This window comes from Schistocerca gregaria, chromosome 6 (assembly GCF_023897955.1).
Source record: "Schistocerca gregaria isolate iqSchGreg1 chromosome 6, iqSchGreg1.2, whole genome shotgun sequence".
NCBI lineage: Eukaryota > Metazoa > Arthropoda > Insecta > Orthoptera > Acrididae > Schistocerca > Schistocerca gregaria.
The window spans coordinates 177,119,723-178,050,400 of NC_064925.1; the positions used below are offsets into that span (position 1 = coordinate 177,119,723).

The window sequence follows — 930,678 nt, forward strand, 5'->3', positions numbered from 1 at the left end:
ATGGACTGGGTTGTCTGGTCCAAGTGAACCGATCACTGACTGGAAATGGTTATGTTCAGCTGCCTAGAGACCACTTGCAGCTATTCATGCACTTCATGTTCCCAAATTATGATGCTTCATGTCACAGGGCCACAATTGTTCGTGACTGGATTGAAGAACTTTCTGGACATTTCCACGGTATGATTTGGCCATCCAGATCGGTCGAGACGAATCCCAGTGAACATTTATGGGACATCACAGAGACGTCAGTTCGTGTACGAAATCCTTCACTGCCGAGACTTTCTTAGTTACGTAGGGCTATAGAAGCAGCATGGCTTAGTATTTCTGAAGGAGACTTCCAACGATTTGTTGAGTCCATTTCGCGTCGCCTTGCTGCAGTACGCCGGTCACGAGGATGTCCAACACGGTATTAGGAGGTATCCTATGACTTCTGTAATGCCAGTGTAAACCACTGATGGGGTGCAAGGGTACTCTTTGCAAGGCTTCGTCTTCTAGGAACGCCTCTGTCTTTCACTGCATAGCGAAAGTACATTTATACTCTTTAATTTGGAGGTTGTAGCTGACTGGTCAAGCCTAGGTAAGCGCGGTGGAGATTTCTGCTAGCGTCCCCATGTGGATGGTAAGACAAAAGCGCACTTGTCTTTTCCGGGACTGCCGGGACCAGAAACATCGAATACGTCGCATTGATGCAGACGCATGCTCTGTTCATTGCTGTAATTCGGTCTCTTTTAATGTTTCATTTTTATAATCATTTCATTTTATGACGAGAACGTTGCTTGCAAGCTCACTTCGGCGTAACGTAATGTTTATGGAATTTTCAACTTTTAAATGTACTTTCTTGTGATCAAAACTAAATCCGTTGTTCAAAGCGTGAGACTTTGTTTTATATTCGGGGATAAATATCGGCCTGTGATTCATTAATCAGCGAATGTAGGCCATGTCATACGCTACTTTCTTTCTTCTTTCTCGGGGCCTTTGTCCCGCTACAACTCGGGGTCGTCTTTGCTATTACGGATTTGGCAGTGTTAATGGCACAGGGTGGCCCGATGTCCTTCCTGTCACCACCCTGAACCGCCTGGGACGGAAGTAGTGTACCCCAGCTGTCTCCGTCGAGTGTAAATCATGAAATAGTGCGAACGTTTTCAAATGGCTGTGGGGCCTGTAACTGAGGCGGAACGTGGGGACCAGCCCAGTATTCACCTATCGGGATGTGGATAACCGCCTAAAACCCACATCCAGGCTGGCCAGCATATCGGCCCTCGTCGTTAATCGCCGGTCGGATTCGCTCCGGGGCCGGCGCGCCTACCCGAGTATAGCAAGCAGCGCGTTAGCGCATTCGGCTGCCCTGGCGGGTCCCATGTCATACGCTACTAACCCACTTATATTATTAGGGGGATTAGAAATTATACGGGTGTCCTTCTTAGGGATCCGTAGCTCAATCGGTAAAAATTGGATCATTGTAGCAGCACTTTGTTTTCTGTCTGTCTGTCTGTTTGCCCGACTGTTCAAAACCCTTTTTCCTTGGGACGGCTAGACGTACGAACTTGAATTGTATGACACATACTGAGGTCTACAGTCTCTTGGTGGTATAGCAAACAATAGTTTCTAAGTCAACGCGATCAGAAGGTACGGCCATTAGTGTTACATGCTTTAACACTCGCAGTCATCGAAACCTAGAGGGTACTTCCCGTTGACTTAAGATCATGAAATTTGCTAAGAAGCAAGGATTCACACTACAAACAAAGGAAAAAAGTCCAAAAGTTGTTACTTTGCAGTTATGTCATACGAAAAACACTTCTTGTTTTTTTTCTCGGACTGTGTGTATCCGTTCCTCTGTTAAGACCCCTTTTTCTCAGGAACACATATTTTTATGCTCGTGGACTCACTCATGAAAACCTTGACGTAGAATCGTGAAATTCACCAAGAACAAGATTTCACACTACAAGTAAACGGAATTGTCATTAGTAATCTGACTACAAACTCGAAATTAAAACCTTCTCGAACCTCTAGGAATCCGTGAGACCGATATTTTGCCAGTATCAATGTCAATAAAAGGCAAAAGTCGTCAATTCCTGGAATGGATGAAATGTCTATATAAATAATTAAGTTTTGCGGAACCCTTAGCGCGCGAGTTCTGTGTATTAGCACCTGGCCAATTATTTTATTTTCTCCTGTTTTTCATAGGTTGTGGTCTTGTAAAGCACGTGGTTTGTTGGAGGACGCCTGTAACCTTGTTACTAAATTCTACTGTCTATCTGATAAATAACAATCCGAAGTTACATTAAATTCTATTTAGCCGTTTTTCAGTCTGAAGTAAATTAATTTTTATTACGTTTTCCTTGCGTTGGTCCTATGTGCTCATTTACTCTTATCCCAATCGATAGTTGATGGGAACTCAATTTTCTAAGTACGTTATGCCTTTAGGGGAATCGTTATTTAGACAGTTTTCCATCAGTAGGAATTGTTTTAACTTATTTGCATGAACTTTTCAGCAAGTATAAGTTAGGTAGGCGCTGATGACAACTTTGAGAATTCTTGCTTATACTGAATACGTTAAGAGTGACTGTTGTGACTCGTTTTTATTGTGAATCGGTATTAGACTATACATCGTGGGACTTACATACCCATTGCACGCGTTCTCCCTGCAAGAGGGAATGCAAATTTATTTTCAGACCGAACTACGATGTTTGAGAGTGTTGACAATAACTTTGTATTCATTTAAGTACATTTTTCTCGTTACGGTATAAAGGTCGTTCCTACCTTTGAATAGAGCACCAACTGAAGTAGTACCATGTTATTAATCATTCATGGAGCAAATTTTTGTATAAAAAGCGGAATATTTTGGGGTCATTTACACTGAATCGTACTAGTTACGTAGTCAGTTTAAGTATAAAAAGCAGTAGGAGGCTTTCAAGGTGGTTAATTAGTATTTATTTTACTGTGAACTTCTACCTGCATATTTGAAGCGGAGCCTGGAAGAATTGTTAAATCATTAGCATGGTCGAGCATCTCTAACGACTTGTTAGAATATCGCATTCAAGCAATTTAAGTTACATCCTCTTGGGGCCGACCAACGCCCAGAAGCACGTGTGTGTCACCGTGTCAATTGCATGTAAACCCCTCCCCCCTCCATATATCTTAAAAACGTTAAAAACGATCCGAATATGCTTCTCTTGTCGGTACAAGATTTCCATCGTACATACTGAAACGTTTCTATACCATGAGAAACGGCAGTTTTGTTTGGAATATTTGCCATTGTGTGCGTCGTTGGATACCTGAACACATAAATGATGTGTCACCCTTTGGCTACCAGATGTATTTTTGTGCTAGTAGCGGACGACATCACTGTCATTGTGTTGCGAGAATCTGTGTCCAGTTGTCCGTGTGTGAGGAGCCCTGATGACTGGCGTGGCGAACACACGATGATTTTCCTTTGAGATGCTTCCCGGTATAATGAAACATAGAGGGTCGTTTTTGAGATGCTTTCATGGAGTGACTGTACATTTGAAACAGGTAAGATGGACAGAGTTCGTATCTGGCGTGAGCGTGTCTTGTACATTTGACTTCGGCAATTGCTAATGGAAAACTGATTGCAGTAAACAATAACTATGCTTTGGATCCATTGTAAAATTATCAGTCATCATTTCAACCAAGCACCACATGTTGTATGTATCAAAACATGTGGTTGAAATGATCTCAGCGACAAATCTTAAGTGTACAATGAGAACTATTTACGTGTGCAACAATGAGGATGCAGTGGGAATGCATTTACATCTGTTGGACGAATGTTATGAAAACAAACACTCGAAAGCGACGTTTCACGACAATTAACCTGTAAAAACACACCAAATATCATAAAGAAAGCGTGTAAACCGTCTGAGGATGAATCACAACTATTCGAAAGCGATAACGGTTTCCTTTGAATAAAGGAATTGAAAGTAAATTTGTGGCTGGTTGCTGTCCAACCCCATCAACATATGTCTTTAAATACTTTATATTATTTCAAGTATAGACAAATACAAGAATATTTCTATAAATAATGTATTATAAAAATTGATATATTTATTTACTTGAAGACTACTTTTTCTTACCTCTGTCATTAAAATTAATATGAATATTTAGTTGATTTTAGAAGGTTAATAAATAGTGCTAGATTGTAAGTATTTGTTTAAATAAAGAGTAATTGCTTATTTTTTAAAAAAAATATTGGACCTCTATCGCTGAGCTGAACAGAAAGCATATAAGATGATTTTTTTTAATTGGTTGGTGACTTAACTACTTCTTTTTAAATATATACTACCACATGTCGGAAAAATTTTGGTTTTTCGCGAGAAAAACTTTTCATCCTTCGTTAATTATCTTTGCACTATTTTGATTAGTATAGTTTCAGAATATGAATCATCTTTGCAGATACGGTATAATTCGCTGAATCTGTCTTCAGTACCGTTTTGTAGAGACATATTATTTTTTCCACTACCAAGCCACTGAACGCTTCGGCAATTTGACCAAGACGCATAGCTCACTGTTTTGTAAGTACCTCTTCATAAGCATAGATGAAAAACTGAAATAAAGTCTACCGAACTCCCCTCAATAAGAAGCAAACATCCGAACAATAATAGTAGTGACGATAGGCTTCAAGAAGGTGCAGTCAACAATAATAATTTAATGGTTTCAATCGAATGTTTCCGCTCAGAACTCAATGCATGAATGATCTGGTGACTTCGGTTATCCCTCCCAGCGGTCAAAGGGGTTGCGAACATGGTTTTAGACTGATGGATACGAAAAAGGATCAATTGTGAAACTGAAATACCAACTGGAGAATGTGAGCAGTACATTTTCATGTTCATGAAGTACTTGCTGTATTTCAAACGCCGTAAAATGTAAACAGTTTTGTGTGCAAGGGTGGATTTGTACATACATAGCCGGTAACATGGTTTTGCATAATATTTTTACCTTCCACACAAATCAATAGCTGAATAAGCGTTTATATCGCGTTGTTAGCGAAGTTACTCGTTTCGGTCGTCTGCCGCCATAGCCCAGTAACGATAAACTTTGCCGCACTGTCGTAGTAGATACGTTCGTCGTATGTCGCCCAATGTTTCCTGCTGTTGTTTCACGTAGTGTTGCTTGTCTGTTAGCATTGACATCTCCACGGAACACCGCTGCTCTCACTCGTTAAGTGAAGGCCGCCAGTCACTGTGTAGTCCGTTGTGGGATGTAATGCCTGAATTTGGTATTGTTGGCACACTCTTGACACCGTGGATTTTAAAATACTGAATTACCGAACTTTTCCGAAGTGGAATGTCCCAAGCGTCTAGCTCCAACTACCACTCCGTGTTCACAGTTAGTTATTCCCGCCGTGCGGCCATAAGTACGTCGGAAGCCTTTTCTTATGAATCACCTGAGTACAAATGACAGCTACGGAAATGCACTTTTTTGTACCTTGTGTATCCGATACTATCGCCATCAGTATATGAATATATCGCTATCTCACGATTTCGTCACCTCATTGTAGTTTCATATGATTTTTGTCTAATGGTCATCGTCACGCATTTTCTGTAAAACGGAATGCAGTCAATCGCTAAAATTTGGTATTGTTCCCAACTTCACGAAACCCTGAGGGAACTTTAATATTCAACTTCTCACTACCAACGGCACGTCATCTCAATTAGTTACGTGTGCGTTTCATCTAGAGAACTTAATCCACAGCAGTATACTAATCTGTTCTAAATGATGTAAAGACTGGTTTCACCTAGAAGAATGAGTGCATAGCTCAGTCAGGTAAAACACTACAGAGCGGTTTCAGTTAAAGAATGAATACTTGTTTTTAGCTGACGGCAAAACTACAGACCGATTTCACTCGAAAAGAAAGATTGAGAAATTAAGTCAATCTGCAAATCTACAACGGACTGAATCGACTGTTCTCATTCAGTTGCTTCACTCGAGAGAAACAGGTGGCTAATAGTCCAACCGATAATTGAAAGTACAACCGAATCCGTAGTTTTCATTCGCTTATTGCCATCACGAATTTCAAGGAAATTTCCTTTGGCTTTCTCTTGTTTTTAAGGATGCTCACCAAACAATGTCTCTCTACGTGCCTACCATTTGCTTCAGTACACAAGATTACTCGTGCTCAAGGGCACGCTGCAACTATGAGCTGGTTGTACCACTAGCAAGAAGCGGCAGCGTCACCGTGTCTTTAGTAATGTAGTGTGAATGAGCAGTTATGTTTACAGCAAATATTAAGCGAAAAGGTGCGGTAAGGTCGTCTGTGTGATTCGAAAGCGAAGTGTTTGTTTAGGAACCTTGTCCATGTGTGCATGTCTGTTCGCCTACTGTGAATGCCAACCTTTCTTAACGGTCCCTGAACACTTCTTGCTTCTTGACCAACGCAACCAACAGTTCATTGGTGTCCTACGTCTACAGGGTCACCGCACCCGTAAGTTCGCAGTGCCTGGTAGTGCGAGGGCATGACAATGTGTGAGGACACCCTATTGCCGCTATTCGAGATGAACTGTACTTCTCATTGTTTCTTTCTACAGTCATTTGTCAGATAGAAACATTGCACCGCTCTGCACGTGATTCGTAACAGACATTCGCCCGATGCAGATATAAACAAATTTGTTTACTCATTTTGACACTTAAACTTACTCGCGGGAAATGGCTTCGAGAACACTGTTGAAACCGCCACTTAAAATATAAGTTTCATTATTATTTTCCTGTCTAGCATATATTCATTCAGATATAGTTCCGAATTTCAAAAGTGAAATCTACGGTCGTTTACATTTTGGCATACAATTCGATACTACATCAACGTTTACCGAATCAACAAATTGCATGGATGTATTTACTTTATTGTGTTGTTTTTGTTTGGGCTGTAGAGCCACGGCTTCATCTACGATGGCCTGAAAGGTTTAGTAAATAACAATAAAAACTTTACGTAGTGTTTGTTTATTGTTGTTGGCCTCCAGTACAAATAAAAACATGTCTCTATGGCCACCGTAGCTGCTGCCACTGTACTATTTCTTGGAAATGAAAGTAAACAGCATCATCTGACGCTGTCAAACTAAATAATCAGCTGACGTTCCCCGTTATTTTTATTATGGTGGTTTTCAGCATTCTTATGGCACCTAACAAGCCGTACATCAGAATTACCATAATTTCTTTTGAATGAAATTATCATTTATACAACCTCAAATGACGCAGAAGCAAGACTGAGTAGATAAACTCAAAACTAGGCAATCCTCACATATTACCGCTTCTGTTCGCATACAAACAATGATTATAATGTTTTCTTTGGACCTGATTGACACGACATAGACCAAAACACACACACAAAAATAAAAATCACTCCAAAAATGCCAAAATAAATACTTGACAGAATACGATTTGTACATATGTAAAGAGATTGGATTTGATTAGTAGATTAGAAACGTGAAGACCGAACTTTTCCAAAGTTTTCGATGCGGTTTTCGATGTTTTAATAGTAATTGAGGCATAGCATCTGTCGTCTAAAGCAAAAACTCGAACTTCGGCTGAGGTACAGTAGCTTCAGAATGTTTCTTATAGAAAGTGTCAAAAAATAAGTTGAACAGTGCTCGGCCCCGTAAATTTGTAAATAAGAGGTAGTCCTGACCATTAATAAATATTAGTAATGTTTGCCACTACTTCTAAAAAGGAAACCAAGATCAAGAACTTGGATAACGTTATGACAGCTGATAATGTAAATATAAGTAAGAAAGCTAATGTGAAAAGAGTCGGCAAATTTCAAGAAATTTTATGTTGTAGCCGAAAGCATATTGTTGTATATGAGAGCCAATATTTTTTACGCGAGGATTTTGGTTGTGGTGAACAAAGAGTCTCTCGTCGAATGCAGTCAGTCAGATACAGATAGAGCACTTGCAATAGAACTTATAAGGAGACCTCCTGGTAACCGGATTTTTGAATTTTTTATATCTGTGGTGCGTCAAGTTAACAAATTAAATATCAGTTCCCCCAAGCAGTACAAATCATCTCTTAAAATTTCTGTTGTAGTTGTGATCTTCAGTCCTGAGACTGGTTTGATGCAGCTCTCCATGCTACTCTATCGGCCCCAGTACCTACTACAAACAACATCCTTCTGAATCTGCTTAGTGTATTCATCTCTTGGTCCCCCTCTACGAATTTTACCCTCCAAGCTGCCCTCCAATACTAAATTGATGATCCCTCGATGTCTCAGAACATGTCATACCAACCGATCCCTTCTTCTAGTCAAGTTGTGCCACAAGCTCCTCTTCTCCCCAATTCTATTCAATACCAACTCAGTAGTTATGTGACCTACCCATCTAATCTTCAGCATTCTTCGGTATCACCACATTTCGAAAGCTTCTATTCTCTTCTTGTCCAAACTATTCATCGTCCATGTTTCACTTCCTTAGATGGCTACACTCTATACAAATACTTTCAGAAATGACTTCCTGACATTTAAATCTATACTTGATGTTAACAAATTTGTCTTCTTCAGAACCGCTTTCCTTGCCATTGCCAGTCTACATTTTATGTCCTCTCTACTTCGACCATCATCAGTTATTTTGCTCCCCAAATAGCAAAACTCCTTTAGTGTATCATTTCCTATTCTAATTGCCTCAGCATCACCCGACTTAATTCGACTACATTCCATTATCCTCGTTTTGATTTTGTTGATTTTCATCTTATATCCTCCTTTCAAGACACTGTCCATTCCGTTCAACTTCTCTTCCAAGTCCTTTGCTGTCTCTGAAAGAATTACAATGTCATCGGCGAATCTCAAAAGTTTTTATTTCTTCTCCATGGATTATAATACCTACTCCGAACTTTTCTTTTGTTTCCTTTATTGTTTGCTCAATATACAGATTGAATGACATCGGGGATAGGCTACAACCCTGTCTCACTCCCTTCCCAACCACTGCTTCTTTCATGCCCCTCGACTGTTATAACTGCCATCTGATTTCTGTACAAGTTGTAAATAGCCTTTCGCTCCCTGTATTTTACCCCTGCTGCCTTCAGAATTTGAAAGAGAGTATTCCAAACAACATTGTCAAAAGCTTTCTGTAGAAAATCGAATTTCAGATTTTCCATAGACTTTTATTTCTTTAAAACTAAGGCACCTTTAACTATGTTGTTTTGCACGGCTGACTCGTTAACATTTGAGGATGGTAAACAGGTAATAAATAGATTCAAAACTTGCTGTTACCGTCATTTTTTTTCGTTCAGTTCGAATCCCAACATCATCATTTTATATGGAAATGGACGTCCTCTTTACATATGGAACAACAAATTCTTTTCATTGCAAACAGAAATTCGTAACTATTGATATTTCATAAAAGATTTTAATAAATTGAAACAATCTTCGTTAACAGTCTTTCATAAATGTGGATAGTTAACAATTTATATTTTTAATGCACGAGATATGTAATTAGAAACAAGACAAGTAACGTAACTAATTAAAACTTGGTTGCTTTGGAAATCAGCCTTATGCAAACACAATTAGTGTTGGAAAACTGCGCAGGTCATTTCCGGTTTTAAGAAAGGCCGTAAAACAGACCCACATAATTGTAGACCTATACCGTTGACGTCAATCTGTTGTAGTATTATGGAACATGTTTCATGCGCAAGAATCATGACGTTTTTGGAAAATGAACATCTCCTCTATAAAAATCAACATGGATTACGCGAACAGAGATCCTGCGAAACTCAGCTCCCTCTGTTCATGATATTCACAGCGCCGTGGACAACGGCGTTCAGGTTGATCCCGTATTCCTTGATCTCAGCGAGGCATTTGACACCGTCCCGCATTCCCCTTTAATGAAAAAGTACTAGCTTACGAAGCAGTCTCGCCATTGGATTCAGGACTTTCTTGCAGCTAGAACTCAACACGTCGCTCTTAACGGAAGTAAATCCACAGATATATAGGTAATATCCGGAGTACCACAGGCAAGTGTGATAGGACCGTTACTGTTTACAGTATGCGTAAATGATCTAGTAGAAAGCTTCGGATGCAAGGCTATTCGCAGATGATGCAGTTGTCTATACCAAAGCAGCAACGCCAGAAGATAGTAAGAATTTGCAGAATGACCTGCATAGAACTGATTAAAGGTGCAGGTTTTGGCAGTTGACCCTGAACGTAAATAAGTGTAACATATTGCGCATACACAGGAAAAGAAATATACTATTGTACAGTTACACTATTGATGACAAACAGCTGGAGACAGCATCTGCCGTAAAATATACAGCGTAACTCTCCAGAGCGACCTTATGTGGAATAACCACATAAAATATAGTGGGAAAAGCAGACACCAGACTCAGATTCATAGGAAGTATCATAAGGATATATAACTCATCCACGAAAGAAGTGGCTTATGAAGTGCTTGTTCGCTCGATTCTTGAGTATTGTTCATCTACCTGGGAGCACTGTCAGGTAGGAATGATAGAAGAGGTAGGAAACATTCAACAAAGAGCAGTGCGTTTCGTCACGGGATAGTTTAGGAGACAACAGAGCGTTACAGAAATGCTAAATGAACGCCACCTGCAGACGTTACAAGAGAGGCGTTGGCATCACGGAGAGATCTACCATTGAAGTTTCGGGACAGCACTTTTCAGGAGAAGTCGGACAACATATTACTTACCCCCCCCCCCCCCTCCCCTCTCCATATACATCTCGCATGTTGACCACGAGGAGAAAAGTCTAGAAATTAGAGCCAATACAGAAGCTTACCGACAATCATTCTTTCCATGAACGATTCGCGAGTGGAACAAGATTAGAGGGATCAGATAGTGGTACCAAAAGTACACTCCGCCACACACCATTAGGTGGCTTGCGAGTATGATATAGACGTAGATGCAGACATGGATTTTTCATAAAAAATTATGATGAGGTAATATATTTCATGAATTTTACATTTAAACGCTATAGATATTGAAATGGAACAAAAAAGGTAAATGGAAAAAAGGCTATAGGAAGATTCGACACAGCGATCCACTGATTACTCATTACCATTCTCCAACACTATCGAATGAGCGACGTGGCCTGCGGTGAGAGTCATTTTAATTTCAATGAGTTAGAGGCACTTAGAAAACTTAACAGTCGATTTTCTTAAGAATTTTTGATTGTTGTATCTAACGGCTTTGTGGGACCGATATGTGCCGGAGTAAGCTGTCGCCAGTGCACCTGTCGGCAGTAGCGCGAAGGTCGATAGAAGGCTCTGCATCAAGTGCGCCTATCACGAGAGAGACCAGAGACACACCGACAAGCAACAAAACGGCAACGCCCTCTCGACAGTAAGTATTTAGGCCACCGCTGCTGATGGGAGGGCCTCACTAATTCACACTCCAGTTTGGTGTCCGACAGTTCAATTGCAGATCGGGTATAGTTCATCACTGACTCACACTCTATCATAGCAATCAGAATTGTGACAATGGCAAGAATAGCAATATTATCTGCAAGAGGACTATTACTGATGAGCTCGTACCACAAACAGAGACTCTATTCAAGTTAAGTATTAAGTAGCATCTTCGTGTAAATAAAGAACCATATTAATCTACGTGTGCATTTGTGCTGTAGAAAGGGGACACCGGCTACCATGATACCTGAGATGTGAGCTTCACTTACTGCGCTGCACAACAGAATTAAATGATCACTTTTTAGAAATAACCGTAATTCCCTCCCTTTTCTAAGAACATTGTGATCTGCGTCCCATCAAACGTGATCTGACCCGTTTGGAACACAGCGCGACCGCACCTTACGCTCTCGTATACAGGTTGGTTCCATTAGGGACCATTCGAAACCACGCGTCAAAATTTGAACATGACAGGAAGCAGCAAAGATTGCTTTTGCTTTTGAATTGCTTCTATTTCGGAGTCTACCGTAGTGTGACTAAGAGCGAAGCGATTTTGACAATTGCATGAATGAAACGTCAATGTTCCCTTGTAAGACCTCCCCCCTCCCTCAGTTCAACAGTATCCTCAGTATCATCCATCCACCTTTGCTGAGCACCTTAAAAATGTATAGACAAAACCTGTGACGAGACCACCAGGCATCAGCAGCCAGGCTACACTGCTTCCCTTTCTCAATAGTAGACCACCCGGAGTTGGTGTCAAAGGGACTGCTGGTCTGCATGTGCCTAGGACTGTGTCATGGGTCCTGTCTGCACAGGCACATTTTAAAATTTCACAATGAAGGTGGGCTGGTGCCATCGAGTGTTTTGCCGAAATGGCGAGTTCTTAGGGCCACCCTTTGACGTTTTGTTTGTGCATGTGTCAATGTCGCATCCGCTGCCTCCCGTGCTCACACCAAAGGAAGTCACAAAACAGGAACGCTGAAAAAGCATAAGTACATTCAGCTGCTTCGGATCACGTTTAAATTTTGTGGAATGGTTTTGAAGGGTCTGTATCGCTTACAACCTGTGCGGAAGAGCAAAAATTGCGGTCACGCATTGCTGCAAGTGGGTACGATCTAGTTCGATGGGGATGGAAACCCAATATGTCCTCAGAGAAGGGTTGAAAAACAAGAGGGTGTCAGCAGTGTCAAAGTTTGTGATTAACGCCATCCTGCAGCTGATCGCACTGCAAACTGTCCTTCCAACTCTGAAGCGCGTGGAAAAAGCGGTGATTTCATTGAGGTTCCTTATGCCACCACCTGCGGCCTTTGCGTGCCGATTCTGAGAGATCGTGTCTGATATGTTTTCGTCGACCGCTCATAAGAAAACCGTGCGATTTCAACGCTGGACGGCGCGCTTCCGACCTCCAGCGCAGAAGTGTCAAGCGAAGAGATGCAATGTGGGCAAGAGGGATATGATGACACTGCGGTCACTTGACCGAAGACATTGGGCAGAATTGTGGTGAAATTTGCTGCCAATATGACATCATTAACCCCCCCTCACACGCCACACCAGCTGTGGCCTGTTATTCCACATCTGTCGACATCTTGCTGTCAGAAGAATCGTTGAGCCACAGGATGACGTTGCAAAGCACCATGCTTTTGTACCATTATGGAGGAAGGATTTGCGCATCTTTGAGCCAAATTTTAAACTTACGAAAATTCGGTGTTTAAACAATGATCCATTAATTCTTTTGCGCAGTGTATAAGTATATAGAATTACAAAAATCCGATTACTGAATGCTCCCCTTGTTCGATTGACAAAATGTGCAAAGAAGTGCTTGTCTTCAGAACTAAAAACGTAATTTTAAGTGATTTTATCCCTCAGAAATTAAATTAACGTTCACATCAGGCGAATTTGCCCAAGGCATAATACCGACCCCACCGCCCTACGAGATGCATATTTTTGTTTACGGCGTTTGTGGATCCAAGAATATAACAAAAAACGTAAATCATCCAACCAGATGACTTCCCTCTATCCACGGTCGAGTCTCACTGGTCCTGTGCTCACTGCAATCGTAGTTGGTAATGTCGACTGGCCCTCATAGGAAATGCAGTGGTCGTCTGCCGAGGGAAGCCCCATGTTCAATAAATCGCGGTGAACGGTGAGCAACGCGACACTTGTGTATGCAGAGGCACTACACTCTGTCCAAAGATCTTTCACAGTTCGCCGCCTATCCTGCTTCACTGAGCGGGGAAACCTCCTACCTACATGTTCTTTTGGTGAGGCGTGGACGTACAAAACCTTGTCGCGTACTAGTGGTTTAATGGTCTTCCAGCCACTTCTCATACATTCTCACGACAGTAGTACACGAACAGCCGACCAGCTATGTCGCTTCCGAGATACTCGTTTCCAGGCACTGAGGTGTAACAATCTGGCTTTTTTTGAAGTCCCTTATGTCAGCGGATTTCCCATTTTGCAGGCTGTATCGTCACTGAAATGATTCTTCATTCATTTCCCTTCCACTTATATACTATCCTTGCGATGTCAGGTAACGCCGTCCTTGACGGAGAATTACGCTTTGGACCGCGCTGAGTGGTGTTGACGGGAAAGCCTCTGAGATTGTCAGAGGTGAGCAATGCATGTGACAGTAAGTGTCGTTGTTCTAATCAGAATAGAGCCTCTTCGCACCTCGCAAAGAGATGTTACTTTCCTGATTTTTTTCTCAATATTATAACCGCGTAGAATGGATTTTTACTGCGCCGTTAAACGAAAAGTGGGCTGCTGTGGGAAACGGCTCTGAAAATTGGTGAATGGCTTTAGGGTTCATAACAAGAGGCGGCATTGGGATACGATATTGGGATGCGGATTATGGCTCGGGAGAACCCTAACAGCAACGCTACTATGTTGAATAAAGTTTTTCGTGGAGCCACAGGATGTCGTGTTACGACACAAACTGTGCGCAACAGGCTGCATGATGGGCAACATCACTCCCGACGTCATAGTGAAGTCCATCTTTGCAACCACGACACCATGCAACGCGGTAAAGATGGGCCCAATAACATGCCGAATGGACCAATCAGGATTGGCATCACGTTTTCTTCACCGATGACTGTCGCATGTGCCCCAACCAGTTTGGAGGCAACCCGGTTAGGCTGAACGCCTTAGACACACCGCCCAGCGAGTGCAGCAATGTGGAGGTTCCATGCTGTTTTGGGGCGCCATTATGTGGGACCGACGTACGCCGCTGGTGGTCATGGAAGGCGCCGTAACGGCTGTACGATACGTAGATGCCATCCTCCGACCGTCAGTGCAACCATATCGGCGAGGCATTCGTCCTCATGGACGACAATTCGCGCCCCCATCGTCCACATCTTGTGAATGACTTCCTTAAGGATAACGACTTCGCTCGACTAGAGTGGCCAACATGTTCTCCAGACATGAACCCTATCGAACATGCGTGGGATAGATTGAAAAGGGCTGTTTATGGACGACATGACCCAACAACGACTCTGAGGGATCTACGCCGAATCGCTGTTGACGAGAAGGAGTAGGACAATCTGAACCAACAGATGAACTTGTGGATAGTATGCCACGACGAATACAGGCATGCATTAATGCAAGAGGACGTGCTACTGGCTATAAGAGGTGCCGGTGTTTACAGCAATCTGGACCACCACCTCTGAATGTCTCACTATATGATGGTACAACATGCAATGTGTGGCTCTCATGAGCAATAAAAAGGGCGGAAATGATGTTTATGTTATCTCTATCCCAATTTTCTGTACAGGTTCCGGTACTCTCGGAATCGAGGTGATGCAAAACCTTTTTTGATGTGTGTAGTAAGTGGTTTAACGAAAATAGAGACCAACATGACAAACAGTCGGCTTTAACTGTATTAAAGTTTGAGTGCGATGTAATTCCTATATTCACATGAGCAAGCAAAGAGGTCGCCCAGCTATTCGAAATGCATCTTCTCCGTCTGCCGAGAAAGTTGGCATCAATAAAACAAAGAGGAAGCTTTTTTTTCCCCACCGAGCTATCTATCTACCGTTTTTCTTGATCATTGCTATTTTCATTATTGTGACAACTTCCTAGTTCAAAGAGGGACAAGCGCACAGCATCCTTTATCCACTGTAGTTTCTCTTTATCAATGATTACATAACATTTTTGCCCACAAACTCGTACCCAAAACAAACTGCAGAGGAAAATGGCGTATCTCGTGTTCCGACCTGGGTGATATTGCTCGGGGCTGGAAATCTAATCCTCTCTACGACTGCGTTACAAACACGAAAGCAAACGCCGTTCTCACTCTACTGCCAGGACCGCATGGCCATTGTATCCACTGTAAAGGCCAGCAACTTATCTCCGCCCTGACACTATAAAATTTCCGGTGCTGCGAAAATACCCTCTTCCATTCAAACATTATTTGAAATGTCTCAATATCTTCAATAAGAAGCGAGTGTTTTGTGGTCGAGAAGGACTCCCCATCTATTTGTGTACAACCTGATATGAGGGGTGTACGTCTCACCATTTCTTTCCACACTGTATTGCCGTGGCATGATCATGAAAGGGAAGACTTTCAAATGACACTGCTTGCGTATAGTGGCCATCGCCGTGTGAAAGCTTGAGTACTTTCATTGCTGATCATTCAGCATGGTGCCCGTGGACCTACTCAACCACTGCAACACCTGCCAGCAATACTAACCTATGGCCGGAGAAAATCAAGAAAGATGAAACTAAAGAGGAGTACCAGAAAGGAGATTACTGTTAAACATTACTTCAAAATTGGAGAGCACAAAGTAGACGAAGTGAAGGAAATCTGCTGCCTTGGAAACAAAATAACACTATGGACGAAAACTAAGAACTTAAAAAGCAGTCTAGCAAGAGGTCCACTAGAGGAAGAAATGTCTGATAATGTGTGTTTGGGACTCAGCAGTATATCGAAGTGTAATAGCTGTGCCCTCTTGTAATGTTTTGTGGTTCCTGGCTGGTTGGGGAAAGGGTGATATGATACATGGGTTGCCGGTTTCCTCTCACTACAAGACAAAATGTACATATGGTTAAAATACACTTCATTATAGGAACCATCGAAGTACTTAACTTCAACTATATCCAGTCTGAAGTTCTGTGGTTAACAGCAATCAAATAATATGTACTAATTCTTGTATCTTTTATGTGTCCCCATCACAGCTATATAGAATGACTAACACAGCTAGCTGAGGTGCGAGGCGAAGATTATCACTGTGAAAGAGTGGAGTATAGTGCGACGTATTGACGTGCAATGCGAACTGAGTCTCGATGCGACGTACTGAGGTACTAAAATTGAGAGACAGACAGATCGGTCGGCGGCGGCGGCCTATTTGCATGCTGCCCAGGGAGGGTTATCGGTGCGTAGCCTGGGGGCGTCTCTCTTGTCATAGGCGTTCCTAGTTCGGCACCTGCTATACAACGTTTGCTCGTGCCGGCCTGTGCGGTCTCGAAAGCGTACGACAGCACAGGAAGTGAATCATGGACTGTGGGAAAATCAGGAAACAAAAGAATAAGAGCAGTTGAAATGTGGTGTTGTTGAGGGATAATGGAAATTAGGTGCCTGATGACATAAGAAATGAGGAGTACCTGCTTAGAATCTGCGAGGAGAGGAACTTGTGGAAAACATTGACAAGAAGAAGGGAGAGGGTGATAGGATGGTAGTGGGGAGGGTACATTCTGCTTCAGATGACGATCTAGGTCAAGGTGGCCACTCTCACTTCTAGGGCAACTGCATGTGGTAAATTGAAGGTCACGATGTAACCAGATACCTATTACGTATCAAGATATGTACTAGTTTCGGCACCCAAACCTGTAGGCCAATTGTGTGACGTAAGAATGGAGCGTAAATTAAGGTCACCCATTTACTATGGACATACGAGTTCACTTTCAAGGTCACACTCGTTCCCAGTGATCTATGGCAATAGGATGCTTAAAAATGGCAGGAAAATCAAGTCCCTCTTTGCTCCCCCTCCCAAGTCTCCCGCTTATCTAGCCCAGATGTGTGATTTTCGTTACTCGTGGTCTATACACTGTAGTGAAACGACAACCATGAAGTGTCATCAACACAGATCAGCCCTCCTCCAGAAAGAACAAAAAGAATAAGAACACTATTACATTCAAATGTAAGTATTACACATTTATTAATATTCTATACTCACGATTTTCCTTTTTCTCAGTGGAACAACACCCCTGTCATTCAATAGAGCTTAAAACAGTACTAGATGATACGTTGGACCAGTTTCTATCGTCTGCACCACGGCAGCAGCACAGAGCTAAATTATGGAACCAGGAAACGTAGCCAGCGCAAACACCCCAGTAACAAGGCAATAGGCTATCAGAGCATCCACCGGAGTCTCCTCAGGCTACTGAGCTACAGTTAAGTGGTTCCAGAATACTGTATTTTGCCAATACTTGTCATGCGACAGCCACCAGATCGGAACACAGGAATGTGAGCTCAGCACTTGACACAGACAAGCTATAGTAGAAGTAGAGAACAACGTGGTGGTGCTAAAGTGGTTTGAGTGGGACTATCATGTTGGGTCACATGACGAGTAAGATGATGACCAAATATGACAAGAGTCACACTGTTATTGATGCCCGCATATTGCACAGGAAGATATACACTATTAGTACACATATAGAAGCAAACGTTTGATTAACAACTGAAGACTCGTGCATTTCTTTACATCTTTCAAGTCGCTAACCTATGCACTGTGTGACTGTGTTCAGGAAGACAGACTGAGTCGCTAGCAGTCATATGTCAAAGCACTATTCCATGACATTGCAAACTGTCTGTGTGAGCATAGTGTGCATAGGAGTGAGTATAAATTCGTCTGTTCATGCAGAACCAAAGTACGCTATTATCGTCCAAATAAGTATTAAATCCATAGAGGTGTAATTTGCAGCTGGAATACTTAAGTATTTTGTGGCTTCTGTTGGTTTGAATTTAAGGCACATAGAAAACTATTATTTGTGGAATATGGCAAAATAGAATAACTACAATTTTTAACTATTATGACTTACAATGTATGAACATAGTCCAATTAAAACTACTTGTTAACTGACATCTGTCACTTGCCACTACAGTGTTGCCACATCGGCTGCTGGCTACCGCTCGTTTATAGGTAACACACAAACAAGGCAGATCACTTCACAAATGCTGTTAATGTGTAACGTGAAGCAATGCTGGAAGAATCCTGACGCGAGGTATGATGGACAGGCAAGATGCTCTGTCGACAGCTAATTTAAAGTAATTAATGGCAGAACTGCGGCAGGCGACACGTTTTGTAGTCCAGAATTTAAATTCATGTCTTAACCTAATCACAATCTCCTGATGTGCAGTGTGCTCGAGAAAACGGTGGTCGACAGTCAGCTGCAGAAGTAACGATCACGATTGCTTTGTTCACGGTGATGAAAGTTAGTCTCTACAAGCAAACCCAAGACAGAAAAATTACTATTTCAGGGCCAAAAAACAAAATGTAATTTCTATCTATCCTTCATTGATTACCTGAAGCTATCCACCAGTGGCTACACGAACTTACACGTTACCAACCCACGAGCTGTCCTGGTTGGCACGTGGTTGCAGATTATCGGCAATATAGGCAAATTCCAAACAAAAAAAGAATGATAGGAAAAAAGTGCAAATAAAAATAAAATGAAACGGCAAAGTATTAGAAATAAAAGAAGTTAAATTAAAACAAATTAATTGAATAAAAGCAAAAAATGAGTCTTTTGATCAGATTTAAAAATAAATGAACTTTCGCTTCATTTGATTAGCTTCTAACCTACGACCTTCTACACGATGTGTTTGTATGTTAACAACGGCACTACGGCACTATGCTGCAATAAGTTGTTGCATTTATATCTCTGGTTCCCCAGTGGCAACGATAAATTGCAGCCTTCAAAAATTCAGCTTCACGTAATGCTGTGCGAAGCTTATCTAATGTAAGCTGATCTCTGTGATTATAGTAATTGTACATGTGGCACTGAATTGCGCCTTGTGCAGAAGGATCCAGTAGTGTATGGTTAGTGCCGTGTATGAAACATGCGTGTATCATTAACATTGTTCTGTGTGTGTATGTGTGTGTGTGTGTGTGTGTGTGTGTGTGTGTGTGTGTGTGTGTCTGTCTCTGTGTGTGTGTGTGTGTGTGTGTGTGTGTGTGTGTGTGTCTGTCTCTGTGTGTGTGTGTGTGTGTGTGTGTGTGTGTGTGTAGTTTTTGGTGTGGTTGAAATGTGTTCTACTTTCGTAGAACAGAATTAGCACGTTTCCGGAAATGGGTTCCTATTCAAAATATTATGTACTCACTTGCCTCTAAAAGTCCTAGAAGTTTGTAATGGGCGTTTCTGAACACACTGTATGCAAATCGAGCAGTCAGAGTTCTGCTCCATCTCTGAAGAAAGAAGTACGGGCTTCACTGCATGTTAACGAGGAAATGGTTTGAAACGGAACAGGGCTGTCATTGTTCAAGGATGAGGACGGAATTTAGATGACGTGAGCCCAGCACTCGTTGGAGAAAGTACACGGAACCGCCAAAGAAACTGGTTCATCTGCCGAAAATCGTGTAGGACCCCCGCGAACACGCAGAAGTGCCGCAACACGATATGGCATGGACTCGACTAATGTGTGAAGTAGTGCTGGAGGGAACTAACAATCCTGCAGGGTTGTCCGTAAATCCGTAAATCAGTAAGAGTACGACAGGGTGAAGATCTTATCTGAACAGCACGTTGCAAGGCATCCCACATACGTTCAATAATGTTATGTCTAGGGAGTCTGGTGGCCAGTGGAAGTGTTTAAACTCAGATGAGTGTTCCTTGAGCCACTCTGTAGAAATTTTGGACATGTGGGGTGTCGCATTGTCCTACTGGAATTGCACATGTCCGTCGGATTGCACAATGGACATGAACAGATGCAGGTCATCAGACAGGATGCTTACATACGTGTCACCTGTTAAGAGTCGTATCTATACGTATCAGGAGTCCCATATCATTCCAACTACACACGCCCCACAGCATTACAGGGCCTCCATCCACTTGAACAGTCCCCTACTGACATGCAGGGTCCATATAGATTCATGAGGTTGTCTCCATACCCGTACACGTCCATCCGCTCGAGACGATTCGAAACGAGACTCGTCCGAACAGGCAACATGTTTCCACTGATCAATACTCCAATGTTCACGTTGACGGGCCCAGGCAAAGCGAAGCTTGGTGTCATGCTGTCATCATGTACACGACTGGGCCTTCGGCTCAGAAAACTCATATCGATGACATTTCGTTCAATGGTTCGCACGTCAACACTTGTTAATAGCCCAGCAATCTGCAGCAGTTCGCGGAAGGGTTGCACTTCTGTCACGGTAAACGATTCCCCTCAGTCGTCGTTGGTCCCGTTCTTGCAGGATTTTTTTCCGGTCGCCACGATCTCGGAGATTTGATGGTGCACCGGATTCTTGATATTCGCGGTACACTCGTGAAATGGTCGTACGGAAAAATCCCCATTTCATTGTTATCTCGGAGATGCTGTGTCCCACCACTCAAGCGCCGATTATAACACCATGTTCAAACTCACTTAAATCTTGATAAGCTGCCATTGTAGCAGCGTCAGACACTTGTTGCCTTATATAGGCGTTTCCAATAGCAGCACCTATTCTGCCTGTTTACGTATCTCTGTATATGATTACACATGCATATAACAGTTTCTTTGGAGCTTCAGTGTAAAATATACAACCATTAATAGGAGCACAGGTTTCTGAAATCTATTCCGCTGGAATTTGAGGTTTGACGCTTTATAGTCGGCATTCTACTTTCATGATTACTGCAGTATACTTGTACGTTAAATATCAAAAAGCTGAGTAATGAAATTAAATTTAATTTAAGCACATACAGGTACAATAGTTTATTCCTCGCTACAGATTCAACAAGGAGGCTGGTTTACTGTAAGTTAACAGCAGTTGTAATTATCATTAGGAAATGGAAGCTATCCAACATCTATCACAGAACATACTCGTATGTCCAGACTGTGTGATGTTTTGTCACAGCAAACTGTACAGCGACATGCGTTACTTCCATTATCAGATAAACTCTATATAACAGAAGAGACAGAAACTTCCGCATGTTCACGTCTGCGAGGATAAAGCTCCATCCGAGATAAGCTAATCCTCTGTAATGGTTCTGCGAACCAGTTGTTTAGTGACAGCAAGGAATTCTGTTAAGCTCTTGCCATTCGGCGACGACGCAGATGTTTGCTATGTGCTGAAGAATGAGTTATCTACAGTCGGATGGTCTGTGGAGCAAATGAAATGCGTTTTTTTCCATCGTTCCTTTTAACCACTTGTACACTTACATTAGACATTTTGTTCTATGCACTACGCCTGTCGCTATTTACGTATGTGCAAAATTAAAATCATAAAAAGTTTACAGTTTGAAATAATAGCTATGTGTTCTTAATATCATAGCGACAGTAGCGATGTTAGATTATTTCGGTTAATAGTACACTTCCCATATTATTCGGTGACATATACACTCCTGGAAATGGAAAAAAGTACACATTGACACCGATGTGTCAGACCCACCATCCGGACACTGCGAGAGGGCTGTACAAGCAATGATCACACGCACGGCACAGCAGACACACCAGGAACCGCGGTGTTGGCCGTCGAATGGCGCTAGCTGCGCAGCATTTGTGCACCGCCGCCGTCAGTGTAAGCCAGTTTGCCGTGGCATACGGAGCTCCATCGCAGTCTTTAACACTGGTAGCATGCCGCGACAGCGTGGACGTGAACCGTATGTGCAGTTGACGGACTTTGAGCGAGGGCATATAGTGGGCATGCGGGAGGCCGGGTGGACGTACCGCCGAATAACTCAACACGTGGGGCGTGAGGTCTCCACGGTACATCGATGTTGTCGCCAGTGGTCGGCGGAAGGTGCACGTGCCCGTCGACCTGGGACCGGACCGCAGCGACGCATGGATGCACGCCAAGACCGTAGGATCCTACGCAGTGCCATAGGGGACCGCACCGCCACTTCCCAGCAAATTAGGGACACTGTTGCTCCTGGGGTATCGGCGAGGACCATTCGCAACCGACTCCATGAAGCTGGGCTACGGTCCCGCACACCGTTAGGCCGTCTTCCGCTCACGCCCCAACATCGTGCAGCCCGCCTCTAGTGGTGCCGCGACAGGCGTGAATGGAGGGACGAATGGAGATGTGTCGTCTTCAGCGATGAGAGTCGCTTCTGCCTTGGTGCCAATGATGGTCGTATGCGTGTTTGGCGCCGTGCAGGTGAGCGCCACAATCAGGACTGCATACGACCGAGGCACACAGGGCCTACACCCGGCATCATGGTGTGGGGAGCGATCTCCTACACTAGCTGTACACCTCTGGTGATCGTCGAGGGGACACTGAATAGTGCACGGTACATCCAAACCGTCATCGAACCCATCGTTCTACCATTCCTAGACCGGCAAGGGAACTTGCTGTTCCAACAGGACAATGCACGTCTGCATGTATCCCGTGCCACTCAACGTGCTCTAGAAGGTGTAAGTCAACTACCCTGGCCAGCAAGATCTCCGGATCTGTCCCCCATTGAGCATGTTTGGGACCGGATGAAGCGTCATCTCACGCTGTCTGCACGTGCAGCACGAACGCTGGTCCAACTGAGGCGCCAGGTGGAAATGGCATGGCAAGCCGTTCCACAGGACTACATCCAGCATCTCTACGATCGCTCCATGGTAGAACAGCAGCCTGCATTGCTGCGAAAGGTGGATATAGACTGTACTAGTGCCGACATTGTGCATGCTCTGTTGCCTGTGTCTATGTACCTGTGGTTCTGTCAGTGTGATAATGTGATGTATCTGACCCCAGGAATGTGTCAATAAAGTTTCCCCTTCCTGGGACAATGAATTCACGGTGTTCTTATTTCAATTTCCAGGAGTATATTTTTAAATTGTCTTGAGATTCTTCAATAGTTCCGTAGACGCTCGCAACGGAGAACCTGCAATAAATATAGGACCAGCATCACTCGTAGCAAACCCATAGGGCATCACAACGACCGTAGCTACACCTCAAATTTCTACCCCTCGCGCAGGAGTCGTGTGCGGCTAACGTATTATTGAAGAGGCAGCCCTGTTGTCTGAAGAAGGCACTTAGCACCCCCTCATTACGACAGTCGCTATGAAATTATGGTTTTTGAAAGGTAGCGTGAAGGAAAATAAACCCACAAGTAAGGAAAACCCAGCAGTGTAGCCACCATTTTGTTTTCTCTCCTCACTGAAACATTCCAAATTTCTAGCTCCTAGAACTACTGGAAGTATGCCACCGTAGATGTGTAATGAGAAATCCATTAGTCGAAACGTGCCAATAATATCCTCAAGTTCCAATTCTTTCGGAGGTTAAACCATTTTGTAACTTAAATTGTCGAGCAGATTAGTCCCAGTCGTCAGTCAATAGGAATCCATAGTCGTTGCTCCTCTGTTTTCGTTGTTATTGCATCGACCTTTCTAAGCCATTTCAGTTTTATGATTTTACATTCGTCACTAATTTGATGATAAGCAACGATGGTTTGTGTTCTATCATGTTTCTGGTGTGTATTCAGGTCCTTTCTAGACTCTGAGAAGCCATCTGCACGGTTTTAGGAAACTACGATCTTGCGAGACACAGCTGCCCTCTTTGTGCATGATATACAACAGGCTCTAGATACTGGCTCCCAGGTTGATGCCATATTTCTCGACTTCCCAAAGGCGTTCTACTCAGTTCCGCACAGTCTCTCGCTACAAAAAGTGTTCGCTTACGGTCTATCCGATGCCATATGCGGTTGGATAGAAAGTTTTCTAACAGACAGAGAGCAGTATGTCGTCCTGAATAGGATGACTTCAACAGAAACAAGCGTAACTTCAGGTGTGTCCCAGGGCGCTGTAATAGGTCCGCAGCTTTTTACGATTTACATAAATGATCTGGTTGATGGTATTGACAGCTGCATTAGACAGTTTGCCGATCATGCTGTAGTCTACAGGAAAGTAACATTCACGAAAGTTGGAACAAATCTATGAGGATTTGTAGAAAATAAATCCGTGGTGTAATGACTGACAGTTATCTCTCAAAATTAGTAAGTGTAACCTACTGTGTATAACAAGGCGAAAATCCCCATTAATGTACGAGTACAAAATAAATGCCCAGTCTATGGAATGATCAGATTATACAAGTAACGGGCAAGGCGAACTCTAGCCTGCGATTTATTGGTAGAATCCTCAAGCGATGCAATCCTTCTGTTTCTGCATTTTCTGAGGCTGTAACTTTCTTTACCTATCGCCAACTGTACTCCTATCAACTGAAGCATCGCCATACACGGCACACAAACATTTATGGATGTTCACCACGATTTCGTTTTCTGCACACAAGAATGAATAACAGCACGCTTGCTTGTAACGTGAGTCGTGTGCAGACGCCATTTTGACGCTGTACTACGGCTCTGCAACCTGTCAGAACGGTTCGAAACTTCACCAGTGCACAGATCAAACATCAAATGTGAAGCACCAGCTAGAACGTTTGTCCATGAATATTAACGGCTTAAAAAAAAAAAAAAATGTGGGCGTTACTTTCTGAACAACCCCCTTGTATGTCGACTGTAGCTATATTGAAAAGGAATTTCATAAATACCTACCGTATAAGCAAGTCGTCTTTTGTACGCCACAGAAGTGTTGACGTACTGGACGGGGGCTTGCATATTTTCTAACGGAAACGTGAGAATTGTCTCACACTCGTAAGTGTCTTATCGTCAATAAGAGATGAATGCTAGTGCTGTGTTCTGCGCTGTGAACTTGGTGAAAGGAAAGTGAGAAGCTGACAAGCAGTACATGTCCATCTACACTCAAAAATCCACCTTATGGAGTGTGGCGGAGACTAATTTGTGTGCCGTCGTCACGTCTCCTCATTCCTATTCGCGGGAAGAATGATTGTTGGTAAGCCTCCATGTGAGCTCCAATGTCTCTAATTTTTCCACATGGCCTTTCCGTACGATTTATGTGGGAGAAAGGAATATGTTGGTTCACTGTTCTAGGAACGTACGCTCTCGGAACTTTAACAGTAAACCACACTGTGATGTGCAACGCCTGCGTTTCAGCGTGACGACTTCGCAGTCACTAAAAGAACATATAACGAAACGCACTGCTCTTCTTTGGATCTTTTCTGTTTCCTGGATCTCTCCTTATCTGGTACGGATCCCAGAAACGTTCAAGAATTGGCCGAACGTCGGTTTTGCACGTTACTCGCACTTCCTTTGTCGATGGACTTCATTTCCTGGGAATTCTTCCAATGAATCTATCTGGCCTCTGCCTTACATGAGATTTAGTTCTGTATGGTTATTGCACCTTAAATAGCTCTGTAAGCATATTATTGGGTATTTTATTGATGTGATTGCTTCCAGCGATTGTTCTACAGTTGTACATAGTGTTTACTGTGTTTATGGTGTTTACGCAATGTTTACAGTTATGAGTCAAAACTTTATGACCACCTGCTAAATGGCTTGTTTGTTTGTATTTGAAACGAAATACATCACTGATTGTACTTATTAGCAGTCCGACAGTTTGTTGGTAGGTTTGTGCAGGTATGTGCCGTTAGATGTCTTCTCACAGATCACGTAATTCGCATGTGTAACGCGCAGCTGATTTGTGTACGCAATTCACTTATTTCATTCATTTCCGTGTCCGGTCAGCATTTCCAGAAGGTAGCAACTCCGATGGCCTTGTTGTTTCCCTCGATCAGGTCGTGTGCTGTGCAGTGTTGTTCAAGTTGAGGACAAATTAGCAGGTGGGCCGGGTCTTGTGCTGTTCCGCATTCGCAGGATGTACTTCCATCAGCTGGAAGAATACCCTATTTTCGCATGTTGGTCTTGCAAAGAGGAACGCCCACCCTGAGACGATTGAGCGATCCCCAAAAAGGGTAGGGCAAGTCTTTTACTGGAGCTAGCTCTTCCTTTATTCGTATATCAGGTTGTAGCTTGCTCTCCCACCTAAGTTTGAAAGGATTTATGCCGGTCAAAGTGGCCGAGCGGTTCTAGGCGCTTCAGTGTGGAACCGCGCGACCGCAACGATTGTAGGTTCGAATCCTGCCTCGGGCATGGACGTGTGTGATGTCTTTAGGTTAGTTAGGTTTAAGTAGTTCTCATGGACTGTGCAGCTGGTCCCGGCGGAGATTTGAGTCCTCCCTCGGGCATGGGTATGTGGGGGTTTGTCCTTAGGATAATTTAGGTTAAGTAGCTTAGGGATTGGTGACCTTAGCAGTTGAGTCCCATAATATTTCAGACACATTTGAACATCTTTTAAAATAGTTATAAGTTCTAGGGGACTGATGACCTTATATGTTAAGTCTCATAATTCTCAGAGCCATTTGAACCATTTTTCAAAGGATTTACAACAGGCGAATTTGGTCATCGATACATCAACGTGAGTTCAGTATAATGTTTCCCAAAGGACTGTAGCACGATTCTGGTTCCGAGACACGGGCAAGTATACTGCTGATGACATCATCTTCGGGGAAGACATTAAGCGTGAAGCGATGCACATGGTTCGCAGCTGTCAGAGCGTCTCCCATTACCACCAAGGGTGCCATGCAAGCACAGGAGAACGTCTCTCGTGGCATAACACCGTTCCCACCAACCTGCGTCCGTGGCGCGCTGCAAATTTCGAGCCGCCGTTCACCTCGATGACGGCGTTTGTGAAGACAACCAGCGACCAAGTGTAGCAAAAATGTGATTCATCAGTAGAGCCGACACTTTTCCATTGGTCGATGGTCGAATACCGCTGGTCCCGTGCAGCAATAATTGACGATGTCGCTGGGTCAGCGTGCGAAAACGAACAGGTGTTCTCTGCGGTGCTCCATGTTCAACAATGTACGATGAACGGTGTGTACCGAAACACTAGTTCGGGCACCAGCATTCTGCTCTTTCGGAAGAGATGCCACAGATCACCATCCGTCCTACTTTACAGAGCAGACAAGCCTCCGAATCCAACGTTTTGCTGATAGTTGTGGATGTCCAACGATTTAGCGCGTAGTGGTCGTTTCTTCTACCTCTTTCCGTAGATGCTCACGACAGTAGCATGTGAACGTCTGGCCAGCATCGCCATTTTCGAGGTACTCGTTCCCAGGCTTTGTATAATAATCATCTGCCCTTTGTTAAAGTCGCTTACCCTAGTGGAGTTCCCCACTTGCAGCCCATAACTTCGCTATGGCGATCCCCCGTCCGTGTCTGTTCCGCCTACATATATTTGCTACCGCGTCACATTCCCCGCAGCGCCACCAGGCTGCATCCAACGTCGCGTTGTGCAGGGGTCATAATGTTTTGGCTTATCAGTCTACGTGCTGCACATTACATTAGTCTACGTTGAGGATCAGCTGCCAATCCCTGCATTAATTGTCGATCCTCTGCAATCTGAATTCGTTACAGTTTCATAGCGTTGTAACTATTCTATATACATATGAAGATGGCATCTGATCTATTGGACAAGTACAAAAGAACATACCATCGCTGCCCATGCAGCTCATTAGAATGAAATTACAATTAAATCAATGCAATGAAATGAATACCCTTAGCTTGTAAAACGTCATGGTCAACTGACCTTCATTGCTTACATATTCCGCCCTCACAATCACATTCTGCACATCAAGACGCTTCATTCGAACCCAAACTCGATAAGATAAAATCAATGTTTTATGAATTCATGTAAACGATATGCAAATAACAAGTGCATACCGGGGTTGAAATACTCGAGGCTGGGTACATACATACATTCCAGACACAACGGTCACAGGAGCTTTTAGTTTGAGAGAGGCAGACCACACACCGGGAGGCTGGTCCCTTCAAAGGACGAGTCAACTTCGGCCATCCATGCAGCAGACAGTGTGTGACCGAGTGAAAGGGGGAACGACCCTGTGTTCGGCTTAAAAGAAAATTCCGCTACATTGTGTAGGAGCGTCCGACCTACACATTCTTTACACATAGTACGCAGTTTCAGAGATTTTAACAGGGAGACAGCAAACGCCAAATGCCGAAACTACAGATTTTCGCATTGGTCACCTTAAAACGAAACGTCATTCTCCCATTTTAGAAGAGCAATGTTGATTGGCAGACGATATTTCTGACGCCTTGAGCTGAAGGAGTAATGGAAGAGACCGAAAATATACCCCTTCATGTCTGGAATGGAGAGGCGCCGTTCCGTTGTCGCTCTTGGAGCGAGGAACAAGTCTCTCCACAGTACTTCACTGGGAGAGCACCTCTGTCGAGAGCGAATCGAAGTGGGACTCTATATTGAGTCCTTGCGATTAAGCGTTGTTCACTGTGATGGCCGACACACTTATTGGCCGGTGTGAACGGACAGAGTTATAGTTAAACGCCTGCAAGCGAATTTTTGAGTGGCATCGCGGTGGACTGGTTATCTGACTGGTGTACCACACCAATAGTAAGACTGGGGGCGCATAGGAATCCTTGACTTCATCAAGGCATAGGGAGAAATTGATTGGCGAAGGTCAATCCAGATAGAACAGGAGTTATCTTATTTGTCAACAGACAGCAGTCATCGCAGCTTACGGTATTGTGCACTACAGCTATTGCGATCCCCATATTTCCTCCACAACAGTACACTTCATTGAATTTCATATGTGACAGCCTCGATGGTACCTAGCAACACTCTAAAGAATAATTATTCAAGTTGAGTAGGCACAGCTCTCAGCCATTCTGCCAAGTCAATAACAATGTTAAACTTTGTATAGAAATTTAATTAGCGAATCCTATTCTTGAGAGGTAACTTCACATTCCAAAAAGAACCTGGATAAAACTTGTTCAATTGATAATTAAAAGTGCCATTGTCATTTTTCAGAATTTTTGCAAAATAAATAATAATTTTCGTTAGTTTCATGTTTTTCTTACACTAACTAGCAGTACTCCAGTACCCAAGTATCCCACTAGTTTCGTAAGAAATTTTGTGGATTTTTCTGTCTTTTCCTTACAGTGGATGACTCCAGAAGATATTTATTGTGGAACGTTTTTCAGGCATTTCTCTTTAGATAGTTTGGAGCGTCTGTCTGACTTCTGTAGTAGTGTGGGGGTGGAAATTGCATCCTGCAGGAGCCACAGGGTAAAGGGTACATCTCAGACTAATCCGTTGCGCAGAATAAATGAATAGCATATCAACCTCACGCTCACAAGCTGTATACAGGCGTTGATGTACGTCAACGGGGACAGCTGAAAATGTGTGCCCCGACCTGGACTCGAACCCTGGATCTCCTGCTTACATGGAATCGATCTGAGGCAACGAGGACACATAGGATAGTGCGACTGCAGGGACTTATCTCTGGCACACGTCCCATGAGATCCATATTCCCAACTTATTGTTCCGTACTATATTCGTATTGCCCCTGCCCATTACTCGCGGCTTTAAAATTCCTGTAAGAGTTCGGGCAATGCGTGTGGATCTGTACACAATATGGTCAAATGACCGGTGAGCCTTAACTATATATATGAAGATGGCATCTGTTCTCTCTGAGATGTCCCAAAGAACAGATACCATCGGTGACAGTGCAACTCGTTAGAATGAAATTACAATTAAATCAATACTTTTTTTAAGGAATGCCATACCCTCGCGGGTAGTGGTGAATGTTGAGGACCCAAGTCCTTCTCAGCCTGGGGTATATTTATGCTGTTGGGGCACCACTAATTTATTTCATGGAGGAGTCCTGCCTACTTGGTTGTTAATGTTATACTGGCTACAATGAAATAAATACAGATACCATCTTCATATATATCGTTAAAGCTCACCGGCCATTTGACCATCTTCTGTGCCGATGCACACACATTGCCCGAACTCTTATGGAAATCGGTAAAGCCGTGAGTAATGAGTGTAATGGGCAGGGGAACTGCGAATACAATGCGGGACAATATGTTGGGAATGTGGTTGGTTGGTTGTGGTAGGAGACCAGACAGCGAGGTCATCGGTCTCATCGGATTAGGGAAGGACGGGGAAGGGAGTCGGCCGTGCCCTTTCAAAAGAACCATCCCACCATTTGCCTGGAGCGATTTAGGGAAATCACGGAAAACCAAAATCAGGATGGTCGTATACGGGATTGAACCGTCGTCCTCCCGAATGCGAGTCCAACGCGTAACCACTGCGCGTCTCACAGGAGGTGCGCCTGCTGTAAGTCCCTGCAGTCGCATTAGCCTCTGAGTCCTAGGTGGCTCTCATGGATAGAGCATCTGCCCTGTAAGCACGTGATTCCGGGTTCGAGTCCAGGGCGGGACAAACATTTTCAACTGTCCCCGTTGACGTATATCAATGCATGTATGCATGTAAGGGTATTCATTTCACTGTATTGATTTAACTGTTATTTTATTCTACATACAGCAACAGCATCTGCGAAAAGCCCCATAGAATTCGTTATTTTATATTTGTTGTTAAAAATAATGCTCCTTCAACATTACCTTGGGGTACTCCTGAAATTACTTATCGTCCGAGGATTTGCCTCCGTTCAGAATGACATACTGTGTTCTGTATGCCAGAAACTGTTCAGTTCACTCGCACAGATGATCTCATATTCGTTACTCGCATTCTGTTCATAAGGTGGCAGTGCAGAACCGTTCCGACCGTCTTTCGGAAGACAAGCAACACAGTCTCAATCTGGAACGCCGGTGTTAGTTGCTTTCTGGGTCTCGTGGACGAAGAGAGCGCTGCCCAAGTTAATTCCTGCATAAGAGATTTTCAGTGTTCATATTATGTCATAATACATAACATAAAGCATAGATGTGCATATTTAAATATTTTAGGTAAATACAAAACTTTAGGTTTTACACTGCGGTCTATAAAATTAGTAATACCAGGAAGGATAGCAAACAACAATAAGTTCACTTATTTCGTATGTACGAAGTATTTGGAAGAATATCTGATTAATACGGTGTGTTATGAAGAATATATGACTAAATTTGGAGGATGTACTGCATACGAAATTTATTACATAGCTGCCACCTACAGCAGCAACAATTGCTATACTGCGGCTGCGCGTCGATTTGAGCTCACCGTGGATAACAGATATGGTTACTTCATTCCACGCTGCTTCTGTACTGAGTCAGAGATTTTCAGTCATGGTGGGCGGTGAGTAGTGGCGAGCCGGCGTTTCGGCAACCATTACCAGATGTTTTCAGTGAGTGGGTGTTGTGACGAGTGTGTGTGTGTGCGTGCGTGTGTGTGTGTGTGTGTGTGTGTGTGTGTGTGTGTGTGTCGGCTCGATGGAAGTGGTTGTTCAAGTCTGGTTGACACAGGTCGGCGTCCGTCGATCGCGACAACTCCGATCTGTATCTGTTAAAACAAACTCCTGACTTTGTTTGGTTAGTTTCAGATACTATCCCCTTTTAACAGATATCCGCGTATCCATGAAGTAGCACACCGAAATGTATAAGCGGTCCTCGCTTATAATAGAAGCAATGGTGTCCGAAGGGTGTCTGTCTTTCTTTACTGCTACACACAGTGACGGCACCACTCGGTACCGCAACACCTCCCTTTATCTGAAACAATAAACTAAATATCCTTCGCGTGTTCGCGACGGGCTTATACGCTTACGCGAAACTTGATAACAATAGTTTTTGTGCCCGGTTTGCAAATGAACATTCCACCATTCAGGCCGATTCCACATTATAATCTTACGAGGATGTTGATTTGTGAAGTATTATAGTGTCGTTAATGCGTCGCTACGGTGATAATTCAATAACCCCTACGTCGTAAATGCAGAGATAATGTATTCTCTAAATAACGTACAGAAAGCGTCGTAATACAATGTTCAATTACTGTTCCCTGTTAATAATGTCACTCAATCACCTTTAGCGTTGGCGTTCTATCAAGAAAATAATTATTCACAGTTACACAATAAAGTTCATTTAAATGATGTAGACAACACGAAGTATTAAAGTTATAACTGAGTTTATTGAACTTCTGAGTTATCTAACCACTGCACTGGAAAGCACACCGTTCTGACATTCAAGGAATTGAAGCTACGAATTACATCAGCAATTCTGACATTGACTACAGCTTCCGACAACACGGCGTACCTGAGAATTATTCATGGTTGCGTGTATACGCTTCCTACTCAAGTCTATTTGTAGAGTTTATGTCGGCGTCTAGTACATTGATGTGTCCTTCAATGTTCGTGAAAATCACAGATCACGACTACTAAGTCCCAGAATTGATTAAGTATCAGACGAGTTACTTTTCCCTCTGTTCCGTCGTCTGGATAAACGGTAAATGTTCTATCACTTTTCTTCAGAACTTTGACTAATACGTCAAAACGATACTTGAAGAACTTCAAAATTCCAGATCGGTCTGAAACAATCTAATATCGGTCAATAAGCGTGCTTCTATCGCGACGTCTACAAGAGAGCGAATTAACATCTCCATTGAAGTTTTTCATTGTAGTCGCAGCGAACTTACAGCTCGATACGGTTACAACTCTTTTTTGGATAAATGTTATCTCTGATCATTTTATCTCGTCTGGGTTTTAACATTCGAAAAGCATATATTTTGAATTCCTTATTTAGAGTTCCATGCTTCGTAGATTAATTGACCATCTGATAGTCTTTCATTTAGTTCTTTCCGTGGAATAGATGTTGTTAGTTCCCTAGTATTTCCGTTGATAAAACTTTCAGTAGTGTTAATAATTTGTTACCAGTAGCTACCGTCAAGGTCAGGATTACTAATCTTTTGCTGTCGAAATGGCTGTCATTAAGGGCTCTATATTTGGGGTTTTATAGTGTGAGGCGTAAATGACTTGCTGTCCAGAGCATTTATATCTATATCTACATGGTATCATATCTCCAATTCACATTTACGTGCCTGGCAGAGGTTTCATTAAACCACCTTCAAGCTATTTCTCTACCGTTCCACTGTCGAATAGCGCGCGGTAAGAAGAAAAACTTAATTCTTTTCGTGCGAGCATTGATTTCTCTTATTTTATTATGATGATTATTTCTCCCTATAGGTGAGCGCCAACGTAATATCTTCACACACTAGGGCAAAGTTAGTAATTGAAATCTTGCTGCCACAAAAAATACCTTTGTTTTGATGATGGCTAATCATTGAGTCATCAGTTTTCTAGCTGATTTGATGCAGCCTACCACGAATTCTTGTCCTGTGTCAGCTTTTTCATCTCAGGATAACACTTGCAACCTGCATTGTCAATTATTTGCTGGATGTATTCCAATCTTTGTCTTCCTCTATAGTTTTTACTCTCTGTAGCTTCCGCTAGTACCATGGAAGTTGTCCCCTAAAGTTTTAACAAATATTCTGTCATCCTGTCCTTCGTATTGTCAGTCTTTGTCATATATTCCTTTTCTCGCCCATTCTACGGAAAATCTACTTATTCCTTCCGTATCCTGTGGCCGAGTGGTTCCAGGCGCTTCAGACCGGAACCGCGCTGCTGCTGCGATAGCAGGTTCGAATCCTGCCTCGGTCATGGATGTGTGTGATGTCCTTAGGTTAGTTAGGTTTAAGTAGTTCTAAGTCTAGGGGACTGAGGACCTCCAATGTTAAGGCCCATAGTGCTTACATCCATTTGAATCATTTCAACTTTACGTTATCAGTCCACCTAATTTTCAAAATGGCTCTGAGCACTATGCGACTTAACTTCTGAGGTCATCAGTCGCCTAGAACTTAGAAATAATTAAACCTAACTAACCTAAGAACATCACACACATCCATGCCCGAGGCAGGATTCGAATCTGCGACCGGAGCGGTCGCTCGATTCCAGACTGTAGCGCCTAGAACCGCACGGCTACTCCGGCCGGCCCACCTAATTTTCAATTATGTTCTGTAGCATCACATGTCAAATGCTTTTATTCTCTTCTTTTCCGGTTTTCCCATACTACATATTTCACTACTATGCAATGTGCTCCAGGGGTATATTCCCCCAATTTCGTATTCAAATTAAGGTCTATGTTAGATATTAACAGCCTGTTATTTGCCAGGAATGACCTTTTCACCAGTGATAGTCTTCTTTTTATGTCCTCCTTCCTCCGTCGTCACAGGTTATTTTACTATCTGAAGTTCATCTATATCGCGATCAGCTAGTTTGATGTTAAGTTTCGCGCAGTTCTTATCTCCGCTAGTTACTTTCGTCTTCCTTTAGTTTACTATCAATCCATATTCTATATTCATTAGACTGTTCATTCCGCTCAACACGTCCTGTGAGTCTTCTTCGCTTTCACTGAGGACCGCCACCTCATTAGTAAATCTTAACTTTGATATCCTTTCACCTTCAATGTTAATCCTACTCTTGAATCTTTTATTTCCCTCATTGATTCTTCGACGCATGTATTGAACAGTACACCCTTTACAATACGTCCATTTCGATCCTGATCTTCGCCTCTTATTGTTCCCTCTCGGTTCTTGTAACTATTGTTGTTGTTGTTGTTGTGGTCCTCAGTCCTGAAACTGGTTTGATCAAGCTCTCCATGCTACTCTATCCTGTGCAAGCTGCTTCATCTCCCAGTACCTGCTGCAGCCTACATCCTTCTGAACCTGCTTAGTGTATTCATCTCTTGGTCTCCCTCTACGACTTTTACCCTCCACGCTGCCCTCCAATACTAAATTGGTGATCTCTCGATGTCTCAGAATGTGTCCTACCAACCGATCCCTTCTTCTAGTCAAGTTGTGCCACAAACTTCTCTTCTCCCCAATCCTATTCAATACCTCCTCATTAGTTACGTGATCTATCCACCTTATCTTCAGTATTCTTCTGTAGCACCACATTTCGAAAGCTTCTATTTTCTTCTTGTCTAAACTACTTATCGTCACGTTTCACTTCTATACATGGCTGCACTCCATACAAATACTTTCAGAAACGGCTTCCTGTCGTTTAAATCTATACTTGATGTTCCCAAATTTTTCTTCTTCAGAAACCCTTTCCTTGCCATTGCCAGTCTATATTTTATATCCTCTATACTTCGACCATCATCAGTTATTTTGCTCCCCAAATAGCAAAACTCATTTACTACTTTAAGTGTCTCATTTCCTAATCCTATTCCCTCAGCATCACCCGACTTAATTCGACTACATTCCATTATCCTCGTTTTGCTTTTGTTGATGTTCATCTTATATCCTCCTTTCAAGACACTGTCCATTCCGTTCAACTGCTCTTCCAAGTCCTTTGCTGTCTCTGACAGAATTACAATGTCATCAGCGAACCTCAAAGTTTTTATTTCTTCTCCATGGATTTTAATACCTACTCCGAACTTTTCTTTTGTTTCCTTTATTGCTTGCTCAATATACAGATTGAATAACATCGGGGAGAGGCTACAACCCTGTCTCACTCCCTTTCCAACCACTGCTTCCCTTTGATGTCCCTCGATTCTTATAACTGCCATCTGGGTTCTGTACAAATTGTAAATAGCCTTTCGCTCCCGATATTTTACCCCTGACACCTTCAGAATTTGAAAGAGAGTATTGCAATCAACATTGTCAAAACCTTTCCCTAAGTCTACAAATGCTAAAACGTAGGTTTTCCTGTTCTTAATCTTTCTTCTAAGATAAGTCGTAAGGTCAGTATTGCCTCACGTGTTTCAACATTTCTACGGAATCCAAACTGATCATCCCCGAAGTCGGCTTCTATCAGCTTTTCCATTCGTCTGTAAAGAATTCGCGTTAGTATTTTGCAGCTGTGAGTTATTAAACTGGTAGTGCGGCAATTTTCACATCTGTCAACACCTGCTTTCGTTGGGATTGGAATTATTATATTCTTCTTGAAGTCTGAGGATATTTCCCCTGTCTCATACATCTTGCTCACCAGATGCTAGAGTTTTGTCAGGACTGGCTCTCCTAAGGCTGTCAGTAGTTCTAATGTAATGTTGTCTACTTCGGGGGCCTTTTTCGACTCAGGTCTTTCAGTGCTCTGTCAAACTCTTCACGCAGTATCATATCTCCCATTTCATCTTCATCTTCATCTACATCCTCTTCCATTTCCATAATATTGACCTCAAGTACATCGCCCCTGTATAGGCCCTCTATATACTCCTTCCACCTTTCTGCTTTCCCTTCTTTGCTTAGAACTGGGTTCCCATCAAAGCTCCTGATATTCATACAAGTGGTTCTCCTTTCTCCAAAGGTCTCTTTAATTTTCCTGTAGGCAGTATCTATCTTACCCCTAGTGAGATAAGCCTCTACATCCTTACATTTGTCCTCTAGCCATCCCTGCTTAGTCATTTTGCACTTCCTGTCGATCCCATTTTTGAGACGTTTGTATTCCTTTTGGCTGCTTCATTTAGTGCATTTTTGTATTTTCTCCTTTCATCAATTAAATTCAGTATCTCTTCTGTCACCCACGGATTTCTACTAGCCATCATCTTTTTACCTACTTGATCCTCTGCTGCCTTCAGTATTATATTCCTCGAAGCTACCATTCTTCTTCTACTGTATTTCTTTCCCCCATTCCTGTCAATTGTTCCCTTATGCTCTCCCTGAAACTCTGTACAACCTCTGGTTTAGTCAGTTTATCCAGGTCCCATCTCCTTCAATTCCCACCTTTTTGCTGTTTCTTCAGTTTTAATCTACAGTTCATAAGCAATAGATTGTGATGAGAATCCACATCTGCCTCTGAAAATGTCTTACAATTTAAAACCTGGTTCCTAAATCTCTGTCTTACCATTATATAATCTAGCTGATACCTCCCTGTAACTTGTTCTCAGAATTACGAACATCTTGAACCGTTTTACATTGTCGAATTCTTTTTCCAGGTCGATAATTACTATGAACGTTTGTTGATTTTGCATCAGTGTTGCTTCTAATATCAAACGCAACGTTAGAACTGCCTTAGCTATCCTCAAGCCAAACTGGTCATCAGGTAACAGATCCTCAATTTTCTTTTCCATAATCTGAATACTAATCTTGTCAGCAACCCTATTTCGCAATATTACAAAACGAGCTGCCCTTCTTTGAACTTTTTCGATATCTTCTGTCAATCCTCTCTGATGCGGAATACGATAAATGTATTTGCAGTTGCGAATATGACAACCATCACCTATATAATGGAATGATGACGGTGAAAATTTGTGCTGGACCGGGACTCGAACGCGGATTTTCCGCTATAGGGAGCGGTCGCCCCAAGTTTGCTTATCCGAGTACAACTCACGGCCAGACCTAAACTTCCATATGTCGTGAACCATGTGTCTGCAGTTTGAACTCGTACATCCATTATGATTATTCTCGAACAGGGAATACATTTCTATTGATATGTGCTTACCCGGTGTCAGAGGATAAATACGATATTTTAGTGCCTGTGTTGTGAAACTTCCCCTTTGAATGTAAAGAATGACTGTGCTCGTTAAACTTCTAAGTTACTTGATTTTTGAACTCTAGAGTGAAACTGAACCTACTGAGACTGTTTTCTCTTTTCTTATTCTCAACATTTCTAAACTGACACACCATATTTTAGCGCAACGCAATCTAACTTTCAATAATCCCTACAAAAGAATAGCCCTGACTAACAATAACCTATACCCTTCATGAATCACTTACCTCTCAAAAATCTTCCTTACTCGAGCTACTGCGATACAGTGAGCGCCAATACTGCCAGCTAAATAAAAGATTCTAACTACTGGTGGTACTAACTATTGATAGGCATATAGTTAGAAAATGAAAGATTTTGGTAGAGAACAAACAATGTATTTACCTTAATAATGCTCAAAAATCATTATATACAAATTCTTGACATCCAATTTAAGAAAATTCCTTTTTCTGACGGACACACGTCCAGATCGTCCGCTCATATTAACATCTCAAAACTCTGGCATCTCTCTCCCCACATCCACCACTGCTGGCGGCTCACCTCCAACCGCCTAACGCTACGGGCTGTTCACATCCAACTGCCCAACGCTACACTGGCAAATAACTTCCGACAACGAGTCCAACCAGCCACAGAATGCACACAGCGCAGTCAGCGATTTTAATACAGAGCGCTACGTGGCGTTACCAACATAAAAACCTAAACAGCCCGCTCACAGTAGTTCTGAAGTACGATGCAATGTTCCTTCGCATATGCACTGCAGTATCTCATTGTTCCGCCAACTCTTGGCACATGACTTTCAATAAAAATGCGTCCCCTGTACAGGAATGTTCATAGTAGATGTAAGAGTTCAAATTGTAGACACATGGTTGACGACGATGTTTGGCTCTGGGCGTGAGTCGTATTTTCATTATACGGCTGATGGTTCTCCATATTCGGAACTGCGAATGCATTTCACACATTTCATAACGGTTGTAGTCGTCAGAATACCCGTTCCTTCGTACGTGCATGCACGTCAGAGAAAAAGACTCCATCGTACTTTAGAATTGTTGTGGACAGGAAGCGTCCATTTTGATGAAAATCTCGCTGCCACTGAAAAATCAGGATGCTCTTACAGGAAGACTGTGTGGGTTCTAGGGCAGCATATAAACAATTCAAGAACACGGAATAGTGAATAGTAAAACATAAACTTAAGTAAAGGTCATTACAGAAACTGTGGAATGCAGCTTTAACCTATCTGTCCTGCGTTGACTACAGTTCTATGAAGACCAACTAAATAATGTTCTCCGAACTAAGGTCGTAAGAAAATTAATCTTTTGTCTTGATGTAATATTCGAAGAACAGTTCCAAACGACAGTACTCAATTAACCTCTAGGCAGGTGGTATCTTCCATACAGGATAATTCTTTTCACTTCTCAGTTTATGCCGAAGACTAACCACTGTTTACCTGTCTGTCACTGTTTCTATCTCACACGACGACTTGAAGACTTGCAGACAATACGAACGTTGTGTGGGATCTCTCTAGCCATATTCGGACTGGCTTACAACTGGCAACTGACAAATTCTGCTCGTACATGGTTACTTAAGCGCGCGTGTCTCTTCCTGGAGGTGCTGCCGCTCCAGGGGGTGGGGGGTGATTCTCGCTGGACAGCGTGACTTTTTTCGCGCAGCGATGTTCATACTGCGGATGGACGTCCACGGCACTTCTTGTACCAACTGTCGCAAACTCTTCTTGTGTGGTACCACGAGAACAACATAGGCTCTACAACATCGTATATTTCTGATGCTGTTCCCACACTGCACAGTAGCTCTCCATGAGAGGGCGGACAAGCGTAATGTAAGCAGTCTCCTGTTCCATTTTCGAAGTGTTTTGCCAATAAATAACAGTCATTGGTTTAGTTAGGACATTATCTATGTGAAATTATGTATGTGATCGTTCCAATTTAAGTTATTCGTAATTGCAATGGCTAACTTTTTTTTCAGTTGAATTTTCAGCCTTCAGATATGTATGTTTTATAGTGTAACAGAAATTTAGCGCTTTCCTTTTAGTACTCGTGACGGTGACTTGATACTTTTCATTATTTAGAGTCAATTTCCACTTTTCATAACATACAGATACCTTATCTAAATCATTTTGCAATTGGTTAAATCATCTGATGGCTTCACAAGGCGGTAAATAATAGCATCATCTGTAAACAATCTAAGAAGGCTGCTTGGACTGTCTCCTGACTCGTTTTGTAGATCAGCAACAGCAGGGCGCCATTAACACTTCCTCGTGGCATGCCGGATATGACTTCTGTTTTATTCGACGACATTCCAGCAGTTGCTACGAACTGTCACCTTCAGGAAAGGAAATCATAAATCCAGTCGCACAACGAAACGATACTCCACAGGACGCAACTTGATTAGAAGTCGCTTGTCAATAATGACGTCAAAAACCTTCTGGAAATCTAAAAATATGGAATCAACTTGATATCCCTTGTCGATAGCACTTATTACTTCGCCGGAATGAAGAGCTAGTTGTGTTTCACAAGAACGATATTTTCCGATATGTTGTCTGTCAGATGGTTCAAATGGCTCTAAGTACTATGGGACTTAACATCTGAGTTAATCAATGGTCATCAGTCGCCTTGACTTAGAACTACTCAAACCCAGCTAACCTAAGGTCATCACACACATCCATTCCCGAAGCAGGATTCGAACCTGCGACTATAGCAGCAGCCCGGTTCCGGACTGAAGCGCCTAGAACCGCTCGGCCACAGTGGCCGGCGGCTGTTTGTCAATAACTCGTTTTCTTCGAGGTAATTCATAAAGTCCAAACACAGCATACGTTCCAAAATCCTACTGCAAATCGACGTTAGTGACAAGCGTCTGTAATTCAGCAGATTTCTCCCATTTTCTCTCTTAGGCACTGGTGACACTTATGTAACTTTCCTGTCTTTCGGTAAGTATCTTTCGACGAGTAAGCTGTTGTATGGTATTGTACGGAGCTATTGTATCACCATACACTGAAAGAAGCCTGCCTGGTATACAAACTGGACCGGAGGCCTTGCTCTTATGAACCGTCTTAAGCTGCGTCACTACATCGAAGATATTTTAAGTTGCTTATGTTGGTACTTGTTTTTAACTGATTTATGGAATAATTATTCGTATTCTTTGGTGAAATACTGTAGGAAAACCGTGTTTAATAACTCTGCGTTAATGGCACTGCTATCGCGCAGTGAAGCTGCTGATTGCGTCTTGCCCCTGGTCTACTTCACATCCCACAAGTGTTTACTTGGGTTTGCTGCCAGATTTGGAGACGGAGTTTCACTGTGAAGAATATTAAAAGTACCTCGCATTGAATTTAGCGCTGAATTTCGGGCTTCTTTATTTTTGATGGGTTGTGATGTAACGATTTTCAGTCTCCCTGCAACAACCTTGTGGCCACTAATCTCTGTATCCGTCATGATGCTCCTTACTTTCTCAGGATAATTTGTTAATAGAAGGGCAAGTATATTTCCACAGCCATCTGCACTTGAAGTGGGCTCCACACTAACTGCTCAAAATAATTTTCTGAGAAAGGATTCAGTACGATTTCGGACGACATTTTATGCCTATCACAGATTTTAAACGTGTATTTTCACCAACGTATATACCGTTTCTTCTGTAGAGAGACCAAAGAGTGGTTTGACGCAGTCATTTCCTGTGCAAGTCTCTCCTCCTCTGCATAAAGACTACAACATACATCCACTTGAACGCGTTTACTGTACTGAATCCTACAACCATCTTCCCTCCATTATCAAGATGAAGATTCCTTGATGCCTCAATATGTGTCTTATCCAGTAACAATTTCTTTTAGGTCGCTTGTGCAAGGACATTTTTCCCCAATTCGGCTCAGTATCTCCTAATTAGTTATTCCATCTACCGAAAAAATTTTCAACAGTCTTCTGTAACACATTTCAAAATCTTCTATTATTATCTTGTCTCAACCGTTTGCTATCTATCTTCCACTTCTGCTCAAGGCTACACTCCTGACAAATATAGATTGTACGGAAATTCCGGCGACAGCCTTCTAGGACTTGTAGAGCGAAGTGAGTTCGTAATTTTTTGAACTGGAACTCATGTCCAGAAACGCACCATTTCGAAACATGTCGGTAACGCGATCACTTTTACATGGCACCCAGTATAAAACTTGTTTTACAGTTCCACTCATTGCTAGCCAAAGAAATTGGTCGTGTACTCCTCGACGGGTTCTGTTCAACGTGATGCGGTACAGCCTCTTCCAGTTTGAGTGTGCGGCGTCTCCTTGGTGCACCACAGTTACGTCTGCCCTTTCTCGAAGCCGTTGTGTAATTGGGGCCAAAAGGATATGTGATGGAGTAGAACGTTGTGGAGAACGATCTTGATAAAGGCGACGAGCAGCTGTTCCATTACCGTGAGCTTCTCCGTTCGGAAGGATCATGTCGGTGTATTCTGCAAACGTGTAGTCAACCATGTTGCTCTAACAGTCAGACATGTGAATGAAGCTCGAACCAGGTCAGACAGGTAGAGCAGTCGTGAAATAATGTCATCCGATTCGACGTAACCACTCCTCTCTATCTCCCTTGTTGTATACCTACCTAGCAAAAATGTTCTCAAATGGTTGTACAATGGACAATGCATGTTTCCGGACGTAGCTTGCTGTTCAAAATATTATGTACTCACTCCCCTCTACTACTCCTTGATGTCTGTAATGGGAATTTGCAGACACTCTGTATATTCAGAAAGGGCTTCGTAACATTTAGATTTATAAGTTGCAAAGGTCACACCAGTACTCAAGAAAGGAAATAGGAGTAATCAGATGAGTTACAGACCCATATCGTAGAACTTTGTAATATGTAGTGTGTTCAGACATTATGAATTTACCTAGAGGTTAACAGTCTATTGGTTCAAATGGTTATGAGCACTATGGGACTTAACATTTGAGGTCATCAGTCCCCTAGACTTAGAACTACTTAAACCGAACTAACCTATGGGCAGCACGCACATCCATGCCCGAGGCAGGATTAGAACCTGCGATCGTAGCAGCAGCGTGGTTCCGGACTGACGCGCCTAGAACCGCTCGGCCACTACGGCCGGCAACGATCTATTGACACAGTCTGCAGGGATTCAGAAAATTCCGTTCTCGTGAAACGCAATTTGTTCTTTATTCGCATGAAGTAACGACTGCTATAAAAAGAGGGTCTCGCATCGATTCCATATTTCTTGACTTCCATTATACTTCTGATACCGTACCTCAGAACAGACTTCTAATCAACTCGAGTACCTGTGGAGTACTCCTTCAGTTTTGCTATTGAATTCGTTATTTCCTGTCATAAAAGAGGCAGTACATAGTAATCGACGGAAAATCATAGAATGAAACAGAAGTGTACAGACATAGCTAACAAAAAATAAAAGTAATACAGTCTACTACGGACCATGCTTCGCTTCACAAAATTTGTAGAGATTGTGGCTCCCCACAGTAGCAAAATTATTGCGATAGAATTATTATATCATTAGCAAATTTGAGTGCTTATATATACTCCCTAATCTTTACGTTCATTTCCCAACTTCTCCGTAATTTCCTTCACAGCTAGCTCAGTATTCGATATGCAGATTGAATAACGACAGAGACAGGCTGCAAACCTGTTTCACTCCCTTTTCAGTTACTGCTTCACTTTCACGTTCTTTGACGGATTAGTTACTGTACAAGTTGTGGGTAAATTTTGGCTCCCTGTGTTCTCTAGCTGCAGTCGACATTGTCAAAAACTTAGTCTACAAATCCTATGAACATAGGTTTGCCTTTCTTTAACCTAACTTCTAAAATAAGATGTAGGGATAGGATTGCCTCGCATGTTCCTACGTTTCTCCGGGGTATAAACTAATCTTCGCCAAGATTGGCCTCTACCAGTTATTTCATTCTTCTGTAAATAATTCGTATTTTCAGCAACCATGTCTTTTAAATTGATAGTTCAGTGATATTTACGGTTTTCGGCATTTTCCATTCTTGGAATTATAAAATGTCACAGTTTTAGTATCCCATAGATAATTCGAGTACATTCCAACACACACGTAGCCTGTCTCGGCAGTTTTCATTGATACCATTACCAACTAATGTGACCCCTATGTAACGAGAATATCTGCCTTCACTCCTAGATAATATCGTTTTTTCTCCTACATATACACTCCTGGAAATTGAAATAAGAACACCGTGAATTCATTGTCCCAGGAAGGGGAAACTTTATTGACACATTCCTGGGGTCAGATACATCACATTATCACAGTGGCAGAACCACTGGCACATAGACACAGGCAACACAGCATGCACAATGTCGGCACTAGTACAGTGTATATCCACCTTTCGCAGCAATGCAGGCTGTTATTCTCCCATGGAGACGATCGTAGAGATGCTGGATGTAGTCCTGTGGAACAGCTTGCCATGCCATTTCCACCTGGCGCCTCAGTTGGACCAGCGTTCGTGCTGGACGTGCAGACCGCGTGAGACGACGCTTCATCCAGTCCCAAACATGCTCAATGGGGGATAGATCCGGAGATCTTGCTGGCCAGGGTAGTTGACTTACACCTTCCAGAGCACGTTGGGTGGCACGGGATACATGCGGACGTGCATTGTCCTGTTGGGACAACAAGTGCCCTTGCCGGTCTAGGAATGGTAGAACGATGGGTTCGATGACGGTTTGGATGTACCGTGCAGTATTCAGTGTCCCCTCGACGATCACCAGAGGTGTACGGCCAGTGTAGGAGATCGCTCCCCACACCATGATGCCGGGTGTTGGCCCTGTGTGCCTCGGTCGATACAGTCCTGATTGTGGCGCTCACCTGCACGGGGCCAAACACGCATACGACCATCATTGGCACCAAGGCAGAAGCGACTCTCATCGCTGAAGACGACACATCTCCATTCGTCCCTCCATTCACGCCTGTCGCGACACCACTGGAGGCGGGCTGCACGATGTTGGGGCGTGAGCAGAAGACGGCCTAATGGTGTGCGGGACCGTAGCCCAGCTTCATGGAGACGGTTGCGAATGGTCCTCGCCGATACCCCAGGAGCAACAGTGTCCCTAATTTGCTGGGAAGTGGCGGTGCGGTCCCCTACGGCACTGCGTAGGATCCTACGGTCTTGGCGTGCATCCGTGCGTCGCTGCGGTCCGGTCCCAGGTCAACGGGCACGTGCACCTTCCGCCGACCACTGGCAACAACATCCATGTACTGTGGAGACCTCACGCCCCACGTGTTGAGCAATTCGGCGGTACGTCCACCCGGCCTCCCGCATGCCCACTATACGCCCTCGCTCGAAGTCCGTCAACTGCACATACGGTTCACGTCCACGCTGTCGCGGCATGCTACCAGTGTTAAAGACTGCGATGGAGCTCCGTATGCCACGGCAAACTGGCTGACACTGACGGCGGAGGTGCACAAATGCTGCGCAGCTAGCGCCATTCGACGGCCAACACCGCGGTTCCTGGTGTGTCCGCTGTGCCGTGCGTGTGATCATTGCTTGTACAGCCCTCTCGCAGTGTCCGAAGCAAGTATGGTGGGTCTGACACACCGGTGTCAGTGTGTTCTTTTTTCCATTTCCAGGAGTGTATTTATGTCTCCTAATCTGTAGCTTATATTCCAACATTTACATACGGCGCTTCTTCACCATCAAACTTAAATAAAGTAGCTCTTTCGGCAGTTAGTATACACAACTCAAGCAGATAATTTTTTTTGTCTGAAAAACAGTCCACATTAGCATAGGACTAAGATAGTAATAAGAGCAATACATATACATAACTTCCTATGAAGGGTTCACAAATTTAATATTTTACAAGAACATAATATTATGACTCCCTACCTCATTTAAGAAACTGAACGACCTTTACGATTACACTAATTATGATTAAAAGTAGTACTGAATGCTCGGCGGAAAAATCTTGCAAGAAGCACGTTAGTCTACAAGTTCAAAATGGTAATTAAAGAAAAAGAAGTTTAGCATGCGCAACACAATTTAAATTTCAGAACCACGAGACAACATTTAATGCACAATCGCAGTAATGAAAACAAGTGACAGTTTCCAAAGAGGTCTAGTTAACGTTCAGCACCCACGCCTATAACTAGAGCCCTGTGCTGTGGTTAAGGCAGTTAGTAGCAGATCGATTCATAAGTAGCATAAACCCTTACAAATGGCCAAAGAACACCTCAAATACTGCATACATCGACAAGTTGTGCAGCAAGAACTGACGTCCAATGCATATACCAGCTGGGGTGAAGTGTGATGTACGCGGTGCCAACCTGCAAGGTTTTTTTCGTTTTTTGTTTTGTTTTGTTTTATCATGTTGCAGTTACTGGACATGAAATACGAAAATTACTGTAAGGTAGCCTTAAATCAAAACGTTATCACTCGTGAGGAAGCGTAATTAACGAGGAGTGGCGCCAGCCTACAAGCTCTATTCGAAACCCATACTTGAACTAGGAAACAGAATCTGTCGGCAAACAAACCGTGAACCATCACAATAAGTAAAAAATAAAAAATAAAAAAAAATGCTAGTATCCGTATCCGTTAAGAAGTTTCGAGTGAATTACATCTCTCCTCACACATGTTCCCTCGAACAAATGCAAAAAATGTTGCGTTGACAACAGCTTGGTCTAAAACATCCATTGCGCGCCACAGTATACACTACCTGATCAAAAGTATCAGGACATTCCTGACTAATACAGAATTGACCACTATACGTCACGAGTGGTCCACCTGCCAGCTCAAAAGGAGGCGGAGAGTACGGGTGTTGTCAGTAGGGAAGCAGAAACTGCGGAATTGGTCGGTCAGGAGAGCCCAGTGACTTCAAACGTGATGATGATGATGATGGTTGGTGTGTGGGGTGCTCAGCTGCGCGGTCATCAGCACCCGTACAAAGTCACAATTTGTACACAGTCCAATCCAGCCACTGTCACAAATGATGGTGATGATGATGATGATGACGATGAAATGATGAGGACAACACAAACACCCAGTCCCCGGACAGAGAAAATTCGTAACCCGGCTGGCAATAGAACCCAGTACCCCGTCATCCAGAGGTAGCAATCTTCAGGCCTGGTCTAGCCATTGGGTGTCATCTGAGTGACTAATCTATCAGGGACATTTTTACCATTCTAAAGCTGCGTAGGCCGACTGTTGGCGTTGTGATTGTGATGTGAAACCACGAATCAACAATCACAGCTAAACCAAGACCAGGAAGACCTCACTTACTGAGGGTCTGGCACCGTCTAACACTGCGGAGCATGGGTGTAAAATCAGCGGAAAGAATCACCCATGAGTTCCAAAGTGCTATGAGCGGTCCAGAGAGCACAATTACTGTGATTAGGAACACAAAATATTTGTCGAGCTGCTTCTCATAAGCCCCACATTTCTGTAGTCAATGCTAAGCGAAGCTATTAGTGGTATAAAGAGCCACGGCACTGGATAGTGGATGACTGGAGTCATTTGGAGTGATGACTCACGCTGTACCCTGTAGCAGTCCAGTGGCAGGGTTTGTGTTTGGCGAATACCAGGAGAACGCTAGCTGCCATCGTGTTTAGTGCCGACAGTGAAATACGGACAAGTTGGTGTTGTAGTATGGAGTTTTTTTCTTTTTTTCTTAGTTTTTGTTGGGATGTGGTCTCATTGTAACGATTACGAAAACGCTTTTCATCAGTTACGTGAATTCCAGGACAGCTGATGATAAACGTTACAAGCAGTTTCACAACCAATGAGGGGCGTTACCATGACACTGAAATATGCAGTCCATCTTACGTTGGTTCCCAGCACGTGGTCTCACGGTCACGTTCTCGCTCTCGCTTCCCGAGGACGGGGTCCCGAGTTCGATTCCCGGCGGGATCAGTGATTTTCACGTGCCTCAAGATGACTGGGTGTTTCTGTTGTCCTCATCATTTCATCATTATTCATGCAAGTGGGGAAATTGGAATGAGCAAAGGTTGGGAATTTGTACGGGCGCTGATAACAGCGCTGTTTAGCGTCCTACGCCCCAAACCTCATCATTATCATCCTCCCTTCAAAAATTCATATGACTCTGAGCACTATGGCACTTAACATCTGAGGTGATCATTCCCCTAGACTTAGAACTACTTAAACCGAACCAACCTAAGGACATCACACACAGCCATGCCCGAGGTAGGATTCAAACCTGCGACCGTAGCAGCAGCGCGGTTCCGGACTGAAGCACCTAGAACCGCTCGGCCACAGCGGTCGGCATCATCATCCCTCTTACGTTGTTATACAGGGTGTTACAAAAAGGTACGGCCAAACTTTCAGGAAACATTCCTCACACACAAATAAAGAAATGATGTTAGGTGGACATGTGTCCTGAAACGCTTAATTTCCATGTTAGAGCTCATTTTAGTTTGTACTGTACTTCCTCGATTCACCGCCAGTTGGCCCAGTTGAAGGAAGGTAGACTTCGGTGCTTGTGTTGACATGCGACTCATTGCTCTACAGTACTAGCATCAAGCACATCAGTGCGCAGCATCAACAGGTTAGTGTTCATCACGAACGTGGTTTTGCAGTCAGTGCAATGTTTACAAATGCGGAGTTGGCAGATGCCCATTTCATGTATGGATTAGCACGGGGCAATAGCCATGACGCGGTACGTTTGTATCGAGACAGATTTCCAGAATGAAGTTATCCCGACAGGAAGACGTTCGAAGCAATTGATCGGCGTCTTAGAGAGCACGGAACATTCCAGCCTATGACTCGCGACTGGGGAAGACCTAGAACGACGAGGACAACTGCAATGGACGAGGCAATTCTTCGTGCAGATGACGATAACCCTAAGGTCAATCTCACAGAAGTTGCTGCTGTACAAGATAACGTTGATGTCACTGTATGGAGAGTGCTACGGGAGAACCAGTTGTTTCCGTACCATGTACAGCGTGTGCAGGCACTATCAGCAGCTGATTGGCCTCCTTGGGTACACTTCTGTGAATGGTTCATCCAACAATGTGTCAATCCTCATTTCAGTGCAAATGTTCTCTTTACGGATGAGGCTTCATTCCAACGTGATCAAATTGTAAATTTTCACAATCAACATGTGTGGGCTGACGAGAATCCGCACCCAATTGTGCAATCACGTCATCTACACAGATGTTCTGTGAACGTTTGGGCAGGCATTGTTGGTGATGTCTTGATTGGGCCCCATGTCATTCCACATACGGTCAATGGAGCACGTTATCATTGTTTCATACGGGATACTCTACCTGTGCTGCTAGAACTTGTGCCTTTACAAGTGCGACACAACATGTGGTTCATGCACGATGAAGCTCCTGCACATTTCACTCGAAGTGTTCGTACGCTTCTCAACAACAGATTCGGTGACCGATGGATTGGTAGAGGCGGACCAATTCCATGGCCTCCACGCTCTCCTGACCTCAACCCTCTTGACTTTCATTTATGGGGGCATTTGAAAGCTCTTGTCGACGCAATCCCGGTACCAAATGTAGAGAATCTCCGTGCTCGTATTGTGGACGGCTGTGATACAATACGCCATTCTCCAGGGCTGCATCAGCGCATCAGGGATTCCATGCGACGAAGGGTGGATGCATGTATCCTCGCTAACGGAGGACATTTTGAACATTTCCTGTAACAATGTGTATGAAGTCACGCTCGTACGTTCTGTTGCTGTGTGTTTCCATCCCGTGATTAATGTGATTTGAAGAGAAGTAATAAAATGAGCTCTAACATGGAAAGTAAGCATTTCCGGGCACATCTCCACATAACATATTTTCTTTCTTTGTGTGTGAGGAATGTTTCCTGAAACTTTGGCCATACATTTTTGTAACACCCTGTATAAGGGGACACTGTATCGACTTGTCGAAATTTGTTCTTTCCCTTTGAGCTTTCGGAAGCCAATACGACACCTGTTAGCAAGCCGCTCCGACGAACCGCTTCGATTTCGTCACAGACTAAACCACCAGGCTCCGAGATTAGGATCGTCTTTACGAGGCTCAGTCGGACCACTTCAGATGCGATTTAAACAACGATTTATTTTATGATCGCAGCTGGTGATAAAGATCGCTTCGCCTTGCGGCCACATTACTGATAACCAAACAAAAATTAATTAACTCTAGACTGGAAAATTGATTTGTATCATTTTAGCTCAGTGTAGTTCTGCAGTGGAGAGGAATTATTAAGTTTTCTCACTTAAAATTAGACCAAGAGAAGCCGTATGGTCGTTTTAAACATTATTTCTAAATTTTTAGTTCTGTAAGTACCTCCTTTTCCGTATCGGTTTAAACTGTCTAAGTTCATTAAGTACGAATATTTGTGTTTTGCTTCTTGGGACTGTTACAGAAACATGGGAATATTTTACAGTACTTTTCAGCTTATGTCCATGCAGTCTAGTACGCACTGACCTCCCTGGCACGTCTACGTAGTGCAGACCGTATTATGTACAGATCTTTTGGTATATGATGAGCCATAGCGCCATACTTTACTTCGCTTGGCTCTTGTCTGGCTCCACTGACTCGCGTTTGCCATCGATTTACTATTTGTTCAGTAAGCATCTCTGATCGACATCGGCCTAGGAGGAAGTGCTGGCTGTGTGGTGTGTCTCTGGGTCTGAGACAGCGGAGTTGCACGGTTAGAGCCGAGTTGTTTGTGACATCGGTTTCTTATGTGAGACCTGACTTGGAGTGTTTGAGCAAGTTGGTCTGCGAAAGCCGCATCCGTCCGCCACAGAAAACTGGCTGTTGGACGAGTGGTGGATGGGGCGTGTCGGTCGGTTGCTGGGGTCTACCTTCGTCGCATCCGCCTGCTAGTGCGGGCCTCCGGCTGTGGAAAAGGGGTCACTTTGTGGCTGTCCCATCGCTGGTTAGTGACACCCCAATTCATCTGGTTGTATGGACTGCCGCTTTACGTTGCTCGTAGCCTGGTTCGTCTGCCTCACCCTGGACCGGTCTGCCGGATGCGCGATCTCAAGGCACCTCTTGCATCCATGCAGCGCCGACATCTTACACGAGATTAGTAGTAAGTGTGGCTTCGTTCAACTACAGTTGTCTGAAAGAAGTAACCTTGTAGTCATATTTCTCCAAACTATGGCCTTAGGATTTAAATTGCCATTTTTACCTGAGCTTTTACATAGCTCGCTATTTTCTTCTTAAGATTATTAATGATGACGATGATGTCCCATACTCCTTGATATAGCGTAGGGGAATGATGAGGGAGACCCGCACCGCCGCGCTAGGCAAGGTCCTAGTGGAGCTGTTTTGCCGTTGCCTTCCTCCGACCGTAATGAGGATGAATGATCATGATGAAGACGACACAACAACGCCCAGTCAGGTGAAAATCCCTGACCCCACCGGGAATCGTACCTGGGATCCCGTGCCCGGGAATCGAGAACGCTGCCGCGAGACCACGAGCTGCAGACGCATTATTAATAGCATGTTATATTTCCCCAAACTGTTACGTTAAGATTTAAATTACAAATTTCACCTGAAGTTTTGCATAGATGGCCCTTTTATTATTATTAATAAAAGAATGTTGTATTTTTTAAAATGTGGCCTTAAGATTACAATTGCAGTGTTTATTGAAATTTCCTGGCAGATTAAAACTGTGTGCCAGACCGAGACTCGAACTCGGGACCTTGGCCTTTCGCGGCCCATACTTGCCCGCGAAAGGCAAAGGTCCCGAGTTCGAGTCTCGGTCCGGCACACAGTTTTAATTTCCCAGTAAGCTTCATATCAGCGCACACTCTGCTGTAGAGTGAAAATTTCATTCTGCCGTGTTTATTACTTTGATTTTAAGTTAAAATTTAACTTATCAATAAACTATTTACATGGAATAATAACCGGTCCATTTGACGGCCCGGTCCTTCCCATTTTCCTTAACTCCCGATTGTCCGGTTCATATGGTACATTCATTCGTAGGAAACTTACTTTCTCCAGAACGAATCAGTCTATTTCCCATTGTATTGTGGTAGGTGAACGAATATTTTCTTGTTTTTGAGATGTTTGCAATTTTGGCGGAAAGCCATCCGGCGTATTGTGCACTCTGTGATTGTGTAGGTTCCAGAGTGTGGCGCTAACGACTTTAATTGTGAAAAATAAGCTAATTACTTGAAACAACGGTCATACGAAAGTAAGGTTTTTTTGTAATATAGGCTACAGGGAAGGATGTTCTCTGTAGTTATCACAGTGTTTTGCAGCATAATACGTACGGAAATGATTATTTACTAGGCATATGCCGTCATAAATAAATAAGGCGAAAATGTCTGTTTGCAATTAGCATCGATTTCGCGAAGCGATGTCACTGTTACAATATTAACGATGTACTTCCTGGACTTCAGCCGAGTTGCTTTTTCCGTTATACGCAAAAAATCTCGATGCTTGACCAAATCGTCTTCTGGTGCTGCGAGTTGCATTCTTGTCTGTACACTCTGCGCGGTTAGTCAGGCAAAGAGTACACGTAACAGCGTGATTCGCCGTACCTGAAGAATATGGCTTGGTCAGTCGTAGGTATGGAGAAAACCGTCAGATAAAACCGATACCGGTATTCTGGTTCTGAATAGCCAATACTTAGCGGTATTTGCTTCGTCTTGCTTATAGTAAGTCTTTCTTGTTTTTTACTAATAACCGATTAAAAAAACGAAATATCAGTTACTCATGGCTGCAGTAATGAACGTTTTGGTTTTTAAATAGACCTTTTTCCAATGAACGAGTAATTTTTTATTTGAGAAGTTTGCGTTGATGTAGAAAATGCTAAAATCGATCAGTACTATTTTAATTACAATGCCTACAGAAACTAGGAACACACAAGTGGCACAAGAACTGGTACAGCATTGCTGAGACAGTAATGTACGTGTTGCTATGTGGTGTGGTCTGTTGGAGGCACTGTGGGAGACTTGTCTCACCTGGTCCATATGGTCCTCGGACATTAGTTGTGTTACAGAATGGCACCATCATCAGCCTTGGAAGCATTTTATGAAGTGCGGTATGAATGCAGTACAGCTCTCCATTTGCTATAAAGGATTTGGAATAGGAGCAGCCACAACAGATTTGCGACACCATATAAGGAGAAAACTTACCAAGCCATTCAAAATTTCAAATAAAAATAGAAATTGGCTGATATGTTCCTTTGTCTACATAATACACCTGCACCTGCTTGTAGTCTTAGAAAACGGACAAATTAACGCGAAAAATAGTTCTTCAGCCTTAGTTTCCACCCGTTAGCACTGATTTTCCGTAACGCCCAAATAGTTGAAATGGCTCTGACCACTATGGGACTTAACATCTATGGTCATCAGTCCTCTAGAACTTAGAACTACTTAAACCTAACTAACCTAAGGACATCACACAACACCCAGTCATCACGAGGCAGAGAAAATCCCTGACCCCGCCAGGAATCGAACCCGGGAACCCGGGCGCAGGAAACGAGTACTCTACCGCACGACCACGAGCTGCGGACTGCCCAAATAGTGATACTATCCTAGATAAAAAAAATGATTTTTTGACCAGAGCTTCAAAAAATTGGAATCAGCATGAGGATACTACAATTTTTTTCTAATAGTCACTGATCGCTTTTCGAGAAAAGCGGCGAACGGTGAATGGTATAAGTTTCTTTTATTTGCCTATTTAATTTAATATTATGGTTCTATGTATCTTGAAATAAAGTGAGGCAAAAAATATCAATTTTTGTTCGATTTCTATTTTTGTTATAGAAATAACAGGAATAAAAAACCGAAAATCGGTTATTGCAATAGCGGGTTATTATGAGCTGTTTCAACACTCAGGCTAAAATGTTTCTAGAATTAGATTTTCACTCTGCAGCGGAGTGTGCACTGATATGAAACTACCAGGCAGATTAAAACTGTGTTCAGGACTAAGACTCGAACTCGGGACCTCATTCTGGAAACATCCCCCAGGTTGTGTGGCTAAGCCATGTCTCGACAATATCCTTGGAAAGTAGGAGACGAGGAACTGGGGGAAGTAAAGCTGTGAGGACGGGGCGTGAGTCGTGCTTGGATAGCTGAGTTTGTAGAGCACTCGTCCACGAAAGGCAAAGGTCCCGAGTTCGAGTCTCGGTCCGGTACACAGTTTTAATCTGCCGGGAAGTTTCATATCAGCGCACACTACGCTGAAGAGTGAAAATCTCATTCTGGTTCAAATGACTCTAAGCACTATAGAACTTAACATCTGAGGTCATCAGCCCCTTAGACTTAGGACTATTTAAACCTAACTAACCTAAGAATATCACACACATCCATGCCCGAGGCAGGATTCGAACCTGCGACCGTAGCAGCAGCGCAGTTCCGGACTGAAGCGTCTAGAACTGCTCGGCCACAGCGGCCGGCCAACCCCAAACTGATGCGAAGATTTTTCGTCTGAGGGTACAGTATACCAGTGTTTTCGAATTTCACATAGTTTTCGCGACTCACTCTGAAACTGCAGTATGCTGGGATTGCTCAGTTGGTGAAGCAGTTCTCACGCAAGGAAGGACTCTGTTTTCCTGGAGATACATGACACACATTTCAGTTCGGATTGTGCTCGCTAATGAAAAGCTGTCGAATTACATTGCATTAAACGATCAACCCTTAACCCGAAACATATCTGAAATGTGCGTAACTAGAAACATGCTGTCTCTCAGATCACCTAATATTTTATATCACAGAACTCGACATAAGTTGACAGAAATCAAGTAAATAGTCAGTTAATTCATGTTATAAGTAAATTTAATACTTTTCAGCCGACATAAACACTTTGTTGTTTTAAATAAACACGAAATATCACCAGTACGTGCAGTCATTCAGTATAATTTTCATATGATTTTCACCACTGTTATATCAGACAATATATTCCTAAATATGGAGAAAATATTGCAGAAAATGTAAAAAAGATAATAATCAACTGAAATGAAATATTAAATCACATCTATTTTGTACAGTGCACACACATCTTTCTGCTGCATTCCAGGCAAAGTAGATGACTTCATTTGATGCACTTATACGCCGTTTTCGTCTGGGACGCAGGGCACTTCATACAACTCTTCCTTTCGTCCATTCTATCACTTGGTATGCCTTCGCTTGATTGTAGAGTGTTTCCCAGAACTTTTTGGAACATTTCCTTGGTAGTTTTAGGTAAATTTTGAATTTCCAGGAGTCTTCTTAGATGTGGCTCTATCAGCTCCATAGCCAGCCATTTGGTGAATTTGAGACGGATTAGCATGGGGTTTCCTCTGTAGCGCAATTACAGAACAAAACTGTTCATGCAACTGATGTTTACAAGCGAGTAAAAGACTGCCATTGGCCAGCGCCTTGTGCGTCTGTTTGACGAATAATTGGCATATTTCATGTCGAGCAAATCTACTTCAGATTTCGTTGCATTGTGGTAACAAATAATTTCTGACTTATTTTTTACGTATTATTTTCAGTGGAATGATGCACTGGAGACAAAAGAATTACTGCCTTGCTTCCCTTAGAAACAAATTAAGCCAGTGTTGTATGCTCAGAGAATCTATATAATGCTGACCCAACTGGCCAAAAACTCTTGGGGAAATTCACGTTTGTTCTTTCTGACCGTTCCTACGTATGTTAATCCTCTCTTGCTCAGCTCATGAATGAGTTCTATAGATGTAAACCAGTGGTCAGCGGTAATGTTTTTGTTACTTTCTTTTATTGTTCTCCACAGACGAAAAACGGCCTGAGTTGCTTTGGAAGACTTTTCTCTACTTCTGTCAGGCCACATCCACCACTATCGTTCCCTGAATATATGTAGGCACTGAAGAGGTAAGCGTTTCCAGAGGCTGCCAGGCACGTAATTTTTATGCCGCAATTTTGGTTTTTTAACCGTATAAATGCGGAAAGAACATTTTTCCTTGAATGCTACTAACATTTCATCGACTGTAAAGTGGCATTTAGGACAGTATAATTGCTGAGAATTGAAAATGAATGTCTCAAAAATGTTTGATATAGCAGCTGCGCGATCTGACTTCTTTCTTTCGTCTCTGGTAGTCGCATCGTCGAGTCTCAGGCTGCTTAGAAGTATTTCAGAGCGCTTTGCCGACATTGTCACCACAAATATAGGACAACCGGTCAGATCCTTTCCAAAAAGAGACAACATATCTCCACAAGACGATTTGATTGTTGATGTCACCATTATAAGGCATATGAAAGCTTTGATTTCAAAGTAGCCAGTATCTCTGTAGCTTACGGATTAGTTGTTTCATGCAGCTTTGCCCTTATTGTATCCAGTTTCACTTTGTATGTAAAACTATTTGATCTTTCAGTCATCATCACATAAATTCTCCCATATTGGGATTTAGTAGGACTTTGTCCCAAACTTTGACTTTTGCCTGTTAGACCAGGCATTCTTCCTTCAGAATGTTACGCTCTGGTGTCCTCGTTCTAACAGGCACAGAGCGTTCCCATTGGGTATTACTTTTACCATAAAAGTACTGCATTTGCTGTTAGGTATTATCTGTAGCACAGGCCGCTCCAGGCTCTTTTCCAATAAAACGTTTTCTTCACTAATATATTTCTCTGTTTCATTGTGACTATCACCTCTCACGAAACCTGGATCATCATCAGAATCTTCATATGTGTCGTCATCGATCCCATTTTCCTCTTCATCTAAATCCCGTAACTGCACCCAAGCTTCCAAATCTGGTTTAGCTGCAGATATGTTACTCTTCTTAGAAAGTTGATCCATGTTATATATGAAATAACACATAAATTCACGCATAGAAGAAGATGCTATAAAATAACAGCCACTGAAAGCAGAATAGCTTACTTCAATTTGTTCGGGGGAATGAGTTCATCTTAAATGTAATAAGCAATTAAAAATATTAAAGAGAACATTTTACGACCTGACATCATGTTCATCCCGACAAGATGCCATTGACATTTGAGCGCAACCTTTCTATATCGCACACATCAAAGAAAGTTATGCATCACATCGGTTCCGAGAGTTCCGGAAAATTGGAATGGAGATCAACATAAACATCATTTCCGCTCTTTTTATTGCTCATGAAAACCACACTTTTGCATGTTGTACCACCATACAGCGAGACCTTCAGAGGTGGTGGTACAGATTGCTGTACACACCGGTACCTCTGAGACCCAGTAGTACGTCCTCTTGCATAGATGCATGCCTGTATTCGTCATGGTATACTATCCACAAGTTCATCAAGGTACTGTTGGTTCAGATTGTCCCACTCCTCAACGGCGATTCGTCGTAGATCCCTCAGAGTTGTTAGTGGATAACGTCGTCCACAAACAGCCCTTTTCAGTCTGTCCCAGGCGTGTTCGAAGGGGTTCATGTCTGGAGAACATGCTGGCCACTCTAGTCGAGCGATATCGTTACCCTGAAGGAAGTCATTCCCAAGGTGTGCGCTATGGTGGATCGAATAGTCGTCCATGAATACGAATGCCTCGCCAATATGCTGCCGATGTGGCTGCACTATCGGTCGGAGGATGGTATTCACGTATCGTACAGCCGTTATGGTGCCTTCCGTGACCACCAGCATCGTACGTCGGCCCCACATAATGCCACCCCAAAACAGCAGCGAACGTCCACCTTGCTGCACTCGCTGGACAGTGTGTCTAAGGCGTTTACCTTACCGGGTTGCCTCAAAACACGTCTCCGACAATTGTCTGGTTGAAGGCTTATCGATGCTCTTTGGTAAAGAGAACGTGATGCAAATCCTGAGCGGTCCATTCGGCATGTTGTTGGGCTCATCTGTACCACGCTGCATGGTGTCGTGCTTGCAAAGATGGACCTCGCCATGGACGTCAGGAGTGAAGTTGGGCACCATGCAGCTTATTGCCCACAGTTTCAGTCGTAACACGACGTCCTGTGGCTGGACGGAAAACATTATTCAACATGGTGGCGTTGCTGTGAGGCTTCCTCCGAGCCATAATCCGTAAGTAGCGGTTATCCACAGCAATAGTAGCCCTTGGGCGCCCTGAGCGAGGGATGTCATCGACAGTTGCTGTCTCTTTGTATCTCCTCCACGTGCGAACAATATCGCTTTCGTTCATTCCGTGACGCCTGGACACTTCCCGTGTTGAGAGCCCTTTCTAGCACAAAGCAACAATGCTGACGCGATCGAAAAGCGGTATTGACCGTGTAGGCATAGTTGAACCACAAACAACGAGAGCCGTGTAACTCCATCCTGGTGGAATGACTGGAACTAATCAGCTGTCCGACCACTCCGCCTAATAGGCGCTGCTCATGCGCGGTTGTTTACATCTTTGGGCGGGTTTAGTGACATCTCTGAACAGTCAAAGGTACTGTGTCTGTGATGCAATACCCACAGTCAACGCCTATCCTTAGGAGTTCTGGGAACCGGAGTGGTGTAAACTCTTTTTGATGTGTGTATTTTGAGCCGCGGTAAAAATTGCTGTTTCGAAGAGCGCGCCGCAGCGCATAGTATGACGCAGTCGCCCTCCGTTTCTGGTGGTGGCGCCGCTGTGCCAATCGTAGCTTTAGTGTCGCCCTCTGGTGGGAAAGGGGAAAGGTTGTCTGTTCACGTGCATGTAAGAGGCGCTATGAGCTCAGCAGTCGGTCAGTCTGGGTCAGTCTCTCGTCCCCAGCTTGCTAGTCTGTCTCTCGTCCGCATTTGTTAGGCAGTTAGTGTCTGTCTGTCGTTCGGAGTGCTAGTATGTCTGTCGTTCGGATCAACTTTTAAAGCTGGCAAAATGAGAGTCTTTCCTCTCCGCCAGTGAGAGAACTCAACGAGTGGTCACCAGGTCGGAGCTTAGTTCCTGCATCTTAGTCTGCGCGTTAAGCCGCCAGTCTGCTCGAGTTTGCTGAGGCAATGGTCATTGGCGGTTGGATCGATCGGTTGGTCGGTCGCGCACTGAGACACAAGATGGCTTGTCCGTCTTGAGCGTCGGCGCACGTGAGGTCACCACGCGGGTCCAGTGGGCCGAGGCATATAGCGAGGAGTGGTGACTTCGCGCTCGACACGAGAGCAACAGGAGGCAGCCCACGACATCAGTCTGGCCGGTGCGAGCTGCGACGCCGTGAGACGGGAGATCGGCACGCCTTCCTGCGTCCGTTGAAGCAGCTGATACCAGACAGTTCGGGAGAGCGATTTGGGGGTACTGCGTCAGGTCTTGTCGAGAAATCGCAGTTTATAAGAAGTTAAGTGATTGATGATACGTTGTTTGATTTACTCTTGTTAAATTCTACTTGTTTTCTTCGTGAGGTCACCAGCCGTTTTACCCACCATTCTTCTCCGTTTGCCCACCCGCGGGAAGGTGGTTGTTTATAAATTGGGTGGTCCGTTTTCCCCTTGTGGAGTAGGGGCGGGTTAGAGCAACCTGCGTTCGGGTTGTTCGGTAATCTCCCTATCAATCTACTGTATGCTAGTAGCTGCCTGTGTCATGTTTGTCGGATTTGGTGTGTTAACGAATGCATTGCTTGTTTTGATCTTTGGAAACTTTGATATTATCTCCTATAATCTTGAGAGGCGGTATCTGTGTACTGTGGAGCACTTTAACTATTGTTTGGCCAACCTTGAAGAGTTTGATAAAAGACAGCATTTCATGGGCTTTTATTTAAATGATCATTTTAGTATATAAAGTTGCCACCCTTTCATCGTAAAACTTTTCTTAGAAGTTAACATCAAGTTGCACCTTCGGTGGCAAGGTTAATATTTTGTTAGTGTTTTTTACCATTTCCATCCCTCCTACGAGGGATACATAAAGTTTGTGTGCTTGTGCAAATTGTTAAAATTCTTAGTTTAAAGTTATCTGGTATGTCGAAGATTTGCACCAGTGTAGTCCTTCAGAGGCTGTTGTGAGCGGTCGTAGCTACGACTGTGTCAAAAGGGAACAGGACGCTTCTCTGCCAGAAAGCTCATACAGTGAAAACTTGTTTATTTCTGCCTCTGAATAAATTGTAACTTTGATATTTAGAGGGTGCTTTCTGATTACAATTTTAAATCTGTTTCGTTTAAAATATGCTTGTAGGCACTATTAAAGTGAATTAAATTCCTATTTATTTAAAGGAATTTGGTTATGACTTCATCAGTTGCTTCCTGGCAACTACTTCCATGCTTACATAGTGTGATTAAATGTGTTAATGTTCTTGATGAATCGCTAGTAAATCAAATAAATTCTTAAGAATATTCTTTGAAACTAAAATCACGGTTCATATTTGTTTCAGTAACTCCGTCTTTATCGTTGGATGTCGTTCTCTAAAATACACTCCCGGAAATTGAAATAAGAACACCGTGAATTCATTGTCCCAGGAAGGGTATACTTTATTGACACATTCCTGGGGTCAGATACATCACATGATCACACTGACAGAACCACAGGCACATAGACACAGGCAACAGAGCATGCACAATGTCGGCACTAGTACAGTGTATATCCACCTTTCGCAGCAATGCAGGCTGCTATTCTCCCATGGAGACGATCGTAGAGATGCTGGATGTAGTCCTGTGGAACGGCTTGCCATGCCATTTCCACCTGGCGCCTCAGTTGGACCAGCGTTCGTGCTGGACGTGCAGACCGCGTGAGACGACGCTTCATCCAGTCCCAAACATGCTCAATGGGGGACAGAACCGGAGATCTTGCTGGCCAGGGTAGTAGACTTACACCTTCTAGAGCACGTTGGGTGGCACGGGATACATGCGGACGTGCATTGTCCTGTTGGAACAGCAAGTTCCCTTGCCGGTCTAGGAATGGTAGAACGATGAGTTCGATGACGGTTTGGATGTACCGTGCACTATTCAGTGTCCCCTCGACGATCACCAGACGTGTACGGCCAGTGTAGGAGATCGCTCCCCACACCATGATGCCGGGTGTTGGCCCTGTGTGCCTCGGTCGTATGCAGTCCTGATTGTGGCGCTCACCTGCACGGCGCCAAACACGCATACGACCACCATTGGGACCAAGGCAGAAGCGACTCTCATCGCTCAAGACGACACGTCTCCATTCGTCCCTCCATTCATGCCTGTCGCGACACCACTGGAGGCGGGCTGCACGATGTTGTGGCGTGAGCGGAAGACGGCCTAACGGTGTGCGGGACCGTAGCCCAGCTTCATGGAGACGGTTGCGAATGGTCCTCGCCGATACTCCAGGAGCAACAGTGTCCCTAATTTGCTGGAAAGTGGCGGTGCGGTCCCCTACGGCACTGCGTAGGATCCTACGGTCTTGGAGTGCATCCGTGCGTCGCTGCGGTCCGGTCCCAGGTCGACGGGCACGTGCACCTTCCGCCGACCACTGGCGACAACATGGATGTACTGTGGAGACCTCACGCTCCACGTGTTGAGCAATTCGGCGGTACGTCACCCGGCCTCCCGCATGCCCACTATACGCCCTCGCTCAAAGTCCGTCAACTGGACATACGGTTCACGTCCACGCTGTCGCGGCATGCTACCAGTGTTAAAGACTGCGATGGAGCTCCGTATGCGACGGCAAACTGGCTGACACTGACGGCGGCGGTGCACAAATGCTGGGCAGCTAGCGCCATTCGACGGCCAACACCGCGGTTCCTGTTGTGTCCGCTGTGCCGTGCGTGTGATCATTGCTTGTACGGCCCTCTCGCAGTGTCCGGAGCAAGTATGGTGGGTCTGACACACCTTTGTCAATGTGTTCTTTTTTCCATTTCCAGGAGTGTATATTTAAAAGCCAAAGATGTTGTGGAGCGTCCTGTTTCCGCTGCCTTAGGTGCTATAACGTCTATTGATGATAGAGTTACCCATGAAACGCCGAACTACAGATTACCTTATGTTTGATTAGCACCAATACCTGCCTCAAAGTCATAATCCACTTCCACTATAAGTTAAGTCCACCCCGATAGCTGAGTGGTCAGCGCGGCGGTCTGACACGCCAAGGAGCCCGGGTTCGATTACCGGCTGGGTGGGAGATTTTCTCCGCCCAGGGACTCGGTGTTGTGTTGTCCTCATTATCATTTCATCATCAGTAGAGTGCAACGGGAAACCACAACGGAATCACTTCCGTAGACGCTCATGCGGTGGACTTCTCTGACGAGGCTTCCCCCATGACAAGACTTGCCGTAAGGCAAAACACAAAGTTAAAAAAACTATAATTTAGCAGCTGACGGGACAAAGTCCACAAACTGTGTTATGTTTATGTTATTCGCAAATTTTATACAAATGAAGAGAAAAACAGGGGTTAGGTGAAACACAATGTCGGCTCAAACACTACTCCATTCGAGTAGCACTGAAGGGGTAGCCGAACTTAAATTTTAAGCGTAACAGACAGTTCGTATAAAATGTCGTACGATCTCTCTCTAACCCTCTTTTTTATGTGGCTCCGAGCGCGGTTGCACAATGATTACGGCACTGGACACGCATTAGGGAGGACGACGGCCAAACCTAAGTCCGACTGTCCTGATTTAGGTTTGCTGTGATTTCCCTAAATCTCTACAGGCAAATGCCAGGATGGTTTCTTTGGCAGGACCAGGCGGGTTTCCTTCCCCATCCTGAAATCAATCCGATCTTCTACTCCGTCTCTACTGATTTCAATATCGACGAGTCGTTAAGCCACAATCTTCCTTCTTTTTTATTAAGTGAACTCTACATCCACACTCGTGTGGTGACAATCACAAAAAGTTCTGCTGTTACCGCTGGGGCGGTGTTAGGTGTTAGTTGCTATGAGGAGTAATGTTGTCCACACCCTAGGGTGCATACACTCATTAACATAGCAGCAGACAATACGTATAGAGCATTTGAACTGTAATAGGGTAGGACGAAAAAAAACCGTGGGAAAAGAAAAGCTCTGAAACAGTGTGGGCGGCTTGTAGGGCAACGAGTATATTACGTTTTCCAGCTCCGACAGTTCATCAAAGATGCAAAGATGTATTAGTATTTGACTAATTGCAGATGTATCTGCCCAATCGCAGCATTCTCGTTCCAGTAACATGCCATAGTTGTCATTAGAGAGATCAATAGACATATAAAATCGGCCTCGCAGTACGTTTGGTGAGAGAGGATTGTCTCGTTTTTCTTTAACCATCTACCCTATCCTAGCGAGGTGGTAGGCTGTAGAAATAATGGTAGCAAAGCCCGTCAGATTTGCTTATATATCGGGATTGAGCGTCTTCGTATTGACTGCAGTGTCAGTGTTTGAACTTAAATACAGTTTGTTACGTTGCCTTACGTAATAGTACAGTTGGCCGGTTCCGTTCTCACCTTTGGCTATTTCCCAGAATGAGAATGGATCACTCGGAGGCCTCAAGCTCTGCTATAGTCATATAGCGAGTTTCTTGAATACCTAGAAGAGGAACTCGGGGCAATATTCATTACCAATGCCCACGGTACAGGTACAATCCTGTTCTGTATGAGCTGCGTGTGTCCTGACGATGACGTTACAACCGCAAGCTGCAGCTGTGTGTCTCGACAGTGATTCAATGAGAGTCACGTTCATGCATCTTAGTGACTACGTATTACAGAGGTAATCGCCCTGTCGAGCATCGTGTAGATTAATTGAGCCTTTTTGACTTTCTCACAGATGATTAATCATCGTCTGTGTAATAATGCACTGACGGAAAAAATCGCAACACCGAGAAGGAGTTCTGTCACGTAAACGAAAGTTGGAAGGTGTGCTCCTACATCTGAAGGATGATATCTATTCTGATGAGGATGCAAATCAGGCTCGCTTTAAATACACGCTGTAACGACCGCGAGCGTTAGTTCAAAAATGTTCAAATGTGCGTGAAATCTTATGGGACTTAACTGCTAAGGTCATCAGACCCTAAGCTTACACACTACGTAACTTAAATTATTCTAAGGACAAATACACACACACATGCCCGAGGGAGGACTTGAAACTCCGCTGGGACCAGCGTTAATTACCTTTGAGATTAGACATGATGGGTTGATGCCTTTTAGGCGACAAAGACATCATTAACGACACCTCAGTTTAAACGAGATCGTGCAATAAGGCTACAAGAAGTTGGATGTTCCTTTTGCAATATTGCGGAAAGGCTTTGCAGGAGTGTAGCCACTGTACATGATTGCTGGCAGAGGTGGTCACGACATTGTATGTTAGCTAGAACATAGCGGTCCGGACGGCCACGTGGTACTACCAAGAGGGAAGATCATCGGTGTTCGGGGTATGGCTCTGGCGCTTGTTACAGCACCTGCAGCAGTCATTTGTGGAGCAGTTGGTACCATAGTGACACAACGAACTGTTACCAATGGTTACTTCAAAGACAGTTCCAAGTCAGATGCACTGTAGCGTGCACTCCACTAACCCCAACCCACCTCCATTTGCGACTTCAGTACTGCGAAGCGAGAGCTCATTGGAAGGCAGGATGGAGGTTTTCTGTGTTTTCTGATAAAAGCTGGTTCTCCTCGGTGCCAGTGATGACCGTGAGTCGGTCAAGAGGAGGCCAGTTCAGGGCCTGCACTAACCTGTCTCCCTGCTAGACACACGGCACCTGCACCTGCACCTGGAGTCTGGCGTCGGATTTCGTATGTCAGCAGGATCACTCTTTCATTGTTATCCCACATACCTCGACTGCAAATTTGTACATCGATGTGGTGGTTGGACCTGTGTAAGGTGGCTATAATTTCGCACTTTACAAGCACTCATCCACATACTTTGCCATGATCTACAACAACATTACGTATTATATGATAGGTAGTACATCGTATACATGAATATTTAGACTGACATTGTCACATACGCCTTGTAAATAATTGTTAACGCTTAATGCATGAAAGGTGATGGAGTGTCTTTATTATCATACTAGTAGAGGTTGGGACGACAATGAAAATGAAACAGCAGGCGGAACTCAAGCCCCGACTGGAAGGCCCACACAGGTGTGTTGGTCCTGTTAAACACAGGAAGTAGCAAGACGGACGTTGGGACACCTGAGCGCTGAGGCACAATAGAGTCGCGACCAGCCGGTTTTGTAGCCGAACCGGAAGAATTATAATTCGGAAACTACGAAATTCTGGGACGCAGGTGAGAGGAATGAGGAAGCGTTACCTTGTAAATCAGAAGGAGAATATTCCGTGGTTTCTGGAATATGATTCGTTGTCGGAATGACGAGGGTGGGGAGCCGAGCCTTGGTGGGAGGCCAGAACTGGAGAGACGTGGTTTTCAGTTGTGAGCGCCCATTTGTGACAGTCGCTTGATATCCACTATCTTGGTAGAGACGGACTTGGCTGTCTTTGCTCTCAGGAGAGTTTATAGTTAGAACAGTTAGGCACTGTACTGTTGCGAACCTATACGATTCTGAACTTAACAGGTTGGAAGTCGTTGTTGAGTACTCAGCGGTCAGTAACTCAGAGCACTTCCTGTGTCTATACTTGCATTGAGACGTTATCTGATCTCCGTCCTTGTGGCTGGGAGTTCGCGTTTCTCGTCTGTAAAACACAGAGAGGAGAAGACAGTATTAGAGTATATTAGTCAGAGTACCGTCTTCTGCTGTTTGTGGCTGGAGTTCTTCCATCGTCGGCAGAGGAGTACGAGAACCATCACTTCGACGCACCGGACGCAGTACATACGTTGATATCGCAAATTGCTTCGGCTTGTTAGGGCTATAAAAGCTAAAGAGCTGTGATCACGTTAGTTTATTTCCACTGAGGTTCAACACCACCATAGATCATCTTTGAAAGTAGTGTCTTCTAGTGTTTGGTATGTAGATGGTGTCAGTCATTTCGCGTTATTGATATTTGACCGCATAGTCATAATAGAGGGCAGAGTTGGACAATTGATTAGTAATTTTACTTAGGTAATGTAAACTTTGTAATCTAAAGGTTTTTTAAAATCTAAAATAAATATATAAGCAGGAACAATGTTTATCATTTAGTAGAATTACTTGCCTTTATTATTCATTTATGTTTAGATCGTAATTTATAGAATTAAGAGATCCTAAGATCTGCTTCAAGGGGGAGTCAGTGCCAAATCTTCATTTAGAGTTTATTATCTTCCGTTGCGCACATTCATTTTACACCCGCCGGGAGTAGCATCTTGGGTCTGTTGTGCTGTCATTCATAAATGGCATTCCAGGGTGTGTTTTCCATCAGGATAACGCTCGCTCACATACCGCTATTGTAACTCAACATCCTCTACAGAGTGTCAACATGTTACCTTAGTCCGCTCGATGACCAGATTTGTCTCCAGGCGAGCGCACACGGGACATCAGCTGATGACAACACCAGTGTCATCCACAAATAAAGTTATCCGCTCCTGTATTGATCGACCAAATGCAACAGGCATGGAAATCCATACGAGCAAGTGACATGTGGCACTTGTACAACACAATGGACGGTCTTTTGCATGCTTGCATTAAACAAGGATTATTAACGCACCAGCAATTCACATTTGCAATGGCTTATCTCGCGTAAACTGTGATTTTGAAATGTTTGTCTCATACATATGTTACCTAGACTAATGAACTCCCTAAATTTCAGTACTCTACATTAATTATGTTTGTGTGTTGCGATTTTTTTCCGCCAGTGTATTTTTCTACAGTGATGATGTTTGCACAATGGTTTCGCTTAGTGGGTGGATAGAACTACTTCACACTCGATTATTTTTAACACGTCATTTCTCAAGTAAAGTATCGAACGTTCTATTCTCAGACACTGTGGAGCTTTTGGAATTCACCCGTAGACCGGCACAGAGCCTACTCTTCAAACCTGTATCAGCTAAATACTGATGGTCAAAATTACAGTCGGCTTCGTAATGATCGAGCTGAATTGCGGAGGAATGGGTTAGCAATATCAGGTACGGAGGCAGGTTTAGGGAGTATGGGGTGCTTCAGCGAAAGCTTTCTGATTTACATGCGTGCAAAAGGATTCGAGAGTTAGGGAATTAACGGAGAAATCTTATTAAGGAAAACGAAAAACAATTCGTGAAATAGTCATTTTTGTAGCGAAAGGGCTGTATTGGCGATGCCGTCTTAATCTCATCTGATATTAGGTTAGCGATGACCTTGAGACTGTGCAGATGGCGTCAGATCTGTTGTTGTATCAATCAGATCTGCAGACACAGCAAAAAGCGCACTCCAAATTTAATGCAGCTCTGAAGAAGACAGTCGAGGGCTTTCACATCAGCAGAGCGTGCTGCAATGTAATTGGTCCTCTTGTCATAGAACTGACTTCAATTGATTTATCTTTCTTATCACAAATGGAAAAAAAAAACGTCCAGAGAAGTGATCCGAACTGTCGGTGTAGAACTTATCAGATTAAAGACATATTAATACAGATACTTCCAAGAGCCTGTTGGGAAAAACTCTGGCCTCAACCTACACCACTGATTTTTCCGTGGGGTCCAGATTACGTTTGACTGAGCAGAACAGCAGAGCAATTTTTCGTAAAGCGCTAGATCTATTGTAAGAGTAATTAAAATTAGAGTTCTTGGATGTTTTTCATTGTTCAACGTGTAATGAGTTATAAAGAACAGTGACGCCGTTATCTCTAATATAACGAACAAAATAGTCCTGTTAAAGCAAACAAAAACCGTAGCTACACAAATTTGGACAATGAGATGTTTTTAGAGGATAAGCACTGCAATAAACTATTAAAATAGAAAAAGTCTTTGTTGATGGATCTAGACAGCATCATTCAAACTCAAAGAGAACGAAAAACTTAAATCAAAAGGAGACGATTTCTTGCTCATGAGCTTTTGGTAAAAGAGAACATCTCATTCAAAAGCTGATTAATATATTTTTTTATAATTTGAGAATGTTTTAAAAAATACTAAACCCTAAAAGTTCATGTTGGTTAAAATTAAAGAGCCAAACACCCATATTTTCAACACGGACTGTTTAGAAAGCTGTAGTAAGGCCTAGGACAATTACCTGATCAAACCAAGTGTATTCTAAGTGACGTGTAAAACAACGAAATATTTAAACGTGAAATCAACTGTACCGACTCAAGTAAAATTTTATGAATGTATAGCCATGACATCGCTTTTCTTTAAGCTGAAGGATCAGTTATGAATGAGACTAACGAAAAACGTATGCGAGCGCAGAGACGAAATTTCCGAAATAAAGCAAATGGAAAACACTTTAGAAAAATGTGTAAAAGAAAGTAGTCAGGGCATGCCAACCCGAAAACTATTAATTAAATAATTAAATACAATTCACGTAAGTGGGAGAAGGTATGTTTTAAAGTCTAAAGTTACGTTCTTCCTTTGAGCGTAATTCAAAATTTCAAATAAATTTTTAGGTAACACTACTGACGGATAATTAGTGACTCTTGAATGCATCTCTGAGATGCCTCCCGAACAGACTTCCTTATCAGGCATATGGTAAGACCCACAAGACTCATGACTTTTTACGTGCAGAGAGATAACGGATAGGAACTTCCAGATTAACATATACTTTCCTCTACTCTCATTTCCAAATTGTTTGTGCATTCTTATTATTTCAGTATAATCTTATTATTTATCACACCGTTATTACTGTACTTCTATAATGAGAGAGAATTGCATTCAAGTGGACTATCCACTTACAGTTTTCTTTGGGGATTTATACACCCAACAGAGATCGATAAAGCTTGAGCAGCTTCCTTGCAGTTTTATAATGACGAGAGAATTCCATTCTGGTGGTCCAGCCACGTATAGTTTTCTGGGTGGATTTAAACACTTAACAGAAAATGATAGGGCTAGAACAACTTCCTTGCTGTTTTATAATGACGAGAAAATTGCATTCAGGTGGTCCATGCACTTACAGTTTTCCTTGTGGGTTTAAACACCTCATAGAGATTGATAAGGCTTGAACGATCTGGTCGGTAGAAGAAAGCTAGTCAAGCCAAGGTACATGCTTGCCACAATAATTCTTGAGTCTTGTGGGTTGTTTGGAAAACTTTAGGGAGGTGTCAGGTGGTATTTGGTGCGCATGCGCTCTACTCACCTAAATGTCAGGCCAATCACACTTTGTTACGTAAGTGGCACATGGTAGGTCAGCGCGGCCAAGGTTTCTCTGTGTACAAATGCGAACGTAAAGCGTAGTGTAGGACATAATAGTACTTCGCCCGCTTCCGCTTCCGCCTGCGCCATGAAGACACCGTTTGCTGCGAGCGCGTTACGTAATTCCGCAAGGCTAAGCGCCTCTCCTAGGCATACAGTGTCCTCCAGCTCATGAGTCCGGTACACCTGTCTTAGGACGGCACAAGTCCTTGTTACTCTACAGAAGACAGCGGTTCAGCCTTTGCACTTCTTAACAAGTCCATGCACGGCCTTCACCTTCAACTGCCGAATCTCACGCATACCCTATAAAGAAAGTCAACAATTGGTTCTGAGCACTATGGGACTAAACATCTTAGATCATCAGTCCCCTAGAACTTAGAACTACTTAAACCTAACTAACCTAAGGACATCACACAACACCCAGCCACCACGAGGCAGAGAAAATCCCTGACCCCGCCGGGAATCGAACCCGGGAACCCGGACGTGGGAAGCGAGAACGCTACCGCAGGGCCACGAGATGCGGGCAAAGTCAACAGTTTCCTAAAGCTACTATTTTAATTTTTTTATCTACTGAGGTACAACTAAATTTACATATTGTTACTTTTTTGGTTACTAAGGTACAACTCAATTTACGAATATGTTATTTTTATTAAAAATTTAATTGGAAATTGCCTCAAAAACACAAACAGATTTTCCTCTATTTTCAGTTGTTATTTGGGCATTACTGTCTTCGGAAAAGATAGACTTGTAAACCTCCTGAGGCTGACGCGTATCCAAACTGAAAATGTAATTTATCACGTAATAGGGACTTAATGCCGCTTAGTATGGGTATTACTAACGTAAATATCTGCGGTCAGATGACTTTTTTTCTAATACATAGCGATATAAAGCTTTCTCATGACTCACTCCATTTGTAAGTTAAAACCGTATCGAAATCCCTACAATAGTTTGTGAGGTTAGTCAACATATACAGACAGAAAAAAGTGGCGACAGATTTTAATTTACAACATGTATAGATTTCGTTCAATCTTCACTGCTCTCTGGAGTTCATATGGTTCAAATGGCTCTAAGCACTATGGGATTTAACATCTAAGGTCATCAGTCCCCTTGACTTAGAACTACTTAAACCTAACTAACCTAAGGACATCACACTCATCCTTGCCCGAGGCAGGATTCGAACCTGCGACCGTAGCAGGCGCGCGGTTCCAGCCTGAAGCGCCTAGAACCGCTCGGCCACAGCCGCCGACTTCTCTCTGCAGTTTGGGGGCTATTACTTCACTGATTTTCCCGGCACGTACCACCTCCTCTGTAGCTGACCTAATCGTACTCCCAAATATTGCCACGAGATGTCACTGCACCAGTTAAACATGGAACTGATGGCAATACATATATTATCCTCATCGCTACTATAAAAAGTAAAACCTTCCTCGTAAACCAGTCGATCTATTAATGAAAACCGTATTAAAATCATACTGTACTTTCTGACATTAGCCATTGGTGATATAGTATACATTTGCGAGGAGTGTATTGCCGGGGCCGAACGATAATAATCAGAGTGGGTAATGATGACTGGACGCCAAATACCGCGCCACGTGAACACATTCTACGTGGAGGCTCCGACAGGCTGCATAGTCATTGGTATCGCTTTATAAGCGCTCCATTCATGCTTTGTCATTCTACCTGTTCATTTTGTCTGTAAGTGATTTAGAAGTAGCTATGTCGCAGCTTATCCACACTCCCACAACGTAAACATCTGTCGTGACATCCGAGCTGCCTTATCGGCGCCTGTCTGCTTATCTAAATACGAACGGCGACATTAATATTGGCCCGTCTTTCGATGGGAAAGTCATTAGTAGCTGAGTACGTGACGCAACGTTTAGATCCTATCACAAATCATAGCTGTGGGATTCTGTCGTAGTGTTTTAAAGCAAACGTGAAAGGTACATGGGCATAAAAAGATTCTATGTATTCTTCTGCAGGTTTACAATTATCATGTAAATAGCACTCAACTATGGTACTCATCGGAAGCTGCAGATTGATGGTAGCAAAATACACTCCTGGAAATGGAAAAAAGAACACATTGACACCGGTGTGTCAGACCCACCATACTTGCTCCGGACACTGCGAGAGGGCTGTACAAGCAATGATCACACGCACGGCACAGCGGACACACCAGGAACCGCGGTGTTGGCCGTCGAATGGCGCTAGCATTTGTGCACCGCCGCCGTCAGTGTCAGCCAGTTTGCCGTGGCATACGGAGCTCCATCGCAGTCTTTTAACACTGGTAGCATGCCGCGACAGCGTGGACGTGAACCGTATGTGCAGTTGACGGACTTTGAGCGAGGGTGTATAGTGGGCATGCGGGAGGCCGGGTGGACGTACCGCCGAATTGCTCAACACGTGGAGCGTGAGGTCTCCACAGTACATCGATGTTGTCGCCAGTGGTCGGCGGAAGGTGCACGTGCCAAAAACCTGGGACCGGACAGCACCGACGCACGGATGCACGCCAGGACCGTAGGATCCTACGCAGTGCCGTAGGGGACCGCACCGCCACTTCCCAGCAAATTAGGGACACTGTTGCTCCTGGGGTATCGGCGAGGACCATTCGCAACCGTCTCCATGAAGCTGGGCTACGGTCCCGCACACCGTTAGGCCGTCTTCCGCTCACGCCTCAACATCGTGCAGCCCGCCTCTAGTGGTGCCGCGACAGGCGTGAATGGAGGGACGAATGGAGACGTGTCGTCTTCAGCGATGAGAGTCGCTTCTGCCTTGGTGCCAATGATGGTCGTATGCGTGTTTGGCGCCGTGCAGGTGAGCGCCACAATCAGGACTGCATACGACCGAGGCACACAGGGCCAACACCCGGCATCATGGTGTGGGGAGCGATCTCCTACACTGGCCGTACACCTCTGGTGATCGTCGAGGGGACACTGAACAGTGCACGGTACATCCAAACCGTCATCGAACCCATCGTTCTACCATTCCTAGACCGGCAAGGGAACTTGCTGTTCCAACAGGACAATGCACGTCCGCATGTATCCCGTGCCACGCAACGTGCTCTAGAAGGTGTAAGTCTACTACCCTGGCCAGCAAGATCTCCGGTTCTGTCCCCCATTGAGCATGTTTGGGACTGGATGAAGCGTCGTCTCACGCGGTGTGCACGTCCAGCACGAACGCTGGTCCAACTGAGGAGCCAGGTGGAAATGGCATGGCAAGCCGTTCCACAGGACTACATCCAGCATCTCTACGATCGTCTCCATGGGAGAATAGCAGCCTGCATTGCTGCGAAAGGTGGATATACACTGTACTAGTGCCGACATTGTGGATGCTCTGTTGCCTGTGTCTATGTGCCTGTGGTTCTGTCAGTGTGATCATGTGATGTATCTGACCCCAGGAATGTGTCAATAAAGTTTCCCCTTCCTGGGACAATGAATTCACGGTGTTTTTATTTCAATTTCCAGGAGTGTATAAACAGCGGAGATGAAATTCTGGAGGGCAGTCGAGGGCTGCACAAGACGAGATACTGAAAATGTTGGTAATTAGTTGAACATACATCCTATTCATGAGAAAATACCTAAAGTGAGAGATAGGTGGAAACATATCAGTTGAATAACTGATTTAAGGTGTGGAAGGAAAATTATGATTAGAAACCGAGAGGAAGGAGAATCATAGGTCAAACAAGGAAACGATGGACATAAAGTTTGTGAAGAGAAAACAGATACACTATGTGAAACTTCCTGGCAGATTAAAACTGTGTGCCGGACCTAGACTCGAACTCGGGACCTTTGCCTTTCCTGGGCAAGTGCTCTACCAACTGTAGAGTGAAAATCTCGTTCTGGAAACATCTCCCAGGCTGTGGCTAAGCCATGTCTCCGCAATATCCTTTCTTTCAGGAGTGCTAGTTCTGCAAGGTTCGCAGGAGAGCTTCTGTAAAGTTTGGAAGGTAACAGACGAGGTACTGGCGGAATTAAAGCTGTTAGGAGGGGGCGTGAGTCGTGCTTGTGTAGCTCAGTTGGTAGAGCACTTGACCGCAACAGGCAAAGGTCCCGAGTTCGAGTCTCGGTCCGGCACACAGTTTTAATCTGCCAGAAAGTTTCATATCAGCGCACACTCCGCTTCAGAGTGAAAATCTCATTCTAGAAACACTATGTGATCAAAAGTATTCGGACACCTATCTGAAAATGACTTACAAAGCTGTAATTCAGTATGATGTTGGCCCACCCTTAGCCTTGATGACAGCTTCCTCTCTCGCAGGCATACGTTCTGATCAGGTGCTGGAAGATTTCTTGGGAAATGGCAGCCCATTCTTCACAGTGCTGCACTGAGTAGAGGTATCGATGTCGGTCGTCGAGTCCTGGCACGAAGTCGGAGTTCCAAAACATCCCAAAGATACTCTATAGGATCCATGTCAGGTCTCTGTGCAGGCCCGTCCATTACAAGAATGCTATTGTCGTTTAATCACCCGCCAGAGGCCATGCATTATGAACAGGTGCTCGATCGTGATGAAAGATGCTATCGCCATCCCCGAATTGCTCTTCAGTAGTCTGAAGCAAGGAGGTGCTTAAAACATTAACGTAGGCTTGTGATGTAATAGTGCCACGCAAAACGACAAGGGGTGCAAGCTCCCTCCATGAAAAACACATCCACACCATAACACCACCGCCTCCGAAGTTACTGTTGGCACTACACACGCTGGCAGATGACGTTCACCGGGCATTCGCCATTCCCACATCCTGTCATTGGGTCGCCAAACTGTGCACCGTGATTCGTCACTCCACACATCGTTGTTCCACTGTTGAATCGTCAAATGATTACGCTCCTTACACCGAGCGAGGGAGGTATCGTTTGGCATTTACCTGCGTGATATGTGGATTATGAGCAGCCACTCGACCCTGAAATTCAAGTTTTCTTACCTCCCACCGAACTGTCATAGTACTTGCAATGGATCATGATGCAGTTTGGAATTTCTTTGTGATGGTCTGGATAGATGTCTGCATATTACACATTACGACCCCCTCCAACTGTCGGCGGTCTCTGTCAGTCAACAGACGTGAACAGCGTGTATGCTTTTATGCTGTATGTGTCCCTTCACGTTTCCACTTCACTATCACATCGGAAACAGTGGACGTAGGGATGTTTAGGGGTGTGAAAATCCCGCATACAGACGTATGACACAAGTGACACCCAATCACCTGACCACCTTGGAAGTCCGTGAGTTCCGTAGAGCGCCCCATTCTGCTCTCTCACGATGTCTCCTGACTACTGAGGTCGCTGATAAGGAGTACCTGGCAGTAGGTGGCAGTACAATGCACCTAATATGAAGAACGTGTGTTTTTGGGGGTGTCCAGATATTTTTGATCACATAGTGTAGATGTCTAATGCCTGTGCGTAAGACAAGAACGCCTACCTCTACAAAGTATCAGGTTGATTCGAAGACTTGTAACCAGTTGTTTTCTGTGTCCTCCAGAAGATGTAGTGCACAGGCTATATTGAAAGTTGCCGTGTTGCCTATGACTCAGGCGTAGATTAGTAAGATTAAGCTACAAATGATGACGCACTCAAGGACTCTTTTTAAACTTCCATCTAGCAAATGTGGGTAAAAGCGGACACACATCCGGCCGGAGTGACCGAGCGGTTCTAGGCGCTTAAAATCTGGAACCGCGCGACCGCTACGGTCGCAGGTTCGAATCCTGCCTCGGACATGGATGTGTGTGACGTTCTTAGTTTAGTTAGGTTTAAGTAGTTCTAAGTTCTACAGCACTGATAACCTTAGAAGTTAAGTCCCATAGTGCTCAGAGTCATTTGAACCATTTTTTGACACACATCTCCACTTAGCAGTTATTTTTAGCCGTTTAGTGAAATAGATTAGCTTGATAATGATTCATTCAAGTTCTACCAGTTAACGGTATGATAATGATTTACGTTTGGTATTTCAGAATGACCAAAATAAGAACGTACAGACACTTTGACAACTATTTCAGCTTTTCAGTTTTACAACACATACGCGCTCATCATTTTTGTTACAATTTTCACTAAGGCTAGTGTCAATCTTCATGGTTTCCCATGAAAACTACAACGCTTAAGTTTAAGGCATCAAATATTACAATTACCATATCTTGTTACTTGCTCGATTGCTAAGTTTAAACACTTAAGCCATTTTTAAACAAAACGCAATGTAATCACTTTCATCTGTATTGCTAAGTAATATACTCTGTCTCATAAAATTTAGTCCGCAGCTCGTGGTCTTGTTGTCTGTAGATCTTGGGCTCCCTGGTTCGATTCCCGGCCGGATCCGGGATCTTCTCGGCCTGGGAAGAAATCATTTCATCGTCATTCGGGAAAGTGGCGAAAGTGGACAGTGAAAAGATTGGGACTTTGTACGGGCGCTGATAAATGTGCAGTTGAGGGCCCCACAAACGAAATATCATCACCACTTTTATCTTAAAATTGTCTACATTAATCTCACATTTCATATTATTTACTGTTCCATATGATGCCACTCCTCTCATATTGAACAATTTGGAATTGTGAATGCCTCCAACTGATTCCATCGACTCATATACTATAAAAACGAATGCGCACTTTAATCAAAAATGTCGCGTTGTGAACACTACAAAGAATTGTCTCCCAGGGCACCAAAGAAATTGAGCTTGGCACAGGGTGACTATACGAAATAAAATCATCATAACTACATACCGGTTCCCATTAGGACGATCAAATTCCACGGTTGGGAATTAGTATGTCCTGTGTCGTCTGGTTTAGTGACGAAGCCCACTTGGATGGGTTCGTCAGTGAGCAAAATTGGCGTATTTGGGGAACTGAGAATTCGCATTTCGTGATCGAAAAGTCTCTTCATCCTCAGCGGGAGACTGTGTGGTGTGCAATGTCCAGTCACGGAATAATCGGTGTGACATTCCTTGATGGCACGGTGACTATTGAATGGTACGTGAAAGTTTTAGAAAATGATTTCATCCCCATTAAGTGACCTTCATTTCGACAAGGTGTGTTTCATGCGAGACGGAGCTCGACCCCATCGAAACAGGAGAGTGCTTGATGTCCTGGAGGAGCATTCTGGAGACCGCATTCTGGCTCTGTGGTACCCAGAGGGCACTGGCATGGATCTCGAATGGCCGCCATATCCTCCAGATCTGAACATATGCTTTTTTGCGAGGTTATATTAAAGACAAGGTGTAAGGCAATAACACCAACACCATTGCTGAGCTGAAAACAGGAGTTCAGGAGGTCATTGACAGCATCGATGTTCCGACACTTCAGTGGGTCATGTAGGATTTCGCTATTTGTCGCCGGCTGCTGTAGACGAACAGTTCTAGGCGACCCTGTCCGGAACCGCGCGACTGCTACAGTCGCACGATCGAATCCTGCCTCGGGCATGGATGTGTGATGCCTTTAGGTTAGTTACGTTTAAGCAGTTCCAAGTTCTTGGGGACTGATGACCTCAGATGTTAAATCCCATAGTGCTCAGAGCCATTTGAGCTATTTGTCTGTGCCACATAATCACCAATGATTGCAGGTATGTAGAAGATGTTATAACCTAAATCCGAATATCTGTAGTGACGTTTTCATGTTGACTAAAGGACAGTTTGTAACTAATTTACGTTTTTTTCCCCGTATAGCTCAATAATTGCCACCATGAATGTTGTTGTTGTGGTCTTCAGTCCTGAGACTGCAGCTCTCCATGCTACCCTATCCTGTGCAAGCTTCTGCATCTCCCAGTAGTTACTGCAACCTATATCCTTCTGAATCTGCTTAGTGTATTCATCTCTTGGTCTCGCTCTACGATTTTTACCCTACACGCTGTCCTCCAATGCTAAATTTGTGATCCTTGTATATATGGCACATTTACATCAGATACTATTAAGAAGACTTTTTAGTTACTAGGTATAGCTAAGTGGTACCATTCATGGACGGAGCAAGGAGGACATAAAAATGACTATCACTGTCAAAAAGGCATTCCTGGCCAAGAGTGGTCCACTAGTGTCAAACAGAGATTTTAATTTGAGGAAAAAATTTCCGTGAATCTACGTTTGCAGCACAGCATTGTATGGTAGTGAGATATGGACTGTGGGAAAACCGGAACAGAAGAGAAGCAAAGCGCTTGAGATGTTATGCTACAGAAGAACTTTGAAAATCAGGTGGACTGCTAAGGTAAGGAATGAGGATGTTCTGCGCAGAATCGGCGAGAAAAGGAATACATATATAGAAAACACTGACGAGAGTAAGGAACAGGACGACAGAATATTTACAAATAAATCAGCGAATAACTTCTATGGTACTACAGGGAGATGTAGAGCGTAAACATGGTAGAGGAAGACAGAGATTAGGTTACATCCAGCACATCATTGAGGTCGAAGGTTGCAAGTGCTACTGTGAGATGAAAAGATTTGGACATGAGAGGAATTCGTGGCGGGGCCCTATCAGATCAGCCAGAAAACTGATAAAGGCCACTTTATGTGTTTTGTTTGCACCAGTCATAGTCAACATCTAAAGAGAATCGTTAAAACTTAAGTGATGTTTGCATGAACGAGTGGGCTCTGCAGCAGTTAATAATAATTTTCTTTCTAATGAAGAAACAACGTAATCGCCCCATTAAATGAGAACGCTATTTGCATATCCAACAATGTCTGGCGTTCTTGTAACGGAAGAAAAGTGTTGTTCCTATGTTTGTTTAATGAAACTAGAAGTCACACTGCATTGATCGTATGAACGGGTGCATTTTAAAAGTAGAATCGCATTTTACCAATCATTCAGGAAGGGCACACGTTTAGAGAGAAACGTGCTTTTATGGATATTTCAGTATTATAAAGAACAACAGCGTTTTTGTTTGCCCCAGTTGAATGGAGAATAAAGTAGGCAGTTTGTGTCTGAAGCGAATCGGATTTTGTTTGGTAGGAAGGAAGTGGAGCCTTCGATTAGAAAGAATTTTATAATGTTCCGTTGCAGAATTGGTCAAGGCGGAGGTTGTAGGAAAAGTGACAAATCGTTTTTCTGATAGTTGGGGGATCAGGATACTATGCCACTTGTGCTGTTAATATTTTGTTTAAAAAAAAATTGGGAGATGCAATTGTAGTTTGACACACTGACAACATGAATTTTGTCGCTATTTAAATAATTTGCAGGCTCTGTCAAAACTTTAACGAGGAGATAAAACACTAAAATTTAATTTGCGAGCCTTAGGTATGAAACAGTTGCAAAGGAAACTAGAAAATGAAGTGCAATTTAACTTTGCACACAAATAGTTCGGAATGAAATAAGAGAAAAAACGAAACAACAGAAGAAACTTCAATGCCCATTACTGTATAGTCATTAAATTTTGGGCTGGTAATTTGATATAAGGCAATTTGAATAAAGTTCTCAATCAGACTAATTAATAGTTAAGAAATCTCTTCTTTTAAAGTTTTATAACAGCAAAAGGAATTTCTACATTAAAACCAGATTTTTTTCTTCTTCATACAACCGAACGCCTTCTTTTCAGGCTCTTGAAGGTTTATGTAAATAATTTTAAGAGGAAGGGGAAGTGAATTTTAGGACGGCTAGTTTAACTGTCGAAGAAATAACAGTCTGGTTGGCGTCCAGGCAGCGAGTACACTTAACAGCAGAACTCGCGAAGAAGGCGGCTGTGTCGGTCATCCACATGTTGTGCACAAAATGGAAACAACTCGTCTGAACACCGGGAAATTCACTTTATCAATCACGCCGAGAAAACCTCAGAACCTGTGAGGTCACAAGTAATATTGGGACAACGGGCTCTCTTTTCTCATTGCACTCTCACAGTAAATATTTGGTTTGCAGTTAGATGTGGATCTGTGTATGTTCGAGGATACTTTGACCTTCAGGCGTCGTCTGAAGATCATGAAGATGATCATGCGCACTACACGTGTCTCCTCCTCCACCCATGACGCCAGAAGCATGGCCTGTCATCAGTTATGTCATCCGTAACAATGAGATCATCACCAAGTGAAAGCCAGACACCTGTCCGCCTTTTCTCCTCCACCTCCCTCTCTCCTACTGATTTGAGTGAAGTGTTATAATTAGACAGACAATCAGAATCTAGCTGTGAAAATACACAAGCTTCAGTTTGACGCAGAATTCAAAGATATGCAGTTTTGAAAAAAAAAGCGGTAACATTTACTTGAATAGGCGTTTGCATAGATTAGGGTTATGTATTTAACATAGAATGTTTACCTCTAAACCATGTACACATCTTTGTTTGATCACCATAGTATTAAAGAGACGCAGACCACCTTTTTGTATAATATTACGTCATTTGTCTCTGAAAAACACACACACACACACACACACACACACACACACACACACATATGTTATGGACGTCAATGCAGCCACTTTCTGTGACAGAGAGAGATCTTGAGGAGGCCAGAGTTAGAAATGTCTCTTCATGCCTCGGGTGTCTGACAACACACAGTCCAGTCAGTCCTCTAAGAGACACAATAACTGACAACTCGCTAATGTTATGCTGAATGAAACACAACCAATATGTTACACAGGAAATGGAAGGAATAACAAACAAAAAATACACTAGATATAATACTTTTATTTAAAAAAATTACAATGTTTTTACATTGAGTGTCTTTTGTGGTTTCATATTATCTTTCTACATTTTCATACAATGTTTTTATATGCAACGTTTTTACATTTCAGCAATTAAAATTTTATTTCACACTTTTCTTCTTACATACCAGCCTATCCTATAAGATTTACACTAGCTACAATACGGGCTATTGTGTTTAAATTGTACAGTGTTTGTATACTTCTACTATCTCAGTAATTATGATGGATCACGAACAAACTAAATTTTCCGTAAAGAAGAATACGTATATTGAACTCAGGCTACTGAAAACATGAGTTTAAGCAGAATGGACTACGCGAATTAACATCAGTTACAAAACCGCTAGTGATCTCAAGTTAAAATCTGTAACTTACGTTTTTAAGGTATTTACGATATTTACTTTTTCTTAGGTATTGCAATAAAATCAGTCATCATTTTCCATGTAGTAATGGCCCCAATCCACTGTTTTTATTTTATCGCGAAGCATTAAACTTTTATCGTCTTGTGGAGATGAAGATAGTTAGTTTTACAGTACAAAAAACGTGCTCCTTAGACTTTATTACGTATGGGTGGTGTTTGTATGAGTATTTCCGAATCCAATACACATTGCCCGTAAACAATGGTTAACCTATCAGCAGAACGTTGTGTTATACCCTTTGATCTGCACATTGTGTATCCCGACTTAGTCTCGACAGCATATATTTATGCTCACACACGAAAACATTCTGTAATAAGTTTAACATTAATTTCGTCCTTAATTACTGCGAGCTCTTTTATTCACCAGTGGAATATTGTATGTGTCACTTGCAGGGAAACCTGAAGTATTAAACCTTGTGTGGACATGATTCCTGCTATTCTCAGAGACTTTTAGAGTTGTAATGTGATAGATTAAGCTATCGGTGTCGGTGTAGCAGAACTATACATGGTTTTATGGAAACTTTTTTAATGTGTATCTATAGTGAAAGTCGACAAGAAGAGTTTTTGAAATATTTAAAATGGCCATTCCTACTGAAGTAGGTTTGTCAATGACTACACTAAGCTCGTTCAGTTCAACGGAGGCTAAATTTTCGTTGAACATCAGACTCCTTTGAAAGTTAATGCAGTTGCTCCATATCTGTCTTCCCAGAATGTCACTAGTCTTATTTCGCACATCTTTCGCATGTTGTTTTCCAAATGCCATATTACATATCAGTTTGAAATAGTTTTTCTAGAAACATTTTCTTGTACTATTTCCTTTTTTGTGTTAATCACAGTGTATGGCTTGTATACAAAACCTGTGGGAAGAAGACTAGTGGTGTGATGTCACGTGATCTTTGAAAACAACGAATCTGACCATCTCGTCCTATCTTCTTGTCCTAAAATTTTCATCCAGAAAATGATGGAGATTTAGAGACTAGTGAGGTGGTGCCCCATTCTCTTCAAATATGACTCAGGTAGCAGGTTTTGCCTATTGTGGTTGAGGTTGAGGGCAGACTCACTAAGAAATAATGAACCAATGAAGCAGTTGTCGTCAGGTCCGCACCACGTATTGGGACTATTCATTTCCATTTCATGTGAGACATGAGGATAATGATCCCCATTTATGAACATTATGACAGTTAAGTTTCCCAGATGTAGGGAACGTTCATTCATCGGAGAAAAAAAAGCTTGCCCAAAAAGTCATCGTTTGCGTCAATGTTGGAAAGCATATCACCCGCAAACTATTGGCGTTTGAGTATTATGCGTCAGCTTTTGTGCCTGAACTAGCTGCAGTATATAGGCATAAAAACGTAATCTAGTACGTAAGACTTTGCGCGAGGTTGACCTGGCACTTCCAATTATCTGGCCGCTGTACCCACTGATTTTGCGGGACTCGCTTGTGAACAGCTGCCGTGCCGTGTGCACGTTTGCGTCTCGAATAGGAGGGAGACCATGCCCTGTTTATTAGGGCAATACCTGTTTCTTTTAACGGCGTACACCAGGCCGGAATAGTTGGCCGGGTCGGTGGTTGTCTTCCACACTATGTCCGAAAGTTTCGTTGCACTTGCGACTTCGGACTTCGAATCTGTGACACAGGATACAGGCTGAGCTCTCTCCTCTGGCATCCTTACTTTTCATCAAATCTGCGGCGCCAGTGTTTCACAATAAAACGCCTTTTTTCATGCTGCGCATGATTCTTTTATTTTATTTATGCATCCAGAACCCTGCTAAAAACAAGCCATCTTCAATGGGTGTCCTGGAATATTACATAATTTTTTGTTTCACGTATTGGCTTTAAGTTTTAAAATGGTTAATGAAATTGATTTATTATAAAAGGAAAAGGTGTGGCACAGACGATTTTGCAAATACTTTCAGAGAATTTGATAGACGCAGCTGTTCAAATAAATCTTCTGGAAAGAATAGCAAATAGAATGGGTCTCAAAATTTCAGCTGAAAAAAAAGAAAAAAATTCATGAAATATATGAAAAATACACGAAAATTCATAGAAACACAAATAAGTAAAATAGAGCACGTATACTGGAGAAACGGTACTGCAGAATGGGCTACAAGAATTTTCAGTAGATATCAGAGTTAAAGAAATGAAGAGAGCATATTCTTTGAGAGAGAATACTTACAACAAGAAATACATATCTAGAAAACGAAAACTACAACAGTTTATCAAGTGGTAGGCCAGAAAGTTTATATGGATGTGAATGTCCAACAATGAACTATAAGCTGGACAAAATAGAGGTACCTAAAAGATGGGTTGTTAGAAACATAACGGATGCAGTACAAACTACAGATGGCGGGAAAATAAGAAATAATGACAAAGATCTACAAAAACATAGAGATTGTATCCGAAGTAACGGCTAAATGAAGATTAATCTTTTTTCGACACCTCTATCGAGTGAATGAGAACAGGCTCATTATCAGATGTTCTTGCATTTCTGGAAGAAGAAATCAACATCTACGAATCGGAAATAACAGACAGAAATTCTTTTAAGAACAAAATACTAAATTTAAAAGGCTTTCAGTGCAGAAGAAACAATAAATTCGGAAGAAGGAGGACAGAAGAAGGCAAAAATAATACGGAGAGAATATGAAGGAGCACTGGAGAAGTGAAATACAACAAGGAAAGATTAGGAATTGAAGTTGTTGCGTGAACCTGATGTAATACCAAATTTCCCATCTTAAGTTTTGTTTACGCTTGTCTACAAAGTAGAAAAACAAGGGAAGATTATGAATTGAAGTTATGTGATCCTAATGTAATACCAAATATCCCGACGTTAGATTGGGCTTGTCTTTTGTCAATGTGACCGAAGGAGTGAGTGAATCCACTCTTTAGTTTTTTAACTATGAGAGAAATGGTATTTGTGATTACCTCCATAGATGTTTGTCTATAACGTAATAAATTAATGTAAACAGTGACTTGTTTATCATACTCATTTGGTCATTAAGCAGCAGTTTCTTCTTTGCATTTGTGTTGTGTATGTGACAGTTTTCTTGGAATGTCGTTCATTATTTGTTCTTATTATTTTTATACATCTCTCTCTTCTGGTTGGCCTGTGATTCATTACTCCTCAATATTCTACAAAAGTCGAGTGCATCCTTCATAGTCCCAGGCTCTGATGTTCTCTACGTATTGGACGTTAAATGTTCTGCGAGTTTATCCTACGTATCTACCATCATATTTTTTGCATTGTAATTGATCGGTACATTCCTGTTGGCAGAACACAGGCCAATTGGAATTTATACGGCGTGGTCAGCAAAAGTCTCAAAAGCTTGTAAGGATGCTGCAGGGCAGGGTGAGATGACAAATAATTGTTAAGAAAAAATTTGATGCGTTGAGCCGTTCTCGATTTAATCAACATTGAAGACAGACAATCAGCTTGTTCGCGAGTAAATTCTAGCTGCCTGGATGGTGCTGTTGTTATTGTCAATTGTTACTCATAGCGTAGATGATAGCGCACGAGACTGCTCAACCATTGGCTCAGGTTCGACCCTTGCTACCATCCTATTCCCGGTTTCTCTATTTCTGTCTTGTTTGGATCTAGGAAAGCAAACGAAGGACACGTTTAGCATCACCGCCTTTGACAGGCTACTTGAAATTTTGCACGGAACGACCTGACTGGCCAACTTTAGTGCTAATTAAAGCGGGAACGGTGCAACGTATCAAATTTTTTTCTTAACAATTATTTTTCAGCATAACCTACCCTGTAACACCCTTAAAGCAATTCAGGTGTTACTGCCATCCTGTGTATAGGTTGTCCAGGGGGAATGGTCAGTATTCAGGAATATGACAGGAACTACCATTCAAAACAAAAAAGTCTAGGAGGCATGGGGTCCAAAATGTGTAACTTAAAACTGTGAGCACTTATTCATCTTCGTTACTGTGAAACATATATCTTCTACCGAATAAGCGCTCATAGCTCTTTAAGTACTCACCTTAGGGCCCATGTTTACTTAATTATTTTTAGTTTTGGTTCATCCTACCACTTTCCAAAATATGGAAGTGAAAGAGTTTGCAGTAGAAGAGCTTGCTTTAAAACTACCGAAGATGAAGATGTGCTCCTAGCGCTTAGGACATGCATTTTAGAGCTCATGTTTACTCGGCTGTTTTTGCTTCGAACGATTCTTCCCACAACGTCCGTGAATACTAATCGTTCCTCCTGGACACATATGTAGGAGCTGCAAAACCTTGACACCACAAGAAACTTTACAGAAAACTGGTTGTTACTATTTACCATATTTTTACCGTTATTAAAGTGTAACGTTTTGAAAATGATTTATGATTATTCTGCCTAATACGAGGCATGGTCAGGAAGTAAGTGTAATGCAACAATATCGGGGCACGTTTTTTCTATGTTTGGCAACACCGACCAGAGTGAGCATCGTAGGAACTCGATATTAAGCAAACTCACGTTACAGAGTCCAGCTGCGTGAAAGATGTCGATAGGAAATCACGCCAAGTGCGAGACACATGCTGTGATCCGCTTCCTACTCGCAGAAAGAACACCTGTTGAAATTTTTGCATGAATCAAAACGGCTTACATCGAAGATGTTATGAACAGAACAAGTATGTTTAAGGGGTGTAGGGAGTTTAGTGCAGCCAGAACAAATGCTCATGACGAACAGAGGAGTGGAAGACCTTCAATTCTGATTGATGACTTAGCTCAGAAAGTGGACGAAACTTTTCATTAAGACCGGCGACTGGCAGTGGATGAAATTTCTTAGATATTTCTGCAACTCTCCAGAGTCTCTTATGAGAGACACTCACAGACACGCTGGGGTACCGGAAACTGTGCTCAAGATGGATCCCAAAACAGCTGACAGTGCAGCTCAAGAAAAATCGGGTCAATAGCGCCCGTGATCTCTTGAGTGAATTGAACTATAAGGTGAGCGCCTAAGACAAAGAGACGATTGTCTCAATGGCGCCGTACTTACTCTTCATCTGCCAAAAAAAGTTAAAAACCACCATTTTTGGCAAAGGAACCGTGGCGTCAGCGTTTTGGGACCGAAAAGGCGTACTTTCGGTCGAATTCCTGCCTCAGGGGCCGGCCGTTGTGTCCGATCGGTTCTAGGCGCTTGCGTGGAGAACCGCGCTGCTGCTACTGTCGCAGGTTCGAATCCTGCCTCGGGCATGGATGTGTGTGATGTCCTTAAGTTAGTTAGGTTTAAGTAGTTCTAAGTCTAGGGGACTGATGACATCCGATTTTAAGTCCCATAGTCCTTAGAGCCATTTGAACCATCTGCCTTAACAGGAGAACATCAGCACGCAACGACGTTGTGAGACCTTAAAAAACTGAAAAGGAGCATTCAAAACGATATGAGGGGAATGTTGACGAGAGGAGTGTGTTTGTTGCACGACAACGCCCATCCTCACACAGCATTATCCACCAAGGCTCTCTCGGACTCATTTGCTTGCGATATTTTGAACCACCCCCGTGTCTCCATGACTTGGTGTCATCTTCTGACCTTCCTGAGGTACACGTGAGTAGCATAAATCATCAAACGACGAGCAGGTGCAGGTAGGAAGCTGGTGGGAGAGAACATGGAGGGGGGGGGCGTAAAGCAGTTTGTACCAAGTCTCATTACAAGCATTGAATGCTATGTCGAATATGCGGAAAAATAAAATGTATCAACAATACCTTGTTTCTTTTAAAAAACACTTTCTTTCTAAAAAAAAAAGTATATAAATCTAGTGCTCTTACTTCCTGAATATGTGCCTCGAATAAAAGTGTTCGGAAATTCCGGATACAATCTTCTAGGAGAGTTTGAATGGGAATCCATGTCTAGAAACTATGTGCATCCATGTCGTAAATTGGAATAACACAGGCACCGTAATATCGTATTTATCCATCGACATGTGGCAAGCGACTTTCACTTAAAATGTCTTTCCTGTACTGGAATATACACAGTTATGTACGAGTACAGGTTGTGGACGTGTGGTTGACGACATACAGAACTTTGGTTCTGGCCGTGAGTCGTGCATGGATACCCAAATAGTAAGGCGACTGCTCGCTATAAACGGGAAATCTGGGTTCAAGTCTCGATCCGATACAAATTTTCATTATCGTCATTCCATTTGCAGCTGATCCACTCGCACTTATTGTGTTTCCGTTTCACCACGGTTTCAATTCAGATGTTTAATTCATCCACTTGTGCTTGAGGAACTGAATTAGGCTTGACGCACTACAATTACCACATAACATTTCGAGAAAAAACATAACGAAGCATCACTTTATCGCTTCAGCACATTTGTTTGTGTTAACACTTAACCATTACGTGTTTAAATTATTCCAAAACGGAAAAGAAACCGGCGTATTTTACGTACAGAACACTAGTGACGCATTACAACAGCATCTCGATGTGGCGACAACCAACATAGCGACAGACGTTCTACCTACGAATAGTGTTGTGGTAAACACTCTCCATCTCACTCCCTAAACCTCTTCAGTTTCTAGTGCAGCGACCAGAACTCGTGCCAGCAGATCTTTCTCTGTCCCTACAGGAATACCGTAGCAATGCAGACGTTACGTGACCTCAGGCGACCATCTGACGCCATGCTGTCTACTCAACTGCGTACCTGGAGAAGCAGACGTGGACGCGTTACACATCTGATCTGAAACCGTCTTAGAATGTTTTCCGGACATGGGTTGCTATTAAAAGTATTGTTGCTCGCTTCCGTCTACAAAAATCTGTACAAGTGGTTCAAATGGATCTAGCACTATGGGACTTAGCATCTGAGGTCATCAGTCCCCTACACTTAGAAATACTTAAACCTAACTAACCTCAGGACATCACACACATCCATGACCGAACCAGGATTCGAACCTGCGACCGTAGCAGCAGCCCGGTTCCGAAATGAAGCGCCTAGAACCGCTTGGCCACAGCGGCCGGCCCTAAAATCTGTAATAAATTAATTTAAAATTTAATTCGTGTACAGTAGGAGCAATACATAATTAAATTTCTAAGTGATTTGGGGATAGACGGCCTAGTACTTCCTGATCCTGTATGCTTATGAACTGAAACGCAGGACGCGCTGAGGCTGGGCACGTGACCAGTGAGTAGAGCGAGAGCGCTTGAGAATGCTGTCATCTGTTCGTCCTGGACCGTGCCCTCGACCTCTTAATATTCAGCATTAGTTAGGGCCGCGCACGCCGCAATCTCAAAGGCGTCACCGTGACTCGCCATATGCAGGGTTGGCCGTAGGAGCAGCCGCGAGGGCTGGCCTCAGCCTATACGAGAACGGCACACACGTCGCGGACAGCGGCCGATAAGGAAGCGTCTACGTCTATAGCCGCATAAATACACTACTGGCCATAAAATTGCTACACCAAGAAGAAATGCAGATAATAAACAGGTATTAACTGGACAAATATATTATACTAGAACTGAGATGTGATAACATTTTCACGCAATTTGGGTGCATAGATCCTGAGAAATGAGTACCCAGAACAGCAACTTCTGGCCGTGATAACGACCTTGATACTCCTGGGGATTGAGTCAAACAGAGCTTGGATGGTGTGCACAGGTACAGCTGCCCATGAAGCTTCATCACAAGACCACAGTTCATCCAGAGTAGTGACTGGCGTATTGTGATGAGCCAGTTGCTCGGCCACCATTGACCAGACGTTTTCAATTGGTGAGAGATCTGGAGAATGTGCTGGCCAGGGCAGCAGTCGAACATTTTCTGTATTCAGAAAGGCCCGTACTGGACCGGCATCATGCGGTCGTGCATTATCCTGCTGAAATGTAGGGTTTCGCAGGGATCGAATGAAGGATAGAGCTAAGGGTCGTAACACATCTGAAATGTAACGTCCACTGTTCAAAGAGCCGTCAATGCGAACAAGAGGTCACAGAGACGTGTAACCAATGGCACCCCATCCCATCGCACCGGGTGATACGCCAGTATGGCGATGACGAATGCACGCTTGCAATGTGCGTTCACCGCGATGATGCCACAGACGGATGCAACCATCATGATGCTGTAAACAGAACCTGGATTCATCCGAAAAAATGACGTTTTGCCATTCGAGTACCCAGGTTCGGCGTTCAGTACACCATCGCAGGCGCTCTTGTCTGTGATGCAGCGTCAAGGGTAACCACTGCCATGGTCTCCGAGATGATACTCCGTGCTGCTGCAAACATCGTCGAACTGTTCGTGCAGATTGTTGTTGTCTTGCAAATACATTCATCTGTTGACTCAGGGATCGAGGCGTGGCTGCACTATCCGTTACAGCCATGCGGATAAGACGCCTGTCATCTCGACTGCTAGTGATACGAGGCCGTTGGGATCCAGCACGGCGTTCCGTGTTTTCCTCTTGAACCCACCATTCCATATGCTCCTAACAGTCATTGGATCTCGACCAACGCGAGCAACAATGTCGCGATACGATAAACCGCAATCGCGATAGGCTACAATCCGACGTTTATCAAAGTCGGAAACGTGATGGTACGCATTTCTCCTCCTTACACGAGGCATCACAACAACGTTTTACCAGGCAACGTGGGTCAACTGCTGTTTGTGTATGAGAAATCGGTTGGAAACATTCCTCATGTCAGCACGTTGTAGGTGTCGCCACCTGGCTAACCTTGTGTGAATGCTCTGAAAAGCTAATTATTTTCATATCACAGCATCTTCTTCCTGTCGGTAAAATTTCGCGTCTGTAGCACGTCATCTTAGTGGTGCAGCACTTTTAATGGCCAGTAGTGTACTCCGCAAGCCACAGTAGTGTGCGTGGCAGAGGGAACCCTGAGCCACCACCTGTAATTTCCTTTCTTGTTCCAATCGTAAATAGAGCGAGGGAAAAAAAATGATTGTATGCTTCAGTATGAGCCCCAATGTATCGTATCTCATCTTCGTGATCCTTACCCACATTGTGTGTTGGCGGCAGTACAATCGCTTGGCACTCAGCTTCAAATGCCGCTTCTCTATTTTTTTTCAATAGTGTTTCTCAAGAAGAATGTCGCTTCCCCTGCAGGGATTCCCGGATTTGAGGTACCGAACCTACCAGTAACAAATCTAGCAGCCAGCCTCTGAATTGCTTCGATGTATTTCTTCAATCTGACCTGGTATGGATTTCAAACGCTCTTCCAGTATTCAAGAATAGGTCCTACCAGCTTTCTACATGCGGTCTTCTTTAGAAGTGAAACACTTTTTCCTAAAATTCTCACTATAAACTGAAGTCGATCATCCGCCTTCCCTATTACAGTTCTCACATGCTCGTTCTATTTCATGCCGCTTTGCTGATACGCCCAGATATTTTAACAGCTTGACTGTGTCAAACAGGACACTGGTAATACTGTAAACGAACATCTTAGGTTTGTTTGGACTTGTTTTTCCAGCAAACGTACATTAACTTACATTTTTACACATTTAGATCTAGCTGCCATTCATCACACCAACTAGAAATTTTGCCTATGTTGTCTTGTATTTCCTACAGTCACTCAACTTCGACATCTTACTGTACCCCACAGCACCATCAGAAAACAACCGCAGATTGCAGCCCACCCTGTCCGGCAAATCATTTGTGTGTATAGAGAACAGCAGCGGTCGTACCGCTCTTCCCTGACGATACCCTTGTCTCTGATGAACACTCGTCGTCGAGGACAACGCGCTGGGTTTGGTTACTTACGAAGTCTTCGAGCCAGTCACATATCTGGGAACTTATTCAGTATGGTTCTACCTTCGTTAACAGCCTGCAATGAGGCACCGCAAGAAATGCTTTCCGAAAATCTAGAAATATTGAATCTGCCTGTTCCCCTTTTCCAGAAATGCATGCGGAAATGGCCCGTTGCATAGCATTAGATCGATTGCTACTCTGAACGATGGCGTTGACATGTATAGGGTGTTTTAACTTGTAACGACTAAATATCTCGAAAAATAAAACGTTCAAGATGAAAAGTTAATATTTTCGTAAGGGACTTCTGTCTGTGATGCAACCGGTCACCCCATAAAGACCCACGGCCCCTCCCCTCCCCCGTGGAGGCGCCTACTTTCTATTTTCAAATAGGAACACCCCATTTAATTGAAAATTCGTATTTTTCTCCAAGAAACAGCTAGGGTTTATCCGAAACAATGTTTTTCCATTCGTGTTAGATGGAGGCCACGGCGCTCAGACGGAAGAACACAGTCCCCCTGATGATGACATACGAGGGGGCTCACCGAAATCACACAACCTCTTATTCTAGGGACACACTGAAATCAACTCCTAACTACGTTTAGCTACCAATACTTTATTTGCCACAATTTCAGATGATTAAACGAAAGGGTGCACTGTGCAATCAAAGTTGCAATACTGAATTAATTTTTTTTTTACAATAACGTCAGCTGCTTAGAACAAAAAGTTTACATTTGTATTGAAAATGTAATGTAGAATCAAATGAGTCTGTTCTTAATAGCAAAAACTGGAAAAATTAAATTTTGTCGATTACTTCACCATCTACCACGAATGCCAAAAATGTCTTGCGTAAACTCCAGGCATTTTTTGGCGTAGAATCAGAATCTGCAACAGAAAGTGGGTTTCCACATGCCATTTGAAAATAAAAGCCAATCCGTCCATGGGTAATTGAGGGGGGAGGCTTAGACCGTTAGCCAATTGTAGCACCGACAGATGTTCCCTTTAAAAATACTGAGCTGCCATCTCAAACATTTCTTCCTTATGATGCCTATCTTTCGAAATATTTAGTTGAACCAAATTAAAACAAACACGCGGTGGAATAAAGTGGACAGGGAGGAAGAGAGGCAAATGCATATTTTTTGCCCTGAACAATGCTATTATCTGCCAGTAAATGGTGAGAGTTGTGTAGTGAATTATTTGCAAAAACTTTTCTGTTGTCTTTGTAATGTGAGTCAATTGTTGTTGTTGTGGTCTTCAGTCCTGAGACTGGTTTGATGCAGCTCTCCATGCTACTCTATCTTGTGCAACTTTCTTCATCTCCCAGTACCTACTGCAATCTACATCCTTCTGAATCTGCTTAGTGTAGGCATCTCTTGGTCTTCCTCTACGATTTTTACCCTCCACGCTGCCCTCAAATACTAAATTGGTGATCACTTGATGCCTCAGAATATGTCCTACCAACCGATCCCTTCTACTGGTCAAGTTGTGCCACAAACTTCTCTCCAATCCTATTCAATACCTCCTCATTAGTTATGTGATCTACCCATCTAATCTTCAGCATTCTTCTGAAAGCACCACATTTCGAAAGCTTCTATTCTCTTCTTGTCCAAACTAGTTATCGTCCATGTTTCACTTCCATACATGGCTACACTCCATACAAATACTTTCAGAAATGACTTCCTGACACTTAAATCTATACTCGATGTTAACAAATTTCTCTTCTTCAGAAACGCTTTCCTTGCCATTGCCAGTCTACATTTTATACCCTCTCTACTTCGACCATCATCAGTTATGTTGCTCCCCAAATAATACTCTTATTACCTTACTTAAACGTAGAGTAATAGTTCTTCTATGAAGCCAATGTTCAAACAACATTTTTTGGCTAACAAATGTAATTCTTTGTTGTTTCTTTCGATCCGATAGTTTCATCTGTGAACCATTAGTGTCGACATGGCGTTCGACCGGAATAATGGCCACTCCACTAGTCGGGAAATTTGACCAAAGTTTCCACTTTTCCCAACACTCCATTTTTAATCGGTTTACCCGAATAGTAGTTACTCCCCTACATCACACGTAATAATGCAGACTAACTTCTGTATCGTTTTGCATACAAAGCTTTCTTCCATTAGTCTATCCTTTGTCACGATATTTAAGTGGTTAACTAATGTTATTTAAAAACATCTCTGTTCTGATATATTTCACCTAATACAACAACCCGATTGAAAACGTTTGCAGCAGCCTCACCAAATTCTTTAAGGTACTAGGGCGTCAAGATGCACAGAAAATACGTCCAGAAATCAGTGCAACAAATGTGCTACATTGTTTCTCTGGCAAACGCGGTTGAGCTGTGCACAATGTATGTCTGATATGTACTCATACCCCGTAATACGGTGACGGGTTAATAAGGCCAGATATATGTTATTTCGACGATGATTTGTCATTCAGACATTTTGTGACATTTCAGCTTTCAGCGAGAATTTCTGTGAAGTCGAAATCATGATTGTGCTAATTAAATGAATAGAAATTCACAGTCAAATAGCGGAAATTTCTTCCAAAAAAGTTGAAAAATATTGTCATGTTACACGTTGAATCATAGAAAATCATTCAATAAAAGTTACCTCGCCTGCCATAATAATGTGTAACTTTTTGAATCCCCGTCGTGTAAGGTAATGCTACACTCCACACAAGCACAAAAAAATGTGTATTCTCTGTTAACATAATTCTCCTTTTAAGAAACGCCTTTCAATCTGTTGCCAGTCTGTATTTTAATTCTCTTTACTCCTGCCATCGTAAGTTGCTTTGCTCCCCGAAAACCCACATTTTTCCAGATATCTGAGCGTGGTAGCTGCGCGGTCTTGGACGCCTAGCCACGGTTCCCGTGGCTCTCCCGTCGGAGGTTTTAATCCTCCCTCAGGCATGGGTGTGTGTGTTGTCATTAGCGTAAGTTAAAGTTAGATTAAGTAGTGTGTAAGCCTAGAGACCGATGACCTCAGCAGATTAGTCCCATAGGAACTTACCACTAATTTCAAAACTTTTTCCCAATGCGAAAATTTCGTCCATTTTAAGAAAATCGTAGCTGCGGTCTTCATTTAATGCATGGCAGTCTTTTAATGTGCATTGACATATTACAGAGCTCTGTGTCATACATGAATATCAGAATGATATTTGTAGGATATGAGAATACAAAGCTGATACTTGATGGTGCACTGGTGTGCAGAACTTAAGACGAAAAGTAAAGTTCGCTCGATGTTTAACGGACAAGTAACACAGTTCGATCAAACTTGGTGTGTATATAGAAAGAACTGTTACAGTATAGTAAGGTAACTGAATGAAATATGGCCGACCGGGGTGGCCGACCGGTTCTAGGCGCGTCAGTCTGGCACAGCGCTACCGCTACGGTCGCAGGTTCGAATCCTGCCTCGGGCATGGATGTGTGTGATGTCCTTAGGTCAGTTAAGTTTAAGTAGTTCTAAGTTCTAGGGGACTGATGACCTTAGAAGTTAAGTCCCATAGTGATCAGGGGCATTTGAACTTTTTTTTTTGAAAAAAAAAAATAAGGAATGAGACAAACAGAAATCAAACTTTCATTCAAAGATGTCATCGAGAGTTATGAAAGACGTCAGGACGTTACAAACGGGAATACATGGTTCTTAAACACAGTGTGTGAGCACTACGAACGGTAGTGCATGTTCTGCAACGTGCTCCCACCCTGGCCACAAGGGTGGTAAGGAGTCCTTGTGGTAAGGCGTTTCATTCCTCCAGCAGAGCGTTTGATAGTTGTCGAATGGTCGTTGGTGCGTGTGAACATGCTGCAATAAATCACCCTAATGCATCTCCCACGTGCCAGGTGGGATTTAAGTCTGGGGAACAGGTGGACCAGTCCATTCGCCGAATATTGTCTCGTGCCAACATCTCCTCCACCTGCGCAGGTCGATATGCTCGCGTATTCTCATTCATAAAAATGAACTCTTGGCCGAGAGCTCCCCCTGAACAGATGCACACGTGGACAAGTACAGTGTCACAGTAACACTGACCAAATGATTTAACGACGTAGGAAAATCTTAAGGAAACCCCGTGGAGGGTTATGTAAGATGTGTATATTTCTATTGTCTATTGTCAAACCACAATTTATCAAAGATGTTTATATTTTATTAATAGGATTATGTAGGAATAATTAATATTTGTCATGTTGGAAATAATTGTGGTAGAAGGGAATGTCTCCACCAAAGTATTGTTGGCAGGAGAGACCGCAAATTCATATAATTTTAAAAAGGGCGGGAGAGACCGCGTATGGATACATTTTAAGAAAAGAGCGGGAAAGACCGCGCATTGATACATTTTGTAATGGGATTGTCTGCACCAGAAAGCACTGTTGGCGGGAGAGACCGCACTTTAGCGTTCTTGGGAAGTCAGTAGTAAGTGAGATGTGAAGCGAGTCGGTAGCAGGTCTGAAGCGAGAGGTGTGCCAGCCAGCCACCAGCTATGATTTACAAGAGATTATAAACGGATGTACAGAGACATCAGCTAACTATTATCATAAGAGGAACTAATATTGTTGAATCATTTTTTTGAGGAACTCAGGACTACTGAAGGTATGTTTGCGCATTCCTAGTTATAAGATTATTGTAAAAAGTAAGTCCCATTTGAACGTTTGTAAAATCATTTCATTCAGAACATAATTAATTTTTGCTAGCAATATTGCATTTCTGATTATGATCCATACCACTTTGCAAAATTTTATTGTTGTCAAGGAAAAGTTTAACTGTGAATTACGTAACGTCAGTCAAATTAATTAAAGAATAACGTCAGCTTTGCTATTAAAGAATAACGTCAGCTTTGGTCATAAATACAGCCACTTATTATGACAGCCCACCAGCAACTAATCAGCTAATAGAGTATAGTAAACCAGAGTAAGTATATTCATGTGGCAGTTCGATGTAGTAGTCAGATGGCGATCCAATAACAGTGAAAAAGTAAGGAACAGTTTTGGGTTATTGCAGGTAACGACTGAGGGCCGCGACGATCACACATTGTATGTTTCGTCGAAATAATCAGAAAATCACTTTTAATAAGCAGCATTTAAATCTGTATGCGAAGATTGAGAAAGAGAATTAATTTCAAAGGGAAGATTTCATTTGTTATTATTAAGCAAGAGATAGAAATCCTAAGGGAAGGTTTCATAGGTTATTGTAGAAGGGAAGGTTGCGTAACAAAAGAGATATAGAGGAGATGGGAAGGTTTCACAGTGAGTCCACGGTGTTCAAAGATTAGGCCTCCCCACACCATAACATCTGGACCACGAAAACGACAGACAGTGCTGGACGCCCCCTCATATGGCGAGAGATGGAACCACATAATATACCCAGGAACATCATCGAACATGATCGTTTCGTTAAATATAGACAAAACTAAAAAAAAGGACCACGTTTTCTGAAGTTTATACACATTAACCCACGCAATACCAGGGGGGAGGAGATGTCCTTTATGCCCACCTCTTGAAGAAAGTGAAATCTAGTCAGCTACTTAATATTTAAAAATTTTGTAATGGTATTTAATGTTTCTAAGAAATTCTTTTACCCGATAACATATATTTTTTAAACTTTTCAGTTAGACTTAAAGCAAAAATTTCAATCTCAGTTACAGATTTCACTCTCCCTGACGTTTGTTATATTGAGAATAAAAGTCAGCAACAATGATCGACATTTGCATTTTTTAATTTTTTGTCGTTCTTATGAAGCCTGTAGTACATGTTATTGAAAGCGTATTGATATTGCTAAGAGTTACTGTTCGTTATGGAAAAGGTGTTGGAATTAGCAGTGTTAAGCGCAGTGCGATACGAAACAAGTGATATACAGGGTGTCCGAAAAGTCTTTCCCTGATTACGGGCTAGAAGTAAGATACAAATATGAAACTTGTGTCGAATTGTTTACAACTATCAAAGTTTATTTTCTGTTTTAGGTTCGCAGTAAGTAAGTAGTGGAAGAGGTTCAGTGACCACGAAGCCTTGTTAACCAATCAGGAGAAGGCACAGTGTGTCCTGTGGTACCATGAGACACGATCACCAGCCACAGTGCAGAGACACTTCCAGACAACATTTGGAAGGAATCCACCTGATGTCAAGAGCATTAAAGCCTGGTATGAGAAGTTCAAGAACTCAGGATCGGTCGCTGACATTCCGAGGTCTGGTCGACCAAGAACCTCAGCAGACAGGGTGGAAGCTGTAAGGCAGTCTTTTCTGCAAAGTCCGAAGAAATCGGTGCGTAGGGCCTCACGTGAATTACAGCTGCCAAAAAGCTCTCTCCATGACATTTTACACAAACGTTTATGTTTTCGTGCATGCAAAGTGCAAATCGTTCAGGCCTTGTTGGCCAATGACAGTACGTATCGATATGACTTTGCGGTCGAAATGCTATCACGTATTGAGGACGATGATGATTAGCTCAGATGAATTACCTTTTCCGACTAAGCGACCTTTTTTGTCAGTGGAGTAGTGAATCGCCATAATGTGCACATTTGGGGTTCACAACCCCCAGGCGAGGTCATGGAATGTACCAGAGGCAGTCCAAAGGTGAATGTTTGGGTGCGCGCTACTGCACGATCTAATTATCTGGCCATTCTTCCTCGCTGAGTCTACCATCACATCATCACATATGCAGTGTATCTGGACATGTTGCAACTGTATGCTGTTACTCGTCTGCTTCAGTATCACCTCGATGTCTTGTTTCAGCAAGACGGTGCACCGCCTCATTGGTGTTTGGACGTCCGTGCCTATCTCGATATGAACTTTTTCTGGGCGATGGATTGGTCGTGATGGGCCTCCACGCTGTCCTGACATAACCCCATTAGACTTCTTTTTATGGGGTTATGTCAAGGACGAGGTCTACCGAACACGTGTACCAGATCTTGAAACCCTGCGGAAACGGATAACCACAGTCGTTGAAGCGATCCCGCCAGTGATGTTGGCTAATGTGTAGGAAATTCAATATCGCCTATATGTGCTACGTGCAACCAAGGGTGCTCATGTGGAAGTTTACTGATGGTGTGAAAAAAAACTTTGATAGTTTGTAAACAATTAGACACCAGTTTGATATTTGTATCTTACTTATAGCCTGAGTTATCAATTTATGTAATCAGGGAAAGACTTTTCGGAAACCCTGTATTTTCGAAATCAACGAATGATAGATACTTATTGCAATGAGTTTAATAGTTTTGGGGATTTGATAACTTTGAGACTCTAATACAGGCGCTCAAATTTCACACATTTAAAAACAATTATCACAAGACCTAGACTAAAATTAACTCGGATGTGGCATGTCCACCTATTTCGCAGGCTAGCGCACTGCACGGTAGGCTCTACCACCAGGTCCAGACGCTGCATATAGGGCAGGGTGAGGATTTGCTCAGCGACGTGGAACAGCTGTGCCACGTGCTGCCGTGGTGGACGCGTCGCCGCGAGGCGCAAGTCGCGACTTGCAGGGCCGCAAAAAAGACGATCGCCGTTTTGGCAGTGCCGGGCTTCCGCCGCAGGTCATTGCCAGCGCCTGTTACCAACCGGGCTCCCTCTGCTACCAGCTGCCTGCTCATCTCCCTGTCACGACCAGCCGCCGGAGAAAGAAAGCCCTCCATTCACCACCGAGCGCGGGTAACTCACTGAAAAGGTATCTGAGCTAACGGCCGTTCACATCGTCTTCTGGCCATCCGCGTTTAGGTTCCCCTAAATTGCTCGAGCCAAATTTCTGGAATGGTTCTTCTAATAGAACACGGCCGAATTACTTCCTTCTTCAGCTGTAATAAACTCACTGTAGACGTGACTTTAATCCGGCAGTTCATTCCTTGTGTAGAAATCGGCTGTTTCCAAACTGCTGCCTCAGTCTGCAAGATACTGTTGTCTAAAATGATTACACAAACACCTGCATTCCTTCTGTCATTGAAACATCTCAAGGAAAGGTAATAGCTCGTAACGAAAGACTTCTCACAAAACTCTAGGAATAATTGTTGTTGTTGTGATCTTCAGTCCAGAGACTGGTTGGATGCAGCTCTCCAGGCTAATCTATCCTGTGCCACCTTCTTCATCTCCCAGTACCTACTGCAACCGACATTCTTCTGAATCTGCTCAGTGTACTTATCTCTTGGTTTCCCTCTACGATTTTTACCTTCCACGCTGCCCTCCAATACTAAATTGGTGGCCGGCCGGGGTGACCGAGCGGTTCTGGGAACTACAGTCTGGGCCCGCGACCGCTACGGTCGCAGGTTCGAATACTCGAGCATGGATGTGTGTGATGTGCTTAGGTTAGTCAGGTTTATGTAGTTCTACGTTCTAGGGGTCTGATGACCTCAGAAGTCCCATGGTGCTCAGAGCCATTTGAACCATCACCCAATTTAATTCGACTACATTCCATTATCCTCGTTTTGCTTTTGTTAATGTCCAGCTTATATCCTCGTTTCAAGACACTGTCCATTCCGTGCAGCTGCATTTCCAGGTCCTTTGCTGTCTCTGACAGAATTACAATGTCATCGGCGAACTTCAAAGTTTTTATTTCTTCCCTCTGGATTTTAATACCTACTCCGAATTTTGCTTCCTTCACTGCTTGCTCAGTATAAAGATTGAATAACATCGGGGAGAGGCTACAACCCTGTCTCACTCCCTTCCCAACCACTTCTTCCCTTTCATGTTCCTCTACTCTTATAACTGCCATCTGGTTTCTGTACAAATTGTAAATAGCCTTTCGCTAGCTGTATTTTACCCCTGCCACCTTCAGAATTTGAAAGAGAGTATTCCAGTCAACATTGTCAAAAGCTTTCACTAAGTCTACAAATGCTAGAAACGTAGGTTTGCTTTACCTTAATCTTTCTTCTAAGATAAGTCGTAGGGTCAGTATTGCCTCACTTGTTCCAAAATTTCCCCGAGGCCGGCTTCTACCAGTTTTTTCCATTCGTCTGTAAAGAATTCGTGTTAGTATTTGGCAGCCGTGGCTTATTAAACTGATAGTTCGGTAATTTTCACGTCTGTCAACACCTGCCTTCTTTGGGATTGGAATTATTATATTCTTCTTGAAGTCTGAGGGTATTTCGACTTTCTCATACATATTGCTCACCAGATGGTAGAGTTTTGTCAGGGCTGGCTCTCCTAAGGCTATCAGTAGTTTTCATGTACAGATTGAAGAGTAGGGGCGAAAGCCTACAGCCTTGTCTTACACCCTTCTTAATACGAGCACTTCGTTCTTGATCGTCCACTCTTATTATTCCCTTTTGGTTGTTGTACATATTGTATATGACCCGTCTCTCCCTATAGCTTAACCCTACTTTTTTTCAGAATCTCGAACAGCTTGCACCATTTTATATTGTCGAACGCTTTTTTCTAGGTCGACAAATCCTATGAACATGTCTTGATTTTTCTTTAGCCTTGCTTCCATTATTAGCCGTAACGTCACAATTGCCTCTCTCGTGCCTTTACTTTTTCTAAAGCCAAACTGATCGTCACCTAGCGCATTCTCAATTTTCTTTTCCACTCTTCTGTATATTATTCTTGTAAGCAGCTTCGATGCATGAGCTGTTAAGCTGATTGTGCGATTATTCTCGCACTTGTCAGCTCTTGCCGTCTTCGGAATTGTGTGGATGATGCTTTTCCGAAAGTCAGATGGTATGTCGCCAGACTCATATATTCTACACACCAACGTGAATAGTCGTTTTGTTGCCACTTCCCCTAATGATTTTAGAAATTCTGATCGAATGTTATCTATCCCTTCTGCCTTATTTGACCGTAAGTCTTCCAAAGCACTTTTAAATTCCAATTCTAATACGGTATCCCATGTCTCTTCTAAATCGTCTTCTGTTTCTTCTTCTATCACATCAGACAAATCTTCACCCTCATAGAGCCTTTCAATGTATTCTTTCCACCTATCTGCTCTCTCCTCTGCATTTAACAGTGAAATTCCCGTTGCACTCTTAATGTCACCAAAGGTTGTTTTGACTTTCCTGTATGCTGAGTCTGTCCTTCCGACAATCATATCTTTTTCGATGTCTTCACATTTTTCCTGCAGCCATTTCGTCTTAGCTTCCCTGCACTTCCTATTTATTTCATTCCTCAGCGGCTTGTATTTCTGTATTCCTGATTTTCCCGGAACGTGTTTGTACTTCCTCCTTTCATATAATCAACTGAAGTATTTCTTCTGTTACCCATGGTTTCTTCGCAGCTACCTTCTTTGTACCTATGTTTTCCTTCCCAACTTCTGTGATGGCCCATTTTAGAGATGTCCATTCCTCTTCAACTGTGCTGCCTACTGCGCTATTCCTTATTGCTGTATCTATAGCGTTAGAGAACTTCAAACGTATCTCGTCATTCCTTAGAACTTCCGTATCCCACTTCTTTGCGTATTGATTTTTCCTGACTAATGTCTTGAACTTCAGCCTACTCTTCAACACTACTATATTGTGATCTGAGTCTATATCTGCTCCTGGGTACGCCTTACAATCCAGTATTTGATTTCGGAATCTCTGTCTGACCATGATGAAATCTAATTGAAATCTTCCCGTATCCCACGGCCTTTTCCAAGTATACCTCATTCTCTTGTGATTCTTGAACAGGGTATTCGCTATTACTAGCTGAAACTTGTTACAGAACTCAATTAGTCTTTCTCCTCTTTCATTCCTTGTCCCAAGCCCATATTCTCCTGTAACCTTTTCTTCTACTCCTTCTCCTACAACTGCATTCCAGTTGCCCATGACTATTAGATTTTCGTCCCCCTTACATACTGCATTACCCTTTCAAATATCCTCATACACTTTCTCTATCTGTTCATCTTCAGCTTGCGACGTCGGCATGTATACCTGAACTATCGTTGTCGGTGTTGGTCTGCTGTCGATTCTGATTAGAACAACCCGGTCACTGAACTGTTCACAGTAACACACCCTCTGCCCTACCTTCCTATTCATAACCAATCCTACACCTGCTATACCATTTCCTGCTGCTGTTGATATTACCCGATACTCATCTGACCAGAAATCCTTGTCTTCCTTCCACTTCACTTCACTGACCCCTACTATATCTAGATTGAGCCTTTGCATTTCCCTTTTCAGATTTTCTAGTTTCCCTACCACGTTGAAGCTTCTGACATTCCACGCCCCGACTCGTAGAACGTTATCCTTTCGTTGATTATTCAAACTTTTTCTCTTGGTAACCTCCCCCTTGGCAGTCACCTCCCAGAGATCCGAATGGGGGACTATTCCGGAATCTTTTGCCAATGGAGAGATCATCATGGCACTTTTTCAATTACAGGCCACATGTCCTGTGGATACACGTTACGTGTCTTTAATGCAGTGGTTTCCATTGCCTTCTGCATCCTCATGTCGTTGATCATTGCTGATTCTTCCGCCTTTAGGGGCAATTTCCCACCCCTAGGACAAGAGAGTGCCCTGAACCTCTATCCGCTCCTCCGCCCTCCTTGACAAGGCCGTTGGCAGAATGAGGCTGACATCTTATGCCGGAAGTCTTCGGTCGCCAATGCTGATTATTTATCAAAATTTAGGCAGTGGCGGGGTTCGAACCCGGGACCGAAGACGTTTTGATAATGAATCAAAGACGCTACCCCTAGACCACAGGTCCTCTACACCCTCATGTTTGTCCTGGATCTCATTTTTGAGACGTTTGTATTCCCTTTTGCCTGCTTCATTTACTGCGTTTTTGTATTTTCTCTTTTCATCAATTAAATTCAATATTTCTTCTGTTACCCAAGGATTTCTACTAACCCTCGTCTTTTTACCCACTTGTTCATCTGCTGCCTTCACTTCTTCATCCCTCAAAGCTACCCATTCTTCTTCAACTGTATTACTTTCCCCCATTCCTGGCAATTGTTCCCTTATGCTCTCCCTGAAACTCTGTACAACCTCTGGTTCTTTCAGTTTATCCAGGTCTGATCTCCTTAAATTCCCACCTTTTTGCAGTTTCTTCAGGTTTAATCTACACTTCATAACCAACAGATTGTGGTCAGAGTCCACATCTGCCCCTGGAAATGTCTTACAATTTAAAACCTGGTTCCTAAATCTCTGTCTTACCATTATATAATCTATCTGAAATCTTCGAGTATCTCCAGACCTCTTCCATGTACACAACCTTCTTTCATGATTCTTAAACCAAGAGTTAGCTATGATTAAGTTATGCTTTGTGCAAAATTCTACCAGGCGGCTCCCTCTTTCATTTCTTATCCCCAATCCATATTCACCGACTACGTGTCCTTCTCTTCCTTTTCCTGCTATCTAATTCTAGTCACCCATGATATTAAATTTTATATTTAATTAATAATTAAGTAACTATCGTTTTTAATGAATTTCATTGGCACCGAAGTTGATATACAGTCCTTCATGGAAGACATATGACCCGAATTTGTGGGTATCAAGACAAACGCAGAAACACTTAATTCCATTTCCAAAGTTCTGGTGCACTTGAGGATTTAGAACTACCTTCTCAGCTTAATTTCTACATCACTGCAAAGACGAATGATATATATCTTGTGCAGAAAACCACCAACAAGATTTCGAACCCTGTTCAGGGTTATTTTCTGAACATTTACGTGTCAGGCACCCGTGGTCCCCGGAGGGTATTTGTAGAGTAACTGAATTTCGTTTGATTTCTTACCCAGATCTGTCTTTGTATTTGCTATGCTTATAGTGTTTTCAACCCATAGTATACCGTACATCCCTCGAACGAAACCCTGTGCCTAGCGATTGAGAGAAAAAACAGGTGAAACATGTTACAAGAAGGTAACAGAAATGATCCACCGCATCGAAGTGTATTGACGTCTATCTGTTGTAGAATTTTAGAACATATTCTGAATTCAAACGTAATGCAGTATCTCGAGTAGAGCCACCGATATCATCTTAATAAGAATGGATTCTGAAAATATCATCATGCGAAACCAAAAAGATTTCTAGATAGGGAAGATCTTACCTGGAATTATGGATAGAAGTAAAATTAATTTCAGGCGTGCCCCCAAGTACGCTGTAGTGGGAAAACTGCTGTTCATTTTTACGCTTATGACCGCAGACAATATTAAAAGTAACCTCAGACTTTTTGCATAAGATGCAGTTCTGCCTCGTGATGACTGGGTGTTGTGTGATGTCCTTAGGTTATTTAGGTTTAAGTAGTTCTAAGTTCTAGGGACTGATGACCATAGATGTTAAGTCCCATAGTGCTCAGAGCCATTTGAGCCATAAGATGCAGTTACCTATAACGACGCGGTGGTCTAGCGATGTTCCGATTGTAACGCGTACTGCGAGGTCGTCGTATGTACTCCGTCTTTTTAGCGTTGGTGTGCGTGTGCGTGTGTGAGTGTTTAGTTTTGCTCTGTCCACTGCGTTACTGAGTTTCAGTGATTATATGGCTACAGCTATCAGTTTATGGCTACGGCTCACGGAGTAGAGGCTGTGGTATGCCGTTGGATTTCATTCCCCTCTCTCTTTGGGGAGTGCATATATTCCCATCCTCTGTTTGAAGATTCTGGGACATCATCGAGACTACTTTTACTGAAATTTTAAATGACGTGATCAGTGGCAGGATTGTCCAAAAGAAGAGCAGACTGAACAATTCGAAAAACTACCTATTACATTGTTCGCTTTGACTACAAAACGATCGCCAGAGATATTAACACGAGGACAGAGTTGCTTAAAAAATGTAGTACAAAAATATCAGCTTTGCATCCCCGGAAGTACTATTACGTCCGCAGAAGTTGGAGATGTCATTTCAACAGCAGCTGTGACTAACATAAAATGTGCCTTTCTTTTATCGGGTTCCTTGATCGTCAGTCATCAATACATAATGAGAATAGTGGAGAAGTGTGCCCGGAAGGGAGTGTAATAAAAGTCATTCGGAATATGATCACTGACGTATCTGCTGTGGTACAACTTAATGTACAGATAACAAGATCTTTTGACATTTAGCGGGATGTGCCGCAAGGACAGTCGGCTCTCTATGCTTCACGCTGTCGCTGGAGCCGTTGCTGATGTTCTTTAACGAAATGTTATGAGGTATTTCAATGGTAATTCAAACGCTCGTTGTAAGAGCATTGCTGATGACGTCAGTCTTCTAATAGTACGTGAAGAAGAGATAGCACGTATGAAACGAGACGTTAATAAACTTAGCGTCACGTAGGAGGTACAACTCAGCCATCGGAAACGTAAAATATTAAAGGATTTCGTAACCTCGATATACCGTGGGCGTAAGTTCTCTAAAATCACAACACGCCAGGAGTCATACTAGACAGATGTCCTCTAAAGATGATCTGTAACAAACAAAATGCAAGGGGCAGCTACAGGAAATAACTGGCTCGCCGCGAACCTAATTTAACAAAAGCTTATAGTCATAAGCACTTCCGTGTTCTCCAAAATACACTACATCGCGCAGTTCTCTACAGTTCCATAACTACGAGACAACTAGATAATGCGCCTGACATACGGAAGGAAAATGTATTCAAACTGTCAAATGATACGATAGCCAAATCGAAGTATGGTGGACTGTAATTTGTTCACAACAGAAAAGCAATGAAGCAATGGCGCTTTACTTCGGGAGTACAATAACGCTGCTAAACAGAAGTCCAGGGAATATTACAATAATGTCTTTCCAAAACGGGCCACGAGGAAGTATGTGTCCCCCGATCAACGTAAGTAAAATTAACTACAAATTAAAACACTTTGCAGAATTGTACCTCCAAGTCTCTTACATGAACACTAGTATTATAAGAAGCAACCGCCAGACAAGAGCTTTACAAATAAAATGATAAAATATACTTATTATGTTCTAATAAAAGGAGATATTATATAAAAATAAATATATTTTTTAGCAATATCAACTACTATATGTATACAGCACGTTGTCTTTTAGTGTTTTATAAATTAAATAATAAAAAATGTTTTTAAAAATTAAAAAAGTTTAACCCACCTGACGAAATTTAAATTTTTTAAGAATATTAACGGACTAACAAGGAGCAAACATGGAAATTACTTGATAATAAATATGAAATAAGTCGGGCGTCAGTGTAAGAATTTTACTTATGTTCCATTTTATGTAATCAAATTTTTTCAAATGTGTGTGAAATCTTATGGGACTTAACTGCTAAGGTCATCAGTCCCTAAGCCTACACACTACTTAACCTAAATTGTCCTAAGGACAAACACACACACACACACACACACACACACACACACACACACACACACACACACACACACACACAAGCCCGAGGGAGGACTCGAACCTCCGCCGGGATCAGCCGCCAGTCCATGACTGCAGCGCCTAAGACCGCTCGTCTAATCCCGCGCGGCGTAATTAAATTTGAAGTGGTTTACTTCCCTTGAGGTTTATACGTAGTTCACATAGATGACGCCATGTAACCAACCAATGTGTTCTCCACACAGCCCGCCTTCCGCCAATGTTAGTGTTCAATGAACTGTGGGTGAAGCCCGACCAACAGGCATTACATGCATTGTTCAAAAATGATAGTGGTAGTAATATACGGACCATATGAGTTAAGCCATCAATCGCAACTTTTTTATGACATCATCTAACTATGTACCTGTTGTATTTTAGCATTCAGAATGGTTAGTTCCTAACTCAAATCTAGATCTACAATAAAAAATTTCAAAAGGACGACTGATAGCTGAAATCTATTATTTGCAAGTCAATGTAACAGTCGCTGCGTGCAACACCCTTCTGTATGGAAGGCAACCTGATGAAACGCTAAAAGGTGATAAACACAACAATACGGAATACTATCAAATGGCTACCGACAGCGAGCGTATGGAGGAACATAACGCTTAAAATATATACAACTGACGTTACAACACCATGGCACAAGGTAGTGAACAATATCATTACAACAAACGAAAAGAGCCACAAATAGGACTTGGTGACACTGTACGACGTGTATATTTCTATTGTTTATTGTTAAATCACAATTTATGAAACATGTTTATATTTTCTTACTAGAATTAAGTAGGAATAATTAATATTTGTCATGCTGGAAATAATTGTGGTAGAAGGGAATGTCTGCACCAAAGTATTGTTGACAAGAGAGACTGCAAATTGATACAATTTTAAAAAGGGCGGGAGAGACCGCGTATGGATACATTTTAAGAAAAGAGCGGGAAAGACCGCGCATTGACACATTTTGTAATGGTAGCAGGGACTGTCTGCACGAGAAAGCATTGTTGGCAGGAGAAACGTCACTTTAGCGTTCGTAGGAAGTCAGTAGTAAGTGAGAAGTGAAGCAAGTCGGTAGCAAGTCTGAAGCGAGAGGTCGAGAGGAGAAGTGTGCCTGCCAGTCACTATCTATGATTTACAAGAGATTATAAACGGATGTACAGAGACATCAGCTAACTATTGTAATAAGAGGAACTAATATTATTGAATCAATTTTTTTGAGAAACTCAAGACTACTGAAGGTATGTTTGCGCATTCCTAGTTGTAAGATTATTGTAAAAAATAACTCCCATTTGAACGTTTGTAAAATCATTTCATTCAGAATATAATTAACTTTTGCCAGCAATACTGCATTTCTAATTATAATCCATCCCAAAAACCATCAACGTAAAACTTTGCAATAATATTTTATGTAAGTACTACACGTTGCATCCTGTAGGATGACCATACCTAATATAATTTACTAGCACATTATAATATTAACTTTTTGCAGGTTCTGAAGAATACGTTATTACTAAAGTTGAAACCTAGGTAAACGATAAAGTTAACCTGCAACTGGAGGCTGTATATTCTTATATAAACAATATCAGTTGATGTAGCTGCATAAAAATGTTAAAAATTATAAAGTAATCTTTAGACATAACTGTGCCCTGTGGAATACTGATTGTACACAACCGAACAAGAAATCAACTTGGCAAGTGAGAAATCATCAAGAGATCCGTTAAACAACAGGTAAAACTTTCCTAAACTAAGCACTAGATATCGGCCTCAGGAGTTTCATTACAAAATGTTATAACTTCACTTGCTGATAAATCATAGTACATCCACCATCTTGTTCAATACAATGTCCGTAAGTTAGAATGGTTCAGTGAAACTACTTTAAAGCCGTACATGGACAACTTCCATTCGCTACACGGTGCAGTTGCTTCTTAGTAACATTTTCCCTGTGGATTCAGTACAAGAGCCCACTCGCCATCTGAACCCGATGGACAGCGCGCGTCGTGCTGGACACGCTGAGCGGGAATACAAATCTGCGGGCTCCGGGTAGAGATCTACTTCACAAATCAAGGCGCTGCAGTTACGTCACTGGTAAGGGGCTTCCTTCGTTCCCGCTTTAGTTCAGCGAATATGACGAGTCCGAGAACTCCGGCACTGCGGTCGCTTCGAACTCGTCGACTCGTTCCCTCTTACTGAAGCACACGTGAGTTTAAGGTTCGTCGTAACTAATTGTTAGTTCTGACGATGAGTACACGATGTTGCTGCTGTAAAGTACACTGAAAAGACGAAATGACCAACTGTCGGGATCAGATGGCCTTTAACGATGCTGTTTTTTGTGAGACTTTGCAGGATGTACGACGAAAATAAATTAACTGATATAAAATACATATCTGTAGATGCGTTCCGTTAGAAGAGGTGTGATATCTAGAATACGTTTCACGCTATACTCCACGCGTCAGACGAAAAACATGCAAATTAACCTCAAATGCAAAAAGATGATTGTATTCTTGCTTATTTCATGTCCACCATGAGAAAACATACGTGCTGCGTCAAGCGAAAACTGGGCATTGAGCAGCGTTACTGTTACAGCCTGCGATTAGAAAGTGCGCTATTGCTGTCTTCATTCGGTTAGACAAATTGCGTTTATGGGTTGACAGCGAGTCGTGCAGCTTATCATTTATTTCTGTCGTTTATTTTAATAATTAATCAAAGTTTAGAGATTGCACTTTATCCGCATGTCACGTTATCTGGCGCTATCGTTACACACTTGGTAACGCCTCGAAAGTGTGTACATTTCGACGTAAATGTTAGGAGGATTCTCTGAATAGGTATCAAATATTAAAAAAAGTTTTATCTTTATGAATGTGTATAGTAACATAACAATATTCGCTGTTAACCAATCAGTCGTTATATTGGTAAATTATTTGCTTCGTCATTTAGGCAGGCAGGACATTTTGTGATATTTCAAGTTGCACCTGAGAATGTCTATGAAGCCGTAATCATGATTGTGTGAAATAAATAAATAGTAATTTACAGTTTAAGGGAGGAAATTTCTTTCAAAACGGTTGCCTATGTACGGAAATGTCGCGAGTCGGCCCTTACACTTTCTCAGCGAATCGAGTATATTTCTACCCTACACCAGACTCAGGTGACGAGAGGGCTGCAGCGGATACACACGAGACGGCGAGTTCGGAGATGACGTCACAGGACTCGCTGGTCAGCTTAAAACAAGTATATGGAGCTCATTTCCGAACTCCACAATTCGCGACGAAAATGAACAATCATACTTTCTCTGTGAGCAAGTAAGATAGCACATTTGATTCCACGTCAATGGAAAGGAAAAAGAGAAGGCAGTAAACATTTAAAGTCCCATCAGTGATAAACTCCTTGGAGAAGGAGCAAGAAATCAGGATGGAAAAGAATCGCGAATGAGACTGTCAGTTCCTCATAATCAGCCTCGAGAAATTTAAGGCAGCCCGCGAAAAACTAAATTCGGAAGGCTGTACAGGTATTCGAGCCCCGTTCTAATAGGAAGCGAGCTCACTGTCTTTAACTATTCCACCGCTTCAGTCAGTAAAGCTAGAAGAGGCACTTAAAATTTGAAAATGCACCTGCATGTTTTTTTTTTCTTTTCTAGTTAATATGTCTGTCTACCTAAGCTTGTTATATACAAATCCTCCAAAGGATTTTACATAATATTGCATTTAGCGTAAGACTGTTTATCTTTCCCCTGGCTGTGAGGCTTCTGGTTGGTATGAAGCGATTTGCCATGACTTTCACTCTTGTGATTACCTCTTCATCTCAGGGTATCGCTTACATGCGAAGTCCTCAATCATTTGTTCGATAAATTTCAGTATCTCTCTTGCAATACTGTTTCTGCCCTCTATTGCTGTCTTTAGTATCACCGAAGTTATTCTCTGGTGTCTTAACATGTTTCCTCTCTTCCTGTGCTTTATTCCAGCAAGTGATTTCCATGTATACCTTTTCTCGACGTTTTTGCGAAGAACCTTCGCAACGTTAGGGAACCGTAGCTGACTAGGAAAGATGGAACCGTTATAGGATCACTTCGTTGTCCATCTGTCTGTCTCTCGATCCGACTGTTAAGACCCCTTTTTCTCAGGAACGAGTAGAGGTATCATGTTGAAATTTGTCACATACTACGATCTAAGGTTCCTTGGCAGTGTAAGAAAAACGTAATCTTCCAGGTCAATGCAGTCAAGAGGTACGTCCACTTACGTCATATTTTCACACCTGCAAACTCATCCATCGAAATCTCACTCATTAACACTTATAAAGAACTTACCGTTGACCTTGAATCGTGAAATTTGGCAAGAAGGAAGGTTTCACGTTAAAAGTAAAGGAATAAATCCGAAAATAGTTAATTTGTGAGTTAGTTTTTGATTATATCACATTAAATTATTTGTTTGCCATTTGTCTGTCTGTCCACCTGCCCGTTTCATAAGAGCCCTTTCCTCAGGGACCAGTACATGTATCAAATTGAATTTTATGTCGGCTACTACAGAATACAAGGTGAACGTTAATTAAACCGTCAGACTGCAGGGACGGGTTACTGATTGGAAATGGAGGGTAAAAGGTGCTATGAACGTGTGTCTGGAAATACGCCGTAGATGGCGCTGACGAATGGAAGTTCCACTGACCTCGTGCGGTGTGTTTCTTGTGTGTTGCAGGCTGTGACTGACGTAGCGTACTGTAAGCAGCAGAATGGTCCGGTATTCAGGTCGGGAACAAGCCGAAGTGTGCGGCCAAGCAGAGGGAAACTGTCAAGAGGCACCACGGCTATACCAAAACAAGGACCATCACAGACACGAACCACATCATACAACATTTCAAGTCATTATTGGGCGTTTGTGTGCTCACTGAGCCTTTCAGATAGACGAAAGTGTAAGGAGACTGCGGCCTGTGCGTACACCAGATTTTGAGGATCCGGTTCTGCAGGATATTCAGACGATCCCCAGTACAAGCTCCAGACACGTGGCCCGCCAACATAGTGTCTGCCGAAGTACGATTCTGAGTATCCCTATCACCTGCAACGAGTGCAAGGAATACGAGCAACGTTGGGTAGGATTTTGTCGATGGTTTTTGCACCAGACAATCACAATTACGGGATTTTTGTCATCAGTCTTCTTTACCATGAACCTTTCTCATAACTGGCACCGTCAATCTGCATAAACGTCGTCTGTGGGTTACAGATAATCTTTGGGGAATGGTTGAAGCGTCTCGTCAGCGTTGGTTCAGCATCGATGTGTGGGCAGGAATTCTTAGCGACCACATACTTGTATTATTCTACAATGCCTCGAAAAAGGAACGTACCTGGACATCTCGCGGAACACTGTGCCTGGGTTTCTTGAGATGTGCCTTTGGGAAAACGAGAGATTACATGGTTAGGTGGCTTCCGCATGACGGAACACCATCCCACTTAACGCATTACAGTTCGCCGACACCTTAACATCTTCCCTGGACGTTGGCTAGGACGCAGAAACCTTGTAGCATGGTTTGCTAAATCACTGGACTTAAATCGCCACGGCCTGCCGTTGTGGCCAAGCGGTTCTAGGCGCTTCAGTCCGGAACCGTGCTGCTGCTACGGTCACAGGTTCGAATCCTACCTCAGGCATGGAGATGTGTGCTGTCCTTAGGTTAGCAAGATTTAGTTGTTCTAAGGATAGGTGACTAATGACCTCAGATGTTAATTCTCATAGTGCTCAGAACGATTTGAAACATCTTTTAAGTCGCCTCGATCTTTATCTCCGGGGACATGTGAAAATCATTTTGTATACTGAACCAGTTCCTTATGTGAATACCCTTCAACAACGTGTTCACAACGCCTGTGAAGTTATCCAGAGAGAGACTGGAACGTACGAAAGAGTGCAGCAATCCACAATGAGACGTGTCAACATGTGCATTGCATCCCATGGGGGCCACTTTGAACATCTGTTGTGACGCAGATGCGATGCAACTCTGTACTGTGTTCCAGGACAATTTGTTGTCGTTGCATGCACGCCGTCCATTTCCGGTCATATGACCATAGGACATTTTTTCCTCCGTTACCAGTCAGGAATCAAAAATGGTTCAAATGGCTCTGAGCACTATGGGACTTTACATCTGAGGTCATCAGTCCCCTAGAACTTAGAACTACTTAAATCTACCTAACCTAAGTACATCACACACATCCATGCCCGAGGCAGAATTTGAACCTGCGCCCGTAACTCGCGCGGTTCCAGACTAAAGCGCCTAGAACCGCTCGGCCACACTGGCCGGCAGTCAGGAATCCGTCTCTGCAGTTTGTCGATTTTATTGATGCTTATACTGTACGGGATGTGTCCGTAATAGCATGCAAAAATGTAACAGGACATGGAGAATGCGCCACCGAAAAATTTAAGGTAGGAACCTAGGGTCGGAGAAGCCAGCTTACGGAGATATGGAAGTAAACTTGTCTATCCCTTTGTCTAGCAATTCTGTTTCCCGGCTTATTTACAAATAATATGCGTACAAGTTTACACGTATTGTGCAGTTTATTTACATTTTTTTATTTCGTGCATGGAAACAAGGAGGAGGAGGCTGATTACTAGGAAGTCATGATGCAGGTTTTGTTTACTTTACTTGTCCGAAAAATGGCTCTGTTGTATCGTGTTTACATTGTCCCATGACATAACGTCCTATGAATCAACGACAGACCCGTTCATTACTCTGTGCTATTCAGAGACGTACAGTACAACACCATGGAGCAGTACCGGTACAGTTTCGCAGAACCCACTGACATGCATCTTGTGTATGGGGAAGTACGCTGCAATGCTCTCGCTGCTGCGAGGAACGATTTTCTAACAGGTATCATCCATTGCGACAAGTATTTATTTCTCTCGATCGACGAATTAGGGAGACTGGTTCACTGGAAAGAAGAAACGAGGTACCTGGTAGCATGAGGACCACTCGCACACGCGATTTTGAAGAGTACGTGCTGGATCCCATTCGGGCTATTGATCAGTGGAACACGTAACTAACTAAAAGTACTCGTCATATTGGCAAGTACCCCACGAACAACAATTACACCCATATCACCTACGACGAGTCCACGCGATGCTTGTGACTGACTTTGATCCGAGGGTCGCATTGTGTCAGTGGTTGCTCCAATACCGGATTGATCGAGCAGACTCCCTCCAAATCCTGCTGTTAACTGACGAGGCCTCATTTGATCGTGATATTTCGAACAGCAAGAATAGCCATATGTTGTTGTTGTTGTTGTTGTGGTTTTCAGTCCTGAAACTGGTTTGATGCAGCTCTCCATGCTATCGACAGGGGATCTCAAGTTGATTCCGTATTTCTAGATTTCCGGAAAGCTTTTGACACCGTTCCTCACAAGCGACTTCTAATCAAGCTGCGGAGCTATGGGGTATCGTCTCAGTTGTGCGACTGGATTCGTGATTTCCTGTCAGGAAGGTCGCAGTTCGTAGTAATAGACGGCAAATCATCGAGTAAAACTGAAGTGATATCAGGTGTTCCCCAGGGAAGCGTCCTGGGACCTCTACTGTTCCTGATCTATATAAATGACCTGGGTGACAATCTGAGCAGTTCTCTTAGACTGTTCGCAGATGATGCTGTAATTTACCGTCTAGTAAGGTCATCCGAAGACCAGTATCAGCTGCAAAGCGATTTAGAAAAGATTGCTGTATTGTGTGTCAGGTGGCAGTTGACGCTAAATAACGAAAAGTGTGAGATGATCCACATGAGTTCCAAAAGAACTCCGTTGGAATTCGATTACTCGATAAATAGTACAATTCTCAAGGCTGTCAATTCAACTAAGTACCTGGGTGTTAAAATTACGAACAACTTCAGTTGGAAGGACCACATAGATAATATTGTCGGGAAGGCGAGCCAAAGGTTGCGTTTCATTGGCAGGACACTTAGAAGATGCAACAAGTCCACTAAAGAGACAGCTTACACTACACTCGTTCGTCCTCTGTTAGAATATTTCTGCGCGGTGTGGGATCCTTACCAGGTGGGATTGACGGAGGACATCGAGAGGGTGCAAAGAAGGGCAGCTCGTTTTGTATTATCGCGTTATAGAGGAGAGAGTGTGGCAGATATGATACACGAGTTGGGATGGAAGTCATTACAGCATAGACGTTTTTCGTCGCGGCGAGAGCTTTTTACGAAATTTCAGTCACCAACTTTCTCTTCCGAATGCGAAAATATTTTGTTGAGCCCAACCTACATAGGTAGGAATGATCATCAAAATAAAATAAGAGAAATCAGAGCTCGAACAAAAATGTTTAGGTGTTCGTTTTTCCCGCTCGCTGTTCGGGAGTGGAATAGTAGAGAGATAGTATGATTGTGGTTCGATGAACCCTCTGCCAAGCACTTAAATGTGAATTGCAGAGTAGTCATGTAGATGTAGATGTACTCTATCCTGTGCAAGCTTCTCCATCTCCCAGTACCTACTGCAACCTAGATCCTTCTGAATCTGCTTAGTGTATTCATCTCTTGGTCTCCCTCTACGATTTTTACTCTCCACGCTGCCCTCCAATACTAAATTGGTGATCCCTTGATGCCTCGGAACATGTCCTACCAACCGATCCCTTCTTCTGGTCAAATTGTGCCACAAACTTCTCTTCTCCCGAATCCTATTCAATACTTTCTCATTAGTTATGTGATCTACCCATCTAATCTTCAACATTCTTCTGTAGCACCACATTTCGAAAGCTTCTATTCTCATCTTGTCCAAACTATTTATCGCCCAAGTTTCACTTCCATGCATGGCTACACTCCATACAAATACTTTCAGAAATGACTTCCTGACACTTAAATCTATACTCGATGTTAACAAACTTCTCTTCTTCAGAAATGCTTTCCTTAGCATTGCCAGTCTACATTTTATATCCTCTCTACTTCGACCATCATCAGTTATTTTGCTCCCCAAATAGCAAAACTCCTTTACTACTTTAAGTGTATCATTTCCTAATCTAATTCCCTCAGCGTCACCCGACTTAATTCGACTAGATTTCATTATCCTCGTTTTGCTTTTGTTGGTGTTCATCTTATATCCTCCTTTCAGGCACTGTCCATTCCGTTCAACTGCTCTTCCAAGTCCTTTGCTGTCTCTGACAGAATTACAATGTCATCGGTGAACCTCAAAGTTTTTATTTCTTCACCATGGTTTTTAATACCTACTCCGAATTTTTCTTTCGTTTCCTTTACTGCTTGCTCAATATACAGATTGAATAACATCGGGGAGAGGCTACAACCCTGTCTCACTCCCTTCCCGAAAACTGCTTCCCTTTCATGTCCCTCGACTCTTATAACTGCCATCTGGTTCCTGAACAAATTGTAAATAGCCTTTCGCTCCCGATATTTTACCCCTGCCACCTTTAGAATTTGAAAGAGAGTATTCCAGTCAACATTGTCAAAAGCTTTCTCTAAGTCTACAAATGCTAGAAACCTTGATTTGCCTTTCCTTACTCTTTCTTCTAAGATAAGTCGTAAGGTCAGTATTGCTTCACGTATTCCAGTATTTCTACGGAATCCAAACTGATCTTCCCCAAGATCGCCTTCTACTAGTTTTTCCATTCGTGTGTAAAGAATTCGTGTTAGTATTTTGCAGCTGTGGCTTATTAAACTGATTGTTCGGTAATTTTCACATCTGTCAACACCTGCTTTCTTTGGGATTGGAATTATTATATTCTTCTTGACGTCTGAGGGTATTTCGCCTGTCTCATGCATCTTTCTCACCAGATGGTAGAGTGTTGTCAGGACTGGCTCTCCCAAGGCCGTCAGTAGTTCCAATGGAATGTTATCTACTCCGGGGGCCTTGTTTCGACTCAGATCATTCAGAGCTCTCTTCACGCAGTATCGCATCTCCAATTTCATCTTCATCTACATCCTCTTCCATTTCCATAGTATTGTCCTCAGGTACATCGCCCTTGTATAGACCCTCTATACACTCTTTCCACCTTTCTGCTTTTCCTTCTTTCCTTAGAACACGTTTTCCATCTGAGCTCTTGATGTTCATACAAGTGGTTCTCTTATCTCCAAAGGTCTCTTTAATTTTCCTGTAGGCAGTATCTATCTTACCCCTAGTGAGATAAGTCTGTACATCCTTACATTTGTCCTCTAGCCATCCCTGCTTAGCCATTTTGCACTTCCTGTCGATCTCATTTTTGAGACGTTTGTATTCCCTTTTTGCCTGCTTCATTTACTGCGTTTTTATATTTTCTCCTTTCATCAATTAAATTCAATATTTCTTCTATTACCCAAGGATTTCAACTATCCCTCGTCTTTTTACCTACTTGATCATCTGATGCCTTCACTACTTCATCTCTCAAAGCTACCCATTCTTCTTCTACTGTATTTCTTTCCCCCATTCCTGTCAATTGTTCCCTTATGCTCTCCCTGAAACTCTGTACAACCTCAGGTTCTTTCAGTTTATCCAGGTCCCATCTGCTTAAATTCCCACCTTTTTGCAGTGTCTTGAGTTTTAATCAACAGGTCATAACCAATAGATTGTGGTTCGAGTCCACATGTGACCCTGGAAATGTCTTACAATTTAAAACCTGATTCCTATATCTCTGTCTTACCATTATACAATCTGTCTGATACCTTTTAGTATCTCCAGGGTTCTTCCATGTATACAACCTTCTTTCATGACTCTTAAACCAAGAGTTAGCTACGATTAAGTTGTGCTCTGTGCAAAATTCTACCAGGCGGCTCCCTCTTTCATTTTTTAGCCCCAATCCATATTCACCTACTACGTTTCCTTCTCTCCCTTTTCCTACTACCGAGTTCCAGTCATCCATGACTATTAAATTTTCGTCACCCTTCACTATCTGAATAATTTCTTTTATTTCATCATACATTTCTTCAATTTCTTCGTCATCTGCAGAGCTGGTTGGCATATAAACTTGCACTACTGTAGTAGGTGTGGGCTTTGTATCTATCTTGGCCGCAATAATGCGTTCACTATGCTGTTTGTAGTGGCTTACCCGCATTCCTATTTTCCTATTCTTTATTAAACCTACTCCTGCACTACCCCTATTTGATTTAGTGTTTATAATCCTGTAGTCACCTGACCAGAAGTCTTGTTCCTACTGCCACCGAACTTCACTGATTCCCACGATGTCTAACTTTAACCTATCCATTTCCATTTTAAATTTTCTAACCTACCTGCCCGATTAAGTGATCTGACATTCCACGCTCCGATGCATAGAACGTCAGTTTTCTTTCTCCTGATAACGACGTCCTCTTGAGTAGTCCCCGCCCGGAGATCCGAATGGGGGACTATTTTACCTCCGGAATATTTTACCCAAGAGGACGCCATCGTCATTTAATCATACAATAAAGCCTCTTGCACTAGGGAAAAATTACGGCCGTAGTTTCCCCTTGCTTTCAGCCGTTCGCAGTACCAGCACAGCAAAGACGTTTTGGTTATTGTTACAAGGCCAGATCAGTCAATCATCCAGACTGTTGCCCTTATAACTACTGAAAAGGCTGCTGCCCCTCTTCAGGAACCACACGTTTGTCTGGCCTCTCAACAGATACCCCTCCGTTGTGGTTGCACCTGCGGTACTTCTATCTGTATAGCTGTGGCACGCAATCCTCCCCATCAACGGCAAGGTCCATGGTTCATGGGGGCCGGGGGGGGGGGGGGGGGGGGGGGAGGGGCGTAGCCATATGTAGGATGAGGAAAACCTCATGTTGTAGTATAGTCATACCATCACGTACGTTTTGGTGTGAATATATGGGCCGGCATTATAGGCGACGATCGCGGTGGGCCTTATCTTCTACCTGGCCATCTGATTGTCCAGCAGTACTTTAGGTTCGTGCAAACAGTACTACCTGAGTAGTTGGAGAATGTACCCTCGGCTGTTTGGGAGAGGCTGTGGATACAACATGACGGTGCACCGCCTCACTTCAGTGTGGATGTCCGCAATCTCACTGCTGTATTTCCTGGTCGCTAGATTGGAAGGGGACGTCCTATTCCAAGGCCTGCGAGGTCACCTAACCCGAATCGCCTTGATTATTTTCTACAGGGCTATCCAAAGTCACTTACGTATGAGACACCAGTGGGTACGAAGATGGAATTAGTTGCCAGAATTGTAGTGGCCTTTGATGAGATTCGAAACACAGCAGGGATATTTGTCAGAGTGCACCAGGATGTTGTTCGCCGGTATCATGCTTGCATTGAGCTTGATGGCTGTCCGTTTCAGCACATTTTAACTGGTGCGTTCATTGTGTCAGTGACGTCATTTGTAGTTAAATGTAACTACTGTAAATGAAAAAGTACACGGTAATGAGATTTTATTCCCATTATCTCCATAAGCTGACTTCTGTGACCCCAGGTTCTCTACCTCAAGTTGTTTAATGGAGCATCCTCTGTATCCTATTAAATTTTTGCACCGTCTTACGGAAACGATTTGTGTAGTTCCTAGGCAGCATGAAGAACTGAAGCTTCTAAATCATTGTAATATAAAGAAACGGTCATTTGTCATATATCTTGATACCCGCAAACTCAATATATGCACTATCTACATCCTCGTCGGGCCTGGTAGTCAAACGTTAAATCGCATGCCTCCAAATCGAAAGATCACCGGGTCAAATTTCAGTCGCTTCAAATGGTTCAAATGGCTCTGAGCACTATGGGACTTAACTTCTGAGGTCATCAGTCCCCTAGAACTTAGAACTACTTAAACCTAACTAACCTAAGGACATCACACACATCTATGCCCGAGGCAGGATTCGAACCTGCGACCGTAGCGGTTGCGCGGTTCCAGACTGTAGCGCCTAGAACCACCCGGAGACAGCGGCCGGCAAATCTCAGACTTTTCAGTCTTCGCTTTAACCTAGCCTCAATCTCTTAACTGTGTGAAGCGTTACCAGAAAGAACACGTGGTTCTAGTTCCACGTTAAACTCCAAGTACCCTTTCCCTAGTGTGGATACTGGGATAGATTAATGACATGCAAGTCGCCAGAGTGGCGTCCTACAAAGTATTGCATCAGGCCATTGAGCCACAAGAAATTACTTCTATTATCATCTGCGTACGTAATAAAGTTGGTACGAAACCCTCAGAGCCCGAGTCCTGCTCGCGCTCGTCCGTTTTTTCTTTTTTTTTTAAATCTATCAGTGCACTAAACTTTTAGCATCCAGTAACAACACATCTCTAGTGCCTCGATTTTCTTATTCTGTGGTTCCCTAAATACATGATTCATTTCCGTACGATGCTGTGCTCCAGACGCACATTCTCAGAAATTTCTTCCTCAAACTGAGGTCCATGTTTCATACAAGGATATTACTTTTAGTGAAGAACGCTCTCTCTGCCTATGCTGGCCTGCTTCTAATGTCATTGTTTCATCAGTTATTTTGCTTCCAAAAGAGCAAAAATCCTTCCTTTCGTGTGCTAAGTGGCCTCCCATTTAGATAATTTTATTGCGGATCTCATTTCTGCTACTCCTTATTGCGCATGGTTTTGTTTTGTTTATTTCATTCCACATTCTATGGTCAGTATACTGTTGATTTTATTCAACAGGCACTGTGTAGCACTCACTTTCACCGAGGATAGCATTGTTAAGAGGTACTTCGCAACACTCAGTTTCACTGAGCGAAGAAATATCTCCGGCGAATCACTGATACCCTTAAACTCTAAATTTGAATCCTTTTTCTGAACCCTCTATTTTCATCATATCTTTTACGATGAATAGGTCGAACAGTACGTAAGAATGTTTTAACCCCTGCCTTATGCACTTCTGGTCTTCCTTATAATAGCCCGGTGGAGCAGTAGTTAGCACACTGAACTTACGTTTGGAAGGATGATTGTTCAAATTTACGCCCGACCATACTGATTTCGGTTTCCCACGATTTCTCAAAATCGTTTGAGGCAAATGTCGGGATGGTTCCTTTGAAAATTGCATGCCCTCTATCGTTTCCCATACTTGAATCATTCCGAGCTTGTCCTAGGTATCGAAAGATCTCTACTTGAGCCCTATTGTTACTTTCCTTTTCTTTGTCTTCCATTCTTCTTGGTCCTCTCTGGTTCTTGTACTTGTTCTACAAGGGGCATCCAAATGAAAATGAGACAGATGTAGGGAATCTGTTTATTATTTCAAAATTAATCGCCATAGTTGTTAAAACACTTATAGCTCTGTGAGACAAGGCGGTCTCTTCGTGCATGGAAAAATATTTACGGTTGAAACTTCCTGGCAGATTAAAACTGTGTGCCGGACCGAGACTCGAACTTGGGACATTTGCCTTTCGTTGGCAAGTGCTCAATGGTAGAGCACTTGCCCGTGAAAGGCAAAGGTCTGCAGCGAGCGAAAATCTCATTCTGGAAATATTTACGGTTGTTTGTGGAATCATAATTGTAACCGGGTCTACACCTTTTCGTCCGAAGCAAATCGAGGGCTACGAATGTCTTTCTTCAGGGCTCTAAAAATATGGAAACCGCCTGGGAAGAGATCACGATTCTATGAGGAATCAGTAAAAGTTTCCCAGCGAAACTACTGGAGCGTAGTCTAAACAACCTGGGCAACATATGGGTAGGCATATTTTGGCAGTTTGTTTCGCTGCATAAATTTTTCTGGTAAGCCCTTACACTACCGCCATACAGACCCCATGCGGTCTCGTTATTTTTGGAACCCTAAAGAAAGACACTCTTGGCCGTAGATTTTCTTCGTAAGAAAAGGTGCACACCTTGTTACAATTATGGTTCTTAGGCAACCGCAGTTTTCCACGAAGGCATTTACCATGTTGTCTCAGAATGGGATAAATGATTTAACACCTATGGCGATTACTTTTGCAGTAATGAACAATTTACTACTTTTTTCCATCGTCTCGGTTTCATTTGATTTCCTCCTATATAAGAAACGTTTATCCCTGTAGATTACAACAATTTTTCTCAGAACTTCGAATATCTTACGCAAAATTACTTTATCAAACGCTTTTTTGTAAGTGCACAAATTCTATAAAAGTATCTTGATTTCTTAATATTGTCTCCACTATCAAGCGCAACGTCGTAAATACCTGTCCAGCGCCTGTATCTTTCATAAAGCCACACCGATCCTCATCTGCCAGGGCGTCAGCTTTCTTCTTTGATTGTTCTTATCAATGACATGGATACACGAGCTGTTAATCTCATTGTTGCGGGGTTCTTCCTTCTATCCGCTATAGCTATCTTAGGCATTGCGTAGATGTCGTTTTTTCGAATGTCACGTGTTACATTTCCAGTCACACTAAAGTGAATAATCATTTGGTTGACTCAAACTGAATGCTTTTAGAAATTACGAAGGAATGTTACACTACTGGCCATTAAAATTGCTACACCAAGAAGATGGTTCAAATGGCTCTGAGCACTATGGGACTCAACTGCTGTGGTCATCAGTCCCATAGAACTTAGAACTACTGAAACCTAACTAACCTAAGGACATCACACACACCCATGCCCGAGGCAGGATTCGAACCTGCGACCGCAGCAGCACCGCGGCTCCGGACTGGAGCGCCTAGAACCGCACGGCCACCGCGGCCGGCACACCAAGAAGAAATGCAGATGATAAACGGGTATTCAGTGGACAAATATATTATACTAGACACGTGATACTGACATGTGATTACATTTTCATGCAATTTGCGTGCATAGATCCTGAGAGATACCCAGAACAACCACCTCTGGCCATAATAACGGCCTTGATACGCTTCGGCATTGAGTCAAACAGAGCTTGGATGGTGTGTACAGGTACAGATGCCCATGCAGCTTCAACACGATACCACAGTTCATCAAGAGTAGTGACTGCCGTATTGTGACGAGCCAGTTGCTCGGCCACCATTGACCAGACGTTTTCAGTTGGTGGGAGATTTGGAGAATGTGCTGGTCAGGCACAAAGGCCCATACAGGACTTGCAACACGAGGCCTTGCATTATCCTGCTGAAATGTACAGTTTCGCAGGGATCGAATGGAGGGTAGAGCCACGGGTCGTAACGCATCTGAAATGTAACGTCCACTGTTCAAAATGCCGTCAATGCGAAAAAGAAGTGAGCGTGACGTGTAACCAATGGCACCCCATACCATCGCGCCGGGTGATACGCCGGTATGGCGATGACAAATACACGTTTCCAATGTGCGTTACACGCGACGTCGCCAAACAAGGATTCGGAGTACACCATTACACCATCGCAGGTGCTCCTGTCTGTGATGCAGCGTAAAGTGTAACCGCAGCCATGGTCTCCGAGTTGATAGTCCATGCTGCTGCAAACGTCGTCTAACTATTCGAGCAGATTGTTATTGTCTTGCAAACGTGCCCATCTGTTGACTCAGGGATCGAGACGTGGCTGCACGATCCGTTACAGCCATGTGGATAAGTGCCTGTAATCTCGACTGTTAGTGATACGAGGCCGTTGTCAGCACGGCTCTCCGTATTACCCTCCCGAATCCACCGATTCCATATTTTGCTAACAGTCTTTGGATCTCGACTAACACGAGCAGTAATGTCGCGATACGATAAACCGCAATCGCGATAGGCTACAATACGACCTTTATCAAAGTCGGAAACTTGATGGTACGCATTTCTCCTCCTTACACGAGGCATCACAACAACGATTCACCAGGAAACGCCAGTGAACTGCTTTTTGTGTATGAGAAATCGGTTGGAAACTTTCCTCATGTCAGCACGTTGTAGGTGTCGCCAAGGGCGCCAGCCTTGTGTGGGTGCTCTGAAAAGCTAATCATTTGCATATCACAGCATTTTTTTCCTGTCGGCTAAATTTCTCGTGTGTAGCACGTCATCTTCGTGGTGTATCAATTTTAATGGCCAGTAGTGTATTTGTATTTTCTGCCTTGCTTTTCGCAGGTATTCCGTAGCTCTAATAAATTCTGACTCTAACACAGGATCCCGTATTTCTTCCAGATCGATACCCATTTCTCCTCTATCACGTTAGCATACAGTTTCTGCTCCTCGTTGATTTCCTGGACTTATTCTCTGTCCACCAATCCGCTTAATCCTATGCGTTTAACGGTGGAATTCGTTTCAAAGTCTTCTTTTTTACATACTATGTAGTAAAACCACAATAAGTTTCACTTGTTAAGGGTGTTATATTTTAAATGAATTTATTTTACAACTGCCACGTTACGAGATAGCGGAGCAATGACAGACGCAAGTGTGTACGCAGAGCCTCTTCTTCGTTGTGCTTACGTTTGTTTTCGCGACAGTGGCGTCTGTCAAAGATACGAACGTGAGAAAGACGGTCAGACGGCAGCCTAGACCAGCGTGCTGTCGCTGCAGGGGTTACCAGGGCGACGGTCAGGCCGGGATGGGGACACTGGTATTTGGGCCACGTGACGCTGCTGACATATCAGGCGCTTAGCCACGCACCGTCGCCGACAGCGCACACGCCACTGGGCATCATTTTCCTTCTATTTTGTTTTTTGGGCTGTTCACGCGCGGGCAGACACTACGAGCGGTATCGCGCAGCTTTAAAAGGGCCGTCGTAGTATCGGGCTTGCAAATCACTTAGTGAAAAGTGTTATACCACAAGCACCGTCACCGGGCGACACCAAATTCATACGCCAGTACACATCTGTGGGGCACGATGATTGAAATTTCATCCTTATGCGAGCTTATTTTGCGGGGAAAGAAGATATTGTCCGTAATAGTCTGTGTAATTATATAAGTTACTCATCGTGCGATCGGCCACTTTTGACATTAAGTCATTTTCAAGCACTTATACACTACTGGCCATTAAAATTGCTACACCAAGAACAAATGCAGATTATAAACGGGTATTCATTGGACAAATATATCATACTAGAACTGACATGTGATTATATTTTCATGCAATTTGGGTGCATAGATCATGAGAAATCAGTACCCAGAACTACCAACTCTGGCCGTAATAACGGCCTTGATACGCTTCGGCATTGAGTGAAACAGAGCTTGGATGGTGTGTACAGGTACAGATGCCCATGCAGCTTCAACACGATACCACAGTTCATCAAGAGTAGTGACTGCCGTATTGTGACGAGACAGTTGCTCGGCCACCATTGACCAGACGTTTTCAGTTGGTGGGAGATTTGGAGAATGTGCTGGCCAGGCACAAAGGCCCATACAGGACTTGCAACACGCGGCCTTGCATTATCCAGCTGAAATGTACAGTTTCGCAGGGATCGAATGGAGGATCGAGCCACGGGTCGTAACACATCTGAAATGTAACGTCCACTGCTCAAAATGCCGTCAATGCGAAAAAGAAGTGAGCGTGACGTGTAACCAATGGCACCCCATACCATCACGCCAGGTGATATGCCAGTATGGCAATGACGAATACACGCTTCCAATGTGCGTTACCCGCGACGTCGCCAAACACGGATTCGACCATCATGATGCTGTAAACAAAACCGGGATTCATCCGAAAAAACGACGTTTTGCCATTCGTGCACCCAGGTTCCTCGTTGAGTACACCATTACACCATCGCAGGTGCTTCTGTCTGTGATGCAGCGTAAAGTGTAACCGCAGCCATGGTCTCCGAGTGAATAGTCCATGCTGCTGCAAACGTCGTCGAACTATTCGAGCAGATGGTTGTTGTCTTGCAAACGTGCCCATCTGTTGACTCAGGGATCAAGACGTGGCTGCACGATCCGTTACAGCCATGCGGATAAGATGCCTGTCATCTCGACTGCTAGTGATACGAGGCCGTTGGGATCCAGCAAGGCGCTCCGTATTGCCATCCTGAACCCACCGATTCCATATTCTGCTAACAGTCATTGGATCTCGAGCAACGCGAGCAGCAATGTCGCGATACGATAAACCGCAATCGCGATAGGCTACAATACGACCTTTATCAAAGTCGGAAACTTGATGGTACGCATTTCTCCTCCTTACACGAGGCATCACAACAACGTTTCACCAGGAAACGCCAGTGAACTGCTGTTTGTGTATGAGTAATCGGTTGGAAACTTTCCTCATGTCAGCACGTTGTAGGTGTCGCCACCGGCGCCAACCTTGTATGAATGCTCTGAAAAGCTAATCATTTTCATATCACAGCATCTTCTTCCTGTCGGTTAAATTTCGCGTCTGTAGCTCGTCATCTTCGTGGTGTAGCAATTTTAATGGCCAGTAGCGTACATAAGCTTTATGCATTATATCGTTCGTGATGCTGCATACAATCGAAGTCATTCCATATTTGAAGGCACATGTGAATTAACCCACGAACATTATAATGTAAGAACCGAAGGATCGTCCTAGAACAATACAGGGTGATTTTTCCGCTTTGTACAAACTCTAGAAATTGATCGATGAAAGGATGCAGTACAGAAAATGTCTAATGAACTTATGTCCTGAAATGCATGGTTCCATGCTAGAGACAATTTATTCAGGTATTCATTGTCACAGACATTACGGTCTAGCGTGGGTTGCAATATGCAACCAAACTTACAGTATGTGTTGGAAACGGTTTCCATGTGCCTCAAAGGATGTGTGTGCGTCCTGTAGCATGTTCTGTCTCTCACGTTCACATCAGCCAGGCTGAATCTGAACAGTGTTAAAAGCAGCACGAATATGCTGTTCCAAGGTCCTCAAATCTGGAATGTGCTCTGCATACACGATATCTTTGAGATGGCCCCATAACCAGAAATCGCATGGGTTGAGATCCGGTGAATGAGCAGACCATGCAACTGGGCCCCACGTCCAGTCCATCGTCCAAGGAAGCCACAATTGAGATGCGTCCGGACGTTAACGGCGAAATGAACTGGAGCACCATCATGTAGCAGCCACCCCCAATAGCTGAACGGTTAGCGTGACGGATTGCCAATCCTCTGGGCCCGGGTTCGATTCCCGGCTGGGTCGGGGAATTTTCTCCTCATCATCATCCTATTTTCCTCATCGTTTGCAGGTCACCGAAGTGGCGTCAAACTGAAAGACAGTTACCCGGCGAACGGTCTGGCCGACGGGGGGCCCTAGCTATAAGATTAAATAAATAAATAAATCCTCAGAGTCATCAGTGACATTTATCCAGCACGGGGGCAAAGACATTCGCAAGAAACGTCGATAGTTCCTACCTGTAAGACGACGTGGAAGGAAGACTAGCCCCCATATACGGTCACAAATTATCTCAGCAAAAAAATTCCGGCTGCACCGATGCTGATGATTCACTGTCACAATACCATGGTGGTTCTGCATACTATACCACACTTGACTGTTACGAAAGTTGAAGATACCACTCCACGTAAAGGTGACCTCATCTGTGAATCGCATGGATGACACAAATTCCTGAATCGTGGTTGCCTGGTGAAGAAATCAGTGACGAAACTACTCCCAATGTGGAAAGTTTGTGCCTAGTAAGCCCTGCAAACGCCGTAAGCGATAAGTGTACTAATAGTTTGTAAGGAGGCTGTTTAGGTTTTTATATTGGTAACGCCACGTAGCGCTCTGTATAAAAATCACTGGCTGTGCTGTGTGCAGTCTGTGGCTGGTTGGCATTGTTATAATACTCGCCATTGTAGCTTGGGCAGATGTATGTGAACAGCGCGTAGCGCTGGGCAGTTGGAGGTGAGCCGCCAGCAGTGGTGGATGTGGGGAGGGAGATGGCGGAGTTTCGAAATTTGTAAGACTGGATGTCATGAACTGATATATATAATATGACTTTTGAACAATATTAAGGTGTCAAGAGTCAGCACTGTCTTCCCGTTGGAAGGACAACACTACTTCTTCAAGACTGCATGGAAATCCACTACTTCCATGTGCATTTTCTTTTACTGTTCAGACTTTGAGAAAAAAAACACTGCAATTTTACTGTGATGAATGTCAGGACTGTCTTTATGGACTGTGAGAAAATTTTAGCTTTTGACCAACATTGTATCGATAAGTGTGTGCATTTCATTTCTTTGTTATTGTAATTAAAAAAAATATTTTAAATATGTATTGGCCACTGCCCAAAACAGTAAGTAAAATTTTTTGTGGGGAGCGTCGTGGCTATGTAAGTAGGCTGTTTAGGTTTTTATATTGGTAACGCCACGTAGCGCTCTGTATAAAAATCACTGGCTGTGCTGTGTGCAGTCTGTGGCTGGTTGGCATTGTTATAATACTCGCCATTGTAGCTTGGGCAGATGTATGTGAACAGCGCGTAGCGCTGGGCAGTTGGAGGTGAGCCGCCAGCAGTGGTGGATGTGGGGAGGGAGATGGCGGAGTTTCGAAATTTGTAAGACTGGATGTCATGAACTGATACATATAATATGACTTTTGAACAATATTAAGGTGTCAAGAGTCAGCACTGTCTTCCCGTTGGAAGGATACACAACTTCTTCAAGACTGCATGGAAATCCACTACTTCCATGTGCATTTTCTTTTACTGTTCAGACTTTGAGAAAAAAAACACTGCAATTTTACTGTGATGAATGATCAGGACTGTCTTTATGGACTGTGAGAAAATTTTAGCTTTTGACCAACATTGTATCGATAAGTGTGTGCATTTCATTTCTTTGTTATTGTAATTAAAAAAAATATTTTAAATATGTATTGGCCACTGCCCAAAACAATAAGTAAAATTTTTTGTGGGGAGCGTCGTGGCTATGTAAGTAGGCTGTTTAGGTTTTTATATTGTGAAACCTTCCCGTCTAATATTGGATGAACGTTTGCTTGCTGACTGAACGCTGCGTCTCTTAAAATCTTTTAACTTCTGCTCTGTCAAGACTACCTGCTGATTATTACGACGAAACATAAAATGTGTTGTCGCCGTGGCCCTCAGTCGTTATATGAAATTATTAAGACTGATTCTTACCTTTAATTATTTATACTGGATCGCCATCTGACTGCTACAGCAAACTGTGGAATGAATATACTTACTTCTCTTTAACATAATTATAAGCTGCTGGTGGAGTTTCATAATACTTTGTGACTGGAATTCTTTAAGTTGAAGTTAATTTAGATTTGATAAAAGCTGAAGCTCAGTTAGACTTTTCTTTTAAGATAACAATAAATTCCGTAAAGCAATTACGTGAATGATTTTGGGATAGAAAATTCTTAATGCATTTAATCTGGTAGAAGTTAACTATATTCTGAGAACGATCTTGACAAACAATTACAAGGGGTATAGTTCTTTACAAAAATTCTTAAAAAGTAGCGTTGCGCTACATACCTAATTTTCCATCAAAATTACATAACTATGTTCTGAGAACGATCTTGACAAACAATTACAAGGAGCATAGTTCTTTACAAAAATTCTTAAAAACTAGCATTGCGCTACATATAGCGAGTGTCTGGCGAGCACACCGCTTCTTTCAAAGTGTTAATTCATACCTCGCTTACAGCGACCTCCTCTCATGTCTCGCTAGCTACGACTGCCCCGTCTCACATCTTACTCGCAACTGCTCGCTTCCAACGCTCAATGCTACAAAAGTGCGGTCTCGCCGCCAACAATGGTTTTTGGTGCAGACAATCCCTGCTACCATTACAGATGTATTACTGCGCGCTGTTTCCCGCTCTTTCTCAAAATGTATCTCTGCGCGGTTTCCCGCTCTTTCTCAATAATACACAATGCAATTTAATTAACAAAACAATTTAAATAAGAAACAGTTCAGATAATTACATGCTAAAACAGTTTAAATACGCCTATTACATAATTACATATGCCGCTACTCGGCTTTCTTAAAATTTTACTACGTTGTTGAGTCATATGGACTCAACATAAGTATAAAATTTGATTATAGAAAATAGTTTGAACAAAGTGTATACACAAATGCTGTCATACGAAATGATTTGTCTATCTCTAATAAAGATAATATGTAAATAGAAAGGGTTTTAGTAGGAATTGTACATCAAGTAAAATTTGGTTCCCTTAAATTTAACAACAAGAATAAGAGTAAATGTGAAAATCAATATACAGATCATATGAAGCAATTGAAAGTTTACATTATGAAACATTTAATTCAAATTGGCATCTCTTAGTACCACAATTAAGGAAGGTACAAAAGGAATTGGATAGCATGGTCAAAGCACTGGCAACTGTCTGTGAATGCACTCAAAAGTCTGTTCCTTTCCCTCACATAGCACAACACCAGGTTTCGCCACGTGGTTCCATCATCGCCTTGCTCCATAGTTTTAGTGTACCCAAACGCTAAGTACGTCGTCGAATAGCCTGAGTTGCCGCAGCCACATCAGGATTAAGTTCCATCTCCAATGGTCCATCAAGGTTGGTGGTGTGCATCTTGGTATGCAAACACCTATTGTCGTACATCATACTGTGGTGTGTATCTAGGTATGCAGGCACCAATTGACATACATTGGGCTGTGGTGTGCATCTAGGTATGCAAACGCCTCGTCGAGAACATCATTGGTTGAAGTCACGTGTTTCACAATTCACTGATTCTGTGCTCAATAACCATGGGGATGCACAGGAATTAAGGTACGGGTAAAATTGTTTTGGCAATGGGTTCACGGACATTGTTGGTACCATAATTTGACTACCAAATAATTTTCCCTATGACAAAATATGTTGTGTCGTAATTTGTAACAATATGTAGTTTTAATTTAAGAATTCTTCCAGAAAATTATTCCCATATATAAAAGACATAAAAGTTCCTACTTATTCAGTATTTGATAGTATACAGATTTGTTATAGACAAGTACATTATTACTTATTCTGTATTTACATATCTTAGTTTCTTACATCATTAATTATAAATTTTGTTGACAATGCATTTCTTGACTTACTGTCCTAAAATTTTATCTTCCATTCAGGGGTGTAGTCGTCAGTTATGAGTCGTCAAATGTCAGGTCATAATATACAATAAAATTACTGTCATAAAATTATTTAAAGTATTCTTTTGCAGCTGAAAATTAAGGTAAACATTATTCTGGTTAGACATTGTAATGTGTGGTCCCCATCCATAGTGTTGCAATGTGTCACATGCTAGCAAAATTATTTCTTAACATTATACATTTCTTATATACTAACATAACATACACATTCTTCTTCTGCATCTGTGTCAACTCTCTGCATAACCTGTTATTAACATTCAGCATTAATTAACGTCAGCGCACGGCATGACTTATTATAAAACATTCAGTATTAATTATCGTCAGTGCACGGCATGACTTCAATAAACATCTTCTGGTACTTCTCGTCCGCTCCTGGCATGACCTATAAAACACTTTATCATAATATTAACTGCTGCAAAATCACGTCAGCTCCCGGCATGACCTATAAAATTTCTGTAATGACAATTAGCGTCAGCTATCTGCGTGACCTAAAGATTCACATCCTTATTCTAACTAAAACTACGTTTCATTTTGATGACGTGTGACAACAATGCTGCATTCTGGAATAAAGAGTACATGTTAATGTTACTACTAAAATAATTGATTAATGAACGGTCTATATTATCAGTTTAGCTATTGCAAAAATCGACATTTTCTTAAGTAATTATGTCACGTTATAAAAAAAATTTCTTTCATTTATGAGCTCTCAGTGCACAAATTCATACGTCGTGTCGTTGTCTGCATGTTCTCTTTAAGTTAGGAAATGTTTCTCGTGTTTTTATTTGTCTTGGCTGGCGTAGCATCATTAAGTACTGCTGTGTTCTTTAAGGTACGGTGAAATATTAGCGGCCCGCTGCGTGTCGCGGCTTTGTTTGTTACTGAAGCGCGCTGAAACTACCATTGTTGCATACTTACGTGTCACGCCGTCCTTTCGTCAGCTGAAATGCAAAAATTTAAGTCAAGAAATGTTTCACGTTGGATACATGATGATTCCCTAATGATTTCTTCTTACGTAGCGTTTCCACATGCACTACATTAGCGTGTGGAATATTACGAACTCTGTAAGGGCCTGCATACAGAAGTTCGAATTTACGGCATCTGTGCTTACCTTTGTTGGAAAGAAAATGAGTGCGAATCAGTACTTTGTCGCCAATATCGTACTTCTGTAGTCGACTTACCTGCTTCTGTTGTTTCTTCCGCCGATCTGCAGCTCTTTTAGTGTTTGCTAATGCTGTGTCTATTATTTCACAATGTCGAAGCCTACGCGTCTTAGGAAAAGTAATTAGTTCGGTAATTTTGTTCGGTGGGTCTTTATTTGTCAGTATTACGGTTGGTGATAGCATCGTAGATTCATTGGGTATTGCATTTATCACTTCTTGAAACTGTAAAATATATTTATCCCATGTTGTATGTCTTTTATGACAATAAATTCTGCATAACTTCCCGATCTCTTTCATTATTCTTTCTGATGAGTTGGAAGAACTGTGATATCTTGATATGTAAATAGGTGTTATGTTATTACTTTCTAACATTTTCTTCCATACGTCTGACCTAAACTGCGGACCGTTATCCGAAATAACCTTCTGTATACGTCCTACTACTGATAGAAAATCTCTTACAAACGCTCTTGATACTGTTCTTGCTGTTGCTTTCCTTAGTGGAGAAAATGTTACAAATTTGGATGTTAGTTCTACAGCTACAAAAATATAACTATAACCATTATTTGTTCTGGGGATTGGACCGAAAAGATCCACTGCTGCCATGTGTCTTAACTTAACCGGTATGATGGGATACAATGGTGGAATGTGTGACACTGTTGATGATTTAGCTTTTTGACATATCTTGCATGATGCTATTACTTTTCTTATGTGTTTTTCCATGTTATTAAAGTGGCAATTTTGTCGCAGAATCAGAAAGCATTTCCTCGCTCCGTAGTGTCCATAACTTAGATGTGTATACCATATCAGTTTATTTACGATCCCTTCCGGAATGCATAAAAGCCAATTATTACCGTCTCGGTATGATCGAATAAAGAGTATATTTTGATGTACAGTATAATGAAGTCTGACTTTAGCGTTACTTCTGTCTTTCCAAAGCGTTACAATCTCTTTCAGTGTTTCATCTTTCTGCTGTTCTCTCTCTATATCCTGTAATGCTGCTGATATAAAGTTTTCGAAAGCTACTTGTTTAATATACATAATACTATGGTTGTTGTAGCAAAAGGTATTTTCTTTCTCCATGCGTTTATTGTGAATGGACCTCGACAATGCGTCGGCAACAGTATTCTGCGTGCCTGGAATGTGTATAATGGTAAAATCAAACTCTTGTAAGTATAATTTCCAGCGGCTTAATCTATCGTGCGTAAGTTTTGCTGACAATAAAAACTGGATTGCTCGGTGATCGGTATATATTGGTGTATGTCGGCCATATAGAAAATGACGGAATCGCTTAAAAGCGTAAATTACACATAGTGTCTCTAATTCTGTTACAGAATAATTGCGCTCTGCTGGAGAAAGTATCCTGCTTGCAAAAGCAATATGTTTCACGACTGTCTTATCTTCTTCCTTTATTTCTTGGAAAATATGTACTCCTAGTGCTGTGGTTGAACTATCTGTTGCAACGGAAAAGTTTTGTGTTGGATCAGGTTGTGATAACAAAGGTGCTTTTAATAATGCTTCTTTCAAGTTCTCGAATTCAGCTTCAACGTCTTCATTCCATGACCAAAGTGTGTTTTTACTTGTAAGCTGGTATAGCAAGGGCGTGTCTAATGCTTTGTAGTGGATAAATTTTCTAAAATAATTGATAAGACCTAAAAAGCTCCGAAGTTCCTTTTTGTTTGTTGGCACGTCGATGTCTTTCAGTGCTTGCAATTTGTCAGGGTCTGGTGCGATACCTGTTTGTGAGATAATGTGCCCTAGAAATTTTATTGACGCTTTACCAAATTCAGATTTACGCAAGTTTATAGTTATACCATTCTGCTCGAATGTATTCAGTAATTGTTGAAGAGTATGATTGTGTTGTTCCCAGTTTTCTGCTGCAATTAAAATGTCATCGACATATGTAGTAATTTTGTTTTTCAGATCTTGTGGTAGAATAGTATTCATGCCTCGTATAAAGGCGGCAGACGAAATCGTTAGTCCAAACGGAAGTTTACAAAATTGATAGCATTCCCCAAAGCAAAGGAATGCCGTATATTTTCGGCAATTTGGGTGTAGTTGGATTTGCCAAAACCCTGATTTGAGGTCGAGTGTAGTATAAATGGAGGTGCCATGAAATTTTTGCAGTAACTCTTCTAACGTCTGTGGTCGGTCGGTTTCTGTAATGATTATTTTATTAACTTGACGTGAATCTAAAACTAAACGTAGTGATCCATCCTTCTTTTCAACAATGTGTAGTGGATTTATATATTGGCTGGCTGCTGGTTCTATTATTCCTTGATCGATCATTGCTCGTAATTCTTTCTTAACTGCTTCTGTGTGTATGTGTGGGATTGGATAATGCTTTGCTTTGAAAGTCTCGTGTGGTTTCACCTGAAATTCGTACATAAATCCTGTCATTGTTCCTGGAACATTGGCAAAAACTGCTTTGTGTTGTACCAGAATATTTTCAAGTTCTGTGCGTTCTGCGTCGCATTTTGCTACACTATTGTCTACCTTGCGTGTAATTGTCTCGAACATATTGTACTCCTGTTCCTCTACCAAGTCATTATTAAGTGTGTTCGTGTATAGTGCGATATAACAATCGTTATCTTGAGAATCAGTAATAATCTCGATCCTGTGCATATTTTGTTCTTCGGAGGATACTGTGTTTTGAAATCTTACGATCACTTCCCTGTTTTCCTTTTGTAGTGTGAGGTATGACGATTTGAAGTCAATCTTCGCATCGTACTGAACAAGAAAATTTATTCCTAATATCATGTCTGTTGTTAAATTCGGAACTATCCAACAATCACTGTGGAACGTTTCCCCTGCAAAAACAAATGTTAATTGTGTCTGTCTTTTAACTTCAATGCCTTTTCCTGCAAAAGCTCCCTTGACCTTCGTTCTGTTTAAAGGAAATACTGGGTAATCATTATTGCTATTGCATCTGTTAAATGTGTCTTCGTTAATTACACACATAGGTGAACCTGAATCAATTATCGCTAAAATATTGTGCGACTGTAAATTTATCTCTATTATTGGGTGATATATTGTTTTCTGTAGGATTGGTTTTTCCTGTAACAATGTGTCTCTCACGTCGTCAAATGTAATGGCATTTTCGGTCGTTATGTTTTCTCTGTGTGATTTCATAGTATCGACATTAAGAGATTCATTGCAGGTTTTCTCTAGTCATAATTCTTCCGATATGTGATTTTCAGCTTGGGAGTTTGGTATGTGTTCTATCAACTGTACAGTTCTGCCGTTTTGATTATTAGCAGTGTCTGGTGGATGAAATCTGGTGTCTGGTACATTCATACGGTAACGCAGCTGTTGGGCCCTGTTGTAGTTTCCGTTAAAATTGTCATTGTGGAACGTCCTCGGCGGTCTGTGTTCGTTTTCTTTTCTCCTGTCGTTATAACTGTGACTGTACGGCAGCCCACCTGCACCCCGTAGAAACGTTTGTTTTTGTTCATTTTGCGGTCGACCCGCGTAATGGCCTTCCCCGGTCGCATTATCTGAGCGATGATTCATATGGAAATTTGACCTATTCGGTTGCGTGTTAAGTCTCGGATTCTGTTGCTGTCCTGAATATAAATTTACCGTGTCAGTATAATGTTTTTCATTACTCCTGTTTTCGTTGTCATTTTCGCTGCGAAAGCGTTTACTCGGATTGTTATTACCAAATCGTGTTTGTTCAAAAGTAGCTGAGTTTGTTTGTTTTCCGTTCTGTCGTGAAAAATTTTTGTTAACAAATGCGTAGTCTGCCTGGTGTGCTTCTAATAGTTGTAAGATGTCTCTAAAAGCGGATACCTTGTCCTTTTGTTGCCCTGTCAGTAATGACACTTTCAAAGCTCTGGGCAGTTTTGAAATGCAAAGCTGTATTAATGCTGATTGACTGTATGGCTCGTTGAGGTACTGGTTCTGTTCCACCATGTACTCGAAAAATTGTGTGATTGTTGGAAAGGTAGAATTTTCAAAGTTTGGCAAACTAAGTAGCCGATCTTTGATGCTGTTTTGTGTAGTGTCAGACCAATATGCTGATAAAAATGCTTCCTCAAATGCTTCTACGGAAAAACATTGTCTAGCAATTGGTCGCATTCGTCGTGCTGATTCTCCTTCAAGAAAACTGACAATAAATTCTAACTTATGTTGTACTGGCCATGATGGTGGAAGTGCTCCCCTGAACTGTTGGATAAAATCCAACGGATGTATTTGCGCCCTGTCGTTTTTAAATGTTTTAAACTTTCTAACTGAAAGAAAATGTTTGTGATCAAAACTGTCATGTCTGTGTGTGTAAGTGTTGTCGTATTGTCTTGAATATGGATTCGGGTGTCTTTCTTCCTGGGTAAAATCTCTTACTCTCTGAAGTCTACCAACATTATATGTATTATGGATCTGAGGCATTTCGTAACGGTGTGTGTTCTGTTGAAAATGATTATGTGCGGCGGTTTCTTGTGCGTCCGCTATCTCTTGCTGTAGAGAATTTATTTGCTGATGCAATGAATCATTACGCGATTTTAGATCTGTGATAGTTTGTTGTATATTTGTCAATGGCGTGTTATTACTATTAGAGTTCTGTTGCACTGGGACTGGTGCAGTGTCGTCTGATCTCTCGTCATTGTTAGTATCTAAAAGATCTATTCTTGTAGTGAGTTCATTGATCTTTTCTGTCAGTTCGTTTCGTAATTTACGGTTGCTTTTGGTGACTTTCTTAAAATCTGCCTTTAAATTTTCTGTGTCATGGTTAATTTCTATGTGTTCTATTTTGTCAGTTAGTGTCTGAACGTCCTCTGTTAATTTATCTTTAACATTCTGGATTTCAGTGTCTGTAGAAGTTTTCACATCGATTGTCTGTGTTTGGATTTCTGTAAGCCTGTCTTGTATTTGATTATTTGTTTCTTTGACCGTTTCGATTTCTTCCGAGATCGACTGTATGTGATTGTCTACATATGTTTTGCCCTGGGCAAACACTTTCTTTTTGTCGTCCTGACGCTGTTTAGTGATTGTTTGTAGTAATTCTTTTCGTTCTTTATCCTGCGATCGCACCAGTTTACGGTGACGTATCAAACAGTTTTCTGTGTGATTGTTAAAACGTTCATCAATCTGAGCGTTTTGTTTAGCAAAGTTTTCTGTCATTGTTTCCCGTATACTAACTGCAAATGTTGCTTGGTTATCGGATATTTCTTGAATTTTGTCGCGTAATTCTTGTGTTGATTGTGAACATTTTTCAGCGTCTGTCTGAATTTCTACTTTGATTTCGTGTTTTAGATTTTGGTACATGTTGTCTAATTTCTGATCTGTGTGTGCGTGTTCTGCCTTAATTTCGTTTTTTAGATCTTGTGACCTTTTTTCTAATTCTTGTGATCCTCTGTTAAAGTTTTGATTCATGTCTTGTCTCATTTGTAGCAAAAATGCCATAATTGGATCCGTTTCGGATTGACTTCTGTGTGTATTTGTATTCGTTGTTAAAGGCTGTAGATCTGTGTTCATTTGAACATCCGCAGATGATTGTGACTGCGTCACGTTTTCCGTAATTTCGGAATTTTGGTCATGAGAACTGTTGGATCTGCTACGCAGGTTGTGTAGCTGTGTACCGTTTGAATCTAAATCAGTGCTTAATGGAGTCTCTCTGTCTGACTGCATTGTAGTGGTTTCGTTACTGAAACTGTTATGTCTACTATGCGGAATTTGTGATTGTGTACCGTCTGTTGCATTTAATGCCAAATTATTTTGCACTACCGTTTCATTGTCTGTGGGCATTTCTGAAGTTACTTGTTCGTTAAACGCTTCCATATTGTTACAGTTATTAAATGTCTGTTCACCTAACGTTTCAGAATCAGGGTTTTCACACGTATTATTACTGCCTATTCCAGAAAAGAATCTCTCGTCAGTATTTTGTACAGTTTTATCAGTTTGAGAACGAGTAATTATTCTGCGGGACATTGTCTATAATCATCACACGCAACAAAAAGTTTTATCAGTTTGAGAACGAGTAATTATTCTGCGGGACATTGTCTATAATTATCACACGCAACAAAATATATCACTGTTCAAAGCGGATTCAACACTGAACAAACACTTTTCAACGCCGAATCAATAAAGCAAACAGAATTGCCGATGACCTGTGAATAAAAGTTATACACTTTAGTATATGCGTTGCGCCACTTAACAGTAACTTATTCACACTATTATCAAAGTCAGTATATTCATATCCACAGTAGATTCACTAAAATGTCGTACTGAATGGATATCGCCAAGTGAAACCTTCCCGTCTAATATTGGATGAACGTTTGCTTGCTGACTGAACGCTGCGTCTCTTAAAATCTTTTAACTGCTGCTCTGTCAAGACTACCTGCTGATTATTACGACGAAACATAAAATGTGTTGTCGCCGTGGCCCTCAGTCGTTATATGAAATTATTAAGACTGATTCTTACCTTTAATTATTTATACTGGATCGCCATCTGACTGCTACAGCAAACTGTGGAATGAATATACTTACTTCTCTTTAACATAATTATAAGCTGCTGGTGGAGTTTCATAATACTTTGTGACTGGAATTCTTTAAGTTGAAGTTAATTTAGATTTGATAAAAGCTGAAGCTCAGTTTAGACTTTTCTTTTAAGATAACAATAAATTCCGTAAAGCATTTACGTGAATGATTTTGGGATAGAAAATTCTTAATGCATTTAATCTGGTAGAAGTTAACTATATTCTGAGAACGATCTTGACAAACAATTACAAGGGGTATAGTTCTTTACAAAAATTCTTAAAAAGTAGCGTTGCGCTACATACCTAATTTTCCATCAAAATTACATAACTATGTTCTGAGAACGATCTTGACAAACAATTACAAGGAGCATAGTTCTTTACAAAAATTCTTAAAAACTAGCATTGCGCTAATATAGCGAGTGGCTGGCGAGCACACCGCTTCTTTCAAAGTGTTAATTCATACCTCGCTTACAGCGACCTCCTCTCATGTCTCGCTAGCTACGACTGCCCCGTCTCACATCTTACTCGCAACTGCTCGCTTCCAACGCTCAATGCTACAAAAGTGCGGTCTCGCCGCCAACAATGGTTTTTGGTGCAGACAATCCCTGCTACCATTACAGATGTATTACTGCGCGCTGTTTCCCGCTCTTTCTCAAAATGTATCTCTGCGCGGTTTCCCGCTCTTTCTCAATAATACACAATGCAATTTAATTAACAAAACAATTTAAATAAGAAACAGTTCAGATAATTACATGCTAAAACAGTTTAAATACGCCTATTACATAATTACAATTGGTAACGCCACGTAGCGCTCTGTATAAAAATCACTGGCTGTGCTGTGTGCAGTCTGTGGCTGGTTGGCATTGTTATAATACTCGCCATTGTAGCTTGGGCAGATGTATGTGAACAGCGCGTAGCGCTGGGCAGTTGGAGGTGAGCCGCCAGCAGTGGTGGATGTGGGGAGGGAGATGGCGGAGTTTCGAAATTTGTAAGACTGGATGTCATGAACTGATACATATAATATGACTTTTGAACAATATTAAGGTGTCAAGAGTCAGCACTGTCTTCCCGTTGGAAGGACAAAACTACTTCTTCAAGACTGCATGGCAATCCACTACTTCCATGTGCATTTTCTTTTACTGTTCAGACTTTGAGAAAAAAAACACTGCAATTTTACTGTGATGAATGATCAGGACTGTCTTTATGGACTGTGAGAAAATTTTAGCTTTTGACCAACATTGTATCGATAAGTGTGTGCAATTCATTTCTTTGTTATTGTAATTAAAAAAAATATTTTAAATATGTATTGGCCACTGCCCAAAACAATAAGTAAAATTTTTTGTGGGGAGCGTCGTGGCTATGTAAGTAGGCTGTTTAGGTTTTTATATTGGTAACGCCACGTAGCGCTCTCTATAAAAATCACTGGCCGTGCTGTGTGCAGTCTGTGGCTGGATGGCGTTGTTGTAATACTCGCCATTGTAGTGTTGGACAGCTGGATGTTAACAGCGCGTAGCGTTGGGCAGCTGGAGGTGAGCCGCCAGCAGTGGTGGATGTGGGGAGGGAGATGGCGGAGTTTCGAAATTTGTAAGACTGGATGTCATGAACTGATATATATATATATATATATATATATATATATATATATATATATATATATATATAATATGGCTTTTGAACAATATTAAGGTAAATACATTGTTTGTTTTCTATCAAAATCTTTCTTTTGCTAACTGTGCCTATCAGTAGTTAGTGCCTTCAGTAGTTTGAATCTTTTATTTAGCTGGCAGTAGTGGCGCTCGCTGTATTGCAGTAGTTCGAGTAACGAAGATTTTTGTGAGGTAAGTGATTTGTGAAACGTATAGGTTAATGTTAGTCAGGGGCATTCTTTTGTAGGGATTTTTGAAAGTCAGATTGAGTTGCGCTAAAAAATATTGTGTGTCAGTTTAAGCGTAGTCTTATTCTAAGGGGACGTTTCAAATTGTCATGGAGAATGTTCCACGCGGTCGTCTGGCTTACCATGTACTGGTACTGACACGGCGGTCGCCTTCCACAGTGTTAATCACATTTCCTCCAAGTCTAAGGTTGGGACATTTCGGGTACGTCCCTCATGATTTCCCACTTCCTGAAACGACCCTGTCTCAGACAAACGGCGAAACACTTTTGCAAACATTGAATGCTGTGGTTGATGTCGGCGAGTATAGGTCTCCTGATACAACCTTGTTTCCCACCGCCCGTTGCCATTTCCCTTTTCGTAAGTATACACCATGCCGGCAAGCCCTCGATTGGAGTACGGAACCACTGTGTACACTTTTTTTCACTAGCTGCTTATTTTTTATGGCCCACCGTCTAATTTCTTATGGTGGGTCGTATGTTGCCACTTAGCCACTGTGACTGGGTCCGGTGTGACTGAAAGTGACACCACCCAGGCTCCCGTTCCCACTCATACCGTCGCCCGTATCCCGCTACATGGAGCCGGGCTCTATTTGTTTACATCCATTTGTTTTTTTTTGCAGCATTAGTAAAACTTATAACTAATACAAAATCAAGTGAGATATTAGTAAACAAAACGAAATTAAATACTGAGAAAGAAGGAAGGAAGAGAATTGAAAAGAGAAGAGATACGTATAATATTTCCCGTCACTTGGTTGTGGACGGCGGCCCGGGTCTTGGAATGACCCTCAAGTCGCTGACCATCGCTCACCATGCCTTTAACATCTACCATCCTAAAAACTAACTTAACTAGAAGAGATTATGGTACGTTAAAGCTAGAAACTAAGACTAACACCTCCATGTCCAGCGTGCTAAACTACACTCCTGGAAATGGAAAAAAGAACACATTGACACCGGTGTGTCAGACCCACCATACTTGCTCCGGACACTGCGAGAGGGCTGTACAAGCAATGATCACACGCACGGCACAGCGGACACACCAGGAACCGCGGTGTTGGCCGTCGAATGGCGCTAGCTGCGCAGCATTTGTGCACCGCCGCCGTCAGTGTCAGCCAGATTGCCGTGGCATACGGAGCTCCATCGCAGTCTTTAACACTGGTAGCATGCCGCGACAGCGTGGACGTGAACCGTATGTGCAGTTGACGGACTTTGAGCGAGGGCGTATAGTGGGCATGCGGGAGGCCGGGTGGACGTACCGCCGAATTGCTCAACACGTGGGGCGTGAGGTCTCCACAGTACATCGATGTTATCGCCAGTGGTCGGCGGAAGGTGCACGTGCCCATCGACCTGGGACCGGACCACAGCGACGCACGAATGCACGCCAAGACCGTAGGATCCTACGCAGTGCTGTAGGGGACCGCACCGCCACTGCCCAGCAAATTAGGGACACTGTTGCTCCTGGGGTATCGGCGAGGACCGTTCGCAACCGTCTCCATGAAGCTGGGCTACGGTCCAGCACACCGTTAGGCCGTCTTCCGCTCACGCCCCAACATCGTGCAGCCCGCCTCCAGTGGTGTCGCGACAGGCGTGAATGGAGGGACGAATGGAGACGTGTCGTCTTCAGCGATGAGAGTCGCTTCTGCCTTGGTGTCAATGATGGTCGTATGCGTGTTTGGCGCCGTGCAGGTGAGCGCCACAATCAGGACTGCATACGACCAAGGCACACAGGGCCAACACCCGGCATCATGGTGTGGGGAGCGATCTCCTACACTGGCCGTACACCTCTGGTGATCGTCGAGGGGACACTGAACAGTGCACGGTACATCCGAACCGTCATCGAACCCATCGTTCTACCATTCCTAGACCGGCAAGGGAACTTGCTGTTCCAACAGGACAATGCATGTCCGCATGTATCCCGTGCCACCCAACGTGCTCTAGAAGGTGTAAGTCAACTACCCTGGCCAGCAAGATCTCCGGATCTGTCCCCCATTGAGCATGTTTGGGACAGGATGAAGAGTCGTCTCACGCTGTCTGCACGTCCAGCACGAACGCTGGTCCAACTGAGGCGCCAGGTGGAAATGGCATGGCAAGCCGTTCCACAGGACTACATCCAGCATCTCTACGATCGTCTCCATGGGAGAATAGCAGCCTGCATTGCTGCGAAAGGTGGATATACACTGTACTAGTGCCGACATTGTGCATGCTCTGTTGCCTGTGTCTATGTGCCTGTAGTTCTGTCAGTGTGATCATGTGATGTATCTGACCCCAGGAATGTGTCAATAAAGTTTCCCCTTCGTGGGACAATGAATTCACGGTGTTCTTATTTCAATTTCCTGGAGTGTATTAGATACAGGCTCCCAAGTAGATGCCATTTTCCTTGACTTCCGGAAGGCTTTCGATACAGTCCGCACTGTCACCTGATAAACAAAGTAAGAGCTTACGGAATATCAGACCAGCTGTGTGGCTGGATTGAAGAAATGTAGAAATGTTGTGTTTCACTCATGGTATCACGTGATTATATGGTTCCAGAACGATGTTTTCTTTCTTACATTATGATGCAGATGGATTATTTCACTTATGGCTTTGCGTCTTTATGTAGCGTCACGTACGACATATCGCATAATTCTTATGTATAAGTGCTTGAAAATGACTGAGTATCAAAATTATCCAATCGCACAACACCTGCGCAACAGGTGAACGAGTGGTGGCGGGGTGGAGTCAGGACAACAGTGTGGCAAGACGAGCAGGCACAGGTGCTTCCACACGGCCAGTACCACGAGAAGGTCGTAGGATCGCTGGACTGACTTTGCCGAAATACGGGCAGCTGATAAAGGGAGAATGTCACCTCAAACCGCCGGTAGCAAATTGCTGGAGGCTGTCTTGAGATCTCCAGTTGCCATGAATCGTTTACCCGATGTAACTGTACGACACACAACAGACTTGAGTCGTGTGGACCCTGAGTCAACTGGGTCATTGAGTGGCATTCTGTGGCATTCATTGTTGTGCCATGTTTCTTTTTGTGGGTGTCAGATTGACGCCAATATGACCATACATGGCCTTGTGAAAGGTGCCAGGACTCAGTGATTCTCGAAACCCATGCCTCTTGATACTCTTGGAACCATGAGAGAGTGATACGGTAATTTTTGAAGGGAAACTAAAGATTCCCCATTATGTGGAAATAATGGTAAACCCTGTTCTACTAACCCTCATGAACAGGCTAACAAATGCCATATACCAGCAGGATAATGCAAGACGGCACACCAAAGCTCACACCACAAGAGTCTTGATGATTGCATGGATCCTTGATTTGTCACCAATATGTGCTGTTCCCCTCGCTGGCTGTTAATAGGGCTCCCAAATCAAATGGTTCAAATGGCTCTCAGCACTATGGGACTTAACTTCTGAGGTCATCAGTCCCCTAGAACTTAGAACTAGTTAAACCTAACTAACCTAAGGACAACACACACATCCATGCCCGATGCAGGATTCGAACCTGCGACCGTAGCGGTCGCACCGTTCCAGACTGAAAAGCCTAGAACCGCTAGGCAACACCTGCCGGCTAGGGCTCCCACTTGCCCCAGCTTGCAGAGACGGCAAAGATCAACAGGCCGTCGGATTTCCAACAACGATTTGCTGTTAAACCTCCGACCGTATCGGAAACGTACCTATTTGCACGATATGGAAACTGAAGAAGACGGGGGGAAGGGGGGAGGGGGAGGTCAGAACTACATAAATAAACAGCAGGTTTAAACGAAAAAATACTTGCATTTAGGGGAGTGTATGGATAAATACCTTAGCTAAGGGGCCCAGAAGCTACACGATAAAATTTTATTTACACTGTACAAACGTGATAGTCACCGTGGTCGATGGGTAGTGACTTTGAGTAGTGTTGAAGACATTCCGGGTTTCGGGTTCGATCGTAGCCACTGCTTAATGCTGAAAAAAGTCGTCAGTAATGGCGTCAGTAACATCGTGAATCACAGTGACTTATTTTCTATGAATAAAAACGATATTTTTCTTCGCCTTTTCGCACATTTCTTGCAGTTACCTTCTGTGCTGTACTGTAGCAGTTCCTTTTTGTCTATGGTACAAGTTCCATCGAGGTACGTTATTTCCCACGGACACATCGTGCATAAGTTACTTTGGTCCTTAAGTTTTGCACGGGGGTGTAATGAAGAGGACAGACGCAGTTCAAACGCCGGACTGTGATTAGACAGTTTGGTATTTCGGCTTCTGGCCGGGCAGGTAAGGACTCTCCATCGCCTGTTTTTCGCCGTTTTACAAGGGTCACCCACACAAGCGTGGCGGCCATTTCCAACTGCCTAAGACTACACGCTTGTTTGAACAATTTCAGAGCACCTGGGCATCAAACTGTTTGTTTCTTTATTTACTCGCTTCAGTAGATTAGACTTCCACTTGATATGTGTGTGTGTGTGTGTGTATGTGTGTGTGTGGGCGCACGCATAACTGTGAGTGTGTGTGCTCCAATTTATTGACCTACATAATTTCAAAGCTCAGCTAGGTGTCATCTGTAACACAATGAACGAAGTTCTCGTAACTCAATTTCCACCATATTCCCATTACTACAGGCATCAGTAAATTGCGTGAATTCACATTTCTCATGTAAGTATGAAATTTTTACATGGTTATTTCAGAAAGAAGCAGATAGTCTGTCCCTTGCAAGTCATGATATTTAGGAAAGCTACTGTAATAGAAAGTACAGTACATGAACGTCTCCTTGAATTAGGCCTAGAAGTCCAGATCGCTTGTGGAAGGGACAGACATATTTATTGCCACGGAGTATTGAATAACTTTAAAGCACAACAACACAGAACTATTACGGCAATCTCTATATTTATGGTAGAGCTTTTCTGGTCAGTCCTGTTGTAAAGGACGTATCAAGTACAGAAAACGTGATGTAGGCTAACAATCCCATTTTTCCAGTGTTTGACATCGCAGGACGGATGTATTTACCCAGATGCGAGCCACGTGGCGTGTCTGCTTCTAGTTGTAGAAGGTAACAATGGGAATTACATAGTGGTGTTGGCCGAGAAGTTATAATTTTCAATGGGTCCTGTGGCCACAAGGACAGGGAAGGTAGCTGGTCAGGTGTATCAGACAGTTTTACGATATGATGTTGGCTCATTGAAACGGGAATCGTTCCCAGCAAGGAATTGTATCTTGTTTAATGTTTCTGTCTCGACTGACAAACGGCTGGACACGAGCAACATTAGCTTAAGGACAGTCAGAAAGATATAACACGTATATCCAGTCACCGCCTTTACCGTGTTTTAATATTATAGACACATTGTGTTTCATATTGGAATAAAACCAAAATAACAAAACAGTTAACGTCAAATCCAATCGCACTTTTTCAAAATTCATGGACGTCGATCTACTGACGATTATGGCAGTTATAGAAGCCAAAATTACTTCTTTGTGATAATGACGAGAGTTGTTACAACTTTGATCAATGCCTGTGTAAGTGCTGGATTTTCCCTACATCCATCAATGTCCCGAGAGTTTCTTTAATGTCTTCGTAGAAAATGCTCGACACACGCAAAATGGTAATTTTCTACTGCAATGTTTTTAGCATCAGATGACCTCACTGGTAATAGCGTACACAAAACGGCAGACGGTTCTCGAAAACGCGATCTTATCGCAATCCTTTAAGAAGACATGGCGAGCGCAATTCAATAGGACAGGGGTCTAATAATTGGATGACTTTCTCATTTATATTCTGTGTATCCTAAACAAAACAATCTGACGCTAATGTTAATATTCTTAAATTTCGACAGCTGAAGACTATAATTATAGCGGTTCGAAATTTAACTTCCAGTTGACAGTCATAATTATTTGTCTACAGATAACCAGGAGCGTGTGTCGCTTAAAAAATTACGAAAGCACGAAAATTTACTGCGAAAGCCGAAGCTAAAGACGGAGAAGGCCTGGATGCAAGAGAGAAGAAGAACGAATGCAGAGCATTTTGCGGCTCTTAAAGCTAGGAAAAGAGACAGCTGAACTGACGCGGTCCTAGTTGATCGAAACGAAGAAAGAAGAAGAAATAACAAGAACGATATCTTAAAGTCCATAGTCTACAGATACTTATATAATAGTCCTCCAGTTTAACAAGGAAAAGTTCTATAGCTATTTTCTTCGTGCTGCCAGATTCATCAAGCGAGACAAGATAACGTTTGTCTCACATCACAAGGTAGGTGTCACCCCTCCCACCGTGAAAGCGAAGAGCTTTGGATAGGCTGTTTCCTGTGTACTCCTCTGGCTTACTGCGATGATCGATGAGATAGCGTCCCTCGAGCCTGTGTTTGAACACGAGCGAGGCGCGACATGCCAGTTCGAGTAGCAAAGGCTTGGCACGTGATTAGGGCCAGTGCGGCTGCAGTCCCTGATTGGCTGTTGTTCATTGACGTATGTAACACCCAGTCCAGTGCTAAACAGCGAAACTGCGGTTACAACGTGCCGTCCGTCTTAACGTAAGGTCGGATTTCTTACACCGGTGTTAAAGAAACCGCAAGAGAAGCAGTTTTTTCTTTTTGTTTTCAATGGAATTAGAAATATTAGTGACTGATTTTTCAAATGAAATAAAATCCGGGATCTAAAAGAATTACGAAGAATAGCTATTACGAAGTATTACGCAAACATTTGAAAAGTTTAACATTTATTCGCTCAAGATAATACATAATTTTATATGTAACAAAGTGTTGAAGTGCGAGCAGGGCTTGGGCACTAAGGGTTCTGTAAAAACATAATTACGTATATAGATAGTTCATCTATAGGTCCTGCTGAGTGAGTCCACAGCTCGTAGTCGTGCGGTAGCGTTCTCGCTTCCCACGCCCGAGTTCCCGGGTTCGACTCCCGGCGGGGTCAGGGATTTTCTCTGCCTCGTGATGACTGGGTGTTGTGTGATGACCTTAGGTTAGTTAGGTTTAAGTAGTTCTAAGTTCTAGGGGACTGATGACCATGGATGTTAAGTCCCATCGTGCTCAGAGCCATTTGAAGCATTTTGATGAGTGAATTTTCGAGTGTCAAATCATGCGACATGATACCTTTTCATTGTATAGATTTTACATCGCTAAGGAACGATAGGCCTTAATATTTCAAACAAAAATCAAATTGAGACCTCTATCCGTTCCCGACAAAAACGGGTTTTAACAGACGGACAGAAAGAGAGCAAAGCAATCCTATATGAATAATTTCAATAAACATTTTTGGAACGGTGCTCAAATTTAAAAAAAAAAATGTTTGTTTTTAAAATTCAGTCTTGATCACACCACCTATACTACAAGAACATAGATGACCTATCAAGACTGAATTTTAAAAAGAAAATTTTTTTGATCCTATATCAGTGCGAATGAGATATGGAACGATAAAACGTGTTTGGAATGCAGTACTTATAATCTTCTTTCTTTCTTTGTAGCTAGCCGGAGTGGCCGAGCGGTTCTAGGCGCTACAGTCTGGAACCGAGCGACTGCTACAGTCGCAGGTTCGAATCCTGCCTCGGGCATGGACGTTTGTGATGTTCTTAGGTTAGTTAGGTTTAAGTAGTTCTAAGTTCTAGGGGACTGATGACCTCAGAAGTTATGTCCCATAGTGCTCAGAGCCATTTTCTTTGTATCTTGTTTTCTTTCTACTTGCCAAACAATGAAAATGATTTTAGTTATCCCTCTTAATTGAGCTGCCTGTTTTACTATTGAAGCAAATGTCAGTTTGAAAACTTTTATTGTATTTATTGTAATGTATCCACGTATGGTAGAGGCCTTTTCATTGTCTAGGCAGTGTAGAGTCTAAAATTTTTTAGCGATATCGCATATTGGGCTCCTTTTAGAGGACAGCCTGTGGCGGGTCACGGTTTCCATGCTGCGGAAAACTCACTCAAGGAACTAAATTAGACCCACTAAATCAAGAACGCCATTAGAGAACACGGAATTTGTTAGCAACTTAAGGAACCGGTACATGTTTCGCGCCCTTATATCATCCAATCATTTGTGAAACTATCACTAGATGGTAATACTTACCATACTCTAGTGCACTCTAGCAAGACATATATAAATCTTACCATGCCTTTACTACAGTGGACTGAATCGCCAACGCCAGAAATACATATATATAAACCTCGACTAATGACGTATCAAAGCGTAGTGATAGATACAGACACAGAGAGAACGAAGGGCCAGCTACTCTTTTGAATCGCCCTTGTTGCGAAAGCGGAATGTGAAAATCGTGTTGAGGTTGGTACGTCTCCCTCAGGCTCAACTAGTTCAGGTTTCTGGAAGATATACGTTAAACGGCGTTTCAAGCTACAGCTTTAACACTGGCTTCTACCCACTTGAAAAACGTCACTCGGTATCAACAGTAGTAAAGAACTGACTGTAGTTATTTAAATGCGTGCGTAAAGTATTCTAAATGCTTCCTGCTACTTTAAATACTGTAATATATTATCAAAAAATACTTAACTATCTTTTTTGTGGTAGTTCAGCCTTAGAGCCGATAACTATTAGTGACGCCTGGGGAGAAAATTCCAAAAATGAAAAATAAAATCCGTCAGCAACCGTCGGAATGTGTCTGGAAAACGGTTTACAGGAAAAAAAAAATATTAAGGTTCGTAGTGAGACAAAATATTTGGTAGTATCGTCACCGGTATTACCAGTGGCTACGATATGTGGTAAGACGACTTCACACTTTTCATATAATTGTTACTTATGACATTAGGTTATGTAATTTGGATGGTTCGCGTGTAGCCACGAAAGGTGTTGTTTTATTTTGTTCCATGAGCGACGCAGCAGGAAATTGGTAGCGACGGCAGTTTTTACATCGAGAGTTAACGTCACCGGACATATTTGCCACCAAGCCGGCAGCCAGAGGGATCAAAAAGATGCCAAGAACAAGAAGTTCTTGCCGCGCCCTTTTTTGTTAACAATGTATAAAGAAAGATAATTTGTTCTAAAAATCTTTCAATCGGGCTTGAGATAATGAAACAACAAGAGGTGTGATCTAATCCTGATATTAAGAGTTATTACATTATGTGACGTAACGTATGTACAGGAAAATGAGATGAAAATTTTAATAACAAGCGGTAAAAGGACTGAAGATAAAAGCTTTTATTGCAATCTCTAATTAAGCTGTATGAAGATGAACAGGAAAGTTAAGATGTAATATCGCTGAAGAGGTCTAAGGACTCTTAACTAAAGCTGACCATTTTCGATCTTCTTTTATCTTTTGTGATCTGTTTTGTGTTCTCAGATGTGGTACACGTTAAATAGTGGTTGTCTGAGTAATTCAGATAACACTTTGTACATTTTACTGAAACATATCTGAAAGGAAGTTGAAACGCTGTCTGGGAGTTATTTATAACCAGTATGCAATAATTAACCAGCGGTGGAAGAAAATACGTAATTAAAGACGGAATTTAATTTGAGACTGCTGAAAAGTTAAAGGGATCTTCGACTTCTAATAACTTACGCAATTGAGCAAATGGACTTCACTAATCTTGTTGGTGAAAGGGAATCATCTCAGAGTGCTTTTACTCTAGTTAGAAGGATCTGAACAGTTCGGTGAAGTGAGTGATGAAATTTAAACACAATTTGTCTTTTATCTGTGTGGTGGATATTAAGTGCCAGAGACTGTACAATCCAACTGCTTGTCTCGGAGACACAACCAGGAAGACCTGCGACGCCATATCCAGATTCGTAGCTATTGTGGCACTAGAACTTAACTAAAGAAATGAATTAATGACTAAGTGGTGAGCTGTCAATTCTTCTTTGTAATGTAAATACAAGAATCTCGATCTTAAGACGTATATTAATGAAGAAGAACAAATGCTACCTTGATATGTGTATCTGTATCAGTACATTTAAATAGTGATGGCTAAGCAGTTTGTATGCTAAAATGAAATAAATAAATAGTGATGATCTCTGGTGAAAACAAATTACACAAAAGAGATAGAGTATTACTGATAGAGTACGGTCTTATAGACAGTTAACAGATAACGTTGCAGAAGATGATTCTGATACATTAGTAAGAAAGTCGCGGAGTGTGTTACCAATGTGAAGATGGAAAAAAGGCGTATACCACCACGCTAACATACTTGCTTTGATTCCCCTATTGCACGTCTCTAACTACATGAGCTCAGCGATCGGTTACACTTTCGAAAATTGTTGTCGTTCGTCTTAGAATCTTCTAAGGACTTTGCAGTTGATGTGTCCTTAACGGACAATTAATTATAACAAATTGTACCTAGAGTGATATGTTTGTGATTGATCTTCAATGCCCTGTTGCCATGAAACAGCGTACTGTCGTAACACGGAAACTATAAAAGGAAATAACAAAATACGATGTATTTTCTCAAAATTAACGAGCGTGGGACGTCACGTGACCGATTTCTGACTTCAGACGAACGCCAGTCGTAATCGGTTGTGGCTTCCTCATATTAGTCGCTTGACACTCTGTCGTTGTTTTAAAAGCGAGATAGTACGTGTGCGAACTTTTAAGATATGCAATTGCCGAATTTCTTTTCGAAATCATGCCTGAAGTTTCCGCAGTCTACAAATGCACTCACAAATGCAGTAAAACTACGATTATATCTCATTTCATGTGCGTGCTATTTAAAAATATTATCTGTTGGGAGTTTTGTTCATTTGTGTTATACACCAGCACAGAAGGAACATTCATATGTTCAGCTTTACGTGAATATGTGAATTTATTATTTTATGCTAGGTCTCGTAATTTCCTTACGCACTATCATGTACTTTGCCCCCTTTGTTTCGTTTCCAAAAACATGGCGGCGGGTTGCTCTATTTGCTTCACTCTGATTGTGGTGTTGCCTCTCTATGGTATTCTATCTCTTTAAATTATACAGATCATAAATAAAAAAGAGAAAATTTCGAAATTTCTTGATATTGTAGTCCCAAGTGAAGAATATTTCAAGTGACAGCTGGGTTGACGGGATGTAATAACTACTCATTAAGGTACAATAAGGGGAGTTGGCGCTACAGAGTTTCGCTGTACGGTACATTCCTTTGAAGCCGGCGCCACCATATTAGTAGCTTCTAAATATTAGCAGGTTACTGTTCTCAATTGCTTCCTGTTCTTCATTGCTGTCATGTCCACGCAACAGTTGTTTTAAATATTACAGCGTTTCGTGAATAACACTGTGTGGGGAAGGCATTTTCAGACGCATTTCAGGTCTGGTCCACTAATACGACACATTTGATCTCTGTACTGTGACTTTCTTTCTGTTACACGTTTTGAATAATCAAGAAGCGATGTAAGTGTTGTGAAATGAATGCTTTCGTAATCCAGCATTTTCCTTAATATGCAATAACGAACTGATGTTCTATTTCCTCTTCCCAAAAATGCTAAGAATATATTTAGTTATGTCTGGACGGTTTGCAATATTTCCTTCATACAACGTTCAGTCAGAGTGCTCTTCGAGTTGTACTGATGGGAAATCTAAAGACAAATTCCAGAAACAAAGCCACTACAGTGAATGTACCAAACGAAACTATAAATGGAAACATCGCTTGAATGAGTTCACTTACGAATGAAACGTGATTCCTTTGCACTTTAAGCTATAATCGTAACGACTAGTACACATGTAAATGATGCTAGCTGGCATGTTTTATCAAAAGCTAATGTTGGGTGCTACCAACATGGCGGACGTCGGCTTCAAGTCTGTAATATCACAACGCCACTTATTATACTTCCATAAGAATACAGCACTGAAGCATAACCTCTGATTGTGAGTCGATATAGCAACAGGAAAATCAACGATTCCGGCTGCGACTGACTGCAAAATTGATTTGGAAAAGTAAGTGTATTTACCGCGTGTATTACCGAACTAATACCAACATTCATAACGTGAAAGCGCACAAGAACCTATCAGTATTAAATTATCTTCGTACGAATATCAGATACTATCTTCGTCGGTGGAGCTTGCGATCAGATGAAGAGTACGTACATCGCCTTAGACACGAACTACTGGTTGAATAATGAGATTATCCCACATTAAGAAGGTCGTTGCACTGCAGAACCAAAAGCACGAACTTCACTGCTAACAGTATAAAGTGCGAGAGGACGTTAACTTTCTACGCTAGCGCACGATGTCACGCCAAAACACAAATCTCGTTTATGGTGAGCAGCCAGTCACGGAGCGCAGCCGAGCTGTCCCGATCCACAAATGTACTGAGCGTCTGTGACAGCAGTGCGGCGGGCGCCAGCGCTCGCCACGCCATCTGTACGCGAATGCCCTTACTATAGCGCGTCGCGCCGTTTCGAAGGGTTCTGTCAGGAGAACGAAGGCGGTTATATTAGGAACGATGAATGCGCGTAGAGCAGGGATTACATTTCTACAAATCCGAAAGGATTTATAGTTGAAATTACTGATGTAGCTGCGTCATGCAAGAACATCGCTATTAGCTATGCCTTCACTCTACGCAATTACTCTCTAAGTGGCAGCATCGACTGTTGTACGTCGACACATATCCGACCAAAAACAGATATTCAAGTTAGTAAGTCCTGTTTATTTGTTACCATTCCTTGTTGGTCAGTTTATGTCACTTAGCTTCAACTTACGAGTAATGTAGTTTTGTTTCATTTTATCAGCCAATAAGAGCTACATTCCTTTCAGCTATTTATTTCTATCCTTCTCCTCCACATTCCATTCTTACACGATGTTATTGTCTTCTTGCTTTTTCTTTTTGGACTTTCCTGGAAACTTAACAATTTTGTAACGTTTCTTTAAACGATGTACATACATGGAATAGTTTTGAGATCTTCAGTGTCCTTTCCTGTTTCTCGGATCCACGAGTTAGTCATTTTCCATTTTGTGAAATAATGACATAATTTTCTCCCACATCTGCGTCTGTTAGCGTTCATTCGCCTGTTCTTGTTATGTCAGTAGTTTCGTCAATAAAGTTCAGCGTTATGAATCCCTCTCTATTCTTTCCCATTTTTAATATCGACTAATAGACTTCTTAATACCTTTCTTTGACTGGTTTCCGGTTCCTGATATATCTTTTGCGTATACAGTAACAGGCATTCTGGAATATAAAGTGCTTCAAAGCGAATTGCCGTTGTATAGTTTCTAAGCTTAGCGTTTAACACCACTTATTTGTTGTTGTACATATATCTAAGATGTGTGCTACTTTTACTCGTGTTTCGGTTGCCCTTGAGTATATTTCTTCTTTTTTGGAGCATTTTGTTCAATATCTTTTCCTGACTATTTGAATTTATTAAGTCAATCAGTTTGAAGATATTTAGTTATTATGTTCTCAGAATCTGCCTAAAACTTTGTCATAAATATTGTTTTCTCGAAGGAAATCCGTAAACCTTTTTATTTCTAGCCTGTATTTTCAATACTTCTGTTTCTATGGTCGCAGTTTCTACAGAATTTGCCAGGATTTCTAGACCGTCCGCGGAGGCTAAGCAGTCTATTGCTTGGTTGTCTCTTTTTAATATGTTTGTTTTAATATGTTTGAGTACATGCTTTCATTTTTCTCTAATGATTTCCTCCATTCTCTTATGAATATGTCAAGAAACTGCTAAGCAGCAATGATGACCGTCTTCTTGACTGATACTTGCTTGAATTTTGAAGTTTTTGGATATTTCACATCTGAAATTAACTTTAGAATTAAAGTTTGATCAGTTAAGGTGCCTGTTCTATTTCCTAGACTAATTTGAAACAACGATACCCTATCAATTGGATCACAAACGCTTTTAAAATGTTACATTAAAATGAATTATGCTGTCATAACCTCCAGGCTGTAGGAAATGTCTTGTCAGCTTAAGAGCTTAAGATATTGTAGCAAGTTATTCAGAGCGAATGTTTCGCTCTGCGCTGTTGTCAGACTTCCTGACAGATTAAAACCGTGAGCTGACTGGGACTCGAGCACTCGTCGTTGGCTTTGGGAGACAGTGCTGTTTGCTCTCTGAGCCCAGGTATGAGTAACGATGTCATCGCAGCTTCCATCTCGTCACGCCACAGTTTTCAAATTACACAAAGACTTTTCTGGCGTCTAATACACACTAGAGTTAAGGGTCTGGGTTCGAGCCGCCTGGAAGACAGTTACAAGTTTTGAAGACGTTGCAGTTAATGGTAATATTAGTGTTTACGTCTTATAAACCTTCAAAGACGTTCCATAACACCCGATTCAGTGGAACACGATCTGCGAGACGTTGAGCCAGAGGAAGACCTACAACATACTCACTGAACCGTTATGTGGAAAGGATCTCTACAGAGCATTGGTACGGGACTAGAATAACGTTTCAGGGCTGGTCAATATTTCACATCTATGATTAGCCTGCTTCCAGAAGCAGAAAACAAGTGTTGCCAAGAATATTCTATGCAATATCGTTCATTTATATTGATATCCAGTCGCTGAAAGCTGGATGTGTAGGGTTAGTCGTATGAGGTACTTCAGCAAGTTACTCCGTTATAATATCTTACACCTCAGAGAATGAGACCTTTTCGGTCAAGGCTGAATCCAGCAGTACGTGGCTTGTGCCATTACGCTGCTTCCGTCAGTGAATATGTGAATAGTTTGGCATAAATGTATAATAAATGATTCAGAGACGAGCTATCTGCACCTTTGGGCAAGATAGGCCGGGACTCGTCCGCAGTTGCGGGTAACACCTCACCCTCACGCAGTATCCTCACTCCTGACATCTCCATCCGCTTCCCCCACCTCTCCTCATTCAAGGAAAAATTATGAAACTTCCTGGTAGACTAAAACTGTTTGCCGGACCGAGACTCGAACTGTGTCCCGGTAGGCACACAGTTTTCATCTGCCAGGAAAGTTTCACGTCAGCGCACACTCCGCTGTAGAGTGATAATCTCATTCAAGGAAAAATTCTTTGGACATGCCTACGGGAGGGTTCGTTCATGGGCGAGTACAATAAAGAAAGCAGGAGGAGGAGAATGGGAACGAGAACAAGATGGACGCAAAGTGGAGACCATTGACAAGGAGAAAGTGGCGATAACCACGACTGGCAGAACAAAGAAGAAGAAAAGATATGAAAAATAAATTGATACTTAATGAAAGATTCGAAAAATCTCTGATTCAGATTTATTAGAACAGCAAGGAAGGTTCCGTAAAGGAAGGTCTTGTGCAGACGGTGTTTCACTCTGAAACAAATTATACAAAAAAGACGAGAATTCAGTTTGAAGTCACACCTAGCCTTCATTAAGAAAAAACCTGTGGTCAATAATGGAGAAAAGACGTTTCCCAGGCGTCCGATAAAACTATGCCAAGGTTTATACAAAAACACCAAAATAAGAATAGATTCTGGCAAAGAGTTGAGACCAAAAATGGAGGTAAACCTTGGAGCAAGGCAAGGCTGTAGTACGACACCAACACTGGTTTACGTTGACGCCCTAGTCAGGGAATGGATGATGGACAGAATACCTCGAGGTATAAGAACTGTGCCGCACATATTTCTAAATACAGTGCGTTTTCCCGATGACCAGGTGAACGTACGTGGCAGTGAAGGCAAATTATCATCAGCGCCACGTAGATTAAACAATATAAGCCCGAATTTAAAATTATCAACAACAAAAACCACGCCGTTTTTAGGAAAGTATCCTATAAGAATTAAGGAAGTCATCAATAACACAATAATAGAACAGGTGCCCCGTTCCAGCACCTAGGATGTGACATAACTTTTGAAGAAGAGAAATATGTAAATAAGAAAATTAACTCTATTAACATATATGTGGTACGATGAGAACTTTATGGAGCAGGAAGTTCCACAGTAAGATGAAAAATCCAAAGACAACTTTAAACATCATAAATGAAGTTCCTCAAATCAGTGAAAGGCTGTACAAGACCAGACATAATAAGAAATGAAAAAAATAAGGATAAAACTGAGGATACAGCAATTAACTGCAAAAGTAATCCAACGAAAGAAGGATTTTTAATGTTTCAATAAAGTGAGGTTTAACAGCTGAAAAGTATTTTATAAAATGCATTTTAACCGTCAACTGTTTATTGTCCCTTTAGTCATATACTGGTTTCGGTTATTAGCCATCATCCAGGTCGTAGGGTACAACAGATTAGTTAGAAAAATCCCATATTCTTTTGAAGCTGAACCCTGTCGGAATTATCCATAATTGTACAAACAGTTTGTCTTAGAATACTATCATATTTTATGTCAAACATGCAGACATCACAGGAGAAAGCAGACAAACAATTACTGGTTAGTTATCCCCAGTTTTCCAGTAATTGTTCGTTTTGTTTCTCCTTTGATGCCTGTATGTTTGACATAAAATAGGACTGTCAGTACTGTAAGATGGTTGAAATAAAGAAAGCAGGATTCTTAAGAGCACGTATTCCATAACTTACCTCGGGGAATCCGTTGACAAGCGATGGATTACAGTCCTGTTGGAAGAAAAACTGTAGGAAATCTGAGAAAGAGATGGATTGACAAAAGAAGAAGAAGAAGAAGAAGAAGAAGGAAGGAAGGAAGGAAGAAAGAAAGAAGAAAAAATAAAGAAAGAAAGAAAATGGGTAGGTTGTTGACTTTCTGGATCTAAAAGACGAAACTGTCTTCCGCCCAAGGATTATTTTGTCGTATATGGTACTCTTGGGCACTGTGCACCGCTGGATTACTGTGTCCCATACCAACCTCACTAATCGAATTTTATTTTAAAGAATTTTATTTTAAATTTTGATATGGAAATAACTTATTATTTTCGCTTACGGAAAATCTTATCTTACGTGGGTGTCCAGATTATTGCCTGGTGGGAACTCTGGGATCAATCAGATATTGATTCTCGAATGGTGGCAATTATATTTATGATCCCAAAAAAGTTGCACTGCCTTGTTTTGTGTGACTTCAACGTACAGGGTCTCGAGCTCTAATGTACCCATAAACAGCAGGGTTATTTTATTGGTTAACATACGAAAGGGAAAAATAATTTAAATAGTGTTAAATATTAATAACTACGAACGTAACATGTCTGTCTCCGTGGCCGAGTGGTGTCGGCACAGTAGCTCACCGTGTTTCGTCAGGCGACTGGCCACCCTCTGTAATAATAATAATGATAATAATAAATATAATAATAATAGTAATGATAACGATAATGACGATATATGAAGGAAAAAAGTGGTCAACGTGGCTGACTGCAACGCGGGTGGACCCGGTTCGATTCCGTGCGTTTCTTGCAGGAAAGGCTGGTACGAGGAGCAGTCAGCATCGTGATGGTAACTGAAGAGCAGGTCTGATAAACCGAGAACAGTCGGGAACGCAGTGTGCTGATTTGAGGATGGCACAGCGATCGTTCCCGATTGGTTCGTCTGTGACCAGGACGACGGCGCTTATAGCTACCGAGGTACTCTAGGGACGTGGTTTCACTAAATTAAACAAGTTTCTAAGTCTGAGAAACAGGGCTGACTGCACAACACAGTTTTACCGCCACTCCCACATCAACTTGCATAACGAAGATCCGTCCGATTCAGATATTTAGAAAATTTTCTGGCTAACAAGAGTAAGCCAGCATCATAGCTGCATTCCCGTTTTCCAGAGGAGGCGAATATCTCTTAAGAAATATTTTGAATTATAATTTTTGTATTATCTCGATGGGTAAATGTCTGCATATACGGAACGCAGCTAATCTTTTTCTTATAATAACTTAATGGATAACGTTTACCGGTAGATCAGCTCGTATCAGTTCGTTCAGTTCGTATCAGTTTAGTTATAAGGCGATATAATCTGTATGCCTTTACGTCTCCAATAAAAATAAATTTAAACTCTGAAGTTCTCTCTGCGTGATTGATAGATGATATGTTTCCGTTGTGTTCTGTCAATTTGTTGTTTCCATTTTATGCATAACTTTCCAACGACCGACCCAGCCGACTGATTCGGGTGGTTCGAGTGTTGCTGTTACGTTTACTTGCTGCCTGTACTCCAACTACACATTGACAGACAGTAGACTAGGTAGGTGACAGCCAGTTCGTGAGCTCTGCATTCTAAACTCTGCATATTCAAACTCAGCTAATATGTCATGTAAGCCGTACAACGTAAACAGATTCTTCTAACTTCTCCGTCTGAATGGAGCAGACACAACGCTAAGCAAAAAAGATAGTTGACAGTGAAAGGTTCTGGACACAGAGGTCAATGAGGTCAATGCAAAGTCCACATCCTGATTCAGCGTCTCCCCTGGGATCAGACTAAAACAAGGGGGGGGGGGGGGGAGGGGGGCGGAACAACGTTACGTTTCGACGAAAGGCCGTCACTTGGATCCTTGGCCTAACGCGCGGACTATGTGACGGGTAGGGATACAGGGCGCGTAGGTCATCGCTTTCTGTGGGGCAGCGACCGACTGCCATACCACAAGCAAAACATTTCACCGACAATGACAGCTTTAACATCGTGAAGAAATGCACAATGATCGGCCAGAACATTATGAGGACGTACATAATTGGTCCACCTTTGCCACGGATAACAGCGGCGACGCGTCGTTGCGTGCAAGCAGTGAGGCTTCGGTAGATCACTGGAGGTAGTTAGCACCACATCTACACACAAATCACCTAATTCCACTAAATTCTGGGGAAGGGTCGATTAACTCTGACACCGTGTTCAGTCACATCCCAGGTGTGTTCGATCTGTTTCAGATCTGGTAAGTTGGGAGGTCTGCACATCAACTGGAACTCGGCACTTTGTTCTTCGAATCACTCCATCACACTCTCGGCCTTGTGACACGAGGCATTACCTTGTTGAAAAATGCTACTGCCGTCGGGAAACAAGATCGTCATGAAGCGATGTACGTCGTCTACAACCGGTGTACGATACTCCTCGACCGTAATGGTGTCTTGTACGAGCTCCGCTGGGATCATGCATCCCCACGTGAAGGTTCCCCAAAGCGTAATGGAGCCGCCACTATCCCGCATTACAGGTGTCAACGAGCTGTCCCCAAGATAGATGGTGGATTCGCGCCCTCCAATCGGCGGGTTGAAGAAGGTATTGAGATTCATCAGACCATGCAACGCTGTACCATTGCGCCAATGTCCAGGGCCCATTTCACTCGTAGTTGCCCATATCCTGGTGCACGTACTTGGGTCGTCGGCTGCAGAGGCCTATCTTTAGGAGTGTTCGGTGCACTGTATGTTCAGACACACTTGTACTCTGCTCAACATTAAACTCTGTTGTTAGTTCCGCCACAGTTCTCCGCCCGTCCTGTTTTACCAGTCCAGCCAGCCTACGACGTCCGACATATGTAATGAGGTGTGGCAGCTCTAACGCACGACGACTGGACGTGGTTTCACCTTGGTTTTTCCACGTGTTGAAGACACTCACCACAGCATTCTTCAATCACGCGACAAGTCGTGCAGTTTCCGAAATGTTCGTACGAAGCTTCCAGATCACAATACGCCCTCGGTCACACTCAGACAGATCGCCTTCTCGATTTTGCACATGGGCAGTGCGCTCACTGATACTACATGCACTGGTGTGTGTGTGTGTGTGTGTGTGTGTGTGTGTGTGTGAGTGTGTGTGTATGTGTGTGTGTGTGCACGCGCCCCGCGCGGGATTAGCCGAGCGGTCTAGGGCGCTGCAGTCATTGACTGTGCGGTTGGTCCCGGCGCAGTTTCGAGTCCTCCCTCGGGCATGGGTGTATGTGTTTGTCCATAAAATAATTTAGATTAAGCAGTGTGTAAGCTTAGGGACTGATGACCTTAGCAGTTAAGTTCCATAAGATTTAACACACATTTGACCATTTTGTGTGTGTGTGTGTGTGTGTTTGTGTGTAATACAGACGCTGAGCAGTATTGCATAGAACTTTGCCCTTTGAACGATGTACTGTATTTACACCTTATGATCAAGACTATCCGGGCTGCGTCCACCTTTGGCCTTTACGACGGTATGGAACCTTCTGGGGACCCTTCCAATGAGATGTCTGAATGTCTTTAGAGGAGTGTCAGCTTATTCTTCCTCAACGGTCGCAACCAGAGAAGATAATGTTGGACGCTAGTACCTGGAGTGAAGTCGATGTTGTAGCTAATCTCAAAAAAGTTCAATTGGTTTCAGATTGGTTTTCTGTGTAGAACGGTCCATTTCAGGAATGTTATTGCACACAGAAAATTACCTCACAGAAGCAGCTTTATGACAGGATGCATTGTTATGCCGATACAAATAATCATTGTCTCCGAACTGCTCCTCCGCTGTGTGCGGTACACAAGCTGCAAACGTGGTAATATTCTTCCACGTTTAGCGTTTTGTTAAGCGAGACAAGGGACCACATTCTAACCACTAAAACACCCCATACCGTAACACTACATCCTCCATAATTCACTGTTGGCACTGTGTATGATGACAGTTAACGCTGTCCAGGCATTTCCCAAAATCTAACCCCTGCATCGGCTTGTTGGAGGGTACATCCTTACTCATATTCACAGTTTACTTATTTCCAGTCAGCCACCGTCCAGTGGCTCTCTATATCACCTCAAGCGTCACTTAGCATTGACTATAGAAATGTGTGGCTTATGGAATGGAAATAAGCAGTACGGCGCCTTGCAGCACACAGAATCGTGAGGCTCTCTAATGCGAACAGCGTGCAAAGTTTTAAAATTAAAAGGAGCGGTATCTGATAAGATATATGTAGAAAGAGACGCTAATGTCACAGGCAGTGTTGAATCAGTATTAAATCTGTGTCGATAATTGAAATCTACCCTTCTAAAAAATTATCCAGAAGATCCATAAAAAAACAAGTAAGCCATGAATGACCGAAGAAAGTAAAGTCTCATATAAGATGAAGAGGTAATTTGTATGAAGGTCACAGTAAGTCAAAATCCGACAGTATTTGCATACTACAAAGGTAACAGTATTTTAAGGAGAGTCATTAAAATACACCCCGAAAGTGATTAATTAAGCAGATAATATGATTAAATCTATATGGGACATCGTCAAACGAGAGATGGGACGGCCAATTAGTGTAGAAGATTCTATAACAATTAAACTAAATGACAATGTTGCGACTGATAATTCGCAAGTTAGGAGTACTTTCAATAGCCACTGTCTAAATTTAGCAGCAAAAATTGTATTAAATGGTTCAGTTGAAGAAGCAAGAGAGTACATTAAAAATCTCATTCCACAAAACATTAACTAACTATAAGTAGCACCAAAATCCCTCACTGAAAGTAATACAATTATGAAAACTCTAAAGAAAAGGCTCGTGTGGTGTCGATGGAATTTCAAACAGGATTCTAAAAATATTACAACTTCATAAATAATGTACTTATACGCTAGGCATCACTGGCGCAAGGGATTTTTCCGGATTAAAATATGCAATTGTTAAACTCTTCATAACAGAAGTAAAAAGACTGACTTTACCAATTCTCATTCAGTTTCTTTACTGACAGCTTTTTCCAAAATATTCGAAAAAGTAATGTACTCAGAAGTAGTCTCACACTTAAGTGAGAACAGTTTACTTAGCATGTCACAGTTAAGATCCCAGAAGGGTTGCTCGACTGGGAGTGATGTTTATACATCCACCCATCAAAAAGTAAAAGCCTCAAATAATAAAATATCGTCACTTGGTATTTTTTGTGATCTTTCCAAGGCGCTTGACTGTGTAGATCAGGTTACCCTCTTAGAAAAATTATGGAACTGATAGCTTTATGCATAAAAGGTTAGAATTATACTTAACAAACATAATGCTAAAAGTTATTCTTAATTATTCAGACAATTTAGGGAGGGTAGAAAGTTTTACTCATGGGTAGAAATAAAAAAAAAAAGAGAGAAACCCACAGGGTTCAATTTTCGGACTACTCCTATTCCATACATATAGGAACTACTTTCCACTCACAGGCTATATTACTGTTGTAATAAATCCCACTAAGAAAGAATTATAAAGTGGTTCTTAGAAAATGTACTCTCCCTAAATTTTGAAGAAAACACGGTATATTCTGTTCCCTACAACAAACAGTCATACGAACAACTGATATTTCACATGAGCAGTATTCAGTAAATAGGGTAGAACGTTCAACATTTTTTGATTCATATATTCATAAAAAATGAACTGGAAGAAGCATATTACTGAGCTTCTTATATCATTAACTTCAGCTACTTTTGCTCTTAGTATAATTATTAATATGGGAAACAAGTGACTCAACCTCCTGACGTATTTTGCATATCTCCTCTCAATAATGTCCAATAAATAATCTACTGGGGTAACTCACCACTTAGAAATAATGTATTGATTACACGAAGCGAGCAGTAAGGATAACATGTGGTGCTCACCCGCGGACGTCATGTAGGTACCTGTTCAAGGAGATAGACATTTTAGCTCCGCTGGCACAATACATATATCCACTAATGAAATTCGTCGTAAATAATCCATCACAATTTGAGAACAATGATGTTCATATCTACAACAGTGCAAGGGGAAAACAGCATTATTAACCATTATGAACGCTGGAAGTGTCTCATAAAGGAATCCAATATGCAGCAATAACATAAAAAAATCTGACAGGTTAGAAAACGAAGTTTTAAATATAATTTAAAATCAATTCGTCTCGACAAATCCTTCTATTTATTGGACGAAGTTCTACTTTAAAAGTTGAAACCAGTATTTACAAACAAAACAAAACAAAACTGGTTTGAAGTGTGAGCAAAAGAAGCGCTGCAAACCAAAACCGTGATTATCAATGTAACTAACCGTGGAGCTAATTGACCACTATACTTCAATCCTTTTAACTCTCCACGCACAGTTATGATGCTAGCTCGACTGCTGGTAGTATTTTGGCACTCACGAGTTACTCCTTCCATTGGTTTCGTGCGGTCGTTTATTCACCTTTCACAATGTTCGCCAGTCCATGTCGTTCACTAAATGCAGGTTTGCCTGGTCTTGGATTAGCAGTGTGCTCTCTTGACTGACCCAGTCTGCTCTTCCTGCTTCCGTACTGACAACACAAAACCCCTCGCCTCGTTTTGTGCTGGCGGGTCCGCCTCTTCTGACACCTGGTGGTCAGTTCCACTTTACACATACTGTAATTAGTGTAATGAGACTATTATAATAATATTTTTATTCAGTGTAATTTGCAAAGCCTTTTGTTTGTTACATATACGTTATAGAAATCTGACGAGCACCGACATCTATATTACGCACTGTGCCTTTTTACCTCATCGCGTAGCCGGATAGAATACCCAGGTGGTCCAGCGGCGATTGTGATATTACAGTGGAATAAATGAATCGACATTCAGTGGTATGTACATCTTTCGCTACTCTGGTATTAAGTTCATTTTTACGTAAACATCTAAGACACCTTATTATGTGGCCTACCATTGTACACTGAAGCGCCGAAGAAACTGGTATAGGCATGAGTACTGAAATACAGAAATATTTAAACGGGCAGAACACGGAGCTGCGGCTGTCAACGCCTATATAAGACAACAAGAGTGTGGCGCAGTTATTAGATCGATTACTGCTTCTGCAATGGCAGGTTATCAAGATATAGATGAGTTTGAACGTGGTTTTATAGTCGGCGCACGAGCGATGGGATACAGCATCTCCGAGGTAGCGATGAAGTGGGGATTTTCGCGTATGACCACTTCACGAGTCTACCGTGAATCAGGAATTCGGCAAAACATCGAATTTCTGACATCGCTGCGGCCAGAAAAAGATCCTGCAATAATGGGAACAACGACGACTGAAGAGAATCGTTGAACGTGAAAGAAGTGGAACCCTTCCGCAAATGCTGCACTTTTCAATGCTGGGGCATCAGCAAGTGTCAGCATGCGAACCATTCAACGAAAAGTCATCGATATGGGCTTTCGGAGCCGGAGGCCCACTCGTCTACCCTTGGTGACTGCACAACACAACGCTTTACGCCTCACCTGGGCACATCAACACTGACATTGGACTGTTGATGACTGGAAACACGTTGCCTGGCCGGAGGCGTCTCGTTTCAAATTGTATCGAGCGGATGGACGTGTACAGGTATAGAGAAAACATCGTGAATCCATAGACCCTGCATGTCACCAGGGGACTGCTCAAGCTGGTGGAGGCTCTGTAATGGTGTGGGCGTGTACAGTTGGAGTCATAAGGGATCCCTGATACGTCTAGATATGACTCTGACAGGCGGTACGCACGTAAGTATCCTGTCTTATCACCTGCATCCATTCATGTCCATTGTGCATTCCGATGGACTTCGGCAATTCCAGCAGAACAATACGACACCTCACACATCCAGTATTGCTATAGAGTGATTCCAGGAACACTCTTCTGAGTTTAAACACTTGCGCTCGCAACCAGGCTTCCCAGACACGAACACTATTGAGCATATCTGGGATGACTTGGAACTTGCTATTCGGAAGAGAGCTTAAACCCCTCGTACTTTTGCGGATTTATGGACAGCCCTGCAAGATTCTAGGTGTCAATTCCCTGCAGTACTACTTCAGATATTAATCGTGTTAATGCCACGTCGTGTTGAGGCTCTTTTGTGTTTTCGCGGGGGCCCTACACGATATTAGGCAGGTCTATCACTGTCTTTGGCTCATCATTGTATATCGTTGGTGAACACAAATCCAGTCACAGTGTTTATCAAGGATAATTAATAGTCATTGAATGGTGTTTACTATCTTTTACATGGTCCAGTCACATTGATGTGGTCATCCGACAAAAGCATGAATAAGCACCTTTTGCAGTGCGGTCGTGTAGGAAGAGAGTCAATGACGTTATGGAAGGTACGTGGTGCCATTCTGATTCTAGTGCCGTGGCCAGGTGCGCTACGTTTCTCGGTTGAGTATCTACGGCGCGCACAGCCCGATCGTCGTGGAGATTTTCAATTGGATTTAAATCCGGAGTCTGGTGGACAGGGAAGCAAGATAAACTCATTCTGGTGGTCATCGAATGGCGCATGTACACTGCCTGCGAAGTAGCAATGCCATGCTGGTAGGTACCATCATGCCGAAGAAAAAACGAACTGCATTTAGGGATGGACACTGTGCCCAGAGATGGCTTCATATTTGTGTTGATCCATTGCGTCTTCCAGAATGGCAAAATCACCATGGTAATGCCATGAAAACATTTCGCAGACCATAATTTTCTCTCCATTGGATCCTCCTGACGGTTGATGCATTACTGTATACGCTGACGACCATCTGTCCGATGGAGCAAAAACGTGATTCAACTCAAAAGGCCACCTGTCATTACTCAGTGGACGTTCAATGGTGGTATTGGTGGGCAAATTCCAGGCTTCGTCGCCGCAAAACAGCAGTCAGCGGTTTTCGATAGCGCCATTTTGCCATGCACGGTACACGTTAACGACGGTAGTACGCGAAAAGTTTATAAGCTTTGCCATTTCGGAAGTGTTGGCACCCTTGACCATAAGGACCAACAATCATACCCTTTTGGACTTCAGATACATCGCCCCAGTCCCACGTTATGACAACAACTGCACTATTTACCGCGTCTCCCACTTGCCGTCTGTGAGTAATGGTTGCACGTTTACGTCGAACATAGGCGGTGGTCATATTAATGAGACTGGGTGGTGTACAATCCAGAGAGAGTTACTTCATGCTGAGGCGTACTAGAAGTAATAAGTATATCTTTGGTACTATAATACTTGGACGACAAGTATTTACAAAAGAATATTGATGTGTTTTACTGACAGGAACGGGATCAGACAGTTTGTTGATGAAAAGTTTACATTGAGATTGCCTGGGAAATAATCCTACGGACTATTAATGTCGGAAAATATTAACTTCAAGTATAACTGCTACAGAAAAAAGTAATGTTTCAGTGATATTGATGAGTGCTCCATCGCTGCTTGTTTAAGTGACGGAGGAAACCTATAACTGAATTTGCGGCAGTTTCTAAATGTGTCCACAGAAAAAAATTTCCTTTTTCATATCCTTCCTCAGATGAGTGGAACCAGCAGATATTCGCGAAATTAATGAAATATAGACAGATTTTATCAAGCATCACACGATCATAACGTTATAACTGGTGTTGTTTACCATCATCTCAAAAGGAAAAAGTACAGGTTGCACTGCACACCACTGTGGTGTAAGTCTGTTGAATTTACCGCTCTTTAAGTCAAAAGCTGATAAAAAAAAAACCTCTACAGATTTCTTCTGACTGAGACCTCCTTGTCCTTTATCCTAAATTTTAAAGTAATGAAGGTTGCTTCAGATGTAATATAACATACGCTTTCTGTTACAACGTACAGTTACTTAAAATTCTGCGTCTTTTTTCATATAAATCATTTTAGGTACGTTAACTTTATCAGTAGTCATCATGTTATTCAAGTTTTTGCTTCGGGTAGATTTTTAAAATTTGTTACTAATGTCGGCAGCATTTACGGATAATCAGAGTCAACTTTCATTCGCAGTAAGAAAATAATTTTGTGAAGCATAGCTTCTGAGGGTAAATCTCGTCTAGTCTGATACGGAAACACTGCTCTGTTTCTCTCTCTAGTCTTTTTGACGATTCTTGAAAACATTTTCTGAAACAAGTGAGTCATTTTAGTCGAAGCACATTCACACAATCAGCTTTTCACGCAAAATGATATTTGATTTCATAGAAATTAAGTAATGCTCTGATTACTTTCCAGATGCTTTGCTTTAATGAGGTCTGATACCAGATTCTTACTCCCAACATCAAACGCTATCGTGTAAGACAATTTATCAATAACTTTTTTTTTTAGCTATTGTCCTCATGTGAACCATGACGAAGCAATGGACGTGCATCGATAGGTAAAATTACAGCTCGAAAGTCAAAAAGGTAATTATAGTCACGAATTTGTCGCTCTACGTAAGTAAAAGTCTTTTCATGGCTCTACCATACTTGCCGTTGCCTGTACCCAGAATTGGTTGACTTCTTCGACACGATAGTAGTTATGTATTTTTCACAGCACACCCCAAACACCATTTCTCAGCCGGTAGCTTACAGTTCTGCTGGCGATGATGTTGTATTTAGGGCGCTCCAAGGCATAGTAATCAGCTCTCTCAATGGATAGCAACATACACATCTCGTCGTCTGAGCGATGTCTTTTCTCACAAGTGAAACTGCTGCATGCGTTCCCCAGAAACACAAATTAATTAGTTTATTCAGAATGTCGAGCTGTGTCGACACAAATTTTGGGTCTCCAGTGGTAAAATCATTTGATCTGTTACTTTGCCATGTATTAAAATATATGAAACGTTCGTGTAAATATCCTTACGCCTCTTAATATATTCAGCTCGTTGTTTCTACTGTGGTAGGTAATTAGCGTTTCCACACACAGTGGTGCCTCCGTAGTTGACGAAAACATCGACGGAAGGCATCTTATAAAAAGCGTTGGGAAGAGGAAGTTCAAAAATGGTTCAAATGGCTCTGAGCAGTATGGGACTTAACTTCTGAGGTCACCAGTCCCCTAGAACTTAAAACTACTTAAAGCTAACTAACCTAAGGACATCACACACATCCTTGCCCGAGGTAGGATTCGAACCTGCGACCGTAGCGCGGTTCCAGACTGTAGCGCCTAGAACCGCTCGGCCACTCTCGCCGGCGAAGAGGAAGTCAGTGCGCTTTGAGTGAATGGGTGGATATCTGCTTGTTTTTATTAAGTGATCAGCCTTCTACATCTAACAGGCAGTGAAGCCAAATCATTCGCTATAATTGTTCAGAACGGTATTCATACCAGTCGCGAACAGCTGTTGGCCACTGACGTGACAAGATTCTTTTGGAGCATGAATACCTTGAATGGCTGCAAATGGTAGCCAAGCAGCCGAACGTAACCATTAACAGTTAACGATCGTTCCAATTGGACCAGAGGACCCTGTCTGTTCCATGTAAACACAGCCCAAAACATTCTGGAGCCACCACCAACTGTACAGTGCCTTGTTGACAACTTAAGTCCATGACTTTGTGGGATCCGAGCCACTCTCGAACCCTATCAACTCTTAACAGCTGAAATCGGGACTCACCTGGTGTGGCTGCGGTTTTCCTGTCGTCTACGTCACTCGTGTCGGTCGTCTGCTACCATAGCCCACCAATGCCACATTTTGCCACACTGTCCTAACGGTTATGTTAGTCGTACGTCCCACATTGATTTCTGCGATTATTTCACGAAGTGTTGCTTGTCTGTTAGCACTGACATCTCTACGCAAACGCCGCTGCCCTCGGTCGTTAAGTGAAGGCCGTCGGCCACTGCATTATCCGTAGTGAGAGGTAGCGCCTGAAATCTGGTATTCTTTGCACACTCCTGACACTGTGGAACTCGGAACGTTGCATTCCCTAACGATTTCCGAAATGGAATTCTCCTGCATCTAGCTCCAGCTACCATTCTGCTATCAAAGTCTGTTAATTCTCGTAAAGCGGCCATAATCCGGTCGGAAACCTTTTCATATAAACCAACTGACTAGAAGTGATAGCTCCGCCAATGTTGAAAAACATTCAAATCTGTGTGAAATCTTATGGGACTTAACTGCTACGGTCATCAGTCCCTAAGCTTACACACTACTTAGCCTAAATTATCCTAAGGACAAGCACACACACCCATTCCCGAGGGAGGACTCGAACCTCTGCCGGGACCAGCCGCACAGTCCGTGACTGCAGCGCCCCAGACTGCTCGGCTAATCCCGCGCGGAGCTCCGCCAGTACACTGTCCTTTGATATCTTGTGTACGCGATACTACCGCCATATGTATAAGTGCATATTGCTAGTGGATATTGCTATATCATGACTTTTGCCTCCTCAGTGTACTGTATGCCTAGACACCACGCTACGTACGGGCATGTCTTAGCTTGTGGCAGCTCTCCCGAAATATTGAACGTCATCTCGCATATTGTTTTATTTCTCTGCAAACTTAACTGTTTCTGTCGACCTAGGTCATGTGACTTTCTAATTAAACGTCCTTCAGTCTAATAGCTCCTAACGATGTTACTTCTAATTTTGCCGAAGAAGAAAAATTACAACGCTAAAGACCTTATCGACGTAATGTTTTATAGCGGAGTAGCTTTGGATTTGGATACATAATGAACAAAATAGCCTTCACTTCCAACGTAGCTGAGGCTGTGATAAACATTCCCAAGAACAGTGTGACGTCACCAACATTTGCGATAAATCCGCAGGGAACCTGGATGGAGAACAAACAGCCCTAAATGTTCTTTTACCTCTTTCTCCAATACTTCTTCATCCCTATACATATTTTCTTTTCCCCTACCTCTCTCTCTTTCTCTCTCTCCCTCCCCCCCCCCCCCCTCTCTCTCTCTCTCTCTCTCACACACACACACACACACACACACACACACACACAAACACAAATCGGATCCTGTCGTTTACGAAACTTCTCTGCAGAGCGAAGGCTGCGTGAAATTGTAATGACAAACGGGGATAAGACAGAAGGGAACTGCCAACCTTCACTTTAGAGGTCGACAACGTTTCCTTTGGAGAGCGCTGTTTCTCCGTAATTTTCCGAAGGTGAGCTACACTTCTCGATGTAGGAATATTTTTCAAGGATACAAACCAAATTCTAAGAAGAAAAACAGTGTCGTAAACTAAATTAAGAAGTAGCGCATGTATGTGTGTGTGTGTGTGTGTGTGTGTGTGTGTGTGTGTATGTGTGTGTGTGCTGGGTGTGTCAGTGTTAGAGACAGAAAAATGGACGAACACGCAATCCAGAGGCGGACAACAAGGTTGTGAAAAGTCCGTTGAGATTCCTGATAAACTTCAACAGACAAAAAGTATGAGCTGTTAATTTAAATAAAGGCCTCGTAGCTGTCTGTTCAGTGTCTGGGTAGACGAAAACCTTTAATAAGAATAAATATCGTTGTAAATTAGAGTAGCATCTAATCAAGAAATGGCATCCTGGCTGGAGCTGAAACAGCTGAAAGATGTGACGCAGATACGACACATCGAACAGACATGTAGTAAAAATAAGTTTCTGCGTGTCAACACTCAAGGTTGAGCAGACGGCAGTATTTTGATATCAGCTGATAGCGGCTGTACGAATAGTGATGGTTCTGGATCACAGCTCTGGTGTGTGTTCTGGACAACTACTCCGCCGTTCTCGTAAGCGAGAGATTTTTTCAGGATGCTGCAGCAAACGAGTTATGATGCTCAGTAAATGTGTGCCTAAGCTGCGCCACATTAAAGCGGTATCCGTTATACATAGAGTATTAACCGCTGGTCGGTGAATGGGTAGGTAATATGAACAAATATGCTTGCATTTCCTCCTACGAAGTATATTTTCACAGTGTTTTCTTTGGCTTATATTCGTGTTCATTCTAATTTATGATTGTGAGTGATACTCCACAGGTGAAAAGTTTTCGATCGTCTATCGCAACTATGGTTTTGGGTTTAAACAAAGATTTCGTTTTCAGTATTATATAACCTCCCCGTTATGATAATAAAACAGGTATAAACATGTAAAAAGTAAGGGACTTCGTTGTGCAATTGACTTCTTGTTCGCATAATTGGACGCTGACAACACTGACGTGTCTTTATTCAAGATGGTTTCATTCTAATATACCTCATTCCTTCAGCTGTCTGAGTAGCAATCATTTCCTATTAGCTTTCAGTTTATTGTGTGCGTCTAGCAGTGTGTTTGTATACCTGATCAGTTTCGTCATATGGGACGGAAATAGCAGACTGTTTAAAACGTGCTGTAATTGTAGTTCTGCATCAGGAAGGCGTTTCTAGTAGGAAAGTAGCAATAACAGTTGGAGTAACCTATCTACAATCTTGTACAAATTGCAGCGGTTCAAGCAAACTAGTGCCCATGCAAATGTTTCGTGATCTGGAAGACCCCGGGTAACGTCATACTGGAAACATCAGTTGCGTGTAAAGAGTATACGTCAGTGGACACGTACTGCACCTGAAATTCGCGAGGAAGTAAGCAGAACGCGAGCAGCTCCAATCTCTGTCTCAACAGTGCAACGCCGTCTTTGTGAACGAGGTTTAAAGGGGTGTATTGCAGCCAAAAAGCCTTTACTATCCAAACAAAAAAGGGGAAAAGAGTGCAATGGGCACTTTAACATAAAATGTTAAGCGTGTGACAATAATCCAAGGCGTTATTCACGGACGAAACTAAAGATGAAGTATTTGGAAGCCATTGTCGAATGATTTTTCATCGATCTCGTGGAGAACGTATGAAAAGTTAATGCATGCGGCCAACGGTGAAGTATGGTGGAGCGTCGACGTTGGTGTTTCTAAGGGTGATTTAGTGAGAATTAATGGAACATTGACGAAGGAAGGATAGCACAGGATACTGATCAACAAAATTGGTTCAAATGGCTCTGAGCACTATGGGACTTAACATCTATGGTCATCAGTCCCCTAGAACTTAGAACTACTTAAACCTAATTAACCTAAGGACACACATCCATACCCGAGGCAGGATTCGAATCTGCGACCGCAGCAGTCACGCGGTTCCAAACTGAGCGCCTAGTACCGCACGGCCACCGCGGCCGGCTACTGATCAACAATGCAGTTCCATCTGGCGAGAGACTTACTGGACCCGGGATTGTTCTGCAGTGGGACAATGATCCTGAACATGCTTCAAAATTGCGAAAATGGTACGTCAATAGAAAAAATAAAAATGGACAACAGAAGAATGCGATCTAACCAAGTCAGTCACCTGACTCAATTCCCATTCGCACTCTTATGGGATGAACTTGACACTGCGGTCATGTTGAAAATCTATGTAATAAATTGCATAATTGTTGGACTGCATTATCTGAAAGTACACTAGTAAATTTTTCTCCAGAATACTAAGATTTTATGCAGCTGTTCTGAGGACAAAGGGACACCATGAAGAGGGTAACATGTAAACCGTATTGTACTGTACTTAATGAAGGGAGGAAAAACACTAATTTTGTTGAACTATTTAGTTTGTACGATGATTTTGCATACTGAAATAAATTATATAGTTTTTACCATGGGCGACAGAAAGCTTTTGAACGGTAGTGAAGTTTGGTAGAACTCGTACGGCTGACTTTAAGGCTTTTGTGTTTTCTAACTCAGGGAAGAACACCTCCGACCGGCCGGTGTGGCCGAGCGGTTTTCGGCGCCATAGTCTGGAACCCGGCGACAGCTATGGTCGCAGGTTCGAATCCTGCCTCGGGCATGGATGTGTGTCATGTCCTTAGTTAGGTTTAAGTAGTTCTAAGTTCTAGGGGACTGATGACCTTAGGATTTAAGTCCCGTAGTGCTCAGAGCCATTTTGAACAAGTTCGGAGAAACGTAGGAACACGCGAGACAATAACTGACCCTACTACTTGTCCTAGAAGACAAATGGAAGAAGGGCATCCGAATTTTATAACATTTGTAGATTTAGTGGAGACTTTGTCACAAGAATCCTCTTTCAAATTCTGAAGGTGTCAAGGATAACTACAGGGACAGAAAATTATTTACCAACGTGTATAGGAAGATGACTGCTGTTAAAAGAGTCGAAAGAAGGGAAACGGTAGTTAAGAAGGGAGTGAAATACGGTTACAATCTAACGCTGGTGTCATTCAGTCTGGACTTCGAGGTAACTGGGAAGGAAATCGAGGAGTGATTTGGGAAGGAAACATTTAGGTTTACCAGTGACTTTGCAGTTCTGTTAGATACGGCGTCGAACATGGAAAAGCAGCTGAACGGAATGGATAGTGTTTTAAAAAGAGATTATAAGATGAATATCGACGAAAGAAATAAAAGGGTATTTCACTGTAGTCAAATTACATCAAAGGATGCTGAGGAAATCGGATTATGTCACGAGACACTAAAAGTAGTAGACGTGTTTTCTATTTGTACAGAAAACTAACATCCGATGTTTAATGACTGTTGGTGAATAAACAGACGACGATTGAAGTAGAGAGAGTATAAAATGCTGATTGGCAATAGTGAGAACAGCAAGAACAACATTTCTGAAACAGAGAGATTTGTTAACATCGAATGTAAATTTATATATTAGGAAGTGTTTTCTTAAGGTATTTATCTGGAGTGTAGCCTTGAACGGAAGTTATTTCATGACGCAGTAGCATCGCTGTAGGCAGAATAGCAACGAAGACGTGCGAAAACATAGCTACCAGATTCACTGCAAACTAAACGACCCGCTTGTAGTATACTTCTTTACTCTCAGATGTGTGGTTTATTATACAATTCGTCTTGTAACGAATATATTAGTGTTTACATTCTTTGTTTACTGCATCTTGATTTTTATTTCTCCTCTGTTAATTCAAACAGATTTCAATTAGAGAGCACAGGTAGATGAAGAAATCAGCTAGAGGAACGAGCGTATAGATTTACGAAGAGAAGTTAGAGTGCAGCGTACCGTCATTAGAGATGTTGATATGTTTACCGGCTTACCGCTTATCTCAGACCGAAGTTCCCTGATAAACGTCCAGGCTATTTAAACTCTGTGCCACACGTGGCCCCGAATCCAGGAATTTGCCTTTGCGGCAGGGGTCTTACGGACTTGCTTGTTGTTAGTGGTGTGTTGCATGGCCTAGTCGCGTGGATCAAGTATCTTGGAGTAACGTTGCAAGACGATATGAAATGGAACGAGCGCATAAAACTGGTAGAAGGGATGGTGAGTAGTCGAATTCGGTTTATTGGGAGAGTGTAGGACACTCGTGCGACCAGTTCTCGAGTACTGCTTGAGTGTTTGTGACCCCCACGAGATCGGATTAAAGGATGATATTGAAGGAGTTCAGAGGCATATTGTTACATTCGTTGCTGCTAGGTTCGATCAACATGCGAGTATTACGGTGATGCTTCGTGAACTCGAATGAGAACCATTGATAGGAGACACCATTCATTTCGCGAAACCCTATTGTGAAAATTTAGAAAGCAGGCGTTTGCAGCTTACTGGAGAATGATTCAACTGTCGCCAACGTACATTTCGCGTATGGACCGTGAAGAGAAGGTTTGAGGCTCATATGGGGGCGTATGGCATACGGACAGTCGTTCTTCCCTCGCTCCATTTGCAAGTGGCACAGCGAAAGGAAATGACTGGCAGCAGTACTGGGTGTTCCTAGCCACGTATCACCAAAAAAATTTGTTCCAATGGCTCTGAGCACTCTGGGACTTTACATCTGAGGTCATCAGACCACCAGACTTAGAACTACTTAAACCTAACTAACCTAAGGACAAAAAAATGGCTCCGAGCACTATGGGACTTAACATCTATGGTCATCAGTCCCCTAGAACTTAGAACTACTTAAACCTAGCTAACCTAAGGACATCACACAACACCCAGCCACCACAAGGCGGAAAAAACCCCTGACCCCGCCGGGAATCGAACCCGGGAACCCGGGCGTGGGATAACCTAAGGACATCAGACACATCCAAGCCCTAGGCAGGATTCGAATCTGCGACCGTAGCAGCAGCGCGGTTCCGGACTGAAGCGCCTAGAACCGATCGGTCACAACGGCCGAGCGTACCACCCTGCGCCTTGCGGAATACGTATTCAGATGTAGATATAAGCACGACACACATTGACAGAATTTTACCAGTACCTCTCTCCTTTAAAGGAGCTAGTAAATAGTTATTCTGCCTATCAGCCAGGAGTAGCCCGCCAGGATAGTTTGCAGCTAGGGGTCTGTGACATTTGGAAAACAGGAGAGACTTGCAGAGGCTGTAGAGATGGATCGTGAGTCCTACGTGGATAGTTAGTCCGGAAGAGCACAGCTTACTGCCAAAGGCAACTGTCCAAGTCCCGGCTCAGCACACAGTTTTGATGAGGCAGGTACACGATCCAGTCACATCAATGTGACCACCGCCTATGTTCGAAGTCAACGTGCAATAACTACTCACAGAAATCAGGTGGCAGCGCTAACAGTGGAGCGTATATAAACCTTGTCGGAGGGACGCGGAGATCAGTGACGTCGTTATCGTAATGCGGAAATGAATAGATTTATCATACGTCCAAAAAGACATGACCATTGGCTTTTGGGCCAAGAGTCGAAGCATTTTCAAAACGGCTAAGCCTATAAAGTTTTCGCTTGTGGCCGTGGTTAAGGCATACCGTGCATGGCAAAATGACGCTATCCAAAATGAGCGCCGAGGCAACTGTTGTGCGCCGGCTGGAGTGGCCGAGCGGTTCTAGGCGCTTCATTCTGGAACCACGCGACTGCTAGGGTCGCAGGTTCGAATCCTGCCTCGGGCATGGATGTGTGTGATGTCCTTAGATTAGTTAGGTTTACGTAGATCTAAGTTCTAGGAGACTGATGACCGCAGATGTTAAGTCCCATAGTGCTCAGAGCCATTTTTTGAACTGTTGTGCATCGCGGGCTATATATGATGGGTGGACGACGCCTGCGGATATGTGTACTGTGGAATAAACGTTCAACTGTTGTGCATCTGGAGTGCCAGATGAAGTGAGGGGCGACCAAGAGTGCCTCCTCAACGATTGCTTAACCAGCGTTGCTGCATATGGATATCTGCTGCATACGCCTGTTTCATACACCTATGCTGGCTCCTGTTCGTCGGCGACGAAGTCTGAGTTTGCATGACAGTACTGAAAGTGGACATCCCCTGAATGGCGACACGTGGCCTTCTCAGATGAATCACATTTTATGCTCCATCAAACAGATGGCTGTTGGCTTGTGAACCGTAATGAAATGTCACGGTTAGTTCTCTGCGTTTCCTCCTTGTCTATAGCGCGTTCCTTTTGAAATTCCCGCTTCGCGCTCTGCTGATTTCTTACCCTAGACAGAGGGCGCTGTGGCGTTGCTGAGGCCAGAGAGCCTATACAGGGTGTTACAAAAAGGTAAAGCCAAACTTTCAAGAAATATTACTTACACACAAAGAAAGAAAACATGTTATGTGGACATGTGTCCGGAAACGCTTACTTTCCATGTTAGAGCTCATTTTATTACTTCTCTTCAAATCGCATTAATCATGGAATGGAAACACACAGCAACAGAACGTACCAACGTGACTTCAAACACTTTGTTACAGGAAATGTTCAAAATGTCCTCCGTTGGCGAGGATACATGCATCCACCCTCCGTCGCATGTAATCCCTGATGCGCTGATGCAGCCCTGGAGAATGGCGTATTGTATCACAGCCGTCCACAATACGAGCACGAAGAGTCTCTACATTTGGTACCGGGGTTGCATAGACAAGAGCTTTCAAATGCCCCCATAAATGAAAGTCAAGAGGGTTGAGGTCAGGAGAGCGTGGAGGCCATGGAATTGGTACGCCTCTACCAATCCATCGGCCACCGAACCTGTTGTTGAGAAGCGTACGAACACTTCGACTGAAATGTGCAGGAGCTCCATCGTGCATGAACCACATGTTGTGTCGTACTTGTAAAGGCACATATTCTAGCAGCACAGGTAGAGTATCCCGTATGAAATCATGATAACGTGCTCCATTGAGCGTAGGTGGAAGAACATGGGGCCCAATCAAGACATCACCAACAATGCCTGTCCAAAAGTTCACAGAAAATCAGTGTTGATGACGTGATTGCACAATTGCGTGCGGATTCTCGTCAGCCCACACATGTTGATTGTGAAAATTTACAATTTGATCACGTTGTAACGTACCTCATCCGTAAAGAGAAAATTTTGCACTGAAATGAGGATTGACACATTGTTGGATGAACCATTCACAGAAGTGTACCCTGGAGGCCAATCAGCTGTTGATAGTGCCTGCACACGCTGTACATGGTACGGAAACAACTCGTTCTCCCGTAGCACTCTCCATACAGTGACGTAGTCAACGTTACCTTGTACAGCAGCAACTTCTCTGACGCTGACACTAGGATTATCGTCAACTGCACGAAGAATTGCCTCGTCCATTGCAGGTGTCCTCGTCGTCCTAGGTCTTCCCCAGTCGCGAGTCATAGGCTGGAATGTTCCGTGCTCCCTAAGACGCCGATCAATTGCTTCGAACGTCTTCCTGTCGGGACGCCTTCCTTCTGGAAATCTGTGTCGATACAAACGTACCGCGCCATGGCTATTGCCCCGTGCTAATCCATACATCAAATGGGCATCTACCAACACCTCATTTGTAAACATTGCACTGACTGCAAAACCACGTTCGTGATTAACACTAACCTGTTGATGCTACGTACTGATGTGCTTGATGCTAGTACTGTAGAGCAATGAGTCACATACCAACACAAGCACCGAAGTCAAACATGGAAATTAAGCGTTTACGGACACACGTCCACACAACATCTTTTCTTTATTTGTGTGTGAGGAATGTTTACTGAAAGTTTGGCCGTACCTTTTTGTAACACCCTGTATAGGCTCTTTAGCTGCTGCCAGCTGCTTGCCGTGTTTGCGAGAGAGCGTCGGTCGGGAGGAGGAACTATGATTGCGGACGTTTTGTTGATGGTTTGGCGTGACCCCTGTCAAATCTGATGCATCGTTAAAGCCGTGATAGTAGCCAGTGTTACTGTCTTTGTCGCAGGTGGATGCAAAGGGGTGACGTCTGGTTGTCCATTGAAACTCCGACCCTACGGATGTCATCGGACTTAAAGTAAGACGTTTTGACTATTATTTGCTTCATTTGCAAGCAACTGGGGATTTCAGCGTCTACAGTAATTCGGCGAAGATAACTTGTTTCGTCGGTGTGCAAATGTTGAACAAGGAGCGGTCTAATTAATGTTCACCTTATGCTCGTGTTCTGCGTGTGCTGTTTGCGAGTGTAAACTTGACTCTCACCTTGGTCTGTTGATTTTGAGCGCATCGTCAAATACTGAATCCAAGGAGTCACTTTCATTTAATTAGCTGGACTCTTTCTTTCCTTGTCACGATGCGTGTTAAATGCCAAAGTAGAACTGTAGACCTCAACTTGCTACCTCATTGTTAACTAATTAAGGCTTGTGGTAAACAAAGGTATTTAAATGTGTCAATGATTTATGTTGCGCTAGTTGATTCTGGGATATGAACGGAAGTGTGGACACGTCTGCCGTGTAAGGCAACCCTGCTAGTATTGATTGTTTTGGAAACATTAGTTGAGAGAGAAATTAGTGAGCTTTAGTCCTGCCTTCGGTAAGGCTATATGCGGGCTCTGGCATTTCTACTGCAAGCTGCAATATCATGCTGTTGTTTCATGATTGTTTTGTTCTCAAACTAGGTGTTTGCGCTAAACATGTCCCTCAGCATTACACTTGGGTTTCAGCTGAATGTTCGGTCTATTGACTGTCCATCGTACGCAACATCGGTAATGGTCAACCTGTCATGTGTTGATTTTAATGCTGTAGTTAGTTGTTAATTAGTACTGGTTCCATTACCTCCTGACCAGGGTTTTTGCTCGACGCCTGTCTTAAAATACGCCGCTAACCTGGCTAGCTTAAAGTAATGACTGCTCGATAGCCCAACACAGTTTGTCGGCCGTCAGAAGCCGTGTATGTGTTATTTATTCCTTTATTCTAATCAATCTATAAGCATGCTATTCTTAATTTTGTTACTCTAGGTAGCCGTTGAGTTGCCATTTTTGGGCTGTTTAGATGGATTGCAGCTCCTATGAGTATAGATTTGTCAATTTCCAATTTATTGTTTTTACACCAGTTTTTAATTGTGGAATTTAAATGTTTTGTTTTTATTACTATTGAGCTGTACTTAATGACATATTGTAATGAAAGGAACTTATTGGAGGTTGAATATCGCCGTAAGGTTTTGTGGAGGGTGCACTTTCTTGTTATTCACCTTAATGTTCTAATCAATGTGTAAACTTGCTAATTATTTTACCTTTAAATGGAGTGTGCCTGCCTTGATTTTGTAAGTGACGGTTTCATAATCAGTTCTTTAACGTGCCTACGCGCATATTTATATTTATGGGAGAACTCAAATTGTGTTCGCCTGTTGAACTTAAAACTTAAAAGTGCAGAAAACTGAATCAGAGGCTTATTATTGTTCTAGTGCTATTATCTGGTAACTGTAACTCGCGACATTTTCTTGGTCTGTTATCAAGTGTGTAATGTTGATGCATTAATTTGTTCTGAAAGCGGTGCTGATATTCATGACAATAAAAGCGGGTTAAAAACTGTGAGCTATCTGGGGAAGTTAACCTCGCATTACTGAGCAACTGTTTCACCAGGTATCCAGTCTAGCTTACCAAATTCCCAACCAGACTAACATTAATTATAATCTTTTAGTAGTCATCTTACGATAACCGGTGATATATGTATAAAAAGACAATTTAAATAAAAAGAAATAATCCAGTTTATATTTGGACATTTATTTTAACATTGATCATTGTTCCATTATTTCAAAATTTCAGCACATTAAACTTGATTCATAACTAAACTCGTGCCTTATTTAGGATTGTGAAAATGTGAGTTTGTAATCTTACGGAACACATCAAATATGGAGCCAAGATTGGTAGACTGCATACAACACTGCATTCATAAAATAACACACGAAGAACGGTGAAACATATGCAAGAGGATATTAACCACAACCAACCGATTCAATTTTCACCCAAAGAAGTTACATTCGTAGCGCAATCCTGTCCGTTATGTAATTACCACACGCTGGTATACTAAATTCATACTAACTCTCTGTGAAATGATCCCGAAAAGAATAGCTTTGATGATTACACTACTTGCTTCACGTGGTCAACTTGGTTTACACAAAGAGTGTAACTACACAATAATTTTGATAATTAAAATAAATTACATCGAAACACGAAATTAGAAAAGGTAAACCTCGAACTGGTTACTATCGTCTTACTATTAACCTGATGGGTCAAACAATTGCATAAGCACGTGGTACTGGTCTCACAAAGTACACTCCACGTGGGTTGAACATAAAGAAAAGTTGCTATATTGAAAACTATTGTCAAAATGAGACGTTATAATCTCACGCACATTCGCATTTAAGATAGATGATCTTAGAGTTACGGATCATCCACATGTGGTTTCACTTAACTCACAAAGTAGTGACAAAGCAACTACTGGAAGATATTCTGAACTTCGCACTCGAATTACACTGCGTTGCAATTTAAGATAACATTAGATATTTTAGATCTAAATCTGAAATAAAGGTGATTAAATTTTCAGTTAGGCTGAACTTAAGAAATCAATTGTCCTACAGACTTAGCAGAGACGCGGTTAGCCGGAGATCTTATCACTTCAGACGCTCGCCGGGGACAGAATGCCCGTGGGCCCCTACCAAGGGTGCTTCCAGATACAAAACGGAAGTGACCAGAGAGGCAGCTTCCTATACCAACATGACAAGGGACGGACAGGACCATACTAGGACTAGAAACCTCTTTGATTTTATAAAGAGTAGCTACCTGTTACGACGTTGGTCCAACTGTTCTCTAGCAGATAGGCTTGTCTGCTACTATCAAGCATGCAACTAGAAATACATTTGTTCATTCATCCTGTGACACAGAATGGAAGGGGGATGACAGTATCTTATCATATACAGTATATAAAAGAAAGCGGATGTAGGTTCCGTATGAGACCGTGTGACATGAATTACCTATAAACTGTGTTTTAAAGTGTAGTAGTGTGACAGATCGTTCTTGATTATGTGTAAAAGTAATGCGTTCCACTGCTCAATCTCCTCCCAGATAGTCAGAAACACCACAGTAAATTTAGAAGTGGAATGTATGCCGTAAATGACAACAGTTTTAAGAAATTAACATGAAAGGAATCCAACAGAGACCTTTCAAGTGTTACAATAAATGCAAATTGCAGTGAAGTTGTTGTGGTTGGCAGGAGAGCCAACCGTATAGTTAAAGGAGGCCGATATGCACGCGTTTTAGCTCACGCAGGCTGGCGTGAGGTCTGGAACATGACAAGGGAATTAGAAGTGAGAAAAACGGACGTAGCTGGTGGAATACTTAACTTTAATCCATTCATGGAGAACGTCGCTCTTTATGGTACATGATTCACAATATCAATAGTACGGATACTGGTGCCTTGCTAGGTCGTAGCAAATAACGGAGCTAAAGGTTATGCTAACTATCGTCTCGGCAAATGAGAGCGTAGAAGTCAGTGAACCATCGCTAGCAACGTCGGCTGTACAACTTGGACGAGTGCTACGAAGTCTCTCTAGACCTGCCGTGTGGCGGCGCTCGGTCTGCAATCATTGATAGTGGCGACACGCGGGTCAGACTTATACTACCGGACCGCGGCCGATTTAAAGGAAACCACCTAGCAAGTGTGGTGTCTGGCGGTGACACCACAGAAGTGATGCGCTATTTCAGGTATTCCCGTGATTTCCTGTCTCCACACATAATATTTATTGTTTGATATAAGACTGATTAAGCCTTTCTTCAAATATTGGAGGGAGGTGCTCGTGTCTCAGCTTGTACGACGCGAAACTTCCGAAAGTAAACACCTACAACAATCGACTACAGGATCTCCCTGACGTTCCCTGGGTGATCTCGTCCTTCTGGAAGCACAGTAGATCAACACAAGTATCACTGATTTTCGTGCCCATCGCTACATGCAGTTTGTTTCTCCTCGCCATGAAGTAGTCTACCAGCTGGACAATGCAACACGCCACACAGCTCGCCGCGTATGTGCGTGGTTCGTAGAACGTCTCGTACTTCTCTAATCACCAAACTCTCCAGACATAAATCCAATTGAGGATCTGTGGGACATCTCGATAAGGCTTTTCGGGCCATAGATCCTCAGCTGAGAAACCTAGGAAGTTGACCAAGGCATTGAAGTTGGTAGGGCTCCAAATCCCTCTCGGTACTATCATTGACTGTCTTCCTGCACGTCTCGCGGGCTTTTGACAGGTGGTCGCTTTGCTGTAACTGGACGTATAGTTTCACTACAACACACGCACTCCCTGCTGATTCAAAGATTCGTTCTAGAACCAGGTCAGAGGTTAACATATGCTTACATATGCTGCAACGCTGTCGCAAGATTTCTCTAAGATGTTTTCAACTCTCGTAACTTTTTCTTATATTGTAGATAGAGCTTTAAGACACAGTTGGACTAAAGTAAGAGACGGATTCATAGGACACTCCGTGAAATATCGAGCAGAAGTTAATTTGATAACACAGGGAAGAATACAGGGTGTGTATTGCGAAGGGGAGACAGATTTGAATCTAGGAAGCGGGTTCAATAATTATACTGAAATGAAGAAACATGGACTAGCATGAGGTACTGCGCCAGACGCGTCTTCGTATTGCGGACTTCAATAAAAACGGCAGATAATTGTCACGAATTTTTCCTTCTACCGAAATTGTTACGCTTGTCAGTATGTTGGGATAATTCCAAATCTCACATTAATTCCCCTCTTCTCTTGCGCTTAGCACGCGTGACGCAGATCCCACAGCTATATACGAAAACTAAAACACCGGCCCCTTCTGCATAAGGGCCAGTCTAATGAAAACGAGAAAAAGTAGTTAAACTGTTTACTATTTCAAATGTAATCGCCATAACTGTTAATACATTTAGCCCACTACAAGACAAGGCAGTCAATGCCTTTATGGGAAAATGTTTTCGGGTGTCTACAGAAGCGTGATGCTACCCAGGCGTGTACCATTTCATCTGAAGCAAATAGACAGCCACGAATTTCTTACTTAATGTGGTATCGATAGTTCCGATGCCACAGCGTAGGATGGCACTACGAGAGCGGAAGGTCTTCGCCGACCACAGCGCCCTCTAGCCGACGCTGTGCGGCTCTACAAACGCCGCTCCACTTTCGCCCAGTTCATGAAGAACAGTCGGCCGAGAACCATCGCTTTGGCTTAGCTTGCTACTGAGACTTTCTTATCTGGACTTTGGCTTCGCACCTACGTGCTCACCTGTATCAAAGATACGTATTCGTTTTTATACAGGGTGTTTCAAAAATGACCGGTATATTTGAAACGGCAATAAAAACTAAACGAGCACCGATAGAAATACACCGTTTGTTGCAATATGCTTGGGACAACAGTACATTTTCAGGCGGACAAACTTTCGAAATTACAGTAGTTACAATTTTCAACAACAGATGGCGCAGCAAGTGATGTGAAAGATATAGAAGACAACGCAATCTGTGGGTGCGCCATTCTGTACGTCGTCTTTCTGCTGTAAGCGTGTGCTGTTCACAATTTGCAAGTGTGCTGTGGACAACATGGTTTATTCCTTAGAACAGAGGATTTTTCTGGTGTTGGAATTCCACCGCCTAGAACCCAGTGTTGTTGCAACAAGACGAAATTTTCAACGGAGGTTTAATGTAACCAAAGGACCGAAAAGCGATACAATAAAGGATCTGTTTGAAAAATTTCAACGGACTGGGAACGTGACGGATGAACGTGCTGGAAAGGTAGGGCGACCGCGTACGGCAACCACAGAGGGCAACGCGCAGCTAGTGCAGCAGGTGATGCAACAGCGGCCTCGGGTTTCCGTTCGCCGTGTTGCAGCTGCTGTCCAAATTATGCCAACGTCCACGTATCGTCTCATGCGCCAGAGTTTACACCTCTATCTATACAAAATTCAAACGCGGCAACCCCTCAGCGCCGCTACCATTGCTGCACGAGAGACATTCGCTAACGATATAGTGCACAGGATTGATGACGGCGATATGCATGTGGGCAGCATTTGGTTTACTGACGAAACTTATTTTTACCTGGACGGCTTCGTCAATAAACAGAACTGGCGCATATGGGGAACCGAAAAGCCCCATGTTGCAGTCCCATCGTCCCTGCATCCTCAAAAAGTACTGGTCTGGGCCGCCATTTCTTCCAAAGGAATCATTGGCCCATTTTTCAGATCCGAAACGATTACTGCATCATGCTATCTGGACATTCTTCGTGAATTTGTGGCGGTACAAACTGCCTTAGACGACACTGCGAACACCGCGTGGTTTATTCAAGATGGTGCCCGGCCACATCGCACGGCCGACGTCTTTAATTTCCTGAATGAATATTTCGATGATCGTGTGATTGCTTTGGGCTATCCGAAACATACAGGAGGCGGCGTGGATTGGCCTCCCTATTCGCCAGACATGAACCCCTGTGACCTCTTTCTGTGGGGACACTTGAAAGACCAGGTGTACCGCCAGAATCCAGAAACAATTGAACAGCTGAAGCAGTACATCTCATCTGCATGTGAAGCCATTCCGCCAGACACGTTGTCAAAGGTTTCGGGTAATTTCATTCAGAGACTACGCCATATTATTGCTACGCATGGTGGATATGTGGAAAATATCGTACTATAGAGTTTCCCAGACCGCAGCGCCATCTGTTGTTGACAATTGTAACTACTGTAATTTCGAAAGTTTGTCTGCCTGAAAATGTACTGTTGTCCCAAGCATATTGCAACAAACGGTGTATTTCTATCGCTGCTCGTTTAGTTTGTATTGCCGTTTCAAATATACCGGTCATTTTTGAAACACCCTGTATATTCAAACACAAGTAAACCTCTTTTACTTTACTTGCAGTAACAACGTGCCGTACCGCGCCTGCTCCTACTCGCTTCCTTTCATTCGGCCTCTTTGTCAGATTTCAGGAGCAGACCCACGCGCCGCCTTCCAGTTGGGATACAAAACGTAAGGCCTCCAAAAATTTGTAAATCACATAGAGATTGATCGGAATAGTATGGAGGATGTGTAAGGGTTTACCAGCCAATCTTCTGCAGCGAACTCGAAACAATTTTGACTACACGGATACAGCAGGAGACGACCCCTATGTATTGCTGTGTTAACCCAATGACGTCGTCCGTTTCAGTCGTAGTGAGCTCGGGAAAATCGTGTTTGGGTCGTAGATCCACGGAATCGTGTAGCCTGGTCGGATGGAACAAGTGCCTTGATACGGCAAGTCGATGGTCGTGTCCAGATACATCATTACCCGGGCGATAGGCTGTTCAAATCGTGGACAGTGGCAAGGACCCAGGCCGGCGGGGTGGGGGGGGGGGGGGGCATATTACTCTCAGGGTAACACTGGACACTCCCATGGGAGCTATGGACTATGTGATCATTACTGCAGGTCACCTGCATCCCTTCATCCTGATGTCTTCCCCGACGACGAGGGCATTCTCCAGCATTATAACTGTGCGTGTCAGCAGGCCAGAATCATGCAACAGTGATTTGGGAAGCACCATGTTACTGGCCATCAAGTTCGCCTGATGTGAATTTGATGGATCACGGCTGGGACGCTATCGAATGCCAGCTCCACGCTCGTAATGAATCAGTCCGAAGTATACGAGAATTGTGTGACCCATGCGTAGTCACCTGTTGCAACATTCCTCTGGAAAACTAGCAGCGGAACATGCACACAACGTCACAAAACAACAGACTTCAGGCTACGTGGAACATAGTGAAACGAGAGACAGGTCAACCAGCCACAGAATAGGATAATAACACTATTGAGCCGGCCAATGTGGCCGAGCGCTTATAGGCGCTACAGTGTGGAACAGCAGGTTCGAATAATGCCTCGGGCATGGATGTGTGTGATGTCCTTAGGTTAGATACGTTTAATTAGGAGACTGATGACCTCAGATGTTAAATCCCATAGTGCTCAGAGCCATTTGAGCCATTTGAACCATTTGAACCACTATTGAACTGAATAGAAGAGCTACAAATGGTGGGTCACAGGTAGCAAATTTATTTAATAATAATTTCTTTCTTATAGTAGAAAGCATAGAGACAAACAATTCAAAAGAAAAATTATACCAGTGTGTTGAAAAAGTAACTGTCATATGATTCAATTATATGAATGTAACACTGTCTTCTCCTTCCGAAATTCAGAAAATTATTCATTCTCTCAAAATATAAGCTCATCTGGGTTTGAAGGTGTTTACAATAGAGTTAAATTAGTTCAAATGGCTCTAAGCACTATGGGACTTAACATCTGAGGTCATTAGTCCCCTAGACTTAGAACTACTTAAACTTAACTAAAGACATCATACATATCCATGCCCGAGGCAGGATTCGAACCGTAGCAGCAGCGTGGTTCCGGATTGAAGCGCCTCGAACAGCTCGGCCACAGCGGCCGGCCCTACAATACTAAATATATGTTCTCATATAATAAGCAAGTCTTATCTGAAATATGTAATGCATCACTAACTCAAGACATTATTCCAGAGAGACTAAAATATGTTGTTGATAAACACCTCTTTAAGAAAAACGAAAGGGAGATGATGTCAATAACTACCGACCTGTTACACCGCTGACATCACTTTGTAAAATTTTTGAGAATGGGAGATATTTGAGAATAGATCTCACCTTAGCAACAGTAACATCGTCAGCAAATCAAATTTTGGGTTTCAGAACAGTTGTTCTACTAACAAGCCGCTTACACGTTCACTCAGCAAATATTACAAACGTTAAAGAATAAAATAGTGCCAGTCGGGCCAGCCTGGTGTGGACGAGCTGCTCTAGGCACTTCAGTCTGGAACCGCGCAAACGCTCCGGTCGCAGTTTCGAATTCTGCGTCGGGTATGGATGTGTGTGATGTCCTTAGGTTAGTTAGGTTTAAGTAGTTCTAAGTTCTAAGATGTTAAGTCCCATAGTGCTCAGAGCCATTTGAACCATTTGAAGTGCCGGTCGGTATATTCTGTGAACTATCTAAAGCGTTTGACTGTGTGAATCACAGTGTTCTCTTAGATAAATTGAAGTTCTATGAGATTGATGGTATAGCCAACCAGCGGATAGTGTCATATCTAACCAAAGAATGCAAAGCTTAGTAACTCAACTAATATAGGCCGGGGACAGGGGAGAAATCAAGCATAGGGTTCCCCGAGGTACAATCTTATGTCCACTATTGTTCCTCATATAAGGTTGTCTTTAGCACAAACAGGGTGCACAATGCTGCAACAAAAATTTTTGATCACCTAACCAGTAAAATAAAATGTGTGGCAGCCAGGAAAGCAAATTGCGAAAACAAACATAAAATTTCTCCTTCACAATTCATTCTACTTTGTGGTGGAAGAAATTTTATCATTCTAATGTGTAAAAGGTGGTGGGTAGGAATTACTAACTCATATCTGTACATTAAAAAAAAACCTTAAAAATGATCAGCATGCAACTATACTTACAATTGAAATTGTGAAAGTAAAAGACTTGTTCCACATCATTATCGTTTATTGTGCAAAATCATCCCTGGAACGTTTAACCAATTAACTAACTAACAAACAAAGGCTTGTCGAAACCATGCCATGCACAATCGCTGCTGTACTCAATTGCGAAGGAGAACAAACACGCTAGTAAACAAGTGGTCTTAATGTTTTGGCTCATAGGTACTGGGTGATCAAAAAGTTAGTATAAATTTGAAAACTGAATAAATCACGGAATAATGTAGATAGAGAGGTACAAATTGACACACATGCTTGGAATGACATGAGGTTTTATTAGAACCAAAAAGTTCAAAAAATGTCCGACAGATGGCGCTTCATCTGATCAGAATAGCAATAATTAGCATAACAAAGTAAGACAAAGCAAAGATAATGTTCTTTACAGGAAACGCTCAATATGTCCACCATCATTCCTCAACAATAGCTGTAGTCGAGGAATAATGCTGTGAACAGCACTGTAAAGCATGTCCGGAGTTATGTTGAGGCACTGGCATCGGATATTGTCTTTCAGCATCCCTAGAGATGTCGGTCGATCACGATACACTTGCGACTGCAAGTAACCCGAAAGCCAATACCATACTTGCTCCGGACACTGCGAGAGGGCTGTACAAGCAATGATCACACGCACGGCACAGCGGACACACCAGGAACCGCGGTGTTGGCAGTCGAATGGCGCTAGCTGTGCAGCATTTGTGCACCGCCGCCGTCAGTATCAGCCAGTTTGCCGTGGCATACGGAGCTCCATCGCAGTCTTTAACACTGGTAGCATGCCGCGACAGCGTGGACGTGAACCGTATGTGCAGTTGACGGACTTTGAGCGAGGGCGTATAGTGGGCATGCGGGAGGCCGGGTGGACGTACCGCCGAATTGCTCAACACGTGGGGCGTGAGGTCTCCACAGTACATCGATGTTGTCGCCAGTGGTCGGCGGAAGGTGCACGTGCCCGTCGACCTGGGACCGAACCGCAGCGACGCACGGATGCACGCCAAGACCGTAGGATCCTACACAGTGCCGTAGGGGACCGCACCGCCACTTCCCAGCAAATTAGGGACACTGTTGCTCCTGGGGTATCGGCGAGGACCATTCGCAACCGTCTCCATGAAGCTAGGCTAAATCCCGCACACCGTTAGGCCGTCTTCCGCTCACGCCGCAATATCGTGCAGCCCGCCTCCAGTGGTGTCGCGACAGGCGTGAATGGAGAGACGAATGGAGACGTGTCGTCTTCAGCGATGAGAGTCGCTTCTGCCTTGGTGCCAATGATGGACGTATGCGTGTTTGGCGCCGTGCAGGTGAGCGCCACAATCAGGACTACATACGACCGAGGGACACAGGGCCAACACCCGGCATCATGGTGTGGGGAGGGATCTCCTACACTGGCCGTACACCTCTGGTGATTGTCGAGGGGACACTGAATAGTGCACGGTACATCCCAACCGTCATCGAACCCATCGTTCTACCATTCCTAGACCGGCAAGGGAACTTGCTGTTCCAACAGGACAATGCACGTCCGCATGTATCCCGTGCCACCCAACGTGCTCTAGAAGGTGTAAGTCAACTACCCTGGCCAGCAAGATCTCCGGATCTGTCCCCCATTGAGCATGTTTGGGACTGGATGAAGCGTCGTCTCACGCGGTCTGCACGTCCAGCACCAACGCTGGTCCAACTGAGGCCTCAGGTGGAAATGGCATGGCAAGCCGTTCCACAGGACTACATCCAGCATCTCTACGATCGTCTCCATGGGAGAATAGCAGCCTGCATTGCTGCGAAAGGTTGATATACGCTGTACTAGTGCCGACATTGTGCATGCTCTGTTGCCTGTGTCTATGTGCCTGTGGTTCTGTCAGTGTGATCATGTGATGTATCTGACCCCAGGAATGTGTCAATAAAGTTTCCCCTTCCTGGGACAATGAATTCACGGTGTTCTTATTTCAATTTCCAGGAGTGTAATTTATTCCGTGGTTTATTAAGGTTTCATATTAATACTGACTGTTTGATTGCCCGGTATATAAATACAGACATAACATAAGTAACCGGGAAACTCAGGGTGACAAGTTAGTTTTGGAATGACTGTCCATTTTGTAAACGAAGTACTAATTAGCGTCCAGAAGTTGTCCCCTCTGTCCTCTCGTCCCACCAGACCCCACGAGCTCCAGACGGAGGGCTCTGCTTCTTCCTGGCTCTGACATTTCCGCGATTGCAAGCCGGCGCTCTGCCTCCCCGTGGGTTTCCCGGGCGCTACCCGCCGGGGCGCGCTATGCCATATCCGCGCCTCCCCTGGGCCCGCAGCCACACAAGGGTCAGAGGTCACATGCTGATCGACCTCTCCCAGCTGCCAGCCGCCAGCCGCACCACTTCCGGTGTATTTTTGGAACGGGGAAAGGGAAGCGACTGCCTCCCACGTCGCGAAACAGAGATACGCGAAGGCGAGGGAATTGGGTCCGCCCAGATGCCGTGTGCGCCTAGGTTGAGGTTGACGCTCTTCCAGATGCGACTGGAAATGCGCAAAAACGTGAAACAAACTCGGAAAGAAACTGATTTTAACCACCGGAACAACTACTTTTCCGTTACAGCAAAAGATAAATTTTCAGTATCGCTAAATTAAATTCCTAATGACGCAGTGGAACTTACGCTGATTTTCCTAAATATGTTACTTATACTGCCTATTTTTAACCATTCATTCGCCTAAATAGTACTGCAAAGATTAAAAGGTGGTATGCCCACTGCAGTTGAGCATATGGAGCTGACGAGAAAAGATGAAGAACATTAATTTTCTTGTTGTGGTCTTCAGTCCAGAGACTGGTTTGATGCAGCTCTCCAAGCTACTCTACGCTGTGCAAACTTTTGAGTTACTACTGCAACCTACATCCTTCTGAATCTGCTTAGTTTATTCATCGCTTGGTCTCCCTCTACGATTTTTACCCTCCACGCTTCCCTCCAGAACTAAATTGGTGTTCCCTTGATGCCTCAGACCTTGTCCTACCAACCGATCCCATCTCCTAATCAAGTTGTGCCACAAATTCCTCTTCTTCCCAGTGTAAGTAGGCTGTTTAGGTTTTCTTATTGGAAACGCCACATAGCGCTCTGTGTGAAAAATCACTGGCTGTGCTGTGCGCAGTCTGTGGCTAGTTTGCATTGTTGTCTGCCATTGTAGTGTCGGGCAGCGGCAGCTGGATGCTAACAGCGCGTAGCGTTGCGCAGTTGGAGGTGAGCCGCCAGCAGTGGTGGACGTGGGGAGAGAGATGGCGGACTTTTGAAATTTGTAATAATTGGTGTCATGAACTGCTATATATATTATGACTAGTGAGGTAAATACATTGTTTGTTCTCTATTAAAATCTTTCATTTCCTAACTATGCCTATCGGTAGTTAGTGCCTTCAGTAGTTTGACTCTTTTATTTAGCTGGCAGTAGTGGCGCTCGCTGTATTGCAGTAACTTGAGTAACGAAGATTTTTGTGAGGTAAGTGATTTGTGAAACGTATAGGTTAATGCTAGTCAGGGCCATTCTTTCGTAGGGATTTTTGGAAGTCAGATTGCGTTGCGCTAAAGATATTGTGTGTCAGTTTAAGCACAGTCACGTATAATTTTTCTAAGGGGACGTTTCATACCAGTTCTATTCAGTACCTCCTCACTAGTTATGTGATCTACCCATCCAATCTTCAGCATTTTTCTGTAGCACCACATTTCGAAAGCTCCTATCTTCTTCTTATCTAAACTATTTGCTGGGACCTGAATCTACACTCGATGTTAACAAATTTCTTCAGGAACGAGTTCCTTGCCGTAGCTCTACATTTGAATCTTCTCTACTTCGACCATCATCAGTTACCTCGTTCTCCAAATATCAAAACTCATCTCCTACTTTAAGTGCTGATTTTCTAATTTAATCCCCTCACCATCACCTGATTTAATTCGACTACATTCCATTATCCTCGCTTTGCTTTCGTTGTTGTTCATCCTATACGTATATTCCTTTGAAGACACTGTCCATTCCGTTCAACTGTCCTTCCAAGTCCTTTGTTGTCTCTGACAGAATTACAATGTCATCGGCACACCTCAAAACTTTTTATTTCTTCTCCATGACTTTTAATTCTTAATCCAAATTTTTATTTCCTTTCCTTTACTGATTGCTGAATATACAGATTGAATAAAATAATGGATACTTTTGTAAAAACTATCGTATGTTTCATCAGCATTGCAGTGTTTGTCTTTTCTCGTCCATCACAGAGACAGGACGCGGATTTCTCTTTAGTTCGCTAATAACGTGACACATATTAATTCTTGTGGTACGAAGTCAGCTTCACTTCACGAAGTCAACTTTCACCTGAACTATCTTCCTGCATTAGCGGTACATGTAATAACTCGGGGAAGCATGACATGTAAGCAGAATAAACTGGGCTTCGTAGCATTGTCTTCATAGAAGAAGAGGAGTTAATAACTTCAAGGCTCGAAGAACTATTTTCTAGTAATTCAATACCATATATTAAGACTTCTCATGTATACGAAAAATCACAAGCGTTGCTGTCTGGAGCGTGCGTCACAGTGCGTAAATTAACTCAAATGGTTCAAATGGCTCTGAGCACGATGGGACTTAACATCTGAGGCCATCAGTCCCCTAGAACTTAGAACTACTTAAACCTAACTAACCTAAGGACATCAGACACATCCATGCCCGAGGCAGGATTCGAATCTGCGACCGTAGTGGTCGCGCGGTTCCAGACGAAGCGCCTAGAACCGGTCGGCCACACCGGCCGGCGTAAATTAGCTGAGACACTCGCTCCCTTATGTAAACTCGCTATTGTTGCGCCTCTTGTGTTGCACCATGAGATTTCCATCATAATTATTATTCTTAAAATTATTTACTGAACAGTAGATTACATACTACGTAAATTTTGCAATTCTTCGTTTATTCGGTACCAGCCTGTGTACATAGCTAATGCTGCTTGTAAGTGGCACAAGATCGAAGATTGACTCTACGAGCACAGGCGAAAGTTACTGTAGATACGGCTGCCCAGGGAAGAAGGCTGTGTGGTTTTGCAGGTGGTGGGAACAAAGTCTCGTCAGCTGTATCTCTGTGCATTTATCTTTTTCATACCCCTTTAAGTATTTAAAGAATGTACTTCATAAGATGTATTACAAATCGTAGAGGGGACTGTAGTGTTAAGAAAAATTTTCAACACATAAAGCAACGTAAAATGAGGAAGAGTGACTATTCGTGGAGGTGCAGCAAGGAAAAATTGTGTAGAAGCTTTACAGAACATAAGCCAGAAAATTTCTGAAATACACAGCGCACAAGAATTAAAAGGATCAGTTTTGCGAAACAAATTCTCTCCCCTTGAGGCGCAGAAGTTTAAAATTTAGCTCCAAGGAGCGTACATCTTTCCTCTGAAGTTGCCAAGAAGCGTGGCGCCCTGCAACGCTTCAAACAACATGGAGTTGACACTTAGGGAGATAAAGGCCACAGCTCAGAAATTCGTTTGAGGTGTAACGTTCGTCAGTGATGTCAAATTGACACCAAATTTTACCACAGTTCTGCGCAACACCACCGTGGATGTATCATACGATGGGAAGGTCGACACAGCCCCCATTACCCACATTTCACCCCCTGTTTCGACGGCTCTCCGACGGAAGTTAGAACCGCGACACTCAGGATTGAAATCACACTGCTTTCTTATGATTGACCGAGGACGTGCGCCATTCAGAATTGACATGAAAAGGCGTCAGGAGGAAGCATAAAGGGAGTCTGTGAAATCACCTCATTTGCTGGGCCGTTGATCCCACACACTTCGCTGTCGAAAACTACAGTTGGCAGTGCAATGAGCAACAGGACAGATTTCCTGATAGTCTTTGGCATTGTTGACACCTGCTGGGCGATTCAGCCCTTCTCGACAGACATGACGGAGCTGCAGCCCCACTGAATGTGGTTCACCACTTTGGAGTGCAGCGCGGCCGTGATTTTTACCATTGCGAACCGTTCAAAACTATTTGAAGAAATTTGGAGGTCGTCCGAAGCAGCAGAGGGTGCTATGCTTATTGTTCTGTTTCGCTCCTGCGGCATGATCTCGGAGCGGTGTGACAATGATACGTGTGTGAATAAAATGCAAAGGGTCCCTGTAAGATGCCCCAGTTCGACCAAATCCTCGTGGACACCTGCCCATCTTTACTGAGAATTTTAAAAGTGGACCTGTACAGAAGCAACTTGTGAAGTAGTCCTAGGCATCTGCAAGCAGGCATTTGGCATCGGAGGGGTGTCAAGTAGTCGCCTGGGTGTTGGTGTCTAGGACTACTTGAAAGATTATAAACGTGGGTGGATGTTGCCGAGAGTGTCGGCGATTTATTCACGCGTGTGTCGATGTCGCAGCCCCTCTTTTCCCCCCACCCCCACCCCCACCCCCACCCACTCCATGCCCCCCAGTGATCATGCCGCACTACAGGTTGGAATAGCGCAGGCACCCTCTGCTGCTTCGGATCACCGAATCACGTTCAAATTTCGTCGAATGGCTTTGAACGTTCACTAGCGGTTTCAACCTGTAAATCAGAGCAAAAATTGCGGTCGCGCTGCACCCCAAATGAATGTGACGTGCAGTAGATTGCGGTATTTTACAAATCGTGGGCAGGACTACAATTAAGCCAATTACTTGTTATTAGAGTAACATGAGGTTTCGTTTAATCGCTGCCTCTTCCGGCTAAAGATAGGTATTCAGTTAAAGAAATCTTCATCTGGGAACTTGTAGCAATGTTGTCTGTCAAGCAGTGTAAAATGGTTCAAATGGGTCTGAGCACTATAGGACTTAACACCTGAGGTCATCAGACCCTTAGAACTTAGAACTACTTAAACCTAACTAACCTAAGGACGTCACACACATCCATGCCCAAGGCAGGATTCGAATCTGCGACCGTAGCGGTCGCGCGCTTCCAGACTGAAGTGCCTAGAACCGCTCGGCCACACTGGCCGGCCAAGCAGTGTAAATGGCACTCAGTTCATGCACAAGAGTGATCTCATGCAATTTACTGCTACTGTTATTCAAGGTGGCAACACTTTACCTTAAGGAAAATGAACAGTTTTTACACACAATACCACACGCGCACAACACTAACGTATTCATTCCTATAAAAAATATTTCTTAAAAGTTCATAGTAAATAATTAGACATCATATATTACCAGAGAACACTCTTTAATCACGAAAGATGTTATTTGCACTATATTTAAAGATTGTTCACAATCTAAGTGGAATTAGTTACCTCTGAGTGGGTTCTGGGCCACCAATACACAATTATTATCGCAATAACTGACCATCAATATTTATGTATGTTTAAAAATTCAGTTTAAGATTGCCGCTGCAATATTTCACGAAGATGGCGGCTAAAAAATGGCTCTGAGCCCTATGGGTCTTAACATCTGAGGTCATCAGTCCCCTAATGGCAGCTAACGTAAGACAATCACTTATCGAATCTGGTTCAGGCAGTGAGCTCAAAGAAGATATGTGGAGGCAGCACTGTGTGTTACGAAGTGGCCCCAATGTTGCTGAACGTCTCTATCCAACTGTCAGCATACAGCTGTTCCGCAAGCAGACAAGTAAAATTTTATTTTGCCGTTATTATGGGCACAAAACATCGCATTTTATCTTAATTTTGTATTTTTGACATTATTGACTGCTCAGCCGGTCAGTTATTTGAACAGGAAGCATTAAATACCTACAGAAAATAAAGAACCGTAGCCTTCTGTTTAAAAATATCCTCTTCACATTATCAGCTGAAAAACTGTAAAGCAAAACTTCCTTGAAGACATAGCAATACTATAATTTGATTGTAACTAGTATTACATATTTCATTAAAAGTCTGACGTCCTTCATTCGAAACAAAATGAACTATGTAGGGAGTGGGTGGGCCTACTACAGACGGTTTTTATATTTCACGATTTTTCTCGAAACAGTTTGAGGCATATTTTTAAATCAAATGGTTCAAATGGCTCTGAGCACTATGGGACTTAACTTTTGAGGTCATCAGTCCCCTAGAACCTAGAACTACTAAACCGAACTAAACTAAGTACATCACACACATCCATGCGCGAGACAGGATTCGAACCTGCGACCGTAGCGGTCGTGCGGTTCCAGACTGTTGCGCCGAGAACGGCTCGGCCACCCCGGCCGGCCACATTTTTAAAATTTAATGTATTTCGATTAACCAGTTTTGATACTAAAAGAATAATTAAAGTGATTCTACGTTTCATCAATAGTTTGATCCCCAAATGTAAAAATCTAAACAAATGCAATCTGTCCACATTTACCCCACTGTGAAGTGTTGCCATTAACTGAAATGGCATGGGGCAAAAGTGGACACTGTTTTTTTATAAGACCAGTTTTCCCAAAACAAAAAGATTATTTAATTAAAATTATTTTGTGTCCACTTTTACGATCCCTATTCTCCCCTACTTAAAAGAAAAGTTTCGGAATGATATAACTTCTGATACTTTGCTCTAGTTTTTGTGGAAAAACTTTATAAGCAGCTCACGAATGAATGGTTATGAAACAACAGAAAGCACAAAAAAACTTGACCTATACGTACGGAGTTGCCAACCTAACAAAAATTGATCGTCACGGTTTCCAACGGTCCAAACCACAGCAGTTGTGTATCCTGTTGTTATTGAGATCTCTGGGTTCAGGCGTTTTTTTACTATTAACAGATGATATATATTAAATTTTTTCGGCACCTTTACTATATCCATTAACTTTTAAAAGTAATTTTAATGTTAATCACTTATTATTCAGCATTTTACCAATAAACCGCGCTGTAGATCAATAGCTGCTAATGGCTGCACTCCATTGTAGCTGAATAAAATGAACTTAACATTTATATAGGACGAGAATCATATAAAAATAAAATTTTAAACTCACATAATGATTTCGATGACACAGAAAGTCTATCTTCAAATATTATTTAACGACGTAATACAGTTTTTACCGACCTCAGTGCTACAAGATATCAATCACGTCCGATGAGTACAACGGTTCGAACAAGAAGCAGGATTAATCTAGAAGAATCGTAGATAACAAAAGATGGAGATTTTCATTCTCTTTTTCCATAGGTATTGTCAGAGATACATGTTTTCACAGAATATTAAATTATGTCACTGACAATAATTATTTATTGTTTTAGTAACGATGAAGTCCTTTTTATTAATATCACGAGAATGTTCACTCAGATTCCACACACAATGGTGTCCTATTTTCTCAATAAATATACGCGTGGATATTGCAGGGGTCAGTTAACGTTCAGTAGGGATGCAGTCCCATGACGTCAGTCGAGAACGGTTGAATCGTCCAGGAGATGTCAGCAGTGTTAAATGCTGTCAAGAACGTCTTCCTGTCGGTCATGGCACTCCGCACTGCCGTTTTCGACAGCGAAATGTGCGGAATTCGAAGCCTCAGGGAAAGGGGTGGTATCATTGATACCTTTTCGCGTGGATTCTGGGGGACGGTGTGTCTGAAATGATTTCTTCGGGCACTCATCGCTCACAAGAAAACCGTCTAAATCTGGGTAAGAGGGTCTGTGACGACCTTCGCATAGGATGACCCGATCCTGGTGGCGTTGGGCACCTTGTGGTGAATTTGGCGCCATTATGACAAAATTAATCCGGCTTACACGTCGCACGAACTACAGAGCTGTGGTCTTGTTTTCGAATGTGTTGACGCCAAGGGTGACGTCATAGGGCGTTATGGTTTTGTACCATTTGGGAGGAAGGTTTTAGGCACCTTTGAGCCAAATTTCAAACTTCTGCGTCGCAATGGGAGACAGGGTTTCGCAAAAGTGTTCCTTTGACTCTGTTACACAGTGTATGTGTTTGGTTTAGGATTTCTACCTGCAAGCACAGTCGGGGATGCATCGTAGAGTTGCATAGTATTGCTTCCAATAACAATCAGAAAAAATATTTCTTCGATATTTGCTTGAAAAGTATGCAAGGGAATACGCTAAATTTCGCCGTAATTTATGTGGCAGTATACCAACAGTTGAAACCGTGCGGAGCCGTTTCATCAACATTTGAAACAACGATTTAGTTTCTTGTGATTCTGCGTGTTTATTTAATATCTAACAGCCACAGTTCTCGCGTTTTAGTTTGCGTCGGAAAGTAAACCCATTTTGTGACGTATACAAGTTTCTAATCAGGGGCAAATTATTTAGTTTCACCTGAGTGCTTCGGTAATTAGGTTTTTGATTCTCAGCGTCTTAAACTATTACACGTAGTGCTTGTGTTTTTTTCAGGGCGTACAGTAGATTTCCGTAGCGAGAGTTGATAATCGTCTGTTTGTTTGTTTGTACTGAAAGCTTGTGACCGCTTGTTGGCGTTTGTCAGCCAGCCAGCCAGCCAGCCAGTGAGTCAGGCAGCAGTAGCCGGCCGCGACGCAAGCAGCAACAGGCAGGTAACCGATTTTGTGACTTTTACGAGTACCTAACCAGAAGCGAATTTTCTAATATCATCTGTGTGCTTTAATAGTTTAGTTTCTTGTGTTTCTGGGTGTTTATTTAGTATCTAATAGCCACAGATCTCGCGGTTTCGTTTACGTCGTAAAGCAAACCGATTTTGTGACATATTACAAGTTCCTAATCAAGCGCGAATTATTTAGTTTCACCTGAGTGCTTCTGTAGTTTAGTTTTCGAATCTCTGCGTGTTAATCTAATTTATTAGACAAAGTACCTCCGTTTTCGTCAGGGTCTACAGTAGAGTTGCGCAGCAGGGGCCCGTCGGGGTAGCCGAGCGGTTCTGGCGCTACAGTCTGGAACTGCGAGACCGCTACGGTCGCAGGTTCGAATCCTGCCTCGGGCATGGATGTGTGTGATGTCCTTAGGTTAGTTAGGTTTATGTAGTTCTAAGTTCTAGGGGACTGATGACCACAGCAGTTAAGTCCCATAGTGCTCAGAGTCATTTGAACCATTTTTGCGCAGCACATACCGATAGTCTGTTTATCTGCATAGTTTAGTTTTCCACAGTCTTTAGTGTGGACAGGAATTGCGATTGTTGTGTGCGGGTGCGAGTCGAATTCGTGACACTTCGCTCTCAGCTTCAGGCTGTGATGGCATCTGTTACACAGCTTGAGCTGCAGTGAATGGGCCGGCCGTGGGGATCCGACGGACGCCCAGCATGGATGAGTCCTCCGATCGGTCCTCACCGGTGGACAGCCCAGTTACTGCTCGCACTGAGGCTGACCCCTCACTTGTGGTCGAGTGGGAGGTCTCCCCGAGGCGTAGCAGGCTGCGAAAAACTTCCCAGGTGGCCTCTCGTAAGGCCTCCGTCAGATGCTGTCGCCTGTCCTGTTTCAGAGGAAACCTCTCAGCCTGCAAGATCCGGACAGTCACGGTGGGATTATTGATAGTTGGGAGCTCCAACATTAGGCACATTATTGGGCGCCTTAGGGACTTGGCTGACAAGGAGGGTAAGAAAACCAATTTGTACCCTGTGTGCTTACCGGGTGGAGTCATTTCAGATGTGGAACGGATCCTCCCGGATGCCATGAAGAGCACAGGGTGCAGCCAACTGCAGGTGGTTGCTCACGTCGGTACCAATAATGTGTGGATCAGAAGGGATTCTCTCTAGTTTCGAGCGGCTAACAGAAGTGGTGAAGGCTGCCAGTCTTGCTTGCAAGATGAAAGCAGAGCTGACCGTTTGCAGCATAGTCGACAGTACCGATTGCGGACCTCTGGTACAGAGCCGAGTGGAGGGTCTGAATCAGAGGCTCAGACGGTTCTGCGACCGTGTAGGCTGCAGATTCCTCGAAAGGCCAAAGGGTGGTTGGGTTTTGGGTTCCGCTGCATAGGTCAGGTGTCCACTATACGCAGGAGGCGGCTACACGGGTAGCAGGGGCATTGTGGCGTGGACTGGGCGGTTTTTTAGGTTAAGGGTCTCCGGAAAACACAAGAAGGGCTTCAGCCACAAAGGGTGCAGGCCGAACACAGGAAGAACGTAGATACATGAACCATCGGATAATAGTTGTAAATTGTCGTAGCTGCATCGGAAACGTACCAGAACACCAAGCGATAATAGAAACCACTGATGCTCAAATCGTTGTAGGCACTGAAAGCTGGCTAAAGTCAGAGATAAGCTCAGTAAAAATTTTTGCGAAGAACCTACCTGTGTTCCGAAAGTATAGGCTAAACACGTTTGGCGGTGCCGTGTTTGTTGCTATTAAAAGTAGTTTATATTGTCGCGAAATTGAAGTAGATATTTCCTGTGAGTTAGTATGGGCAGAGGTCATTGTTGGCAACCGGTATAAAATAATAATTGGATCCTTTTACCGACCTTCCAATTCAGAAGATACAGTTGCTTAAAGGTTCAAAGAAAACTTGAATTTGATTCCAAACAGGTACCCGATTATAGCTGGTGGTGAGTTAAATTTACCGTCGATATGTTGGCGAAAACACATGTTTAATTCCGGAGGCACGCATAAAACACCACCCGAAATTGTACTAAACGTATTCTCTGAAAATTATTTCGAGCAGTTGGTTCATGAACCCACGCGAATAGTAAACGGTTGTGAAGACAAACTTGAACTCTTAGCAACAAATAATCCTGAGTTAATAACGGATACAGGGATTAGTGAACACAGGGTTGTCGTAGCGCGACTGAAAATTGTAACCCCCAAATCCTCCAAAAATAAACGAAAAATATACCTAGTCAAAGAAGCAGATAAAAGTTCACTTGACACCTTCCTGAGAGACAATCTCCATTGCTTCCAAATTAATGATATAAGTGTAGACCAGATGCTTGAATTCAAAGAAATAGAAAATGGGTCAGAACACTGTTGCAGGAACAACGAGAAAAACATACCAAATTTAAACAGACGAAAGATCCTAAAGATTGGCGGTCTTTTACAGAAGCTCGAAATTTAGCGCGGACTTCAATGCGAGATGCTTATAACAGTTTCCACAACGAAACTTTTGCCGCGCGGGATTATCCGAGCGGTCTAGGGCGCTGCAGTTACGGACTGTGCGGCTGGTCTCGGCGGAGGTTCGAGTCCTCCCTCGGGTATGGGTGTGTGTGTTTGTCCTTAGGACAATTTAGGTTAAGTAGTGTGTAAGATTAGGGACTGATGACCTTAGCAGTTAAGTCTCATAAGATTTCACACACATAAAAAATATATATATAAGAAAACTTTGTCTCGAAGCCTGGCAGAAAATCCAAAGAGATTCTGGTCGTATGTGAAGTATGTTAGCGGCAAGAGACAATCAGTGTCTTCTCTGCGCTATAACAGTGCTGCCAAAGCAGAGTTACTAAACACAGCCTTCCGAAATTCCTTCACAAAAGAAGACGTAGTAATATTCCAGAATTCGAATCTAGAACAGCTGCCAACATGAGTAACGTAGAATAAAAATCCTCGGAGTAGTGAAGCAACTTAAATCAATAAAAGCAAGTCTTCTGTTCCAGACTGTATACTACTCAGGTTCCTTTCAGAGTATGCTGATGCATCAGCTCCATACTTGACAATCATATACAACCGTTCGCTCGACGAAAGATCCATACCCAGAGACTGGAAAGTTGAACACGTCACACCAATATTCAAGAAAGGTAGTAGGAGTAATCCACTTAATTACTGGCCCATATCATTAACGTCGATATGCAGTAGGATTCTGCAACATATATTGGGTTCGAACATAATGAATTACCTCGAAGAAAACAGTCTATCGACAGTCAGCATGGGTTTGGAAAACATCGTTCTTGTGAAACATAACTAGCTCTTTATCCGTATGAAGTGTCGAGTGCTATTTCTATTCGCAATCAATTAAAATCGAATGAACAAAGATTTCAAACAGAAAAAGAATGAAAGGAGGAAGAACGAGAGGAAGTGAAGTTGATATGATGGTTAAAATGATTTGACAAACGGATAGAAGTAAAAAATTACATTCATACCAGTTAACTGAATAAAAATGATGACGAAAAGCATTTCAATACAGATTTAAAAGAAAATGAAATTTGAGACAGTTGACAAGTTTCAAACCCATTACCTTCTGCATACGAAGGCCTTACCCTACCCATTACGCCTCGCAACCACCCCATACGAATCTATTTTCTTCACGGTACTGAGCATAACGCAAAATTCCTAATTTTTTTTCGTAAATTGGTCGCGAACAAGAGCCCACGAGAATGAATGGCTGTAGAGTGTGATACGTGGGAGCCTAACCTACATAACGACGTGGATGGCTTCAAAAAGCTGATCCCACCGTTGGCGACCTCTCCTTGTAAGTCCGGAAGGGACAGCGGGTGGAGCTGTTGCCCTGCCTTGGCGTCAAAACGGTGACTTCTACTGTCATCTCCATGTGGCGACCTCAGTCAGCATAGCTTCTCCGTCCTGGTAGATCTGTGATACTGAGAATAATTGCGGTACAAAATGTCCAGTCTTACAAGTGGCAGTGGCGCACTTGTTATGCATATGTGCTTCTATGAGTGACCTAACCTAGAACACCACTGCCACTGCCCGTGTGGAAATATGTCTTGCACTTTGCTGTACAAGTTTGTAGAGGGCTGCTGAGTCCGCCGCTTCTGCAAGCTTACCTGCCTTGAAACACTGTAACGGCCTTGTTGAAATATTTCAGTAACAACAACATCCCGTGCTCGCCTACTGTCGGCGACACCACTCTGGCTTATACTGATGTGCCCATATATGGTCGGTGTATTACATTATCCCTCTCTACTAACAAGACCTTTCCGTCAGGAACACGTTAAAACCAGTTTCATATTATACCCCACGTGCGTACAAGGTACAGAGAAAATTTATAACCAAAACAACAAGCAAATTGCCCACATGGCTTACATACTGGTTCCAATCTCACTTACGATGCTCCTTTTCTTACTTTACTTATTAGTCTATTTGTCACATTTGTTTTGTGCCTCTCCCAATTTAATCTTTATGGCGTGTTCTGCTGTATCTTATCGCATTCACACCACAGGCAGAGGCAACAAAAGCTCGAATCTTGGAAGGACACTAACCAACACATCATAGATGTAGGGCTGGGAGAAATCACTGAACGTTTACTGCCTACTATTCTTTACAGTTTATTTACCAACAATACAAGGCTCAACTAAAAAACACATTAAAGACTAAACTTGTGAAACACCAGAATTGGATCAATTTAGATATTCCTTAAAGCCTATTCCAAAAAAAATTAAAGTTCATCAAAACATTAACTATTAATAATTTACACTGAAAGTCATGCTCAGGCACCCCTGAAAATGACAGTACAGTAATAGAGCGGCCCGAAGTCAGGGCACAAACTCACAGCCGACACAACGGATTATATATGTAGATGTAAACATCCGGATCCAGTCCCCCAGTGTTAACAAGCCAACAGAGGGTAGATAGTGCTCTGCGTCATATACTGCAGAGCTCACTTAAACAACAAACAGGTTACATAAAACCAAAGCCTTTGTCCCGGTTCTAAAAGAAATCCAATAACTAATATTAAGTTGAGAGTAAAGCGCTTCTGAATTCTTGTGGTATTAGTTAAAGTTAACAGGTTGGAGCGAAATACACACTTACATAGCTTGAATTGATATCCGTCAAGAATCAAAATTTTTAGTATCTTAAATGTAGACCGAACATAGCAATAGCCTGTTATAAGTGTAAAGGTCAATGATTTTAAGGACTTCAGTTGCCATCATGGAATTTTCATAGTACGGGTTACGTTTCAGTTAACAGAGGCAAGCATCATTTAAGCGTCATACTAAAATTCCAGTTATTTTTCTTAGAGGTTGTTGTGGTAACTAAGAAACAAAAAAAAATGGTTCAAATGGCTCTGAGCACTATGGGACTTAACATCTTTGGTCATCAGTCCCCTAGCACTTAGAACTACTTAAACCTAACTAACCTGAGGACATCACACACATCCATACCCGAGGTAGGATTCGAACCTGCGACCGTAGCAGTCGCGCGGTTCCGCACTGAGCGCCTTAACCGCGAGACCACCGCGGCCGGCTGACTAAGAAACAACTTAATACCCCTAAATAAAGTGAATCTCTTCTCTAAAGGCCAACACAGTGACTATATGTGAGAATTAGCCTCAGGCCTCTAGATTTTAATTTGAGACCAAAAAATTTTAAGAACATTTACACTAAACATAAGCAAATATCCCCACTGGAGAGAGTTAACATATGCCGTAGACGCTTTCAGAATCACTTTAAACGAATACAGGGGGTCGCAGCAGAGCAAAAATTTAAAAAACCAAGCGGAAGACGAGCGCCAAGCTGCTTCAAACACAACCAACAGCAGGCTGTGGAGACAAGTCACTGGAGAACAAACAAATGGCGCTCACCGTAAACACAAGAAAGCAGAACTTGGCTCTTTTCTCGACCGGGGAACCCGAGGAAGACGTTGACTCGGTGTGGTGAAGGCATTCCGGTCGTCTATCGCAGGAGGGGACACGACCGCTGCGCTTCGCCAACAAATTCTCTGCGAGGAACCCGGGTACTGCGCGAACAAATATAGCTGACATGTCCGAAAGAACACACGCCATCTGCGTATAGTTAAGGTTAACCGGCCACTGGCCTTCTTCTTCCGTGCGGATGCACACGCATTGCCCGAACTCTTACGGGACTCGGTAAGATTATCTGCCGCGAATAATGAGTGTAGTGGGCAGGGCACTACGAACATAGTGTGTGGACATCAAGTTGGGAGTGTGGGTCTCACGGGGAGCGTGCAAGGGATAAACCCCTGCAGTCGCGCTATCCTTTGTGTCCTCGGTGGCTCAGATGGATAGAGTGTCTGCCATGTAAGCAGGAGATCCCGGTTTAGAGTCCCGCTCGGGGCACACATTTTCTACTGTTCCCGTTGATGCATATCAAAGCCTGACGACAGCTAAAGATACTGATTTAATTATCATTTCATTCTAGAAAGCTGCATGGTCACCGATGGTATCTGTTTTTTCGGACATGTCCGAAAGAACAGATACCATCTCCATATAGCATGGTGGATTGCCTCCAAACGACTAAGTCTCTACAGGCAACCGATACATGCTCCGCAGTGTCGAAAAACATTGTGAATGGAACTGCATGTAATAATCATCTAGGTTCAGGTTCTGTGCAAAAGAAAATTGCATGATCGATAGCAAATACTGCAAAAATGATTGGACACCTAGTTCAGGCATTGTAAGGCTCAATTTAATGATATTACCACATCTATAATGCCGCATTATTGTAAAATGGGTAACTCTGTTTTGTTCACATTACAACAGTATCTAAATATGTACACTCCTGGAAATGGAAAAAAGAACACATTGACACTGGTGTGTCAGACCCACCATACTTGCTCCGGACACTGCGAGAGCGCTGTACAAGCAATGATCACACGCACGGCACAGCGGACACACCAGGAACCGCGGTGTTGGCCGTCGAATGGCGCTAGCTGCGCAGCATTTGTGCACCGCCGCCGTCAGTGTCAGCCAGTTTGCCGTGGCATACGGAGCTCCATCGCAGTCTTTAACACTGGTAGCATGCCGCGATACCGTGGACGTGAACCGTATGTGCAGTTGACGGACTTTGAGCGAGGGCGTATAGTGGGCATGCGGGAGGCCGGGCGGACGTACCGCCGAATTGCTCAACACGTGGGGCGTGAGGTCTCCACAGTACATCGATGTTGTCGCCAGTGGTCGGCGGAAGGTGCACGTGCCCGTCGACCTGGGACCGGACCGCAGCGACGCACGGATGCACGCCAAGACCATAGGATCCTACGCACTGCCGTAGGGGACCGCACCGCCACTTCCCAGCAAATTAGAGACACTGTTGCTCCTGGGGTATCGGCGAGGACCATTCGCAACCGTCTCCATGAAGCTAGGCTACGGTCCCGCACATCGTTAGGCCGTCTTCCGCTCACGACCCAACATCGTGCAGCCCGCCTCCAGTAGTGTCGCGACAGGTGTGAATGGAGGGACGAATGGAGACGTGTCGTCTTCAGCGATAAGAGTCGCTTCTGCCTTGGTGCCAATGATGGACGTATACGTGTTTGGCGCCGTGCAGGTGAGCGCCACAATCACGACTGCATACGACCGAGGCAAACAGGGCCAACACTCGGCATCATGGTGTGGGGAGCGATCTCCTACACTAGCCGCACACATCTGGTGATTGTCGAGGGGACACTGAATAGTGCACGGTACATCCAAACCGTCATCGAACCCATCGTTCTACCATTCCTAGACCGGCAAGAGAACTTGCTGTTCCAACAGGACAATGCACGTCCGCATGTATCCCGTGCCACCCAACGTGCTCTAGAAGGTGTAAGTCAACTACCCTGGCCAGCAAGATCTCCGGATCTGTCCCCCATTGAGCATGTTTGGGACTGGATGAAGCGTCGTCTCACGCGGTCTGCACGTCCAGCACGAACGCTGGTCCAACTGAGGCACCAGGTGTAAATGGCATGGCAAGCCGTTCCACAGGACTACATCCAGCATCTCTACGATCGTCTCCATGGGAGAATAGCAGCCTGCATTGCTGCGAAAGGTGGATATACACTGTACTAGTGCCGACATTGTGCATGCTCTGTTGCCTGTGTCTATGTGCCTGTGGTTCTGTCAGTGTGATCATGTGATGTATCTGACCCCTGGAATGTGTCAATAAAGTTTCCCCTTCCTGGGACAATGAATTCACGGTGTTCTTATTTCAATTTCCAGGAGTGTATATTGTGTGCAATCTGATAATGTGCGCCCTGCCATCACCACATATTTCTTTTGTTGAACACCAGATTAGAAGGAGGAGCGAAGACAATGCATCACAAAAATATGAAATCGATGACAAGTATCATTAACAAACTGCTGCTGCATTTCGGGAAACTACGGCTCGTGAAAGTAAAACCTGTAATCAGCTTTGCCAACAACTAATTAAAGTACCACCACACACACAGGCACAACATAATTATTTCATCACCCAAGAAAGGTATATGGTATTCGATTTTAGGAGTGATAAAGTGCCTTATTACGACATATCACTTGAACTGCTGACGACATGGACAGTCACTCGTAAATAAATAAAATTGCTTATTTATTGCGAGACGTCTCATACCTTGCAAGCACAGTGAGGCATCAAATTAAATATTTCCACGCCTAGGTTGTCTGCACATCTTAAATAAATTATAGCTTAGCAGACGACGGTAGTTTGATTGCATTAAATTCATCTAAATATGTAACATTGGCTGCATATGGTCACTTAGCCACACGTAAGTAAGAAACAAGGGCTACTATGCTTTAATATATCTCGTTTTGACTACTTCCCATGCTCACCCAACTATCCACATCGCATACGTATATATCATTATAAATACACCGAAGAGTAAAATAAACTGGTACATCTGTATAATATTGTCTAGGGCCTACGTGAGCACACAGAAGTGCTGCAGCTCGACGTGGCATGGACACGACTAATGTCTGAAGTAGCGCTGGAGGGAAATAACACTATGAATCCTGCAGGGCTGTCCATAAATCCTTAAGAGTACGAGGGGGCTGTAGAACTCTTCCCAATAGCAAGTTGCAAGCCATCCCAGATATACTCATTAATGCTCGTGTCTGGGGAGTTTGGTGACCAGCGGATGTGTTTAAACTCAGAAGAGTGTTCCTGTAGCCAATCTATAGCAATTCTGGACGTGTGGGTTATTTCATTGTCCTGCTGGAATTTCCGAAGTCCGTCGGAATGCACAATGGACATAATAGATGCAGGTGATCAGACAGGATGTAAAACATACGTGTCGTCTGTTAGAGTCGGATGTAGACGTATTAGGGGTCCCATATCACTACAACTGGACACGCCCCAAACCTCTGCTGACAAGCAAGGCCCATGGATTCATGAGGTTGTCTCCATACCTGTACACGTCCATCCTCTCGATACAGTTTGAAACGACACTCTTGCGACCAGGCAGCATGTTTCCAGTCATCGACAGTCCAACGTCGGTGTTGACGGCCCCAGGCTAGGCGTAAGGCTTTGTGTCGCGGAGTTATCAAGGTTACACGAGTGGGCCTTCGGCTCCGAAAGTCTATATCGATGATGTTTCGTTGAATGGTTCGCAAGCTCACACTCGTTGATGGCCCAGCACTGAAATTTGCAGCAATCTGCGGAAGGATTGCATTTCTGTCACGTTGAACGATTCTCTTCAGTCGTCGTTAGTTCCTTTCTTGCAGGATCTTTTTCCGGCCGCAGCGATGTCGGAGATTTGATGTTTTACCGAATTCCAGATATCCACGGTGTACTCGTGAAAAGGTCGTACGGGAAAATCACCACTTCATCTCTATCCCTTATATGTTGTGTCCCATATTTCGTGCGCCAACGATAACACCACGTTCAGATTCACTTAAATCTTGATAACCTGGCATTGAAGCAACAGTAATCCATCTAACAACTACGCCAGACAATTGTTGTCTTATATAAGTGTTGCCGACCGCAGAGCCGTGTTCTGCCTGTTTACATATCTCTGCATTTGAATGCTCATGCCTGTATCAGTTTCTTTGGTGCTTCAGTGTAGGAGACATGTTTAGGAATTGTTTGGAAATTTAGAGTAGAATACAATTACAGATATTGTTGTATACCATATTTATTAATCCGACAGAAACATTTACACACATAAGATAATGGTTATTCTATTTCTGCTTGGTGTAGCTTTAATTGGGCACACATTGTTACGTGGAAATAGCAATACCAAATCGCATTTTCTGCATTCCGCATCATTGGTGCGTACACACAGACGTGTCATGACGCTACACCCACCTAATATTAGCTAACCCTTTCTGACCTGAATTATTTTCTACCACTTAAAAAAAACTTTTCTTTCAATTTATGTGGTCTTTAGGTCACAGTGAGCAAGAATTTTAATCACATTTTTGAAAAATATATTTTGGTGTATGATTTTTGAAATGACTTCAGTTGGAATCATTGGGACAATGGTGTGACATGTGAGAGCAAAGAATAAACATTTTTCCTTTTGACAGTTCACGTTTTATTTAATCAAAACTATACACATTTTACAAAATACACATTAAATTATGGAAATTTCAATTTTTTGGTACAGCAACATATTGTTTTAGTTAATACATGGCAACACTCAACGTATTACGTGAAAATCCCTGATACAGTTTTATACGCGTTAAGACAAAGTGAAACATTGCACTTTATACACTTCATCCTAGAACAGCTTTTTATACACAGTTTACATCTTGCTTTATCAGGGAGATGTTCTGGCCAGTGGCCTATACCATCATAGCCTACATCAGCAACTGGACGATTTGCTTTTCCTGTTCTCCTCTTCTTCGTTGGGTTTGGACTTGGTGAACTGGTTGGACTCCTTCTCTTTTTTGGTTCTGCTGTACCCCTCTTTAAAAAACCTTTTTTTGCCCACATTGTCTTCTGTACAACAGCCACGTGTTAACACATGCCATGTTGACGAGATGAAATATTATTCTGAGGTATAACAGATGGCCCTTGATATTTGTTCTATAGAATTGTACTAGCCTGTCATGCAGGTCAACACCCCCCTTAAAAGTGTTGCACTCTTTTACCATTACAGGTCTAGGGACATTCACGTTTTGCTTAGCAGCAACTGACCATCGTCTTACGTGGGGCTCTTGACTATTATATGTAGAAATAAGGTGAATTCCCTTTTTGTCAAGCCATTTTAGCACCGTGATGTTCTCACTTGTCTCTACTCTGTAATCATAAGACCCCGACCAGTTTGTTTCAAAGAACCATCTGTCTGCACAGAACACCCTGCCAGTCAATACTTTCTCAGAGTTACCACCTTGTAGATTCCCAGCTTCTTTAGTTCCAGAGCCAAATCATAGGAAGCAAACCAACTGTCAACAAATAATTTGTGATTTTGATGTTTAGGCAAATTATCTACAAGCCTCATGATGACGTTACGACTCATACCTAAATGGCAATCTTTCACTTTTGTCCCTTTACCCACATATATTTCAAAATCATACACAAAGCCACTTACTCCAGCCCATACAAATACTTTCAATCCATATCGGTGTGACTTGCTCGTTGTATATTGCAGCATAGATGTATAAGACTTGAGCGGAATCATCATCTCATCTACTGAAATGTACTCGTCTGACTCAATTTTCAAAAATTTATTTCTCAGAGGATCCACAAAAGGTCTAATTTTGAACAATTTGTCATAGTCTTTGTGTTCTCTAGTTACCATGTTATCATTATTGTTTACGTGTAAATAAGTCCTCAACTTACAAAATCGATCTCATGACATATGCCCAGCTATAGGCTCATAATGGGTAGAAGCAGCCCAGTACATCCTATACTTTGGCATTGGAACATCTCCAGCTAAAATGTGAATTCCACAAACTGTGACATCTCAATTGCAGATGTGTCGATGGACTTCCCGGTTTTTTGCATAGAATATAGATTTGTTTGATCTACTAGGTTGTGAGTGATGGTGCTATCAATAGATTTTTCAAAGTAATTCAGTGGGGTTAATTCCTCATTTGGCGGATCAGAAAATGTGGACTGACAGGTCTCATCTACTGGTTCCATATTTCTGTGTAGCCGACGTCTGCTTCTTACCTGCCATACAGGTAGATAACTTGGATTTTGTGCATCAAACGTACAGTGAGGGGAGTCTCGTGTAGGTCTTCCTCTTCATTGTCATATCTAAACAGTCTATATTTACAGTTTCATCAGCAAGATCTTCATCACCAAAAGCTCTTTCTCTAACATCAGCTTCCAAATTAGATTCCTGGTCTTCTTCAAAGTCAGCATCTTCAAAATAATATGTATCACTTTCCAAAATTGCGATAATTTCTGCATCTGTCAGCGACCGCGACATACCTACAAATAAAACACATAAAATTAGCAATTATTCGTGACTTATAGCCTACAAATTACAATCTAATATCACGAAAAATAACCATTAGCAGTATCTTCTTCAGATAATATGTTATATTTGTTTTTATAACACATTTAGAAGTGATTAAAGTGGATAGCAGAAACTAAATATCCGTGTAATCGACGGTAAACAACATCAGCATATGTTAAAGTATGCACATGACTAAAACCTACTGATTCCAAATGGAATCACTGTTGTCTCATTCTGAAAATTCTTATTTCGGAAACACATTCTAATAATTGAATATAAGCACATTATTCTCTAAATCTAAAACAACAGAAAGCGAGAAAAGCTAATATTTCTAAATGTAATACACACCTGTTATTATTTTACAAAGTTGCTATTGCAGACCGAAATAGGAATGCCAGGCGCACGTCAATAAACAACGGAAGATTGTGACCTAACAGTCGATTATTATCGACCAACAAGGTGCTACAATCTGTTGGCATAGAACAGAACTACATCTTATGATTCCATCTGAGAACATTTGCGGCGTAATATGGGCTCCACAAACCAGATTATTTGGTGATTCCAATTAGAATAACATGGTCAGAAATGGTTAAGTGCTGCCAGAACCTTACTTCAGCTTCTATGCATGTAGTGGAATAGAACTCACAATGGCATTTGGAATCCAAATAAAGAATAAACAGGATCTTACAGCTGGGAAGAGAACCGATCGTGTGCTTGAGCCTGTGCAACACTCTGTAAGGGTATTAAACACCAACATAGTATTTACAACATACTGCACTACCATTTGTGTCAATCACTACCATGTAGTATCAGTTAACGATTACCGCAAGGGTTGTAACTCATCTTTGATCTTTAGCAGTAAAGGAAGAAGACTGGACAGCCACCAGTGTTCAGTTTGTGTGGTAGTAGAAAGTATCATTAAAAGTGACAGTGTCTGTGTTTAAGCTGCAACCGCATTTATTACGATACAATGTCCTTCAGACATGCCTGTATTTGAAGATAAGCAGCAGGGGAAATCATGAGAGAGATTCACATTGTGTGAATACGTTCTAGCATCAGCTACGTATGACAAATCAAAATTTGTGCCGAAACTAGACTTGGCTCTGGGTTTCTCACTTCTCATGAACGCCTTCGTCAATCACTTGAATACCTATGTCCCCAGGGCCAGTCCAGACCTCAATTAGACACATAGTCACAATCCAAATGTTTGCACATTCGTGTAATTAAGCATAGGAAGACCAATACCATTTTTGTATCGTCATTTTTGCCCCTATAGGCTTGATTATATTATTAATGGCGAAAGTGTCTGTTTATTCAGTACATTTACTACAGTATAACGAACTTCATATGTGATTACAGACATGTCTGAAGGACGTAATAAACGCAGTTGCTGCATAAACACAGACCCTGTCGTTACTAATGGTATTATCATGCCTCGTTAGGCTAAAATGAGGAGACAAAAATAACATTTCTCTTTCTATGCTTAGTTTCACGAATGTGGGAGTATTTGAATTGTTACTATGTGACTTTGGAGATTTGGACTGGGAGTGGGGGCCATGTTCAGACAGCCAAATTATTTGTGGTGACCGTTCATGTCAAGCAGGACAGCCGGCCGCGGTGGTCTCGCGGTTCTAGGCGCGCAGTCCGGAACCGTGCGACTGCTACGGTCGCAGGTTCGAATCCTGCCTCGGGCATGGATGTGTGTGACCTCCTTAGATTAGTTAGGTTTAAGTAGTCCTAAGTTCTAGGGGACTGATGATCACAGCAGTTGAGTCCCATAGTGCTCAGAGCCATTTTCAAGCAGGACATCCTGTTTCGCGTCCCAGCCCGTCTCAAATTTTCATTTGTCAAAAGTAGCTAACAGCTAATACATATTAAGAAAATGTGAACTGTTTCATGAATGGTGGTTAGTGTCAACATGAACTGTTTCAAAGCGCTAAACATCCGTCAGCTAGCAGGGAGAAAGATGGGGACAACCAAAACATGCATTGGTTTATTGTTATTCCTGAAGAATCTGGACAATCTTTTTACTAACATTGGCAACATAAATTACACAGATATTTGTATGCTTCTTACAAGAAGAATTTCCAGTGCTTATATCCATTACAGAACTTTTGCGATAACACTGTGCTAATTAAAACATGTGTGTAGCTGTCAGGAGCGGTTAGACAGGGGACGGTCAGTGACGTTAAAGAAGGAGATGTGTGAGTTCCATGTTCGTCAGTGTTAGGCATACTGTCAAGGCAAAGTTACCCTTTATCCCACGTGGGAACGACAATGTAACGGCAAGAGGAATATTGGAAGAAATCAGCTAGGAAGCACTGTAAATCGTTTCAGAGAAACATAGAAATCCATATAAAGAGGAGTTAGCCAATTTTAAAATGGACATTACAATGGAAGAAAAAAATGGTTCAGATGGCTCTGAGTACTATGGGGCTTAACTTCTAAGGTCATCAGTCCCCTAGAACTTAAAACTACTTAAACCTAACTAACCTAAGGACATCACACACATCCGTGCCCGAGGCAGGATAACCGCTCGGCCACCCCGGCCGGCTATAATGGAAGAGCTGCATACACTGTTGGAGCAGATTCGTGTAGATGACTATTACCTTTTGAATTTACGTATAACGCAAGATTTTACTGGAGTTTTCAATAAAATTCAGATTTGTGACTACCTAATACTAAACTACGTCTTCTGCTGGGAAGGAGACTGCCACGCAGACAGCAATTTGATTCTAGAATGAAATTTTCACTAAACAGCGGAGTGTGCGTTGATATGAAACTTCCTGGGAGATTAAAACTGTGTGCCGGGCCGAGACTCGAACTCGGATAGGAGACGAGGTACTGGCGGAATTAAAACTGTGAGGACGGGGCATGAGTCGAGCTTGGGTAGCTCAGTTGGTAGAGCACTTGCCTGCGAATGACAATGGTCCCGAGTGCGAGTCTCGGTCCGGCACACAGTTTTAATCTCCCAGAAAGTTTCATATCAGCGCACACTCTACTGTAGAGTGAAAATTTTACTCTAGAAACATCCCCCAGGCTGTGGCTAAGCCATGTCTCCGCAATATCCTTTCTTCCAGAAGTGCTAGTTCTGCAAGGTTCGCAGAAGAGCTTCTGTGAAGTTTGGAAGGTAGGAGACGAGGTACTGGCGGAATTAAAGCTGTGAGGACGGGGCGTGAGTCGTGCTTGGGTAGCTCAGTTGGTAGAACACTTGCCCGCGAAAGGCAAAGGTCCCGAGTTCGAGTCTCGGTCCCGCACACAGATTTAATCTGCCAGGAAGTTTCATATCAGCAATTTGATTGTTGACAATGACAGACAGTTGGGATTGTTTGTTTAACGTAGCTGAGCTCCAACTGTAAAGATGTATAACAAATTTATATGTCAAATCACCAGTTCAGGAGTCAACATACTTAATGGTAACCACATTAAAAATTTTATGAACGGTCCAGACATACGACTGCTGGAATCTCTTATGTCTTCCTCAGCTAAACAATATGCTATTACCAGGATGGAGACCACAATATACAGCTACAGAATGGATCATGGATTTTTTGCTGTACAAGATCGTTTAAATATATTAAACACATACAAAAAAATGCTTAGAGCGCTCTCCACTCTATTTTGTACCAGTTGCTACTATTTGGTGTCAATTAACGAATAACTTATAGAACAGCTGCTGTGTGGTGTTTAATAATGTTCTGCAGTTTGTGTACTGCGGGAATAGAAAAAAAAAAAACAAAAAAAAACAAACAGAAAATTGATTGGTGTATAAGTAATTCTTGGAGACACTGAAGACGGAGAAATGCCTACAAACTATGTTCTGAATGTGTACAGTTTTAGTTATCTACAGTTAAACTATGTGGAGATTCCTAACACCAATACCAACAAACACGATATAAGTGTTGCACAGAAGTGCTAAATTAAAGTAGGGGAGACTTACACGATCAAATATAGATGTTACTAAGTTAGGACTGATTGCTGTCAACAATGTAGTTCCATAAGTCTTGAGGAAAAGATTAAACATACAGAGCAGTCTCAAACCATTCCCCATTATTGACATTACGCTTTTAAGTGCAGTTAATGTGTTAGGCACACGAAACATAAAATTGGAAATGAAAGAGATCGCAGTCAAAACTCAAAATCAATAGTATACGTCTAAAACTATCACAGAGAAAGAACATGAACTCATTTTAAAAAAGGAGAAACTATTAAACATTTGCAAGGAAGGTTTACATATGGCTTCAAATACAGTCTTCGGAGAAATCTGACAATGAGTAGGAAATACAAGATATTAGCATTTAATGTAAACAGCAAAGGTAAGTGGCTATTTATTAATCATGGCTGAAAATGATGGATTGGAACGTGTTTACTACATTATATACGAAAAATCTGTTATAAAACTCCATTCCTACCTGGATATGCTTAAAAACGATGCACTGAAATGTGGTGGGCTGGGTGTAGTACACCTAGCAACGGAACAGCCGGCTGCAGAGCTTGTAACCAGCGTATAATAATAACCTCTGTTTGTAAACTTAAAGTTCCACACGAAGATTCGACAAGAATGTGCAACAGTAGAGTTGTAATGTACACCCTGGAAGGTGTGGAATGTTATAATAAGTGTTATGCACAAAATAATAGTTCCACGAATTTAATGTCTAGAAGATTTACAGGAAGGAATGGAACTTATTGTTAAAACCATAAGTCGGGTATTTTACAGGGAAAAGTTACATATTGGAATACCGAAACATTCCTTCTTTGTGCTTATCAAGTTACTGGCTGAAGAAAGAATTAGAAGGATCTCTGCTGTATATATAAACTATAAGCTAAAAATGAAGCTGGACTATATTAAAATTACACCGAGAAAAAATAAAGAAACAATTGTTTTCTTTGTGTAAATGTCTACGTAGAATTTAATTAAGATTTTGTACAAGAATATTAGTTTTCGTATTCCCTATCATGTCAAAAATCCATAAAAATGCATCTTATTTACGATGATCTTTGTGTATGGAAGGGAAGAGCTATATTAAAATTGCAGGCAGGTTATATGTATTGGGTTAGACACATGTGTATATTATCATTTAACTTTAAATAGCAATGGTAAGTACCCATACTCTGGAGTACTGGTGGAAAATGTTGAAGGCCTGCAGATATCTGCAATGGATCAGGCAATATTATGTTGCTGAACACATTCATGTCGTGACCCAACATTTCCAACAGCGGTGGATTGGAGGTTTGTTGGACCTTGGGTACTTGCAGTTGATCTGATAGCTCAAAAAATAGTAGCCCACAGAATATGTACATATTAGACTCCAGCAGTTCTGCAAGCATAACCACCTTCCCGACGGGTGTGTAGTTGACAAATGGCAACATACGCGCTCTCGGAAACGTTGAAGCACCATACCTCGTACTTATTTTAAGGAATGAGCCTCACAGGTGTGTTATTGCGGTAAACGCTTTGTGGAGATCAGCTTACATTATGGAACATTACAATAGAAGGTGGAGTGCCTTGCACATTGTTAAATTGTGGAGAGATCGTTGGTTGTCTTGTGGCAGCAGTGGCATCTGTGGTGCGCGTGCGTGTACTGCGTGCTGAGTAGAAGTGCCGACAAGACTCGTGGAGAGGCCATTTGACGTTGTTTTAAAATCAGTAATGCATATCATAGTTGGGTTATACTATTGTTATTGGAACATATTGCAACAGATCTCTTTCACCGCGGCTTTTAACCTCTAGAAAATGACAGTTTCAGCTCTGATAGGAATATCATATGACTATATACGAGTACATTGGCAGGTCAGGATGGATTGCTCTGTTCCGCATTAACATACATTATACACGTAATTTACACATCTATATGACTTATTAAAATGTGTGATTATCATAATACACTACTGCCATTAAAATTGCTACACCAAGAAGAAATGCAGATGATAAACGGATATTTATTGATCAAATATATTATACTAGAGCTGACATTTGATTATATTTTCACGAAATTTGGATGCATAGATCCTGAGAAATCAGTGCCCAAAACAACCACCTCTGGCCGTAATAACGGCCTTGATACGCCTGGGCATTGAGTCAAACACAGCTTGGATGGCATGTACAGGTACAGCTGCCCATGCAGCTTCAACACGGTACCACAGTTCATCCAGAGTAGTGACTGGCGTATAGTGACGAGCCTGTTGTTGGGCCACCATTGACCAGACGTTTTCAATTGGTGAGAGATCTCGAGAATGTGCTGGCCAGGGCAGCAGTCAGACATTTTCTGTATCCAGAAAGGCCGGTACAAGACCTGCAACATGCGGTCGTGCATTATCCTCCTGAAATGTAGGGTTTCGCAGGGATCGAATGAAGCGTAGAGCCACGGGTCGTAACACATCTGAAATGTAACGTCCACTGTTCAGAGTGCCGTCAATGCGAACAAGAGGCGACAGAGACGTGTAACCAATGGCACCCCATACCATCACGCCGGGTGATACGCCAGAATGACGATGACGAATATACGCTTCCAATGAGCGTTCACCGCGATGTCGCCAAACACGGATGTGACCATCACAGTGCTGTAAACAGAACCTGGATTCATCCGAAAAAAATGACATTTTGCCATTTGTGCACCCAGGCGCTCCTGTCTGAGATGCAGCGTCAAGGGTAACCGCAGCCGTGGTCTCCGAGCTGATAGTCCATGCTTCTGCAAACGTCGTCGAACTGTTTGTGCAGATAGTTGTTGTCTTCCTAACGTCCCCATCTGTTGACTCAGTGATCGAAACGTGGCTGCACGATCCGTTACAGCCATACGGATAAGATGCCTGTCATCTCGACTGCTAGTGATACGAGGCCGTTGGGATCCAGCACAGCGTTCTGTATTACCCTCCTGATCGAACCGATTCCATATTCTGCTAACAATCATTGGATCTCGACCAATTCGAGCAGCAATCTCGCGATACGATAAACCGCAATCGCGATAGGGTACAATCCGACATTTATCAAAGTCGGAAACGTGATGGTACGCATTTCTCCTCCTTACACGAGGCATCACAACAACGTTTCACCAGGAAACGCCAGTGAACTGCTGTTTGTGTATGAGAAATCGGTTGGAAACTTTCCTCGTGTCAGCACGTTGTAGGTGTCGCCACCTTGTGTGAATGCTCTGAAAAGCTAATCATTTGCATATCACAGCTTCTTCTTCCTGTCGGTTAAATGTCGTGTATGTAGCACGTCGTCTTCGTGGTGTAGCGATTTTAATGTCCAGTAGTGTATAACGAAGACCTCTACGAAAATTCAAGAAAAATAAAATTCCTTAATGAGTAAGATTATTCATACATTGCGAGCACAATGAGGCCTCAAATTAAACATTGCTGCATCTAAATTGCCTCCATAGACATAACACTGATCAGCTGGCACATTATGACAACATACCTACAAGCCGACATGTCCACCTTTGGCACGGATAACAGCGGCGACGCCTCGTGGCATGGAAGCAGTGAGGCTTCGGTAGTTCGCTGGAGGTAGCTGCCACCACATCTACACACACATTCACCTAATTCCTTTATGTTCCGTGGGGGTGGGCGATGAGCTTCGACACCATGTTCAATCACATTCGAGATGTTTCTGATAAGGTTCATATCTGGCATCTGGGGGGCCAGCACAATAATTTGAACTATCCGCTGTCTTCCTCCTGGTCTTGTTTCATGACGCATTACCTTCTTGATAAATGCCATTGGCATCGGGAAACATGGTCGTCATGAAGGGGGGTACGTGGTTTGCAGCCACTTCACGCTAATCTTTACTCGTGGTGGTGCCTTGCATGAGGTCCAGTGCACCCAGGGATGCCCACACGAATGTTCCCCAGAGCATGATGAAGCTGCCGCCAGCTTACCTTCGTCCCTCAGAACAGGTGTCAAGGAGCTGTTTCCCTGGAAGACGACGAATTCGCGTCCTCCCAACGGCATGCAGAAGAAGATATTGGGATTAGTCAACGCTCGGCCGCCGCTTCAACGTCCAGCGCCGATGGTCACGTGCCCATTTCAGTCGTAGTTGCCGATGTCGTGGTGTTAAAACTAGACATTGGCTGCAGACGCCAATCGTTGAGGAGTGTTCGGTGCACTGTGTATTCAGACATACTTGTCCCCCCTCCCCCCTAACATTAAAATCTGACGTTTGTTCTGTTGTATCCTGCGTACTCGTCAAATACCGGGTGCCTAAGAAACCTTCTCTCTCGTTTCGCTAATTGTATTAATGGAGTTTATTCAAAAAATGGTTCAAATGGCTCTGAGCACTATGGGACAACTGCTGAGGTCATAAGTCCCCTAGAACTTAGAACTACTTAAACCTAACTTACCTAAGGACATCACACACATCTATGCCCGAGGCAGTATTCGAACCTGCGACCGTAGCGGTCTCGCGGTTCCAGACTGTAGCGCCAGAACCGCTCGGCCACCAGCGGCCGGCAATGAAGTTTATTACAAAAGGAAATGATTAGAGTGCTGAACTTCGTGAAATACAGATATGTCGCAAGCAAAGGGAGTCTGTAATGGTACTTGAATTACACTCCTGGAAATTGAAATAAGAACACCGTGAATTCATTGTCCCAGGAAGGGGAAACTTTATTGACACATTCCTGGGGTCAGATACATCACATGATCACACTGACAGAACCACAGGCACATAGACACAGGCAACAGAGCATGCACAATGTCGGCACTTGTACAGTGTACATCCACCTTTCGCAGCAATGCAGGCTGCTACTCTCCCATGGAGACGATCGTAGAGATGCTGGATGTAGTCCTGTGGAACGGCTTGCTATGCCATTTCCACCTGGCGCCTCAGATGGACCAGCGTTAGTGCTGGACGTGCAGACCGCGTGAGACGACGCTTCATCCAGTCCCAAACATGCTCAATGGGGGACAGATCTGGAGATCTTGCTGGCCAGGGTAGTTGACTTACACCTTCTAGAGCACCTTGGGTGGCACGGGATACATGCGGACGTGCATTGTCCTGTTGGAACAGCAAGTTCCCTTGCCGGTCTAGGAATGGTAGAACGATGGGTTCGATGACGGTTTGGATGTACCGTGCACTATTCAGTGTCCCCTCGACAATCACCAGAGGTGCACTGCCAGTGTAGGAGACCGCTCCCCACACCATAATGCCGGGTGTTGGCCCTGTGTGCCTCGGTCGTATGCAGTCCTGATTGTGGCGCTCACCTGCACGGCGCCAAACACGCATATGACCATCATTGGCACCAAGGCAGAAGCAACTCTCATCGGTGAAGACGACACGTCTCCATTCGTCCCTCCATTCACGCCTGTCGCGACACCACTGGAGGCGGGCAGCACGATGTTGGAGCGTGAGCGGAAGACGGCCTAACGGTGTGCGGGACCGTAGCCCAGCTTCATGGAGACGGTTACGAATGGTCCTCGCCGATACCCCAGGAGCAACAGTGTCCCTAATTTGCTGGGAAGTGGCGGTGCGGTCCCCTACAGCACTTCGTAGGATCCTACGGTCTTGGCGTGCATCCGTGTGTCGCTGCGGTCGGGTCCCAGGTCGACGGGCACGTGCACCTTCCGCCGACCACTGGCGACAACATCGATGTACTGTGGAGGCCACACGCCCCACGTGTTGAGTAATTCGGCGGTACGTCCACCCGGCCTCCCGCATGCCCACTATACACCCTCGCTCAAAGTCCGTCAACTGCACATACGGCACATACGGCATGCTACCAGTGTTAAAGACTGCGATGGAGCACCGTATGCCACGGCAAACTGGTTGACACTGACGGCGGCGGTGCACAAATGTTGCGCAGCTAGCGCCATTCGACGGCCAACACCGCGGTTCCTAGTGTGTTCGCTGTGCCGTGCGTGTGGTCATTGCTTGTACAGCCCTCTCGCAGTGTCCGGAGCAAGTATGGTGGGTCTGACACACCGGTGTCAATGTGTTCTTTTTTCCATTTCCAGGAGTGTACGTAACCATTACGGTACCTCACCTGAACCTCTCGATACCAGCAATACTACTGTGTTTCTGTCTAGTAGTTAATATATTTCTGAGACAACATTCAGATTTGATTTTTTTAATGTAGAAGTATTTTGATACATCGATATGTTTGTTTTGCAATGATATTATTCTTATGTGTATTCTTTCTTTTGTCACTATGTTCTTTGACGTACTTGTAACTCTGATTTTTGGCCGCGTAAGCGATTATTAGTTAGTTAGTTAGTAAGTTGTTGAGTGGGACCTTGAAAAAGTCTTGGACGTCATGTTGGAATGACGCATATTGTAGTCAGCTTATAAAATGTGAACTTTTAACAGTGAGGAAGATGTTTTCAAGTAGGTTTTGTATTGTGAAGTGATGTTTTCTGTGTTACGTGATATTGCAACAAAAGCAATAAAAAAGAAGTGTAACTTAAACTCGGAGTGCTGATTACTTTTTGCTTCACCATTCTCCTAACTTTAAAAGGTTTAGTCTTCAAGAATGGTTTGTGAAACACATCTATAAAACTTTTGAATATAGCAGAATAAAACCAAGGCCTCTTTGCATCCGAGCTTGGAGTCATCGCCACCTAGATTTTCGACGATTGAGCCATGATTTTACGAGACCAGCGTGGGAAACACGAAAAGATGAGTGCCTAATTTATTCATTATTATATGAAATGACTTTATTAACTGTGCTCTAATGACACTTGCCACATAATAACTTTGTTGTTTCCCGAAAATGCAGTATTTAGCAGCTTGAGCAGCACCAAAGTCATTATTAAATTTTGACCTATGTTGTGGTTGGGTTGTTAGACGTCATACAAACAAGAAATCTCTTCAGTATATACAATTTTAATACAAGAGAAGTAATACAGTTCTGAGCCGTGCACGGCTCGTGTTCATGCCTTTTATTGCTTGTATCTTCTCTTAGGGTGCTGCCACCTCATTTCCTTATTCCATTTACTGGCGTCACTAACATCCTCCTTACCTGCCCGTGAGTGGCAACAGCAACGCTTATCGATAAGTGCACTGTCGTACCATCTCTGGAGCGACCAATAGTATTTCCGGGTCGTGGTGTGTCGAGTGTTTAGCTGGGAACTCACTCGGGACGCAGCAGTAGTGAAGTCGGGTATGGAGCGCCGGTGAGGCGCGGACAGCCAGTGCTCACCCATCGCTGGCGACACACTTTAACTGTACGACGGAAGGAGACTGCAGCGGGAACAACCGTTGGTTGGTCCTTCTGTCGGTCGTCTCATCGGCCGACGTGTATTTGGTGATTTGACCATTTCCAGGCCTGGGCAGTTGGTCGGTTGGGGCAGAGCAGCGAGGAAGTCTCCGTGGCGCATAGTCAGGCAGGAGCCACTGACAGCGTGAACGCGAGGTTGCAGGTGTGAGGCGCTTCTTGCGAGGGTTACCAAGTCTGTCGCCCACCGATCCTGGTCACTAACGTTGAGTGCTCACTTAACCTACTAATCAAACCTCAGCTGTTGTCATATCTCTCCGTTTGATCCTGGTTGTCGCTTTCCGGCAGATACCCGAGAGCAACAGCGTGTGTGCATCAAAGTCGGCTAGAATTGCAGCCGTCTTCCTGTATGGTGTTTAACTTAATTCATTCCTTCATTAATGAAGTGTACCAGTGGTATCTTCTGCCTTGTGATCGTTGATGTTCCGGGGACCTGCCCTGGTCGTTGATGCAGTTTTCGGCAGTGTATTTTCCTCGTCGTGTTCATGCCGTCCAACACGGCGTTTAGTTCCACAGCTGAGGTTTGTTGGTAATTTTGGACGTTTATTCTGATTTTGCTGGATTGGGTACCAATATCCAGAACGTTGTGTTTTTGCATCTTGTTGTCGCTTTGTTGGCTGGGTGGAGCAGAACTGATCTTGTTGGTTAGTTGGTTGTTTGGGGAAGGAGACCAGACAGCGTGGTCATCGGTCTCATCGGTGTACGGAAGGATGGGGAAGGTAGTCGGCCATGCCCTTTCAGAGGAACCATCCCGGCATTTGCCTGCAGTGATTTAGAGAAATCACGGAAATCCTAAATCAGGATGGCCGGACGCCGGATTGAACCGTCTTGTTGGTTGGTTCGTCGCTGGATTTCGGTTGTGTTGCCTTCCGTTTAAGGAGATGTCGGTCTGGCTGCCTGTGAAATGTCCCCTTTTAAAAATTCTACAACACTGTGCTTAAACTGACACACAATATTTTTTTTTAGCGCAACGCAATCTGACTTTCAGTAATCCCTACAAAAGAATGGCCCTGACTAACATTAACCTATACCTTTCACAAATCACTTACCTCACCAAAAATCTTCGTTACTCGAACTACTGCAATACAGCGAGCGCCACTACTGCCAGCTAAATAAAAGATTCAAACTATGGAAGTCACTAACTACCGATAGGCACAGTTAGCAAATGAAAGATGTTAATAGAGAACAAACAATGTATTTACCTTAATAATCATAATATATATATCAGTTCATGACATCAATTCTTACAAATTTCAAAACTCCGCCATCTCTCTCCCTACGTCCACCACTGCTGGCGGCTGACCTCCAACTGCGCAACGCTACGTGCTGTTAGCATCCAGCTGCCGCTGCCCGACACTACAATGGTGAGTATTACAACAATTCCAACCAGCCACAGACTGCACACGGCACAGCCAGTGATTTTCATACAGAGCGCTACGTGGCGGCGGCGTTACCAATAAAAATACCTAAACAGCCTACTTACATAGCCCCCATGCTCCCCACAAAAAACTTTACAGATTGTTTTGGGCAGTGGCCAATACAGATTTGAAAATTTTTTTCATAATTACAATAACAAAGAAATGAAATGCACACACTTATCGATACAATGTTGGTCAAAAGCTAAAATTTTCTCACAGTCCATAAAGACAGTCCTGATCATTTATCAAAGTAAAATTGCAGTGTTTTTCTCAGAGTCTGAGTAGTAAAAGTAAATGCACACGGAAGTAGTGGATTTCCATGCAGTCTTGAAGAAGTAGTGTTGTCCTTCCAACAGAAAGACAGTGCTGACTCTTGACATGCAGACAGGTAATGGACCACAACATAGCAAACCCACAGCAGAGTCAGTCGAAGTTTTGAAGAATATTGGTAGGTAGGTCAACACAGAGTAGACCCATTGTAGTCCTGGTAGAGATTACGGTATTGGTGGACCACCAGATGTGCAGACCCAGTGCAGTCCTTGTAGAAATAGTGGTATTGGTGGATCATCAAAGATGCAGACCCACTGTAGTCCTTGTAGAGATTATGGTATTGGTGTACCACCAGAGGTGCAGACCCACTGCAGTCCTTGTAGAAATATTGGTATTGGTGAGTCATCAAAGGTGTAGACCCACTGTAGTCCTTGTAGAGATGGCTAGCAGCCAACTGTTGCGACTGTGCAGCTGCACAATCACCGTCGAAAAGTCTTGTGGACAATATAGCAAGTCCATGAACCACCACTTGTCCACTCACAAAGAATTTGTTTGAAATGTCCTTAGAACCAGCAATGCTGTTATCCAGTCCCTTGCTGAATTATTAACACACATGCAAACACTATCAGTCCCTACTTCTCACATATTGTCCATATACTACGACCAACAGAAACGTGTGCAGTGAAATGATACTTAATTTGAAGAACTGGTGTCTATACAATTATAAATTTAAAACATAAAAATACATTTACAAAGGCACAAAATACATCATTAAAGAACATAACAATACAGATAACATTTGTAGTAAAACAGGCTTTACAAAAGAATAGAAATAAACATATACATCAGTGTTACAGGAATTATGACATAAGTATATACATAAAAGATCAGAATAACTTTTCGCACATGAGCATTAAAACAAAACAGAATAAATAATGTGTAAACATCTTTACGAAGTGAATAACATGTTGTTAATGCAAATTATATTTGGGGATAACAGTATTCCTCATCATAGTGAATGTAGCTTAGTATTAGAAGAGAAAAAATTCTATGAAACAGTACACAGTGACAGGAAGAAAACAAATACACAAGGGTACACAAATACATAGTGGGATAACACAAAAGAAAAGGACAGGGTTTGTTTTCAGGGTAACATTTGGTACTGCAGTCCAACCCAAAACTTTATTCCATAGATCGTCCCTCTTATTTCAACGTTTGCTCCATCCAAAAAAAAAAAAAAAAAATCATATCCAAGCATGCTTTCTGTATTTATATATTCACATATTTCTTACCTCATTATTTATTTTCCATCATCTTACCTCTTCATTTATTTCCAAGAAAATCCTACCTATACCTGCTTTCTGTACATTTTTTGTATAACCTCTCAGTGCATTTCTTCCAACTCATTCTTTTATATAGGCTACCCCCTCTTAAGCTAACTTAAATCTACTGAGCTCAGATGCTAAACTAAGGGACGAGGCAATGCAGCAGCACAAAACAAATTAACACAAACAGCAATGACCCAAAAAAATGGAAATTGGTAAAGCAATTGCAATATTACAACTAATATAAGGCGCTGTGCAGCAAACAAGAAAAATAAATCCCTAGTAAAACTGGCTTAACAGAGTAATACAAAGTGAAATTCAGCAACACTATGCCTGGCAAACAGCAGCAGCAAATGCAATAACTTATATCTAAACATGACAAAGCTCAAGCAGAAAAAATATTACAGTAAAGACAACAATGCATAAAAGGGAAATGTCTATTCACATATTAATATCTATCTCATTAAAGTGGTGCACCACAAACTAATTCTACAAAAGATATTACCAAGTAGTTGAAAATAAAATTAAGTATGCAGTTACTGTTATTAAGCCCTTCTTATTGTTCTTTCCTTTCCAAGTGCTCCTTTTTCGAAGAACCTGGATCATAAAATGATTATTTAATAGATCTGTTGACAGAAAGTGTTCACATTAGCAAATGCATTTAATTTTATTTTATAAAACCAATGCTGCAACACAGCTGGAAACCAGATATCAAATGAAATAAGCAACTATGAAAGGCAAAGCATAAAATATCATTCAATAGTCATGTGACATTTCATAAGTTAGTACAAATTCTCTCAACTCTCGTAGAAAGACGCTTGCCATTATCAGGTGTGCAGATGTAAGAAAGTATCTTTCCAAGTAATGAGCGTGTCGTATTTGCGGTGCTTTCTACAAAGGAATGTCAATAGCGAGGATAATGGACTCTTTTTTTTTTCTCCACCTGTTCCTCTGAAAGGCACACACTAATGGCTTGTTTCCAGGTGGCTGTCGCCCAGCTGGGTGCCCACGACGCATTACGTGCAGGTGGTTACTTAACTTTCTTACCGAAGTATTTAGGACATCAGTTTCTGCTACAGTGGCAGTCTCATATAAAATATTTCACAGGTCAAGAATTTGCGTTATTCATCTGTAGAAACAAAATCCTATTGATATAACAGTGTCCAAAAAATTATCGTCGGCATTGTAATACATTCAAGCATTTACATACATTTCATAACCCTTAAAGTGCGATTCTTGGTTTCTAACAACCTTTTTCACAAACCAGAGTCCCTAATCACTACTCATTATTCATTCCTTATTCGTCGACACTTCTTCAATATATCATCGTAACAGATATGTAGCATAATCAAATAATTCATATAGCATCGGCTTATTGATCATTAACATACCACAACTGCGTAATACACATCGTCATCATAACATCATAAAACCTCAGTCAAATCTCAAAATCGTCGTAGCTTCCTCCAATAATTTCAAAACCTAAAAAAATTCTCTGCTCATGTCAAAAGTGTCATCTACCTCAAACGTACTTTAAAAATCTTGATCCCATACCAAATACATCATTCAAAGCTCTCATAGTCTCACAATGGTTCCGAAAAAATATGAACATTTCACAAAGTACAGACAAAATACAATTTCATAAGTGTGAAGTTATCCAACTGTGTAATTACATAAACATCTGTCACTGATGTAGTAAAATAAATATTTGTCTCCCTCAGTTAAACGATCAGATAGCTGCGTAATTCGGTGTTAGAGAAATATGGTACTGATGTGTAAAGCTGTATAAGCAAACACCATATTAGCTAGGGCTTCTTGTGCTTGCCACGCACATGGTACACAAAGTAAGCGTGTACTCCCCTGAGGATTAATGTAATTATACCCTCAGGTGTTACAGATTACAGCAATGGAATGAAATGTATCACGAAAAACTTTCTTTGTAATTCAACAATCTTGAAAAATAAATGGTTTAAGTACCAAATTAATCACTCAGATGCGTGCCCTGTAGTGCTAAATTTGCGTTTTGCTGTAAGATAATTCTGTGGAACTGTCGTAGTTATCGCCCTTTGTAAGCAAAGTTCTGCTGAAGTCAATGTACTTACCTCATCATAAACGAAAGTGAAATGCTTTCCGTATAGATATCGTAGTTATTACGTACCTTACCGTGATCAAGAAAGTACTATAATGTAACGTATAGTTGTGCTACGGAAAAGGCTGTCTCATTGTAGCTATACCACAAAAGTTACTAGTAAAACATGTTTTCCTTTCCAGATGATTTCAGATAACTGTGCAGATATAAAACAGAAACACCGCAAAAGCAACATTGTAAATTGTCACTCATTAGTAGCGTCGTGATATAATCGTGTAGCTGTCACATATACTAACCACTGTGTCATCTGGTATCTCACAGAAAGTGCTTCAAATCCAGAATGTATTTTCAAGTAAACCAAAATGTTGCATTAAAATGTCATTAACAGTATATGCTCTAAGTATGTAAGCCTTATAGTCGTTACGTAATCGTGCAACTAACAAGCAAGAATGTACAAATAACGACACTGTGTCGTCTGTTCACTATAACAATGCATTCGTAATTTCTGTTTAAAAATATTCCCTAGGTTCTAGACTGGATAGTTAACTTCAAAACATTGTTGCATGTTAATAGTTTCTCAGTGTGACAAATTGTACTAGTAGATTGAAGTGAAAAATTTTATGGCAAAGACTAAGTTAAAAAGCAGATAATCTTTCAATAAACGGTTTTACATGTGAAATGTGGTGTAAACCTTTACTCTTCCTAGTACGCAGACTGTCAACTGAAAAGCAATTATCATGTTTTATACGTCGGTAAGGAATGCTAAATCTTTTCTCAAGGTTAGCGTCTGTGTTATTTTTCTCTGAGCCAGCCGGCGCAGTTGGCTGCCTGCGGTGCGAGTCATTGTCTGTTTCTCTGTTGGAGGCCGTCGTTATAGGGATTAGGAGACCTAACTTCTACAAATTCACCTTGCCGAGAAGGCCCTGCTCTGTTTGAATCACGCCAGTTCTGATGCAATTCAGGTCTGTCGTTACGATCATATTGTTTGTCGTCATGTCGGTAGATTCCATAGTTTCTTTTTTGTCGGTCACGTGGTGGAGAATTTATCCCTGAATCGTAACTGCGCGCTGGACCGTTGCATCTAAAGTTATTCTGTCTCCCTTGATAATAATTGTTTTTGTTCCCATATTGTCTATTTCTATGATTATCTTTGTCATATTCATTACTACGGAAATGCGATCTTTCTCTGTAACTATAATTACTCTGCCAGTGGTTGTCATATGGGTGGTGTCTGTTTTGGTTACGATTTGTGTTGTGAGAATAGCCTTGTCGTGTATTATTTATGTCATCGTGGAATTGTGACAGGTGTCACCTGTAATTATTGTGCTCCTGTTTTCGCGTTCCGCGATTGTCAGTGTCAATTTCCAGTTCTTGTAACAGTCCCTGAAAAGCTTCAATGTCGTCTTTGCAACGCCCTGCCAAAATAATATTCCTCAAATGTTCCGGCAATTTCATTAAGCAAATGCGGATGAGTTCTGAAGGGCTGTATGGGTTTGAAAGATATTGATTCTTATGCAACATGTCTTCAAAATATTTGACAAGACTGGAAAATTCAGATTGTTCAAAGTGTTTCATCATCATTATGCTATGTTTTACTCGGTCTTGTGTAGCTTGAGACCAATATGCTGAGAGGAAGGCATGATAAAATTCTCCTTCACTGTGACAATCGTGAATGACCGATCGCATTCTTACAGCTGGTTCACTCTCCAAGTAGCCACACATAAATTATAATCTGTGCTCTAATGACCAGTTGGGAGGAAAACAATGAGAGAATTGATGGAGCCACGCTTGTGGATGAATGTCGTTGCCAGAATTCTTAAATGTTTTGAATTTAAGTGCAGTAATGAACAGCTTATAGTCAAAATCATCGTGTCGGCGAGTAGCATATCGGTCATTGTTACGTCGTGTCGGCGGTTCCATCTCAAAATTTGTGTTGAAATTGTATCTAATGTGTCCTTTAAGTTTTGCTGAGTTTTTGCAAGTTGCATAACCGAATCGGTATGTGCAACTCAGTCAATTTTGGCTTGCAAGGTCTCATGATTTTCATGAACAATGGTTTGCAGTTCTTTTATGGCTGATTTGTGATCCTGTAATGCATTTTCATGCCGCGAAAAAATAGGTTGAAAATGCTCACAAATTTGTGTTTTTACGTCATTACAGACTTTTTGACATTTCGATTCGATTTTATGTAACTCAGTAGTTAAATCTTCACGTGTTTGTTCAAGCGTATGTTCCACTGAGTCTAACTGTTGCTGTGTTTGCCTCTGATTTTGTTTCATTTGTTGCATTAATTGCAATAATAATGTATTAGTGTCTGGAATCTGTTCCTCTATGCTTTTCGGCAGTGCCTTTGCACTGGCAACATTCACATTTTGACATGCAGAAAATGTGTCTTGACTTATTTGAGAAAACAGTGCGGACGCAAAACCTGAATCTACAGTATTTGTAAGATTGTGTCCTGTCATTTCTGATTCCTGACGTGAGCTGTTGCAGACCGATCGATCGATAATGCTTCCCTGTTCACTAATTGTTTCACTGCCTACACCATTATTTGCAGCCCGCTCCATTTCCCTATGCACAATTACCAAATTACTACTTTGAACATTAGTTAATTCATTACATGTTGGCGCTAACACACTGCTTTCGTCTTCACCGTCATTTCTCAGTTTACTTTGGAGCCTAGTATTATGTTTTTCACACGCCATTATTGTCACAATATTTCACATGACAATACAGAAAACCACAATCTGAAGAGCAAAATAAGAGAACACATGAACATAGCAAAAAATATCTAGTTAATTGAAAGCGCAGCTGCGAAATACTTGGTGCAAATCTACATGCATGTCACAATTGTTTTACTGTACAACCATGAAAAACTACAACTACAAAGGAAATTCTCTCTATAATTATGAGCTAGCAATAAACAAAAGCTACACTAATTACACAAACTACAAGAAAAAATCATAAGATTCCAGTGAGGTATCCTTGGCTAAGGGTCGACATATGAAACGTCCCCTTTTAAAAATTCTACAAGACTGTGCTTAAACTGACACACAATATTTTTTTTAGCGCAACGCAATCTGACTTTCAGTAATCCCTACAAAAGAATGGCCCTGACTAACATTAACCTATACCTTTCACAAATCACTTACCTCACCAAAAATCTTCGTTACTCGAACTACTGCAATACAGCGAGCGCCACTACTGCCAGCTAAATAAAAGATTCAAACTATGGAAGTCACTAACTACTGATAGGCACAGTTAGCAAATGAAAGATTTTAATGGAGAACAAACAACGTATTTACCTTAATAGTCATAATATATATATCAGTTCATGACATCAATTCTTACAAATTTCAAAACTCCGCCATCTCTCTCCCTACGTCCACCACTGCTGGCGGCTCACCTCCAACTGCGCAACGCTACGTGCTGTTAGCATCCAGCTGCCGCTGCCCAACACTACAATGGCAGACAACAATGCAAACCAGCCACAGACTGCACACTGCACAGCCAGTGATTTTCATACAGAGCGCTACGTGGCGGTGGCGTTACCAATAAAAATGCCTAAACAGCCTACTTACACCTATCTCACCTGAATATGCGTTAGTGTTACCTTCCCAGGAAGGCTTTCCCCCTTGGAACTTTCTGAGCGCCGCTCCTTTTGTTTTACATTGTCATTTCCTTTTTAGTCTTAAATACTCTGTGTGGCCTTCATCCGAGTGTTAGCTCATTAAAATTGCAAGGCTTTTCTTCTTATGCCTTAAGCCGTAAAAGCCGCATTACCCACACTTTTCACTAACCAATGTATTGTAATGTACAGCAATTTTTGAGGTTACTTATTGAGATTGTCAATTGGCTTGTACTTTTAGCACCTCTGTCAACTGGTGGTGAGGTTATACAACTGACAGTCATACTAGGCTTTTAACCAAATCCATGCACACTACACATTAAGCATTTGGTTATGAAAATTTGTATGTTTTCCCAGTAGACAAGAAATTTAAATCCTCATCACTTTCAAGTGATTATTTCATGTTGCAAGTTTGTCACTACATTTTAATTGCTTTAGTAAGTAATTGCGGAAAAATGTGTATAATCGGACTCTAATTTGTCTTCAGTATGATGTATATTTTGGGGATGATTTGTACTGTTACCTTTCCTAAGTTATAACGTTTTTTTCTGGATGTATGATGTATTTTACTACTTATCCACACCTTGCATTTTAGATTAATTTTTATGGCCTACTTGTGATATTTGGGCATTTTGAAAATCGGCTTTTATGTTATAAGTGGTTCCACTGCTGCTCTAAGACATGTTATAAAATTATGAGTATTCAAAACCGTTTGCTTGACAGTTTTCACTTGTGTTGTATCAGCTGTAAAGTATGTATGACGGGTTCTGACCCGGTGATTGTTCAAAAGTGTATAACCAGAGTGCGATGTATTTTTTGGGACAAAGCTTTTATACTTTAAACAGAACACTGTTTCCTTATACCAAAGTTCTGTTTTTATCATATGAGGAATTTTTTCTATAAATAATATGTGTGGTAGTGCAGGTTTCTACTAGGCTAGCGTATTTTGTACACTTGTGTCTCTAGCCAACATATAACCAATTATTTGCAATTTGTAACAGTAGCTCTTACTGATGAATGCGCTAAAAGATCTCTGCATCCACAATGTGCTTTCATATCTGCTTTTCATAATCACGATGGTCGTTTTGTAATTAAGCCTCAGAAACAGTTAAAATGTGTTAACATGTCCAAACAAGACGAATGAGATGTGTGTATCATCATGTTGATAAATACGATAAAAGAATTGTTAGTCTGCACCCTACAACTATTTTATATAAAGAATATTGTTTCATGACATTTTGACCTGTTAAATCGTGGCTTATTGCACTATCAGCGCTATTTATGTATTTGACTTCTTGGTTTCAAAGCAATATTTTATGTAAATTAAGAACTCTGCACCTCTGACTTCCCACGCTAGATGGCGGTTACTGTACTCCAGCAAATTCTGTTATATTTGATGTCATGTTATTTGTATATTTTTTCTTTTTCACTAGTCCTGACACCTTATAATTTACCTGTTTATTTTTATTTTTGCATGTTTTTTAAAAGTTGTTTTGAAAATAACATGCCAGTGTATGTTGGCAAGGTGTGCATTTCCCCCTTCCATTTTTTGTTTTTAATGTACAATTTTAAATTTTAAATATTCAATTAATGTTTTGCAAGTGCACATTTAGTATTTTATGGTAATCTCTTGCCAAATAAAGTAATGGTAAGTCTTCACGTGACACATTTCACATAGAGGGCGTTCCAAGGCTCTGTCACACCGAGGTCTGCTGTATAGGTCAATGTAAACAGCGACTTCAGTCATTGTGATCGTTTCATAGCTTCTGTTACTGCTAACAACTAGACACCACTGCCTAAGAGATTTAATTTGTACGCTAAAGGTATGTTCTCATCAACAGCTGGTTTCTACTCATGTGTATTTGTGGTCTTTTGTTTCTTATTCACTGATCGCTATGTGAAATGTTTAACTACTAGCACTGAAGATGTTCATTGTGTAATCGAAAATCGATTTTGCCGTTAATAAATCATCAAAATTACGGCAAATGGTGACCTTTCTTCTAATTTTATGTACAAAAATTGTTTCTTCTTTGGTATGTGGCCTTCAGCCGAGTTTCAGCCTTTCAAAATTAAAATTGAAAATTCCTTGTGTCTAGGCCTTAAGTCATAAATTGGTTTCAAGTTGGTATGTGGCCTTCAGCCGAGTTTTCAGCCTTTTAAAATCAAAAGTTGGAAAATTTTGTCTAGGCCTTAAGCTGTAAGAAATGTTTTCTAGTTTTTAAGTGGCCTTCAGCCGAGTTTTCCAGCTTAAATTAAAAATTGTAAATTTCTTTGTCTGGCTTTAAGCCGTGAAATTGTTTAGGTTTCGTATGTGGCCTTCAGCCGAGAGTCATGTGAAGCATTTTAGGATAAAGCCTTTAACCTATTTCAGTTGAAATTTATAAGCTCTCTCCTTTATGACTTAAGCCGCAAAATTGTTTTCTGCATGGTGTTTGGCCTTCAGACGAATTTCAATCTCTCTTAAATTAAAAATTCAAAATCCTAGTCTTGTCCTTAAGCCATAAGATTTTCTTTGGTACGAGGCCTTCAGCCGAGTTTTACGCGAAATATTTTAAGATAAGGCTTTCAGCCTTTTCAAATTGAAAATTCCTATTCCTAGACCTTAAGCCGTTAAATTGCTTTGTTGATAAGCTGCCTTTTGCCGAGTGTTCAAACTATTTAGATTAAACTTTGAAAATCTTTGTCTCGACCTTAAGCCATAACACTGTTCTTGATTAATGTGAGGCCTTCAGCCGAGTTCTAGACGTAGTTTCACCATGTGTTGAAGCTACTCACCATGCCTGCCAGGTCTCCTGATTCAAATCCTCTGGACCTTTTTCTTTGGGGATGCATTAAAGACGCTGTCTATTGCGATATCCCAACAACTCCAGAAGACATGCAGGAACGTATAGTGCTTGCTTGTATTTCTCTTCAGCACGCAACACTGGAAGCAGTAAAAAATTCTTTCATTCAACGAGTGCACCAATGTATCGATGTCCAGGGTCACCACTTTGAACACCTTTGAATGTTCCACTCCTGGTCAATGGTACAGGAGAGTCAGTCAATTTTGTGTTATGTTTTTACTTGCTTTTCATTTGTTTTCTGAGAACTCCAGCAAGTGGTCGATTTAGTGATGCCAGGCTCAAAGTCAATGTTGTGTTATGTAATTAATAACGTTGTGTTTCAGTGAATGGTACACTGTGATACATTTTTGAATACGTATTTAGGAAAGGAAATGAATTACCAAATTAAAAAATACAGGGTGCCATTTAAAAAAAGTCATACCGCTGTTCATATCTTTCTAAAAAACGAAGTTACAACGAAGCAATCATGCTGATTGATGTCCCTCTGACGGCTAAAGAACATTTTCTTGAAACATTTTGTAATTTGCACCTGGACAAACAGTTATTTAGGGTAGTCAGGATAAAATGGACACGCTGTGTACCCAAACATGCGATTCTGAATGTCTAAAATTCAGCAGAGCGCCATATTTTAACAAAATACACCAATAACACAGACTAAAAAAAAGTTGCAGAGCAAGCAATTGAGTAATTGTTGTTGTTGTGGTCTTCAGTCCTGAGACCGGTTTGATGCAGCTCTCCATGCTACTCTATCCTGTGCAAGCTTCTTCATCTCCCAGTACCTACTACAACCTACATCCTTCTGAATCTGTACCAACCGATCCCTTCTTCTGGTCAAGTTGTGCCACAACTTCTCTTCTCCCCAGTCCTATTCAATACTTCCTCATTAGTTATGCGATCTACCCATCTAATCTTCAGCATTCTTCTGTAGCACCACATTTCGAAAGCTTCTATTCTCTTCTTGTCCAAACTATTTATCGTCCATGTTTCACTTCCATACATGCCTACTCTCCATGCAAATACTTTCAGAAAAGGCTTCCTGACATACAGTTGAGTAGAACACTGAAATCATAAGACGCATATAGGACACTTTTTAGATGTGGCAGTCGTCTAAACTAAGCTACTGCAATACTTAGATTCTTCGCAGCAAAGTATTAAGTAAATACCAGCGAAAATCATCCTGCATTGTCTACCTGCCGAAAAGTATTTCGAACCTAGATGGCTGTAAAATAAAGAAAACGAATCACCACAGCCGTATTATCGTAAAATATATATCTCAAATAACTAGTTTCGGCACAACACCTAACCCATCTTCGGGTCAACTGCAAACTGCAAGTGTACTTTCATGCATTGGCCCATGTATCATAGAACTCATAATAAACTCCTGGAAATTGAAATAAGAACACCGTGAATTCATTGTCCCAGGAAGGGGAAACTTCATTGACACATTCCTGGGGTCAGATACATCACATGATCACACTGACAGAACCACAGGCACATAGACACAGGCAACAGAGCATGCACAATGTCGGCACTAGTACAGTGTATATCCACCTTTCGCAGCAATGCAGGCTGCTATTCTCCCATGGAGACGATCGTAGAGATGCTGGATGTAGTCCTGTGGAACGGCTTGCCATGCCATTTCCACCTGGCGCCTCAATTGGACCAGCGTTCATGCTGGACGTGCAGACCGCGTGAGACGACGCTTCATCCAGTCCCAAACATGCTCAATGGGGGACAGATCCGGAGATCTTGCTGGCCAAGGTAGTTGACTTACACCTTCTAGAGCACGTTGGGTGGCACGGGATACATGCGGACGTGCATTGTCCTGTTGGAACAGCAAGTTCCCTTGCCGGTCTAGGAATGGTAGAACTATGGGTTCGATGACGGTTTGGATGTACCGTGCACTATTCAGTGTCCCCTCGACAATCACCAGAGGTGTACGGCCAGTGTAGGAGATCGCTCCCCACACCATGATGCCGGGTGTTGGCCCTGTGTGCCTCGGTCGTATGCAGTCCTGATTGTGGCGCTCACCTGCACGGCGCCAAACATGCATACGACCATCATTGGCACCAAGGCAGAAGCGACTCTCATCGCTGAAGACGACACGTCTCCATTCGTCCCCCATTCACGCCTGTCGCGACACCACTGGAGGCGGGCTGCACGATGTTGGGGCGTGAGCGGAAGACGGCCTAACGGTGTGCGGAGACGGTTGCGAATGGTCCTCGCCAAGACCCCAGGAGCAACAGTGTCCCTAATTTGCTGGGAAGTGGCGGTGCGGTCCCCTACGGCACTGCGTAGGATCCTATAGTCTTGGTGTGCATCCTTGCGTCGCTGCGGTCCGGTCCCAGGTCGACGGGCACGTGCACCTTCCGCCGACCACTGGCGACAACATCAATGTACTGTGGAGACCTCACGCCCCACGTGTTGAGCAATTCGGCGGTACGTCCACCCGGCCTCCCACATGCCCACTATACGCCCTCGCTCAAAATCCGTCAACTGCACATACGGTTCACGTCCACGCTGTAGCGGCATGCTACCAGTGTTAAAGACTGCGATGGAGCTCCGTATGCCACGGCGAACTGGCTGACACTGACGGCGGCGGTGCACAAATGCTGCGCAGCTAGCGCCATTCGACGGCCAACACCGCGGTTCCTGGTGTGTCCGCTGTGCCGTGCGTGTGATCATTGCTTGTACAGCCCTCTCGCAGTGTCCGGAGCAAGTATGGTAGGTCTGACACACCGGTGTCAATGTGTTCTTTTTTCCATTTCCAGTAGTGTATAATAGCTGTCATGGATTGCACACATCAGGAGCATATACTCTACAAACACTGACAGTGGTTACAATACGTTGTAGAGTATACAGTCCTAATGTATGCAGTCACTGACAGCTAGCAGTATATGGGTTCTACGTTGCATGGGCCAAGGAATAAAAGTACTCTTTTAGTTTAGAGTGGACCTGAAGACGGCGTAAGTATTGCGCCGAAACTAGTCGCTTGAAATAAATTATATGATGTTACGGTTTTGGTGGTGTCTTTCCTTTATTTATATAATCAGCTGAAGTCCCACGTCAGCAAGAACAATGAAATTCCACTAGATGGCTGGAAGTGGAACAGCAGTTTCCTGTTAACTTGCAGGCATTGAGGCAACTTCTCACCCTGGCGGGCTGGTTTGACACGTCGTGGTTCCATGTTGTAACATATATTGCAGCAACACAGGCGTAAAGCAGGTAGATAAGCAAGGCATCCGATGTCAGTCAAAGATTGACGAAACCACGTAGGGAATTTCAAGTTAATGACCGAGTGATCAATATACTAGTAAATACACATCACACACACAAACACACACAATCCCGAGCGGAGAAAACACCGAGCTAGACAGAAATCGAACCCTGGGCGCCGTGACGGATAGCCAGCAACGCTGACCACAAGACACAAGCTGCTGACTATTTGGAGTATTTAATGATCTAAAAAAAGAAAACAGGAATTGGAAACGTAGCTAACTGGAAACGTTTATTGTGCGCTGACAAATGGCGATTTTGCCTCTTTTCAAATGATGCAAAATGTCATGTGCACCAACAGCCCATAAGTTGTTGCAACCCATAACGTGAAGAGAGTACTGTTGCAGGGCAACGTTGTACAGTGCATCAACTGGACAAAATTTTCAAATTTTCGAGCGAAGCCACCTGGCTGCTATGCATCTACTACTAAGTTGATCACATGATCATTAACTTGAAATTCCCTATGTGGCTTACATTACCACGGTGTCGACATGAGGCGGGCGCGACGAACAACACTCCACAGTTGAGAATGGGTACGGGGGACACTCGATATGGACGCTTCTGGACAGCCAGATAACGAATCTCAGCTGAAATGCACTGGGGCAGTGCAGCTAGGCAGTATCTCTTCACCTTCGTTACATCATGAAAGAAATGCAAATGGCAACGCAACAACACGAGCGAACGGCTTTTACAAACCAGTCCTATTCTATAACAAGCTCGTTATGCAAGCACGACGAAGTGAGAATCGCTGATGGCTTCGTAATAGCAAGACACCAAGACCAATGCAGTTACAACAAGTGATGACAGGTAAACACTCGCCACTAGTTTTCTCCATAAATAACATGGTGGCCGGCCGCTGTGCCCGAGCGGATCTAGGCGCTTTAGTCTGGAACCGTGCGACCTCTATGGTCGTAGGTTAGAATCCTGCCTGGAGCATGGATGTGTGTGATATCCTCAGGTTAGTTAGGTTAAAGTAGTTCTAAGTCTAGGGGACTGATGACCTCAGTTGTTAAGTCCCATAGTACACTCCTGGAAATGGAAAAAAGAACACATTGACACCGGTGTGTCAGACCTACCATACTTGCTCCGGACACTGCGAGAGGGCTGTACAAGCAATGATCACATGCACGGCACAGCGGACACACCAGGAACCGCGGTGTTGGCCGTCGAATGGCGCTAGCTGCGCAGCATTTGTGCACCGCCGCCGTCAGTGTCAGCCAGTTTGCCGTGGCATACGGAGCTCCATCGCAGTCTTTAACACTGGTAGCATGCCGCGACAGTGTGGACGTGAACCGTATGTGCAGTTGACGGACTTTGAGCGAGGGCGTATAGTGGGCATGCGGGAGGCCGGGTGGACGTACCGCCGAATTGCTCAACACGTGGGGCGTGAGGTCTCCACAGTACATCGATGTTGTCGCCAGTGGTCGGCGGAAGGTGCACGTGAGCGTCGACCTGGGACCGGACCGCAGCGACGCACGGATGCACGCCAAGACCGTAGGATCCTACGCAGTGCCGTAGGGGACCGTACCGCCACTTCCCAGCAAATTAGGGACACTGTTGCTCCTGGGGTATCGGCGAGGACCATTGGCAACCGTCTCCATGAAGCTGGGCTACGGTCCCGCACACCGTTAGGCCGTCTTCCGCTCACGCCCCAACATCGCGCAGCCCGCCTCCAGTGGTGTCGCGACAGGCGTGAATGGAGGGACGAATGGAGACGTGTCGTCTTCAGCGATGAGAGTCGCTTCTCCCTTGGTGCCAATGATGGTCGTATGCTTGTTTGGCGCCGTGCAGGTGAGCGCCACAATCAGGACTGCATTCGACCGAGGCACACAGGGCCAACACCCGGCATCATGGTGTGGGGAGCGATCTCCTACACTGGCTGTACACCTCTGGTGATCGTCGAGGGGACACTGAATAGTGCACGATACATCCAAACCGTCATCGAACCCATCGTTCTACCATTCCTAGACCGGCAAGGGAACTTGCTGTTCCAACAGGACAATGCACGTCCGCATGTATCCCGTGCCACCCAACGTGCTCTAGAAGGTGTAAGTCAACTACCCTGGCCATCAAGATCTCCGGATCTGTCCCTCAGTGAGCATGTTTGGGACTGGATGAAGCGTCGTCTCACGCGGTCTGCACGTCCAGCACGAACGCTGGTCCAGCTGAGGCGCCAGGTGGAAATGGCATGGCAAGCCGTTCCACAGGACTACATCCAGCATCTCTACGATCGTCTCCATGGGAGAATAGCAGCCTTCATTGCTGCGAAAGGTGGATATAGACTGTACTAGTGCCGACATTGTGCATGCTCTGTTGCCCGTGTCTATGTGCCTGTGGTTCTGTCAGTGTGATCATGTGATGTATCTGACCCCAGGAATGTGTCAATAAAGTTTCCCCTTCCTGGGACAATGAATTCACGGTGTTCTTATTTCAATTTCCAGGAGTGTACTTAGAGCCATTTGAACCATTTTTGGAATACCCTCGCATTTTAGCTCGTTAGGTATCCTGGCGACGGGTACAGGAATCGCTGGCGTACATAACGTTCACTCTCGATTCCATGATTCAAGTGACGTCCGATATAAGTCTACTCCAGATAACGTGTATGCTACTGAGCAACGACAGCCCATACTGTGAAGATGGCTATAATGGCTGGTCGCAAAGTTCAACACCACATGCTGCCGCTGTCGCACATGAGTGGGCCTGTGGGCCTGGGGGTCGTCCCTATCATCGCGGATCAGGGCAACAGCGATGCTATCTGAACGGCTGGCTAAGATCTGCGAACTCCACGAGTACACGATAACCCTCATCGCTGTTCAACAGATGAAGAAGAACGACGGCGGTGTGAGGAGGGGGAGGGGATGGGGAGGCACAGCCCTCTCGAAATCGATGTGTGTAAGTCCAACACACTCGCCGCCTTCATTCGCTGCCTTGGCATCGCGATATAACCAGCGCTGGAGCCACTGCCGGCGGCAAACCGCCATACCGGCAGCCGCCGAGGAACAGGCATGCTGCTACCTTGGGCGGGCTGGAGGCTGCAGGCTGCTTATGACGCGAATCCTCGACGGACATGGACAGACGATGTCAACAGCGAGTCAAGACTTTGATAGAGACATACGGGAATAAGTAACTAATTCTGAATCTTCTTTCATTGCGCCTTCCAGTGACAACAGGTCACCACCATCTACCGAGAAAAACGGGCAAGTAGAGAACCGGGAGAGTGCCTCCTGTCACAGAATCACCTCTACTTCTGCCCCCCCCCCCCCTAACAGTCGCCCTCTTTCAGGCAGGACGTGAAATGGTTCAAATGGCTCTGAGCGCTATGGGACTTAACATGTGTGGTCATCAGTCCCCTAGAACTTAGAACTACTTAAACCTAACCAACCTAAGGACATCACACACACCCAGGCCCGAGGCAGGATTCTAACCGGCGACCGTAGCGATCGCGCGGTTCCAGACTGTAGCGCCTAGAACCGCTCGGCTACCAGGAGCCGGCAGGCAGGAAGTGATTCAGCGATATCTTGGTGTGTCTTCCATATTGTGACATGGGTTCACACTTAAGCGTTGCCGTGAACGTGAACCAGGATGTATATTTGAGAATTCTCAGTGGCCAAGACCTGCCCTTCCTTCCAGATCTGCGTGATGAGTTTGTTGTGGATACTCCCTTTTTCTGAGATAACGGCTGCGTTCGTAGAGTTGCAAGGATAGGTTCCTCATTTTACGAACACTCACGCACCCAACTGCATTTCGAACATTCCTCTAAATGACCCGACCTTAATCGCATACGAAATGCTTAAGACATTTGAGAACTGTGGGCGAAATGTAGCAATCAGTACAAAGACAGTTTTGTGACTCTACGGGATGTAACTGTCAGTGAATGGCTCCAGGTGAATATGGTACAACTGCGGCTGTTTGTCAACTCGCTTCCTCTACATACTGAGGCCATTATCAAGACTAGGTGGCGTTACATGTTATTAGCGTGAATCCTTCTGGTGTAAGTTGTGACTAGTTTCTGCATTGTGTTTGTTTGCCCCTTTGCAGCAGTCACCTTGCTTCTGTCACGTGTCTGACTTGGTCGGCCAGCTGCAGTTACATTTGGTTTTTCCATATCTTTGCTGATCTTCCAATATTTCTTCTATCTCTTTCGTTCTCATCAAATGGGATACTCATTTTTACCTGTTTTATCAATCTTTTCGTTAATATCAAAGACTTACAATTCCTTACTAATGTCTTTATTCCTTTTATAATCTACCTTTGAGTAATTTCAATCTTATTTTATCTTTCTTTACATTACCCAACATTCACTTCCACAGAGCAACTTTGGTATAGACACAATTCTATAAAATTTAAGTGTATTTTCATATTTTATTTTGGAAAGGTCTTCTAATGGTACCGTTTAGATAACAGAATTTCTTAGTTTTGGCTTCTTCACCTTGGTCTGTTTTTCTTTTTTCAGGCTCCTGACAGGTGTGAAGATGCCCATCAGGAATTCCTCTCCTGTGTCAATATTTTCATCACAGAATAGCAATTGCGACCTGTGGCCTCAATTCAGCACTTATTAGCGGAACTATTCCAATCTCTAACTTCCTCTATAGCTTTTAGCCTCTTCTCCTCTCTCTCGTACCACGTAAGTCATTCCATGATGCTTGAACAGATGCCTAATCATCCTCTCCTTTCTCCTTGTCAGTGCTTACCATATATTCCTTTCCTCATTCCTTACCTTATCAGTCCAACGTTGGTCTGCAGCACCACATCTCAAATGCCCCGATTCTCTTCTTTTTCGATTTTCCCACAATTCATGTTTCACTACCAAACAATACTATGCTCCAATAATACATTCTCAGAAATTTCTTTCTCAAAATAAGGCCTTTGTTTGATACTAGTTGACTTCTCTTGGCCAGGAATGAGTTTTTTGCTACCTAAGTGGCAGAATTCCTTAACTTAATCTCCTTCGTGATCACCAGGTCTGGTGATAAGTTTATTTCTCTTCGCAATTCCGGTACTTCTCATTACTTCCGTTTTTCTTCGGGCACTGATTGTTGTTCCGACTAGTGTCTTAAATTTCAGTCTACTCTCCATCAATACTAAATTGTGACTTTAATCTACATCTGCTTCTGGGTACTTCTTACAGTCTAACATCTCATTTCGGAATCTCCGCCTGACCATATCCACCTGGAATACGCCATATCTCTCGGCCGTTTACAAGTATATCTGCCCCTCTTGTGATTCTTGAACAGAGTATCCGCTATTACTAGCCGAAATTTCTTGCTGAACTCAGACTTTCTCGTCTCGCATTCTTACTACCAAGCCCATATTCTCCATCAATCCTTTCTTTTGCTCCTTCCCCTGCAATCGCATTCCAATGTCCCAAGATTATTACATTTTCATCTTCCGTTAGGTACTGAGTTACCCGTTCAATATCCTTATATACTTCCCCTATCTGTTCACCTTCTGGTTGCGAAGTCGGCATATACAGGGTGAGTCACCTAACGTTACCGCTGGATATATTTCGTAAACCACATCAAATACTGACGAACCGATTCCACAGACCGAACGTGAGGAGAGGGGCTAGTATAATTGCTTAATACAAACCATACAAAAATGCACAGAAGTATGTTTTTTAACACAAACCTACGTTTTTTAAAATGGAACCACGTTAGTTTTGTTAGCACATCTGAACATATACACAAATACGTAATCTGTGCCGTTTGTTGCATTGTAAAATGTTAATTACATCCGGAGATATTGTAACCTAAAGTTGACGCTTGAGTACCATTCCTCCGCTGTTCGATCGTGTGTATCGGAGAGCACTGCAACATACATCGCGTTTCTAGAGAATGATCTGCCAACGTTGCTCGAAAATGTCCCACTGGAAACGCGTCGATGTATGTAGTATAAGCATGATGGTGCACCTACACACTCCGCAATTAACACTAGGCTGACCCTTGACAGGATGTTCGACGGGCGTTTCATAGGACGTGGAGGACGCATAAATTGGCCAGCCCGTTCTCCTGATCTTACACCTCTGGACTTCCTTCTGTGGGGTACGCTAAAGGAGAATGTGTACCGTGATGTGCCTACAACCCCAGAGGATATGAAACAACGTATTGTGGCAGCCTGCGGCGACATTACACCAAATGTACTGCGGCGTGTACGACATTCATTACGCCAGAGATTGCAATTGTGTGCAGCAAATAATGGTCACCACATTGAACATCTATTGGCCTGACATGTCGTGACATACTCTATTCCACTTCGTAATTGAAAACGGAAACCACGAGAAACCACGTGTGTACGTGTACCTCACCCCTCATGGTAATGTACATGTGCGTCATTGAAAAAGACCAATAATGTGGACGTAATGTGCTGTTCCAGTCTCTTCTGTACCTAAGGTCCATCGCCGTTCCCTTTGGATCCCTACGTAATTCGGTGCTCTCCGATACACACGATCGAACAGCGGAGGACTGGTACTCTAGCGTCAACTTTAGGTTACAATATCTCCGGATGTAATTAACATTTTACAATGCAACAAACGGCACTGATTACGTATTTGTTTATATGTTCAGATGTGCTAACAAAACTAACGTGGTTCCATTTTAAAAAAACGTAGGTATGTGTTAAAATACATACTTCCGTGCATTTTTGTATGGTTTGTATTAAACAATTACACTAGCCCCTCTCGTCATGTCCGGGCTGTGGAATAGATTCGTCAGTATTTTATGTGGTTTACAAAATATATCCAGCGGTAACGTTAGGCGACTCGCCCTGTATATACCTGAAATATTCTTCTGTGTGTTGGTTTGCTGTCGATTCTATTGAGAATAGTCCTATCACTGAACTGTTCACAGTAATTCACCCTCTGCCTACTTTCCTGTTCATAATGAATCCTATTCGCATTATACTGTTTTCTTCTGCTGTTCATATTACCTTTGGATCACCTGACCAGAATTACTTATCTTCTTTTCGTTTCACTTCACTGATCCCCACTATGTTTAGAATGAGCCTTTGCATTTCCCTTTTCAGATTCTCTAGCTTCCCTACCACGTTCAAACTGCTGGCATTTCCCACTCTGATTCGTAGAACGTTAACTTTTACTTGGTTATTCAATATTTTTCTTATGGCCGTCTCACCCTGTGGAGCCCCCTCTCGGAGATCCTAAATGGGGATTAATCCGGAATCTTTTGCCAATGGAGAGATCATCATGACGCTTTTTCAGTTACAGGCGGTAGTTTGCAGTGCCTTCCACATCATCATGCCGTTAATCATTGTTGATTCTTCCACTTTTTAGAGGCAGTTCCCTGACGCAGTCGCAAGGGAGTGCCCTGAACCTTTCTCCACTCCTCCGCCCTCTTTGACAAGACCGTTCGCAGATGTAGGGTGACTTCTTATGTCGCAAGTCTTCTGCCACCATTGCTCATGATTTTTATTCAAAATTTAAACAATAGCGAAATTCGAATCCAGGACCCAGGACGTTTTTATCATTACCCAAAGATATTACGCCTAGATTATGGGTGCTCTATATGTGAGAAAATCTACTTGCTCTAAGATCTTATTTTCTGTTAGTATTTTTTCAGCCCTACTGGATTTTTCTTACGGAAATCCATGGATTTGGTTTTTTATAATGATGTTGACAGGTTATACATTGCGAACCAGAACTCCACCGAAAAACTTTGAGAAGTTGTTCGGTGTTACCGTCTCAGTATTTTGGGTATAAGTGACCAGGTGTCTCCAGGAGCTCGCTAGAGAATTATTGCATTTCATTTGGTTTCTTGCTGCAGTTAACTATCTATCGGTGTTGATAACAATTCATAACAGTTCAAACATCGAGGGTATGCTCTGGGTGTCTTGTGTCCATTCGTTCAGGGTACCTGCTGTATAGGTAGATTTACTGTTGACGAGTTGGCCGATATCCGGTTCGTGTATTGGTTCACTGAACATCTGACATACAACCTTTGTCCAGTTCAAAAGGAGACCTTAGCTTTAACGGCGTTGTATGTAATCTCGGAGGTTGAATGTGTTTGCCGAGAGATGGCATGGTGGTATTCCCAGGTGCACAAGCGGATTAACGGCTTCACAACAATTCTCTCACTTCTGGGGAGTTGTTTCCGCAATTTGCTGCATGATGGATATCTCCCGATCAGTACAAAGAGCGCTATCGAAGAGGAACATGCTTCACTGATATATCGCTGAATGAGAGCTGTGACTCGCACTGTGCACAATATTCTGTTGGTATTAGTGGGACGAGCAAATATCAAGGTGATGGAGGCGCACATAGTCACCACCGTTGCCACGATTTCGGCTGTGGAGAAGCTCATATGGACGAATCGTCGGATCACCACTCATGAGATTGCTATTGAACAGTCGATGATGTTTGTGCACAGTGGCACCTTTCAGAGAATCAGAAGACGGCGAGAATGTGGGGTACGTGGAGAAAAGAACGCATTCCGTAGCTCAGACTGTGGCATATGACGAAACGTAGCGTCGCCCCTCTGACCATGCCTCCAAAAGGATGAGCATTCAAAGTCACGCTTAGTTTCTTGTTCGACGAAGAATGACCGTTGCTCAACCACTGACTACCAAGAAACGCAATGGTTAATGCTGAGCAGTATCATAAACGTGGTTGAGTTATCGAGAACAAGCACAGATCTAGCTCTAGAATCAGATAGTGCTTCTCCAGGGCAAGGCTAAGCCAATGTGACCAAGAAGACGTTCGATTTCCTTCAAAAATTTCGATGGGAGGTCCTGGAACATCCTCCTTACAGCCCCGATATCTCCCCATGTGACTCACATATCTGCAGCCTCTTAACACAGTCTCTGAAAATTCAGAGGTTCTTCTGTGAGAAGGGAGCACTGGACACCGTAGAAAACTGGATCCATCAGCAACCCAGAAGTTTCTGCACGGAAGCCGTCCACTCGCTTTTTTCGCACGGAGATCGGTATATCAACGTCAGTGGCAGTTACAATAGTTGTATGTCTGTTACACACGACTTTAATCTCCTTTATATTTGGGCACACCTTGTATTTTAGTAGTTCATAGGTAGCACTGTAGTCCATCTTCATTGTTCGAGGTTAACACTCAACCATCTGCAAATAGCATCATCATTATGTAATCTTATCGGTTAATATCGTATGTTCAGTTCTGTAGTTTCACTTTGTCATATAATGTCTTCAGTGCACGCGGGGGGTCTCAAACCTTTTGGGTCAAAATGGAACAGCCCGTACTGGGTCCACAACCGTTATATGGAAATAGGGAACCAATGATCGGTAATGATTATTTATTGTATTATGGACAAAAACAGCATACAATGCATAGCAACAACGTTGCTCATAGTGATTATTCAAAGTGATGAACGCCAGTCTCAATGCGTGTATTGTAATGGTGCATGAAGTCCTGCCACATTCTCGTAAACATCCCTGCTCTCTGTCGTACACTGGAACCGGAAGCGGGTTATAAAGAGTGGACACTTCTGACCACCCAACAGATATATTGGACTCAACTTAGCTCATAACACTTATGTCATATGACGAATGCATGTATCACACTGGCGAATTAACATGTGCTGTACGCCGGCCTGGCTGGCCGAGCGGTTCTAGGCGCTACAGTCTTCATGAGGCTTCATTCATAAATCACAGTGTGTTCGACAGCTGCTACAGCCATGTCTGGAGTGAGGACAATCCCCACCCCACCTACACTGGTGGCCACAAGTAATGATACCCTGGCAACAGATGGGCGAAAATTGTCCATGATCATCTGATTTCCTGTCTCCTCATTTGACGGTTCTTCATTAACTGGTGTTCATGCAAGATTTTCTGCCACTGTTCTCGAAGGCTGTACCCATTGCTGTTCGCAATAGCATGTGGTTCCAACATGACAGTGCACCAGCCCACTTCAGTGCTAATGTTTGTGAGCACCCGAACAACAGGTAGCCTCTTCATTGGATTGGAAGGGGAGGTCCGGTCCCAGCTCTATCACCAGATCTCACACCTCTGGATGACCACCCTAGCAACAAATGAAGACCCTCTTGCCATACATGCATTAAGACTGGCGGTCGTCACTCTGAACCGTTACTATGAGCTGTGTTGTCGTTATGCAGTCTACACTTTGTATTGCCATAACACAATGAATATGCATTTCCGACTATAGATCGCCTATCTGAATATAATCGGTTGTGGACTCTCTATGAGCAGTTTCAATTTGACCCAAAAGGTTTGATACACTCGTATGTTAAACAGCAGTGGTGAAACGCTTTAGCTTTAAGGAACTGAGGACATTAACTTCGGCCATAATAAAATTAACAGCCGCAGGCATCCTTTTGATGTTATTTTATTATACTGCTACCGGTTTTGGTGACTCAGTAGGCCATCCTTGTGACTGATAGTATGCAGCGCATCGGCAATTCACTTACATAATAAAATGAACAGTTACAGCCGTTGTTATGATTTATTTTCTTATATTGTAACCATTTTAGGTGACTCAATGCACCATCTTCAGGCCTTAATGCCATGAATGTGCAGAGAACGATCTCTCAACAGGAGTCATCCTGAATGAGATTTTCACTCTGCAGCGGAGTGTGCGCTGGTAAGAAACTTCCTGGCAGATTAAAACTGTGTGCCCGACCGAGACTCGAACTCGGGACCTTTGCCTTTCGCGGGCAAGTGCTCTACCAACTGAGCTATCGAAGCACGACTCACGTCCGGTACTCACAGCTTTACTTCTGCCAGTACTTCGTCTCCTACCTTCCAAACTTTACAGAAGCTCTTCTGCGAACCTTGCAGAACTAGCACTCCTGAAAGAAAGGATATTGCGGAGACATGGCTTAGCCACAGCCTGGGGGATGTTTCCAGAATGAGATTTTCACTCTGCAGCGGAGTGTGCGCTGATATGAAACTTCCTGGCAGAAGTAAAGCTGTGAATACCGGACGTGAGTCGTTCTTCGGTAGCTCAGTTGGTAGAGCACTTGCCCGCGAAAGGCAAAGGTCCCGAGTTCGAGTCTCGGTCGGGCACACAGTTTTAATCTGCCAGGAAGTTTCAGGAGTCATCCTAATTGCAAGAAATTTACATCTGGCGGCCGAGCAACTGGCTCGTCACAATAAGCCAGTCACTACTCTTTATGAACTGTGGGATCGTGTTGAAGATGCATGGGCAGCTGTATCTGTACACGCCATCCAAGCTCTGTTTGACTCAATGCCCAGGCGTATTAAGGCCGTTATGACGGCCAGAGGTAGTTGTTCTGCGTACTGATTTCTCAGGATCTATGCACCCAAATTGCGTGAAAATGTAATCACATGTCAGTTCTAGTATAATATATTTATCCATTGAATACCCGTTTATCATCGCCATTTCTTCTTGGTCTAGCAATTTTAATGGACAGTAGTGTAATAAAATAGCATCAAAACGACGGCTACAAGTGTTCATTTTGTTACTTAAGTAAGCGGCCGAGGTCCTACAGACTGTCAATCACGAGGATGGACCTACAAAAAATTAGGAGTTCCACAAGACGTTCGGCTTTCGACAAGGTTGCTTTTCGAAGGTCTCCAAATATACCGCTGTTTTCAGTATCGGTGGCCCCCTTGCGCACCTCGAGGGCGCAGCCACCCCCCAGTTGATTGCGGCTTCGTCCGCCAGGGGCTCTGGCGGCGCTCCGCCAGTATTGACGCGCGCGTGCGCTGTGCGGCTCGCCCCCGCCGCCTCCACCGCCTCCGCCGCCTCGGCCTGAGCCGCCGCCGCCGCCGCCGCCACCGCCGCCTCCGCTGGGCCGCGCGGCCGCCGCCATCGATCTGTGCCGCGAGCGGCCGTCCAGCCGTCCAGCCGGGGTAGCTGCTCGCCGCTCGCCGCTGCCGCCAGCTGCCGGCAGAGGCACGCAGGGAGCCGCGCAGCATGGCCGGCAGCTGCAGCTGCAGCCGCCGACACGGCAGCCTCCGCCTACGCGGCGCCCGCCGCCGCCCCCGCGCGCTGCTGCCGCCCCCGCCGCCTCCGCAGGTAACTAGTCAGCCGCCCCGCGCTGCTGTGCCGCCGCTCGGCTGCGTCGGAGCCCGGCCCTCTTCACTGGTGTCTGCGAGTTCATTCGGCCCTAACCTCTGCCCTCTCTGTGTCGTCCCCTGCACGGTCTGCCCAGCCACATCGGGTCTCACTCGCGCCTCCGCGCAACACACCACCACCACCACCACCATCTGCTGAGCCGCCAGTGTTGTCCCCGAGCCATGTACGTAGCCTACAGTCGCGGGAATCGAACCCGTATTCCCACTGGCGGTACCTGGAACATCTGTGTTATCGACCACGCTGTGGAGTGACCTCTGATCCGCGGGAAAGAGAGTGGTGCCGTTTTTCGCAGCAGTGCTTAGTGATCCAGCAGTGCCTAGGAAACGAGTGGAGCTACAAAGTGTTGCCAGCCGCGCAGCAGCTGCTGAGATGGCAGCCAACTGGGCCCTGCCACGTCGCCTACTCAACTTCCTCAAGCCTTCAGCTGTCGGCGACGACAGCTAGGACCACAGAAACGGTAACATCATCAGCCTGTAGCCTATCACTCCAGGAGGCCTCGATGAACGCCTTCCTACATGTCGTGTTTCCTGCAACTGTTGCATCACTATAGGAGGAAAGCCTTACTCGACTGATTTACCCCCAAAAGCTGAACACGTTTGGAAGGATAGTGTCTTCTACAGTTCTGTTATCAATCTGGCCCATAACTCTTTTCGTATAACACATTAAGCTCCGTTAATCTACTCTACATGGCATTACTGTGCCGGACATCACGTGTATATTGATCTGATATATTTTTATTTTGGTTTAATCTATAATGTGTACGAGAACAGCAGATATTCTGTAGGTCATTTCGATTCATTGGCAACCAAAGACGTTGCCCGTTTTATTTTTTAGCCTGAGGAAATATTTTCGTACGTGCCGTAAATATCGAAACTGTTGCATCACTGTGGAATCGAAGCCATTACCCTGTCTAGAAAACTGACTGTGACAGAAGAATAACACCTACTGCAATTCACTTATCAGTTCCGAGCGAAATTCTTTGCTACAATGCTTCCCATGGAAGAGATAGCTTCCTTGTAACGTTATAGGGGTCGTTTTATGGCACTAAACGTATATTCGTGTCATTTATACAGTGTATTTTTACGTTAGTTTAATCTATAATGTGCACTTAAACAGCACTTCAGGTTTTTCAGACATACTGTAGATCAACTTGGTTCTTGAGGCTGTCAAAAAGTTACGCAGGTTTTCTGCAGGACAGTAAATAAAATACAACTAAGTAATTACAAAAAATGCTAACAACAAGAAATGCGTAGCCAATTGATTGCTGTGATGAATTGTACGTCTAGCTTTAACACTATTATCTGTAATGCATCTCTTATTTTGACTTATTTAACTCAAAAATGGTATCCACATAGATTACTAATACAACATCGTTTCCCCTCCTCATCGCTTTTTTCGTAATTTATGTACGATATAGGTAGAAATACTTGTCGAACATTTGTCTGCTGTCTACTAAAGATTTAAGACTTTACCTTTCAGTTTTAGGTTTTGTGATGACAAGTGCTTTAAATACGGCTCGAATGTCGACATCGAATTACGCTACAGGCCACTCACGTAGCAGAACTACTGTTTTGCTTGCCTATTCGATGGCTTCGCCACCTTACAACCTAACCTAGCCTTCGGGTGCTCTACATAAAAGTTTTCCATCACGACATTGATTTCAGGAGCAGCTACAATCACAATCTATCCTCGAAATGGAATCCGTAATAACAGCAACTATAAATTACCCTGGTTTACGAACAGCTAGTCAGTCTTTATTACAGTATCCATATTACTGAGAGCAACTACGAATAGTACTTTCGGGGTACAACTCTTACATTGCCAGAGTGGCACATCACACGAAGACGTAGCTAAAAAACAGTAACATTTTCATATTATTTTATGAAAAGCTCGACGAAAGTGCTGGAGACATTACGAGATTTTATCGACAGCTTAGAGTTAATCATGAAATTTGACATGTCAGACAGACGTCACTATTTCGTAATTGAAGCAGACTAATTCAAATTCCAGTAATTCCAAGACGTCACAGTTGGCAACACAGGGGTGGTGGCGGTGGTGGTGTGACAAGCTGTTGGCACCGTATGTAACATCTGGTCATCGGAAGAGCATCCATTTTATGACTATAATACTGTGTGAGGGATTCAGTAGTCATAATGGTCTATATTGGCGTATTTAAAGTGTTCATTACTATCTAGCAAATACTCAAAACGAAAGTTAACAGCTATGCAATATATCTGCCTTTCACTTAATTCACGCTGAATGGCTCTGTTTCATTAACTTTCCAAACATTTAGTATTGATGTTCCCTGTAACTTCGCGATCACATGATAGTTTCGAAAATGAGTGTTGTCCGTGTGTGCAGTGACCTAAAATTTGTTCGGCCTGCAGGTCCTGAATCATCCTGAATCGCAGCTACACCAATAGTAGCTTTTGTTTTATTGAACCGTTTTTCACTTTTTAGCACCATGTTTTTTTTTTCTTTTTTAACCCAGTGTCAATTGGTTTATGGGACTGCCGTTGCCCAGTATCCTTACTAGTTAGCATGTTCAACAGTTGGTCGCTAGATGGCAGAGATAGTTTCTTTCATGACCTACCTGAAAAATCTACGTAACATTTGTGACGAGAAACGTCGTTACACATGACAGACGTGTCACCAGTTCAAACTACATACTCCTGATTTGTTTAATTAACACAAGATATACATTAAATAGTACAGTAGGTACTAAGCGGGAAATCTCCATCCTGTACACCTTTTTTTGTCTCTAAACCTATCGGTGACTGGTATGGCATGTTTGGCTCACATAGCACCACTTAATGTACCTCCGCTTTTGATGAAATATGAAGCTTCTTGATCTCTTAACCATTCTTCTGTAATGGCATGTATATTCTTCAGTTACATGATATTTTGATCATGAAACTGTTAATATCAGACCATGAAATGCCAGTAATCAAGAATACAGTAACAGATTATTACTTTATGCCCATTCACTGTTTGTGTTGACTGTACAGATACAGTCTTGAATGTGTGTTATAAAGTCAGTAACATTTCCCCTTTTGGCGCGTCATGTATATGTTGTTTCGTAGATGATACGATTTGGTAAAAGAAATCTGAATTTTTCGTGTATACTTCTTACATGTGCTATGATTGTTTGAGTCAGTTATACAAAACTCTGGTATTGATGATATAAATATTAACACATTGGAAGAACTACCAACATTTTTATTTACTTGTTGACTAGTTTCGGGTTGGGACCCATTTTCAAATCACCCCGATAGTCAAAACGGCTTTCCCCAAAATATAAGTACAATGTCAAGATAAATATATACTTATGACAAAGTGCGAATGTACAGAGCTTACAGATAACACTACAAATGCCCATTTATACTTTGTTATATGTATACTTTTATCTTGACATGATTCTTATATTCTGGGAAATACCATTTTGACTATATGGATGATGTGAAAATAGATCCCGATCTGACACTAGTTATCAAGTAAATAAAAGTGAAATTTGTAATTTTGGCTGTTTTTCCATTGCACTGATTAACACAAGTTCCTGCCCTGTAATTACTTCAGCCTGCTGGATGTTCGTAGATACAGAATGTTGTTGCCAACATGATCATTTGGCGGTACCGTTTTTACGTTTGGAATTGAATTATTTAGTTTCAAAGAATGGGCTTGGTATCGTCAAGTACTTCTTATCACGCTTTGTATCTGCTGACTTCTGAAATCTGAGAAAAATTCCGTTTCAACATTAAAGGCGAAAGTTATGCTCTCTCTCCTCCACCCTTCTCATTTCAACAACATGACAAATTCACATCTACGGTTGATAGCTGATTCTGGTGATAGATCGTAGATTGTGCAGATCATAATAATTTTTTTCACCAATTTAATATATACAACTGATAACTAAAACCATGATAGCAATGTGATAACATTTTCCTGTAACGCGCTTTACCAACACTTCAGTAACGTTGTAAGATTTATAGACATTTGTGTGAGGTTGTGTTTGCAATTTGCTGTCTACCTTAATGGGATATGAGTACCCAGACTTTCAATAATGGGAAATGAACAAGCTGTTCTCAGTAAGAAACCTATCATGACAGTTCAAATGGTTCAAATGGCTCTGAGCACTATGGGACGTAACATCTAAGGTCATCAGTCCCCTGGAACCTAGAACTACTTAAACCTAACTAAGGACGTCAGTCACATCCATGCCCGAGGCAGGATTCGAACCTGCGACCGTATGGGTCGCGCGGTTCCAGACTGTAGCGCCTAGAACCGCTCGGCCACTCCTGCCGGCTATCATGCCGGAAAGAATAAGAGCTACACAATAATCAACGCTACATTTTCAATTACAATGCTCAAATTCTAAGGGTATTTGAAATGTTTTTGTCTTTCCAGATACATCTCCGCATAGCATTCTACTGTGTGCGTGTTTACTACCGTTTTCTGTAGGGCTGTTTCTTGTCAACCACCCGGCGCTCTCCACTCCGCTACAGCTAGGTACTTCAGCTTTTGTACACCGTCATTATCTCCTGTGGTTTGCACGGACCATATTTGTTTCTGCTATGTCCCATATCATGAATTTTTTCTTTCCACAAGTATTTCAATATCCCACCTATAATGCGACGTCTTGAAACCTATGCTTCGCTGTTTGTATGTTTTCTGGCAGCACCACCATTTTTCTCGCAGCAGTGCGTAGTATCTGTCTCACATGCAAATTACAATGTGTTGACGATTGGTTTCGGACGGCAAGGATCTAGAATTAAGTTAACATTAGTGGTTAAGGTAGTTGAAAATTGACAATGGATGCTTGCCATCCAAAATCGGTACTCAGCACACTGTACTACGTAAGTGAGACTGTGTATCACGTAATATACGCTTACCTCGCTGGTGCTCCGCTTCACCGTGGCAAATATTATCAATTTTATCTGAAAAATAGCTTCACACTCAATTTTCATTCTAGACTTCGAAATTCTCAACTCACTTTTCATCTCCAAATTCGTCACCTTGTTGCTCCACATCATCACACTTATCAATTATAATACTGAATCCAGTCTGACATGTCAACCCTGAAAATTTTATATAACGTACCCACATACCTAAGGCATGAGGTAGCGTCTCTGAAGCTTTCCTTGATGAATTCGTTAGTTTGCCATAAATAATTTTAACAATGAGCATATGTAACTGTATTAAGTTCAAAGTTTAGTACTACATTATCTCACGCACTAACCACAGATGCACATTTAATTTTCTTCTTGGACAGTTCCCGGTTCCGCCGAAGGTCTTTAGTAAGCTTCCGTTGGTTACTAGCAGAACACGAGGATAGATATTTCTCCCAGATATTCTTAACCCCTTTTCCCAAGGTTGCAGAATCGCATCCTTGGTTCATGAGTAGATAATGAAACCACCTGATACCCACTAAGCCTCTTCCTAACATTCTTCGCAATCCTCTTTCCTAGACACTTATATAGAATCTTATTGCCCATTTGTAGCAACGATATTTTTCCTCCTTCCCCTCCTCCACCACTCCCAGAATTTTTTATTTTCATTTTTCTTTTTTTTTCTTGGCTTTGTAGAGCTACTTGATTATTTCTTCTGACCCCGTGTTATTGTCCGCCCCCGGTAGCAGAGTGATGAGAAGAGCAAGAGTACGGGGTGGCCGAGCGGTTCTAGGTGCTACAGACTGGAACCGTGCGACCACTGCGGTCGCAGGTTCGAATCCTCCCTCGGGCATGGATGTGTGTGATGTCCTTTGGTTAGTTAGGCTTCAGTAGTTCGAAGTTCTAGGGGACTGATGACCTCAGAAGTTAAGTCCCATAGTGCTCAGAGTCATTTGAACCATTAGCCAGCACGGTAGCTCAGCGTGTTCGGTCAGAGGGTTAGCTACCGTCTGTAATAAAAAACGGAGTGAACGGATCAACGAAGAACCTGATCGGGTGTCGTCGGACGTCCGCCCCGAACAAATTCAACAAACTATATAGAACAAAATGAGATTTAAAAAAAAGCGTTAAACGCTACAGAATGTCAATCCTAAGGGCCCGGGTTCGATTCCTGGCTGGGTCGGAGATTTTCTCCGCTCGGGGACTGGGTGTTGTGTGGCCCTAATCGTCATCTTTTCATCCCCATCGACGTCCAGGTCACCGAAGTGGCGTCAGCTCGAAAGACCTGACCCGGCGAACGGTCTACCCGACGGGAGGCCCTAGCCACACGACATTTACATTTACCACGTGTTATTGTGCCTTGTTTTTCCTTACAGCTATCCATCTTATTTCTGAACTTTTATTTGAAATTCCCTTTTTTTCTTCGGCCCCATTCAGTCTCCATCGCCAGCACCACTTTGCTGACTGGTGAGCGGGGAATCTGTGTCAGCGTCGGTTATATACAAATTATTTTTATGTAAATGATTTTATTATAAATTGGTGCTGACACAGAAATCCACTTTACTCACATTGTAACGTGCTGGTATAATTTCAGAGTTCTGTAGCTTGTCGTTTAACTTATACTCTCCGCCTGTCTGCACAGATATTTCCTCTTACTCTATGAACCACCTTATCCGCCTTTTCTAATCCTAAAATATACCTTAAAATTTTCTTTCTTCTCTACTTCGTCTCTCCTTCCTTTTTGAGTGTCATGCGTTTTGCATTATGGAGTCTTGACTTCATTTCTGTGGTTAATGTCTCATCTTGTCTTTATAGGAGTTGATCATTTCGTCCCCACCATTCTACTTTAACATGTGTATGTACTTAATCAGTCTCTTTAGCTCTCCCCTCATTTCTTTTTTTTTATCAAAGCCTGTTAGTCTGCAACCATTCCATGAAATAAATTTCCTAGTTCCTTGATTTTTCCAGATACATTTCTTCTATCGTGTCGGTATTCCATATACTTTGTTTTCCTGTAAGAGACCTTATGTTGTCCTTTTTTAAAACATTTCTTAAGATCATCTTTTCCTCTTGCTAGCAATTCCAGACCATTACCCTCTCCTCCTCCTTCCTTCTAGTCATCAGTGTCCTGACCTGTTTGATGCAGCCCGCCAGTTTGAATGAAAGCGATTTTTCGGAGATCTTTTCAAGGCTGAAAGAACTTTACACTCATTATGGAAAGAATGACTATAAAGTTAACGCCGAAATACGTTTCAAGGTTCACAAGAACTAGGCAGAAATCTTATTTGCGATGGAAGTGAAATTTATGCCAGCAAGCATACTAGTATCACTTACTGTTGCAAATTACGCTGACTGCAATATTAATGTGAAAGGTCATCCTACTTACGTAAGACCTCTGGTAACTCAAAGCCCAAAGATGTAAACAACTATGGAGGAGCAGCACCTATTAGGCAAAGGGGATCCTACAGCCGATCAGTTCCGGTCATTCCACCAGGAAGGAGGTACACACACAGTAGTTCAACCATATCTAGACGGTCAATAAGTACCCCATTGTTACCTTGTGCCAGGAAGGGATCTCAACAGGGGAAGTGTCCAGGCGTCTCGGAGTGAACCAAAGCGATGTTGTTCGGACGTGGAGCAGATACAGAGAGACAGGAACTGTCGATGACATGCCTCGCTCTCGCCGCCCAAGGTCTACTATTGCAGTGGATGACCGCTAGCTACGGATTATGGCTTGGAGGAAGCCTGACGGAAACGCCACCATGCTGAATAATGCTTCTGGTGCTACCTCAGGTCGTCATGTTACGCTTCAAACTGTGTGTAATAGGTTGCATGATGCGCAACTTCACTCCCGACGTCCATGGCGAGGTCCATCTTTGCAACCACGACACCATACAGCGTGGTACAGATGGCCCAGCAACATACTGAAAAGAGGGCTCAGGATTGGCATCACGTTCTCTTCACCGGTTATTGTCGTATATGCCTTCAACCAGACAATCATCGGAGATGTATTTGGAGGCAACCCGGTCAGGCTGAATGCCTTAGCCACACTGTCCAGTGCGTGCAGCAAGGTGGAGGTTCCCTGCTATTTTGGGGTGGCATTATGTGAGGCCGACGTACGCCGCTGGTGGTCAGGTAAGGCGGCGTAACGACTGTACGATACGTGAATGCCATCCTACGACCGATAATGCAACCATATCGGTAACATGTTCATGGACGACAATTCGCGCACCCATCGTGCACATCTTGTGAATGACTTCCCTCAGGATAGCGTCATCGTTCGACTAGAGTAGCCAGCATGTTCTCGAGACATGAACCCTATCTAACATGCCTGGGATAGATTCAAAAGGGCTGTTTGTGAACGATGTGACCCACCAACCACTCTGAGGGATCTACGCCAGATCGCCGTTGAGGTGTGGGACAATGTGGACCAACAGGGCCTTGATGAACTTGTGGATAGTATACCACAATGAATACAGGCATACGTCAAAGCAAGAGGACGTGCTACTGGGAATTAGACGTACTTGTACTTAACAGCAATCTGGACCACCACCTCTGAAGGTCTCGCTGTGTGGTGGTACAACATTAAATGTGTGGTTTTCATGAGAAATAAAAAAGTCGGAAATGATGTTTATATTGATCTCTATTCCAATTTTCTGTACAGGTTCAGAAACTCTCGGAGCCAAGGCGACGGAAAACTTTTTTGGGTGTGTGTACAAACATTTTAACATAATACATCTTTATTTTTCATGTATACATATTTGGTTCTCAACCCTTGCGACCAACTATTTTTATTGATACCGTTCCTTCAGGATATTTGGTGACAGAGCCACAATCTCACCTCTGCCGGCAGCTCTCCTTGACTATCAAAATGAAGTCCTCGAAGGTGCTCTTTAAGTTTTCGAGACAGATGAAATTCGGATGGGGCCAAGTAGGGACTGCTTGGAGTATGGTCGATGTCAGTGAACCCAAGGCGTCGGTTTGTTGCAGGCACTGCATTGCTCGTGTGTGGTCTGGCGCTGTCATGCTGAAACTCAGTTACAGCACGCTGTTCCTCACTCACCGACATAGCTACGTTACACACCGCCACGTTACCTGCTACAATTCGGAGCCCACTTGCGGCAGAGAGCTGCAAATAGCTAGACATGAAGAATAACATTTGTTTTATCTACAAAGATTTAAGAACTTTCCCACAAACAATTCAGAGGCATTATCTTTCAGCACGCCCTCGTGTTTATTGTGTGGATTCCATTCTCAGTCTTCCCCAACAATTCTTCCCCCCTGCAGCTTCCTTTAGTACCATGGAAGTTATTCCCTGAACTCTTAGCACATATCCTATGGTCCTGTTCCTTCTTCTTGTCAGTATTTTCCATACATTGCTTCTTTCACCGATTCTGCGGATAACCTCCTCATTCCTTACCTTAACAGACTACATAGTTTTGAACATTCTTCCGCAGCACCACATTTCCAGTGCTTCAGTTCTCTGCTCACAAGATTTTCCCACAGTCCATGTTTCGCTACCATGTGTTGCTATCCTCCAAACGTACGTTGTCAGAATTTTTTTCCTCAAACTGAGACCTGTGTTTGGTAATAGTAGACATCTCGTGGCCAGGAATGCCCTTTTTCGCAGTGCTCGTCTTTCTCTGTCCATCACGGCTTATTTTGCTGCCTACATAGAAAAATCCCTTATTGTCATCTGTTTGGTGATCACCAGTTTTTATGTTAAGTTCCTCTCTATTCTCATTTTTCCTACTTCTCATTACCATCGTATTTCTTCTCTTTAGACCATTCCATTCAAAAGGTCCTGTAATTCTTCTTGACCGTAACTGAGGACAGCAATGTCGCCAGCCAATATTATTATTGGTGCCCTTTCACCGCAAACTTTAATCCCACTCTTCACCCTTTCTATCCCACTCTTGACCCTTTCTTCGGTGTACAGACTGAAAAATAGGGGGATAGAGTGGATCCCTGTCTTACAACCTTTTTAACCTGAACACTTCGTTCCTCCAGGCTTATTTTTCCGTCCTGGTTTTTTTTCTTTTTTTTGTACTTGTACTGCTATTTTTCTCACTATTCCGAACATCTTGCACCGTTTTACAGTGTCGAAAGCTTTTTCGGGGTCGACGAATCGCAGGAACGTGTCTTCATTTTTCTTCAGTCTTTCTCCCATTATCAAGCGCAACGTCAAGACTTCCTCCTCGGTGTCTTTCATAAAGCTAAACTGATGGTCATCTAACAGATCCTCAATTTTCTTTATTAGTCTTTTGTATATTATGCTTGTCAGCAACTTGGATTCTTGAGGTGTTAAGCCGTTGTTCGATACTTCTCGCACTTATCAGCTTTTCTTGCTCAGTAAATGTGGGTTTCCTAGGACTGAGTTTAAACAAGAATTTACTCTCACATGTATGTTTTACAAGCCACGTTATGGCGATGGCGGAGGTTGCATCTGGTATCACTAAAATTTCCCCAAGTCCTTGTTTCATTCGCGAATGACGCGTGGGAAGAATGATTTTCGCTTAACAACCGTGTTAGATCTAATTTCTCTGATTTATTCGTTTCGCCCTACGTATGTGGGAGGAAGTAATATGGTAAAGCAATGGTTCCAAATCATCGCTATTTCCGACGAGTGGCACCAAAATTTCTCATGAAATTTTGCTTTCTAAATAATGTCCCTTAGTGTCTGAGATAGGTAAAATATCCACCGACTTCGGGAGGAATATAATTAGTCCAATTCCAAAGAAAGCAGGTGCTGACAGGTGTAAAGGTTACGGAACTATCAGTTCAATAAATCACGGCTGCAGAATACTAACACGAATCGTTTAAAGAAGAATAAAAAACTCGTTAAAACCGACCTTGGGCAAGATCAGTTGGGATCTCGGAGAAATATATGAACAAGGATAAATGTAGGAACATGTGAAGCAGTACTGACCCTACGAGTTCCCTTAGAAGATAGATTAAGGAAAGGCAAACCTACGTTTCTAGCATTTGTAGACTCAGAAAAAGCTTTTGACAATACTGACTGGAATACTCTCTTCCATATTCTGAAAGTGACAGTGATGAAATACAAGGAGCGAAAGGCTATTAACAATTTGTACAGAAACCAGATGGGCACGAAAGGGAATCAGTGGTTGAGAAGGGAGTGAGACAGGTTTATAGCCTATCCCCGATGTTATTCAATCCGTAGATTGAGCCAAGCAGCAAAAGAAACAGAAGAAAAATTAGGTGTAAGAATTAAAATCCATGGAGATGAAATAAAATCTTTGAGGTTTGGCGACTACATTGTAATTCCGTCGGAGACAGCAAAGGACCTGGAAAAGCAGCTGGAAGGGATGGACAGTGTCTTGAAAGGAGGGTAAAAGATGAACATCAACAAAAGAAAAACGAGGATAATGGAAGGTAGTAGAATTAAATCAGGTGGTGCTGAGGGAATTAGATTAGGAAATGAGACACAACTTAGTGGTTGAGTTTTGCTATCTGGGAATGAAAATAACTGACGACGGACAAAGTAGAGAGGATATAAAAAGTAAACTGGTAATGGTAAAAAAGCATTTCTGAAGAAGAGAAATTTGTTAACATCGAGTTTAGATTTAAGTGTCAGGAAGCCTTTTCTGAAAGTGTTTATTTGCAGTCTAGTCATATATGGAAGTGAACCATGGACGATAAACAGTTTAGGCAAGAAGAGAATAGAAGCTTTTGAAATGTGATGCTACAGAAGAATGCTGAAGTTTAGATGAGTAGATCAGATAACTAATGAGGAGGTACTGGATAGAGTTAGGTAGATGAGAAATTTGTGGTACAGTCTGACCAAAAGAAGGAATCGGATTGTAGGACACATTCTGAGGCAAGGGATCACCAATTTAGTATAGGTGGGAAGCGTGTCGGGTAAAAATCATAGAGGGAGACGAAGAGATGAATATACTAAGCAGATTCAGAGGGATGTAGGTTGCAGTAGTTACTCGGAGATGAAGAAGCTTGCACACGATAGAGTAGCATGGAGAGCTGTATCTAACCAGTCTTTGGAATGAAGACCACAACAACAACAATATTTGATTGTCTTTCTATCTACTTCGACAGTTCCCAAGTTTTTTAGTAGTGTATGTCTACTCGTCTTTAATTATTTGTCTTAGTTTAAAAACTATAACCCCTATTTTTCGTGGGAGGCGGCGGATGCAGCTCTGCTGTTCTCCATTTTTCTGAATGATCATTTCCTCCCAGATTTCTCTGTATAATATCTTTTAGCTAACAAGATATATGTACTCCTTTGTATTCGAGTAGTTCTCCAACTAACAGATTTCTGAACGACGCATTGCTGTTCTCCAGTCATTTTACTATTCCGGCTCCACTTTTAATTTGGGAGATCTAAGTCGGGTTATTTGTTTGTAGGCCGCCAGAAGGTTCAAGTTCTTCAGGATGTTGTTATCACTCTTCCCTGTAATTTTCTGATGAGTTCCGGTATTGCTGTTTAGCCTGTGTGTTACCTCCACCTAATATTCTTTTGCTCATGATCGTATTCAGAAAAGTGTTTCGGGAGTGGATAAAGGGACTGATGGGGTTAATGAATCAGGCAACGTTGTGAAAGTTTTCGATCAAGATCAGCAGATTTTTTATTGTTTTAACAATCTCGCTCTTTAGGATTTGTGAAATTTAATTCAGTTGAAAGTTATCTTTTGCTTATAACGGAATGGTCATATGTGTCATTTCGAAATCTGCCTTAATTTTTTTCACTTGCTGTTAACATCAAGTAAAGTCTCTGCTTCAACCTTTTTAATTGCTGATAAAGACCGGAAGCTTTCACAAAACAATCCTGATGCTCGTAAGAAAAAGAGACATAGTATCTTAGTTACAACTACTATGTTAACAAGCGATGCGATCATTGTCGAGAAAGCGCACAAATTTATCTATCTTGGTAGCTCTTGTTGGAAAAAAAATCTCATCCAGGTTATGTTCAAATGTAAGTAGACATGTTTCTTGCCACTTCATTTTTTATATTTTTGATAATTGTTTGAAAAGTATTTGAAATATTCTGTACGGAATGTCATGTAGTAGACTCTTCGAGAAATGGAAAACTGGTAAACAAGACAATCTTATTTTATAATTTGTCGTGTTTACAGGAAAGGTAATGTGACAGGGTCATATCCCTTCGGAAAACAGAAACTCTTCATAGTTTTATGGTTCAAACATATTTCAGTAATTCTGTACCACTATCAGTGGATCCTTATTTCACTCGGTAAATTGGTAGTTGATTAGGTCCTAACAGACGTGAATTTACTGTAGTAATAAGGACATTCAATAAAATACGGGACCGCAGATGATGGCTCATATGTGATGCAACACGTTTAGACAAGAAAACTAAGAGCAGTTTGGGGTAGAGAGTTTTTAATTTTCATGAGTCGCCTTCTCATACCGTTTTCTGGGATCAAATAGACCTTTTTTTTAATAGATTCCTGGACACAGCATAGAATTTTGGAATTATTGTCAGACGCATTTTGAAATTAGACCGACAAAGACGTAGCAGATATTTCAGTCTCTAACTGGTACGATGAGTGTACTACAGTTATCACTCCTACAATTTTTCCATCAGGGAAGACTTATGGAACATCAACATAAGAGATTATTATAGACATATTTCGTAATTTTCTTTCATCACTTCAGAAATATTACATATGACTCATTCCATACTCTGACCATGCGCAACAACCGGCAAAACTGTCACCCTTAGTTAAATGTTCTTTGTATGTTGTAAATATATGTGTGAAAAAATCACATTAGGTTCCGAAATGAAAGCTTGGACCATTTTGCTCTTAGATTCTTGGCATATGTGGTAATACGTATTAGTACTTGTGCTTCACTGCAAAATGTCGGGTACATAGTGTGTCACACGTCAATCGAGACTCAGTTACCAAATCTGCATACTTTCCTAGTATGTCCAGTTCGCTCCACAGTTTTGCCTTTCACTTATGTAACAAAAACTGTTCGTCCATTGCCACTGAGTCGACAAACTGTTATACTTATCGAGCCATATGGTTCAATGAAACACCATCGTCCTTTCCTCAATATTTTTCCACAGCACACAAGCAGCTCAATTGTAAACCTTGCACTATGGAGCCTTTAGTGTTTTCTTCTCCTGTCGGCTCTACCATGAAAACACTACACTTGTAGCAGGTCTGAACCTTACTAGTTCGTCCTCGGATCGTGCATATTGTTCAGTACCACTCATTAACAGACAACTGTCTATTCATAGCTTGATGGAAGTTTAATCCGCGCAACACCTGCTCGACAACTGATCTGCAGCTGTTCATTTTCATTTCATATGGGCTACAAATGTCTTGTAGTATCCACACACGCAGCTCACCAGTCATATCCAATTCTGATTTAGCAAGTAAATTACGTAGCAGACATAAGATAAATGATTACCATGACTAACAGATTGGAAAAGTAAAGTGGAAGACAGGCTACATACATTGTAAATTATCGTTTATTTTACACTAGATTTATCGTAGAGTCTCTAACGAGCGAACACTAACCCGTGCCCAGATCTCACTATGGCAGCATACGACTGCTCTTATTATCTTCAAAAATTCCCGATCGGTCACGAGTTCCTGCAGCGGCCATTAACGAGACAAATGTCTTGTTTAGATTCAATGTGTAAATTGTGCCTGGTACTACCCACCTCAAATAGAAATATGAACACAATAGAATGGATGATTGTGATGGGCAATGAAGTGGGCTACTTGAAGCACTACACCGATGAGGATGTGTAGCTTTTGTGTCAGTATTGTGTTTTGTGAAAAATTCTGCTGCAGTCATAGTTGAAAGTAGTCAGTCTCATTTTTTCATGATCTACTATCAGTGTAATGATAGTAGTCACCATCCGGATGCAGTGGTCATCACAACTGCATGGGCTACCCTAGAACACCTCCTCTCAAACTCAGTTTCTCAACTTCTCCACACTCTACTGACGTAGTGTCCCTTGCCCATTATACTCATTGCTCGTGGCATTTCGCTGAAACGCAACAACAGATCGTGGTGTTTATGAGCATGGTGAGCACCCGAAAAGAAGTGATTGGCCGCCATCGCTTTAATTATGTGTGTGGTGTCTGTTCTTTCGAACATATCCAGAGGAACAGACACCACATATCGCTCTCAGCTTACAAAAAATGGTTCAAATGCCTCTTAGCACTATGGGACATCAGAAATACTTAAACCTAACTAACCTAAGGACATCACACTCGTCCATGGATGAAGCAGGATTCGAAACTGCGACCGCAAGCAACAGCTGCGTGGTTCCGGACGGAAGCGCGTAGAACCTCTGGCCCACAACTGCCGGCTACAACTTACAACACAATGGATTAATGTGTCTGTGTAATGGTAGTAATTTCTCTGAAAAACACTACCCTCAATTCTCTACCAGCTTGGAAACAAATATTGCACTACTTTTTCGACTGTGCACATAAGACATTTTAGTATGATATCGCAAAAAGTGTTTGTAAATCGTAGACCCCATTTGTCTCCTAGAAATTTCACGACGAAACCTCAAAAATACCAGTATCTCTCTGAAAACTACTACTCTCGATTAAACTCTCACTTCCGCACAAAGCCTGAGCAGTCACTGTCATCCAAAGCAGTTAAAAGCATTTATAACATATACCCTGTCCTGTTCAGTCAAGAAATACTTTCCAACCACTTACAAACACATCAGCATACAAAACATCGCTGCATTGACATGTACACATAAATAACTGCAAAGGAAGTGCTCAAACTAGGAAGAAATGTCCTGCATCAGTCACAGTTGAAAGCATACAGCGCCTCCTACAGTTGACGGCCAATAATAGCATGTAAATTACTCGTCCAGCTGGCCAGCAACAACACCTGCTTTAACGGATATTGCGTACATTTGGTTCGTAAAATACTATTTTTCATATCTGTACCAATAAATAATGCTGTTAAGTGTCACAGAAAGGTACATAATGTAGTTAGACACCGACAGAGAAGTAACCAAAATAATTCTTTTGGAGGAAATGGAAAATATAAAAATATAAACACAGCTTCTATAACAGTCTGTAACAATGGTAATAGTAATACACTCTGCTGTTTGAAAAAGATTTTAAAGTTTCAGCTTTAAGTCACTGTGGAAAAATTTCAAATAGCATTGTAGAACACTGTGTTATATCTACAAAAGCAGGAGCTGAAAGAAAGAAACAGAGAGGCAAGAGGGAAATTAAACTGAGAAACGAATTTCGACTGAAACATTGCAAGCACAAAACACAGAAGAAAACTAAGACGCATGTCATACCATATTGGTGCTCCATGTTCGTGCAGTCTTTCCCAGAATAACTTGCCAGTACAAGAAAGATCACTATAAGCAATGGTTTACCAAAGAAACAATCGATCTCTGTACTAGAGCACTGAATCTCAGAGAAATAATGAATCTGGAGAAAAACAAACAGTACCGGAAGAAGTAATCATTCATTTAACAGTAGAACAAAAAACATTTTGATAAACAGGACCATCCAAAACTTATGAAAAAAATACTGAACACTATAGTAAAAAGAATGCAGATAACAGAAATATAATTAAGTAAATCAAATGTAGAACACCGTGGTACTCAAAGACAATTGAAACTGTGAAATAAATCACCAAGGACCGTAGCACTCTAAAAAATATTTAGGTAACCATCCCATTCAATGTTTCTGAAGCCAGTGTCAGAACAGGAAGTCATAAAAGTTTTCCAGAGCCTAAACTACAAGTAGCCTGACAGTGACAATGAAATATCAAATTATCCAATAAAGTACATGAGTGAAAAAATAACCGGCCCGCTCTTGGATCAAGCACTCTGCTCATTAAATCAGAACATTTTCAGAAAAATTCAAAATATGCAATAAAATTACAAAACCATCAAAGTTTATTTTTATTTAAATAGCGACCTGTTTCAGATTGTGTTCCATTATCAAGCCATCCTGTCCAACAGAATGTACCGTATGACAGTTGACATTTACAATACTTAAGGTGAGTCCAAGTACAAGTACGTTTGACAAGATGATTACATACGAATTAAGTCCTACCATAGCGCTGCAATATTTGTACGCTGGCCAAATTTCTTGTATGAGTGGCTAAGTGCAAGGTACTGTTTGAATGCGACATTCCAGTGCTGCGTGCAATGAGACAATGTTACTTGATCATCGTTAGGTAAACTCAGGTTGGGGGCGCTGAAGGGAGTGCGCCATGGAGAGGATGTTTTATTTTACAGAATTACAAAATAACGGTTACATGTGACCACAAATAATATCCATTTTAGCTTGATGTTAAAACACAGTCACAACACAAACGATGAATGTACAAAAGAAATCTTTCGAACACATTCGTTTCACTCCTCGTAGCGCCGCCAGTGGCCAGTCAATAAAATACTAAAATGACTGTAGCTCACCTACTAGAACACGATTAAAAATTTTTTACACAAAAACTAATATATCTAAGAGGAGGCCACGACTTTAGGATTACGAATATAAGTCAAACTTTGTGCAACTTTAGTAAGCCACTGGAACAACATGATGTGCAAGTAGTAACGTACACTACTCTGGCAATTCAGAGAAAATCGGAAGAGAACTTTTACACGTCTATTATGTCTGATGTGTCTGTGCGAAGGTGCGGCATATAAGAAGTTACTATGGAAAAGTCATTATCTTTCGCACTTTGCCAGAGGGTTGTGGACGAGGCGACGGTTCCAAACCTGCCAACACTTATTTTTCAGTCAATATCTTTTTTTATCACTGGTCACATTATTTAATTTATGACACTTGAGATGGAATATAGTGAAAAATTCCCACGTACTTTTTCACGAAATTGTAGTGAATTTCGTATGTTATTTGACTATTTACTATTTGTAATTAAATTTTCAGGGCGAGGGACAGGCTTGGAAGTCCAAAGTCAAACCTCGATAAATAATTATGCGAATGACGTTAATCACAATCAGTAATACAGTAAGTCACAATGTGCCAGTCCACAAGAGTGATGTATAATTACTCGCCGGGTGGGCTCCCGACATCACTCGTTGCAACATGGTATTTGTCATACAAACATGGAAAACATAAATTGAAACTTCATGCAAATCCTTCAAGTAAATACACGTGGTTTTTCATTGTATAACCTCTCAAACGTCTTATAAATTGAATAATATGACCAGTGAGGAAAAAAATGGTGAATATTAAGTTTTGAACCTTAACGTCCAGCACCTACGCGCAATTGCATAAGTCACATAATAGACGTGTAAAATTTCTCTTCCGATTTTCTCGGAATTTACAGAGTAGCGCATCTTACTACCTACTAAAACTGTACAAAGACTAAAGTAAATCTGTGATCCCAGCGTCGTGGTCTCTCCTTATAAGTCACAGTATGAAACGTAGAGCGTATAAAAATAATTCTATGAAGCTTCCGCATCATAGTACGTAGCGCCACCAGTGACCAGTCAGTGTAACAAATGAATGTGACGTACATGATTATATACATTCCAATTTACTCAATCACATACCCTAAAACGTTCAGAAGCGTTTAAGCAAGAGCGCAACAAAGCTCCATTATGTTTTTTAGTGACAATAAAACAAATAGCAATGTATACACTACCATATGTACCCAAATCAATAAACACACAATAGAGCATATTTATTGCATCATCTATTGCATTATAGCAACAAAAAGTAGAAAATCATGCTTGCAAAGTCCATTCATACTGACCAGAACCAAACGGCTAGTAATATCTTGCCAATAATCTTATAAACATCCTCAGGAACAGAATAGGCCAGACCGTGTCTTAGAACGTACAAAGAATACCATGCAGCGAACAGAACCCTCTCGCTGCTAACAAAACTTGATCTGCATCGTCAACGATGAAATGGGTCAAGTCAGTTATCATCATCTAAAGGCATGTCAAAACTTACATACTTAAACATCAAAACTCCATACTGGGGAAGGCGAGAGGGCAATGTGGCAGAGAAGGTAGGAAGGGATCGAAACGGGAAAGAAACAGACAGGGGGTGGGAGATGAGATGGAGGAGAGGGGGGAGAAGATATGAGTACTAAGTAAAGCAGCCTTACACATACAATTTATAAAGTAGTGCCAGCATTCAAACATTACGGTGTTAAGGTAGGACAGAAGAGCTTCTGTGAAGTTTGGAACGTAGGAGACGAGGTGCTGGCAGAATTGAAGCTGTGAGGACGGGTCGTGAGTCGTATTTTGGTAGCTCAATTGGTAGAGCACTTGCCCGCGAAAGACAATGGTCCCGAGTTCGAGTCTCGGTTCTAGGCGCTTCAGTCTGGAACCGCGCGACCGCTACGATCGCAGGTTCGAATACTGCCTCGGGCATGGATGTGTGTAATGTCCTTAGGTTAGTTAGGTTTAAGTGGTTCTAAGTTCTAGGGGAGTAATAACCTCAGATGTTTAGTCCCAAAGTGCTCAGAGCAGTTGAACCATTTATAGAGTCTCGGTCCGGCACACAGTTTTAATCTGTCAGGAAGTTTCATGTGTGCCTACTGCCATCGACCATGCCGGAAGTGACTAGACAAAACCTCGCAAATACACAGAAAAACGACAAATATGACCCAAATAACTATAGACCAGTGCCTTTAATACCAAGTTTATCAAAATTATTAGCTATGCTTAGCATTGCACAATGATTAAATTTCTATAGGAACACAATATTTTGATTCTGGCACAACACAGATTCTTAAAAGGGAAATTTACAGAACCAGCTATATGTAGAATTTGCCACAGGTGCATTAAACAAAAGCAACTCGGAATCTTACAAGTTTGTGGATTTGTTGAAACCTTTTGACACATTTAAAAGCTATGCCATATATGAGCATGCATTAGATAAGATCAGGATCCAACGGATTAAATCAGAAAGCTGTTTGTGGTTATAGAGTCTGTATGCTGAACTGAAATCAAGGGCAGTAGCAACAGTATTAGTAGCTGAGGTTTCGGGATTGCAGCCAGATCACGATGACTTCTTGCCACAATTGTTTCGGCTGCGGATCACTTTTACGAAAATGCTGGACATGTCACAATATTACGGTTTAAGAACAAAAACACACAATTAACGTACGCAGGCATACATACAGGTCTAACTTGACAAGGACGGGACACATAGTCGGCTGTATCCTTACAGTAAGAACCATCCTGGAATTTGTGTGAAGAAATTTAGGGAAACCACAGAAAACCTATATCAGTGTGGTCAATAGAGGCAAATCAGTGTAGAACAGAGCAACATCGTTTAGCTTATCTCTAGTGTAAAATTCTGTTTTGCTTATACATTTTTGCAAAGAAATCACTTAGTATTTTAAAAAGATACTGCTACACTGTTCATTTATTTCTCTATGCAGATTACCATCCACACTACACACACACACACACACACACACATTATTTCATGATGTGACACTACACACATTGTCAGTTGACATCAGGACCACAGGGACGATGTTTCGTTTTCATTTCGTGTACCGTATCTTCCCATTTGCTTGCCTCAAATGACTGAGATGTTGTAAGAGGATACAGTGATAGTACTGCTCATTGAAGAACTCTGGAGTAATGTTTTTCAGAAAAGTAAACCATCTTAGTGTGAAAGTGTGGTACAAAATGAAGTGTTTTGTTATTATTATTGACTTGTGCTACATTATATATCAGACCCCTAATGAGTGTTACCCAAGTTTTCCTTCACTGCATAGAAAGTGTTACTTAGCAATTGCTTTTTAACTGCGCTTGTAAGTATGTTTGTCTCAGTCTTTCATCTTATTTTTTATTAGTGTTTGTCCCGTATACTGGCGTGGTCTGCTGTTTTGCTCCTCTGGTGTCGTTTTATCTGATCTTATGTCTGATCATGTTGCATGCCTGCGGGCTTAGGATCTTCGTGCAGTGTGTCATGCCGTCGCTGCCTAGGTTGTCCAACTGTTCGCTCACCATCTATTGTTAAATTAAACCAATCTTTGCCAGTGTTGTTGCGTCTGCTCTGAGAACACTTTCGTACCAACGTAAACGTCTTTCTCTCACCTTGTCTGCTGTTGGTGCTACTCCATAGACACTGATCAGCCAGAACATTACGACCACCTACTTGATAGCCGGTACGTCCTCTTTATCACGAATAACAGCTGCGACGTGTAGTGGAATGGAAGCAACGAGGTCTTGGTATGTCGCTGGAGGGTGTCGGCACCACATCTGCACACACAAGTCACCTAATTCCTATATACACTCCTGGAAATGGAAAAAAGAACACATTGACACCGGTGTGTCAGACACACCATACTTGCTCCGGACACTGCGAGAGGGCTGTACAAGCAATGATCACACGCACGGCACAGCGGACACACCAGGTACCGCGGTGTTGGCCGTCGAATGGCGTTAGCTGCGCAGCATTTGTGCACCGCCGCCGTCAGTGTCACCCAGTTTGCCGTGGCATACGGAGCTCCATCGCAGTCTTTAACACTGGTAGTATGCCGCGACAGCGTGGACGTGAACCGTATGTGCAGTTGACGGACTTTGAGCGAGGGCGTATAGTGGGCATCCGGGAGGCCGGGTGGACGTACCGCCGAATTGCTCAACACGTGGGGCGTGAGGTCTCCACAGTACATCGATGTTGTCGCCAGTGGTCGGCGGAAGGTGCATGTGCCCGTCGACCTGGGACCGGACCGTAGCGACGCACGGATGCACGCCAAGACCGTAGGATCCTACGCAGTGCCGTAGGGGACCGCACCGCCACTTCCCAGCAAATTAGGGACACTGTTGCTCCTGGGGTATCGGCGAGGACCATTCGCAACCGTCTCCATGAAGCTGGGCTACGGTCCCGCACACCGTTAGGCCGTCTTCCGCTCACGCATGTTTGGGACTGGATGAAGCGTCGTCTCACGCGGTCTGCACGTCCAGCACGAACGCTGGTCCAACTGAGGCGCCAGGTGGAAATGGCATCGCAAGCCGTTCCACAGGACTACATCCAGCATCTCTACGATCGTCTCCATGGGAGAATAGCAGCCTGCATTGCTGCGAAAGGTGGATATACACTGTACTAGTGCCGACATTGTGCATGCTCTGTTGCCTGTGTCTATGTGCCTGTGCTTCTGTCAGTGTGATCATGTGATGTATCTGACCCCAGGAATGTGTCAATAAAGTTTCCCCTTCCTGGGACAATGAATTCACGGTGTTCTTATTTCAATTTCCAGGAGTGTACTTCGGGGAGGGGTGCGATGAGCTCTGACGGCACCTACCATCACATCCTAGATGTGTTCGATCAGGCTCAGATCCGGCGAGTTTGGACCATGGTGTGTGTGTGGGGGAGGGGGGTTACAGCAGCACATCGATTGGAACTCGCCACTGTGTCCCTCGAACCACTCTCTCACATTCCTGGCCTTGTGACATGACGCCTTATCTTGTTGATGCCACTGCCATCGGGAAACACGATCGTCGTGAAGGGGTGTACGTGGTCTGCAACTAGTGTGCGGCACTCCTTGACCGACGTGGTACCTTGCACGAGTTCCCCAGAGCATAATGGATTCGCTGTCAGCTTGTCTCCGTCCCGCAGTACGGTTGTCAAGGAGCTGTTCCCGTGGAAGACGACCTATTCGTACCCTCGAATAGGCATGATGAAGAAGGTATCGGGATTCATCAGACCATGCAACGCTCTGCCACTGCGCCAACATCGAATGCTGATGGTTATATGCCCATTTTAGTTGTCGTGGTGTTAACATCGTTAGGAGCGTTCGGTGTACGTGTGTTCAAATTTGTACTCTGCTCAGTATTAAAGTTTGATGTTAGTTCCATCACAGTTCGCCAGCAGTCTTGTTTTTGCAATCTGCTCAGCCTACGAAGTCTGACACGTGTAATGAGGGATGGCTGCCGAGCTCCATGACGTTTAGACATCGTTTTATCCTGGCTTCGCCACATGTTGAAGACACTCACCACAGCAGCCTTCGAATATCCGACAAGTCGTGCAATTTGCGAAAAGTTCGTGCCGAGCCTCCAGACCATCAGAGTCCGTCCTCGGCCAGGCTCAAATAGATCGCGCGACTTCCTAATTTGATACGCTGACAGCATTCTCAATGATTCTACATGCACCGTGCGTGTATCTGACTAGCAGTCAGTCCTCGCCAGATGATGCTCCTATTTCCTGGACGGGTTTAAATCAATAGAAAAGTCGTTGGTAATACTGTTCTGGCTGATCACTTAACTTACCAACTTCCACATTTGTGACACGATCAAACATTGTTAACCTAAATGTCAACGGGAGCGTCTGTGTTTCCACGTCAGCAAGTTGGCGTTCCACTTCTTTTGTTGAAGGCCAATATTCAGCACTACACATTTCCACTGAACGGACTACAGATCGGTGTACTTTTGACTTGAACCTGTTTGGAATCTTCAGTCACAGAGTACACCGGCACAAAATGCCACTTGAGCCATGTGCTGCTCTGTGTGAGATTCCCTCCAGCTCCATTAGTCGAGTCTACGCACTTTAAAGTCCTTACGGTTTGGAGGTCAACACCATTGATCTGACGGCATCCCAGTCATTTATATCCGCAGCAAGATATTGCTTTTTCTTCGTGTTGGATCGTGCTTATTTCTGCAAGACGATCGTTCCAGGCTTTTCGAGTGATGGTGGAGTAGTCAGATACTCCATTTCTAGCACTGCGCGCCAGATCAACTTGTGTGGCTTTCAGCCAAAGGCCCTTTCGGGTTAGAGGAAGGTAAAGTATAGGTGCCTTGACTTTGTTTTTCAACAAGCAGGTCGGCAGCATGGATTGCATACGCAGTCCCACAGCCCTTCACAGATCCATATCTACTGGCAATGAGACTGATAATTTATAGGGCTTTTTTTTGTCAGTAACGCGTTCAGAGACTTTCATTGTGTGTGTAGAAAAGGCATTGGGTGATAGTTGCTACAGTCAGCTGGGATACCCTTCTGCTTCCAAATTGTAGCTATTGTGCTACATATCCAATCAGGTGGAATCGTCCCCCTCCCCTCTTCCTTCCAACAACTTTGTTGACGAAATCTATCAGCCATTTAATTGAATCCCATTCCTTTGATTTCCAAAGGTCTGTTGGTATATCATCCGGTCCCGCTGCCTTTCCATTTTCCATTTTATGCAATGCATCGACAAACACATCCTTGATGATTGGTGTAATGAACACCTGAACAGGTGTTGACGATGGAAATGGAGCGAGTGGGAACTTCTCACTGAAAATTTTTTCGTTTGTATAGTTTATTTTAAAATTTTATTCCTTGGATGAAAAGGTTATTTAGAGTTTTATGTTTACTCTTCATTGGTAAATTTAAATTTAATCTAAATCTTACTATATGGTTATGAACAGAGCTGTTTGTACAGAATCTAAAAACCTTATCTTTGATGTGCATAAGTGGATGGTGAATATATTCAAATGATGTAGTTAAAATCGCACGTTTGGATTAGATCTTTACAATGAGCTCAGTTACTATTTTGGTTATTATTCATATGACCCATCTCTGTAGTTTGAAGACTATTTCATTTCTGTGCATTTGTCCCCCTTACTCCCTTGGGAACACAATGAATTTTTTTTGTAGGATGTCTGCCTTCGAGGCATTTTGTTTCACGGTCCCTTCATTTCTCCCTGTATGTGTTGACTTTTTCCGTTATAAGAAACAATTTTAAGCTAATTTCTAATAGCTATCTTCTAGTTAACTTGTCTGAGGAATTTCATTTCTAGCGTCACTATTCTATTAATGTCTTCCTGGTTTTCTACCCAAGCCTCTAGTGTATTATAGAATTGCATTGCGTTTCTTTAGACGTCATTTCGCTTAATATCTTTTAATTGTTCCACAGGTATCCTGAGATTTTCTTGTCTTATTTTTTATAAGTTTATCATGGTGAAAATAAAAGTCACAGTCCAGGTAGTTAAAATGATTTACTTGCTCAATTATTTTTTTCTTTAACTATTTTTGCTTCCACTTGTCGTTTTCCTCTGGATGCCATTACTTTTGCCTCTTTACAGATAGTATGAAATTATAATTTTGACCAATTTGGTTAAATTCAAATAAATGCCTTTATATTTCTACCTTTTCTTCTGAAGTGGCTAGTATAGTCTCGTCATCAGCATACATTGTTTTTAATTGACGTTCCTCGCCTGGTTTTATTCCTTCGTTGTTTTTTTATTTCCTTGCCCCACTTTTTAATCATGTCATTTATATATAAACTAAACAAAAATGATGAAAGACTGCGACTTTAACTCCTTGATTAGTTGTAATGGTATTCTTTCTCATTTTGTTCCCTGTTTTTATTACAAGTTTAGATTCATCGTATAAGCTTTTTATGGTCCATATCAAGTGTTGCGGAATTCCATTTTCATGAACCGGATAAAGAAGGGTCGTCAGCTGTGGTGAAAACTGCTTCTCTTATGAAAGAACTCCGGAATTCATATTCTGCGTCCTCCAGGAATAGTGGTTAAGTTAGAGGTCAGTAACTTCTACCAGTGAAACAACTAGCGCCTTTCAAGCTTCAACAGATATGAGTAGTACGTAACTAAAAAACGCTGGTTGTTACGCTCTGATGTCTGGACTGTAAGGACATTGACACACTGATGGCATTCTGTATTGCGTATTCGCCACCGAGTGCGGTGGCCCGGTATTTAGCACTGGACTCGCATTAGGAAGGAAGACGGTTAAAACCCGCGTCCGGCCATCGTTATTTAGGTTTCCGGCCACCCTTATTTAAGATTCCCGTGATTTCCTTAAATAGCTTCAGGCAAATGCTTGGACGGTTCCTTTGAAAGGGCACGGCTGATTTTCTTTCCCATCCTTCCCTAATCCAATGGGAGCGATGACCTAGCTATTTGGTCCCCTCCTCGAAACCAACCAAAAACCAGCATATTCACGTTAATTTAATTCAGAATTAATATTCCTTGCTACAATGTTTGTCTTTGTTACACAGACTATCGAAGTACTATCTACATTTAATGTAATAGTATCATTTTCCCTCTCCCGGGGCATTGTTTCCTTCGTTTTCATAATGGATGGACCCACTCTAAACTTCCGCGAGGTTTTCGTTTGCTTTCACTACGAGAAGTCTTATTGCGATATTCCTGTCATAAGCAACGAGAATTCTTTGCCCCATGTCTAATAATATTGGAGAAGTCATTGATGTATGCCACCAACAGTATTGGTGTTCGTATGCTACACTGAGGAACTCCTGTGTTAATGCATTTTGAAGTTTTAGCCTTATTAGAGGTTTGTGTTATCTCTTTGTGCCCAATTTGACGAGTAAGCGTTAAGATTGGTTTTGGGTATTTTTATTGTCTTTTCTCTCCAACACTTGGAAAATGCTCATTCAAGTACGTTTGTTAGCTGGTGAATGTCATTATGCTTTTCTGTCTCACCATGTTTCCTATTTTACGATTGTTTCGATTTTATTCTCTCCCTTGCATATTGTTTCGTCTTGCAGCTGTCAGTACCCTCCCATAAATGTTTATGTATGTGTGGGGGAAAAATTTAAAAACTATGGCTCATTATTCCTCTTTTTTCATGGAACTGAGGTACTTAAGGATCTGGGAGGAATTTGTTGTTCAAATGTTCAAATGTGTGTGAAATCTTACGGGACTTAACTGCCAAGGTCATCAGTCCCTAAGCTTACACACTGCTTAACCTAAATTATCCTATGGACAAACACACACACCTATGCCCGAGGGAGGACTCGAACCTCCACCGGGACCAGCCGAGGAATTTGTAATACGTGCTGTAACCCATTTGTTCCAGTAAGACATTGGTACTGATTTAAGTAGTCTCGGAAACGAGAATTCAAACTGCACATTAAATAATATTGAGAGTTTGTCATGTACATTGGTTTCTCTATACACTTCATCCCATCTTTGGTTTGCTAGTTCTCTTGAACAATCTTGTAATTTTATTTCCGATAAAAACCTGTAGTAGCTTCGTAGATTTTTTTTTTTACTATTATCATTCGGCGGAAATGGTCTGACGTCGTAAGATCTTTTACAGCTACGTCAGAGGTTTTTCCTTTTCCGTATCCGTGGCCACATGGTCGATTACAGTGTTGACGTTACAGTTACCATTGTTGCACTGTTGACCAACAGCAATATGCTGAAACTGTGAAGGATGTTTATTCGGGTGCTACTGGTTTCATCTGCGATATTTATGTTTATCTTAATTTCTCCGCATAAAATTAGGTTAATTTTTGTAATTGAGATATTTAAACTGACTTCGTGATGTTCGAAACGGATAACTGTATCTGTACCGAAGCTCTTTAGCGGCTTTATCAGATCTGAAGGTGTCTACAAGCCGAAACCGGTAATATGAATGTTTTATATATATTTAAGCGTTCTTGAAATAATAAATTATCATACAGTTCAACAGGTGATATTTCAAAGTGTTTGTATCAACCAAATGTACTAATGTCATACGACTATTGAAACCGTGTTCGTTTTTTATATAAATACATTATCCTTAAACCTCTGAAAAAGTCTTGCAGTAAGGCTCTGTCCTTTCATACAACGATAGTACTACCTGTTAAATTTCTTCGTTTCTAGATCAGTGTTCAGTGACAAAATACCGTGGAGTTCAAAGATCGGAGCTCAACTACAAAATGATGTATTTTTGCCCTTATTCGGTTGTATCTTCTGATAGATGGTGGTTAAGTTAGTAAAATCTCCAACTTTACTTGTCTCAATGCGTTCTTTTTCTTTACAGCATCTTTTAAGTTTATCTTTCGGTTTCAGAATCTATCTTATAAGTGCTTTCTGCATTTTTTTTTATTTTTAGTTGACGAATATACTGTCCAGGCACGAAAATGTGCTGTTTGCATTTATCCTAAAAGAGGGCCCCTTCTTCCATCCATGTCAACAAGTATTAATTCGATACGTCATCCCGACGTTAAACCCTATACTTTCATAAACCAGAGCCCTGTCTATCTTACATCCTTGGTCCTAGGTGTGTACAGGCTGTGTATAGTGAAACCCCATCTATAGAGTAATATGTGCGAAGTCAAACTGGTAATGGCGGTATTTGCTCTTAATAAATAGTATTGTTAACAGTAGATAGTTGCTGTTTTTACTTTCTTGCAAGAATTAATCTGTAATATAAGACAGGTCAGTGCTCCTATAGAGCCTACATTTCTTATTTCATTCACCTTCTATTGTTCACAGCTGTCACTCGTTTCATAAAAAAGATGTCAGACTGATATCGATTCCTATTTTGGTCACTTTTACATTGCGAGACAGAACAGGTTGCAGCATAGTGCTTCGGAGTCCATCTACAATGTCGAGCCAAAACATTTTGCCCACTTCAGCGGATGTGAATCCACGAGGACGCGTACTTGGGTAGCTCAGGCGGTAGAGTAGTCGTCCGCGAAATGCAAAGATCCTGAGTTCGAATCTCGGTCCAACTCACGGTTTTAATGTCAGGATGTTTAGCAAATGTCAGCCGCAATCGTCTATAAACTCTACCGTCTTGCAAGGCAGGAAAAGAAAATGTCAGACTGTTATTGAGTTTTGTTTTTTGGTGGTTGGTTGGTTAAGGGGAAGGGACCAGAAAGGAAAGTCATCGGTCCCATCCGGTGAGGGACGGATGGGGAAGAAAGTCGGCCGCGCCCTTTCAAAGGAAGCATCCCTGCATTTGTCTGGAGCGATTTAGGGATATAACAGAAAACCTAAATCAGGATGGCTGGAAGCGGGTTTGATTTTTTGGTGACCTTTAGATAGTCGAACAGTATCGTTATTGACCTTGAACTTCAATGTCCACCTATTTTTATGAGTTACGTTTTCCGAGGATCCCTATTAGAAGAAAGGAGTCAGCTACAGCGCAGAAGGAGTTCCACGCGCAGTGCAGCATGCAGATCAGGGAGCAGAGAGCGACGACCCTTCCAGATAGGCGCAGGGGGCAGGCGATTAGGCGACACGCGGGTCTCTCGAACAGCTGACGAAGCGCCAGTAAGACGCAGTTCGCGAGCTCTGCTCTGGTGCAGGTGAATCACCCGAGACACAGCCGCTTCTTCAATGAAACGTGCGCAAAAGTTAATTCGACATTTTCTTTTCCTTCTACATCATGGTGCGCGTGCAGTGAGCGCTAGCGTTTCGCATTTGTTATAAACTGGAGATTGCGAAATAGTACTTCGTCACAGGTATGTACCCATGCATTCCTTCTTCCATTTACTATACGTCATTTTTACGTTTTGTTGACTGGGGCTCGAAACGACTCTCCACGCTTGAAACTACTAACTGTGGCTTATCTACACTGGTTGTGTTGCTAAGCTGTTCTCGTGACTGAGTTGTTGTTGTTGTGGTCTTCAGTCCTGAGACTGGTTTGATGCAGCTCTCCATGCTACTCTGTCCAACCGTACAGTGAAGCTGTACGCCCTCGGGAAAAATTACGGCTGTAGTTTCCCCTTGCTTTCAGCCGTTCGCAGCACAGCAAGGCCGTTTTGGTTAGTGTCACAAGGCCAGATCAGTTGCCCTTGCAACTACTGAAAACGCTGCTGCCCCTCTTCAGGAACCACATGCTTGTCTGGCCTCTCAACACATACCCCTCCGTTGTGGCTGCACCTACGGTAAGGCTGTCTGTATCGCTGAGGCACGCAAGCCTCCCCACAAACGGCAAGGTCCATGGTTCATTGGGGGGGGGGGGGGGGGTCACTGAGTTAAAACAGAAAAAACTCATGCTTCATTCCAGGACTGATAAACGATAAAAATCTCTTGTGAGAAAACGAAACGCCTACAGCCGTCCTTATGATTTTATTTATTTTGTTGCAAACAGTTTCGGCGCTTTAATGCGCAATCTTCAAGCTGTAGTTGATGCGGAGGGGGTTGACACCATCCCTATATACACTCCTGGAAATTGAAATAAGAACACCGTGAATTCATTGTCCCACAAAGGGGAAACTTTATTGACACATTCCTGGGTTCAGTTACATCACATGATCACACTGACAGAACCACAGGCACATAGACACAGGCAACAGTGCATGCACAATGTCGGCACTAGTACAGTGTATATCCACCTTTCGCAGCAATGCAGGCTGCTATTCTCCCATGGAGACGATCGTAGAGATGCTGGATGTAGTCCTGTGGAACGGCTTGCCATGCCATTTCCACCTGGCGCTTCAGTTGGACCAGCGTTCGTGCTGGACGTGCAGACCGCGTGAGACAACACTTCATCCAGTGCCAAACATGCTCAATGGGGGACAGATCCGGAGATCTTGCTGGCCAGGGTAGTTGACTTACACCTTCTAGAGCACGTTGGGTGGCACGGGATACATGAAGACGTGCATTGTCCTGTTGGAACAGCAAGTCTCCTTGCCGGTCTAGGAATGGTAGAACGATGGGTTCGATGACGGTTTGGATGTACCGTGCGCTATTCAGTGTCCCCTCGACGATCACCAGAGGTGTACGGCCAGTGTAGGGGATCGCTCCCACACCATGATGCCGGGTGTTGGCCCTGTGTGCCTCGGTCGTATGCAGTCCTGATTGTGGCGCTCACCTGCACGGCGCCAAACACGCATACGACCATCATTGGCACCAAGGCAGAAGCGACTCTCATCGCTGAAGACGACACGTCTCCATTCGTCCCTCCATTCACGCCTGTCGCGACACCACTGGAGGAGGGCTGCACAATGTTGGGGCGTGAGCGGAAGACGGCCTTACGGTGTGCGGGACCGTAGCCCAGCTTCATGGAGACGGTTGCGAATGGTCCTCGCCGATACTATAGGAGCAACAGTGTCCCTAATTTGCTGGAAAGTGGCGGTGCGGTACCCTACGGCACTGCGTAGGATCCTACGGTCTTGGCGTGCATCCGTGCGTCGCTGCGGTCCGGTCCCAGGTCGACGGGCACGTGCACCTTCCGCCGACCACTGGCGACAACATCGATGTACTGTGATGACCTCACGCCCCACGTGTTGAGCAATACGGCTGTACGTCCACCCGGCCTTCCGCATACCCACTATACGCCCTCGCTCAAAGTCCGTCAACTGCACATACGGTTCACGTCCACGCTGTCGCGGCATGCTACCAGTGTCAAAGACTGCTATGGAGCTGCGTATGCAACGGCAAACTGGCTGACACTGACGGCGGCGGTACACAAATGCTGCGCAACTAGCGCCATTCGACGGCCAACACCGCGGTTCCTGGTGTGTCCGCTGTGCCGTGCGTGTGATCATTGCTTGTACAGCCCTCTCGCAGTGTCCGGAGCAAGTATGGTGGGTCTGACACACCGGTGTCAATGTCTTCTTTTTTCCATTTCCAGGAGTGTATATCTCATCAGTGGACAGCATAAGCGGTCACACAGACTCTCTGAAATCTTTATTGTCAGCACTCTAACCATCAATTGATGAGATATATATAGGGATCGTGTCAATCCCCTCCTCATCAACTGCTGCCTGAAGATGGTGCATCGAAGCGCCGAAACTGGTTACTACAAAATAAATAAAATCATAAGGACGGTTGTAGGCGTTTCATTTTCTCACAATAGTAAAAGGCCGTCGTTCCAAAGACCTCCTCAAAACGATGGGCATATAAAAATATCTGGCGGAGTCATGATCATGCCAATGATGTAAAGGTAATAATAAAACCGTTCACTTATGCAGTATCAGTATGCTATATAGCGATCCTTGAAAACCACCTCTCTACCTTTTTTGACTTCAACCTGAATGTACGATATTAATGATTCCAGTATTAATCTCCTGAAAATATACATCTACAGCTACATTATACTCTTTAGGCCATAAAACGACGTGTGGTGGAGGGTACCTTTTGTACCACTAACTGATCCCTCCAACACTGTTCCACTCCCGAATAGCGCATGGGGAGAATGTCGGTAAGACTCTATATTGGCTCTAATTTCTCGAATTTTCTCCTCGCGGTCATTAAGCGAGACGCATGGGGAGGGTGAGCGGGGGTGGGGGGGAGGCGGCAAGTCATATGTTGTCCGACTCTTCCCGGAAAGTGTTGTCTCGAACTATCAATAGTAAATCTCTCCGTGATGCAGAACGTTTCTCTTTTAACGCCTGCCAATGAAGTTAGAAGAGCATCTCCGGGACACCCTCGCACCGGCTAAACGATCCTTTGACGAAACGCGCCGCTCTTCGTTGGAGCTTCTCTCTCTCTTCTATCAGTCCTACCTGGTAGGGGTCCCACATAGATGAACAATACTCAAGAATCGGTCGAACAAGCGCCTTATAAGCTACTTCCTTCTTGGATGAGTTACATTTCCTTAAGATTCTTGCTATGAATCTGAGTCTGGCATCTGCTTTTCCCAATGTTTCTTTTATGTGGTCATTCCACTTAAGGTCGCTCTGGATAGTTACTCTTAGATATTTTACGGTAGATCTTTCCAGTGGTCTGTTTCGCAAAATTTTGACCTATGAATAGACAGCAATGTGATCTGAATTCTGTTGGTGAAATATTATGTAGTAAGCAGACTAACAGCGCAACGAAATATATGAAAGGACCTCTAAAGTGTAGTGATGTAGTGGAAAATTGCAGGAAATATATTCATGCACTGGAGCGCAAACTGTAAGTGCGGTTGCTCAACCTATAAGCGGGGATCCTCTTCTCTTATAGAGAAACTGCGTGCTATGAAAATGTAAAATGCGTCTTATATTACCTAACATGTGATGATGCAAAGCATGAAACACGCAGTAACCAAATACTGAAGTCTTCAGAATTTAGCAAGTTTCTCTAAGTTGTCACTAGCTCAAACCTATCTTAAATTTGCTGTGAATCACATGCATAAGAGAACGATATCGTATTTGTTGAAAGTAGCTTCTCGTTATATCAGTTCTATGGAAGACAGATTACTTTTCAGTAAGCTTGCATTATTTATGAACCGCAGCAAAATGCGACTTTTATTTAAATAAAAAATGTTCTAATATAACACATTTTAAAACGGACGAAGAAGTACAAAATAATTTCTCCTAGACCCATACAGATCCCAAACCCCATACACATAGTTCTGAAAATCTGTGGCTGTGCTCTCTACACTCCTTACAATTATCTATTGCATGCACCCCACCTCATTCGTTTTAAATTTTACAAGTATTGTCATAGCTATTAAAAATTCACAAGCGCAAAATGTCATGAAAATACGTGCGAAATTTGGAATCTGTATGCGTCTAAGGCAAATTATTTTATTATTTTTTAACATCTTATATTAAAAGGATTTTTATTCAAATTAATATTTTCTACTTTATTAGCTTGTTTGTGTTTTCAGTCTATTTCTTCTTCTTCGATAATATTACAACAGGGAAATAAGGTAAATTACAGGTTTATTTCAGTCTGTCTTCACCTGGGTCGACGTGTATTGCTTCCTCCTACGTATATCTCGCGAAAAAACTGTGAAGTTAAGAATTAGAGACATTCGAGTTCATACAGGTGCTTACTAGCAATCGTTATTAGCGTGAAACATTGTCGACTGCAAAATAAAATTGAGAAACAGATATGGTACACAAAGTACCCTTCGCCACACACCAAACAAGAAAGGGAATCCGTATTGCATTGTTGTCCGGTTCTGAGCTACGTTGAAAATTCCAAGTCTGTTGGTCATGGGGAAGTTAGTTTAGAATCAGTTGTAAAATTTGTACCGAACAAAGAGACAGAGAAACAAAGTACCCTCCACCACATACTAGACACGAAAGCGGAGTAATATTGCATCACCGTCAAGTTCTGAGCTATGTTGAAAGTTCATCGGGAACCTAGTTTGAAGTCAATTGCAAGTACTATACCGAACACACAAACAGAAAAAAAAGCGAGGTCATAAAAACGTGTTAAGAAGCACATATAATTTGAACGTGAACATCGTAAGATTGAGAAATATTTATGGAAGAGAAATAATGAAGGACAGAATTGAAAGTAAGAAATAAGAATGACAGTTCACAAGAAATGATACGTACGTATGTCCCATTCATACCATTTGAAAGTACATTACGACATATTCTAAAAAATAACAGAAACGTAACTCACGTACTCATAATAAATTTCCTTGAGACGAGAAAGCATCTGTCCATGAACGAGCACAATTTTATGAAGGATCGCTCGAGCGAAGTTCAGCTTCTCTTTTTCTCTCATGACATCCTGCGCACTATGGATGAAGGGCAACAGGCAGATTCAATATTCCTACGTTTCCGAAAAGCATTTGACACGATGCTCCATTCCAGACTGTTGACGAAGGCACGAGCATACGAAATAGGTTCCAGATATGTGAGTGGCTTCTTAAGTAACCGAACACAGTACGTTGTTCTCGAAGGCGAGTGTTCATCAGAGACAAGGGTGCCTTCAAAAGTGCCCCAGGGAAGTGTGATAGGACCGATGTTATGATCTGGCGGAGACGGTGGTCAGCACTCTGTGACTGTTTGCTGACGATTCTGTGGTGTGATTGTAGAAGGATGACTTAGAAAAATTCCTACTTGGTGTTGTGAATGACAGTAAGCTTTAAATGTAGAAAAATGTAAGTTAAAGTTAATGCATACGAGTAGCAAATCGAATACAGCGTTAATAATGTGCTGCTTGATAGTCACAGATTGGTCGATTTCAGTTTATTGGCAAAATTTTAGGAACGTGTGGTCATCTGTAAAGGAGACTGCATGTAGGGCACAAGTGCAACGCATTTGGAGTGCTGCTCGACTATTTGGGATCCACACCAGGTCGGATTAAAGACAATATTGCAGCAATTCAGAGGTGGGTTGCTAGATTTGTTACCAGCAGTATTACGGATATACTTCGTGAACTCAAATGGGAATACGTGGAAGAAAGACGACATTCATTTCGCGAAACGCTATTGAGAAAATCTAGAGAACATTCCGCGTAAGGAACAAGAAGGCAAAATACGAGAAATTAGGCTTCATATGGAGGCATATACACAATCGTTTTATCCTCGCTCTATATGCGAGGAAAGGAAATGACTAGTAGTTGTACTGTATAACCTCCACCACGCACCGGGCGGCAGCTTGCGGAGTATGTATGTAGATATTATGAAATGAGTGGGAAAGTAAGAAACGACCTGAAACTAAGGATGTCTTAATGAAAAACCGATATGGATCCTTGTACATGGGCAAATCCTGTGACGGAGCAAAGAAATCTAACATCACTTGCAATGCGAACACACCACCAAAACAGGAAAACCATATAAGATAAAATCACGATAATGCTACGCTAGCAAGCAACGCTCTCACCGTAACCCGAAGAAACAGCGTACAGTGTCAGCGGCAGTGAAAAGAAGCCCAATAAAGAAGATGTGAGTTCCCAGCTGAAAAAAAAAGATGTGAGTTCCCAGCTGACCAAAACAGTAGACAGTCTTCGAGCCATGATGGTGACTTGCAAGTCGCGTGGTGATAAATATGAGAGACATTTTAATAAATGGCTTTCATACCGTAAAATTTGCCCTAATTATGCACTAGTGTTCAAGTGACTCTGCAAGTAAATGGCTGTAGGACATGCTGACAACGATCATTATCTGAAGAATATTCGCTGCAGCTTTGACAATACTCTTCTGGAGCGTTCATCAGCGTATCAAACACTAGGCGCTTCATAGTCTCGAAGATGATAGATAGTGCGCCAACAGTTACAGACTCAATGTTAACGAAAATTATCGAGTATGTGATCCTTAACACGGACATCAGAGAACACATATAGCTGATTGGAGGTAGAGGGGGAGGGTATTTCCCTCCTGCTACTGTTGTAAACTTTTTTTAAAGGTTACTACCACATCCTCCGGTAACTCACGCACCATTTCCAAAAAAAACTGTTGTCCAAAGACCAGAAAATGCGGCTTACTTCGGGAGCGGACTTCGCAGATTAGTAGTCCACCCATAAAATCTGTAAAGCTCACTGGCCAGAAGATTACAAGCGAAGGGACTCTAAGGTTCACACGCAGCTCAAAGGCCGCTCAGATTATAGGCTCTGACAACACAGTGAAACTACTGTAGCGGGCTCGCCTACTAACCAGGCTATCTATTTTCGGTCCTACCTTTGTAACTTTTTATTTTTTTTAAAGCTATAACAAAATAAACTTAATGATCTAGCATATTATTAATTAAATCATATACAATTTTACTTTACTTATCAAACTGACTGTTACTATTGTCATTAAAATGTTATTACTAATCAGACGACAGTACAAGAGGGGGGTGATTAAAAGTATTCGTTGTAAATTTGAGGAAAGGGCTTCTGCGTGGAAGTGCGGAGTGTAGCTGTTGCCGTATTGTACATACAAATAGGTAGACGGTCAGGAAGTGCCAAGACCTTCAAGGAACTAACTGACGAAAAGTCTTTACCTGCTACAGTCCCCACCTGTATTCATCTAGAAGCTCGAACTAACGTCCAGGTGCATTCTTGACTTTCGCAGAGATTGGAATGGACAAGCAACGCCTGAATTATATGACGAAGTCTTTCAGGATGACGAGAAATCACCGACATGTGCAATTAAAGTGATTCCTCCAAAATGTACTTCTTTTGTTCAACCTTGCGATTCTATTTTTACAGACAGGTAAAGAAATCTAATTAAGAGCATAGAAAACTGCACTCCTCTGATTGAAAATAATAGAGAAATAAATGTATAAAAATGCATTCAATAACGTACAATCAAGTGCCATCGCCAATTTTTAACGAAATGATACGCTATGCCTGTTACACTTCCAGGCTTTAAGTTGAAAGAGAAGCTCTCATGAATGTTAATGGAGTATGTTCTCCAACAGATCTTCTCAGAAAAGATTGTTTGTGTACACAAATTTCCTACATAAATTGTGCAAAATACAACGTATTTTTTTATTTTCAATGTTCATACTGTATGACGCTTATCATCCTGTAAGTAAAATTCGAAACTGACGAATCAAAAAGATATTTTAAAAATTCTTTGTTTGAATTAGAACTTATCCAAAATTTTGTTACAGTGATAATTAAGGCATTATCTGCCTTCATTAAAATGCATTTGAAGTTATTCAACATTTTAAAAATAAAATATTATTTGCAGTTCATATTTTACCTTAATCAGCTGTAATAGTCATTTCATAAATAAATAAAAATTCTGTATGATTTAACCGATAATATTTTAGGTCATCAATTTTATTTAAAAGTTGTTATAATTTTTAAAACAATTAAAAGAAACAAAAGAAAGAGTTACCGAAACATAGGATTGAACCTGGATCACCCACGGGGCAAGCGAGTCCGCTACAGACGCAACCACTTTTGTTTTTTTTAATGTTGATCCTTCCACTCAGTTTTTGTATTACAGACGCCAACCGGCTCTTTTCTTTTCTTTTTTTTTTTTAAATCTCATTTTGTTCGTTGTATCTGCTCGGGGCGGACGTCGCAAGACACCCATTTCAGTTCGTTGTTCCATTAAACCAGTTTTTTTTTTTTTTATTACACAGGACAGCTAGCCCTCTGACCGAACACTCTAAGTTACCGTGCCGGATCCAAACTTTGTTATGAAACTTCTTGGCAGATTAAAACTGCGTGCCGAACCATGACTCGAACTCGGGACCTTTGCCGTTCGCGGGCAAGTGCTCTACCAACTGAGCTACCCAAGCACGCTCTGACAGAACACGCTCAGCTACCGAGCTACCGTGCCGGCGTGCACTTTGTTGTTCTGCCGTAGTGTTTAAACTGACCGATACTTATGCTGCGCGTAAATCTTTAGAACGTTTTTTCTCGGGTCCTTCTGACTAGTGCGCATAACCGATTTTGCTACTAACCTGCGAAATCTTATCCCAAACGGAATTTCAGAGATCTTAAGGTCCTCTTGTTAATTACAAACGTGGGCCCCATGTCAAGGACCACAATCGCGAATGCAGTACATCTTACCCAGTGAAACACATTGCATGATATAACATACATTGTTCTTGGTACTCTCTTAACACAAAATCTCAGCGTTCTAACTCTGCCCATTCCGTTTGTTAGCTCATTTTGAACTCTGTAACGGTATATCGAATATTTTATTTTTGCTTTTTCTGCGAACCATCCTTTAAGTTTTGACAAAGGACCACTACATGGCGCTATTGAGAAGTGGCACTGCCATTGCCTTAACACTCGCAACCAACGAAAGTAGTCTAGAAATTTGTTTTCAGTGACTAACAGAAACAGTGTAGTTATAAAATGGAAGTGCTACTTGAAAGGCTCTCGTTGAATGATTTTTTCGCGATTTTAATAAAGACCTAACTCGGCAACAAGGCCTCCATCGATTAGTTGTACTTATGGTAATCAGCCGGCTTCAGAGCAAACTGTGTACACTTGCTATTCACAATTTCGTCGTCATACATCCGTCCGTGTTGAATTTCGTGAAGGTCGACCAAAATCTGTTGCTGTTGTAGAAACATCGATGCTGTGTGCATCGAAGGTTGAATAAGATCGCTATGATATTTTGTAACTGGGCTGCTTCTGTGTTGGTAGCGCTCTGTAGCGCTTTGCATTGTATCTCTGACGGCGCTTCCTTTGTAAGAGACCCCATGGCTGTTTGGACTCGTTGTTGGAAGTTAATCGCCAGTAGTGTTGGGCAGTTGGAAGATAGTCGCCAGCAGGGATGGAAGTACTGTTGGGCAGTTGGAGGTGAACAGCCGGCGGTGATGGATGTTAGATGTGAGAAGTTAGCATTGATGGAGGGTAGAGGTCTGAAGTGCTAGCGTATGCTAACGATCTGTACATGTTCGACTTGGAGACTGAATATTATTCATGATTATATATCTTTGTACTGGATGTCAATCACGATTTATATTCGTGTTTGAACTGGATGTCGCATTATTAAGGTAAAAAATACATTATTTGATTTGCAACAAAATATTTCCTTTGCTAACTACATGCCTATTAGTAGTTAGTGGCTTTAGTATTTAGAATCTTATTTAGCTGACAGCATTGACGCTCGCTGTATTGCAGTCGTTCGTGTAATGAAGATTTTTGTGAGGTAAGTGCTTCAGGAAATGTAAAGGCTTATTGTTGGGATTTCTTTTTAGTCCCTGCCATTTTTTTCAATTAATAATTTGAAGTCAGGTTTTCCTTTTTTTTGAGCAGTCAGACTGCGTTGCGCTGGGGAATTGTGGGTCTCAGTTATTCAGCAATTTAAGTACAGACACACTCATTTAAATAATGAAGTTTCAACTTAAGCGTGAAATGGAGGTTTGTATGTAAGACTGTACAACATTAAATGTTGCACCACGTTTAGTTGTGAAAAAGATCCCTCGTCATCTCGCACAATTTAACTCAAGCTCAAAAACTGGTTCCTGTCAATTGGTGTAAGGAAATGTTCAAAAAATTCGACCTGGTAAATAGAAAATCCATCTCAGGGGTGAGCTTGCCAGCGGGCGCTGTCAGGTCGCCAGTTCCCCCACCACCCCTCTGTTAACACCGTATGTTCGGCATACGCAGCAACAAGACAAGGCAGGGCTGTTTACATCGCGTTATTAGTGTTGTCGGTGTCAAAGTCTTTTTAGAGCTCGTGGTAGTTTATTTTTAATTTCAATTAATTGGCTTTCTGTTCGCGCCCGTACAGCCATCTCAACACTGCGAAGACGACATGACAACGTGTTTGAGACGACTTTTGTGTTAGGTATGGCAATACAAATGTAAGGACTACAGTCCTCGACCCGGCCGGGAATCGATCATGGTACACTTCGATTAGCAATCTACTGTGCTGACCCCGCAGCTAACGAGACAGACCCAGGACAAAATTAGTGAGAGATGACTCGTTGAGGAGGAGTTAAGATCTTCAAAACGAAAACCGATAATCCCTACGCTTCAGCCCACAGTGGAGAGACGATTAGTTTGTTATCGAAACACAAACCAGCCCTCTGCGCCACTTTTGCAATGTGTTGTTTTGGTTAGGAAAAAGGTTAGAGAAGTTGGTGTCCAGGAGGAAATAACATTGTAGCATACACGGCGTTAATGTGCTAACAAAATGTGCCAAAATAATTGGCGTCATGGGCGTTGTTGTAAAAACCGTTAATAAACTTCGCACGGTTTGGGACATCCGCTTCAAATATTTCCTGACGGAGCTGCAATGTTATACGGCGATGTGGTGTAGTTTTGAAAAGTACACTGGTTGAATCAAGGTGGTGTTGTAGATCGTTCCTTCAACTTGTATAAAGATGTAACATAAAATGAATGCCAGCAAAAGGGTTGAATATCCCCAGCGAATATTAGATCTTGGATTATAACTGACCTTAAAAACATTTTGATGAATTTATTAAGGTATTACACACATTCTTAGAAAGTTTTGATAGTGATCCATTCTAACTTGAATTCAGTATCTTTTGCAACTTCTTTTCCAGTGGGCGTTGAAAGTGACCTCCTGAAATTCAACTGGAGCTTGTTCTCAGCGAGCGTTTTCGCATTGCAGAAACTGTTATGTTTCACAAAAAGTTCCCTCGAGAACAGTTTACGCAGTTGTTTCGAGCGGCTGCTCAAATCTGCAGAGTTTCGGGACCACAAATTTGTGTGAAAGTGTTTTTTTCAACAATGAAATTATCGGACTGAAAGTTCGGGAATAGTCTTAGTGCTGTTCATCTGACAGGAGCAATGCGGTTGCTGACCAGTAGTCTCACCCCAAACTTCGAGAAGATAAAAACATTTAAAGACAATTGCAGAGTGATGAAAAAGAAATTTCATTCTTTCTCAAAAGTAGTAGGTCAACTAAACACTTCTCATTAAGCTTTGATGTATTAATTTAATACATTTATAATAAAAGGTCTGTTTTCTTTGCTGCGCTGTATTTGTGCCAGGAAACAATATCGACGAGAATGATATTTTACTCACTTTTTCTTGAGAATCCCTGTACCCTGTACCGCCTTTTCCACCAATTCCCCACTGAACTGGTCTACGAAATGTGGAACGTTTCTTACTGCTTGTAACTGCTGTTAACTTGTGCAGTATATTACTTTGCGGCGCTGCGGTACTCTTTACAACATGATTGGTCTTCAAGGCTACGCTTCCGCAAATGCTATGCACGGGTTGTGATGCGTTATAAATATTCATTGCACTGTCGTAATAAGTGAGACAAAGCGAAGACAGTCTCAGCTGTCGATCGTGTGTTTATCGCTAATCTCCGTTCCTGGTTGCGAGTAAGAGAATACGAGCTGCGCTTGCATCGTGCCCTCACAGTGACACGCCGACAGCTCCCGCAGACAACCTCGCAGGCAACTCATGCGCTTAGTTCTGGGCCCTACAACATCTGAACAAAAAACGTGAATATAAACTGCCTGACAAAAAAAGTGAAGCAGCCAGAAGACATGGTTGAACGTCAGTGTAATATCATCGACGGGTACGTGTATGATTAGAGTTGTAGTTTTCTCTGACACTTACAACGACTATCAGATTGCCTTAATATTGATTGTGTTGAGTTGTTACCAGGCCTGGCAGTTTATACGAGGGGCGTGAACGGCATCAGATATTGAGCGATCAAGATAACCGTGGAGGTGCTACGTGCTCTTGTGAGACGGTGTTATTAACGACTGCTGTAGTTTTAAAGGAGCCTCATTGTAAGTCTCCTTTTGGCTGGCTGATCAAATCGTGCACTATCCAGTTTTTTGGGGCATTCGTATATGATAGTGGCCCATTGTTGGACTTGATGGGAACGTCAACACGTCCGATCACCACACGGGCAAATGACCATATTGTGCATCAAATGCATGGTAGCTCCTCACATCTGCACCTACCGTCCGGTAACAAGTGATGGACCCCGTGCTACATACTGTCATCCCACTGCATTGATTAGGAGTAGCTGAACTAAGTTTGGCATTCCCGTCCCATGCATAGTCTTCCGTTAGCATCACAACAGGGACAGCTGCGTGTAGAGTGTTACTGCGACCACGAACCATAGAACCATGGACTGCTGTTGAATGGCTTCCCGGTTCCTCATCACCCCGGTTGGCCATCATTAGTGAGCATGGCGGCGACCAGGCAGATATCCCATTCTTCCAATGTTTTGGAGAGGCACAGCAGTGTTACATCTGGCGGCATGGTGTAGGGGGGCAGGAGATACAAATTAAGGTCAGAAACGGTATTGATCGAGGGAACTCTGAAGCCACAATGATACACTACTGGCCATTAAAATTGCTACACCACGAAGATGACGTGCTACAGACGCGAAATTTAACCGACAGGAAGAAGATGCTGTGATCTGCAAATTATTAGTTTTTCAGAGGATTCAAACAATGTTGGCGCCGGTGGCGACACCTACAACGTGCTGACATGAGGAAAGTTTCCAACCGATTACTCATAATACACAAACAGCAGTTGACCGGCGTTATGGGGACTGATGACCATAGATGTTAAGTCCCATAGCGCTCAGAGCCATTTGAACCATTTGAACCGGCGTTGCCTGGTGAAACGTCGTTGTGATTCCTCGTGTAAGGAGGATAAATGCATACCATCACGTTTCCGACTATGATAAAGGTCGGATTGTAGCCTATCGCGATTGCGCTTTATCGTATCGCGACATTGTTGCTCGCGTTGGTCGAGATCCAACGATTGTTAACAGAATATGGAATCGGTAGGTTCAGGAGGGTAATACGCAACGCCTTGCTGGGTCTCGTATCACTAGCAGTCGAGATGACAGGCATCTTATCCGCATGGCTATAACGGATCGTGCAGCCACGTCTCGATCCCTGAGTCAACAGATGGGGACGTTTGCAAGACAACAACCATCTGCACTAACAGTTCGACGACGTTTGCAGCAGCATGGACTATCGACTCGGAGACCATGGCTGCGGTTACCCTTGACGCCGCAACACAGACTGGAGCGCCTGCGATGGTATACTCAACGACGAACCTGACTGCACGAATGGCAAAACGTTGCCGGATGAATCCAGGTTCTGTTTACAGCATCATGATGGTCGCATCCATGTTTGGCGACATGGCGGTGAACGGACATTGGAAGCGTGTATTCGTCATCGCCATACTGGCGAATCACTCGGTGTGATGGTATGTGGTGCCGTTGGTTACACATCTTGGTCACCTGTTGTTCGCATTGACGGCACTTTGAACAGTGGACGTTACATTTCAGATGTGTTACGACCCGTGGCTTTACCCTTCATTCGATCCCTGCGGAACCCTAAATTTCAGCAGGATAATGCACGACCGCATGATGCAGGTCCTTTACGGGACTTTCTGGATACAAAAAATGTTCGACTGCTGCCCTGGCCAGCAGATTGTCCAGATCTCTCAACAATTGAACACTTCTGGTCAATTGTGGCCGAGCAACTAGCTCGTCACAATACGCCAGTTACTACTTTTGATGAACTGTGGTATAGTGCTGAAGCTGCATGGGCAGCTGTACCTATACACGCCATCCAAGCTCTGTTTTTCTCAATGCCCAGGCGTATCAAGGCCGTTATTAGGGCCGGAGGTGGTTGTTCTGGATTCTGATTTCTCAGGATGTATGCACCCAAAGTTCGTGAAAATGTAATCACATGTCAGTTCTAGTATAATATATTTGTCCAATGAATACCGGTTTATAATCTGCATTTCTTCTTGGTGTAGCAATTTTAATGCCAGTAGTGTATGTCACGAACATCCTGCGTCCTCATGTATTGCCGCTCATGACACGCAATCATGGTGCCGTTTCTCAACAGGACAGCACTCGTTCCCACGTTGCACGTATCTGTATAAACTTTCTGAGTGATTTTTAGGAACTCTCGTGGCGAGCAAGATCTCCACATCTGTTCGCCATACAATAGGTGTGGCATATTGGCCCAGTCTTGGCATCCAGGATATGAAGCACCGGCTACAACAGTTGCTGGCCAGCTTGCCTCAGGAGAAAATACGACTTTGTGACACCCTTCCCAATTGAATCAATGAACGCACCTAGCTGAGAGAGTGTGCAACGATACAGTGATAGCGACCTCATACTGCCAAGTTCTTTGCAAATTTCACTCGAGCTTGTAATCATTTCTGCGTACTTTAACTTTTTGTCAAGCAGTGTCTTTGTACGGGTCGGGCACTAAGCAGCAATCAACTGTTTGTGTGTTCCAAGACGAACGAAAACCAACGAAGTGAATAATCACGAAGTACTTCCACCAAAATGGTCGCTTGTTTCTTTACTTACACTAGAGATTCTGCCACCATTGACACTTTTGGATGCCGGAAGAACGTTTAATGCTGAGTGGTATACAGCAATTTGTTCGCCAAAAGTACAATGTCATCTGTCTCACTACACGTAAAAGGAGTGTATGACGCAGAAATACATTGACATAATGTCATTTAATGTCAAACAAAATCTGCGTGCACAGAGATTTTCATCATTACCTTAAGAAGTTACTGGAGCGTTCCAAAACATTGTTTTCGGGGTATCGACACGAAATGGCTTGGAGCACTATGGGGCTTAATATCTGAGGTCATCAGTCCCCTAGAACTACTTAAACCTAACTAACGTAAGGACATCAAACACATCCATGCCCGAGGTAGGATTCGAACCTGCGATCGTAGCGGTCGCGCAGTTCCAGACGGAAGCGCCTAGAACCGCTCGGCCACTGCGGTCGGCTGTCGACACGAGACTGGAAAAATTTTCCAGGTGTAGATCGAACGCATTCATAAGTGTGCGAATACAAAGACGAATATTTTGTTGGAAGTCAAAGAATTGTCATAAGAAGTTTTCTTCCATCACAATTCTCCACAAAACTCTTTTCAGAATCCAGAAATACTCTCACCAACGTCTTATTCAAGTATTTCTAGCAGATCTGTATCGAATATTTAGCAGCTCAATTCTAAATAAAAATCTGCTGAGCATTCAGTTCCACGTAAAGAGGTAGAGTACAGAGACACTATGGCACGTTATTTAGCTCTCCTTAAGGTGCCATGCTGTACTATCTTTCACCATATTTTCCGAAGCCATTCTATGAATGTTCTGAAAGAGGACTAGTACGTGTGTAAGCATGTAAAATAAGCTATTGCCAAATTTCTCTTCGAAATCATTCCTAACGTTTGCGCAGTATGTAACTACGAATATATCTTATCTGAAGTGAGTACTGTTTAAAAATATTACTTGTTAGTGGTCTCGAACATTTGTTTTATACACCAGCACAGAAAGAACTTTCACTTGTGTGAATTTTACTCAAGGTTTCGTAATTTCCTCTCGAACTATGGTGTACCATGCCCCTACGTTTTGATTTTCGAAAACAGTTTGCTTGAGTCTGGTCGTGGTTTGCCTGTCTAGTATATTCTCTCTCTTTGATTCCACATTTGCTTCCCAATAAACCTCGACTAATAACAACAATGCTCTTTCTGAGCGGCCTCAGGCAGAGGTGGGGTAACAACACAACGAAAGATCGCGGATCAACGTTGCTTGCTCTCAGATATGTGCAAATCGATATATGAAAATTAGAAGTTCATAACTGTAAAGGTGACAGGCACACCTCATAATTTAAGACGCAGACTCGCACATCGAATCCTGTTGAAGATGAATCTATCATGTAGTTTCTGGGCCTGATAAGTTAGTTGATATACGTCCGCGAAATTCAATTAATCAAATAACAGTATTTGTCGCCTCTGTTTGTTGCAGATCACTGAGCATATTCTAAGATTGAACATTACGATATTCTTGATAAAAAAGAAACTCCCCGCAAAGAATGAACATAGTTCAGTAAACATCATAGATGGAAGACACAGAGAACCATTTCTTGCAAACGCTAGATGCCGGCGAACAGATAGATTCTGTCTTTCGGCAGAAGCTCAACATCGTGCCACATGTCAACAGACAGCCAATATACCATCACAAGGAGAAGCGTCTGAAGCCAGCGTTTGCCACGAAGAATTTCTAATGTGAACGCAATACATTACGCTGGGAGTAGCTACAGATACATATTGTACACACATCAAAAAAAGGTTTGCATCACCTAGGTTCCGAGAGTTCCGGAACCTGTACAGAAAATTGGAATAGAGATCAACATAAACATCATTTCCGCTCTTTTTATTGCTCATGGAAACCACACATTTCATGTTGTACCACCATACATCGCGATCTTCAAAGGGAGTGGTCCAGATTGCTGTACATGCCGGTACCTCTAATAAATAGCATATCCTCTTGCATTGACGCATGCCTGTATTCGTCGTGGCATACTATCCACAAGTTCATCAAGGCATTGTCGGTCCAGATTGCCCCACTCCTCAACGGCGATTCGGCGTGGATTCCTCAGTGTGGTTGGTGTGTCACTTCCTCCAGAAACAACCCTTTTCAATCTATCCGAGGCATGTTCGACAGGGTTCATTTCTGGAGAACATGCTGGCCGTTCTAGTCGTGCGATGTCGTTATCCTGAAGGAAGTCATTCACAAGATCTGCACGATGGGGGCGCGGATTGTCGTCCACGAAGAGCAATGCCTCGCCAACATTCTGCGATATGGTTGCACTATCGGTCCGAGGATGGCATTCATGTATCGTACAGTCGTTACCCTGCCTTCAATGACCACCAGCGGAATACGTTGGCCCCACATAATGCCACCCCAAAACAGTAGGGAGCCTCCACCTTGCTGCACTCTCTGGACAGTGTGTCTAAGGCGTTCAGCCTGACCGGGTTGCCTCCAAACACGTCTCCGTCGATTGTCTGGTTGAAGGTATATACGGCACTCATAGGTGATGCCAATCCTGAGCGGTCTTTTCGGCATGTTGTTGGACCCATCTGTACCACGCTGCATGCTGTCGTGGTTGCAAAGATGGACCTCGCCATGGACGTCGGGAGTGAAGTTGCGCATCGTGCAACGTATTGCACAAGGTTTGAGGCGTAACACGACGTCCTGTGGTTGCACGAAAAGTATTATTCAGCATGGAGCGTTTCTGTCAGGCTTCCTCCAAGCCATAATCCGTAGGTAGCGGTCATTCACTGCAGTAGTAGCCCTTGGGCGGTCTGAGCAAGGCATGTCATCGACAGTTCCTGTCTCTCTGTATTCTGTCCATGTCCGAGCATCATCGCTTTGGTTCACAGTGAGACGCCTGGACACTTCTGTTGTTGAGAGCTCTTCCTGGTAGAACGTAACAATGTGGGAGCGATCGAACCGCGGTATTGATCGACTAGGCATGGATGAACTACAGTCAACACGAGCCGTGTTCCTCCTTCCTGGTGGAATGAACGGAACTGATCGGCTGTTGAACCCTCTTCGTTTAATGGGCGCTGCTCCTGCATGGTTCTTTACATCTTTGGACTTGTTTAGTGACATCTCTAAACAGTCAAAGGGACTGTGTCTGTGATACAATATCCACAGTCAACGCCTATCTTCAGGAGTTCTGGGAGCCGGGATGATGCAAAACATTTTTTGATGTGTGTAAATTAAAGTTCTCCTCCGGGTTCTTCTGTCTGTTTGTGTAGGCTGGTCCCTGGAACGACTGTATGGATTTGGATATGGCTTTCACTAAGAGTGATTAATGGAGACGGTTTCTGTGTGTAATTTGTATTTCGTAAAAACTGCCTGTACTTAAAGGAATAGGCGAATGAAAACGAGGAAAATTGTTGATGATTATGATGATGATGATGATGATATGATGATAAGAATAAGGTTTCGTGGCCGCACGACAGCAAAGTCTTTATCACGAAATACACTGCTTATTATTTCAAAAGTAATCGATGTGACTGTTAATACATTTATGCCACTGTCAGACACGATGGTCAACACCTTCATGGGGAAATGGTTGGGGGTGTTTACACAATCGTGATTTTACCCAGGAATGCATCTATTTGTCCAAAGCAAATCGGTGGCCACGAGTGTCTTTCTTCAGGGCTGCAAAAATATGGAAACCGCATGGTGACAGACGTGGACTGTATGGAGGATGTGTAAGGTCTTCCCAGCGAAACATCTGTGGCGTAGTCGAAACAAGCTTTGCAACGTGTACGGTGATATAGTTGGTGTCGATTAATTAACGACAGCTAGTTCAAATTTTTCAGATATTTACTAAGCTATTGCTATCTTCTGTAGCTGGCAAAAGACAAGTCGGAAGCAACTAAAAACAATTCATCCGTAAAATAATCACATAAAGATTTCACGGAGCTGCTTCGTCTAAATGAAGCACGTCAATCGCTGAATATACCTAAAGCTGCAGTGTTAAACTAAGTGGCCGGCCTGTGTGGCCGAGCGGTTCTAGGCGCATCAGTCTGGAACCGTGCGACCGCTACGGTCGCAAGTTCGAATCCTGCCTCGGGCATGGATGTGTGTGCTGTCCTTAGGTTAGTTAGGTTTAAGGAGGGGACTTCTGACCTTAGATGTTAAGTCCCATAGTGCTCAGAGCCACTTGAACCATTTGTTAAACTAAGTGAAAAATGGTTGTAATCTTAAAATCACTATGGGCTTGGCTAGAAGAGTTGCCGCCGAACAAACGTGATGTATTTTCCCTCGTACGTATCCGCAGCATGGTGTCAAGACATCACTGGAAGTCTACAACACAGCTGCTTATTCCGACATGCAGGTATGGTAGTCTACATTGAGATAACAAAAGTCATGGGATACCTCCTAGTATCGTGTCGCACCCTCTTTTGTCAGGCGTAGTGCAGTATCTCGACGTAGCATGAACTCAAAAAATCTTTGGAAGTCCCTGCTGAAATATCGAGCTACGCTGCCTAATGTAGCTGTCCATAATTGGAAAGTATTACCGGTGCAGGATTTTGTACACAAATTGACCTCTCGATTATGCCCAATGAATATTCCGTGGGAGTCGTGTCGGGCGATCTGGGTGGCCAAATCATTCGCTCGAATTGTCCAGAATGTTCTTCAAACCAATTACCAGCAATTGTTTGCTCGGTGACATGGTGCATTGGCATTCTTAAAAATTTCATCGTTGTTTTGGAACATGAAGTCAATGAATGGCTGCAAATGGTCTCCAAGTAGCAGGACATAACCACTTCCAGTCAGGGATCGATTCAGTTGGACCAGAGGGCCCAGTCCACTCCATGTAAACACAGCCCACTCCATTATGGAGCCACCACCACCTTGCACAGTGTCTCGTTCACAACTTGGGTCCATGTCTTCGGGATCGGCGGAACAATTGACCCCACCACCAGCTCTCACCAACTAAAATCGGGATTAATCTGTTCAGGTAACTATTTTTCTCTCGTCTAGGGTCCAACCGATACCGTCACGCAGGCCGGAGTGGCCGTGGGGTTCTAGGCGCTGCAGTCTGGAACCGAGTGACGCTACGGTCCTAGGTTCGGCCTCGGGCACGGATGTTAGTTAGGTTTAATTAGTTCTAAGTTCTAGGCGACTGATGACCTCAGAAGTTAAGTCGCATAGTGCTCAGAGCCATTTGAACCATTTGATACCGTCACGAGCCGAGGAGAGGCGCTGGTGATTTCATGCTGTTAGCAAAGACACTCGCGTCGGTCATAGTCCATTACCGCCAAATTTCCCAGCAGTGTCCTAACGGACACGTTCTTCGTACGTTCCCCATTGATTTCTGCGGGCATTTCACCGAGTGCCGCTAGCGTGCTACCACTGACTACGGAAACTCCGCTGTTCTCGGTGGTTACGTGAAGGCCGTGGTCCACTGCGTTGTCCGTAGTGAGAGGCAATGCCGGAAATCTGGTGTTCTCGGCACGCTCTTGACACTGTGGATCTAGGAATATTGAATTCCCTAGCGATTTCCCAAATGATACGACCGATGCTTCTAGTTCAAATTATCATTCCGTTTTCAAAGTGTGTGGATTTACGTCGTCCGCCACCTAATCACATGAATCACTGTTGTGGTGGGCGTTCGGTTTTCATGTGACCGCGTGTCAAGTAGATGCTCTCACAAACACTTGCTTGTATACCAAAATTATAGCTACATGAAGATGACACATCAATTTCATATTCAGTTTTTCTGTAGACTGAAAATGGTTCAAATGGCTCTGAGCACTATGGGACTTAACATCTGTGGTCATCAGTCCCCTAGAACTTAAACCTAACTAACCTAAGGACATCACATACATCCATGCCCGAGGAAGGATTCGAACCTGCGACCGTTCTGTAGACTGATGTAGACTTACTATTGTAACGGATGTCGTCGATTTTCTTACAGACGATGGTGAAAACTGTGAGTTTAAACTCTCGGTAGAGATAAAAGCTGAACGTATCCTAGCGTCCTTGCTACTAAGCCACTAAAAAGTACTAATGGGAAATCAGCATTTCATACATTGAAGCAATGGTCCCTCATGAATGAAGTTTTATCCGTGTATTGTGTAGGCTGACCACACTATATTACCGTGGTCACAAACTATTGCATCTATGGAGACATAGTTTTAGGAAACAATTTGAATGTTGGACGACTCTGCTTCTTATCCTAATGCAGTAGTTGGCTGCCAAGAGCCTATCTCTGTAACTCCTCGTATCTTGCCATGATTTCATCCGCCTGGAATTCCATAAAGAAGGTTAAAGATGTAAAGAAACAGAAGGGTACTTTGAACGCATGGCTAATTGGAGGTGGTGTAGTCCCCTTGCCGTCCTCCGACCATCTAACTGACTTACCCAGCTACAACAGAATGTGGACTGCTAACCGTGGAACACGCCACATTTTTCACATCAACAAACATTGGCTGAGGCGAAAGAAGTGATAAGTGACATAAAAATCCTAAGACCTACTGGGAACCGAACTAGATACCTTTAGAGTCATACTCTAGCACTTTACAGCTACGTTTCCTGATAAATAACCACTTATTTCGTCCGATGACTAATTACGCTCTAACAAAAACTTCACGTGAGAATTGGTGGTCCAAGCTGACAGTAAAATGTTAGGACTCAGATAATCCACTGAAACACACGGAATAATACAGCGGGACAAAATTTTTTCAGCTTTCTTATTTTAACTGTTAAAATGAGCACAGACCAAAACAATCATGTAAATGTTGAAAACTTTTTCAGACCCCTGTCAATGTTATTATGTAATAAGTTTTTATTGCATTATATAAATACACAACATTACTGGCCAGTTCGGCCTTTGTCCGTTTTCAGAAGTAAGAGAATACAGTACCATTACAGGTTACACAAGACATTTTGTTGCGAGTCATAGTTCATAGACAGATGCAGCTCAGCCATGTGGTCACAGAGATATGTACTTGCATTAAATCTTAACAAAAATATTCCATAATGGACTTTGAAAATCTGATATACAGGGCTATTATAATTAAAGCTCCTGTTCCAAAATGTTATAGAAAAAGAACGGCTGTTCAGAATGACGTCAAATTTGAAGAATATTATCGGAGGGAAACGTTATGGAATGAAAAAGAAAATTAAATATTGTCCCACTAGATGGCGCTGCGAGCGTCATAACGTAAATGTGTTCGGTTACAAATGGCAAATGCATAGTAATAGGACGGCTAAGGTGTGAGTTGCACATTAAATCAAACGTGCTACGCAATGTGTGTGACCACACAAGTCTAGCATTCAGCAGTTGTGACACTGTTAGGTAAGGCCATCCACAACAGCAAGGTAGGACCACATTGAATGGGAAGTATCACTCCAAGACGGAAAGAACAATGTTGCTTCGACCAGTAAGACATGATTACTGACCTGAACATATGATATGAAACCTGAGACAGTTCTACTAATAGACGGCCAAAGGCCGCATAAAAGCATCAATGAAATCGGTTTTTAACTCTCTTGAGGCTAAAAACCGCATAAAAAGCAACAGTGACATCGGTTTTTAAATGTCAGGAGCCTGGCGCAAGACATGTTCAGTGCGCTGTCCTCCGTTTTGAAATGGAGAAATAGCGTGTTAAATCACAGATCGGAGTGTCTCAGGAGTCACTTCCAGAATGCTTTGCCAAAGCGTATCTTCATTTCACCTACGTTTGTAATCGGAGCACTGAACACAGCATCTTCCAGACAACCCCACTGCCGGAATCACACGGGTTAAGATCACGTGATCTAGGCGGCCAGTCTGTAGGGAAATGGTGGCTGATAAATCTAGAATTTCCAAAATACATCTGCAGCAGCTGCTTCACTGTCGGTGCTACCCACACATCCACGCTGTTCAGAATTTTATTCACCGTGCTCACAGGTACGTCCAAAGTTCAGGCAGTTCCCCGTGCACTGCGTGGTTGGTTGATTTGGGGGAGGGGACCAAAAGCGAGGGCATCGGTCCCATCGGGTGGGGAACGATGGGGAAGGAAGTCGGCCGTGCTCTTTCAAAGCAACCATCCCGGCATTTGCTTGAAGCGATTCAGGAAAATCACGGGAAAACTAAATCAGGATGGCTGGACGCTGGTTTGAACCATTGTCCTTCCGAATGCGAGTCTAGTGTGCTAGACGCTGCGCCACCTCGCTCGGTGCACTGCATGTTTGCACGCCACTGCTCCACCCCCTTTCCAGTGCTGTGGGCACAACTGTTACTGAGGTCGGATCAACAGTGTCGCTCCCTCTGCCACACTGCACTTCAAAAGAACGTGTATTTTCGAATTTCGTAATTATTTTCTTCAAATCCTAGGCAGGCATCGCTCTTGGCAGACATCGGACCAATGCCTTATTTCATACCCTTGACTGTCCAGAACGTCTGCAGAGCTAGTACCGATCAGAGCTTTGTCAGAAGCGCGCGATCCTGTCTTGAGACAGTTACACCGACCGTCTCAGACGTAAGCTGAGGAATAGTATCTTTCATTTTGCATATTCTGCCGCTTACTGCGACATATAGTAATAAAATTTTCGTTAATCTTTTGTTTACATAATGTTTGCCCTCTCTTCGATAATAATCCGTTCAAAACTGACGTTATTCTCACCAGCGGTTCGGTTTTTTACAGCATTTTTGAAATTGGAACTTTAAATACGGAGGGGTCCAAAAAAATGTATCCACTGTTTAAAAGTCCATAACTGGCAAACTCATTGCCGGAGTTGTCTCATCTTTGGTAGTGTAATAGTTTGTAGTTCCTGCAATCGCCACACAAGCTTTGTATTGCGTTGTTTTGTTTCGTCAGATGACAGTCACCAGATAGTCAGTGTTTTGTTCTTAGTTGCACCTAGTTACTCGAGTAAACAGGGCTGGCGGAAGGCTTACATTCGATGAAAGGAAGTCAGTTTTGAAGTGGTATTTTAAGTACGAAAACATTAATGAGATTCAACGGCAATGGCGAAATTAGTATCAAACAGAGTCACCGACACGTTTAACGATTCGTCGCATTCGAGACAAATTTGAAGCCGAAGGCTGTGTTAAAGATGTACACAAACAACGATCTGGACGACCTGAAACAGTAACAAGTCCAGCTAACTCCCGTCGTGTGTTACAACAATTCACCCGCTGACTACAGAAGTCTGTGAGACAGTGTGCCCGTGAAACTGGAGTCGCTCAAGTGTTCGGCGAATTTTTAAGACAGCAAAGTGGAAGTCCTACATCTCACGATTGTTACACGCAATGAACGAGGATGACCCAGATCGTTGAATGGAGTACTGCGAATGGTTTACTAACATGGTGCGCAACGATGAAGAGTTTGCGGAGATTATTGTATGGTCTGATGAGGCACAGTTCAAACTCAATGGTACAGTAAATCGCCACAATTGCATCAACTGGGCCGCCAAAAATCTGAACGTCCATGTAGACAAAGCCATGACTTTGCCAGGAGTAAATGTGTGGTATGGGTTGTCTTACCGGGACTTGATTGGGCCATTCTTCTTTGACGACACAGTTACCGCTGAGGTGTACCTTCAGAAGCTTCAGACATCCACTTTATCTGCCATCTGAGAATTGTATGGAGACGGAAGAGTTAACACTAAAGAACGTCGTTTGTCGACAAAAGCCACGCACATTGGATGAACTTCGCGAATCCATCGTACATTCATTTGCAAATATCCAACTGAACACGTTAGAGTCACTAGTTCGTGCTGCAGTCCGGCAGCATCGTTTGTAGGTGGATGTTAATGGTGACCATTTCAAACACCTACAGTGATATCGTTAAGTTGGACTTTAAGCTACACTTTCACCAAAAATGAGACAATTCCGTCAATTAGTCTGCAAGTTACGGACTTTTAAACAGTGGATACTTTTTTTAAACCCCTCTGTATAATCACCCCGTTCACTGGCGGAGCAGTCATTTGTACTAAGGTGAGCCAGGTGAAAAGGTTTCCGACATGATTATGGTCGCAAAACGGGAATTAATACATTTTGAACGCGAAACAGTGGTTGGAGCTAGAAGCGTTCCATTTCGGAAATCGTTAGGGAATTCGATATTGCGAGATGCACAGCGTCAAGAGTGTGCCGAGAATACCAGGGACAACGAAGTGACCAACGGCCATCAGTTAATGACCGAGTGCAGCGACGTTTTCGTAGCGGTGCTAACAGACCGCATGAAATGCCCGCAAAAATCAATGTGGGACGTAGGACGAAAGTATCCGTTAGGGCAGTGCGACGAAATTTGTCGTTTTTGGGCTATGGCAGCAAACAACCGACGCGAGTGTGTTTGCTAAAAGCACGAATATCCTGCAGCGCCTTTCCTGGACTAGTGACCATGCTACTTAGGTGCTACACGAATGGAAAACAGTGGCCTGGTCGAATGAGTCCCGATTTTAGTTGGTGAGAACTGATGGCAGGGTCCAAGTGTGGTGCAGACCCGAAGAAGCCATGGATCCAAGGTGTCAACAAGGCACTGTGCAACCTGGTGCTGGCCCGCATCTCGTGGTCGTTCGGCGGGGTCAGGGATTTTCTCTGCCTCGTGATGGCTGGGTGTTGTGTGATGTCCTTAGGTTAGTTAGGTTTAAGTAGTTCTGAGTTCTAGGGGACTGATGACCATAGATGTTAAGTCCCAACCTGGTGGTGGCTCCACTATGGTAAGGAATGTGTTCACATGGAATTGACTGGGACCTCTGGACGCACGGCTAATTGGACACCATTTCCAGCCATTCATGGACGTCACGTTCCCAAAAAAACTACGGAATTTTTATGGATAATAATTCTCTATGTCACCACGCTACAGTTATTTGCGACTGATTTGAAGAACATTCTGGACGATTTGAGTGAATGGCTTTGTCACCCAGAGTGCCAGATATGAACCCCATCGGACATTCATGGGACATAATGGAGCGGTCAGTCCATGCACAAAATTCTGCACCGGGAACACTTTCGCAGTTATGAACGGCTATAGAGGCAGTAAGACACAATATTTCTGAAGGACCTCGGACGACTTGTTGCATCCTCCCCACATCACTGTGCCGGGCAAAGGAGGTCCGACATAATATTAGGAATTATCCGGTGACTTTTGTCACCTTAGTGTATATACCACGTGCAGTAAAGGCATCTAGCATAATAAATAAATAATGTGGTGGTTTTTAAAATGTTTTCACCGTTTAGAACTTAGATTGAAGCTAAGGAACCGTACATGAAGAAATTAATAAAGTAGTCATGCTGTATTGTCGGTAACCAATCATAATTAATAAAGTAGTCATGGTGTTTTGTCGGTAACCATTCATAATGTTGCCTTTTACATATCTGCAAATCTGCAGATGAACATGGCACTGCAGCCACATTCCAGGCGATAAGTAGAGATAGAAATGGTGCAAGAATTTTGGAATAGCGAGTCTCGGTGTAAAAATGCAACTCATTCTGTGTTAACCGAACGAGGTAACGCAGAGATAACACAGTAGATTCCGTATCTAATGAGCCTGACCACGAGACATAACCCTAACGACTGGAAGCCCTTAATGGAGTAAGTTTTAAAGCAGGCCAAAAAAAATTACAGTAAGACTAAGATAAAGAGTTTCACACAAATGTCCCATATTCTTGTAGGAGATAGTAGGTTTAAAAGTAGAAATAAAGCGATTAACATATGTCCGAAGACAATTACCGGTTGACAAATGGCGCATTTACATATGTCGATAACGGCCATTACTCGGCACTGTATGCTATCTTCAAAAAATGGTTCAAATGGCTCTGAGCACTATGAGAGTTAGCTTCTGAGGTCATCAGTCCCCTAGAACTTAGAACTACTTAAATCGGACTAACCTAAGGACATCACACACATCCATACCCGAGGCAGGATTCGAACCTGCGACCGTAGCGATCGCGCAGTTCCAGACTGTAGGCCACTTCGGCCGGCATGCCATCTTCCTGTTGCCGTTAATTGTTCATTTCTAATTATGTTTGGCTATATATATATATATATATATATATATATATATATATATATATATATATATATATATATATATATGGCCAGTAGTATTGCTAACACGAGAAGATATGCAGATGATAAACGGGTATTCATTGGCCAAATATATTATACTGTAACTGACATGTGATTACATTTTCACGCAATTTGGGTGCATAGATTCTGAGAAATCAGTACCCAGAACAACTACCTCTGGCCATAATAACGGCCTTGATACGCCTGGCCATTGAGAAAAACAGAGCTTGGATGGGTGTACAGGTACAGCTGCCCATGCAGCTTCAACACGATACCACAGTTCTTCAAAAGTAGTGACTGGCGTATTGTGACGAGCTAGTTGCTCGGCCACCATTGACCAGAAGTGTTCAGTTGTTGAGAGATCTGGAGAATCTGCTGGCCAGGGCAGCAGTCGAACATTTTTTGTATCCAGAAAGGCCCGAAAAGGACCTGCATCATGCGGTCGTGCATTGTCCTGCTGAAATTTAGGGTTCCCAGGGATCGAATTAAGGGTAGAGCCACGGGTCGTAACACATCTGAAATGTAACGTCCACTGTTCAAAGTGCCGTCAATGCGAACAACAGGTGACCAAGATGTGTAACCAACGGCACCCCATACCATCACACCGAGTGATACGCCAGTATGGCGATGACGAATACACGCTTCCAATGTCCGTTCACCGCGATGTCGCCAAACATGGATTCGACCATCATGATGCTGTAAACAGAACCTGGATTCATCCGAAAAAATGACGTTTTGCCATTCCTGCACCCAGGTTCGTCATTGAGTATACCATCGCAGGCGCTCCTGTCTATGATGCAGCGTCAATGGTAACAGCAGCCATCGTCTCCGGGCTGATAGTGCATGCTGCTGCAAACGTCGTCGAACTGTTCGTGCAGATGGTTGTTGTCTTGCAAACGTCCGCATCTGTTGACTCAGGGATCGAGACGTGGCTGCACGATCCGTTACAGCCATGCGGATAAGATGCCTGTCATCTCGACTGCTAGTGATACGAGGCCGTTGGGATCCAGCACTGCCTTCCGTATTACCCTCCTGAACCCACCGATTCCACATTCTGCTAACAATCATTGGATCTCGACCAACGCGAGCAGTAATGTCACGACACGATAAACCGCAATCGCGGTAGGCTACAATCCTAACTTTATCAAAGTCGGAAACGTGATGGTACGCATTTCTCCTCCTTACAGGAGGCATCACAACAACGTTTCACCAGGCAACGCCGATGATCTGCTGTTTGTGTATGAGAAATCGGTTGGAAACGTTCCTCATGTCAGCACGTTGGAGGTGTCGCCACCGGCGCCAACCTTGTGTGAATGCTCTGAACTGTAGCACGTCATCTTCGTGGTATATATATATATATGTGTGTGTGTGGGTGGGTGGGTGGGTGGATGGATGGGTGTACGTTTCGAAAAGGTTATATATTATGCATAAAGTTAGTTGGAAATCGCGAAGACCTCTCATTCTCCAATACTGGATGAATATAGTCCAAGTAATTTGCATGCCATGAGTTGCGCTGCCTCGAGGCATTTACAGTTTTATTTTTAACACTTAATAAAATGGCTCTGAGCACTATGGGACTTAACATCTCAGGTCATCAGTCTCATAGAACTTAGAACTACTTAAACCTAACTAACCTAAGGACATCACACACATCCATGCCCGAGGCAGAATTCGAACCTGTGACCGTAGCGGTCGCGCGGTTCCAGACTGAAGCGCCTAGAACCGCTCGGCCACCAGAGACCGGCTAACACTTAATACTTATTCCTCTTAATGAGTAGATTACGACAGCGTTTCAAATCTTTAAATTCGGTGAATAATTATGTGAAATAGTGAAAAACATATTTTTGTTGCCACTGGGAGGCAACTGACAGGTAGTCTTCATCTGAAACCTAGTGGTCATTTACCTGTTTAGCAGCACAGGAGATAAGAATTGATGATAACACCGACCTAATGGAAGATGGGTAGATTTCATTAAAGACATGCGAAAGCAGCATGGGTGTTTGGAGCTTAAGACTGTAATGCACGCTAAAGTCTAGTCGAAGCCTTTATCAAGCAGTGGGTGTCATATAACTGATGACGATGAAGGTGTGGAGTAGGAGGAAGAAGTGAGCATAAATTGGATGTGTGAAAGACTTGCACCCAAACATTTCCTGCTGTCTTTCATGGAAATATTAATCTCATAAAAATGAAAACTGGCAGACTAAAGCAAGTGTAGTTAGAAGTCCTTGGTTCGCTGCTTTCTACTGAGGCATTGATACAGTGGCAATCTATACACTTTATGAACTTGAGGGCTACTTGTTGCTGCGAAGCTCGTACGTATATGCTAGTACAACTGGCCGGAAATACCTTAATTTATCACGGGTCTAAATCTGGCTGTACCGAGTCTCATGCTTCCGCACAGTTAACCTGACGATAAGGCTAAATCTCTGCGCTGAATGTTCTGAATGAACACGATTTCGCTTCACGCTAGGGGAAACGTTGTTGGTTGCAAGCATGCTATGTTCAGTGCAATAGGTGCTAGTTGCGTGACCGCATATTCAAGATATACAGCTTTTGTGAATTTCGACGGCTCGTCACAGCTACTGATGAACATGTCAAATACAGGAATTCTGCCGATGCCGACGTTATGTGGGAAGCGGAACTAGTAGTTTTACATGTTGCGTCTGAACACCTCCGACCAAATATAGGACTTTCATTCTGGAAGATGACTGTTGAATCCATCCAGCAATTTAGATTTAATTTTTTCCTTTGTTACCCTAAATCGATAAAGATGAATGATGGGATGATACCTTTGAAAAGGACAGGGAGGATTTCCCTTCCAGTCTGTCTATGTGACCATATTAAGATTGAAACGGAGGATGACACAGAAAAGCAACTGAAACCGTCTAACAGAGGAAATATCACTAGATCTAACGGGATATCAGTGAGATTCTACATGGATTATCACAAAGAAGCTCCCCTCTTCTAGCAGCTGTGTACCATAGGTCTCTGGAGGAGTGAAATCTCCCAATTTATCGAGAAAAAGTACTGGTCATTCCCGTCTTCAAGAAGGGTCTTCAAACGGACGCAATAAACAACAGTGCTATATCACAGACTTCGGAATGTTGAAGAATTTTGGAACATGTTCTATGCTAGCGTAGTGTGACGTTTCTGGAGACCGAGAATCTACTTTGTAGGAACCAACATGGCTTCCGAAAACAACGATCGTGCGAAGCGCAGCTCGCTCTGGTCGTATACGAGACGCAGAAAGCAGTAGATAAAGGCGCTCAGGTGGATGCAGTGTTGCTTGACTTACGAACTCGTTAGGTACTGTTCCGCACCGCCACCTAATGATCAAAATACGCACATACGGAATATCAGATCAACTGTGTGATCGGATTGAAGAGTTTCTAGCAAACAGAACACAGCATGCCATTCTGAACGGATACGTCCATAAAATAAAGACTACGCGTATGACGTGATCTGAAGTGGAACAACCACATAAAATTAATCGCAGTTAAGATGGGTGCCAGAGTGTGATTCTGTGTGAGCCGTGGGTGGTTCGTGTTCTCGCCATCATCTATTTTACACCCCATTTTTAACTTACTTCCACCTCACTATGATAATTTAAATTACTGGTGTCACTGAGTTGGTGCTTTGCCGACCATGAGCGGCGTTACAGCGCGTATCAATATACCCTCTCTCGTAGTATCTTTGCTTGACTGCTATTACTTCCTAGTCGTTGTTTGTCGTAAACCAGTTCGGCTAAGCAGTTCGGATTGGGAGTTCGTGTCGGGAGTTCGGGTCGCGAGTCCGGGCGGCCAATTAGTTGGAAAGCGTCTCGAGCCCTGTCCAGACCTTCCAGTTGGGGAGTTGCAATGCGGCACTAGTGCAGTCGGGTTGGAGCAGCCGTGAGGTCTGCGTCGACATGGCGCGCCCGACCATTGCCGCCAAACATCACTTTAGCCGGGCCACGGTCGGTCTGTCGTCCTACTGGACGACGCGTTATGGCTCGCCGATCCTTCTTGAGTCGGCTGTGTGTGTGTCCATCGACTCCCGTGGACTGACAAGTTATTTTCAATGTCGTCGCCGTATTGGCTCTGAGAGGTCGGTCGTCTTATCAGGCGACGTGTAACTGCTTCTCTGAGCGCTTCTGGGCCCTTTCTATTGCCATCTTGTGGAACTTGGGTCGGTCCTTCCCTGGTGCAGGGGTGTCGTTTAACCAGGCGGGCATGTTTCCTGTGCATGGTGGGATCCGAGCCAGTATTTCCGCCGTTGTGTGTCTAGAAGTGAGTGGGAGACGCGCCAGCAGTGCAGTCGCAACAGAGCAGCAGTCGCGGACGGACAAGCGGGCAGTCTGTTGGCTGCTGCGGACCAGAGAAGGTATCTCCGCGCGGTGCAGTCGGCTGGGTCCGCTGTTGGTCCCTGCGCAGTGTCGGAGCGTTTGTGGAGCTGTTCCATAGCTACGAGCTTCGTGGTTCACCGACCCAGGACGTCATAGTTGGGTAGTGGTTTCAAGTACCCAAGCTACGTCCATTCCTGTTGTGTGGTTAGCTGTTGGGGAGATTTTGTTTGAATTATAATGTACCGATTGGTGGCAAGCAAGTCGTTTGTCGGTCGATCCGTGGCTGTCCCTTGGTTGGGTTCCGAGGGACCAAGTGTAGTTGGGATCACCACCTGTCTCACCTAAGTGAACGAGGGTAGACCGACCTGAATGGCGGCTTCTGAATGCTAGCGGTGTTTAATTATCTGTTGTCACCACATGAGCCACGCACGGCTCACAGTGGAAGAATCCTCAAGAAATATAGTCTATCAACAAAAGAATTAGCTTACTGAACAATCATTCGACAAATACTTGAATATTGCTCTTCAGTCTGGGGCCTCTGCCAATAAGATTGATAGAGGAACTAGAGAAGATTGTAAGAAGGGCAGCACGTTTCATTAAGGGCTCATTTAGTAAGCGTGAAAGCGTCACGGCATTGATCAGCCAATTGCAGTGGCAAAGACTGCAAGAGAAGCGGTGTGTACCACGGTAAGATCTACCGTCAAAATTCCGAGAGCGTATGTTCCTTGAAGCGTCAACCAGTATATTGACTCCTCCTACGTACTCTCAAGTCCATGAAGATAAGATTATTCCACAGAGACGCTTAACAGCTGGTTTTCCCGCGAATTACACTTACGGAAAAAAAAATCGCAACAGTAAAGAATAACAAATGTAGGGCTGAAATTTTGGGAATCCTTTTTTTCTAGATAACATGTTTAACTTATTAACGCTGCAAGAGGACGGGATAATGTAAGCGCGGGATAAGCCATTGCTAATGTGAAATGATGATACATAACAACCGGTGTAGTCATCAGAATATTTAACGCAGGCTTGCAAACATCTATGCACTGTCTTGTATAATTACTGGATGTCAGTTTGTGGGATGAACTTCTATACCCGTTGAACTTGGTCGGTCAATACAGGGACGGTTTGTTTGTCGGTAATGCTGGAGTTGTCGTCCGACGATGTTCCATATCTGCTTGACTGGACACTCTGTAGCGCATTTTCGGTTACAACAGCGGCGTGTGAGCGAGCGTTATCCTGTTGGAAAACGCCCCCTGGAAAGCTGTTAATGAATGGCTCTCAACCGGTCGAATCACCAGTGTAACGTACAAATTTGCAGTCAGGGAGCATGGGATAACCACGCGAGTGCTCCAGATGTCATACGAAATTGCACCACAGACCATAGCTCGAGTTGTAGGTCATATGTGTCTATCACGCAAACAAGTTTGCTGCAGGCCTCCTCCTAACCAGCACACGGCCATCACTAGTACTGAGGCAGAACCAGCTACCATCAGATAACACAACAGACCTCCACCTTGCCCTCCAATGAGCTCTCGCTTGACACCAGTGGAGTCGCAATAGACTGTGGTTTTGGGTCAGTGGAATGAACGCTACTGAACGTCTGGCTCGAGGCTGTCCTTGAAGGAACCGATTTGTAACAGTTCTTCCTGTCACTGTGATTCCAGTAGCTGCTTAAATAGCTGCTGCAGATGCAGTATGATGCGCCAGAGCCATACTCTCAACACGATTGTCTTTCATCTCCGTAGTGCCAGGTGGTCATCCAGAGCCCGGTCGTCTTGCGATCACTTGACCAAAGCTGCCAGCATTTATGACAGTGGCTATATTCCTGCCAAGTCATTCTGCAGTACTGCAGAAGAAACACCCAGCTTTTCACAATCCTATTGCGCGACCTCGCCCAAATTCGGAGAAATGTTAATAATGGCGTCTTTGTCGCCTTACAGGCATTTTTCACTAACACCTCAAGACTGTTACAGCGTGTATTTAAAGGAAACCTGATTTGCATCCTCATAGTAACGATACTAGTGGCACTCTTACGTGTCAGGCTCGAAATTTGAATAGAAGTCAACTTTTGTTTATGTCGCACAAATCCTTCTTGTTGTTATAATTTTCTTTCCGTCAGTGTATTGCCTGTTGAAACGTGTCAGTACACAAAGTATTCTGCGCCATACACAGTATGATAGCTTCTGGAGTACAGAGGTAGACTTGAATCAAGACGTTAGGTGCTGACCGCTCCAGAAAACCTACAAAAGTGGTACGGATTGATCTTCTTGGCACCATTTTAAGGTCTCTGTCGCACCCTACTCCCTAGTTTCACATTATTTTGTATTGCCACCAGAAATGGACATTCCCACAGTAACAGAACCGTTAAAAGATATTCTTGCATTCATGGCGCCCTCCTCCTTTCGTACGACTTTATCTAGTAAACACTGGCATGTCGGTGAAAATGAAAAATTTTAAATTGAAAAGAGGTACAGCAGATGCCTAAAAGGGAAATACAGATTAAGGTGAATGGTGAGACGATGTAAATAGTTCTGTTTGTAAAATAGATTGGGGAGAAGACTACTATAGTTAGTGAGGAATTAGTGTGATATCAGCACTGGCTAGACTATAAAGTCGATTCTAAAGCAAAGAGAAGAAATAGAAGTAGAGGACCTAGAAGAGCAGATTTACGCCGGGATATTCACATTCATATGGGTTATTACCTTACAGAGTTGGTAATGCAATGATACAAAGAGGATCCTATGGCACCGTAGGGGATCGTTATCTTCGTTACTATAAAAATGACATCACAAAATACATGCTCATAAAAACTAAATGTTTCATACATAAAAATCAGAATCTAGATATCTGAATGAATTATGAACCATTTTACTTAAATTCTGTAAATTCATTTTATTAAGATTTTTGAATATTTACCAGTTACTGTTACTGAAGAAGTTGTAAACAGTTTGATTTATGTTACCTCTCTGTTCTTGTTCGTTTTGGACGGTCTTGGCGGGAGCTTGGTTGTGGATGGACAGTCTTCGCGGGAGAGTGGTAAAAAGAGCTAGTGTGGTTTAGCGGAACAGCTTAAGGCAGATGTACTTTGTGTTACTAGTTCACAATGAGAAATATTGCTGAATATAATTATTGCGAAGTTAACTCATTTTATATCATTCAGTTACCTTTGTAAGCCACTTGAATACCACAATCCTCTCGTCAGTTAATGTTTCTTCGTATCGGAATAGGACTGGCGAGCAGCATCAATAACTAGCCCACTAACGAGGTAATCAGCTAAGTAACAACTTAGAATTTTAGACGTGGATATGCGATTCAATGCAACTTCATTCAAAACTTCTGTTTCAATGACAGATCATTGAACACTAAGCACTGAAGAGAAACATCACAGTTCCAACACAGTAACAAGCAGTAACCACCTACTGACGCGTTTAGTCTTCGTGGATGCGCAAAAAGTTCCACAAAATAGATGGTCAAAATAACTGCAGGTGATTCGCATACATTTATTATAGTTATGCAGCAATTCTATACAGGTTGTACAAGTAGGTTTACAGTGGGAAAAATTATTTTCCCTGCTGCTACCAGTCCTAAAGAACAGCAGAGAAGATCGTCTACGTCACCAACCATGTTTAAAATGTACTTAGAAGAAGCCTCAAAGAGATGGAGAAGAAAGTTGTACGAAAGGCAAAACATTGCACGTCCTTCTCTTCTCTGACGATCAGGTTATTGTAGCTAGAAATAACGGCGATGCATACGACATGCTGCAAAAATTTAAAGAACATGAGCAATTGGCTATGACAATTAACACCTTTAAAACTGAATTTTTAGTGTACAACGAAGGCTTTCACGACCGGATGTTTCAACTGCCGAGAATTCCTCCCAGTTGTATGGCCGTGGTCCATGGAACTCTTCTATCCATGACGTTTCGTCCAAAGTTACGTTGGACATCTTCGGAGGTGCTCCTGGTTGTACTGAGTCTTGCCGACTGAGTCCGACGTCGAAGAGCGGCCTAAATACCGTTGAAAGTGGGCGTGGTCTGTATGTCACGTGATAGCAGAGATAAACCTTGTCAGAGATAAAACATAACTATAGATTCGACCATAGTGAGTCAAAGATAAAAACTTCTAATCGATTCTGTAGCGTCACTGTCCATATATCTCTTAGTTCCATGGCTTTTACTTTTCTGTTAATCCCCATGTTTATATATTTCGATGGCTTCTCAGTACAGCCGTTCGTCATAGTACATAAAACTTCAGGTTCCGAAAATTCCACTACATGATCACCCGACTGAAGAGCATGTTCCGCCATGGCTGACTTGTCTGTTTTCCCTAGTCGGCAAAGATTTTATGTTCCTTCAACCGTGTATTCACACTTCTCTTTGTAGTTCCAATTTACTCTACCACATGTACACGGAATCGTGTATACGCGACTTACAGAGGGGGACGTTTATCCTTAACGGAACGAAGTTCTTGGCCTATTTTCTCAGTAGGTCTGAAAATCGGTCGAACGTAATGTTTCCTTAAAATTTTGCCAATTTCATCCATTACTTTTTTGATAAACGGTAGAGAAACCGTGTTCTTCCATCGATGTATCCTATCGTTGTCCATAGGACTCCGTCTTCAGGTCACAAGTGGCTCATCGGGACCATACGACCGCCGTGTCATCCTCAGCTCAGGATGTAGATAGAAGAGGCATGTGGTCAGCACACAGCTCTCCCGGTCGTTATGATGGTTTTGTTTGACCGGAGACACTATTATTCGGTCGAGTAGCTCCTCAATTGGCATCACAAGGCTGAGTGCACCCCAAAAAATGGCAACAGTGCATGGCGTCCTAGATGGTCGTTCATCCATCTAAGTGCTGGCCACGCCCGACAGCGCTAAACTTCGGTGATCCGACGGGAACCGGTTTATCCACTGCGGCAAGGCCGTTGAGATCGTTATCCTTAGGCCTCCTGCTATTCGGCCCCAAAACATTATTTCCTTGCTATAGTACCCATTCTTCTCAAAAGCCTGCTTTAAATGTGTAATTAAAAGTATAGTGGACAGAGCTAAAAGTATTTGAGTGCCAGAATACCTGGACGCCGAATTAAAACATCTAAAGCAGGCTTTTGAGAAGAATGGGTACTCTAGCAAGGAAATAGACTTTTGCGACAACGATAGGACAATGATAGGATACAGCGATGGAAGAACACGGTTTCTCAACGCTTCATCAAAAAAGTACGTATCAAATAGGCAAGATTATAAGGAAACGTAACTTTCGACTGATTTTCAGACCAACTAAGAAAATAGGCCAAGCACTTCCTTCCGTTAAAGATAAACGTCCCCCTCTGTCTACAAGTGGTGTATACAAGATTCCGTGTACATGTGGTAGGGTCTACATTGGAACAAAAAAGAGAAGTGTGATTACACGGTTGAAGGAACATAAAAGTCTTTGCCGACTAAGGAAAACAGACAAGTCAGTCGCGGCGGAATATACTCTTCAGTCGGGTGATCACGTAGTGAAATTTTCGGAAACTGAAGTTTTATGTACTATGAGGAACTATTATCCACGGCTATACTGAGAAGCCATCGAAATATATAAACATAGGAACTAACAGAAAAGAAGAAGCCATGGAACTCAGCGATATATGGAAAGTGTGTGCTACAGAATCAATGAGAAGTTTTTTATCTTTGACGTTCTATGATCGATAGTTATGTTTTATCCTTGACAAGGTTTATCTCTGCTATCACGTGAAATCCAGACCACGCCCACTTTCCACAGTATTTAGGCTGCTCTTCGACGTCCGACTCGTCAGTCGGCAAGACTCATCATAACCAGGAGCACCTCCGAGGATGTACAATGTATCTTTGGATGAAATGTCAAGGATAGAAGAGTTCCATGAACCACGGCCATACAAGGAGGAGGAATTATCAGCAGCTGAATCTTTAATAGCACAAAAAGACCTGTTTACGATCTTCTACATCTACATCTACATCCATACTCCGGAAGCCACCTGACGGTGTGGGGGAGGGTACCCTGAGTACCTCTATCAGTTCTCCCTTCTATTCCAGTCTCGTATTGTTCGTGGAAAGAAGGGTTGTCGGTATGCTTCTGTGTAGGTTCTAATCTCTCTGATTTTATCATCATGGTCTCTTCGCGAGATATACGTAGGAGGGAGCAATATACTGCTTGACTCTTCGGTGAAGGTATGTTCTCGAAACTTTAAAAAAGCCCGTACCGAGCTACTGAGCGTCTCTCTTGCAGAGTCTTCCACTGGAGTTTATCTATCATCTCCGTAACGCTTTCGCGATTACTAAATGATCCTGTAACGAAGCGCGCTGCTCTCCGTTGGATCTTCTCTATCTCTTCTATCAACCCTATCTGGTACGGATCCCACACTGCTGAGCAGTATTCAAGCAGTGGGCGAACAAGCGTACTGTAACCTACTTCCTTTGTTTTCGGATTGCATTTCCTTAGGATTCTTCCAATGAATCTCACTCTGGCATCTGCTTTACCGACGATCAACTTTATATGATCATTCCATTTTAAATCACTCCTAATGCGTACTCCCAGATAATTTATGGAATTAACTGCTGGCCGGCCGCGGTGGTCTCGCGGTTCTAGGCGCGCAGTTCGGAACCGTGCGACTGCTACGGTCGCAGGTTCGAATCCTGCCTCGGGCATGGATGTGTGTGATGTCCTTAGGTTAGTTAGGTTTAAGTAGTTCTAAGTTCTAGGGGACTAATAACCACAGCAGTTGAGTCCCATAGTGCTCAGAGCCATTTGAACCAATTAACTGCTTCCAGTTGCTTACCTGCTATTTTGTAGCTAAATGATAAGAGATCTACCTTTCTATGTATTCGCAGCACATTACACTTGTCTACATAGAGATTCAATTGCCATTCCCTGCACCATGCGTCAATTCACTGCAGATCCTCCTGCATTTCAGTACAATTTTCCATTGTTGCAACCTCTCGATACACCACAGCATCATCTGCAAAAAGCCTCAGTCAACTTCCGATGTCATCCACCAGGTCATTTATGTATATTATGAATAGCAACGGTCCTATGACACTCCCCTTCGGCACACCTGAAATCGCTCTTACTTCGGAAGACTTCTCTCCATTGAGAATGACATGCTGCGTTCTGTTATCTAGGAACTCTTCAATCCAATCACACAATTGATCTGATAGTGCGTATGCTCTTACTTTGTTCATTAAACGACTGTGGGGAACTGTGTCAAACGCCTTGCGGAAGTCAAGAAACACGGCATCTACCTGTGAACCCTTTTCTATGGCCCTCTGAGTCTCGTGGACGAATAGCGTGAGATAAGTTTCTCACGACCGTCTTTTTCGAAACCCATGCTGATTCCTACAGACTAGATTTCTAGTCTCCAGAAAAGTTATTATACTCGAACATAATACGTGTTCCAAAATTCTACAACTGATCGACGTTAGACATTTAGGTCTATAGTTCTGCACATCTGTTCGAAGTCCCTTCTTGAAAATGGGGATGACCTGTGCCCTTTTCCAATCATTTGGAACGCTTCGATCTTCTAGAGACCTACGGTACACCGCTGCAAGAAGGGGGGCAAGTTCCTTCGCGTACTCTTTGTAAAATCGAACTGGTATCCCATTTGCACTCCACACGTACTCCCCTACCCTTGTAGCCGCTTCCGGCGTGTAGTGCACGCCTGACCTATTCAGGGGGACCCTACATTTCTCCACCCGATAGCGGAGGTCGAGAAATTTGCACCCCAGATCTCCGCAGAATCTTGACACTTGAACTGAGAAAAATCGAAAGATGTGTCGCTTTCAGACAATTTGAAGTGTAGTTACCATTCAAAAGCAGATGCACAGTTGACATAAATAACAAAATAGGCCAAGGGAAAACAGAAATAATACAAATCAACGGTTGTATCTGGAACAGCAGCATAGAAAAAAGGTCGAAGCAAATCACATTTGAATCAGCTGCAGAGAGCGCTGCTGAGTGTAATGCAGGGACACTGGAGCTGAATATGTCAGAAGTTACTAGCACTAGAAATAGACTTTTGAATTAGAAGTTGCGGCATATCAAGGCTGAACCAAGTGAAGGAAAATGCAATATGAGAGATTATGGGAGCCAGAAAAATAATCGGTTCAACAGAAAAAAGTGTGTTATCGCCCGCCTTTCTAGAAAAGACGGAAGACGAGAAATGGCCAGAACAAACTTTAATACGGACTCCATAAGGGAGACGGAAAAGAAGATTAGGAAGGAGATTTGGTTAGTAGATAGAGGTGGAAAATGGGAAGCGAGAAGCTGCCACAGACGGAAATAACACTCGTGATGTGATGATACTTAGACAGGCAGAATTTCTCCAGTGTCATCAGCAAAATCCAGATACGTAAATCCTAGACTCCTGTTCCTCTGCATGCCCATGTTGGAGTTGACCATAGATTCTCTCACTATGTAGTATATAACTAATATAGAAAGGAATGGGGACAAAATGCATGCTTGTCTGACGCCTATCGGAATGGTAGTGGAAGAGGGTGTTCCTATTTTCTGTTTCATCCAACAACTCGAGTCTAGGTACTGGTTTCTGAGAGCATCAAGAAGATGGTAAGGAATTACATGTAAACTTAATTTCACAATGGTTCACCGTGTATATCACCAAAACCTTTTTTTCTTATCAAGGACGTTTATGAGCAATGGACAGTCGAATTCTGTGCATTGCTCTCTAACATTTCGCAAAGTGAGCAGAATCTCCTATCTCGGAGGTCTGCCTGTTACTCTCACGGCCAACGATTTGTTGCTTCTTGTTACTTTTTTAGAAGAAAGAGCCAAAAGCCTTTAACTGACGACGAGTTAAGCGTGAAACATTACCAGTTTGTGCATTCGGTTAGATTTTCTATCACTGTTGTCACGTCTGTAGTCTTTGATTGTTGGTATTTTTAACTACAGCAGATTAGCAAAGAAGCACCGACCGACATCGTTCCCTAGCAGATCATCCACTTGCGGTTCTTCTGTCCCAGACGTCGGATTTCGTTCCTTCTACATCTACATCTACATCTACATCTACATGGTTACTCTGCAGTTCATACTTAAGTGCCCGGCAGAGGGTTCATCGAACCATTTTCATCCTACTAGTCTACCGTTCCTCTCTCGAATGGCGCGAGGGAAAAAGGAATGCCTAAATCTTTCCGTTCGAGCTCTGATTTCTCTTATTCTATTATGATGATCATTTCTCCCTACTTAGGTTGGTGTCAACAAAATATTTTCGCATTCGAAAGAGGAAGTTGGTGATTGAAATTTCGTAAATAGATATCGCCGCAAAGAAAACCGCCTTTGTTTCAGTGACTGCCACTCCAACTCGCGTATCATATCAGTGACACTCTCACCCCTATTGCGCGATAACACGAAACGGACTGTCCTCTGCACTTTTTCTATGTCCCCCGTTAATCCTACCTGGTAAGGATCCCATACCGCGCAGCAATATTCCAGCAGAGGATGGACGAGTGTAATGTAGGCTGTCTTTTTAGTGGGTTTGTCGCCTCTTCTAAGCGTTCTGACAACAAAGCGAAATCTTTGTTTCGCCTTCCCCACAATATTATCTACGTGGTCTTTCCAAATTAAGTTGCTCGTAATTACAATTCCTAGATATATATAGTCGAATTGACAGCTCTTAGATTTGGCCGGCCGGGGTGGCCGAGCTGTTCTAGGCGCTACGGTCTGGAACCGCGGGACCGTTACGATCGCAGGTACGAATCCTGCCTCGGGCATGGATGTGGGTGATGTCCTTAGGTTAGTTCGGTTTAAGTAGTTCTAAGTTCTAGGGGACTGATGACCTCAGATGTTAAGTCCCATAGTGCTCAGAGCCATTTGAATTTTGAACCTTAGATTTGTGCGATTTATCGTGTACCCAAAATTTATCGGATTTCTTTTGATACCCATGTGTGACTTTTCTTTTTTTGGTGCCAATCATTACCGTTGGTGTTTCATTTCCTAGCAAGGGCTTGGTTTACCAAAAAGGCATCGGAGTAGCTACAATCAATGAAAGTCAGGATAATCTGGAGAAACATGTACTCAAAAATTAACGCCTAAATGAAAGGTAGTCCATCCGCAAGTTTCCGTAAATTATCATTCACAGAATGAAGCCCCTGGCGAGTAATAGACTTCATCCAGGACAAGTTGAAAGTACACAAGTTCACGCAACAATACCGTTTTCAAAATAAAGACCAGTCCCGAGAGAGAGCGCAGAAATGATATGGTGGGTTCCACTGTAAGAGAAGAAACTAACTATAGTTCGTGCTTAGATAAAACTAACAAAGGTCGGTCAAAACAGCTTACCGCGCTAAATGTCAATCTGCATCGCCAGTATCTTGATGCGCAGACGTAGCGGTGATACAGTCGTAAACAATGTAATTGCGACGTGCTTAGCAACTTTAAACATCACGAGTGGTTCCCGGATTACTAGCTACGCAGTTTTCAAAGTAAAGGGAAGCATTAAATGGCTGTAACTGTCGCACACTGAACCTTGCGACGTTGACACCCCAAGAAACTGCAACGGAATGGGCTGGAGAGCTGCTCCCCAGGTTATTTAAAGCTACTCCAAAGTGTCCTTGTAGCCAACCTAACCGGGGGTGAGAAGTGGAGCCATTCCTGCTGTCCTGGCTGCCTGGAGTACCCGAGTTACAGCCCTCAAGTTTGGTGTCTTGAACTGGCTAGAATTCCCCAGAATGTTGGCAAAATTTGTGTGCCTCTGCCATCGTGTGGCTTCAACGACGATTCGAAATATCGGCCAGAAAACCAAGCTAGATTTCGCCATCTTCGAAGTTCTCTATATCAATTAAACAGGAGTGTTAAATTTGTGCCAACGGCCTTGCCGCAGATGTAACAGAGGTTCCCGTCACATCACCGAAGTTAAGCGCTGTCGGGCTGGGCTAGCACTTGGATGGGTGACCATCAGGTCTGCCGAGCGTTGTTGGCAAGCGGGTTGCACTCACTCCTTGTGAGGCAAGTTGAGGAGCTACTTGACTGAGAAGTAGCGGATCCGGTCTCTGAAACTAACATACTACTGGGACAGCGGCGTGATGACCATACGCTCCTCCACATCCGCATCCAATGACGCCTGTGGTGAGGATGAAACGGCGGTCGGACGGTATCCGACCTGTTTCGTTAAATTTGTACTGCCCATCCAACCGATGGTCCTCTCTATGTAGACTATACCTCGGTGGTGTCTACGGACTTGGAAAAATTAATTTAGTAGTATCAATTCAGTAATTAAGTTTGATGAATTGTTTATTAATTTATCGACTGGTCTGAGTCAGGTATCATTTTACTCAGAATTTTATTTGGAGCTCGAGTCTGTGATTAGAATCAAAAGATTAATTTTATTACTCTCTCTTCCTTTGGTGAGGACTGGTCTGGACGGATGCTGTTGCCGTGCCACGTGCGGTTTGTGCTTAACGAAGTCAATACGTTACAAAGTTCCAATATACTTTACGCCTAATTTCTAACCTATACGAAACTTTTTCTCGCCCACAATCCCCCGAAAAATGATGTAAGGAAAAAAAATTATTGAATAGTAGATTTTCGATGTTCATGCAGAAAAACTTTAGCCACAGGCATGACGTATTAATTTATTATTTCTTTACTACCAACTAAATTCGCTTCACAGTTTGCAGATAATATCCACATACACCATTAAATGTATCTAAAACTTATATTATTGTACGACACATAATTCAATAGATATAACGTCATAGACAATGAGATGTGTGAGGAATTTTCTTTTGCTTAAAATGGAGCGAAAATTACCCAGACTACGTTATCCAGTGAATCTTCCTGGCAGGTTAAAACTGTATGCCGGGCCGAGACTTGAACAAGGGATGTTTGCCTTTCGCGAGCAAGTGAACATGCCAACGAAAGGCAAAGGTCCCGAGTTCGAGTCTCAGTCCGGTACACAGTTGTAATCTGCCAAGAAGTTTCATATCAGCACACACTGGGCTGCAGAGTGAAAATTTCCTTCTTGGAACATCCACCAGCCTGTGGCTAAGCCATGTCACCGCAGTATCCTTTCTTCCAGGAGTGCTATTTCTGCAAGTTTTGCAGGAGAACTTCTGTGAAGTTTGGAAGGTAGGAGACGAGGTACTGGCAGAATTAAAGCTGTGGGGACGGGTCGTTAGTAGTGCTTGGGTAGATCAGTCAGTATAGCACTTGACCGCGAAAGCAAACGTCCCGAGTTCGAGTTTCGGTCCGCATTCAATTTCAATCTGCCAGGAAATTTCATATCAGCGCACACTTAGCTGCAGAGTGAAAATTTCATTCTACATTATCCAGTGTTTCACAATGAGAGTACTTAGCGACTTACAACAGACTTTAAGCATAATTTCAACCGTTTCTAAACTTTTACTCTCTTGGATGTTTAACATCGGATATGTAGCACATTAACCTACTTGGAATGTAATCAGACGTTTGATGCTGTTGTATAAAAGGGAGTTTGATTTTTCAAAGAATCAGAGGTTTTTTCTTGCTACGTAATAGCGTATCAGCTGAACAAAACATTACACTTTCATCCAGTCAAATGACCTTGTACTTTGTCCATAGAATTTCATCAAAATCTGCACCCCTTTGTGAGTCACGCTATAGTCTCTTTTACTAAACGAGGACAGAAACGACAAGAAGACAAAAGGGGCTCCCTGCCCTCTCTCTCTCTCTCTCTCTCCCTCTCTGTCTGTCTGTCACGCACACACACACACACACACACACACACACACACACACACACACACTCTCTCTCTCTCTCTTTGAAAGTGAAACGAAACATCGTTGTACAATGACACATAATAATAAATGAACTCTGTGGAGTTATAAATGTCTGGGAGGTCTCGAAGTTGAGCCGCACCTGTTAGAGGAAGCATTTTCCCTGGCAGATCGATGGCTGCAGCTACCGTATTTGGAAGCCTGTTGGACGTCGGAGTCACGCTATGTGGACTGCAAGGAAACTCTGAGCTTACATATTTATGGGGCGTCTCTGCACCCTGCTGCATTTCATTGATCGCTGGTGTTTATTACGGTGTTCCCTTGTTTTGATGCTTAGTCTCTCAGTACTCTAAAATAAGAACCGGCTAAATTGGTCACCCAGTGACCCAGTCCCAGTTGAAGGCTGCTCTCTAACGACTTACAGAGGCAGTATTTCATTCATTTATTGACCGAATTTAAAAATTTACAATTCTGTCATACTCTGTTGATTAAGAGGTATAATCTGACGTTATAGTTTTAGCGCTGTAGGTCAAGTATTGAAGTTAGAGAATGTTATACGTCTTGCGACAGCATAACACGCGGTGCGCAAATTATCCAGACTGTATTAATTCAGTATTTGAGAATCAGAACGCTTAGCGACTTGCATAGAACTTTAATCATAATTTCAAATCTTCTCAAAGCTTTTTGTTGCCGACACACCCCCACTAAATAATGAGAGGAAAATATTTTATCACCTTTAGGATCAAACATGACTTTTTAATTTATTACTTCTTTATAACTAATTCTATTTGCGACACAATTTGCAAACGGTTTCCACATATAGCACTGAATGTACATACAAAATTTATCATTGCACGAGATATAGTTGAGGAGATACGATATCATAAACGTTGAGACATTTTCGGAGACTATACTCATGCAGCGTTTGATAATTAGAGTATTTAGCGACTTCTAACAATCTTTAAACGTTTGGGAGTTCGATTCTTGAACGAATCGTGGTGTGGAGAGGGGAGGGTTACTGGTTTGGTACTAATTTGTAATAAGGAGGAGGTTGCAATTTGATGACTCGCAGTTGCAAGCCACTGAAGGCTGTGCATGGTTGTAGAAATATGAGGGATAAGGTGCAGCCGCGACATGACTAACGCGTGAGCCTAAATCAGCCATAACAGGTTACAAGCGGATAAACGGCATCAACCAAAGGAAATTTCACTGTCTATCTTAAATGCGACTACCGGCGTAAATTACAGCCAGCCTTTATTGATATTTTGCTCTCGACTACTGCTAAGGCGAAAACACATCTGTAAACTGTTTGACCGTAGGGATTTCTCCACGTTGCTCACATACGTCGCCAGCAGTCCCTGTCCTCTCGTCTCTATTGCTCAATGTAACCTGAAACACGAACCTAGTGGGCAGGGGTCAAACACAAAGATCATCAACACTTTCAGACGATTTGATGGATGTTTCAGTTACTTGAATTTTTTAGGTAACTGCATTGTTCATATGTTATAAATAAATCCAACCTATGTAAACCGTTTACTTTCACCTCAGACTCCACTGGTCAACTACCCACAACTCAATGCTCCAAATTCCCTTTCAGAGATGTTATACTCACAAGCACTCGACTAACTGGGAGCGGAAGATATCGAAGAAGGATGCTTACAAGATTTGATGAAACTACGACAGTCATAAAAACCTAAACACGAATGACCAGGCGACACTTTGGACCATGTTCATCTCTCGATTCAATGTCTAGCGTTCTAGCCATTGGGCCACCTTGCCCGATAGTATAACATTTGCAGTTCCCATCCCGTGCAACGAAAAACAAATTTTTATTCACTGAGCGAAATGGAAGAGCATTACGCCGTGATCACCGTGACAGTAAGTTTCTAAACTGATACTCTAGTATTCCCATGCCTATACGATAAGTGGAGTAAAATTTCACCTCATCCATGCTTATTTTCAGTACACAAACAGTAATTCCAAAGAGAGGAATGACGAGAGAACGTGGTGGCTATTGTGTGTGTCTGCCGTTACTGGAACTTTCCAGGCCGTCATCGCAACACAGAATACTCAGAGGACGTGCACTTGCAGTTTATCAATCGGACACTGATTAGGGTTGAGTCACTGGGTTGAGGGACATCGGGACATCATACCGACATATCGCACAGACACCTGATTGTAGTGCAATGATCACAGTAGTAGCGACAAGATGGACTCAGTACGACACCAAGGCAACAAGAGTAGGCGCGGACTCTTTCAGAAGCGTCACACTACTGTGCGCTACCAATTCAACTGGAATTTAATTTTTTTACATCTCATTACCATTTCCTTTTCCCAGTTTCCTCTCAAACAATATTCTGTACACATCAGACTATTCATTCCATTCAACCGATCCTGTAATTCTTTTTCACTTTCATTGTAGACAGCAATGTCATCAGCGAATCTAATCATCAACTTCTTTAAACCCTGAATTTTATTTCCATTCTTCAATATTTCTATTATTTCCGTCATCGCTTCTTCCATCTATAGATTGAACAGTAGAGGTCAAAGACTGTATCCTTATCTTACATCCTTTTCAATCCGAGCGCTTCGTTCTTGCGCTTACAATCTTAGAGATTCTTCCAAGCTTAGGGAATACACCACAAGAAGAGCGTAGGATTGTTCTACTGGCTCTCATGGCTAAATGGTTCAAACGGCTCTGAGCACTATGGGACTCAACATCTTAGGTCATAAGTCCCCTAGAACTTAGAACTACTTAAACCTAACTAACCTAAGGACATCACACACACCCATGCCCGAGGCAGGATTCGAACCTGCGACCGTAGCAGCCCCGCGGTTCCGGACTGCAGCGCCAGAACCGCACGGCCACCGCGGCCGGCGGCTCTCATCACGAGACGAATGACAAGAGCTGAAGTCTGGGCAGAGATTACAGGTAGAAAGTCACCACGGACCATCGAGAATAGATTTGTAGAGAGTGAAATGAGAATCTGAGTAGTTGTGCTGACATATACTACAACATTACACGCAATAGGGACTTACACGGTACAGGGCCAGAGCCAATTCGGACGCTCAGTGGCTCAAGTCTCGCTTCTGTTTGTGGCGGTCAGGTTTATGCCAGGGAATGTTAGGATGGAATTCTTGAAATACGGAGGTGAAAAGTTAGTAGAATATCTGTGTGTAATTTTTTAATGAAACAGAACAAGTGCGGGATACACCTAGAGAGATGAACACTTCTTTTATCTATAAAGAAGGGGAAAAGGAGTCCTGTTCAAATTACAAGAGAATTAGTGTGATACCCTCAGTAGGGATGACAAATCCCTCAGAGTGTCAAAGTGCCTTTAGGGCTGGTAGGTCATCATTGGATATCATCCACTTAGATCAGCAGTAGAAAAGAACGTAGAAATGCACATTACATTTGTGGGTTTCGAAAAAGCATACGACACCATACCGAGATCTGAGATTGCATCCATCATGAAGAGATTAAAAGTACGGTTAAATGGATCAATATAGTTACGAGAATGTAAATGTAGACAGAAGCAGTAAAGACGGGAGTTAGAGTAACTGAAAGCTTTAGAACCACCAGAGGCCTTAAGCAAAGTTTTAGTCCATCCCCTTTACTTTTTAATATACACATACCAAACGCTTGAGGCATGATACTAGAATTGTTCGGGATTGGGTATATTCGTTAGACAGGACAAAATGACTTCATTACTTTTTGCAGATGACCAAATAATTTTCACAAAGAGCATACACGGTGCGGAACACATGTTGGACAAATTGCAGAAGGAATACGCAAGATGGGGTGTAAAAATCAATTTTGACAAGGCAAAATAAGTATCTTGATAAACGGAGATCAGATTTAGTTCTCGAAGATCGAAAAATTAAAAATATGACAATTTTAAATATTTAGGTTCTGTTATATCCAGTAACGGAACCTGCGACAAAGATATTGAGATCAAAGTAGTTAGTGGTGGGTTAACGGGCAACGGAGTTCCTACATAGAGTAATTTGAAACAATAGCACTAGTCAACAGACTAAAGACAGCACTGTATATATTGGAGTGGTGTCCCCGACCGGAACGAATTTTTGACTTTCGCCAATGCATTAGCACAATACCCTGTGCGGCTGTAAGCCACGAAATACCATCTATCCCTTACTTTTGTTTCCCCATTCTCTGCTTCATACAAATAAAAACAGGATCCTACTTACGGGGCAGAAATGTGTCCACTCAGGAACAAAAGAAGGATAAGTTCAGGAGAGTGAAATTAGATTTTATAACAAGAGTCATGCAGATTACCCGTAAAGATAAAAATCGAAATATCTAAAATGTGGGATAAAACTGCAAGTGAAACACAACAGTGAACAAAAGTCATCAGTGGTTGTGCGTCGTAAGAGAAGAGACAGTGACAGGTGACTTAATAAGATGTTAGTGTGAGCCTCGAGAAGAATTAAAACGGGGATGGCCACCATCGTTAGGGAAGTTATATTCATTATTGATGAGAAGAGGTTCACAGCTTTCCATCGGAGTAACGGAGACTACTGGAAGGAAAAAACGTCTACCCTCTGGTGGCCAAAGTCAAAGAAGAGGAAGAGCGATGCCAACGTGTCCACACAGTGTGGTGAATGGTCACACAAACCAGCGCTTTTAGAGACCATTACGGTGTAGGCAGCTATTGGATATGACATCAGGACTGTTTTGGTAATTGTGGAGGGACTGAATTCTCGCCATTATATGTCAAGAACCGTCGGATTCATGTTCAGGATACAAAGTGGCACGTTCCAGCAGGATACTGCAAGACTCCACATGGCAGTGCACACCAGAAACGCCTTGAGGAATGTACTGATCCTTGCCTGACCTGTCCGGTATATTTTCATATCAGCCGCCAGTCAGCAATGCTCATGAACTGACACAGTTCGGATTTCAAGCATGGCAAGAAATTCCTCAACGTGATAACTGGTGACTATTTGTTTCCCTGTAACAACAAACACAACAGTTTATTAGTGCCCATGGCGTTCACAACTCATATCGATGCTGATGGTAGATATCAGTTCCGAATTAAAGTTTAGATATTCAATACCCGTTATGTGATGAACATCTATAAAAGTTTGGTGCACATCGAAATTGTCTTTCGTACCACTTTCCGATTTCTATCAATGTGTTTTCGTTTGCTTATTAAATTCACCTCCGATCATTACAAGCGCAACATCGGAAACCAAAGCAAATAATAAAAGTTTACTTAATATCAGTACGTAGTTGAAATAGTAAGGAACTCGCATCTGGGAGTGGGAACTTGCTGGATATACCGAATACGAACATCTTTATTTTCCCTCAGTGGCACCAAATACCATAAACAATTAAGGCCTGATAATTTACAGTAACCGGAACAACAGAGAAGAATTTAGTCAGGAAAATTTTTCAGATTCAGCCGTTAAACATTTCAGAAATTTAATTCACCTTCTTTTTAATTTTTGGCAGATCTGAATTTTTAAATCTCACAAACATGTAGAAAAAACAATAAAATATCCATTTCACACAGAGACTATAAAAGTAACAGATCTAAATAAGTATTAAAAGGGAGGTGGACATGAATGCATTCACCAACATAAGGTGACTGGCTGGAGTTCATCCCACGCACCACACAGTGACTTGATTCAGTTCAAACTCTAAAACAAAAACAAAATGCAAATAAGATTATGCAACGAAAATAAATTGCACATTGCATTCGAGTCTTTTACTTTGGAATATGAATATAAAGGAAGAGAAACTGTGCCGATTTAACACTCGAGTTGTGAGAGCTTTAGAGTTAACAGGCTGTTGGAGGTATAATTGTTTCATAACAGTTTTTAACACCTAAGTATGCAGAGTGATTCACTCATAGTTTTATACGAATTAGTATTTGCACTTAATGATAATTATACCATATAATAATGGGACTTGTACTGGGCAAAATATATGGCTCCCTACAGCAGTTTCAAGAATAAAGGAATAACTTGGACATGTTCCGATTATCAGGAATGCAGATCCACATTCAGCATACTGGGGAAAATCATAGTCGCTAGCAAAAACTATGAAGATTTATGTGCTAGAACCCAAGAACGAATATATGTAACAAGAGCTCGGTAAATCAACAGATTTTTATGCGAATCGTGTCAAACTATACACGAGATTAAATGCTCATTATTAGTTCTTCAAGCCGGTATTTGGTGAAAAAGGAAAGCTGTCACGGCAACATCCACCAACCCAGGCAGCAGAAATGAGAACTCGAAAGACAGAAGACGCAGAACTGCGACCACGATGGAAGGGGTAAGCAGTCATTCTTCGTATGACATCGGCACTCAGTTAAGATCACCAACCACAACACAGCCACTCCTGGGCTAGCAACCCTTTTTATCATCCTGGATAGCCGACAAGATAAGACGACTTACAGAGTCACGCATGCGATTAAGTCCCTTCAGAGAACCAGATGCCAGGGAAGCCGTCGCTATGAAACAAAGACCACAAAAATTTACGGTGCGACAGCAGTCGATATGGGTGCACAAACGGCTCAGTAGCATAGTAGGAAGGGCACACAATTAAATACCAGTATGAAGGTGATCTTTGGCTGCACAGGGTGCCAACTGCAGTCTACAGAGCTGCCCCTTCTGGTGGTAACACTGGCTCTGACCCAACTGGGCGTCGAGTCGATCTTAACTTCGACGACAAATTTGGGTACGTCATTCATCGTTGCGTCACTTGTGTGCCAGAGCCAATCTATCGTGAAGGGTCACGAGTGGTGGCTGGTCGTACACTCTTCTGGCAACACTCGACCACAATGGTAGAGGTAATCACTGATTCATCAAATTGCATTATCACGCCCTTCACAGAAAGGGTCACCTACCGCAAAATGGCGACCCCACATAAGGGCGAGCAGCTCTTGTTATCATCCGCAATAGTCAGCAGCATAGGACGACTTAGTGAAAAGTTTGTGCGAATAAGACCACTCAAAAAATTATTCAAATGGCTCGAAGCACTATGGGACTTGACATCTGAGGTCATCAGTCCCCTAGATTAAGAACTACGTAAACCAAAATAACCTGACATCACACACATCCATGCGCGAGGCAGGATTCGAACCTGCGGCCGTAGCAGCAGCGCGGTTCCGGACTGAAATGCCTAGAACCGCTCGACCACAGCGGCCGGCTAAGACCGTTCAAAGAGCCTCAAGGCTGCCTCCCGTGAGACGCCTGGAAAGCCATTACTAAGAACGAAATACCAGAGGTGTTCACTGAGCGCCAGCAATTGATAAGTGTGCACGAACGGTTCAACAGCTTGAGATATATGAGGAGAGTAATGGGATTGATAACACAGCCAAAGATATGACAGCGCTTTCTGTTCTACTTGTGTAGACCGGTGTGTTCATCCTTTCCAGGTGCTAAGTCAGAGTTTCAGCTCCGTACAGCCATCATGTCATCTTTGAGAGTGCCATTAGTGAAATTGTATTTTTGTTGTTTGTTACGAAAATGGAACAGCGGGATTTTGAATAACATTGAGCCATCAAGTTTAAAAACTTGGCGAATTCGTGAACGTGACATTTGAAATGTTGAAGTAGTGTTATGAAAAGCATTCCTTTTAAATATCATAAGTTTATTGTGGGCAGAAACCACATTTGGAAGGCATAGATCACCTTGAAGGCGAACCTCGCTTAAGGAGACGTTCAAATTCAAAATCTGACGAAAACGTCGAACATGAGATTAGACCGACATTTAACAATACCAACCAAGTATTTTACAAAGATGTCCCTGAAGGGGTCATGAAATGGGTAAATCGAGTGAGACCAGGCATTGTAGATGCTGCATCATGACAACATTCCTTACCACTTCCATTCCGAAATTTTCGTGTTGTTTCACAGTGCTCCCCCCCCCCTCCCCCCTCACCCACTTCCTATTCACCTGAGGACTTGTGACGTTTCCCCCACCCCCCGTGAAATTTAAAAATGTCTTAAACTGATGTCATTTTGGGATTCTGGAGAACATTCATAAGAATGTGAGTGACATGTCAAAGGACCTAACTGTTGGCGCTGTGTAGTCCTAAAGCATCGAGTGTACACCTACCAGCACAGCACTGCGATACATCATCAACAAGACGATGACTCGCGCGCCAGTGGAAAGAGTGGGCAGCGCCACACCTCTAGAAGACAGAGTTCAGCCGCCCATCGATGGTCGGCCTCAGTTCGCTCGCAGACTTCGAGAGTATCAGGAGTGAGTAATAGGAAGACGATTCTTAGGCTGCGATCAACGAGTAGTAACAGCGTGTAATAGTAATTGCATGTGGGAGGCACAGGTAGCACACACTTCATTAAGAGAAGTTACATTTTTTTTTCCTTTTTAGGAATAAAGGGTTCTGTTAATTTGGAAGTGTGATGTATAGATAACATTGGAGCCATCAAAACTTCTCTCCTTCCTTGTTTGACTCGATGCTGACTCCCACCGGAGCTGACACAACAGAAGCCTTTCAGCGCTGCCTCTAAGACTGGGAAGAACGACTTCGCTTGTGTATGGCTGCCGAAAGGAAGCACTTTGAAGATGACAATGTTGTTGTTTGAAAAAAATAAAACTTTTCGTCGATGAAAATCAGTCCCATTGCTTTTCACATGCCTCGATTAGTTGAAATAACTTCGTCATGTTACTCAGAGAGAAACTGCAAGTACAATCGGCATTTAACAAGGACGTGTGGGCCATATTATTGCTTTGCTTGGCTATCGGGAGATTGTGCACGATGGGTATCCCGGATACTTACTCCTGAAATGGAAGCTCACAGACTCGAAATTTGTCAGGAACTCCTCTAGTGTTACGAGAATGAAGACGCACAGGACTCACATTAACATAATCACCATAAACTGCTTTCATTCCCTGATGGATCTCCTTTGGGGTGATAACTCCTGCTGTCAAGAATTCAATAACTACACTTTGAATAACTTGCATTGACCGACCGTCTGAGCAGGGTTCCATACTTTACGCTGTAACAACACAACTGTTCAATGCTAAGGCTTCCCGCCAACTGGAGCTGTAGAGAAGAGGCTACGGAACAAGCCATTACCCGTCGCATACCAATGCTGCCAACTGTTCAAGAGTTACGAAGGTGGAGGCATTATTTCTCAGTCAACCGTCGTATATGAGGCAGGTGAATTACTCTCACACTTCAAGAACAATGTAATAACTCAAATTCCAAATACGGCAGGTGTTGATACGTGTGAATATTACAAAATGTTACAGAATATCTCGACCAGAAAGACTTACTCCATGTTAACATGCAAACCTTCCGAAAACGACAGTCAAACAAAACCCAACTCTCGCTTTTCTCACATGACGTCATAACCGCCATGGCTCTAGGCAGCCAGGTAGATGCAGGATTTCTTGGTGCCACTCCTCAGTACCATACCTATCAAAACTACGATCATATGAGGTATCAGGCTATATCTGTGACTGGATTAAGGATTTCTGGATATAAAGGATGCAGTATGTTATCCTGAATGTAGGCTTATCGATAGACGTACAGCAACAGAACAGAAATACAGAAACACCACCAGAAATACTTGGTTGAACATAAATGAAGGTGCTAACCAAACCTGCAATTAGCGTTGTTGTATTTGACCGCGAACGGCACTTGGACAATGTCCTCAGTATGTTGCAAGCGTCAGTAGTGGTCAAAACAGTGTCTGTGGAGTTTTGAGTGCATTATGCCGGAGCTAAGTGAATTCTAACGTGGTAAAATTGTCAATGTTTGTGTGATGCATACTTCCGTAGCCAAGGAAGCCGAAGTGTTTGGTGTTTCAAGAAGCACCGTACTGAAAATATACACCGCATACAAATAAATCTGAAAAACATCATCTGCGAAGTCACAACGCGGACGAAACTGTATGTTGAGTAATTGTGACAGACAGTCACTGAAGGCGACAGTGATGAGAAATAAGAAGACCGCAACCGCAAATGTCACTGCAGAATCGAATGTTGCACACTACATCTACATCTACATGGTTACTCTGCAATTCACACTTAAGTGCCTCGCAGGGGGTTCATCGAACCATTTTCGTACTACTTCTCTACCATTCCACTCTCGAATGGCGCGTGAGAAAAGGAACACTAAATTTTTCCGTTCGAGCTCTGATTTCTCTTATTTTATTATGATGATCATTTCGCCCTACATAGGTGGGTGTCAACAAAATATTTTCGCGTTCAAAAGAGAAAGTTGATGATTGGAATTTCGAAAATAGATCTCGCCGCAAAGAAAACCGCCTTTGTATCAGTGACTGCCACCCCAACTCGCGTTTCATATCAGTGACACTTTCACCCCTATTGGGCCATAACACGAAACGGGCTGCCCTTCTTTGCACTTTTTCGATGTACTCCGTCAATCCTATCGGGTAAGGATTCTACACCGCGCAACAGTATTCCAGCAGAGGACGGACAAGTGTCATGTAGGCTGTCTCTTTAGTGGGTTTGTCGCATCTTCTAAGTGTTCTGCCAACAAAGCGCAGTCTTTGTTTCACCTTCCCCACAATATTATCTATGTGGTCTTTCCAATTTAAGTTACTCAAAATTGTAATTCCTAGGTATTTAGCCGAATTGACAGCCCTTAGATATGTGCGATTTATCGTATACCCAAAATTTATCAAATAACTATGAGCACTATGGGACTTAGAACTTAGAACCACTTTAACGTAACTAACCTAAGGACATCACACACATCCATGCCCGAAGCAGGATTCAAACCTGCAGCCGTATCGGTCGCGCGGTTCCAGACTGTAGCACGTAGAACCGCTCGGCCACCCCGGCTGGCCCAAAATTTATCGGATTTCTTTTAGTACCCATGTGGATGACCTCGCACGTTTCATTGTTTAGTGCCAATTGCCACTTTTCGCGCCTTATAGAAATTCTCTCTAGATCATTTTGTAATTGGAATTGATCGTTTGATGGTTTTGCTAGATGGTAAATCACAGCGCCATCTGCAATGAAACGAGAGAAACTCTAGTAATTGGTACAATGGGAAGTGAACACTGAAAAAATTTTCAGCTGCCAAGATCGCTAAAATCGTTAACTCTTACAGATTAGCGGCTTCAGCTGTTCTCTGTTTCCATCTTCCGTTCTGCAAAAGAAGTGACCGAAAATACTAGGATTGCAGGAACTAACATAACAGCACATATAATTTTATCCAAGATTTGCAATACACGGAATAAAGACATTCCTTTGTTTACATCATTACACAATATTCTCCTTCAGTACATTAAGTAGTTCTATACAATGTATGTCCATGTTGGTATCGAGAGCTGTTCTAGAAGTCGGCACGTCAGTTTTAAAATAACAGCTGTATACATACGCGTTATTGCTCCGATTACAAGTACTCACATTCATCACCATTTTACAACTGACACATCCCAGCTAAACATTCTTAGCGACACAGAAGTGAATCAGGTGATGCAGTGGTAGTACGTGTCGATATCTCACCTCACATTAAATTAAGGCATGGATCTACAACATCATTTAATTACATCTGCTTGAATTAATATCACTACTTATAAGCCAAGTCAATATTCAATAGTTTTAAAAAGTCTCTGAAATCATGTCTTAGCAATTGAAAATTTATTCAGTGTTCATAATACCAGGGGCGAGGCATGCTAGTAACTGCTGTAATCGCCGATTACAGTTACGCGTGAGACGCAGTTATTTATATTTAAAATTTGTTGGTATACATTTTTCCACAATTTCAGTTTGTACAGCGTGCTGTTAACCTGGGGCACTTAAGACTATCAGCTATGAACGTGACAGGCGCCAGTTCGGAAGGCCACAGGGGCTGGTCCGCTACATGCAACACTCCTGCAACTTCCCAGCAATAGCGATTAACGGTGCGCGCTCATCCCATTGCAAGGTCCAAATCCTCTCTCGCTTCCGCTGTACAAAGAGAAGTAAGGGTGTGCAACTGGCGAAGGCAGTTCAAAAATCGTGTAGCGCCTACGAATCTTTAGCTCTTCTGAAGACACGTGTGTTATACTTTCACGTGTCACAGTGTTGAAACTGCTCAGATCTAAAGCGGGTACATTTTTAGCATTTCATAGTGTTTTAGTGCATATTGTTATTTATTCAGTTGTGAACGGGTGTATTTTTTAGTGATTTTAAATCTGTTCCTGCGAAAATACTGTTGGGTTGCTGAAGCAATGTACAGGGTGTATTATAATTGATGGCGTAAACGCATACAGTTGAAAGTACACGATACTAGAAGCAAAAAAAGTCTGAGTAAACATAGGGTCGAAAATGCATACCTTAAGAGCTACGAGCAATTTTTCATATTAGATACTGTGAAGCAAGTCTCTTCTACTGCAAGCTGTTTGCTTTCCGTAGCCGGCCACTGTGCCCGAACGGTTCTAGGCGTTTCAGTCCGGAACCGTGCTGCTGCTGCGGTCGCAGGTTCGAATATTGCCTCGGGCCTGTTTGTGTGTGATATCCTTAGATTAGTTAGGTTTAAGTAATTCTACGTCTAGGGGACCGATGGCCTCTGATGTTAAGTCCCATAGTGCTTAGAGCCATTTGAACCATTTTTGAACTTCCGTATTTTGGGAAGTGATAATATGGACCAAAACAAGAAAAAAAATGTCCAGTAAACATTTGCTCTAAAATGTAAAGTTAGGAGCGCTTGTTCATTAGAAGAGTTGTGTTCCAAATTACTGAAGATGAACAAGTCCTCATAACTCTTAGGGTATGCATTTTGGAGCACATGTTTACTGGAAATTTTTTTCTTGTTTTGCCCCATATGATCACTTCCCAAAATACGGAAAGTATCATTTCCCAAAGTATGGAATGCAAAGAACTTTCAGTAGAAGAGTTTTACTTCACAGTATCTAAAAATTACTCGTAGTTCTTAAGGTATGTATTTTGGACCGTATGTTTACTCAGACTTTTTTGCTTCTAGTATCGTCTGCTTTCAACTGTATTCGTTTACGCTATTTATTATGATACACCATGTAGACGGAGTAGTGAGTTCCTCGAAAGATAAAAACATATTAAATTGTAACTATGTGCTGGAAAGTCTGTGAAACATCCAGTGAGAGGAGCTAGTTTTGAAAAGAAAAGTGATATCATCAAACAAGGATGGCCTACAGCAAATTTTCCATATTAAAATATAGCAACTAAAAATTATTTCAGACATTTTCAAGAATCTTAGCACCCCATTTACGAATGGTTATGTGGCTGTAAACATACACAAAAACTGCACTGTTGGCCACATGTTTTGTTTCCCTCCTAAATGATGAAAACAAAATTGTGCGTGTGACACGAACAATTTCAACAACTAACGAAAACCGTACGAAAATTCTAAGGACCAATTACGTCTGTATAGACACTCATTAAATTTGGTAGGACAAATATTGATTTTTGTTTGAATAGTGGTTTGATGTTAAAAGCTCAGGAGCATAATGAGCAAGTGAAGAAAAACAGACCCATTGTTAGCTGTTTAACTGATGTCACATGGTGCCTGACTGCGCAAGATCTTTCTTTCAGAGGACACGATGCAACAGTGATAATGAGGGCTATTGTGTTGGACTGTTATACCTATTGGAACAAAATAGTGAAAGTTCCTCAAATCACTTGCAGACTTCAACAGTTTTTTGAGATATCTCAAGCGATATACAGGATGACCTCATCGATTCCATTGCTGAAGTCATTCGTACAGAAGTTTCGAAAGAACTAAAAGGAACACCATTTGTTGTTGTTACTGTGGATGAAACGGTAGATGTTTCAAGCCATTCTGAACATTCAACTGTTTTGCGATATCTATTGGTGAAGGTGTGAGAGATTGTTGAGATTCGTTGTCAATAATCAACTAATGAATTTAATTTTCACAAACCAGTGTTTCGGCATGAAGATCTATAACTGCCGTAACGTAATGTATGTGGCAGTTCCCAAAAGACGTTGCTTGACGATATTTAGTCTAATTTTAAATCACCAAGAACACACGCCACTTTGCCTGCTTAAGACTTCTTTATTGACTTCTTACTGGGTAACTATCCCAGAATCATCACATCTTTGCTACCAAAGAATAAACAAAAAATAAATAAAATTTTAAAGATATTACATCATGTTATCAGTAATGAACTATAACTATTAACGGTCTTGGCAACTTCATAAACTATAAAAATTCCATTTAGATTCACCACTGTTGCCTTTACACTACTCCCGCGCCAGTAACATGGTTACGAATTAATACATGGTGATGAAGGAATTTTCTTAAAACAAAATAAGTACAACATTAACATAAAACAATTAAAAACATATTGGAATGACAAAAGATATGATACAAAATAATTACAAGAACGTTTTACAATGTCTGGTACGATATTTGATTAATTCTCCACAGAGACAACTGCTCTAAGAGTCGAGGTGGGAACCTTATAATCCGTCCTGACTTCGACACTCTGATATTTGGAGATGGTTTCTCTGTGGAATGTTGTGGTTCAGTGTCCTTGGAAAAGTCTGGAAGTTCCTTCTCTGCTTCCCATTTTTCTTGCAGGAGATGAGGTGGTTTAAGTCTGTTCACTGACACATTTATGTGTTTGCACTTCCTTTTAATAGTGAAACATTTTTCATGTCTTGAAATGACAGGAAACGGATCATCATATGTAGGTTCTAATGGTTTTCTAACCCTGTCACATCTCATGAAGACATGGTAACAGGTTGGCAGATCTTTTGGAAGAAATACTGATCTTGCTTTGCTTTGTGCAGGCCTACTAGGTTTCAGATGAAGCATTTGCTTCTGCAAATTAGATGCAAATGAATCAAGGTCGATCTTTGTAGTGGGCTCTTCAAAAAATTCACCAGGAAGTCTTATAGTTTTTCCATATACCATCTATGCAATGGAATGGTTCGATGTTTCTCGCACAGCTGTGCGCAACCCCAATAGAACAGCAGGCAGAATTTCTGTCCAATTAGAACTGTTATGGGCCTTGATTACAGACTTCTGAGTTATATGTAGTCGCTCAATTTTACCATTGCATTGAGGATGATATGGTGTTGTGTGATGAATTTTCATTCCACATATTATGCCCAAATTATTAAACAACTGCGATCTAAACTGTGTTCCTTGGTCGGTGATTACCTGTGATGGTACACCAAATCTTGCAATCCAGTGCTGGTAGAAGGCTGTTGCCACTTTTTCAGCTGAAATATCTTCAAGTGGTATGACTTCCATCCAAGATGTGAAACGGTCAATACAAGTTAAACAATAATTCATGTCATTAGAAGGAGGAAAAGGTCCGATGAGGTCAATGTGTACAACACTGAAACGTTCATCAGGTTCTTCAAACTTCTCTAGCGGTGATTTTGTGTGGCGAGTGACGTTTTCTGACAACTGACACGGAATTTAGTTCACTGTGGCACATCACTTTTGGTGTTTGACCAAATGGCTCTCTGGGCATCTATCCCAGAATCATCACATCTTTGCTACCAAAGAATGAACAAAAAATAAATAATACTTTTAGAGATATTACATCATGTTATCAATAATGAACTATAACTATTAACGGTCTTGGCAAATTCATAAAATATAAAAATTCCATTTAGATTCACCACTGTGGCGTTTACAGATCATTTCAACGTTGAAGAGAGTCAAAACGTACCTTAGAAATACATATTCACAATCCAGAATCTCTTACCTTGCTTTGTTGTGCATTCAAAACGATTTCTCAAATCTATCAAACAACAAGTATCATTCTCCAACTTCGTGACTGAAGTTTTCGACAAGGTGGATCACAGAATTGACCTGAGATATACGGGTAAATAAAACTTTTAATATCGTCCTTATTCATTTAGATACAATAACAGGTATTTTCCGAGTGTATGGTACCACTCAGTAGGTCACATCTTTACGAGGTGGGCCGTGGTACTTTAATAGGTGGCATACATTATTCAGTGTAGTACTAGGGAGTGATGCGACGCACTAACGGATAATCGTAAGCAATAACATAATAAAAATAACAATGACAATAATAATAATAATTACAGCAACAATACTGTTAGTTGGGTAATAGTAAATAACGTAGTAATAATAACAATAATAAGAATGATTGCAATAACCATACTTTTAACAATCTTTTAAAAGCGATTACAGTTGCGATACCTCACGCGGCACTACTCTGAGCACTATGGGACTTAACATCTGAGGTCATCAGTTCCCTAGGACTTAGAACTACTTAAAACTAACTGACCAAAGGACAGCACATACATTCATACTCGTGGCAGGACTCGAACCTGCAACCGTAGCGGTCGCGCGGTTCCAGACTGAAGCGCATAGCACCCCTCGGCCACACCGGCCGGCTACTCGATAATGCTACAGATCGCACTCACACCGATTATGTCAGATCTGTGCAGTGGGAAGTACCCAGTCAAAAGCGGTTTGAAGAACATAGATGTAGGCCTAGATGCAGAGCTGGTCCTGCTACAAACTGATCGCCCCCAGGAGGCAGAGCAGAAGCAGAAGCAGGGCCGATTCCGGCTCCGTTAGCGGAAGAGCGTCGGCCATGTTGTGGAGGCAGACACTTGCGCAGGTCGATAGCGAGCGCGAGCGGGGTCGAGTGGTGTGCCATAATTGTGCAGCCACCTGTTAGCATCGGCCGCGCCTGGCGTAGCGTAGCTTAGCTTAGCCTGCAGCACTGCGCAGCGAAATGTTTGACAGTGCAGGTTGCTCCCCTCGACACGATACCACAATCGAGTGGCACGGCTGAGAGAGCATACGACATTACAGGCGAAACCACTCCACCAAATGTGGGAGCGCGAAAGAGGCGTCTGTGTGATAACTGACTTCACTATGAAATGTTGTCCTAGTTAGTACAGATACCACCTCCGATTCTTCAAAGAGTCGAAATCCCATGTATGAAACAACACCCATGTATGAAACAGCTTCAAATGTGATAAATACTTTACGTTAAGCATATAAAATCTTTATGATTGCAGACACTGTAATTTTTGCGGTATATTGATAATTTTTACTTATGGACCGTCTAATAGCAACTGAATAAAACACAATTTTAATGCCATACGCGTTTCGCCTATATTTTCTGCAAGGCATCATCAGTGGCCTGGAATATGTACATATGTTTGCTATTTAATTGACATTTTTGTCACTGTACCTGTAGGTTATAAAGAGTTCTGGTGGTTGGTATTTCCTATTAAGTACAAATGTTTTGAACTGTACTTACAGGTTGCCTGAACAATTTCTAACATATACGCTCCTGTTGCATTTTGATCTTCTTCTTATGAATGCCAATTTGCGGCTTCTTCCCACATTCCACAGCACTATGAACTGAAAGCTTGTTTCAATGCAATGTTTTGGTTTCTGTTTCCGACTGTCAAATGTTTTGCCAAAGATCGAACGTTATTGCCAACCTTTGAAGTGTAATTATTGAAATATCTGTGATCTGTTCGTGTATGCATTTGTGTGTGCGTTTGTGTATGTATGCGAGCGTGTGTGTGTGTGTGTGTGTGTGTGTGTGTGTGTGTGTGTGTGTGTGTGTGTGTGTGTGTGTTTAGGTGTGATATAATTTTTTTGTGGAGTGTGTGTGTGTGTGTGTGTGTTTTGATGTGGCATTTGTGGGCTCTGCTCTTATATATATATATATATATATATATATATATATATATATATATATATATGTGTGTGTGTGTCCAGAAGGTGAAGGGGGAAGAGTTTTTTTGTTTTATCTGATCATTTACTTTATCAAGTGTAGTAGGGACCCTGTGCTGATGTGTGTTTGTTCATTTATCACATATTCTGCTATGGCTTTCTGGATGAAAAAGTTTTTTTTGTTTGTATAAGATGTTTGTCATGGTTGCTTATTCTCATTATTTTCATTTCTTGTTCCACGTTTGTAGGATGGTGGTTATGGTGTTTTAAATGTTCTGCAAAATGTGGAATGGTTTGTTTCATACTTCCAACATCTGGTATGTTCTTTGTATCGTGTTTCAAAATTCCTGCATGTCATGCCTATGTGTACTGCATCACAACTTTGAAATTCAAGTTTATATTCCTGATTGTTGGAATTTGTCCCTCTTGGTAGCTGGCTGGTTTAGGTATGATTGCAGGGTTTGCCCAGGCTTATATGCTATTTTGAAGCCCTGTCTCTTTAGGATGTTTGCAACTCTGTGTCTTAGTTTATGTGTGTAGGTCATGGTGTACCATCTGGTTCCCTTCTGGTGGGTGTTGTCATTGTGTGTGTTTGTTGAGTGTGTTTGTAAGCTTTCAGGTTGTGAGTTCTCTTGTAACAAAAGTTGAAAACTGTAATTTTTCATGAATCTCGAAGTTCATGACGTCATCTCTCCCAAAATATGTGTCGTGCAATGACATAATTTTGCAGCTGTATTCAGTGGTGTATGCGGATCACTGGGGTATGGGGATACAGTCTCCAAAACTCGTTGCCATTAGAAGTAAAGAAGTAATAAATTAAAACGTCATGCCAGATGCTGACGTTTTACTCCATGGACAGTGAAACTTTTTTGTTTTGAGGAGGGTGTCAGTGAGAGAAAATGTCTAAAAATTTTGAAATTCTGTGTAACATTTTTGGAAGTAGCCAATTGCTCACATTCTCATATATTGAATGAATACACTCTGAGTAATTTGTGTGCCGTAAGTTCTCCTACGTCAATACATAGACAAAGTTTCTAACCTTAATACTTGTCCAATTGTGTCAAACGTATGATCATAAATCTTAATGAACAGATAATGACAGCACTTAAAATTATTAACTTCGGTCAATATTTCTGTGAAATACTGAAAGTAAAATTTTTGTAGAGCCTGTAAGCCGTTCGGTAGGTAACCTGTAGCTGAAACCGAGTGACAGTTTTAGCCGCTTAGGAACACGGATGTATTTGAAATATCAGCTTTTAGATCAAGTCTAGGACGTGAGTCACAAGAAAACGCAAACACAGGCTTGTAGTTCACAACGTTTTATTACACATTTCCTCAAAAACAGTTGTAAAAAATCTTTTACAAACCGGCCTTCCAATAGCCACCAGTAACAAATATAATTAAAAACCTTATACAGTCTTTGTAAGATTATACGGAATGAAACAAGTTAAGTAAAGATCCTTCCTATTAAGTAAATAATAGTCCTAGATAAATATACACTCCTGGAAATGGAAAAAAGAACACATTGACACCGGTGTGTCAGACCCACCATACTTGCTCCGGACACTGCGAGAGGGCTGTACAAGCAATGATCACACGCACGGCGCAGCGGACACACCAGGAACCGCGGTGTTGGCCGTCGAATGGCGCTAGCTGCGCAGCATTTGTGCACCGCCGCCGTCAGTGTCAGCCAGTTTGCCGTGGCATACGGAGCTCCATCGCAGTCTTTAACACTGGTAGCATGCCGCGACAGCGTGGACGTGAACCGTATGTGCAGTTGACGGACTTTGAGCGAGGGCGTATAGTGGGCATGCGGGAGGCCGGGTGGACGTACCGCCGAATTGCTCAACACGTGGGGCGTGAGGTCTCCACAGTACATCGATGTTGTCGTTAGTGGTCGGCGGAAGGTGCACGTGCCCGTCGACCTGGGACCGGACCGCAGCGACGCACGGATGCACGCCAAGACCGTAGGATCCTACGCAGTGCCGTAGGGGAGCGCACCGCCACTTCCCAGCAACTTAGGGACACTGTTGCTCCTGGGGTATCGGCGAGGACCATTCGCAACCGTCTCCATGAAGCTGGGCTACGGTCCCGCACACCGTTAGGCCGTCTTCCGCTCACGCCCCAACATCGTGCAGCCCGCCTCCAGTGGTGTCGCGACAGGCGTGAATGGAGGGACGAATGGAGACGTGTCGTCTTCAGCGATGAGAGTCGCTTCTGCCTTGGTGCCAATGATGGTCGTATTCGTGTTTGGCGCCGTGCAGGTGAGCGCCACAATCAGGACTGCATACGACCGAGGCACACAGGGCCAACACCCGGCATCATGGTGTGGGGAGCGATCTCCTACACTGGCCGTACACCTCTGGTGATCGTCGAGGGGACACTGAATAGTGCACGGTACATCCAAACCGTCATCGAACCCATCGTTCTACCATTCCTAGACCGGCAAGGGAACTTGCTGTTTCAACAGGACAATGCACGTCCGCATGTATCCCGTGCCACCCACCGTACTCTAGAAGGTGTAAGTCAACTACCCTGGTCAGCAAGATCTCCGGATCTGTCCTCCATTGAGCATGTTTGGGACTGGATGAAGCGTCGTCTCACGTGGTCTGCACGTCCAGCACGAACGCTGGTCCAACTGAGGCGCCAGGTGGAAATGGCTTGGCAAGCCGTTCCACAGGACTACACCAGCATCTCTACGATCGTCTCCATGGGCGAATAGCAGCCTGCATTGCTGCGAAAGGTGGATATACACTGTACTAGTGCCGACATTGTGCATGCTCTGTTGCCTGTGTCTATGTGCCTGTGGTTCTGTCAGTGTGATCATGTGATGTATCTGACCCCAGGAATGTGTCAATGAAGTTTCCCCTTCCTGGGACAATGAATTCACGGTGTTCTTATTTCAATTTCCAGGAGTGTAGATGATAAGCATACTGGCCCACAACTTTAACAGGAATTTACCGGGACTAAATCTCCAATGATAAAAGAAACAGTACAGAATTTTAAATAACAAATTTCAAGTAAAAGAACAAAACCCCAGCGGGAATCTCAGACCAATAGATAGATCAGAGAACAACGGAATTCCAGTAATTATATAGTGACGTATTCCACTGAATTCATTCTTGAAATCCCTTTCAAGTATAACAACAATATTTAGACAGAAAAGACAATTATTTTAATAATTTAGGTTTCACGCGATAGTGGACACCGCCCAACGGATGACCTACCCTAAAACAAGAGTGACCAAACTACAAGGAACAAGAGATGCGCCTTGTCGCAGCCCGAACACATATATGAGAGGAATCTCCAAATAATTACGAGAGAGAATGCACAACTTCAAAAATGGTTAAAATGGCTTTGAGTACTATGGGCCTTAATATCTTAGGTCATTAGACCCCTAGAAGTTAGAACTACTTAAACCTAACTAACCTAAGGACATCACACACATCGATGCACGAGGCACGATTCGTACCTGCGACCGTAGCAGCACCGCGGTTCCGGTCTGAAGCGCTTAGAAGCGCTCGGCCACCGCGGCCGGCTGCTCAATCAAGGCGCCGCTCTCTGTATTGCTCAATCCGCACCTGGTTGTGCCCGCTGCTCGCAGTACACTGTAACATTAGAAAAAAAAAAACAACAAAGGACAGACAACCAAACTAACCGACACAACCCTCTTATTTCAGAGTTATGTCTCTGCCCCCCCCCCCCCCCCCCTCCCTTTCAAATTGAATACCCTCAACCCATTCAAACCAATAGCATGGAAAATTATTTACAGACCCCAACAACAAGCATAAAGTCTAGAGAAGTTAACGGCTTGCCCATAATTCAAGACACCAAAGTCACATCCCTTCCAAAAGAAAACCACAGAATAAATCATAAGATGCTTGAGTAACATCACAAGCACACTGTCTTAACACTAAACATGGCCTGCGCACTATCCTAGAATGTGCAGCATTCACGCTACTCACGCTTAGTGCTTCCATCACTGAGCAATGATTTACAAACTTAACAGCACTACTCAACATTTGTCGGAACCAAGAGTGAATTCCATATTCCCGTCACAGCGGGGATAATCACATACAAATCACTTGTTCCGGCTGTGAACACAAATTACTATCAGATTGATCACAAAACCCAAGTTCACAGAAGTAGCTGATGCCCACCATCTGTAGCAGCAAACAACGAGAATCCACATAGCATACACAGGCATCCAGCATCAGGTAGTACAATATACACAGCTGCTAGTGCATTGGAGGTCATCACCAACAGCCCGCCGCCGACACACTCCGCAAATCATAACACTGCGCCGCGAGCAACCAATGCTCCTCCGTAACAGTCACTCCAAGACACGCCAGCACAACACATGTCCAAGCAGTGGGCAAGCACGACCACTAGGTCCCCAGAGCGGAAAACCAAGAGAGCTTTAGTCGGAAGAACCGCGCTTAAACAGCGGCCCGAAGAGGAAAACCAAAGAGAAAACGCGCTTGCCAGAACGAGCTGGCTTACTGCCCCTAATAGATAAGAGAATCACTGGTGCAAGCGATTCCCCCACGGCTCAAAGTCCCCAACAAAAATGGTTCAAATTTCACCTACGCCTTCCTTAACAAGAGAACAACCCCGAGCATGGAAATGTCCCAAAGATTGGCGTGCAATATATGATTTTTCACAGGTTCGTATCTTGGATTCTATTCATCACAGAGATAACGTGTCAAATGTTTCGTGTAGGATTGGGCATACTGTACCTATGCTACAGTACAGCGTAAACATTATACAATTTCTCCATCACAGGCAAATTGAACAATCACTTGGTTCATTAAATGCGTTTTAGGATAGGGCCAGTTGTGGGGATGGTCACTTCTATAATTTCTGTTCATTGCAGATCTTCGAAATTTTTACCATTTGTTCTTAAAATGATGTTCTCAGATAACCTTGAAATTTTTTTCCATATTATTATCTCTTGCCAAGATCCAGAGGTTCAGAATTACCTTACTTACGCAGAAAATCTAAAAGAACTGGTTTTTAACCAATTTTGCAGAGTGGGCCACAATTATCTAAATAACTAACAATAGAAAAAGGCTCAAATTTTAATTTAACGTTTTTAAACATTTATTTAGAGACACTATATTCTTAACACTTTTACTTTATATATTTCATTGTTAGATAATTATTATACCTATGTACTATACACTATGACAAATTCTGAATTGTATGTACTGTGTCTTGCCAAGATATAAGGTTAATCTATTGGCCTTGAACTCTCTATTCCTTCATTGATGATTTCAATTATTTCATTACTTTGAATTTTTTAATGATAAATTGCATTAATTTTCATTACTGTGGATGTATCACAATCAAGAAGATGAAATTTAGCTTCTTCTGGCAATGCAAGTCGACATTTCTGTGTAACAGAAACAACAGGGGATTCAAAACAGAACCTTGTTGCTTATTATGTCTCACTCTCCAGATTTTGAGCGCCAATTGTTAAGTGACAGACATGAAACTGGTACACTATGCTTTGCGTCAAGAAGATAAAGTAAAAATTATGAGTGAACTTAAGTCTGCAGTTGTCTTATACAGGCGGTTCTCTGCAGCTCACGAACATAAAAGTTATTGTCGTGTTCCGTAGGTCATTTCCATGACAGATCGTAATGATGTGGAACGTGTCATTTTATTCACATCACAAATTATGTTGTAAATATTGCTACATGCTGACCAATGGAAGTAGTTTTTTTTAATATACAGATGTAATTCCTACCCACCACCTTTTACCCATAACATTAATACAAATTGTTCTACGAAACAGAAGAAGTTGCCAAGGACAAACTTATCCAGTTTGATATCAAATTTTACTTCACTGTCTATCAGACATTTTATATGACTGGGCGAGTCGTCAGAAACTTTGGTTGCAGCATTCTGTATCCCTTTTCGTGCTAAAGACAACCTTATTGTGGAGTAATATATATTATTTCTTCTTCAGGTATTGTAATTATGTACATCAATTTTCCTTCGAAGTGCAGTGGATTATTTCCAAAACAATTCATAAGGGGATAGGTACTGTACGTTGTGAAGCAATACAGAAGAGATTTTTACAAGATTATTGTGGCTGAGCACCACATATTACTCATACAACACGCTTTTGAGCAGTGAAAGCTTTCTTTCTTAAAGATAGGTTACCCAGAACATTACTCCATATGACATTATTGAATGAAATTATGCAAAATATGTCAACTTAGTGATTCGTCGTCCTTCAAGATTTCAATGATTCTAAGTGTGAATGTAGCTGAATTAATTGTTTTAGGAGTTCCAAAACGTGATTTTTACAATTTAAGTTCTCATCAGCATGGACACCTCAGAATTTTGAAGTTTCCGCCGTATTATCGTTTTCTCGACTTGTGTTACACATATACTCGGTGTAGTACCTGTTGAGGTGTCTTTTTGGAACGGAGAGCGAGACCATTCGCTGAAAACCAAATGATAGTTTTAACGACATTGCTTACCATTTCCTATGTATGCTTTGACAAATTACAGATACTACTGTCATCCTCAAAAATAACTAATTCTGCTTCTTGTATGTTGTTTTGTGCTGGTCAGTCCAGAGACTGGTTTGATGCATCTCTCCATGCTACTCTATCCTGTGCTAGCCTCTTCATCTCCGACTAACAACTTCAGCCAACATCCTAGTGATTCTGCTTACTGTATTCATCTCTTGGTTTCCCTCTACGATTTTTACCTTCCGCCCTTCCCTCCAGTACTAAATTGATGATCCCTTGATGCCTCAGAGCGTGTCCTACCAACCGATCCCTTCTTCTAGTCATGTTGTGCCACAAATTCCTCTTCTCCTCAGTTCTAATCAGTACCTACTCATTAGTTACGTGATATACCCATCTAATCTTCAATATTCTTCTGTAGCACCACATTTGGAAAGCTTCTATTCTCTTCTTGTCTACAGTATTTATCGTCCATTTTTCACTTATATACACGGCTACACTCCATCACTCAGTACAAATACTTTCGGAGAGGACTTCCTGAGACTTAAAACTATACTTGATGTTAATAAATTTCCCTTCTTCAAAAACGCTTTCCTTGCCATAGTCACTCTACATTTTATATCTTCTCTACTTCGACCATCATGAATTATTTTGCTTCCCAGGTAGCAAAACCCACCTACTACTTTAAGTATCTCATTTCCTAACCTAATTCCCTAACCAACACCTGATTTAATTCGACTACATTCCATTATCCTTGTTTAGCTTTTGTTGATTTTCATCTTATATCTCACTTTTAAGACACTCTCCATTCCGTTCAACTGCTCTCCTGCAGGTCCTTTGCTGTCTCTGATCGAATTACAATGTCGTCAGCAAACCTCAAAGCTTTAATTTCTTCTCCATGCACTTTAATCTTTACTCCATATTTTTCTTTTGTTTCCATGATTGCTTGCTCAATATACAAACTGAATAACATCGGGGGCAGGCTACAACTTTATCTCACTCCCTTCTCAACCACTGCGTCCCTTCCCAGCCTCTCGACTCTGGTTTCTGTACAAACTGTAAACAGTCTTTCACTCTCTGTATTTTATCCCTGTCACCTTGGGTAAGTCTACAAATACTAGAAATGTTGGTTTGCCTTTCCTTAACCTATCTCCTAAGATAAGTCGTAGGGTCAGTATTGCCGTGGTGTTCCAACATTTCTACGGAATCCAAACTGATCTTCCCCTAGATCGGATTCTTCCTGTTTTTCTATTCGTCTGTAAAGAATTCGTGTTAGTGTTTCCAGCCATGACTTATTAGACTGATAACTCGGTAATTGTCAACAACTGCTTTCTTTGAGATTGGAATTATTGTATTCTTCTTTAAGTCTGAGGGTATTCTGCGTGTCTAACACATCTTGCTGATGACGTGGAAGAGTTTTGTCATCGCTGGCTAACCAAACGCTATCAGTATTTCTAATGCAATGTGGTCTATTTTCGGGGCCTTGTTTCGACTTAGGTCATTCAATGCTCTGTCAAATTCTTCACACAGTATCATATCTCTCTTTTCATCTTCGTCTACGTCCTCTTCCATTTCCGTAATATAGCCTTCAAGAACATCGCCCTTGTATAGACCCTCTATATACATCATCCACCTTTCTACTTTCTCTTCTTTGCTTCGGACTGAGCTCTTGATATACATAGATGTGGTTCAATTTTCTCAAAAGGTCTCTTTAAATTTCGTATCGGTGGTATATATACCCCTAGTGATTTATGCTTCTACGTTACATTTGTCCTCTAGCCGCCCCTGCTTATCCATTGTACACTTCCTGACGATCTCATTTTTGAGACGTTTGTATTCATTTCGCCTGCTTCATTTACTGCATTTTTTATATTTTCTCCTTTCATCAATTAAATTCAATTTCTTTTCTGTTACCTGAGCATTTCAACTAGTCCCCGTGTCTTTACCTTCTTGATCCTCTACTGCCTTGACTATTTCAAAGCTACCCATTCTTCTTCTATTGTATTTCTTTCCCATGTTCTTGTCAATCGTTTCCTATTGCTCCCTCGGAAACCCTCTACAATGTCGGGTTCTTTCAGTTTATCCAGGTCCCATCTTCTTAAATTCCTACCTTTTTGCAATTTCTTCAGTTTTAATCTACAGTTCATAACCAATAAATTGTGGTCAAATTCTACATCTGCCCCTGGAAATGTCCTACTATTTAAAACCTTGTTACAAAATCTCTGCCCTACCATTACATAATCTATCTGAAAATTTCCAGTGTCTCCAGGTCTCTTTCACGTATACGACCTTCTTTCATGATTCTTAAATCAAGTGTTATCTATTATTAAGTTGTGTTCTGTGCAAAATTCTACCAGGCAGCTTCCTCTTTCATTCCTTACCTCCATTCCATATTCATCTGCTATTTTTCCATCACTTATTTTTACTATTATCAAATTCCAGTCCCCCATGACTATTAAATTTTCGTCTTCCTTAACTACCTGAATAATCTCTTTTATCTTATCATACATTTCTGATCATCATCTGCGGAACTAGTTGGCAAATAAACTTGTATTACTGTGATAGGCGAAGGCTTCGTGTCTATCTTGATACAATAATGCGTTCACTGTGCTGTTCGCTGTAGATTATCCGCGTTCCTATTTTTTGTTCATAATTAAACCTTCTCCTGCGTTACCCATATTTGGTATTGTATTTATAACCCTATATTCAACTGACTAGAAGTCTTGTTTCTCTTACCACCGAACTTCAGTAATTCCCACTATATCTAACTTTAACCTATCCATTTCCCTTTTTAAATTTCTAACCTACCTGCCCGATTAAAGAATCTGACATCCCATGCTCCGATCCGTAGAACACCAGTTTTCTATCTCCTGGTAAAGACGTCCTCCTGAGTAGTCCCGCCCGGCGACTATTTTACCTCCGGAATATTTTACCCAAGAGGACACCACCATCATTTAACCATACAGTAAAACTTAATGCCCTCGGGAAAAATTAGCGCTGTAGTTTCCCCTTGCTTTCAGCCGCTCGCAGTACCAGCACAGCAAGGTCGTTTTGGTTGATGTTACAAGGGCAGGTCAGTCACTCATCCAGACGTATGCCTCTGCAACTACTGAAAAGGCTGCTGCCCTCTTCAGGAACCACACGTTTGTCTAGCCTCTCAGCAAACACCCCTCCGTTGTGGTTGCACCCATGGTACGGCCATCTGTATCACTGAGGAACGCAAGCCTCCCCACTAACGGCCAAGCTCCATGTTTCATGGGGAGGAGGAATTCCATAAGTGAAATCTCCCTAGGCAGAAGAATTTCCCCTGATTACGTCGGTTGGATTACTAAGTACGTCTTTCTGCATGCTTCTGGTTAGAAAAGACATTATCCACTGGTTGACTACGCCATCAATCCCATAAAACCTCCAATTGTCTACGAAAATATTATGACTCACATAGTCAAATTCCGCAGATAAGTCGCAGAAAATACCAATCGGTTCTATATCGTTGTTTAAAGCTTGAAAAATTTGGTGACTGAATCCGTAATCTGCAATTTCAATTAAACAACCCTTCTGAAATTCACACTGTGATTTTCTGAGAATATTATTTTTGTTCGGTTGGGATACTGTTCTAGAATACATCACCTTCAAAATTTTAGAAAATGTCAGAAGCGAAACACGTCGGTAGTTATTATAATCATTCACCTTTATTATAGAGGGGATTTCAAGCGCTTCGTTATATATTTCAGATAAAACATGGCTTCTCATTTGAGAACAAATCTTTAGTACTCCGTTGGAAACACGATAAAATCCAGATGAGCTTTTGTTTTTGAGGAAATATATAATTTCCTGAACTTAAGAATGAGAAGTTGTTGATACATTCATCTGACTTAATTTTTTGACATTGCTTTTTCAACATAATACTATATTTTTTCTCTTTAACTGTTTGTCCCTGTACTTACTAGTATATTTAACACATGTTGTTAAGCATTTTTGCTACCGGTGACGCAGCGTTCCATTAGTACAATATGGATGTTATCCTGTTCTGTGGCTGTTTGTCCTGTCTCTCCTTTCACTACATTCCGTATAGCCTTAAGTCTGTTGTCTGAATTACTGTTTTCTGACAGAACATATATGTTCCTTTTTTAATAACGTTTTTTAGTAATTTTTACTCTATTTCACTTTATTTCTCTTCCATTTTGTTTTGTTTTTAGTTTTTTGGGAGATAAGGTGGGGGCCTTCTTATCAACACCGGCACAACGCAGAAGAAAAAGATCAAGTGGGAGATATCGCTTCTGTTTAAGAAAAGGTGGAGGCGAAATACTTGGAAATCCGCGAACAGTGTGCTGTCACGCCAGTCCGTTAGTGGAGAGATCGTAACGACTTGATAAGAGGATAGGGTAATCAAGTAAAAGCCTGTCGAGTCAGTTTCGTGTCCAATTTCTCTGGGTAGTCAGGGACTTCAAACTAATGAAACTGACCCTAACAGAAATCGAAACCAGTACTGTCACAAGAAATATGTAAATTCATTTCATTTCTTTTTATTTTCATTACTCGTTTTGGTTCCACACTTTCACATAAATTAAGAATATAAGCTAGTGAGTTCAGCGACTTTCCCATCTACAGAGGCGGGAATCAATGAACCCATGGGTGGGAAACAGCCGGTTGGTGAAAGTCGACTTTTAATTGCGGACACTTACGTTATAAGAAAAGGACTATAGAATTTAAATTATTTGGATTGGAAAGATTACTGGTATTTTGCAGTATGTAACTGCTGTTGTTGTGGTCGTCTTCAGTCTGAAGCCTGGTCTGATGCGGCTCTCCATGCTACTCTGTTCTGTGCCACCCTGTTCATCTCAGAGAAGGGCGCATGATCTCTATACACATTCATGATTGTTAGCTGAACTTTCATCTATTTTTCAGGAATAATGGCGTAAGATTACCATGAAAATAACGTGGGACCACGTTTTTCCATTCCGTGACGACTGGCAGCTCTTCTACAAGCCAACGGTTTTTCGACACCAGTTTTTCATGGCGAAATGTTGTGATTTTGGTGCTTCTATACTTTGGTCAACGTTGTAGAAAGTACACTAACGAATAATTAATTAGTACGGAGGCTAAGAGGGTTTCGGTTGGCTGCAGCTGAATAGAAATTCGATATGCTCAATTGAATTTTGATCCAAAAACCAACTGCTTATGTGTGGGTCGGCTGTTATGCCAGAGCTTTTGGTTCAACACATCAAGCTTCAATCCAATCGACAGAACCTAGCGTACAAAACACGGGTTGATAAAAATTTATGTAGACATGTTTTAAATCAACAGATCGCGTATTTCCTCTTCGATAATGTCAAATAATAACAGGACTCTAGCGTACTGTGTGTGTAAGGGGGGGGGGGGGGGGGGGGGGGGCTGCAAAAGACTGTTGTGAACCTTGCTGAGAGACAAACCAATGAATTTAGTCTCAATAATACCTCGGATTGGAGCAGTTCCCAGCTTGATTGCAACAGATGCATGGTACAACATCAAATGCGAGAACATCCTACACGGCAAACCGAAGCAGGCAGAAAAAACGCGATTTGTATACCACACAAATTGATGGTGGTATGCAGAAAATTTTCGACTAGCTGAGTGAAAGGGATAAGTGGTGTCAGTATTCCATTAAGCAGTTGATAGACCAGATCCCGGCGAGTACCACCCTGATGTCAAGGCAGTGAAATCTCAGCTGCAAAGGCGCGTGGAATAGAGTGACTGCCCCATCAGTGAAGAAATCAACAGTTGTTTGTTTCAAAATACTGGGTAATAATTCTTATAGGTCTTTGGTATCAGTGAAAAAGGTCATCTCCATAGGAAGAGCGTTGACGTGTGATTGAAGCAGCAACAGATATGCTTTCTGAATGTACTCGAAGGCAGGTTCACGGTACAACAAAACGAAATATCCTCGTCAGACCAGTTTCTGACAGAAGATCGAGGTCTTCACCCCTGATATTGTCCGAAATTTTGTTACTCGACTAGTGATGAAGTGAAGAAACTTTAATGAACAGAAGACCAAGTATGGCCATAGCGCACTGCATGGTGGTAGCTGTCAGACCCAACTGCTTCTTGTCACCATTGCAAGCTGGTCAGGCACATTCACCTATGAGACGTATGGCTCTCAGAAAATCATCAGCTGTCAACTTTAGAATACATTGTCTTCTACGCAGAAGCACTACGTATGATGACAAAGGGATTGGAATTTGCTCCATGCCTCTAATTTCAATCTGCCTCTGACAATGCTGAGTTCGATACCCAAAATTTTGATGGCGTATTATCTAATATGAACTGAAATTAATCGTGTGTTATGTAGCGGTAACATACCTATTTATATTCTCATTTTGCCAGTGAGTCAAGTAAAGAAGAGCGAAGAGATGAAACTACTTTAAAATCTTTTTGTAATTATTGCATAATAATATAATATTAGGGTGATTATTATTATTGTTATCAAATGCAAACTAAAGCATAATTATTATGTCATTTAAATATGTTACTTGAACACCTCTTAGTTGTAGGAGTCGTGAAAGCTTTCACTTTGCCAATTGAATGAACAGGATAGCAAATTGAGAGAGGGGACTTGATTGTTGGTGGTGGCGCCTAAAATTACGCTGACTTCAACCTGCGCAATGAGCCATACAGTTGGTCTGACGAAAAAAAGACATTCGATACTATTTTGTGGGAAATTTTATTTTCATTTTCATAAATCATCAGCTTTGCCGAAAACTGCGTCGTTCCCGTATTATAAGCGAAAAATTCAAAAAAAGTCCCTTTCGTCATAGTTCTTTCCATTTTTGATCTAATTCCGCGCCAAAATTTTGGTGAGAATTCAAAAATTTTGATTCATTTCTCACGAAAACATAGAAAGCCTGTCAAAGAAACTTCTACAAAACGTTTTTCCAGATTCACCTTGTGGATGGACTATAATGATGCCCTGTGCGCTCGGCTCTTGCAGAAATGTCGCGGAGACTCCAGTAGGGATGGGAAAAGCCAATCGGTTAAAACCGACATCAGTATTGCAGTTATGAATAATCGGTCTTTTTCGATATTCGTTTGGCCTCGGTTATAACAGGATTTTTTTACTTTTAACTAACAACCGATTAAAAAACTAATATGTACATCTACCATAAAAGTGGTGCTAAAATATTTGGTTCTCAGATACAACTTTTTGAACGATTTATGTTTTTCCGTAAAACTTTCAATGCTTTGAAATATCGAATTATTTTAGAATAGTGGTCACTACTATTTTAATAACAATGTTATCCGTTAAAAACGAGCTGCAGACACATAACATAAGAAGCTGGGATATTAATGCAGCTGTTGCTATGTAGCATGGCCTATTAAACGATACACTTGCACTTGCATTGTGTAAGACTGGTCCCCACGTGGTCTACACAATAGTTTCTCGCTATGGTTGTCGGACATCGATAGTATTGCACAATCGGACCATCCCTAGTATTTTACGAACTATGGTAGCAGTGATGCACAATACCCATTCGTTTTTAAGTATGATAATACGGTAGGAGGCACAACAAATTTGAGACATGATATAAGTCGAAAAAATACACATTGTTCCATGAAGAGAAGATAGATTTGTTGTATGTAAATTGAACACCGTACCAGTCACATATTTATATTGTCACTAACGGTTTCGATGGTTCACACTATTATCTTCAGATGGAAAATTGAATTACACAGCTAGTGTTAGTGAAAAACACAGAAACCTCTTCACAGCAGCAGACTAAAGGCCACGTAGGTTATGTTTCGTCTTTTTGGGGCAGTAGAGACGTAAAAGGTCTGCACGCTGCTAACTGTAATATGTTGCAAGATAACCTACATTGCCTTCGGTCTGCTGCTGTGCAAAGGCATCCGTGCTCTTCACTAACACCAGCTATATTATTAAACAATTCTCCACCTGAAGACAATGAAGTGAACCATCGCAACGCATAGGGTCAAAATACATAGGTGACTGGCTCCGAAAACGCCTTTATTTTTATTTATCAACAGCCCTAGACCTCACGATGCAGTACTTTACGGATGAAATGTTCAAATTTAGTATATTGAGTTGGTGCATAAATTCGTAACTCTTTTCGATAAGTTTAGTAAACACAACATGAAGTTTCATATCAGCGCACACTCCGCTGCAGAGTGAAAATCTCATTCTGGAAACATCCCCCAGGCTGTGGCTAAGCCATGTCTCCGCAGTATCCTTTCTTTCAGGAGTGCTAGTTCTGCAAGGTTCGCAGAAGAGCTTCTGTAAAGTTTGGAAGGTAGGAGCCGGATACTGGTAGAAGTAAAGCTGTGAGTACCGGACGTGAGTCGTGCTTCGGTAGCTCAGTTGGTAGAGCACTTGCCCGCGAAAGGCAAAGGTCCCGAGTTCGAGTCTCGGTCGGGCACACAGTTTTAAACTGCCAGGAAGTTTCATATCAGCGCACACTCCGCTGCAGAGTGAAAATCTCATTCTGACAACAGATATACATAATACTTTCTCTTTCAATATTTACAACAGTCGTCCACAGCTGGGGTAACTCTTCGATTCCAAGACTGTAGAATTCACTTGGTTCTGAGGCGAAGAAATCGCCGAGGAATGTTCGGAGCTCAGTTTCATCTGGAAGGAAATCTCCTTGAACTTTGTTCGACAAATAATGAAAAAGGTGAAAATCCGAGAGTGCAGTTACAGGTGAACAAGGTGGGTGCGGAATGACTCCCAACTATAACACGCCAAATATAGAGCCCCTAATGATATCCCTTTTGACAGCAAAAGACATGAAAATTAGTTTTCTTGACCTTGACGATAGCTACTGGCAACAAAATATTAACACTGTTGAAAGTCTGACCAACAGAAATACTAGGGAACTAACAACATCTACTCCACGGAAAGAACTAAATGAAAGACTATCATATGATCACTTAATCTACCAAGCATGAAACTCTGAAACTCTAAATAAAGAATTCAAAATATATGCTTTACGAAGGTTAAAACCCAGACGAGATAAAGTGATCAGAAAAGACTTGTAGCCTCATCGAGCTACGTTCGCTGCGACTACAATGAAAAACTTCAATAGAGATGTTAATTCGCTCTCTTGTAGACGTCGCGATAGAAGCACGCTTATTGACTGATATTAGATTGTTTCAGACCGATCTGGAATTTTAAAGTTCTTCAAGTATCGTTTTGACGCATTAGTCAAAGTTCTGTGGAAAGGTGGTACAACATTTACCGTTTAGCCTCACAACGGAACAGCTATTATACGTGAGGAAAAAGTAACTCATGTGATACTTAATCAAATCTGGGACTTAGTCGTCGTGATCTGTGATTGTCACGAACATTGAAGGACACAGCAATGTACCAGACGCCGACATAAACTCTACAAATAGACTTGAGTAGGAAACGTATACACGCAAGCTTGAATAATTCACAGGTACGCCGTGTTGCCGGAAACTGTTGTCAATGTCAGAATTGCTGATGTAAATCGTAGCTTCAATTCCTTGAATGAAAGATCGGTGTGATTTCCAGTGCAGTGGCTAGATAATTCAGAAGTTCAATAGACTCAGTTATAACTTCAATACTTCGTGTCGTCTACATCATTTAATTGAACTGTACTGTGTAACTGTGAGTAATTATTTTCTTGATAGAACGCCGAAGCTGAAGGTGATTGAGTGACATTATTAACAGGGAACTGTAATTGAACATTGTATTACGTTTTCTGTACGTGTTTTAGAGACTACACTATCTCTGGATTTACGACGTAGGAGTTGTTGAATTAGCACCGTAGCGACGCTTTAACGACGCTATATTACTTCACAAATCAACATCCTCGCAAGACAACTAATGTGGCATCTGCTTGAATGGTGGAACTTATAATTAGAGGTATCACATTATCTACGTTTGAAGATTCATCTGCAAACCGGGCATAAAAACTACTGGTATCAAGTTTCGAGTAAGCTTATAAGCCCGTCGTGAACACGCGAATGATGTTTGGTTTATTGTTTCAGATAAAGGTAGACGTTACGGTACCGAGTAGTGCAGTCGCTCTGTGTAGCAGTAAAGGAAGACAGACATCCTTCGAACACCATTGATTCAATTATAAGCGAGGGCCGCTTGTACATTTCGGCGTGCTGCTCCATCGATACGCGGATATCTGTTAAAGGAAGATAGTATCTGAAATTAACCAAACAAAGCGAGTAGTTTGTTTTAACAGTTACAGATCGGAATTGTCGCGATCGACGGACGCCGACCTGTGTGAACCAGACTTGAACATCCACTTCCATTGAGCCGACACACACACACTCGCCACACAACCCAACTCCTGTGTAGTGTTTTTTGTCAGTCTGGAAGAATGCAGACGGGCGTTATCGCGGAGAAGCATCAATTCTCTCTGTTTTCCTGATCGTTGTTCTTGGACTGGGTCTGAAAGACGTCTCAGTTTCTCACAATAATTGTTAAAATTGATAGTTACACCTCGAGAAGCAGTTCATAGTTCAGCACATCGTCACTGTCCCACGAGATACGTAATATTATATTTTGCGGATGTGTGCAGGTCTTTGTACATAGAGTTGCTGCTTTGTTTGGGATAAAACCATACCTTTCTTTTCCTTACGTTACCATATAGACACCATTCCAGCAACGATACAGGATAGGAATGGTCGATATTGTCCACGAACCAACTGATGACGAGCAAGCACAGATGCACATATGGCCACCTACTGACTTTCGTGATTTTGGCATAGAGCGGGCGGTATCCATCCTCCCGGTATGTCAACCTTTCCCGTTACATGCAAATGTCTCGCAATGGTGCAATGATCACAGTTCATCACAGTTACTTGTTCTTGATTACACTTTCAATGTATCTTTGCGGATTAATGCGTTTAAACGAACTTCAACAAACCCCGGATGTCCTTCTGAAAGTAGAGTCACTAATGTCAAAACAATCCTCCTTAAGGCGGGAGTACCATTTTCTTACCGTGCTCTGTCCAGTAGCATTATCCCCATACACGACGCAAATGTTTCTGGCTACCGTCGCCGCTGTCACCTGTCCATTGAACTCAAACATAATAATATGTCAGATATGTTCCGATGTCTCCAACTGACATTCCATTTTCTAGCGTCCACAGCTCCACTCACTATCTCCTCTTGTGGTGTTGCCTCTTGAGCACAATACGCAAACTCAAATACCAAGAGTGAACTACAAACAAAAAATGAGTCCATAAATAAACCCCAGAAACCAGAATACCAACATACAAAACAAGGACGCTACGGACTTACGCACCAACCTAATAATTTCATTGATGCACTATACAGGGTGTAAATTTTAAGGTGACAAACCAGAATAACTCGAAAAATAAGCTTCACACGAAAAAATGTGTAGAATCCAAAGCTGCTTTTTTTCGAGGGAGACATCTGCTGGTGCAAAATGAGCCCGCCACCCGAGCCCCCTGGGGGTGGTGTGGGAGGCAAATTTCAAATTTCAAATGAGAACCCCTATTTTTTTGTTGGAGAATCATATTCTACATAAAAAACTACGTACATTTTGTCTTAAACACTTGTTTTGATTCCTAGTAGTTGGCGCTGTAATTCAAGAAATTCCACGTTCTCATTTTTGGGTGAAAAATGGTTACGGATAAATAAAAAATATTTATTTAGTTCGTAAATTTTGATTCGGTCATTTAGAGAGTTAGCTAGTCAGATGATTTTTTTGATAATTAAAAGTTGTGTGGCCTCATGACCACGAAACAAACAAAACCTATCCGAATATGCGAAAGAATTAATATATGTGGGTCGACATTTGTAACTCTCTAATTCCTCTCTCTCAATCCCCACCCTATGGGGAGAGAGGGATAGTTTTAGGTTTAGCGAATTAATGTTTACGAAGTAAATAAGTATTTTTTATTTATCTGTAACGATTTTCCACGCAAAAAATGAGAACATGGATTTTCTTGAATTACAGCGCCAGCTACCAAGACTCAAAACAAATGTTTCAGACAAAATGTTCTTAGTTTTTTTATGTAGAATCTGATTCTGCAATACAAAATGGGGGTTCCCACTTGAAATTTTAAAGTTGTCTCCCGCCCCACTACCAGGGGGCTGGGGAGGCGAGCTAATTTTAGCACCAGCAGATGTCCCTCTCTAAAAACATTGTTCAAACGCCTCTGAGCGCTATCATACTTAAGGTCATTAGTCCCCTAGACTCAGAACTACTTAAACTAACCTAACGACATCACAAACATCCATGCCTGAGGCAGTATTCGAACTTGCGACCGTAGCGGTCGCTCGGTTCCAGACTGTAGCGTCTAGAACCGCTCGGCCACTGTCGCCCTCGAAAATAATCATCTTTGGATTCTACACTTTTTGTCGCGTGAAGCTTATTTTTCGAGCTATTCTGGTTTGTCAACTTAAATTTTACACCCTGTATATAACTAATAGCAATAAAATATCGAAAAAAGAATTGTTTTAGAAACTATTTATTTTGATCCATTTCAACAGCCAGGTTAAAATGGAGATGAGAAAAAGACAGTACAACCGAAAACCGGTTGTTTCAGCTATAATCACCATCCAAGCTCCAGCCTTGCTGCCTGGCTGCTCGTTCGCGTGCCTTGTAACCAGCCCGGCCCACCTGTGCAGTGGGTGCCCAATTACCGGCCGGCAGGCACGTGAGCTGGAACAGTCTAGCATACAAGACTTCTGAAGGGACACGCACACTCACGTGCATCAAATAATTACTATATGTTACGGACTCCCGACCTGTCCACTGTCACACATTTCTGAATGCCACTGGACAAACATCACACATACATATCATGACCAGTGATGAGTTGAGCAACCGGGATACCAACACGCTAAACAAAACGCTACGAACTTATGCACCAACCTAATAACTCCATTGATGTACTATATAAAACTAATAGCAGAAAAAAACCGAAAATCCGATTGTTTCAGAAACCGGTTATTTTGAGCGGTTTTAAGAGACTCTGAGACCAACACATTCAGTTGTAGTCTTTGTAGACTCATCTCGCTTTAATAAGTTTGTCGCACTCTCGTTGCCATTCGCTTTCTTTCCCAGATTCTGAAACTATCATTTCATAGACCACAGTTAGTTCTGAAATGTGTGGAGAGACTGAGGAATTCATTTCTTTGCACCTTTTTCAGTGTGGTCCTTATCTCTTTGGCCGCAATCTAGAGAGCCCATATACGTACTACCTCCAAAGCTGACTTCGGGTGAAGATAACTAGCACAGGTACTAGAATGCACGTTAGGTGTCAGGCACCGATGTGCTGGGAGCAACAATGTCACAGCAGATCCTTTCACCTCACTGCACCATATGGGAGCATACAGGCACACCGCACACAGAAGCGAATCCATGGTAAGGGGGAGAGGGAATACGAGCCTACAGCGCCTCACGCCCCCCAAAACTCCAACTGTTTATTGTTTATTCTGAATCTAAAAAAAAGGAGACAGAGAGAGAAAGATTCTTTACAACATAGCTTTCACACTCAATAGTCTGGAAAATTTTCTCGCTATAGTAGTTGGTATTATAATAAGACTAACGAAATAACTTCCTTTAGAGAATTTGGATATGGCATGGTGATACAAGATTTCTATGAGATCAGCTCCCCTCCTTCCTCTACCACACCAAAATCCCGAAAAATAAGTCACACACACACACACACACACACACACACACACACACACACACACACACACACGACATGTTTGATTCATACGCATTTCAGAATACAATCTGGACATTTCATGTATAGAGAGTATTGGGGGTGTTGTTTACTTATTTAACTTATGTATGAAAGATGAAATGAAACAATTTCTGACGTCACCTGCAGTTGTGCATGTACGGGCATAATGGCGGTGCGATCAAGAATGGTGTCCGTTCTTTCGGAGATGATTGAAAAAACAGACAGCACACATTTTACATAGATGAATTACTTTTATGAGATATAGAACGCAAAGTCGAAGCCGTTGCAATATAACCAATTAGTAGAGAATCGTTTCATAGACACTTTTTGTTGACAGTCAGAAAAGGAACTATGCACCATTTTTTGAAACTCTTCTGTTTTAAGTTACTCAACGTTACACAAAGATACAGGATCCTGTAAATCTGTATTATTTTGCCATAGTGATTTCATATCTTTTTCCATAATTTCTATTGTTGGCACAAATGTGACTTGTCACACTTAACGGCACGATTTGTTTTCATATTAATGTTTTCTCTACCACCAGTTTCTTCATTACTTGGCAGTAAAGTTGCCTCTAAAAGCTCCTCAAATATTTTATGGCAACCCCACTTTTGTGCCCAATTTTACTTTCATTATTAAGTTCATTACTACTCGTAAATCAGTTCTGGAGGATGGGCGATTTAGTGTTAAAACAGCATCGCGCTTCAGCTTGCGTTTCGAAGTAAAATACCAAAGTTACCTTTTCAAATCCGTTTCACATTGCGAGTCAGGAATATTTTTCAGCGAACACGCAGACATCAACAGCTCAAAACGAAACTGCATGTCTACAAGCATTTGTGTATCTTGTTTCTTCCCATTGCTCTCAGGAAATATATTAAAATTAATTCTTAACTTTTTTGTGCAATACTTAACACAACTTCTTATCACACAGCAATCATTATTGTTCATTGAAAACAAATTAAAACATGCTCTCAGAATCTCTCATTGTACTAATAACTGTACCGTAGCTCTACACTGGATCGTCCGTCACCAGTAAAAACTTAACTCACATATATATGACCTTTTATTCACCGAGAAACGCATTGACAACACTATAATTTGCGTCATTGACGGCCTTCTGCTCGGTGGCGTGGTTTGCTGTGACGTCATTGTCGCATACACCACTTGATAGCTACCGTGTACTCTAGAAACGTGGTAGGCACTACATTAGACGCAGAGGTATCCAGATCCGAACTGAGATGATAGCCTGGCAAGTTGATACACCGTCTGTTGGCATCCACCAAGAATTCTTACAAGTCACTACAGATCTGTTTCAGGATTGTCATGATTACCAGGAGAGTTCTTTTAATACGTCATAGAGAGCATAATACGTCTCTGACAAAGATTTATAGCACATAGGGATAATAATACTGTCTGTGAACTGAACTGATGTTTTCCTTCCTTTTCGAAAAAATGTGTTGTGTGATGCAAAAGCATACTTCAGGGAATTCACCGTACTGTTGAATACTGAAGCCACTGAAGGTAATTAATTACAGTCAGCTGCTATTTCTCGGGCCAAATCCATTAACTTGGTTCCGTTAGGTTCATTTTATAATGCTACAGAGGCAAGTGTAAAAGCACAGCATTTGTATGGTGTGTTCGATACAGTAAAACTGGTTGTTGACATATTTACATCTGTGGTATAAAACAATGGACATAGTCCAAGTAAAGAGTATTTGGTTTTCCATTTTTGCTTTAAAAATCAAACTGTTATGTTTGAACCAAGGACCTTGCCGTTGGTGGGGAGGCTTCCGTGCCTCAGCGATACAGCTAGTCGTACCGTAGGTGCAACCACAACGTAGGGGTATCTGTTGAGAGGCCAGACGAACGTGTGGTTCCTGAAGAGGGGCAGCAGCCTTTTCAGCAATTGCAAGGGCAACAGTCTGGGACTGATCTGGCCTTGTAACAATAACCAAAACGGCTTTGCTGTGCTGGTACTGCGAACGGCTGAAAGCAAGGGGAAACTACGGCCGTAATTTTTCCCGAGGGCATGCAGCTTTACTGTATGATTAAATTATGATGGCGTCCTCTTGGGTAAAATATTCCGGAGGTAAAATAGTCCCCCATTCGGATCTCCGAACGGGGGCTACTCAAGAGTATGTCGTTATCAGGTGAAAAAATTTGCGTTCTACGGATCGGAGCGTGGAATGTCAGATAACTTAATCGGGCAGGTAGGTTAGAAAATTTAAAAAGGGAAATGGATTGGTTAAAGTTAGATATAGTGGGAATTAGTGAAGTTCGGTGGCAGGAGGAACAAGACTTCTGGTCAGGTGACTACAGTGTTATAAACACAAAATCAAATAGGGGTAATGCAGGAGTCGGTTTAATAATGAATAGGAAAATAGGAATGCGGGTAAGCTACTACAAACAGCATAGTGAACTCATTATTGTGACCAAGATAGATACGAAGCCCACACCTACTACAGTAGTACAAGTTTATATGCAAACTAGCTCTGCAGACGACGAAGAAATTGAAGAAATGTATGATGAAATAAAAGAAATTATTCAGATAGTGAAGGGAGACGAAAATTTAATAGTCATGGGTGACTGGAATTCGAGTGTAGGAAAGCCGGCCGCGGTGGTCTCGCGGTTCTAGGCGCGCGGTCGGGAACCGTGCGACTGCTACGGTCGAAGGTTCGAATCCTGCCTCGGGCATGGATGTGTGTGATGTCCTTAGGTTAGTTAGGTTTAAGTAGTTCTAAGTTCTAGGGGACTGATGACCACAGATGTTAAGTCCCATAGTGCTCAGAGCCATTTGAACGAGTGTAGGAAAAGGGAGAGAAGGAAACATAGTAGGTTAATATGGATTGGGGCTAAGAAATGAAAGAGGATGCCGCCTGGCAGAATTTTGCACAGAGCACAACTTAATCATAGCTAACACTTGGTTTAAGAATCATGAACGAAGGTTGTATACATGGAAGAACCCTGGAGATACTAAAAGGTATCAGACAGATTATATAATGGTAAGAAAGAAATATAGGAACAAGCTTTTAAATTGTAAGACATTTCCAGGGGCAGATGTGGACTCTGACCACAATCTATTGGTTATGACCTGTAGATTAAAACTGAAGAAACTGCAAAAATGTGGGAATTTAAGGAGATGGGACCTGGATAAACTGAAAGAACCAGAGGTTGTACAGAGTTTCAGGGAGAGCATAGGGGAACAATTGACAGGAATGGGGGAAAGAAATACAGTAAAAGAAGAATGGGTAGCTTTGGGGGATGAAGTAGTGAAGGCAGCAGAGGATCAAGTAGGTAAAAAGACGAGGTCTAGTAGAAATATTGCGTGAAGAGTTTGACAGAGCACTGAAAGACCTGAGTCGAAACCAGGCCCCCGGAGTAGACAACATTCCATTGGAACTACTGACGGCCTTGGGAGAGCCAGTCCTCACAAAACTCTACCATCTGGTAAGCAAGATGTCTGAAACAGGCAAAATACCCTTAGACTTTAAGAAGAATATAATAATTCCAATACCAAAGAAAGCAGGTGTTGACAAGATGAGAAAATTACCGAACAATCAGTTTAATAAGCCACAGCTGCAAAATACTAACACGAATTCTTTACAGACGAATGGAAAGACTAGTAGAAGCCGACCTCGGGGAAGATCAGTTTGGATTCCGTAGAAATGTTGGAACACGTGAGGCAATACTGACCCTATGACTTATCTTAGAAGAAAGATTTAAAGAAAAGGCAAACCCACATTTCTAGCATTTGTAGACTTAGAGAAAGCTTTTGACAATGTTAACTGGAATACTCTCTTTCAAATTCTAAAGGTGGCAGGGGTGAAATACAGGGAGCGAAAGGCTATTTACAATTTGTACAGAAACCAGATGCCAGTTATAAGAGTCAAGGGACATGAAAGGGAAGCAGTGGTCGGGAAGGGAGTAAGACAAGGTTGTAGCCTCTCCCCGATGTTATTCAAACTGTATATTGAGAAACAAAAGAAAAATTCGGAGTAGGTATTAAAATCCACGGAGAAGAAATAAAAACTTTGAGGTTCGCCGATGACATTGTAATTCTGTCAGAGACAGCAAAGGACTTGGAAGAGCAGTTGAATGGAATGGACAGTGTCTTGAAAGGAGATTATAAGATGAAGATAAACAAAAGCAAAACGATGATAATGGAATGTAGTCGAATTAAGTCGGGTGATGCTGAGGGAATTAGATTAGGAAATGAGACACTTAAAGTAGTAAAGGAGTTTTGCTATTTGGGAAAGTAGAGAGGATATAAAATGTAGACTGGCAATGGCAAGGAAAGTGTTTATAAAGAAGAGAAATTTGTTAACATCGAGTATAGATTTATGTGTCAGAAAGTCATTTCTGAAAGTATTTGTATGGAGTGTAGCCATGTATGGAAGTGAAACATGGACGATAAATAGTTTGGTCAAGAAGAGAATACAAGCATTCGAAATGTGGTGCTACAGTAGAATGCTGAAGATTAGATGGGTAGATAACATAACTAATGAGGAAGTATTGAATAGGATTAGGGAGAAGAGAAGTTTGTGGCACAACTTGACCAGAAGAAGGGATCGGTTGGTAGGACATCAAGGGATCACCAATTTGCTATTGGAGGGCAGAGTGGAGGGTAAAAATCGTATAGGGAGACCAAGAGATGAATACACTAAGCAGATTCAGAAGGATGTAGGTTGCAGTAGGTACTGGGAGATGATGAAGCTTGCACAGGATAGAGTAGCATGGAGAGCTGCATCAAACCAGTCTCAGGACTGAAGATCGCAACAACAACATGTTTCTTTAATTTAAGCAACTTTTATTAACAGTCTTTCATAAAATATCGGTAATTGAGAATTTATATTTGAAATTAAAACAGGAATTTCGTGTGCATCACATAATCAAAAACAAGAAGACGTGCATATTCATAAAGAATGATGATGAATTTTATAATTACAAGATGTAGATATTTCAAATTGAACGAGAAAAGAAATTGTCACAGGAGAGGCTTGAAATAGTGAATCCTAAATTCCAATAAGTTGTCGATCTACTACGCCACGGATTCCGCTATAAATCGAATCTGCGGCTGTAATCAACTGTATATGTACAGCCCCTCTGTATACTTTAAAGCCGATTATCTCTGTAAATTTATGACAAACATTAAGAATAACCTACTTCTCGGCACTTTATAGTCGTATTCCACACGCGTGTCTCACCATGGAACAGGAAGCAGCATTAGCCATTTCCATACAGCCGTTTTAACAGCGTGACACTCGGAGCACAGCAGTACAGAGGCTGTGACTGTACACGATTTTTGAAATAAAAACTACTAAATCGCGATTAAGAAAAACATTATCTGATTGGATGCTTCCCCGGCGTATGTGCTGTTTCCAGGGCTCTCGGGTGTCCAGCCGGATGCGATCGTTGAAATGGGACGTCAACGATCGCATCCGGCTGGACACCCGAGAGCCCTGGAAACAAGAAAAACATTGATGGCTGTTAATACGTTAGAATATCTTAAAGTTTCATTTAACGTAAGTTAGTAATAATATGCGTAATATGTAAGTAGGAGCTACTTCCGAGAGCGCAACAACACCAGTTTGGGTGTGCTTCGGCTTCTGAACAATCATCGCGTTTGTGTTTGTTTGCACCAGGTTTATTCTTATCTTGTGCATCAGTCATATTTCTACATGTGATACTTTGAAAAATCTGCAACTCTGAAAAAGGTTGAATCATTTATAGCAGACCTGCAGATTGTAAAACAGATTAACAGCTTTTTACAATAATTTATTGATAGAAAATCTACAACACTTATGTGTAGTATGAAGATTGTGTGTGGCAATACAGATCAATAATGACTTGCACTGATCTGCCTTCATACACTGATATAGTGCAAAATTCATTGAAAGATGACCAGCATTGCGTGTATAGTGTCCAGTTTGGCACTTAATGGCGGCGACTGTGGATGAGGCACTTGCTGAGACGCGGTCCTGATGCTATCAGAAGAATGTTCAACGATCGTCTTGCAGGAGGCTATCACCTGCTGCGGGGAACCTTGTGTCTGCTTGTATTCAAGTCCGACGGATGCATGTCGCTTGAGAAAATTTTGTGTAACATAAGGCGGAAAACTGACAGAGCACTGAAAGACCTAAGTCAAAGAAAGGCCCCGGGAATAGACAACATTCCAGTAGAGCTACTGATAACCTTGGAAGAGCCAGTCACGACAAAACTCTACTATCTGGTAATCAAGATGTATGAGACAGGCAAAATACCCTCAGACTTGAAGAAGAATATAATAACTCTGATCCCAAAGAAAGCAGGAACTATCAATTTAATAATCATGATTGCAAAATACTAACACGAATTCTGTACAGACGAATGGAAAAACTGGTAGAAGCCGACCTCAGGGAAGATCATTTCGGATTCCGTAGAAATGTTCGGACACGCTAGGCAATACTGACCCTACCACTTATTGTAGAAGGTAGATTAAGGAAAGGCAAACCTACGTTTCTAGCATTTGTAGACTTAGAGAAAGCTTTCCACAACGTTGACTGGAATACTCTCCAATTCTGAAGGTGGCAGGTGTTAAACACAGGGAGCGAAAGGCTATTTACAATATGTACAGAAACCAGATGGCAGTTATAAGAATCGAGGAGCATGAAAGGGAAGCAGTGGTTGGGAAGGGAGTGAGACAGGGTTGTAGCCTATCCCAGATGTTGTTCAATCTGTAAGGAAACAAAAGAAAAATTTGGAATAGGAATTAAAATCCATGGAGAAGAAATAAATACTTTGAGGTTTGCCGATGACATTCTAATTCCTTTAGAGACAGCAAAAGGACTGGAAGAGCAGTTGAACGGACTGGACAGTGTCTTGATGGGAGGAAATAAGATGAACATCAACAAAAGAAAAACGAGGATAATGGAATGTAGTCAATTGAAGTCAGGTGATTCTGAGTTAAGTAGATTAGGAAATGAGATATTTAAAATAGTAGATGAGTTTTGCTATTTGGGGAGCAAAATAAGTGATGGTGGTCGAAGTAAAGATGACATAAAATGTATACTGGCTATGGTAAGAAAAACGTTTCTGAAAAAGAGAAATTTGTTAACATCGAGTATAGGTTTTAGCGTCAGGAAGTCTTTCCTGAAAGTATTTGTATGGAATGTAGTCATGTATGGAAGTGAAACATCGATGACATACAGTTATGAGAAAAAGAGAATAGAAGCTTTCGAAATGTGGTGCTACAGAAGAATGTTGAAAATTAGATGGGTAGATCATGTATTGAATACAGCTGGGGAGAAGAGGAATTTGTGGCACAAACTGACTAAAAGAAGGAGCAGGTTGGTAGGACACGTTCTTAGGCATCAAGTTCAAAAAAAAAAAAAAGGTTCAAATGGCTCTGAGCACTATGGGACTCAACTGCTGTGGTCATTAGTCCCCTAGAACTTATAACTGCTTAAACCTAACTAACCTAAGGACATCATACACATCCATGCCCGAGGCAGGATTCGAAACTGCGACCGTAGCAGTCGCACGGTTCCGGACTGCGCGACTAGAACCACGAGACCACCGCGGCCGGCAGGCATCAAGTGATTAACAATATAATATTGGAGGGAATCGTGGAAGGTAAAAATCTCAGAGGTAGACCGAGAGATGAATACACTCAGCAGATTCAGAAGGATGTAGGTTGCAGTAGTTACTCGGATATGAAGAAGCTTGCACAGGATAGAGTAGCATGGGAAGCTGCATCAAACCAGTCCCTAGACTGAAGACCACAACAACCACAAGACGGAAGAGTAACATGGTCCTGATAGTGTGTGCCCTCTTCGTAGTCTGACGTTATGTAATATAACTCAAGGAAAAAACACAAAGCAAGACCAATTTTGTACGAGAAATTCATCGTATCATCAATATTTCTCATACGTTTGTCAATGACTGCGTAACCTACTTACATCCATATAGTCTTTATTACATAAGGGCTGAAAGCGGTACATTCTGCTCACTTATTTTGTCCTATCTCACGAGAAGACGTTCATATATGTTGTAATATTTTTGGTTTTACCGTCTATTGTTTGTGGTGGGACACGTGAGTCAATCGGTGCTCGGCAGTAGTTATTGCAAGCTCCTGCCACACTTGCGAACACAAAACACGATTAACTCAACAAACAAATTCACGCCTTGTAGGTCTGTCGAACGACAGAATGAGATTTGCGTCCGTTCGGTAACTGCGTGGTCCGGGTACCATTCCCTGTCTGATCAAGGATTTTCTCCAGTCGGGGATGGGTCTTCTGTTGTCCTTACTTTCGTGTCGCCATAATTGACACTAATATTGAGATGGCTGAATGGACAAAGCTAGAAAGCCAATAAATTAAACCAAAATTACATAGGCAATCATAATCACTCATACTGCTTTGGGCAGATATAGATAAAGTTTAATTACCAGCAATAAAATAAAAAATTCATAAAGAAGAAATGAAACAATTAACTTTTGTTGCTTAATCGAAAGGTTCCCAGTAATAGCACCTGTTTTCCACTGGAGTACCGTTACAGCGAGACCACAATTCAGTCATACAAAACCGACTGACGATATTTATTGAGATTATAGGAGCGCGTCTTCAGACAGTTGTAGGACCAAAATGATGACTTCGAAGTAGTTCAAATTAAATACTTATTCACTGATCTCAAAAAATGGTTCGTACACCGAAATAAACTAAAGTTACAATTCTTTTTATCAAGAATAAAAAATTAATGATTGTGGGATGACGAAAAAATTACATAATGAAACAACATTTCAGTCAATTCTGGAAACGCTGTATAAACACCGAAAACACTTGAATGGTACTGGAAGACTGGTACCCAGGAAGCAAATGACTTTTCAAAGCCTGACCAGCTTGCAAATGCAAAAATACTGCAGAAGGTCGACTCGCCATCGCAGTGAAAAAAAAATTAGCTACAAAAACCAAACTCACATTGTGAAGTAAAGTTGGAAATTGTGAGCTGCACAGAGGAAAAGCAGTGTAAATACTAAAAGCGCCACTTACACAAAAAAAAGTCTGAAAGAAGTGCCAGGCAGGGACGAAACATTTCTCGAGATGTCTGTGACAAATAGTGTCCCACGGTCCCAAATATCATGTGTACTGTTCTGCGAACAGTCCACCGCACTCCTAAACGCTACCTGTCGAAAGGGAGAACTACGTGTTTTGCCACCAACCGAGAATTTCCCCGCTCATTCTAGAATGCAGGAAAGCCCGCAAAATTTTCTCAACAAAAGCTTGTTCTATTTCTGTAAAGCGACTAGAAGTTAAAATTTTGTATTTGTGGAAATTAAAAGCCTCCAGATTCTTAATGAAAGTAAACATGGTCCATAGTAGGCTGTAATGCGATGTTTATTTAACTGTGCGATTAGCTAATTTCGACCAAAGGTCACTATCAAGGACCTGTAAAACCAACATTGAAAAGTACTACACTGTCTGTATACATCTCCAAGTAATTAACACTTCACACACTTCACATTAAGATGTCATGCCCACTATACACCCTCGCTCAAAGTCCGTCAACTGCACATACGGTTCACGTCCACGCTGTCGCGGCATGCTACCAGTGTTAAAGAGTGCGATGGAGCTACGTATGTCACGGCAAACTGGCTGACACTGACGGCGGCGGTGCACAAATGCTGCGCAGCTAGCGCCATTCGACGGCCAACACCGCAGTTCCTGGTGTGTCCGCTGTGCCGTGCGTGTGATCATTGCTTGTACAGCCCTCTCGCAGTGTCCGGTGCAAGTATGGTGGGTCTGACACACCGGTGTCAATGTGTTCTTTTTTCCATTTCCAGGAGTGTATTTGTATGTGTGTATTTGTTTTTTAATTAAAGTCGGACATGATTCTCTTTGTTAATGTTGTCCGTGTTATCGGTCAATAACTGTAAATTCCAATAATTTATTTAAATAAATCATGTCAGAATTAAAAATCTCAGAGAATACATTCATGCAATATCGCCATCGCTCTTGGTAAATGTAGAAAGTTGTGAGTAAATATTTTCTACGTTCATTGAAAGATAATGCCTATACAGAAGTATCCAGTGTCCTCTCATTATGGCTAATTCTGAAATACTGACACACAGAAAACTTTATCTGGCTAGCAAAAACAAAGACAGAGTAATTACTTACAATCAAGGATGATTCACTTACTAACCTGCGCGTGAGTTGTAAGTACCACGGTGCTCTTCTATGATGCGTCCAGCATCTTCTGGACGACAAAGCAATCACAAGATGCAAAATCTGCATGATTGGCCCTATTACGAATGATTTTCATTTACTTTTTTTCTTTATTGTATTTAAATTCCCCATCGGGGTGGGCTGGTAGCAGCATATGCGCTGCTCTTCAGCTGAAAGACATGAAACATATAATAGAAGACATTTAAAAATAACGGGAAGGAGAAAACATGGTGTACATAGATATGAAAAAAGGGGGGAACACTATGGAAGACAAGAGACAAAAAGGGGAGACTGTAAAATGGAGATAAATGCCGTAAAAAAGTAGCGCACACAAAACAACACACACTGGGACAATTAAAAGAACACAAGGCGAAGGATCATATACCTATTTTTGTCAGCATTTAACACTCATAAATATGACTACATTCCCTAATGTTAAAGTTAGTTTCAATTTACTTCCTTCAGAAACAGCCACACGTGAAACCATATCACAATACAAAACGTATCAAATCACATTCCCATTTCCTTAAGTGCATTCCTGACAGCTTCCCCTTTCTTCCTCTCTTTTCTCGATAGCTCTATCTTCCTACCGAGCTTCTCGATAGTTAAAGCCAGTTCATTTTAGTTCGTCGTCTGGTGCTGCCCTCCTGCGACAAAGACAGGGATGTGAACGTGAATATTGCGAAACGTTGTTTACAATATGATTAGTGTGCGCAAAGAAAAGGCGTGATGTGCAGTGCAACGTGATTTGCGACCTAGCAAATTCCAGCAGCAGTTAAGCGACTATATGTGTCACGCAAAACACACAGTTTGGTTACGACAATGGACGCGAGTAAAATAGCTACGTTAGTTTTCTGAGCAATCTTGCAGTTCATTGTTCCGTGTTCCCTGGCACGTTATCAAAATCGAACAAACTCACTCCTGAACGGAGAACTCTTCTTTATAAATTAACGTCGAATATTGAAAAATATATTTATATTAAATTAGAAACAAAGTGAGTAACAAATATTTGCACAATTCAGGTGGAAAACATGCAGTCTTTCTGTAAACAGTCCATATCTGTCCATTGCACTACAGTTGACAAAAGTTATTGGAATATGTGTCTTTGAGTTTATAATGGGCTAACGACTTTCATCGGCAACGTGTCATTAACAAGCATTTACTTATAACTTCGATATATTTTTAATGTGATGATGCCTTGAAATGGTGTACTTTCCTAGCAAGCAAGGCATGATATGAATAACATCAAATTTGAAAAGCCGTCAACCAACTTCATGTCACTTTTCCTCATTTTATTATAGCAAATTGTATAAAAAACGACGCGTTTCAGAGAGAACATCAATTTACCGTTACATTCAAACAACGTATATTCATACAGTATATTGTACGTTATAATTAGAAAACGTCATATATGTGCATCAACTTGCAAACAACGTAATCTGATGCAGTTTCTCCTACGTTCCACCAGTAACGTAAAAAGCTATCTTGCATGCTGTTGGCCACGTTCGTCTCTACACTATAACTTGCCTGGTCCTTCTTTTTACGCTCTAGGATACCGCAAAATGTGAGATTCCATACTGTGATCTCAAGAAACTCGTCCAGCTCCCCGCATTCAGTGTGAGGACGGCTTTAGCAGATAGCCGTCATCTCCGTTGGTGAAATTACTTTCTTTTATCACATTCCTTATTACGGTGGGCCAATAGTAGCCCCAAAGCATCTGTGTCTACATCACAGATCACATTGTTTTCGTAGAGGCTGTGTTCTGCAGCCTCTGATTTCATTTTTATTCCAAATATACACATCTAACATATCCCAAGAGGTGCTACCATAGTCCACTTCTACATTTACCTGGAATGCTGTACCTAATGTCTTGTATCAGATGATGCTGTCTAGCCAAGATAGTCTTTAGTCTTTAGTAACGGGTGGGTGGCTAATCGTTTCACTTGCAGAGGACTGTAGTAATCTTGGCTGAGAATGGTCCTACATAGGGAAAATATTGAATATTTTGTGCCCCCTGCTGTTCTTCGTGGTTCGCTGCGTCTTTCCTTCGAAACATGTCCAATCTGCGATTCCCTGTACTCTTTCAAGCGGTACAGGTGGTAACACTGATAACCTGCCAGCAGATCTGTTGCACTTGGAAGAAGTGTTTCGAGAATCGGGTACCACAAAACTCGGATTATGGGTGGGTACTATCATATTCTGTCTTTCGATTAGTGTAAGATTATGGTGCCAATCTGTTTCTGGCACATTACAATATGGCAAAGGTCCTATTTCAATAAGTATGATGTTGATGTATTGACAGGAATGTCAAAGTTCTGTCTGTGTAAGTCTATAAACACTATGTATTTGGTGTTGAAGCTCTGTACTATGGCTGTGTTTCCCGGTTTGCATGCAGTTGTTGATTATTTCATTTCCTATTTCCTACACAGTGGTATTATGAAATGCTGTGTATATGTCTGTGTTTTGGAAGAGACACTTACTTAGCATGACGTCCTACCGTTCAGTCTGTGGATGTGTCATTCCTTCAATGACTGCCAATATTTGTGATCAGCTGTAGCCATCGGTGGTGCATCATTTTATTGTGGTGCATCATTTTATTGTGGTGCATCCAAACTATCTGTGCTATAATGAGTGAATGGGCTATTCCTAGATTAATGTGTGAATCATGTGCATCTCCTTCCCAGAAACTAAAAGTTCACAGGCCGCTGTGCTTCTCATTGTTGCGTTGTGCTGTGTTTGACTGGAGTCAAAATGCGATTACGACTATGAATGTCTACTGTGTCTCCTGCTCTAAAAAGAATGCCCTATGTCAACAGTGAGTGCAGTAAGATCTGGTCATCATACAGCACAATTCTTCCAGTGACAGTTCATGTGGGAGTGGAGGTTATTTCCTCTACTTCTCCTCTCACTAATCCAGCGGTCTTATTTTATTACTATTTGTGTTTGTTTTATTGGCAGGTTTGCAGTTCAAGTGATTATCCCGAGTCGTGAAAACTACCCCAATCACTTATGTAAACAGATTTGCAGCGGATGAAACCCTAGCACTGCTGCACTGATCAGTATGCAATTGTCTTGTTGGCAGGCACGCAGCAGGTGATGTCTCCGTGCCGTGGCGACGTGGCCCCCTCAGAATGTGGTTGCAGTGTTGGCAGGGACGGAGCAGGTATGCCGCCGCACTGTGCCGATCCGAGCCGATCAGTGTGTAGTTGTTGTGTTGGCAGGCATGCAGCAGGTGAAGCCCCCCGTGCTTGGCCGTGGCGCCCCGCGCTGACCCCTTTGCGTTTGTCATGTTGGCAGGCGCGCAGCAGGTGATGCCCCTGCGCCGTGGCGACCCGCCCGCCGCAGCTGGCCAGCCATGGGGAGCGCCTCCTCTAAGTTCAAGAAGTACCTGCAGCATGGCGATGAGTTTGCCGCCATGCAGGTGAGTGCGCTCGTCCTGCATGCGCCAACCGCTCACCTGCTGCAATGCGTTCACTATGTCATACTTAGTAACTGAATCCAAAATATCAATTTTAGCCCTACCTGGAAATTTCTCAAGTTCTCGAAATTTCTAGCACAATAATTATGAATATTAAAACAATTAACTTAACGCTACTGTGCCTGCCACAAACAGAATCGTAGCTTGAAGCTTTTTTTACATTTTTGTTTCCCATTCATGAGAGCTGCGTTTGCTGTCGTATAATTTTCGTTACAGCCAAATATCCCAGAAGGCTGGGAGTGGATCATAGGGATTTCCAATAGTTTAGTGTATGTGTATGTGTGTGTGAACGTACATGATGAAGCAGGGCATGTTGAACCGTTTATACTTATGTTTGTTTGAATGCTGTGACAAATAATATTACGAAATACAGAAACATACTGGCACGAAGTCATAGAGAAGTGATGTCAGTGAAGATCACATGCAATGTGGCCACCATTTTGCCACCGTCGGTGTTTTAGACGAATGCTCATATTCCGCGCTACTCGCCGGCACAGATCTTCGTTGACTGTATTGAACACGTCAACAATGTGAGTTCTGAGTTCCACAAGATGTTGAGGATGCTGACGGAAGACTTCTTATTCCCAACAGAAGATAATCACAAGGATTGATGTTGGAGCTGTGAGGCGGTCAAATTTGGCACACTGGAGAATTTGGGAAAAGCGGTGAAGCAACACTGTCTTACCAAATGTTTCATGCAGAAAGTAGAGAAAAACAATGGCTCTGTGTGGGCGGGCACCATCTTGCGTAAACCAGTGCATGCGCATTGGAAGCCGTGTGGCAAAAGTGCAGGAAGGAACTGGTTTCGCAACGTCCCCGTGTACTGTTCAGAACTGACCGTCTGATCGAAAAAGAAAGATCCAGTTAATTCTTGTCTAGATATGGTAGGCCAAACAGATATTTTCTGGCCGAATGATCCTTTCATGAGAGGCTACTGGATGTTCAGTAGCCAAAAAACCTCCAATTTTGTTGACTGATCATGACATTAACACGGATGTACGTCTCGTCAGAGAAGCAGACGTTGTGCAGGATTCCTTCCCCTTCTGCCTGCGTTACCCAAGTAGCAAAATTACGCCTGTCTTCTTTCTGCTGATCGATTTTCTACCAGAATAAAAGAACGTCTGAATGAATGAAGAATGTGCTAAACATAGCGATGCTATACTTATTCCAAGTTCGGCTGCTGTTTACCTTGTGGACTAACCAGATCATTACCACACTCAGAGTTTCCACGTTTTCAGGTGATCGGATTCGAGACACACGTGGCTGCTTTAGTTCTAACATTTCATTATTCTCAAGTTGCTGATGCAAACTAGGTTTACAAAAGTCGTATTATCGCAAGGATTCTGTCAATGAGTGGCACATGTGATTAATTAAAAGCTGTGTTCACATGAGTTATTGTTAACAGTTCAGTGACAGGATTGTTCTCATCAGAACTGACAGTAAACGAATACCAACAACAATAGTTAAAGTAAACATGATGACATCACATGCAGAAGAGGATAAACAGTAAAAATGTATGAGTATATGAGGAAACTCAACAGGTAACTCACTACATAAAGGAAAATGATAATCTATTAATCATTAGGAACTGGAGTATGGTAGTAGAAGAAGGAATAGAAGAGGGAATTACGGGAGAATATGGGTTTGGTAGTAGAAAAAGAAAGGCTAACTGAATTCCGACAAAAATTACAGCTAGTAATATCGAATACATTGTTGAGAGGAGGAGGCGTACTTGAAAGAGACCCAGTGACAATGAAAATTACAGCTGATACTGGATTGTACGCTATACCAGAAGGAAATGTAGACTCGGATTACAATTTAATAATGATAAAGAGTAGACTGAAGTCACACAGCTCTGACAGTTGGCTCAGAGAGTTAGTGGCGTAAGGGACGCTGGAGCATCAGACCGACAGATCGCTCAAACTGTTGGCTGCAGTATAATGACTGCAGAAGTCCGGTGACCAGGCGGACTCAGGACAACAGAGCGGTAAGAAGAGCAGGTGCAGGTCCTTCCAGAACTATCACCCCATTAGGAGACCGCATTACTGTTTTGTTGGCTCTGACGAGTACACGAATTACATCCGCTGAAATTCGGGAACAGGTTACAGCCGGAGAGTTACCATTAGCGTCAGGGACAGATTACCAGAGACTCGTCCCAGACCTCCAGTCGCCATACATATTTTACCACAGACAACACATAGTTTGTATAGTGAAATGGCAGGGCAGCTGATGAGGCGAGTGGTAAGGTAAAGACAACAACATAAAAAATTTGTTAAACATTTTAAAAAATTTAAAATCTTTCTCTTTTATAACATTTTTCTTCGGTATAAACAAATTTTATAAAACCATTAAAAGAGCTGAGCTCTTTGGTCAAAACATTAGTCATATTAGCCCACATTACTGGCCTAAATCCATCAAAGATTACTGCAAACAAACATTGCAAAGCATATACGGATGGAGGTATCCCTTAAACAAAACTCTAACAGTATCAAAGTCCCTCGACAAAATATGCATTTACTTTAACAGCATAGAGGTACAGTTGATCAAAACGCAACGTATATCACCTTGTAGAAAGATAAGATTTAATTTAAACTGAATCACAGGTGTCAAACAGCGAAATGTGAGATTTGTCACTCTTAAGAAACAGGAATTGCGTAAATAGAACACAGATAGACAACTGGACTAAGCTTAATCTTCGTTCATCCATTATGGACCGTGGGGCAACGGGGCAACGGCTGGCATGAACTGTGTCGCCTGGCCACCAAGAGCTGTTACGTGACGATTTGATTCACGGATCCAGTTACATGGCTCCTTCCGTGTATAGCGATTTTATCGCCTATGACGAGTGGGGCCTGAAGATGGCATCAATGTAATGCCGAAACTGCTAGCACATAGAAGCCTGTAAAATAAAATAAATTTCTTCAATACATACGGCTGTTGGTTAATTATTTGCATCAAGAAGAAAAACGTGACTAAGCGTGACGCATATCACTTTTGAGAAAACAGAAATTTACATAAACCGAATTAAAAGGTATGATATAGTTTAGACGTTATGAACTTCACCCCAGGATTTAAAGAAACATATTACCCTTTACTGTCTCAAATTATACATTAACTGGCTGTGAGGTACGGTGCCTTTAAAGGGAGTAAGTTTTCCCTCCTTATTCTTGTTTAAACAATTTATACCCGTGTCAGGTGTGGAATATAATGAAAGACCGCCCGCTGCGCAGTAGGATAGAACAAGAAGCCTTTAACAGCCAACGCTATCCGTAAGACACCCAAAGCCAAATGTCAATTACAGAGCAACATTAGAGCCGTCTGTCAAAATTTTGGAGTCTTGACCATTCCGTACGGAAGCCTTATCAATAAAGGCTTAGTACCAATTACTTGAGTGGTGTAATCAAATGGTTTTGGTTAAGGAGTAGGTTTCATCTGACATGGTACAACGCCTACTGCTGAAACGATACCACTTAGCCGTAAAACCAGATATTAAATCCGCAAGGTAATACTATTCTAGGAACTAAATTAGTCACCCTGTCACCTGATCCGGGCTTCAACAAGCCTATATCCAAGTGCCTTAATTACTGTTATCAATAGCAGCACTGCAAGGCAGAACGGCGCGGACGATGCACAAGTCTGAACTGAGCCAACGACCAACTGTCACACTGATACTTGTTAACTTACAACTGTAATTTCGCACGTAAACGGTAGTACACAGAAAATTACAGTAATTAAGTAAAATACCAAGAAAAGAATATAATCACCTAAGTATGGAGTACTGATGTAAGTGGACATAGTCCTGCATCTATACAGTCATTGCAAGGGCGTCTGAAAATTAACAAATTTCGTGTGAACCACAGGTCCATAACTCTTGCACAGATCAGTGACTCGTGCGCTTTAGGTTTAAGATAAACAAACGTCACCTGAAACCTAGACGCCGCGCGGGATTAGCCAAGAGGTTTAGGGCGCTGCAGTCATGGGCTGTGCGGCTAGCCCCGGCGGAGGTTCGAGTCCTCCCTCGGGCATGGGTGTATGTGTTTGTCCTTAGGATAATTTAGGTTAAGTAGTACGTAAACTTAGGGATTGATGACCTTAGCAGTTAAGTCCCATAAGATTTCACACACATTTGATTTTATTTTTTTAATTAATTAATTAATTTATTTATTTATTTATTTATTTATTTATTTATTTTTGTAGTTTGACACAGCCACAGAGTAATCAAGAAACGCCTCGAAGCGCACAATTCAGTACAGTACTGATGACCGGTGCTAAGCGCCAGCTAAGTTTTCATTCATCTAGGTTAATGAGCATTACTAGCACATGATCATATCTCAAAGTATCTGACCATACACAGTCAAGCAATAAAGCTATAGTACGCACCCTGACGGACGCACTTGCACTAAGCAATCCTCACTGCAGCGACACTGGTAGCGAACAGGAACGCGAGCGAAACCTACGGGCTTGACGCTTATGTTTTTCCGAAAGCGAGTTTTCTTACAATGCTTGAAAATACATAGCCGGCCGCGGTGGTCTCGCGGCTCTAGGCGCGCGATCCGGAACCGTGCAACTGCTACGGTCGCAGGTTCGAATCCTGCCTCGGTCATGGATGTGTGTGATGTCCTTAGGTTAGTTAGGTTTAAGTAGTTCTAAGTTCTAGGGAACTAATGACCACAGCAGTTGAGTCCCATAGTGCTCAGAGCCATTTGAACCATTTTGAAAATACCTAAGTGCAGTAGTGAGTAGCCGGACTTGCCCCAGGTGTGGTCAGTACTAACAGAACTATACCTGCCTCCACTCCGTGCCGTCCAAACACAGACAGAAGCCGCCGGTACTCATCATCCCAGTTTAATCCAACAGCCACGGCGGCACTGCCCAGCATCTGCCCGCTCGCTCAACACTCCCGCTCTCCTCAAAATTTCGGGTGGTTATAGTTAAACGTTGCCTGTTTAACTCGTCATAACACAGAAAATAAATACTGTACGACCACCAGACTTGATAGCGTTAATGTCAAGGGCTTGGGGAAGAGAAATAATGCAGATTAAATTCAATTGAAACACTTTTAGTGTACTGCTTCGGTACATCCAACCATTACATGCAGACACCATTACTGCTACAAAATGGGCTCAATATGGATCCCAGAGTCTGAAAGCGCCGGATTGCATTCTGCATAGCAGAACGAAGCATCACCGTCGTTATGCTGCTCTCTTGATATGCTGCGCTTCAGATCAGCACGTGTGTGCATGTTTCTTTGCTAAACCCTGTCCTTCAGGGAAGGTAGCCCCACAACCAGAAATCACAGGAAGTGAGATCAAGTAATCGTACCGGCCAAGCATTTGGATCGTTCTCAAATGTGTTTCGAAGAAGCAGGTGAACTTCACCAGTTGATATGCGTTGGGGAGTCATCTTGCATGAAAACTGTTGAGTTCAATGCGTCTCTCTCCTGTAGGGCAGGTATGACATGCTGGTGAAGCATATCGCAGTAACGGTGGTCAGTCACACTGTACGTCTTTGGTCCTTGAGCGCCAAACTGTTCAAAACATAATGGGCCAATGATGAACGTAGCCGTGAATCCACACTATACGGTGACACATTCACCACACAGAGGAACTTCATGCACAATGACTGATCGCAACTGTCGGCAATTCTGTGTGTTTACCTCACACGTCAGAGAAAAATGAGCTTCGTCTGTCCATAGGATGGTCGAGGGTCAGCCCCGTGAACTTCAATCCTAGCGAGAAAGTGGAGAGCGAAGTCAGCACGTCTCTGTGCGTACTGTGGTGCAAGCTCCTGTACGATATGGATCGTGTTCGGATACCATTTGAGAATGGTTGGAAGCACCTTCCGTATAGAGGACTACAGGATATTCAACTGTCGTGACACAGCACACGCACTGCCTGACGATCGGGAATTGCTCGCAGCGTTTTTTTTTTTTTTTTTTTTTTTTTTTTTTTTTTTTTTTTTTTTTTTTTTTTCATAGCAACAGCGATTTAATCCGGAGCGACACTCAGTTCTCCAGTTGATTCGAACTTCATCATGCTCCACACAGCAGGTGGAGAAAGAGGCGCCTTCCGTAATCCTTTCAGCCGGCGACTATCTCTAAGTGCAGTTGCAGCATTACTGTTGTTTTGATAATAGAGCCTCACCAATAATACCCTGCTCGTTTTGTCCAAGCACGTCGACAAGTGCACTGTGATTGGTCAGGTGTGTGAGACTGTGAACCACAATGACTTATCACGGCACATGGTGGCCATAGTTAGACATGGGCGGTGGCATTTGGACGCATGGAAATCATGCACCTTATACTTTGGACATTAATACTAGCTAGTTTGGTACTCTAAGGGTAATTAGTTTCCGTGTTATACCGTGTTAAGTAGGAAAGTTTAATTATAACCACCCGGTACCTCTGGCCTCATCCGAGCACCAGTGACCCCCGTAGTTTGTAACCACGGATACAGCGATATCCAAGAAACCATCGAGATACTGGCTGCATGACATACATAGTATAGGCCCAAAGTCGGACAAGATACTGAGAGACATTTTGTGTTGGTCAGCAATAGGTCTCGCGATTTGGAAGCTGAGTGGCATTCAGTGTTGTTCAGCGATGAATTTTGTTTCTGTCTATGGCGATCACACCTACAACTAGTCAGTAGACGATCCGGTGAAGCCCACAAGAAGCAAAGATTCTCTAGACCGTTTGAAGACAGTAGCCGGCGAGGAGATGGGCGTTTCAGGGTGCCATACTACAAAACATTACATATCACCCAGAAAAGATCAGTTGATTTTAAATAACAAGTTGTGCGAAATATTATGATTTTTTATGCGTGAAATTTGACAAACTCAAAAGAATACAACTGTTCTTAATGAACGAGCAACATCAGCTATAAACATGTTCTATTTAAAATTTGGTCAGTATTAAAGATTTCAGGTCGTGACATTACATACAGCTTGACGACATTCAGGTGGTTCTGTCTAAAAATAAATTCAATAATGAGTCCAGGTACTACAGACAGAAAAACATTTCAAATAACAGACATTCCAGAATAACACATCAGTCATCAACAAACATTTAGTTAACGCATCTGTTAACACGTGTAAGCACAGGCAATGACCATCTATAAAAGCAATGTGAAGTAAAACGTTTATCTAAATCGAAAAACATTAATTGAACTCTCACAAATAGGAAGCGATTGTCTCACTAAAGAGCCGGAGATGAGGTACAATTAGACAAATATGGAGTTACGTAAAAGGTAAATCTCAGCCAAGAGAGAATGTACCAATGCACGAGTCATAGCTTGGTTTTAAGTTCTGACAATTCTGAGTAGTTCTACCAAGGAAACGTATAAATAAAATTTAAATAACAACGCCCACATGTCTTACTCTAAAAAAGCAGGTAGCATACTTGCCGCAGTGGATACACCGGTTCCCGTCAGATCACCGAAGTTAAGAGCTGTCGGGCGTGGCCGGCACTTGAATGGGTGACCATCGGGGGCGCCATGAGCTGTTGCGATTTTTTGGGGTGCACTCAGCGTCGTGATGCCAACTAAGGAGCTACTCGACCGAATAGTAGCCATCGTAACGACCGGGACAGAGGTGTGCTAACCACACGCCCCTCCTTCCCGCATCCTCAACTTAGGATGACACGGCGGTCGGATGGTCCCGATGGGCCACTTGTGGCCTGACAACGGAGTGCTTTACCACACACAATATACCGACAGCGTTCAAACATGATAGACCAGTAGTGGAGAACCCGACCGGAATAACTGTAGCACAAACAATTTTAGCAATGTAAGTTTGCCAATTTGGACCTGGTATAATAAAATGGGGTAACTGAAACCTAAAACAATGTAGCACACATAGTTTAAAAAACCCTACGACACAGTGGATAGCTCTGAATAACTATTTGTACAGTCTACATGCTAAGGCGCTTACCAAACAAATCCAACAAGTTCCCATTCTTCCCATGCATACCGCAAGCACACGAAGTTCTAAGATTGTGTTCCATCTAATCCGAGGAATTTGCTTCTCGGACATGCAAGTGCTCTCAGCATCCAAGTTCCACATGACGACGTTCCACAAGACAACGTTCCACGTGACCGACAGCACTTGTCCTTCGATCGCCACCCTACAGTTATCGGTGAAACTACGGAGAGCAGGCTTATGCACTGATGTGTCGCACGCACCGACACAGCGAAAACAGTGACAAAATGAACAAAAGTTTATTGAACAAGGAAATAAAGCATCTGCTTCGACCATAATTACAAAATCACAATTACAGTGTCTCAAAAGTGTGAAGACTTGACAATATGGCGATTCCAGAGTCTGACAAAGTAACACAATTAGGACATTCATAGACAAATACAAATGTATGGAAAATTTTTAAGTCTAATATCCAGAACAATACCAGCGTAGGAACAGAAAAGTCTATCCTGCCTACAGTATGATTGCAACAACGATGATTGTTGAATACAGCGGCGTCGGTTCATGCGAAGCACTTGGAGACTGTCCTAAGACAACGGGGTATGTAGCACCCGCCCGGAGGCTAGGAAACGCTCTTGAAGCGGGAAGAAAAGACATGTGCAGCTCTGACACCGGCCATTCTAGAGGCCGGCGGCGTAGTATTCGAGACACTGTTTCCTGGCCACGCATGTGGCGGACGCGAATAGATCTTTCGGAAGAGGCGGACTCTGCTAGCGCTGACATCGTGGCAGGGCGAGTTCGCGACTTTGCGTCGTACAGGGGCAATGTAGGCTGCACGCATAACCAACGTGCCCAAAGGGTTGCCGAACGTTTTTGGGAAGATCTCAACTATAGCATGCACAGTCCCGTTAAGATGGCGCAGTCAACAGCGCGCATTGCCCATGGCGGGGTGGGGAGGAAGTGGTTGGTTAGCTACACAGGCATTGTTGTTGTTGTTGTTGTGGTCTTCAGTCCTGAGACTAGTTTGATGCAGCTCTCCATGCTACTCTATACTGTGCAAGCTCCTTCATCTCCCAGTACGTACTGCAGCCTACATCCTTCTGAATTTGCTTAGTGTATTCATCTGTCGGTCTCCCTATACGATTTTTACCCTCCACGGTGTCCTCCAATACTAAATTGGTGATCCCTTGATGCCTCAGAACATGTCCTACCAACCGATCCCTTCTTCTGGTCAAGTTGTGCCATAAACTCCTCTGCTCTCCGATCCTATTCAGTACCTCCTCATTAGTTATGTGATCTACCCATCTAATATTCAGCATTCTTCTGTAGTATTACATTTAAAAAGCTTCTGTTCTCTTCTTGCCTAAGCTGTTTATCGTCCGTGGTTCACTTCCATATATGGCTAGACTTAAAATAAATGCTTTCAGAATAGACTTCCTGACACTTAAATCTATACTCGATGCTAACAAACTCCCCTTCTTCAGAAAAGCTTTCCTTGCCATTGCCAGTCTACATTTTATATCCTCTCTACTTCGACCATCATCAGTTATTTTGCTCCCCAAATAGTAAAACTCCTTGACTACTTTAAGAGTCTCATTTCCTAATCTAATTCCCTCAGCATCACCCTATTTAATTCGACTACATTCCATTATCCTCGATTTCCTTTTGTTGGTGTTCATCTTATATCCTCCTTTCAAGACACTGTTCATTCCGTTCAGCTGCTCTTTTCCAGTTCAACACGAAGCAACGGGCAAGTAACCCATAGTTGTCCAACTCCAGTATGTAGAGCTATTGGATAGGACAAGAGGACTGATTTAGTAATTGTTACAAGGAGGCTGATTACTCGCCAATATGTGGCACCAATAGTATACCCTTCTCATGACGAAGCTATCAAATGCCACGTTCCAGCTGGACACACAGAGAGACACACTAGAAATGCCTTGAGGAACGTATGGATCCTTGACTGACCTGTCCATTTCCCTAGTCAGTCATAGCCGTGATGGGAAGCCTCCAACCAGCAACCTTCATGAACTGACGCAGTATTTTTTTTAGGCATGGCAAAAAATTCAAGATGATATTCAGAGGCTGTTTGCTGCAACACCACAAACAATAACAAGTTTGTATTGTTGCCATTTGGTGTCACACATGATGCTCATGTTGATGACGGACACCAGTTCCAATTGGAACGAGAGTGACTTGTATTGTGATGAACATGATTGTTAAATATATAATAGGTCCTTAGGTTACTTAGGTTTAAGTAGTTCTAAGTTCTAGGGGACTGATGACCACAGCAGTTGAGTCTCATACTGCTCAGAGCCATTTTTTTTGCAAGGGTCACTAATGGGAGTCGATTATGACTCTGAGCACTATGCGACTTAACTTTTGAGGTCATCAGTCCCCTAGAACGTTGAACTAATTAAACCTAACCAACCTAAGGACATCACACACATCTATGCCCGAGGCAGTATTCGAACCTGTGACCGTAGTGGTCGCTCGACTCCAGACTGTAGCGCCTAGAACCGAAAGGTCACTCCGGTCGGCGGAGTCTAATATATCGGAGCTAAATGAATTCGAACGTTGGCAAATTGTTGGTGCTCGTTTCGTGGGTGCTTACGTTATAGAGGTAGCCAAAGTGTTTTGTGTTTAAAGAAGTACCATAGCGAAAATTTATACTGCATACAGGGACACCGGGAAAAACGTCATAAGGTGATCAAAAGAACGTGTTCACTGACAGTGACAGACGTCATTCAAGCCCTTTGTGACAAAAATAAGTGTAAGACAACTGCAAAAGTCACTGCAGAACTGAATGTAACACTCACGAACACTCTCAGCTCCAAAACAACACGAAGGGGACTCGGTAAGCAGGGATCTGCAGAGAGAGCTGGAACTCCAAACGCACTCATCAGTGATGAAAATGCTCATAACAGGACAAGTTGTGCCGAAGTCATAAAACCTGGACTATGGAGTAAACTGATTTGGTCGGATGACTCTTGTTGGCAACTGTTTCCAACTTCTGGCCAAGTTTACGTCTGGGGTACGCTGTCCCACATCTACGATGCAGATTGCTTGCTGCCAACAGTGGAACATGATGACATCGTGGAATTCCATCGACCATTTCGTTACTCCACAAGGTTGCATTATTGCCAAGGAATATGATACCATTTTGGCCGGTCTGTCCCATGATACAATACTAATTCCCCAATGGTGATGGTGTGTTCCAAGACGACAGATCCTATGTTCACACAGCTCGTATCGTACAGGAGTCGTTTTGTGAGAACGAAGATGAACTGTCACATTTCCTCTGGCCACGACAATCAGCTGATCTTAATATTATTGAGCATCTGTGGTCTACTTTGGAGAGAAGATCGCTATCCACCTCCGTCTTCATTATCTGAACTTGCCACTACCTTTCAGGAAGAATGGTATTAAATTCTCTTGAAAATCATACAGTACGATATGATACTGCGTGAAGAGTTTGACAGAGCATTGAAACAAGGCCCCGGGAGTAGACAACATTCCATTAGAACTACTGACAGTCTTGGGAGAGCCAGTCCTGACAAAATTCTACCATCTGGTGAGCAGGATGTATGAGACAGGCGAAATACACTCAGACTTCAAGAAGAATATAATAATTCCAATCTCAAAGAAAGCAGGTGTTGACAGATGTGAAAATTACCGAACTATCAGTTTAATAAGTCACAGCTGCAAAATACTAAAGCGAATTATTTACAGACGAATGGAAAAACTGGTAGAAGCCGACCTCGGGGAAGATCAGTTTGGATTCCGTAGAAATGTTGGAACACGTGAGGCAATACTGACCATACGACTTATCTCAGAAGAAAGATTAAGGAAAGGTAAACCTACGTTTCTAGCTTTTGTAGACGTAGAGAAAGATTTTGCCAATGTTGACTGGAGTAATCTCTTTCAAATTCTGAAGGTGGCAGGGGTAAAATACATGAAGCGAAAGGGTATTTACAATTTGTACAGAAACCAGAGAGCAGTTATAAGAGTCGAGGGGCAAGTAAGGGGAGCAGTGGTTGGGAAGGGAGTGAGACAGGGTTGTAGCCTCTCCCCGATGCTATTCAATCTGTATATTGAGCAAGCAGTAAAGGAAACGAAAGAAAAGTTCCGAGTAGGTATTAAAACCCATGGACAATAAACAAAAACTTTAAGGTTCACCGATGAGATTGTAATACTGTCAGAGAGAGCAAAGGACTTGGAAGAGCAGCTGAACGGTATGGACAGTGTCTTGAAAGGAGGATATAAGATGAACATCAACAAAAGCAAAACAAGGATAATGGAATGTACTAGAATTAAGTCGGGTGATGCTGGGGGAATTAGATTAGGATATGAGACACTTAAAGTAGTCAAGGAGTTTTGCAGTTTGGGGAGCAAAATAACTGATGATGGCCGAAGTAGAGAGGATATAAAATGTAGACTGGCAATGGCAAGGAAAGCGTTTCTGAAGCAGAGAAATTTGTTAACGTCGAATATTGATTTAAGTGTCAGGAAGTCGTTTCTGAAAGTATTTGTATGCAGTGTAGCCATGTATGGAAGTGAAACATGGACGATAAATAGTTTAGACAAGAAGAGAATAGAAGCTTCGAAATGAGGAGGTATTGAATAGAACTGGGGAGAAGAGGAGTTTGTGGCACAACTTGACTAGAAGAAGGGATCGGTTGGTAGGACATGTTCTGAGGCAATCAAGGGATCACCAATTTAGTACTGGAGGGCAGCGTGGAGGGTAAAAATTGTAGAGGGAGACCAAGAGATGAATACACCAAGCAGATTCAGAAGGATGTAGGCTGCAGTAGGTACTGGGAAATGAAGGGGCTTGCACAGGATAGAGTAGCATGGAGTCTCAGAATATATTTTACTTCAGTCTCAGGACTGAAGCTGTTAAGAATGCCAACGGTTCTACTGCAGTTTATTAAGCACGGTAATGTGTTGGGATTTTGGTGATTCCAAATTTTATGTTCACGCCTTACATCTACAGTACGATGAAGGAACTCGACCTCCAACAGCTCGTGCGCGCCCATCGATCACATAAAAGGTAAAGTAACAGAAGATATTTTTCGGCGCTGCCTTGGGCGGGCTTCTGCAGGCAGCGCCCGTGTATGCCCGTTCTCGGCAGCTGAGAGCCGTGGGCCCCAAACAGGTGGTTCTGTTGGAGTGTGCCGGGTCAGGGACGACTGGGCTGAGCTCTGCGACGCGCCCGCCAGCTGGGATCACGTGCGCCTGCCTGCCTCGCCGCTAGGGGCAGTCCACACGAGCGGACAGCCAAAGGCGCGGAAGTCGCGGTCGGTAACCACGCGGAAGGGACGCCGGCGGGTATTGCTTCATCTCACACTCATGGCGTTCCTCAGCGCGTTCCTTAAGACCTTTCTACAAGAGCGACACTTTTGTCGCAATCGACTGCTCGTGGAAGGAGAGTCTATTGGAGCGCCATTCGTGGCCCGCTTTTCTACGAAGTCTCGCCTGTCAGCAGTGGTCGGTTTCGTTTCCACGTCAGCGCAAAAATTGCGAGTATTGTGAGTGCTGTCTTGTGTGCAGTTTGGCACCTGAACGGTGAAAGTGAGGTCACTACAGACCATCCTTTTCTCGAAAACAATCGAAATACAGTAATACAATATAGGAACAAGCACTGATAACGTAGTTTATTAACGAACAAAGCAAAATTCATATTAGATTTTCTTGACAAAAAAAGGAAAAGGAAAAGTCTCCTCTAAACATTTCGAAACTTCTACATTTCTTTTCTCGAGTACGAAATCACACACAGACATGAAGCACAAAAGCAGTATTAGTTCAGCAAATACATGAATTTTAGCTTTGTCCATATAAGAGCACTTGCACTAGCTGCACTGTCTTGTTTCAAGTCTCCTGTATCTTAAGTGTCCTAAAAATTCTCCTGCTGAATAGAAGCAATGATCTAATAAAAATGACCGTAGAGCTTTACAAAAATGACGATACGATTTTTATTTTATGTACAAGACTATTGTCAATTGGTATAGCACTACTTGTAGTGGGAGTTATATAAAACAATTTAAAGCGGAAGTTTTATAAGCTGATCCCCTTACTGAGGTGGACATGAAGCCTTTCCTTTTGTTTTCTGCAACGTTCATGTTCATTACGATTTTTATTTATCTCTTTTAAATTATAATATATTTACAAATTCCTATCACATACATACAGGGAAATGGGATGATTAACGGCTTTTGAAAGAGGGGTTTGCAAGTATCAGTCGGGTAATGTTGCATTGCTCTTAGAGTTTTATTAAGGAAATGACTGAACTAATCGGTATATTACAGTAGGATACTGTGGAGTCGGGAAAAATAAAGTGAAAGAGTGTTAAAAGTTGCTGTAGCAATCGAAATCATTTTGAAGCGGACACGTCCGGAAAAGCAAACACCAAGTGGAATCCGCAGTTGTGATCCATATTATGTAAATTGAAGGTGGAGGAGAAGAAAAGAAAGGAACTATTTACGTTAGCTACATTCGGAATCAGCTGCGACGAGTGAAACTGTTTGCTGGACTGGGTCTCTAACCCGGGATCTCCTGCTTACGAGGCACTGAAGGTGACGGATTCATTTCCAAGTGACTGTTGGTAGTGGGGCACGAGATGGATATGCAGTCTTGAAAAGAAATTTGGTTTTCTGCTGTACATGCCTCTAATCGTTTTGGAATTGATCCGTTGCTGGCATAGGGACCATGTTGAGCGTCAGGGCTGCAACTGCATCAGAGCGACCGCACGCCGGTCGTTATTACTGGTGAGGATTTGCGTTTGAAAACATGGCCGCTGTGGTCGCTGATATCTAGTTGGCTCCTGGTCGTGTTGCGATTGTAGCCACACGCCGGTCGCTGTTACCGTTATTTCAAAAATGTTCAAATGTGTGTGAAATCTTATGGGACTTAACTGCTAAGGTCATCAGTCCCTAAGCTGACACACTACTTAACCTAAATTATCCTAAGGACAAACACACACACCCATGCCCGAGGGAGGACTCGAACCTCCGCCGGGACCATACAGTTAATTGATTGCTCCTTCTCTGTCAGCTGTGGGTATTATTGTTTAGTCTGACTAAATCAAGCTATGCTTATATATGCTCAGTTAAGTTTTCTGGTCATGATCTCTTATCCGTTAAGGCGGATTTTTTAAGATTTCACTCTAGACTTCACGGACTTTACTTATTGCAGCAATTCAGCTAATGTTATTACTAACTGTTCTCAACTGCTATGTCGTGGAGAACTTTACTGCATATTTATTATAAGTGGTGTGTCATTTTGCTATTTCCTGTACTTTGTTTCGCCGGTTCGTGTGGTGGTGAAAAATCTATTTGTGTCCGTTCTGTCGAGAGTGATTTGACTACAATTATTTTCACTTCGAAAGGTTTCACTCGCAGAATTTCCATTTGGTAAAATATGTATCTCATATTAGCTGTAATAATTGTCAAAAAAAAGAAAGGAAACAATTTTCTTATATTCATATTACATGACTTTCTAGATTCAGTAAAACTATTTTTTTTTAATTCAGTCAGTATAAATAAAATTGTGATTAAAGTTAAGTTACGAGCAGTTTAGATATTTTTTCTTTCAGATTTTTAATACTATCAGATCACATTTGTGAACTTACCATCCTTTTTTTCTAATTTTGCAACAGGTAAATCATTTTATCTGTTGCGCTATTTTGTTGTTGTAGCATGTTAAATTTCGTTACAACACGTCTCTGCATTAAAATAAATATCATAAGAGCTCAACAATTAATTAACTGGAGTCAGAAAGATTTGGTCCAAGAAAGAAAAATTACAAAATGAGAAATTAATAGAGAAAAACTTACCAAACTGTATAAATTTTGAATATTGTGTACATCTGTCACCATTGCGTGCGAAAGTTGGACTAAAAGTGTTATCTCACGGACAAAACGAGAGGCCAAGGAAAGTACTCTAGTCACTGTCTTGAGAGTATACGCCACAAGGGAAATACTGACGCTTTTGTTGCTTATCGCTCCTTGTGCCGAAGAGCTGCTGCCTATTAAGGTACAAATTTCGCACCGAAGTAAAATATATTCTGGAACACGTATTACGAGACCATCATTTTTAAATGCAGCACTTATCTGTAGCAAAGAACGTAAATTAAAGTTGTTGCAAAAAACGCAATGATTAGAAGAAAAATGGCCCTGTCGGGGAAACCCTGACGCTAGCAACTATCATGAATTTCAAAGACAATCAACGAGAAGTGCTCCGAATGGGGCCGAAATGCGACGATCGAGACTAGGGGACCATCAGACAACTTTTAGAGCGTCTTCTGTAATCTCTGCACCATTATTACTTCCACACTTCCATTCTAAACTTCCGCGGCGGCGTTTGTGTATCTGTCTTTGTTGTGTGTTCACATGATGAAAATAAATGATGAACAGCTCGTGTAGATTAGTTCCATTCCTCTAGCCTTAAGCTTCTAAAGTTTCTTTTCTTTGGGGTATGTAACTGTAGTATTAGTATTTTCTTATGGGTTCAGCACCGATGAAGAAAGTTACAAAACAGTGAGAGTCAAAGCGGAAAACAGAAATTTAGGGAAGCGCGGCAAGAGTAAGAACACTTTAAAGGGTTGCTAGCTGCAAAGCCCAAGGACAGTTGTCGTGTTCGTTACGTGGCGTGTGATATTAGTCTTTTTTTACGCGGCCGAGAGGTTCTAGGCGCTTCAGTCTGGAACCACGATGCTGCTACGGTCGCAGGTTCGAATCCTGCCTCGGGCATGGATGTGTGTGATGTCCTTAGGTTAGTTAGGTTTAAGTAGTTCTAAGTCTAGGGGACTGATGACCTCAGATGTTAACTCCCATAGTGCTTAGTGCCATTTGGACCATTTTTTTATATTAGTTTGTGTGTGCTGGAAGAAGCGAAGTTTTTAAACACACAAATAGCGATTCGCACAAAATTCGAGTGTCACAGTTTAATAAACAGTGTTTTTGTCGCGGGTGCAACTAACTACTAAAGCACCACCAGTCTTGACCTCGAAGAGTACAATAAACCTGCTGAAATAAAGCTGACGACAGCTTTTGCTCAGCGCTCACGATACTTGTGAGCAATAGGCCATATAGGTGAGCCCAAAAGGATATTTCCGTCGCTCCTAAAATTGCCCAAAACACTAACAACAGCAAACTTCCCAGATAACGTTATAAATATTTTGTTTGAAAGCAGTGATCGTTCAGTGTACAAATTTGTTAATAATGGGGAAATGTTGCTACCCAATAGGTGATTAGCTTTTTTTGGCAGTCTAGAATTTTTTCGTTCATAGAGACTTTCACGGTGAACGTAGGGACCTTTCATGTGTCGTGAAGGGACTTGGTCGAAAATGAGTTGCCAACACTGCAGTGGTTACTTGGCACAAACACAGAAACACTTCCAGTATGGTCAAAGACGCTCGATGACGAAGAACGACTAGCTGACTATCTGCGTCTGAAGAACAGATAATAGCAAGAAAAGTTGATGCCCTGCTAGTCCAAGACAGATGTATCGCAATCGATGCGACGGTGGAGAAAGTGAAAGTGATGGAACTGTTTTCAGTATCTTGTACGACAAGACATTTTAATATTTCCAAGCTCATAATCCATCACATAAACAAATTGATCAAGTAAACTGGGCGCGACTGATTTTGAGAGTCATACATAAGGAGGTACGATTTACTACTTACACGTACCACTATCGATAGTAATATCCCTTACATAATCTTACCGATTTCTCACATGATATCCTGCGGACCACCGACCGAATGAAGGGCAACAGAGGCATTCCCTATTCCTAGATTTCCAAAAAGCATTTTGCACTGTGCCACACTTCAGACTGTAACAAAGTTCTGAGTGTACATAAACGTTTTCCTGGTATGTGACTGCCACAGAAACTTCTTAAGTGGTAAAACTCAGGGCGTTCTCCTGGATAACGAGTCTCCATTAGAGACAGAGGCATCGTCAAGAGTGCCCAGGGCAACGTGATAAGACCTCTCTTGATAGTACCGCTCACGTTATCTATTTGACGGATACGACGAGCAGCAATCTGCAACTGTATACAGACTGACTCTGTACTGTACGGAAAAAAATGGTTCAAATAGCTCTGAGCACTATGGGACTTAACTTTTGAGGTCATCAGTCCCCTAGACTTAGAACTACTTAAGCCTAACTCATCTAAGGACATCACACACATCCATGCCCGAGGCAGGATTCGAACCTGCGACCGTAGCAGCAGCGCGGTTCGGGACTGAAGTGCCTAGAACTTCTCGGCCATAAAGGGTGGCTGTACGGGAAAGTGTCATCGTTGAATCACTGTAGGAAGATACAAGATATCTTAGACAGAATTTACATTTGGTGTTAGCATCTGAATTTATGTTCAGGCATGCATTTCTCGCGGTGTTTCCCTATTTTTCTCCTGTCCCTGTAAGTTTTCTGTGGTTCTCCTACATAACTTAAGACAAATGTTGTCACGGTTCGTCCGAAAATGATTCTACGGGTTTCCTTCTACAGCAAAAGCTTGTACTAAATAGACCTTGTAGCCGTCGGGACTTTAAACTCTAACCTCTTCCTTACTTCATACGTGAGCGTGATGTCAATCTGCGCAGCGCGAATAAGCAACAAGGTGTTGTTTTGTGGTTAACATCGTGTGTAACAGGCTACTTCTCTCGGTCGCGAATCTGACCGGGCCAGTGAACATTTCAGCGAGCTAACGCCCGAGAGAGCGGCACGTGGGTCCTTGACGTGCTCAGTGCTCACGCACGCGACGCAGAGCAGCCATGCGTGTCCGTCGCTATTCTGGGCTGCGATGACGCGCCAGCCTCATACAGACCCTGGGGCGTTGCGGTAGGCCTCACTGCTTCGTCGCGAGCGAGCAGTCTCATGTCATCTTGGAGGCGCCTACTCTGGCTTCCTTCTTGTATTCTCCACACTGCCACAGTAGTTAAACACTGGACTCACATCTGCGTCCAGTCATCCAGACTTAAGTTTTCCGTGATTTCCATAATTTCCTCCAGATAATGGGATGGTTTGTTTGAAGGTGCACAGCCGATTTCCTTCCCCATCCCTGACACGATCCGAGCTTCCACTCCGTCTCTAATGATCTCGATGTCGACGAAACAAACTCAATCTTCTTTCCTTCCTTCCTTCCTCCACACTGACAGTGCTGTCTTAACCACAGACGGCGCTGATGCGGTAACACAATGATACAGGGTGGTCCATTGATAGTGACCGGGCCAAATATCTCACGAAGTAAGCATCAAACGAAAAAACTACAAAGAACGAAACTCGTCTAGCTTGAAGGGGAAACCAGATGGCGCTGTGGTTGAACCGCTAGTTGGCGCTGCCATAGGTCAGACGGATACCAACTGCGTTTTTTTAATGTAGGAACCCCCATTTTTATTACATATTCGTTTAGTACGTAAAGAAATATGAATGCTTTAGTTGGACCACTTTTTTGGCTTTCTGATAGATGGCGCTGTAATAGTCACAAACGTATAACTACGTTCTGTCACGTAACATTCCGCCAGTGCGGTCGGCATTTGCTTCGCGATGTATTACCCGTGTTAAAATGGGCCGTTTACCAAGTGCGGAAAAGGTCGATATCGTGTTGATGTATGGCTGTTGTGATCAAAATGCCCAACGGGCGTGTGCTATGTATGCTGCTCGGTACCCTGGACGACATCATCCAAGTGTCCGGACCGTTCGCCGGATAGTTACGTTATTTAAGGAAACAGGAAGTGTTCAGCCACATGTGAAACGTCAACCACGATCTGCAACAAATGATGATGCCCAAGTAGGTGTTTTAGCTGCTGTCGCGGCTAATCCGTACATCATTAGCATACAAATTGCGCGATAATCGGGAATCTCAAAAACGTCGGTGTTGAGAATGCTACATCAACATCGATTGCACCCGTACCATATTTCTCTGCACCAGGAATTGCATGGCGACGACTTTGAACGTTGTGTACATTTCTGTCACTGGGCACAAGAGAAATCACGGGACGATAACAGATTTTTTGCACGCGTTGTATTTAGCATCGAAGCGTCATTCACCAGCAGCGGTAACGTAAACCCGCATAATATGCACTATTGGGCAACGGAAAATCCACGATGCCTCAGAAAAGTGCAACATCAGCGACCTTGGCAGGTTAATGTATGGTGCGGCATTATGGGAGGAAGGATAATTGCCGGCCGGGGTGGCCGAGCGGTTCTAGGCGCTTCAGTCTGGAACCGCGAGACCGCTGCGGTCGCAGGCTCGAATCCTGCCTCGGGCATGGATGTGTGTGATGTCCTTAGGTTAGTTAGGTTTAAGTAGTTCTAAGTTCTGGGGGACTGATGACCTTAGAAATTAAGTCCCATGGTGCTCAGAGGCATTTGAAGGATAATTGGCCGCCATTTTATCGATGGAAATCTAAATGCTGCAATGTATGCTGATTTTCTTCGTAAAGTTCTACCGATGTTACTGCAAGATGTTTCACTGCATGACAGAATGGCGATGTACATCCAACATGATGGATGCCCGGCACATAGCTCGCGCGCGATTGAAGCGGTACTGAATAGCATATTTCGTGACAGGTGGATTGGTCGTCGAAGCACCATACCATATACCGCCCGTTCACCGGATCTGAGGTCCCCGGATTTCTTTCTATGGCGAAAGTTGATGGATAGTTGCTATCGTGATCCACCGACAACGCCTGACAACACGCGTCAGCGCATTGTCAATGCATGTGCGAACATTACGGAAGGCAAACTACTCTCTGTTGAGAGGAATGTCATAACATGTATTGCCAAATGCATTGAGGTTGATGGACATCATTTTCAGCATTTATTGCATTAATGTGGTATCTACGGGTAATCACGCCGTAACAGCATGCGTTCTCAGAAATGATAAGCTCACAAAGGTACATGTATCACATTGGAACAACCGAAATAAAATGTTCAAACGTACCTACGTTCTGTATTTTAAATTAAAAAACGTACCTGTCACCAATTGTTCGTGTAAAATTGTGAGCCATATGTTTGTGACTATTACAGCACACTATCACAAGGCGAAAAAAGTGGTCCAACTAAAACATTCATATTTCTTTACGTACTACACGAATATGTAATAAAAATGGGGGTTCCTATTTTAAAAAAACGCAGTTGATATCCGTTTGACCTATGGCAGCGCCAACTATCGGTGCAACCAAAGCGCCATCTAGTTTCCCCCTTCAAGCTAGACGAGTTTCGTTCTTTGTAGTTTTTTCGTTTGACGCTTTTTTCGTGTGGTATTTGGCCCGGCAACGATCAATGGACCACCCTGTACATTGGCAGTGATGGCAGGACATTCGTAGAAAATGTATCATCTGTGATATCAAGGCATTCTGGATGCTGCTAACACACACAGCCTCTGTCTTTTTCCTGAAATATGTCACACTAAAGCTGCGATTCCTAAGAAGCGGCTTTTCGATGCGTCAGCTGACGCACCTACTGTCCCAGTATAAGTACGAGTGCGTGGCTGAAAAATAATGCCTCCGTGAATCTCTTTAATGGTTTTTAAATAAAACAAACTTTACTAACATTCTACATCTTTATTATTCATGGCTACGTATTTATTTCTCAAGATATTCACCATGGCGACGAATACGTTTCTCGCAATCAAAGACCAGTTTGTTGACGCTGTCAGTGTAGAATGTTTGACTTCGTTGTGGAGCCACAACCTCACCTCTGCTTGCACCGCTTCATCACTACCAGAGTGAAGTCCTCGAAGGTGGTCTTTAAGTTCCGTAAACTGAAAATCGGATAGGGCCAAGTCGAGACTGTGTGGAGAATAATAGATGGCAGTGTACACAAGACGTCGGATTGTTACAGATATCATAGCGCTCGTGTCTGGTCTGACATCGTAACGCTTAAGGAGACGGTGCTCCAAATGTTCGAATTCGTGCTTTCAGTTTTCTGAGGGCGTCATGCACCGACATACATACGTCACACACCGCTACGTTACACGCTACAATTCGGAGCCCTCTCGCGTCAGACGGTTGCAACTTGGGTCAGCGAAGAGGGAAAGTCGGCCTAATAACAAAAATCAAATGGCTCTGAGCACTATGGGACTTAACTGCTGAGGTCATCAGTCCCCCAGAACTCAGAACTACTTAAACCTAGCTAACCTAAGGACACCACACACATAGATGCTCGAGGCAGGATTCGAACCTGCGACGTAGCGGTCGCGCGGTTCCAGACTGTAGCCCCTAGAACCGTTCGGCCACATCGGCCGGGCGACCTAATAACGTATATGAGATAAATACCTCACTCGATGTTGAGGAAAGGATAAAAAATTCAGGGGCATTGCTCTTCAGCACGCCCTCATGTTTTTGGAAATGCCTTTTCAAAATTCAGTTTAAATAGCGTTTAATAGAGAATTTCGGTTTGTCAATATATCTCATCACCACATTGGTTTACTAGTACTCTTGAAAGCTCTTGTGTATTGAATTTAGATTAATACTTCTGCACGACTGCACTTTAGGAAATTTTTCCATACATGATTTTACTGTTGTCATTTGGCAGAAATCATCTTTTACAGCTACATATTTGTGACCACGTGGTCAATTATTGGTACTGCCGTTGTAGTTATTCTAGTTGAACCGTCGACCAACAGGAACACGCTGAAACTATGAAGGTTGTTGATGAATGTATTACTTTTTTATATGCGGTTTTCGTTTTCATCTTTATGCCTCCATGCAAAACTGTACCAATTTTTCTGAGTGAGACATTATCTAGAAGTTCTTTTTTTAAAAAAAAGGACCCAAATTGCCACTGAGTGATCAATACATAGACAGAATGATTAATATTCTGTTGATGACGAGCGCTGTTATTTCTGTAGCTCATATTTGTCTTCGCTACTGCATTAAGATCACGTCTTGAGATAAATTTGCACCTTTTCTTCCAGAATGAGATTTTCACTCTGCGGCGGAGAGTACGCCGATATGAAACTTTCTGGCAGATTAAAACTGTGTCCGGTGTCCCGACCGAGACTCGAACGTGAGATCTTTGCCTTTCGCGGGCAAGTGCTCTAATAAAAAAAAAAAAAAATTGTTCGATATTGTTAGGTTCGTTTGGTTTGGGCGGATGTCACATGACAGCCATTCAAGTTGATCGTCGATTCTTTTACTCAGTTTTTTTTTTTTTATTACAGAGGACAATCGGCCCTCTGACCGAACAAGCTGAGCTACCGCTCCGGCAACCAATTGAGCTACACAAGCACTACTGACGACCTGTCCTCACACCTTCAATTCTGTCAGTACCTCATCTCCTACCTTCCAAACTTACATAAGTTTTTCTGCAAACCTTGCGGAACTAGCACTCCTGGAAGAAAGGGGTTGTGCTTGGTTCTCTCCATTGGTAGAGCACTTGCCCGCGAAAGGGAAAGATCCCGAGTTCAAGTCTCGGTCCGGCACACAGTTTTAATCTGCCAGGAAGTTTCAGTGGTAAGACTTGTGTAAAATGCATTGGCTTCTAAGCAGAATGGTGATCAAGGTAGACGACCCACTGAAGAGGGTCGAGATGGCAGAGTACACTGTTCTAGATCTCAGGCTGAACACTCTGTAATACACACCCAAAATTAGTGGCTATCACACGGGATTTACTGGGGGAGGAGACAGTGTCCAGGTACTTGATGGTCTGTACTCCTGGGAGTGATGCTAGTTCAGCTGCAGGGAGGCCACGTCCTATTTTTAGCGCTGCAGATTACTCACTTTCATAGAGCTGCCTGCTGCTGCATCGTATGTGACGACTGCTGTCTATCGTGTTTCTTCTTCCGAGCGAACCACGATCAGAAAGTGCACTGTCGTAGCGTTACTCTCATGAGCGTAGATTTGAGATTCCCAATGAGGAGTTTCAGTACGCAGGGGTATAGCAGGGTCGATAGTGGACAGCCTTTGGATAGATCGCCGTACTGAAACATAACTCGTTAAGCGACCGTTGAGATGTACGTGGGAGCTAGCAGCTGTCATTTATGCCGTTGAGAAATGGGAGCAGATAACCAGTTTGAGCCATGTTGGAGTATAGGGGATCGTGGTGTACTTTGCGGTATGCGCTTTCGAAGTGGTTTGTTACCATAGCTACCCGGAGCCGACAGGTCGCGACCAGTGCTATACATCGTGGCATTCGCCAGTTGTTGTAGGCATAGTTACCCTAACTCCTCGGGTCGTCTGTTCTGTTGAAAAGATGCTGGAAAGTAGGGTACGAGGGCATGCTGCCAGAATGCAGGCAAAGATTTTATAGTCAGCATTAAGGAGGGTTATCGGATGGTAATTGGTGATCTCCACATGCTTGATAGAGCCAGATGGGACAAAGTGACCTGACGCGAAAAAATTTTGAAACATACTGGTCCATCTTGGGGCCATCGTTTGCGATATGATGCACGGCAGGTATTCATGGTCTAGTGAGTCCTATACATGCATACTCCCTGCAGACGATGTCGAGCCATCGTTGTTGTGCTCGTCTTAGCCCTCTGCCACTTTCTCTGGTTGGTCGGGTTGCTTTCTTTGGTGTCAAAGTCTCGGAGGATGGCGTAATAGTAGCTAGTTGTGTGTCGGCGCTATTCTAACATGTGCTTTCAGTGGCTCAAGAGGAGGAGGGCTTGGCACACCCTAATCACCACTCTAAAGTCGTTCTGTAGGTGGGGATACGCCTTTACAAGTCTGTTACACGCTGGTGACATTGCACCTTCCGGAGACGTGTGACGTTCACATTTTTCACTGAATACAACAACGCCAGGCTGGATGCGATTTGAGTAGGATCTAGCAGGTGTATGCACTGTGCCAGAGAAAGCCAGTGGCCACAGTTCGGCCTCTTTGGCATTAGACGCCAGCTCCCAGGAGACATAAATCCTATCAAGTCGAGTTTCCAAATGGCTTGTTTGATATGTGGGGCCTTGAGCATTGCCAAACTTCTCTTCCCATGTGATGCTGAGCCGTAGTTCTCGACAGTCATGCAGACTTCTCGAGAAGTGTTAAAGTGAGGCACCTGATCTTTCTGTTGCATTACACAGTCGAAGTCATCTTCAAATATGCAACTAGCATAACGCTCTAAGAACAATGGGGCGATATCTTTGGAGTAGTGTGTGACTCTCCTGCTGGCGGGTGGAACCGGACAGCTCGTACATGTTGATGATTCGCATGTGGTGAAGGGTATGCCTCATGCTATTGGGAGAATGGTGAGATCTGTGACGGGAATTCTTTCACAAACGGATGCAACGGTGCCCCAGCCAAGGGGGTCACCAGCAGAGGTGTAAGTTATGTATCCTGCAATGTGAAACAGAGCAGCCAGTTGTGCTTCCTGTTGGAACGCCATGTCAACGTCAGATGCCCAGATCATATCTCGTCACGTTGTCGTCGTCGTCGTCGTCGTCGTCTACCAAAGATTAGGTGTTGTAATCACCTATTCCAGTCTCTGTCATCCGTCCATCTATCTCTTACAAGATCTACCTAATTCTCTTTCCAGTCGGCCGATAATTCGGTATTTTTCTTGGCAATCTGTTTTCTCTCATTCTGTCAACACGATCCTTCCATTTCAGTATCTTTTCTTCTGTCTTGTCATTAATTGAAAAGATTTTTGTTTCGTAATAGGGGTAACTTTCGGCGAACTGATATGGTTGGTTACCAACCTGTATGATCGGCGAATAGTGAGTGAAGTCTCCATATCACGTAATCGAGAGCGAACGTGGCAGTCATATACCGTCCAGCCCAGCCACAAAAGCTACAGTCTAGGTATGTTTAGGTCGTGGGCGCTGGAGTCAGTGTTGATTTTTATGTCATCACTCCAAGTGGAAGCGCGGGGTCCCAGCAAATCACCATGTATGTTTGTAATTGTGCCCACCTTTGGCTACATGGCCGTGAACGGTTCCGTATGGGTGGAAGGCGTCCATGAAGATTGCCTCTGGGAGTTTGAATGGCACTGCAATGACCCGAATTGTTCGCATGCCTAATTCTACATAGTCCATCGCAGAAACGGAGTCCCTGCTACGTGTTTCGAAGGATCTTATTGCAAGTCGCGTCATCGGTGTCTTTAGCATATATCGTGTTGTTCAGTAGAGATAAGTGAAAGCCCACTGTGTCGTTCGCCAGGATTTTGGTTACAACAAAACTCTGTATCTCGAGCGCCTTTGGTCATGAGCAGTTATTGCACAACGTGAAACGGAGTGTTTATTTGCGTAAACTGTTCGCCGCTGATCTGGACAACAAGGCGGGATGCAAATAACGTCCATAGAAGGTAAACGAATCTAGCATGCGTGATCCGCAAGGGGAAATGTGGGACGTCCTCACTGTGTAACTGCTAAAGCCAGACTGACTGAACTATCCTAGCATGACTCACTACCCGTCCTGATAGTTTTACTTCCGCCAGTAACTCATCTCCTAACTTCCAGACTTCACAGAATCTCTTCTGGGAAACTTGCAGGACTAGCACAGATATTGCGGACACATGCCTTAGCCACAGCCTGGGGGAACGTTTCCAGAACGAAATTTTCATTCTGCAGGGGAGTGTGCGCTGACATGAAACTTCCTGGCAGATTAAAACTGCGTGACGGTCCAAGACTAACTAGGAACCTTTGCCTTTCGCTAGCAAGTGGTCTATCGAGTGAGCTAACGTAGCACAATTCGCGATCCGTCCTCACAGTTTTGCTTCACCCCCCCGCACCGTGTCTCCTACCTTCCAGATTCCTCAGAATCTCTCCTCCTAAAGGCAGTCTCGGTCCAGCACACAGTTTTAATCTGCCAGGAAGTTTCATATCAATGCACACTCCACTGCAGAGTGAAAGTTTCATTCTGAAGTTTGTGTAATGTTTATCTCCCAGTCACCGGTTTCAGAAGAGTCTTATATAGTTTAGTAAGGAAAGATAGAAGGGAAACATAAAATCCCAATAACAGCAGAGATCTTGTGGAAAGATATGCTTCAACTTATAACAGTACCGTTTGTCACTGCTGTACCATAACCTTAAAGCAGGTTGTGAAATAAAACAATCTTATTAAATCAATTATGGTATAACGCAACAGAGCAGTGTTACCCTCTGAGAGGAATTTTGTTGTGTAGACCGTGTTGTACCCAACGGAGGTGGCTTATCGGAAGTGAAAGTCGGAATTACGGAAATATTTGAACAGTAACAAACAAAATTTTGCCTATCTGTACTGTTTAATGGGTAAAGAAAACGGTCGCCAGCCTAACTAGGCAAGAGAATGATTAACATTCTCGTTCAAGAAAATAGTTATTAGTAACTTTAATGGATAAACACAACCTATACTTTGTCACACGCGAGTACAGTGAACTCTTGACACATACGTATGTTTTAAGATTGAAGCTAACAACTGGAGCAGCACAAACTATTTGCAAATTTATAACGGATTCCGAAACACACTATTACTTTAAAGGTTACACAAACTGGATGGTCTTTATAACGTTATTATTACTATTCACTGCAGAATCATTAATTGGATATAGGTTAAGTCTCTCTCAGTTAAATACGTTACTATTTAAAATGAAAGTTAATTTGAATCCACTTAAAGGTTGCTCCTCACTATCATTTGACTAAAGAAATTAGGGTTTCCTTAATTAGTGGTCTTTCCGTTACTTGTTACCGAGCATTAACCCAATAGACAAACTGTGGATCCTATTATATTATTAATAAGTACTTCTGATACGCATGAGAGACAAACACTTAGCAAACTTGAGTATATAACGTTCCACACTGCAGTTTTCCACTTTTACTACATTGAGACACAAAATTAACATATATGTAAGACACTGACTCACCTTCTGTGATTTACAACAGGCAGTAATGAGATCATTTACGAAGCAAAACTTTATAAGCCTCAGTCTTCAGAACTTTTAATTTGAAGTTGGCAACAACACATTAATAAGCAGTTTTATTAGGAAAATTACTTTCATTAACTTTCCTTTTTTTATTATGTTAAAGAGGCATTAATTAGCAAAAACACTGGTCTTTAATGTTCTTTCAGTAGGGACACTCGGAAATCACTTTAGTTCAAACGGAGAGGAACCTGAGAGGTGTTATGATAAGGAGAAAAGTCAAGGTAGGTACATAAACTCAGTTATAAACTACCTTATATTTGAGCACACTAACACATCCATTAAGCTGATCCTTCACTTTACGTTGCTATAGTGCTTCATTACAGTGATTGCGCAATGTGGTGGCGATTGCATGTCAGTAGGTGGAATTACAGGTAGAATTGCTGGACTCAGTCATTTCTTGGTGGCGATGATAGACGCAAATTCCAGAATAGTTCCAGCTATTTATCCATCCATCCGAGGCATTGGAAAGTAGCAGAAAAAACCTCTCTCGGAACCAGCACAGTATGCAACATTTACATGGCAGTGCACAGTTTGGTAGCTCGTCCCCGACTCGTAGCTCGTCCACGACTGGTGGCTCGCCCCCGACTGACTCTCAGTTCCATCTTTTCTACCTAGGCCAACCACAATTTGCGCGCGCTACACAGTTCCGTCCCCGAGGGGAACCACAACAACTTTTACATACAGAATAACAAAGAACCCTAAGTGAGGATCAGCAGTTTACATAACAGTAAAGAAATACAATAAATAAAACAGAACATTTGCACATATTGACATTTCTAGCAAAAATTATTCACACAAAATTACAATTATATACAGTAAGTTTTGTTCCCTCCAAATAGGACAAAGAATTTAAATGACAGATACACTACATTGCATAGAATCATATCATGACACCGAAGTTCTTACAATGAAAGGAGTATACAATTTTATGTTATCGATTCAAACAAACACATTTACAGAAGCTCAGTGATGTAACATTAAATAAAATACAAGCAAACTAAATCAGTACAGAATTAGAGCTACGGTGTTACAAACTCTTTTGACAGACAATCGGAGCCGGACACGTAGTCATAGAACTCACCAGCGACCGATGGTACATGATTCTAGTGCTGAAGTTCTGCACAACCATGACTCGCTCTTGTAACCAGTTAATCGGGTAGCCTCACCGATCAGCATAAACCTTATGAAAACTGCCTACCGCAGTTTTCAGTGCCATGTGGTGACGTGAACACGTGAGGTGGTATGAAGAGTATACGGTAAGCGAAGCAGAGAGGAACGGCGTATCACCCTAGCGACATCACGGGCCGCAGCCAGAGAATACGACTTTGATGTCGGCAGATCGCTATGGCGAAGTACCAGGAAACGAGCTTCTTGGAAACTGCGAAATTGGTCAATTGTTCACCTTCTGCTGTGGTGAGGATGTTTCAAAAGGGGTTGAAGGTCTCTAAAACCAGAAGTAGACGACAAGGTGATGGACGTCCATGGCAAATCACAGTACGCGGAGGTCGGAGGCTTACCCGCTCTGCGAAGTCGGATAGGCAGATCTGATGACAGTGTACAATGCTGACGCAGGCACAAGTGTTTGTAAACACTTCGTTCAGCGCACACTGTTGAACTTGGGATCCGCAGAAGACTACCTCTGTGTGTTCCTATGTTGAGAAAACTGTACCATCAGTCACGAAGCAGAGGACACGATATCTTCGAGATTTGAGTATGTAAAAGGGGAAAAGATAAACAGTCCATTATTTCAGAAGTAATCGCCCTAACTGTTAACACATTTATTCCACTGTGAATAAGGGGTATTATGTATGAGGCTGGATTATGGTCCTCACGGAAAAAGAGTGACCCGGCTGAGTCACGCAATTTGACTCTGTCTGATCACGAAGTGTGGCTATTAATTGCACGCGTTGATCACGTAGGCTGAAGTGAGGATCAATGAACTGTACTTGACAGGATGTATCTAGTACATCTTAATTAGAAGTTAGTAGACAGGAATACAATTTAAATGCTTAGCTTTAATTCAGCATCAGCGACGAACGTCGATCCTGACTTTGTACAATAAAATTTACAAGTGCAGTTATAGACTGAACTGCAAATAGTGCTTTCAAATTCTGATTGCTTCACAAATGTAGATCAATTGTCAATGCATAAACTGTATGTGGTCCCTGGCCAGCTCGTAGCTACTGACTTAGCTGAAGGCTATGCTAACTAGCGTCTCTGCATGTGAGATCTCTGAAGCTATAACTAGTGACCCATTCCTATTAAAGTCGGCTGTATAACTGGCCAGTGCCCTAGCTTGTCTCGTAAGACCAGCCGAGTGGCGGCGCTCGGTCTGCCAGCGTCGACAGTGGCGACTCACGGGTGCGATGTGTACTGACGGACCGCGGCCGACTTGAAGCCTACAACCAGCCAGTGTGGTGCCTTCCGGAGACACCACAAGAGGATGAACACCTTCATAGAAAAATGTTCATGAAATCCTGATTGTACCCAGACTTGCATCTCTTCAGCAGCGTAGTTGAAGCAACCTTGGCAGCATATGGGCCCGCCTCGGTGCAGTCTAAACCACCTCGATAACATGTTGGTCCGTCCGCAAGTTGTCTCGCTTATTTCGATTATACTGATAAGTTTCGGCTGTGAAGCACTTATATATCCTCCAGACAGTTCCTATCACTCCCATATGATTTCAGAATTTTTGATTCAAATGGTTCTGAGCACTATGGGACTTAACATCTGAGGTCATCAGTCCCCTAGAACTTAGAACTACTTAAACCTAACTAACCTAAGGACATCGCACACACCACGCCCGAGGCAGGATTCGAGCCTGCGAACGTAGCGGTCGCGCGGTTCCAGACTGAAGCGCCTAGAACCGTTCGGCCACCGAATTTCTTGGAACCCTGATGAAAGACATTAGTGCCTGTCGATTTGCTTCGGACAAAGAGGTGTACGCCTGGGTATAAGCATGGCTCCATAGATAACCGCAAACATTTTCCCGTAATCTGTATTAACAGTTATGGCGATTAAGTTTAAAGTAATAAAGGTTCACTCACTTTTTTCTGTCTGCCTCGTTTACATTTGTCTGCCGATTATATGATAAACTGTTTATTGCCTCCACCTAGTACTGTTCCAGCAGGTTTTTCCCTCTCTGAAGTGATCGATCGCTCACAGACTGGTGCCAAGTTTCTTAATTGTCGTGGAATATTCTGCAATGTTAAAGTCCATAAGTCATAGTCCAGCGGTAGAATAGCAGAAATCGTGGGAGACTTCCAACGACGGACGAACACTCCTCTCCTCGCTTATATACATGAACTCCCGGTCACCTAGCAGTCGATTCCAGGTCATTAGCATGCATCTGAGCCAATGATGTATCTCCTGTATACTCACGTACAAAAGTGATTAATACCGTCCTGTAAGGTGCATGTAAGCGAGTAGTAAGTGTTTATGTCATTCCGCCTAGCAGAATGTTTCCGTAACGGATGTTGGGAGCTATCTTCTCTTCTCTTCTCTTCGCTTTGAGGTGAAGCCTCTACCAAAGTCTACGGTTTGCTGCGGCTAAGCGCCTCCTCTCGCACTTGCGTCACCCCAGAAAAAGCAAACAGGCTGAAATTTGTTCTCGGCAACGGCCGTCCCACACCACCGTAAACTAAATTCGGCGCATGGGCTAAAGAAGATCGTCTCATACAAAAGCACGTCTTTGCTTTACAATACATACCTACCCATTTAGAGTCTTTCTGCGTACATCTTATTACGTAATGTACTGTTTCTGTGTTGCTTTAAATAGTATCTACGATGAGTGTAAATTTTATTTTCACTGTTTTATAATATCTTATGGCGATATTTGGCGCTACTTACCGTACTGCGGAATCGCTAGTGTGTGAATAACGATGCAGTGCACAAACGATAGTAACTTCTAATCTGAGTATCCCGAAAAACCGATTTATACACTAATATGCAGCAGCCAAACACAAAACTTATAATGTTAGTTCTTAATTATTTTCTGGCACTGAAAAAGTATCAGTCGTGTGAAAGACACTTGCTGTCATAATCGAGAATAGTGTGGAAAAAGATGCTGCAGAACTGAAAGGTATCGACTCAGATTTCTGATAACGAGTTTCCCGTTTTGTATTCGTGCAAGAAACAGCTAGGATTTAATCATAGAACTAGAATCTCTATAGAGTGAACACAACTTACTGCAAAAGTTAGAATCATTAACCTGTAACTATCACGCGACTTCAGTACAACGCCGTTTGTTTACTTTTTGCAATAAGACCGAAACTCGTGCACGATTATATATTAGCAACAGCAATGTTCAATAAGTGTTGGTACTATGGATCCAAATCTAAATACAAGAAACGAGGGATGGTTATTTTTCATAGTCTAGTGCCACAAAATCGAGTGACATTGATGTTGGCACGAGAGTTCTGCTCTGCTCATCTGAATATCCACTCACATATTCTTACCGTATGGACTTAATCGGAGTTAGTGTGAATTAAGGAAACTGAGATGCCATTTAAGGAAACAAATCTTCCACATGTACAGTCGACTTCTTTGTTTATCTGTCGTAACAAATTTCGGGACTACGACCTCATTACCAAATGCCCAAGCCATTTGAAACAAAACTTCTGCGACCACCATATTTATCTTTATGTGCAAAGAATCATATCACATCTGTGGGCCTATTATTTTTTAATTGGAGCTATATATCATTTTCTTTTGGATGCTGTTGCATTTCTTACTTCTGAGATGCTACGAAAAAACTGGAGAATTCTGCTTTATGAAAGACATCGTTTCAAAGTGTCGTTATTACCTAATAGCACAGAATCTTACCCTACGAATATAAAAATATGTTAAAACTACTAACAGCTTTTACTCAAAATTAACAAAATGTTCAAATGTGTGTGAATTCCCAAGAGAACAAACTGCTGTGGCCTTCGGTCCCTAGACTTACACACTACTTAATCTAACTTATGCTAAGAACAATACACACATCCATGCCCGAGGGAGGACTCGAACCTCCGACGGGAGGGGCCGCGCAATCCATGACATGGCACCTCAAACCACGCGGCCATTCCGCGCGGCCAAAATTAACAATAGAAAAGAATTAGCACATCCATTCATAGCCTAAGAAAAAAGAAGTAAATCAGTACACATATCTGTGAAGTAAAACACTCTTTGCCACAGTAGAAGAAATGTGTAAATAACTCCCCCCCCCCCCCCCACACACACACACACAACGCTAAAAATCTCAGACCTAAACAACAATTTGAAATCGCCCGCCAGACCCCGAACAAACATGAAGCGAAACGAATGAACACCACGTAGCTATAACAATACATGAAATGACGTCAAAAATGACTACAGCAAAAGAAATAAGTGCTTTAACATGCAACTAACGAGGAAAGTAATCCGCAACATCAAAATAATCGTACCAGGCACTATAAATAACGCAATATAGAGAGATTCTCGCTAGGAAAAAAAAGAACGACAGAAAAAAGAGAACATTTCGTTGTTTGGAGATGACAAGCTGTAGAGTCTACGGTATATACAAAGCTGCCAGCATACGCTACTAACGCCGTCATGTGAGGTACATACTGACAGTACAGTTCTAGAAATGACTGATTACATCGGCAGAAGATATGAATGGCCAGCAGACTCTCAAAACGTTACTGCATTGCAAGCATTTGCCGTTATCCAGACCGAAGCCTGCCTGGCCTTGTCCCTCCTACCAGAACAAGACAAGAATTGCAAAGTGCTTTCTGAGAGACTGTTCGAAGATATCAATCGAGCTGGTTACAGCAGTAATTGTAATAACATTGTTATAATGACGACAAAAATGATTATAGTCGTTAATAGAACTTGCGCACAACGAATCTAAGCATTAATCAACTGGTGAATAAAAGTCATCAGCTGCGGTAGCCGACGATTTCCTGTCTAAGGAATCATCCATGTATTACCAATGGCCTCGTTGAAGTGGGCTCAGGAGCGAGCAGAGTTTTAGTACGACCTCTAGGCCTCTGAGTGAGAAATGGTTCGCAAAGGTGGAAGAATCAGCAATGATTAACGATATGAGGATGCAGAAGTCAGTGTACACCACTGCATTAAAGACAAACATTGTGTTTCTACAGCACATGTTGCCTGTAATTCTTAAAGTGTCTTTACGATTTCTTCATTGGCTAAAGAATCCCGATTATTCCTCCATATCGATCTCCAGAAGTGGACTGCCAAATGGGAGGTAACCAAGAGAAAAACACTAAATGACCAACGATAGGGTAACGTTTTACGAATTGGGGCGTGGAACGACAGAAGTCTGAACGTGGTAGGGGACCAAGAAAATCTGAAAGGAGGAATAGAAAAGCTCAGTGTAGATATAGTAAGGGTCATTGAAGGACAATGGAAAGACGAGAAAGATTTCTGTTCTGCTAACAAATTGTTACAGCTAAGAAGCGCTTGTATCCTAGGAGGACACCTACCAATAGATACTAGTAGAAAGATTGAACATTATTTGTTACCCTGTACTCTTTAAAACAATTTATTAAACAACAATAATGTCTTACCCTCGACAGAAAAGAGGTACAAGACAGACATTCTTTAAACTTTTTTGTTTCTTTCTAAATAACAATTCATCAAAACATTAAATATTAATAATTTACACTCAAAGTCGTGTCCGGGCACACCACAACAAGAAAATTAAAATAGAGTAATGGAGCGACCTCACGTCACGTCAGGACACAAACCTACAGACGACACAACAGATCCCAGACGACACAACAGATCCCAGACGTCAACTTCAGGACGCAGCCTCCTAGGGACAACAACCTGAGAGAGGATAGGTGATACACTTAAACATATACACCAAATCCCTCTTAGGCAGTGAACATGTTAAATAAGACCAAAGCTTTTGCTCAGTCTCTGAAAGAAATCCAATAACTGATATTGAGTCTGAAGCACAATTAAATGTTAACTCGCCTCTCGAAGATAGTTCAGGTTAACAGGTTCGAGCGAGTTACCCACTTAAAGCCAAGGATCAAAAATCATTAGTGTCTTAAGTGTAGAACAAATATCACTACAATATTAATAACTGCCGAAGCAACCTTCAAACTAGTATCCACAATCCAAGGTGTACAAATGACCTGTTATAGCTTAGTAATCCAATAAGAGATTCTCAGGAATTTCAATTGTCCCCAAGGAATGGTTTTTAGCACAGCATTACGCATATTTAAAGAGGCAAGCATCATATAAAATATTGCCTTTGTTGCTCCCTAAAGGCCGTTGTGGTATGTAAGGGGGAAGAAAACTTAATGGCTGCAAGAAACAAGTCAGTGCTGCTAAATAAAACGAATTTATTTTCTTAAGACCAAAAGTGTGTCAAAATATGACTTAGAATTAGGCACAGGCCTCTGGGACTTAAAATCAAATAGCCAAAACAACAGTCTACAATTTATTTAAAACTGGATGCACAAAAAATTATTCAAAACGTTTACTCTAGATATAAGCCGATTTTCCTAGGGGAGAGAACTGAGCTCCTGCCACAAACCCTTTCAAAACCAAATTGAATGGAAAATAGGGGAGCAAGACGCACCAAAAGAAGAAAACTGGAAAACCAAGCAGAAGCCAGCGACAACATACTTCAAACACAACCAAGAGCAAGCAATGGAGACAAGTCTCTGGAGAAAATACTAATGGCACTCGCTATAAACATCAGAAAGCGGAACCTGGCTCTTTCCTCGTCCAGGGAACCCAAAGAAGGCGTTGAGTCGGTGCCCGGTAAAATCGTGCGATGAAGGCGTTCCGGTCTATCGCAGAAGGGGCGCGACCTGTAGGCTTCACTAAATCGCGACATATTCTGTGGAAGTAACCAGGGTACTGTGTGAACAAGTACAGCCAGGGCTGTACTAGGCTGGCCCAGTACGGCACTATTCTGCCCTGACCGCCGACCGCCAACGCTCACACAAGGAAAGCAAAGACCATTTAATCGGTTAACTAAACTGAACTCCCTCCGAAAAGGCCTTGAAGGCCTTACGTAACGACAGACATCCGTGTCGTCCTCAACCCCATAGGCGTCACTGGATGCGGATATGGACGGGCTTGTGGTAGCACACCGCCCTCTTAGCTGTCGTCAGTTTTCGTAACCGGATCCGCTACTTCCCTATGAAGTAGCTCCTCAATTGGTCTCACAAGGGATGAGTGTACATTGCTCGGCAACAGCGCTCGTCAGACCGGACGGTCACCCTCCAAGTGTTAGCCAACCCCGACAGCGATTAACCTCGGTGATCTGACGGTAGCCGGTGTTAACACTGCGGCAAGGCCGTTGGTATCTCTAACGGACAAATAAAGTGCTCAGTTCTCCAGACTCGATCTATCGGATTCCTCTTGTAAACTGAACTCTTGGGGAGAGAGGTCAGTAAGGGAAACCAAAGAAATCATTCAATATTAGCAGGTTTAAACTGACAAAAGTGTACACATTGCATTTGTCGGATGCCTCGTCCTTCCCTCGTAGCGTGACCAGATTGGTGACCCCTAGGATACACCACAGAGCCAAAGTGTGGCATGAAGTTGCACGATACCTTGCCTCCCTTTATTACGATCTCCAAGGTTGCGAATGTAGAGCACGTCGTCTACTTTAAAATTGGCAAGCCAGCTTCCACAGTTATGGTGCGCTGATTCCCTTTGAGGGGCTCAGGCAACGTTAGGTCTCGCCCTCCGCCACTTATCGCTAAGAACGTCGCGAGTTGCGTGATCACGAAGCAAGTCCGCTCTTTCCCATAAGTGGGACAATGGCGAATTTACAGGGTGGATGAACATTAAGGATGTCGGTACAGCCTGATGAGCTTCAAATTAAAGGCAAAATTCAACCTTGCGAGAGAACGGCCCCATTGCGACGGCGCCTCAGAGAGATAAATGCAGTCTTCGAGCTCCTGTTTACCTCTTCCCACAAGACGTGATCGAAAGTAGTACGGGGTGACAGTTGCGTAATGGATTTCATGCCGAAAACAGCTTCTGCAAAATTCGCGAGACACAAAGGCTGAGGCGTTATTGTTGGCGAGAGTGATAGGAGGGCCAAAGAGAGAAATAAATTTACTAACATATTTAGTGCTGGCCGCTGCAGTTACTTCCTGCTCGGCGTCAACCATACAAGACACAGAAGGCGTTGACTGTTACTAACCCACCTAAGACCGGTTAAGGGGACCGATTAGGGGTAAATGATTTGAAACACCAAATCCCAAGTAATCTTAAACACAGTTACTTACCTGTCTAAGTACACAGAGAACCACAAAAATTTCACCAACTGGTTAACAGTATTTATGGCAAGATAATAAATGCCCTTAATGACACTAAGAAACGTACTGGAAAGCTTCGCAAAACACGTCGCCTCATTAGCCATATTTCGTTCAATAGAACTGTGACTCTCCCCCGGACGATCCTTTGCTGTGCCACTCCCCTCACCCTTTCGGGACCGTTTCTAAGGCCCTTAACTTTCTATATTAGTCTTAGACGGAAAATCGAAAATTACCGATATCAAATCCTTCACTAGGTTAGGCGAATCCGCAGTCTGAGCTTGCGAGTGATAAATTTGGGCGTAAGAGGGAGTAGTGTCGGACAAGAATGCGACATTCTTGACTGAGTCTACCTGGGAATCGAGGCACCTCACTAACGCGGTACTAAGCTGGCCTCCATGATGAGCGCGGGAAGCGCGGAAGCGACACGGAGACGCGCACATCTCACTGACGTCACCATCCTTTGGCCCGAACTAGCAATTCGTACTAAGTTACTCCTTCTTGGGGGTCACGAGCTTCCTTGTTGCACAGAGTATCTGAAACGACAACCAGGAACAGTTTCCAAGAAATACCAAATATTACACAATAAACGAAAAAAAAAATTACAAGAAAACATCCGATATCCATTGAAAGGAGGGTAAGACTAGAACGTATCCAAGCTCTATCTACCATATGGAAACAGGCAACAAGCGCTTGTATCTTAGGAGATCAACAAACAGTTCCCAGAGGAAGGGATGGAGAAGACTGTTGAAGATTATTTATTGACAAGTACTTGGCTCAAATGGCCCTTAGCACTATGGGACTCAACTGCTGAGGTCATAAGTCCTCTAGAGTTCAGAACTACTTTAACCTAACTAACCCAAGGACATCATACACATCCATGCCCGAGGCAGGATTCGAACCAGCGACCGTAGCGGTCGGCGGTTCCAGACTGTAGCGCCTAGAACCGCTCGGCCACTCCGGCCGGCGACAAGTAGTCTTTAAAACAGTTTGCTAACAGAGAATCATGTCTTTGCCTTAACAACAAAGAGGTGCAAGGTTCAACTTGAAAAACACATTAAATCCTAAACATTAGCTTTCACCCTTAAAAAAAATGCGTTAAACATGTAATATCTGACGTGAAACAGTTCAGATAGTCTTTAAAGTTTTTGTCTCTTTAAGTTGCAGTTCATCAAAACATTAAATTTTTATAATTTACGTTCAAAGTCATGCCAAGGCACACAACAATCTGACAATTACAATAGAGTAATACAGCAGCCCCCCCTCCCTTCATCTCAGGTCACAAACACGCAGACGACAAAAAGCCGAGATAGGATAATGTTTCAAATGGCTCTGAGCACTATGGGACTTAACATTTGAGGTCACCAGTCCCCTAGAACTTAGAACTACTTAAACCTAACTAACCTAAGGACATCACATACATCCATGCCCGAGGCAGGATTCGAACCTGCGACCGTAGCAGTCACTCGGTTCCAGACTCAACCGCCTAGAACCGCTCGGCCGCTTCGGCCGGCCGAGGCTGGACAGGTGGTGCACTTAAACATATAAATCAAAGCTATCTTAAGCAGTGAAAAGGTTTAATAAAACCAAAGCCTTTCCATCGGTTCTAAAACAAATCGAATAAATAATATTAAGAATAAGTGCCACTGAATGTTAATTCGCCTCGCGATGATAGTTAAAGTTAACAGGTTAGGGTGAGGTACACACTTGATACCGGAATTGCTACTGGCTAAGAATCAAAAATCGTTAGTACCTTAAGTGCAGATCTAATATAACCATAACATTAATAACGACAGAAACAGCCTTCGAACTAGTATCGGCAACCCTTTTATCAGCTTAATAATCAGATGAGAGTATCTCGGGAACTTCAGCTCTCCTTATCGCATTACTTTTAGCACTTTTTTACATATAATTTAACAGGAGCAAGTATCAGTTAAGCGTCGTATAAAGCATACCACTTATTTCTCCTAAAGGTTGTCCCACGACAACCTTTAGGAGAAATAAGTGGTATATTTTATATATCCAAGTGGGAAAAAGCTTACCGGCAGCAAAAAACAAGTCAGTGCTACTAAATTAACAAGCTCTCTTTTCTTAAGACCAACGTAGTGACAAAATGTGACTTAGAATAGGGCTGAGACCTCTAGGCTTTAAAATTAAATCACCAAAACAACAGTCGGCGCTTCGTTTAAAACGGGGTGCTGAAATCTAGAAAAAAACATGTTTCCCTAGACATAAGGGAATTTCCCCACCGGAGTCGCGCGGAATGGCCGCGAGGTTTGAGGCTCCATGTCACGGATTGCGCGGCTTCTCTCACAGGAGGTTCGAGTCCTCCCTCAACCATACGTGTGTGTGTTCTTCTTAGCATAAGTTAGATTAAGTTAGTGTAAGTAGAGTGTAAGTCTAGGGAACGATGACCTCAGCAGTTTGGTCCCTTAGGAATTCACACACATTTCAACATTTTACATTGTGTAATTCTGTCGTAATGTTGCAGCGTACTTATCAACTGCAATCATGCAGAGATCTGCGGCGCTGATACGAGGTGCGTGCAGGTGTGTGTCTGTTGGTGAGCTAGGACCGCAGATGACACAGGCGCGACGCAGTAAGCGATAGCAGTGGATTTAGTAGCGCCAGCTGACGCAACAACTCTGGCTTATCGGCCTGACGAGGCACGGCTGTCAGCGATTGGTTCAGCGAATATTTTCTGCTCCTCTCGATTTTAATTTATTACTGTTTTCAGAGATTAAGTCGGTGAACTTGGAACTCATCAGATAACACCTAGAAGTGTGTACATCCGTCTGCTTAACTAAAACAAACGTGTATGATTAGAATGATGGGAAAACCTACCCTATATTTGACATCATCTTTTGATATCACTAATTTACTCTCTGTCACGTCACAAATTTTGAGACGTAGAGCAACATTGACTTCGGTAGCCTTCTCTTGTCGCTTTCGCAAAATACATTCTTACATTCGATTTGGTTCTTGAATTGAACCGTTTACGTTTTCTTATCTGTAGAAAACTGAGTTCTGCCAGCATGTTCACTTTCCCAGTTTGCGTGCTGTGCTGTAATCCAAATGGTTCAAATGGTTCTGAGTACTATGGGACTCGGAGGTCATCAGTCCCGTAGAACTTAAACTTAACCAAGCTAAGGCCATCACACACATCCATGCCCAAGGCAGGATTCGAACCTGCGACCGTAGCGGTGACGCGATTCCAGAGTGAAGCGCCTAGAAGCGCTCGGCCATAGAGGCCGGCTGATTTAATCCCTCGTCAATCCAAGACACTAGATCTTGTTTGTTCAGTAGAGCATCGATTACCTGGGTATCGATCAACAGAAACATCGGTTAATCCAAAGTGTTCCGCTAGTTCTTCGCGCTGCACCTCTTTTCCTCTCTCTACCAATGAGCAACCACATCTTTGAGCTCGAGCTTCTAGCCATCTCGGATCAATATCATCTGAGCCTTTGCTTGTAACATCGTGTTCTAGTTGTATCGTTCTCAATGGCGAACAAACGTAAACGCCTTGTTCTCAGTGATTCCAATAAACTCAAAATAATAGACCAATTGACTCTGAGCACTATGGGACTTAACATCTGGGGTCATCAGTCCCCTAGAACTTAGAACTACTTAAACTTAACTAACCTAAGGACATCACACACATCTATGTCCGAGGTAGGATTCGAACCTGCGACCGTAGCGGTGACGCGGTTCCAGACTGTAGCGCCTAGAACCGCATGGCCACTCCGGCCGGCAATAGACCAATTGAAGAACGGCGCTAGTGAATAGTGAGTTGGGGATGCCGTTGTATTGGATATTGAAAAGAAAAATAACGTGATGTCATTACAAAATCTGCGAGTCGATTTGACAGTGACGACGTATCCTTGCACAGAAAAACGTGGAAAATGCAGAAAAGCAGGATTTAGGCAACGCAGTTTACACGAGGTTCATGCAGAGGGTGAACCTGAAGACAGCCAATAGGTGACCCTTTGATAATGTAGACGAAACTGGTATCTAGTGGAAGAAAATGCGAACAAAACCCTCGTTTACTAGAAAGAAATGTCGGCACTTTATTATAAGGCAAGCCAAACGAGAATCACTGCAATGCCGTGCGGAAATGTCACTGGAACGCATAAGCTATCCTTCCTGACTGTAGATGAGTTCACGAATACGCGATGCTTTACGGTACTAAAAAAATTTCCAGTCATCTGCAGAATCAAAGGAATTAATGGATAGATACAAGCATTTTTACAGAAAGATATGAAACTGTATTTATCTCTTAAATCAAAAACCAACAGCATACAACTGGTAATAATGGAAATGTTTTGTTGTTGATTGATGATGCCCCAAATCACTCTTCAAACCTTTCAACGAATGAGATAATGGCAAGTTCAAAGGTTTTTAGTTTCCGAACGGTACTTCATTCCTCCAGCAGGAGTTACTGAAAGCTTCAAAAGTTGTTATTGTGATGAAATGCTACGTATACTTCTGATTGAGGTAGAATGTGAAAATTCAAGAAGTGTGCATTGAAATTAACTACAAGGCTGCTGTGTACATGGTAGCAGAAGCTTGGGCTACCCGAAGGACACTAACTTAGCAAAAGACTGGAATCGCTCCGTCCATCAGACGAGCTTATCACTGGAATTGAAGACCCACCAACTGCCAGTTTGTATCAGAACTGGCTGGACCGATTAAAGAACATTCAGGATTTGAAGACTGTGAGAAGAAAACATTCAAGACGGGCTGCAATGTAATCCCGATTACCCTGGTTACCAATCAATGACAGGTGATGAAGTCATCGCTAGTTGATTGGCGACACCATAGAGTGCTGTGTGTACGACTGTATACGTGAAATTAGAAAGAAGTTCAGCGTTGGCCGTAATATTGATGGTAGTAATCATCTGTTGTGTACAAATTAAACTCATAGGCACTGGTGTCAAGTTATTATCAGTAACAAAAGCTTTGAAACGATCACAATAATAACAATCACTTATCGTTTCAACGGCGGTATTGCCGTGCAAATTCCAGCATTCTTCGCCGATGGAACAACAGTCAGCGTGGGTGTACGAAAAAAGACGCCTGCTGTGGAGGCCCATACGCAACAACTTTCACTGAACGGTCTTTGAGGGGCCACTTTTGGTTGTCTTTTGGTTCGCCTGGGCGGTCAGTTTCTAACATTCTGCGTGGTGTCTGTTTGTTCTATGTCGTGTCTCCGTACCACTTTCGCGCAACGACGCTCTGAGCGTCTTTTTTAGGTTCAAAAATGGTTCAAATGGCTCTGAACACTATGAGACTCAACTTCTGAGGTCATTAGTCCCCTAGAACTTAGAAATAGTTAAATGTAACTAACCTAAGGACATCACACACACCTATGGCAGAGGCAGGATTCGAACCTGCGACCGTAGCGGTCTCGCGGTTCCAGACTGCAGCGCCAAGAACCGCACGGCACTTCGGCCGGCGTGTTTTTTTAGGGAATTGACTAGTTTGAACCTGGGACCTGTTGCTGATACGGAGACGCAGACCACACATGACATGTAGAGTTCAGAAGAATTCAGTGAGACTAGCGATGATATAACCAAATACTTAATGATTTCAGCGTCACCTCCACTGCACTCCCTATAAAAGAATCTTAATACTAAATAAATTTAGTGGAAGGGGTTCAAGGCTTCCCTATTTTTAGTTAGCTGGTAAAATAACGTCGAAAAATCAGTTAAGTTTACCAGGGGAAATTTTATTCTACTCACAAAACATTGTTTATAAATTGCACTATTGACGAAAGGAAATGTTTTAATACAGGATGATAAAAACCAACTGCGTTCAACAAAAATGTGAACGAATATTCCCTGAATGGGTTTCCAAGTTCTACAATGGATCGAAGGATGACCTATGGCATATCACATCTATAATCTAGGTTTAAATTAAGTTTCACAAAAGAGAAAACTATCAAAATGGTCTACAGTGACCCTCAATTATCTTTAATAACTTATCTAACATGTCGTAAATTACAGTGGCTGATGTGGCTTCTCAATAATTATATAACAGAAAAATCATCGCGTTTCAGATTTTAACTTACGCAACAAATGTGAGTACTATGAGCTTTAATTCACGATCGACACTAGTATTACGCAAAACGGGGGTGTAACAGATGAGACTTCTGCAGTTGTGAGTGACGCTTTATGCACTGTTATGCGGCATCGCATGCGTTCATTACCTTGTCGTTGGTTAGGCAGTGTCAGGGGGCGTCTGTCGGCACAGCTCCACGCACCTCGCCGACTTTGAAGAAACTCTCTCCTAACTTCTCCTAACTACAATTTACCGAAGTTGGTTTTAAAAAAAAACTATCTGGCTGTGTTTTCATCTGACCAATCAGGGTATCAATGTTAACCTTAAGCTCCGCCTATAAAAATTCTGTCTACCCAATGAGAAACGTTATACTTTTCGTGGTGGGGCAACGTAACAGAGACGCGAAAAAGTCTCACGCTAAAACTTGCAGCTGGTGTGGCCCTTTTAGTGTTATCGTAAGATCTATACTGTTCTTCTGGAGGGCTCTATCTTTTAACATGGGCTGGGGGGGGGGGTGGTCCTGGCGATTACTTTTCGTGGCGGGGCAATGTTTTTAACGTTTGCAACGTAACAGAGACGCGAAAAAGTATCACGCTAATACTTGCAGCTGGTGTGGCCCTTTTAGTGTTATCGTAAGATCTATACTGTTCTTCTGGAGGGCTCTAGCTTTTAACATGGGCTGGAGGGGTGGTTCTGGTGGTTAGCTGGCGACGTGGGTGTCCGTCAACGGCCTTCTAACTTAACACGGTTCTGCTCTCTGCTTCTGTTCTCGTTTCTCCCCTCAGAACTGCGTCTGTCTCACATTGGGAAGGTTTGACATGCGTTTAGGCATTCTTGTGTTAGTCTGTGGTATTCCATTTGCTCACTCGTTACTCGTATTACTTTGGTTAATTTGATGTCACGATTTGTTCGGAGCGATGTGGCATACTACTGGATTTGCTTATCATGTCAGGGTTTTCATGGAAGGTGTTGGATTTGCCTGACACCTTACAAGTTGCTCAACAGTTGCACATATATTCGCCCATACACATCTCTGCCGTTGTTCATCTCTGGCATTTATGACCCATGGTGCGCCACAATGGCCTCGACGCTCGTTTTGGATAAAGCCATCTGCCTTGTACGCTATAGCTTAATCATGACGGCAAGCGAGAAATCTACAAACTTAGCCCTTTAGGAAATGCTTCCAAAAGTGGCTCGACAGCCAATGATCATGCCGTCTTGGACACGATATAAATCGCTCCGTTTCCCCATTATGGCAACGACTGCACCTCCCGTCCCCCCTCTCCGACAAGCTCTGCATACCCGCCAGTGGAAGTGTTGACACTTTGCGCCTGTGATGCTTATCGTAGTAGTACATTTAATGTGTATAGCACCTGGTGATATTAAGAATAGGCCTAATGTATAAAAAAAACATTTGGGTGGATAAGTAAAACAACATGACAGGGAGGGCAAAACAAAGCTATACCTTGATCCTAAGTGGTAAATTCGCCTCTTAAAAGGATAAAATAAAAAAGTACAGGTCACTGTACTTAGATTGGCCTAATATACAACAATCATTGTTTGACACACATAATGGACACACATATTGTACCTAATATTTCCATTTGAAATAGTTCCGCCTAGCGTATAGACAGCTGTAAAATACCGAATATAAAAAACAAGTCTACTATTCCAGTTACATTTTCATGTCTATTAATCCTTTCTTTTCTTCTTTTATTTTTGTTTGTTTGCTGTAACAATACACTAAATGCAAGAAAACAAATAAGAAATGCATGAAACCTTGTCACATCTGTCCCATCAGTAGGAATCTTATAGTATTGCCCTCCCTTCTGGACTCGAAGAGTCAACACAGTGGCATTATTTCAGTGGCACGTCCTATAATGCATACATGACACGAGGACTCAATATGGCCGGAAGAGTCAAGTGACGCGACTTCAGGCAATCACAACCGCAGACGACGACAAGCGGAAGGGAAAATGATAGCCTTACTCTCCTGATACAGAGCTTTATTGCAGCCCTCCTCCACACTCTAATTTTCCTGTTAGAAGCGCCAATGAATATCCGTGAAAAAAAAATGGTTGTAGCCCATCGCCAGTACGTTTTGCTTCTCCCGCTCGAGACTATTCTCACACACCGCTGGGAAATAAGATGCTCCACTTACTTGGCCGCCAGGGTTGTCACGTTTTTGTCCTTTGCACTTTTCCTAGTGGGGCGTGATGAAAAGTCCTGATTATGAGGCATCCCTAAACTCATTCCCATTACAGAGATTTTGCTCAATTAAGATGAATCAAATCCACATCGTAACAAATTTCAACTGATAAAAACCGTGGAAGAGTTCTTCGTATGTCAAGACAAGGCACGAATATGGATTTCGACTTTCAAAATCTAGCTGTAAGGAATAGTACCGAGGAAGCTCAAGTATCTGTAACAGATGCTTTACGACCTGACTGTAACCTTCTCACAGAAGCTGAAGTATGATACGAACAACACGGCAAGCAATCACATTATGGGGCATCGATTATGTGTTACGGAAGAGCATCAGACACTCTAGTAGCATGAGAAATATAAAATATTGTTTCACAGTTTTGTTACCAAATGTCTTATTGTAGATTAGGAAGCATAAGGATAGATGGAAGAAAGACATATCAAAAAAACGCAAATGTACGAAGTAGAAAACTTTTTTTTCCGTTTTCTTTCATGTTCTCTCTCTCTCTCTCTCTCTCTCTCTCTCTCTCTCTCTCTCTCTCTCTCTCTCTTCAAGACAGGAGATCATAACTTAATTTACAAATTAATATTGTTTGTTCTTAAGAACTTTTTCTATAATTTATTTGGCAAATTAGTATTTTTGCTCTTAAGAACTTTTTCTAAATATTATTATCAGTTTCTATATAAAAGGAGCGGCTGAATAATAAAGAGATCACGTTAATAAAAGGAAAGGATTTTTTGTGGGTGCAATAATGTGCAGTATATCTGACGATAAGCTAATATATCAGCACTTACAGCGGAGCTACAATTGATTTTATTGCTTGTATAGATTTCTATAATTCCTAAAATGGCCGGTTTCGGTTCCACATGAACTAGCCGCATATAAGATGGAATCTGTTACATTAATCATCAGTCCATCTTACCAGTAAAATTTACATGCTATTTCATAGGATAATATAATCGAGTGACGCGGAATGTAAATTTTACTGATATTTTGATTCATTATTCTTGCAACCGATTCCGTGAAATCTGAAGATGGTTCATGTGGAACCGAAACCGGCCAATTTAGAAGTATCAGTCTAGATAGACTATATAAGGTGTTGTATAATAACTGATTGCGGATTTTCTCCGAAATCCATATTGACGGCCGCTGTAGCCGAGCGGTTCTAGGCGCTTCAGTCTGGAACCGCACGACCGGTTCGGTCGCAGGTTCGAATCCTGCCTTGGGCATGGATGTGTGTGATGTCCTTAGGTTAGTTGGGTTTAAGTAGTTCTAAGTTCTAGGGGACTGATGACCACAGATGTTAAGTCCCATAGTGCTCAGAGCCATTTGAACCATTTCGATTACAGCACAACACACAAACTGGGAAAGTAAACATGCTGTCAGAAAATGGTTCAAATGGCTCTGAGCACTATGGGACTTAACATCTGTGGTCATCAGTCCCCTAGAACTTAGAACTACTTAAACTTAACTAACCTAAGGACATCACACACATCCATGCCCTAGGCAGGATTCGAACCTGCGACCGTAGCAGTCACGCGGTTCCGGACTGAGCGCCTTAACCGCGAGACCACCGCGGCCGGCATGCTGTCAGAACTCAGTTTTCTACACATAAGAAAATGGAAACGGGTCAATTCAAGAACGAAATTATATGTAAGAATGTATTTTGCGAAAGCGACAAGAGAAGGATACCGAAGTCAATGTTGCTCTACGTCTCAAAAATTGTTCAAAAAATGGTTCAAATGGCTCTGAGCACTATGGGACTTAACATCTGTGGTCATCAGTCCCCTAGAACTTATAACTACTTAAACCTAATTAACCTAAGGACATCACACACATCCAAGCCCGAGACAGGATTCGAACATGCGACCGTAGCAGTGGCGCGGTTCCGGACTGAGCGCCTAGAACCGCTATCAAAATTAGTTACACGACAGAGAGTAAAGTAGTGAAAACAAAACATAATGTCAAATATAGAGTAGGTTTCCCCGTCATTCTAATCATACACTTTGTTTTAGTTAAGTAGACGGATGTACACACTTAAAGGTGTTATCTGATGAGTTTCAAGTTCACCGTGGTAATCTCTGAAAACAGTAATAAATTACAATCGAGAGGAGCAGAAAATATTCGCTGAACCAATCGCTGACAGCCGTGCCTCGTCAGGCTGATAAGCCAGAGTTGTTGCGTCAGCTGGCGCTACTAAGTCCCCTCCTATCTCTTACTGCGTTGCGTCCGTGTCGGCCGCCGTCCCAGCGCACCAACAGACACACACCTGCACGCACCTGATATCAGCGTCGCAGATCTCTGCATGATTGCAGTTGATAAGTACGCTGCAACATTATGACAGAATTGCCAAATGTAATCTATAGAATATCTCTGTACGGAAATCCATCAATAAAATAGGCAGTTACGTTTAAATGACGCACTCATCCTAGGCAGGACTCGAAGCATGGAACTGAACCATTTTCAGGGGAAAGATAATATCCCAAAGGTATGATGGGTAACCACAGAAACACTCATTTTGCCTGTTATTGCACAAGACAAGAAAAGTGTCGTGAAATACCAAAGTTTCCAGAATGAGTTTTTCACTCGCAGCGGAGTGTGCTCTGATATGAAACTTCCTGGCAGATTAAAACTGTGTGCCGGACCTAGACTCAAACTCGGGACATTTGCCTTTCACGGGCAGGTTTGGAAGGTAGGAGATGAGGTACTGGGAAAAGTAAAGCTGTGAGCACGGGGTGTGAGTCGTGCTTGGGTAGCTCTGTTGGTAGAGCACTTGTCCACGAAAGGCAAAGGTCCCGAGTTCGAGGCTCGGTCCGGCACACAGTTCTAGTCTTCCAGGAAGTTTTAATACCTTACTTTCCTGGTCGATTCTGGTGATCTCACAAAGTCTGCTTCAGTAATCTTCCGGCGCATATCTTGTGTCTCTCTCCCAGTGCAGCATGCTCGTTTACTTTTTGAAATTCAAATCACGTTGCTCACTACAATGTCCTTGCTCAAAAAGTAAGGCAGACTTATAGTAGCAGCGAATGAATTGGACACCATGATTGGCACGTAATTTGTGTTGGGAAGGAACTAAAACTGAAGTAGTAATGAACTCAGAAACAGAGAGTTGGAAAACGTAATCCTCAGATTAGGCTCAGAGGAAAACACAGTGCCGAGTGGCAGCCTCGATACTCTCTGCCTTATGACGTCATTTGGAAGCGGTATGAAAGGTCATGGGATCAGCACACCGCTCTCAGTGCCTTCGTCAGCTACCGACTCAATGGAGTCGTTAATTCTCGTACAAAAAGATCTTCAGTTGTCCTGAGTGCTCCCCGTTCCAGAGATCCTACAAAACAAAACGAAATTCCTGGTAGTACCTGAAATTGAACCATGGTCGACTGTACGGCAGTCAGATGCGATGTACGCTCAGCTACGGAGGCAGAAATTTCTGCATTTCAAGGGAAAGAAAACTGATCCACATTTCTACTCTCGAGCTTGACCAAAATAAAGTCAAGCACCCAGAAGGGCAGGAGGAAACGATGTGAGACTTAACGGATTAAAATGATGCTACTTCAGTGATTACGGTAACGACTCAAATTAAAAAATAACTCGTCAGTATTAGCCTACTTATCAGTATAAAGGTACATCTTTCTGTCCTGGATGCATGCACTGATTCTGTTGGGAAGGGTGTCATAAAACCCTAGTGAACTCTGCTGAAACAAGCTTGTCCACACTAGCTGTAACTGGTCTTTGATATAGTACATACTGTCAATGGGGCAGAGTTTACGTCCGTGCCAGTCCCGCGCATCTGCTACCGGAAACATACACTCCTGGAAATGGAAAAAAGAACACATTGACACCGGTGTGTCAGACCCACCATACTTGCTCCGGACACTGCGAGAGGGCTGTACAAGCAATGATCACACGCACGGCACAGCGGACACACCAGGAACCGCGGTGTTGGCCGCCGAATGGCGCTAGCTGCGCAGCATTTGTGCACCGCCGCCATCAGTGTCAGCCAGTTTGCCGTGGCATACGGAGCTCCACCGCAGTCTTTAACACTGGTAGCATGCCGCGACAGCGTGGACGTGAACCGTATGTGCAGTTGACGGACTTTGAGCGACGGCGTGGAGTGGGCATGCGGGAGGCCGGGTGGACGTACCGCCGAATTGTTCAACACCTGGGGCGTGAGGTCTCCACAGTACATCGATGTTGTCGCCAGTGGTCGGCGGAAGGTGCACGTGCCCGTCGACCTGGGACCGGACCGCAGCGACGCACGGATGCACGCCAAGACCGTAGGATCCTACGCAGTGCCGTAGGGGACCGCACCGCCACTTCCCAGCAAATTAGGGACACTGTTGCTCCTGGGGTATCGGCGAGGACCATTCGCAACCGTCTCCATGAAGTTGGGCTACGGTCCCGCACACCGTTAGGCCGTCTTCCGCTCACGCCCCAACATCGTGCAGCCCGCCTCCAATGGTGTCGCGACAGGCGTGAATGGAGGGACGAATGGAGACGTGTCGTCTTCAGCGATGAGATTCGCTTCTGCCTTGGTGCCAATGATGGTCGTATGCGTGTTTGGCGCCGTGCAGGTGAGCGCCACAATCAGGACTGCATACGACCGAGGCACACAGGGCCAACACCCGGCATCATGGTGTGGGGAGCGATCTCTTACACTGGCGGTACACCTCTGCTGATCGTCGAGGGGACACTGAATAGTGCACGGTACATCCAAACCGTCATCGAACCCATCGTTCTACCATTCCTAGACCGGCAAGGGAACTTGCTGTTCCAACAGGACAATGCACGTCCGCATGTATCCCGTGCCACCCAACGTGCTCTAGAAGGTGTAACTCAACTACCCTGGCCAGCAAGATCTCCGGATCTGTCCCCCATTGAGCATGTTTGGGACTGGATGAAGCGTCGTCTCACGCGGTCTGCACGTCCAGCACGAACGCTGGTCCAACTGAGGCGCCAGGTGGAAATGGCATGGCAAGCCGTTCCACAGGACTACATCCAGCATCTCTACGATCGTCTCCATGGGAGAATAGCAGCCTGCATTGCTGCGAAAGGTGGATATACACTGTACTAGTGCCGACATTGTGCATGCTCTGTTGCCTGTGTCTATGTGCCTGTGGTTCTGTCAGTGTGATCATGTGCTGTATCTGACCCCAGGAATGTGTCAATAAAGTTTCCCCTTCCTCGGACAATGAATTCACGGTGTTCTTATTTCAATTTCCAGGAGTGTATCTTGAGATACTGCTAGCCACAGGAGTACCTCAGCGTCACGCACATCGTTCATTGAGACAAGTTCCATTTGTGAACGAGCATTGTCCTGTTGAAATATGGTCCCACAATACAATCACCTGGGCAGTAACACACGAGGAAACATGACGTCCGTGACGTACCGTTGTGCCGTCAGCGTTCCATCAGTCACTACCAGCTGTGACCTGAATTCTTACCGATGGCTGCCCACACCATGACGCCATGAGTGACCCGCCATACTTCTCCCAGAACGGGTCATGTCCCCAGCTTCCCGCCATACCTGCCGACGATAGTCAGCCGCGTAGCGCAGAACCGCTATTCATCGCCTTCATGAGCGGCCCATGCTGCCCCGTCAGGACATCGCTCCAAACGCAACCGTTTGGATTGTGTTGTTAGCGGCAACCTACGCGGTAATTCCCTAGTTCGGCTGCTGCTGGTCTCCGACCAATGAATGTCACACAATGTTGCACGTGCTTGTCCTCAGAGGGCAAGCACAGATGTGAAGATGTTACGTTGTGTATGGAGTACAACAAGGCAATGTTCCCTTGTGGTAGTCAGACGCCGTCGACAAGAACCTCATGGACGATTGTGACTGCCCTCACTTTTCCATGCAGCCCAACAACCGTCCAGTGCCTCCTCCAAAAACCACAGAAATCAACATATTGCACAGTTCGATCCTCTGGACAAATGGAGACCCATAATGAACTCTGTCGTGTGCTGATAACGCTGCCTCACACGAGTGTTCACAATAATCACTCAATGTTTGGTGCTGCCCACACAATTTACAAGCCTACCAGGCCTGGTAACAGCACTAAACATAAATTGCACTAATGCAACCTGGTAGCCGTTCTACTTGCCACAGAGAATCGGAACTCTAAACCATTTACATGCCCTGCAATGGCCTGCACTACGTTACACTGACATCCGACCATGCCATCTGGATGCTTAACTTTTCTTTATATTGGCTAGTATACACATTTCTTATCCACTGAACTGTAAATACTGCTATCCAGCTTCAGTCCACAAACTGTATCTCCCCAAATATTTACCTAGGGAGTTCGGAGAAAATCCGCAATCACTTATTATACAACACCTTATATAGTCTGTCTAGACTGATTCTTTTAAACTGACCGGTTTCGATTCCACATGAACCATCTTCAGATTTCACGGAATCGCTTACAAGAATAATAAATCCACCATATCAGTAAAATTTACATTCTGCGTCACTCGATTATATTATCCTATGAAGTAGCTTGTAAATTTTACTGGTAAGATGGACTGATTTTAATGTAACAAATTCCATCTCATATGCGGGTAGTTCATGTGGAACCGAAACGGCCTCTTAAAGAGTGAAAGAAATCTGTATAGGCAATAAAATCAATTGTAGCTCCACTGTAAATGTTGATACATTCGCTCATCATCAGATATACGGCACGTTATTCCTCCCGCAGAATAATCATCTCCTTTTTTAAAGTTATCTCTTTATTATTCAACCGCTTATTTTACACAGAAAGTGATAATAGTATTTAGAAAAAAATATTAATTTGTCAAAAAAATTCTAAGAACAAACAATATTAATCTGTAAAATAAGTTATGATCTCCTATCTTGAAAGAGAGAAAGATAGAAAGACAGAGAGAGAGAGAGAGAGAGAGAGTGTGTGTGTGTGTGAGAGAGAGAGAGAGAGAGAGAGAGAGAGAGAGAGAGAGAGAGAGAAACTTGACGGAAAATGAAAAATACGTTTTCTACTTCATACATTTGCATTTTTAAATTATGTCTTCCTTCCATCTATCCTTACGCATCCTAATCTACGATAAGACATCTGTTAACAACGCTCTGAAACCATATATTAAATTTCTTATACTGCCAGAGTGTCTGATGCTCTTCCGTAACACACAATCGATGCCCCATAATGTGAATGCTTGCCGTGTTTTTGCTATCATACATCAGCTCGGTACAGCTGTTCTTTTTCGCTTCTGCGAGAAGGGTACAGTCAGGTTGCGAAGCATCCGTTACTGATACTTGAGCCTCCTCGGTACCATTTCTTACACCTAGCTTCTGAAAGTCTAAATCCAAATTCGTGCCGTATCTTGACAAATGAATAACTGTTGCACGGTTTCTGTCAGTTGACATTCATTACGATGTGGATTTGTTTCATCTTAATTGAGTAAAATATCTGTAGTGGGAATAAGTTCAGGGATGCCTCATAATTAGCACTTTTCATCACGTCCGACTTGGAAAAGCGTGAAGGACACAAACGCGATAACTTTGACGGCTAAGTAAGTAGTCCACATCGAGTCATCCATCTTACTCCCCAACGGTGCGTGAGAACAGTATCGAGCGCCAAAAGCATTTTTCTTCACGAATATTCAGTGGTGCTTCTAACAGGAAAATGAGGGACATCCGACCCTTTCGGTATGGAGGAGGGCTGCACGAAAGATCTGTATCAGGAAAGTAAAGTCATCTTTCTCCCCTCCGCTTGCCGGCTTCTGCGGTTCATGATTGGCTAAAGTCGCGTCACGTGACTCTTCCGCCCACATTGGGTCCTCGTGTCATGTATGCATTATAGGACGTATTGTGTATTTTCGGAAGTTGCCACTGAAATGAGGCCACAGTGATGACGTTCTCGATGGCACCCTTCGAGTCCAGAAGGGAGGAAAATTTTATTGCATTCCTACTGATAGGACAGACGCGACAAGAAGAAATTTTATGCGTTAACATAATCATCTTAAGTTTTTGTAAGTCCAAACTTTTGGCAGGAGGTCTTTGGGACGACAGCCGTTTACTATTGTGAGAAAATAAAACGCCTACTCTACCAGTGCTGACACATTACCTGTGTATCTAGTTACACTGGCAACTGGTGCTATATTTAAAGTAATCGTGTCAATCAGTTCAGCATCAACTACAGCCTGAAGATGGCGCACTGAAGCGCCGAAACTAGTTGCAACAAAATAAAATCATAAGGATGACTATAGATGTTTTATTTTATTACAGTAATCATCTTAAGGCTTAAGATTCGTCGACGAGAATATCGTGTAACAAAGAACTGCAGTATTCTAACTTGAACAATGTGGTGTATACTGTCAGATTAAACCTTTGACGTGTCTGTGGTTTTTATTTCTCTACATCTGACTGAAATTAACATGTAAGGATGATTTATAAATGAGCCAACATACGTGAATATTTTTTCGTTTCTTTTTATAGTTATTCTTAAATTCTTGAAGAGTGTTTCATACATTTCTTATTTGTTTACGTGCATTTAGTGCATTGTTAAGGCAAACAAAGGAAAATAAAAGATTAACAGATATGAAAATGTAACTGCAACAGTAGAGTTACTTTTTTTTAATTTTCGTTATTTTACAGCTCTCTATACGCTAGACGAAGCTATTCCAGACGGAAATACTAAGCACGATATATGTGCCTAACATGCGTGTCAGTCAATGATTGTTGTATTTTATTGCAGAAGGTCAACCTAAGTAGAGTGACCTACACACTGGTCCTGCTGGTAGATATCATCGTGCCGAGGAAAAACAAACTGCATGCAGGGGTGGACATGGTCCCAAGCGTACAAACATACTTGTGTTGACCCACTGTGCCTTCCAGGGTAACGAGACCACCCAGTGAATGCCACGAAAACATTACTGGACCATAACATTCCCTACTCCAGCCTGAACACTTGCGACGGTTGTTGCAGGGCTGCACACCCCAACAGCCACCTGTACTGCAGAGCATAAAAAGTGATTTATTTGTATAGGCAACCTGTCGACACTCAGTGGATGTCCAATCGCGATATTGGTGTGCCAATTCCAGCCTTCGTCACCGATGGACAGCAATTATGAATCCAAGCGCCTGCTGTGGAGGCCCATACGCAATAACATTCGCTGAACAGTCGTTGAGCAGACAATGTGGGTAGCCTTTAGGTTCGTCTGGGCGGTCAGTTGCTCAACAGTTGCACGTATATTCACCCATACATGTCTCTGCCGTTGTACACTCTCGACATCGGTGGCCCGTGCTGCATAACAATGAGCTCTGCGCTGGTTATGGGTAGCATCATTTTGCCTTGCACGGTATAGTTTAGAGATGGCGGCAAGCGAGCAGTTTACAAACTTAGCCGTTTCGGAAATGTTTCCACAACTGGCCAGACACAGAATGGTCATGCACCATGTTGGACGTCATATAAATCTCTCCGTTCCCGCATTACGGCAACAACTGTACTGTTTCTGCGACCCTCCCGACACGCTTTGCATACCCTTCAGTTGTAGCTCTGATACCTGCTGTCTGCGAATGGTAATTGCACGTTGCATCGGACTTAGGGGGGGATCACATTAATGTGATCGATGGTGTAACTTATAACATGCTTATCGTAGTACATGCAATGTTTATATAGCTTCTTGTTGGATTAAGAGATGGCCTAATAGACCTGATCTTGTCTGGATAAATAAAACAAAATGACAAAGAGGGCAAAATGAAGTTGTAGGTTGATCCTAAGTGGCAAAAAAAGAAAGAAACTTAGCCAGAAGAAAATACGAGCACTGGCTTCACAGTTTGACAGAGCGAAAATTGGCCACGTATGTCAATTTTTAGGGAAACGTTATGAGGGTGACAAAAGGAAGACCCTGAGCAGTTTAAAAACAACAGGGCACTGAGTGCAGGGCAACTTCTTCCGGAGACAAGCGGCAGCAAGAGACAAGAAATGTGAGATTTTTTTTCACTTTATGAATGGGCATAGCTAGCGTGCTATGTAGGTGAAGGGTTGTGCATCGATTAGGATGAGGCGACAGTTGTGTAATCCTTATTGTGAGGTATTGGGTTGCATGTGCACTGAGTGGCCGATGAAGTAGACATGGCGTGTGGTAGTAACGTCACTTGTTTGTTCGCAACAAACACGACTGGGAGTATAAAGCTTGGCGTGATCTTATAGAGCCGTAGCAGTCAACCTTTTTTACCTACCTCCCACTTCGCCGGCCGCTGAGGCCGAGCTGTTCTAGGCGCTTCAGTCAGGAACCAGGTGGCTGCTACGGTTGCAGGTTCGAATCCTGCCTCGGGCATGGATTTGTGTGATGTCCTTAGGTTAGTTAGGCTTTTGTAGCTCTAAGTCTAGAGGACTGATGACCTTAGACGTTAAGTGCTTAGAGCCGTTTGAACCATTTGAACCTCCTACTTCCGTATCTCTGTTCGTTGCAAAATTTTATAACCGCCCAGTATGAGGGCTGGAACGTCCACTGATACAGACGAAAGTTGCACAAGTAACGCCCACAAGCATATGTGGTCAGTTTCAATCTTCCAGTGTTTTCACTAATCGTGCCTTGATGGATTACGTCGCAGCAGTAGAGGTTCGTCAGAAATATGCGACAGAAGTAACGCCCACAAGCATGCGTGGTCAGTTTCAATCTTCCAGTGTTTTCACTAATCGTGCCTTGATGGATTACGTCGCAGCAGTAGAGGTTCGTCAGAAATATGCGACAGAAGTAACGCCCACAAGCATGCGTGGTCAGTTTCAATCTTCCAGTGTTTTCACTAATCGTGCCTTGATGGATTACGTCGCAGCAGTAGAGATTGGTCGGAAATATGCGACAGAAGTAACGGCCACAAGCATGCGTGGTCAGTTTCAATCTTCCAGTGTTTTCACTAATCGTGCCTTGATGGATTACGTCGCAGCAGTAGAGGTTCGTCAGAAATATGCGACAGAAGTAACGCCTACAAGCATGCGTGGTCAGTTTCAATCTTCCAGTGTTTTCACTAATCGTGCCTTGATGGATTACGTCGCAGCAGTAGAGGTTCGTCAGAAATATGCGACAGAAGTAACGCCCACAAGCATGCGTGGTCAGTTTCAATCTTCCAGTGTTTTCACTAATCGTGCCTTGATGGATTACGTCGCAGCAGTAGAGGTTCGTCAGAAATATGCGACAGAAGTAACGCCCACAAGCATGCGTGGTCAGTTTCAATCTTCCAGTGTTTTCACTAATCGTGCTTTGATGGATTACGTCGCAGTAGTAGAGGTTCGTCAGAAATATGCGACAGAAGTAACGCCCACAAGCATGCGTGGTCAGTTTCAATCTTCCAGTGTTTTCACTAATCGTGCCTTGATGGATTACGTCGCAGTAGTAGAGGTTCGTCAGAAATATGCGACAGAAGTAACGCCCACAAGCATGCGTGGTCAGTTTCAATCTTCCAGTGTTTTCACTAATCGTGCCTTGATGGATTACGTCGCAGCAGTAGAGGTTCGTCAGAAATATGCGACAGAAGTAACGCCCACAAGCATGCGTGGTCAGTTTCAATCTTCCAGTGTTTTCACTAATCGTGCCTTGATGGATTACGTCGCAGCAGTAGAGATTCGTCAGAAATATGCGACAGAAGTAACGCCCACAAGCATGCGTGGTCAGTTTCATTCTTCCAGTGTTTTCACTAATCGTGCCTTGATGGATTACGTCGCAGCAGTAGAGGTTCGTCAGAAATATGCGGCAGAAGTAACGCCCACAAGCATGCGTGGTCAGTTTCAATCTTCCAGTGTTTTCACTAATCGTGCCTTGATGGATTACGTCGCAGCAGTAGAGGTTTGTCAGAAATATGCGACAGAAGTAACGCCCACAAGCATGCGTGGTCAGTTTCAATCTTCCAGTGTTTTCACTAATCGTGCCTTGATGGATTACGTCGCAGCAGTAGAGGTTCGTCAGCAATATGCGACAGAAGTAACGCCCACAAGCATGCGTGGTCAGTTTCAATCTTCCAGTGTTTTCACTAATCGTGCCTTGATGGATTACGTCGCAGTAGTAGAGGTTCGTCAGAAATATGCGACAGAAGTAACGCCCACAAGCATGCGTGGTCAGTTTCAATCTTCCAGTGTTTTCACTAATCGTGCCTTGATGGATTACGTCGCAGCAGTAGAGGTTCGTCAGAAATATGCGACAGAAGTAACGCCCACAAGCATGCGTGGTCAGTTTCAATCTTCCAGTGTTTTCACTAATCGTGCCTTGATGGATTACGTCGCAGCAGTAGAGGTTCGTCAGAAATATGCGACAGAAGTAACGCCCACAAGCATGCGTGGTCAGTTTCAATCTTCCAGTGTTTTCACTAATCGTGCCTTGATGGATTACGTCGCAGCAGTAGAGGTTCGTCAGAAATATGCGACAGAAGTAACGCCCACAAGCATGCGTGGTCAGTTTCAATCTTCCAGTGTTTTCACTAATCGTGCCTTGATGGATTACGTCGCAGCAGTAGAGGTTCGTCAGAAATATGCGACAGAAGTAACGCCCACAAGCATGCGTGGTCAGTTTCAATCTTCCAGTGTTTTCACTAATCGTGCCTTGATGGATTACGTCGCAGCAGTAGAGGTTCGTCAGAAATATGCGACAGAAGTAACGCCCACAAGCATGCGTGGTCAGTTTCAATTTTCCAGTGTTTTCACTAATCGTGCCTTGATGGATTACGTCGCAGCAGTAGAGGTTCGTCAGAAATATGCGACAGAAGTAACGCCCACAAGCATGCGTGGTCAGTTTCTATCTTCCAGTGTTTTCACTAATCGTGCCTTGATGGATTACGTCGCAGCAGTAGAGGTTCGTCAGAAATATGCGACAGAAGTAACGCCCACAAGCATGCGTGGTCAGTTTCAACTTTCCAGTGTTTTCACTAATCGTGCCTTGATGGATTACGTCGCAGCAGTAGAGGTTCGTCAGAAATATGCGACAGAAGTAACGCCCACAAGCATGCGTGGTCAGTTTCAATCTTCCAGTGTTTTCACTAATCGTGCCTTGATGGATTACGTCGCAGCAGTAGAGGTTCGTCAGAAATATGCGACAGAAGTAACGGCCACAAGCATGCGTGGTCAGTTTCAACTTTCCAGTGTTTTCACTAATCGTGCCTTGATGGATTACGTCGCAGCAGTAGAGGTTCGTCAGAAATATGCGACAGAAGTAACGCCCACAAGCATGCGTGGTCAGTTTCAATCTTCCAGTGTTTTCACTAATCGTGCCTTGATGGATTACGTCGCAGCAGTAGAGGTTTGTCAGAAATATGCGACAGAAGTAACGCCCACAAGCATGTGTGGTCAGTTTCAATCTTCCAGTGTTTTCACTAATCGTGCCTTGATGGATTACGTCGCAGCAGTAGAGGTTTGTCAGAAATATGCGACAGAAGTAACGCCCACAAGCATGCGTGGTCAGTTTCAAGCTTCCAGTGTTTTCACTAATCGTGCCTTGATGGATTACGTCGCAGCAGTAGAGATTCGTCAGAAATATGCGACAGAAGTAAGGCCCACAAGCATGCGTGGTCAGTTTCATTCTTCCAGTGTTTTCACTAATCGTGCCTTGATGGATTACGTCGCAGCAGTAGAGGTTCGTCAGAAATATGCGACAGAAGTAACGCCCACAAGCATGCGTGGTCAGTTTCAATCTTCCAGTGTTTTCACTAATCGTGCCTTGATGGATTACGTCGCAGCAGTAGAGGTTCGTCAGAAATATGCGACAGAAGTAACGCCCACATGCATTCGGGGTCAGTTTCAGTCTTCCACTGTTTTCGCTAATCATGCCATGATGGATTACGTCGGCAGGAAATTTTCGTCAGAAACGTTTTGAGGGCATAGAAGCCAGCGGAAGTCTTCCTGCATGCGGCGACATTATTTTCTGCCCAGTAGAGACGTTCATCAAAAGCTACACCATTCACTGTTTGCTGATATGCTATTTGGGTACTTTCGAGAAGAAAAGTAGGAAGTAGATCGTGGAATTGTCAGCTTATTAATTTCTGATGGGATACAATAATTATTTGTAACTTCTTCTCTTTTAAATCGCAGGTTTTGCGCCCATGTTACCAGCGAACACAGTTCATCATTCATCTGGACGATCGCAATGTTAATAACTTCAGCCCTTACATTTAGGTAAGGTTGGTAGTTGTCGGCATAGAAATGATATTTTCTGGGAGACAGAACGGGCGAGATGTCAAGAAAAAGAAAAAGTGGACTCTGGACTGACACCTGTGACATTCATGGAAGAATATGCATCCAGGGCGACTTGTCATTGCCACGGACAACAAATCGCTGTCTATTTCTCAAGTAGCTTTCAAAGCACTTCAGCGCACTACCTGAAAATTTTAGCTGTCGCCTTTCTTTTGGCAGCAAGTCAAATTTGACAGTATCAAATGTCTTGCTAATACTGTCAATATTGTGGCCTCACGGTCATCTATGACCTATTTAACGACTGGTATTTCTCATGTAAGTTGAATTTCCATAATTGTTCGGCAATTTGGGTGAACAATATTTTCCACGGCTTTGAATACAGTAGATAAGATGCTGACTAGTCGGTAATCACAAGGTGGTTGTGGGTTTTCTTCTTTAGAAATACCTCACAATATGTTTCTTTTCAGTTGATTGGCGATATGTTCCATTCACGAAAGAAAAACTTAATATTTCTGTTGAGTAAATAGTAAGCTACCCGCAACATATGTCATCGTTGCCTATTGCTTCAGAAGAGATTCTCATTAATGCTTTTCTTGATATAAACTGCCGGAAAGAAATTAGTACACCCCTTTAGATGCTTCCAATTCACTCAAGATTTATTGTTGCAACAGTGCATACGCAATACGTGAAACGATATTTACAGAACAACAGCACAAGCGATTCTGAGGTACCAGGTATCGACCATGCTGACACACGAATATTAGTACGTACTGTAGCCTCCACAGGCGGCCGACAGCGGTGGCCAAGCGGTTCTAGGCGCCACAGTCTAGAACCGCGCAACTGCTAGTATCGCAAGTTCGAATCCTGCCTCGGGCACAGGTGTGTGTGATGTCCTTATGCGAGGTAGGTTTAAGTATCTCTAAGTTATAGGGGACTGATGACCTCAGATCTTAAGTCCCATAGTGCTCAGAGCTATATAAACCTCCACAGTCGGCAATGCTGACGCTGGCTCTGGAACACAATCGATTCGCACACACGGCGAATATTGTCTTGGGATACGCTATGCCACGACTGCTCAACCTGTTCACATAATTCTGTAAGAGTTGTTGGTTGACGACTCAAGTGCGTCATTCCTCGTCTCATCATATCGCTCACGTGCTCAACTGGAAACAAGTCCAGAGAATGTGCTGTCTGGAATAGTTGCTTCACGTCTTGCAGAGAGCGGTAAGTTTCACGGACAGTATGCAAGAACGTACTGATATCTGGTTAGCGTCCGCTCCAAGGTTAACGAGAGTTGTACCTTGCCGCACATCAGACCATAACACCTAGGTGGGGATAGTGTGTCTTGAACGAATATACAGGGTGAAAAGTATTTAAACCGACAAACTCTGGGGGGGGGGGGGGGGGAGGGGGGGTAGGAGACATCAAAACAAATATTTTCCCTAATGTCGTTTTTTCCTATGAGGATTATTTAAACCGGTGGAGGCCATATTACTATCTTCAGTCGTTAGATGCCATATTACGATGTTCAGTTGTTAGAGGACGCATTTCACTCTTCAGTTGCAGGCAACTGATGTCCACAAGTGTAGTAGTGCATTGTATCTGTTTATTAATGGAGCGATACACCTGGAGTGAGTACACTGATATGGTTGGTGCGTACTACGTAGCGCACCACAACGGACGAGCTGCACGGCGGGTTTAACAACAACAATATTCTAATCGCCGTATCCCGCATCATACGACCTTTGCTGCTGTGTACCAACGTCTGCGTGAGCCGGGTCATTTAGCAGATTACCTGGACAGGTACGCTTTGAGGAAGCTGTCTTGCAGCATGTGGAGCGGGATCCTTCAATTAGCACTCGTGCAATTGCACGTAACATGGAGACGAATCAGACGAATGTAAGAACAGTCCTTCGAGAGCAATTGCTATGTCTATTTCACTTAGAGCGTGCCGACAACCTGGAACCAGTTGATTATCCACCCAGAGCACAGTTTTTGCAGTCGTACCTAGAACAGTGTGGAATGCATCCTACATTTCCAACCTCTGTGTTAAAAGTTTACCGATGAAGCAACGATCGGGCGTGATGGAATCTTCAACATGCACAATTCCCATGTTTGGAGTGAGGATAACTCGTATGCCACAGTTACTAGCGCTCATCAAGTGCGGTTCTTCGTTAATGTGTGGGTCGGTGGTGTTGGGGACTGTTTAATTTGGCCATCAAATGGCAGGCACTATTACAATTTTCTCGCCAGAGAATTGCCAGAATTACTGGAAGACGTCCCGCTCCCTACAAGACAACGCACATTTGAGTTTTCGTGTGTGACGATTCCTGGACAGACGGTTCCCAGAAACGTGGATTGGCAGAGGTGGTCCTGTACCATGGCCAGATATGTCCCTCTGGAATTTTTTGTGTGGGGAGAGATGCGCAACCTTGTTTACGCAACTCCCGTTGCATCAGAAGAGGATCTGGTTGCCAGGGTAGTAGCAGCAGCAGGAACAATTCAGGATACTCCTGAGATTTTTGTCCGTGTCAGACAGAACATGATGCGACGGTGTTACCTTTGTTTATGTGTCAGCGGACGCATTTTTGATAATCTGCTGTAATTGAAATTGGGTTGTGTTAATGAGTTATCTCTTGGTCATTAAAAATGGACAAGTGTTTGTTGGTTTAATTAATTTGCCGCCAGAGAAATCTTGCTCTTCCAGTTTAAATACTCCTCACGGGAAAAAATGACATTAGGGAAAAATATTTGCTTTGATGTCCCCTACAACCTCGCAGAGTTTGTCGGTTTAAATACTTTTCACCCTGTACTATACGAGACAGCGCTCAGCTGATCTACGTCGTACCCGCAGGCGACCATCACTTGCGTGCAGGCACAATCCGTTTTCATCGCTGAAGACCACGGCGCGCCATTCCAAGTGATCGTCTGACGGCACTAGTCGCGCCGTGCAAGTCGATGCTGTGGGTGACTGGAAGACGGGCTATAAGTGTGCGTGCCCGTACACCGACTGGTAACCGCCGATCCCCAACAGGTCAGGTTAACACGTCTGGTCACAAAAGCCCCCTTACCTGTGCTGTGGTAGCTGTACGATATGCCACTGTTACCCTTACAATACGACAATTCTGGCGGGCGTCAGTGCCGCGTGGACGTGCAGAACCTCGTCTACGGGTGAGAATGTTCACGCGCTCACTTACTTTACTTTACTTTTTTGTGTCCGAAGATTTGTTTCAAAGCCTTTCAGCCCAATGTCGGGCCAAGTCTAATGTTTCTCTCTTCTCAAGCCATAGTTCGTCAAGGGTACAGCTTGTGGGTGCAGATGGAACACTGTAGAAGGTGTTCCATATCCCGAACTTCACCACAGTCGCATTTGTTGTCTCCTTCGTCCTTGAAGCCACATTTGGCTAGGTTTGCTTTAACTGGTGCTACGCCTGTTCTGATGCGGTTCAGTGTTCTCCAAATCTTCCAGCTTGATGTGCTGCCGATGGGTGTTTCTCGTGAGGCAGGGTAGTCCTTCGGAGGCTCGTTCAATTCACTAGTGAGAAATCTCTTGCGGGATTTAAGTCTGCTACGTCCACATGAAGAACCATGCAGCGGGTGGCGCTCGTCAAAAATCTGTTTAGATTTTTCTGTATGTTCGTGCGCACTTCTTCGGGATTCAGGAGATGAGAATCCATCTGCTTTGTATATTTTCCCAACTGGAGTGGGGTTCATGCATCCTGTTGTTAGCCTGCTTGTTTCATTAAGGACTGTAGTGACTTTTTTGGCATGTGTGGATCGAGACAATACAGGGCACGCATATTCTGCCGTGGAGAAGCAAAGTGCTTCAGCAGTTGTTCGTAATACAGTCGGACTAGCTCCCCATTTACTATTCGTCAGTTTTCTTAAAATATTGTTCCTGGAAGCAACTTTTTGGCAGGTTTTTTCACAGTGATATCTGTACGTCAGACATCTATCCAGCACGACACCAAGGTATGTTGGTTTGTCCGTATGGTACAGTTTGTTACCATTCCAGGTGACGTTCAGCTTCCTGTGTGCCTGTTTTGTGTGGAGATGGAAAGCGCTAACCTGCGTCTTAGATGGATTTGGTTTGAGGGAGTTCTCTTTATAGTATTCAGACATTACGTGTAGCGAGCTTTCTGATTTCCCTTCTACTTCCTCGAAGCTATTTCCTTGCGCTGTAATGGCCAGATCATCGGCATACAAGAAATGGCAGTACGTTCCTGTGTTGGTTGATCATTGGTGTACAGGTTAAATAGTAGGGGGGCCAACACAATGCCCTGGGCGAGACCGTTCTTTTGTCGACGACATCGACTTTTTTTCCGTCCAGCATTACATAGAACTGTCTGGTTTGCAGCAGAGATTCAATGACTTTTGTGAACTGATGATCCTTAAATGTACAGTACAGTTTTTCCATGAGCTTTCTGTGGTTGACGGTGTCGTATGCAGAACTTAAGTCCACCAATGCTACACCTGCTATTTGTTCGTTTTCAAACCCTTCCTCTATGTGTTCTGTGAGTGCTGGTATTTGACTGGTGCATAATTTCCTGGGTCTGAATCCAGCCTGTTGGGGAATGAGCTTTTGGTCTGCGATATTTGCTATGCGGTTTAGGATTATTCGTTCGTACAGTTTGTACAGATGCCACAGGAGTGCTATTGGGCGGTAGTTCTTCGGTTGACCTGCGTCTTTCCCAGGTTTTAGTAGCGCCACTACCTTTGATTTCCTCCACATCTTTGGGATCTTACACGTTTTTAAACAATGATTAAAGAGCTGCAGGCTCCATTGCTTGGCACTAGGTCCGAGCTGTTTGATCTGTTCCACGCATATATCGTCGACTCCCGCTGCTTTCCCGTTTTTCATTGAGTTCATTCCAGGACAAAGATCTTTCATGATAATTGGTATTTCGAACATGCTTGACTCTTGACTCTGAATTCTGCTGATTTTTATGTTCTGAGATTTCTTGTTCGTATTTCCACTTAGTAGGAGCTGATGGGCAATTTGATTGGGTGTTACTGAAGAGCAGCACTGTTGCACAACTTACGCAGCACGTCCGACATGAGTGACAAATCCGAAAAATCCACCCTGCTACTCGGAAGGGCACATTTTGACACCATTCAAACTCACTGAGTTGGCTATAGGAAGCTCCTCTGAGTCTATTTGGCATGGTTTCCTGTTTGTTTCACACTGAGCCTTCTGGCTCTGGGCATTCCCTGGCGCTCTGGTAGCTACGCCACTGCGCTATCTGTAGGCTCACGGCGTCAAAATCTACTATCCACCAGGTTGCATATGCCGTAATTAAAATCAGCGTCGTCTTTCTAGGTGTACTGTTTTTCTTCCAGCGGTGTATTTCTTGTAACGTATTTTAAGGGAAAGTGTCGAAAATAATAACGAGCGTGAGTCAAATGGAAACCTTAAAATTGTAATAACAAATCGAGATTTCGCGCCTTTATCCTGTAAGTTGGCAAGCGTGCTACAAACAGCGTGCAGAATGGCCTGTAGGTGACACCACAGAGCAGATGCACACATACCGTCGCAGTATCAGTATGAAGATGGCCACCCCACTTGCGACTTGCACCAGAAAATAACAGCGTTCTGCTGTTCGGTTTTTGCGTAGTGAAGGTGTGAATCCTATTGAAATTCATCAAAAAATGATGGTTCAGTACGATGATGCATGTTTGTCACAGCAGCAAGTCTACGAACGGAGTAGGAAGTTCGCAAATGGTGTGACTTCAGTAGAAGATGCTCCTCCTCCAGGTCAGGCACATCGAGTTGTGACCACAGAACATTGCACCAGTTGAAGCCATAGTGAAGAAAAACCGCAAAGTGATACTGAATGACATTGCAGCATGTTTACAGATTAGTCACGGGTCAGCACAACACACTGTGCGTGATGTGCTCCAGTTTCACAAAGTGTCTGCAAGATGAGTGCCATGGCAGCTGACTCCTGAAATGAGAGAACGACGTGTTGATGCTTGTGAAGAACTTCTTCGGCGCTTTGAACGAGAAGGTGATAGCTTCTTTGCAAGAATCATTACTGGGGACGAAACCTGGGTTCACTTCCACCAACCGGATACGAAGAGAGCGAGCAAGGAATGGCGCCATTCCTCATCACCAAAACCAGAGAAGTTTCGAACAGAACCATCAGCAGGGAAGGTTATACGACTCTCTCTTGGGACGAAAAAGGCGTCATTTTGGAGCATTACATGCCTAGAGGGACCACTGTCACCAGCGCATCGTACCCAGATCTCCTGAAAAATCATCTGCGGCCTGCAAACAAATCAAAGCGACGTGGATTGCTGTCAGCAGGTGTCCTTGTGCAACATGACAATGCAACGCCCCACACTGTCCGTACAACAGTTGCAACAATCACAGAGCTGCGTTTTGAGTGTCTTCCTCATCCACCATACTCACCAGACCAAGTGATTTCCTTATGTTTGGTCCACTCAAAGATGCAATGGGAGGATAGATGTTCCATTTTGATGAAAAGGTAGGCCACGCGATGCATGAGTGGTTGGGCGGACTACCAAAAGAATTTTTTTCTAAAGGAATTTATGCACTTTGTAAGCGCAAGAGGACTTGTATTGAGCGTGGGGGGGATTATGTTGAAAAGTGATACAGCTTTGTACCATTTCTTCACAATAAATAATATTTAAAAAATATTTAATGATTTCATTTGACACACCCTCGTATGTAGTCTGGAGCATGGGTATTGACCGCTCCAGAGAGAAATTCAGTCATTTCGTGGGGTGATGCCAGGTTCTGATTTGGTCTTTCTCAAACCAAACTAAGAACGTTCTTCCACAGAAACTGGGGTGTGGGGCTCTCCGGAAAAAGAAACGAGCGAATCTGATTTTGGCATTGCGATTGCCTTGCTATACCCTGTTTCTTCTTAGTGTTCTAGTTTCAGATTTGCCTTGAAACGCCTGCGAGCAGCATCTCTGTTGTTCATGATATGAGTAAGTCATTTGTTAGTTAAAGAGCATGAGTTTTTCTTAGACGGCTTGTACAGGTAGGAGCGTGTTTGTCGTACAGAAAAGTGAGCTTATGAGGAAGTTAATTGATTTTGCCAGCAATTGTGAACAGACTGATTACTTTATGCCACTGATTTTCTGAGCAGTCGACTGTTAGAGCGTCACGATCTGTATGTTTGGTGTTCCTACGAGTTATGTGAAGAGAGTTGAGCTTCGAATGCCATGAGAAATAGACCAAGGACATCACACCACGTGCTGAGAGGCCAGGAGTCGAAGATCGACCTGTCATATTTCCAATCTTTTTTGTTGTTGTCGTAATTACTGCTATAAGAGTGAGATGGTGCCCCTTGTAGTGGATAGTAGTGGAAGAATGTTCATGTGGCTGCAACTAAATTATCTTCTTACAATAAACGTGGAGGGAGCATCTCTCAACACGTATATTTTCATATCTCTGTTTACTATGACGTGCTCGCGCTATCACTGAAGTAAATTTAATTCCGGCTGAAAGAGTGTGCTGATTTTTGGCAGTTTATAGAGCCACCTGCTAAACAGTTCTGGCTCTGTACACCTATTTCAATGTACATGTCTCTTCCCCCCCCCACCTCCCCCCCTCCACCCCTCCCCCCTCCCCCCCTCCCCCCCTCCCCCCCTCCCCCACCCCCAAACGCGTTATTTGGGCCTGTCGACTCTGAGAAAAGAACATCCGAGAGATGAACAGATAAGAAATATATGTTTTATTTAAGCCGTGTTTCAGTCAAAAGGATTGCGTGAAAGTTTAGTTGATTGGAAAGGAGCCTCAGTTGTCTGTAATGTGCAAAAAGGGTTGGAAATTGCAATGCGCTACCAGCAGCTCTGACTTATATTCCCGGAAGGCCTGGAAGAGGTCTTTTTATTACCTGAGACGAGGAACAATGACCCACTTTTCCAGAGAGCGGCGTAGATGTGAAATGAAGCCTGTAGACACCAACCACTGATAGCAAGAGGGGAAGGTGTGTACTATGTAAAGAAACACCGTAAGTAGCTTGCAGATCACAATATAAAGAAAAAGCTGTTTTTAACCAATAAGAATCAAACAAATAAAAAATAAATACATAAACATGTATATTCAATTTACAGAATAACACAGAAGATGCTTTGTAAATAAAAGCGAAACGCGTCTGGTGTAATTCTTTTTAGTTATATTATAATCAGCTCAAGACAGATAACCTATAATAACAGATGTTAACAGCTGCTGCGGAAAATGGCCACACAAACAAACGTACAAGGAATATTCATTGAGGGAAGATGTGGCTGAGATAGTGACATCTTTGAAATAATTCACATCCTGAATGAGATTTTCACTCTGCATCGGAGTGTGCGCTGATATGAAACTTCCTGGCAGATTAAAACTGTGTGCCGGACCGAGACTCGAACTCGGGACCGTACTTGGGTATCTCCGTTGGTAGAGCACTTGTCCGTAAAAGGCAAATTCCCGAGTTCGAGTCTCGGTCCGGCACACAGTTTTAATCTGCAAGGAAGTTTCAATTCACATCCTGTTTTACAGAACAAAATGTAATTAGTATGTCGATCAGAGTGGAAAGAAATGATTTACACTGCTTCCAGCAGACAAAAGTGAACTTAATAACTACAAGATCAGCATAAACACCCACATTTCAAATAGAAATTACTATGACTTCAACGGCTGTGATTTTTCTAATTATGAGTTTAGGAAAGAGTGTGAGTAACGTGTCAGGAAGAAGAACAATAATCACAGTACTACTATTACTAACTAGTTGGGATTTTTTGGATAAAGCACTGCAGTACCTACTTTCCCCAGGATATCGAGCAGTCAAGCCACTATAGTGGCAGTCTATCCCGAATGACTAGTAATAGTGACTTAAAACAATAGCAACTGTTGTAATCGGTCGCATGTTGTAAAAACAGACAACAATCGTGTTAATGACGCTTTTCTTTACCTTCTAACCGCAAACCAATTATTACTCCTAATATTCGAACATATACTCGAAGAAACTGACATCAGTACAGGCCTCTAACTACGGAACTCTGTGATGTTGAGTTTTTTTTACGTGGTTTTTGGTAAGAGACAAGGGCTTCAAGCTATTTTCTGTCTACGTGAAGAGAATAGTGCCGTGGTGCCTGCCTGCAGACAACATTGCAGCTTTGTACCTTCAACTAAAGGTGTCAGCTAATTTTAATTAAACGATACATTGATAATAGGCTGGGTGATATAGTGTAAAACTGGCTTGATTCTGTTTTTTTTAATTACGAAGTTAATGTCATTTACTGTATTATCTGTTGAACGTCCAGAACGGGAGGGACAGTAAGCTTCCGTCTCGACGAGAGCCACTTGGTTGAGCGACGTTGCGATGTCGGCAGGGAAACACACGGGCGCAACTTTTTTATCAGTGACGGCGCAGCAAACCCAGCGGCAGGTCAGATAACAAAAGCCGGCGGACAGTGGCGAGCCGGTCCGCGTTTGTGTGTCTGTGGCGTGGGCGGCCGCTGTGCTATCTGGGCGTCCACCGACGCCGCCGGAAGTCAAGCCAGCCAGCCAGGCAGCTCTCAATGTCCCCACTGCACGAGCGGGCTCTGCCTGCCAGCTGTCGCTCTCTATAGCAGACTCCACAGCTACGCGCGATGGCACACTCACACTGCCAACTCTTTTTTACTGTCTACAATCAGAGTACCCGTCGCTGCCCATCTATGTATTTATTCCAGTTCTTTGAGTACATCTCCTTCTTCCCACTCTACCTGTCCATCTCATCCGCCCTTCTTTCTGTCCATCTCCTTCTCCCCTTTCTCTCTGTCCATCCTTCCACCCTCCACCCTCCACTCTCCATCTGCATCTCCCCCTTTTTTCTCTCTCCATCTCTTCTTTCACTTGCTCTCTCTCCATCACCTCTCCCCTTTCTCTCTGCATTTCCTCCTCCCTGTCTCCATTCATCCAACTCCTCCTCCACCATCTCTAGGTCCATCTCCTCCGCCCCCACAACCTGTCAGACAATCTCCTCCTTTCTTCTTCTCTCTGTCCACAACCTCTTTCTTCATTCTTCTGCCGAACTCCTCCTCCACCCATACTCCAGGGAAAGTGTCTTCGATGTCGTGTGTTCAAGCCCCATCACTGCTTAAATTTTGTATGAAAATCATCATCAATGGCGGCCGAAGACTAATTCCCACATCTGAGCATGTAAAATCTTCTGTGTACCAATGAGACGGTTTACCAGTATTTTGACCTCAGGTATGGCAGTAAATGCACCAAAAATTTCCGCAGTTAGAAACATTTTTTCAGTATTAATACACTACTGGCCATTACAATTGCTACACCAAAAATAAATGCAGTTGATAAACGGGTATTCATTGGACAGATATATTATACTAGAACTGGCATGTGATTACATTTTCACGCAGTTAGGGTGCGTAGGTCCTGAGAAATCAGTACACAGAGCAACCATCTCTGGCCGTAATAACGGCCTTAATACGCCTGGGCATTGAGTCAAACAGAGCTTGGATGGCGTGCACAGGTACAGCTGCCCATGCAGCTTCAACACGATACCACAGTTCATCAAGAGTAGTGACTGGCGTATTGTGACGAGCCAGTTGCTCGGCCACCATTGATCAAACGTTTTCAATTGGTGAGAAATCTGGAGAATGTGCTGGTCATTGTAACAGTCGAACATTTTCTGTGTCCAAAAAGGCCCGTACAGGACCTGTAACATGCGGTCGTGCGTTATCCTGCTGAATTGTAGGGTTTTGCAGGGATCGAATGAAGGGTAGAGCCACGGGTTGTAATACATCTCAAATGTAGCGTTCACTGTTCAGAGTGCCGTCAGTGAGAACAAGAGGTGACCGAGACGTGTAACCAATGGCATCCCATACGATCACGCCGATTGGTACACCAGTGTGGCGATGACGAATACATGCTTCTAATGTGCGTTCACCGCGATGTCGCCAAACACGGATGTGACCATCGTGATGCTGTAAATAGAACGTGGCTTCATCCGAAAAAATGACGTTTTGCCATTCATGCACCCAGGTTCGTCGTTGAGTTCACCATCGCAGGCGCTCCTGTCTGTGATGCAGCGTCAAGAGGAACCGCAGCCATGGTCTCCGTCGTCGAACTGTTCGTGCAAATGGTTGTTGTCTTGCAAACGTCCCCATCTGTTGACTCAGGGATCGAGACGTGGCTGCACGATACATTACAGCCATGCGGATGAGATGTTTGTCATCTCGACTGCTAGTGATACGAGGCCGTTGGGATCCAGCACGGCGTTCTGCAATTCCCTCCTAAACCCACTGACCCCATCTTCTGCTAACAGTCACTGGATCTCGACCAACGCGAGCAGCAGTGTCGCGATACGATAAACCGCAATCGCGATAGGCTACAATCCGACCTTTATCAAAGTCGGAAACGTGATGGTACGCATTTCTCCTCCTTACAGCCGGCCGCGGTGGTCTCGCGGTTCTAGGCGCGCAGTCCGGAACCGTGCGACTGCTGTAAGGAGGAGCGCCTGCGCTGGTGTACTCAACAACGGACCTGGGTGCACGAATGGCAAAACGTCATTTTTTCGGATGAATCCAGGTTCTGTTTACAGAATCATACTGGCGACATCGCGGTAAACGCACATTGGAAGCGTGTATATGTCATCGCCATACCGGCGTATCACCCGTGGCTCTACCCTTCATTCGATCCCTGCGAAACCCTACATTTCAGCAGGATAATGCACGACCGCGTGTTGAAGGACATGTTCGGGCCTATCTGGATGCAGAAAATGTTCGACTGCTACCCTGGCCAGCACATTCTCCACATCTCTCACCAATTGAAAACGTCTGGTCAATGATGGCCCAGCAACTGGCTCGTCACAATACGCCAGTCACTACTCTTGATGAACTGTGGTATCGTGTTGAAGCTACATGGCCAGCTGTACTTGTGCACGCCATTCAAGCTCTGTTTGACTCAATACCCAGGCGTATTAAGGTCGTTATTACGGCCAGAGGTGGTTGTTCTGGGTACTGATTTCTCAGGATCTATGCACCCAAATTGAGTGGAAATGTAATCACATGTCAGTTCTAGTGTAATATATATGTCCAATGAATACCCGTTTATGATCTGCATTTCTTCTTGGTGTAGCAATTTTAATCGCAGTAGTATATAAAGGCGATCATTCACATAGTGAAAGGGTTCGATCTCACATGAGATGAACCAGTCCAGCAGTATACCGTCACGTACCAGCTGAACGCATGGCTGTCAGTACGACTGTCTCTGTTGCCATGTCCGGGCAAGTTGCAACAGTGGTCACCGTGCTGACGGTCCTTGACGATCCAGATGTCGTCGAACTATCCGTGCCGATACGCTTCTTGCTGCAAGCAATCCCATTTCTTTACACAAGGTTTGTGGCGTGTCTGTACAACCGTGCACACGTCCGAGTGAATAATACGGCTGTCCTCTCGAGAGCCACTCACGCGAGGCCGCTGAGGTCCTGCATGGGGGAGAGATCATAAACAAGCAGAAGTATCATGGAATGCACCACTGTCTCGATAGGGCACTACCCTGTCGCTACCCAACTTCAACACTCATTGGTAAATGTTTCTCATTCTTACACGAGACATAAAACGACCACCTCACAAAAAAGCATCAAAATGGGATTTCTGCATGAGGAACTGCTGTGTAATTTATCATGATATACAGAATGTAATTATGAAGCATACTAATTATGAAGAGGGCAATGTGCAGGCTTCCAGTCAGCTTCTCTCCAGTTTCTGTGTTCCCTGAGCCACGAAAAAATTGCAACTTTGTGTGGAACTGTGAGAAATGGCCTGTTTTAGGGTATCCTGTTCCAAATATCCATTCCATGCAATTACCCTCGATACGTTCACCCGAAAAATGGTTGCGATGGACGTGCATTTACTAATAGCAGACATTCCTGTCGGTCGTGAAGCTGACTGTGTTTGACAAGGTGTGAAACTCGTATCTAGTCTACATCTACATGACTACTCTGCAATTCACATTTAAGTGCTTGGCAGAGGGTTCATCGAACCACAATCATACTATCTCACTATTATTCCACTCCCGAACAGCGAGCGGGAAAAACGAACACCTAAACCTTTCTGTTCGAGCTCTGATTTCTTTTATTTTATTTTGATGATCATTCCTACCTATGTAGGTTGGGCTCAACAAAATATTTTCACATTTGGAAGAGAAAGTTGGTGACTGAAGTTTCGTAAAAAGGTCTCGCCGCGACGAAAAACGTCTATGCTGTAATGACTTCCATCCCAACTCGTGTATCATATCTGCCACACTCTCTCCCCTATAACGTGATAATACAAAACGAGCTGCCCTTTTTTGCACCCTATCGATGTCCTCCGTCAATCCCACCTGGTAAGGATCCCACACCGCGCAGCAATATTCTAACAGAGGACGAACGAGTGTAGTGTAAGCTGTCTCTTTAGTGGACTTGTTGCATCTTCTAAGTGTCCTGCCAATGAAACGCAACCTTTGGCTCGCCTTCCCGACAATATTATCTATGTGGTCCTTCCAACTGAAGTTGTTCGTAATTTTAACACCCAGGTACTTAGTTGAATTGACAGCCTTGAGAATTGTACTATTTATCGAGTAACCGAATTCCAACGGATTTCTTTTGGAACTCATGTGGATCATCTCACACTTTTCGTTATTTAGCGTCAACTGCCACCTGCCACACCATACAGCAATCTTTTCTAAATCGCTTTGCAACTGATACTGGTCTTCGGATGACCTTACTAGACGGTAAATTACAGCATCATCTGCGAACAGTCTAAGAGAACTGCTCAGATTGTCACCCAGGTCATTTATATAGATCAGGAAGAGCAGAGGTCCCAGGACGCTTCCCTGGGGAACACCTGATATCACTTCAGTTTTACTCGATGATTTGCCGTCTATTACTACGAACTGCGACCTTCCTGACAGGAAATCACGAATCCAGTCGCACAACTGAGACGATACCCCATAGCTCCGCAGCTTGATTAGAAGTCGCTTGTGAGGAACGGTGTCAAAAGCTTTCCGGAAATCTAGAAATACGGAATCAACTTGAGATCCCCTGTCGATAGCGGCCATTACTTCGTGCGAATAAAGAGCTAGCTGCGTTGCACAAGAGCGATGTTTTCTGAAGCCATGCTGATTACGTGTCAATAGATCGTTCCCTTCGAGGTGATTTTTTTGCGATCAGTGATCTTAGGAGGTGTTATATAGCTGCGAGTAATATGTCACTCCTTGTAGACACATTAGATCAGGGCCGGGGCAGGAATTTGGCCCACGAGCTGTGCCGTGGCACGCGTGCCACACGGCTCAGCCTGGCTGCATATTTCCTCCAGCACCAGGGAACCCTTTCTGAGTGTGAGAAGGGGAGAAGGGGGACACTGCAAACGCCCCACATTTAAATGGCAATCCAGTCGCACTGCTTACGGCTTGGTTTCATATTTCACTCTTCTCGACAACATAAATCAGAAGCGAAGCAAATTTCCAGTATTATTTAATTACTTGTGGCATACTCAAGTCATAAGATAATTTTTGTCTGCTACAAGCTGTTGGCATACTAACAGACGTTGAAGTCGGACATTAGGTCGCAATGACAAGAAATAACTATCTGAAGCTGAAGGACAAATTATCTACGCCATTCTTCTTTTATTTTCCAATGAAATGTAATTAAATTAGATAATCTGAAACAGTATACAGATATACTCAATTCTAGCCTGGCACTGCCAGAGAAACAGAGCTTTCACGAATTAAGAACGAGTTACGAGTAGTTGTTGAGTAAGATAGGTATATCTATGAACTGAGCTCTTCTTATTGTGGTTGTGAGTCGTGAGTTGTCAGTTAGCGAAACAGTATGTAGATGGGAGGAAATGTCGCTTCCTATTACGTGTAATTACAATCTGTTCTGAATTTAACGTTAAAAGTGTGTACTTCCATGAACTGAAATAATAAATGAGTTACAGAAGAGAACAAATGAGACATTGTTTCAGATTGTGTCTCAAAAAAGCCTTACAGAAAAAGAATTCTGCAAAAGGAAATGAATTACATATAACTGCAGGGCGACCAAACTTCTACACAGAATCCGACAAACAATTCATATGTCATCTCCTCTTAGATTAAGAGCTACAGGGTACTGTCATAACTGATTAACAAAAGTTATAACAATAGAGAACATTTAAGGGAAAAAATGCAGTATAGGAGAAGCTAGTATAATTGCGCTGCGATGGTATTGTAGGTCTGTATCCACGGGTACCACAACTTCCAATTCAACACATTTAAATATTGACTTATATTCTCATTTATTCTCGTTTTTATATATTTAATTACATATTTATTAGGTTCTATTACAACGTGAACAGTTTCACAGATATTTACGCTCAGGTTGCCTCATAATTGCGACTTATTTAGTTTCATAATCGGAAAAGGGTCTTTCACACACAATTGTCAATCGAAATATTGTACCACTTTTGTAATCTCGTTATGGAGATGTGGAAACTCTATCTGAGGAAAACAATGTGGAATCCTGAACAGTTTTAACGTAAAAATACTTGTATTTAAAACGAGACTTTACACTGCAGATCAATCACTTGCACGTGCCCATGCACAGTGGCGCTTTCAATTGAAATGGCAAAACAGCTCTAAAGCAGATGCAAGACTGGCAGTGTCTTCAAACCTTTTAGAATACTAGTATTTCTTTGAACCCCACAATGAATTCTTCTAACCTCGCTTTCCTTAACGCCAGCGAGCTTAGCGAACAGGACTCGACTTGTCGGAATTTGTCCCCTTTTACAACGTAATTTTCTTTTCAGATGCATCCACATCGAATCAGAACTAAGTTATTTTCCACCTTGCAACGTCTTCCTATGGGCAGTGTGGGTACTGAACTCTACTAACAATGTGAGGTATCAATCGATTTTGGATATTCTAATTTTCGTTCCTGTACTCTCCACAAATTCAGCAACAGCTTGTTTTGAATCGAAAAATCATTCCAGGCGTGCTCCTGGATCTATCCATAATACGGAAAGTCTCCAACTCATCATTTAGTTCTATTGGAAGTTGTTGCAAATGACAGTGGAATAATGTGGCTTCAGAAATTTTACTATTCCTGCCAGTCTCATCAAATCCTCCATGCCTTCAAATTTAGCAAAAAGTCCTTCTTGACGGACAGAGCAATTAATGCAATCTGTAGTTCGTTGTATTTCTTGGCTCTTTCATTGCCAACTAAATATTTCTTTGTGAATGGTATTGTAACGTCGTACCATAGCAAATTTGCAGTACTCGTCTATTATATGACTGTGTAATAGGTAAAGAGAATGGTCATCGGTCTCTGCTGTCGTTCTCACACAGTATTAAAGGCTTGTGACGATAGATCGCTAGACTACCTCTCTCTGTACAAACGGCCATTGGACGCGTCAGTGTCCTTCATACAGGACGACAGTCGGCCAACATGCGACCCGCACGTCCTGCTCCCGTGTGATTTGGCACGCCGTGGCCGGCCCTGCGTTAGGTACTCCGCGTCGGTACACCAACAAACAGGAAACATTATTCAAGATTGGTACGTCCAAACATAACAGCTCATTTGTAAATTTCTCCATACCTCCTTGTCGAGCTATTTTACTGCACTAGCATACACTACTAGCCATTACAATTGCTACACCACGAAGACGACGTGCTACAGACGCGAAATTTAACCGACAGGAAGAAGATGCTGTGATATGCAAATAATTAGCTTTATAGAGCATTCACGGAAAGTTGTCGCCGGTGGCGACACCTACAGCATGCTCACATGAGGAAAGTTTTCAACCGATTTCTCATACACAAACAGCAGTTGACCGGCGTTGCCTGGTGAATCGTTGTTGTGATGCCTCGTGTAAGGAGGAAAAATCCATACCATCACGTTTCCGACTTTGGTAAAGGTCGGATTGTAGCCTATCGCGATTGCGGTTTATCGTATCGCGACATTGCTGCTCTCGTTGGTCGAGATCCAATGACTGTTAGCAGAATATGGAATCAGTGGGCTCAGGAGGGTAATACGGAACGCCGGGCTGGATCCCAACGGCCTCGTTTAACTAGTAGTCGAGATGACAGGTATCTTATCCACATGGCTGTAACGGATCGTGCAGCCACGTCTCGATCCCTGAGACAACAGATGGGCACGTTTGCAAGACAACAACCATCGACGACGTTTGCAGCAGCATGGACTATCAACTCGGAGACCATGGCTGCGGTTACCCTTCACGCTGCATCACAGACAGGAGAGCCGGCGATGGTGTATTAAACGACGAACCTCGGTGCACGAATGGCAAAACGTCATTTTTTTCGGATGAATCCAGGCTCTGTTTAGAGCATCGTGATGGTCGCATCCATGTTTGGCGCCATCGCGGTGAACGCACATTAGAAGCGTGTATTCGTCATCGCCATACTGGCGTATCACCCGGAGTGATGGTATGGGGTGCCACTGGTTACACGTCTCGGTCACCTCTTGTTCGCATTGACAGCACTTTGAACAGTGGACGTTACATTTCAGATGTGTTACGACCCGTGGCTCTACCCTTCATTCGATCCCAGCGAAACCGTACCTTTCAGCAGGATAATGCACGGTCGCATGTTGCAGGTTCTGCACGGGCCTTTCTGGATACAGAAAATGTTTGACTGCTGCCCTGGCCAGCGCATTCTCCAAGTCTCTCACCATTGAAAACGTCTAGTCAATGGTGGCGCAGCAACTGGCTCGTCACAATACGCCAGTCACTACTCTTGATGAACTGTGGTATCGTGTTGCATTGGCAGCTGTACCTGTACACGCCATCCAAGCTCTGACTCAATGCCCATGCGTATCAAGGCCGTTATTACGGCCAGAGGTGGTCGTTCTGGGTACGGATTTCTCATGGTCTATGCACCCAAATTGCGTGAAAATGTAATCACATATCAGTTCTAGTATAATATATTTATCCAATGAATACCCATTTATCATCTGCATTTCTTCTTGGTGTAGCAATTTTAATGGCCAGTAGTGTATATGGATCACCTTATTGCTGTGACTATCGTCAGCAATGGAGGTACACAAGACTCCCTGGCATCAGTTCTACAGCATCTGCAGTGCTCTAAAATCTTAGTACTGCTATTTTAATGTCGTTACTAACATTTTGTGCAGCTAGCTTACTATATTGTTGTATCAGACGACTAGGGAAGAATCCATGTACTTGAATTGGGCCAAAGTCGAGTATGGAGAACAGAGTGAATAGAGGGCAACTTGTAGCGCTGTGGAGACGGCCCGGCTGAGTCTCGGCTGCTGCTGCTGCTACGTGGTGTGGTGTGGCTGTGGCAGGCGCTGGCCGGGATATTGATCGGCGGCGCAGCGCGGCCCAGCCTGTTGCTCGGCTGCCACGTAGCGCCCGATTACCAGGCAGCCCGCATAGCAAACAGGCCGCGCGGCTGGCCCACCTCGCCAGCCTAAAACACGGCCGCACCTACAGTGCACACAAGACATACTCGGGCAACCTGTCATCCCAAGTGTGACGGATGGTACAGTACTTTGTTTACCACTGTCACTTCCTCCCTTTCCTGTTCCAGTCGCTAAGTTTGCGCGCGAAAATCGATTGTTGCTAAGCCTCCGTGTGAGCTCGAATCTCATTTTACACGATCTCGTCACGAGATATACCGGTACGTAGCTGGAAGCACTGAATTGGCTGACTCTTCTGCAAACGTACGCTCAACCGTGATGCAAACTGCCTCTCTTGTAACGTCTGCCACTGGAGTTTGGTGAGCATTTACGGGAGGCTGGAGGACTTATTAACCGAACCTAAACCTTCTCCCCTTTAGATCGTCTCTATTTCCCATATGAAACACACCTGCTAAGGGTCTCAGACTACATCTACATCTACATCTGCATTTATACTCCGCAAGCCACCCAACGGTGTGTGGCGGGGGGGCACTTTACGTGCCACTGTCATTACCTCCATTTCCTGTTCCAGTCGCGTATGGTTCGCGGGAAGAACGACTGCCGGAAAGCCCCCGTGCGAGCTCGAATCTCTCTAATTTTACATTCGTGATCTCCTCGGGAGGTATAAGTAGGGGGAAGCAATATATTCGATACCTCATCCAGAACCTCGAAACCTGGACAGCGAGCTACACCGCGATGCAGAGCGCCTCTCTTGCAGAGTCTGCCACTTGAGTTTGCTAAACATCTCCGTAATACTATCACGCTTACCAAATAACCCTGTGACGAAATGCGCCGTTCTTCTTTGGATCTTCCCTATCTCCTCTGTCAACCCAACCTGGTACGGATCCCACACTGATGAGCAATACTCAAGTACAGGTCGAACGAGTGTTTTGTAAGCCACCTCCTTTGTTGGTGGATTACATTTTCTAAGGACTCTGCCAATGAATTTCAACCTGGCACCCGCCTTACCAACAGTTAATTTTATATGATCATTCCACTTCAAATCGTTCCGCAAGCATACTCTCAGATATTTTACAGAAATAACTGCTACCAGTGTTTCTTCTGCTATAATATAATCATACAATAAAGGATCCTTCTTTCTATGTATTCGTAATACATTTGTCAATGTTAAGGGTCAGTTGCCACTCCCTACACCAAGTGCCTATCCGCTGCATATCTTCCTGCATTTCACTGCCATTTTCTAATGCTGCAACTTCTCTGTATAATACAAGGAACGATAATCACGTATCGGTCGAGCGAGGGTTTCTTTGACGATTTTTCAATGAATTTATAAGGCATCAGACTACCATACAAGTAGTTTTACAACTTTCAATCGCTCCATCCGCATTGCCCCAAATATTTAATGAACGTGACTGCCTGAAGTGCTTCTTCAGCAGTTATGCAATAGTCGGATAAAGTGTCTTTCAGCCTATTTATCCGCGATTCACGTTCAGGAGCAACTACCAGTCCCTACACTAAGCATCCCTCCACTGCCGATCTTCATGCCATTCGCTACAATCTCCTAGCGTTGCTACTTCAGTACATACAAATAATTGACCACTAACAGCCTCACGAAGTATAGTAATTTATAGCGTCATGATTGCTTCAACATATAAAATATTCACATTACCGGTTTCGGCAAGCAGTTACCATTTTCACATGTGCTTATTTCACTAAAAAGTTTCTTAAAAATATATAATAAGTACTATAATGTATTACATAACATATTATGTAACACTTATTATAGAACAAAGATTATTATTTACACTCATACAACTGTTTCAAAATGAGCACTTGTATTTTAATACAACACATTGTTATAAAAATTTGCTTTGAATTTAAATTAGGCGTAAAAAATTACTATATGTTTTTACATTTTAGGACATTAAAGTAACTGACAAGTGCATAATTTTTCAATGTTCTCACTCATTTTTTCAGAAACTTTAAAAGACCTTTGAGAACAAATTTTAAAGTCTTTTAACTTTAGTTATTTGTACTCTAGCTTCTCCTTTTAAATTATCAGTTTTAAGTTATAACTTATGGCAAACATAAGTAGATACAAAGTGCGCGTTTATCCACCTCATTTGTCGTATGTATTTCCCCCTTCCTCTTTACCTGCTCCTCCATTCTCCCGCAGCCCTCTGTCTCATAGACCTGTATAATAACACAGTACGATATTTTAATTTCAGAAGACGGTTTCACGATGTTTAATGCGCCTAACAGTATTTGTTCTACATTGTTATGAAGTTTTTTTTAGCTTATCTGAAGATGTAATCCACTTTCCGAAACCGCTAATGTGAGTGCTTTAGATGTTTCAATGATTGTGACGAAATATATTATTATAAAAGCATTTATACACGTCACAAACGTCCAATTGACAATATGTTAATTTTGAAAAAGCCCACGGAGCTTCCACGTTATCCACGAGGTCAAATCATCACCTGTGATGGATGAAAGAGGAAACAATAAAAATGCAACAAATGAAGCAGGTAAAAAGACGCCTAAAATGAGATTGACAGAAATTGCATATTGCTAACAACGAATGGCTAGGAGAAGCATTCACAACAAGAGGAAAGGTGGATATCACTTACTGGAAAATTAAAGAAGCCTTTGGAGAAAAGAGAAGCAGTTGTATTAACATCACGAGTTCAGGTGGAAAACCAGTGGTAATCAAAGAAGGGAAACCTGAAAGGTGGAAGGAGTATACCGAGCGTCAATACAACACAGATGAACTTGAAGGCAATATTACAGAAAGAGAAGTGGAAGTAAATGAAGATGAAATGGGAAATATTATATTGTGAGAAAAATTTGACAGAGTACTAAAACACCGAAGTGCGAACAATACCCCTGGAGTAAATGACAAACCCTCAGAAATATTGAGGTCCTATTCCACCTAGTGTATAAGATTTACGAGAATGGCAAAATAGCCTGAAATGTAACTGTTCCATTTCAGAAAAAAGAACAGTTCTAATTCCGAAGAAGACAGGTGCTGAAAGGTGCTGTACATTACTGAAATATCAGTTTAATATGTCATGGTTGCAAGATAGTCACTCGAATTAGTTATAGAAGACTGAAAAACTGGCAGAATCTGACGTTGGAGGAGAGCAGTTTGGGTTTTGGATAAAAATATGAACACGCGAAGCAATACTAACGCTACAGCTTACCTTAGAAGATAGAATGAAGAAATACAAACCTGTTTTCATAGCATTTGTAGATCTAGAGAAAGCTTTTGACAGTGTTGACAGGAATACATTCTCCGTAATACTGAAGTTAGCAAGGACAAAATACAGGAAGCGAAAGATTATTTACAACTCGTACATAAGCCAGACTGCACTTATACGAGTTGAGGAGCATGAAAGGGAGGCAGTTGTTGAGAAGAAAGTGAGACAGGGTTGAAGCCTATGCCTCATATTACTCAGTCTGTACACTGAGCAGGCAGTAAACCAACGATGAATTAATTGGAATTAAAGTTCATGGAGAGGAAAAAAATTGAGGTTTCCAGATGACTTTGTAATTCTATCAGAGACTGAAAAGGACTTGGAAAAGCAGTTGAATTGAATGGACAGCGTCTTGAAGGGATGAAATAAGATGAACATCAACGAAAGCAAAACCAAGTGTCGTCCAATGTAGTCGAATTAAATCTCTCGATGCTGAGGGAGTTAGATTAGGAAATGAGACACTGAAAGTAGTAGATGAGTTTTGCTAGTTGAGCAGTAAAGTAACTGATGATGGGCGAAGTAGAGACAATATAAATTGCAGACTGGAAATTGCAAGGAAAGGGCAACTGAAGAACAGAAATTTCGTAACATCGAATATAAATAGAAGTGCTATTAATCTTTTAGTAAAGATATTTGTGTAGAGTGTAGCCTTGTGTGGAAGTGAAATATGGACGATGAGCAGTTCAGACAAGAATACAGTAGAAGCTTTTGAAATATGGTGCTACAAAAGAATGCTAAAAATTATATGGGTAGATCGAGTAACTAATAAAGAAGTACTAAACTGATGTGGGGAGAAATGAAATTTGTGACTCAACTTGACTAAAAGAACGTATCTGTTAGTAGGACACGTTATTAGATATCGAGGCATATTCGGTTTAGGGTTGGAAGTAAGTGCGAGGAGGTAAAAATCGCAGAGAGAGACCAAGAGTTGAAAACAGTAAGCAAGATTCAGAAGGACATAATTTGCAGTAGTTATTCGGAGATGAACTGGCTTGTCCAGGATAGAGTAGTACGAAGAGGTGCATCAAATTAGTCTTCGTACCAAAGACCACAACAATAATAAAGGTTTTATAACGCTCCCTTTGCGTATGCCCGAAGTTAATTTTAGTTCTCAAGATATATCTCTTCTATTCGCTAAGAACCCTTCAATATGACTTCTAAGCTGGTCTGATATTCCATAGGCTCGTATTTTGTTCATTCGGCGCTCAATTTAGATCGGTATCAGATGCCTTCCGGAGCGTTATCGCTTTTCTTTTATAATCATTAGTATTTCGACTATCTTATGCTACAAAAGTTGTTTCTAATCTGAAAAACAAGAGAAAATCATGACAAATTGTGACATGGTAACATATTGTAGGTACTTCAGAAGTAGTTTAATAGATGTATAAAAAGGCACATGTCTTACACCCCACTGAAGATGCTTCATATATAAAAGAGTCGAAACGCTTATGCGAAAAACAAACTGCCTTTCATGTAGTTGCTTAGACGGAACGCCCCTCCATGAATTTATACTAATCTTTGCAGAATAATGATTTAATTAATAGACTGGTACGTACCAAATAGAACAGTTCGTGATGGGAGGGACAGTCCATAGTATACACATTGTATATAAAGAAACTTCAGTGTCAGATTGACTGCGTCGTGGGAAAATCATATTATAAACTTCCGTTCATTAATTAGTATCAGGCAAATACGAGTCTACAAAGGAGATTGCTATCAAAAAGTGTCGTGCAATACATCGTAGTGTGCGAGGGCTCGTACCAGATGGGATTAGCAGAACGTATTGAATGCCTACAAACAAGGGCAGCACAAATGGCCACATGTTTGTTTGACCTATGGGAGAGCGCAACGGAGGTGCTAAAAAAACATATACTGGAAGACGCCTGATTCAAAATGGTCAAAGGTCTCTGAGCACTATGGGACTTAACTTCTGAGGTCATCAGTCCCCTAGAAATTAGAACTATTTAAACCTAACTAACCTAAGGACATCACACACATCCATGCCCGAGTCAGGATTCGAACCTGCGACCGTAGCGGTCGCGCGGCTCCAGACTGTAGCGCCTAGAACCGCTCGGCCACTCCCGCCGGCAAGAGGCCTGAAAACTGACGCAAACTATCCCGCGAAAGCGTACGAATGAATTTTCAAGAAAAATTAAGGAACTTGGTCATAAACTGCAACTCTGTACGTATCAATCCCGAGGTGGCCATGGCAAGATGAAACTAGTTACAGCGCGCACAGAACCATTCTTCCAACGTTCCATATGCGAATGGAACGTGAAGGAAATTTGACGCATGGAACAGTGAGAAGTACCCTCCGTCATGCACTTAGCAGTGGTTTAGAGAGTACAGTTGTAGATGTACACAAACTTTTACAGGGCTTGGACAAAAGATATGGAAGCTTCGCGAGAAATCCATGCTTGCACACAAATGCAGACACTAGCCAAGTCCGCAGGTTGCGCTGTTGTATCTGACCACTTACAGCACATGTCCAATGCCCTCAATACGTTACAACTGTCAGTCGTGGACAGAACAGTTTTCTATGTAGTTATGATTGCATTATTTCGAAACTCAAGAGTGAAATGAAGCGGGTTCGGTGATGATTTGGGCAGCTATACGATGATATTCCATGAGCCCCATGGTTACTCTGCTAGGTCGCATAAATGCAAAGAATTATGAGACAATATTGACAGATTAGGTCCATCCCCTGGTACAAAGTTTGTTCATAAATTATAATGCTGTGTTCCAAGACGAAAGCGTCGCTCGTCACTCTGCTCGCATAGTCCAGGACAGGTTTATGAGCACGAGGATGTATTGGCGTATATCCCCTGGCCAGCACAGTAACCACATCTCAATACCATTGAGCCTTTGTGGTCTACTTTGGAGAGAAGATTGCTTGCCCGCTATCAACATCCATCATCGTTACCTGAAAGTTCCATTCTTTGACAGAAATAATGGCATAAGATTCCCTTGAAAACTATGTAGTACCTGTATTTATGCATAACAAGACGACTGGAAGCTGTTTTGAAAGCCAACAATTTTCTTACACCCAATTAGGGATGCTAAAGTGTTGTGTTCTTCTCTTTCCATATATTTGTCCACCACCTGTATAGTTTTGACTCTAAATCGGCGAATTTTGTTTGTCTTAATACGTTCCCAGAAAACTGGTACACACAATGCTTTGCTCAGCGCAAGTTACAACACAGTGGAAGAACACAATCCCAGACACTCATTGGTGTATAACAGGCAGGAGCAGCACAGTCCACTCGCTATCAAACGCAAGGTAATTCAAATAGAGATATGAGACCTTTGCCTAGCGCAGGCGCATTCGTATTTCGCCACGACAACTTACTACTTCCTGAGGGATTCTGCCAACATTCACCATCTTGACATGAAGGTGACGAAAAGTTGCTCTGACATAAAATCACGAAGTTCCAGTGACGTCGTCTGGCACAATGTTCAAGAGCCGCAGAAACATTTACTATGACGGGAGGGCCTTGATCAGCACATTGTACATTTGATTACAGAGCAATTTTACAATATTCGCCATGCAGTGCTTTGTCCCAAGTTGTCTTTAATGTAACAGAGTGTGAGAATGTGCAGCAGATTATTGTTGTTGTGGTCTTCAGTCTGAAGGCTGGTTTGATGCAGCTCTCCATGCTACTCTATCCTGTGCAAGCCTCTTCATCTCCGAGTAACTACTGCAAGATACATCCTTCTGAATCTACTTACTGTATTCAGCTTGATCTCCTTCGATATTTTTCCCTTTTCGCTTCCATCAAGCACTAAATTCGTTGTCCCCTGATGTCTCAGAATGTGTTCTACCAACCGATCCCTTCATGTAGTTAGGTGGTGACATACAATTTCTTTTCTACCAATTCTGTTCAGTATATCGTCGTTAGTTACGTGATCTACCCATCTACTTTTCAGCATTCTTCTGTAGCACCATATTTCGAAATCTTCTAAACTGTTTATTGTACACGTTTCGCTTACATGATTACACTCCAGGCAAATACTTCGAGAAAAGACTTCGTTACACTTAAATCTACACTCGATGTTAACAAATTTCTCTTCTTTAGAAATGCTTTTCTTGCCATTGCCAGTCTACATTTTATATCCTCCCTACTTCAACCACCATTAGTTATTTTGCTGCCCAAAAAGCAAAACTCATCTATCACTTTAAGTGTCACATTTCGCAATATAATTCCCTCAGTAGCACCTGATTTAATTCGACAACATTCCACTATCCTCATTTTGCTTTTGTTGATGTTCCTCTTCTACCCTACTTTCAAGACATTGTCCATTCCGTACAACTGTTCTTCCAAGTCCTTTGCTGTCTCTGACCGAATTATAATGTCAACGCCAAACCTAAAGGTTTTTATTTCTTCTCCCTGGACTTTAATTTCTACTCCAAATATTTCCTTTGTTTCCATTACTTCTTGCTCAGAATACATATTGAATAACATCGAGGGTAGGCTGAAACACGGTCTCACTCCCGTCTCAATCACTGTTTCCCTTCCATGCCCCTAGACTCTTATAACTACCACTTGGTTTCTGTACAAATAATAAATATTCTTTCGCTCCCTGTATTTTACCCCTGCTAATTTCAGAATTTCAAAGAGAGTATTCCAGTCAACGTTGTCAAAAGCTTTCTCTAAGTCTAAAAATCCTGCGAAAGTGGGTTGCCTTTCCTCAACCTACTTTTTATGAGAAGTTGTAGGGTCAGTAACGCATCGCGCGGTCCTACGTTCCTCCGGAATCCAAACTGATCTTCATCAAGGTCGGCTTCTACCAGTTTTTCTATTCTTCTGTAAAAAATTCGTGTTAGTATTTTGCGACCATGACTAGTTAAACCAATCAAACTCGCTTCGTATTGGAAGGGCCAAAGGAAAGACTGAAATTTATCTGCAGTTTCGCTAGGTAACAGAAAACGTCTATCAGTAGCATGAAGGGTGAAGTCGTCAACTATAACTATGGAGTTAGCGAACGTCTGCACAATACGATACACTCATCCTAGCGTTGAAGAGTACTGTTGTTGTTGTTGTCTTCAGTCCTGAGACTGGTTTGATGCAGCTCTCCATGCTACTCTATCCTGTGCAAGCTGCTTCATCTCTCAGTACCTACTGCAACCTACATCCTTCTGAATCTGCTTAGTGTACTCATCTCTCGGTCTCCCTCTACGATTTTTACCCTCCACGCTGCCCTCCAATGCTAAATTTGTGATCCCTTGATGCCTCAAAACATGTCCTACCAACCGATCCCTTCTTCTAATCAAGTTGTGCCACAAACTTCTCTTCTCCCCAATCCTATTCAATACCTCCTCATTAGTTACGTGATCTATCCACCTTATCTTCAGTATTCTTCTGTAGCACCACATTTCGAAAGCTTCTATTCTCTTCTTGTCCAAACTAGTTATCGTCCATGTTTCACTTCCATACATGGCTACACTCCAAACAAATACTTTCAGAAACGACTTCCTGATACATAAATCTATATTCGATGTTAACAAATTTCTCTTCTTCAGAAACGCTTTCCTTGCCATTGCCAGTCTACATTTTATATCCTCTCTACTTCGACCATCATCAGTTATTTTACTTCCTAAATAGCAAAACTCCTTTACTACTTTAAGTGTCTCATTTCCTAATCTAATTCCCTCAGCATCACCCGACTTAATTTGACTACATTCCATTATCCTCGTTTTGCTTTTGTTAATGTTCATCTTATATCCTCCTTTCAAGACACTGTCCATTCCGTTCAACTGCTCTTCCAAGTCCTTTGCCGTCTCTGACAGAATTACAATGTCATCGGCGAACCTCAAAGTTTTTACTTCGTCTCCATGAATTTTAATACCTACTCCAAATTTTTCTTTTGTTTCCTTTACTGCTTGCTCAATATACAGATTGAATAACATCGGGGAGAGGCTACAACCCTGTCTCACTCCTTTCCCAACCACTGCTTCCCTTTCATGCCCCTCGACTCTTATTACTGCCATCTGGTTTCTGTACAAATTATAAATAGCCTTTCGCTCCCTGTATTTTACCCCTGCCACCTTTAGAATTTGAAAAAGAGTATTCCAGTCAACATTGTCAAAAGCTTTCTCTAAGTCTACAAATGCTAGAAACGTAGGTTTTCCTTTTCTTAATCTTTCTTCTAAGATAAGTCGTAAGGTCAGTATTGCCTCACGTGTTCCAACATTTCTACGGAATCCAAACTGATCCTCCCCGAGGTCTGCATCTACCAGTTTTTCCATTCGTCTGTAAAGAATTCGCGTTAGTATTTTGCAGCCGTGGCTTATTAAACTGATAGTTCGGTAATTTTCACATCTGTCAGCACCTGCTTTCTTTGGGATTGGAATTATTATATTCTTCTTGAAGTCTGAGGGTATTTCGCCTGTCTCATACATCTTGCTCACCAGCTGGTAGAGTTTTGTCATGATTGGCTCTTCCAAGGCCGTCAGTAGTTCTAATGGAATGTTGTCTACTCCGGGGGCCTTGTTTCGACTCAGGTCTTTCAGTGCTCTGTCAAACTCTTCACGCAGTATGATATCTCCCATTTCGTCTTCATCTACATCCTCTTCTATTTCCATAATATTGTCCTCAAGTACATCGCCCTTGTATAAACCTTCTATATACTCCTTCCACCTTTCTGCCTTCCCTTCTTTGCTTAGAACTGGGCTGCCATCTGAGCTCTTGATATTCATACACGTGGTTATCTTCTCTCCAAAGGTCTCTTTAATTTTCCTGTAGGCAGTATCTATCTTACCCCTAGTGAGATAAGCTTCTACATCCTTACATTTGTCCTCTAGCCATCCCTGTTTAGCCATTTTGCACTTCCTGTCGATCTCATTTTTGAGACGTTTGTATTCCTTTTTGCCTGCTTCATTTACTGCATTTTTATATTTTCTCCTTTCATCAATTAAATTCAATATTTCTTCTGTTACCCAAGGATTTCTAGCAGCCCTCGTCTTTGTACCTACTTTATCCTCTGTTGCCTTCACTACTACATCCCTCAGAGCTACCCATTCTTCTTCTACTGTATTTCTTTCCCCTATTCCTGTCAATTGTTCCCTTATGCTCTCTCTGAAACTCTGTACAACCTCTGGTTCTTTCAGTTTATCCAGGTCCCATCTCCTTAATTTCCCACATTTTTGCAGTTTCTTCAGTTTTAATCTACAGGTCATAACCAATAGATTGTGGTCAGAGTCCACATCTGCCCCTGGAAATGTCTTACAACTTAAAACCTGGTTCCTAAATCTCTGTTTTACCATTATATAATCTATCTGATACCTTTTAGTATCTCCAGGGTTCTTCCACGTATACAACCTTCTTTCATGATTCTTAAACCAAGTGTTAGCTATGATTAAGTTGTGCTCTGTGCACAATTCTACTAGGCGGCTTCCTCTTTCATTTCTTAGCCCCAATCCATATTCACCTACTATGTTTCCTTCTCTCCCTTTTCCTACACTCGAATTCCAGTCACCCATTACTATTAAATTTTCGTCTCCCTTCACTATCTGAATAATTTCTTTTATTTCATCGTACATTTCTTCAATTTCTTCATCATCTGCAGAGCTAGTTGGCATATAAACTTGTACTACTGTAGTAGGTGTGGGCTTCGTATCTATCTTGGCCACAATAATGCGTTCACTATGCTGTTTGTAGTAGCTTACCCGCATTCCTATTTTCCTATTCATTATTAAACCTACTCCTGCATTACCCCTATTTGATTTTGTGTTTATAACCCTGTAGTCACCTGACCAGAAGTCTTGTTCCTCCTGCCACCGAACTTCACTAATTCCCACTATATCTAACTTTAACCTATCCATTTCCCTTTTTAAATTTTCTAACCTACCTGCCCGATTAAGGGATCTGACATTCCACGCTCCGATCCGAAGAACGCCAGTTTTCTTTCTCCTGACAACGACATCCTCCTGAGTAGTCCCCGCCCGGAGATCCGAATGGGGGACTATTTTACCTCCGGAATATTTTACCCAAGAGGATGCCATCATCATTTAATCATACAGTAAAGCTGCATGTCCTCGGGAAAAATTACGGCTGTAGTTTCCCCTTGCTTTCAGCCGTTCGCAGTACCAGCACAGCAAGGCCGTTTTGGTTAATGTTGCAAGGCCAGATCAGTCAATCATCCAGACTGTTGCCCCTGCAACTACTGAAAAGGCTGCTGCCCCTCTTCAGGAACCACACGTTTGTCTGGCCTCTCAACAGATACCCCTCCGTTGTGGTTGCACCTACGGTACGGCCATCTGTATCGCTGAGGCACGCAAGCCTCCCCACCAACGGCAAGGTCCATGGCTCATGGGGGAAGAGTACTATAAGAGTACTATAAGAACAATATACGATAAGTGTCAGCATTTTCAACCATGGGAAAACTCGACATGTTGTTGAAAACAAGGTGACATATTACTTTCCTTATTTTGTTTTCTAGTTTGCCGTGCGTACTATATGTCAGGTACCATAAAACATTAGTGGTTCATTCTGTACACATCAGGGACAAAATACAGGGGGCGAACGGTTATCCTGAGCTTTTACGGGAAACAGACTGCAGGACTCGAATGGAAAGTGTGGCTACAACCTAACCCCCATGTTATCCGTTATTCAATGCGTACATATAACAAGCACTAAAGAACGCCAAGAAGAGCATAGTAATAACCATTGCTGGTGTAGAGAAAGTTGAAAGCAAGTAAGTCGCCAGGATCTGATAGAATTCCAGCTCGGTTTTAGAAGGAGTGTTTCACTTAGCTTGCATTTATCGCGAATCTCTCGCGCAGCGCAAAGTCCCAGGCCACTGCAAAAAAAGCGCAGGTGAGGGTAAAGGAACGGACCCTCAAAATTACGGACCAATATCTCTAACAGAAATGTGTAACATATACTGAGTTCGAATATTATAAACTGCCTTGAGAAGGAAAAGCTACTGACTTCAAACCACAATAGTTTTAGACAGCATTTGTCGTGTGAAATCCAGTTTCCCCTTTTCTCACTTGATAGCCTACGAACCATGGATGAAAGGTAACAGGCGGATTCCATATTCATAGGTTTCAGTAAAGCATTTGACACGGTCTCAGTCTTTGTGAAGTCTAATGGGAAGCTACTTGACTGAGAAGTATGGGCTCCTCTCACGAAAACTGACATCGGCCGGGAGAACGATGTGCTGATCACATGCGCCTCCATAACCGCATCCAGTGACGCCTGTTAACTGCGGATGACCTGGCGGTCGGCCTAAACCGTTTGGTCTTCTGAGGCCTATTCAGACGGAGTTTATTATTTTAATTTATTTGACACGGTGCCACACTGCCACCGATTAACAAAGTTACAAGCATACGAAATAAGTTCCCAAGTAAGAGAGTGGGTCGAAAACTTCTTTAGAAGCGGAACCCAGTATGTTTTTCTCAATGGCGAGTATTCGTCAGAGACAAGGATATCCTCAGGAACGTCCCGCGGAAGTGTGATAGACATAAAAGTGATCTGGTGAACAGCGAAAATCATAGGGTATTTGCTGGTAAGTCTTTGGTGTATGGGAAGATGTCGTCGTTGAGTGACTGTAGGAAGATGAAAGATGACTCAGACATAATTTCTAATTAGTGTGATGAATGGTATCTAAATCTGAATGTAGAAAATTGTAAGTTAATGCAGATGAGTATGAAAAATAAACCCTGGCAGCTAAATCTAAAAGGAATTTCGAAAAACTGTGTGTAGTAACTTCGCTTTAGTGGCACTGGCGTCCGTAACATTACCATTGCTATAGCGCATTGAAGATAGTGACTGTAGTGATTGTGTCTTGTCACTGGCTTACTCTGCATACGTCCAGTATCGTTTTGGATTTCCTGCTAGACTCTGAAGCAGAGATTCGTTGTGGAAACTATTAAAAGCGTCTCGCATTGAAGGCCACGCTAAATTTAGAGCTTCAGTAAAACTTCGACAATTTTGAATATACTGGGTTCCTTTAAATTATGCTTGCCTTTTTCATTGTTTCTGCGACTATGTTCTGACCTGTTTTATGTACCATGGGGGATCAGTTCCGTCTCTTATTGGTTTATTTGGTATGAACCTCTCAACAGTCGCCGATACTATTTTTCTGAATTCATATGGTTCAAATGGCTCTGAGCACTATGGGACTCAACTGCTGTGGTCATTAGACCCCTAGAACTTAGAACTACTTAAACTTAACTAACCTAAGGACTTCACACACATCCATGCCCGAGGCAGGATTCGAACCTGCGACCGTAGCAGTCGCACGGTTCCGGACTGCGCGCCTACAACCGCGAGACCACCGCGGCCGGCCCTGAATTCATACATCTGCTGTACGCTTACATAGTTAGGGAGGAATGGACACTGTCTCTTATGAAGAAATCAAGCGAAATTTATCTGCTTTTTTAAACAGATGTATTTTGGGCTTATCTTTGATGGATTTGGATGTTAGGATACTGAGTATCGCTGCAACGCCCGTTTAGTCGCTAATCCCTCTCTAAGCGTAGGCTTCAGCGGCAGTTGTGACTGTCAATAAAATTCTTCTTGGCTGTTGATCGAGTTGTCAATAATTAAAATTGTCCGACGGTTCGGCCACTGTCGCAATTGACCAGAACGACGGACAATTTTATATACTGACACTGTGGTCAACAGCCCAGAAGAGTTTTATTGACAGCAAATCCCTTTGTCCGTCATGATGGTCTCTACTTGCTCATCATTATTTGTTGCTAAGAGATGGAAGATGTTTCCGCAACCATTTACACGCTGACTGGGCTACTGAAAGAATTACTCTAAATAATTTTCAGAGAAACCATTTACTACAATTTCGGATGATGTTTTATGCTTGCCACCGACTTCAAACATGTATTTTCACCAACATATCGAGGAGCGGTTGTAGTGACAATCAACTATAATTTGGGTACCTATTATTAATGAGATTCCCGTTTCGTTTGAGCTGTTCAGCAACTGTACCATCAAAGCTGGGCGATCGATAAAAGGAACCAACTATTAATCCATTCAGACTGTAAAGTAAAACCTCTACCCACACCAAATCGCCGGAAGTATCGACTTCAATTTCGCGAAATCTTGCAGGCTACTCGTGGGTTCGTACTTTAATCAGTTTCCAGATATGCTCGCATCCAGCATCCGACTAGCTTCGCTGCTTCCGAGATGATCGTCCCAGGAGCCGGGCCATAGCAGACTGCTCTCTGTCAGAATCGCTTATGTCAGTGGATTTCGCAATTTGCGCCCCAAATCGTCGCTGGACTTACTCCCCATTTGTCTCCGCTGTACGTACTTACATACTTTTTGCAGTGACCCACAACACCACCACGCAACATTCAATGCGCGGTGGGTACTAGTAACAATGTTTTGTGCTATGGGTGTATGGACATGCTTCATTCTCTTAAAAAGTCCATGACTATAAGTTGCGTTTTTTGATGTGAACGTGGTAGTGATACTCATGGTAAATTAGTTTTTCAACTCGCATAGTCTCTAGCACCCTGCACATACAGACCTGCTGATCACGAATCACTTACTTGAATAGAAATCGACTTATCAGGACCGTGTCACTATCTCTCAATCATCCTTAGCCCACGCTGCTTGGAATCGGTACAACACATTTGGTTTAACGCGCTCTCGTTCTACTGACGCCTAGGTCTCACTTCCGCTTCCCGGTAAACAACTCGAATTTTTATGCAGTGGCAGGGAAGCGAATCCATCTCAGCTAAAGCCATCGCGGATCTGCTTGAAAAACAAGCGATGAAACTGACAGGCATGCCGCCGAAGTGGCATCAAAGAAAAAGGCTTACACCACACTGACACCACATTTCTTTATTCACCCGACAGAGAATAGTTTACACAACTGGCAGTAGAATGTGTATGCAGTAACAATTTACTCGAAATACTGACTTAAACATGGTGGCACTCTATTGTAGAATCTCCACAGTTCTTTCTGAAAACACCATTCCGTTGGTTTTTGTTCACTATTACTCTACACCACTAGTGTCTCCTAAGAAGTCACGTAAGCGGACACCAGCACGGGAATACTTTCCCCTGGTGCAGTTGTGATTCTTAGATAACCTGCCACATACTTTTTCCAACTAAGAATGCTTCAACAAACAACTCAGGTTAAAAGACATTTGTCTACTGTTTTGTCTGCCGATCGAGAAAGCTCAATAGTTACGATATACAGCATTCGTATTCTAAACTTTTCTGTACCATATATAAAAAAATGTGTGTGAAATCGTATAGGACTTAACTGCTAAGGTCATCAGTCCCGAAGTTTACACACTAATTAACCTAAATTATCCTAAGGATAAACACACACACCCATGCCTGTGGGAGGACTCGAACCTGTGAGACGCTGTCGGCCGCCAGCTCCACGTCCATAAACCACCGGCCTGTAATTTAGTAATCCGCAGTAATTTCGAGATGTCTGGTGCCACATACCTCCAGGTACTTACCAAACACTTATCGAATCCATGCCATGAAAAATCACTGGTATACTGTGTTCCAAAGGGGACCAAATGCGTTATTGAGCAGGTGTTCATCATATTTTGGATCATCAGTGTATCTTTCAGCAGTGGAATCAAAAAATGGTTCAAATGGCTCTGAGCACTATGTGACTTAACTTCTAAGGTCATCAGTCCCGTAGAACTTAGAACTACTTAAACCTAACTAACCTAATGACATCACACACATCCATGCCCGAGGCGGGATTCGAACCTGCGACCGTTGTGGTCGAGCGAGCACTGGAATCCAGATACCATTCCGTTTCACAATCTCCTCCTTACAATTATAATTATTATTGTCGTGTTTAATAACCTCTGCCACCTCTCCCTATAGTTTATCACAGTGATCGCTCGTATTAGCCAGAACTCTAGTCTTATCAAATTCGAATGCGATGTTCTCCCAGCTCCAAAGCACGCTCGGCAACAGGTGATCTATCTGTTTCTCCCCTTATACAGTTGCCAATCTTCCGCCGTCAGCAATGTACACCAGCCCTGCATCCGTTTGGCGAAAGCAGAGAGCAGCACGGTACTCATCTCCCGCTATGCACGAGCGGAAGCACGCAGCTCGCAGTCACGTCACGCGACAACATGCGGCGCCCACTCACTGAGTGCAGTGTACGTGGCGTGTAACACTCCCACGCGGTTAACACACGTAGTGTGACATGCGAGCGACGTGACACATGGCGTGTGAGATACATGGCATTGGCGTGTGAAGCGTGTGACACAACGCTAATAGAATAGTTAGTAACGTGACATCATATTTTCTTCAGACGATAAAGCCTTCCTGGCTGTAGTCAACTTAATTAACATTAATCACTACATATAAAAAATACGTTGTTTAGTACATCCTTTTATTGACGTTGGAGAAATGGTAGCAACAGTGATGGGACAGCATTTTAAAAAAATCTGTCGGAAGCCATAGCACATACACTACTGGCCATTAAAATTGCTACACCAAGAAGAAATGGAGATGATAAACGGGTATTCATTGGACAAATATATTATACTAGAACTGACATGTGATTATATTTACACACAATTTGCGTGCGTAGATCCTGAGAAATCAGTACCCAGAACAACCACCTCTGGCCGCATTAACGGCCTTGATACGCCTGGGCATTGAGTCGAACACCGCTGGGATCGCGTGCACAGGTACAGCTGCCCATGCAGCTTCAACACGATACCACAGTTCATCAAGAGTAGTGACTGGCGTATTGTGATGAGCCAGTTCCTCGGTCACCATTGACCAGATGTTTTCAATTGGTGAGAGATCTGGAGAATGTGCTGGCCAGGGCAATAGTCAAACATTTTCCGTATCCAGAAAGGCCTGTACAGGACCTGCAACTTTCGGTCGTGCATTATCCTGTTGAAATGTAGGGTTTCACAGGGATCGAATGAAGGCTAGAGCCACGGGTCGTAACACATCTGAAATGTAACGTCCACTGTTCAAAGTGCCGTCAATGCGAACAAAAGGTGACCGAGACGTGTAACCAATGGAACCCCATAATATCACGCCGGGTGATACGCCAATATGGCGATGACGAATACACGCTTTCAATGTGCGTTCACCGCGATGTCGCCAAACACGGATGCGACCAACATGATGCTCTAAACAGAACCTGAATTGATCCGAAAAAATGATGTTTTGCCATTCGTGAACCCAGGTTCGTCGTCGAGTACACCATCGCAGGCGATCCTGCCTGTGATGTAGCGTCAAGGGTAACCGTAGCCATGGTCTCCGAGCTGATAGTCAATGCTGCTGCAAACGTCGTCGAACTGTTCGTGCAAATGGTTGTTGTCTTGCAAACGTCCCCATCTGCTGACTCAGGGATCTCAGGGATCGAGACCTGGCTGCATGATCCGTTACAGCCATGCGGATAAGATGCCTGTCATCTCGACTGCTAGTGATACGATCCCGTTGGGATCCAGCACGACGTTCCGTATTACCCTCCTGAACCCACCGATTCCATATCCTGCTAACAGTCATTGGATCTCGACCAACGCGATCAGCAATGTCGCGATACGATAAACCGCAATCGCGATCGGCTACAATCCGACCTTTATCAAAGTCGAAAACGTGATGGTACGCATTTCTCCTCCTTACATGAGATATCACAACAACGTTTCACCAGGCAACGCCGGTCAACTGCTGTTTGTGTATGAAAAATCGGTTGGAAGCTTTCCTTGCCACCGGCGCCAAACTCGTTCTATAAAAAGTTCAAATGGCCCTGAGCACTGTGGGACTTAACATCTGAGGTCATCAGCCTCCTAGAACTTAGAACTACTTAAACGTAACTAACCTAAGGACATCACACAATCATGCCCGAGGCAGGACTCGAACCTGCGACCGTAGTGGTCGTGCGGTTCCAGACCGAAGCGCCTAGAACCGCTGGGGCTTCTCGGCCGGCGCCAAACTTGTGTGAATGCTTTGAAGAGCTAATCCTTTGCATATCACAGTATCTTCTTCCTGTCGGTTAAATTTCGCGTCAGTAGCAAGTCATGTTCGTGGTGTAGCAATTTTAATGGCCAGTAGTCTATGTATCAGTTCACAAAAATATGATGCACCACTTGTTCAGATCTATCCTTAGTTTAATTTAAAAACACAACATGTTTTGTCAAGACACGATCCCTTTATTAAGTTCTTAAAAATATTATGCCATGCTATAATCACAATGAAATAATGTCTTTTCGAACGATGTTGTGTTTTTAAATTAAATACAGCACACACATGCACAAGTTGTGCGTAATATTCTCCATAATAACAAAGTTCTTTTGGTACGACTCCCTCACTTCTGGATCTACGTCTTTGCTTCCAGAAGACTGCCAATTTCCTTGTTAGTCTGCTGCGGTAGAAGATTCTGGTGTTACAAAACGCATAACGAGGTCAGATACTCATAGGAAATTAACTGAAGAAAAGTGCATATTTAATTATAAATTAGCTAGAGGAAGAGGTATGTAAAATATTTCGTTATGTTAATGCCAAAGTTCCGATTGCTGGTTCATAGGTCATCACACTGTATATTTATGTTTAGTTCCATATCTTCTTTCTTTTCCAAGAATTCCTTAAATTAATTTCGATTATTGCACCTGACTCCAACATTTCACCCTCAAAAATTTCCCACTCTATGTGTTCCGCATTCCCGATGATCTATTCAGCACTGTTGTACATACATCACAAGACCAACAGAATGAATGTTAAACTCATATATGGTTGCCATAATCTCGGAATCCAAAACAAGGACAAAACTTAGGTCACCGTAGCCGATCGAAGGAAATAAAAGGAATAAGGAGTCCCCAAGCCCATAAGCTAAGGGAAATGTGCATTTAATTAATGATCCAGAGATTAGGAAGGACTGCTTCATTAAGAAAGCATTTATTACAAAAAATAAGAATATGCATTACATTATTCACTACACGAAGTTCTATTGTCATCATTTGAGCTTTTCTTATACCAATCGTATTTCTCAGAACCTTAAATAGATGAAAGGAACTTAATCTGGTTCTCAATCAGTTTATGAAATTCACTGAAATTTACATTTTTCATATTGCACTGTATTTGCATCATTGCATTAACAGATTTTACTGTTAACCTATTCCTTTCTTCTGTCCACTGAGAATTCATGAGGGAAAAGACTCTCTCTATATTGGTGTTATGACTGGGAATGGAGAAATAAAATTTTCAGCAACTCTGAATACTGCTCACTATAAATACAGTTATGAATGAAGAACACCCATTTCTTATGTGACATCATATTCTCAAAACTTTCATCTTTGACCTCCCCCAAAACACACTTTAATTTCAGTACTTGCTCAAAGAGAACGGACTCATTCAATTTACAGCTTGTGTTTTCATGCATCCACTTGAATGTCTTCTCAACATTTTCCCATGAAGGTACAGTCTTTACCAAATCCAGTCAATATGTTTAATATCAGACAAAGGCTTACTCCATTTTATCAAGTAATCAATAACAGTTTGATAGAAAAGAGAGACTTCCCCTAGAAATGAAGACTGCTGATATTGTGTGAGGTCAGACATTAATTCTTTAACTTTAGACGTAACGAAAACACACTGTTTTCTCTCTCCTAAAATTTGCAGTATATTTTCTAGCTCCAGTCTTACCTCATTCGCTGATATGTCTTCCCTCTCAATGCTGCTAACTGCCCTCTGGAAAGGATTCATTTGTGCATACAAGAAGAGCAGATACATTTCACCAACAGAATCAGAAAGAATTTCTTGAGAAGAGGAGGACATGTATCAAGTGAAAGAAAGTAAGACTTAAGTGCCTTAAACATGTGGATGAACCTCTCTATTGCAGGAAACATGGTGAGCCACCTGGTTGTTACATGTCTAAGTTGGTCCTTATGTGTCACATCAACAAATTCTGAAAATTCTTTTAGTGATGCTACACGAACAGTATATATGGAGAAATAATTAAAAACCTTTATGATAATGCTCTCAATATCATAAGAGAGGACATCTGCACCAGTATGAATTGCATTATGCAAAATATGACCGGGACAACCTACTCCTAAAATTTCCCTATTCAGTTTCTTGTACATTTTGTTTTCTCCTTTTCTCGCAACACCCCCAAAGTTAGTATTTGTGTTATCTCCACCAAAAGCAGATACCTTATCACTAAGCCGATGTTGTAAAATGGCACTGTATACACACTCAGTTATTGTACTAGAATCCTCACTGTTACGACAACTGATATTGAGTCTCAATATCAGTTGTCGTAAATTGTCATTATATGGTGTAGACGTGTAGTGTGTCCATGTGCAGCACGCCACAGTCATCTATCAGCGACGTGGAATGTCAGACGAAGCGGCTATGTCACAAGTCTGGTAGGCGATGCCCCTTTAGACTGAGTGTGTGTCCCGTATCAAGTTTAAATCTGGGAGCAAGCCACGTGCCACAATTGTTCGGCATCTGTCTAAACGGCATCGCGTACATGGCAAGTCGCCACGACGTTGTCACATTCTTTTATGCACCTGCTGTTGTGAGCGGCACAGTAGCTCATTTCATTCCGCCCCATTTCTCAGCAGTGAAATTAAACGTCTACAAATGTTTGCATGAGTTTTAATTGAGAGTTGCATTAGTTTTTGACTGGCATTGGACCAGTACATCCACAGCTGGGCAAATACGTTAAGAAATTTCAACAAATAATGCGAAGAACCTAATGATGGATTATAATACAATGTAAGCTTTCACGGCAGTTCGCCGCTTTACCTCCAAGGATGTCTCCCGCAGTCGGAGACGAAACGTCAAGAGAGAGTTTTATACTTCGACCACGGCCTATCAAACCCGGAAGTTTTATGTGAAGGCTAATGATGGATTAGTTTTTGACTTCAGCTGGGTCTGTAAACTGACAGCTTTTTAAATATGATTGTATAATAGAGTATACTGGGGGAAAGATTTTAATAAACCACAGTGAGAGACAAGAATGTACTGAAGAGATCCATGTACACAAGAATAAATGTATTAACATACTTTTATATGCTGATGACATTGTATTAATAGCAAATTCTGAAGGCAAAGTACAAAATTCAATCTGTCTCTTAAACTTTATTGACGAAGACTGTAACTTTAAGGTAGTACTACATATAAATGAGGTAATATCATTCCATGGAAACACCCAGCAGGAAACGGAGTTGTCATTGAAGATGACATTTTGGATCCAGTTCAATGCATTGTTTACCTAGAAAGATACATCACTTTTAATGAAAATAAGAATGTAGATGTTAAATTACACAGATATCAGAGTGAATGTGCCACTACAAGCAGTACATGAAAAGAAATATACGAAGAACCACAAAAATGAAATTCTATAAATAAGCTACTGCTGTACATGTCATACTGTACAACAGTGAAACCTGTGTTATGAAGAGAAAAGATTCTACACATGTTCAGGAGGCTGAAATGAAATTTTTACAGGCAGTCGGAGGTTGCACTAAGTGGGACCGGCCTTCGAAAGAAAAAGCAGAACAAGAATGGTTATTTTAGCAGTAAATGACGCTGTAGAAGAACGCAAACAAAACGAAGACACATCTGCAACTAATGATGGGAACTAGGATTCTGTAAATGGCCTCAAAATACAAACCCAGAAGAAAAACGGACATAGGGTGGCTACTTAAAAGATGGAACTAATTCTTCCATCGCTTTCTTTTTGGATCGTCCTCCACTGACTTTCTCCAGTTGTTCACTGATTTCGTGATTGAAGCGAGAGAATGAATTAATGCAACCTGCTGTAGTCGAAAGACGTAGGCAGCTCAGCGGCACGCATAGCACACCACGAATGCACTCAATGCAAATTCGTAACCAATATGCCAGCGTGTGCGAGCGCGTGGTATCCACGTGATGGTAGATAAGCGCGTGACTTACGTATGGTTGTTAGAAAGCGATCACACGGCTGCGTAGTCACGCGAGACAGAATCATTTTTCCTCGGCATCGTACGTCGACATTTGCGAAGTGTATTCGCGCCGTCTCTTGCACACTGCACCAACGAGCAGGCCACGCGGACAGGCCAAGCCTGCAGGGCTCTCTTGCTACGCAGGTGTGGAGTCCTGTACGTGAGTACTAAGAAAAGAACATTGGGTTTATCCAAGAAACTCTTTGGACATAGGTAGAAGGTTGGAATATTTGAATAAGTGAAATGTGCCATTACGCAGTCTCGGGTCTGGAAGTATCGTGTCACGGTTTCCATCACGACTGCCTGTTCCACCTGATTCACATGTCAGAGATAGGAAAGGGCAACTCTGCCTACCACAGGCTAATTTCTAAGGAAACATTGTGGTGTTGAAGCCATCATCCGACTTGTTGACTGTTTTACTTTTCATCAGTATAAGGCAGTGGGCAGCAGGGGGCACCAGCCATGAACGAGTAGGAAGTGGGGGAAGGGGGGGGGGGGAGTAGAAGGCTAGAGCCGCCGGCAGGTCTCCCCTGGCTGCAACAGGTGGCGGCCCTGATTCAGACTACAAGCACACACGCCGGAACTTGCTGGTCGGCCGCTGAGCGGATGAAAGGGGTTGGGGGGGGGGGGGGGGGGAGGAGGGGGAGTGAGAGGGAACGTGGTGCCTAGGCTTTCCGGATTTGGCAAACTTCTCCTTTCTACACAGCGGCAAGGCCCAGGGAGTGAATGGAATGGCATAATTTACACCCAGAATTGGGCATGATACACCAGTGTTGTAAGATCTATTGTCATCAAGATTGCTTGAAGCAAACTTATTAAATATTTTTTATTACTCCAGTCACTTTTTACTGATATTTATTAACATGACGCATCTTGTCAGCATGCTACCATCATGAGGTGCCTTCCAGTTTTACGTACATTAATCTCTAGTGGGGTGAGGATTATTGGTTGGGTGCCCAGTGAACTTATGTACCGAAATTTATATCTTACAGAAAGATTTATTTATTATGTTGTATACATGAAGTGAGCTGTGTATTTATATCATTTCATTAATGTATTAACATTTTTGAGGGTTATTTATTTGTCTGGCAACGTAGCATAGTAATAAACACACCACCACCTAACATTTTCATATTCAGACCTCTAACCAAAGACTCTTAAATTTTAACATAAACTTATTTTCAGTTGCTAACACAGTGCCAACAATGAAAATACGACATTTTTATACAAATACTGGCTGACAAACCCGAAATTGTTCTCGTTTTCATTTTGCCAATTATCTGTTGGAAACGAAAACAAAAAAAATGAATTCTTAGACTTGAATTTATCCATTTTTTCTGAGGGCTGCAATGGTATTGTAAGATCTTTATGATACAATGTATGTTGCAACAGTTACTAGTTACCAATATTTTATTAGCACAACGCTTTTCTGGAGCATGGTTCCATCATCACGAGCATTTGCAGTTGCTTTTACATTGTGATTAAAAGTAAGAGAGGTTAGATTCCTTTGCTCTTTTTGTCACTAAGGTTAAGTGTTGAAAAAGACACCTGTTCAGGAAGATAAGTATCTTTCATTTATGAAATAGTATGTAGTACATGCAAAGCCCTCTATGTAGGTCCAACCGAGTGAGACTTCGTAAAGTAAATATATAAATGCATTCCACGCTAACGAGTATAACAAATCAGCAATAGTCACCCGCATAAAAAACATAGGCCACCCGTTCCATGATATTGCACATTATATTCATATATTACATGAAATGAACAAGGGACACCAACTGGACTTATTTGAAGAATCGGAAATATTCATTCATAGCAGAGTACATGGAGACGTGTTACTAAACGAAAAGTTGTAGGTAATAATACCAAGTTCTTTCAAAACTCTTCCACTATTGAAGGCCTATCTCAACTGAAAAAACAATGCTTTTACCAGCTACTCACCTAATATGTGCTACAACATAGATACATATAAATGTTTCACCTTCACTGCATACTACTCTTTTAACAATAGAAACTAACTTATCTTAGCTTGTAGCACTCTTTGGGTTGGTGTAAACAAATGATTGTGAAAGTATTAACTCGTGATGTACTTGTTACCATGCTCCGTATGCGAGACAACAAAATTACCAACAAAATTGTGAGTTAATGCACTTACAGGAATGAGTTAATCATACCTATCACTTAATGTACACACAATAACATATTTATCTTTCTCAACAGGCGAATTTTTCGGCACATAACGTCACTGACATACGTATCAAAGGGAACTAACCTCACTGTATTTTAATCATAATGTAAAAGTAACTCTAAATGCACCTGATGATGGCAGCATGCTGCAGAAATGCGTCATGCTAATAAAATATTGGTAACTAGTGACTGTTGCAGTATACATTACTTTTTAAAAAATTCATAAAAATGAACTGTGTATGTAATGAAGTATCGAAAGAATTTCGTTTCCATACACTCGTGAAAACACTTTTTAAATTATGAAACAGTCCTACAATGAAATTTACATGATATATAAATGCGTAGGTATAGTACCCAAATTCAGAAACATAATTCTGGGCAGATTCTGTAAGCTAGGCTCTTCCGCTTTGTATGTCTAGGACGCGATTTTGTAAATATCTCTGTGCCAACGCCTCTTCGTACGCCTGTTACAAGCCTACCGTTTTCACCTACAGCTTTTGAGCACTGTAGTTGAAAGCTGTCAAAAGTGCTGCCGGGTGTCAGGAATTTCCTTGATTTCACTCAACTGTACGAGTAGTGTCTCAGTAATAAAGAGAAGATGCATTAAAATTTGTCGCATGATGCGGAAATTTTTCACGCATCTTAGTGTGTACAACGTCATATGTCTTGAACTATGTGTCGTGCAATAATGTATTTGTGTATGTACGTTCAGCAACATGTATGGATACTGATTATATGGATTAAGTCTATCTGTGAAATATGTTGCGAATGGCGTTAGAAGCTAAAAAGTAACAAATTTAGACGTCAAGCGCGATGTGGCACATTTTCAAGCATTTCAGTGTTTATGACATCATATCTCCTGTCTGTGTGTTATATAATGATGTAATTTTTTAGGTACATTGAGCGGCATTATGTGGATACTGTCAGCAAAATGTGTTGAGAATAGAGTTAGTAGAAAAGAAGTAATAAATTTAAACCTTATGCACAATACTGCTGTTTTTCATGCATCTCACTGTTTATGACATTCTCTCTCCTACACTATGTTATGTAGGTGGTTCTTGCCCCCAGAGTGATTGTTGTCTGACAATATTTATTTGTTACTGGTTATTATGTGTTAGCCCTTTGTGTCTTCTTGGAAAGGGAGGTGATGTACGTCTTTACTTGTTTTTGTGGTGTTCCTATCTTTTTCTATACAGTGCTTGGTTTATTTACTCTCCGTATTTTGAACTTTACCATATTTGTGAAAATTCTTTTATTGGTTGATATGTTCTGTGTAATGCGATTCAATGTAGGGAATACAATGCTTATATAATCCTAGACGTGTATAATCCTTATTTCTATACTAATATTGAAGTTCGAACCATTTTTCCATGATTTTAATAAACACAACACACAAGCATAACAGAGACTTTAGTCATCAGTGATATATTATCCTTCAATATTTGCAAACAGTCTGCCAATGCAGTAACTTTTCGTTTCCGCGACTGTAGAAATCACTTTGTTTTGAGGTGTAAAAAACTCATCGAGTCATCCGGAAAGGAAGTTCCTTGAAGGTTGTTCGATAAAGAGCGGGAAAAGTGAAAATCTGAGAGCGAAAGCTCAGATGAATAAAGTGGTTGCGAAATGGCTTCCTTACCCAACTCCTGTATAATGTTTCTTGTCATCCTGGCAGAATGCGGACAGGCGTTATTGTGGAGTTGCATCACTTCACGCAGTCTTCCGGATAGTTGTTCGTGGACTGCGTCTGCAAGACATCGCAGGTGTTGTCAAATGTCAGCAGGATGTTTACACCTTGGACAAGCAATTCGTAGGACACCACACCGTCGCTGTACCACAACATACGTAACGTCATCTTTTGTGGATGCGCGCGGGTATTTGTACGGAGAGCTGCTGCTTTGTTTGGGCTCAACCATTCCTTTCCTTAGCATAAAGATACCATTTCTCATCACCAGTAACAAGATAGGATAGGAATGGTTGGTGTTTTTCAGGAGCCAATTATTGATTAGCAAGCAGAGATGCACATGTAGCCACCCGCTGATTCCTGTTATTTTGGCTTAGAGTATATGGTACCCAGTGCATCCAGCACCCATACACGCGATTTTTGAGCCTTCCTTATTGCATGTAAATGTTGCACGATGGTGAAATGATGACAGTTCATCACATTTGTCAGTTATCGAGGACTATGACATGGATTAATGCGTTTAAACTACAGGGTGTTTCAAAAATGACCGGTATATTTGAAACGGCAATACAAACTAAACGAGCAGCGATAGAAATACACCGTTTGTTGCAATATGCTTGGGACAACAGTACATTTTCAGGCAGACAAACTTTCGAAATTACAGTAGTTATAATTGTCAACAACAGATGGCGCTGCGGTCTGGGAAACTCTATAGTACGATATTTTCCCCATATCCACCAAGCGTAGCAATAATATGGCGTAGTCTCTGAATGAAATTACCCGAAACCTTTGACAACGTGTCTGGCGGAATGGCTTCACATGCAGATGAGATGTACTGCTTTAGCTGTTCAATTGTTTCTGGATTCTGGCGGTACACATCTTTCAAGTGTCCCCACAGAAAGAAGTCACAGGGGTTCATGTCTGGCGAATAGGGAGGCCAATCCACGCCGCTTCCTGTATGTTTCGGATAGCCCAAAGCAATCACACGATCATCGAAATATTCATTCAGGAAATTAAAGACGTCGGCCGTGCGATGTGGCCGGGCACCATCTTGCATAAACCACGAGGTGTTCGCAGTGTCGTCTAAGGCAGTTTGTACCACCACAAATTCACGAAGAATGTCCAGATAACGTGATGCAGTAATCGTTTCGGATCTGAAAAATGGGCCAATAATTCCTTTGGAAGAAATGGCGGCCCAGACCAGTACTTTTTGAGGATGCAGGGACGATGGGACTGCAACATGGGGCTTTTCGGTTCCCCATATGCGCCAGTTCTGTTTATTGACGAAGCCGTCCAGGTAAAAATAAGTTTCGTCAGTAAACCAAATGCTGCCCATATGCATATCGCCGTCATCAATCCTGTGCACTATATCGTTAGCGAATGTCTCTCGTGCAGCAATGGTAGCGGCACTGAGGGGTTGCCGCGTTTGAATTTTGTATGGATAGAGGTGTAAACTCTGGCGCATGAGACAATACATGGACGTTGGTGTCATTTGGACCGCAGCTGCAACACGGCGAACGGAAACCCGAGGCCGCTGTTGGATCACCTGCTGCACTAGCTGCGCATTGTCCTCTGTGGTTGCTGTACGCGGTCGCCCTACCTTTCCAGCACGTTCATCCGTCACGTTCCCAGTCCGTTGAAATTTTTCAAACAGATCCTTTATTGTATCGCTTTTCGGTTTTGGTTACATGAAACCTCCGTTGAAAATTTCGTCTTGTTGCAACAACACTGTGTTCTAGGCGGTGGAATTCCAACACCAGAAAAATCCTCTGTTCTAAGGAATAAACCATGTTGTCCACAGCACACTTGCACGTTGTGAACAGCACACGCTTACAGCAGAAAGACGACGTACAGAATGGCGCACCCACAGACTGCGTTGTCTTCTATATCTTTCACATCACTTGCAGCGCCATCTGACATTGAAAATTGTAACTACTGTAATTTCGAAATTTTGTCCGCCTGAAAATGTACTGTTGTCCCAAGCATATTGCAACAAACGGTGTATTTCTATAGCTGCTCGTTTAGTTTTTATTGCCGTTTCAAATATACTGGTCATTTTTGAAACACCCTGTATCTTCATCAAAAACTGAAAGCCTTCCTGAATGTGGGGAGTCACTAATGTCGAAACGATCCTCCTTAAAAAGAGAAAACCATTTTCTTCCGGTGCTCTACCCAATGACGTCATCCCTATACATGGCACAAATGATTCTGGGTGCCACCGCTGCTGCCATCCCAATATTATGTCTGAAATGTTCGGATTTCTCCATTTGGCACTCCATTTTCTAGCGTCCATAGCTCCACTCACTACCTCGAAAAGACAAAATGACAATATGCAAACTCAAAAAGCTACAGTGAACTACAAATAAGTGTGACAATCGGTAAATAAACCCATAGGAACCGGAATACCAACACGTAAAAGAAAAGCGCTACGAACTTATGCAGCAACCTATTATTAAATGCGAAAGTAACGTGATCCGTTAAGTTTTCGCGACTAAACCACTGAATCAATTTCAATGAAATATTATATGGAGATGGCTTTAACTCTGAAGTACAACATAGATTACTTACAAACAATCCTCTCGGAGGAACATCCGCCACTGAGCATTATTACCAGAGGTTGAAAATATCGCTATAGTTGTAAGGTTCTTTTATTTAACACACGACCGGTTTCGGTCTCTTATACGCCCATCTTCAGGTGTCGTACTGAAAATAACAAGAGACGGGAGATAATTTTTACACGCAGCAAATGGCTCTAAGCACTATGGGACTTAACATATGAGGTCATCAGTCCCCTAGACTTAGAACTACTTAATCCTAACCAACCTAAGGACATCCCGAGGTAGGATTTGAACCTGCGACCGTTGCAGCCGTGTGGTTCCGGTCTGAAGCGCCTAGAACCGGTCGGCCACTGCGGCCGGGCTACATGCAGCAATACACATAAAAACAAAAAATACATAAAAACGTTTGTAAACTGCCTGTCGGGTTAGGTGCTGTGAAACATAAGTGAATGCCAAAGTGACACCAGACTGCCGATTGCCTGAGTAAAGGCCCGAGGTCGCAGCAGCAAGTGTGTGTGACCCGCTACAGTCGCCCATAGTACTGAAAGGTGTCACTTTGGCATGGACTTAGGTTTCACAACACCTAGCCCGACCAGCAGTTTTTAAATGATTTTAAATTTTTTATGGATCATTTTTTTTTGTTTTTTATGTGTATTGCTGCGTGTCAAAATTATCTCCCGTCTCTTGCTACTTTCAGAAGGACACCTGAAGATGGGTGTATAAGGGCCCGAAACCGGTCGTGTGTTGAATAAAACAAACTTACAGCTGTAGCGGTATTTTCATCCTCTGATAGATTCCTTAGAAAGTAAAAAAAAAAAAGGAGACACTACCCCTAGGAGGGTGAAGTAGGGAATAGTAGCTCTTTCTTACATCGGTGAATGTAACCGTGTTGAAAATTGTTAGATTTGTTGCATAATGTACATGTAAAGATGCGCGCTCCCTTCCATGGCCCTCAGCACACACCGCGACACTACGCGTGCCGCTGGGTCTTGCGATGCGGCAGTTGCGCGGTTGGGGTAGTTGGGGTACGTGAGGGGCGATGGCGCAGGTCAAGAAGGGGTGGAGAGGACAGTTGAGGGGAAGTGGCAGCTGTTGGGTATGGATTGGGGGGGGGGGGCATTTGGAGGTCGGCATTTATAGAAGATTATTACAAGTTGACTAGTCTGGCATATGGGAACGCGGTCACAATTGCAGGTTCCTTATTTCTGGCTCCCAGGGCAAGGAAAAATTTTATTTTCAATATTTCGTACAAATATTGGCCGAATTTTAATTTAAAATGCTGTCGTAGTCTACACACTAAGGGGTTGCGTACCAGCCCAAATCGTGAAATTTTCAATTTTTATTTTTTTGTTGATCTTAATCTGCGGAATTTTCTCCTTCCCGTGATACAAAATACATATACGAGGTGAACCAACTAAAATGGGAAGCGCTGTTGATGTGCGTTTTTTTCATACTGTTGGACAATAAACATATTATAATAATACTAAGAAAACGTATTTTTTGTTCGAACATACACTTTTTGAAATGTAACAACCCGTATCGGCATTAACACACGAAAAGCAGGGTAAACTAGAAGCTGAGTGGTGCTTGTTGCAGGTTCCAGAGCAACTCATTTACAAGACGTCGTACTTTGAAAAGTTGCGATATTGATACTTGTTTGTGCCCTTCAGTCTGTGTAACTCCTAGGTACGAAGTTGTTATGTTTGCTTACTGTGCGCTTGTGTATTCCTTGAGTGCACTGCAACTTTCTAGTCAGTGAGTGTGTGACAGTCCAAGCATTAGGTTATCAGTGGACGATGGAATTTACCCCAATGCAGAAAAATCAGGTATGTTCATGGTGTATGGAGAGTGTAGGAAGAATGTAATTCGTTCTTCTATGGTATATGCTGTAAGATATTCGAATAGACTTAACCACCTTGTCAATTACTGTGATCAGTAATTGCAGAGTTGGTTACGTCTTCAGCCAGTTACGTGAAAGTGTTCGTGATCTACAGGACGTAGCAGAATGAAGCAAGTGACAGGAGAAGAGGGAGAAATTAATGTTCTTAACGCTGTCGCAGCTCACGTTAGTTCCCACGCAATCGGACGTGGGAGTCGCACGTTTTTCATAGACTGAACACTGAACGCGCACAGCTATCACAGCCTTCTAACAAATCACCTTCCACGGTTGCTAGAAAATGTTCCTCTGGAGACAAGGACAAATATGCAAATGTGATAGCAACACGATTGCTGTCCAGCCCATATTGCACTATGTACTACAGCATGTCTTCAGGAATTGTATCCAAATCGTTGGATTGAATGCAGAGGTCCTACGTGTAACTTGGCCTACCTGTTGCCCGTATTTGACGCCTGTGGACATCTTTCTGCGGGGAAAACTGAAAGACGATGTCTGCAAGGACGTATCAACTTCACCCAATGATATACGACGACGTTTTAATGCACCCTGCTCGGACATCTCTGCTCAAATGTTAGCACGTGTTCAATAGTCGTTGCATGCCCGACTGGAAGCATGTACTGCCGCTGCCGGCGGTCATTTTGAGCACAATCTGTGTTGATCAATTGTCTCGTTACTGATCAGAATCCCCATAACTATGCACTTGTTCTTTAGTGTGCGCTAGCACAGGTAATGCAGAAGTATCAATGTGGGAAATTTTGAAAATACAACATCTTCTAAAAGAGTCGCACTAGAATCCTGCAACAAACACCACTGATATTCTAATTTACCCTACTTTTAGTTCTTTAATATCAAAAGGCATTGTTCCATTTTAATAAGTGTATGTCTGCACAAAAAAATACATTTTCTAAGTATTATTACAATCTGTTGATAGGATAAAAAAATTGGCTCTGAGCACTACGGGACTTAACATCTATTGTCATCAGTCCCCTAGAACTTAGAACTACTTAAACCAAATTAACCTAAGGACATCACAGAACACCCAGTCATTACGAGGCAGAGAAAATCCCTGACCCGGGAACCCGGGCGCGGGAAGCGAGAACGCTACCGCACGACCACGAGCTGCGGACGATAGGCTAAAAATACGAGCCCCTCACTACCAGTCCATTCTGTGAAAGCCACAGATCAGTAGTTCTTTCCATTTCCGCAATATTTGCGGTGCAAGTTTTAGGTCGTTCTCCTGTATATTATTGGTTTATTTCTCGTTTATTCATCCATTAAAAAAAAAACAGTGTGTGTGCTTGACTATTTTCCAAGAATCTGAAGAGTTTAAGGCGGTACGATTCGTCATTTATTTAGGAGACGGAGATTCAAAAGCTTTCGAACCAGTTCAGAAAGAGAAACCTTATGAAGAAAATGTAACTATCATTAAACTGAAATGCATAGGTCATGTACATAAGCGAATGATTAAGAGACCGTGACAATGACAACTGAATACAAGGGAAAAAATTGGAAGATGGCAGAGGATTAGGTGGTAAGAATACACTCTCCTAATCTATCATAGATAAAATCCAAGATTATTATGCATGGCCATAGGCAAAATGTTAGTACTACCACTTACTTTTTCAGGAAGGATACAACACTCATTTTACATCGTGTTTTTAACAGTAGCGGCAATGTTTGGCAGTACTGGTGGACTTGAGGTTCAAAATATTTCAATTTGTCGTGGTGTAAAATAGCTCATATGTTGGTGAGAACATCAGTCAGGTATCAGGATTCATCTGAATACTGCGTACGGCACTAAACGTTAATAGTGTTGTGTTCCATATACCGGAAAAATCACTTCACTTCAAAAATTTGATGCAGCAGACAACGAAATGCCACAATTCGCACTTATCTTAACGTAATAATCTGCATTTAGTTGTGAACTAACAGTTGTGACAAATTTCTTGTAGTACGTAAGAAAAGTCGGTAAACAGTGCTTGGTTGCCGTTTGTTCATAAATTAAATTACCATCTTAGAGTTATACACTTAAATGAGATGTTATGTTCGTGACATAACTCAAAGGAATGTATTTTTATAACTAAAGACGCTCAAGTTTACCACTGCAATGGCCGCGGAGGCGCCTTTCAAATTGTCAGCTGATCACAATAAATCACTTCAGGGACCGTGAGGCCTTGAACTGTAATGAAGATCTTTACAACCCATCATTGAGCTGTTCAGCTACTGACAATGTGTATTCAAACATTATTCGGAGATGCCAAGATACTTTTTTTTATCTCGAGAACTAACCTACTATAATATGTACCACCTGTATTCAATCACTTTGTAAGGTGCAATATTTGTGGTTTACTTATTCCAGGATTGAACATATCTGCGAAAGTTGAAATGACGTATCTAATGTCTCAATATTAGCACAAAAATACACGCTTTCATTCAGTTTTCAATGTGACAATAAGAAACAGTTGTCAAGATAACGCATCTCGTCAATATCAAAAAGTGAAATAATCCTAAACACAACAATATTACTCTCAGAAGGTTAAATTTTCTTAAACACGACAATATTAAAGTTTAACTAGAAGTTTCGTTATAAAATTGTTGCTACACTTACATTATGATGTTGGTCAGTACTACGAAAATCGCCCGATTCCAGTTCAAAGTTCAGTACTGTTTTTAGGATGACAATCAAGTCTACGGTGGATGGCTAGTTATGTGACAAATTGAGCAAAAGATTATCCAAGGTCTCTCGAGTTTACAGTGGACGCAAGCTGCTGAACCAACAAGTTTACGCCTCTGCATGCGGTATTTACTTTAAGCCGCGATGAACTGTCGTCTGCTAGGCCGCTCTCTTCCACTGAAATTCCTATAAAACTAATTACACCTTTGATGAATTTTCGAGCACAAACTTTCCCTATGTTTCTCGTTATGCGAGAGCATATGTACTCATCTCTAGTCTTAGAATGTGGCGATATACACGCGCATGGCTGGAGCAGCGTGCCCTCTCAGTTGCCACAAGAACAATTAACTAATTGGCTGGTTCGTTTCTCCACTGTTGGAGCTAAACGATCCTACAGCTAATTTCTAGCTGGATATCAACCACTGTAAACGTAGTGTTCACACAAATTACTCCTCTGCGACATACCGAGCGTTATGCGCTCCATTCTGCACTTTACGCCAGTTCAGAGAAGAGTCCCCCAAAATTTCAGCATTGTCTTATTCATAGCCGAACTTTCCCCCCACCTGTGTTCTTTCGCCCTTCACGTCACGGCTTTTTTCGACCAAAAGGAGCGTTCCTCTTCTTTTATGGAATTTCTCTCTATCAATCGCAAGGTACCTACCATTAAATTGCATCGAAACTTTGGCTCTTTTCTTCTTCCCAGCGCGTTTCCGCCAATCGGACGTTTTGTGTCCATTCCAGACGCCTAAATGTGTACATTGACTCTCTCACATGTGTATTACTCACTCTACACGTGATCTAAAATGCGTCACTGGTCTTGTTTCGTATCCATTTTTAATTTCAAAACGCAGTTTTCTAAAAGCTTTCTTTCCTGTCCTCCCTCGGAAGGGCCATTATGCTTGCTCTCCCCATCTGAGTCACCTGGTCGGTCGTTAACTTTCCGCCTGGGGCACCCCTTTAAGTGGTTTCTGTGGTATCCCCTGTTCCACGGCTTGCCTCTGCGTCGTCCCTATGAATTCCAAACTAAAACGCCTCTCGCTGCTTGCTTCACCTTCCGCTCAAACACGCATTTCAAAAACGGTGTGTTAATTACCATCAATTGAGTGTCATCCCTTTTTGCATTACATACTGGTAGGCAAATTTGCTCATTAGCTCCGAATTAAGTGAGGTGTCATATTCACCCTCCCATTGCGATGTATAAAGCTCTCATGTAAGGTGCGAATCTGACCTTCATTTATTCTGCCACATTACAACTTTGTATGATAATCACACATAATTGATATAAACCATAATCTGAATCTGTACTATTTACAGCATGTGTCTGCACTGTGTCAGTAATTCTCCATGCACGTTCACCCTGAGATACTGACCACCCCTTTGTGTCAGGCAGCGTTATATTATAAGGCTGTGCTTTGGACAGCCACTGAGGGACTAGAAACGTATTGCTAAGTCGTCCCACGTATTCTGCCGCGCACCTAATGCGTTACTGCGGCGCAGTAGGTCTCACCTAGTTGAGTTTGCTCAGTACCGCACATTACAGTTTCTACATAACGCGTTATTTGGCTGCGATGACCGTCTCCAGGTAAACTAACATCATGCTTCTAATTTGGCAGGTCTTAGCCAATTAGCCTAAAGAAGATATCGCTGGTGGTCTCGAACAAAATGTGCGTAGTGATCTGGGCCTCCGTCATGTTCGAAACACATATGTGTACAAAGGGCAAGTGAGAGACCTTCTAAATACTTGGGAAAGTACAGTGAATTCCAAAAATATTCATTCTACACTGCTGGACATTAAAATTGCTACACCACGAAGATGACGTGCTACAGACGCGAAATTTAACAGACAGGAAGAAGATGCTGTGATATGCAAATGATTAGCTTTTCAGAGCATTCACACAAGGTTGGAGCCGGTGCCGACACCTACAACGTGCTGACATGAGGAAAGTTTCCAACCGATTTCTCATACACAAACAGTAGCTGACCGGCGTTGCCTGGTGAAACGTTGTTGTGATGCCTCGTGTAAGGAGGAGAAATGCGTACCATCACGTTTTGCGATTTTGATAAAGGTCGGATTGTAGCCTATCGCAATTGCGGTTTATCGTATCGCGACATTGCTGCTCGCGTTGGTCGAGATCCAACGACTGTTAGCAGAAAATGGAATCGATGGGTTCAGGAGGGTAATACGGAACGCCGTGCTGGATCCCAACAGCCTCGTATCACTAGCAGTCGAGATGACAGGCATCTTATACGCATGGCTGTAACGGATCGTACAGCCACGTCTCGAACCCTGACTCAACAGATGGGGACGTTTGTAAGACTACAACCATTTGCACGAACAGTTCGACGACGTTTGCAGCAGCATGGACTATCAGCTCCGAGGCCATGGCTGCGGTTACCCTTGACGCTGTATCACAGACAGGAGCGCCTTCGATGATGTGCTCAACGACGAACCTGGGCGCACGAATGGCAAAATATCATTTTTTTCGGATGAACCCAGGTTCTGTTTACAGCATCATGATGGTCGCATCCGTGTTTGGTGACATCGCGGTGAACGCACACTGGAAGCGTGTATTCGTTATCGCCATACTGGCGTATCACCCGGAGTGATGGTATGGGGTGCCATTGGTTACACGTCTCAGTCACCTCTTGTTCGCATTGACGGCACTTTGAACAGTGGATGTTACATTTCAGATGCGTTACGACCCGTGGCTCTACCCTTCATTCAATCCCTGCGAAACCTTACATTTCAATAGGATAATGCACGACCGCATGTTGCAGATTCTGTACGGGCCTTACTAGATACAGAAAATGTTCGACTGCTGCCCTGGCCAGCACATTCTCCAGATCTCTCGGCAATTGAAAACGTCTGGTCAATGGTAGACGAGCAACTGGCTCGTCACAATACGCCAGTCACTACTCTTGATGAACTGTGGTATCGTGTTGAAGTTGCATGGGCAGCTGTACCTGTACACGCCGTCCAAGCTCTGTTTCACCCAATGCCCAGGCGTATCATTGCCGTTATTACAGCCAGGCGGGTTGTTCTGGGTACTGATTTCTCAGGACCTATGCACCCAAACTGCGTAATCACATGTCAGTTCTAGTATAATATATTTGTCCAATGAATACCCGTTTATCATCTACATTTCTTTTTGGTGCAGCAATTTTAATGGCCAATAATGTATTTCACAATATGTTCCGTAGAAATTTTGTATCTACTACACTTTTGCTCTTATCTGTTGGTATATGGAACTTACGAGCGGGTCGTACTGTACGCAATTCACTTGCAGTCCTCTGGTCCTACGTAGTACATATCAGTTTTGAGCGTGTAGTGGGAGAGGATTCACCGTCCTCCCCTTGTTTTCATTCGCAATAGTTAGAGAGAAGACAACCCTTTTGGTATATAAACACTTCATTCCGTATTACTTAACAACGTCTAACACGTGCACAAGGTGCTCGCGAGCCGGCGCCCGTGGCTGGACGAGACATTTTTCGTTGCAGAGTCTCTGGGCTACCTGCTGGCGCTTACAACAGTCGACCGGCTTACCTGCGTGCACAAAGGACCTGAGAAGTCCACTTCTGCACACACAGTTACAATGTTTCCCAAAAGGGAGCAGATTATACCGGATAGTCTGACCTCCGCCAGCCTTTGTGGCCTAGCGGTTCTAGGCGCTTCAGTCTGGAACCGCGCGACCGCTACAGTCTCACGTTCGAATCCTGTCTCGGGCATGGGTTAGTTAGGTTTAAGTAGTTCTACGTTCTACGAGGGGATGACCTCAGATGATAAGTTTCATACTGCTCAGAGCTATTTCAGCCAGTCTGACCTCCCCAGTTTTCAAGCTGCCGCTGGACGGCGCTTACAGTGGCAAGTGAGTTATGGAACACAACACGTACTTTCCCTATGCGAAAAAAATGTTTTTGTCCTTATTTTTAAGTTAGAGATAACCTGCACGCAGAAAAGCAGGTGATCACATTACCTTGAACGTTATTTCTCAATTCTCTGCTTCCGTCTGTGTTGATAAAACGCTGCTAACGTTATCGAAAGTACGTTTCAGTGGGGAAGATACCTTCCACCCAGGGAAGAGCCGCTAAAATGCGTACGGTACAGTCAGCGTACGGCTGAAAATGCTCGATTTAGCTGTGGTGACATAGACTCGTGGTCTAGGGATAGCGTCTTTGATTCATAATCGAAACGTCTTCGGTCCCGGGTTCGATCCCCGCCATTGTCTGAATTTTGATAAATAATCAGCATTGGCGGCCGAAGATATCCGAGATAAGAAGTCAGCCTCATTCTGCCAACGGCCTTATCAAAGAGGGCGGAGGAGCGGATAGAGGTTCAGGGCACTCTCTTGTCCTAGGGGTGGGAAATTGCCACTAAAGGCGGAAGAATCAGCAATGATCAACGACATGAGGATGCAGAAGGCAATGGAAACCACTGCATTAAAGACACATAACGTGTATCCACAGGACATGTGGCCTGTAATGGAAAAAGTGTCATGATGATCTCTCCATTGGCAAAAGATTCCGGAATAGTCCCCCATTCGGATCTCCGGGAGGTGACTGCCAAGGGGGAGGTTACCACGACAAAAAGATTGAATAATCAACGAAAGGATAACGTTCTACGAGTCGGGGCGTGGAATGTCAGAAGCTTCAACGTGGTAGGGAAACTAGAAAATCTGAAAAGGGAAATGCAAAGGCTCAATCTAGATATAGTAGGGGTCAGTGAAGTGAAGTGGAAGGAAGACAAGGATTTCTGGTCAGATGAGTATCGGGTAATATCAACAGCAGCAGAAAATGGTATAACAGGTGTAGGATTCGTTATGAATAGGAAGGTAGGGCAGAGGGTGTGTTACTGTGAACAATTCAGTGACCGGGTTGTTCTAATCAGAATCGACAGTAGACCAACACAGACAACGATAGTTCAGGTATACATGCCGACGTCGCAAGCTGAAGATGAACAGATAGAGAAAGTGTATGAGGATATTGAAAGGGTAATGCAGTATGTAAAGGGGGACGAAAATCTAATAGTCATGGGCGACTGGAATGCAGTTGTATAGGGGAAGGAGTAGAAGAAAAGGTTACAGGAGAATATGGGCTTGGGACAAGGAATGAAAGAGGAGAAAGACTAATTGAGTTCTGTAACAAGTTTCAGCTAGTAATAGCGAATACCTTGTTCAAGAATCACAAAAGGAGGAGGTATACTTGGAAAAGGCCGGGAGATACGGGAAGATTTCAATTAGATTACATCATAATCAGACAGAGATTCCGAAATCAGACACTGGATTGTAAGGCGTACCCAGGAGCAGATATAGATTCAGATCACAATATAATAGTGATGAAGAGTAGGCTGAAGTTCAAGACATTGGTCAGGAAGAATCAATAAGCAAAGAAGTGGGATACGGAAGTACTAAGGAATGACGAGATACGTTTGAAGTTCTCTAACGCTATAGATACAGCAATAACGAATAGCTCAGAAAGCATTACAGTTGAAGAGGAATGGACATCTCTAAAAAAAGGTCATCACAGAAGTTGGGAAGGAAAACATAGGTACAAAGAAGGTAGCTGCGAAGAAAGCATGGATAACAGAAGAAATACTTTAGTTGATTGATGAAAGGAGGAAGTACAAACATGTTCTGCGAAAATCAGGAATACAGAAAAACAAGTCGCTGAGGAGTGAAATAAATAGGAAGTGCAGGGAAGCTAAGACGAAATGGCTGCAGAAAAATGTGAAGACATTGAAAAAGATATTATTGTCAGAAGGACAGACTCAGCATACAGGAAAGTCAAAACAACCTTTGGTGACATTAAAAGCAACGGTTGTAACATTAAGAGTGCAACGGGGATTCCACTGTTAAATGCAGAGGAGAGAGCAGATAGGTGGAAAGAATACATTGAAAGCCTATATGAGGGTGAAGATTTGTCTGATGTGATAGAAGAAGAAACAGGAGTCGATTTAGAAGAGATAGGGGATCCAGTATTAGAATCTGAATTTAACAGAGCTTTGGAGGACTTACGGGCAAATAAGGCAGAAGGGATAGATAACATTCCATCAGGATTTCTAAAATCATTGGGGGAAGTGGCAACAAAACGACTATTCACGTTGGTGTGTAGAATATGAGTCTGGCGACATACCATCTGACTTTCGGAAAAGCATCATCCACACAATTCCGAAGACGGCAAGAGCTGGCAAGTGCGGAAATTATCGCACAATCAGCTTAACAGCTCATGCATCGAAGCTGCTTACAAGAATAATATACAGAAGAATGGAAAAGAAAATTGAGAATGCGCTAGGTGACTATCAGTTTGGCTTTAGGAAAAGTAAAGGCGCGTGAGAGGCAATTCTGACGTTACGGCTAATAATGGAAGCAAGGCTAAAGAAAAATCAAGACACGTTCATAGGATTTGTCGACCTGGAAAAAGCGTTCGACAATATAAAATGGTGCAAGCTGTTCAAGATTCTGAAAAAAGTAGGGGTAAGCTATAGGGAGAGACGGGTCATATACAATATGTACAACAGCCAAGAGGGAATAATAAGAGTGGACGATCAAGAACGAAGAGCTCGTATTAAGAAGGGAGTAAGACAAGGCTGTAGCCTTTCGCCCCTACTCTTCAATCTGTACATCGAGGAAGCAATGATGAAAATAAAAGAAAGTTTCAGGAGTGGAATTAAAATACAAGGTGAAAGGATATCAATGATACGATTCGCTGATGACATTGCTATCCTGAGTGAAAGTGAAGAAGAATTAAATGATCTGCTGAACGGAATGAACAGTCTAATGAGTACACAGTATGGTTTGAGAGTAAATCGGAGAAAGGCGAAGGTAATGAGAAGTAGTAGAAATGAGAACAGCGAGAAACTTAACATCAAGATTGATGGTCACGAAGTCAATGAAGTTAAGGAATTCTGCTACCTAGGCAGTAGAATAACCAATGACGTACTGAGCAAGGAGGAGGACATCAAAAGCAGACTCGCTATGGCAAAAAAGGCATTTCTGGCCAAGAGAAGTCTACTAATATCAAATACCGGCCTTAATTGCCGGCCGCGGTGGTCTAGCGGTTCAGGAGCTCAATCCGGAACCGCGCGACTGCTACGGTCGCCGGTTCGAATCCTGCCTCGGGCATGGATGTGTGTGATGTCCTTAGGTTAGTTAGGTTTAATTAGTTCTAAGTTCTAGGGGACTGATGACCTAAGATGTTAAGTCCCATAGTGCTCAGAGCCATTTTAACCATTTGAACCTTAATTTGAGGAAGAAATTTCTGAGGATGTACGTCTGGAGTACAGCATTGTATGGTAGTGAAACATGGACTGTGGGAAAGCCGGAACAGAAGAGACTAGAAGCATTTGAGATGTGGTGCTATAGACGAATGTTGAAAATTTGGTGGACTGATAAGATAAGGAATGAGGAGGTTCTACGCAGAATCGGAGAGGAAAGAAATATGTGGAAAACACTGATAAGGAGAAGGGACAGGATGATAGGACATCTGCTAAGACATGAGGGAATGACTTCCATGGTACTAGAGGGAGCTGTAGAGAGCAAAAACTGTAGAGGAAGACAGAGATTGGAATACGTCAAGCAAATAATTGAGGACGTAGGTTGCAAGTGCTACTCTGAGATGAAGAGGTTAGCACAGGAAAGGAATTCGTGGCGGGCCACATCAAACCAGTCAGTAGATTGATGACAAAAAAAAGACATACTGTCACAACATCAAACACATTTTCATGCTTACTGTGGCCAGTCTGCCAGCAGTGATACGCAAATGTTTGGATAAAAAGGTTCAAAAGGCTCTGAGCACTATGGGACTCAACTGAGGAAGTCATAAGTCCCCTAGAACTTAGAACTACTTAAAACAAATTAACCTGAGGACATGACTCACATCCACGCCCAAAGCAGGATTCGAACCGCGGTCGCGCGGTTCCGGACTGTAGCGCCTAGAACCGCTTGGCCACTCCGGCCGGCCTGATTGGATACCTTAAGACTCTAATAGTTACTATTCCCTCTTGCTCCTTGAGTTTGCTGGTATGTTTCGCCTGGTGACGAGGCATTTGATACCTTAGGAGAGTCATAGTGTCTCCCGACAGTTGCTGTTCGTGTTTGCTGATGTGTTTGGTCTGATAACGAGGCATTTGATACCCTAAGTGAGTCATACTTACTCCTGCCAGTTGCTCCCCCTTTTGACAACCTTCACATTATCATGCTTACTGTGGCCAGTCCGCCAGCAGCGACACGCAACTACACTCCTGGAAATGGAAAAAAGAACACATTGACACCGGTGTATCAGACCCACCATAATTGCTCCGGACACTGCGAGAGGGCTGTACAAGCAATGATCACACGCACGGCACAGCGGACACACCAGGAAACGCGGTGTTGGCCGTTGATGGCGCTAGCTGCACAGCATTTGTGCATCGCCGCCGTCAGTGTCAGCCAGTTTGCCGTGGCATACGGAGCTCCATCGCAGTCTTTAACACTGGTAGAATGCCGCGACAGCGTGGACGTGAACCGTATGTGCAGTTGCCGGACTTTGAGCGAGGGCATATAGTGGGCATGCGGGAGGCCGGGTCGACGTACCGCCGAATTGCTCAACACGTGGGGCGTGAGGTCTCCACAGTACATCGATGTTGTCGCCAGTGGTCGGCGGAAGGTGCACGTGCCCGTCGACCTGGGACCGGACCGCAGCAACGCACGGATGCAAGCCAAGACTGTAGGATCCTACGCAGTGACGTAGGGGACCGCACCGCCACTTCCCAGCAAATTAGGGACAATGTTGCTCCTGGGGTATCGGCGAGGACCATTCGCAACCGTCTCCATGAAGCTGGGCTACGGTCCCGCACACCGTTAGGCCGTCTTCCGCTCACGCCCCAACATCGTGCATCCCGCCTCCAGTGGTGTCACGACAGGCGTGAATGGAGGGACGAATGGAAACGTGTCATCTTCAGCGATGAGAGTTGCTTCTGCCTTGGTGCCAATGATGGTCGTATGCGTGTTTGGCGCCGTGCAGGTGAGCGCCACAATCAGGACTGCATACAACCGAGGCACACAGGGCCAACACCCAGCATCATGGTGTGGGGAGCAATCTCCTACACTGGCCGTACACCTCTGGTGATCGTCAAGGGGACACTGAATAGTGCACGGTACATCCAAACCGTCATCTACCATTCCTGGACCGGCAAGGGAACTTGCTGTTCCAACAGGACAATGCACATCCACATGTATCCCGTGCCACCCAATGTGCTCTAGAAGGTGTAAGTCAACTACCCTGGCCAGCAAGATCTTCGGATCTGTCCCCCATTGAGCATGTTTGGGACTGGATGAAGCGTCGTCTCACGCGGTCTGCACGTCCGGCACGAACGCTGGTCCAACTGAGGCGCCAGGTGGAAATGGCATGGCAAGCCGTTCCACAGGACTACATCCAGCATCTCTACGATCGTCTCCATGGGAGAATAGCAGCCTGCATTGCTGCGAAAGGTGGATATACACTGTACTAGTGCCGACATTGTACATGCTCTGTTGCCTGTGTCTATGTGCCTGTGGTTCTGTCAGTGTGATCATGTGATGTATCTGACAACAAGAATGTATCAATAAAGTTTCCCCTTCCTGGGACAATGAATTCACGGTGTTCTTATTTCAATTTCCAGGAGTGTATTTGCATACCTTAAGACTCTCATAGTTACTCCTGCCATTTGCTCCCCCTTTTTGGCCCCCTTCACATTTTCATGCTTACTGTGGCCAGTCCACCAGCAGTTATACGCAACTATTTGGATACCTTACAACTCTCATAGTTACTATTCCCACTTGCTCCTCGAGTTTGCTGATGTGTTTCCCCAGGTGATGAGACCCGAGGTCTAGGTTAGGTTGAAAGGTGATAATTTGGTTATGAGCCGGCGAGGCCAACGAACGTGAAAGCCAGATAAAGGCCACGATAACAGATTGAGCTGAATGTATCCTAATGTTTACGTAGGCGCCATATTTAATTCGTCGATTTCAGAAGAACGCCAGCTATACCGAACTATAAACGTTGCTGTGCCACCTGGGACGCCTCCCTGGAAGGACAGACACCGCGAGGCAGCGGGCAGCGGGGCCGGCCGTCACTCGCTGACGTGTTCCGCCCACGCCGCGCCGCGCCGCGCCGCTTCCTTATCGATTCAGAGCCGCACTCGCAAACAACCTACACCGCAGATTCGCAGCGGACGCTCTGCCAGCAACTCCGAAACACTTCCAATCCCAGAGGCCGCGAGCTCCGATTCAGAACACATCATAAATGTCGTTAACCTCTTGCCCTGTCGCCAGTGCTAGGGAAAAGAGGTAAACCTAGAATTCAACGCCCCGTCGACGTACAGGTCATTAGCGACGAAGCCTTACCTCGGTGGCCCATGGGCGGGGAAAAAGGCGCCTGTAGCATTACTGGACTGAGGGTAGATTTCAAGCATTCGCCAAAAATTGCATATTCGCCAAAAATCATACAGCTTTTTTTATCGCTCTCCTGACTGGTTTGATGCGGCCTTGACAATCTCTTCACCTCAGAGTGGCACTTGTCATCGTCCTCAATTATTTGTTGCATAAATTCCAATCTTTGCGATACTACACAGTTCTTACCCTCGATAGCTCCCTCAGTACACCGATGCTTTAACACAGTTCGTCTCATCCTGGCCCCTTCTTCTTGTGATTGCTTTCCACATGTTCCTATCTTCACCGATTCTGAGGAGAATCTCCTCATTTGTAGAATTCTCCGATGTACGGCTGGACAGTTACCAGGCACCACTTTGTTTGCCGAAATATCGTTCAAAATAAATGGTTCAAATGGCTCTAAGCACTATGGGACTTAACATCTGAGGTCATCAGTCATCCAGAACTTAGAGCTACTTAAACCTAACTAACCTAAGGACATCATACACATCCATGCCGGAGGCAGGATTCGAAGCTGCGACCGTAGCAGCAGCGCGGTTCCGGACTGAAGCGCCTAGAACCGCTCGGCCACAGAATCCGGCGAAATATCGTTAAGTAATTACGATGTGAGTCGGCCGGACACGAGAGAATTTTACAAGTTAGAAATGCACCGCGATACCACCAGTTTGCGACCTCCTCATTCCTTACCTGATCAGTCTGCAAGAAAATCCCATATGTACTAAATCTCCAGAATGTCTCAGTTTAGCCAGTGAGTCTGTAGATGGTGGTATATGGGGCGTACAGTATATTTGCCCATACTTTCTCACGCGATTTTTGCGATAATTAAACCAGTCCGTCCTTGAACTGACTTAGTGATCCGCCGCGTAGGAATTCTTCCTATAGTTTTATGACTCATTGCAGAGCCGTAGAAGCGCCGTCAGATTCCGAAAGTGCAACACTGATCTATGTTTCACCTAGTGAAGCGGGAAGAAGTTTCTTGTGCAAATTATTTTTACGCAGGATACCATTATGGTGCGTTTATTTAAGAAACACCGTAAAATGAACTTTTTCACACCGATTATATACAAACTATTAACGGTACGAGAGCATGGTCTAGAACATGACTAGATCGAAACGCATGCTATCAACGACTGCCGATTGTGCTACATTGTCTGTAACTTGAGAGTACAATCGGTATAGGTCGTATAAGATAGTACATCTTCGGTTATGCCAAAATTAATCATTTATATATTAATATCAACGTTTCCTGACGTTGTAAAATTACTGAAAGATAGTATTTATCTTCTGTAGACTCCTCCTAATGTCAGAGTGGCAAAAGGCAAATTTTGTCAACAAATATTAATATTAATATTAATATTAATATTAATATCAATTACTTGATTCGCGCCAGAATAAATGTACTTTCCCTACGTTTCTCTTTGCTGGTGTCATGAGCAATTTCTGCATCGGCACCTCACCCCACGGGTTCTGAAAGTGCCAGATGGCCAACGACCTCTTCAAGCCAGCTTGGGAACCTAACGCTTGCTCCTTACTCCGTGCGTACCGCAGCACTGTTACATTCACTCCACGTATGTGAAACAGCAAAAGTGGAAATAAAGTAGAACTCGCTCTTATCTGCAAATAAACGTTACTTTACAAGTCCACCTAATTTTCAACTTTCTTCTGTTGCACGATATCTCAAACGCTTCGATTTTCTTGTTTTCCAGTTTTCCCAAAGGCTATGATTCACTACCATACAATAGTTCGCTCCAGACGTACATCGTGAGAAATTTCTTCCTCAAATTAAGGTCTATGTTTGAGTCTAATAGACCTCTCTTTGGCAACAATGCTTTCCTCAAATGGTTCAAATGGCTCTGAGCACTATGGGACTTAACATCTGTGGTCATCAGTCCCCTAGAACTTAGAACTACTTAAACCTAACTAACCTAAGGACATCACACACATCCATGCCCGAGGCAGGATTCGAACCTGCGACCGTAGCAGTCACGCGGTTCCGGACTTAGCGCCTTAACCGCGAGACCACCGCGGCCGGCAATGCCCTCTTCGTCTGTGAGAACTGCCCAACTTGCTTCGTGCGTCATGTGTAATTTTGCTTCCAAGTTAGCAGAATTCTTTCAGTTCATGGTCACCGATTTTGATGTTAAGATTACCGCAGTTATCATTTTTGCTGCTCTTCATTACATCTCGCCTGTCTTCGATTTAACCTCAGTCGCTGAGGTATAGACGCTGCAATTTCTCATAATTTTAACTTTTAATGGGCCTAGTTTCCAACATTAACAACCGTTCAAGCAGTTTTGCATAAAAATTACGTACTTTTCGAGCACTCCTTATTGCTAATATAGGACATATTGATAAAACGCAAAGCAAGCACAATCAATATTAAAATTTGTTGAATATTGTGTTCATAAGATTTATACTTATCCAGCGCTTGTCGCTTTTCTAGAAGATGATTTTGTCCAGAGGTTGATTATAAGGCGGAAAGACTATTTCCTCTAATTTTATTTCACCTTTTTGTGTGAGATTTTCGAAAAAGTTTTTCTCAAATTGCTCTGTTGTGTCTTTTTACATGCATGAAATGCTTTACTATTGTGACTAGATACCTTGCCCACGCTCTGAATGATGTCTCCGATTTACATATTAGGTGAATGACTGTCGCAAATGCATGAGCAGTCCGTTGTTATACATGTGTTGATATGGACGATAGGTGAAATGAAGAGGAGGGAGAGACACAAGCGTGTCCTCTGATTCTCTGCCGAGTGCCGACAGTCAGTAATGTCTCCCAGCGAAAATGGATTGTCTACACTCCATGACACACTGCTGGTATACGTCGAGTTCAATCCAGGACATTAGCGTACAGTCTGACGTTCAGAAACAAAGCATCATCACCTCTTCCTTCGTTTCGAGCCAAATAGTGTGACCAAAACTCTGTTTTTATCATCAGCAATCTAAACTGCTACATGCACCTGAGATATCGTTTGATGTGACAGCTAACTGGCCTCCTACCCGCACGCCTCAGATACCGTAAACCTGAACGTTGCTAAAAAACTGTATGTGATACACAGAAATAGAATGCGCAGCACAATTAAGGGGAGTCGTTGATGAAATTGACCAAAAACATCAATGTTCGGATTATTTTTTATTTGTTAGTACAACTCATGGACAATAAGTTCCCAAAGTTTCAGTGGTGAAATCGCATATTAAGTGCCTGAAAATTAATTAAAGTGTGACGCGGCCTCCCTGCCACACCCACATTTTGAAGCAGCACTTCAATACCAGCTCAGTGAACAACGATTCTGTGCATTATTTTCAACCAAACGTGTTCGGGGTACATCTAGGAGGCCGTGATACATACTCTTTGGTTTTATAGATCGTCCTAGGCCGATCCTGCACTTCTCAAAAAGTGTGTTCATGGCAAAACATAAAATCCAAATGATTCTCTAAATTCACGTATATGGAAACGATGCCCTAAAAACACATTTGCATCTGATACCGTTGTCAGAATTGCAACTTATGATGCATTATTGTATTTAATGATGGGAGCGTCGGGAGGATGAAGGTATTAGATAGAATGGGCTTCAAGATAGGAAATTTTACTCAAGACATCCTGAGAAAAATAGATTTACAGCACTTCTCTGGAGGGTAAGACGACCCAGAGTACAAATGTGATCCCTTCTGAAGAAGTAACATAAGGAAAAAGGTTAGGCTGAACTTTAAATTGCGTTTACTGAAAAGTTTGTTTTTTAAAGTTGATGTACCTTTTCCTCAGATTCTACGAATGCTAGAATTATGGAATTTTGTATAGTAAACCTAATAAACGTTGTCTCAAGAGCAAATTTTGAAATTCTGACTGCAAACTGAGATATGGGGCAAAGTGGTTGGAATTTTGCATTAATTTAAAATTGTACTTATGGAATGAAAAAATCATGCAAATTCTCCTATTTGACCTATTCCAAAACCCTCATGAGAGAAGCTTACAACATATAAAGAGATGAAACAGAGAACGTTTTGTAGAAATCTCTTGAATACTTTCTGAGAAAAAGGAACATACATCACTTTATGAAAATAAAACATCAATTTTCATTTTAAAAAGTTGATTATATATAATCAAATGACTTTATGTGTAAATGTGTTACTCTCATGTACAGCGTGGTACAAAATTTAGTTGCCATATCTCCAAAACTGTGAATTTGGTGAATTTTTGAAGTAGTGTGTGTCTTTCATCGACATCCCCCCCCCTTAAAGGGTCACTTGTTCGAAACCCCGTAATTCTCTCCCATTGCGACGCATAAGTTTGTTCAAATGGTTCAAATGGCTCTAAGCACTATGGGACTTCACATCAGAGGTCGTCAGTGCCATAGAGCGTAGTAGCAGCGCGGTTCCGGACTGAAGCGCCTAGAACCGCTCGGCTACAGCGGCCGGTCATAAGTTTGTAATTTGACTCAAACGTGCCTAGTAGCGTCCTCAGTAAGGGTACAAAAGCGAGCTGCCCTTCAATGTTACCCACGGGACGGCGACACTTCAAACATACAAAAGGAAGACCAGAGCTCAAAAGTTCATGTGAGGTGTAAGGTGGGTTCACGATGTCATATTGGCACCAAATTTCACCATAATTCTGCCCAACGCCACCGTGGACGAGTCACACGATGGGGAGGTCATCACAGTCCCTCTTTTGACGCCTGTGCGATGGAGGTCACAACCGCGACTCCCAGCGTTGAAATCACGCAGTTTTCTTATGGGTGGTGGAGGAAAGCATTTCAGAACACCACCATCAGTATCAACACAAATTGGCCTCAGGTGGTGGCATAAATAGCCGTAATGAAACCACCTGTTTCCTTGCTGCGTTGATTGCCAAACTTTTTGCTGTCGGAAACAAGTTCCCAGGACGGTGAGCGACAGGATGATGTACTTGATAATCTTTATCACTGCTGACAACCCCGGACGATTCAACTCTCTTCTGAGAACATCGTGGGTGTGCAATCCCACTGAACGTGATCGTACCTCTCTGGAGTGTAGCGCGTCCTCAATTTCTGCTCTGGTATACATGATAAACCACTAGGAATTGTTCAAAACCGTTCGACAAAATCTGAACATGACCCGAAGCAGCAAAGGGTGTGTATGCCTTTCCAGCCCACCTGTTCTCCTCTGTCCTGTGTCGTGATCACGTGGGGGATGGGAGAGGGCAGAGGCGTAGCGATCGACATTGACACATGAATGATTAAAACGGCAAAGGTCCTCTCTAGAACCCCCAGTTCTGCAACACCTACGGTGCCACTCGTACACATTTGCTGGCCACTTTAAAAATGTAGCTATGGAGAGACTGCGAATCACTGATCACCGATAACAGGCATCGTTTTCGACGACCTCAGATTTCGCATGCGGCCAGCGGCGCTAGTTCGGCCGCGTAGCGCCTCTCAGCTCAGGGATGTCGAAACGGTTGCCTATCATGCCGGAGCCCAGTAACTGCTCTCTCCGTGCATGCACATTTCTGAAGTGCTCAACACAGGTGTGCGTATGGTACGGCGAGTAGTGCCAAACTGGGCAGTCTTGCAGGAACATTTGCCATTTTAGTCATGTAAATGTCGATGTCACACACGCCTGCGATCCCGACATACGATACGGAAACTGAAGGGCTGATAAAGCACACACGTCTTTTGCCGCTTCGGCCCACGTTCACATATCATCGAATAGGTTTGAACAGTCCCTAGTTGTTTTCGGCGATGAGGACCTTCAAAAAAATGGTTCTGAGCACTATGGGACTCAACTGCTGTGGTCATTAGTCCCCTAGAACTTAGAACTACTTAAACCTAACTAACCTAAAGACATCACACACATCCATGCCCGAGGCAGGATTCGAACCTGCGACCGTAGCAGTCGCACGGTTCCGGACTGCGCGCCTAGAACCGCGAGACCACCGCGGCCGGCTGAGGACCTTCACACAGAGGTTCTTGAATGGTCGGATACCAACGAGCGGATTTCTCTCGCCGAGGAACTGAACTACTGGTAGAACTTTTTATACAGAGACTTAGTGACTATGTTGAAAAATAGTGTCCTGTATTTGTATCACTTTGTAGTTTAGTGTAGCTTGCGATTAAAGTTACCTGGTCTGTCATAATAATGTATAAATTACATTTTGAAGTCCTCTCCTGTAGAGACCGGAGAAAAGCTGCAGACGTCCATGTGCTACGCGAGTATTAACCTTGGTTGAGTGCACCCACTTACATACGCGATTGAGGTCTCATGGTAGTAAACACTTGGTAATCAAGAAATTACGGAAAGAACGTAAATCGTCAGCCTTCGTGGGTGAAGCACCAGACAGAGAAAGTAGCATATTTAGGATATCTGACTGTGTTCTCAATTTTAGCAAAGCTTAATTCTTAAATTCATTGCGTATCTTTGTATTTGAGAGGTGTAGTAACGAGATTTAGTAGCGGTCAAGTGTATATTCGCGCAGTCGTCATTCGGTTGTTGTTGTGGACGGGCAGTAACTGTCGATAACAGCCAGTCAGCCGTCAGTCTTCATCGGAGGAAGTACCAGGAGGGTAGCAAGTAGAATGTTAAGCTTCTCTGTTTCTGGTTTCAGTTTAATTCTTCTTTGCGCGTTTTTGTGAGTTTGCAGAGTTCAGTTCTTAGATTCATTACTTTTTTTTTAATTTTAGAAGTAAGTAACGCATTTTAGTAACCGTAACGTGTGTACATTCACACAGCCGTCATTCGTTTCTTTGTTTTTGGATGCGTAGTTACCATTAAATACAGCTCAGCCAGCTGCCGGCCTCCGTTGGTGAAGCATCAGGAGACTAGCTTTTTTTGTTTGTTTTCATAGTTTAATTGTCAAGTTACTAGTAGCAGGATTGGTAGCGTGTGTGCGTGCTGTGTGCGGATGCAGGAGGAGCTATCCGCGGTTCGGGAACAGCTGAAGACACTTATGGCAACTGTCAGCCGTCTGTAGGCTGCTGCCTCGATGTGTGGCGATAGCGGAGGAAATAGCACGTCTAACGGGGCACCTCAGGAGTCACCTGTTTCCCTCACAGGCTCAGTGTGGAGTCAATGTGTAGTCCATGTGCAGCCTGGCCGTCTGGCTTCGTGCCCTGTACGTGGGCAGCTGGCCGCTCCTTCCGCAGGATCCGAGCAAGCACATGCGGGAAGAAGTTTAGTAATTACCGGTAGCTCCAGTGTAAGGCGCATTACGGGCTCCTGAGGGAAATAACGTCTAGAGCCGGGAGGAATTTCAGTGTACACTCGGTGTCTCTGCCGGAGGGCCTCATCCGAGATGTGGAGGATGCCCTGCCTGTGGCTATCGAAAGTACTATGTACTGACATGGCAGAAAATCCTAAGAAATTTTGGTCTTATGTCAAAGCGATAGGTGGATCAAAACAAAATGTCCAGACAAAATGGTACTGAAACAGAGGATGATAGAGTAAAGGCCGAAATGCAAAATATCTTTTTCCAAACCTGTTTCACAGAGGAAGACTGCACTGTAGTTCCTTCTCTAGATTGTCGCACAGATGACAAAGTGTATATTGAAATAGACTTCTTCTTCTTCCGTATCCGTATGCACCAATTATATCTTCCCTTCCCAGTAATTAGCAACGTAGTTTGCTTTGTCATTGACTTTCAACATATCATCTTTAGTGCATGTTATAGACATATCTGGGCAACTCAGTAGGTGGCCCAAGTCCTGTATTGCTCCGCATTCACACCTATCGCTATCACTGTAACCCCATTTAAATAGGTTTGATTTGCACCCAGTTACTCCAGTACGCAGCCGGTTTAATGACCTCCAAGTTGTAAAAGGTAGTTGAAATCCTGCAGATCCCTCCTCAAGTAGTTCCATTGTGGAGTGTGGCACCATTTCTTCCCAAAGAGATAGCCGCCTTGCGGCGGGCTTGGTGGCGAGCTCTTCAGTAGTTTCAATGAAACTCCTGCGGGATTTCAGCCGGACACGTTGTTTTCGGTGCATATGCATCGGGTGTCGGGGATCATTCATTCGTTTTGATCTTCCGATCTCGGCGGCTACTTGTCTGCGGATAGTGGGTGGTATGCCTATGATGGGATAAATAATGTCTGTGGGAGTTGGTTTGAGGCATCCTGTGGCAATACGTACAGTTTCGTTTATGGCGACGTCAACTTGCTTAGTGTGAGCAGAGTTCCTCCAAACTGGCGCCACAAATTCCGCTGCTAAGATACTCAGCACCAGACCCGTGGTGCGCAAAACATGTGGTTGAGCTCCCCACGGTGAACCTGTTAGCTTCCGCAGTATGTTGTTCCTGGCACAGACCTTTTTTTTAGTGTTGTGGCAGTGCTGCTTAAAAGTAAGTGCTCTGTCCAATGTTACTCCCAGGTATTTTGGGTTGTTTGTATGTTGCAGCTCTTCCCCTTGCCACATGACTCGGAATTTCCGTTTGGCTTGTTTGTTCCTAAGATGGAAGGTGGATATTTGAGATTTTCTAGGGTTTGGTTTGAGATTATTGCCGTCGTAATAGGTAGCAAGTTCTGTTAAGGCTCCTGTGAGATTCTCCTCCACTTGTTCAAAAGTTTTATACTGTGTGGCCACTGCTGCATCATCAGCATATATGAACATTCGTGTCTGGTGGCTGATGGGAAGATCATTGGTATAGATGTTAAATAATATTGGAGCCAAGACACTACCCTGTGCAAGTCCATTTTTCTGTGTCCTCCATAGGCTGTAAGGTTACATAGTAGCGTCTGTTCTGTAGCATGCATTTTCGAACATAGAAATGGTGTAGTCCTTAGTGACATTATACACTTTCTGGGTAAGCAACTTATGGTTAACTGTGTCATATGCAGCACTGAGATCCAGGAATGCGACCCCAGTTACTTCTCCTCTCTGATAGCCGTCGTCGATGTACTGTGTGAGATTAAGGATTTGGCCACAGCATGATTTTCCTGGTCGGAATCCAACTTATTCGTTAATGAGGTCCTTGTCCTCATAATCAGCTATGCGTTTGAGGATCATTCGCTCCAGCACTTTAAATAAATGACAAAGCAGTGAGACAGGCCGAAAATTTTTAGCTTCAGCTGGGTCTTTCCCTGGTTTTGGTAACGCAATAGCCCGAGCTTTCCTCTACAGTTTAGGAATTTGCATTTTTGTAATACAGTTATTCATTAGCTCTAGGATCCGCGCTTGTACTCCCGGTCCAAAATGTTTAATTTGCTCAGATCTGAGATCATCGAGGCGAGCGGCCTTATTGTTTTTCAAATCGTTGATGGCATCTTGTAGCTCCTGAATGAAGAACGGGCGAACTAGGAAGCTAATCTCCTCGTTCAGTTTTCTTTTAATTTTGCCATTCCTGATCTTCCTTTTAGTTTTTCCGTTCATGAGTAGTTGGTGAGCAATCTGATCAGGTGTAACTTCACTGTAATTTGGTTGTGGTTCTGTTGGGTCGTTGTTGAGACTTTTGACCAGTTTCCATGCCTTCCTACTGCTGTGCTTCATGTACGTCTCTTGTAGGAGGTTACACCACTTTTCCTTTCTCGCTTCGGAGATACCAGACATCAGTTCCTCACCTGCCTGGATCGTTTCCTCTGAGAAGGGGTCCTTATTGTACAGTTCTTCATACTTTTTCAGAGCTTCCCTGCTGCTACCATTGAGTCCAGCGACATACTAGGTGCGGCACCCTCTAGGTATGCGCCGTCGAGAGATTTTCTTGTCAAGGTCTATAAAAGTTTCATATGATTGTGTCTCTGGTTTAATTTCCAAGATCTCCTTATCAAGGTCCTCTGTGAAAAGTTCCCAATGAGCTTTTTTGAAATTGAAGCGTCTCTTGAAGGGCATTACATCTGATTTGATTACTGCAGGAATGCAGCAAGTTACTGCTCTGTGTTGCGATCTTGGAATTGGGTCCTCGATTTGCTTTACAGTTTGCAGGGATACCTTTTCGGAGACAAAGATGTTATCTGGATTACATCGTCGTTTCCATCTTCCGCTGTTAAATGATGCAGGCAACTTTGGCTCAGGTATCAATTTCAGTTTAGCCTGGTCTGCCCAGATCTCCAGCATTTCGCCATCGTCATTTGTCTACTTATAACCCCATGCGAGACCGTGACAGTTAAAATCTCCTATTACAACTTTAATGTTTTTTGAATGGAAATTTCCAGGCTCCGTAAATTTGAACCTCGCACTGTGTGGTTTGTACACGGATGTTACAGTACATGAATGTAGCTCAATAGTTAAAATTTCTATATTTTCTTCGCAGGTCAGAGCACAGGAGCATACGTCTAAGTTCGGTTTCACAAATACAGCACTTTCGTACCTTTCGTGTGGTCTCTCAAGAACTAATTTCATACCCTGTATTTTTGGTCTATGGCTAGTTGGTGCCCTGTGTGTTTCTTGTAACACTAAAACATCACAGTTGTTTCGTTTGCACATGTCTGATAATAAAATTTATTTATTTACAGATAAGCCTTCAATATTGCAGGAAGTTGTCACTAGTGATGGTCTTGATAAAGGCCTTTTTTGAGTCTCTTCGGAGAGTTGTTTTGTCATCTTTGGTTTTGGTGCTCCGGTGTTTGCAGGATTGGCCGACTAGGTCGTTTCCAGGGAACGCCCGATTGCTTGTTGTTCGAGTGGTGAACGCAATCTTCGTGGAAGCTCCTGCAGTGTCCCCAATTGAAATAGACGACAGAGGGATAGAAAAAAATTAAAATCGCTCAAAAGAGGAAAGGCCGCTAGGGTATACCAGATCGATTTTACACAGAGTACGCGAAGGAACTTGCACCCCTTCTTGCAGCGGTGTACCGCAGGTCTCTAGAAGAGCGTAGCCTTCCAAAGGATTGGAAAAGGGCACAGGTCATCCCGGTTTTCAAGAAGAGACGTCGAACCGATGTGCAGAACTATAGGCCTATGTCTCTAACGTCGATCAGTTGTAGAATTTTGGAACACATATTATGTTCGGGTATAATGACTTTCCTGGAGACTAGAAATCTACTCTGTAGGCATCAGCATGGGTTTCGAAAAAAAGTATATCGAGAGGTTTTAACAATGGAAAATTGTACTGAAATGCAGGAGGATCTGCAGCGAATTGACGCAAGCTGCAGGGAATGGCAATTGAATCTCATTGTAGATAAGTGTAATGTGCTGCGAATACATAGAAAGAAAGGTCCCTTATCGTTTAGCTACAATATAGCAGGTCAGAAACTGGAAGTAGTTAATTCCAAAAATTATCTGGGAGTAGGCATTTAAGTGATTTAAAATGGAATGATCATATAAAGTTGATCGTCGGTAAAGCAGATGCCAGACTGAGATTAATTGGCAGAATCCTAAGGAAATGCAATCCGAAAACAAAGGAAGTAGTTTACAGTACACTTGTTCGCCAACTGCTTGAATACTGCTCACCAGTGTGGGATCCATACCAGATAGGGTTGATAGAAGAGTTAGAGGAGATCCAACGCGCTTCGTTATAGGATCATTTAGTAATCGCGAAAGCGTTACGGAGATGATAGATAAACTCCAGTGGAAGACTGTAGGAGAGAGCCTCAGTAGCTCGGTACGGGCTTTTGTTGAAGTTTCGAGAACATACCTTCACCGAGGAGTCAAGCAGTATATTGCTCCCTCCTACGTATATCTCGTGAAGAGACCATGAGGATAAAATCAGAGAGATTAGAGCCCACATAGAGCCATACCCACAATCTTTCTTTCCACGAACAGTACGAGACTGGAATAGAATGGAGAACCGATAGAGGTAGTCAAGGTACCCTCCGCCACACACCATCAGGTGGCTTGCGGAGTATGGATGTAGATGTAGATGTAGTCTGCAAGTTGTTGCTCATGTCGACGCCAGCGACGCCTGTCGCTTCGCTTCTAAGGACATCCACAGTTCTTACGGGTGGTTGGCGGAAGTGGTGACGGCTGCTAGCCTCGTTCTCGGGGTGCGTGCAGAGCTCACAAGTTGCAGCATCATACCCAGACTCGGGGTCCTTTGGTTTGGGGCCGAGTGGAGTGTCTCAACCAGAGGCTATGTCGATTCTGTGACGGTTATGGCTACATATTTCTGAACCTGCGTTATAGGGTGTTGAGTTGTAGGACTCACTTTGATAGGTCAGGGATGAACATTGAAAAGTGTTTTACCACGGGGGATGTAAAGGCCAGCACAAAGGCTGCAGTATCGAAGCGGAATAGCAACACCATTCACAGTCATAAATTTTTATTAAAAATGTATTTAACAATTGGCAAGCTTAATTGGAAGTCTCACGACATTATGGTAATGGATTCTTAAGAAATGTTTTTCAAGTCTCGCTCAGATATATCTAAAATAATGATCTCTTAAAAAAAGATAAAAATAGTATTAAGAATAGTATCATAAATAATAAATCCCAAGAAAACAGTGTTTTAAATAAGATGTTTGCCTTAAATATTTATCCATTGTTAAGGCAATCAACATACAGAGCTACTAGTGAATCCCTGAAATCGTGCAAAACTTGAGGCTAACAAATACTGAGTTTAAGAAAATGACTGATTAAATTCATAACATCAAGAATATCAACACAAATAAGACCGTTTATCATTTCATTTCAGCAACAACCATTTCTCAGGAGACACAACTGGCTAAAATGATAAAACCCACATTCACCAACTTGCTAGTAATAATTTACGTAGATTAAAAAGTGATTAAATGAATTTCGTGCACTCGCACAGAACGTAAGAAAATGTTGCCAGGCACGCACTTAAACATAGTTCAATTGCCAACTGGCAAGCAAATTAAGCGAGGCACTTTAACAAACCTTTAAACATAATAACTTTAACACAACTGTTATGTACATAACCGAGTCCATAACAATAAAAGGCCAAGGCGCCGACCCGTTCTTCTTTGTCACAGCAGTATTACGAACACGGTAGCTGTATTGTCCAGTTTTCTTCCTTCATCAACTGAGCATTTACACAATGTTAAACTCTGTTGTCTGACAATAATGAGACCTGAATGTACCAAGCTACTGTCAGTCTGCACTAACAAGACCAATGTAAGTAATTACAGTAAGAACGACACAGCAAGGGAGCGTGTACAGCTGTGAATGCTAACAGACTAGATCATGTTATTCAGATGACCAAGCTATACCACAAAGTCACATGCAAACGTATGCTTGAGACTACTACAGTTGTGAGAACTTTACCCAGCAAACACAGCCCCATGCAGATACATTTCGCCACATTACAAACAGTCATTGCACTCAGAGTTGTCCAATGTGTAGCGAGGCTCGCCGTTTTAAATCGCTGGAAGTGGTTCCGTCGGCCAGCCTACCCAGTGGTACCAATAATCACGAGCCACCAATTCACAGCTTCATGGACCACTTCAGCGGAGGACAATCGTAGCAAACCAAGGCAGCACCAGCCGACTGACTCCGGGCTGATCTTCACACCCCGTCGTTGTTTCGCACGTTGTAGCCTTGGTGCAAGAAAGCTGCTGTGCGACGGGTTATTTCATTTCTTCAGTGGTTTTAACGGACGGTGCTGTGTATCCTGTAACTCGTGTTACCGGCCGGTGTAGAGCTGATTTCCTGAAGCCGGACGAGCATGATTCAGATAGTTAAATTGTTTGCGGTGGATCTCAGCCTCAGCAGTATTTCTGGTTTTTGTACTTTTGTTTTTAAGAAGTATTCTCTTTCAAATTTCATGGCTCATAAAACAATTCGGCAATGCACTCCCGGCCTGGGCTTCGTTTGAATGGGCTGTCCGATCAGGGTAATTTGTAAGAATTTCGTGAATTAGTTCTCCTCCCATCTGGTGTGTTGACTGGAGCTGCCTTTTGCTTGCACAGTAAGTCGAAATGCAGCAAGATCTAACACTTGTTTATACGGCGAAGCGGGTTCACGTGAAACAGGTGTTGGCATTTACCTCTCTTGTTACAGACTTCATTTTTATTACGCTATTATTTCTAATGTTGCTTGAACGCCTGTTTCTTCATTATTCTATTATTTCCTTTAGCGTATTACGTTAACTCAGCCCGTGTCCTCTGGTACAAGTTTAAATCATCTGCGTTCAGAATCAAGTTTAACTACCTATTTAAATTTTTTGTCAAGCGTTAAGCTTTCTATTCTTATTTAAGTGCATGTGCGTTCGTTAAATCTCGGACACTTTGCTGTCAGATTTTGACGCGCGTCCATTTCTATCATCGGATTTTGTTGGTAATTATATTGAGGTGCGTGTTTTGCTCACTGTTTGGAACACGCATATGCCATTACACATTACTAGCAGTCGATTGCATTCAATTTAAATTTAACTGGTTTTCAGTAAAAGAGATTCTTGTGGTTACTGGCAGTATTTAAGGTGTTCTGAGGGTATGAGTGCTTCCTGCATATGGTTCCGAAATCCCTCCCTGTTTGTGTACCAGATTCCACCTGTTGTCAGTAGACTTATGGGCTATATTAATAACATGAGTTCTACGAAACCATTATTTTACTAAGCGATGTAGCATGTAAATTTTACTGATAGAGGTACGCGATACTCATGTAACCGATACAATCAGCTTTTGGTGTTGTATTATGGTATGGTGTGATAACATTTTGTATTTTCGTAGAGAATTTACAGATTAGTTATTTAACGGACATGAGGATGGTTGATGTTAAACCGTACAACCGTGCCCTATGCTACTGAATAGTTCTCGTGCCTATTCGACAAATGAGAGATACACTATGTGATCGAAAGTATCCGGACACCAAGCTGAAAATGATTTACAAGTTCGTGTTATCCTCCATCGGTAATGCTGGAATTCAATATGGTGTTGGCCCACCCTTACCCTTGATGACAGCTTCCACTCTCGCAGGCATATGTTCAGTCAGGTGCTGGAAAGTTTCTTTTGGCAATCACAGACCGTTCTTCACGGAGTGTAGCACTCGGGAGACGCATCGATGTCGGTTGGTGAGGGCTGGCACGAAGTCGGCGTTCCGAAACATCCCAAAAGTGTTCTATAGGATTCAGGTCAGGGTCTTTGCAGGCCAGTCCATTACAGGGATGTTATTAACGTGTAACCACTCCGCCACAGGCCGTGCATTATGAACAGGTGCCCGATCGTATTGAAAGATGCAGTCGCCATCACCGAATTGGTCTTCAACAGTGGGAAGCAAGAAGGTGCTTAAAAAATCAATGTAGGCCTGTGCAGTGATAATTCCATGCAAAACAATAAGGGGTTCAAGCCCCCTCCATGAAAAACGCGACTACGCCATAACACCAGCGCCTCCGAATTTTACTGTTGGCGCTAAACAAGCGGGCAGATGACGTTCACCGAGCATGCGCCATTCCCGCCCCCTGCCATCGGATCGCACACTGTGTACCGTGTACCGTGATTGGTCACCCCATACGTCGGTTTTCCACTGTTCAATCGTCCGATGTTTACCTCCTTACACCAAGCAAGGCGTCGTTTGGCATTCACCGGCGTGATGTGTGGCTTATGAGCATCCGCTCAACCATGAAATTCAAGTTTTCTCACCTCCCGCCTAATTGTCATAATACTTGCAGTGGAGCCTGATGCAGTTTGGAACTCCTGTGTGATGGCCTGTATAGATGTCTGCCTAGTAAACATTACACCCCTCTTCAACTGTCAGTCAACAGACGCGGTCGGCCTGTACGCTTTTGTGCTATACGAGACCCATCACGTTTCCACTTCACTACCGCATCGGAAACAGTGGACCTAATGATGTTTAGGAGCGTGGAAACCTCACGTACAGGCGTATGACACAAGTGACACCCAGTCACCTGACAACGTTCGAAGTCCGTGAGTTCCTCAGAGCACCCCATTCTACTCTCTCACGATGTCTAATGACTACTGAGGTCGCTGATATGGAGTACCTGGCAGTAAGTGGTAGCACAATGGAACTAATATGAAAAACGAATGTTTTTCGGGGTGTCCGGGTACTTTTGATCACATAGTGTATGTGAGTGGTCGTGATTACATCCAGATTCGTAGGGGGTTGTTGAATTCTGCCCTGTGCCTGAAACCAACCTATGCACTGCTTCCTAAGCTTATATGGATCTACATTTAGCGAAATTTTGAAACAATAAAGTTCACTTTATGGAACACAGTTTATTAATTCTTGAGACAAGTAAATGGTCCCTAACCGACTCATACGCAAACTCACAGCACGCACTCTATCTAACCTCTGAAGCCTAAAAATAACTCACTGACACACAACTTCTGCCAACATCTGATAATAACAACGGTCACTTTATTAATGTTGAAGCACCCACCTGACATTAATGGTGGGAACATACGTAATATTCGATGATATCACTTCCACTTCCGTTTCCGCTTTTTAAATTTATATTCTTCGTAAATATACTGACAAAATGTCTTCCAGAGGTATAGAATTACTTCACTGAACTGCTCAGAATCTTAATCAAGCAGATGCACCATAAGACAAAAAAATAACGAATTATCCAAACGGGACTGCTAACGGCAGATGTGATGTACATGTGCAGACGAACAAATGATACAGTTACAGGAAAATTTGATGATTTATTCAACAGAACGAGCTTCACAGATTGGGCAGGTCAAGCAACAGAAACTCTCATAGCCTGCAGGCGGGTATCATCTGTCTGAAATGTAGGCCCAGTATAGCTTGCCATGTAGAGCAACAAAATGGGGCGTAGAATATCGTGGATATAGCGGTGTGCTCTAAACATGCCGCGGTGACAAGTAAAAGAGTCCTGCTATGAAAAGAAATGGCATCCCAGACCATCACTCCTACTTGCCGAACCCTATCTTGACCAGCACGGTCGCCAGATCTCTTCTCGGTTGAGAACGTGTGGAGCTATAGGCAGAGCCCTCCAACCAGCTCGGCATTCTGACGATGTAACCCGCCAATTGGACATAACACGGCACAATATCCATCAGGAGGATATCCAACAACTATGTCAATCACTGCCAAGCCGACTAACGGTCTGCATTTGGCCGCTTGTTCCAGACGTCTGACGAAGTGTGCGCGATCTAATGGAGGAACTCACTGTGTACCGCCGCGAAATGTTCCTTTCTGGAATCTTCCAGAAGGGCACCGATGTGGTCTCCACCGGAAGTAGGTGGTTATAATCAATAATTTAGTAAAAGTACCGACAACGGTACGCTTACAACAGAAACCGATCATTTTTTGCACCTACCATCGTATACTTTCACGCGAGTCAGCTGTAAGGTTATGATTAGGTAAGCTGTAATGTACAATGACATTGTTTAATATTGCAATTTTTCACGGAAATACACGCTTTTACACAGTTTACGATGTGACAATGTTAAGACAGTTGTCAAAATGACGCATCTCGGCCTCTGACAGTTAACTAATCCTAAACACAACAATACTAAATTTTAACTAGAAATTCCTTCACAAAAATTGTTCATACAATCACGTGATGAATTTGGCCAGTATTGCAATAAATCATCCGATTCCAGTTCAAAGTTCGGTACTACTTCCAGGATGACAATCAAGTCTACAGAGCATGGTTAGTTTTGTGACAAATCGAGCAAAATATTATCCAAGGTCGCTCGAGTTCCAGTGGACGCAAGCTGGTGAACCAACAAGTTTACACCTCTGCACGCGGTATTTGCCTTAGCTGCAATGATCTGTCACCTGCTCGGCTGCTAAAAAAAGGTTCAAATGGCTCTGAGCACTATGGAACTTAACTTCGGAGGTCATCAGTCCTCTAGAACTTAGAACTACTTAAACCTAACTAACCTAAGGACATCACACACATCCATGCCCGAGGCAAGATTCGAACCTTCGACCGTAGCAGTCTTGCGGTTCCTGCTCGGCTGCTCTCGCCCACTGAAATTCCTATAAAACTAATTAAACCTTTGCTGGATTTTCCAGCATTAACTCTCCCTATGTTTCTCGATATGTGAGAAAACATGAACTCATCCCTAGTCTCAGACTATGGTAATTTACACACGCATGCCTGGAGCAGCGTGCATATTATAATGCCCTTTCAGTTCTCAGAAGAACAGTTAACTAACTGGCTGGTTCGTTTCTCCACAATTGGAGCTCAACGACGCTACAAATAATTTCTAGCTGGAGGTCAGCCACTGTGAACGCAGTGTTCACACTAATTTCTCCTCTGCGTCGTAATGAGCGTCTCGCATTCCGTTCTGCACTTGACGCCAGTTCAGAGAAGAGTCCCAGAAAATTTCGCTCTCATCTTTCTCATAGTCGAACTTTCTCCTCACCTGGGTTCTTTTGTTCTCCGTGTCATGCTTTTTTCCACCAATAAGAGCGTTCCTCTTATTTTTTGGAAACTCTCTCTACCAATCGCAAGGATCCTATCATTAAACTGCATCAAAATCTAATCACTTACTCCTTCTCGGTGCGTCTCCACCAATCGGAAGTTACACGTGTCTATCACGTGTGTACCACTTGCAGTTCACATGATGGAATGCGTCACTGGCTTTGTTCGTATCCCTTTGGAATTCGTAAACGCAGTTTTCTAAATCTTCTTTCTGTCCTACTTCTGGCGGTCCGTTACTCGCCCTGCAGTATGTGTCACCTGTCTAGTCGCTGGCCCACCGAGGGACACGCCCTCTTAAGAGCTTTTTGTAGGGGGTGCGACCTCTGTATCTGCCTGCGCTGGCTTCCACAGAAAACGTTTCCTCTTGCTCCCTGTTTCACCTTCTGCTCAATGGTATGCATTGTAAAGGAGTGTCATCCCTTTTGCATTGCATACTTATAGGCAAATCTGCTCATTATCACCGAAGTAAGTTAGGTGTAATATTCACTTTTCCGTTACGATATAGGAACTCTTATGTAAGGTGCGAAATTGACCCTCATTTATTCTGCCACCTTACATAGTTTCGTTGATAAATATGATTTAAGCGGTGTACAAATTTTGCTCTTGGGAGCCTCTGGCGCCCCTCTCAACTTGGTGGCCAGGTGTTAGTGTCTCGTATGCCAGCAACCGGCCACGATTTCAAAAAACCAACCGAGGTGGAGCAGTGGTTAGACACCGGACTCGCGGTCAGAAACACGTCGGTACAAATCCCCGAGTGGCCATGCAGGTTACAGTTTTACATGATTTCCATAGACTGCATAAGCCAATTGCCGTCATGGTTCCTTTGAAAGGGCGTGGCTCATTTCCTTCCGCATCTTTTTTGTAAACCGACCTCGTGCTCCGCTGTAATGACTTGATTATCGACGGACCGTTAAATTCCAATCTTCCGTCCTTCCTTCCTTCTAATGAAACAACTAGGAAACAGTACCACCACTGCAGTTGGGTCGATTACCGTTCGGGGATGACGACTACTTTAGCAGAGCCAGGCGCCCCTTCTCCAGTGAACTTCAGTTGCCTGGCCAGCAGCATGTTCTGCTGCCGTGCCTCTTCTGGTATTGGCCGACCTACTTATCCTAAGCTGCACTGCACTGTATCCCAGTACACGCGTAAGCTAAAGGGTCCTTTACACGCTCAAGTGTGTCTGAGCAGGCCATGTTCGCAACGACCGTCTGCGCATCTGCTCTGCAGTTTCAGTTGGCACATACACCCTCCATCCACAATAGAGCTTTCGTAGAGTCCTGAATCAGTACACTGTAGAGTATTTTCTGGCCATGGTTAATTAATTAAATTTGCTTATACGATAATTATTCTGTCTAGTACTGTTATTTCGGAAGTTATAGAAAGAAATACACTTATGCTCATAAATTAAGGATAATTGCAGAATTTAGTGGCACACAATGTGGCACTACACAAAACTGGCGCTAATAGCATAAGAACATGGTAACACACACGACACAGATATGTAAGTCCATGGTATTGGTGATAAGTTGAGAAAACTGTCCAGAAACACAGGTGCTACAAAACGCCACTGTTTCCTGCGCATGTACCCCGACATCAATATGGGATTTGACCACCATGCACGTGTACACAACGGGTTGGCATACTTTGGCTCAGGTGGCTGAGCAGCTGCTAGGGTATTGCCTCCCATTCTTGCACCAGTGGCTGTCGGAGCTCCTGAAGTGGCCTAGCGGTTTGAAGACGTTCAGCGATACGTCGACCGAGAACATCCCAGACGTGCTCGATGGTGTTTAGGTCTGGAGAATAGACAGGCCACTCCATTCGCCTGATATCTTCTGTTTCAAGGTACCCCTTCACGATGGCAGCTCGGTGGCGCCGTGCGTTATCATCCATGAGGAAAAAGGTGGGACCACTGCACCCCTGAAAAGGCGGACACTGGTGCAAAATGACGTCCCGATACACCTGACCTGTTATAGTTCTTCTGTCAAAGATATGCAGGGGTGTACGTGCACCAATCATGATCCCACCCATCAAACCATGATTTCCATAGAGGTCCCTTTCAAGGACATTAAGGGGTCGGTAACTGGTTCCTGGTCACGCCAGATGAAAACTCGGCGAGAATCACTGTTCAGAATTTACCTGGACTCCTCTGTGAATATAACCTGGGACCACTGTTCCCATGACCATGTACTGTGTTCTTGACACCAGGCTTTACGGGCTTTCCTGTGCACATGGGTCAGTGGAATGCACCTTGCAGATCTCCAGGCGAATAAACCGTGTCTGTTCATTCGTCTGTAAACTGTGTGTCTGGAGACAACTTTTCCAGTGGCTGCGGTAAGGTTCTGAGCAAGGCTACCTGCAGTACTCCGTGGCCGTCTGCGGGCACTGATGGTGAGATATCGGTCTTCTTGTGATGTTGTACACTGTGGACGTCCCGTACTGTAGCGTCTGGACACGTTTCCTATCTGCTGGAATCTTTGCCGTAATCTTGAGATCACACTTTGTGGCACACGGAGGGCCCGTCCTACGACATGCTGTGTTTGACCAGCCTCCAGTCGCCCTAGTATTCTACCCCTCATAACGTTATCAATATGTGTTCTAGGAGCCATTTTCAACACACTGTCACCATTAGCACGTCTGAAAACGTCTGTACACTTACTCGCTGCACCGTACTCCGACATGCACCAACACACCTCTGCATATGTGGACTGCTGGTATCGCCACCATGCAACAACCGCAGGTCAAATGCACCGCATCGTCATACCCCGATGTGATTTAAACCCGCAAAACCGCCCACCAGAGCGTTGTTTCACCATGTATCAGCATTAATCTTAATTTATGAGCATGAGTGAAGATCAGTACGGTGAAGATGGACAAAAGAAAGCTTTCTAAAAAGTCCAACGCTTTCGCACGTTACCCTTTTGAAGGAGCTAAATATTGAGTAGGAAGACTTGTTTAATTACTTAAGACTGGACGAAAAGACATTCTTTGTGTAGTTCAAATGGCTCTGAGCACTATGGGACTTAACATCTGAGGTCATCAGTCCCCTAGAACTTAGAACTACTTAAACCTAAGAAACATCACACACGTCCATGCCCGAGGCAGGATTCGAACCTGCGACCGTAGCAGCCGCGCGGTTCCGGACTGAAGCGCCTAGAACCGCTAGGCCACCGCTGTAATAAGCAAATATGGAAGAGCTTATGAAAGACTTATATTAACATTGAGGTGCTCGGCAACTGACAGTGATGTTTACGGGTCGTCTTGGCGGAACGGCTCACACACGTTGTATTAGGTTTAGGTGCTCCAAGGTGGACAGAAGAACCGTGACACACAAAAAAGGTTTATTGCGCTGCGATATTTAAGTGCTGCGATTTTAACTAAAATTGTACAGCATCTCGTTGGATGTGCATATGGACAGATACATCCAAGGAGTGACCTGTCAAGGGTTGCGTTACTGAACGCAATGTAAACAAGACTATGTCCTACGTGGGCGCCACACCGTCACTCACTGTAGTATACACTTGTCCCTAGACTACAAGCGATTCGCAGGCTGATCGCCACTACGAACTGTAGCTACGAACATCAACCCTGGAACTATGTACTAGAAATGTCGTAAGCCGTCGCCAAATATGAACAGTCCGTCGCTGAATATTGGCGCCGCTTATCACAACGTGGAAGTCCAACTCATTCGCGGCGTCGCGGACATTGCTTATTGGGCCGTGCTTATGGTTGGCGGCGAATTTCAAAGCGCCACCCACGGCGCCACTCAGCGCGCCAGCTCCGATTACATCCACTGGGCGAGGACACAACACTCCTCCCCTCTGAACCTCCCCACCGTCGCCGTGTAGTGTAGGTTGTTTCTACGACGGCGGGAGGGGGGGGGGGGGTTGAGGAGAGAATGCAGTAAAGCTAGGACGTAACAGGAACCGAGTCTGTGTCTGGTGTCGAGTCCCTGCTTGTGCCCCAACATTGCCTTGCGACAGCCCTGGAACGCCAGCTTAAAAAAGAAGTGGAGGGCACTCTTCTGCACCTGACAAGGGAGTGCAAACTTCACGGTGTTGTCCCGCACCAGCGCCGTGATGTGGGATGGCGCCCCCTTGGTGGCTGCGGTGTGGAATGGACCATCCCGGAAGACATCTGTTGTCTACTCGATGCTGGCTGAGGTGTTGGATCCAAGTCCATGGGTTCAGAGCCTGGAAGTGGCGACGCAGGACCACCGGTCGCTGGACGGAGTGCAGGCTGCATCATCCGGGCACGAAACAAATCTGTAAACAAGCACTCGGCAGCAGGACAATGCGAATTGCAAGGGCGAAGTTGGTTCCGGTGAAGTCGCAAATAATCTCTAGACTCTGAACAAGAAACACGGATCTATCTAATGATTTTACAATACTGCCGCGCTCCCAGGTCTTTCGCCTGCCGCACAATCTGGAAAAAATTGGTGATTAGCTTTACACTGCCTGAGTGAGCGGAATAGGCGCCAGCCGCCTTTAAGGAGTGCAGCAGCTGAAGTAGTGTGCTATGACGCTGTCCATGAAGAAACTCCATTGGTGAAGGACAGTTGCGGAGCTGGGAGCGGTAAGAAGAGAGGAAGAGTAGCAACGCTTGTTTACGCGTGTTGCTGGAGTGTAGCTTGTCCATCCACTGTTTGAAAATGCGCATGAAGCGCTTCACTTCTCCATTTGATAAAGTTTGAAAAGTTGCATTTGTGATGTGACGAATGACGTTGGTTGTACAAAATTACTCTCTCAAAAAAAAAAAAAATAATCTGAGGTCCATTGTCAGTCACTAGCAACTCTGGAAGACCTCAAAGCAAAATATGGACTGCAAAGACTGGAGTGTGTGACATGTCAATGTTGAATTCATGGGCACGACGAAAGGAAACTTGCTGTATGCGTCGACGACAACCAGCCAACGAACTTTTCAGTGGGGTCCAGCAAGGTCCCGATGAATGTACTGCCTATACGCTTGTGGTTTTGGCCAGTCAGATAATCTGTGATGACGGGCTGCCAAGCATGGCACTGTGTTGTCATCATACCGAACCAAGTGCAGTGTCTCTGAATTAACTGTCTCCCCAGTAGCTGAGCACATATCCCTCGAGAGCATTTGAGATCACCACACGCGATTGTTCTGCTTGAGTACGTAGCAAAATAACACCTTGAAGCACTGACAAGTCATGCCGATATGCAAAGTATCGGTGGACCTCCGGCTAACGATTTTTTCCATTGAATGAGGCAATCCTGTGCAGTCATAGTGTAACAAAATATGCAAGTCCGTGTCCACTGCCGTTGTCTGGGCGACCTTCTGGTGATCTAAGGGGTACAGTGCATTTAAATCCTGTGCATTTATGCAACAACATGATGCTTCCGAAGTGTCAAAGTCTGCATCCAGTCCCATAGAAAGACGCGAGAGCATGTCTGTATTAGCATACTTGGATATGGGCTTGTAAATTATCTTCTTCTAATAATGTGAAAGAATAAGAGCCCATCGTTGCAATTTTAGTGCAGTGCGGTTTGGAATAGGCTTGACCAGATTGAAAAGTGACTGCGCCAGTTTGTGGTCAGTGGATAAGTAGAATTTCCTTCGATACAGATATTGGTGAAATTCAGTCACTCCATAAATGATTGCAAGAGCCTCCTTCGCTACCTGCAAATAATTGGTCTGAGCTGTGTTGAGAAGTTTGTAGGCGAAAGCTATTGGTTTGTCTGCAGAACCAGTACTGTGCGAAAGTAACGCGTCAATGCCGTATGAGAATGCGTCCGTACAGAGACAGGCTGGTTTGCCAGGATCGAAATGGTCTAGGTAACGATCGCTGAGCAAAGCGTCATTCAGTTTCTAAAATGCAAAGTCACAATCGTGGGACCACATGAAAGGTATATTCTTGCGTCGCAGACGAAGTAAGGTTGCTGCGATTAGGAGTGCATTAGGAACGAAGCGCATGTAGTAGATCAGCTTCCCTACATCTACATCTGCATCCATACTACGAAAGCAACCTGACGGTATGTGGGGGAGGGTACCTTGAGTACCTCTATCTGTTCTCCGTTCTATTCCAGTCTCGCATTGTTCGTGGAAAGAAGGATTGTCGATATGCCTCTGTGTGGGCTCTAATCTCTCTGATTTTATCCTCATGGTCTCTTCGCGAGATATACGTAGGAGGGAGCAATATACTGCTTGACTCCTCGGTGAAGGTATGTTCTCGAAACTTCAACAAAAGCACGTACCGAGCTACTGAGCGTCTCTCTTACAGAGTCTTCCACTGGAGTTTATCTATCATCTCCATAACGCTTTCGCGATTACTCAATGATCCTGTAACGATGAGCGCTGCTCTCCGTTGGATCTTCTCTATCTATTCTATCAACCCTATGTGGTACGGATCCCACGCTGCTGAGCAGTATTCAAGCAGTGGGCGAACAAACGCACTGTAACCTACTTCCTTTGTTTTTGGATTGCATTTCCTTAGGATTCTTCCAATGAATCTCAGTCTGGCATCTGCTTTACCGACGATCAACTTTATATGATCATTCCATTTTAAATCACTCCTGACGCGTACTCCCAGATAATTTATGAAATTAACTGCTTCCAGTTGCTGACCTTCTATTTTGTAGCTAAATGATAAGGGATCTATCTTTCTATGTATTCGCAGCACATTACACTTGTCTACATTGAGATTCAATTGCCATTCCCTCCACCATGCGTCAATTCGCTGCAGATCCTCCTGCATTTCAGTACAATTTTCCATTGTTACAACATCTCGATACACCACTACATCATCTGCAAAATGCCTCAGTGAACTTCCGATGTCATCCACAACGTCATTTATGTATATTACAAATCAGAGAGAGCTCTTGGAGGTTTGAGGTCACGAAGAGCCTGAAAGTGCAACTGCGTCGTATGAACACTTGGGGATTGATCACTTGACCTAAGTACTCAGTATCAGTCTGGAAGAACACACACTTGTCTTTGTTACATTTGAGGCTGCTTCAGACAACACTTTGAACAAGGTACGCAAATTGAGGTGCTCTTCTGCCATTTGGCCTGATATCACAATGTCATCCAAGTAATTTGTACATGAAGGCATAGATGTAGTTAAAACATTCATCACTGCTGGCTGTTCACCTCCAACTGCCCAATAATACTTCCATCACTGCTGGCGACTAACTTCCAACTGCCTAACACCACTGGTGATTAACTTCCAACCACGAATCCAACCAACCACAGAGTCTCTTTTAAAGAAAGGGCAGTCAAAGATCCAATGCAAAGTGCTACACAGCGCAGCCAACACGAAAGCAGCCCACTTACACAGACAGCGTTGATAGATCGCTGGTGCAGATGAGCTACCGAAAAAAGGACAGTCTCTGAAATGGAACACACGTGCCAATCACTGTAAAGTATTTAAACGCGATTTTGTACAAGTTTAGAAATTTTATGCTGTATTTTTTCCAAATTTTCGACAGCTTTTATGTTTTCGTATAGGAGTATTCAGACAAATTGAAAGCTCATCAAAATTGGAAGTTCTTCAGATTTATTACTCGTCCAATTTCGATGTACTAATTTATGATGGTCACCCACTACAGGGGCTGATAACAGCCCTATAATAGTCCTTTAAATGCTCAGATATTTGCACCAATTTTTCTGTACAGACGATGTTTCCGCAGGCAAATCGTTGCGTGTAATGAATCATCGACTGAAAAAATAGTTTGCACGTGAAGAAATTTGTAGAGCCGGGGATGTGTATCAGTCGCAGACACTTCCTGTGACTGTTCATGAACTGGAATCTGTAGGTAATCAAAGCGCAAATCGATCTCAGAGAAATAGCAACCCGCTCCTAAGCGGTCCATAAGTTCATCAGGTCGCGGCACTCGAATTGAATTAACCATTGTCTGCAGTTGTGCAGTGGCGGTGATGTGGGTGATGGAGTCTCAATCTGTTTCTCATTTGCTGCCATCTCCGTTTGGATGAATTCCTTTATCAGTCCCGTAAGCTAGTTCATTGATTGCGTCTAACAATGAAGAAACCGAATTAGATCGAGTGGTGGTGCCACAGGTGTTTGCGTTTCTGGCGCCACTAATTGTGAGGCAGGGAAATTAGGGGTTTGAAACGGTGGGTTTGACATGATAAATAAATGTGAATACAAACACACGGGAAATCCCAAGGCTAACTTATGAACTATGGCAGCACAGAACGCAAATAGCAAAAACAAAGACCATTTCAAGGACCCTTATAAAACTATTGTCAGCCACTGCAATGGGTGACCATCATAAGTTAGTACATTGAAATTGAAAGAGTAATAAATCTGAAGAACTTTCGTTTATGACTAGCTTTCAGCTTATCTGACTATCCCTGTACGAAAAAATAAAATAAAAACTCTTTCTAGTGTGCTTTCAGTTTATCTGAACTGTACAGAACAATAAATGAAAACCTGTCGAAAATTTGGAAGAACTACAAAATAAAATTTCTAAACATGTACAAAATCTCGTTTCAGTACTTGACAATGATTGGCATGTGTGTTCCATTTAAGAGATTGTTTTCACAAATGGATTCAGTTTTAAATCAACAACAACATGGATTTAATGGCAAAATATTTTTCTTTTTCTTTTTCATAGCTTAGAAGAAACATTGGAATTTCTGAAAAACTGTGTTTCTTTATAACTTTCCTTCTAATTTCCACAAAAGTGAATCTAAAGGCTTTTGCCACTATTTTTTATTAGCCGAAGTAAGATACCTACAGATAAGTATAAAAACGTGCCCCATTCTATGTACCTTACACTCTCTTTCCATCTACTCCCCACACTGGTACAGATATTTTTCCCATTGCTGCACTAAGAGAACAAACAAACAACTGGCTCATGCTTATACATATAGAGGAAGCAATGTCAAGCCTTCAGTTTCGAAAAAAGTACTAAACTGATAACTAAACTACAACAGTCTTTATAAAAAGTCTTTACAGTCGCACAAGTTAAATTTCTCATCAAATGCAAGAAGAATTACCATTGAAGTTGGAAATATACAAATAACTTCTTGCTTTTACTACAACTTATATTATTTCAAAAACTTTTCTGTATACCATTACCTAAATTCTAATTTTTAAAAGATTGGTATGTAACTTTTTTCGATGTTAACCTGTCATTTCGATTAATGTGTGTTGACTAATCTCAAACTTCTGTATAATTATGAGTGTGTCCAGCAACTGCCATTTTGCATTTGTTGTTGCTTTATGCCTATATTGTCATGATGATCCCTCCATTGACTAAAGATTCCAGACTAGTCCCCCCTTCGCATCGCCGGGAGGGGTCTCCAAAGTAGGAGGCGGCCATGAGAAAAAGACTGAATAAACAACGAAAGGATAAAGTCCTACGAGTCGGGGCATGGAATGTCAGTAGTTTGAAGGTGGTAGGGACGCTAGAAAATACGAAAAGGGAAACGCTAAGGCTCAATTTAGGTATAAGGGGGGATGAATAAAATGAAAAGGATAACAGACAAGGATTTCTGGTCAGATGAATATAAGGTGAGGTCAACAATAACAGAAAATGGTATAACAGAGTTAGGATTCGTTATGAATAGGAAGGTACAGCAGGGAACGAGTTACTGCGAACAGTTCAGTGATGGGATCGTTCTGATGAGAATCGACAGGAAACCAACACCGACAACGATAGTTCAGGTGTACATGCCGAAGTCGCAGGTGGGAGATGAAGAGATAGAGAAAGTGTATGGAGTTATTGAATGGGTAATTCAGTACTTAAGAGGAGATGAATATCTAATAATCGTGGTGGATGGAATGCGGTTGTAGGGAAAGAGATAGAGGAAAGGGTTACAAGAGGGTATGGGCTCGGTAGTAGGAATGATAGAGGAGAAAGACTAACTGAATTCTGTAATAAATTTCAGCTAGTAATAGCGAATACTCTGTTCAAGAATCACAAGAGTTGGAGGTATACTTGTGAAAGGCCGGTAGATATGGAAAGATTCCATTTGGATTAAATCATAGTACGACAGAGATACCGAAATCGGATACTGGATTGTAAGGCATACCCAGGAGCAGATACAGGCTCAGTTCACAATTTATTAATGATAAAGAGTAGGCTGAAGTTTAAGATACTAATCAGGAATAATTAATGCGAAAAGAAGTGGGATACGGAAGAACTAAGGAATGAAGACATAGGTTTGAAGTTCTCTGAGGCTGTAGATACTCCGTTAAGGAATAGTTCAGTAGGCGTTTCAGTGGAAGAGGAATTGACATCTCTAAAGAAAAGAAATCACAGATGTTGGAAACAGAAACATAGGTACAGAGAAGGGAACTGCGAAGAAGCCATGGGTAATAGAAGAAATACTTCGGTTGATCGATTAAAGAATGAAGTACAAAAATCTTCAGGGAAATTTAGGATGTGCATAGTAGAGAGCGTATATGTGAGAAGTGTATATTAAAGGCCTCTATGAAGGGGAAAACTTGTCTGATGGCGTGATAGAAGAAGGAACAGGAGTCGATATAGAGGAGATAGGGAATCTAGTTTTAGAATCAGAACTAAAAGAGCTTTGAAAGGTTTAAGGTCGAACACGGCAGGAGCGATATAACATTCCATCAGAATTTCTAAAACCACTAGAGGAAGCGGCAACAAAACTACTGTTCACGATGGTGTGTAGATGGCGATATATCAGCTGACTTTCGGAGAAACGCATCCACACAGTTCCAAAATTGCAAGAGCCAACAACTGCGAGAATTATCACACAATCAGCTTAACAGCTCATGTATCCAAGTTACTGACAAGAATAATATACAGAAGAATGGAAAAGAAAATTGACGCTGTTTTAGCTGACGATCAGTTTGGCTTTAGGAAACGTAAAGGCATCCGAGAGGCAGTTCTGACGTTGCGGCTGATAATGGAAATAAGACAAGAAAAATCAATACACGTTCATAAGATTTGTCGACCTGGAAAAAGCGTTCGACAATGTAACATGGCGCAAAATGTTCCAGACCCTGAGCAAAATAAGGGAAAGCTACAGCGAAAGACGGATGATATATAGTATGTACAATAAAGGTGGAAGACAAAGAACGAAGTGCTCGGATTAAAAATGGTGTAAGTCTGAGATGTAGTCTTTCGCCCTTACTGTTCAATCCTTACTTCGAAGAAGCAATGATGGGAATAAAACAAAGGTTCAAGAGAGGTATTAAACTTCAAGGTGAAAGGAAATCAATGATAAGATTCGTTGATGACATTGCTATACTTAGTGAAAGTAAAGAAGAATGACAGGATCTGTGAAATGAATGAACGTTCTAATGAGTTCCGAATGTGAATTGAGAGTAAATCGAAGAAAGACGAAAGAAATGAGAAGTGGCGGAAATTCGAACAGAGAGAGCTTTAACATTAGAATTGGTAATGACGAATTAGATGAAGTTAAGGAATTCTGCAACCTACGCAGCAAAATAAGTATGGTGAATGGAGCAAGGAGGGCATAACAAGCCCACTAGCACTGGCGAAAAGGGCATTCCTGGCCAAGGGAAGTCTACTAGTATAAAAGTAATTTGAAGAATAAGTTTCTAAGAATGTACGCTTCAAGCAAAACATTGCATGGTAGTGAAACATGAAAGAAGAGAATGCAAGCATTTGAGATGTGGTGCTACAGAAGAATCGGAGAGTAAAGGAATATGTGGAAAGCACTGACAAGAAGCAGGGACAGGATGATAGGACATCTGTTTGGACATCAGGAAGTAACTTCCATAGTAGTACAGGGAGCTGTGGAGGGTAAAAACTGGAATACATCCAGTGCACAATAGAGGACATAGGCTGCATGAGCTACTCTCTGATCTGAGATGAAGAGATTGGCACAGGAGATGAATTCGTGGCGGGCCGCATCAAACCAGTCTAAAGACTGATGACTCAGACAAAAAAGAAAAAAGAAATTGCCGATTGTGGTACACAAAATGTTTTACTACCTGGATAACTCTTGAGACTGTTGTACATACAGTATTACTCAAAATGAAGAACGGCAGATTAGTAGTTATCTAACAGAAAATATTGAATAATATAGTGGATGTCTCTCCTAAGAGTCTTTAGATGCATTTTTTGAAGTATCTACGTTTTTTGCTATTTCGTTTCTGCAGTGTTTATCTCTTGTCATCCCAAACAAAGACTATTCCTCATATCTTTTATTGTACACTCAGTGTCATCGTAAACCGCCGGCTTATTCCCCACTATGAACAAAACTTTTTTGTTCCCCACTACGAACAAAACTTTTTTTAAGGCAGAGTTTTATGCATCCCCTAGATAGAGCCCTGCCAGATTAGTATAGAGCGATACTCGTCTTATCGATAAGTACTATCAAGGACATTAAAACACATAGTATTCCAGCAGCGACCGAACAGGACTACTTCATGACAGTAGCAGTCAACGAGAGCCAGGGCAATGGTATCTGTCACGTCTATAATAATGGTTATTCTATTTGTTTTACTGTCCCTTTTAATACATGTTGATAAAACGATAAAACAAACATCGCGCTAGACTAATTTCAAACCTCTCTTTCGAATGGACGCATCAAACTCCGCTAGTAAAGACTTTTTAACAGGGAACAAGTCGGTGGTTTTTGTTAACACTGGATGTCGCACGAAAACACGATGAGCAGCGTTGACTCCGGGTACATATTGCAAAAACTACATTGCAGATATCTGCCGAAATGCCAGAGAAAATGCGCCTGACAACTCTTAGGAGTTAGTTCACTGTAAGCAAGCAATATATGAACTTCATTGCCATATGGAGTAGTAATGCGTATTTATATTTCTATCATGCCCATTATTCATTCCACTCACTTTCACGTTTCGTAAAGTAATGTTAGTTTCGGCGCAATGGTGACATGCCGGAAAATGAGAAGAATACGTCTCGCTTTGCTACCACTTTTCAAAAGTGACGTCACAGGGAAACGCACGACAGCTGCCGAACGCGGTCGCCCAACTTCCTCTGCCGTAATCTTGCACTCTTTGTAGTCTGAGCCTTAACTGATGCGATGCTGACGGCCGAGGCGATAACTAGTGGGTGCCGTCCCTAAGACGTTCGAGTTGCCCGCGGGACCAACGAGATATAAGGGCCCTGCAACTAAGTTGTGACGTCACACTAGTCGGCTTGCCCGCCAAACTTCGCGAACGCAGAGACCTTGAAAAAACAATATGTAATTGAAATGGTAGCCACTGAAGGTTTAATTTTGTCGTGTGTTATCGAGGACTTGCAAACATTTAAACACACAGTCAAGAATTATTAAACTCGTCTGAAATAGTTGCTGGCTCGCTGCCAGATGAGGTTGCTGGCACTCGTAAGACTTGCAGTGTCACGTACTGTGACGTGCGCGCCGCAGCTTGTCTTTCTCGTGCTCATTGCTTGCTCAGAACTGACGTCAGAATGGCATGTCACTCGATGCGCTGACAGCAGTCGGCAACTTTGGAGGCGTAATATTGATTTCGTCAAACTGGTATTTTGCTGTCCTTTGTTACAACATGCGTGTTAAAGCAGTGCGGCGTTTCTAGGGAACGCAGAATTTAAGATTTATCACAAACTTGTCGCCCTTAGTACGATTTCTTATAATTAAATGTTAGTTAATGACGGATCACGGGTAAAAGTCTTCAAGAGTTCGTAAGATGAATGAGACGTGCATGTGTTTGTCGAGGTCTTGTGGTTAGGGACGCTACTCACAACGTGGAAGGCAGGTTCATATCCTGCTACATGTCAATAATAAATATGCGAGGGTCACTCCAAAAGAAATGCACACTATTTTTGTAAAAATACAGATTTCATTCTGCATGTGTGAAAGTTTTACAGTGTGTAGATACATCCTTCCCGCTTGTTTTCAAACTTAGTTCAACCTGTCCCGTGAGTGGCGCCGTCACAGGATGTCTTCAAGATGGCTGCTACACTTGACGCTCGTCAAAAGCAACGTCCTGTCATAGACTTCCTGTGCTGTGAAAACGAGACAGTGGGAAACAACCACAAGAGGTTGAAAAATGTGTATGGAGATGCTGCTGTAGATCGCAGTACAGTTAGTCGGTGGGCAAACAGGTTACTTGATGAAAGTGGGCATGGCAATATTAAGGATCGTCCTCGCAGCGGTAGGCCTCATACTGCACACACTCCAGACAATGTGCAGAGAGTTAACGAACTGGTGACTGCTGACAGACACATCACATTGAACGAATTGTCACGCTACGTTGGGATAGGGAAAGGAAGTATTTGCAGAATACTGAAAGTGTTGGCGTTACAAAAGGTTTGTGCCCGGTGGGTTCCCAGGATGTTGACAGTGGCTCACAAAGAAACAAGAAAAACTGTATGCAGCAAACTTTTGGAACAGTACGAGAATGGTGGAGATGAATTTCTTGGAAGAATTGTGACAGGTAATGAAACATGGCTCCATCATTTTTCACCAGAGACGAAGAGGCAATCAATGGAGTGGCATCATGCAAATTCACCCAAGAACAAAAAATTCAAAGCCACACCTTCTGCTGGAAAAGTTATGGGTGCGGTGTTTTTCGATTCCGAAGGACTCTTGCTTGTGGACATCATGTCAATTGGAACCACCATAAATTCTTATGCATATGAGACGACACTGAAAAAACTTCAAACTCGACTGAGTCGTGTTCGATGACATCGACAAAAGCAGGATGTTTTGCTGTTGCACGGCAATGCACGACCACATGTCAGTCAAAAAACCATGGAAGCGATCACAAAACTCGGATGGACAACACTGAAACACCCGCCTTACAGTCCTGACCTGGCTCCATGTGACTATCATCTCTTTGGGAAACTGAAAGATTCTTCGTGGAACAAGGTTTGAAGATGATGACTCCCTTGTGCATGCTGCCAGACAGTGGCTCCAACAGGTTGGTCCAGAATTTTTCCGTGCGGGTATACAGGCGCTGGTTCCAAGATGGCGTAAGGCAGTTAAGATGGATGGAAATTATGTGGAGAAATGAAAAATTTGTTCCTAAAGGATGTATCTATACACTGTAAAACTTTCAAACATGTAAAATGAAAGATGGATTTTTTTAAAAAAGAATAGTGTGCATTTCTTTTGGAGTGACCCTCGTATATATTCATCTTTGCGTTTGTAACAAAATGGTTCAAATTGCTCTGAGCACTATATGACTTAACTTCTGAAGTCATCAGTCCCTTAGAACTACTTAAACGTAACTAACCTAAGGACATCACACACATCCATGCCCGAGGCAGGATTCGAACCTGCGACCGTAGCGGTCGCGCGGTTCCAGACTGTAGCGCCTAGAACCGCTCGGCCACCCCGGCCGGCTGCGTTTGTAACAGATTGCGTCACTTTCTTGTTAATGAAATACAAGTCTGTTTTGCAATATTCGATATTATTTACATATAAGAGCGCACTCAATCGGGACTGTGTTCTTCGATTTTGTGACTTCTGTCTGATAAAATGTAAGGATGAAATTGCTGCGAGTGAAATGAGAAGCAAAGACATTTCTATTCCTTGCTTGTCTCAAGTATTAGGCTGTTTATTTCCGAACTGCATCTTTTTTTATACTTGAAGAAAATTCAGTAAATGAATATAACGTGGGAAAATAAATTCGATGTTTGTTTTCGTAAAGATAAGACTGCAGCGACTAACTCTACTACTTTCATAAACTACTACTGTGACTGAGATGAGACTAACAGCGCCATCTATTGGTTCTTTGATGCACTACAAAGCTAACAGCGGTTCTTCGGTGAGTTATGCCGTGATGATCGTCGCACTGAAGTAAACATATGATCTACTGAGTTGAGCAGACGCCTAAAATATTAAATATCAATATCATTTTTATATAATTTGAAGATGGAGGGAGAAAGAAAAGAATTACTGATGTCAGTTGCATCGGTAAATTAGGCAGAATCAGCGGGGTTAAAGTTAAAATATCTGTCAGACCAAGACTCGAACCTGGGATCTCCTGCTTACTCTTTCTTTTGTTGCGCTTTGTCTGGGCGGACGTCTCAAGGCATCCGTTCAAGTTGATCGGTGATTCCTTTACTCAGTTTGTTTATAACAGAGGGCGAGCAGCCCACTAACCGAACACACTGAGCTACTGTGCTGGCTGAAAATGTTGATGATTAGGACAACACAACACCCAGACCATGAGCGCAGAAAATCTCCGATGCAGCCGGGGATCGAACCCTGGCCCTTAGGATTGCTAGGTAGTTGCTTTAACCACTGTGCCACATAGACATTGTATTTAGTGCAACTGCACGGAACGTCTCTGCGCCCCCCTCTCCGCCGATCCACGTTCCCAGCTAGCGCCACCTTTCCACAGTCCTCGCTATGCTGATGTTATCTTAGGAAGTCTTGGGCATCTGCACGGAAGAGGGTGGATTAGTCACCCATCGAGGCGAATCAATTATATGAGCGCGTCTGTTCTTTCAGACATGTTGCCCGAAGCTTCGCGCAAGTTACCTGTGAAAACCCCATGAAAACTGTCTAGTCGTTTTGAAGCTTAGCGTTTTCAAACAGACTGACTTTACGGTTTTACAATTTTTTTATTGGTATAAATATGTTGTGATTTCTGAGGATTTGTTTAGTTAGAAACCGTGGAGGAGAGTTTCATTCCTGCGACTGCAATGAACACCAGTGACATTTATATTCTTCCTTGTCATAAACATTTAGCTTCTTTTCTCTCCGAATACGTTTCGTTTTCCGAGAGCCCACTTACGCTTGGGATGACATAGTGTCACTGTCACGCCCGGCTTACTCGAAATGTGGGGTTAGGTTGGGTTGTTTGGAGGAAGAGACCAAACAGCGAGGTCATCGGTCTCGTCAGATTAGGGAAGGACGGGGAAGGAAGTCGGCCGTGCCCTTTCGAAAGAACCATCCCAGCATTTGGCTGGAGCGATTTAGGGAAATCACGGAAAACCTAAATCAGGATGGCCGGACGTGGGTCTCGAAATGTGCTGCGGACCTTGTGACGTCCCTTCCATCCTTCTTCACTCGCCGGGAGGAGACGCGACTCGTAACGATGTTCGTCCCCGTCGGTGTGACGTGGAACAGCACCTCTAACTCTCGTAAGAACACAACTCCTCGCGTGGTTTAAAAATAATCTGTTATCTGTCCGGAACAGTCTTATCAGCTTGTGCGAACTTGTAAACTGCAATCGTTTATTTTTATTTTTATGCCCGGTTAGTTCCGTGATGTAATAAAATCCTGATTTAATCATAACGTCGTTTTTCACATCATACTTAGCGACGATGAACTACTATTCCGTTGCTATGTCGTTGCTACGTTAAGTTATTAACAACGGTCCGACGTAACTCCAGAGATAACTTACGTTGTAAATGTTTTTTTTTTTTTTTTTAATACGCCGTAATACTGGTTTAAACTAATCCTTTTCATTGTCCATTATTCATGTACTCACTTAGTCACTTAAAATGTTTAAAGAACAATCAACTTGCATTAATACACTTTGTATTGTCCGTTTAATGAGTTAGATTTATCTTTTGACTCATATTTTGTTGTTCTTTCTGTAATTAGCTGTTTGTCCCTACAACACACGCACACCGATATATGATTCAAGATTAACTTCAGTCCAGTAATCGTGATGCTGACGACAAATTTTGATTAATCGGCGTACTTGTCTTTCTTCGTGTCTTCGTTTTATTATGTTCTACTCAAGACTACGAATTGTTTTTCTGTCGTTAATCCATTGCTCTCAAGGTTTGTAACTGTTCATCAGTACGAAGGCTAAGTCCGATGAACCAATATCACTCAATTGAAGTGTAACACTCGTCTTACTAGACAGTCGCATTGAGAACGGTAAAGATTAACTTTCATCAGTCGAATGACTGAGCAATACATCAGTCTCTACCTCACGAACTATCAAACTTCCAAAACTGAAAGAATCTAATAGCGTTTGCGTCCAGACAACTATCGCTCAAGTACTCTAGAGCGATTCAAGAGCAACTAACTAACTGAATGAACATTTCCATATCTGAGTTGCAGTGAAGTTGCATTCAATTTCCTTTTCGATGCAGCTACAACTCTCTTCCATGTGATGTTTAAAGCTTTCTCGGCGTACCTGGAACAACTCTCTTCCATGTTAAATGTTATCTTTGCCTGAATTACTTTCCAGGATTTAACCTTCGTTTATGTGATTTTGAATTTATTCTATAGACGTTTGATAAAGAATTATGATATTATTTTCCTTTATCTCCCCTTTTTGTGTGCTATTTTCAGTATTTGAATGATATAGGTGTTAATCAATATACACTCCTGGAAACTGAAATAAGAACACCGTGAATTCATTGTCCCAGGAAGGGGAAACTTTATTGACACATTCCTGGGGTCAGATACATCACATGATCACACTGACAGAACCACAGGCACATAGTCACAGGCAATAGAGCATGCACAATGTCGCCACTAGTGCAGTGTATATCCACCTTTCGCAGCAATGCAGGCTGCTAATCTCCCATGGAGACGATCGTAGATATGCTGGATGTAGTCCTGTGGAACGGCTTGCCATGCCATTTCCACCTGGCGCCTCAGTTGGACCAGCGTTCGTGCTGGACGTGCAGACCGCGTGAGACGACGCTTCATCCAGTCCCAAACATGCTCAATGGGGGACAGATCTGGAGATCTTGCTGGCCAGGGTAGTTGACTTACACCTTCTAGAGCACGTTGGGTGGCACGGGATACATGCGGACGTGCATTGTCCTGTTGGAACAGCAAGTTCCCTTGCCGGTCTAGGAATAGTAGAACAATGGGTTCGATGACGGTTTGGATGTACCGTGCACTATTCAGCGTCCCCTCGACGATTACCAGAGGTGTACGGCCAGTGTAGGAGATCGCTCCCCACACCATGATGCCGGGTGTTGGCCCTGTGTGCCTCGGTCGTATGCAGTCCTGATTGTGGCGCTCACCTGCACGGCGCCAAACACGCATACGACCATCATTGGCACCAAGCCAGAAGCGACTCTCATCGCTGAAGACGACACGTCTCCATTCGTCCCTCCATTCACGCCTGTCGCGACACCACTGGAGGCGGGCTGCACGATGTTGGGGCGTGAGCGGAAGACGGCCTAACGGTGTGCGGGACCGTAGCCCAGCTTCATGGAAACGGTTGCGAATGGTCCTCGCCGATACCACAGGAGCAACAGTGTCCCTAATTTGCTGGGAAGTGGCGGTGCGGTCCCCTACGGCACTGCGTAGGATCCTACGGTCTTGGCGTGCATCCGTGCGTCGCTGCGGTCCGGTCCCAGGTCGACGGGCACGTGCACCTTCCGCCGACCACTGGCGACAACATCGATGTACTGTGGAGACCTCACGCCCCACGTGTCCTGCAATTCGGCGGTACGTCCACCCGGCCTCCCGCATGCCCACTATACGCCCTCGCTCAAAGTCCGTCAACTGCACATACGGTTCACGTCCACGCTGTCGCGGCATGCTACCAGTGTTAAAGACTGCGATGGAGCTCCGTATGCCACGGCAAACTGGCTGACACTGACGGCGGCGGTGCACAAATGCTGCGCAGCTAGCGCCATTCGACGGCCAACACCGCGGTTCCTGGTGTGTCCACTGTGCCGTGCGTGTGATCATTGCTTGTACAGCCCTCTCGCAGTGTCCGGAGCAAGTATGGTGGGTCTGACACACCGGTGTCAATGTGTTCTTTTTTCCATTTCCAGGAGTGTATTACCAGTGTAGATTTTATCGTCAATAGTTGCCATCACTGTCAAGATGACTAACTTCCCTACTTCAAGTTTCCACAAAGTTTATTAATTGGGGTGTTTCTTTCCTCGGGGCGTTACAACATGTACAGTACGTGTCATTTTGACGTCAGTCCCGAGTGAGACGAGCTCGTCACGAACACTGCCCGCAACTAGCGAGTAATTTCACTGAAGTTGTAGAGCGCGGCGAGTGAGTGTGACGGCGGCCTGTGTCAGGTGTTCCAGAGCTCAGCCGAGCTGCGGCGCAACCTGGACCCGAACGTGAGCTACGGCGAGAGCCACGGCCACAACACGGCGCTGCACTACGCGGCGCGCCACGGCATGAAGCACCTGCTCAGGACCTTCCTCAACGACCTGGCGGGCAACCCCAACAAGCGCAACGCCGCCAACGAGACGGCGCTGCACGCCGCGTGCACGCTGCCCGCGGGCAAGCCGCTCAGCGCGCAGGAGCGGCGCGCCGCCTGCGCCGCGCTGCTGCTGCAGTGGCGCGGAGCCGCCACGCCGGGAGGGGGCGCCGAGCGCGTCGACCTGCGCGCGCAGGACCAGGTGCGTGCCACTGCTGCCAACTGCCCGCTGCCGCCAACCGCCCGCCCACGGCCTCCAACCCCGTCCTTGCCTGACGCGGAGAGTCAAAGGGGCGGGATATAGCAAAGCCTTCTAGATACAAGGCCTACGCACAGCGGCCATATTGGCACGTGACGTCACAAAATGTTGGCCATCTTATCTGTAGTCGGCAGTCATGTTGGCGTGTATGTTGTGTTGAAAGTGTGTGCCACGTGAAAGTGATGTACAGGGTGTTACAAAAAGGTACGGCCAGACTTTCAGGAAACATTCTTCACACACGAATAAAGAAAAGATGTTATGTCGATATGTGTCCGGAAACGCTTAATTTCCATGTTAGAGTTCATTTTAGTTTCGTCAGTATGTGCTGTACTTCCTCGATTCACCGCCAGTTGGCCCAATTGAAGGAAGGTAATGTTGACTTCGGTGCTTGTGTCGACATGCTACTCATTGCTCTACAGTACTAGCATCGAGCACATCAGTATGTAGCATCAACAAGTTAGTGTTCATCACGAACGTGGTTTTGCAGTCAGTGCAGTGTTTACAAATGCGGAGTTTGCAGATGCCCATTTGACGTATGGATTAGCACGGGACAGTAGCTGTGGCGCGGTACGTTTGCATCGAGACAAATTTCCAGAACGAAGGTGTCCCGACAGGAAGACGTTCGAAGCAATTGATCGGCGTCTTAGGGAGCACGGAACATTACAGCCTATGACTCGCGACTGGGGAACACCTAGAACGGCGAGGACAACTGCAATGGACGAGGCAATTCTTCGTGCAGTTGACGATAACCCTAAGGTCAATCTCACAGAAGTTGCTGCTGTACAAGATAACGTTGATGTCACTGTATGGAGATTGCTACGGGAGAACCAGTTGTTTCCGTACCATGCACAGCATGTGCAGGCACTATCAGCATCTGATTGGCCTCCACGGGTACACTTCTACGAATGGTTCATCCAACAATGCGTCAATCCTCATTACAGTGCAAATGTTCTCTTTACGAATGAGGCTTCATTCCTATGTGACCAAATTGTAAATTTTTACAATCAACATGTATGGGCTGACAAGAATCCGCACGCAATTGTGCAATCACGTCATCAACACATATTTTCTGTGAACGTTTGGGCAGGCATTGTTGATGATGTCTTGATTGGGCCCCATGTTCTTCCACCTATGCTCAATGGAGCACGTTATCATGATTTCATACGGGATACTCTACCAATGCTGCTAGAACATGTACCTTTACAAGTACGACACAACATGTGGTTCATGCACGATGGAACTCCTGCACATTTCATTCGAAGTGTTCGTACACTTCTCAACAACAGATTTGGTGACCGATGGATTGGTAGAGGCGGACCAATTCCATGGCCTCCACGCTCTCCTGGCATCAACCCTCTTGACTTTCATTTATGGGGGCATTTGAAAGGTCTTGTCTATGCAACCCCGGCACCAAATGTAGAGACTCTTTGTGCTCGTATTGTGGACGGCTGTGATACAATACGCCATTCTCCAGGGCTGCATCAGGGATTCCATGCAACGGAGGGTGGGTGCATGTATCCTCGGTAACGGACGACATTTTGAACAATTCGTGTAACAAAGTGTTTGAAGCCACGCTGGTACGTTCTGTTGCTGTGTGTTTCCATTCCATGATTAATGTGATTTGAAGAGAAGTAATAAAATGAGCTCAAACATGGAAAGTAAGCGTTTCTGGACACATGTTCACATAACATATTTTCTTTCTTTGTGTGTGAGGAATGTTTCCTGAAAGTTTGGCTATGCCTTTTGGTAACACCCTGTATATGTCATAAAATATTCGCCAAGTGCACGTTTCGATTTCCCAAATGTGTGAAGTTCAGAAATCGCTGGATTGCAGCTATTCCCAGACAGGAATTTGTGTCTACGCATCATTCAAGGTTAAGTAAATGACAAAAAATGTATAGCATGTATTGCACCACATTTGCCAATTGTTTTTAAAAGGAGTTATGTATCATATACCAGTATAATTTTTATCTTTATTCTGGACCGTTGTTGTGAGGTTAATACGAAGCAACTATTGTCACACAGAATAGTTAGATTAATTAGCATGGCTCGAAAATGTTTAGTATTCCTTATCATTCCTACCAGATTATTGAGTTTCCAGTACTTTTATTTGGAAGAGCTACAGAATGACTTTGTTCAGCTTTACATATACAGCTATATGGAAATAATTTCAATTTGAGTAAACTACCTTAGAAAATTGCTTCGACAGATTAAGCAGTATGTAAAGCAGAATTTCGATGTAAGTGTATTGTGATTAAATAAACAACACTCTGTGACACGAATTTCAGTCAAGGATATAGGAGAAACAATCTTTTCATGTTTAAGGTTCCAAAGTTCTTGAAAAACAGGGAAATAAGTTATTTTTTCGGTTTTTTTTATTTATTAAACATTATGTCAGTTGCTCTATCTCGTCGAAAGAATTGAGTTTCGTGTGAGGTCAGAAAATTTTGAAGTAGAGAGAAAAATTTACGAAAATAACCCGGGAAACAAATTCTTAAATTCTGTAGGAGCTCCAGCTGCTCTATTTAAAACTGAATACGTCTGCTTGTTATTGCATATTGCCGATTTTTTACTGAAAGAAAATGTAGCTCCTGTGGTAAAAGACAGAATTTAAAATTACAGTGTGTATTCAAGCCTAGAAATGAGTATTTAAGGCAAATCGTCACAATAATTTTACATCTTGAAATAATATAGGACAGTTTTGTTCAGTTACTTTACGCAATGATATAAATTTCCATACTTTCATTACAAGGCCATGTAGAAGAGGAAAGCACGAGAATCCCTATGCGGTCTCAGCTCTAAAGCTCGTGAAGTTCATGTAGCTACAGAGTGCTTGATAGGAGTATGTGACGTCACAAGTGTGTGGGCAGGACTGTAGTCTAGGTGGTGTTGAATATAGTCACAGTATAATGTAACAGTCGCGACACTTCGCCTCGATTTTGTTGCCTACCGCGCCAGCAGCGCCCCAAGTGGCCATTTACTTAAACTGTGAGTTCGGTGCGATCGTGAAAGCGAATAGTAGTTGTTTATTTTGATTTCTACAATGGCTTTTACAAGTGGGAGCGTTTTTAGCGTAATAAATTGCAGCAACAACAGGAAGTAGACACCACAGCTGTCTTTTTTTTAAGGTTTCCTAAGGATCCTGAGACGTATATACCATCATGTTACTAAACTGTATTGTCAGGATTCACTTGCAAACTACATTTGCATTAATGATGAATGTTTCGTCTTAGGAGCAGAAAATGGCTGGTTAATAGCAGACGAGGAGACCTTATGAAAAAAGACCTAGTTTACCTGTATATTAAAATTAGTTTTTTTTCGCTACATTTCGAATAAAACCAGTTCATAAACGCAGACAACAATAAACTCGTGTGGAATGCAATATCCACATTACTTGACATCCCAAATAAGCCACCTCAACTGACGATAAAGAGGAAACTGCCAGAAACATTCCACAATCCATCTAAAGCTGTAAAACAGTCCTATGGCACAGAAGCAGTCAGTTCAACTCTCTGTGTATCAGTACCAGATTCGTGTGAATCGCCAACGCAGACCTGCTTTGACGATGAAGTGGTTAGATTAAGTGCAGTTATTCGTGTGTTACAAAAGCGTAATGTTTGGTATGTATTTCATTCACTTCTGTTGTTAGTCACTCAATTTTCCTTGCTTCCTTCATGTGATGACATTATTTTGTTCGCACCTTGTTCACTGACAGATTCTTTGAAAATTATTCAAGTATTTGGTTTTGCGTTAAATGTAATGTAATCAGCTCACTATAATGTTTGCATCGTATTTCTCCCACTATTTGGCAGTTGCTTGTCCCACTTAGAATAATATAAAGATGAAGGTCGTACTTGTGACAACAGGCGACTATGACAAACACAGCAGACCTACAGAACGATTAATGAGCAGTCGATCGCTTTTGCATGTGGAGGTACATGTTTGTGCTTCTTACGTGTGAATCCGTGTGATATCAACGTGGTAAGCTGCAATTCTATCCAACGTCACAAGTGTTTCTTCACACACATGTTGTAGGTTGCCACTCTATTCATGGATTTTGTCCTTACTTGCGCTTATTTTAGAATCATTTTTAGAAACATATATGCCTTCTGATACTACACAAATCCTTGGAGGTAAGAAAATAACTCAAATATTTCGTAAATAACTAGGAAATGGATGCAAAACAAACATTATGCTTACGACGCGTCTGACGTTCGGCTTACTCGCCGCTTGGAGCGCTAGTGTCGCTCGATCTGTCAAATGATAACAACTTGTACAGCAGTGAGTGTCGCGACTGTTATATTAGACTATGATATAGTGATGGAAAAAACCGACCGGCTAAAACTGATACCTGTATTTTAGTTCTAAATAACTGGTATTTATCTGTATTTGTGTTATCTTGGTTATAGTACTTTTTTTCTCGTTTACTAAAAACTGGCTAAAAATAGGCACATCAATTTGCTTTAGTAGCAGTGCTGATATTGTTTCAATAAAACTTGTTTTTAAAATTAGTAATCTTTATTCGTAAAATTTCAGTCCGAAGCTCGTGGTCGTGCGGTAGCCTTCTCGCTTCCCACGCCCAGGTTCACGGGTTCGATTCCCGGCAGAGTCAGGGGTTTTCTCTGCCTCGTGATGACTGGGTGTTGTGTGGTGTCCTTAGGTTAGTTAGGTTTAAATAGTTTTAAGTTCTAGGGGACTGATGACCGTAGATGTTAAGTCCCATAGTGCTCAGAGCCATTTGAACCACTTTTTTCGTAAAATTTCAATTGTTTTGAAATATTAGAATATTATAGAAACTGCGAAAATTAATCAGCCCAGTTTTAGTACTAACTCTTACAGTTAGAAATTATCAACGAACATATAGGAACCGATACAGCACTTCCCAGACAATGCTGTACATGTTGCCATATGGCAAGGCCTATTACCCAGTGTGCTTGTACGTCAAGCGTGCAAGACTTGCCCCCAGCTGGTCTACACGATAGTTTCCCGCAGTTGTCTTCGGACATCAGTTGTATTGCAGAACGCTGCCATCCCTAGTTGGAAAGTATTTTACAAAGTCTGGAAGCAATGAACTACAACGCTCCATATGGTTTAAAAAGTTAAAAATGGGAGGGGGCACATAAGGAAGAAGCGTCCACAATATTCCTTGGAAGAGGCGGTAACTTTAATATATCTATAATTGTATTGAAGTGCTATATAAACTTCAGATAATGACTGAACCCTTCACTTCGTGACTGCTTCAGGGCGAAAAGTGATGGTGTAGGGAAGTCATCAACTCGTGACCTTTTCTCTCGCCGTCGCCACACCTGTCTCCTTTTCTGGAGAAAATTAGACAGATTTCTGCAGCAGCTTAAACCCCATATTGAATTCGGTCTCCCACTCCTTTGCCTCCATTACAGATTTTCGATCTTTGTCCAAACTCTCTGTATATTACTGGAAGTAATAGCAATAAAAAAAAACTTAAAATCGGTATTTCAGAAAGCGGTTATTTTGAGTATTTGTAACAGTCACGTCAGACTGGAGACGAAAATAGCGGTGTAGCCTACAACAGGTTGTTTCAGCGATAATCGTCGTCGGTAGCGGGAGGTTCGGTCTCGGCTGTCACTGGTTCACAGTAAGGACGGGTTCGCACTAGACATCAAAGGAAGGACTGAACCGTCAGGCGACATCGTCATCAAATGGTTGAATATGCACATAAGACGGAACTCAACAAGACCTCAGGTCTCTTCGGCCAGTACCGAACGATAAAAGTGAATCATCAGTAAACACTTCCGGGCTAAATTGCCGTGGTCGATCTGTAGAACTTCTTCTCCCTGACGTTTCGTTCTCAACTACGGAGAACGTCTTCCGAGGTGAGTAGACGACTGGCTGCTAGGAGCTGGGGCTGCCGCTTATATGGAGATCGCAGAGGGCGCCACCGCACGTCACGTGGCGTCGATGTGTAGTTCTCTGGCTATCGTCTGTTCTCTTGATTGCAGGCAATCGATTGTCACGTGATTGATGCAACGTCCACCGCCATATTTTATCCAATATTAATCCTTCTTCTTTACGATTAAAATTGTATTGATGTTTGTGGATTTCTCTATACATACGTGTATAATAATGCAACGTCCTCGCTAGCACGCTTGTCTCACCAAATTTTATTTCGTGTTCTCCATCCTTAAAAACATGTTCCGCTACTGCCGATTTGTCGATATCTCCCAAGCGACAGTTTCTTTTGTGCTCCGTCAAACGTGTATTGATGCTTGTTTTTGTAGTTTCTATGTAAACCCTGTCACAACTACACAGAATTTTATATACACCTGGGGTGGCTAGGAGGTGACGAGCATCTTTTGTTGATCTTAGGCAGTCACTAATTTTCTTAGTAGGTCTGAAAATAGTCTCCACCTGAAACTTGGCTAGTACTTTCCCAATGCGATCCGTGATGTTATGGATGAACGGAAGAAATACTTTTCCAGCTGATGGTTGTTGCTGTCTCCTATTTTCAGGCATTTTTTCTACTTGGGTGAAGTGCTCCGTTAATCTCATTTTTCGTATAACAATTTACGAGAGAATAGACGATAGCCAGAGATAGCTACACATCGACGCCATGTGACGTGCGGTGGCGCCCTCTACGATCTCCATACAAGCGGCGGCCCCAGCTCCTAGCAGCCAGTCGTCGACTCACCTCGGAAGATGTTCTCCGTAGTTGAGAACGAAACGTAAGGGAGAAGAAGTTCTACAGATCGACCACGGCAATTTAGCCCGGAAGTGTTTACTGATTAAGATGCCGGCCGTGAAAGCCTACATGGGATGATGAAAATGAAGTTGTTATGAGAAACCATCAGTGATATAAAAAGTCATAGCAAAGGAATTAAGGAAATAATACGATAAATGAAACTACATAATGGATGTTCTTAATCAGTTTTGTATCTTAAACAGCTAAGAAGCGGGATAATGTTTCAAAACACTGACATTTAAATCAAGCGAAAATATATACGTTTACAAGCACATCGTAGCGTATAACTTCATTAACGACTGTACTTTTCTTCTTCATTAGAGATTACTTTTTCATTTAATAGAAGGTTATTTAATGTAAATTGCTTAATCAGTGCATACTCTGTACAAAGTGTAACTGCGTGCTCTGCTCAGTTATTTAAAAACCGAAATCATTTTTCGCTTTCAGATATGTGCTCTCTCTCATGGAAGAACACTCAGTTGAAAAAAGTATCCAAGCCGTAATGGGGCATTTGCAGTTTGTCTCGAAAACAAAGTAAAATAATAAACTAAGACATAGAAGATGCAAAAGCACAATATAAACTACTATAACTTGAGTGACTGCGGCGAAAATATGTCAATGTTCTATGTTTGCAGAACGATGACATAGCTGTCGCCACCAGCTTCAACGATAACATTTTCTTGCTACGAAAACTTAACGACGACGTCCCGTTCCATACCGTTGACGACCTGTGGAAATGCTTCCACTTGAAATGCATTGTGGAATATCTTGACATGACGTTCTGTTCCATCAAGAGCGAATCGACCTTTAATCAGACGTTAGTTTCTAAATGGAAATTTTTTGAAGTACAACATTTATTAATAATGAGGAGGAAAATTTTTAAAAGGCGGGGACCTTCTGAAAACAGGATACATGTATTAAAATAATTATTAGTTTATCAACCTAAAAGAAAAAATTGCATACCTATTTCTATAATCGAGAATCGTAATCATACGTGGAGCGGTGTTACATATATATTTGTCTCTGGCGTCCAATTCAGTAGGAAAAGATGAATTCTCGCAGCATGTACTATGATGTAATTGTGAAACTGCTTTCACGACGTGTGGAAAGAAAGAGTATCTTTATTTAGCATAACCGCTTTCGAAGTTTGCATTGTTGTTTGGAACGGAGAAAAATATAATGGTTAAATTTTCCGAAGTACTGCAAAAGATTCAGCACAACTATTTTTACAGTTGAAAAATTTACATAATTTTTTTATCTAGAGTTCACTCTCCAGTGCTAACTAGATTTGATCAAGAAACTGTGTCACTTACAGAAAAAAATAGGCAACACAAAGAAACATGACAGTAACATTTTTGCTTTTTACTCACACCAGTCTGTTACAAACTGTCCATCAATTTATCGGGTCTTTGATCTTGACCGACGAGTGCTGATCAACAAAGACTGAAACTCAGTTTTTCCTGTAACTTCCGTGTTAGTTCCCTATCATGACTTGGAATGTTAGAAAAGAGCGGGTTTTCATGTGTAATATTCAAAGGCGGCAGCGCTCTCGTATCGGTAGATTGGCGCTTATGCTCTATTTCCAGAATGAAACGAAAACGAAACAAGATTCGAGCTCAGAGTTTTGCAAAGGCCCCGAGTTTGAGTCTCCATCCGGTTTCATTTCATTCTGGGAACACAGCATTAGTGCCAATCTACCGATACGAAAGTGCTGCCGCCTATGGATATTATACATAAAAACACAGTTTTAATCTGCCAATAAGTTTCATATCTGCGCACACTATGCTGCAGAGTGATAATTCGTTCTGGAAACATCTCCCAAGCTGTGGCTAAGCCATGTTGGCACAATATCGTTTCTTCCAGGAGTGCTGGTTTTGCAAGGTTGGCAGGAGAGCTTCTCTGAAGTTTGGAAGGTAGGAGACGAGGTACTGGCAGAAGTGAAGCTCTGAGGAGGAATTGTGAGTCGTGCTTGGGTAAGAAACTAACCTTCGAGAAGACCAAATTCACGCAGTCACTGAGCTGGCATTTCTCATGCAGTGAAGGTGAGCGTAGTCGGCTGCCACCACACTTCACGAGGATACAATGCCCACCTGATCGACAGCTGTCCTCCGTAAGAAGAAGCCTGAAGCTATACGTCTCCTGCAGAAATTACGATCTTACAATGAAATAATGGAATGAATATTGAATGTTGTGTAAGTCTTTAAAAATGTAGTCGGTCTGTAATTGGCCACTCTCGAACGACTTTCACTTTAATGGTGTGAGCTGTCACATTTTTAAAGTGGTGAAGATCTGTAATATAGGTGGCGGGAATATACTTGCCCGTAAAAGGCAAAGGTCCCGAGTTCGAGTCTCGTTCCAACACACAGTTTTAATCTGCCAGGAAGTTTCAATGCTCTGTTTTGCAGACGCTCTTTGTATTTCACATACCAAAGAATGGAGGTGACGCGAGTGGAGCAGTACGCCACAGTAAAATTCTGTGTTCGTATAAACCATACAGTCACTAAAACTTATGAAAAGCTGCAGCAGGCGGACTTTGAAGTTGCACTACCTCGTGCAACACTGTGTAGGTGTTTCAAGGACTTCAAAGAAGACCGAATTGTCTTAAGTTTCAATGCTCTGTTTTGCAGACGCTCTTTGTATTTCACATACCAAAGAATGGAGGTGACGCGAGTGGAGCAGTACGCCACAGTAAAATTCTGTGTTCGTATAAACCATACAGTCACTAAAACTTATGAAAAGCTGCAGCAGGCGGACTTTGAAGTTGCACTACCTCGTGCAACACTGTGTAGGTGTTTCAAGGACTTCAAAGAAGACCGAATTGTCTTTGCTATGCAAGATGGGCATGGTACTCCGGCTTCTGCTGTTACTCAAGTCAGCATCAACACAGCCTCTGTGATTGTCCGTGAGGATCGGCAGTTAACATCACGTAGTCTCAGTGAAGTGCTGAGAATTTCGGCTGGCAGTGTCTTTAGGATTGTGCATTATCATCTCCATACGACCCATGTTTGTGCCTGTTGGGTGTCACAGCTGTTGAATCCCGAACAAACGGCGGTGTTTGTGTGTGTGTGTGTGTGTGTGTGTGTGTGTGTGTGTGTGTGTGTGTGTGTGTGTGTGGTTTGGGGATCTTATGGGCGCCCAACGGCGTGGTTATCAGCGCCCAGGCAATTATTAAAATAAACGAATGTGGATAAGAATGAAAACTGTCGTACACGCATGCACACGAAATGACCACACAATTACTCAATCGCACAGGCACTCTCACATGCACTAAAACCAATGAGGAGGTAAGATAGCTAATCAAGAAATTAAAACAGAGGGAAAACAAAACACAGAAGAGCTAAAAGAACAGCACAGGGAAATGTGACTGGCTGGCCACTTACAAAAAACCTGGGTGAGCCAGCCACCCTGTTGACACATTAAAAACGTCTCCGCAAAATCTTGTTAAAAACGTGGGACAATTCACAAAGCTTTAAAACGCGAACCACGTCCGTTTGATCATTGCATAAAATAGACTGCAGATCCACCGGCAAATCCGCCGCAGTCCGCTGGCCAACAAATAAAATGCAGTCCAATAAAATGTGGTGCACCGCGATCTGCAATCCACAAGTACCACACACAGGAGGGTCCTCTCGCCGGAGTAAAAATCCATGCGTCATAGGGCTGTGGCCGATGCGAAGACGAGTGAGGAGAACCTCGTCCCGTTGACGTGGCTGGAAGGAAGTACGCCATGGCCGAGTTGTGGGCTTGAAGACACATTGTCGGTCACTTCTAGCCACTCATGTTCCCAGCGACACAGGACTTCATACCGCAACAGCGAGGTGAGGGCATGCAGGGGGATAGCACACTGCAAGACACGCCTCCTTGGCTGCTCAATCATCACTTTCATTCCCCAGAATTCAAGTGTGCCCAGCAGAAAGACACCTTCTTCCCCAGTCGCTGTAGTTGGAGGAGGGCGTCCTGGACAGTCTGGATTAATTTATCTGCTGGATACAAACGCTGGAGAGAGTAAAGGGCGCTCAGAGAATCTGAACAGACGAGAAATCTAATACTGCGAGAATGTGTCATGTGCTCCAGTGCCCGCAAGTTTGCATATAATTCTGCTTCAAAGATGGTAAATTCTGGAGGCAGACCTTGAGGACACTATCCGAGAAGACCACAGAGCAACTAACGGAGTCACCCTGCTTAGACCCATCGATAAAAACAGCTACATGGTCGTGGAGCTCAGATAAAACGGCAGAAAAGACCGTATTAAAAACGGAAGCAGGAGTGCCATCTCACCTGTTCGGCACCAAATCTAAAATCTCTCTAGACCGCTCCAGTAACCACGGTGGAGACGGTTAAGACCTTGGACCTGGGGTCGCACTGGCGTCACACCGAATGACTCAGCACATGCTGCACACGAAACCCAAATGGCATCGTGGTTTGTGGACGGCTGGAAAAAAAGGTGCTCCAGATGTGGACGAATAACAGTATGGTGTGCGGGTCACGTTGGAGCTGCATGGAACTTACGTTCCTGACTCAATATGAGCAGCTGGCGCCGGATGGTAAGTGCCGGTTCCCCCACCTCAGCACAGAGGCTGGGTTTGGGACTGGTCCAATAAGCGCCCATAGCCATGGAGAGAGCATAAGAGAACAATTGACAGGAATTGGGGAAAGAAATACAGTAGAAGAAGAATGGGTAGCTTTGAGGGATTAAGTAGTAAAGGCAGCAGAGGTAAAAAGACGAGGGCTAGTAGAAATCAATGGGTAATAGAAGATATACTGAATTTAATTGATGAAAGGAGAAAATATAAAAATGCAGTAAACGAAGCAGGCAAAAAGGAATACAAACGTCTCAAAAATGAGATCGACCGGAAGTGCAAAATGGCTAAGCAGGGATGGCTAGAGGACAAATATAACGATGTAGAGGCTTATCTCACTAGGGGTAAGATAGATACTGCCTACAGGAAAATTAAAGAGACCTTTGGAGATAAGAGAACCACTTGCATGAATATCAAGAGCTCAGATGGAAACCCAGTTCTAAGCAAAGAAGGGAAAGCAGAAAGGTGGAAGGAGTATGTAGATGGTCTATACAAGGGCGATGTACTTGAGGGCAATATTAGGGAAATGGAAGAGGATGTAGATGAATATGAAATGGGAGATACGACACTGCGTGAAGAGTTTGACAGACCACTGAAAGACCTGAGTCGAAACAAGGCCCCCGGAGTAGACAACATTCCATTGGAGCTTCTGACGGCCTTGGGAGAGCCAGTCCTGACAAAACTCTACCATCTGGTGAGCAAAATGTATGAAACAGGCGAAATACCTCAGACTTCAAGAAGAATATGATAATTCCAATCCCAAAAAAGCAAGTGTTGACAGATGTGAAAATTACCAAACTATCAATTCAATAAGTCACAGCTGCAAAATACTAACGCTAATTCTTTACAGAAGAATGGAAAAACCTGGTAGAAGCCGACCTCGGGGAAGATCAGTTTGCATTCCGTAGAAATGTTGGAACACGTGAGGCAATACTGACCCTACGACTCATCTTAGAAGCTAGATTAAGGAAGGGTAAACCTACGTTTCTAGCATTTGTAGACTTGGAGAAAGCTTTTGACTATGTTGACTGGAATACTCTCTTTCAAATTCTGAAGGTGGCAGAGGTAAAATACAAGGAGCGAAAGGCTATTTACAATTTGTACAGAAACCAGATGGCAGTTATAAGAGTCGAGGGGCATGAAAGGGAAGTAGTGGTTGGGAAGGGAGTGACACAGGGTTGTAGCCTATCCCCGATGTTATTCAATCTGTATATTGAGCTAGCAGTAAAGGAAACAAAAGAAAAATTCGGAGTAGGTATTCAAATCCATGGAGAAGAAATAAAAACCTTGAGGTTCGCCGATGACATTGTAATTCTGTCAGAGACAGCAAAGGACTTGGAAGAGCAGTTGAACGGAGTGGATAGTGTCTTGAAAGGAGGATATAAGATGAACATCAACAAAATCAAAACGAGGATAATGGAATGTAGTCGAATTAAGTCGGGTGATGCTGAGGGTATTAGATTACGAAATGAGACACTTAAAGTAGTAAAGGAGTTTTGCTATTTGGGGAGCAAAATAACTGATGATGGTCGAAGTAAAGAGGATATAAAATGTAGACTGGCAATGGCAAGGAAAGAGTTTCTGAAGAAGAGAAATTTGTTAACATTGAGTATAGATGTAAGTGTCAGGAAGTCATTTCTGAAAGTATTTGTATGGAGTGTAACCATGTATGGAAGTGAAACATGGACGATAAATAGTTTGGACAAGAAGAGAATAGAAGCTTTCGAAATGTGGTGCTACAGAAGAATGCTGAAGATTAGATGGGTAGATCACATAACTAATGAGGAAGTATTGAATAGCATTGGGGAGAAGAGAAGTTCGTGGCACAACTTGACTAGAAGAAGAGATCGGTTGGTAGGACATGTTCTGAGGCATCAAGGGATCACCAATTTAGTATTGGAAGGCAGCGTGGAGGGTAAAAATCGTAGAGAGAGACCAAGAGATGAATACACTAAGCAGATTCAGAAGGATGTAGATTGCGGTAGGTACGGGGAGATGAAGAGGCTTGCACAGGACAGAGTAGCATGGAGAGCTGCATCAAACCAGTCTCAGGACTGAAGACCATAACAACAACAACAGCCATGGCGACAAGTCATGAGGTACTGCGTCACTTTCCTCATGGACGGTGTTGTGGTTGGCAGGAGAACCAACACCGTGTTACTAGAGGAGACCGAAAGGCACGCATTTTAGCTCACGCAGGCTGGCGTGAGGCCTGGAACAGGACAAGGAAATTAGAATTTAGAAACAACGGACGTAGCTGGTGTAATACTTAACTTTAATCCATTAATGACGAACGTCGCTCATGACATTACATGATTCACAGTATCAATAGTAACTGATAATGGCGCCTTCCTAGGTCATAGCAAATAACGTAGCTGAAGGCCATGCTAACTATCGTCTCGGCAAATGAGATCGTAGAAATCAGTGAACTATCGCTAGCAAAGTCGGCTGTACAACTGGGGCGAGTGCTAGGAAGTCTCTCTAGGCCTGCCGTGTGGCGGCGCTCGGTCTGCAATCACTGATAGTGGCGACACGCGGGACCGACGTATACTACCAGACCGCGGCCGATTTAAAGGCTACCAGCTAGCAAGTGTGGTGTCTGGCGGTGACACCACAGACGGGATGTGTTTCTGGGATAGATTCACATCGGTAATAAGTCCTGGTTGCATCATAATGATCCTGAAGGAAAATGGACGGGCATAGTGTGGAAATCACCAGGTTCTCCAACACTAAGACAGGCGAAAGTTTTCTATCTGTAGGGAGTGATGGTGATCACATTTTTTTACGCTCATGGATTGATTTACTAGCATGTAGTTCCCCCTCACTCTGTTGTTACAGCAGCATGCTGTACGTCATTAGTGGCTAAAATGAGGAAACGCATTGCAAGGTGACGACCAGAACTTCCTCAGACTGGGTAGTGACTTCATCAGGACAATGGGCGGCCACACGTCGCAAATCAAATCATGTAGTTTCTGACTGAGTTCAACATTACCTGTGTACTGTATCCCCCTTATAGTCCAGATCTTGCACCCTGTGATTGTTTTTTTTTATTGCCATCACAAAAGACAAAGCTTCGGGGCATTCGATTTGAGAACCAAAGCAGTGCTCAAGAAAAGTGATGCGATTCTCCACGACCTCACAAAGAATGACCTGCGACATCCGTCGTGGACTGGCAGAGACTCTGTAGAGTGCATTCAAGGGGAGGAGGGGAGAACTTTGAAAAAGATCATGTAAACATTGAAATGGAATAACAAACATCTGTGGAAAAACAGTTTCAGTCTTTGTTGATCAACCCTCGTATTACGAATCGCTTGGAAATTCTTCGTTCTTTTTTCGAGGAGTTCTGGCTTTAATACCAAACGTGTCTCAAGCTAATATTGTTTTTCATTGTTACAGTAATAAGAAGATTATGTTCGTAAAAAGCTAATAAAGATCAATTAAAATATTTGAAATGTTGAATTCGTGTAGAGTGAAATACCAGACATTTCACGAAATTATAGAATGGCGCCAGGACCAACCACAATACCAAAGAAGCGGACTTCTCTTACTTTCGCCGGGTGGATGATAGCCTCACCGTTCGCAGCCGATAGCTATACTCAGTTCAACATTACCTTAGAATTGAAATTCAGTAGAATGCTTGGGACTAAGTTGCCACATGTCGCATGAAACAGGTGCGTAATTTTACTTTTCGTTCAACTCGCTGAGACTCGCAAACTGGTAGATCTACAATGATATCAGCGTATTATGGGGTAGCTGTATTACGTTGTCATTTTGGTTTTACTTTGCAGCGTTTTTTAAGACTACGTTAAGTATACGAAAATGTTTTTCTTGTTGACATTACTAAATGAAACATTAGCTTTTACAAAAGTCTATTTGTGATTTAACAGTAGAGAAATTTGCAGCAACGCGAAGCACTATAGATGCATCACATACTGGGTGACCGAAGCACATGAAATGCGCCTGACTGTAGAAGCCAAACAAATTCATAAGTCGATTACAAGCAGATTATCCTGACACTACACACCCGTCAGTGCAATAGCGAGGTGGATATTCTGCGCGTGTTGCATGGTAGTTGGAAGTCTACCAAGTTTGAATCTATGACTTTCTAAGCTAACGCTTAGTCGTAATGTCTTGTATAAAATCACAAGCTGCAGTGCCGAGCTTTGCCCGGGATGTTTAATATCGACACACAAACTAACTGGCCCTGTGTCTATTAGCATTACTAATTCATATTTTCAAGCAAGTTTTCGCAAACTTTATATTTTCCCTGTATGAAAACAAGGTAAGTTGCGCCATCTGTTGTTACATTTTGCGATAAGTATCTCATTGTGCTTTTGGAGAGTTCGTCTTCCTCTTTTCAGCCGAGTTGTCACTGTTTGAAGCAGGGCTGTGTTCCAGCATGACTCGAACTGTTCGAACAGTTCACGTCACAGTTCGGGAAATCTCGGGTTCTGTTCGATCTTTTGATCGGCCCGCGATCTAGCGACGTTTGTCGATACTATATTCACGGCCTGTAAGAGTTTGTACGACACTGTGAATTTTAATTGCACGACACTGTGGATTGTAATAATAAAAATAATTGTGAAACACGGACTAAAATACCTTCTAGGTTATATGTCATACGTAACAGCTACCCTTATTGTCTAAAGTATAATCGCGTGTGATATCAAGTGCAATTTGTGACTGCGAGCTTCCTACCTTTCGGTAGGAAGCACGCAGCGTATCATCGTCAGATGTAGATGTAAGTGCAGGTGTGCCCCAGAGAAATGTGTCGGTGCTGTTCACTTTGTATATTAATGACCTTGCAAACAATATTAATAGTAACCTCAGACTTTATACAGATGATGCAGATATCTAAAATAAAGTACTGTCGAAAAGAAGCTGTATAATTATTCTCTCAGATCTTGATAAGATTTTAAAGTGGTGCAGAGATTGGCAACGTCCTTTAAATGCTCAAAAATTCAAAAATGTGCACTTCACAAAACAAAAACACATAGTATTCTATTACTATAATGTCGATGATCACTGTTGGAGCCGACCAACTCATACAAACACCTGGGTGCAGTACTTTGCAGGGGTATGAATTCGAATGATCGCTTAGGTTCACTCGTAGGTAGGTTAGGTTAGGGTAGTGTTGTTTAACGTCCCGTCGACAACGAGGTCATTTGAGACGGAGCGCAAGCTCGGGTTAGGGAAGGATGGGAAAGGAAATCGGCCGTGCCCTTTTCAAAGGAACCATCCCGGCATTTGCCTGAAACGATTTAGGGAAATCACGGAAAACCTAAATCAGGATGGCTGGAGACGGGATTGAACCGTCGTCCTCCCGAATGCGAGTCCAGTGTGCTAACCACTGCGCCACCTCGCTCGGTCACTCGTAGGTAAAGCAGGTGGTATTCTTCAGTATGTTGGTAGAATACTGGAGAAGCGCAGTCTGTTTACAAAGGAGATTGCTTACACATCACACGATGGACCGGTTCTAGAATATTGCTCAAGTGTTTAGCATCCGTATCAAATAAGACTAACAGAGGATATTGAACGTATACAGAGAAGGGCAGCATGAATGGTCACAGGTTTGTTTGACCCTCGGGAGAGTGTCACTGAGATGTTGAAAGACCAGAACTGACAGACTTGAAGATAGACGTCAACTATCCTGAAAAAATCTACTAACAAAGTTCCAAGAACTGGCTTTAAGTGATAACTCTAGGAATATACTACAACGTTCTAAGTATTGCTCGCATATGGATCGTGAGGATAAGATTAGAATAACTACAACACACACCATGGCATTCATAAAATTATTCTTCCCGCGTTCCATACGTGAATGGTAAGGAAAGAAATCCTAATAACTGGTACATTGGGACGTAGTCTCTGCCATACACTTCAAGCCGGTTCGCGGAGTGTAGACGTAGATGTAGAATAAGGAATATTTTGTCGGAACATCTCATATGTCTTCATTCAGGAATAAGTAACATGGTACTTGGAGAGGTAGTAAACAGAACAATATTAAAGATATAATGATTAGAATACGTATAACACGTTACTGAATAATTCTAGGTTGTTGGGCAGGTACATCTACATCTACATCTACATCCGTACTCCGCAAGCCACCTGACGGTGTGTGGCGGAGGGTACCCTGAGTACCTCTATCGGTTCTCCCTTCTATTCCAGTCTCGTATTGTACGTGGAAAGAAGGATTGTCGGTATGCTTCTGTGTGGGCTCTAATCTCTCTGATTTTATCCTCATGGTCTCTTCGCGAGATATACGTAGGAGGGAGCAATATACTGCTTGACTCTTCGGTGAAGGTATGTTCTCGAAACTTCAACAAAAGCCCGTACCGAGCTACTGAGCGTCTCTCCTGCAGAGTCTTCCACTGGAGTTTATCTATCATCTCCGTAACGCTTTCGCAATTACTAAATGATCCTGTAACGAAGCGCGCTGCTCTCCGTTGGATCTTCTCTATCTCTTCTATCAACCCTACCTGGTGCGGATCCCACACTGCTGAGCAGTATTCAAGCATTGGGCGAACAAGCGTACTGTAACCTACTTCCTTTGTTGTCGGATTGCATTTCCTTAGGATTCTTCCAATGAATCTCAGTCTGGCATCTGCTTTACCGACGATCAACTTTATATGATCATTCCATTTTAAATCACTCCTAATGCGTACTCCCAGATAATTTATGGAATTAACTGCTTCCAGTTGCTGACCTGCTATTTTGTAGCTAAATGATAAGGGACCTACCTTTCTATGTATTCGCATCACATTACACTTCGCTACATTGAGATTCAATTGCCATTCCGTGCACCATGCGTCAATTCGCTGCAGATCCTCCTGCATTTCAGTACAATTTTCCATTGTTGCAACCTCTCGATACACCACAGCATCATCTGCAAAAAGCCTCAGTGAACTTCCGATGTCATCCACCAGGTCATTTATGTATATTGTGAATAGCAACGGTCCTATGACACTCCCCTGCGGCACACCTGAAATCACTCTTACTTCGGAAGACTTCTCTCCATTGAGAATGACGTGCTGCGTTCTGTTATCTAGGAACTCCTCAATCCAATCACACAATTGATCTGATAGTCCGTATGCTCTTACTTTGTTCATTAAACGACAATGGGGAACTGTGTCAAACGCCTTGCGGAAGTCAAGAAACACGGCATCTACCTGTGAACCCGTGTCTAAGGCCCTCTTAGTCTCGTGGACGAATAGCGCGAGCTGGGTTTCACACGATCGTCTTTTTCGAAACCCATACTGATTCCTACAGAGTAGATTTCTAGTCTCCAGAAAAGACATTATACTCGAACATAATACGTGTTCCAAAATTCTACAACTGATCGACGTTAGAGATATAGGTCTATAGTTCTGCACATCTGTTCGACGTCCCTTCTTGAGAACGGGGATGACCTGTGCCCTTTTCCAATCCTTTGGAACGCTTCGCTCTTCTAGAGACCTACGGTACACCGCTGCAAGAAGGGGGGCAAGTTCCTTCGCGTACTCTGTGTAAAATCGAACTGGTATCCCATCAGGACCAGCGGCCTTTCCTCTTTTGAGCGATTTTAATTGTTTCTCTATACCTCTGTCGTCTACTTCGATATCTACCATTTTGTCAACTGTGCGACAATCTAGAGAAGGAAGCACAGTGCAGTCTTCCTCTGTGAAACAGCTTTGGAAGAAGACATTTAGTAATTCGGCCTTTAGTCTGTCATCCTCTGTTTCAGTACCATTTTGGTCACAGAGTGTCTGGACATTTTGTTTTGATCCACCTACCGCTTTGACATAGGACCAAAATTTCTTAGGATTTTCTGCCAAGTCAGTACATAGAACATTACTTTCGAATTCATTGAAAGCCTCTCGCATAGCCCTCCTCACACTACATTTCGCTTCGCGTAATTTTTTTTTGTCTGCAAGGCTTTGGCTATGTTTATGTTTGCTGTGAAGTTGCCTTTGCTTCCGCAGCAGTTTTCTAACTCTGTTGTTGTACCACGGTGGCTCTTTTCCATCTCTTACGATCTTGCTTGGCACATACTCATCTAACGCATATTGTACCATGGTTTTGAACTTTGTCCACTGATCCTCAACACTATCTGCACTTGAGACAAAACTTTTGTGTTGAGCCGTCAGGTACTCTGTAATCTGCTTTTTGTCACTTTTGCTAAACAGAAAAATCTTCCTACCTTTTTTAATATTTCTATTTACGGCTGAAATCATCGACGCAGTAACCGCTTTATGATCGCTGATTCCCTGTTCTGCATTAACTGATTCAAATAGTTCGGGTCTGTTTGTCACCAGAAGGTCTAATATATTATCGCCACGAGTCGGTTTTCTGTTTAACTGCTCAAGGTAGTTTTCAGATAAAGCACTTAAAAATATTTCACTGGATTCTTTGTCCCTGCCACCCGTTATGAACGTTTGAGTCTCCCCGTCTATATCCGGCAAATTAAAATCTCCACCCAGAACTATAACATGGTGGGGAAATCTACTCGAAATATTTTCCAAATTATTCTTCAGGTGCTGAGCCACAACAGCTGCTGAGCCCGGGGGCCTATAGAGACATCCAATTACCATGTCTGAGCCTGCTTTAACCGTGACCTTCACCCAAATCATTTCACAATTCGAATCTCCGTCAATTTCCTTCGATACTATTGCACTTCTTATCGCTATAAACACGCCTCCCCCTTCACTGTGCAGCCTATCTCTGCGGTATACATTCCAATCAGAGTTTAGGATTTCATTACTGTTTACGTCTGGTTTCAGCCAACTTTCTGTTCCTAGTACTATATGGGCGTTGTGACCGTTTATTAATGAGAGCAGTTCTGGGACCTTTCTATAGACGCTTCTGCAGTTTACTATTAGCACATTAATATTGTTATTCCTTGTTGCATTTTGCCTACTCCTGCCTTGCCGCGTCTCAGGAGGCGTCTTGTCGGGCCTAGGGAGGGAATTCTCTAACCTAAAAAAAACCCCATGTGCACTCCACACGTACTCCGCTACCCTCGTAGCCGCTTCCGGCGTGTAGTGCACGCCTGACCTATTCAGGGGGACCCTACATTTCTCCACCCGATAGCGGAGGTCGAGAAATTTGCACCCCAGCTCTCCGCAGAATCGTCTGAGCCTCTGGTTTAAGCCTTCCACTCGGCTCCAAACCAGAGGACCGCGATCGGTTCTCGGAACGATACTACAAATAGTTAGCTCTGATTCCACCCCGCGAGCGAGGCTTTCCACCTTCACCAACTCCGCCAACCGCCTGTACGAACTGAGGATGACCTCTGAACCCAGACGGCAAGAGTCATTGGTGCCGACATGAGCAACAATTTGCAGTCGGGTGCACCCAGTGCTCTCTATCGCCGCCGGTAGGGCCTCCTCCACATCTCGGATGAGACCCCCCGGCAAGCAGACAGAGTGAACACTGGCCTTCTTCCCCGACCTTTCCGCTATTTCCCTAAGGGGCTCCATCACCCGCCTAACGTTGGAGCTCCCAATAACTAATAAACCCCTCCCCCCGTGTGCCTGCTCGGACCTTGCTGAAGGAGCAGCCACATGTCCACTCACAGGCAGAGCGGGCGATGCCACACGGCCAGCCTCCACATTGACCCTCCGCCTCGTGCGCCGCGAACGCCGCTGAACCCGCCACTCCCCTTGGGGAGAGGGTGGCCCAACCGCGCCCGGTACCCGCGAAGATGTCTCGACAGCAGGGACAGTGGGTGAAGCATCTAACACCTGGGGTGCACCATGCGACGCACCAGACTCCCCACTGCCGCTACACTCCGAGGCAGCAGCCTGAAGACGGCTGACCGCGGCCATCAACACGCTCAGCTGTTCGCGAAGAGTGGCCAGCTCCTCCTGCGTCCGTACACAGCAGCCACACATCCTAGCCATCCTAAGAAATCAATTTACTATAGAGTGTTAATCAGCTTTTAACTAGACTGCTAATCCACTAAAGGCGGTTGATTATTGACTAAACTGTGATTGCTAACCACTTCTTGTAGAAACAAGGAAAATAGCACTACCTGTCTCTGGACGGTATTGAAAACAAACACTAGCACTACGAGCACTATGGCTGACTAAAGGGACTCTCTGACTGTATTCGAAACACACACGAGATCTATGGAACACTTAATAGCACTCTACTATTAAAGCTTCCTAAAAGCAAAAACACGCAGAAGAACAAGTGACAAGTAAGAAAAATACAGATAATACTTAAATTAAGGTAGCTCGCTGCACAGCAGACGTGAAGCAGACGGCGGTTAGGGCGGTTAGGGCGACACACAGCTGAAGCATGCTGTCAAAGTCAATACAATGCGAAGAAAATATTTGAAATCATATTTTTAAAATATCTTTCCTGTATTGTTTTAAATATTTTCATTTCATCCTGTGTTCGCTACGTTTTCCTTCTTTTTTTTAACGTACCGCTTGGAACTGTCTGAAATACTCAATCTCAGATGAAGACGTGTTCGTACTCATGTCGAAATGTTGCAGTGTTCTTTTCAGCTGTTCAGTGTTCTGTGGTACCTCCCTACGTATATCGTCTGTTAGCTGCATCCCACAATAATTAGTCCATTGAATTTAGATCAAGTGAATGTGTCGGCACTTCAGTAGCAGTACATCACCCAGTTATTCAATCATTGAAAACAACATGAGGCCACAATCTATCACCTTTTGTGTAATTAGCTGAAAGCAGTATTATTTAAATTTGTTAGCCTGTGGCACGATTCCTAACGTCATTTCTTCAAGGTATAGCAAGTTTATTTTCCAAATACTAATAAGTATAGATAATATTGTCGGGAAGACGAGCCAAAGGTTGCGTTTCATTGGCAGGACACTTAGAAGATGCAACAAGTCCACTAAAGAGACAGCTTACACTACACTCGTTCGTCCTCTGTTAGAATATTGCTACGCGCTGTGGGATCCTTACCAGGTGGGATTGACGGAGGACATCGAAAGGGTGCAAAAAAGGGCAGCTCGTTTTGTATTATCGCGTTATAGGGGAGAGAGTGTGGCAGATATGATACACGAGTTGGGATAGAAGTCATTACAGAATAGACGTTTTTCGTCGCGGCGAGACCTTTTTACGAAATTTCAGTCACCAACTTTCTCTTCCGAATGCGAAAATATTTTGTTGAGCCCAACCTACATGGGTAGGAATGATCATCAAAATAAAATAAGAGAAATCAGAGCTCGAACAGAAAGGTTTAGGTGTTCGTTTTTCCCGCTCGCTGTTCGGGAGTGGAATAGTAGAGAGATAGTATAATTGTGGTTCGATGAACTCTCTGCCAAGCACTTAAATGTGAATTGCAGAGTAGTCATGTAGATGCAGAAGTGCAACTTCCTCGATTAATCAGTAATAGCTAGAATATCTATACATATAAAGAAGAGTAATGTTTGTTTGTAATTCATACAAACATATAGTTTTATTTTGAGCTTAGTGAAATACTCTACATTTTACTTTCAAGACAAGAGGAAGATCACTGTCTACACAAGATTTCGTAATCTTACTTGAAATATACATATATGTAATATATAAAGGGGGAAGGATGTTACCAAAAATCTCTAAAAGTTCTTGGCCGATTTACTTCAAATTTCTACATTCAGATGAAACAATGAAGAAAATCAATGAAAACTTAAATGCATAACAAAGGAAATTCTTCGTGAGCAAACTGACTGTAATTGCTATCGCGAGAATAAAAGTGTAGTGGCAATATCCGTCTTTAAAATACTACTATCAAACGTCGTTAGATCGCGGGGCGAGGGACAGATGAAGAATTTGACAGACATGGTTGCAAACTCTTATTAATTGATTATTTCGGGAACTTGTTATAAACTCCTCTTTGTTATTTGACAACAAACGGCCTCTCACATAAACAATTCACAAATAGTGAAGTATTGCCCAAATATTGGAGCAGCTTTTGTTCTCTGAGTTCTGTGGAAATTTTCACTTTGAAAGAAGGGGGATGGGACAAAGTTTAAAAAAAAATATTTACTGTGTTCTGCTGCAAGATGACCCTTTCGGTAACGCCACAACGAGCAGTATCAGATGCCGCAAGACTGTCGCAAAGTGCAATTTCATGCACATAGACTCGTTTTCAAATAATAGGATTTGGGCAGCGCCATCCACCAACAATTGTGTACAGAGATATAACCGTTGACTCGTGATCACAGCCTGTTGGGAAGAGCAGAGGAATCAAATCTTGCTGCGGTCTGTCTTGCGAACAGGAATACAACACACGGAATAGGACACTTGCTCTTGAACGTGGCCTCTGTGCTTGTAGGTCTACAATGCGAGACGTACTTTCTGAAGGGTGGGGGAGGTGGAGCATGAGTATGAGTGTAGAGTCACGACAGATGGGTCTTGTCATGTTATTACGTGAGTCGTGATTTAGCTTAGATCATAATGGGAGACGCATTTACATCTGGGGAGAGATTTTTTGGGGATTTTCGCACACTGTATCTCGTAGTATCGTGAAGACGAAATGATGGTGGGGGCAAGACACTGTCGGACATACTACTGTTCAAGTGGTACGAAACATTCTTAAGCCTCGAAGGTACGGGAGACAGTCGCGATACTACTGGGAAAGTTGTTATCTCCATAGCGGAGAGGAAGCCCGCAGTAAGATTAATGTTTGTTTTTAATTGTAGTTCTATTCAAATAAAAGTAATTATTATATTTTTGTGTTCCAAGACTCAGTAAATTATCTAGAGACATAAATTATCGTGAAAAAAATATACAAAGGGCCAAGTCTCACTGTCTCAGTGACATAGCCTGTAACTTATTCATGAAGAAATACTTGCGAACATGCGTCTTACTGCAGCTTACTCCGCTAAGGCGACAGAATATAACCACAATATTAATTTTCATGTACGACAATCATGTTATGTCCTGTTGTCTGTTCTTACTATGATAGCCACTTTTCTTGAGACATAATAATTTTATATCGAATCTAATGATTCGCTCTTTCTCACACTTCACTCGTTTTTTTTAATACACGATTATTTTTGTAAATGTAATTATTTTTCCTTCAAAAGATGATTGTGACGAAGATTCTTGTTGTTTGTAGCTCAGAGATAGCAACAACTGCAAAACTGCTTTCATCTGCATTGGAGTTTTTTTTTTTTTTTTCTTACCATTTATTACCACGTCTGCGTGGTTTTCTGTTGGCTTATTAGATCCGTTAAATAATGTAGGTGGTGCATACCACACAACTTTCTTACGGTCCACATTCAGTGATTGGGCTGGAATTGTAGTGAACTAAACTTAATGTTGTTGGGTCTATATCGATGTCTTTCTGCAAAAGACCAGGTCTTCTGCTGTTTACTAATTGTATTTTGTGCTTAAGGGAAAACAACATTCTTCAGTATAGATCTGTATGTTACACGAGAATCGTGAATGAACTGTACATTAATGTGCTGTTTCATACGTCCCAGGGTCCATAGGACGCTAAAGAATGACAAATGTGCCGTAATTTTTTAGTTACTACTGATTTTTATTGGACTGAAAAAACTATGTTGGAAATCAATATAAACGATACTACTCGCATTCATACAATATGGTATTCAATAGTGTTCCTTCCCGTCGGCTTGAATCGCTGCTGTCGCAGTGTATAACAAAAATCCACGTAAGTGTGAGTACAGCTCCGTACAGACTTAATTGTGTATACCAGGAGGTAAAAAGAGAAGGGAGTTGTCATTACGTCACAGACTTGAAGCCAATGTGCACCACCTTAAGTACCCCAAAACATTAGGTTTACCGCGCTCATAACTTCATGATTCACCGTGGTGATACTTCCCTGTGACGTCACTCTGACATACTCGTGAATAGTTTCGACCGCGCTCGGTTCTTTGGTTCAAATGGCTCTGAGCATTATGGGACTTAAACATCTATGGTCATCAGTCCCCTAGAACTTAGAACTACTTAAACCTAACTAACCTAAGGACATCACACAACACCCAGTCACGACGAGGCAGAGAAAATCCCTGACCCCGCCGGGAATCGAACGCGGGAACCCGGGCGCGGGAAGCGAGAACGCTACTGCACGACCACGAGCTGCGGACGCTGAGTTCTTTGATTGTGTGGAGACGAAGTTGTTTCATCGAAAATGCCACCTTGCGTTGTTTACTGATGCACTAATCGATCAGATGGTAATCTAAAATTTAAAGGAATCACATTTCATTCGTAAGTGAAGCCGATCAAGCAATATTTTCTTTTGTATACATGAATTATGGATGTACTATTTACTTTTATTGTAGTAATTTATTTCTGTCATTTGACTTTAGATTTGCCTTACTTCATTCAGTGTCCGTTATTTCTCTTATTTCCAGTGTTTTTTTCATGGCTTTCTAAATCGCAAACGCTCCGACATCCGAGCCACACTGTATTAACCGTCTCGTATCGGCACAACACGGCTAGGTAACCGCGCTGATTGTTGGGACAGCATCTCATGCCCTAAATTTCTCCGCCGAGAATTATTCATTGTTTAGATCTCCTCCCGTTTTAAAAAGTATTCTGGCTACAATAGACGGAGACAGCGGTCATGTGTGTGTTTGCGTTTTGCGTGTATGATTGTATAATGTGCACGTGTGCTTTGCTTTCTTTCTGGAGAAGAATTTGGCTGAAAACTTACGTGAACGCTCTTTATGTCATTCCTGCCTGTTGCCACATCATTGCGATTTATCGTGCAAATGATACATGGAACATGAAACTAACTAACTACTTATATACTTTGCAAACCTCAAAATGAAATTCAAAACTAAAATCAAGCAGATGATCAAAGTGGACATAAATACCAATTGTGCTTTGTTTAGTTATTCCTGAAAAACTGTCAGCGTACTGGCGAGAAATATTCCGGGAAAAGAAACAAATAGTCTACTGTTGGAAAGATGGGCCTATATGTTGCAGTGGTTAGGCTATCATTACTAAAAATGACTTACATACACCTTAAAGAAAAATACCCATTTTACGGGCTCTAAGCGTTTGATAATATTCCCTTAATCGTATTTATAGTATTCCATAATGCTGGAACATGTCCAATTTTTTTTTACCCTGTAAATTGCTATTATTGATCAAACACTGAATAACACATCATATGAAAGATTTCAAAGTAAACTACAGTGAAACCAATGCACTGACAATCTAATAAAATAAGAACTCTGTTCTGCTTCTTTCCTTGTTATACACGTTTATGGGCTAGCAAAGAACAATTAGGTAAGTTTTTTTCCTAGCGCGAACATTAAAAATGTTGTGCATACGAATAGCAAGTTGAAAATGAGACGAACAAATGCAGTACCAGTAAGCAAACAAGCACTGGTTGTAGAGTTCCAGCTTCATTTGCTATCGATACAAATATAGTAAAAATGGAATAAAATGCATTACGAAAGCATCTTTTTCAAGTCAAATCCTTCGATTCTTGGTTATTTAAAATATATCAACAGAAACTTGATTATTCGAATTATGTCAACAAAACCAAGTTACATTAACGAGGCCAAATGTGTCGTAATGTAGAGCAAACACGCATTCGAGGACAGAAAAAAGTTCTAAATTGCCTCCCTTACTCTGTGTTAATCATGTAAGCACTGTAATTTTTAATATTTAAAACAGCTTTTGCACACGACAAAAATAATAAACAAGATGCAATCGCAGACAGTAGTCTGTCAACGTTTTGGGCCATTGAAAATTGCGACAGGCCCCGCCCACTCTGGCTTCAAAACAACGTACAGCGTAAGTCTATAGCGTACGATAGTTCATCCATTCCGGGGATCGAGAATTTAGAAGATTTTACATATTATCGATATCGAAGCTGGCAATGTATAAAAAATGTGGCACAAATAACCGTACCTTTTCGTTGCGATGACGTAGGAGATAAAATTTTTTACACCGCCAGGGCCTTAAGGGCACACAAATTTCAAATTGATACTTTCACCCATTCTTGAAAAAAAAGAAATGGATCTTAACAGACGGACAACAAAGTGATAAAGGATTTCAGAGAGACGTTTCAGCTATATATATATATATATATATATATATATATATATATATATATATATCCGGCAAGCCAATTGGACACGGTGGACAGTGCAGCTGCAGGAACTACCCTAGTATGCTCTCAGGTAGATGCAAATTCTCAACTTTTATCCTACACTACTATCGTATTATCCCTTGCCCGTCATTCTCATTTACTCGTGGCCGTGGTTAGGCGATTCCCGTAAAGAGATCGAGCAGCGTGTGCATCGTCACTGAAACCCTGTATATAACAAAAGTACTCCCACAAAGACTATTTCTACCGATTGAGGTACAAAACCCTAAAAATGAGCTGGAATGTTCAGGGGGATGATATTCGGAAAATTTGTGCTTCGAATAGTAATTATTTCGTTTTTTTAAGGAAGTTACTGCTCGACCACATAGAGCGCAGTTGACTGACGATCTGCTACAAGGTAACAATATCACCGGAAACACATGGTCAATTTGCTCCACAGACGTGTAGCCTGTTAATCTCGCCTGGAATTCACGTGGAAGACACGTTGCAAGCAGGCAGGTCCTTTCTTCGCACGATTGTCTCAGAGCTGGATGTTGTTCTCGTCGACGACTAGGAAAGTGACTCTCAGCAATCTACTAGAATCCAAGTCACGTAGTTGCAAACCAGTTCATCATTTATTTATTGTGTTGCGCATGGCAGCACCAAATACGTAAACATAAACACAGTAATAAACAGGGATATAATAAACAACACATATAAGAGGAAACAAAAACATGTAAAAGAACATGTAAGCATCATATAACGAGCAGACAGAATGAAAATACGTAGCACATGAGACTAGTTGTTAACTATACATCGACATCCAGAGCTTGTATACACTTCATAGCATGAAGTGTAGGTTCCTCAGTTGATTCACTATATGTTCCTACTCTGGGGTGATAAAAGTCATGGGGCAGCTGTACGCATATGGCGGTAGTATCGCGTACACAAACAATATAAAACAGTAGTGCATTGACGGATCTGTCATTTGTACTCAGGTGACTCATATGAGAAGGTTGCCAGAATGATTATGTCCCGAATTACCAAACTTTGAACGCGGAATGGTAGCCGAAGCTAGACGCATGGGACGTTCCGATTCGGAAGTAATTAGGGAATTCAGTATTCCGAGCTCCCCAGTGTCAATAGTGTGCCGAGAATGCCAACTCTTTTTATTTTTTAATTTTTTTAAGGCACAAATTGACATCAGCTTCACAGCTTTAGAGGGGATGTGATGTTCAAAATGGCTCTGAAGACTATGGGACATAACTTCTGAGGTCATCAGTCCCCTAGAACTTAGAACTGCTTAAACTTAACTTAACCGCACACATCCATGCCCGAGGCAGGATTCGAAGCTGCGTCCGTGGCGGTCGCGCGGTTCCAGACTGTAGCGCCTAGAACCGCTCGGGCATCCCGGCCGGCTGGATATGATGTAACTATAGTGATTACAACATCGAGTCAGATTTACAAAGAACTTGACATTTGACGTATGAGCCCACTTTTCAGTATGACACTACATATGCACTGGCCTGGATGCATATACTAATTCAGGTGGGAAGGATCTCATAAAGCTGTCATACCCTCGATATTGGCACTGGAACGCAGTTGGCATCCATTCTGGTCCCACAAATATTCTATCGGCGACAGATGTGACGATTTTGCTGGTCACATGTGTACCACAATATTATACGCACATTTCGTAAACACACGTGACACATGTGGCCGAGTACTGCCCTGTTAAAAAATTTCACCTCTATACTGTCACAAGAGAGGTAACACATGAGGGCCTATCATTGTGCCATCGGAGTTCTCTAATTCGCTACCATCTGAGACCTGAAGTCATTCCCAGTGGTTCCCCAGGAGCAGCACTGTTGTGCTTCTCAGAAACATTGGAAGAACGGAACATCACCTTAGGTTGCGACCATACTCACCAGCGTTGGTGATGAGGGTAGTCCAAACTATGATTCATCACTGAACACAATGCTTCATCATTCATCAGCAGCCCATGATTTCCAGTCACGGCAGCATTCCAAACGCAGCCGTTTTCGTAGTGGTGCTGCCGACATGGAATGCTAATTCCCTATAGTTGAGACGTCACTATGTCTGTATATTGGAACACAATTTTCTAAAAGCAATGCTTTTGATGCAATAGAAAGTTTGATCTAGGAACAGTCGAGAGTATAACATTAACTGGAAGTATAGAACGACCATTTCCAGTTTATGATCCTAATATAATTCTAATCCGGTTATAACTAGAAATGTGCAAACACATGCTGTTTCCTAAACACACCAAACAGTATTTTTTCCACGGCCTTGGCCATTCTTACATTTGCAATAAATATAATGATTCTCTGCTGGCCGAAGTGACCGTGCGATTCTACGCGCTGCAGTCTGGAACCGCGAGACAGCTACGGTCGCAGGTTCGAATACTGCCTCAGGCATGGATGTGTGTGATGTCGTTAGGTTTAAGCAGTTCTAAGTTCTAGGGGACTGATGACCCCAGATGTTAGGTTCAAAAATGGTTCAAATGGCTCTGAGCACAATGCAACTTAACTTCTGAGGTCATCAGTCGCCTAGAACTCAGAACTAATTTAACCACATCACACACATCCATGCCCGAAGCAGGATTCGAACCTTCGACCGTAGCGAGATGTTAAGTCCGTTAGTCCTCAGAGCAATTTGAGCCATTTAAACAGCAGTAGACGACAATATAGAAATACAAAAAGCATATCATATTACCGGAGATATGATACTGCCTGAAGAGTTTGACTGATCACTGAAAGATGTAAGCCGAAACAAGGCCCCGGGAGCAGACAACATTCCACAGCTTTGGGAGAGCCAGCTCTGACAAAACTCTACCATCTGGTGAGCAAGATGTATGAGACAGGCGAAATACCGTCAGACTTCAAAAAGAATATAATAATTCCAATCCCAAAGAAAGCAGATGTTGACAGATGTGGAAATTACCGAACTGTCAGTTTAATAAGTCACGGTTGCAAAATATTAAGATCAATTCTTTACAGACGAATGGAAAAACTGGTAGAAGCCGACCTCGGGGAAGATCAGTTTGGATTCTGTAGAAATGTTGGAACCCGTGAGGCAATACTGACCCCACGACTTAGAAAATAGATTAAGGAAAGGCAAACCTACGTTTGTAGCACTTGTAGACTTAGAGAAAGCTTTTGACAATGTTGACTTTAATACCCTCTTTCAAATTCTGAAGGTGACAGGGATAAAATACCGGGAGCGAAAGGCTATTTACAATTGGTACAGAAACTAGATGGCAGTTATAAGAACCGAGGGGCACGAAAAGGAAACAGTGGTTGTGAAGGGAGTGAGACAGGATTGTAGCCTATCCCCGATGTTATTTAATCTATATATTGAGCAAGTAGTAAAGGAAACAAAAGAAAAATTCGGAATAGGAATTAAAATCCATAGAGAAGAAATAAAAACTTTGAGGTTTGCCGATGACATTGTAATTCTGTTTGAGGCAGCAAAGAACCTGGAAGAGCTGCTGAACGAAATGAGCAGTGTCTTCGAAAGGAGGATATAAGATGAACATCAACAAAACTAAAACGAGGGTAGTGGAATGTATTCGAATTAAATCGGGTGATGCTGAGGGCATTAGATTATGAAATGAGGCGCTGAAGTAATAAATGAATTTTGCTACTTGGGGAGCAAAATAACTGATGATGGTCGAAATAGAAAGGATATAAAATGTAGACTGGCAATGGCAAGGAAAGCGTTTCTGAAGAAGAGAAATTTGTTAACATCCAGTATAGATTTAAGTGTCAGGAAGCCGTTTCTGAAAGTATTTGTATGGGGTGTAGCCATGTATGGAAGTCAAACATGGACGATAAATAGTTTGGACAAGAAGAGAATAGAAGCTTTTTAAATGTGGTGCTACAGAAGAATGCTGAAGAATAATAGATGTGTAACTCACATAACTAATGAGGAGGTATTGAATAGAATTAGGGAGAAGAGAAATTTGTGACGCAACTTGACTTGAAGAAGGGGTCGGTTGGTAGGACATATTCTGAGACATCAAGGGATCACCAGTTTAGTATTGGAGGACAGCGTGGAGGGTAAAAATCGTAGGGGGAGACGAAGAGAGGAGTACACTAAACAGATTCAGAAGGATGTAAGTAGCAGTAGGTACTGGGAGATGGAGAGGCTTGCACAGGATAGAGTAGCATGGAGAACTGCATCAAACCAGTCTCTAGACTGAAGACCACAACAACAACATATTACCATGACTAATATGGCGTAACAAAACCGTTTTCACCGAAAGTATCTTCAAGTTTCGCAGTCGATAAATGCAAGTCCTGTATGGTGTTCAAGAGACTGTTTACCATTCTTTCTACAAAATAGTGGACTGTTAAGGTAAAGATGATGGAGGTGGATAGTTATAACGCCTCCTTCTATCCAAAGTAGACGACAGAAGGTCAGTAATATTCAGATCTGGTGACTGCGGTGGCCGGGTAAGACGCGACAGTTCATGGTCGTTCTCACAAAAGCACTTCTGGAAGATGCGATCTGAACAGAGCCCCTGTCCTCTAGGAACAGAGTACCACCAATGGGGAACACAGGGTAAACCTGATCAGCCAAGATGGTCACAAAGTTATTGACAGTAAAGCGATCTTGCCGAGTACGCGCGGGGCGAATGGGATATCACCATATGGTTGTCCAAATCATCACCGAACCCCGCCGTGTTTCACTCTTGCGACGTAAACTCGGCCAGAAGATGGAAACAGTGTGAAACAAGACTCACACGACAATATGACTTTTTCCCCATTGTTCCTTGGTAGAGGTTTTATGGCTTCACCAGCACGTTTTATGTTTTTTCCAGCTCGGAGTTCCCTTCGTTGTTTTGATGTTGACAGGTTCAGCGAGTGCAACAGTTTGTTCTGTAATGCCTTCGCAGCTGTCGTCCTCTTCTCGCATTTCGTCACAATTCTCTTCAATGACCGTCTGTCAATATCGCTCAACACATGCTTTCGGCAGCTTTGTGACTTGCCAGATGATGTTCTTCGCTTGCCCCGTATGCACTATAAAAGTCTTCGATACGGTGCTTCTTGAAACACTAAACACTTCGGCTACCTCGGTTACGGAAGCATCCGCCATACGAACATCAGCAATTCGCCCACGATCGATTTCACTTAGCTCCAATTCAGTGCACTCACAGCTACACAGAACATTGTCCTGGTCACGACTGAAACTTGCAAGGGATAGAGGGTACTGAGCACAATGCACATCCGCCGTTCGTTTTCAAATACAGCAACACAACCTGAGGCCTGGCTGGCACCTGAGTTTTATATTCAAGCAGGTACAATCCTGGAAATTGAAATAAGAACACCGTGAATTCATTGTCCCAGGAAAGGGAAACTTTATTGACACATTCCTGGGGTCAGATACATCACATGATCACACTGACAGAACCACAGGCACATAGACACAGGCAACAGAGCATGCACAATGTCGGCACTAGTACAGTGTATATCCACCTTTCGCAGCAATGCAGGCTGCTATTCTCCCATGGAGACGATCGTAGAGATGCTGGATGTAGTCCTGTGGAACGGCTTGCCATGCCATTTCTACCTGGCGCCTCAGTTGGACCAGCGTTCGTGCTGGACGTGCAGACCGCGTGAGACGACGCTTCATCCAGTCCCAAACATGCTCAATGGGGGACAGATCCGGAGATCTTGCTGGCCAGGGTAGTTGACTTACACCTTCTAGAGCACGTTGGGTGGCACGGGATACATGCGGACGTGCATTGTCCTGTTGGAACAGCAAGTTCCCTTGCCGGTCTAGGTATGGTAGAACGATGGGTTCGATGACGGTTTGGATGTACCGTGCACTATTCAGTGTCCCATCGACCCCTCGACGATCACCAGAGGTGTACGGCCAGTGTAGGAGATCGCTCCCCACACCGTCATGCCGGGTGTTGGCCCTGTGTGCCTCGGTCGTATGCAGTCCTGATTGTGGCGCTCACCTGCACGGTGCCAAACACGCATACGACCATCATTGGCACCAAGGCAGAAGCGACTCTCATCGCTGAAGACGACACGTCTCCATTCGTCCCTCCATTCACGCCTGTCGCGACACCACTGGAGGCGGACTGCACGATGTTGGGGCGTGTGCGGAAGACGGCCTAACAGTGTGCGGGAGCGTAGCCCAGCTTCATGGAGACGGTTGCGAATGGTCCTCGCCGATACCCCAGGAGCAACAGTGTCCCTAATTTGCTCGGAAGTGGCGGTGCGGTCCCCTACGGCACTGCGTAGTATCCTACGGTCTTGGCGTGCATCCGTGCGTCGCTGCGGTCCGGTCCCAGGTCGACGGGCACGTGCACCTTCCGCCGACCACTGGCGACAACATCGATGTACTGTGGAGACCTCACGCCCCACGTGTTGAGCAATTCGGCGGTACGTCCACCCGGCCCCCCGCATGCCCACTATACGCCCTCGCTCAAAGTCCGTCAACTGCACATACGGTTCACGTCCACGCTCTCGCGGCATGCTACCAGTGTTAAAGACTACGATGGAGCTCCGTATGCCACGGCAAACTGGCTGACACTGACGGCGGCGTTGCACAAATGCTGCGCAGCTAGCGCCATTCGATGGCCAACACCGCGGTTCCTGGTGTGTCCGCTGTGCCGTGCGTGTGATTATTGCTTGTACAGCCCTCTCGCAGTGTCCGGAGCAAGTATGGTGGGTCTGACACACCGGTGTCAATGTGTTCTTTTTTCCATTTCCAGGAGTGTATTTCTCGCAGTGTTCAGTCACATTAATGTAACTGAGCCTTGAGTGACTCGTGTTCGTGCCATTTCTTATTTTGCAGCTTGTTTTTACGGTACTGCCACCTCGTTACGTTAATTTTCAATTACTGGTGTCACTAAGTTGCTGCTTTGCCTGCCCGTGAGCGGCAGCAGTAGCGATTATCGATATAACCCCTGCCGTATTATCTTTGCTGGACCGCTATTATTCTCGGTCGTCGTGTGTCGACAATGGAGTTGGAACGCGCCAGTAGTGAGTTCGGACCTGGAAGTGTTTTAGTTGGCACGCGGCGTCGTTCAGTCGGGGCACGGCAGCAGTGAGGTCCGGATCGCCATGACTTGCCCGACGTTGGCGACACACGTGACTGGAGTGGGGACGCTTCGGTTGGTCGTCGGTCGGTCGTCTTGCCGGACGACGTGCATCTGGCAGGCGCTCGCTTATGGGTTGGCTGTGTGTGCCGACTCGTGATTCGTCCCTGTTATTGTACAGGCACTGCCGTTAGCATTGCCTAGTTCTTCGAGAAGTGTCCGTGACACTGTGTTTAGTTTGTGTGTGTTGTGGTTGGCAGGAGAGCCAACACCGTGTTACTAGGGGAGGCCGAAAGGCACGCGTTTTAGTTTACGCAGGCTGGCGTGAGGTCTGGAACAGGACAAGGAAATTAGAATTGAGAAAAACGGACGTAGCTGGTGGAATAATTAACTTTAACCCATTAATGGTGAACGTCGCTCTTGACATTACATGATTCACAGTATCAATAGTAACTGATAATGGCGCCTTGCTAGGTCGTAGCAAATGACGTAGCTGAAGGCTATGCTAACCATCGTCCCGGCAAATGAGAGCGTAGAAGTCAGTGAACTATCGCTAGCAAAGTCGGCTGTACAACTGGGGCGATTGCTAGGAAGTCTCTCTAGACCTGCCGTGTGGCGGCGCTCGGTCTGCAATCGCTGATAGTGGCGACACGCGGGTCCGACGTGTACTACCGGACCGCGGCCGATTTAAAGGCTACCACCTAGCAAGTGTGGTGTCTGGCGGTGACAGCACAGTGTGATTTTGACTGACAAGTTATTTTAAATGTCGTCGGCGTACTGTCTCTGAGCAGTCGGTCGGTTGGTGTGGAGCGTAGTTTGGCCTGCGCCCGCTGGCGGTCTCTTCGCGGTGTCTGAGTGTGTGGCGCTGTTCCTATTGCTACTAGGTCCGTGGCTCACCAACCCTGGCCACGAAAAGTGGAGTTCTGATTTAACCTACCAGCAAGTCAAGACTGTTCATATTGTGTCCTTTGGAGTTCGTTGTCGGCTGTTTGGATATTCCCGCGAGCAACAACATGGTTTTCAAGTTGGAAAATTCTAGGCACCCTCCGGTGGAGTTTCACTGTATTTAGTTATTTGAATTGAAGTGTACCAGCGGCGGATTCTTCTGCCTTGTGGCCGTTAACGTTCTGGTTTCCTGCCCTGGTCGTTGACGTAAATTTCAGGCAGTGTAGCTTCCTCATCGTGTTGTTGCTGTCCAGCACGGTGTGTAGTTTGAGAGCTCCGTATACGATTGGTTGTGGGCGCCAGTATCTTCTATTTTGTTCCGTTGAACTCCCTGTTGTGCCCTGGTCGGATAAGAGGAAGTTATCTTGTCGGTGGGTCCGCTGACTGTCGGTCGGTTGGTTTGACGTCGGATCGTGAATGGTTGCCCCGACTGCCCCTGTCTCATCTAAGCGAGCGTTAGTGTTTGAATTACGGACCGACCCTCGAACATCTGGGAGCGCCCTTGTGGAGACTGCCTTATTTTTTAAACTTGTTCTTATTGTTTGTACTTGTATGGCTTCTAGCTGATTTTTGTTTGAAATTAGAGTTGTTTTCCTGTTAAGGCCTCCAGTCTAGTTTAAAGTACTGTTTCACGTAAGCCTTTTTCATTTTAAAAATTTTAATGCTGTTGAATTTTTAAGCCTTCGGTCTTCAGCCGATTTTGAGTTTCAGTTGTTTGTTCTTAAGGCCTTCAGCCTAAACTAAAGAACTGTTTTACGTAAGGCCTTGGTATTTTTTAAAAAAAGTAATGTTTTGGAGTCTTCAGTGTTAGACCTTCAGCCGATTTGAATTTAACTTGCTTACTTCAGCCAAACTAAAGAACTGTTTTAAAATAAGGCTTGCTTTTTAAATTTATGATTATGCTTGCGTTTTAAGTTATTGGCATTCAGCCGTTTATAAATTAAAGTGGCTTTCAGTCCGTAATTAAGTCCTAGAGATTAAAGCTGTGTGTTTTAAAAAAAAAAATTGTTTTGACTATTGTAATGTCTGATCAAATAATAAAGTTGTATGTTGGCGTGTAACTGACAGCCCCTTATTTTGGCCCCTTTCCACAATTATTCTATCTGTCCTGTCCTGCATGTTAAGCAGGGCCATTCAGTAACCATCACTGATGTTCGATGTCAGAGTGTGATAACCAGTCGCAGACGGCAGGCGGCAGCACCAGCAGTCATGGAGTCGCGGAAAAGGTGCAGTTGTTGTAATGCGGAAACGCAGCGATTTATGTGATTTCCAAAAGGGCATGATCATTGGCTTTCGAGTCAAGGATAGAAGTGTTTCTCAAACGGCTAAGTGTGTAAACTATTAGCGTGCCACCTTGATTAAAGTATACCGTGCAAAACAAAATGGCGCTAGCGAAACCGAAGTCGAGGCAACTGTGTTGCACGACGGGCCGTAGATGATACGGGCGAAAGGTGGCTCCAGAGATGCGAATAGGCGTACAACTACTGAGCAACTGACCGCCAAGATGAACCAAGGGGCTACCAACGGCGTGTCCTCAACGACTGCTCAGTGAACTTTGCTGCATGTGGGCCTCGCCGGCAGGTGTCAGGTTCATGCACCTATGCTGACTGCTGTTCATCGGCGACGAAGGCTGCAATTTGCACGCAAAAGGAGGCCGCTGTGTGGCGAAAGGTGGCTTTTCAGATGAATTCCTTCCTACGTTCCACTCGACAGACGTCACTGATGTGTACGGTATGAAACATCTTAAAAGAAACACCTTGTAACCCGGAAGTAGCGACGGCCGGAGTGGCCGTGCGGTTCTAGGCGCTACAGTCTGGAACCGAGAGACCGCTACGGTCGCAGGTTCGAATCCTGCCTCGGGCATGGGTGTGTGTGATGTCCTTAGGTTAGTTAGGTTTTAGTAGTTCTAAGTTCTAGGGGACTGATGACTTCAGAAGTTGAGTCCCATAATGCTCAGAGCCATTTGAACCATTTTTCAAAAATGGTTCAAATGGCTCTGAGCACTATGGGACTTAACATCTGTGGTCATCAGTGATGATATGAGGGAAGTTTCCAACCGATTTCTCATAGACAAACAGCAGTTGACCGGCGTTTCCTGGTGAAACGTTGTTGTGATGCCTCGTGTAAGGAGGAGAAACGCGTACCATCGCGTTTCCGACTTTGATAAAGGTCGGATTGTAGCCAATCGCGATAACCGTTTATAGTATCGCGACATTGCTGCTCGCGTTGGTCGAGATCCAATGACTGTTAGCAGATTATGGAATCGGTGGGTTCAGGAGGGCAATACAGAACGCATTTCTCCTCATTACACGAGGCATCACAACAACGTTTCGCCAGGCAACGCCGGTCAGCTACTGTTTGTGTATGAGAAATCGGTTGGAAACTTTCCTCATATCAGTACGTTGCAGGTGTCGCCACCGGCGCCAACCTTGTCTGAATGCTCTGAAAAGCTACTCATTTGCATATGACAGCATCTTCTTTCTGTCGGTTAAATTTCACGTCTGTAGCACGTCATTTTCGTGGTGTAGCAAATTTAGTGGCCAGTAGTGTTTTTCGCTTGAGGTCATAGTTCCGAATCATTCAGGGAAAACATACAAAAATTACCTTTGAACTCCTTTCTCTTGAATGAACCGAAAAAAATGGTTTAAATGGCTCTGAGCACTATGGGACTTAACTTCTAAGGTCATCAGTCTCCTATAACTTAGAACTACTTAAACCTAACTAACCTAAGGACATTACACACACCCATGCCCGAGGCAGGATCCGAACCTGCGACCGTAGCGGTCGCGCCTAGAACCGCTCGGCCACCCCGGCCAGCAATAAACCGAAAACAATGGTCTGCAGCAAAAATGTATCCTACTACAAAATGTAACTATATTAAATGTCTTACAAAAAGGTCCTGTTCCTTATTTCTGGAGCCCTCAGAGTTCGCTTGTAGCGAGCAAACACAATATGAAAACCTCGTGTGCTGTCTTTGAAGACGTTGCGGGTTGCATAGAACGCATCGGTATGGGCAGCTGAATGACTCTGTACAGTTAACATTCGAATAAACAAAATCCACGTGTTCTTGCAGTTGTTTTATGCAACCCACAATTAATGCAAAGTTTCGATAGCTGCTGAATTTGGTTAGGGTGCCGGGTGAGGTGTAGCAGAGGTGGTGCGGTGTTGCAGAAGGGGAACACGGCGCTGCACTGCGCGGCGAGCAGCGGCCTGGAGCGGTGCGTGGAGCTGCTGCTGGCGCACGGCGCGCCGCTCTTCCAGGAGAACCACGACAAGCTGACGCCCTGCGACCTGGCCATGCGCGCCAGCCACCACGACATCGCGCGCCTCCTCGAATCGCGCATGGTCTTCGTGAGTACCCGCCTCCTCCAGCGGAACCGCTCACTTTTCGTACCAACCGATTACCACATACGCTACAAACTACGGTATCCACCTCAGTCGTTGTGTAATATACACGCCTACGCTACATATACCAGGGGGGACCCAAAAATAACCGGAATTTCTTTCTAGAAAGCATATACTTTATTGTTTGCAAATACAACCTTAATCTCCTTCGAAGTATTCTCCATTAGCATTAATACACTGGTCCAAACGTTCATTCCAGTGTTCGAAGCACCTTTTAAATTCGTCCTCTTTGACACCTGCTCGCACTTTCATGACATTGCGTTTTACGTCTTCCACATCCTCAAAACGTTTCCCTCTCAAGTCTCTCTTTATCCTCGGGAATAGGAAAAAGTCCGAGGGTGCTAAATCCGGCGAACAGGGCACGTGGGTCAAGGTAGTCGTCTTCGTTGAGACCAAAAACTGGCGAACGCCGAGAGCCGTGTGCGCGGGGGCGTTGTCGTGATGCAGGAACCACACGCCAGAAGCCCACAAAGCCGGACGTTTTCCCGACAAACTTCTGCGAAGCCGTTTCATAACCTCCAAATAAAATTGTTGGTTTACTGTCTGGTTTTCAGGGACAAATTCAGAGTGTACGATCCCTTTGATTTCAAAAAAACAGATCAGCATCGTTTTCACATTCGATTTCACTAGTCAAGCTTTTTTTGGTCGAGGTGAGCCAGGTGACTTCCATTGTGATGACTGTTGTTTACTTTCTGGATCGTACACGTAGCACCATGACGCATCACCTGTAATGATTTTGTTGAAAAAATGTGGATCATCTTTGAACGCCTCCTTCATTTCGAGACAGGCTTGAACATGACGATCCCTTTGATCTCCGGTAACAAGCTTCAGCACGAATTTTGCTGCCACTCTTCGCATCCCCAAATCGATGGTCAAGATGCGCTGAATTGAGCTCCAGGACAACCCGGACAAGTTCTCGAGTTGGTCGATTGTCCTGCGTCGACCTTCACTGATGAGATCGCGGACTTTGACGATGTCGTCTTCGCTTCGAACAGTTGATGGTCGACCGGAACGTGGCTGATTTTCTTCCTTTTTAAACCGAGAAAACCATTCGTACACTTGTGTTTTACTAAGAACATGGTCTTTGTAGGCTATCTGAATCATCGAAACAGATTCTGCTGCGTTCTTGCCAAGCAAAAAACAAAACTTCACTGCCACACGTTGTTCGTAAGAACTAGCCACTTCCTCGTGTCACGTCTGCACTGTACGCACATTCAAAGAACTGCCAAAGAAACCACACTTCTCACTGTTGGGTGACACCGCGTAGCAGAATCACAGAGCTCCTACTACAACCCTCTGGCGGCGCAACCTACTACTACAAGTACACGATGTACAGCATTACGATTCCGGTTACTTTTGGGTCCCCCTTCGTAACTTACCTTTGCTAACACAGAGTATAAATCGAATTTACTGTAGTTGGTTGTAGCGCACACTTAACAGTGAACACCATATACTTTCTGCCCATCAGCGTTTTAGTTTTTGAATTCCCCATAGCTCGCAGTAGATGCTTTGACAAACTAGTAAGTCTAACTACTCTGCATATAGGCTCTCTGTAACAAAGCAATTTGTCGGAGTAAGGTTCATATAAACTACCCAAAATTTTTCAAACTTCACTAGTTTGTCAGATTATTTGGCAGTGTGCAGCTTTTTATGATGCGTTTGCCAAACATAATTTTGAGTTGGCAATACATATTTAACGAAAAAGAGTTTTGCTCTCAACATCAGGAGAACAAAAAGACATATGGATGAAAAAAAAAGAGCACGGGCAGTTATTAAAGTGCTAGAGTGTTGCGTTTTTTTTTTCCAGCCATACACTAGTATTACACTTCATGAAGGAAAATAAGTGTTCTCCGGACAGAATGCAAATGGGTGTGAAATTAAATAAAAAATTGAAGCTCTCGGGTTCTTTCACGGACGATGTATAAGTTCCCATGTTGTGGTATTTTAATGAACTGAATTACAGAATTTGTTGAATGGAATGAACAATCTAATGAATACAGAATATGGTTTAAGAGCAAAGCGGAAAAAGACAGAGGAAATGAGCAGTAGTAGAAATGGCAAAGGGCTCTGAGCACTATGGAACTTAACATATGAGGTCTTCAGTCCCCTAGAACTTACACATCACACACATCGACGCCCCAGGCAGGATTCGAACCTGCACCCGTAGCAGTCATGCGGTTCCGGACTGAAGTGCCTAGGACCGTAAGGTCACAGTGCCAGCCAGTAGAAATGAGAATAGCAAGAAACTTAACGTCAAAATTGGTGATCACAAAATAGACGAATCTAGGAGTTTTGCTACCTTGGAAGCATAACCCATTGCGGAAGATGCAAAGAGGACATAAAAAGCAGACTAGCACAGGAAAAAAGTGCATTCCTTGCCAACAGAAATCTACTAGTATCAAATAGCAGACTAACAAAGGCAGAAAGTACATTCATGAGCAGTAGAAGTCTCCTTCTGTCAAACATAGGCCTTAATTTGAGGAAGAAATCTCTGAGAATGTTGGTTTGGAACACAGCGTTGTATGGTACTGAAACATGGACAGAGGTAAACCGGAACAGATGCGTTTGAGATGTGGTGTTACCGAAGAATGTTGAAAATCAGATGAACTGATACATAACGAAAGATGAGTTCTACGCAGAATCGACCAGGAAAGGATCATTTGCAAAACACTGACTATAAGAAGAGATAGTATGATGGGACACGTGTTAAGGCATCAGAGCATAACCTCGATGAGACTGAAGGGAGCCTTAGAGAGTAAAAACTGTAGGGGAAAACGGAAACTGGAATACATCCAACAAATAATTGTGGACATAGGGTGCAATGACTACTCTAAGATTAAGAGGTTGGTCACAGGAGGGGAATTAGTGGTGGGACGCATCAAACCCAGAAGACTGATGACTCAAGAAAGCTTTCTTTAGGTTTTCATGGGTATATTTATCTCTCAATTTCAACTATTCCTTGGACCAGCGTCTTGTTTTCTTTTTCGTCTTTACACACATTGCTAAAGTCAATTCGAGGAATATAGAAATGCGTTGTCTGCGTTGGTAGCTCACTACGAGGTCCATTCAAGTTCTAAGGCCTCCGATTTTTTTTTTCTAATTAACTACTCTCCCGAAATCGATGAAACTGGCGTTACTTCTCGACGTAATCGCCGTGCAGACCTACACATTTTTCACAACGCTGACGCCATGATTCCATAGCGGCGGCGAAGGCTTCTTTAGGAGTCTGTTTTGACCACTGGAAAATCGCTGAGGCAATAGCAGCACGGCTGGTGAATGTGCGGCCACGGAGAGTGTCTTTCATTGTTGAAAAAAGCCAAAAGTCACTATGAGCCAGGTCAGGTGAGTAGGGAGCATGAGGAATCGCTTCAAAGTTGTTATCATGAAGAAACTGTTGCTTAACGTTAGCTCGATGTGCGGGTGCATTTTCTCGGTGAAACAGCACACGCGCAGCCCTTCCCGGACATTTTTGTTGCAGTGCAGGAAGGAATTTGTTCTTCAAAACATTTTCGTAGGATGAACCTGTTACCGTAGTGCCCTTTGGAACGCAATGGGTAAGGATTACGCCCTCGCTGTCCCAGAACATGAACACCATCATTTTTTCAGCTCTGTCGGTTACCCGAAATTTTTTTGGTGGCAGTAAATCAGTGTGCTTCCATTCAGCTGACTGGCGTTTTGTTTCTGGATTGAAAAATGACATCCACGTCTCATCCATTGTCTCAACCGACGAAAAGAAAGTCCCATTCATACTGTCGTTGTGCATCAACATTGCTTGGCAACATGCCACACGGGCAGCCATGTGGTCGTCCGTCAGCATTCGTGGCACCCACCTGGATGACACTTTTCGCATTTTCAGGTCGTCATGCAGGATTGTGTGCACAGAACCCACAGAAATGCCAACTCTGGAAACTCTGGAGGCGATCTGTTCAACAGTCATTCGGCGATCCCCCAAAACAATTCTCTGCACTTTCTCGATCATGTCGTCAGACCGACTTCATCGATCCTAACTCCCAAGCGATCTGATGATTCTTATGCGACGGATCAGCTGTGTGTGGCAATTTGGCTGCGATGAGCGTTGTTTTGTCGTTTTGTTTCGTCTCTTGTGGCCACGTTACGTTAAAATCTATTGTTATTCACAGAGAATGAACCTCTTTGAAAAGTGAAACTGAACGCGAAGTTGTCAGTAATATTACGAAGAAATACAAATTTATAAACGTTCACTCTTGCAGATCTTGCAGCGAACGCATTTTCAAGCTTGTGCTGTAGAAGCAGATTCATGGGAAGTCACAATATAATGGGCTCCAGATGGTGATTTTCATTTATTTATGAAGCAACTAGATGCGTTATTTAAGTTTTAAATGAATGAACTAATATTAAGTAAACATTTTAACTGAAATGTTTTAGGAAAATCAGTTCTTCAGCCATTCTTACGTTCCTTATCGTTATCTAACTCTCTACCTCGTATAATGTACAACCACTAAATCAATAGTTCCCAATCTTTCCCCCCTTAGTGCAATCAGATGTTAGCTAGTACCCGACCATTATCATAATTAGCGCCTGATTTAACTTTAGAACAGGAAAGAATTTTCTTTGAACACTTTCATATTTAGTTTTTGGGAGTGTTTTATTAAATCACGAACTAATGAGTCAGTGATACAATTGGTTCCGTTTATTTTTAACATTTCTTTATAGAACGATTGAACAATTTTCAATGCACAGCTAATGCTACCTACAACTCCTTCTTGGAACAAAAAGCTATCTATCCACACTGAGGGCAGACACTTGTTACAAAATAGGTTTTCTCTGTATCACTCCTCTTCCTAGTGACACTTGGTTCACCCATACCCTGCACCCCATTCAAAATCGACCAAGTTAAAATGAGTGCAGTACGCTTGGGCTTACTGTTTGTAGATCACTTGACCGCTGGGCACCTTAATACCAAACTGGCAGAAATTGGAAGACCTCAGGCTTTGTGTCTGACCACTGCCAATAATAATAATAATAATAATAATAATAATAATAATAATAATAATAATGGAAATGTTCGTTTGGCATCATTGGCCATGAGGCCCCTTGCGGGGCAGGTCTGGCCGCCTTGGTGTGAGTTTTATTACGTTCGACGCCACATCGGGCGACCTGCACACTGGATGGGGATGAAATGATGTTGAAGACAGCACAACACCCAGTCCATGTAATAGTCATTACACAGTTACTGTTTTGTTGTGCTGTCATTTAGTTTGTTGCTGAGACAATCACTCCGGGTTGTCGGGGTATATGGCTGGTATCCCACCACTATCTGGTGGATCTCCAGACATGTCTTTGCTGGTCATTGGGCCTCATTTAGAAGCACGACTCATCACTGAAGACAATTCTACTCCAGCCAATGGCATTCAAGGCCGAAGACGTGTCTGGAGACACCGCAGTCGCCGGCCGCGGTGGTCTCGCGGTTCTAGGTGCGCAGTCCGGAATCGTGCGACTCCTACGGCCGCAGGTTCGAATCCTACCTCGGTCATGGATGTGTGTGATGTCCTTAAGTTAGTTAGGTTTAAGTAGTTCTAAGTTCTAGGGGACTAATGATCACAGCAGCTGAGTCCCATAGTGCTCAGAGCCATTTGAACCATTTTTTGACACCGCAGACAGTGGTGTGATACCAATGTGACAGCCGCCCCCATACGGCCCAACAACAATGTGTGATGGTCCGGGTGCGACGTTTCATTTCATAGCCGGATCTCTTTGTTTCTCATCCACAGTACTCGCGGTACGTCGACGATATTCTATGCCCCATTTTGTTGCCTTTCATAAGAAGCCACCCTGAGCTAACATTTCAGAAAAATAATGCGTGCTCTCTCACGGCGAGAGTTTCTACTGCTGATCATCATGACAAACAAACCCTATCTTGGCAAGCAAGGTCGCTAGATGTCTCCCTAAATGAGAACGTTGGGATATTATGGGCAGGCCCCTCCATCGGGTTCGGGATTTTGACGATCTAACGCGTGAATCGGACATAATTTGGCACAATGTCTCTTAGGAGGATACAACTCACAATCAGTCAACCAATGCCACGTCGAACAGCTGCTTGCATAAGCGCCAGAGGTGGATCGACGCTTTATTGACTTGTTCGGTTTGTGAAGCTCTCGCTCTTGAATAAAGATCCAATATTTCTGAAATCGTAATCACTTGTTTGCTTGTACTGAAACGTCCCCTTAGAAAAATTATGAATTACTGTGCTGGTAAACTTCTTACGTTATTTGATTTTCAAACAGCTGAGCAAAACTGAACGTACTCAGACAGTTCTCTCTTTACTTATTCTGATCATCACTAAACTGACACACAATAATTTTTAGCGCAACGCAATCTGACTTTCAATAATCCCTACAAAAGAATGGCCCTGACTAACAATAACCTATACCTTTCATGAATCACTTACCTCACAAAAATCTTCGTTACTACTGCAATACAGCGAGCGCCTATACTGTCAGCTAAATAAAAGATTCTAACTACTGAAGGCACTAACTACTGATAGACATAGTTAGCAAATGAATCATTTTGATAGAGAACAACTAATATAATTATTGGTAACGTATGTCATCAGTACTATACTCTTATGAAACAGTGATAATAGTAATGGCCTTCAAAAATAATTTAGTTTCGTGACTGAAACACGGCTGAATCCTTGTGTTTTCCATTCTCAGAAAATTACATTTTATCCCTCAGAGGGTAGCTATTTTTCCCTCAGGTTGGGAACCACTGTACTAGGGTTATGTAAATACGCGCTGCCGCTGTTGAAACAATTTCCCTAGATACATCGATACTTCAAAGCCGTTGCGTAAATACTTGTAGTAAAACCACAGACTAGAAAGATGTGTACAGCACACTTGGTGTGGCCGGTAATCTCTGCAATGAAGCACACGATTCTCAAGAAAAGCGTTCCAGAACAAATTTAAGCTCCCATTTTTTTATTTATATTTCTCCAAGTATTAGTCGACATGCGGAGAATAACAGCCACCTCTAATAAACAAAGCAGTTCATTTTCCATAAATAGCGAAACTCTACGACACAATGGCGTCCTAAATACAGTACAGGTAATGTACTAGTTGAAATCGTTAGATACATTGCACGTATCGGCAGGGAAGAAGCGAGCGACCGATTGTTTGCTTTATCAACGGCACATCGCCGCGATCGAGCTCCTAAGAAAGACTTCGGGAAATAAAGGTTAATTTTCTGTGATCTTACGTAACTCCACTCTACCACACCACGTTTTACATATTATAAATTGGCACAGTGTTTTATTTTTTTGCTCTGTTCCATGCCCGTCTACTGAGAATTAATACGACCTTGTGCCACAATATCCACGGTGGAAACTCCTTGCATTGTTAAAAATGTTCGCCTTAAAACCGTTTGTTGACGACTAGTGACGTAGCCCGCTTGTCGATAGAGTCGGACAACCGTAATACACCTTATGTCTGACAGCTGCTCGTCTGAATTAAGGTTAGTGATAATGTAGCTCACTTAGAGCTGGTTTTGCTATACTGTGTTACTTCGTTTCACTACCGGTACTTTTCAGTTCAGCCTCAGTATGCATTAACGTATTTTTGTTTCGACGAACTTCTCTGAAGTTTTCATGCTTTACATAACCCTTTCAGATTCGTCAGGGTGCTCACTGCTCACACCCCCCCCCCCCCCCCCCCCGTCCGAATGTCGCAGTGTTAAATACTTCCACCTTTAATCCGTTTAAGCAGAGGAAGATCAAACTTTCGAGACTAATGTAATTATCACATATTAATGTGAAGCGCAGGTCTAGGGAATGTGTATAGAAATTTTTTCTTGTGTGGTCTAAAAGGCTCTTAATACGACCTTTTCTTGCTCTTTAACTTGAGCTGCATATTTGATTTTGTAAAAAGTGTATATAGACGTCAGCGGCTGCAACGGCAGAAAATTATCAGTTCTGCTTGAGAGAAATTCGAGTTTGTAAAAACCTGAAACCGTGCCTACCTCACACTTTCCGCTAAAAGAACACTCTTCTCAAATGGTCAGTTTCAGACTACATGTATAGGCCTATACATGGTGTAAATGTGCATTGACCCAAAAACTTTATTTCAGTTTTATTTCGGAGAGACTTAATACATAAGACGCAACCACAATAAATGTTTCAGACTTGCGACAGTACCGGTATGTGGTCAGCTGCAGGTAGTGTGAGCGGAATTGTCAGTGTCGCCAATCCTCCAAGAAAAAGTAAGATAAATGTGACTAAAAAAATTGCCAGAAAAAAGCTTACATATAACAAGGTGTATTATTGTGCATCTTTATTTTCGCAGTAATTATACTGTGTAACGGACTAGCGTGAGTTTATATTTATTTTCTTAATTTGGAATCTGTTAAGACATTACAGTAGTGCAGTCCACTGCGAATGTGAAACATTTAGTTACCCGTGCTGGATTATACAGAAACAGAGCTTGACTCACAAGCACAAAACCGGAGTGTTCAAATACTGTTTACAATGGAAGGTTGTAAAGTTACGATATGTAGTACGAGTGACCACAAATTCTCAGTCTCTCATGTATTCGTTTCAAATTCTCTCCGAATGCGTGTTCCTCCAATTTGTAATTTCGTATAGAACTATTCCCGCAGTCCGTGAATCGTGGTGGCTGATGGAAGCTTGCGTAAAGAAACCGAGAAGTTTCGAGCCCTGTCTCCTCCCTATACTGTTCTATTCCTAAAAACGAACAGGAGTACTGAGAATTTCTTAAGAGAAACTGTACACAAACAAATGCAGTACTGAGAATTCGAATGGCTCCAGGAATCATCCCGGGTTACCTAATTGATAATTTGGCGTACGAAGCCCGGTCGAAAAAAAAAGAGTGGTAACGGTGAGCACATGTGAAAATAGAGAGAACCAGATTCGAAATAGCCAAATGTTAATTAGGTTGCAAGATGTATACATCATATAGCCCCATAAAAGTCTTTGGAGCGCTGATGAATACTAGTACAATGGTAGAGAAAGCAACTACATCATATATTTCGAGAAAGTGTTTTAAAGATTTCAATCATTCTTAGTATTGTGCCCTCTGACGTTTTAAGAGTCTTGAAATCAAAACATAATTTCATTTTAGCTTTCGGAAGTGAAGTTGGCATTTTCTGGCATACTAAATTGCATCACTAGAGACTCCCAGAAGCGTAAGAAAAAACTAATGTTTTAAGAGAATATCCATAAACCACTGTACATTTAGTGTGAAGGGGTGTGGGGGTACGAAGCAGGCGGGAAGGGGGATGGATGGCAGGGTGCAAGCGGGGGAAGATGCAAGTTTTACCTGGCAGGGCATGTAGGGACTTGATTGGGACAAGAAAGTCTGTTAGGTGTATATGTAATACTTGAACGTGAGTGGGGAAAGGGTGGTAGGTTGGAGACAGGGACTGGTGAAGGTTTATGCCAGGGGTTTTTGGGTGCGAAGAATAAATTATAGGAAGAGTTCCCACCAACACAGTTCAGAAAAGCTGGTCGCTTTGAGTCCACAAACATGTGCATTTGTTCATTCAGTTGCTCAGAACAACTCTCAATGTAGTTTTCTGTCATACTGCACAGGAGATCGACTATTTTTACCGTCTGGCAGTGTACAAGAACTTGTTGGTAGTAAACTGCTCATCAATTGAGCCTGAATTTGATGTTACCAGACATAACTTAAAGCTGATTTGGCATCCTCAAGATCACCCTCATTGTATACTGATTTTCTTTCAACGAATGTGTATTGCCTGTCCCATCTGTTACGTGTACAACAGATCTTAATCCTCCTTCTGATAACCTCAGGTACATTTTTAACATCTGTGCCCAAATGTAATGACGAGTTTTGAACAGAACACTTATTATCAAAATTATGGTTGTTTGAGATATCAAGTTAAATTTGTGATGGGTTCAAGATTTTTTTCGTAAGGAGAATGCAGCAAGTTATGTTGGATGGAGTGTCATTGACAGCTGTAGAAGTATGTTTGGTTGTGCCCCAGGGTAGTTTTTTGGGACTCAGGGTGCTATACAAGTTGTTTATTAATGACTTTATTGACATTCTTAATAGTAACCTCAGAATTTCTGTAGATGATGCAGTTATCTATAATGATGTAGGTCTACTTTCTGAAAGAAACTGGAATGTAAACATTGGCAAATTGCATTAAACATTGAAAATTTTAAAATTGTACACTTCACAAAACGAAAAAATATAGTATCCTCTCTGACCACAATTTCAGTGAACCACAAATGGAATCAGTCAACTCATACAAATATTTTATGTAACAACTTGCAGGGTAATTGAATAATCACATAGTCTCAGTAGTAGGTAAATCATGTGATAGACTCTGATTCGTTGGTAGAATACTAGGGAAATACAATCAGTCTACAAAGGAGATACAAAACACTAGTGCTCAGTGTGTGGAACCCTTACCAGATAGGACTGACAGAGGCTATTGAATGGATAAAAAGGACACTGGCACAAATGCTCACAGGGTTATTCAGGCTGTTGGTGGGTGTCATGAAAATGCCGGAAGAAATGAACCAGCAGACTGTTGAAGGTAGATGGAAACTATCATGTGGGAACCTATTTAGAAAGTGTCTAGAATTGACGTTAAGTGATGAATCTAGGCATGTATTACAACCCCCTAGATATCACTCTCATAGATTTTGTAAGGATAAGATTATACAATTACAGTGCACACAGAGGCATTTAAACAATCATTCTTCCCATGCTCCAAATGTGAATGAAACAGGAAAATATCATAATAACTGGTACAATGTGATGTACTTTCTGCCATGCTCTTCATGGTGGCTTACAGATTACTGATACAGATTTAGGCCGCCATCCCCTGACACACATACACTACAACTTTGTTTAGCCCTTTGATAGTAACTGTTCTTGGTCCCTGATGTTGGAATAATTTTGTTGTAATTTGGAGAAAAATGTATAAATATTAATTTTGAATCAAACAAGCTAACAAACCCTTTTCAGTAAGTAAATGTAACAGAAGTCTAAAGCCTATAATATTCATGCAGTGTTGTTTATTTGAAGGGGAAAGTATAGATTACTTCTTTTAGTTAAACACTTTAAATCTAGTGTTCTGTATACATGTTTGTTGAAGCAACAGTTGTTCACTGTAGTGGTTATTTTCTTCACAGGCAGATAGCAGTGATAGTGTGAACGAGGCAGAGTTGTATGGCAGTGAGCCAGATGAAGTGTACTCAGGATTAAGGACACAGGACCTGCAGGAGGCCAAGGACCAACTACTTGTCGAGACCTCTGACATGCTGCATGTGCCGCTTTTTACTGCTGAGGCACTTCTCAGAGACAATGGTATCCCTAGAATTTGTCCTAATGTAACATATTAATTGTAATCATATTAGTACATTGCTGGTAATGACTGTTCTAGTGTACATTTTTAAAAGAGCATTCAAATGTTTCTTCACTTATTAAAAAATAAATCTAACAAAAAGAAGAGAATTTATCAATCTGTGAGGAAGGCTGATAGTAGAAAGTAAGAAAAATATGTGTTAATGAGGTAACTACATGTATAAGTCTTGTGATTTGTATTACATCCTGGTTGGTCTTACTCACAAGTCCCTAATATGTAATGAATGCGCGATGAATTGTCAGTCCTCAAGAACAAATCCAGAGGGATTTGCACAGTATAATGATACACTTATTCTATTTGTTTTATGTTATAGCATCAAAACCTTGAAAGTACATGTATGTAACTCTCATACCTTCCTATAAGTACCGTTTATAAATTTGAGATTCTGGTTCTGTCATTAAAACGTCTTCAAAACTTACTGTGGGTGTGGGGAATTGCAACATTCACCTTACCTGTTTATTGCATTCATTTCCTCAAATCTTTATCTTGAAAGTCCTGTATTTAAATGGAAGCTTTCCTAAATAGAATATTGAAACATTCATGTACATATTAGATATCACATGTGCAACTCTATTGGAAATACAATGATGTTAGAAAACATAACAAGGGTGGGAATTTCCAACTTAATATGTGTCATACTCCATTACACTCAAATGAATGACAGTAACTCAAACTTGCACTAAAATTGTTTGGCATCTTGATCTTGTTTTAGAGAGGAAAGATAAGAGGTTGTGCTACTACTTCTCCAAGTTGTATAGCAGCTGGATGTTGTGAATCGACTATTTTTCACTTTACTACTTTTATGAATTTGTCAAATATCCATAGATGGGGTCCTATCTCAGGGACGGATAATCTTTTGTGAAGGAACAAAGTGCTGTATTAAGATGGCATGTATTTTCTGTAATATTTCCTAGGATGCAAGAGTGTACTTCAAAAACTGGACTATGAATGTGAAAAGGTTTTAAAATTTACTGATTTTCTTAAAAATTGTGATATATGAGAGAGGAGTACCAAAGTACCACCATAATTACAAAAACTAGGTACAAATTGATCACAAAATTCAAAATAGAATTTCACTAAAAATTGAAAGCCAAGATAAAACCAAAACTCTGCTGCAGAGTGCAAATCTCATTCTGGAAGATGAAACCAGTATGCTTTACTGCTATATCCACAGGCACTCAGACACCTCAGGCACCATATGATGCCACAGTTGGAATTCCTTTTTCAATTTCCTTGAATTTATTAAAGTGCTGTTAAGATCTCATCTGCCAGCCTCTGCTGAATATTGACTTCATAAATTGTGTTTTACTGCTCAAACATCGTAGCATAGATGTGAATGTTATGGGCAAAATCTTCACCTGAAGATGGCAAGTAAGAAACTTGCTGAAATGTTGCTGGAGAATGACGCATTGACTTGGCTGGACTTCTTGATCAGTGAGATTTTCCGAGAAAGCCTGTATTCTCCAAATCAAAATATTTTGTTAATTGCTTAGGTATGGGCCTTCTCATAGAATCCTCATTAGGAAATACTTCTATTTGGGGCATTATTAATGAATTTTATATGGGCAAGGTAAAAATTTGTGAGCCTGACAAAGAGATGCCATTGAGACAACAAAATACTATTATGTTGGTTCATGTTGCATAATATCGTATGTCAGATAGCATCTTGATTTGTGGGACAATTTTATTTACAAAGCTTTTTAAATTTGTGATGTTGCAGGTGTTTCATTCCAGTGGATAAACTGGAATACTATGACATAATAAAATTCTTTGTTGTGTGTTATTTGTAGGAAGCAGAAATTCATCCAAAGTTGGTGGAAGTTTATAAGGAGTTCGCTCTATATTTTTCAACTGTTAAGAAATGACTACTTGAATCCAATTGTGAACCTACATGTCTTGAAGTTGGTGATCTGAAGGAGGTCTAAACAGTGCAACATAGAATAAAACATTGAGAAAATGCAAAATATGGTATGCAGTGATTAATGATTAAAGGCATATTAAATAGCTGACGTGATGAGCATATCAGAAGATACCATGTAGTACATGTTACATGAAGAAGCATGAGAGAGTGCCTTGTTTGTTTTTTTATTTTGTTTTGTTTTAGGGTACAAAAACAACTAGAGTCATACGCGCCCATGTCAGAACCGTAGAACATGAAGGCAAAAAAAAAGGAGTTAAAAGTGACTAAATGTTAAGCTCAATTAATGGGAGGAAAGAAAGCTAAAAACTAGGACTTGGAGAAAAGCCCATAGAATATGCCATAGAGACAATAGAGGATCTGAACTAAAGATTACATGTTCTTCACCATATTGGTATAATGGATAGAAAGTAAAATGTGGTCAACAACCTGTGTGTTGTTTGCTAAAACAGCTGATAACTCAGACAGCAAACATAAATGAGAACATAAGAGGTTAAAAAAGGACATTCCACAGGAAATGGTAAACCGTCAAAGGTTGAGGACAATGAGCATAAAGAGGTGGGGTATTACCACTTAACAAATGGAAATGTCTAAAAAGACAGTGCCCAATATGAGTCCTAGCTAAAATGACCTCCTCATGGCGAGAGGGCGAAGAGGAGGTCGGCCAAGCCACTGGAAGAGATTTAATTCTCCAAAGCTTGTTTCCATGAAGGGAAGACCAGTGGCGATGCAAAAGTGACACCATCTGCTGATAGGTGGCAACACAGAGATCATTGGAGGGAATGGAAGAACTAGTGGGCCGAGGTATGAGGACTGCAGCCTTGGCAGCAGTGTCAGTGCCCTCATTTCCCATCAGACTGATGTGACCAGGGATCCACATAAACATCACAGTGGCTCGATCAATGGTGAACAAGTGAAAGCTTTCCTGGAGCTGTTGCACTAAAGGATGAATGGTGTACAGCACAAAGAGGCTCTGAAGGATACAGGGTACTTATAAATGGGGGAAAATTCAAAATTTCTTTATGACTTTATTAAATTCTATAGTTTTTCCTGATTGCATTGATGTATATATTATAGGGTTTCACATGAATAATGACCTATATATACCAAATTTTAAATTTATGGTCATGTATGCTGACACACCTCGTTTATTTCTGTTACAGAAACCAGTATTATTTTGAAAAGAACTGTGAACTTTCTGTTTCCAGGGATTATACGAATGGTACATTGTATATTTTGGTAACAGTGCAGGTTTCTACTATCTGTAAATGATTATCTTTGCTAATTTTTATTTTTGTTTCACTGAAGCAGTTTGTTCATGTGTTACTGAATGTGTGTTGCCCATGTGCTACATATATTTGTGGAAGTACATATCCTTTAGTGTGCAACAAATACAAGCTATGCCACGCATCAAGAAATTCAGTAAAAAGAAATTTCTTGGTAACCAGTTCATAAACAAAGCAAGCCACACTGTTGAAAGTAACCTATGTTCAGATCTTAAGGGACGAAATTCCCACATGGTACACCTCCTGGTGATTCAAATTTATGTGTTAACAATGATGCTGTTTGTAGTGGATTTCTTGTTATCGATGTGGGCATCTTATCTTCTTTGATAAACAAAGTGGCAAAATGTAAACAATGTGATGGTGTAGACTGTCTGGAAATAACTGAACAACAAAGTAGCAGGAATGGTTTAGTGTCAAAATTAGTTGTTCTGTGTAGATCCTGCAATAAATCTACCTCTAAAATGACTTCGATCATTGTGCATAATTCATATGATGTGAATTTGAATTTAGTGTATGCAATGCGTGCAATAGGGAAACAAAAAAAAGGCTGCTTAAACGTTTTGTGGTTTGATGGACCTTCCTCCTCCTCCCAGTAGGTTCAGCAAGTACATAAAAATACTTTTAGATGCCTTGATAGTTGTGTCTAAAGCATATATGAAACGTGTAGTAGAAGAAACTGTAAATATCAGTGGAACCAGGGACATTGCTGTTGCACTTGATGGGACATGGCAACTTCAAGGACATCGTTCCTGGTGTTGTAAGTGCTACTTCTCTGGAGAATGGAAAAGGTATTGATGTTGAGGGCTTATCTAAGTACTGCCACACCTGCCTTGGTAACACTGAAGGACATATTGAACAACATCGTTCTAAGAATTATGATGGTTACAGTGAAGGTATGAAGTGCGATGGAGCTCTAAAAATATTTCAGAGTCAGTGCCCATTTATAATATTATATATATGAAGTACCTAGGCGATGGGGACTCAAAAGCTTTCAATGAAATTAATGAGTTCAGTCTTTATGGTGATACATTGGTAACGGAACTGGAATGTTGTGGACATGTGCAAAAGAGGATGGGTGCTCTATTGAGTAAGCTACGAAGAGAAATGAAAGGAAAGTTGCAATCTGATGGAAAATCTCTGTTTGGCTGAGGCAGAGTGACAGAAGCTGAAATAGACCTTCTTCAGAGTTGTTATAGACTGGCCATTAGAAGAACTGCACCTCTGAATGACGTTACAGCATTGAGAAAAGCTGTATGGCCCACTTACTTTCATAGGTGTCCACAGATGACCACCCTGTTCACAGACTTGGCCCTGAAGGAGGAGATTCTTGGTGTGGTTACCAAAAAGCAAAAGAAAGTGGTCAAATATACCATCATAAGCATTCTCTTCCTGGGCCTGTTATGAATGAAATAAAACCAATTTTTAGAGACCTCAGTGACCTTGCTTTGCTTAGTAAATGTCTTCATGGGGGCACTCAGAATACAAATGGAAGTGTCAACCTTTGCATATGGGAGAGATTACCCAAGAATGTTTTTGTAGGACTAAATACATTAAAAGTTTGTGTACTAGATGCAGTGATACGTTTCAATGATGGAGTGATAGGAAGGTTGGAAGTCCTGAGAAATTTAGGCTTAAAATGTAGCTGTAATATGAAAGATCAATTGCTTGCTTGTGAGAGACAACGGGTGCAAACAAGCAAGAAGTGCTAAAAGGAATGCCAAGAGGAAGCTTGAAGATGAAGAAATGCTGCAGGATGAAGACTATGCTTCAGGAATGTTCTGAGGCACAATTTAATTGAACTCATATCTTCATTCGCAATTTCTCATACGTTGTGTTTATCAGAACTCAGGAAAATATTTCCTAAAGTTTATAAAGAAATGCTCTAACTTTTTTCTGTAACTTGCAATAGTCCATACTTATGTAGCAGTCCTAAACCATATTGCAGAATCAAGTAAATTATAGAAAAAATAACATTTTTATTGGGGAAAAAATTATAAAAATTAAAATGTAAGATGCGATATTTTTTATCCTTGTAATACACATAATAGGTAGAATTAAATAGGTCAAGTACCTCAGCCATTATGTCATGCATACCTGGTAAAAATTTGATCTCCTTCAAATGTATAACATTGGATTAAATGGTTTCTCAATTTGAGGAAGCATTTTGGAAAAAAAATGCATCAATTTCTTTGTAATATTTTTAATAACCCTAAGCTGGTTCAGAAATTTTCAAAATACTTATAATTTGTTTAGAAAGTGTGCTGCATTATCTGATATAAACAAAAAAATCTCTAAAACATATACATTACAAACAATGCCTGAAAGAAATAGGAGTTGGTTTTTACATAATATTGAGCTGGAAAAGTACTCTGTATCCCGAAGAGCACTAAGAGACTTGTATCCTGAAGGGCACTAAGAGAGTCAGAGCAGATGACACAGTTGAAAAGCCTCTGTTGCCCGATGTACTGCATGGCCTGACATAGTGCAAATACTGTAAATACTGAGCAGTTTTCCAGAAACCAATACCAAAAGTTGTTGGTGCCGATGATGAAGACACATACAACACTATGGTCAGCCCGAGAGCCATCAGTGTACACAAAGGTACTATCATGAAATGCCATGCAAAGGTTGAGAAACTTAACAGCAATAGAGCAAGTCTCGAGTAGTGTCCTTAGGAAGGGAATAAGGTATAAGGTGAACACAGGCTGCAGCACGAAGCCAAGGTGGTGAAGGATTCACACCTGTTGGGAAAGTGGCAGGTAGTGTGAAGCTAAGCTGCCAGAGTAATAGTCGGAAGTGATCTCCAGGAGGTAACAGAGAAGAGGGATATGTCCCATAGTGCCGATCAAAGAAGTCATTGAAGAAGAAGGCATAAATGGGTTGCCGGGCATGGCAGACAAATGGCATGTGCATCTGGTGAGGAGAAAATATGGTGGTATGACAGCAATAGTTTGGCAGCTTCTGCAAACAGGCTCTCAACCATGCTAGTGTTAAAAGCCACCAGTGGCCAAACGGATGCCATGATGGTGGATTGTATTGAGATGGCATAATATGAACGGACATGCAGGTGCATAAACGAAACACTCATATAGTCTAGTTTCGAACAGACAAGAGATTGGTACAAATGGAGGAGGATAATCCAATCCACTCCCCAGGAAGTTCTGCTGAGGGTACATAAGACGTGTACACCATGTGACCACGTATGACACATGGGAGGACTGAGAAAGTTTCCTATCAAGCATGAACCCCAGGAGTTTCATAGTTTCAGTGAATGGAAGAACAACAGGCCCAAGATGTAAAGATGGTGGAAGAAACTGATTGTGCTGCTGCCAGACATTCATACAAACGATTTTGTCAGTGACAAAGCAAAAGCCGCTGTTAGTGCTCCATGAGGAAAGACAATAGAGACAACGCTGAAGACACTGCGTCAAGTAGATGTTTCCATGGAGACCTGCAGTAGATGGCAAAATTGTCAACAAAAAGGGAAGATGCCTGGTGGGAGAGAGGCCATAATACGGTTAATGGTGCTTGCAAAGAGAATGACGCTCAGGATGAAACCTTGAGGCTTACTGTTTTCCTTTATAAAGGTGTCCAACAAGGCAGAACCCATAAGTGCCTAAAACATGACCTTTTAAAAATCCCTTAAGAAAACAGGGCATGTGGCCTCGGAAGCCCCATGTGTAGAGAGTACAGAGGATACCAGTGCTCCAGCAGGTGTCATAGGCTCTCTCCAAATCGTAAAACATGGCCATAGTCTGGTATTTCTGTGTTAAACCATTCATGACATTGGTTGACAAAGTGATAAGACAATCAACTGCAGAACGGCATGCTTGAAATCCACACTGTGCAGTAGTTAGTAAACTGCGAGACTCGAGCCACCATACTATCTTGGCCAGGAATCATACATTCCTTCACCTTGAAAACACAGCTGGTGAGAGAAATGGAGCAGCAGCTACAAGGAAAGTGTTTGTCCTTACTGGGCTTAGGTATGGGTATCATAGTGACTTCAAATGGCCTCTGCCCAGATGCGATTGTATGTATGAAGGAGAAAGTGCTTGCCCACAAGAGAAAGGTTCTGCAAGATATGTATACATTGTCTGGTGCTGGGGCAGAGGGTTGGGATGAAATGGGAGCATGATCTAGCTCCCAAACAGTAAAGGTAGCATTGTAACACTCACGATTCTGAGGAAAGAAAGATGTGCCTGAGCCTCCTCCACTTGTTTCTGACAGAGGAATCCTTTGTGCGAGATGGTTACTGATTTACTGAAATCTGACCAAAAGCAAATGTGAAAAAGAATTTCTTAGTGAAACCTGGACCCTTCAGAAATGAATCCAGTTGGTTTTTTGTGCTACAGAGAGAAAAAGATTTATGGCATTGTGGGGCAGTAAGCCCCTAGAAGTAGTTGCAGCCACCTGATTAGAATGATTTTCTTTGCACACATAGTGGCATCTTTCCTTTGCAGAGTACAAGTGTAGCTGGTTTGTATGGCGGCTGTAATGAGTGCATGTTAGATTTAGGTGTTTTGTTTTTATTTCTGATGAGACTGAGAGAAAAGGGAGAGGATGAAACCTTGTGCCAGCATGTAGCTTACTCCTCTCAAGTAGCAAAAAAAGAGGGCCACTCAACTTAAATGTCTCCATCTGCAGACAAATCACAGTCAACACTATCCTGCACCCTCACTGCATGAGAAAGTGTCAGCTGGTTGGGAATTTAATCCAGAACACTGGTGCAAAGTCTGGTGATCACGAGCTTAATGCTACCATCTGTCCTACACTTCCCATTCAAATGCTGGAGTTGAAAATTACTTTCATAACTATAATTCAGATGGGCTACCTCCAAATTGAGAAGAACCATACAGGTATGGATTAGTGACAGCAGCTATGGATTCTAATTATGTGTCAGTTTGTTACTGTGTATCAAACATGAATTCATCACATCCTTTTTTTAAATAAATAGATTGACTGTGTGAAGACTGCTCCAAAGAAGACAATTTCATCTGGTGCATTTCTGTGTAAGTGAAATATTCATCTTATTGGTTACTTTGAAAAGCATGTAACAAAAGTAACTAAAATATAATTGGTATGTCTACCTGACCAATCGATGTCACAGTGACAAAAAGTTCTCAGCCTGTTCCTTCCAAAAATTTTAAACCTGCTACAACTGGCACACTGTATACCCAGTTTGAATATTTATCAAGGGTTACTAATTCACAAACAACTAGTTTACAAACATGGCATGCATACTACAAGTCATATCAGAATCAATTCTCTAATAGACAATGAAAGACACAGTATTGTCCAATTCATACATGATGACAGTTCGTGCAAGCCTAGTCACAGATAGGGATTGCAGTAAGAGTTCTTCTTGTGGGACACACACAGCTGTACAAGTCCATTTTGAAGACTGAAGAAACCACAGGACAGTTTCTTAATCTGAAACCTTTTATTGTGTACATGACTGGTTTTAGAACATTCAAGTTCCATCATATGGTGTAAAAACTAAAATAACTTAATCTTTGAGGTCATCCTCATCCCAGTGTTGTCATGAAACCAAAGGTTCCATTTCAAAAGGTTAAAAGAGACAAAAATTCTGTAACAATTCTTCCCCTGTGCTCTGTGAGCAGGAACACAAGCAGGGAAACTGTGTAATAGTAAGTGCTCCAAAACTGGTTGTGTACACAATAAAAGATTGTGGGTTAAGCAACTGTCCTGCGGTTTCTTCATATTTGAAAGGGTTGCAGTGTTGCCACCACCAAGCATCAGTTGTGGTGTCCGTGTACAAGTGCTTTGTGCTTGAAGAAAGCACATATCCTGCAAATTGAGTTTCTTGCTTGATAATGTAGAATTTGTCACTTGCCCCCTCCATCAGGTTTGATTTATTATTTATTTATTTATTTCTTGTTCATTACAAAATAATAAGTGTTACAGGCAATAAATATTGCAAAATATGTGTTTACAATAAAGAATAGTCAGGATTAAGAATGTAGATTTGGGCACATATTTGCATTTAATAATAAAAGAAATGCAAAACATTGTAGTTCATGATCTCTTCTATCATATAAAATGATCCTTGTCATAGGAACTGCCTTAAAGCATTTTTTTTTTTTTTTTTTTTTTTTTTTTTTTTTTTTTTTTTTTTTTACAGTAGTGGATATCATGTATTCTTCTTGTCTCATGACTATGATACTCACTATTCATTTTAAAAATGGAATTTTCTTTCCCTTTGAAGAACATCAAGAGAATAAATATTGCGCAGTAGATGTAAGGATTCCAAGTTTCTTAAAAAGGATCCTGCATGTAGTTCTAGGATGGACTCCACACATGATACTTACGGCTCTTTTTTGTGCACACAGTACTTTTTTAGTCAGTAACTGATTACTCCAAACTATAATTCCATATGCCATAATGGCATGAAAATAATCATAATATGTGGACTTCATGGTTTCCATACTTCTATAACAAGAAACAATGCGTAATGCATAAGTTGCTGAACTCAATCATTTGCATAGATTCTGTATGACAATTTGCAACAAATGGAATAAAGACTCACTAAATAACTTTCTTTATATTTAATGCTTGTAATGGTTACAACATACACAGCAGAGCATTTAGAGCACTAATTGAATGCTCATTGACTGTTGGAGTATTTGTGAATCCAATGTTATACATTTGAAGGAGACCAAATTTTTACCAAATATGTATCACATGATGGCTGAGGTACTAGACCTATTTAATTGTACCTATCATGTATATTACAAGGATAAAAAATATCACATCTTACATTTTAATATTTACAATTTTTTCCCTAATAAAAATGTTATTTTTTCTATAATTTACTTTATTCTTCAATATAGCTTAGGTCTACTAGATAAGTATAGACTATTGCAAGTTACACGCCTGTGCAGAACAAGTCTAAACTCACCCGCCATCATTCATGACTTCAACCAGAGAGCGGAAGAATAAAAATAAACTCTGTATCAATAAATACAGACCAACAATTCAAATGTCTTCCACAATTGCTCTTCCCTGATAGACTCTGCCCATAGCAGAAATGTTGGCTAACTGTGTTGATCCAAAGGGGGGACTACTTGGGAAACTGAATAAATTCTTGACTTTAAAATTACACACTCAATTCAGCAAGGTCATAGAAATTCAGGATTTTTATATTGTTAATATAAATTTCAATATGATTCTTTTGGGACCTTCCATGGTGACTCATGTTACATTTTGAAATCAGTGTTTTATTATGTTGACTTGTTATCAATCTATAAATCCATATTTTTTTTGTAAATTGTCATTATAAATTGTGTTATTTAGGCAAAGATTTTGAAGTGTTATTTAAGCAGGGAAGGGCATTAAAATTAAAGAACAAGAAAGTAATTTATGTTACGACTCATGTTACAAATTTGGGACATCCTATTTCTAATGTGCATTTTAGGTCAAAAGTGTTCTCAAACTATTAGGAGTATGGATTTGGTTTTTATCACAGAAAATGTGTATTAGGTTGGCATTCAAATGACAGTGTTATAGATTTCTAAAACTTTTTATACCATGTGAATATTGTAATATATTGAAAAAGGTGTGTGATTCAATGTTACATGACTCATGTTACTTGCTACCTCTTGTTGGAATTTTTTTCCTGCAAACAGAGATAAGAAAATATGACATGTGCCAAATAAGGTAAACTTAACATTAACATTTCACTTTTCAAACACTGTGAAAAATTATAAGAACAAGACATCTAGGAAAATGAACTGATTCAATTAAAAGTCAGAGAACAGAAAATATCCTCTTGCATTGACAACATCAAGTGGATTAATTTTCTTTATAATTTTGTCACATTTTACAGGCCATTTCCAGTAATGATCAGCACACTCCATTGCACTGATTAAGCAATAATTTCCAAAAACTGCATGTACTTCACCAACATTGAATTTTCTGTCATATCCTACTTTGTACTACTCTCCAGTTTTCGCACTTTCTATAGTTTCTTCAGTATGATGATCTTCAGCAACAAAATTCTTTGCAGACAGCAGATATGTTTGTAGTACTCCTTTCTTGTGTTGAAAGTAGTGAATGATTTTTATGTTTGCTACTGATGGTGCTGAATAAATATTTGAACCAAATTAAGTTTTACATTGATTCCTTGAATTTCATCAATAGACACATGAAAAACCTACATAGTTGTGGTACTTGCAGCTACCTGAGCGAAGGTTGATGCATCACCTACTATGAATTTCCGCATTTTTACTGCATTCCGCACTAGCCGTTCTGCAACTGCATCAATTCTGTTTGCGGCTTTTTTACCATGGGATGTAGCAAATAAGTTCCAATAGATTTCCACATTATGAAATGACTGAATTGAGGCAGGTCCATATGACCAGATTGAAAATGCCTTCACATTTTCAGGTATAGTTGACAGTACCTTGCTAATGAAAGCAATTGCAGCATTTGAGCCATGGCTTTATCCAGAGCACTGAGTGACTTATATGGTGACAAGCTTGCTTTACTAGGTTGCTGATCTTCCATCTTATGTTGCCTGTGTTTTCTAACTCCATCCCTATTTTTAGCTGTTGTGTCTTCTGATAACAGCCCTTGCTTATGTTGACTGAAATGTAGAAGCTTTTATTTCTACTTGTGCTGGCCTTTTCGAGTTTCTTCCAGATGCTTCTTCTTAAATTCTTCATTTTTTCCTTCATTCTTTAACTTTTGCCTCCTCCTACTCTGTCTTTCTGCTGCTACTAAGAGCATCCTCTTCTTCTAACCTTAAAATAATACAACTGTGACTCAGATTATGTGAGTCACATTACACTGCTAATTTTATGTTTTTACAATATTGGTTGAAATTGGGAAATTTTTAGTAGTGATGTTAGTTACACAATCATACTAAGAAGTAAATTACTGAACAAGATAAAGGTATCTCTAATATCTCTATTGACATAAAAACTTAATTACATGTAAGTGACTCATGTTACATGAAAGTTCATGCTGTTGTGTTATATTGTTTACCCCAGCCTATAATTTACCCACTTCAGTTTTATACCCTTTATGCAATACATTAGTAATATAAATAATGATATATTGATCCTTACTGGCCAGTTAGTTGAAATGAAGGTCTAAAATCTCCAACTCACACTCTCATCACATGAAAAATATATGGCATTATAAAAATGGCTACAAATTAAGGAGGGAAAGCAATAATGGTCCACAAACCATTGTTGCCATACAGTAAAAAGTCCAGCCTTTTCAAAAAATATATAAAACGTACTGAATTTTAAACTTTTAAATATCGTACATGTGTCCTACTTTATGTGGAATATCCCTTTTGCAGATATTTTGCCAACACTAATAACAAAGTACTTGATTTGAATTTATCTTGTCTTGTTTTCTACCTTTTTCATTTGTGCCGAATTTTATCTTCTCTGCATTTCATCATTTTCATTCATTCTATTTACGTGTTATGATGTAGTAATTTAAACTTTAACAACATTTCTGTGCTGTGGTTTTTTTCAAATGTTCATTATGGACTACGTAATTCAGAGAAGGAATGATGTTTCAGAATGGTCCCGCGAGGCCCTCCTAGACAAGTGGATGAAGGATGCAGTTGCTTGTTGCCAGTTGGCAGGTGTGCAGCCCCCAGCCTCGGCTCTTCAGCTTCGTGACAGTGGCAGCACACCTTCATCGCCAGTTCTGCAGCCTCCCGATATACCACCAGACCCTGAAGACCTTACAGATCCTGTTGTGAGTGTCATGATAAGATTTTCTTTTGCATGTACTGGCCATGTGAAAAATTAGACATTCAAATTTTAACATATAGCACTTGCAGAATAGCCTCCATTTGTGAATACAGCAAACTCCTGATTACCTGTGTGCAAAAAATCCAGTTTGTGGATTACCTGTGCAGAGTTCGGCTGGGAGGGAAGGGGAGAGGAGACGAGAGGAGGGCTTCAGAGGGGGGGGGGGGGGGGGGTGGTAAGATCTGTTACAATCAAAATAATATTTTCATTTGTAACTTGCTCTAATGCATGTGACTCATGTTTCCTCATGTGCACTGAGGCACAGAAGTGCATAGGTCTGTTATTAGAGTAATGCTGTAGGCTTCCACACGAGACATATAACATGTTTTGAAAATACAGAAAGTAGCAGTTTCGCATAAAAACATGTATTTTGGATTGTCCTTGATTTATAGTTATATGTGCAAATCTGTTTCATGATTTATTGTTTGTTACATCATTACTAACTATATGCTTTCTTAATGCTTCAGTTTTATTTGTTGGCTATCTCTGTTCGCCTCTCTCAGTCTTACACACACACACACACACACACACACACACACACACACACACACACACACACACACATGTATGTTCTTTCTTTTCTACCTAAATCTTCTCAGACTGTTTCTGTTTCACCAAATTTTCTTGTTTGCATTATAAGCAGTGTGAAATCTGCACACTGCCAGTGTCAGAAGAGACTGGTGGTGATGTGTCAGCACCCTGTGGTCACCGCTTCTGCACTTCATGCTGGGAGAATTATCTCACAGTCAAGATCCAAGCTGGCGATGCCCATGGAATTCTATGTCCTGCTTACCAGTGCCCCATGTTAGTGCCTGCGGATGTAATAGAGAAGCTTGTTTCTCCAGATATGGCTCGTCGATATCTTCAGTTTGATATTGAGGTCTGTATGATGTACTGCAGTAATTAAATTACTACGTTTGCTCCAGTGTTTGTATCATGGTTCTGAATTATTGTTTTCTAAACATTATATGTAGATTCAATTTATATTTCAACATAATAGAAGCAAAAATTGAGTATCAACTTTTCTGACAAAAGCGGAGCACCTACATGACCCCAAGTAAGGAGTAAATGATCAAGGATCACATGAGATAAATTTTGTAGTACTTGAATATCCAGTGCTCAGAATTTAGAAAAATTCTTTCATTATAAGTTTTATGTTTTGGTTCTCCTGAGGTGACAAGGACAGCATGTAATAAACTTGATCCACTGGTTAATGAAAGAACCAATTTTATGGTTAATGCACAAATGAACTGTTCACAGTTCTGATGTGATGTAGAAAATAAGAGACACTTTTTAAGAATGATAAAGTTATCACCATAGTCCAACTCAACGTCTTAGGTCAGTGTCTAGTTGATGCCTAGTTGATGTCGTAGACGGTGTTCCGGTCAATGTGCAGATTTGTGTCCAGCTCAGTCAGGTGCAAGCTGGTCAGTGTCTTGTTCTGAGTCCTGGACTGTCCTGGGTCGACATGAGGTCAGAGATCTGTGTGGTGCTGAAGAATTCTGCTGAAGATGACTACCAATGGATGAGATGCAAGGAACAGCCAGTGTTGAGCCCATCTAGAGCAAGTGCTGTAGGCTAGTGGTCAAGCATCATCTTAAGTAATCCTTTGGAAGGATTTCCATGATGATCATGTGACACGCAGGCACATGACATGGCATGCAGACAAAATGTGCCATGTTTGCAGTGGCCTGTGTGGCTCCAGGTGCAGCTGGCGAGCAGTGCTGGTCTCTCTCATGGAGCCTGCTGCATTCGGCCATGTACACAGAGGGACATTTTAATGTTGTCATCTGGTATGTACATGAAGTGGTGAGCAGAATTGGGATTGCCATATGTGTCTGGGTCGGCAGAGGATGCTTATGGTATGGGAACCTGCTGGCTGGAGATACATTCTGTAGTGGTATTTGGGCAGGCAGGTGGCCAGATATACAGCCCCTCCCCCTGAAACAGATGGCTAAACCATGAAGCACAGATTGCCAGAGGGAGGTGGAGATACTCTGGAGGATGGAGAATGGGCCCTGAGTGGGGGCGCAACAGAAGTGCCAGAAAGTGGAAAAGTGGCACGAGCATGCAAGGATCCCGAAGAGCAAAGATGAGATCTGATGCACAAGGAAAAAATGGACTAGAATGTGCAAAGAAAAGGCACTGAAGGAAGAGGAGAAGTATGAAGACGGTGTGGAAGCAAACATGCATCAAAGAGGCACTAAAGAAAAATGGAAGACTGAAAGACCCGTCCTGATAGTTAGCATCAGACCGGGGAATGCTACGCAGAGATAGTCCCATGTCCAATTGCAGAGGCAGCTGTAAGTGTGAAGGCAGCAGTGTGTGTCTTGACATGCACAGTGTTGTGCATAGGAGCACAGTGGTGCACATGGGAGTGCAGTGGCATATGTAGGAAGTGAACGCAAGTGGGGGCCTCAGTGCTGGTTGCTATGGCATGGCACTCATGGAAGGGATTCCAGCCATCACTGCATCTTCCTGATGAAGGGCAGGGGGAGGGAAGAAATTTGGACCTCGCGGCCAGAGGGGATGATGAGTGTGTGCAGTAGGTGACATCTGATGTCAGAAAGACTGCCCGAGGAAGATCGACACATGGCCCCTACCGTCACCATTGTGTATTGAAGATCTGGGTGTGGGGCCATTCTTGAGAGGAGAGCTGACCATGGCAGCATCATCCAGATGAAGTGGTCTGGTAGTGTCAGACTTGACTGAAGGAGGACAGTTGCCAGGGGAGAGAAGATGTGGATATGGAAAGCAAGAGGCAAGCAGAGCTGTCATCAAGCTGAGGAGTCATCTGTTGGAGAAGAGGCAAAAACATGAGATGGGCAGAACCCATACACAGAAGTTTAGAGGCCCCAGAGGGAAGCAGGGCACCAAGGACAAGAGCAAAGAATCTTTGACAGGCAGAAAGAAGGCTGATGTATCAGAGAGCAGAGCAATGACATCAGTGGATGACGAAAGGAAGTACTTTGAGTGTGCATGTCAGATGCACAGGAAGCAAATGAGGGGAGTGATGAGTCGTCTGGCAGCTAGCTGGCCAGTGGTGAGGAGGATGGCTGTGGTGCTGGAACAGGAAGAGGCACTGGAGCCAGCAGTGATGGTGCTGATGATGCAGGGACAGATGACACAGGATCTGTTGGTATAGCAACAGAAGGCATCACAGCAGGAGCACCCAGATCAGGAGGCACAGTATCGGAAGGCACAGGAGCAGGAGGTGCTGATGGTACAGGATTTGGCCGGCACCCGTGGTTCAGGAACTGATGAGGCTTGACACACAGGAGCTGGAAGAGCCTGTGATGCAGGGACCAACAGGGCCTGAGGTGCAGGCACTGGAGGACTGGAGGAGGCTTCAGAGCTGGGTGTGGTGTCAAAGCCTGAAAAGGAAGAAAAGTTGAAGAGGGTGGTGGAGCCGAAGAATGTGTCAGAGTGGTAGAGCAAGAGATTCTGAGGATGCATAGAGCAAGAGAGGGCATTGGAATCTGAGGAAACCGTTCTGTAGTTGGTGGTACTGGAGACAGAGGAGCTAGAGGCAGCCATAAGAGAACAATAAGAAGTGCATAGATGAGGAGAAGATGGTTCAGCCTTGCAAGGAATGTAGGCCATGAATCCTAAGCAGGATTGAACTGCAGAGGAAGCTGCACTGAGTCTCTAGCCAGGGGAGAGGGGGAACAGCATCAGGATGGGCAAGGCAACATCGAAGAAGCATGCAGTGGTATTCAGGAAGTGCCATGTGTGATGCAGAAACTATGCTGTCCTGTCTGTAGCATGTGGAAGCATTCTCACGGGACAGTGCTGAGTTAAATGAGCAATGCCCTGAGTGAGATGCTGCAACTACAGATCAAAAGACACACATAGGATTGTTCCTCATTGCCACTTTTATGTCTTGGTCCTTATGAGGTGGCTAGAACAGCACATAATAGTATGGCCAGGCTGATGTCTGGCTCAGTCAGTGTCTTGGTTGGAGTCCTGGGCCTTGCTGACTCAACATTCTGTTGGAGGTAGGGGAGGGACTGATGGCTGCTGCTGAAGATCACTGCCAACAGATAAGGTGCAAAGATTGGCAGGCATTGAGTCTGGAGTGAGAGCGAGTGCTGTAGGCTAGTGATGATGGAGCATCTTAATTAATCTGGCTGAAGAGTTTCTGTGACGGTCGTGTGGCTTGCAGACACTTGACATGTGGTGCATGGATGAAACATAGTATTGTGTTTGCAGTGCAGTGATTGGCTGCACATACAACTGGCAGGTGGTGATGGTGCCTCTTGTGGAGTCCATGGAGTGTGTTTTGTACCCAGACGGGTGTGATGTTGTTGTTGTTGTTGTGTGGTGCATACACAGAGCAGCATGTTGCTGTTGTCATCTGGTCTGTGGTGTGTATGACCAGAATTGTGATTGCTGCATGTGTCTGGTTTCGGTGTAGGATGCCTAGAATGTGCCAACATGCCAGCCAAAGATGTGACCTGCGGTGTTATTTGGTGCACAAGTGGCCAGACGCTACAATTGGAATATACAAAAATACAGTAAGAAAGGCAGCACGAAAAGAAAAGATACAATAGGTAGTTGCAGGTGGAAAGAAAAAGTGACTTCAAATTGTTCTCTCTCCTGGCATAGGTTATAGAGCAACTATCCATTTGTTCCTTCCTTTCTTCCTTCCTTCTAGTATCTGTACATTTTATTATCTTTGTTTCTCTTTCATGTATTTAACTGTTCACCACAAAGGAATTATCCAAATTGGGTGCAAATCAGTAAATGTGATGTAGATGTACAAACAAACAAATGATTACTGTTTCAGAAAAATTGGGTTATTTTTTCAAGAGAAAGAGTTTCAGAAATGGAGCAAGTCAATAATGTGTTGGTCCACTTCTGGCCATTATTTGGCTTGGCACTGATTTACAGAATTGTTGGATATGCTCCTGAGGGATATCGTGTCAAATTCTGTCCAATTGGCACATTACATCACCTAAATCCTAAGCTGTTTGGAAGACCCTACCCAAAATATTCCAAAAATTCTGAAGATCAGCGTGTATACAACCCGGGACATCTGGGAGATCCAGGAAAAACCCGGGAATTTTGTCGTCCGGGAGAAAACCGGCAAAAACCCGGGAATCTTTTAGAATTCCGGGAACTTTTCCTTGTCTTAGTTACCAGTTAAATTTCTGTGATTTTGACTGGTAAGAACCATTACTATAATGAAGGGTATTACTGTATCCCGCTTTTGCAGAGTAATGCTGCAGGGGGAAAAAAAAAAAGAAGAAGCCATGAACGAGAGAAAAAAAAAATGAAAATAAAACTTCAAGTCGAAAAGGAAATGCACCATATACAACACCAAAACACAGTGCTCATACAAGCGTCTGCCAACCAAAGTGTGTCAAAGGCTTTGGGAAGAATATTGCCTTCAATGAGCGTGACATGACAGCTGTTTACATTTGATTCATTTGAGCAGTTGCAGGCGGGCTCTTGCGCATGTGCAGTTGAGTCACCTATGAGTAGTACCTTCTCCCGCTTCTGGCTACAGACGTGTGGCTGGGTGCCACTATCTAAATTGCTCCAGTTTGGAAATATCGTAGATCCAGGGCTGATGCACAGAGCAGTCTGAGTTGTAGTGGGGAGGTGGCTAGTCTCCATGTGACCTGTGCGTACGTTTAGTGATTTTGCTGTTTCCTCTTCATTTATTACTCTCACATTAAATGAAAAAAAAAAAACAGATTTCTGTGGCTGGGAGCTACCAAATAAATTAAAATACGTTCGCATAGTTACGGAAGGCTAAAATATGTTGTTAGTTTCAGGTTTTATTTCCATCTATCTGACTGTCAAGCATTAATCACCTTGCACAAAGATGAAGTTGTTTTTGTCGATTTGTTAAAGAGATTTGGCTTATATTAATCTTTTGCACTGAGGCAGTCAATTTATTTGAAACGAAGTGTTTAATTTCACACTATTGGCTAGTTTCAACTGTTCGCTGCATTTCAAGTGCACTTTTTCCATCTTCTAGCTTGTTGGCATTATGCCATAATAAAGAACCAAACATGAGATAATACAGTACTGGTACTCAAGAAAACTTACATTCGAATCTGGACATACGATTGTGCACTTTAAGCCGAATTATGCATTTTAGTATAGTTCACAAAATTTCGATGCTCCTGAAGTACCCTTTGATGTCTTGTTTCTTTTATGACATAATGCAAGATCTTTTAATATTTTACACGTACGAACATGCGGGCTTCCTGTGTCATCATAGTTGCGCAGGCGCAGTGACGCCTGTTACCTGGCACTCTCTGGCAACTGCTGAAACGAACCAATTTCTAACAGGTCACAGGAAAATATTGTGAATGGTGGTTTGAAAAGTGTTACTTTCAAAGTAAATTTCCTTTTACGCAAGATGAACTATGTGTGAGAATGTACGATGAATTTCTTAAATCACAGAGCGTTTGACACTCATTTAAAAATCAACTCTTTGAGGACGACCATCTAGAAGGATTTCGAGCCCAGAAGATCAGACATTTACGTCGTTATGAAAAATTTTACTGGCACATTTGTGTGATGTATCTTAAAGTGTAACATACGCAAAAAGATCAGCATTATATGTGGAACCTTAGCTTCTCTTGCAGCTTATTAATCTTAGAGACCAATATTATTTGTGAAAGCTTTGTTTTTCTTCTAGTAAAACTGTATATTAATTTAAACCATTAACTTTTCTTTTTGTGTGTTTGCACTACTTAAGAGTGATCTTGCTATTGGTTGACTACAGTACAAGTCCTGTGCTGTCATCGACTGTCGAGATCACGTGACATGAGCTATGACTGGCTTACAAAAAAGCATCGCAATCTCGATTTCATTGCTTCAGAAAGTAACATGCAGTCTTTGGTGCAATTAGAATTTATACCTCCATAAAACGAAGAATGCAGCCTACATATTGCTGAACATCAAAGATCTTTCCAAAAAGTGTTTTTTTCCCCCTGGGTTTCGTTTTCTAAAGTGCCGGCAAATTCTATGTCTGTCTAGAAAACCATAAACTTTCTAAGGATTGATAAGTTTTACAGTGCTGAGGAAAAGTATACTGTAATTTAACACGGAAAAAATGTATTTTCATCCGGGAGAAAGTGTATTTTCAACCGGGAAACCTGGGAAAAATCTGGGAATTTTTTTTCCTTGTTCACATATACACCCTGAAGATCCAATGACCTTGCTCACTAAAGAAGGCTTTGGCAAGCATGAAGACAAACAGTAGAAACTCTCGCCCAGTGCGGGCAGGTATTATCTTGCTAAAACATCAGGCCAGGTTGGCTTGCCATAAAGGGCAACAAAATGGGATGTAGAATATTGCCAACATACCACTGTGCTGTAAGGGTACTGAGGATGACAACCAATGGGGTCATACTGTGGAAAGAACTGGCACCCTAGACCGTCACTCCTGGTTGTAAGGCTGTATGGTGAGTGACAGTCATGCTGGTATCATTTCACTGTCCAGGGCGTCTCCAGGCAGGTCTTCACATGTAATCAGAGTTCAGTTCAAAATGAGATCATCACTGAAGAAAATTCTATTCCAGTCAATGAGATTCCAGGTCAAAGACTGTGTGATACCAACCTGTCATCCACAATACAGGCTGACAACCAGGAGTGATGGTCTGGGGTGCCAGGGTTCTTGCTGTGCTTCTCAGAACTCTTTACTTGGAGAGGATTATAGTTACATCTTTCCAACGTAACATCCTAGAAGCAGAAATTTTGATGAGAAGTGGTGCAAGTGAGTAAGTTTTTATACCCTGAATCCCGCTTATTTCAAACAATTTACCATTTCACTTTTTACATATACAGTTTCTAGTGACCTTATGTTATGCCATGATCATAAACAAAGCACAAGGTGAGACTCTGTGTGCTGCGATCTTGGAACTTGGTGTCAGCTGCTTTTTACACGGCCAATTTTACATGGCTCTCTCCTGTGTTAGTGAGGCAAACAAGCTCTTCATACATGTCCCTCAATCATACCAGTCAGAGACTGTGTACAAAGAAGCTTATAAGTAAAAAATAAATTCCACACATATGAAATCTCAGGCACAGCTGTAAATAAATCCCTGGGCAATCCCAGGCTTCTTACTTAGTGCAACATAAAACTTATTTTTTAAAAAACTTTAGTTTCCTATATCTGTAATTTTTGTGGCATTTCTGTGTTGCTTTGTGAATGCTTCTCTTTTGCACCAAACACAATATACAAATTAATATTATTTATAACAGTTCAGAATTTTCAATGCAGTTGACTTACAAATTATTATTAAATGCTAGGCGTTTGTGGAGAGCAACCGAAGCATTAAATGGTGCCCAATGCCTGGCTGTGGTCGAGCAGTGCGGCTGCCTGAGTATGAGCAGCCACTACCTGGCTCTCGCTCAGGTTCTCCACCTCCAACATCACATGCTGTTGACTGTGGTAATGGGCATTTCTTTTGTTGGTGAGTATTAGTGGCTACATGATGGTTATTTGCATATTTCACTGGTTTCAGTACGTGTACAATGACAATCTCATTGACTTTGGCTTAACATGCTTAGAAAAATATGCCTGTTCTGGAAGGAGAACAACAAGTCTCACCTGGGCAGCTCGTTTTGTATTATCACGTTATAGGGGAGAGAGTGTGGCAGATATGATACACGAGTTGGGATGGAAGTCATTACAGCATAGACGTTTTTTGTCGGGCGAGACCTTTTTACGAAATTTCAGTCACCAACTTTCTCTTCCGAATGCGAAAATATTTTGCTGAGCCCAACCTACATAGGTAGGAATGATCATCAAAATAAAATAAGAGAAATCAGAGCTCGAACAGAAAGGTTTAGGTGTTTGTTTTTCCCGCTCGCTGTTCGGGAGTGGAATAGTAGAGAGATAGTATGATTATGGTTCGATGAACCTTCTGCCAAGCACTTAAATGTGAATTGCAGAGTAGTCATGTAGATGTAGATGTAACTACAGTGTATAAGACCTTAACAACAGAAGAATTTTTCATGACCTCATGCAAGCTCTACCTTCATCAGTTTACATCTCAAATGATAATACAAAATTTTAAGTTTATTTTGCATTCAAGTTCAAGACCTGAAATGGGCAACTTTTTGTTCACAACAGTACTCTCTGTGTGATGGTCGTAGAGAACATAAGGCAGCATGCCTTGCCCCACATATTGGCTGCCCCAGGGAAATGTGCAGTGGGGGGTTGGCATAGAACCAACTCATGCTTGTATTGCTGACACCATTATCTGTGTTTTGTGCTTCTGCAAAAGCAGCCACATCTGCAGAAATGATGTTCATTTAAATGAGACATGCAGTTGAAACTAAAGTCACCATATTAATTGGCATGTGCAGTCCAGATACATATAAGTTGAAATTGTATATTATTTATCAGAAACAATGAAAAACTAAGATGCAGAGAGGTATAAATTGTGATGCCTTTAATTAAAGGCCAATGATTGCTTTGTCAAATTCATTGAAACATTAAATTTATTTATTCACTATAGATATTTAGTGATATGTGAAAAAAGATATGTCAGAAATTAATAAAAATGATTAAAAATTATTACAAAAGAATGATTAAAAAGATTAAAAATGAATTATCAGTCACTGCTCTCATCAGTGTAAGACTCCTCAGCATCGTCACTTGAAGCTGCTGTATTATTAACAAATTCATCAACAGCCATTTTGATGACTCCAGTGCTCTTGCTCCAAGTGTTGTACTTTTCTTTAGTAACTATCCAGTCCTCCACAACAACTGAGAGAAATGCAGTCTAAAGAGTTTCCTTAGACATGTTATCTATTACATTGTATTCTTTGAAATGATATTTAATTTTGGCACATGCAACTTCAGTCACATGCATATCACACAACTGAAGCAGTTTATTTTATGTAGATTATTATGCTGGTTGTTGGCAGCAAGCTTGTTAAGACCATTAACTTTCTTGGCTGGTTTGTTCTTTTTAATTAAGTCACACAATTTTTGCTTTTTAGTTCTATCACTGCAGTTTATTTTTTCGGCTCATGATCATTCAAATATCGCTCTATCTTTGTAATCTTAGAAGTCATATTTAGGTAATGCTTTACTGACCTGGCTGCTGTGGTATGGTGTATTATCTATAACTATCATGGAAATTAGATGGAATATAAGTGTAATTATACATGCCCTGTACTTTGCTCTTGGAATAGAGGATTGCAGGACTGGATTAATAGGAAGCATCCTTTGTACATATTATCAGCAGCCATGTTACATGTGAAACTACAGTGTGCATATAGTAGCTCTTACAACACATAGTTCACCTACACTGAGTCCTCCAGAAACAATAGAACATATATTTCAAAATAATTCTAATGTAATACTCTCCCATGTTAAAGGATGATTAATAATGATAGTAAATTTTAATAATTAAAATTATAACAGAAATTAAACCTTGTTGCCAGGGGTTCCAAGTGATTCACTCGAATAGTATTGGGAAACCTTCTCAGCCTTGTAGAACTGGACAGGCTTTTACCTTTGTATGTGGCATCTCATAATTTAGCCTGTGCAGTAGAGTGGAGCTGATCCTTTTGCTGTTTTTCTTTGTTGCAGCAATGTAAAATGTGAAAAATCATTTTTCACTTACTGCTGTGAATGACAAACTTCATTTTCCATTATGGTGTTGATGGAAAACTAGATGAAGTACCCGATGGACCAGGGATGGCCTATTCACTCACTTTAAAATGTTATCACAGTGTGCAAATCAGATCAACTCACAAATTTGATAGAGCACAATAAACTAAGAAATATTGGCTCTCTAAAAATGGATGCCACATTTCTATCGAAACATGTATTCTAGATAATATTGGCAGCACCTGGAGATTGTGAATATTATCATACTTGTTCCAGTTTCCTCTACTATTGGCAGTGCCAGTATGAAGAGTCTTTTTATTATGGCCAAACAGCACATTTATGTTTCAAGGTCTATGTATACAGGCTGCTTCATAAAGAATTCCACAAATGAAATGAAATAACTGAGACACAGTGAACAATAGAAACTTACTAGTTGTCTCGTTATTGAGAATGCCATTAAAGTTTTGTACATAAATTCTGCAATTAATTCCATATGTGTCTAACAGATGGCATGGGGCATAGCTGTCACTGTAAGGAACCAGAAAGAGAGGTTATGATGGCTGATATACCCCTCAGATGCACATTACTGCCACACTTTCATAAAAATGTGAGTTGTCTACAACAATGTAGGAATAACCTGGAGTTTACACTGTACATTATTGCCTGTCATCTGCTAAAGTGTATGAATTAAAATGAATGCATATTTCTGGCAGATCAATTTTCCATCTCGTCCAGTGTTGTATGACTGTTATGGCAAACTGTGTCCTTCACTGTGACCTCAAAAGTAGTCATTGAGGTCAAGTCAAGTGTATAGGAAATGTACACAAGAGAAACAAAAGAGCCTAGGGTACAGTTTTTGAGCCCTATTTTGCACAAATTACATACTTACCGAGTAGGTTCTCAGTGCTTGTACTGTAGCAACAATTTTTTCCAGAAACAATATGTGCCAGGTAGTAGTACTTCAGAAGGTCTAATTGCACCTTTTCTCAAAACTACAACACAAGCTGTCACCTGTGTGCTTGCATACACAGGTGTGTTTTAGTGCAATAGCTCGAACATCACAGATTTGTCTTTTTGTGAAACGATCCAGCTGAAGCTCTGTTTCAGCTGTGAACCATTTTCACAGCATTAAACTTTCTCATGCATCAAGCGGAATAAAGGAGAGTCTTCAGTTATGCAGAATGAGTCCCTTTAAATAATAACTGGGAGAAGCAGCCACTTGAGGACGGTTTTGTAAAGTATACTAATAATAAATTACAACTAGTTGTAATCTGTTCATACTGATAATTACGGAAATAAAGCAATTATTTTGGAAACTCCACACTGTTCCTCTTACAGTACAGAATTCAACATAGTCAACCATGGAGAGCATATTCTCCATAAATTCTTATTTTTGTTGCAGAGCACACTCCAGTATCTTCTTTATCTTGTAGGGTTTTTCACAGATTTAGTGTGTAATGGATGGTGTTAATTGTGTCTCCACTGAAATACAAGAGATGTATCTTCTTGGAATACACTGACTGACAACAGTTACAGTTATGACATTTTTGGGTGAGATGTAATTTGTCTGGGGCCGACATTTTTCACCATTACACCTACCATGCCACAGGACAGATAAAATTTGTCAATCACACGGTAAATGCTTCTCACATGTAGACTTTTTGTAAACTACTCTTTGTTGCTGTTGAGCTGTGTTTAACATTTGGAATGTCAGTCCCATCAATTTCTGTAGACTGCTGATTCCCTCATTTGATGGGATACGATTTCTCCCATTCATGAATTCAAAATAACATATATTGATTGGCTGGATCATTTTTCATTGTTGGCTGTTCTCCTCCTTCTTCTTATTATTTCTCATGTCTCTTCTTCTACTTTTTATGCTTGTTCTTCTTCTTCTCCTCCTTCTCCATTTTTAGTAATCATGAATTCCTCTCCTGTCCCAACCTTTTCGTCTCGGAGTAGCAGTTGCAAACTTCATCATCAGTTATTTTCTGGCTGTATTTCAGTCTGTCTCCCTCTATAATTTGTACCATCTACAGCTCCATATACTGTCATGGAAGTTATCCCCTTATGTCTTGACAGATAACCTATGATCCTGCCCCATCTTCTTGTCAAAGTTTTCTTTATAATCCTTTCCTAACAGGTTCTGTGAGGAACCTCCTCATTCCTTACCTTATCAGTCGACCTAATTTCCAACATTCTTCTGTAGCACCACATCTCAAATGATTTGATTCTCTTCTGTTCAGGTTTTCCTACAGTCTCTGTCTCACTAGTGTACAATTCTGTGCTCCAAACTTATAATCTCAGAAATTTCTTCCTTGAATTAAGAGCTATGCTTGATACCACTAGATTCTCTTGGCCAGGAATGCCCCTTTTGCTGGTGTTAGTCTGCTTCTTTTGTCCTTGTTACCCCATCTGTCATGGGTTATTTTGCTGCCTAGGTATCAGAAGCCCTAAACTTCATCATGACAAATTATGGTGTTAAGTTTCTCACTGTTCTCATTTCTGCTATTTCCCATTACTTTTGTCTTTCTTGGATTTACTTTCAGTCCATATTCTGTACTCATTACAGTGGTCACTCCATTCAACAGATGCTGTAATTCTTCTTCACTTTCACTTAGAACAGCAATGTCATCAGTGAATCATATCATTGTTATCCTTTCACCTTGAATTTTAATCCCACTCTTGAACCTTTCTTTTACTTCTGTCATTGATTCTTTGATGTACACATTGAACAGTAGAGGGTGAAATACTACATCTCTGTCCTACTTCCTTTTCAATCTGAGCACTCAACTCTTGGGCTTCCAGTCTTATTGTTCTCTCTTTGTTTTCCTAGATATAGTGTATTACCTGTCTTTCCCCATAGATTACCCCTATTTTTCTCAGAATTTTGAACATCTTGCACCATTTTACAATGTTGAACATTTTTTGCAGATTGACAAATCCTATGAACATATCTTGATTTTTCTTCAGTCTTGCTTTCATTATCAATTGCAGTGTCAGAACTGCCTCTCTGGTGCCTGTACTTTACCTGCATCCAAACTGATCATCATCTAATTTTTTTCCATTCATTTGTATATTATGTTGTTCAGCATCTTGGAAGCATGAGCTGTTAAACTGAGTGTGTGATAGTTTTTGCACTTGCCAGCTCACAATCTTCAGAATTGTGTGGATGATATTTTTTGGAAAGTCTGATGGTATATTGCTACATTCTTTATTGGCCTTCATGTAACATTACCTTTTAATATCATTGGTGCTTGAATGATGACTTGTATGCTTCACTACTGGTAACCAAATTTTTCCTGCAATTTTTGACCTGTTCACACACACACACACACACACACACACACACACACATGTAAATGCAACTCACACCAAACTGCTGCAGTTTCAGGCAACTGTAGCCTTACTCTGTGTGCTAGCACAATCATTCTCTCTTGCTTTTTCTCTTTTAAAATATTTTTCATTTTTCTGTAAATTACTTAAAAATTTCAGTTTTACAAACTATTAATTAGTTATTGAAATATCATACTACTAGTGATTATTGTTTGTCTAAGGAATGTCTATAATCTACTAATAAAATAATGTTTTGTGTAGAGAGCGAGGCTAAATTATTTTCAATTGTGCAGGGAATGTTTAGGGGAGGCACATGCGCCTTGTGGTTGTCAGCAGTGGCAACAGTGGCAGCGCAAGATCTCAGAAGTTCGGCCTGAGGAGCTGCGAGCTTCATGTACTGAGACTGAGGATGCTGCTAACTGCCTGTGGCTGGTCACCAACTCAAAACCTTGTCCCAACTGCAAGTCTCCAATACAAAAGAATGAAGGCTGCAACCACATGAAGTGTTCAAAGGTTACTTCCTCAACAATTATTCCTTTTTTCAGAATATTTTTGCTGTCTGCTAGATTTATGTAGTATCAAGGGCAGAATATTGTGTACCCAGCATTCCTCTATTTACTGTGTTTGGTTAACAAACGACAAATTCAAGAATTAAATTATGTCCTCCATTGAGTAATTTGTTGAATGTTACTGCAATTAAATGCCCATAATGGGTAAGTGTGTTTTTAATCATCTTTGGTTAAAAAAAGATGAATTCAGGAGTTGGATTACACCATCTAATGATAAGTTCAGAGCAAATTGCACACTGTGTGTAACAAAGATTTTGTGCTTGGAAAGATGGGAGAATTGTCCTTAAAACTTCATATGATCAGTAAGTACATTTTCCATCATTTTTCCATATGTACACTCCTGGAAATGGAAAAAAGAACACATTGACACCGGTGTGTCAGACCCACCATACTTGCTCCAGACACTGCGAGAGGGCTGTACAAGCAATGATCACACGCACGGCACAGCGGACACACCAGGAACCGAGGTGTTGGCCGTCGAATGGCGCTAGCTGTGCCGCATTTGTGCACCGCCGCCGTCAGTGTCAGCCAGTTTGCCGTGGCATACGGAGCTCCATCGCAGTCTTTAACACTGGTAGCATGCCGCGACAGCGTGGACGTGAACCGTATGTGCAGTTGACGAACTTTGAGCGAGGGCGTATAGTGGGCATGCGGAAGGCCGGGTGGCCGTACCGCCGAATTGCTCAACACGTAGGGCGTGAGGTCTCCACAGTACATCGATGTTGTCGCCAGTGGTCGGCAGAAGGTGCACATGCCCATCGACCTGGGACCGGACCACAGCAACGCATGGATGCACGCCAAGACCGTACGATCCTACGCAGTGCCGTAGGGGACCACACCGCCACTTCCCAGCAAATTAGGGACACTGTTGCTCCTGGGGTATCGGCGAGGACCATTCACAACCATCTTCATGAAGCTCGGCTAGGGTCCCACACACCATTAGGCCGTCTTCCGCTCATGCCCCAACATCGTGCAGCCCGCCTCCAGTGGTGTCGTGACAGGCGTGAATGGAGGGACGAATGGAGAAGTGTCGTCTTCAGCGATGAGAGTCGCTTCTGCCTTGGTGCCAATGATGGTTGTATGCGTGTTTGGCGCCGTGCAGGTGAGCGCCACAATCAGGACTGCATACGACCGAGGCACACAGGGCCAACACCCGGCATCATGGTGTGGGGAGCGATCTCCTACACTGGCCGTACACCTCTGGTGATCGTCGAGGGGTCGAGGGGACACTGAATAGTGCACGGTACATCCAAACCGTCATCGAACCCATCGTTCTACCATTCCTAGACCGGCAAGGGAACTTGCTGTTCCAACAGGACAATGCACGTCCGCATGTATCCCGTGCCACCCAACGTGCTCTAGAAGGTGTAAGTCAACTACCCTGGCCAGCAAGATCTCCGGATCTGTCCCCCATTGAGCATGTTTGGGACTGGATGAAGCGTCGTCTCACGCGGTCTGCACGTCCAGCACGAACACTGGTCCAACTGAGGCGCCAGGCGGGAATGGCATGGCAAGCCGTTCCACAGGACTACATCCAGCATCTCTACGATCGTCTCCATGGGGGAATAGCAGCCTGCATTGCTGCGAAAGGTGGATATACACTGTAATAGTGCCGACATTGTGCATGCTCTGTTGGCTGTGTCTATGTGCCTGTGGTTCTGTCAGTGTGATCATGTGATGTATCTGACCCCAGGAATGTGTCAATAAAGTGTCCCCTTCCTGGGACAATGAATTCACGGTGTTCTTATTTCAATTTCGAGGAGTGTATTTATTTTGTTATAGTGAATAATGTTTTCTCATGGAATAAGTTTGTGATAAAATAATTAGTTGAGAGCAACCTCTCAAACCTGGACTAGCATCAGTTGGTTGATGCTAGCTTATTTACATTCACTCGTAAGTTTCAACATTCTTGCAATATATGATGAGAAACAAAACAAATGGAAAGTAAGTGAATTAATTCTCATTGTTTTCATGTAAAATACCAATCTGTATAGTTTCTAGTTTGCATAAGCTATTTTTATACTGGCACTCGTTCCTCAAACTGTTCACCCTATTATGAAAAAATTCTTACTATTTCTTTCTGAAAGATGTTAGAGTCTTTGCCATGGTTTTCTGACAGAAAGACTAGATTTGTCATTGTTCTCATTAATGCTAGAATGTAAATCGCGTAGCAAACAATTGACATGCACCACTGCCAGTGCAATATCTTGAACATTCACATTATGAGAAACCATAAAAACTGTTTTAATTTTGGTATAAAAGCATTTTTTTCTCAACTCCTATAAACTTCCATGACTTTGTGGCTAGATGTAAAGTTCATCTGCTCTAAACCTTTACAATTCTGGAGTCACACCTATATCTATCACCACGAAGCTTCACACAATCAAACAGTTCACTTAAATGCATCCAACCGTGATCAGCTTCCATTTCAAATATTTGGGCTGCATACGAGCTGGTGATAACTTATGCTAAATATTCTGCTGCGTGACTGGACTAGTGTTGTTCATTCCAACCGTTGTTCTCGGACTGATTGATGTTCTGATTAAATGAGAAATAATTATTGTACTACCTTCATACCCGCATGAAATAGTTGTTAGCACACTTGTAAAAGTAAAGAAACTCTAAGAAAGTCTGGTAATAGTATTGCAGCCATCTTGGATAAATGCAGAATGAAATTACATATTCACTAATGTGACCACTGCATTCGCACTTTTTACCAATCAAAATATATGAAGCTTCACCAGACATTGCTTTGTCACGAGAGGCACAAGTGGTGGTGCATTTGAATGACAAAATTTGATACTAAGTTATTGAGGAAGGAAAACTGTGAAATAATGCACAAATTGTTTGGCTCTGTAGTGGTGCATGCAATGTGTGCAATTGGCAGCAACTATGAGCCAAGAAGAATACAGTTTCCAGAATTAAATTTATACTCTGCAGTTTCAGACTACAGTTTGTTCATATGACTGTGCTCCTAGCAGATGAAACTGGAAACAGTGACATAAAAATTTATGTACAGGATAGGGTGGTAAATCTCTTGCATTCATTACGGACAGTATGAAATCTAATTTATTAATTCAACACTGTACTGAGGACTTTGTAAGAATTGCACAACACGATCATCAGCTTGAGTTTGGATTTCAGAAGTGGCACTGTACTACATAGATTTGATGGAAGAAACTTCCACATGGGAAAAATTGCACACATTAAATATGTCTGCTTGTGTCTGTGTATGTATGGATGGATATGTGTGTGTGTGTGTGTGTGCGTGTGTGTGTGTGTGTGTGTGTGTGTGTGTGTGTGTGTGTGTGTGCGTGAGTATATACCTATCCTTTTTTCCCCCTAAGGTAAGTCTTTCCGCTCCCGGGATTGGAATGACTCCTTACCCTCTCCCTTAAAACCCACATCCTTTCACCTTTCCTTTTCCTTCCCTCTTTCCTGACGAAGCAGCCACCGGTTGCAAAAGCTCGAAATTCTGTGTGTGTGTTTGTGCGTTTTATTTATTGTGCCTATATACCGGCGCTTTCCCGCTTAGTAACAGAATTACTAGCTTTCGCAACCGATGGTGTACATGCGGATGGATATATGTGTGTGTGTGTGTGTGTGTGTGTGTGTGTGTGTGTGTGTGTGTGTGTGTGTGTGTGTGCGAGTGTACACCTGTCCTTTTTTTCCCCCTAAGGGAAGTCTTACCGCTCCCGGGATTGGAATGACTCCTTACCCTCTCCCTTAAAACCCACATCCTTTCGTCTTTCCCTCTCCTTCCTGAAGAAGCAACCATCGGTTGCGAAAGCTAGTAATTCTGTGTGTGTGTTTGTGTGTTTTGTTCATTGTGCCTGTCTGCCGGCGCTTTCCCGCTTGGTAAGTCTTGGAATCTTTGTTTTTATATATATATATAATGAAAACCACGTTTTTAATATTTTTCTTTAGGTAAGAGATGTATGATATTAATTATAGCCAAAGAAACAGGTGGTGTGAAATTAGAATCAAAAAACCAAAGAAGTAACTACAGCACCCGATTCTGTAGTTCCCAAACAAAAGTAGAAAAACATTCATGAAGCATTAGAACATCTTTTTAAAAATGCAATATTAGATGTTGAAATAATATAGGCAGTCAAATGTGCGGCTAATAATTTTTCTTACAGGTCTTGTAAGGACAACAGTGATGTTTTTCAGCAAATATTTCTAGACAGCAACATTGCAAAACAGTTTTTATGTGGAACAATTAAGTGTGCATACTTGGTCAGCTTTGGGGTGGCACCATATTTCATGAATATAATGCACGATAAAATTAATAATATGGGTAGTTTCACACTACACTTTGATGAAGCATTATATAAATCTTTAGAGGCCAAACAATGGACTTACACATCCATTACTGGGATGACGTAAACAATAAAGTAAACACGATATCTGTCTTCTACTTACTTAGGTCACAGTGCTGGTTTGTGATCTAACAAACGTTAATTCAGAGGTCAGTGGATGGTCAAGCTATGAAATGGAAACTATTTGGTATGATTCGAGGAAATTTAAATTAAGAGCTCAATGAACAGGTGCTTAATTTAGGTAGTTGTGGCCTGCATGTGATGAATAATGCTTTTAAGAAAGAAAACAGAGTGGCAGGGTGCAGTTTAGATGCTTTGTTTGCAGCACTTTACTGGCTGTTCAAGGATTCTCCCTCGCATAGGAAGGATTTATTAAAAAATCAACCAGTGAGAAAATCCATTTAAATTTTGTAGTCATAGGTGGTTTGAAAATATTCTGGCAACAGGGAGGACATTATAGGTATGGTAGGATGTGAAACAGTTTGCTTCTTGTGTGAAACAAAAGCAATGTTACAAACCAGTTACAAAATATTATGAGACAGTAGAAAACTCTACCAAAGATGATAACTGTGAAACTCATTTTTTTGTATCTGTTGCCAGTATGTTAAAACCATTCTTGGAAAAATATCAAAGCCTTAATCCAATGTTACCTTTTTTGCTGAGGATCTAAGAGGGTTTGTTCTTGATGTTTTTATAGCTTTTAATATAATAAAAAATAACATATAGATAAACTAACCTCTGAAAACAGACTATCTAAATTTGATTTGGAAGACAAATCTATATATTAGTTTAGGCTTTATAGGAAACCCAATACCAAAAAATTTACTTTCTGAGAAACAAGTCTCAGAGAAATAGATCTAATTCAAGATCTGATGCTCATAATTTTTTATTTCATTAGTTAAAAACTTGCTAGAAAAATCTTCAGTTATGGTCCAAATTATATTTCTTTAGAGCCAAGACAGATGGCATTTAATTGCTTTGATTGTTATGCTAAAATGAAATCGGTGTTAAGCAATCTTATGAAGGCTAAAGTTACTAGAGAAGATGAGTATGAAGTGCAGCAGATAAATTATAATAAATTTCTAAGTGGGCAGTTATCTTCTAACTATGATCTCTTTTAAGTTTTCAGTTCTTCAGAGGAAAGACTTAATTATTTTTTAAGTAAGTTTTTGACTCCAGATTTTTCAAAGCTGTACAATGTCGTCAAAAGTTATTGATTTTATCTCATGGTCAAGCAGATGTTGAAAGAGGTTTCTCATGAAAAAAATTGATAGAAGTGTAGAATATGAAAAGTAAAACATTTATTGCCAAAAGAGTAATAACTGATCATCTAATACTCTCTGGGGGATTAGCTAATTGTGTAGTGACGAAGGAACTTCATTTATCTGCTGTTGATGCCAGGCAAAAGTATACATTGTATCTTAAAGAACAGAAAAAATTGAGACAAAGTGAAATGTAAGATTCTAAAAGAAAATGAGTGGTAGATGAAATAGAAGGATTGAAAACTAAAAAGAGGAGATTAGAAGAAGCTGTTACTGAACTAAAGAAATGTGCTGATTTGGCAGAAAAAGCTGAAAATGTGGGAGACATGAAATGTATTTTCCAATCAAACAGTTTCAGAAGATCAGTTGAATCCATGCTGAAAGGTATGAAAGTAATTAGAATATGTAATCATAATTAATGTGTATGTAGATAGTGGTGTAGTGTGTATATAAAATAAAATTTAATTACAAAATACATATTTTAAAGTGGCTAATAATGCCTATTAACTGGTTTTGCTAAATAAAATAAAAATCTTGTGGTACCAATAAATATTTTATTTTATCTTAAATTTGCAGCCTCTTTTTTTAAAAAAAATTCTCATTAGAATGCATGTGTTCACAGAACTTAAAAAGACATTAATTTTCAGATCAGGAAAAGAGTGAGAACGCTGAAGTGGGAGACAGAGTAGTGGTAGGGAAGATGCTAGTGCTATTTGTGGGAGTATACAGGGAAATGTTGGAAACGGTTACAGCTACAGCATTGAAAAATTATGCTACTGGGAGGAGGGGAGATGTTGAGAAGAGGAGAGGACTGTTATACATGCATAGACAAGAGAGAAGGAGTGTGTAGTACTGGAGTGTGAGCAGGGGAAAGGACACGTAGGTGGAGGACAGGTAGTAGGAAAGGTTGGGGTGAGCAGTATTACTGGAATGAAGTATATGTTGCAGAGAGAGCTCCCATCTGTGTAATTCAGAGAAGCTTCTGTTGGTGGGATGAATCCAGATGACACAGTCTGTGAAGAAGTCGGTAAAATGAAGCTGATCATATTGGGTGGCTTGCTCATCAACTGGGTGGTACTGAGGTCTTTTGGTCACTGTTTGGCAGTGGTCAGGGTCATTCATGCAGATAGACAGCTTGTTATTAGTCATGTCCTTATAGAACACAGTGCAGTGGTTGTTAATAAGTTTGAAGATCAAATGCTAGATTTACTGGTAACCCTGCCTTTGATGGGGTAAGAGATGCCTGTGACAGAACTGGGGTAGGTGATAATGGTGAGATGTATGGGACATGTCCTTGCATCTAGGTCTGTTGCAGGGATATGCTGTGCCACACACCCTCCCTCTTCCCATTGCTAGCTACTCCAGTCCTGTCACTGGCAGGTGGTAGTAAGAAGATGTATGGGACGTATATTGCATCTAGGTTTGTAGCAGGGATATGCTGTCCCATACATCCTACATCCTCCCTCCACAACCTATTCCAGTTCTGTCACAGGTGTTTCCTACCCCATGAAAGGCAGGGCCTCCTGTGAAAGCAGCAATGTTGTCTACAAATTTAGCTGCAACCACTGTGCAGCATTCTACTTGGGCTTGACTACTAACAAGCCGTCAACTACACAGACAGCTACCGACAGACTGTGTCCAAGAAGCTGCCTGGCGACCCAGTTGCTCAACAAGCCACCCAAGGTGATATGCTTCACTGTAATGGCTAGCGTATTTACTTGAATCTAAGCTGCACTTTTTTCTGGTTTTTGTAACCCAAAAAACCGCCTGCGGCTTAGGGTCGAATGCAAAGTAAGGGGAAGTTCTGAAAAATGTTGGTAAGTGCTGCCACAACTAACTTCTGCCATCAAATATATGTAGTGCTACACAGGCATGCTTTGCAGGCACAAAGATAAATACTGTAGTCAAAACCTCTGCGTCAGTAAATAAATTAAAAAAAGGTGGAAGACGAGCTTTTTTCTCCACCCCGAGTTTCGACCATTGCATTTTCATAAATTATCCAACGAAGTAAATACAAATTCCGTATTGATCATCTTCGAATGTGGCAGCCTTTCAGTGTACTACGAGAATCCAACTGGCAAGACTGTTTGGGATGTTTGTCAATATGGCCAACTCTACATTCTGAATTTTTTCCTACATGTGAGAAGAGATGGTTGCAAATAGGAACTTATATGAATTGTGAATCACATGCAGTATTCTCTCCACCATAAGAATAATACGGATATAAACATTTTGCCATGTATTCTTTCGTGTTTGCTGCTATCTCATTTAAATCCTGTCTGCCTAATAAACTACGAAACTAGAGTGAAACAACAGCAAACGCGAAGAATATACATATCATGTCATGTTTATATTCATATTATTCTTATGCCTAATAGTGATACAGTCAGAGATGAAGCACGGCAATTGACTAGATTTTTAAATCTAAGACGACTCTAATTTCTGTGCGGAATGTAATGAACGAAAGAGACGTCTCCAAAGATTTTCAAATGGAGAGAAATTTTCGCTTAACTCTTGTTCAGAACATCTCCTATCATGTGCAGTCTATTATTTGGTTCTTGTTGATCATTATCAAAGAAAGCAGCAAAGAAACAAATAGCAGTCTCTTGCCACTGTTTCGCTAATGAGACAATTGTAAGCAGCGGTAGCGCGCACAAAAGCAACCCATGCCGCGAGCGGCGGCAGGTCGTAAACACTCATTACCAGAATGCGACAAACAATGCATGACACAGTACAATAATGCATTTTTAGCTTAGAGTGACATAAACACCTATAACAAAGAGAACGGCACTTATCAGATGAAAGAAAAATAAGCAATCAATTCAAACCAGACATAGCACGTGAAAAAGGAAGGGTACCCGTATAAATACAGACGGACTCGAACCAAACTACTGTAGCTGTATCGTCATTCATTTGACCTAAATTGTGTCTCATATTACTATGGACCAACTTAGTTTCGATTTGGAGGTGTGGCCTAAAACTTTTCTCTCCCTTTGAATTTCGAGTCTCAAATTTCAGGTGGTGCTTAGATTCGGGAAATTTTTTTTTTCCTTGATTTCGAGTCTCATTTTTCAGGTGCAGCTTAGATTCGAGTAAATACGGTACTTCACTGACTGAACTACACATGTGGGTACTCTCTCTGTAACATATCCTTTGTTCCCATAACCCCCCCCCCCCTGTCATCAACCTTCACTGGGCTCTCTCATTCATCTGCCTATCTACATGTACATCTCTATGTCTATGTCTGTACTCTGCAAACCATTGTAAGTGCATGAGAGAGCCTACATCTCATTGTACGAGTCATTAGGGTTTTTCCCATTCCATACACACAAGGAGCACAGGAAGAATAATTGTTTGAATGCCTTTGTGTGTAATTATTCTGATTTTGTCATCATGATCCCTATGTGAGCGACACATAGGGGGTTGTAGTGTATTCATAGAGTTGTTATTTAAAGTCGGTTCTTGAAGTTTGTTAGTAAACTTTCTAGGGTTAGTTTACATCTATTTTCAAGAGCCTGCCAGTGTAGTTTGAGCAGTATTCTAGAATTGGCCATGCCAGTGATTTGTAAACAATCTCCTTTGTAGACTGATAGCACTTGCCCAGTATTCTACCAACAAACCAAGATCTACCCACATGTCTTACCCACAACTAAGCCTGTGTGATCATTCCATTTCATACCTACAAAGTGTTACACTCAGGTATTTGTATGAGTTGGCCAATTCCAAATGTGACTCATTGATATTATAGTCATAGGATACTATGTTTTTGTTTTGTTTTGTGAAGCACACAATGTTACATTTCTGAACATTTAAAGCAAGGTGCCAAACAAAAATTCTGAGTTACTGTTAATATTGTCCATAAAGTCATTAATATACAACATGAACAGCAAGGGTCCCAACACACTTTCCTGGGGCACACCTGAAGTTACTTCTACATCTCATGATGACTCTCCATACACAAGATCTGTTCAAACAATTCCAGAACTTTTTTTACCCCATCTATCATTGCAAAACTATCCATTCAGTAGTGTTTCCAACTATGGAAAAAAAAAAATGCAGGGGCCAGGTCTGGAGTGTACGGAGGATGAGTCAGCACAGTGATTTCGTTTTTTGTGTAGCAGTCATGCACCAACAGGGATGAATGTGTGGGTGCATTATTGTGATGCAAGAGCCATGAAATGTCTCGCCTCATTTCAGGCCATTTCCTTCTTACATTTTTTTAAAGATGTTGTAACGCATCCTGATAGTACCATTGACTAATAGTGTCCCTGTGGCACAAATTCATTGTGGTCTAATTGTTCAAAGGCAAAGAAAACTATCAGCATGACCTGATGAGCTTTTTTGAATCTTGGGGAAGTTTTCCCAACCCATTGTGAAGATTGAACCTTGTTCTCAACATCATAACTGTAGACCCATGTCTCATCACCAGCTATGATTGTTTTAATGAACATCTCATTCTTATTTGCAAGATCCAAAAGCTCTTTGCAGATTGCAAGGTGAAGGTCTCTCTGCTCTTGAGGCATGAGCCATGGGACAAACTTGATGGCAAAACAGTCCATCCAAGAGGCTGCATAAAGAATTCATGATATGATCCAATTGAAATGTTACATTCTTCTGCAATCTCTCAGACAATCAGTCTTCGATTGGCATGCACAATTTTATTGATGTTCCTGACATGAGCGAGGGTGGTAGACATCAAAGGGTGTCCTGAACGAGGTCACCTTGAACTTCCATCTGGCCATTTTTAAATTGTGTGAACCATTTATAACACCAAGTATGGCTTAAGCACTCATCACTGTAGGCTTCCTGCACCATTTGGTGAGTCTCTCTAAAGGTTTTCTTGAGTTTCACACTAAATTTAATGCAGATGTGTTGCTCCTCTAACTCCGCCATCTCGAAATTTGCAAACAGTGTGACACAATATTCTACTCAATACAGTGCTGTACAATAACTAACAGACATGTAAGTGTGAAACTTCCAGCAGTTATACATTAAACACAGGCATGTGCAGGGATGCCAGCCACATTTCGCTCCACCACACCGTTGTTGGTGCAGACTTATGAATGTTGCAGAATTTTTTGAACAGACCTCATAAGATAACATGATGCATCCTCCCTGCCAAAAAGTCCTCAATACAGACACAAATTTCACTGAACCCATGTGGCCATGCTTTTGAGAATAAATGTAGATTGGTACCAAGTCGAATGTTTTTCGGAAATCAAGAAATACTGCACCTACTCGACTGTCCCAAACCAAAGCTTCCAGTTTTAACAATTTCAGGTGTTTGTTATCATCACCCTTTTCAGTGGTACAAGGGTTAATTTGAGGCAATTCTCCTGGGTTTTCCTTTGTAAGGAATATTTGAAAACAAGAGTTAAGCATTTCAGCTTTTGCTTTGCTACCCTCAGTTTCAGTTCTTGTCTCATTTGTTAGTGACTGGGCAGTAACTGTGTCACTAATAGCCTTTACATGTGACCAAAATTTCTTTTGGTTTTGTGGAAGAACATTTGACAGTACTCTGCTACAGTAGTGTCATGGTCACTGATGTGACATCCTCAAAGAGGTCAGGTCTACTTGTTGCCATTAGATCCAAAATATTTCCGTCATGAGTGGGGTTCCAAACTATCTGTTCGAGATAGTTTTCAGTTAAGGCATTTAGTAATGTTTCACAGGATGTCTTATCATGCTCACCACTAACAGAACTGTAATTTTCCCAGCTGATAGTTGGTTGATTTAAGTCTCCACTGATTATTACAGTATGGTTGGGAACTTATGTGCAGTGTCTAGTGGGGGCAATAGGAGAATCCAATTACGATTTATGCCCACCATTAATACTGAGTCTTGCCCAAACAGTTTTACATGCAGCTTCAGTTTCCATCTCAGTGGTTTTGAGTTTCTTGTAGACTGTGACAAATACATATAGTTCCGATATGCACTTAAATTTTCTCCAAAAATATTACTGCTCTCCCCTTTGCTGTTCACACTACAATCCTACACTTGCCTTATCCTACTGCAACCATGTTCCTACACACTCCCACAAGCAGCACTAGCATCTTCTCCCACTGCTATCCTATACCCTCCCTTCCACACTCCTCTTATGTACCCACACTACTTGCCTCAGCAAGATTGTTGCCCACCACAGACACAGCTGCAATCAGATCTTAGTGCTCAGGGATGACAGTGGTTTTGCATGCATGAGTTGTGCTTATATGAATTTGTGTTTTCTACTTCTAATGAAAGATGTAGCCTAAAAGCTGAAAATTTCTAGCATTTATTTTATTTTATTTTATTTATTTATTTATTTATTTATTTATTTATTTATTTTTTGATTGTCCACAACGCAATGCCTTCTCTGTGTGGTGAGTAACAATCTGTCCATTCGATATCGCTGTTATTCTATATTGGAATGTCAATTGTTTCATTGCCACTGACATTCCACCTGTAATTTCTCTCAAGAATTACTTGTGAATAGCATCACAGGGGTGATTGTTGATGAAATATCATAAACTGACTCAGTGGGGATGAAATCAGTGAAGATCCAGAGACATGAAATAGTGCAGGTTACCACCACTGAGAAATGCTAAACCCAAGGCATTGTCCTATACGCTTATGGTCAAGTTGAATGCTTGTGGAAAGCAGAAATCTGACTTCAAGTCCTGGTCAACACAAATTGTAATTCTCACAATACAATCATTATTTTTATATTAATGTGCCTTAAACTGACTTTGAATACAATAGATTTACATGAAAGTGTAGGAAATTAAACATACTACAGATGTAAGACATTGTGCATATAATGTATAAGCCTCAAAGAACATTAGCCTGATGAAAGCAATAACTGAAAAAAATAGTTTAAAGAGAAATTGAAAATGAAAATAAAGTTATATGTACTCCACTAATTTTTAAAAAGTTGAAAAGTTTGAGAAACTTTAGCTATGCATCCATGACGATTTTGTAAGCTCACGAATGTAAGCTGATCTCTATAGGTAGTAATAATTTATAACCAACCAACAGTTACATTTGAGTCACACATCACTCAACTATTTGATGGATCTCTTCATGCTTTTTTTATATAATTTTTCAAAATGTGACACTTTTTGCTGTCTCTTTCTTTCTGATCATTTACCAGTACTGTTGTGATAAGTTGACAGATCCCTTGTCATCACTGCTCTGGCACTAAAGATCTCATTCATTGCTCTCAAGCAAACATATCATTGTCAGCAACAACAGTGCTTCATTAAATTCTTAATACTATCATTTTCATCTGCTTATCTTCTTTGCTTCAGTTATATCCTTATCTGATGTGTGTGTGTGTGTGTGTGTGTGTGTGTGTGTGTGTGTGTGTGTGTGAAAAAGGAACAGGAGTCATAATTAAAACTCTTTCTTCCTATTCTTCTAATCCTTATATTTTGTAGAAGCAGTTGGAGACTCCAAGAACTTGAAACAGGATCCTGTTGTTCTTATCCTTGAATTAGTTCAGCAATAACTTCATTTTTCATTATAGTTAATGTGTGTATTTTAGTAGCTTTCTAGTTCTGTTATTGTTTTCAATGAACAGTATTGTTTTTATTTTGTTATGTACATTAAATGTACAAAGCAGTATTCAGCAAAGTTGTACTAGCTGCTAAAAATGGGAAATAATACATTCTTCCTCCAACACAGAAACAAGCCAAAAGCAGTATGGTCAGTTGTTCTGTTGGAGTTAGGAGCAAAAGTGAAAAGATGAGAGATTCTGAAAACTAGATTTGAAAATGATATTATAGTAAGCCCTATTCAGAAGTCCAATTGTTTGAATGAATTATTCTTAAATATAGTCCGCCTGCATAGCATAGTAGTCTGCCTCCATAGCATAGCAGTAATGTACCGCCTACCACACAGGGGGCCCGGGTTCGATTCCCGGCAGGGGACAGTGTGTTGTGTGTCCTTCATCATCATTGACTCGCAAGTCGCCAACATGGTGCCAACTAAAAAGGACTTGAAATGCGGTGGACAAACTCCGCTGAATGGGGCCTCCGGCCAACAATGCCATATGATCATTTCCATTTTTTTCTTAAATATAGTACACCCAGACAAGGGTGCCCATACTGGGGGGTGGGGGTGGGGGCTCAGAGAATGGAAAAAAATAGGTAGTCAGATGTTTTTCTTCCAAGAAAATGATTTAAAGGTTGTTATTACACAGGTTAACAGGGTGGGAACTGGAACTTTTTTATGGCTGCTTACAAGTCTCCATTTCTCTTCCAAAACATTAAAATACTCCATAACCCCACCTAGGTCTAGCTCACCCCTCCTCCTTACAAACTATCATATGGGTGCCCTTGAGCAGAGATGTAGATGTGGCAGCCTAGCAAGACAAGAAAATTTCATAAGCTTGGAAAACAACAAGAATACATATTTTAACAAGTTGTAAAACTCACCCAAAGAGATTTGAAAAATGAAATATTGTCTTTAATAAACAGAAACTGATCTCGGTAGGATGAGACACCAGTATCTATAACCAAGAGTGTGTATGATGTCATTTCACATCCAGTGTTAATTATTGTAAAATTAGTCCTTTGAGCAGGGATTTTGCCAAATAAATTGAAATATGCCAAGGTAAAACAATTATTCAAAAAGTGATTGATGGAAGATATGGAGAAATGCTGGTCTATCTCTTTTATGTTGGTGTTCTCTAAAGTGTTTGAACATATTGTAGCAAAACAATTTCAAAAACTTCTTTCTATAAATGACACAAGTTTTAAAAACGAGATTGGATTCTAACAACAAAAAATACTGTAAGTGCCCTCAGTGAGTTTACTCAAAATGTATGCTACTCTTTATATGAGGGCAGAGTGCTCACTGGAATATTCTGTGTTCTTGACAAAGCATTCAGTTCAGTGAATCACTCCTTACTTCTGCACAAATTACAGATATGTGGAATCAAGAGACACTGCTCTACAGTGTTCAATTCTTAGATTAGATTAGGTTAGATTAATACTAGTTCCATGGATCATGAATACGATATTTCGTAATGATGTGGAACGAGTCAAATTTTCCAATACATGACATAATGAAGTTAATTTAACAACATACTTAAGTTAATATAACAAATTTTTTATTTTTTGTGTTTTTTATATTTTTAATAATTTTTTTTTCTTTTTTTTCTTTTTTTTCTTTTTTTTTGAATCTATGTCTAAAAATTCCTCTATGGAGTAGAAGGAGTTGTCCTTCAGAAATTCCTTTAATTTCTTCTTAAATACTTGTTGGTTATCTGTCAGACTTTTGATACTATTTGGCAAGTGACCAAAGACTTTAGTGGCAGTATAATTCACCCCTTTCTGTGCCAAAGTTAGATTTAATCTTGAATAGTGAAGACCATCCTTTCTCCTAGTATTGTAGCTATGCACACTGCTATTACTTTTGAATTGGGTTTGGTTGTTAATAATAAATTTCATAAGACAGTATATATACTGAGAAGCTACTGTGAATATCCCTAGATCCTTAAATAAATGTCTGCAGGATGATCTTGGGTGGTCTCCAGCTATTATTGTGATTACACGCTTCTGTATAATAAGTACTTTATTCCTCAGTGATGAATTAGCCCAAAATATGATGCCATATGAAAGCAATGAGTGAAAATAGGCGTAGTAAGCTAATTTACTAAGATGTTTATCACCAAAATTTGCAATGACCCTTATTGCATAAGTAGCTGAACTCAAACGTTTCAGCAGATCACCAATGTGTTTCTTCCAGTTTAATCTCTCATCAATGGACATCCCCAAAGATTTGGAATATTCTACCTTAGCTATATGCTTCTAATTAAGGTCTATATTTATTAATGGCGTCATACCATTCACTGTACGGAACTGTATGTACTGTGTCTTACAAAATTCAGTGAGAGTCCGTTTACAAGGAACCACTTAGTAATTTTCTGAAAGACAGTACTGAAAATTTCATCAGTTAATTCTTGTTTGTCAGGTGTGATTACTATACTTGTATCATCAGCAAAGAGAACTAACTTTGCCTCTTCATGAATATAGAATGGCAAGTCATTAATATATATTAAGAACAACAAAGGACCCAAGACTGACCCTTGTGGAACCCCATGCTTGATAGTTCCCCAGTTTGAGGAATGTGCTGATCTTTGCATATTATGAGAACTGCCTATTTCAACTTTCTGCACTCGTCCAGTTAGGTACGAATTGAACCATTTGTGCAGTGTCCCACTCATGCCACAATATTTGAGCTTGTCTAGCAAAATTTCATGATTTACACAATCAAAGCCTTTGAGAAATCACAAAAAATCCCAATGGGTAGTGTTCGATTATTCAGATCATTCAAAATTTGATTGGTGAAAGCATATATGGCATTTTCTTACTTAACATATGGGAAACAAAAAGTAATCCTCATTTCAGATTCAAGCAATTACTAGTTTGAAATTCAAGCAATTACTCCTCAAAGTGGGAAGCTGTTTATCAAAAAGTTTCACAAGGTTTGAAAGTAGGTCCCTACCTGTTCCTTTTCCAAACAGATGACCTACCATTTGCTATTGAAGTTCATTCAGTTTTATTTGCTGACAATACATCAGTTATAATTGAAAAAGAAGTGCCTGGAAGACTCCCAGAAAGTGTTAAAAATACTTCAGAAAAATTTGAATCTCAGTTCTATTGAAATGGACTAAAACTAAGCACAACTACACCAAAATGATGCAATTTGAAATTAAATCAGTGGAATAGAGCGAAATAAAAATAACAAAAAATTATCAGGATATCACAGAAGCAAACCACATAAAGTTCTTAGGCCTAAATCCTGATAAAAATTTAAATTGAATGGTAAATGTGCACTGCTTAGCAAACAAACTGAATAGCTTAGCATTTTTAATTCATATTTTGTCAGGTGCCACAAATTTAGGCACCAGAAAGATAGTATATCAGTGCTGTTTTGAGTCTGCTATTAGTTCCAGCATAATCTTGTGGGGAAATTCAGAAAACATCTCAAGGCTCCTAGTATAACAAAAGAAAGTAATTAGGAATGTGTGTGTTGCCAAATGATGGAAGTACTCAATCACTGTTTGAAACTTTAAAAATATTATCCGTTTTCACTTATACATGTATGAGGTGTTGGTTTCTGTATGCAAGAGCCAACATACACTTGACACTTACAATTCCCACACATCTGCAGCACTAACCACACAGATTATTGTAAACTTCCAACACCCCATTTCAAACTCTACACTCAAACACTAGAGTATTTGGTGTTAAAAATTTTCAGTTTAATAAGAGACAGTGATATATTTTACATAGAGCTTGGTTTACTGAAAAGATTCCTCTTTACTTTTCTGTTGGAAAAGTCCTATTATTTTCTATTATTTTGCTGAAGATTTCACTGAGGAGAGAGTTTCACAGACTGAATAAGAGAATTATATATTTTATTTTTTGTGTATTGAAAACTATAATAAGTATTTGGTAGCTGAATCTCAGAGAGTATACAAAATAATGAAAACTTTTGTATTTCTCCTAAAATATTCTTATTGTAAAACTTGACATGTCTCCTATACATCACATTAATGATTTGAAAATTGTGTGTAATGAGACGAATAAATCACATTTCACACTTCTTTTGCAGTGTAAATGTGACTTCTGCTGGGTGTGTCTGGAGAACTGGAAGAAACACAGTTCAGCAACAGGTGGCTATTTTCGTTGCAATCGTTTTGAAGCAGTGCACAAGGCTGATGAGCGGCAGGGGGCTCTTATCACTGAGGTAAGGACATAAGTGTGAAAAGTGTTTTATGTCCAGACACTGGAAGTTGTTTCGTAGAACTGATGCTAGATAATAAATAAATAAACTGTCTAATAACTGCAGTATTACATGTTTTCTTTAATTACTATGAAAGTGAAAGGTGACCAAAATAGATTATTTCAAGTGAATCTACACTCAAAGGAAGGTATGCAATGGTCATTAATGAGAGAGACATTTGTGGCTCAACAGATTAGACAAGGGAATAAATCAACACCTCAGGCCAAAAGAGAAGCAAAAGAACAATGTTGTTATTGTGGTCTTCAGTCTGAAGACTGGTTTGATGCAGCTCTCAATGCTATTTTATCCTGTGCAAGCTTTATCTCCAAGTAACTACTGCAATGTACATCCTTCTGAATCTGCTTACTGTGTTCATCTCATCGCTTCCATCCAACTACATTCCACTGCCCATGTTTTACTTTTATTTGTGTTCATCAAAACTCTAACCATCATGCTTTTCAACTGCTTGCTCAGTGGAAAGATTGAGTAACATTGATGATAGGCTACAACACTGTCTCACTCCCTTCTAAACTATTGATTCCTTCCCGTTTCTTTGTCTCTTACAATTGCAGTCTGCTTTCAGTTCAAGTATAACCTTTCACGCTATGTATTTCTTTTCTGTTACCTCCAAAATTTTGAAAAGCGCATTCTAGTCAACACGTTCCTACATTTCTTTGGAACAGTAACTGATTTTCTCCAAGGGCAGCTTCTTCCTTTTTTTCATTCTTCTGTAACTAATTCGTGTCAGTATTGTGAAACCATGATGTACTAAATTGATGATGAATAAACTCATGATTCAGTAATATTTACACTTGTCAGTGCATACCTTTTTTGGAACTGAAATTGTTACATTCTTCTTGAAGTCTGAGGGTGTTTTTCCTGTCTCATATATCTTGCATACCAGGAGGAATAGTTAAGCTTGTAGCTAGCTCTCCCAAGAATCTCATTTTTTTCTGTGGGAGTGTTGTCTACTCCAGGAGCATTGTGTACGCTTAGGCCTCTCAAAGCTCTGTTAATTTTCTCTCACATTACAAGATTTCTCACATTACAGGATTTCAGATCTCATCTTCATTTGCTTCCTCAATTACCTTCCTAGAATATAGTCTTCATTTCCTTTGTATTGCCCCCCCTCCCATATACTCCTTTCAGCTTTCCCCTCTTTGCTTAGCATTAGCTTGCCATGTGATTGGTTGATATTTATACAGTTGTTTCTGTTTTCTTCAAAGGGCTCTTTAATTTTCCTATAAGTGGCATGTATCTTTTCCTAGGCATTCACACTTTTACAGTCATGCATTTCTCATAGCCATTCCTACTTAACAATTATGTGCTTTCTATCAGTCTCATTTTTTAGATGTTTGTATTTTCTTTTGCCTGCTTCATTTGATACATTTTTATATTTTCTCCTTTCATCAATTAAATTCCATATCTCCCATGTTATCCATGGATTGCTACTGGGTGCCACCTTCTTACCTATTTTATCTTCTGTCCCCTTCACTATTTCCTCACTCAAAGCTACACATTTGTCTTCTATTGTAGTCCTTTCCCCAATTTCAGTCTAAAATAGCTTAATGTCTCCTGTGGAACTCCCAACAACCTTGGCTCTTTCAATTTATTCAGACCTCAACTCCTTAATTATCTGTCTTTCTGCATTCTCTTCAGTTTTAATCTAAAGTTCATAAACAACAAATTATGATCCACATATGCCACCAGAAATGGCTCACAGTTTAAAGTGACAATATTATGAAAAGGATAAATCGCTACTCATCATATAGCAGAGATGCTGGACCGCAGACAGGCACCACAAAAAGACTGATAAATAAGTAAGATTTTTACCAAAATATCTTCTTCTGAATTTGATAAAATACACATACACTTCCATGCAAATACAACTCAACATGGCCACTGTCTGAGGCCACACTACAAGCTACAGCGCATGATAGGAGAAGCAGTCTGGGTGGTGGGGGTAGGAAGAGGCTGGGGCATGGTGGGAGGAATTCAGGGTAGCATCCCTGCCCTCCCTGTCCCAGTCTCATCCTTACCCCATCACCCAGAGTGCTTCTCCCATCATGTACTGTAGTTTGCAGTCTGGCGTCAATAGCCAGTGACAGTGGTCATACGTGTGTGAGTTGTGTTTGCATGAATGGGTGTGTGTGTGTGTTACATAATTCAGAAGAAGGCCTTTTGGCCAAAAGCATACTTATTTAGCAGTCTTTTCATTGTGCCTGCCTGTGACTCAGCACCTTCACTATGTGGTGAGTAGCAACACATCGTTTTCGTAATATTATCATTATTCCATCCTGGATTTTACTGTTTTAAGTCCTATTTTAAAGTATTTGTGTTATCTTTAGATAATTAGTCTAAAACCTTCCAGTGGCTCTGAGTAATTGTCATGTATAGAGCCTTCTTTGATGATTCTTGAATCATGTATTAAGAGTATTATCAATGCTTAAATTGCTCTTTGTACCAAATTGTACCCAGCTGCTTCCTCTTTCGTTCCTTTCCTCCAAGCCATGTTCTCCTACTCTTTTTCATTCTATTCCTTTCTGTACTATCAAATTCCAGTCCTTCTTCACAATTAAATTTTCACCTCCCTTAACTATCTCAATGATTTCTTTTATCATGCCTACAGTTTAGCTATGCTTCAAATTGGAGCACTGAGCACAATATCTTTAAGATGAATCCACATCCAAAAGTCACACAGGTTAAGATTAGGTGATCTGTACAGCCAGGCTGTAGGGAAATGATGGCCAATAATTATAACATCTCCAAAATATCTCAGCAGCAGGCATTTCACTGGCTGTGCGGTGTGCAGAGGAGCACCATCTTCCATAAAAATGATCCTACCAAGTCATCCATGTTGTCGAAGGGTTGGAATGACGTGGGTGTGCGAAAGACTCACAGCATTTACCAGTAACGGAACAGGTTCAAAATGGTTCAAATGGCTCTGAGCACTATGCAACTTAACATCGAGGTCATCAGTCACCTAGGACTTAGAACTAATTAAACCTAACTAACCTAAGGACATCACACACATCCATGCCCAAGGCAGGATTCAAACCTGCGACAGTAGCAGTCGCTAGGCTCCAGACTATAGTGCCTAGAACTGCACGGCCAATCCGGCCGGTATGGAACAGGTAACAGGACCCACAGGACTTATGTCCTCAACAGCACTATGATAAATGATACTGTTAACCCGCACTGCATAGTTGCCTTTACAGAATGAAGAGCGTGTTAATTTTCTATTGCCCATATTCTGCAATTCTGCATAGTGACAGACTCTTGGAGATAGAAATGAGCTCTGTCTGTCCACAGAATGTTTGTTATATGGCCATTCAGTGTCCACTTCCATGTGAGCAAGAAATTCCAGAATGAATGTTTGTCTTGCTGGCAGGTGAGCAGAAGCAACTCCTAAATATTGGTGATTTTTGTATGGATAGCAATGTAGGCTGTTTCATAGGATTTTAACTACTGTGATCACAGGCGTGCCCAATTTTCATGGCAATTCCCTGTGCATTGTATGTTTGCACACCACTGCTCAATCTCTCCTGTAATGCTGTGGCCACGTCTTCGACAGACTTTGGATCAACTACCCTCCTCCCTATTCCGCAATGGACTTCAAAAGAACCTGTCTTTTTGAAGTTTGTAATGATTTTCTCCTGACCCATTGTGGACACTGAACCACTCCCTCGAGTGTTTGGAACTTCTGCAGGACTACTGGCACACAGTCACCATTCTTGTAAATGAGCTTTACCAGCAGTGTGTGGTCCTTCATGGATATAGTCATGTTGGGCATCTCAGATGCAAACTGAGGAGCAGCTGTGTCCCTTTTGTCTGTTGGTGTGCTTATTCCGATGCTTACAGAACCATCTGTTGATCAAATTTTCACAAATTTTATTTTTTCCAGGAAGTTTTTGCCTGCGTCAATAGTATGTTGTTCAAATTTGAGATCATTCTGAGTACTGGTTCTCTTTCTACAGCATTTTTAAACTATAACTTTAGTGAAGAAATGTAACAATATTAAGAGAAGGAAAGTTGCTACTCACCATATAGTTGATATGCTGAGTTGTGATATGCACAACAAAAAGATTCACACAATTATAGCTTTCGGCCATTAAGGCCTTTGTCAGCAATAGACACACACACACACACACACACACACACACACACACACACACACACACACACACACACATACACTCAAGCAAAAGGCAACTTGCACACACGTCTGCAGTCTCAGATAAGGTAGTGGTAAGATGATGTGTGGGACAGGTCTTGCATCTAGGTCTATTACAGGGGTATGAGCCATAAGGTAAGAGATTGGAAGCAGGGGTTGTGTAGGGATGGACGAATGTATTGTGAAGGTTCGGTGGATGGCAAAATACCACTGTAGGAGGGGTGGGAAGGATAGTGGGCAGGACATTTCTCATTTCAGGGCACGACGAGAAGTAATTGAAACCCTGGCGGAGAATGTAATTCAGTTGCTCCAGTCCTGGATCGTACTGAGGGGAATGCTCCTCTGTAGCCAGACTGTGGGACTTTGGGAGGTGGTGGCAGACTGGAAAGATAAGGCGCAGGAGATTTGTTTTTGTACAAGGTTGGGAGGATAATTACAGTCAGTGAAGGCTTCGGTGAGACCCTCGGTATATTTTGAGAGGGACTGCTCATCACTGCAGATGCGACGACCGAGGGTGGCTAGGCTGTATGGAAGGGACTTCTTGGTATGGAATGAGTGGCATCTGTCGAAGTGGAGGTATTCCTGGTGGTTAGTAGGTTTGATAAGGATGGAGATACTGATGTAGCCATCTCTGAGGTGGAGGTCAACATCTAGGAAGGTGGATTGTTGAGTTGAGTAGGACCAGGTGAAGCAAATGGGGAGAGAAGTTGTTGATATTTTGGAGAAATGTGGATAGGGTGTCCTCACCTTCAATCCAGATAGCAAAGATGTCATCAATGAATCTGAACCAGGTGAGGGGTTTAGGATTCTGGGTTTTTAGCTAGGATTCCTCTAGTTGGCACATGAATAGGTTGGCATAGGATGGTGCCATGTGGGTGCCCATAGTCGTGCCCCAAATTTGTTTGTAGGTAATGTCTTCAAAGGAGAAGTAATTGTGGGTGGGAACTTTCCCTGCAATACATCCTATGTTCCGGTAATCTTCTTGGTCTCAACATTCGTTAGTCACTGTCCTCATCCATCCAACCCCATCCCTGTTTGCATTCCAGCACTACACAGCAGTCATCCACAATTACCTCTCCTTTGAAGTTTGTCTATTGCTGACAAAGGCCCTAATGGCCGAAAGCTATAATTGTGTGAATCTTTTCGTTGTGCATGTTGCGACTCATAATCTCCGCCATATAGTGAGTAGCAACTTTCCTTTTCTAGTTTTGTTACATTCCATCCTGGATTTTCCATTGTTTAACTTTAATGATGGACATCCTGTAAACTTATACTGTTGTGGTTGTGGGTGGTACTGGTTTTGTGTTTATCTTTGCTACAATGATACGTTCTCTATGCTGTTCATAGTAGCTTACCTGCATTTCTGTGTTTTTATTCATTGTTAGATATACTCCTTTGTCATACTGTCTTATTATTTGTGATAACCCTGTACTGATATGACGAGAATTACTGTTCTTCCCTCCACCATACTTCATTAATTTTCACTATATGTCATTAAGGGAGTTGACATTCCACACAGTGACTTGTAGAATCCCAGTTTTGTGTTTCCTAATGCAATATCCTTGCAAGAAGTTGCTGCACAAAGATCTGAGTATGGGACTGTTTTACCTACAGAATATTTTACCCAAAAGGATACTGTCATAATTAAGCCATACAATAGAACTGCCTGCCCTCAGGAAAAATAATTTCTGTAGTTTTCCCAAGCTTTCACCAATTTGCGGTACCAACATAGCAAGGTCCTGTTAACCAATGTTAAAAGGCCAGATCAGTCAGTCATCCAGACTGTTGACCCTGCAACCTTGTCAGGAACCACATATTCATCTAGCCCCTCTGCAAATATCCGTCTATTTGCAGGTGCACTTACAGTAAGGCTATCTATGTTGCTGAGGCATGCAAGCCACCCCTTCTTAGCAAGAGCCATGGTTTCTGGCAGGTAATATCTGGGTAAGCCATTTCAAAGGTTAGAGACAGGCCAAGGCATACTGCCTCCACTAGAACCATACCTAGCAATTACAAAGAAACTTACTCTCTATGTTGTCTTTGAAGCCAGAAACTATGTTTTCAGTTGGATGTAATGTGTAGGATGAAAAAATATTTAAAATAATTTCCAGAATTAACATTCATCTCCAGAAGGCTGCACTGATTTGTGTAAGATGTCTGATGTTAAAGATCTGCAGATAAAGAAAATTCAAGTATATTGATGAGATTCCACACATATCTCATAATAAATTGTCTCTATCTATCTTCATTATAGTGTAATATGTAACAAACTAACATGTAACTATGCACAAGTCGCTTGCAAGCTCTTTTTTCATATCTTTGAAGGAATATGTATCTTAGAAACATATTAATAGATTATATACTTGCATAATAGATTACAGTAAAAGGAAGTAAAATAATTATGACAAATTTCTTCAGAGTATATAAGTTATAAGTTGTGTTTTTAAAGGGCAGTTCCAGTTTCACTCTACAACTTTACAGTCTGGTATCTTTTCCATAAGTATCGGAAACTCCTTGCAAATGGATCCTGCAGAGTAATGTATGGTTTTTATACAAGAATTTTGAAAATAACAGTCCTTGTCCAGATTTGTTATCTTTCTTGTATTTACTGATTAAATTCACATTATTGAAAGCAAAACCTGTTGTGCTGTGGAATCAGAATCTGTAGACTCTTCAGTAGTGGTCTATATTAGGTTTCTGTGTGTATCAAAATGTTAAAGAGGCTTTACCGTCAACTCTTAATTTTAACAACATAAAATATTTGGTGCCACCAATTACCAATTACTTGCATATTAAGTAAAAGTAAATTGTTACTCTTAATTGGATTCTTGTGACCTGCATACTATTTTTTAAAATGTAACAGACACCAGTGGAACATTTATGTTTACAGATTCTTGAGAAGCTGAGTACAGATACAAGTAAAAGCAATCCACTGCCTTGTGCTTTACATTCAATACTATAATTCTGGACTTTTAATGTGTGCTTTCTGCTGTACTTGCTATGCTACCAGGAGAACTTCCATCCCAAACGTTGATCATAGTTTATGTATTTAATTATTCAATCTTATTAGTGATATTTGTATAGAAGATTTAAGTTCTCTTCATGTAACTATTCTTAATCATTTCTGATATTTCAGGCAGTTGTCCGTAACCAGCAAGTTCAGGAACTTAACCGTTTTTTACATTACTACACTCGTTTCAAGAATCATGAAAATAGTCACCGTCTGGAGGAGCCCCTGCTGATAAATGCACGACAAAAAGCTCAGTTGTTGCTGGCATCTACTAGCACAGCACAGGGGCCAGGAACAGGACAGGTTCTAGGGACAGGTCAAGTTTCGAGCACTGGTAAGAAGTATGTACTTATACAGTAACAAAAGATTCTTAATACAGAATGTATTCACAATTACAAATGACAATAAAAACAGGCTGGTTTGTTAAAAATAAGCTTAAAGTTTTCAGGAGTCAAAAGAGAAGGATAAAATACTGGAAAAAGGAGACATGTCATTAAAACAGATGATAAAGGGAGTCATGGTACTTACAAACTGTATGTGCAAAATGTCACTGACTTTTAAATATGTTTTTTGACTGATTCTGATGTTGCACAAATTGAGCGAAACCCTCCCTTTTGGTTGCCATTCTTTGTTGTTCTTCTACTGTTGCTAGCCCCTGCATTCTCACGAATCTTTTCCCTTTATATGTGTTGCATTGAAGGAAAAAACTTATTTTGTGTAGATCCTCTGTGAGCAGAAGAACAACAGGCATGTATGAACGAATGATACCAGATACCTGCTTGTTGATTCAGTTCACTCGTTGCCATTATGCATTGTTTCCACATGTTGACACCTATCTCCCCCCTACCTGGTTTGCATTCATTCAGATGATGCATTCCAACTGGTATGGCATGCCTATTCTTTGCATTGCCAAAGAAAATTCATGGAGAGGCTTGTTGTACACTATCAAAAGAGTAAAACATGAATCTAATAATAACACAATATATTGTTTACACCCTATGTCCTCCTATTAGGCTGCTGTACATTAACAACGGTATAAACATAAAGATGAAAGTGCCTTGAACCAGAATTCACAATGCCTGCATTATAGCCATTAATTCTTAATGAAACTTGTCTACTGTAAATTTACCTATCTAGCTGCTCCAGTCTGAGATCAAACGATGGTTTTGCTACCATCTTAGACTTTATAACTGAGATGCCAGGATAGTTTTGAAACTAATTGGGACCTAAACATGCAATATTCTCCAAGACGATAAAAACTGGCAGCCACAACCATGACCAGAAGACCAACTGTTATTATTTAACCCAATCCTGAGAAACTAACAGCAAGTTAAGAAGCATTGCTCTACTTACCAGCATCAGTGTGACACATAACATAATAGGGCAACATACAATTTGTTCATCTGAGCTAACCACATCTAAATCTGTAGTTATTGTCATAGTCAGTAACATAAATTTGAAACACTAATTAATGTCACCCTCTTGTGCCATTTTTCATGTTTTGACTTTGCAAATATCAGATGAACTACCGAAAGCATTAGCGCATCACTGAGGTGTACTGTTACAGGTCCGTCCTCAGTCAGTACTCACTATGATATGCCCTGAATGAGGGAATCCTTTATTTATAACATTTTAGCTGACTATGACATCAGACAAGTCACTTTTACAACAATACACGATTTTGGTATGACACTCCACACATGTTCTTCCCATGTAAACTCACTCTAAAACTTCCACAGAATAAAATTTTGCAGTTGCTTCCTCTGCCATAAATCATATTTTTGTGGATATACTATTCTTGCTTCTCCCACCCTTCAGGGCCATGGATGACTCCTACCCTTTTTGCCAAGGAATGTTTCTCCCCAAAACCTGCATTTTACTTATAGTTTTTTGCAAAAGTATTCTTGCATCAAGCTTCAAAATCCTTCCAAATGCCCTTACTTCCTCTTCACCTACATGCTTTGTATACTCAGTGACCACATTGCTCCATCTTGCCTATGCTATTAAAATTAACAACTCATCCGCTGGATGGATTTTGATGTGGTGTGCACCAGTCAATTTCATTTTAAACAAACACCTTATTTAGTATATGTTACACCATGAATTACTATGCTACACTAAAATATACTACACTACATACAGTACTTGTTCTTTCTGAATTGAGCATCAGTGAAATAATATAGCTTCATTATGACAGCATCTATAGCATCAGAGAACTTGAAGTGTATCTCTTCATTTCTTAGAATTTCTGCATCACACTTATTTGCACTTTGTTTCTTCCTGACTAGCCTCTTAAGCTTCAGGCTACTCTTCATCATTAATGAATTGTTACCCAAATCTATATCTGCTGCTGGGTATTCCTAACAATCCAATATCAGATTTTGGAATCTCTTCCTGACCATGATGTAATCTAACTGAAACCTTCCCATATCTCCCAGCATTTTCCAACTGTACTTCCTCCTCTTGTGATTCTTGAATAGAGTATTTGTGATAACTACTGAAATATATTGCAGAACTCAATTAATCTTTCTCCTCTCTCATTCCTATTGTGAAGCCCATGTTCTCCTGTAAACATTACTTCTACTCCTTCCCTTACAACTGCATTCCAGTCTAATATGATTATTAGGTTTTCATCTCCCTTTACATACTGCATTACTCCTTCAATATCCTCACATACTTTGCCTATATTTTCATTTTCTGCTTGAGACATTGCCATGTGTACCTGTTGTCAGTGTTGGTTTCCTGTCTGTTCTGATTATAACAACTCTATCACTGAACTGTTCACAGAACTCACTCTCTGGCCTACCTTCCTATTTGTAATGAATCATACTCTCATTATACTGTTTTCTGCTGCTGTTGATATTACCCTATACTCGTCTGACCAGAAATCCTTGTCTTCTTTCCATTTCACTTCACTAACACCCCCCCCCCCCCTCCCTCTCCCTTCCCACTATATATGAACTGAGCCTTTGCCTTTCCCTTGTAGATTTTCTAGTTTCCCTATAACTTTCAAACTTGTGATGTTCCATGTCCTGACTCATAGAATGTCATACTTTCTCCAACTTAACTCTTAAAAAGGTGTGGTGAGGACCATTTCTTTCCAGCTAACAAAACTGATTGGGAAGAAATTAGTATCCTTCACCTGTACTGGAAGAATTCATCAATATGCACCACACACTCTTTATTTCCAGATTTTCCATGTAAAGGGAAAATTCACAAGTGAATTTTCCTTTCAGTTTGTGCAATTCTTTTAACAGTAACAAAAGTATCTGTAACATGTATTCTGTAGCTCTGAACAGCAGACTGATTAAGAAAAACCAAGAAGAGGTTATAATTAAAAATATTTTAATACTGTTGACAGAACGTACTAATCAACTGGGACCAGAAGGAGCTAGATTTGTGGAAGATGGTGTACGAGAACTACTGAAAGCACGTAGGGTACTCTGTGGCTCATATGTACATGGGTATTATCTACATGATAATGGTTACAGCAAATCCATCTTTGAATTTATGCAGGTTAGAGAACTTATTTTTGTACATAAATTTCTGTTGTAGCCTCTATGTAGTTGCAATATTGTATCAAAAATTTTCTATGTTAGTTGTGCTGTTGCATCAAAATTTTAAGTTGACATTCTTTACAAGTATACATAAAAAAATTTCTTACCAAATGGAAGCAGACACAGACAAATAAAAAGAGGCAAAAGTCACATAAATAAGACAGTCAAGTAAGGACTGAAGGTTATATAAACAGGAAACAATGAAAATTTTTATTGTTATTGTAAAACATAGGTTGCAGGTTATAAACCCATTTTCTAGAAAATGAGCTTATAGCACAAGACCTAGGTCATACAGTAATAATGAAGTTTGTGTAACTAGGCTAAAAAAGTGTTTCATTTAGTTAATAAATAGGAAAGTGAGCTAGGATTCTAGATCTAGAGAGGTAACAGTATAAGAAAAAGTTTAATGGTTGAATGCTGGCAACAGGTGAGTTTTGAAAACCTGAGGAGCAGTTCACAAATCAGATATAAAGGGAAGGACAAATTGAAAATAGGGGCATAGATTACATTAATATAACAGTAACACAGAAAAAAGGAGCAATTGCCACTTCCCACCATGAAAGAAGAAAATCTCCACCTACATCTACATACATACTCCACAACCCGCTGTATAGTGTGTGGCAGAGAGAGCTCTATAGCACCAATAGTCATTTGTTTTCCTATCTCCCTTACAAATAGAGCAATGGGAAAATGACTGTCTATATGCCTTGATACAAGCCCTAATTTCTCATCTGATCATCATGATATTTACATGAAATGTACGTTGCTGGTAGTAGAATCATTCTACAGTCAACTTCAAATCAGTTTTCTAAATTTTCTTAGTAGTGCCCCTTGATAAAAACATCAGCTTCTGTCCATGTCTTGCATGTTGTTCGAACCTACCGGTAACAAACCTAACAGCTTCGATTTCTTCTTTTAATCCAATGTGTTGTGGATCCCAAATGCTCAAGCAGTACTCAAAATTGGGTCTCACTATTATTATGAATGTGGTCTCCTGTAAAGATGAACCACACTTTTCTAAAACTCCTCCAATAAACTGAAGTCGACCATTCACTATCCCCACTTCAACCCTTATATGCTTATTTCATTTCATATTGTTTTGCAACATTGTGCTTAGATATTTAATCAATGTGATTCTGTCTACTGATGCTGTATTTGAACATTATGAGTTTATTTTCCTATTCATCTACAATAACTTACATGTTTCTACATTTGGAGCTAGCCGTTTTACATGACACTAGCTAGAAATTTTGTCTACGTCATCGTGTATTCGCCTATAACCACTCAGTTATGAGTTCTTCATGTACATCACAGCATCATCTCCAAAGAAACACAGATTGCTGTCCATCCTGTCTGCCAGATGTATACAGAAAACAATAGTGGTCCTATAACATTCCTTGGGACACCCCAATGATACCCTTGTCTCTGATGAATACTTGATGTAGGGACAACATATTGGGTTCTATTGCTTAAAAAGCCTTTGAGCCAGTCACATATCTGGAAACCTATTCTGCATGCTTGTACCTGCAGTGGGGCACAGTGTCAAATGCTTTTCGAAAATCTAAGAATGTGGAATCTGCTTGTTGCCCTTCATCCATAGTTCACAGGATATCATATGAAAAAAGGGCAAGCTGAGTTTTGCATGAGCAATGCTTTTTTAAAACAATGCTGATTAGTGGACAGAAGCTTTTCTGTCTCAAGGAAATTTGTTATATTTAAATTGAAATATTCAAGGATTCTAAAGCAAATTGATGTTAAGGATATATTCTGAATTTTTTGGATCCATTCTTTTCCCCTTCTTAGATACAGGAGTCATCTGTGCTTTTTCCCAGTCATTTTGGACCTTGTGCTGGGCAAGAGATTTGCAATAAATGCAAGCTAAGTAAAGGGCCAATGTTGTAGGGATTCCATCCAGACCTGATGACTTATATGTTTTCAACTCTTTTATTGGTTTCTGTGCCAGGGGTGCCTATTACTATGTCCGCCATACGGGAGTTTGTGCAATGGTAAAATGGCAGTGTGTTTGTATATTTCTTCTGCATGAATAATTTCTTAAATGTGAAATTTAATATAAGTAATTAGATGGATAAAAAATTCACTCACTAAGCAGCAGCAGGGGAACACGCATATAAAAGGTATTATAATTACTTTTATTTTAAAAAATTGATTATTTTTGTTGTTATGTAGCTACATTCACTTTTTTATCATTGTTGTTTATTAAAATCAATGAATTTTTTATTGTAACTACCACCAGGTACAATTTTTTGTACCATGTTTAGATTCTCATTAATGCTACATGTTTTGTAGTGGCATTAGGCATAGTGGTTGTGTATACTGTCATGGAGACTAGGAGGCCAACAAATAATTATTATGGGTGGTATGGAGAAAATAATGGGTAAGGTAGACCTCATTTCACAGAAAAACTTCAGAAAGTCATAGCCGTGATAGAGAGGTTAGTAGATGCATTATCCATGCATATTTCTGTCTATCTGTTGTAGTATGTTAAACAGTGGAAAATCCAGGATGGAATGTAACAAAATTATGAAAGGGAAAGTTACTACTCACCATATAGCAGAGATGCTTGGTCGCAGATAGGCACAGCAAAAAAGATCCTCACAATTCAAGCTTTCAGCCATTAAGGCCTTTGTGAACAATAGATCACACACACACACACACACACACACACACACACACACACACACACACACACACACAAATGCAACTCACACACACAACTGCAGTCCCAGATAACTTTTTTATTTATTTTATTTATTTATTTATTTATTTATCCATCCGTAGACAATCAGGATTGTATGAATGTTGTCAACATGAGAATATACAATAGGTACACAAATTTATAATTGTCACAATCGGAATTCATGAATATTATAACAAGATGCATTTTTAAACCACTTAATGACACAGTTGCTAATTTTTACATATTTCTATGCATTCACATCATCTCAAGTAATCATTGACAGTATAAAAGCACTTTTCCGAGAGATATTTTTTTAGCGATTTCCCCAGGTTATCTATTTTGCTTATGTCTTTGATCCCTTGTGGAAGTTTATTGTATAATTTAATTCCATTATATAACATGCTATTTTGAATTTTTGATTTGTTTTTCCTATAGAGGTGTAAGTGTTGTCTGTGTCTGGTGTCATGTGCATGTATGGAACTGTTTATCGGGAACTGGTCAATGTGTCTTTTTATGTATATTACTGTCTGCAAAATGTATTCACACGGAACTGTCAATATACCCAAAGATTTAAATAACTCTGTGCAATGGGATCTACTGCTACTTTTTGTTATGATTCGTATGGCCCATTCTTGCAACTTAAATATTGTTTGTCTGTTCTGCTCTGTTGATCCCCAGAAGGTTATGCCATAACTAATTATAGAGTGGACATACGCAAAATATGCAGTTCTAGTACACCGGCTACTACACACTGAATTTATAATCCTAAGTGCATAGCATGCTGAAGCTATTCGCTTTCCAAGTACCGCAGTGTGCTTGGTCCAATTTAGTTGAGAGTCGACATGCATGCCTAAAAATTTTGTTGATGGTACACATTCTATGTGCTCGTCATTAACTTTTAGCTTGCTACTGTTCGGTTTTCTGTTTAAGTGGAAGCTAATACTGTTGGTTTTTTTACATTTAGGGTTAATTTATTAGTCTCTATCCATTGGCATACATGCTTAAGTGTTTCCTCAGCTTTTTCATTGACTGCACTTGGCGACTCAGCTTTGATTAGGATGTTACTGTCATCAGCAAACAGAACTGATTCACCATGTCTGACACTTTGTGGAAAATCGTTTATGTATATTAAAAAGAGGATTGGGCCCAGCACACTTCCTTGGGGGACTCCTATGTTGATGTATTCTGGGTTTGAAAGGTGTGAAAAGGTGTGATTGGAGTTGGTTTGAGTGATCTCCACCTGTTTTGCAGGTATGAATGAAACCACATGTTTGTTACTCCTCTTACTCCTAGTGCATTTAGTTTGTTTAGCAAAATTGTGTGGTCTACTGTGTCAAATGCTTTGGTCAAATCAAGGAAGATCCCTGTTATGTGGTCTCCTTTGTCTAGTGCTTCAAGGATAACATTTGAGAAGTGAGCTACAACTGAATTTGTGCTTTTGCCAGCCCGGAAACCAAATTGCTCTTTACTCAGAAGATTGAACTTTGTTAAGTACCCCATGAGCCTGTTTTTCATTATGGTCTCTATGACTTTTGAAAAGGATAACAGTAATGAGATTGGTCTGTAGTTTTCTATGATTTCTGGGTCACCTTTCTTATATATAGGTATGATTTTTGAATGCTTTAGTATTTCTGGGAAGCAACCCATGGAGAAGGATTCATTGATGATGTGCACTAATGGGTCTTTGATGTTGTCTATGCAGTCCTTCAGTAAGCACAGGTATTTCATCTATGCCTGCTGAATTTTTACATTTTAGGTTACTCACAACATTGGATACTTCTTCTGCTGTGGTTGGTCGTAGCATCATTGTGTGTGCTATTTTGTTCAGAGTTTGTGATTGCTTTGTTTTGTTGAACTTCTGTTGCAGTCTGGTAGCTATGTTACTGAAATATTTATTGGCAAAGTTTGCTAGTTTTTTGGGATCATTTATTTTGGTATCATTGTGCTGAAACTGTATGTTTACTGGCTTTAATTTTTTCCTATTAGTTTCATGTTTGGTGATTTTCCATGCTGCTTTGATTTTATTACTGGCTTTTTCTATAAATTTGTCATTTTGGTACCTTTTAGCCACTAACAATACTTTTCTATAGATCTTTCTGTATCTATGATAATAGTTATGAAATGCTGAATCATTACGGTAGTTTTTCATTGAGCTGAGGTGCTTGAGCGTTTCAGCAGATTTCCTTATCCCATTGGTTACCCAGCTGTTGTTGTTGCATGATTTAGTGATTCTTAGAACTTTAGGGAACACTTCTTCAAACCTGAATTTAAATACTGACAGAAAATTTGAAAACTTCCCATTTATAGTAGGTTCTCTGTACACTTCCTCCCATGTTTCACTGTTAAGTAGTGCAGCAAATAGAGCTCTTTTTGACTTAGAGGAAACCCTACTGTACTTGTGTATTTTAGTGTTATTATCTAATTCTATACCCAATTTTAATAACTGACTGGAATGGTCTGCGATGCCAAGGTCATCTATGACAACGTCACATCTATCTTTCTCTATGTCTGTTAGCATATGGTCAATACTTGAAGCTGAATGTCTGGTTATGCTAGTGGCAGTGTTAATTAATGGTGATACACCATAGGCATACATAATGTTCAGAAAATTATTGTACAACATATCTGGGTTCATCATGTTAATGTTTAGATCTCCACAAATGATAATTTTGCCTTTGGGGCCGGAGACCATATCTAATGCTTGGGTTAGCTTTGTAGTGAATGTGTCCATGTCACCACTGGGAGCACGATAAATACATAGTACTGTTAGTCTTTGGAATACATCTAGGTTTTTTATATCTAAAGCAGATATTTCTATGTGTTTATCTTCACTTAATGCCATGACGTCATTCCTAATTTTATACATAATACCCTCTTTCACATATATGCATGATCCACCACATTTCATAGTGTTTCTACTGTAATGACAGGCTAGAATGTATGAATGTAGTGCTACATTTGATAATTCTGAACCGTTACACCAATGTTCTGTTAAGCAAACAAGTGAGCTGTCAATAGACTGCAGTTCCACTTCTAATTGTTGCACTTTGTTTCTTATGCATTGCATATTTTGGTGGAAGACTGAGAAGCACTGAGCACTGCTTACCTTGTAGTCTTTACGTTTCTCTTGCCTTGGTCTAAAAAATCCTTTTGGTGATGGGGTGTTATGGTTATCCTACTGATTGATGAACTGGCCACTGTTTCTTCCGTTGGATCCTCACATTTTCTCGCTGTTTTTGTTGAAGATGATTCTGGCGCTGCCTCTTCTTGTTCAAGTGATGATCCTGGCTGCACTGATGCTGTGGCTGCGACTGACTTACTAGTTATGCAGCTGTTAAGGTGTTTTCATATTTCCTTGATAGAAACTGGCTGTATTGCAATTGTATTTCTTACAGCGTGGTTGTCTTTTTGTATTAGTTTTGTCAGCATTTTGCTAATGCACGACTTCCCAGCGCTGTTATAGTGTTGACCATGTTTCGTGAACAGTTCTCTTGAATTGGGAAGCTCAAAGAATGTTACGTTTTGATAATACTTGCATATTTTACGAAATTGTCTATTTATTTTTGTAAGCTCCAAATTTACGATTGAGTTGTCCTGCAGGTCATTTCTATGAGGCATGCTTGTGACTACGATATTCGGCACTTTGAGGTTCAGTAGTGTTGTTTTTAGACATTGTGTGGCAAATTTACCCTCGTTTCGGTATACATTGTTGCTTCCACCCATGATTATGACCGTGTCATTCTTAGATAACTCATTTAGTGAATTACTGTTTTTCATTATCTCAGTCAAAGGCGCGCTTGGCTTAGTTATTCCTGCGGCCGTAAATGATGAACTGTATTCATTCATTTTCTCGGCGATTCTCTTGGCGTGACTATCTCCAAGCACAAGAACTCGTTTTTTGTAGTTCCTTGTTTTATTAGTTGTAAAAATTTTCCTGACTGTGCACTTTATTGGACGTTTAGTCACTGATTCTGGTTCATCCCTATTTGCTGTTTTATTACAGTCTTCATCTAGAACCAAGTATTTATTTGATAGCGGTATCACCGAAGCTGTACTTACTGTTTGTTTACATGCTTTAGTCGGCACACGCCACGTTTTTTGCGTGGAAAGATCTTCTACGACATCTTGTGCTAGGCTTGTGGTTTTATTACAGTCTTCGTCTATAACCAAGTATTTATTTGATAGCGGTATCACCAAAGCTGTACTTACTGTTTGTTTACATGCTTTAGTCGGCATCGGCACTCGCCACTTTTTTTGCGTAGAAAGATCTTTTACGGCATCTTGTGCTAGGCGATGATTTTGCTCCAATCCTTGGTATTTTATTTCCTGTTCTTGATATTTCTTGTGGAGTTCTTGGTATTTCGTTGTTATAGTCACTAAATCGTCTGATAGAGCCCTTATTATTGTTTCTTTTGATTTTAGTGTGTACAGTGTTTCGTTTTTCATGGCACTCGTAAGGCACTGACGGCATGTCCAATCATGATTGTCTTCTATATACTTCAGATTCACTTTTACGCATTTATCGTGGTACCACGACTTGCACTCGATACACAGGATACCACGCTTAACCTTTTTTACACAAATTTTGCACATATCACTATCACTTTTTATGGAAATTGAGACATCATTACACGAGGAGGGTTTACCCGGCGCCATCTTGAATACTGAAACCACACTGCGAGCAGCAGCACCAGTGGCAACAGGATGGGGGTAAGGAGGTGGCTGGGGTGGGGAGGGGGACGGATAGTATGGTCGGGGTGGTGGACAGTGAAGTGCTGCAGGTTAGACAGAGCACAGGAGAGAGGGCGGAAGGTGGGGGGCGGGGGAGTGAAGTAGTGGAAAAGAGAAGTAAAAAGACTGGGTGTGATGGTGGAATGACAGCTGTGTAGTGCTGAAATTGGAACATTCCACCACCACACCCAGTCTTTTTATTTCTCTTTTTTCCACTACTTCTCTCCCCCCCCCCCCCCTCCCTCTCTCCTGCCCTCCGACTAACCTGCAGCACTTCACTGTCTGCCACCCCCCCTCCCCATACTATCCCTCCCCCTCACTGCCCCAACCTCTTCCTTAAAATCATGCACTGGTGCTGCTGCTTACAGTATGGTTTCAGTTATCTGGGACTGCAGTTGTGTGTGTGAGTTGCATTTGTGTGAGTGTGTGTATGTGTGTGTGTGTGGATATGTGTCTGTCGTCTATTGTTGATGAATGCCTTCATGACCAAAAACTTAAATTGTGAAAGTCTTTTTGTTGTGCCTATCTGCGACTCAGCATCACCACTATATGGTGAGTAGCAACTTCCCTTTTCGTAATATTGTTATTGTATGTTAGGTTAGTAAGGAGAAATCTTTTATGTCTGTGTTTTATTTTTGTTACACTTTAAAGATAATGTTCTTATGTATCAAACAATGGAAAATCCAGGATTGAATGTATGAATGCAGATAGACACAACAAAAAGACTGTCACAAATAAATCATTCGGCCATTAAGGCCTCCATCAACAATAGATCACACACACACACACACCCCACACACACACATACACATACACATACACATATACACACACACAACACACACACACACACACACACACACACACACACACACACACACACAACACAACTCACACACATGACTGCAGTCTCAGGTAACTGTACCATAGTGTAGAATGCGGTGGGGGAAATTACATAACAAGCAGTGGGTAAACTGATCCTCAAATTGAGTGTAACTTTGAGCAAAACACTTTTTCTTTGGGAGAATAATTTTGCTGAGCAGACCAGTATAGTGTTTGTAATATATTAAGTTTATTTTTAGGTCCTCCACCAAGAACTGTTGTTTGCTTAGTTCAGTAAAAGGAAGGAAGCCTAGAGTTTTAATATCTATTCAGCACTGACATCATTAAACCTAGATAACTGGTTTACCAGGAGAAAACATACCCTTGGAATCAGTTGTATCCTTGCTGAAGGAATTGTCTCTGCACTCATCTGCAGTGATTTTGGGAACTCATAGATAACTTACATTAAGGCAACAATCATTAGCCCTTGGAAGCTGTTCTTGGACGATGTAGTTGTATATGAAAATATATCATTAGAAAGTTGTTTTAGAATGCAGGAAGACGTATAGATGATTAATATTTTTGATGTTGTTGAGCTATGAAAATTCTTTGATACAGTGTTCAACTTATCTCAGCATGAATTCTTTTTCTTTGTAACATCTTTCTCCAGTTATTTTTTGTTGTAGAGGCAAGGTGGCTATTGGTAAGAATGGTTACAAGATAAACAGTTGTTCCTTATTAAAGTAGGGACTTCATTTTTTTCTGGGTACACTAATAAAGAAATTTAATGGTTCCAAATAATAGCTACGCACTCTTGACGTAATGAAATGTAATGTACTGTGCATAAAAAGCTGAAAAAATTACTCATCTACCAAACTGGAGTCACATACATGAAGTATCTGGCTATATCTATGAGCATCAAATTAAAGAGTAGTGATTACATGATTTAGACATGAGAGAAATGAATACCAGACATATTAATCAGAAAACTCCATTAAATTGTTTCATCATTTTGCTGGTCTCACTAGCTTAAAAAATTTGACGTTTTTAAACTTCTTACACAGTTTTTTCCAAGAACAATCCATTGTTCTTAGTGATTCTTTATTAGTACTGTATTCATCAATCACTCAATAATGCTGCAGTCTGTCACAAGATAAAGTGTAAATTTGTTCAGCTGCTTAACAAAAGAGACTGTTTAGCTAAAAATACTATTTTCTGTTGATCCATAAATATTCTTCTTTGTTCCCCGGTGTTATAATTGGGACTTGTGTGTGTAACTGTCTCATTCGAATGGAGTGTTGTAAGTTTTGTATTGTACCTGTTAGTATAACTTTTATATGCATTACCCATGTCTGAAAGAAATTACTATCCTTGTAATATTACAACTGTCTCCTGCTGTACTGACTGTAGACTTTTAAGCATGAAATAGGTAACACTGTAGCTTAAAATCATTGTAACATTTTTCAGAATGAACTTGAGGAGGTCACAGAACGATTGTCAGAGATGGTTGCGCGGCCTTACCTTCGAACACCTCGAGCAGTGATTATCCAGACCACAGCTCTTGCCCGCCGTAAGCGTCATGAATTTGTGCGAGCTGTATCCAAAGGGCTAGTTCCACCTGAAACTCCTCCCTCTTCTCGAAGAATGGAAGGAACAGTAGTAAGTTTTTGGACAGTGGTGTGTACCTCTAACATTATCTTACAATTGCTGAAATTACTGTAGTCAAAGTATGTTGAGAAATTTCATATCACTTTTTACAAACATAATGAAGAAATATATATAAATCAGATACATATTTCTGTCTAAAAAGTGAATTTTGGAAAATTTTCAAAATTTTTATTACCAGATCTATGTAAGTGGAGAGGTAATCACCTAGGAGTGTTTCCATGTCTTGATATTTGTATTTGAATTTCCTATTGTACACACCAGATGAACATAATAATTTTATAAGGTGCTGAGGTATCTTTGTATTTCTTGGAGACAGCTGAATTGCATCACAAATACTTATGCCTTACTTATGCACCTGAGATTGAAAATTGAATTTTTTTGTGGTGGTTTCTGAGTTAAGTTCCTCCTCACTTTGGTTATTTTCATCTCACCATGTATGTTCCACAAGTTAAGATGAGACACACTTCCACATCCTGGCACTTATCTGTAACCTGATTCACAATTTTTATGTTATGTATGTGATATGTATATGTATTGTATACTGCTTGCTTGCTTGCTTGAAAGAGCATGTCTTTACAGTAAGTTCCTTCATTTCTAAGGCATGATCTGTAGTTCATTGATATGTTTTTTTAATGTCCAGTCTTTCAGAGATAATTTCCCTTTAAGCATACTGCTAGCCACCTCAAGATTATCACACAAATGTGCAGTGTGTCACTGTGTGGCAAACTAATCTGCTTAGGTAAATTAGTGTCCGAGGCTGCAAGATTATTTCACTTTAAGCTATGATTAATTATAATAGTATTAAAACTTTTAATAGTAACATTCAGACCATATATTTTCTTGGGGAAAATTGTAGGTTGACTCAAAGAAAATCATAAACTCAAAAGCGGAAACAAGCACTAACTCTAAATGGTTTAAATGGCTCTGAGCACTGTGCGACTTAACATCTGTGGTCATCAGTCGCCTAGAACTTAGAACTAATTAAACCTAACTAACCTAAGGACATCACACACATCCATGCCCGAGGCAGGATTCGAACCTGCGACCGTAGCAGTCGCGCGGTTCCGGACTGACTAACTCTAAATACTTGTAGAAAAGATCAGAAGCACTATTTGTAGGAGGAGAACTATTTTCAATGGTAATGTTACTCATATGAACCCTACAACACTGAGCGATCACATTCTCTGCTACTTTCTCAAGAAGAATGAGAGGAGGTAGGGTTCACAAGAGGGTATCCAAAAAGGCATTCAATTCAATATGGAACTCTAAGCCAGGCATAAATTAAAAATTAGAAAAATATGCATGAACACTAGGAAGAAGTGGCATAGGAGGGTAAAGTGAAATATTGGGATGAAGTTGAAATCCAGGTGCAGGGAAGAGAAAGATCATAGCTGAAGTAATATTGTCTGTAGATGGCAGAAAAGGGAGGACTGGGATGTTGAGAGATCAAAGACACTGTCAGCTCATTCATGGTAACTATGCTTTATTACAATCTTCATTGTGACAAGGTCTGCAGTTGTGATAAATTTTTTAAATGATCTTGTGATGCTTGCAGCTGACGTTTCCTTTATTTGGTGTATGATCCCACAGTTTTAGCCTGAGACCATTTTCACATATATAAAATCAAAGCATTGTACATTGAATGCATTAGTATCAATTTATGGATTTAACATAAGAACAAGTCATATCCCAAGATTTACTAGGATGAAATACATTAAATATCAGCTGAAGGTATTACAAAATCATTTAAAAAATTTTATTACATTTCTGGTAATATACACTTCAATTACATTTAAGTAGTACAGTAAAGCATGATTGTTGATGTATAACTTGGGACAGTAATTATGAGTCCACTTAAAAATGGAAAATGTCAGTGATTTACTTAATGGAAACTGAGACTGATTGATTGTAGGTCAGGTTATGTGGTTTCAGTTGAAGTTGTTTATCCTCCTGCATCTACATACCCCTGTTGTAGTGAGCATAAATTTTACTTTAAGAAAGCAAAATGAAGATTAGGGTGTATCATACTGTAGACCACTAACCTTCTTCTGATAACAGAAAAATCGTACTTCCAGAAAAGCTGTTCAATTTCAGTGATATGATTCTGCTACTGATTACTTAATAGTGTATAGTTCACAGACATGCATAGCACTTGTCAAAAAAAGTTTTCTTATTTTCATAATTATAGCATCTCATTTTCCATATTTGTTAAAGCATACAGCTGTAACAGTTATGTGTCTTTATTGATTATAATAAACAACTATCTTAAATAAGGGCTAAGTAGTAATTATTTTAGAAGGAAATTTCAGATATTGGTCAAGAAATAGTCTGAAGGTTATCTAAGTTCTTAGGCGTCCATGGCATGTGGAATTTTGGATGAAATGTTTTGGTTATTGGGCTACATCATTTTAGCTATTAAAACAGGTAAATTGCCAATGTTGTGACTGACTTGCTATGGCCCTCTTCAGTGAAGTGTCCTGAAGAGGACCACAGCAAGTGGAACATTGGCGCTTCAGCTGTTTTAGTAGTTATGATGATGCAGCCAATACCCAAAATTATTTCATCCAAGTCTGAAAGTGGTTATACAAACCCTGTGGCCAGTAATTCAGTGTGAATTGTGGAGTAGTCATTTGGATGTAGACAGAAGGACCCAAACTCAGCCTTACCATACAGCCTAGGCAATAGCTGCACCCATCTACAACTGGTTCACACCAATGATTTTGAATCTTAATTTAAGAAAGGCTCATATTTTGCAATTTCAAAGAAGTTACAATTACCCACTGGTTGCAAGAATAGGTAAAAATAGCCATACCCTAAATGAAACACCATGTAAAATTACTTGATGTTCAGTTCAATAGCGAACTGAAATAGATAGATAAGTAATAATAATATCGTAAAGCAGGCTTATTTCAGGAAAACTATAAAATTAGAAAGAGGCAAAATGGCTGTCCAGTAATCACCTGCAGAAAGCAAAATTCTGCTAAAGGCTGTAAATACATTTAAACTAAAAAAATTAATCTTAGCTTTTCAACAATTTATTCCATACTCTGAGCTTCAGAAGTTTTGTGGTATGCTTCTCCCAAGCGGAATTCTTATAAGTTGTAATCCCAATAATTTAATGGTAAATCTCTTCCATTTGCTTGTCATCATACTTTGTAGACACATGCAGAGTGTGTGTCTTTTCAGTGTGTAGTGGCAAAAAAATTAGCTGAAAACAATTTATTAATGTTCATGAAATGTCCATTTTCGAATCTTTCCAAAATAAGCTAAAAGATGTGCATTGAAAACTGTGTTATGGAGGGCACTGGACTAGGGTAGTCCATGCAACTGTCTGAGCTATACTACTGTGGTGGTGTAATATCTAGCACACCAGCTTGGTAAGCATGTAGACTTTGGTTCAATTCCTGGCTACGGCACAAATTTTAATGCGTTTCTTCAGCTTCTATCATTATCGTAGATTAAAGTATAAGTGTTTGTATCATCTGTGAATGAAACAAAGTTCATGTCTGGTAATTTTACTGTAGAAAAGTAGTTAACATTCACAAGAAAAAGAGGAAGGTGAAATCTTCTGAGGCACTATATGTGATTAGTTCACTGTGCTGTGACGAATGATAGCTTAATACAGGACTCTTTCCTACTAACACTGTTTGTTTCTTGTTAGATATGACTTGAACCATTTTGGGATTTCCTGTAGCACCACAATATTCTAATGTACTTAAAATTATTTTGTGATTTACATAGACTAATGCCTTTGATAGATCACAGAATATACCAGTAGACTTCATTTTATTGTGTAATATATTAATTACTTTCTAGGAGTATTTTGTTTTGTTTATTTTTTGTTTATGAGTAGCTTCCTCACTATCAGAATCCTTTAGAAATCCAAAGTGTGAGTTTGACAATATGTTATATGTAGTCAGGTGTCTAAGAAACCACTTGTACTTTACCATTTCTAAATATGTTGAGAATGATGGTAGAAGTAATATTGTATGAAAGTTTGTTGTAATTTCATTATTTCTTCTATTACACATAGGATTAACTGCAGCATAATTCAATTAATTAAGAAGTATTCTAATCATAAATGGCTGGTACCCAAATAACTTATTATTGTGCTGAACACAGAAGAACATTCTTTTATTAACTTAGCTGATATTTTATCCTTATCTACTGATTTTTTGATTTCAAGGATTTTGTAATGGGCATTGTTTCTTCTCATGTGTCACAGTCATATATTACTGAAGTTATTTGTATTGACTGATCTCAGGTGTTCTGTGGCACCATTTACTGATCCTGACAGCCACAACTTTTCAGTAACAGATATAAAATGCTTGATAAAGTTTTGCAGCAAACATTTGTCACCAATTTATCATTTACACCTAAAGCTACATGATATTCCTTACCTCTGGTTCTGCCAGCCTTTTCGTTCACCATATCCCGTGCTATCTTTATTTTGTTACCTGACATTACTAAGATTTTGTTACAATGCATTTGCTTTGATGTTTGAATTTGTTTCTTCAGTATTTTGCAGTAAGCCTTATAATGAGCAATAGAATAAAGATCAGAAATGATTTTTGTTAATAAATGTATTTTCCATGCATATCATTAGCACAGTGTATATCAATCCAGTTCATAACTTTGAACAGTTTCCTAGAATATTCAGTTTTTGGATTGTAGTCTACTTTCCCAGACTCAGATTTATTAGCTTTTGTTTCCTGATCAGTATTAACTTTTAGCATAAGGAATGGCATATCACTCTCTAAGATGGTTAATTATAGATTTTGCAATGTACACTATAAGAAAAAAGAAATTCCTTCTCTGGCCATATGCAAACAGTTATTTGGCTTGGCATTGAGTGGTAGAATTGTTGATTGTTGTCCTGAGGGTTTTCATGCCAAATTCTGTCCAAATGGTGCCTTAGATTGTCAAAATCACTAGTAGATTGCAGGACCCTGCCCATAATGCTCAAAATGCTCTCAACTGGAGAGAGATCTGGCAGTCTTGCTAACCAAGATAGGGTGTGGAAGTATGAGGCAAATATTAGAAATTCTCACAGTGTGCATGCAGGCATAATCTTACTGAAATATAAGTCCAATATAGCTTGCCATGAAGAGCAACAAAATGGGGTACAGAATATCACTGACTTATCTCTGTGGTGTATGGGTGCCACGGATGACAAGTGGCTGACCAGTGGACCTGCTATAATGAGACATAGCATTCCAGACCATCACTCCTGCTTGTTGGGCTGTATTGTGGGTGACAGTCAGGTTTGCATCCCACTACTGCCTGGAATGCCTCCAGAGAAATCTTGACAGTTCAAGAGCACTCAGTTATAAGTGGGACTCATGACTGAAGACAGTCTTAGTCCAGTCAATGAAATTCCAGGCCCTGATGACCATGATGACATGTCTGGAGACTCCCTCCACCCACCTCCCTGTGTTGGGATACCTTTGTGGCTGTCAACAGCCATATGGCCCAACAACCAGGAGTGATGGTCTAGTATGCCACTTCTTTTCATAACAAGATCCCTTTGGTTGTCACCCATGACACCCTTCTGGCACAATGGTACATTGACAATATTCTACACCTGTTTTGTTGCCCTTCATTGCAAACCACCCTGATCTTCCATTTCAACAAGAAATGCCGACCTGCGTGCCGCCATAGTTTGTAATACTTGTCTTGCCAAACCCTACTTTGGATAGCAAGGTCACCATATCTCTTCTATATTGAGAATGCTCAACATATACATCAACATCTATACTCTGCAAACCACTGTGAGGTGCGTGGCAGAAGCTATGTTCCACTGCACCTGTTAGTAGGGTTTCTTCCTGTTCCATTCACATTTGGATTGTGGGAAGAATGATTGTTTGAATGCCTCTGTGCATGCAGTAATTATTCTAATCTTGTCCTCATGACCCCTATGTGACTGACACGTAGGGGGTTGTATTATATTCCTAAAGTTGTCATTTAAATCTGGTTCTTGAAACATTGTTAATAGATTTTTTTGGGATAGTTTATGTCTATCTTCAAGAGTCTGCCAGTGCAGTTTCTTCAGAATCTCGGTAGCCCATGGGTCAAACAGACCTGTGACCAGTTGCCCTGCACTTTTCCCTGTTTGTTCAATATCCCCTGTTGGTCGTTTTTGGTATGGTTCCCATACAGTTGAAAAATATTCTAGAATGGCTTACATGAATGATTTGTAAGCTATCTCTTTTGTAGACTGATAGCAGTTCCCTAGTATTCTACCAATAAATCAAAGTCTCCCACATGTTTTACCCACAGCTGAGCGTATGTGATCATTCCATTTCATGTCCCTACAAAGTGTTACACTCAGGTATTTGTATGAGTTGGCCAATTCCATCTGTAACTTATTGCTGTTATAGTCATAGGATACTAGGTTTTTTCTGTATAGTAACAGGAATCAAAGCCACAGGAAGTTATTGTGATGCAGATGGATGTAGTGTCACTCACTCACCTACTGTTGTGTATTATGTTAGCTGGCGTGTGGACTAAACTGAAGACAATGTGTGAGAAAGACTCTGCAGTGAACATTCACCTACTTCAAGAAAAGTTTTTCTCTCTCCAGTTTGGTGATGACTCAGTGATTACAGTTATGTCAAAAATAGAAGAAATCAGCACTAAATTGAAGCAATGGGGTAAACCAATTTCAGAGAAAATGGTAAGAACCAAGGTGTTGATATCATTGCCAGAGAGAAATAAACATTTCCTTTCAGCATGGGAGTCTGTCCCCTTTGAGAAGGAAACACTTAATGAACTAACTTCAAGACTGTTCATTGAGGAAGAGAGAAACAATCAGTCCAGTTAGCTAGCATAATTATGAAACAAAAAATTATGTGTTACACTAGTGGTAAAGAGGGCCATTTTGCCTAGGGCTATAAAAAATAAAGCAAAGGGAGAAACAAGAAGCAGCAGGAAGTGAGACTGCAGTCCAAGGAAGGCAAAAAGGCTCAGGATGCAAATGCCTTTAGGTGTGTTAGTCAACGAGTCGATCTAAAAGACTTTTGGTTCACACTGTCAAATGACATTTGTACCTGGTGGCCAAAACAGAAACTAATGTTTTTTCCAGTTCTGCTTTAACACATTACTGTATCTACCAATTTTTGCCACCATACACAAATTACAGCCCATACTGAACCTCTGTGAGTAGCTGCACTTGAATTATAGCCAGCCAGTATTCATTCTGCTTTACAAAAAAGAAGATGAACAAGGGAGAAACTATTGACCCCTCATCCTCCTCACTTATAGTGTTTCTAAAATAATATATAATCAACACACAGAAAAGAATGTTGTACTGATAAATAAATCATAAAAAATTTGGTTATGTTTTGGTATTCATAGCACCTGAAGACTGAATGGAAAGGTAAAGAAATAAACTAAAGAGTTAAAATGTTGTGGAGCCCTTTTGTTAAACTAAGAAGTCTTAAAAACTGAGATATGACTGAAAAAGAGTATTTACTATCAGTTGTATTATCTGTTATGAGTTTTGTCTAATTTTGTGAGACATGGTTTCTAATATGAAGGCTGTTAAAAACTGATGATTACTCAGGACCAAGAACCAAGGAAGCCCTTTGCTGGATTTAAAGCCTCACACAGTGACCTAGTTGTTGATGACATTGGAAAATATGAGACAGAAGCATGGACACATATTGTTGAAGACTCTTAAGACATAGAAAGTTCTACAGGATGAAGTAATTCAACAGTGAAAATCATTGATGACTGTTATTTTGAGTGTTGATCAAGAAATTCATACAAACCATGTACACATGACTTTTTATGTAATTCATGTTTGGAAGATGAAATAATATTCTGTGATTCCAAGAATCTGTCTAGTCTTAGAGCAACATAATGTTCAGTGACCTTGAATGATACACATAATATTGCTATTGGTGTGTCATTGGTTTTCTCTCTTTCTGTAGAGCAACAGAATTTCCCCTGCTCTCCTCACTAACTAGGGTACAGTCCGTCTTCAAGTAAGGCATGTATGATTTTGAAAATGGGTTTACTGATGTATGTGGAACACTAATCAAGTAGATCAGTGAAAATTGTGTCAGGACCTGGAGAATTATTTTTTATTTCTTTTTCTTATAACATTTTCAGTGTCATCCCCAGTTGTGGGAGGTGAGAATAGGTAGGTGAAGGGAATGTAATTGATAATAAGAGTGACTGCAGAGTTCTTAAGAGTCTTGATGGAGGTTTTTTTACTGTTCTTGAAAAAAGATCTATAAATTCATTGCCAATCTTGTAACTTTATGAGCTATGTATTTTCTGCTTTCACATACAGTGTGATTTTTGAATCAGTAAATTTCCTTTTCTTCCCTAATTTGGTCATTTGTGATATCCCACATTGCATTCCACTTCATGTGAATAGTTTCTGATCACACAAACATTATGAGCCCCGTTTTGCAGATTTATCACTTTTATGTAGAAGTATTAGTATTTTCCTTAGTATGACATAAATTTAAACTGTGCAGTTTGCTAATTTTATGTGATGAGTTCGTCTCTAATTTTATTTGTAAACCACATATTTTCCTGTTTTTGACTAATGATTTCTGTTCTTTAAATAGGGTGAACATGTAATAAAAACGAGAAATTTCAGGGATTGATTCCTAACTGAAAATCGAGGAAAAAGTTCCTATGAATATGTGTCCAGAAATGCATCATTGCCACAGTAGATGCACTGATGAATGACAGTTCCCATGATCATGTACTGCATGTTCCTTGTGTGTTGCAGGCTGTGTTATTAACACTGTGTACTGTAAGCAGCAGAATGGTATGACATGCATGTTGGGAACAAGCCAGTAGGTGTTTGTGTATAGCCAAGCAGATGGAAATGGTTGAGAGGTAGCAGAGCTATACTAGAACAAGTACTCTCCCAGACACCAAACACATCACATGACATTTCAAGCCCTTTTTGGGTGTTTGTGTGAACATGGGTTATTTCAGGCAAATGAACATGCAGTTAGGTGGTGGACTTTGCATACACCAGATCTGGAGCAGTTTGTACTTGGGTTCATCTCAATATCTTTTAGAACCTGGTCCTCCTAATGAGGTGTATGCACTGTTTCCATTTGGTTGGCCATACACAAACACCATCTTGGTTTGTTCTCGACTTGAATACCTGACCCTTCTGGTGTGTACAGTATGATGCGTCAACCATACAGCATGCAACAAGCAAGGAGCATGTAGCATGTAGTCAGAGGGATTGCCATTTGTCATTGCCATCTCTTGTGCATTGATGTTTTTCCTGACATATGTTCATAGGGCCTTTTTTCCTCCAATTCCCGTCATGAGTCCATCCGTTCAGTTTCACGGTTTTATTAATGTTCACCCTGTAGAAAGTATCCAGTGAAGGGGTTTTCAGGTACCTGCATAGTCTGAACAAACCTTTTGTTTGCTGTGAAAGTCAATAGTATTATGATATTTGTCCAGTTTAGTTACTGAGCAGCCAGTTTGTATGGCCATCATGTACAGGACTTGATTTTGATCCCCATTGGAGTTTGGGAGTTTTCCTTGTTAGAGAATAAGCATGCAGTCGACTCAGTAGACAACAGGTGAGAAGCTATTTGAAGGAAAACTAGTGCTTCTTATTTTTAAAAAATCTGATTCGTACTGCCAGGAGAGTGATGGGATGATAACCCGATTACTGTACTACCCACTGACTGCATCTAGAAGAGAAAGAATTAGTAGTCGCTTGTCACTGTGCAGTTCCTTGGAGATGATCTGTCATCAAGAAGTGAATAGACAGTTATTTTGATATTTATAAGGAGTGTCCAGACTAGTTGCTGTGTGTTAGTTTTTATTTCTTTCAGTTTTACTATAGATTTGTTTCAACTAAATTGCCATATAGTGTCTAAATGGACTGACATATGTATAACATCATTGACAGCTGTATTTTGATTGTTGTTCTATAGTTCCTTAATTAAGATAGTACTTAATTTGTTATGTAAGTAATTTTACAGCTTTGTAAGTGCTATCTGTATATGATTCCACCTAGTCCTGTGTTATCCATTTACCTTAATTCTTTGAGTAAGCCCAGTTTTAATATTATTGATAAACACACATTTTACTCATTTGGTTTAGATTTGTATTATTTCCACTACTCTTGGAGTGATGTTGAAGTGTTTCATGTAGGAAGATATTGGTGCACTGAGACACAAGAAGTTAAAATATCATGACATTGTACTATGGGGGATGGATATTGTTTCTAAAAAACATCATAGGGAAGCATACTATCATTTGAGGATTTTGGAGCTGGGAAGTAAGTAAAACAGTGTGTAAACAGCAAAACAATATTGTTCAGTAGGTGTTACTGAGCAAGTTGGTACAGTGGTAAGACAATGGACTCATATTAAGGAGGATGGTGGTTCAAATCCCCATCCAGTCATACAGCTGAGGTTTCCCTTGCATTGCCCAATCACTTAAGGTGAATGCTGGGATGATTCCTTCAAATGCTCATGGCTAGTTTCCTTCCTCATTCTTCCTCAATCTGAACTTGTGTTATGTCTCTAATGAACTTATTACTGACCCTGATCTTCCTTCATTGTTTCCGTTGTTTCTCCCTTCCTTTCTTGCTTTATTTGGCAGACAGTATTTTTCAAAGTGATTGGTTCTTATATTTCTCAGTGACATGTATTTAGTGAATGGACTAAACCTGTTGTAGTGTGGTTGTATTGTGTTATACAGTAGAAGGTTCATCAACACACATCCTATTTAAGATGAACAGATTGTGAGCATGCTGAGCACCCAACAAATTTCGTATGTCAAACCTTCAACCACCTAGCTTAGAAAACAACTGTGCAAGACATCACTACTATGTACTTCCGTATAATGATTCCAACGATTGCACTGTCAAAACTATCCTTAAGGGAAGCATAGCAAGAAGTCTTTGCTTATCATATACTCTTCCATCCTCTTTCCTTACTTTTCTTTTTCTTTGAGTTCCCTCCTACAATGGGGATTAAAATTAGTGCAGGAAAATGTAGTTACAAAAAGGAGAACAGAACTTATCTTCTGAGTAATTTTTATGACTCATACATGTGGTAATTTAGCTGTGGTAACTGACTGGTGTACATAATGATTTTCCATACAGTACATTTATAAATGATTGCTTGATACAACAAAATATTAACAGGCAATACATTTACAGTAAAGAAGGATCTTGCAAAGGTAAAAATGACCCAATAAAAAATTAGTTGATAAATAGATTGGAAAAGATAAATTATCCATTTATGTTGTTTGGATGGTCAAATATAGAGACAGTTGCAATAGTTCATAAAATTTTGGTCAAATATAGAGACAGTTGCAATAGTTCATAAAATTTTGTTGAATTCCCAAGTGGCATTCAAACTGTGAGAAACAGAGAAGCCAATGCATAAATGTCCAAGTAATGATTAGTAATAATCTAGTGTTGTATCTGCAAGCCAGTTTATACAGGCTTTTTGTGTTGAAGGCTACAATTATTTTTGCTTACATTTTATTTTGTTGGAGTAGTTTCCCTGAAATCTGGTTGCAAATCATTTGTCATTGCTAAATTATGAACACTAGGTGTGTACTACAGGTAATTTCAATGCAAATTGCTTTTGTTTTATCCTGTGCAGTTACCAATGGATCAGGCAGTAATGACAAACCCATGGGTCAAAGAGTTGCAGGGACATCCTGGTACCATGGGAATACCCCTTGAATGGCAGCCAATGGACTCTGATGAGGATGTGAGTATTTAGTTAGTACTCTCATCCTTCTCTAAAGTGAGACAAGGTACTAGGAAAGTGAGGCAGTGTGCTAGGGTCCTTACGCAAGTGAAGGTTAATTTGTTTGTATCCCCAATTAAATTCTAAAAAAAAGAACCTTCCATGTCAAACAAAAGGGAGAGAGGATCCTAAACTGAGTATTTTGAGATGAGGAACTAAAGCCTATTATGCAAGAATACAGTCAGCAGTAAGTGGTCTTATGATTAGTGTTGCTGACTCTTAATGAACAGGCCCCAGGTTCAATTCTCAGCTGTATCAGGAATTTTCTCTGATGAGGATTGTGTGTATGTGTGTGTGTGTGTGTGTGTGTGTGTGTGTATGTATGTGTGTGTGTGTGTGTGTGTGTGTGTTTTGTACTCATCATCATCGATACACAGTTTGCTGAAGTGGCACCAAAAAGACTTGCACCAGGCAGCCAAACTACCCAAAAGGGAACTCCCAGTCAAATATACCATACTCACATGCAAGAACACAGGCTGCTATGAATCTCTCAATAAGCTCTGTTTTCTCTAATGAAATATTTGTGGGGTTACGTATTTTTTCCACATAATCCAACACTATCTCCTTAAACTGTACTGTAATGTAAGACCAATTTTTTGTAATGGGCCATGCCGAACACTCTGTCACTTAAACAACCCAGTTTCTCATATGTTTCTATCTAAAGTGGCAAACTTTCTTTCATTTAGGAATATATGTTCATTCAGGTTTGGGGTTCTGAATCCTGCTGGACCATATATTAAATGTGTTCCTACAGGATTTTGTACCAAGTAATGATCCATCATCAGCAACCAGCCATGAAATGCAAATATTGGTAAACACCATCTTGGCAGCATTGCAGACAGTTGTGCACAGTTTTCCAAGGTAGTATCGACAACATCAGTGTTGAAGACATTGTTGTTTTGAAACACAGTCTGTATGAGCAATTTATAAACGTGCATCACACTCAACTGTGATTCATTTATTATTATTATTATTATTATTATTATTATTATTCTATATTTGCTTATTTTCCTGAAGACCATACAGCCAGTATTCAAGATATTAAACCATCATTCATATTCATTTGTGACCATTAGTTTCTTATTTCAAAATACTTGGTTTAGAAATGTCCTTTTTCCATATAATTTGATTCTAAAGATTTGGGACTCCCTGTATACACTTGCAGAGGTATGTGAAAATGGGGTTATAAACTGTTTCCTAGGTTACATACACTCCTGGAAATGGAAAAAAGAACACATTGACACTGGTGTGTCAGACCCACCATACTTCCTCCGGACACTGCGAGAGGGCTGTACAAGCAATGATCACACGCACGGCACAGCGGACACACCAGGAACTGCGGTGTTGGCCGTCGAACGGCGCTAGTTGCGCAGCATTTGTGCACCGCCGCCGTCAGTGTCAGCCAGTTTGCCGTGGCATACGGAGCTCCATCGCAGTCTTTAACACTGGTAGCATGCCGCGACAGCTCGGACGTGAACAGTATGTGCAGTTGACGGACTTTGAGCGAGGGCGTATAGTGGGCATGCGGGAGGCTGGGTGGACGTACCGCCGAATTGCTCAACACGTGGGGCGTGAGGTCTCCACAGTACATCGATGTTGTCGCCAGTGGTCGGCGGAAGGTGCACGTGCCCCTCGACCTGGGACCGGACCGCAGCGACGCACGGATGCACGCCAAGACTGTAGGATCCTACGCAGTGCCGTAGGGGACCACACCGCCACTTCCCAGCAAATTAGGGACACTGTTGCTCCTGGGGTATCGGCGAGGACCATTCGCAACCATCTCCATGAAGCTGGGCTACGGTCCCGCACACCGTTAGGCCGTCTTCCGCTCACGCCCCAACATCACGCAGCCCGCCTCCAGTGGTGTCGCGACAGGCGTGAATGGAGGGACGAATGGAGACGTGTCGTCTTCAGCGATGAGAGTTGCTTCTGCCTTGGTGCCAATGATGGTCGTATGCGTGTTTGGCGCCGTGCAGGTGAGCGCCACAATCAGGACTGCATACGACCGAGGCACACAGGGCCAACACCCGGCATCGTGGTGTGGGGAGCGATCTCCTACACTGGCCGTACACCTCTGGTGATCATCGAGGGGACACTGAATAGTGCACAGTACATCCAAACTGTCATGGAACCCATCGTTCTACCATTCCTAGACCGGCAAGGGAACTTGCTGTTCCAACAGGACAATGCAAGTCCGCATGTATCCCGTGCCACCCAACGTGCCTTTGAAGGTGTAAGTCAACTACTCTGGCCAGAAAGATCTCCGGATCTGTCCCCCATTGAGCATGTTTGGGACTGGATGAAGCGTCGTCTCACGCGGTCTGCATGTCCAGCACGAACGCTGGTCCAACTGAGGCGCCAGGTGGAAATGGCATGGCAAGCCGTTCCACAGGACTACATCCAGCATCTCTACGATCGTCTCCATGGGGGAATAGCAGCCTGCATTGCTGCAAAAGGTGGATAAACACTGTACTAGTGCCGACATTATGCATGCTCTGTTGCCTGTGTCTATGTGCCTGTGGTTCTGTCAGTGTGATCATGTGATGTATCTGACCCCAGGAATGTGTCAATAAAGTTTCCCCTTCCTGGGATAATGAATTCACGGTGTTCTTATTTCAATTTCCAGGAGTGTATTTAAAAAGGTAGAAATTGTGAAGATGCACTCAGTAATTTTAAAAATTCCTTTCTTGAATTATTTATTTCCTCTGTGTAAAAATTAAAAATGGAAATTGTCCAGTGAGAGCTTCATCAGTAATTTAATGGAATCAAACCTAAACTCTGCAGTAAAGGTACACTAAAATTAACTTCACTAACAGATTAAAAGTTTTGAACTTAAAAAAGAATACTTAAGCATTGAGATAGTTTAGTATTTTATCCCAAAGGCAATGATCTTGGCTTAAGCCATGATCTAACATACCAACCCACAGGCCATGGTTAAGCCATTCTGCCTTATCCTTTCTCCTAAGAAGTCTCTGTGGAATTTGAGAAAGTAGAAGAAAGGTACTGCAAATCAAAGCTTTGATATAATTTGTGGAAGCAGAAGTTTGTCACCTGCCTGGTTAACTGTGGATGTTAAAAGTGGCTGCTTCCAGGAAATGGGGAGCCAGGCTGCTCTCAGTTCAAATCTGTATGATGAAGGCCCATGTCCTGGCCGTCCTGTATGTGGTTTTCAGGCAGTTTTCCACATCCTCATACCTATGTCCCACTTTAGACACGTGTTACTCAAGTTTTTCAAAAACTTTCTCACACTTTCACATTGAATTTACTCAAGACACAGACAGATAAGGTACATGATTCTACGCCGATTCTGTTCTGTGTTGTGAATAGGAAACAAACAACCTCAGATGTTCAGACTCCTTAAATCCACAATCATCATAAGCAGCAGTGTCAGAGTAATCTCAACAAAATTCAAAGTTGTTGTTTTAATTGCTTCTCTGGTACACGGTTTTATCCTGTAAAGGTTGTTCATTATATTTATATACCATTTTAATAATTATTGTGATAGTTATCTATTTTTAGAAAAATTATGTTGACAGCTGGGATTGCAACTGACATTTTATATACTCTTATTTTTATTGGCGCAATTACAAGAACTTTTCCCAGTGTTACTGACAATCTATATCATTTCACTACCTGTTTTATGAATGCACCTATTCTTTTAAACTCAAATCTTCTTGCCATTTCAGAAAATAAAATAGTTATATGTGTTATTCCTTTGAACACATTGCCAATAAAGGATTTACTCATTTAATATTTGTTACATTTTTTCATGCCACTTTGCACCGTAGCTACTTGAAAAGTACTTCCTTTTCTTCAATGTTTGAATAAGATTCCTATTAATGTTAACAGATGTAGTTATATAAAAAATGTAGCATTTTTAGGCACATAATCTATTTGTGTTTTGCATTTATGAATAAGGTTTATGTAACTTCAAATCCTTACAAGTGTCACTGAAGACACGGTAAACAGTGTTTGTGGTTATGTGTGACATTTGATGCACACACAACAGTGGGGAGGAGGAGGGGATGTTCACTCAGTGTAGTCTAGTCATATGTTTCTACTTTGTTAGGATAACATAGAATGTCATCACATCATGAGCACATGGTTTCACTGTAATCCATATATGTGCAGCTGGGGGGGGGGGGGGGGGGGAGGCATTGTTTTATATTTTGTCTAGTTGAGGACTTGGCAAACTGTATTCTGACTTTCAACTTTTTTCCTTTCTTTTAGGGTACAGGGATAATACTAAAGTGATTGAAATCACTCACATTGCTTAACGTTCATGTGGCTCTACGACTAGCAGAAAAAAGAACGTTTACATTCAGTTGACTATTGTATTGCTTTATTTTAACATTATTGCTAGAGTACAACTTACTTTGCATTAAAATATTTTTGATGTTTACAATGTAAACTGCTTAGTCATCATGCTGTTATAGTAACAGTAATATATTGACCAAAATGTTTGTTAATTAAAAGTGTGTGAAATCTCTAAAATTTTAGGAAGCATGGTGAAAACGTTGTTTGTCTCTTATTAAATTTATAGTTAAATTATCACTAGGACTAACTGTTTTCTGTTATTGAACTGTTTGTCAAAGATTTTTAATTGAAGACTGAAAGAAAATGCTAAAACAATAATAGAACAAATTTAAAAATTAGTGGCTGATATTGTTAACATATTTCTGCAGCAGAAAATAAGTGTTACAGCTGTGTCCAGATAGACAACAGATGATCAGAATGATTTGAAACAGAAAGAGGTGTCCTACAAGGAAGTGCCGTATCACCACTCCTGGTTGTAGTAGTAATGGATAAGATCATAAAATCTATCAAGAAAATAGACAGTGAACCAAGTGCCCTGGTTTTTGTTGATAATTTGATAATATGGGGAAAGACAGAAGTGAAGAACAGAAGGAACTTAATGATTGGAACTACACATTCAAAAATTTCAGACTCAAAATAAGTAAAACAAAGAGAGTGGAAATGACCATCAACAGGCAAGGAACTACCTCAAATGTATTTCTAGAATGAGTACGTAGGAAGCATGATCTCGAAAGGCACCACTATTAAGCAGGAAATACTCAGAAGAACAAAGAAAACACCCGGTTTTTACAATCAAATCATAAATCTTCTTCGTGATGATAAAATATGACGAAAAGCAAAAGCAACCATGTGCCACACGTATTTTGTATGAATCCTAACATATGGTTGAGAAACATGTACCCTACTAAACGAAGACTTCAGCAGAATTCAAGCAACAGAAATGAGGTTCATTAGAACTATGAACCAACCAACTAGAAAGGACACAATCAGGTATGAGGTTAATCGAAAAGTATCTGGTATTGAGCTGACTGTTACCAGTGTCATAAAGAAATGTAGACTTCAGTGGTATGGTCACATAATGAGAATGAACAGCAGAAGATCTGCCAAAAGGTATTTCAACCTGAATGTCCTAGGATGAAGACCTCGGGGAAGACTAAGAAAATGCCACGTAGAGACTGTAATATCAGATGTGGAGGAGATGGGACACAAATCGGAAGTTGTCCTGAAACAGAAGATGTATGAAGACAGAAGGAGATGGTGAGTGCTTGTACACCACACCCAGGAAACTGGAGTTGGAAAATGATTGTGAGGGAAATAAGTTCATACCTTTTTGAGAAAAAGTTGACCTCTGTGTGTAATGAACTGGATTTTCACAGCACCCATTAGTTTATTATGAAATTGTGGATGCTGAATATAATAATAATCAAACAGACAATATATACCATGAATTTCATAACTGTGTTGACTTTTATACCTTTGTCAGCAAGCTGAGCAAATTTATTGTTATTGATGGATCAGTGAGACACAAAAACACACTACGAGAGAACTTAAGATATTGTTTCAAATGAGATATCACTCATTCATACATTCATTAGTGTTTAACGTCCTGTCTACAGTGTGGTCCCTTTAGATATATTCATATTGGTACATCATGCTGTATAGATCACATCTTGTAAGACAATCTTTTGGGGCATGGAGTAAGTCAAGTGTACATTGACAATGTGAAGTAGCTTTCATTAATTGGATTTAGAGAGTATATTCTCAGTTAACTATGTTAATGATAATCAAATGTGGATACACTTTTTACTTTTGTAGTTCTGGCAGCTACAGACACACACAGGAAATTGGATGTATGACAAAAAAAGATGAAATGAAATCCGTCATGGATTAATTGTGAAAAGTCACCCAAAACACCAGCCTAAGAAGTAGGACTGGAGAAATGAGATCCAAGTTAATTGCTGTTGCTTTACTTTGTTCTTAAAAATCTGTAAATGAATATCTCATACAATTAGCGGAAAATTGGTATCTGTAGATTCAGATCTGTTTGCTTACATTGAAATATTTGGCTACATTTTGACAAAGTTAAAATATTAAACTAGAGAAATAATTCTGTCTGTTTCCATTCATATGGGTTATGTAATATTTTATTGGCAAGACCATAGTTACAGAAATCACAGTTTCATAATACAGAAACATTTCAAAAAATTAGGTCTAATGTTAATCATAGATCATCTTGCAGATACTGCCTTAAAAAATCTAATTAATATACTTATTAATGGCCTTTGATGTTACCAATATTTCTTCCCAATTTATAGTTTTATCTATTAGCAAGCTGTTCTTGCTTGTCTAGAACTGAGTATATGATTCTTTGTGGATTGTGTCTGGTAAGGTTGAGTTTTGGTCCTTAATTATGACATAAACATTGTAGTTTTTGAAACTTCCTGGCAGATCAAAACTGTGTGCCTGACCGAGACTCAAATTCGGGACCCTTGCCTTTCGCAGGCAAGTGCTCCACCATCTGAGCCACCGAAGCACAACTCACGCCCGGTACTCACAGCTTTACTTCTGCCAGTATACCTGGCGTGAGTCATGCTTCGGTGGCTCAGATGGTGGAACACTTGCCCGTGAAAGGCAAGGATCCCGAGTTCGGGTCTAGGTCGGGCACACAGTTTTGATCTGCCAGGAAGTTTCATATCAGCGCACACTCCACTGCAGAGTGAAAATCTCATTCTGATTGTAGTTTTTGTTAAGAACATGAGTGAACCAAGTACCAAATGTGGTGGGGTTCACATGTTATACACCCCTGTTTTCAATTTAGTTTTATTTCTGTGATGCAGTCTGTAAATGTGCCGTAATGTCTTATTTTCCAACCAGAACTGGTTACTACTGATATTCCAAGGCTTCGTCACAGTCACAGAATATACCATAGATTTGATTCTTCTTGTTTCTCTGTGCCAGGTCTTAATTTGTTAGGTCACATTTGTCATTTTTTGGTAAAATGAAATGTCGTGTGAAGGGCCTCCCGTCAGGTAGACCGTTCACCTGGTGCAAGTATTTTGATGTGATGCCACTTCGGCAACTTGCGCGTTGATGGGGATGAAATGATGATGATTAGGACAACACGACACCCAGTACCTGAGTTGAGAAAATCTCCTACCCAGCCGGGAATCGAACCCGGGCCCTTTGGATTGACTGTCTGGACAGTCTGTTGCGCTGACCACTCAGCTACTGGGGGCGGAAAAGCTGCGCTGAGAGCAGTGGAGGCCGCTAAGAGATTACATTGGAGGCGGGGGGGGGGGGGGGGGGGGGACCTGGGGGGGGATTGTTTTGTAGCATCAAACATGTTATGAAATTTTGTCAATAATTCAAATATTTTGTAATATATCATTTCAAACAAAACATATCGGAAAACAGAATTAAACTAATTACTACAACAGTGCCCTTCTTACACACAGTAAGTCTTTGATATATTCCTTGAGAATGTCATAACAAGCATTTAACATTTAGAGAGAGAGCGAGAGAGAGAAAGTGGTTGCTTTAGCTATCTTTTTTGCATGTCTGTAAGAGATATAAATCGCAACACAAACTCTGAAAATCTCTCTCACACATACAAACATACAAATCAGATTTCTTCACTGCTCAAAGGATATGTGTGGTCACTTTTAAATTGCAGTTGTAAGTGGTTTTTTTATGTATGGTTGTGTATGATTGGCAAATAAGTCTATCACTCTTGAATTGAAAGCTTTGGTTTGATACACAAATATATTTTCATAGGCACTCAGTCATTCCTCTTTCAAAGTGTTTTGTAGAAACGTTTAAATTCTCTTGAGCATTGAAAAGCACCACTCAGCTTCTGATGTCGAGACAGGCATCATGATTAGCAGTTTCTAAACTTTAACAGTCTCTTCGAAATGTCACAAAGCTCATCCTCTAGAATCAGTGAAAGAAACGGAACTGCGCCAGGAACTGCTCTCAAATCTGGCCTAGCATAGAAGACTTGAAGCTCACCCTTCAACTTCCTTTTTTCCAGAAATGTATACGTGTCTGAAATTTCAAGGTATTTGTCTGGAAAATTTGAGTTCTGTATGTCTTGTTTTGCTTTGGTTGGTTCAGTTAACTTCTTCTGAAGATGACTGAAAAGCATGAGGCATTATCTTGTAGGAAAATGATAGGCAGAAAATGAATTTGTTATTTTGCAGTCTTTGTATGAATCAGCTTTCTCAATAGTAGAAGATGGTTTTATGCTCTAACATGTTTCAATGACTTCCATAACAGTAATAGGATCTTCCCTGTTTCCATAAACATCTTTTGCTATTCGTAAATGGTAATTGCATCTTGTGACACACTCACACAGGGCAAGCTTTTTTGAATAATGCTATGCACCAATTCTGATCTCTGTGGCAATTTAGAAGAGAAAGATGAAATACCTCAAAACTGTGCAAAAAGGATGTGAGCTTTGTGATTAACAAAGATTGCCATAGACATAATAAAGTTGAACTGATGCACATAACAATGGATGTATTTTGCATTTGGATATTTGTTTTTAATTAATTTATGAATGCCATTTGTTTTGCCTCTCATAACATTTGTACTGTTGTAGTTCTGAGCTATCAGTTTTGCTCAAACATTGCCAATTAATGGTTGAATTTCTTTCACAATACTCTCAGACATAGTATGAGTATTCAGACTTTCTGGATTGACAAAGTTCCAAAATCTTTCAACAGGTTTTCCTTCAACAACTTAATGCAAAGACAATAATTAACAGAAATTTGCAATACACATTTGTGGTTTAATCCATGATCATTGTAGCTGATTGGCACATTTTATTTTTTTATGAACTTCATCATGCTACAGTTCCAACATGCATTGCAGTAGTTCGTTCTCAACTGTCTTAGAAATGTTTTTAAATGCTGGTGTTTGACTGAGATGAGCTTGAAGATCCTTTATCCAGTTCTACAATGATCTGAGGTAGCTCACGAAAAACCCCCTTATTTTGAGAGGCATCAGTTTCATTGTCGCTCCTGAGAACCAGTTCCAAAATGTCACAGAACCAAATACTGTTTACACTTAAATTCAATAAATATTTATTCTTTTGTACATGTTTGTTGTGGCTGTCAGCTGTTTATCTACATTGCAAATCTAATTTCTGCTGAATCTTGGTTTTGCTTAGAAATGAAAGACTAGGTATATTATTCATGTGTCACTTTGACATTTCATATACTTTCAGTTTAGTCCATATACGCCCAATATCATTTATTCTGGTAGACACCAATGAACATCTCCCCCAAATAATATACAAGTAAAGAGACAGTGTTGTTTTCTTCACAGCCATAAATCCATTTGTTCCTTTAGTAAATTTCCAGATTGAAGTTACAGCATCGACTTTTTGTGTGCTGCCACAGATTCAGATTCGTGAGTGGCCTACCTGGAGTTTTTATGTGAATTTTTTCACTGAGAGTCTTGTCACTAAATGGTGTCTTTTAATAACTCACTTATTTTGTTCATGTTTTGTACTTTCACAGTCAATTTTCACTTACAGCTAACACTTTGCACACAGCTATATACAGTCAATTACTACACACACAAACAATGTTGACACTTGATGCAATGGGTGACGGGAGTGACAGTAAAGGCATTTCCCATTTACAGTCACTCCCATGTATTTTCTTATGTTGTTTCATTACTTGCATTTTTCTTTTTTTAGTTAGCTGTATTGCTCTGTAATCATTTGGAATTTGAAATATCATTAATTGATTCACATGTCAGATTCAATAGATACTTATGTAAAGGGAACCTTCGGGAATGTCAAATAAGTTTTAGAATACATCATTAGTCACAAGCAGCTTTGTATGCAAGTGGGAAGAATATCAGTGCTACCTGATACTATGGGCAGAGCCATTGTGGTGAAAGGGCAGAACTCTGCTCTCCAGTGGATATTGTTCTTTCATCATTGACTGTGTGCATTTGCTGCTGGTGGAGTGTTTTCTAGGTGGCTGATGTATTGAGCTAGTGTGACAATGTTTTGACTGCTTGAGCAACATCTATTCCTGGCTTATTACTCCATGCAGCTATGCCTAACACTGCCACCTTAATCCTCCTTTATTAGATTGGTGTAGATATTCAGCATTGCAACTGTAGTGATTTACCTCAGAGTCCAGCTATGCTGTGCCATGTACTTCCTCGGCATCAAACTTCTTGGTTCTGTCCAGATTTCTGTAAGTAAAGTGGCTATAAAATAAAACACTACTCTCTACTTAAATGAAGTGTACATTTTTTTGAAATAATTATGTATGTTATCATAAACTTTCAAAGGTTACACGGGAACCAACTAATATCACTGTCTCAGAGACTTCTCGTTAACTTTCTGTCTGTGAATATTATATAACAACAATTGCTTATATACCTCATATTCATCTTCCTTGGTGCCAGAAATCTTCCATGGTGCCAGAGCTCCTTCATCCCTCCTTACTCCACAGAGATTACAAATGCTCTCCAGCATATCGATTCCCCACCTGTTGAGTAATACTTTCACACCATACATGGTTCAGTGTTTATAAACTAACTGCAATCACGCATCTTTACTCTAAGGCTATATTTGATGTACATGATACATGCCCTTTGTGAATTGCATGGATCACTACATATCCCTTCCCTAAGAGAAAAGATATTATGATCATACACTTAACAATCAATCACTACAAACATAGATTGCGATTTTTGCTCTGCAGTGGAGTATGTGCTGATATGAAACTTCCTGGAAGATTAAAACTATGTGCCAGACCGAGACTCTTAACTCGGAACTTTTGCCTTTCACGTGCAAGTGCTCTCTCAGGTGGTAGAGCACATGTCCACAAAAGGCATAGGTCCAGAGTTAGAGTCTTGATCAAACACACAGTTTTAATCTGCCAAGAAGTTTCATATCAGCACACACTCTGCTGCAGAGTGAAAATCTCATTCTGGAAACATCCACCAGGCTGTGGCTAAGCCATGTCACCACAGTATCTTTTCTTCAAGGGGTATTAGTTCTGCAGGTTCGCAGGAGAGCTTCTGTGAAGTTTGGTATGTGTAGGAGACGAGGTACTGGCAGAAGTGGAGCTGCGAGATGGGGCATGAGTTGTGCTTGGGTAGCTCAGATGGTAGAGCACTTGCCTACGAAAGGCCAAGCTCCCAATTTCAAGTCTCAGTCTCAGTCCAGCACACAGGGTTAATCTGCCAGGAAGTTTCAGTACAAAAATGCATATCCTCTAATTAGAATTTTCATTAAATTGATTGTTTTATATTTAATAGCTCCTCTACTTTGGCCAGCATAGTGACATAGAGTGAACCATAATTACATTTCTTTCTTTTGGTACACTTTCAGCTTTTAACCATTAATTCCATTAATTTATATTCATACCTTTGGAAAAGCAATTGTTATACAATTTTAAGAACAAACATCAGATTATGCAGAGACTCAAATACTGACAGTAACCTACAGAGTTAGCTAATTCTTTACTTTCTCAGTTTAATACCCAGTTGAGAGGACATGCTCCCTTACACAGGGTCTTTATTCCTTTTCTTAGTGAATATTACCCTGAACCATTTCTCCCTCATTGAGGCTATCTTTCCAGGGATTCAGTAGTCTTTTCCTCTTATTTCGTAGGCCCTGTCACTAAAGTGCTTGGGATTCTCCCTTCCATTGATCCACCAAAATCTGGCTTAAGCTCGCTTCTTTTGGGATTACTTACCTGTAACTCCCAATTTGAAGAAGCTCACCCTCCTTTTCTACTACACTACTTTGTACGTCTATGCTTCTCCCCTTTCATTTCATCTCATCTTAAGGCTGAACCCTCCATGAAACTCCAGCTACCTTCCTTTTTTCCACCACTAGTCTATCTTCCTTTCTCCAAAACTCCTTGTCCTTTATAGCATTAGCTTGTCATTTCTATATCAAGCTTATCAAACTAAACACAAACCCACCTCCAACACATCAAATTACTGCAATGTCAGTTATGTCCTTGATAATCATGACTTAATGCACCTTATACCATGTCAAGAGAGTACCGTATTTACTCAAATCTAAGCCACACTTTTTTACTGGTTTTTGTAATCCAAAAAACCACCTGCGGCTTAGAATCAAGTGCAAAGCAAGAGGAAGTTCCGAAAAATGTTGGTGGGTGCTGCCACAACTAACTTCTGCCTTCCAAAATATGTAGTGCTACACAGGCATGCTTTGTAGGCACAAAGATAAATACTGGTACCAAATCCTCTGCATCAGTAAATAAATTAAAAAAAAGGTGGAAGACGAGCTTTTTTCTCCGCCCCGTGTTTCGACTACTGCATTTTCATATATTATCCAACGAAGTAAATACAAATTCTGTATTGTTCATCTTCGAATGTAGCAGCATTTCAATGTACTACGAAAATCCGACTGGCAAGACTGTTTGGGATGTTTGTCAATATAGCCAACTCTACTTGTCAATATGGCCAACTCTACGTTCTGAATTTTTTCCTACCTGTGAGAAGAGATGGTTGCTAATAGGAACTTTTATGAATTGTGAATCACATGCAGTATTTTCTTTACCATAAGAATAATACAAATATAAACGTTTTGCCATGTATTGTTTCATGTTTGCTGCTATCTCATTTAAATCCTGTCTGCCTAATAAACTACGAAACTAGAGTGAGACAACAGCAAACGTGGAAGAATATACATATCATGTCACGTTTATATTCGTATTATTCTTATGCCTAATAATGATAAGAGTCAGAAATGAAACACAGCAATTGACTAGATTTTTAAATATAAGATGACTCTAATTTCTGCACAAAATGTAATGTACTAAAGAGGGGCCTGCAAAGATTTTCAAATGGAGAAAATTTTTTGCTAAACTCTCGTTCAGAACATCTTCTGTCATACACAGTCTATTATTTGGTTCTTGTTGATCATTATCAAAGAAAGCAGCACTGTAAGTAACAACAAATAGCAGTCTCTTGCCATCGTTTCGCTAATGAGACGATTCCTCGTTTTTTTAGCGCGCATAAAAGCAAGCCATGCGAGTGGTGACAGGCCGTAAACACGCACTATCAGAATTCGAACACCTATAGCAAAGAAAACGGCGCTTATCAGATCAAAGAAAAATAAGCAATCAATTCAAACCAGACGAAGCACATGAAAAAGGAAGGGTACTCATATAAATTGTACGGAATGCCTGATGCATAGCAATGGCTACCTGGTAAAGCTTAACTGCTAAGCTTACGACTGTAGCTGTATCGTTATTCATTTGACCTAAATTGTGTCTCATATTACAATGGACAAAATTTGTTTCTATTTGGAGATGCGGCCAAAAACTTTTCTCTCCCCTTGAATTTCGAGTCTCATTTTTCAGGTGCGGCTTAGATTCGAGTAAATACGGTAGTTCACTATCATTGTCATACATTAAATATAATTTCTATATTCGGTCTATTCATCAGTCGATACTCGATTGAGGTGATATTGCTACCCATGATTATCATCCCTTAAAAAAAAGTTAAGTTACAAACCCAACCCTTGTTTTTACCATATGATGGTAAATAACCTGCCTCTTTGGTCAGCGATCTTACACTAAAGAAATAAATAAAAGTTGACAGTATTTGTTTACACACTTTCACCATTAATAACTGTCTTTGTTGCTACTGTGCTTCGTTCCCAAGTTTAATTTAATGGTGCCTTACACTGCCTTGGGCAACGGCCTTGCCACAGTGGCTACACCGGCCTCCGTGAGTTCAGCAAAGTTAACCGCGTTCAGGTGTGCACTTGGATGGGTGACTATCCAGGCTGCCATGTGCTGTTGCCATTTTTCGGGGTGCACGCAGCCTCATGATGCCAATTGAGGAGCTACTCAACTGAATGGTAGTGGCTCTGGTCAAAGAAAACCATCGTAACGACCGGGAGAGTGGTGTGCTGACCACACGCCCCTTCTATCCACATCCTCAACTGAGGAGGACGCAGCGGTCAGATGGTCCCGTTGGGCCACTTGTGACCTGAAGATGGAGTGCTTTATACCGCCTTAACATATCAGTATAATATAATCCTTTTTATTGACCAGTTTCTGTATCGGCCAAGAAAATTGCTGTGGGAAGTGGTACGATTAAAACTTTGTAAGGAGCACTATATTGAGGGAAAAACTGGTGTTTGATTTCTTCAGATTTGAGCTATGGTGTACTCCCATATCAAAGGTGGGTGTTGTAGCTTTTTCATTATATTTATGACGGTGACACTTAAGTGTTATTACTCAATGGATGAATTCATGCGGGACAAACTGGAAATTTGAGCTGGTTACAATGTGTTACACATTTCAAGAAATATCCTTATAGTGTTATTATTTATGATAGTGCTATTATTTATTAATGTAGAAATCATTGTAACTGTTTTACAAATTTTTGACATGTTTCCTGTACGCAAACGAAATGGATTGCAAATGTACATCACGAGATGACTAAAACAGAATTCATAATATGCAGCCTTTTATTTGCTAGTAATTATAAATTTTCTTTTACAGCATTGTCTAAACTGTCTCCATGTACATTATTATCATCGTCTGGCCATTTAAATAATTTCAACAGTGACTTGCTATGAATTTACTTTGCATTATTTCGTTGGGAGTATTTCAACAGTGGCTTGCTATCAATTTACCTTGCATTATTTCGTTGGGAGATAAACCAGAAGATAAATAAGGAAGTTCATTCGGTATTACTTGGAATTCTGGTGTTTTCTGTGCCCAAGTTACATGTCTGTTTGAATAGTATGTTCTACGTAACCTACCAATTTTTTTCGCAATAGGTTCACAAGGTTTACTTTGCGGTTGGTATTTCGAGATAGCAATGTCCTACAGTTTCCTATGCTAAAAACTCTGTAAAGGATTTACACATAAACTGTGGGCTGTTGTTTGTCAGCAATCTTATGTGGCTTTCCTATCTCTGAGAAATATTCCCGAAAACATCTAGTCATCATCTTTGTGTTGACTTGTTTAATAGAAAATAGTTTAACATACTTAGACCAACATTCAGCTAGTACAAATATATACTCTACCCATTGGCAGTTGGCCAAAGAAATCAGCAGCTGTGAGGTCATGTAAGGCTTTAGGTAGTATTTGTTATAACTTATACATTATCGCTTGATTGTTGTCATTCATCTTTTTGCAAGGTTCACATGCAATTAGTACAGACTGTACTTTTTTATTTAAATTCTTAAAGTAGTAAAATTTTATTGTATGTTGAACACATTTTTGTACCCCAAAGTGTCCATACCTTTGATGAACAAATGTAATTAAATCAAGTTCTACAGATTTTGGTATACACAGTGTCCATTTGAGTCTAATTTTCTTTGCTTTTGAAAACAAATCTATCTTTCTAGGATCTTCTCCCTTTTATGGTGTTGGTTGTTTTTGTGGTCTTCAGTCCAGAGACTGGTTTGATGCAGCTCCCCATGCTACTCTATCCTGTGCAAGCTTCTTCACGTCCAAGTACCTACTGCAACCTACGTCCTTCTGAATCTGCTTAGTGTATTCGTCTTTTGGTCTCTGTCTATGATTTTTGCCCTCCAGTACTAAATTGGTGATCCCTTAATGCTTCAGAATGTGTCCTACTGACTGATCCCTTCTTCTAGTCAAGTGATGCCACAGATTCCTCTTCCCCCTAATTCTGATCACTACCTCCTCATTAATTATGTGATCTACCCATCCAATCTTCAGTATTCTTCTGTAGCACCACATTTCAAAAGCTTCTATTTTCTTCTTGTCTAAACTGTTTATTGTCCATACATGGCAACACTCCATACAAGTACTTTCAGAACAGACATCCTAGCACTTAAATCTATACTTGATGTTAACAAACCTCTCTTCTCCAGAAGTGCTTTCCTTGCTATAGTCAGTCTACACTTTATATCCTCTCTACTTCGACCATCATCAGTTACTTTGCTCCCCAAGTAGCATAACTCATTCACTACTTTAAGTGTCTCATTTCCAAATCTAATTCTCTCAGCATCGCCCAATTTAATTCGACTACATTCCATTATCCTTGTTTTGCTTTTGTTGATGTTCATCTTATATCCTCCTTTCAAGATACCATCCATTCCGTATAACTGCTCTTCCAGGTCCTTTGCTATTTCTGACAGAATTACAATGTCATCGGCAAACCTCAAAGTTTTTATTTCTTCTCCATGGATTCTAATTCCTACTCCAAAGTTTTCTTTTGTTTCCTTTACTGCCTGCTCAATATACAGATTGAATAGCATCGGGGAGAGGCTACAACCCTGTCTCACTCCCTTCCCAACCACTGCTTCCCTTTCATGTCCCTCGACTCTTATAACTGCCATCTGGTTTCTGTACAAACTGTAAATAGCCTTTCGCTCCCTGTATTTTACCCCTACCAACTTCAGAATTTGAAAGAGGATATTAAAGTCAACATTGTCAAAAACTTTATCTAAGTCTACAAATGCTAGAAATGTAGGTTTGCCTTTCCTTGATCTGTCTTCTAAGATAAGTCATAGGGTCAGTATTGCCTCAGGTGTTCCAACATTTCTATGCAATCCAAACTGATCTTCCCTGAGGTCGACTTCTACCAGTTTTTCCATTCGTCTGTAAAGAATTTGTATTAGTATTTTTCAGCCATGACTTATTAAACTGATAGTTCTGTAATTTTCACACCTGTCAACGCCTGCTTTCTTTGGAATTGGAGTTATTATATTCTTCTTGAAGTCTGAGGGTATTTTGCCTGCCTCATACATCTTGCTCACCAGCTAGTTGAATTTTGTCATGGCTGGCTCTCCCAAGGCTATCAGTAGTTCTAATGGAATGTTGTCTACTCCCGAGGCCTTGTTTCAACTTAGGTCTTTCAGTGCTCTGTCAAACTCTACATACAGTGTCATATCTCCCATTTCATCTTTGTCTATGTCCTCTTTCATCTCCATAATATTGCCCTCAAGAACATCGCCCTTGTATAGACCCTCTATATACTCCTTCCGCCTTTCTGCCTTCCCTTCTTTGCTTAGAACTGGTTTTCCATCTGAGCTCTTGACATTCATTCAAGCAGTTCTCTTTTCTCCAAAGGTCTCTTTAATTTTCCTGTAGGCAGTACCTATCTTATCTCTAGTGATATATGCCTCTGCATCCTTACATTTGTCCTCTAGCCATCCCTGCTTAGCCATTTTGCACTTCCTGTTGATCTCATTTTTGAGACGTTGGTATTCCTTGGCCTGCTTCATTTACTTCATTTTTATATTTTTTCCTTTCATCAGTTAAATTCAATATCTCTTCTGTAACCCAAGGATTTCTACCAGCCCTCTTCTTTTTACTTACTTGATCCTCTGCTGTCTTCACTATTTCATCTCTCAAAGCTACCCATTTTTTTCTGCTGTATTTCTTTCCCCTGTTATTGTCAATTGTTCCCTAATACTCTCTCAGAAACTCTCTACAACCTCTGGTTCTTTCAGTTTATCCAGATTCCATCTCCTTAAATTCCCATCTTTTTGCAGTTTCTTCAGTTTTAATGTACAGTTCATAACCAATAGATTGTGGTCAGAGACCACATCAGTTCTCCTGGAAATGTCTTACAATTTAAAACCTGGTTTTACCATTATATAATCTATCTGAAACCTTCCAGTGTCTCTAGGCCTCTTCCACATATACAACCTACTTTCATGACTCTTAAACCAAGTGTTAGCTGTGATTAAGTTATGCTCTGTGCAAAATTCTACCACATGGCTCCCTCTTTTATTCCTTATCCCCATTCCATATTCACCTACTACTTTTCCTTCTCTTCCTTGTCCTACTATCAAATTCCAGTCCCCCATGACTATTAAATTTTCGTCTCCCTTCACTATCTGAGTAATTTCTTTTATCTCATCATACATTTCTTCAATCTCTTTGTTATCTGTGGAGCTAGTTGGCTTGATACTTGTACTACTGTGGTAGGTGTGGGATTCATTTCTATCTTGGCTACAATAATACGGCCACTATGCTGTTCATAGTAGCTTATCCGTGCTCCTGTTTCTTTATTAATTATTAAATCTACTCTTGCCTTACCCCTATTTTATTTTGTATTTATGACCCTGTATTCACTTGACCAGAAGTCCTTTCCCTTCTACCACCACACTTCACTAATTCCCACTATATCTAACTTCAATCTACCATTTCCCTTTTTAAACTTTCTAACCTACCTGCCCGATTAAGGGATCTGACATTCCAAGCTCCGATCCACAGAATGCCAGTTTTGTTTCTCCTGATAATGACGTCCTTCTGAGTAGTCCCTGCTCGGAGATCCAAATGGGGGACTATTTTACCTCAGGAATATTTTACCCAAGAGGATGCCATCATCATTTAATGATACAGTAAAGCTACATGCCCTCGAGAAAAATTACAGGTGTAGTTTCCCCTTGCTTTGAGCCGTTAGCAGTACCAGCACAGCAAGGCTCAGTGTGGTTAATCTTACACAGCCAGATCAGTCAGTCATCCAGACTGTGCCCCTGCAACTACTGAAAAGGCTGCTGCCCATCTTCCGGAACCACACGTTTGTCTGGCCTCTCAACAGCTACCTTTCGGTTGTGGTTGCACCTACTGTACAGTTATCTGTATCGTTGATTCTCGCAAGCGTCCCCACAAACGGCAATGTTCATTGTTCATTGGGGGGGGGGGGGGGGGCTTTTGTGGTAATGACCTGGAAAACACTCGCAGGAAATATGTTGGATGTACTTCCCCATCTGGTTTAAACTTTGGAAAATGCTTATAAAATTGCATTCCGCTTCTCGACTGTAATTCCTCTAAAAGTGCTGCTGCATTAAAAGATTTAACTTTAACCTGATGTGTGTTAATTCCCTTCTAATTTTTGCCAGTTTGTCCCATAGTCTTTTAAACTCATTGGTGTTGTAGTGACTTCCTCTCTGGAAACCTGCCCAATTCATGAAGTGCATAAAGTCTCCAGAAATTTATGATCTAACAATGCTTGTATTTTTTCCTCCAAACCTGACTGCTGTATCTCATGTGAATATATGGAATCTGTGTTGTCACTTCTCTGCTAGCAAAAATTACATACACTGTCTACGCTCATAAGCAAATCTTCAATATGGTCATATATCTCTTCCCAAACTAAGTCACATTGTTTGAAGATTTTGGTGTACATTTCTTCAGTACGAAGCTAGTGTCATCAACAAACAGAAATATTTTAGAATTACCTGTAATACTAGAGGGCATATCATTTATATAAATAAGGAACAGGAGTGGCCCCAACACTGATCCCTGGTGCACCCTTCCATTTGATTGTACCCCACTCAGACCCCACATAAGAGCCATTCTCAACACTGCGAATAATGACCTTTTGCTGTCTGTTGTTAAAGTAAGAGCTGAACCAATTGTGAGCTGCTCCCTGTATTCTGTAATGGGCCATCTTCTGGAGCAGTATCTTGTGATCAACACAATCAGACGCCTTAGTTAAATAAAAAAGATGCCTAGCATTCAAATCTTTTGTTTAATCCATTCAGTGTCTCACAGAGAAAAGATAATATAGCATTTTCAGTTGTTAAAGACTTTTAAAGGTGAACTCTACATTTGATAGCAAATTATTTGATGTAAAACGATCAATTGTCCTTGCATACACAGCATTTTCAATAACTTTTGCAAACACTGATGGCATAGAAATAGGCCTAAATTGTCTAAACATTATCCATTCTTAAAGGAAAAATTACAAATGTGGCTAAGCACAGGGCTAACGTGTGCAGTACAGTACTTTAATATTTTGCTAGGCACTCCATCATATCCAATAGTTATTGACTCAGTCTCCCCCTTGTCAGTATCACAGAGGAGTATTTCAGACATCAGTCTTGGAAAGGCAGTTTCCAAGAGTGTTATATGATTCCCTGCAGAAACTAAACTTTTACTTAATTCACCAACAATGCTCAAAAATTCCTGTTAAGTACTGTACATGTATCTGTCTTACTGGTAACAGAAATATTTTTACTACAAACTGTCTCTGTATCGTTGACCTTGTGGTGTTGATGAGACACTTACTTCACAACTGACCATCTGGTTTTAATTTTGTCCTGTGAATTAGCTATTCTATTTGCATACCACATACTTTTTGCCTTATTACCAACACTTTTAGGCACCTTAAAATACTGTTTGTAATATTGATTTATTTTATTTTATTTTATTTTATTTATCCATGTGTTGACAATAAATATCGTATGGATGTTGTCAAGGGTACATGTAAGCCATTTCAAAGAAATGGGACACAAACAATATATATGTAAAAAAGTACAAAACAAAATAATACAATGAAGTTAATAATAATACAATGAAAATAATAAAGCCCATATACATCCCTGCTTGTTATTTTAAATGCATAGTCTGTTTTCATAAGGCTTTAGTTTTGTCCTCCGTAAACGGCAAGTCCTTATATACACAACACTGCTTAAGTATATATTTACATCACACAACAGCTGCCCTTTAAGTATGTAAATGTAACGAATGATTAGGTAATGAATGATTAGGTACAGATAGAGTATTTTACATTTTGCCTTTATAAATATCATCAGAAAAAATTTATTGACCTACATAGTCAATTATGCAATACACACATTGTTCTACTAGAAATTTTTTAAATTCTGTTTTAAATTTGTTATCATCTTCTAACTGCCTGATGTTGACTGGCAGTGTGTTGTACAGTTTTGCACCTATATGGCTCACATGCCTTTATCTATTCGTTCTTTTTGTTCGCTGAGTATTGAGTGCTGCGCTATTATGGGTATTGTAGTTATGAAAGTCGGCATTTGTCTGAAAATCTTCAATGTGGATCCTGACATACAATACACATTTGTATATATATAATGATGGTATAGTAAGTATTCTAAGCTTTTTGAGTATGAGTTTGCAGTGTGTCTGTGGATGACTGTGAGTTATTATTCGGATGGCCCTCTTCTGCAACAAAAAAATTGGTTTTAGGCGCCCTGTTGTGGAACCCCAAAATATTATTCCGTATGTGGCAGGAGATTGAAAATAGCCGAAATATGCCATTCTGGCACCCTCTGAGGTACAAACATTTGCAATGATTCTAAGTGCAAAACAGGCTGAATTAAGTTTCTGGGCAAGTTTTATTACGTGGTCATTAAAATTTAAGTTTTCATCCACATGAATCCCCAGCAATTTTGTAGATGTCGCTCTGTCTGAGGCTTTGTCACCCCACACTGGATCGAGATTTACATTCTTACATCTTTTCCCAAACTGCATATAATTTGTTTTATTTACATTCAATGTCAACCTGTTTGCATTGAGCCAAGAGTGGATGTAATTTAGTACTTTATCAGCAGTTGTTGGTAGCAATTGCTTTGGTGCACTTATTATCACACTAGTATCATCTGCAAATATTATTGCTTTGGCTGCATCATCTGAGGTGTGAGAATCATTTATATAGACAAAAAACAATATGGGCCCTAGGATGCTGCCTTGTGGTACTTCTATTTCTACATTTTTTGCCTCTGATACTGAATTTATTTTGTGGTTGGAGTAAGTTGATGTCAATCCTACAACCTGTGTTCTGTTTTTTAGGTATGACTCAAACCATTTTTTCCTATCCCATGTATACCCAACGCTTCCAATTTTTCTAAAAGAATGTCCTGGTTCACCTGTGTTCTGTTTTTTAGGTATGACTCAAACCATTTTTTTCCTATCCCATGTATACCCAACGCTTCCAATTTTTCTAAAAGAATGTCCTGGTTCACAGGGTCAAAAGCTTGGGAGAGGTCTAAATTTACTCCTATTACACTATAATCTTTTTCTAGATTTTTGATTATTTGTTCACTACTGTAAACTGATTATGACTACTTCTAACATTTTTATATAATTCCCACTTTGTTCTACACTAGTCAGCCACCCAGGCTGCCTTTTATTGCTAGTACTCTGTTCTAATGGGAAGCAACTCTCAAAGAGCGTGAGAAATGTGTTACGGAAAGCACTATATTTGTCATCTATGTTATTGGCACTATGGGCATCCTGCCACTCTTGTTCCTTGAAGAGGTTTAAAAAACTCTCTATTTCCACTGGCTTAGCTTTCCTACATAGTTTGTAATTATATGTGACATTTGTTTGAGTACAAAAGCCTTTTAGAGTTAGAATGGCCATCTAGTAATGAAGAATGAATAAAAATATTGTCTGTGGCTGTGCTACTGTTTTCCTGCACCATAGTTGTAAAAAATACACTCTGCATTAGATCATATGAGTTTAGGAGATCTATCAACATCCTTTTTCTTGCACAATCAAATACAAAATTAATGCTGAAGTCACCATGTATAACAGATTTTTGTTACTTAGCATAAAGTGAACCAAGAACACTCTCTAGCTTGAGCAGAAAGGCTCTGAAGTCAGAGTTAGGGGACCTATAAACAACAACAATTAGAGGTTTCGTGTCATTAAAATCAACTGTTCCTGCACAACATTCAAATATCTGTTCAGTGCAGTGCCGCGATATGTCTATAGACTCAAACAGAATAGTTTTTTACATACATGGTCACTCCGTCACTCCGCAAGGAACTCCTTGAAAAAGAGTCAGCTAATCTGTATCCTGGTTCAAAGTCTTCAGTTGTAACATAAATTATTCAAATAACAATATTATTGCACCATATATGTACACTGCTGTTCAGAACTCAGGGACAACGTGGATAATGTAAAATAACATATTAACAACATGGTGAAAATGAATGAAAGTGTTAGAACATGTTGCCAAAGATCTCTCAGTCACACACAGAAAGCTTGAAATCACATGAAATGAGGTTTGCATGACTATAGTTCCAAATGGGGCTGTCCCCACAATGTGAAGCAATTGAAGGAATGGGAAAAGCCAGTGTGTGTTAACCAGTAAGCAGTTAAAATGCACTGTGATGGTGTTCTTCATTACAATATGGCCCAGAGACAATATTTGGATGACTCCACTTGGGGAAGAATTATTGGAAAATGGGAAGAAGGACCCAGTGTGAGAAGTGCAGCCCACAATTTTGGTATTGCTCAAAGCATTGTTTCACTTGCATGGGTAGCATTTCTAATCACAGGGCTACATTATGCTACAGGGAAGAAGGGATACATGTCAGTCAGGGGGTGCAATTGCAACCATGTTTAACAAGGCAGCAAGGCACACAATTGCACACCCACAGATGCACAGCAACTGCATGCAGACTGTCTCTTTGCTGGTGACTAGTACATTGTGTTCTGTTGACAGCCACATGTAAGTAGCACTATTTGTGATGATGTCAAGAGCATAAGGACGACACCGATGAGGTGTGCTGTTTCATGCTCTTCTTGGATGAGAGCAGATTCAGTCTGGATGGACCCTCACATGACAAGAGGTTTGAACATGTAATGCCCCCTAGACATTGTCAAACATGATTGTTTCGGTCGACCAGGTGATGCGGGGACGCATAATGTTGCATTGGCGTACTGACTTACAGATATCTGAACACGACACACTCACTAGTTGATGTTATTGTGACACTGTGCTCCCTTCCTATGTGTCTTTTCATGGATGCATACAGCCCTGACTACACTTTTATTGATGACAATGCACATCCACATTGAACTACAGAGGTGGAGAGGTTCTTTTTGAATGAGAGTATATTTGGCAAAGAGTCTATTTGGCACACTGCATGAAATTAATACAGTCAAAAGAATTTCCTTACTTAGAGTTATTTACACTTTCTGATTATAATTTTCATATAATTTTAGAGTAAGAAAAAAACAATTTGATCATCATCAGCCATTTATCATCCAATGCTGGATACAGACATCTTGTGGACTTCACCATACATTACAAACTGCAACTTTTTGCATCCAAGTTTGTCCTTATTGTTTTTTTATGTTTTCAGTCCATCTTTCACTTTGTCTTCTTTTATAACAAGGACTCTAATAAAGAATTGCCTCGGTTCATCTTCATCAATCTGTGTTGCTACCTGGTCACCCTTTCTTCATTTCTGTTTCATAACAGCCATTATCATGTCATCAACTGCTGTCTTTTTCCTGATTCATGTATTTTATTGGGTGTTTGTTATTCATTGGCACTACTGTATTGCACCAATATTTGATTAATTCTCAGTGATAGCCCAAGAACATGCATGACTATTGATCCACCTCCGACCTCTCTATCAAGACAGAAATGAATAATTTAGAAATGAAAGAAGTTACCACCCATGTTTAGTAGATTTCATTCATTATGAGTGAACTTATCAGTTTTTTATGACTACATGTATCAGTTGAAACCCAATTATTCTACTTTCGATTTTGTGAATCCATTTAGTGGTATCTCTTTAATATTGTATAAAAGACAACAAAGTCAGTTTTTATTCTCTTGTTCTTATTGTGGGTACATTGTAATTTTAGTAGTGTAGATGTATGCCACCTGCAGTGTAATTGTCTCATATTTTGAGCATGGTAGGTTAGCAATTCAGTACTCACATTTGGTTATAATCCCATACACAGTGCTGTAGTGTTTTTTAAGTTGGTGCTCTCACACTAATTTGCACTCTGACTTTTGTGAAAGTGATTAGCAGCATTATTTAGCAATATCAATTTAACTGCCATCTAAATGAGACTTGAACTAGTTTTTAATTTTCTTCATTTTATTCTGAGTAGGTCATAATTTTAGTAGTCTACATTCAAGCCTCTTAGAGTGCAACAGTGGTGCATTTTGACCACTCACTGTTGCAGTCTGCTGCTAGTTTCTCAGTTAGCCTTTACTTACTTTAATTAGTTAATTCTTTCAAGTAATCATGTAGTTTGACTTAGTAGGAAATGGATAGCAACTGCATTTGCTGCATTTGAATCCAAGGGTAACTGGATATTGTGTGGAAACAGCTATTAGCTACTTTCACTGCCATAAGCAGACTTGAAGCTGCTCTCCTAGGCAGCAGTGATGGTGCACCTGTGGCAAAAGCTGTAGCAGCCCTGATGCACATTCCAATGTGCATAATCTCGCTTGTTTGTCCCATCTGAGAGTGAGTGATAGATGTTGGTAGGTCAGCGTACCTTTTGACAGAAGGTGAATATGGGTACTGGCCACTTTCAAATGTTGCTGAGACTTCACTCAGTGTTGTGCCTGTACAAGATTTTCCTACCATGTCCAGACAAGCTCTGGAATCTCATCCTTGATGTGGAAGAGCCTCATCCAGTACCTATTCTCTCTCTCTCTCTCTCTCTCTCTCTTTCTCTCTCTCTCTCTCTCTCTCTCTCTCTCTCTCTCTCTCTGTGTGTGTGTGTGTGTGTGTGTGTGTGTGTGTGTGTGTGTGTGTGTGTGAAGTATGATTTACGGCATCATACTCAGAATGAACAGTGGTCCTGTGATTTGAAGCTAAATGGAAGGCTTGAACCAGAAGCTCAGATGTTTCTGCTGTGGACTTCATGGTCTCTGCTATTATGTGAAGAATTGTAGGCCATCTTAAGTAACTCAGGCAACCACTGTATAAAGGAAGCAGCTACTCAGACAGCAGAGTATGTGTGGAATGCAAATTTGTTACCTTTTTTTTAAACATAGGACACTTCTCAGTAGGATCAGGGTGAATTTGAGAAAACAGTAGATCAGCCATGTTAACTACTGTGGAGGACATTAGTTCTTGCTGATGAGGAAGAGAAAATGTTACTGCTGCATTACTTCTCTGCAAGGACATCAGTTAATATATGTATTTTTTGAGCAGTCAGTTAGAGAACTGACTTTTTTGGGATAAAGTCTTATATCTCTTATTAATTGTTAACCAAAAAAGTTTCGAATTAATCAAAGTTAAGGTGGGAATCAGTGGCTACAGGTGTTAGAAGGAATGTTAATAAAGGTGCAAGTAGCTTCACCAACCAGGCTTGGAGTATGCTACCATAATGTGGGATACTGCAACAGAAAAAAACAGCTAATACAGCTTTTCAGCTAATACAGCCTATCCCAAATAGTGCATTGTGAATTGCATGCCTCTTACTAAGGGGCTTTCCCGCAGTACAACTGAAAGAGGTGATACGTGTTGTCCCTCACAGTGAGAATTTCCAGGAAATGCATGATCATTTTTAAAGGTTGGGAAGCACCAGATACAGACAGCAAGAAACTTAATTAGTCTTTGGCTGGCCAGCTGAGTTATGTTTCCCCACTTATTCTTGCTTTCTTTGTAAAGCGACAATTTTCTTGTTGTAAGGAAAAGAAATAGTTATTGATCATTGTTCTGGTTAGTTTCTGGATATGTAGACTACACTATGAAAAATGGCGACACTGAAACCACAAAAGGAAACATCAAATTCAAGCATGGCACAGAGTGAGATGGCTACTTTGTGTTATGAGACTGGACAAGACTTCACTTGTGCGAGAAGAGCTAGAGAGACAGCATAGTGACATGCAAAGGCAAAACACATTACATAATGATGGGAAGTTGCATCAACATGCAGTAAATATGGCATACAAAGGAACTGTGGATCTAATAAGGGTACCAATCTGACGATGAAAACATAAATGCCAAATTTTCTATGGGAGAAACCAGAACTATGTTTTGCTATGTTAGAGTTATTAGAGTGCATCACTAATAACTATACAAAGTTTGCAGTGGTGGTTAGTAGCCTGGACACTTGAGCAGTAGAGACTGTGTCAGACATAATTTTGATGCCTTCTACACATGATCAATATTGACACTTGCGGGACATGGTGGTCCATCACATGGGCATGTATTTAGACCAACAGATGCAGTGGGTCCTACAGTTTGAATTTGTTGATGACAGGACATCTGCTGCATTCTGGCAGCATCTCCAGAGTTTTGTGGAAGGGGGAGCAATGTCAGATGAGAGACTTTGGCATGTGTGGCTTATGCATCTGCCACTGTCATGAATGTTAATGGAAATGGGAGTAGTCACTTGTGTGATAGACAACTTTAGTTCTGTACTGTCAGTCGCTGACAAGGTGCACGTGATAGTGGGGCAAGAAAGTTATATCTACCTTGTAATCATCAAGTAGCAACACTATGATGCACTAGCAGGTAATAACACTATGATGCACTAGTAGGTAACAACACTACAGGAAAACAGTGCCTACCATGAACACTCACCATGTGGCAAGCCTTCAAAAAGATAAGAAATAGTTTTCAAAGAACTGTATTGTTGTCTCACCCAGTTAGTTCATAATAAGTTATTGGCAATTGTTGCAGATAACCAGCCAAATGGCTACTGGTACTGCACTCCATCAAAATGTGAAGGGTGATTGCAAGTCTGTAGGGCTTTTCTCCTGAACTCTGTCAGAAGCACAGACTAAGTGAAGTGCACATGACGAAATTACTGGCCATTCATGAAGCCATATGACACTTCAGTCCTTATGTTGACACTTGGCCGTGTATGATCTACCCCAGTCATAAGCCAATCATGTTTGATTCCTAAGAATTGAAAGAAGGTTTTCCTCCTTGGCACTTCCACCACCTGGAATTTACTGGACAATTTGTTACCGATATAAGGCACATTAAAAGGGGCAGAGAACACGGAAGCTGATTTTTTTTTCTCAAGAATTGGTTCAATTTCTAGCTGCACCCATCCCTAACATCATGGGGTTTGGAAAGGGTTCATACATAAACAAACTGCAACTTGTTTCCATACGACATTGCAGACAGATACTGCGTGCATGCCTTCACATCATATTTGTGACCTCTCTGAGTATTAAAATGCAGTGAGCATATGGTCGAAATAGCATACAAGACTAGTCCCTTCAGGTTTCATGGGAGCAGGTAAAACACCATATGTGCTCACCACAGACATTCCTATGCAACAGTGAGAGAATGTGAGTTCTACACTGGCAACTTTGCCTCACCAGACATGGAGACCATACAACCAGCAACAGCACCACCTCCAACATGACAAACAAATCCACAAGAGAAATCCAAGGGTCCTATGGCTTATACAAGGGCAGGTCAATGAGTACAGCACAAATCTCCACACTTTCTGGGAGCCATACTCTACTGTTTGGGGTGGGACGAAGTGGTGGGGGGAGGGATCCCTGTGTGGTGAGCTCCAACAAGTGAAGAGATTTAGATATTCTTTGACCAACTGGCTGAGTTGTGTTTCCGTGGTTATTCTTTGCTTTAATGTTTTTGACAGTTCTTTGTTTAATGATTGTCAAGTGACCATTTTCATGTAATCATGAAAATAAATAAAATAAATAACAATGTAATGAAAAGGATAGCTGCTACTCACCATACAGCAGAGACGCTGAGCTGCAGAAAGGCACAACAAAACGACTGTCCAAAAGTTAGCTTTTGGCCAGCAAGGCTTAGCATACATACACACACACACACACACACACACACACACACACATACACACACACACACACACACACACACACACACACACACACACATTATCACAGATATGCATGTATGAGTTGCATTTTGTGTGTGTGTGTGTGTGTGTGTGTGTGTGTGTGTGTGTGTGTGTGTGTTGCTGTCTATTTTGACTTCCCCATGGGCAACACTTAGACAAGCATTGTCATATCCAGGCACATGGGCTCAAAATCCATCAATACAAAATGGCCAAATCTGCTAATAAGCTAATCAGAATATAATGAGTAGTAGAACTAAAGGAATCTTGGAAGGAGTGACAGCGTTGGTCGTATTTTGTTGTTTTATTAACATTGGTAGGCACTGCTGTCAACAAGCTTAGAGCGATCACATGTTTATGTGATCACTCTAAGTTTGTTGACAGCAGTGCCTACCAATGTAAATTGTATATTGCGGCACTGAGGATGGTCACTAAGTGACAGAAAATCGATTTTGAGGTTAATAAAACAACAAAATACGACCAATGCTGTCTCTCCTTCCAAGTATATCCATTATCTGGTCGTGGTCCACAGGACACTCCATGGAGTCGCGAATCAACTAAAGGAATCACAATAATACAACAGATGTAGTGCCCAAACTATGGACTAATCAAAATGGAATGAGAAACTGGAAGGTTTCAGGTTTCAAGGCAAGCATTACATATGAAAGACTCCACTGTAAAATGTTGAGTTCAAGCCTGAATGATATCTTTCAGTTTGTCCAATAGTGAAACAGAATACTAATCAGTGATGGGTTTGCAGTTGTGGAAGTACCCTATAGGCACAGTTTTATTGAATCTTAGCAAATAGTACTATTACTTTTAATCAATGGAAAATCCAGGCAGGAATAATGATAATATTATGGAAAGGATAGATTGCTACTTACCATATAAATCAGATGTTGACTCACAGACAGGCACAACAAAAAGACTGCCAAACATGTCAGCTTTTGGCTAAAAGGCCTTCTTCTAAAGTATACAACACACATTCACACAAGCACAACTCACACACAAATGACAACTCAGTAGCCAGAGCAGTGTCACCTGTGTGTAAGTTGTGCTTGCGTGAATGAGTGTGTGTGATGTCTACTTTAAAAGAAAACCTTTCCCCCATAAGCTCACATGTTTAGCAGTCTTTTTGTTGAGTCTGTCTACATCTCATGTGAGTAGCAATCTATCCTTTTCTTAATATTGTCATTTAACCATTACTTTTCCTACAGATGGAATCATTTTTTATTTCTTTAATACATTTTCACACTTGTCACTTGCTACGTTTATTTCTGTTTCATCACCAGCATGCAACGATGAGTACACGTATCACCTACTGACATGAACCATTGGAAAGCCTCACTGGAATTGTGTTAAACAGAGAAGAGTCTTAGCAAAATTCATTTGAATTTCATCTTCATTAATGCTTGATTGTGCGGTACTCTTTGAGGAGCAAGCTGTCACACACAAAACTTTGCGTAGAAAGTGGTGGACACAACTTATTGGAGTTGTTGTAATGCCACCAAGTTTACTTATCTTTAAGTCAATGAACAATGAGTATGGTATTGTGAATCGTGCCACACACACACACACACACACACACACACACATACACACACACACACACACACACACACACACACACACACACACATTATCACAGATATGCATGTATGAGTTGCATTTGTGTGTGTGTGTGTGTGTGTGTGTGTGTGTGTGTGTGTGTGTGTGTGTGTTTGCTGTCTATTTTGACTTCCCCATGGGCAACACTTAGACAAGCATTGTCATATCCAGGCACATGGGCTCAAAATCCATCAATACAAAATGGCCAAATCTGCTAATAAGCTAATCAGAATATAATGAGTAGTAGAACTAAAGGAATCTTGGAAGGAGTGACAGCGTTGGTCGTATTTTGTTGTTTTATTAACATTGGTAGGCACTGCTGTCAACAAGCTTAGAGCGATCACATGTTTATGTGATCACTCTAAGTTTGTTGACAGCAGTGCCTACCAATGTAAATTGTATATTGCGGCACTGAGGATGGTCACTAAGTGACAGAAAATCGATTTTGAGGTTAATAAAACAACAAAATACGACCAATGCTGTCTCTCCTTCCAAGTATATCCATTATCTGGTCGTGGTCCACAGGACACTCCATGGAGTCGCGAATCAACTAAAGGAATCACAATAATACAACAGATGTAGTGCCCAAACTATGGACTAATCAAAATGGAATGAGAAACTGGAAGGTTTCAGGTTTCAAGGCAAGCATTACATATGAAAGACTCCACTGTAAAATGTTGAGTTCAAGCCTGAATGATATCTTTCAGTTTGTCCAATAGTGAAACAGAATACTAATCAGTGATGGGTTTGCAGTTGTGGAAGTACCCTATAGGCACAGTTTTATTGAATCTTAGCAAATAGTACTATTACTTTTAATCAATGGAAAATCCAGGCAGGAATAATGATAATATTATGGAAAGGATAGATTGCTACTTACCATATAAATCAGATGTTGACTCACAGACAGGCACAACAAAAAGACTGCCAAACATGTCAGCTTTTGGCTAAAAGGCCTTCTTCTAAAGTATACAACACACATTCACACAAGCACAACTCACACACAAATGACAACTCAGTAGCCAGAGCAGTGTCACCTGTGTGTAAGTTGTGCTTGCGTGAATGAGTGTGTGTGATGTCTACTTTAAAAGAAAACCTTTCCCCCATAAGCTCACATGTTTAGCAGTCTTTTTGTTGAGTCTGTCTACATCTCATGTGAGTAGCAATCTATCCTTTTCTTAATATTGTCATTTAACCATTACTTTTCCTACAGATGGAATCATTTTTTATTTCTTTAATACATTTTCACACTTGTCACTTGCTACGTTTATTTCTGTTTCATCACCAGCATGCAACGATGAGTACACGTATCACCTACTGACATGAACCATTGGAAAGCCTCACTGGAATTGTGTTAAACAGAGAAGAGTCTTAGCAAAATTCATTTGAATTTCATCTTCATTAATGCTTGATTGTGCGGTACTCTTTGAGGAGCAAGCTGTCACACACAAAACTTTGCGTAGAAAGTGGTGGACACAACTTATTGGAGTTGTTGTAATGCCACCAAGTTTACTTATCTTTAAGTCAATGAACAATGAGTATGGTATTGTGAATCGTGCCACAGCTCAATAGTCTGAAAGATTTTTTATTGCTCTAAACACTCATAAACATAAAGAAATAATCCTTTAATGATGAATCTAACATCTTGTATATTAATTGAGGTTAAACGTCTTAAAATGAAGTGCTTTCTGCAGCTTATAATTTAATATTATCAATACCATAAACAAGTGTTTAAGTGTGTGGCCCTAAAACATCAGTGTTCCATGTGAAGTGTTATACTTTCCAAAAATCATAGTATTTGACCAAAACTCAAGTATCTCTATCGCATGCAAAGAACTTTTTGGTGTGTGTATATATCTATATGTGTTGTGTGTGTGTGTGTGTGTGTGTGTGTGTTTGTGTGTGTGTGTGTGTGTGTGTGTGTGTGTGTGTGTGTGAGAGAGAGAGAGAGAGAGAGAGAGAGAGAGAGAGAGAGAGAGAGAGAGAGAGAGAGAGAGAGATGGTGGGGGGCAGGGGGGATGCATGTAAGGATAGAAGTATTTATGTTTTCTAATTTCTTGCTGAACCAGTATGTTTTATTAAGAACTTTGTCAAATTTCAGGATTCTCCAACAGTGACATTGCTGGGCAAATGTGAACGAATAGGCTGCCCCCATCCTCGTGCTCGTAACCCTCGCACAGGAGAGCTGCATGCGTACTGCAGCTGGCGCTGTTCTCACTTGGCTACTGCTACTGTGGTGAATGGCCCAGCTGATTACAATGTTGACCTGGTCATTGCCCTGGAAATGTCACGGTTACAGATGATTGAAGATGAGTTCAAGAAGAGACAGCGTGAAGAAGCTGATACTGGAGAACCATCAAGATCAGGTATACTGCAGTCCTGTTTCCTAACCAAATCAGTTCAAGCTCCATTCAGTTTGTAGCTATTATTATCTGAGTAATTTTGAAAGTTTAGAGAAGGTAATGCAAACTTCTCCTTTTCAGAATACTTACCTTCACCTGTTCTCATAGTGCCCTTCTTCAAACTTTATGCACACTTTATGCATCGACTCACACCACTTAGGGCAAGTTGCAGGATATGTGTTCTTTGGGGACTGGTAGTTATTGGAATAGGGGTTGCAGGTAGGCATTTTTTGATGAGGAGAACACATAAAGAGCCATAATTTAATTTCCCAGAAACTTCGCTCAGTGTAAGATGAGTCATAACAAGTGAACACGTCTCACCTTAAATGTAGATACTCTACCATTTTTGACAAAATGACTGTCAAAGTTTTCAAGTTACTGTATGCGCCTTTTAGCAGATAAATTTTTCAAGCAAAGCTTTGGTGCAGTGGCTAACATTGCAGCTTCACTCTTTCGCACTCCATGGTCAAAACCGGATTATTACTTTTATTTTTCATTTATCCACCAATGTCCATAGAAGATTACTACACAAATGTTTTCCAGTAAATATTGAATTAATGTTGTTCTATTAGTCTACTTGGATGGATGAATTTAAAAAAAAGCAGTAGATGAGTGAGGAAACTGTTGAAAAATGTTTTTGGTGAAATTCCTGTAGTTCATCACCTGCAAGCACCACTTTTCGGTAAAGTGATCCATGATCTGTGATTTGCTGTGGAATTATTGCCAAAGCATGAAACCTTCAGTAGTGTTGATGACATTAATGACATTAAGATGTGCTGGCCGTGCACCAGGGCATGTTGGCACAGTGTTACACCGTCCGAGTTATCTGGATACTCCCTACTAACACCAACCTATCAGAACTCCGGAGATGGGAACTTGCCCTTCAGTATATCCTCCCTTCTCTATATCCACCAGGCCTCAACCTCCGCTAATTTCAAGTTGCTGCCGCTCATACCTCACCTGTCTTTCAACAACTTCTTTGCCTCTGTACTTCCGCCTTGACTGACATCTCTGCCCAAACTCTTTGTCTTTACAAACGTCTGCTTGTGTCTGTGTATGTGCGGATGGATATGTGCGTGTGTGTGTGTACGAGTGTACACCTGTCCTTTTTTTCCCCCCCTCTCCCTTAAAACCCACATCCTTTCGTCTTTCCAATCCCGGGAGTGGAAAGACTTCCCTTATGGGGAAAAAAAAGGACAGGTGTACACTCGCACACACACACACACACACACACATATCCATCCGCACATACACAGACACAAGCAGACATATTTAAAGGCAAAGAGTAAGGGCAGAGATGTCAGTCGAGGCGGAAGTACAGAGACAAAGAGGTTGTTGAAAGGCAGGTGAGGTATGAGTGGCGGCAACTTGAAATTAGCGGAGGTTGAGGCATGGTGGATATCGAGAAGAGAGGATATACTGAAGAGCGAGTTCCCATCTCCGGAGTTTGAATAGGTTGGTGTTGGTGGGAAGTATCCAGATAACTCGGACGGTGTAACACTGTGCCAAGATGTGCTGGCCGTGCACCAAGGAATATTTAGCCACAGGGTGATCCTCATTACCAACAAACACTGTCTGCTTGTGTCCATTCATGCGAATGGACAGTTTGTTGCTGGTCATTCCCACATAGAAAGCGTCACAGTGCAGGCAGGTCAGTTGGTAAAACACGTGGGTGCTTTCACACATGGCTCTCCCTTTGATCGTATACACCTTCCGGGTTACAGGACTGGAGTAGGTGGTGGTGGGAGGGTGCATAGGACAGGTTTTACACCGGGGGCGGTTGCAAGGGTAGGAACCAGAGGGTAGGGAAGGTGGTTTGGGGATTTCGTAGGGATGAACCAAGAGGTTACGAAGGTTAGGTGGACGGCAGAAAGACACTCTTGGTGGAGTGGGAAGGATTTCATGAAGGATGGATCTCATTTCGGGGCAGGAATTTAGGAAGTCGTATCCCTGCTGGAGAGCCACATTCAAGGTCTGATCCAGTCCCGGGAAGTATTCTGTCACAAGTGGGGCACTTTTGGGGTTCTTCTGTGAGAGGTTCTGGGTTTGAGGGGATGAGGAAGTGGCTCTGGTTATCTGCTTCTGTACCAGGTCGGGAGGGTAGTTGCAGGATGCGAAAGCTGTTTTCAGGTTGTTGGTGTAATGGTCGAGGGATTCAGGTCACTCACCCTCCACAACCTTCCCAACAAACCTCAACCTCCTCTCATTGCACACAGACCCAGTCTCTCCCATCTACTCAATCTCCCACTTCCAGCTCCACTCCCCCCAACACCTCAAAACTCTAGTCAACACAATCTGGAACCACAACACCCCAATTCATTAGTTAACCTTTCCTCCAAACCCCTCTCCCAATCCGAAACCTCTGTCCTATCCAAAGGCCTCACCTTCAGCCCCACCCCCAGGTTCAACCAAACTGCCCTTGTCAAAGATTTACTGTCCTACACTCGTAGTCTCTGCTGGAAATATCACTTTGCCACAAAGAAAAATAATCCTGATCCCACTTCTAATGATCCAACTCCCCAAGACACTATCCAAATTGAACCCTGCCTGCAACAATTCCGTCATCCATCAGAGCGGGACCCACCTCCTCTTCCTCAAAATCACCCTCTCCAAACCTTCCAGGAATTTCTCACTTCCAGCCTTGCCTCTCAATCTTTCTTGAAAAACCTTAATCCTACTCCCAACATCACCACAGCCGAAGCCCAGGCTATCCGTGATCTGAAAGCCGACTGATCCATCATCATTCTTCCGGCTGACAAGGGTTCCACGACCGTGGTACTTGATCGTCGGGAGTATGTGGCTGAGGGTCTGCGTCAGCTTTCAGACAACTCTACATACAAAGTTTGCCCAGGTAATCCCATTCCTGATGTCCAGGTGGAGCTTCAAGGAATCCTCAGAACCTTAGGCTCCCTACAAAACCTTTCACCTGACTCCATCAAACTCCTGATCCCACCGACACCTCGCACTCCTACCTTCTACCTACTTCCTAAAATTCACAAACCCAAACATCCTGGCCGCCCCATTGTAGCTGGTTACCAAGCCCCCACAGAACGTATCTCTGCCTATGTAGATCAACACCTTCAACCCATTACATGCAGTCTCCCATCCTTCATCAAAGACACCAACAACTTTCTCGAACGCCTGGAATCCGTACCCAGTCTGTTACCCCCAGAAACCATCCTTGTAACCATTTATGCCACTTCCCTATACACGAATATCCCGCACGTCCAGGGCCTCGCTGCAATGGAGCACTTCCTTTCACGGCGATCACCGGCCACCCTACCTAAAACCTCTTTCCTTGTCACCTTAGCCAGCTTCATCCTGACCCACAACTTATTCACTTTTGAAGGCCAGACATACCAACAATTAAAGGGAACAGCCATGGGTACCAGGATGGCCCCCTCGTATGCCAACCTATTTATGGGTCGCGTAGAGGAAGCCTTCTTGGTTACCCAAGCCTGCCAACCCAAAGTTTGGTACAGATTTATTGATGACATCTTCATGATCTGGACTCACAGTGAAGAACAACTCCAGAATTTCCTCTCCAACCTCAACTCCTTTGGTTCCATCAGATTCACCTGGTCCTACTCCAAATCCCATGCCACTTTCCTAGACGTTGACCTCCAACTGTCCAATGGCCAGCTTCACACATCCGTCCACATCAAACCCACCAACAAGCAACAGTACCTCCATTATGACAGCTGCCACCCATACCATATGAAATGGTCCCTTCCCTACAGCCTAGGCCTTCGTGGCAAACGAATCTGCTCCAGTCCTGAATCCCTCGACCATTACACCAACAACCTGAAAACAGCTTGCGCATCCTGCAACTACCCTCCCGACCTGGTACAGAAGCAGATAACCAGAGCCACTTCCTCATCCCCTCAAACCCAGAACCTCTCACAGAAGAACCCCAAAAGTGCCCCACTTGTGACAGAATACTTCCCGGGACTGGATCAGACCTTGAATGTGGCTCTCCAGCAGGGATACGACTTCCTAAAATCCTGCCCCGAAATGAGATCCATCCTTCATGAAATCCTCCCCACTCCACCAAGAGTGTCTTTCCACCGTCCACCTAACCTTCGTAACCTCTTGGTTCATCCCTACGAAATCCCCAAAACACCTTCCCTATCCTCTGGTTCCTACCTTTGCAACTGCCCCCGGTGTAAAACCTGTCCTATGCACCCTCCCACCACCACCTACTCCAGTCCTGTAACCCGGAAGGTGTACAAGATCAAAGGGAGAGCCACGTAAGAAAGCACCCACGTGATTTACCAACTGACCTGCCTGCACTGTGACGCTTTCTATGTGGGAATGACCAGCAACAAACTGTCCATTCGCATGAATGGACACAGGCAGACAGTGTTTGTTGGTAATGAGGATCACCCTGTGGCTAAACATGCCTTGGTGCACGGCCAGCACATCTTGGCACAGTGTTACACCGTCCGAGTTATCTGGATACTTCCCACCAACACCAACCTATTCGAACTCCGGAGATGGGAACTCGCTCTTCAGTATATCCTCTCTTCTCGATATCCGCCAGGCCTCAACCTCCGCTAATTTCAAGTTGCCGCCACTCATACCTCACCTGTCTTTCAAAACCTCTTTGTCTCTGTACTTCTGCCTCGACTGACATCTCTGCCCTTACTCTTTGCCTTTAAATATGTCTGCTTGTGTCTGTGTATGTGCGGATGGATATGTGTGTGTGTGTGTGTACGAGTGTAAACCTGTCCTTTTTTCCCCCCAAGGGAAGTCTTTCCGCTCCCGGGATTGGAATGACTCCTTGACTCCTTACCCTCTCCCTTAAAACCCACTTCCTTTCATCTTTCCCTCTCCTTCCTGAAGAAGCAACCATCGGTTGCGAAAGCTAGTAATTCTGTGTGTGTGTTTGTGTGTTTTGTTCATTGTGCCTCTCTGCCGGCACTTTCCCGCTTGGTAAGTCTTGGAATCTTTGTTTTTAGATAAATGAATATATGAATTTATATAAGAATGAAACATAAGAACATGAGAATTTAAAAATCTTGAAATTCCAGAAAATACTGTACACTTATGTATTAAATAGTAAATATATGACACATATTGTCAAACACAGTTATAAATTTACAATTAATATAATGCCCTTGTAACTCTGAACTTGATAAGAGACATTTGTGTAGCATACTTCTATGCATACGGGAAACTACAATTTTCAAAATACATAAATAAATAAATAAAATAAAAACAATATTGCATTTTGAACTTGGGTACAGAACTGAGAGGCCATAATGTTTACTTTCAGAAAAAATAGATCATTCTAGTCCTTTGCCTGTCATAGCTGAATTCATTGGATAAGAAGATCTAAAAGTTCAATCGCCATACCATTTTGGCTGAGATTAGCACACCCTGGGAAGCATCTGTATTAATCAAAAACATTGATCATCAATTTTGCAAAACAGTTGATTATTTTTAAATAAGGTGAGACTCATGTTTGATTGTCTTGACTCTCCTTCTACTGAGCAAAGTTTGAGGGAAATTGGGTTATGACATTTGCTGTGTTCTCCTCACGAGAGTACAATGTTCTACCGTACGATAATTTCCCTTCTGTTGTGGAAGAGAAAAAATGATTTAGAGCCAAATATGGGCTATAAAGTTTATGTTTGAGAATTTGGTTCTCAAGAAATACTGGTCATATGGTGTACGGAGATCCCATGCAGGCCCATTGTTGGCCACTACTCCAGTTTTCTAAAAACTTGGAGACACATACTCCACACACCAGTCAGTGCTTGCAACTCTACCTTTGAAAAGTGTAAACCTACTATGTTTACTTTCAGCAAAGATAGGTCATTCTAGTCCTTTGCCTGTCATAGCTGAGTTAATTGGATAAGAAGATCTAAAAGCGTAATTGCCATACCTCTAAGGTAAATGGGTAAATTAATTATCTGTTACCAGTTTAAATTTTGAAAATCAGTTTTAATCTGTTAAAATTCAACCTATCGAGCATTTGTTTACTGAACACCAAATTCTGTGTATACTGTTCCTGAGTTAAATAGTGTGGGATCAACTAACTCCAAATGTTCTCATGATGGAGACTTTTATGGAAAGTCTTACAAATAACCATGGATCCAGTCTCAAACATACCCTGCATGTCATAGTAAGTGTGTTGGATAGTCTGTTCACTCATTCTCTAAAACAGAATTGTATTTTCTTTGGCATGATGTCATCTATCTTTAAGATGATTTCTCTTGTATCTAACAACGGATACTCCAGGTAGTAAATCAACAGTGTAGGAAAAGAGAGACTGCTAATTACCATAAAGATAACAAGTTGCAGACAGGCATAATTAAAAGGCACTTAGACATATGTTTTGGGCCTCAACCTTTGTCAGAAAAAGAGAGACACATGGCATTCATTCACACAAGCAAGCACACCTCATGCACATATGACTGCCAGTTCCAATGAACTGTCTGCAAATTACCATGTTATCTTCAGAGTGAGTACATTGTTGAATTTGCTGGTATCTAATTTTTTTTTAAAAATTACAATTAAATCAATACAATGAAATGAATACCCTTAGCTGCATACAGGCATTGATATACATCAAGAGGGACAGTTGAAAATGTGTGCCATGACTGGGGCTCGAACCCAGGATCTCCTGGTGCAGGATCTCCTTTCATAGATTGATTGTTATGGTGTGTTTTAAGTTTCACTCATTTTGAATGTTTGGTTTTGAAATATACCGTATGGGTTTCTGAAATGTTCAGCTTCAGTCCATTTAACTGGAACCAGTTTTCTAAGGTATCCAGTGTGCTTATGATGGAGCTCGGAATTTTTTCTGCATTGTCATATTCAATTAAAACACAAGTATCATCTGCAAACAGAACTAATGGGGAATTTATATTTATGATTAAATCATTTATGTAGGAAAGGAACAGGACTGGTCCCAAAATGGAGCATTGAGGCACACCTTGTGATACTGTACTCAAGTTAGAATAACAATTCACTGCATCTGAGGTGATAGTTAACCTCTGTTTTCTGTTGTGTAGGTATGATGTTAGCCAATTTAGAGCATTGTCCTTAGTCTCGTATATTTCTGAATTGTAGATAAGCAAATTGTGGTTCATGGAGTTATATGCTTTTTTGAGATCATAAAAGATACCTGCAATTTTACTCCTCTCATCCAGTGGTTTGCTTATCTTTTTAATAAAGTTATTTACTGCATCCAGTGTGTTTTTTCCTTACGTGGACTTATGTGGAATCAAATATCCTCACATCGCAAAACTTTCCCATTGCCCTCAGCACAATTTCTCCCATTATTTCCATCCCCAAACTTACACACTGCTATCAACTCGCCTTACAACCACCTAACACTTTCAGTCATCCATTTCCCAACTCATTTTACCATTTCCCTTGCAAATTTTTTTTTTTTTTTTTTTTTTTTTTTTTTTTTTTTTTTTTTTTTTTGTGTAATGAACTTTCTTTTCAGATTCCTCCAGTCCCTATCCCTCACAAACATGGTACTGCAGAAACATCTCTCCATGACACAGGCATCCCAGAACCACCTCTGCTCCCTCTGAAAGATTCTATTACTACATACACCACATCTTCAGAAGTGAAACCCTTGGAATACTGCACAGGGAAGAGCATTACAGACACTGTCTCCATAAATTGTCTAACCTACTGACGTCCTGCTCCTGCATTGTAGTACCACTGTTGCTACCATGGTGAACCTCACGAACCCCTCATAGCACTCAGACCCTGCCTAGCTGACTTCTTCAATTTACAGTATCCTCCAAAACTTCACACCAATATTCCAAAAAATCCAGAACCCAAACAAACCCAAAACACTGTTACTAACCTTTCTACCAAAACTCTCAATCTCAAAAGGAGTTTAAATCCTATCCAAAGCCTACCCTCAGGCCTGTAGCTAATTTTAATAGGGTGTACACACTCTGGGACAACCGTGAATCTTTTTATCTGTGAGAAAACCACAAAAAAAAAAAAAACCCACAGGAATTTTCTACAATTCCAGGAATTTTCCATTATTTTTAGTCTTTGGTTAAATTTTTGAACTTTCGATTGGTAAGAGCTGATAAACAGCAAAATGTGTCAAATACTATAGGATGAAGACTATACTTTATAACAGCAAACTGCTTCTGATGAGCGTGACATCTCAACTGTTTACAGTGTGTTAACTGGAAGACGGTAGAGTTGTGGGGGGAGTGCAGGGAGAGGAGGAAGCAACCATTGGCTGGCGAGGGGAGTGGAGCCATTGGGGGGGGGGGGGGGGCAAGGCATGCCTACCAGTTGCAGTGCTGGCACTACAAATCGCGCGTCATGCTTACACGAAAGTGGAACTGAAATCGTCATGTACATTAATATATAAACAAAGTTGATGTGACTTACCAAACAAAAGTGCTGGCAGGTCGATAGATACACAAACAAACACAAACATACACACAAAATTAAAGCATTCGCAACCAATGGTTGCTTCTTCAGGAAAGAGGGAAGGAGAGGGAAAGACGAAAGGATGTGGGTTTTAAGGGAGAGGGTATGGAGTCATTCCAGTCCCGGGAGCAGAAAGACTTACCTTAAGGGGAAAAAAGGACAGGTATACACTTGCGCACACACGCACATATCCATCCGCACATACATAGGCACAAGCAGACATTTGTAAAGGCAAAGAGTTTGGGCAGAGATGTCAGTCGAGGCAGAAGTACAGAGGCAAAGATGTTGTTGAAAGACAGGTGAGATATGAGCGGCGGCAACTTGAAATTAGCAGAGGTTGAGGCCTGGCGGTGCTGATAGGTGTGAATATTACTGAACAATCAGTTTAGTACATCATTGTTGCAAAATACAGAGTGTCCACAATGAGACTCCAATATTTTAATATCCTATATCTTTCTCATTTCAGCCAAAAACTGATCACACCACTTCTTTATCATCTTGAATGATGGCGGTGCTTTGTTGTAAACTCGGCGAAAGTTTCTTTGCACTTGGCTCTCCGATTTTGTCTATGCATATCACCAGACCACTTGTGCATGATCCTTCCTATCCTCCATTTTGCTAAAACAATTGATTGCAGCTCCACTATGGGCACTTGGCATATCAAATTTGCACACCACAAACTTGTTGAGTTGCTCTGTCGGCCCCTTCAGGATTCACAGGTCCACCATCTGAAATGAGAATGATATAGGATATTAAAATGTTGGAGTCTCATTGTGGACACCCTGTATTTTACAACAATGATGTACTAAACTGGTGGTTCAGTAATATTCACACCTATCAGTACCTGCCTTCATGATCTGGTAGGCCACTGCATACAGTATGTTATCTTGACCCCTAGGCACTTAAGGTAGTCTGAACAGCTGCTTCATGAGGGAAGTTATTAAGCCTGTAGCACTGCCCCTCCTTCATGCTATCATATGCATACAAATCACCATCACTGAGCTTTGTAGCATCACCACATTGCTTATATCAGGCTATAAATTAGCATGTGCACCAGTTTCACATATTCTATGGGAATGAGTATGCAAAGAGTAGCTATATTAACTCTTGCAGAGGCTTTCTCAGAAGAGTCCACATAGCTTTACTTAACATGAATGCCCTATCTTGGCAGAATTCTATCTAAATTAGTTTCACTAGACAGCATAGAGTTATTACAATGTGAAACAGTAACAATAAACAATACTTAAACAAGGAAATGCCAAGCCATGACAGTGAAAGATTTGAAAGCCTTCCTTGAAGAACTAGTAATAGAACTACTTCCTAGTCTGCACTTTTGTGTGATGTGTTCCACACCAAACACAATTGGAGTATAGTTCGTTGAAACTTTTTTGTCACTCTCTTGTAAGAAACATTTTTGATGGTTTGTGAACTCACAAATTATGGGGAAGAAGATTTTCCAGTACTAGGCCTTCTTTGATTCCATTACAGGATGCTCTCTAATTGCAGAGCCTGAGGGCTTCACCCAATACTAAATTCCCAAAGACAGAGATCATGGATATATCTGTATTTTTAATCATTTTTGTATTGTCTTACGTGCCTTGCTTGATATAAATTTCATTTCAGCCACAATTATCATTGGTGTTGCCATTTTCACTTATGTTAGTGTATAATCATTGCATTGCATGGTTGGAAGTTAACTAGCTGATTTGTATCCAGATGACATACAATAGTAATCAAATACTGAAACTACTGTAGTGTTACATGTTATTTTTAAATGATCCACCTAAATGTATTATTTTATTCCAGGGAATCGTGAAGATCAGCATCAGTTAGAACTTGCAATTGAATTATCTCTGTGTGATCGTGAACAGCAACAGGACTCTGTGCAGGAAACTGAAAATGACCAAGATATGGATATTGATGTTGATGTTGCTGTTGACAATTTTCTTCGTAGTTTAGCTGGCCAACGACTAGACGCCAGCAGTGAAACAGGTGTGTATATTGTTACTCAAATTAAATTTAATTCTTTCATTCAAAAGAACTACCTTATCGTTATTTTAGTGTTGGTACTGAAAACCTAGCCACTTGTACAAGAATTGCTTTTATTGCTGTCAACGTTGTGTCTATAAAAATTATATGTCAAAATAGAAGCAGTGTCCTAATTACAGATGTTATGCCCTTGTATTTCACTAATAGAAAATACTCTCAACCAACAGTTAAATGTTTTTCACAAGTTGCAACATAGTTGTGGGTCTAAACAGTGATCCAGAAAGTGCAGAATGAGTTTCTTTTATTTCTGCCAATGATCACAAAACCTTTGGTCATTAGACTACCAGTTTCAGCCAGCAATCACCATCTTCAGATCTGTTTTTTAACTTGTTCTAAAATAATAAAGGTATAGTGGAATTGCCACAAAATATACACTAAATCAGCATAGCATAGCAAGCCACAGCTCTGGCAGAGTCATGCTGCCTCTATCACTGCTGGTCGTGGCCAGTAGGAATAGAGGCAGTATGACTGCCAGAACTGTGGCCTAGTTTACATCATATTTTAAATATGTGTGGTATGGATATACTGATTTTGTATATATTTTGTGATGATACCATTATGACTTTTTATTTTAGGACAAGTTATGACACAGACCTGAAGATGGTCATTGCTATTTAAATGGTTTTTCTGTCTTTTTTCAAAAAATGAGGTTTCATATACTGCAAACAGGAAAGGAAAACAGTGACACACAATAAACAGATACACAAAGAACCTACTCTCAGAGAAGAAATCCAATTAATGAAACTGAGTGTCCCTTTTTAATTTATGCACTTACAACAAATGAGATTGCAGAAATGTTGCTGGAAAATCTCTGTAATTTTACTGATAATCATAGTTATTAAATTTTTTTGTAGGAAAATTCTGGTAGAATGTAAATATTTGCGAGTAAAGGAGACCATTTCCCGAAAAGCAGAAGCATTGAATTGTCAACAAGCACACATGAAAAAGAGAGAGAAAACTTGCTCTCCTTCAGAGGAATCCCTGTATTTGCCACAAGCCAGCAAGCATTCTATCTCTGTTTTGTATGAAACTGTCTACAGCTCAATGTTTCTGTTTGTTGGTGAATGGTCCCTTTACTCCTAAAGTTATTAATTTCCACAGTTTGAGATTTGTGAACACTTTACTTGAAAACACTTAATTTTATACTCCATATGAAATTAACCATATAACTGTCAAATTCCTTTGTTGTGAATCTACATCACATATAAGTACTAGAAGGATTAAACAAGAAAACTCTCCATAAAGCAGAGGCATGAGCAGTCAGTAGCCCATAAACAGGACTGAAAATGTCGCTAAGCTTTCACATAGTGTTACTTTGGTTGATTACATGGTACCTCGCATTATAGCTCAACTGGGATGAGGATATGAAAGGGAAAGGTAGTAAGGGAACAGGCTGGAAATGTGGTACTAGTGAGCTGGACCTGGTGGGGAGTTACATGTGGCACACAGTGAAGTTAATGGGAGGGGGAGCTAGAACAGGGGCCATGAAGAAGACTGTGTAAGTGTGGAATGAGTGAAGTGGGAAGGTGGGGGAGGGGAGGGCCATGAGAAGAGAGACAGGGGTGGGTTGGGTGTGGGACAGGAGCTGAAAGAGACTGAGGCCAGGAGGACTGTGAGCTCACCAGTGTCACATTCCTGCCTTGTTCTCCTGCAGTCTCTTCCTCTCAGACCTTAGCCACCCTTTACTATGCTTTATTGTGCTCTTCTGTCCCAACCCACCTCCTTTTTCCATTCATCTACCCCATGGACAGACAGGGAATCAAACTCCTGTCCTCCTGAGTAGAAGTCCATTGCCAAATCACTTGGTTAAAATCTAATTTAATATGTCCACTTCACAAATATTTCTGTTCCTGTGCACGTTGTCACTCATCTAGCTTGTCATACTTTAACCCTTTGCCTGCTACAAACGGGCTTGCTACACTCCATGGAGAGCATAGCTTTGTCATCACCTGGGAGACCATGTGCTGACCACTACCTAAATACTGGATTTACCACAAGGTCTATTTCCCCAGTGCTGCATATTCCTGGACTGCTGGGCATGACAACTTTAACTGCTGTTACAAGTTTTGCCTTCCCCCACCCCCATCAATACAAAATAAATACAGTTACTCTATTAATAATAAATATTACAGGTTGCCCTGATGCCATGGATGTAGAAAGAAAAGAAAAATGAATTTTAAAGGAGAGGAAGACTATCTACTTGAGTTCAGAAAAATACATTTTAAAGGAAAGAAAGACTATCTGCTTGAGTGCACAGTCTAGGGGTAGCATCTTTTTGGTCCTCGGTTCCAATCCTGCCACCATTTAAATATTGAATAAAAATCATCAGCAATGGTGGCCAATGACTTCTGGCATAAGTAGTCACCCCTCATTCAGCAAACGGCCTTGTCAAAGAGTTTGTAGGAACGGACAGAGGCTCAGGGCACTCTCTTGCCCTTAGAGTGGGAAACTGCCCCTGAGAGCAGAAGAATCAACAGTGATAGTGGCATGAGGAAGCAGGCAGCAATGGAAACCCCTGCTGTAAAGACACATAATGTGTATTTACAGGACATATGACAATAATTGAAGAAGTGTCATGATGATATCTCCAGTGGCAAAAGATTCCAGACTAGCCCCCATTTACATTTCCAGGAGGGGACTGTCAAGGGGAATGTGACCTTGAGAAAAAGACTGTTCTATGAAATAGGGCATGGAATCGCAGAAATTTGAATGTGGTAGGGAAACTAGGAAATCTGAAAATGGAAATATTAAGGTTCAGTCTAGATATAGTGGGGGTCAGTGAAGTGAAATGGAAAGAAGACAGGGTTTCTGGTCAGGCAAGTACAGGGTAATATCAACAGCAGCAGAAAATAGGGGTAATATCAACAGCAGCAGAAAATGGTATAACCAGAGTAGGATTTGTTATGAATTCATAGTAACCACAGTAATAACTTTTTCACTCCTCATTTGTTGATTCAATTCATGAATTGTCAGTGACACAGTTGAGTTGAGAGACAGAGAGAGAGAGTTATTGTGAACAGTCATAGTGAACACTTTTCAAGAATCACAAGAGGAGGAGGTACACTTGGAAGATGCTGGGATATATGGGAAGATTGGCAAGGAAAGGAATATATGAAAAACACCAACAAGAAGGAGGACAGAGCAGCAGGACATCTGTTAATATGTCACAAGATGACTTCCATGGTATCAGAAGGAACTGTAGAGGGTAAAAACTGTAGAGGAAGTCAGAGGATGGAATACATACAGAAAATAATTGAGGACATAGGTTGCCAGTGCTACTGTGAGATGAAGAGGTTCACACAGGAGAAGAATTTGTGGTAGGTTTCATGAAACCAGTTAGAACACCGAAGACTCAAAAAAGAAAGGGAAAAAATGAACTTAAGTTTCTCACTTTAAAACTCCTCTGGAAATGAAACACTCCATAGCCAAACACACTTGTGTGTCAATACTGTTTTGCACCTAAGAATTTTATCTTTTCTGGAATTTTTAGTAGGATGGTAGAAGCCTATGACAAAAGCAATGAATCACATAGGATTCATCTCAGTAACTTAGAATTCTTTCATAGTTACTCTTCCATAAATCTGCTGCCCTACATATATTCATAACTGTAGTAACTCAAGGAAAGGTTGAATCTATTAGTGTTAGTGCTCTAATACATCGGCAGTCTTTGGGAACCACAGTAATAACTTCTTCACTCCTCATTTGTTGATTTAATTCATGAATTGTCAGTGACACAGTTGAGTGGCAGGCCACTAATTAAATACTTATCACTTCACTCTAAGAAAACTATCCATGGGAGTGTTGTGTGCATTTCTGCCAGTGTTCTGTCCATATGCAATGGCAGTCATGTGGTTGTAATAACCTTTGTATTTAACAAACAATTCAAAACAATGCAATGAAAGCCTTTTATCTATTGAGTTGTAGACATATTTTCTTTTTGTTGGAGTGATGTATCTCTTTCGACAGCATTTTATGTCTTGTCAGAAGAGAATACTGTGGTATTGCACACATTAATACTTATAATACCTTGTGTGGGATACTCTCCTTTAATTGAAACCTGTTTGTTGTTATGAACCAAAAGATGTAATCGCTAAGTAACTAAATGGATTGATTATTTTAGTTTCCACTGAGACCTTTTGTTTATATAAAACCTTTAGAATTCATGACAACTACATGTAATGATATCAGTTTGCCTACTAGTCTCTCTAGCAACACTTATGCAGTGATCTTTATATGGAGGCATCTGATACTTTACTTCAGTTTGTTTTTTTATCATGTGATGCCAAGCACCAGGTATAATTGCCTTTCATCATTTTCAAGATTTCTTCCTCTGTTCAACCACAGTAATGCGCCATTTTCTCAGAAAAAAATGAAGATGAAATCAGCTACGTGAATAAGATTACAGCAGCAAGTCCACAAAGGCCGAATGATGGAAAGCTGCTGAGTGCTCAGGGCAGAAATTTAGCTACTTGGCTGGTCTATGTGGATGCTAAGTGCCTTGTGCGTTTACTCATCTGGAGCACACAGAGACCCAAGCAGGCAGCCGCGTTAACATGTAGGGAGACAAAGGGTGTGGCAACGGGGTGCACATATACATGCCTAGAGCAGCTGATGGGAGGACAAAAGGTGGACATAAAAATGTCCAGAGCACTTGGGGACAGTAGCAGTGGTGCATGTTAACACATCCAAGGCACTCAAAGGGTTAGATAATATTTCCTGGTATCTTCTTTGTTGATTTTTAATTACAGTATAAATATAAAATATTGTAAACTTTCAGTAGAGTTAATAGTTTCTAATACTGTATACTATACGTAGCACAAACCTATTCAGTAGCAAAAATTATTGCTGTCACCAATGCAATAGTCCTTGTGAGTACTTCTCTTTTTCCTGAGTTTCCCTCTTCACTTGATAGCATGTCCACACATCCCCCCCACCCATCCCCTCCCCCCCCCCCCCCCACCCAAAAACATTTAAATAAATAAAAAATAAAATGAAATAAAATAAATAAATTCCTATTTTTGCACAGTGTTTATCACATTCTGTCACTTTCTCCTTCAAAACCATTGTTAGTTTTCCCTCTCATTCCATAAACTGAATAACATACATAACAAACAATGGTACTTGTCAGTGAAGGTATTTTCCTTGACCATTTTTGATACTTATACTAAGAGGTAACTGTGCAGACTACACTGAATAGTATCATGAAAATGTACAGGCGTGTGACCAAGTTATGTTTCATTATGACCTAGAATCACAGTTCAGTTTATCAGTACTATATGAAATGCCTGTGTGAATTAATAGTTGTCCCAGTGTTGAAGAACCTACAAAGAAAAAGCTAGGATACCTAACGTAGCAGTCGACTTCTGGGCAGAAAACATTTATTTGCACTACTGGCCTATAAAATTGCTACACCAAGAAGAATTGCAGATGATAAACTGGTATTCATTGGAAAAATATATTATACTAGAAGTGACATGTGATTACATTTTCATGCAGTTTGGGTGCATAGATCCTGAGAAATCAGTACCCAGAACAACCACCTCTGGCCGTAATAACGGCCTTGATACACCTGGGCATTGAGTCAAACAGAGCTTCGATGGTGTGTACAGGTACAGCTGCCCATGCAGCTTCAACACGATACCACAGTTCATCAAGAGTAGTGACTGGCGTATTGTGACGAGCCAGTTGCTCGGCCACCATTGACCAGACGTTTTCAATTGGTGAGAGATCTGGAGAATGTGCTGGCCAGGACAGCAGTTGAACATTTTCTGTATCCAGAAGGGCCCGTACAGGACCTGCAACATGTGGTCATGCATTATCCTGCTGAAATGTATGGTTTCACAGGGATCGAATGAAGGATAGAGTCACAGGTCGTTACACATCTGAAATGTAACGTCCACTGTTCAAAGTGTCGCCAATGTGAACAAAAGGTAACCAAGACATGTAACCAATGGCACCCCACACCATCATGCCGGGTGCTACGCCAGTATGGCAATTACGAATACATGCTTCCAATGTGCGTTCACCGCGATATCGCCAAACATGGATACGACCATCAAGATGCTGTCAATAGAACCTGGATTCATCTGAAAAAATGACGTTTTGCCATTCGTGCACCCAGGTGCTCTTGTCTATGATGCAGCATCGGGGGTAACCACAGCTATGGTCTCCGAGCGGATAGTCTATGCTGCTGCAAACTTTGTCGAATTATCGTGCAGATGGTTGTTGTCTTGCAAACGTCCCCATCTCTTGACTCAGGGATCAGAGACGTGGCTGCACAATCTGTTACAACCATGCAAATAAGATGCATGTCATCTTGATTGATAGTGATACGAGGCCATTGGGATCCAGCACGGCGTTCCATATTACCCTCCTGAACCCACCGATTCCATATTCTGCAAATAGTCATTGGATCTCGACCAACGCTAGCAGCAATGTCATGATATGATAAACCACAATCACGATAGACTACAATCCGACCTTTATCAAAGTCGGAAATGTGATGGTACGCTTTTCTCCTCCTTACACGAAGCATCACAACAATGTTTCACCAGGCAACCCTGGCCAACTGCTGTTTGTGTATGAGAAATCGGTTGCAAACTTTCCTTATGTCAGCATGTTGTAGGTGTCACCACCAACGCCAACCTTGTGTGAATGCTCTGAAAAGTTAATCGTTTGCATATCACAGCATCTTCTTCCTGTCGATTAAATTTTGCGTCTGTAGCACGTCATCTTTGTGGTGTAGCAATTTTAATGGCCAGTAGTGTATTTTCCTGACTGTTGAAACATCTAGTGCATCAATGCAGTTCTTGTTACATATGAATGTCACTAGTACAGAGTATGGTAATGGAAAGTCCTTGATAGAAAATAAATAATTTAAGGAGTAATGGTAACAGCTCACCAAATAATTAAGGCATTGAGTCATCGACAGGTTCATAAACAAGTCTGAGAACATTGCTAGTGTTTGAACAAATTCTTCTTTAGAACTCTAGAGTATGTGTACATTGTCCCAGCACTACATTATAAAGTCTTATTTAATAACAATATCTTTACTGTGAAGAGTGAGTTAATAAACTGGATAAACTGCTACAAGGGTTTAATTGACTAGAAATTCTTTCATAAATTGTCTGAATTTTCTCAGTTTCACCTGCTGTCTGCTTTGTGCTTAGTTATGTAACCAAAAACCCTATTGTGCTCCAGAATATCATTCAAAGAAAAAAATTAAAATTTACGAAGTGCTATATATGTCTGCAGTATTGGTTTAGCAATGAAAACGAAATATAATTAAAAAACCTGTACACAGTGACACAAGATAGTAAAGATATGGAATATAATGCAGATGATGTCATATATAGGGTAGTGGGTGACATCAAAATATGATGTATCTTAAGAGTAACAGAATATGGAGTGTGCAGTTTTCATTTTTGTGCATGCATCCTGGGAATTTGATGACTCCCCCCCTCCCCCCCCCCCCCCCCCCCCCCCCCCCTCTATTCAGATTTGCACTTGAATAGTAAACTTACCAGAGGCTGTAATTTGATCACAACCCATGACATCTATTTGAGGCAAACAAACTGGCACACATAATAATGCAAAAGGAAACAGAGTTACTCATCAACAACAGAGGAAGAGCTTCTATGAAGAACTTACACACAGATTTAGACTCTTTGATGTTTTATCTGACAGCTTTAATACCACTTCTGTACTGCTGTAGTGATATCTGAGTAACTGTGTATATTCAGTTTATTCCTGTGAATGAAGTTGCACTAATTATGAACTGTGTATTCATAAGTGTTAGAGGGTGCAGTTTTAAATAATGAGCACTAAACTGTAGGTCCCCATTCCCCAGTTGGGTAGATGGGGCAGGTTAGCACCACGCAAGTCACAAAAATGGCATCCAATTCAAAGACCTGCACCAGGCCAGTGAGCTACAAGGAAGCTCTGGGTTGAAGGAACCCTCCAGCCAATCTGATTTGTGTTTTTTGTGGTCTTTCTAAATCATCTAAGGTAATTTTGGGATGATTCCTTACGCTGTTCTTCTGTTGAGGGCAGTAATACGAAGCTGGATGCCTTCAGTAAGAGTAGAGGTTCAAATGCCTATTCAGTCATTCATATTTTAATTTTTCAAAATTGATTTGGGTAAATGCTAGGATAATTTCTTAAAAAAAATGCCCAGGTTTCCTCCCCACCATTGTAAAAAGTGAGATTGTGCCCCATCCCTAATCACCTCATTATCCATGGGATATGAAACACAAATCTTCCTTCTTTCCTTCTTCTGCTGTTTTTCCAAATGTTATTACATATGCCCAGCATAACAGTACACTTCTGTGTCATTATTTATTAGCAGATGAGTTTAAGATTACATATGAGTAGGCTGTGTCTTGTCAGGGCTGGGGAAGTTGGTGGTTGTTAGCTCCCCATTGCAGCTCCAAGTGGACCAATCACCTCAGTAGGGAAAATGTTGGTGGTTGAGATCTTAATCGTTAATCAACTGTATAATGTAAAATTTTTAATGCACACAACTGAAAAATGTTAACATGAGATAGAGGTAATAATTCCCGAAGACCACTTGTTGCATTGGAAGTAGACAGAGACAAAATAATCACTGCACGTAAATGTGCCATTTCAAATCTTTCCATGTGTTTCTCTTGATCTGTGTACTCAGTAATTTATCTTTCCCTTCAACTCATTTGCTTTGTATGAATGAATGAATCTATTAGACTGATGCAAAAGTTCGTAGCATTTTCCCACAAGTTTAATAAACACAACAGATACACATAACAGAGACTTTAATTATCCGTAATATATTCTCCTTCACTATTGGTTTCCAGCCAAAGATCTCCTTGAGCCATGTTCAGAGTGCATTTTCATCTGGAAAGCAAGTTCCTTGAAGATCGCTCAATAGAGTGTGGAAAAGGTGAAAATATGAGGGCACAAGGTCAGGTGAACAAGGAAGGTGCAGACTGACTTCCCAACCCAACTCTTGTACAGTGTTTTTTGTCAGTCTGTCAGAAAGCTGGCAGACATTATCATGGAGTAGCATCACTTCACACAGTCTTCTTGGTCATTGCTCTAGGTTTGCATCTGCAAAACATTTCAGTTGTTGACAGTAAATGTCATCAGTGATGTTTACACCTTGGGGAAGCAATTTGTAGTACAGCTCACAATCGCTGTTCCACCAGATGCATAACATTGGTTTTCGTGTATGAACATAGGTCTTTGTACCAGGAGCAGCTGCACAGTTTTGGCTCACCTACTCCTCTCTTTTCCTTATGTTAGCATAAAGACACTATTTCTTGTCACCAGTACCGATAGAGGATAGGAATTGTTGGTGTTTTTGTCATGAGCCAATTGATGACAAGCAAGTAGAGATCACCTGTTGATTTTTGTGATGTTGGCTTTTAGCATACAGTACCCATACACCGCCAGGTGTCACATAGCCTTGTGATGCCAATTGAGGAGTTACTCGACTGAGTAGTAGCATCTCCGGTCAAAGAAAACCATCATAACGACCGGGAGAGTGATGTGCTGACCACACACCCCTCCTATCTGCATCCTCAGCTGAGGATGACACGGTGGTCAGATGGTCCCATTGGGCCACTTGTGGCCTGAAGACGGAGTGTGTACCCATACAATTTTTGACATTCCCCTTGGAATGATCACAGTTCATCAGCTCTCAAGTACACTGATGTGGACCATTGTGAATTAATTTGTTTAAATGATCTTCTTAGAACTCTGGAGGTCTTCCTGAACATGGAGAGTCACTAATGTCAAAATGATCCTCCTTAGAACAAGAAAACCACTTTCCTGCTGTGCTCTGTCCAGTGGCATTATCCTCACATGTAGTGCAAATGTTTGTGCCATCTCCACTGCTGTTACCACTTAACTGAACTCAAACTGAAGAATATGTTGGAAATGTTCAGCTCTCTCCACTCAGCACTCTATATCCTAGCATGCACGGATCTAATCACTATCTCCAAATGACAAAATGGCAATCTGTAAACTCAAATAGCAACAGTGAACTACAAATAAAAAACAACAATCATTAAAGAAACCCTGAAGCAACCGGAATACCAATGTGCAAAACAAAAATGCTACTAACTTATGCAACTACATAATATATAACACCATATCTTCTCACCTCAGTGATAGACATTATTTCTCCCAAAACAATTGCCATTTAATGACTGAGATTGCTGTCATTGGTTAGTGATATCATGTTGTACGATACTCAACTAATTTAGTGGCAAGTAGTACTTGCCTAATATAGAAGTAATTCATTCAGATTGAATGGAAACACCACTGTCAACATATTTGTAAATTTATGTTTCTTCATTACCGTTATATTTAAATAATCTGTTTGGAATGGAAATGGAAAACCAATAAACACCTGGTTTGGTGATTGTGAATAAACACCTAAAAATTATATCAGTATTGTTTCCTTCCAGAGCCGTGCTTGTTTCTCCCCAGCTATACATGTAAAGTGAATACAGCTTGTTTTCCTAATCCAAAAACTAGCAAACATATCTTTATTCCCATTTATTTTCACCTTTAACAAAGAAAACTAGTCAAGTCAGTGTTACATAGATCATTTTTAAGATTTATGTGATAGTAGTGTTGCTGCTTAGGTGTGACTCACTTGTGTATGTGGCTACATGTTGACCTTCTATGGTTTGACAAGTACCGTAAAAGAGTACACTTGAATTTAATAACAAAATCAAATTTATCCTTTACACTACTAGTGCTCTAACCGAAGTATACTTTTAAGATGTTGATTTTCTACTTTCGTTCAAAGTTTTGTATCGATCCCACCAAGAACAGTAGCCTTCAGGCATGTGACATAAGTCAAGACATACATTAACAACATTGAAGTAGCTCCAAAAATTTATTACTAACAATGTGCAATACTAGGTAAATGAAATCTAGTTAACCAGGAAGAAATCTGTACCTTGAAAACAGCTACTGCTTCGTCATTTACAATATGTAGCTAACACTCTTAACCTAACAGGATATTCAATCCTTAAATGTAGGTAATCAGGTAATTTGTAAAACTGGTGAATGATGTATGTCTTTAATTTTCTTTTAAATTGTTATCAACTGCCAATTTATTGCTTTGTATTAGAGATTTTTTTCACATGAGTACATAACTCCACTCTGAACTGCAGAGAAAGAGACAAATTCAATCTGAAACTCATTTTTGTTTCTTTTATTGTAGTAGAGGAAATCACACTTCAGGAGAAACTGGAATTTTATCCACTGCTGACTAGGTTGCTAAAATAATTATTCACTTTGCAGCTCAGGAGTGACTCTGTCCATCTCCAGAAATATCAGCCAGGGAAGGATACAAAGTCGTAACACAAATGTACTTAACCACACTTTACTCTGAATAGATTTTACAAAAGGTGTTACATAATGCACACGAGTAGACATACCTTAATAATAACAAAGTCTTTGTACAGGGTATGGAGTCATGTGCATCACCCATCAGTACCAGAACTTAACTGACAGCAGCCCAGTGTTACAAAACTTAACTGACAACACATGCTGCCAGGTGATGTGCACGTATAGACAATGGCACTGCATTGTACCCATAGAAATAGATGAATAACCTTAAATGAAAAATATAAAGATAAAGATAAAGAAACATATTTAAGTGTGAACTAAAAATGATGAGAGAAGAAGACACAAAAGTGTGTACAGTATACAGGATGCAATAAACAGCTTTACAAAAAATATAGATGACGATAGGAGCTGCCATCAGGTGGCAAGACTGAGTTGAGAATTGATGTAATTTGCACAAAATTAGTAGTAAATTGTAAAATACCAACTGCTCATAATGCACTATTCATATAAATACAAAATATAAGGTATGTGTCTGTTCAGTTAAGCTCTGTAATCCTATTTTGTCATCAGAGTAATTGTTTTACCTTATTATTTAAATGATTAGTGAATGACATGTAGTTTGTATTTTATCATTTATTACTAATATTGCCCAAATTATATTATTTCTCAACTCAGTCTTGTCACATGGTGGCAGCTTCTGTCAGCTGTTTTTTGTGAAGCTGTTTATTGTATACTGTATGCACTGTTGTAGATGTCCTTACATTTTCATATTTTTAGGTTTATACTTAGATTTTTCCTTTGTTATTTATATTTTTAATTTAAGGTTTTAAACTATTTCCATGGGCACAAAATAATGCCACTGTCCCATACATGTACAGCAGCTGGTGGCAAATTATATAAGTTAAGCTTTTCAAGGCTGTCCTGTTATGGATTAAGTTCTGGTACTGATGGTTTACGCACATGACTCCATACTCCTTATAAAGACTTTGCTCTTATTTTTGTATGTGTACTCCTGTACTTTATGCAACACCTTTTGCAAACTTTATTGTATGTGTATGTTAATAACATTTGGGGTTACGACTGTGCATTCTTCCATGGCAGATATTTCTGATGAGGGCAGAGCCCAAAATGCACCAAGAAATTGCTTCTGAACAACAAAGTGAATAATCATTTTCGCAAGCTATTCAGCAGTGTTTAAAGATTCAAGTTGATTTGACGGTTGCTTGCCTGCTACATGACTTCATGTTGCATCTCCAAGCTGTAATGCGTAGGTAGTGGCCTGAGTGAGGCATGTCATCGACATTTCCTGTCTTTCTGTATCTCCTCCATATCTGAACAACATCACTTTGATTCACTCCAAGATGCCTGGACACTTCCCGTTTTGAGAGCCCTTCCTGGCACAAAGTAACAATGTGGACACGATCAAACTGCGGTATTGACCATCTAGGCATTGTTGAACTACAGACAACAAGAGCCGTCTACCTCTTTCCTGGTGGAATAACTGAAACTGATTGGCTGTTGGACCCCCACTGTCTAATAGGTGCTGCTCATGCATGGTTGTTTGCATCTTTGGGCAGGTTTAGTGACATCTCTGAACAGCCAAAGGGACTGTGTCTGTGATACAATATCCACAGTCGACGTTTATCTTCTGGAGTTCTGAGAACTGGGGTGATGTAAAACTTTTTTTGATGTGTCTATTTAGCATCATCATTATTCCCATACTAATGTGTTCCCCATCTCTTCTCTGTAAAACTTCTTATATTGTTCTTCCTCTTACAAGATGACTCTGGGTTTTCTTGATGCATTAGCCAGTGATAGTCACCAATGATAGAACCATTCCATATTTCTTGATATCTCCTCTCCATGACACAAATGTCCTGATGGGATCTTTCCTCCCCACTCATCACTGACTGCTCTTACATTTTCTGGAAAAGAAGTTGAAATATGATTTAAGAAAGTGAGGTTTCAAGCCCATCAGATAATCCAATTTACAAACTTTTGAAGCATGTGTTGAACAGTGTTCCTGTAATCTGAAACCTTTGTATTCTCGAGAAATTTGCTAATGACATCTCTGAATGCAGTCCATGCCTCTCTTTCATTATACATTATTGCAGCAACAAATTTGTCATCACACATTAATTTGTGGTTGTCAGGACCAACAAAAACACCTTCTTTGAGTTTGGTCTCTGACAGACTAGGAAAACAAACAATGGAAAATCCAGGATGGAATAGTGACAATATTGTGAAAAGGATAGATTGCTACTCACCATATAATGGAGATGTTGAGTTACAGATAGGCATAACAGAAAAGCTTAGGAAAACAGAGACAGTGATCATGTATGTGTGAGCTGCATTTGCTTGAATGTGTGTGTGTATGTTGTCTGTTTCAGAAGAAGGCCTTCTGACCAAAAGCACAAATGTTTTTGGAAATTAGGAAAACATTCACACAAATTATGGAAACATATCCCAGTTTTAGGGAGTGTTTTCAGAAATTACTTCATCACACCAAGCTAAATGTGGGGTCAGAGGTGTAATATTTTTTCACAGTCAACAAGGCTCAACAAAATTGTTAGTTCCAGGTATGAGATTTTGGTGAAGTGTCCATTTGTCTCTGATCCAGTTATTAAAACTTGCTCTGCTTTATAGGTCACACAGAAAACATGGGTACTTCATAAATCCTGCCTACTGACCAAATACCATGCCTATAACCTTTAAGACCCCACAGATCTTCTGTTTATGATCTGAGTATTTTGCTTTTGCAAGGATCAATTGTATGTTTTCATAAGTTTCTTTTAAGTGCACTTAATGACCAGTTGGCAGTGATGTATATTTGTCACCATAATGTAAAAGAGCAGCTTTTAAACTTCTTTTAGAGGAATCAATAAACAGCTTCCAAGGATCTTTTCATACTCTATCCAAGTTCATGCATTCATACATCTGAATAAAATGCTAAGTCACTTTCTTGTTCAAACTAAGATGTAAAGTGCAAGTCTCTCCACCTATAGAAACAAACAGAGATACCTTCAGAAGTAAATTCTTATGTTTCAATCTAGATGCAAGCAGTTTTGCCTTTTTTTTGTTAGACTTAGGTCTGTAGCAAGGTCACTAAGTTCAGGCTATGTAAACACCTCACAGTTTCGATGTCTAGCACATTTGAAAGTAGGATCTACATCATGACTTGAATCTGCTGGATCACAATTGCTTCACATATTTGTAGAAAGTGCAGTTTCTTGTAGTGACTCTGGAGATGGAATGCTTGGACCATGAAGAATCACGTGGATGATAGATGAAAAGGCTAGCTATAGAGTGTTTTCTTGAATTATAACAACTAACATCGCTACAACAAAAACAACAAATTTCACAGTGGTTCATTTTATCCTGCCTCACCATTTGGATGCTGAATCTGAAACTCTTTTTTTCATTCCCTTTAACGATGTCCTTAAGTCTTCTATGCATACTTAACACACTTTATTGGGTGCCCAATATTTGTCTTAGTTCCCCAGTTGAAAGCAAAAATATGCAAAGTGCACCTTTTTAATAAAGTCTGTTACATTTTGTTGATGTTTTCATATTAAATATTCAACACAAATATAACAGAATGAATTTGGAGAATTCACACAACCATGAGGTGTCATACTGCAATCTCATAATGAGCCATAACCAAAACTTGGAGCACTTCTGCTTTATTACACTCACTCTCTGATAACAAGTTACTGATGTTTAATTTTGTCCAGTTGCATACAGCTTGCAGTAGTACAGTTTCCTGGACACACAAACACACACACACACACACACAGAAGGAAATAAAAAGAAAAATGGTACTTATGTGTTTCCTCTAAGCATCCAGTAAGCAGTGAATCATGAATTAAAAATTCTGAATAAACTGCATGTGCTACACACTTTTTATGCTGATTTTCATATTGAGCATGGAAAAACACACAAGGGAGAACTGAACTTACTAAAAAGCTTTTAGTGGTTCGCTAATCTTATTTTTGAGGTTATGTTTTATGCTTAAAATTTTCGATAAAGGTTTTGGCTTCTTATGGTTTCCAGTAGAGCTGTGATTTTAGTCCATGAAATCTGAACTACATCCCAGTTATGATATTTCTCACCCTCAACGTAGCACAAACTTTCAGTTCTCCACAGTCCTCACAATGAGAATGTTGGCTGATTTACTGTTGAAGTTCACCAATTGTCATTCAAAGTCTGTACATTCAGATGCTCAGATCACCTGCATTGTGGCTGTGCATGTAGTGGAATACTTATTTGGAAATATCAGCCATCTTCAGATCATGGGGATCATTGGGGAATCCACCAATATCAGTGCCACTGTGACTGCAGCCTTAATCATTTTTGGCTGATCCCAGAAGCGCCAAATTTTTGCTGAAGGGTTGAAAACCACTTAAACCTTATACTTCCTTAAGCAGTTAATTCCTGTACAGCAATATTTGATTGTACTACCTTGCAACAGAGTGGTCCTACAGAGGGGCGCCCAGTGTACTTTTGCCAGTATACACCCAAAGATGGGCAGAAGACCTCGCACTGAAATATCAGTGCAGGAAGTTGCCAACATCCGACAGTTCAGTTGATATTCCATGGAACAACATAATGCTTTGTTTGTTTAGGAAACTCACATTAAAGCAAAGTACCAAAGATTCTCAACATTGTTGTTTGACAATCTTGGCAATTTGTTTCTTCCGCTTCAGATATTATGCAGTTCGGAGAGTTCTGCTCTACATTGTCTGTGAATGATGGGATGTCATTATAAATTTACAATGCACATTTATCAATCTTTTTACAGGGTCAGGCAGCAGCACACTTCAGAGCCAAGGACCGGGACCGGGTAGCAAAGAGGATGGCCGTTTCCAGATTGGAGAACTGCACCAGAACGGCTGGGTCGAGGGCCCTGGGTCTGGCACCAGCCACCTGCTGCAGCTGCGGAGGGCGCACTCCACAGGAGACTTGTGCTGTGCGCGTCCCCCACCTCCACCACCACCTGCATTCCTCTGTGCTGTCGCCCATACAGCACATAATGCAGATTCGTAAGTCTCTATCTTCACTGCAGTTTTCTTCATTTTTTTCAATGAATTCAATATTCTGACTTATTAGTTACATCTTACTTTTCTACAAATAAATTGGCCAGCAGATATCATTCCTCTGTAAATGATAATTATTTTATTTTTTCACTTTTGTGGGGAAGATAGTTAAAAAAACCTTAAAGGTTTTTTTGTTTGACTTTCTGACAACATTACTAATCAAGGAAAATCATTGAGATGAAGTGTAAAAGTGATAAAGAAGATGAGGAAGAAAAAAGAAGCAGCTTTGGAACATTTTGTAATGAATTCCAGAACATTCTGTTAGAGCTCATAGCATGATTAGAGTTGTATTAGATCCACACACATGTGGTTATGGTTAAATAAAATGTAGACTGAAAAAATTTCTACATGTCAAACAGCAGGAATAGGTACTAACAAGTAGGACTCACAGCATGGGTTCAGAGCCAGAAAGTCAACCCAGTCAATAATTTTTGCCTTTTTAAATGAAATACTAAAAGCCGTGGATGATAAGCAACATGTATCTAGAATATTTCTTGATCTTAGTAGAGCTTTTCATGTTACTAATCATGAAATTCTATTGCACTAGTTAAGTAATTATGGAATTAGAGGCCAGTCTGAAAGGTGGAGTCAGCTATACCTCAACAGGCATCAACAGATTACAGAAATAAAATCTAAAGACAGTGAATCCATAAAGATTCTAGTTTTTGCAGTAATAGGGCCTATTCTATTTCTGCAGTTTGTAAATGACTTGGCTGATAAAACACATGCTGAAACCACAGTACTTTTTGAAGAAGACACTAATATTTTAATTAAATCACATGGTGAGGAAAATGTGCAGGAAATTACAATATCAATACCTTAGCACAGTACTTCAAGACCAATAGGCTCATCATAAATTCTGAAAGAAATTGTGGCAGTTAACTTTCACATCACACAAACCTCAATGTTGCAAACCCGGTTTTCACCATTTAAGGAAAAGATGTCTCAAGTGTGGGTCATACAGAATTTTTAGGTATACCATTCATGAGGATTTGAAGTGGGAAATGTATCTTAAGAATTAAAATAAAAAACTTAATACACTTATATTTATTGTTGTGATTCTTACTCAAGATACGAGCTGCTTACCAGTGGTGACAATGGCAGAAATGGCAATATACTGTCAGCAAATAAGTACAAAATAATTTTTGGGTGAATTCCACAGTTCTTTTAAAAGATTAAAAATACAGAAAAAGATCATCAGAATGATAAAGAAAGTCAAATGTAATTATTCCTGTAGACCCCTTTTTGAAAGTCTGAAAGTACTCTATCTGCCTTGTTTGTATATATATGAAATACTGATTTTTACAAAATGGAGCCTCTTAAGAAAAAGAAAACTTCTTCAAATATAGCTATTATATAGAAACTTATGAAACTAGGCAGAAGCTGATCCTACACATAAACACAGAAAGTACAAAATAAATAATGGAAAATCAGGGATGGATGTAAAAATATAATGAAAAGGATAGTTGCTACTCACCATATAGTGAAGATGCTGAGTTGCAGGTGGCACAACAATAAAAATATAAGAAAATGAACTAACGTTCAACAAGGGCTTTGCCAAAAATAGACAATATGAACATACACCCTTTCACACAAATGCAACTCACACACACATGACCACAGTCTCTAGCAACTGAAACCAGATTGCAAGCAGCAGTGCCTGATGGAAGAGGCAACCAGTTGGTGGGGGTAAGGAGAGGCCATGCAGAGAGGGGAAGGGATAGTGGGGTAGGGGTGGCAATGGTAGTAAAGTGCTGCTTGTGGGAATGTAAAGGCCTGAAATGGAGGGAGGGTAGAGCAGCTAGGTGCAGTTGGAAGGTTAGATGGGTGGTGGGGGAGAGGGTGGGGGGGGGGAGGGGGTAGCAGAAAAGGAGAGAAGTAAAAAGACTGAGGGTGCTTTGGTGAAATAGAGGGCTGTATAGTGCTGGAATGGGAACAAGGAAGGGGTTAGATACGTAAGCACAGTGACTTAACGAAGGCTGAGACAATGAGAGTTACGGTAATGTAGGATATGTTGCAGAGAGAGTTCCCACCTACACATTTTAAGAAAGCTGGTGTTGGTGGATCCAACGGCATAGGCTGTGAAGCAGCTTTGTGTTGGGTGGCGTGCTGAGCAACGGGATGGACCAGCTGTTTCGTGGTCAGTTTGTCAGTGGCCATTCACATGGATAGACATCTTACTGGTTGTCATACCCACATAGAATGCAACATGGTGGTTGCAGCTTAGCTTGAAGATCACTGTGAAACCATTCATGGGATCTCTGAGCTAAGTGGCTACCACTGTGCTGCATTCTACATGCACATGACAACCAACAAGCTGCCTTGACAAATAATAAAAACACCTACAGCTGTCCTTATGATTTTATTTTATTTTCTCGCTACCAGTTTCAATGCTTCATTGTGTCATCTTCAGGCTGTTTTGATGTGGTACAGGTTGATACGATCCCCATGCATAACCCTTCAGCTGGCAGCATTACTGGATATGCATATAATGTGTCAGCACTCCAACCATCAAGTTGACCAAAATTAGTTGTTCTGTGTAGATCCTGCAATAAATCTACCTCAAAAATGACTTTGAACATTGTGCATAATTCATATGATGTGAATTTGAAGTTATTGTATGCAGTATGTGCAACAGGAAAAGGAAAAAAGCCTGCTCAAAAGTTTTGTGGTTTGATGGACCTTCCTCCTCCCCCCAGTAGGTTCAGAAAGTACATAAAAATACTTTTAGGTGCCTTGACAGTTGTGTCTAAAGCATCTATGAAATGTGCAGTAGAAGAAACACAAATGTTAGTGAAACCAGGGACAATCCTGTTGCACTTGATGGGACACGTCAATGTCGAGGACATCATTCCTTGAATGCTGTTGTAAATGCTACTTCTCTGGAGAATGGAAAAGTTGTTGATGTTGAGTGCTTATCTAAGTACTGCCACACCTGCCATGGTAACAATGAAGGACATATTGAATACCAGTGTTCTCCAAATTATGATGATTACAGTGGAGGTATGGAGTGTGATGGAACTCTAAAAATATTTCAGAGGTCAGTGCCCATTTATAACATTAGATACACAAAACTGCAGTGTTGTGGACATGTACAAAAGAGGAAGTTTGCTATATTGAAGAATCTACAAAGAGAAATGAAAGGAAAGTTGCTATCTGATGAAAGATTTATGTCTGGCCGAGGCAGATTCACAGAAACTGAAATACACCTTCTTCAGAGTTATTGTGGTCTGACCAGTAGATGAACTGCACCTCTGAATGATGTTACAGCTATGAGAAAAGCTGTATGGGCCACCTGATTTCGCATGTTGTCCGCAGATGACCACCCTGTTCACGGACTTTACCCTAAAGTTGCAGGTTCTTGGTGTGGTTACCAAAAAGCAAAAGAAAGTGGTCAAATACACCATTATAAGCATTCTCTTCCTGAGCCTGTTATGAATGAAATAAAACCAACTTTTAGAGACCTGAGAGACCCTGTTTTGCTTAGTAAATGTCTTCATGGGGGTACTCAGAATACAAATGAAAGTTTCAACCACTGCATATGGGGAAGATTACCCAAGAATGCTTTTGTAGGACTAAATACATTACAAGTTTGTGTACTAGATGCAATGATATGTTTCAGTGACATAGTGATAGAAAGGTTGGAAGTCATAAGAAATTTAGGCATCAAATGTGGGTCTAATGTGGAAGATAAATTGCTTGCGTGTAACAGACAATGGGTACATGGAGCTGCAAGATTTGCTCTTCAAGTTACCAAAGAAGCAAGAAGTGCTAAAAGGGACGCCGAGAGGAAGCTTGAAGAGAAAGAAATGCTGCAGGATGAAGACTGTGTTTTTGGAATGTTCTGAGGCACAGTTTAATTGGACTCGAATTTCCTGCCAGTTGTATTTTTCAGAATTCAGGTACAAATATTTCCTAAAGTTTATAAAGCATTGTTCTAATTTTTTCTGCAACTTGCAGTAGTCCATACTTATGGAGTAGACCTAAGCTTTATTGCAGAATCAACTAAATTATAGAAAAAATAACCTTTTTATTAGGAAAAAAATTATAAAAATTAAAATGTAAGATGTGGTATTTTTTATCCTAGTAATATACATAATAGGTAGAATTAAATAGGCCTGGTACCTCAGCCATCATGTCATGCATATCTGATAAAAATTTGGTCTCCTTCAATGGTATAACATTGGATTAAATGGTACCTCAATTTGAGGAAGCATTTTGGAAAAATAAATTGCAGCAATTTTTTGTAATTTTTTTAAGAACCCTAGCAGGTTCAAAAATATTCAAAACACTTCTAATTTGTTTAGAAAATGTGCTGCATTGGCTGATATTGGCAAAAGATCTGTAAAACATATACATTATAAACAGTGCCTGAAAGAAATAGTGTTAATTTTTACATAATATTGAGCTGGAAAAGTACCCTGTATCCTTAATAACTGCTCCTATCATATGCAGAAACAATGTAGTTTGTCAGTTTATATTATTAAGTGTGCCTACTTTGGTTGTGTTGACCATGTAGTTACAATGTGTACCGTAATTGTAAATTAATTGTGTTTACTCTTTTCCTGTATCATATGAACAATCAGTGTACTAAAAATGATTTCTTGGAGCAAATAAATAAACAGGAAATAAATAAGTCACCAATGCTTAATGCATGGAATGAGAGGTAGCTTCATCTGTGAAAAGAGACTGAAAGGTTGGAAGATCCCTCAGGATCTTGTGCCAAACGAAATATAATGGTGCAGGACATGAGGGAAAGGTTAGCAACAAAAGAGATCTGCAAACCTGAAAGAAGTGTTAGAGAGATATACTGATAAGTGAAAGATGAGAGGAAAACACAAAACAATAGAAATACAAGTGGGGTGTATATGATGGGTGGGGTATTATTGGTAGTGTTTTCATGTAGTGTATCAACACCCACACAAATACCTTTCCACAAATGCCAATGCTGCCAAAACAGACAGTGTCTGTCTTGTATGGAAAGATTTGACAACTACCAAATTTCAAGCATTTTTAAGCTGTATTAGAATATGCAGTTAGACAGCAGTGAAACAGAGGTTGAATGAGGTAAATATTCTGAATTTACATACATACACAGCAAACCATTGTGATGTGCATGGCAGAGGATAATTAACATTTTACCAAATGTTAGGGTTCATTCGTATTCCAACTGTGTATGGAGTACAGAAAGAATGTGTATTTAAATCCCTGTGTCTATTATCTTTGCAAGTTTATTATGGAATCTGATAGGAGTTCCATGGACACTGAGACATTGTACAGTTTTAACAATTTCAGTTGTTTCTCAACACCAATGACACTAATATCGATTCCAGTCATTTTTGCAGTGGTACCACAAGAATTAAGTTGGGACGATATCCTGGATTTTCCTTTGTAAAGGATTAATTGAAAATAGGGTTCATTTAGTTTCTGACTCACCCATGAGTGTCTGGACAAAATGTTTTGTATCACCAACAGCCTTTACATGTGATCTGAATTTATTCGGCCTCTGTGGAGATCTTTTGATAATATTTGGGTACAGTAGTTATTGAAGGCATCACACATTGCCCTGTTGACAGCTAAATGCATTTCATTCTTCTCTCATCTATAGCTCTTTTGTTCATTTTTCACCTATTGTGGTAGTCTCTGGTTCCTTACAAGTTTCTTTACAGTGACTGTATTCCATGGAGGATCCCTCCCATCATGAACTGTTCTACTAAGTACATACAAGGTGTGTTCAAAAATTTCCTCAACTTTGACCACAAAATTTTTATATGCTTACCTTTTATGTATCATGCTTAGTGTCCTTCAAAATTCACTGAGAATTGGTAAACTGCTCCCAACATCATTTCCGCTTCTGGAAGCAGTCTTGATAAGCCTTTGCTGGTTTGTGTAATGTGCTGTCTGCGAATTTTCTTATAACTCATCTCTAACAAAGTCTGCAGGGCCCAGGCCTGGAGAGTACAGAGGATGAAGCAGCACAGCAATTTCGTTTTTTGTGCACTAGTCATGCTCAAACAGGGATGGGATGTGTGGGTGCATTATTGTAATGCAAGAGCCATGAACTGTCTCGCCATATTTCAGGCCATTTCTGTCTTATATTTTCTTTCAGGCATTGCAATGCATCCTAATAGTACCATTGATCATCAGTTTGTCCCTGTTGCATGAATTTATAATGAATTAATCCTTTAGAGCCAAAGAAAACTAACAACATGGCTTTGACATTTGACCTGACCTGAGAAGCTTTTTCTGGTCTTGGGGAGCCTTTCCCAACTCATTGTGAAGATTAAAAACTTTGTTCTCAACATCATAACTGTTGCCCCACATCTCATCATCGGTCATGATTCTCTTAAGGAACATCACATTCTCATTTGCACAACCTGAAAGCTCTTTGCAGATTGCGGAGCAAAGGTTTTTATGGTCTTGACTCATGAGCTGTGGTACAAACTTGGCAGCAACATGATGCAGTTCAAGATGTTGTTTGAGGATTTCATGACACGAACCAAATGAAATGTTACATTTTTCTGCAATCTCTAGGACAGTTAGTCTTCAATTGGCATGTACATTTTCATTGATGTTTCTGACATGAGGATTGTCGATAGATGTCAAAGAGCATCCTAAACAAAGGTCATCTTTAACTTCCACCCAGCCATTTTTAAACCATGTGAACCATTCATAACATTGAGTACAGCTTAAGCACTCGTCATCATAGGCTACTTGCATCATTTGGTATGTCTCTGTAAAGGTTTTCTTGAGTTTTGCATAAAATTTAAGGGACATGCATTGCTCCTCTGACTCTGCCATTTTGAATTACACAAACTGTGCAACACAACATGCCACTCAATACAGCACTGAACAATAACTAACAGACATACAACAATGAAACTTCTGGCCGTTACACATCAAACACGGGCATGTGCAGGGATGGCAACCGCATTTGACTCCTGCACACCATTGGCACAAAATTACGAATGTTATGAAATTTTTTGAACAGATGTCATATCTATCAAGTGGATTACCAGCTATTCTTTTAAACTTGAGCCATAGTTGTTTCACATGCCCTTTTCCAGAGCTAAATTTTGCAAGTTTATCTCTTGTAGGGGAAGAGCAATAGAATCACATCCTGTCATACTGTATTTTAGCAAGAAACAATCTTCATGTTCATCTTATGGTAGTATCAATCTGTATGAGAGAATACTAACCCTTGCATCAATTTTACTGTGTAGCTTACTGATCCTCTTACAATGTTTATAGGGTAGAGCATGCGGGAGGCCCTGGTGGTCAGTCTTCCATGGAAGACACAACAACCACCACAACTGCATCCGACTCCCTCAATGCTGACTTGGAGGTGTGTGGGATTCTGGGCACCAGCACGAGCACTGCCACTGAGGAGGAACCGGACCCCGACCCTGAGGCTGCAGGGCCCAGCACAAGGTGCCTGCCATTTCTTGTCCTGTAATCTTTATGCAAAAGAGCACTTGCCCGCGAAAGGCAAAGGTCCCGAGTTCGAGTCTCGGTCCGGCACACAGTTTTAATCTGCCAGGAAGTTTCATATCAGCGCACACTCCACTGCATAGTCGCAAATCAACATGCATAATGTTCTTCTTTGCACTATTTCATGCTGCCATTTCTTACTAACAGCATTCTCCTTTTCCCAAGGAAGAATAGAGACACCATAATGAAAAAGAATGAATAAAATCTTCTGGGTTTCAAAGGTGCATCAACTGGAATAAAATTCTCAAGCTTTTGATGGTTATCTCCGCCATCATCGTCAGGAATAAAAACCACTGATTGCCAGGACTGGCATAGTTTTCTGCTTATATAGGCACAATTGCAGCCTTGCAACAATCAGAGAGGGTCAAAATGATACATGCCCTGAAGGTGTGTGGAGCAGTTCATAACAGCTCTGGCACAATGTAGGACCTAGTGATATCAGGTAGCACAAGAGGCCAGCACCACATTTGAAGCTGCTGCTCCTACCTCCCTACAAGCATCAAGAATCCATTTTTGTTTCCTTTGATATCCAAAGCCTGCACGCAAGCCCTACTAAGTGTGCGCCCCTGGTCTCTGTTAAAATTGCTGCTGTTATTCTACTCTCAGCTGCCTCCTAACGGAATCCCAATATGATGATGCATGAGCCAAGATTCTTGTGTTATCAAACTGTTTTTTGTGCCACATGAGCCGTCTTCATCTAAACATTAAATTTACTATTGAGATGGAGAATGATGGCTAGCTACTCTTCTTGGATGTATTAGTTGCAGGCAGAATGCTTGGTTGGTCATCTAGTGTACAGGACATCAACACATGCTGGTTGAAATTTGAATGATGGTAGTTTTAAGCACTCTGGACACAAGAAAGCATTCCTGAACATTTTAATACACAGAGAAAAAGTTATTTCTAATAATACCACCTACAGTCTGAGCTGCAGCACATGAGACACATGTTCAGAGAGAATGGTTATAGCAAGAGAGACACTGCAAATGCTTTCAGGTGTCACTGAAGAAGGATGCGTTTTGAATAAGCAGTAGGGGCCAAGCCAGCTGCTTTGCTACCAGACCGTAGGGCAACAAGCAGCAAGTTAGGACATATGCTGCAGAGGTATAGACTCATTCAAGATATGAGATATGCTGTGCCCTGTTAAAGATGACATAGCTCTTCATGTGCCCAGTGTGCATTTTGTCCTTTGCAAATGTGACAGCAGCTATATAGGTCAGTGAGCTCACACAGCTGCAGATTGCTGTACCAAGAAAAAATGACGTATTAAACAAAGGAAGCTTGACTAGTCAGCCATAGCTGAACATTGCCTGGAAAATGACACAAAATAGTTTGAAAGCACAAGAGTCTTAGCTCATGCATCAACATATTGGGATCCATTATAAAGGAGGTGGCTGTGATCAGAATAAGCAGTAAAAATTTAACAGAGAAAATTTTAACATAGGCTAAGGGTGCACACTTAGAAGAGCATGAGGGCAGGCTTTGGCTATGAAAAGGAAGCACATGGCAAGTGTTTGATGCTTTTAGAGAGATGGGAACAGCAGTTTCAAACATGGCACAGCCCCCTCGTGCCACATGACATTACTCAGTCCTGCAGTGGGCTAGAGCTTCTGTGAGCTGCCCCACTCACCTTCTGTGCATGTGTCTTTTCAGCCCTCTCTCTGATTGGCGCCAAAAGCTGAAATTGCACCTGTATAAGTGGGAAACCATGCCAGTCCTGGAAGTCAGTAATTTTTATCATTGATAATGATGGTGGAGTTAGCCATTGAAAATTTTATAATTTTGTTTAAATGGATATGGCTGGAAACTGAGAAGATTTCATTCAGACATACTGCCACAAAGGACTCCAAGAACAGTGAAAAAGAATATTAATTATGTATGGTGTGGCAGTCAACATATACAGAAAATCATCAATGTAAATGTACCATCAGACTGATAATGAAAATCTCTTATGCATTTTTTGATTAGTCATGGATGAGTTAATAATTAATGCTATAATGACTTCAGAGCCATGTAGTGAACATATCTGCCATGAAAGCCTTCAGGATCACAATGCTAAAATGCTTTGTCTGTAGATCAGGCTTTTGGAAATATGTAGTGAGTGGTCAGAACGTGTAGCCACCTGTAGTCAAAATGTCCACTTGCTGTTTTCTATAAAGGCGTAGTCATAAAAAATTTATGTATCATGTACTTAATTTTTGTTTATTTGCAGATAGATGTCTGCAGTCCTGATACACATTGAAATGCCCACACCACAGTACAGTAACACACCACTGGAATAACAAAATTATCAGCCAGGCAAAGTCAAACGTTGGAAAGTCCAGGAGCAAATGACTGAATGACAGTAATATTATGAAAAGGATAGATTGCTACTCACCATACAGAGTAGATGTTGAAGGGCAAACAAACACAACAGAAAGACTGCTATACATTTTAGCTTTCAGTCAAAAAGCCTTATTCTTATTCTTCTGAAGAACACACACACACACACACACAAACCACTGTTTCTGCAGCAGCAGAGTGACCACCAATCTTCATTATAGTAAAAAAAAAAAAAACATATCACCACTTATTGGTAGTCATGTCTTCTTTTGAAGCTCTGTTTTACAGTGTGTTTGGAAACTCACTGTGCACTGAACTACAGATGTAGATTATGTTCTAAGTTGACAGAACCGTTTATTCATAGATAAGTAATTGTGTTTGAATTTGTCCTACTGTTATGTAACATTTGACTGTTTGGTTCAGTTGATGAAAGCTATTGAATGTGATGTATAGTGTTAGATGTTCAAATTTTTTTTCAGTTATGCTGCTTTCAAATGAGGAACGTATTTTTCCTGTTGAACGCATGTTCTGACAAGGTGATAAACACATAGATTTAGTTGAGGTTGCATTTGGCACAAAATATCCTTAAACAGCTGTCTTTCATCATACTGTGGTTCTTCAACTTATTGAGAAATTTTGAGAAACAGGTTCAGTGTTAGATGCCGTATGACATGAAAGACCACTTAAACTAAGTGAACAGAAGTTTTTGGATACTTCTAACCCTATGCAGCAGAGCCCAGCAAAATCATTACACTAGTTAGAGAAAGGAAAACATATTGTGCTTGCAGCTGTGCAGAAAATGGGTAGGCAAATACTGAAATTGTTCCTTATGAGTGATAGCAGTATATGAATTGAAAGATGCAGATCATGAAAAGTGAAACCATTACAGAAAATGAGTGACATCTTTTATTAAGAGGAAAACCACTGATATTCTTGCTGTCATTGTCTATACAGATGAGCCTGTGCCAATTTTCTGCTCATATTAAAGCACAAAACACACACTTGGAGTCAAAATCCTTGTACTGTGCTTGAACCACCATTGCATCATCAGGATATTGGAGTGTGCATAGCAATATGTAGGCGACGCATCATTAGACCTTTATTTTTTTAAGGAACAGTGAACTGTGTACATTATTGTTTAATTATCCATGTTTTCATTGGCCAGCTATAGAAATATGAAATCAACTACCAATAGTTTCAGCAAGAAGACACTACCATGCACACAGCTAACAACACTATGCATCTTCTGGAAGAGTCTTTTTGGAAAGTGTCATCTCAAAAGGCCTATGGCCCCATTGCTTGTTGGACCTTACTTCACCAGTTGGTTTTTCCTTGGAATGCTGCAAAACCTACAGTGTAACGCTTTTCCCATGCACACTTTGTGACATAAAAACTCAAGTAACAGCATATGTGAAAAGTATATCACAATCATATCTGCAGAAAATGTTTTCCAGTAAAATTAAGCATGATCTGTCTTGTATATATGCCAATGGATATAATTTACAACACATGTTGTAACTGCACAGCAACTAAATAGTGTATTTTTGTCCAATTTCACTTGAAAACATTTATGGAAATTAGCTGTTACCTTCAAAATCCAATGTTGTCTATTTTGCATATTTTCACATGTGTGATATGCATTTAATTAAAACAAGCTTTTTCATGATAAATATATCCTTTTTCATGCAGGGACTTTATGAATATCTCCATAACTCATAATACATCTACATCTACATTGATACTCCACAATCCACCTTACTGTGCATAGTTGAGGATACTAAGTAGCACTATTAGTCGTTTTCTTTCCTGTTTCACTCACAAATAGAATGAGGGGAAAATGACTTTCTATATGCCTCAGTATGAGACTTGATTTTGAGGTATCTAATCTTCTTGGTCCTTATGTGCAATCTATGTTTGAAGCAGCAGAATTGTCCTGCTGTCAGCTTCAAATTGTGGTTCTCTAAATTTTCTTAATAGTGTTCCTTGAAAAGAATGTTGCCTTTTCTCCAAGGATTCCCATTTGAGCTCCTGAAGCATCGCCATAACACTTGTGTTCAAACCTGTCAGTAAAAAACTTAGCAGCTCCCCTCTGAATTGCGTCAATGCCTTCCTTCAATCTGATGTGGTATAGATTCCAAACACTCAAGCTATACTCAAAAATAGGTTTCACTAGTGTCCTATATGCTGTATCCTTTACTGATGAACCACACTTTCCTAGATTTCTCCCAATAAACTGAAGTCAATCATTTACCTTTCCTACCACAATCCTCACATGGCTGTTCCATTTCATATTGCTTTGCAATGTTAGGCCCAGAAATTTAAACACCATGACTGTGTCAAGCAGGTCACTCCTAAAGCTGTATCTGAACATTACAGGTTTGTTTTTCCTACTCATCTGTATTAACTTTCTCTACATAGAGCGATCCACCATTCATGACACTAACTAGAAATTTGGTCTAAGTCATTTGTATCCTCCTAGCGTCACTCAACTTCAACACCTTACCATACACCACAGGATCATCAGCAGACAAACACAGATTACTGGCCAGCTATCTGCTAAATCATTTATGCATATAGAGAATAATAGCAGTCCTGTCATACTTCTGTGGGGCACTCCCCACAATTTCCTTGTCTCTGATGAATGATAGCTATTGAGGAGAACATACTGTGTGCTATAACTTAAGAAGTCTTCAAGCCACTAACACATCTGTGAACATATTCCATATATTCTTACCTCCTTTAACAGCCTGCATTGGGGCACTATGTCAAATGCTTTCTGGAAATATAGAAATATAGAATCTGCTTTTGCCCTTCATCTATAGTTCACGAAATATCATGTGAGAAAAGGGAAGTTGAGTTTCACATAAGCGATGATTTCTGAAATCTTGCTGATTCTTGCTCATAAGTTTCTCAGTCTGAAGAAAATTTTCTTATACATGGGAGTCATCTGAACTTTTTTTTTCAGTCTCTCAAGACTTTGCACTGGGCTAGTGATTAACAATAAATGCAAGCTAAGTAAGAGGCCAGTGCTGTAGAGTACTAATTGAAAAATCCAATTGGGATTCCATCCAGACCTGATGACTCATTTGTTTTCATCTTCTCCTATTGTTTCTTTACACCAGAGATGCTTATTACTATTTTCTCTATACAACAGTCTGTTTTATGGTCAAGCTTCAGCTTTTGTTCTGCTGTCTTTAGCTGACACACCATAAGGTATGATAATGGTAGTAAATGTACACTTCATACATAGAAGGTCTTTTCCATCCTTAATCTACTTACTAGGCACATAATTCTCTGGACCATTATTTACAATCTGCTTAAATTTTACCCGTAACTCCTCTGCGTCCACCTTGCTGGAAGTAAGTGATGTCAGTTCACTGTATAAGTGAGATGCTAACAACTGCTTATCTGCTTTTTCTAGCAGAAACTCTCTCCTAGCCTTCTTAACAGAATTATTAACTTTCATAACCATAGTTGCTATAATGACAGCATGATCACTAATCCTTGTTTCTGTACTGAAGATGTCAATAAAATCCAACCTATTTGTAGCTACAAGGTCTAAGTTCTTTTCATTGTGTGTGGGCTGCCAGACTAGCTGCTCAAAACAGTTTTCAGAAAATGTGTTTAAACGTATTTTACATGGGTGTCTGTCTATACCCCCTTCTGTCTGTAAACCCTTCAGTAAACCCATAGACACCCCAGTTTATACTCTGTAGGTTAAAGTCACCACCAACTAGTAATGCATGATGTGTGTATTTATGCACTGCCAACAGTGGACATCCTTAAAATGACTCTAGAACTACCACAGCAGAATGTGGTGGCCAGTAAAACATCCTACAATTAGCTTGGTTTCTCATAGACCTGTTATATGTGACCAGACAACTTCACTGTCACACTTTGGCCTCAGTAGAGACAATATTTTTGTCAACAGCAATGAACACACCCCCTCCTCTGACCTCTAATCTGTCTTTTCTGTTATACGTTCCATGACTCGCTAAATATCTCAGAGGATTCCACTTTGGGTTTCAGCCAGCTCCCCATCCTGAGAATAATCTGAGTGGGAGAACTTTGAAGGAGGGCAGTAAATTTGGGAACTTTGTAACGAATATTTCAACAGTTTGCAGTCAAAGTGTCTTTACTCTGAATGCAGTCTAACTTCCTTTGTTGCCAGTGTTCATCAGAGTACCTCAAACTACCACCTAGCCTAAAGAACCCTCATGTGCACTCCACATGCACTCTGCTGCCTGAGTATCTGCTTCCTATGTGCAGTGTGCCCCTGGTCTATTTAATGACTGTCTTTGTTTCACACATTGGATGACCATTAATTGTAATAAATGTTCATGGAGTAAAAATATTGTTGGCCAGGTCTAGTGGTCATTTTAAATAGAAGATGCTCATCTTGTTTCTTGAGGAACTCCTTAAATCCATTGCTCGAATTTCTTCTATCTGGAAGCCAGGTTCTCTTGCAGGTCTAGAAGCCCTGTAGGTTGACGTGTTTGTAGAATAATGTAGGTGACAAAACTGATTCGTACGTAATTTTCGTATTTAATAACTCTAGATGCCTTGTTGCCATCATTTACTATGTTCACTCAGTGAAATACATTCCATTTGTACACACCTCCAGAAAACTTCTCACTTCTCCTTTCTTCCTTCCCACCATACACACATGCAAGCCAACCACACCCAGTTAACGTTGTTCCGAAGTACATCAGTTGAGATATAGCCACACTAAGATCGAAACATAGAACATTAAATCGAAAATAATTTACAATAAAACAATTATGATAATATATATCACATAAAAATATATCTTTTTGCACTAAAGTAATTTTATGAAATTTATTTATTTATTTATTTTAATTTTATATTTTTATTTATTTACTTATTTTTAAATCACAGGGGTTAATTATGTTAGTATGACACATCATACAGACAGAGTTTAAAACTCTTCAACAAATAAGACTGAAAAGAGGATAAGATCATGACTTTGAGAATATACATGGTCCAAACGGCTTATTCCACATTACACACCCTCTGAGAGCTTCGCTCACATTCCACTGCAAGGGAAAGTCTCACAGGCGTGCATGATGTTTACAAATTTGAAAAGTAGAATGTGCAGTAAAACAGGTGTTTTCAAGATATTGTCATACGTTTCTGTGGTCGGAATAGTTGAAGGCTGGTAAATAGAGGCATCCGGTCTGCACTGAATTGGAGGGTGGTGTCCGATGGTTCTTCATACTGATGATGGTCTTGATTATTTTCTAGCAGTAGACACATCTTCCAGGGTATTTCTTACAATATTTCACAGTGTATCAGCTTCAGGATTCAATGTTCCCTAGTCACACATACGAAATATTTCCTGTGAAAATTGCAAGATAAACAACACTCTCAGAATCTGAATTAAAAAAAAAAAAAGAAAGAAAAAGAAAAAAAGAAAGAAGAAGAAGGGTCACTTCTCGGGGGGGGGGGGGGGGGGGAGATATTTTAGACTTTGTCAGATGTAATTATGCTTATCAATTTTGTACAAATACTATTTAGAAATAGTAAAGAAAAAATACTTATACTAAGACAAAATTGTAAAGCAAATATTAATGCATTAGGTGTAACAAAACTAACACTCAGCAGTCAGTAAATTTTAGCTTGGATGCAGAAGATAATAAGATAAATGATTTGTTCCCTTATACACTTGACTTTCTAAAGTTACTCAATTTTTGACTGCTTAATATTATTCTGAAAACCATCTTTTCTGTCACTTTCATCATAACTGCAAGATTGCTATATTATAAATTACGATGCCAATATCACTACTGAAAAATGTGATACCATATCACAGAAGCAAGTCCTCTGTGCCTTTTTTTGGCACTACCATGGCTTACAACACTTTTTTAAATTGTCAATAGTCCATGAAATACTATGTGCAGCATAGACATTACTAAAATGTCAAAGCATATGATAAAGTTCTGTGTGCTACATAAGCATTACTCAATTCCAGGATACTACATTATGTGTATAGTAGTTCAAATATAAGTCCTGTGTGCTAACATGGCACAACTGTTATTGGGAATACCATGTAATGTGTTTAAACAAACAGACAACCAAATTCACTATCAGTTTGATTCCAGTCATGGTTTAGGATACTATACAACATCAATGAAATAACTTATATTTATAAGCACTATGGTGAATATCCATAGAACATGTCATGTAACTAACAATTAAAGCACAAAAATGAAAATGTCTTTTTCATATCATGGGGTTGTCTGAAATTTACATATCATTTCTGGTTGAAAATTTACTTAAAGCTAGATAGAACTGGAAAATGCCTACTTAGGTAATACACAAAATTATATACTGCACACACATGATATTATGAGTCTAATTTTGGGAAACAAGTGCCTACAGATTTCAATGCTCTCTTGATGTCTTTTACACTCCTCAGTGAAGATAGGATTTGTTTGTCTCAGAGTTCTGTGACATAGACATCTATGTAAAATTGCATGGTGCCTTCTGCACTGTTTACAGGTAGTTCAAGGACAAAGAATAGTATACATATATTACTAGTTATCAGACAGTATCTTCAAGGTATTTAGAGAATTATTAAAATACTGTATTATGCAGTTTTTTATGGGGTATGGGTATAGTATTCAATGGCAAAGTAAGTCTTTGCACCAGTTAGTATCTTTCAAGAACTACCCCCATACTCATAGTTGGTTACATGAATAGCAAAACATCAAAGAAAATGTGTAATACCACTAACATATTTACAAGTCGTTGTGTGGGACGTGGTTGTGTTGAACACTGAAAAAAATAGAATTTATGTACAGATAAATGTTGATCATTACATGTTTCAATAAGTCACTGTATGGTTGTAACACTTGGTGCACATGAAGCACAAGGGAAATTCAGTATAAAGTCTCCCATCTGGGGTAAAATATTTCAAAACTTAGTATATACCTCATCATGTTTTCAGAAAAGTAACAAAATAATTCCCACATCTCATTAGTTTTTCAGAAACAGTAATGAAACAGTTATACCATATATCTCAAGTATGTAGTCTGATACAATAAGTAGTTCAATTTATAAACTTTTGAGTACTGAATATGTCAACCATCAAGTGGTCAGATGTGTCTTCTAGACTTACCTTATATGATTCAATGTAAGTATAAAAAAATTTGTAAGTTCAGAAATAAACAGTTTTCATTTCTCATTACCTTTCAACAGTGTACAAGTATGTAGTGGTGTATAGGTATAGTTGTTAATTCATTAAAACATTCTTGAGTTAACTTCCTACTTTCAAGTGTCATGTTCTTCACATTGATTACTAACTAGATGCTTAATCACTTTTGAATGTACAGCTTACTGACATGTTGCTTAATTACAAAAGATGTCACACTTCACCTAGAATCAACATTTCTGCATAAATATAACTTAGCATTTACTTGCATCTGTCACTTCAAATCAAAAACAACCTACATTACAAACCTCACTGACTATGTGGGTCTTTCGTAAACTTTCTCCACAGTACGAAAAAACAGGGTCCCTGACCAGTCCTTACCTAACATCATCCTCCTCATTACATCAGTAATACATCAGTACTTCATTAAATTCATCAAATACCTCTTCAATGCATCAACATAATAACTCCACCTCGTATCCTAATATCACTTCACTACTGCACTAAATACTCCATAATAATAATCCTAGATCATGTGGTCCGAGGTTTGATTCCGAGCTGGGTTGGGGATTTTCTCTGCCTGAGGACTGCCTGTTTGTGTTGTCCTCAACATTTCATCATCATCATCATCATCATCATTCGTGACAGTTGCTTGATTGGATTGCATGAAAAATTGGACTGGGTAAAAATTGCGACATTTTACAGTGCTGATGACGCAGCAGTTGAGTGCCCAACAAACCAAACATCATCATCATCATCATCATCATCATCATCATCTTAATAATCACCTAAGAAAAGTCACCTGCCTCATCTTAGGCAATAGATCAACCTCACAAAATAACATCACGTAGCAGCAGACCTCACACCTGATATAGCTTTTCTTCTATAACAATAGAAAAGACATTACACTATTTAAATGTTTTATTACTTTACTGTATGTAATTATTAAATCGCTTGCACAACTAATTACTATATACAATCATATTATTTCAACATAAGGGTCAGAAAGGTAACACTCCCAACAATCACTTTATTACTTTCAAATACACTTCACTAGGCAACTGTACTTTCACTTGTTACATTATACAAACACTTTGAAAACTAGTGCATTACACTAAATACACTCCTGGAAATTGAAATAAGAACACCGTGAATTCATCGTCCCAGGAAGGGGAAACTTTATTGACAGATTCCTGGGGTCAGATAAATTACATGATCACACTGACAGAACCACAGGCACATAGACACAGGCAACAGAGCATGCACAATGTCGGCACTAGTACAGTGTATATCCACCTTTCGCAGCAATGCAGGCTGCTATTCTCCCATGGAGACGATCGTAGAGATGCTGGATGTAGTCCTGTGGAATGGCTTGCCCTGCCATTTCCACCTGGCGCCTCAGTTGGACCAGCGTTCGTGCTGGACGTGCAGACCGCGTGAGACGACGCTTCATCCAGTCCCAAACATGCTCAATGGGGGACAGATCCGGAGATCTTGCTGGCCAGGGTAGTTGACTTACACCTTCTAGAGCACGTTGGGTGGCACGGGATACATGCGGACGTGCATTGTCCTGTTGGAAAAGCAAGTTCCCTTGCCGGTCTAGGAATGGTAGAACGATGGATTCGATGACGGTTTGGATGTACCGTGCACTATTCAGTGTCCCCTCGACGATCACCAGAGGTGTACGGCCAGTGTAGGAGATTGCTCCCCACACCATGATGCCGGGTGTTGGCCCTGTGTGCCTCAGTCGTATGCAGTCCTGACTGCGGCGCTCACCTGCACGGTGCCAAACACGCTTACGACCATCATTGGCACCAAGGCAGAAGCGACTCTCATCGCTGAAGACGACACGTCTCCATTCGTCCATCAATTCACGCCTGTCGCGACACCACTGGAGGCGGGCTGCACGATGTTGGGGCGTGAGCGGAAGACGGCCTAACGGTGTGCGGGACCGTAGCCCAGCTTCATGGAGACGGTTGCGAATGGTCCTCGCCGATACCCCAGGAGCAACAGTGTCCCTAATTTGCTGGGAAGTGGTGGTGCGGTCCCCTACGGCACTGTGTAGGATCCTACGGTCTTGGCATGCATCCGTGCGTCGCTGCGGTCCGGTCCCAGGTCGAGGGGCACGTGCACCTTCCGCTGACCACTGGCGACAACATCGATGTACTGTGGAGACCTCACGCCCCACGTGTTGAGCAATTCGGCGGTACGTCCACCCGGCCTCCCGCATGCCCACTATACGCCCTCGCTCAAAGTCCGTCAACTGCACATACGGTTCACGTCCACATTCTCGCGGCATGCTACCAGTGTTAAAGACTGCGATGGAGCTCCGTATGCCACGGCAAACTGGCTGACACTGACGGCGGCAGTGCACAAATGCTGCGCAGCTAGCGGCATTCGACGGCCAACACCGCGGTTCCTGGTGTGTCCGCTGTGCCGTGCGTGTGATCATTGCTTGTACAGCCCTCTCGCAGTGTCCGGAGGAAGTATGGTGGGTCTGACACACCGGTGTCAATGTGTTCTTTTTTCCATTTCCAGGAGTGTATCTCAGGTATAATCTTCTACTAACAGCTATATATATCCCATATACTTCCTCAGAACTTACCAAATATTGTGTATACACTGTGTACTAATCTCATTACTCCTGCAGTTATACAACCTTTTACACTTACATGTTTATTGGTTACTCAGGGTGTTGAACATTATTTGATATACTTGTACATATTGTAAAATTCCATTACCTTACCTTTTTGGTATACTCAAAAAACTTTTTTTTCTCCACTTCTACAAACTAATGACAGAATAGGAAGAAGAATATATGACATTGCCACTGAAGAGTCCCAGACAGATCTTGCGTGGTGTGGGATCCTTACCAGGTGGGATTGACGAAGGACATTGAAAGGGTGCAAAAAAGGGCAGCTCGTTTTGTATTATCGCGTAATAGGGGAGAGAGTGTGGCAGATATGATACGCGAATTGGGGTGGAAGTCATTACAGCAAAGACGTTTTTCATCGCGGCGAGATCTTTTTACAAAATTTCAATCACCAACTTTCTCTTCCGAATGCGAAAATATTTTGTTGAGCCCAACCTACATAGGTAGGAATGATCATCAAAATAAAATAAGAGAAATCAGAGCTCGAATAGAAAGGTTTAGGTGTTCGTTTTTCCCTCGCGCTGTTAGGGAGTGGAATGGTAGAGAGATAGTATGATTGTGGTTCGATGAACCCTCTGCCAAGCACTTAAATGTGAATTGCAGAGTAGTCATGTAGATGTAGATGTAGAATTCCCTACTTATCTTCTGCAAATTTTGAAAACTAAGTTTTTTGGATGTTAGATTTCAAGGTGGCAATATTTCACAAACCTAGGAGTTTTCTAGACTTTGGGTATACCAGTCTGTTTGCATTGAGGTGGAGGATTTCAACTACTTCAAAGGGTCCAATGTAAATATGGAAGAATTTCTTATTTCGGAAGTGGGTGATTTTGATCTATCGTGAATCTTAACAAGGAGCAATTCACCAAGATTTATCTGAGTGGTTTTTACGTCGTTCTCATGTCTTTTTTTTTCTAGCATCACCATGTTTCTTCATTATGTTCCTAACAATTTCTTCTCTTTCCTGGACTGAAACAGATGTACAAGTTGGGAAATCTATAGATTCATTTGTGAACTTTGGTGGATTCCTATTAAACGTAACTTCGAAAGGGGAAAAACCTATACTTGAGTGTTGTAAACTATTTATAACACCTTAAAAATCTGCAATGTGTTCAATCCAGGATGTATGTTTATGGCTACAGTATGTTCTACACAATCTCCCAATCTCTTGCATGCTTCTCTCTGCTGGGTTGCTGGATGGATTATGGGCAGATATTAAAATGTGTTTAATTTTTTATCTTTGAATCATGTATCTCCAATTATTTGCAATGAATTGTGACCCATTATCTGATAAGATGGCTTCATGTTTACCTACTGTAGAGATATACTTGTTTTCAACTATTAATGCAGTTGCATGGTTAGTGGCTTTCCTAATAGGGTAGAATATAATAAATTTTGAGAAAATATCTACCATCACTATAATATAATTGTATCTGCCTTTTGATGTGGAGAGGGGTCCATAAAGATTGGCAGCCATGAGACTTAATGGCTTTTCAGGTAAAATATTCTGCATCAAACCTTGACTAGTTTGGTAACTCACCTTTACTCTTTGGCAATTATCACTACTAGCAATAATTTTCTTAACATGTTTTGAAACACTATAAAAATAAATGTTTTCTTGTAGTTTTTGTAAACATTTTTGTGCACTAAAATGTCCTTAGCTCTCATGAGTACAACTAACTAATTTTTCAATAAATTGTTCTGGCCAGCATAATTTTCAAACATCTGAGTCATCTTGTGTTCTATGAAACAGTATACCTTTGAGTACTTTATGAAATTTTGCTACTTTATCTTCACCTGGCTTTCCTAATAGGTTCTTAACTAGTTTCCAATTGTTATCATGAGTTTGGTTCCTTCTGATGTCATCACAAATTGCTTTAATAGTTTACTCACCCTTTACTCCTTTCATATACATAAGTGTAAACTCTTTCTTATCTGGTTGGTCATGAATTATTTGGTCCAGGTACTCAAGATAATGCAGCTGCAATTCTGTTATCCGAACCATTGATGTACCTAATTTCATAATCAAATTGTTGGAGAAACATTGCCCATTTGGTCATGTGGTACAACCTACATTCTTGCAAGTAACTCAGTGCCGTATGGTCAGAAAACACTATCACTTTGTGGCCTAGAAGATAAGTCTTAAATTTCGTAAAAGCCCTATGTACAGGAAGAAATTCCTTTTCAGTTACTGTGTATTTACACTCATGTTTTAATAGGACTCTTCTCACAAAAACAAAATAGTAGAGAAGAGTCTGGTCTAAATAGGATTCTAATATTGCATAGGGTTTGTTTGATCTTTTCAAAAGCTTCCTGACAATTTTGGTGCCATTTACCAATAGCATTTTTCGTAAGTAGGTTACTGAGACACGGTGTGTTTAATACTTGGTTATCTAAAAGTTTTTGGTAAAATGCCACTAAACCATAAAATGATTTCAACTGCTTCCTATTCCTTGGGGCTGGTAACTTTGCAATGGCTTCATGGCTTCTACCTTTTTCAGGATCAGGCAGAATACCATCTTCAGAAATGTAATGATCTAAAAATTTTATTCCTTTTATTCCAAAATTACATTTTTTAATCATACTCCCTTCCCATAATTTTGGAAATATTTCCTTCAACAACCAGTAATGATCATCCCCATTTGAGTTACATACCAAAATGTCATCTACATAGATAGCTAATTTAGATCTGAGTTCTTCATCCAGAACACTGCCCAAAGCCCTAATGAATTAAGCGAATGACACAGTTAAACCAAATGGTACAAGCTTTTACTGATAACACTTACCATTGTACAAGAAGGCTCTATATTTTCTAGATTCTTGTGACAGAGGTATTTTATGAAAACCTGATTTTAAATCTAGGGTACTCATTAGCATTGCACTCTTGGATTTATATAAGAGTTCATCCGTATTTTCAGGGTGGTAATTTTCTCTTTGTATGTACTTGTTCAACAGCCGAGAGTCCAGAACAATTCCAACATCCCCACATCATTTAGAAATAATGACTATTGGGTTGTTGTATTCATTTTTACTCCTTTCTATAATCCCAAATCATTAATTGTAATAAATGTTCATGGAGTAAAAATATTGTTGGCCAGGTCTAGTGGTCATTTTAAATAGAAGATGCTCATCTTGTTTCTTGAGGATCTCCTTAAATCCTTTGCTTGAATTTCTTCTATCTGGAAGCCAGGTTCTCTTGTAGGTCTCGAAGCCCTATTGGTTGATGTATTTGTAGAATAATGTAGACAAGAAAACTTATTCATATGTAATTTTTCATATTTAATACTTCTGTATGCCTTGCTGCCATCATATACAATGTTCACTTAGTGAAATACATTCCATTTGTACACACCTGCAGAAAACTTTTCGTATCTCCTTCCTTCCTTCCTTCCCGCCATACACACATGCAAGCCAACCACACCCAGGTAACATCATTTCAAAGTACATAAGTAAGGACATAGTCATATTAAGATCGAAACATATAACGTTAAATCAAAAATAATTTACAGAAAATGAAATTTACTCAACAGCACAATAAAACAATTATGATAATATATATCACATAAAAAATATATATTTTTGTAGTACAATAATTTTATGAATTTTTCTTTTAATCACAGTGGTTAATTGTGTTAGCATGACATATTACACAGTAGGAGTTTAAACATTTCAAATAAGATCGTAAATTTGAGAATAAATGTGGTCCAAACGGCTAATTGCACGTTACACCTATCAAGGGGGTCCTACAAATCCCCAACCGATAAAGCAGGTCTAGAAATCTGCACCCAAGACCCTCACAACGTGCAAATTTACATTTACAAATGAGAGCTCACACCTCTTAAATGGAAAAATGCATGTAATTTAATAAAATAGAAAGAAACTTCCACATGAGAAAAATATATTAAAAACAAAGATTCCAAGACTTACCAAGCGGGAAGGCGCCGGTAGATAGGCACAATGAATAAAACACACAAACACACACACAGAATTTCAAGCTTTCGCAACCGGCGGCTGCTTCGTCAGGAAAGAGGAAAGGAAAGGGAAAGATGAAAGGATGTGGGTTTTAAGGGAGTCATTCCAATCCCGGGAGTGGAAAGACTTACTTAAAACCCAGGGAGTCATTCCAATCCCGGGAGTGGAAAGACTTACTTAAAACCCACATCCTTTCATCTTTCCTTTTCCTTCCCTCTTTCCTGACGAAGCAGCCGCCGGTTGCGAAAGCTCGAAATTCTGTGTGTCTGTTTGTGTGTTTTATTCATTGTGCCTATCTACCGGCGCTTTCCCGCTTGGTAAGTCTTGGAATCTTTGTTTTTAATACATGTAATTTAATATATATACTAGGAGGAAAATACAGGAAAAGTAACTTCCTGCTCTGTAGATCTGTTTCAGCTGAGAACTGGAGCCGTACTAGATCCTATGGCTTTAGTTCTTGGGATACAGCAGACAATGTCATCAGTTCATCCCTCCCAATCAAATAACTTGTTTACTAAAGTGAGCAGGGAAGCAATGTTTCGTGAGAAATATAGTCATTTATGTAGCCAAATTGATACTACCCAACAATTTAGGAAGCTTCTTTTGTAAAAGCATGAAGTAGCTGTGGTACTGTCTTTATATATTGTTATCAAAGACCTTGGCACCATAGCACAACAAACTGAGAGAAAAAGAACAGGTCTTGAATAGTTTTTTAATATACTGTATCACTGAAACTGGATATTTGGGCTGTATGAAATCCACCATGTATGGCGCGATAGCCTCAGAAACTGTGAAACTGAGATTGCACTGTGAGATGTACTTTTTTTACACTGTCTGAGCACAGAACATATACTCTCCTTTCCCAATGAGACTACAAAATCAGAGCACATTACATATTATGTAAACAGCCAATCACATCATTACATTTTCAATGCGCAAACTTACAAATGACAAATAATTGTTAAAAATGAATAAAGTAGATGTTTAAAAGTACTGTATAAAATCTACAGTACCAAGAAAAGAGATGCTGTAAAATACCTTTAATGTGAGGAAAGTGAAGGTGCTGGTTTTCGTTAAAGGCACAGAAGTCATGATATCTTCTCGGGCTTACATGTGGGTGGCTGTATTCAAATTCCATGACGTTTTGATGAGTATCATTCTCCCCATCTCCTGGCAAAGAAGATAATGAGGATGACACTCATCAAGATAGAAGATTTCCTTACACATACCAGGAAAATCTGCTTTCACATAAAAGGCAAGGAATTGTACTTGCTAACTATGCTTGCAGTATCCTTCAAAAGAATTATTGCATCACAGTTCCGTCGGATGGGTAAAGCTTACTTGCTTCAACAAAAAAAGTTATCTAATTTTTATTTTTAGTTATGTGCTTGATAGAACATATATTCAACTAGAAATCAATGACATTTTTGGTCTATTTGCCATATCATGGGATAGCATCTTTGGTATCCTGTCACATTCTCTCCACATTCCATGTGTGAAGGGAACAATCTTTCAGATCTACAAAGTCCGGACTATGCTTCATTCTAAGGTGCTGAAAACTTTCGGTACCTAGAGTATTGTATTAACTGAATTGGTCGCTAATGATCATTGCCTGTGTGAATGGAACAATCTTTTGGATTTATGAAGTTCAGACTATGCTTCACTCGAAGGTACTGAAAACTTTCAATACCTAGAGTGTTGTGTGAACTGAATTGGTTGTTAATAATCATTGTCCCAGAGAGGATCTTTTCTTTGATTATTCTTATCTACACTTCCTTGATTTGAAATTGAGCTGGCTAAAGAAAGCCTTATTTGATGCTGCTTGAATTCCGATGAACACCCAGTTTCCACAGATTTTATGGCCTCTGCTTAGTTCCCTTTTCCCAAATTTCATCTCGTCTATTTCAGTGATGACTCCTAGTCCCCATAACTGTTTTGAATTGTTTGTCACCCACTCAGTACACACTTTACAACAAAAGAAAGAAATTGGAGATTTTTCAGACTGTCATCCATGAATGTCTGAACCAAGTACCATTCCGGGCATTGTGCTTGGGCTTTATAAACTATAAGACACATTTTAATTTTTAAGCAATATTTTTAGAAAATAACATTTTTATTATTTTTATTATTACATTATGAAGCCAGGCAAAAGAAGGCTTAGTATATAAAACTAAACTAACCTTTAAAATCCCTGAAAATTGTCATCGGAGCTTTCTTCTTCTTCATCATCATCATTATCCTCTTCATTTATAAGATGGTCTTCACTGCCATCGAGAGTATTACTTATGCTGCACTTCTTGAAAGATTTAACAATAATGTCTTCTCTCAATCAAGACCATGTCTGTTTTATCTACTGACACAATTGTTCATTTGTAGGTTGTTTTAAAGCTCCCTTCGGTGTGAATTCATGTAGAGTTTCACACATCAGCGATTTGTTTCATTCCTCTCTCATATGCACTTTAAAATGGTTTATTAACAATAAACTATCCCATCAAAGGAAGGGCTACTTGTGAAACCAGTCATGTGATCTACAATCTACACTGCAACCACTTGCTGCATTCTATGTGGGCATGGCAACCAACGAGGTGTTTGTCCGCATGAATGGCCGAAAAACAAGTGGACCACCATGTTGCTGAGCATGCTACCCAACACAACAATCTCCATTTCAATGACTGCTTCACAGCCTGTGCCATATGGATCCTTCCCACCAACATCAACACCTCCCTCTCCCTTGCCCACCGTCTAACCTTCCAACTGCACATAGCTGCCCTGCTCTCTCTCCATCTCGTCCATGCGTGCCCCTCAGCAGCACTTCATGTCATCCACCCCTACCCTACTTCTCCTCCCCCTTTCTGCCCAGCCTCCTCCTAATCGCCACACATTCACCATTGGTACTGCTGTTCGCAGTGTGGCTTCAGTTGCCAGAGACTGCAGTTACGTGTGTGTGATTTGTGTTTGTGTGAATGCGTATGTGTATCTGTCTTCTGTTTTTGACGAAGGCCTTGCTAGTTGAAAGCTTATTTGTGACAGTCTTTTTGTTGTGCCTATATGCAACCCAGCATCTCCAATATGTGGTGAGTGTGGCAACTTTACTTTCATAATATTGTTTCAGTCCCTCCTGGATTTTCCATTGTTTAAAATGGTTTATGTGTTAATACATCAATAGGTTGCATTTGTGAAGTAAGTTCTCCCAGAATAACAGCAAGCTTTGTGTTTCCCTGTCTCAATTTCACTTTCATTGATTTTTTCAAATGACTACTAAATTGCTCTATCACAAGAAGCACCTTCCTTCTCTCCCACACACTATTAATCCATAATTTCATACCAGTGTTGTCCATCCAACCCTTGTCATGTACATGAACAAAAACACCTGGCAGTATTTCATCAGGTTTTGACATAGTTTTTTGCTTAAAAATGATCATTGGATTAAGTTTAGTACCATTAGCACAACATGAAAGGACAACAGTGTGTGAATTTTTATCATGCCCACTTATTTTTATAGTTATGGTTTTAGCACCTTTCATGGCAACAGTTCTGTTGCTCAGCACAAGTGTCAAAGGAGTTTCACCCATATTCACTATTTGGCTTAGTTCCATACTGGTTTTCTTTCAGTGTTGAATAATAAAACAACAGAAAGAAAATATACTCTCTTCATACACTTGTGGCATTTTATGAGATATTTTGGTTCTGTTTGCATGCTAAGTCCATGATGTTTCATAAACCTGTAACACTAACCAACTCCAACCTTAAAATCTGTTAAATTCTACTGCAGTGCTAGCTTACAAGTGTGCATTTGAATCACTTTTGTATTAATTCCATTTCTATTTTGATGGTGTCCTTGGATCCATTTCAGTGTGTCTTCTTCTAGTTTGGGCCTTTTTGCATTCAGTTCTCTATATTCACATATTGTCTCCCTCAATTTTTTTGGTTCTTGTTTACTTGACTGCCAATCACAAATGGTTTGCCAAAATGCCACTCAGTTGTTCTTCTACATACACCATTACTTTCAATTTATAACCCACTTCATATGAATACCTGTTATTTTTTTTCCATTATGAAACTATCTGCTAACAAAAGTATTGTACTGTTACTGATAACACAACTAATTTTTAATTCAAGTTCACTGGCACCATAGATTGCAATGATGCATCATGGGCTAGCAGTGTTCTGGGTTTGTAATGCTGGGGCAAGAGGGAGATAACATTAGCAAGCTTGTGAATCCTCACAACACATGTTCGTCACATCAGTGTACTGCTGCTGCCAGTTGAATCCTGTGTCGTGATAGGTTTCCCATGGCATTGAATATCAGGCCATTTTTTTAAGACTGGTGGGAATTTTAAATCGAACACTGGACATTTTTATATTAATTTCAAGTATAAGATGCACCTGAATTTTGGAGTCGATTTTCGGAAGAAAAATAGTCTCTTATAGTCTGTAAAATATGGTACTTCACCCAGACAGCATACAACCCACTCCATGTTGAAGATGAACTATGACTGGCCAATTGGCAATCACCTTTGAATGGGTCCAAATTTTATAACATGTCACAGCACTTTATACTGTACTGACACAGAGTAACTTATAGAGATGTACTGTGAAACAGTCACAATGAGCTATAACTCTGCTTTTAGGTTATAATGGATAGTTATACTCTTAGTTTCCTGCCTACTGATGCCATTGGAAATTGTGACATATTTAGGAAATTAAGTGATTATTTATGACAAGAAAAGTTAAACATTTCACTGTTGCTTCACAAGCTACACATAAATGTGTCAGCACAACCAGGTTCTTTGCTTTCAAATTCATAGGTTTCACCAATTAACAGATAAATAATTACCTTGCAACGCAACCAGGATCTGAGAATATGCTGCAGATCATTCTGTCACCACAACCAGATTTTTTTGCTTTCAAGTTCATTGACTTTGCCATCTCACATCCAAACTGTTGCATTCCAACCTAATCTAGACCTCTGGCTAAGCTGCAGATTAGTCTGTCATGAAAACAAGACTTCTGCTTTAATATTTGTTTGCTTCACCAACTCACAATCAAACTCTTACATTCCAACCTAACCAAGAACTCTGGTTATGCTACAGATCAGTCTTTCATCACAACAAGATTTGTTGCTTTCGTATTCACTGACTGCACCAACTCACAACCAAACTGTTGCCGTCCAATCTAGATCTCTGGCTATGCTACAGGTCAATCTGCCACCACAACCAGGTTTTTTTCTGGCAAATTAAGCTGTGCTCTTGTGTCCCAGCCTAACCATACCCTCAGAAGTTGCAAGATATATGAAAAAAACTGCCAAAGACAGCCTAGCCACTTACATGGAAATTGCAACCTATTCATAAAACAGCAGCTAAATATTTATTAAATGAAGAATATAAATCTCACTGCTTCATTCTCAGTCAATTAACCCTAGGTTAGTAAACCCTCATAAGGTTTATGAAACCTGAAGTTGCTACCAATCCGCAGTTCCTGCCAAAATTTTGAGCAGTACAGTTGTCAGTATAGAGTGTAAAACAGAACATTCTGTACTTATTTTGCATGTGATGCAGCACTGGAGACCTTATAATTGTAATTAACTTGTGCATAAACTACAAATTATGACTTTCTTTGTATAATATATGGAGTAGTAAAATTTATGATGGTTTGGTAAAAATTAACATTTTCCTCCCTTTACTTTTCTAGGATTAAGTTCTGTTGCTATGTCAGAGCTGAAACACACTCTCAGAAATTGTGATGTGGAAACCACAACATATTTGGAATAAAACAGCAAATATTTCTTGCAAACAAGAATAGGGATGTCGTTGCTTCACTTGGAACAATTTAAGATGTCCTCTTACACCACAGCCTAACAACATGTCTGAGGGGAAAAAAAGAAGCCAGTATTTGTGACAACCAAAATGGTATATGAAGCCACAGCTCTACTTAACTTCTATACCGTATGTATATTAACTTGTGTGCACACGATGAGATAGTCATGTTTGAATTGGCTGAGTGCATCATGTCTGCTGTGCTCACTGTAATTGGCTAATTGGATCATATGTCCTGTGCTCAGATTGTGTAACTAAAGCACATCATGCAGCACAATCTTGATTCCACAATTTCTGAAGCTATAGTGCCATATTTGGTAGTTTAATAATTATACTTGCATATTGAGCAAATATGCAGTTTCACTGATACAGTGCATTAAAAAATCTGTCCAAGACATGTTTTTTTCTTCTCAGGTTTTTGTGCTACAATGCCAAGTCCAATAATGATATATCAAAACATTACCATAGGGCACCTGACGAACATGGTTGTAGAACATGCAGTCTTATGAAGTTGTACTGGTAATATGGCTCCAATATTATCCTAAAATTCTCCTTTTTACTACTTGCATTATTTTGTAACATGAGAGTTTTCTATCGGTCAGGTGTGGATACTGAGTGCACTGGAAAAGTCGATGGATTATAATTTTGCTTTCACCAATAACAAGTTACACCCAGTACATTTTTTTATATATATAATGTGGTGCATAATTTTTTGATTTATTTTTTGGTATTCTAATATGCTGTATACATTGTGCTGACTTCCATATATATTGCAGTGCTGCTCTGTATAAGTGTGCAGAAATAACACACATTACAGAGTAGGGTCAACCTGAGAAGAGCAGCCAAATGCAAACAATAATCTTCTTTTTGGGGAAAAGCAGTGAGAATTTAAGAGCAAAAAGTTGGGATATAGTTGTAAAGGCTTCTGCGGCCAGAGTCAGTTGACATAAAAGTTTTCGGAGTATCATACCATGTCATAATTTAAAAAAACTATATAGGAGAACCCAAAGTTTCAGCCGCAGTTACAGTGGCCGAAATACTAGTTTCTCCAATATAGTTTTTACATAATGATGTGGTATGACAGAAAACTTTGATGTAAGTCTATATATAGGATGTTTCCAAATTTCCCTTTTAAACTCCTAAGTCATGTAGCGGGTGCTTCCTAATGATTTGAATGGAAATGTATTTTCAAGGAGATAGTGCTTCAGCATTTTACTATGTCTTTGATGATCATTACATTTGAAACCAAGCAACTAATATGATAAAAATGCTTAATGCTAACTGCTGCTGTAATAATGGAACAGAATGTGAAATACTAGTGGAATAAAGTAAATGAGTAGCTGATACTACACATGAATACATATGTTTTGTGTGTACTTTTGTACTGCACTCTGTTAAAACTTTGGTTTAATTTGGTACCAATGATAAAATTACTGCCGTGATGATAAATTACTACTGTCAGCCATCAGCTGCAGGAGAGTTGAAGAAATTGGGTTGTTCTTCTGTAGCATTATTCATCTGTATGCATTCCATATGTATTTTCCTAATCAGGTCATTATCTACATTCGCTATCTACGTGTTCTTGAAGATTACAAGTGAAATTTAGAAACAATTTGTATAAGTAATATAGATAATTGAGTCATTTAGTGCAACTGACCAAGAGGTTCAGGCACTAAGATAGGTATATGACAGTCTGCATAAGTTAGGATTTAAATTCCATTGCTAATGCACCCGTGATCTAGGGCCTCCATATTTTATTAGTAATGAAAAAATCCTTGGTTCTGGGTCTGAACCTCTCCACCCCTTAAATTTTGAATAAAAGCTATCATCAGTGGTGGCCAAAGACTTATGGCGTGAGCAGTAACCCTCATTTAGCCAACAGCCTCGTCAAAGATAATGGAGGATCCGACAGAGGTTGATGGCAATTCTTGCCCTTGGGGTGGGAAACTGCCGCGAAAGGCAGAATATTTAGTAATGATAAGTGGCATGATGATGCAAAAGGCAATGGAAACCACTGCATTAAAGCCACATAAGAGTTATCCACTGGACATTTTGCCTATAATTGAAAAAGTGTCATAATTAGATCTCCAGTGGCAATAATACACTCCTGGAAATGGAAAAAAGAACACATTGACACCGGTGTGTCAGACCCACCATACTTGCTCCGGACACTGCGAGAGGGCTGTACAAGCAATGATCACATGCACGGCACAGCGGACACACCAGGAACCGCGGTGTTGGCCGTCGAATGGCGCTAGCTGCGCAGCATTTGTGCACCGCCGCTGTCAGTGTCAGCCAGTTTGCCGTGGCATACGGAGCTCCATCGCAGTCTTTAACACTGGTAGCATGCCGCGAAAGTGTGGACGTGAACCGTATGTGCAGTTGACGGACTTTGAGCGAGGGCGTATAGTGGGCATGCGGGAGGCCGGGTGGACGTACCGCCGAATTGCTCAACACGTGGGGCGTGATGTCTCCACAGTACATCGATGTTGTCGCCAGTGGGCGGCGGAAGGTGCACGTGCCTGTCGACCTGGGACCGGACCACAGCGACGCACGGATGCACGCCAAGACCGTAGGATCCTACGCAGTGCCGTAGGGGACCGCACCGCCACTTCCCAGCAAATTAGGGACACTGTTGCTCCTGGGATATCGGTGAGGACCATTCGCAACCGTCTCCATGAAGCTGGGCTACGGTCCTGCACACCGTTAGGCCGTCTTCCGTTCACGCCCCATCATCGTGCAGCCCGCCTCCAATGGTGTCACGACAGGTGTGAATGGATGGACGAATGGAGACGTGTCGTCTTCAGCGATGAGAGTCGCTTCTGCCTTGGTGCCAATGATGGTCGTATGCGTGTTTGGCGCCATGCAGGTGAGCGCCACAATCAGGACTGCATACGACTGAGGCACACAGGGCCAACACCCGGCATCATGGTGTGGGGAGCGATCTCCTACACTGGCCGTACACCTCTGGTGATCGTCGAGGGGACACTGAATAGTGCACCGTACATCCAAACCATCATCGAACCCATCGATCTACCATTCCTAGACTGGCAAGGGAACTTGCTGTTCCAACAGGACAATGTACGTCTGCATGTATCCCGTGCCACCCAACGTGCTCTAGAAGGTGTAAGTCAACTACCCTGGCCAGCAAGATCTCCGGATCTGTCCCCCATTGAGCATGTTTGGGACTGGATGAAGCGTCGTCTCACGCGGTCTGCACGTCCAGCACGAACGCTGGTCCAACTGAGGCGCCAGGTGGAAATGGCATGGCAAGCCATTCCACAGGACTACATCCAGCATCTCTACGATCGTCTCCATGGGAGAATAGCAGCCTGCATTGCTGCGAAAGGTGGATATACACTGTACTAGTGCCGACATTGTGCATGCTCTGTTGCCTGTGTCTATGTGCCTGTGGTTCTATCAGTGTGATCATGTGATGTATCTGACCCCAGGAATGTGTCAATAAAGTTTCTCCTTCCTGGGACAATGAATTCACGGTGTTCTTATTTCAATTTTCAGGAGTGTATTTAGTGGTATTGTATGAGCTGAGTATGGTAACTTACTGAAAAATTTGTAGTTATTATGCATTATAGCATGTCTTGAGGATGAAAGATCATGCAAGTGAATCCTTCTGGGTTTTTGTACCTTCCTTACTGTAGATGGGAAGAGAAGAAAGCGAAATATGAGTGGGATAACAACTGTTTGCCCACACCGTTTCTTAAATTATACAATAAAAAAATTAGACAAGCTAGTTTGCTGCATAGATAATTAATTAATGTTTCCTTCCCAAGAGAGGTTTTGATCAGTGAACAGTTCAAGTAGTTTTAATGTTTTATTTTCATTTTTAATTATCTTTAGATTAAAAATTATTTTTTCTGTTTTTGTCTGATTTATGCACAGCTAGTTGTGTTGTGACTCGCCGATCTTTCAAAGGAGCCAATTGTGACAGCAACCGATACATTTGAGGTGAAATCCATGAAGGGAACAGAGACTTACATCTTTGGTCATCCGTGACACGAAATACCAAGAAGTGCTGGCGAAGATGTTTTTCGTAATCAGACCAGTCTTCCGCTGCCTCGTCGTAAGGAGAAAAAGGAGGTAGAAACAATGTTGAGAGATGCCCTGCATTTGATGCCGCGACAAAATCATGAATCGCATTTGTGAGAAGCGTTTGCTGTTCTATGAGACCTTGCAATAGTTGCTCTAAAGTAGCAATGGAAACACGCGGGTCAATGATGGAAAAGAACAATTCACTACCTTGTCGCCAATTATAACTTCAAGTTGAACAAATATATTTCAAGGACGACACAATACATGAAAGTCACAGATCAAGTAAACAGAGTAAGATGTGTGTCACTTTAACAGTCAAATCATAACTGAGTCCGATTCTAGCGGCCACTGACTGGCTGGCCTCTTAGGTGGCACTGCTGCTGCATAGCTGCCAGACAGTGCTGCATGTAGAGGACGTGCATAACTGCGCGGGGGCACTTTGAAAGATCGGCGAGTCACAACAAGTTCACTTTGTTAAGTCTTACCTATGGTTATTAGTCTCTTATCATCAGCTTATAGTATATTCTTACATGCTATATAACTCAAACACCCATTAATATCAACAATTTACAGGAAAGGCCCAAGAACAGAGCCTTGGGGTATTCCTCTTTTTATTTGGAGTTTTGCTGATCTCTGCTTATTTGCATACTCAGTTCGTAACTATGTTGTTTGACACTGAGTCAAGTGTTTTACTCAAATCAGTAAGTGTTCCAGACATACATAATCTTTTGTAATATGCTCCATAAACATTATGCACCAAAGCTTCAGCTGTATTTACAGTTGATAGGTGAGACTTGAACTGACCTGTTATTTACTTAAAATATTATGAATTCAAAACAGTAGTATATCCGTTTATGAATGAAACTTTCTAATATCTTGGATATGATTGGTACTACCAAAATGTATGTGTAGCTGTTTGGAAGGTTTTTATCCTCTTTTTTTAATATATAGGGAAATTAGACTTTTGCTAGCCAATGAATGTGAACAAGCTGGAAACAATTTTAATAGATGTTAGGCATTCCAAATAAGAGTTAAATGAGTTTGTAGTGATTTCTGGCTTGTACTTAACTTTTGATGGCAAAAAAACCAAAAAAGTGTTAGACTTTTTCAGGTTTTTGCTTATAACTTGAAAACAATACATCCTATACAAAACACCAGAATTAAAAAAACATAAAATTTCATATGGAATAACCTGCTTAAAAGTTAAAATCAGTTCAATAATTTAGACACAATCAGTCATCAAAAATTGTCAATTTTTATGAATTTGGCAGAAAAGTGAGTTATGCTCATGTTTTAGCACCTATAAACCTGAAGTGGTTATTCCAAATGAAAGGTGTGAATCATGAAAGGTATAGAACTTCAAATTCTGTCTAAAAGGAGCTCCTAAATTGTAAAATTCACTTACTCCTTAGCAGAGATAGAAATAAAAACATGAACTATTCATAGCACTAAATTCTTGCTGTGATATTTTTGTGGGGTATATTAATTACTTTTGAACCACAAACCATCCACATTCATCCAAATATTCAAACTGAAGTTAGGTACTTACGTACCTAAGTAATTTGCTCTTTATATTTATTAATTATCATGCCAGTCCAAGGTAATAATAAATGTTTTAAAAATGAGGAAAACCATATCAAATTGAAGATTTTATTAATAGAAAATTCTCAAATTACATTATCAAATTGATGAGAGAACTGTACTTTAAGCAGTTGTTGTTCTGTATGTACATTCATTTATAATTTATTTTTTGATGTTGTTCTGTGTTTGGGGGATATATATGGTCCTGGGGAGGATACATCGTCATTCTGTTTTTCCCCTTCTTCTGCATGGGATGTAAAGTGATTACCATCACAATAATGTCAGTCTCACAGTGGATTTGCACTGAATCTTGAAAGATGTCTTTCTCTGCTACAGAATTACAGCACAAAAGCCACTTGCAATCTCTGCATATAGCCGAGCATATTACAAGTGCTTTACTGCAGGAACAGGCTGCTTGGATCCCTTCTTGCACATGCAGATTATTGTGTTGGGCAGTTATTGGGGCAATGGTGTTTGGGTGGTTTCAATGAGAATCAGACAATTCTCATTCTTTGCACAAATTTTGAAAGCTTCGAGAGGCATAAGATATACAAAAGAATAACTGTGTACCTACCTTCATTATCTCTTTGTTATTGTTGATGGCTCAGGGTTTTGTCTAGGGGTTGCATTCATGTATTTCAATTTTGTAGGTTCTTGATGACTAAATAACTGATGAAGATTTGCCTGTATTATTCTTGAATTTTATTGCAGGCGTTCGAGAAAGTGGTTGGTGTCTTTATGATAGCCGCCATCTATTCCACATCAAACGGTCCCTTCCCTACAGCCTCCATCCTTCATGAAATCCTCCCCACTACACCAAGAGTGTCTTTCTGCCGTCCACCTAACATTCGTAACCTCTTAGTTCATCCCTATGAAATCCCCAAACCACCTTCCCTACCCTCTGACTCCTACCCTTGTAACTGCCCCCGGTGTAAAACCTGTCCCATGCACCCTCCCACCACCACCTACTCCAGTCCCGTAACTCAGAAGGTGTACACGATCAAAGGCAGTGCCACGTGTGAAAGCATCTACGTGATTTACCAACTGACCTGCCTACACTGTTAAGCTTTCTATGTGGGAATGACCAGCAACAAACTGTCCATTCACATTAATGGACACAGGCAGACAGTGTTTGTTGGTAATGAGGATCACCCTGTGGCTAAACATGTCTTGGTGCACGGCCAGCACATCTTGGCATAGTGTTACACCATCTGGGTTATCTGGATACTTCCCACTAACACCAACCTGTCAGAACTCCGGAGATGGGAACTTACCCTTCAGTATATCCTCTCTTCTTGATATCCGTCAGGTCTCAACCTCCGCTAATTTCAAGTTGCCGCCACTCATACCTCATCTGTCTTTCAACAACATCTTTGCCTCTGTACTTCTGCCTCGACTGACATCTCTGCCCTTACTCTTTGCCTTTAAATATGTCTGCTTGTGTCTGTGTATGTGTGGATGGATGTGTGTGTGTATGTGTGTGTGTGTGTGCGAGTGTACACCTGTCCTTTTTTTCCCCCTGAGGTAAGTCTTTCCGCTCCCGGGATTGGAATGACTCCTTACCCTCTCCCTTAAAACCCACATCCTTTTGTCTTTCCCTCTCCTTCCCTCTTTCCTGGAGAAGCAACTGTTGGTTGCGAAAGCTTGAATTTTGTGTGTATGTTTGTGTTTGTGTGTCTATCGGCCTGCCAGTGCTTTTGTTTGGTAAGTCACATCATCTTTGTACATTGTTGGTGACAAACTCAGAAAATGTCTACTTCCATCGGAGGCATGCCCACCAGTACCTACATTCTGCAGTACTGACTTTATTCCAAAGAGTTTACAAATCAAAATACTTTACATACTGTATTTACCAAAGAACAATCTTTGCTAAAATATATCACTGTTTTGCAAATCAATCCAGAAATAAATTTAATAATTAGCATTAGATTGTGCAATTAATAATATGTATTTTAAGTATGCCACAAATTTTGCAATTTCATTTATTTTTTTTAAAAAAAGAGTAATTTAACTGCTAGTACATATTTATTGTAAAACCTTACTTTCTTTTTTATACATTTTAGCCTGAAATGTAATACATTGAATACAAAATCATATGAATTCTATTAATGAAACAGCTGAGGTAATTTTAACCTGATAGAATTCTCAGGAATAGTTGCAGACTAATTTCATTCAAAGGTTTGCAGCTGCATCTGTGCACTACATTCCTATCTCAACAACCTTACGAGGAGTGACTTTGGAATCCTTGATCTCTTAAGGCAACATGTTGGAGCTTCCTGTTCTTTTGAAATGTGTTTCTAAATTTAACTTTTCCCTCTCAAAAAATATTAGAGCCACTGAACATGAGAAGAAATAAGACGTTTTTTTTGGCTTCTTCAAAGTGCTTGGAACTGTTGTGGGTGTAAATGAATGTGTCTTGGTTGCCCTTTCTATGTTTCATAACCAAGATGTTGGTGACAGGTTCTTCCTGATCACTAATATCAGCTATGTGGTCAGTCAGCAGGACTAAAAAGTCATTATCTATCTTGTCAGGAACCACACTTTCTTATAGTTTTTTTCTCTTGAATATTTTCTATGCTTTTTTCCCTTTCTCATAAACTCCTTGGCAGTAAATAACACCATCCCTCAACACTCTTGTATTAATGCACATGACGGATGTTCTTTGAAGGGAATAGATCATGAGAATATAACCACTAACTAAATTTCTTCATATCAGTGCTGTTTGAATATTTGGATGATTTGGGGTTCAACAGTAATTTGACTTCACCAAAAAAGTCTTAGTATAAATTTAGCTCTACAAATAGTTTCACACTTTTATTTGTACCTTTGCAAAGAAATGAGTGAATTTTAAAATTTAGGAGCTCTGTTTAGGCAGAATTTGATGCTTTACAACTTTCATAAATCACACTTTTCATTTGTAGTAGCAGTTTAGGAGCTACAGGTGTTGGAACATGAACATAACTTATTTTTCCATTAAGTTGGTAAAAATTGCTGATCTTTGATGATTGATTGTGGATAAATGAATGAAACAATTTTAAATCCTACATTGATCATTCTACTCAAAATTTCGATGCTCTTTCAATTTGATGTTTAGCAAATTTTCTGTAGGATATATTGTTTAGCAAAAAATTTAAAAAGGTCGAAAAATTTCGTGGTTTGTCCTGTCAGATTTGCCAGTGGTAGCGGTCATGTGTGTATGAGGTGTGCTTGCTTGTGTGAATGTGTGTGTGTTTCTTCTTTGCTGAAGAAGGCTATGGCTGAAAGCTATAATATGTAACAGTCTTTCCATTGTGCCTGTCTGCGACTCAACAGGTCATCTTTACAGTGAGTAGCTATCTGTCCTTTTCCTAATGTTATTAATGTCAATTAAAATAATTTCCAGGTTGTGCATATTTACTGGCATGGCCTTTTATCAGGATAATTTTCCTAGGTGATAGTTAATGTAATTGTGAGCTTAAGAAGTTTATCAGACTAATTTTCCTAGACTGTAGTTAATATAATTGTGAGCTTAAGAAGTTTCTGGATGATACCTTCATCTAGAGACAAATGGCCTCTGCTTATGAATGTCTCTTAAACTGATTAGGATCCAAAACATTTCTCATTTGTTTGTTTTGTTTGCAAGCATGGTTTCTGTGTCCCTATTTAGTGAGGAGGTATTACTGCCACTACTTACAAAATATTTTTGATCATATCACAGTCAATAGCAATACAGATTACTTTATTGATGTTATTAATTTCCCTTTTAATGACGTTCCAGGCTGTTTTACATTTATTTTTAGGATTTAAAATATACTCATCATTTGCACTGCTATTATCATTTTTGCTGTTGATCTGTACAGTTTTCTCATATTTACATAATTTTCCTTGTCCCAGCCACATTCATGAGACCTACTTTTCAGGAATGGTGGTAGTATCCTGAGTTCGTTACATTGTGGAATGCACCAAATGATGGTATGATGCTGCTTATATGTAATATTAGTACACTACCTTTTGGTTACAGTGGGAGAGATCTTTTCTGCTATGCACTTAATCTCTGTTAGGAAAATGGAAAAGCATTTATCAATTATTTTATTGTTACTTTTGATTGTGTAAGACCAATTTATTTCATTTAACAGTAGCACAGAAAGGATAAGCCAAAAGGTATTTGATCATTGTGAATGAAAGATGCTGGTAGACAAAAAGAAATTTGAAATCATCTCCGTTTGGCACTCTTATCTAATTCACAGATGAATTTCAGTGTAGATAATACATATGTTGGTTGGATTAAATTTATTAAAATTTGTTGTAGATGAAGATTAAACTAAATATCTAACTACATAAATGGCCAGCGTGTAACCATATTTTCATAAAGGAAATTTATCCTATTGATGAAACTATTAACATGTTTCACATCATACTAAAATGTCAAAAATATAGTCCACAGATAACATAAATACCTAAATGTTAATGTGAATTTTGTCTGTTATAATCAACTTCAACTTCTGCTTCCATTAACAATCTGCATGTGTTCTTCATTGAGAATTCTAGAATAATTCATAATCTCCCCCCCCCCCCCCCTCCTCTCTCCCCCACACACACACTCTGCAAATAATTGTGATGAAGTATCTTTTATTTCCACAGATATTTCTGTGACTGGTAGTGGTGTATTCCTTTTCCATAAAATGCATTGTTTATCCGAAAAATAACAATTTGTTTAAAACTTTAAGTACTGTATGATGGAAGCATTAAGTAACATAAGTGCATACAAACAAGATGCATTGTTAAGAGGATTTAGTTGTATGCATGAATGGTACGAAGAAGAATGCAAGTGCAAAAGCTCAGCTACTGTGTCCAACATCTAGTTTATTTGCATGTCTGGAGCTCAGTTTTTCTTATATCCTGTGAGTGATTGTATTTTATGATGCCACTGTTGCTACTCAAAATAGTGAAATTTTTTATATGCCCTTATGTTTAATGTTCTTTACTCAGTATCTGTTATTTCATCGTAAGCATTCCTACAAATGATTAATTCCAAGCATAGACACACCTTTATTACCATGAAGCTTAAAACTGTGTATTTATGGTTCTTCTTGAAAGCGCATATGTGTGTGTGTGTGTGTGTGTGTGTGTGTGTGTGTGTGTGTGTGTGTGTGTGTGTGTAGGGAGATAATGAGATCTGTTTTTTTTAATAATCACCTGCTTGTCTCATACTGTCACACAATTTATTTTGTTGCTATCTAGTGATTCACCCTCTTTCAGCAAGCATCTATCGGAACATACAAATGCTGTGTGTAAAAACATTTATAGTTACAATATTTTAATGTTTTATTAATAAAAGTGAGTCTAAAGTTTGCAGATGCCACAACATATATTTCCTTTTCTCTGTTGACAGTACAAGTCCAGCTCCTGCTGCCACAAGTGTGACTGTCAGTAACGCACAACTGAGAGCACCGTCCCAGGCACGTTCACTGCGAATACGCATATGCCGTTCCCCAGGGGCTGGCGGTGGTGGCTCTGGTGGGGTCCAGAGCACTACATCTGGAACAGACCGTGCACGAGGCCCTCTGGAGACAGACTCCAGCAATGAGTACGAGAGTGAAACGGGCATTCCCCGCTCCCCGACACTCTTCATCAGTGGGGTGTCCATCAGTCGGACGCCTGAGCCTGCAGCAGTCCCTACTCTGCCACCTCCTGCAGTGCCCGAAGAGGGGTCGCCAACCTCTGGTGCTGCCTCTATTGCCCCTACACAGCCTATTTCACCAGGCTCTGTATCTCCAGCTCCAAGCTCACCTCGTGACACTGGTATGCTTTCTATTGCTCACCATCACATTTTCCCCCTTCATTTCTTGCTACTTATTTTTTGTTGTATGAGTTGTGTATGTAAAAGTCTTCTTCCTTCAGTGAAGTTCACTATAAAACTTTTATCCATGTGAGCAGAATGTTTATCTCTGTCCAAATTAATGTTTATCAGGCCATTCTCTATTTTACCTATTTACTGCAGATAAGTATTGATATTTTGTTTTGCTTGTCACTTCATAATGCATAGTTTTGCAATAGAATGCTGGCAACTACTTCAACTAATTTGCCTCTCAGTCCAAGGTCATTAAGAAATGTTAATTTGACTGTGCTCAAACAAAAAGCTGCTTACTCAAATCCTGCTGTGGCTTACATTTTATTTACCAGTGTTTGGACTCCAAGGAGAATAGTGGTAGCATAAAGTTTCTGATCAGTGGTGTACAGTGAAAGCCTTGTTTTACATGTTCTTGCAGTTCTGAGTTAACAAACACAAAACTAAGGAAAATGGAGATCTGTGAAAAATGTTAAAACTGTTGAAATAGGAACAAAAACATGCAGTTGGCATGTATAATAAAAAATCATAATCCTCTTCAATACACCGTATAAAACTTGTATAAGTGAAGGAAATTAAATGTACAGTAAGATGTTTATGCAATAATTTGTGGTAATGAATTTTATTAGTTTTTAAAAAACTCACAGTTCTTAAAAAATCACAAATGTGTAATAGCAAGTAAAAGTTCCTCAACAATTGAAATTGGTATTTGGGTACAATGTATGACCACAAATTATATGTCAAAACACATATTTTTGAGAGATAATTCCTTTGTGCTCACACAGTAGAAAGCAAAATTAATTAACATCTCACATCAAACTGAAAACTATGTTGTATTTTGTAAGGCATTGGAATATAACATGTGGGGTGTGTGTTTTACTTCTCTTGATGAGAGAAACAGAGATGCGTAAAAATGAGTGTACTTCCCCAATTGATGTTACAAGTTTATTAGAAGTCAGCTAAGTGAATTTCTGTACCCTGTATAACATGTAAATTTAAACGAAAGCTCTGCCACTACAGTTTTGCTTCATGCCTTCTATCACTGCTGCCAATCTTTATGATCTACTATGTGTAAAGTTCATACGTGAAAAGTGTATGCAATTTTTGCAACTGTATCGTGTCCAATTTGAACATGAAAGTCTTTAAAATTTTCTATTGCAAAACTATTGGATTGTTTCTTTGTGACGGTTCTGCTGTAGCACTTGATCTGCATGAAAAGTAAATTTTCAGCACTTCAGAAAATGCTTTCACTTCTACATAGACTCCCGTCACTGAAGGGTCACTCCTCCTCTCAATACATCCAGCAGGCAAGCTCATTTTATGTTTGTTAGTGCACAGTGATGGCTGCACTGGCTGCTGGATGATGTAACAAGTCACCAGCCAATAAGAGCTGACTAGCTGGAAATGGCTGATGTTTCCTTGATTCTGATTGAGCATATTCTTTGAGTCTCAGTGTTGGAATTTAAAAGGTGATATTGTTTTTGAATACAGTACATCAGAAATATATGCAAATAAATGAGACTGAGCTATAAGTGGCACAGGAAAAGATTGTGTTCCTTCATCATGTATTTGTTAAGTCCTGAACACTTTCAACACTTCCGTTAACTTTCCTTTTTTTCCATTGCTGCCACAACCTAGCAGTGTGGTGAAGATAATTGTTGCAAGTTGCATTGCCAATGCCTGTGGTGAATTATGTCAACATTTGCTCTCTCATGTCTCCCCTCTCCAGAATGGCCTAAAATAATACCTTAACTCCAGCACCACCCTTGGTGCAAACTGTCTGTCAGTTGTACCACTTATAACTTATTCAGTCACATCAAATGTCAATAGGAAGAAAATGGGATGAAGTCATGCAAGATTTTGAATAAGAAGTTAGAATTGGAGTAAACCTTACCCGGAAGAAATGTAAAATCGGGGAATTTTTAGCATTGATCTTATAGGTTTTTCACAGGGGCTATGAATTTATGGAGTAGAATCACAAAAATGTAAAATCAGTGACAGGGAGTAACAATAATAAATCTTGGCAGTCCATTTAATGCTCTTTGAGAGAAGTTCGTTATGTCAATTTCAGTTCCTCCTTTCTCATCATTAAGTACTCCTCCACCATACCAACACAGACACAACATTACACTGCACAAGCTTTCATCAGAGTCATCTGTATGACTGAGATAGAGATTTGACAAACCATATCCAGGTTGGAGTATCTGATGTTTCTTAATTCTGGATTTACCCTTATTCCTGCACCATGGGTCATTGAAGTTACAGTTAAAGTTATCAGTATAAGGCTTTGGAACAATAAAGGTACCTTTAATACCAGCACACTGCTTGATCATTTCTACTTACTTTTGCTTATTATTAAAATCTTCATAGTAGATAACTTGTATCTAATTATATTGAAAAACTCAACAATATGGAAGTCACAATTATCATACTCTCTGGGAGGCAATGACTTCTCAGCCTGTCAGCTTTAATGTGCTAAAATCAAGACTAGATTACATCCAATTAAAGAATACGTCCCTTTTATTGCAGTAGCCTGTTTGCTGTAAAATCGAATAAATATTTCTTGTGTGAAACCAGTTGACCTAGTAATTGGCAATAGCTTTCTAAATTGAATTGTGTGTGGGCTGTATGAGGGTCTTCTTGAAAGAATCTTGGATACCAATGTATGGTGAATGCTATGAAAATTTTGTGAAGATTATTCACTTCAGGTCTGCTGCACAGACAATACTGATTTCTCGCATTTGAAGATGTTGACAAGTGCTGAGTCTAAGGTGTGTGCAAGTGTGCAGCTGTGCTTGCTGATGCATATTGGATCTTTGAACAGGTTTGAAAGCTTGAGTAATTTTCAGAAGTTGTTCTGAAGAAAGATATGCTAACTTTAATGCTTTATAATGGATTTCCAAGCCTGGGGCATATGATGTGGATTAGAAAATCTTTGTATGGCGCTTGGTAGTTCTGACAAACTGAAAACTCACAGTTCTCTATGCCAAAAATCAATTATCGCGTCTTATTTAACTGGCCTGGTTTCTTTCATGACTGGTGAAAATGTAATCTAGAAATTAAGGCATTTAAGGCATTTCCTGGAATAACAACTACTTTTAAGTTTGTTAAGTCATATTTTTGTTTTCCACAAATATTGAATCTGCACTAACAATGTTTTTTTTTTTTTTTTTTTAAATAACAAAATATTATTGCTTTCTGACAGACACAATGCCCTCTACAAACATTTGTCTACTGGACTGTGCCAAAGTGTTGTTGCACAGATCACTGTAGACTGTAGACAAACAATACCACTAAAACATGTTTCGTGAGCACTGAGCTGAAACTGTGATGGGGTATCTGTAACATGGAATCTACTTTAAATGACATCACATCAGAAGCTAGTAGAAACTGTATAAACAGTATGGGAAGTGAGTGTGATAATATGAGGGACATACAATAAGTAATGTGACATATTATTTATCTGAAAGGAGGTTGCTTTTATTCAGCATCACAATACACTATATTGTTCTCTACTTTTTTTGGCTACAACACCATATTTTTCAATGTAATCTCCATTCAGTGCTGGCCTTACACTACCTTATTGAGAGAGCCTGTATGCCTGGGTGGCATGAGTCTACTGGTCAGTGTCAGAGCCAACATCTTGCTGCATCAGTAACCTTCCTAACATTCACATACTGCTTTCCATGGAGTGCATCCTTCATTGGATGAAACAGATGGAAAATGGAAGGTGTGACGTGTAGGCTGCAGGGTGTATGAGGGAGAACAGTCCAGTGAAGTTTTGTTGATGAGTGTGTCAACACCACCAACAGAGATATCCAGTTGTGCAGCAAGGTATTTGATTGTGATCCATCAGTCACCTTGAATGAGAATGTTTGTACATTCCAACACTGCAGGAGTCACAGCTTTGTGTGGCCAGCCAGTATAATGGAGATCAGACAGGTTTGTGTAACCTTGTTTTGATAATGACAGACACCTCGCCCAACACTGTGCTTTGTTCACTGTTGGGTCTCCATACACATTCTTCAAGTGCCTCTGATTTCCTGCAATGCTCTGGTTTCCTGCCTAATGAAAGTCAGTGAGAGCGCTCTTCTTGCAAGACACCTCTGTTACAAATGCCATTTTGAAGGGAACATATAGGGCTGCAACCTGTTGGAACTTCATGAAACTGTAGGGGCTGAAGCAGTTTGTTGTTGCGCACCAAAGTCTGCATTTTTTAAACTGAGATTTTCTGAGAAAAAAATGTGTTGCATTACTTATTAAATGTCCCTCTTACATCCAGGAGGAAGAGTGAATATGAGAACCACAACATTGGAAGGAAATGTAAAGTTCAGGAAGGAAAGTGGAAGAAAGAGTTGGTGGAGAAAAGGAGAAATTCTGGACAGTGTTATGTTTCACTAGAAATTTGATGTGAGTAAGGACTGTTGTGCAAAGCTATATTTTGCAAAAATTAACACAGAAGATGAAGAAGAGCTCCATGAAAGCTTTTGGGCTGTAAGTGGAAATAACGCAGAAGGTAGTGGAAAATTCAGTTTAGAATGGCAACTCACCATAAAGACTGGCAGACTGGCACAACAAAAAGACTGTTACACATTGAGCTTTTGGCCAAAGCGTTCTTCAGAAAAGAAAGGAAAAAAACCACACCCACACACACACACACACACACACACACACACACACACACACACACACATTCACACAAGCAGGCACACCTCATGCACTCATGACCGCTACCTCTGGCTGCTCTGACCAGAATGCAACTGTTTCATTGAATGGAAGCAACAATCCTAAGTTGGGTAGGGAATGGAAAGGAATAGCAGGATACAGGTAGGGCGAGAGAAGAGTGCTCTCGGACAGTGGGTGCAGGGACTAGAAGGAAGCAGGACAAGCCACACACCGTCAGGTGGCTTGCGGAGTAAGGATGTAGATGAAAATGTAGAAGCCTGCCAAGTGCAGCATCAGGAGATTGTGTGGGGGAGTAAGGGAGGGGGGTGGAAGGGGGGGGGGGGGTTGGAGCAGAAAAAGAGACTAGTGAGAGCATTGGTAGAGAATGGCACACAGTGAGGGTGAGGCGGTGTGATTTGAGAGGAAATGATAGAGCAGAGGCGGAATAAATTATTGGATGGAGAGCATGGGGCAGCAGGTTATTGTAGGTTGAGGCTTGGATAATTTCAAGAGTGGAGAATGTGTTGTAAGCATAGCTCTGTGCAGTTCAGGAAAGCTGATGGTGGCGGGAAGGATCCTGATGGTCTGGTTTGTGAAGAATCAATTGAACTCAAAAACATTATGCTCAGGTGCATGTTGTGCCACAGGATGATCTACTCTGCTCTTGACCAGAGTTTGATGGTAACCATTCATCCTGGTGGATAGCTGGTTTGTAGTCAGCAGTGTTTGCAGCAGAAGTGGGATATGTCATGGCTACTTTCACAGATTCTGTATGACAACACAAGACTACACATTTCCTTGACTATTTTGTTGTCTGGGAAAGACAACAGCAGCAATGAGGCAGGGATTCCTGTGCTACTTGAAACATTTAGAGGTGTAAAAGAAGGTCCGAATTCTTACATAAAATGACTGCAGCAGCTGTCAAGGTCAGTGATCAGCAAAGCCTGAACACTTTGTTCTTTCTTAGGCAGGTACTGTGATTTATTACCCACCAAGAAAATTTATCCCATCAACAGACTCTGAGGCCCTCACATTTTCAGAAATATATTACTATTTATGATGCACAGTACTAATATAAAAGAATATCATTTGTAACTTAGGTGTTCTCTGGAGCAATGACTTAACTGAGATATAATGAAACTTAGTTACAGAGCATCCTCAATTTCTCATACATGGATCAAATTTCTCTTAAATATAGACAAAAGAGCTTGGTTTCAAAATATCTGATGCAATAGTGTAATATGTAAGACTTACTGATTTGAAGTGCCAATGTAATATCAAACTTAAGTTTTTTTCGCTTTTTAGATCTTGATGAGCAGCAACAATTTTTCACAGATTCAGCTTTAAAAATGTTTTCATGGTAAAAGATTTTCATAAAAAGTCTCATCTCCTATTTCATCCCCTGGAGGTTCACTTTCCAAATACACTGAAACATATATTTTCTTTATTTGTAACTGAGAAGTCAGACACCAGCATTCAGAGACATACTTTAAATAAAACTCCTTTAGTAGTTCTTTAATGCAGTAGCCACCAGAAAGATCGCAGGAGGTGCACATCGGCACGGCGCGTCACGGACGGTAGTTGCCGCAAGTAGAGTCCCGTCCACCAGAGGGCACGCGAGAATTCGGATGCTACCTTTGCCGGCGGAACAACAACAACAAAAACTCAGGCAGCATGGGCCATGCCCAGTCAGTTAACATCGAGAATGCCTAGGATACAGTCCCGGTCTACGCTAAGTGAAGTGCGACGTAAAACGTGAACAGTGTTATTACATTTAATAATGTAATATTTTCAATAAAAAAAGCTTTCACGCTCTATTTCACCCCCATATGGTTAAATTTCTAAAAATGCTGGAATGAGTGTTTCTTTAGTTCTGAATAGAGAAACCAAATACCAATTTTCATAGTTTTAGCTTCAAAATTCCCTTAATTGTAACAAACTTTCAAAAAGCCTTTCATCGCCAATTTAACCCCCTGAGGAGTACAATTTTGGATAGTCCCTTCTTAAATGATGCCTACAGTATAAGATCCACACCCTCTCTAAAACTTCAAGTTTTTATACTTAGCGGTTTGGGCTGGGTGATGATGAGTCAGTGAATGTCACTGACCCCATTTCAGCACCATAGGGACTGCATTTCCAAAAACAACGAAACATGTTTTTTATTTCTAATTGAGAAGCCAAATTTAAAATTCCATAAATTTAGCTTTAAAATGTTTTCATAATATATTTTCACAAAGACTGTCATTCCCCATTTTTCCTGCTTTGGAGTTCAATTTTCAGAAACACTGGAACACGTACTTTTTAATTTGTAACCAAAAAGTCAGATACCAATGTTCATAATGTAGCTTTAAAAATCCTTTAGTAGCTCTTTAATAATAATATACTTTTAAAAACTGCTTTCACCTACTATTTCACCCCCATATGTTTAAATTTCCAAAAATGCTGAAACATATTTCTTTATTTCTGACCAAGAAACCAAATACCAATTTTTGTAGGTCTACCTTCAAAATTGGCATAACAGCAACATTTAAAAAAATCTTCATCCTCTATTTCACCCCCTTAGTGATGGAATTTTGAAAAACGCTTTCTTAAAAAGACACTCCACACTTTCTCCAAATTTCAAATTTCTATCCATAGCAGTTTGGACTGGGTGATGATGAGTCAGTCAGTCAGATCATTGCCTTTTATGTATAGAGAGTTATTCATTACAATGTCAGACTCTTAAAAAATTGTTCTGTTTGCTGATGACACAAGTATACTGATAGAAAGCCCAAACGTATCCATACCAGTTAAAACCAAGAGAATAATGGGCAGGTTTACACTGGTTCCAATAAAACAGCTGACTGAAAATCGTACAAAGCCTCATATTATAAAATTACTGAGGTATTAAAAGGCTGCCCAGTACTGACCTGCAAGAAGCAAAATTCCAGCATTGCTAATACACACATTTAAAAGTGAAAAACCGACCCTAGCTTTCAAAATTATTAGTTGTTTTCTCAGGGAGGAAATAGGGATGTGTTGGGGAAGTACAGAAAGGCCTCAGAAGAAGAGGACCTCTTATGATGAAAAAACTCATGTGTAACAATATATTGTGTGTGCAGTTAAGAGTGACAGTGTTTTGGATTTATTGTGTTGTATAGTTGAAGAGTTGGCAGACTGCATTCTAACTTTACATTGTTCTCCTTTCTTGTGAAGTGTGAAGATAATCACTGTGAGGTTGAAGCCAGTAACATTGAAAGATGTTCTTGTTATTGTATCAATATCAGAATAAAAGAATATTTACTTGCAATTGAGCTTTGTATGGCACTCTTTTAACAATACTGTCAGAGAACAGCATACACAGTATTAAAATATTTTGGCTGTTTATTGCTAAGAGCTTAATCATTACACCTCCGTAAAAATATTAAAACATTTACTAAAATTACTGCCACTGAAAAGAAATATCCTCTATATTCATATGACTTTCCAGGCAAAACATCCTGCATCATTGTCATTAAGTACATGAAATATCCTGTATATTCATTTGACTTTCTGGGCAAAACATCCTGCAGCACCATCATTAAGTACATGTTATTACATTCCTGACATAGGTAGTGCTCCATCTTCATCATCCAGTTTGGAACTATATACATTGGTGTAGTCCATGACGGCAACATCACAGGTTATACTGTACTGTTTTTGAAAACTAATCTACTAACATCACCACAGATACATAAGCAGTTCACAAACATGTGATTCAGATGCATTACTCATTCAAAATATTCAGTTTAAGATCCTCTACCATGTGTCTAAAAATTTAGAACTAACCACCTCTCCACCCACTCCCCCCTCCCACACACACACAAATCAAAGACCACTTTAATGAAAGCACCTTTTGTTATCCTGTCATTCATCATTGAAGTATGTCTCTTTCCATTTTCCATGATTAAATTTAGCTATTACATAAACCCTCACAGGAAATTACTACAATGGAGCCGGCCGCAGTGGTTTCGCGGTTCTAGGAGTTCAGTCCGGAACCATGTGACTGCTATGGTCACAGGCTCAAATCCTGCCTAGGGTATGGATGTGTGTGATATCCGTAGGTTAGTTAGGTTTAAGTAGTTCTAAGTTCTAGGGGACTGATGACCACAGCAGTTGAGTCCCATAGTGTTCAGAGCCATTTGAACCATTTGAACTACAACGGAAATTCAATTTTACATTAACTGATTTTATGTTTTTCACGATCCTACTCAATAAATTCATCAGCACTGTGAAAAAAACCATAAGATGAATGCTAAAAATTCCCCATTTTACGTTTCTTCCAAGTGAGGTCTACATCAATTCTACGTTCTTACTCAACGGCTCACTTGACTTAATTCCGTTTTGTTCCTATTGACATTTGATGTGACTAAAAGAGTTATAAGTGGCACAAGAGACAGACAGTTCACACCACTGATGGTGATGGAATTAAAGGAATATTTTAGGCCATTGAGTAGAGGGTAGACATGAGAGAGGAAATGCTGATGCAATCCATGATTGACATTGCCAACACAACATGCAACATTTAGCTTCATCATACAGCTACTGTTAGCTTGTGGCAGCAAGGGAAAAACAGGACAGTTGATGTGAAGTTTTCCAGATGAAACCAATACATGACAAAGTGGCCCAGCTACCACATTTTATTGTGTGACTTATAATTCAGTTTCATCTTTTTGTATGTATTTCTGATGTACTGTATTCAGCAATAACATCAAGAGTCAATCTTTTAAATCTAACACTTAGTCTTGAAAAATATACTTGGTCAGAATCAAGGAAATGTCAGCCATTTCCAGCTAGTGAGGTCTTATTAGCTGGCGACTTGTTATATCACCCAACAGCCAGCGCAGCCACCACACCACACTAATGTACATAAAAAGGAGCTCAGCTTCTTGATGTGTGGAGAGGGGGAAGGGTCCTTCAATGACAGGAGCACATGTAGGTGTGAAAGCATTTTGTAAAATGCTAAAAATATATTTTTCATGCAGATTGTGTGTTATGGGAGAGATATCACATGGAAATATAACAAGGGTTTTGTGACAGTACATTTTAAAGACTTTCTTCTTAAAATCGGACATGATACAGCTGCAACAATGACATACACTATACACGTGTATACTTTGCACCACAAACATGGATCATAAAGATAAGCAGCAGGGATGGAAGGCATTAAGTGAAACTGTAGCACCTGAGCTTTCTTTTAAACTTAAATTTTAAACAGTGTACAGAAATTCACTGAGCCGACTTCTAATAAACTTGTAAAGTCGGCTGGGGAAACTCATTTTTTCATATATCTGTTTCTCTCAATGAGAAAAGCAAAACACATACCGGTACCCCACATGTTAGATTCTGACACCTTTCACCATACTTCACCATTTTTTGGTTTAATTCACCATATTCATCAGTTTTTCTTTTTCCTGGGTGAGCAAAAAGGAAAGGTCTCTCAAAATCGTGTGTTTTGATGTATATTTTGTGGTCTAAGAAAATAGCTCAGTTCCCTTGTATGCCAATACCGATATAAGTTTTATACAATGTATTGGAGAGGGATATGATGTGTTCAGTGACTCATAGTATTCTTTGATCAATAATGAATGCTTTTTATTCCTTTCGGTTAATGTGTTTATCGCTGGGCCTGTTTTATGTACTGTTAAGGAAATGAAAAAAGAAAAATACTTTCCTAATGTTTAATGATAACACTGTCAAACACATTTCAGTAGAAGATGTAATCTAAAATTGTAGAATTACTGGCAATAGGCACTAATTTTCTGTTATTAAAAACGGGAAAAAGTCAAGATTTTTTGGCACAGGTATCCTTCTCTTTTTTAAAAAAAATTCCCATCACAATCAACTCAACATTATCACTGGCCAAGCACGTATCTCTAGTTTTTTTCACAAGTGATCCGATTTGAAAATGACTCCATTGCTGCTAAAATGAGACACAACTGTATCAAATGTGCAAGTCAAACACTTTTCCAAAGGGGCTTGCCACTGTTGGATTCAATAGACTGATTTACGATGTAGTATGTGACTCACCAAGCCAGTGAATTACATAGCAGTAAGCTATATGAACAGCTGTTTTATGGAACAAGATGTTTCTCAATTTCAAGCTAGGTAATTGTTGTTAAATGAATCTTTAGTTCACTAGTCACCATCTTTAAATTCAGTGTCATTGCAAGAAGACCACAGTGAGTATCTATTTAATTTCTCAGCTGTGATTTGTCAAAGCCTTCATTATCTAGTAAAATATATTCAGTGATAAAATAACTGCAGTCAAATGCAAAATCTCTTCCAACCATCTGAAGAATATAGCTGAAGTTGTGAAGGCTGCTTTAAGAAGTGAAATCAAGTAGTGGAAAGTCCAGGATGGAATAACAACAATAAGGAAAGGATAGACAGGTACTCATCACAAAGAGGTGTTGAGTCACAGACAGGCAAAATGGAGAAGAATACTAGAAATATTAAAGCTCAGTCAGCCCTCAGTACCAGGAGACAGTAGGCATATGTGTGAGAGTTGTTGATGTGTGAACATGTAAGAAAGTTAAAAATTTGTAGCATTCTTTTCCATGTGTCTGTCTGTGACTTAGTGCCATATGGAAATATGAAATCAAATTCATACAAAGCTGATATTGATCTTTACTGCACAAGGCCTGACCACAACTTTAGAAATAATGGATGAGGCAAAATCAATAAATAAAAGAGAATACTCAAGATTCCTTGGTATTCATATGATAAGAATATGAATTGGAAATCAGGTGTTGTAGATCTACACTGAAGAGCCAAAGAAACTGGTACACCTGCCTAATATAGTGTAGGACCCCCATGAGCACACAGAAGTGTGCAACATGACATGGTATGGTCGTATGGTCCTGACTAATGTCTGAAGTAAGGCTGGAGGGAATTGACACATTGAATCCTGCAGAGCTGTCTATAAATCCATAAGAGTACAAGGGGGTGGAGATCTCTTCTGAACAGTACGATGCAAGGCATCCCAGATACACTCAATAATGTTTGTGTCTGGGAAGTTTGTTTAAACTTGGAAGGGTGTTCCTGGAGGCACCCTGTGGCAATTCTGGATGTGTGGGGTGTCACATTGTCCTGCTGGAATTGTCCGAGTCCGTCGGAATGTACAATGGACATGAATGAATGCAGGTAATCATACAGAAAGCTTATGCTTGTGTCACCTGTCAGAGTCATACAATCTGAAACAAGACTCGTCCGACCAGGCAACATGTTTCCAGTCATCAACAGTCCAATGTAGGTGTTGACAGGCCCAGGCGAGGCATAAAACTTTGTACCATGCAGTCACCAAGGGTACACAAGTGGGAGTTTGGCTCCGAAAGCCCATGTCAATGATGTTTCATTGAATGGTTCACATGCTGATACTTGCTGATGGCCCAGCATTGAAATCTGCAGCAATTTGTGGAAGGATTGCACTTCTGTCATGTTGAACAATTGTCTTTAGCTGTCATTGGTCCCATTCTTCAAAGATCTTTTTCCAGCCACAGCGATGCCGGATTCCTGATATTCACGGTACACTCATGAAATGGATGTACATGAAAATCATCACTTCATCTGTACCTGGGAGATGTTGTGTCCCATTGCTCGGGCACCAGTTGTAGCACCATGTTTAAACTCACTTAAATCTTGATAATCTGCCATTGTAACAGTAGTTACCAATCTAACAACTGCACCAGACATTTGTTGTCTTATATAGGCATTGCCGACCACAGTGCCGTAGTCTGCCTGTTTACTTATCTCTGTACCTGAATACATCTGTACCAGTTTCTTTGGTTCTTCAGTGTATAGAAACATCTAAACTCTGAAACTTTTGAATGACAGATAAAAGCAGACTTTGAACATGATAATGGCAAAAAAATTGATTTAATTTTTCCATTCTTACTCCATTCTTGCCAATGTTGTATGGTAATATGTTATGCTGTAATTCTTCATTAAGATAGAAAGTGCTCATTCCACAGAAGAATGTAATAAGGATAACATGTGGTTCCACTCTAGAACCTTTTGTAGACGGTTATTCAATCAGTTGGGCATACTGACAACATCTCCACAGCCCCTTTACTCCCTTATGCACTTTGCTGTCAACAGTCAATCTCAGTTTGGAACCAAAAGCAAGATTCATAAATGTAATACTAGAATAAATTACACTATCAAAAACTCAATCTTAGTGTGGCCCAGAAAGGTGTGTTTCCAGCCATGAAAATCTTTGAACAGTTACAATATAATAAAAGGATGGTTGATATTCACCATATAATGAAAACCTGAGTCACAGAGAGGATCACCAAAAAGACTGTCGGAAAGTTAGCTTTCAGCCAACAAGGCCTTTGTCAAGAATAGAAAACATATACACATGAGCACACTCATGCAAACACAACTTACACACACATGACCACATTCTTTGGCAGCTGGAGCCAGACTGGGAGTAGCAGGGCATTATGGGGGAGGCAACCAGGTGGGGGTAAGGAACGGCTGGGGAGAGGCGGGTCAGGGAGAGGGAGGGATAGCAGGGGCATGGCAAAGTGCTGCTGGAAGTGTGCAGGGACGAGGTGGAGAATGGGGCAGCTAGGTGCTGTTGGGACGTTAGACAAAGGGGGGAGGGGGGTTACTGCAAAAGGAGAGAAGTAAAAAGACTGGGTACATTGGTGGAAAAGAGGATGGTGTAGTGCTGGAATGGGAACAGGAAAGGGGGCAGATGGGTAAGGACACTGACTAACAAAGATTGAGGTGAGGAGGTTTACGGGAACATAGGATATATTGCAGGGAGGGTGTGAAGCAGTCTTTGTAATGAAGGACATCGTGTTGGGTGGCATGCTCAGCAACAGGGTGGTTGAGTTGTTTCTTGACCATAGTTTGTCAGTGGCCATTCATGTGGACAGACAGCTTGTTGGTTGTCATGCCTGTACAGGATGCAGCACAGTAGTTGCAGCTTAGCTTGTAGATCTCATGGCTGGTTTGACTGGTAGCCCTGCCTTTGATGAGATAGGTGATGTTTGTGACCGGACTGGAGCAGGTGGTGGTGGGAGGATGTATGGGGCAGCTCTTGCATGTAGCTCAATTCGGGGATATAAGTCACAAAGCTAGGGTTGGGAGCAGGGGTTATGCAGGGATTGACGAGGATGTTGTGTAGGTTCGGTGGGCAGTGGAATACCACTGTGGGAGGAGTGGGGAGGGTAGTGGGTAGGACATTTTTCATTTCAGGGCACAGTAAGAGGTAGTTGAAACCCTGGTGGAGAATGTAAACCCTGTCATCTCTCCCCCTCCCTGCCCCAGCCTCTTCTTACCCCACATGGTTGCCTCTCCCATAATGCCCTGCTGCCCACAGTCTGGCTCCAGCTGCCAGAGACTGTGGTCAAATGTGTGTAAGTTGTGTGTGTTTGTGTGTGTGTGTGTGTGTGTGTGTGTGTTTTGTCTATTTTTGATACAATCATGTTGTCATATTTTTAATTGGGAAGGTGTATCTACTTCGGTAGACTAACAACTGACACTTTCTGCATCTTAGTGAATAGCCACAAAATTATGAATTATGCGTAGAGCATGCAAATGATTGACTGAAATGACATGAAATGAAATGAAATGATTGTATAGCATTGATGCTACTGACTTGTGAGTCTTTTGAGTTGGCACCACATTAGGCAAATGATGACAAATTGATGGTGAGGACAACACTACACGCAGCCTCTGAGCAGAGAAAATCTCTGTCATCTAGGAATCAAACTCAGCCCCATTGCATAGTGGTCAGACATGCTGACCAGTCAGCTAAGGGAGAGGACTAATGATTGATTAACCAACTAAGTAAATGTGTTTTGTGGGGCTTAATTGTCCAGTGGATTAATATATTTCTCCTCATTTTTGCCTATGATGTTCTGTGGCCCATTTTGAAATATAAGCCCTTTTTTCTGTTATGCAAAGCTTGTCAGTTACAATGACAACTAATATTAATTTTAGGGACAATGTCAGCCATGATGCTTCTTCCCTAGATTTGGTAGACAGTGCATCAGTTATGCGTAGCTAATAGGGATTATTGTTGTAAGTAACCACAGAGAAGTGAGAAAAATGGTAATGTATTTGCAGCACAAAAAATGAAACAATTGAACATCCTTCCAAATTGATTTGAGTTTTTCTGATATTCTGTTGTGCAGTTTTTGATTTCTTCAGAGCTTTATGTCTAAAAAAAGACTGCTTACACTATGCTTGCCCATCCTCTTCTGGAGTATTGCTGTGCAGTGTGGGATCCGTATTATGTAGGGTTGACAGAGGACATCAAAAAATTCCAAAAAATGGCTGGTTGTTTTGTATTATTGTGAAACAGGGGAGCAGCTGCCACAGACATGATATGTGAATCATTTAAAAAAGGTGTTTTTCATTGCAGCAGGATCTGCTTGTGGAATTTCAGTCACCAACATTCTCCTCAGAATGTGAAATTTTTTTTTTTTTGTGGAATGGTAGAGAAATAGCTTGAAGATGATTCAGTGAACCCTCTCCCAGGCACCTAACTGTGAATCACAGAGTAATCATGTAGATCTAGATCATGTGGATGTAGATGAATGTTGATATAATAGATCCTTAGTGACAATATTGACAACTGGTCCATTTTCAAATGACTGCTTCCAAGAAATAGTAATTAATGAGTGCCATTTGCTATCCCACATATTATGCAGATTTTTAATATGAGCCTAACCTTGTTTACTGTGCAGCCAGTGTTGCAGCAGTGCCGACGACTCCAGCTGCCCCTGCTCCCGGACAGTCACGGTCAGCAAGCGAACCTGAGCGTGAGCGGTCCGTGTTCCGTTTTCCCAAATCACAGACAGATGGAGCACTGAGCTCAGTGCTTCTTGTGCAGGAAAGCAATCTGAGTTCTGATGATTTCCACGAAGCTCTGTTCCTGCTCGAACCAAAGGAGTCCTGCAAGCGCCGCAAGAAGTCGAAAAAGGAACGCCACAAAGAAGCCAGCTCTGCACTGTGAGATACATCTATGTTGGTGCCTCATTCTGAACTAACTTCTCGGCATGTGGATGCATATACATTGATCCTCTTGTATTGTGCTTACATGTGTGTAGATCATGGCACTCAAATGTGGAGCTTTTTCTATTACTTTCTCTTGGAACTTTTGCCTGAGAGATACCAAGTCTCTCAGTCAGATCTCTTAATGTGCGGGGACAATTCCTGGTGTTGAAAAGTCTGTAGTTGGAAATGATAGTTGCAGATCATCTGTGGACACAGCAAGCAGTTTTTGTGTGGTGCTCAAAAATCAATCTGTTTTGTGCAATAAACAGTGATGCAATCTTGTTTATGAGTTGTGTTTCATATATCACTGGGATGCTATTAGTATGATGTAATGACTGTGTGGTTAGAGAATGTTCATTCTTTACTGTAAACTAACACTGGAATTGTTACTGTAAAGGGATTCTGAATTCTTTTATGTGGAGTGGATCAATTTCTGAGACTGCTTTTTTAGCACTCTCTTTCAGACAAATTTTTGTTAAGAAAAAAATGATAACCAAACAATTTTTTGACATTTATGCATATTTAGTGATAACATGTTCCTTTGATTTTTCAAGAATGGTGTAACATGTTTTCAACATTTATAAAAATTTGAACCAACAGCTTTTCTGTTACTGGAATCACAGAAAAGGTTTTGAAACATTTGTCTGTATGTATGCAATGCTGATTCTTACAATTTGCATGTAATTAAAATAATTCCTCAAACAATTCCATGGTACAATACTTTGTAAACGCAATTAAAACCATTTTTACACTGTGTAGAATGTTTTCTGTATATGTAATTACATATTATTTCAGATACACAATAAGACCACAATTACATTGAAATCAGCTATATGGCATAAACAGTCACTGTTATTTATGGTATTTATGTCCTAATACTGACTGTTCTGAGTTTATCTGAATACTTTTTTAGGTGGTACTAGAACACTGTTGTCAACAATTTCCTGAGCTTTTGATATGTCCTAAAGTTTAATATGTAAACATGCAGACAATACTAAAGAACAAGTGGAACAGACTAGAAGTTAAGGTTGAGAGTAGAGAATAGTATTTACAGAAAAACAGTGTAGTAAATACTAATTCTCTTAAGATGATTGATTGTCGTAGTTCAATCCTAGTCAGCAGCTAATGTCTGTGCAGGAATTGGTACACAGATTTATAGTTTGAATTGGTGATTTGTACCTTATATACATGTAATCTAAATGGCTACAATATGAAAAGAATGGGTTGGTAAACCACATAGAGGAGGCATTGAGTAGCAAAAAAGTTGCTGAGATATTTTAGTTTTGTGACAAAGTCATTCTTCACAAGTAGTTATACACATTGACACATTGTGAAATACACATGACCACTGTCTCCAGGCTGTCACTTTCACAGCCATGTGATCTGCCAACTTAGCCGCAACCAGTTTGCTGCATTCTACAATTCTTCATGGGCATGAAAAATAGCAAGCTATCTATCTGCATGAATGGGCATTGCCAAATTGTGACCAAGAGACAGCAGAACCATCCAGTTGCTGAACGTGCTGTCCAACATGATATGCTTCACTCTAATGATTGCTTCACAGCCTATATCGTGAATTCTTCCCAACAACACCAACTTTTCTGAATTGTGCAAGTGGGAACTTTCTCTACAAGATATCCTTTGTAAACCCTGACCACAATCTTTGCTACTACCTGTCCTCCATGTGCATATCTTCTTAACACACCAACATAGTCCTTTCTATTCTCTACTTATCTCCTCTCCCTTTCTCCTTCACTTCTCCCATCTCCCCTCCCAGCCCCTTCCCTTTTTCCCAAGCACAGGAACACAGCCTCCCGATGTTGCGCCTGTCCTCACCATTTCCATGGGCTTGCAAGCTTCAACAGGCAGCACTAGCATCTTTCCCCATCTTTACCATGTTATAACCCCCACCCCTCCCTGCCCCGCATCACGTTCTTACCCCAACTACCCACACCAGCTAGACTGCTGCTGACATGAGAAGTACGTGCAGTCGGGCCTCAGTACCTGGTGACAGTGACCATGTGTGCTTAGCAGTTGGTCTCGTGTGAATATGCATAACTACTTCTGAAGAAGGACTTTGTCCAAAAGTTAAAATACTTTGCCATTATTTTTCTTTGTGCCCACTCAATACCCCCTCTATGTGGAGAACAGCAGTCTATTCATTCCGTATTGTTGTTAATCCATCCTGGACATCACATTGCTTATTTCCAAAAAATTTAATACTGCATTCCATTGTATCAGATAAAGGATTTCTGACATAGTTTGCTACATAGGTAATATAATCAAAGTACTGCTTTACCTGAGTGTTACAGTGATGGGTTCCAGTGGCAGGCTACAACAGTATTCCAATATGTTACTCTATCAGTTTATTATGAGACATGAATTTGTATTTTAAAATATCTTTTAAAAATGGGAGTACTTGATCTGACAATGAGGAGAAATCTCATCAAACACAACACTGTTTCATTCTGCGCCCCACTTCCATTTATATACTAGCAGCAATCACTGCCATTTTTTATTACACTCTTCGACAATGGGTCGTGAAGTAGTTTCGGAAACAGTGCAGGCACTGTCCTATGAATATGTACTGTCAGGAAAGAAGTTTCTTAGTACAAGGTCAGAATTATTGAATTTGGGAAATAATCTGTGTGTTTATTGTGTTTGACTGATTTGGCCTATTCCTATGATTAATGGTTGAATTGTGACTGAGTAAATTATTAGATGTCAATTAAGGTTATAAAATGTTTTATTGCCAGAAACATGACAAGCAAAATAAATCAAAGAACAAGAAAAATCATAAATGACATCAGTGTACATGATGATTATATCATCTTTCAGTAAGGGAAATTTGAATAAGTTTCTTTTCCTTCTCTTTAAAATGCTCGCTATTTCTGATTTGTTTTCCAGGTAATATATCATTAATTCTTATGTTTGTTTCTGTGTTAAGGACCTAACAGCCAGAATTCTCAAAATATTGAATAAAAATATAATGCAGTTTTCCAGAAGACACAAAGAATCTGTGCAATGACAGGTTCCTTCATTCCATTCTGAAAGACTGTGTGACTACCTGAAATCAATTGGGCAGTTGCTTACCTGAAAACTGATGAGGGAGTGCTTGGTATCCATCAAGACAAAGACTGGAGTCAACTCCTAAAAAAAATGTGTGTGGCTAATGAGTTTTATTTGATCATCTCTGACATTGTTTCACTTTAGAGTGGTTACTTAAGTCACTCTCTCCTACAGCAGCCTCTCAGTGAACACAACCTCAGCAGCATTGTGAAACATCTATACAGTACTGATGCAAGCACTCAATTTACCATGCAGAAGATGAGTAGAAATCTTCATATTTAGGTAGTAATATAACAGTCAAAACTTTGAATAATGGGCCATTTATGAGGTAAAACCCACAAACTCTAGTCAGTATCCACATAAAAATAAAAATCATATTTTCGTACAAATAACAAACATATTTTTGAGCTGTAATGTCTATAGGAGCAAATAATATTTAATCACACATGTCAGATCAGTGGATCAAACTTTTTTTGTTTCTGATGTTGTGAAATATATCAGAATTTTTCTGTGGTGACCAACTCAAAGCATTGATCCATTTGGTACAGTTTCTTCACTGATATTAGTTTTGAAGTATAATTATAAATGAAACACTCGTCTTCAATTCACAAACAATTTTTGAACAGATTTATCAGTTTCTCAAGCCCGTCTGCTTATCTGGGTGGTAACATGCTCGCCTCCTTTGCAAGCAGGCCTGAGTTTGATTCCCAGCGGGGTTGGAGATTTTCTCCGCTTGGGGACTGAGTGTTGTGTCATCCTCATCATCATTTCATCCTAACCATGGTGCACAAGTCACCCAATGTGGCATCAACTGAAATAAGACTTGCACTTGGTAGCCACCAAACTCCCCGGATGGAGACTCCCGGCCAACAATGCCATACTCTCATTTTTGCAGTTTCTCAAATCTTGTAATCAAACAGGATACAGCTACCCTCATTTCATACATGACACAATTTTTTCCCACAATGGAACTCTTTATTACGACAACAGGTGCAAACCAAGCTGCACACAAATAAGGTGCTGCAAATGTAATTATTGTTCATTGAGCACTACCACTGAGCAACGGTTTCTCATTTATTATTGCTGTTGAAAACATCACAAGTGGTTTACTGCTAATGTTTGCCTTCAATGTACTGTCAAGGCAGAAGAATATGGTTTTTCTGTTCCAAAGAAGTAAGTTGTGTTGGATACCTCTTTCTAAATAGATCTGGAATCCATGCAGATTTATAGGTAGTAACTATTTGAAAGTATTTATTATACTGTTTGATAAGTTGTGATAGATGATCTTTGAAATCTACTTAATAGATGATTATAAAATAATGCAACAAGAGAAAACAGTAATGAGTAACATCTTACATGTTTTTTTTTCTTTTCTGTGGGTTTCATTTTATTTTGTAAACTGAAATTTACTAGATGAATTTTAAAGTATGCATTATGCATCCTTGCAGGGAGAGATTCAGTGTATTTCATTTTCGAAATACATCACACACTTTGTGCACTAACCCCCTTCATGTGGCACTACAAGGGTTCCACAGTATACAGTGTTATAACTTCTGGTCCTGCAGCACCTTCATCCTCCTCATTCTCCAGTATGTTACTGTGTGTGTATTGCCCAAGCGTACATCTGTGAGTAGTCATCGACTTGAGAGTAATAGTTTGATTTATTACAATGCTTGATACAATAGATATTTCCAAGGTAAAACATCTCAAATGACTGACTAGATTCTATATTCAACTGATATTCTGTTAATATACCATCGTTAATGTTGATTCCGGGAAGGCTCCTATCTGAAGTATATTTTGGAGTAATGTATGGCATTGAGGTCTCTGCTACACCTATGCTGATATCAGAGCATTGGTTGCTGTGCCCACAACAGCACATGAAGCCCAACAAACACCTCAAATAGAAATTGTAAAACACAAGCAGAATATGAAACTTCCTGGCAGATTAAAACTGTCTGCCGGACCGAGACTCGCACTCGGGACCTTTGCCTTTCACGGGCAAGTGCTCTACCATCTGAGCTAACCAAGTACGACTCACGCCCTGTCCTCACAGCTTTACTGATGCCAGATTTTGTCTCCTACCTTCCAAACTTTACAGAAGTTCTCCTGCAAACCTTGCAGAACTAGCACTCCTGAAAGAAAGGATATTGCAGAGACATGGCTTAGCCACAGCCTGGGGGAAGTTTCCAGAATGAGATTTTCACATCTGACAGGAAGTTTCATATCAGCACACACTCCGATGCAAAGTGAAAATCTTTATTCTATAAGCAGAATAACCTGGCACATGTTACTTAAGTAAATCATTGCTCTACAAAATTAAACTCTTGTTTAGTATTAATTAGTGTCATTTCAGTATGGCAATATAGTATGTTTGCTCATTCATTATGAACACTAAGAATACAACAGTTTTAATTAAAAAATACTCATGAAGCTCTCCCAAACTAAAACCTCGTAATTTATGTGCCCTCTCACACACCAACCCTGTGAATGAATAAACATAACTGCTATTCACTAATGAATCAAACACACAAACCTTAAGAAAACCTTTATTTTGTATAGCAAATAATTTCATTTGTTGTGATGATGAGTAAAGGAAAACAGATAAACTGTCGTATTTATTTACAATTTGATGTAGATAATGAAGTGGTTCTTTTATCGTTACAGCATTTCTTATGAGTGTTTAGCAGATCAATGCTCTGATCAGTTAATATTTTCTGGTTTAGTCAAACCAGTTCTAATTATTATAAAATGAAATTCTGCAGTTAACATCACAGAAAAAAATTTTATGATCAGCAATATCAGCCACAATTATATTTGCAAAAGACTTAGCATTACATCTGACTCCCATCAGACAGTAAAAAATCTGCTACATATTTATTGATATAGATGAACAATTCATTTTTGAGAGATTCAAATGTCTTTCCTTTTTCAGCCATAAATACTTAGAACATTAATCCTAGATTAATATGTACCGGCTTTGTAACAACGGTCAGAAGTTGTCTAGGTCTACACTACCTTGAGATGCTGTGACCTATAACTTTCAACTAACCTATAGCTGATTTGATAAGCATTTACATGGTTAGCAGTTACTGCACTTCACTTCTTAACAGGGATGGTTCCTGCTATACATCTAAGTATAGTCATCATCCCATAGAAAATTTTATATAAACCCAACCAATGCGGGCATCTTGCATCATTGATCAGTGTTGAAATTACTGTAAAATTGCTAAAAATGTTTGCACTATCAACTGTGATGCTTATTATTTCATTACATTGATGATGTCTTTTCCATCCCATCTGTCTACTGGCATGCTGTTTTTTAACACTTAATGATTGATTGACAATGCTTGTTTGAGTTGGAGAAAGAGTTTTGTGAAGGGACAACACCTTCTGGGGATGGCTAGCAACAAAACTGAGATCTCTTACATGACTGCAGTATGAGGAATCAGTCGAAATGGAATGCACAGCCATCAGCTATTCCATCACAGTGACCGCTGAATTTAAATGTAGAGGTCATCAATCACCTTCAGATTGTAGTTTGGAGACTCTCCACAACACCGCAAAACTCTTTCAGTTTCCTTATGTTGTAACCGACTTTTATTTGAAGTCATCCAGAGTGTGTGGGTTGTTATGATAGCAGCAGCAACAACATGATTTCCACCGTGCGATGTCTAGTTTTCTGCAAGAGGCAATGGACCAGAACGTGTTGATGTCAGTTTAGAATCTGACACAGACCTCGAAGTCGTGCCAGAGAAACTAAATGTTTGCCAGTGTACAAAGCATGTTACAGCAGAAAAAAAAACAATGTTTCAAACAACGGGACAGGGTCACAGGGAGCGTCTCTTTCGACTTACAGTATATCTGCGGGATACAATGATCCTCGTACAGTACAGGTGATGAAACTTTAAATTGGTCTGTGCAGTTGATCAATACCTGTACATTTAATAGCACCGTCACATGTGCTCGATGATGGCATGTTTGCGGTATTTGTTTTCGATATATGGGAGGAGAGAGATATGGTAAAAATCTTATTGAGTTCTCTATCGGATTAAGTTAGTGGAGCTTTTATAGTTCGTAATTTTTCGCCGTTGGATGGCACAGAATAACAAAGATAGCATGTTGGGGTGATAGATGTGAATGGACTCTGAGGGACGCAGATCTATAGTACTTGTACGTAGTTTGGAGATGCACCACAGTGCAGTAGCAAAACTCCTCGTCCTTCTCCCGGTTTCCGTTTCCATCCAATGGTCAAAACACAGTACTGTCACAGTAATGCAGCTTAGCTTGTTTCTAAATGGGTTGCAGAATGTGGTAGATATAGTTTTCTCCGACTTATCCTCAGTTTCTTAAATTGGAACGATCACCTGCATTAAGCTGCAGAAATGGTTTAACAGTTGCAAGATGCTTAGGGACTACCTAGAATGACGTTGGAATTTTACTGTAGCAGATAGGTTCGTGAAAGGTGACTCGTTACAAGATATGAGAGTGCCAGAAATATGATTCACTAATGACTGTAATCATTGAAGGACTTTTCCATTGGATCCTACACAGGTGGGTGCTTGAATGGGGAGACTTGATTCCAAATCCCAGACAGCTTTTATAGCGGATAGCATAGCACTAGAGATCTGAAAAGCTAGTGTTCATTTCTTACGATCTCAATCAGCACACCATCTAATGTTTTTGAGCCTTCTCAATCAACCATTGCCTATTACCCACTCGATAATCACCGAACCTCTGACATGGCATCAATACAGAATGCGTTACAAATACTGGAGAAATATCTAGCAGCGGCAGCATGAGGGAGTTGCAAATACCAGTTTTATACCACATTCCTTAGCCTAATCACTTTCTAAATTCAGGAATGTTGTTACAAGATTGCACCATCGGTGACATGTAACTGCACTGTTGGTGTGACTCTATACACTCCGGCAATCACCGTCTATATTCAGTGTCACGGTATTTGTCTGGAAAAAAACCACTTCATTCAGAGATAATGCTATACCTCGATTTATAAAGCCAGTGTAGCTTTTAACATTGGTACTTGCAGAACCAAGACCGCTTGTGATGGTAATATGGTTGTGCTTTTTTAACAACTGAAGGTTTGTACAATTACGCCTCTCTTTCAAACATGCAGTGGTATCACTCGTAAGAAAAACTTATGACACATGTCCACCCATCGTTGATTTTCTGTCAGTATTATTTCGTATCGCCAGCAATCAGCTATTTACGATGTACTACACTTAGTAGTAGGGGATGTGTGATAGGTTCGCTTTGAGCATCAGGATTGTAAAGTGTGTTTGTGTTCCGACATGTGCAAAGGAAATGACTATGTCCAGTCGTAAGGAAGGTATGGATTTGACATGGATTACTGTGATAGCAAAGGGAAGAGTATGTCAAGTTATAAGAATGATGCAGATATTTCTATTTCCAGAGCCACATCGTCAGAAGGGTGTATTTCCAATACTTCACTCGTTGTTGAATGTCGTTCAATTGAAACCGCCAATCCTAACATTTAATTGTAAGTACAGCAATGAAATATATATGTGACCCATTTCGTAGGATGATTCTGTCTATGTGTGCTTGGCGCGCTGGTGGCGGTGGCCCTTGGCGGGAATGATTCACGTTTCCCGTTAACCACAGGAGCCATCTCAAGGGTGAGGCCTGCTGCAATGCATGAATGTAGTTGACTTAACCATGTCGCCCTCTAGATAGCCGAGTAGTGGACTTATATTTATTATGTGTTCGACAGGTTTCGTGATCATGTGAAAATTTGAGGAGATTCAATATGGACATTTGTTTGTGCTGGACCGTTGTTACCGCCCATGTAAATTGACCAATTGACTACTTCTTCACATTTCCCGTCTTTATTTGGTTGAGAGAATATCGATTGTGGTGTTTGTTGAGTGCATCTAGCACGTGAAAAGACAGGTGAATAACACGTTTGCTGGTTTTCTAGGCATGAGAAACACCTTAGTTGATTTTGTAAATTATAAGGATGATTTGGAATCTGTTATATCACCGACAGCTCAATTCGTGAGTGGAAATATCAGTTTCCTCTATTTTTTTCGAGTTTTCACGTAACGGTCTTCACAGACGGGATAAGTTTCTGAGTTGAACGTAAAAAACTATACTGATTTTGGTCATAAAACTAAATGAAAATACACTTTGTCTATTTTCATGGAAAGAGGGCGTTTATTAACATTGTGAATGTTTTTTTTCCATTTTTTTAAGTTGCTTTAGTACAGGAGTCGAGTTGATGTTAAATAATCCAGCGCAGAATGACGGGTGACTACTGTACCAGACTGGTCTCAGCTGGAGCATACTATGTGACATTAAGCAAAAGTGTTTTCCATCTGAAAACGAGAGGCCTATTGGAGGTGTTGGGGACCTGTATAGTCTGTGACAGCTCGTCGCCTCAGCGGCGCCTCCTAACCATTAGGGGCAGCTAGGTCACTAGATGATAAAGACGCATTTGGGAAAGCCTCCCTTTTACCTCTATATATGCTTTTGTGTTGGCAAAGTACCATCGCTTCAAGGTGGACAGCGGCCATCACAAGCTGCAAGACTGTCGGCAGAGTAGCTCCCTCCCTCAGTCCTTCCAAACTGTAGGTGGAATTTTTGGCAATTTGTAATTCTACATGGAGGAGAACGCACGTCAACTGCAGTATTTTAGGACGATGATTTTCCCCAGTACCTGTTCAATACGAGTGCTGATTTTTTCACGACAAATTCGAAGTTTAATTAGAATTGTGATGCATTTTCTTCCATCAGCTGTGATAGGGCGTATTGGCTTCAGTTAGCTGGGCTATTTGGTGATTTTTAGTAGGTGTGTATAGTGAACTCTGACGTCAAACAGCGATAGATGCTGAATGCTTGCAGGTAGGTAATACACTTTTTTTAAACTCCTCTCTGTCCAACACCAGCATCTCGTCAGTTGAACGTATTTCCCACAAAAAAGAATAAAGATAGTACCTTACACCCCAGCCTTTTCCCCTCCTAGCTTGTAGGTGTAGGGTAGAGTTTGAGTGTTTCTCTCGCTGGTTTAGAGTGGTATTGTGACCTTTTTTTCCCAGCAGGATAACACCAGTTGTATGCTATCGTCAGTTTTTGCGGTATATACCGTCCTTGTGTAGCGCTATGCACGTAGTTGTGAAATTAGGCCCGATCTTTGTGATTAACTATGTAATTAGGATCGATATTTGGGTCAGTTTCCCAAGAACAATAAATAAAGTGCACTAAACTAACCTTCTTCTCCTACATCTGGACAGTGTCCATGTGTTAGGCAGTGCACTTAGGCTTTCCATCCAGTAGAATCAGGGTTCGAGTCGCTGATATGATGAATTTTTTACATGCACTGAATGTTTGTGTACTGCATTATTTTCTGGTGTTTAAGTGTTTTGCATAGTATTACACATACATTATTTCGGTGAACTACCAGTAGTTAGCATATCTGTATGCTGTGTACTGGATTATTTCGGTAATTTACAAGATGTTTGCGTCTCTGCACATTAGTGTACTGCATTATTTATGAGTAGTTTCCAGGCCTGTAAACTGTATATTGAGACCTCAAGCATGTCAGGGTGAGTGTTTTGTATCATCATAATAAATAAACTAAGTGAAATTCGTCCCTAAACAAATTGTTCCAAAATAAATAAAGTACACTCCTTCCTCACTCCAGCAGCCCAGAACAGGCTGATTCCTTTCCCCGCCAATCCCCCCGCCCCCTCAGACCGCTGGGAGGGGGAGGGGATTTGGAGGCTGGGGCACACCCACTGGAAAAACACATGAGGTCATTATGATGCTGGGCTCCTGTTGACTGAACTGCACAATCACATGATCTATCGCAGTGAACTCGCGAACTAGCTCAGTTCTTTAGTCTGTTGGATTGGAGGCAGTTGCCTCTTGTGGGGTGGGAGCTGAGATAGATGTTTCCATGCATTGTGTAATACATTTATTTGCAGAACATTTTCTTCCTCTTCATATATTCAAGCATTAATGCTCGCTGCCATTCTTCATGCAGTGAGCTGTGGATGCACTTCTCAGCTGAATGAGTGCATGCATACAGCTCTTAAAACAACCCCTATCTCGCACCAACATTTCGCTAATTGAATACATGCTCTTTCCACACCGACAGCTCAACAAGCACTGATATCTTGGCCTCTTGTGGTGGTAACGCCACACTAAGCCGCTACTGCTGTAGGTAGATAATAAATTGCCACATATTTCAACAAATTTATACAAATTTACACAAATTATATTCGAACTGAATGGCATCATGAGCAGTCTCTAGTGGGGGCAACATCATACTCACTCCCCCTCAGCTGCAGAAGTAAGCTCTTAGAGCAAAGTTCCATCCAAAATTCGAAATTCCCGCCCATTTTCCAAGATGATGACGCGCCATCATGCGCGGGACCCACACAAGCACGTAATTCAAGTTCCCGCCAAAATTCAAACTTCCCGCCAGGGGGTCGTGGCGGGGGTGCGTGGCACATTCCCGCAAAGTACGTCATCCTGTTGCTCATCGCTTTACAAAGTTGTCGTTTTCGACGTCGAAATGTGTGGTAATAAACGCCCCAAGAAAAACCATCCAGTCTTACAAATTTACCGTCTCTGATGGACACACGTCCAGATCATCCGCTCTCAAAACTCCGCCATCTCTCTCCCCACATCCACCACTGCTGGCGCCTCACCTCCAACCGCGCAACGCTACGCGCTGTTAACAGCCTACTGCCCAACACTACAATAGCAGATTACAACAATGCAAACCAGCCACAGGCTGCAGACAGCACAGTCAGTGATTTTCATACAGAGCGCTACGTGACGTTACCAAAATAAAAACCTAAACAGCCTACTTACAAACCTAAGGACATCACACACTTCCATGCCCATAGGCAGGATTCGAACCTGCGGCAGTAGCGGTCGCGCGGTTCTAGACTGTAGCGCCTAGAACCGCTCGGCCACTTCGGCCGGCCGCAGTGTGTCTATTTAAATGGTTGAGGCTGATGCAGAGGATAAACAGTGGAAAAACTGGCGACAAAGTTTTTAGAAGAAGTGAGGAATATTGCACCACAGAATAATTTGGGTGTACGTGCCTAAATGTTTTACAGTTCTACACAGCGAGCTCAGAGCGTTGGAGGCCACCTGAAGACCGTTGTGCCAACATTAATATAAATAAGTCATACCTCTGACAGCGGAAGACTGTGCACCATTCGAGCACTGCCACACACCCTCCGGGCGAGGCTAGCAAGAGCAAACGTCGCAGTACGACATAACTGATCAGTATGAAGTAACAAACCGTAGCTTCAAGCACCAGAACGCACTTCAGCAGTAGAGTTTCAGAAATACCCAATCTCGGCGACCCAGAATAATTACTGAACAAGCATAGCGAGGCAAGGAGCTCTAACCAGTAAACGAGAGGAAATTCGTTCATCAACAGAGAGCCACTGCATCATATGCGTGTGTTCAGCCCTTTAAATCGTGGAGTCTTTGGAGCTCAAAGACACACGCAGTCGTGGCGCCATTCTGTCCGTTTCGCTAGAACCAAAGGGAATGACGCTCTATTGAGTTTACGTGAAACCACAACAAGTTGGTCCATGATGTTCCACCTGCTACTTGCTTGCTGACTTCAGCACCAAGGTGCAGCCAACCTGATGCAAACCGGAGCCATGGTCTGCCATTGCTGCCACAGATTAGGAGAAGACTGGTGTGCTGACACCCCACCTCCCACTCAGGATCAATCTTGGTTGATATGCACGTTCTACAGTATCCAGGTGTGATGCATTCGTGCGGCCCTTGGCCGAGTCGTGACCATCTGCTGCCGTCTTGATAGATGGTGGATGACCATGGCCTAACCTTCATGACAACCGACGCAGTGGACCACACAGGCTGCTATCCTCGCCTTAGTGCACGACGGGTTGCTCACGAGAGCACTGAGGTGTAACATCGTACCGTACTGCAGAACGTCTAGTCTGGGGACGTCTTCCCGTCTTCATACTGCAACCTGCATGACAATACACGGCCGAGGCAGAATGCTCTGAGGCTTCGACGTGACGACTCACTGACAAGGAATGTCAACACTTCTTCGTGGCACGCACTGCTGTTCGGCTGCCGTAAGGCGCACTGGGGCAACTTTATAACTCTGTGCACTCATCCTGGCAAATAAATGTTATTACAGATGCTGCTGTGTTTCTAATTCCTCTTAACGTCTCCCACACTCTGTGTTTGACCGCCTGCACACGAAGTAACTGTAGCTCTCTCTGTTGTTACGACCCCAAGTACAATACACGAAGCCGGCCGCTGTGGCCGAGCGGTTCTAGGCGCTTCAGTCTGGATCCACGCGACCGCTACGGTCGCAGGTTTGAATCCTGCCTCGGGCATGGATGTGTGTGATGTCCTTAGGTTAGTTAGGTTTAAGTAGTTCTAAGTCTAGGGGACTGATGGCCTCAGATGTTAAGTTCTATAGTGCTCAGAGCCATTTGAGCCAATTAGGAAAGAAACTCTTCCAAAAATTTTACAACACTGAAACAACGCTAGTCACAACACACATGGACCAGTCATACAAACCTCACACAGTTTAAAGAAATCTGTAAAGATAACATAGGAATCGGATAAATGCGCCACCCAGTTAAATTATTTCTCCTTCCCTTAACAAACTTATTTATTATCGTACTAAGAACACTCTTCTATCTTTCGAACAGTGCGAATTAACTTTCCCCTTACTTTCTGCATGCACTTAGTCTTTATCAGTTCTTTTGAACCAAACTCCTCATAATACTGCAAGTGAAGTGCTAGAGGCACCTTCATAACCAAATTTATCAGTGATGCGGTCATGAATGTTCCAACCATGGAAAAAGGACATAAATCTAATGACGAATATTTCTCTGAAATGATCGGAGGTTACCTAACTGCAAGCATCCAGACAGGGTCCGCCAATTTAATGGTTCAAATGGCTCTGAGCACAATGGGACTTAACATCTGAGGTCATCAGTCCCCTAGAACGTAGAACTACTTAAACCTAACTAACATAAGGACATCACACACATCCATGTCCGTGGCAGGATTCGAACCTGCGACCCTAGGCCAATTTAATTCAAGGGGCTACTGGACTATAGATGAATGCACATAGTGGCTCTGATCTGTGTCAGATAAACCCTCTCGATATGCCTCCGTCTCAGATGTGATGTGACTAACTGCGCCCAGTGGAAACGATTTGGAAATTAAAGGCCCTGACAAATGAATTATGTGTGTGGTCTTTCCAAAACCAGCAATTATGAATGGAGTAATTGTGTACATCTGTTTACTGAAATCAAAGATAGGTCTGCTTTGTCCATAGTTTATTGTCGTTTAGCAGTCATGGTAGTGCTACTTGACAAAAAATTAAACACGCTCAATTCTGTTGTGGAAAAACCGTGTACACAAACACAAAGAAACACCCATAGATTATATACATTTATTCAACAGTAAATTACCAAAAAATAACAATTTGATAGTTAAAAAAATTTCAAATGACAGGTACGCTGGCATGCAGCGAACGACATAACTTCCAAACAAACATCCCCTAAGACCTTGTTGATCGCTGCCTTCACAAAATACATTGACACAATTCGGGTACAGGCAAAATCTAAAACGTACACGTATTAAAAAGTTACAAAACGTCCACTGACAAATAATCATTCAACGCAATTAAAGGAAACCTGCTCGAAACTTAAACGTAGGCTTCCGCGGCCACTGTCGCAGTCAGTAAAATTCTTCTTGGTTTGTGACTGCATTGTCAATACGTAAAACTACCGACATTTCGGTCACTGTTGCAAGTGACCTCGTTCAGGGTGTTTTTGTTTACTGCTGAATGAGAAGACTGTTTCTTATATACCTGCAGGCGTTGCTGTCATCTATTTCTGAGAGGCTGTTAAGAATGAAGTTCTTTATTGGTGTTTTTATAATTTCTTCTTGTTGGTAGAAACCCGACCTTTTGATGGGTGTTTACATTACTGCTTGTGATTGGTGGAAATCGGCGAATGAAAATCCTGGCGACAGCTGAGGCAAATTCGAAGCTAGAGCCACAAAAATCAGCATTTGGTTTCTCGGTCATAAATAAAAAGATTCGTGTTTCAGCAGTTTCGGGAATTCAGCCCTTAAAGAGATGGTGTGGGTGAAAGTTTTTTTTAATGAAAATAAGTCATTACTAAATAACTATTAAAACATTTTAAAGCTAAATCTATAAAACTGCTATTTGACTTCTTGCTTGGAAATAAAAAAGATATTTCTTTCGGTCCTTTTGAAAATTCATTTCCCTAAGGCAGTGAAAAACACGATGAAAAGTTTTATCAAATCATTCATTACGAAAACGTTTACAAAGTTAAATCTATGAAAATTTGTAATTGGCATCTCTGTTTGAAACAAAGAAAAATGTGTGTTTCACTCTTTTAGGAAATTGAACACCCAAGGGCGCGAAACAGAGTATGAACATTTTTAAGAAAACATTTTATTATATTAAAAAACGCTAAATCCATGAAAATTGGCATTCCACTTCTCTGTTAGATATGAAAAAATATGTGTTAGGGGATGACAGTTTCTATGGAAATATCACTCCAAAAAAAGAAAGAGGCTTCATTAACAAAGCCTTGGACTACAGCTATCAGAATCCATTTTTGGTCAGAAACACATTCGCCAAAGACTACGCTTTAGAAGCCTTAATTACCGTGAGAAGTTAAGAAGGTGCTGCAATTTGTGAATGAAATCAAAGAAGCTGTTAACAGTCACCATGGCAAATTGATAACCTGACGTTGTCAAAATTGTGTACAAAGGGGAATGACTCATTAAAACATTAATTTTTTGGTAGGCCTAATACATGTTTATAAAATTATGTTCGATGTAATTACTACGCAAACGCATGCGCTAAAATATTCGTTTGTCACAACTTGTAACTCTTGACAAATCTTCGGTGAGGGTACACAGTTTTGGACCATCAGCTGGTTGACCTAGGAATAACAATAATAATAATAACAATAATGTGGCAAGAACTATCCGCTGAAACTTACGCCAAAATAACCACCTACTTTCTAAAACGAACATGCCAATTACTGTGGGGCTACTGACTTCAGCGAGATCGAATGCTGGAACAATATACACCAGACATCACAACAGTGGTGAAAAATAAAGTGAGGACCATTCACATTGTCATCACAGGTAGGAGAATCTAAGAGAAACACCTTGAAAAACTTAGCAGATACGATAACTTCAATATCGAACTACATCGACGCTGGCGTAAAACAGTAGAAGTGGTCCGTGTAGTTCTCAGCACAATGGGAGCAGTATCAAGATAGCTTACTGGGCACTTGAAAACTACTACCATTGATCAAAGATCTATCAACCATTCCACAAAAAGCCACTTTACTGGGATCTGTACTAATTATCTGTCGATATATCACGCAGTCCTCAGCGCTTGGGAAGTGTCCGACTAGTGATCAAATAGGAAATCCAGCGTAGTGAACTTATCTGCTATGTTTGCTTTGATAAACAATACTAGCAGAGAAACCAGGCATTGTTCAAGTATTTATTTATAGCCTGTACCAAGCAGCCTCTGGCCTTGTGCTCGACGTTTATAACGTCATATCGCCTGAACTGTGCATCGTATAATGATGTAATTTTATTGATTATTCAGCGGCATATGCGAATACTGACAGTAAAACGTTTTGCGATTGGAAACAGTAGTAAAAAAGTAATAAATTTAAACGTCATGCTTGATGCGGAAGGTTTTCACGCATCTCACTGTTATGACGTCATATCTCTTGACCCGTATTTTGTACAATGATAAAATACTGTAATTACGTTGAGCTTCATACGTGCATACTGTCGGTGAAATTTATTGCGAATGTTGTAGCAAAGAAGGAATAAATTTGAACGTCATGCATGGTGTCGTTGTTTCTCACGGATCTAATTGTTTGTGACCTCATATCTTCTTAACTACGAGTCGTGCAATATTATAATTTTGTATTTACACTCAGTGCTATACGTGCATCGTGCCTGCAATATATGCCGTGAATAGAGGTAGTTATAAAGAAGTAATAAATTCTAACGTCACGCCTTATACGGTACCTGCACTTCAAGAACAGCGGAAGAGAAGTATGTGATAAACTGTTTTCCTTTTATCATTCTGTAGGCGTTGTCAGCGAGAAAAAATTTCTTAAAGTTTTGAAATTATACGTAAAGTTTGCAGTTGCTAAATGCTCTCATTTTCCAATACTGTGTGCATAAATTCTGAGAATTTACGAGGCATGTGCTGCGCTCCTTTTCCACCCGACCCCCACCCCTAGCCCTATAATAGGTGATTCTTACCCACACAGCAATTGTTGCCTGACATTTAGGTATATGAGTACCAAGTTTGGTTGAAATAGGTCAAGTGGTTTAGGAGGAAATGTGGAACATATATATACACACACACACTTACATGCGTACATATATATTTTATAATGTGTATAGATGTATAGTAATAATAGTAAGGATAACAAAGTGTCCCTTGAACTGAAAACGTCGATACATCTACATCTACATCTACATCTACATTTATGCTCTGCAAGCCACCCAACGGTGTGTGGCGGAGGGCACTTTACGTGCCACTGTCATTACCTCCCTTTTCTGTTCTAGTCGCGCATGGTTCGCGGGAAGAACGACTGTCTGAAAGCCTCCGTGCGCGCTCGAATCACTCTAATTTTACATTCGTGATCTCCTCGGGAGGTATAAGTAGGGGGAAGCAATATATTCGATACCTCATCCAGAAACGCACCCTCTCGAAACCTGGCGAGCAAGCTACACCACGATTCTGAGCGCCTCTCTTGCAGAGTCTGCCACTTGAGTTTGTTAAACATCTCCGTAACGCTATCACGGTTACCAAATAACCCTGTGACGAAACGCGCCGCTCTTCCTTGGGTCTTCTCTCGCTCCTCCGTCAACCCGATCTGGTACGGATCCCACACTGATGAGAAATACTCAAATATAGGTCGAACGAATGTTTTGCAAGCCACCTCCTTTGTTGATGGACTACATATTGCAATGATTAAGGGCAAAACGTCTCTCATAGGTCATTTTTAAAGCATTACTGCAGAAGGTCAGGTTTTCTGTCCAGAGCCGAAAATACTAGCAAAAATTTCTTAAGCTTTTTACGTTTGGAAAGTAAGAAACTACCACAAGGTCAACAAAACGCTCATTGATCGGTTGAAACCTGTCGTTACGTATGGCTGCCCGTGAATCGTAAAGCGACTGCTAACGTTGTGGCACGTAGCACCTGTAACCCCGCTTGGTACCATCCTCACCCTGTGTTAGGTGAATGAATTTTACATTAACGGGATCGAAAGTTCTCCAGTACATGACCGTATTCAAATGTGTTCGAAACTAGTAACGTATCAACGAATCTCAAAGGCACCCCTTATTTATATGCGCAAAGGACTTGTTACAGCGATGTTATTTGACAGTGGAAGTCGGAATGGTCACTGAAAGGCGGAGTAGAGATAGGAATGACGTTTCACAGAATCCGGCACGTGTCCGTTAATACTTAACAAAGTCGAGGCTAAACATTTCACACCTCAATTACAAGCTAAAGTGCGAACTCTGTAACACATGTGGGATTGTTACCTATAGTTTTTACCGACAGAGGTGGCCACCACATTATTTATAATAGGTCCCCGCCAAGTACGCAGCCGTAGGACATCATGCAACTTATTTTACCGCACTGTTCTGTCATATTCCGTCGACACCGATGCTAGTCTTCTTTCGTGTACTAAAGAGCAGACAGGAGATCGGTGCGTACCTTACAAACAACATAAAAGACAGATAGTGAAGGGAGACTCCGAAGTTACTCAGAAACACAAAGCACGTTTTTTAAATTAATTTTGATTATTTTTCTGTAGGTATAAAGGTGGGCGTTGAGTGATGCCACAGTTGAAATAGTTAAAATGTACCGGCGAGACTGTACCTCATATCTGGACATATTTACTTAACATTTCTGAAGCGTCCATTTTCGCTATTTATGAAGCTCAGAAATACTCTCATATTTTTGTTTCGGTAGCATGAAGGAGTTCTGAAATATTAAGATCGACCATTTTACATGAAGGACCTTGAACACAAAAAATTTTTAAATATTTGGGATGGTGTACATTTCTGCAATGCTGTTATTGTGTATATTGTCACTTATTTAATCTGCGGTATAATATTTTCAGTGAAATGTGACTTTCTGATAGCTGCTGTCTTTTTGGAAACTGATTGTTCATCCCTGTTTCATGTTAAACGTGTTTTGGCTAGTTCAGGGTCCCTGGGCATATGGCGGCAGTACGGCTCTGTCGGTCGCCGCTTGAGGTCAACTATTTACTCATGGCACCGACCGCATGCATATGGCTACCTGAAATAAGTGTATAAAATACTCTGAAAGAGTAACCGCTCACATTAATCGAAATGAAAATACTCTGGATCAAAGGACATCGGTTCTATGCTACTTGCAGTGTTGCGCAGTAACACTGTGACCGTTGATCGAGTCTAGAGCAGCAAAATGACTGTAGGTACATACACAACTTATTGTTTTCGCTGGGTGTGCGAGGGAATTTATGGTCACAGGAATCCTGATGAAAACTGGATATGTTATGGCCAAAGTGCGAAATCGTCCAAAACGCGATGTGGCTACCAAGTCAACAATTGGCCAGTGTCGCTGTTAACTGATTGGCCAATGTCCGAGCTTTTCTTGATTTTGGAATCTGGCCGGCCAATTAGCGAAATGGTGTGGACACTTCGGCCAAAGTCGAAATAAAAAAAACTGACCCGTTCTGAAGTGTCTGGATAATTTCAGACAAGCTATTCTTATTACGTTCTCAGTTATACGATCTGTCGTCACTTAAACTATAATATGAACTTTTATGACATTTAGAACTGTAAAAACTGTTTCGACATGCCGGCACGGTAGCTCAGCGTGTTCGGTCAGAGAGCTGGTTGGCCTCTGTAATAAAAATAACTCAGTGGAAAGATAAACAAACGAACTTGAACGGTTACCGTATGACGTCCGCAACGACCAAAACCCAACAACCAAAAACGAAAAAAAAAAAATTGATGAGCGTAGGTGATTTCAAACTTTATACAATCCGTTGCCGTTGTCAATCTCATTATTGCAATGAGTCATCATTTATTACAAGATAACCTTTTACGACATTCGTAAGTGCACAACAGTTTCTGACTTCTACATTTGCAGCGGTTTTGTTGCGCACTTAGCAGCGCATTTGAATCGAGTGTATCTTTGGCTGCCGGTCGGTGACTGTAGAAGAGATGGTTCGTAATGATTTTTCTTCTGTAACGAGAGATTACAGGGTGAGCAGTTTCTCGTGCAGAAGGGAAAACGTACGTCTGGAATAGAGTTGATTTACAAACACCGCTGTCTGTTTCTAGCTTGCAGAAAGCATCCTCGACGTTCAAGACAGCTGTAAGAACGCCTCTGGGATCACCACGACCTCAACATCTGGTACACGGACGCCAACATTGTCTCCCACTTTTGCTGGTGGGAATTTAGCACCTAAATTTTTACGTATTTCCGCACCTTGTGTTTGCAAACTGACATCAGCTCGTGACCTCTTATTTCTGATTTCTTATTTATTTGAACATAGTTTGCAAATAATTTTCTCTCCGTACCCTTCGTCCGCTTCGTTACTTGTTCCAAAAAGTGCACGGACATCTTGACCGCAGGATACACAATGAGTGGCTGCACTACGCCCTGTTTGAGACGCCACAAACAATACTTTCGCATTGTTACTGTCAGACAACTGGTCTGCACATTCCGATGATTTCAAAACCACGGCGTCAGTTTCGCCGTCGGGGAGAGGGTTTCAGCGTTTACAGCATCCTCCAATTCTTGTCAACGCTCTCAAGGTCTTTATCTGCTGTCAGTGTGATATCCTGAACCTTTGTTGGTAGATTCAAGGTGGGCAGGTTAGAGGTTCTCAGGCCCACTTTTGCTTTGCAACCAAACATGGCCTCATATGGCGACGGCCTGGATGAAAGGACGGGTTTTTCATGAACTGAATAAATAAATAGGAGACTCTCAGCCCAGTGTGCTGATTCCTTCGTCAGCTACACTTATCACGAAAGCGAAAGCAGTGCTGCCTACTGTACATTATTCCAGCATCACATCGAACTTTAGCCAGAGATTCCCACCAATCCGAGAAATGGCCGGCCAATTAGGCAACTGGCCGCACTTCGGACTTTGGCTGTAATGTACACTGCTGGCCATTAATATTACTACACCACGAAGATGACGTGCTACAGATGCGAAATCTAACTGCAGGAAGAAGATGCTATGATATGCAAATGATTAGCGTTTCAGAGCATTCACACAAGGTTGGCGCCGGTGGCGACACCTACAACGTGCTGCCATGAGGAAAGCTTCCAACCGATTTCTCATACACAAACAGCAGTTGACCGGCGTTGCCTGGTGAAACGTTGTTGTGATGCCTCATGTAAGGAAGAGAAATGCGTACCATCACGTTTCCGACTTTGCTAAAGGTCGGATTGTAGGCTATCGCGATTGCGGTTTATTGTATCGCGACATTGCTGCTCGCGTTGGTCGAGATCCAATGACTGTTAGCAGAATATGGAATCGGTGGGTTCAGGAGGGTAATACGGAACGCCGTGCTGGATCCCAACGGCCTCGCATCACTAGCAGTCCAGATGACAGGCAGCTTATCCGCATTGCTATAACGGATCGTGCAGCCACGTCTCGATCCCTGAGTCAACAGATGGGGACGTTTGCAAGACAGCAATCATCTGCACGAACAGTTCGAGGACATTTGCAGCAGCATGGACTATCAGTTCGGAGACCATGGCTGCGGTTACCCTTGACGCTGCATCACAGACAGGAGCGCCTGCGATGGTGTACTCAACGACGAACCTGGGTGCACGAATGGCAAAACGTAATTTTTTCGGATGAATCCAGGTTCTGTTTACAGCATCATGATGGTCGCATCCGTGTTTGGTAACATCGTGGTGAACGCACATTGGAAGCGTGTATTCGTCATCGCCATACTGGCGTATCACCCGGCGTGATGGTATGGGGTGCCATTGGTTACACGTCTCGGTCACCTCTTGTTCGCATTGACGGCACTTTCAACAGTGGACGTTACATTTCAGATGTGTTACGACACGTGGCTCTACCCTTCATTCGATCGCTGCAAAACCCTACTTTTAAGCAGCATAATGCACGACCGCATGTTGCAGGTCCTGTGCGGGCCTTTCTGGACACAGAAAATGTTTGACTGCTGCCCTGGCCAGCACATTCTCCAGATCTCTCATCAACTGAAGACGTCTGGTCAATGGTGGCCAAGCAACTGGCTCGTCACAATACGCCAGTCACTACTCTTGATGAACTGTGGTATCGTGTTGAAGCTGCATGGGCAGCTGTACCTGTACACGCCATCCAAGGTCTGTTTTACTCAATGACCAGGCGTATCAAGGCCGGTATTACGGCCAGAGGTAGTTGTTCTGGGTACTGATTTCTCAGGATCTATGCACACAAATTGCATGAAAATGTAATCACATGTTAGTTTTAGTATAATATATCTGTTCAATGAATACCCGTTTATCATCTGCATTTCTTCTTGTTGTAGCAATTTTAATGGCCAGTAGTGTACATATTCTTAATGTACTGAAAGCCCACAATTCCGATGAGCGGGGGAGAAAACAGATTAGCCATAATTGCGACAGTCTTTTGCTAGCTACGGAGAGTTTAGCTGCTTACTGCAACATGGTTTGCTTGCGACGACGGTGACCTCAGTGGGGCACGGACTCTGCGTCGGAAATAAGACGCCCATTCGTCATTGAGGCAGTTGTACGACACGTCTCGTTTCTTATATTACTACACTTCTCCGAAAACTATTGACTTGAGTTCTGTTGTGCGTTTCAGAGAATCTACTGCACCGGTTCTTCACAAGTTGACCAGGCTGACGACCTAGTTGTTGTAACAAGCAGAAACGACAGTAGAATTCGTCTGTTTAACTTTGTTTCTTGATAAGATCGATTTTGAATAAGTCCTGAATTTGAAAACTATCTTTTTCTCCGAATTTGATCTTAACACAGGTTCTGATTTCCTGTTCCAAGAACTGGCTTTTGTGCAGGATTCCTCCCAAAACACGATCAAAGACCTTGTAAGAATAACTAGGCTCCTCAAGATGCTGCAGGAGCGGAGTATTTTGAACTTTAGGCTGGAAGACATTGTGGTGGAAAGAGCCTGGAAAGTTGGTGTCTTGTAGTTTCTAGGGATACTAACAGAACATTAAGTATTGACTGGTGCACACATACAGTATTTTTCACTAGGAGAACACCGCAAGTCTCATAACCCTACTTCCGAGAAACTTCGCTCATTGGAAGAGGGGTCAAAATAAGCGAACATGTCTCAGCTTGTCTGTTCTTTGCCATTTCCGAGCAAACGATTGTCAAATTTAGGTATCTTTAGAGAGTGAGTAATGCAGCCGGAGCGGTGGCACAGTGGCTAGCGCCGCAGTTTCACACGTTTGAAACCCGAAGTCAGCAGAAGATAACTACACCAAAAATTTTCCAGTGCACGCTGAAATAACGTTGTCCTTATTCTTGTACTAATTCTATGTCTGGTCAAAGAATTTAAAAAAAAATGAATGATAAAATTATTTCAAATTGTTTTCGTTGAAATTCCTGTCTTCAAAATTACTTTCAGTCGACAGTTATCGGTAAAGGGATCCATTATGCGATTGCCAATCTTCAGCAATGCTATCGCTGTTATTTTCCCTAGTGAGATTTATACGGAGAACGTGGGAAACCCCCCTTCGCACGGTGCTCGTGTTTTCCGGAATTTCCATGCTATCGGTGTCACTACGCATCAAATTTTCCAGAAGAATAAACATAATAATAAAATATAAGAATTGATGTAATAATGTAATACAAGAATATGAGAATTTAAAAAGGTTGTAAGCTCTGAAAATACATCTATTATACAAAGAATGTGTGACACTTACTGTGAAACCCAGCTGGAATTTTAAAATGCCAGTTTATTGCTTGTCACCTTACCTTTACAGTACTGTCACGTCCCTCATATTCGATTTACTGGCTTCACTAGGTTGCTGGTTTTCTTGCCCGCGAGTGGCAGCAGCAGCACTTATCAATGAGTGAACTATCGCACCATCTCTGGAGCGACCGCTAGTATTTCCGGGTCGTCGTCTGTCAGAGTTCAGTCAGTACGCAGTAGCAGTGAAGTCGGGGACGTCATTACACATCTAATTTCTAATATAATTTTTAATAAAATAGATCGAAATGCTAAATAATCATTTTTTAAAACTTATTCCACTTCCGACTTCTATTCTGTCTGCGCTCTTACAAAAGCAAGCACTCATCGACATACATCATGAGCATCGTGGTTGCACCACAATTTTCCCACAAATCGGTTTTACCAGGTTTTACATAAAACAATATTTAGTTTTAACGTATGTGCCACAGACACTCTCTCATTCATTCCCATGCATACACGCAACAAACTAATAAGCAGATAATAATTCTGAATAATTTTCACACTACAAAATGTAGAGGATTTAAAGTTTTGAAAAGAAAAAAATCCAATTAAGTGATTTCATATATATTGAAAACACTGTTTCTGACTTTAGATGATACTAAAAGACAAACTGCTATTGTTCCTAACTGAGTTGAAACATAAATGTCGGTTTTTGGACATTTAAGAAATTTTATCAATTTCCGGAACTATATGAGACAAAAATCTGAAATATTCACAGGACTGTTTTCTTAATAACCAAAAATAGCACACCAAGTTTCAAGGAATCGGTTGATAATTAGCATGGTTTATTTAGATTCGTAGGGGGTATGAATTTACGTTCCTAGTAGAAGGTACTGGAGACCCTTCTCACGGCTAGTAGCGTCAGCTTTGCAGAGCAGAGAAACAATCCTGCAGCTACCTTGATACACCGATGGGTCATGTACTCTACTTAATGTTATCCCGTAATAACTTGCTACGTTACAGCATGTGCTATACGATACATCGTGTTTGTAAATGAATCGTGCGGTTTTAAAAATTCTGATTACAAGATGGCTTCTCAAGAGGAAAAGGCTTTCCACGTGCTCTGTTTTGAGGTGTCCATATTTATGGTTACAGCATAGCGTGATTCCGTGCACAGTATAGGGAGGACCCAACACACAAACAACACAGTTAGGTGGTATCGACAGTTCGTGGAAACCGAATGCCAATGTAAGGTTCAAATGGTTCAAATGGCTCTGAGCACTATGGGACTTTAACATTTGTGGTCATCAGTTCCCTAGAACTTAGAACTACTGAAACCTAACTAACCTAAGGACATCACACACATCCATGCACGAGGCAGGATTCGAACCTGTGACCATAGCGGTTTTGCGGTTCCAGACTCAGCGCCTAGAACCGCTTGGCCACTCCGACCGGCCAAACTTAGTGCTTTTTCCAGTTTTCCGATGGTTCTTCCCCGTTTGAAGTCATCCAAACGTTGTTTGTGGGCTATACTGTAATGAAGATCGCCAACACAGTACACTGTAAGTGCTCGCTGAGTGTCACACACTCTTTTCTCGTTCCAGGCCGATAACAACATTAAACACTCCTCTCCTGACGCACAGGCCATGAAGGCTCAACGGTACCGACCGGCCGCCGTATCATCCTCAGCCGACAGGCGTCACTGTATGCGAATATGGAGGGGCATGTGGTCAACACACCGCTCTGCCGGCCGTGTGTCAGTTTACGAGACCGGAGCCGCTCTTTCTCAATCAAGTAACTCCTGAGTTTGCCTCACCAGTGCTGAGTGCGCCCCGCTTGCCAACAGCGCCCGGCACACCGGTTGGTCACCCATCCAGGTGCTAGCCTAGCCCGACAGCGCTTGACTTCGGTGATCTGACGGAAACTGGTGTTACCACTGTGGAAAGGCCGTTGGCCAACACTAAACACAAACAATACTAATGCACTCTGGTGGCCGTTCTACCTGACACACAGAATTGCCACACTAATCATTTTCGTATGTATAAGAAGATAATGGCATATCATATCTGCGGGATGCTCCACTTTCTTTGTCAGTCAGAATATTTTGCCCATCTTGTACTTCAATTTCTCAACATGTTTCGTAAACGCTGGTAGTAGAGAAATTGGCTCGTAATTTTCTATTAGGTTTCTGTGCGTTCGTTCGTAGCCTTTTTGCTTTGCGTGTTGGTATTCCGGTCGCTATGGGTTTATTTGCCAATTGTGATTTTTTTATTGTAGTTCACTGTTGCTAAACGGGTTTACACATTGTCATTTTGTCTTCTGGAGACAGTGAGTGGAACTGTGGACGCTAGAAAATGGAGTACAAGTGGAGAAATTAGAACATTTCCTACATATTCTCCTGTTTGAATTGAGTTGTGGGGTGACAGCAGCGGAGGCAGCGAGAAACATTTACGCCGTGTATGGGGATAATGCCATTGGACAGAGCACGGCAAGAAAATGGTTAGGTACTCTCCACGTTCAGGAAGACCTTCGGCGTTTGATGAAAATCGTTTAGAAGCACTAATCCACAATGAGCCATGTCAGTGTACTCGAGGACTGACGCATGTGATGAACTGGCTTCGTTCCACCCTCATGAGACATTTGCATGCAATGGAAATGGTTCAAAAATTGGGAGTATAGGTACCACATGCTCTAAGCCAAAATCACAAAAATCAGCTGGTGGCCGTATGTGGTTCTCCACTTACTCGTCATCAACTGGATCGTGAACAACACCGACCATGTCTGTTCTCTACCATTACTGGTATCGAGAAATGGTGTCTTTATGAAAACACAAGAAAATGAAAGGAATGGCTGACCTCAAACAAAGCAGCAACTCCCCCTGTAAACACCTGCGCGCATCCACAAAAGATAATGTCATGCATCTGGTGGAACAGCAGTACTTACTACGTACTGACGTACTACGAATTGCTTCTCCGAGGTGTAGCCATCGCTGCTGACATTTATTGTCAACAATTGAGACGTCTTGCAGACGAAAATCAATAACAAGGACCCAGGAAGACTGCATGAAGTGATGCTACTCCTCAATAACGCCCGACCGCATTATGCTAGACGGACACAAAATGCTATACAGGTGTCGTGTTGGGAGACTAGAAATCTTCTCTGTAGGAATCAGCATCGATCGTGTGAAACCCAGCTCGCGCTATTTGTCCACGAGACTCAGCGGCCCATAGAAACGGGTTCCCAGGTAGATGCCGTGTTTCTTGACTTCCGCAAGGCGTTCGATACAGTTCCCCACTGTCGTCTGATGAGCAAAATAAGAGCATATGGACTGTCAGACCAATTGTGTGATTGGATTGAAGAGTTCCTAGATAACAGAACGCAACATGTCATTCTCAATGGAGAGAAGTCTTCCAAAGTAAGAGTGATTTCAGATGTGCCTCAGGGGAGTGTCGTAGGACCGTGGGCATTAGGAGTGATTATAATGGAATGGCCCTATAAAATTAATCGTCGGTAAAGCAGATGCCACACTGAGATTCATTGGAAGAATCCTAAGGAAATGCAGTCCGAAAACAAAGGAAGTAGGTTACAGTACACTCGTTAGCCCACTGCTTGAATACTGCTCACCGGTGTGGGATCTGACCCAGATAGGGTTGATAGAAGAGATAGAGAAGATCCGGCGGAGAGCAGCGCGCTTCGTTACATGATCATTTAGTAAATGGTTCAAATGGCTCTGCGGACTATGGGACTAAACATCTGAGGTCATCAGTCCCCTAGAACTTAGAACTACTTAAACCTAACTAGCCTAAGGACACCACACACATCCATGCCCGAGGCAGGATTCGAACCTGAGACCGTAGCAGTCGCGGTGTTCCGGACTGAAGCGCCTAGAACCGCACGGCTACCGCGGCCGGCATCATTTAGAAATCGAAAAAGCGTTACGGAGATGATAGATAAACTCCAGTGTAAGACTCTGCAGGAGAGACCCTTAGTAGCTCGGTACGGGCTTTTGTTGAAGTTTCAAGAACATACCTTCACCGAGGAGTCAAGCAGTATATTCCTCCCTCCTACGTATACCTCGCGAACAGACCATGAGGATAAAATCAGAGAGATTAGAGCCCACACAGAGGCATACCGATAATCTTTCTTTCCATGAACAATATGATACTGGAATAGGGAGAACCGATAGAGTTACTCAAGGTACCCTCCGCACACTGTCAGGTGGCTTGCGCAGTATGGCTGTAGATGTAGAAGTCATTCGGCATCCACCTTATTCACCTGATATTACGCCCTCAGATTTTCACCTTTTCTGCTCTCTATCGAACAGTCTTTCCGGATGAAAATGCGCCCTGAATGTGGCTCGACGAATGCTTTGCCTCAATACAACATGATTTTTTCCATTGCGGAATCGAAATATTATCCCAGATTGGCAGACTGTTGTAAATAGTGAAGGAGAATATATTATTGTCACTCTGTTATGCGTATCTGTTGTGTTTATTAAACTTATGGAAAAACACTAAGAACTTAAGCACTAACCCGTTACTTTGTGTCTCTCCTTTTTTGATAAAATATTTCGATAACGATTACTTCAATCTACCACGTAGCTGAGAGCACCCGAAAGCCGCACTGCACGTTGCGTGTGCACGACACACTTGCCAGATGAGGCAGTGGGAGCGGGAATCCATCAGGCTGATGGGCATCAGCGCGGCGGCGTTCCGCCTGCTGGGCATCTGGCCGGACGGAGGGCGTCGCGACGGCGGGCGCCGCGACGGCGACGGTCCGGTGGGAGCCCTGCTGCTGGCGGCCAACGACGTGTCTCTGGGCGTATTCGCGCTAGCCTACGTGCTCATGGAGAGCGCGCGAGACCTCAAGAGCCTCAGCGACGCCTTCTTCGTCATCGCCACCTCCGTCTCTGTCAGCAGCAGGGTAAGAGCGACACCGCATATCCATCTTAAAACGTTTATTTGACACCACATAAGGTCGTCAAGCCACAGTCACTAAAACAATAAAATTTTTAAAAGGTTATATAACACGACCACTGGAAAACTGCATTAATAATTGAATCCACACTTATTTCAAATACACTACTGACCATTAAAATTGCTACACCATGCTACAAAATGCAGAGGATAAACGGCTATTCATTGGAAAAATAAATTACACTAGAACTGACATGTGATTACATTTTCACGCAATTTGGGTGCCTAGATCTTGAGAAATCAGTACCCAGAACAACCACCTTTGGTCGTAATACCGGCCTTGATACGCCTGGTCATTGAGTCAAACAGAGCTTGTATGGCGTGTACAGGTACAGCTGCCCATGCAGCTTCAACACGATACCACAGTTCATCAAGAGTAGTGACTGGCATATTGTTACGAGCCAGTTGCTCGGCCAACATTGACCAGACGTTTTCAATTGGTGGGAGATCTGGAGAATGTGCTGGCCAGGGCAGCAGTCGAACATTTTCTGTGTCCAGAAAGGCCCGTACAGGACCTACAACATGCGGTCGTGCATTATGCTGCTTAAATGTAGTGTTTCTCAGGGATCGAATGAAGGGTAGAGCCACGGGTCGTAACATATCTGAAATGAAACGTGTACTGTTCAAAGTGCAGTAAATGCCAACAAGAGGTGATTGAGACGTGTAACCAATGGCACCCCATATCATCACGCCTGGTGATACGCCAGTATGGCGATGACGAATACACGCTTCCAGCGTGAGTTCACCGCGATATTTCCAAACACGGATGCGACCATCATGACGCAGTAAACAGAACCTGGACTCATCCGAAAAATGACGTTTTGCCATTCGTGAACCCAGGTTCGTCGTCGAGTACACCATCGCAGGCGCTCCTGTCTGTGATGGAGCGTCAAGAGTAACCGCAGGCATGGTCTCCGAGCTGATAGTCCATGCTGCTGCAAACGTCGTCAAACTGTTAATGCAGATGGTTGTTGACTTGCAAACGTCCCCATTTGTTGACTCAGGGATCGAGACGTGGCTGCACGATCCGTTACAGCCATGTGGATAAGATGCCTGTCATCTCGATTGATAGTGATACGAGGTCGTTGGGATCCAGCACGGCGTACCGTATTACCCTCCTGAACCCACCGATTCCATATTCTGGTAACAGTCATTGGATCTCGAGCAACGTGAGCAGCAATGTCGCGATACGATAAACCGCAAACGCGATAGGCTACAATCCGACCTTTATCAAAGTTCAAAACGTGATGGTACGGAATTCTCATCCTTACACGAGGCATCACAACAACGTTTCACCAGGCAACGCCGGTCAACTGCTGTTTGTGTATGAAAAATCGGTTGGAAACTTTCCTCGTGTCAGCACGTTGTATGTGTCGTCACCGGCGCTAACCTTGTGTGAATGCTGTGAAAAGCTAATCATTTGCGTATCACAGCATCTTCTCCTTGTCGGTTAAATTTCGCGTCTGTAGCACGTCATTTTCGTGGTGTAGCAATTTTAATGGCCAGTAGTGTATTACGAAAAATACTCTTTAACCCGAATGAAATTTTCTCTCTGCAGCTGAGTGTGAGCTGATATGAAACTTCCTGGCAGAATAAAAATGTGTGCCGGTCCGAGACTCGAACTCGGGACATTTTCCTTTCGCGGTGTAACACTTGCCCGCGAGTGAAAATTTCACTGTGGAACATCTCCCAGGCTGCGGCTAACCCATGTCTCCGAAATATCCTTTCTACCAGGATTGCTAGTTCTGCTAGGTTCGCAGGAGAGCTTCTGCGAAGCTTGTGAAAGCCGGCACGGTAGCTCAGCGTGTTCCGTCAGAATGTTAGCTGCCCTCTGTAATAAAAGAACTGAGTTAATGGATGGACTTGAACAAGCGTCATAGTGCGTCCGCCCCTAACGGACAATAACGAACAAAGTGCGATTTAAAAAACTGTCAGTAGAGCACTTACCTGCGAAAGGCAAATGTCCAGAGTTTGAGTCTCGATCCAGCACATAGTTTTAAGGAAGTTTCACACTACAAGCTCTAAACTGTAGCAAAAGCATCAGAAAGGGGTCACAAGACGTCATGATGGTTTTTTGTTTATCAGTCATTCCACACATTAATGCAGTGTACATGAAATCGGAATGAAAGATTTTATGTACTCTTGCTTTACGTCCTGCAGTGATGCGACGATCATTTTACAAACAAAGGCTCACACGTTGTAATCTTATAACGTGCAGCAAGCCGAAAACTAGACCGCTGCACGCAATCGTGCTGTGTTGTGGTAATGCAATCTTACAAGAACGATGGACTCCCATTTGGGTCTAACACAAGCCAAAATATTATGATTACCTGCTTCATAGCGGTTTGGTTCACCACTGGAACGCAATACAACACCGGTCCTTCTTAGCACGCATGCCGAAAGTCATTGGTAGGTTTCCAGAGGTATCTGGCACCAGATCTCTACCCAGATGTCTACATCTACATCTACATCTATACTTTGCAGGCCACCGTACGATGTGTGGCGTATTGTATACTATACCACTACTAGTCATTTTCTTTCCCGTTCGACATGTAGATATAGCGATGGAGAACCTCCATATGTGTCCTAATATCTTCGTGGTCCTTATGCGGAAAGTACAGGGTATCCCACTCAAACCTCCCAGTTTTCAAAGACCAAGGAAAAATACCACAGTAGATACGACAATGAAAAATACACCACATTGTACAGCATCTCAAAGAATTTATTTATTTATCATCAATACATCTCTACATTTGAATCATCTGTGGCACAAAGAATATCGAGTCTATATTCAATTTCTAGCCAAGTTCTTTGTAACATTTCCTCTGTTATTGTTGCAATCGAATTAGCGATACGATGTCGCAACGTAGGAATATCGTCCACTTTGGTCGCATACACGGGGTTCTTTACGAATCCTCACATGAAGAAATCAAGCGGCGTAATGTCGGGTGAACGTGGTAGCCAGGCAATGGGTCCTCCGCGTCCGATACAACGATTGGGAAATTTCCTATCCAGGAACTTGTGAACAGCAGTTGGCCAATGCGGAGGAGCTCCATCTTGCTGAAAAATGATGTTGGGTTGCAAGTCTTGTATCTGAGGTTACACAAACTGTTCCAAAATGTCCAGATACACTGACCCATTCACTGCTTGTTCGGCAAAGAAGAAAGCTCCAACAATCCTGTCGTACATTAGCCCGCACCAGACGTTTAGTTTAGGGCTACCACGAACATGCACAATGAGAACGTGCGGATTTGCTAAACCCCAAATCCGAACATTATGGCTATTAACCCTTCCTGATAGATGAAAGGTTTCCTCATCTGAGAATAAACATGTTTCGAGAAATCTGGCATCCATATCAATATACTGCAGCATATCCGCAGCAAATTGTTGTCGGCGTAGTTTATCGTTCGGAGTCAGATGTTGCAGAATTTGCACTTTGTAAGGAGACATACGAAGGCGCTGGTGAACTACACGATGCAATGTTGATCGAGGTACATCAAGTTGCCTAGATGCTTCACGAATTGACTTACGTGGGCTTCTGAGAAACGTTGTCTGATGTCCTCCACTGTCTTTTCTGAAACTCTGTAACGTGCACCGCCAGAATGTTTCAGAACACTTCCTGTTGCCAGATAATTCCTACACCATTCCTTAATTGTTTTCACATCAGGTGGATCACATTGATACAAACGACGACAATATCTTTGCACATGAATCGGCAATTTTGTTTCTGCAAACCACACGACTGCTTGCACGCGCTGCTGTGGAGCCGCCATTTTCACTTCATGTGACCATGCTGCAATCTGGTGACGATACTTGGCACTTTTGCTACGGGAACATAAATACTTTGAGATTCTCTACAATGTGGTGCATTTTTCATTGTCATATCTACTGTGGTTTTTCTCTCCTGCGTCCTTGAAATCAGGGAGGTTTGAATGGGACACCCTGTATATTGGCGACAGTAAGATCGTTCTGCAGTCAACTTCAGTGATGATTTTTTAAATTTTCTCAGTAGTGTCCCTTGAAAAGAACGTAGCTCTGGGGATTCCCATTTGAGGTCCCGAAGCACATCTGTAACACTTGCATAATGTTCGAACTTACCAGTAATAAATCTAGCAGCCCGCCTCTGAATTTTTTCGACGTCTTAGCTTAAGCTGAGCTAGTTTGGATCCCAAACACTCAAGTGGTACTTAAGAACAGGCTGCACTAGCATCCTAAATGTGGTCTCTTCTGCAGATGAGCGACACTTACGTAAAAGTCTCCCATTAAACCGAACTCGACCATTCGCCTTCCCAAACACAATCCTCGCATGTTCATTCCATTTCAAACCGCTTGGAAACGTTACGCCCAGGTATTTAAAAGACATGACTGTGTGAAGCAGGACACTGCTAATGCTATACCCGAACATTATGGGTTTGTTTTTCCTTCTCATCCGCATTAAATTTCATTTTTATAAATTTAGAAGCAGCTGCCACCCACCCCACAAACCAACATTTCTTTCTAATTAATCTAGTATCCTTCTACAGTCACTCAACATCGCAACCTTCCCGTACACCACAGAGTCATGAGCAAACATCCGCAGACTACAAATCCCCCTCTCCGCCAGATCATTTACGTATATTGAAAACAGTAGCTGTCCTGACGCACTTCCGAAGGGCACTCTTAACGATGCCATTGTCTGTGATGAGCACTTTCCATCGTGGACAACATACTGGGATCTATTACTTATAGTCTTCGAGTCACTCATTTACCTGGGGAGCTACCGGGTATCATTCATCAGCGTTAACAGTCTGCAATTGGGTACAGTGTCAAATGCTTTTCGGAAATCTAGGAATACGGAATCTACCTGTCGCCCTTTCCTTCAGCCGGCCGCGGTTGCCGAGCGGTTCTTGGCGCTTCAGTCGCAGGTTCGAATCCTGCCTCGGGCATGGATGTGTGTGATGTCCGTTAGGTTTAGGTAGTTCTAAGTTCTAGGGGACTGATGACCTCCGATGTTAAGTCCCATAGTGCTCAGAGCTATTTGAACCATTTGAACCCTTTCATTCATAATTCCCACTGTCTCATGTGAGGTAATGGCAAGCTGAGTTTCACATGAGGGTTTCTTTCTAAAAACGTACGGATTCGTGGACGTGAGTTTTTCGGTCTTTAGGAAATTTATTATATTCGAGCTCAGAATATGTTCTAGAATTGTGCAGCAAACCTATGTTAAGGATGTTGGCCTGTAATTCTACCGGTCCGTTCTTTTACCTTTCTTATATAAAGGAATCACCTGAGCTTTTTCCAGTCGCTTGGGACTTGGCGCTGGGCGAGAGATTCGCGATAAATACAAGCTGTGTAAGGAGCCAGTGCCGTAGAGAATGCTTTTAAAAATCGAATTGGGATTCCATCTGAACCTGCCGACTTATTTGTTTTCGATTCTGTCAGTAGTTTCTCTACACCAGGGATGTCCTCCATATGGGACTCTGTGCGATGGACAGACGAAGGTATGTTTGTGCCATCCTCTTGCTTGAACGATTTCTTAAACATGAAATTTAAAACTTCGGCTTCCGTTCTGCTATCTTCAACTGCACACGAGACGGGTCAAAGAGTGACTGCGTGGAAGCCTTATACCTGCTTAGTATTTTCCCGTAACTTACGCGGCGGTGGTCTGTCGGTGTGAAACTGTAGCTCGATAGCGTCCTATGTGCATTCCATTGGGTTTAGCACAGGCGAATTTGGTGGAAAAGATATCAACGTGATTTCACTGTCATGCTCCTCAAACCACCGCGATTCTGACCTAGTGATACAGACCACATGCAGCAAGATGCCGTTGTAGCTGTCGAAGACATCAAGTACGAAGTGATGGAAGTGGTACTCAATAATGTTCTGCTAGAGCACTGTGGTTGTGGTATCTCATATTGCCACCACAGGTCCAATGGAAGCCCAGATGAATGTCCCCCATATAATAGCGCCGCCCCCACTTGCTTGCATACGTGGTGTAGTGCATGTTTTGAGCACTCGTTTGCCCGGATGAGGGCGTATCCTGACACGACCATCGTACTGATGTGGCAAGAAATGTGCTTCATCTCACCAGGTCACACATTTATGTTGATTCACTGTCCGTTACCGATGATCGCATGCCCTTTCCTGTTTTTAGGTTGTCGTTCTTCTGACTGCTTTGATGAGGCTCGCCACGAATTACTCTTCTGTGCCAACCTCTTCATCTCAGAGTAGCACTTGCAACCCACGCCCCATATTATTTGCTGGATTATTACAATATCTGTCTTCCTCTACGGTTTGTACCTTCTACAGCTCCTCCTAGTGCCACGGAAGTTATTCCCGGATGTCTTAACAGACATATCACCCTGTCCCTTCTTCTTGTCAGTGTTTTCCATATATTCTTTCCTCGCCGATTCTGCGGAGAACCTCCTTATTCGTTACGTTATCGATCCACCCAGTTTTCAACATTACTCTGTAGCACCACCATTCAAATGCTTCGATTCTCTTCCGTTCCGGTTCTCCTTCAATCCTTGTTCCATTACCATAGAACGCTCTGCTCCAAACGTACATTCTCAGAAATTTCTACCTCAAATTAAGACCTATATCTGATACTATCAGACTTCTCTTGGCTAGTAATGCCTTTTTGCAAAGAATAGGTTGCTTTAGATGTACTCTTTGGTCCATCCCTCACAGGTTATTTTGCTGCTTAGGTAGCAGAATTTCTTAACTTCGCCGTCTTCTTGATCCCCAATTCTGATGATAAATTTCTCGCTGTTCTCGTTTATTCTATTTCTCATTACTTTCTTCTTTCTTCGATTTACGCTAGTCCATATTCTGTATTCATTAGACCGTTCAGTCCGTAATTCGTGTAGCAATGTCATCAGTGAATCATCTTTGTTATCCTTTCACCATGAATTTTAATCCCAATCTTGAACCTTTCTTTTATTTCCGTCATTGCTTCTTCAATGTATGGACTAAACAGTAAGGGTGAAAGACTACTTCCCTGTCTTACACTCTTTTCAATCAGAGCGCTTCGTGGGCGTGCGGTTCTAGCGCTGCAGTCCGGAACCGCGGGACTGCTACGGTCGCAGGTTCGAATCCTGCCTCGGGCATGGATGTGTGTGATGTCCTTAGGTTAGTTAGGTTTAAGTAGTTCTAAGGTCTAGGGGACTGATGACCTAAGATAGTCCCATAGTGCTCAGAGCCATTTTTTTCGAGCGCTTCGTTCTTGGTCTTCCAGTCTCATTGCTCCCTCTTGGTTTTTGTATGTATTATATATCACGCATATTTTCTTGTAGCTTATCTCTATTCTTCTCAGAAAATCGAATACCTTACATCATTTTATCTTTTCGAATACTATCTCCAGGTCGCCAAATCCCATGAGCGTGCCTTGATTTTCCTTCAGCCTTGCTTTCTTTACCGATCGCAACGTCAGAACAGCCTCTCTAGTGCTTTTATCTTTCCTAAAGCCAAGTTGGTCGTCATGTAAGAGATTATGAATCTTTTTCAATTTTTCTCTGTATTATCCTTGTCAGTAACTTGGATGCATGAGCTGTTAAGCTGATTGTGCGAAAATTCTCGCACTTGTTGGTTCTTGCAATCGTCAGATAGTGTGGATGATGTTTTTTCCGAAATTCTGATGATATATCGCCAGTCTCATATTTTCTATACGCCAAGATCCCCACTGCAGTCTTGATTGACGATGCCATTGGGTCAGCGTGGAAACACATTTTGCGTCGTCCGCTGCGGAGCTCCATTTTCAACACCCTACATCTACATCTACATACATAGTCCGCAAACCACCGTACGGTTTATTTCGTTGGGTGCCACGCACCACTACTAGTCATTTTCTTTTCTGTTCCACCAGCAAACAGAGCAAGAGAAAAACGACTGTCTATTGTCCTCCGTACGAACCATAATTTCCTTAATCTTCGTGGTCCTTGCGAGAAACGTGCGAGGGTGGCGGTAGTATCGATCTGCAGGCGGCCTCAAAAGCACGGATTCTCTGAATTTCCGCAATAGCGCCTCGCTAAAAGTGCATTGTCTTTCTTCCTGGGATTCCTATTTGAGTTCACGAAGTATTTCCGTAACACTTGCGTGCTGATCGAACCTTCCGGTAACATGTCTAGCAGAACACTTCTGAATCTCTTTGTTGTCTTCTTTTAAACTGATAGGGTGAGGATGCCGAACACTCGAGCAGTAGTCAAGAATGGGTCGCTATACGTCATACGTCGTCTCCTATTTAAATGAAGTACACTTTCCTAAAAATCTCCGAATATAACGAAGTCAGTCGCCATTCGCCTTCCCGAATACCAATCTGACGGGATCATTCAATTTCTAAATGCTTTGCAAGTTTACGCCCAGATATTTCATCGATGTGACTCTGTGAAGCAGCACAATACTAATGCCGTATTCGAACGTTATGGGGTTGGTTACCTACTCATCCGCATTAATTTACATTTCTCTGCATTTAGAGAGACTGCCATTAATAATATTAACTAAAAATTCTGTCTAAGCCATCTTGTATGCACCTATAGTTACTCAAGAACAACACTTTGCCGTACACCACTGCGTCATCAGCAAACAGCCTTAAACTACTGTTCACGTTGTCCGCCAGATTATTTATATACAGAATGAGAGCGGTCCTATCACACTTCCGTGGGGCACTAATGATGATACCCTTGTCTTTGATGAATACTCTCTGTCGATGACAAGGTATTAGATTCTATTATTTAAAAAGTCTTCAAGCCACTTACATATCTGGGAACACAATCAGTATGCTCGAACTTTTGTTAACAGTATGCAGTAGGGCACGGTGTCAAACGTTTTTCGGAAATCAAGGATTATCAAAACTGTCAGTGGCCCCCCATTAATGGCTTGTAGGGTATCATGTTTATTACAGCAATAAGATCGACCGCCATCTGCTGACGGCTGCGCCGGCGCTGTTCTGTCCATGTGGGCAATTCCTGACGCTACGCCACATTTTAACGTCCTGTCCGAATTTTAATACACTGCGCATTGATCTTGGCCTGCCATGTACTCTGGATGAAATTTTAGCGGATGACCCAGGATCAGCTGCTCGCGTTCTTTGTTCTATCCACTCGACAAACCAGTCTAAGGACATTTGATTATGATGTTTTCCTTTAATCCCTTGCCTGTTAATGTGCCTTTTATAGTGTTGTCCTTTTTAGTTGCTGTTTTAACATTGTGCCTCGCAGTGCATTCATAACTTAGTCTGGGCGCTATGGCCACTGTAGTTGTGCGCCCTAAAACCACAATAAAAAAGATCGAAAAACATAATGTTTGTGAAGAGATGTGTGAACATTTTGGTCTGTACTTCGAAAACACGATACTTTGGTTGACTGTATTTTCTTTCCAATAAAAAAACGGAAAGAATACATTTCGTAACTGGTTCCCACCGACAGACGGACAGCTCTCGCCATAGAGCTTCAGCCAAGAGGTTCAGTCGCATGACCCTCAATTCAGCAGTGAGGCTCAACCGCGCGATAGTCGAGGATTACAGCAATTGAACCGCACGACTGATTCGACGCATCGAAGTCGCCAATGTGAAAGCATCCGAAGTATGCTTAGAGATGCTTACAGCATCCGTTCAAAACTAGCGTTGCAATTTCTTTTACTGTTGGTGTTTCCAGATCTTTCTGTTGACGGGGCAGAAGGACCTGATGCAGGAGCTCGTGACGCTGCTGATGAAGGCTAGGAAAAGCTTCCCAGAATCTGTGCCAGGAATCCGGGCCCGCTACCAGAGGCTAGCCATCATCATGTTCCGCATCTGGCAGGTAAGACCTTACAAATGCTTTTCTTACAGAAAAACTTCCACTTAGATTGATGAGCCAAAAACTATCACCACAGTCGAACGTAAGACTGAATGCCACATGCTGGAATTGTGGACACGTAATTCGTTAAGGAAATATGCGTGGTCCACTCAAATTAACGTAATTTTACTGTTGAAACGCCCCCTTAGAAAAATTATACATTACTGTGCTGGAAAACCTCTTGCGTTATTTGATTTTCAAACAGCTGAGCAAAACGGAACGTACTCAAACAGTTTTCTCTTTACTTATTCTGATCATCACTAAACTGACACACAATATTTTTAGCGCAGCGCAGTCTGAATTTCAGTAATCCTTACAAAAGAATGGCCCTGACTAACAATAACCTATACCTTTCATGAATCATTCACGTCACTAAATTCTTCGTTACTCGGGCAATACAGCGAGCGCCAATAGTGCCAGCTACATAAGAGATTCTAACTACGGAAGGCACTAACCACTAATAGGCATAGTTAGCAAACGAAAGATTTTGATAGAGAACCAATGTATTTACCTTAATAATGTTCAGAAGTCATAATATATACATCTGTTCATGATATCAACCTCTACAAATTTACTCTTTCAGATGGACACACGTCCAGGTCGTCCGCTCTCGAAATTCTGCCATCTCTCTCCCCACATCCACCACTGCTGGCAGCTCGCCTCCAACTGCACAACGCTACGCGCTGTTCACATCCAACTGTCCAACACTAGAATATTCCAACAATGCAAACCAGCCATAGACTGCGCACAGCACAGTCAGTTATTTTCATACAGAGCGCTCCTTGGCGTTACCAACATAAAACCCTAAACAGCCTACTTACATAGCCCCCATGCTCCCCACAGAAAATTTTACAAATTGTTTTCGACAGTGCCCACCACGGATTTGAAAAAAAAATCATAATTACAATAACATAGATATCAAATGCACACACGTATTGATACACTATTGGTCAAAAGCAAAAGTTGTCCTCACAGTCCATAAAGACAGTCCTGATTAGTCATAATGTAAGTAGGCTGTTTAGGGTTTTATGTTGGTAACGCCACGTAGCGCTCTGTATGAAAATCACTGACCGTGCTGTGTGTTATGAACATTATTAAGGTAAATACACTGTTTGTTCTCTAACAAAATCTTTCATTTGCTGACTATGCCTATCAGTAGTTTATGCCTTCCGTAGTTAGAATCTTTCATTTAGCTGGAAGTATTAGAGCTCGCTGTATTGCAGTAGTTCGAGTAACGAAAATTTTTGTGAGGTAAGTATTCATGAAAGGTATAGGTTATTGTTAGTCAGGGCCATTAATTTATAGGGATTATTGAAAATCAGAATGCTTTGCGCTAAATATATTGTTTGTGAGTTTAGTGTTGATAAGTAGTAAAGAGAGAAATATCTGAGTACGTTCAGTTTTGCTCAGCTGTTGAAAATCAAATAACGTAAGAGGATTTCAAGCACAGCAATTTATAATTTTTCTAAGGGGACGTTTCACTGTTCGACATCAATGTGCGACAACACTCACAGACCGCAGGTGGCAGCACAAGCTGTCGAGGGCATATAAAGTTCGTCGGGAACGCCGCAACACTGGACGTCCATTGAGCAGCGACAGGTGGTCCCTACACATGAATCACGTATTGCGCTCCATCAGACAGATGAGGGTTGGCGTATACGGCGTGCACCGTCTGAAGGCAAACAAGGAGGGAGCATTATGGTATGGGGAATGTTTTCGTAGCATTTCCTGGGCGATCTCATTCTGGCAGGCACAATGGATCACGACAAACATTCGTGCACCATTAGAGACCATGTCCACCAATACATGCAGTTTGGTTTTCCTCAGCATGATGGCACCTACCAGCAAGGCAATGAGACGTCGCACAGCTTACAGTGTACGAGCGTAGTTCGAAGAGTACCAGAATGAGTTTACCGTATTCCCCAGCCACGAAATTTCTCGCATTTAAACCAGAACGAGAATATAGTGGAACACCTCGATTGGGGTGGTTGCCTCGGGCGCCATTGATCCTCAACCTCGAGATTTATTGGAGATAGCCTCACTACTGTATTCGGTATGGCTCCATATCCACGTCGGTGCTTTCCAGAAACTCGCTGACTTTCTTCCTGCACGTTTCGGATCGTTCCGTGCTGCGAAGGAGAACTATTCAGGCTTTTGGCAGGTGGTCACATTAATGTGACTGGACAGTGTATCATCAGAGCAGAGACGAATGGAGAATCATTCTAGCGGCGATATGGGCCGCAAGGTGGAAAGTCCACTGTCATTCACGACTTTGACAAATACGAGGGTTATTCGGAAAGTAAGGAACGATCGGTCGCGAAATGGAAAATACAGTGAAAATCTTATGAAGCTTTGCACAGACGCATTGAGCACTGTGTCTAGTACGCCTGTTGATCGCATCATGTCGCCCTTTTCAATTCTGAGCTCACAGTGAGGACGTAAAGATGGCTAGAAATTAGCGTCTCCCGCCAAGTACGAGGGGCTGGCGAAAGATTTCACCTGAAGCTATGCAGTCCACATAACATAACTGTCATGCGGTTCGTTCTACACGACAATTCGCGGCCGCACTCTGCAGGAGCAATGAAGTTGCTCCTGCAGCGTTTTCGATGGGAAGTGTCTGTGCACCCACAATACGGCCCGTAATTGGCTACCCATGAGGTTCATCTCTGCTCAACTGAACCACTGACTATGAGGACAATATTTTGACACAGACAACTAGCTGCAGTCCAGAGTAGAAAATTGTCGAAAAGCACTGGCGGCTGTCTTCTATAACGAGGGAATTGAAAAGTTGGTACAACGTACGACAGATGTCAAAGTCTGAGCGGCCACGGTGTAGAGAAGTAGCTGAAGGTGTAGCTAACCGTTGCAAATAAAACAGTTTTGATTTTCACTGTGGTTCCCATTTCGCGACCTATCGTTCCTTATTTTCCGAATAGCTCTCGTAGTTAATTGTTATGGCCCAGACCCTGGGAACGGGTATGTCGGAAATGGGGAAGCTCGCCGGCTGTTCACGTTGTACTGTCATGAGTACTTACAGAAAGTGGAGTCCACCACTCAACACAGAACTCGGAGGCTGGGGGCTTGACCATTGTGTAAAGCAGGATAGTCCGCGATATGGAGCAGTTGTGACGATAGTGCAATGCTGGTATAGGCATACGTATTTAGAGGTACAAAGTTTAGCGCACATTATTGGACATGACGCTCTGTCACAGACGATCCTTCCGTGTTTTCATGTGGACCCACCAACATCGTCAACTTCAACTACAGTAGGCACCGGGTCATAGAGATTGGACAGTGAATTAATGGAAACCGGGCTCCTGGTCGGATCAGTTATGTTTCTAGTTACACCAAGCCGATGTTTGACCCTGGGGGGATATTCCGGCTGCTCGAAACATGTAATAAAACACGTACTGCAGTAGGTACGCAGCCGAGTGGGTATAATGTTATGCCATTGAGTGCATTCACCTGTTCTATTATAGATCGAAGGCACCTTGACTCTTATGGATTATGTGAGTTTTATTGTGGACCATCTGGATCGCTTCATTCCCCGACGGCTACGGCATCTGCCAGCAGGATAGCGGTCCATGTCCCAAGGAAAGAATCGTGCTACAGTGATTTGAGAAGCATGATAATGAAGTAAGCTGATGCGTCGGCAACCGAATTTCTCGTATCTGAAACCGATGGACCACATCTGGGATGCCAAGTGCGCAAAATTTGTGTTCACAAACCACCGGCTCGTAATTTATGGAAATTGAAAGACCTGTGCTTAGGCATCTGGTGCAATATACCATCGAAAACCTATCAACCACGTATGGAATTCAGGCCACGCAGAATCGCTGTTATATTGTGTTCCAATTTTGGACCAACACACTACTAAGCACGTGGTTAGTATGTCTGGCACATCACTATGCGTCTCACTCTTTGCAAGCTGTAGACGGTACGTGAGACTGTTGCCCTAAGCTGCTGTACTCGACTGTTAACATTCTGAGAACTCATACCTCAGTCGATAAAAAAGGATCCCCTACAGGCTCACAATGTTGTCCGTATGTCTGTCCGTTTGTCTGTGCAACTGTTCAGAACCCTTTTTCTCAGGGACGGACAGACACATCAAATTGAAATTTATTTCACATCTTGAAGTCTACATCTTGGGGTCTAGGTCACTTGACAACGTGAAAAATTGAAGCTCTTAAGTCAGATAAGGTAATTTAGGTCACATGTTCTCATTCTCGCAAACTCAGACATCAAAACTTACAGGGTTTGATCTAGAATCATTAAATCTGGCAAGAAGCCAGATTTCACATTACAACTAAAGAAAAAAATTCGAAAATTGTTAATTTATAATTATATCATAGCAAAAAAAATTATCATTTGTCATGAGGCTGTCTCTGTGGCCGTTCTTCTGTTAACACCCCTTTTTCTCAGAAATGGTTAGACATATCAAACTAAAATTTATGTTACTTTGTGAGGTCTATGGTCTCTTAGCGGTATACTAAGCATCATCTCCCAAGTCAAATGATTAAAATGTTTCAGTCCCCCAGACCTTACAACTACTTAAACCTAACTAACCTAAGGACATCACATACATCCATGCCCGAGGCAGGATTCGAACCTGCGACCGTAGCGGTTGCGCGGTTCCAGACTGTAGCGCCTAGAGACGCTCGGCCACCCCCGGCCCGCGTCTCCCACGTCAGTGCAGTCAGAAGATACGGCCATTTATTTCACATATGAATAAGTCTGCGAGTATATACGTCTGAAAGGCATGTCCAGAAGAACAGACACCACATGATTCCACAGCCTCATATGTATTTCACAAAAGAGAAATCCAGACATCAGATGTTGTCAGGCGTTGAAATAAATCCAGTGGTGACAAGTAAAAACTTGTGTCGAACCGGGACTCGAGCTCAGATGTCGCGCTTATCATCACATCGCGTTCCGGACCAGCACAAATATTCTCTAGTCGCCATTGGATTTATTTCAATGACCGACTTCAGCTGATGCCTGGACTTCTCTTCCGTCATGTTAACGTTTTGTTTTGCATACAAAGTGTGCCGTTTGACTCTTTCACCTCTAGTTTCGTTTTGGACATTAGTGTTATTGTTGAAATGCTTTCATCTATATGAACAGTTGCGAGGGGTTCATAAACTAGTGACAAACATGTTTTAGAAAACTTAGCAATAACTGAGATTAAAGAGTGCTAAAACGAAGTTTCTCGCAATGTTGTCGGCATTCTGGCTCTGAGAGGTCGGTCGTCTCAATGGGCGACATGTAACGGTTCTCTTAGCGATTCCGGCCCCCTTTCAGTTACCATCTTATGAAACTTGGGTCGGTCCTTTCCTGGTTCAGGGATGTCGTTTAGCCAGTGGGCGTGTTTCCTCTGCATGGTTGATTCCGCGCCAGTATTTCCGCCGTCGTGAGTCGGAGACGAAGCAGCAGTGCAGTCACGACGGAGCAACAGTCGCCGACTCATGAACGATCGGCGAGCCACACCACGTCCTCCTGTAGGACGACCGACCGATATCCACCAAGGTCGTGGCCCGGGTCAAGTGATGTGTGGCGGCAATGGTCGGGCGACGCAAACCTCACTGCTCCAACATGACTGCACTAGCGCCGCATTGCAACTCCCCGACAGGCAGGTCCGGACTGCGCTCCAGACGCGTTCCAGCTGACCATCAGCCCAAACTCGCGACCCGAACTCACGATCCCAAGCACCTTACAACAGACAACGAGCGGGAAGTAATAACAGTCAAGCAAAAATACTACGACAGGGGATATATCGATACGCGATGCTAACGCCACTCACGGTCAGGCAAAGCAGCAACTCAGTGACAACAGTAATTTAAAATTAACGTAGTGAGATGGAAGTGCGTTAAAAACAGGGTGTAAAATACATGATGGCGGGAACACGAGTCACGCACGGCTCATAATTATTTGATGCTCGTTACGTGATGAGCATGGCCAGAAGTTCACAATGTTTGATAAATATCAGACTGTTGCCTCATGGTGCAATATTGTGACTAAGGCGAATTTACTTCCTGGACAGATCAGTTTTGAAAAAAAAGTGAAGGTTTCTTAAATAGATGGAAAACGTGTTATAAGATACGGCAGCTACAGTCCATTAGCAGATGAAGAAGCAGGTCTGTTTGGTTACGTAAATAATTTCGACATTTGATCAGCTATATTGTACTATTGAAAGGAGCACCCATTAAAGGATTGTGAAACGATAAGGATTGCATCTCAGTTCTGTTCTATTGTTGCTCAACGCTCCATTTCACCCTGTGAAAGCTCATTTAAATAATAGGAAAAAAGGCGAGTTTCTCCTGCCTCGCGTTGCAAGACTTATCTAATCCATGGATTGAGGCGTCAATAAGACCTTTGAAGGTCATTATCGAAAACTGCTCTTTCAAGAAGTTATCTGTACGGCCTGTCAACATCTATATGCTGTTTAGAAGAAGCCTGGAGTACAATTTGTGGAAAAATTGCTAAAACCGTCGTGGAACTTACTGAACGATGAAGAAGATGATGAAGTTAAGGGACTTACAGTCAAAGGATATTACATAACTTGAAGAAAGACGTAGATGTTTCGCTGCAGTACTAATTCCTCATAACATACGTGCCGTGGTCTAGAGCTAGTAGTGACTCTGGCGGCACGTTAACTAAAATTGGAGCATTATAGAGAAGTTAGCATGGCCGCTGCGCAAGGATGACACGCAAAAGAAGGAATGGCGTCTTTGGCTAGTAATCAAAAAGTCTTGGGTCCCAGATTCTATTTCAGCCACTGCTTAAATTTTGAGTAAATGCTATCATCAATGACGGCCAAAGAGTACCACTATAAGGAGTCACTATCGCTCTGTCAACAGCGTTTTCAAAGGGGATGGATGTGCGGACACAGCTTCAGGGGACTCTCTTGCGCTTAGGGTGTGAAACTACCCATAAGAGATATAGTAATGTACAAAGATCAACGGCATGAGAGTGCAGAAGGCAATGGAAACCATTGCATTAAAGACGCGTAATGTGTATTCGCAGGACATGTGTGGCCTGCAGCTGAAACAGTGCCATGATGGTGTCTCTATTGGAAAACGATTCCTAATTAGGTCCCCATCCTGATCTCCGAGAGGGACAGCTAAGGAAGAGGTAACCATGAAAAAAGAAGGGTAATAATTTACAAAACGGAGCTTGGAATATTAGTCTCAATGCGGTAGGAAAGCTAGAAAATCTGAAAAGGGAAACGCGGAGGCTCAGTCTAAATGTAGTGGCGGTTGGTGAAATGAAATAGAAGGAAGAGAAGGATTTCTCGTCACACAAAGATATGGTAATACCTAGAGCAGCAGAATATAAATTAAAGGAAGTAGGATTCGTCATGAATAGGAAAGTGGGACAGAGAGTGGGTTACTGTGAACAGTTCATTGACAGGGTTGTTCTCATCAGAATCGACAGTAAATCAACACCGACAACAATAGCTCGGGCATACAACCAGAAGAAGAAGCGATATAGTGCATCATGACTAAACAGATTTGCAGTATGTAAAGGGAAAGTATAATCTATTAATCATAGAGGATTGTAACGAGATGTTATGGGACGAATAGAAGGCAGAGTTACGGAAAAATATGAGCTTGTTAGTAAAAACACGAGAGGAGAAAGACTAACTGAGATACGCAATAAATTTCAGCTAGTAATAGAGAACAAAATGTTTGAAAATCACAAGAGCAGGAGATTCACCAAGAAGACTCCCAGAGACACGAGGAGATTCTAGATGGATTACATCGTAGTCAGACATATAATTCCAAATTAGATATTTGATTGTACGGCGTACCCAGGAGCAGAGATCGATTCGGGTAACCATTTAGCGACGATGAAAAGTTGATTGAAGTTTAAGAAGACCACGCTGATTAATCAGCGTGGAAAGCAGTCGTATTTGGAAGTACTGAGAAATAATAAGATGCCTCTGAAATTTTATAAGGCTGTAACTACTGCGTCAGTGATACTACAGGAGGCAACTCTGTTGAAGAGATGGACATCTCTAAACAGGTCAACCACAGAAGTTGGATAAACAAGGTAACTGTTAAGTAATCTCGGGTAACAGAAGATGTACTTTAATTGGTCGATGAAGGAAGGAAATATAAAAATAATCAGAGAATAATAGGAATACAGTTATATAATTCATTTAAAAGTGAAATAAATAGGAAGTGCAGGGAAGCTGAAGTGAGATGGCTGCAGGAAAAATTTGAGGAAATAGATAACGAAATAGCTATCAGAAGAGCTGATTCACTATTTAGAAAAGAAGAATCAACCTTTGGGGAAATAAAGAAAAGCAAGGACGTCCATATTAATCCCACTGTTAATCCCACTGTTACACAAAGAGAAGAGCGCGGATAGGTGGAAGGTCTGTGCGAGGAGGAGGAACTGACTGACGACTTGACGACTTGATAGAAGAAGAAGTGGAAATCGATGTGGAGGACACAGAAAATACAGTATCAGAACTAGAATTTAAAGGAGCTTTGTAGCGCTTGCTACAGGAAGTAGACGATGTTAAGTGATTCTGCTACATTGGAAGCAAAATAACACATGAGGATAGAAGTAATGAGAACATTAAAAGAAGGCTGACACAGGCAAAGAGAGCGTTCCTGGTTAAAGGAAGTCTCCTAATATCAAACATATATCTTCATATGAGAAAGAAATTTCTGATAATGGACATCTATAGCACAGCACGCTTGGTAGTGAATCAGGTACTGTGCAAAACCGTAGAAGAAGAGTATCAGAGCGTTCGAGATGCGGTGCTACTGAAGAATGTTGAAAATTTGTGAACTGATATGGAATGAGGAAGTTCTCCGCAGAACTGGCGAGGAAAGGAGCATATGGAAAACTGATCCAAGAAACTGGACTACATCCCACAGACGACTGAGGACGTAGGATGTAAGTGCTGCTCTCAATGAAGCTATTGCCGCAAGAGATGAATCTGTGGCGGGCCACAGCAAACCAGTCAGAAGACAGATGACTAAAAAAAAAAAAAAAAAGCATTCAACCGTGTCAAGTCTTTCACAAAATTAAGAATTTAGAGTTTCAAATACATATACAACCCCGGGCTCAGCTCCCGGTCCGGCACACATTTTTAATCTCACAAGAAGTTTCAAATCAGTGCACATGCCACGGCAGAATAAAGATGCATTCTGTAAACGTATACATTCTCGTTGATAAGCGTTTTTCATGTTATTGCAGAAGATAACACTGCTCAAAAGCAGAAAGACATGTACTGAAGAAATATTTGCTGATAATGGACCTGTTTACCAAAGCAGAGAACAGTCAGTGTAAAATTTCAGTCTGTTCATATTCGTTGCTCATTTCGTTTTGGTTGTGCTCCCTTCTGTAGATAGTACATTGCATGTGATGGTGTTGTCAGGCAGTCCGCCTGCTTAGCTGAGTGTTTGCTTACAAAACAGCGGTCTCGGGGTCTGTTTACGGTGTGGTTGGTGATATTCTCCGGTATTATGTGCCTTACCATCCTTTTGTTGTCACCGACACGCAAGTCGCCCAATGTGGCGTCACCTGAAATAAGACTTGCACCCGGAGGCCGAGCCTCTCGGCCATCAATGCCACACGAACATTTAATTTTATTGCTGTCAGAGACAGCATCTGCGGCTGTCCCCTATATCATTCATTCCATACGCATCTTTTTGAGGCCGTATTTGCAACAGAACAAATTGATTCCGTCGACTGTGTGTGAATGATGAGAAGGTGAAATGTAGTTCGGTTATTCCACGCGGTGAATTGTAGACAACGCCACATTTTGTCTGAGAGTTGAGCAGCTTTTTCCGGTGACTCGTAGGTACCAGACCAATCGTAAGAACAAGAAATCACAGTAGACCTCGTTCGTTTAGCCCTACGGATATGCAGGAGAGAGTGTAGCGCGCCAAGAATTGTAGCTGCTGTAAGCGTAACCCACACCCTTGCGTGATCAAATCTGCTCGAGGAGTTACTTTATCCTTATTTCATACAGCAGGCGAGAAGTGCAGGCCACATCGCCACCGTGCTACGTTACAGCTCTCTCAATGAATTCTAATTGCACGAGGGCTGTTCATAAATCACCCTCCGATTGGCTATCAAACAGTTAGTCATGTGTTGTGTTGGCAAAAGAGCCAACACCGTGTTACTAGTGGAGGCCGAAATGCACACGTTTTAGCTCACGCATGCTGACGTGAGAAGAAAAGGACTATACTGACGTGAGGTCTGGAACATGATAAGGAATTAGAATTCAGAAAGCGGACGGAATTAGTTTCATATTTAACTTTAATCCATTAATGATGAACGTCGCTCTTGAAGGTACATGATTCACAGTATTATCTGTTCAAAAGACATAGTAACTGAATATGGCGCCTTGCTAGGTTGTAGCAAATGACGTAGCTGAAGGCTGTGCGAAACTGTAGTCTCGGCAAATGAGAGCGTATATAGACAGTGAACCATTGCTAGCAAAGTCGGCTGTCCAACTGGGGCGAGTGCTAGGGAGCCTCTCTAGACTAGACCTGCCGTGTGGCGGCGCTCGGTCTGCAATCACTGATAGTGGCGACACGCGGGTCCGACGTATACTAACGGACCGGGGGGCGATTTAAAGGCTACCACCTAGCAAGTATTGTGTCTGGCGTGACACCACATCAGGTAGGACTCATTCACTGAGGGTTCGGTAGTGTACACATTCCGGGAATCAATCAACGACTTTTTCCTGTTATCGGCATTGATACTGGCAAGATATCGGCCCCACAGCTTTCAAGACTTTCGAGAATGTTTTAATTTCTAGTTTGACGTAGGATAAAAAATAACAAAAGACAATTTTTTTCGTGAGATATGATTATAAGTTAATAATTTTATGACTCTTTTCTTCATTTTTACTCTCAAACCTTTTTTCTTGTCAAATTTCACGAGTCTGCGTCAAAGGGAAATACCTCCTGCGAAAGAATGAGAGCGTTTGCGACTGTCAAAATATGACATAAATGGCCATATATTTTGATTGCGCCGAATTAGAAGCTCAACACTTTTACCCCACCAAAGGGCCATAGACCGCCGACTCCTGCCTGAGGAAAAGGGCTCTTAAGAGACGGAGGGACAGACAGATAGTCGCATAACAAATCACAAAAACCTTTTTCGTGTGATATCATCACAAATTCACAATTTTCTGCTTTTTTTTCGTTTGGTTTACTGTGAAACCGTGTTTCTTGCAAAACTTCATGATTCTATGTGAACGGAGCACACACGTAGGTTTTGGTGAGACTGTTTGCGAGTATCAAAATATATTAACATTAAATGACAGTAGTTTTTGATTCCACTGACTTAGAAACTAACGTTTCTTATGCCGCTAAGGGACCATAGACAGTAGGATGAGACATAAATCTGAATTTAATATGCCAACCTGCTCAAGAAAAAAAGGCTTTTAACAGACGGACAAACAGACAGATGCATGAAAAATGCCAAAAAAATTCGTGTTATACAATTAAAAAATAACAATTTTAGGATCTCTTTTCTTTACTTGTACTGTGAAATATTGCTTGTTGCCAAATTTCGTGATCCTAGGTCAACGGGAAGTATCTTACAAGTTTTGATGAACGAATTTTTGAGTATCAAAATAAATGACATAAATTTGAGCGTCTACCTGTTCCTGAGAAAAAAAGTGCTCAACGATCGGACTCACTAACAGACGGGCAACAAAATGGACCTACAAAGGTTCCGTTTTTGTCTATTGGGGTATGGAACCCTGAAAAAGAAAACATACTTTTTTTATATAAAGTATGTACTTACATTTTAATATTACTTCTTCAACCAGATACGAAAATTTCTTGTACCATTGCTCCAGATTCGTTATCCTTTCAACAAAGATTGGTGCTGCCTGGTGTTTCAACCAGTTGCTGAGAGTATGTTTCGGCTCATGTCTTGAAGTGCTGAGTATACAGCCAGACCTTCATTTTGAGGGAGGAATGAAAGTCACTTGGTGCCCAGTATGGACAACATGGAGGATGATGAAAAATCTCCCATCCAAAAAGTCCGAATTTCATCCTTGTTCGATTCGAAGTAAGGGGTCACACATTGACACGGAGGAAAATGTTTCCTTTGGTAACCATTTCGCGCCGCTAGTTTCTGATTTGCCTTCGAAATTTCGTCTCACAATAAATCTATGGTGACACAGTATTCTCGTGCGTTTCTTTCATGAAATGTCTTGTCAAATACCTTTGCGTTCACAAAAAACTGTAATCACTATTTTGCGATCTGACAGCATTTCTTTCAATTGTTTGGGGTTATTGAGAAAACGTGCAGCCTCTGTCTGGACTCTTTTATGTTACAGAGTTGATCTAGTGCACCCATTCTCGTTCCCACTAACGATTCTATTCAGAAATTCCTCCACCTCTAAGTGATAGTGCTGAAGGAATGTCAAGGCCGATCCCAGATTTGTGAACATTGGATAGGAATTTTCGCACCCACCCTGCATAGAACTTAAGGTAATCTAACCTCACTGTGACAATGTTAGAGAGGTCCTTGAAGTCTGGGGCACATTCCCAGAAAATTAGAAAATTGTAAACCGACATCTAACACCATAATTTCGTCAACATGTTGCACGAGTTCATCAGTCATATCTAAATGTCTTACTGGACCACCTTCATCATGCATATCTGTAATATCATGCTTGAATTTTCCTCACTGCTTCCTCACACCACCACTGAGAAACTCATCCCCATACACAAGACAGAATCAACGATGAATATCACTGGCACCGACTTCTTCTGCTTGTAGAAAGCGATGGACAGAAGTTATCTCGAAATGGCGGAAGATACAGGGTGACAGTTATTGAACTATTTGAAGTAAAATCGTCATAACTTCTGAATGGTTTGGTTAAGACGTTCAAACTGCACGGTTGGCCGCGGGTCATGATGGGCATTAGCATGCGCTGTACGGTTTGGTTTAGCGACGAAGCCCACTTTCATTTGAAGGGTTTCGTCAATATGCAAAACTGGCGCATTTGGAGGACTGATGTGCCGCGTTTCACGATCGATAAGTCCCTTCATCCTCAACGGGTGACTGTCTGGTGAGCAATGTCCAGTCACGGAATCGTCCGAGCGCTATTCTTTGATGGCACAGTGACTAACGAACGGTACGTGAAGGTTTTGGAAGATGACTTCATCCACATTATCCAAAGTGACGCTGATTTTGATAATATGTGGTTTATGCAAGACGGAGCTCGACCCCATCGAAGCAGGAGAGTGTTTGATGTCCTGGAGGAGCACTTTGGGGACCGCATTCTGGCTCTGGGGTCGCCAGAGGCCACTGGCATGGGCCTCGACTGGCCGCCATATCCTCCTGTTCTGAACACATGCGACTCCTTTTTGTGGGGCTATATTAAAGACAAGGCGTTCAGCAATAAAACCATAACCGTTGCTGAGCTGAAAACAGTCATTCAGGAGGTCATCGACAGCATTAATGTTCGGACACTTCAGCGAGTTACGCAGAATTTTGCTATTCACCTGCACCACATCAGCGCCAATGATGGCAGGCATGTCGAACATGTTATAGCCTATCTTTAGTTAGGTAATTTGTACCTAATTTACTTTTTTTCTTACAGTTCAATAACTGGTGACCCTGTACAATAACGCCGTCCATTTCATTCAGTTGCCTCTTGCACGCTGACATATGTAACAGAGAATTGACTGATGTAACGCCACCTTCAAAGTCTCCTTTTCCAGCCATACAAGTTCCATGAAGGTACAAACATTTGTTTGTTATTAACAGCCAATAAGGGGATAATTTATGAATAGCTCTTGTAAGATCCGCACTTCACAGCTTGTATTTTATCTACACATGAAGTGAGATTCACCTAGAGTGGATTCACATACTGTAGACAGTGACAAATTCTCAACTGATCATAGTTCGAGTAGCATGACATCCCTGTTCACAGTAACCCGTTAGAATTCTGAGTATGGGTAGACTTAAAGATATTGGGGTACTCCACACCCATGGAAAAAAAAACAGTTTATCAAGAGCGTGTCTGTGAATAAATACACTATGTGATCAACAATATCCGGACACTTGTAAGTGGCAGTTAACATGAGTCTTCGCCACCTTCCACCTTTATAACGGCTAGAAATTTGCTGGGGGTACTTTTAAACAGGTGCATGGACATCTTCGAAAGAACGGCATCCCATTCTTCCCTAAGAGCGAGTTTCAGAGAAGGAAGAAATCCTGGACTCTGCAGTCTGGAGCAAAATCGACGGCCTAACTCATCCAAAAGCAGTTTAATGACGACAGGGTCAAGACTCAATGCAGGCCAGTCTATTTCAGGAACGTCACTGTCAAAAACCATTGTCTCACAGATACTGTTTTATGACAGGGTGCATTGTTATGCTGATACAAACAACCATGATCTCTGAACTGTTCCTCTACTGCATTCTGTAAACTGAATATATCCTTCCGCATCTAGCATTTTCTCATCACTCTAAATCAATCACTTTTAGTCATTCTCTGCCCAGTGGCATCACTCCTTACGCCATCTTCAGCGTCGCTTAGCACTGACTATAAAATGTGTAGGATATAAGGAGATGCTCGACCATTGTAACCCATCCTTTTTAATTCCCTATGCACCGTTACTGAGTTAGGTGGACTGCTTGGCAGCGCTTAGGAAACTCACAACAGATTTTTCCTCTGATTTCATGAGCACTAATGTTTATTTGACGGACATCCACAGCGGAAAAACTTAATGTTCATTGAAAAACACCCTTAGAGCTGTATGATTACTTTATTTAAAAAGCACGATCGATTTCGTAACGTTAGTTACACTATCAGGCGAAATTACAATATCATACGGGCATACAATTGATATTGAACTTTCCCCACGATTCCTAGAATTTCATTCCATGCGACATGATTTTTTAAATTGAGCGAAAGTCTAGAAATCGGGGAGAAAAGTTTAATATCAATTGTACGCCAATATCATATCGTAACTGACTTCACCTGATGATATAACTAACGTTACGAAATCGGTAGTGCTTTAAAAAAAATAACAGAGCGGATGCAATGATGTTTCTCACTCATTATAGTTTCATGTAGTTTTATAACCGTCTCGACGGTCCCTACTCGTCAGTACATGAGGGCCGCGTGATCTTGGTTTATCTGTCGTTATTCCTTCGCGTATCGCCGGCCAGAGTGGCCGAGCGGTTCTAGGTGCTACGGTCGCATTTTCGAATCCTGCCTCGGGCATGGATGTGTGTGATGTCCTTAGGTTAGTTAGGTTTAAGTAGTTCTATGTTCTAGGCGACTGATGACCTCAGATGTTAAGTTCCATAGTGCTCAGAGACATTTGAACCATTTGAACCTTCGCGTATCCACAACAACAAAACCAATAGTCGATTTTCGCAGTCTTAGAAAGGCTGAAATGTTTCTGACGGGTTTATTACTCATATGATATCCAATTCGAAATACACCACAGGAAATAAAAATAAACTCGCAAATAAAACAGTTTATCTAGGAAACACTGTTTGCAAATTTGGATCATGTTTACAGCTAATGCTCTGCGCGTCTTTATTTCGTCTTATCACTGAGTCGTTCGTGAAACGGGCGCTAGGTAACATTTATATTGTTGTATTCTTTCTTGTACAATCTTCCGAGCCCTTTAAAAGCTTAGAATGCATTTAGTACTGTGAATACAGTTGGCAATGCGAGAAACAACGTAAAAAAAGTTAAATCAAGCATAGATGAAGTATAATACAAAGATACAGAGATTCGTGAATGAAGACCCAGCCACTCTCTTGATCTTTTGCGTTGTGACCAACGGAATATGAAAATCATTCGCGGTTAGCATGACTCTCTTAGGCCTGTCCAGTCTTCTCGAAGAAGCCACGCACCCGAATCTAAGTGGAGCTTACTGAAAAATTATTGGAAATTTTTTGGAAAACATCACTTGATACCAACTGTTATAAAAACATTTGTGTTTTAGAAACAAACGTCTGACACTACACTGTTTTAATTTAATTTATCTTTTGTGCTCGGTACTAGTTTCTGTGTCGTCGCCTCATTTTTAGGTAATCATTTCCGGCATCAGCCAAGCCATCAGACTGGGATCCAGCATCAGTACTGGATGGTAAGGGAAGCTGCCGGTCCCAATTTAATGAACATGATGATGACAGGAATGACTGCTTTTTTTAAGCAGGTCAAATGTTTCGTGAAATGATTTGTATAAAAGTAAGAAATAAAATACACTATACAAACATTCAACACACTTTAAACGATAAGCGAAATCACGAACAGCAAATGAGAATGCGCGTTCTACGTAATCCACTAGACAAATATCCTCTAGAGCGTTTCAAAATTCTAAGATTATTAGTTCAACTCTGAGCTTTAAATTCTCAAACGGAGCCTTGCTTACTGTACATGACTTTGAGCATCTTTCAAAGATAAGCCAAATGTCTCTTTAAGCTGTTTTATTTATTACTTTTAGACAAATCACTTCACTGAACTTTTGGCTTTTTTTCTAATTTTTTATTTCAATTTTTATTTTATAAAAATTGGATATATATCACTCCAATGTGTAATGAAAATTCGTACAAAAATTCATTGTGTATTTCCGAGGGAGCCTTGTTTTCACTTTGCTCAGACGTTTTGACCAGAAATAGGACTATGAACACGAAACTAGTACCTAGAACAAATTATGAATAAATTAAATAAATCAGATATTTTATCAGGTATAGATTTGCCAGTAAAATTCTCTCAAAAGCAAGGAAAATGTGATGAAAAAGTTTTAAAACGTTGACTGGTATTCTTTAAATATCTGTGGAACACATTCGAAATGCTTGCTGATCAGTTAAATTCTGTAACAAATTATTGAAAAATATATTTCCCCTGTCTTTTGGAAACGCTCTACCTTTAATCTTGAGCTGCGCCTCCCCTGTGGTATCAACAGACACAAAGCTATAATGGGGCAGAATGACCCATATCTCAAGAAACGTACAGGGTGATTCCAAAATGATGTTACAGACTGTCAGGGATGACGGAGGAGGGTAAATGTATCAATCTTAGCTAAGAGACTCTGATCCGGAAACGACAGAGTCAAAAATTTTAAGCGGAAATGGTTCTGATACCAGTGGCTGTGGAATACATTTACTGGTACTGTTGTTGCTAATATTGCAGGATAGGCAGCTTTCAGAGGTGGTAGTACCTACCAAGACAAAGTGAACGTTGGCTCTAAAATACATACGTTTAGAGCTATGGGCACTTGTTTAGTAGAAGGATGCGTTTCACAGTAGCGAAGATGTAACAGTGCACATAGCTCTTAAGGCATGCATTTTATAGCCAATATTTACTGAACTTTTTTCTTGTTTTGTCCATACTACCATTTCTGAATGTTGCCTACCATGCAGTATTAGCAGCAACAGTACTGGTACATGTATTGTACTGTCAAGACTTATCAGAACGATTTTAGTTATGACTTTCGACGAGTTCTTTCCGAACAAGAGTCCCTTACCTCAAACTGATACATTTACCCGTCTCCATCATTCCCGAAAGTCTGGGCACAGGATCTGTTCTTTAGTTCTGCCCAGTGCTGCATCTTAGAAGAATGTGAACCAAGTTTTTAAATACCCCACATATGCTCAGTGTACCTATTTTTACAGTCTAATTATCACTGATTAACAAATTTAAACTTTGGCTTGCATCTGGTTAGTAAAAGGGAGGTTTTAAACTTTGTGGTGCTGAATTCATTGGGGAAATCAGTTTTCTTCTATCACGTCACATTTCCTAGAGTCATAGAAGAATCTAAAATAATACTTGCCAAAATTATAAAATTGAAGGAACCGGGAAATACCCACTCATAACTTTAGAGCTCAATACTATTTAATAAGGATTAGTGGCCGTGAGCCAAAGGCCTCGCCGCAGGTGTAACACCGGTTCCCGTTAGATCACCGAAGTTAAGCGCTGTCGGGCTTCTCTAGCACTTGGATGGGTAACCGTCCGGCTCTGCTGAGTATTGTAGGCCAGTGGGGTGCACTCAGCCCTTGTGAGGTCAACTGAGAAGCGACTGAGTAGTTGCACCAGTCACAAAAACTGACAACGGCCGAGAGTGCTGTGTCGTGACCACATGCCCCTCCGTATCCGCCTAAGGGCTGAGGATGACACGGTGGCCGGGCGGTACCGTTGAGCCTTGAAGGCCAGCTCGGATGATGTTTATTTGGTGGGCATGACACGAATTGAACATCTAAATTAGCTGATAGCATATTTTCAACTCTTTATCTTCTTTGGTATTCTAAAAATGTGACAACGATGATCTTCTTTTGTTTACCGTTTCATCAATTTACCTAGCAAGACCCCAACAGAAGTTGTTCATCATCAAAGGGGTCTAGTAACGTTGATTACAGTGTTCCATAATACGGATGTCTTTGCACGAAAGAAGCCGTCTAATACATAATTCACAATGAAAAAAAATTGTTTCAAAGAGGAATAAGCAGCTAATTTGATATTTGTGAGTTTGGTATCAAAAGTTGGATCTTAGATCAATTTTTTTTGTTTGTTGTCCAACAAGTACAGTTTCTTTCAGCTTTGCTTCACTCAATTTAGGACACTTTTCTTTCAAATGACTGAAGCTCGACCATCTTCATCCATAGCTTTTACAAAGTTCTTCATAAGGCCCAAAGTAAGATGAAGAGGAGACAAAATGATTTTATCGTGCTCAACCAATGGAATGTTTGTCACACTTTCGACTCCAGATACATATATTTTTCTTATAGTCAATTTCTTGACTGTGTGGTGGTTCTTGGTGATATGGCTGTCCCATGGGCACAAAAACATCAGTATTTCGTGAACTCACCCTGTAAACCTGCGGATTGCAAGTTACAGACAAAAAGAGTCATTCCTTCAAGTTGGGGCACCGGGAAATGCAATGAATATACATTGGGTTACTTTATTTTATGTATAGTTTTGCTTGAATGCCCTGTAGTATTTGTGACACAGATGGAACAGTCGGAAAAGTGATCTCTAGGCTTACAAAACGCCACTGGAATAGCGAGTAGCGTGGCTGCGTGTTTCCTGTCCAGCATTCGGTTAAAGTGTTTGGACAGGTTATGCAGCTCGTGTGAGGTGCAAAATTTTTAATCTTGATCACCTATAGGACAATTCAAATACAGTTTATATGCCTTCATCACTAAATCAGTGATCAATTTTCTTTGACATTATGGGGTGAATATACCATACACATACCTATAGTTGTCGGTGTGTTTTAGGCAACTACGTTTGCGCAAAGCCATTTTATTAAGTGTAAGTTTAAACACCACAGGAAGCACTCACTGAGGTAGCAAAACTTGCAATACACTGCGGAGTCGAGGTAAGTTTGAAGAAATTAGCAGCATGCGTGTTTCAACATGCACAAGGTCTTAAAGTATCTTTCACATTATGGATTCTCTTCCTATCTGATGAGTAAATTTCAGAATGTATGTCACACGTGCCATCTGGTGACGACTTCTAGTGTTCCTGTACAAAAAAAGATACAAATAAAATAAAATAAATTTAAAAAAATTGGCAAGCAAACCAAACACTAAAGAAAGAAATATGCAGAAAAAAAATAAACAGTAAAAACCCTAAAAAACTAAAAAAATTAGGTGTAGAACATTTTGGAAGGAAGATTCGAATTCTACACACCAAAATACACGGTAACTGATACATCCCACTGCGGATGCAAAATGGCTGTTGAGTAGTGTTATTAAGAGTTTTTGGATGATATGTGGTTATTTCGATCCATACCAAATCAGATAATCGGGGTTATAATGAGTTTCTTAATATTTTCTATATCACTGTAGCTGCATTGTGTAGTTTAGATGTATGGGATGTTCCTGAACCGATCATAATAATTTTATGCAACCAGATATTTGGTGTACGCTTCACTGCTGCATTTTAAAACGCTGTGTTGCAGGTTCTGCCGATGTTCCCGCTGACGCTGTGGGTGCTGGAGCCGGTTCTCTTGGTGAAGTTCTCCACTCGAGAGGCGAACGTTACTGCAGAGTCCCTGAGGAACACCCCACTGCCCGTATGGCTGCCCATCGACATCCACCGGTCCCCCAACTACGAAATCACTTACGCCCTGCAGGCAACCAGTCTAATTCTCGCCATCGGGTTCAACGGTTTCTTTGATATTATTTACGTAGTCTTTATGGTCCACATCACAGCCGAATTAGACGTTCTGAACCAAAACATCTCGCGTATGAAGACTGGAGGGGAGGAAAATGCAGCGGACAGCAGAGGACCGTATATTACTAGAGTCAAGCTCGAATCTGATTACAAATCGGCTATGGCACCCGTACAGTTTCGGCAACGTTTATCTTCATTTCCTGGAGACTTGGGAGAAGAAGACAGGATGTACTTTATTTTGGTGGAGAATATTAAACACCATCAATTGATTTTGGTGTAAGTTTTAACAAAGTATATTCATACGAACACCACTTTCTTGGAAATTAGTTAAGGAATTAATACGAGGATTCCTCGTTTTGGATTATACAAGAGATTAGACACATTGTTTTGACCACATATCTATAGTGAGGAGATAGTCATGGATGTGGAGCCAGCAAGAAAAGGGAATCAAAAAATATGTAATTTGTATAAGGTTTTCAAGTTAATTCCATAGAGCTTAACGCAAGTGTTACGAAATCACTTACGCGCTGCAGGCAACCAGTTTAATTCTCGCCATCGGGTTCAACGGTTTCTTTGATATTATTTACGTAGTCTTTATGGTCCACATCACAGCCGAATTAGACGTTCTGAACCAAAACATCTCGCGTATGAAGACTGGAGGGGAGGAAAATGCAGCGGACAGCAGAGGACCGTATATTACTAGAGTCAAGCTCGAATCTGATTACAAATCGGCTATGGCACCCGTACAGTTTCGGCAACGTTTATCTTCATTTCCTGGAGACTTGGGAGAAGAAGACAGGATGTACTTTATTTTGGTGGAGAATATTAAACACCATCAATTGATTTTGGTGTAAGTTTTAACAAAGTATATTCATACGAACACCACTTTCTTGGAAATTAGTTAAGGAATTAATACGAGGATTCCTCGTTTTGGATTATACAAGAGATTAGACACATTGTTTTGACCACATATCTATAGTGAGGAGATAGTCATGGATGTGGAGCCAGCAAGAAAAGGGAATCAAAAAATATGTAATTTGTATAAGGTTTTCAAGTTAATTCCATAGAGCTTAACGCAAGTGTTACGAAATCACTTACGCGCTGCAGGCAACCAGTTTAATTCTCGCCATCGGGTTCAACGGTTTCTTTGATATTATTTACGTAGTCTTTATGGTCCACATCACAGCCGAATTAGACGTTCTGAACCAAAACATCTCGCGTATGAAGACTGGAGGGGAGGAAAATGCAGCGGACAGCAGAGGACCGTATATTACTAGAGTCAAGCTCGAATCTGATTACAAATCGGCTATGGCACCCGTACAGTTTCGGCAACGTTTATCTTCATTTCCTGGAGACTTGGGAGAAGAAGACAGGATGTACTTTATTTTGGTGGAGAATATTAAACACCATCAATTGATTTTGGTGTAAGTTTTAACAAAGTATATTCATACGAACACCACTTTCTTGGAAATTAGTTAAGGAATTAATACGAGGATTCCTCGTTTTGGATTATACAAGAGATTAGACACATTGTTTTGACCACATATCTATAGTGAGGAGATAGTCATGGATGTGGAGCCAGCAAGAAAAGGGAATCAAAAAATATGTAATTTGTATAAGGTTTTCAAGTTAATTCCATAGAGCTTAACGCAAGTGTTACGAAATCACTTACGCGCTGCAGGCAACCAGTTTAATTCTCGCCATCGGGTTCAACGGTTTCTTTGATATTATTTACGTAGTCTTTATGGTCCACATCACAGCCGAATTAGACGTTCTGAACCAAAACATCTCGCGTATGAAGACTGGAGGGGAGGAAAATGCAGCGGACAGCAGAGGACCGTATATTACTAGAGTCAAGCTCGAATCTGATTACAAATCGGCTATGGCACCCGTACAGTTTCGGCAACGTTTATCTTCATTTCCTGGAGACTTGGGAGAAGAAGACAGGATGTACTTTATTTTGGTGGAGAATATTAAACACCATCAATTGATTTTGGTGTAAGTTTTAACAAAGTATATTCATACGAACACCACTTTCTTGGAAATTAGTTAAGGAATTAATACGAGGATTCCTCGTTTTGGATTATACAAGAGATTAGACACATTGTTTTGACCACATATCTATAGTGAGGAGATAGTCATGGATGTGGAGCCAGCAAGAAAAGGGAATCAAAAAATATGTAATTTGTATAAGGTTTTCAAGTTAATTCCATAGAGCTTAACGCAAGTGTTACGAAATCACTTACGCGCTGCAGGCAACCAGTTTAATTCTCGCCATCGGGTTCAACGGTTTCTTTGATATTATTTACGTAGTCTTTATGGTCCACATCACAGCCGAATTAGACGTTCTGAACCAAAACATCTCGCGTATGAAGACTGGAGGGGAGGAAAATGCAGCGGACAGCAGAGGACCGTATATTACTAGAGTCAAGCTCGAATCTGATTACAAATCGGCTATGGCACCCGTACAGTTTCGGCAACGTTTATCTTCATTTCCTGGAGACTTGGGAGAAGAAGACAGGATGTACTTTATTTTGGTGGAGAATATTAAACACCATCAATTGATTTTGGTGTAAGTTTTAACAAAGTATATTCATACGAACACCACTTTCTTGGAAATTAGTTAAGGAATTAATACGAGGATTCCTCGTTTTGGATTATACAAGAGATTAGACACATTGTTTTGACCACATATCTATAGTGAGGAGATAGTCATGGATGTGGAGCCAGCAAGAAAAGGGAATCAAAAAATATGTAATTTGTATAAGGTTTTCAAGTTAATTCCATAGAGCTTAACGCAAGTGTTACTCAAGCACGATAAATGACAAAAATTGGAATTACTTTTCGATAACAAACCAGACACAGCGGTAGTCACAAATGTATAGATATACCGAAGTGCCAAAGAAACTGGTACGCCTGCCTAATATCGTGTAGGGTCTCCGCGAGTACGCAGAAATACCGCAACACGACGTGCCATGGACTCGATTAACATCTGAAGTAGTGTTGCAGGGAACTGATACCATGAATCCACCAGGACTGTCCACAACTCCTTAAGAGTACGAGGGGGTGGAGATCTCTTCTGAACAGCACGTTGCAAGGCATCTCAAATATGCTCAATAACCTTCATGGGTGGGGAGTTTGACCAACGGAAGGTTTTTAATTCGGAAAAATGTTCCTAGAGCCACTCTGTAACAATTCTGGACGTGTGGGGTGTCGCATTGCCCTGCTGGAACAGCCAATGTCTGTCGGAAAGCACAATAGACATGAATGCATGCAGGTAATCAGACGGGATGTTTACGTACGTGTTACATTTGAAAGTCATATTTAAACGTATCAGGGGTTCCACATCACTCCAACTGTACACGCCCCACACCATTACAGAGCCTTCTCCAGCTTGAACAATTCCCTGCTGACAAGCAGGGTCCATAGATTCATGAGGTTGTCTGCATATCCGCAAACATCCATCCGCTCGATACAATTTGAAACGAGACTCATCTGACCAGGCAACAAGTTTCCAATAATCAACAGTCTAATGCCGGTGTTGATGGGTCCAGGTGAGGCGTAAAGCTTTGTGTCGTACAGTCATCAAGGGTGCACGAGAGGCCTTCGGTTCCGAAAGCCCATATCGATGATATTTCGTTGAATGGTTCGCACGCTGACACTCGTTGATGGCCTGCCATTGAAATATGCAGAAATTTGCGGAAGTGTTGCACTTCTATCACGTAGAACGATTATCTTCAGTCGTCGTTGGTTCCATTCCTGTAGGACCTTTTATCGCAGCGATGTCAAAGATTTGATGTTTTACTGGATTCCTGATATTGTAACATACCAACAACAAATAAAGCCTATGTTCGTCTGTGAAAGTGGACTCGATAAGTAACCTGAGCCATCAGTAATCGGAATCTAACCTGCATAACACTGTTTGCGTGCTGTATGAATGTCAGTGTCATTGTCATATAAGCCATTCACAGATCGTTACATGAAAAACTTATAAGTAACATTTGGATAAGCTGTCTGACTGCGTATTTGAAGATGAAAAACTACAGGAACAAATGTACCTGTAACAGTAAATACCTAAACTATATGAATGCGTATCTGAATAAGAATTTTGAAGTGATATAGAATCTGGCTTGTGCAACGGAATTTACTGGATTAGAGTACATGACATTTTGTTTTGTGTCAGTGTCTCTGTTTTGGCACTAAGTTTTGCACTCACAGCTTTAGATGACTTTTTCCAACTGTTTTACAGCAATTTGCAGCATTATACAGCAGCAGCGACTATAGCTTGTTATTAGTAAGAATGAATTTAATAAAAAGGAGTTTGCTTGGGTCATATTAACTACTAAACAACTTGTAAGAAAGGATTTCATAAATTAAGTCTTTTTAAATCTTCAGAAATCATCATGACCAATAATAGTTTGACAAGTAATAATAATGGCGAAACGCCTGACAATGATCTTGTAAGTATCAATAACGGCTGAGTGCCAGATTAACAAATTATTTCAATTTCAAAGTTACATTAACATTTAATAACCATAGCATGTTTATGAATTAGATGTCGAGAATAATTATTATTATTTGTAGGATAAGGAGGCTTCTTTAACTGACAAGCAAAAACATGTTATTATTGTAAACTCGGACTAACAGTCGCGAGCCTAACCCTGCAACTTGCGCTTTACGTTATGCTTGTGAATTTTACCTTGAATTCCATCTTCAAATGGAAGTAAGCCATCTAAATCTCTCCCGGCCGCATAAATAAAATCAGGTCTTGAGTGTAGCAAGATCTGTCATCACCGACGTGAGGGCAGCGTGCCACGTCTTTTGTCTTCGAGCTCTCGACCAACACTACTGAAATTTTACTCTCGCAGACAGACCTCGTCTCACAACAGTGCTTAGAATCGTGCTCCCATGTTTCGCCCTCAGATTGTTACTATCGATATCTGAGTGCTTCCATAGAGAATCGCAGAGTCTTTCACAAAGGAAAGAATAGCTTTAAGTTGGCTATATTGTTTTGGATACTCAATGTAATGTTTAATCAGTGTAATGGAGAGTTCTGAAACACTCCTTACAATATTCACGGACATTCGTGAAATGTTTGCACTGGAAAATCCCCACTTCATCGCTACCTCGGAGATGCTGTGTCCCATTGTTCGTGCGCCGACTATGGCACCACGTTGAAACTTATCTTGATAAGCTGCTATTGTAGCAGCAGTAACCGAGTTAACAACTGCACGAGACACTTGTTTTCTCATATAGGCGTCGTGGACTGCAGCGCCGTATTCTGCCTCTTTATATATCTCTGTATTTGAATACGCATATCCTATACCAGGTTCTTTGGCACTTAAGTGTACAAGTGTGATTTGTTTGTGTGTACCGCCATAACTCCGCAATCCACTCGACAGGACCATGAGGTTGTATTGTCTGGTAGCCATCGATAGAAGGTTTCCACTTGGAATTGCAAGATATGGGTTCGAAGATTTGGGTGCCAAAGAGGCATCGCATAAATAGATTTTTTTTACTGGAAGTCGCTGAAGAAGCTGGATATCGAGCATCGAAGTGTCTGAGACTGGTTGCAATGGTCCTTCTGGAATCTCCAGGAATGTCAGAGAATGTTGTAGAATGTTCCAGAATCTTCCATAATGATCGAGACTGTTCTGTATGTTCCAGAATGTTGTAGAATCTCCCAGAATGTTGTAGTGCCTTTCAGAAGGTTCGAGAATGTTCTAGAATATAGTCCAGTTGAATTAATTTCATCATGACCAATGTTCGACTTCAATGTGCAGTGACCACTCAGAGACGTCAGGTGGCGCACTTGCATTGGAAGGTATATATATATATATATATATATATATATATATATATATATATATATATATATAACATGTCTGGGGGGACGCGGGAAACAGTACCGTCATTATCATAATGTGGAAACGGAGCTGTTTATCTGATGTACATAACGGCATGGTTATTAGCTTTCGACCCAAGGGTGGAAGTATTTCTGATAACGGCTAGGTTTGGAAATTGTTCGCCTCTTCGCATGCCTGCGTGATTGAAGCATACCGTTTATGGCTAAACGGCGGTATCCAAAACTGGACAACTGTTATGCGCCATGACTGATAGATGACAGGGACGAACGCTGGCTGCGGAGATGTGTACGAACAAATAGATATGGAGCTGTTGTGTAACTGACCACCCAGATGAACCAAGGGACTGTCAACAGTGACTCCACAACTAACTTTCATAGAACGTTACTGGGTATGGGCCTCCGTAGCAGGTGCCTAATTCATGCAGCCATGCTGACTGCTGTTCATCAGCTACAAATATCACCAATACCGCAACTGGACGTCCATTAAGTGACGACAGGTGACCTTTTCAGTTGAATCACTTTTTATGCGCCATCATGCAGATGGCTGTTGACGTGTACAGCGTGAAACGCCTGAAAACAAATACACTGCAATAGTCGTCAGAAGTGCCCAGGTCAGTCCCTAGGTGATTTCGTCATTCTGGAAAGCACAATGGGTCAACACAAGTATATATCTGTCCTAGGTGACGGTGTCTAGAGGACCATGTCCACACCTACACGCAGTCTGCTCTCCCACGGCATGATGGTGTTTTGCAATGGAAGAGTACAACATGTCACATAGGTCGCTGTGTACATATGTGGGTGGAAGAGCACCAGGATGGGTTTACTGTGCTCCATTGGCCACCAAATTCCCAGAACTAAACCCAGTCGAGAATCTGTTGGACAACCTCGAGTGGGCATTACCGAGAAACCTAGCGCAGCTGGCTAGGGTACTGGAATCGGTATTGCTGCACAACCCTGTCGACGGCTTCCATAACCTTAGTGACTCATTTTATACGCGTCTCACGGCGGTCCGCACTGCACTATATGGTTTCTTATATATACGAAGGTGGAACATTAATAGTGGCAACTATTTATTTACAGCTCGTACAAAATAGATACGTCCTTCAAAGTTTCACTGACCTTCAAAGAAGTCACCAGCATTGTGTATAATACGTTGCCAGCGATGTGGAAGTCGTAGGATACTCTTAGCAGTGTCACTTGTGTTGACAATTCGGCCGGCACGGTCTATTGCCCGACGAATTTGAAGCAGTTCTGAAGTAAATGCCTTGAAGTGTTTCCTTTAGTTTAGAAATCGAGTTGAACGCACGAGAGCTTAAGTCAAGGGAGTGCATTAGGTGGTATAGCACCTAGTAGCCCCATCAGTCAAACAAATCAGTAACAGCTTGCACTGTACGTGCTTGAGCATTGTCCTGCAAAATGGTGGTCAGGTCCTGAAGAAAGTGTCATCACCTCTCTCTCTAAGCTGGTCATGCTTTGTGTTGCAAAAGTCAACAGCATAGAGGCAGAAGTGATGACACTTTCTGCAGCGGTCTTTTCCCTCAGAATGCGTTTTGTATGCAGCTTATTATCCACCTCACAATCCTCGGCATTCTATACTGTCGCACGTCCTTCAATGGAGCGACGATATAGGAATAATCTTCGTACATCCATAGTTGAAATGGAGGACAGTGGAACGTCAGCTGGTATAAATTTACGCTCCTGGAAATTGAAATAAGAACACCGTGAATTTGTGGCCCCAGGAAGGGGAAACTTTATTGACACATTCCTGGGGTCAGATACATCACATGATCACACTGACAGAACCACAGGCACATAGACACAGGCAACAGAGCATGCACAATGTCGGCACTAGTACAGTGTATATCCACCTTTCGCAGCAATGCAGGCTGCTATTCTCCCATGGAGACGATCGTAGAGATGCTGGATGTAGTCCTGTGGAACGGCTTGCCATGCCATTTTCACCTGGCGCCTCAGTTGGACCAGCGTTCGTGCTGGACGTGCAGACCGCGTGAGACGACGCTTCATCCAGTCCCAAACATGCTCAATGGGGGACAGATCCGGAGATCTTGCTGGCCAGGGTAGTTGACTTACACCTTCTAGAGCACGTTGGGTGGCACGGGATACATGCGGACGTGCATTGTCCTGTTGGAACAACAAGTTCCCTTGCCGGTCTAGGAATGGTAGAACGATGGGTTCGATGACGGTTTGGATGTACCGTGCACTATTCAGTGTCCCCTCGACGATCACCAGAGGTGTACGGCCAGTGTAGGAGATCGCTCCCCACACCATGATGCCGTGTGTTGACCCTGTGTGCCTCGGTCGTATGCAGTCCTGATTGTGGCGCTCACCTGCACGGCGCCAAACACGCATACGACCATCATTGGCACCAAGGCAGAAGCGCAAGACGGCCTAACGGTGTGCGGGACCGTAGCCCAGCTTCATGGAGACGGTTGCGAATAGTCCTCGCCGATACCCCAGGAGCAACAGAGTCCCTAATTTGCTGGGAAGTGGCGGTGCGGTCCCCTACGGCACTGCGTAGGATCCTACGGTCTTGGCGTGCATCCGTGCGTCGCTGCGGTCCGGTCCCAGGTCGACGGGCACGTGCACCTTCCGCCGGCCACTGGCGACAACATCGATGTACTGTGGAGACCTCACGCCCCACGTGTTGAGCAATTCGGCGGTACGTCCACCTGGCCTCCCGCATGCCCACTATACGCCCTCGCTCAAAGTCCGTCAACTGCACATACGGTTCACGTCCACGCTGTCGCGGCATGCTACCAGTGTTAAAGACTGCGATGGAGCTCCGCATGCCACGGCAAACTGGCTGACACTGACGGCGGTGGTGCACAAATGCTGCGCAGCTAGCGCCATTCGACGGCCAACACCGCGGTTCCTGGTGTGTCCGCTGTGTCGTGCGTGTGATCATTGCTTGTACAGCCCTCTCGCAGTGTCCGGGTGGGTCTGACACAACGGTGTCAATGTGTTCTTTTTTCAATTTCCAGGAGTGTATATTAAAAATGAAGAAATTCCTCCAGCTGTATTTGAGGTGTCGATTTTATTTTGGTAACTAGTTTCAACATTGTAACAACGTCATCTTCAGGCCCATGCACTTGTTGTCGCCAACTGCGTGCGGCTGTTACTAGGAGTATTTCTTCTAATATAAGCCAACTGCGTGCGGCTGTTACTAGGAGTATTTCTTCTAATATAAGCCGCACGCAGTTGGCGTCACTAAGGGCATGGGCCTGAAGAAGACGTTACAACGTTGAAAATACTGCTATAGGAATTTCTTCATTTTTAATATAAATATATTTATAAATAGACTGCGAGCAACATACCCATTCGGATTTCGCCTGTGGCAGGACTTAGTAGCTCTTAATGCGGGCCATATTTCTGTGCTTTACCGATGCTGGAGTCGTTCGCCGCTAATAGGAAGACACAGAATTATTTTAAATTGCTCTGTCTAAAAAAAGAATTTTACTCTAGTCTACGTTTTTAATTGGATGTTTTACAGAAAATTATCCGAGCACTGCCACTGTATGGTCGTTTCCACTGACGGATCCAAACAGGGTAATTTCATCGGCTGCGATGTGTTATTTCCAGAATGTGTTCTCAAGATTTGCTTACCTGGTACTTTCGCAGTGTATGACGCTGAATTAAATGCGATATCGAGGACACTGCTACCAAATTCCTCATCTGCAGCGACTCCCTAAGTGCTTTTCAAACTATCCTTCACATCAGAAAAGTATCGTTAACTGATCCACAACACCCTTTTCCGGTAGGTCAGGGAGGTGTTATTCTACTGGATGCCAGGGCACGTGGGAATTCATGGTAACGAAACAGCTGAGAGTGCCTAATTGGAAAATACGAATTCTGAGTGTGCTGGCCCGAACTTGTAGTGACAACACTGTCGAGGGTGCGTCTGTGGGAGGAGAAGGGCGGGGGGGGGGGGGGGCAGTTGGGGTTGAGGAACAAGAAGCTGCGGCCGCCGCGCAGGAGGGAAACACTGCCGGCGCACGTCAGGATAGGGCACTGTCTTCTGACTCACGCATTCCTCCTCCGGCAGGATGATCCACCAATATGCAGTTCTGGAGGTGTACAGGTATATGTTCCCAACGTTTTAACAGAATACGTTTTGTACTAAGCTACAAGGGCTTCAACCAACACTCCAGCTGACCTGCCCTCCATTTTACAAGCCAATGAATCAAATGTGGTTCGTGTTTTAAGTTTATATGCGTTGTCTGGTGTGATGTCTTGAATTAATTAAAAAAAGGGGAGGGTGGTAATTTTTTGTTTTTCTTTTGTTGTAAGGAAAGAAAGAAAAAAGGGTGAATAAAGGTGAAGGGAAGTGGTTCTATTTTTACTGGAATGAACTTATTGATGTACATCACAAAAATTTATTTTTACCTATATTTTTTTTTTTTTACTCATCGAAGAAGACAACACAACACATATAAAAGAAATCCTCACACTAATAATATCCACAGAATGATCGTTTCACAAGACACTTTCTAGCTCGACTGACTCTTAAGACTGAACAAGACTCGACTGACTCTACTCTCTCTCTGGACCACAGCCTCTTCACGCCCTCTGGACCAGAGATTTCAACAGTGATAAGCACGACGATTATTTAATTAATCGTACAGCCGCTGGGCGCGCGCTTGGCGCGTCATTTAAATGGGGTTAAACGCACACCGCGAGAGGCATGGGCTAGCGGTGTCTTACAGGTATCGCCACACGGCCCCCTCTACTGGTGCGTAAGTTTTTCAAACTTCGCGGCAGTACCAGATTTGAGTTGACGAACAAGGTTGTGCAGTGTTTGCACCAGCATTATACAACATTTTCAAACATATGACAAGTACATACATATATAAAGAATTATAGCCTAAAGTACAAAGTTTAAGTAAATATACATAAATTGTTGCACATTACAAAATAGCCACTTTGAAATTGATCAATGGATGATTCATTTTTTTTTAGAGAGATGCCTGCACCGTTGGCAGTCCTGTTATTAAAACAATAGCTGCTACCCTGTATTCACAGTTCTTATTGTGTCGACCAGTGAGCACTATGCTTTGCCTCAGTTCAGTGTGGTGAGTCGTGCGAAGCACAGTAAAAGTCACAGCACCACAACTTTGTTTACTTTACAGTTTGCACATCAGGACAATAGGTAATGAATCTGCTTACGAAAAAAGAACACAAAAGGTCATACAATTTGGTTTTAAGTTGTCGATGACAACAAAGTTCATGTCAGTATTGTTGGTGTTTAAGAGTGGCTGTGCGTGCACGAGTGCAGTAATTTTGATAAAGTGGTCCATCCACCACGCACCGCGGCACTGCGTACAGCCTCGCGCTCGGGTCCGCTGTTGAGGTATAATAGGCGGTGACACGTCTGGCGGCGCCACCCCTTACGACGGACGCGACAGTACTGGTAGCCGCATCCGAAGACCGTACAACGCAGACTTCCAAGCACTTTCCAAGGTAGGGATCACTGTGATACGCATCATTGCACTTTATCGTAGAATTTGAGATTAAACTTATCACTTTGTACGGAAAACACTTTTCTATCATATTTTTACTCTTGACTGGTTGATTTCTCTTTATCAACACTATTTGATTTTTTTTACACTGTTCAGAAGGGAGGTTCGACGTCCTGTTCCTTCTGAGAACACATTTTCACAGACACTTCACTTTTGAGCAAAATTACACTTTGCATCTTTTCTCCTTTTATATTAGGTGCACATAGTAAGACTGTTTTGTGTGTAGCCTTCACAAGAGGACATTTAAGTTTTGAATAGGCAAGTTCAAAATTACATAGAAAAAATGGACATGTACATATACATAAAATGATTACCTACTATAGACATGAAATTCAATATACATAATACAAATGAACTTCTTCGTAGCTAAGTTGCTACATAGCCATTGAAATACTTTGCTAGTCGTGACCTGTGAAACTCTCCCAAAATTCATATTTATATAGAGAATACTAGTTGTTTACATCTTCAAAAACTTACAATTAGACATGTTTTGCTAGTCGTGTCCTGTGAAACTTTACAAAATTCAGATTTATATTGAGATTGCTAGTTGTTTACATTTACAAAATTTTACAATTAGACATGACATGACATATTTATGTACACGAAATTCAGGTTGTGCCATCTATTTCTTGCTGTGCATGTGCACTAACGGAGTACTATCTCCTTCTTTACAGAATATTGAAATCTATGGCATCTGCCATCAAGAATTCTGCAAAACTCGACGAGAGACCCTAAGTGCTGCAAATTATGAATGGACAAAATATACAAAAGAATAGTGCAAAAACCTCACTACCCCACTATCCATCGTCCAGCAGTGGGCAAGGAGGTGGGAGTAGGATCAAGATAGAAGGATTGGGTTATATTCATATTTACAAAATCTTCATCAATACAGTAGTGTTTTCACACATGTGTGCGACGAATAGTGTATCTGTTTGCGTAACGTATGCATCATAAACTTTGCCATTGCGCAAGTGTCACTGACTTTAAGCCAATTCATGTTGTATTCAGTTTCATCCTTTAAAGTTGATCCGAATTGCTGTTTAAGCAAAAAGAAATTCAATGATCATTGTCAATCACTTCCTGTAAATCAGTCAAAGATTTTTGCAAGAATCAATGTGAGTACCGTATATGGTTTAATTCACTCGTTGAATCAGTCATGTTTAGGTAAATACGCGCTTAATGACACGGTAGTTTATATTCCTGAAAAAAATTCGGTCAGTAAACGTACTAATAAATGACTATAGGATCCTTCCATAAGAGGTGTACTTTAGTGAGTATCACGTAGTAAAATAAATATATGAATTTCCTGTAGGTAAAGGAAAATGAATACGCTTTAGTTTCCATAAAGACAAGAAAATCGCTGTGTCCACGAAGACAGCTGCGTCGTACTGCTTCACACACAAATCTTCAAAAACTTATCCACTTTGCTGAAAGAGAAAGAAAAATCTCATACACTAAAGTATGTTTTCTTGTAATCGTGAATTGTACGTCGTACCGGTAGTCGTGTAGTTTTTGTTTCCTGGTCGAGAACATGAGCAGAGAGCGGGAGACTTCGTATCCTAGCAATTGTTTTATGAGAGTCGCATTTTCTTAACTCTGGTCCAGACAGAACGACATAAAATTGCATAACTTATATACTATCCCACTTACACAAATACATATGTCCATGTCCTCACAGTATCAAGTAATGAGTGCTAGATTTCCCCTAAATTACTTCACAGGATAAAAACATTTTTTTAAATAGTGTCAATGTTAGTGAGTTCATAAGTTCGTAACCATTAAACACGACCTTCGTAAATGTAGAATACGAATCTTACGAAGGCAGCCTGCATGCATGGTACTACACAATTAGCCTGTGTAAAGAATGAGATTCTATAACGACAGCAATTTTTATTCGCTACGTAAGCAGATTATTTATTTCGCTGTGGCTGATAAACATTTTTCCTCCACAATGACCTATGTACAAAATTTACGTTTGTTACGATGGAGAGCACACAAACTCTTTATGCCAAGCGTGAGATAATGGTTTTTTAAATAGGGCACATACCAAATAAGTTTTTCTTTCTCCTTTTTTATTGCCTACACGGCGAATCATTTCTCATTAACATCTATCAGTATTCATACACACGTATCGTTTTCATTCATACAGCTTCATATAATTAATATTCACCTTTCTTCTCATAGAACAGCTTCAGTATAAATCGCAAATCATCAAATAATACTACGTGGTGGCATCATTGGCTCACACACAACGAAATCCTCATCATCATCATAAAAACTACCTTATAAACTAAAATTCACATTCATTCTTCCACACTCATTTCAGCACAATCATTCACTCATGCTGGCGTATAGTATAGCATTCTGGTGGCTCTCAAATTCATCACAGTTATTAACATAATAAAATCTTTTTTCTTGTACATAGTTTCCTGTTCTAGAAAATGCCTGTTTAAGGAGTAAGTTTGTTCGCTAACTTCGTTGTCCTTGGCTAGTAGTCAAATTATTCGTAGCATAGTAAATATAACGTAGATTAAATAGTTCTTGGATTTCATGTAATGTTTAACGTAGATTTGCTATAGTTTAATGCGTTATGATTCTTTGCATTGACTAACAATTAACACTAACATTTTAGCTGTAACTAGCACATCCTTTCTCTTTCTCTTACTTTACATACTGCTTTAAGTGGTGGTGGGCGTAAAGTCCTTTAACTTTCTGTGTTGTAGGGTATGCTAATAAATAACATCCAGGGTGAGGAATATCGACGATCCGGTATGGACCTGAGTAAACTAATTGCCATTTCTTAAGCAAACGTTTTAGCCTCGTAGATTTGGGATGGGTTGTGAGCAATACCAAATCATCAATTTCGAACACACGTGTCGGTCTGACCCGTTTATCAAATTTTTTCTTCCGGAGCTCCGCAGTGTGTGCCAGGGTAATGGCAGCTTGCCTTACCTTTTCCTGCAAAGAAATATCGTTCGAAGACAACTTAGGCAGGGGACTTGACCATGAGTTTTTTTCTGGTTCGTCTGATAATAACTCGGCAGGTGAGAATCCGGTTGAACTATGTGGCAAATTGTTCACAATGTACTCGAACGGAGCGAGGTATTCTATCCATTTGGAATGTTTTGTAGAAGAATGGATGCGCATAAATTGATTAAATTCTTTAAAAATTCGCTCAACGGGGTTACCCTGTGGGTGAAATCGGGAAGTAAGAACATGTTTAATATCGGAATCTTGCAGAAATGATTTCCACTTTGCACTCGTAAAGTACGATGCATTGTCCGTTAGGACAGCGACAGGTTTTCCGACGCGGGCTAGGTAGTCGGCCGAAAAGCGTCGAATGATAGCCGCAACAGTGGCTGTGCGCAAGGCGTACAATTTCACATACTTAGTAAAAACGTCCAATATAGCCAAAATGTATTTAGCACCACCGCGGGATTGTGGATAGGGTCCACCAATGTCTACGGAAATCAAATCAAGCGGTTGCTTTGGAAGAATGGGATGCAATTCAATTGATGCATGTTTGTTCAAATATTTTGCCTTCTGGCAAATGATACATTTGCGAATGACCTGCAGGACTCTACGTCGCATGTTAGGAAAATAGCAGAAGCGTAGGATCTTGGCGGCACATTTATTAATGCCATAATGTTCCCCAGGTTTTGTGGGTGAACAAAATGAAGTCGTCAACATAAGCTTCCGGTAAACATACCAACCAACGCTCTGACACGAGATGGGAACGATGAAACAGTACACCATTGTTGATCTTGTAGTAATTTTGAAGATTAGAATTTGAATTCTGACATAATTTTGTTTTTACTGTAGACCACCTAGGATCGGCATCTTGTAACTGTGCAAAATCCCTGCAAATTCGGTGATAGTAGCGGTTGTAGGATTCGTCATACATGAACATGACCTGAAAGTCGGAAGTTTGCTCATGCAAATCTGAAAGATTTTTCGCATCGTGCGGAAAACGAGAAAGAGCGTCCGCAAAAATTTGGTTTCGCCGGAGATGTAAATAATTTCGAAATCGTATTCTTGTAACGACAAACATCAACGAGTGAGCCGGGAATGAAGTAATTTGCAAGACAGTAAAAATGATAAAGCTTGGTGGTCTGTATAGATGCGTGTATGTTTTCCCCAGAGAAAATATTGAAATTTTCGCATAGACCAGATAATTGCAAGGGTCTCGCGTTCCGTAACCGAATACGATCTCTCGCATTCAGTTAAGGTGCGACTGGCAAAACTGATAGGTTTTACTATTGTTCGATCATGTTCAACAGACAGTTGAAATAAAAAGGCCCCAAGTCCATAAGATGACGCATCGGTCGATAGGCAGAAGTCTTTTGACATGTCCGGATGACAGAGGAGTGGTGCGTGGATTAATGATTGTTTAATTTTTTCAAAATCGGCTTGACATTCTGTAGTCCATCGCCAAAGGGAATTTTTCTTTAGAAGATTTAGAAGATGTGGGCTGTTAAGAGCTTGCTGTGTCACGAACTTTCTGAAAAATGACGAAAGACCCAAAAATGCTTTAAGTTGTTTTTTGGTTCGGGGTGCAGGAAAGTTGCGAATTGCTTCAGTCTTTTTAGAGTCCGGCCTGATGCCTTCCGGCGTGGTGATGTGGCCAAGGAACTTAATCTGTTGTCGGGCGAACCTTGATTTTTCCAAATTGATTGTCACGCCTGCATCGGCGAATTTAATCAAAATTTGTCTTAGAAGATCGACATGTTCTTCCCAGGTGGCAGTCGCCACAACTAAATCATCCACATAGAGAGTGATTTGTGAAAGTAAATCTGGCCCGAGGACGTCGTCAAGCGCCTCGATAAAGATTCCTGCACTTATTCGTAACCCGAATGGCAAAACACGGAATTGGTATGATCGTCCTTCGCACAAAAATGCGGTATATTTACGTGATTCAGGATGTAGAAGAACCTGGTAGTAGGACGATCGTAGGTCGATATTAGTCAGAAATTTGGCGTTGTGAAATTTCAGGAGTTGTTCGTCCAGATTTACAGGGCGAGTATTTACCGGTATAATAATTTTGTTGATTTCGCGTGCATCGAGAACAAGACGCACGCTTCCATCGGGTTTCGAAACTGACAACAAAGGGTTGCAATACGGCGAGTGCGAATTTTCTATGATTTTCCAACGTAGCATTCTGTTAATTTCCTGCATAACCGCTGGTTTTTTAGACCACGGTATATTGTAGTGTGTACGACAAAATGTTAGGTGGGGTTTGACATCCATCTTGTGCACATACCCACGTATGATACCAGGTTTATCTTGAAAGACTACTGAAAATTGTTGAAGAAGGTGAAACAGATTCTGTTTTTGCAAATCAGTTAGATGGTAGGCTTCGGCACACTTTTCCCACAGAGTTTTACGATCAGCATTGTAAGAAGAATTGCAATTGTTTGTCATAGAAAAATTAGTGATGGGCACAGATTGTACTTTCAAGTGACGTACGTCCCGATAAGAATTGTTGTTATTAATTGTTTTAGATAAAGGTATCAAAATTCTTTGCTTTTCAACCGTCAATTGACAGATACCATTCCCTAAGTCAATCACTGCTCGATACTAATTTAAGAAATCGATGCCGAAAAGACATGGAACTGTTAAATTATCCACAACAAGGAAATGATAACGAACATGCACGTTGGAAACAACAAAAGTTAGAAGAGCTTGTAATTTGACATTTTTTGATTTGTTTCCAGTGGCACCGATGATTCGGCAGTTCTGCACTGGAAACGTCGGAAGTTTAGAACCTTTATCTAGATCCAAGTACAGGGAACTAGAAATCACGCTTGCTGACGCTCCAGTGTCGAATAACACTTCTACAAAGGATTTCTCTAACGATAAAACAGCAGTTGCCTGAACCGTTACCTTTACTTTGTCGTTATTACTAGACTTATTATTCTCGGCAAGAAGGTCATGTTCCATAGTGTGTCCGTCTTGGAATCTCAAAAAACAATTTGCAAGATTATTTGCGCCCGTGCTCACGTTCTCGACCGGGGGTTGGGCGCTTACGCCGGTCTGCTCATGTTTTCCGCCGCGTTATTAGGCGACGCATTTTGGTCATCACTTACCTCAATAATATTTATCCTTTGTTCATGGACATGTTTGGTATTCGGTGGAGTTTGATTACCGCAGTCCTGATTATTAGCATTGTTTGTTGGTACAAAGTGTCGTGCATTCGGAAACATATAATTGTAGTTGTGTGGTGTATAGTTCGGGTTTCCCCACTGCGGGGGTGGATAACTGACTCTAGAATTTTGACAATTTGAATTATTCTGCTGATATGGCGAATTTCTCTCAAAATAACCAGGGTTGTATCTTCCATCCTGACGTCTGTTTTGATTGTTGTTGTTTCGGTTACGGTTGTTGTTGCCTCTGGAGTACTGATTGTTGTTGAAACTACCGTTGCGTCTGTTGCCATTACTGTTACTTTTTCGGTAAAATTGACCATTACCAAAACTGTTGTAATTGTTGGAATTTTGGAATCGGGGATCGCAAGATTGCTGCGAATATTGTGTGAAGTTGGGCTGTTGTGATTTTTGCCCCTGATTTTGAGGAAGCGGGTTTGCATTCCACATGTTACCGCTGTTGTTATTTTGATTGAAATTATGGCAATTGTTTTGGCGAGAGTTGGAATTAGCATTATAAATATGTGGAGTGTTCCCTGAATCTCCTCTAAACACAAGGTCTACTTCATTCAAATAATCTAGAAATTTCTTGATGTTAGTTTCCGGAACACCAATTAATTGTGTCCGGTAATGCAGGGGTAAATGACTTTTTAAGGTGTTAATCACATCGGCAAGATCGGCCGGTTTTGACCAATAAAGTGTTTTGTCCAGGTATCTTTCAAAATATTGACGCAAAGTTTCTTTACGAGGGTTGTATGGTTCGGGGTGTGAACTTCACGTCGAAGTTGTTTTTGCTCATGTTCTGACCAGAATTCCTGCAGAAAAGCCTCTTCAAATTGCTTGAAAGTTAAATTTTGCCTTTTTATTTCAGCTCCCCATCTGGATGCTCGCCCCCTCAACAGATTACTTACAAAAAAAATCTTTTCCACATCTGACCAGTTGTGCGGAAACATTCCGTCAAAAGACCTAATAAAAACAATCGGGTGCACCGCTTGGGTATCATCGGAACTGAACGTTGGAAAATAGGCATGTTTAATCATGTTACCGTCAACAATACCGGCAGGCACTATAGGGCCTGAACTATTGTTCCCTGGTGAAACTTCATGGCACAAGGGTGGTTGAGAATTACTGTTTTGTGCGATCACTGAGAGCGGCTCTGTTTGATGTTTTTCGCTCGCAAGTGATTCGCTGTTAGACTGTGGAACAAACTGCACAGTGAAATTAGGCGGTGAACTCGTTGTGAGTGGGGTTGTAGGCGGAACAGTAACTACGTTAGAATCGGGAGTTAATAACTGAGAAATTTGGTTCTTTAAAGTGTTGGTCTCGGTTTGCACCTGCGACATGGCCTGGTGTAAAATCTCTTTTGCAGCGGTTTCCACCCTTTGCTCAATGAGCTTGTTGCAAATACCACATTCGTGCACTAATTTTTCTGCAATGTTTGCGTTACACTCTAAAGAAAGCGATTCTGTTTTTTCCTCCAAATGGGAAATTTTTTCTTTCATTTCTAATTGTTGTAAGCATACTACGCCAACTTGTTGAGTAATACCTTCGATATCCATCGAAATTTTATTTTGTGAGGTGGTTTGATTTTGCACGAAATTCTGAACTAGATCATTGACCTGAGCCTGAGCGTTCGTGACCTGATCCAACTTGGTTTTACATGACTGCATTTCGGAATTTGTCACTGTTTGATATTTAACAAAGGAATTTTCGTGAGTGTTTACACGACATGACAATTCGTTGAAACTTTCGGTCAATTGTGTCGTTTTTGAATTAAGTTCTGAGATTTGGTTAGCCTGTTTTTCCAGAGTAGATGTTACCTCAGAAGACAATTGATCGATTCTGCTGTTTAATTCTTTTGTACTCTGCTCCTGTTTATCAAATCTAGTGTCTAGTTTATCAAACCTTTCATTAAGGATGCTATCCATACTTCGCGTAAGAAGTTGTATTAAAATTCCGTACTGATTCGGATTAACGTTTGGATCATTGTTCCTTTCACTAGAGTTGTGCAAATTAGGATCGGAGTGAGAAATCCCTAGTTGGACACGTCTACTATCGTTTTCCATAGGGTCAGGATTATTGGGTGTGTCACCTGATGAATTACTTTCGTTACTTAGTATTATTTGATGTGATACACCTGCAGTAAATTCCATAGATTCTGGGCTGGAAAAGCCTAGGAAAGGGGATGCTGATGATACAGTAGCATCACCGTTATCAGTTTGCTGTTGCTGTTGTTCCATTTTTGCCAATAATTAACAAACGTGAAATATACAAATAGTACACCCAGAATGGCGATGGCTTGCAAAGTACAAAAGATAAATAAAATTTAAATAGTTAGACGGTAATAACTATTACTTGATAGAATTTCCAAAAATGTCTGAATTATTATTGTGGTTGTAACCGTATTCGCGTAGCTAATCTGAAAGTGGTGACATGACGTAACAAACAGGATTGACTCATAACAATGACTTCTGCATATCTTACTGTTGAATTTCAATGTTACAATAATAGAAATTCCATTGACAAAGGGTATGATTCTTGTTTAGGGAAAGGCATGGGAAATGGGAATAAAAGTTAGCATAGGCGGGAGGCGCACGCTGGACAATGGCGTAGCAGAACAAATGCTTTTGCACTACTCACCGCGCTGCGTTGAAGCTTGCAGAAATCTTATTAATCTTGAAACAACGTTAGCTCTCGTTTTCATATTGGGCATGAAAGAGAAAATTACAGTTTTTTAGCCAATGTACAAGACAATAAATATTACTACACGTATGATTTTACTTTAATTTGCCCTTGTTAAGTTCATTCCAGTAAAATCCGAAGATTGGCGTCCTGTAAACGGTCGCCAGTGTGATGTCCGGAATTAATAAAAAAAGGAGGGTGGTAATTTTTTGTTTTTTGGCAATGTTGAAAGGAAAGAAAGAAAAAAGGGTGAATAAAGGTGAAGGGAAGTGGTTCTATTTTTACTGGAATGAACTTATTGATGTACATCACAAAAATTTATTTTTACCTATATTTTTTTTTTTACTCATCGAAGAAGACAACACAACACATATAAAAGAAATCCTCACACTAATAATATCCACAGAATGATCGTTTCACAAGACACTTTCTAGCTCGACTGACTCTTAAGACTGAACAAGACTCGACTGACTCTACTCTCTCTCTGGACCACAGCCTCTTCACGTCCCTCTGGACCAGAGATTTCAACAGTGATAAGCACGACGATTATTTAATTAATCGTACAGCCGCTGGGCGCGCGCTTCGCGCGTCATTTAAATGGGGTTAAACGCACACCGCGAGAGGCATGGGCTAGCGGTGTCTTACAGGTATCGCCACACTGGTCTCCTCAGTAGTATCTTAAGTAGAGGCTTTTAGTCTTTCTACAGGATCGTTGCCACGCGGGGAGCCGTGCGGTCTTAGGCGCCTTGCGACAGTTCGCGCGGCTGACCCCGTCGGAGGTTCGAGACCTCACTTGGGCCTGGGTTTGTGTGTTGTCCTTAGCATAAGTTAGTTTACGTTATATTAAGTAGTATGTAAGCCTAGGGACCGCTGATCGCATCAATTTGGTCCCGTAGCACTTATCACAAATTTCCATTTCCTGGATCGTTCCTTTATCTTTTACACTGTCCAGTCACATTAATGTGACCACCTATCAAAAGTATAAATAACCACATTTAGCGGACCACTGTGAAAAGTGCAGGAAGAGAGTCAGTCAGGCTGTGGAAGGTACCAGCAGGGATGTGGAGCTACGCCGACTCCAGTGCTGTGCTAGCCACTCTACGTTTCTCGGTTGAGGATCCATGGCGCAATCAGTCCGATCGAGTTGATTTAGTAGATTCTGGGCTGGATTTAAATCCGGAGGGTTTGGTGGCCAGGGGATTACGATAAACTCATCCTGGTGCTCTTTCAACCACGTAGATACATTGTGAGCTGACTGACGGGTTGCATTGTCCTCCTGGTAGATGCCACCGTTCCAAGGAAAACCAAACTGCGTTTAGGGATGGACATGGTCCCCGAGGACAGATGCTTACTTGTGTTCATTCATTGTGCCTTCCAGAAGGACGAGATCTCCCACGGAATGCTCTCCGGCCTGGATTGTTCCAACGATTGTTGTACGGTGTTTGCTTTCTGGTGTTTCACACCGTACACGCCAACGGTCATCTTCCCGAGGGAGCATAAAATGTGATTCGACAGAAAGGTCACTTGTCATCACTTAATGGACGTCTATTTGCTACATTGGCGTGAAAATTCCACCTGTCGCTGCCGATGAACAGGTGTCAGCATCGGTGCATGAACAAGCCGCTACTGCAGTGACTCGCTGTTGTCGTTGTTGTTGTCTTCAGTCCTGTGACTAGTTTCATGCAGCTCTCCATGCTACTCTATCCTGTGCAAGCTTCTTCACCTTCCAGTAACTACTGCAACCTACATCCTTCTGAATCTGCTTAGTGTATTCACCTCTTGGTCTCCCTCTACGATTTTTACCCTCCACGCTGCCCTCCAGTACTAAATTGGTGATCCCTTGATGCCTCAGAACATGTCCTACCAACCGATCCCTACTTCTAGTCAAGTTGTGCCACAAACGTCTCTTCTCCCCAATCCTATTCAATACCTATTCAATACCAATTATGTGATCTACCCATTTAATCTTCAGCATTCTTCTGTAGCGTCACATTTCGAAAGCTTCTATTCTCTTTTTGTCCAAGCTATTTTTCGTCAATGTTTCACTTCCATACATGGCTACACTCCATACAAATACTTTCAGAAACGACTTCCTGACACTTAAATCTATACTCGATGTTAACCAATTTCTCCTCTTCAGAAACGCTTTCCTTGCCATTGCCAGTCTACATTTTATATCCTCTCTACTTCGACCATCATCAGTTGTTTTGCTCCCCAAATAGCAAAACTCCTTTACTACTTTAAGTGTCTGATTACCTAATCTAATTCCCTCAACATCAACCGACTTAATTCGACTACATTCCATTATCCTCATTTTGCTTTTGTTGATGTTCATCTTATATGATACTTTCAAGACAATATCCATTCCGTTCAGCTGCTCTTCCAAGTCCTTTGCTGTTTCTGACAGAATTACAATGTCATCGGCGAACCTCAAAGTTTTTATTTCTTCTCCATGGGTTTTAATACCTACTCCCAATTTTTCTTTTGTTTCCTTTACTGCTTGTTCAATATACAGATTGAATAACATCGGGGATAGGCTACAACCCTGTCTCACTCCCTTCACAACCACTGCTTCCCCTTCCGTGTCCCTCGATTCTTATAACAGCCATCTGGTTTCTGTACAAATTGTAAATAGCCTTTCGCTCCCTGTATTTTACCCCTGCCACCTTCAGAATTTGAAAGAGAGTATTCCACTCAACATTGTCAAAAGTTTTCTCTAAGTCTAGAAATGCTAGAAACGTAGGTTTGCCTTTCCTTAATCTATCTTCTAAGAGAAGTCGTAGGGTCAGTATTGCCTCACGTGTTCCAGTATTTCTACGGAATCCGAACTGATCTTCTACGAGGTCGGCTTCTACTAGTTTTTCCATTTGCAGCATTCGCAGCGAAGTTCGCTGAACGGTCGCTCTAAAGACAGTGTTGACAGCCCTTTGGTTCATTTCGGCGGTGGGTTGCTCAACAGTTGCGCGTCTATTCGCCCGTACACATCTCCGAAGCCATCGTTCGCCCCTATCACCTACGACCCTAGAGTGTCACAGTTGCGTTGTCATTGATATTGGATAGCACCATTTTCTCATGCAAGATATACTTGATCCACGGTGTTACGCGAACAGTTTACGTACTTAGCCATTTCGTAAGTGTTTCTAGTCTTGGTCCGAAAACCAATGATAATGCCCCTTTATACACCCTTCACTGCTAGCACAATCAACTGCCGTCTGTGAGCTGTTATTCCACGTTGACTCAGTACAGACGGTGGTCACACTGACGTGACTGTATCGTGTATTTTCTAACTCATCAACCAGGCACACTTCCCTGTTACGCAATTTTAGATGTTGTGTATTTATACACCGTGTATTTTAATCACAAATGGCCTTAATTCACACTTATTTTGATGTTCTGTTTCAATGTATGAACGTGAGTGGGAGACTTTCCCAGGGTGGCAGGGGATTAGATTTTACATTTCATCATCTTTTGCATGATTTCACAAAACAATACGACCTTCATCTCCTATCGTTTGGAGTACGGGTCCTGTTATCATCGCTGTGGAGCGTCCTGTAGATACTATCATTAACACTGGCCTTTTACAGGTATACATCTTTCTCTTGTCATTTTGGAAGAGTGCGCATTGCTACAGTCAATTGAAAACTATGACAGAACTTTTGAAGCTTACCTGTCCTGTCGTTCCATTATCGCAGTCCTTATTCACCAGTAACCCTGCCGTAACCTTGCCTTCTATTCTTTCTCCTGTAAGAGCATGCCATTCACCGAAATTTATCAAATTTTTATCGTCCTTCATATTTTTAGGAATACTTAGTCGAATAATGGCGATGCCTCAGTTACCGAGGTAACTGAGACGAAGTATCATTGACACATTAGAGACACGTCAGAGGTAACAAGATTAAGAAATAATCGTTCTTCCGTCACTCATGTAACATCAGCTTCGGCTTTCATGAGGTTCAGCCAAGGGTGATGCTACGTCTGGACTTGGACACAGTCTCTGGAAGGACGATGGCGTTGATCAATAGGTGCAGAACGATGCAGGGATGGGCCGTCCTTGAGAGGCTACAAGCCACTTTTACACCGCTGACGTCTGTCTGGCGTTTGCAGTTGGTATCATAGACCACAGAATCGTCCCAGCATAGGTCGGCAAGTGACAGCAATACATTTGTAGAGAAGCTTGAACCTGAAGCCAACCGTTAAAAGTCCATGAAACGTTGGCTGTCAGATCAGGTTGTGTCGATATATGATTAGTGGGACGCACATACTCACATTCCTTCCACGTGTAGCCGTGACTACGCAAGTCTGCAGTAATGACACTCTTGAAGTTTATGTCGTCCTTGCCTAGTGCAATCACGATCTAGATCGTAGGATTCGTGGACGAATATCTTCAGCAGCATACTACAAACAGTACGGTGCTGAGCTGACCCCCAAAATATGTTTGGGGTGATCTCGGGAGATGTATCTCCGTCGGCGGTCTTTCCTGAGAGGATGCATTACGTTTATCTGCTATCTTACATGCTATTTCGTGCAGTATTTTTTACTTGCAGCAATGACTTGGCTTTGTCGTTAGATGCGTTGTACTAAATGGACTCATCCATTTAGTGCATTCACAATACGTTCCAACGTCAAACTAGTATTTTATCTGCAACTGTGCTGTGGGTTTTATTTCTTCTGTGTCACCTGTTTCAAAACTCACGTAGTTAGACACATACACATACACATACACACACACACACACATACGGGCGCACGCGCGCTCGCAGTATTACTACATACAGGAAGTTCCAGGAGGAAAGCTAAACAGGAGGAATGGTCAATATTATTGACACAACATTCAAGGGTATGACAAGACGATCTTACGAAGGAAAAAGTCTATTACATATGGGATATAAAATACATACCGAAGGAGCAATGAGCACTTCTTCATCTTCCATACTGTGAAACATATCTCTTCTACTGCAAGCTCTTTGCTTTCCATATTTTGAGATGTGACACTACGAGCAAAAACAGGAAAAAGCCTCCCATAAACATGAGCTCCAAAGTATATACCTGAAGGGCATCTTCATTATAGTGGAAGACATCTTTTCGGCTGACCAAGTGCTCATAGATCTTAAGATATGCATTAACTAGAGTTTTTTCCTTTAACGATAGTTTCTATTTTATCCCTGAATATTTACCATCCTTCCTGGAATACTCTGTACACCGAAATTCTTCTACGGTACAGATGGCAAGCAGACAGAATTTCAGTAGGTGGGTTAATATTTTTATGGCTGAACACCTCACTACTTTTTGTGCTACACTAAGTAAGGCCGATTGAAGGATAGTGCATGTCATTTTTTCTTCTCGTATTATGCTGGGTGAACGTAAAACAAGAAATTGCAGGGACGGATTCCTGACTGGAAATGAAGAAATAAAGACCCTATGAACATATGTCCGGAAATGCATCATTGCCACGGTAGATGGCGCTGGCGAATGAAAGTTCTTCTGACCATGTATCATGTGTTCCTTGTGTTTCAGTCTGTGTGATACAGGCAATGTACTTTAAGCAACCGAATGGTTCGGCATCCGTGTCAGGAACAAGCCGAGATGGTGTTTGCGTACGGCCACGCTAAGGAAACGATCGAGTGGCAGAACCTAGTCTTCTAGATCGGATGTACGCGCAGTCCGCCGCCTATCTCCTCGTTCGTCTGTCTGAAAAGACCCATGATCACACAAACGCGCAAAAAACTGCTTGGAGTGTTGTGGGATGTGGTTAGTATCTGTGAGGGTACTTGTTTCGGTATATCCGCGCTGCCTCTTGACTGTTTCCACCTGCTTGGCCATACACAGACACCATCCTGGCTTGTTCCCGACATTAATACCGGATCATTATTTTGCTTACAGTACGCTGCGTCAATCACAAAACATTCTACACATAAGGAGTACACGGCACGTGGTCAGAGGAACCTTTCGTTTCTCCGCGCCACGTACCGTGGAAACAATGCATTTCTGGATACATGTCCGTAGGACGTTTTTTCCTCCGTTTCCACTCAGGATTGCGTCCCTGCAATTGGTCAGTTTTGTTAATGTTCATTCTGTATTTTTGAATATTACAATAGTTCCCAAACTGCAACTGCTGCTCAATAAAATAACTTCATAACGGAATACTTTGAGGCTGCTGTCAACATGCTCAACCTTTTAAAGAGCTTTCTACAAGAGATTCTCGAGTGGACACCACACATTATCCTTACTGCGCGCTTCTATGCAAAAACACTTTTTGCCTCAATGACAAGTTGCCTCAGAATATTATGCCACAAGATATTCGTGAATGAAAAAGGGAAAAGTCATTTCCACCTCAAATGTGTACTACCATAAGTTAATGCTATTATCATGTTGATAATGTTTGTTTTATTAAGAATATCTTAAGAGTTCACACATGAAAAAATTCTAAGGCATTACATTTCATATCTGTTTGTAGGTATTAGTGACCTGGTACACTAGAGTTTATACTGGGGGATAAGGTTAAAAAATTATTGTTGCAACATATTATTATTTTTGTGAGTCTTTCTTTGATTTATGGAAATTAATGAACAAGTGTTTCAAATTTATTCACTAAATTTTTGACAATACCTGGTACTTTACGGTTTGAACTGCTATATTTATTGAGGCCAATACTCGTAGTAGAGAGGGCAAATGATGTAAACTGCTATTTAAGTGCCCCCATGATACTTGGCTTCAATAAAATCTAACATTTATGGGACATTTAGGCGTTATGTGTTCATTCCAAAAAAAACTTCTCACGTAAGTAGTTGTTTTATAGAATCAGAGGGATATTAAGAATTTAAAATAAAATGTTGCAGCTACATCAAGAAACTGGAGGAACTCATGAGAACATCAATTTTCATAATTCTTCTTTCTAACGCGCTGAGCATCTGTTTGCATGTCCTTGGATTGGCGGTGGTAAGTCTTTTGCTTCGTATCTTATCTTTTTTTACTTTTTTAAAAATGTTGTTGACCTAATGACTATGTTGATTAAATCGAAACAATTATTTTCGTATATTTTCCACATTCTTCTCACCTTCCAATAGCTTTTCATTGTTTCTCCTTCTCATTTCTTTGTTGTAATATAATTTGGTTTTGTATAATGTCTTTCCCTTTCCCTTCGACCGCTTCTTTTACATAAAACTAAAAATCTTTTCGATGTTATAAGGCCAAAGAACTTGATTCGTGTTGTCTTCTGTTGGAAAAGTATCACAACTGACTCTTATTGAAGTTTTCATTTACTTTCTGTCTACAGTTCCCTCTATTTAGCTCTGAGCTTTTCTCTTAAAATTATTCAGTTCAATCTTTCTTTTTCTTTTATTTAGAATTTTTTTAAGACGCAGTTCAGAACATACACTGTCCAGGATAAAACTTACTTTTTTACTCTAGTATTACAGTATCTCGTTTCGAATTCTTTTCTTCGTTTACTGTTATTTGATTCCTTCGTCTGAGGTTGGGCTGTCAACAATATATTCTCCGCCCTTCAGCCGATATAATCATTTTACAAAGATATTTTTAAAATTTTTGCATGCAAAATCATTTACATGTGTTTTTAAACGACTAGAGAAAGCCAGCCGTATATTAAACATTATTTACTAAGTTTTAAAAATAAATATTGATTGGAATCTGAAATGAAGTTATGTATTAGACAGCACTAAAAATTTAGGTTATGTAACTAAGAGAGCTAAGAAATCCTGCGAGGAATGGGTTTGCAATGGATGTAGAGGATTTGTTTGTAGGGATGTTTAGTCAGATAGGATGGCAGGCAGCATACATGGGATTCGGGGTAGGAGAAGATAGGAGGAGGACCAGATCATGGTTAGGCAGGCCGCAGGAATGGGTAGGGTGTACATGAGGAAGTGTGGTAACCTTGGTAGGAAACTATGGGGGTTGTTGCAATCAATATTTTCGGATGTATAATATTCAGATTTGTTCAATGTGCAGGAGCATATTTGGTCAGGAGCAAGATGATATCACTGGGAAATGAAAGACCCGACATAATTATGATCTGGACGAAATCTACAACAAACCAAATATTGAACGCATGAGAACCAAATTGGTCGTTTGAACAGGTCTATCTCCAGGACGGATAAACATTGATCATCGGTGGCCTGTGAAATCCTCGTTCTCCCCGGGGAGGAAGATAACTAAGTACACCAAAGAAATGGTGGAGGGACGGTGGCATAAGGCCATCGCACTGAACGATGGTTGTGTTGGAAAATAAGATTTTGTAGTCAAAAGGGTGGGGAATAATAAAGTGTATTCGAATTCTGAATAAAACCAACCCACATTCAGAAAAGGAAAATGTTGCATTACTTATCGATTGCTTCTCGTACTTTCGTCTGTTGGTTCTGCCTCACGATTTAGAAAACTGACCATTTTAATTTTTAGTTCAAAGGAGTAGCTAAAATTAAAGATGGACAAGGCACACGAGAGAAGACGCAACCGGCTCCTTGCTATTTATTAAGTTTTAAAAAAATGTTGAAATGCAATCACGGTGCTTTGGCTTGAGGAGGGGCACGGAATCAAGCTACGACATTTAGTGATATGGAAAAGACAAATCGCACAAAATGCATTTTATTCTGAGGGTCATAATTCAAATCTTTCGTGGAAAAGAAACATTTTCAAACAATAAGTAGTTTATAGCATCCATTTTGAATTATGGATACCTCATTGAGCACGTTAAGGTACTCAACAAAATGTTACTTGGACAAGAGATGTTGCAATTGATTCAATATAATTCTATCTAGTCTGCTGTTAACCCAATGTGTTGCAAAGAAAATCTACGCTTAGGTGCATATCGACTTCCTGTGAGTGTTCGTTGACCTGTATGTTGTGTCCAGCATTTTGGACACTGAGGTGGTTAGTAATAATTGTGTTCCCAGAATGAGATTTTCACTCTGCAGCGGAGTGTGCGCTGATATGAAAGTTCCTGGCAGATTAAAACTGTGTGCCCGACCAAGACTCGAACTGGGGACCTTTGCCTTTCGCGGGCAAGTGCTCTACCAACTGAGCTACCGAAGTACGACTCACGCCCGGTACTCACAGCTTTACTTCTGCCCGCGAAAGGCAAAGGTCCCGAGTTCGAGTCTCGGTCGGGCACACAGTTTTAATCTGCCAGGAAGTTTCAATAATTGTGTTAATTAGAACACTCTGAATAAGTAATGCTTTATTTATTATTTTATTTTATTTTGCGTTTGGCAGCAGAGCGACAATATTTTATATAAGTACAACAATATGTAAACGAAATGTATGAAACAAAACAATGTGTAAATAGTACGTGTGTAAAAAACAAGCAATAGCACAAAAGGATAAAGTATAAACACTCAAGACAAAATAAAAGCTTGGCAAGCCTGACTAGAAACTCATTCATATATCTAAAGCTCAATATCTAGATTGCACAGCCAATCCAAAGCAAAGGGTTTCACATATATAACCTCAGAGACAGGTCCTGCGTACCTTCTTAAGTGTCATTCCCCAATAAAATGGCGGACGTTCTGTTCTGGTGCTCCACAGTCACAGGCTGGTGAGTCGCATAGACCCCACTTGTACTTATATGCATTGCATCTTGCATGGCCCGTTCTGATACTATTTAATTTAGTCCAGGTACATCTCTTCAGGTCAAAGCCCGGGAGTGCGACGTGTAGACGACCTCCAAGATGGTGCACCCCGGGCAACGGACTGCGATAGTAGGACGACAGAAAGTCTAGATTCTATACAAATGGCGGTCGAACTAGATCGTTGATCTCTCACGGCCGCACACAGCGACAAAACAAGAAAAAAGGAGTAATGCTTTATTGATTGCAACAAAACTTATTTTTGTTCGCTAAGCTCGGCTGCAGCTGTAATACTGCTCACTTGGACTTGTGGTTCAGAACAAGAGCCACGATTACTGAGTGGGGAACTGATACAAGTTCAGAATGTCCGCACTGTAGCTTCAATACAGTCACTAGAAAACTCAAGTTCGTGGACACTTGTTGACACAGTCCTGATAGCGTCGGCGCGTAGGTACATTTCACAGGAGATGGAAGTCTCTTCACTCCCCGACGTATGACATGGGCTGTGTCATGGCGAGCAGGCAGCGCAGCGACGCTACTCCGACAGGAACTTCCTGGTAGTGTACAGGGTCCGACCTCGATCAGAACTGCCCTCCTGCCCCTCTGACGACGCTATTTCATGGCGGAGGTGCGTCGGTGGTGCCTCGGAACTACGGGATACACAGCTTCTTTTTAGCTTTTCATTGGCACCTCGTGAAACTGCTTTGCTGTGCAGTGTCTCTGCGGTGGTCGATACTTCTTGCGCCAATCTCGATACTCGACGACACCAAGCTGTCTGTTTTGAATTACTTTTTAAAATTACCTTACATCAATTTCAGACTAAGCCTTTTGAATGTTTCCAAACACGATCGCACCTGCGTTCCTACAGCACATCTTTTCCTACACCACATCTTTTCCTGAAAAACGCATCTGAAAATGATTTCAAGTATCTGATGCCTTCTACCTAAATATTAGCTGCCTTTTTCGTCAATCTTTCGATCAAAACAAAAACACACACACATTCAAACACATGTCTTTAAAAGTGCTCGTATTCGTTGCTGTTGTGTGAAAACGTGATGCTATAACTTAGAATTGAAGATTCCGTTCAGCGAATTCAACAAAGACAGTTTCTGGTTTCTTTTTTCCATAGTACGTTAACCGACGGATATATGCGTAAAATTATCGGTTGAGTTTTATTTTCTTTTATTTTGAAATTAATTTATCCCTAAATTTTTTTTGTAAGTACGGCTGCCTCTGTTCGTTCAGAAACTCTCTTTCCCAAATATCTATTGATATAACCGACGCATCAGCCTTGGCTCTTCCTTCAGCCGTTGACTAACCAAAAATGACTTCAGAGCAATAGGATGTAGTATGTCAATAAAATCAAAGAAAAAACTGTTTTAGCTTATCAACTTCCTAAGGCCTTTCGTTAAGGTTTGTTTGACAAACGGCAGTTTACCTCCGGTTCATTCGTGCAATACCAAATAAATATATTGTATGCTGAAAATGAACTGAAGGCAACAACATTGTATGTGCTACGACTATTACCTTTCCTAGAAAATGAGAGGTCATTAGAGTGAACCGCACTGGCTCGTAAAAAAAAACAACTATTCTTGCTCTGCCCTCTGTACTCCTGTCTTGGGTTCAGTGGTGGATTAGTGTGATACATAGAATGAGAACGTATTCGTTTAAGATAAGTGCAAGATATAACCTGCCGATTATATTATTATCATATGGAAATAATATTTTCCAATGTTTGCTATTTTCTTTCCTAGCTTTCCCATATTCGAAGGCCCAAGGTCACCTTTTCCCTTTACCTTTTTTTTTGTGGATTAGAACCAAACTGCGTAGTAGCTCAAGAAAAAATATGCTATTGGATATGGATAATGTTATAGGGCGGTCTCTCTAGTGTAGATCTGTGATCGGGGGGATTTACTGGTTTTGCTCAGCTGCATGCCAGGAGTGATAACTGAGGAGAAAGCGATGGCAGTTGCTCCCATTGAGATTTTGAGATGTATGATATTCAGAGGTGTTCAATATGCAGGAACGTCTTTGATCAGGAACAGGATGAGATCACTGGGGAATGGAGGATTCAGTATAATTATGAGCAAGATTAGATCTACGACAAACCATGAATTGTAAGTCTGGGAACGAAAAGTCTTGTATGGGCAGGTCATAACTCTCGGATGGATAAACACTGATTATCGACGGCCCTTGAAATCCTCGTACTCTCCGCGGAAGCAGACAGCTAAGTGGACCAAAGTAAGGGTGGAGGGATGGAATCCATAATGACTTGCTCTACATCAGTATAGAGGGTGATTCGTGGTAGAAAGCAGGAAATAGATTGCAAGAGAAGTCTTGCGGCTGCTTGCGGTCCTCTGGTTCAGGTCGAGTGAAGTAATGTAAGTTGTAGGTAAGTAAGCAAGATGTTCGTTACAGAAGAGAACGCGGCGAGTTCGGAACGTTGGTTAAGGACTGGAGCGGGAGCGGTTAGTGGCTGTGGAAAACAAGATACAGTGTATAGGGTGCAAGAATTTGGAGGGTCGCTAGAAACGCTATGGTAGTAGATATCCATATGACACTGGCGTTAGAGAGGATGATTTGCATTAAGGTTTTGTGAATTTGGTGAGTGATGGGGGGATGCGTTCCTTATGTCTTACCAGTTAGTTAATTTATTGTGGGCTTTCTGCTGGATGGTTTGTAAGTTGGGTATCCATGTTAGTTTACAGTAAAGATTTAGTCTGAGGTATTATAGGGTATTAGTCAAATGGACATGGCAATCGTAAGTGGCCGAGTAGAAGTCATACAGATGGTAGCTGTGGGATGATCGTCCTGTAATTACTGTGTGGGAGTAATTATCTTGAGGAATCGCTGGTGTCATCAGGAGCTAGGTTGGTTAGTTAAGATACAATGGGCTAGAACATTCTGGTTTCTAGTGTGAAAGGGTGTTATCGGCGTACTGTAGGAGACGAACAGGAAGATGTAGGTTTTTGCAGATTGAGAGAGAGAGAGAGAGAGAGAGATTTGCCAGATCCCTCTCATACCTTTTTGCTTTTTAAACTGTCTATTGGCTTTTTCCACTTGCTAAATGTTTGCGAATATAAGCAACCTCTCGGAAAGAAATGTGGCATTGTTTTATTTGGTTTGCATCTTTATTAATTGTTAATACAGATTTGTACTCCTTACTTTGTTGTTAATCCAGCTAATGTGAAAATCACATCTGACAACAGAGAAAGACTTAGATTAATAAAAGGCACATAGGAAGATGCTAACGTGTGTGCTACTACTTGCACTTTGACCAATACATCGGCCTGCTGTAATTAAAAGTCAGTTAAGTTTGGTTTCTGCCAGTAATTTCAGTGTGAACAGAGCAGAAACAAATGCAGCCACCCTCGTAATTAGCTTCATTTACTAGAATTAAGCAGACAATCTGATGCTCCTCTTAACAGGTCAAGGAACAAGCAAGTCAGACCTCACTGAAATAATAATTTTTTGCTTGGCTTAGTTTCACACTCGAGTCGTGTGCATCTTAGGGCAGGGTGACCAGCTTTGCGATGCTCAGGCAATGCAGCACCTTCGTCTAACGCATTCATAATAGACGTTTCCCAGGACGGTCACTTTACAGGCCTGCAGGGATTCGTCATGATACGTTCTCGCCGGTATACACCAAGATGGACTCTTCTCTGAATGATAGCTGAGACATGCTGCTTGCACAATCGATGGTTCCAGCTCAGAAACGTCTGATGCCTGTTTACACCCACAGGCGACATAATGGCACCAGTCGAAGTTCAACAACCTGTTCGTTTTCAATGAGAAACAAAAAAGGAAAGGGTAAATAAAATTGTAGTTAAAAGACGTTGCGGACAGGTAATGATCACAAAAATAGGCACAGCACTTTCAGTAAATGCTGATGGACCTGCGTTAGGGGGAAACATTTAGGACTGGGAAACATTAGGTTTTCTGTACAGTTGTAGGATGTAAGTATAAGCATAGGGCTCCGTTGAGTTGTAGCTTTAGAGATAAGGGTAGTTTTTGAAGTGGATTCTGGGAAGACAAGAAAGGAGTGAGAGAGGTTTGTAGCACTCGTGTAGGATGAAATAGGCAGGGGAAAGTTACAGTTGATGAGGTGGATAACAATCGGCTGCATTTCGTTGCCTGCAAGAGGGAGTATGTTGAATTTTGTTCGGAGATGATGTAGAGTATGTGTGTATATGTGGATGAAGGTTCGTGCTGTATGTCGGTAAAGGCCAGCTCTGTATCAGGATTGGAAATTAGGGGGGAAATAATAGGAAAGGTGGTTTCGAGTTTGCGCATAGTATAATAAGTATGGAGGCGCTCAATGTGAGTGAGTAGGAATGAGAATTTTATGAAATGCTGAGGAATCTAAGTGGAGAAAAGCTGACAGCTGATAATTGCGAGGTGGGTTGTTTGACGTTAAAGGATTTAGATGGATTGACAGAATCTGAATTGAGCGGATACTCATGCAACATTGGCATTAGAGATAGGTTGGATCAAGGTTCTGTTAGTGTGGAGGATAACGGAGGGATAGGATCCCTTTGTTTGATCAGTCGGTAGTTTTGCTTTTTTAGTGTATTGTGGGCTCTTTGGCAGATGGCTAACATGTGAGGTTTCAGTTTTGGTTTATGATCAAGCGTAGTCGCCGATGGTGAGGTAGAACTATGGGAGCTGCTGTTGTAGGTAGTTCGTCAAATAAGTACTGACAGCGTCTTGGAAAGGGTGACTTTGAGAAGGCACCAGTGTGTAAACTGAGATGAGCTTGAAGGAAGTGTGATTTATAAGGAATAGAGTGTGCAGCTAGGAAGGGTGTATCGTCGTCGCACGTAAGGAGGTTGACAGGAAGAGGATGTCTTGGCATATCAGCATCGGGTTGGAAAATACTGGAATTACTGTTGTAGAATGGGTAGTTGCATAAAAAGGATTCAATTAGGTGGGCTTTGTTTACTGGAAATGCAGACGTCTGTACTATGAAAAGGAGACCAGAATGAAATACACTTCATATGTTTTCTGAAGGTCGACTCCAGAAAGATGATAGACCTGCAGTTATTGAGGTGCTGGCTTGGGAGGTGGGTAAGCTGCAGGAGCTGTTCATTGGAAGAGAAATAGGGATGGGAGCCACTGTGGCTGGTAGGGTGAGGTATATGATGGTTTCGGTGTTTATGTATGAGTTGGGAGAGAATTGATTTGGAGACATTGCTGAATACTGAGGTGTTGTTAATGGTTTACTAGGGGATAGAGTTCGGGAGGTTTGTTGGCATTAAAGACAAGTAGGGCTTACGAAATTTTCCACGGCCCAGGATAATAGTCTGTGTGGTGGAAGATCTTCTAAAGACTAACAAGGGTTTCTAACAAGAAATTTGGGCACTCCAGAACGCATCACAAAGGACAGTGATTCGTTTCTTGTGTAATATTTATGTAAGGTCTGTTGCTGTGACTGTAGTATTAAGATTGGTCTTAGGTATGTGTTCTGTGTACTGAAAACTAGTAACAAAAGATGGAACAGAAGTGTCAGTCCATTCATAGACTGTGATGAGTAACGAGTAATCAGACTGGGGGTCATCATCAGGGATTGTAAAAGTATCTGAGAGCTAGGATACAAAGTGGTTAGTTTTACTTAAGTAATCAGAAAATGGATGATTTATTGTGCAATATTGGGAAGTAGTCAGTATGACTGTTACCAGCGAGACAATAGAAGGCTTACCAGTACTTAGAGGCAAAAAGGGGCTGTGTAGTGTTGATACTGGTATATGTATGACGCCAGTCGCAACATTGCTTTGCGTTTAGTAGATTTCTTATATTTGTCTGTATTCGCCAGAGGGCTTTGAGAGTGTGGCGGCCACAAGTCTGCATAAATGATTGGTATAGTTTACAGGACTCGTAGAGAATGCGTATGGCTCATGGATGGAGTGTGGGGAGATACTACAGATGGGATCGGTTGGGATGTGGACATATGTGGCATCTACGAAGGTGTGATACGATAAGGAGGAGTCATGGCAGATGTCATCAGATAGTTCAGAGATTAAGGACTAACTTCCAATTTGCCTGGTAGGCATTTCACTTGATGTAGCAGAAGTCTTGGATAAGTTTTGGGTTAGTGTTGGAAATGAGCGTGTGAAGGTGAGGTATTTTGGTGGATATGGTCACTTCCAATATGATGAAGGACTTATATACTGATGTTCCCGATGAGGTTGCACCTCCAGAGCTCTGCAAGAAATCGGCTGGGGATGTTTAGGTTGACAGCAACAATAGAGGAGGAAGGGGAATGGTCTAGAGAGGAAGCCAAAGGGATGATGTCAGATGTATGTGGTGCCAGTAGAAGTACTTAGGGTTTGGAAGAACTTCTAAGAATGATGTGTTTGGTGAGAATATTGTATAGAGGTGGTGGCCAAACAGGGATGTTCTTTTGGTGATCAGTAGTAACTCTACCACAAGTCAGGAGAAGTGGGTTACTAATCTGATGTGGGTTCTGGGGGGAAGTTTGGATGCTGTGATAGGATTGAAGGAAGGTTTTATTGTGAACAAAGGTATGGACTTGATGCTGTGAGAGCATATGCAAAAATAAATGTTCTTTGATTGGTATGGATACCATATTATGGAAAATAATATTGTAATTCTATCATGCTATAGTAATAGGTCAGCAGAGATACTTGATGTTGGTAGGCCACTGGACAGTTGAAAACAAAATGAACTTGACTATAGGAAAAAAGAAAGACGAACTGGCAGTAATGGATAACTATTGGAGAATGTGTGTGTCTGGAGGGTACAAAACGCAGTTTGTCTTCTTTAAATATTAAATACGAAATTCTGCTACCAAAAAATGGTGGAAGAATCAATTAATATGATATTGTGTGTTTAACAGATTAGCAGTAACACGTACATAAACAACTCTTTTTCCCCACTTGTACAAAACTCAAATAAAAATCTTACCATGAAAAACAGTTTTAAATAATTTATGGCTTGCAATTTACAGATGCTACAGGAAGGAGTTGACTTACCTTCAGTACTGAAGATGTTAATTACTTTTCCTGCCTATTCTTGTGAAACTGGTCTCTACTGCATGTTTGGACAAGCAATAATCGATCAGGTTGGTATAACTATGTACTCAGACTCTCCATCACAATATATATGTATGTCCCAAAGTGTGTAGTTTATATTTTGCTATGACTGCAATGTACAACTAATAATTTTTAATATGTTTGTTAGACATTCTGTTTTCTTTCACATTGTATTTTTTAAGTAGAAACCTGAAGTTATATAAGTTATTAAACGAATTACAAGTGGAACATATTGGCTGTGATAACTACAGTGGAAGGAGAAATTGTGTATTTGCTAGAGGGTGAAGGAAATATTTTTGTTGCGAGATAGACGTTGGTTTGTGCTTTTTTGTTGTGAGCTAGCTGTCGGCATGTGCCCATTCTGCACTGCAAGGGTATCATATCCATCTACTGAGCTGCATACCACATAGTCAAGGCATTGTGTCCATGTATTGTATGGGACAGCACACTACAAACGCCTGTTATCACACTGTATTATACTGTACATAGAGGAGGCATTTGGAGGCAGCCTCTTCTGCAGCCATCATATACAGTTCATTCACACATACATTAATTTTTTACCTACAAGAGCATATGTAAAATTAGAACCATGAATGAGCAGTTACCATTCACACAAATTTGGTGTAACATGGGGCAGTCTGTTACAATTTCAATGTTACGTGCATCAGTTTCTTACAGTTTTGTTTAACATGGCTGATTTGTTACAATTTTGCAGTAACATTAAGCATACTGTTACAATTTCATTGTAACATGGCGAAATCTGTTATTTAATGGTTGTGAAAGATAATAATAACTCACCAACGTTCTGTAGGTGACAAAGTCTGCAGGCTGTTCATAATGTTGCATCTTCCTTACACTCACACTTGGTTATTTCTTACCCAAAACACCTCTCCTTGGCTATATAAAATGAGTTTTATATACTATGGCTTTATATAAATTTGCTGCTCACATTATTAGCATTATTATCACCATCATCATCAAGCACAGAACTAATAGCAGCTATAGTAGTATCAAATGGCCTTGTTTTGATGATGGTTACAGCATATGATCACAGTGATGAATGTGGCTAATGATTCATTTTTAATGGCCACATAGCCACTCCCGAAGTAGGAAGGTGTCTGGATACTGCTCATGAGGACCTTATATATATATATATATATATATATATATATATATATATATATATATATATATATATATATGTGTGTGTGTGTGTGTGTGTGTGTGTGTAATTACCAGCTGTTGTTTTTCTTTCTAAGATTGTTGTCTGATGGTATGTATACAATGCAGACTGAGTGCTAATGATTTGGCCATAAGTGAACTCACAACATCACTAGCACCAAAGGGCTGTTGGTCTGATGTTGAAAGCTGCTTAGGTAAAGATTTGGCCACAGTGTCTCAGCGATGGCATTTCAATACTATGCATAATAAGTGTGTGCTCATAGATCAGAAAGAGCTGGAGGGTAGATGTGCATCACCTATGACTTTGCGTAAGTATCAGTCTTCTCTATATGTGTACATATAAATTTTTTGCATGATGCTTGTGGGTGGTTGTGCATTTTCAGAAATGTTGATGGACCATGGTCTGCCACAGGTAGGCATTGCCTGCATCCACACCCAGACCTAAAACCTTGATATCGGTGTTATCGTCATCTCCATGACCAGCAGATCGCCCATCTTGAGCACATCAATGACACCTGGACCCTCAACCTCAGCACCTGCACCATCACTGTCACCTGTACTGTTGAGATCTGTATGAGGTCACTTGAATTTTAATAATGATCTTCTATCAGTCAGCAGCAGTGTCTCTACCATCTCTCTTAATGAGGAGGAGCATGACATATATCATACCACAGAATTGCAGCACTCATTGTTTCATTGTAGGATATTGTTTGCCCACATTGATATATGGTCAGTTATCATGAAGCACAACTACCGCTACTCATTGCACAACAAGGTTACAGAATATTATTGTAGTACATACCATTATTTTCGTTACATGTATTTTTAAAGATAAAAATGGTTGCTACCCATCTTGTAACTTAATATTAAGATGTTTTATTCTCAAATGTAGAGCATCCCTGTAGGCTGCATATAAGCTGCCTTGTGCTGATGACTTACCTATGGGTTGGCTGTGAGACCTGGTGCTAATGTCTCAGTTGCAACCCTGATAATCCCTTAGCTGTATTCTGCCTTTGATGTGGTGGTAATACAGAAATGATAAGTAGACCCGCTAAAGCTTATTGTCATAACTGTCGCCCCTCTCTGATGAGGTGTGATGGTGAAAAATATTTTAAAACACCCTGTCAGAACATTCAGTAGAACTAGTCTTCCCTGAAGGTGAATGTGGTGAAATTTTAGAACTTCCCATGACGATAAATAAAATGGTTTAAATAACATGTGAGATGTTAGTGCACAGCTGAGTTATCTGACACCGTTTGAAACATAGAAATATCTGAATTTCCCATCAGTTCTTCAATATAGTTGAAATTGGGCTAAAATATGTGTGCTCCTTTCATTTCAAATTTCCATTATTTTTATAATTAGATCAAGTCATCTAGTAACCGTACTGGTTGTCAGTATCCATCGGGTCCGCCATCTTGGATTCTGGCATCAAAGGGCTGGGGTAAACCCAGTGGTCTTCTTGAATTTAAGTGATATGGCAACCAGGCAGGCATTGCCAGAATCCATCGGGTCCACCATCATTGATTCTGTGAAAGGGCTGGGAAATCTCGATAGGAGTATTGATGTCTGCCATCTTGAATTTTTTAACTTCCTGCAAGATATTTAATTTCCCACCGTTGTACATATAGGGCCATTGGTCTCTGTCATCAGAAGGAAGGGAGAGGGGAGGAAGTACGTCTGACAGTATTGCGTGGTTATGCCATAGATGATCTCATCAGAAACCTGACAACAATGCAGACTGTTGGTATTTCCTACCACTGCATACTTATGACAGTTTGGGTGGGTCTGCTGTGACATCAGAGGGGACAGTGAAAGGGTGATGATCATTACAACTGCATGATGATGAAGACTGTGTAGTTGCCCATGCAGTTCAGTCGCCTCATAGTTTATAGTGCAATTTATCTCTCTATGTTGCCCCTGTGCTCAAACACCCATAGCCCCACTACTATACAGCCGCTACTAATACTAAGGCCTGATGCTGACCACAATGCTTCCTGATGCAGGAACAGATGCATTTAGATTTTCACTTTGTTTTGTGAGACAGACTCTTCCACCCTCACCATCACTGAGATTATTGGATTATCCTGTTCATCGAGCATCAAAGCCATTGGTTTTCTTAGTCTGAATCCCTAGAGATGGGTTCTCGAAGGATAAATCCTTTCTTTTTTTTTACATGGTGTCACTCCTCTTTCCTTTTACAACTGGGTGTTTCTAAAACATTTCTGACGTCTTTGACACTACTATGTTTGACGAACAAAGACTCTACATTAGGTTAGTATATATTTTTGATCTCAAATGAACAGTATGAAACAGGTTACAGGATATTCTACCAATTCATCAGTGGTAGGGACATTGGACTTTTATCTAAGAAACACTGCCCAGCCATCTGGAGTTTGGATTCCTCTGATCTGAGGTTTCTTTAAACAACTTCAGCTGAATGCTTGGATGATTCCTTTGACAATCGTACATCGTATCCTTCATCGCCATTATTTGAAGAGACAGAGAGATTTTCTGTTTTTACAGTATATAATTTCACTGTTTAGATTAACATTGTATATATTTTTATAAAGGTGATGTTTAGTCTTTACAATAATTCTTAATATCTTGTTCTGATGTGCTTAAATCAAGTCAAACGATGTCTTTCTATGCAAATCAAAATTAAAAGAAAACTAGACTATATTCATTCTTTAAGGCCCACCACGGCCAGAACGCATTGCTGGTAATATACCCATTCTATTAATAATAATCTCAGGCTAATTTTATGAATGTTAATTAGTATTGCAATTGACACCAACAAAAATTGTCAGTGGGCTTTTACTGGAATATGTTAATTCATTTTGTTATTTGATGGTGACTGTTGTTATGATGGATTCAGGTAATGTATGACCCACAAAGAACATGTGGGATTTGCTAGCATCTGCGTGCAGCACCTGTGTGCATGGTCATTACATTCAGGTCAAACTGCACCGGCGTCATCAGCGATGACTCTGACTAATATTTATTGATTATACCTACAACAAAACGCATGAGTGAACTTCCAGCAATGTCTCAAACAGATGTCTAAGTAATGTGCAACTAGCTGGAGTATACTATGACCTCTATTTCTCCTTCTGAACGCCGCTAAATTTGATTGGACAGCTTAGCTTCTAACTCACACTATCTGAATTATTTGTTAACAACTTCCATTGCTATTAAGTAACAATTTCTTATCCCACCCTGGAAACAAATACCAGAAAAAAAAGAATCCGTCCTATTCCGTGTGAATGCGCAGTATGCTTGAATTTTTTTCAAAACCTGTTCTCTAGCTGAATTCCGTGCCTTCAATTCTGTAAAGTTTTATGAGGCCCTAGACAGTGCTCTGGCTCGTCCATTGTGCACCCGCTGTCTGCTGCTGTCCAACAACAAGCCAGAGGTACTTCCCACGACTACAATAGAGCTCTTAGAGACGCCTGGGGGGCGTCAGTGACTGGCGGCATTCATCGCTTTGCTTGTCTTCTGGGTCTCTCTTTGTACGGACACAAGATATTTTACAGGAGGCATATATTACATGACAACATATCATCTTCATTATAACTTATTTTGAAGAGACTTGGAGACGCTGAGACACAAACTCCACTACGTAATGGTGAGACAGAGTTTCCGAAATAAGGTATTAGATACTAAGGCACATCAAAAGCAGGTACAGACTCTGCTCGTAATTTAGAAATGACAAAGAGTTGGCGAATTTTAAGAAGACTGAGGAACTTCGATATGCATACAGAGTTATCTAAGTCGATAGATACTGCGACAGTAAATACGAAAACAAGTGGTTCATTTAGAGTGGTCAGTTAATCATAGAAGGTGAAAAAGGGGACATATCTGCATAAAATCTTCCTAAGAAACAATTTCGATGAAAGACGGAAATACAAAAATATTCAATAAAAGAAACGTATGCTGTAAAATAAGAAAATAAAATGTCGTGTGACTAGGGCCTCCCGTCGTGGGTGCAAGTTCTATTTGACGTCACTTCGGCGACTTGCGCGTCGATGTGGATGAAATGATGATGATTAGGACAACACAACACCCAATCCCTGAGTGGAAAAAATCTCAGATCCAGCCGGGAATCGAACCCGGGCCTTTACGATTGTCATTCTGTCGCGCTGAGCACTCAGCTACCGGGGGCGGAAGCTCCAACTTCAAACAATTACAAATTAACTATGCAGAGAATGCAGGGAAGCTGAAAGGCTTTGGGAGCTGGAAATCTGTGAATAAACTGAAATAGAAGATAATATCTGACACTTGGAGATTGGCGGAAGTAGCTAGAAATGCTTGGAAAAATTACAGTGCAATACGCCTGTTGAACACAAGTTATAAATTATACGTACGAATAATTAATGACAGACTAAAAATAAAAGCTGACGCCCTCTTACTGGAGGAACAAAGTGGTTTTAGAAAAGATCGACGATGCAGTGACAGTATTACAGTATTGCGGCAGACAACTGAAAATAGACGAGAACATAATGTAGAGTTTCCTGAATGAGATTTTCACTCTGCAGCGGAGTGTGCGCTGATATGAAACTTCCTGGCAGATTAAAACTGTGTGCCGGATCGAGACTCGTACTCAACGAGTCTCGTATTGAACTTGAAGATTATGAAAAAATCTTCGACAGAGATAATAGGTACGTGCTTGGAATATAATGGAAAGACTTGGTTATCCGAAACATGTAATACGCTTGATAATAAATTTGTATTAAAATAACGAAATTTTAGTTAATATGGGCAAAGAAAGAATAGCACCAATAGCAGTTAACAAAGGAGTACGACAAGGGTGCAATCTCTCATCCGCTTAATACGAGGGTCGTTCCAAAAGTAATGCCTCCTATTTTCATTCATGAAAACTTCAGGAGATACATAAATCGTAACAGCACAGCTAAATAGAACAATATTTCAGCTACAGACTGTCATTTTTACACAGTCACTACCATTCGTTATGGACTTTTGCCAACGATGAACCAGAGCGTGCATGCCACGCTTGTAAAAGTCGGAACCAGCTGAGGCTAACCACTTCCTTACAGCTTTAACAACAGCATCCGAGTCTTGAAAATGTTCGCCACGTAGTCCATCTTTCATAGGACCAAAGAGATGGAAATCTGAAGGCGCTAATTTGGGACTGTGCGGTGGACGTGGTACGAAGTCCAACCAAAATTTGCAATGAGTTCCGTGGTCGCAAAACTGGTGTGGGGCCTGGCGTTATCTTGTTCCAGATAAAAGTTGGTCTTCTTCTCTGCCCTCACCCTGGAAATTCAGGCTTTCAGATTAGTCAGTGTCGTCTTGTAGCGTGCAAAACTGACAGTTCTTCCAGGCTCCAGGACATCCAAAGCAACCACATCCTGGCTATCCCAGAAGACTGTGCACATAACTTTGCCTGCAGGACGGTTGTCTCTTGAATTTCTTCTTGGACAGTGAATTTGCGTGTCGCTATTCCATGGACAGTCTTTTCGATTCTAGCTCGTAGTGGTGACACCACGTCTCATCTCCGGTGATGATCCTACTCAGAAAAAACGGACATCCAAAGTCACCACAAAAAATAGGAGGCAATACTTTCATTACTTTCGGAACGACCCTCGTATACGACAATGTTAGTCAGTGGAAACAAGAAGCTATGCAAGGAATAACTCCGAGGAACACACATTTAAACACTATACTCTTGGCTAATGAGGAAATAATTTTACAAGAGACAGAGGATAATTTAGAATTGCTCTTAAACTGGGAAAGACACAAAGACAAAATTTTTCAGGGTAAAGGCAACGCCTATGTTAACATATGGAACTGCAACCTGGACAGTAAATAAGAAAAGCCAAAGAAAAGTAAAAGAATGTACTATGAGAGATCAAATAAATAATTCTTATATAAGAAACTAATTAATAATATTTTACATGACTGAAAAAATAATATACGGGATAACAAAATGGGAGAAGCATATTGAAAGAATGGGGCGCAGAAAGAGTAGTCAGACATGTAAAAGTCGATAGATCTAAAGGAAAGAGAGATACAGCAGGGTCACCAAGCAAAATGTGGTTTTTGTGAAGATGGAATAGACAATAATCCCACTCCTTGCAATAAAGCAGAAGAACGAGATGAAAAAGGATGGAGAGACTGATTCAGGATATAGAAAAGTCAAAATAGTTTTCAGCAAAATTAAAAACAATAGTCTCAACATTAAGAGTATCAATGGAATTCCACAGTTGAACACGAGAGGGAGAGTGAGAAGGAGAGGGAGAGGGCAAGGGAGAGGGGGAGAGAGAAAGAGAGAGAGAGAGAGAGAGAGAGAGAGAGAGAGAGAGACGCAGAAACAGGACGTAGAGTGTCTCTAAAAAGTAGGCTTATCACGAGGCCGTCGTTACACGCACTTGACAATGCAGACTTCCTGCCTTCTCTTGATAGTGGCTTTTAGCTTAATTTATGTGCTTGCGGTATTTTGAGTGGTAGAATGGAAAGCGAGTTGAAGGAAGCAATTTTACAAGAAGAAAAAACTATGCTCTAAGTCATATGGTGAACTGAACTTGTAATAGAAACGGGGCCTACATCTAGAAAAAGAGATTTGAGTGGTAGAATGGAAAACGAGTTGATGGAAGCAATTTTACAAGGAAAAAAATAACCTATGCTGCAAGTCATATGGTGAACCGATCTTGTAATAGAAGCGGGGCCTACATCTAGAAAAAGAGATTTACTGAAATGTGGAAAAGAAATGTCGCTAAGAGAGATAGGTATGACTTATTTTCATAATGTGTTTAACGGAAGTACTTAGCAATTCGTTGTTACACACTAGTTGTTTATGCTTTGATTTGATTGGCATTTTGAAAATCATTTAGCAAGATTTTTCCTTTGCCCCAGACTTGTAGCTAAGCGAATATCTAAGAAACCAAGTAGTAGCCATACGGCAGGAACTTTTTGTTGGTTTGAGTTGTCGATGCAAGAAGCGCGCAAAATACATCAAAAGTATTATAAAAAACCAGACCTGCAGTCGAAAAAGAAACTTCATTCTTCAGCATGTTCAATTTACTGCTCCCAAAAAGATGTCTGTTGCATCGTGTTTTACTAGTATAAGAAATTTAAGGACCTGTTTTACTTTTCTCAAACAAAGAGGTGGCGTTATTGAAAATGTAAGTGTGTGCCGAGTTGTGCTTTTATATATTTTGCAAGAAACACGTAATTGTGTGTACCGACAATGTAAGAGATTTATGGAGAGTGGTACTAAAACATCTGAAACACGAGAAGGTAACTGTAGATCTGAAATTCATAAACCAAAAAAATAAGCAGTGGAGGCTTTTATTAAAAGTTTAAAACCAGCGCAAAACCATTGTTGTCGTGGAAGGAACCCAAATGACGATATTCTCCTAGCGAACTACATGCAGAAAAGATGTAGGTAATGTATGTACAAAAACAAAGTGATGATCTTCATGTTGAATTGAATCTTTTCGAGCGATATTTGGAGAAAACTCCAGTGTCGTTTCTGATAGTCCATACTCAGACAAATGCTCATCTTGCATCTGCATTCAGAACAAAAATTTTTAAGGCAGATGCCAAGAGAAGAAATATGGTCTCGAATTCCAGTTAAAACCACATAAGAAATGAGCAAATTCATTACACGATGAGATTCGTTTACGGTAAATGTGCTAACACTAGCTACAACTGTCATAAAAACTTGGTACTGCCGAGGATTCCATATCAGACAGTTTACTACTCCCGACAGCTGTATCTGTGCAACATAACCACATGCCATGATTCATCATTATCACCACAGAATAAAAATAATTCTCTCAGTTATTTCAGCTATCTGTGGATCGAAAATGAATATCACAAGCGGTAAATCAAATTGTTTCACTGCTGCAGCACTGACTATGCAACTCTGCTTGAGATGATCTTTCAACAGCACGCTCTTTTTCTGCGGCTGTGGCCGGCTGACTAAGACTAAAGGAGTGTTGGGAATGTTGTCTCACTGGCTAGTTTATGAATCTCCACAAAATGTTAAGCTGTTGGAGATACGGTTCTTCGTTGTGGTTCCCAGACAGTATTTTAGGAAAACTGGAAAGACAGTTCAGGCACATGGATGTGACTGAGAGGCCAGAAGAGTACACAGATATAATAGAAAGGCACGCTACGGTAATCCACCTGCAACAAAGCTGTGCAGTCAGGAACTCGAAGTCCTACTTTGATGGTATTTTAAAGCAGCCAAGCCAACGGGATTTCAAATCCCAGACGTAAAAAAAATTTACAATTACGTACAGGAATACCAAGAATGTGACTTTAGTTCAAGGTGATCCATTTTACAGCACTGACGTAAGTGAATCTAAACGCCGTGCAAAAAGGGGAAGAAACTTCAGACAGAACAGCTGCATTGAAGGTATTGAAAAAGGGATTCATGTGAAGACGACAGAACTCAAGGATATTAGGCGACTTTTATGCCAGCACTTTGGTGAAACCGGGATGCAAAAGAAAAGCTGCCGTTCTACAAAAGGCTCCTTGCTGCTGCTGATGCTATGACAGAATGCTATGTGGGTGACGATGGAGGGAATGAGCCAGAGCGATTCTAATACAGGGGAAGAGGACCAAGTAGATTTCACGTAAGCCAACACGTGAGTGTTTTAGGCCAACATGATGAATTTTTAAGTTTTTATTACTTCATCTAGAGCGTAAAAAATAGTTTCCTTTATTAATGAGTTAATAAAAACTGCATGTCAAATAAATTTCTTTTGAAGTCACTTGGTTTCATTCACTCCTATTTTGATGTTAAAGTACTATTTAATTTTACAAGTAACATTTGTGAACTGCTAGTACTTTGGCTATAGATGGATGTTAAGCTAGCTAAAACATTTAGTTAAAATAATAATTATTTTTAGCCCACCTTTGTCCTTTCCAAGTCTTTCTTCTAAAAATAGCAGCTCCTAGCAGTGCTGACGGAAAAGAGAAATGTCTGCACACTGCCTTGAAAAATCCTGTTTAGCAGTTGCAAAACCTGTTAGGTGTTCAAGAAATTATTTAAATAGTGGATTACCTATATTCATGAGATTATGGGCTACTATATAGATTTTTAAGCTATTTCTCTAAATTTCTGTAAAAGGGAATAAGTATTCTATCAGTTACTTTTGAATACACTATGGAAGTAGCAGTGATCAATGAGTTACAAATATTTACTATTAAAAACAGTCTTTTAATAGTAAGTATTCAATCAGGTTTCCGATAGTTTGTGCAGGTTTTTCATCAATAGCCAAAATTTTCTTATAGTGCTTATGTCGATAATCTCAAAACTGTATAAATTATCATACAAACTACTTTTACCTGTTATTTGACACTAAATAAATGAACTCACTAACGATGGCGAAAAACGTATTTGGGTGTTAAACATGAAGAATTTGTGTTTGATGAAGACAGAACGGTATTTCAATAATTATGTATTAGAAAGCAAACACGAAGAAAAGAGAGCTTCAACGAGATAAGCATGTGACTCTGTTCAAATGGTTCAAATGGCTCTAAGCACTACGGGACTTAACATCTGAGGGCAGCAGTCTCCTCGACTTAGAACTACTTAAACCTAACCAACCTGAGGGCATCACATACATCCATGCCCGAGGCAGGATTCGAACCTTCGACCGTAGCAGCAACGCGGTTCTGGACTGAAGCACCTAGAACCTCTCGGCCACAGCGGCCGGAGGACTCTCTTCCATTTTTTTTCTTGAACATATTTGTTTTTCATATTTGATCGATTAATTAAATTCTTTCCTCTGTTACCCAAGGTTTCTTCACAATTACCGTCTTTGCACATATTTTCGACGTCCAACTTCTGTGGTTATTATTTCTCTTCATCTGAACAGCATACTGTGGTATCTATAGCCTTGTGGAACTCCAAATTCATTTCATCATTCCCGTCAATACTTTATTGTCCCATTTTCTTACTCATTGACATCTGCTGACGATCCCCTGAACTTCGCCCTGTTGTTCGCCATTATCAGCTGTTCAGCATTATAGAACCCAGACTGCAGAAGCGCAATGTTAAATTTGGCTTCCTTATTTTCCGTACAGCGCACGATCGGTTGTTGCAGAGTGAGCGCCTGGTGGACTCGGCTTTCAACTGCGACTGGATCAACATGGGCCCTCGGTTCCGGCGTTCACTCACCATCTTCATGCTCCAGGCGTCACAGCCGCTCAACGTCAAAGTCGGGAAACGGGTCATCTTGTCGAGACATACATTTCTGAGGGTACGTAAATGTTTAATACTTACTATAGAACGTTTATTATTATCGATCCGTGCACCGTACCGTACGATACCAATATCTTCCAAAAAGCATTTCTCGAATATACAACAGCTATTATACGGCATTGCATTAGGTGTGGTCTAGGGTGGACCTTTTTTTTTTTTTTTTTTTTTTTGAGTCATCAGTCTTCTGACTGGTCCGATGATGCTCGCCACAGGTTCCTCTTCTGCGCCAACAATCTCTTCATCTCGTAGTAACACTTGCAATCAACATCCTCAAATATATGCTGGATGGATTCAAATCTCTGTCTCACTCTACAGTTTTTGCCCTCTACAGCTCCCTCTATGTTATTTCCTGATGTCTTAACAGATGTCCTACCATCCTGTCTCTTCTACTTGTCACTGTTTTCAGTATATTCCTTTCCTCGCCGATTCTGAGGGGAACCTTTTCATTCCTTGCCTTATCAGTCCACCGAATTTTCAACGTTCTTCTGTAGCACCACATCTCAAATGCTTCGATGCTCTTCTATCCCGGTTTTCTCGCAGTCCATGTTCCACTACCATAAAACCCTGTGCTCCAAACGTACATTATCGGAAATTTCTTGCTCAGATTAATGCTTATGTGTGATACTATTCGACTTCTCTTGGCCAGGAATGCCCTTTTTGCCAGATCTGGTCTGCTTTTGACTTTTTCTTACTCAGTTCGTCATGGGTTATTCTTCTTATGTAGCAGAATTCCTTAAGTTTGTCAACTTCGTGATTTACAATTTTGATGTTAAGTTTCTCGCTGTTCTCATTTCTGCTAGGTCTCACTAATTTCGTCTTTCTTAGATTTACTCTCAATCCGTATTCTGTACTCATTAGACGGCTCATTCCATTCAGCAGGTCATGAACTACAACACCTGCTTCCCTTTCACTGACGATAGCAGTATCACCAGGGAATCTCACATTGATATTCTTTCACCTCGAAGTTTAATTCCAGTCTTGAACCGTTCCTTTATTTCTGTCAGTGCTTCTTCGATGTATAGACTGAAAAGAAGGGGGGAGAGACTGCATCCATGTCTTACGCCCTTTTTAATTCGTCCACGTCGTTCTTCGTCTTTCACTCTTACTGTTCCCTCTTATATCTTGTACATGTTGTGTATTACCCGTCATCCCCTATAGCTTACTCCCGTTTTTCTCAGAATTTCGAACATCTTGCTCCATTCAACACTTTCGACCGCTTCTTCAATGTCAACATATCCTACGAACGTGTCTTGATTTTCTTCTTTGATCTTGCTACCATTATCAAACGCAACGTCAGAATTGCTTCTCTTGCACCTTTATCTTTCCTAAAGACGAACTCAATTTTCTTTTCCATTCTCTGTATATTATTCTTGTCAGCAACTTGGATGCATGAGCTGTTAAGCTGATCGTGTAATAATGCTCGCACTTCTCGGCTCCTGACATCTTCGGAATTCCGTGGATGATCTTTTTCCAAAAGTCAGATGGTATTTCGCCAGACTCATGCACAGAACACACCAACATGAATAGTCGAGTAGTAGCCACTTCCCTCTATGATTTTAGAAATTCTTATGGAATGTTATTCGTCCCTACTGCCTTATTCGGTTTTAAATCTATCACGTCGTAAGACAAATCTTCCTAAACAGGGCTTCAATGTGCTCTTACCACCTATCCGCTCTCTCCTCTGCATTTAAGAGTGAAATTCCCACTGCACTTTTAACTGATGTTGGGACCTCAGCTTGATCTTGATGTAATCTAACTGAAGTCTTCCCGTACCTCCCGGCGCTTTCCAAATACACCACCTCCTCTTGTGATTCTTCAACAGAATATTTTCTATTACTAGCCGAAATTTATAGCAGAAATCAATTACTCTTTCTCATCTCTCACTTCTACTACCAAGCTTATATTTTCCCGTAACATTCCCTTCCCAAGACTATTTTCATTTCCCTTTACATACTGAATTACCTGCTCAATATCCTCATATACTTTTTCCATCTCTTCATCTTCGGCTTGCGACGCCGTCACGTGTACCTGAACTGTTGTTGTCCGTGTTGGTTTGCACTTGATTCTGACGAGAACAACGCAGCCACTGAACTGTTCACAATACCACGCTCTCTGCCCTACCTTCATATTCATAACGAATCCTATTCCCGTTATACCATTTTCCGCTGCTGTTGATATTGCACTAAACTCATCTGAACAGAGATCCTTGTCTTCTTTCCATGTGACTTCAATGATCCCCGCTATATGTGAATTGAGTCTTAGCATTTCTCTTTTCAGATTTTGTAACTTCCCTTCCACGTTCAAACTTCTGACATTCCATGCCCCCGATACGTAGAACGTTATCCTTTCGTTGGTTATTCAACCTTTTTCTCGTGCTCACCTCTCTCCTGGCAGTCTCCTCCGGGAGTTCCGAATGGGGGACAATTCCGAAATCTCTTGCCAATGGAGAGATAACCAAGACACCTTTCCTATCACTGGCCACTTGTCCTGTGGAGACGTTATGCGTCGTTAATGCAGTGGTTTCCATTACCTTCTGCACCCTCATGCCGTTAATCATAGCAGATTCTTTTGCGTTTAGGAGCAGTTTCCCACCCCTAGTGCAAGAAAGTACCGTGATCTCTGTCTGTTCCTCCGCCATCTTGTCAAGCCATTGCCTGACTGGTGCTGACTTCTTGTGCCGGAAATCTACAGCCGTCATTGCTGACGATTTTTATTCAAAGTTTAAACGGTGGTGGGGTTCGATCCCACAACAGAGGACGTTTTGATTATTAATCAAAGACGCTTCTAGGGTGGATCTTAGGCAGCGTGTAAAAGTACAATTTGTTTATGAGCGATTCCTGAGGAAACCCTGAAAAACCTTGACTTTGGGGTACGAAAAGTACCAATTGTGGGCAAGGCCACAGCTATAATTTCTATTCACGGTAGATCGTGGAAATTTTTATCACATATTCTCAAAGTACTATTCTTGGGGAACTTCAAAACTTTTTCGATTTCCTTATCCGTTACGGAGATCCAGAGGTTCAAAATTGCTGTTACTTTCGCGCGTAAATATTTACGTGATATCCGGCAGGTGGCTTAAATGTAGTTTTAACTGACGTAGTGAACATGCGTAAGAGTTCTGTGATCATCGTATGGGTTCTGAAGTCGTCAAACTATGTTTTTAATCAGAATGTTTTCACCAAAGAAACTGGGCACTTTGCGCCTATACAGTTATGTTCAAGGTGGTTCTGCAATGACAAACTATGGGGTAAAACATTCCTGAAAAGAACTTTACACGACTACCAAGAATGATCTAAAACTGAAAAGAATTCAAATTCAGTAAAATATTTCTAATAATTCTTTTAAGATTCCAATCAGAAGACAGGCATTTTTATGAATTGTGGTCGATCAGCAAAATGTATCAAGAAAAATGAAAAGTTAACGATTTTGTGTTTAACTTTTATTGTTGTTGTTGTTGTTGTCTTCAGTCCTGAGACTGGTTTGATGCAGCTCTCCATGCTACTCTATCATGTGCAAGCTTCTTCATCTCCCAGTACCTACTGCAACCTACATCCTTCTGAATCTGCTTAGTGTATTCATCTCTTGGTCTCCCTCTACGATTTTTCACCTCCATGCTGCCCTCCAATACTAAATTGGTGATCCCTTGATGCCTCAGAACATGTCCTACCAACCGATCCCTTCTTCTAGTCAAGTTGTGCCACAAACTTCTCTTCTCCCCAATCCGATTCAATACTTCCTCATTAGTTATGTGATCTACCCATCTAATCTTCAGCATTCTTCTGTATCACCACATTTCGAAAGCTTCCATTCTCTTCTTGTCTAAACTATTTATCAACCATGTTTCACTTCCATACATGGCTACACTCCATACAAATACTTTCAGAAATGACTTCCTGACACTTAAATCTGTACTCGATGTTAACAAATTTCTCTTCTTCAGAAACGCTTTCCTTGCCATTGCCAGTCTACATTTTATACCCTCTCTACTTCGACCATCATCAGTTATTTTGCTCCCCAAATAGCAAAACCCCTTTACTACTTTAAGTGTCTCATTTCCTAATGTAATTCCCTCAGCAACACCCGACTTAATTCGACTACATTCCATTATTCTCGTTTTGCTTTTGTTGATGTTCATCTTATATACTTCTTTCAAGACACTGTACATTCCGTTCAACTGCTCTTCCAAGTCCTTTGCTGTTTCTGACAGAATTACAATGTCATCGGCGAACCTCAAAGTTTTTATTTCTTCTCCATGCGTTTTAATACCTACTCCGAACTTTTCTTTTGTTTCCTTTACTGCCTGCTCAATATACAGATTGAATAGCATCGGGGAGAGGCTACAACCCTGTCTCACTCCCTTCCCAACCACTGCTTCCCTTTCATGTCCCTCGACTCTTATACCTGCTATCTGGTTTCTGTACAAATTGTAAATAGCCTTTCGCTCCCTGTATTTTACCCCTGCCACCTTCAGAATTTGAAAGAGAGTATTCCAGTCAACATTGTCAAAAGCTTTCTCTAAGTCTAGAAATGCTAGAATCGTAGGTTTGCCTTTCCTTAATCTTTCTTCTAAGATAAGTCGTAAGGTCAGTATTGCCTCACGTGTTCCAGTATTTCTACGGAATACAAACTGATCTTCCACGAGGTCGGCTTATACTAGTTTTTCCATTCGTCTGTAAAGAATTCGTGTTAATATTTTGCAGCTGTGGCTTATTAAACTGAATGTTCGGTAATTTTCACATCTGTCAACACCTGCTTTCTTTGGGATTGGAATTATTATATTCTTCTTGAAGTCTGAGGGTGTTTCGCCTCTTTCATACATCTTGCTCACCAGATGGTACAGTTTTGTCAGGACTGGCTCTCCCAAGGCCGTCGGTAGTTCCAATGGAATGTTGTCTACTCCGAGGGCCTTGTTTCGGCTCAGGACTTTCACTGCTCTGTCATACTCTTCACGCAGTATCAGTATCGTATCTCCCATTTCATCTTCATCTGCATCCTCTTCCATTTCCATAATATTGTCCTCAAGTACATCGCCCTTGTATAGACCCTCTATATACGCTTTCCATGTTTGAGCTTTCCTTTCTTTGCTTAGAACTGGGTTTCCATCTGAGCTCTTGATATTCATACAAGTGGTTCTCTTTTCTCCAAAGATCTCTTTAATTTTCCTGTAGGCAGTATCTGTCTTACCCCTAGTGAGATAAGCCTCTACATCCTTACATTTGTCCTCTAGCCATCCCTGCTTAGCCATTTTGCACTTCCTGTCGATCTCATTTTTGAGACGTTTGTATTCCTTTTTGCCTGCTTCATTTACTGCATTTTTGTATTTTCTCCTTTCATCAATTAAATTCAATATTTCTTCTGTTACCCAAGGATTTCTACTAGCCCTCGTCTTTTTACTTACTTGATCCTCTGCTGCCTTCACTACTTCATTCCTCAAAGCTACCCATTCTTCTTCTACTGTATTTCTTTCCCCCATTCCTGTCAATTGTTCCCTTATGCTCTCCCTGAAACTCTGTACCACCTCTGGTTCTTTCAGTTTATCCAGGTCCCATCTCCTTAAGTTCCCACCTTTTTGGAGTTTATATTATTCACAGATATTTGTTGTTTATATGTGTCGAAGTATACAAATAAGCCGTCAAAACGTTACTGGCTTAGAGAAGTCGTTTTATATAACAACACATTCAGTTGTAGCAGGGGAAAAAGGGAACGAGTAGAAATATGCTCCTGTTGGAGCACAAAAAAGGCGAATATATTCCACTTTAAAATCACCCGACAGAACAAATGGGGAACAAAGAGCCTCAGTCGTGATTCCGCCTTCCTCACCAGAAATTTTGGCATGCGGACATATTCGCTCTCTTGTGCTGAAAGAGAGTTACAGAGAGGCAGTTGTGAAGGAAGAGAGAGAAGATAATGCCAGTGGGAAAGAAAGAGAGAGGAGAGAGTTATGCTGGGATAGAGAAATTGTCAGTGAAAGGGAAAGAGAGGGAGATATGAAGGCAACGGCTTTGGGAGCCAAACAGGAGATACTGTTAGTCGGAGACAATGACAGGGGAAAAGAAAGACAATAGGAGACAGTAGAGAGAGGCAGTGGCAGTGGGCTATACTGTAATGGGAGAAAAAGGATACAGTGGGAGAGACACATGTATAGACAGTGGCAGTGAGAGGGAAATGGTGACTACGAAGGCTTAAGTACAAAGAGAGACTGGGTAAAAGGATTTATAACGTTCTGTGTTAAGAAAGTGCGATTATGTTTGCTTGTCAATAATTTTTGGTGAAGAATGAGTAATGAGGACTGAGGCGGTCGATTTCTCACTTTCCCGTCAGGGTGTTAAGAAGATTAAGACATTAGCTTTTTTTGTGCACCGACACGAGCATTTTCTCGCTGGTTATATAACGCGAAGTTTCAGAAAGTGTATCTGACTTTTATAGATAAATGTAGTATGAGCTGGATAATTATTCACACAATTTCACCATCATGTGTTCAGTTGTCACCTCTCACAGTTTTTCACCAAGTGAGATCTTCCAGTGTGTTCGTCGACATGTCTGGTGAAGCTAATTCAACAAGTCTTTCCGTACTTTTTGCAGTCAGACGGTGAAGACACAAATGCATAATTGTCTGTAAACTGCCAAAGAAAGAAGTCATCTCATGTCGCGTTAATGATGTAATGGCAAACAACCTCAGTCAGCTGGTCCCTTCCAGATAATTCAGAGATGGAGGTAAAGTCATATCGTGCGAAGTATCCAGTGAAGAAGGCCGTCGTTTTCTTGTCAAATAAAGCACCCCAGTCCAGCTTTCAACCGTAAGAGAGCCATAGCTGTGTATCGCGACAAGCAAAGCTTGAAGTCACATCAGCTTCAGAGCAATAGAGCGGCTTATAAACCTATTGTCGTAATATGACATAAGAAGCATCCAAATTTATGGAGCCTCTTTCACACTGCAACATGTCGTCGGTCTTTCTTATCCTGTAACGCTAAAAATCTGAGTGTTTCGCGCTCCTCTTCCCCGAATAGTAGTGCACATAGCTTCTTACTTAATAAACTGCATCATGTCAAAACTTCACTTTCCGCTACTTATTTACCCATAAAAACTAGTAAAACTTACTTTTGTCTGTGACTTGTAGCATTTTTTGCGTTGCAAGGAACAACTTACTTTCCCTTTTTTGATCAAATCTCTTTCTGCATCAGTCTATTCTGTTTCCTTTCATTGTGTCGCCCTTAGCGCTAATTTTGACCATAGTACTAATCTAATATTTATTTTTGCAGCTGCTGAATGGATCATATTCATTATTCAACATGTTACACGGAGTGCAGAAATAGCAGGTATCTGGAAAACAGTAGTAACAACTTTGCTACGTATTGCTACAAGAAAGCGAGTACCGAAGCTGAAACGTACACGGAGTTCAATGTAGCAGAAATATAAGGACCCACGACCAATAATGCCATCACATAATTGCTCAGAAATAGCTTCATTGCGATTTTGAAACACAGCCTCTAAACAGAGCAGTTCTTGCACTTTGAGCTGAAATTTGATTAATTACAGATGTTTTTGTACAATACTGAAACTTGCTATTTGTGTTGTTTATGTGCTTAACAGTATCTATTATACAATCTAATATCATGTAGAACAGTTACCCAACTAAAAGTTGTACCAGTTAGTGGCTAAGACATTTATATAGCGCACAGAGATAAAATGTGCACTGAGATGAAATTTACAAGAAATTACTGTTCCACCATACCACTCAGTAATTATATTAACTTTAAGACAATATCTGGTATGAAAATTGCTGTGCTAACTTGACGTGCTTTGCACAGCTGTCTGTCAACTTGTGGAAACTTTGTGAAATGTGGTACTAAAACTGACTCATAGTAAATAAAGAGGCTCGTCAATATAATGTTCGTACTGTTTTATTAAACACCTCTAAATCAGCCTTGAGGTACATCTGGTTCATACACTGCAAAAACAGTTGCTTTTGCTCACTGGCTATGTGTGGGTACCACTTCCTCAATATCTTGCAGCTGCTACCAACTGTGCTCTTGCACTAAAAGAAATGGTTCAAATGGCTCTGAGCACTATGGGACTTAACTTCTGAGGTAATCAGTCCCCTAGAACTTAGAACTACGTAAACCTAACTAACCTAAGGACATCCACACACATTCATGCCCGGGACAGGATTCGAACCTGCGACCGTAGCGGCCGCACGGTTCCAGACCGTAGCGCCTAGAACCGCTCGGCCTCTCCGGGCCGGCTCTTGCGCTCACGTCCAATAAATTATTTGCAGATATTTCAGGTCATTACTTCCTGTTACTATCCATATTTCGAAACGAATTATCTTAATGGTTGTGACAGTAATAATTTATATTTGCATTTGTGAAATATTAGTACTCTTTGCAATCGGGACCACTGTATTTCAAAGTCGAATGCACAATGGAAATCTTCGTCAAAAATACTTTCTCCAACGATGAGCAGTCTGAAAAAAAAACTGACATATCAACAGGTGAAAATTATGAACTGTACGTAACTCTCGTTGTCCTGCAACTTCACGTTATCAGGCCACCATGGCTACCTTACGGTAGGCGCCCCTCAGTATTTATTTCTGGAAATTATGCTTCTTCATTTGAACAGAGGCACTAATAAAAGAATATATGCTTGCCATTTGAACATGAGAAGCAGATACCTTTGTGTTAACATTGTCTAATTAATTCTGTCCTGATATATCTTACTGGAATTCATTAAAGTTAAAGAACATACTTTGATTCGCAGTTAAATAAAATGTTGTAAATGTCAGACGTTTGAACAAAAGGAAAAAAGGAATGTATGTATGTACGTTGCACATCTCCTTCGAAACTACTGGATGGATTTCAACCAAATTTGCTACATGTATCAATTACTACCTACCTCCAGTTGGGTGAGTGTGGAGGAGGGGGGGGGGGGGGGGTGAAAAGGCGGCAACATTAAAACATGTTGCCTCTTCCAAGGAACGAACAGCAAGGTAGACAGCTGTAGACAGCGGTACGTAGAAGGTAACTCTGAAATGTTCAACTCCTCTTTACTTACGCTAAAGCAGTCTTCTGCCTACATTTCTACCTACTACTGCGTTTGCTGAATTTGTCTGCTCCTGGGCGCAATACTGTATTTTAAAATAAATTTAAATGTACTAGAATCTTCATTTACGTGATCTGCATGCTGACATTCCTAATCTATTGTTATACACACACACACACACACACACACACACACACACACACACACACATATATATATATATATATATATATATATATATATATATATATATATATGTTTCACATTGCCACCTAAATCACTAGATTTCACGCAAACTTGGCGCACATACCAATTACTATCTCAAAATAAGCAATGCAGCTGTAAAAACCATGAGGGTTGCGGTGGGGGTATAGAGGGAGTGACATAAAAGCATAACTTAAGGGCTTCCTGAGCAATTTCAACCAAATTTTTTATATGCTTCACTTATTATTTGCGTGAAAATACTGTGATGGTAGTAACTATGAAGGCGGGAGAGACCGAGATGAGAATCCAAGAAATGTGAAAATATTCTATTACGACCGATATTAGTATCGAATCCATAGTTTCCGTGGTCGCTGGGTGTATTGATGAATGTCCCCATGACGTATCACTACTAAGGTTGGGAAAAGGTGTGCAAATACAGTGACGTATCGACATATCTATGTACCACCAGAAGCAATTACTTAGTATGTGGGAAAAATTACTGTGACAATAAGACAGTTCTAGCAGCCCAGCAGTTGAATGTGTGGGTGAATAGGGGTTACATAGAAGAGTACCTCATGAATGCCTGGAGCAATTTCAACCAAATTTGCTGTAAACAAGGCATCTTATTTGTATAGATATGCTGTGGGATTAAGATATCTCTGCTGTTCCTAGGGGTCGGGGTGGGTACGATGCGGGCCAATTCTTACCCAGGAAGAATTACAAGTATCCTCAGGATTCAAATGAAACTGCGAAGTGCAGTGCAGTTACAGATACAGATGAAATATAAGCACAAATACGTATGAAGTATTTTCAATGCATGTGAAATATTTATTTGTGTAAAATCAGAGGGCTATTTTCTCCAACATCCAGTTGGTCGCGAAATGGACGTGCCAGTGAAAATGAATTAGAAATGTTTCATTTGCAATATTGGGATAGGTCTTCCATCTACCTGAACACATAGCTGCATCTCCGACTCAGATACTTCCAGTAGCGCGGCACCAACTCTCCAACACCCTCGTCACAGAAGGCAGCTGCCCGTGGTTCCTGCCATTTCCCTATTCTGCTTTGCAGCTCGTTATTCTGATCCAACGCACTGTCCTTTTAGGCAGCTCTTCATGTGCTCGAAGAAATAAAAATCAGAATGAGCCAAGCCTTGGCTGTATGGTGCGTAATCAAACACTTCCCAGCAAAAACGTTTGAGGAGCATCGTCGATGCTTCCTCAGGGTGCGGCCGAGAATTGTCAGAAGGAGGTAACGCGTGACTGTGACGTTAAGTGGGCTGCATGGAACACCTTGTCAGGCACTTTCCATTTGGCGGGAGACTCTACTGTGCATCTGTATGTGGCACAACGCGCTCAGAACTGTGGCTTTAATTTCACGAGCGATTGGAGATACGAAAAAAAAGGAACTGTGGCTCTTGCATATGCGACATATGCTTACCGGGGCCTGCCACGCGGGATTAGCCGAGCGGTCTAAGGCGCTGCAGTCATGGACTGTGCGGCTGACCCGGCGGAGGTTCGAGTCCTTCCTTGGGCATGGGTGTGTCTGTTTGTCCTTAGGATAATTTAGGTTAAGTAGTCTGTAAGCTTAAGTCCCATAAGATTTCACACACACAAGTATCGGGACACAGGAAATAGCTACAATACCTGACAAAAACAAAGAAGCACCTACAACGCATGTTCGCTTTATCTTGCCTCGAGTTGACTAGGTGTTGTTGCGTCGTCTTCATCATTATCATTTATCCTCATTGCGGTTGGAGGAAGGCAATGGCAAACCACCTTTGCTAGGTCCTTGCCTAGTACGGCAGAGCGAGTGTTCCGCATCGGACCTTCTTAGTATGGGACCTCATCATCAAACCATGTGAATTCTACCGAGTAAACTTATTGGTTCCAGTTTTACTTGAATGAACAAGACAATATGCCTCTTAAACGCAAGTGACCAACTGAAAATTAATCACTAACTTTTATCTACCTGAATACAGTGACTGTTGACCTGATAGTTATATTGAGAAACTCATGCATCCACTAAAGCAATGAAGGATTTGGGACAGATAATCACAATGACTTGAGCAAATGCAGACCAAGAGTTGTCCTATGACGCCAGTGCTGCTAATTCACAACAATCAGCGCGAGACCTGCAGAAGGCCGCTGTCCTGCGGTGCAAGATGAGGGTGGAGCTTCTGTCGATACGAAATCTAGGCCTCACTCATCTGCTAAGATATGCAGCAAATGCACACGACTCTCCGTCTCCGAACGAACGCTGCAGATGTATACAAGATGCACACGCCTGCCTATCTCCCACGAACTCGAAGGCGTTTAGCGGAACAGTGCAGACTGCTATTCCTTTCCGCCAAACAGGATATCCACCAATCGCACAATATGAACACTTATCTAGCCAATGACAAGGTTCAAGAACGAACGTTCCCTCATGAAAAATGTGTTGCCATACAACGACTATGAGTTTTCGATTAACCCTTTTTCTTCCAAAAAGGCGCTGCTTCTGCTCCGTCCCTGCGATGTCACAAACATTTTTACCACTCGTATGTTTTGTACAGAAAGCAGATGGCAATTATAAGAGTCGAGGGACATGAAAGGGAAGCAGTGGTTGGGAAGGGAGTGAGAGAGGGTTCTAGCCTCTCCCCGTTGCTATTCAATCTGTATATTGAGCAAGCAGTAAAGGACACGAAAGAAAAGTTCGGAGTAGGTATTAAAATCGATGGAGAAGAAATAAAAACTTTGAGGTTCGCCGACGACATTGTAATTCTGTCAGACAGCAAAGGACTTGGAAGAGCAGTTGAACGGAATGGAAAGTGTCTTGAAAGGAGGGTATAAGATAAACATCAACAAAAGCAAAACGTGGATAATAGAATATAGTCGATTTAAATCGGGTGATGCTGCGGTAATTAGATTAGGAAATGAGACACTTAGAGTAGTAAAGTAGTTTTGCTATTTGGGAAGCAAAATAACTGATGATGGTCATAAAAAAAATGGCTCTGAGCACTGTGGGACTTAACATCTGTGGTAATCAGTCCCCTAGAACTTAGAACTACTTAAACCTAACTAACCTAAGGACATCACACACATCCATGCCCGAGGCAGGATTCAAACCTGCGACCGTAGCATTCGCGCGGTTCCGGACTGAACGCCTAGAACCGCGAGATCACAGCGGCGATGATGGTCGAAGAAGAGAGGATATAGAATGTAGACTGGCAATGGCAAGGAAGGCGTTTCTGAAGAAGAGAAATTTGTTAACATCCAGTATTGATTTAGGTGTCAGGAAGTCGTTTCTGAAAGTATTTGTATGGAGTGTAGCCATGTATGGAAGTGAAACATGGACTATAAATAGTTTAGACAAGAAGAGAATAGAAGCTTTCGAAATGTGGTGCTACAGAAGAATGCTGGAGATTAGATGGATAGATCACATAACTAATGATGAGGTATTGAATAGAATTGGGGAGAAGAGAAGTTTGTGGCACAACTTGACTAGAAGAAGGGATCGGTTGGTAGGACATGTACTGAGGCATCAAGGGATCACCAATTTAGTACTGGAGGGCAGCGTGGAGGGTAAAAATCGTAGAGGGAGACCAAGAGATGAAAACACTAAGCAGATTCTGAAGGATGTAGGCTGCAGTAGGTACTGGGAGATGAAGGGGCTTGCACAGGATAGAATCGTATGGAGAGCTGCATCAAACCAGTCTCACGACTGAAGACCAACAAAACAACATGTTTCGGCATGCAATAACTAGCCTCACACCAGAGGTCCTCTGGAAGTAAAAACCGCAACCGAGACTAGGCGCTTATTCTTCTGCAAGCAATGTTTCTTTAGGAAAGTGTAACATTGTTACCCCCTAAAGGTATTCTTCAGAAATCGTGAAAGCGCTGGTTTCCCGTGGCCTCAGTTTGGCTGCAGGTCTGGACTCAGTCTAAACACATACAACCTAACACCTGCCTAGGCTGGACGATCGTGGAGACTTTGATGGAGTCAACACCAGTGGCTGCTTGCCTGTGCTTATGCCAGAGGGCCACTTTTTTCGTTACATCAGTCACTGCCTTGCCTGTCCCAGATCCAGTGTGCTTCACACTCCCACACATTCACAGGAAGCATATGAAATACAAGTAAGACCTGCATCAGGTTAAATGTATTTGATATGAAGTTAGCTAGAAGTCAATACGTGCAGTCTCTGTGATCCAGTTCACTTTCATAGAGCATTATTACCATATTCCGCTTTGTCATTACCTTGTAATCAGTGTGTTATTCTCATATTAAATGAAAATACGGGTACAAAATGGTTGATGGCTTTTCAACTAAACGCCAATGCTCAGCTAACTACAAAGCAACAACACTCGCCCAGAAATCCTGAACTGAGATCCATTCCCACACATGGCAATGCACTTTCAGGTTCTCCATACGGCAAGAATTTCCATACAAATAGAACTCACTTCATCATGGTGCATCATCTTCTCCTGGCTTCTAAAATACTCTAAAAAAACACTATCTACCCTCCAGAGTGCTCACAACTTCTACACCCCATCAGAACTGCAGGCCTACTTTTCTACTTCATGAGCCCTTTAAACGCATCCTAAAATTGTTGGTAATTTAGGCCTCCCAGGGGCAGGACGTAAGTACTTTCATGGGCCATTTTCTGCTCCTATTTATAGTGCTTTTGTAAGGTTTTGCTTCCTGACCGGACTGGAAGAAATTTCTCTGCGGCGTCTGTTGGAAGACATTGGCCGCCATGGGGAAGTTAGCTGCCCTTGGGATCAGCATAGTCAGCTCCAACTGCCACCCATTTAGAAGGATTAGATAAAGACCAGCCCGTCATACTGATGGTGAAGAAAAGAGATTTTTCTAGAGGCTGAACGATGGCAATAGTGAGTGTACGGGCACGATCGGAAATGAGACATTGAAGCTGAAGGTTCCATTCTGAAGTAAAATATTTTGCAACCGACCAACGGACTCAATCTTCATGCCAGATGCTACCCCACCGCCCTCTCCGATTATTTTAACTATTCACATTTTCAAATTTCTCATCTGATTCTTGGAGAATAATACTGCATCAAAAATTATGTCTCGAAATTGCCAAGAAATCTTGGAAGGTTAAGGCTATGTTTAAAACAAGATGCATATTAATTGCCTGTCTCAGGGCTTTTGACATGATCAGCTGTAAAAAAAAAAAAAATAAAAAAAAATAAATAAATAAAAAATAAAAAAACCCAGGACGTACAAGCATAGTGTAGGCAGTTTCTGTTACATTTTCTAAGTGTTCTGCCAATAAAATGCCTTTTCTATGTGTTCCTTCCACTTTACGTTGTTAGTAATTGTAATACCTAGGTATTTGTTTGAATTTACGGACTTCAAGGTTTGACTGATGTATGTTGCTGTCGAAGTTAAGCGGATTCCTTTTAGCACTCACGTGGATGACCTCACACTTTTCATTATTTAGGGTCATCTGCCAATTTTCGCACTCATTCCTTTTCAGGCGGCCTCTGTGTTGCTTTGTAAAATCACTGATGGGACAGGACGACTGAAACCGCTCGCTTTAGCACGGCTCTTGCATCTTCTATGCAACTGAAACCTGGAGAATATGGTGGTCACTCTATCTGATTCTATGCTCAACTAGGAAGGTGTTCACAAGATTGTGACGATAGGTGCTTGCATTGCCGTCCATCTGTACGAATTCTGCTAGAAAATGTTCACCAAATGGAGCCAAAATGCTTGCTATTACCTTTTATGGCATCAAGATTAATTATTCTGCAGCTGTTATAGTGTTGGAAGAACTCTGGTATTATAAGCATAATTTGGAACAACTGGTGCGGCAGTTTAGGGAAGCTTATAGAGAATATGTATTTATGGCAAACGGTATAAGGTGTGCAAATAGGTACTTTGATTTTAGGCATGGCCGTTATAGGCCATTGTGGAACAATTATTAGAACCTCAATTAAAAGAACCTCAAAAGTCATACCTCAGACGCACAGCCGAAGGCCATCCTAGAAAATGGTCTCACGGGTAGTGAGGTTGTAATAATTGTACCACAATGGCCTATAACGGCCTTGCCTAAAATCAAAGAACCTATTTGCACACCTTATACCGTTTGGCATAAATACATATTCGTATAAGCTGCCCTAAACTGCCGCACCAATTGTTCCAAATCAGGCTTATAATGTTAGAGTTCTTCCAACACTATAACAGCTGCAGATCATACTTCACATAATTCATCCTCCCATTTTTGGGACAAGAGGTGCCCTGCGGCCATACAAAATACCACCCCAAAACATTACTGAACAGCCTGTATAAGAGTGGCGTTCTACAAAATAGTTATAGTGCAAACGTTGCCCTCTTTGCTGCCACACAAGAATATCAATATTTTCATGGAGGACACCAGAACGTGCCTCGTCAGCAAAGAGCTTCGTGTCCCACTGCTGCCTAGTCCACAGAGAGCGGTCTCGTGCCCACGTGACAAGAGCCCCTCTCCGAACCAGATACGGAGCAGGGGCCTTGAAAGGTCCTCTGGTACGTAACCGCTGCTCATGGAGCCTGTTTCGTATCGTTTATGTTGACATTTGCGCTCCTGAGCTATTTAGAACTGACGCCGCAGCCGTGTAGCGTTGTGTTGAGTGCTTCTGCTTGCTGTTACACGCAGGTATCGATCCCACACACCTGTTGTTTTTCTTCCGTGACAAATCCTGTGACGATCTTGAACTGATCTTGCCGCTATAAATTTGTTCCACTACAATCAACCACCGTGGAACAACACAACTCGAAATGAGAGGATTGTTTTAGACTGTACGTACTGCCCCCTAACGGTAATAATATGGACTGTTTCCACTAGACTGACATTAGAAACAATACTGTATACAGGGTGTTACTGAAAGGTACGGCCAAACTTTCAGGAAACATTCCTCACACACAAATAAAGAAAAGATGTTATGTGGACATGTGTCCGGAAACGCTTAATTTCCATGTTAGGGCTCATTTTAGTTTCGTCCACCTACGCTCAATGGAGCACGTTATCATGATTTCATACCTGATACTCTACCTGTACTGCTAGAACATGTGCCTTTACAAGTACGACACAACATGTGGTTCATGCACGATGGAGATCCTGCACATTTCAGTGGAAGTATGCGTACGCTTCTTAACAACAGATTCGGTGACCGATGGATTGGTAGAGGCGGACCAATTCCGTGGCCTCCACGCTCTCCTGACCCCATCCCTCTTGACTTTCATTTATGGGGGCATTTGAAACCCCGATACCAATTGTAGAGACTCTTCGTGCTCGTATTGTGGACGGCTGTGATACAATACGCCATTCTCCAGGGCTGCATCAGCGCATCAGGGATTCCATGCGATGGAGGGTGGATGCATGTATTCTCGCTAACGGAGGACATTTTGAACATTCCCTGTAACAAAGTGTTTGAAGTCGCGCTGGTACGTTCTGTTGCTGTGTGTTTCCATTCCATGATTAATGTGATTTGAAGAGAAGTAATGAAATAGATATCATAACGTATTTCTGGATCACAATTTTCACCATTAAAATTTCGACAATATGCAAAATATGACCACTGTAGATAAGGAAGGTTTTTACAAGGTACTTGGCGGTTTTCTGGAAACTGTTTTAAATCGTTATGCTTTTCTCCCCTCATGAATTTCAGTATTTAAAAAGAAAAAAAAGAATATGAAATTCAAATAATTTGAAAGGCCACTAAAACGCTTCGTTTGAGCCATGTGATGCCTGTGACTTTCCTTGCTAGCAAGCTGCTCCTAATGTGGTGAAGCTTGTTCTTAATGATATTTGGTTTTGGAATTTACTTTTTGGAAAATTGATTACAAATGGTGTGTAATATTACAGTGCACAAATACATCTATAAAAACTCCTAAAAAGTAAGTTTTGAGTGTTCCAAAGAACGAAAACGTTCATAAAATGTGGTCGCTCGTAGTGATCCAAGTAAGATAGTGTGACCTGTGTTTATTCCTGTAACGATCATTTTAATGGAAGTAAACACTCCATATGTACGCTTTGTCGCTTGTAGCGTAACAGGCTAATATAATGTCGCAAGACTGGTCCTCATTCAGAACAAGTTATTTTTTCTGTTCCTTCGCTTACTACTACTGTCTTCAATTATACTTCATTTGTAATACAGTTATGTAAACTAAACTAAACTAAACTCCTTCCGAACTGGCCTTGGGAGGCCCAACGGTACCGACCGACCACCGTGTCATCCTCAGCCGACAGGCGTCATTGGATGCGGATATGGAGGGGCATGTGGTCAGCACACCGCTCTCGCGGTCGTATGTCAGTTTCCGAGATCGGAGCCGCTGCTTCCCAATCAAGTAGCTCCTCAGTTTGCCTCACAAGGGCTGCGTGCACCCTGCTTACCAACAGCGCTCGGCAGACCGAATGGTTATCCATCCAAGTACTAGCAAAGCCCGACAGCGCTTAACTTCGGTGATCTGACGGGAACCGGTGTTACACTGCGGCAAGGCAATACAGTTATGTTTGAGCTTTAAATTTGATATAATTACTTTTTAATATCTGTTTTCATTTATTAGCTTCATTCTACATCTGATCAATTTTAACTGTGTTTCATGCCTGATCTAGCTCTTATTGCGAAGAAACGGAGCCGGCCGTTGTGGCCGAGCGGTTCTAGGCGCTACAGTCTAGAACCGCGCGACCGCTACAGTCGCAGGTTCGAGTCCTGCCTCGGGCATGGATGTTTGTGATGTCCTTACTTAGGTTTAAGAAGTTCTAAGTTCTAGGGAACTGATGACCTCAGAAGTTGTCCCATAGTGCTCAGAGCCATTTGAACCATTTTTTGAAGAAATCGAGAAACTACGACTACGTTATTCCTCCAAAATATGTCGTACAAGACAATAGTTTGCTACTTCGAACTATCTCGATTGAGGCTGTTGTAAGGCTGCACGATTTTGACAAAGAGAAATACTGAAGAGTGCTTGGAACGTATGAGACTAGGGCATTAACGTAAGATGGATGTTGGTTCTGCTTAATGACTTTTAAATTATTGTGTTTCAGCAGTAGGCAAGTATACAGTAGAACAACAGATACCGCAGTTGAACGTTCTGCTGCATCAACTGCATATTTTATAGACATAATTCTCCGGTGGTTAAAATTAATACCTGAAGGAAGAGAAAAGCTGGGGTGCGTAAAGCTGTTGAAAGCAAACAAAATGATGCTCTGCACTTCCCAACGAGTGTTATTACTCTGTCTGAAAATTTGAAAATTGAGAAATAGGTACCGGTACCTGCTTGTGGTAACAACCACAGAAATTAATAGTCAGTATTATCTTCTGAACGAAGAAGTTGCCACTGTGTTTTACTGTACAGATCTTCACACGTTGCCCTAGAAAACCGTCTCAGCATGGTCCGAGAAAATAGTTCAGTTCCAGATGCCCTCAGTTTTGAGACACTTCTGGAACTTATTGCTATGTCACAGTACTTCCGTCCCAATCGCCAGGCAATGCAGTTCTCACGTTTCTTATTTTTGAAACATGTAGGTCTGATTTGACTTTGAAGAAGGGTGAGACCATGAACGCGTCAACTTTTGAAAAGTTTCCACTGTCAGCCTTCACAAAATTTCTTTCCATTGTTATTCAAAAGTTGTAAATGTGTTGCCGGCAGGTTTGGCCGAGCGGTTCTAGGTGCTACGGTCGCAGGTTCGAATCCTGTCTCCGACATGGATGTCTGTGATGTCCTTTAGTTAGCTAGGTTTAAGTAGTTCTAAGTTCTAGGGCACTGATGACCTCAGATGTTAAGTCCTATAGTGCTCAGAGCCATTTGAACCATTTTGTATATGTGTTTCCCATCATTAAACAAATAAAATATATCCAGTAAAAGTAAGGAGAAACGCTAGTACCAGAGGCTGAAACTCCTATTACGAACGTACAGCTTCGTCTTACTCCTAGCCTGTGACGGCACTAGATTTTCACGCCAATAACAGAGCGTTTCCGCCCACGTGACCAAATTTTGAAGTACGAGGAACATTTCATAAATAATGCACAGGTTGGTATTATTACGGATCGTTTGATGCAAAAACAACGAAAATTACTTCAGATGTAGTTTGAGGAAACAGCATATGTTTTTGTTTGTTTACTGTATACAGTTGAAAACTTTAAGCGTCAAAAACCCAACAGAAATTAACAGTGCGTTAAATGAAGTTTGTGGTGCGTCTACAGTGGATTACGTTGCGTTACTCGTTTCCGTGGTGGTAGTATGAGCATTGACGATAATGCATGAGCCGGCCGGTGTGGCCGTTCGGTTCTAGGTGCTTCAGTCTGGAACCGCGTGACCGCTACGGTCGCAGGTTCGAATCCTGTCTCGGGCATGAATGTGTGTGATGTACTTAGGTTAGTTAGGTTTAAGTAGTTCTAAGTTTTAGGGGACTGATGACCTCAGATATTAAGTCCCGTAGTGCTCAGAGCCATTTGAACCATTTGATAATGCAAGATCCGGAAAGTCATTAACGTCAACAGATGAACGAAGTGTGAAACTTGTGGCACATGTTGTTGAAGAACATCGTAGTGCGACTTGTGAGGAACTCTCTGAAGCCACCGGAAATCTTCCAGGATCATTATTTCGAATTCTGACAAATGATCTGAAGAAAATAAATATGTCTGCGACATGGGTCCCACTCTGTTTGACTGCTGAAGAGAAGCTGAAACGCTTGGATATTGCAACCTTCCTCGAACAACGATTCGACCGTGAATGTAAAAGATTCTTGAGTCGATTAGTTGCTACTCATGAATCGTCGATTAGAGACTCTGAACCGGATTTGAAATCACTGACCAATGAGTGAAGAGCTTCTGATTATCCCTGTCCAAAAAATATCGACGCGCTCAATCAAAGCACGAGCAAATGATGGTTATTGTTTATGATCACCAGGGAATTATCATGAGTCCCATGTGGAACAAGTGTCACAGCAGTGTATTATCGTAAATTCACGCAAAATGCTGCTCTGGAAAATGCACAAACCCCGACCTCAGTTGTTCGAGGCTGGGCCATTGTTATCTCGACGACAATGCCCGCCGACATATCGGCAATGTTGTAGCCCAAAAATTGCGCGAATACTGATCGCCGCTACAGCCTGAACCTTAGTCCACCAGACTTGGACTTATTCGCGAAGTTGGAAAAAGTCATATGCGTGGTTGTTGTTGCGGTCTTCCGTCCTGAAACTGGTTTGATGGAGCTCTCCAAGCTACTCTATCCTGTGCAAGCACTTCATCTCCCAGTACCTACTCCAAACTACATCCTTCTGAATCTGCTTACTGTATTCATTTCTTGGTCTCCCTCTACGATTTTTGCCCTCCACGCTGCCCTCCAGTACTAAATTGGTGATCCCTTGATGCCTCTGTACATATCCTACCAACCGATCCCTTCTTCTACTCAAGTTGTGCCACAAACTCCTCTTCTCCCCAATTCTATTCAATACCTCCTCATTAGTTATGTGATCTACCCATCTTATCTTCAGCATTCTTCTGTAGCACCACATTTCTAAAGCTTCTATTCTCTTCTTGTCTAAAGTATTTATCGTCCATGTTTCACTTCCATATGGCTACACTCCATATAAATACTTTCAGAAACGACGGCCTGACACTTAAATAAATACTGGATGTTAACAAATTTCTCTTCTTCAGAAACGCTTTCCTTGCCATTGCCAGTCTACATTTTATATCCTCTCTACTTCGATCATCATCAGTTATTTGCTCCCCAAATAGCAAAACTCCTTTACTACTTTAAGTGTCTCATTTCTTAATTTAATTCCCGCATCATCACCCGACTTATTCGACTACATTACATTATCCTCGTTTTGCTTTTGTTGATCTTCATCTTATACCCTCCTTTCTAGATGCGTGGACATCGTTATATTTTTTGGATGGAATAATTGGTCTACTGAGACGTTGGGATTCAGTCATAGAGAAGCAAGGAGACTATATTGAAGGACTGTAAAGAGGTACTGAAAATAAATGAATAAATGTGTAAGTAAAAAGAAAATAGTGTGCGTTTTTTATGAAGTGTCCCTCGTATAATGATTTCGAAGCTCTAATTAAATAAAAGTAACACTTATTTTGTGAGAATATTGACCAAAAATGCTATATGAACGTCAAAATCGGCCGGCCGATGTGGCCGAGCGGTTCTAGGAGCTTCAGTCTCGAACCGCGCGACCGCTACTGTCGCAGGTTCGAATTCAGCCTCGGGCATGGATGTGTGTGATGTCCTTAGGTTAGTTAGGTTTACGTATTTCTAAGTTCTAGGGGACTGATGACCTCAGATGTTATGTCCCAATGTGATCAGAGCCAGAGCCGTTAAAATTCTACGTCTATATCTACATCTACCTGATTACTCTGCAATTCAGACTTAAGTGCTTGGTAGAGGGTTCATCGAACCATAATCATACTATCTCCCTACCATTCCACTCCCGAACAGCGCGCGGGAAAAACGAACACCTAAACCTATCTGTTCGAGCTCTGATTTCTCTTATTTTGTTTTGATGATCATTTCTAACTATGATAGGTTGGGCTCAACAAAATATTTTCGCATTCGGAAGAGAAAGTTGGTGACTGAAATTTCGTAAGTAGATCTCGCCGCGACGAAAAACGTCTTTGCTTTAATGACTTCCATCCCAACTCGCGTATCCTATCTGCCACACTCTCTCTCCCCTATTACGTGATAATACCAAACGAGCTGCCCTTTTTTGCACCCTTTCGATGTCCTCCGTGAATCCCACTTGGTAAGGATCCCCACCGCGCAGCAATATTCTAACAGAGGACGATCGAGTGTAGTGTAAGCTGTCTCTTTAGTGGACTTGTTGCATCTTCTAAGTGTCCTGGCAATGAAAAGCAACCTTTGGCTCGCCTTCCCCACAATATTATTTATGTGGTCTTTCCAACTGAAGTTGTTCGTAATTTTAACACCCAGGTACTTAGTTGAATTGACAGCCTTGAGAATTGTACTATTTATCGAGTAATCGAATTCCAACAGATTTCTTTTGGAACTCATGTGGATCACCTCACACTTTTCGTTATTTATCGTCAACTGCCACCTGCCACACCATACAGCAATCTTTTCTAAATCGCTTTGCAACTGATACTGGTCTTCGGATGACCTTACTAGACGGTAAATTACAGAATCATCTGCTAACAACCTAAGAGAACTGCTCAGATTGTCACCCAGGTTATTTATATAGATCAGGAACAGTAGAAGTCCCAGGACGCTTCCCTGGGGGACACCCGATATCACTTCAGTTTTACTCGATGATTTGCCGTCTATTACTACGAACTGCGACCTTCCTGACAGGAAATCACGAATCAAGTCGTGCAACTGAGACGATACCCTATAGGCCCGCAGCTTGATTGGAAGTTGGTTGTGAGGAACGGTGTCAAAGGCTTTCCGGAAATCTAGATGCACGGAATCAACTTGAGATCCGCTGTCGATAGCAGCCATTACTTCGTGCGAATAAAGAGCTAGCTGCGTTGCACAATAACGATGTTTTCTGAAGCCATGCTGATTACGTATCAATAGATCGTTCCCTTCTAGGTGATTCATAATATTTGAATACAGTATATGCTCCAAAACCCTACTGCAAACCGACGTGAATGATATAGGTTCGATGGATTACTCTTACTACCCTTCTTAAACACTGGTGCGAGCTGCGCAATTTTCCAATCTGTAGGTACAGATCTATCGGTGAGCGAGCGGTTGTATTGATCAGAATAACAGCGATCCGAACCGTATTTTTAACGTAGAAAACTAGCCTATTGTGCATCGTTCGTAGTCGTTGTGGTGGGGAGGTGCGCGGGTGATTCCCGATCTGTGGAGCGCCACCGACGTCCGAGGACGGCTCCAGCGGAAGGAGGCTGGAAAGCCAATAGCTGACGTCGGCGGCGTCCGCAGCCATTGTGGTCCACTTTGCGTGGGCATTGTGCGTGGCCAGGATGCGCGCCGCCAATTCTGCCGGCAGGGTGCCGGCCCGGTAATTAGGTAGTGGCCAGTTAGGACACAATGGCGCCCCGCGGACGCGAGCGCCAGGATGCGGCCGCTCCTTCCGCCCGCCATCGCTGCCCACCTCCACCGCACGGCCTCCGCAGAGCTGGCCCACTTCCTTAGCGGCTGCGTGTCCACCACCACCACTACCTGCACCTACACTCACAGGCGTCCGCAGGGGGGTCGGCCCTTCCTGGAGTCCAGGGATATCGACTTTTTCTTTATTACAAAATTCCCATGTGTTTCCACTTAAAGAGGTTGAAAAATCAGCCAGCCAGTTCTAAATAAAGTTTCATTGGAACCCTTGACTGACGTTTCGACAATTTTAAAACTGTCTTCTGCAGAACGCATGAGGAGCATTCGAAAAGCAATGCAACACATTGTCTTCTTGAGCAAAGGTTGGTTTTAAAAATGGTTCAAATGGCTCTGTGCACTATCGGACTTAACACCTGAGGTCATCAGTCCCATAGGACTTAGAACTACTTAAACCTAACTAACCTAAGGACATCACATACATTCATGCCCGAAGCAGGATTCGAACCAGCGACCGTAGCAGTAGCGCGGTTCCGGGCTGAAGCGCCTAGAACCGCTCGGTCACCACGGCCGGCCGATTGGTTTTATTCAGGAATCCAAAACACATTATTACTCACTGTTTTGGCTACGAAACCTAATTTTCCAACATACTCTCCTTTCAGTTCGACAGCCTTACGCCACATTACTGGCAGGGTCTGTTGGCCGTGTAGTACCACTCTACTGGTCAACGTCGCAACCAACATCTTATTTCAGCAATAACCTACCCATCATACACACTACTGGCCATTAAAATTGCTACACCACGTATATGACGTGCTACAGACGCGAAATTTTACCAACAGGAAGAAGATGCTGTGGTATGCCAATGATTAGCTTTTCAGAGCATTCACACAAAGTTGGCGCCGGTGGTGACACCTACAATGTGTTGACATGAGGAGAGATTCCAAACGATTTCTCATACACAAACAGCACTTGACCGGCGTTGCCTGGTGAAACGTTGTTGTGATGCCTCGTGTAAGGAGGAGAAATGCGTACCATCACTTTTCCGACTTTGATAAAGGTCGGATTGTAGCCTATCGCCATTGCGATTTATCGTATGGCGACATTGCTGCTCGCGTTGGCCGAGATCGAATGATTGTTAGCAGAATATGGTGGGTTCAGGAGGGTAATACAGAACCCCGTGCTAGATCCCAACGGCCTCGTATCACTAGCAGTCGACATGACAGGCATCTTATCCGCATGGCTGTAACGGATCGTGCAGCCACGTCTCGATCTCTGAGTCAACAGATGGGGACGTTTGCAAGACAACAACCATCTGCACGAACAGTTCGACGACGTTTGCAGCAGCGTGGACTATCAGCTCGGAGACCACGGCTGCGGTTACCCTTGACGCTGCATCACAGACAGGAGCCCCATCATCATCATCATCATCATTATCTTGAACAGTTTCCAACCCCAGGCTGGGTGTGTTCGGAACATGAGCCTCACCATCTAGTCCTGTTTTCCCATTTTTTTTCTGTGTTCACGCTGGTTCAGTCCTCGCCGTTTTTGCCTGTTTGGAAAAGGCGTCCTTTCATTCAAAGGATGATCATACCGTCTATCAACGACAAATACAACGCGGTTTGTAAGCCCACCGGAAGAATCGTGTAGCTTCAGGAAAATGATTAAGGCAAGACAGAAAGGAAAGAACCTCCACAAAAAAGAAAAAAAAAAACAGAAAGACTGACTTCTTGGAACAGGAGAACAAAAGGAGGAAGGACATAGCGAGGATGGGGAACGAAATCGGCCATACCGTTTCAAAGGAACCACCCCAGCATTCGCCTTAAGCGACTTAGGGAAATCATGGAAAATCTGAATCTGGCAGGCCGGATGGGGATCTGAACCCCCATCATCCCTAATAAGAGAGCCGCTATTGCGCCCTCTCGCTCGATCCGAAGCGATGCGGGAAAGACTTAAAGAAACAGAATTCACCCCAATAGCCATTTCCGCAGCACTGTGGTAACAATTGTAACGGTCATAATGTTGACTGCATATAGACTAAATTTTAATGCTGTCGCAGTTATGAGAGTTTGTTGCCATTACAGTTCTTAAGTCAACTGTATGAAACACGAACGTCTTAAATTTTCGGACGAATGCCTTCAAAAGGAGGTATTTTTCTGAACTGAACATTCTTGCTAGTTGTGCTAAAGCGATGTGCTAAGCACTCATGTGAAAAAATATTGTGTTAAAATGTTTTGCATATTTTACATGCGAACCCGGCAATGCTTCGTAATTGCTAAATATGTATGGGAATCTTCTCTGTATATAGAAGGAGATGCCCTGACTGACTGACTGACTGACACATCATCGCTCAGCCCAAACCGATAAGGATAGAAACTTGAAATTTGGAGAAGGTGTGGAGCTTATATTGAAGGCGTCGTTTGTGAAGTGATTTTTCGAAATTCCAATTCTAGGGGGTGGAATAGGAGATAAAAGATCTTTTTAAAAACGCCGCTAGTAACGCAATTTTCTAGGTAGACCTAAGAAAATTGGTATTTGCTTTCTTGGTCAGAGCCGGCCGCGGTGGTCTCGCGGTTCTAGGCGCGCAGTCCGGAACCGTGCGACTGCTACGGTCGCAGGTTCGAATCCTGCCTCGGGCATGGATGTGTGTGATGTCCTTAGGTTAGTTAGGTTTAAGTAGTTCTAAGTTCTAGGGGACTGATGACCACAGCAGTTAAGTCCCATAGTACTCAGAGCCATTTGAACCATTTTTTTCTTGGTCAGAAATAAAAAAGTACGTGTTCCAGCAGTTTTCGAAATTTAACCCTATGGGGGTGAAACAATGGGTATCAGATTTTTTTTCAAAATATATCGTTCTTGAAGAACTGCTAAAGGATTTTTAAAGTTGCATCTATGAACATTGGTATTTGACTTCTCGGTTACAAATAAAAAAAAAATGTGGTTCACTGTTTTTGTAAACTGAACCCCTGAGGCGGTGAAATATGGGACGATATTTTTTTATGAAAATATTTTATTATGAAAGCATTTTTAAGGCTACATCTTTGAAAATTAGTGTTGGCTTATCGGTTAGAGACGAAAAAAGTATGTGTTTTGGAAATTCAACCCCCAAGGGGGTGAAATAGGTTCAGCCTCATTCACTGACTCATCATTGCCCAGCACAAACCGCTAAAGATAGAAACTTGATGTCTGGAGAGGGTGCGGAACTTATACTGTAGGCATCTTTTAAGAAGGGATTGTCCGAAATTCCACTACTTAAGGGGTGAAACAGGCGATGGAAGGTTTTTCGAAAGTATATCGCTATTATGAGAATTTTTAAGATAGAACTGCGAAAACTCTGTCAGTATTTTTGGAAATTCGACCTCTAAGGGGGTAAAATAGTGGGTGAAAGGTTTTTTGAAAATGAATAATTACTAAAGAGCTACTAAAGGATTTTATTTTTAACGCAACCTCTATGACAATTGGTATTTGACAACTAATCACACCCAAATCTAAATCTAAGGAATTGCAATAGTTTAAAATAAAAACCCCTTTTGCATGCTGCGCATTAAGTTATTTGTTTAATTTGTCTGCAGACACACGAGTTTCGTTTCATTTACAAGGCATCTTAATTAGGTGTCCAGAAATATAACACTATTTTTCGTATGCACATATAATCGTAGGTAATCGTTTTGCACATGTTGGTTATAGATTTAAAACAGTTCATTGAAGTATTTGTAATAAAATGGAAAGGCACTTACGGATCAGAGTGTAATTCAGTATTTGTAACAAAAACAGCATTCTATCATGTAACAACTGTTTGAAAGCTTGCAGTTTTCTTACGGTTTGCCCCATGAGAGAAATCTGTTTCGCTTACAAATAATGAATTGGGCCCTGATCTGTAAGTACCTTTCCATTTTGCTACAAAAATTTTAATATGCTGTTTTAAATCAATAACCTGTATGTTCAAACGATAACATATTTATGCAATCGAAAAATCGTGTAATACTTCCGGACATCCATTGAAGAGGCCTCGTAAATAAGGCGAAAAGCGCTTGGGTGCACACAAGTTATATAAAAAAATTGAGTGTGCAGTATGCAAAAGGCGCTTTTCTTCAAAATACTGCAATTTATATACAGCTGCTGCGAAAATATCCACCACAAGAAACTTGTTGAATCAAGGGACACTGTGGTAACAACAAGTGTACATGTCAACGTCCAAAGGACGCGTTAGTTGATAGATGTAGTTGGAAATAAATAATGTCATAAGACATGTTGACGGAGATGAAAACTTGACTGTCTTGGAGGATTGGAATGCGAGTGCGCTAAAAGAAATGGAAGAGGGGATTGTGGACAACTATGAACTTGGAAGAATTAGGAAAGGCAGACTAATTAAAGCTTACTCGAGACACAAATTAATTGTTGCAGACACACTTTTCCAGCATCCTGGAAGATCCCAGGAGACTTAAGGAGACAGCAAGACGACTTCACTTTAGTGAGGATGTCAAACACCTTTCAGCCGTCAATTTTCAACCTTATTTTATTTGGCAACCAGTTTCAGCGTTGCATTAAGCCATCTTCAGGCCCCTAATCGACATGTAGGAATAATCTACCTAGCTTGTGATCAAAACAGGGGCCAGCAATATTGGTATCATTAAATACGTGCCACTTTGAATCTGCTGGTGATGTTTGAAGTGGTCACTGTGTCAAGTATCTACTGATAGCAGTATTGCTGCCCCTGTTTTGATCACAAGCGAGGTAAATTATTCCTACACGTCGGTTAGGGACCAGAAGATGGCCTCATAAGACGCTGAAACTGGTTGCCAAATAAAATAAGGTTGAAAATTGACGGCTGAAAAGTGTTTAATTTAACATCCTCTATCGAACAGCCGAGTCCCGCAACCATCGCTAAAAAGATGGACACACAGAACACTTTAATGAAGTCGCGTTTCAGAAACGAAGTTCAAACCTACGGAAACTGTCCATCTGCAGATAAGGTCCTCTTACAAGTTCCCTCGGGTTCAAATATCTGACGATGAAGAGCGTAAAAATGGGAAATACAGAATTTAAAAACTAAGGGACTGACAAGGGATTATCCGTAGGGAACAGATAACCTCACTATAAATTTCCAAGACTGCGGAGTAAAAGAAGAGGGGGAACAAATCAAATGCAGTATACACACTATCTCATCAAAAATATCCGGCTATACGGACACTCTGATGTAATCGGAATGAAGTCGGGAACAGTGTCCACATGCTATATCTTGTGGTATCAAAGGTGTGCGCGACAAACTTTGCATGCACTTTTCAATTCTTCAAAACATTCGGTCAGTGCCTTGAACACTTGATTTATAGATGTTCTGCTCGTTGCTGCATTGCAATTTGTGACAAACAACGTTGATACACTATGGTCTGACGGCGCATACTTAATACTGGCTGCTCACAGCTGACTGGTCTGACGCGCGTCTACTGTTCACAGTTTTTATTAAAGCTGCCACCGTAGTTACCACTCCGAACGTCACTTGTGTTTCAGCAATGAAATCGGCTTCGGAACTCTTTGGATGGATGTTGTATATTGGCTTAAACATGTTGTTGTTGTTGTTGTGGTCTTCAGTCCTGAGACTTACTTGATGCAGCTCTCCATGCTACTCTATCCTGTGCAAGCTTCTTCATCTCCCAGTACCTACTGCAACCTACATCCTTCTGAATCTGCTTAGTGTATTCATCTCTTGGTCTGCCTCTACCTGTACAAGCTTCTTCATCTCCCAGTACCTACTGCAACCTACATCCTTCTGAATCTGCTTAGTGTATTCATCTATTGGTCTGCCTCTACGATTTTACCCGCCACGCTGCCCTCCAATACTAAACTGGTGATCCCTTGATGCCTCAGTACATGTCCTACCAACCGATCCCTTCCTCTAGTCAAGTTGTGCCACAAGCTCCTCTTCTCTCCAATTCTATACAATACCTCCTAATTAGTTATGTGATCTACCCATCTAATCTTCAACATTTTTCTGTAGCACCACATTTCGAAAGCTTCTATTCTCTTCTTGTCTAAACTATTTATCGCCCACGTTTCACTTCCATATATGGCTACACTCCATACAAATACTTTCAGAAACGACTTCCTGACACTTAAATCTATACTAGATGTTAAATTTCTCTTCTTCAGAAACGCTTTTCTTGCCATTGCCAGCCTACATTTTATATCCTCTCTACTTCGATCATCATCAGTTATTTTGCTCCCCAAATAGCAAAACTCCTCTACTGCTTTAAGTGTCTCATTTCCTAATCTAATTCCCTCAGCATCACCCGACTTATTTTGACTACATTACATTATCCTCGTTTTCCTTTTGTTGATGTTCATCTTATATCGTCCTTTCAAGACACTATCCATTCCGTTCAACTGCTGTTCCAAGTCCTTTGCTGTGTCTGACAGAATTACAATGTCATCGGCACCTCAAAGTTTTTATTTCTTCTCCATGGATTTTAATACCTACTCCGAATTTTTCTTTTCTTTCCTTCACTGCTTGCTCAATATGCAGATTGAATAACATCGGGGAGAGACTACAACCCTGTCTCACTCACTTCCCAACCACTGCTTCCCTTTCATGTCCCTCGGCTCTTATAACTGCCATCTGGTTTCTTTCGCTCCCTGTATTTTAGCCCTGCCACCTTCAGAATTTGAAAGAGAGTATTCCAGTCAACATTGTCAAAAGCTTTCTCTAAGTCTACAAACGCTAGAAACGTAGGTTTGCCCTTCCTTCATCTAGCTTCTAAGATAATTCGTAGGGTTAGTATTGCCTCACGTGTTCCAACATTTCTACGGAATCCAAACTGATCTTCCCCGAGGTCGGCTTCTATCAGTTTTTCCATTCGTCTGTCAAGAATTCGCGTTAGTATTTTGCAGCTGTGGCTTATTAAACTGATAGTTCGGTAATTTTCACATCTGTCAACACCTGTTTTCTTTGGGATTGGAATTATTATATTCTTCTTGAAGCCTGAGGGTATTTCGCCTGTCTCATACATCTTGCTCACCAGAATGTAGAGTTTTGTCAGGACTGGGTTTTGTCAGTAGTTCCAATGGAACGTTGTCTACTCCGGGGGCCTTGTTTCGACTCAGGTCTTTCAGTGCTCTGTCAAACTCTTCACGCAGTATCGTATCTCCCATTTCATCTTTATCTACATCCTCTTCCATTTCCATAATATTGTCCTCAAGTACACCGCCCTTGTATAGACCCTCTATTTACTCCTTCCACCTTTCTACTTTCCCTTCTTTGCTTAGAACTGGGTTTCCATCTGAGCTCTTGATGTTCGTACAAGTGGTTCTCTTATCTCCAAAGGTCTCTTTAATTTTTCTGTAGGCAGTATCTATCTTACCCCTAGTGAGATAAGCTCTCATTTTTGAGAATTTTGTATTCCTTTTTGCCTGCTTCATTTACTGCATTTTTATATTTTTTTCTTTTATCAATTAAATTCAATATTTCTTCTGTTACCCAAGGGTTTCTACTAGCCCTCGTATTTTTACCTACTTGATACTCTGCTGCCTTCACTACTTCATCCCTCAAAGCTACCCATTCTTCTTCTACTGTATTTCTTTCCCCCATTCCTGTCAATTGTTCCCTTATGCTCTCCCTGAAACTCTGTACGACCTCTGGTTCTTTCAGTTTATCCAGGTCCCATATCCTTAAACTCCCACCTTTTTGCAATTTCTTCAGTTTTAATCTACAGGTCATAACCAATAGATTGTGGTCAGAGTCCACATCTGCCCCTGGAAGTATCTTACAATTTAAACCTGGTCCCTAAATCTCTGGCTTACCATTATATAACCTGTCAGTATCTCCAGGTTTAAAAATGGTTCAAATTGCTCTGAGCACTATGGGACTTAACATCTTAGGTCATCAGTCCCCTAGAACGTAGAACTACTTAAACCTAACTAACCTAAGGACATCACACACATCCATGCCTGAGGCAGGATTCGAACCTGCGACCGTAGCAGTCGCGCGGCTCCGGACTGAGTGCCTAGAACCGCGAGACCACCGCTGCCGGTGGTATCTCCAGGCTTCTTCCATGTATACAGCCTTCTTTTATGATTCTTGAACCAAGTGTTAGCTATGATTAAATTGTGCTCTGTGCAAAATTCTACCAGGGGTCTTCCTCTTTCATTTCTTAGCCCTAATCCATATTCACCTACTACGTTTCCTTCTCTCCCTTTTCCTACTACCGAATTCCAGTCTCCAATGACTATTACGTTTCCGTCACACTTCACAATCTGAATAATTTCTTTTATTTCGTGATACATTTCTTCATTTTCTTCGTCATCTGCAGAGCTAGTTGGCATATAAATTTGTACTACTGTAGTAGGTGTGGACTTTGTGTCTATCTTGGCCACAATAATGCGTTCACTATGCTGTTTGTAGTAGCTTACTCGCATTCCTATTTTCCTATTCATTATTAAACCTACTCCTGCATTACCCCTATTTGATTTTGTGTTTATAACCCTGTAGTCACCTGACCAGAAGTCTTGTTCCTTCTGCCACCGAACTTCTCTAATTCCCACTATATCTAACTTTAATCTATCCATTTCCCTTTTTAAATTTTCTAACCTACCTGTCCGATTAAGGGATCTGACATTCCGCACTCCGATCCGTAGAACGCCAGTTTTCTTTCTCCTGATAACGACATCCTCTTGAGTAGTCCCCGGCCGGAGATCCGAATGGGGGACTATTTTACCTCCGGAATATTTTACCCAAGAGGACGCCATCATCATTTAATCATACAGTAAAGCTGCATGCCCTCGTGAAAAATTACGGCCGTAGTTTCCCCTTGCTTTCAGCCGTTCGCAGTACCAGCACAGCAAGGCCGTTTTGGTTATTGTTACAAGGCCAGATCAGTCAATCATCCAGACTGTTGCGCTTGCAACTACTGAAAAGGCTGCTGCCCCTCTTCAGGAACCACACGTTTGTCTGGCCTCTCAACAGATACCCCTCCGTTATGGTTGCACCTACGGTACGGCTAGCAAGCAAGCCTCCCCACCAACGGCATGGTCCATGGTTCATGGGGGGAGGGGCTTACACATACCGTTCCATAAACCTCTCTTATGTGTTCAAAGCTCGGTATTTATACATTCTCCACAAAGTACGGTGAAATCGAGGGAGTCGCGTACAGCAAGTATCTAGATGAGATTATTGAACCTCCTGAAAAAAATGTCCAAAGAAAAAATTCATGACTTTTACACGAAACTTGTCTCCATAAACACAAAAATCGCGCACTACAACGTAGTTACCGAACCAGGAGACCTGAATGTCGGTGAAACTGGAAATAAGAATGACGCAGAATTATGAGATATACTCTAGAACGGAAGATGGTTACAGACTACAATAACAGAAAAAGTACAAGAAGTAGCCAACGTATTGGCAAGTGTCCAAAAAAAATATATTGTTATTTCGTGGCGTTTCCACGGACTTGCAGCAACAAAACCTACAAAACTGCAACAGGCACACAACGGCAAAACTATACCCTGCATTCGGTTAAAAAACCTGGAAAGAACCTATTAAATTCCTCGAAAGTTTTATATAAAACTCGTACAGACCAGAGACTGACAGATGAGGACTACAGAAAGAGATTGAACCTGAGAAGAAAACGGAAGCAAAACGTTTTGAAGAAAGAAATAAGATTCATGGCGATATAACTGAAAGTTGGTTGGAAGGTGATATATTTGAATCATAAATCTATGCGTGAGCTAATCGAGGCCAATCGCATCTAATAAATTAATATGCGGGGTTATTCTTCACTACCTCCGAGGTTTCAAAACACGACCGCCAGAGAACTACAAGACTACAAAAAAGTAACACATACCAGTGGATAAAGCAGCTCTCCAAGTTTCTAACTCAATATGTGCACCGTTTGTGAAGCGGTAAGCGTCACTGCGATAGTCGAACTGTTGCCAGACACGTCCCAAGACGTCAAGCACGATATTAGCGGCCGCAAAAATTTATCCTTTCTTGCAACTCTTCCAAATTAAGTGGCATTGTAGGCAGGAACACATGATCTTTGACAAAGCTCCCTCATAAAGAAAATCACGTGGAGTTAAGTCAGGTGATCTTGGAGGTCGCTGCAGAAGAGGAGGGACGTGAAAGAAATCACTTAGATAAGTTAAAATATGGAACTGCCAAGCAATGGGTAGTGTCACATCTAACCAAAAGATAAACTGAAGTGTTATGGGACTGACGGTATACTCAATCAATGCATAATGTCATGTCTAATCAAAAGAAGGCAGAATGTTGTACTTAGTAATTGAACTAATGTAGTCCAGAGTCATTATTCTGACGAGCGAGAAATCACTCCATCTGAGATCCGCTGTTGTTCGTCATATATGTAAATGATCCCCATATAATGTACAACTAGAACAAGTAGTTCTTTTTGAAGAAATGGTAAACAGTGTTAAAAAGTATCATAGACTGGCTTACTGTGAATGGTCTCACCCTCAATTTAAAAAATGGTAAGGAAATAATAGAGTGGAAATTTCAAAATTCTTAAGAATACATACTGATGAGAATTTAAACTGGAAAATCGCAAAGGCATATTTTGGAACTTCTGAAATAACTTATTTCAGCTACATCTGCATTTAGAATCACTGCAGATATTCATGAGAAAATTCTGGGTAACACAACTTTGAGAAGGAAAGTCTTCATTGTTCAAATAAGTGCTGTGAGAGTAATAGGTGGTGGTCGTCCACTATGCTCTTGTAGACATCTGTTTAATAAGCTGGTTACTCTGACTACTGCCGCACTGCATATTTACTTCCTCATGAAATTTGTTGTGAATAATCCACTACAGTTCAAAAGGAACAATGATGTACGTAACTCCAGTCCCAGAAGGGAAAATGACAATCATTACTCCACAAAGTCATCAGCACAAAAATTTTTGAACGTACCTAGCGATATAAAATGTGTGACAGACAGCACACACTCCACGTTCTCTCCTGGTGGTCCTGGACAGCCTGCTTTCTTCGCACCACACAAGCATCCAGTCTCACGGGATGTGTTGTACCAACCACAGACTGTTTTCTCCGTCGAAGCTTTGATCTGAACTGCTGAACTCTCACAACTGACGCATCTATAGCGAAATCAGTGGGCACGAAACACGCACATTTTTCACCCCTAGTGGTACCCTCCGCAAGTATGTCATGTCGCTTATTGAGAATCTAAACTTGGAGAGAGAATCTACCCACTGATATGTGTAATTTTCAGTATGTCTTGTAGTCTTGGCACAGTAATCTTCTGAAACCTCGGAGTTATTTATGAATAAACCTATATTCAAATAAATATATACCATATTTGAGGAACAAATCAATATGTGTCAAGTAAGTCATGCTACACACATACAATCAGGTACATATTATACATACTTAGGCCATCATATTTTAATCTGAGATGTGTTGTCGCAGAAATAAAAAGTAATAGCTCCATTTTCTTCATTTTGAGAAAAATTTTCATGAAGTAACGGAAATTCATGAAATAGTGATGCTTTTAAGTATATTTATGATCTGTCTGAGCCACAATGTTTACTGAGGTCTGCATGAAGGGATCTATGGGCCAATTCTTAGTCAGCATACCACTGTACCAGATGGTAGGGAATGAAGGGTACGAAAAATAAACTTTCACCTGATGACCTAATTATTGTGAAAGTTTCATGACAGAAATATTAGGCTCTCTAGAATCCCTCCTTCCCCATATCTCGAGGTGTATGTGTGTGCGTCTGAAATCTCCTCCCAAAGCTCTGAATCCATTTCAGCGAAATTTGGCACAGAAACATCAGGCCTCAAGAATATCAGTACTGTGGGATTTATAACCTGCTAGCTCCAATAGGCGTGGAGATACGGGCAAAGGCGTGTTCGTCCCAACTTTCTGGGGTATAGGCCACTCTGCACAACAGACATATTGTGTGGGAACTGTACCGGCCTGCCAAATCAATCTGCTTTTCAGGGTGCATGTCCGGAGCAAGAAATTGTTTTTCTCGACGCCAGAATATAGGCTGCCCTACATGACAGCTGTGTTGCATTGAAGTAGTAACAGTTTCTGTTATCAACCTGCTCTCCGCAGTGTCCTATACATCAGGTACAAATGGACGACTATCAAGCCCCTGGTGTGTAGCCTACCCAGCATGACAGGTGTGTTTCGGGATTAGTGCTGGTCTGCTTTACTGAACCATGTTGCAAGGGATACGTTAAAGAGGAGGGGCTGGACAGAGGAGGAAATGGGAAGAGAGAGGGGAAGAGGGGTAGATAGATGAAGCATGTGGTAGGTATGGAGAGGTATTGAGCAGGTGGGAAAGGAAGAGGGGGAGTAAGAGATGGAAAGACAGAGGGAGGGAGGACATGGTCAGAGGGAGAATAGAAGGATACAATTAAAGAGATGGGGTAGAGGAAATCGACTAAGAGAGAGGGAGGCAGATTGAAGGGACAAAGTGAGTGGGGAGCTGGAGGAGGTAGGCAGACAGAAGAGGGAAGGTGATATGGATAGGCAGAGGGAGGGAAAGTTGGACAAGGAGAGGGTGAGGAGGAGTTGTATTCAGTGTATGTGTCGAACACAAAGCGGGTGAAGCAGTGGGGAAAAGGCTAGTATTTTTCGGTTTGGAACGCTAAAGAGACAAATCAAAAGTAGATCCAGCCATCTGATTACGACCAAGGTTTTTGGGGAGATTTTCTAGTTCATAAGGCATTTGCCGGAACTGATAGTCCGCTCCAGAAAATTCTCAACAGCAATCCACTGCGCCAGTTTTAGGCCAATGCAATCTGGCTGGTAAGATCTGAGCTCTCAAAATATCCGCTTTGTCCATTAAGACATAGAATGAACATTAAGAACGTTATGTTTCGCTGTAAGACACTATGACCCATATACAGCCTCTAGAACTGTGTAATACGGAATAAAGGGGAGCAATGAGACTGGGGCAAATGGGAAATAACACGGGATTACCGAGAACAAGGCACCCCTTGCCACCTCAAGGAAAGAAAACAAGAATAAGCACTAAACTAGAATGCAGAGGAGGCTTTTTTATCAAATTCATAGAGGGAAAGAGAAGGGGAGGGAGTACTTGGCCCCATCCTGTCCCCACAGGAATCTAAAGTATGGAGGTTTTATTCATTTATTGAGTAGATAATCATCAATTTAATGGGATATAATAAGTTTTTCCTGTGACCCATAGAATGTAGTTTTTATGACTTGACATATCTGGAACATGAACAACTCGTTCATGTCAAAGATGAAAATTTTAAAGTTTTGGCTACCTGAACCCTCCCCCGCCCATCCCCATGGAAAAAATTTCTGGAGACTCCCCTATGACATTAGTATTGGTCGACATAAGCAGGTCAAGTGCAGGTGCTGCTAACCACTACAGAACTTCGAAATGCCGGTTGAAATTCCTCAATAAATTACTTGTATTTGGCGGGATTGATGACGGCGACAGATTGCGTCTAATGTTGCCACAGAATTAGATATCGTTGGTATGTCGGGCTCTCAATGAACTTGTCAATGTAATTACTTGATGTGAAGAACCAGGGGCACACATTGCCGCTAGGGATCGTGTACATACGCCACTAACTGATATAAATTACTTACGTCAGAAATGAAACAGAGCATTTAGCGATCACGCCAATTGTCTCACGCTCATTGGCAGCAACCTTTACCTATTCAGTACTGATGAGACGAGACGCAATGAAAATATGGGCGCACTGCACTGGGAATGGGGATACTAACTCATAGCCAGAGAAACGATAAATGTAATATTTTCAGCAGATAGCAAACAATTTCAAATGCATGTCATTCCGTTAGCGGCTAAACTTTTCAAGACGCTTTTGATTTAAAAGATAAATTAGTTTTTGACAAAATATAGCTTAATGCATGAAATCCATCTCTAATGCTTAAAAAGTCATATATAAATGTATTATGTCTTACAATACGTGCATGGAAACGAGCCGTGGTGATATAATCGACTGGTCGAAAATTATCTATAGTGCACTTGGCGCAGAAATCTCGTGGGAGGATGTACAACGTGTAGTATTCGATTCGCCTGCATTTACAAGATTTATAAAATTCAGTCTTCTACAGCACGAAATACTTCACACAAGCAGTGATAATTAGTTTGGAAGACTATCGTGAATATTTATTTCCACTGTGTTTGTTTTACGATCTACTACACAAAGTTATTCAGACGTACATGCATGTTTGAAGGAACAGCCATTACTACGATTTACATACAACTGGGTGAAATAGAGGAAATGTATTCAAGATTGTGAATACGATTAGACTTCAGCTGCACAATTTATTGGCGACATATGAAAAATTGTGCCAGACCGGGACCCGAACCCGGATTTCCCGCTTTTCGCCAGCAGTCTCCATAGCCACTTCGGCTATTCGAGCTCACCTACCAGACCGACCTAAGCCCCCATTTGTCACTGTGTGTCCACCTCCTGCACTCTCACAGCTCCTGTGATCTACGCACAGGTAGAGATGTGTTTACTATCGCGACCTGTCTAACTATGTAATACTATTTTGGAGACACACAACACGGACAGTGTAAAATAGTGTTAGATGCCTAGACAGACCGCGGTAATGATATAAAGTCTCTCCCTGTGCAGCAATTGCAGCAACTGTGAGTGCAGGAAATGGTTACATAATGACATATGAAGGGTTTGGGTCGCTCCGAGAGACGAGCACGGATAGCTGAAGTGGTGAAGGTGATCACTCGGGGTAAAGCAGAAAATCCGGTTTCGACTCCCGGTCCGGTGCAAATTTTCATATGTCGTTATTAAACTGAGTAGCTGACATCTCATCGTATTCGCAATCGCGAATACATATCTTCTATCGCGAATATAGCTACAGTGTCCAAAATCTTGGTGGGACTAGTGGAGTGAAATAAGTAATTCTGAATACGAAAAATCAGGAGTAAGTCAATTACACAGAACAGAGAATTACAGCACGTCATTAAGATAGCGTCAAAGAATACTCAAAACATAGTCATAGAGGTCTATTACACTCGGGGCAGTATAATTTGCCGCACACATCTGCACATAAGAAATACATCTTTCATATATCCCCAACAAACCTCCATTTCACTAAACACCTGATAATTTATATTGTGTGGCCACAGAAAGGTGCCATCGATTTGACGCCTGTGTTTTGGTTGTCAGGTATCGGCAGAACTCGGAACTTCGATGATGGCTTACCTTCTGACTGCTATCACTGCGCTACTGTATTTCACAGTTTCTTATTTGCTGACTAGGGATGGACACATTCGTGTCGCTCGCCAATCGTATTGCCCCAAACTGATCCTTAGCAACGACAATGGCCATTGCAAAGACCCCAGTAATATTGAGAAATGCGCCACGCACTGACATATTGTTTACTTTAAGGGGCCCCACGCACGAGCAACGGATCACAGCAATCGGTCGCGAGGTCGCACAGTCTGCCTGCAGATCGCTCGATTGTGGGCAGATCGCTAATCGCAGCGATCGGTAACTGATCGCTTGGAATCCCACCGCAGCGTAATGTTGACTCACATGTGGTGCATACAGCTGTGACTCGTGTCCTTACGTATTAACCTTGGCTATGTACTTTTCTTTCATTTCGCTAGACTTGCGCTGAGTAAGAGCAATACGTTTGAATTCAGGGAGGACGAAATATTCTGAAAAGTGAAATTTGTAATGGTTCTTAGTTTACGTGACCATTACGGCACTTCAACCCCAGTTCTCGATACCAGTAATATCGTACTACTTTTCTGCGAATTAACAGACATATTTTTGTGACAATATTCACATTTGGTTTTATTAATGTGTAGGTACTCCGATGTATCGATATATTACAGTGATATGGTTCTTGTGTATATTCATTTCTGTGAGACTGTCATTATCGCTGACTTACTTGTAAGTGTTTTGGCGCGAATGCACACAGAGCAGTCTTTGTTTCACTTTGCAGAAGTTAAGTTGTTATTTCGCTTTGTAAAAGAACAGTCAAGTCTTGTGTTTGGTTAAAGTGGAAATTAAATGTATGAAGATTGATACAAAACTGTTTTCCTGATGATGTGACAATTGAGAAGAATTATAAGTGAATTTACGAGAAGTTTAATGAAAATGTGGATCGTGAACACTAAGTAAAAATTATTTCTACCATACCATTGTTCTGATCTGGGATTATTTGAGTATTAAAAATTTCCTGAAAAACGCATTTGTTAGGTCTTCAAATATTGCTAAAATACAGATCTGGACCTTCTAGCAGTTAAAGTGGAATCACCATAGAATCAACAAGATGAGCCATAACAACTTCGACGAAATCTACGTGGGAATGCATTCAAGATAAGTGGCAAAATTAATGACTTTTTTTACAGAGACTTCATTATTTCCATTCTAACGATACCATCCACAGTCAATAACTTTGTTGTTGCCCGATAAAGTGAACATATGCTGCGTGAGCAACATTATTAATCTGATTTCTAAGCTACTTTGCAAGTGGTGGTATTGTTAGAAGTTGAGGCAGGAGTTGCTACTTATACTAAGAAGGAGTCCAATTACATGGGGTCGACAAAAATATGGACCCACCAAAAATACAACATTACCTTGCGTAATACGGTGTAGAAAACCAACTGGCATTCAAAACAGCTTCCATTCGTCTCGGAATGGATAAATACAGGTCATGTATGGTTGTCAAGACAATATTCCTGCAAAACGGTGGGCAAGTTTAAGTAACGATGATGGCGGTGGATAGCGATCGTGCACCCTTCTCTAAAGCAGACAACAAAGGCTCAATATACTGAGATCTGATGACTGTAGTTGCTATGGGAGATGCGAAAATTCATCTTCGCACTCACAAAACCAGTACTAGCCGACATGCTCTGTGTGAATGGGCGTCGTGTCGTCTTGGATCATAACGTCACCACTGGAGAACAGACACTGTACCATAGGATAGACCTGATCATCCGAAATAGTCCCATAATCATTATCAGTAACGCGATCTTACGGAGTAACCAGGGGGCCCATGGAATATCACGATGTGGCCGCACAAATCATCTCTGTGCTGCCGCCATCTTTCACTCTTTGGACGTAAACGTGGCGAGAAGTTGCAAACAGTGTTGAACAAAGGCTCATCTGAACAAACGACTGTCTCCATAGTACAGATTTTATGACTTCAGCACCACTATTTCGTATTACGGGCATGTACATCACTGAAGAACGGCTTCGGAATTCCAGCTCTCCTTGCAGTTATCTGCTTATGGAGCTCCCTTCGTGTTGTTTCTCGACTGTGACTTTCAGTTTTGCAGTAACTTCTGCAGCTGTCGTCCTCTTATTTTTTGTCACAATCCTCGTCAACGACAGTGCGTTATGAAGACTCAATACATACTTTCATTCGTGTTGTGTGTCCGCCTCCGTAGCAGCCGGCACGGTAGCTCAGCGTGTTCGGTCAGAGGGTTACGTGCCCTCTGTAATAAAAAAACTGAGTTAATCAATCATCAACGAACTTAAATGGATGTCTTATGACGTCCGGCCCGAGTAGACGCAACGAACAAAAGCGAACAAAATGAGATTAAAAAAAAAATAGCGTAGCGGTAGGATTACCGCTTACCACGCCGGGGGCTCGGGTTCGATTCCCGGCAGGAGACTGGGTGTTGTGTGACCTTCATCATCATTTTCATCATCATTGACTCGCCGATGTGGTGTCACCTAAAAAGGACTTGCAATACGGCGGCCTCCCGGCTAACAATGCCATACGATCATTTCCATTTCATTCGCGTTGTGACATCATGCTCTTCCGCTTTCATGGTGCGCAGTATAAATCTTCGACACGGTGCCTGTTGAAACACCAAACATTTGAAATACCTTCGTTATGGAAGCCCCACCATAGGAGGACCAACAGAGTACCAGGTTCGATTTCTATTAATTCCAACATAATGCACTCACAACTCCACAGGACATTGCTTTGACCACGAACTGACACTTGTAACGTATCGAGGACATTGCACAGGTGGCGTTCGTATTCAGACACAACAGCACAACCTGTAGGCTCGACTGTTATCCGCAGTTGTGTTTCAAGCAAGCATTTATCACTGTGTTGCCATATTTGTACTCGCTTCGGCGGTGCGTACACTAAAATTGGAACGATACAGAGAATATTAGCATGGCCCCTGCGCAAGGATGACACGCAAAATCGTGAAGCTTTCCACATTTTTTTAAAGTGGCAGTTGACCATAAGTAACGAAAAGCGTGAGGTCATCCACGTGAGTGCTAAAGGAACTCGTTAAACTTCGGTTACACGGTAAATCAGTCTAATCTAAAAGCCGTAAATTCAACTAAATACCTAGGTATTACAATTACGAACAACTTAAATTGGAAAGAACACATAGAAAATGTTGTAGAGAAGGCTAACCAAAGGCTGTGTTTTATTGGCAGGACACTTAGAAAATGTAACAGACCTACTAAGAAGACTGCCCACACTACGTTGTCCGTCCTCTTTTAGAATACTGCTGCGCGGCGTGGAATCCTTACCAGGTAGGACTGACGGAGTACATCGAAAAAGTTCAAAGAAAGGCAGCACCTTTTGTATTATCGCGAAATATGGGAGAGCGTGTCACAGAGATGATACAGGATTTCGGTTGGAAATCGTTAAAAGAAAGGCGTTTTTCGTTGCGACGGAACCTTCTCACGAAATTCCAATCACAAACTTTCTCCTCTAAATGCGAAAATATTTTGTTGCCACCGATCTACATAGTGCTGAACAATCATCACGATAAAATAAGGGAAATCAGAGGTCTTACGGAAACATATAGGTGTTCATTCTTTCCGCGCGCTATACGAGATTGCAAGAATTGAGAACTGTGAAGGTGGTTCGATGAACCCTCACTTAAATGTGATTTGCGGAGTATCCATGTAGATGTAGATTCTTGTTGAAAAAAACTGATACCCTCAGATTTTGTATTTCCAAGCTCGTGCTGTCCAAGTAGAAACTCATGGAAGGTCAGAGCTGTAGCCACGGCATATACAGCTCCAGCTAGTGATTTTGTGTTATTTACGAAACTGTTAGATGCATTAGTAAATTTTCTTTAACTTCAAAGCACAATGAGATAATATTAAGTGGAATTTTAATTTAATTTTATAGGGTTTACCTGCTCTCACCTGTTCTTAAATTCTTGTCATTTCTTATATTATTTATTACTCGAATAGAACTTACAACAATATTTTTTTTTAAACTAGCACTGCTCCAATTGGTAACATTTCTACTGACATATCGAGATTACGGAAAGAGTATGTAAGTACCTGCAGTTAACGTAAGAAACCAATAAATGAATCTAGAATCAAGAAAAGTGATACAAAACAAGAATTTTGAATTAAAGCTGTTAAACATAGCGAGAGTTGCGAGAATGAGCGATCACCTCAACACACCATAAAGACAGTATCGAAACTGCCGGCCGGAGTGGCCGAGCGGTTCTAGGCGGTACAGTCTGGAACCGCGTGACCGCCACGGTCGCAGGCTCCAATCCTGTCTCTGGCATGGATGTGTGTGATGTCCTTAGGTTAGATAGGTTTAAGTAGTTCTAAGTTCTAGGGGACTGGTGACCACAGCAGTTAAGTCCCATAGTGCTCAGGGCCAAGTAACAAAACTGTCCAGTAATAACAACAGGCCGTAACTAGGCTGGTGCCAGCAGGGTGATATCCAGGAATCTCCAAAGACAAGAGACCCATGATGCACGGAGGAAAGAAAGGAAAACTTACAATGGTAACGAAAAACGGAAAAAATAGTAAAACCCGTAAGTTATGTGAAATCTTTCGCTACAATAATGAAAAATAATGAAATCCTCGCGTTAAATAGACGCGTATCATTTCCTTTGTTTTCGCCGTGGCTCGGTGATAAAGTCTCACACAACGGATTCTAATGTCTGTGGATCGATCTCCGGGCAGTCCCAAGATTTTTGTCTGTTTGCTATCACTTTTATAGCCACTAGAATTTTTTTTTTTGAAATTTGCAAAAGTGCCAGGTACCAACGCAATTCGCAATTTACACTAAACTGCGGACACCAAATCAGATCAAAGGTTGGAGAAATGCAACAGCGTACTATCACCAACATGATGATGGATAGAAAAGCAGTGCTCTTATCAAACCATCCTTCCGCTGGAAGACAGCTTTACCTTTACGTTTTTACCCAGGTCACTGATTTGTTTGCACTAGCACTCGAACATCAGAAAAATGAATCCTTAGGGGGAAAGGGTCTACATGTGAGTAAATGTTATGACCATAGTTATGTCGGAGAATGCGTTTTGAGTGCTGTATACAATTGTGTCCAAAAAATTATCAATTTGCATCTTAAATTTTGTCTTTAAAGATGCTGTAGTGACTAATAAGAAACGGCGTTGTAACTCTGTAGTTCGAAACAGTTCAGAACATCCACACAGTTTTTGTACACACCATGGTATGAGGGGAGAATTTTTAAAAAAAATCTGTGAGTAGTAACAGGATAACGATTTGGGCTCGTAGATGCGCCGCCGTTTATGCATTTACGGCGTGACTAGCTTACCGCCCACTGCTTCTCTCGCGTAGACTGTATGGTCGGCAAAGTTTTATTTTATTTTGTTTGTGTGTTACCGAATTAGTAAGCTTTTACGACCATTGTTCATGTGTAAATTCACATTCTATAAAAGAGTTAGTGACCATTTACATGGCTGCCAGTCACTGCGTAGTAAAAGTGTTCCAGTGGGTTTAATTTATTTTCGTATAGCAAGTTAAAAACAGACAGAGACAAATCGGTTAAGTGGTTATATAGTTATTAGCGCCAGTCCTATATCCGGTACTGAATTTTCTTATCTGAAACGGATATTCCTACACAAGAAATCGCTTTGAAACGTGGTACCTATTATGTCCTCAATAATGATTAGTTTGTGTAATAATGACAACAACAAAATTTTATAAACTTATATTAGACCTACCTGCAAAATGTATTAAAGACAAGTTTCTAATTCTATGCAGTTCTGACAAAGCAGATTGATAGTAGTGACTGTTAAATAGCCTTCTTTGATTTAGTTCACAAACTGCAACATCTTCAAAATATTTCACGGTATTTAAAGCCATAGAACCAGGGACCTTTCCGAATGTACTTCTACTTTTCATCATGAAATTTTTTTATAATTTTTCGTTCCCTATAACTGAGAAGTCAAATATCATTATTTTCATAGATGTAGCTTTAAAACGTTTTAACAGTGCTTCAATAATGATTTATTTTCAAAAAACTTTCACATCTTATTTCACCCCCTTAGGATGGAATTTCTAGAAATCCCTCCGTAAACGATGCCAACAGCATAATATCAACACCCTCTCCAAATATCAAGTTTCTGTCCGTACCGGTTTGGGCCGGCGATGATGTGCCAGAGAAAAAATTATAGTGAACCGCGTGGAACATTCGGTTCTAAATCCGTAACTGAGTTCTATCATTTTGTTGCTCAGTTTAAGTACTGGTTTGAATCGATATTGTACCAAAGGCCTCCACGTTACATCTGCGTATGACCTCTCAGCAACAGTGTTGTCGGGGTCGTTCGACAAGCATCCGACATCGGTAAAATATGGGGAATCGATTGTATATTTCCTAGTAAACGATCGAAAACAGCAAAGAAGCATTTCGACGAACTATGCCAGGACGTAAGACTGACAAAGTCTGTAACTAGACTTAGAATGACACCTTATTTAGCCAATGATTGAGAACACCCATTCGAAACACAACACTTTGCTTTATGGAATTAAGTAAATTATAGACGTATACGGAGAATATCTACCTCCTACGATAAAGACCTTAAAAATGGAGCGCTATCTCCTCACGACATTTCTATTTCGTTGATTTATCAGTTATTTCCATTGGTATTTTCCCTCTTCTACTTCGTCGTGATGAATGGCAACTAAAGGTTTCACTCAAGTGACAGAATTCCTTAGACGTTGAGCTTTACTGGTAAGGATTACCATTGCGATCAGCAGTTCCAGTTTATTTCAGGTTTATCTGATATTGTTGTAAAATATAGACTGAATTTTCAAGTTGTATAGCCATAGGCAATGTAGGTGACACGGTGATAATAGGTATATAAACAATAGCCTCTAGTTATTCGGTTTGGAAATGAGGGAGATAAAATCTGTGAGAGCATCGACTGGGTTTTAGGATCCGCTGTATTATTCATGCTCACGTCTTTCAGACAGTAGCATCAGTAACACGTAAGAGGAACTCTACATGTGCCTTTACTCAGGTTGCCAAGATGAATAAATGTCGAGGCAATGATGTTCATATACAGAAGCGAGTAAAGGTCACATTTCTGAAGTTTAAGTGGCGATACATACTTTCTCGGTAGTTATTGACCATCACAACTGAAATTCTATTTCATTATTACAGAAAAATAGAATTTGGTGTTTCCTAGAAATATTCTTTAGTTCCTGAGAAACCCAACATTGCCCATATACGTATTTATAGCTGTGCCTGAGAATTCGAAAAAGTAGAATTTATTTTTGACTTATAAAGCTTCTTTGTATACAACGTTTGAAACAGTACGATTGGGGACAGGAACGAAGAGATTATTTGCTTCACTAGACAGACCTATGTGGAGCTGATCGTGCGAAAAGCAACTGACACTAAGCTCCATGCTGGTAATAAGCAGTGCTTAACCTTGTGCTTTTTTATGTTCTTGGTATAACATAAACTCACCAGAAATTGTAGAGGTTTAAAGCCCAATGGTAAATTGTTTGGAACAAGTGGGATTTGGGGTATAAAAGCGCACTCGCCGAAGCAACTTCTCGTCAGAATTTCCGCTTCTATGACGTTATGTTGGGAGACATAACTTCAAGCCTCTGCGAGTGAAGGATTCTGAGGAGAGGATATCGCATGATGCCTTCGGGCAGAGTTATTTCGCCCTTCGCCTTTGGAAGAAGTTTCCAAAGAGCGAATTAAAGCCTGGTGTGCTTGAGCCGTAGCAAGTCTCACACCACGAGCTTCATTGGATTCCTTAGCTTGCATAGACCTCTGGTTTTTAGCTGTTCTGATATAAAGACTCGACCATTTTCTTGGTATTTTTATTCGTAAGCAAAACGAAGGCAAGATGTAATGAGTAGTCAGCCAAGTCACAAAGCTGATCTAATAAATTCGTTTTCCTTAGCAAATAACGGAAATGAAACCTATCGAAAGAAGCAAAGCAATGCAGTAAAGTTTTTAATACACAAACAGAAATCATTAAATCTGTGTATTATAGTCAAATAAATTCGCTGTTACTTTGTATTCATAAAGATAAGATTCTGGGGCTTAATTCTGTGACTGACGTAAACTTCTGGGATACATCTGCTACCGAGTTAAGAAACAAAAGTAACAGCGCCATCTATTGGTCCTTTGATCTACTACGCCGTGATGCGTAAACGTCCAAAGTACTAACAAGGGGTGGCCACAACGTTTGGAACGCAGATTAACTTTAAACTTCGTACACTCGTTGTACTCCATGAGGACAACAAAATGTGTAAGCAGTAGCGTGTGCTTCTCAAGCGTTACTGAGATAATCGCAAGATAATTTCGGTCGTCAAATATATATGCGCGGCCACTTTTTACCATGAAACGGCTGCCGAGTGGTGCCGGTACGGTAGCTCGGCGTGTTTTTGTAATAATCAAACTGAGCGAACAGATCAACGAACAAACTGAACGGGTGTCATCGGACGTCCGCCCTGAACAAATTCAACGAACAATATACAACAAAATGAAATTAAAAGAAAAAAAAGTGATTGACGTTCAAGCCCCGTAATCGCAGGATCGAGTTCCGTTCGTCATTTTCTTTACTGTTTATATTACAATTGATATAATGGGAAAAATAGGTGTAATCGGATAAACTTTTATTAAATTTAGAATGTTATTTGGCAGTCTACAAATTTTTATTATCACATACACTCCTGGAAATTGAAATAAGAACACCGTGAATTCATTGTCCCAGGAAGGGGAAACTTTATTGACACATTCCTGGGGTCATATACATCACATGGTCACACTGACAGAACCACAGGCACATTGACACAGGCAACAGAGCATGCACAATGTCGGCACTAGTACAGTGTATATCCACCTTTCGCAGCAATGCAGGCTGCTCTTCTCTCATGGAGACGATCGTAGAGATGCTGGATGTAGTCAGTTCAGTGGCACGGGATACATGCGGACGTGCATTGTCCTGTTGGAACAGCAAGTTCCCTTGCCGGTCTAGGAATGGTAGAACGATGGGTTCGATGACGGTTTGGATGTACCGTGCACTATTCAGTGTCCCCTCGACGATCACCAGAGGTGTACGGCCAGTGTAGGAGATCGCTCCCCACACCATGATGCCGGGTGTTGGCCCTGTGTGCCTCGGTCGTATGCAGTCCTGATTGTGGCGCTCACCTGCACGGCGCCAAACACGCATACGACCATCATTGGCACCAAGGCAGAAGCGACTCTCATCGCTGAAGACGACACGTCTCCATTCGTCCCTCCATTCACGCCTGTCGCGACACCACTGGAGGCGGGCTGCACGATGTTGGGGCGTGAGCGGAAGACGGCCTAACAGTGTGCGGGACCGTAGCCCAGCTTCATGGAGACGGTTGCGAATGGTCCTCGCAGATGCCCCAGGAGCAACAGTGTCCCTAATTTGCTGGGAAGTGGCGGTGCGGTCCCCTACGGCACTGCGTAGGATCCTACGGTCTTGGCGTGCATCCGTGCGTCGCTGCGGTCCGGTCCCAGGTCGACGGGCACTTGCACCTTCCGCCGACCACTGGCGACAACATCGATGTACTGTGGAGACCTCACGCCCCACGTGTTGAGCAATTCGGCGGTACGTCCACCCGGCCTCCCGCATGCACACTATACGCCCTCGCTCAAAGTCCGTCAACTGCACATACGGTTCACGTCCACGCTGTCGCGGCATGCTACCAGTGTTAAAGACTGCGATGGAGCTCCGTATGCCACGGCAAACTGGCTGACACTGACGGCGGCGGTGCACAAATGCTGCGCAGCTATCGCCATTCGACGGCCAACACCGCGGTTCCTGGTGTGTCCGCTGTGCCGTGCGTGTGATCATTGCTTGTACAACCCTCTCGCAGTGTCCGGAGCAAGTACGGTGAGTCTGACACACCGGTGTCAATGTGTTCTTTTTTCCATTTCCAGGAGTGTATAATATAATATTCATAACTATCGAATAGTAAACGACAAAACGTATAAAGTGATGCTAAAGATTTATACTTGTCCGTGTCTTCAAAATTGTTCGTATTTAATCGAAAGAGAACGAGAATTTGCTTCTCGGAAGACGCTATTAAAATACACTCTATACTACATAACCAAATATCAGCGCCGATTTTTAGAGAAATACTGTGTTATGCATGGTTTGCTTCCAAATTATCGTGTGAAAGAGAGGTTTTTGAGAATGCTAACGAGGTTTGTTTTTCCACGGAAGACTTCAAAAGACCTTGTGTATGCGGAAACATAGCATTTATTCAATGCAGCTGGTGCCGTTTAACTTTAAGTTTTCCATATTTTTACGAAAAATACCATCCTGCAACTTGTACTCGTAATGTCGAAAGCGACGATTAATTGTACATCTTCCGAAAGCCGTCTCTACCGCTGTAACTTGGAGGTAACAAGTCGTTCCGAGCTCCTTCCATATATAAGGGATTTCTCAAATCACGGAGCATACATTTTCAGTATCGCTTTATGCTTTCGGTCGTTTACTAGTCGATAGTTATGAATATTGTATTATTTGTGATAATAAAAATTAGTAGACTGCCAAATAATATTGTAAATTTAATAAAAGTTCATCCGATTACACGTGTTTTGCCCATTATATCAATTGTAACATAAATAGTAAAGAAAATGACTGTTGTAAAGAAAAAAGAAACAGACGAACGGGGCTCGATCCAGTGATTACTAGGCTTGAACGGTAACCACTAGGGGGGCACCGCTTCATGGTAAAAATGGCCACGCACAGGTATATATATATATATGAAGACCGAAATTATCCTGCGATTTTCTCAATAACGCTTGGGAAGTACGTGCTACTGCTTACACATTTGGTTGTCCTCATGCAGTACTACGAGAGCACGAAGTTTGCAGTAAATCTGCGTTCCAAACGTCATGGCCTCTCCTTGTAAGCTGAGCAGATGACCTTAGATACAAATTTAAATTGTCAATTTTCTTCTTGTTCCGACTTTAATAAAATAAAACTTTCAGGGTGTATCCATAAGAGCGTGCAAAACTGTAACAGGACATTGAACAATTTGAGACTGGGAACCTGGAGTCGCAAAAGCCAACTTAAGGAGATAACTGGAATAAAAGCATATTAACGTGTACTTTTTTATTTACATTAGTTACAGTTAACTGCAAATACAATCATTGACACAATGATCGTACTATTTGTATCTTACAAAATGTGCTGGAACTGACTGCCATCAACCTCAATGCAAGCATGACATCGGCGAACAAGTTCTGGCATACCCTCACAAATACCCATGGTGTGTTTCCAATCACATCACAGGCAGCTACAATTCTGGCAATTCCTTGTTTCTTTGCAGGAAATAAAGAATGTACATGTAAATAAACAGCACAGTACATGTAAGCTTGTAGGCGTGTTTGTTTAAATCACCTAGAAAACAGAAATGCTAGACAAAACCGTAGAAAAGTTTACTTCCGTACGTCCTTAAACTTGCTTCTCCCACCCGTTGCTCAAAATTTTTCGTGGCTCGTTCTCCATGTCCTGCTACACTCTTGTACGCCCTTACGGAA

General features: G+C 41.8%; 3 protein-coding genes, 2 non-coding genes and 2 pseudogenes across 12 annotated transcripts; 5 read left to right on the plus strand and 2 right to left on the minus strand.

Annotated features, from left to right (window-relative positions):
• The first annotated feature begins 194,934 nt into the window (after nucleotides 1–194,934).
• LOC126278680 (ankyrin repeat and IBR domain-containing protein 1-like) lies at nucleotides 194,935–774,129 on the plus strand. 8 transcript variants are annotated; one of them, XM_049978928.1, is made up of 21 exons: nucleotides 194,935–194,984; nucleotides 369,575–369,655; nucleotides 369,790–369,913; nucleotides 529,446–529,775; nucleotides 568,334–568,513; nucleotides 579,723–579,897; nucleotides 592,719–592,900; nucleotides 593,597–593,836; nucleotides 601,231–601,394; nucleotides 607,177–607,396; nucleotides 624,638–624,772; nucleotides 632,119–632,326; nucleotides 635,354–635,508; nucleotides 645,268–645,459; nucleotides 657,084–657,194; nucleotides 689,574–689,838; nucleotides 700,105–700,290; nucleotides 716,492–716,732; nucleotides 724,038–724,217; nucleotides 757,214–757,623; nucleotides 773,059–774,129. In XM_049978928.1, the coding sequence occupies exons 2-21, from the start codon at nucleotides 369,624–369,626 to the stop codon at nucleotides 773,325–773,327; spliced, it is 3,999 nt and encodes a 1,332-aa protein (XP_049834885.1). In that variant the 5' UTR covers nucleotides 194,935–194,984; nucleotides 369,575–369,623; the 3' UTR covers nucleotides 773,328–774,129. The 8 variants fall into 8 exon arrangements, with proteins under 8 accessions (XP_049834885.1, XP_049834889.1, XP_049834890.1 ...); XM_049978929.1 differs by lacking the exon at nucleotides 194,935–194,984 and adding an exon at nucleotides 245,240–245,434 and having other exon boundaries at nucleotides 593,600–593,836; XM_049978926.1 differs by lacking the exon at nucleotides 194,935–194,984 and adding an exon at nucleotides 245,245–245,434.
• Trnas-cga (transfer RNA serine (anticodon CGA)) lies at nucleotides 244,064–244,138 on the minus strand. Its single transcript has one exon. It is a non-coding gene; the product is annotated as a tRNA-Ser (tRNA).
• Nucleotides 774,130–799,278: 25,149 nt separating the features above from the next.
• Nucleotides 799,279–799,396, minus strand: LOC126279792 (5S ribosomal RNA; annotated as a pseudogene).
• A 2,701-nt stretch (nucleotides 799,397–802,097) lies between these two features.
• LOC126278788 (odorant receptor Or1-like) lies at nucleotides 802,098–832,642 on the plus strand. Its single transcript, XM_049979064.1, has 3 exons — nucleotides 802,098–802,364; nucleotides 812,047–812,190; nucleotides 832,148–832,642. Exons 1-3 carry the CDS (start codon nucleotides 802,098–802,100, stop codon nucleotides 832,640–832,642), a joined length of 906 nt encoding a protein of 301 aa, XP_049835021.1.
• Nucleotides 818,859–818,956, plus strand: LOC126279754 (U6 spliceosomal RNA; annotated as a pseudogene).
• A 2,038-nt stretch (nucleotides 832,643–834,680) lies between the features above and the next one.
• LOC126278789 (odorant receptor 43a-like) lies at nucleotides 834,681–887,952 on the plus strand. The gene is made up of 5 exons (XM_049979065.1): nucleotides 834,681–834,934; nucleotides 859,426–859,525; nucleotides 869,132–869,245; nucleotides 880,481–880,636; nucleotides 887,899–887,952. Exons 1-5 carry the CDS (start codon nucleotides 834,681–834,683, stop codon nucleotides 887,950–887,952), a joined length of 678 nt encoding a protein of 225 aa, XP_049835022.1.
• A 34,045-nt stretch (nucleotides 887,953–921,997) lies between these two features.
• LOC126279729 (U6 spliceosomal RNA) lies at nucleotides 921,998–922,104 on the plus strand. Its single transcript, XR_007551193.1, has one exon. It is a non-coding gene; the product is annotated as a U6 spliceosomal RNA (small nuclear RNA).
• The last annotated feature ends 8,574 nt before the right edge of the window (nucleotides 922,105–930,678 follow it).

Bases quoted from the DNA above. Each gene is read 5' to 3' on its own strand.
- LOC126278680 (XM_049978928.1), top strand. From the start codon at position 369,624: ATGTGGTTGCAGTGTTGGCAGGGACGGAGCAG. The intron at 645,460-657,083 runs GTAAGTTTTTGG...TATCCTGTGCAG, and splicing joins GAAGAATGGAAGGAACAGTA to TTACCAATGGATCAGGCAGT. The intron at 724,218-757,213 runs GTGCCTGCCATT...CTCTGTTGACAG, and splicing joins GCTGCAGGGCCCAGCACAAG to TACAAGTCCAGCTCCTGCTG.
- LOC126278788 (XM_049979064.1), top strand. From the start codon at position 802,098: ATGAGGCAGTGGGAGCGGGAATCCATCAGGCTGATGGGCATCAGCGCG. The intron at 802,365-812,046 runs GTAAGAGCGACA...TGGTGTTTCCAG, and splicing joins CCGTCTCTGTCAGCAGCAGG to ATCTTTCTGTTGACGGGGCA. The intron at 812,191-832,147 runs GTAAGACCTTAC...GCTGTGTTGCAG, and splicing joins TCATGTTCCGCATCTGGCAG to GTTCTGCCGATGTTCCCGCT.
- LOC126278789 (XM_049979065.1), top strand. From the start codon at position 834,681: ATGGTCCACATCACAGCCGAATTAGACGTTCTGAACCAAAACATCTCG. The intron at 834,935-859,425 runs GTAAGTTTTAAC...AAAATGTTGCAG, and splicing joins CACCATCAATTGATTTTGGT to CTACATCAAGAAACTGGAGG. The intron at 859,526-869,131 runs GTAAGTCTTTTG...TGCAATTTACAG, and splicing joins ATGTCCTTGGATTGGCGGTG to ATGCTACAGGAAGGAGTTGA.